Source organism: Tenrec ecaudatus, chromosome 3, assembly GCF_050624435.1.
Source record: "Tenrec ecaudatus isolate mTenEca1 chromosome 3, mTenEca1.hap1, whole genome shotgun sequence".
In the NCBI taxonomy this organism is placed as follows: domain Eukaryota; kingdom Metazoa; phylum Chordata; class Mammalia; order Afrosoricida; family Tenrecidae; genus Tenrec; species Tenrec ecaudatus.
The window spans coordinates 190,924,319-192,067,831 of record NC_134532.1 but is presented as its reverse complement, the minus strand read 5'-3'; the positions used below and the strand labels follow the sequence as shown (position 1 = coordinate 192,067,831).

The following is a 1,143,513-nucleotide window of genomic DNA, read 5'->3' as shown; positions in this document are numbered from 1 at the left end:
GGAGAGAGTGTTTAAGTAGCATTGGGTTGTGATTTCGTTTGTTTTGTTTTCTTCTTTTCATAGAAATAAAACATTTGGCAACGGATATTAGTGATGTTTGCACAATACAGTTGATTCTTCTCACTGAATTATACACATGAAAAAAATGTTGAAATGGAAAATGTTGGGTTTTAATATATATGTATATATATGTATGTATTTAATATATATATTATATATATATATATCTGACCACTCTACATAGGCCCAAAGGTGGTGTCAAAGATGGAGGATTACTTTACACTTCAGATAGCTGCAGCTACCCCTGCCCAAGGTCCATAGTAGATATTTTCTTAGTAAATACATAGTAGTATTTTCTTTTATTCACTCAGAAAATTTATTTGCTGAGCACCAACAACAGACCAGCAATGAGAAAATACAGGGACTCATTCTACCACTTAATTATCTTCCAATGGTAAAATGTTTTATAAATTAAAAACACAATACTAAGTGGTCATCAGTGATATAAAGACAAAAGTACAGTGCAGAGTATGCACAGTGGCTTGGGGCTTTATAAGTCAGATAGGCTGTACAGGGGAAGCTCAGTGCTACTCTAGTAAAAAGTTAATGAAATCATGAAGCAAGTCAGATTAGTAACTCCATAAAGAAGTATATAAAGATCCCCATATTACTCCAAAAATAATGTAGAGGAAAGTGATCTATTTTCAAAGCCTAGCATTTTAGCAGGTCACTAGGGTTTCTACAATGCTGTTACTCAGTTACCTGCGACCATTGAGTTAATTCTGACTCAGAAAAGCCCTGTAAGATGGGATAAAACTGCCCCTTTGATATTCCAACATTGTAATTGTTGTTTTAACAGTTTTATTGGCACATAATTTACATATCATATAATTGAATCCTTTTATCCTATGAAGGGGAATCACCAAAACAACTTCTATCTTAAAGCATTCCCTCCCCCAGTGGTTGAATCACCTTTGGGAGTAGAAAACCTCATGTTTGTTTTTCCCTGTGAAGTGATTGGTGGTTTTGAAATGCTAACCTAGTGGCTAGCAGCCCAATGCAGAACCCACTACCCCACCAAGAGTCCTCCAACATTCTCCGATGGATCTAGAGTAGTGAAAGGCAGAGCACAGTTCCTGGAGTTCCTGGGCTATGGAGCTCTCTGGGCATGGAGGTGCTGGGCTCTCCATAGAGGACTCAGGGTGCAAGAACCTCATCCGGGCACTTGAGGATCTGGAACATGGATAGGCATGGCCTGAAGCTGATCCTCGGGACAAACTTGAGGATCTGGAACATGGATAGGCATGGCCTGAAGCTGATCCTCGGGACAAAGGTAGTTGGTCGAGTTCACAGAAGCATCATTCTCCAATTTATACCCCAGGTCCTGTTTAGGGCATCTCCCTACGACCACAGAGGATGGTGTTGATTGAGCTTCATGAAGGAGATTCCGGTATAAATCCTGCAGACTTTTCATCATGTCTCAGCATAGTTTCCACTGCTTCTCTTTGCCCCTATGCATGAGTTTCTTGAAATTTACTTTTGAAAGCAATTTATTTCTGATCTTCATATCCATGTGTAACTTAAATTCAAGTCCTTCCCATTCCTGTAGGAAATTCTGGAGATCCTGGTCATTCTACAATTCAATTAGTTAGTCTGAGAACTACTCTTGTTCTAAATTTCCTTTACCCCCTTTTCTTCTTGGAGATTTCTAGTAATTTGTATCTGACCTTATCTTTCACATAAATTTGTGATCCGGGTTCATAATTGTCCATATCTACAGGATCAGCATCAGTCGCAGGTTGACCACAGCTGGTGGAGTACAGGGCCTCTGGGAAAAACACAGAACCCAGGACTGGAGAAGGCCATGAAGGGTCAGGATGGAGGGTTCCCATTTGGGGACCAGAAGACCCTCAAATTTACATGCTAGCTGTTCCAGACATCTTCCTGAAGGATCGAGTGGGGTCTGGATTATGTTCTTAGGAGGTGGGAGGTTGCTCGAGCCTGATCGAGGAAGACCTGAGTAGACATTCTTTCTCCAGTTTATGTACTAGGATCTGCATAGGACATCTCTGTAAAGAGACTGCAGAGGATACTAGTTGGCTTCAAGATAATGACTCCATTATTCATCCGGCAGATTTCTCAGTGTATCACAACATCGTTGCGTCTGCATCTTTATGACCCTGAGCCCGCGTTATTGAAAATTCCTTTAGAAAGCACATTATTTCTGCTCTTCATATCCAGGTATACCTCACATTCAAGTTATTTTCATTCTTGTAGGAAATTCCAGATTTCTTGGTCATTCCCAATTTCAGTTACCTGGTTTGAGTGCTCCTCTGGATCTGGGGTTACCACTACCTTTGTTTCTTTCTCGGGGCATTTTAGTAAATTGGCTCTGAGGTGTCACTTTCTCCATATTTATTGAGGTTTCCTATCCCTGATTCCCATCCCTGCAGTCACAGTTGGCAGGGAGCTGGCACTTAGTCTGAGGTGCTGGAGTTAAGCTGTACAGGGAAGGCCCTGTCTACACTTTGTTGGCTATAGTCTCTGATATTCAGAGTAAGCCTGTCTGCTCTTTTCCACTGCCTACATTGCTGGTCTTTAGATCTAGACCAAAAAAATATGCCATTTTAGCAAAAGTCTGAAACTAAGCAGTTATAAAAAATGCCTATCATATGCTCTGTCCTCCAAATATTTAAAATTACAAAGATAACACACCCATCTCAGGCCCTTACATCCTTCAGGTACTTGTTAGAAGCTAATTGAATTCATTTGAAATAAATTAGGGTGGCTGAAAAGTCACTGGTTTGATACAATCAAGAATATGGATTTTATAAGAATTCAAGTGACTTAATACTTATTGGACCTAATTGATTCCATTTATAATGATACTAAATGAAATCTTTCCTTACTGAAGAAGTAATTTTAATTGAATGAGTAATAAAATGATAAATTCATATATTTAAAGATTATTAAACTGCATTTTTCTTTCTAATAAATATATTAATAAAAGAAAAAGTACCTTGGAATTGCTCACATTGAAACATAAATCTGTTATAATTTTAGTGGTTAAAATTTTACTCCTTGTCATCTAACTACCAAGTCTATTAAATTTTGAACAGCCATGATCCATACTCCTCTTGCTATTACATTGAAGTCAGAATGTAGAATTGTTGGTAGCTACATTGGTGGTTATAATGATTCCCATGGTAACATCCACCATGTAATAAACACTCCAAGAGATAAGAGCTTTATAAAGTAGTTGGACTCAAATGTAAAATTCTCTAGTAATTAGAAATATCAATGAATGAAATTGAAGGAAAATGTGAGAAAAGCAAAGTGGTATTTGAAGAAGCAACCCTATCTCATATCCTCTTATTTCATTTCAACTACTTTATTGCAAATAAATCTGTATTAGTGCATGACACTGAAAACCACGGTTTTGAGCTGGTCACTCTGATTCAATGTTGCTGAGAATTTGCATTACTATACCAGATATAAAGAATCAGAATCTACATTTTTTAAAGATCCATAAAACTTGCCTGTGATGATATTTATATGTAGATTCTGATTTAGTACATCAGGGGTGAAAATTCAAATATTCAGTAGGGGGTTGAACTGGAATATACTAGCTCAAAGCCCGGCTACATGCACTAAAATGCGTATCGCCCTATAGTCCGCCCTATAGTCCGTTCAATTCACAAGGACTATCTAAGGGAGAGTAATAGTGCTCCATATGACTGCCAGAATCTATACTTTGTAGAAGCAGACTGCCTCATCTTTCTCCTTCAGAAAGTCTGGAAGATTCAACCTCCTGAACTTTTGATTTTCAGCCTGATATTTAAACTTATTGCATCTCCAGGATTCCTTGCTGAAAAACTTAAAACCAAAAAACCAAGCCCAGTACCAACCAGTTGACTCCAACACATTTCAACTCTGTAGAGTTTCCAGGAAAGTAAATAATTATAACAGTAGAAAGGCTATTTCTCCACAGAACATCTGGTGGGTTTGAACTGTCAACCTCGAGTTAGCAGCCCAACATCTAACCTATCAGAGCTCAATAACGGAATGCTTTGGCAGTATTTCTTAGGACATAGAATCTTGACCTTCACACAAAAGAGGGACTATGTTTTTAAACATTTTATTAGGGGCTCATACAACTCTTATCACAATCCATACATATACATACATCAATTGTATAAAGCACATCCATACATTCTTTGCCCTCATCATTTTCAAATCATTTGCTCTCCACTTAAGCCCTTTGCATCAAGTCTAGACCATAATATTAATGTGATTTGGTTGAAAATAACATTTCTCAGAAGTGAAATGCTTGCCCACATTTGGTAAATTAAAAATTACTCCACTAATTTTTATGAAATCTTCCTCAGTAAAAGAATAGATACATAAATTTTGGTACATAGACAAAATAAAATACTAAGCATCCTTAAAGAACAACAGTGAACCTACAAAATTCTCATGACATGGTTGGATTTGGAAGACCTTACATAGGTCAACTAACTGGAAGAGATCCATATTTGTACCCATTTCAAGGAAAAAATACCGCATACAATATGGAAATTATTTAACAATATCATTAATATCACATGCCAGTGAAAAAACTTAAGACCATTAAACAATTGCAGCAGTGCATTAATTTGGAGCTGCCTGAAACAGAAGAACACTTGGAGTAAGGGCTATCGTTGTTGGCTTCAGTGGCTCAAAGCAGGGAATACCAGAAAAAAATATTTACCTGGATTTTATTGACCATGGAAAGGCATTTGATTGTATGGGTCAGAGTAAAATATGATTAGCATTGAGAAGAGTGCTATTCAAGAACACATACTTATGCTCTTGTGGAACTGGTAAATGGATCAAGAGGCAGCTGTTTGAACAGAAAAAGGAAGTCCTGGGTTGTCAAAAATCAGGGAAGATGTGCTTCAAGGTTACATCCTCACTATCCTTATTTAATCTGCATGCTGAGCGATTCGTCTGAGAAGTTGGACTAAATGAAGAACTCAGAATCAGGATGGAGGAAGCAGGATAGAGATTTAACAATCTCTGGTACACAGATGGCACATCTTGCTTGCTAAAGGTGAAAGGAACTAACAATACATGTTATCAATCACAGCCTTCAAAGTGGATGAAAACCCAATTTAAAGAAAAGCAAAATCCTCACAACCGGACCAATAGTTAACATCATTACAGATGCAGAAAAGATTTAAATTGTCAAGGAGTTCACATAGCTTGGATCCACAACCAATGCGCATCAATCAAGAAATCAAATGATGCATTGCCTTGGGAAAATCTGCTAGCAAGATCTCTTTAAAGTGTTGAAGAACAAGGATATCCTTATGCGGATTAAGGGGAACCTGACTCTCACCATGGTATTTTCAATCTGCATCTATGCCTGTTAAAGTTGAACATTGAATAGGGACGATGGAAGAATTGATGCATTTGAATTATGGTGCTGGTAAAGAATATTGAAAGTACCATATGTGCTAAAATAGCAAACGGACTGGTCTTGTGAGAAGTATAGCCAAACTGTTCCTTAGAAGCTAGGATGATGAGACATAATCTCACATATTTTGGGCATGTTATCAGGATAGACATAGCCCTCATATATCTGCAAAAATGGTCTCAAACATAGCAACTATGTGAAGTTGATGAAAGACTGGCAGGAAAACAACAGGATGGTGGCTGTCACAGTTGATGAGGCCTGGAACTAACAGAATCAAACTAATTCAAGCTTAGCATATCCTGATGGCTTCCAGGGACAACAGGCAAGTGGGCAGGCTATTAGCTCAAGGACAAGAGATGTAACACATGAGAGATCCGAGCCAGAAATAAGAGAGAAGCCTGCCAAAGCATCTGCTGACATACCAGGTAGGCTGGAAACCTTACAGGACAGAGTGGAACTGTTCCATAGGGTTTGCGTTTATCTTTACTAAAACAGACCACCACCTTTTCCTTCTTCAATGCAGCAACAGCAAGTGGGTCCCCACTGTTGGTCTTTCAGTTCACCCTGGAGTGCTCCATCACTGTACTACCAGGAGTTTACCAAATTATTACTTTAGTTTTGCTGAAAATGGTATATAATTTTTAACAGTGTTATTGGCAAGTCATTGACATATTTTAAAGATTTGAAATGATTCCATTTTAACTCAGCTCGTTATGCTTATGCTATGATGACATATAACAAGCACGAGATTCACCTTGACCTCCATGTTGACTTGTCCTTGGTAGCCAAGTTCTGATGTCGAATATACTATTGTAAGTAAAATGATCAGTAGGATGAAATTATCATGTTTTCTCTTTAAAAATGTTATCAAGGAGATTTATTTTTTAATAAGATGGCTTGTAAAGAATGTCAAACTCCTGGGCCCGTGGTACCTGCGAAGAGACGGGTCTTGAGAGAGGTCCCAGACCCAGCACAATGATAGGGCTCAGCACACAGGGGCCGAAGGGACCAGGAAACCCGGGAAAGGCAGGGTGAGGATGGCTTAGGGTCTCAGGCCAGGAGAGGCTGGAAGAACCAGGGAAACCAGTGAGAGTAGGGCCGGAGGATTCAGAGAACCTTCCTAGACCAGGAGGAACTCGAGTACCCTGGAAGGGCTTTTAGAATGAGAAGGTGTAGAAGGGGAGGGAATGGACCTGGGGAGGGACAAGGGTAAAAAAAAATGTCAAACCCACAGAATATATTAGTCTTAACTGTGTAAAGGAAATGTTGTCAGTTGTATACTGGAAAACAAAGGAGATGTAGCAACTCTATGAGGGGGTACCCAAAAAATACGGGAATTTTTTTCTTTTCAAAATTATGTGTTTAATGTTTTGGTTTGTTGTTGCTGTTGTTGTTTTTTACAAAACAACCATATTGCCTTCAAAGTACTCTGCATTACATTTAATACATTTGTCAAATCTGCTATTCCATTCTTTGAAACATTTTCAAACTCATCTGTTTGGATGGCTGACAGCACCTCCTTTGTTTTTTTGTCACCTCGTCTACATTGTCAAATCGCTGTCCTTTCATGCCCTTCAGCAGTTGAGGAAACAAAAGAGAAGGTGCATGGAGAGAGGTCAGTTGAGTAAGGTGTGAGGGGCCAGAGAGGCATGCTGTTTTTTGCCAAAAACTGGCACACTGAAATGGCTGCATGAGCAGGTGCATTGTTGTGGTTGCAAAATCAGTCCCCTTTCTGAAACAAATCAGGCCTTTTATGTTGCGCACGTGGTACACATCTTTTCAGAAGCTCTAAGTAGAAAGCTTGATAAACAGTGTGACCTGGCAGAATGAACTCCAAATGCATGATACCCCTCATATCCAAAACCAAATGAGCTTCGTATTTGGGGGGGTAGCCCCTCATATATTTAAAAATAATACGGTTCCGTTATTGGCCTATCTTTATGCTAGTTCCCCACTATTTTATACCCTTCCTATTAGAACTCTGGCTTAAGAACCCCTGCCTGGGAGTTGCTATAATTTCAGGATCCCAGGCCCCAACCCAAGACCTCGTGCATTTAAAAAATATTTCTGTGTTTAGCAAACTTATCAAAATTAATGTTCTAGCAATTAATTAATTTAACAATTTAAGTTATAGATCTTCTCTGGAGTATTTCTTTGAAAATAAGCAAAGTACAGCCTCTTCCCCCATATAATTTACTTCTGGCCAAATGGATATAATATATATATATATATATATATATATATACTGATACTTCAAAGACAATGAGTTGCCTGGTCACTTACATTTCTGTACACATAGCATTAAATTTGTAAAATAGGCTTCTGAATCTCTGATTCTAATAGCTTTTATTTCAACAAATAGTAGTAAGAAAAATATAGGATTACAAGGGTGTCAAAGCTAGGATTTCTAGAGGAAAAAAAATCAAAATTTGTATATCTTGGTTTTGTTTTTAAGTATGTATTTAAACTATAAAACTTGTGTTTTCATGAAAAGTTGTCATTACTCTTAAAATATATTTTTATGTATTTTAATATATTGAAAATAATTACAAAAGTTAACTGTATCAGACTATTTTCCACTTGATTTTTATGGATTCCTGATAAAGAAAATACTAATACTGTCTGTTTTACATTTATAGGACCTATAACTAAGAACAATTAAGTGGCTTGTCCGAAGTGGCTCTGTCTAGATAAAGAAGGGCAGAGACTCAAACTGGACAGCCTAGCTGCAAAGTCAGCACAACATGAAATAATTCATAAAGCATTTTTTAATCTTACAAAAGTTATGGAACATGAAACACCAATGTTATCTTACGCTGTCATCTAACCTTGTACCAGTTCCTGGTTTTAGCTCAAGAAAGTTCCAATAAAAGAAAAACAAGACGAGTTTCTGGGCGAAAAGCAGGCGAGGAGTTGCCACTAAGACATTTGTAGAGTGATGGGAAAAGCAGAAAACAACAGTAAGTAGAGAAAAGTCAAGTGGGTAGAGCTGAGGTCAAGCAATAGGAGAAAGATAGTCCTGATGGAAAGTGCAGTGGGGTTTCAGAAGTCATGAGGTTCAAGAGCTAAAAGTATAAATGCTTTCAGTCAGTTTTCCTTATGTGGGCCCACAGCTCACTATGGGGAGATGGCGCCAGCAGGAGATTAAATAGGGAAAAGGTTTGGGGGATTTTCTTTGAAGTTAATTAACCAAATAATTTGTGGGGGATAAAAGCCTTTTGGCTTTCAGGTTTGGCCAATTCTAGCTCTGCCTTAAGACTCAAGAATAATTCTTATTTGAAGAACTCCTGTGGAGAGCGACTAGTTGCTACCTTAACAATGCAATTTTACATTTGAAAGCATTGTGCTTCACATCAGTGCTTCTCAGACTTTCTTTTCCATTTCTACCTAGCTTTTAAAAGGGCATTGATAGCCAGCTTCTAGAATTTTGCAGAAAGCTTAATTGTCTTATTAGAAGACATTAGAGATCATGAAGCATATATTTCTAAAAATTCACTATGTGTCATCCATCAGATTTGGACCGATGTGTATCCATCATCAGATCATTATATCTGTTTTGTATATAATGGTATCAAGACTCAACATAATTAATAGTGTCCCCCAATTTCTAAAGGAAGAATTATGAATAAAACTCATGAAAACTCATGAATACTGATTTCAAAGTTGTTTCTTTTCTTTTTTTTTTTCTTTTAACCATACTATGGGAGAAGGGTAAGGCTATACGCTCCTACAAATTTTTGGAATCGACTTGATGAAGGTGTTAAAGTTTGGTATGGTTCTGCTACCCAGCAGCATGCGTGCTTTGTTCGATTATTGGTGTTCAGTGCTCTAGAGTTAGCTCCCATGCATTTGGAGCTTATGCACAATGGAATAAACCATTGTCTAGTCCTATGCCATTCCAATACTTGTTGTTATACGGGTGCCCATTGTTGCAGCCACTGTGTCCATTCATCTTGCCCATGGCTTTCCTCTTTTTCGCAGCCCCTCTGCTTTACCAAACATGATAGCTTTCTCCAGAATCTGACATCTGGGAACACACTCAAAGGATGTCTGACAAAGCCTCGCCATCCTTGCTTCTATGAAGCATGATGGCAATATCTTCCAAGACAGGTTTGTCTGTTCTTTTCACAGTAAATGTTAGTTTGTGTGCTTCAACAGCATTATAATTCAGAAGTATTGATTCCCTTACTGATACCCAACTTTCACATGCATACGAGGCAATAAAAAATACCATGCCTTGGTCAGGCTCACCTTAGTCTGCAAAGTGACATGTTGTCTTTGTGCATTTTAAAGAGCTCTTTTGCAACACATTTACATAATGCAGTGCATTATTTGATCTCTTGACTACTGAGCATTGGTTATGGATCCAAGCAAGACAAAATCCGGGACAACTTCAACTTTTTCTCTATTTACCTTGATGTTACCTTTTGGTTCAGGATTTTTATCTATTTACATTGGGTTACAATCCATATTGGCGGCTTCAACCCTTGATTTTTATCAACAAGTCCTTCAAGACCTACTCATTTTCAGCAAACAAAATTGTGTCATCACTGTATCGAAAGTTGTTAATAAGCCTTCCTTTAATCCCGATGCCACGTTTCCCTTCACATAGTCCAGCTTCTTTGATTATTGGCTCAGCAGATAGACTAAAGGATGATGAAAGCATACGACATGGATGCACACTTTCCTGATTTTAAACTCTCCCACTAGTCACATATTCTGTTTGTACAACTGCTTCTTAACCCATGTATATATTCCAAATGTGCAAAATTAAGTGTTCTGCAATCTCCTTTCCTTAGTTATCCATAGGTTTTTTGATTCACACAGTTGAACTCCTTGACACAATCAATAAAACAAAAGTAAGCATCTTTCAGGTATTCTTCACTTTCAGTCAAAGTTCACCTGACACCAGCAATCATATCGTTGTTTCAAGTGCTCTGCTGATTCCTGCCTGAATTTCTGGCAGATCCCTGTCACTCACTATACTGTGTTGCTATTGTTGGATTATCTTCAGAAACAATTGATATGCATGTACTATCAATGACATATTTCTCTTATTTGAGCATTCTATGGCGCCATCTTTGATGCCACCTTTCTTGGGAAGGAATACAAACATGGATCTCTTATCATTTGGCTTGGTAGCACTCTTGGCATAGAGAAGTGAATGTTTCCAGTACCTCACCAGCTTGCCGAAACATTTCCATTGGTGTTCCATCAATTCCTGTAGCCTTGTTTTTGGCTAATGCCCACAGTTCAGTTTGGACTTCTTCCTTAAGTACCACTGGTTCTTGTTTTTTTATGTTACTTCTTGAAACAGTAAAGTATGCCTAGTTCTTTGTTACAGAAACTCTGACTCTGTGTATTCTTTCCATTTTATTTTATGCTTTCTGCATCATTGATTATTTTCTCTATAGAATCTTTCAATGTTGCATTTTGAGACTTGAATTTTTTCTTTCGCTTTTCAGCATATTTACCCTTTGGGTCTTCTAATTCTAAGACTTTGTACATTTCATTATAATCTTTTATTTTTGAGTTCTTGAGCTTCCCTTTGACATTTTCTGTTCAGTTTTTTTGCCTTCATCTTTTCTTCCATGTGTCTTATCTATTCTATGACCAAGATCAAGTTGCAGCATCTCTTTTGACATCAACTTTGACCTTTTCTTTCTTCCTGTCTTGTTAATGATCTTTGTTTTTTCTGTTTATTATAAAATATCATCTTTCTCCTATTCTTTTTCTTACCATGCAATTCAATTCAGCATTTACCTAAAACCCATGCACTACAGGAGATTAACATTTATTCCAAAAACAAGCAATTCCAGGAATGAGCCTTCAAGGAATTACTCATTTTTATTATTTAAAATTACAAAATTTTAATAAATATTTTATTTTTCACTTGCAGTCCATATTGGTAAAAGGTAATCATACTTTCCCCCAAGTCTAAAACAGCCAAAACAAAATGAACAGAAATTAACTCTCTCTCTCTCTCTCTCTCTCTCTCTCTATATATATATATATATATATATATATATATATAAAATAAATTGAATATAATCTCCATCAACCAACAAAAGGTAAAGATATCTTAACACATTTTTCCCAACGGTTTCATTGGCACGTAATTCACATATGATACAACTGAACAGTTCAAACATTCAATCACATCAAGGGGAGCTGTATAATCACCGCCACATCAATCTTAGAGCCTCTCTCTTCCCCCTAACACCGCATGGTTATATTGTCTCTAAACTGATTTGTGAAATCATAATCAGTTCTAATGCACATTCCCCACTTCATTGTTTACTCCTGAAACCGCCTTTCCCTCTCTATCACCCATTCCGCACCCCTGAACTCCCTATAACACATTGTATCAGTTATTATCATAATACATCCATTCCTCCTGTGCTTCATTCACAGTTGGGAAACCCAACAAAAAAAGAAAAGAAAGACAAATATCACTAAGATGGTAAGGATTAGATCATATTAGTATAAAGGCAAATAGCAAATGATGCCCAAGGGGGAGAAGACCCCCATCAACATTCAAAAAGACAATAAAGTAATATCTGCCATGGGGTGAGTGCTAAGACATACTTGCACCCAGTAAAAATTCATATTGTGTCTATAGGGAGGACAACTGGCCTGGTACCAAGTTTGATTCTGCATAACCAAGATTACAATGGTCTGATCCTGATAGTAAGACTGTTTGGGACTCTTGCCTTTAGCTAGAGAGGATCTCCCACAGGCTCCGTCTGATTAGATACTCTACAGATGGGTTTTGGGCTCCCGCTGTGCTCTATAGCGTTCCCCAAGTTGAGTGCGCATAATTTTAGCTCTGATACTTTTCACCATATTCGTATTTTGTAATTGTCATCTTTCAATCACAGGAGTTGGTATGCTTCTTCTGTGGGGACTTGGTTGGCTCCTCGCTAAGATGGCTGCTTGTCTAAATAAAAGCCTTTAAGACCCCAGACACTATTTTGATTGATAGCCAAGCACCATCAGCTTTCTTTACCACAGTTTCCTGTAGCATCCTTATCTTCAGTTATCATTTAATGAAGTTGATTATAAAGCAGGGCCATGTTGTAAGAACTAAATATTCCTAAATTAGAGCTAGGATTTATTGGCAATCCAAAACTCATTCCTGGATCTATGATGTTTTTTTAATCTGCTGTAAATTGGAAATTTATACATGTGTCATATCATTCCATAGTCTAATAATGTCAAAATAATTGTACAGTTTATTCCATAATCTCTCTTCAGACATACTTTTCCTTCCTAGGCTTCTTAATGGCATTTCCTTATCATCTCTCCCACCCCTTTATAACACCCCAAACCCTTGTTATGTTTTATTTCCTTGTAGGCTCAAAGTTGCTGTGTTTCATTGATGAAAAACAGAGAAACAAGTAACACAGCTTCAAGAGGGTGGCCTCCAAGGGGAATGCACCTCTGAGGTACACACTATTATACACAAGCATAATCAAAATGTTAAAAGAATGGCCACCACAGAATTGCCGGAATAGTTCATATCTTAATACGGCGCACGGGGCATCGATGTTTGCTGCCCAAATAATAGTGCACCACTCTGTATACAGCTCTCTTCTGGTGTCTCAGACACCATGTGTTTTCCAGCTTAACTCATTAGGTTACAAGTGTGTCTGATGTAGAGTCCAGTTCTTCCAGTGGGATTCCCGTATAAGGTCTCACCAATGCTGCTTCTGGATCATGTCATGTGCCCCGATGCTACAGGCTTCAGTGTTTCACTGTTCTATAGCACTCGTGCGGGGTTCCTGTGATATCCCCCAGAGGTCCTAGGTCAATTCTGCTATCCAGCTGCATGCCACTAAAGACTCTCCACATCTAATGGTCCCAAGAGCATCCTCCATCTCTCCTCCCCCAACCTAGAAGTCAGCTCTGCCTGTTCCTCACCCCAACATACATACACCAATGGTAGTCAAAACTGGATCTTTCCCTCTCCCTCTCCTGTGCTGCCCCTCCCATAAGAAAACTTCTGCCAGGGCCACCTCCCTCTCTGGGGGACCTCACCCCAGATACACATGGCTACCACTCAACAAACACCACGAGCCCCTCCCCCAACCATTTGATCCCAGGTGCCATGAGGTGTCCTCTGACCAAGTTTACACACATTTGAAATGTATTCCATTCCAACTACTGTCACAGATTATTGCACATTTAGTGCCTTAAAGCAACGCTAATTAATTGTCTTACAGTTCTGAAGATAGAAGATAGAAAATTCAAAATTAGTTTCACTCATTCTTTCTAGAGTCTCTGAGAAAATAATTCATGCCCTTGGGATTTTTTAGCATCTAAAGCACCCCTGTCTTTATAGGTTTCTGACACTACGTCAATGTTCAATGTGCATCATCTTCTTTCTGAGTCCAGCATTATATCATATGTTAGTGTGAATTTATCTTCTCGAGTGATGAAGAGAAGAAACGTATGATTATTTCAGGCCTGTGCAGACAATCTACAATAATCTCAACTCAAAATTGTATTGTACATCTGACAGTGATTTGATTTTATTGAATTTGCTTTACCATAATAAGTAACATTCACAATTTTGGATATCAGGCCACAATGGGTCATTTAAAGACTAATCTTCAGTCTACCACCAAAAACCAAGTAGGTAATCTCCATAAATGACAAGCACAGTTCTTTAAAATCATTTTCAGACTACGGATAAGAGAAAGGGAACCCACGTGGAAACGTGCTGTCTCCCTAACAAGACAGAACTGAGAGTTCCGGAACACCAATATAAATAGAGTTCACAGGGAAAAGTACCAAAAAGGGTAGAGCACATGTTATGGATGTGCAAGTTCACTGTTTAAGATTTTCACATATATTGAGAAGTGGTATAATGTCACTTGAACATAGGCTATGCAAAGCTCAAGATATCTATTAATAAATCTATGGCACCACATTAACAACAGAGCAGATCTATAATAATATGCTAAAGTAAATGGAAGTGTTAAAAAATTAATCCAAATAGGAGTTTAAAATTCAATTAAAAGCAAATGGAAAAGGAAGTACTATTACTAATAAACAAAACAATATTTCTTATAGTTTAAATCCCTCAATTTAATGCAAATCAACTATATATAATGAACACACTTTCAACATTAAAAACAAAATCATCAGAAGTAAATATACAACATGTGGCCACTATGCAAAGAAAGCCCCGTTGGCATAGTGGGTTATGGCTGAGTTGCTAATTGAAAGATTCAAAGTTTGAAGCCACCTGCTGCTCCACAGGAAAAAAATCAGGATTTCTACAGATTTACTACTTCAGACACCCGAAGAGACAGTTCTACTCGCGTTTGGTTACTGAATCAGAATTGATTTGATGGCAGTAATTTATGACTCCCACCACCAAAAGAGGAAAGCAGACATGGAATACAAATACCATAAAAAAGAAGTTGGCATTCAGTAGATATTCTCTAAATATTCAAATGATAACATTATATCACAAACAACTCTGTGCCAAAAACCATGACAATTAATTGAGCAAATAGTTTGGAGAATATTGACTAGTGAATAAGCATAATAAAAAATAGATCATCTGAATAATTTTATATGTATTAAGGGAAGTAAATTATAATTAATATCTGTGTCTGTTACATAATTTCTTGTCAACTTGCTAAGGGGTGGAGTCTGTCCTGTCAATCGGGTCACAGTTTGATGACCTTATTTAGAGGCACAAAGGAGATAAATAGTTGACTGGAGGCCAGATACACTCTCCCTGGGAGACATTCCTATTGGCAAGTGACATGAGCTACACTGATAGGGATATAGCCTTGGAGCTGGAGAAGCTACATGAAGACCCACACCAGCACTGAGATGCTTCCACCACCACTGGATCCGCAAGAATTTCCACCCACTGACCTGTGGTCTTCCTGCATTCAGTGTCATAGCGTGGCTGAGTGAGAGTAAACAGGAACTTACGGACTAGTATCAACCTATGGCATATATCAGGCTTATGAACTTGATCTGCACTGGACTGGGCTATTTTCTTTATGTAAAATTGCTTTTTGATATAGAGTTCTCTTTTACACACGTATGAGTGTCTCTGGATTTGTTTCTCTAGGTCAACCCAGATTAATACAAAATCCTTCCCACACAGAAAATGTCAGGCAAAATGGCCTGACATTAACTAATTCTGCAAATTGCTACAGTTCAGTAAAACCACATGTGTGGGAACAACTGATTTTTGACAACGCTGAAAAGGCAATTGAGTAGAAAAAGGGTAGTTACCGTTTTATGCAATTGGTGCTGGAAGATTTGGATAAGCATATGCAAAATAAAATAAATTTCATTACTAACTCATAGCACATATAAAATTAATATTGATTCTTTTCCTTTAGCATGCTACCTTGATCCTGGGGTCACCATGGGCTGCCGCCCTGCCCTATGTTACCGGTGTTATAAGAACAAGCCCTACCCAAAGTCACGCTTCTGTCAAGGTGTCCCTGATGAAAAGATTTGCATCCTTGACCCGGGCTAGAAGAAGGCAAAGGTGGATGAACTCCCACTGTGTGGTCACATGGTGTTGGATGACTACAAGCAGCTCTCCTCTGAAGCCCTGGAGGCTGCCCGCATCTGTGCTAAAAAACACAGGGTGAAAAGTTGTGGCAAAGATGGCTTCCACATCCAAGTGTGCCTCCACCCCTTCCACATCATCTGCATCCACAAGATGTTGTCATGCGCTGGGGCTGACAGGCTCCAAACTGGGATGTGAGGTGCTTAGGGGAAACCTCAGGGCACAGTGGCTACAGTCCACATTGGCCAGGTTATCATGTCCATCCTCACCAAGCTTCAAAACAAGGAGCATGTGATTGAGGCCTTACACAGGGCTAAGTTCAAGTTCTGTGGGCGCCAGAAGATCCACATCTCTAAGAAGTGGGGCTTGACCAAGTTTAATGGCGATGAGCTTGAGCTATATGGTGGCTGAGAAGTGCCTCATCCTGATGACTGTGGAGTCAAATACATTCCTAACCATGGCCCCTTGGACAAGTGGTGGGCCCTGCATTCATGAAGGCCTTGGTAGACCTGTGCTGCCTCACTTGTACCCACCAAATAAAATTGAACTTCCTGAAAAAAAATTAATATTGAAATGGTTCAGCATCCTAAATTTAAAACTAACAACTGTAAGAAAACATGAAGAAACAAAGAGAAAAGTTGTTTAGGCAAAATTTCTCAATATTTTTTTGGTATGACACTCATCTGAATTTCTTAATGATGTTACAGCAGAACTATACCAGGAGAGGGTTGTTGTAAGGAACAGAAACATTTTCTCACAGTACAGGAGGCTCAAGCCCAAATTTGATTCACTAGCTCTAAGGAAAGGCTTTCTATCTCCCCATAGGGGAAGATACGGTTTCAGTTTCTGTTAACCCCTGCCTTTTATGGTTCCTTGACATTATCTCATGCCACCTCTTTCATTCATGTGTGCTTGCTAGCTTCTTTCCCTATCTACTCTGCTCTTTTGGTATCTCAAAATCATTAGGTTCTAGATAGACCCTATCACTAATATGGCCTCATTAACATAACAAAAAATTTGGTAGGGGGTAGTGAGGCATATTACATAACATCATTTTTATTTGATTTTAAAGGATGGCTTGGGGAAACATTTCCCATCTTATTTACAATATAGTGAAGGTGAGAGTGAAACTTCAATGTAGACCATCATTTTAATGCAAGTCTTGAATGCATTTTTGTATGCTCCATACAAACAGGTAAAAGTGGCCTGTTAAAGAAAACCCTGCAGTATTATATCATCCAATGTGATTTTAAATCTCTTAATTTAAATTCATATCTCCTATTTGTTTGTTTGACTGAGAGTATAAAAGACATTATATAACATATAGCCCATCTAACTCACTATCACGGAAACTCATGCAGACTCTCTAAAAGACAAAGTGAAGCTGCTCTTTTGAGTTTCCAAGACTGATTGTGAGGATGGTACAGAAGAAAGCAGTGTTTCCTTCTATTGTACACAGGGTCTCTATGAGTCCATGGTACTTAACAACAACAACAACAGATCTTTGCAGGGATCAGTCAGTCTTATCTTTCTCCCAAGGAGTAGCTGTGGTTTTTGAGGCACCAACCTTGCAATGAACAATGCAGCAGCATTTAACCAACATTGACAGCAGGTTTCTATTTAATACATATTGTATTATGCACATAATGCATATAAGTCCCTGATTATGTTGAGGAAGACAAGAATAATAGTAGAAAAATAGAAATTGGTCGAACTCATTAGGAAAATATATTGGGGTTCATGAAGACTAACTCTCAAATAAACCACTGCCAAAGATGGCGTCCAGGTAGAATCACCACCCCAGCACTCCTGCTGTTAGACCAGAATATTAATAGGTAAGGAAGCCAATCCTGGAAGGATGAATCTAAATAATAGATTCAGTGTGCTACGGTCTGAGTTTAGACCTCTCCCTTTGAGTTTCACCCATGAAGCTATTCAAGAACTCATTGAAACGTTCTAACGTCATTGTGTGTCTACAGACACCACTAACTCCTCACCAGGTCCAGCAGGACTGTGTTTTCCACCATTTCCTGCACAGCAAGCAGTAATTTGTAATTTCCCCAGGATCCCGTCTAAAAGAGGTCATAATCCCAGGGTCAAAGAGAGCTTTCAAGAGCTAGCCACAAGAACTCACACCAGAGTTCCCCACACTGGTATCCTCCCTGTGCCTGCAGTCTAAACCTTTTCAGCTCCCCTCCCCAGCCAGGAACAGAGTAACTACACTATAGTGATCCCCTTCCTGCCTCTCCCCAGCTCCATGCCTGCCAGCTCAGGTAATGATAGATAATTAGATAATAATATGCAGCAATTAAAAAGCACTGAGATATTTATCTGTGCAGAATGCAGTTCCCTAGAGTACAACTGGAGAGAGCCGGGAGTGACACAGGAGTGCAGTCTCAGGGTGAATTAAGATCCAGTCAGCCCCAAATCCACTTCACTGAGCTGGTTCCCCTTCCCTTGGGGAGAGCGTGTCACAGCCTCAATACCAGGGTAACCCACAAACCCATTATAAAAGGAAAAATTGTTTCCATGCTGTTGTCCTTTGTGTAACTTTGAATGCAAGCCTGCAGAACCGTGTACATTAGCATTATTTAACATAACAAGGCAGCCAGAATGCTAATCTCCAGCATACAGTTTAAGATTTTAAAATAACAAAACAGAAAAGCCAATAGATGCTAATAGCCTAAACCCAAGCCAAAAACTGTCTCTACCAGTTATGGACTCCACAGAGTATCTTTAAAAGGCTCCAAACTGTATCCTGACAGTCTAGACCAGGTCCATGCCAGCACTTCAGCCCCACCCCAACGGGCCAATGGTATACCTACAGTTGTCTGCCTCAGCCTGACTGATGCCCACAACCACTAGCCATTGAGTTGCCATGATACACTACCTACATATCAATCCAACCCACCATCATAGTTGGCCACAAGTAGTCCTCCCAAACACTCTTTCTAGTCAAATAGATAAATAGCTCGGAGTTGCTTGGTGTCCCAGAAACATGACACCCAGTTCTTCCAAAATGACACACAACATAATTCAACATCCTCAACACTAAACAAGAAAAACAAAATACAAAAGTGAAGGAAGTAGAAAATCTAACAATGCTCATCGAAAAATCAGACATTGATCTGCCACGAATGGAAATTTTCAGAATGCTGCTTGGAATAATACAGGATGTTATGGAAGCAACGCAAAATAAGGATGAAATAGTAGAGGACATGAATGAAGTCCCTGAGAGAAGGGACAAAGTCCATGCACCAAAGGGAAATATAAGAATTAATTGATAAGGTAACAGAAGCAAAACACAAGATCACAGACCTCACTAACAGATGGAAGGGGTGGGGAATTGTACCAGCGATCCCGATGACAATCAAATGACTTCAACAAATGAGAAAGACAGTCAAACAAATATTTAAAGAGGCAGAAGAAAACTTGAAATCAATGACAGATGCTATGAAGAGGTACAATATTTAAATGATTAGTCTATCAGAATAAGACACAATGAAAAAGTCAACAGCTAATATAGTGAGGGAATTTATGGAAGCAAACTTCCCCACACACATACAGGAAGCAGAGATGACACAAATTAGACTAAATCCCAGGAAGAACTCACCAAAGCATATAATAGTTAAATTATCCAACTTTGAGAGATAAAAAAGAGAAAATTTTAAGAGCAATAGAGGGAAAAAAGATGCAGTCATGGTACTTAGGTAATAATATGTTCATACCTATCAGCAGATACCATGAAGAAGAGGCGAGAATGGAATAACATCTTCCAAAATTAGAAAGAAAAAATTGGCATCCTGAGACTCCTCTACCCTGCCAAACTGTCTATTAAGATAGATGGAGAAGTAAGGGTCTTCCAGGACAATGAATCACTCATAGAATAGTCCATAAGACACCCAACCCTGTGGAAAACTTTTGCCAACTCACTATGGTCAGAAGACAAACATCCACCAAGCACAATCAGGAGACCACCGTATAGCCCAACTATCTGGAAACTAATGCACTGAAAACAATTACCAAATTAACAAGGCCTCAGAGGGAATGGAAGGCAGGAATGAAGTCACCCCCCCAAAAAAAACAGCATAGTGATATGAAGGGAAATAAAAGGCACAACACAAAAGGTATGAGATAAGAGTAAAGAATCCACAAAGGATGATAATAATTCTGTAAATCAATGGCCTCAACTTGCACATTAAAAACAAAGGCTAGCAGATTGTCTCAGGAAATATAACCCATCAATCTACTGCCTGCAAGTGAAACATCTTAAACTCACAGACAAAAATAGAATAAGAATAAAAGGCTGTTGGAAATTATACCAGGCAAATGGCAACTTAAATAAAACAGAGGTTGCAAACCTAATCTCTGAAAAATCTGACCTCAAGGTGCAAACCATAACAAAAGACAAGAAGGGGGCACTATACACACCTCAAAGTATCAGTAGATGAGGAACCAGTGAGCATAAGGAATATATAAGTGCCTAATGAGAGACCATCCCCAAATTAATCAAATAAACTATTCAAAAACTTAAAAGGAAATTATGATTCAATAATCATAGTAGATGACTTTAATACACTGCTATCAGAGAAAGATAGATCACATAGGGGAAAAGCTCAGCCAGGAGGCCACAGAGCTAAACACTACAACTAAGCAACTGAACCTGATAAATATGTATAGAGCTATGCAACCAAATGTAAAAAATTCACACTCTGTTCAAGTGCACAAGACTCATTTTCAAAAATTGACCACATGATGGGACACAAGTCAAGCCTGAGTCAATTCAAACACACATAGTACTCAAAATTCCTTCTCAGATCACCATACCATAAAGATGAAGATCAACCAAAGGATGACTAGAAAAACAAGTGCAAATGATTGGAGGTTGAATAACAATCTACTGCAACATGATTGGGTACTGGCCTAAATTAGAGAAGGAATTAGGAAGTTTCTAGAAACTAATGAGAATGAGAATACAGCATACCAACATTTATGGGGTACATAAAAAAGCAGTTATCAGAGGAAGTCTGATAGCAATAAATGCATATAAGAAGAGGAAGAGAGACTTATAACTGGCTATCACAAAACTTCCAATAACTACAACAGAGTCAAAAGAACAACCCCTCCAATAGTAAAAGAAAAATAATAAAGACCAGGCAGAATTAAATGAATGAAAAGACAAGAGAATAATGCTGAAAGTCAATGCAGCAAAAAGATGGTTCTTTGAAAATGTCAACAGAATCAACAGACCACTGGTAAGTCTGAACAATGAAAAGAAAGAAAAAACATCAATAACTAGGATGAAGAATGGGGCAGGGACAATCACAACGGACCCCAACGTAAATAAAAGGATAATCACAAAGCACTATGAAAGTCTGTACTCCATTGAATTCAACAATGTGGAAGACATGGACAAACACTTGGAAAAACAAACCCTCCCTAGATTATCCCAGACAGAGGTCAATAACCTCAACAGACCCATAGCAAAAAGAGAAATAGATACAGTTATCAAGAAACTACCAATGAAAAAAGCTCCTGGACCAGATGGCATTACAGGAGAAATCTACCAAGCATTTAGGGAAGAGCAGACACCTATCCTCCACAAATTATTCCAGAGCATAAAAAAAGACAGATGTCAAAGTCCCAAACTCCTGTATACAAATTCAGTATAACTTTGATACACAAACAAGGCAAGGTTGCTATAGGAATAGAGAAATATGGACTGATATCTCTAATGAACTTAGATGCAAAATTCCTTTACAAAAATATAGGCCATTAGAAAACAACTGCATATAAAATATATCATCCATTATAATAAGGTAGGATTCATTCCAGGCATGCAGGAATGATTTAACATCTGAAAATCCATCACTATTATTCACCACATTGATAAGAAAAAGGATAAGAATCACATGATAACAGCAATAGACATACAAAAAGCATTTGACAACATCCAACACCCATTACTAAATAAAACACTCAAGAAGATAGGAATGGAAGGGAAAATCGTCAAGTTAATGCAAGCTATCCATGAAAACCAACAGATAACATCACTGTCAGAGAGAAAAGATGAAAATACTCCCACTGAAAAAGGAGACCTTTGTCCCCACTTCTATTCGACATCATACTGGAGGGCCTGGCTAACAACATACGGCAGTGGAATGACATTAAAGGCATCCAACTAGGAGAGGAGGAGGTAAAACGGTCACTATTTGCAGATGATATAATTCTATTCATTGAAAATCCCAAAAGATCCACAATAGGACTACTGACAGTGTTAGAGGTATATGTAAAAGTAACAAGATACAAGGTCAATAAGCAAAAGTCTATTGGTTTACTATACACATTGGGAAATACCAGGGAAGAGGAGATCAAGTGGGCAGTACTTCACAGTAGCCAAGAACAAATAGAAATATCTAGGGATATATGTAACCAAGAAAACAAAAGGCTTATACAAGGAAAACTACAGGACCCTATTGCAGAAATCCAAAAGAGACCTCCACAAATGGAAGAATATTCCATGCTTGTTGATCGGAAGACTCAATATAGAAAAAGAAGTCACTCTTACCCAAACACTATATAAGTTTAACATATGGTGATTCAAATACCAACAACCTTCTTCAAAAAACTGGGAAAAAACTGACCACCAATTTCATATGGAGAGCAAAGAAGCCCAAAATCAGCAGAGAACTCCCCAAGAAGGACAAAGCCAGAAAGCTTGCTTTACCTGACTTTAATACCAACTGCACAGCCACAGTGGTGAAAATGGCATGACACTGAAATAATGAAAGGTACTCAGACTAATGGAACAGAACAGAAAACAAAGAAATAAAACCATTAGCATATAAACAACAGATTTTCGACAAGGACCCAAAAAGCCTCAAGTGGGAGGTGGATGCCCTCTTTAACAAGTGGTGTTGGAAACAATGGATATTCACCTGAAGAAAAATGAAACAAGCTGCCTATCACCTCACCCCATGCACAAGAACAAACTCCGGGGAATCACAGACCTAGAAGTAAAACCACAAACTATCAGAACCATCAACAAAGGAATCAGGACAAACCTAAGAACCTTGACTCAGGGAATACGTAGGATAACTGCAATAGGAAAGGTACACACAGTGAACTTGAAATTGACAAGTGGGATATCCTAAGGATAAAACACCTGTGTGCTTTGAAAGACTTCACCAAGAGAGTAACAAGAGAACCCAGAGACTGGAAGAGGATTTTTAGCAATGACACAAAAGACACAGTTGTTTTTTGTTTTTGTTTTTTTTCACTAAAACCTGCAATACCCTCCTAGCCTGCAAAAAGAGGAAAATAGCTAACCCTCCGAGGAAGTGGGCAAAAGATATGAATAGAAGTTTCGTTAGCGAGGAGACCCGGATGGCCAATCATCATATGAGAAAAGGCCCTTGATCATGAGCCATCAGAGAAAAGCAAATTTCCCTGAGATGCCACCTAACACCCTTGAGGATACCCCAAATCAGAAAATCCGAGAGCAACAAATGTTGGAGTGGATGTGGCGAGATAGGAACTCTCCTCCACTGCTGGCGGTTGTGTAGATATGTACAGCCTCTGTGGAAAGCTATCTGGTGATATTTAAAGCATATGGAAATTGAGCTACTGTGTGACCCCACTATCCCTCCACGGAGCATATGCCCAGAAGAGGTGAGAAATGTTTATTGTGGCGCAATTCACAATTGCAAAGAATTAGAAATAACCTAAATTTCCATCAATAGATGAGTGGATTAGAAAACTGGCACATCACTCAAAAGCATTGCTGATTACATGAAGTACATCATCTCCCGGGACTAGTTGGAGGGAACGATGCTAAGCAAAGTTAGCCAATAACAAAAGGCCAAGTACAACATGAGTCCTATGAGGTAAGTATAATCAGCACAGTAGGTATAGATGAAAATCCACTTATCTCACACTATAGAAGCTGAAGTACAGATAGTTGGGGAGGGCACAGACGAAACCCAAGGATGTAAATGTTATTCCAACACAAACCTGGGAAGGTTGAGAGAGTAAAGGGGGAAAAACAAAAGGAGAGACAAGGGCACTGGAGGTGCAGGGTACTAACCCACACAGGGGGAGAGTTCTGGTTATGTCTCCACAGAATTGAAAGTGTGCGTGCAGACCCCACCATGATGCACCAAACCTTGAGGGCAACATAACCATGTGGAGTATGCTATAGGGCCAGCTGCAATCAGAGCCAAAGGGTCCCCCTCCCTAGGAGTATGTGCTACGGAGGACAACACTAAAAGTATAGGATGGGGAGAGGGGCTGGCATGTCTCACCTTCATGGAAGCAAACCAAGAAGAAAAAGAGTGAGGGTCTAGCACACCAAGTCCGGACAATGTTGCTACATAGAGCTGCTAAGGCACAGGGAAGACTGTCTGGCCCACAACAGCTCGAGACATGATGTCCCCTCACTGGAGCACAGCACAATGGAGGACAATACTGGGGACACCCGGCAGGGAGTTATTCTCATCTGAATCAAGAAGAAAACAACCGATTATCAATGGGAGCAAAGCAAATTTAGTTAATAACAAAAGCTACAAAGCCCCTTAGGAGCCCCACAATTAGACTTTAGGTTACGATGGGGCAGTTCCCAGAATTCCCCCAGTCCCAGTGGGAACATAGTCATATATGTCAGCGGACAGACATGGAATTATATTTGCTTTTGTGTTTTGTTTTTACCTAGTTATTTTTTTTCTCTTTTTATTCTATCTTTTGATTTGTCTCCATTGTTGTTTCTTTTACTTACCTATATAAGGTATGCATGGGAAGCAAACTCAAGGAGAAAGCAACTGGACCAGTTCAGAAGGGACTTGGCGGGGAGGAATAGGTGGAGAAGGGAGCAGTGAACAAACAATGTCATTGACAGGGGAACTACTAGGGAACTCAAAGCAACAACAAGGAGAACAACAAGGGAACTACTAGGGAACTCAAAGCAACAACAAGGAGATCCTGGGGGTGTTGGAACAGCAGCAATCTAGCTGACAGGAATTATTAAGAGGCACACGAATTGCGCGTGTGATGGTGGGGCAGTTTAAGATTAATAATTTTGGTTCAGAGAAGAATATAAAGTAGTAGAGATTTGAGGTTGGCATTATTTTCACATTCTAAGAACTGATCTAATGCCAACTTTCCCTTTTTAAATGTAATTTTATGAATGACTTTTGCCATTTTTTCCTGAATTTTGTACAGGGCATTTTTTGCCAAAACTTCCATTTCACATAATGAATTAATAATTTATTCTGTCTTTAATGGATTCTGAATAAAATGTCAAAATACTCAAAGTTACGATGTTTTCTAAATTTGGTAATCTTGAAAACGCAGCCATCCCTTCACCAACAAAAATTGACAGAATATAGTATTAAAAGTTGGTGTAATTTTTGCAAATTCCTATTTAACTGTACATTTAAAAATTATATCTGTAGTAATTAATTTATTATAAGTTGATCTATACATCATTCTTTCTTTTGGATAGAATATCAAGTTTTGGAGGCCCTAGTGACCGATTACAAAATAAGTTGTCTAATCTGAATTTTTATTCACCCCCAGGACAGAAAAACAAAAATCTCCATTGCAAATTTTAAAATGTATATGCATTGAATTGGCAAAGGATTGAGCTAAATTAATGCTTGCATAGCGTGCCTCACGGGGCTGTGAAAACCAAGAGTGAGTAGAAAATAGAAACAAGAGAAATGTAGCACTCCAGCTAATAGGCGGCATAGGAAAATCCAGGAGCAAACTATGGGCTAGACTATAGATCAGCAGGTACCAACCATCAGGAAGGCAGGTTGCAAGCAGAAAAGGACATACAAATCTTGAGAGAGAGATATGCACTAGTTTAGACATTGTTTGCATAAAGATTCAGGAACAGTGAACAAGAGAAAAGCCAAGTTACATAAACAGCAGGACCAAGAAGAGCACTACAATTGCTTGGGGCTGAATCATGAAATCCAAGTTTGGAGTTGGTAAGCATGGCACTTTGTATGGTGGAGGAAAAGTTAAGCCCTCCTACAGATCAAAGTCAAGAGGACTCCACTGTGTGGAAGAGCAAGTGGCTGAGGTTAGGATTCATGGTAGCCTGACAACTGATTGCTTATTTATGAAATCACTTCTGTGCCCATTAGGAAGTATAGGCATATCAAAATAGAGCAGTTTGGCCTTGAGAGATCATAATGTTTTTGTTTACTCTCTTGTTCCCAAGGCTATTTAAAAGCATCTGATGGCATGCTAGGACAGTATATTTCAAACTTTAATGTGCCTATGCATCACCTGACGGTCTTGGTAAAAAGCAGGTGCTGATTCAGTAGGTCTAGGTAGGAACTGACTGTCTGCATTTCTAAGACTCCCCTAAGATGTCCTTTGTACTAATCATTGGCCCACCCCTACAGTAGCAAAATACTAGGAGCTCTTGAGGACATTAAAATAAAATAAAATAAACCAAACACAGTTTTAAAGCCCCCCAAAGTGAAATTTTAAAAGTAGGCAAAAATGCCTCAAATAATTTTTTTTCAAATAATTTTTACTTGAAAAGTTTTCTTCAAGTAATTTTTTAACATTAACTCTTAGGTAAAATAAGTATTTAAGCCAAGACATTTTGCATTTCCTTCTGGTTACCCTCTTGGGGTATCAGGAAGAATGCCATTATTGACTCACGTTCACCTCATGTACAACAGCATGAAACTGTCTGCTTGCTTCTGCACCGTCTTCAAGATCTTTGGTTTGCTCAAGTTGAAAGTTGAGAGAGTGAATAATTGATTTCTAACTGAAGGCATTGGTTAACACTTAAATAGTTATTTGTAAGATTCTTATGGGTGCTTGGCCATGAGCTATCATGGAGTAATCTGAGTATGCACTGTGAGAAACACCTATGGGTTAGACACGCAGTCCAGCATTGAGTGCAAGAACAGCTGGGGCTGCACAGCCCTCTGTTCAGATCTCACTTCCGCTTCTCACCTCAGTGTACATAAGTTTTTCAGTCTCTGACCCTGAAACATAAAGGAAGATCTGTAATTTTAAAAAGTGTGAATTAGCTAAGGTCAAGGACATAAAATGATTGCCACGATAAATGGCAAATCTTCATTGTTGGTGCTTCTTAGTTTGGATGGGGTGTGCATCTGTATGTATATGTTGTAAATTGCTGAACTCATATTTATAAACAGAGAAGGCATGTACTTTCCAGGAAAGCCACATTTAAAAATAAAGGTTTAATTATGTGTGGATATTTTTATCACATCATAGGTTCAAAGAGTTAAAACCATATCATAAACATTGGAGTGACTTTCAAAGCCACACAGAATTTGTGAAATACCAATAGAATCAATAGGTTCTCTTTTGGTTTTAATTAAGGTATATTAATATAGCTTTCCTCGTTGATCAATTAATGCCTAAAGAAGCAAATAAAGTCTATTCTTGGCATCTAATTTATTCTTTACTTCTGGTTAGTTATATTATTAATGACATATGATAATGAAAATATCTATGTATTGCGCATTTGTTGTGTAATTGGTAATATATTCATCACTTCTTTCAAATTAGAAAAATAAATGAACAGCAAATTTACCTAAAGAACATAAGTCACTAAATTTTGGGAAAATGAGCTTTCTTATAGAACATTGTAATAACATCTGTCTATGCAATGAATGGACTAATAGCTTTTAGAAGAAATTGTTTTAAAAATATGCTAAGTAGTATAAATTGTAAAAATATGAATAAATTGTATCAAAGTTAAACCAGGAAAACTTACTTACTGTAATATAAAGCTACCTTAAAATTTTATATTTCATAATTACCATATATACTCTTGTTTAAGCTGTTTTTCAGCACATTTTTATGCAGTTTTTGTGGTAAAATTAGGTGCCTTGGCTGATATTCAGGTCAGTTTATACTTGTGTGTATACAGTTTGTGATAAATAATATTGAAAAAAGAAAACACTGATCCTGATTTTCTATGGCATTCTTATATTCACTTCAGCCCATTAAGGAAAAGATTTGATATTTAATAGTGGGATTGATTAGGTAATAAAGGTGTATAGCAGCTAGTTATCATTCAAAATGATTGTTATTTGAGGAACTGGATTTCAGGTAAGTCTTCAAACTGGTTATTCAAACAGATCTTCTATGCTTTTCACAAGACATCTTTAGCAGCTAGGCTCCAAAATATTCTAATCAATATTTTAAAGCAATTCCCGAAGAGGAAATCAGATTAGATCTGACTTCATGAGGTACCAAGACCAATTATTGCTTTGATAATTCATAATTCTTATAAGGATTGTTTGTATTGAATAGCTTATAAGAGGCAATATCACCAGATAACTGCCATCATACAGGGATTCCTTTTCTGTACGGAAGCATTCATAGTTAAGTATAAATAGTAAGGGGAGTTCTTGGGACAAAGGGAAGAGGTAGCAGGAAATCCAACTCGAAAGGGCTAACCACTAGTCAATACTCTATGTGTTTTATTTTTCACAAGCACTATTACCAACTTCTAGAAAATTCAGAGTTTAGATAGACTAAATGCTTCCCCAAGATCATGGACATAAGTGGGGCAAAAAAGAATTGAAACACAGTCATCCAATAAATATTTCTTGAGCACATACTACATGACCCAAACCATGAAAGAAGTCCATGTTTTCTACAGCTACATTACATGACTTCCTCATGCCAATCTGGAAACAAAACAAGGTGGAGGGATGTGAGTGAGAGTTAGGGTTCACTGTCAGATGGTTGAACAGGATTCGCAGTGGTCTGGCATTTAAGACCTAGCGATTCTCCATCAGGAGATCACCTCCAGTGTCCGTCCTGCTTCTCATACCTGGAGAAGCTGGGGGTTAACATGCTTTCTTTCTTTCTTTCTTTCTTTCTTTCTTTCTTTCTTTCTTTCTTTCTTTCTTTCTTTCTTTCTTGCTGAATCTGACACATAAATACCAAGCTCTTATGATTTCAGATAGCAACCAAACCAATTTTGCGAGTCATAAGTTGTCTTCCAATTTCACTATCTACTTTGGATTCATTCACTTTTTTTTTTTTTGGTGGGGTGTGTGTGCTTTCTTTTTTAAAAATATCATTTTATTGGGTGCTCCTACAACTCTTTTGAGAATCCACACATCCATCAATTGTGTTAAGCACATCTGGACATTCATTGCCCTCATCATTCTCAAAACACTTGCTCTCCACTTAAGCTCTTAAATTGATTCATTCACTTTTGAAACAACGAGTCTGTCAACAATTTCCTAGATTCAGCAGTACCTGCACCTGCAAGAGATGGGAGAGCTCTCCAGGATACCATCTTCTCTGTGGACTTGAAACTTGCTCACTTCCACAGTTGTGTGAACCATTAGCTTTACATAAGTTTATTAAACACACAAGCTTATCTATGTACATATGGCTTTGCTTCTCTAGAGAGTCCAATCTAAGATAGGATAATGAGAAACACTTTCTTTAATATTATTTTTTTTCAATAGTGACGTTACAAAATGACAGAAGCATATTCAAAAGGCTTATATTTCCCCCTAATACATATAAAATATAATTCAATTACCTATTATGGCCCCAGTTTTCATCCCATTTCAAATACATGCAACATGCGCGTGCAGACTAAGAAAGGCTACTGACATTTTTGAGACATTTGTATTTCAACATCCCCAGAGGCTCACGCTATTTCAATAATCTTGAGGAGATTTACGTTAGATAATTTATCTAGAGTTCAATCATTCTAGGTTTGAGTTAGTGAAAACCAGAAATGAATGCAAATCTATCTGATTAATATACTTAATTTGCTGTCAACTGTATAAAACTAATATACAACATTTTGCTCAAAACAATACAAAATATTCAAAGATATTTCAGAAACATCTAGAAAGATGGATAATAGCTTATTTCTTTTATAATTAGTACAGAGACTGCTATGGAAGTCTTTAGTCATTAAATATCTGAAATGTATTTAACATAATTGATATACATGCATATGTAATACTGCAGATTGTAATCGATTCTATAAATAATGCATGCCAGTTATAGCAATATCATTATGATTTGTTTTCATCACTTATTTTAAAATATATATGGTTTCATTTCTGTATCAGATTTCTGAAAGCCAGAAGTTACACATTCACACAATTTGTTTGCTATTTAAACAGTACTTGATTCCTATTTAAATGTCAGTCTTCAATGCACCAAACTTCAGGTATCATTAATCATCAAAAATATGTTAAAAACAAGTTCAGTTTAAGTTAGCTTTAGCATGATTTCATTCTCATGAACCAGATGAATATATTTTACAGAAATCCATGCATTCTTACTGCTGAGTCCATAGGCACATGGAGCTTAGAGTCCCTTTTGGTGTTTTTACTTTAGTTTGGAGTTGCTCTTTGTTTTTCTGTTTTTGGTCATCCAATTTTCTTACCTGTGATTTTAAATCACTCATACGAATATGCTTTTGGCAATGTTTTTAAATGAATTTGAACATCACTCAATAACCAAGTGGCAAAGTAAAACTCTAAGGCCTTTTATAAAGTCAATAACTTTAAAATTATCTGCCCAATTCCCTGTGATCTATTTCTCTTATTTTTCCTCAACTTATTCATGATTCTCATCAAAAGAAAATTGCTCATTAGTAATGGCATATGCTACCCCTTCACTGCCCTCTCCTCTGCTCTGTCGGTATTGTCTTCTGAATCCCGGGGATTCTCTTTTTGAAAATCCAAATAGGATTTCAAAATATTTTTCAAACTTTCTTTAGTCATCATCTCAGCAAATGTGTATTGAATATCTACTATGCACTTTGCTAAATGTGATAAATAGGATGTAATCTCTATTCTCATTAGCATTAAAAGTACTCAAGGGTCCCCAGTGGAGAATGAGTCGTTGCAATACAATCTAGTTAGGGTGTTGATGGATTGAGATACATATTGTAATTATTCCAAAGAAGGAGCCTCCATTCTAGATTGAGGGAATCTTTCCAAAGAGTTAGAGCTAAAATCAGTCCTAAAAAAATGAATAAATCTGAGGTGGCAGAATAAAGACAAAGTGTTTTAAGCAAAAGATAAACCACAAGCAAAGACTCAGAGGTGGAAAACATCACAGTAATTCCAGAAAATACTGTACTGTCAATAGAAATATTGGATTATTGATAGAAATATTGGATTATCAATCGTAGCCTAATGATCATGAATCATTTTGAGGATCTAGGGGTGGCTTGTTACTGTTGTTTTGTGCTGTTGAGCTGACTACAACTCTTAGGGACCCTAGAGGACAGATTAGATCTACTCCCAGAAGATTTCCTATACTGGAATGTGAAAGGGAGCACGTCTCCAGAGTTTTTCTCCCATGGACTGGCCAGTCGGTTCCAACCACTTACTTCTTGGTTAGCAGCCAAGAACTTAACTATTGTGCCACTGAAGTTAGTAAGGGTCAATTTAGGAATTAAAAATGCTAATTGATCATTGACTGGTAAGCAGGAGCAAAGGTATCCCTTATGCAATAAATTAATGTATTTAATGCTAGCGTGATACTTGCTCCAAAGAAAACCATACAATTGCTCAGAGTACTACTGTTCACTAGCATTATTCACAAGGCGTTCTGGCAGCAGAGAGGATCTCAAGTTGGACTCCAAACTGCAAGATCAGCAGGTCCAAAATCACAGCTGCCCCAGGGGGCAAGATGAGGCTGTTTATCCCCGTAGAGAGCCATAGTCTTGAAAGTCCACAAGGGCAGTTCTACCCTGTCCTCTAGGGACGTGATGAGTAGGAATCAACTTCAACAGCAGTGAGCTGGGTGTGGGGGAGTATTGTAACGAGTATTGTATCAAGTAGTATTGTAACGAGGACGATGAGTACGTGTTCTCCCCTTCTCTTGATACGGCTAAGTTCCAAAGACCAGTGCATTATGCAAAACTCAGTGATATACAAAAGTGGTAGATGGCCACATTAGATTGATAAATGGAAGCTGAGTATACCATTATATAATTACTAAGTTACGTCGCGACATATTGGCCAAACTCAGCCAAATTGACAGACAACTTTAACCATCACAAACACTACCCTTGCATGGCATCTCTGTATTCATTGTTGCCAGATAGAGGCCATTCATGTGGAGAATCGCCAAACAGTAGGTTTTCTTTTCCTATAAAATAAATCTGAACTGTCAGATAACAGTACAGGCAGTAAGTGTGTAGTAGACATACTATCACTAAACAATTAAAAAAGACCAACGAGAAGGAAAAAATAACATCAAATGGCAACTCATGCTTGAAAATATGGTAAAATGAAATTATTAAATGATTGGTCAAAATTAATATATGAAAATGAATATAATGATGTAATGCAGTAAGATTAATTAAGAAGAGATGAAATTGTGACCTTTGAAACTTGTGAGTTTGTTCTCACAGTGGGTTTAAAGAAATAGAGAAAAACCTATAGCTACTTCATAAGTGAAATTGAGTTCAACAGGGTGATTTAATTTGATATTGCAACCACCAGGTGTTTAATTCAGTCACACCTCATTATAAAACGTTCCCCCATCCCAGGAATCCAGCTTGACTGCAGGTTCAATCATGTTTCCAGATAGGTCTTTTTGTTCAGGGCCTCTTTCTCATTGCTCTGACATCAGAAGTCAGTAACATGATGGGGCAAAACTCATTTTTGTGTAAATGTTAATATGTTTTGTTTATCTGCTAAGTATCAGTTACGTGACAGATGGGGCTAGTGTCGTATTGTGCACATTTGCACTCTTAGACGCTAGATATTTTTGCCACATTAAAAGTGAGGAATATGTACTTTAAAAAAATGTAAACTTAAAATCTGTCTCAGTTTGATGGGAAAACAACTCAGTAATCGGCTTCTCTAGCAAAAGAAAAAGTCCCTAGACTGACTAAAATAAATTTCAACAGTTCCTGACACCTTTTAGAATATAAGTTTTGTGTTGAAACCAAGCATACTTGTCAATTTCCAGCTAGTAGAAATTATTTCTTGGAGGTAGCTGGGCGCATAAAGCCACCTATGCTGAGGAGGAAATATAAAACTTTTCAGGCATAAAGTAATAAGTGCCAAGCACTCATATTATATTCAGTTTTGTATATCTGTAGTGTTGCTTGATTATATAAACTATCACTTTTTCAATTTTTTATGACAGTGATGCTTAAAACAATTTTCAGAACTACAATCTCCTCAGCAGTTTATACTAGTTCTAATATACAAATGTGCAAAGTAGTACTAGCTGTACCTTGTTAGCATTCTTGTTGTGGAGTTGATTCCAATTCATGGTGCCTTCTATATAACAGAAAGGAATGCGGCCCAGTGCCGTCCCTTCTTCTTGATATTTGGGATGTTTAAACCCATTGTTAAGGCTTTGTGTAAATTCATCTCCTTGTGAGCTTTTCTACTTCCTGAGTCACTACATTGCCAAACATAGTATCTTTTCTAGGCTTGAAAACAGCACAGGAGTCATATCTGACATCTTTGGGAACAGAAGGGAGAAGAATCCAACTTCCTACCAACCCAAGGCCGCCTGCCTTAAGGCAGAGGTCAGTCATTCTTCCACCCCCACGTACCCTACTCTCACATCAGCCATGCTTCTCATGGCACTCTGCTTCTCTGCTGGGGTCAATAATCGATGCATTTGTCCCGCAGAACTCACAGACCATACTCATGATTATGGTGGTTCATTAGGGACATGAACAGATGACTATGCATAATAATAATTTCTTAGAATAATTAATACCAACCTAGTAACAGGAGTGGGCGTTTAATGATGTCCCAAAGGTCCAACTCTTTCCAAATGTTATTCTGCTCCATTGCCCACCCACCTCTACTCCTCCCTTGCGTATAATCCCTCACATCCCTGGATGCTGTGATTTGCTACGAAGTATCACAGAACCTCAAGGGGCTTTAAGAAAATGTCTAATGGTGTTATGGTACCGTTAATTCCACAATCCGAAGGTCAGACACAGGCAAGTCAAATGCAAGGTCCAAAACCAGAAGCCAAAAATGTTCAAATGTTTGGTCTTCTTATTTTGACCAAAGCTTAGTCAGGAAACAAGAAGAATGGCTTTGATGGAGGTGTGTTTTGTTTCATTTCTTTCTTTTGGCAGGCCATACGGAAGGAACCAAATGATGAATCCACTCTAGCAGAGTCTAAAGATGCCCTCAAGGAAACAAAGTGTGTGACTTGGTTCTCACCCTCAACTAAAATCAGGTCTTAATCCAATTCTAATCATGTCTATTAGAATAGTAGAGCATCCCCTCCCAAATGGGACTATAGCAATATGCATAGAGTCCAGAAATAATATATTGCATAAAGAATCTATAAGGCCAGGTCATCTCAAAGAGGGCTTGTGGCGCTGAGACCAAGAGCTCTTAACGCTGTGACCAGAGATGAAGGTTCTCTATGGAATGCCATAGTCCCTCCATAGTGCTATGTTTTCTCCTAAAGAGATACAATATAAAAAATAAAAATAAAAAAAGAATCTATAAGGGTGGCTACAAGGGTCATATTCATTGACTTCAACTAACAACAAACCAGGATCTGAAATCATTAAAGACGTCATTGGTTCATCATGATGCCTCTCTTCAGCCAAGTCCTTTCTCTGGTCCTCGGACTCTCAGCCTGGTAGTCCCATTTACTCTGGCTCCATGGGCCTGGCAGCCTACCTATTGCTCTGCCTTACAGTCTCATAACCTAGTCCATGCGCCTGTGCTCTGTCACATGGTCTCCTTGTCTCAGCCTCTGGTCTTGGGATAGACCGGCCCTGCCACTTCAGGTAGGAGTTTCCAATGTGCGCTCAGGTGGCTCTTTTCAGTTGATGGTCCTGAGAATTCACTCTCTTCCTGCTTCTGAGATGACTCTCTTATAGTCCAGGGAATGGTGAAACTGACCAATCCCTGTGTTGCAGTCTTCTCTACCTTATTTGCTAATTCCCATGTAAGTATTTGGTGAGAGTTATAGAAAAATCTATAGAAGCACCATATTAAGAAATTCCACCCCACCACACTGGTCTTTCTTGATAGTAAGTCCAAAATGTGTCAGTAGAAAGAATGAAAGAATTACTGGCAGCAGAGGTAAAAATTGTTATATACACAATCTTGGGGTAACAGTGATCTATGGTCTATTAAAAAGAATAGGAATCTGAGAACACTTCACTGTACTCATGCGGAACCTGAACATGGAGCAAGAGACAATGGTTGGAACAGAACTAGGCAATCTTCATAATTTAAAATCAGGAAAGGAGTGTGCCAGGGCTGTATCCTGTCACCACACTTACTCAGTGTGTTGCTTAGGAATAATCCAATAAACTGGACTAAATGAAGACTATTGTGGTGTCAGAAATGGAAGAAGGCTTCACAACCTGTGATGTGCAAGTGATACAGCCTTGCTTGCTGAAAGCAAGAAGGACTTGAATCACTTGCTGGTGAAGCTCAACACTACAGTCTCCAGTATCGAATGTGATTCAATGTAAAGAAAACCCAAATCCTCACCACCGAACAAATAGATAGCATCATGGTAAGGGGGCAAAGACTGTAGCTGTTGAGGATATCATCTTTACACACATCCATGCTCATAGAAGCAACAGTCAATGTCCAAGATCTCTTTAAAGTGTTGAAGACCAAGGATGTCACTTTCAGGACTCAGGTACACCTGACCCAAGACAGTATGTTGAATCACCCCATATACATGCAAACATTTAGCATTCTGTAAGAAAGCCAAAGAAGTACATTTGAGACAGGGTGCCAGTGAAGGCTAATACAAGTACCATGGACTGCCAGAACAAAGAAACCAGTGTTGGGAGAAGTTTCCTCAGAATGCTCCTTGGAGGCAATGATCGCAAGACTTCATCTCAAACATATAGGATATATTATCAGAAGAGGTCAGTCCCTTGGGAAAACCAAGCAAAGAAGCAAGCGCATCATGCCCTGTAAAAGTAGAATGGCTGCAAAAAGACCACCAGTGAAATGTATTGGCATCGTGGCAAAAAGATCCTCAATTAAATGCATTGCCACAATCTGCTCAAAGTTAACTATTGTGCGTATGGTAGGCAGTGTTTAATTCAGTTGTGCATAGGGTTGTTATGAGTCAGAGTCAACTCAACAACATCTAACAACAAAAACAACATCATCATGGATTCCTGGTTTAAGCATTGGGCTGCTAAGTGCAAGCTTGCTGGTTCAAACCGACCAGCTACTTCGCAGGAAAAAGATGAGGCTGTCTACTCCTGTAAATATTACAGTCCCGGAAAACCTAGGGAGCAGAACCATAATCCTTTCTGTAGCATCTCTAAGCCTTGAAATCTTCTTGACAGCCATGAGGTTTCTACTTTTGTCTAGAGAGGTTTGCAATACAAAGATGTGGCTGTTTGCTTCTGTAAAGATTTACAGCCTGAAAAACCCTGAGGAAATTGTCTGCCTTTCATATTCAATCAGCAAGTGTGTGAATTGACTAGAGTCAATGAGCCTTTTCTTTTCTTGGCTTAAAAACAGTTCAGGGGTGTCTGAGTGGCACAAGTAGGTAGGCACTCCATTACAATTTGAAAGGTTGGTGGTTCAAAACCGCCTGGAGGAAACTTGAAAGCCAGGGTTCTCAATTTGCATTGCTCACATACGATCTTCATGTTCTTGGTGGTGGTGGTAGGTGCTATTGAGCCAATTCCAACCAATAGCAACCCTATGGATAACAGAATGAAACAACGCCCGGGCCTGAGCCATCATGACAATTGTTCCTGGGCCCAAACCCATGTTGAAGCCACTGTGTCCATCCATCTCCTTAAGGGTCTTTCTCTCTTTCTTCGTGAATGATGGTCTCAGGGTCCTCCACAGCTCATCAGGTCTTGTGTCATTGGTGGTCAGGGCTTCAAATCTGTTCTTGAGATGTTCTCAAAATTCAGGTGGAATAGACTTAAAGTGCTATTTTGGCTCTGGTAGACTGGCTTTCATTTTCTTAAACTTTAACCTTAATTACATTAGCAAGGGTCAGTTCCAGTCAGTCCCTGCCCTGGTACTAGCTGCTGATATGGAGCTTCTCCATCATGTCGTCTCACATAACCCATCAATTTTATTTCTGTCGAGGCCATCCAAAGAAGTTCATGTGCATCTCCACCTTTTTTGTTTGTGAGAAACATATATAATATGAACAATTTATTGCTCTCCAACTTCTTTTCTATCACCAAGATCATATTTACCAACTAGTGTTCCTTCCTCTTGGTTTCCAAATTTTACATTCAATACTCAATAATTATCAATGCTTCTTGATTGCAAGTTTGATCAATTTTCAATTGAAGACATGGATAGACTTCTTCAATTCCCCCATCACTGTTTTCCTGGTTAGAGCACAAATATGCCTAATAGTTGTATTGATTGGATTTCCGTGATGGTGGATAGATATAATCCTGTAACAGAAAGCATTGTAGTTCAGAATAGATCTTGAAATGTACTTTTTTATAATGAATGCAACTCCATTGTTCGTGATTTTGTCATTACTGGCATTATCATATCCTGATTCAAAATGTCCCATACCAGTTCATGTCAGCCCACTGATGCCTAGAATATTGATCTGTATATCTTCCATGTCAGTTTTTATGACTTCAATTCTCCTAGATTCATATTTCACATATTCCAAGTTCTGATTAGTGGTTGATTTTTTCAAATATGTCTTATTACCTTGAATTGTGTCCCATTAACAAATGGAGATCCTGAGGCTTCATGTCCACAGACATTGTTCCATCCGTGTCATAACGGTCTATTCTACTTTGAGAAATCAGCTCATCATCAATCTCATTCCATCATTACATGTGACTTCTGACCCAAGAGCCCCATCCTCTTGCACTGTTGCTAACAATGTCCTGCTTGCATTCATTAGGCCTTCTATATTTGACAATGTTTCCATGCTGTGCATTAGGTTTTTATGGCTACTTCCTGTGAGTGGGCAGACAATTCCTTCTTCATAGTCTATTCTTAATCTGGATGTTATGCTGAACTCTGTTCACATTGGGTGACCCTGTTGGCATGTGAAACATCAGTGGCATGGCTTCCAGCCTCATAGCAACTCAAAGTCACCACAGTAAGACAAAGCTACAGACTAGTGGTGGTACTTCTCCCTAACATAGTATAACAAACAAGTGAATCAGAATCAACTCAATGGTGAGGGGGTTGGTTTCTTCTTTTAAATGTCAGAAATAAGGATAAAAGAATTTCCCAAATAGGATTAGTGTCACAAGCATGGGATCCAGAATTATAATACATAGCATAAGGAGTCACGGCTAGAAGGGCCATAAGGGGGAAGATGCTTCTCTCTCAAATGTCATGAATGCCTGTGGGTGTTGCTGTTATTAGGTGCCATCAGACTCTTTTGAACAATAGCAACTCTATGCACATCAGAATGAAACAGTCCAATCCGGTACCATCCTCACCATTGTTCCTATGTTTGAGGCCATCGTGGTAGCCACTGTGTCAACCCCACAGATTAAGGGGCTTCCCCTTTCCCACAGCCTCTCTATTTTTGCAAGCCTGGTATCCGTCTCCAAGGATTTGTCTCTCCTGACAACATGTCCAAAGCATGTAAGACGTAGCCACATCCTCGCTTCTCAGGAGCACTCTTGCTGTACGTCTTCCAAACAGATCTGTTTATCCTTTCAACCGTCCGTGGTCCTTGCAATATTCTTCACCGTAACCACAATTCAAACACATGGATACTTCTTTAGTCTTCTTTATTCAAAGTCCAACTCTCACAGGAGAACCCAGAATTAGACGTAAAGATTGGTTTGTGTGGGAGAGCCAGGACCTTCATAAGACACAGTTTGCACTTCCTAGGGAATAGCGGATTGTTCTCTACTCTTTCCCTCCACCTTATCCTTTACTGAAAGTTGTACAGTCCCTAACCGTCAACCAGCGTGGCTCCCTTTTAATGAATGGCCTTCTTGTACAAGGAATGTTGTTTTTTTTTTTAATGGTACAAAAGAATATTTAAAAAAGAGGAAGAATAATTCACATCTAAGCATGTTCGGGCATGTTGATTATACCTGGCATGCTAATTATATCTTAATTGGTAATACAGTTATTACTGGCTGCTAACTTCAGAGGAATGATCCCTTTATTGGTGGAGAGTAAGAGTTTGGAAAATGGTAATTTTATTTACAAATTCCTTGGATGTTTCTCTTTAACTCAGCAGAGCAATGCACTCCTAGATTCCTCAATTCCTGTGTGTTGAAAAGGGAATGAAGAGTCTCCCCTTGGGACCACTGAGCTTCTGCAAAAGGTGACCTGTCTTTGGAATCTCTTCTATCAACAGGGGAAAAAAGTGATGGAGAGTTTCATTTCTTTTCTTCTCTCTCTCTCTCTCTTTTTTTTTTTTTGCTGTCTGGTGTCTCTCAGCAAGCCCAGCAGTGAAGTGACATCAACAGCTGGTGGTTTTTCTAAGCCACCTGGTGTGTAGGAAACCAAATAGCTCTTCTCCCCAGATGTGGAACTTAGTCATAAATCCTTGGACTTGGCAATTAACACTGTCCTTTTATAAGAACTTAGTGACAAGCAAAGACAAATGGTTCTCGCATGTTTGCAAGTATTAAAATCACCTGGTGGTGGTTGTAACTATTCTTGACTTAGTCTGCTACCCATGGTGATTCCGTGTAAAAAGCTTTTTTAAACTACAGAGCACAGGGGCAAATGCCCAGATTTGACTCAGTGTATCTGAGGAGAACTTGAATATTTGCTGGAGAAATTCTTAGTTGGTTTGGATGATGTTTCCCCTAAAATCACTCTTTGGAAAACCCCTGGCACATTCCAAACCTAGGCTATAGTGTTTGCTTCTAAAAATTGATGACCTTTCTCTTTCATTTATTAATATCCACAAATATTCATTAGCATTCCCTCAATGAGATTTTTTACTTAATAAAAATAGTTCGTGTGCTTTTTATCTGTTCACCAACCCCCTTACAGAGCGGGTTATTGAAATACAAGTTGATTTGTAAGACATTTATAATCAGAACAGTAACACAGAGTGCTGGTATACATTTTGTGTTTATTTGCTGTTCAGACCATATATCATTTTTAGGACATCACATTTTCCATCTTCAAAAGGAAAATGGACCCATCAAAATGTAAATAAATACATTGATAACACATGCTGAAATGTTCTATGAGAGATCAGTTTTGTTTAATCATCCCTGGACTGACAGCCACTGCATTGCTGTCTAAAAATAATTTGCCAACTAAATGGATCATTAGACTTGTTTATTATTTATAAGATTAAAATGTATTCCAAATAATCTGAAGTTTCTTTCCTTATATCCATTCCCAATTTGCTTTTCATTTCATTTTTAAAATCTTCTGCTTTACTGAATTGATAGTGCTTTTGAAAATAATCATAACCTCATATGTAAAGACTGAACTTACAGGAAAGGCTATCAGAACTCAAGCTCCAGCAGGAGCAGCATCATGGCTCTGTTATCAGTGTGTTAATTATTTATTCACACCTGGTTCACCACTGATTAACAAAACCTATTAAGGCCTTCCCTTGAAGACCTTACTGTTGACATGTATTTGCAGCTGTTGTTGATTTTTTTCCAAATTAGCACATTATGTGTTTGGAAAACAGACAAAAAACAGCTGCAGTGTCTGAATGCATTTATTATGTACTCTTCTCAAATTGCTATTTAGGTTTACTAGTAAGTGATGAAGTCAGAATAAAACGCGCTGCTAACTCTGTGCTGCTAGTACTTCTGGGCCTAGCCACAACCGAATGCTAAGGCAGCCACACTAAAACCTCAGCTTTCGATTTGGAAACAAATCCACACATTTCAGAAATTCTCTGCCCAGATCTATGCATAAAAGCCACTGATGCTCTATTGCAGTTGTTCAGGTCATCAAGGTCAGGAGGAAAGGTGAAAATAATTTAAAATTCAGTTGGCTTCCAATGGATTTAAAAGTTCTCTTAATGCAGCATTCCTTTCATTTTTATGTTCTGCTATGCTGAATGCTTTATTAGTTTTACAGTCCCTCCTAAAGACCTCAAGTGCCAGGTTGCACTAACATAATATTATTTTTAAAGGCTGGATAAATAAAAATGTTTTAATATTTAAAGGACTGCAACAAAGTACCAACTAGCAAAATATCTTCTGAAAATAAAATACCCGACAGGCAGTGGATTAGAAGCCATTCTGACTCCAAAGTTCTCAGGACCCCAAGAGACAGAACAATTTGTAAAGAGTCAAGAAATTCTCCTGCCTCCCATGCATTGTGCAGATTAATGTCCCTCTTGTAAAGAACATGTGAAATGGTGGACGTAGTCTTTTGAGTACTGAATACAACTTCCCATTGATAATGCCTTATGCCATTTATTTCATACCCCAAGATCATGGGAAATGCGCCAGTCTTGCTCATCTTTCCTGCACTGAGAGCTCCATGTTCTGATAGGGAAACCATGGCATGGGGTACCCATGGACAAGGGGGGACCCTGTCAGTAGAACGTTGTTCCAGGCCCAGCTCAATGAATTTGTACAAAGCTATTTTAAATTTTAAGACAGAAAGAAATGCACATTCATCTTTATCACGGACAGGTGTTGTCTAATTAGCATTTTCTGTTTACTTCATGGTTCTTGTCAAAGATATGCTTACTGGATCAGACATTCACATCTGCCCATGTTATTAATTATGCAGAAAAATATGGAGTAGCTTACATCTATCAGGACCCTAATGTGTTGTAGTCTCTGCTTTCACCCAAGATCCATCTGACATAAGCAATGATATCAGATGTCAGCTAGATCTTGCCTGGAAGCAGAGACTACCATAGGATATTTTCAACCGGTTTTATTGACTCTGAAAAGACATTCAGTTTTATGAATCATAGCAAATTTATGTCTAACATTGCAGAGAATGAAACCTTCAGGGAATTTACTTGTGCACCTGCAGAACCTGTACATAGACCAAAAGGCAGTTCTTCAAGTAGAGTAAGATATTATATTGAAGAGTTTAAAATCAGGAAAGATGTGCGTCAGGGCTGTATACTTCCCCATAGACTGTGTGCTGAGCAAATTAGCAGGGAAAGCAAACTGTATAAAAAATAGCAAGGCATCCGGATTGGAAGCACAACCTTCTATACACAGACGGCACGCCTTTGTTCTCTCAAAGTCAAGACAAACTTGCTGGGCAAGGTTAAAACTCAGTGTGAATTGTACCTCAATGTAAAGAAAATGAAATGATCAAACTAGGACTAATTAATAACACCATGAGGAATGAAGAACATATTGCAATGTCAAGCATTTCGTTTTACTTGGCTCCACAATCAAGGCTCTGGGATGTAGCAGTCAAGAAATCAAATGGCATGTTTTGTAACAGTTTCGTTGGCAACTGATTCGCATGTCATACAATGCAATAGTCCAATGACATCGAGAAGCGTTGCATCATCATCACCGCCATCAGCTTTAGAGCCTTTTCTTCATTCTTGTGCTCATCGTGGTTAGTTCCCCATTTCCCTTCAAATGGTTGATTGCACTGGACATATGTTCTCCAAAACACCCTTTCAATGATTGAAAGATATACTTACATGGGGCACAGAAATAAACTGAATCTTCTGTTTCTGGTTTCTGAACATATTCCTTGGAATTCCCCAAGAGTCAAGTTGTCTTTTTGTTTTGTTTTGTGTTGCTTTATAATGGCCAGATGACACCATTTTCACATGCATTGAGAATTCCCAACTCACTACCTGGCAACTAACCTCAGGAAGAAATAGGACTATTATTCTGTCAATCATACATATAATTTGTGTTATGTATATTCATTGAGACCCCAAGGATTAAGGAACCATGGACCTTCCTCTATGAGCTTCCTGGAGTCGGTCAGAAGATCCTTACATGGGGGAACAGTGGAAATCTCCTGTCGGGACCACTCTCAGCTTTGCTCTTTGGTTCTCTTCACCTTATGCTCTCTGGTTAGAGTAATAATAAACTGTGGCATTTGGGGTTACACACGGAACTATTAACCACAAGATCCTTGGATCAAATTCACCATCCTCAGATGAAAGACAAAGCTGTTCTTTGTAAAGTTATATTTGTCCTAAAAACCTGAAAGGGAGTCTGGCAATGTATTTCATTGGCAATGGGTTTGCTTTGGTTTTCAGAAATAGGAGTAATCATCTCTGTGGATTTTGATAGTAGTTAAAAATTTTAATAGCCACAAAGGGGTAGTAAGGTTCTGCTTAAAGCAGGGTAGCTGATTCCACCTGACTATTTCACTAGTCTATTTGTATATGAAACACTTTGCTGGACTGCTAATGAGGATCATGGAGATATGGGAAAGTTAAATCGAGCTCGGAATTGGATTGATGATGATTCTTATCAGCAATAAGTGGTGTTGCCCAACTTTACACTTTGTAGTAGAATTGGCAATGTTGGTGTTGCAGGAGAGATGTGACACAGTGAAGGCTGAGTTCACTTCAGTGTGGGAATTGGATCCCTGGTGATATTCTTCCCACTCATAGAGCAATAAAGGGAGAATTCATTGCCCTTGCTTGGGGGTACCAACCTTCACAATCGAATGTGTCCAAGGGTGGTTGTGTAATTGAGGGGTAAAATTACAGAGACATCAGACAAGATAAAGCATGCAAGTGCTCACCTTCGGAGCCATCATGACTTCAGGGGCCAGATCTGTGCAGAGGGAGAAGGAATATATTTCCAACCAAGGCTTATGTAGACTCTAGGGCAGCGGTTCCCAACCTGGGGGTGGAGACCCCTTTGGGGGTCAAATGACCCTTTCACAGGGATCACCTGATTCACAACAGTAGCACAATGACAGCTATGAAGTAGCAGCAGAAATAATTTTATGGTTGGGGGTCACCACCACATGCGGAACTGTGTTAGAGTTGCGGCACTTGGATGGTTGAGAACCACTGCTCTAGGGGCATGCTGGTCCCCCTAATTACTGGTAACCACTTGTGTAACAGAAAGGGGGTGTATAATAGGCAAATGCGTGACAGGAAGGTATACACATAACAAGATAAGGGGCCTCTAGATTCAAGATGGCATCCTAACCTAGGTCATCCTGAGTTGGCTTGACCTTAGATTCTTAGGAGTCTCCTTCCGGGGAACAAACCATTATTCTTATCAGAAGGGAGTGGCCCTACTTAGGGTGGGACAGACAATAAGACCTGATTGCCTTAGATGGCTGACAACCTGAGGCAGATAACCTTTAAGCAGTTGACCTCCAAGAGAATAGTCAGTGGCCATGTGTTTTCAAACAGCACCCTAGGTTGGGCATTTATTATGGGGGGTTCATCCGGGGGAAGAATTCTCCTGTTTCTCATATTTGCTCCATCTTTAGCATAGTTATAGATGAGTACTGAACATGTTCCGAAGTACAGCTAAACCTCCACTTCCAGATAAAACATCTCATAGTCACTTGGGCTTTATCAATTCTCTTTCCTCTGACATATTCTGGATGCTTTCTAATGTGTATCAATCCAGTTATATATAAAGTAGAGATTTTTTTATGTTGTTGTTAAGTGCCATCAAATTGGTTCTGCCCCATATGAACCTTGCACACCACTGAAGGAAAGACTGCCCAGTCCTGAACCATCCTCACAATGGAGTATCCATTGTTTTCAGCATCTGCAGTGGCCCTGAAGCCAATCTATCACAGTTTCAAAGAGATACCTGTGTAAGGTCTAAAATGTGACAACTTTTACATCAGTGGTTCTCAACCTTCCTAATGCTGTGACCCTTTAATACAGTTCCTCATGTCGTGGTGACCCCCAACCATAAAATTATTTTTTGTTTATACTTCATAATTTTGCTACAGTTATGAATCAGCCGACCCCTGTGAAAGGGTAGTTCAACTCCCAAAGGGGTCATGACCCATAGGCTGAGAACCACTGCTTCACATAGTTGCCTTCACATAGTTCACATATATGCCTATAATCAGCACCACAATCAACATTCCTGAGCATAACAATCACACTCAAAATGTTCCTCATGGCTGTTTATTATCCTATGTATTATGACTTCCTGCCCTCCAATTCCCCACTCTTCATAGGCAACCACTGTCCCTTTCTGTCACTACATATTAGTTTCTATTTTCTAGAGTTTTTGCTAAATGGAATCATACAGTATAGACTCATTTTAATCTTCTTTTACTTAGTTTAATTCATTTGATTATTTATGTATTGCATATTATTAATAGTGCATTGCTTTTTATTTTGTACCCCCCAAAATTAGTCAACATTCAACCGCTTCCAAAGATAGAATGTGACCAAGAAACACTAATACTGAAGGAAGAAGTTTCGACTGCAGAAAAAGGTAGCAGGACTTGACAGAATAAGTACCACTTGAGATGCTTCAGCAATGAATACAATCCTTTAAAGATTGACTGTGAAAGTAGGTTAATGCCACTGCTTCAGCTTCCTTCATCTGGCTAACGTGGTTTCACTTAAAGCCATGTCACCTACTTCCAATTGTGACATTGCATCCAAGTCTTGGAGTACGAGACACGTACGAGATTCTGAATGTGAAGCTGGCTAACCTGGGAGAAGAACCCCACAGGCTCTGGTCTTCTGTATGTGCTCACGCCACCCACCCCCAACAACAAAGAGAGAGAGAGTGAGAGAAAACATAAAAAAGAAGAATTGTCTGGGGTATCTTAAGGCAATGTCAAGGGAACCTTAGAAAGTACATAAACTGGGTCTTGGTATATTTCTAATTCAGGTTTATAAATTTTAAATGCACTGGAATAATGAATTTTGTTTTGTACCAGCATCAAGTTGGATCTCGGATAAACCCAAATAATTGAATCATGTGATTATGATATTCATCAGTGGTAATCATTATTTAGGTAATCATTATTTAGGGAGTCCTCCAGATGGTTTTGATATCCAAATCTTTATCCCCAAATATAACATATTGCTTCTATTTTCTTCACAACTCTATGTCCACATTGCTTCAAAGATTTGAGAGCCTTTGGGCTAATTTCATGAGCGTTTTTGTCCTCGAGTCAGTTTTGGCCACCAGTATGCACACACAACCATGCATAAAGTTACACTCTTATTTTCAATATGAAGGGGGGATTGGCTCAGATAAGGGCCATTTTTATTGTAACCTCCCTTAGGAAATTTAAATGTAATTTAATTTCCAAAACAATTAATCAAATGTATGCCAACATTGGAAACATATACATTGTATACCAAAAGAATGACTGTGCATTGTACCTTCCTTTTAGACCATTAGGGACTGACCCGTCTACAATCTTTGAAAGATTAAAAGGAATTATAATGATTCTGTGTTTTCATTCCAAATTCATTGCCCTACACACCAATGAACGATTTGAACAGTGATGTTTTGCTGTTGCCATTGCTATTGTTAGCTTTGTTTTTCTTCTTTTTTTTTCTTTTGAGAAATGGAAACTGAAGATTCTGCTTTTAGAAAAAGCATACTCCTGTTCTATTTTCAAATAAACAAACATTTCACATAATGTGATCGCATAGTTTGGTATATATATATCTAGTCATTTTGACTTCAAGTTTTCATTTCAAATAACCCTTCTGTGTGGGAAAAAATGGCTCCCAAAATTATAAACCCACCCACAGCAAAACAATAAGAGAAAATGCACTTTGATTTTTTTAAGGTAGAATGTCAACTCTATATATAGGAAAACTTAATTGGTTGCAAATATTGAGTCAGATTCTCCAACCTTCTGCAGTTTCTGATTGCACATAATTTTTGTCTACATTAACTGCTTCATCTGGGACCCCCTTCTTTTATTCTTTGTAAAATAACAAACGTTGCAACTTGATGGTTCAACTTTGGTCAACAAATGAGTCACCACTGCAACATCTGCAGTCATGAAACTGCTTTTTTTTTTTTTAGCTCTTTGGCAATTTTAAAAAATATTTATTTAGATTTGAATCATTTAACTCAGTATTATGAGTGCAATATATATAATAAAACCCCACTGATTAAAATGATGATGATGATGATAATGGTGGGTTTATGAATTTAGTTGCTATCGTGCAGATTTCTTGAGAAATTCTTGGTGTATAATGTGATGTTTTTTCTTTAAATAAGAGACTTTTGGCATTTCTATGATTCACGTAGACTTTGAATCATCTAATTTGTATCTGTGTTCATGAATTACTATTTCTAAATCTATATAGGAGAGCTTTACATCATTATTTCCCTGTTTCTAAACCTTAAAAGATTTCATTGTAAAATGAGCAACATTTGACCAATGTTAGATCCATAAATACATGGGATATTCTAAACAATTTCACAATTTCAAGTTTTATGTGCAATAGCTGTAGTGGCAGTTAATTATCTAATGAGGATCTTCTAGTTAAACACTCTAATTTCCACCAAACAACCTTTCCTTGTGTCGATCAGATAAGAAGGTGGGGAAAGATACTGACAGGACTCACCTGTGAGTAATTGTAGCTAGAACTCGCTGGAAGCCCATACTGCTGTGTATAAAATGAGCCCTCTGGGACGCAGGAGGAGGATTTTGTTACCAGCAAGAGTCAGGAGTAGAAGCGGTCTTCTGGACCTGAGATCCCTGTGCAGTAAAATGGAACCGGAAGACTCATCGGTAACATCGCAGAGGGCAACCCAGAATAAGGACCCAGAGCCTGGAATGGATTGTGGGCTTCTCAGCCCGTGGAACAAGTAAAGCTGAGTGCCTTTGTGCATGAAGCTGGCTTGTGGAGTGGGGTGCTTCTAAGCACTTAATCCAGGGATCAGGGTTTGCTGACCCACAGAACTTGAACTTCTGGACGGGGCTTGCAATGGAGTGGAATGCCCTATTTAACATTTATCAGAACCTAGTGACATGTTCGGATCATGTATCCTGAGGATTTCTTGCTTCGATGACAATGTCGTATCAATTTCCTAAAATAAACCTTTAATCATGAATGTTGCCTGTGAGTTCTGTGTAGCCATTGCAATGGATAGAAACGCCTAGAGAAAGTAGGTGCATTCATGAGGAGTCATGAGACTGGGTGACAGGCATCAGAAGACACATAACAAACAAACAAAATGATATTGTTGAGAGTGAGGGGGGTCGGAGCAGAGATCCAAAGTCCATCTGTAGACAATGGAACAGCCCCATAGAGAGGGGCCACAGGGAAGGGACGAGTCAACCAGGGTGGAGTATAGCACTGATGAAACACACACTAGTCCTCTGGTTCTTTGAGGCTTCCTCACCCCCCACTAGCATGACCTCAGTGCTGTTTCTCAGATCAGACTAGACCAGAGCATGTCCACAGGTAGAGATAAGAGATGGGAGCTCACGACACACAGAATCCAGGAACAGGAGTAGGAATAGCAATACCAGAGGGTAGGGGAAAGGGAGGGAGAGGAGGGGAAAGGGGGGTGAGGACCATTGCAATGATCCACACACCAATACACCCCCCTCTGGGGGAAGAGCAACAGAAAGTATGGGGGAAGGGAGACAGCAGTCGATGTGAGATATGAAAATAATCATTTATAATCTATCAAGGGGTCATGAGGGTGGAAGAGGAGGGAGAGGAAAAAAAAGAAGCTGATACCAAGGGCTCAAGGGAAAGTAAATGCCTAGAAGAGAATGATGACAACATATGTACAAATGTGCCGGGTGCAAGCGATGCCTGGATTGTAATGAGTTGTAAGATCCCCCAATTAAAAAAAACCCACCTTTTTCAATTTCCATTCCCACTCTGCATCAACACCCACTTAATTCTAACAAATTATATTTACTACAAACTTCTGAATAATGTCACTCTACCATTAACATTTATTTACGCTTTTCCTATCGAGTGCATAATTAAAAGCCCTTTAAAATATCTCTGTATCTATGTTTAAAGAAGCAATCATTTGACCCTAACTGCTATCTTCCAGATATCCCACACCCCAGTCACACAGCAATAATGGTTTTGCCTAAATACACTTTAACCCCCCACCCCCTTTTCATATCGCGAGTATTGTCGTGCTCACTAAAAACACTGCCTTCTGTTTATCAGAGGAGCCCTGCAAACGGTTTTCTTTTCTTTTGTTTTTTTTCAGTTACCATGTTTTCATGGTAACTGAAATTGTATACACGCTCTATATTTTCAGCAAAATTCAAATATTAGAACAGAAATTGTTATCTTCTTAAAAATAAAAGAGAAACTTTTCCAAATGCTCCATGAGTAGCCGGGAGACATCGCAAGACCTAGTGAGGTGGACAAAGATGGGAGATGGACATGGAGAAGGGACAGCACCCAGAACATGCAGAAATTTGGGGATACTTGTGTTGGAAATTTGATTTTCCTTTTAATAGGACCAGGAAACCATTATGGAATTTCAGACAGAAGAATACCATAATGTGGCTTAAGATGCCCAGCCTAGATGAGAATAGGGTGCTGTGAGTAAGAAAAAGAGGACCATATTCATATTTGATAAACAGCCATTTCTAGTACCTAGTGGTTGATATTTATAGATACTGGATAAATTCTTAGTAAGGTATCTAGGTGCATCATTTTTCCACGCAAAGATTAGCAAGCTCTCTTTCTGTCTCCCTCTCTCTCATTTACAAAAAAAAGCCTTGCTGAAAATATTCAACGTGGATAAATGTGAAGTACTAGACTATGGCTTCTTATCTCATGACAAATATAGGTTGATGTTCTTTTTCTATAGTTCTATTAACTTCAAATAAGCTTCAAGCGCTATTCACTAACTTCCTGAACCCTCTCAAGTAGGGTTATTTACAACACATTTATGTGTGCTTCGTGCAACTAAATAACAGTTTGTTTATAATGCAAGCTGTATTGGGGAAAGACATGAATATTTTAAAGAATCTGATTCAAAGACTCTTATTTGCTTTCATATGCTTTAAACTAAATATAGAAAAAATGAATTCATTGCAATGAGGAAAAATACCAGCAACAAAATGCACTTGAAAGAGAACTTACTCTTAGCCTCATCTCCCTTGTACATGCAAGTGCTTTATAAATATTGCACGGCCCTGTTGATTGACTCACCTCCATATTGCTCACGGTGATGAAGGAAATTGCAACTGGCCTGAAGGAAGAATCTTTATGAGTCAAGCCACATGTACGTAGACCCAAGCAACCATTTCAGATGACTAGTCATTCAGATTAGCAACACCATCCATGTCTTTTTGTCTCTCATCATTCACATACATAGATTGCAAGTCTATTTTTTGTGACAATTTCTTTCTACCCTTGCTGTAACGATGCTTACACATCTATAAGAACTGCATTGGATATCTCCTCACTGGAAGTCCACTTCACACACAACAGCCATGTTATCAATGTAAAGAAGCGCTCATAAGGACATGAGCAGAAAGAATGAGCATTGGCTGAAGCTACCTTGTTTACTTCCTAACAATGCAGAAGCAATGAATACACTTACAATTTTCCTTTTGTTTGTCCAGTTGTTGATTCAATCTTTGATGTCAGGTGAGATTCTATAGAGAAGCAAAACCAGTGTCACTTGTATTTATTTGGATATGGAATGATTTATATTGAGATATGGCTGACACAGTTGTAGAAGTAGGTCACTTCAGTCCAGGCTTCTCCTCCCTTGTAAAGCTGTGGAAGGTGAGGAACAGAAAACCGGATGATGAAGCAGGGGCAAAGGGCCTGAAGGCTGGTGGATGCAAAGGCAAATGAATCTGAGGTTGGCTGAATGAATCCACTGTTGGTAGTTCACTGATCACTCCTGGGATCAAAAGCAACAGAAGACTAAGGAACCAGGCACAGAATCCAGCTCCAGCAAAAAGTGAATGGCCGAAGATAGCTCAGCTTTGCTGAGAATGTCTGTCATATACAAGACTACACTGACAAGGAAGTGTCATTGGTCTGAAACCTGATTGATATGTTGGGCCCCATCTGCCTTCACTAGGAAGTTTTGAGTTGACATAGTCTCTAGACATCACATCTCTCAAGCTGTATCACTGATGGATTATTGTTTAATTAAAAAATGGGTTCATTACTGGCATTTTCTGCCTTTTTAAAAAAAATGCGTAGCTTTGCTTTCACTGTCCTTCTTAGGTGTTCCCTGGATTTCTCTTGTTTCCATTCTGATTTGACAAAGTGCCTGACAATGCTAGATAGGATATGTTCACATTGGTATCCATAATTTATGCTGGCATCATAACCATTGAAAGTTGCAACATTTAGGGCCATTTTATACCAGTTCTTGTCTTCTCAGGAATGAAGTTTCTTTACTATAGTAGCTTTGTCATGGTGGCAGAGATGCACAGGTAGAAGACATAAAGCTGATATTTTGCATATGTTTCTGTTGATTGCCATAGCTGAGTTACTAAAGAAAATTACTTGCTTTTTAAAGCAATACCTATTTTTAAAAGTCACTTTGGTAAGTGACTGAAGTCTTCAATAAACATTAAGATAAAGATAATGACAATTCTCACAATTGGATCAATAAGTAACATCATGGTAAATGGGGAAAGTATTGAAGTCATCAAGCATTTTATTTGACTTGGATCCACAATCAGTGCCCATGGAAACAGCAGCCAAGAAATCAAGTGACTCAAAATGAATATTTTGAAAAGTCCTTTTTAAAAAAGTGTTAAAACCAAAGACGCCACCCTGAAGACTAACCTTAGCCTTAACCTAGTCAAGCCATGGTATTTTTAGTTGTCTCATATACACAGGAAAGCTGCAGAGTTTATAATACAGAAGATAAAAGATGAATTTTAAAATTTGAATTGTCTTCACAAATAAAGAATCTGCTATGCATTTTCAGAACAAATTAATGTTTGGAAGAGGGAGAGCCAGAGGACTGCTTTAGAAGCAAGGTTAATAAGACTTTTGTCCTGCTTACTTTGGGAAAGAGACTAGTCACTGGAGAAGGACATCATGCTTGGTAGAGAGTCATTGAAAAAGAGGAAGATATTTAACAAGATGTATCAACATAGGAGCTCTAATAATAGGCTTAAACACAGCAATTATACTGAAGATGGCACAGGACTGGATGATGTTTCATCTGTTGTGCATGGGGTGGTGCATAACTTAGAGTTGGGACCAACTTCATGGCAGCGATGAAATGAAAAATGAGGTATTTTTGTACCATAGACAATTATTTATTAAAATTAACATTTATTAATGGGGCACTACATGTCAAACTTTTAACTTATATTGAATTAAGAATAACCCAACCCAAATAACCAATGTATCAGTCCCCTTTTGTATAATAGGTACATTTCAAATTCCAAAATGGTACTGAGGCGTTATGATTGAAAATCTGCTTTCTGAACAATTGATATATGATAGAGACTAGAACTCGGCCATAATCATACATAGAGTTAAAGTCACTGAATAACTTTCAGATCTGAAGAAATATTTGGCAGAGGGTAAATATGCAGCCACCGCAACTAAGATGGAAAAGCAACCACTGCATGACAGAAGTGGAAATAGCCAAGTTCAATTCTTATTCTAGAAAAGCTGAAAAAATCCTATCTCTCCCCCTTGTGAGTTTATTCCAACACTATTGTATTTTATTTTGGTTATTCTTTCATCTTTTTCTTTTCATTTCATAGATAATTATTTTAAAATTAATTTTGTGTGAACTGGAACGTAGACAATAATGTGCTATCCTAGTGACAAGGAACGTTGGAACCAAAACCTCACCTCAAAGGCCTAAGGACTGTCAGAAAATAGACACCCATATTATCTCCTATAAAAAGTAATGCAGGTGGATCAAAGGAGTGCCTAGGACTAAGGAGAAAGAACCAAAATAGGCAGGCCCTTTCATCCAGGTTAAATCTATCAAGAGAAAAAGGCTGTCATTGGGAGATAACTCCCAGTTGTTAGGAGATCTGGTGGGTCAATAAATCATAGGGACTCAGGAAGCCAGTGACTCTGAAAAGGGCATGGTGGTTAGCCATTTGCCGGTGCACTGACTTGTTTTGCACATAGACATGCTGTTGTGAGTTCCAACTCATAGCAACCCCGTGAATGACAGAAGGGATCAGTGCCTCTTTAGACATCCTCCTCCCAGACATTAGGTTTCAGTCGACTGTCACAGCCATTTTATCAGCCCCCCTCTCCTCGGTTTGTCTCTTCTTTGATACCCTTCTGTGCTTGATCACATCATCACAAATAAACAGGACATAATCCATGGAGCCATTGGGGAGAATAATAATTAAAATTTCAGTGTAGAACAATTATTCAATTTTTCCTTAGAAATCAAGAAGAGAGTGTGTGGTCGTTATGCGTTTGTATCAACTTGGCTAGGTCATGATTCCGTTGTTTGTCAGTTCATAATCCCCAGTGATGGGTCCAACACAACATAATCAGGTCCATGATAATATCTGCTATTATGGGTTAATCAATTGTGAGAAAGTTTCCTCATAAGTGTGGAATAGATAAAGAAAGAGGGAGCGTAAAGGCGTGGCTGGTCTCTGCCTCCTGGGAACAGGGAAGGCAGAGAAGATTAGGTATGACTCCCTGGCGTCTGTTTATGCGTCTGGTGTCAGGTATAATATTCTTTGCAATGGCTCCAGAATTGTGAAAATGCAGGAAGGAAGTTGCAACACACACACACACATACATATATGAAGTAAAAATATATGTGAAGTATTACATATATATGAAGTACAAATTTTGATTATTGGATTGCTTGGTTAGTCTAGCCAATAATTAATGAAAAGAATATAAGGGATAGTAAACTACAGGTAAGAGAAGAAAGCACCACTTGTCTGTGAGTTTGTCCTACTAGGTGGCTTGTATGTGACTTTGATGCTGGACACTATGTCCCTGATATTTCAAATGCCAGCAGGGTTCCCTAAAGAGAATAGGTTTGGGCAGAGGTCCCAACCCAGAGCACCTGCAAAGGAGTTGGCTGCCAATTTCCGAGGTGAGACCTTATGCCCAGCATGGAAATATGCATATTCGGCAACATGAAATACCACGGCGTGGGTCAGGTGTGTGTGCTTTCATCCTCAGAAGAACATTCTTATTTCCCAACACTGTAAAGAGACCTTGTGTGGCAAACTGAGCCAGTGCAATGGCCCGTTTGATCCTTTGATGGTTGTTTCCATGAGCGTAGATTGTGGATTCCAGCAAGACAAATACCTTGACAAATACTTACTGAATGTATCATGATGTTGCCTATTGTGAGATCCAGTTGTGAGGATTTTTGTTATCTTTACATTAAAGTTGTAATCCATAAAGAAGTTTGCAATCCTTGATCTCCATCTAAAAGTGCTTCAAGACCTTCTCAGCAAGGTTGTGTCACCTGCATCTCACAGGTTGTTAATAAGCCTTCCTCCAATCCTGATGTTGTATTTTTTTATTGTAATCCAGTTCCTCTCCTGTGCTCAGCATATCGATTGAATAAGTCTACTGGGACGGAGCAATTCGGATGCACGTCTTTTCCTGGTGGTAAACAATAAGGTTCTCTCATGTTCTGTTCCCACAATAGCCTCTTGATCCATGCAATTTCCCAATGAGTAGAATGAAGTGTTCTTGACTTCTCAATTTTCTCAGGGCTAGCCATACTTACTTTATGGCTTTGTAAAATCTACTAATTAACCCTCTTAATGTTAAGTGTTGTCTACGCATTGGGCGTGGTCAGTGTAATGAATTATCAAACCCAGCATGTAAGCACACTGCCCTGTGAGGAACCGTTGGTGTGAGAACAGGTGAAGAAAGGCAGAGAGTAGAGGCATGTGTGACCCCTGCCTTATGGCCACAGGAAAGCCACAGAAAGTCCACCGTGGATCACTCTGGGCTGCGTTATGCAGTCAGCTTCCAGTGTAAGTGCGTATTATGAAACACTGTCTTGTCTTTTGACTGGGTCTGGATCCCGCATCATGGGACCTCTGATTTTTTAGACTTGACCCAGTAGGTGACCCAATTACCTGCCATTTCTAAGAGTCACAGCAGTGTGTCCTTTCATCAGAGAATCTTGGACCATTTGCCTCTGCAGCCAGAAACCTGCTACCTGACCTCCTGGCTTCGAAGTCTGCAGTCTGTTTAGCTGAGGGAAGAGAAGTCTCCAGGCAGGTATCTGACCCACACACTTGGAAATGGACTGCTTTTACAACTGTGGGTCAGTTCTTTTATAGAAATTCTCTCTCTCTCACTCACTCACTCTCTCTTTGTCTCTCTTTTCACCTGCCTCCTTCCCCCCTCTCTCTAACTGGTTTAACTTAACTGGCTTTCCCCTTCTATAGACAAAGACAAAAGACAATTTATATTTGTGTCCATCTGAGTAGGAGCCTGGGGTCAGTTAAAGCTGAAGATACCTGGGAATAATAGAAAGCACCCTAAATTTAAGTCAATATCAATTTTTCCTTTTTAAGAAAATAAATGTCTTCTATGGCTTTTGACATATCTTTCTCTAGAAATTGGTGTTACTAAGGCAGAAAGACTGTCGTCCAGACAGAAAGAAGAACTATTTCTTGGACAAAACTTCCACAACTGACTGGAAATTTGGTGGGGGGTGGGACAACAGATTTTCCCCATGTGATGTCAATCTGGCTAGATGGTGCACTAATTCCATTCAATACTACCATTTTAAAAGTCTACATCAATAGAGAACTGTGCATCCTAAATTAAATTTTTAGTATGTGTGGGGTAAATTTAAATGCTAGGAGATTATATGTCAACAGACATCTTCATAAATCCCTATGCTGAAAACACACTTCTCCTCTGTGTCTCTTCTTGTGGAAGTTTCACACTGGGTTCTCTTAAAATAAGTGTGATTTCATTTCAAAAGAAATGGATATAAGTCAAATGTAACCATGAATGCAGAAAAGAACAATTGTTTTAGTACTACGTTTTAAGATTAATTTGGCCAAGTCAATAATTGAAAATTCTGAACTTTAGATTTAATTAACGCAGTAAAAAATGCTGTTGCCAGAAGACAAATCTTACACTTGTGTTTTTAGACAATGGCTGATTGTAGCACTCTGGTATTTAGTAGAAGTTATTAATGAAAAGATTCCTGTGATATTGCTCCAGGTCCTTATGCTTATGAACTGCTTAATAAATACATTTTGGGTTTTAACACAAACAAGGCACTGTCGAGCTTTGGTGAGAAATTGCTATTTTCCAGGAACTATTCTAAAAGTTGTACTTAAATGAATTCATTTAATCCTCACAACAATGAAATGAAGTAGGTAATTTTACGTATGAAAAATAAAACAAATGAACGAACAAGCAAAAAATACGGCACTGAGAAGCCAAGTTACTTTTCTGAGTTCATATAACTAATAACCCTGGTTACGCCTGGATTCCTACGCATAGCTGGCTATGCGCACATCTTCTGAGCTAGCTATGTGTCCTGGTATAGACCTAACACTTACATGTTCAGGCTTTAGGAGTCAATATGACAAAACTTGGCGAGGTTAAATCTAAACGTAAATTATTTCTTGCCATATGGTTGTTATTAATATTAATGAACATTTGCAAGCCTTTCATATATGTAAAGCTTTATGCCTCAGGGTAATGTTGAAGACTATATCATCAGTACACCTGCTTCAAAGAAATATGCACCAAAAGGTCCCAGAGCCTAATCTGTTTAGCCATTCTTATGGTAGGGCTGAGCTCTTCTAAGTGTTTAAGACTCTTAACACCTCGGGGTCATAAGTTTTAGCCTCACTAGAGGCCTTCTTGACATTTGTAACAGGAGAACTGGTAGTCGATTTGCATGATAAATTAATGGTGAAGATGAGGAAATATTTAGTGAAAATTGAGTAAGGGTGAGAGTTGGAAAGGAGCAAAAATAGATGCAAGTTAAACAATGCCAGCGCTTTTCACATCAGTCTTTATGTCTGTCCAACACACACTAAAACACCCTTCCATTAGTTCAATGAACCTTGGAGATGCAGCGGGTTGACTGCCCGCTTGACTGCCAACCCAAAGTTCAGAAGTTCAGATTTGCCAGGCACTCTCAGAGAGAAGCATGTAGCAATCTACTTTATAAAGATTTACAGTCGCAGACTACTTAGGGGGGCAGTTCTACTCTGTCCTCTAGGGCCACGAAGAGCCGGAATTGAATTAATAGCAATGGATACTTTTGTCAATTACTCCATTATAATTACCCAGTCACTTATCTAAACATATTTTTTAGATTTGTAAAATACAGAGTATATAAAAATCTTGAGGAATGTCTATGATTTCCAAAATTTTACAAATGCCTTGGATCAAGAATATTTCTTGAACCCATCACTAAGGGTGTCAGCAGACTACATTTCTCTTTAGCTATCATCAATTACAGCTGAAATAAATTGCAATGTATTGAAGTCGAGCCATTTTTTGAGAATCCCAGAGTAAAGATTGCCGTAAATGAGACTATGTCATTTCTCAGGGAGCCCCAGAGGTGATTAGGTCCTACTTAGGAATTGTTGGAAATATCTAAAACAATTAATACCGTACAGCAACAGTACTTTTAGAACAAGAATGATATGGCTAAAATGAATACTGATGTATCCCTGCAGAAGCACTGAAGTAACTGAATATTCCGAGCTTCGTGTTAGCATCAGGTGGCGGTGGTGTCTCTGACCCCGAATAAGCTAATAATTCTAAGAACGCCAAAGAACAACTCCAAACCACAATCAGACAAAGAAGCCCTAAGATGAACGGCTCATAGCAGCCACTCGGACTCTGCAATTCTTTAGAAATGTCTTGGGTACGGTTATCAATTGTTTACAGGGTCACAAACAGAAGAAAGGCAACATTTCCTTGTCCCAGGTGTTCAGAGAAACGGATACATAGAAGTAACTTAAAATTGTGATTCGAATTTACTTTGAAGCTTTGGATTATATGGAAGTGAAAGGCTATTTCATCTTACTTCAGGATGGACATACGCTCTCCCCTTTGGTCAGGCGAAACAATGACTTTCTTGAAAACATACTTGGTTGTTTTTCAAATTACTCTACTTTCTTTGTCTTTTTCATATAAAAATCATCTTATTTAATAATAAACTATATGATTTTAATAAAAACATGATGGATGTATATTCAAAACAAGCATCTTCTTACAAACTTACATCCAACATAACATTCCTGATCATCTTTTTCCAGATGCTGCCTAAAGAATTGTCAACCTAAATAATTGTCTGAAGTACCCGAGTATAGAACCACCTGCTGACATGTGTTTTGTACTGCACATTTAATGTTTTGTATCATTTCTCTGAAGAATTATAAAGCAGAAATATTCTCATCTATTTTCTTGAAACATAGAGATTTCAAGTGCAATAAAAACCCATGAAGTGAATTCATATGTAACAGTTGCCCAGCCAAGGTCAGGACTTTTAGTTTATAAAAATAAAAATAAATAAAAAGGCAAATCTATGCCTCAGTCAGTGTAGTGGCCTCCCTTAATGACCAACTCTAATCCCTGCCAAGTTCTGATGGATTGTTCTATTAATATATTCAGTGGAACAATGAAGAATAAATCAGCAATCTATGCCCAACTTAGTCATGCTACAAATATGTGGCCAATAAACCGGAGAAAAAGCTTTGCACAGCCTGACTGCATACTGTTGACTGCCTGCTAAATCAGGGCGGTCTCTGTGAATTATACTGGTCGGTGTGTGAAGGAGTGGGGAAGAAGGGTGAACCGGAAGGTCGGTCAGTCGGTTAATATGTGTCGCTGTGTCTTCACGTCTATTCATTAAGTTCTATGTGAAAGAGCTCTGTGGGCACCGTGGGTTACATGTTGGGCTGCTGGCTTCAAGGCAGGAGCGTTGGCTCCCTCACTGATTCTTGGAGGGAAGGAGCAAACTTTGTGCTTCCATCGAGACTGACTGTCTTGGAAGCCCCTAGGGCAGTTCTACTCTCTCTTATAGGGTCCCATAAGTCAGAGATGCCTCGATGGTTGCAAGTCTAAAGTTTTTAAATATTATGTGACCTTTCTTTTTCGACTGTGAGATAATGTGTCTTTCAAGTTAAGGGGTTATTTCTTCAATAACTTAATTTTAAAATACAAGTACATCACAGGCTCAAGATACATGAATATAAATTTGTCAATGAACACCAAGCTCATAAACTGAAGCGATTTTACAGACACTATTGGTTCTCTTTCTTCTAACAAATCACACTCATATCCTCTGGCTCCTTATCTTTTATTCACTCAGCTTTTTGGAATTTGACCTCTGTCCTAAAAGCTAGCATTGAGGATCAGCACTTACCTCCTAATTGCCAAATAGAAAGAGTACATTTTATTGGTTATCTTTCTAAAAGATTTGTTGATCACTGCATTTTCTCGAAATTGTTTGTTTTTTCCTTAACTTGTCTTTATACTCTTTAGTTGGATGTGACCCGTGCATGCGAGTCGGTTCCTCCTGACAACAACCGTATATGCTGTACAAGGCTGTACGTCTTCATGTGAACAGACTGCCACACCTTTCTCCCGCGAAATGGAAGGAGGATTTGAACAGTTGACCTATTGGTTAGCAACCTCGAGCTTAACCACTATGCCAGAAATATATTGCGCTCAGTAAGAGAGTGGTAGTTGTTCTTACCATTGTTGTTAGGCACCTCCAACTAATTTCCAACACACAGCTATGCTATGTACAACGGAAAGAAGCATCACCAAGCCCTGCACCACACTTACAAGATTTCTTTCAATTTGAGCCCATTGAAACAGACACTGTCGATCCATGTCTTTGGGGGCTTTTTTTCTTTTTCATGACCCTCTACTCTTTACTAATCATGATGTCTTTTTGCCAAGGACTGATCTCTCCTGACAGCATGTCCAAAGCACATGAAACAAAGCCTCTGTTTTCGTATCATCCGTGCCTCTGAGGAGCACTGGGGCTGGGCTTCCAGGACAGACCTGTTCTCCTTTGGGCAGCCCAGGCACTCTCAGGACCATCACCACAGCTGACAATAGCTCAAATGTGCACATTTTTCGCAAGCCTTCCTTACTCGTTGTTTAACTTTCACATGCATCTTAGGAAATTGAAAATATCATGAGTCAGATCAGGCACACCTTAGTCCTCAAGGTAACATCTTCGCTTTTCAATGCGCCAAAGAGTTTTTAAAGGGGCTCAGGGGTACTAACCACAAGTGGGCTGTTAACCGAAAGGTCAGCAATTCGTAAATGCCAGCCAGTCCTTAGGAGAAGTATGGGGCTTTTGACTCCTGTAAAAAGTTACAGTCTTGGAAAGTGAATCCTACCCTTTCTTATAGTGTCTCTCCGAGTCAGCATTGACTCAATGGCAATGCGTCTGGGTTTGGGCAACAAGTTCTTGTGCAACAGATTTACCACATGCAATGTGCCCTTTGATCTCATGACAGCTACGTCCATGCGCATTGATTGTGGACCCAAGCAAGACAAATTCCTTGAAAACTTCAACCTTCTCTTCATTTATCATGATGTTAAGTACGGGTCCACTGGTGAGGTTTTTGGTCTTCTTGGCCTTGAGTAGTAATCTAAACTGAAGGCTACAGTCCTTGATTTCATCAGCAAGTGCTTCAAGCCCTCCCCACTTTCAGCAAGCAAGGTTGTATTGTCTGCATACTGCAGGTTGTTAATAAGCCTTCCTCCAATTCTGATGTCCCATTTTTCTTACTATAATCCAGCTTCTCTGGTGATTTGCTCAGCATAAAAACTGAGTATGTGTGGTTAGAGATTCACAGCTTTCCTAATTTGAATCCGTGTAATATTCCCTTGTTTTGTTCATACAGCTGGTCCTTGATCTATGTATAAAATCAGTAAGCAAAAGGAAGTGTTCTAGAATTCTCATTTTTCTCAGGACTATCCATAGTTTGTTGTGATGGACACAGTCAAATGCCTTTGCAGTCAATAAAAGATCAGTAAGCATCTTTCTGGTATTCACTGCTTTAAGCCAAGTTACATCAGAATTCAAAAATTGTCCCTTGTCTTATGTCCTCTTCTAAATCTAGACTGTACCTCTGACAGCTCTTTGTTAAGTACTGCTGGATGATCTCCAGCAAACTTTTACTTACAAGTAATACGAATGACACTGTTCTATAATCTGTGAACTCAGCTAGGTCACCTTTATTTGGAATGGGCACACTCAGTGTCTTTCGGTCAGTTTTCCATGTGACTGTCTTCCAAATTTCTAGGCATAGGCAAGTAGGTGCTTCATAAGCTTGTTGAAACATTTCTATTAATATTCCATTATTCTGGAGCAGTGTTTTCATACAGCTTGGGTTTCTTTCTTTAGTATCATTGGTTCTTGCTCACATCTTCTTGAAATGGTTAAATGCTAATCGGCTCTTTTGGGTACAAGGACTCTGTGTGTCCTTTCCATCTTCTTTTGATGCCTCCTGCGTAGCTCAATATTTTGAATATTAGTCTTTAGTCCTAGTTTAGTGTTGTACAGAAGGAGGGTGTTCTAACTTTGGGGTTTTCTAACTCTAGGTGTTTGCAATTTCATGATAATATTTGACTTTGTCTTCTAGAGCTGCCCTTTGAAAATTCCTTTTCAGCTCTTTTCCTTAATCATTTTTTCCCATTTCCCTTGGCTACTATATAATTAAGAACAAATTCCAGAGTCTCCTCTTACATCCACTTTGATATTTTCTTTATTTCTTGACTTTTTCACGACATATTGCTTTCTTCATGTGTGATGATCATGATGTCATCTCACACTCAACAGGTCTTCTTTCATTTGTGTTGAATGCACCATATCTATTCTTGAAATGTTCTTGAAATTCAAGCGGGATATACTCAAATCATATCTTAGCTCTCATGGACTTGTTTAAATTTTTTTCAACTTCAACCTGAACTTACATATGAGCAATTGATGGTCTATTTTACAGTGGGCCACTGATCTGCTTGTAGCAGCTAATACTGAGCTGCTCTATCTTCTTTTCTCAGATGTAGTCAATTTGATTTCTGTGGATTCCATCTGGAGAAATCCACCTAAATAGTCAGCTTTTGTTTTGTTAACAAAAAAGTATCTGCTATGAACAAATTATTGTTCTTGCAAAATTAAATCATGCAATTTCCAGCATGGTTTCTGTCACCAAAGCTATATATTCCTACCATTGTTCATTGACCTTTGTTTCTAAATTATGCATTTAATCGCCAGTAATTATCAATGCTTCCTGATTGCATGTTTGATCAATTTTAGACTGAAGACGTTGGTAGAATTCTTCAGTTTCTGCATCACTAGCTTTAATGATTGATGCATAAATTTAAATACTAGTCATATTTACTGGATCTCCTTGAATGTGGATAGAACTTATCCTTTCACAGACATCATTGTACTTCAAGATAGACCTTCAAGTGTTCTTTCTGACAATGAATGCAATGGCGTTTCTCTTGAGTGTGTCAATCCTGACATAGTAACTCATGCTTTTCTGATTCAAGGCAACTAATACAAGTCAATTATAGCTCACCAGGGCCTACAATATTGATTGTTATGGCTTCCATTTCATTTTAAATGACTTGAAATTGTCCTTGATTTGTGTTTTATACGATCAAAGTTCCAATTATTCATTGATTTTTTGCAACTGCTGCCTCTCGTTGTGTGCTTGTCTGGGTGCATTAGAGAAACAGATCCATAGAAACTCATGTATAAAACAGAGTCTTACATGAAGGGCAAGTGCACATCAAGAAAACATCCCAACCCAGTGCTTCCCAAGCCCACAAGTCCAACATTAACCCATGTGTCCAACACCAATTCACAAAGTCCTCCTCCATCTCACAAAACACATACTAAGATGCCAACCGCAGGAGGAAAGCCCAGTCAGTGAATGTGTAAGCATCTCCATGCTGGCAGGGGTCTTCACACAGCTGCGCCAGCACCCAGGGCTTCATCAGGGTAGGTCCATGCGGCTTCTTCTTGGGGATGTCTTGCAGGAAGTGAGCCTTGCCAGCTGAAGCAGGGAATTGCCTAAGGCAATTGCACCCTGGTCCAACCATCAGAAAGCAAGAGACCCAAGAACTAGTTGGTTGAGGCTCCCTGAGCCATTTATCCCCATGCCCTTCAATGAACCCCACATGCGTTTATTGGCCAGGTTGGCACAATAAACTACCTCACATTGTGAGGCCTGCCCATCTCTTGCGTGCTATATATGGACCACTGTACTTTGAGGAGGCAGTTTTACCTACTCATATTTTGGGTGCCTTCTGACCTGAGGCGCTTATCTCTGGGGGCTGCTTCTGACAATATTCAGCTTCTTTTCATTATGTACGCATTGTGTTGTTAGGTACTGTCAATTAAATTCCAATTCCTAGCAACCCTATGGCTAACAGAATGAAACCGCCCAGTCCTGTGCCATTCTCACGATCGCTCTTGTGCCCGAGCCAAATGTTGCAGCCACTGTGTCAATCCATCCTGTCAAGAATCTTACTCGTTTTTTGCTGCCCCATTAACTTTACCCAGCGTGGTATCCTTCTCAAAGAACTGGTTTCCCCTGATAACATGTCCAAATCATGGGAAACAAAACCTTGCCATCCTTGCTTCCAAGGAGCATTCTAGAACTTCTTCCATAACAGATTTTCAAGATTTGCTTGCTCCTTTGACAGTCTGTGATAATTGCAATATTCTTTGCCAGAACCATTGTACAAGCACATTGATTTTTCTTCAGCCTGCCTTATCTGATGCTAAACTTCCACATTCACATTTAACCATTGAAAGTACTATGGCTTGGGACAGGTGTATTTTAATCCTCAAAGTAATATCCTTGCTTTTCAACACTTAAAAGATCCGATATAGCAGTTTTAAACAATTCAATGTATCATTGAATGTCTTGACTGCTGCTTCCATGAGCACTGACTGTGGATGCGAGCAAGATGACACATTTAATACTTTTCTCATTTTATCGTGATGTTACCTATTGATCCAGTTGTGAGGGTTTATGTTTTCTTCATATTGAGTTGTATTCATACTGGAGGATGCAGACCTTGAACTTCATTAGCAAGTACAAAGGTTTTGACCTATGTATCTCAAAGGTTTTTAATAATCTTTCTCCTGATCCTGAAGGTGCTTTGTCTTTATATAGTACAAGTTCTCTGATTATTTGCTCAGCATACAGATTGAGGGTATGTGGTGAGAATATACAACTCTCATGCACACTTTTCGTCATTTTAAACCAAAGTTTAAAGTAATGTTTTTTTTTAAATAATTAAAGTAAAAACCAAAGAAAGTAATGGTTCCTTGTTCTGTAAACAGAATTGTCCCTCGATCCATGTACAGTTTCTGCATGAGCAATCTGAAGTAGTCTGTAATTCTATTCTCCTCAAGGCTATCTATGGCTCTTTGTAACCCACACAATCCAAAGGATTTCCATCGTCAACAGAACTCGAGTAATCAGCTTTCCAGTATTCTCTACTTTCTGCCAAGATCCATCTGACACGTGCAGTGATATTTTGACTCCAAGACATCTTCTGAATCTGACTTGAATTTCTGGAAGCTTCTTTTCAATGCACTGCTGCCACTATTGTTGAATTATTTTCAGCAAAATTTTACTTGCATGTAACAGCACTGATAGTGTTCTATATTGTGTGCAATCTTTTGGATCACTTTTTTGGAATGGGTACAACTATGGAACATTTCAATCATTTGGGAAGGTAACTGTTTTCCATATTTTTGCCACAAATAAGTAAGTAATCCAGTGCTTCATTACCTTGTTTAAACATTTTATTTGCTATTCTATCCATTTCTGAAAATATTTTTTCCATATTATTTTGATACTTTCTTCATCATAGAATTAATGTGATGGCACACTTTATCAGTCTTCTGAAATAACAGGTATAAGATGGATCCTTTAAGAAAATAAGAATAGGAAAGAGACAATACCTCTCATTTTCCTCCAGATTACTTCGAGAGTCTCCTCATCAAAATTTATAAGAGAACTATTTAAAACTACTCTCAGTTTAGGTGTTCTAATAAGTATGTAATTTTCCATTTCACATGTGTTTGTACACATCTCCCATATTATTTACCATCTAATCAACCCCAGATAATGGTTGTTTCATCTCTGAGAGTAAAATTATAATTTATATGGTTTTTAATGGTGATATTTCAGAAGTAAATTTCCTGGTTTTTCTTTCAAGATACCCCTGGTTGTGCTTGAACCTGCAACGTTTTGATTAACAGTCAAACACCTTCACCTTTTGCACCACTCATGGACTCTTGTACACAAGCACAGGCTGCTTTGAAATGTATTTATGATGGGATTCAACCAGTTTGTGGAAAAATAAAAATATATATAGTAGAATATCCCCACAAACTGGTTGAAGCCCTCATAGGTGTATGTAAATACATACATTTATATATTTGCAAATGTTAAATATATATTACAATATTTATTAAGATGTCTTTAGTTGTAACAGTATTTTGAATAAAGGCAAAAGTGTTTATTTAAAACCGTATATAAGTGTGATATGCTGACATTAGTTGAAAAGCATGGTGCAAATTCTGCCAGTAAGTTTTTCATGTAAATTAATAGGTTCTTCAATTTGTTACTGGTCATTATCATTAGTAATGGAAAACAAATAGCCAAGAGCTAGATGTGACTAATTTACAGTATCTCATTAAAAATTCTTTGTCAAAGAAAAATAGTATCTTTCAAATTAAAAGTAATTGCAGCAATAAGTTAGTCTAGGATTTAATTAAAAATTGAAAATTCAGTATAACTGCCACTTAATTTCACCAGCTAGAAAAACAGAGCACAATGAAATTGAGTTGAACTGATTTAATATTTATATTATTAATGAAAAGATACAAAGAATATTGTTCATGATATACATATTTTTAATTAATTACAAATGAGGAAACTAAGGAGTTACATATTTGAACCAAAATGTAAGCAAGCATCATCTATCATTTTATTTTTGTTCACAAAATATGTTCTTGAATGTATGAAAGGAGAAAACTAAAATTACTTTTAAAAAATCAATATAAGGATTAATGGTTTATTCTGCTCTGAAGTAGAATGCAAATAAGTACACATTACAAAAATCAGCATTAAAAATTTGAGCCACATCTAACTCATAACCATTCAAATTTCCCTCCATGATTCCAAATCATGTCGATCATGTGTGCATCAAAGTAGACTGTGCTTCATGGAGTATAGAATGGATGGTGGGCTTTGGGGCTTTTTTTTTGCTTTGATTTTTTTCATTTGTTTTAAAGTAGAATGCTAGTTTCCTTCTGATGAGTTGGCTCTGTGTGGACTCAAAATTCAAACCTTTCATTTAGTAGTGAAGCTCATTAACCTTTTGTACTATCTAGGGGTTCTCTCTAATATATAAGTGGTTCTGTTCAGAAAACTAAAATGCTTCCTAATTTGCTATTTTTATTTCATGCTGGAAAGCAGGGGTATTCATTTTATTTTCCTGTTTTATGCTGGTCTATACACATTTTATGTTGATATCCTTTCAGGTTTTCAAATTTACAATATTCCTACCCTGACAACTTCTCAATTCACAAATTATTTTTATTAATTAAATCTCATGTTAGTAGATTCTGTGTATTTTTTTCCTGAACCAAAGTTTTGTCATATGTGTTAGTCCAGGTAGACTAGAGAAGCAAATCCAGAAACACTCATATGTGTATAAAAGAGACCTTTATATACAAGAGCAATTGAATATTGAGAAAACATCCCAGCCCAGTCCAGACCAAGTCTGTAAGTTCAACATCAGCTCATACGTCCAATACCAATCTATAAATTCCTCTTCAGGCTCAAGAAACACATGCAATGACACTGCATGCAGGAAGGTCACAGGCCAGTGGGTGGAAAATCTTGTGGATCCAGTGGTGGTGGAAGCATCTCAGCATTGGCGTGGGTCTCATAGGCCTCCTCCAGCTCCAGGCCTCTAGCACAGCTCCATGTGTCTTGTCATCAGGAATACCTCGCAGGGAGTAAGTGTATCTGGCCTCCAGTGAGCTATTAATCTCTGTTGTGCCTCCAAATGAGGCCATCAAGCTGCAACCTGATTGACAGGCTTGACTCCACCCATTGAATCATATAGATCTCAGAGTTTAGTAGTTGCTACTAGAGTCAGTATAGAGAAAGGGGGGGGGGGGGTTGGAGGGTAGTGGTGATGGAAAATCTACATGGATTATGAAATGTCACACTTTCCAACGGATTCTTATAATTGCTGTTCACTAAGTCTTACACCTGTAAATAATACCTGAAAAGGCAAAAACTTGCGTAAGAGATATACAAAGTAGGCTTCAAAAAGTTTACGGGAAACGTCCATTATTTTTTAATTTATTTGCACTCATCACTGGGACCTGTTCGAGCTGTCAATTGGTTTGCAGGCCTGTTCTTCCAGCTGCATGGCAAGGTGAGAAGACACCCCACAGGGCTGAGAAGCGCCTGGTAACCTGGGCGCAGGCAGCCTCCGCTTTGCTCACAATGGTTTCCAGGTCCCACTCCGGCTGCCTGGTCATCCCGGAGAATTCAAATCCGGTTGGCCCTTGCCCAGGAGGAAGCCCTAAGGTTTCTTGCATCAGGCGCAGCCGCTCTCTTCGTGTGTTCTTTCTTCACAGTGACAGAAGCAGGACCCAGGGGCTCACCTTTGAGCCGGAGAGGTGCAAGGAGTCCAGGGGAGAAGGCGCTGCTGGGAGAGCCAGCTACAAGATGTTCAGACTGCGGGGGCTGGACTCCCCTCCACGCTTAATGCTCTCAAACTGACACCAGATGATGCAACTGTCACATGCCTTATTATTCCTAGGGACATATTTCAATGACTCCCATTGCCTACCCAAGACATGTCGCTGTTCTTAGTGCGTTATTCATGACTTCATAGCTAAATACTGGTCTGGATTGACCTCGTGGAATCAAATAACAGAAGGAGCCTGCTGCTGTCAGGGGGTACGTGTGGGCTGCAGGCCACCACGTCAGCACTTCAAAATCGCCAGCTGCCCATGGCAGAAAAGGGAGGCTTTCTGCTCGTCTATTTGCAGCCTTAGAAAAACTCTACACAGGTCGCTGCACGTCTGAATCCACTCTGTGGTAGTGAGTTTAATACATAACAGCTATTTACTATAGCATAAATGTACATTTTTCTTTTTTTTAAAATCAAAGTTCTGTTCAAACTGTTCTGGGACCTCTTTCAAAGAATGCTTCAGATAATTTCTAATACCCTCCTCACCAGTTTTCGATATAAATACTACCCATATGTTAAGACCTGCCTTAAATTTTAAACTTATTCATTAACAATTTCCTTGTTTTTCCAGAAATAATAATTTCTCTAACCTCTCAAATTCTAGTATGTTGGTCCATATGAATTATATTTTGTAGACACTTTTATTTTAATAAACTCGACTTGAATCCCAACTGTGGTGAGGGCACTCCTAGACAGTACAGGTAGAGCTGTTCTATTGTCTAGCATATAATAAGATAATGAGGCTATAAGATGATATCCCAGATATGATCCTAAATAGGGTGATGAGAATTTCATAAGAAAAGCACATGCAAAATTTTACAAGGATATTTACAACTTCTACTGAGAAAAGTTTTTATTTATAATAACAACTGAGATTGACTGAAAAAAATTAATTATTTCCTTTTACCTTTCTCCTGCCCCACCATCATGCTTGCTCTTCTTCTGCCCCCTAGTAATTCCTCTCAGCTAGATTGCTATTGCTCCAATACCCCCAGAATCTCTAGGTCCTCCTAATAGTTGATTTTAATTCCCTCATTGTTTCCTTGTCGGTAGTGTTGTTTGCTCACCACTCTGCTCCTCACCCCTCTCCTCCTCCCAAGTCCCTCCAGAACCATTGGTCCTGTGGCTTTCTCTTCCAGCTTGCTTGCCATGCCTATATTATATAGGTAGGTAAAACCAACAATAACAGAAACTAAACAAAAAGAAAACAAATGATTGAATAAAAAGAGGAAAAAAATAATAACTAGGAAAAATAAGGATGCATAAGATCTATGAAGCAAAGTTATGGCTAGAGGTATAAATACAGTTGTGTGCCTATGTCAATACATTCATCAGAATAATAAAGATAGTAGCCTATGCAAATATATTTATATGGCAATACGCTGAGGTAGTGGATGGACTTTGGGCCTCTGCCCAAGCTCTGCCTCAACACAAGACCATGGTTATAACACGGTGATGCTCACCCTCTCAGCACAATCACTAAGGATAAAATGGGTGCCTAAGCAAATGAGGCGAAGAAAGCTTAAAAGATACCGCATCTGGGGTCTTAAAGGCTTGAAGTTAAACAAACCTCCATCCAGCAGAGGAGCAAAAGGCCACATGCAAGAAGCACACCAGTCTGTGCGATCTGGGGGTGTTGGCAGGATCAGATAAGAGGTATCAGAAGACCACAAACAAACAAACAAAAACCATATTGAAAAAGAAGGGGTCAGATCAGAGACCAAAAACCCATATGCGGACAATGGGACATCCCCTCACAGAAGGGTCACAGGAAGGGATGGGTCAACCACGGTGGAGTATAGCATTGATGAAACACACACTATTCCTCTGCTTCCTTGAGGCTTCCTCACCCCCACTGTCACGACCCCAGGCCTGCCTTTCACTTCCTGCTAGACTGGAGCATGTGCTAAGAGATAAGAGGTAAGAGATAAGAGCCCAGGACACAAGGAATCCAGGTTCAGGAATAAGAGTAGTGATACCAGGAGGGTAGTGGGAAGGTGTGGAGAGGAGGGGAGGAAGAGGGGACTTAATGCAATGATCAACACATAACCACATGACACCACACACCCCCAGGGGGACGAACAACAGAAACTGTGGGGCAGGAGAGACAGCAGTTGGTGTAAGATATGAAGATAATAACAATTTATAATTTATCAAGGGGTCAAGAGGGGGAAAGGAGGCGAGGGAGGGGGAAAAAAGGAGCTGATACCAAAGGCTCAAATAGAAAGTAAATGCTTAGAAAATAATGGTGGCAACATATGTGCAAATATGCTTGATACAATTGATGTATGGATTGTTATGAGATCTAGAAGAGCTCCAATAAAATGACTTTTTAATAAAAATATTTTAAAGCAAATAGAAAAAAAATTCATTGTGTTTGTATTCAGTAAAGAGAATATTTCCAGTAACTACCCCAATGTTGTTAAGAACAGTCAAGTTTATTCTGAATAATAATGATAGTGTGTGTCCCAGAAGGAAACACTGCCCAGACTTGCAGCAGCCTCATGGTCACTGTCGTTGGCCCCACTGTGTCAGCCCATCTCGGTGAGGGTCTTCCTCTCTCCCACGAGCCTGTTACTTTGACAAGCAAGATGTCCTTCACCAGGATCTGGTCCCTTCTGATGATAGATGCCCAAAGTAGTTGCTGTATTTTCAAGAGAGATCCGTTTCTTCTTCTGGCAGTCCATAGTGTATTCAATATTCTTTCTCAACCCCACAACTCAAGTGCAACAACTCTTTTTCAGCCTTCCTGTGCATTGTCCAGCTTTAATGTGCTTATAGGGTGATTGAAAACCCTGTAACATAGAATAGGTTAACTTTACTCCCCAAAGTGACATGGTTTCTTTATAATAATTTTAAAAATTGTTTTTCAATGTAATTGCCCAGGGCAATGTCTCATGTGCTTTTATGAATGTTGCTTCCATATATTGATTGTAAATCAAGTAAAATTAAAATATTGACAATATCAATCTTTTCTCTATTTATCCTGGTGTTAATTATTTGTCCAGTTTGGAAGATTTTGTTTTTTCTACATTGAGATGTAATCCACATTGAAGGCTGTAGTCCTTAATCTTCGAGTCCACTATTATCAGCATGTAATTTATTACTGAGTCTTCCTCCAATCCTAAAGCCTTCTTTGGTTTCATTTAGTCCATCTCTACAGATTACTTACACAGAACACATGTTGAATTTATATATATATATATATATATATATATATATAAATGATACATACAGAGCACATATTGAATATACGTATTGTTAAAGGATACATACAGATGCAGATTTCTCCTGCCTTTAAAATAGCCTCTTTTTCTGTTTGAATGAATGACTTCAGCTTTATCCTGAATTTACAGATGAGCAATTAATGGTGTGTTCCAGGGATTTACCTGAAGGTGGATATAATCTGATATTTATCAGATATAATTTGATCACAGACCACACTGGATTCATGATGGATGTTAATCTAGGAATAGTAAACCAGGTTTTTCTGATTCAAAATGGCCAATGCCAGTCCATTTCACTTCACCAAAGCTTAGGTTATCGACCTTTGTGCGTGTTCCATTTAATTTTTGACTACTTCCAATTATCCTAATTTCATACTTCCAACTCCCAAATTCTGATCTGTAGCAGAATTTGCAGCTATCCCTCCTTACCCTGAGGAGTGTCCCGCGACCAGTGAATCTTCTGAAGGCACCACTCCCACACCATCTCCGACAATGCTCCGCTTACATTTTTTAGGCCTTCAGTTTCTGACCATGTTGCAAAGGTATACATACTGTTTACAGCAGTTCCTTCCTTCGAAGTGTGGAGCCTAGCCTTTTCATGGTCTGTTCTTCCTCTGGAAGCTCTGCTGAAACTATTCCTGTGGGGTGACCCTGCTGGCATTTGAGATACCAGTGACGTCACTTCCCACAGCACAGCGATGCAGAAGCCACCACGATACCACAAGCAAGCCGACAAATAGAAAGTCATTGGTAGAATTCTTCAATTTCATCATCAGTGGATTTAGTGGTTGACGTATACATCTGAATAATAGTTATTCAAATAATAGTTATTAACTGGTCTTACTTGTAAGACTATAGATAATACTCTATCATATTTTTACTTGAAATTGAACATGAAGTGTTCTTTTTGGTTATGAATGTGATTCTTCTTCTTGAATGTGTCATTCCTTGTATAATAAATCATAAGACTATCTCATTCTAAATAGCCAATACAAGTCCACTTCAGCTCACAACACCAAGGATATTGACTGTTAGAACTTCTATTTCATTTTCAAATCCAATTTTCCTAGATTCATACTTCATACATTGCGTAGTTTGATTCTTGATGGCTGTTTGGAGCTGGGTTTTTTCTCCCTCAATTGGAGCCTTTCTCCATCAGCAGGTAAAGATCCCAAAGCTTTGCTGCTCCTGCATCACTAAGGTCAAGTCAGCGCTGCCCAGAGGAGGCAGCTCTTCCCTAGTTGTATTTTGAGTAATCCCAACCTGAAGGACTTGTCTTTTCCTTACAGCAGGTTATGTTCAGCTGCTGTTCATCAGGTTGCCAGCAAGACCACTTCTTAGTCTGCCCCTTCTCTGAAGCTTTCTTGAAATTTGTTCACATGAGTGACATTGTTAATATTAGAAATACTGGTGACATAGCTTCCAGTATCATAGCAACATGCAAGCCACTTCAGTACAGAAAACTGGTAGAGGAGTAACAATCACTCTGCATTTCCTCATCTTTATCTGTCTCCTTCACTGGACCAGGAGCAGCCTGACAGCAGGGCTGCATTTTTAAGCTCTCTGCCATCCACATGATTTGGGTTTATTACACTTGTGTGAATGAAAGTTGATTTTCTAGGTGTTAAAATTTATTGTACATTTACAGAAGCGGAAGAATAAATCAAAGTGGCCACAGTGGTTCCAGCCTCATTAACTAGAAGACAGGTAGTGCCAGTAATGGATATTTATACCGCCAGTGGACACATGCTTTTGAGAAAAATATGATTCACATTTGAAATAACATGGATCAGAAGTGCAGGGTTGAAGCATTAACAGAAAACTTGACTCTAAAGATGAGGAACAAGCCTCAGTTGTGCATTGTTCTCTCTTTCCCTTCCTTCCTCTCTTCCTTCTTCCCTTGCTCCCATCATTCTTATTTGCCCCTCCCTTTATTTTTCCTCCTTCTTGACTTTCCTTCTGTAGCATCCATTCAATTAAATTAATTTAATTTTGGATGTGGTGTCAGACACTGGATGTGCAATGAAGAGAAAACAAACAAGGTGACTTTATATAGAGAGTTTGGATTCTGACATGGGGGGAATATTGATTGAGATTATAAATGTAGACCCAGAATTAAAGAAAGGAAGATTCTTCTCTAGTTATAAAACACGCAATATAAACCAGAAAACAACAAACTCACTGCTATGAAGTTAATTATAATTTATGGAAAACCTATAAAGGTTTGCTGAGACTGGTGATCTTCACAGGAGCAGAGCCTCAACTTTCTCCATGGAGTGCCTGATTGATCTGAACCACGGAACTTACATTTAGCAGCTCAAAGCCTAAACCAGTTCTCCTTCAAATATGCACACAAACACCAACACTCAAATAGGAATATTAAATAAGTAAGTACAGTTAAATTTGTGACAGCTTCCTTTCCAGTCCTGTCCACGTGTTTAACTATCAGAACTACCATTAATACTATAATCATCAATATAAGTTATAAACTAGGCCTGGTTTTAAGTACTTTATATGAAATAGCTAAATTTCAAATATTTGTAGATCATTATTGTGCATATGCAATACTGGCTGACTAATCAATATCAGTGGTTGCCCTCCTTATATAGGCTTTTATCTATCAAATAATCTTCCTGGAGTATTTTCCTTGAGAAAAATTAATAGGGAACGCTTTTGTCAAAGAGGTTATGCATTGGGGTGCTCATCACAAGGTCAGCAATATGAAACCACCAGCCACTGTAGGAGAGAAAGATGAGATTTTCTACTTCCATTAAGAGTCAAACAAGCCATATTGTTAAGAACCAGGTAGGTGGAGCAGAGAACTAAAGTCCATCTGTAGACAATTGGACATCTCCTCACAGAGGGGTCACAGGGAAGGGATGTGTCAACCAGGGTGCAGTAAAGCACCAATAAAGCACACAATACACTTTGGATTCCTTGAGGCTTCCTCACCCACCACTATCATGACTCTAGTCATGATATATAACTGTACTTACTTTTTTAGTATTACTATTTAGCACTGTCTTTCACTGCAGGCTAGACCAAAGCATCTGCACAGGTACAGGTAAGACATAAGAGCTCACGACACACAAAATTCAGGAATAGTAATAGGAGTAGAGACACCAGGAAGGCAGAGGGAGTGGGGAGAGAGGGGGAGGAAAGGGGAAACAATCATGATCATTAACACATAACCGCATCAACCCACCCCCACCTCCAGGAGGAGGGACAACAGAAACTGGGTGGAAGATAACAGAACCAGGTGTAAGATATGAAAATAAGAATAATTTATAATTTTTCAAGGGACCACGAGGATGGGGGGGTGAGGGAGGGGGGAAAGAAGAGAAGCTGACATCAAGAGCTCAATAGAAACGTCTAGAAAATAATGATGGCAACATATGTACAAATGTACTTGATACAACTGATGTATGGATTGATATAAGAGCTGTCAATAAAATGATTTTTTTAAAAAGAGTTACAGTCTGGAACCCCACAGTGGCAGTTCTACTCAATTGGAATGGATAACATTCACTGTCAAAAAGGACATTTTAAAACCACTCTGGAAATATGATGCTGCCTGTGATAGGACTATATCCATCAAGCTTCAAGGAAATACAATCAATATAATATTATTCAAATTCATGCATCAACCACAACAGCTAGTGATGAAGAATTAAGTTGCAAATTGATCAAACCTGCAACCAAGATGCATTAATAGTTATTGGAGATTGGAATTAAAAAGTTGAAAACAAAAAGGAACAGTAGTTGGAAAATATGGATTGATGCAGGAAATGAAGCTGGATATGCCATCATAGAATTTTGCAAGACCAAACACTTATTTATAGCAAATACCTCTTTTCAACAACACAAAATGTAAGTATGCACAAGAACTTTTCCAGATGGAATACACAGAAATGAAATAGACTCCATCTATGGGAAGAGACGATGGGGAAGCTCAATATCAGCAGCTAAAACCAGTCCAGGGCTGACTGTGTAGTAAACCTTCAAGGGATGATATGTAAGTTCAGGAGAAAGTTGAAGAAAATTCAAACAATTTCAGGAGAGCCAAGACACGACCTGAGTCTGTCTCACTGGCATTTTGTGGGCATCCCAAGAACAGACTTAACACAGTGGGCCCTAATGACAGAATACATGATTCACTGAGGAATGACATTAAGACCATCATTCAGAAAGAAAAGTTCACTAAAAAGACAAGAAAAAAGAAAAAATAGAAGTGTGTGTCAGGAAAGACTATGAAACCTGCTCTTAATCACAGAGTAGTTAAAGCAAATGGAAGAAAGGAAGACATCAAAGAACTAAATAGAAATTTACAAAGGAGAGCTCAAGATCAAAGTCAAATATTATAATAGCATGTACAAACACCTGGAGTTAGAAAACCAAAAAAAAAAAAGAAGAAGAAGAAGGAAGAACACCCCCAGCATATCTTAAACAAAAAGAACTTAGAAAAAACTCAAGCCTCCTGTTGAAATACTAAAAAACTTTATAGACAAAATATTGAATGACACAGGAACTATATGAAAATATGGAACAAATATGCAGAGCCACTCTACCAGAAAGCAGCAGTAAACGCCCCTCCATTTCCAGAATCAGCATGTGAAAAAGAACCAATAGTGCTGAAGGAAGAAGTTCAAGCTGCCCTGAAAGCATTAGCCAAAAGCAAGGCTCCAAGAACTGATGGAATACCAATGAAATGTTTCAATAAGCTGATGAAGCATGGGAAGCACTTACTCCTCTATGCCAAGAAATTTGGAAGACAGCTACCTGGCCAACTGTCTTTGAGAGATCAATATTTGTGCCCACTCCAAAGAAAGGTGACCCAACAGAATTCTCTAACTATAGAACAACATCACATGCAAGTAATATTTTGCTGAATATCCTCCCACAATAGTTGAAACAATCCATTGACATAATGCTGTCAGAGGTCCAGGCCATATTAGGAAGAAGACATGGAGCAAGGGATAATAACATTGTTCATTTGAGATGGAACTTGACTGAAAGAGAATACAGGTATGGTGTTTACTTGGTTGTTTTGTTTTGTTTTTTACTATCAAGTCATTTTACTCTGCATCACAATCTATGGATAACCCTGATAAGAATGGGAATTCCATGACACTTCATTGTACTCATGCTGAAATAGTAAATGGATCAGAGCAAGAGACAGTTGTATGGACCCAACAAGGGAATCCTGCATGGTTTAATATCAGGAAAGGTGCACATCAGCTTTGTGTCCTCTCATCAGAATTCTTCAATCTTTATGCCACGCAAATACTCAGGAAGCTAGAGTAGATGAAAGAGAATGTGGCCTCAGGATTGGAGGAAGGCTTATTAACAACCTTCAATATGCAGACGACACCATCTTCCTTGATTAGGAAGATCAAGGATCATAGCCTTCAGTGTGGATTACAACTCATTGTAAAGAAGACCCAAACCTCACAATTAGAAAATAGGCAACATCATTATAATGGAGAAAAGGTTGAAGTTGTCAAAGAGTTTGTCTTGCTTTGTATCCACAATCAGTACTCTTAAAGCAGCAGTCAAGAGATCAAAATGCATGTTGCATTCGGTAATTCTGCTGCACAAAGGCTCTTGAGGAACATTGAAAAGCAAGAATAATACCTTGAAGGCTAAGTTGCTCCTGACCCAAGGCATGGTATTTCAATTGCTTTATATGCATGTGAAAGTTGGGGATTGAATACGAGTGAAAAACAATTGATTATTTGAATTGCCGTGCTGGTGAAAATTCAACGGATTTCTAAAAGGGAAAATAAATGTCTTGGAAAAAATACAGCCAAAGTTCTCCTTAGAAGCAAGGATAGGAAGGTTTTGTCTTACATACTTTGGACATTTTATCAGGAGAGCCCCGTCCCTGCAGAAGAACACCATGCTTGGCCAGGTAGAAGCAGTGAAAAAGAGGCAGGTTCTCAAGGAGATGGATGGGCACCATGGCTGCAACAATGGGCTCAAGCATAAGAACAATTGTGAGGATGGGGCACGATGGGCAGTGTTTCGTTCTATTTTGTGTCGGGTTGCTATGGCTTCACACTGACTGGATGGCAAATGCCAACAACATGAAGTTGAAATCTGCATTGTACTTGGAGGAATAGTGTTAACAAGTTCTGATGGGTAGATGACACAACTGGCTTGCTGAAAGTGAGGACTTGAAGCCCTTGCTGATGAAGATCAAGGATTGTAGTGTTGATTATGTGTTTAAGAGGATGCAGGAAGACGGCACTGTGCTAGAATTCCCTGCCTAGAACTCCCCTTGAGCATCCCAGAGATCGACAAGCGAGGAAGCCAATTCTGGGCATTTAGATATGAGACATTGACTCTCTCTGCACTCCAGGTTTCTTTTAGACCTCCCTCTCCAATGTTTGCCCATGGAGAATATAGCAGAGCTCACTACAGTCTTCCCTCTCTGCAACCTTAGCAGGGTCCGTGGGGCAGGAAGTGCCAGCCTCATCTCTACTCCCCTAGTTCTGCGGCATGCAGGCACAGGGCATATCCTAACCCAGACCCTGTCCCCAGTGGGACCCATGGCCCTAAGCCCTCACAGACCACTGGGAGCCCTGGATGCTGGATCTCACCAAGGTCTGCAGAGCAGAGCCTTCCTAGTTGCACCCCCCTACTGGATTCCCTTTTCCTCCCCTTCCTGCAAGGGTGCAACACTAATGGCCACCACATAAAAACTACCAGCCAACTCGAAAGGGATTCAGCACAGGTAAGACAGGAACACTACTTGAACATTCTAGGGACTTCAAGAATATATATTCTTTTTATTTTGAGAAAACAAAGGCCACAAAACTCTTTTTTCCCCACCAGAGGAATCAGAACACACTATTCCTGTGTTTCTCTTAGACTCCCCCTCCCCTGTCGATGTGTCTCATGGTCACTGAAACATACAGCTCTTAGCAGGACTGCCTCTTGACTGGAAGTCCCCCTTCTCCCCGACCTTCGCCCACACTCCAAAAGTCTATTTCCACCCTGGGACCCTACACAAAGAGTGAAAAGGACTTAATTTAGCAGAAACCCACAATAAAAGGGCCTTCTGTTATAAGCACAATAACAGAAGGGCTTCATTCTCTGTATATAATATACAGAGTCAATAAGCGACTCTGGTAGATTTCTTAATATAACCCCAATCTACCCCAGCCACCCTACCCCATTCACTTCCACCACCTCAGTAACACACGCTGTCATATAACTTAACAAGTAATAACATATCTTATAACCCTCTTCCCCAACTCATCAAAAATCACTCTACTAAACAGGAAGTTACTGTGATTAATACCACTACTTAAAACCTACTCTGAGTATCTATGTCCTATTCCCCTTACCCACCAAATATCAATCCCTCCTCCTCTTTGTACAACACCATTTCCAGCTCTTGTTTGATCCCCCTCTAACCTGAAGAGCCACCCTCACCTCCCTGCAACCCAGAACTCTACACGGCATTTAAAGCACTATGTGGAGCAAACAACAGCCGTCAGCAACTACAAGAAGAAGAAGGAGAAGAAGAAGAATCAAGAGAAACAAAAGTCACCAATTGAAGACTAACAAAACCCAACAGAACACCCAGAAGACGCCTTTAAACTACCCGTTAGCGAATACAAGAAAATAATGCTTAGTCCTTACACGGGATGAGGGGCTCAATCCTGAAAACAGATTAAACTACTAGAAACCTCAGACCCAAAGGACATTCAGAAACTAAGGAATAAAATAGCAGAAATTTTTAAAGTACAAGATCTGACTAATAGAATGGAAGAAATGGAAACCCAAATCAGCAAAGACAACCAAGCAGAATTCAGCAAACGAGAGAAACAAATAAAAAAGCAGTAGTTTGAAGAAAGCCTGAGCATGATGATGTATACAATGAAGTGAAATAATATTCAAATTATTGGGGTACCTGAGCAAGAAGAACCACGTCTAGAGTTCAAATAGTAAGGGAACTCTTGGAAGAAAATATCCCCAATATCACAAAGAAACATTCAATAACCATCCTGGAAGCAGAGAACACTGAATATATTAACCACCACCCCCTTTCCCAAAAATGCATCCAGACAGATAGTAGTCAAATTTTCCAGCTTTAAGGAAAAGGAGAGAATCATGAGAGCAGCAAAAGAGGGGGAAAAGTCACATATGAAGGAAAACTAATAAGAATAAGCTCCGACCTCTCCACAGAGACCTTGCACAAAGGAAGAAATTGGAGCCACATATTCCAACAGTTGAAAGACAACTTCTGAAATCCAAGAATCTTTTATCCTTCAGAGTTTCCCATCAAATTTGAAGGAGGAATAAACATTTTCTCAAACAAGGAAACATTTAGAGAATGCGTTCAAACAAAACCAGCATTACAAAAATTACTAGCAAGTTCTTAATGTGCAGAAAACCAACACCATTGCACTCAAACATGCGACCACCACTTGCTGCAACACCCGCCGGAAATCAACCAACACACTGAAAACGGTATCCAAATTATTACATATCTAGTGGAGAGATGAAGATACAAATAAATTTCTCTCTCTCTCTCTCTCTCTCTCTCTCTCTCTCTCTCTCTCTCTCTCTCTCTCTCTCTCTCACACACACACACACACACACACCACCCATAAGAGGGAAAGAAAGGATAATATCAAGTACAACAATATGAGATGACAGCAACTAATCTACCTGTAGATTTAATTGCACTGAATGTCAGTGTACTAATGCACGAATAAAAAGAAAAGAGTAGCAGCCTGGGTTAAACAACAAGATCCATCGCACTGATATGTTAGAGACATTTCTCAAACTACAGCTAACAATAGACTGAGAGTCAAAGGACAGCGGTAAGTTTACCAAATTAATGACATTTTTTTAAAAAAAAGCAGGGGTGGCAATATTCATCTCTGACAAATTATGCTTCAATGTACATGATATAACGAGAGACAAGACTGGGTATTGCATAATGCTTGGTCAATAGACCAAGAACATATAGCCAAAATAAACAAGATGAAAGACCCTTGAATTTTATCAACCAAATTCTCAAACAGATGAAAATGGAAATCATCAGATCAACAATAGTAGGTGATTTCAATACACTACTATCAAAAAAAGAAAGGGCAACAGGTAAGAACCGCAATAAAGAAATGGAAGAGCTGAGCAGCACAGTCAAACAAAATGGCCTCCTAGATATTTACAGAGCTCTCCAACTGATGGCAAAAATCAACATTCTTCTCATAAACATTCTCATTCAAAAATATGAGCTACATCCTGGGCCACAAAGCAAGCCTGAGAAAATTCAAACAAACAGAGATCATTCAACTCATCTCCTCTGACCACAATAGACAGAATAAAAAAACAAACAAAAATAAACACTTGAAGACTCAATGATACCTACTCAAAAAAAACTGGGTAATTGCTTAAATAAGAGAGGAACTTAAGAAGTTCCTAGAAACTAATGAGAATGATAATAACATACCAGTAACTATGGGATGCAGCAAAAGTCATGATCAGAAGTTACTTTATAGCAGTTAATGAACACATGAAGAGTGAGGAGAGAATCATGTTCAGCACCTCAACTCAATCCCTCCAACAATAAGAAGGAGCAACACCTTAAACCTTCCAACAGAAAAAGAAATCATAAAAATTAGAGCAGAAATAAATGAACTGGAAAACAGAAAAACAATGGGAAAAACTAATAAACAAAATGCTGGTTCTTTAAAAGAATCAACAAAATCAATGACACACTAGCAAACTTAACAAAGGAAATGAATGAGCAGACAATATCTAGAATTTGGGATGAAATGGGGGAAGTTACAATAAACCCTAATGAAATAAAAGATGAATTAAGCAGTATTACAAAAGACTATATTACAACAAATTCAATAATCTGGATGACCTGTACAAATACCTAGAAAAATACTCTCTCCCCAAATTACCACCTATGGACATTAAGAATCTGAACTGACCCACAGCAAAAGAAGAAATAGATAAGCTCATCAAGAAACTCCCAACAGAAAAAGACATGGCTTCACAGGAAAATTCTACCAAGTATTCAGTGAAGAACCAACACCAATCCTTATAAATGTTTCCAAAACATAGAAAGGCACAGCATTCTCTGAAGCCAGGATCATGTTGAGATCAAAGGCATGCAAAGACCCACAGAGAGAGAAAACTACAGACCAATATCCCTCATGAACATAGATGCAAAACTTCTCAACAAAATCCTATCCAATAGCATCCAACAACATATCAATAATAATAATAATACATTATGACCAAGTGGTGGGAACACAAATGCATGTCTGCTGGTAGGAAAAGAGGGAGCACTGGCCTTCTGTTGGGGATTGGGGAAATGACTAAAGTCGCTTTGGGGCACCTTAGCGGGGTGGGGAGTGTATACATGGAAAGGGTCACATTGACCTGGGCTTCAGGATGCATCCTGGGAACCCAGAGTGAGTGCCGTGGAATGCTGGGACACTGAATTATGGACCTTCAAGGTGCTCAGCATACTCCAGAGGCTGCATCAGTGAGGTCCGATGCAGAAACTTCGCAGGGTGAACTGGACTCTAGGACGTAAGTTCGGGAATAGATGGTGTCTGAGGACTCAGGAGACTGGTGTACCAAGATTGTTAACAAACATGGCCGTGCTACAGCAATGCCTAGATGCTGTATTAAGTACACATTATTTGTGCAAACTTATGACTAACAATTTCAGTGATTACTATTGTAAACTTCCCTGACAATTAACTCCTATAGTTTGTGTAAATACCTTCCAGCCACAAAAGGAATGCTTTAGTACAAGGGAATAACTCAGGGACTGTGATACGGAGTTAGCCTATATTGGCCCAAGGTCCCTCTCATAACAGGGCTTTGAAAATTATTAGCAGGGGCTAATCAAAGACAATATCAACGGAAGATCATTATGGCCCAGAGGGATGATTAAATAAGACTCTTGACCATAAATTAACAAAGACGTTTGGAAAGGAAGGCAAAGGTGGATAAAAAACTAACAAACAAAAACATAGATCCAGGGATGAATTTTGTGCTTGCACTAGATCCTAGCTCCAACTTAAGAACAAGTTGTTCTCACTTCATGGTCCTGCTTGATACTCACCCTCAGCAAGGGAACACAGAGATATGGGTGTGATAGCAAAATGTAGCAAAGAGATGAGATGGTGCCTGGATATTAAACACAGCAGTGTCTGCGCTCTTAAAGGCTTGTCTACAAACAAGCAGCCATCTAAGTGAGATGTCAGCTAAGTCCATAGGGAAGGAGCACACCATGATCAGTCACCAAAGGACTGTAAATCATATAATCCAAAATCAGAGGAGGGACTAATATCAGAACCTAAACTGTAAGAATTTACTTTGCAGAAGGCTATGGATGGCGGTAGGAGCCCATGATAGATTTGTGGGAATTACATAGTGATCTCCCTCTATCTATAATTGAGGGATGGGGGGAAAGTGGTTACTGAATAGAGTGAATTGGAGGGGTGCATATAGAAGTTCCAAGGAATAAGCCTGACAAAGGAACAGCTAAAACTGTCAGCAAAAACGTCCCCTCTGATGCACACTGGACCTGATGGTTTTCAACATGTTCTGTAGTTTTGTTTTGTTTTTGTTTGTTCATATTAGGTTTTATCCCAGATGTGTTATGTCATTGGGGGTCATCCTTTTGAAGGTGTGTTATATATTTTCTCATTTTCAGTATATGAGGTCCAGGATTGATGAACCTATAGGGATGGCATTAGAGGAGGGGGGCAGGGTATAAAGGGGGGACATTGGCAAGGAGCTCAAGAAGAAAAAAGATGTTTGTATTGTGGTAGCAACTGTACAATACTGCTTGATGGGATTGAACTATGGAATGATATATGAATTAACTTCCAATTAATAAATTTCATAAAGTAATTTCTTAAAGTATTTATTTACAATTCAATATAAAGACATCTGAAAATCCTCACACCTCACCACTAGATAAAATGCTAAACAGAGAAAAGTTTGAAGTTATCAAGGCTTTTATCTTGCTTAGCTCCACAATGTTCATAAAACCAGCAAACAAGAGATCAAAAGACGCATTGCATTGGGTAAATAGACAGCGAAAAAACCTCTTTAAAATGTTGAAGATCAAGGTTATCACTTCATGGACTAAGAAAAACCTGATGTGATCTGGCTTTGGGTTTTGTTTGTTGGTTTGTTTTTAATTGCTTCATATTCATGTGAAAGTTGTCCATTGAATAGAGAAGACAATGAAGAGTAGATTCTTTTGAGTCATGGTGCTGACAAAGACTATTGAAAACACTATGAACTGCCCAAAGAACAAGCCAATCTGTCTTGGAGGAAGCACATGCAGCCAGAACACTCCTTAGAGGTCAGGATGAAAAGAGCTATCTCAGGACTTTGGACGTGTTATAAGGAGAGACAAAACCCTGAAGAAGGACATCATGCTTGGAAAACTACAGGGGCAGGGAGAAAGAGGAAGGCCCTCCACAAGGTGAATCCACACACTGTTCACAACAATGAGCCCTTACAGAAGAGCAATTTTCAGGTGGTACAGGAAGAAGCAGTGTTTCATGATGTATGCATCAGTTCACTAGAAGTGGGAACTGATTTGAAGACACCTAACAATAACAAATTTCTTATCAAATGTACCTGGTTAATCTTTCTAAACTATCTTCGCCCCTCCGCTTCACTTGCTGAATGGTCCTTATCACTGTCAAACTGATAAACATATATTTATTTGGTATTCATTATATCTCCCCACCCCAGTGTGTAAGGTCCCTGAATATCTGTTTGTACATTGTTGTAGCTGTAGTACATAGGATAATCTCTCAAAATTGCCTGATCCATGATACAGATTTGGTTTACATTTGTTAGTGAATTATTGAATCTAAAATCAATTCTGAAAAATAATGGTGATTTTTTTTTCCAAATTTCAATTCTTACATTTAATAAATAAATAAATTCTAAATTATTAATCGTATTATTGAATAGTAGATCTATACAAGGAACTGCCATCAGAATGAACAAGTCTGTTTCCAAAGAAATGCAGTCAAAACATTATGAGGACAATTTCTCTCACGTTCTTTGACTGATCAGGCAGGAGCAGTTCCAGGAAAAGGACATCATACTTGATAAAGGGTGAGAGGAAAAGAGGAAGACTCTCAATTGTACAGATTGACAGTGGCTGTCACAATGGGCTCAAATATATCAAAGATTGGGAGACTGCTGAAGGAAGGAACTATGCTTAGTTCGGCTGTACAAAAGATCCCTGTGAATTCAGACTGAATCAACAGCACCTAATAGCAAGTATCTATTAAAGAAATAAATAACATATACTATTGTTCTTCCTCTGCTATATGAGCTCCAATTTCTCATTACTATATTTTATTTTAGGAGCGCTGGGGGGTGGAGTGGTTGTGTACTGTGCTGCTAATAACCACAAGGTCAGCAGTTCAAAACCACCAGTGGCTCTGTGGGAGAAAGATGAGGCTTTCTAATCCTTTGAAGAGTTACACTCCTGGAAAGCCACAAGGGCAGTTCTAGTTTGTCCTATTGGGTCTCCATTGATCAGAATTAACTTGGTGGCAGTGAGTTCTGCTTGGTTTGGGTATTGTATGTTTATAGGTAACACTTCATTGATATTGGCCTACTGTCACTCTTTTATCATTTCCCCATTTATTTTCTACAACCTGGGAATAATTTATAATTTTCTGGTACCTGTTATAAATCTCTGTTAATATAATTTTAAAAATCATATTCATATCTTTAAATAGCTTTATACTTACTTAAATTTTTTTGTCCATTTACTGATAGCAATCCTGGAAGATCCCAAGCCCTAAGGAAAAGTTTCATAAGCCTTACACTCACAAGAATTGCCCACACTTTCTATTGTAAATATACATGAGACATATAGTGAACAAAAGCACACATAAAAGAATAATTGTCCTCTCTTTATACTTTTTTTAAATATCACTAACCAAAGCATAACATTATCTTTACTTATTAGTAAGAAATTATCTCAGGAAAAATAAGTACTAATAGAAATGAGTAAATATAGTCCTTCCCAATTCCTATTGTCCCTCTTTCCTCCGGTCTCCAGTTCAAACATAACCAATACACTAACACATCCATTCTTTTTACATAGCACTATTGCTTTAAAAACAAGGTGAGTCTTTTACATGAGTAGGACTGGGCTGATTTATGCACGTTAAGGTCATTCAAGTTTTAGTTCAGTGATACATCCAGCCTCTTCAAGGTTTTTGGATTCTTTCATATCTTAAAATTCTAGATGAGAGCATCGCACTTATAAAGAAAGAAAGTAACATGCACCAGTTTGGAAAAGCAGCAGGCATGTGAGGCATGTAAAAATAATGAGGTGAGTATATTTGCTGATCTGAACTTCAATAGCAGACTGTTCTCCTGGGAAGGTGTTTTTACGGACACTTCAATCATTCATGTTAGTAGCTTTTGCTTTATAGTGGGTGTTGAGTTTCTGTGCTGTGTTTTTTTTCCTCCCTAAGTGGGTCAACAGCACATATGTTTCAAACACAGAAAAATATGTTAAAGAACTAAATAATAAGGCCTTGATTTTAAAATTATAACATTCGCGAGGGTTTAGTTTAAGGCTGTAGTTATTCCCAGTGTGACCTCCTGGGCTTGCTGCATTCTCAGCAGAAAACCATCTGCAGCCTCTACAATGTATGCAAATCCTTCCAACTGTTATTGGGGAAACACAACGTGTTAGAAACATGATGGAACAGGTAAGGGAAATAGAAATATATGTTTTTCCTCGTGAAGTTTAGTCTTTGTTTTCCTTCATCCCTTGTTCTCTCTAATATATGAAAGCTGTGGCAGGATGATTAACTCAAGCCCATGGAGTAAGGTTTAATGGCCTCCGGTCCTTAGGCTTCAGTCATTCTCAAGGGCCCTTCATGCTCCAGAATCAAATTCATTATGCTCTTCCTTGTGTATTTTCAAAATATTCTTAAATTACCATGGAGTTTTAGAATAAGCAAGCGGCCACCCAACTCTGAGCTCCCTTGAGTGTATAAGTTTGAAGAACAGGAAGGACTAGTTATTTATCAGAAATGATGGCAAATGGGAAAGAAGAGAAAAAGCAGAGTGATGGAGGCAGGAAATTCAGGTCAGAGATTTATGAACTGGTTATTTCTTCATAGAACCAAGAAAGAAGTGGATTTTCTCCTTAGTCATTTGATATACAAATTATTATCCAGAGATTAGCAAATTGAGGGAGGAAATGCTCGCTGTTTTTGCTATTAAGTGCTATCCAGTCAATTTCGACTCAGCAACCCTGTGAAAACAGAATGGAAGCGTTGTCTGGTCCTGCTCCATCTCAATCACTGTGTGGATCTGTTTTGGCAAGGGACTGCCTTTTTCCCCCCACTGCCCTTCTACTTTACTAAGCATGATGTCTTGCTCCAGGGACTGGTTTCTCATAGCATGTCCAAAGTACATGAGATAGAGTTTCACCATCCTTCCTTCTAAGGAACATTGTAGTTCTTCTTCTTCCAAGGCAGACATGTTTGCTCATTTGGCAGTCCATGGTATTTTCAATATTCTTCAGAAGCACCATAATTAAAACTCATCAATTTTGCTTCCGTCTTCCTTATTTAATGCCCAAGTTTTACATGCGTATGAGAAATTTGAGAATACCATGGCTTGGGTCAGGTACCCATTAGTCCTTAAAGTACAGTTGTATTCTTCAGCAGTTTAAAGTCATCTTGTGTGACAGATTTATTCAATGCAATACAGCCTTTGATCTCTTGATTGCTGCTTCCAGAAACATTGATTGTGGATCCAAGCAAGAGAAAAGTCTCAACAAATTCAGCTCTTGCTCCATTTATTATGATTTGACCAATGTGTTCATCATACATAGTTTGGTTTTCTTTACGCTGAGTTGTATCCATACTAAAATCCTTGATTTTCAGTAGCAAGTGCCTCAATTCCTCATCATTTTTATCAAGCAAGGTTATGACATTTGTATGTTGTAGGTTGTAAATATGCCTTCCTGTGATCCTGATGTCATGTTCTTTTTCATATAGGCTAGATTTTATGATTATTTGGTCAGCCTACAGATTGATTAAGTATGGTTAAAGGACATAACTCTGATTTACTCATGGGTTCTTGATTTTCACCCATGCCAATTCGCCTTCTCTTTGAACTCTGCGTCTTGATCCATATGCAGGTGCCACAAGAGCACAATATAGTATTCTGGAATTTCTATCTTTCTCAATGTTATTCATAGTTGGATATATTCCACACAATGAATAGTTTACCTCATTTATATATTTCAGCAATAAGTTACAAGAAATTCAAACTATATTCAAAAGAAAACATGGCATAATAAGATATATCTTGACTGAAAGCAGAACATACAAGAAAGGTGTTTGCTTGGGTTTTACTGAATACACAAAGGTTTTTTTTATCTATGTGCATTACAGCAACTTATGGATAACATTTAGAAGATTGAGAATTCCATAACATTTCATGATGCTCATGACAAACCTGTACAGAGACAGAGGCAGTCATAGACAAAAAGATAATACTGTATGGTTTAAAATAAAGGTGTGCATCAGGTTAGTACCTCTTGACATACTTATTCAAACTGTGTCTGACCAGATAAGCCAAGAAATTGGACTCTACGAAGAATAAAACTGCAAAAGGTTTAGAAGAAGAATTATTAATAAGCTTCCATATACAGGTGACACAAGCTTGCTTGCTAAATGTCAAAAGAACTCAGAGCATTTGCTGATGAAAGTCGATGCTGGCAGCCTTCAGTGAGGATTGCAACTCAATGTAAAGAAAATTTCAAATCTTCACAACTGGACCAATAGACAAGAATATTATCAACAGAGAATGAATTGAAATTGTCAAGGATTTAATTTTACTTAGGTCCATAATCAGTGTTCCCAAAAGGACCAATCAAGAAACCAAACTACAAATAGCTTTGGGCAAATGTGTTGCACAAGACATCTTTAAAATGATGAAGCCCAAAGATGTAAATTTGAGGACTTAAGACAGCAGTTCTCATCCTGTGGGTTGCAACCCACCGGGGGGGCAGACAACCCTTTCACAGAGGTCACCTGATTCACAACAGTAGCAAAATTACAGTTATGAAATAGCAACAAAAATAATTACATGGTTGGGGTATCACCAAAATATGAGGAATTGTAATAAAGGGTCACAACATTAGGATGGTGGAGAACCACTGATTTAGGACCGCCAAGTCATTGTTTTCAATCACTTAATATGCATATAAATGTTGGACAATGATTGAAGAAGTGCCCAAAAGTTTGATGCATTTCAATTATGGTACATATAAAGAAAATTCAAATTATTGTGAAATTCCAGAAGAAAAAAATAAATCTGTTTTGAGAGAATTATAGCCAGAACACTTATTAAATCAAGTATATTATATCAGGAGAGACCAGTCCCTGGAACAGGATATCATATTTGTGGGTGATCATAGATCTATTCTTCATTTTTTCAATCATTTTACTGGGTGCTCCTACAACTCTTATCACAATCCATACATATATCTATTGTATCAAGCACTTTTGTACGTTTGCTTCCCTCATCATTCTCAAAGCATTTGCTTTCCACATGAGCCCTTGGTATCAGCTCCTCCTTTTTCCCCTCCCTGCCTGCTCTCCCCTCCCCCATGTACCCTTGATAATTTATAAATTATTATTATTTTGCCATATGTTACACCGTCCGATGTAGCCCTTCACCCACTTCTCCACTGTCTGTCCCCCAGAGAGGGCTTTATATGTAGATCCTTGTAATCAGGTCTCCCTTTCTCCCTCACCTTCCCAATATCACCAGTCTCACCACTAGTCCTGAGGAGCTCATGTGTCCTGGGTTCCCTGTGTTTCCAGTTCCTATCTATACCAATGTATATCCTCCAGTAGAGCCAGATTTTTTAAGGTAGAATTGGGATCATGATAGTGGGGGGAGGAAGCATTCAAGAACTAGAGGAAACTTGTATGTTTCATCATTGCTACACTGCACCCTGACTGGTTCATCTCCTCCCCGTGGCCTTTCTGCAACATGGCACAGTTGCTGAAGACAATGGGTGCACAAGCAAATGTGGTGAAGAAAGCTGATGGTGCCTGGCTATCAAAACGTATGTCTCTTCTTAATATGATTGACCATTGAATTGCATGATATGTAAATTATATGACAATAAAGATGTTTAAACAAAAACGAGGAAGGCCCTCAGAAGATGAATTGACACAGAGGCTGGAACAATGAATTCAAACACAATAATGAATGTAGGGGTGGTGCAGAGCTAGGTAGTGTTTGATTCTGTTGACATAGGGTTGCTATGAATCAGAACCAACTCAGCAGAACCTAAAAACAATGGCATTTATTTCAACACTTCTTTAATCCTAGAAAGCTATAATATTCTTTCTCTCACACAGCACCTGTATGTGCTGAAGAAGTAAATGTAAACCTTGGAGTAATCCCCACACATCATTTTGCTTACCTATTTTGTCACTATTATTTTAAAATGTAGATTTTCTTTAAACTAATACCCTTATTGGCACTCAGGCTTGGCGTATGTTGTAAATTTGGAGAATAACAGTTATAAATATATTCTGTGATAATTGTATCTGTTTAGAGAGATCAACAGGCTGTTAAGCCAATAGGAATCCATGCCTTACTATTTTAATTTTTTTAATAAATGTTTAACTTTAAATGCAGTCTGAAGGAATACTAACCAAGACTGTATCATGCAAAAAATATATGCATTTCCTCCCCAGGGGTACTTCACTGAAAAACTGCTCTACAGTAACAACTGTCCTATGTTTTACTACTTAGTGGTGTGGCAATTAAAATTTTAAATGTTGACACCTCCAAATTTGGGTTAGGAAAGAACATAAGTCCTGATCATTGGCACTTGGGACTAGACTCTCACACTTTTCATTTAATAGAAAATTGGATAGCTATACACCAGTAGGAATAGATGGTGCAGACAATTTTAAATTAAATATGAAAGATGCAAATTGTCAGGCATTAGCCTGTGCTATTACCCTTGATTTAATGAAGCCCAATATCTGGAGAAAGGCCTCTAACTTGCCGGTTTGTTCTCGATTAAACGAATATATTTTATATACCCGGTTGCTCTTTGCAAAGATTTATTTTTCATATAGGTCATACTTATCCAATAAAGTTATTGGAACCAAAACTCACAGACTCCTGAAATGCTCAGTAGCTGAGCTTATGAACTGACAACAATAACTTGAAAGGCATATGTAATAAACATTTTGAATTAAATGATGCTTCCAGACATTTAAAGTGCAGTTTTTAATCAAATTTGACTTTTAGAATTATTAAATTCTGCTGTTCTCAATTGGTTCAGAGGCTCATCCATTCATTTACTATTTAATACATAGCCATTGGATGGCTACCATGTATGAGGGTCCCCTTGTATTTTCAAGGTCATTTAGCATTGTGTCATAAAAAGCATCACAAGGGATCATTTCTCTTACAATAATATTTCTAGATAAAATTTTATATGATACATCTCTGAAAGGAAATAAATGCACAAATAATAGTACACGGAGTCAGCCAATATGAATTTAAATGTGAACAGATTTGCTTATAAGTTGCATGAACTAGGTCACTTGAAATCTATTTTTTTTAAATCTGTGCTATAGGAAAGAATGATACCTAACTCACAGGAGAATGTAATTTTATAATCATTGTGTTTATCAACATGAAGATACATTCAAAAACAATAAATATTAGGTAATATTCATGGAAACTTTGACATCAATAGTAAAACTAAAAGTATTTAGGCAAATACATGTAGCTTAATATGTTTGTGGCAGTTACATAATCTGATGTCAATTTGAGGAATAAGGGTGTAGGGGTGGAGTCTAGGCTGTCAATTAGGATATAGTAAATGAGGCTTCTTTGTGGGCATGGCCTTCTCCTGAGGATTCTGGGAACTCCAGTATTACTCCTTGGAGGCTGGAGATTCTCTCTCTCTCTCTCTCTCTCTCTCTCTCTCTCTCTTTCTTTCTCGGCTCACTCCCTATGAGACATCCCTGTGGAGAGGCTGATAAAAGTAGACTTCTTAAACAGGAGAAGCCACATGGAGACCCCTGCCAGCACAGAGATGCTTACAATGTCACTGGATCCACAAACTGGCCTATGGTCTTCCTGCATTTGGCGTCATTGCATGTGTTTCCTGAGTCTGAAGATGACTCTACCCAGACTAACATAACTTATAATATACTTCATATATCATCTATACATAGTCATAAATATATGGATAGATGGATTATATATGAATACTATTGTATTATTATTATACTATTTTGTCAGATTATCACCTCCCCAGTCCTTTTATACTTATAAACAGACACACAATCATAGTTTATATACAAATTTAAAGGTATTTGGACTATTGATAAACACAGTGGATGATTTGAACCTATAAGCAGTTCTTCACAAAAAACAAGAGGTTATCTGCTCCCTTAAAAATCTGTAGCCAAGGAAATCTTGTAAAGTCCAGTAGGAGTTGGAATTAACTCAATAAAACCGGGGTATGTTGTTTTCCTAATTCTCTGTATCACATATGTGTATCTATATGTATATGTACATATATGTGTATATAGACATATAGTTATAAAAAGAACCTATAATGTCTTGCATTATTCTTTAAAAATGACATGCCAATTTCATATTTTACTCATTTTTATAGATGCTGATTAATCTAATTGAAGAACCTCTGAATCACTTCAAGAAAAGCTTGACAAATAGGGCATCCTATACTGCTGAGGTAGCTCTCCAGGTGGAATCAGCAAAAGGATGGCAGCTCCCAGCTGAAGGAGAGTTCTTTCCTCATGGAGTAGTTGGCAGGTGGGAAGCTTTTCCAAAAGACTTTGGATGAAGACTCCCAAACCTGCAAAATATTCAGATTGAAGCCAGGCATGAACTGACCTTCATCTTAGCTGCCATTCAGTCAAGGATCTGGTCACCATGATAAATAACCCTTTTGAAAATGCTATCTCCATTCAAAATTACAAACAATGTTACATCACAACAATACATTTCAAATCCTAAGAGAAAAGAAAACAAATAAAAAAGCTTCACTGCCATTGAGTCACTGCCAACTCATAGAGACCCTATAGGACAGAATAGAACTGTACCTGTGAGTTTCTGACTCTTGAGAGGAAGAGAAATCCTCAGTATAGATAGAATTATTTCCAATAAAGTTCTAGTTATTCATTTAATCTGTCTTGGGAAAAGTATAGGCAGAATGCACCTTAGAAGCAAAGATAATAAGACTTTATCTAACTTAATTCAGGTGTGGTAGCAGACAGGACCAATCCCTGGAGAAAGTCATTATATTTGGTAGAGTAGAGGGTCAGTGAAAAAAAAAACAAAAAACGCTCCTCAATGCGATAGACTAACACAATGGCAACAAGAATGGGGTCGACATAGCAACGGCTGGAAGAATGACAGGGATGGGCAGAGTTTTGTTCGCTTGTACACAGGTTCACTATGAATCAGAATTTATTTGATGGCAAATATCAACATTTATCCACCATAGCAAAAGATCACCATCATCATTATTTGTTGCGACTGTTTTTAGGTGCTGTCCCATTGGTTTTGCATGAGCATAACGAAGTGTTTGGGAATTCTGATACTTCTCAAGTTCATCCATACTTTTTTACAGTCCACACATCCTTATGAAGTGATATTTTAGAGTTTTTCTTGTATTAAACTTTGCCTATGAAATAATGTAGTACTAATATTACATGAGTCCATAGAGAAATGAAAAGACTTATACAACCAATAACAAACTACACTGCAACTCCCAGAATGTTACATATTCAGTGAAGAGGCTTCATTATGGCAAAGATGGTGTGGTTATTTTCTACTTATCAAGTAAAACTATTGCAAAATTAGTTCTTTGTCAATATTTTTATTAAAATTGTTTATTTCAACTCAGCATGTTACAAAAGTCCCTCCTTCAAATTATTAAAATTAAGCCAATAAAAATTTCACATTTATGCAAATGTAATACACTATGTTATGATTTATATAGCACTTTGCAAAAAGGTAAAGTGAAAAACTATACATTTAAAATGTTTACTTCCTTGCTTCCCCCCACACATCTCCAACTCCTACTTTTAGAATACCTGCAACATAGCAGACACTAGTTTAGATGTCAGGGTATGGCACTGACCCTGATGGAAGCTTTGTCCTCCTGCCAAAGCATAGCCCATTTAAGAGCCGTGCAGGAGTCACGGATATCTTTTCATCTTAAAAACAGATAACAATTTGTATCAAAACTGCTTTTACTTATTCAAAGATGTGCATTCTATTTAATTCAATAAATATCTATTATGTTGCTATTATATGCTTAGTATGATAAAAGCTTACTTTTGTGCTTAGTCAAGTACTTTAGGGTTGCCAAGATTAAGTAAAATGGTCCCTGACTTCTTAAAGCTTTCAAGCTACTCAAAATGATGGTGCTGTTGTACAGAATGAACATACAAAAACAACCTAACCACATGAGGAGACTATAGACTGAGGAAAATGTACGATCCAGCTAAAGCAAGAGGATGCACAGGGTTGGGAAAAGATGCCACACTGTATCTGTCGGTAAGAAATCAAAATAATTTCATACAAATGACTACAGATAGAAAGGGAAGAAATTTTAGATAAAGATAAAGCATGTTTATTACACAAGGAAACAATAATTTGGTTTAATCTGAGGAAGGTAAGAGAGGAAAAAATGAAAGAGATTGAAAAGCCTGTTTGATGACAAACAATGTAATGGAATGACATATTATGACTTGAATTTTTTAAATCTTATAACTGACTCTAAAAGATTCTACATAATATCCCCATACTACTTGTCAGCAGTATTTAGTTGTGTATTTATTATGCAATTAATGAAAAATGATATATTTATGCAGAGGCAGTGTTCAAAAGATTATAGAATTTACATTTTCATAATCTTTGTTAACTGGGTTTCTTGTGATTGTCATTGTGCTAGGTATAAAATTAGCCATTTTATCAACAAAAAGAAGGGATTTCATTACCACCAAAAGAGAAAAGCAAACCGTAGAACATTCCCTTTTAACCGCAAGAACATTCCCTTTTAACCGCACTTTGAACCTTCTTGACCAAAGAGAGAGTTGCGACACCATGGGCGTGGCAGAGGAGCTGCAGCAGCAGAATCGGGAGACAGAGCATGAGACGGAGTAGAGAACTTCTCAGCAGGTAAAGCTGAGTGTTTGAGGGCAGCCTGTGACTGACTTGTAGAGTGGGGCTCCTCTGAGCATTTAATTGGGAGAGCTGGGTGTGCTGACCCACAGAGCTGAGTGCTTTCAGGTGGAGGCTTATAGCAGAGGGGCATGTCCTTTGAGCAGTTGCTATCAGCCCTAACAAAAGGTTTGTAACACTGAGCAGGGCAGAGGCAAGGCCAAAAGGATGGGACCAGTGAGAGGTCTGCCTGCGGGCACAGCAGAGAGGAAACCGTCCTGAATGAACAACTGTATCCTGAGTATATCTCACCTGGATTGTAACTTGTTCACTGTCCTAATGAGCCCCCTAATTATGAACATCATCAGTGAGTTCTGTGTGAGTGTTTCAATGAATCAAGGACCCAGATGAATAGTGGAGAGCACTGTAGAAGGGACAGTTCATGTCAGAACAGGGTGGGGGTAGAGAGTGGGAAGGGGAAGCATATCTGACATATGCTTTATGGCAATCAGCCTCGGGAGGCGGAGGAGTTCAAATAAGGTCTCTACAGTTTTTTTCTGAGCATTTGACAAAAAAGAATAGCACTGTGTGACAAATAATAAGGGACCAAATGTATAAGAATCCCTTGCCTGAAGGAGCCCGTAGTTGGAGGAGGCAGACATGTAATATAATCAAAAGAAACAGAGCACAGATGTGGAAGAGGATGATGTTATTTTTGTTCTTGTTAGGTGCGAAAGCATTGATTCCATCTCAGGCACAACAGAAGGAAATGCTGTCCAGTTCCTGTACCATCATCACAATTGTTCCTCTGTCTGAGCCCATTGTCCCAGCCACTGTGTCCGTTCATCCTCTGCAGGGCCTTCTTCTTATCACTGCCCGCCCCCCTCACCCCCCCCCACAGTGTACCAAGTATGATACCCTTCTCCAGACACGGGTGTCTTCTGACAACATGTCCAAAGTAAATGGCTCCCCATCCTTCTACTAAGGTGATTACTTCTACTAAGGAGAATCCTGGCTGTACTTCTTCCAAGACAGATTTGGTTGTTCAATAGTCTTTACCAGCAAAACAAATCAAATGCATTGATAGTCCTCGATCTTCCTTATTAAATTTTCAACTTTCACATGCATACAAGCCAATTGAAAAAAATCATGAGTTTGGTCAGACACACCTGAGTTCTCAAAGGTTGATAGATGGCATGAACAATATAGAAACAAATAAAAAGAGTGGGAAAGAGAGACTCAAAGTGATTGGATAATCTATGACATTTTCATAAATAGAGTGACAGTAGACATCATGGAGAAGGAAGGAATATTATTTGAAGGAATATTACTAGACAAAATATTCGTATACCACCTATCTTTCACTAAGCTAGCAATTCTGAAAGCCCTCAACTACTCAGAATTTAGAAAAAGTAACGTTTATTTTTTGAGCCCCCCCACCCCCCCCACACACACAATGATCTTCATGGATCAGTTGTGGCACTGCTCTGAGTTGCCTTAAATCCAGGACCCACACTGAAAATGCAGACTCTCTTTTGAACACATCATTTCTGTGTCAGGAAGAAAATAAGAAGAAACCCATTGCTGTTGTTGCTAAGTGCCCTCAATTCAGCTCCAACCCATGGCGACCCTCTGCACATAGAACAAAATACTGCATGGTCCTGTGCCATCCTCACATTGTCCTATGACTAAGCCCATTGTGGCAGCCATGGCATCAATCCATCCCCTTGAGGGTCTTCTGCTTTTTCACTGCCCCTCCACTTTACCAAAAATGATGTCTTCTCCAGGTCTCTCCTGACAATACGTCCAACATTGGTAAGATGTCTTGCCATCTTTGACCTCAAGGAGTACTCTGGCCTTATTAAGAAGCCTGTTAGCAGACTTTACATGTAATTCTTCTTATAAGGATATGTCACTGCCATCTTCATTGTATTGCCCAAGCAAGTCTTTTTTTTAATCATTTTATTAGGGGCTCATACAACTCATCATAATCCATACCTACATCAATTGTACAAAGCACATCTGTACATTCATTGCCCTCATCATTCTCCAAACATTTGCTCTCCACTTAAGCCCCTGGCATCAGGTTCTCGTTTTTTCTCCTCCCTCCCTGCTCCCCCCTCCCTCATGAGCCCTTGATAATTTATAAATTATTATTTTGTCATTAAAAATACAACTTTCCTCTGGTTCCTAAATGCATACTTCCCTCCTCCGCCCCCCCACTATCATGATCCGAATTCTACCTTGCAAGTCTGGCTAGACCAGAGGATATATACTGGTACAGATAGGAACTGGAAACACAGGTTCATTCTAGGCTGACCCCCCATCTAGAATTGGCATTTCTACCCCAGATATTCATAATTAGAATCTACATTTTTACAAGATCCCCACATGATCAACCCACCTAAGGAGCTTATTAAAATGTAGACTCTGGGCTTAATTCTCAGCAGAAGGCAGAACTATAACAGCCAATTCCGTCACTGATTCAAGTTCAAGTCATTTATTGCAAAGGTGTTCAACATGCTGCAGTAAGAATGTACCTTTCATATCAAGTGGCAGGGAATGGTTGGAGCATTCTTACCCTTTTTTCCTCCATTTCTCCAAAGTACAATTGCCGTTGGCATACAACCAGAAACAGTTCAATCATGCCATCATGCTCAAGGTCCAGTTACTATCTCAGCATCCAGTTCATATGTAACTTTTCATGATCTAGAGATCGAAGAATTTAAAAGTCAAGTTATCCGCCCTACACATAGCCAACATACAGTAGTAGGATAGGCACAGGATAAGGACAGTCCTTATCCTACAACATACAGTAGTAGGATAAGGACTGGAATAACATTCCCATTGGGAAAAGTCCAGGGATCACAGAAACATCGCTAGGAAGAAATCTCAAGGATCCCTACTTTGGAGGTAGAGAATATTCTTGAATCAGTCCTGGCTTCTGCTCCCTTTAGGTAGCTCCTCAGTCAATTCTGTTTTGGCTTGGGTTCTCCCTTGTGGAAATCGTTCCTTCTCTATACTTCTCTGAATTCACTGCTGAAGACGACATTGGGGAATATCTTCCCTTTGAGAATCCCAGTTATATCAGCGTCCTTTCCGTCTGATGAAAATCACATGACCAAATGTTATTGTGGGTTCCAAAAAAGCATGTTTCTTAAATGCAGACTAATGGCTTCCCTGGCAGAGGAGCGCTTTCAAGAATGTTGTTGGCTGTTTGTTCTATCACCCTGTCCCATATATTAGTAGCCTGTCCATAGACGACTCCCCGCCCAACCCCCACACCCACACCCGCTCAGACTTAAATTGTAGGAAACTTGAATTTAATATGCTTTCTTCACTCTTACATGAAGCCTTTTGCGTGAAAGCTTTTAAATAAGGATATTATAGCCATTTATTGATTTGATTTGTGCACAAGGGGCTAAGTGTTAGTCTGTTTTCAAAGGCTCGGTTTTATTTTTAATCTGTTAGAAAGGAGAAGCAGATCCAGGTCCTGAGTTGTATATATGTCTATTCGTTTTTGCTTGTAAAATAGCCTGTTGTTTTATAATTTCTTCTGTCTATTGTAATACCTGGAAAATGCAGCCAATATTAACACAGGGACTATCAATCTTTTTCTCCCAAATTCCTTTTTCTAAAATCTTCACCAATTCATGCTTCAGGTGGCAGTTCACCCGATTCTTTACCAATGTTTTACATTGATTAGCATGTTGTGAGACTCTAAAATATTTCTTAAATACCCAGTATTAACAAGAAAACTCAGTATTACATATTTAAGATCTTATTTTGTTTGCTCTAGCAGGATCCCACTTCTAAGTACCAATTTATATATTAGTTCCATTTGGTTAGGACACACTAAAAGTCCAGGGCTTTAGGCGCTGCCAACAATAAAGTTTCATGCCATGTTTCAAGTATCTCATAGATCAGCTATATTTCTACTACAAGTTAAGTTCAAAAATATATATAAGCTAAAGGAACATCATTTATCCTGAACTTACTGATCTCATAGCAGGGGGAGAGGAGCGACTATAAACTGCACAATAGCTCTTAACATTTCTGCTTTGGAGAGACAGATATCAATTATGTTCACACTTCATTAGCTAAAGCAAGTCAAAATAAGATCAATGGGGTATGAACATACCATTGTGTGTGTGTGTGTGTGTGTGTGTGTGTGTGTGTGTTTCATCAGATCAGGAAAGGAAATGTTTGGCAACATGCCACAAAGGGGAAGAAATAATGGATTTCTAAATAAGGATTTAAGGCAAAATGATTAGGTATTGCGAAAGCTAGAAATATGCCTAAGGTGCCTAAAGAATTACCAGAATGTCACTGTGAATGCAGAAGGGGCTTCAAGCTGGACAGTAGTGATGGTCAGAAAGAAAAAGGCCACATTTTCTAAGGGCCTGGGGCTATTAGGAGTTGACATTGTGTAAAGAGTTTTGAGGACAGAAATGGTGTTTCTCATTTGAAAAGAATCATTATAACTGGTATGACCAAGGATATTGTTGTTGTTGTTAGGTGCCACTAACCCGGTTCTGGTGATGGAGACTCCATGCACAGCAGAACGATCCCTTGTCTTACACCCATTGTAAGGCTTTCAGTAGCTACTTCTTAAGTGAAAAGCTGACTCTTTCTTCACAGTGTGTTCTGGGTCTGGAAGCTCCTCCGACATTTATTCACTTTAGGTGACCGTACTGGTCACCTATTTGAAATACCAGTGATACAGCTTCCAGCGTCACAGCAGTGCAGAAGCCACCGCCACATGAGAAACTGGTGACATTACAGTTTCTATGAACAAGGCCATTAATAGTGAGACCATTTAGAAAAATAATATTATCCAAATAAAGTGATTCCTTGGACCAGGAATTATAGGGGTATACTAGGAATAATAGTGGTGGAGATGCTGAGAGAAAGTTCATCAGATAAAGTTTACAATAGGATCAGGCCTTCTGGTGGAGTGAAATGTGTGTAGATAGATGAATCATACATGACTTGTATAATTCACATAAACAATGTCCTGCATCCTACTTTGGTGAGTAGTAACTGGAGTTTTTAAAGTTTGTGAGCAGGCAGCTAAGGCGCAAAAATTGATCTCTCTCTTTAGGACAGAAAAAGGAAAATGAAGACATAAAAATTGAAGACACATGGGAGCAATTAGTCCAGCTGACTAATACCCAAACAAAACTTACTGCCATCAAGTCAATTTTGACTCATAGTGGCCCTAAAAGACAGGGTAGAACTGCTTCCTGAGTTTCCAGGATTGTAACTCATTAGAAAGCCTCGTCTTTCTCCCTCAGAACAGCTGGTGATTTTGAGCTGCTCACCTGGCAGTTAGCATCCCAATGCATCACACTATACCACCAGGGTCTCTAATTGACTAATAGCCCGTGTGACTATCCATCACTGACCCGAAGAACAGAAGAGCTGGATAATGCCTTGCTACTACTACCAATTGCTCTGAAAGAGACCACATTAGAAGCTCCTAGATATAGTGAGAGAAAAATGTAGAACTAAAATTAAAATCATCAAATGACCAGATTTACTGGTCTAATGGAGACTGGCAGGACCCCTGGGACTCTAGTGCTTAGTCACATCTAAAAACAAACTCACTTCCATGCTCAATTTCAGCCAAAATCACAGATCAATCTGTAAGAGGCACAATCACACTAATGAGGTACCCATATCTTAGAATTATCGACCATTTGACATAAAGGAGGCAGCGCTGCCCCCAAGAGAATGTTCAGAAGGCTCGGAGAAAAGGAGTGGGGGCAGGACACATAGGGAGGAGGTGGTGTTGTGGGGAGGGGACCGGAATGCTTGAGATGAAGCAAAATCAATGCGACAAGAAAAAAAAACAAACTGAATTGTTGAACGTAAAGCAGATGATATGCTCTGAAGCCTTCACCCAATTCATATTAAATTTCAAAAGTAAATAAAATAATGTGAAGTGGAAAAAGCTTTGACCTAAAACATCTGAGGATGTTTTTATTAGCTGAGACGTTGAAGATTGTGAGGGCAGCGGGTTCAGGGAGAAGATTAAAAGCGTCATTTAACATACAGATTTGAGGTAGCAATAAAATACCTGCGTTTAGATATCTTGAAATGAACTCATTCCCATGCTCAATTTCAGCCCAACAATCGATACGTCTATAAGAGGAACTCGAGTGAGGTACACATAGCACGGCATTATCAACCATTTGACATGAAGGAGACAACGCTTCCCCAAGGACAAAGTTCAGAAGAGAAAGAGTGGGGACAGGAAACATAGGGAGGCGATAGATAGCATTGTGTTGAGGCATGGTAACACTTGAAAAGGTGGAAGGTCTTCAACAAGACAGATTGACGCGGTGACTGTATCAATAAGCTTAAACATAGGCACAATTGTGAGGCTGAAGCTGGATCAGGAAGTGTTTTGTACTGTGTTGGTCCAGGTAGACTAGAGAAACAAATTCATAGACTCTCATATGCGTATAGGAAAGAGTTTTATGTACAAGAGCATTTGAATATTGAGAAAACATCCTAGACCAGTCCAGAAAAGTCCATAAGTCTAATATTAGCCCATATGTCCGATACCAATTGATAAGGTCCTCTTCTGACTCTTCAAACAAAACACATGCAATGATGCTGAATGCAGGAAGATCACAGACTAGTGGGTGGGAAATCTTGTGGATCTTGACTATTCTGACATCAACCATTCCTGTTAGGACACTTTTCTTTCCTGCTGTATGTGATAATTCATTGCAATGGCCACACAGAACTCAGACATACTCACAATTAAGGGGGTTTATTAGAGAAGTTAACACATTACCACAAGTCAGGAGCACTAAACAGTATTGATATGGTCACTGATCCACATCCGTGACTCTCCGCAGCAGGCCAACAAGTCAATCTCTGGTCTTCAACCTCTCAGCAGTGTTTCCTTGGCATCTGCCTCAATGAACCAGGAAGCGCTCCTATCGCTCTGCTCAAAGTTCCAGAGTCTTCGCCCTGTCCTGTTTGGTCTCATGGTTTGCTTGCTTCAACCTCTGCTTTCGGCCAGGCTGATTTTCTCTATCCCTTGGTCTCCAAACTGCAGCCTTTGGTGCCTGGGCTCTTGGCCTCTTCCACTTCACACAGAAATTTCAAAAGGACTCCATTCTCCAGTGGTTCTCGTTTCCATGGTCCTGGGACTTCTCTGTGTTTCCAAGATGCCTCTTACAAAAGAATGGCTTTGAAAATGGTGTGGTTCAGGTTTCAGCTGACCGAACCCTCACGAAAACAAAGGGTGGTGGGTTGGTTCATAGCCTTTACCAAGGAAGAGACTTCCTCCCAGCCTAGTTCGATTATTTGCATAGCAGAAATCCTTCCAAGACAGTATTGTAGTCACGGGCATAGAAGCCAGAATTTATAATACTACTCACCCACTGCCATCAAGTTGATTCCAACACTTGATCCTAACTGAGCCATATTAATTGACTATAGCTCACTACGGTACTTTCAATATTCTCTGCCAATGCCAAAATTAACATGCATAAATTATTTTGCAGTCTTTTCTACCTCAATGTCCAGCTTTTATATCCATATGCATTGGCAATACCATGGCTTGAGTCAGGTGTAACTTAGTCCCTAAAATTATATTTTTTGTTCTTTTACAATTTAAAGATGTTGTGTGCAGCAGATTTGCCCAATGTCATATATAGTTTGGTTTCTTGATTGCTGCTTCAATGAACATTAGTGATGCATCTAAATAAAATGAAATTCTTAACAATTGCATTTTACTCACCTGCTTTTTTTTTTTTAACAATTTATTGGGGCTGATACAATTCTTTTCACAGTTCATACATATACATACATCAATTGTATAAAGCACATCTGTACAGTCTTTGCCCTAATCATTTTTTTCTCTTTTCTTCTTTTACATTTTATTAGGGACTCAAACAACTCTTACCACAATCCATACATATACATACATCAATTGTATAAAGCACATCCATACATTCCCTGCCGCAATCATTCTCAAGGCATTTGCTCTCCACTTAAGCCCCTTGCATCAGGTCCTCTTTTTTTTCCCCCCCTCCCTCCCCATTCCCCCCTCCCTCATATGCCCTTGGTAATTTATACCTCGTTATTTTGTCATATCTTGCCCTATCCGGAGTCTCCCTTCCCCCCTTCTCTACTGTCCCTCTCCCAGGGAAGAGGTCACATGTGGATCCTTGTAATCAGTTCCCCCTTTCCAACCCACTCACCCTCCACTCTCCCAGCATCGTCCCTCACACCCTTGGCCCTGAAGGTATCATCCACCCTGGATTCCCTGTACCTCCAACCCTCATATGTACCAGTGTACAGCCTCTGTCCTATCCAGCCCTGCAAGGTAGAATTCGGATCATGGTAGTTGGGGGGAGGAAGCATCCAGGATCTGGGGGAAAGCTGTGTTCTTCATTGATACTACCTCACACCCTAATTAACCCATCTCCTCTCCTAAACCCCTCTATGAGGGGATCTCCATTGGCCGACACTTGGGCCTTGGGTCTCCACTCTGCACTTCCCCCTTTATTTAATATGATATATATACACATATATACACATACATATATACATATACATATATATACACATACATACACATATATCTTTTTTTTTGCATGCTGCCTTATATCTGGTCCCTTGGGCACCTCGTGATCGCACTGGCCGGACTCACCTGCTTTTAAAAAAAAATCATTTTATTGGGGGCTCATACAGCTCTAATCGCAATATATGCATACATACATTATGTCAGTATTTACATCTCAAAGGAGATTTTACGTGGATAGGGGCTGCAGTCTCTCTTCTCCATTACTAATACCCTCTCTTTTTGTTATTTTTTAATACTTTTATTGGGGGCTCTTACATCTCTTATCATAATCCATATTCCATAATGCACATATTCATCAAGTACTTCAAGCACATTTACACATATGCTGACTTCATCATTTTCAAAGCATTCTATTCCCATTTGAAGCTCTGCTATCAGCTCTCTATTTCTCTCCCCTCCCTCTCCTGCCCACCCACCCTCACAAATCTTTGATAAGTTATAGATTGTTATTTTCATATCTTACATCATCCTCCATTGCCCCTCACCCACTTTTCCATTATTTGTCCCCCTGGAAATGGGGTAGAGGTTGATCCTTGTGATCAATTCCCCCTTTCTTGCCCCACCCTCCCCTAATCCTCCTGGTATCTCTACTCTCATTGTTGGCCCTGAGGGGTTTATCTATCCTGGATTCCCTGTGTTGCAGCCTCTTATCTGTAGCAGTGTGCATATTCTGGACTAATCTGATTCGTAAGGTAGAATTGAGGTCATGATAGTGGTGTGAAGGAAGCACCAAAGAGCTAGAGGAAAGTTGTGTGCTTCATCAGTGCTATACCGTACCCTGACTGACTCATCTCTTCCCTGTGATCCTCTGTAAGGGGATGTTCACTTGTCTACAGATGGGCATTGGGTCTCCATTCCATAAGCTCCCTGAGCCCCCATTCACATTGGGTATGATTTTGTTCTAGGTCTTAGATGCCTAACACCTGATCCCACACCTCATGATCCCATGGGCTGGTGTGCTTCTTCCATGTGGGCTTTGTTGTTTCTGAGCTAGATGGCTGCTTGTTTATCTTCAAGCCTTTAAGACCCCAGACGCTATATCTTTTGACATTCGGGCACCATCAGCTTTCTTCACCACATTTTCTTTCTTTTTTTAAAAATCATTTTATTGGGGCTTGTACAATTCTTATCACAATCCGCACATACATCCATCGTGTCAATGTGGCATCATCATTTTTCAAAGCATTTGCCTTCTACTTGAGCCCTTAATATCTGCTGCTCAATTCCTCCCTCCCTCCCTACTCCCCACTAACTCATGAACCCTTCATCACTCATAAATTATTATTATTTTGTCATATGTTACACTGTGCGATATCTCCCCCTGCTTTCTCTGCTGTCCATCCCCCAGGAAGAAGACTAAACATAGATTCTTATCATCAGTTCTCCCTTTCTAACCCTCATTCTCTCCACCCTCCAGGTATCGCCACTCTCACCACTTGTCCTGAAGGAGTCATCTGTCCTGGATTCCCTGTGTTTACAGTTGCTATCTGTACCTATGTACATCCTCTGGTCTAGCCAGATTTGTAAGGTAGAATTGGGGTAATGAGAGTTGGGGGGAGGAAGCATTTAAGAACTAGAGGAAAGTTATATGTTTCATCGTTGCTACCCTGTACCCTGACTGGCTCAACTCCTCCCCACAGCCCTTCAGTAAAGAGGTGTCCAGTTGCGTACTGATGGGCTCTGCACTCACCCTCATTTACAATGATATGATATTTTGTTCTTTGTTGCCTGATACCGGATCCCTTTGACAGTGCATGGTCACACAGGCTGATGTGTTTCTTCCATGTGGGCTTTGTTGCTTCTGAACTAGATGGCCACTTGTTTATCTTCGAGCTTTTAAGCTCATGCTATATCTTTTGATAACCGGGCACCATCAGCTTTCTTCACCACATTTGCTTATGCACACGTTTGTCTTCAGTGATCGTATAAGGAATGTGGGCACCAACTGATATGATTTTTAGTTCTTTGATGTCTGATAACTGGTCTCTTCTACACCTCGTGGTCAGACAGGCTGGTATGCTTCTTCCATGTGGGCTTTGATGGTTCTCAGCTAGAGGGCTGCTTGTTTATCTTCAAGCTTTTAATACCCCAGACACTATATCTTTTGTTAGCCAGGCATTGTCAGCTTTCTTCACCACACTTGCTTATGCACACATTTTTCTTCATCACTCGTGTCGGGAAGGTGTGCATCATGGAATGCCAATTTAATAGAACAACGTGTTCTTGCACTGAGTAAGTGCTTGGGTGGAGGACAATGTCCAATGTCCATCTGCTGCCTTAATACTACACCTATAAATATATGAACATAAATCTATTTCCCCACACTCTTATATAAATATATTTACATATGTACATTCCAGTCTTTGGACCTCTATAAATACTCTTTGTCACCTAGTTCTTTCCTCTATTTCCTTTTATTTTCCTCTTGTCCAACTATCATGCTCAGCCCTTCATTTGTGTTTCAGTAATTTCTCTCAGTTACCTTGCTGAATTCCTACCAGGCCTCTCACACCCTCCTTGCTACTGATTTTGGATCACTCATTGCTCCCCTGTCTCTGGGTCAGTCAGCATCACTTCCTTCCCCACTCCTTTCCCTCTCCCGTGTCCCCCCAGAACCATTGGTCCCATTGTTTTCTCCTCCAGACTGTTCATCCAGTCTATCTTATCTAGATAGATCTGTAGAGATAACAATATGCACCAAAAATCAAGCCATAGCAAGATAGGGGATGAGTGAGAACACAGCGATGACAACAAAAAAAGGAAACCAATTACCCATAAAGGAATAAATTAACTAGAAGAATTTTTTTTAAAGAAAGAAAATCCTGTAAATAGATCAAGGTCTAATTTTTGATCTCTAGGCGTGTCCTTCAGTCAGGTCGAATGGGGTACCATGCTTTGACCCCAGAGTCTGTCCTTTGTACTCCCTCAGGGGCTCCCTGCTCTGCTCCCACTGTTGCTCTGCTGCACGCTTTTAGTGGTTTGCCTCAGTGTCACAGGGTCAGTCTGAGCCAGTTCCGACCCTGAGTCTCCCGTGTTGTCCCCCTTGGGGCCCTGGGCCATCAAGAGCATCACATTTTCTTATACATCCATTTTGTCTTCAGCAATCGTGTTGGAAAGTGAGCATCACAGAATGCCATATTGTTAGAACAAAGTGGTTTGTGTTGACAGAGCACTGGAGTCAAGGCCTTAGGTCCATCTGCAATCTTAATCCTTTTTGTTTGTTTGTTTTATATATTGTATCTTTGCTTTCATTCTTTTTTTAAAAAAATCATTTTATTAGGAGCTCATACAACTCTTATTACTATCCATACATACATCAATTGTGTAAAGCACATTTGTACATTCATTGCCCTCATCATTTTCAACGCATTTGCTCTCCATTTAAGCCCCTGGCATCGGCTCCTCATTTTTCCCCTCCCTGTTCCCCTCTCTCTCATGAACCCTTGATAATTTATAAATTGTTAGTTTGTCATATCTTCTACTGCTGACGGCTCCCTTCACCCACTTTTCTGTTGACCCTCCTCCAGAGAAGAGGTTATATGTAGATCCTTGTGATCAGTTCCACCTTTCCACCCCACCCTTCTTCCACCCTCCCTGTATTGCCACTCTCACCACTGGTCCTGAAGGGATCATCTGCCCTGGAATTCCAGCTTTCTTATCCACATTGCTTATGCACCCGCTTTGTCTTCAGCGGTTGTGCTGGGAAGGTGAGCATCATAGAATGCCAATTTAATAGAACAAAGTATTCTTGCATTGAGGGAGTATGTGAGTGGAGGCCCAATGTCCATCTGCTACCTTAATACTAAATCTATACATATATGCACATGGATCTATTTCCATATCTTCATATGTAAATATATTTACATATGTACATGCCTTTATTTAGACCTCTGTAAATGCCCTTTACCTCCTAGCTCTTTCTTCTATTTCCTTTTACTTTCCTCTTGTCCCACTATCATGTTCAACCTTCATTTGGGTTTCAGTAATTCCTCTCGGTTACATTACACTTGATCAATTCCTACCAGGCCTCCTACACCCTCCTCACCACCAATTTGGATCACTTGTTCTCTTGTCCTGGGTTGGTTATCCCCACTCCTTCCTTTCTCCCACCTCCCCTTCTCCCCTATACCCCCAAAAAACCATTGGTACGATTCTTTTCACCTCCAAATTATTTATCCTGCCTATCTTATCTAGATAAACTTGCAGATACATTAATAAGCACAAAAACCAGGTAAAGCCAAATAAAACAACAAAGGAAGTCAAGACCAAGACAATTAAAAAAAAGAAAGAAAGCCACTGACAAAAATGGAAAAGCCTATAAATAGTTCAAGGTCTGCTTGTTGGCCTTTATGAGTGTTTTCCAGTTGAGTCTGATGGGGTGACACACTCTGTCTCCAAAGTCTATTTTTGGTATTCCCCAGGGATTTCATCACTTTGCTCCCCTTGTTGTTCTGTTGCATACCCTTACTGTTTTGCCCAGAGTGATGGGGTCAGATTTTGCACAATTCCTGAACTCTGTCTCCAGTGTTGTCCCCCTCAGTGCTATGGTTTAGTGAGGGACATTGTGTCTCCTGGTGAGGCCAGCCCTATGGTCCTCTCTGTGCATTGTCTGCTCTGAGCAGCAATATCCTTCTCGGGACTTGGTGGGCCAGGATGTCCTCCGCTCCTTCTCCATCCCTTTTCTTTTCTCCCATGTGCTTATTCATACCCCTCTCCCCAAGCTGTAGCCCCAGTGCTGTCCTCTGAAGTGCATTCTTCTGAAATAATGGTGGTGGTGTCAACCTAGTTGGGATTGGGGCCGGGCCCGCAGACCTCTCTATTAGTTTTCTGGTACATTCCAGTATGTTGTATTCACGTCTTGGTGTCTGGTTTTTCTCTCCCTCTCCTATGGAGATATAGACGATACCTTCCCCTTGGGTCAGTTAGTACTCACCACTTCTAATGATGTTGTCCAGTTGTGAGGATTCTGGTTTTCTATACATTAAATTGTAATCCATACTGAAGGAAGGCTGTAGTTTTTTGTTTGTTTGTTTGTTTTTCATTAGCAATGCTTCAAATACACCTTACTTTCAGCGATCAAGCTGGTATTATATGCATATCACAGATTATAAAAAAAATCCTTCTTCCAATCGTGTTCTTCTTCATAGAGTTCAGTTTTCTGGTGTATTTGCTCAGAATGCAGAATGAACAAGTGTGGGAAATGAATACAATGCTGATGCACACTTCCCTGGTTTTTAATCATTCAATATTCCTTTGTTTAGTTTCAATGTTTGCCACTGGGTTCACGTACAGTTTCTGTATCATCACAATGAAGTGTTCTGGAATTCCCAATCATCCGAATAGTATCCATAGTTTGTTATGATCCACACATTGGAATGTCTTTATAACCTCAATAATACACAAGTACACATCTTTCTAGTATTCTCTGTTCTTAATCATCTGATGTCAACCATGTTATCCCTTGTTCCATGTCCTCTTCTGAATCAGGCTTAGATTTCTGGCCTGATTACTTCCTATCAATGTAATGCTGCAGGCATTTTTAAACGATTTAAAACAAAATTTTACCTGCTTACAATATGAATGATATCATAATTAATGTGATTATTCGATAATTTCAGCCTTCTGTTGGGTCACCTTTCTTTGGAATGGGTACAAATATGGATCTCTTCCAGTTAGTTGGTCAGGAAACTGCCTTCCAAATTTCTTGGAATAGACTATTGTATGGTGTCCAGTGCTTCAGCCACTTGCTGAAATATTTCAGTGGGTATTCCACCAACTCTTGTAGCCTTGTTAGGGTGCAAGCTTTCAGTGAAACTTCTTCCTATTCTACAGTCCCCTAACTTTTATGCCAATCTGATGCCTGCCTTTTCACATTTTTTTCCACCTTACTCTAAACGTTATTTATTTTGTTGTTGTTGAGAGACATACACTGATTAACACGAAGCACCATCACATTTTTAGAACTGTGTAACCCTTCTGTTCTGAGTTGTTCCTCTAATATTCCTGTCTCGTCTTCCGAGTTGCTCTTGTCCATTTGATCCCGCGTGGACATTTCTTAACAAGCGCTTTCTACAGCCAGCTGCCAGCTGTTGTAGAGAGAGAGCATCCTGCCATCCTGGCCCTCCTTGTGGCTCTGATGTGGATCAGCTTGATCAGGATTCTTTCGTGGGAACTTTAATCTAAATGTTCATTAATGGTAGCCGGACAACGTCCAGTTTCTTGAACCCGTGACAGAGGAGGCAGCGGTTCCTGAGGCACTCAGCCTCCCATTTCACGTCTTCCTCGAGCTCCAGCTCTCCTTCTTCCTCCATCTCTCCTCAGCCCGCTTGGTGGTCCATGTGGGCATATGGGAAGGTGGGAAGGGCAGGAGAGAGAGGGAGAGGGAGTGGGACCAGAGGAGAGGGGACCAGGGGCCCGAGGAGAGCTGCCTTTTCACTTTTAGCAAAATCCTTTGATGCTCAGATGTACTTCATCTTTAAAGGTAATGTTTGTTCATTATTCCCCTTGCTATTAATACTATTGTTATATGTGATAGCCCATCACTAGTTCCTAACACTCATTTCCTTATAAGAATGTCATGGTTTTTGTTTTCACACTTAATTTTTCAGTTAAGTTGGCTCTGTCTATGGTATTAGCTTTTAGTTCTGATACATTCTTTTGTGTGTGGACATCCAATGGTCGCAGCGCCATTAATAAAGTGAAGTCCTACTTCCCCTTTGGATGGATTTAACACTCTTGCCAAAAACCAGTTGACCATACAAGATCTATGGATTTATTTCTAAACTCTCAATTCTATTTCACTGTTCTAAATGTGTCTTATTACACCCGTCCCAGGCTCCTTGTATTGCTGTGACATTACAGTGTGAATTTTCCCCCAGTGCTTATTTATTTTGTTGTTGCTCAGAACACACACAGCAGAACAGACACCAGTGGCTTCTCCGTGTACGATTTAGTGGCATTAACATTCTTTGAGTAGTGCAGCCATCTCACTCCCCTTCCTGCATTGTTTCTCTGTCACTAACACAGACTCAGTGGCCCTTAAGGTTCCTATTAAACTTTAGAGTTTCCATTTTCAATTTGATCCCATAGACAGAGATCTTAACAGAACAAAGAATTTTAAAAATAAGATTTGATCAAAATATATTCTTATGAACATATGAGTGAGTGAATTAATTACAAAAATATGAATGAGTGACTCTAGTCTTAAGAGGTTAGAGAGAGAGGAAGAACCAGGGGGAAAGCTCGGTTGTAGAAGAAAAACTAACGTGTAGTGAGGTGTTTCTAGGAGGCAGGTGTTATCCACTCTATCATACGAGGCTGCTAGATCCTGTAAGAGACTGTGATTTGGCCACGAGTTTTAGCAATTTAGAAGTTACTGTGACCTTGAAAAGAACAGCTGCAGGCAAATGTATGTCAGGCATAATTTTAAGAAAGAATAGTATAAGAATAAAGTTTAGAGAATATTTACAAGATAGAATAGAATCGATCTGGGATGAATTACACACAATTCAATTTTCTACAAGAGGGCTTCAAAAATTTTACAGAAATATGGAATGAAAAAATAATGGAATTTTTCCCATGAACTTTTCAAGCTGTTTTATAAGATAATGTTCACTCTTTTTTTAAATCTAGATCAATAATCTTCCGATAGTTGTTCATTTCGACTGCTCGATTGCAAATGGTACTTTGTTGTTGTTGTTGTTGTTAGATTCCATGGAGTTTTTTCTGACTCTTCACCACTCAAGGACCAAAATGAACTTCCCCCTGGATTTCAATGGCTGCACCCTCCACAGAAGCAGTGAGCAGGGTCTATTTCCTGCAGAGTCTCTGAGTGGATTCCACCGCTGTCTATGTGAACAGCTGAATGCTCATGCGATCCGGGCAACTTCAAGCGTGCATACTAATTTGATGTTTTCTTTCTACACATTATTTTTTCTTTATTTGGGAGGGCAAAGGTGAACAAACAGTAAATCCTATAAAAGTGGCACTTCAGAAAATCAAACTGTGAAAAATTGACCATTGCTTAGAAATTCAAATAGAGAGAATAAAAATATGTCAACAAAGACTCACGTATCATGATCCTCTCTTTCAGTGTCAAAGCTGTCACTCACTGCCAGTGTATCAATTCTCACTCATTCTGACCCTAAATGATATTGTAGAACTGCCCCTGGGGGGGTTCCAAGACTATCATTCTTTACGGGAATAGAAGGCCTTGTCTTTTTTTTTTTCTTAAGAGCATTTTATTGGGAGCTTAACAGCTCTTATACCAATCCATACATCCATTAGAGTAAGCATCTTCGTACATATGTTGCCATCATAATTTTCTAAACATTTAATTTCTATTTGAGTCTTTGGTATCAACTCTTTTTTACCCTCCCTCCCACCTCCCATCCTGTGACCCCTGGATAAATGATAAATTATCATTAATTTCATATCTTCCGCCAATGCTGTCTCCCTTCCCCCATGGTTTATTTTCCCCTCCTCTCCCCATCTCCCCTCTACCATCCTGGTATCACTACTCCCATTTCTGTTCCTGAGGGGTTTATTTGACCTGTATTCCATGTGTCCAGCTCTCTTATCTGTACCTGTATACATGCTCCAACTTAGCCTGCAGTGAAAGGCAGGGTTGTCATGATAGGGGGGGGAGGGTGAGGAAGCCTAAAGGAACCAGAGAAATATTGTTATGTTTCACTGGTGCTATTTTTCACCCTGGTTGATTCATTCCTTTCTTGAAAACTTTCTGTGAGGGGATGTCCCATTGTCTACAGATGGGATTTGGGGCTCTGATGCCCCTTGTTCTCAACAATGCATTTTTGTTTGTTTGTTTGTTTGTTTGTGGTCTTCTGATTCCTGTTATCTGGTTCTGTCAACACCTCATGATCACACAATCTGATGTGCTTATTCCATGTGGGTTTGTTGCTTCTCTGTTAGAATCACACTTGTTTATTTTCAAGATTTCAAGACTCTAGATGCTATATCTTTTGATAGCTGGGCACCATCTGCTTTCTTCACCATATTTGCTTGTACATCCATTTGTCTTCAGTGATTTTGTCTGGAGAGTGAGCATCACAGAATGCCACTTTGTTAGAACAAAATGTTCTTGCATTGAGGGAGGGCTTGAGCAGAGGTCCAAATTCCATCCACTTCCTCAATGTATTGCCATATAAATGTATATACCTAGGCCAATACCTCTATTTTTAATGAATTAATATATTTACATAAGTGCACCCTTATGTTTATACCTCTTTGCATAGTTTTGGAATGCCTTGTCTTTCACTAGGAGGTACTAGTAGTTTCAAATTTTTGATCCTACAGTTAGTAGCTCACTAATCCACCAGGGCTCCTACAGAGAAAGCTATAGAAAGGCTAATTATAGACAGAGAAGCCCAGGTGGCATAATGGGTTCTGAGTTGGACTGCTAACCACCAGTTCAACAGTACGAAACCACCAACAGCTCTGTGGGAGAAAGAGGAGGCTTTCTACTCCTGTCAAGGGGTCTTCAGTACTGGAAACCCACAGGAGCAGCTCTGTGCTGTCCTATTTGGTCGCTATGAGTCATAATTGACTCATAGTAATGTCAATTATGGTTATGGCAGTAATCAAAATCCAAGGGAGGCTGAGGTACAGGTTATGTTTAGTAAAGGCTAGAAAGAGGAAGAAGCCAACTGAGAGAAATTTGCATTTATCTGAGCTTCTTACCACTTCTATGAGGATGTACAGTCTCAGAAAGCCTATAGAGAGAATTACTGAATCTGAATCAGTTCGATGGCAGTGAGCTTGCTTTATACCTGTATCTAAAGCCTTCCTTTCCTTCTTTAAAAATTGGAACTTTCACTGGCATGACTCCCATTGTGTTGCATGACATATTGTTGTGCATATATGCTGTGTAGGTGTGACAGTTAGAGAATTTAAAGAATATGGCTTCTGTGGCACTTACATAATCTGGTGTCAATTTGAGGATTCAGGGAGAAGGAGTAGCATGTAGTCTGTCAATCAATTCATTGCCAATGAGATCTCTGTGTGGGCATAACCTTCTGCTGAGGATTCTGGGAACTCCTGTATTCCTCCTTGGAGGCAGAGGACATACTCTCTCATGGCTCACTCCCTGCAAGACATCCCTGAGGAGAAGCCACATGGACCTACCCTGACGCAACTAGAGCCCTGGGAGCTGGAGAAGCTACATAGAGACCCCTGCCAGTGCTGAGAGGCTTACAACTCCACTGGATCCACAAGAATTCCCACCTACTGGCCTATGATCTTCCTGTGGTCAGCATCATTACATGTACATATTAGTCTGAAGAGAACTTTATAGACTGGTATTGGACATGACAAATATCCGGCTTATGGACTTGATCTGGCCTGGCCTGGTATGTATTCTCAATACTCAATTGCTCTTATACATAAAGCCCTTTATTATACACATATGAGTGTCCATGAATTCCTTTTTTATGTCTATCCAGACTAATACAGCTTCATATTAACACTTGATGCTTCTGGTATTATGAATATCTGAATAAGATCACATGCACAATCAACACCCATGGAAGCAACAGTCATGTAGCTGAGAGGAAGTACAGGTACAGAGAGCCAAATGAGGGTCAAACATGATAGTGGGACAGGAGGGAAGTAAAAGGAAATAGAGGGAAAAACTAGGAGGCAAAAACTATATATACAAGTTTAAATATAAGTATGCATATATGTAAATATATTAATATATGATGATAGGGATATATGTCTATGTACATATATTTATATGTTCGGTATTAAGGTAGCAAATGGGGAGTGGGCCTCTACCCAAGTCCTCCCTCAACACAGGAACACTTTGTTCTAATAACCTGACATTCTGAGATGCTCACCCTACTGACCCCATCACTGAAGACAAAATGATTGTACAAGCAAATATGGTGAAGAATGCTGATGGTACCCATCTATCAAAATATATAGTGTCTGGGGTTTTAAAGACTTGAAGTTAAGCAACCGGCCATCTAGCAGGGAAGCAACAAATCCCACATGGAAGAAGCACACCAGCCTGTGTGATCATGGGCAGTTGATAGGACCAAAAATCAGGCCTCAGAAGACCCCAAACAATCATATCAATGAAAACAAAGGGGATCTGAGTGGAGACCCAACGCCTATCTGTAGACAATTGAACATCCCCTCACAGAAGGTTCAGAGAAGGTTCACAGGAAGGGACGAGTCAGTCAGGGTGCAGCATAGCACCAAAGAAACACACAACATTCTGCTAGTTCTTTGATGCTTCCTCCTCCCCGCTATAATGACCCTAGTTCTACCTTACAAATCCAGCTAGACAAGAGCATGTATTCTGGTGCAGATAAGAGCTCTGAACATACAGAATCCAGGACAGAGAAACCCCTCATGAACAGTAATGGGAGTAGCAATATCATGAGGGTAGGGGCTGGGTGGAGGGCGAGGGGGCGGGCAGAGAATGGGGAGAGAGGAGGAACTGATCACAATGATTGAGATGTATACCCACTGCACAGGGGGACAGACAACAGAAACATGTATGAAGAGGAACAAGGAATGGTATAAGATTTGAAAATAATAATTTATGATTTATCAAGGAGGGTTCATGATGGTGGGAGGGAATGGGGAGGTAGGGAAAAAAAGGAGCTGATACCAAGGGCTTAAGTAGAAAGAAAAATGTTTTGAAAATTATGATGGCAACATATGTATAAATGTGCTTGATACAATTGCTGTAAGGATTCTAAGAGCACCCAATAAAATGATTTATGTTTTTAGAAAAAGATGAACAGCGCATTAAAAAAGAAGAAGAAATGAAATGGCATATTGAATTGGGGAAAATGTTACAAAACACCTCTTCGTAGTCTTAAAACGTGAAGCAGTCATCTTGAATGCTAAAGTGCCTCTGACCAAGCCATGATGCTTCTGTGACCACATTTGCATGTGGAAGATGCACAATGAATAAGGAAGAGCAAAAAAAAATTGATGCAATTGAATTTTAGTATTGGCAAAGAATAGTAGATATGCCATGGACTGCCAAAATAACATGCACATCTGTTTTGGAACGCTATTGCCAAATGTTCTTTAGATGTGGGGATGGCAAAACCTTTTATCACCTAGTTTGTATATATCATTTGATATCCCTGGAGAAGGATATCATGTTTAGTAGAGTTTGAAAAATGAGAAAGGAAAAAGCTCTCAACAAGAGGTTGCCACAGAGGATCCAACATTGCTCAAACATAGATTTTGAGGATGGCACAGGACTGGGTAGCGTTTTGTTCTGTGGCACATAGGGTCACGAGTCAAACTGAATCTATGGCACCTAACAACAACAATATAGGGCTAACTGTTAATTAGGCCAGTTTTAGTGCCTTAACAATTAAGGGTCCTAATGATTATGATGACATTTGAATTGTCATTTGTCATTAATTTGAAATTGTCCAGATTAATATTTTAAGACTTTCACCATTGAGTTTGACTTCATTGTAGACCATCCATAACCAGTTAGATGACAATCCTTTAATCAACAAATCATAAAACTGAGTGTCTGTGAATGAACATCTCAGAATGATAACACCAGCATAACTCAAATATGTCACCCCAGAAAACCAAACTCACTGTCATGGAGTCAATCCCCCTGTGAGTTTCTGAGGCTGCAACTGGTTAAGGAGTAGAAAGCACAGCATTTCTCCTGTGGAGATGCTGATGGCTTTGAACTGCTGACCACGTAGATTGCAGCTGAACACATAACACCACAATGGTTCTTCAAATAGGTCACTAGTTAGGGAGTATTTGTATGTGATTGAGTATAACTGCCCCATAGATATTACCAGATTGTACTATTTATGGGAGCAGATTATCTTTGGGAATAAGTGGTAGATTTAGAACATATACCTTTCATCAAGCAACTAAATGCATAACCCTTAAACTACTGGTGGTTAGAAATTACAGTGTGAACTTTGGGAAATAAAATTCAACCCATAACAGGATGTATGTTGTGGTAGTTACATAGTCTGCTGTCAATTTGAGAGGATTATGAGTGAAGGGGGGGAAGTCTGGCCTGTCAATCAAGATGCAACCAATGAGAGCTCTGTGTGGTCTTGGCCTTCTCCTGAGAAATTTGGAAACTCCTGCATTTCTCCTGGGAGATGGGAGACACTTCTGTCTCTCTTCTCACTTCCTGTGAGACATCCCTGAGGAGAAGCCACATGAACCCACCCTGATGCAGCCAGGGGAACTGGAGGAGCCACATGGAGACCCCTACCAGCACTGAGTTGCTTTTACCACCACTGACTTGGCACCCCCTAGCCTGTGATCCTCCTGCATTCAGCATCACTGCATGTGTTTCATGAGTCTGAAGAGGACTTCATAGACTGGTGTCAGACATATGGACTAATATCTGATTTAAGGACTTGATCTGGACTGGGCTGGGATCTTTTCTCATTATTCAACTGCTCTTGTATGTAACTGCTCTTTCTTATACACATATGTGTGTCATGAATTTGGTTCTCTAGTCTACCCAGACTAATACATATGGTTTTGCTGTTAAGTGCTCCCCAGGTTAACCCAACTCACAGTGACCTTTTGTACATCAGAAGGAAACACTACCCAGTCCTGAGCCACCATCACAACTGTCTCCATGCTGGAGGGCCTTTGTGGTAGTCACTCTATCAGTCCACCTCAGCAAGGGGCTTCCATTTTTTCCCCTGCCTTTCAACTTTATGAAGTATAATGTCCAGTTCCAGGGTTTGGCCTTTCCTGATATTACATCCAAAGTACGTGAGATGAAGTCTTGACAGCCTCACTGCTATGGAACATTTCAGCTATACTTCTTCCAAAATAGACTTTGCTTGTTCTTCTGGCAGTATATCTATATATATTCCTTGGATTGAAAATCTTTAGTTAAATAGGACAAATTATCTGTTAGTTTTAGGGAGAAAAGATGTAATACAGGAAGTCACAGGTTTAAAAAATATCATTCATAAATCAGTCTTTGAATTCAATTTATACCTAAGTCAAAACAGTTAAGTAATTCTTATCTAATTTCAATGCGTTGATGTTGGTCTTAGTATATAGTACATAGAGTACATTTCTTTGCATAAAAATCAATACAGCAACAGTTCCAGATATACTAAATATCTTTATGATGATGACATAGTGACATCAAAACTAACAATATTTTTATGTCCGTGACAAAGTAATTTGTTGTTGTTGTTGTTAGGTGCTGTTGAGTCCGTTCCAACTCCCAGCGACCCGATGTACAACAGAGTGAAGTATAACTTGATATTACTCCATTCTGTTATGTTTGAAACCATTGTTGAAGCCACTGGGTCAATCTATCTCCTTGAGTGTCTTCCCCTTTTTCACTTTCCCTGCCCTTTACCGAGCATGATGCCCTTCTCCAGGGACTGGTCTCTCCTGAGAACATGTCCAAGGCATATGAGATGCAGTCTTCCCATCCTTACCTCCAAGCATCATTCTTGCTGTACTTCTTCCAAGACAGATCTGTTCATTTTTTTGGCAGTTCATGGTACTTTCAGTATTATTCGCCAACACATACTTCAAATACATCAATTTTTCCTAGACGTTCTTTAATCTGTGTCCAATTTACACATGCATATGAGGTGACTGAGAATACTGGGGCTTGCATCAGGCTCACCTTATTCCTCAAAGTAAGGTCCTTGCTTTTCAACACTTAAAATCGTTCTTGTGCAGCAGGTTTGTCCAGTACAATGAGTCGTTTGTTCTTTTGACTGCTGCTTCCATGAACACTGAGTGTGGATCCAAGCAAGATGAAATCCTTGACATCTTCACATTTTTCTCAATTTGTCACAATGTTACCTATTGGTCCAGTTGAGAGGCCTTTTATTTTTTTACATTGAGTTGCAATCCACACTGAAGGCTGCAATTCTTGATCTTCATCAGAAAGTAGTTCAAGTTTGCTAACTTTTAGAAAGCAAGGTTGTGTCATCTGCATACCACAGATGGTTAAAAAGCTGTCCTCCTCCGATCCTGATGCCATACTCTTCTTCATGTAATCCAAGTCCTTTGGTGATTTTCTCAGCGTAAAGATTGAATAAGTATGGTGAGCAGGTACAACCCTGATGCACACCTTTCCTGATTTTAAACCCCACAGTATGCCCTTTGCTCTATTTGCATGACTGCCTCTTGATCCATGGACTAGTTCCCTCCAAATACACTCAAGTGCTCTGTAATTCCCTGTCTTCTCAAGGCTATCCAAAGTTTGTTAGGGTCCTTGGCATAGTTAATAAATACTTTCTGGTATTCTCTGTGTTTACCTACATGTAAACCTCATCTAGGATTCTCTATGTTCAGCCAAGATCCACTTAGCATCAGCAATGATATTGCCTGTTCCAAGAACTTGTCTCATGTCAGCCTGAACCTCAGCAAGTCCCTTGTCTATGTATAGCTGCAGCCTTTGTTGGATGATCTTTAGCAAAATTTTACTTGCAAGTAGTTTCAGTGTCATGATTGTACAATTGAACATTCTGTTGGGTCACTTTTCTTTTTAATTGGGACAAATAAAGATCTCTTCCTCTCAGTCGGCCATGTAGCTATCTTTCAAATTTCCTGGTACAGAGGAGTAAGTGTTTCCAGCACTGCGAGAATTTGTTAATGCATTTCAACTGGTGTTCCATCAATTCTTGGATCATATCTGCTAAAATAAAGACTTTTTTAATGCTACCATAAAACATTGCTTTTGTCAATTGCTTTACGTACAGCATGGACTTTTTCCTCCAGATCCATCGGTTCTTTCTCACAAGCCACCTCCTGAAATGGTGGACTGTCAACTACTTCTTTTGGTACAATTACTCCGTGTACTCTTTCTATCTTCTTGTAATGCTTCCTGCATCATTTGATATTTTGGCCATCGAATCTTTCAGTGTTGTGACTCAAGCCTTGATTTTTCTCTTTAGGTCTTTCTATCTGAGATAGATATGATGTTTTCTTCCCCTTTTTTCCTTCTAAGACTGGGTCTTTGTACATTTTATTATCCTTTTTTTTCTCCTTGAGAAACGCTCATTGAGATTTTCTGTTCAGCTCTTTAACTTCATTATTTCTTCCATTTGTCTTAGCTACTCTATAATCAAGGGAAAGTTTCAGAGTCTCTTCTCACATCCACTTGATTACAAAGCAATGCCCATTTATAATTACAAACCATTGTATATACCATGAACTTCTAATATAATCAACTTTACATAAATTAGACATTTGTAACCTGAGACTATCTGTATTAGAAATTAACCCAAATCAAGGCCAAAATTCTGACTCAAAAAAGACTCAATCTATGTAGAGTTTATAAGGCTATAAATCTTTATGGTAGCAGATAACCTCATCTTTCTCACATGGAGTGGCTCATGTTTAAAAACTGCTGACCTAATACCAAACAGCAAATTAGCGCTCTTTATTAGAAACATACACCTTTCCTCTTGTTCTTTAATGCATCCTCACCCCCACTATCATGATCCTAATTCTACCTTACAAATCTGGCTAGACCAGGGGCATGTACATGGGTTCAGATAAGAGCTGGAAACACAGAGAATACAGGACAGATAAACCCCTTGGACCAATATTGAGAGTAGCCATACCAGAAAGTTAAGGGTAAGGTAGGGCGAGAAAGGGTGAACTGATCACAATGACCTATCTATAACCCCATCCCAGGGAGATGGACAACAGGTAAGGGGTAAATGGAGACATCACACAGTGCAAGACATGGAAAAGTAATAATAATTTATAAATTATCAAGGGTTCACGAGGGAGGGAGGAGGGAAGGAGGAGAAGGGAGGGAGGAAATGAGGAGCTGATACCAAGGGCTCAAGTACTATGAAAATAATGATGGCAGCAAATGTACACATGTGCTTGACACAACAGGTGGGTGGATAGATGGATGGATGGATGGATGGATGGATGGATGGATGGATGGATGGATGATGGATGGATGGATGATGGATGGATGATGGATGGTGATAACAGCTGTACAAATCCCCAATAAAATGATTTTAAAAAGAAAAAGAACAAGCAAAACAAAAACATAATAGAGCAAGCAGTTAAATAGATGCTCTAAATCAAAAGATGAAGGTAATTCCAGACTGAGGGGGAAGAAAAACCGGGACGAGACTGGTAGGAACAATGTTGTTAGGAGCTGCTCACTCAGCTCCCACGCATACCAACCCGGACAGGCTGAAACGCGATCTGGTTCTGTGTAGATGAACTGTTCTGGAAAAACATAACCTCGAGTGAGATAATTCTCTATTCCTACTTCAGAATACTGGATTGCCTCTTGAAAGAGAATGACCCTAAATAGTTCTCAGAATTAATTAACTGCTCTGACTATTTTCAAAAAAATCGTGTTGTTCTGTCAATTAAAAATATGTGCTTTCAATAAGTTCCTACTTGAAAATGACTTTCCTCTTCATTCCTTTATGTTTGCTTTGTGCCCTGGTCCCTGCACCAATGCCTGGCTCATAGAAGGATCTCAGTACGGGCTTAAAGGCTTGTCGCCTAACTAAAAGGTTGGCATTTTTAATCTACCCACCAGTTCTATGGAAAAAAGGCTTGCCAATCTGCTCCTGTGAAAAATGGGATGAGGCCATTCTACCCTGTTGTCTGAAGTCACCTTGAATCAAACTCAACCTTGAGCAGCCGACAACAGCAATGCCCTGATAGTTACTAATTACAAATAAACTAATCCCAGCATGTACGTAACATGCTCATAAATAAAGTCTCTATTCTGATAACACTGATGAACTCCTTCTTATGGATCATATATATGTGTGTGTGTATATATATATATATATATATATAATTGAACTTATATATTATCCAGTTGACTAAATTATATCTAAATGAATATTAATTAATTGAATATGTAACATAAATAAAATTGTGTGTAAAGTATAAAATATTTGCCTAAAAGAAGAAAAGCCTGTTTATTTTTTTAATTCTTCAAAAAGATGAAACCAGTAAGAAATAGAATATGACCTAACAATTATGTTGATAATTATTTTGGTCACATACATAATATACTTTAGTTTTCATTTAAATACTTCTATCTAGAATTGAATTTGCTGTGTTAAATCGAGAGTTAATTAGAAAAGGTTGTTGAAGTAATTATAATAGATTTTCTGAAATTGAACTTAAGCTTTCTTTTAATAAGTCTAAAGGTTACAGTATTTTTGAAGATTTTGTTCCAGACTATTTTGGAGTATTACTATGCAAAGATCAACCTGTCGACAGAATTTTAAACTACCACCAGCTCTGATCTCATTTATATGATATTTCTGAAGAACCCTTAAGCATAAATAAGATGCTCAAACCTTTAATTTGACATTTCTTGAGTTTTAATATTCATGAGGTGATTGATATTTAAACATCATCTACTGAAGAACTCAATTTCATTGAACCAATCAATATATCAAATTCAAATGTATTACCTCATCACATTGATGAGGGTGCAGAACTAGATGAAAAATTGATTGCTGTTTTTTGGGAAACGGTTTTTGAGCGGATATCCATTTTCATTATAAAACAAGATTTTAAAATATAAATAATTTTCAACCAATATGTTATTGTCTTCTGAATTGTATCTTTTTAATATTCCATCCTATGGTGTTTCATGTGGGAGCCCTAGTGGTGTAGTGGTTACTCATTGGACTTCAATGTGCACAATCAGCAGTTTGAAGCCAACAACAGCTCCATAGGAGAAAGCCCGAGCTTTCCAGTCCTGTGAACAGTTACAGTCTCAGAAGCCACAGGGTCACTATAAGTCAGCAGTGGTTCAGCAGCAATTAGTTTGGCTTTTTGGCATGGTGTCTTAATGGAAATATCATTTGCTGTATAAATTATGGAAATATTTGGGCTAATTTACATTATGTATTTGAAGAACAAAATAATTTGAATTATTATAGAAATCAAGAAAAATTACCTGGCATTGCATGTGAACAACTCATGATTGTTATCAATAAAAATACATCTGTAAGCTGAGGTTTATTTATATGTGTTCAAAGACATAAAACTCTTCTAAAGGAAAAGGTTAATATATATATTTTTAACAAAGTGATATTTTTATGGTCAGTTTAATGTTTTATCAGTATTCACAATCTTGATCACCTTTAAAAAATGGCAGAGTAAAGTCAGATATTTCAAATAATATTTTATAAAGATTAAGACTAAGAAAATTTAGTCATTAGTTGACATATATTTGCATCTCATTAGAAAATATATTTCAAGGTTCCATGTAGTATTTAGATCATTATAGATGACCACCATCTCTGTTTCTTTTTCTTTTAAAAACATTTTATTAGGAGCTCATACAACTCTTATCACAATCCATACAAACATCAATTGTGTAAAGCACATCTGTACATTCATGGCCCTCATCATTTTCAAAGCATTTGCTTTCCACTAAAGCTCTTGGCACCAGGTCCTCTTTTTTTCCCTCCCTCCCTGTTCTTCCCTCCCTTGTGAGTCCTTGATAATTTATAAATTATTATTTTGTCATATCTTGCCCTGTCTGATGTCTCCCTTCACCCCAATTCTGTTGTCCATCCCCCAGGGAGGAGGTCACATGTAGATCCTTGTAATCGGTTCCCTCTTTCCAACCCAACCCACTCTCCCTCTACCCTTCCAGTATCACCACTCACACCCCTGGTCCTGAAGGTATCATCTGCCCTGAATGCTCTGTGCCTCCAGCTCCTATCTGCACCAGTGTACATCCTCTGGTCTATCCAGACTTGCAAGGTAGAATTCGGATCATGATAGTGGAGGGGTGGGGGAAGAAGTATTTAGGAAGTAGAGGAAAGCTGTATTCTTCATCGGTGCTACATCACACCCTGACTGATTCATCTCTTCCTCTAGAGGATCTCCAGTGGCTGACAAATGGTCTTTGGGTCTCCACTTTGCACTTCCCCCTTCATTCACTATGGTAAGCACAGGCTAGTGTGCTTCTTCCATGGCTTTGTTGGGCTTCCATGGGCTTTGTTGCTTCTTAGCTAGCTGGACACTTGTTTACCTGTTTCAATTGATCCCATTGCAGTGACTTACATGTTATGATGATGGGACGTATGCTATCTGTATGTTATCTATGATATCTAGGTTTCAGAAAACTCCGTACTATGACAAAGAAGAAAAACCTGGCAACATCTCTTTGAAAATTAGCCAATGAAAAAAATCATATAGATCACAGATGATTATATGATATCGTATTGGAATATAAACCCCTTCACTTGGAAATCGCTAGAAGATGTTGTTGTCAGGTGCCTCCGAGTTGGCTCTAACCCATGGTGACCCTAAACAAAGATCTACTTAGTCCTGCACCGTCCTCACAGTCCTTCCTAAAATTGAGTCCATTCATGCAGCCACAGTGTCAGTCCATTCCTCCAAGGGCCTTCCTCTTCCTTACTGCCCTTGTACTTTACCAACCATGATGCCTTTCTCCAGGAACGGGTCTTTCCTGACAGTATGTCCAAAATATGCAAGACAAAGTCTTGTCATCCATGCCTTTTAGGAGCACTTTGGCCTTACTTCTTCCAATACAGATCAGATTGTCCTTTTCGCAGGCCATGGTACTTTCAATATTCTTCTCCAGCACCAGAATTCTAATGCATTGACTTTTCTATGGTCTTCCTTATTCAATATCCAGTTTTCACATGTGTATGATGCACTGGAGAATACCATGGCTTGAGTCAGGCACGCCTTAGTCCTCAAATAACATCCTTGCTCTTCAATGCTTTATAGAGTCTTGTGAGGTAGATTCGCCTACGGCAATGTGTCTTTTTAACTTTTGACTGCTGTTTCCATGAGCATTGATTGTGGATCCAAGTAAGACAAAATCCTTGACAACTTCAAACTTTTCTCCATTTATCATGTTTTTACCTATTCCAGTTGTAAACTGGAATTTTGGTTCTCCTTATATTGGGCTGTAATCCATTCTAAAGGCTACAATCCTTGATCTTCATCAGCAGGTGCTTCTATTCTCCCTCACTTTCAGCGAGCAAGGTGTGCCATCTGCACACCTCGGGCTGTTCATCTAAATGCCGCACTCTTCTTCATGTAATCCAGCTCCTCTGGTGATCTGGTCAGCATATGGATGGAACAAATTCCGTGAGCGGATACAGCCCTGAGGCACACCTCTCCCGATCTTAAACCATGCAGTATTCCCTTGTTCTTGTCTCACAACTGCCTCTTGATCCAGGTATAAGTTCCTAATGAGAACATTAAGGTGTCCTAGAATTTCCATTCTTCCCAAGATTATCTATAATTTAGTGTGGTCCACACAGTGAATGCTTTTCCATAGTCAATGAAAAACATGTCAACGGTGCTTGACACACTGGATGAATGTATGGATTGTGATAAGAGATGTAAGAGCCCCCAATATAAGTATTTTTAAAATAAATAAAATCATATAGTTTAAAAAAAAGAAAAGAAAAACATATAAACTTCTTTATGGCATTCTCTGCTTTGAACCAAGATCCATCTGACATCAGCAATGATGTCTATCCCTTGTTCTAAGCCACCTTCTCAATCTGGCCTGAACTTCAGGCAGTTCCCTGTCAATATACTACTGCAACCATTGTTGGATGATCTTCAGCATAATTTCACTTACGTGCAATATCAGTGATATGTTTCTATAGTTGAAACATTCAGTTGGGTCACCTTTCTTTGTTTGGGGCACAAGTCAATTGACGGAGTAGCTGTCTTCCAAATACCCACACTAGATGAGTGAGTGCTTCCAGTGTTTCTGCTTTCTGAAACATTTTGGTGGGGATTCCATCGTTTTCTGGATCCTTATTTTTGACGAATGCATTGTTGAGTTTGAACTTCTTCCATCAGCACCGTTGGTGCTTGCTCAGATGTCACTTCCTGAGAGGGTGGACTGCCCACTGGTTCTTTTTGGTTCAGAGGCCGTATTCTCTCCATCTTCTCTTGGTGCTCCCTGCACCAGTCAATAGTTTGCCTCCCGACTCTTTCAAAACTGGAACTCAAGGCTTGAATATTTTTCTTGACTTTTTTCAGTTTCAAACATGCTGAGTACAGGTGCTTTCACATTACATTATGATATTTGGCTTTGTCTTCTCGAACTGCCCTTTGAAAGTTTCTACTCAGCTCCATGACCTCATCCTTCCTTCTATTTGCCTCAGGCAGTCCATGATTAATAACATGTTTTGGAATCTCTTCTGAGGTCCACTTTGATGTTTTCTTTCTTTCCTGTCTTTTTAATGACTTTTCGCTTTCTTCGGGAATGATGGTCCTAATGTCCTCATCAGTATTTCTCTCATTAGTTTTCAATGCATCCATTCCATTCTTGAGATAGTCTCAAAATTCAGACAGGATGGACTTAAAGTTTTATTTTGACCTCAGTGGACTACTTTTCATTTTCTTCAGCTTTATCCTGAACTTACAGCAGAGCAATCGGTGATGTAAATCCCACAGACAGCCCCGGTCCAGATTTAGATGCTGATACTTAGCTTCTCCCACAGAATGTATCTTCCCAAGATGTAGTCAATTTGACTTCTGTGTTTCCCATCTAGGGGAGTCCACGTGTACAGTCCCCATTGTGTTGTTGAACAAAGATATTTTCTATGACAAAGTCATTGGTTTTGCAAAATTCTTTCATGTGACCTCCAGTTTCACTTCTATTACCAAGTCTGTATTTTCCAACTACTGTTCCTTCTTCTCTGTTCCCAACTTCTGCCTTCCGCCGACCAGTAACTATGAATGCATCTTGCATGTTTGATCCACTTCTCACTGAAGTCATGGGGAGATTTCTTTGATTTCCTCATCACTAGATTTTGTGGTTGGTTCATAAAGTTGAATTATTGTTGCATTGATTGAATTTCCTTGAAGGCGGATAGATATAATCTGATTGCAGATAACATTGTACTTCTTGATGGATTTAGCAAGATCCTTTCTTACAATGAATCCACATTATTCCTCTTGATTGTGTTGTTCCCAGAATAGTAAATCATATGAATTTCTGACTCAAAATAACCAATACCAAGTCCATTTCAGCTCATTAATGCCTAGCATATTGATCTTCATGTAGCCCATTTCATTCTGGACCACTTCCAATTTTCCTAAATACTCGTCTACTGCATACATTCCAACTTCTAATCGTTAGAAGATGCTTGCAGCTGCTCCTGTTTACCATGAGTCATGCTCCGTCAGCAAATGAAGATCCCAAAGACTCTTCCCCCACACAATAGCTGTAACAATAGACTCAAGAAGACCCAAGATCATAATACCGTGCAGGGCCAAACAATGTTTCCTTCCCTTTTACATAAGGTATTCATGAGTCAGAGTCTACTTAATTACAATTGACAACATTAGTGAAAGTTTTGCCATCACCAAATAGTTTGTGTAAACATTGTCCAGTAGTCGCTTATGATTTTAACTGGACAAATAAGCAGTTGGTGTATTTCAGTTCATAGCAGGCCTGTACTTGTATAATTTCCTTTTCTCAAATAATGTGATTTAAAGTCTGTATTATTGTCTAAATGAATGACATTATGAATAGAATTACCTTAAGCCTCAGGGTAATAATTGATAATGTTCTCAAACATAGAATGACAACGATGTCTACAAGGCGAATTAGAGGCACAGATGAATTTTGAGCTTACACTTAATTCAAACCCCAATCTGAGAATAATTTGTTCTTATGACATGTTCATAATACTCATCCTCCTGAGGACATATCAGAGAGGATAGCATCTGAAATCTTAAAGGCTTACCTGCAAACAAGCAGCCATTTAAGTGGAAGCAGCACACTGTCCTGTGTCGTTCAAGGATTTTAACTATTATAATCCAAATCCGAAGAAGGGAAAGGTGTAAGAGTTTAAACTGTGAACACGGTTTGCCAGAAGTTTATGCATGGTACTTGTGGTAGTTTACATAATCTGCTGTCAATTTGAAACTTAAGAATGAAGGGGTGGAGGTTAGCCTATCAATCAGGTCACAGCTTGACCTCATTTGGAGATGATCAGGAGATAAATAGCTCATTGGAGTTGTGACACATGCTCACTCCCTGCAAAACATTCCTAATGACTAGCCACATGTAGCTACAGTGATGCAGCCAGAGCCCTGGGAGCTGTTGGAGCCCTGTGGAGACCCCTGGCAGCGCTGAGACGTTTCTACAGCCACTGGAGCCTCAAGACTTTTCACCCACTGGCCTGTGCTCTTTCTTCATCCAGAATTATTGCATGGCTGCATGAGTCTAAAGAGGAATTTATGGCTTAGTGTTGGACATGTCGGCCAATATTGGACGTATGGACTTAGTCTAGACTGTGCTGGGATGTTTTCTTAATGAATAATTACTCTTTATATAAAGCTCCTTCCTATACACATATGCGTGTCTATGAATTTATTCCTTTAATCTACCCAGACTTACACAGTAGTGGAAGCCCAAAATCCATTTGCAGGGTCCACACATAAACTAAACCTCCAGGGGATATTCTGTGACCATAGTTGAGGGATGTGAATAACCTTATAAGACTGAGCACATTATAAAGTCAATTATAGTTTCCATAGTTAGATTAAAACATATTTTACAATTTGATTTCCCTTTTGACCCATTTAAACTTGTTTGGGTTTAAAAATAAGGTGAAGGGGAAATGTCCATGGATTACCTTTCCAGTGAATAGCCTCTGAGCATATATGAGGGACACGAATACCTTTGCTCTCATTCAGCATGCATTGGAAAATGGATTATTGCAGATGTAGTTAGGATAAAATTTGACACATTATTTGATCTCCTTTCGGTTCATTTTAATTTTTTTAGTTTTTAATATTTTCCACTTCCTTTACAACTGAGGTTTTTGTTTTAATTTCTTATTGTTCTCAGTTATTTTTGTTTTGTTTTGCATGCTTTTCTGTATATGAAATCCAGAGTAGGTAAATCTACAGTGCTTACAACTGATTAATGGTTTCTTAGAGTTTGGGCAGGGGAGGTTGGGAAAAATGGGGCAATAGTAAGGATGAGTACAACAATGAAGAAAATGTTCTAAAATTAATTGTGGTAATGATTGTACGCTCTTTTTAATGATTGAATTAAACAATTGTTTGATATGTAGATTATATGCCAATAATATTGTTTAAAAAATATCTCATGGAAGTCTTACATAAACTTTTGCAAAGAAATTTTTAAAAGATGATTGGGGAATTTTTAAAGCACAGATAGGATGTATTTTACATATAAATGGTTCTGATATCTCTGGTAACTAATGAAGGGTACAAGTATCACCCTTGGTATAGTATGAAATGGTAAAAAGTGAAATAATTAAATCACAGAAAGAACAGATTTCACATTTATCTGTTTGAAGGAAAAGGCAAGCATACCTAAACACAGAAGTTAAAAAAGAATGTATCAGGCAAAATACATATGGTGTATTTTTAGTGTGCGGAAATATGGAATAATTTCTAGATTGAGCACTACCAAAAATTTAACCATGAAGAAAATATAACTTTCAGAAGAGAATTACCTTCTTATAACATAAGTGATCAGAAATTTTATAAAGCAAACAACATAAAAGGAACATATTCCAAAACAAAATAGATGAGAAACAAAAAAACTGACTTAATTGTCCATCAATCATTGTGAAAATGTACACTCTTACCAAGAGTAAATGAAGGAAAAGTAAAATCAGAAATGCAATATCATTCTTAGCTAATAATCAATTCAATATTCTTTTAGACAAAATCAATATGTCCAATGTTAATGACAGTAAATTTGAAATACAAGAGACCTTGAGGAAAGAATATTTCTATTTTGATCTACAAATACTATTGCTGGAAACTCAGTCTAAGAAAAAATAGAAACTGCAAAGAGGCCAAGGTAAAAAGAATAGACATAAAAAAATTACAATGGTACACAATTTTATAGTTTACTCAAAATAGAAAAAAATTTAATGTATAAAAAAACTAATTAAATAGATCTCCATGTATCACAAATTAGAAAACCTACAGCATTAGATATAATATTTATAAAGTAGTTAATGATAAGAAAGTGTTACTGATCTAATGAAAAGATTTTTTTAACTAAACTACAGCTTAGGATAATTGTATGATACAAATAATACATAAACATGGAACATGTAAGTAGGTATTGATGTGCACATTTATGTGTGTGTGTGACATTTAGGAAATCAGAACTAACATTATTCCCCTTGTGATTGGTAGACAGTTAGTTGCTTGTTTGGGTTTTTGTTTACTTTCCTTTTGCCTCTATCAGTTGAGAAATGTAAATAAAGCATGACAGCTGATATGGGGGCTCTTGTAAGACATGTGAACATTGCCTATTTCCACATCAATTGGAGCCTTAGTATTAGATCATTTTACTCTTTCTTGCTGAACCTAAAAATCCTTCCCAAACAGCAATCCAAGCATCACAATGTTTGGAGTCACACTAGAACTGATAGCTATTTTCCATCACTATTAATTACCCGAAGCAATCTCTGTTCTTGGATAACAAATTTATTCCAATATCTTAGTGCCTTAAGATAAAAAAATAGGATTGTTTCTAATTCAGGTAAGACATTTTGAAAGCCAGCAGGCTGGCCACGAAGTCGTTCAGGGTCCCCGCCAATGAGGCACTGCTTTTCTTGAGCAGCGTCTGGAACAAATGGCCATCTTGGTCATGGCGCCAGGGGAAGAGGGAGCCACAAGGCAGGGAATCTAGTTTTCCATGCTTCAGCTGAGGTTGGAAAGCCGCTTCTTACAGTCTGTTGGCATGAACTACTCCCAGCCCTGCTTAACAAGAAGCTCAAAAACACAGGAGAGCACATGGTTGTTCCCCGGGAGAGAATGTGCATATTTATCAAGCATTTCAATGCTAATAAAAACCAGTAGATGTTTTTAGCTGCAAATCCCCTAAGAACTTTATAGTTCCCAAGTTGATAGATAATTGTTCTGAGGATCATCTTCTTTAACTCTTGGGATTTTGAGTTCTTAAGAGAGAGAGTTGCTTTTTCCAATACACAGAAAAACTAGATTCGTATATGTTTACAGTAACTGACATGTATATGTTTACAGTAACTGACATGTAGTATAATTGGTACTTCTGCTGCCGTTCTTGTTCAACTCCCATATAAACATGGCATAAATGTTAGTATGCCATTTTGGTAAAGGGTTGAATTAGGTTCAAGGAGTTGAAGTAATTTTTTTACAAAGACATTAATAAATGTCATAAATAAAATTTAAATCTAGAAATGCTTGGTCAGCATACCACGCCATAATGCATCTCTTCACATGAACAGGATAAGGCTTACAGTGTTGAATATTACAATATTCCAAAAATATGCTTTGAATTTAGGCATAATGTTGTTCTCGGTTTTCTTCACATTTGAAACCATTTGTATAACTCTCCTATGAATGCATATATAAAAATAGCAAAAGATACACATTGTTTAAAAGACTATCTTGCAAGTTTTTAACTGGGACTATTTCCAGGTAGTGGTAGCATGTCAGTTTTTATCTTTTGGTTATTGATTTTTAAAATGTTCTCTAATAATTATTATATGACCATGTATTGCTTTTACAATACAATTTATTTCCATTCATTAAAATATAGCCATGGTGCAGTATTTAATAAGTAGGTATTCATTATCTTATGTATCAAACATGAAGTTTTTGTGTCGGTATCTGGACTCCATTCAGATACACAGATGTAACTAAAACCCACTACCAAACCTCTTGTTGGGAGCAGACAGCTTCAAACATTGCTATTTTACTTTATATTGATGTTATATTTAAAATCCTTCCCTATTCATTTTAATGGGGTTACCAATGAACTTTCTTTTATTTATATCATTGCTTCAATTGCTTTCCTTTTTTAAAAATTGGTAATTCTTTTCTGATCCTCTGTTTTCTGCTGCCCATGTCTGTTATAAACAACTCGTTTAACCAGTCTTAAATTCAGTCTCTCAGTAGGTGTTTTCCAAGATCTGCAAACTTTTTTCGTGAAAAACATTCTTTTTTTCCAAAATATTTTAAGTACTTTTTTGGGGGGGCTCTTGCATTTCTTATCATAATCCAAACATAATCCATACATTCCTCCAATGTGTCAAGTACATGTGCACATATGCAGCCATCATCATTTTCAAAGCATTCTCTTCCCATTTGAGCCCCTGATACCCCGATATCAGCTCCCCATTTCTTCCCCCTCCATCCCCTCCATCCATTCTGTGTCTAGTTCAATCATCAAAACCTACAACCTTCATGTTATCAGTTCTTATTAGTGGAAACTATATGTAGAACCATGAAAAATGTTGCCTCGTCTTTGTCACCATCGCGATATTCATTTGTGTGGCATTGTGTTAATTCATCTCATGCACCTTATTTTTTTGTCCCTCTGGTTTACCAAGAATGATGGTTTTTTTTTCTAGCAAGCTTCACACTTTTTTAATTTTCAATCTGGAAATATAAACTTTTAAAATTTTATTCTCATGATAGTATAAATTAATTTTTCTAGAAGGATTACGAAACAAATTCTTTTTAATCTCTGATGGCACTGCTTAAGAAGTCTTTTCCAATTGCATTCTATACTTCTTGTGTTTTTCAACTGCATTCTCTTAACATATTTTCACTCCCCTTTTGTTTTTCAAGATTTGGAAAAATCTTGTTCCTCAGTTTATTTCATTATGCTAGTCAGAACCATTACATGAAATATGTTTTAATTGAACAAATTACATAGTAATATTTAAAATACGCAACAATATTTATCTATTTCTTCACTACTCTCATATGGACTATTTTTACATATAACCTTTGCAGTTCTCCATATGTTTTCATTTTATATAACTGTAACTACCATGTAGATAACACTTTTTCCCAATATGTAAACTATTTTATATTTTACTCCTCTTTTTTAAAACACTCATAGTCTCCTTATTTCATATGGAAAGGCAATATCCAGCCTTCTAAGCATGGGACAAGGAACCCTGATCTATAGTGGTTTGTGTTCCACAGCTAACATAATGGTCAGCAGTTCAAGACCAGCTCTGCAGCTTCCCTAAGGATTACAGCCTTGGAAACTGGATAGAGCAGTTCTACTCTGCCCCATATGCTCTCTGTTTCAATAAACTCAACAGCAGTGGCTATGTTTTTATTTTTGTTTGAAGCACTATATACGACCACGTTGTCATAGTGGTTATTCATGGGACTGCTAACCACAAGGTAATCAGCTCAATACCATAAGCCAGCTCCATGAGAGAAAGACTACTATTTCTTTCTACTCCCAGAAAGAGTTATGGTTTCAGAAACTCACAGGGGCAGTTCTACTGTCATATAGGGCCACTAAAAGGAAACATTTATTTGATGGCAGTGAGTTTGGTTTTTGTGTGGGGACCAGGATAAATTCTAACAACTTGTCCTTCACAAATATCACGTCTAGTTATTTGATAATCATATATTACATTTCAGGTTATTAAAAAGTTTTCACTTTTCACAATTTTTGCATAAGCTATTTCTATGATTATTGATCGTCTTTACCTAACTCCTATTTTAAGGATCCTTGGTGGCACAATTGGTTAGTGGTTGGACTGCTAAACACAAGGTCAGCAGTTCAAAACCAGCAGTTGCTCCATGGGTGACAGATGTGATGTTTCCACTCTCAAAAGAGTTACAGTCTCTGAAGCTCACAGAGGCAGTTCCATCCTGTTCTATAGAGTCACTTTGAGTCAAAGTTGTCTTGATGGCAATTAGTTCAACTTCTATTTGAATTTGGAGACTAAGCCACTGTGTCATTGCAATTCAGGACATATCCTTCGCCTTGGTTATGTAAATAATTTCATAATTAATTATAACCATATGGGTACTTGCAGTGTTTGTATGACCCACTAGTTGTCTTACTGAGTATGGGTTAGGTATTACTGAAATTTATAAAACAACTCACAAGTATCAGAATAAACAACAGAACTTTATTTTGTATTCATACTACTTCCCGGACATAGGCCACATGAACACTGTCTCAATGAGTCAATTCCAACTTGTGTTGGTCCTATAGGACAGAGGAAAACTACCCCTCAGGGTGTCTAACAAGTCAGTGTTTATGGGAGCAGACAGCTTCTTCTTTCTCCCTCGTCTCCTGCTCTGTGGGTGTTGTTGTGTGCCACCAAGTTGGATCTGGCCCATAGTGACCCTATGCATGAAGGAAGGAAACACTGCATGGCACTGTGCCATCCTCATAATTGTTCCTCCGCGTGAGCCCATAGATGCAGCCACTATGTCACTTCAGCTCAATAAATGCCTTTTCTCACCGGCCCTCCACTTCACCAGAGACGACGCCCTGCTCCTGGGACTGCTCCCTCCTGACAATATGTCCAAAATCAATCCGATGAAATCTTGCCACCCTGGCCTTACTTCTTCCCATCGAGATTAGCTTGTTCTCTTAGCAGTCCATGACACCTTCAAATGCTGCTCCAGCACCATAATTCAAATGCATCAATTCTTCTACAATCTTCCTTAGTCAATGTCTGATTTTCACATGCATATGATGCAGTGAAGAATATCGTAGCTTGTGTCAGGTGCAATTTAGTCCTCAGAGTAAACTCCTTGCTCTTCAATACCCTAAAGAGGCCTTGTACAATAGATTCACGCACACAAATACCCCCTTTGGTCTCCTGACTGCTGCTTCCATGAGCATTGATTGTGGATCAAAGTAAGACAAAGCCCTTGACAAGCTCCAGCTTTCTCCATTTATCCTGATGAATCCTATTGGCCCATTTGGGAGGATTTGGTCTTCCTTGCATTGAGTTGTCATCCATACTGAAGGCTACAATCCTTGATCGTCATAAACAAGGGCTTCTTTTCCACCTCACTTTCAGCAAGCAAGGTTGTGTCACCTGCATACCACAGGTTGTTAAAAGCTTTCCTCCAATCCTGATGTCCTGCCCTTTTTCATATCATCCAGCTTCTCAGATGACTTGATAAGCATATAGATGGAACAGATGTGGTGAGAGGATTTAACCCTGACACACACCTTTCCTGACTCAAAACCATGCAGTATTCCCGTGTTTTCGCCACTTCCTTTTTATCTATGTACATATGCGTTCTGAAAAGCCCAATGAAGTGTTCTGTAGTTCCCATTCTTCTCAAGGTTATCCGCAATTTATGGTGGTCTGCACATTCTGTTTTTTTGTTTTGTTTTCCATAATCAATGAAACACAAGTAATCATGTTTCTGGTATTCTCTGCTTTGAGCCAAGATCCACCGAACATCAGCAATGATAGTCCTTGTTCCAAGACGCCTTCTCAATCTGGCCTGGACTGTGGGACATTCATGTCAATGTGCTGTTGCAATCCCAGTTAATGTACTGAAGCAAAATGTTACTTGCATGTGATATCAATGACAGTGTTCTATAGCTTGAGCATTCTATTGGGTCACCTTTCTTTGTTATGGGCACAAATATGGAACTTTTCCAGTCAGTTGACCAGTTCTCTTGGCTACGGTGACTCAGTATTCTTTCCATCTCCTCTTATGTTTCCTGCATTGTTTAATATTTCCCCTATGGAAACTTTCAAAATTTCAACTCGAGGTTTGAAGCTTTTCCTGAGTTCTTTCAGTTTCAGATACGCTGGACATGTTCTTCCCTTTCGGTTTTCTGATTTTCAGTCCTTGAACATTTTGTTACATTATTGGCTTTGTCTTCTTGAGCTGCCTTTTGAAATGTTATCCTGCTATAACCCCTGAAAAAACTGGCATTGGAGTTGATGCTGCCAACTATACGACAGATGGAAAGAGACAGTAAGTTGACGTATGTGACTCATAAAGCTTCTTGGCAGTTACGTCCTGTTCAGTCACTTTCATTACTAAAGGAAGCCCATGTCCACACCTATCATTAAGAGAGAAGGAGAGACGCGCAAGGCTACATGTACAGAGGAAAACATTCTAATTGATGCACAGCACAAAGAAAGCCAATAGTCACAATCAGCTTCCCTAACAGTGGTAGGTAAAGCAGTGCCACTGGTACATAGTAATATCATGAGTGAATTAGTACCTACATGCGACCATACTCTCCATGTCTCTGTAGGGTTATCATCACAATTTTAATGAATTTTCAATTTAATAGTGTCTACTGGGTACTTTCCATTTTAAGTAGTGTCTTTTAAAATTATATATTTATAAAGTGTTTGTAACACTTTCTTGGATTATTTTTAATTAGCATATCTTCAGTTGAGGTACCTACATGAAAATAACTGGATAAATATTAATTTTAAATATTAGTGGGTTGTGATACTCATTGCCAAAATGCTCTCTGATTCTTCACCAGTACCATAATTCAAATAAATAAAATATTGTTCACTCTCCTTTCCGATGACACATTTTCTTATTTAACAGCAAGCATCAGTGGGAAATACTAAAGTTGCATTTTAATTCCTTGGTGGCATAGTGGGCTACATATTGGTCTACAAGCTACAAGGTCAACAGTTCAAACCTACCATCCCTTCCAACAGGAAGGAAGATACTTCTGCTCCCATAAAAATTTACTGCTTCAAAAGGACAAATGCAACATGAGTCTGCTGAGGTAAACTTTTAAAAAAAGAAAACAAAAAACAATGCAAAAGGGCCATAGGGAAAAAAGCTACTGTATGCAGACATTCCTGGGGTGAGGAGGAGGTAGTATGGCAGGGGCCAGACCAAATCCAGGGATACATATGGTAGCCAACTAAAAAGGAGGTGGGGAAAGGAAAAAAAATAATTATAAAAAAGAAATGGGGAGCAGGGGCACAGGGCACTAACCCACCCAAGGGGAGGGTACTGTTTATATCTCCACAGGGAAAGAGGGACCAGATTTCAACCCAGCGCTCCAAGATGTGAATGCAAGATGCCGGCATGAAGTAGGGAAACAGTGGCGAGTTCTGAGGGGCTGGCCCCAATCCCAGCGACAACGTGGACACCTGCCCCTTCCCCCAGAAGAATTTATTTCAAAGGACCATACTGAACATGCACCTCCAGGAGGGGGACAGATCAGATCAGAGCACACGGGAGCAGATGAAGGGGGAGGAGGAGAGAGTGGAGCCCATCCTGGCCCACCCATCCTTGGGGACTATGTTCCCAATTAGAGCAGCCAGTCCACAGAGAGGACCACATGGCCAGCCCCACTATGAGACACGATGACCCGCACTGACCCCCTACAGAGGACAGCACCAGAGACACTGTGTGGGAATTGTGCCTGATCTGATCCCGCCACACTGAGGCAAAACACTAAGAGGGTGCAACAGAACAGAAAGGGAACAGAGTTGTGAGGTCCAGGGAATGCCCAAAGGGAACTTTGGGGCCAGGGTTTGGTGCCCCAACAGACTGGACTGGAAAACACTCCTAAAGGCAAACAGTCATTGAACTAACTACAAGCTTTTCTTTCTTGTGTTTTGATTTGTATTTTGTCATTGGTTTGTTGTTATTGTTTTGTTGTATATGGTTGCTTGGTTTTACTCCAAATGTTTTGAGAATGATGAGGGCAATGAATGTACAAATGTGCTTTACCCAATTGATGTATGTATGGATTGTGATATGAGTTGTATGAGCTCCTAATAAAACTATATAAAACATTTTTTTTAATTTACAACTTATCCTATAGGTTACTGTCATCCAGAATTTACTCAATGGCAGAGAGTTTTGTGGGTTTTTTCCTTTGAATGCGGCTCCTACCATCCTTTCTAGAGCCCTATTCATAAATGTTTGGTCAGCTGAGCTAAAATATTTGCTAAGTTTTTGTTCCAAGGGTAGAGATGACCGGAGTAGAAAACTGACGTAGTGAAGTGCGGAAACACCCTGGTGGTGTGGTGGTTAATATGCTTGTCTCCTAACCTTAGATAGGAGCCCAGGATGGGATGTAGTTTGCTAAAACTAACACTGTAGCAACACCCTCTTTTTGCAGTAAAATTCCTTTAAAACGTAATCAGCAAGTTTAGGCAAACTAAGGTATCTGGGCAAGTAAGGGCGTTTTGCTAAGCATTGTGAGACCTTAGAGATTGGCAGGCCCGTGGATGCCGCCTGTTCCCTGTGAACAATGCTGACCTTGTTCCAGTGCTTGAAGATCTTTAATTGTGACCAACTCTTAACCAGTTCCTCAAGCTGGCCATATAGTTTAGAATATTTAACTTGCTTGATTGTCACTGAATTTTTAATGCTGGTTTGGAGAAGTTAAACCCACCATCTCCTTCTGTCAAGCACTTGCAGAAATAGACTTAGAATTTCTTGAGTCAATCTGGTCTCCACCTGTGACTGAAGAGTGACGGGCAGCTAGTACCTTCTCTGGTGATAGTGGTCTCCTCCGTCTTACAGGATCTGTATGAGTCAGAGTCAACTAGAGGGCAGTGATCTTGGAGCTTGGCCCCCGTAAGAGCCACACACTTAGTGACTGTGCCAGCCTGTGCTCAGGTTGATAATGGATGGATAGATATAGTGAGCTGAATACTTTTTTCTTTTATGAGGAAATGGAATAGGAGAAAATTTCTGAGGTATAATATCATAGACCATATGGACAAGACTCACAAGGGAACTTTAAAGATCTGCGTAGGAAAGAAGGCCCTAGTTTGTTGCCGTTGGAGAGAACTGTAAACAGGTGAACCGTGCCCGGTGATTCTCAAAGTCAAGCAATGACCACTTAAATCAGAGATTTAAAGAGCAGGAGAGGCAGATGTTTCCAGGCAAAATCATTTTTATTTTATAAATATTTTATTGCTTATGACAAGTGGCGATCTTCAAGTTTTTCCTTCCCAATAAGGTCTACAACCCTCCAGATAGGTGAAAGAGAATGCCTTGCATACAAATTTAAAGTATAGAGGGAATCATAATGTCAGTGTGGCTAACAGACCATCATTTCAGAATCAAGGACCCAGGAAAGGCATGTGAAGGTAGAGGAAGCCATCAAATTGGGACGCAAAGACCTCGTAACAAAAACCAAATAAACAGAGATGGCCATGATCCGCATCCCTTCTGCTCTGGGACTCCGCTCCTAACTTCTTCTCTGACGGAAAAGCTCCAGGTTATAATGTATTCCTCTCTCTTCCTCTTTCATATGCTCATAACAGAGGTGTGAATCCAGTTCCAGGAACAGCTGTCGAATTAGGGTGGGCCAAAGTAAGTGTGTAAATGAATGCTTAATAAAACCCGCTACTGAATATCAAAGTAAAATTTGAATACTATTTGAATGACATTCAAAAAATAAGTTGCTCACAAAGAAATACAAAGCAGGTCTTTAAGAATTTTTTCAAAAACTATCAGGCTTCCAATGTCTATTTGAGACACAATAATTTGACAGAATGTCAAAAGGAGTCAAATTATACATAAGCATCCTCTGCCCCTTCACCCGCAGCCCCACAGGTGTCCACTTAGCTGCCTCGGCTTTTCCCTGTGGTATTTTGCCAGAATTTCTGATCCTCGTTTTGTGACACTCAGACGTCTCTAAGTACCTTAAGGACTATCAGATTCCCATAATGAAATTAATTTTAGTTCAGTTTAATTTAAACAGCAAATATATGTCAGGTTGTACTTTTAGGAAGAGAAAAATGACACCATGAATTTAAAGGTCCTCACCCCTTGGCAGGCTGACAGAGCTGACCTTGAGCAGAGGTAGACAAGGTTTTCTCGGCAATGACTTTGCTACCTTGTAGTCAGCATCCACTTTTCAGGAGCTTACGATGCTGCTTTTCTCTTAACTACAAATAGGACAGCAAGCATTTGTCATATATCAACTACATGCTAGACACGGCCTTAGAAACAGCACGCTTTTCAAATCCATAAGCCTGCAACTAGGAAACTGGAGTCCTGTTGTTGTTCTTGTGCCATGTCTTTGAGTCAGCTATGACCTCAGAACCCCAGCGAGCTGGGCACCATCCTCACGGTGGTTGCTATGCTTACACCCACTCTTGCAGCCACTGTGACAGCCTGGCTAGTGGAGGGTCTTCCCTTTTCAAAGTAACCCTCTACTTGATCGAGAATGATGTCCTTCTCCAGAGACTGGTTCCTCTTCATGCCCCAAGTACCTGAGACAAAGTCCCCCCAGCTTCACTTCTAAGGACTAGTCTAGCTAGACTTCAACGTTAGGTTTGCTCCTGCTTTGGCTTTCCCCGGTGTATTCAGTAGTTTTCACCAACACTATAATTCAGTCTTCCTTATTCATTGTCGAGCTTTTGCATGCATGTAAGGAGATTGAAAACACCATGACTTGGGTCAGGCATACCTTAGTCCTCAAAGGTACATCTTTGCTATTTAACACTTTAAAGAGGTATTTGTAATGTACTTGCCAAGAGAAAGACCTGCTCACTGCATAATTCGTTTCTTAATTGCTTCCATGGGTGTTGATTAAGAATCACAATGAAATGAAATCCTTGAAATTTTCAATGTTTTCTCTTTCTGTCATGATATTGCTTATTGGTCCATTGATGAGGGCTTTTTGATTTCTTTATGTTGAGATGTAATCCATATTGAATTTACAGTCTTTGATTTTCATCAATAAAAGCCTCGAGTCCTCTATATTTTCAGCAAATAAGGTTGTATATCGAATAGTCTTAATGAGTCTTTCTACAAACCTGGTGCTGAATCCTTCGTATAGTCCAGGTTTTCAGATGACTAACACAGCACAGAGATTGAATAACGGGGATGAAGTGACCTGACTCTGACACCACCTGTCACAGTATCCCCTTGATCGATTCAATCACGGCCTCTTGATCTATGTTCAGTCCCTAGCTGAACATAACTAAGTGTTTGAGAATCCTCACTCTTGGCAATGTTTTCCATAGTTTGTGATGATCCACACATATAACAATGAAACAGGAAAACATCTCTGGTATTCTTTGATTTAAGCCAAGCTCCATCTGATATCTGCAATGATATTCTTTGTTCCAAGCTGTCTCATGAATCCTACTGCAAGTTTTAACAGTTGCTTGTAGATGTACTACTGAATTTATTTTTTAAATTATTTTCAGCATAACTTTACTTATATGTAATATTAATGCATTCCCATTTACAGCCATGGAATATGTTCCAGAAAAAGTTAACGATATTTTATAAAGAATTTTTGAGTAAAGAATTGACTATGATTCAATTGTTTCTCTGGCTCCAAATCCTTACCTGCTAATAAGAAGAGGGAAATTCTTTTGGCTGCTGTTATTGTTCTTCCCTTCTTCACCTTTACCCAATCAGATGCTTAATTAAGCATTAGACTCGACCTTCATAGCTACGTGAGGCAGGCTAGTGCTCCAGGAAACACTCAGCAGAGTAACAAGAGATTAATTTGTTGAAATCAAGGTGTCAGGAACAATGTATGCTGATGGTGTGCAGCTACAAGGAGAGGAGGCCTTTGTGGCAACAGATGTACTGGACTAATCCTGACTCTATAGCTGTGGAATCAATAAGTTAAGGAACTATTAACCTTATGTTTTCAACAAGGAAAGCTCCTTGAAGAGTCGAAGTAGCAAGGCGGAAGAAGTCTAAGGTACAATGAAGGGCAGGTGTGAGCACAACGTAACATAAAACGGCTTTACAAGGAAATAGGAGAAAGGCGGCAGGCATGGCCATGTCAGCTTTAATTCAGAGGATGCACACAGTACTCTAGGCACCGTATGGCACACTTCCTGGTCACCATTTCATATTGCCAAAATAAAGGTTGCCAAGAGAATCAAGTTTCTTCTGCTTGTATTTGATCCCAGGTCTGCTTTGAATCACTGAGTGAGGGGCGCCAATTGTGAAGTACTCAGCTACACATGAAAAAGTTGGGGTTCAAATCCAGCCAGAAACATCTAGAAAGAAAAACCTTGGATCCAGAAAAAGTAAATCCAAAAAATAGTAACGATTAGGGTTGAACTGGGTCGACTACAACTGGTTGGCTTTTGTGAGGTTATTTGTTGTTGTTTTGGTCTTTGCCTAACCCTAGGATATTATATATTTCATAATAATAAATAACAGTGAGAGACTGTTAAATTAAATCAGTTTTATAAGTCATCAGCTCTGATAACTTCTGGGATGAAATTCAACCCCTCATACTATGAAGCATGTGCTCAAACATAGCAACAATTGTGAGGATGGTGTGGGACAGGGCCCTATTTTATTCTGGTGTACACAGAGTTGCTATGAGTCAGAGCCAACTCCAATAGCATTTCACAAAAACAACATGGAATCATGCTTCCAATATCACTTGTTTATATTATAAAGTTTATGTCACCAAGAGAAGTTCACTCATTATCGATCAATCTTCTCTTTTAAAAGGCAGGGGTTTACATGTTTCTTTTTTTAAATCATTTTAGTAGGGGTTCACACCACTCTTATCACAATCCATACATACATCAATTGTGTAAAGCACATCTGTACATTCATTTCCCTCATCATTCTCAAAACATTTGCTCTCCACTTAAGCCCCTGGCATCAGGTCCTCATTTTCCCCCTTCCTCCCCGCACCCCCTCCCTCATGAGCCCTTGATAATTTATGAATTATTATTTTGCCATATCTTGTCCGGTCCGACGTCTCCCTTCGCCCACTTTTCTGTTGTCCATCCCCCAGGCAGAAGGTCACATGTAGATAGATCCTTGTAATCGGTTTCCCCTTTCCAACTCACCTTCCCTCTACCCTTCCAGTATCGCCACTCACACCACTGGTCCTAAAGGGCTCATCTGGCCTGGATTCCCTGTGTTTCAAGTTCCTATCTGTACCAGTGCACATCCTCTGGTCTAGCCAGATTTGTAAGGTAGAATTTGGATCAAGATAGTGGTGGGGTTGGGGGAAGCATTTAGGAACTAGAGGAAAGTTGTATTTTTCAGGCTTGAAGGTAAACAAGCGGCCATCTAGCTCAGGAGCAACAAAGCCCACGTGGAAGAAGCACACCAGCCTGTGCGATCACGAGGCGTAGAAGGGATCAGGTATAAGGTATCATCAGAACAAAAAAATCTTACCATAGTGAATGAAGGGGGAAGTGCAGCGTGGAGACCCAAAGTCTATTTGTCGGCCACTGCTGATCCCCTCGCAGAGGGGCCCAGGGGAGGAGACGGGGTTTATATGTTTCATCGGTGAAAGTGATTTACTTTGATTATTATTTACTCAACACTGGCACCTCCTCTCCCCTTGTCCTTCTCTTCTTTCTCTTCTCTTCTTCGCTAGACCTCATCGATGTAGAAGAGGTACTGAGGGCTAACGTCTCCTTTGTACCTAGACTAGACAGCCCTTTATTGCGTCTGGCCTACCCTTCCCTCAGTGCAAGGAGCAGTGGCAGCGGAGCTGTTAGGTACTAGGCTGCCGAGGGAAAGTTTCTGTTCAAATCCACCCACTGGCTCTGACGGAGAAAGACGTGATAATCGGCTTTGTATGCCAGGGAGGTTTGGGGCAAAGCGGGGTTTGATAATAATAATGATTGAGAACCACAGCGAAGAAAATGTTCTAAAATCGACTGTGATGAGGATGATAATAATCTTCTTGAAGTGATTGAGCTACTGAATTGTATGATATGCGAATTATATGCCTATATATATATATATACATGTATTTTAGAAAAACAAAACAAAACTACTCTAGCCCACAAAGCCATTAATGGAGCAAGCTGTTCTGCTCTGGATTGTAGGGACACTAAGTGACAGAATCAACTCACTGGTATCAACAACTCATGGTCTGAATCCTGCATATGAGTCCCACCTTCCCAATGTCGAATCAGAAAATCACGTCCGCAGACCACTCTGTGTCTGAGAGCAGAAATATTATCTAAACTGTGTTGCTTAAAAGCACCAATGGAGACATAAATCTGGAACTCAACTGGAGGAAGGCATTAGTTACCTAGATTCCAGCTCCTACAGAAGGCAGCAGCAGAGATGGAGGTGCAAGGCCCAAGGTGACCAAGTTCATGGTCCTAGATGCCAAACAACAAAGGTAGTGTATTTTTTACTTAAAGAAGCTATCCCTTCTCCAGTCTTTCACACCTCCACCAAGCCTCAACTTATGTGGTTGCACATTAATGGAATAACTTCCAAAGTCTGTTTTAATCCTTCAGAGAATTTGAATTTGGTTGACTTGTCTACTTGAACATGATATACTTGATCTTCCCAGCATAGATTCTACTCCACACAACAACAAACCCAGAATGAGACACAAGTTCTTATAAAAGAGGCGCCTGTAGAACTTCTTTTTGAAGTGGTCCTTTGCAGCAGAGTTACTGAATATCTTGACAGCTGCTTCCCTGGTCTTACTGTGGATTCGAGTAAAATGAAATCTTTTATAACTTCAATATTTTCTCCATGTATCACTATGTGGCTTATTAGTCCATTTGTGAGGAAATTTGTTTTATTTATGGTGAGGGGCAATCCATACCGAAGGCTATAATATTTTATCTTCATCATTGTTTCTGTCATTTGTGTATTGCAGATTGTCAACAAATCTTCTTCCAATCTTGATGTGATGCTATTCTCACTTAGTCTATCTTGGATTATTTGATCTACATACAAATTGAATAAGTGTAGTGTTGTAGTTATATTCTCTGGTGTCAGTTTGGGACTTGGGAGGATTAACAGTGAAGGGGTGGAATCTAGTCTGTCAACTGGGTCATAGCCAATGAGGCCTCTGTGTGCGCTGGCCTTCTCCTGAGAATTCTGAGAATTCCTGTATTTTTTTTCCTCCTTGGTGACGGGAGATGTTCTTCTCACTCTGCTCACTCCCTTGGAGACGCTCTAGTGACAAGACAAAAGGCACTGCACTGATAGACCCCCACCCCCTGGAAACTGGAGCAGCCACGTGGAAACCCCTGCCCGCGCTGAGATGCTTACAACGCCACTGGATTCAAGCACTTTCTACCCACTGGCCTGTGGTCGGCCTGCATTTGGCATCATTGCATGTGTTTCGCGAGTCCGAAGAGGACTTTATAGATCATGGTATCTTTATAGATCATGTTATTGAATATATGGGCTATTATCAGACTTATGGGCTTGGACTGGACTGGGTTGGGATGCTTTATTTTTTTCTTTTATTTTTAAATCATTTTATTGGGAGCTCATACAACTCTTATCACAGTCCACTGTGTCAAGCACATTTGTACATTTGTTGCCATCCTCATTCTCAAAACATTTTCTTTCTACTTGGGCCCTTGTTATCAGCTCCTCATTTTTCCTGCTCCCCCCCCCCACTCACCCTCCCTCAAGAACCCTGATTAATTTATAATTTATTATTTTTATTTTGTCATGTCTTATGTACATTTACCCTTCATATAAAGCTCTCTCTTATGTACATATGCATTTCTATGGATTTGTTTCTCTAGTCTCCCCGGACTCACGCATATAGTAAAAGAAGACAGCTCCAACATACACCTTCGCTAATTCTACACCACGCAGTCTATTCTTGTTTTGTTCAAATGATTCCTAGGCTCCCGTGGAGGTGTGGAGTTGGTTTCAACCACTGGTGATCCTCTGTACAACAGAACGAAACCCTGCCAGTGCTCTGCCGCCCTCCTTACTGTTCTGCGTGTTAACACAGCCACTGTGTCAACCGCTCTCACTGAGGTTCCTCCTCTGTTCTCTGACCTTCTACTTTACTAAGCATGATCATCTTATCCAGGAACTGACCCTTTCTAATAACATACTGTGGGAGGAAATGCCAGCTCCACAACTAATCCCGGGTTCAATAGGTGCAATTGTATGGTTAATATATATAAAGATTATAGTAAAGTCCTAGAGAGCAGGAGAAATAGAGGAGAGATTGAAATAACGGAGTCAGACACATTTCATGGTAGCACACTCACCTCAGTCCTGCTTGGGGTCCACCTGGAGAGAGGAGAAGGGGAGGAGGACATGGGGAAAGGGAACAGGGGAGCAAGGACAGGGGAGAGGAGAGGCCAAGAAGGGAGCCCAAGAGAGAGCTCTTTATTGCTAACCCAGGCCTATATACTTGCGGGGGAGGGGCATGCAAGCCTCCTAATTACAGGTAAAGACATGTGTCACAGGAAGGGGTTGAACTATAGGTTATACAGCAATGAGAGGGGGACAATCTAGGGGTATACATGCAATAGGAAGAGGAGGGACTGAGGGTATACAGGTGACAAGAAGGGCGGATTCAGGATAGCAGCCTAACTTTGGATGTCACTGAGCAGGTTTGACCTGTTCTCTGGATCTCCATAGAAACTACCTAAGGGGACCAGGCTAATGGCCACAAGCCTTCAGGGAGAAGTATCCCATTGTTCTTGACAGCAGGGAGTGGGGCCTACCTATGGTGGGCCCAGACAGTACTCTGGCAACTGACTGCTTTCAGGGAGGATGGCTGTAAGCCTCTGACCTCCCACCATATGCTGGCAAATAGCCTCTAATGTTTGACATGTCTTGGGGGGAGACAAAGCTGGACAAAAGTCTCTTTATATTCCCACAACATACTAAAAAGTACATGATAAGAAACCTTGCCCTCGTGGTCTACAGACCATTGTGAATGTGCTTCTTCCAAGGCTCATTGTTAGTTCCTCTGGCAGTCCATAATGTAAGAGACAACGGAAACAATGTGGTTCTGATCAGATGCACCTTAGTCTTCTAACTTGCATAGTTCCTTTTCTATTTAGGGCCTCATAACATTGCAACGTTAGCAGGTTTACGTCAGTTCCGTAGGCTGCCTTTATATTCCTTACAAAAAAGAAGGAGGAGGAGAACACCCAGCTTACGTACCAGCTCGGTATAGAGGTCAATAGCATTTCCATACATTGGCAAGTATGACGACCCCAAGATGCTGGAAAGACCTTTGACCTTGAAGAAGGGGAACTCTGTATCAGAGAGGTCACTGGTGTGATGCTTAACAAAATGGCTTATAACTATCAATAAATGATTCTGTCCCCTTGAGCAAGCTATTTCATTGTCTTTTCCAAATCTTAGTTCCCTTCCTGGTCAGCTGGAGCTAAAATGGCATTATTGAATACAGATCTTTATAAATAACAATTCATATCAAGTTCATAAACATAGTGAGCGTTTCATAAATGCTAGGTATGGTGTTCAAACGTGTATTTATAACACTGTCACTTACATTCATAAGCAGGTACCTCACTGTTTGCAGGGAATTCTCAACTCTAAGATCTCCTGTCATAAGCTCATGGTATACATCGTCCAGGGACTTCATCTTAGAATACCCCTAGAATGTTATACCTTCTCCGCACCTTCCCTATCCCTAGCACAGGCAGCATGGCCAACTCTGTAGATGAAACTGTAGGGTGCCTAAGACAGGTGAAAAGAGCAAAAGCAATTTGAAATAATACTCATTAAGAACAAAGGCAAAGCTTTTAGATACATTATATGGAAGATACCACAGTTAGATATCGATCTGTAATTAATAATAACAAGAATAAACTTCACTGTACACAGCTGTTTAGCTCTACATTCAGTTAGTTCCAGACCAAAATCTTCCACATTTTAATAGCATCTCCCTTCATATCTAACACTGTGCAAATATAACGTTAAGTACTCTAGCATCCCTCCCCACCCCTCCCCACCCCACACCCCTGTCTCTGCCCCAAGTCTTCAGACTCCAGCTTAGATGTCCTGCTGATTTATCATCTCACTCCTTGGGGATATCTTTTTACTTTCCTCTCTACAGTGAACTTTCTTTTTGTTTATGTAAAAAAAAAAAAAAAAAAAAAAAGAGCACTTCAGAAGTTCACCAAATTTACCATGTTCTTTTCCAGGCTGTAAACCTTCCTCTCAAGGGTCTGTTACTTTACATTCCATTGGCTTATTACTAATGCTGTATTATCAAATCAGACTAGAAGTTAGTTTGAATATATATTCTTTCATGGTGACTATGTCCCTTATGACCCTCAGGCCTAATCGGCATCTAAATTATAATTCTGCTACCTGTTTTTCTACTTCTATCCTTGTGGCTGATTCAGTCTGAGGTTTTCCCCGACATCACCACTTATACTAACTAAAAGGTAATTTGACTTCCTAAGGTCCTCCCTGTTGGGTGAACTTGGAATTGAACTACAATCATTGGTTTTGTTGCATGTCCTTTTTCTTTCTTATGCAAAATCTAGGTTTAAACTGCCAGGTGTTATAGCCATTAGTCAAACATAGCTATCTATAACGCAACTTAAATTAATTAATATTCAATAAAAACTTGAGATCTCAATTGTACTATCCACATTCTCACTAGGTAACAGTTATTTGTGGCTAGTAACTATAGAGCTGGACAGGGCAAAGTGGATTCATGTCAATGCTTTAAGTTGTGTGAGACAGCTCTGATCCAAACCGTTTATCAAGAATGGCAAAAGCAAAGTGATAGTTCTAGCATTAATTGAAGGTGTTTATTATTTGAGCATCAGTTAAGTATTTTTCCACAGTAATTTTGTAATTTGGATACTGTTATTATTCTCATCTTAGAATTGAACAAACACAACTGGTGGGATATAATTATAAACCATTTTAACTGTGTCTCCCACTATTATTTAGTACATTCTGTGGATTCCCTTTTACTCTTGCTCCTATATAAAAATTCAGACAGTCCCCTGAGCTTCTGTTTACACCAATAACACAACTCTACAATCGCTTGAAGTCACAAAGGACAATATCAATTCAGTAACTAAAAGTTCTAGTCCCTTGTAATAATCGAAGCGACGAAGTTTATTTAAAGTGAAGACTTCCCCCTCCCACAGTTCATGCTCAGGGCTGACAGAAGGACAGCGTGTCTAGCACTTCTCTGCCTCCTTCATCAGCTTGCTAACCATGGTTGCTGAGTCTGCGGAGGGGGGAGCCAGCAGGGAGAAGAAAGGAGTCACCCAAGGCCCTAGACCGAAACTCATTTTTCTATGACTGTGACAGCTACTTTTAGACTAGCACTCCCACTGACATTTCTATCAATTCCCCAGTCAACCCCCTATTGCTGAAGACACCCTTCTATTTCCTTTGATAAAGTCCGATACATCTTTATTCAATCCTCAGAGTCAGGTAAGGATTTCGTTTTTTGGGCTGTGGTCTGGTTGCTCCCTTAGGTAGAGCATTAGTATAAGGCCAGTGATTGTTCCATATTAGTTTGCACGACATGGTTTTGATGTGGTTAAATCACTCAAGTGCATACAAACTGTATATGTTCATACAAAACTTGAGTGAAATGAGGAAATGTGCACTGTTAATGTGTTAGCATCTGTTACCTAAGTTAGCACAAGAAGGAGAAATTATTTATATTTACTCCTTATTCATTTACAATGTTTGAATTATTGTAAGAATCTGCCACTCCATTATTATATTTTTGATTATTTAAAGAAAGCAGAGTAAGATCAAGGAGAAATTCCAAAGGATAGTGGGGGTTGGGGGAAGTAGGCCAGCAAAGGAAGTTGCTAAGGGAAGGGTCACAAGATGGTCCAAAATAGAACAGAAATAAAGTCACCAAAACCCAGCAGGAGATCATGACTTCTCTTTGGGTCACTTAGGACTGTCAGAAGAGGAGAGAAAAGCATCCATCAATCTCCTTTTCTACTTTAAAAAGATGTGCTTGAACAATTGTGGCTGCCTTATGTATCTAGTACCGTTTACCTCCACGATTCTTACATCGCCAAACAATGCTCTCTTTTTCTACGACATGTATCATTCTGCAGTCGTTCTGTTCTTGAAGGAAAAAGTTTTAGACAAAGAGAGACATCAAATTCTAACCCAGCCGCTTCATGGAAATGAAGCACATGGTCATTTGGTTTTAGAATTGGTCAGGAGGTTTCCTGCACAGTGGACCGTCAGGAAAGTTAATGTAGTAAATGGTAATCAATCGAAATCTCACTGGATATTCATTCACGTATAATATTTCATAATCATAAGAAATCATGTTGTCTTGTATGCAAATTGCCCATAGCTGCAGAGGAAATATATGACAGACAAGTGAGAATGTGTCCTCATTGCTTGTGAAACATTCCTCCATTCCGCATTGGATGACTCTTTATCAAACGAATGACTACATAGCAAAATGCACACACTTAAAGATGTCAAAGGGAAAAATAAAGGACATATAAGGCACAAGATAGAATCTACAAGATTTAGTAAAAAAAAAGTATTGCTATAAAAAATAGAAACCTTTATTTAATGAAGTATCAAAATGTAAAGCAATTGTCTCTTGACAGATCCTTCCTGTCTCTCTAACCCTTACTTGGGGACTAAGGCACTTTTGACCCAAGCCATGGTATTTTCCATCATCTCATGTGCATATGAAATTAGACAAGGAATCAGGAAGACCGGAGATGAATTGATGCCCCCATGTGATGGTAATGAGGAATACTGAAGGTACCATGGACTACCAGAGGAGCAAACACACCTGTACTAGAAGCAGCACAGTCGGGTGCTACTCAGAAGTCAGGGTGATGCGGTTTCTCAATTACTTTGGACATGTTATGAGGAGGATTCAGTGGGAAGTACAACATGCTTGGTAAAGACGAGGGTCAGTGAAAAGGTAGACTCATGTGTTCTCCCGGGTAAACTAGGGAAATACGTTTGTTGATGCTCATGTGTATAGGAAAGAGCTTTATATAACGAGTAATTGTACTTTAAGAAAATATCCCAGCCCAGTCCAGATCAAGTCCATAAGTCCAATGTTAGCCCATATGTCCAGTATCAGTTTGTAGATTCCCCTTCACACCCACGCAACACATGCAATGACGCCCAGTGCAGGAAGATCACAGGCCAATGGGTGGGAAGTCTTGTGGATCTAGTGGAGGTGCTGGCATGGGTCTCCACATGACTCCTCCAACTCCAGGGCTCTGGTTGCCACCAGCATAGCTCCATGTGGCTTATCAACGGGAATGTCTCCCAGGGAGTGAGTGTGTGTCCTGCCTCCAGTGAGCTATTTCTCTCTCAAGTGCCTCCAAATGAAGTCATCAAGTTGTGACCTGATTGACAGGTTGAATTCCATCCCTTCACTCAAGTTGACAACAGATTATGTAACTACCACAACAGACACAATGGCTGAAACAATGGGCAGAAACATGATGATTGTGAGGATGGTGCAGGACTGACTGAGCAGCGTTTCCTTTCGATATTCATAGCATCTCTGTGCATGGGCACCAATTCCACAGCACTTCACAGCAACATCAACCCTTTACAAGCAGCTTTATGCATTCTTTAATATACACATATTAAATGTCCATTTTGGCACCCTCCAGAGACTCAATTAGTGTTCTGTTTAAAACTTCTTTGAGTTTGGGAAACCAAAGGAATTCTGAAGTCACAATATTAGGGATGTAGGGTGAATAGGGTAAGGTTTCCCAAAGAAATTCTCACAGGTCAGCTCTTGTTACCTTTGACGAATCAGCAGGTACATTCTTCTGATGAAAAGAAATTCCTCAGTACAAGTTTCCTCCTAGCCTTCTTCTTCACCAAGGCAGTTTTAAATTTTCTTCTTATTCCTTTTTTTTTTTTTTGGATAGAGGGAAAATTGTTTGTCACTAAAAACCATTTCAATTTAACTTGTCTTCTTTTCTTTTCTTACTTACTTATATTTTTAAAGTTACTCAGATCATTGTTTAAGTTTGAAGGATAAGGAATCTTAGGGGATTTTATTTCATTGTATTTTTGTTTTTGTAAATAAACATATTAAATATTTTACACAGCTCTTCTCAATAAATCAAATCAACAATATCCCATTAGACCCTCTATATATGTGGCTCTTTCTCCCCCCATCCCTCTTCATTTTCAATTTTCCTTTCTCAATTTAGTCCTGTGACAGCCTGTGTCTTTAGAAAAAATATATATCAATATTATTATGCCTTTCAAAGGCCCCAAACGTCAGAGCTACCTTTATACCTTGAACATAACTGGCTGAGAAAATCCTCTGAGAAATCATTCTTAACTGAGCCCCCTTTCTTTCTTTCTTTCTTTCTTTCTTTCTTTCTTTCTTTCTTTCTTTCTTTCTTCTTCAAAAGTACCTTAAGGTGACTAAAACAAGTGTATTACTGAGAAAATTCATCTGCAGCTATCTTCTGAACAAGGCAATGTATTTAAATATATTTTGTTTGGAATAAACAAGTGCATCTATGAACTGGAACCCAAGTCGAAGGAGTTTTTATTTGCCCTGAATACGGCTGTGGATTGGGGTGCTAGTCATTATCTTAATTACCTAAAGACTGCCCCTCACAGCCATCAAGTCTAGTCCGCCTCAGAGCAAACCTGCACAGGATTTCCAAGGTTGCAAATCTTTTCAGGAGCAGGCCGACTTCCTGTGCCAGGGTGGCTGGTGGGTTTGAACTGTGGACTGTGTAGTTAGCCATTCAACACCCAGCAGTACCAACACAGTTCTGCTCAGTTCTGGGACAGAAATACCACAAGTGAACGGCATTCACAGATCAGCATATATGTTCTCACAATTATGCAAAGCAAGTAAATTCTTATTCACAATGTCCCTATAAGATAGGGTAGAATTGGCCCTGTGGACTCTGGAGAATATAAATCCTTACAGAATTTGCAGTGTTTCTCCTTCAGAGTGGCTAGTGCATTTGAACTTCTGGTCTTATGTATACCAGCTCAATGTGTAATCCACTCTGCCACCAGGTCTCCTTTAGGAAAACAGAAATCCATATTCTGCGGGCCATTTGTAGGAAAAAGTTGTGTCTCCCCAAACAACCTGGAGAAGGGTCTTTATCTCTTCTTAGCTCCTGCTCCTGGGCTACCTTTGTAGGTCTCTGTTTTTTTCTTCCCCTTTTTGCCTTCTTGCTTGCTTATTAAATCTATTTTATATCTCAAGAGAGATGATTTTAAACACCCTAATGTTATTTCATTAACTTAACAAAAAAGACTTAGTCCAAAATGAAATTCTGAACATGATATAGGGTTTAGGGTTTGGGGAGGATGTAGTTCAATCCACAGTAAACACGCTGTGTGAATAAACTCTTAAGATTTATAAAGATTTTAGTGTCATCTGTAAAAATAACATTAAGTACAACCTATGGGGGGGATGTGATTTTTTTCTCTTAAAACACAAATAGCACTTTTTACAAATATACCATAAAATGCTATTTAATACATTTCATAAAAGTAGCTTGCATTTTCAGCTCTTCCAAGAAAACTCCCTAGGAGTTTGTCCTTTAATAAAAGAAAACGTGTGTTGCTCTTACCGGCGATCATTTAAATGTATCACAGCGCGATAGAATCCGGAGGGCTGATGCACGCTAGAAAATGCTGAAAAGCAATACTAGCAACCCCTTTGCTATTGTATTATAATTCTTCTTATTTTTACTTATTTTACATAGTTACACAAAAATCTTACATGCATTTTATATAATGCTCTGAAATGAAAATCGAATGGTAATGTTTAGGGTTACACTATTTTTTTTAATGTGACTTAGTTTGTAAACTATTAGCCCTTCTAATGTATTTTAAGTTCTAACTGCTTCTCCATCTTTCACACCCGGCACACCCTCCTAGTCCTCCTGGGCATGTCGCTGTTGTGTGTTACAATTAAGTGCTATTTCTGTCCTTGGTGCTATTTCACACATGATGTTCAAGAGCAACATTGAATGTTTGCCCTCCACTTCTTGTTTAGGGTAGCACAAATCATAGCTACTTTTAGACATAATTTCCTCTATGTAGATGGCATTTAATATTTGACACATTTCCATTTATACTCAAGTATATTCATAAGACTGTTGGTGTAAGTATGTGTATATGTAGAATTTAATAAAATATCATTAAAATATTAACATTTGAATATTCTGATGACAAAAAACTATCTGGGAAAGCTACCCAAAAGAGTGATTTCTAATCTAAAATAGGTGGAAAATATACCATCTCAAAGAGAAATCAATCAAACTGATATGTGGTATAATTAACCAAGTACCCAGACCCAAGAACTGGGTCCTTATTCTTGCCAAATTATGGTATGTATTTGTATTAATATATAGTTAATATTATATAGTCATATTTATAATCACATCCAGTTGAGTTTTTTTGTTGATTTTTAACTTCACTTATTTGAATTAACAGCTATACTTCTTTGTTTAATAAGGAAATGATAGTAATAACATTAATAACATGTATTGAATTTCTACTGTGGACCAGCTCAATTTGAAGCACTTTATATGGACGATAATTTTTCACTCTTCTAAGTTGTTTCTATTTTACTAATAGGAAAATCAAGAGGTTGACTAACTGGCCCAAAGAGACACAATTACAACCTACTGCCTGGGTACCAAGTTGATTCTGATTCATAGTGATCTTAATAAAATAGGTAAAACTGATCCCTATGTTTTCCAAGATTAAAAATCTTTATAGTAGCAGACAACCTCATCTTTCTCTCATGGAGAAACTGGTGAATTTGAACTGCCAAAATTTAAGTTAGCAGCCTAATGCTTAATGCACAAGATTAGTATTAGAAAGATCTTCTAATACTACAAAAAATAATTAATAATTAAGCTCTATGTTCCCCAATAATCTGTCCATTTACCATACTGTGTGCCTTGGTATTGTAATGCTAGATACTATATGACCAGTATTTCAAATACTAGCAGGGTTACCCTTGGTGGACAAGTTTCAGGAGAGCTTCAAAACTAAGAACAGTCTAGGAAAAAGATATAGGTGACTCACTTTGGAAAAAATAGCCACTGACTGTCTTATGAAGAACAGTGGGACATTATCTGACAGAGTGCCAAAAAATGAGACCCTTGGGTTGGAAGGCACTCAAAATACAACTGGGTGGAAACATTGCCTCCTCAATGTAGAGTCAACATCAATTATTTGAATGCAGCAAAACTTTGGAGACCTTAGTTTATTGATGAGATAAAACAGCTGCCAATATCCATTAATAATCAGTACCTGGTATACACAAAGTAGGAATCTAGGAAAATTTGAAGTCATCAAAAATAAAATAAAATGAATAAAGGTCTTTACCCTAGGCATTCGAGAATTAAACTGGAGTGGTATTGTCATTCTGAGTCAGGCATGGTTTACTATGTAAACCATATGTATACCATGTCTACCAGGATGGCTTACTATGCTGGGAATAAGAAAATTAAAATGCAGTGGGTCATATTCATTTTAGAGAGCACCTCAAAAATAGATTTGATGCATTGAACCCTAATTACTAAAGACTAGATGAGTTGTGGGATGGTATCAAGAACAGCATACAGAAAGAAAGAACCAGGCCACTTATAATATGTGAAAGCAAGAAAAAAAAGACCAGAGTAGATGTCAAAAGAAACTCAGAAATATTAAAGGAAAAAACTTGAACAGAAAATTTCAAAAGACAGAGTGAAGTGTGAATTAAAGCATTATAATGAAATATGCAAACATCTGATTAAGAAACCAAAATGAAAGAACACACTCACTGTATGATTAAGTGAAAGAACTGAAATAGAGCCGAGGCCTTATCTTTCAATACTGAAGGATTCTATGGGCAAAACTGTACTTCATGATGGATTTAGCAAGATTCTTCTGGCAATGAAGGTCACATCATTGGCTGTGTTATTCCAAGCATAGTAAATGCTATATGATTTTTTTTGTTTGAAAATGACCAATACTAGTCCATGCAGCTCACTAATGCTTAGGATATTGATTTTCATGCATTATTTTTCATATTTTACCACCTCCAAATATCCAAAATTCATAGTTCACACATTCTGAATTCATCACAAAATACAATGCTGTCTGCCATCGAATTATATCTATCTGCCTTCAAGGATATATGATCAATACAACTCTTATTTAAATTTTACAACAACCACAAGAACTAGTGATGAAGAAATTGAAGAATTCTATTAATGACTTCAGTTGGAATTTGATTAAACATATAATCACGATGCATTGCTGGAGACTCAGTATCGGGACTGGCCCAGACTGACCGAGACAAAACACTAAAGGCATGTGGCAGAGCAATGAGGGAACAGAGCAGGGAGCTCCCGAGGGAAAACAAAGGATAGACTCTGGGGTGAGAGCATGGCACCCCATCGGCCTTGACTGGAAGACACGCCTAGAGTCCAAAAATCAGGCCTTGATCTATTTACAGGTTTTTTTCTTTTTAATTTTTTTCTTTTTCTCTTAATTAATTTATTCTTGTATGGGTCATTGGGATTTGTTGTTGTTGTTGTTGTTGTTGCCATCCCTGTGCTCTCATTCGTTGCCTGTCTGGCTATGCCTTGTTTTTTGGTGTATATGATTATCTCTACAGCTCTATCTAAATTAGGCTGAATGAAGTGTCTGGAGGAGAAAACAATGGGACCAATGGTTGCTGGGGGGCATGGGAGAGGGGGAGGCAGGGGTAAGGAGGTGGTGTTGATCAACCCAGGGAGAGGGGAGCAACACATGGTCCATAATTATTGGGAAGGAGGGTGTGAGAGGTCTGGTAAGGATTCAGCAAGGGCAATGTAACCAAGAGAAATTACTGTAACCCAAAAGAAGGCTGAGCATGATAGTGAAGCAAGAGGAAAGTAAAAGGAAATAGAGGAAAGAACTAGGCGACAAAAGGTATTTATAGAGCTCTAAATACAGAAATGTACATATGTAAATATATTTATATAGGATGGTGGGCAAATAGATCTATGTACATATATTTACAGGTTTAATATTAAGGCAGCAGATGGACATTGCACCTCAACTTAAGTACTTACTCAATGCAAGAACACTTTGTTCTATTAAATTGGCATTCTTTGATGTACACCTTCCCGACGTGATTGCTGAAGACAAATGTGTGCATAAGCAAATGTGGTGAAGAAAGCTGATGGTATCTGGTTACCAAAAGATATAGCATCTGGGGTCTTAAAGGTCTGAAGGTAAGCAAGTGGCTACCTAGCTCAGAAACAACAAAGCCCACATGGAAGAAGCACACCAGCATGTGTGACCATGAGGTGTTGAAGGATCAGGTATCAGGCATCAAAGAACAAAAAATCATATAATTGTAAATGAGGGTGACTGCAGAGTGGAGACTCAAAGCCCATCAGTAGGCAACTGGACACCTCCTTACTGCAGGGGTTGTGGGGAGGAGATGAGCCAGTCAGGGTGCAGGGTAACAATTATGAAACATATAAACTTTCCTCTAGTTCTTAAATGCTTCATTCCCCCACTGTAATGATCCCAATTCTACCTTAGAAATCTGGCTAGACTAGAGGATGTACATCGGTGCAGATAACAACTGGAAACACAGGGAATCCAGGACAGATGACCCCTTCAGGACCAGTGGTGAGAGTGGCATTGCCTGGAGGGTGGAGAGAATGTGGGGGTGGAAAGGGGGAACCGATGACAAGAATCTACGTATAACCTCCTCCCTGGGGAGTGGACAACAGAGAAGGGTGCGAGGGGAGACGTCAAAGTGTAAGATATGGCAAAATAATAATAATTTATGAATTATGAAGTGTTCGTGAGGGGGGAGTGGAGAGGGAGTGGAAAATGAAGAGCTGATATTAAGGACTCAAGTAAAGGCAAATATTTGGGAATGATGATTGCAACAAATGTACAAATATGCTTGACACAATGGATGTATGTATGGATTGTGATAAGGGTTGTGTGAACCCCCAATAAAATGATTTTTTAAAAAAAGAAGAATTCATGGTTTCAAATAAAGAAAGCTATGTATCAGGGTTGTATCCTCTCACCATATTTGTTCAATCTATATGCTTAGCAAATCATCAGAGAAGCTGGACTGTGAAGAAGAGTGTGGCTTCAGGGTTGTAGGAAAGCTGACTAGCAAGCTGTGGTTTGACGAAGACACAATCTTGCCTGCTGAAAGTGAGGAGGAAATGGAGCCGTTGCTGAGGAGGCTCAAAGGTTGTTGCTGTCAGTGTGGATTGCAACTCATTGTAAGGAGCACCAAAATCCTCACCACTGGATCCATAGATTCCATCACGATACACCGGGAAAGGTTGAAGTTGTCAAGGCTCCACAATCAATGCTCATGAAAGCAGCAGCCAAGAGTTTAAAAGACATATTGCAATAAGTCAATCTGCTGGACACAAACTCTAAAGAGTAGGAAGAGCAAAGATGTTATTTTGAGATGTTGTTTTAAGATGTGCCTGATGCAAGCCACAGTATGCTCCATTGCATCATGCGCATATGAGAGTTGAATCATGCGCATATGAGAGGTGAACATTCAATCCGGAAGACTGTAGAAGAATCAACGCATTTGAGCTGTGCTGGTGAAGAATACGATGGACTGCTAAAAGGTCAAACTGAGCTGTATTAGAAGAACTCAGGCTAGAGTTGTCCTTTGAGACAAGGATGGTAAGACTTTGTCTAACATACTTTAGACATATTGTCAATAGAGACCAGTCCCTGAAGAAGGACATCATGTTTGGATATATTGTCAGTAGAGACTAGTCCTTGGAGAAGAACATCATGTTCTGTAAAATAGACAGGTGATACAAAAGAGGAAGGCCCTCAAATAGATGAATTGACCCAGTGGCTGCATCAATGGCCTCAGGCATAGGAACAATTGTGAGTATGGTACAGGACTGTGCAGTGGTATGGTACAGGACTGTGCAGTGTTTTGTTTTGTTGTGTGTAGGGCCACTATGGGTTGAAGCTGACTCAAAGCCACCTAATAACAACAACATGAGAAAATATTGAATGATACAAGAATCATGTGACCTCTTCCCTGGGAGAGGGACAGCAGAGAAGGGGGGAAGGGAGACTCCGGATAGGACAAGATATGACAAAATAATGATGTATAAATTACCAAGGGCACATGAGGGAGGGGGGAAAGGGGAGGGAGGGAAAAAAAAAGAGGACCTGATGCAAGGGGCTTAAGTGGAGAGCAAATGCCTTGAGAATGATTGGGGCAGGGAATGTATGGATGTGCTTTATACAATTGATGTATGTATATGTATGGATTGTGATAAGAGTTGTATGAGTCCCTAATAAAATGTAAAAAAAGAAAAGAGGAGAAAAAAATGATTAGGGCAAAGACTGTACAGATGTGCTTTATACAATTGATGTATGTATATGTATGAACTGTGATAAGAATTGTATTAGCCCCAATAAATTGTTAAAAAAAAAAAAGAAGATGGAAGAAATTCAAAATCACTGTACCGAAAGAATTGGTGGACATGCAACCATTTTGAGGTAACACATAATCAGGAGCCAATGGAAATGAAGGAAGAAACCCAAAATGAGCTGAAGACATTTTTTGAAAAACAAGCCGAACTCTAGTTATTGGTGATAAATAAACTCAAATCTGATACCATCAAGTCAATTCCAACTAATTACATCCCTCTAAGACAGAGTAGAACTGCTCTTTTTAGTGTCTAAGGCTATAAACCTTTAACATAGCAGACAGCCTCATCTTTCTCCCAAGCAGTGAATGATGAAGTAGAACTTGACTTTGTGGTTATCAAGCCAACTTTTAACCCACTATGCCACCAAAGTCCCTCAGTGATAAAAAATAAAAAACTCCTGGAATTGAATAAATGTATTGAAATGTTCCAAAATCAACACAAAACAAAACCAAAAATGTCATGCTGGAAGCACTCACTAGACTATGCCAAGAAATTTGGAAGATATCTACCTGATTCACCTAAAAGTTTTCAACTCAAAAGATCCTTATTTGTGTCCATTCCAATCAAATGACCTAATGGAATGTATATATTATAGAATAGTAAAATGAATATCATGCTTGATAATTAGAAAATTAGAGAAAATGAGGAAAACCCTTATGTTAGACAGGGTTCTCTGAGAAACAAAATCAGGAGCCAGGACACTTATGATTTTATATATATATATAAAATAACTTCTGTGAGATGGGTAATATACAGGCATTCCTTCAACTCACGAGGGCTGCTGAGTGCAAGTCCAGGAAGCAGCCAGCTGAGTCTTCTGTAGAGCAACACAAGTAGTCCAGCCACAGGCAGCAAATGGCAGGATGAGTCACCATCAGCCAGATGACAGGGTCCAACAGACCCCAGCTCTTCTGATGTGTACACCATCAGTGTGGTGAAGCACGTCTCAAAGAAACCTCAATCTATAGCAACATGGACCACAGGTTGGGTGTCCCACAGGTAGTATAGCTCGCAAGTTGAAGCAGAGAACTAACTCAGGCAGCTGCATACTGGTCCCGTCATCAGAGAGCAAGAGACAGACAGGTGAGGCTTGCTGAACCATTATTCCCCTGACCTTCAATTAAACCCACATGTATTTATTGGCCAGGTTGGCACAATAAACCTACCTATCACAATCCATCCCTTGCCAACTTGGCAACTGTACACAATTCTTTAGCCATATATAATTTCCAGACATTAATGAAATCTCACTAATACCTAACATCAAACATCTATCATACATATAAATGAAAACACACCGACTCCACTTGTATCTATTTCACCATATATCTGAACACCATTCAATAAGCACACATAAAGAAAATAAATTGACAATCAGAAACCTTGCTTTTGCAATTGGTCACATAGTCGTAACTGATAGGTATAACTATCTTTTTCTACAACCCATTCTATATTACCTTTGATCTCAGCAAATACCTCAGCTGGCTGTGGAATTTTTGCCTGGTGGGGTGACCCAGGCCTTCATTCCTGAGGGATCTGGGTCATTAAAAGTCCTGTCAGGATTGGGTTGCTGTAACTTACCATTTACTTTACTCACAGGGCATGGTAGCACTAAGAGTTGGCCTATGGGATCTCCTGGATTACAGACATACTTTTCTTTACCTCCATTATGTAGCACTAGTCCAATTTCTCCTTGCTAATCATAATCAATCACACCACTCAGTACAGTGATGCCCTTCCTGATCTGTTGATCCAAAGGTATAAGAAGCCCAAAGTGGCCAGGGGGCATTCTCAGCTGCCAATTCAGTGGAATCTGTGCTGTGTTTCCAGGCAGGAGAGTTCCTTCCTTTAGGGCCAGGACCTCCAGGCCTGAAGCACATAGGATTTCTGGGACAGGAAGCAAAAATGCTGCAAGTGAATCATTAGGAGTAATAGTGATTGGTGCCATTCCAGCTTCCACCCCTTGGTTCCTGGAACCATGAATCCTGGCTATTGGAAACATAGCACCATATATTGGTTGCTAATTTGGAGCATATAGCCTCCTGGAGAACATTGCCCTAGGCCCACAAGTTGTTGCCACCTAGTTGGTACAATAATTGTGTCTTTAGGAGTCCATTCCATAATTCTATCAAGCCAGCTGCTTCAGGATGATGAAAAACATGATATGAACAGTGGATTCCATGAGCATTGGCCCATTCCTGCATGTCATTTGCTGTGAAGTGAGTTCCTTGATCTGAAGCAACGCTATGTGGGATGCCATGCCGGTGGATGAGGCATTCTGTAAGTCCACGAATGGTAGTTTTGGCAGAAGAATCGCATCCAGGGAAGGCAAATCCATATCGAGTAGGTGTCTATTCCAGTAAGAAGAAAATGCTGGCCCCTCCATGACAGAGGTGGTCCAATGTAATCAATTTGCCACCAATTTGCCAGTTGATCTCCCCAAGGAATGGTCCCATATCTTGGACTTCAAGTTGCTTTCTACTGCTGGCAGATGGGGCACTCAGCAGTGGCAGTGGCCAAGTCAGCCTTGGTGAGTGGAAGTCCATGCTGCTGTGTCCATATATAACCTCCATCCCTGCCACCATGTCCACTTTGTTCATGTGCCCATTGGGCGATAACAGGAGTGGCAGAGGAAAGAGGAGGTTTAGACTCCTTAGTGCATCTCATCTTATATACTTGATTGTTGAAAGTCCTCCTCTTGAGAGGTAAGCCTTTGGTGAGCGTTCACATGAGACACAATTATCTTTACTTCTTTAGCCCATTCAGAGAGGAATATCCACATACCACTTCCCCACACTTCCTTTTCACCAATTTCCAATTATGTTCCTTCCAATTCCCTGACCATCCAGCCAAGTCATTAGTCACAGCCCATGAATCAGTATACAATCTCACATCTCGACATTTCTCCTTCCAGGAAAACTGAACGGTCAGGTGCACTGCTCAAAGTTCTGCCGATTGGGAGAATTTTCCTTTACCACTCTCCTTTAGGGTGATCCCAGAAAGGGGCTGTAGTGCTGCTGCTGTCCACTTAGGCGTGGCACCTGTATATCGTGCAGAGTCATCCATAAACCAAGAATTAATTTTCTGTTCTTCAGTTAAATTATCATAAGGAACACCCCAGGAGACACTAGCTGCAAACTGAGAGAAGGAAGGTACTGTGACAGGAGTGGAAACTGTGGGCATTTGGGCCACTTCTTCATGCAGCTGACTTGTCCCTTCAGGTTCTGCTTTGTCCTGATCTTGTATATACCACTTCCATTTAACAATGAAGCGTTGCTGTGCACGTCCAACTTTATGACTCTGTGGGTCAGACAATATCCAGTTCATGATGGGCAGTTCAGGTCTCATGGTGACTTGGTGGCCCATGGTGAGGCATTCAGTTTTTACCAAGCCCCAGTAACAGGCCAACGGCTGTTTTTCAAAGGGGGAGTGGTTGTCTGAAGAGGATGGCAAGATGTTACTCCAAAATCCCAATGGTCTATGCTGTGATTCACTAATAGGGATCTGCCAAAGACTCCACATTGCATCTTTATCGACAACTGACACCTCTAGCACCATTGGGTCAGCTGGATCATATGGTCCCAGTGGCAAAGCAGCTTGCACAGCAGCCTGAACCTGTTGAAAAGCCTTTTATTGTTCTGGGCCCCACTCAAAATTGGAAGCCTTTTGTGTTACTTGATAAATAGGTCAAAGTAGAACACCCAAGTGAGGGATCTGTTGCTTCCAAAATCCGAAGAAGCCCACTAGGAGTTGTGCCTCCTGTTTAGTTGTTGGGAGGGCCAGATGCAATAGCTTATTATTTTTGTTTGTTTGTTTGTTTGTCTTTTGCAATAGCTTATTCTTCACCTTAGTAGGAATGTCTTGACATACCCCACATCACTGGACCCCTGGAAATTTTATTCAGGTGGAGGGTGCCTGAATCATTGTTGGGTTAATTTCCCAACCTCTAGCATGCAGATATTGTACCAATGACTCTAGAGTCTTTGATGCATCCTGCTTAGTGGGTCTAATCAGCACAATGTCATCAATATAATGGACTAATGTGACATATTACAGAAGAGATAGACCATCAAGATCCCTTTCAACTAAATTATGGCACAGGGCAAAGAGTTGATGTACCCCTGGGGGAGAGTTGTGAAAGTATATTGTTGCCCCTGCCAGCTGAAGGCAAATGGCTTCTGGTGGTCCTTCGAGACTGGTATCGAGAAGAAGGCATTAGCCAGATCAATAGCTGCATACCAGATACCAGGAGAAGTATTAATTTGCTCAAGCAAGGAAATTACATCTGGAACGGCAGCTGCAATTAGAGTCACCACTTGTTTAAGTTTATGATAATCCACTGTCATTCTCCAGGATCCATCTGTTTTTTTTTTACAGGCCAAATAGGTGAATTTAATGGGGATGTGGTAGGGATCAGGACCCCTGCATTCTTCAAGTCTTTGATGGTGGCACTGATCTATGAAATCCCTCCAGGAATGTGATATTGCTTTTGATTTACTATTTTTCTAGCCAATGGCAGTTCTAATGGTGTCCACTTGGCCTTTTCTACTATAATAGGCCTTACTCCAATGAACAGTCATTCTTGTGAAAGGCCGTGGGCCCCTTTGGGGAAGACGAGAAGAAAGACTAACAGTATAAACCTTCAGTGATGTAGCGGGGCCTTCTTCAAAGGGATCTGGCCATCCCCTCATTCAAGGGGTTGTGGGTGTGTTAATTGGCTCAGATCTGGGAACTGGATGAGTGATCATGATTCCCTATTCTGCTGTTCACCTCACCTAGCATTCTTCCGCCTGTATAGATCACATAAATATTTAATAAGTTTCCCATGTATTTCACTCCTAGGGATACTGTAGCTAAGTAGCCAATGCCTTAAGTCCACACAGGCAGGTAACTTTGATTACTACAGAAACCTTGCTGTCCATTATGATAACCACAGCCACCCTGTCTCTATTGATAAAGTGCTGGCACCTGCCATCTGCCATCTGCCATCATGGGGCTCACTCCACACCATTGTAGACAAATGTTGGACTTCACTTAGGTCAGTTTCCACTGTTAACCATGGTGCACATGAAATAGAAATCATGGGAGTCTTCAGAGATGCTGGGGGAGGGCTCACTTCACAAACTTGTTCCTTATGGTTGTGGTGAAGGGTATGACCTCAGGACACCCCTTTTTGGGTCTATGGGATCATCCTGATAATCCATTCCAACATACCAATTTCCCTAAGCTTCTGGATGCCTTCTTCTACAGTGTACCTGTTTCGGCCAGGTCCGGACCAGGCTGCCCCCTTCCTCAGCCTCTCAGGAAGATGGATGACCAGCTGGACAATAAGTCCCTGCCCCCAGCATTCCAAGGAGCTTATCTCTCCTGCCAGGCCTGTGCAGCCCCTTCCCCAGGCATTCCAGGAAGGGAGTTGTGTAAAAACAAGGCGATTTCTCACAGACCCTGCAGCTGCAGCTGTAAAAACCTCCCTTTCTCTTATCAGCACATACTTCTTTGACTCTGACCCTATATATGTCTCACCACCTCACTGCCAGATGGGACTTCCCTAACCTAGCTCATTGGGTTGTGGAATCCCTCCAGGAGTTCTTTCCTTAATAAAGCTGTCCTTTGCTTTTTGTTCCTGACTGAGCCCTATCTCCTTTCTGCGCCTCTGTCTCAACTTCTCTGTACTAAGATAGGTCAGGTAGGTAGTTGGTGTAATCTAGGCCATCTGGCAACCCATGCTTCAGTGAACCAACCAAATAAAAGCAATTAGATCCTCTCTTCACCTCTCTTGCTGAGACATTGAAGGAAGAATCTGTTTAAGGACCCCATATCCAGAAACTCAGACTGGTCTAATTTTACATTCCTTGTACCAGTATCCCACACCCTTAGTAACCATTCCTAGGGATATTCCCCAGGCTTCTGCTTGTACGTACTCGAAAACTTGAGCAGATTTTTGTGAGTACAGCGCGCTTCTTCTTGAGCTCACCTGTGGGATCTTTCTGAGCCTTAATTTTAGTTACAGGTCTAGAGGAATAATGGACGGTGAGGGTGTTTCCCTGGTGCTCTCAGCAAGATCTTGTAAGGCATCTCCCTCAGGCAATGCTACAGATGCAGCCCCACCTGCCATTTCAACTTAAACAGTTTGGTTAATCTGCTCAGGTGTGGGCTGTTTTACTTACAGTGGATTAATGCTTTCAGCTGGGAGGGGTGGATCTATTGACGGGGGTGGCTCAATTGTCTCTAGGTTCTCAATATCCTTCTCTGCTGGATCATCAGCCCATATGTTCCCATTTCATGTTTCAAGGTCCCAATTCTTTCCTATTAATGCCCTTACTTTAATATCAGACACTGTTCTAGACCTGCAATTCAGCTACTCATATGATGAGACTCTGGATTTGGTTCTCAGCAATGTCAGCTCTATTACTAGCACAGGTAGAGGCTTTTAGGTCTGTTATTCGGCACTTGAGACATGCTTCTGAGGTTTTGAGACTATCCCTTGCCTTCATCACTTTTTCTATTGTAAGGAGAACCAACCAACCAGCATCTCAATACTTGTCATCCTGACAAAACTGCTCTAAAATATCACAGGATCCCCCAGAGCCTCTCCTTTAACCAGCATTTCATCTATTGGTGGTGATAATGTGGATATTAGCTTTGCTACTTCACGCCATAGATTAGTAAAAGTGGCAGATTTATCCATGTCTTTAGGGGTAGAAATAGTATTATCTGTACTGTTAAGCCTAACCAGACTGGAGAGCCAATTTGAGAAGCCCATATTTATGATCCTGTTTCTCTAGAACCTAATCCTGGTACCAAATATGTTAGACAGGGTTCTCTAGAGAAACAAAACCAGGACAGTTATGATTATTTATATATATATATATGGATTGTTATATATATAATGAATAAATAAATAGCTAATTAGTCCACAGAACAGTACAGAGGGCTCAGTTCAACTCACTTCTGTAAGATGGGCAATATACTGGCAGTCCTTCAACTCATGAGGGATGGCGGGTGCAAGTCCAGGAAGCAGACAGCTGAGTCTTTGTAGAGCAATACAGGCAGTCTGGTTACAGGCAGCAAACAGCAGGACAGCTCAGCAACAGTCAGCCAGATGACAAGGTCTGACAGTCCTTAGCTCTAGTGATGTACCCACCAGCAGTGTGGAGAAACAGGTCTCGAAGGAACCTCAAACTATAGCGACATGGTCCAAGGTTGTGTACCTCGCAAATTAAGACAGAGAGCTAGCTAAGGAAGCTGCCCACTTGTCTGATCATCAGAGAGCAAGAGCCAGACAGGTGAGGTTTGCTGAGCCATTTATCTCTTTGACCTTCAATTAAACTGTGACCTTATTAATCCCATATTGGTTTATTGGCCAGGTTCTCACAAGCCTTAAGAAGGAGAACGTGGTGGCTACAACAGTGAGCTCAAATAGCACAAGGGGGAGAAGGGTGCAGGACCAGGCAGAGTTTTTCTCTGTGGTACAGTGTCACTGTGAGTTTGAGTCTACTGGATGACACCAAAAACAAAAGCCATCTCTACTATACAGACAAGATGTTTGAATGGAGACTTAGAACTCATGGGTATTAGTTATCTATTTCGGCATAATGTCTTCTCCCAAATTTATTGACTTAAAAAGAAATGAGTTATTATATTGATGTTTTTCTGAGTCAGCAAATGTGGGTATGGATTGGCTGAAGCCTCTGATTCACGATCTATCAAAAGGATGCAACCAAGCATTGGCTTGATATTTCGTCCCGGGTGAACATTCCAGAGGTGGGAAAGTTCTCTTTTAACCTGACTTACATAGCTAGTGACAGAATTCAATAAGTCCACTTCCAAGTGTTCTTACATGGATGTTGATGAGACTCAGATCCTTGAGTGATGTTGGCCAGAGACCATAGTCCATTGATAATTGGGTTCTCATATGCACTCACAATATGGCAACTGGTGTCCCTGGTAACAATGAAGGAGAGAGTGAACAGAGAGTCTAAGCTGTAACCCACGGTGTGTGCAACCTACAATTGGAAGTGACACCTTATCACGTTTGTCATAACCTGTTTATTCCAAGTGAGACATTAAATCTAGCCCCTAATGAAATGGAGGAGAGTATGCATGGACATGACCTCCAAGAAGGGAGCATCGTTGGGCAGCTAAGAGGCTGTGTACTGGCTCTCTATTTCAATCCAGGCTCTGGAACAAAAGAATGGCATGACGAGCAAGTCATAGCCTCTCACTGCTTCATTTTCTCATCAAGTACCTGAGGATAAAACTACCTCCTTAAAAAACAAAGACAAAAACTCCTCCCTGACTAATTTCATGGAGCTATTCAAAGCATAAAAGGAAAATCATAGATATGAAAAATTGAGCTTGGTATAAATATGGCTTTGCTATATTAATATTTTCAAAGACACAAGATTATGTCTAAATTATTTTGATCAGATCATATCTCTTCTTTATTTCTTTCCTCATTATATTGAACATCTATGCTAAATTATTCATTTCCATCTTCTATCCATAGACATGCAAATAATCACCCAAAGCATGAAGTGGTCAAAAGAAAGAAAACTAGTGTTTTATGGAGCACAAATCAGATGTTGTTCTTTGTGCTGGACACATAATATACGTGATCTCATTAAAATGTCACAATAGCTCTCTTAGGAGGTAGTGTTTTTATTCCTTCTGCACCGCACTGTCTCTTCAGGAAGGAGTGTAGCGAATGATCAGACACAGTGGGTCAATTTTTCCCTTCACTTGTCCTCCAAGGCATGCTCATAAGAATGCCTTTCATTTTGTCCCATTCAGAGAATCTTAGAGATGTGGAAATGACCTCATATCAATCTTGTCCATTTCTGTACCTCCAGGCAATACTACAGTCAAAGAATCCCATAAATATCCATCTTTCGTTTTCTGTAAAATCTCCAGAGAAAGAAACCTCCTTGTTTAACATGTCACGCCACATTGGTTCAGTGCTTGCAGAGCAGTGTCTCAAGCGTCCTTATATGCTTTTTATGTATTTATATCTGTGCTCCTTGAGTTAGATCAAAGTGTTTCCAAGCTACAGGTAACATCTTTCATAAAATATAGAGCAAGGCAAAGCATTGCCCGCTCGCTCGCTCTTTCTGATATACACACGGCTGTGGAGAGAATTATGCTCCCCTGGAATATCTATTGTAAAATCTAACCTGTATATCTGGGTGATAGCTGGATTTGTAAATGAAATTGTTTTGTTATGTTCAGGAATGGCGTCAGGGTGGATTGTGTTTGAAGTCAGTCATCACTGAGATACAAGAGCAGCTTCAAAGCCAGGGGAGTTAAGGGAAGGGAGTGCCAAAGCCATAGGGGGATTTCTGAGGCAGATATTAAAGAGACTGGGACCATCCTCCAGGGCCAAACACAGAGGGAGACAGACCTTCTTTTCCTAGAGATCATATCCTGGATTCAAACTTCTAACTTGCTGAACTGCAAGAAAACACATTTCTACTTGTTAAAGCCAGCTACTTTTGGTGTTTCAGTGAGAGCAGCACTAGATAACTAAGACACACACACGTGTACACAACCTATATAGAATGAGCACTCATACCTGAAATAAACCATTGGATTATTGGCCTCAAAAGCACCCACCAGTTGGTTTCCTCTCTTATCAACCCTCTGTATGACAGAAGGAAACCCTGCCGGCCATGCACCACCTTCACGTTGCTATGTTTGATTCCATTGTTGCAGCCTCTGTGTCACTTCATCTCATCCGGGGTCTTCAAGTCAGCCCCACTCTCAGCAAGCAAGGTTGTGTCATGTGCACATCACAGGTGGTCATCGTACCTTCCTCCAATCCTGATACCACATTCTTCTTCATATGATCTAGCTTCTCTAAGCATTTGTTTGAACAAGCGTGGTGAGAGGGTACAACCCGGATGCACACCTTTCCTGATTCTAAACGCAATGTTACCTTGTTCTGTTCTCACAGCTGCCTCTTAGTCCATTCCCACGTTCCACGTGGGCACGATGAGCAGTTCTGGATTTCCCATTCTTCTCCAGGCTAGCCAGGGTTTGTTAGATCCACACAGACAAATGGCTTTGCCTAGTCAATGAAACATATGTACACATCTTCCTGGTGTTCTCTGCTCCCAGCCAAGATCCGTTTTAACATTTATTCCTTTCCTCCAGCATATATGTAAACTTTATTTCATTTCAGGCTCTGTGTTGGATTTGGGTATAAAGAATGGAATAAAGCCCAAAACTTGCTTTAATAGAGCTCATCCTTTAAAAGTATCTGTAAAGTGGGAGCCGTGGTCTTGTGGGCGGTGAGGGTGGGTAGTGACATAATTTTATAAGCGCTGCTAACACTGCGCCTTGAACCAATTAATAAAATTCAAGTTAAATCTTCAATCTTACAAAAATAAAAGTTCTGGCCTTGTCCCCTCCTAATGCTCTTCTAACGAGTTTAAATAGGATACCCTAGATTTTTGAGGTTTTCAGTTTTACATTGTATCTATTTTCATAGTTTTGAATTGTACTTGTTCCATAGATCTTCATCTGTTCAGGGCTGGCAAGCTCCAGTTTGTGTACTCCTGTATGCTACCTTTTGTATGGTTACTCATACAAAAAGATGTAATGGATCACCTTTCTTTGGAATGGGAATACATAAAGATCTCTAAGTAGCCGTCTTCTAAATTTCTAGGCATACACAAGTAAGCGTCTCATCAACTTGTTGAAACGCTTCAGGGATTATTCCATCCATTCCTGCATCTTGTCTCTATGTAATATCTTCAGTGCCCCTTGAACATCTGCCTTGAGCAACGTAGGTTCTTGCTCATATGCTACCTCCTTCTTTTTGGTACAGTGACTGTGGATTGTTCCCATCTTCTTTGGTTGCTTCTTGCCTCATTCAATATTTTGCCCATAGAATCTTTCAATAGTTCAGGTCAAGGTTTAGAGGGTTTTAAAATGTTTGTTCGGGTTGTGTGTGTGTTTACATTCTTCCTGTTTAAGATATGCAAGCTATGTTCTTCCTTTTTGGTTTTCTGATTCTAGGTCTTTGCATACTTCATTATAAAATTTCACTTTATCTTTCCAAGCTTCCCTTTGACATTTTCCGTTCAGCTCTTGGAATTCAGCATTTCCTCTAACGTTCCCAGGCAATGCATAAGGTTTTCAGTGGCTACTTCCTCTGAAGTGGGCAGTTGAGTCATTCTTCTTAATCTGTTTTTACTCTGGAAGCTCCATTGAAACCGGGTCACTTTGGGTGGCCATGCTGACATTTGAAATATCTGTGACATAGCTTCCAGCATCGCATCAAAAATCACAGCTGACAGCGACACATGTGACCACAGTATGACAAACTGACAGACAAGTGGTGGAAAGTCATATAGATTATTAAAATGATAGATAAATGCAATATGTCTGTGGATGCATGGATTGTGTAATGCATGGGGATGGCTGTGCTATGTACTGCAGCAGTTTCTTCCTCACGTGAAATTTGAAATAATGAATTTCTTGGTATTTTCACGGTACTCCAAGCAGTTAATATTCTAGAAAGAGAAGAGCAGATTTTTCTGTTAGTGGTCAAATAGTAAATACGTTAGGTTTTGCACACTTCATCCTATCTCTGTCCCATAATCTTGTTTGTTTGAAACAAACACTTTAAATGGTAAAACTATTCTTAACTGGGGCATCCAAAAAGAAGCATAGGAGTGCACTTGGACCATAAACTGGAGTTATTGATGCCTGGGAGGGAAAAGCGTTATGCAAATATGAATGAATGCAATTCAGAACAATGAAAATGGATACAATGTAAAACAAAAAAAACCTGAAAAATCTAGAATATCCTATTTTAAACCTTTACAAGAGCATTAGGAGGACAAAGCAGGGTCCTTTATTTTATTAAGAATTTAATTTGCACAGAGTTAGTAGCTCTTATAAAATTATCTCACTACCCACCCTCAACAACCCAAAAGACTCAATGATTCCCACTTCCCAGATAATTTTAAAACATAAGCTCTAAGAAAACAAGGTTTATTTCATTATTCATACCCCAAATCTAACATGTAGTCTAAAATGTATCAGTGTTTTCCAACAAAGGTTATGGAACCACTTGTATTTTGCCAATTGCCATTTCCAACACAGACATAAACACATACCCTGATAGGCATGCAGTTGTTATTTTTTGTATATGCTGCTTGATTGAGTATATTTCTGACAAGAAGGAATTTCTGTTTAGACTAGCCATCCATGGGAAGTAGATTCTCCACTTGGAATTTTGTAGCTTCTGGCTCCACATTACGATTGCGGGAGACCATACCTAGAACAGAGTGCTCGGTGGTACTTTCCCATCACAGCAGAGCCTCTGGCATAGCACACAAGGGTATGCACCACACTGAGGGAGCCAGGGCAGCCAATGTCGGAAAAGCGCCTGGGAGCCATTCTACATCGGGGTAGCTAACAATTACTTAACTATGTATAAAAGTGATTATGAATTCTGAGAGAGAAAGAGAGAGAGAGAGAACATATTGACAAGCTTAAATTAAAGGTATCCCATCTTAACTTTCCATTACCTCAATTCAAAAACCACCTGAAATTTTTCTAAGATCACTTACATGATCAAAATGGTACACATACCCCTCCAAAAGTGTTTAAAAGTCTTACTTTTGAAAATTTCAAATGCATCTTACCATGTCAATACATAACTGAACGCTCCTTCCAGAGATCTTAAAAGAGGCTGTGTTAGTCTGGGTTGACTAGAAAAGCAAATTCAGAGACACTCATGTGTATAAGAAAGAGCTTTATATCAAAGATTAATTGTGTATTAAGAAAGCATCCCAGCACAGTCCAGTTCAAGTCCATAAATCCAATATTAACCCATATGTCTGATACAGGTCTATAATTTACTCTTCAGACTCATTCAACACATGTAATGACGCTGAATGCAGGAAGATCATAGGCCAGTGGCTGGAAAGTCTTGTGGATCCAGCAACAGTGGAAGCATCTGAACTCTGGCAGGGGTCTCCACGTGGCTCCTCCAGCTCTGGGATTTTAGGGTAGCTCCAAGTATCTTGTCAGCAGGAAGAGGAAGCAGAGAGTCTGTGTGTGTCTGGCCTTCAGTGAGCTATTTATCTCCATGGCGCCTCCAAGTGAGGTTATCAAACTGCAGCCTGATTGGCAGGCTAGACTCCACCTCTTTGAAAGTTGACACCAGATTATGTACCACCGAGGCTAATGGAAATGAAAAGATAACCAAGCTCATTAGCTTCACAGAAAGGAGAACTGCTGTCTAGTATTAAAGACCTTTGGTAAAATGCTGCTTTATTGGAGAACATAAGGCAGAAGCAGAGGCTCCCAAGGAAAATATGAACTGTGCTTTCTATTTGTCAGATGAAAAGAAACCTTTTATTATATGTCACTGAAAATGAAGAAGCTACTACTCCTTGTCCCAAATAGATAGCCAGGATCAAGCCACAACTAAAATGACAAGGAACATTCAGAAACAGAAAGATCTAGAAAATTTCACTGCTGAAGTCAGACATATCATGGTCCCTGCCTTGAGGTTACTAACCCATGAAAACATGTAATAGCTTATATATACGCAAGCCAAACGAACATCTTATATCTGTGCAGTCATTTGATTTCAAGTCATTTATCGGCAATATCATGAATCAGTTTATCAGTCAAAATGGGGCATAAAAAAGAAGAACCATCATATCCTAGAATCACTATCATCTTTCTGTGCCACTGTGAATCAACAATACTTTATCAAAAGTCTTGCTCAAGCTGTTAAATTCTGCACCATATTTTACGGGGGTGGGAGCGGGGGACTAGAAGAAAATATGTTTGCTGAGGTTAAAAATTACCTATTTGGCTTTATGAAGAACTTGCCAGTTGAAGGAATATGTATTGGTGACTGGGTAGTGTACCTGTTAATTTATAGGGATGGATAGCCGACACCTTTATTATCTACGTTGTTAAGCCTTTTCATTCAGATTGCGTAATCCATCAAATAAGTGCTGATCTAGGCATTTTAAAACATACTACCACTTCCAAAATCAATAGCATTTAAAGTTTATGATGGTCTCCAGATATTGGTCCTAAGTCAGCTCAATAACTGGGATGACTGATAGAGAACTGAAAATGGATTTCATTTTAGTGACCTAAGGTACTCACGGAGGTGAAGCTTGTCACTGCCATTCACCATTCACTGGCCAGTTAGTCTATGGTCCCATCCTGCCACAAGGGGGCCAAAAAGTACCATCCTATCCTAGGCCCAGAAGTCACCAGTCCAAAATATTGGAGAATGAGCCCAAGAATTCTCAAAAATCATCAGTTTCTCTCATTGGAAAATCATGGCTGCTAAAAGTAGTCCCTTAGATGTGCTACATTGCCCCCTAAATATTCCCCCTTTTGTATTTTCTGGAAGCTTTTGGTCAAATTTCTTTGGCTAAAGGTCGGTACCACCCTACAATACATAATTAAAATAAGAAAGATTCTACTTAACATAATATGTCATCATAGTAAGGGACTGAAACTTATAAAAATCAATTTGTAATTTTCAAACATATTTAGTACAAAGAAGGTCATTTTTTGCATATGATGTTCATATAAGGCATTATGAGATACCCCAACCTTGCCCCGCCCCAAAATTCTTACTAGATTATCTGGCTTAGAAGTCATTATTTCTAGCATCATTCAACATATCCTGCCACTTTAGTAAAAACAAGAAGTTCTTGTGGTGCTGTCCTGAAGTGTGAGAATGCTAACTGCCAGATCACCAATTCAAACTCCACTGGCTTCTCTGAAGGACAGAGGCGAACTCATCTGCTCCAGGCACGGTTTGTAGACTGGGAGCTTTGCTGTGGGTTAGAGTCACGTGGATGGCAGTGAGTTGGCTTCAGCTTGGTTTCATTTCCCTTTGCTCCGAGGCTGCACTGTCATAAGTTCATGCTACAGAGAGCACTGGCGTATCCAACTGTACCATAGATAGCAAGAGGGGCAACTTGAAATTGTTCTAAATGAGAGGATATACTGCCTTGACTTATCAAGGATGTTTTCCCCCCAAAACAGCTCACTTAACTTTGACAATATACAGTGTTCCCTCCAAGTTTTGATTTTGAAAATTAATATCATCTTAATGCTTAGGCATTAAATTTAAGTTTAAAGTACCTAAGAAATAAAAGACAATATGTTCATCAACTACAGTAGTTGAATCTGTATGCATAAAGCATAAACTGTACATGTGTGCTGTTGCATATATTTTATCATTTAAAATGTTATAAAAGAAAACATCAACTCTGCTAAGCTTAGAGTGAAACCATGTCTATGAAATATTGTGTGAAAACTTTAGACACTCTATTTAAATATGCACATCAAATAGTCTATGAGAACATTGATACTCAGATAAGAAGCTAACATTTATTTTTTTGGACCTTTTTTTCTCTCTATTTAAACACGATTTTTGTACCAGCATTGCGGAAATGTCAATAGGTGGCATGAAACTACTTGGATTCTTCATTTGTGTTTTCTTTTATTGGTGTATTGTAATGTATGGCTTTGCATAACATGATTTCATCATTTAAACAGCACAATTGGTTTTATTCTTGGCTAGAGAGCAATTAAATAATCACTGATGCAAGCAGTTATTACCTTGCTTAAAAGGAAATCTGTGGTTTCCTTATTTAAACTGCTGAGCTTTAATGTCCATCAGAAGGTCTGTTATTGCAATGAATAATTTAGTCAGTTCAGTCTAGTGCACATTATAATACTTCAAGACTTAGGACTGCACAATATCCCAAAAGTTTCTCATGGCTCCGAGCATCAGAATCAGATTTGTTCTGAGGCAATCAGTAGGAACACTTGTTATTCCGTGAAGCAATGTGTTTAGGATACAATCGATGCTAATGATTATTTGAGGGGTGAGGTATCAACTTTACCAGAAGATGTTGGAGAATCTGATCCGCGTAGCGCCAAACACAGGTCTACATGGAAGTAAATGGGAGGAAACCCCCTTTTTAAAAAGACGAAAGGTCAATGGATTTGGAGACGTAAGGGTGTCATTTCCCCTGCTTGTCCCTTGGTGGAGTTCTTGAGTCGTTTTCTTCCTTCAGTCAACCTGCTTTTAGAGTTCTTTCCAGAACTGGCTGTCACGTTGACTGTATTTAACCTTTCTCTTGTATGATTGTGAATACAGTCTTTTATAAGTGAAAGCCCCCCCGCCCCGAGATCATGTCTCCAGCACCTACTTCTTTGGTATTCGTACCTATAAACTTTTGTTGTTGTTGTTACTTCTTGCCGGCCTTTTCTGGGGGCTGAACTACATTATGGAATGTGAATGCTATTTTTCAGTCCAGTCACTGAAAATTCGGAACTGCAAAGCAGCTTGAAAGCAAGCGAGCTCCGTAGGTAAATTTTTACAAAGAAAGAAACCAACAACGGTATTTTTAAGTTTAAGGACGGATATTTGGCACCGAAAGAGGTGTGTTTATATTTCAATTAATTTTCAAAATGACATGTCTTTCATTGCACTTGAAATAATTTTAAAAAGCCAACACACCAAAACACAAAAAACCCCCATCATTCCAGCATCCCTCCAAACATTTTGCTTCCTGCACGCGATGACGTCCTATCTCTCTGATCAATGCAGTCTTTAAGACCCAGATCTCGTTTTCTCGCTTCAATTCGGGCCGCCAAAGCAGCAGCAGCCACAGCCGACTCTTAAATTTATTGCAGCCGGTTACACTTTCGATCCCATTTCCTTCTCAAGCCCTTCCTCTCAGGTTGTGAAGATAAATGCAGCATGGGCTCTGAGAAGCCAGGCGGGGGTGTGGGTGGGAGTGCAACCGGATATCATAGTCCCTCGGTGAGGTCTGGTACCAGGGGGGATTAAGTCCCCCAGTTCCTTTTAATGAAATTGCAGAGCACTTGTGACACCCGCGCTAAGACTGCGGAAATGGGGCGGGGGCAGGACGTCTCGCCTCCATTCATCCTACGCGCGGACCGGAGGCTGGAGCCAGAGCGCCCACCCCAAGCTAGGGGCTGCGGGGGTGGGGAGGTGGGGAGGGACCCTGAGCTCTGGCCGCCACCAGGACGCCCCGGGGCTCCTGTCACCCCGGCCCGCCCATTCCCTTCCAGGTACCGGAGAATCGCGCCGGGGAGCCCAGCCACCGCCTCCCCTTCGCTGTTAGGGCGGAAAGGTCGCAGCCGAGCGCCCGGAGCGGGGGAGGGAAGAGAGGCCGGCGGCTCCGCGGGCCTAGGGGTCTGGCCAGCCTGCGCGCTGCTCTCCATGCCGCACACGTCGGACCCATTTCCCACGCCGCTTTGGCTCCGCGGCAGCTAGGGAAGCGGGTAGGGCGGGCGGGCTGGAGACGACCTCCCGCTCGCCAAGAGAAAGCCACTCCACTGTGAAGGACGCGCCGCGGCCCCCGCTGCGCCGGGAAGAAATTTGGAGCGCGCGCAGGGGCAAGCCGCCCAGTCCTTCCCCCGCCGCCGGCGTGCGCCCCGCGAGCGCGCGCCGGGCAAACGCCTGGAGACGCGGAGGGGCTCTTTAAGTTTACCGTCTGGAGAGAGACAGAGAGAGCAGGGGATGCACTACGTCTCTGACCACGCGACCGCGTGAAGTTTGCAAAATCTAGTGGAGACCGTGAGGGGAGGGGGTGCGCTGCACCATTTTGCCGTGCATCGGAATGCACCCTCACCGGGCCGCCCAGCCTAGACGCCTCTGGCGCCACTTCGGACTGGGGGAGGAAGGGGTAACGGTGGGCGAGCGTCCTTAGAAACCGGAGTCCAAGGCAAATATAAGGGGCATTTGGTGTGACTGCCACTGCCACTTAGCCGGCCGGGAAGGCGCTGCGGCGCTACAACACGCCGCCACCCCCACCCCCGCCCTCCTCCCCCGGCTCGGGACTGCGGCGGTGCGCACTGAGTCTGCGCGCGGAGCTTTTCTCGCTGATGCTGCAGATATAGAGCAAAGGAGCTCCGGTGGCGGGGGAAGGGAAGGGGGAAGGCCGGGTTCCCGGTCCTGGCCCCTGCGGAGCAGCCGCCACCCCCGGAGGCCTGCAGCTCTAGCCGAGTGGAAAATACTCCCCCGGCCCCTGGCATCCACTGCACTTCCATCCCTTTTGCCTCGCCATCCCTCTTGGGGACAGCAAGGAAATCTCTGCTCTCCCCGCCTCCTCCCTTTTCCAACACGCTGCGCCCGCCCAAACAACCGCGCGTTACATCTGCTCCTAGACTTTATTGGTGTTTGTCTTGTTTAAATCATTCTGCCTTCCCACACTGGACTCATCAAGGCAGCGTGCCCACTCTGGGGGGATTGCTTTTTCTTTCTTTCTTTTTTTTTTTTTTTTTTTGCCTATCCTCTCTCAAATGCTCCTTAAATGGAGGCCCTCGGATGCGCAAGGACCGAGCAGAAGAACCAGGGACTACCTACATCCCAGCCGCAGCCCCTTTTCTTCTTTGAGGCTCTAAGATTTTTCCCAGTGGTCGTTATGATCTTTAACCCTCCCGATCCTAGCGGAGTCCCCGATTTTAGCATCCACTTAAGTGATTTCGAAGCAACACCCCCAGCGAGGTCTGCTGAGACAGGCTGCAGTGGGCGTGATTGAGAATCGGGGAAGCCGGGCGTTAGGGAATACCACAGAGGATCAAGTGGCACAAAGTCAAAAGGCGCTGGGGACACTCTGGTACCTAAAGTTGTCATTAAAGTTTATTTCCCTTTTATCCAGATAGGTGACGCTACTCTTTTTCAGTTACGAAAGGCTGCAGATTTCTTCACAGAAAACAAGATCCAGGCTTCCAACATGTGTTTATTCCCTAGGCGCGCGCGCACACCGGTCTACTCTGTAAGCAAGCACAAGAACCGGAATGCCACGCATTCAAACAAAGACTGGCGATACCCCCAGCCCTCTGAAGTTGATGCTCCGAAAAGGGACCCCACCCCCTCCTGCTCTCTCTAGAGTTTTTGTGCACTCTCAGCCACGGCACCCCGCCATCGTTTCTTAGAACACCAGGGTGGTTTTCTGGGCGCTCGCGGGCTCCACAACGCACCCGTAACCGTGCCCTCACCAAGCATGCTCTGCCACGAACCCAGACACTTTTGAGCGTGTGTGGCTGGGGGGCGGGGGGCGGTAGGGGTCCGGGTGGTCTGGGTGGGAAGAGCAGGAAAAAGGTTTTCTGGCACCGGCGCTGGCGCGCGCACACACGCACTTGGCATTAGTCAGAGTCAGGAGGAAATTTCCCAGCCCGAGGGAGGGAAAGCGAGCGCCCGCGAGCTGACGGCGGCTGCACCAGCGAAAGGACGGGAGGCGGGAGCCGGCTTTGGCAGAGGGAAGGCTGGCTGGGGCTGAGCACTCTCGGAGCGGCCCGGAGCGGGAGCCGGGCTTTCCGGAGCGCGGGGCTGCCCGGGGTTCCTCGCGCCCGCCTCCTCCAGACCTCCCTCCCCCCCACCCCCCCTGGCTCTGAGCGTTTGTAGTTTCGGCTGCCGCCACCGCGGCCACGTCAGGGACGAGGGACGAGGCTCGAGCCCGGAGCTAGCGGGCGAGCTCCCAGCAGCAACCGCCACTTTGGGCAAACTTGCCGGTTTCCTGCTCCCAAAGAGCGAACCCTAGCTTCCCAGTTGTTGTTCTGTGTCCCCGAGCCCCAGCAGCCCGGGGAGGGCGGCGGGAGCGCCTACAAAAGACCCCCGAGACTCGAAAAAGGGACCAGACAACTGCGGAATTCACCCGCCACGCAGGGCACTTCCGAGGCAACGATCGACTGGCACTTTCCCCCCCTTTGGCATGCAGGATTTTTTTTGTTGTTTTTTTTTAAAGCTACTTGGCAGCAATCTCTGACTCCACCCCCCCTCCACCCCCACCCCTGAAACGCCTTTTGCTTTTCTTCGGAAATCTGGAAGAATTGAGCATCTTTGTTAATTGCCTTGGTGTGTGTGGGGAGTGGGGGCTAACCTCCCCAGTGCTCAGAGCCTGGTGGGCTCACCTTTGAACTGCGAAGGGATCAAGTTCAGCTCGAGTTCCCTGCTTTGGGACTGGCAGGAAGGAAGAGCGTGAGCAAGCAGGAGACCGAGTGGGAGAAGGGGAAAGGGGAAAGGAGAGGAGGGAGGAGAGAGGGGGAGGGAGGGGAGGGATCGAGGGAGGGAGAGAGAGTGAGCGCGGGGAGAGAGAGGCTGCAATCTCCTCCCTGAATCGCGCACAGCGCTGCAGATCCCACTGCTCCGACATGCGGGCCGCATGCAGGTGAGAAAAGGCACAGACTCTGCGGCTGAGAACCCAAACTTGGGCACCGCGCGGCGCGCACGGCTCAGCCCTCGCCTCCGCGGGGGAACGGCTGCTGCGGTTTCAGGCGGAGGCTTCGTGACTAATGACCTTGCGCAGAGTAGTTAAGAAAAAAAGAGAAACCCGAGCTCCCCGGGTGTGAGCAAGGACTGACTCTCTGGGCGTCTCGGGAGATGGCTCGGACTGCTCTTTGGCGCGCCGGGAGGACCCGGTCGAGAATCGCGCAGTGACGCGCGTGGGCTCCTCGCCACGGCGCCCGAAGCGACCTGCCGGAGGTTTCTGGTCCTCCCTCGCTCGGCCGGCTCCCCCGCTACCTTCGCAGAGTCGGAGTTGAGAGCGGCTTGTTGCTGGCCCCCACGCCTGGGGCCGGAGACGACTCCCGTTTGCCCGGGCAGCCGGAGCCCGAGCGGAGACCGGGCTTGAAGTGAGTGGCTGGAACGTGCGTTGGACTCGACTGGAGTCGCAGCGCAGACGAACGGGGCTGGCTGGCTGGGGAGGCTGCCGCCGAGCTCCGCGCCACCTCCCGACTCCGCCGCCTGCCCGCCTGCCGGAGTGCTCCCAGCCCCTGGCGACCGCGCGACCACCGGCGCCGGGGACCCTCCGCGCGCTGCGGGCATGACTCGTGGGGGGGTCGCCGAGCCCGCGGCGCGCAGTGTCCCGTGAACTGTGAGTAGTGGGACTGAAAGGCGGCCGACGAGCGAGCGATTAGCACCCGTTGCATGAATTATGAAACAATAACTTTCGGAAGAAGCAGGAAGCAAAAAAAGAGCACGACTCGCTCGCGGCTCCCGCGGGCCGACTCGCACGCCGCTCTCGCCCCCTCCCTCCGCTCTCGGAGGAGCGCCGTCCTCGGCCGGGCGCGGGGAGAGGGCTGGGGGAGGGCCGCCCCGGGGGCTGCGGTCAGAAGGAGCAGTAGCAGCAGCAGCAGGAGAAGATGCTGAGGATGCGGACGGCGGGCTGGGCGCGCGGCTGGTGCCTGGGCTGCTGTCTGCTCCTGCCTCTCTCGCTCAGCCTGGGGGCCGCCAAGCAACTCCTCCGGTACCGGCTGGCCGAGGAGGGCCCCGCCGACGTCCGCATAGGCAACGTCGCCTCCGACCTGGGCATCGTGACCGGCTCGGGCGAGGTGACTTTCAGCCTGGAGTCGGGCTCCGAGTACCTGAAGATCGACAACCTCACGGGCGAGCTGAGTACCAGCGAGCGGCGCATCGACCGCGAGAAGCTGCCCCAGTGTCAGATGATCTTCGACGAGAACGAGTGTTTCCTGGACTTCGAGGTGTCCGTCATCGGGCCCTCGCAGAGCTGGGTGGACCTGTTCGAGGGCCGGGTCATCGTGCTGGACATTAACGACAACACGCCCACCTTCCCGTCGCCGGTGCTCACGCTCACCGTGGAGGAGAACCGGCCGGTGGGCACGCTCTACCTGCTGCCCACCGCCACCGACCGGGACTTCGGCCGCAACGGCATCGAGCGCTACGAGCTGCTGCAGGAGCCCGGGGGCGGCGGCGGCGAGGGCCGGCGCGCTGGGCCGGCCGACAGCGCCCCCTACCCCGGGGGCGGCGGGAACGGCGCGGGCGGCGGCGGCGGCCCAGGCAGCGCCAAGCGGCGGCCGGACTCTGCACCCGAGGGCGGCGGCGGCGGCGGGACGGGCCCGGGGGGCCGCAGCAGCGTGTTCGAGCTGCAGGTGGCCGACACCCCGGACGGGGAGAAGCAGCCTCAGCTGATCGTGAAGGGGGCTCTGGACCGAGAGCAGCGCGACTCCTATGAGCTGACCCTGCGGGTGCGCGACGGCGGCGACCCCCCTCGCTCTTCCCAGGCCATCCTGCGGGTGCTCATCACCGACGTGAACGACAACAGCCCCCGCTTCGAGAAAAGCGTGTACGAGGCTGACCTGGCGGAGAACAGCGCCCCGGGCACCCCGATCCTGCAGCTGCGCGCCACCGACCTGGACGTGGGGGTCAACGGGCAGATCGAGTACGTGTTCGGAGCGGCCACAGAGTCGGTGAGGCGGCTGCTACGACTCGATGAGACGTCCGGCTGGCTCAGCGTCCTGCATCGCATCGACCGCGAGGAGGTGAACCAGTTGCGCTTCACCGTCATGGCACGCGACCGCGGACAGCCCCCCAAGACCGACAAGGCCACCGTGGTCCTCAACATCAAGGATGAGAACGACAACGTGCCGTCCATTGAAATTCGCAAGATTGGCCGCATTCCACTGAAGGATGGGGTAGCCAACGTGGCCGAAGATGTCCTGGTTGACACGCCTATCGCCCTGGTGCAAGTGTCCGACAGAGACCAAGGTGAGAACGGGGTGGTCACCTGCACTGTGGTGGGCGATGTGCCCTTCCAGCTCAAGCCGGCCAGCGACACCGAGGGCGACCAGAACAAGAAAAAGTACTTCCTGCACACCTCGGCCCCTCTGGACTTTGAGTCCACCCCAGAGTTCAACGTGGTCATCGTGGCAGTGGACTCTGGCAGCCCCAGCCTCTCCAGCAACAACTCTCTGGTGGTCAAGGTGGGAGACACCAATGACAACCCGCCGGTCTTCGAGCATTCAGTGGTGGAGGTTTACTTCTATGAGAACAATGTCCCAGGCGACCGGGTGGCCACGGTGCAGGCTACTGACGCAGACAGCGGGAAGAACGCAGAGATCACCTACTCCTTGGACTCCTCGGTGATGGGGATCTTTGCCATCGATCCCAATTCCGGAGACATCCTGGTAAATAAGGTCCTGGATCGGGAGCAGACGGACAGGTATGAGTTTAAAGTTAACGCCAAAGACAAAGGCATCCCGGTGCTCCAGGGCAGCACCACAGTGATTGTGCAGGTGGCTGATAAGAATGACAATGACCCCAAGTTTATGCAGGACGTCTTCACCTTCTATGTGAAAGAAAACTTGCAGCCCAACAGCCCCGTGGGGATGGTGACCGTGATGGACGCTGACAAGGGGAAAAACGCGGAGATGAGGCTCTCCATAGAGGAGAGCAGTGACATTTTTTCCATTGAGAATGACACGGGCACCATTTACTCCACCATGTCCTTTGACAGGGAGCACCAGACCACCTACACTTTCCGGGTCAAGGCTGTGGATGGGGGAGACCCTCCCCGCTCCGCCACAGCCACAGTCTCTCTCTTTGTGATGGATGAAAATGACAATGCTCCCACCGTCACACTCCCCAGGAACATTTCCTACACTTTGCTGCCACCTTCAAGTAATGTCAGGACAGTTGTAGCTACAGTGTTGGCAACAGACAGCGATGATGGCATCAATGCTGACCTTCACTACAGCATCGTGGGAGGGAATCCCTTCAAGCTGTTTGAGATTGATTCCACCAGTGGTGTGGTTTCCTTAGTAGGGAAACTCACCCACAAGCATTATGGCTTGCACAGGTTGGTGGTGCAAGTGAATGACAGTGGGCAGCCGTCCCAGTCCACCACCACTCTGGTGCACGTGTTTGTCAATGAGAGTGTTTCTAATGCAACTGTGATTGACTCCCAGATAGTCAGAAGTTTGCACACACCCCTCACCCAGGACATAGCTGGTGACCCGAGCTATGAAATTAGCAAGCAGAGACTCAGTATTGTCATCGGCGTGGTTGCTGGTATTATGACAGTGATTCTGATCATCCTCATTGTAGTGATGGCCCGGTACTGCAGGTCCAAAAACAAAAATGGCTACGAGGCCGGAAAAAAAGACCACGAAGACTTCTTTACACCCCAGCAGCATGACAAGTCCAAAAAGCCGAAAAAGGACAAGAAAAACAAGAAATCCAAGCAGCCCCTCTACAGCAGCATCGTCACTGTAGAAGCTTCGAAACCAAATGGACAGCGGTATGACAGTGTCAATGAGAAGCTGTCAGACAGCCCTAGCGTGGGGCGATACCGCTCTGTTAATGGTGGCCCTGGCAGTCCTGACCTGGCAAGGCATTACAAATCTAGTTCCCCACTGCCTACTGTCCAGCTTCACCCCCAGTCACCAACTGCAGGGAAGAAACATCAGGCCGTACAAGATCTACCACCAGCCAACACATTTGTGGGAGCAGGAGACAACATTTCAATTGGCTCAGATCACTGCTCTGAGTACAGCTGTCAAACCAATAACAAGTACAGCAAACAGGTAAGATGCCTTCCAAATACATTTAAGTACAGTCCCAAAGAGGGCGAATAACTCTGAGACAGCATCTTTCTGTAAAGCTGTGTCTTCGGTTTTCTCAGGCTATTATTTTAATTTTTAATAGCGGGAATTTAATGTTAGGTCATGCAACATGAATTAAGCAGAGGTCATCGGCGGAGGACACAAGAGTGTGTTTTGTAGGTTGGACCCACGGTTCTCTGAGCTCCTACGGGCAATATTCGAAGTAGGCAGTAGTTTGCACTTCGCATTGCACTTGACAGCCCAATTCATCTTAAGTTCTCTGCCTCCAGAGTAAATTTGTGTATAGGTGCTTTTGAATGGTTAGCTTTACCCAGGAATCATTCTCTTTTGTGGCTACTAAGTGGATAATTGGATAAAGAGATTCAATTTCCCAAGTTACTCCTGGTGTCTATGCAAATTGGACACTATCAAAGTTTTAGCTACATTATACATTATGCAGGATTTTACAGAAAAACAGATGCTGATCCATGCTAATGTAGTACCAAGCCTAAAATATTGAAGTACTAACTATTTTGACAGAAATAGAGCTTCAAAAACATGTAATGATATGCAAATGTTGTGCAAAACTACATTTGTAATACATTGATATCTGTAAAAATTAGGCTTTCATGATGGCAGCTATTTGCAAGCATTTGCATTCTTCGTGTGTAGTATTAAAAGTTTAAAGGTAAATTAAATTGCATGAACCCATTCTTGTTTTAGCAAAGTCACAAAAATTCTTGGGATTGATGTGCACCATGTGTGAATATTTTGGTATGTGTTGTGATATATTGATAAGGTGGCAGGTATATGGAATATTCAACATCCTTCTTTCTTTGTGAAATGTGGAGACAGCCTTTAAAATGTGTATATCCCGAAGTGAACTTCAGAAAGGAGAAGATTTACTTTTGCAAGTTTGGCTTCAGTGATACTCAGAAAGCCTACTCTTCATACACCAAAGTTTATTTGATGCAGAGCAAATAAAACTTTTTGGAAACTGCCGTGTCTCATATGTAGCGAACTCTAATAAAAAAGTATCACATGTATCATTACTGCTAGGACTCATTTCGTAAACCATATTGTAACTCTCAACTCATTATCCATCAACAGTCTTCCTGTTACCTACCCTTGGCCTGTTGAATTTGTAATGTGAGAATTATTTAGGCAGAAGAGAAAGTTACTGCCATGGCACTCCGGGAAGGTGTCATCGAAAAGGGATATGAACTCTTTATTTCTTGTAAAATGATTAAAACCAGCTTATTCAGGAAACTTCTTTATGTAGAACATGCTTTCCTGGAGCTGTTAGAGACAGTAGGAATAGACATAATAGGCTTTTATATCCAGTCATCAAAGCAATCTGTGGAGGAGACACACTTTTAAAATACCTCACATTAATGCATTTGAGGGAAGTACATTGTGTTCATAGCTTTTGATCGGTCTTTTGGTGCATGTGAGCTCAAATTATGTATTTACTTTGACTTGAAATGTGACAGTGGTAGTTTGCATCTATTGTGCTGTTGCTTTACCTGGAATCAGAAGCATATTTTTCTTTTGCTTTTGGTGATTTTATCAGTTTTGTGACGGAGACAGAATCCCACTAAAATAATAGTACATTTATCAGCTTACTTGTAAACACTTACAAGTAAATGGAGAATGCAGGTGTGTTTCCTAGAAAATGGTAAAGTGGAAGGTCAACTCTCTTGGAAAGATCAGCTGTCATCTAATGGCTACTTCTCATCCTGGGGCGGAGGGGTATTTGCAACCTAAATTTCCTGATCTTCAACTTTTGAGTGAACACATCAAATAGATATTTCATACAAACACCCCATAGTATCTGTGCTGTCCCTTAAGCTTCGTTTGGCTTATTAGATTGAATCAGCTCTGTATTCTTGAATATTTAAAACAGCCAATATCCAGACTGTTGGCATCCTGTTTAAAAGGCAAAGTGATCCGCTTATAAATAAACTAATGTATAATGCTGTGCTCTTCAGTGAGCAAAGAAATCCACAGACCACAAGCGAAAATGCACAGAGCAATTGGAATGAATCATGCAGTTCGCCAAAAGTGACTTTGGGAAACTAGTGTGCCATTAGGTATTCAAAAGATGTTTCAGGTTTTAGTCGTGAGTAAACAGTTGACCCATAATGAAATAATGGAGATTGAAACCCATTCTCTTTAATGTAATTAGTGATAGTAATTGATACGTTTCATCTCCATATTGCTGTCAAGGGACAGGGATATCCATGGACAAAGTTACATACATTCTGTATAGTCATCTAACATAGGACACTGGATCCTTTTGTTTTGATTTTTGTGTACCCTACGAAGATGGCTTTTTCTTCTCATGTTTAAAAGATGTTGGCTTTAATATATATATATTTAACTTTCAAAATATATTTTCTTTGATGAAGCCTGATATGAAAGGGCAAAATGAAAAGAAGACAAGGTCTTATTATAAGCTCCCCTCTTTTTATGATATTAAATTTGAGGAAAAACACCTGAGGATTGCCTTCTTTGAATTCCTTGCAGGAGCAATTCATTGGACATCTGCGATTTCATCGGATTTAAAGCCTTTGTTTATGTTTACAGCTCCCTGAATTGCATATCAGAGTCCTTCACTGGTGATGGAATCTAAGGTTCTGCTATCTTCATGAGCATTTGAGAAGACCTTGTGAGGCGTCTCTCCTCAGTTGCGTTTATGGCTACATTAGAATAAATTAAATAGCAGTGCAGAAATAAAAGCCTGCACATACCCAGCGCTCCCTGTTTGGGTTTGTTTTTACAGACTCTGGAGACATTCAAATCAAGCTGCCTTAGTTACTTCTTGACAGATTTGAGGAGATGTGTGTTTCAGAGGTTATTTCTGAAATTCACACATTAGAGAAATTGATGATGTAGCCCAGGTTTTCATCGTTTGGGCTTTTTCAAAGGAAACAAAAACTTCTGCTCTCAGAGAACTCAGTGTGCTTAATTGAACACTGTGCAGCTTGACAGAATTATGGAGATGAACCGTCCACCTTGATTTCGTGCCTTTGGTGGGTATACACGGTCATGGTGGCTGCCAGTGTTGTGAGCTGAAAGTCAAAGTGTATTCCCATCCTGCTTGAGTTATAGAACAAATGCAAGGCATTTTGTTGTTGTTTTTCTGCTTATCGGAACCCTATGGTGTTTCACTAAGTGTTAAATGACCATCTTTCAACTTATTTTTAAAAGTAACATAATTCCCTAAGATTAATAGATGATGTAAAAGTATGACTGTATGACTACCACTCTCCAGCCCTTTTTAGTTTATCATCGCTATGCTGTTATTTAGATAATGCACTTGCTAGTAAAATTTTATTGTGTTTAGTAAATGGAAAGTAAGGTACTTTATTTTTTGGCAAGAGTACAAAGCATACAGATTGAATAAACATTAATTTAAAAATCCATTTGTAGCTGATCCTGAGGTACTCAAGGAAAAAAAATTCCAATGGCGGGCTTCTTTGCATAAGGAATTGCTAAATTGAATCTGAATCTGAATAATGCTTTCTTTAATTGATCAGATTCTGTCAATATATTATGTGCTTAATAAAAGTGTGGCGCAACTTCTTTTTTAATTACTTGCATTTTGGAAGTAAGACGAAGACTTAAGACTTAGATGCAATAAGAACTGAGTCCCAATGATATAAATTAAACAGTATCTACAATGATATAAATTAAACAGTGTCTACTGTAGTTGAAATGCAAGTGATGTTAGTGACCACTTCTAGTTTTAATCTTGTCATTTAATTTCTGAAATTCCAGGATATAATTTTCCCATCTGTAATAATCCCATCTGAAACTGTCTAAAGGCACAATTGATCTACAAATGGTGGGAATCCAGTAACACTTGCCCTGAGCTCATCAGCAAAAGACCAGTGACTGATTTAAGTTACATTGTTGTCATTAGTGCCAACAAACGAACTCACTAAGGGAGCATTACCTGGAACACAGGATGCCTGTGAAACAGGGAAACGATCACCCACTGATTTGATATGAAATGAGTACAAAATTTGCGTGTAAATCTCTCAGATTTGAACCTATTCCTAAGAACCTAGTGTTTCGTCCTTACATTGATTCCAACTCGCAGCGATCCTATAGGACAGATCCGAACTGCCCCATAAGATTTCCAACACTGCAAACCTTTAGGGAATCAGACAGAGGAGTCAACCCACCCACTTTCAGCTGGCAGCAGAGTGCTAAAGCACTGTGCCACCCGGGATCCTCCTTATCCCAGATGCACTGTGAATTAAGAAGTGACCTTGATACTAGACCAGTCAACTGAAAGATTTCAAATCAACCACGCACCTGGAAAAACACAGCAAAACTTTCTTTCTTTGTCATCTTTCCATCTTCAATGGTGTGCCTCAGATGTGAGATGGCATTCACATGGTATAGCTCAGCAAATATAGTTCTAAGCCACCCGAAGATGCCACGTACATTCATACACAGGTGTATCAGCAGTGCTGCCATTACACATTTTTTGCCTTGTGATTTGTATATATTGATGTATGCGAAATTTCTGAACGCTAAACACAAACTTGAAATAAAATGGACTGTTATTAAGAGTGTAATTGCCACATTCTGGAATGACAAGTCATCAGTTTAGCCAGTACATCAAATCTCTCCATTATGCAAATATAATTTGATTAAGATAAAATAAATTAGCAGAGATACAATGTGAACTAGAACTCAGAGCCTAGTGTTCTTTTGCAGTTTGTTATTCCATTGTTAGGGAAAATATAGCATGCCGCCAACTTTATACATATACACACACACACACACATATATACATCTTTAGAAATATGTTGAAATTTACTTTTGCATGTCTAATGTCATTTGTTTGTCTATCAAGGTTGATATTTTTACAATAGGATGTGATTCTGCTTTAAGCTGTAAAGCGATCAGAGAGCAATTATAACTCAAATTTTGAAGAATTTTACAAGAATTAATCATTCCTGCCTTTTGAAGGACAGCAATCGATGACAGACATTAAAGTACTTAAGAGGGGTTAGAGCATATATCCAAAAAGTTAATCGACATAATTTTTAACATGTGGATCAGAAAAATAATATATGTAAGTCCCTATTTTACATTAAATATGTCCTCAATAAAATGCATTTCAAATAGAAAACAATTACAGCGAAAACACTGAGAACTTTCTGTGGGTTAGAATCAGGATATTCTTTTACCACTTGCACACTATTGATCATTCCTTTAGAGAGACGTCCTTTCTTCCAGTTTGGCAGGCGCTTTTCCTTTGGTAGCACCTGCACCCCCAAGGGTCAGCCACTTTCCCCTCTGCATTGGTTTCCAAGCACCTTTATCAGGGAAACATAAGGCTGCATTGTTTTCAAAGCAGATATTATTTCCCTTCTAAGGCAACTGACTCATCAGAACACTTCAGATTTGAAAGCAATTTATTGAGAAAATGTAGACTATTTAATTTACCAACTTAAAAAAAAAGAAATCTGAATGATTTTTTAAACTAAATGGATTGTGATTAGGCCATGGCTTCCCCATTAATCGCCAGTGTTGACGGGTATGTTGAATCTTGTATTGTGATGTGGAGGCTTGAAGGTTATGCAGCAAATTGAGTAGAATGATCATTCGGGCCAGGTACGTATATGCTGTATCTAGCCAACTGCTAGACTCGGGCCCAGCTCCGTTTATTTATTTGGTATGACTGTAAAAATAGTAAGATCTGTCTCTGTCTGTTCTGAGTCAGATTCGCTTTGCTCTCAGTTTCCTTTCGCTTCTCTTCGCAAGCCCTTAGAAACTTTTCTTCCGCAAGGTCTTGGTCGTGGTGCATTATACAGTGCTTTATTTAGCATTAGTGTTGTAGGCGAAATCACTTGGAAGAAGAATTGGGCTGAAAACTAATCTTAATTATCACTTCTGGTGAATTAATGTTTCAGAGGAGGAATAAAGGTTTATTTTCAGGAACGTAGTTGTGTTTGTATTGAACTCAAATGCTGTGTACAAACAAAAAAAACTATTAAAGTTTTCGAGTAGGACTCCTGACAAATTAGCTGCTGCTTCTCTTTTTTTTTTTCTTTCTCCCTATGTATTATTTACAACCGCATAATTTGCAAGTGCAAATCTTCTGTTGCAAAACCTTTACCACAGTACTCAGATTGAGCATAAGGCATTGGGGGAGATTTCTTTGTTGACCTTTTTTTTTTTTACCTGCATAAATCTTTATTTTCCTTCTTTCAGATACGTCCACATCCATTCATTACTGTGTTTGGCTGAATTCCACTCTAATATGATGCTCCATTATGCACCATACAGTGATGACCTTGCTACTCCGAAAACCTGCTGGAGCCTGCCCTTGGCCGTGGGGTGTCAGCCAATCACTGCTTGTTCTGCACGTGCATTTTATTTTCAAGTCGCGCCCTGCCCCTCCCTCCTCCACTTCAGGAAAACTAGTTTTGAAATAAATAAACTTATAAAAGAAGCAGTATTAATACCAGAATGTGTCATGAGTGGGTATCTAAATCATCAGCTACTCTGATTTCAAGGAGATGGTTAGCAGAAGTTCATCATGAAGTCGTTTTTAAAAAGATACAAAAGCACATTTCACCAGTAATTTAAAGATGATGGCTTTGTGTGAGCAGCCAGAAATCAAGTCTATCATCCGTGACATTCTGACTTAGAATTAAAACCTAAATTGATCAGTCATTTTTAAGTGTCTTGTAAGTGTTTCCGGGGAACTACATATAGTTCTCTGAGAGTAGTGATAGCCTCTTAATTTTCATGCTGTGTTTGCCTGTCTCAAGGCCTGTTTTCCCTCTCCTGGACCTGCCAGGATTTGGGGGTCTAAAGGAAATCAGAGGGAGTCATTGTATACTCACAGACATTGCAGCTGACTCACTGGCCCTTAATCGAGAAATACTAGCCAAAGCGTCTCTAGAATTTTCATGTTATGTTTCTTGGTTGGGTCAACTTCCTTAAGAAATTTTCGAAATTTTCAGTGAGACTTGCTGAAATTGTAATCATGTTCAGAACGACTATGGATCCGGCTGTGGAGGGGGACTGCCTTCGTAGAAAGTCCATTCAGTTTGATTTAGACAACAGGCGTTTAAGTAATCATTGGTGAGAAACTGACTGCTTTTAACCTTATCAGTGGTGCTGTCCCAGGATCCCCACCACACATTCGTTTAGTGCTCAGCTGTTAACAGAAGTCTGGCAGTTGGAGCGCACCAGAAATTCCATGGAGCAAAAAGGAAGCCGTCTGCTTCCATAAAGATTGTAGCTTTAGAAACTCACGAGGCAGTTGTACGCGGCGCTGTATAGCACGGCTATCTCGTCGGAACTGACTCGATCAAATGGGTTTGTTAAGTTCTATCAGAGAATTCTGTGGAAGGGTCCCTGGTGTATGCGTGTATGCTCCTGTTTGTTGCATGCATGTGTTTGTTTCTGCTCCTAAGCATGAGTGTCCCAAATGGAAAGCTTGATAATGTTATAACAATAATTTGCTGCCCTACTTATTTCATTAAAGTGTTCCCCAAGTATTGAAGTAATGACCGGTCATGTCCAGATTCTTGTGATAGTTTTGTGAACCATCTTCAACCGGGCGAAATTTATAGGAACTACCACGCTGACCCCAAGAAAATCACCTACGTGTGTAGTTTTGAGACTTTCGTTTCTGTTTCGTGCTAGTGTAAATTCTTGCCAAAGGGGGGGAAAATCACAGACATCAGTGAGACCATAATAAAATCCTCAAATAACACCCTAATGGCTCCACTTCTCATTTGGTTTGGGGCACAAGGGTCAGTGTAAGAAGTCGGTGAAATGAACCTCTTCGCATCCTACTTCTTGGAAAGGCGTGTTTCTTCATTTTGAATAGTAAACCTCCTTAGAGCTGCTTAAAATGTGAATCAACTCACAAACAGATCATAAATAAAAAAGAAGGCCAAAATGGTGACTGAATGAACGCCAACGAAGAAATGATTACTTTTATAAAGAAGAACACATGGTCGAAGGAGGCATTTTACAGATTTCAGTTTCAACACAGGATTGAGGCATGAAATTGATTTATGAGTGTGGGGCTCAACCACAGTTAGATACAAAATGAAAGAGACATTCAGGATAGGTCACCTTGTTAGAAGAGTAAACCTTGTTTTGTGCAGTTTTTGTTTCAGTCATGTTTGTGTATACGTGTGTGCCTCAGTTATGTTTGTGTATGCCTGCGTGTTCCTCTTTTAATTGCTATGTATATATATATATATATATATATATATATATATATATATATATATATATATATATATATTCTTATTGAAGCAATCAGAAAGGTTTGAGAACGGCAGCCCTAGACTTTGGGGTGGGGGTGGGAAGGGAAACTCTGGCTATTTAACTATGGTGAGTAGAAAAACATAATAAGTCAAAGCACACTTACAAACAAAAGCACCGAACACCCCAGGGATGTTTTGCGTGTGATTAAGCATCAGAATAATCAACAACATACTCCTACAGCACCACTGAGCAACAGCAGAACCTTTTTGAGAAATCTTAGCCTTCCTCTACTATTCTGGTTAAATTTCTTATTAACCTTCTAACATGTTGCCTTCGTTTACTGTCCAGGCATGCACGTTCTTCCACCCCACACCCAGAGGGGTTACCTGCGTTTCTTTTCCTTTGACCTTTCTCCTTTGGAAGTTATCACTTAGGGCAGTGACAGTCAACATGGTGGAATTAGATACTGAAGGATTTACATTCCTTATGTATTTTAGCCTTTGGGTGGGCGTTGCATTTTAAATCTTAAGGCAATAATTCTCCTTTACAGAACCTTAGGTGGGATCGGTGTGGCTTAAAGTCTGCTCCACTGAGCAGCTCATTCTTCACATAAACATTTTTCTCTTTTGACGGCTTTTAATGTAAGTGGGTATATGAAGAATAATAAGTTCCAGGCTTTGTCCTCGTGGACTTACTTTATAATTAGCGAGAAGGCAGAGCTGTAAATAATAGCTTATATTTGCATCGTGTTTGCTAAGTTTCCAAGCATTTTCATATGTGCTTGTTCATTTCATCGTAAGACCAAAGGAAAGTGTCACTATCATGTCTGATGTGCGGAAACTGAGTCACCAGCTTCTTGATGACTGGTGGAGCAGCTACTTATGAACTTAATGGTCTAGGAAGAACTCTCCCGTCAGGGTTCGCAAGGACTCGCAGCATTCGAGGGCAGTGGGAGCGCGTGTGTTTTGAATGCAATATATTTTCACTTAGCTGGCAACACTCGTAGCCAAAAGAATTGCCAGGACAGCCACTGTCTGTCCCACTTGGTCTCCTCACAGACAGCATTTCATCCAAAATAGCAATAATGGTGATGTTTACAAAGGTACCTTAGGTATAATTTGGATATCTACTTAGCTGAACTTGCAAACATCACGCTGTATGTACCAAGAATAACAACGAAAAGCCCACGAGTTTAGACAAAGCACTTTCACACAAACTTCAGATGATAACAATAGCCTTCAAGATGTGACAAAGCACTTTCACCCCAATGTCATTTTGAAGGTTATTGTGACATCCTGTCACGGTCCTTGGGAACCACTCCAGAGCTTGAAATGCCTCTCAGAATAACTCTACCTGTCACTGTGCAAACTACTTTTCTCCAGCACGTGTGGTGTTTTAAGCCCTTCGTTTTGTAGAGAATTTGATGATTTGCTTTGTCTTTGATAAATGGTGACTTTGTTGGATAAACGTTGATTACTACAAGGTCAGCAGTTCAAACCTTACAACTGCTCCTATGGAGAAAGCTATGGACACCCTATATAGGGTTACTATGTTCTGCATTCCCTCTGGCAGAGGATGTGGGTTTTGGGTTTAGTTTGGTACTGTGTAAAGTTTTGGTGTGAGGATAAGATAAAAATTGGAACAAAGTCTCCATCTTTATCAATACATCTGCAAAAATAGTTTGCCTGAGGCAGGGGACACTTGAAAGTCAGAGCTGATCCCTAATATCTCTTGTTCACCAAGGTATCCAAGGGCCTCGTGTAGTGTTTGGCACGGAGGAGGCACACGTTCATCTTTGTTGGACCAGGGAATAAGGGCCATGAGTTCGGGGGCTCGATAGCCTTTGGATACATCCACATTTGGTTATGGGTGTATGGTGTGACCATAGTGCAAACGAATTGCGTTCCTCTTTCCTGTTGGGGATGGTCACATGAGGGCAGGCTATAATACCGTGGCAACTAGAGTCCTTGTCCTTTTCTTTGGCCTTTCTTTGGCCGATTTTTCCTCCTTCTGACGATCTTGTAATCCTCAAACCCCTAAAAAAATACAAATGAAAGCAAATGTGAATGCAATTGTGGGAGGCAATGGCCACAGGTTTTGAGGCGACGCGAAGAAGGACCACACAAACATGGGTTTCCTGTATTTCACTAAATTCCTTTCTGGAATTTCCATCCAAATTAGATGGACGTAACCTAAAACACAGACAAGGGGCCCTGTATTCATCAACTGATATTTTCCTGAATGTATTATCTTGTCGCTCAGCTAACCCAAATTCACTAATAAAAGGTGGATTTCCTTTCTAACTGAGACCTTGGTGAGACTCCGAAAGGTGAGAGCCTGCAGCTGTCAGTAGAGATAATATTCCTTGGTTTGCTCAGGGAAAGTAGGGAATGTGCCTTGGCTGGAAAACTAAAAAGAGTTAATGGAGCCTGGAGGATGGGAAGGCACAGAGTAGAAACAGAAAGTTGCCTTCTAATTCCAAAGAAGCTCCTTCAGGAGCTCCCAGTCCTCTGACGGATACTTCTTTTAAAATGCAAATCACATCTGAAGTGTTCTCTAGGATCTTTGGCACACCTGGGTGTAAATTACTTTAAGCTGATAACTAGGTCAGCACCTCCAGAAGATCAATAGCCCTTAAGAAATGGGGAGTTTGATGAGGTCAGTGAGGGAGAGTCTCAGTACCTTAGAATATGGAGCACCTGAGCAAGACACTTGTGTCGGAAACTCCAGCTTGGACTGTGAGATGGTATTAGACAAGGATGAGCAAGCTTGAAAAGGGCAAATGTTATGGCCTTGAATTTTGGCCAGAGCCCCCGTATTGGTGGGATACCAGCAGACATCACAGCGTGCTATGATTGCAAGACACTTGCGAAATGTGAACTTCGGCTTCTGCCTATTTAGCCCAGTTTTTTTTTTTTTTAATGTATCTCGATCTCAGATAGTGGACCAACTGCTTGTCACCGGTTCCTTGTTCTGCCCCTGAACTTTACCAAAACCGAGAAGAGTGTGGAAGCAAAAAGAAGGAGAGAAATACAAGTAAAACCCATGCCAGTACACCTGCCCTCTCCCCACCAGTTCTCTAAGACGAAGGAAATAAACACTGCTGTTAGTGCTTCTGAATCCCTTTCTCACTCATGTGCCCCCCAGGTGACAAAGTAGAAATTCCAGAGGGTGTCCTAGGTGCAAACCTTAGCAAGAACAAAGTACCAGATCTTTCTGGTCTGGAGCCCCTGGGTGTGGTCCAGTGGAAGTGATTAATCATCCTGCATCCAGGACTCCTGGTAATAAAAATAGTCGCAATTCATTGACACCTTGTGGCCATGCAGTGGCTGATTTTCTCAATCACTCCAGGAAGCTTGGGCTTTAATGGCCCCATGTCAGACATGAACTCCCTCAAGTTTCTCAGAGAGACTTTTTCGGGAGTAGATAGCCATGCCTTTCTTTTGAGATCATCTTGGGTGCGTGGAGTTGAACCGCCAACATTTTGGTCACCAGCTGAGTATGCTTACTGCCCACTCCAAAAGCCTTTTGGAGTGGAATTCTTGAACAGCCGGTCCACATTGCTGGGACTTTCGTGAGAAACGCAGGAAGCTACCACATGTACATGTGCCTAACATGGGAAGTGCAATTAGCTTATTCCATCTTAACTTTTTGTGCGCATGACTGAATAAGTCCTACAACTCTCCATTTGTATGGAGATCAATTGGGCTTAATAGCATCTTACTTTAATTTCACCATCCCAGAAGTTCAGCTCGACATGTTAATTAATGTAAAGCCAGTATTTACATAAAACTGTCCAAAATTGTTCCCCTGGTGTAACACAGGAGTTTTTCAAATGGCAACATTCCTGAGTAGTCTTAAATTTCTTGGATGTTGTCAGCATTTTATTCCAAATGAAAAGCTGTGGGAGTTAATGCGGAGAGAGAGTCGGTTGAAACAGTAATGTTGGTTTAATAATCTCTCTTTTGTAAGGGCATTTCTCAGTGGATTTTCACACACAGTGGCCTAATTGGTCTGACAGAGATCCGGTGGGTCTGATTTCTCAGGGCACATGGAAACTGCCAAGCACATAGCCGAGGCTGGTACCGTACTCCAAGTGACTGTCATCAACTATTATTGTGCGAGGAAGTAATAAACTTCCCTTCTTGAGACAAATCCATGGACAAATTGAGGATTGCACTTTTTTTTTGCCTTTGTGCATTTTCATTACATAATGAAAATTAAAATTTCTTGTCATGAAATAGACAGCAAATAGACGGTAGCCTGTACACGAGTCGGATGTAATATACAAATCGATGTTTTCATTGGGGTCATCTCAGATAAACTCCTCTGATTCAGGTCAGGAACTCTCTTCTCTTTTATCCTTTGGTCGAACTTTCTAGACAACCAAGTCAGACAGCAATGAAATAAGTCTTTTCCTTTTCTTTTTTTTTTAAGCAAAAGGGAAGAAATTTAGTGGAGCCTATCCGGGAAACCCTAGAGGGGCTCAACATACCCTACTGTGTAGGCATGCCCAGCAAAGGGTCATACCATTCACTGTACTCCCATGTCCCAGAGGGCCTCCCCTTGAGCCGAGCCCTAAAGCCCCAGGGCTTGCTGGGGGTGGGGACAAATAGTCTTTTCTTAAGAAGCGCTTCCTCAAGCTTTGCTCCAAAGCTCATTTTCATATGGTGCTCTACTTTGACAAGTCGGAATGCAGACAGTAAGTTCCCTTACTCAGGCAATCTCGTGTAAACCGGACTTTTCACTGGACGTGGCTGGTGAGTCCAGGCATAGTTGTTGGATACCGAGATGGTATTTCTATACAATGTTAACACAAGAGGGTGAATAACTATTGGTCAGGAACACTAAAGCACGCTTTGTTGAAGCCCACATGCACGAAGCACACCAGCCTGTGAGATCACGAGGTGGCGAAGGACTCAGGTGTCAGGGGCAGTGTGGGGTGGAGACCCAAAACTCATCTGTAGGCAACTGTATATTCCCTTGTGGAAGGGTCACGGGGAGGAGAAGGGCCAGTCAGGGTGCAGTGTAGCAATGATGAAACATACAACTTTCCTCTAGTTCCTAAATGCCGCCCCGCCCCGACTATCCTGATTCCAGTTCTGCCATACAAATCTGGCTAAACAAGAGGATGTACACTGGTACATATAGGAAATGGAAACACGGGGAATCCAGGGCGAATGATCCCTTCAGAACCAGTGGTGAGAGTGGCGATACTGGGATGGTGGAGGGAGGATGGGGTGGAAAGGAGGAACTGATTACAAGGATCTACACATAACCTCCTCCCTGGAGAATGGACCACAGAAAAGTGGGTGAAGGAAAACGTCGGACAGGGCAAGATATGACAAAATAATAATTTATAAATTATCAAGGGTTCATGAGGGAGGGGAGAGTGGGGAGGGAGGGGGAAAATGAGGAGCTGATACCATGGACTTAGGTGGAGAGCAAATGATTTGAGAATGATGAAGGCAATGAATATACAAATGTGCTTTACACAATTGATGTATGTATGGATTGTGATAAGTTCTATGAACCCCTAATTAAATGATTAAAAAAACACAAAAACATGCTTTGTTGATAAAGACTTTTTGACATTTACATTTTTACTTTATAATAAATGAATGTATATATTCTTATCTATAAGAAATTCCACATTTACTACAATCAACATGCCAGAGATCAAATAATTCCTGAGTGACTACTAACCAATGTTCCATTAAGTGTCTCCTATATATCACTTATGTGCAAGTTACAAGAACAGTACAAGGACCTGGAGAAACAACCATAAACAGAAACAGACAAAACCTCCACTTTTGAGGAATTTCGATTTTAGAAATACAATTCATAAATGAAAACAACTAAGCTTACATTGCCCTACTGTATTCTAGGCACAGGCCAGCAAGTTCTGCATATTTTATTTAAGTCATTGAATAGGAATTCTGACTGGGTGAGACTGTTCCTATCATTCACTTGGTAGATGCAAAAACTGATGCCCAGAGCCTCAAAGATAGCATATCACCCAGCTCGGCGGGTGCTGAGCTGAGGATCCATCACAGACCCTCCAGCCTGCTGAGGCCTCGGGGTGCAAATGTCAAGTAGCTGGAGCACATCTATTTTATAGGCAACATGCTTTACGTGAACTGGATTCACTTGCTACAAATTTGAAGGAGTCTTGGTGGCACAGTGTTTAAGCACTCAGATGTGAAAGGAAAGACCTGCAGTCTGAACCCACTGACCAGCCCCTTTATAGTGGGACACGCCTGGCCCCTGCTCCCTTGAAGGTAATATCCTAGGAACCCCTCTGGGGCGCCTTTTTCTCTGTCACCTATGGTCATGATGAGTCTGAACCGACTCGCTCAGCTTGATAGCACAGGATGGCAGCTTCTTTTGAAGGGTTCCATGATGTCTCAGCCTTACTACTTTACTAATTTTATTATGTTCTTGAAATGAGGTCACTCAGCCCTGAGTCATATGATCTTAAACATTAACCAAAATGCATAACCAATATATGAATATAGATATTAAGACCCTTCTATGATTCTTCTTCTCACCAAGTAGCTCATCACCTCTTAAGTGACCCCTTCTCCATTTCAATCATCTTTATTTTACTTGGGTGTGTGTGTGGGTATGTGTTTTATAGTTGGATATGTATGCTACTAATACTTTCAGGGAGAAAAAGATTTTATTTCTAAACTCTCGCTCAATTCGGGACAGGAAATGATGTTATATGGAAAATAAACCCTTAACAAGGTAAGGTGAATGGAGGAAACCTGGCAGTGGAAAGGATGAGTACTCGGCTATGAACCTGAAAGTTACAAGTTCAGACCTACCTGGTGACCCCTGGGAGGAAGAATGGAGATGGGCTTCTGTACAGATTCCATCCGGGCGTGGAGGGAAAGACAGTTTCCCACAAGATACAGAAAAGGGTAACAAGGAAGCGAGAGACAGGCTAAGCCCTTGGGAGCTTTGATCAGTTCTTTACATTGGTGAGTACAAAAATCGTCATCTGAAACATAAACCCCCATCTAATTCACAATTTTTTTAAAAAAAGGTTACAGTCAAGGAAATTCCAAAGAACGGCCTGACACTTGTCACCTGGGGTCACTCTGAGTCAGGATGGCACTTAGCAACAATAGTTTAAAAATATTTATATATATTTATTTACTTTCTATAAACATTTCAAAAAGCATTTTAATGGAGTTTTGTTTTTGCTAAATACTTTAATTTCGGGGTCTTGCAACTCTTATCACAATCTGCACAAACATCCATTGTGTCCATTTGTACATATGCTGCCCTCATCATTTTCAAAGCATTTTCTTTCTACTTGAGCCCTTGGTATCAGCTCCTCATTTTGCCCCCTCCGTCCCCCGCCCTCCCTCCCTCATTAACCCTTGATAAATTATAAATTATTATTTTCATATCCTACATCATCCTCTGTTGCCCTTCACCCACTTTTCTATTGTTTGTCCCCCTGGGAGGGGTTTATATGTTGATCCTTGTGACTGATTCCCCTTTAATGGAGTTTTCTTATTATTCACAAATGCTTGGAAGAAAGCAAAATAAAAGTCAATTTTCCATAAAAGGTTTTTTATAATTTGCATTTCTTTAAATTAGGTTCTCGATAGAATGTTACATTAAAGTAAGAGCTATATTGCAGCGTCTCTTAAAATACATTGCTGCTGACTTTCCTAAACGCTATGTGAGTTTATTTGAGACACAGTGCTAAGTAAGCTGGGAGTCAGTTGAGTAACACTAAAGCCCATCAGAGACTGGTCCTTTCTTTTGGAAATATTGGGATAATCATATTTTGTTTTGATGGTGTTTTCTGAATGTCTAAATGCTTTAATAACCCTTTCATCTTGGGATAGTTTTTCATTTAGGTACATTTCCCCAAATTTGTATCATACAGTTCAATTTTGTTAAATAATGATCTCTGTATACATATTATCTAAATTGATATGTGTTACTGGAATGATTTTTCACCTTTAATTCTCACAACTAGTGGCTCACACTTTTAAGGATATCATTTTCACGATATTTCGTGGAATTTTATAATATTAAAAGTATTGCCCACATTTCATTTCTTTTCTACTGGTGGAAGAAATGTACAGTAAATCATGAAAGAGCAAGAACGTCTCTTCGCAGATCTCATTTAGATTATCACAGAGTTTAGCAAACCGCCTGTTTACCGTTCTTTTAAAAGTTTTGGTCCCACCTGGAAGCAGTACTAACTTAATGCCAGCTTCTGAGTATTATTCTGCGTTTGTCGTTGCTTTACTAACCCTGGGCATCTTTCATCTATTCTAAAATCACTGCTCTGTACAGTGTCAGTAAGGTGGGGCCGGAGCAATTTGGCACTGGTTAAAAAAACATGTTCAAGTCTAGTGCCAGACAGTGGAAACATACTGATGAATTCATAAGCAGCAAGATCCGATCCTGGTGGGATTTCCAGGGAGGAGAGGACAACAAATGCGAACAACAGGAAGGGTTTTGCACAGTCACCTTGTTTGAATGTGGTACAGCTCATGACCTAGTGTGAGCATGTTTCATCAATCTAGGACAAGCATGAACTTCGTGAGATGTCTTGTTGGTTTATTTTTCCAGTCATTCAGACACGTGAGCATGGTTTTCAGTCTCCCGAAAGAAACTGTGTGGATACTTCTTTATCTTACGCAGACACAAGTCGCCAACTTGCATGGGTAGGTGTTCTTAAGAAGTCACGGCGAGTGACTTTGAACTTCGGGTGATTCAAACAGGAGTGTTAAACAAGAACGACTGTTGCTAGAGCACAGAGCAGGGGACGCTGAGCGGCTGCCATCACTAACTGCTCCGGTTAGCCTGAGAAATGGTTTAGTAAAGAGATTTAAAAAAAGAAAGATTCTATTAGTTTTCTTGTATGGTGATGACTTCAAATATTCTCTATAATAATGTTTGTGAATGACGAGATATCAGCACTCCCACAAGCGATTAAAAGTGTCTGCTGTCTTTACTATGTCACATCACGGTAATAGTACATGCAGGCCACCAGCACAGGACGGGAAATGATGTCTTTTTTTAGAGAATCGAAGTTTTTACTTTGGCACATTTTAATATATATAGTTTATTTACCTTTTTCCAAGCAAAAAGAAACCATGTTTTCCTATTGAGTTTCTTTTTTGATAGGAAGAACATATTCAGTGTACAAACACACAATGGTTTCATATTTGTACTTCTATAGTCTTTACAGTTACACATCTATACGGAGCTTGTGGGCAAATGACTTGAAAAAGTTGGTGGAAAAATAGAATTGAAGGAGAATGAAAAGTTTCCACAAATGTTTTGAAGGCCCCTGGCATGTATATTTCTCTCGTTTATGAGACTGGTTTTGTTCTACAGACAATAGCAACTATCATGCCATGAAAATGACAGTGTCTGTCGAGCGGAGAACCAGCAGCATTTCTAGGACTTAGTTTTGGCGTCACACACACACATGCAACTTACCTTGTGCCTACAGCTGGCTTTGTGCCACTGTGACTCCTTAAACAAAAACCTCTCTGGCACTAGCAAGGAGTAAAATAATGCTGCTAGTTGAGTGCCAAATCCTTCTTGTTGGGATCTTCTTTAACATCACAGAGAACACCCATTCACCATACACGACTTCATGTACCCGAACTCCAAATACAGACAGAACATCCCTTCTAACTCTGTGGCCTCCGCAGACTACCTGCTTCCACGTTCATGTGCGTGGCCCTGACTGAAGGGCAGATGCAAACCTGGTTTGGGTCCTGCTGTCTGATGTTGAGCAAACACTCCACTTTTCTCCCTCTCATTTCCCTATTTGTGAATGCCACACCCCATTTTCCTCCCGAGGTGAAAGAAATGGTGGGCGTCCGTCTGCAGCATCAGATACTGAGGAATACCATTTCGACGGCATGTTCTTTTGAACAAACGATTATGGGGAAGACGGAGAGAGCTGAAAAGGAATAAAGCCGTGATTCCCAGAGCTGAAATGAAATCTTTTCCTAGAAGAATTCGTTAGCAAAGAAAAAGAAAAAAGAAAAGCTCGTTACTAAAAATAGCTGAGTGGTGTTGTCACATTTTATTCCTAGCACTCATCTCTGGAGGAGAATGGAAGACATATTATTTTATCACTCTGAGTAAAAGCTAAAACGGCTTATTGAAAAAGGAGAAAACCGCCTTCAGAACTACAGAGGGAAGTCTCACGGCACAAAAACAAAAATAAAGCAGAAAAACTATGAATTTTGCTCCAGGGTCCCAAGACTGTGGCATATTTGTTTTTATGTTACATGTACATGAGATTTTTTTCCTGGGTTGGGCCATTTCATTGAATAATTGGAAAAAATTGAGGGGGAAGGACTTTCATTTTTATTTTATCAAAGGCAGGAAAGAGCTTTAAGTAATGCCACGTAGGGAACATAGATAGGAATTGTTGCTTTCTGTACATTCAGGATGGCTTACATCCCCCTCCTCTAAACGTATAGCTGAAATGCTCTGGGGAAAAAGAAAATCAAGCTCTGAGACAAATACTAAAGAATAAAAAGTAGCAGCCCGCTGCTCTGTCTGCCTACATCCGCCGTACACACACAGAGACACACTTACAGGATACCACTCATACAATGAACTCATAAAAATCTCTATTTATTATTTATTTATTTATTGAATCGGGAGTTATATACTTACTACCTTGGCAACCAGTGACAAATAAATTACTTTAGTGAGCGTTGACATTTCTGGTGCATAATTGGCCTTTTGGAAAGTTATTTTCAGGGGGAGGGGTAGGGGAGTGGGAAGCAGTATTAGCTATCACTAGATTCCAAGTTTGGAGGAAGAGTGCGGGAAGAATGACGAAGGCAGTGTGGAAATTCTGTCCTTGGCCGTCTTCCTGAAAGACCTGGGTTCCAGGCTCTCTGGGTCGTGCTTCATCCCTGCCCAGCAGCTCTCAGCAGCCGTCAGCTGATGACAGCCAGAGGTGTTGCTCTTTTCTTTCCCCAGTGGCATCTTGTAAGCGTTTGCCCTTGCTCTATCTTCATTTTTCCCGCCAAGCAGGCTGCGTTTTCTCACCGTCTCAGAGGGAGTCAGATGTCAGTAAGTACCAAGCAGCCAAGTGATAAGAATATTTTAAACACTGAATGTTTTTTCAGCTTTAGGATCCCAGCTCCATTGAGGAAGGGATGAAGAACTACCAGATTTGAGTTTGTTTGTTTTGTAACCCAGCAAGTTTTCCGTCTTCCTTGATAATTAAAAACTAGAAAAGGGAGGGGCAGAACTCAAAATCTGCCCAAGATGTGTGATTCGAAATAAGGAGGGACCTTAAATATACACTGTACCAGAATTTCCACATCTCAGTGAATGTTGTTCATCCGGTTATTTGAGCCCCTGATTACTGCTGTCCCGATGTACTTGGAAGTCAAAGCAGACCCTCACAGACTTATAAGCAGATCATTAGAATGGACTAAGGTCAGGCTGCCTGGGGTACCCTGGAGAGAGACTTGATCTTAGAAAGGTTAACAGCAGCCTGAAAACAACCCTATTGTGGCTTTGATTTCTCTCATTGGCATCCAATGTGCATCAGCCCAACAACTTTGGCCACAGGATTCAATCCTAGTCAATGGGGTTGTATTTTCCGCTATACTCGACTCCAGCTCCCTCTACATTTCCACAATGTCAGCATTTTCTTTGTCGATCACTAGCTGGTCTATCAATGAACTAATGAGATAGCACCACAGTTTCTTAGTCATCGGATCATTTCCACCAAACCTGAATATTTGGGTGTCTCCTGTAGCTATTCCTGCCAATCTCCTTCACACTGGGCTTTGACTGTCTTTTAGAATTTTCTGGTTGTACAACCACTTTTCAAATTGGGAACTATTAAGATCATTGAGGAGAGAATAAGGAAACCTGCTGTGAGCTATAGAGGTTTTTAATCATGGCAACATTACTGGAATGTTTACACTCTCCCACAGCAACTTCTTTGTTAAGCACAATTCATCTGGGTCAGAAATTATATTCCTAAAATTGTTACATAATATTATAGTTATATCTACTTATTTTGCCCTATGAAGTCTTCTAAGTCTTGGGATGGCTCTAGAAATTTTATAAAGTTTCGTTTTAAAACAATACTTAATTATTTCTGGATGCTTTTCATTTCTTCTAGTGCACTTATTTCCACCTAAAGAGCCATCATGGGTTCTATTAGCACTGGTACATGCTATCAGCCAGCTTTCAGATAATCCTGCTTAAGTGACTGGCTGATGATAGCTCTCAGATATTGCCTCTCCGAGATTTATTTCTATTAATGGAGAATGCTGGAGGAGTGAAACATGCCCACGTGAGACTGTGCAGTGAAGGGACACGAGGCACTATGCAGAATTCCGAGCAAAGCATTTGGATGCAAGCATTCTGAAGGACTGTTCTCTCCCTCCTGGTCTTGTAATCCAGTGTCTTAGAGTTGGGACACATAATAGTCTCCTGGTTTCTAAAGTGACTCTGTTCTTTTTGGAAATACTGATGTGATTTACGATCCCAAGTCTTGCAGTTGAAGGATTTCTAATGCCCCTGAGACAACAGAAACTGCTAACCATAATCTAAATTGGAAAAATAAAGCAAAACCAAAAACCCGGTTGCTGTTGAAGAGATTCCAAGTGTTCAGTGTGTGCACAGAATGGCGTGTGAAGTTTTGTCTTTTTCTCTTTCTTTTATTGTCACCCACACTCAAAGAATTTTCAAAGGCATATATTTCAGATGCAAGTGATCAGGCATTGATTCTAAGGTACCTCTGTGTAGATCCGAACTAGTTTTTTAGTTAGTAGTTGATCATTTAACCATTTATGCAACAGGTATTACTAGTCCAGGTGATAACAAATAAACAATATTTCAGAAGGCTATTTCTGTCATTTATGAAAAGGAAACAGTTTGGAGAAGGGTAATGTAAAAAAGAAGAAGGAGAAGAAGAAGGAGGAGGAGGAGGAGGAGGAGGAAGAGGAGGTATTTGTCTAGCCTGAATGTAACAGACAGTAACAAAGACCCCAAAAGAAGGATACTTTCTGAAGGAACAGATTGCTTTTCTGATAGATGACTTCAGTTGTGGGGCCTGACACTCAGGACTGTCTATCGCACTACAAGTTGCCTTGGTTGGAAACCTTCCCTTTGATACACTTGTCATCTTATTTCCTAGGGTCGTGGGCTGTCAAATTTCCTATTTATTTTTGTTTTACTTTCATGTGTTCGACATGAATGTGTATGTCACTACAGAATCCATCTTCTCTTTACGGCAACTCTTCTTGGTATTTGCGTTCTACCAATATTAAAAGAATGTCTGACTAATGGTCTTCTTTCTGGGCAATGGTTTGAGTGAATGTATTAGCTGGGGATTTTTTTTAGAGTGTCCCTTTACCGGCAAATGTTTCATACATTCAATGAATTGAGAGGAGCCCCAGTGGTGTAGTGGGTTACCCACAAGGACAGCACCGTTTGAAATCATTTGCTGCTTCTCTGGGAAGCACAAAGAGTCAGTTCTCGTCTGACCTGTAGGGTCACTTTGAATTATGATGGTCTAAATGGCACTGAGTGAGAAATTTGCTGGCATTTATTTTGATAGGAATTGGAAAGTTGACTTGGTGCTATATAAGATTCCACAATGGCAAATAAGACTCAAACAATTTTCTTTCTTTCTAAAGACTTTAGTTGCCCCAAAACCTAGTAAACCATAAATTGATATTCATTTCACTGGACTACTTTAAAACCTTGGACATCTTCTCAAGAGAGACCAGTCCCTGGAGAAGGACATGATGTTTAGTAAAGGAGGGGGCAGCAAGAGAGAGGAAGGACCCCAACAAAATGGTTTGGCCCCGTGGCTGCAACCAGAGGGTTAAACAGAGGAACAATCGTGAGGAGGACCCTGGACTGGGCAAAGTTTTCTTCCATTGTGCATAAGGTCTCTATGGGTCAGAACTGACTGGATGACATCTAAGGACAACAACAACAAAAACAACTATAATCATCGGCGTTAATAATCCGGGTCCTTTGTAACGCTGGACCATTTTGACCATTTGCATGCATGATGCCAAATTATTTCGTCACTCAGAAGAAAGCAGTGAAATTAATTACTTGAGCAAGATGAATTATGTACTTTAAAAACTTTAACTATCTTGTTGGGTCTTTGAATTATTCTCCATCATGATAGTTTATGTTAAAGTTTTTAAACATGTTAGCTAAAATAAATACCTTGTGTAATGGTAAAATATTTTAATAGTAAAATATTTTCATATACTTTATATACTTAATATCAAGTTACATCTTGAAAATGTGGGTGTGTAATCCTATACAATCAAAAAAACTGAACCAAATTCACTGCCATCGAGTCACTGCCAACTCATAACAACCCTATAGGACAGCAGCGTGCAGCCTGTGAGTCTCCGGGAGTGGAAATCCCTCTTTCACCCACTCTACAACTAGGATACAGTAATCCAGACCTTTCAGTGTGTCTCCCTGCCCTGATTTCAGGCTTGTATTAGTGTTCCTTTGGCCCTGTGACCAACGATCACAGAGTGGCGTCAAAGAAAACAGCAATCATAATTCCGCTTGCAACTTTGGTGGTCAGGAGTCTGGAAAAAAATCCTACTTGGCTCCAACCCACATGTTGACAAAGTTGGATTCTTTGCTGGGGGATGGAGAGAAGCATCCATTCTCTTTCTTTTATTTTTTTAAAAATCTTTTTATTGAGGCTCATACAACTCTTATCACAATCCATACATACATCAATTGAGCAAAGCACCCTTATACATTCGTTGCACTCGTCACTCTCATAATTCACCTTCCTCTTGGGTTCCTGGAATCAGCTCGGTTTCCCTTTTTTTCCCCCCATCCCCCTACCATTCTCTTTCTTTTTCCAATTTCTAGAGGCTCCTGAGTTCTGGGGTTTCTGGGCCTCTTCCACCTTCAAAACCAGCACTCATTGGGGGAGACTCCATCCCTCACCTCTTTCTTCTGCTTTTCTCATTCACGTTTAGAGATGTGATTGCCTCTGGCTGATTCGGGCTAATCTCTTTCTTTTAAACTCAATTGTTTCGCTGCTTTAAATCCATGAGTCATCTACTTCCTCAGTGTCACGCGTGGTGTTTAATCAGTGCACCTTTTTGCAAGGCTGTGAATCTTTCCTGAAGAAGACTGTCACGTCTTCCTCCTGGGGAACAGCTGTTTGCACCCCGGCTTTTCCTAGGATGAGGGTAGAGGGGAGGCCATGATTTTGCCTCTCTGAGAGATAAACATTGCAGAACTTTGATAATGAATGTTTATGAACTACACAAGTCTTACTTGGGCAGTTTCTAGGCAATTTTTTCTTCTATTTTTTATTATGTCATCACATGGACATGTTACCATTACTGCAAGTATATTTTGTGTTTCACTAAAAATAACTTATTTGAAAAACAAGTAGGAAAAGAGTTGAAGTGTTTAGTTATTTCTTTCCCTGCTGGCCAGGCTTTCCGTTTCTACACCCGTCCGGAAGACCTGGCCGACGGGAACTGTGTTCGGTAGGAAAGTCGCCTATTTAGTGATTCGGCTCTTACTTACGCAGGAGGATAAGGACACTAGACATGTTCACGGAGGATAAGGACACTAGACATGTTCACAAGCTATATTCGATGTATCAAGTGTCAATGGTATGCAAAAGATTTCCTGGGTGGTGGTAATGGTTAAGTTCTGAACTGCTAACCTAAATGTGGATGGTTCAAATCCACCAAGGGTGCTTTTGAAGTCAGGCCTTGAGAACCTAGAGCAGTTCTACTCTGCCCAAATGGGGTTGTCATGTTAACAACGACATACGCATTCTGTGATTAATGTTGAGTCTGATCTACTGGCCTGTCTCTACCAGAGGTAGAGATTAGATGAGACAGGCCTAGGCTAGCCTGGGAGAGGAATAGGCCTGGTTTCTTTTGGCGGGTTTGCTATCTGTCAGTTGTGCATCGCAATACCGGCCCTGAGGGACTGTGGTGAGGGCTAGATGTGTACGTGAAGGCAGAGGCCTGACTCACACGGAGCTCAGCGAAGGAGGGCAACATGACGGACCGGCGGAGCACCCGTCCTTGTTCCTCCCTCTCGGTTTAAGGAGCATGCTGCACCCTTTGGTTTTAATTGGCAGGAGCCGATATTCATCATGATTAGACTCATTGGCTCTCAACTGGAAAACACATTTTGAATGACAAAAACATGGAGAATGTTGCTATGAATCAGAACGAACTCACCACACCTGACAAGAACAACCACAATTCAGCCACGGTTTTCTTAGTTGTGTTCTGCTTAGTTGTGTTCTTTGTGATTTTCTTTGGAGATACAAAACCAGTAGCACATCTATCTCCCAAATCAACCTCCACTCCACCGCCCACACACCCAAAAAAGGAAGCAAGAGATTATATGATTTTATATATATATATATATATTCTAAAGAGAAGTTGTTTCAGGAACACCCAATTTCATCAGTCAATGCTCCTAATCTCTAATGGCAACTTTACCTATTGCTGGTCCTAGTTTGTGCCCTGCGTGTGCTGGCAACACCCAGCTCCTGGACGTCTGATAGCAGTTGTGTGTTTGTGTGTTTCTGGTCTAATGAGCACATTATGAATAGGTCAACGTTTCCTACTTCATCACAGTGGTGGAAAGGAAGTCCTGGAGGAGGAAGAAGGCAGGCAGAAATAGTCTCTAGAGCACCACAGGGCATCAAATCTCCCTTGGTTAACATGAAATGAGCAAATTCATGGGCATGCCTGGAGTGGTTCTACTTTTTCATTGTACGGCTGGTGTGCATTTTTGTAGACTAGTTTCAGAATACATTATCCGGGAGGAGGATTCCAACTGCCAGTACAAGATGCTGGCAACATTATTGTTCTAAGGGGGAAGAAAGGAGATAATACATGTCTGACTGTACTACTCACTAACATTTCATAGGCAACCCAGGAAAGTATGAATTTCTTTTTTTTTTTAATGAAACCCTTTGCCCTGATGTTTGGTCCGATAAACAGTATAAAGAAGTTCAATTCAACCACTATTTACAAAAAAGTATGGTGCAATAGAAGTAAGATTATGATTTAGGCTTTAAAAATTTACATAATTTCAAGATTCTTAGGCACAGAATTATCATTTCACTCACATATATGGTGACCCTAAATCTTTACAGAAGCAGAAAACCTTGTGTTTCACCTGAAAGGGGGCTGGTGGCTTCAAGCTATTGACTTCTCCATGAACAGTTCAACACTTAACCATGACTCCACCAGGGCTCCGTATCTGGCTCACGGTGATATTATATAGGGTTTCCCAGACTATAAATCTTTATGGGAGCAAGCAGCCTCATCTGTCTCCTGAACAGGAGCTGCTTGAGAGTAGAAATCACTCACTTCTAAGGTAGCAGCCCAATGCTAACCTAAGATCCTCACCAGAGCCCCACAGTATCTAGATAAGTGTGTGCATATGTGTATGTGTATATATGTGTGTATGTATACACATGTGAATATAAATTATCTAAAAATAAAGACTATAGTAAAACCTGTGGACAAAATTCTGGAATGCAAATGAGATTAAACTGGAGAAAGAAAATTTTAAATGGTAAATTGCTATACAGATGCTATGTGTGTTTTATGGTTAGCATTTGGAAAGCTCAATGATTTTGAGTTAAAAAAAGAAAATTTGAAGTTAAAAACCCTTGAGTAGATGGAAGGTATGTTTGTGGAGAACAGATAGAAGCTCCCTCATGCCAGCCATGGACTGCTCTCCTAAATTAGCACTCCAGTCAGTTTGTGAGTCTTCGAAGAAATGATGCCCAAAAGATAAGTTCAAAGGGAACAGTTAACTCTGGGGATACATTTGGAAAGAAGGGAAATTTCAGGAATCAATCAATCAATCAATCAATCAAATTCTTGTTCATATTAAAACATACCAATAATCTCATTTTCTACTTATTTCTTTCATTTGCCAATATCCATTTATGTTCATTTATTAATTTATTAATGAAAACCAAGAGTGTGCTACGTGCCAAGTTTTGGTCCAGGCACCAAACCAACTAAAGGTCCATCGCCATCGAGCCAATTCCAACTCACGACAAGGCTGTACATTCTTATGGGAGCAGACATCCTCATCGTTCTCCCCGTAGGGACTTGCAGACTTCAACCACCAACCTTGTGGTTAGAACCCAATGCCTCCCCCACCCCCAAGGGCCCCCATGGTCCCAGGGTTCCTCTTAGTCTGGGTGCAGATACAAAATAATAAATGAAAATTGGTGACTGCCTTTGAAGTGGTTTGGCTGCTGTAGGGGAGACAGCTATCTACACTAACTTCTGCAAGGCTTAAGTACACAGTGCAATGGGAGAGAAGAAATATTAATTTTTTTCCCAAGGATATCGGAAAGCCTAGCAGAATAGTTGATATTGATCCAGTCTTCAAGGGCAAGCAGGCGCTTTCTGGACCAGGAAATGGGAAGTTTGTGATGTTCTGTATGATGGAGGAGGGAACAGTGAACAATGAGGTTATATCAAGTGAGAATTTGATTTCTGAGGCCTTGTGTGCCATGCTAGCATCTTAGGGCAGTAGCTTCAAGGGAGTGGAGAATCACTGGATGGTTAATGTAATGTCTTTGTAATGGATTTAATTAAACACATTTTTAACTTCTATGTGCTTGTGTCTTGTATGAGTTATTCAGAATTTTGCTTTTGAATTAAAATCCTTCAAAATGATGTCTTAAAATCAATATTGTGCAGATTCAATTATTTCTGAGTGAGCGTAATTTTGTGAAGATTTTACCGGGGCATTTTGGTGTGCTATGGCGATAGCACTTCATGCATATACTTAGCTGTTCTTTTTTGATTGGGGTGGTCATGGATCCAAGAACTCAGAAATATTTGTGAATAAGAGACTCTCCTTCCTCTTTCCCAACCATAAGCATTCCTTAAATCCTCACAGACAATGGAAAATACTTCCTACATCATTATAGTGTAGAAAGTTGTAACAGAGTCATTGTTAGGGAATATATTTAAACCAAATTGATGAGATATGCCCCCTGCTCATTTATTATAAAGTTTTGGTTCTAAACCAGGTCATTATGTGAAAATCAGTGTTGTGCATCAATGGAAGGTTTTTTTCCTTCTTGTTTTCAGAATCCCATTTGTCCCATTTTTGTTCATTTAGAAAATAAGGTCTTGGAAATAACAGCTAAGAGTTACTGATGTGTTCCCCACCGGGGAGGGCAGTTGTGAGCTATTACTGCAGAGAAAGCGGCTTGAAGGAGGCCGAGCTGAATACAGTCGGGCTCTGGCAGTGGAGGGACCATGACTTAAGCACTCACGTCGCTCCTATGCTGAGCCCGAACTTTCGTTGAGAAGCCATTTCCAGGGCTCTCCCCCCATCTCTGTAAGTCCTAGGTTCGAATCCCTCAGGTTGGGGACTTGCTGCCAGGTAGCTAGGAGCCTGGCCCACTCTATCAAGGTAGAGGTTCAGGTCCTGGTCGCTCACTCTGGGCCTGTCATCAGGGGCTTCCCCATGGGCCCCACCTCATAATGACCTATTACAACCGAAGGAAACGCTGCCCAGTCCTGGGACATCCTCACAGTTGCTTTTTCTGTTGGAGCCCATTGTTGCAGTCTCTATGTCCGTCCATCTCATCAAGGGCTGCCTCTGCTTTGCTGCCCCTCCACTTAACCAAGCATGATGTCCTTCCCCAGGAACTGGTTTCTCCTGACGACATGTTCAAAGCAAGTGAGGTGAAGTCAGTTGGGCCATTCTTGCCTTGAAGGAGCATTCTCTTCACACTTCACCAACACGATAGTTCAAATGCACCGGTTTGTCTCAGGTCTTCCCTATGCAATGTCCGACTTCCACGTGTTCTCGAGGCAATTGAAAAGACCATGGCATGAGTCACGCGTACCTTAGTCCTCAAAGTAACACGTTTGCTTTGGAATAGTTTCAAGAGTTCTCAGCAGATTTACCTACTACTGTGCATCATTTGATCTTTCGACTGCTGCTTCCATGAGGATCGATTGTGGATCTAAGCAAGAGGAAATCCTTGACAACTTCAGTCTTTTTCCCATTTATCATAGTATTCCCTATTGGTACAGTGGGAGGATTTTCATTTTCTGTGCACTGAGTTGTAAGCCACGCTGAAGGCTGCCATCCTTGATCTTCATCAGCAAATACTTCAAGTCCTCCTCACTTTCAGCAAGCAAGGTTGTGTTATCCATCTACATGTGGCAGGTTGTTAACAACCCTTCCTCCAATCCTGATGCCACATTCTTCTCGATAGAAACCAGCTTCTCTGAGGATTTGCTTGGCATACAGGTTGAATAAGTATCACGGGAGGTTACCCCTGAATCCCCCTTTTCCTGATTTAACCATGCAGCATTCCCGTGCTCAGTCCTCACGGCTCCTTCCTGATTCTTGTACGTTTTGCAGGAGCACAATGAAGTGTTCTGGAATTCCCATTCTGTTTAAAGCTATGTGTAATTCGCTGTGACTCACACACTCAAATGCTTTTGTACGGTCAATGAAACACAAGTATGCGTCTCTCTGATAATCTCTGCTTTCGGCCAAGATCTTTCTGATATCAGCAATGATACCCGTTGTTTCATGTCCTCTTTGGAATTTGGACTGAATGTCTGACCACTCCCTGTCAATTTACTACTGCAATTGTTCTTGTATAATATTCAGCAGAAATTTACTTGCGTATGATATAAGTAATATTGTTCTATAATTTGTGTATTCTGTTGGGTCACCTTTTTTTGGAATAGGCATAAAGATGGGTCTTTTCCAGTCAGGTTGTTTTCCCAATTTCTTGACATAGACAAGTTAATGGTTCCAGTGCTTCATCAGCTTCATCAGCCCAGTTCAATCGGGCGTCCCAGAGTCGTGTTGGTGAACCATTGGTTGAGTGCCCAGTCGTGACTTCTTTGAGAACAGTTGCTGGGTGTACTCTTCTCATCTCTGTTGGCTGTGGCCTATGTCATTCAATGTTGTGCCCAAGGAACCTTTTAACAGAGAAACTTGACGATTGCTCTTTTTTCTTGAGTGTTTTCAGTTGAAGATCTTTGGCTGTCCTCATGAATGACGGTCTCGATGCCGTCGTACACCCCTCCACTCTGTCACTAGTGTTTAGTGCGGCAAATCGCTTCCTGAGATGTTCAGCTCGCCATCACCTAGAATATCCATCTTTATGTGTTCCATTTGCTTTTAACAACTTCCAATTTTCTGAAATTCATGCTTTGCATATTCCAAATTCCAACTATTAACTGATGCTTGTAGCTGTTTCCTTTCCTCTTCAGCCCCATCAGCAGATGAAGGACCCAAGGACATGGTTGCCGCGGGCTTGGCTCAGTTCATGTCCTCAGGGTCAGCTCTGCTTTGAGAAAGCAGCTCTTCCTCAATCCTGCTTTGAGTGCCTTCTCCTTGCTTCTTTTCATGAGGTTTTCCATTTCTGACCATGCTTCCGTGTGATGCATACTTTCTCAGTGGCTAATTCCTCTGAAGTGGACAGCCAACTGTTCCTACTCGTCTAGCCCTAGTCTGGAAGAGCCACTGAGGCCGGATCACTCCGGGTGACTCTGGGTATTTGAAATCCCTGTGCCATCGGTTTCAGCACCACAGCGACACCCAAGCTACCACAGTACGACAGACTGACAGACAAGTGGTGGATATTTTGTCACAAGATATCGATGGATACCTTCTCCATGACAATGAACTTGAAAAATGAACTTCCTGTTTTTGAAATCGTAAGCATGTTACAGTGTTTTCTGAGGCTGGACTGTTATCTGTTCTTTAATTCACAATAAAGATGAAATTAAAATAACACATTGGTCTTTTAGGAAAAGGAAAGTCCCTCTAGGAAGGTTTCATTCTCTGCATCCACAGTTGCCTTTTTAAAACGGTGGTATGCTTTCCTGATTGTCTTCTGTGACACATTCGATATGGGTTGCAACCACCTCTCAGATACCTGCCAATGCAATCCTATTTGAAAAGAGAGTTTTCTTTGTTATGTTAATTCGATTAAGAATTTCATCACCCAGGAGGGTGGGTTGTCAAGCCAATCATTTCCAAGAGTTAAGAAGAGTAAGAGAAAACAAAGGAGGACAATCAAAGAACCACCTCACAGCCAGTCCTAGGGACAGCTGGAAGAAACCCTGACTTGGGTTTTTAGTCTCCAGGACTGTGAGGAGTTCCATTTCTGGTCTTTGAAGCCACCGATCAGTATTTCAGTTACAGTCGAATTAGGAAATGAAGACATCTCCCTCGTTCTAATAGGGCAGCGCCATCATATTTTTGCAACCCAACTCCAAAGCAAGGGGCCAGGCCAGAGAGGGGAGACTGCACCCATTTCGCATGTCTCTTTTCTTTAGTCCTAAAACTGCAGTTAAAAACCAAACCAAAACAAAATAACAGCATAATTAAATAATTAAACTCCATTGTTTCCACCACTAAAATTAATATATGTCCAAAACTACCTTTTGATCTGAACGTGAGGAATAATAAAATTAGACGATGTAGATGCCTCTTTTGCTATTGACGTGCTCTGTGTATCCTACTGAGTTTTGGTCTAACAGGAGGGTCAGTTTCTCAGCAATGAATGGTGGTGGCAGAAACTAATGACAAAAACCTAAACCACTAGCTTCTCGTCTTCTATTTATTTTCACATTTGGGGCGCTGATCTTCATGCTTAGGGATTAAAACTACCTGGAAAGGAGGCAAAGTGTGTGTAGGGAGTGTGGATGACTCCACATAGTAGAGGATCCATGTTAATGGCAATCAATCCTCCAAGGATCAGTGAATGGTGCATTACGTCACCCAATTAGACATATTAGGCATTAAAATAGGAGTATTTGAAAGTAGCGACCCAGATTTTGGGAAGTTCTGAAAGGAATAAGAAGTGTTCAGATTCCAGGAACCTTTGAGTAAAATATATTAATGAAAGCAGAAGACTTCTGAGCTGGCTGATAGGGGAGATAAAATACTATAAATGTCAACACCATGCCTGCATAACTCTGTAATTCACTCTAAACAGTAATGGTCCTTATAAAAGACAAGGTCAAAGAATCTCTCTGAATGCCTCAGTAGAGATTTTTATTTTAAAATTTCTGGTACATATCTCATTTCCCTTCAAGTATATTTAACTGTAAAAGAAGAGATAACCTTTATAACCCTCTTCTATTGATAAGAGTGAAGAATGAGAATTGCTCACTTTATACATGGTTGTTCTGTTCTGGGAACAAAATTATGTCCCCATGGTAAGCAGAGTTAAATGGACAAGAATCAGACAATAATTATATTTTCACGTACACTGTAGTTTGCTAAGATGATGGATGAAAGACTATTGGGAGTAAAATTGAGACTTAGTTTCTCGGGCAGTGATTTGCTATGGGCTGAGACTGGCAGCAGCAGCGTGCCGAGCATGTTGGGTCTCTCTCAAACCATGTACTCTGGATGTAGGCTAAATTTGAGAGATTTGCCCAGAGAAGACTTAAAACATTCTTTGCTTGTTTGCTTCTGCGAGAGGCCAATTCGAATCTTCTATCATGTATCTCTCTGAACCTTGGGTGCTTGTTGGGCCGAGACTGAGAGGTCAACCGTTTGCAACACCAGCAGCTCTGAAAGAGAAAGACAGGACTTTCTACTCCCATAGAGTTAGTTGCGGAAACCCACGGCCAATTTCACGGTCCTACTGGGTCACTATGAGTTGGCATTTACTTTGGTTTTTGATCGATCATTCATCTTGTACATATTTATTAAAGACATTCATCCTGGTGATCTTCCTGTTCTTAGGGGGCTTCTATTTGAATTCCAGAGGAAGAAGTGAAAAATTCTACATGTGCGGAATTCAAAAGAAAAGTTGTGAGGTTTTAAGCTTCCTTCAGCTATTGCTCCCAAAGGAATACTTCTTAGAGGGCATTCAGCATTTTCCTAGGATGTACAAATAAAGGATTATATTGGAAGAGATGGATCACTCTGCGCTAATTTGAAATAAAACCTGAACACCTGAAACTTTGTGCAAATGACACTATTAATGGCAACAGAAATTGCCAAACATGGCAGCACCGTACCTTTCCTGAAATGCATCTTATAGGAGACGTAGATGCTCATGTGTAAAACACAGGCTTGTCAAGTTAGAGCCACTTGGGCCACCAGTTTGTGGCGACTCAAATGAAACTTTCCTCGAATTAGCTAGCCCATTTTCTTCTGCTGGACACCATCAAGATGGGTTGTGAACACTAGGTAATGGATACGCGCAGCCCCTCCACGAGTCAGGAGCCCGTGGTAGAAGGAGTTCCTATTAGCCTTTTCCACGACTCATTAGAACAGGCCCTGGAAATGAGTTTAGCTCCATATCGGGTGAGCTGCCGACATCCCGAGTCATTTGTCAGATGGAAAATAAGTTGTCATATTCACCCAGTGCCCGTGATGCGAACAGAAATGTATCACTTCATTATTTTCCTTTTCTTCTCAGAAAATATGAAATATTGATTTATTTCAGATTGTTTAGGGTCTGAGGTGTTTGATGCTTGCAAAAGTTATGAATTAAAGATTCTAAATCATCAGGTGTTCATGTGAATGAAATTCACATCCAGAGTACGGAATATGAGTGGGAAACAATAAATCTTGTCAGGCTCAAGGTAATTCTATGACTGTAGAAAAAAGGAAGGGCACAAGATAATACTATTCAACGAAGTATGTAAGACATTTAAAGAGATTCATCATTTCCATATGACACACAGATACCCTTTGAAAAGATTGTATAATTTTATCTTCAATTCAATTTGATATTTTAATATTTTAAGTCAACCTTTTAGAATCCTAGAAGAGGTTCTCTTTATTTCGCCTCCCCCCCCCAATGTATAATTAGATGGTTTGAAAAGTAGCTGGATGGTTAAGGGTTCGAATGGTAACATTCATATGGTGACAACAATTTTATTACTAATGTGGCATAAAGAAATCCAAGTGACTGACCATCAGAGTGTCATACGTGTTTAGGCTGATTTATGTCATTTGCTTATGCATATTACTTTTTTTTGCCCCCTTCACCCTACCCTTCCCCATGATGCATATTACTTTTATCCTGGTTTTCTTAGATGACAAAACCGAGGTTTAAGGTTTAATAACTTGCCCACGATAACACAGCAATATGTGAGGGAGTGAGGCTGGAACCCAGAGCTCTGTCCCACCACAGCGTCTTTGCTTCTGTGAAATTACTCAAAGACGTCACTTAACATCCCGGAGCGTTTTACTTGTTCTACAGAAGTAGTTAGAAAGAACACTTGATTGGGCTTGGCATTCGAACTTTAAAACATAACCAACCAAACAAACAAAAATAACCCCACGTATTTAAAGATGCAGGTCAGATTCCTTTCTGTTTATGGATAAAGAAGGCCCTGAAAAGCTATTAAAACACACACATACACACACACACACACACAATTTTTATAAACTTTGAATGAGAAGCTAGAACTATTACTTAGTGGTGGTGGCCAGAGGTCTTGGTATCCTTTCAGCTCTTCCTGAAATACTCCCTATCTGGAGATGTTTACATGGGAAAGCCTGTGATCAGCAGACTTCTTTTGGACACTGAAGCCTGCTAAGTGCTCCTTGCCCCTTCAACGCTGCTCACATCTACCTCCCAAAATAGAGACTTCCAGGCCTGTACTCTGAAAACATTTTTACCTCCTTAAGCTATTTCATCAAGCACCCCACTGATCTCAGACCTTTCAAAGGGGCACTTGACTAATGCAGTCTTCACGCCCCTCTAGGAGTAAGGAATTTTCACAACCTCCTTGTGAAGGAGAGGTAACTGAGCCACATGCAGGTGAAGTAAATTGCCCATTGTCATACACCTAAAACCAAACACACTCACTGCCACCAAGTGAATGATTCTGACCCACAGTGACCCGGTGAATCTCTGAGATTGTAACTCTTTAAGGGGGGGGGTGTCTTGTCTTCTCCCACGGAGCAGCTGGTGGTTTGCACCTGCTGACCTTCCAGTTAGCAGCCCACTCTTCCCCAGTCTGCCACCGGCGCTTCATTGTCAGACAGCTCATAAGTGGTAACAGTGGGATTTGAACCTGTAGTGCCGAATGGAGGAAACTCTTGTTTAAACCATTCTACATAACCATTGTCTGCAGACCGCCCAGGCTGTATTTGAACCTTTTATTTTTATGTTTCTGGGCCATGTTACACATAGTTTTGCCAACACTGATACCTGTTCCTTTCTCTAAAACAGCGGTTCTCAACCTTCCTCATGCCATGTCCCTTTAATACAGTTCCTCAGGTTGTGGTGACTCCCCAAACCATAACATTATTTTCGAGGCTACTTCATAATTGTCATTTTGCTACTGTGATGAATCGGACAACCCTTGTGAAAACGTTGTTCAACCCCCAAAGGGGTCACGACCCACAGGCTGAGAACCGCTGCTCTAAAACAATGCATCATCAATCATGATCTGCCTGCTATTCTTTCTCTCTCTCTTTTCAATTACTTCTTCTTACTCCTACAACATCTCTAATAAAGCTCAGACCTCCAGTGTCTTACAAACGTCACCTTCTCCATAGACTTTCCTGTAGAAAATGGAGCCAGCACCTCACGCTATTCTTTGCTTCCCTTGATGCTCTTCCGCCTCCTACGCTCTGGATTATGTTTCTAATTCCCACCTACAACTGTTTTCCCTGTGGCTCCTCTGAATGAAAGGCTTGGTACTTTCAGCCTTGATGAACCGTGGTCGTTTACGAAACTCTACCCCCAGAACTTCTGGTGACAGCTGCCATTACTCCTGGGTGTAGCACAGTCTCTCTGAACATTTCCCCATCTGTTTGTCTCGCTCTTTACAGTTAGTATATTTAAGGCTTCTGTGGAAAGGTACTTTCCGCCGATTTCAATAATCGCCACCAGTCAGAAGAGCTGCTACTTTCAAATTGTTACCGGTTTTTGTATCTCCATATGTCTCAAGTCTCCATGTAATATGTGCAAAATCGATTCCATTAGCTCATTATCTTTTAATACCTTTCACCTCTTGCTCCTTTTTTGGGACTTCAATCCCCAGACCACCCAGCTTTCATGTTGACGTCTGTGTTCTTAGTCTCACGTAGAGATCATGCCTTTGAGATCATCCAAGTGGCCCCTGTACGTAAAAACCTTAACTAGCTCTCCGTAAATAAAATGAAGACCGATGAGTAGGCCGCTAAAGTCCTTCACAACCGAGTTTCCTATATTTCATGATTGATTTCCCAAGCACTCTCTACTCTAGCTACACTAAATAAAAATTTGGTCTTTGCTCAGCAGGACATTCCCTTTATCAGTCCCACGCCTTCATACATGCTTCTGCCCTCAGTGTGAAATCTCCTCTGATCCTTCTCTACTTCTTAAAAGCACACTCACTTTCTATGACTCAGTCTGAATGTCATTTTCGATGGGATGTGTTCCCTACTGCCTACGCTAAATGAGCTGCGCTCCTTCCTGTAGACCTTATTCAACATCTACTAAGCACTTTCTCGTGCAATTAGGTTCTTTATCTGCTTATTCCTGAAATAGTCTGGCCTTTCCAAAAATAAGTATATGTGGAATTTATTTTTGAACACCTGATTTCCTGCTCGTAGTGGGCACTTAACACAGATTTGTGAATGGGATGAGGGAGCAGATTAATGAATGTAAACAGCAAGCATTCATTTTACAAATACTCCATGTGCTAGGCACTTTACACGGCTGTGGGATAAGACAATGAAGAGAACTGATAAAATGCCTGCTCTCGTGGAATCTGCATTATAGAGAAGGGCACAGATGTTTAAAAATGTAAGGGAGATGTCGGACATTGTTACACATGACAAGATAATAATAATAATTTATAAATTATCAAGGGCTCATGAGGGAGAAGGAGGGGGAGGGAGGAGGAAAATGAGGAGCTGATACTCAGGGCTCAAGTAGAGAGCAAATATTTTGAGACTGATGAGGGCAATGAATGTACAAATGTGCTTGACACAATGGATGGATGGATGTTTGGATGGATTAGAAGAGTTGTATGAGCCCCCAATAAAATGATTAAAAATGTGCAAATGAGCAAAATACATAGTTAAATGGTGACCTTTGTTTTGCAGACACTAATGAGAGAGGAAGGCCCAGGGAGAGTGGAGGCTGGAATTTCAAATAATGTCAAATTACCAAAAGGCAAACTGAACTAACTCCTATCGAGTTGATGCTAACTCACAGTGACCCTGCAGGACAGTGGAGAGTGGCTCTTTTGAGTTTCTGTGCCTTTAACTTTTCATGGGAGAAGAATGCCCAGCCTTTCTCTCAGATTGTCAAGGAGGACCTTAAGAGGATGGCATTTGAGAAACAACGAGAGGAGGAAGGAAACCAGATGACTCTCTAGGATCTCCCCGGGTAGAAGGAGCCACGTGGATAAAGCTCAGAGTTAGAAGATTGCGTGGCATAGTTGAGGTACTTCATCATAAGCCCCCTGAATGGTTCTGTGTCCTTTGAGAAAATCTTTCAGGATTACTCATTTGAAATCCTATAAAAATAACTTACCATAACCTTCTGAGTTAATTTCTCTGCCTTGAGTCCATAGAAGACATTACTTTTATTGGACTTTTTGTATAATTTTTGTTTTTGAAGGTATCCTAAGGAGATTGCTAAGGGAAGATGTCTGCAGGTATTAAATGATCACAAAAATATCATTTGTTTAGCATAAGCCTGTTCATGTATCGACTGGATCTCTAGTAGTCACACCTTTATCGTTGTCTTTATATGTGTATTTATATTTGTGCTGTACCAAGGAAGTAAGCTTTCTTCTTCTTCTTTATGGATCGGTCTGTGTCATTGAAATCATTCTATCTTTATCTTCATTCTTTGTTGCAGTTGCTCATGACTTTGAAGCCACACACGTTTCCGGTCATGCAGAGGGTTTTGGGTTTTCTCTGGTTGGGTGGATCGGCATCTGAGATATTCTGAAAACAAAGGACCGTTGAAATACAAAAGAACCCAAGCCCACCTACCAACCGTATACCAGCCTGCTCTGTAGAGGAGGGTTCCTATTTTCTAGGAGAAACAAATAGATTTAGATGGTGCTTTAGCATTAAGTTATTACATACTGGACATTAAACCCTTGGGTGAGGAGAATTAAAAAAATACTCTAACTCTTTTTCACCTATCTTCCCTATAATTTTATTGTGAAGGAAATATCTAAAATAAAGTATATGGAACACAGAGGGTTTCAAAAGTTTATGGAGCAATGAAATGAGAAGACAATGGAAAAACGTGTGTGCGTGTGTGTGTGTGTCTACACACACACACGCACACATACAGTAAGGTTTTTATTATCGATTTTCTAAGATTCCTTGATTCGTTTGAATCAAGTGTTTTCTGAAGTTCCTTATGCACTGCGCATGTGGTTGCTAGCTACTGTGATCCGATGCATTGTACAGAGAAGTGCTCCACCGGGTTTTGTTGGCTGTAATCTTCAGGAAAGCAGTTCATAAGGCTTCCATTTTTCTCCTTGGCTTGAGTCTCCTTTGATCCTCCCCTCACCTCCAACCATCCCTTTAGCATAATCTTTTATCACTCTGTATTGGCGACAGGTGACCACTGTACCAAAAGACAGGGAGGGGGGTATTGTTTGAACCGAAACAGACTAGAGCTCAAGAAGCATAGCTGAGCTTTAAGTTTCATCACGTCCATTGGTCCTCTGCTGCCTACATCAGCATCCCGAAGTTTCCGCTCATGTGTGGTCAGCGCTTACCAAACTGTCTTCCACAAAAACCATGTCGTAGTGCTTCCGAAAAGGATGGGAAGTTATGGAGCCAAGAGAAGAGGTGAATGGGCGATAGGAGACCACCTTCTGCTCAAAGCACTGATCAAGGTTAGCCTCTCCATTGTCTGAATCCACCTGCCTCTGTTCCTCCCTCTAACGCAGCCTTCTCAAAGTTGTGACCCTCTTTTTGCTTTTAGTCATTGTTTCCTTGTTCCAAGCATCCTCCCGACTGTCTAGGGCTCCACAAATTTCTGAGTTAGCGAGACACTCCGTGGGAGGTGATCTGTTGATTTCTCTCCTTATCACTGATTGGCTGGTGGCCTAGTGGTTCTGAGAGGACATTGGGTTTGGTAAAATCGAGGGTCAGGAAGAGAGATTCTCTATGAGGTGGGTTGCCACAGTGACTACCACAGTGGGTTCAAAACACAGGCATGCTGGTGAGGCTGGTGCTGGTCCAAGAAGTACTGCTTTCAGTTGTACATGACATTGCTACAAACCGGGCTGAACTCCATGACACCTCACACCAATGACAACAGTGTATCTAAATCCTAGTCTCTGTGTGTGTCTGTTCAATTTGCAGGAAAAGTGAATGGCTGTAAATGTTCTTCATCTTAATTTTTTTCCTAAACTCTTTGCTTATTCTTTTATTGCCTATTATCACTTCTTTGCTGGTTCTGGCAGATGACAGAATAAAACACACACATAGAATAAATATTCAGTGAACTTTTATTACAATATCAGCAGTAGTTAACGGCAGCAACAATGTTGAAATTCCATTTCATAGGAGAATAAAGCAAAACACAACACCCTCCAAAACAAACAAATCCAAATAAGCAAACATTGGTTGAAAGGGGTGACTTTTCCAATGTCACAAAGCAAGGGAGACAGGCAGGTTCTTGTGATTGTGGAGTGCACTTGCTAAGTGCATGAGCAGCCTCTCCCTTGCTATCGTTTTCTTTTCTTACCCAATTAAATGAAATGCACAGTGCTCTTGGATGCTTAGAAGTTAGACACACATGGCCAAGGGCTGGATGACATAAACAAATCATAAACTAGAAATCAAAAGTGATTATGTATTTTTATAAATTTTCTATGCTCTATATCCTCTCAGGATTATATAAGCATCCTTGGAATTTGGGAGACATGGACAAGGCAATTGTGTGTTCTGAAAATATTCAAGCTTTACATAAATGCTTTTTTTTTAATCTGCATGTTTTACACTTTTTAAAGTTTGTGCTTTTTCCTCCTGTGACAATGGAAATAAAACCAACCACCAGAGAAGGGCATTTCCCGAATATTTTTCATTATCTTAAATGTATAAGTGAATGAATGAATGAATGAATGAATAAACTGGCTCAAAGTGCGATAAATCTCTAAAAGCTACAGCCTTTCAAGGGCAAGGATCTTATCACACAACTGTGCTTTCCAAGAAGGTTATTTGTCAAAACGTCTTTACTCTTTCCTGGCTTCTTGTACTCACAATAGGAGCATCTTCATTTATTTTACTTCTAACTTGGTTGATTTTAAAAATTGAATCTCTTTGCTTTTAATATGACTGAATATTAGAAAATCAATTACATTAAAACCGTTTACCCCTTGAGGACTTTCGAAGACCAGAAAATATTATTTCAAATGAAGCACATTTGTCTTCTGTTATTACTGTCTTGGACTGATCTACATGTTCTTAGCTACACTGAGCTTAGATGTTCAGATTAAGGCAGCGAGTGCTTTGAAATTTTAAAGCCAGTTGTAACATGTGGAATTAAAACAACTTCAAAATCAAATAAACATATTATTGCTCTTAGGAATTAAAAGCAGAATCTATTTACTGGATTTTTGTTTATCTATCATTAGAATGAATCTACATATAATCAGAATGTTCTAAACTTGATTACTCACTTTAATGAGAAGGGCACAGATAGAATCGAAAACAACAATTTGAATATATTACATTTTCTGGAAATGGGCATGCGGTGTTTTGATATCTTTAATTTCTAATCCTCAGCACACAGTGAATTAGCAGTTGGTTCGGAATTCTTAGAAGCAAACTGGTATATATGAACTTAGGCTAGAGTTAAAATTTTATAGAGATTGTTTCATCAGCTAGATATCTCTTATCTGTAGATAATTCAAGGGGACTTATTTTGAATCTCAGCATGTCTCCTGAATTCGGTTATGCAAGGGGCTTAAGTGGAGAGCAAATGCCTTGAGAATGATTGGGGCAGGGAATGTATGGATGTGCTTTATTCAATTGATGTACGTATATGTATGGATTGTGGTAAGAGTTGTTGGAGTCCCTAATAAAATGTAAAAGAAGAAAAGAGAAAAAAATGATTAGGGCAAAGACTGTACGGATGTGCTTTATACAATTGATGTATGTATATGTATGAACTGTGTAAAGAATTGTATCAGCCCCAATAAATTGTTAAAAAAAATAATAAAAAATAAAAATAAAAATAAAAATAAAAAAGACTCAATGCCCCCCCAAAAAAAAAATAAAATCATCTATCCATGTACAAAATAAACATGGACCCTTGGGAAGGTCTCTTGCAGGTGAGGGTACATTCATTACCAAGTCTGTAAATCCCAGCACAGCTGTTTCCCCCTGAGTACAACTGTCTAGTCAGGAGTAGGAAACGTAATCCCAGGGAGCTCTTTCAGCCTGGGATTTCAGCATCAGTTTTGTTTTTGATCCCTGTATTACTCAAATCCCTTTTCATTAATGATGAAAGAGGGTCTCAATATCCTAAGCTCATGTTTGAGAAGGAAAAGGGAGATTGCGCGGCCAGCATCGTTGTCTTTTGCGATCTTTTCTCCCTTGCTTTCCTATGAATTCTTACACGGAGTTCTACATTTACAGGTGTTAACATTAATTCACTGCCTAACCTTTACTATTTGGAAGGAAAATGAAATTTAGAGAAAAGCAATTAAAAAAAAAGAGCACCGGGAAACTAAAAGAAGTGCTGGGAAATGTATGCATGGAACCTCACATAATTCACTCTTCCCTAATTTCCTTACTCAGAGACAGTTTTCGTTTCCCTTAGTGTGTATTTTTCCCCAGATACATTTTATCGGGAGCTAATACAGACATCATATCATTCCATTGTTCAGTCACATCAAGCAGTAGTGTGCAATTAGTCATTCTCTTCCTTCTTGAACTCCTTGATATTGCTCCCCTTTACCCCCTGCCCCACTGGTCCCTCCAGGGCAGCTTGTTCTACTTATTGTCTTTATAGATTCACCAATCCTGCGTTCCATAGACTGAAAAACCATCAAAGACTCAGCAAAAAATCACAATGTGAATGTAGAGGGGAGTGTGGCGTGAAGACACAAAGCCAATCAGTAAGCTATTGGACACCCCCTTACAGAAGGATTGTTGGGAGAGGATGGGCCAGTCAGGGTGCAGTGTAACACCAATAAAACATACAGCTTTCCTCTGGTTCTTTAATGCTTCTTCCCCCCACTACCATGACCCTAACTAATTCTACCTTACAATTCTGGTTCGACCAGAGCATGTACATGGGTACAGATAAGAGCTGGAAACACAGGGAATACAGGACGGATAAACTCCTTGAGCCCAATATTGAGAGTAGCCATACCAGGAGGGTAAGGGGAAGGTGGGGGGAGAAGGGAGGAACAGATCACAATGACTTAACTATTACCCCTCCCAGGGGGATGGACAACAGTTAAGTGGGTAAAGGGAGATATCGGTCAGTGAAAGACATGAAAAAATAACAACAATTTACAAATTATCAAGGGTTCATGATGGAGGAAGGGAGGGAAGGAGGGAGGGGAGGAGGGAGGGAGGGGGAAAATGTGGAGCTGATAACCAAGGGCTCAAGTGGAAAGAAAATGCTTTGAAAACGATGATGGCAACATATGTACATATGTACTTGAAACAATGGATGCATGTATGGATTGTGATAAGAGCTGTATGGTCCCCTAGTAAAATTATTTAAAACAAAACAAAAAAACGAAAGCATACAATAAAACTTCAAGAGGGCTACCCTCAATGACAAAATACATCAGAGATAACCCCCCAAATGAAAAACAACAACAACAAAACAAAACAAACTCAATGTGTGCTAGAGGGGAGATCCAGTGACAAGGTTTTAACTGTTCAAGTCAGGTTATCATGTTGATCTCCTATAGTCCTCTCTCCAATGGGAACTGGTTTACTCCCACTCCTCCATTATAAGACCAGAGTCTTATTTCCTATGTGGATCTCAAAAATGTATCATGGGCTTCCACTGTCATCCATATCCTTCTGCAAACCAGAATTGCAAAATGTAGGCTCTGATACTATTCCCTTTTTCAGCTTCTGGTTATATGATTTATATAATCCTTGGGTCCTTGGTTGGTGTGCTTCTTCCATGTGAACTTAGTTGACCTCTCACTTAGATGGCTGCTTGGTTGGTAAAAGTCTTTAAGACCCCAGGCACTACTCTATCTGATAGCCGGGCACCATCTAATTTCTTCACCACACTTTTCTATAGTACCCATATCATCCGTGTTTCCTTCTTGAGCAGGGCCATGATATAAAAATTTTAGCCCCAAATACATTCCTGGATCTATGTTGTCCCCCCACCCCTGTCTTTGGCTCCCCCTAGAGACCTCCTTTTAAATTTATGGTAGAGAGTCTTTTTGATCATCTCCCTGGAGCTTAAAGATCTTTCATTAATAATGTCATTGATTAGCTCCTGATACGAATTTTCAAAACACTGTGGAGAGAGGAATATTGGACCTGTGTGGGCTAACTACCTATCTCAATACTTAAATGATTCATTTGCACAGAATAAAGTCCTTTCATGGCTGGATGCTATTTACACAGACAATGGGAGTTGGTTGTCAGAGAAAACTTATAAAAATATTCACTGACAATGTCAATCACAGGTCTGCTGGAATAATACATATCTTAATACAGCAAATAGGGCATTGATGCACTAAGTCAATGTTTGTCCGCCTACTGACAGTTCAATACTCTTGGTATAGCTGTCTTCTGCTTCTTCAAACACCATGAATTTTCAGGTCTGCAGGTCACAGGTGTGTTTGAAGTAGAGTCTGGTTCACGTAGAGGAATTTCCACAGTGGATCCCCCTGGTGAAGCCTTTGGAGCATGTTGTGTGCCTTGGAGAGTCAGGCTCAATGTCCCAGTGTGGCATGGCACTTGCCTGGGTCCCCAGCGTGCGTGCGGGATCTTGGTCTGTGAATTCTTATAGCAGTAGTAAATCCTATCCAGCTAGAATGAAAATCTGCTTCTTATCTATCGGTTTATTGCACTGGGGGTTGTGGGGTGTATCTGTTGCCATGGGAAACTATACCATGGGGGTTTCAGTAACAGCAAGGTCACCCTGGCTGATAGCTTTCAGCAGTGTTCCAGAAAAAGACAGACCGCATAGAAAGAACTTTCCTCTAGTTCTTAAATGCTTCCTCCCCCACTATCATGATCCTGAATTTACCTCCCAAATCTGGCTAGACCAGAGGATGTACACTAGTACAGACAAGAACTGGAAATATAGGGAATCCAGGGCGGATAAACCTTCAGGACCAATAATGAGAGTAGCGATACCGGGAGGGTGGAGGGAATGTGGCGGGGAGAAAGGGGGAACTGATTACAATGATCTATATATAACCCCTCCATGGGGGATGGACAGCAGAAAAGTGGGTGAAGGGAGACATCAGACAGTATAAGACATGAAAAAAATCATACATTATCAAGGGTTCCTGAGTGAGGGAGGGTAGGAGAGGGAGGGGGAGAATGAGGAACTGATACCAAGGGCTCAAGCAGAAAGCAAATGTTTTGAGAATGATGATGGCAGCAAACATACAAATGTGCTTGACACGATGGGTGGATACATGGATTGTGAGAAGAGTTGTACGAGCTCCCAAGAAAACGATTTTTAAAAAGGGAGAAGCCAGATGATGTACATCCACAAATTAGCTAACAAAATTGCAACAGAATTTTGGTGGTCCGGTGGTTACCTTTAGGGCTGCCACCTGCAAGTTTAACTGTTTAAGACCACTAGCCCCTCCTCGGGAGAAGGACGGGGTTTGTATTCCCGTTTACAGTCTCTGAAACTCACAGGCGCAGGTTCTAACCCTGGCCTCTAGGGTCGCTGTGGGTAGGCATCCACTCAAGGGCAGTGAGATTGCTTTAGTGCCTTGCTTTGGATCCATCATCCAAACAAATAAATAACCACATCGCTGTTGAGTTGATCCCAACTCACCGTGACTCTCCTGGACAGAACACAAAGATGCCAGTGGGTTTTTGAACTTGTAGACCTTAGTGGGAGCAGAAAGACTCCTCTTTCTCCACGAGAGAGGCTTGTGGTTTTGAAATGCTGATCTTATAGTTATCAGCCCCAAGTATAATCTATTAAACCACCAGAACTCCCGTGGAAGAGATTGATCTTTTATCTCATCTGTATTCTTGTATATACCATCATCTGCTTAGGGGAATTTTCTTTGTAATTAAGAAGAAGTTACTTAAGGGAAATGAGAGTAGACACTTTGAGTGGATTTGCAGTGCCTGAGTCTAAGTAAGGAGGAGAGTAAGCGATTTTTTTTTTTAAATCAGAGTGCCTCATATCCTGTGCATTTTTCCTGAAAACTATCTAAAATGATCAACTTAAAGTCAAGGAATTGCTAAGTTACTTGAAGGAGCCCTCTGACCCAATTGAGCCTCTTGCTGTTGAGTTGGCTCAGCACATGGCACACCTGTCTGGAGGAGTAAAGTGATGTTGTCTAATGTTTCAATGGCTTCTTCTTCTTTAAGTAGATTTCACAGAAACTCTGGGTGGACAGAAATGCCCAGCCTTTCAGTGATCATCCAAGTCCAAGTCCACCAATGGTTTGCACTAGCCTAGGACGCTTCACCTTAAAACAAATCCTTTTTTTTTTTTGCCACCACAAACCCAAGATGAAGAAGTAGTTCTCATCGATGGCTCCTGGTGGCATTTCTTGTAGGAGTCACAGACATTCTGCCTGGAATAGAGCTCTACATTATCCTCACAAAGGATAGACTGTCTCGGTCATCCCAGAGTCTATTTGCTCTATTGGTTTCACACGTTGAGAGGCTTTTAATTATACTTCGAAAAGACACATTGGTGTGCTTAACCTGAGCACCAAATGCGAAGGGTTTTCTCTCATTTGTCTTCACAACTCTATTTTCTAAAACTGTTCAACTCTTTAGATGTTAGAATCTAACGATAAAGTGGATGATCTCAAGGGGGATGGGGGAAAGCTTAAATATATATGTGCACCCGTGAATTTATTGGAAAATTCTATGTAGCTGTTTAAACCCTTTTTTATGGCCTTAGATGAGATGTGCAGGTAGATCCAGCGTGGGGTGTTTTAAGAGATGAGAGAGATGAAGTAGGTACCAAGGGATTTGAGGCAATAATGGCTTCACATATTCAGGTTGACTAATTAGTACTTCCTGCCTTACCTGTCATTAGTGGTTTAATAGAAGGTAGTCTGGTACGTTTAGGCTGTGCGTCAAAGGGGTGGGCTAGCTATAATTGAGACGGAGTTGAGAGAATCCCTATTCTCTAGAGTCAGGGAAGGGAACCCAGTGACGCCTGTTGTGAGACGCTAGTGGGCTTAGGAGAGATTCAAAGGAAAAGTGGCTGCAGACAGTACCAGGCTTACATGAATGAGAGGAGGGCAGGGGAAAAAAATCAATTTTCAAGAACCTCATTGCCATTATGTAGGTGCCATGAATCGTCACTGTGACGTGAGTGAGATCCCGTAGGATAACAAAGAAACCCGGATTGTGCAAGGGGTAGCTGCTTGGCCCGGAACCTGAATGGCTGATGCTTGCTGTGAACGCAGCAGCTTCTCTGCCAGAGAAAGACCCGCTGACCTGTGCCCCTATGTATGGTCAACGGAAAAGCAGAACAGAACCAAGCAGCAAGTACACGACCATCCAGCCGATTCCACCCAGAAACAGAGTAGAACCAAGCCTTTGGGTTTCCAAGACGGGAGACTGGCAGCCTCCTCATGGCCACTGGTGGTTTCGTCCAACTGACCCCATGGCTAGCTGACCAATACGTAACTTACTACTCCCAGAGCACTCACCCCCCCGCCCCGCCCCCGTCATATGGCTTTGATAGGAGCTTTTTAGGACTAGGAATCCCCTCAAGGGCACACAGCAAAAACCAGTATGATTATGAGAAATTTAAAAGAATTCGGAAGTTTGCAATTAAAATTTGTTTATATTACGATTTTTTTCTTTTGTAAGAATTCACCTAGAATGGCTTTGTGATGTGTCAAATGAGATCAATACAGAATTTGGCATTTTTAATTTTATGAATACTATATTAATTTGTGGTGAGAAAACCAAGTTTTAAATTTCATTCATAGGAGGGACTTAACAATTTTTAGGCATCACTACAATGTGCTATTTGTCAAAATGCTGCATTAGATAAAATTCAAACACATTATATACAAATAAAATGCAAAACAATGAATCATTTACTTAGTAGGAAAAAAATCTATGGGTGTGTGTAATGTTCCTAATAGTATATCAGCAATAAATAAAAACATTAATTAAATTAAATATCACCAAAAATTGATTTTCTAGAATGGTATTTATATCTTTGATTTATTTGTGTTATTGTTATTTCCATTTTCATTACATTCTCTTCAAATTGTATTATTTTAGAATTGAATTTTGTTTCAGTTATAAACAACCATTAAATGCTGTATGTGATAAAAAGATTTTTTTAACATTTTATTAGGGGCTCATACAACTCTTATCACAATCCATACATATACATACATCAATTGTATAAAGCACATCTGTACATTCTTTGCCCTAATCATTTTCAAAGCATTTGCTCCCCACTTAAGCACTTTGCATCAGGTCCACTTTTTTTCCTCTCCCTCCCTGCTCCCCCCTCCCTCATGAACCCTTGATAATTTATAGATTGTTATTTTGTCATATCTTGCCCCATCCGAAGTCTCCCTTCACCCCCTTCTCTGCTGTCCGTCTCCCAGGGAGGAGGTCCCATGTAGATCCTTGTAATCAGATCCCCCTTTCGAACCCACTCACCCTCTACTCTCCCAGTATCGCCCCTCACACCCGTGGTCCTGAAGGTATCGTCCACCCTGGATTCCCTGTGCCTCCAGCTCCTATATGCACCAGGGTACAACCTCTGCTCTATCCAGTCTTGCAAGGTAGAATTCGGATCATGGTAGTTGGGGGGAGGAAGCATCCAGGATCTGGGGGAAAGCTGTATTCTTCATCGGTACTACATAGCACCCTGACTGACCCATCTCCTCCCCTAAACCCGTCTGGGAAGGGATCTCCAGTGGCCGACAAAGGGGCTTTGAGTCTCCACTCTGCACTTCCCCCTTCATTCACTATGGTATATATATATATATATATATATATATATATATATATTTTTTTTTTTTTTTGATGATGCCTTATACCTGGTCCCTTTGGCACCTCATGATCACATAGGCTGGTGTGTTCTTCCATGTGGACTTTGTTGCTTCTGAGCTAGATGGCCGCTTGTTTATCTTCAAGCCTTTAAGACCCCAGACACTATCTCTTTTGATAGCCGGGCACCATCAGCTTTCTTCACCACATTTACTTGTTCACCCACTTTGGCTTCAGCAATTGTGTTGGGAGGGTGAGCATCGTAGAGTGCCAATTTAATAAAAGAAAGTATTCATGCATTGAGAGAGTGCTTGAGTAGAGGCCCAAGGTCCTTCTGCCACCTTAATACTAAACCTATAAATATAGACACATAGATCTATTTCTGCATCCTCATATATATATTTGCATGTACATGTCTTTGTCTAGACCTCTATAAATGCCCTTTGACTCCTAGCTCTTTCCTCCATCTCCCTTGGCTTTCCTCCTGCCCCACTAGCATGCTCCGTCCTCACCTGGGTTACAGCTATACCTCTTCTTTACATAACCTTACCCTTGATCATTCCCCTCCAGGCCTGCCACTCCCGTGATAAGAAGACTTTAAGATATAACTTTACAATTGCAAAATAATTAAGTATAATGTTTTTAGTAACATCACATAGAAAAATTACTCTATAAGTGTTTTTTATGTAAGTTTGGCCTCCAGTACATTGTGACTGGCATTGACTTGTCTCTGATTTTTTAAATACCATGTCAAATTTAAATATTAGTAATAGTCTATAAATAACTTAGCCATTAAGATTCCCCATAGTAATACCATGTGGACACTGAATCCTTATTAGTATCTTATCCTTGAACAGCTCAGCTCAGCGTGGTTTCACATTTAATGATATAATAGCACAGTATAGATTTGTTCAAAGGAAAGATAAAACGTTATTTCCTGAATATGTTGTCTTTGTTCAATATGTTGTCAGGTAAGAATTAGCAGTCTGCAGTCATCCACTTTAAACTATGATCTAATCGGAACTCAAGAGCTAAATAAGAACAGGGGTGATTAGCCCTTAGTTAGTAGGAACCCCTAGGGGAAACCTTCGTGTTAGAGGAAGTGAAACTAATGATTCATCAAGTGGTAAACTTGCCTGGGGCAAGTTTAGAGTACAGTGAAGTGTCTGCTGGATAGTCTAGCCTGTCTCAGACCTTTTGCTAGCACAAGTCCAACACCCATTTTTAAAAGGGAACAGATACTGTAACAAGAATTTGTTGGTTTAAAAAACAAACCCACAAAACCCCACACTCTGATGGAGCTCTACCTTTCATTGGAACGACTAACCTTTCCTAGGGTTGCTGACAGTCCAGAAACCCTTAGTCTCTTGGAGAGTCAGATTGAAACAGCAAAATCAGATCTTGTTAGGCCGTTTGTTGTCTACCTTGTGGTTTAGAACACTGAGTTGAAAACTTACGCGTATTGCTGTTAAAAAAATCTTATTTTAATTACACATCTACTGGGATGCACAGTAGCAGCAGGAAAAGACAGCCCCGGCCTGGTGCAGTAAAACCACTAAAGAAGCTGGCAGAACGCCAATTGGGGGAACTCATTTCTGCTTGGACATTATTATAGTTCCATCAATGGAAAATGAAATCCACTTTTGTTTTATTGGATTAGGCTGGTTAATAGTCTTTAAGTAGCTATTGCAAGTCCACAATGTGATACTAAGGATTAGAAAAAAAGATAGACTAATTAAATTGATTTTATTCTGCATGTGTATAAAATATATTTGATACAGATACATTTGTGGCTGTCATGAAAATCAGTCAATGCCATGCATTAATCAGTTGATGAGCCTTAGGAAATCTTGGGAGTATATCTTTGGTGATCTCTGACTTTATTGTTTAAGTCACTGATTGGTTCTTCATAGACTGTATCCGCTGGGTAAAGTATGCATACCTTTAAAAGACATACCTTTTAAAAATGGATACAATTTTGTCCCTTAAAAAAAAAAAAGGACTGGTCAAATGATTAGCTTCAGCTGTGAACCATTTGGTAGCTTTTCAGCTTCCCCAGGAAGCTACATTTGCAATGAGATATGAACAGGAAGACCTCAGTTGGCCTGAATCTGAGATTAACTCCATACAATTTGGTCATCCTAAACCAGGAAGCTGAGCTCAATAAATATTCCAACAGAGGGAAAGTTTTAGAGCAGGAAGTTTTCAAGTAATTAAAATGCTTTGCCAAGACACTGTTTTGCCAGGGGAGTATTTGTTTAACCAGATGCTGGCAGGTACATAGGCATTTTTCCATCTGATACAGGAATTGATTTTCACTTTCCGTTATTTTGATGCTTCCCATGTGCCTTTAAAATCTACCAGAAACCTCTTTTGAACAACAAAACCGTGGACCAAACAGTGATCCCACTTGATGTGATGGGAATTTGAAAGTAAATTGCTAAATTGCACATGGGGCTCATATCAAGTTCAGGAGGTGATGATAAACTCCAGGTAGAATTGAAAAGGTGGGGGACTATCTACCACCAAATCCATCTAGCATTGATTAGCAACAATTTGGGGGTCTGTGTCCGTAGTTTATTTAAAATAGTTGCATGTAGTTAGTGACATGGATCAGGGTCAAGTAAATGTTTTCATAGTCATCATTGACAGGCTTCCCTTTCTACTAAGTTTCCTCTCAAAACGAGGGTAATTTGCTTGCAAGTAATGACGGGAAAGGGGTGATTTTTTATTTGTATCCATCTTTTGAGGCAGGGCTTGCAGGCTTTCAGGCTTCTGGGCACCAGCTCTTCCTGCACACGGCTTCACCACATCTGTCTTCAGACCCCGCTGACTTGGCTGCCACGCAGCCCCCTTAGGCCCTGCTGCCAGATCAGGTGGGGAGATACTGCAGGGCTGTCACTCCGCATGGTTTCCTGCAAGTCAGCTATCTCCTTCCCATCTGTGTTGCTCTCCCTTTAAGGCTTTCTTCACCGCGCGCCTGGCGTGCATAGCATTCTCTGAGAAGCCTTCATTTGGCTTGAAGACTTCCCTTCCCAGGTCGCGAGTCAAAAATGACATTTCTCCACGTACATACCATCCGTTTAGTTGTGTGTGCTCTGTCGGGCATACTTCCTCTGCTCTCCCTGCGAAGGATTGCCCCGACAGATCCGATGTTGCTGTTTTATTTTTATCAATGAAATGGGGGCTGTGGCCACTCTGCCATCAGCAAGTCTACCAGCATTTTTCCCTCCCCCCCCCACCCCCCCACAATACGTGCTTACTTCTTCGTGCCTCTGCTTCACGTTTGGGTGAAGTCACCCTACCGCAGGCTTTTCCATCATGCTATCGCACCCTGGATACACTATAATGTAATGTAAACGGGATTTTATGTATCCGTGCTTTTATGTACAATTCTTGTGGCCCCGGTGACAGCTCTGCAGCGGTGGAGCTACTGAGTTAGTCTGGAGTCCAGGCTCCGTGGTCTCAGAGGTAGGCCTATAATAGGGAAGACGTATATACTTCTAGGTGTTGGAAATAGACCAATTCAACAATTTCTACATGGATCTAATTCTGTGACATTGATTACATTCTACAATGGCTTGCCACTAGATTTGTGCCTTAATTGTTACATCAGAATCATTGGTGTTTCAAGTGATATTGTTGAATCTATTACGTGATTTCTCCCATGTAATATTAAATCCAACTCACTATGCTCCCGCTGATTCCGATGCATAGGGGCCCAGTAGGACCTAGTAGGCTTGGCTTTCTGAAGGTGTACATCTTTCTGGGAATAGCCGAAAGCCGCCATTTTTTTTCCCTTGGAGTAACTCATGGAGTGGATCTGCTGACTTTACCGTGAATGGCCCAATGCTAAATCCAGCCAGTCCCCGTCCGTGTGTTTTATGAAACCAAAAACCTCCTCTCCATACGTGAAGTCCATGCAGACTCCTGGCAGCCCTGTAGGACAGGGTCGAACTGCCGCTGAGTATTCGAGACTGCAACTCTTTCGCCCCATGCCTATTAAGGTCCGTTTTATGTTTTTACTAAACTCAGTCCATTAAGGTTCTACAAGTCTGTAAGGTTTTATTACACCTGTAAGTGACAATGAGACTGAGTGTATTATAGAACTTTGAGTATATCATAGAATTTCCTTGAGCTAGTCATGGGATTTTCTTTCATACTTCCTGATTGTTATGCATACTTCTCTTAAAGAGGAGGTCAAAGCTCAGCTTTCTTGTTCCAGCAGGACTTTATGTAGATTGGTTTTGATTACTCATATTCTGTAATGTTGGGTGTGCACTACAGTGATATTTTTAGCCCATGGACGGCTTTTCTATAGCCGACGCTTGATTATTGGTGCTTTGTAACCGTAATTGGAGTTTTCAGATATAGTCTTGATTATTCAGCTAATATTTAACCTGATGTGTTCAATCTCAAAGGCTTTGTACTTTCAAAACACCCACTGAATTTATTAAGAGTGGTACAAATGGCCGCTGAAGCAGCCTCGGAGGGTATTTAGAACTGAAACATGAAAGGGTAGATGATTCAAGTACGGCATGTACTGATTAGTTGACCATGAACAGTTTCCTCCACTTGCAGATTAACATCATTTCATGCTTGGGTTTCAAACAAGTAGTGTCTGTTCTAAAAGTAGATCCTGCAGATACTGCTAATGTACCAAGTTCCAGTTGTCCTCGCTTGAAATAGTCCATCAGATTTGCTGTTCATACAGGAAATAAATCATTATTGCTTTCATGTATTTTGGCAGATTCCCCCAGTTATGGGAATGTGGCTTGAAATGGTTTATGATTTCCTGCTTCCTAACAATAAAAAGCAGCATGGGAGTCTTAGCCTATTACCCAATGTGTTTGTTATGGAAACTGTTTGGAGTGAAACAAATGGAAGGAGAAATATGAAACTCAGGTGGGAATAGAGGCACAGTGAGCGCTTACACATTTCTACCTTAGCAGATTCTCTCGCTAGACTGATGCGTACTGCATGGCCGCATTATTGGCCTTACAGTATGCACATCGTACTCAAAGGGGGCTCTGCAGTTCTAAAGATTATAAACTAGTTGGCTTAAAAAATTTCCGTGAAATACACTGGGAAAAAATGTAGTTTCCTCATTTTATTGTTATTATTATTATTAGAAACGTGAAAGAGTCATTAACTAATGCCCATTATTCTTTGCTAGAGTTTCACAATTAACCAAATTTTGAGGTGGGGAAAAACTGTTCATCTTTATTTATTTGAATGATAATCAGTATACAAGTGCGCTTCCAAAAGTTCATGGAAAAAGGGAATTAAGAAATAATATCTTTTTCCCACTACATTCTGAAGTCTTGTAGAATTCTAGATTTATGATTAAAACAGCTCTGCTTACTTTATGTAACTATTTTTCCAATTGCAAAATTCCGGAAGTGAGCAGGTGACCTTACCCCAAAGCTTGAAAATTTGAGGTATAATAACAAACTGAATGTGGATTTTCTCTGGTCTGAGAGAGACTTTCCATAACATTTCCTGCCATTAGACACTAACCTCTGGTTGACAGCGGTACACTGAACAGGGAACACGTGTTTTTGCTCTGTTGCCTCCAGATGGAAATATTCCTCTATATGTCCCTATGTAATCTGTATTTCCTTCTTTTGTCCATAAAACTGACCGTATTTGAAATGTGAACAATGTTCTATCTGAAAAATGGCTTTTGGTAGATCAGGACTTTAGTGAAACCCGAGTTTTTCTTCATTGTTAGCAAAAGAAAACAAGGCCATACACACACATCCTTGCGTTCTGGGATTCTGTCCAAAAGCATTTAGCAATTTGGCTGTACTCACCGTCAGAATACCCATTCTAGGGTCTGGCCATCATGATGCACTCAGAAAATTCTAGCATTCATGAAGCAGCAAAGGAGGCTTTAGAAGTTGATCATTTCTCTTCCCGTGGCACATAAAATCTGGATTTCTTTTATTTTTCTTTCTCTTCAGTCTTTTGCTGTTCCCTAGAGGGGAAAGAAAAGAAAGAAAATTAAATACACAATTGCGCTTTTCAGAGTATTTGCTCTTTGGGTGTTATTTTGTTAGAAGACACTGATTAAAAATTTCAAAGAAAATAACTTGCAACTCCACTCTCTTAGCTAAGCTCATATTTTCCTCACTGTGTGTTGCCTTTGGGGATCATAAATAAATAGGAAGGCCATTTTCTGTTTCAAGTTGCTTATGCCTTTTGTTTCAAAAATTATTTATAATGTTCTATTATAAATTCACAGGTAATATAACATGATAGAAGTAGAAGGAAGTATGCATGACCTTTTCTTATAAAGTTTTCATTGATTCAGATTTTCCATAACCAACTTGGTTCAGTGTTAAATTAAAAATGAATATATTTAGGTAGTATTCTTTGGTTGTAGACTAAATTAATTCAAGTTATCTTATACTAAAAAGGAGCCTGTGGAACCTCTTTTTCAGAAGTGGATTAGAACCTCAATGCCATCAGTTCTCTCTCCTCTCTTTCCCCCACCTCCATTCCCCTTCTCTCTAGAGCTCTCTCAGTTTCTCATCTGTACACATCCCCTCTGCTTCTTATCCTATCGGTGATGTTTTCTATTCTTGGTCGTAAACCATGCCTAGTCATTCCATAGCTCCTGAATTTGCATGTTAGCTGTTCACTCACCTTAAAAAAGTGGATACACAAAAATAAATAGATACATTAAAAGTGGGCACTCTTTCTTGGTACCATTTTCAAATGACAGGGAGATAAACTCTGACTAGCTTCTCTGGATTTAAGAGTCGACTCTCCAATCAGTTAACAATGTCCACGAGGGAGATGTCCCAAGGTGGTAGAATGCCAGATGAAGGTCTATTTTGTGGCAAGACAGCATTGCCCAGAGAAGAGAAAGGCACACTGCATCCTATACTAATGCCAATGATAAATAAAAACAATCACTTGAACTATGGAATGATATGAAATCTGTATTAACTCAAAATTAATAATAAATTTTAAAAAAACAGCCCGTGTTGTCTATCAGAGACTATGTCGTTTTACTTGTATTATATTATTGAAGCACTCCACTTATTTTTGCTCTACATTTACAAAGGGTTTTCCCATACATTTCATTGACCAGCTGGACAACCAACTTAACTCGATCAATGTTATTATTTCCAATAGCTATCGAGCAATCCCGGGCTGAAAGTCAGGTCATCTGTGAGTGGCAACACTAGAATGAAAGCTAATGTCTTCTGAATTAGAGGCCTGATGTTGCTGTACTTAAAAAAGCTGTCAATAGTGTAAGATTACGTAAACTATGATAGTTGATATACCAAAGATACCCAGAATTCTGTACTTCAAGTCCAAGGGTAGTATCAAGGAATCTTCATTAACCTGAGTGGTTTGTGTGTGTGTTTTACTTAGCAAATGTGTCACTGAAGAGTGCACTTAATCGCATGCAGAGTGATGAACTGTGCTTTATTTTCCCCTTAGAATGACTCCAAAGGCCATCGGCCTGCAGTTGGTACAGCAGGTGTCATTGAGGAATCACAGGGTCACTGTCATCTGGCGTCATTTTCCTTAGCAGTCTATTTCCTTTCCAGTATCCTGCTCCATCTGCAGCTCCCGTGTCCCTTTCTTGGGCAGGAAGAAGGGGGGAAGGCCTTTGTCTGAGTATTAACCAGGATTATGTCACGTGGCTTCCCCGTGGGCCACCTAGATGAGAGTCTTAGTGTTTTTGTCATCTGGCTCTGATGTGATGGTAAGAGAAGAGCATGAACAATCTGAAGGCCAAACTCTGCTTTGGCTTCCGCTTGCTGCTAAGTCCTCCCACACTAGTTACCCTTATTTATGCTTTTTAGGGCCTTTCTTTCGTCAATGACTTAATATTATTTTAGTGTTGTCAACTGGGTTTCTTTCCAGTTTTCCTCCAACCTCAAGAGCCCCTTTCACTGATTTCTCTTGGGTCTATGTCTCTACAGATGCTTTAGAAAGCCTGTACTTCCGTGTTTACAAGCGAATGCTTGAGAACTTACTTGCGCTCTCTCTATGGAGGGGGCTTAAAAATAATGAAAAATGAAAGGATTATTAATGAATGCATTGAAAGAGTTTCTTCATCTAGGAGATTCAAATCAGGCATACCCCTATTTTAATTTCTAATACACACCATTTGGTGATGTGTGAAATGTTAGTTGGATTTAGAAATGGATTCAAGTTAGATGTAAATTTATTGAACTGAATTCTAACCACTTTGATGCTTTCTACCCTAACTCCTTTGTATTATTGAATTTAACTTTAAAGAAATCTTTTATTTGTCTAAGTCTATTTCTGTCTAGAAAGGAAGTTGAAATTGATCATGCCTTGACTTTGTGGGCCATCAGAGAACCATGACATTCCAGGGTATTGATTTTATGGTGGTAAAGGTTGACAGATCTAGTGTTAAAGTGCTGGGAGAGAATTGGGTTTCAGATTGTACACCATAAGCAGTCTTGGCTTTTGCTGAGACTTGACTAGTTTTTTAAAACAGTGGAAGGCGTTTTAAGTTTTAGGTAACTTTTACTCTGTGGATTTGAAAAATTAAGCGAGAATCCTGTGATCATGCATGTAGGAAACAAAGGTCTGCGTGTAACAAACAAGTCTGATACAGATATAAACAATATATTCACTATAGCTATACATGATTTTCAGGTAGTTTGTGCTGTACATGTATTAAAATAACAAAATATACTCACTCGACATTGTTAAGGATCGTGTTAAGGATTTTTAGTCATCCGTACATCATTATAATTGAGCCTTTTCCAAGCATGTATCTTTGCACATTTGGAAGTTGCTAAGTGATAACTAAGGTTTTACTTTTTTCACTCACGTCTTATGATTTTGCTGTTTTGTGCTTCCTCTTGTTCAGGTACTATTGGATAAGAGTTATGATATCAGCATTTCAGAAAGATCGCACATGTCCAAGTGTAACACTTGGTGGTTTCCTTGTGCGCCTCTAGGGCCTAGACCGTTGACAAGTTCAGTACAACGGCTGCTGTAGACCTGAGTTGAGCATGGGTAACCATGGCCATCTTTTATTGTCCTGTTTTGCTGTGGATGTGTTCTTTTCCAACTTAATGACCTCTCATGAATGCCTAGAAATAACATTTTGATTATATGATTATTGTGTGGAAAACACTCCTAAGCTAAGTCCAACGGTATCTCTGGAAATTAATCCGAGGTGCACCAGATGCATTGACTTACGCCGATACATCATAGTCATCTTTTAATTTATTTCCACATGTTCTTCCAGGTTCCCATTCGTGAATAAAGACTGACCTGCAAAGAAGAATAGAATGTATTTTATAATGTATGTTTGTTCTGTTTTCTAACAACATAAGTATTTTGCTTAAGCAGATTTGCTAAGAAGTGACAGCTTTGAAAAATTGGACACAAGAACTACTGGAAGCATTTCAGTTCCAGGCAATCTAAATAGTGCAGAAGGAGAAAATGAAATATCACCGTGTTTCAAAGATGACAGTTTTGTCAAAGAATCCCTTTCACTCCTTGGCTTAAAACAAATGGAATAAATCAAGTGTATCTGTTCAAAATGCACATGTGCACTGCCTGAGCGTTCACTCCTTCTCACGCGGGTGCTTCCAGAGCCATCCACTGAGAGAATTACCTGAGCACATACGAGGGGAAGTCAAAACCGACTGCTTCTAGGGCTGCCGTTCATACATGCACGGGTTTATTCCAAAAGAAAACATGTTTAACCAGGTCCCTACAAAGCAGTGAAGAGATCCAAAAAGACATATTGCATTAGGTAAATCTGCTGCAAAGACATCTATAGAGTATTGAAGAGCAAGGATGCTACTTTGAGGACTGAGGAGCGTCTGACCCAAACCACAGTGCTCTCCCTTGCCTCTCATGCATATGAAAGTTGGACATTTAATAGGGAAGACTGTGGAAACACTGGTGCACTCAAATTGTGGTGCTGGAGAAGAATACTGAAAATACAAGGGACTGCTAAAAGGACAGCCAAATCTGTTTCGGAAGAAGTAAGGCCAGTGCGCTCCTTAGTGGCAAGAATGACAAGACTCCGTCTCAACATGCCTAGGACATGTTGTCAGGAAAGACCAGTCTGTGGAGGAAGACATATATTTTGTAAAGTGGAATGGCTTCCCAATAGAGGAAGCCTCCCAACAAGGTGGACGGACACAATGGCTACACCCATGAGCTCTGGCGTGGGAACATGGCGAGGACGGCGCAGTTCGTGCAGTGTTTGGTCCTGTTGAGCAGAGGGTCCCTATGGGGCAGGCTACTTGATGGCCCTTAGCAACGGCAACATCCGTGGATGGAATGCAGACGGGCTTTCTCAGTAATGCACTTCTCTTCGTCTCATTACGGCTTTCTCGAAAATCTCCTATCTTAATCATGACTTCTGAGGGGGATCTGCTGAGCCACTTGAAGCCAAGGCAGAGTCAGCTAGGAAGTTCAAGGCGACTAAACTTTCTGGGACCCCAAAGGGATAATTTTGATAGATTTCCTTAGAGGACACAAGATGATGGTGGGGGCTTATTACGAAGAGTTTTAATGAACGTTGAAATGATCGTGGGAGGGAAAAATGTGAGGAAAGTTGCATCGCAGAAATGATCTTCATCATGACATTGCACGTGCTCTTTCTTTGAAACAGAGAGGCCGATGCTGCGAACGTGTCACTGGGAAACTTTACCAACTTAGAGCACTGATCCTCCAAAACAGTTCCCCCAAAATGAGGGAATATTGAGGGAAAAAAACCACACACCGTGCGTCTCTGAAGGGTTCAGTTGTTTTTAAATGTGGTTTTAATTGAAGCGCTGCTTTCACCAGTACGCCTAGATGGAATAGAAGGAGGATATATCGATAAGCAATCGCTTCCCAATTTGATAGTTTTGTCTAGTAAAAGTTTGCATGATTTTGCTACAATGTTTTTGGACTGACTCTTGCACGTGTTGAATTGGTTATCATTTCCTTGGCTTACGTATCAGTGTGCACATTTTGAACTCCTGACATTTCAGAGCATAGTGGTATGTTTTCCAAGAGAGGTGACCCCACAGGCTTAAGACCTGTGTGTGTATTATGCACACATGTTGATTATTCTTCAGAATCGTATTTTGAGACGTGGGGATCTGTGGGTGCGTTTGCGAGTCATCTGTGAGAGGGACTTTTAAATAAAAATCAAGGGTTCCATTATGAATGTCTTCCTTTATGAATATTTAAAAGTTAAAATAATGTCCCCTCTTAAAAATATTGTTTTATATTTGAAAAGGCATAGCAATTCCGACTAACTCTGCTTCATTAAAAAAATTATTGATAGGAAGAAAGAGGTCACTGAACGGAGTGCACTGGAGCGTTGGATAAAGAAGGTCAGAGGCAGAAGTCTGGCTTGATTCCTCCTACAATGCACGCCAGACTAGATCTGGTTTCCAAATTTTATGTATTCTGGGGTGGTATTGTTTTGGTTGGTATTTGATTGTACATATTAGGGAGTATCTTATAAGTGTTATGTCATTGGGGGTTACCTTCTTGAAGTTCTGGGATATATATATATATATATATATATATATATATATATATACACATTTTTTTTGGTGTATGAAAACCAGGACCAAAGAACATATAGAGTCAGCACAATCTGCACTTAGTAAAAAATTTTATCACTCACTAGACAGGTGGTGGAGTGCTGTCTCCTTAAGAGCACACCGTCAAGTGTTTGTCCTTCCATTTTTGTGCCAATCCTGCCATTTTTTTAGATGGGTGATTTAAGGCCAGTGAAGTTCTTAATTCCTAATTTCCATATGTCCTTAAACAGGGTTAATGATATTACACTTATCTACTTTGCAGGAGGAGCAAGAGACAGCTTGATTTCTGATAAACACTGAATAAAATGTGAGCTGTGATTTGTAAACAAAAACTCAGTGTTATGAAGTAGGAATGAAATTTTAAACAGTAATTTGGTAGATAAATTATAAGCTCAAACTTGTCCAAGAGGTCTCATGTGCAATAAATTATTTCTTTTCTTTCAGGACAGTAGTGTGTGTTTTTGATGTAATTTATTTTTGTAACAAAAGCAGCAGCACGACTGGTTGAGGTGATTTATGTCAGGTCTCTCATATTGGCTCATGGTCCTTAGAACTGGTCCTCTGAAGAAATCATTGGTAATCTCTGTCCCACAGGCTCCTCAAAATAATTAGTTATTTCAGGTTCATGGTGTATTCTTATTTTTGTTGTTGTTGTTGGGCGATGACAATCAATTAGAGACAGTGGTTTCATAGTAATGTTAGTGCATTTCACTTACAATTTTTTTCCAGTTCACCCTTGATAAGAGTGATCATGTCAGTGCTATTACTTTCTGATGCAACTTTCACTTAGTGCATTGCATTTAGTAATTTCATATTCACTTATGTGCTATTAAAGAGCTACCTGGTACCAAGGCAAATAAAACCAAGCTCCTCGCCACGTTATGGACTTCATAGGATGGAGGAGAACTACCCACAGGTTTCCAAGACTGCCAATCTTTAGGAAAGCGGGTTGCCACATTTTGCTCCCACAGAGCAAATGGTGGTTTTGAACCTGACCTTTCAGGTAGCAGCTGAGCACTTTAACCCCTGCACTAGAAGGGCTCCTATGAACCTGATAATGTCTGTCTAATCCAGATTACAATGGAAATCTAAAAGGAGAAATAATTTTACGGGATGATACATTTCATCTTTCTATGTTAGGACCAACCATGTTTTCTATTACTACACTTGCCATTTTGTGTGTCAGGATTCTTGGTATGGTTTGGATCTGAGCCTCAGTAGTAATCCTCTTAGCTCATTGAAAGCATTGATTTATTTCCACTGCATAACCGAAATTGAGAAAAGCAAATAAAAATGCAAACTCACTGCTATTGAGTTGATGCCGACTCATAGTGACTCTATAGGACAGGGTAGAACTGCCTCTGAATTTCAGAGCCCATGACTCATTACAGCATCAGAAAGCCCTGTCTTTCTCTCAGCTGGGGGTTTCAAACTGCTGATCTTGCAGTTAGCAGCCCAATGCAAAACCGCTATGCCATCAGGGTGCTTTTCACTGCATGTCAGGTTTAATTTATTTCATGCCCAAGATGACAAAGGTCACTCCATTAAGCATCTCACATACCTTTCTTTCTAATGGTTTTCTAGTATCTTATACTAAGTATCAGAAAAAAAAAGTTTCCTTTCCATAACGAAAAGTGAGAGGAGAACAAAACCCAATTATTTCAGCACATAAAATCCTTATGATAATTTGGTAGACTTTAATTAAACTAATACATCACATTGAACTTATAAGACAAAAGAGCAAAAGAGAAGCAAATAATCTTTTTTTAGTTGTTGTTAAGAAACCCCATATTGCTTTTTGATTAAGCATCTTATGAGCCTAGTGACCTATTTTAAAGTGTAAGACTTGCAGTATATTTTGTATCATAGGTATATTTTTAAAATGTATATGATAGTGATTGTAGTCACCAAAAATTTAGATTCTGGATCTACATCCAAGTTTGGGTTAAAGAAAGCTTATTAAATTTTTTAGACTTTTAAAAATTCTTTAAAATTCAAAAGAACTTTGCAGATTCAGCTCACTCACGCACAAAAAACATTAAATGGTAAGAATATTGTTTAGTGATGATGCTATTTTTTGTTCATTGCCACTGGTTCATGTTGATGAGCCAACTGGCATTAATAATACAAGTCCTCCATACACTAAAAGGATGGCTGTACCCCAAGTGAGATTTAATGAAATTAGACATGCATGATCTTTATTTAAATAATATTACCTCTAAACCTTCCATTTCTTTGATATTTGATTCTCATGGTTTAAATAAAAAATAAGCAATTCCACCGAGTGCGGGGAGGGGCCGGGGGGTCATTTAGTTTTAATTTTAAGTCTGCAATGTTCAACTGAGCATATGCGCTTACTTCTCTGACGTCAGTGCAGTCTTGTTAGTTGGCTTCCTCCCGGCTCCCAGTGCCCGTCGCCACATTCTACATGAAGTCCATTCTAGAGGGGCGTATTTTCCAGCACTAACCTGGACAGTATTCTACTGTGATGCCTAAGTTTCACAAGTAGATCACCTTTCTTCCGACTCTGTCTTAGTTCAAAAGCTTTGCTGAAAACTGTCTAGCATAGGTAACGGGGCTGGCATTGGAAATACCGGAGCCTAGCTTCCCGCATCTACGCCGAATGCACACCATCACAGTTACCAAGTCGACAGACAGGTGGTGGCCCTAGTGATTTCAACTGTGGTAGTCAAGGAGTCATTGTGATATATTTATCCCTGAAATTGTATTTTCTTTATTAGTTATGTGTGTAATATTTTTCCATATACCAAAAGTCAATATTTAAATATGCTTATCACAGTCCTTTAATCAGTACCTCTCAGTATGTATGAAAAAATATTTCTGATGATAAGAAGACAGATTTTTGAAGCTGGAAAGCCACAGTGGTATTAAAAGAGAATTAAAGGCACTTAGAAATCCATCTATTATCAACCCAAAGAGCCACACAGCCAGTGTCAATTACTAGTTGCTTAACATATCATTCACAGGCAGGACACTATTTAGTTGCATTTGAGCATTTTGTTCTATCTGACATTGACATTTTCAAGTCCCAATTATTTCCTGGGACATTTACTTCATTTACTTGTTTGTGGATCAAACTGAGTGGGTTTATCCATCACCTGGAAACACTTTACTTCTTATTCTCCTCTGTGGGTGTTCAAGACTCCACTGGTAACTCTCAATTTGTCAGACGCAAGACTGCAATTTCAGTGGCACTTAGGCACAGCCATGCTGGCTATTCACACCACCTTCTCAGTACAACGCGGTCTCTGTTCCTGCAGGCTGGCGGTTGCGCTGCCGTAGGAACACTAGCAGGACTCCTTTAGTTCCCCAAGGTGGCTACTACACAGACCTGAGGACGAGGAGGAGGAGGATCATAGTTTAAGTTTGCATCCTTTTAAATTAATTCTTTTTAGGAGCTTTAGGGTTGGAAACACCTGAATCCTCCACTTTGGCAACATGAAATTGGAACTATAAAGTGGATTCTTATTCTAATATTTTTAAATTGAATAGTAGTATAATAAGGGCGTTCAAAAATGTCATAGGGAAAATCCATGATCTTTTCATCTTTTTTTCCCCATAGATTTTTTGAAGCCCCGTCTTTTTGGTTTCTTCTCCCCAATTCCCTGATTAGAAAGGGAGTTTCCTTCAGCATTTATTTAAAATTCATTCGGGAAAAAAATTAAGCTAATGAACTAAGACTAATACATGGCTTAACATTTATGGGTACGCTGATCAAGAGCTGAGACCTTAAATACTTAATGACATGTGTTTTCTCCTAACAAATACTTGATTTAATTGCGTACTCTCTTTTTGTGAGAGTTACTGACTTTGTGTGTGTGTGTGTGTGTGTGTGTGTGTGTGTGTGTGTTTCTAATATTGGACATGCTGGGCATTTTTCTTTTTCTGATTGTACTGATTTCTTTTCTATTTACTAGACGTGATCAGAGTATAGAAATAGACCAAACAATCCTGAAGGAATGGAGTAGATTGAAGGCAATCTCTGGTTGAGGTAAAGGCATCTGCTCATTGCTGTCTGGCCTTACTTAGCATCTTCCCCACACTTTGCTTCTTCTTGAAATGCTTTTGCCCTTTATTCCATCCATTGCAAATGTATCTATCTTCTAAAGTCCAGCTTTCTATTGGGCAATGAGCTTCTTGGTAACATCTTAACACTACAGTCTCTCCTCGTGCGACTCTCCGGGCTTTATCCACTTCAGTCTTAGCTGTAACTCCCCAAGTTTACTCATCTCTTTATGCATGTTTATCGTAGAAAAATGCACGTCTCCTCAGAACCCCATTCCTTTGTTTAACTTGCTCTGCCTGTCTCTCCGTGCCTCCATCCCAGGCCTCTTATATGATTGCACTCAATGACTCTGGCCCGTTTTTAAAACTCTGAAATGCCGTGCTTCTAAAAATCAATCAGGAAATACACATTGATTGCTTGCCAGGCATTCTTTTGGTGATCCCCAAATTCTTCATATTTGGACATCTGGGCAAAGTACTCTTAATGAGCAATTGCTATGATATTATCTATCTTCTTTTCTTAAAGGGCTAGTTCAGTGGTAGGTTCACAAAGCACAAGTCTGCCTTTCTGAAGCGTCCAATCGAACTGTCAAGCTTTACAAATAAGTTATTTTAAAATTTCATCCTCACACCTGTCAATGGATGTACTTCCTTTCTTTGACTCATTAGAATTAGTCTAATTGCTTTCTTCCTTTTTTATTTTTTGGCATTTAAACAACTTTCAGGTCTGTAGAATTTTTTACTCCTTTCAGTAGTCCTCATAATTATGATAACATCCTGAGTATTCTACAAACTGAAATTCTTAAATTGTCTATTGAAAATAGCTGTGAAACTTACATAAGTTTTCTTATTATTAGTCCTTAACATACCATGGAAACATTGGGGCATTTACAACTACACCTTAGCTACTTTTTTTTCCAAAAATAAATTTTAAAAATAATTATAAGAACACATAGTATATCAGAGGAAAGAACATTTGATTAGGAGGCGAAGTCTTAGTTTCCTACCTAGTTCTAACACATTCTTGTATGGCTTCATGTAAGAAGTTTAAACTTTCTGAGATTCAATTTTCTCATTCGAAAAATGGGCAAAATGATTATCCTAACCAGAATTTTGTGAGGTATAATTGAAAGGTAAGTGCAACCTTGCAATCAACATCTGTAGAGACAGTGGAATAATTAATAATAATTATATTATAGTCTGTGACATATGATTTTCATAATTCAAAGACATTAAAAGGCCACAGTACCACCCAGAATTGCCCTTCACATAGCCCTCCATTCTCCACAGTTCCGTTTGACTGATATCTCATTTTCCTTTTCAAATGGCTTTACAGTATTTTAAGAATAATTTAATTCTTAAATGCTGATAGGAAATGCTTACTTGTATCAGTTCTTAGGCTATGCATGTCACATTCCTATTTATAGATTGCAGAAATGTTTACCAATATGCTATGTGTTTTATGATATTCTCTACTTCTTCCTAAATTTGAGCATCAGACAAGGAAAAAATAATGAATATTCATTGAATCCTGTTATATATTGCCAATTATATGCAAACACATTCAACAGATACTTGTACTTAATCTACACCAATTAAATAGGTGCATCATTTAGAACTGATGCATAACTAATTCAAATAAGTAGAAAATAGATGCACCCTATGTATGAATTAATAAGTAGCTATTGATTTGTAGTTTGTTGAAAGTTCTGAGGTGCGTATGTACTGAGTGTGAGTGTTCAGTGTATCCTTGCATCTAGGTCTGCGTCTTGTTTCTGGATCCTCTGATTGACCATCCCTTCCTTCACCCTGGAACCCAGGGAGGGCTGAAAAAGAAGAGTCCGCTCTCCTGAAGTTATGTAACCTTATTGGTAATATTGCCAAATTAAATTCCCACTTTATTTCCATCACTGGGGTATGACATGAAAGCTGGGTGAGATGGCTTGGTAGGAATGACTTGAGCTTATCTCATTCTCTGTGTGTGTGTGAGCACGCGCGTGTGTGGGCACGACTTGTTGCCTGGGTGATGGAGCAAACTGTCCAGGAAGGTTGAGAGGCAAAGACAAAGGCGGTGTCTATGCAGCTTGAACAGAATTGGACCTGACTTGGTGTGATTTACTAGAGCCTATCTCCTTGGTGGCAGACTCGAGTCATCTGAAAATTGCTCCCAGGCTCTTTTAATTAGCTGATTCCAATCAAAACAAACTCCTCCTGGCTACCTCCATTCCACCCTGACCCTTTCCAATGATAGGTTTCAGTAGCGAGCTCTCTATGTGATCTGAAGTGTGCATGTTTGTTTTTAAACATGAATCTTTAATGCTGACTCAGGAATCCATTTTTCTTGGCTTTAGTCAATGTGAGTAAGCAGAGACATTTTCTCAGTGGATCAAAGGTTAAAGTTACAAAAACAAAAACCTCTTATATCGTTAACGTAAGAAATGACAGCAGTGCTACTCAGTAGTGCTTCAGTAAGAGGGCTTCATTCTGCTGCACGGCAGATGGTACGTACAGCGTGTAACTGGACTGTATTTCTAAGTGTGCTGCTAAGTCAAGGCTTGGAAATAAAAAGGAAGCATTTTGAAGCCCAGAGGTTTTTGTTTCTTTATAGAAATCGTTGCTTAGCTTTATTCTTTTATTGAAACACTGCAGAACAGGTTACATAATATCTTTTTTTAATGGGAAGGTGAGAACACCTTTTATGTGGAAGATATTAAGAAGAGAAATTCAATGCATGATAGGTGGGCAACTAAATTTAAGAGAGAAACTAGGGGGGACGTAATGCGCAATTAAAATAAAGAGCATCTGCTGCAGTTCAGAGCTTCGTTCCTAAGCTAAACCACATGACAAATAGAAAATCAAAGGCAGTCACATCATCTGAAAACATGAAAACCATTAGTGTAATACGGTAACAAATGATTTCTTATACCTTTAATTAGTCCTTCCATCTGCATCCATCCATTAGGGCCTTTCCATTGTGTTACCCATGTCTACCCCGAGAAGGAAGGATGGAGGGGATGTTCACTCAAGCACTATTTGTGGAACGCGGCACAGCTTGGTGATGTGAACTACCTGAGGAACTTGGACAGCAGCTGGCTCAGGTTGATGTTAGTTAGTGTATGGGAACATAACAAGGACAGACAGCGGAAGGGAACTGATTGGAATCTTAAACACAAAAGACTGGAGACAAGCCACTCCAGCACAAAGGAAAGTGAAGGGCAGATAGAAAACATTTCCTTATCAATGGAAGAAACCAGATAGAGAGATGGCTGGGGGAAGACAGGATGCTGAAACAACACCCACAGTAAGGGAATAGACCCTAAGTTTGGGGTCTGAGACAATAGCACAGCATGAAGTCTGGCGTCCTGGGTTGATAGAGTGCCTGAACACCTAAACCGAGGAGGGGCTATTAGGGGAACCAGTCAATAGCAAGAACCCAGCTGAAAGCCCACCTTCCATGGGGAGCCCTCCACTAGCCAATATACCGTCTCTATCGAGTATAAGCCGATCCAAATATCAGCCAAGGGACCTAATTTTACCACAGAAACTGTATTAAAGAATGTGCTGAAAAACTCGACTTATACACGAGTAGATACAGTAAGATTTAACATTGTGCTTTCCTGGGCCTTTTGGACTAGCTAAAGACTTTTTGGACTTCTCCCAATTGTTCCCCTTCAATAAACTTACTCTTTCTGTTCAAGCCTTTATCCTGACTCGTCTTGATTTCACCCCTTCAGTGAAATCTTGTTTTATGAGCTAACCGAGAACAGAGGGAAGGAGAGGCTTGGAACACTGAGCCTCTTGGGGGTAACAGTTGATTCACATTATGAATCTATGTATGGAAACCCAGGCGACCTTGTAGATAAACTTTGGCCTGCTAACCACAAGGCCAAAAGTGTGAACCGACCAGCTGCTCTGCCACACAACAATGAGGCTCCCTGCTCCCCTGAAGACTGGCGCAACGTGCACGCTTATCACATACGGCAGGAGTGCATGCAAGATGATCTGATGTGAGCCTAGCATCTAGTACAGAACCATGGTGGTAGTTTATAAACATACATGGGTTGGGTTTTTTTTGGTTAGGGTTGTTCTTCAGTTCAATGCATAGTGGAACTTTTATTTTTCATATGGATTGTGTAAGATAAAACATAGTTCTTCATTTCAAACTTACAGTTAAAATGACTAAGGTTTACTGGTCATAGATGGTCTTGGTAAGTGTATCCTTGATCTGTAGTTGGCCAGAACAACTCAGGTTATTAGTTAAGCAAACCTCCTCCCACGGAGTTGGTTGCTCTGCACGGCAACTCTGTAGGACAGAGCAGAGGGGCTCCGTAGGGTTTCGAGGATTGTAAATCTTTACCAGTACGAATCAGCTTCTCTCTCCCTTGTTGTGGTTGGTGAGTTTGAACAGCCTGGTGCTTCGCCCACAGCATCATCAGAGTGCCTTACCGCTGTTGGAGAAGGGAAAAAAAAAAAATTCTAAAAAGATAAAATCAATTACCCATTCAACATCTTCTGCCCCCGGATATCATGCACTAATTGTAAAAATAGTCACACCTTGCATCTCTCTCTCTCTCTCTGCACACGATTGCTTTAAAAAACAAGATGGAACATTCACTGAAATAAATCATGGGCTTCTTTTCTAACACTGATTCTCATTGTGTGCTGGTGAATTGCTACCTTGGAAATTTGGTGCCTACTCGGAACATTTTTCTTTGCTGATTCTAATTATTAAAGATATGAAATTGGGTGGAATGAATCACGCCAGTTTCCCCCCTTATGGAAATTATGACTATCCTTCTGAGAAGTTTTCAACTCTACTTATTTAAAGATTTCTTTCCTCCACAGCATCAGTTACACCATCATACTGGAAAACGATGCCTGGAGGGTCTTCGGGCAGAGAGAGCAGATATCAGACTCAAGTTTGGAGGACTCATTTAACAGTATTTAAAATCGACATTAGCACCAAAACATTTTGAAAGAGTATTTGCCAGCACTTTCGTTTGTGCAAGCTAGATCTAAAGTTTCCAAACATTGCCCTTTTACAGTTCTGATTTTGAAGGGGGAGTAAGTTATCCTTGACCAGATATCATCAGGCCATTTGTTGATGGCCTGCAAATTGGCCAGTTTTCTGGAGAGTGCACAATCTTAAGATTGTATTTGAAGACAAGGGCTGCTTTGAAGGGTGCGGACATTGCAATCAAACTTACATCCTTGGAATGCATGCGAGGGGTTTGCAAGTTGTAAAAGCAGTGACATCTGAATTACCACTTGGTCCTTTTTGCATGTGTAATGAGCCAAGCCAAAGCCCTCCACCTCCCTGACATCCCATCGCCTTGCAAAGCCTGAAACCTAAAATGCAGTGAACTCAGTGTTTCCAGTGCCAGGCAAACATCTCTTTTCAGAGATAGCCGCCTTGGAAATTAGCAAGTGGCACTCATGTAGATGCCCTGCGCCTATGAATGGCAGGCAGAGGTGTGATGTCAGTGACTCTGCAGAAGGTTAGGGCCAATGCAGGTGTATCTTAAAGAAGGAAAGCATCCGTCACTCGAGAGGTGTGCGCTTCAAGCGGTGAGACTAGGTGAGCAAACCCCTACTCACACCCCTGCAAAGCAGACATATATATGTGTATTTTTTATAGATGGCTACAGTGCAGATCACACCCCCCTCTGGCCACCTTGAGGAATCGTATAAAATGAATGTAGGTGCTCTTCGTAAGTGAAATACACACAGACTCCAACTCCACGGGTTGGATCCTAATAGACCTGGATGTGTCTTGTGTGACAAAGAAATCGATTCCCAAGGGGCAGCATCACTAGCTGATTAAAATGAAGCTCTGATTTTGAAGAAAACAAAAACGGCTTTAAAATAAATCCCTGCAGAAAGAGCCCAAGTCTACTTGCACACAACTGGGGGTGGGGGAAGCAAGCTCTCTGTGTGGAACAAAGGAGGGATGTGAGACAGGTTGTGCCGTCTTATCAATTCCTGTGGAAAAACGGAATCAGATGCCGTCATACTCAGGAGCAGGAACAGAAGAACAGGAAATCCCTTTTCTTCAGTTTGTACTTGAATGGACTCAAGCAAAAAGTAGAAACGTATCTTCTTACTGTTTATGCTTAAAAATGTGGAGATTAGTATAGATGTGATTTCATTTGCCTTGCTTGAGCTAATTGGATGGATGCATTATGTAGAAATCACCTGAGCCTGTGCTAGATCAACAAAGAACATGGAAATGTATACCTCGGGACTGAATTCTGAGTGAAATAGACTGCTCTAGGGCTGCCTAAGAAGGGGCTGCGAAGAAATCCTACTGCCAAGCATGGAAAGTGAGAAACTTTGCATGAGAGGAAGTCAAATTTAGGTAATGATACTGGTTGAAACATAATTTACGACAGTGTGAAAGCCAAGATAAATAGAGCACATAATATCTCACAGACTCGGACATATAACACACTTTGAAATTAAATTTAGGGTCAGCCATGTCAATGTTTGAGGAATGTATGGCCATTATATTAATTGGAAACGGGCCTTTACAAATTGTGGTTTCTATGCATGCATGTCCTAAAGTGTGTGGTCTGATGCGGAGGAGAGCTTTCCCAAATTTTATTAAGAATGAATTGCATGCAGGAAATACCTCTTGGCGTTATAACGACTTGCCCCATTGAAAATACCGTGTCACACAAAGTCTGAGTTTCATATGGTTATGAGTGTAGCATTTGTATCTGTGTGTAAGGGTAACGAGGCAGATTGCACTTTAGTATGCTACTTAGTATGTAAAGAGGAAAACTGTCTTAAGCCATTTCTTCCCAGTTATTAGACATTATCAAAACTTGTTCTTCACAAGGGAAGCATTCCTAAAACAGAAGGACTAGTTTCACCAACTAAATACAAGATTTAATGCGATTGAGCCATTTAAGTTAAGATGATAACACTTTTTGGAAACCACGTGTGTTAATCTAATACGAAGTCAGTCTAAAGGCAGTTTGGAAAGGCGTCTTACACCCCTTCAGGTTACTTAACTCAGTGGAGGATGCTGCCAATACAATGGTGAATGGACAGAAGTGAAACTATTTGTGTTCTGATGCTAATTTTCAATCATACCCATGTGTATGGGCTTGGTTCACTTTTCTTTAAGCATAGTTATATAGCAAACGAGCCTGTGTTAAAGAGATGAGTCGTTGATTATTTTTAAAAGACTGACATCTTCTTTCGTCAACAGGTGCCATGATAATTTGGAAACTATTGCTGATCTGGTATTATTTGTATGTGTCACTCTTCACCTTGCCTTTGAATTTTATAGTTGCTTTTCCCCCCTCTTCTTTCCTTGTGGCAACAAACTCTTGTCAGTATCCTGGTCATACCATTATGGGGATTTTTGTCTTTATTTCAACTGTTATCATAAATTATGTTTACAGATTGTATAGTTGTACTGTATGAATATTTTTTGGTGACCAAAATAAAAAATATATAGCTAGTTTATAAATGCCTGTCTTTCTTGTTTTAACTTCCTTGGAAAGCATCATGGAGCATAACCTTTTAATGGTGCTGGTTTTTAGAATATGCATATTTATACCATTAGAGGAAAAAGCACACAGAGCCTTTTGATAAAGAGAAAAGGGTTGTGAACCTTTCAGAGAAAACATTGGAATTGACTTAAACATCTGATGTCCACCTTTGCCCGGTCACTTGACAGTCAGAACTGGGAGCCATGTTCTCATTCACGTGTGGGCCGCACTGTGGATTGTAACCCAGGGCCGGGCGACTTTAGGCTGCTGTGCCTACGGCTGCCAGGACTGAGAATCCCCTCAACTCAACGAAGATCACCGCCACCAATGTCAAGCTCTTTCTTGGTCTTCGCTTACCTGGTTTTGGGCAAGAGAATATAGAAATATTATAAATGAACAAGTGTATTAATAGATTCACATACTCTTTCCCACTTAAATTGACCCCAAGCCTGACCCGTCTAAAGCAAAGGGAAATAAGAATTGACAGTGGCTGTGGGTCCACCCTTAGATGGCTTTACTCAAGCAGATAGTGTGACATGAAGTAATCATGTCCTGCCATCAAGAGGTCCCCTTCTGTTAATTTAATCAAATACATTCAAGTACAGAATTAGTCAATTTGTAACAGAGGAAGCCTTTTTGTTGGGCATTAAATTGAATGCATTCCCTGGCAGAGTATTAAAGTGCCAGGACCAGTTTTTCTTGCTCTTTGTCCGGAGGGATTGATCAGCAGTGAAGATCTTTAGAACTTCAAAGGCTTTCTGGATTTGGATCAGCCTGGTTGGGTACAGAGGAGAAGCAAACACCAGCCCCTGATGTTTATTGCTGTAGGCTGTTTCATCTGATAGCAAAGCTCTGCTAAGAAGGAGCACCAGGCAGAGAGAGGAGTCTTGCAACCTGTTATAATTTCACGATTACTGTTTAGTAGCAAAGTGCCTGCTTTTCTTTCCTTTTTCTGCTACTACGCCCCAGGAGAGAGGGCAGAGAACAGGAGGATGTAAAAGGAAGGCGTACACCTTCCTACCCACCCCCCCCCCTTTTCTCCCTGTCATCTCTTACGGACTTGCAAAATACTATCACTTTCAAAGTCACTAAGGTTTTTTTTGAGAATGCTTATTTAGACCATTGTTTGAGCTTTCAAAATAGTTTCACCGAGGAGGATCATTTCTGGCCATGTATGAAATGTCTTTTGGCAATGAAAATGAATTTTGTCACACGTATTCTTCATTTTTGTCAGATTAGATATTTAGGGGACTGATTTATAAGATTAGATATTTCGATATTTCCCCTATTCCAAGCCTCTCCCTGATCCCACTACCTAAACCAACCATGTCTGCTTGCTGCTTTCCTCTGTCCCCTTGAGTAACAAGGGACACTAGCCTCGGCTCAAGTTAAATGAACAAAAAGGCAGCGAAGCGATGGATGAGATCATCAATTGATAGACTGTGTTGAGAACCCATCACTAGTTTGCACAAATTTCACACACATAAAAAACCTGAGGAATGAAATATTAGAAGTTTAATATTATTCAGGATTGAAGTATTTACTTTTCATTCAGACTCTTGATTTTCCCCTTCCCTTCTGAGTGGTACGGCACCACGTCTGTGTCCCAGTAAACATAAACTAGCCGAACCTGTTAGAGCGTTTCTTCCATGGCTTCAAATTGTAAGTTTCAGAGCCTCAATTCTGTGCCAGTGACATACTAATTACTTTATTTAATATTCATATTAGCCTCATGAGTTCGGTGCTATTACTTATACGGTGCCCCCCACCCCCATTTTTTTAAGCAGATAAGTGGAAAGGAGGCCACGGTAGTTTCCATTGCTTTGTTAAAGTGCAGAGCTCCTGGAAGGTAGAACTGGACTTTGAGGCTGGCATTCAGGTTTCAGTGGACAACACTCAGTGGACCAGGCGGCCAGGCGACCTTTACAGAGAGTCCTTGGCAAACATTACTGTAAATTAGAGTCCACATCACTCTTTCAGGCTGCAGAATTGGGTTTTGTGATCCTTCAACACATGCATCCAGCAGTTTGAGTGAGTAGAGTTCAGGGTGTGCAACATGGATGTGAGGTATATTCAGAAATTCTAGCACACGGAAGTATTGGATAAAGACCATGCATGCCGCTAGCGAAAACATCCACTACTCTAGAATGCTAAACAGAACTTTGGAGGTCTGAATTCACACCAGGGTGCATCAGAAGAAAGGCCTGGTGACCTTTTGAACAAAAGCCCTTGGAAACCCTGTGGAGCACAATTCCACTCTGACTCACATCAAGCTGCCCTGAGTGGGAATCGACTCAGTGGCAAGCCCTGCACCCACCACACCCCACGCGGCATTGTGATGGAAGGTTTGCTGTAAATGCCACCAGTGGGTCTCAACTTTGCTCACGCTGCGACCCTTTAATACGGTTCCTCATGCTGGGGTGACCCCCTAATCATAAAATTATTTTTGTTGCTACTTTATAACTATAAGTTTGCTGGTTGTGAATCATAATATAAATATCTGATATGCAGGATGTGTTTTCATTGTTACACATTGAACATAATTAGGCATAATTAAAGCACTGTGATTAATCACAAAACAATATGCATATATGTGTTTTCCTATGGTCTTCGGTGACCCAGTGAAAGGATCCTTAGGCCCCTAAAGGGGTCACGGCCCACATGAACTGCTGTGCTACAGAGAAGCAAGAGCGGGCCATCTTTACTAAATGGCTCATTTTGCAGCCTCAAAGGACATTGCAAATATACAGCAAAGAAAGAATTTGAGAATGACAACGTTGCTGCTGGGATCAGGAGAGGCCTGAGGGAAACACCAGCAGCAGTCTGTAAAGAAGGACCGCGCAGGCTCATGGAGACACGGCCATTCGGGCAACTGATTATAGTATGTGTTACGGTTGCTATGCCCCCACCCAACCCAACACTGTCCAGTTCATTCTGACTCATCGGGACCCCGTAAAGCAGAGTCGAATCATCGCTTTACAGCCTTCCTAGGCTTCAGATCTTGAGGGAAACTGACTGCTGGTGGGTTCTCACTCTGAACTTGAGTTAGCAGCCCAACACTGAATCCAGGGCTCCAGCAGGCCTCCTATGTTGTGTGCTAAATGGCAGGATATCAGACTGCTTACCAGTGTAGGGGCTGGAACCGGCTGCCTGGATTTGAAAACTGTTTCCTATACTATCAAGTTGAGGGACTTTAGACAACTTATTTTATCTCACTCATGCATTAGTTGAATACCTACCTCATCAATTAGTTGTGCCCTTTAATTTGGCATAAGCCAGACATTGTAGGCATGTACTGCCTAGAAAGAAGTTAACAAAGGCCGGTGACTATAGATTCTCTTGACTGCTTTATCGTGGACTTTGGAAGAGACTGTGGTGGCTGCTGAGATATTTTTTTGGGAAAAATAATATCACTGCCAAAAATGACATGAAAGGCACCCTACAGAAAAGGTGATGCCAGGCCTTCAATATTCACCATGGTCCACGGCATGAAACTCAGCAAAATTGGGCAGATTCAGTTCCTCCACAGGGAAATTCATCAATTCCTGGTCTGCTATAATTCAAATCGTTGAGCTCTGTGAACTGTAATTTTTCAGGCACAGATAGACAAGTAAAAGGAAACTGTGAGAGCTAAAATGAAACCTTTGTCACAAACCAATGATGAAAGTTTCCAAAATGTCACAGAACTATTTTTGAAGATCCTTTTATCCACAATCACAAGAGAATGCACTTTTCCTCAAGTCTTAGTAGCTTCAAAACAGGACAACCAAAGAATTAGAAAGGACTCGTTAGGTGCGTCTCACTAAAAGTAAGACAAATGCTTATGATGATAATCCGTCCGATAACTAGTTATTATTAATTCATACAAACTCCAAATGTGCCCATTTTGTAAGTGCGATTAGGACTTTCTTTTCAAGCAGGCAATTTGCCATATGGTCTTGGTACAAAATCCGGACGTGTTAAGTGTTGACAAAATTAATACTTGCTGAATCAAATTGGGAAACACTTGATATTTGGAAAGCCTGTGACCCTCATCTTCCACATGTTGCTGATGTTGCTAGGCGCCATCGAATCAGTCCCAAACAATCACGACCCCTATGCACGACAGGCCGACACGTGGCCCGGTGCTGCCCGGTTCCCACAGTGGTTCCTACGCCTACACCAGATGGTAGTTGATCAAGCGAGGGTCCCAAGGAAAGAAAGAACCGCGAAAATGGCCCAGGTCTGCCTGTTTACAGCTCCTTTGGGGACAGAATCGATCGACTGAATAGCTGGGTCTTCTGAAAACATGGGAAAGCTACCTTCCCACTTCATTTCATAAGTTAGCCACTGAGCATGCGAAAAGCAACAAAACCAAGGACAGATTCTTATAAGACCATACATTTCAGAAATTCTTACAATTTTTATGAAAGAGCTGACTACTCTGTTTTTATGAATGTTAAGATCATAGTAATAACCCATTTTAAGCTGCCTTTTTTGGGTGAATTTCTAATGAGGAGTTTAAAATGAATGCGATTAAAAATGAATATCTTCCTAGCCTATATCCTTAGATGTTAGAGGAACAAATTAACATTTCCTATTTTAAGAGCTTGGAGCCCTGAGATCAGCTGCAGCTCACCCGTTTTCTAATTGCTGCTGTCTGATAGTGTCAGTGAACATCCTGTTGTAGCAACTGAGGGGACTCGGGCCTCTAATCTTCCTTCTTCTCCATGTATCTTGCTGTTAGAGGGTTGACCACGGCTTTCTCTCCCCTGCGTGTCAGGCTCATGAAAGGAGCAGACGTTTGGAATGTGCATTCCCACAAGATCAGACACTGACTGCCACCCGATAACACACTTCAAGCGGACACAGTGAATTCTAACTTTCTGCCGATTGATTTCTGCGTAATAGCCTTGCTTGCGTATTCAATAAGTTTAAAACGTGCTCACTTTTTTAAAAGCAATATGGAAATGAGATGTTTGAAGTCATGTAATTGAAAAAAAAAGGATATGTTGAAAAGGACACTGATAATATTAAAGAAACTATTGAATGTATCCCATGAGCCTTTAACAACATCCTTGGATGACTATTTGCTCCAGTATCTTGGCATTTAGATTCAGAAGTTTATAAAAGAAATAGCTTCTAAGTTCAGAGAGCTTGTCTTTAAATGAATACCAAGCAGTCAGCGAACACAGGATCTTTGTATGCTTAAATGAGACTGGTTTGATACTGGGGCAAAAGAAAGTACATGGAGGGCTTGCATAGAGGGTCCACTTCAATCACATACTATTGTTACCTGAGATCAATATTTGAATCAAAGGGTTCATTAATTCATGATAGGATTCTAGATTGGAATTCACAAGATACAGGACACAAAAGTTAAAAACAAATAATATGATAATCTGCTTTGTGCAGTATCCGTTAATTAGTAGTTTAATTTGCACGATGTTTCATATTGTAACCTCCATGAACAATTGTACTCCCAGTGGGTCTGATGAAGTCAATTGGTGGGGAGGGGGTGGGCACAGGAGGGAGAGAGAGAGACTTTAGAACTATCAATGGCTGTGCCCCATATCACCAGCATGCATAGCAATCTTTCATTTCAAAATAAGCAGACACCTGTGTTTGGTGGGGGTGAGGGGTGGGGGTTGGATCGTGAAGAGATTTTTTTTTTATTTGAAAGCATTTCACCGACATTTCTAATTTTGTGAATTAACTGCCTTTCAAATTATGACACACACAATAATGTTAAATGAACTACCTGCCTTTTAAATCCCAACCGACCAGAGATCAATGCTATAAAGATTCTCAGATAAAAAAGAAGCACCTTTCACTATTTTAGGAGCAAACATAAAAGATATGCATTAGCGTCATCAAATTTTTGAATATATTATGTGGTTCATGGGCTCCTACTAAGGGCCATTGAAACCACTTACAAAGGACTGCATTTCTGAGCGTCACAATGGCACTCTGCCTTTGGGCAGGACGGAGGGAAAAATATGCATCTTAGAAATAATTTATCATGCTATGACATAAAAGGGTCGCCCCAGCCTCCTGCCCTCCCGAGAGGACATACTCAGATTGTACGCATTTGTCTCTATTACATGGAATCGAAGTTTCTGTTCAAGCCAAAGACAGTTACCTCTGCCAGAAGTCGGGTGCTGTCTTTTCACAGCAGCCTATAGAACGGCCGAAGTAGTTATGGATATTGGCTATAAAATCCATAAACCCTTCTAGATGTGGTTTTCTCTTCACAATCCAGACACACAAAGAAATAACACCGTTGAAGCATGTGACTAATATTCCTAAATCTGGGCCAGCTTTCTCTCTCAGCCACTGGACGCTGTTGGCTTTCTGCTTTATGGCGGTGTGATCAGGCTATTAGGTTTCCTCTGAGTTTGCATAATACAGGAGGTCCACCAGGGCTCCCCATTTCTCCCCCTTCTGAAAAATTATCTGCAGACTTGTTCAGGGGTTAATGTATGGATGTCATTTAGACTGTAATTTTGGCTATTCTGTAGTTCACAGATGTTTTATTATACACAGAGCCAGGCATTTATGGGAGTCTTAAGTCACCATGATACAAAACCTTATAAGGAGAAAGCTGTTTAAGTCACTTCCCCCACCCCTACCCTTCCTCCACAGCTTTCCTTCTCTTGTCCGTCCTATCAATTCCAAGGGTTGACTTGTAGTTTGCTAGGAATTTGGAAGAGAGTATATAAAATGTATGGATTTTTAAAAAATATCGACAATGTGGAATGTATCCCAAATGAGATCAAGATTTTCTGTTTTTCAAAAAATATGGGTAAAATTGAATTTGTGGCCTGAAAACAATTCCATAAGCATTTGTGCCAGACTGCCAAGATCTGTGGTATCTGTGCCTCCTTCTTTCATTTTGGTCATGTTATCGCTTCCGACCGGTGGAGAGTGTGCTTTGTGTTTGGGCTGGCAGTTGACTAGTAGGTTTCTCTGGGGGGCAGAGTGAAGCGCTTCGTTTACTCATGGGAAGGGGAGCTGTTAGCACTGACCTAGAGGCAGCTGGGAAGACGGGCCTGAGGAATTGCTTCTGTTAGGGTGCCAGCCTTGGAAATTCTGTGGAGTCGAGTTCTGCTCCTCTCTGCGACCCACAAGGTCTCCAAGTGCCTGAGTCCCCTCAAAGGCAGCTGCTTAGTGATGCTGTTTCATTATTTGTCTGTTTAGTGAAAGGTCCTGATCAGATCTGAGAGTGTGGTTTCAATTAAGCGCAGTAACTATTTAAATAACCATGATTTGTCCTCTTGGGTTCCCTTCAAGAAGATGCTATCTAAATACATATCATTCACGAATACATGGGAAAGTGGAGTGTTTCGAACACTGATTCTTTGCGACCTTGGGAAGGTTTCGTACCTACTCATGTCTTTCAAGGAGGAGAAAACACCCCCATGGCCTTGGTAAGAGATGTGGATAAATTAATACATAATGAAAAATAGTTACATCACTGGCTGCCTTACAGCAAGCACCTCTATGTAATAGGTACTATGATTTTTTTTAAGGATAGGAAATTTGACAGGTTATATAGCTACTCACTGACTGAGCTGTGACTCTAGGTTTGCTCTGAATGCGATACAGACCAGGGCTTGGCATACAGTGTCTCTGAGTGGTGTCTGCTATCCAAAATAGGAAGATGCCGTTTTTCAGCAGTCTCATGCTAGTCACGGGTTAGGGTGGGATGTGAACTGCAGCTGTGTCTGACGTTAACTTTGGGTTTTCCTTAAACTTCCTTACTGTAGGAACCTAAGCACGATTTTAGCACTATTTATGAGAATGGAGTTTAAGGTCTTTATGAATGAGCCAGCCTTTCTGCAAAAGCTTTAGGATTGCTTTCAAAGTGCCACAATGACAAACCACAGCTACCTCTCTTCTCTTTGAATGAAAAGGAAATCTAAATAAATAAACCAAAACAATTAAAAAATGAAACTAATCAATTGCCCACACACATGTTGAGGCATTTCTGGAAGTACCTCTCGCCACAGAGAAAGCCGCGAATGAAATGCAAACAAGCACACACAGGAACGGGCGGTCTGCCTGTCCTCTGGCAGCTTGGTCAGTCTTCATGTGAACCTCCATTGCCCTTTTTCTCGGACCCTTTGGACGTGTTTTCTTCAGAGGTGTGGGGCTGCCCCTCCTGGGAGCTCGTGCCACCAGTGGCCTTCCCTGGCCTGCTCCGGTGGCATGCCTTTTGCCTCTGTCCTGTTTGGTAACTGTGAGTTTGGGGACTGCTTTGCTAAAGTTGACGTCACATATGTGCTGTCATGTTCCCAATTAGCTTGCTTTTAAGCGAGCTGTGTTACAATTGGATCTTTAGATGGACCGCCGGCGGTGGTCAGGCCCAGCAGGCACCCTGAGTAGCCACCATTGACTACTCTTGAGTCCGCAGGTGAAGCCAAGAGGTCCTGGCGACTGTTATTAACGGGCCTTCCAGTTACTGTGCCATCTAGCAATATCGGATCAAGACGACAGGTGCTGAAAAAAAATCGAGTGCCTTTTCTCTCCTTGCTGCTTTGGCAATGGATCAAGACTGGCAAATGAAATAGATCAAGAGGTGATATTCAAGTGTGCATGCAAATGATTGATAGCGCTCTCCGATATTCCAAACAAAGCTGAGATATCTTATACATTACTCTCCCCCACATCCCAGGTGGGAAGGACAACCTGCTCCTAGCCAGCCACGCTCAGAAGTCTCTAGTGCTATTTCTAACACATGAACTCAGAGTCTTTAATTTTGAACTGCATTACTCTGGCTTTAATCTTGCCTGCCCATCTTTACTTTCCCGGTTCCCTTTTCATGAATTCTCTGCTAGAGCTAAGCCAGACAACTTCAAGTGCCTTTTCCTTGCTTCAAACCTTCCTGCTCGCTCGTTTTAGCCCATACTTCTATCTCCTCTGGTAAGTCCGTCTTTCCAATTTGACACACCTACATCATACATACCATCTAAATTTCTTCTTCTACAAAACTTGTTTTAATGACTAAGTTGTTGGTTGGGCATTTCATCTCGCTTTATCTGTACTATTTTATGGAACATTGCGTTCCTACCCTTGTGATGGAAATGTGTGTGTATGCTGCTCCGTGTTGTTGAGTCGGCTCTGACTCATAGTCACCCTGTGTACAACAGAAAGAAACATTGATCAGTCCTGCTCCATTCTCACATTTTTTTTAATGTTTGAGCCCATTGTTGAAGCCACTGTGTCAATACCTATGTATAATATGTACTTCATTTGGCTTTCTTCAGCAAGAGGATCGAAATCTGATTCATATTTACCTCTCCCTTGGTTCTTATATGGAATGGTAGTAGGTGTTCACTAAGCCATATAAGTTAGGAAAGTGAATTTTAGGGCATTATTTGAATACAAAATATAATATAAATTTTAAAATAAAATGAAAGTTTAATTGTGAACATTAGCCATCCATCAAATATTTGTGCTCCTTTGACAGGTGCAGCTATTACATGTTTATAAGATATTAGATACTGGTTAACACAGCTCAATAGGCCTCCTAAAGGAGCTCCCATAAGAGAGCGCACGCACAAGCTCAAAACACATGAGCTCTATTAGAACTTGAACTTGGTATAAAAGGCATTGTATTCTATATTAAGGACATTGGGCTAGATAATGGAAAAACTGAGAGCTGGATGGCAGTAGAATGTAAAGTCGGGGGAGTAGAGCTCCTGCTTTCTTAGAGGGATAACTTTTAAGGCAAAGCAACAAATCCCTCTGAGGGGCTGGGACTGCATGCTTGGCAGAGACATATTTCAGCTAGACTGGATTATTCAGGTTGTTCGTGCCACCCTTTCTATACATAATTCAGTATAGTTGTGTAGGTGGCATGGTGGCTAACCTTTTGGGTAGCCAACCTCAAAGTCAGCAGTTTGAATCCATAGCTGCTCTGAGGGAGTAAGATTCGCCTTTCTGCTCTGGGTAAGATTTATAGCCCCAAATAAAAGTCTCTCTTTCTGCCTCAGCTGCCACCAGAGCACCTGTGAGAAAGCCTGTAGTGAAGGGGGACCGAAGAGAAGAAGCAGGTTCTGAAGGTCACCCTTGATTGCACCCACCCTGTAGAAGATGGGTCATGGGTGCTGCCAATTTTGTATTTGAAATATCACACAAAAACATTTGAAGAAATACAATCTATGTGATTGGTTGCATGTGGTCACCAACAGCAAAGGCAGTTATGAAGTAAGCTACTTCCTGATTAACCAGGATGAAGAAGAGGAAGAAGATGAGGATTAAATCATCTCGGGAATACTTTATATGAGTCCTTTAATAAAACTTGGGAACTTAAAAAATAAAAAAGATCTGTAGCCTTTGATTTCCACAGGGGCGTTCTATCCTGTCTTATAGCGAATCACCAATAGTGGCAGTGAGTTTGGTATTTTGAGCTATGTCTGATAAAAATAGTAATGACTGACACATTTGATAGCTTCTAGGCAACACGATGGAATCAGCAATTAGAAACTAATTTCTTTAAAACTCAAACTCATTGCCCTTGAGTAAATTCTGACTCAGGGAGAACCTGTATGTTGTTTGATGTTCAACAGGAGCTAGGCCCGCCCTCTGCCATCCTCACAAGCGTTGCTATGTTTGGGCTTGTTATTACAGCCACTGTGTCAATGGAGCCCATTGAGGGGCTTCTTCTATTTTGTTGACCCCTACCAAGCATGACGCCCCCTTTCAGGGACTAATGCCTCCTGATTCAAAGTACTTGAAATGAAATTTCTCGACTCCTCCTTCCTAGGAGCTTTCTGGCTGATTATCTTTGTGTTTCTGGCAGTCCTTAAATTTCGTCTTCTTTACTAACACCATAATTCAGACATCAATTCTCCCTTGATTTACCCTACTATTGTACAGCTTTCTTATGCAAAAGACGTGTTTGGAAATACCATGACTTGCGTCAGGTGCACCTTAGTCTTCAAAGTGATACCTTTTCCCTATTGTCACTGTTAGTGAGTCCAGTCTGACAGAGTGACCATCTAGGACAAGGTAGAACCTCCCTAATAGTTCCCTGTGACGGGGACTTTTTACAGGAGTGGAGAGCCTTATCTGCTGGTTTCAACCTATTGACCTTGCTGCCCACAGTCCAACACATTTCACCATGCCACCAGTACTCCTGTCAGTTACTGTCCGGAGATGCTTCCGCAATCTTAAGTTTTGATCACGTAGGTTCAGGGGGTTTTCTTGAAGTTAGAGTCCCGGGGTAGAGCAAAAGGTTTCGGGACTCAGCTCTCACCGTGAAAGGTGGGAGAATCAAGCCCATGCAGCGTCGTTTGCAGATAAAGCCCTGATGATTCACATCCCAAACAATGAAATCCAACTTGGGAAACAGCAAGGAGCACAGTTCGACTCTGCCCTCGTTTATCTGAATCGAGTTAAGAACAGCAGCTTTGGTTTGATATTTGGGATGAGAGCTGGAGAATGCTCACCCAGTAAATCATAGTGGCGTAATATTATAGCCTAAGATATAAATTTAGAAAAAGTTTTCTCAGGCTTTATTCAGAATTCTCATTCTTTTAACTTTGCATCACATTTCATGCCACCCAATTTCAGTGTTTTCTGCTTGCTTTCTGTGTTTATGGCTTAAAATATTATGCCAAAAATAGTATAAATATAATTTTCTCAGGCCTGTAATTCACAGGATTCATTGTTTTCTTTAGAACAAAAATTGATTGACTTGCTGTTTTCGGAAGGCAGTACTGTGATGGTGAAATTTTAAAGAATAACAATGTTGGCAGCACAATATTTAAAGTTACTGTCCAGGTTCCTTTTCTTTCTCTCACCTGTAATTCCAATTAAATAATATCCTACCAGTGTCGGTACTTTATTCCTTGATGCTTTCTGTCTGATCTTGGACTTAAAACCAAGGAAAGGTAAGGTCAGTGTGATATTGTTCAAAACATGCTAGGGATCTATCCAATGTTTCAAGAATGCAGAACTTTTTTTCCATTAATGTGTCGTATTTACATTGTTTAACCAAGAGAAATGTCTTATATAGTAATTACGTGTGTCTGAAGCTAGTCTTAAAATTTTATAAATTTAGAGATTCTTATACCATAATGATGTCAAGTATTTAGTTCAAGATTCTGCAGATAAGAACTCAAATTTATAACTGACAATATTTAGAAGATGCATACATTTTATGCAAAATGTTATATGACTCACATTCAATATATGTTGTGTGTATATGTATATATGCAATATAGATATCCAAACCAAATTAACTTCCTTGGAGTCAATGCCAGTGTAAAATGATTGTGTATTTATTTGTATTTCTGATTATTCTTAATACGTTTTAGTAAGAATACCTTTAACATCGCTGATGCCCATGGTTTGATGATTCATATTTTATTATTCTAGCTCAATGGGTTAAATGATTTCTTTATAATGTTCTCTTGTCAATCAAACTTTTTTTTCAATAATTTTATTGGGGGCTTGTACAACTCATCACAATCCATCCCTACATACATTGTGTCAAGCACATTTCTACATTCGTTGCCATCATTGTTATCAAAACATTTGCTTTTTACTTGAGTCCTTGCTATCAGCTCCTCATTTTCCCCCTTGCTCCCCCATGAACCCTTGATAATTTATAAATTATTATTATTTTGTCATGTCTTACACTGTCCAACATCTCACTTCACCCACTTTTCTGTTGTCCATCCCCCAGGGAGGGGGTTATCTGTAGGTCCTTGTAATCTGTTCCCCCTTTCCACCCAACCTTCTCTCCACCCTCCCGCTGTCACCAGTCTCACCACTGGTCCTGAGGGGTTCATCTGTCCTGGATTCCCTGTGTTTCCAGTTCCTACCTGTACCAGTCAGTGTACATCCTCTGGTCTAGCTGGATTTGTAAGGTAGAATTGAGATCATGATAGTGGGGCACAGGGGGAAAGCATTTAACAACCAGAGGAAAGTTATCCATTTCATCATTGTTACACTGCACCCTGACTTACTAATATCATTAAAAGGTCCCAATCGCATATATTTTGCAACCTTTAATTATTGAGTTTAATATTGCATCAATGCTTACTTTACAATTTTGATTGTAAGTCCCTCCATTATATGCACAATGTATCAGAAATGTGGATGTCATAGCTGCCCTGACTAAAGCATTAACCAATGTAATATAAAAGCTATAAATAAATATATATATATACATGAAAGAGAAGGAGGCCCTTGATAAGATTGACACAGTGACTGAAACAATGAGCTCAAACAATTGTGAGGATGGTGCAGGACTGGGCAGGGTTAACTTCTGTAGTTCACAGGGTCACTATGAGTCAGGACCAACTCAACAGCTATGTATAGATAGCTACACACATATGTATGTATATGAATGTATCTGTGTGTGTATGCATCAAATATTAGTAGAGTCATGCAAAAGGACAGATTTCAGTATATCTTCCAAAATAAGACAGAATAAAAAGGATGAAAATCCTTTTGTGAAAATTCTTTTCTAAAGATATTGTCCAGTGAAACCCCTCATGAATAACAAGCAGCAGAACATACAAATACCAGAAGATGAGTCTCCCAGGTCAAGAGGCAGTGAAAATACTAAATAAACTGCTTCTTCAAAGTAGAGTTCTCTTTAGTGATGTGGATGGAATAAAGCTTTGGGGGAAGTCAAACGTATGTCAAGTAACTTGCCCCAATTCAGTTAGTAAGTGACTAAATTTCTGTCAAGAAATTTAAACCCCAGCATTGATATAAAGAAAACTGGAGATGGAGAAAAGATAATTTTATGTAGCATTTCCAAATAGTTTCTTCAGCATGATGGTCAGACAAGAAGTGTGCATTAGGTTTTGTGGAACCTGTTTTCTGTAAGTTAGGTCATTGAGTGAAGAGTACTTTTCTAAGAATGTTTACAGCCAAGAAGGAGGAACAGCAATGTGATGGTGGAAAGGGTGCGAAGCTTTTTTAACAAGACAAGAAAATCCATGTGGGTTTGCAGCTTGAAAGAAAGCCACAGGCTAAGAGAAAAGCGAAAACCTGGTGAAGAAAAGGGTTTTTGGCAGAAGCAGGAAGGAGGGCAATGGAAAACTCAGAATGACAAAAAGATTGAGATGGAAATGAGGTGGTGTGATAAGTGGGGTAGAGATGTATTTGAAGATAGAAAGGAGGAACTCTGAGGGGCTGCTTTCTTGAAAGCTTGTCTTTTCTCCACTGTAGGAGGTGAGATCTTGTGGTGAGTTGGAGGTGAGGGAGGCTGAGCGTGGGGCTCCCAGGAGGGTGTGGGGTTGGGAACAGCTGCCGTGAGGAATGGAAGGCCAGCCAACTGGGAGTGACTAAGAGGACTGCTGAGCAGCTCGGTGGCTTAGCTGACATCAGAAATCATAAATTTGTAGCAGAATCAATCAGCATAGTTATTCAATTTTCTTAGTAACTCTTGGCACCCCATGAGGAGGAGGAGGAGAGCAAGCAGATGGTAGGATTGATTTGGTAATGGGATTGGCAAGGCAGCTGGAAGAGAAGGTCAACGAATGGAAGAAATCGACTGCTCCAGTCAGAGTACATTTGAAAATAGTTACCAGTAAGGTCAAAACTAGGGAGAGAGAGCAGTCACGCCAGAGAAAATTAGTGACTATTAGGAAGTGGAAGGGCGAAGCATTTAAAGGTCACCTGGTGAATCAAAACAAAACAACAAACAACTTGCCATCAAGTCAGTGTGGACTCTGTTATTTTCTGTGGGGTTTCCCCTTGGAGAGGGGTGTAAGGGTATGTGTCGAGCATTGCGATCGGTTCCCCCCTTCTCCCTTCCTCTCCCCTTCTCCCCCCTACCCTTCAGGCAGAACCATTCCCGCTCCTGGATTCTGTGTGTCATGAGCCCCATCCCTGTCTATACCTGTGTGCATGTTCCAGTCTAGTCTGAACTGGGAAGCAGCACTGGGGTCATGGTAGTGGGGGTTGAGGAAGCCTCAAGGAACCAGAGGAATATAGTGTGTTTCATCGAAGCTTTACTGCAGCCTGGTGACCCATCCTCTCCCTGTGGGCCCTCAGTGGGGAGATTGTTCCATCTGGGGAAAGGGAGACAGCGGACCGTGTGAGAGATGAAAATCATAGCAATCTATTGTGGGGTTATGACGGTGGGTGGGAGAGTGGGGAGGGGAAAAAAGGAAAGAGGTGGGACCGAGGGCTCAATAGAAAGTAAATGGCTGGAAGAGAAGGAGGGCAACATATGCAAACATGCCTGACTCAATTGATGTATGGATCATGATAAGAAATGTATGAACCCACAATAAAATGATTTTTAAAAAAAGTCAAGGTCAACTCATAGCAAGCCTATTGAACAGGGTAGAAGTGCCCTTGTGAAAAAAGCCCCATCTTTCTCCAGCAGCACAACTGGTAGTTTCTGACAGCTGACCTTGCCGTTAGCCATCCAACTAGTAAGCACTGCGCCACCAGGGCTCCTAACCGGTGACTAGAGATAATTCCACATGTTGAGACATGACAGGAGTACACTGAATCTAAGGAGAGTGGAACTTCATCTCGGGTACTTTGCAGGGACCCCAACTGACAACCAGAATCATTGTCTTTGAGTCCATTCAGACTCAGGGCCATTTCGGATAAGCTAGAACAGACCCGTGGGTTTCTGAGGCTGTCAATATTTCCAGAACCAGAATGGCTTACTTTCTCCCAGCACCTGCTGGGTTCAGCTGCTGAACTTGTGAACTTGAGGCAAGCAGCCCAAATGCATAACCAAGTATGCCACCAGCGCTACGGCACCAGATCATGGGAAAGGATATCATGCCTCCATGAGTGAAAGCAGGGAAGCTAGTCAATGAGGCAGATTGCCACGCAAGGGGCAATAATGGGCGCAAACATAGCAATGATTGTGAATGTAGCACAGAACTCAGAAGTGCCATTTCTTTCTTTGCACACAGGTCCCCTCTCAGGCAGAATCCACTGAGTGGCACCTGGAAACATCAGACACGGCAGTAGAACGCTTGGTTTAGAAACGTGTTGGATCTCAGGGTGCTGCTTGCCAAAGCTGAGTGGAAGGGATTGTCAGTGAGATAGGGAGTCAAGAGTATTTTCAAGTGAAACATATGAACTTATCCTAATAGTCCTCTAAACAGTGGCACGAGGCAGAAGAAAAATAAAACGAGACAGCTGTCAACTTAGTCAAGCGAATTGATGGAGTAGCTGGCATGATGTTGAAGAGGGCTACAGAGTTTGGGGTTTTTAGCTATAAGATTTATTTAACTTCAGTGGCAGGCCAATGTCTCAGAACTGCTAGTGTAAATCCAAAAGAATAGCCCTCTTCATTGTCTGTTTCCTGTCCTAGGAGATAAGTATCCATTTTAGCAGGATGCTAGCCTGTTATGAAATTAATGTGAATACAACTTAAAACATCACGAGTGATTCCCACACTCGGAACCTGGATCTGCGGTTAGCCTCGGATTGATCTAACACCTCCAGATGAAGTTCGGTTTCTGGTCACCTTCTTCACCAAAACATTAACAAGCCATTGTCCAAGTGGGTGCGCTTGCTAACACACATTCTCCGGCCCTCTTTCATCTATGCCTTTGGGATTTTTGTCCCTCTCATTCTGCCTACATACTTCTTAGCAAGATCACCAGATAATCTTTTTCTGAATTCCGGGGTCAATTTTGATTTACGTTGTGTTGATTTTGGCAGCTTCTTCTTTCTGGAAGGACCCCCAGGATGCCACAGTGAGCTCCCTGAGAACAGATGGTGATAGGGGCATGTTCTTTTCTTAGCTGGTGTGGGAAGGAGCAGAAAAACCTGGCGGCACACCTCTGTGTTTTGTCTGAGAAGGGAACTGAGATCCAAACAGGTGAAAAGATGCCAGCACTGACCAAAGGACCACATATCGATACATGGGCTTAAGCGAAACGACAAAGAATTGATTTCAGGTAGTACAATGGATACATTTCAAAATTCACAGAAAAGTCCCTGTAAATCCCAGTTCCCATCCTAATATACTCAGCAATTTTTCTTATGGATTTGTGAAAAAGATGTGGCTGTAATAATTATTTATACTTTGTTATTGGAAAGTAAAGCCAGAACACTTATTCTGGGCATACTCTCTCTCTCTCTTTTTATTTTTCAATTCCCTTCACAATAACTTAGACACGATTCCTAAAAGAGCACTATTTGGCCAATTTCCCTCTGGCACCCTTCCCCTCTTATTTTCACTGCAAAGTGTGGAGTCTAGTTTTTAATGCTATTTTTGAGTCATTTCAGCTTTCAGTTCAACACCTCACCTCCCCCCTGTTTTTCATATAAGCAGTTACCTCTTTTTGTGAGGGAAAATAAGTGTCGCTTAGTGGACTAACTGGGTGGAAATGGATAAAACGCAAATTGTGGAAACATGGGCTTACTGATGTCTAGTAATCTTTTGTATGCTTTAGAGTACAAATTTGTCATGTGAAAACTTCTGTCTGTGTAGAAGAATTGAGTGTTTTACACACAGATAATTAGAAGATTGTCAAGACATATGTTTGCTTTTACAAACGCTTTGTTTTTATTGTTCTGCAGATGAGACCAAGAATTAGTATGGTACGAAATTACCAAAAAAGCCTCTCTCGTCTTCAAGGTCTTCATCAGTGACTAATTGCTACTATTTGTGACCCACTTTAAAGGCAAATAAAGCACCCATCTGGCAATTCTATTAATGGTTTGTATATTAAAATGGCTACTGTCCCTCAAAAAGAAAATATGCAATTATGAAATATTCATATTCATGCCACTATTGAAAAGCTGCTAAGTGTATTTGGCAAAATAGAGTTTAACAGTCCCTTTTCTCCCTCTCTATTGAGCTTATAGACTTAAAAAGGAACCCAAATTGAATTAATGATGTAGCTACGTCAAGTCAACACGGTTGAAAATGAAGGCAGCCATCCTAGAAATGAAGGCAGAGCAGAAGGGCTCAGGATGAATCACATACAGCAATTCCACAACCCTCTCCCAGGCTTTCTGCCTTGCACAGTTTAGAATTCATAGCCCCCAAGATTCTGCTCTCTCCACTGAGGAAGAGAGAAGAGAAAGTATTATTTGTGATCTTGGTTGTTTGTTTGACATTTGCCCATGACAGATTCTCTGGCCCTCTTGGACACTCAGTTTCTTTGACAGTCCCTCGCCAGACCTTTCTGTTAGTGTTTAATGCTATCACAGAGAGTTAAAGACTGAACAATGGGCAAATGCTTTGTAAGAGTAAGTTCTACGCAGGAGGCAGATGACTAGCCCCTTGGATGCTGCTGGGGTCGGCCATTATTTATGGTCAACCCAAAGACTGAAATATGTCATTTTGGAGGAGAAATAATATGTAGAATTCCTTCACCCTGGTCCCTAGGAGGATTGTGAATATTCCCGGTGGGTGATTTTACTCTTTGGTGGGGCTCTGTGTGGACCATGTGGGAGACATCAATTCCTCTGTTAGCTTCTTGCCTTTGATGCCTCACTGAATCACTTGACAGTGCATCGGTGTCTGTATGCATTATAGAGAACGCACACTGTGCCCCTGGCCCGAGCGCCGCCGCAGCATCTGTTCCGAGCTGCTTGTACTGTGAAGATTTTGTGTTACCATCTTACACCTCTTTGTCTTTGTGCATGACAGGAAATCAAATGTTTCCCTTCCTCCAAGTTTTCCAAGTTCTCCATCCAATGTGTCGCTCAACTCTATGTGGTAGCATTGCAGGGGAGTTTCATAATTTTCATCTTCATACACTACTTTCTCTTCTTCTTTGTAACATTTATAATTAAAAATGCCATTTGAAGATTTTATTAACAAACCACTTCCCTTGCAAGCTCAAAGTTCAGTGCCTGTCCCACGTGTCTCCATAACAAACATGTTCACCTATTTTCATATTTATCTCAGTGTAAGGCACTGAAAAGTGTATTTGCCTATTTCAGTAGACAGAGACCTGCTGTGCATAGGATTCCTTCTGTGTACTGCAATGTCCATAAGAGACGTGTTTTGGCTTCTAGTTAAATGCACACTTTCCTTTGTGCTTGATCGATTAATTAGCTTGGATATGCACACAATGCTGCTTCAGTAAAGAGATAAGATACTGTACTAAATAACCTATGATGAACTAGATCTGCATTTAATATACACTACAACTTAGTTCTTTGTTTACTTTATACTTATTACAAATACGTTGAATTGTTATTGTTTTTGAGACAACTTCTGATTCGCTCATTTCTTCCTCCTGGCTGTGAGAATGAAGTGTTTTCATGGTGAGGTTTAGGGATGCATCCACATACATTGGGAGAGGTTAGATTTGATGTCAACTTGTATAGGGATGAAAGTACGGAGGGGGACTCCGCAGCCCCACGATGCAGACCCTGAAGCCTCTACTTTGATTCTGTGTCTGCTTCTAAGGCTGGCTCCATGTGGGCCACCAATGCTGGGAGCTATTTGTCCTGCTGTCTTTCCACTGCACTCACCAGCCTCCCTGCTTCCCACGCCCCCTTGTTATGTCATCAGCCTCTGGCTAGCATCAGACTCCTGCACTTGAGCTGGGCTGCTTTCTTGATACAAAATCCTTTCTTATATGAGTGTCTCTAGTTGCGTCTCTCTAGACAACTCAGCCCAACAGTTACCTCTAGTTAAAAAAAAAACAAACAAAAAAACCAAGATGAAATGTTCATCAGGAACAGTCAACAAACATTTGCTTAATACTGTTAAAAGCAAACGGTTGAGGAACTAAAACAACTCACTACCATCAAGGCCATTCCCATCCGGGTGCACAGTGCCCCTGGGAGGGGTGAGCTGTTCACTTCAGACCTGGTGGTTGACAGCCCCGTCCTTACCCCATAGTACCCTGGTGGTCAGTGCACAGGAGGTGGGGTCTGCTTCACTCTGACAACGGAAAGAGGAATTGGGGTCAGGACCAGTTCCCTCGGACACAGCAGCACCCTGCTCAGGGCTCATATGCCGGTAGCCCATGCAGGTGCTGTAAGTATCCTTTAAATTTGAAGAAATGAAACTTTTAGGTTAAAGAGTGTTTCGATACGTAAGAGGAATGCACTCATGTCTATACTAATGCAGTAGAAGCATAAAATTTGTATTTTTTTTAACTAGAGAAAGGATCTATGTCCTGTCTCAAACAGTAGTCTCTGCTTTTTCTTCTAGATTCTATAATTCATTGCAGTGGCCACCTAAAATTCACGGATCAAACTCATAATGATGGGGAGCATATTAGAAAAGTCAGTGTGTTGGCACAAGTCGGGTCAGTACACAGTCAGGACACAATCATTTGCCCACAGCAATACCCCTTCTCGACCAGCAGCCGCGTCCCTCTCTAGTCAGCAGCCTCTCAGCCACGTGGCACCCTGGCTTCACTTCCGGGGACCAGCAAGCCTGACTGCCAGGGCCTCCGAACAATATTCGCGGGACACATGAAGAGAGAGTGCCCCAAAGTCTCTGCACTGCATCTGTGTCTTCGTGCTACAGCGCCACAGTGTCTGGTGCCTCTGGACTTGGTCTCTGCCATTTCAGAAAGAGATCGCAAACGTGCCTTCCCTATGGTCCTGAGAATTCTCTCTCTGCCCAGGATGGTTCTCATACACAGAGGAATGACTTTGATGGAGGTGTGGGGATTGTCTTTCAGCTGATTATGCCCTAAAAGAAACCAATGGTGTGGCTTATTTTCACATCCCTTACTGAGATCAGAACTTAATTCCACCCTAATCCTGTGTATTAGTATATTAGAGACCTCCTCCAAAACGAGGTTATAGCCACAGGCGCAGCCTCCAGAAGTGTAATACAACACATCAGGAATGATGGCTAGAAGACCCAGATTAATTGACCACATCTCAAAATTCCATAGCAGGGAAAGGAGGGATGGGAACTCACAGTAGGACCCTGGTCGGAGTGGAGGTGAGAGCCAGAACCAGCTCCTGAGCCAGTCCCAGGCATAAGAATCACATTTCTCAAGGAGACACGCGTGTTAGGAAAGAATTAAGGAGCAAACTTGTAACAGTCTAAATAAAAACAAAATACAAACCCCATTGCCATCGCTAAATTTTCCGTTCCTAGGGACTCTCTAGGACCGCGAGGACCTGCTCCTGGGGGTTCCCCAGGCTGCAACTCTTTCCAGGCGCAGAAAGCCTGGGCCTTCACTGGAGATGCAGCTGGGGAGTTCCGACTCTCAGGCCTGTGGTTGGCAGCCAGCACGGCCTCAAGACACCGCCAGGGCTCTGGTTGGAAAGCGTATGGTGAGATCCCCCAGAGATGTGCAAAATATGGTTCCCAGGTTGAAAGAGTTGGCAATTCCAAGTTTGAGTGTGGTAATAGGAGCCACGTGCCTATTCCAAAATGAGAGAGGGAGGCACGGGCACCTGGCTAAGGATCCTGAGAAGTTATACTTTATAACTAGACTGTCTAAAGAAGCACATTTGTTTAAATATATCTGCCATTGAGACCACTGCGGGTCACAGTTCTGCTCTGATGTGCAAGGAAGGTGTCAAGGGTGGGAACCCAATTGACCGTAACTGGCCGTCCTACTGGAAAATTCTCATATTCCCGGTCGCTATTGGCGAATAAGGAAGGAGGCAATGTTTAAATAACAAAATCTTTGTATACATGTCGTGATTTTGTGACAGTTTGTTTTATTATATATTCTTTCTCCATGCTTTGATATTAGCATTTAACCATATAGCTTTAAAAAATTAAGATAATATAGCCACCTCAGAAATTCACTCGGGGCAAAATATGAATTCTGAAGTAGATGAAAAGTCTTACCAATCAACAAATACATTTGATTTCTTACTAGTATAAATTCAAGACTAAAAGTTAACAAATGTGAATTCATATTGAACCTACCAAACTCTTTAAAACTTTGCAGCGCCCCAAACCCAACATCATTGCATTATGGGGACAAAGCGATCATTCCACTTTAGTTTTAAAGCACGTAACAGAGTATGTACTCTCCACATTTTCTGAACCCTGTTCTCAGTACTATCTAATTTTCTTCCCTCCTCATGTAATGAAGGAAAAATGTTATTCATGTAATTTGTTTTGAGAGAATAACATTAAGGCTACTTAGATTTTTCTTGTTATTATAAAGAGGCTGTAGTGAATAGTAGGTGAGCTGATGAATTTAAATTTTAAACAAAGTAAACATGCATATATTACATTCTCTAAGTGTCATAAATATAATCAGGCCTTTAATTAGAAAATCAAGGAATCATAATCTTAGGCATTATGAAGATTTATTGGACGTCTGGTGGTTAACACAGCTAGGGATATGGAGTGATTCGTTCAGAATGCCGAGGGTGGTAGTTCTAATCCTGAACAAAACCTTTGTGGGTGTGTTTTCCTTGGGTAGGAGAGCTCACCAAGTGATTCCCACGCACGGGGACCCCATCAGCTCAGAGCCTCAGCCAATCTTCTCCCATGCCCACAGTCATGGTTAGAGTTGAGCTGATGGTTGCAGCCACCACACCATCCCATCTCACTGAGAGTCTTCTTCTCTGACTTTCTACCTCACCATGCGTGAGGCCCTTTTCTAAGAGAGCGCTCGGTGTATTGTAAATGCCATCTTTGAAATGAAAGATCCTAGCACCACATAAGTGAAAGGAACAGGTATAGTGAATCTTTTAAAATATAGACTGAAAACCACTAGCGTTTACAACATGTTTTCTTCAATTTGTTTCACATTTATTTGAAACTCTGATATTTTTAAAGGGGAAGCAGATAAAATATAAAAATAAAGTGTTTATCATGGGATATTTTTCACCGAATGAGCTTGCAAGAATTGCTGGATCTCCAAAATCAACGTATTCCATTAGGCAAATGTTGATTTGGCAATATATGATGCTGAAAGCAGAGCGCACAGGGGTATCTAGGCCCCCATCTTTGCCCTCAGGAAGCTAGTACTCTAGTAAGGGAAACAAACCCAGAGGAAACCCTGTAAGATAGAACTGTATGAGATCTTCCTCTGGCCTCTCTAACTAGGGGGAAAGATGCGGCAGTAGGCTTCCATCAAACAAAGCCACTGTCATTAAGTTGACGCTCACTCATAGCCACCCTACATAGGGGCTCTGAGACTGTAAAGCTGTAGGGGAGCTGAGAGCCCCATCGTTTGTGTTTGGTAGGTTTCCACTTCTGATCTTGAGGTTAGTTCGCCGTCCAGTACCAACTCAGCACTCCGGAGGCTCCCCCACAACCATCAACTGCCTCAAAATCAATGAGAGCTCAAACCACTCTAAACAAGTCTGCACACAGTGACCCCATAGGATGGAGCACACTGCCCCTGCGGGTTTCCTCCTGAGGCTACAAATCTTTGTGGAAGCAGCCTGGCTCATCTTTCTGCCATGGAGAGGTGGGTAGGTTCTAGCAGTGTGGTTAGAATCCCAATGGTTAATCCATGATGACACAAGAGTTTCTCGACAATATAAGTTGCTGCTTTGGGGTGTGGTTCTATTCTGTCCCTTCGAGTTGCTCTAGATTGGTTCAGACAGGATGACAGTGGGTTTTATAGTGTCTAGGGAGGGCACCATTTCACACGAGTCAGAAAAGTATACTTCAAGGAGCTAAATCTTAACTTCTTCACAGTTTAGTCATTTTTATTGGTGGTGTTTTGCTTAAGAATTGCATAAATAAGAAAGCAAAAAAACCCTCAAACTCAAATTTGGTTAAGTTATAATCATATCAAATCATGTTGCCAGTTTAATTTGTGTCTGTTGTGGTTGTTAGGTGCCATGGAGCTGGTTGGGCCCCATGAAGACCCCATGCACAACCAAGCGAAACACTGCACCATCCTCACAACTGTTCCTGTGCTTGAGCCCACTGTTCCAGCCGCTGTGTCCATGCGTCTCCTTAAAACATCTCCTCCTTTTTGCTGCCAAGTGTGAAGCCGTTCTTTAGGGACTGGTCTCTCCTGACAGCATGTTTTCCAACTATGTAAAATGAAGTCTCTCCATCCTTGCCCCTGAGGCCTTACTTCTTTCCAGACTGGTGGCTTTGTCCTTTGAACCGCCCATGCTGCTTTCAGTTTTCAACGCCACCACCATCATTCAAAGCACTGAATCTTTTTCGTTCTTCCTTATTCATCGTCCAGCTTTCCCAGGTTTGGGGGATGGGTCAAGCATACCTAAGTAGTCAACCTCACATTTTAGATTTTCAACATTCAAAAGAAATCTTGTGCCACATATTTACCTAATGCAATGTGTCTTGTATTCGTGACTGTTGCTTCCACGAGCATTGATTTTAGAACCAAAACCAAACCAAATTCACTACCATTGAGTAAATGCGGACTCATTGTGACATCTTGTGATTTTCTGACACTATAAATGTTATGGTGGTAGAAAGCTCAATCTTTCCCCCAGGAATCTGGTGGTGGTTTCAAACTGCTTACCTTGCAGATCACAGCCTAACGCATCAGGGAAGACAAAATCCTTGACAATTTCAATTTTTCCCTCCATTTATCATGATGTGACTTATTGCAGCCATTGTGAGGATTTGGGTCTTCTTTACTGATGGCCGCAGGCGACGTGTAAAGCTCTCATTAATTCTTGGCCTTCTCTATATTTGCTTTTCATATTCGACTACCAAGTACACAAATACATTAAACCTCAGCTTTTAAATGCAACACCACCAAAGCAAGCTTACTACCATTTAGTTAACTCTGGCACATAGTGACTTGATGTACGATTTCTGAGACTAAATCTTATTGGGAGCAGGCAGCCTCATCGTTCTCCAATAGAGCAGCAAGTGGGTTTGAACCACCCACTTTATCAATAGCCTATCATATGCTAACTGTTCTCTTTTGAATCATATGCACGTGAACGGTGGACATTGAATAAGGAAGACTGTAGCAGAATTGATGCATTTGAATTGTGGTGCTGGAGAAGACTATTGAAAGTAACATGGCCGGATGAAAGAACAAGCATATCTGTACTGGAAGAAGAAAAGTCAACGTGCTAGATAGAGGCAAGGATGGCAAGACTGCCCTTTGTCTTACATGCTTCGGACAAGTGGAGGCGGGTGAGAAAAGAGGAAGGCCCTCTATGAGGACTGACGCAGTGGCTACAGCAATGCAATGAACTCGGGCAGGAGAATAGTGAGGATGGCGCAGGGCAGTGAAATATTTCCTTCTATTGGGCATAGAGTAGCTTTGACTCAGAGCCAATTTGATGGTGCACGTAACAACAACCATGTGCCTATTCCACAGTGCCATTGTGATACTTGCATACAGCTAATAGATTTGTCAGTACATATTATATTGGTTCGATGCCAATATTCAATGTCCATATGCATATTGTGTGAGCTATAGGTTCCCAGAAGAACAAATACATGTTTTGGGAGAAATATAGCCAGTGGGCACCTTGGGACACATACTCAGGGATGAAGAGTTCCTGGTTCATAACAGAGAGTCAGAGAAAAAGAACAAGACCCTCAATAGTGGCTGTAAAAATGGACTCAGATACTTTAACTCTGAGCATCTGCTTTGCAGAAGGCTGTTGATGAAGGTGAAAGCCGCAACCCCCGTGTGGATTAAGCCTCCTGTGAATTCCTGCTGATTACAGACACGGGAGGGAATGGCTTTGTTATCAGACCCGGTGTATTGTAAGGTTGTGTTACTGCAGTTGTAGTTAGGTTAAAATGTGACACCTTGTCATTTGACCTCCCTTTTTATTCAATGCATTTTTATTCCAGTTTTTAATATTTTCTGCTGATTTTTTATTGAGGTTTTTGTGTGTTTTATTTTGTCATGCTTGTTGAGTTGTTCTTTTGTTTTGCTTTAGTATGTTTTTCTGCATATAAAATCCAGGATAGTAAATCTATAGAGATAGCAACTGGATTAATAGTTTCCTAGAGACATGACAGGGGAGGTTTGCAAGAAGTGCGGAGCTAAAATGGATTGTGATGACAATTACGCAACTCTTTTGAATATGATTAAACTATTTAAATGTATGAGAAATGTATGCTAAAATATGACCCCAAATGTAACAATGATTTTGAAGATAGCATAAGATCAGGCAGTGTTTTGTTTTCCTCTATAAGTTTGCAGCGATGCAGAAGCAACTTGACCACACCTAAAAACACAATGTCAGCATATACATACCTCTATTAAATAGCCTACCACTTGTCTGTGTGTTTCTTATACTGTGGTGGCTTGCGCATCGCTGTGATATTTGAAGCTACATCACTGGGATTTAAAATACCAGACTAAGAACTGTCACAGAAGAAGGGATAGATAGTCAACCTCAAGGGATTAGTCACTGAATACCTTATGAATGGTAGCAGAACAGTATATGACGTAGTGTCTGAAGATGAGCCCCTCTTGTCGGAAGGCACCCTAAATACAGTTGGGGAAGAGCTGCCTCCTCAAACTAAAGGCAACGTGGATGAGGCAATTAGAACAAGGTTTTCAGAACAGTCATTGGCTGATAGAGCAGGACTCAACATGAGACGAAACAGCTGCACATATACATTTATAATTGGACTGTGAAATACAAATCCAGGGAAATTTGAACTTGTCAACAATGAAAGGTAGCACATCAAGATTGATATCCTAGTGTGGTGAAGTGAAATCCCTTGGTTTGACTCTTCTTCCATATACTTTGAAACTCCCAACAAATATCACTGTGGGAACAGGTGAAAAAAGTTGTAAAGGACTCTAACAAGGGAATTAGTCAGTTTTCTCATCCCACTAGGTATAAAATGAAGGCTGGGTAGGAACCCTCATGACCATCAAGAAAGAAGAGGGAGGAGTGAAGTGTGTTCTGAAGAGAAGCTCATCTAGGAACGAAGCAGTAGTGGCGGACAATCAGAGTGTCAGGATTTCCTGCCCGTAAAATGAAGAAAGCTGAGTGAGCGACTTGTGGTAGTCTGGGTAGACTAGAAAAACAGATTCATGGACATGTGTTTAAGAAAGAGCTTTAGATACTAGAGCATTTGGATATTGAGAAACCATCCCAGCCCAGTCTAGATCAAGTCCATAAGCCCGATATTAGTTCATATGTCTGATACCAATCTATAAAGTCCTCTTCAGGCTCACAAACACATTCAAGAACACCAAATGCATCAACATCACAGACCTATGAGTGGGAAGTTTTATGGATCCAATGGCATTGTAAGCATCTCAGCACGGGTAGGGGGTCTCCACATGGTTCTTCCATTTCAGAGCACTAGTATATTTCCATGTGTCTTGTCAGCTACAATGTATCCTAGGGAGTGAGGGAGAGGGAGAGAGAGAGAGAGAGAGTCTCCTGCCTCCAAGTAGGAAAATCGGAGTTCCCAGAATCCTCAGGAGAAGGCCATGCCCACACAGAGGCCTCGTTGACTATCTCCTGATTGATAGGCTAGACTCCACCCTTCACTCATAATCCTTTGAAATTGACAAACAATTATATAACTACCACATGACTGTGAACTTAGATAGCAACAAAGGAGCACTGCAGCACCGCCATGAGCAGGGCAGAGGCAAAGGAACTCCATGGTATGGTAGTCCAAGGACCATAGATTGACCTATCTGTGAGCATGACTGAGTGAAGGCCCCATGGACAAAAGAACTGTGTCCTTCCTATTCTATTTCCGATTGCTTCCCTAATAAACCCTTAGGGTTTCGATGTTATCCAGAAGGTTTTCAGTGGCTAATTTTTCTGAAGTGGACAGCCGATTCCTTCTTCGTTGTCTGTTCTTAGTCTTGAAGTTCTGCTGAAACCTGTTCACGTTGGGCACACCTGGTAGTATCTGAAATACCAGTGACAGCTATAGTACTTAAGGCCACTATGAGTCTGAGCTAACTCCATGACACCTAACAACAAAAGTAAACCTCGCCATTGTGGGGATTGAGTCAGCGTGTGCATGGTCCTTGCAACCTGTTTCCAAACCAAGCCGAGCAGTGGAGTGACATTTGAGAGCTGGGTGGCTTTCAGAAAAGTAAAAGAAGGTTGGAGGAGGGAAGCATGTCTGACCTGTGATCCCTAGGAATCATCCTTGGGGAGATGCAGAGCTTGAGTTCCTTCCTCCGGGAAGGAGATTAGAAACATTGGTGGTTCAAAACCACCATCTTTGCCTCAGGAGATGAGCTTATCTGTGCACTTAACCATTGACGGGTTCAGAGTCCTGTATGGGGTCACCACGAGACAGAATGGACTCAAAGGCAGCGCTTTAGTTGGCATTTCTTTACCATTCATGGCCCAAAACTACACCTCCTCCCTTGCCACCCCTGTGAGCGAGCTGTTGCATAGGTCAAGGCGATTGTGATTGCAGAATTTACAGGCATGTGCATACGAACTGTTGATGCCTTCAGAAATCTTTTCCCTGGTCAAAGAAAGCTAAGGTTGAAAATTCATATTAATTGTCTTAAATTCTTAGTTAAATGCATTCTTCAGGTTTTGGAATAAGTTATTAGTCCTTTATATTTAATTCTAAGGCTTTGCAAGCTTTGAAGGGTGGATGAGAGACTAATTTACTCCAAATTTTATTAAAATAGAGGTGTTAATTAAAACTCAAAGTAAGTATATGTTTTCCTATATTGTTTTAGGTGTGACGAGGATATGAAATAGACAATTTTATCCCTCTTCTTTCAAGAGATTTAAACAGGATCTCTTTTACAAAGATTGACAAGCACCAAGCAAATTTCCGTTAATAAAGTACCCAGCTCATTGTGAGTTATATGATGAAGACTATAATTAAATAAAATCATTTTTATTTGAGAGCATGGATTAGAGATCTGTAGGCCTGTGTATATAAAATATGATGGAAAAATCCAGAAGAAATATATCCAGGATCTCACTGCAGATTGAATTTAAGGAGTAGTTACTTGAATCAGTGCAGGTGGACTCACTCAATACATTCCTGAACAGAACTTTATGTTACTTAGGGACTTTCCTTCATGAGGCTCCGGGGTAACAATTCATTTACAATATTTTCCAGACCCCTGGATTGTTCTATTCATCATCTTAGAACAACAGATTAAAATGATAAACTCAGTAAAAGGTTTCCTACTCAATATGGTCAAATGGATTTTTTTAAAAGCTTTAAAACCTGGTTTTTAAAAATATATATATTTATTTTATTGGGGCTCTTACCATAATCCATACATATATCCATTTTGTCAAACACATCTTTACATATGTTCTCATCATCTTTTTCAAAACATTTTCTTTCTACTTGAGCCCCTGGCATCAGCTCATGTTTCCCCCCTTCCCTCCCTGAACTGCCCTCCCTCTCCCATGCCCCCTTGATAATTTTAAATTATCCTTTCTCTTTTCTTTCATGTTTTACACCAACTTATGTCTCATTTCACCCACTTTCTGCTGTCAGCCCTCCTGGGATGGGGGCCATACATCGATAATTAAGACTGGGTCCCCCTTACCTCCCCTCCCCTTACCTTCCTAGTATCACTGCTCCCCTTATTGGTCCTGAGGGGTATATCTGCTCTGGATTCCTTGTGTTTCCAGCTCTTATCTGTACCAGTATACATGTTCTGGTCTAGTTAGATTGGTAAAAAGAATTGGGGTTACTGTCGTGGGGGTGGGGGAGCATTGAAGATCTGGAGGAAAGTTGTGTGTCAGTGCAAGAACAATTTGTTCTACTAACACAGCACTCTGTGATGTTCACCTTCCCTGACATGATCCCTGAAGACAACATGGGTGCAGAAGCAAATGTGCTGAAGAAAGCTGATGGTGCCCTGCTATCAAAAGATAGTGTCTTGGGTCTTAAAGACTTGAAGATAAACAAGGGGCTATCTATCTGAGAAACAACAAAGCCCACTTGGAGTAAGCACACTAGCCTGTGTGATCATAAAGTATCTAAGGGATCAGGTATCAGGCATCAAAGACCCAAAACAAACAAACAAAAAGCATATCAATGGGAATGAGGGGGAGAGCAGAGTGGAGACCCAAAGTCCATCAGTAGTCAATTGGACACCCCCTGTCAGTAAGGCCACGAGAAAGAGAAGAGCCAGTCAAATGGATTTTAAATGCATTATGCACGTTTAAAGAAACTCAAATCATGTTTTCCTCCTGAGGTTTGTGTGTGTGTGTGTGTGTGTGTGTGTGTGTTTGTGTGTGGTGCAAGGCTGCTAGTGGCATATTTTGCTTTAAAATATATTTTCAGTGCTAAAATCCCCGAAGTACTTCTCTCATGCAGTGATTGAATTTGTAGGGAAACATTTAAAGAGGAATTTAAATTTAAAAGGTACAATTTAAAACACATTTTCTTGTGTCAAGTTTTGACACTGACCTTTTTAAAACATGTAAGAAGGGACTTTCCTCTCTAATTATGTTGCTTCTTTCAAATTAAATCTATATTTCAATGCTTTACAAACTAAGGCAATATTTTGGAATGGGATTTCTTTTATTCTCTTGGATGTGGGGATATTGGAAATGTGCATTTTTACCATGAGGCATCAGAATTGTCTTTGAATCAAGTTTCCCTCTTTTCATTTAGGCAGAGGAATACAGCAGCCTGATTTTCCAAACGATATTTATAAATTATATTTAAAAAGTAAACCATCTTCCCAGATATCTTTCAGTGGTAAATGGAGACAGGCCTTCACAGAAAGAATAATCAAACCCTGAGAGGGAGAGATTGAGAGAAGGAGAGAGAAAGAAGGGGGAGCAGAGGAAGGGAGGAAAGAAGGAATTGAGCTGGATGAGCAAGACAGGATTCAGAACGGACTGGGGAGAGGAAATCATCGCAGTTCCTAAGCAATCTTTTGCTTCTTTTCAAGTATAGAGGAACAGAAGTCTACTGCAACATGAGTTAGCGTCGTGCTGCATTCTTGTATCACTTCGCCAGAAATTCCAAGAGAACACTGATAGACTACACACATTGGTCCTATCGAGGTAAATTATTCCCAATGCGGAGCATTCTTAGGAATTTATTGTATTCAGTTGTGCTTTAATCCTCCATAGTGAGGATTAAAGAGGGAAAAGAAAAAGTTAAGTAAGCCCATGGCAGTTGTGATATAGGATCTGAAATTGGACATCTGGATTGGAAGCCTCGCCTGATAGTTACCGTATATACTCGAGTAGAAGCTGACCAGAATATCAGCCGAGGCACCTAATTTTACCACAAAACGGCATTAAAAGTGCGCCGTCAACCTTGGCTTATCCACGAGCATATACTATATTTGCTGTGTAACCTTGGGCAGGTCAGCAGACTTCACGGGAGCTTTGTCTTCTTCACCTCACAGGTTGAGAGCTCAGTGAGATAACAGTTCTGAGCCTTTAACTCTTAGTGTTCAACTTTAGAAGATTTTTCTTGGTAAATACGCTGACTTTTTATGTTATTTTTATGTTTAATATTTAGTTTTTTAGGCTATGTCTTAATCTCCAGTGGTTCTTAAAAGAGGCTGCATTATGCATTAAATATCGGAGTTTAGCCTTTTCTTTTTGTGTGCATGTATCGTGTTCTATAAATTTTACTAGATAATTAGGAGTGGAGCAAATTTATGTAGGAATCAAGTAGAATATTGGGAGCTTATGTAATTTAATGAAGAATATCGATTTTTCTTTTACATTGGCTTTTTTCTTTCCCAGTATGACTATTCATATTCTGGTGAAATTAACCAGTCATTGACTTGCACATTGTAGTACATTGTGGACTTCAAACACATTTTTTATTAAAAGATCCTTTTATTGCAGGCTCTTCTAGCTCTCATAACAATTCATACATCATTTGTATCAAGCATATTGGTACGCATGTTGCCATCATTATTTTCTAAGCATTTTCTTTAGATTGAGTCCTTGCTATCAGGCCCTCTCCCCAACCCCCCACTCTCCCACCCCGTGACCACCTGATACATTATTATTATTTTTATATTTGCTAGTGGCTCTTACTGTTCTGTTGGTTTGAGATATTGATTCTTGTCTGTTCTCTTTGACTGGCAAAGAATGTCATTTGTTGTTAGGTGCTGTGATGTACTTTTCCACTTGTAGAAACTCCATGCAATCTTATAGCAAATAGAATCATGGCCCTGCGATGTCCCGTCACTGTAGCCATTGCTTTGTTTGAGACTATTCTTGGTACAGCCACTGGATCAGAGCAGCTCGCTGAGAGTCTCTTTCTCCTTCAGGCTGACCTTGCACTTGACCGAAGACAATGTCCTTTTCCAGGGACTGGTCCCTCCTGAGATGAAGAAACTCTTGCCATCCTAGCTTCTAAGAAATATTCCAGCAGTAATTCTTCCATGACAAATATATTCCTTCTTCTGGCGGTCCATAGTATATTCACTATTCTTTGCCAAAACCATAATTCAAAGTCATCAATTCTTTTTTTACTCTTCCGCATTCATTATGCACCATTCGCTGTCACATTCACGTGAAAATGCCTGGCGTGGGTCAGGTGTACCTTAGTCCTCAGAGTGGCATCTTTTTCTGGAAGATTGTCTAAAGCCTTCTAATTCATCTCCTTGCTTCCAACCATGGCCCTTCGCGCAGTCGATTTCAAAACTGTGGTCAGAGAGTATTGAAAGCATCATCCATATTACTCTTTGGCTCCGAGTCATTCAGTAGCTTCCCAACTCATTCCATGTAAAAAGGCTCAAGGCCTGGCAAGAGTTGGTCTTCTGCTTCTTCTTAGTTTGAGTTTTTGTAGTGCTATTTGGCATAAATGAAATGTGTAAATGTTCCCTCTATTTCTTTTCCTTGCAGCCTGGTGTCATTTATTCATTTTTGGAAGTCACTGACATGCGCATCACACTTAAGACAGTGACTCACTGAAAAGGACTGCTCTTTTTGTCAGTAGCCTAGAGTGCCTCAGATGCATGGTGACACCATGCACAATAGAAAGAACATTGCCTGGTCCTGCACCAACCCCGTAATGGCTACGGATTGAGCTATTGTGATCCATAGTGTTTCCAGAGACTGCCTTTCAGAAGTAGACTGTCAGGTCTTTGATCCCGGTCCAGTTTAGCCAGGCCGTTCTACAGAAACCCATTTAGCATCATACCAGCTCACAAGCTTCTACTGATGGTGGTGGGACATGAGGTACATAGGCTCGGAATGGAACCTGGGCCTTCTGCAGGAAAGGCAGGAATATTATCGCTGAACTATCAATTCCCTTCTTGCCAGGTTAACATCTTGCCTCATTAACATCTATGAATTTGAATAAGCTACTGAATTGAACAAGGAAATTAGTTAATGTGGCTGAGCCTTCATTTCCCCAGTGTTCATATCAGTTCAAAGGTTAGCACTAAATTCTGTAAATTGAGCCTACTTTTATTTTCATAAGATACGCCTGATTGTTTTTAACAGTAACAACAGACACCATCTTTCTGAATTGAGAAAGCATCCCTTTCCTTTTAAAGAAAATTGAGCAACTCAATGACCCTGGTCAAGAGAATTCAGGAACTCCATTGACCCTGGTTATAACTACATAATTATACAAACCTTCAGACTTGGCCCATAAAAATGCAAAACAATAACATCTTCTCTTGCTGCCTCTAGTTGACTTAAACTTATAACAACCCTATAGGGCAGGGTAGAACTGCCCCTGTGGATTTTCAAGGCTGTAACTCTTTAAAAGAGTAGAAAGCCTCTCTTTTTTTTGCATGGAGTGGCTGGTGATTTCGAATGGTTGACCTTGAGGTTAGCAGCCTAATAACCCACTGCACTATTAGAGCTCCCATGGACACGAAAAATGAGGTTTTACTGATAGACTTGTCTCAGACATACCCAACTTTTAGAATTTACCCCCTCCAACATACAATTATGCGCTGACCGCTATACCCGTGGAATTAATCTTGCTTGACAAAAGGGTCTTATTAATTAATGTGGCCATGTCAATATCAATAAAGGGCATATTTTAAACCTAATCATTTATATAAAAAGTTAAGTACAGACAAAAGGATGCTCTAATGAGGAGGGAGAGACATTACTCAGGAGCAGCAAGGAACCAAGGACCACATTTGCTAGCAAAGCTGAGAAAAACATTCCCCTTCAGGGAGCCCACAGCAGAGAGAGAGCCTGTGGCCTGAAAGCCGACTGCTCCCCTATTAAGTGTAGAAAAGCAGTGTGACTATTTCAAGCGCCCCATGTGTGGGATTGCGTTACAGCAGCACTTGTCACTCATACTGCCACTGAGTGGAATCCAACTCATAGAGACCCTATAGGACTCCGTAGCAGCAGGTCTCCATTTGTGGGTCGAACCACCCTTTCACAGGCGTCGCCCGATTCATAACAGTAGCAAAATGACGGCGATGAAGTAGCAATGAAAAGAATTTTATGGTTGGGGGTCACCACAACCTGAGGAACTGTATTAAAGGGTCGTGGCATGAGGAAGGTTGAGAACCACTGCGCTATAGCATTTAAATTAGAATTGTCTGTGTAGGTTTCTGTTAACTGCTAACAGGCGTAGAAAACTTCTTTTCTTTTTTTATTTTATTTATTTATTTTAATCATTGAATTGGGGGTTCTTACAGATCTTATAACAATCCATACATCAATTATATCCAGCATATTTGTACATATGTTTCCATCATTATTTCCAAAACATTTTCTACTTGAGCCCATGGTATAAACGCCTCTTTTTCCCCTCCCTCCCCCATCCCCACCCTCCTGTATCCTTGATCAATTATATATTGTTATTGTTATTTCATCTTTTCTTTTCCCCAAAGAGTAGCTGGTGGTTTCAAACTGCCAACTTAGAGGTTAGCAGCCCAATGCTAACCATTAGGCCACCAGGGCTCCTGTCCACTCATCACTTTAAAACCAAAACCAAGCTCACTTCCAATGGTTCAATGCCAACTCATAATGTCCTTACAGGGCAAGGTAGAACAGCCCCTGTGGGTTTCCACGGCTGTAGCTCTTTATGGGAATAGAAAGCCCCGACTTTCTCCGAAAGAGTGGCTGCTGGTTTCAAATTGCTGACCTTGCAATCCCAAGCCTGGTGTGTAACCACGACACCACAAAGACTCCCATGCACCCCTCACCTTGGGGTTTAAATTAGAATCCAGAATCCTGGGCACCCAGGGCAGTGTTGTTTTCAGTTTACGAGGCTTAATGGCTTCAGAATTCAAGTCTGAAGCAGTAAGATGACTAACAAACATGAGAGGACCCGGTGGCCAAAGGATTACTGGCAGCAATGATCGCAAAAGAGATTCCAACAGTGAACCCAGCCCTTCTTCCCCTCCGCCGGCTGCTCTCAAACTCTATCCCACCGACGTCCATGGCACTTAGCCCTCTTCCTAAAACGTAGCCTTTGCATCTCCTGATGGAAGGTAAGCGTCATTGTAGATCGGAGCCCTCCACGCGTCCCCTGACGAGGGAGAGGTGGCCAAGTGAAGGTCCACACAGCAGAGAACATCGAGGGCTGCTGTTTTGTCTTTTATTTTTTAGGTGATAAGTGTTTTGTTCTATGAGGGGACGTGAGCCAAACCTCACCGTGGCTCTTGTAGAAATTCTCCATCGGACCTAGAGCTTCCACGTAAGCGAGCTCTTCTAAGCAGGAAAAGTCATGATCGGAAGCACAAACAATGAAACTACAGAGCCTGCATTTGCCTGTCTGTGCGGCCACCTGAAAGGAGAGCTTTAACTGCTCAGGCAGAGCAGAGCTGCTTTTTCTAGATGCTTCTGATATGGTCTGATTTAAATGCATTACATGAAGATTCTATTTAACTCTATATATACTTTTCCCATTCTCTGGGGATCTGATAATGTTTGGGTGGATTGTGTGATTAATTAAGTGCAGATGGCTTTATGCTTGTACAAGAATTTTACATTGTTAGGGGGAAATTGAATAGATAAAATAAAAATAGACTCTGTTGCCGTTTTGCTAAGGACAAGTTAAATGATTCATCTTCAGATTGTCTATCCTGCCATTAATTTGATGGGGGTGTTTTGTTATGATAGTTCCTTGAATAATTAATTTGGGTTTGCTTTTGAAATCATTTGTTGGTGAATTTTAGTCAGATATTTATTAATAGGTAGAGTTTTTCCCTCTGGCAAGGTATGGTGAGACATTTTTTGACCAAAGAGATCATCTAAATTCTCTAGAATATTATTTTAAAGATGGCGGGAAGGGCAGAAATAGAGGGGGAGTTGGATAATGGGGCCTGCTCTGTCTTGGGAGCAGTCTCAGTGGCCTATAGAATGGTCAAGTTCTGTGCTGCCAAGCAAACGGTTGGTGGCTTGAAGCTACCAGCTCTTCTTTTTGAGAAAGACTCAGTCACCCACTTCCATAAAGAGTTATAATGTTAGCCAGCCTGTGGTGTCATGGTTACGTGTTGGTCTGCTACCTCCAAGGACAGCAGTTAGAAACCATCAGCTGCTCCCAGGAAGGAAGACAAGGCTTTCTACTCCCGTAAAGAGTTACAGTTTAGGAAACCCACAGGGGCAGTTGTTCCCTGTCCTAGAGGGTCATTATGAGTCAGACTTGACTTGATGCCTGTGCGTTTTTCCTGTGGAGACATTCTACCCTGTCAGATAGCATAACTTTGAGTAGGAATTGGTGTCATGTACTTCTTTGCTTTTCTGTCATTAGGAGAACTTTAGAGGTGATATGAACATTCCCTATCTTATAAGGGACCTCTGCAGAGATAACAGGATCTCAAAAATCTCACGAAACCATCGACTAGAACAGTTAAGTCAGCAGGATTTGAAGAGCCCAAGGTATCACATTCAGAAATTAGTCTTGTGTACAGTATAGGAAGGGATGGAGGCTCACGAGAAACAGAATCCAGGAGCAGGAATGGGAATAGTGACACCAGAAGGGTAGGGGGAAGTGGGGGAGAGGAGGGGAGAAAGGGGGAAGCGATCACAGTGATCGACACATAACCATACACCCATCTATGGAGGGAAGAACAACAGAAAACATAGGGGAAGGGAGACAGCAGTCTGTGTGAGAGATGAAAATGATAAGAGTGTACAATATCAGGGGGTTATGAGGGGAGGGGAGGGTGTGTGTGTTGGGGGAAGCTGATAACAAAGGCTCAATAGAAAGCAAATGTCTAGAAAAGAATGAAGGAAACATATGTACAAACATGCTGAATTCAATTGATGTATGCATTGTGATGAGAAATTAGTTGTGATGAGAAATTAGTCTTGGACTTTTTCAATTCCCAAGTTTAGAAAACTTGAAGATAGATCTTCTTGATATTGAAAAAGGTAAAACAGAACAAACTACAGGGGGTGGGGATTATTTATATATATACACACACACACACACATACACACACACTCACACTTTCAAACCAAGTCCAAAATTGCAAAGGCCCATTTAAGAAACAAAAACGAAAACCTCTGTATGTGTCTGTGTGATGGCCTGTGAGAATGTCTCTGTGTTTTAGAAACCCCATTAGTGCAATGTGTCCGCTGTGCCTTTTGGTAATTTAAAAAGAACAGGTTAAGACAGTTTGTTTTTACCACCCCCTCGGAATAGATAGAAATGGTACTGCATTGATTCTATATATGAGTTTTAATTTGAACTTGGAGGGAGAAGAGGGCCTGACGAACAGCCATCTGGGCAGCAACGAATGAAGGATGATAAATCATATTTAAATGAATTTTAAAATAGTCATATATTATTCTGATGAAAAGCTGAGCATGTTATTGTGGCAAAGAGAAAACTTATGTTAAGTAAACAACACTGGCTTAAAAAAAAAGAAAGAACTTTGAGAATATGTAGGTTGCAGCCAACACATCTTAAATAATAAAGTGATTGTCAGAATAGAAAAAAAAAACCAAATCAAACCAAACATAGTTAATCTAGGAGTGAGCAGAAGTGTAGGGAAACATTTTAATATGAATGTGCACATTTTAATGTGCTGAGATGCAATTTTGCAAAAGCTGGTAGACCATTAGAATTTACTGGTGAACCTACCCTATCTTGTAAGGGTACGCATCCTCATGTGTTAACATGAGGAGAATGTCACACTTACCAAAATGAATTACAGTAAAAAAATCGGGGCACCATTATTACATGGTGCAGGTTCTAGAACCACAGGTGCCTACCACCTTCTTCCTGAAAATGCAATGCTGTTCTATGCTCCGTTTAAAAAGAAAAGGAAAAAACAAAGACCAGAATGGCTTAACTTTTCTTAGCGTCGCATCAAACTGCTGAGCTACGACAGCTTCTTGAGTACTTACCATGCATCAAGCAACCAAAGAAAACCAAACGTGCTGCCACCGAGTCAGTGCTGACTCAGAGCTACGCCCCACGGTTTTCGAGAGCTGTGGGGTCTGAATTGCCCCCCATGGGGATCACAGCTCAACTTGTAACCACTAGGCCACTCGGGCTCCTTCCGTCCGCCTTAAGACTTAGGTCATTGTCTCCATGGCTCTGTGAGCTAAGGACTGGCCTCTCACCCATATTGAAGATGACTGAACTGAGGCTTAGGGAAGGCGAATCAATAGTCCCGTGGCCATGCAGCTGGTCAGCTATCACACTGAGTTGCTCCTCAGATCTGTCTCATTTTAAAGACCAAGTCTTCACCACTCTTCTTACGTCCCTTCTGCAGATACACCCAGAGCAACAACAGTGCTGTTCTGCATTGCCAGGCCCGGAGGAGAGTCTCCAATGAGAGTGGCATCAGTTCACTTGTCCTCTTTGAGCTTCCAGGAGACGTGCCGTTAGGTAGAAGAAAGAGGTCCATTCTGGTTTAGATATTCAAGGCACAATTCCACAGCGAGCCCAGGATATTTGGGCAATCTTGAATGTGGCACAAAACACAAGTAAGGCCAAACCGGTGATGAGACGATGCAAGGCATGCGGATTTCGCCAGGCCTAATGCAGATGCCGGGCATTTCCCCAACCATTCAAGAATTCTCACCCCATTCGGCTGCCCCCAAATAGACACAAAGGCGCTTTCCTCTTACTGGAAATGCACTTGTCTTCTTCGGCGTGAGCACAGAGATATTGTTGCTTTCCTGCTCTCCAGTGACAACTGGCCCCTGCTCCGTCCTGGCCGGCATTTCCAGGGCACTGGTGCTGCGCACACGACAGGTGAATTACTGGAAACGTTTTATTCACACCCAAACCCATCCTTCTGCAGACAATTTTATTGTGTCTAGGAATATTCAATTGAAATGGCTTTTGCATACTGATGTAACAAGAATAGAAACAGTGGGAAGGATAAAATGTGTACCCCAGAGGCACTATTCAGAACCTTCCGAGCGATGCTCCTGGATGCTCCGTTTTTATTAACGGTTAAATTAAGAGTTAGATAAATTGAGTTAAGCCCCATCACGCAGCAGCATTTGTAACTGGTGATAGCAAAGGATCAGTATCTCAGAAATAGGGTGATCACATATACAGAGTCAGTTCGTAAAGGGCAGGCCTGTAACCTGAGCGCTTGCTCCCTCTTCCAAGCATGATTAATTCAACTCCTAGGCCGTGAGGCCATGGGAGTGCCTTCCTACGTGCAGCAAGTTCATTATCAAAGAGCACCTGCTTTCAGGTTTATTTGCAGGTGTCTTCTATTATTTAATTTTGTTTTTACTCAAAATAATGAGAAAATTTTAAGCTGTGCCCAATGGAGGCCTGGATGCTATAAATGTTTTACAATGCATGCCAGCAAATGCTAGATTTGGAATGCCATGCACACCATCCAGAAACATTTTCCCATTGTTGGGTTGCATTAACCAGCCACTGCCAGGCCCAGGCTAACAGTGAGCTGGGTAAAAGGTCAGGTGTTGTGTTTTCATCTTTTGTTTGTGTTATTATTTTTCAGGCTGATAAATGGACGTGGGAGCCTTAAATAGCTACTTTGCATTCCTGTGGGGATATTGTGTACGTTTTGATAAATCCATCCTGGTTTACTTATTTTTCTGCTTCCACCTCCTTCTATTAAAAATTCATATTTTTCAGTTAGACATTTCAAGGGTAGGGCTTTTAAGCATCGGTATCTCTTGCAGTCATTGCACAAGACGGACTGCCCACTTACCACAGAGTGCAGCTGGGCAAGTGCTGGCACGCACGGAGGGTGAAAACCTCCATGAGGTTAGGGGGCCCGGGCCTGCTTGCCGGACGGCCTCCCCGCTTGCTCGGGGACCTGATGGCTCCTCAAGCTTTCAGCGGTACAGGAAGTCTTGAGAGAGCGTGTGGAGAATTATTTCTCTCTTAAAAGCAATGGATTCTTTTGCATGCATTCCACCCCTCTTCATTTGCAGTGTGCTTTGGACTTTATAGGCGGACTTTTTAAATAAAGCATTGAAAACGAGAGAACGCATGAGCACCCAGGCACCCTAACGGATGACAGTCCAGGCTCACCAGAAATGACCTTCCAACTAAAATTTATACGGGGAAACAGCAACAACACATGATACTTTAAAATACAGTAATACACTGGAGCTTTTTGTCCCATGCATGCGAGCTTTTTTGGCACTGTTTTTGCATGGGTTTGATAACATGGCAACATGGTGTCTTTCAACTGGTTTAAAATAGGGCGCCGGAGGTTGGGTCTTCTGATTTATCTCTTGTCGCTCTGGTCCCCTTCTCATCCTTTCACTCTCATGCTCCTGCCGTCGGTAGTTTTCATAGCTGGACGCACAGCAGAAGTGGTTCTATTAGTTGCAGCAAATCTGCTGAGCTTGCCCGTGGAGGAGTCATGTCGTCACCGGGTCTTTCCTGCAGTTCCTTATTAGTACGTGCCCTTTACTGACTCTGCAGGAGCCATCGCCGAGAATTAAACATTTTCTGCTAGACCTGTCCTTACTCTGTGCAAAATGATTACAGTCCATTATGCCACCTTCTTGCTGACAGCCAGATACTGCTGAGATTACAATAAAATCCTTGAAAATTTAAATATGAGGCTACCATTTCAAGAAAGGCCTCGCGGAGAGCAGACTGTGATAGAGAACCTTTGAAGTCATCTTGCAGAACCACCGGAGCCTCCCGAGATTGATACCACTGGGAACTCCAAGGTATCGGTGTCTGCATGAGTTGAAAATCTGGTACAACCAAATTTTCCTAGACTAGGAAAGACTGGATCAGAATTGGTATGATTGGTATCCAACCCAAAGTGAGACTAGCCAATTTCTCTGATTTTAGGGCTGTCCTTATCATTTCACACGTTGCCCCCCTTTCTGACTCTCAACAGAAACTGGCTGTTGCCGGTGCTATCCAGTTGGTTCCCACCCCCAGCGCCCCATGCACACCTCTGGGAACCATCACCTGGTCCTGCGCCGACCTCACACAGGCCCTGTGTTTCAGCCCATTTCTGTAGCCACGGTGTCAAGCCATCACAGCATGGGCCCTCCTCTTTTTGTGCCGCTGCCCCTCCACTTGATCAAACTTGGTGTCTTTCTCTAGGGACTGACCTCTCCTGAGATTTTGTCATCAGAAGCAATTTACTTTTTATTCTTTATCAACCTTGAATTAAAGAATCAAAAATTAGGAGAGGCTGACGTTTAACCCCCATCTCTCTTTTGGAAAGAGCTACAGGAATTTAAATGATTTTTCTCTAGGTCATGTCCATCAAGTGCATTTGTTGGCATTCCTGGTCCAGTCCAGTGAGTGGACAACATGGTACTTATATGCTTAGAAAGTGGATTAGGTGTTCTGGGAAACTTCAGTTTTGTGGTTGTGTGTGTGTGTGTGTTTTGCTGCAAGGTAATAAAGGCCATCCAACATTTCCTTCTGAAAAAAATAATGAACGGAAATATTTTACCTACTTTTCTGATTGAATGCTGTAATTGACTTAGCCACTGAAATATGAATGTCCCCAACAAAGCGCCATCAGCTAACAGAGTATAGCAGCATTACAGAAGAACAAAGTACCGTGATAGCGCCTGGCTTTGGGGGAGTGGTTGGACGTGTACTTCAGAGAGGAGCCGGTACGTGGTCATGACCACGAGTGGCGTTTCATCAGGAAGAGAAGGAAGCGATTCCACCAGCCTAGTTCTAGACACGTGACCTGGATTGCAGTCTGAGAGTGTCCTGTTGGGGTTGCAGACAGAAGCAGCAGTGAACGGCGGAATATTGGAGAAACACATTGGTATGAGAGGTAGCTTGGGATCATCTGAAATGCATGAGAAGGTATTTTGATATAATTTTGTAGGACAGAAGGAATCATCAGAGGCCACTTTCTAAGCAGTAGATGTTTGAGATTTGCATTTTGGAAGAGAAGTCTGGTGGCAGCAGGTTTGGAACGACAGACCGTGGTGACAAGGAGACAGCTAAGGTCTTAGGAGACACATGACAAGTTCTTAATGGAGCCGGGAGAGGTAGCTGTGCAACGCAGTCCAACATGGAATTAATAGCCCTTGGTCTATAGATTTGGATGCATTGTGGTCACAAGAGCGAACACAACGATTATTCTGTGGTTCTCATCTTGAACAATAGAGGAAATATTCATGCCAATAACCGAGATGAAGAGAACTGGAATTGGACGCTAGGTAATGTTGCTGTTGTTAGCCGTTGTCTTGGCTCCATCTCACGGTGACCTTCTGAGAGCACCAGGGCATTGCTTCTTCCCTCTCCTACTTCAGCATTGTTTAATCATGTTTGAGCTTATGGACCAGGTATGTTAGTTATTTGATCCCTTTTCAGTGCTGGCTTTGAAAAGCTGTTATACGAACCGAGTGATCAGCAATGATCATCTGGCTTGTCGTCGTGTAGTACCGTTTCTAATTTGCACTTTACAGAATGTTTTTATTGAACCAAATTTGCAGGTTCTTTTCCCCTTTCCGCTGTTATTTCTCCCCTCTTAGTGGATTGCCCACACGGCTTTAGGAATCCTAAGTGAGATCAATGCCACATTAAAATTTAAGGAACTGCTTCATCAAAACCACAAACTTCATTTCCTGGCGATTGTCAGAAAGCCAGGGAAAAGAAAACGTCAAAAATCAGTATTGTTGTTATTGGTGTTACCTGCCGACCTACTGCTTTGGCTTTGCGGTGGTCCCAAGTAACTGTCTCTCAACTGGAATCACACCACGTGCGTGGCCAAGAAAGGAAGGGATCAAGACTTCATGGCAGAGTTTTGAGAGAGGGTCCTGGTGACTTAAGTGCTTACATCCTTGGATCCTTTCTAGCATCTCCAAAGATGTTAACGTGCTTTCGTGTGGCTATTTCCCCCACCACCCTCATATTAGAATTCTAAAGTGGCAGGTCAGACTGGGCCAAACATTCACTGGGTTTTTTAATGAAATTTTAATAACATTGGGGTAGCTGCCAGCACCTTAAAAGAGGAGTGGACGGGAGTTGGATAAATGTAGCCCTTTCTTCCCGTTTGGTTCTGGCTTGTATCTGACGGAGGAAAAGGTGGTCCTTGCTTCCCTCCTGCCCCCTTTCCTTCTTCTTTCACACGCAGCCCCTTTCCCCTTTCAATCAATTGTGCTCCGTCTTCCTCACTGTTCATGCTCCTAAGAAACCTTAGCTTTTATTCGACTACCATTTAAATCCAAATGATAAACATCCATTCAACCCTATTTGGTCATCTCATTAAGGCCACGAGGCTCCATATTGTTGACTTATTTAGAAAACGTACATTAAATTTAGAATGATCAACATTCACTACAGGCTTTTTAAACTCCTTAAGCTCGAACTGAGGGAAAGTTTGCCAGTGCCGTGTGTCATGTTGCAGGCAGGGTTTCCCAGGGCAAGGGTTAGATATATAAATGAAACAAATGCACTGACTCTCAAGACAAACTTGGATCAGTGCCTTATAGAAGTAAACATATGCTTTTAAAAAATGCATTACAGTAATACAGTTTGTCAATAATCCATCCTCAGCCCTCCAGAGCCCCAGCATATCTAGTATATTAAAAGCCATTCCGGAGCTTATTCCGGGCAGGCTCCACTTTCGGCAATATTGAACTGTAGCATCATTCTTAGACATAGGAATCCGGAAGTTTCTTCTCTTGGAGCTATACTCAACAGTAGATAAACCCCATCCAAGAGCATTAAGAGGTTTCCAAACGACCAAACGTGATGGATCATACCATTTAGAAGAGTCGGCCATCTGAGAAACTTTAGATGCACGGCTATCTGGCTATTGATGGCTCTCAGGAAATTTTAATTTTCAACCCGACTTCCCAATAAAAGTCTAGATTTTTCTCTGCTTGGTCCAGCTGTTAATACATCAAGGTATATATTTTACTTCAGCATTAAAAGACTACAAAAAGAAGACACTCACATGTTCAAATCATATAAAGAAATCACTAAGCTTCATTTGTATGTGCACTGGTTTCTCATTTATACTCCCCTGCACAGAGTCGGTGTATATGGTGCTTTCGTTGTGTTACTACTATTTGGTATATGCAATCCTTTCTACAATTCTCTGAAATCGATATTGTAATTCCCCTTGGCAAATGAAGGAAACCGAGGTTCAGAGAGGTTAAGGAACTTGTTCCTAGCGCACAACTTGTAAATGGTAGAACTGGTGAAAAAGCGGCACCCACTCTCTGAGGAATGCAACATGGAATAATCATATTGTAGAAAGTGCAAGCACACACGCACGCTGCCAGGTTAGCGTTAAAGAATCATTTTGAGAAGGGCGGGTGCAGAAATAATGCTTCTTATATAGACACCTGGCCCTCATTGATTCAGAAATGAAAAAGGTACATAGATAAAAGAATGAAACTGTATTCATATGTGTTTGTTTCTTTAAGCATGACACGATCCATGGCTATTGGTTTGATTTTTCAAGTTACAAGGTTATCCTATCTTGTTAGTAGCTTGAATCAGTTTAATCCATGGCGGCATCTGCCCTGCAGAGACCAGTGGGAAGACTGCCTGGCAGGAGGGGCAATGTGTGGTATATGGTGTGTGCTCTCGGGAAGCGTTTTTAGGATTCAGTTATTGAGGGAACAATTCAAAGCCAGCTTGTGAAGTGAAAGAACTTATTGACTACAAATGGTCAAATGTGTATATTTGGGGGTCACTGGTGATGGTTAATGCCCACTTTTGTCATTCCTTAGTCTGGGCTATCTGGGAAGTCACGTCAACTACCTCTGCCATTGTTGCCTCCTCTGTAAAATGAGCATTGTAATACCATGCGATTGTTCGGGCAAACACTGGCTGGGCACTTACTGTGTACCCTGCCGGGTGGGTCATAAGCAACTTCCAAATGATAGGTCATTGCCTCCTCAAAACAACTTGGTAGGCATGGTTAGTGTTAGTATTGTGAGGACTAAAGGAGTTGAGATATATATCATTTAGAATGGCAACGGCCACATTTTAAGAATTCGGTAAATGTTAGTTCAGTAAATATTCTCTTGATCAAAGAAGAAGCAGGCAAAGAACTTGCACACAGAGAAACGTCACATGCATGAGCCACAGAGAAAAGTGTAAGTGCATCAGTGACGTTGGCTGAAGTCACAGGCATGCATTTTCTCTGGTGATCGGTTGAGAAAGTCTCTCATGAGAGGGGTGACTCACTGAGGTCCTCAAATTCTAGTCAAGATAGCAGGTATGCCTAACTACTCACCTGGCGGTGGAAGAAAAGCAGTCTCATTTTTCTCATGAATGGTCCTCTCTTTTGTTGAGTGGATTCTTGAGAATGCATGTTTTCAACATTGTTAGAGATTAAATTGTGTCCCCGCTTGCCCCTCATTCCCCCTACCCCCCAAAAAAGACATGCTGAAATCCTCACCATGCAAATCGGAGTGTGATTCAATTTGGAAAGGAAGCAAAGAGAGAACGGGAGGTGTTAATACGGTTGTATTAGGGTAAGAGACACAGAGAAGGGGGAAAGCCAAAGTAAGGATCCGTCCAGTAGCCAAAGGGTGCCAGAACTCCCAGGGCTGCTCGAAACGGAGCGAGATAAGGATCATCGGGAAGAGAAGCCAGAAAGAGATGGAGATCAGCTAGGCCAGGAGCCTAGATGCAGACATTCGAGTCTCAAAAACAGACAAGAAATTCCTGTGCTTGAAAGCCACTCACCTGTGGTATGTTTGTTATGGAAACACTAAGAAACTCATAAATTCATAGTGCCTTATTTTCGTGATGTGAAAAATGAAATTCACAACATGTGGCTTATTAACATGCATGCTTCCTTGAACTGACTCTGCAGGAAGAGAAAGAGGAAAGAAAGAAGCTAAATTGGGACTATTGTCCCAAGAAAAGGATAAAGGTGTAAATTCTTCTTCCCAGTCTTGCTCCTGTGGAGCTGCTGTTGGTTTCGAACTGCCGAGCATATGAATCACAGCCCAAAGTGTAACCACTACACCATCAATGCGAAGGTATCAACAGTGACATTCAACTAATCTCTTTATTTGCAGTAATAATTTGACTGGATTTTATAAAGCTGCGGTTGGCCTCTAAACCTGGGGAGTTCTCTTTTGCTCTTTCTGCATATTTTCTTAAGAGCAAAGTAATCCGTTTGCAAGTGTTTATGTTTGAGTTTATATCAAAATGCATTCGTATTTTGTTTTGGTGCTGCTTCTTCATGAACTGTAGCAGTCTGTCTTGCTACCATTCTGGCTCAGTGCTGGAGAAAGAGAAGGTCTTGAAGAAAGGACATTGGGGTTTGTCTACACAGAGGACTCTGCCAAGAGACCCCTGTTGTAAGCATACAGAATGAAATTTACTCGGCTATGTAATTCAACACTTCATTCCACAGCATTGTCAAGTCTTGAATGTCAATGAAATACACATATGGATATGGAAATGTGTGCCTTAATTTTCCTTGTTCCCCAACACAGAAGGGTTTGTTGTATGCATAGATTAAGAAATAGCGTATATCAGCAGAAATGTAATGGAAAGGAGGTTTCAGCACTCTCTCAAATTGTAAGACAACCCAGTGGACACAATCTCCACGAATAAATCAGACTTTGGTCTTCCGAAGCAAAGTGGTTGGCAAATAGTGTATCAATACATCAGCATTTAGAAGCAACAGCCTGAGCCCACAGATACCACTCTATTTCATGAAGCAATTGTCAGCAGTAACTAATTGATGTCTCTAAAGGACTTCTACAAATGCCAACTGTTAAAAAATATGCTCAGAATTCTCTTCTTAGCAATATATGGTAATGCCTCTACGACCAGGTGTCTAGACTGAAATCTTACCACATGTCAGTATTTTAAATAGATAAGACTATGACAACACCACCAATTCTAAGTTTCAGTAAACTGGAGACAAAAGTTACAGAGGAACCAGATCATTTACAGGATCCATGGTCTTCAGAAATATGGTTACTAGCCTGGCATGTAGGCTCCTTTATCACATCATTGCACACAGTTTGCCTCAAAGTAGAAGGGGCTAGAAACCTGCTGATAATATATTGGCAAGTGGACCGCTTTATGACCTGTGTGCTTTATGATATGACAGTTTCTCCATTGACACCATGTTATTTATTGAAGAGCAGAGTAAATAGGCTAGTAAATCACACTTACACACCTAGCCAATCAGAATCTGCTCCAGTCTGGTGGTGTGCTGTTTTTTAAAACTTATTTACTCTGCTTCCTTTCATTTTTCTCTTTGTCAGTCTGTATTTTGTTCCACTCTTTTCTTTACTAGGCTCTTACCTGGAGATGTTTTAAAATGCACCGCATGTCAAGTCCAATTCAGGCAAGATACCTACATGCACATTATTTAAATTAAATGTGAATGCTTTGAAAAGGGTATACTTATATCATAATTGCTGAAAACTGCATTTCCACATTATGTATGTTGTAGATTGGAATCTTGTCAATGTATGCAAGAGCCAAAGTTAGTTAAAAAAAAACACCACAAAATAAATTATTCACCTCACATAGTCTATACATCTGATTTTGTAATTAGCAATCAAAAGTACTATATATGGTGATGTAACAGAGGCATTACAATTTATGTATCCTGCTGTTGATGAATTTTGGTACCACATTTGGCACATTTTTAAAATTTCGTTATTTTGGACTGGAAAAGATAAAAATAAAGTAACATGTTTTCTTTATTTTAGTTCCCTTTTATCATCTTTCATGCTTCTTTTGCTTTCCTTCCGTGTCTGGCTTGCGTTTCCTTAGTTTAGTTAAGACTTGTTTTTATTCATTTATCTTACTTTCCTTCCTGCTCTGCAGCGCTAACATTAATGATAATAATAGAAATCGTGGGCCTAGATCTGGGAGACCAAGGAGGTCACTAAGGTTACATTCCAGCTTTTAGTCAGCCTGGTGACCATTCCAGAATAAAGATCAGGTATGCCTTTCCCAGCAGTACCTCAAATGTCTTGCATTTCGCAAATTATGTTTGTTCTCATTATTCTAAAAAGTTGTATGTATTATAATATGAACCACTACAGCAAAAGTACTACTTTGTCAGTTCTTTTTTTGTTCTTCTCTTTTTTGGTTGTGCTGTTTGGCCAATTCTTATTTTCCCATAATGCCTACAACTGTTCACTCCCTGCTTCTACTTACAATCATTTCTCTCTCTTTCCTAAATTGTTAAAACTCTATAAAACATTGTAAAAAATGTAATTATAATGCTGTGATAATATTTATTCAAGGTGGGATAAAGGAAGTGGGGGACCAATCCAGGGACAAGGGAACAACAAGTGAACTAAAGTCAATGGAAAGAAGGTTGTAGTGGGACTCAATCAAGGGCAATGTAGCAGCTAGGAATTAAAAAAACCCGAATGAAGGCCGAACTTGATAGTGGGACAAGAGGGAAGTAAAAAGGAAATAGAAGAAAGAACCAGGCAGCAAAGGACACTTATAGAGGCCTAAGTACAGCAATGTACATATGTAAATATATATATATATATATATATATATATATATATATATAAAGAGAGGAATAGAAAGATGTACTCATATCTATATGTTAAAAATTAAGGTTGCAGATGGACATTGGGCCTCGACTCAAGTACTCCCTTAGCACAAGAACACTTTGTTCTGACGACCCAGTGTTCCGTGCTGCTCACCTTCCTGACATGATTGCTGAAGACAAAATGGGTACACAGGCAAATGTGGTGAAGAAAGCTGATGGTGTCTGGCTATCAAAAGATATAGAGTCTGGGATCTTAAAGGCTTGAAGGTAAACAAGTGGCCATCCAGTTCAGAAGTGACAAAGCCTAAATGGAGGAAGCACACCACCCTGTGTGATCATGGGATGTCGATGGGATCAGGTATCAGGCATCTAAGACCCAGAAGAAAACCGTATCCAACATTAATGGGGGTGGGGATGTGGAGTGGAGTGGAGACCCAGTGTCCATTTGTAGACAATTGGACATTCCCTCACAGAGGGGTCACAGGGTAGAGATGAGCGTCGGGGTGCAGTAAAACACCTATGAGCCACACAACTTTCCTCTAGTTCTCTGGTGCTTCCTTCAGCCCACTCTCATTGTCTCAATTTTGCCTTACAAATCGGATTAGACCAGAGCATGCACACTGCTACAGATAAGAGCCCAGAACACAGGGAATCCAGGATCGATAAGCCCCTCAGGGCCAACAATGAGAAGAGAGACACCAGGAGGATAAGGGGGAAATGGGGGGGAAATAGGGGAATCGATCACAAGGATCAACTAAAACCCCCTCCCAGGGGGAGAAATAACAGAAACGTGGGTGAGGGGTGATGGAGGACGATGAAAGATATGGAAAAAATAATCTATAACTTATCAAGGGTTGATGAGGGAGGGCGGGCAGGGGAGGGAGGGGGAAGAAATAGGGAGCTGATATCAGGGGCTCAAGTGGGAAGAGAATGCTTTGAAAATGATGACGGTGGCATATGTGCAAATGATATGTGCAAATGTGCTTGACACACTGGAGGAGTGTATGGATTATGATAAGAGATGTAAGAGCCCCCAATGAAAGTATTTTAAAAAAATGTTCCAACATTTTATGAGAGTCTGAATACTCAGATGCCCCAGCCTTTATGATTTTTTCCACCAATAGCATATCCTTGTGTTTATGGTTTACTTTATTCTCATGTGCATTGCTAACTCTCCAGTTCTTCGAGTTTGTTATCTGTGGCATGTATATTGCCCATCCAAGTGACTAAGTTTCCCCCAAATAAGTTTCATCCACAGGGAAATTAAGATTGAAAATAGGAGAGGTATAACTGGAATTTATTTATATGCAATATGATTCTGGTCTACGTCACCATTTTAAAACTCTCTTTAGAAAGGGTTTAGGTTGTATGGCTTTAGGTGACATAATTAAGTTCTAAATGTGCTCTTAGCATGTTGGACATGTAAGACAAAAGTGTCACATTGTAAAATAGGTATAAGATCTATTCGTAGAGTAATAAAATGTTTAATCTAAGCTAGATAAAGTGCTAGAGACATTGAAGGCAAAAGTTGCTATCATAAATCTGTGGTCTTGGATATGTGTTTCCTGATATCAAACATATTGTAGTCTATTGTTCAAATATGTGATGGATGATTTTTGTTTACATGACTAAAGAAAACACTAATTGAATAAGTGAAGACAGAAGAACATCCTTTCACTAGGAATATTTTCTTCCATTGTGCCAACCACACACTCTAAACAGATGCAGGAGAATCAGACATGCTTAAATGGTAATGTTAAGAATAGAGTTCGTGGTAGGATGTTTGAAGGTGTATTATCCTTAGACACTCTGAGAACAAAGTCTCATCTGTAAAATGGACATAACATATCTGTAACGTCATTACTGATGACTACATAGCCATGGACTTAATTGCCTTGGTTTTCTTTGTGACACGTGTCTTCTTTTGTCTAGGGAGCTCAGCTGTTGAAGTAAAAATATGAAGGATGCTTCATTATCTTTTAGTTTTCTTAATTTTTCATTTTTAAGGCATGAGTCTCCATTGAAAGAAAGCCACACGTGAATAGGTACTTACTTGATTTCTCATTCCTTAAACCACAATAGTGGCATTTTTTTAAAGCACAATAACTCATGTGTGACTAGGTAGGAATTGTCTGTTTTCTTTGGAAGAGATATCAACTGATTCCTATTTAAAAGTGAGACCAAATTTGTAAGCTTTCCCGTGCTGGGGGTAAAAGAAAATATATGTTGCCTAGTAAGGATACAGCATCCAATGTCGCAACAATAGATTCTATAACTCCATTGTTGAAAAATTGTGTATCACCTATCCATCCACATGCAGCAGGAAGGAGGCTTAATTTTTAGTCACCTAAAAATGTTTTTGAAAAGCTTTTTGTATGCTATTGAATATATTTTGTGTATTCTGAAATTATACATTTTCAACAGATTTTTGGTTTCTGTAATATGAACTGGTAGCAATGGGAACTGTGGCTATTTCACAGATTCATATTCAAACCATAATCAGCAAGTGCTACGTATTTCTGCTATCAAGTCTGAAGTCAGGAACCAGACATGACTAATCTGCCACTACCTTTTGCTTAATTTAGTTTTCTAATATAGTTAGTGAACTCAATGTTGATGTTAGGCATTAATGAAATCATGAAAATATAAATATGTCTTGGTGGGTGTTTGTCTATTCCAGTGTGTATGTGCGTGTGACCCATTCAGATCATAAAGACACAGTAAACTCAGCACGTCGTTCATTGCCGTTACTGGATATGCAGATGTGAATAAAGACAGTTTCTCTCCTCCAGGCATTCATTGTCTAATGAGTAAATTTTATCAGTATCTTAACCATAAACTAACGTGGTCAAGGTGATACTGGTGAAGTAGGACTTGTGTGAGGGTCAAAACTGTGAGTCCAGGGCAAGAAAGACAGACTACTTGCACGTTCTTCAGTAGTGTATCCGTAGTAGAACGTGCCGACATGGTAGTATCTGGGGGGGGGGGAGGGGGAACTCCACTTGCTTCCAACAAGAATTGTCTGCATTTCTGAGGATATTGCTGGATTAGAGTGAAAAAACAATGTGCAGTGCTCAAAAGCATATTCCAAAGGCTTTTTGTTTGTGTGTCAGTGCTTGTTTGTGTTTGCTGGGGGAGTGTAGGCATGTGTGTGTACACACACACACACACACGTCTGTAGATGTTGCATTAGTTTCTTACGGCTGCTGTTACAGATGAGCACAATTTGGGTGGCATAAAATATCATTTTCACATCGTATTAAAAAAGTAAGAATCCTGACAATTGTGAATCTGGTGGCTGAACCTAGCAAAATAAACACATAACTTACTGCCATTGAATCAATGGTGACTCATAGTAAACTTCATAGGGCAGAGTGAAATTGCCCCTGTGGTTTGCTAAGAATATAACCATTAAAAAAAACAAAAATAAACAAGAGAGTATGGAGCCTACTCTTTCTTTCTCAGCTACGGGTTCATTACAACTCATAGCGATCCTGCACAACAGAGTGGAACTGTCCCACAGGGTTTTCTAGATGGTAATAGTTTTAAGAACAGATCCCCAGGCCTTTGCTTTCTCGGAGCTGTTAGTGGATTTGAACTGCCAACCTTTTGGTTAGCAGCAAAGCACTTGATTGTTGAGTCACCTGGGCTCCCATCATTTCACCTTAGTCCCTTCCCCCAATTTTGCGATCAGTTCTGATCATCATAACAAGCCAATGCATTAGAATAAATTTTAATCACATTTTATAGAAGAGGAAATGGAGGCAAAGAAGGGTTAACTTGCCAACCACACTACTAGGGTGCCCCTCAGTAGAAGAGTCCAGATTTGAACTCCAGGAGAGGAAGCACTGAGCCATTCTTGCCTCTTTGAAAGCAGAGTTCCTTAAATATCTCTCCTGAAATGTGTCTGCAACTCAACGGAGAACACACCAGTACAAGGTTAGTTCTTAAAAAGTGCTTGTTGAACTGAATTATTCTCGACGGTCTTTGGTAAAGATATTCATTTCATTTTTCAACAAATGAAGATGAAAGTGTAAAAAAAAAACCACCTGCATCACTTCCAAGACGTTTGTTCAAACATACCCAAGTCAGTTTTTTCTCTTTGCATGCTCATATGTCTAAGGAGATTTGCTTGTTCAGGGCACATTATTTATTATTTATTGGATTTATAGAGCTGCATTTTCTGGAGAGCTCTGAGAAAATGGCACAAAAGCGGCAGTCCACACAGCCTTTTCTCGACTGGCCTAATTTATCTTTAAGAAACTTAAACTTTCTAAAGAGCAGTTTAATTGGAATCCATTAGTTAAATTATTTTTTAAACATGGAATTACTTGTAAATTAAGTAGAATGGAATATAGGAAGGCTATTTATAGAGTAGTTGAGAAATTTTGTCAGTCCCTAAGCTTCTAATTCAGGAGCCTGGGTGGTGTGTTTACCTGCTGGGCAGTTAACTCACCTTGCAGTTGAAATCACCAGCCTCTTCCAGTGAGAAAGACGGGAATTCTGTTCCGATAGAGAGTTTCAGTCTCAGAAACTCCCTGTCCTTACAGGGTTGCTATGAGTCAGCATGGACCGCACGGCAAGAAGAGAGACATTTCAAATGAATTTAATATGTGTTTGCTGGTGCTTACTGTGTGTCACATGCTAAATTACGTGGGATCACATTGCTGTTGCTGAGACAGTTTATGTCATGGCAACCCTGTGTCCACCAAAGGAAACACTGCTCCTTCCTGTGCCATCTCACAGTGATTTATACATGAGCCCATTGTTGCAGCCATTGTGCCAATCCATCTCCTGGCTTCCACTGACTGTCTGCTTTACCAAGCTTGGTGTCCTTTCCCAGGGATGGGACTAGCCTGTTAACATGTCCAAAGTCCCTGAGACAAAATCTGGCCCTCATTACTTGTAAGGAGAATTGGGAGTGTGCTTCTTCCAAGTGACTGGCGTGGAAGTTAGGGAGGGAGTCATTAGATTAGTCTTCCGACACAGAGGACAGCCCATCGCATATGGTGCTCTTTTGGGAGAGGCTCTATGACAAAGACTGGGAGACATGGTAAGAGTTCAGGCCAGGGTTTTAATATTTTAATGTTTATTCTACCAAATGATGACATCAGTAATCTTAGACAAGGGATAACTTGCCTCTGCTTCACCAACCATAAAGCGGGGCTAATCATACCTGTTCTACCTACTTCATAAGGAGATGTAAGTATTAAATGAATCCATGCATATAAATGCATCTTGAAAAAAGTTATAAGGGGGAGGAAGTATTAAATTTAGGGTTTTTTTTCACTAAACATATTTCCATATAAAACATCTGCAAGAAAATAAAATACGAAAAAAGAAACCTTATTTAGCAGTGAGCATAGCTACATTAATTTAATCCCTCGTTGACTACGTCTGTAACCCATATTTAGTTGACTCAGAGTTTTTGAGCGAAAACAGAGAGATTAGAGACGTTAGCAGTGCTAATTTCATTTAAGTCTTAATTTGCTGTGGTAGGTAATCTGTTTTTGTTTGATTCAGGCATCTGTAGAGATGCCAAAGCCTGACATTAGCAGTGAGGACTCACTTGATTTACGATTTCACTTGAGTAAGCATTTATCATTTACAAGGCGTTGCAAGTTAAGCGGAGGCAGAAGAAGAGGTAGTTCCCGCCTTTAGACAGAGCACCGTGTACCAGGGACAGGCTGTGTGTGGCCCAGACTGGGTGTATTCCGGGCTATCAGAGAGGCGCGGTAGCTGCGTAGATTCACAGGAAGAAGCAAGCACAAGAAACAGACAACTCCATAACTCACAGAGCCTCGGTTCCGTTTTTTTAATTTAAAATCAAAATTCAAAATAGAGTGATACGTAGAAAGTGTAGGCCAAAGCAGTGCCATTTTGTGAAAATCCCTATGTTTTTTTACAAAGAGCAAAATATCGCTCTTCAGTTTATTACCTGTGTTGTTGTGGTTTATGGGGGTTTATGAAAACTTAAGTATGTTTCCGGAGAGTTGTATTGTGAAGCATAGTAATTTTTGGAAACATGATCAGTAGATTCTGGAATAAAATATTTTGTTATGATACGAATACCTGTGGCCTGGAGCTACAGTTAATGAACAGGCGGGAAAGCCTGGCTCTCCGCGGTTCTGATTCATTTCAAGATGGCATTACTCTACCTGCACATTTCAGCCACTAGAGATAAAATCCTCTGATGAATGCATCCTTTCGAGATATTATACCTTTGAATACATGTCAAAATTACTCACTGGTTAACTTCAATAGCTGAGCTGAGTGCCTCAGAGCTTATTCTCGTTGACTCACTTTAAGCCACTCTGGCCAGCAGAGTTGGGCATTCTGGGATCCCCTTTGAGGCATGCATACAACAGTGAACAATGAGAAGCTAGCTTGGGATAGCAGGATTTTCAAAGAGAAGGGTCCAAATGACAGGCAAACAGAATCTAGAGAGGTTTGGAATGTAAGAATTACACCCGATTTTCTTAAAGTTGATTCAACCATTGTATAGTAAGATGTAACAGAGGCAAATATGCCCCTAACGAACTTCATTAGACCTGTGCAGAAATGATTAAAATGACTACAGCCCAAAGGCTTTGTTCCCTGCAGGCCACCTGCAGTGTGTGGTAATGCCCTTTCAGCTTTCTATCAGGGGCCCTGCATGGACTGTCTGACTTGACATTGGACACTGCTAGGAGGAGACAAGCATGCAGAGAAAGGCAGAATGATTCATGTAAGCCCCTCTGCAACTAGCCGGCGCTTCAGACATTCTTTTTCTGCAGCTTTCCAGGTATAATTGCCTAGCGTTGTAGCCAGGAGCGTGCGATTTCATTTTTTAAAAGTATGGCGAAGAGTGGCCTATGAGCAGTTGGTCTTACAGAAGGAGAAAAGGCCAGCACAAGGTGGAACACAGAGGGAAAGGGAGAATGTGGGTGAGTCCCGAGAGTCTTTGAGAGCGGGGTTCATTTGACCAGAGTACATCAGTTTTTCTAGATCGATAAAATCAAAAGCTTTATACAACTTCTCCTTTACCTACCACCAAAATTGCACAAATTCTCTGAAAATGGCAGGGCGTTGTTAGGTCAGAAATAATATACTTACCAGCTGAAAACTTTCATTTTCCCCAAATTAATTCACCTTCTATTATTAGAGGGCACTTTAAGAGCAATTGTCATAGAAGTCACTAACCAAAGTGCATATTCTAAAAATAATTGATTAGTGATATGCATAACATCATTTTGCTTGAATCCATTACCGTCTTATATGAGACTAATTCCATTCCAATTTGGCAGCCGCAATCCACAATAGTGTCTTAGGTTCCAAAATATTGTAGCCAAATATCCTCTCCTTCATGCTGGGGCTGGGGGCTAGGAGACAGAGCCGACTTCAGTTGTGTGCAGAATGCCTGGGCGCTCCATATGGTCTGTTTTCCATTGGCAAGTTAGTCCTCAGAATCTTGAGGGATTCTACTACATATGCCTAAGTATTATAAATTAATGTTCTAATGCGGTTTGAGGCCCTTTCTGAATGAAAGGTAGGCAAATGAGAAGAAAAATCATGTAACACACACACACACACACACACACACACACTTTTTATTTTAAAGAAACCAGGCATGTGGTTTCTCCCCAGGCATCGGAATTAAGGAGTTGGAAGGGAATTTTATAAGAATGCAGTGGCTTGATCCTTCCTTGTTGTACTTTTGGGATAAAAAACTGTATTTAGGCATTTACTTGATACTGTAGCATCCAGGTGTGGCTACAGCCGTTCCAATCAAATCCTTTGCTTCTTCCTTAAATTATCTCCGTTTCTCTAACACACGACTAAGGGATTTGCCCTCTTTCTTTCTTGTCTTAAATAAAAGCAGGAAAGGACATTGAGTTCCACAGAAGTGATCTGCCAGAACGTTCACTTAGAAATAAAGGCCTTCATTTATCCAGAGTGTCTCTGCCTTTGATACAACAACCTAGTAATCCTTTTTGTTTTGTTCTTTTCTCCTCATTCAGTGAAAATACAGATTTCTAGTATAGATCAGAGTCACAACACAGGGAATCCAGGACAGATAAACCCCTCAGAACCAATAATGAGAGTAGGGATACCAGGAGGGGAAGGGCAAGGTGGGGAAGAGAGGAGGAACTGATCACAATAACCTACATATAACCCCCTCCCTGGGGAACGGACAAGAGAAAAGTGGGTGAAGGGAGACAGTGGAAAAAAATATCAAGACATGAAAGACATGAAAAAAAATATCAAGAGTTCATGAGGGAGGGTGGAGGAGGAAGGAAATAAGCTGATTCCAAGGGCTCAAGTAGAAATAAAATGTTAAAAAAAGTAATAAAATGTTTTGGAAATGATGATAGCCACATATATACAGATGTGCTTGACACAATGGATGGATGGATGAATTGTGATAAGAGCTATAAGATTCCCCAATAAAATGATTTAAGAAAAAGAAAAGAAAATTCAGATTCCTTCTCTCAATATATTCTTTGGAAATGTAAAACACCATGGCTCATGTTTTTGTTGCGGGCTAGTGACCTGACAGGATGTAAAAAGTGACCAAACCATACCCGTTTGGTTTACAGGGACCCACTAAGACACAACACACATTGCCATTGAATCCTTGGAGGCAGGACGGTGAGTTTCCTTTGGACTTGTTAGGAGAGACCAGTCTCTAGAGAAAGACATCCTGCTTGGTAGACTAGAAGGGCAGAGAAAAAGAGGCAGGCCCTGGACACAGTGGCCGAAACACTGAGCGCACACTTAAGAACCAGTGTGAGGATGGCTCAGGACCAGGCGGTGTTTTGTACGCAGGGTTGGTATGAGCTGGAATGGGCCCAAAGAGAACAACAAGAACACAGAACATGCTTGAACTTCCCCTAGGGTTTCCAAGGCTGTACGTTTGTACGCAAGTGGACGGCCACACCTGTCTTCAGCCTTGTGGTTGATGGAGTTGAACAGATGACTGCTCCGCACTTCACCCTTCTGTGACCCATGGAACACCCGCAGGGTCACCCTGTTAGGGTTCCTGGGCCGCTGCGGTCCCACTTGCAGGATATGCCGTCACCTTCCCGGGACCTGTATAACGCCCGCACTCAGAGCTCCCTTCTGATAGATGTGCCCCCTATAGAGTCAGAATGAACTCACTGCCATCAAGCCGATTCTGACCGAGTTTCCTTTGAGCGCTCCATATGCCAAAATCCACGGCACCACAGTGGTTACTCCACGATTTCAGCATTCCTTTCATCCAGTGCTGAAAACACATGGTGTAAAGAAAAAAATTCAAATCCAATAATGCTTTGATCATAAAACACGTAACCACTGTGCCACCAGGGCGTCTTAAACAAAGTATACCCTCCTCAAACACTTCACCCTCCAACCCGTTAGAATTTGAGTGGTATTTGAAAGATTCCGGGAGCAAAGCATCTTTCTTTGTTTATTTGTTTTCAAGTACCGCCCTTTTGGTCAAAATGAACAAAGCTAAGCCATCGTGGAACTGAAAGGCCACTTTGAAGTTATAATACTGTGTCTGGGTAGTGCCCGTGGATCACATGCTCAACGGTGACCTGAAAGATTGGTGCTTTGAGCTCATTTGGGGTCACTGTGGAAGAATGGGATGGGGACCTCCTTCTGAGAAATCAGTATAGACAATCCTGGGAGTATGGTTGTACTCCCTGCCTCCCCCTCCCCACCAACCCCCACACACACACGGAGGCATTGTGAGCAGGAGCTGGGGAATGGAAACCATTACTGGTTTATCACCAACATATATGTGTGTGTGTGTATGCACATGTACATATATACACAAACACATACATATATTTGTGTGTGAATATAGCTACATAGTACTACATAGACTATATGATTAGGTAATAGTAACAAGTAATAATGCCTAATGATATTTTTTGCAGTTTATTATTGCTTATTAGCAGAGATATCTTAGGTTAAAGGAAAGAAAAGAGGACATATACTCAAACAGAATTTAGTTCAAGTCTCTAAATTTCTTGTGTCTCATTTTCTTATATGTGAACTGGGTCTGATTACTCACAATTTATAAGAATGTTGGGTGTAAGATACAGCAAAAATATAGATATAATATAACAATAAGGGTTCTGGGGGAGTAGGGTGGCGGAAGGAGGGGATAAAGGGGAGCTGATAGCAAGGAGTTCAAAAAGAAAGAACATGTGTTGAAAGTGATGGTGGCAACAATTGCACAATTATGCTGGATCTAATTGAATTATGGATTGCTATAATATCTGTAAGAACTCCCAATTTAAAGAAAAAAGGAATGCTGGGTGAATAAAAGCCACTAAATCTGCTCACAACCTGGGATGATATCTTGTTCATTTAAATCTCAATGAATGACTGCTAATATATCGGTTCAACATTTTGTAAGCTGAGTCATTACTGCTACCAATTGCTACTCGGGGCCCACCTTAAAGGGGTTCTATATAATTTTTATTTTCTGCCCAGGAGCTGCAATGAGGGAAATGAAACACTTTCGCAAGGTCACAAATCAGTCACTCTCTGTCATTAGGACTTAAGGGTTTTTCGGCTTTGCTGTCTGATTTCAGTTCATTAGGCCACAATGTCATCGAAACAAACCAGGAAAGAGCACCATCAAAAGGCACAAGTAATAAAATCAAAGGCTCCTGGAACCGTGTTGCACTGAAAGCCATCTGCTGTCTTAGTCCACATTCCCAACCCTCTTGAAATGCTATTTGTAAAGCTTTAAAAGGATTGACTGGAAAGCTTCGTGTCTTTTAAAAGATACAGTATATCTATTGCTGACTCATGCATGCTGAATTAGAATTGTAATATAGATTTTTGAATATACATCAGAGAAATGCCAATACATTTTACATTGCCAAAGCCCTTAGGCTTTTGCTGTTGAGAAGGAAGCTTTATGATGAGCTAAGCAAACGATTGTTGTTACTGTGGTAATGGGGATGTGTGTGTGTGTGTGTGTGTGTATGTGTGTGTGTGTTTGAGAAAGAATGTAAAGAAAGAAAGAGAGGATGAGTGAATATATTTGGAGGCCACATTAGCTGGCAAAAAGTATTTGCAACACTTAAATCATATTAAATATTGATACGCATGTTATTTCTGTTCTTCTTGTTAATATCCAATGTCCGTGCCAGCATACCACAGGTTCTGTGCCACCATTGGGTGGAAAAGAAAAAGAATGAAAAAGACACAAAACTGCTGTCCTAGTACTTCCACTTGACGTCTGGTGCCTTGTCTCCCTGCCTTGCTTCGCCAAGTGCCCTTGTTACTCCCGCTTCTTTTCTCCTTTGGCCTTGGCAGGCACACTTGAGCTCCGGGCCAGTGTGGTAACCTTGAACTTGCTTATTTAAGTGGCTGTTCTCCTCTCTTCCTTTATGTGGTCTGTGGGATTTTCCCTTCTTTGTCTATTACTTCCCTCCACCACCTTGAATCTCCACCCCTCTCCTCATATTCCCTTAGCGTGTTAGCTTTTGAATTGAAAGCAATCAATATTTCAAACATAACGTAATACCATGCTGGTTGTAGGGGCAGATATTTTTAGGGGAACAGTAATGTGGGGGAATTTTTGTTTCTCTAAGATTTATAAAGCCCTAACCAAGTGGAGTGAAAATTCTCCAGTTACAGGATTCTCTGTCCTATTTCTGAAGAGCAGAGCAGAAAAAAATTTTTTCCAGATATTTTAAGAGATGGCAAAACAGGGAAGCAGCCCAAAGCCATCACAAAAGGCTCCCAGTGCGGACCCAGCCATCTGCATATAGTTCACAGAACTCTTCTGTTTATTTATGCGCCGTGCAATGTGTAAAGCCAACTTCTAGCTGTAAAAGGACATACACTTGCTCTCATATAATTTCCTTGGCTTTTTTTTTTCTTCCAAATCAAGAGGTTGCTTTCTCATACACAGGGAGACACTGTCATGCGAAAGAAACCAGTTTGAGGGCAAACTACAATACTTTACGAAACAATTTCAATGGATGACAACAAAAAAATACTGAAAACCATAGAATCTACAATTTCATGGGTCACTGTCAAGCTGAGTGTCTGGTAGTGATCAGCATACATTGAAGTCCCGTGCCACCCAAAATGTGTCAGAAGAACACTCATGTGCCCCCTCACAGTCGGAAACACAGCAAGCTGGAATCAGAAACAAGTTGAAGGCAGCATTTAAAGTAATGTTTGCCTCTGCTCATGCTAATTTGGATTTTCTGAGAGGCACAGAGGAAGACAATGAAATAAGCCATATACCGTATATACTCAAGTATAAGCCGACCCAAATATCAACCAAGGCTCCTAATTTTACGACAAGAACTGCATGAAAACTGTGCTGAAAAAGTTGGCTCATGCACGAGTATATACGGTAGTTTACCTTCAGATTTCACAGTTTGCTTCCTTCCTTGTATAAGGTTTCCCAAAGATTTTTTTTAGTAAGGAAAATGATGTCTCAAATTCATCTTGATAGGAGTGCAAGGACCTAAATTGTTAATACATTAACAAATTAAATGTGTCTGCTGTCCTGTGCTTTCTCTATCTTCCTAGTTACAGAAGAACATTATGTTTTGCAGGCCAGCAACCTCCTTGATAGGATGTTTGCCTTTAATCTATCCAAAGCATTACCCTCCGGACATCCTAAGAAAGTCGTTTTCTGACATGATGTGATTTTATGTTCCCTCTGCAACATCTTCAGCCTCAAGCATTGCACACAAATAGATGGAAATAGGTAGCAGTCTGAGCATTTGACCTCAAAATATGGGTCTGAGGATACCTTTCTGAGCAGGTAAAGGTGCGGTATATTTTCACATGAATGTATGTATGCTGTACTTTTTTTTTTTGGTGTGCAGGGGCTGATCACAACCCCATCACATATTTCCTATGGATTCTATGTATACGTGTGCATGGCGGGGCGTTCTGTACTCAATTGTGACACTTATCTATTCACTTGTCATACCGTGCTGGCCTACATGAGAGAATTTTGCAAGACCCACAACTTCTTCATGTAAATACATCTGTGCAATAATTTCAGTGTTGACTATGCATGTAGACTTCTTCCGATGGAATACACAGGAGTCAAGTTGACTGCATTAGGGGACAGAGACTATACATATTCTAGGCAGTGGGGAGTTGAAATAGGCTTTTATTAGTCATTTTGAATCAGACAACCACATGGTTTACTATGCTGGTAATGTCAGAGATGAGAGGAATGATATTCCATTGATCATCATCATCATCATCATCACAAAAAATTCAAGATCTGCCTTAAAGTACAATATTGTCTATGAGATGGTACTACCTATATGCTTACAAAGAAGACACCATCCCTTGTCTATCACTTTGTTTAGTGTGGTGGCTTGCCTCTTGCTGTGATCCTGAGAGGTATGTCCTTGGTATGTCAAGTCCCAGTAAGGTCACCCACAATGAACAGATGTCAGCGTCCAGACTAAGAACAGACTACAAAGAAGCCACTGGAAACCCTCTGGGTCGCATCTGAACATTGTCAGAGATAATGCCAGATGGTGAGGCCATCAGGGTGGAAGATACTCAAAATATTACTGAGGAAGAGCTACCTTCTCAAACTACTGTTGACCATAATGATGCAGATCGAGTTAAATTTGGGGGTAAAGCCATTGGCATTCGTTTACCGATGCAGTATGATCCAAATAAGAAGAAGCAGCTGCAAACAGCAGCTAATTATTGGAGCCTGAAATGTAAGACCATAAAAAGATGAACATTCTAGGTGTGAATGAACAGAAATGGGCTGGTATTGGCCATCTTGAACCAGAAAACTGTACAGTTCACCATGCCGGGAATGACACAATCAAGAGAAATGGTGTTGCATTACTCATCAAAATGGATAGTTCCAGACACATCTTGCAGGACAGTGCAGTCAATAATAGGTGAATGTTTATCTGCACACAGGGAATTCAATCAATACCACTATTATTCAAATTTGTGTACTGAGGCCAGGGATACAGAAACAGAAGAATTCCACCAATATCTTCAGTCAGAAATTGATCAAACAGGCAATCAGGGCGCATTGTTAATTACTGGTGATTGGGATGAAAAAGTTGGAAATCCTGGGGAAGGAGCACACTGGTTGGAAATATGGCCTGAATGATGAAAACTAAGCAGAGACCACACGGTAGAATTTTGAAAGAGCTGGAGTTTCTTCATCATAAATGCAATTTTCAACAACAAAAATGGCCACTGTATGTGGAATACCCAGAAATCAAGTTGCCTGCATCTGTGGGAGGAGAGACTGGAGAAGTTCAGAATCAGCACCTAAAACCTGGTCAGGGGCTGACTCTGAAACAGTCTGGCAGTTGCGCTTCGGTAAGTTCAGGTTAAAGTTGAAAAAATGAAAACAAGACTGTGAAAGCTACAATTGGATTTTGAGTATATCCCACCTGAACTTTGAGACCATCTCAAGGAGGAATTTGATACATTAAACATCAGTGGCAGAAGATTTGATGACCCGTGGAAAGACATCACGGACACAATCCTTGAAGACCTCAGAAAGGGAGCAAAGACGTTTTGGGTGCTATAGTAAAGTGTGGTGAAGAAGCTAGATGGTACCTGGCTATCTGGGATCTCACAGGCTTGTTTCTAAACAAGCAGCTATCTCCGTGAGATGTCAACTAAGTCCACATGGAAGAAGTGCACCAGTGACCAGTGACCGAAGGACTGTAAATGATAGACTCTAAGGCTGAAGGAGGGACTGGATCAGAGCCTCGATGGTGAGAATCTGAATGGGAGTGGGAACCCAAGATACATTTATGAGTTCTGCATAGGAAACAAGCCTCCTGGGGTTCCCATCTATCCAAAGTAGAGGGATGAGCTGAAACTGGTTACCAGACAGAGTGCACTGGAGAGATGACTATGGAAAATCAAAACGATAAACCTGACTGGAACAGGTAAAACCTTGTCACTGATGCACGTTAGGCCTGATCTGTTTTCAACATTTTCTGTGTTTTAATTTTTAGTTTGTTCACGTTGGGGTTTAGCTCAGATATATTTCGTCATTGGGGGTGACCTCTTGAGTTTTTGTTATGCGCCTTTCTGGTTTTTTTGATACATGAAACACAGGATTGAAGAAACCATAGGGCTGCAAGTAGCATGAGGGGGTCTGGGGAGTACTGTTGTGGCTGGTGATTTCAAAAGGGAACTGATGTCAGAGAGTGTAACATAGGACAAAATAATAATAGTTTATGAATTATGAAGGGGTCATGAGGTAGGGGAGTGGGGAGGGAGGGGGACAATGAGCAGTTGATATTATGGGCTGAAGTAAAAGGCAAATGTTTTGAGAATGATAATAGCAACAAGGTACATATGCACTTGACACAATGGATGTATGTATGGATAGTGATAAGAATTGTATGAGCCCCCAAAAATGATTTATAAAATGGCGGGGGGGGGGAACGGGACTGATGTCAAGGAATTCAAGAATGGAAACTGATTGCAAAAGCAATTACACAATACTGCTTGATGGGGTTGAATTGTGGAATGATGTGATCTCTGCATTAGCTCCTAATCAAATGTGTTTGTGTGTGTGTGGGGGGAGGGGGAGGAAAAGTCACTAAAGAGACAGACAATAAAGAAAAAATCAGCGTAGATGTAAGAAGAGACTCTGAAACTTGCTGTTAATTGTGGAGTAGCTAAAGCAAGGTGAAGAAATGTTGACGTCAAGAGCTGAACTCAAAATTTCAAAGGGCAGCTTGAGAAGATAAAATATCATAATGAAATGTGTAAAGATCTAGAGTTAAAACACATGCAAGCGAATTTTGTACTATGGAATGATATGATAGCTGTATTAGATCCCGAAAAAATGATTTTGAAAGAAAGAACATTCTCATTATACCTTAAACTGAAAGAACTCAAGAAAAATTGTCTTGCCTTGAGTTGGCTATATTGAAAGATTTATGGGAAAAATATTGAATGATGCAGGATGCATCAAAAGAAGATGGATAAAATACACCGTCACTGTACCAAATACAACTAGTTTACATTCATTCATTTCAAGAGGTAGCATTTGAACATGAACAAACGAGACTGAAGGAATATGCCCAAGCTGCACTGAAAGCATCAATGGAACACAAGGCTCCAGGAATCGATGGGCTACCAATGGAAATGGTTCAACTGGATGGCGAAGCCCTGGAAACACCCACTTGTGCATGCCAAAAAATTTGGAAGATAACAAATTGGCCAACTGACAGGAAGAGATCCATAATTTTACTCATTCCAAAGAAAGGTGACCCAACAGAATGCACAAATTTTAGCACAATATCAATGATATCACATGTAAGTATAGAGAGTAGGGATTTAATTCATGTTGACTGGATAAATAAATGAGAGCTGTTTTTTTTTACCTCTTTAGTTTCGTGGGAAAGCAATCCCTCAGGGTCTGTGGAGCTGCATCTCATATCGTATTTCTATCTTTTCCCTAGACATTCATCACAGCCGGGCACTTTCTATTCGTGGTTTTCGGAGCCTGACATAAAATGCCAAACACCAAGGCAAACCCACTGCCATCAAGTTGATTCTGGTTCTGGCAGAACACCGAGCTGTTGCAGTGGTGATTCTACCACTTGGTGACCCTACTCAGGGTTTTAGAGTTAAATGTGTATGGAAATAGACTGCGGTGTATTTAACTAGGCACACTTTCTAAACACTTGAATAATAACAGCACTATATTCTAAGATAAACACAAGGACATGCAAGGTTTAAAAGAATCATAAAGAGGTCTTAAAGAACTGAGTTATCTCACACTGCTTTCAGCTCCAAGGTCATAAAGAACTGAGTTACTTTGCAATGCTTTTAGCTGCTAGGTAAACAGAGGCACCGGAGACTAATTAGTCACCCATCAATAAACACCTTGACCAGCAGACCTCTTACAATAGACAACCTCCTCTTCCTCCAGAAAAGTGCCTCGTGGATTTGAACTGCTGACCTTGTGGTGAGCAGCCCAATGCTAATCCCACAAACATAAGATTTCTAGTGCAGGACGCAGCAATTATTTCCCAAATGGTCACATTTAGAAAAATTTCTGTCTTCAGTGTTGTCCACCTGTGGTCTATTAGACAGGAAGCAAAACACTGCCTCCTCCAAAACAAAAATAAACCAAAGCATTAAAACAAAACAATCCAAACCACTCTGAGCTAATCTGGAAACAAGTCTGAAGAATAAGCGTGGCAGGTCCTGTGGGTTTGTGTTCTTAGGGATCTGAAATGCGTTCAGGTTAGAATCGTTATTTATCTTTTCATCAAAATCAGGAGTGCCTTACCAATGTAAGGTTTTATGTAAATAAGTTTACACCGGCTGTGCTTTCTCTTAGAAGCAGAAACTATCTCTTGGGTTCCTCAGTCGGCATTTTAATTTTTTTTGAAATCTCAAGAAGAAACCTACAGTGATGATTTTCTTGCAGACCTCTGTGGTTCTCGGAGGTTCTAGTGTCCACGAGCTAGTAAATGATCTTGACAGCCAAATTCTATTTCTTATTAAAAATTACTTGGACTGTAGTTCTTTTGTCTACAATATCTGGATATTTTCTGTGCTGGAAAGTTGGGAGTGCCAGTTTATTGACATATGTGACTCTATTTGTGGTAATTTACTAGCTCGTGGACTGTCCCTGAATGCTAAATTCTTGTGTGTTGCATGTGGATGTGTGATTAGTTTTCCCTGTGTAAATATATGTGAATTAAGCATGAACAATTTGACACAAAATTCTAGAACTTTAAGAAGAGTTTGCCCAAGGAATGGGGGCTTAGTCCTACCAGGGGTGGAGGAAGCTTCTCCTTACAAAATTGCCACTTGAAAATAAATCAGTGTGATCAGAAATCGTAAACATTTCCCCTAAATGTTTAGCAGTTGTTGGGGTAGGTGAGGTCTAGTGGGTTCCACCTCATAGGAATTATATGTACAATAGAAACATATTTACCCTCCAGCATCCTCATGTTCATTGCTGCAGATACTGTATAAATCCATCTCATTGAAAATCTTCCTCTTTGTCCCTCACCTTCTAGTTTGTCAAGCATGATGTATGCCAGGAACAGATTTCTCCTCATAACCTGTCCTACATACATGATATTAAGTCACACCATCCTTGCTCCTAGGGGACATCCTTTCAAACCAGATTTATTTGTTGCTTTGGAAGTTCATCGTATATTTGATATTCTTTACCAGAAGCAGATGTCTGACAAGACTCTGTGTCTAACAAGATGTCCCCAAGACTCACCCCACCCCCATCATCATTCTGGACTTACAACTAGAGTAAACCAGGCAAGCTCACAGTTGTCACGTACAAAGCAGGATCTTACAGGGGATATGCTGTACTCCAGAGAGCTGCTTGATCTTTCTAAGTTACACAAACCCAAACCTGGGGAATATTTGTGGGAATGGCTATAATGGGTGCGAAATAATAGTGCCAGGAATATACAGCTGAATTAGTCTGAGTCTGTGGTTGTAGTCCCACTAGGCAGATTGTTCATTCAGTGTTTCTGTTGGAGAGGCTAGAAAAGAATCTAGTCTTCTATTTAGCTGGTTCACTGAAGCATGGATAGAGCAATGGCCTGCACCAAAATGAAGGTGAAATGCAGATATGCCTTGGTCTATTGACAAAGATGCCCCCAAAGGCTTATAGAAATTGGCATCGTAGAGTGGATGTATCACGTTGGAGCCACCGACAACCCTTGCAGTTTCCAGAGGACACCTATTTTACCACAAAGTTGAATCGGTTGGTGAAGGGAGACCCTGGGGAGACTTTGTGGAGATCATTTGGAATTCCTGTTATTTTCGGTGCTATCTGTACTTTGTTAGGTTCCACACATGTCACTGAAATACAAGTTTGTGGTAAACCCCAGGGACACTCCACGGTGCGTCTGTGGGTCCAACCTGATAAAGCCACTCTGTGATGCGTAGTCAGTGAGACACAGGGAAACAATACCACGGTATTCTCTGTTTTTAAGCAAGGCCGGCTTGACATCAGCACTGATCTCCTTCCTTCCACGGCCTCTTCTGAATCCAGCTCACATTCCCGGCAATTCCTTGTCTGTGAGCGGCTGCCGCACTAGCCTTTGAATTGGCTTCCGGGCAATCTTACTTCTTTGTCATAGTAATTAATGTACTTTGGTCATTTCCACAATTCATTGGATCACCTTTCTTTTGAATGGACCTGAATACAGGTCTCTTCTGAGTCACTTAAGAATTATTTGAAACGCAGGCATTCCGTGTGCAGGCACACACATCTCGAGGTCCTGGATAGGCTGCGTGATGCAGGATGTTCTGCCAGTTGTACCTAGAGGGAGAACAGTAGATGAAAACCTCCTTCCAGTCAGCCTTGATGCGGTGGCTTCAATGGCTGCCCTTGCTGCTGCACGAACAGCTGGTAGTGGTTGGAGAAGAAGCCAGTGAGAAGGCGCTAAGACCAACCGCCTCATCCATCCCATCCATCTCAGTGGCTGGAGCCAGCCTCCCCCCACACTACGGCTGTCTGCCTGCTTGGCAAAGCCCCGGAGCCTCCGCCAGAGCTGGTCCTCTTGCCCTGACGTGTGCCACCTGCGGCCCAGGAATGCCAGATGTGCAGCTGGGGCCTTTACACCATTCGTGGAAACCAATCAAAAGGCGAGTTACTTTTCATGACCCAGAAACCAAACAAAACAACACCCAAGGAAACAGAAACCCAACACAACCAAATACATTTTATGGACCGCCGAGGTGTATGTGGTTTAACATCGCCTGAGCGTGTTTTACACAATCCCGAGTTGGGCTCAACCATACAAACCCGTGGGAGGATGTCTCCGCCCTGGCAGCCTCACCTCTGGATCAGGTCGCTGTCCATCAGAACCTAGCAACAACTACATCCTATGTGTATTTGCTTTTAATTCATAAACTATGGATTCTGTGGATTCCTGGTTATTTACTACCCCCCTGAGATGCCTTGTTTGCCACTAAAGGCTCCAAGTTCATTACAGTTTTATTTTCCTCTATTTTCAGAGCACTCTCTAGGTTTGAAAGGTTTAGGAATAGGAATCTGGAGGGATCCCCCCCCACCCATGAAAAATACTGTATTTATGTACACAACCCATCTCAAGAAATGAAACAAACAACAATATTTGGTTAAGTCCTCCATGTATGTGTTCTCCACACCCCGTCTTCCCACCCCCCCACCCCCCCTGCCTGCCCTCCATATCATTTCCCTCCCCTCTTCCTGTTCCAGCCCTGGCCCTGACCCAATGCCAATTCAGGTCAACCCTATAGGACAGGGTCAAACTGCCCCAGTGAATTTCCAAGACTGTCTTTATGGGGCTAGAAACCCCAGCAGCTGGTGGTTTCGCACAGCTGACCTTGAAGTTAGTGGCCCAATGTGTAACCACTCTGTCACCATTTCCTCCTAGAAATAAAACAATCACACAGACTAAAGTTTACAAAGGTGCATACACTCAGGGGCACAACCCCCTCCCATTTTGTTTCTAACATGAGTTGAGCATGTCATAATTTACATATCAATGCAGCAACCAAGTTTGTTGTGGGAAAACAATGAGGACTATTGAAAGGAGTGCAAATGAATAAAACTGATCATTAAGGTTTAATCATTACAATTACCTATGTGTTAGTCAGCGTCAGGTGAATCTAGCCATGCCCCATTCTATCCTAGCCTTGGAGAGGGATGGAAGTGCTAAATTCAGCAAATGTTCTTGGAATTTTGTGTATTCGTTTGTTCTCTAAAAGTGCATCTTAGAATGTGAAAGGTTGTTGTGGTTGGTTCTCTTTTTCTTTTTTCCAACAGCCACGGGCCCCAGTGCCACCAACCTTCCGGAGAGTTTTGTCCATAGTCATTACTTTATTAGCGAAGTCCTTCGAAAGAGCTTACGTTCTTAGTGATTCCGCTTGGAGCAGTAAAGGTGAATTGTGCGGTGTTCTAATTGTGCTATTCGTTTATCTGAGCTAAAATGCAATATACTTAATTTGAGGGTTTTAGTACACAGTGGTCTCCAAAGGGAAGACACGTTAGAAGCATACTGGCTCTTTGAACAGGGTGAGGCTTTTCACACGCCTTCTTTGCTGCGGACGCTGTCTCTCTCACTCCCTTTGCATGTTAGTGTGAGGGGTTTATTGGATGTGGAAGTGTCACTCAGAAAATATGTCGCACACATGTTTAGTAACTGTCCATTCCTTACGATCTGTGACATACAAGATGCCATTCTCTTCAGCAAATCAGTGCAACCTCGTGGCATATCTGATGAATATGTGGATTTATGGTAACAGCATAGTTATGCTGTGGCATGCTTGGGACGCAAAGAGCGTTTATGTGTAGAAACAACGAATTGGCATTTCACTGGGTGAAAAGAGCTCTCGAAGTGTCTCGGTGCCATCAGGCGCCATTGGACTCACAGTGACCCTGTAGGACAGGGCAGACCTGCCCTGCGGATTTCCCAGCCTCCCCTCCTCTTTCTTCTGCAGAGCACCTGGTGGTTTCAAACTGATGGCTCCTTTAGAAATACAGTATTTCTTACATTTAATTTTCATTCTAAATGGTTTAATCATTTTAATCATCCATCACCCATTAGAGGTATCAATGTATTAAAATGTGAACCAGCTAACCATAGCTGCCTAATCTTAACCTTTTTACTGTGAGGCTTCTGAAACTGCATGACTGTATTGGTGGATGGCTGTTCTATACTTTGGCCTGTCACCTTTGTGGGCTATTAAAATTTATGGTGTCTACTCACTGTATTCTAGTTGCAGCCCAAGTGAGGATATAGAAATATATATCCACACATTCGTGGTGAAGCTTAAAGACCAGAGACTCCTGAATGCAGAGCTGAATGAATCTGAAATCAGCTGAATGGGCTCCGGGTTGGCAGCCCGCTGGTGGCTCCTAGACTTGCCGGGTATACAGAATCTACAACTGGCAGTAGAAGTGCGCTAGGTTTGACGCACAAAGGGTAGGATGCACCCCGAATGAAACCTCCTTCAATTGCATCAGGGTCGTGACCAGATTCAGGACGTCTATTCTCCCCACAACTGCCTGACTGCTTCGTCAAAAATCTCAGCCTGGGGTTGACCAAACTTTGTTCAATCCTATTAATCGAATATCCTGGCCCATCCAAGTGGATAAAAACACTATCACACTGTGATGATTGTGAACAGCTCTATTGTAAACCTATAGATAGTCCAACATCTGGCCTTTAAAATTTTTTCCACATGTAAACATCCAGGGCCACTAATTACATGAGCACAACTCTATTTTCCTCAAATAAATGATGTGTATACTTACGTGTCCATGCTTTACCCTCCAGTACTATTGAAAAGTGAAGCTTTTAAACTATCAATAAAGTTTTGAAAGTAGGTCGTGGTGATGACTGCCCAGCATTGTGGCTCTGAGGAATGTCATTGAAATAAATGCTCAGAATGGTTAAAATGGCATATACATATCCACAAGAATATCCTTTTTTGAACAAAGGTCGTGTACAAAGGGAAAGGAAATGTGTCCATTTTATTTATACGTTACAAGGCTACTCTTCGATGGTGTACCTGGCCTTCTGCTTTCCCAGCAGTTGATTGTTCAAAATCTATCTATAAGGAGAACCCACTGTGAGTAGTTTTAGCTCTCTGCTTGCAAATGTGTTAGTTGTGTGGCAGCCTCCTCTCTGCTTCACACCAGAAGGGTTCAGAACAAACATTTGGCTGAAGCATCTTTGTGGGGCTCATCCAGCTGTCCTGTGCAGGGCCTGTTGCCCACACCCGCATGCATTAATGCCTGACTCGACAAATGTTTGTTTGACTCCACAATGCAAAATAGCCCACTGCTGTGGAAGTTCGTCCGGCTCACGAAACCTCTAACCAGACGTACTGCTAGTGAGCTGATTCGGTGAGGGGAGAACTCCTCACTAGGGTTTCCAAGACTAAAACTTTACGGAAGCAAAGGGCTTCATCTTTCGCCTGCAGAGAGAATGGGGGATTTGAACCTTCAAGCTTATTGGTAGCAACCCAGTGCTCAGCCTCTCGCCCTACTGCACAGAGTCGAACGACGTGTCTGGGTGCTGAGGCTCTCCATCTTTATTGAAGCACATTGCTTCTTTTTTTCCTATGGAACAGCGAGTGGGTTCAAACTGCTAACCCTTCAGCTAGCAATCCACTGATTCAGCCACCGTGTCACTACAGTTCCTTGCAGAAAATAAATTGCTGCTGTTAAAAATGTCATTTTTTTAGTCTACCTCGAGAACTTGGGATTATTCTTGTACATAAGATAGATGGTTTAATGAAAGTTTTTTTTAAAGAGTGGTGGAAGTTATTACGGCATTTGCAGAAAATCATAATTCTAAGTTAATCTTATAGTGGATTTTAATAATGCAAAGGAGTTTTATAAATAAATTACAGTAGGATTCTTATTTCATTGTAGAGAATTGCGCTATATATTTTACATGGAACTTTTCAATTTATCCTATCTCCTTCGTTTCTCCTTCTCTTCCACCCTTCCTTTATTACTTTGTTCATAGTTGTTATTACTACTCCATATCTACACCTAGAATAGAGCAACAAGAACTCGGGATTTAGAGCTAACATCAATAAAGGCAGCGTAGTGCTTTAAATGGTTTTCAAAAGAAAAATGCAGACCCAGATGCATTTTGCTTCTATTAATATATATTTAATGAATCACCTTGACATATGCCTGCTCACACTTTAATGAGCAGTACTATTCTCATTTCTATAAAATATGCATCCAATCAGTTTTATATAAATGGATTATTTACATACACTGCAAACACAAGCTTAGGCAATTGTGCAATATTACCACCTTGGCCACGTCCCCCTGCCAGAGTTAGTGAGCGTAGCACCTAGCACTGTGAAATCTCTTCCAGACCCCAAGCTTGGCCTGTAGCTAACCTTGGACTGGGTACCATCTCAGAACATATAGACATAACTCTACTTCAATCAGAAACCAAAAACAACAGGGGAAAGATATCTTCAGGTGATTCTCTATGTCATTATATTTTTAATGTGGCATATTGCGGTACACGAAATGGTGATTTTGAGCATCTTTAAAGACTTTTTTTTTGTGGCAAAGGGCTTCCTCTCCTTCCTTTTGTTTAGTGTTTTTTTTTTTCCCTCTTTTCAGATGAGGACAGACGCAAAGAGGACTGTGTGCCTCAGTGAATGCTTTCACTCTTGACTAAATGAGTCTGGCACAAACACAGCACTGCCAGCTTTCAGGACAATTAAAAATAAGTACTGTGGTTCAGAGGTCTCCTTTTCATAGTTCAGCTAAATTATGCTTAAAGTTCAGCTTGTATCCCAACAGGAGCATTTGAGGCAGCGTAGTTAAGAATCTCTTAACATTTCCATTTACAACTTCTCTCCCCTTCTAACATTTTCTTTATTGATTTTAGGATGTTTCATGGTTACAGCTTATCAGTGGTTCCAGCCAATGACCTAAATATGCAATTAAAATTGTACTATTCTAGCTAGGTGATAAACTGGATCTCACAATGGGGCTTTGAAAATACTATTTTCTTTCCTTGAGACCTCTTCCTATTACTAATTATAAAAACGAAGAACATCCTACTGAGGTTGAACCCTTTAGAGAAATCAAGCTAGATGCTTTATAGATTTAGAATTGAAGTAGTCGAAGCATGCTTTTACTTTGATAATAACCCTCATTGGCCTTTGACATTTCAGTCCGACTAAAATCATTTACTTATTTATAGTTTGTCAGTAGAGGGAAAAAAAAGCCTGGTGATGTTCATTCTTTTATGATTTGAGTGGACCTATGAAAACCGCCATGAATTCACCGGGGGTTTAATATAATCTTGCCTAACACTGGGAGACAAGGGTTTGAATCCCAGCAAAGGCTCCTCTTGAAGGTCCACGAGCCATTTGTCGGAGGTCGCTTGTGTGCTGCGCTCATGCTGCTGACGTTTCAATAGAACTTCCCAACTAAGATGCAGGAAGTCCTGGTGGCTGACTTCCAAAACCCCCCAGTGAAATAGCTCTGGTGCCCATCAACAGATGAAAAAACAAACAAAATATGGTACGTCAATTCAATCGACTATTGCTCAGCCATTAAGAGAAATACTGCTTCAATCCATGCTGCCATATAGCTGACTCTTGAAAATATGACCTTGAGTGAAATATATCAGGCACAGACAAATATTGCATGATCTCTCTTATGTGAGACACCTAAAAAAAGCAAGTATATAGAGAGAGACAAATTTACTCGTGGTTACCAGGGGCAAGAGAGTGGGAGAGAAAAAGCGACACTGCCTTGGGGCCCTGTCCCTCTGGTAGGGTCCCTGAGACATTTGAGTAGGATCAAGGGGAGTGCTTGAATACCTTTTCCAGAGTCGTGTACTCGAATACGGAATGGGCTGCTTCCCCAATCAGCAAGGATAGCATAATCACACATTTTTAAATCCAACAAATCTATTAGCTCAACTTCATTATTTTAAAGTTGAGGCAAGTTCCTCAAGACCACACGGATAATGGCAACTAGCTAGAAGAACAAAACATGGGGATAGTGAGTCTCAATACAGGTACACTTTCACTCTCCAGGACCTTTCTCCATTTCACCTTACTTTTTGTCTCCTTCGGCCTGCTGTTCACCGGATCATAGGTCAGATCTTCAACAATTTCATGTGTCATGAATAGCAAAGGGGAATTTGAATGTATTCAAGAATGTATGCCTGGATGTGGCCCCATGAGTGCGTCTATATGTTTATGGATTAGGTTAGTAGCAGATGCATACTTTCTGCTTATTCAAAGCCCACCCAGTCTCATAGTTTTGATATATTTATATTTCCCTCAGGGGCCCTCGTGGTGTAGTGGTTACGTGTTGGGCAGAGATCTGCATGGTCAATGGTTCAAAACTCCCAGCAGCTCTGGGGGAGAAAGAGTGGGCTTGTTACTCCCCATCTACAGTTACACTCTCAGAGACACACAGGCAGTCGCCATGAGTCAGCACTGACACAATGGCAGTGTGTTTGGGTTAGTCATATTTTCTTTTATATATTTTCATTTATAAGTTGTAAACTTGCTTAATTGTTTTCCCCTAAAAGATCTAATCCGCCCAATCTCCAGCATTGGTGATTTCCTTCCAGAGATTTTCTTTTAAAAATAACTAGCTCACTTCCATCACCACCAATATCACCTCACCCATCATCGCCATCCACACAGACTGGCTTCCCTTTTCCTCAAGTTTCACCCCCTTTGAAATCTTTGTTCTTTCCTGCTCTTTAATCCTTGATTTCTGGTTGCTGGATCCAGGGCTATGCGTTTCTCCTTTCTTTGATGGCACCAACCTGCTCGGAGACCTACCGAGGTTTATTATATCTAGCTTCAGGTCAAAATTGTTCTCTTGAAAGCCGCAAGTTTATGGAACCCGTAGACTTTGTCCATAATAAATAAATTGCCAACAGCCCAATCTCCTTTATCCTTCAAGCATCCAGTCTGCACTGATTTCTTTAAATCTCTGTTCTTCTTGAAAACCTTTGTCTTGTTCTTGCCTGCATCTTCATCCAACAGTAAACCACCTTCCTCCATAAACACCGGCTAGTATCTCCTCTCATAGCATCCTGGATTAAGGCCAAATTAATTATACTTTGTTGGTAAACACTTTGACTTAGAAGGCATTTTTCATATGTACATTTTACTTGGAATCTGGAGACAAGCTTTGACCAAAACCCACAGTTTGTATTCTCTCTTCAAGGAGTACAGGGGAAGAGACGTTCACGTTGCAACTTGATAGGTAAGCATCGGGTCTGCATTACTATTGATTTTCCCCTCCTCTATGCCTCCAAGTTTAATAACTGTCCATTTCCTCTTTCCTCTGACATGCCTTGGACTATTAATGCTATAAATAGCTTTCTCAAAATCTAAACCAAACTCACTGCCACCTAGTCAATTCTGACTTACCAAGATCCTACCGGTCACACTAGAACTCTGTAGGCTTTGGAAACTGTCAAACTTTATGGGAGTGGAAAGCCACATCTTCCTACTGAGGAGTGGCTGGTGATTTTGAATTGCTGACTGGCCTTGCAGTTCCGCCACCAGGGCTTTAGGAGTGATTGTTCACGTCTGGTGTTAAGAAAATGGAGATCCAGAACCCCTAAGTGCCTTGTTATGAATCGTTTGGAGTTCGTTCTAGTAGCAAGGGTGGGTTCTGTTTACCTCTATCTTCCTTTACCAGAAGTTCTAACTCTGCACCAGTTCACGCTGCCAGCTGTTTCACTCGGCTGCTTTCTTTCCCATCTGTGTTTGAAACATGGCCTTTTTCATTCCAAGCTTTCAAGACACCAGAAGCGTAATTCAGATTCAATCCCTGATTAGACCCTTCCCACCAGACACCAGACTAGCCGCAGGCCTAGAGCCTGCTCACCCAAGTTTCCTGGCTTTGTTCTTGGCAGTTCTGCATGGGTCTCATTGAAACCGTCTTGGATTCCTTCCAGTATAGGCTGCTCTTATTCTTCAGATATCATGCTTTCCCTCCCCCCCCCCTTTTTTTTGTTTGGTCAGCCAAAGCAAGGGGTTCCTTTCAGAAGGATTGAAGAATGAAATAAGCTTTATGCTGAAAGTGATAGACAGAGCACAGCCCCCACTACCATCACAGATGTCTCTGTCTCAATTTCTGGAACCTCCAAGTTACACTGTGGGGGATAAGGGCTGCAGATAGATAGACAGACGTCAGGAGCTCACCAGCTGACATCATGCCAGGAGAATATTCAGCACGATCCTGTTCAGTTAGTGCCAATTTATGCCAACCCCATGCCAAACTGTCCAGTCTGCCCCATCGCCACTACAGGATACACATCAGACCCTTGAGATTCACGAAGTTGTCTTGGGCTAGCTTTCAGAGGAGACAAACAGACTTTTATGCCTAGTCTTGAGGCTCTGCTGACACTTGCTCAGCACCATCGGAACATGCAATCTATCACTAATGAGGGAGGGCTATGCACCAGTGCCTTGGCTGGGAATTCAACTTGGGTTGCTTGTCTGGAAAGTTAGATGCCCAAAACTGCACCACCTATATAAAAGGAGATTCCCCCCCCCCCACCTTTTAGAAATAGCCACTAGTAGAAATATCCTCTTTTCATTCTATGGAATTATGTGAGTTAAGATAACATCATTAGTTTTGATAGTAAATGTTATGGTCCTAGATGCCAAAATATCAGTAGTGGATGCATTTACATGGAATGGTAATTTTCAATGGACCACTGCGGAAAACAGACATGCAGCCACGCAAATCAGCTCAGCTGTCATGGATGTACAGAAATTTAAAAGTTCAGGGATATCTTTCTGAAAGGAGACTTGTGCTATAAACTAGGAAATAAGAGTTATAGGACAACAGTCATTGGAAACATCTGCAGAAACTGCCATTTAATGCTCTGTACTTTTTTGTGTTGTTTACTTCAACAAAACACCTAAAAATAGTGCCTGCCGATCTAAAAAGGATTGTGATGTAAGCATCTCTATTTCTGGCTCGCAAACCAAGTGTCTTTGCATCGTTTTAATGTTTTATTTTTAAGGGTTTATCACAAATGTGAAATATTGTGCTAAGGCCCTGGCGACCAAGCCATAGTTGCACTAATTCGTTACCGCGCCTTAACTCCGTCAGCTTTAACTGGGGCCATTAGTTTTTGTAAATAGATCTAGACCAATGCACGCACCGTGCAATTTAGCAGTGGTGTGCATGCCGGGAAAGTAGAAAAGCAGGGAATTAGAGAGTGGGAAGCAATTATCCCAGCTCCGAGGTTATCTTCCAAACTATTAACCTTTCAGCCATGTCAGAGGACAATGTGTCCTTCAGCAGCCCTCCTTCATCCGAGCAGCCAGAATCCTAACGTTTCTCTTGAGACCACTTGAAGGAGTCTAAATTATTAATGTGTTAACCAAAATGGCCGTAGAGTCGGAGACCTCTTGGTGATCACATCAAAGAGAACTACTTGAAGATCTTTATTGATTCATAATGGTACTTCTGAAAAATCCCTGAAGGAGAAAGGGCATTAATGACTTTCCACATCAAACTGTTCCATAATAATATTGTGCCCTCTGAATTTTGGTAACCTGATAACATTGCGCATTCCAAATTTCTGCACCCTTCTGACAGCCTTGCAGTTGATTTGCTGTAGGATGAGGGGTGAGTGTGGGGGCTCATACTTAGTAATTTTTAGGGCTTCATGTGGAATGGTTAGCATTAAGATTCAAGTCCTTGTGGTGTTGTTGGTTAAGTGTTGGGCTGTGTGTTAATTAGAGAAACAAATCCAGTGCCACTCATACATGTATAAGAAAGAGCTTTATATCAAGAAGTAATTATAGATCCAGCAAGCTTCCTAGCCCAGACCAACTCAAGTCCATAATTCCAATACTAGTCTAGAAGTCCTTCTTCAGATGTACACAGCCACAGGCAAAAATGAAGCATTCAGGGAGATCACAGACTGGCGGATGCAGAGTCAGGTGGATCCAAGGTCGGTGGAAACATGGCAGGTCACCGGCAGCTTTCAGTGACAGTGTCAGAGACTCCCAGCAGACATATAGGCCAGGTGCGAACAGGGATGGGAATTCCTTGGGTCCTCCTTTATGAGAAGGCCACATCCCCAAGGAAACACCATCAGGCTGTGACCTGATTGACAGGCTGTCTTCTACCCCTGCATTTCTGTACCTCTTCAAGTTGACATGAAATTACCTCAGTTCCACAGAATGCTACTGGAGACTGAAGGTGCAAACGCAGCATCTGCTTGGAGGACGAATGATGATACTGCCTAGTCCACTGAACATGGGCAGCCTTAGAAGTCCTGTAGTTGGTTGCTAGGAGTCAAAATTGACTAGATGACAATCGTTAATATTAAAAACAAACAGAACACTGTAACTCTGTTTACAAATGTTGTTCCAGTGTTACTGGCCCACAGAGAGTGTCTTGCTTGCATTCTTAGTGATTATTGAGGATGACCAATCGGCATCATCCTACCTGCTGTTTCATAAGGATTGATTGGTAACGACCTCCTTTTGTGCTCCCCAGAGAAGGACTTTATAGAAGATCCATGATATCGGGGAAATGACATGACTGATTAGAAAGACCTTCCTTGAAAGGAGAGAGTAGGACAGACTTGTCAGTATTTGCCACTTCTGGGTAAGAAAGTGAAAAAGGATTGGGGCGGGGGGGGCGGTGTGGGGATGGATAAATTATGAAAAACCAGGCATTTGTAGTCAGGGAGACATAAATATGAATCCTGGTCCACCCCTCTTAAGTGTATGACCTTGGGGGAAAGTAATTTTAATAACAATTTCTTCTCTGAACCCTGGAAAATGTTACCAATTTTTCAGTCTATTTTTAGGATAAAAGTAATAGAACGTCTATGCTAGTGATTGGTGAGTACTTCGCTGTGTTATTTCTGAGCCATTCATCATTAACCACTTGTAGGTGCAGAGGCAGTAACTTTCTTGCAGCGGGTCTCTGGATGCTTCTTTAGAAATCCCCACTCAGACTCCAGCATTCCCAGGGTATGGACTGGAGGTTGTCCTGAAGCCTAGACATCAACAGTGTTTCCACCTGAACGACCGCGTTTATTCCCAGGAGGATTAGTCACCTCTTCCACATTTACTTATATATTTTTAAAGGAGATATACTAGGGTGCTCTGAAAACGTGGCATATTTTCTAGAATAGGAAGTGTTGCTTAAGCTATAATTTTACTTGGGCTTATTACAGCGGCACAGCATGCCTAAAAAAATTTGGGACGGACAGCCCATTTAAAAGATGTTATATTGTATTCTGCTCTGAGCATTTCCTTTTTGCCTGCTTAAAGTTAAAAGCTACTTTAGATGTCAAAGTGCAACCATCAAATCAGGCCCCCACCCCAATATTTTCTAATTCATTGTGTACTCACAAGGCTGTCTTCCCTGGGAGTATCCGTGCAAGACTAGGCCCCTAAGAGACCAGATTAATCAAATTTAAAAGCAAATGTAAATTCAAATCAACCTTGCAGACCTACTGCACAGCAATTAAGATTTCAAGATAAAAATGTTCTGTGAGGATAATAAATACCAGTCGCATGCAGAATTGGAACCACAATCTGTTTCATGGTATATTTGGGCAGAGAATGGAAATCTGAAAGGGAAAACTCTATGAACACACACGCTTTGACATGTTAAGACATAATCCAAACTTGATTGCAACTGCTGTTCAAAGTATGCAATAATTGTGATTTCCCCAGCTCATCGACTATACACCGGCACTGGTGGCGCTGTAGTTACGTACTCGATGGTTACCAGCTGTCGGTTGTTTGAAGCCATCAGGCAACCCGAATAAAAAAAACCGATCTGACAGTGGCTTCTTTGAAGATTATAGACCTGGGAACCCGATGAGGCAGTTCATCAGGATTGCTATGAATAACAATAGGCTTGAGTGTTCGGTTCATCGGTTACTGCAAGGTTTCTCCACCTGGTCACCACTAACATTGTGGATTCTTAAGGATGTTCGTGTGCATTAGGGGATTTTTAGCAACATCGCTGACCTCTAACCATTAAGTGCCAGTAACAAGGCTCACTACCAGAACCACCCCTTCCCACAATTTTGACAACATGAACAAAAGAGTCTGTCTTCAGTCCCCAAGTCTGATCTGGAGATTATGAAAACGCTTTTGCTTTTCAGCGCTATACTTTTGGGGGCTACTTATCTTCCTGGGACCTGTTTGCTCAAAGTAAACAAGTAAGAAAGCTTCAAAGTCTTAGTCTTAAAATTTCCTGGTTTTATTTTTCCATTACTTTCTTAAAGGGGACAATGTGTTCTGAGACAGAAAGTCCTGGTGGGATGGTCCTTGGTGTTTAAATAGAAAAGACCATGAAGAAATGGGTGAAATCTGTGCCCCCAAGCCCAAAATGACTCGATTCATGCCTATTCTGCATACACTTTGCCCAGGAATCTGAATTTGTACAGTTGGGTTCAGTTACCATGGAAATCTGTCTGAAGGGATTTGGAGAAGGAAGAGAGGGTGAAAATGATAGGGCTGGGTAGGTGGGAATAATATATTTTCCTGGAGTGTATAAGAAGTAAAAACACAATCTTGTAAGAAATGGTCATAATTTTAAAATAACTAGGTGCAGGAAAACAAGTATTATTTTATATCTACCTAACCAGGATATCACCGTTTTGGGCTCAGCATAGTGAATCACCTAAAATCATGATTTAGAATTTTTTTATTGGGGGGGGGGTAAAGTTTCATTGCTTTCCTCCTTGATAAGGGATAGAGGATAAGGATTTGCCTTTGGAAGCCAGGAAGAACATTGCAAATTTTCAACGTCCACACATTTTACAGTGTGCTATTTCTGGGTCAGCTGACAAGGGCAAGAAGCTGTGCGTTGGGGAGGTGCCCACGCAGAGACAGCACTATCGCTGGATAATGGAGGTTCTGAAGTCATCAGTCTGTGTTCAGGCAAGCACAACATAAAGGAAAACTTTAAAAAATATGTGAGTTGTCAGGTTTATAGCAAAACATCTAGATAGACCTGCTTTTCCCTTCAGGTCTGGTTGGTCTTTACTCACTGTGCTTTCAGCAAGGTTTTCCTGCACGCCTGTGCCCCGGCTCGCTTGCCACTGCTGTGAATAACACTTTGTCTGGCCAGTGAACAGTGTGCTCTTGGCGACAACATCATCTTTCCCCTTGATGAGAGATCACTTTTGCTTAAAGTCAGTCATCCTAAATCACCAGGCAAATGAGCCCTTTTGGAATCTGGTTTCCTTGTAACCTGCTGCTGACCACAGAGCTATATTGGCATCAAACAGGGTCATATATCAATGCCAGTTAATCTGTTGAATAGGCTGAACTTTTGCTCAAGAGCATACAGATTATGTTGGTCAACTTTGTTACACATTGGAGTTAGCCCAGGACACTCTACATTCTCTCCTCTTTTAAAAAGCCAGGAGACAGGTAATTTATTATATTCTTATTCACTCTGAGTAGGTCAGATCCATGAAATTTGAGAATCCTTCATTTGAGACTATCAAGTTATTGGAGAGATTAAATCTACATTGTGCTCTAATCTGCCGGACAGCCCATTGCTATCAGTAAAATGTCGCATCTGTCTGCACTGTTAATGTCCAGGGCACCGTCCAGGGAACCAGCTGCTGAACGCAGTGACAAGCGATTTTACTGCAGTCCCGAGTGAGAACTTAACCCTGTTGCTTTCTCTCCTTGAGCACGTTTTCTAACTTTTGATGGACTGAGGACAATTTTAGAAAGCAGTGGGCTTGATGTTGGTTTTAAACAAAAAGCTTCTAACCCTTACACCTAAAGTTAGCTAATGGGGGAGGTTATTCCAAGGATAACGAACAGATTACAAAATAATAATAATTAATGATAATAATTTTTCAAGCTTCATAGTACTGTATTTTTCAATCTTGGGCTAAGGCACTATTTTTACATTAATCCTTCAGAGGGTTTGCGTTTTGTTCTGAACAGAAGTAAATTCTTCCTCCACAGCGTTCTTACAAGAATCCTATTGATCCCTGATATTGGTGGAACCAACCGTTCATAAAAGAATATGTTCTCTCCCACTTTAGGCTGAGAAGTCTGTAGGTGAAAGAAGAAGTACACACACTACACTTTGAGCATTTAAATAATGCAGATGACAAACTTGTACTGAACTTTAAAAGTCAGATATTAAAAACGAAATGTGAACTCGGCAGCTGTCATGGACCAGTGGATGCTTGACCCCAGGGTTTTCTACTTATCATGATCACAATCTTGGCCCCCAGTGTCTCCGTCTATGTACCCAGGAAGGCTTTGAAAAGTTACAGAAAAAAGAGAATTAAACTATAAGAGTGTGTCCATAAATTTTTTGAAGCTCCCTGGCACACACACACACGGATAAATCTAAAGGTATTGCTACAAAATGATAGGTACCTTTAGTAATTAAAAATATCAAATATGCAGTTATTATTTTTGTCATATACTCTGTCCAGCTTTATGCACTTCTGAAGATGGCGACTCCATCCCTCTGACCCTTCTCAGAGTTTTGTGCTGATTTACACCACATCAGAATGTCAGTTTCACCTTCTTTGCAAAACTCAATCACGTTTCTTTTAAATGTCTTCTGAGTGCGGGAAACCAAAATAACAGTCTCATGGGGCAAGATTTGGGCTGTACGTGGGTAGGGCAAGTTTCCCTCATGAAATTGGTAATCGCAAGGGCAGCCTTGTTCCCTTTCAAGAATTAGTAGATGCATTAAAACCAACAAAAAACCTTACTGAAAGATCAATTCTCATTCATGTGACCCTATAGGTCAGGGTAGAATTGTCCCTGTGGGTTTCCAAGACTGTAATTCTTTACTGAAGTAGAACACCTCTTATTTCTCCTATGGGACAGCTGGTGGTTTCAAACTGCTGACCTTGTGGTTAACAAGTTCAGTCCAATTGGTAGCCACCAGAGCTCCGTAGGCGCATCACAGTGATAGAAAAAAAAAATAGATGCAATTTTTCTTGAATAGTTCTCACCAGTGAAGATCTCACTTTTCCAGTCTCATCTTAATACGCCTTCATGTTTGTTCTGTGTCCTTCAAGGAAATTCATTAAGACTGCCCCCTTGGAATATCCAGAAAACAGTGGCCACACCAGCTGAGTTCAGTTATTATTTCTGAATTTTCCTTTGGGAACCACTGATTTGTTTGGAACTTTATTTTTTTAAGACGTCCAAATGTGACTGAAAAGTATATTATGGAGTAAACTTGTCTGTAGTCAGACACCAATCACAGAGACGTCTTGTGTGGAATAAATTTGTGCATGCATGAACAGTAATCCCCTAGGCAAACCTTTCTGCCTTACCTCCTTGTGTATGCTTGTTTGTGCGTGTGTTCAGTTACTGCTTATGGAACTATACTTATGAATGGAGTCCTTCTAAAGTTATATGTTTTCAAAACCAACATAAACTATCAATATAATTTGTTCACATAAAAGATTAAACAAATGTGTACTTGTTACAGGTTGGGCTGCCCTCCTTAAGGTCGGCAGTTCAAAATCACCAGCCACTTCTCAAGAGAACAAAAGGGCTTTCAATTCTCATAAACCCCTAGAGTCTTAGAAACTCACAGGGGCAGTTCTACCCTGTCCTGTAGGGTTACTATGAATCAGCGTTGACATGATGGTGAGTGGGTGATATAAACCATTCTAATTCATTATATATTTTAATTTTCCAACTAAACCCTATAGCATGTAGGCATGAAATTATACATGTAATTTCTCTACTTAAAGTAATTATGAGAGGGTTTTTTTTATATAATCTTCAAGTGACTCCACCTTGTCAGGTATTTCAATGATTAGGGAACAGTAGCGGCGTGGTGAGTCAACGTGGCGTGTGAAATAGAGAGGTAATGGAATCCACTCTGAAATGAGAAAGCAAGGTTAACGGTGATGTTTGAAGGAAACCTTTTCAACCCCCCTGTCAAAACACAACGTCTTTTCCCCTCTTGTTTGAGTCTCATGGCAACCTTGCTACTTGTTACAGTGGCTTCATGTCTGGGGTATGTTTTCTAAATGTCTTTCAGTCAGGAGGCATATTTTAGAAATCTAATTTCGCTGTCTGCTCCAGATCAGTTCTGCGGTGGAAGCCTAGCCACGTCAGACCGTCTGCATGCTGTTTTCATACAGTCATTGGTATGATGATTGAGCGTGACATGGACGGGGAAGTTAGCTCCTCTCACTCGCAGCATCTTATTTGTCAAAGACCACAATCTCTTAACTTCATAAAGGATGTGGTTTCAGCAAGTTAATTTTTTTATGTGGAGCTAACTGTTTTCCATTATCATTTCAATTTGTGTCTGTCTGCAGTGCTTCCTGCCAAGTGTCCAAACTTTTACCTGTAAATCCAGACCGGCTGGGTTACAAGCAGGTATCCCAAGGACCTTTGTCGTTTGCCTGCCTAGACTGCAGTTCCTAGCGCAGATGGCCGCGCCCCCAAAGATCATCCTTCTTTTAGAGAGGGGGAACTGGAACTCAGACTGTGGATCCAGGGAGGTCTGTTGTGACTCTCCTGACACTGTCAGCTCACCCAGTTTGCCTTCTTTCTACTTGGCTTCGTCCTTTTTGCACTAGGTCTGTTTTTGTTAGAACTCTATTTTGGGACTTGAAATGCATTATGTCATTGTTAACAGTTGGGTTGTGTCCCTCCCTTCTGCTTTGTGCCGCAATTCACTTTGACTACCACTTCATAGCCCGTCGGTAGAACTTTGCCATAGACAGTTGAACTAATTGCACGCAGCGTTATTGCTTTTGGGAAAATGTACAAAAAGTGTACACAAATTGAAAATAACACAGATTTGAATAAAGCAAAGAGTAATCGTAATCAGAAATTCTACTGAGCACTCAGCCCTATGATACCATTTTGACAAACATACTTCCAATTATCTCTCCATGCAAAGCTTTATTTTTCATGTAAGTGTGAATTTTTGTCTGCCTGGAATCATGCTGTGATATGGTATGGAATGCCTGAGGTTACGATTTCTTACCTCACAAATACTACTGATGGTTATCAATTTTTTGGTTTATAAAGTTCAGTTTTCTCATTTACATAAAAGTCTCATTCTTCTTTTACCACTAACTCAGCTGACACCCTTAAATCACTGATTACTGTTGCTCTTTGTTCTTGTTCATATTGGCACAAATATGCTTATTTGGTCCTTATTGATTTATAAAATCTCTCTTTTTTAATGTTCCTGGTTTCACTACATCATTCATTTCCCCATTTTAAAAGCAAAACAAAACATTTCAACTCATTATGTCTCTCCCTACCCTCAGTTTATGTTTTGTTTTTAATTAAAGCTAAATTTATTATTCTAAACCATGCTCATAAGGAAGCCAATTTATTACAGCTATTATATTCATAGATAGGCCATAAACTAAGCATGTTAAAAGGAAAGAATGCCACGAATGATTTTTAAAATACCTTTTGCATAAATAAATGATATTAGCAATACTTCTGTAACAAGGAGAGGGTCTCTGATTAATCAGGAGTAGCGAAAGCCCAAGTATGTGTTCGCAGGCTAATTAGCTGTTTACTGATTCCCGACCATTAAGTTGGCATCCCATGAGCATTTCGTTCTTCGTCTGGTTACTGTGCAGAGGCTCACATGATGCTTTTTTTTTTTTTCTAACCTTAAGTTTCTCCTATTTGAAGGTAGTTTCTGAGTTGAATATTTGTCAATCCCATTCAGAATTTTCCAACTTCCACCATGCGATTTTATCACTGTATCATGGTATTAAAGAATAACTACCTGAACGTATTTGGCTCTCTCTGAAAGCAGTGACCACAGATAGGTTTGTCGATACAACAAAGTTAATGTTCTCTCTCTTTTCCTATTGAGCCCTCAAGCTTCGAGCTGGACTGTGTCTCTGCCACCGCCTTCTCTCCTGCTGGTTTGCTTACCTCTTCTCTCTCTCTCTCTCTCTCTCTCTCTCTCTCTCTCTCTCTCTCTCTCTCTCTCTCTCTCTCTCTCCTTTTTACTCATCTTCCTGTAGTGAAGTTGCTTGTTTTGTTTTTAATAGGGCTCATCTTCCTTTAGGACTCTCTATTTCTCTATCCGGTACTCTGGTGTTTTCATTCTGGACTCCTTCAAACATCATTGAAGGAAATTGACTGGTAGGTAACAATGATTTTTTAAAAAGGACCCAGATGCAATAAAAATAATGCGATACTTGAAATACATTTAACTACTTATTAGTTTAATTGCGTTTCAAAGTAGATAATTAATTCACCTTTAAAAAATCATTTTATTGGGGCCCCATACAACTCATCACAATCCACACATACGTCCATTGTGTCAACCACATTTTTACATTTGTTTCCCTCATCATTCTCAAAGCATTTGCTATCTAGAGTCCTTGCCATCAGCTCCTCATTTTGCTCCTCCCTCCCTGTTCCCCACACCCTCACGAACCCTTGATAATTTACAAATCATTACTATTTTTTCATATCTTACACTGTCCGACAACTCCCTTCACCCATTTTTCTGTTGTCTGTCCCCCAGGGACGAAGTAATATGTAGATCTTTGTTATCTGTTCCCCTTTCTGCCCCACCCTCTGGTATTGCCACTCTCACCATTGGTCCTGAAGGAATCATCCATCCTGTATTGCCTCTGTTTCCAGTTCCTATCTGTATCACTGTACATCCTCTGGCCTAGCCGGATTTGTAAGGTAGGATTTGGATCATGATAGTTGGGGGGAGGAAGCATTTAAGAACTAGAGGAAAGTTGTGTGTTTCATCCTTGCTACACTGCATCCTGACTGGCTTGTCTCCTCCCCACGACTCTTCTATAAAGGGATGCCCAGTTGCCTACAAATGGACTTTGGGTCCCTACTCTTCACTCCACCTTATTCATAATGATATGATTTTAATGTTCTTTGATATCTGATTCCTCACCCCTTCGACACCTTGTGTTCACACAGGCTGGTGTGCTTCTTCCATGTGGGAATTGTTGTTTCTCAGCTAGATGGCCGCTTGTTTATCTTCAAGCCTTTAAGACACCAGACTCTATATCTTTTGATAGCCAGGCACCATCAATTTTCTTTACCACATTTGCTTTTGCATCTGTTTTTTCTTCAACAAGAAAAACCCCATGGAAGAAGCACACCATCCTGTACCCACACGATCACTGAAGACAAAGCAGGTGCATAGACTTTAAATATTTTATATCCTTCTGTTTATATTTTGGAGAGTTCACTGACCTCAGATGAAGCCTGTCTCTCCTGGTCTTGTATATTGCTTTCTGAATGTGCAATATTTTTCAAATGAAGCTCCAGGATATTATCACCTTTATGTCCTGGAGAAGAATTTGATTCTGCCATCAAGTCAATACTGACTCATAACAACTCTCTTGGACGGGATAGAACGGTCCTGTGAGTTTCTGAGTTGAACTTTCACAGGAGTAGAAATCCCCATCTTCTCCAAAGGATCTTCTGGTGGTTTTGAACTGCACACCATGCAGATCACAGCCCAGTGTGTAATCACTATGCTACCATAGCTCCTCTCTGATCCTTTAGGGAACAACATTGTACCTAGTTAGAAAAGGGAAGAATTTAGACGATTGAAAGCAAACTGAAGGCCAAAAGGATTTTGCTTGTACTAGGTACCGGAGATTACAAAAACTAACGGAAATCCACTGAACAGTAAGAGGAATATGTATTTTTGTTTCAACGAGTTGTGATTTCAAATATTAGTAAAGAAGGAAAACAAAGGCTTTTGTATTAAGGACGCAGACTTTGGAGGTCACCACGATGGGGAAGGGAAAGGGGGGAAGATGAAGCAATAGGCTTGAGAGTAGAAACGCAAATCAAATGCCCTGTCATGAGTCAATGCCAACAAATAGTGACCCGGTGGGCCAGGATAGTACTGTCCCTGTGTGCTCCCCAGACGTGCTCACGTGCTCTTTACGTGAGCAGCAAGCCCCATCTTTCTACGCAGAGAGGCAGAGAGGGGGGTGGTTTCAAACTGTTAATGTTGTATTTAATAACCCCATTCATAACCACTGGGCCACCAGGGCTCCTTCAGCTAAAGGATAGACCTGTTAATTGGGGTGAAGGGGAAGAGAGTGGTCCACAACAGGTGGGTGAGGATCCAAGGAATAGGGAATGTGATTAGGAGGTTGGTAAGTAGCTTAAATAGTTGGATACAAAATCGATGATCTGAAATGTAAATCCCAGCTTAATTTACAATATAAAAGAACTGTTCATTTAAAAAATTATGAAAGAAATTATGCCCGAGATTGGATTTGATTTTATTGAAGGGAAAATAGTAAAGCTGGAAATCAGGACGAGCATGAATCGAAACACCGTATGTTAGCTAATTTTCAAGCACCGACCTCAGTCACACTGCTGTTAGGTGTCTTCAAGTCGGTCCTGGCGCATAGCAACCCTATTTACAACAAAACAGAATGCCAGCAGGTCTTATGCCACCGTCGTCGGCACACTTGTGTTTGAGCGTATCGTTGCAGCCACGGTGTCAAACCATCTCCTTGAGGTTCTTCTTTTTCACTTTAGGGAGCGTGCTGTTCTTCCCCAGGGACGGCTCGCTCCTGAGAGCATGCCCAAAGGGGGGAGATGAAGTCTCACCACATCACCCTCACTTCTAAGGAACATCCTAGCTGCATCTCTTCCAAGACAGACTTGTTCATTCTTCTGGCAGTTCGGGTTATATTTAGTATTCCGTAACAACATCAAAGTTTCGTAACATGCAGGATCCTCAAATGTCTCTAAGATGTGTCTCCTAATTCCATGTTACAGATGAGGACTCTCGAGTCTTGGAGAGGTCAAATCATTTGCAATAGTAAATGGGGAAGTATCGCACTTGCCTGTCTTCAAAGTCCATGCTCTTGCTGACTCAAGTAAGAGATTCACTCACTGCATGGAGTCAGTGCTGACTCCGAGTGACCCCTGTGGGTTGCTGAGACTGTAGCTGTTTATGGGAGGAGAAAGCCAGTCTCACTTCAGAGGAACGGCTGGTTTTGAACTGCAGACCATAGGCATCGCAGCTCAACCTGTAACCACTGCACCACTAGTAAGGGACTAGAAAGAAGATGATTTCCAGAGGATAAGAGGATTTGACAAACTAGCCCACAGTCTATGCAAATACTGTCGAAGTAAAAGAAAAGGAAAAAAAGAAAATAACTTTTTAGTATTTCTCAGAGGAAGTAGAGCAGAGAGATTTTGGTAGACAACTGAAGACTTCGCTATCACTTTTGGATTTTGTTTGTTTGTTGAGGTCTCATTTTGTTGTTGTTTCTTTGTTTGCTTCCTAGGATCACCTGTACTTTCACATTGGAATGTTTCAGGTGAAATTGCCCACACTTGTTGTGCCTTTCTATTGCATTTTTCAAAGGCCGCATCCTTCATTAACTTGGGGCATCTCAGGAACACAGAAGTACGGCTCCTCTCGGGCTTCTCCGTGCTGCCCGGAATCCTTCCATCTTGCTCAGTTTGCGCTGAGGTCACAACTAGCCCCACCTGCTGTTTTATAGTCTTTAAATTCAGTTTTCAGTATTAAATTCTCTTTAGTGATCAAATCAGCAGGCATCCCCTTTCTATAAAAGTGATGGCATTCTATTCTTATTTTTATTCCAAAATTTCAGATATACCTTTTATCATGGTACAATACGCAAGCTTGTTTCATTTTTGATAATTAGGCCCCAGCATCTTGGAGTAGAGAAAACATTATATATTTGCCATCGGGTCCCCCGCACTGAGTACATTCTCATCCGCGTCATGTGTTGAATAAAGGAAGTTTTAATGTCTCTTAAATGGAACAATTTGCCTATTTATGTATTACCCAAAACCCCAAGTACACACACAAACACACAAATGGCTACTTGATCTTCATATGTGAAGAGTTTTAAATATGGCCTTGTAGTTATGTGCGGTGTTAGCGACAATAGTGTTGGCAGTTGGTACCCGTCCAGGACTCTATAGGAGTAAGACCTGGCACTGTGTTCCCATACAGATTACAGCCTAAGAAATCCAACTGGGCTAGTGGGGAATGAGGCATCTGGTGTCGGGTTTTACTCTTTCCTGCAAGATTTCCATGAGTCTATATCGATTCCACAGCACAGAACCATAACAATCCATATTTAATAGTATATCAAAAGTGTTTGGATAACACTTGGAGTTTATGGAAAGACCATCTCATCTACTTGATAATTAGAAAATATAATTGCACAGAATGGAGAGCTAGCTTCATGGGTTGTCTATTGAATCATTGTATTACATGACAATCTCTCCTTAAACACTTAAAATGAGGCTCTTTGTATGTGAAGCTGAGGCCGGTAATGATTTGGCATCAGCATTACACAAGCTTGCATTGTCTTTCCGGTAGGTAATTGCTTTTCTGCCCTTCACCCCCGCCCCCTCCTCCCCACTCTCTGGGTTCTGATTCCCTAGTGATAGATGCATGCAGGTGTAACGGGTTATAGCGATGTTCTCTAACGTGAATCCGAGCAATTAAAGTTGTTTTCTTTTTCTTTTTGTCTTCCTGCTATGTACGCTGTTTAAGAGAATAGTTGGAAGAGCCAAAACCTAACAACAAACACCTTTTATATTATTCTCTACTTTTGGCTCATAGTCCTTAGGCTTCCACCTGCCAGTTGAGGGAATAAGGACAGGAGGGCACTGATAACGCTTAAACCCTAAAAATTCGTGACTCACAAATACATTGTAGTTATCAGTTTGGTGTTCATTTCTACATCGTAATTAGCTATGTAGTATGAGATTATTTAATACTTTCATAGGAACTTTTCTTTAGCTCTGTTTGATCAGCAAATAAGTCCAATATTGCTATATGCTCAGAGAGGGGTTGGTAAAACCTTGCACAAATGATGAGTAGTTGGTATGTTTTGGAGTCGTGGTGACACAGTGGTGAAGATGCTCAGCTGCTAGCCAAGGTCGGCTTTGCAAACCCACCAGCCGCGTCTCCGGAGAAAGCTATGGCGCACTCATTCCGTACGGTTACAGATGTGGACACAGTTGTACTTTCTCCATATCGGTTACATAGGAGCCGGAGTCTGACTGCTAGCCATATGTTTGGTGAGTTTCAGGTTTAATATATTTTCAATGGTACAAATTCATCTTATTTCTTTGAGACACTGGTTATGCCTACACTGCAGAGGTATAATGTATTTTGTTGGATTTTATCTGACATCTTTTTTTTTTCCAAAGTAAAACTAATTCACTCGTCTGTCTCAGATTATGCTTATGAATTCTAAGCATGGAGAGACCTAATGGCACACTGAGTGCTCGGGTCTATCTATTTATAAAGCTTTAAAGAGTTGGAATTGATATTCTGTAAGCCTTCACTTTATGATTGCAAACATTGAGGTCAAGATCAAGGTGGTCCAGAGAGTTGCCTTCTCAGTTCTTCTGGATCCTGTTCTCTGGCCTTCCTGTGTATCCTGGATGCATTTGTTTACACTGGAAAGTAATTAATAATACAGCACTGATACTGATTAAGGTAGAAATTTCTAGTGGCAATGCAAGCCAAACTTGTTCTGCGCTCTCCAGGAATTTCAGAGAGAGATGCCAATAGTGTGAAATTCTCTGTCGCCTGACACACTTCCTTTATAGGACATGCAGTTGCTAGAATCCTGTTATTCTTCCCACTGAAAGCCCTCTTGCCATCAGTAATGTGTGTGCCTCCATAGACTATGGTGCTGAGGACTTGGGAGCTCCTGCCCATTTGGCAGAGGTTCTTGCATTGTGTTGGTTTACCTGCAGTGCCATATTGGAGCTTGCCTGAGAAATATTTTTTCTCTGAAGTGTATGTGTACATAATGAGACATCACAGAATTATATTTAAGAATTGATCACATACTCTATCCCGTAGTTTGTTTGTTTTTTGCCAAGACCCTATCTTATGCCAATTGCACATTTCTTTTTAGCACTCGCTGCAACTGCACAGTTTTTAGTTCGAGCAGGTTTTAAATAGATACAGTGCGAAAATTCTTGCCTTCTGCGGCTTCTCTCCATGAAACAACAGAAAGGTCATAAGTGAGAGCAGGTGGAGTATCACTTGATTTAGTCTTTTTTATTTGAAATAAAAATATTTGTTCTCCTGGCATTCTGATGTCTGCAGCGCCACATTTCCAAAGGTTTAATGTCGCGCCAGGAGGCAGATTGGGTGCATCTCTGAACCAAATAATTAGGGAGACCGTTCTCACATGTACGACTCAAGGTGGTGAAAGCAATGAACAAGTAAGTGATTTTCAAATCCTCTGGAGGAGACTAAAAATAAAATTATGTCAGGTTTTATTAAAATCAGAGCTTGTTTGTTACTTAACCTGAGCGCTTTACTCTCGTCGCTAAGAGCATCCTATTTGCAATTTCAAAACCATCTGAAAGTTCAGATGCATTCTGAGAGCAGAGCAACCCAGAGGAGATTTGGAGTTTTGCCTGGTGATTATGGAACATGTCCTTGTTCCAACATTTTATGGAATGAGGACCATACTGTATTGGGTTTTTGCCCAGAGAATGTTGCCGCTTTCCTTAATTGTGTAGTTAGTTAGCTGTTCCTTTTTCTGGAATCCCAAACCAGTGCATATCACCCTAATACAGTGCTCTTTAACTCATGGCGAATTCTCCCGTCACACACCCCAACATCTGACGACATTCTTGGTTGCTACTAGAGCAGTGGGGCTACTGGCATCCAGCGGGTGGAGGGCAGGATTGATGTCAAAAAAGAATCCTTTGTATGTGGATGGAACTGCTTCTCACAACTATTTATTTTTAAACAAATAACTCTTTAGCACCAAGTGTCAATGATTCTAAATTTGGGAAACCATGATCTAATATTTGTTATATTGTATTGTAATAATTTGTTTACCTGTGTCTCTCCTCCACGGGCCTTTCCGATTTTTAATTGGCAAAAAATTGATTGGTCTTCTGCTTCATGTAGAATCCTGTGCAAAGCACATTGGTTAGCTGGGATTTTTCCAAATTGTTGAACATTGATTGATTCCAAGATGGAAGTTTGTTTATGATGGTTAAATGTTTCTACAGATTCTCCAAATGCTCACGTTTGGATCAAGTCTGTAATGATTTCTTTTTCACGCTGGTATCAAAACTTGCACACAGACCACTTCACAAACCTTACATGCACACATCAATATAACTACGTTTTCCGACCAAGTAGGATGTGTTTTCAGCTTCCTATAAATACTAGGTCTCCAAAGTGCAACCTCTTTGGCCTTGATTCTAGCAGTTTTCCCATTTGAAATAAAGAAATCTGGTTAAAAATATCTCAACATTTATGAAATTCACCAAGTTGTGTACAGTTGTGAATTGTTTACTTTCCTTGCAGTGTAGCATGCCTTTGGCTTAATAAACCACATGTTTGAGTTCAATATATTGTTAATGGAAATTTCATTTTAGTTTGCTAATACAACTAAGGGTGCTTGACATATTTTGGTGTCTTCTTTTTAGCGATGTATACACGTATTTCTGTTGAATAGATACTGGGTATTTGAACAGTTCACATGTTCAAATTTAAATATTAAAGACACAATTATACTGAAAGATGAACAAAAGCTTTGTTTCACTAATTCTGAACAGGTATATTTTATTTTAAAAAAAAGAAAGAAAGAAAGCATGGTGATGTACTTAATGTCAACCATTAAAACCATGTGGAGCACGGCTGGCCTCTGACACACAGGGCTGCCAGGAGTTGGAATCAACTGGAAGGCAAATCGTCTGGTTGATGGAGAACTTGATGTTACTTGCGACAAAAATAACTTCTAACATTAACAGCTCAGACAGAAACTTAATTGCTTGTGGGCCCTGCACTTTGTTTTATTAGCTTAATAATCTCTAGTTTAATAATCTCCTAGTGTTATAAGTGTATCTAATTCTGGTATGACAACATAGGTTTCTTCAGTAGGTTTGATTTCACAAGCGCTGATATTAGATAAGGAACTTTTATTACACTTGTTACGTCAATCATCACTCCCCATAATACAAATATCTCCACTTGCTCAAATGACTTATTAATCTATTTTGATCCTTTCATCCACGTGTGAGTCTATTATTTATTTTTTATTCATTTGTGCATTTTCTTATTCAGATCTTTATCACATCTCATTGTGATAGTTGTTCTTCCAGCTGATCGCTGTACGTCTTTGGCTGGACAATCAGCATAAATGGAGTAACTGCGCGTGGCAGGGAGGAAGAAGGAATTGAGTGGTATCTTTGACAGGCAATGTGTAATCTCATAGTGATTACAAAGACCATTATAATCTCCCAATACAATAAGATTTTAATTATTTAGTGTTTCATAAAAAATATAGATTCTAATTTTGCTGTTGAAACCCTCCAAAAATACTGAAAACTACTTGTTAAGAGAAAATGGACACTTACTGGACTGGGTCTACAACTTTGGACTTCAAACTCACGGTCATGGGATTCTCCAATGCAGAATTATGTGCTATGCAACAAGAGGTACAAATACCAAATATCGTTTATGCATGCTGTTCTACTGCCCTGCCCACCTTATCCAAATGGAATTCAATTAGTGCTCTCTGATTTTGTGTTTGAATTCGCATCTTATATTTTGTGGGATCCTCTGACATTCCAACTTAGACTAGTTTTCCTTAGTCCCTCCAATAGCATTCTTTTTCAATCTTAGGCCTAACAAGTAATTATAATTGAAGTTCGATTTGGCTGCTTATTAAAGTCTGTATCCATCTCCTATTTCTGCTGTAACAAATTTCTACAGAGTTAGTAGCTTACAAGCAACAAAGCTACCTTTTTATCTATTATGTGTTCGCTTGGTACCTTGGCAGTCCAAAATGGGTGCTTGACAGAGTTACATGCCTTTCTGGAGGCTCTAGGGAAGAACCCATTGTTTTAGATGTTTCAGCTTCTAGAGACGGCCAACACTCCTGGTTCTACGTGGAGCGCCTTCCTTCTTCAAAACCAGCCCAGGCAGAACCGGCATAGACATCAGGATATCTCTCTGACTCTGTTTCTCGGCTGACATCTTACTCACTTAAGGACTCATATTACCTGGGGCCTACCCAACTAATCCAGGATGAAATTCCTCTTTTCAAATCAGATGATTAATAAAAATAATTCCTTCTGCGACCTTAATTACTCCTTGACATGAATATGACCTAATCACAGGTTCTGGGTCTTCCAACATGGGCATTTTTGTGGGGCTATTACTTTTCCTATTATAAGGAAATTCCCGCTGGGGAATTCAATAAGAAAGGAGACCTGGTAGTGGAGTGGACTGTGCAGTGGCCTGCTAACTAACTGATAGTTCAGCACTTCCGTCCCACCAGCTACTTTGTGGGAGAAAGAGATGCTTTCTCCACCTATAAAGATTACTAACTTGCAAAATCTTCAGGGAAGTTCTAAGAGTAAAGTTGCTTCTACAACATTGCGTTTGGTTTTGATTTGTAGGGCGGAAACCCTGTTCTTGATGCCTAGCGATAGATCAACAGGACTTCATGTATTGCCCAGCACAGACTAGCACTTAATACATTTTTGTTTGGCAAAGATCTGAATGTATAAAATAAAAACATTACTAGTTATTTATGATAATAGGCAAACATTTCAAGGTAGAGAATTTGCTACATACTAATATGAAAGTATTATTGAGTTTTACAGGAAAAAAAGCAAGGCCCAGACAATTTCATCTAAGACTCTAAGAGACATGGCTTGCTTTGGGAAATTAAAAGATAAAGCAACAACATTAACAACAAAATCCCTGCGATTTGTTTTGGAATGCTTGTAGGTTTTCTCCGACCTCCAGCCAAATGAACGTCATAATTAAATATCCTGTGCATGGATGTTAATATAGACGTGCTTTCTTGAAGCTTGCCCCGTTTGTCCGTGAGCTTGACTGTGTCTCAGACATATGCTGGGTGGCTATAGATACGTTTGGAATTACGTTCAATAGGTAATACACAAACTATCTGGCTCACATGCCAGCAATCAACAATTCTCTGTAATTACTTTAATCTGTAATCGGCTCCACACAGTGTATCAAAGATTGTCTGATGAATTTTTCAAGCAGAAAGGAAGTTGCTTGATTATTCAAAGACCATCCCTTTGTTCTCTTATTGATTTGCTATTGTATGACCTTTCCTTTCATTCGTTTGTATATTTATTCATCCAGTAGAATGTATTAATTACAGTAGGAGCATATTAATTACACCATGAATTAAAAAAAACCAAAACAATATAAGATGTTCCCTGACCTCTCTGTACGTCCATGCTCCTATTGAGAGACAGGCATGCAAACAAACCCACAAATGCAATTAATATTAGTTCAGTTCCTTCATTTTAAAAAAGAGGAAGTGGTAGACTCAGTTAATAGTTTCTCTGAAAATCCTGTAATTTTCACGTGTGAAAGAGCAACAATATTGAAAAGACACACAGACATTCCCACATCAGTTGCTGCCTGGGGAGCCAGCGTAGTGTACTAGTGGACATCGTGGGGTCTTAATTTATTCTCTTCCAGAAACTGTAGTCTGTAGACTATATACTAAGCTTGAATGGATGACACAACTATTTATTGCAAAATAAAACGAGTCTCTAAAAGTTAGGTACCTTTCTAGTCTCTTAAAACAACAGTTTGCCCATGGAATTGTTGGATTTTCCCCGTTCACCTGAGGAAACCTTTGATGCTGTTCCACATTTCCTGGCTCACTCGACACTGTGCCTTGAAAGTTCAGCATGTAAACATCTCACCATGAACACATGCAAAAGGATCTTGCTTGCCGGATAAGGGGCGGCATGGTATAAGACGGTGTTGAGGATGGGGAGTTGAGGGAGCGGGGAGGGGAGAATGAAATGATGTACAAATACTGACTGAGGGAGACAGATACCAGGGGGAACAGATGAAGTTTAATAAGCAGCAGAGTAGGTGTTTGTGATACATGGGGAGTTTTCATTGGCTAATCTTCAGAAGTAGATTTTTCTTGCTCATATCTCCTAGTGAAGAACTCTGTAGAAAGCTGTTGAACATCATAGAAACACACAATTTTATGTGGGTCCACTGGCCTGCTACTGAATTGAATCTGCAACTCCTGAACGGAAGGGGAGAACTCACTGGATGGTATAATCCATATGCTTGCCTGCTGACCAAAGGTTGATGGTGTGAGCCTGCCAAGAGGTGACTTGGAAGAAAGAGCTCATTATCTCCGTCCACAAAGAATGACCCATGGGAATTCCATACGTGTCTACTCTGACACACATGGGCTCTTCATTATTCAGAAGGAACTCATTTGGGAGCATTTATCCTGTGAGGGAAAACTTGGACAAAATCTTTTACACAATCTAAGCTTTCCTTTGTTTTTGTTTTGCCCAAATCTAAATTGTTGTTTGCCCACTGGTTACAGGAGTATGAAGGAATCATGCAGGTGCAGTAGCCAAGCATTTGGCTGCTAACCAAAAGGGGAGAGGTTAAAATCCTCCCCAGAGACTCTGGGAGAGGAGGATTTGGTAAACTGCTCCTGTGCCGCAGCAGCCTAGAGAACCACATGGAGGCAGTTCTCTTCTGTCACATGGGGTGCGATGAGTCAAGCCACCTCCACAGCACCTGACCCCAATAGCAAGCCAGCATATGACCACACTCTTATCCTTTTAAACCATCTCAGGAGCTCAGGACCTTGAGCTATTTGTGCTCGGTGTCATAGGGCTTGCCCAAGTTCTTTCACTTGTTCCTTTTTTTGAATTGTCAAATGATGCTGACATTTCGGTGCTGCAGTATCATATACAGGAGTTGTTTGGGTAATTTATTCATATGTTGGATATGAGGGTCATTGAGAAGTTTAAATTTACTTATTACCTAACAGACGTGTTTATTGTGTAGGCTATCTGCTGTGGCATTGAACTTAGCGTTTCCAAGATGGTAATTTCTATGGAAACAGACTGCGGCACCTTTCTCCCATGGTGCGTTTGAACCACTGACCTTTTGGTTAGAAGACAAGTGCTTTAGCCAGGGAACTGCTAGGGTTACTTCAATAAAATTCTGAATTTTCCTAAGAAGAAAGTTTGGTTATTCACATCATAAATCTAAGAAAGAGCTGCTTGGGCTGTTAAAGTGTAGCTAAGTTTGGCATCAAGAGCCCTTAAACTTCCAAGCCCACTCTCTGCCTTTGGATACCACTGCTTCCCTTATTTGGCTCAGCTAGGTTTTAATAGTTCCAATTTTAGTCTGACTCCTGTAACGCCGTGGCAAATGGACTCCAGTTTCTCACTTCTCTGGTCCGTTCTTCAGGTTGCATTTCTGTGAGATGAGGTGAAGGGAGATTTTGCTTACACAGCTTTGCTGAGCAATCATTCTCTTTCTGCCCATGGCCATAAAAGGAAAATGCTTTCCACAAATAGCATCTTAGGGGGAAAAAAAATCACTGCTCCTTTTGGCATGTTTTTAGTCCTTTCTCTGAAATCCTTACATGGTCAACTGGAATAAAACAATAGTTTGCAGAGAAATAGAACTTGGAATGGACCGATACAGTTCTCAAAGAGTCGATAAAGAGACTCCTCTGCTTAGGACCCTTCTTTGCACGAACCGAAAATCTGCGTTTTTTGTTTTTTTTTTAAGATAGAGCTAAATAGAAGAGAAACTTTTTTTTTTTAAAAAGGCAGAAGAAAGACAGTACATCTGTACAGAGTTAAACCTATGATTCATGAGGTAGTAATGGTAAATTTCCCTTCAACACTTTCCCTTGCTACTATCTAGATGGAACTGAGAGATTCTGTTTGCTCAGAGGGATGAGATTAAATTGATGGGGCTTTCCAGGCTACCCGTTTCAGGTCCATGGATCAGGGCTTTCTGGGAGTTTCCAGAAGCACAGACCAGAGTTTGACGTTTACTGCTACTTTGAACTTTTAGCTCTGATTTGATTCAATTATCCCACATAGATGCATCCTCTCTGCGCTAAGGTAAAGAGAGGTGAGGCTGGAGGTCAGAGGCCAACTTCATATTTCCCAAAGGCTCTCCACTAGGAAATGAGCTGATCGTTTTCAAGAGTAGGGACTGCAGGCGAGGAGCGGGTGTGTGACTGGGGGATGTGCTCTGTGATTACTTAGTGCATTTGTCATTCTCTCCAGGCATCGAGTACGCTCACTCACGAGGAGCAATGAAGTCGCCTCCTTTGATAGGGTGCCGGCCACGCGCACTAACCTTTGCATTCTTGCTCTTCACACATCTCTCCTGGAGCTCAGCATGGATGCTCTTGGGGCAAAGAAGCGGTGCTGGAATTAGGTTCTGTTTTTCATCAAGAGAAAGAATTGTTCTGATAAGACATAGAGGCAACCTTGGAGAATTTTATTAGGGACTCCTGGAAGAGAGGCCATCATCAGAAGGGGAGGGTAATCAGAAACATGGCAAACCTCTGCACCCACGGGAGGGAAGTTTTTAAGGGTTTCCACAGGTGCGGGGGCGGGGGGCAGGGAGCTCGGGGAATTTCATTCCAACACCCTCTGTTTCCACCAGATGATGCTGGGTGCAATGGATTCTGGGAAATGGAATCTCAAGGACAAGATGTAGCCGATTCTCTATCTCTTAGGCAATATCTGTTTAAAATAGCTTCAAAGTTTCATTTTGAGAGAAAGCTTGACTCTCAGAGCTTCTCTGGGCTCTCAGCCGACTCACGTGTCTCTGATCTCGCCATCTCCATTTTGCTCCTGTGCCGTATCAAAGGAGTCCATATTGGCCTGACTGCCAGCACTGTGCCTATCGCTGTGCGGTAACCCACCGGAGGCTTGGCAATTCCTTGGTATTGCCACTTTCTGGTGAGAAAGGGACCGCTAAGCTGCGCAGGGTGAAGCGGAATCTGTTTATTCTTGTTACCAGTGTGGATCACCTGCGGGAAAACAGCATGCAGCTTTCAGTCTGAAAACTATTCAAAAGAGCTGTGTGAATTTTATCAGAGGTGAACTTCTCATTTTGAGAAACGAACAGAGAGTGCCAGATTAGGAAGGCAGTGTGAAATTTGCATGGTATTTTTAATGTATGTTAAAATTTAGGCCTGCCAATCACGCTGGGTTTCTATAAGAGGATGTCACAAAACCTTTCCCTAACACAGGCTCAAATTTGAAGCCACATTAGCTATTATTACTAGTTATTATCCATCATTACATGTCTTGTAAAATTCATAATTTTCACTACTTTTCAGTAGTACTGTCAGAAATGTATCCTGACAGACATAAAAATTCATGCACTACTAACTGGGACTTCGGTTAATCATACCAACTGCTATGAATATTCCACTTTTCAAAAGCTACCATTTCTGGCCAAATTCCTATACGCCAGGCTTGGTGCTAAGCGCTTTACATACCTCACCTCGTTTCATCCCGATTATAATGCAATTTTAAAGATGAATAAATAGTGATTTAGAAAGCTTCATTTGCATGCTAGCATCATACAAGATGGTAGAGCTGATATGGAAGTAGGATCTTAGGTCACAGACGCCCCCCCCACTTTTAAATGTCAGACTGTTGAGTGAAGTCCCTTGCTTTGTTGTCCTGCTTTTTCCTGCAGAGCAATATATGGTTTACTTTTGTTAATTTGGTGAGGACCCTCCAGTTGCCTACAGTTTCTGATGTGTATTCGGACATTTCTGTTTGTATGATGGCAGTGCCGTCTGCTCGCTATTTCTTTTCTTCTTTCGTGCCCTGTGCGTGTTTGCGTAATGTAACTAACGGACAAATCCTCAGCTATAAAGCAAAATCATCTCTGTTTAGGTAAGTGTGACTGATGAATGGTAGGTTCTGATCTTGAGAATTCTTGAGCCCCGTAACAAGCCTTTTGTTTCCGAATGCAAGAACACAAAAGCAATGTGTTCCTTTACTCAAGAGCACGTGCGATGCAAAGCTGTGAAACCCAAAAGCGTTGCAGTGCTTCTGCATGGCCATATGTTGACAGATGTTTGTCGACTGCAGCTCAAGCTTCGTGATGTATAGTGTGACTTCCACTCAGTGTTTTCTTTACTTTTTGAATTTGATCTGCAAAATGAGTCCACACAAATGAACATGATTTCATGAAATATATAATAGGGTGAATTAAAAATGCAATAAATCAAAGGAAAGCCCAGGATGGTACCAACACTCTCCTCTCCTCCATCCCCACTGCCCCATCCCCATACCTCCTCACTTCCTCTAGTTAGTGATGAAGAACAACAGGATAATCTTGGAGCCTTTCTGTCAGAGGGCACAGAAATGTTCCAAGGTGGACTGCCGGTTCCAGGGTGGCAGTTTACCCACGCCCCCATCACACAGCAGCTTGTGGCTCCAGGAAGCTAAATCAACACTCTTATTACTACTTCCCACCAAAAGTACTTTTCCCAGGCGTGTCTCCAAACCAGCAGCCATCTAAATGAGACATCGACCAAGTTCAGATGGAAGAAGCACACTAATGTCAGTCACCAAAGGATTGTAAATCCGAAATCGAAGGAGGGAATACTGTCAGAGCCTAAATTGTGAGAATCTGGTTCGTAGAAAGCGATGGATAACAGTGGGAGCCCAAGGTATATTTGTGGGAATTTCATGGGAAAGAAGTCTTTGGTGATCTGTCTCTGTCCATGAGAGAGGAGTGGGAGGAAAGTGGTTACAGAGTGCATTGGAGAGATGACTATGGAAGATCACAGGGATAAACCTGACTTGAACTTTAAAAACCTTGTCAGTTGACTCCCTCTCTGAGGTGCATTAGGTCTGATCCAGTTGTCAACATTTGTTTGTTCGTTCATATATCAGATATGTTATGTCATTGGGAGGCACCCTTTTGAATTTGTGTTGATTTTTTTCAATATGTGAAACTCAGGATTGATGAACCTACAAGGAAAGCAGGTAGAATAAGAGTTTCTTGTGGGGTTGGGGGATGTACCGTGTTGGTATCAGGGGAGGGGGTGAGTAAAAGGTAGCTGATGTTCAGGAAGGAAATGAATGTTTGGAAACTGATTGTGTTAGCATATGCACAGTAATGGTAGATGTGATTGAATTATGGAATGATATGATACAGATATTAACTCCCAATAAACGTTTTGTAAATGAAGTTCTCCCTCAAAGTTGAGAGAAACACTAAAAATAGTTGATTCATTGTAGCTTAGTCTCTAAAAATTTAGAAAATTATTACCTGACTTCTTTAAAGAAAAAAAAACAAAAGGAGTTAAGGAAAAATAAGGACATTGTTGCCTTTGAAATCTTACCTCCCTTTACTTGAGGCAAGTGAATCAATGTTCTTCTTAATAGCACTCAACTAGCCTCTCTGGAGCTCCAGCTTACAGACCCACCTTTGACAGGGCCCGCTCTCTAGGCGTGTTATTCTGTCTAGGAAGTGCAAAAACATCACCAGTTTCCCTGATGCACTTACGGAAAATTCACACATTGGCATCACTTGGAAGCTATTGTCTGCAGAAAGGAGAGCTATCTATGACTCATTCATCCTCACCTCTCGTCTCTGGCTTTGCTTCAGCACAAGCTTGGCTGTGAATCGGATGCATCTTGGGGCTGTTTCTATTTTTCCTCTTCCTTATATCCTCAAATAGCTCTTATCACTAGATGCTGTACTCCATTTAAGGGAAGCATGAATAAATAAATAAATAAAGTGAAATAACAGTTACCATAAAGTAAACACTAACTCACAGTGATCCCAAATGAGTGGACAGAGTAGAACTTTCCTTCACAGAGTATTAACCTTTCTGAAGCAGGGATCCAGGCCTTTCTTCTGAGGCACCTCTGGATGGGTTTCACCCAACAATGTTTTTGTCTTTAGTAGTTATGATAGACACGGTTATCTAGAGAAACAAGACCAGGACATGTATGAATGAATATAGATAGATAGATACAGCATGAAGTAATATAACAGCTAATTAGTTCACACAGCAGTACAGAGGGCCCAATTCAACTCACTCTTCCGTGGAACATAAATATACTGGAAGTCCTTAACTCCAGAGGGCTGCTGGGTCCATGATCAAGGAGGCAGACAGCTGAGTCTTCCCTAGCACAATGTAGGTAGTCCATCCATAGGCAGCAAACAGCAGGGTGGTCACCAACAGTCAGCAGTTCAGGAGCTTAGCGAAGCAATCCCAGATGGGACATCAAACTCAAGCAATGCAAGATGACAGAATCCACCAGCCTCAAGTTCAAACAATGAGTATACCTCAAGTTCAAACAATGAGTATGAAGATCAAGGAGTGTAGCCTTCTGTATGGATTATGACTCAATATAAGGAAGACCAAAATCCCTACAACTGTCCGAATAGGTCACATTATGATAAACAGGAAAAAGGTAGAAGTTGTCAAGGATGTTGTTGCTTGGATCCATAATCAATGCTCATAGCAGCAGTCAGGAGGTCGAAGGGTGCGTTGCATTAGGTAAGACCCCTTGAGACTACTGTCAAACAAAGAGGACTAAGGTGACCCTGACCCAAGCCACGGTATTTTCTGTCACCTCATATGCATGTGAAAGTTGGACAGTGACGAAAGCCAGAAACGAATCAATACATTTGCATTGAGGTGCTGCAGAATATTGAGAATACCATGGACTGCTAAAAGGAAAAATACTGTCTTGGGGGAAAAAAGTATGCTGTTTAGAGGCAATGGTGTCACGGCTTCATTTTTCGTATTTTGGACACGTTGTCAGGAGAGACCAGTCCCTGGAGCAGGACAGCACGCTTGGTAAAGCGGAGGGGCAGGGAAAGAGAAGGCGCTCAAGGAGATGGAGTGATGGTGGCTGCAACTGTGGGCTCAGACCATCGAACATTCGTGAGGACGGCACAGGACCAAATAGTAGTCATTCTTTTGTGCACAGCGTTCCTTGGGTAGGAACCCACTCGACGGCATGTAACAAAAGCGTGGCCTGTACCAGACCCAATCTGTGGTAGGAAAACCACTTTCTGCTTACCCTTCCATTAAAGACACATCTTTTAAAACAACTCAGCTAGTAATTTCTGCTACAGAGCTCAAAAAAGGTAGCTTGGTACTCTTTACTTCGTTTAAATGCTGTACATAAGCTGCCTATTTTTTAAAGCCTTTTCTCTGGTAATTACCTTTTAGTAGATTAAACATAAAACATGACATCTATAATCATTCCAGTGTTTTTCATTTGTGCCAACATGTTTGCGAGGAAAACCTGTGACTGAGAATAAGAACATGTTTGTTTTTTTTAAAAAAAGAAAGGATCAACCCTTTCCGCCAAGTAAAACCCACTGCTGTTGGGTCAATTCTCATAGACTTGGTTGCTTATCAAGTCTCTGCTGTGATTGTTCAACTCTATGGCTGAGGCTTGAAAGCAGCCACAGGCAGTAATAAATCCACGGATGGACTGTGTTCCCATAAAATATTATATGCAAAAAAAAGTGCTGGCCAAATTTGGCCTGTGAGCCATCCATTTTGAATGCCGTATACTACACGATTGTCCATAAGAACCTATATATGAACATTGTGAAATAAATTAGTATCCAGTTAGGTATAAATTCATATTCTAGCCAACATGGAGAAGCAATGACCTTGAATGGTGTGACCTTGGAGTCAGTCCTTCCTCATTAAAATGAAGAAGATGCACATGAGTAATTCACACTGCCTAGCTCATGGTAAGCATTCATAAGTTACTCTTTATATGATTCTTCCTCTACAAAAGCAGTGCAATGTAATACATGAGAGTAAAAATGATAAAATCAGACCTCTTCTTTCTGGGGTTTTATCCTTGGCAAGCTCTTTAATATTGCTGTGTCTCATTTCCCTCATCATCAAGATCCAGATAATTATAGAGCCAACCTTTTAGTTTGCGTATGAGGATTCAATGAGTTAATACAGTTGAAGCAATTAGGTCAGAGTCTGACACTTAAAAGGCACTCAGTAAGTTTTACCTACTCCTATCACCCATTATTGTTATAATTGGATTCCATTGTTGTTCAGTAATAGTATGTATGCATTATTTGATTTTATTTTTGCTGTACTTATGTCAAAGAGTGAAGTAAATGAACATGTAATGATTCTTCAGACTTAAATAATTTCTTTTCAACTCATCAGTTAGTTGAGGCTGAAATAATAATTTATCTTTAATTTTCTGTATAATTTCTGCTCAAGAGAAAAATAGAGGCAACAAACTGTTAAGACAACCACTCTGTCTTCCAGTCATACTATGCTTGGAATTGTTCACCCTAATAGCATACTAGGAAATTAAAGGAAAATAGAATAAATTGAGATTTGTTGAAGAACCAATTTTGGTATAGTTACCTATTATACCTGAGGATCTTGATACCATTTAAAAATATTTTCAATAAAAGACATATATAAAGAGTACTATTTTATTAATGCATAATTTAGAAATGTTCATGGATATAAATCAGGAGGAATCCTTTGATGGCTGCATTGTGCTCTGTTGGAAACACATGAATTGGGATGAAGATGTATCAAATGAATTGGAATGTGATTGTAGAAAATTATCCTAGTAATGATCCTTTCTAAACTTCTGAGATTTTCCCCAAACCCACTATCATGCAGTAGGTTGACTCGGTCATCCTTGGTCGGTTTCCGAAGCTGTGAATGTATATGGGTCGTGTCTGGTGGGTGGGAGCGCCGGACCTTTCAGGTAGCAGTCTCATACTGCTCCAACAGTGGCAACAGCGCCCCTAAACCTTTGGTTTTCAAACTTAAAATAATTGATTTCAGTAGGAAATATGTGTTTCTGAATCTTGGGAATATCTTGCTGAGAACAAATTAGAATGACCATCTCACTACTTCTTACTTTCCTTAAGCATAGTTCATATTCGTTTTGCAGTACATTTGTGGGCTGCCGGTGTACATTTGGGTAGGTTTATTTCAAGATATTGAATATCTATGGACTTTGCTCCCTGTTAATAATAGAAAAACCATGGAATATTGATTGGGATAAATTCAAATCCTCCAAATAATTATGTTGTGTTTTTGTTACTTATTAATACTTGGAGCAGCGCTGGTGGCCTCATGGTTACGCTTTAGGCTGCGATCCTCAAGCTTCACAGTTCAAACCTGGGGAGGAAAATGACTTTCTACTCCCTTACAGAGTTACAGTCTCAGAAACTCACAGAGGCTGGTCCACCCAGTCCTGTGGGGTCGCTGGGAGTAGACTTTGACAATGGCAGTGCTTTTGGAATTTATTATATAAGATTTATTTTAAAATTAAAGAATCACCTTAAAAGTACTCACACATTCTTTACAAATTAATGACAGATAATTCCCATTTTAAATAGATTATGGTCATGTAAATCATCAACAAAAGATGCCATTGCCATTTACTTTATTGACACCCTTTTTGTGAACCTTGTACTTTCTTCTTGTATTATTTATCTCGGTGTCTCCCATAGGCCGCATGATGGCTACCTTTCTAGTACCTCCTTAAGGATTAAGTTGCTGAGCATTTGCTCTGGAGATAGAGTTAGAGAAGAGATAGATAAAGTGAAGCACTTTATTGGATATTACTGTGGGCCCTGAAACTATGCAGCTGCTTATGGTAGCTGTGAGACTTGACATGATATCCAAATCATTCTCTTCTTAAGCCCCCACAATCCCAGTCTGAAGCCTATAAAGGAGAGATGACTCTGCCCTGGGTGTTGGATGGCTAACTGAAAAGGGGATGGTTCAGACTCAGTAGCAAGGGTCCTCAAACTTTTTAAACAGGGTCTAGTTGCCTGCCCCTCAGACCCATTAGAGGGGTGGACTATAATTTAAAAATAAACTATGAACAAATTCCCATGCACACTGCACATATATTACTTTGAATTTAAAAAAAACAGGGCAAAAACACCCTGCGGGCAGGTTAAATGTCCTCAGCGGGCCGTATGTGGCCTGCGGGCCATAGTTTGAGGACACCAGCAAGCTGATGTGAGGGAGAAACACAGGCTGTCTACTCCTGTACACATTCAGAGCATCATAAACCTGCATAAGGTTACTATGAATCAGAAACAACTTGGCGCACGTGGTCTGAAGTGCTGAGCATGCGATAGATCGTGTGGAGGATTTGGGGAGCTCTCCCCTCACGCTCCCCATTGTAGTAAGTTAAACGTAAGGAAGAACCTGGAGATGATCTCTTCTTCCCCGCCACGTGCAGCTCTACTCTGGCTCACAGTGACCCGATAGGGCAGAGAAGAACTTCCTGTTCGGGGTCCCCTGGCTTCTCATTTTTATGGGAAGAAGCAGCTTCAACTTTCTCCTGCTGAGCAGTTGGTGAGTTTGAACCACTGACTGTGGCCAGTCCACCACTTACCTACTTTAATATTGGACACAGAGAACATCATCCAGCACAGACTCGGAACAAGAATTCCAGACTATTTTTCCTCTTCCAGAGTCTTCTGTTAAGTATTTTTGCCCCCCTAGGGGGATACATTATTCTCCCCTTCCCAGAAACTCTAAAAGGATCCCAGAACTAAACTCATCCAGGTTATGTTGAACTCCATGCAGTAGTGATTAGGATCAGTAGATTCCACCCTTGCTTCATTGACAGGTTTAAGAGCTGTACATTCTCTGTGTAACTTCTCTGCAATTACCCCTTATCCATTCAGTGAAGATTTATGAAGAAGTTGCTTGGCCTCATGCGGGCTAGGCATTAGGCTGTTAATTTCAGTGAGACCTGTGAACATTTTCTGCTACCATGTGAGGGCGGGTGAAAATTAGTTTCACTGGGTTTAAGGAGTATGCTGTCTAGCAGTCATCTAAGTAGTTTCTGAGTTTCTCTTGGTCTCCAGTGAACATTTTCAAACTCTAACCAGGTATGTCTTCCTAAGTGACTGACAGTGTGTCCCCGATGACTGTGAGGAGGCAGACAGTCGGATGAAATCTAAATCAGCATCTTGCCTCCATAGCACCCCTGGCCATTTTCAAGAGAGTACACATGCCTTCACGTGCAGCCCAGGCAGTGTATGTGGCTTGCAATCAGCTGCTGACCTAAAGGTTGGTTGTTTGAACCCATTCAGCAGCTCCATGGAGATCTGACAAGCTGCCTCTGTAAAAATTACAACCAAGAAAACCCTACGAACAAGTCCCTCTGCCTACCACAAGAGGTTATCCATGATTTGACTTGACCACTATATATATCTTTCAATATTGGTGGTATTCTTATCTTTTGTCATTTAGTGAATAGGAAAACAGATCGAAATGAGATGATTTGAAGTCAACATATGCCAAGTATGTGATATATCGCCAAGTCTATATTTTCCAAATTCTGAAATAAACTGATCTGTCTTGGAAGAAGTAGGGCAAAAATGCTCCTGAGAGGCAAGGATGGAGAGGCCGTGTCTCCCATATTTTGGACTGTTGTCAGGAATGAGCAGTCCCTGAAGAAGGACATCATGTTTGGTAAAGTGGAGGGACAGTGAAAAAGAGGAAGGTCAAGGAGATGGGTTGACACAGCGGCTGCAATAGAAAGCTCAAGTACAGGAACAATTGTAAGGGTGACACGGGGCTGGGCAGTGTTTCAAACTGTTATGCACAGAGTCACTCTGGCTTCGATCTAAGTGGATGGCACCCAACAGCAACATCATGTGATACATTGACTGTATGTTTATTTGGGGCTTAACATCTGCATCCTGGTTATGTGTCAGTCGAGCTTTGATCCTGAAAGTCAGCAGTTTGAAACCACCACCAGCTCCATGGGACACAGATGGGGCCTTTTCCTCCCCCAAAGGTTACAGCCTCAGAAATTCACAAGAGCAGTCCCACTCTGTCATACAGGGTCACTATGAGTCAGTATTGACTAGATAGCAGTGCGTTTTTTTTTTCCTTTCATGTACATTATATTTGAGAAGTTAAAAACAACTGCTACTATTATCATGTTCTTTGAGATCTAAAAGCATTTTTAGGTAAAGGTTGAAGATAGCAATGTGGCTATATCATTTGTTCTTAAAGCTTCCAGAAGGCTACTTTATTGTGATACCATACCATTGTTTTACAGAATTTCACACAAGGTTGGCAGACTCATTTGTTAAGAGCAAACATTCTTCTGAACCCAGAGAGCAATTGTCCACTTGAGGTGCGTAATATGGAGATAGTAGTCACTATCTATGACATATCATCTGTAACATGCTTTGTACCACTTTTAATAGATGTGAAGATTTGTTGTTTTCTGATTTATTTGTGTTTCCCATCCAATCAATATGTTCTTAGTAATTAGTGCGGGACTTTAGGGATATTTTCAAAAATATTTGGGAACAAAAGTAGTAGACTATTAGGTGAGAAACAGCAAAAATGGAACACCACAAAGACCACATTGCATGTAAGGGCACAGAGTAGTTTTCGGAGGGTAACAGGAAGAAGAAAAGGGCCAAACAAAAAATAAAGCTTACTAGGCTGGGACTGAGAAGTTGGACCAATGTGTGGAGGACGAATACTTGTTAACAAGGACTCTGTATCGTGTCCAAAGCAGAAAATAATTAGGGAAGAAATGTGAAAAGAATCAGGAAGCGGTGAGATTCTTATAAAAAGGAAATTACTCTGGCAGCCTCATTTTGTATCGATTAGTGCGACATGGGCGTTTTAGAAGAAGACGTTGTAGCTATCAAAGAAAACCGGACCTAAGGCAATCATGCCTGTGCTTAATAAAAATAAAATAAAATAAGGCCGTACCAGGTGGTGGGTTCATGGTGGGTTTCTTGCTAACTTCAAGGTCAGCTGTTGGGCTCCTCCGTCAATGCCACAAGGGAGCGTGCATGATACAGTGGCGAAAGCACTCAGCGCCGACCAGGAGGTTGGCAATTCAAACCCACTAGCTCTTCAGCAGTTTGATTCTATAATTGTGTACAATCTTGGGACCACCATGGAGTCGTGCTATTCTGTTCTGTATGGTCACTGTGAGTCAAGTTAAACTCACTGGCCGAGGGGTGGCAACCCAGTGATGTCTGCAGATGTACCCCCACTTTGTTTCCTTCGGAGGCTCTTCTCTCCCCACCAGGAGGCCACGCACATAATTTACATCTCTGGCATTAAGGCTTTGAAATATTGCTTTCAACGATGGCCCGTTCTCTTCTTTTCCTAAGGCCTTTCCCTAGAAGTTCTTTTCTCTTATTTTTAGGCCGAGTGCTAGACAGCGTTTGGTAGCAAATTCAGTAGACATAACAGTAGGCAAACGTTTCTGTTCATGCACAGTTTACACTGCACTCAGCAGAGGGGGACAGGGAGATGTCATTGCTAATTCTGGTCTGGGTATGTGGCCAGTTGACTGGTTAGAAAAACAACAGATTTGGGATTATTAGCTTCATATTTCTTGATGGGAGTTTCTAAATTGGTGTGATAGATTAAAACTTTTTACCTTTAGAAAAAATCGTCAGATACAAAAACGGGGCAGGTCTTGCATGCATGCTTATATCACAGGACAGGAGAGGAATAAAGAGCAGCAAATATTATATTGATTAGTTGTGATTTAGTTCTGACTGCTGTGACATCACCTAAAATCACACGGGCTTGATTAGCGAGAGAAAGCTGTGTCTTCCTCACGCACAGAGCCTCCATAGTAGAACCATGAGGTTAGGTCTAGGCTCCTGCTGGTTTCGCACTTCATCATCCTTTGTTGCTCTGGTGTGCACACGTCACCGTATCTGCCTGTCAGCCACAAGGAAGGGAGAAAGAGCAACAGAGTCCACGCTGTGGTCCTTTTGAGTCTACGGCCATAGTCCCTACGATTTTTGTGTGTGTGCACATGCTTGTGAACAAAGACTAGTCCAATAGCGGGGCTGGAAATGTGGTCTCTTTGAGCTTGCATTGGATCCATGTGTTGGCAAAGAGAAGGGGGATATGGCCCTTGCCAGGGTGATGCATTGCCAGGGGTACTGAGGTAGAGCAAGACGAAAGGCCCTAGGAACGAAGGCATTACCTACGCACGACTGCCAGGCCCGCTTGCATCACCTGCCTCTGGACTGTTGTATGAACTACACGCATTTTATTATTTGAAGATTAAATTCCTTAATTGGTTTTGTTTGCTTATTTAATTTCATCTCTCTGTTTTTAACAGCTGAGCTAGGCCCCTAATGAATTCAGCTAGAAGGGGACACGTAAAATGAAAAAAAAATACATAAATAAAAGAAAAACCCAGCAAACAACACTCTTAACACTGTTGACGAATTATATTACCATACATATTCGAGTATAAGCCAACTCCAATATCAGTCGAGGCACCTAATTTTATCACAAAACTGCATAAAAATGTGCTAAAAATTCAGCTTATACACACGTAAGTACGGTAAATATTAGGAAATGGAGCAAAGCTAAAGCAACAAATGTAGAAGAATATGGATGTTTCTGTGGAAATTTTTAGCTACTCTATGAAAAGTTACTTTTTTCTTGCTTCTGTATAGCTCTCCTTTTTCTTCCATCTCATTATTTCATTCCATCCGCCTTTAATAAATGAGTTGCAACAGTGATCTCACAGGGAGGGAGATTATTTTTCCAGATTAACAGTATGCATTGCAAAGGATAATATATATACTTATCTAAGAATATTTTAAAATTTACAACTGTGATCTCACTAGTGTATTTTTGCAATATGCTCTCTACAAAACCTGTAATTTTTTTTTTCATTTTTGTGACTGTCCTTGAAACTTTGTACTTGGTTTTTCTGGTGCAGGTTTATCTGTTCTGAGCCTAATTGTGATATCATGGAGATAAGCTTCTCACATTTAACTCTCATTTAGACTATGCTTGCTGGCAGGGCCCCTGACCACTGAACAATAAAGCAATTATTGCCATTATGATAAGCAATGTTAAGCAGATTATGTCTTGGATAATTTTACATATTTGTTGTCATGACACTCGCAGATGCTGACATAGTACTGATACAAGTTTTCAATAAGACAACGGAAAATGAAAATTCTCTCTAAAGATCAAAATTCCTTCCTCTGTGCCTGTCTAAGGTATTCTTGTGTGATGATTTTTTTTTTTCGTTACAGGCCGCCTCTTTTGAGAATTATTTTGCCCTAGAAAACTCCCTAATTCCGCAAATATTTGTCAGACCATTTCAATGGTGAACTCATTTCCTAAAATGCATTCCTAGCTTCCGTTTCACATGCTAAGGTTTGGAATTCTCATTCTTGATCAATACATTGGATTACACGAGATATTTAATGAAAAGCCCTTTGTGAATTTTTGAGTTTGGGATGAATTATGAGTTCTTGGGACAGCTCTAAGAGGTCAAGAGGCTTAAGTAAGTGCAGTCATATAGTCAGTGAAAGTATGAAATATGTTGTTCCAGGTAGGACACTAATGTGCAGGTGGCCTGCCATGAACAGTACAGGAAATCAAACGTTCACGAGAAAAAGCTCACCCTTAAAGGCCTATGTAGAAAGTTCATCTCGTAAAGGACTTTCTATAAACAACTCAGTCGCAATAACCGAATTTTCACGTGTAGTTTCAAAGCATTATGTAGAAAATGTGGAACTGTTATAGGACACAGGAATTATCTTTGTGATTCAGTGAAATCACGATTAGGGTAGCGTGATGTAAACACTTCCACATTGAACTTCTAACAAAACTCTTTATCCACTGATGCGTCTTCTGGTCTGTGTGCTCTGCCCGCGTCAACGCTTGCTCATAGCGCTCCCCGTGCACTCCTGAGGCTGTGACTACTTACAGAGTAGAAGCCCTGCCTTTCTCCTTCGGAGCTGCTGGTGCTTTCCAACGGTCAACCACGAGGATTTCAGCCAATGCATAAGGACCACACAAGGGCGCCCCGCTTTGTGTTACACAATGTGAATCCAGCAGAGCAATATAAACACAAAGGGAGAATTTTTCTATCTCCTTGGCAGCTGGTTTCCTTCCCTCCTCTTCCTCCGCTGCCCCTTTTTTTCTTCCTTCCTTCGTCAGTTCCACTTATCACTCTCAGTTATGAATAACCTTGAAAGGTAACTTATTCTTTCTTTAGCCATTTGGGTAACAGTGAGAAATAGTGACGAAGATCAGAACAGGAAAAAGCAAATTAGTTTAAAACAAACGTGGGAAGGACACAATGGTCTAGATCGTCATATTTACCTGTAAACTCAGAGTCGTCTAGCAGGTCTGACAGTAGCACAAAAATCAGTCCCTCCATTCTCTATCCTGTGCTCCTTCGTGACGACAGTGGCTATAAACTCAGGGTCATACCTTCTCAACTCCTAGTCCATCGGATTAGCATGGATGGAACCTACTCAAATGCAATCCTTGTCCTGAGCCCATCTTCCGGAGCAGCAGCGTAAATGATGCACCAATTAGACCTTTTCTTGATTGTGGCTGATCACTTTGGCAAAGGAGCCAGGAAACCAGTTTCGCGAGTCCTTGGTTCTCTTCTCAACCCTGAGGTTGCTGATGGAATTGTTATGTTACCACATCAACAAGCGAGACGGGCATGTCACTGAGAAATGATCGGTTCCCTTCTCAGAAGAAGAGAGACGGGTGATGGATATGTCAGAAGAACAACTTGTGAAAACACACTCGCATCTTCATGACCACCATAGAGCCCCGAGGAGTTTGCGTCACTAAAAGGCCATTTTGCTGATTCTCATGACGCTCTACCTCCATTTCTAGCTGGGTGACTACAGTTAAGTCTCTTAACAGCTTTGGAAGGAGATTCTTGCATGCCTAAAGGAGCCCTTTCATTTAAGAAATTACTTTGCCCAGAAAATTGAAAAGTGCTTTCAATAAGTCACACCATCTGCTGCTCTCATATTAACTTAAAACTGGCCAAAATTGAATCTTCATTTATGTGATTTGTAGGTTGTTAACTCCTCGATTTTAGCCGAGTTGCTTCAAACAAACCCTTCTGAAACAGGGTTCAGTTGATGCGATTGTGTTTTCCTGAATTTTTCTAAGTCTGAACGTTTGGGTTTTTTTTAAACTTATAAAACTAAAGCAAAGAAGCTGTGTTATAAAGGTGAGTTATATATAAAGTGGCAGATATAAAACTTACTGTATGTTGAGTAATATAGCAGGCTCAGAAGCCCAGGGGAGGCAAGCCTTAAAGGCCAACAATGGGCACACAAGTCTTACTTCAATGACACAATGTGGGGCTAGTGGTATTGAGAATGGTCCTTTCCTGATGCTTTGGATGATTTTACCTGGAAACCTCTTTTTCTTGTATCGGCTGGTAAAATAAATGAAGGATGCTCTTGGTGTATCTACCCTCTCTGAGCTTTGGTCATGCGGGGAAATAAATTTTTCATTAAGCCTTACTCTCTGAATCGCTGAAAGAAGATGAAAAATAAAGCAAACCTTTTGCTTATGGAAGTCACTGCCTTAGCAATAGCTGCAATTACTGGAGCTTGAACTCATGCCAGAGGCCAGGAGGCAATGCAGCTTAGCTGGCACCCACATAGATTTATACATCTGTGCCTGCTTTACCCAGTGTTTTAGCTCTGTGAACCACCTTTACCCAGTGTTTTAGCTCTGTGAACCACCTTTTTATTCCCTTCTACATTTATTGTACATGGGTTCAGCCAGGTGATAAGGATGTCTGATAGGTGCCCGAGATATAATTTTCTATCAGTGGGACACATGTTTTTCCTGTTGTGTTTCCATTTCTTTCCTCAGTTTATTTTTTTCCTCCCTCTTCTGTTCAACCCACACACCCATCAGCACATACTCACACCTTTCCCTTGACTATTTCTCTAAATCACTGCACCGTCTTCGCTAAATAGCTCAGAGTCCCACAGAGGTAATTAGAGAGAAGGAATTGTTATCTTCCTTTTATTGAGGAAAAACCCAAGGAACACAAAATTTAATTGATGCATCAGCCCACTCAGCTTGTTAGTAATGGTATTACCATCAGGAAGCAGTATTAACCACGCCCGTGTGGCCCAGTGCTTACTGGGAATGTGGGCTAGAGCAGAAGGCTGTGCGTGATTTCTGCACGAGTATTCGTGTGTTTGTGCCCACACTGAAAATCCTTTTCTTTCGTTTTCCTTCAGGCGCTAGGTCATGGCCTCAGTCGTTTGGGACATCAAACAATGTTGGTGTGACCGGGTGTCACAGCAACATGAGGAATGTGGCATGCTGCTGTTTTGGGTCTTTTTTTAGTGTTCCAGACAGTAAGAAATACAATTTCCATAGCAATCCATGTAGACACAGATATTCACATGGACACGTAACTGCAATATTTTCATTAAATAGTGTTTGCTGTCATTAAACAGTGATATATACAAATAGTTTCTTCCCTCTTTTCCTCCCTCCCCACCCTATTTTTCTTGTTTTTCCAACCTCATTGCAACACACTAAACTAATTTCACAACAGTTCTGTAAACTTCCTTGGCAAATCAGTTCCCTTTGGCTTCTTCTCCGCCCTTTAATAGAAGTCACTTTCTAGGGATGTGGGCAGGAGAATAGTTTCCCCTTTAGACCGGATTTTCTGTTTAGCTGTGACGGATCTTTAATAGCAGGACCCGGACCCCCACACTAATCCGTTCTCGAAGGAGCGTCAAGAGGATAGTGCAGTCAAGTTCAGAATCGAGTTTCCCATAAGCAGTAACTGAAAGCGGATGACGCCGTTCTCGACCACCAACTTTTCACCCTAACTTTGCCTTTTTGTACAAAACGTTACACAAAAATTTCAAAATAAATAAGTTCAGAGTTAAATAATATACTTTAAGAAATAAACTTTAAAAAGTTTTAAACAACTGCAGCATGGTCCATACCTTGAGACTGAGAGGATCTGGATCTGTGGACACAGATTTGCAGAGGAGGGATGGAGAGAGTCATTGTTTGGAAGGGGAATCCCTTTCCATCAAATCAACAGGAAGCTGCTTTCCCCGCTCTTTGCCTTTTTTAACTAGGACCTGGCTGGCTACAACCTTCTTCTTAGGACACATGTTTTTAATCTGAAAACAGTACAAAAAGTCACAAAAACTAAGAAAACTCTAGCAAAACGCTTTGAACACAGCTGTTGCCAACGGTTTAAATAATGCGTACTAACGCACGAACTTCTTCTTCTTCTTCTTTTTTTTTTTTTTTTACAAAAATCAAGCGGGATTCAGATGTTTTGTTCGAGTTTCGATGTAAAATTTTCTCAACAGTTTGGCATCGAAATCCGGTTATGTCGAGTACAGATGCGGTCGAGTACCGAAGTTCTACTGTATTTGAAACAATTTCTGCAGAAACTGTGTTTGGAGCAGATAGTGATACAAATAATAATCCTTCCTTCTTAAGTACCATGCTTCATGCTAACCTTTGTACACACAATTTCTGTGACTCTTCTCCATGGGAGGTTTCAATCAGCATTTCCATTTGATTGACAGATGGAGGCATAAAGTACACTGTCCGAAGTCACTGAGGCCGGATCCTAGCGTTGGCCGTGTCTCCGTGGTTTCTCACGAATTGGCGCCTTTTGGTGTAGACGCAGTGTAGTGGAGTCGATGGAACACAGCTCAGGGAACCCCGTGCTTCCGTTTAACTCCTGGCACTTGATGGTGTGCTGCAAACAGGAATTTGGCAAGCCTAGTTTCCTCTTCTGAGGTAATCCAGATTATGACTTGTGCGACATGTGGGGTGAACTAAGTGAATATGTGCAAAATATTAAGATAGCATCAGGCAAAGCATACATAAGGGGTTAAGGCTAATTATGATCACTTCTGTCTCTTTAAGATGGCTTTTATCTCATGTGGGCGTATGTGAGAGTGGGAGATTTATGCGCAATGAACAGGGGCACATTTTTTATCTGGCCGGTAAAGCAGCTCTATGGTCCAGTGGTTGTGACTGGTAGTTAACTTCCAGTTGATTCTGACTGCTCAGAGTAGCCAAGTCTGTCCCACAGTGGGACTGCACCACAGGAATTTCCTGGCTAGCGTTTTAATGGAACGCAGTAGCTCTGGATGGACAAACATAATCCCTGGAACTACATCAGAATCCCTTGTTGATAGTAGGGATGTAGCCTGTTTGCAGTAAGCATTGCTTCTTTCAGCTTGAACTCTAAAGCTTGAGGTGACTATCTGCATGCCCTTATAAATCTGCAAGAAGAAATCATCTGTGTGTCTGTCTTCCTTTTCCTTCTGTAAACTTCTGAATTTCTTCTTTATATCTGGAGAACATATACACTAGAATATAGTAGGTACTCCGGTGATTATTATTCGATCTGCAATGTAATGGATATTATCATTGTCCATGGTGAAATGTGAATTAGAGTATGTCAAAAGGTAGAAGCACCTTTCACTGTCTCTGAAGGGTACAGGCTTGTCTTATTTACTTGAGGCAAAAAGAGAACACATTTCTCCTATTTCCTGGGTGTTTCCTCCTCTGTTAAGCAAGTGTGGTTAGATTTAGCTTGGGGATAATTTCATCAATTCTTTTAGTATATGTGCTGCCACCGCGAGCACTCATTAATTCTTTTAAGCAGTACCTTAGGTATGACAGAGAAAATAAAACACGCAAATTCAATCTCATATACAAAAATTTGAGTGCCAGACTAGAACGTGTAGAGGTATTAATTTAGTTTTAGCAAAATCATTGAACCTGTGGATCATTAGATTTCATTCTGTTTTCATAGTAGAAGGTACTCTTGCAGAGAGGAGTAGTTCATCACCTGTGTAAATTAATTTATATAACGGGCAAATTAGATATTTAAATTTCAAACAAAGCTGTGAAACAGAATTAATTTTTAAAAATCAGGCAAGAATCTGTATGTTCATAAGATGAGAAGTTATGTTGAGCTTGACCTAAGAATATAATCAGCACAATCCAAATTGTGAACTGGAGGAAGGTGGATGAGGGGAGATGCCGTGCAGTGTAAGATAAGATAAAATAATTATTTATACACTGTTAAGGGACCAGGGGGAAGGGGGGAGTGGGGAGGGAGGGGAAGGGGAGGGGGAAATAAGGAAACCGAGCTGATTCCAGGAACCCAAGTGAAAGGTGAATTTTGAGAATGACGAGTGCAAGTAATGTATAAGGGTGCTTTGCTCAACTGATGTATGTATGGATTGTGAAAAGAATTGTATGAGCCCTAATAAAAAGATTTTTTAATTAAAAAAAGAAAAAGGAAAGTTCAAATAAAAAAATTGTGAACTAGGTAGAACACAGACCAACAAAAAATCACTATTTCACCTCAGCCTATAAAATACAGAGGAAAAATAAAGTAAGTAAAGAAAGATGGAGCCTATAGATTGACATTTTTATAGCATAACAAGCAATTACTATGTGTGGACATTATTTAAATCCTATTGTATAAATGTCTAACACATTACTTAATTTATGAAACAATTGGAAATGTGAACATGGACTGAGTATTTAATAGTATTAAGAAAGTATTGTTATTTATTTGTACAAATGAGAATCCTGTTGTGGTTTGGCTACAATAGTCCATATTTTATAGATCTATGCAGCAAAAGGTGGATGGATTGATATAATATCTGGGACTTGTTTTCCAGCAATTCCAAAAGGAGGGAATTGAACAGGAGAGTGCTGATGGAAGACTGTTTCTTGGATTATTATCTGTCATTACTAGATCCTGGGTACACAAGGATAATTATACAACTGTGTCTGAATTTGTATTTGAAATACTCCATAGTAAAATAAATTGTTTAATATTTTAGGATTTATTTAATTATTTCGAATTAAGAGTCTAAAATTAAGGCATTTTAACCAAACATCTATGGCAGAACGGGAAAGTAAATGAGAATATTGGGGATAAAAGTAATATGATTTGAGATACATAAAGGCAAAGCAAGGAGACTCAAAATGTCCATGGAACATTTCCATCATCTTTTGAGTCTACATTTCCACACATTTTTTTCAAGTTCTCTCCTGTATTTTCCTACTGGTTCAGTGATAGAATTTCCCCTGCCTCCTTGCCAAATATCCTGGTTTGATTTTTGATCAAGACATCTCATGCACAGATACCATGTATCTGCCAGTAGAGGCTAATATGTTGCTGTGATGCTGACCAGGTTTCAGCTAAACTTTCAGCCTAAAATGGATTAGGATGCACTACACTGGACGAAAATGGTTTACTGATGTCAAGAAAATCTTCAGCCCCACAATGGTCCTATCTGAAACTGATCATGTGACTGGCACTGCACTGGGAAGCATGTCCTTCCACTGGGCACTTGATCTTACACCATATTAGAAAACTCTGAGATTCAAAAATCCCCAAAGAAGATTGAGAATAATAGCATGATATTTGAAGACAATATTCTAATGAACTCCAGTGTATGGTGAAAAAATTGTGCAAAGTCTGCTCTGTGCATCATGGCGGACACGAGAGGTACAGGAAACAATCCTATCTTTATGGACTACAAAGTCATACTAGGTACATACTGTTTATATACAAATGAGTAATTTGAAGAGCATAGGATAAATGCAATTGTGTGGTTGTATGTTCTGCACATTGAGATCATGATTAATTCAGTCTGTGTGTCTACATAGACATCAAAGGAAAACTGCTATATGATATTGCTGTGTTATATGTGCAGTATTTGCACATTGTAGTTTAAATAATGAACCTTGTGAGTCACATTTTGTAATACAAACTTTGCAATGTGTCTTTGGCCAGTCCTTCTAGGGACATCTTTTAAAACTTCATAAATGAAAGCCACTGTCCAAGAGAGTTATCATTTGTATGCTGAGTACATCTGATTTTCATTTTCTGCAGTTTGTACTCATTTAATTTTAAGTATTCTGAAGCTGTGGTGATAGACAAATATAGCCTACACACTTATACTTTCATTTTAATTGCGTGCTTAACATAAATACTAGTAAATGATTTATAATGTACCTCATTTTACATATGTCTTCTAAAGGAAGAAATTGCATTGGATTTTATCACTTTTCATTTGATCACTATGTGATCAATAGCTACTGGGAAAAAATCAAGTGTTTGAATATTTAAACATAATTCTTTTATCAGCTTCATTCCTGTATAGATTTAGGGAACAAATGTAAAAAAAGTTCTTCTCTTTTAATGTACATTAGTTTAGTTTCACTAGTTAATCTTAATAGCTTTCAAGGTCAGAGTAGAAAAATAATCAATGTTCTGATTACGTGTCTTGGAAAAATCACACAAATCAAGGTATTTATGTAGAGGTATATTGTACCAACATTCTTTTCAAGAGAAATTGCATAATCTCTAAGGATGTGTAGCTGTTAGGTGCCAACAAGTTCGTTTTGAGTCTTGCAGTCTCTGTACCCCAAAGCGAGTAACCCTCTGCGGGCCTGCACCATCCTCATCATGATGATCGTTGGGCCTCTTGTTGCAGCCGCTGTGCCAGTCCATCTTCTTGAGTGTCTGCCTTTTCCCCAGACCATCTACTTTACCAAACATGATGTCCATTCCCAGGGACTGGTCTCTCCTGATGATATGCCCAAAAGACACGAGACTGAGTCATACCATCCTGGGTTCCAGTGGTAGTTTGACTATGCTTCTTCCAAAATAGAATTGCTTGTTTTCCAGCAGTCCACAGTATTTCCAGTATTCTTTGGCAGCACCATGATTCACATACATCAATTCTTCTTCAGACTCTCTTGTTCATACCAATTTTCACATGCTTATGAGATGATTGAACATGTCTTGGCATGGGTCAGCTTCACTTTTGTGTTCAGAGTGAAATCCCTGCTCTTCAAGACTTTAAAGAGGTCTTAGGTTACAGATTTGTCACAAATACAACATGTCATTGGATTCCTGGACCACTGCTACCACAAATGCTGATTGTGGAGCCTACCAAACTAAGATAACTGCATATATGTAATCTTGTGCAATAAATGCTATTAATGTGAATTTTTGCAATATGCTAGTGAAGTAACTCGTATCACTAAAATAGAAAATCTATTCTTAATTACTGCAGGTTAAATAGGGACCCCTTGGAGCTTTGTAAAAATGGAGCTGCGGTGGCGTAGGAGGTCAGTAGTTCAAACCCATCAGAGAAAGAGGGGGCTTGCTGTTGTTTTAGAAAACTTTGGAAACCCACCGGGGCGATTCTACTCTGCCCTAGAGAGTCACTCTGAGTAGTAATAGAGTCGTTGGTAGTGAGTGAGAGTGAGTTGCGCCCTTGTGACGCTGTTTGCAAAGCATTGGACTGCTAACCACAAGGTAGGCAGTTCAAACCCAACAGTTGTTCCAAGAGAAAAAGATGAAGCAGGATTTAAAGCCATAGAAGCTCTCTCTGCCAGGTTGAGATGCGTTGGAAAGAACTGAATCGTTGAGGGTTGTATTTTGTGTTGTTTGTTTGTTATAACTCAGGCTCACTAGATACCTGATGTAAAACCACATTCTTATTGCCCTCATAAGAGATGATGCTTTTGTGTATTTTCTGCCTACATTTTTCATCACCTTCTCCAGCCGTGTTAAAATGAGGGAGAGGCATATAATTATCAAATGCCATTTTGGTTCATTCATTATGTTCTCTCTAGTCATTAAAGTAGTTAATTGGGTTTCTGAGATAGGTTAATCTCATGATAGAGTAAACAAGTACGGTGTGTCTATTTTAACAGGGATGGGAGTATACACTTATCATATTTTGGAAGCTTATTAACTGTTTGTGTCACTCAGGGATTGGGAATAGGTACTTTACTGCATGGACTGAAAATAGTGCTTCACCTACCAGAGCAACTTACTTTTATCTAGAAGGATCTGAATTCTCCTACTGTACTTTCAGTTTTCTTGTTTTCCATTATAAATATTAAGCCTGATTTGCATCAGAACAATATAAATGTTTTAGATATGTTGCTGCTGTTGCTGTTACTGTCTACTCGGTTCTGACTCAAACCGACCCAAAGCGCAACAGAATGGAACGTTGCCTGGCCTTGGGCCATCTTCATAATAGCCTGTATTCCTTATATCAGTATTAGAAATAATTGAAACACACAAGTTAACTGTGGATGAAGTGACTGGTTGGTTAAGTAAACAAAAACCCAATCCACTGCCATTGCGTCAATTCCAACTCCTGGTGACCATCACAGGACAGCACTGTCGCATTAGCATTCCAAGGCGGTGCATCTTTAAGGAGAGGATTGGCATACCTTCCTCCAGGGGAACAGGTGGTGACTTAAAAGGGAAGCTTTTGGGGTGTGTTTTGCAGTTCGCAGCGGAGTGCTTTAACCACCACATCACCAGATCTCTTTAATGGTTTTTAGGACCCTGTTAATCCATAAAGACTCATTGGCCCCTTCTTGCCGAAACGTGAATTTACAGTTGGGTTTGATCCGAAGTCCCCAGTCCCCATTTTTCTTCCTTAACTAAATGAAACCCCAGAAACAAAAACAAACTTCATTAAGGAAAGGAAGAAAGACGACTGAAAGTCACCAGTTGATTAATATCAAGCTCCTAATTAAATTACATGCTGCAACCAACTACTAGGTTGTCTGAAAGATTTTTCCGCAGTTCTCAGTTGAGTAATTTTTTCTATTAAGAGTAAGATTGCATTTTACAAAATAATATAACAACAACAAAAAACACCACTATATAAATTACTCCTGAAAACACCACGGTCATGTTTTCTTCTTCTTTCTTATGATCTGTCAGACGTTCAAGTCTTGTGATACAGTCTCAAGTATTTATAAGACTGAATACATATTTTATGGATTAGGGTTGGGGGGTAATTAAGCTGTTCATGAAAAAGGCATGTTAAATATTTGACTAGATTTTTATATATACTCTGAAGGAACTCTAGTGTCACGGTTTAATCAGCGTTGGATTGCCAACCACAAACTGGTCACAGCTTGAATGTACCAGCCTGTCCATGGGAGAAGGAGGAGGCTCCCTGTCCCTGTCGTGATGCACAACTTGTTGGTGATGGTGCCAGGCGGCCACTTCTGACTCGCATCGACCCTATGAGCAACAGAAGTAAGCACTGCCTGGTCCTGTGCCATCCCCACACGTGTGGTTGAAGCCCTTGCTGTTGCCAGGGTGAATCCATCTTGTTGAGAGCCTCCCTCTGCTCTGCTGCCCCTCCGCTTTCTCCAGCATGATGTCTTCTCAGAAGCTCAGTTAGGATTGCTGTGGATTTGAACTGGTTTGATGGTAGTGGGTTTGGTTGTTGTTGTTGTTGGTTAATTGGGAACATCTTGTTCTATAAGATATGGAAGAACATGAATAGGCATTGTTGACTGCGGACTGGAAACTAAACTATGTGGAACGATGAGCTCTTTAAACATATTGATAATGACATCAGCACATTGATAATGATGGAGCTTATGTGAAAAGAGAAAAGTTTTTCAGGACAATGATCCCCAGACCAATTATTCCCAATTTAATGGAGTAGATATTAAAATGTGTGGAAATACTTTGCAGTGAATTTAAAACTAAAGCAAATAATGATGACAGAGATAAAGTCTTTCTAATCTAGAATGCTCTAAAGGTGAGCATTTTATGGACTAAATTTTACTGTATACATTTATGAAAAAATGATATATCGTAAGTACACTGGGTGTCTTCTTCGATGGGTTTAAGTAGTGAATCATTGGTAAATGAAGAATCTTTTCATTTGAGATGAATAATCACATCCTAATATGTTATTAATTTGAATTTTCTAATCTGTTTTGTATTGCATGTCATGCATGTAGGAAATGAAATAACAAGAAAGGAATATAAGTCATTTTATTCTACTTTCCAAAATTGAAAAGTAAAATCCATCTGCTGAGAGCTTTCATGGATTAGGACACACCATTGTCAAAGAGTGTACACTGACCCTGACCACTAATTTATCACTTCCTGTTTACACCAATCAATTCCTCTTGCCACAATTAAAAACGCCACATTTCTTCCCACAACTAATCGCTCTGAGCCAGACAGCAGCTGGCTCCTCATTGAGTCTAACTATCACATGGAAATATGATTACTGCTGTTCAAAACACTGCAGAGTCATTTTATGAACACATTTTATATATCCCTCATAAGAAATTATGTTCCAATATAACGTCCCAGGTCACCTGCTATACAATCTGCAAACTGGAAATTTCAAAATCAATTCATTAATTTTCCACAACCAAAGCAGACAATATTTTTCTTTCCATTTAAAAATGAGGTACAGTTTTCAGTATTCTCAAAATTTCCTACCTTTTCGTATCATGATTTTTTACGGTCTGGGGAAACCTAACTTAATAAGTAATTGTATTTTTATTTTCAAAATTCAGACCTGATCTTAAATATGGATGAGTTAGCATTTATTTCTATTGATGAGCAAAGTATATAAACAAGAATGTTTTTTAAAAAGCACATTAAATTTGAAATTGACACCCAGTATATTGTCATACTCGTGGTAATATCTATCGTCCTAAGCCTTGGCTGTTTAGCACATTGCTGCGCGTTGCCCTGGTGCTGGAAGTTTTGCCAGTAGCACATCAAATCCTAACAAGGTTATCCAAAGTGAACAGGTTTCAGCTAGATCTTTTGACTACGCAGAAGGAGCCCGCTGTGCACTTTAGAGGAATCAGCCCCTAAAAACATTGTCGGCTACCGAAAAAGCCCAAAGCACAGCAGCAGGGCACTGTCGGAGACAGGGCCAGGAGCCGAGCCCCTCGGGCAGGAGAGCACTCAACTGGGCTCCCATGTCAGACTGACTCAGGACGGTCCGTGTTTGTTTCCGTTGTGCACGGGGCTGCTCTGACTTGGAACTGCCTCGACAGCATCTCCCAGGAACAGCAAGGTTTGTTGTAGGGCAGAACAAATGTGTGACCCATTGTTCCTGCAGAACTCCAACGTGCTACGAGGAGCATTCTCCAGAAAAGAGTCGAAGGAGCAGCTCTAGCGCCTTGGGGACTGCAAGTAAATGATGCTACAAACGGAAACGTTGGCCAATATCCACTATTTAGTGAGAGTGTTGATATTTTTGTGTGACCTCATGACGAATGCTCGATGAAATAACAAATCTAAGAGACAGAGCTTTACATTGCGATTGCCATTGTTTTGGTTTGATTGTTGAAAGTTTATTCCAACTTCTCTGAAATGCAGATTCATTTGCTATAAAATTGGAGTAATAATTCCTGCGCCATATGGTTCATGTGCAAGATAAACGCAGCAACATATGCAAAACCTCTAGCATGGTTCTTAGCAAATTGTTAGGCGCTAACTAAATTAGAGGTATTTTTATTGCATTATTATTCTTAGCATCATTATAGTATTATGTCATGTTATTATATTAATGTTCTTATACCAAAAGTGATCTATATTTTCTCCCTTTACATAGTTTGAAATACTTTTGATTGGCTTTATTTGAACAGCTATATTTTCAATATGGGCATGACAATGCCATCAAAACTAACCGGCACCAATTTTGTGCCCATCACAGAGGTGGTCCAAATTCTGGAGAGTCTGTCAGCCCAGGACACGCTGAACATAATTAATAATTTATTTAAATATATCATCATACTTTCTTTTACTTAGATATACAGACGTCATGACATATGATCTCAATTTATAGCGCAATAGAAATGTCTTAAATAACTTCAGGAAAGAACTTGAAAATGCAAGTGATAAGTAAGAAGCCAGCTTAGCAGCGAGCTTCTCGGCAGGTACAATCACATGGCTCTAATATTGGGCAGAGTACCTCTGGATTTCACACCAATGTCTGTCTCCCTATTCAGCTATAGGTTGTCTCATCATAGATGTGATTTCCGCCTATTTATTTTGCTTGTAAGCAAGATAGAGTGACAACTATATTCTGGTAGAAGTGTGATTAGGCTCTTCTATTTCTGTGCCTTGCTCTCAACTCCAGTCATCCTGTTGTATGACAAGTGACACATATTCACATTTAAAAAGATTCAAGAACGCTGATGACAGTTGCTAGGAAGACTGACTCTGCCCAGGCACAAGCCTGTGGCTCTTCATTAGATAAAGGTTTATTCAGGCTGAGTGTCACTATATGGAAAGTGAGTCTAAAAAGCAGCAAACCCATTGAATGTGAAGCTGAGCACACAGAGGGATGTGGCCAGGGATGATACCTGTCTTATGCTATGCGCATATGAATAATTCAGAACTCTAATGATGCTTTATGTTTTTCCCTCTTCATCTAATGTACCCTTCATAGAACTCTGTGGTTCAGTGTCAAGGGTATGCAAAGGGTTCCATCCAGGTTTATAAAAAAGAATGACTTCATTACATGAGTGATAAAGAGACTCAGGAATCATTCTTTGTTTGTGAACACCATGATATAACTCTTAATATTCCAGCAGTAGTTTTTTAGTTTGGTTTCATTTTTCTTTCACATTAACATAAAAAACTCTGCCTAGGACCAGCTATATTGACATCCAGGGTAGTAAACTTTGTTGTCTATAGAGAACATATCATTTTTATTTTAGCTATATGGGTTTGAACAGATATTAAATTCTTGTGGTGAGAATGGCAACTAAACAAAATATAAAATGTTATTTATTGACATGTTTTATTCATTCCAGTGCAACTTAAACTTTTTATTGATTTGGACAACTGTTCAAATGCCAAAAATAGTTTATTTCTTAAGTTTATTTTGTCTTGGACTCTACCCCACCATGGTGATTGATTAAAAAAAAAGGATAAAAGTCAGTGTTTATAAATGTTTCAAAATACCTTGTAATTTGAATATATAGTATAAGTGTCATACTAGAGAAACAATTATTTTTCTTTGTTAGTCTTACAGATGAGGAGCATTATAAATAATAATTTAAACAGTATGTTAAAAGAAACTGTCCCTAATTTATATCACTTTCATGGAAAATGTTAAAACTACTCATTTAAAATACTTTATTTCTTAACTATATTTATCATAACTTGTTCTAATAACTGCTTATCATTATACTTATGTAAGACATTCTGTTTTAACACAAAAATGTGATTTGCCTGTGCCTGTGCACACACAAGTGGGCATTGGCGTGCTGTTAGCCAAACAATTCCCAATTGTCTTTGGGCCCCTCTGAAATAGACTTGTGTCTCACACCCCTAATTTTCAGAAACGATGTAAAAATATAAAGAGATGAAAGAAAATAGATATTTTAGTCCATAGCTGTGACGTCATGCGTTCAACAGGCCCTGAATAAGTGATGTTAATTGTCTTCAGGTGCTTTCACGTCGGATCAGATTCTTAGTGCTTCCTTGTACAATGAAACGAAAGATTGCCTGGCCCTGCACCGTCCTCAGGATTGTTGTGTTTGAGTCTGTTGTTACAGCTGTGGTGCCAGTGCATCTCCTTGAGACTCGGAAGTCGTTCCTCTTTTGAGGAGATGGTGTCTCTCTACAGGGTCTGGTCTCTCCTGACACGCCTGAATTACGTGACACAGAGTCTCTGCCCCCTCACTTCCAAGGAGCACACTGGCAGTACTTCTTCCAGACAGATAAGTTTGGTCCATGGTACACTGCTAGCACCAGACTTCAGGTGTATCAGTTCTTTTCTGGTCTTTTTCGGGCAACTTTCATATACCTATGGGGCCATGAAAAGTACATTGGCTTAAGTTAGGACACGTTAGTTTTCAAAATGAAACCCTTGTTGTTCCACACCTGCAACAGATCTTGTTCAACGTATTTTCCCCAGAGCAAATCATAATGCATTCTTTGATTTAAAGATTGTTGCTGCCCTGAGCATTGCTTATGAATCCAAGCAAGATGAAATCCTAGACAACTTCAATTTTTTTCTTAATTTATCATGATGTTGTCTATTGGTCCTCCTGTAAAAGAATTCTAATCTTCTTTGCAATGAGTTGCAAGCCACATTGAAGACTGTAGTCTTTGACCTTCAAGAGCAATTGCTTCAAGTTTTCCTTGGCTCCAGAAAGCAAGGCTGTGTCTGTATTTCAAAAGGTCATTGATAAGCTTTCCTCCAATTCTGGTACCAAATTATTCATCATGCAGTCCAGGTTTGTATAATTCTGCCAAGAATAGAGATTGAATTGTGTTTGTGTGTTAGCTGCTACCAAGTGGTGTCCTACTCACAGCGACCCTACGTACAACTGAACAAAACCGCTGGTCCTATGCCATCCTCACAATTGTTCTTATGTTTGAACTCAGGGTTGGAGCTGCTGTATCATTCCCTCTTGGGCAGGGTCTTGCTCCTTTTCACACCCCTTCTCCGTTACCAAGCATGATGTCTTTCTCCAGCGACTGTTCTTTCCTGACAACAAGTTCAAAGTATGTGAGATGAAGTCTCGTCATCTTTGCCTTTAAGGGGCATTCTGGCTGTACTTCTTGTAAAACAGATTTGTTCATTATTTTGCTAGTCCATAGTACTCCCAGTATTCTTGCCCAGCACCATAATTTAACTCTATCCATTCTTCTGTTTCCTTGAGTCAGTGTCCAAATTTTACATTCACATGAGGCAATTAAAAGTACTTTGCCTTGGGTCAACTGCACTTTAATCCTCAACACAATATACTTGCTTTTCAAAGCTTTAAGTAAGTCTTGTGCTGCAGATTTACACAATGTGATGCATCCTTTGGATTCTTGACTGCTTCTTCCATGAGACGTGATGGATCCAAGCTAGGCAACATCCTTGACTATTTCAATTATTTCTCTGTGTATCACGGTGTTACCTCTTGACCCACTCATGAGGATTTTGTTTCTCTTTCCACTGAGTTGTAAATCATACTAAAGGCTGAAATCCTGTATCTTCACCCGCAGGTGCTTCAAGTCCTCCTCACTTTAGCAAGTAAGGCTGTATCGTCTGCATATCACAGGTTGTTAATAAGCCTTCCTCTGATCCTGATGGCGTGTTCTTCTTTATAAAACCCAGCTTTTATTTGATCAGCATGCAGAATGAGTGATTATGTTGAAAGAATACAACTTTGATGAACACCTTACCTGATTTTAAACTATGCAGTGTTTCAGTGTTCTGTTTATACAACTGCCTTTTGATCCATGTATAAATTCCACACGGGCACCTTGAAGTATTCTGGGATTCCCATTCTTTTCATAGCTATCTATAGCTTGTCATGGGACACCCAGTCAAATGGCTTTATGTAGCGAACACAATACAAGGAATCAAATTTGGTGTGCTTTGCTAACAACCGAGATCACTTTGGCATCAGCCAAGCTATCCCTTGTTCCATGACCTTGTCTGAACCTGGTCAGGATTTTGGCACCTCCGTGTCAGTGTACTGTTGCAATCACTGTTGGATGAGCTTCAGCAAAATGTTATTTGCATGTAGTATCAATAATATTGTTCTATAATTTGAGCATTCTGTTAAGTAACCTTGCTTTGCAATGGATATATATATGAATCACTTCTAGGCTTCCAAATTTCTTGGCATAGATGAGTGGGTCCTTCTAGATTTTATCAGCTGAGTGAAACATTTCAATTGGTTTTCCACCAAATAGTTTTTGGCTCATGCTTTCATGCAGCTTGGACTTTATCTTTCAGTACCATTAGTTTTTGTTCATATGCTACCTCCTGAAATGGTTGAAAGTTGAATAGTTCTTTGCAGTATGGTGAATTAGTATAGTTTTCATCTTAGTTTCCCTATTGAATCTTTCAATATTGTAACTCAATGTTTGAATTTTTTCTTTAGTTATTTCAGTTTAAGATGTGTGGAGCGTGTTTTGTCTTTTGAGGATATGCTTGTACATTCTATTATAGTATTTTTATTGTCTTCTTGAGCTGCCCTCTGGAATATTTTGTTCAGCTCTTTTACTTTGACATAGTGAATAAGTATGGTGTAAGTGTAAAACCCTGATGCACACCATGCCTTATTGAAAAACAGGCAATGTCCCTTTATTCTATTAAAATACTGCCTCTTGGTTCATAAATAAATTCCATATGAGCACAATAATGAGTTTTGGAATCCCAATCATTTTTCCCAAGAAACTGTCTTAGGCCAGTCCAGATCAATTCCATAGGTCCAATATTAGCCCATCTGTCCAATTCTAGTCTGTAAATTCTTTTTCTACTCACCCCACATGCAATGGCTCTGAGTGCAGGAAGATCACAGACCAGTGGGTGGAAAGTCTTGTGGATGCAGTGGAGGTGGAAGCACCTCAGTGCTGGCATGGGCCTCCATGCGGCTCCTCCAGCTCCAGGGCTCTGGTTCTATCAAGGGTCCCCATGTGGCTTGTCAACAGGAAGGCAAAGCAGAATTTCTCTCCCACCCTTTCTAATGCAATCCACAGTTTGTTATAAGATCCATAGATCTGAAAAACTTTGGAGAGTCAAAAAAGCATTAGTAAATATATTTTGAGTATTCTTTGCTTTCACTCAAAGTGTGTGTGTGTGTGTGTGTGTGTGTGTGTGTGTGTGTGTGTATCTCCCTGGTTGTCTTGTCAGGAAAGTATTGAACTGCTAACCACAAGGTCTGTGACTCAACTCCACCAGTCACATGAGAAAGTTGAAGCTATCTGCTCTTAAAAGTTGACAGTGTGCGAAACTTGGGGTAATTTGAAAAAAATATGTTTTAAAGCAAAACAAACAAATGATAATAGGCAAATGCTCCTTTGAAGACCAAGGTGGATCTGATCTGAATCTCAGTATTTTCCATTTTCTCCAATGCATGTGAAAGTCTGACAGTGAAGAAGGAATGTGAATTATAGTGTTGTCAAAGCTCATGGACTGGATGGTGGGCTCTAAAAAGGAAAAATCTATCTTAGAAGAAGTGCATCCCGTCATGCTCTCAAGAGGGTCCAGGTCCCAGAGAAAGACCTTTTGTTTGATAAAGCAGAGGGTCCATAAACGTCGGAGGGCAACTTCCTGCAGACGCATGGACACAATGTCGGCAGTAATGGAATCAACCCTAGCAAGGATGGTGAGCTCAGCAGGGCTCCGCAGTATTTTGCTCCATTGCACAGAAGGTCCCTTCTGAGGCGGATAGGATTTGCTGGCCCCTCCCAACAAGAACATATCACAAGCATTACACTAGCCTATGAGGAGAGCCCCTGCATGAGCTTTCCAATGTATTTCTTAGTGTATTCATCTGTTGTTTGCTTTTGTTGTTGATTTAGTTGACTCGAACCCTGATATATGTGTAAAATACAAAGAAAAATTAAAAGCAGTAAAATCTCTAGGGGATTTGGTATCCATGCCTGGCTTTCGATCTTCCATGGTCTCTGTGCATTTGTCAATTGTGTACGGTGCCAGTGTTGGGGTGGAGCTGTGCATGCTGCAGGGCTGGTCCGAGTAGAAGAGGGACACATAGGAATGCGAGAATGAAAGACATCAAAGGAATGTCATTTTAACTCTTTGGATTGCACTCTTTCCAGCTATCAGAATTTCCTGGAACCCTTTCAACATGACCTTCAATAAATCCTATCATGGAACTAGTTAACCTCTATCTTGGAGATTGGAATGGAATTGGAAATTCCATTTGTAATAAATGTCATTTTATTTTTTCCCTCAGATTGTATTCGAGATACATAATGTGTCATGAACTTAATTCTGTTGGTCCTATTCAGCATATTTCTAATTGTTGTTAAAATATAGATACCACAGACTCCATGCCATGGGGTCCATTCTGAGTCGTAGCAGCCATATAGGACAGAACAGACCTACCTCTGTGGGTTCCCAAGGCTCTCCATTTTCAGGGAGGCACAAAGTGTCATCTTTCTCTCATTGAGTGGCTAGTGGGTTTGAACTGCTGACCTGGTGGTGAGGAGCCCAACACATATTCTATTCCACCGCCACTGTGTCCATGGAAACATTCCTGTATATAATTCACTCAGGTCATTGTTTCCTCATTCTTACCATGCAACCACCCTCAATTATCGAATGCCAAATTATTACTGGATATATTTGTGTGTAAGCCGAGTTTTTTCAGCACATTTTTTCATGCAGTCTTTATGGTAAAATTAGGTGCCTCTGCTGATACGCGGGTCAGCATATACTCAAGTATATACGGTAATCACCATAATTGGAACTCAGTGCTTCATAACAGTTGGCATTGTTAAATGAAAGAAAAAAATGGAATGAGATGGAATAAAATAGCACATAATTTTTAAAAATCCAAATTCACTGCATGCAGTGTAGTCAATGATTGATTTATGAAGGTTTTTTATTTGTACTTACATGTATGCATATAGGAATATCTATGTGTGTACAAGTCAGGGTTTTACAATTTTTTCCTTGTTTCAGGTGTGTTTGAAAACAACAACAGCACAACACCAAAACTTTGAAAGCTACGGCCTTATATTTTTGAAAGTGCCCTTTGATAACTGGGCAAATTCTACAATAGCTTTATCTTAGTTTATTTCTGTTAATTTTTTTTTGTATACCTAAATTTACATTACTAATGTGTAATCTTTGGACATTTTTAGTGTTTTAGATTTTAAGGAATATGCTGTGTGCATATTTAAGGATTTTTTTCTCTGTCATAAATTATTCTCCACCTATTCTCCCATGTCGTTATCATTTCCAGTCACTTGCACTTGTAGTGTAAGAAGTAGATTCTTCCTATAAGTCTAATTCCATCTAAATGCACCCTGTCTGAGGTAAGAAACATAGCAACTATTTTATGTTTCACTTACGGCTGCAGCCAATGGGAACGAAGCACGTTTCACAGGGTCTACACCAAGTCATCTGGTAAACTTCACAACATCCTCCTTAGAGCTTCAGTCTGCATTGCTTGAGATCTATCTCTGGAACTTCGGGCAATGTTTTCTTACACTCTAGCCGACTGGACTATGGCACTAATATTCTGCCCACCTTTTGTCAACTTGTAACTTCATAAGTTCGTGCTTGTGTGAGTGAATATTTATATTGTGTGGGGGACAATGGCTGGCTCCCTCTCTTGTTGTTTGAGTCTTTCCATTGCCACGTTTCCTCAGAATGGGTGTTCTGACTCTTGCATTATGGCCTGCAAGAAGGAGCATATTATTGTGGACAGTAGACACGGTGATAATTGTTTTTGTTTGTATTAGCCGCCAAGGTCAGTGGCTACTCATGACAACCGCGTGTACAGCAATATGGAATATTGCCTCTCCTTGCAGCATCCTCACCACTGCCAGCTCATTCAAGTGCATTGCGCCTACTCTACCAGTCCATGTGGCTAAGCTTCTCCTTTGTTCTCTCTGACCTTCTGCTTCACACCCATGATGTCTTTCTCTATGACTGATCCCTTATCACCTGTCCAAAAATAATGAGTTAGAGGTTTGTAATGCGTAAGCTCGCATGTGTAAATGTTTGGAAGTAAATCACAAGACCTTTCTTCCTAGTCTACCTCAGGCTAAACGCTGTTGAGACAGCTGTCTATTAGGTAACCCTGCTGATATTTGCTGTCCGTGGGTGAGCTTTCTGGCATAAATTTCTGCATCAGAGAAACTTGTCACGACAATAACAAATTAGAGTAATCACAGTAATGTTCAATTTTGAACATTATTTATATCAGTGACTCAAAATTTGGTGTGCATCAACATGATTGTGCTCCTTGTTCAGAGTGCAGGTGCACAAGTGACTGTCATGCTCACAGAGATGGATGTTTACCTAAACGCCCAGCTGAAATCCCAAAGCTGTGTGCTGAGGTGGGCATTCCATATTCGTGCTCCTGTTAGGGATTATAGAACTCTTGTTTAGGAAAGTTCAAGTAACTTGCATTTTTTTTAGTGGATCCAAGGGTGGTTTAAACTAGCATTCTAAGTCAGATCATGTGAGAACAGTATGGATTGGAGGAATGCTTTTGAATTGCTTTGGAACCGGAAACTTGGGTATCAACTTTAAGTTAAGATTTTTTTCTTTTGAAGTAAGAAAAGGAGAAAAGCTTGTATTTTAAGAAGTGTAGTTTCCTTCCTACATCACCTTCTGACAACTGTCACATATCCAAGAACGGAAGTTGAGACCACTAATGAACAATTGCCTCGGTGCTAGACATTTTAATTAGGTGAAGCACTGTGCTAGCTGAGAGAAGCAGCACATCCGCTGGAAGACTAATACATGGAAAGTGTGGCTACTCTTACTCTGCTTTTCATCCCTTCTTGAATCAAGCTCAGAGATCATAAAGACAGAGGAAGGATATTTGTTTCCCAAATGGCTTTGATGCAATATGGCTCTTATATAACTTGAGAATGTTATGCCCCAAAACTGGAGAGTGGAAGTGTTAAAAGAGAAGCAAAAGAAAAAGATAAGACAGAGAGTATGTTAAATGAAGTAAGAGGTGCTAAAGCTCTGGATTTAGAAATACTTTCTAACGGTGCTCAGAGAGCCCTTTATAGCTGCACATCTCCTACGTTGAAAGGCAGAGATGGCTGGACACTCCCCACTCCCACTAATGTGACAGCAAGGTGATAGGTAGTATATGTCCCATGATCAATGCTCACCTTATGAAAATGAGCTTCCAAACTACTGTAAGGTCTTTTGATTATCCCTATAGTAAATAATAAACCATACTCGATTAGTCACCCTGCTTTTGGAAATGCGGCTCATATGAAAACTTATTTGGTCTGGAATCTAGTATACAAAACCCAGCCCAGCCCAGCCCAGCCCGCCGCCATCAAGTCGGGTCACCTCCTCTCCTCGCGCTGCCCCAGGGTTCCTCAGGCGCTCTCTCATGGTGGAGCGGACGGACGGCTGCGGAGCGACAGCCCCTTTCTCCGCTGGGCCAGGAGAGTGCCGGGAGAATGTAGTCCGGCTGTGAAAACAACACCTGGCACAGTTTTAAGAGGAAGGAAAAGGAAAACGCATTTGGAGTTTTTCTGCAACCATATTTAGTCTCTTTTTTCTTATTTTTTTTCCATTAAATACTGTCTATCTGGAGATGTTTCACAATAAAACACACTTAGAGTACAGTTTTTAAACTATAAATAGCATTTTATACACCACATGGAGAGAGGAATAATCAAATATGCCCACGGTCAGCCTTCTAAATGCATGGTGATTGAGTGCAGAGCTTCCTGGCAGCCAGAGCAGAATGCTATCAGTGTGCTCCCTCGCTTACTTAGGAAAACAGCGGTGTTTCAACCTTGCTGACACACACACGCTGAGCCTATCCCAAAATAATGTTGGGATATAGGCCCAGCATCAACTTTTCTAAAGGTTTCTTGGTAATCCAAAAGTGCAGCTAGCTGACGTGCATAAAACAAGACAAGAAGCATTCCTGGACTTTCCTCTGCATGACTAAGCCCATGTGACTGAAGGAGAATCTTATAGATCTACTATAATAAATGTATAACAAATCTAGAAAATATTATAGCCATACAAAAATTAAAACCATAACATAAAGTATAATATAAAATATGAATATATATTGTAATTCACTTAAATATAACAAAAACTAAAGATAATATTCCATGGATCCCAAGTCTTCTTGCTTAATTTTTCAGCCTACAGAACTCAACTAGAAGTGGACAAAAGAATTTATTTTTTCTTTTGAAGACTAGCTGACTTGTGTAGGCCAGTGCTGCCATGATTTCTTTTCAATAGGTGGCTTGTGTTAAAAATGTAGTTTAGTTACACGGGTGCCTTGTCAACATACATAGATATCACCATATCCCTTATCAATCATTTATCGTTTTGGTGGAGGATGTGGTATCTCTTTTTTGAGTGTGAATCAATTGTGGGTGACGTAGCAGCTCTGTCACCTTGTACAAGGTAACACCGTGAACTTTGCTTTTCTGTTTGGGAAAGTTTGTAGAAAAGGGAGGAAAGACCCATCATGGAAATTCAATAAAGCTGGAAATGGACACATGTTAATGATTAATGAATGTTAGGAAATATTGCTATGCGTTTTAACGTATAGACACTTTTTAAATGAGATTATTAAAGAAGTTGCCTTCTTTTAATCGGCTTGGGGAAATATCTTTTCTCTCTCTATCGATGAGTAGCTGCAGACTGCATCTCTTGCTCAGTGATCTAGACTGTGTTTTACTTCAGGTCCTCTGACAAGCTGAGTGGTGGTTATAAATGTCATTCTTAGTTATCGCATCGTAAGCCTGCATAAGCAGTTGTCAAAAAATCTGAAGTTAAGCTGAAAAAAATATGCCAAGACTATGTTCAATTCTCTAATCAAGAGGATAACTCACTCACATGGCTAATTATGAATGCTATTTTTAATTCATAGTGCATACTCATGTATAACGAGATTCAAGCGGAGGAAGCACCGCCAGATAGTTTAACATTGAGTTGGAACGGACACGATGGCAGTCAGACGTTCTTGAGTACATTGAGCAAACTATAGGTGTCAGAATATTTTAATGTTAGCACTTTATAAATGAAAGGAGATACCAGGGAGGTAATGTGTAGGCAATGGTAATTATATGAATGTGTGTTGGGGGCGGGGAGGCAGACGGGACAGGTCAATGACAAATTGGAAAAGTCATAGCTAACAAAATAAGGGAATGAAAATACCTTATTTTGTACATGGTTTCACGAGTCTCTTAACAGTGGGAGTGTAAACACACCTAGAAGGTCAAATAATAATAGGAACAAAATAAGATTGTCCTTCTACTGTCTCATAGATTTATTGTTTGGTCCTCATTTAAAAATGTCTATTATAAAAATAAACTTAAAGATATTAATGCTTGTTTCTCACTGAAATGCCGAATGAGCTGAGTGACTCTTGTGCCATTTTATAGAGGACCTGTGTTTCCCAGTGGTTTTTGATGGAGCGCTAGCCTAAGATTTGACTATTAAAACCAGTCAGAGAGGACACAGAACAAAGAATCTGGGCTTCTTAAAAATTAGAGCAATCAAATTCTGTAACACAAGTTGATGTTAGTTAGAAGAGACTCAATGAAGAGAAGTTTGTTTGTTTTTTCTGGGTTTTTTTTTTCTTTTCTGATTTTTCTCTTCAGTGGCATTTAAAGTTGTAAAAATATATGGTGAGTATTAGATAAAAATAGACCCAATATTCTGAAATAATTTACACTAAAGGTCAAATGGCACAACACAGTCCACAGAAAGGATTCTGCATCTTAGTTTGAGGAGTGACAACTGGGGCTCAATAACTTGGAAGTAGAGTCCTCTACAGGTAATTGTTGGCCCCTCCAGGTTCCGAGTACACAAGGGTGAAGAACACAAAAGATTCATGGAAACAATTAGTCCAAATGGATAACATGAACCTCAGATTCCATGACCGTGGCAACAGAAGAGTTAGATGATTCAAGGCGATCGTTACCAGCTGTTCTGAAACGGATCACATTAGAAGCTCTGGATGAATGGGAGAAAAATGTGGAACAAAAATAAAAATTATAAAAAGATTTGGCTGGAAACTTTTGGAGCCTTTGAGACTATGACTCTTAGTCACTTGTTAGTGCAGGAAATGAATTTCCCCAAGTGGCTCAATTTTATCAAAACAAAAGAAAGATCCCTAAGGCAATAAGGAAATGCTTACACCTTAGAATATGCTGTTTACCCAGTAAAATAAGCAGCTTTGTCCAAAGACAACGTTCAGAAGACAGGAAGAATTAGAGAAGATGAAAAATGGAAGTGAAAAATATAGGGAAGGATTAGGAGTGAGATTGTGTTTTGGAGACTCCGATAAAGGACATGCACAAAATATTTCGTCTTCATCAGATTCACAATACAATATTGACGACAATTTAAATGGTATGATTTACAAATATTTCAGGGTACAGGTTTAATCATTTGATAGCTATTTTTGGATTATCATGTTAGCCTCCATTTGTGACTGTCTTGATATTCTAAAAGATTCCCTGAAAGCCTACGGTACTTGTAATGAATTCATATTATAGTATGCCTTGTCCATAAAAAAGCTCAAGTTTTATACAAAGAAATCACCCTTCCCCAAAAATGTCTCCACTGAGAAATAGAAAAGAGAAGAGAAAAAATATATAAATAAGATGCACCCATGATTAATGTTTTTATATGTGGAGTAGATTATTTCTTAAAAATAGATTCATTATTAGTTAAGATGAGAACAAACATTATTTCCCAAAATTCATATTCATGGGATCTGTGTGTGTGTGTGTGTGTGTGTGTGTGTGTGTGTGTGTAGGGGGATGAGGGGGGGACTTGTGTGCATGCTTGTATTACAGTTGTTTAGTGCTGTCCAGTCAGTTCTGAGTCATAGCAATCGTGTGCTCAACAGTAAAATCACAGACAAGTGTTGTTATTCTTGAGTCCATTGTTGAAGCCCCTGTGACCATCCGTTTCTTTGAGGGTCTTGCTCTTTTCCTATTGACCCTCTGTGTTACCAAACTCGATGTCCTTTTCTAAGAACTGGTGTTGCCTAACATGATCAACCTACTTGAGACGAAGTCGTCTTCCCTCTAAGAAGGTTTCTGATGATACTTTCTCCAAGACTGGTTTGTTTGTCTTTCAGGAAGACATGGGACTTTCAATGTTCTTCAGCAACATCGTAATTAATGGGCATCAATTATTTTCAATCTTCTCTATGTACTGCCCAGCTCCACGTGCATATGAAATAATTGAAAAGACGAGGGCTTGGGTCAGGCACACTTTATGCCTCGAAGTGACATCGTTTCCTTGTGGGGTAGTGGGTTACATGGTGGGCTCCCAACAGAGAGGTTAGCAATTCAAAATCACGAGCTGCTCTGCGAGGAGCGCTGTTCATGTAGTGGTTCCATGCTGGGCTGTGATCTGCACGGTTGGAAGTTCATAACCCGCCAGCAACTCCTCAGGAAGGAGAATGGATGTTCTATTCCTGTAAACGGGTACAGTCGTGGAAGCCCACAGGGAGGTCACTTCGAGTCAGCATTGACTCAAGGGCAGTGCGTTTGGTTTTCCTGGAGCAACGCCGCCCTGCTGGTAAAGAGTTAAATCTCAGAAACCCAGAGGGGCAGTTGGACCCTTTTCCATAGAGTTGGCAGTGGATGTGGAGAAAGATGGAGCTGTCAGCTCCTGTAGCGTTTTCCAGTCTCAAAGGGGCAGTTCTAGTTTGTCCCATCTGATTGCCATAAGAATGCTTCCATTAGCTAGCTACAAATATTTAGATTGTGCATTAAGCCTAGAATGAAGAAATGATTATTATTTTTATAAAACACTCGAAAGTATAAAGTCTTTTCCACTTGTAATATCTGTCCTTGAGTCCTCACTTCATTTTGGAAGTCACGTACAGGACGTTAATGCTACAATAGCTGAACGGTGGCTCCGAAAGGCTAACCTGGAATCTTGAGACTTTCAATGTCTGGAAAGGAAATTCTGATTTCCTGTTTAGAAAATCAACGCATTTCTACCAAATCATTATAACTTCTATTAGAGAAAGCTGAGATAGAATTTAAAGTGGTTTGCTTCCCTAAAGATATCTCGGAAACCTAATCTATTTATTCGTTTTTTTCTTTTGTGCTGTTTTGATGATTACTTTCACATTATTCAAATAGTAACAAATGTCAAAATACGGTTATAAAGCTTGCTATAATATTTATATTTATTAGCTAAACGCTTTTAAGAAAATATCTGCAACAGTATATTTGAGTGTTTAGCAGGTACACTTACGGAAATAGCAATTTCCCTAGGTAGGGGTTATCTAGCCATCGAAAGCTAATTCAAAATCGAAGGTGTTGCCAGGGCAGCATTCATTCCAGAGGCTCTAGGGGTGAAGTCATTGCCTTGACTTTAACAATTTCTATTCAACAAAGTGCAGATAGATAAGCTAATACGTGTTAGCGACAGAGATGAGAGGAAATGGGGTTCAACTGTGTAACAGAGATTCTGGCTAAAAGCAAGGATTCACCCCAGTCCACTAATGAAATGCTGAAGCAATACTCCAGCAGCTCACACAGCTGTGTGTCTGGATTCCTGACAGATACTTTTAATCCATCCAGACAAGAGAAAGCTCTTTAAGGACACACATCTTCAGTCCACAAACTAGGAAAAGTCAAGGATTGGAAATGTAGGTTGTTTCCTCAAGAGATTTCACCAGGTGCGGCTTGGATAAGCTGACTAAGATAAAGCAGAAGCGGAGAATAGAGGACACAATGGTCAGGAGCATCTCTCTGAGCGGTTCGTCACATGCTCTCTTGGTTTTCTCTCATTTCAGTGCAGCAGGCTTGATTTGAGTGTTTGTGAAGCCGGGCTCCTTCCGCGCTTCTGTATGTGTTCGTCACTCTCTTGTCAATGTTTCCTTTTCTATCTTTCTTGCCTGTTGCCAATTCTTTACTCGATTTACTTGGATTCATAATCAATGCACATGGAAGAAGCAGTCAGTAAATCAATGGATTGCCTTGGTCAAATCTCCTGCAAAGACCCCACTTGGGGACTATGCTCCTCAATCACCTCATATGCGTAAGAAACCTGGACAATTGAGTCCAGAAGACAACAGTAAAAACAATGCCTTTGAATTCTTGTGTTGACCATACATACTAGGGACTGCCAGAGGAACAAACGCATCTCTCTCAGAAGAAGTTCAGCTAGAATGTTCCTCAGAAGGTTGACTGGTGAGATCTCATTCATGCATTTTGGATGTTTTATCAGGGGGCCATAATCCCTGGAGAAGAACATCATGCTTGATAAAGTAGCGAGTGAGTGAAAAAGAGAAATGCCCTCAGTGTAACTGATTAACACACTAATTGCAACCATTGACTTAAAAATAGCAATGGCGTGAGGATAAGTGCTGAACAGGACAGCATTCCATTCTGTTGAATTTAGGACCACTGCGAAGCAAACCCCTCTGTGACATGTACAAACAACAGCAATGCTTTAGTCGTGGGAAACCTGAGCCGTCCGATTAGAGTTCCACTTGGTTCTCCAGTGTTCCTGCCTTGAACTGCTGCAGACTAACTCCAACTGTGTAATTTATGAAAGAGGTTTATCGACCTCATTCAGCTGTGAGTGGAACTCCATGGGTGTGGGGTGTGTAGGGTAGTCATGCAAAGCAACGAAGCAGTATGTGAACTGAGCTTTTGAGAACTATCACAATGACAGAAGAGTAAAGGAAATAAAGCTTTTCTTATATTCCTGGGAGCAATTTTGTGTGATTAATCCACAGCATGCCCAACGGAGCTCAAAGCCTGACATTGCAGCACGGCGATTTTTCAGCACAGTAGCAGGCACAATGCAAGCGCTTTAGTACATCTTTGTTGGATAACTGTCTCCGTGATGCCAGTCTTTTCTTCTTCCCTTTGCTCCCATGAGTTGCCTGTCAATATTACTTTTCCCATAACTAGCACTCCCTCAATCTTCCTGTCTCACTGTGCAGAAACATATATAAGGTGCATGATTTGGGGGAGGCAAAACCCAATCATAGCTCAGCATCCTTTTATCATTCTGTCTCTTACAAACCTTGTTCTTTGAACCATATTTTTAATCAACGGACCACATCTACCAACATCAAGTATACAGTAGAAAATCCACTTTGGTATGTGGCTGAGTCCAAAGGAAGGGTAAGGTTTACATGAGACTGTTACTTTTTTCTAAAATATTCAGAGTTAAGAAAAGCCTCAAAGAAATTCAGTAATTAAAAGGACTACAAAAGACTAATGAATACTCCTACATGGACCCCCACTACCATGAGACCAGAAGTACCAGACGGTGACAGAGTACCAGCGCCCAGACCCGGTAGAAGGTTCTGGAGAGAAAAGAAGGGGGGGGGATCCAAATAATAATAATAGTAAAAATAATAATAATTTTTAAAAGACCAGACTTACTGGTCTAGTAAGTACTGGGGAAACCGCAAAACAAACCCTTCAAGCATGAACTTCCTCACCTGGGGATCAAATGTCAGCCAAACAGCAAGCAGGAATCAAAAATAAATAATAATACTGGGGAAGAAAGTATTTCTCAGTAAAGTCAACCATAGGACACCTACAGGTAGTGTTTGCCCCAAAACACGGCTGAGGTGGTAGAAGGGGTAGTCAAGAAGGATGCACAGAAATAAATGAATATGGAAAGGTGCTGCTAACTTGAAGGAGCTGAATCTTCGTCAAGGAAAAAAAAGGTGTATACATTGTTGAGTGTAAGATTAAGTACTCTGTAAAATGTTACCCAATTGTAATAAAAAAAATTCGAATTCCTTAAACCTAAGGAAACTATATTATCTTGCTAATTTTTTACTATCAACTAGCATGTTCAATTACCATGCCTATGATGAGTGTAGATAAAAAACTACAGTGGACAAGAAAAGTAGAGCAAACGTGTCTCATACCAGGGTGATCCATATTAATAGACGATATATACATAGAAGGAGAGTAGAAATTAGTCCAAAATTCTTTGGAATGATGCAGGAGGACTGTGGGAATGATCAGTTTATGCTGCTTATCTGGATCCCCTAAAATATCATGCACCAAAGATTAAATTTAGACTTAAGAAAAGGATGAATGCTTGATTTTTAAAATGTTCCTGAAGCACTTGATAGTGGTAGTGTCCAGGATCCAATTTCCTGTCTTGCTCTTATTATATCTCAGGACAAAACAAAACAAAGTTGAACATAGGCATGAGAACTTACTTTTGATTTCTATTTATTTATTCAGCAGCTATTTAGTGACTCTGTATGACCGTAGAGGAAACCTGGTGACATAGTGGCCTATGAGCTGGGCTGCTAATGGCAAGGTAGTTCGAAGCCACCAGTTGCTCCTCTGAAGAAATGTGAGGCTTTCTACTCCCATGAAGAGTCACTACCTCGAATCCCCCAGGGACATTCTCCCCTTCCCTATAGAGGTGTGAGGAGTCGAAGTGACTTGGTGCCAGTGGTTTTGGTTTTGATTGGTGTTATCGATTGGTATTTGGTTTTGATTGGTATTATTGCAACTAGTTTTATATTTATCAAGAGGTGTATATGAATTTTATTTCTAATACTTGTGATTGTTCCCACTGATCAGATTTGCCCCCCCCCCATTTTCCATCAACATTTTAATTTTTTAAAAAGGAAAGAAAAGAAAGAAAGGAAGAAAGAAAGAAAGAAAGAAAGAAAGAAAGAAAGAAAGAAAGAAAGAAAGAAAGAAAGAAAGAAAAAGGTGAAGGGACTTTAAAACCCTGGGGCCTGAGGGCGGGGCCCAAAAGAGCAGCTGGGGGAGGGGAGGAGATTTTTTTTCTCTTAATTTATGGTAAAGGAAACAGAGGTTCCCATATGTAAAGCTATTTCCTGGAAGCTATACAATCAAAAGGTGAGGTATTGTTAAAATGTGATTATAGTGCTTTCTCATTCTAAGCCTTTTTTTACCCACAAGAGCATATTTGAATAATATTTTAGGAGCTATGAAATATGACCTAGAAGTGCTCTTGGAAAACCATGGTCAGGTTTTTCTATCCGCTTCACTAATCTTGAGCTGCTTTGCTAAGTAACCATCTAAGTCCGTGATTTGTGGAAACTCTGAAACCATACTAAAATGTCCAGTACCCAAACCAAACTCACTGCCATCCTGTCTTATAGTGGCCCCATAGGATGGGCTAAAACTGCCCCTGTGCATTTCTGAGACTGTAACTCTTTACTGGAATAGAGAGCCTCATCTTTCTCCCCTAGAGCAGCAGGTGACTTGGAACGGTTACCCTCAAGTTTAGTAGCCCAACACGTAACCCACAATGTCACTGTCCCATATTCATAATAATATTCAGTAAAGGCCAGCCAGAATGACATGGTGATACTAGTAAAACAAATAGTATTTCAATTAAAAATCCAATGAACCTAATGTGCTAGATTTTAATTTATTCTCATTTTACTGATAAAATATCTACAATGAAACCTATACGTTTTGTGTGTAGGTTTCATATATGTGCCCGCGAACTCCACTGGTCATTCTTCATCATCATGTCATGTAATTTCTCTAGATCACATTACCTTTATCTGAAAAATGGGCATGGTAACAATTCCTACCTGTTTAAGATTATTTTAAAAACAACCTGATAATCACATGTAGAGAAACTTTTAATAACATAAAATAATAAGCAAATTTCATTCCCTTCACTATTTATCAGACTGCACAATGCACACTAGACATTCGAAATAAATTCATAGGTAAATATTAACTTTTATTTCATGAGATTTCAGTCATGGGATAGTGGCATGAATATCATAAGGTATCAGTTGCATGCGTTCTTAGTCTCTGATGTGCATACAAAACACGAGCTCACTGTCATCAGTCAATTCTGACTCATAGAGAGGAGCGAGCCTTGGTGGAATGGTGGTTACCCGTTGGGTTACTAACCACAAGGTGAGTAGTTCAAACCACCGGCCTCTCCTCAGGAGAAAAATGGAGCTTTCTACTCCCACAAACAGTGACTGTTTTGGGAACTCGCATGGAGCAGGTCTAGCCTGTCCAATGGGGCCACTGGGATTTTGTGTCCACCCAATGGCAGTGATTGGGGTTTCACTTTGACCTTGTAGGAGAGAATAGAACTAGAACTCTGTCCAGAGTCAACAGCCTCATCTCTCTCCCACAGAGCGCCTGGTGGGTTCCATCTATGACCTTGTGGTTGGCAGCTCAGTGCCTAAGCCGCTCTGCCACTTGGACTACTTCTAAGGTACAGATTGAAGCAGTCATGTTAACCATGTAATTGCCCTCAAGGCCACATACAAGAATACAGTCCTTCCACCTCTTTTTCTCCAAAGGGATTCACGAATCTCAACATGCTCCTTTTTAATGGCCTTTCATCTTCCAATGACTTAAAAGGAAACAAAAAGCCGTTTGAAGTATGGAGAGATCTTGAGATGTTAGCAAAGAAAGCTTCCCCTAAACGGCTTAAAATCCTGATTACAGCTTGTTTGAAGGTTCCGCCAGATACAGCGTAGCTGATGCGCTACGGTATCCCAGCTATGTTTGCTCAACAGCCATGGACGCTGGCGGAGAATGTTTGCAGGTTAATTAAGGGCCTGTTCATTGCCGAGGCAAGACTCTACTGCCTTAGCGAGCTCCTCCTTAAAATGAAATGCACTGCTCCTTAGAATGCCGCAGTGTTCTGCCCCATGACTGTTTCAGGGCTTGATGACTGCCAAAGAGACTCATTAGGAGTCTGTTTGATGGACATAACCAAGTGATTTGAAAAAAATCAAAAAAGACTTTTCAGCCCATTCAGAAATAATTGATGTGACGGAGACAGCTGTATGTGAGTCCCAGATAAGGAGACGATTTATGGAGAAACTAGTGAAGCTAAAAGGGAAGGTGCAGATTTAAAGTTCCCAATAAAGTTGTCTGTAAGACACAGCAGTAGTATTCAATAGGGAAGGAGATTTAACCTGAGGTTATTTCCAATAGCTGCCATGCTTAGGGTCCTATCCTCTTGCCAATAAAATCCCCATAAAGGCCTAGTCTGTAGTTATAGGAGAGGAACTTCAAAGGGGAAGTATCTGCCCTCTTATCTGCTGCTGTATTTTCGCTTTTATTGTTAAGTACTGCATATAACGATATTCCTAAAGTCTAACTACTTTCCCTCTTTTTACAAGTGATCCCTGCTTTATCAAAGAAAGCAACCTATTCATCTTCTGTAGGCAATTTTGCCAGTGTGGGTGGAAATTAAATATTTTTAAATGGGTCGGGTTATAGGACAGAATACACCTGGTCCTCACTGATCAACAATCCTCTTACCTAGGATTCCGTAATACTAGTAAAAGAAAACGCTGTGTGAGCAGTTCATGAATCAGCCCAGATTACACCCTCATTTCCTGTTCTGCCCCTCAGAGCCACCCGGGACTATTGGGCTTGGAGCAGAAGCAGCTGGCTCTCTAGAAGACCCCTTGCTGGTCCATTCCCCTATCCCCCTTCCCCAGCTGTAGTGGCCATTGCAACTCTCAGTGGGAAAGAGGTGACTGTCTGAGAATGGGGCCCCCAGCAGGGACGAGGCGGCCCAGAGGGAGGTTGAGGCAGGAGGATTTTCTGCTGCTGCTTGCTCTCCTCTCTTCAACACCCTTGAGGGACTAAATCTTGCAGCAAGAAGTGACCTTGGGTAATCCTGGCGCTGCAGCCAGCAGCAGAAGGTCTCCTCCTCATCCACGGCGTGGCAGCTGAGTTCCTTTTCTGAGCAGTTGCTAGTCTCCAGGTTTGGGGCCTTAAAATCTGAGTCCTGTAAGACCAGCAGCACATAGCTCCATTCTGTGTGGTCCTCCCTGTCCTGCCTGAGGGCAACAGGTGGCTGGGGCTGCAGAGGGAGTCTGTGGGAATGGGGACATGGAACATGGACACTGCAGCAACTCCCCGTGTCTTATCCTCTGCCTCCAGGCACCAAATGCTGCCTTGCATGCAGCAGCTGGCCCGCAGGCCTGCTGGATCACTTCCTTGGTCTCTGCATAAAGCTGGATTTACATAATAGCTTAGCCTCTGCCACCTAACCATCTTTGTACGTGAGGCGTGGGAGTAATTCTGTGCACATTGCGATGGCTACCTTTTAATTCATCCAACAGGTCTTCGTGCTTTGGACGTGGTATCAGGAGAGACCAGTCCCTGGAAAAGGACATTATGCTTGGTCAAGTAGAAGGGCTACAGAAACGAGGAAGGCCTTCAACAAGATAGACTGCCACCGTAGTCGGAACAGTGGGCTCAGACATGAAAACAAGGGTGTCCATGGGGCAGATCGGGCAGTGTTTCAATTGGCTGTACACAGGGTCCCTATGAGCCGGAAGTGACTTGAAGGCACTCAACAACAATGATTAAGAAGAGTTAAAATTATATTTTATTAATATTTTTAAAATATTCATTTATGTTCTCTTGCTTTCTCACAAAGCATAGATAGATTTGATGACAAACATATTTAAGAGGTCGCACCTGGAAATACTGTTTCTATCTGGGAATGCTTGTATTCTGAAAACAGGAGAGGGTGTTCATGCTCATCTCCAAATTAATTCCCTAATTGTACAGGTTCTAAATGGTACATGCGAATATAACAGTACTTTAAGAAAGAAGAGAGTTTGCTTATGTGGTTCTCTAATATATCATTGACATTTTTAAAATGAATCTCAGAGAGAAAGAAAGGTAAATCAGTTATCATATCTGTACTATAATTTAACTTCAGCTTTCTAGATAATTCAAGGGAAAAAAACTCCTTTTAGAAAATTGCTGCGTTCCCTGGATGAATTAGAACTACACGGAACTAATCACCCTTGACCTTTGTGAGAGCGATCAGGTTAGCCTATGGAGGCCAGTCTGTGTCTGAGTTAACACAGAGCTCTAATGCTGACCCCTGCCTAGATGGAAGGTGATTGATGGGAAATTTATATGATCAGAGAATATATGTCGAATCAAAAATCCACTAAATTCTCCCATTAAGGAAGCCTACCCCTTGTGTCAGAGTCATAGGAAAACAAACCTTCCCTCCGTGGTCCCAGTGCTGTTTGTTATCTTCTCTCCACATGGAGGCCGGTGTTCTCTGACCTGCTCTCTATTCACCAGACTGACAGTGTTAAGGTTTGTTCACATTTTTTTTCAGAGAAATAAAACAAACAGACAAACAAAATCCCCTCTATATTAAGTGTCCTCATGAGAAGTATGAATGAGTCGAGCATTTTCCATTGCACACTGCATAGCAGCCCACCTAAGAACACCTTGTTTGCATGGTTCACCCCTGGAAGTCAGAAGTTAATTATATGTGGAAGTGACACACCAGTCAGACATTCCTCACCTTCAATTCACCCGCATTTCCTAAGAGAAGGGCAAGGACTGTCCCCTGGGCCTTCACAACATGACAACGACATGTTCACACCTGATATGACATGTAGGCTTGCAGCAAACAAGTAATTCAATGAAGGAAGAAAGGCAGAACTATGGATCATGTGTATGGCATTTCTAAACCAGGCTCAATCGAATGTGTTTCCACCAACTGGGTGGCGGAGGAACGAGGAAATGGCGTCGGCGGCCCAGGGACTGCACGGCTGCAGTTTGCCTTTTTGTTTGTAGCGGTCTCTCAAATAGCCCACGCATAGTGGGCTGTCCTCAAGCAAGAGTCTCAGGTGTATCCTCACAGGGACAGAACAATAAAGAACATTTGTAAAAGACTTGATATGCAGATAGATTCATAATTCAAAAATAGCGAGGTTCGAAACAGCTTTTGAAAACTGTGGGTTTTCTCATGTGTGAAAGGCTTCCCGAAGTTCTCCTGGGCGAATGGAATGACAAGATCATGCATTTTTCCAGGCAGCGTTGCGGACCTTTCCCACAGCCCCTTGCAGGACTGCTTTCCAAATAACCTACATCCATCGAATAAAATGAATGCATTAATGATGTAATTAGGTCTGGGATTTCACATGGATTTTTTAAATCCTATTTTGAAATTGGCCAGCTCCATATTTGCTTTAAAAATTATCCTAGAAGACAATGGGAGCTAGCTCTAGTTATACAGCAGTGGCCTAAGGTATAATGCCTTTTATAGTATATGACTTTGAGGGAGCTTAAGGCTCTTTTTTATAAACTAGCTCATTAATTCCCAGAGAATTTAAGTTAGTCAGGGGCAGGTTTTATTATCTCCATTCTACAGACCCTGAGCCTGAGGCACTGGGACCAAAGGTCAGCTAACTTATCTCAGGTCACCCAGAATATATTGGTTGGCTAGAGAGTCATTTCCTCTTTCGATCATTCCTAATATACCTTTTAAAATTTCTTATTAAACACACACACACACACACATGGACGCGAGACTTCTCAGTGTATTTTACTTTTCGCCTTGCCCTCGGATTCTTACTTTGGATTTCATTTGTCAACTTGTTCTAGTAGGTTTGCTTGTTTTTTTGCTGATATCTTCTCATTCTCCTCCCAGATTTTCTCCCTTCCATATTATGCTATGACTTCCTGCTGTCCAGTTATAGCTACTGGATAGGACAAAGTACACTCACCACATAGAGATTCTAAGACAGTCCATCTTTATGAAAGCAGCTTGCTACTTCTTTCTCCTTCAGAGTAACTTGTGGGCTGGAACCGCAGGCTTATTAGTCAACGACTAGTACTTCACCATATGCCATCAGGACCTCTCTTTTGGTTTGTTCTATCTTGGAATAAACCTTCTGCAGTATCTATGAGTGTCCCTAAATCCTGCCTCCTCTTGAAAGCCATACGAAGGAAGAAAGACTAAAATATAAATGAATTAATAAATTCAAACCATTCACAGAAACCTTTCCCTATGTCCTTCCTAGCTGTTAGGTTTCCAGGTTGCTTTACCTTGGTTTTGGCTTCTCAGCGCAGAAAGAAGTCATGAGGCAGGACTTTTATAAATGCAAGGCACTTTTGTGAAGGAAAGGGAGTTTCTCATATGACAGTCTCATAACTTGCACACTCTCCCTGGAAAGTGGGCCAGGCCACATGGCCGGGCCCTGGGGAATTCTGAGACTGCAAAGGGCCGCTTCAGGGGACCATGAAAGAGTTCACAGAGCCAAGAGTGCCTGAACCCACAAAACAAAATACCAGGAGAGTGCAGGCCTCAGACGGCACACAGGCACCTGTGCACGCAAGTGGAAGAAATCTCACTGTGACCTGCAAGAGGACATGGGGAGAAGAGTCTGGTATTTATCCCCTCCTAGCCCTACTGACTAGGGAGGCATGGCTGAGGGCATGGACTGATCTTATTGGCTTGGTTTAAGCACACCTGTGTGATGTCATGGGCCTAGGTTGTGTGGTCAGGTGTTTAGTTTGACCTACACCTAGGTGGCCTTAGTCTGTGCATGCTCTGTCCTGGATTTTCCCATCGGCGTCTAATTAGTGTGCCTGATTTCTTTCCAACACCTTCGGTGTAGAGCGCCGGCTGATTTCCGTGTGGAGCAGGCATCCTGACGGAGACCTGTCATTCCTATGGGATTCGGACTCCCCTCTTCGCCTTAGTCTCCTGCGGAGATTTTAGACCAGATTCACATCTGGGCCTTGCCTGAACTCCGATTAATTTGCTGTCAACTTGTGTCTGACATTCTTTCTCTCTCGTTTACCTACATCCTATGGGAGATTCTCAATTGTATTTAGATTTCAGAATGACCACTTACATGAATCTTCTTTAGTCAGTAAGAGACTACCAGTCAAGTCTGTAATGCTAATCCACTTTCCCTGCTGCATAGTTGAAACACATAGCTTTCCTTGTCTTCTTAGGTTGACCTTTCTGCTCTTTCTAAATACCGTAGTGTGAATTCTCATGAACTGTGAGTCATGACCCAGCTATTAAACAGAACTATCTTTTAGTGGACCCAATCCAAGGAAGTAGGAAAATTAGTAAATATGTTTTGGTTTTTTTTTTCTTTTTCTATCTCTTTCGACATCGGTTTACTTTCAGTTTCATATTGTCATTAAAACATTACTCTTGGACCTCCTGGATATTTCTTCAGAGTTTGGGATTTGGTAGCAATTTAGTTTCTATAGCCAAATTATGTATTTTGCCATGAAAATGGCATTTATTTAAAATGATAAAAAGATTTAAAAGATATATTGCTGCTATTATATGATAGAAAGCTAATGGAATGTTTTTTAATGGTAGATTAAAATGCTAGAGGGAAGTTTTTATAATCCACTCTTTGATTCTCTTTATTTTGGATTTTTATTGAGAATTTTGTCTTAATACAACAGGGTAAATATACATGAATCTAAGTATCGTGGATTGAATGTAACCCACAAAAATTGTGTGACAATATGGCTGGGCGAGGAATCCCTGTAGTTGGGCAGCTCTGTGATGATACAATCATCCTCTATGATGGGAGGCGATCTCATCAGACACTCATTTATCAGATGATTAGAGGGACATGCAAGGCCCTCCATCAGACCACTGTCCTGAACTGATGGAAGAGGAGCTTCCCTGGGTTGGTCTGTTTCACCGTTTAGCTGACACGAGATGAAAGGAGAAAACAGCAAGCAGAGACGAAGGGGCTGATACCCAGCCACAAAGAGCAACGGGAAATGGCATTGATCCTTTGGAACCAGTGTCTCTGCACTGACAACACCCTAGACCAATGGAAGCCTGATCTGCAAGGCATGCTGTGTTCATAGATGTTGAAAGGAGACGAGCCCTTCCATCCAGCGCTGACGCAGAGAAAGCCTTGCACTGTAACTGATGCCCTGGATTTGAAGTTCAAGCATCCCAAATTGTTGCGAGGATAAATTTCTGTTTGTGAAAGCATCCACTTGTGGCATTTCTTTGATGCCAACTCCAGATCCGCGGCACAAGAACGCTTTAGAGTCCTAAGAAGCAAGTGTGTTACGTTGAGGACGAAGGTGCGTTGGACCCAAGCGAGGGTATTTTCATTTGCCTCATGTGCATGGGCAAGTTTGGCCTTGAATGAAGACCTAAGAAAGAAGAATCTATGGATTTGAATGTTGGTTCTGGAAGAATATTGAGAGTGCCATGGATGCTAAAAGACTATACCTGTCTTGGAAGAGGTGGGGCCAGAGTGTTCCTTAGGGGCAGGCATGGTAATACATCACCTTACCCACTTTGAGCATGCTGCCAGGGAAGATCAGTCCTTGGCGAAAGACACCACAGTTGGTGTGGAGGAAGGGCCTCAAGGATATGGACTGACACAGTGACTGCTGGATGAGCTCGAGCGTAGGAACACGTGGGGGATGGCGCAGGCCCTGGCGATGCTTAATTCTGTCGGACTCATGTTGCTATGGGTCTGAACTGACTGGCACCTAGGATCAGCAACCACACTTCCAGAACACCAAAGCTCGAAGTACTTGTAAATACATATTATTTTTCAGTTATAATGTTATTCTTCCACCATTCCATGCCATATGAAGTTCAAATATTCACAGTTAAAATGGAGTAGGAAGTCAAGAAAATAAAATGCATAGTTTCCTGTGGCAGTTATTATATACTGTCTTAGGGAGGAATCATTGATAAAACTTTAAGATTCAAAAAAATAACCATAACCTATTACCTGCCTCCTTGCTTTCCTAACATTGCTTAGTTATGGAACCAGCATTGAAGCTCAGATTCAAGATTACCATCTCCACTTCAATGATGCCCTGCTGTCTACGTTGAACAAAATTGAATGCTACTTTTCCGAACACTAATCTTCTCCTTTGTCTATTTATTAGTATAATTAATGTCTTCATTTTGAACTTATGAAAGCTGATCTGGAAAGACTAGTTTGTCAATAAAACAGAATTAGGAGCAGTCTTTCATCCTCTTTTTTCTCCCTATGATTATTTTAACCTATTGCTGTGCCTTGAGGCAATAAAATGTGTGCAGAACTGTTGGTGTGCCTTCCAAGGTTCAACATTATATTTAGAATTTCATTAATCCTTAGTCTTTTCTTAGTATATCTATGTGCAGAAGAAAATGGGTTTAGGGGACTCTGAATGGGCTCATTTTTAAGGTGAGGCCAAAGATATGAAGCAAATCATAGATAATCTGCTGTCCACTGATAGTGCTACGTGGGTAAGAGTAAAAGGAAAGCATGCGCAAAGAAGGAAAACACGACAGTGAATGCATGATGATTTCTGCATTGATTTCAATATATAGAAAAATATCACAACCATAAGATAGTGCATAAAATTATGGCAATTATCAGTGCAATGAGAATTAATGATTTTAGAGTTTATTTCTCATAACTTGTGATTTGTGTGCTCTTTATACTAGAATTTCTTAATCGCATTTGTATTTCATAGCTCCTATTCAGTGAGACATTGTAGAAAGAAATGTGAGATTAACATATTTGACCTTTACATTTCACTTAGAGGTTCTAAGGGCCTGATTAATAATGAGTTTTTTTAAAAAATAATAATTTTCTAAAGAGTGTGCACTCTGAATAAGTACATGAAGGCTGGGCTGTTGGAGGAGAAGTTCCAGTAATGGGTAATATATCCTGTCTTCCCTTTAAAATAACTTCCTTTAACAACCATGGGAGGATGCGTGGAGACTTGTACATGCCTATAGCAAAGACATTTTATAAATTTGGGCAAATGCCACAACTTTTTTTTAGTTTTCTCTTCAATAACCCTTTGAAAAACTGCTGTTCTCAATTATACTTAGCAATTTGTAGCAGTAGTTTTCAACGTAGAGCATTTCCATAAAGGTCCCTTCACATTCTCACTGCTTTCTGGCAACATTAATTTTGTACATTATTGGAAAAAAGTATGACGTGTAGGTTTAACAGAGTGATCACAAATATTGATGTCAAATTCATATAAGAGCTTATATAATTAGCAACAATTTCCAACAGTGACATTAGATAGACACTTTTAATCTTACAGAACTTTTAAATAATATTTTCCAAGTTTTGATACCATGTTCAATTAACATACTTAAATGTATGTTTGTTCTTTTAATGAGTGTAAATGTTCTAAATTTTGTCTTGAAGCTAAAGTAATCTGCCAATCTTCACTGGGATAGTGATCATCTGTCAATTCCATGTATAGCTAATCAGCAGTAGAATAGTAAATTGTGAGCATAATGGATTACGGGTTATAGTACTTTAAAAATACATATCAGTAGGTATACATGGCTTAAAAATTTTTAACCCCATAAATAATTACAATTCAAAATTTAAATAAATCAATCCACTGCCACTGAAACAAGGCCAATTCATAGCAATCCAGAAGAGTCGAATTGGCTCCCAAGTTTCCCAGAATGTAGAGCTTTACAGAAGTCGAAGGCCACATCTATTTCATGTCTCTGGTCATAATCACAACATTAACCTCTTTATTTTCTACTCTATAAGTAATTGGTCTTTTATGTGTTAGTTCAGTTCTACCCTTACAATTTCAAGGTTTATAGAACTATGTTTTTTAGAATAAAGTAATAAATCCTTCTGAGGTCCTAATAATGAATTAAATTTCCTAGTTACTGCTATTTCATTCATGGCTTCAGTTTCCTGATCAACTAACTCAATTTTGAAATATCATGAAATACACAAGGTGTTTAAAATGCAAGCTCCTTTCAAGGGATTAGCTCCGTAGGCATTGTCTTCCCAAAGCACTGACTCTTCCTTTTTAGCTAGCCTTCTTGTGAAACGTTGATGGTTGAAGGCCACCGAGTAGAAAAACAGTTCGAATATGTGGAACAAATCAGATTTAATATCTGTTTTAGTCGAATTGCTGTTTTCTAATTTCTGTTTCAGAAACAATAATCTTTAATCATCCCATAGTAAACTGTAAGCTCTAAGTATTGCCTCAGAGAATATATATGCGTAGTTAACCAAATAGATGTCATATTTGACCATTATGTGTTGAACGATCTGTCAGTAGACCTTAATGTATGCAATTGATGTCTGTTTGAAAGATAATCTGCAGTCTGATAACGTCGTGACATTCAGAATCTTTTCTCTTACAGCCATTTCGTAGAGTGACGTTTTCTGTTGTGAGTCAGCCTCAGGACCCACATCAGGGGTCTCTGCAGAGTTGCTATGACAGCGGGCTGGAGGAGTCCGAGACACCAAGCAGTAAGAGTTCATCAGGGCCGAGACTGGGTGCCCTTCCACTCCCAGAGGACAACTATGAAAGGACCACGCCGGATGGCAGTGTTGGTGAGGCAGAGCATATGGAAAATGGTAGGGGCAAACACAACACCCACATACATGATCACGCTAGAGAGCCATAGTCAGTAGACTCATGAAGGTCAGTGGAACCCAAAGTGAAATAGCTGACAATGACAGTAAAATGGCTTTATTTTAAATTATACAGGTTTGCTAAAACGCAGGAATGTCAAATAAAGAAACATAAATATAGATATTAACTTGGTCAAACATGCACCATCAATTAAAAGAAAAACAACCCCATAAGGCATAAACTTGCTTACAAATAAAATCATAGTAGTTGTGAAAGAAGCTAAATTCATACACAACTTCCTAAACTATAGCAATTGAGAAGGATCAGATGTTACTCCTTTCCTCTATTTCTTTTGGCCATGCAGCTATTTCTTCAATTGCAATTGTCCAGTGCTACTGAAAGGAAATGGCATTCCACACGTTTTCCAGAAGGCCATTTTTACAAGCATTCTTATTGAGGAAGAAATGAAATGGAGTCTCCATAGTTTACTGTAAATACCGTGAGAACTTCCCTTTCATCCATGTTTATGATTTTTTTTCTCATTTTTGTGTAAGGAAAGACAGCAAATTATATTATTCTGTGTTCTTATTAGGTTGTGAAGTGATTCTCATAATCTCTACAGCCATTCACTTTATATACATTTTCCTTTAAGTTCTAAAATTAAATATCAACTAAATAGCATTTGTAAAACCTTCAGGTTTATTTATTTCCAAAGACAACTAGCTTACTTTTTCAGAGGAACTGTTTAATCTCAAATAACCTAATGATAAAGTTCTGACTAATGTTATTATTATTTAAAATACAATAAGAAGTATAGTTGTTTTTGAGAGGAAGTAGACTCACACACGTTTATTCTTCAGAGCAAACTAGGGATGGATTTGAAATCTCTAAGTATCCCAATATCCAGGCGAGATAAGATAGTCTAAATGTATTTCTTTTACTCATACCAATTTCTGTAGTGAAGATATACAAGTAGAGCTTGCTAAAGCAGGAGAAATTATGCCTGAGATTTTTATTTGAAATTTACCTTTGAATAATTAAGTCTATCATTGGAGCTTAGTATATCATCTATGACCCAAAGTGAAACTATTCCTGAGCTAACGTGTGTTAAATATTCCACATTGTTGGCTAGGTGAGTAGGTATGATCTCAGAGGCTGAGGACTGATCTTCCTCTTGATTAGCTACCCAGAATTTAAATGGCATTTTTCCTGATGGTTTTAAAGGCATGCTTATCTGTGTGTATGGTGCTGGGTGCTTATATGGATGGGAGCTTGTTGCAGATTTGAAGAACTGATTTTCTTTATTTTTTTGATAAGTTTCAAAATGAGTACAAGTATTTTTATATGACTTTCAATGTTGGGGAATATATAATTAAGGCAAGTATGCTTGAAATGATTGGGGCCAAACTATGTAAAATATATTTAAAATTCTGAAATAACAGTCATTCAGGCAGGATCAATTTAGGGGCATTTTTTTAAGTTCTGTGATTATTTTTGAATTATAAATTAGAATTTATTTGTAATTTTAAAATGCTTATTATTACTATAAAATGCATAATTAAGTGTTTATGTTTCAGATGCCAGTTGCATTAATAGAAAAGTCTTGTTACTCTTGGCATTATAGTAATATCTTGTTATTTAAAATAGTATTGTTCCCAGTTGCTGTACAAATTTATTAGATTTCAGTATCTTTAAAATAAGTAAAAAATAATGAGTAATTAGAATGGTTCTATGTCGAAGGCACATATCTGTTACTTTTAAGGAAACATACATATAACATGTAAAATTTTGAGCCAGTGAGCTTGTCCAGAAAATAATAAACTTACTGAGACATATTTCCAAAAGGAGGTGTTCAGTGATTCCTTGTAGCCACGTTTTAATTCCTGTCAATAGCAAGGACTATTATATAGAAACTGGTTTTCCTTGACTTTATGTGTGACTGACACTTTTGAAATCCAGAGTTTATATAACCATTTGTTACCTGCGAACTGTGATTTGTGCTGGTTCTGCACTATAGGCAATGACAGGAGGAGATGTGATGTGCTCTAGGTGATCTAAATGTAGCAGTTGACATTTGAGTAAGAGTTTTATTGGGTCTAAGTTTCAGACTACTCATCTAGCTGTAAAGTGCAATTGTATTGCTTGAATTCTGGTAATTTCTGCTTCAATATTAATGGATCATTCTGACATAAATAGCATTGGAATTGAAACCTGTCAAGTATTCATTTGTCACAATTAATTGGAATCCAGGTAATCTGCAGTGTTTTGCTTGGTTAGGTTTTAATCAGGATTTGTATTGGATTTTCATTTGGATTTTTCTCGAAAATACCATTTTGAATGCTGTCCTAGCTCTTAATTAGTATTACCTCAAATATTTACCTTCATTTTTTACCTATGACAAAGAACACATTCATGGAAACTATTTGGAATTAACTTTCGTTGCAGAAGTTAGCAGCGAGTTTCAGTGCAGGAGCAGACAACATTCCAATGCCATGGTGCAGACCGACTATCAGCTAGAGCATTAGTGACAAAAAGAACTTATTCGAGATATCACCATGGGAAACTGAATCCGAGGAAAATTTAAGTGAATAGTGGAATACAGTTACGTATTACAGAAGTCTTAATGTGCCTTCTGTCGTTTCGCAAAACCAGCAAAAATCCTTAAGAATTTGTCATGAAGTTTCCCATTATCACGAGTTTTGTAGCTCAGTTGACACTGATATCAAATGAAGAATGCCTTTTTGGATTTTTGCGAGGCTAAGAACGAAAAGGGTGCAAGAATAAACATAATTCCTTGTGACCTGCATCCAATAGTCTGCAATAAACACCTGTTTTCATAATTTAAGTTATAGGTTATGCATATCACCATGAGGCTCTGGGAAGTAATAATAATGATTATAACATGTGTTTTGTGTTATTAAAAATACCTTCATGAATTATACTTTTACTCTTGACAAAGGCCCACAAGGGGGATTTTGCTTTATTATCATCATCATAATGGTAATAATCTCAGGCTACTTCTTTGTTTAAGATTGAGAAATTGATCAATTCTTATTTCACCAAAGCAAATTTAATGGAATAAACTCTTTTATCATATGACGTTCATGGTCACAATTTGCATAAGGTTAAATATTTGATCATAAAAGTGGCAAAATAATTCGAGAGCTTAGAGGCTCCCTCTGGCCTCATATTCTCTCGATAAGCACCTGGAGGCTGAGAAGTGAATAGCCAAAGGAGGCCATGAGAACTTCTTGGAACAGCTGGTAGAAAAGGACCCCTTTCAGGAGGACCAGAAACACAGAAGACGGGGACCCCACGGAAAATTTAAGGAAGAACGCATGCAGGTTTGAAAGCAGCAACATCTTGAGGGAAAATATGGACCATGCAAGAGCTTGGCTTTCTCAAAATTATGAAGTAGTTTTTACACCTCTTTGACTATAGCTTATGGTCACTTTGGGTCTCCCTGTCTATATGCTGGCCCTTATCTTCATGCCGTATTTCACTTATTCTTTTCAAAGCCCCACCAGACCCATCTTTTCAAGGTCAGGGCATCCTTGGATATGTATGCTTTGATCACATATGGAAAGTCATAAGCTCAGATGCGAACAGCAATCCCTTTGGCCTCTGATCCCAGCTCAACATTGCCTATGTCAATTATGTCTTCTGAGTCTGCTTCTGCGCAAGATGAATTCACAAAGAGGTCTTGCCCAGATCCATTCATCTGGGATTCTCTGCTTACATCGATCTTTCTTCCATCTTGCTCTCCAAAAGAGATACCTGTGTGTCTGTTAGTAAGATAGTGAATACAATTTGAATATATGTCAATGTAGGCAGGGCAGAAGTTATCTCAACCCATGTAGCGTATGTGCACTCTATTAGTACATGATGCATTTGTTATCTACATCAAAGAGTAGACTGAGTCAAATGGTGGCATTTTGACCATGAGGGGCCATAGGTTGGTTGGCACCACCGCAGGCCAGTGTGGGAGAGAGTTTTTGAGCCTCACTCAGATAGGTTGTGCAGCAAACAACCATCCATAGATTTGAAATGACCCTCAAAGCATGAATTATAGTTAGAGAGCTCGCCATGCAATAAGCACAGTTTCTTTCCTGCTTGACAACGTGGACGTCGGCCAAATTAAGTGAACATAGTTTCCTTTAGGCAATCTTTTATTAATAGGAAAACATAGAAATAGATCAAAATAGGAAATTAAGCAGTGAAGGGGCTCTTAAGCTTGTAATGAAACCAGCGGTTTGGCCACTCCAAATTCCTAATTAACTTTATGCTTTGTCAAAATTTTCACATCTTCACAACATGTTTTATTTTATACATTAAAAAATGCCCCCCACTTTTGGACTTCCTTGCATTGCCGGACATATAAAAGATAGGTTCAATTGTAAGATATGTTGTCCTCATCCAGAATCCTTCATCTTCTCATTTCGCATGTGTCAAACAGGAAAATGGCTTAGAGTTCATTCTCCTTGAGAGTTAAAACCCACAGAGCCATCCAACACGATCTCATTTTGTATCTGCCATGGATTTTTTTACATTGCTTTCAGAAATAAGTTACAGAGAATTTCAGATGTCATTGGGAGTGACTCGCCATTTTATTGTTATTATGGTTGATGTTAATAAAAATGGAGACTAAACTCATATTTTCTGTATAGGGAATAAAAGAATTCCTCTTCAATTTCCTCCCAACTTTTAGCAGGCTCTTGAGCGATTGCTACCATCCAGGTGTCTGGGACTCGTGCTTATTTCTCTTAAGTGGAGTGATGTAGGGAAGTGGTCTTTTTCATCTTTTCAAAGATCCTCGGGCATAATACTTCAAAAACAAATGCATCACATGTCTTATTCCTAGATGACGAGATGAGAATACCTCGCTAAGATTCATCTTAAGACTCCTACATTTCACTGAATTATTCTAGCTGCCAGTGTCTGAGGCCACATCTTCTGCTTTGCAGCCACCTCGAAGTGGCTCTTCGTCCCCAATGTATCATAAGAAGTCCTCGTAGTCCACTTGGGGGATGTTGTGTTCATTCTTAGCTCTCACAGTGATTCCACAGAGCATATGATTACCGAGACAGCGTGGAACTGGGCCTTGGCTCACTGCAGGGTGTACTACACAGCTGTCCACTTGTCAGAGAAGCCCCGCCATCGGGAAGATTTTGAAGGAGACATCGTCCTTGAGCAGACTCTCAAATGTTACAGATGAAGTGTAGTGATGCAAAAAACGAGCTTTGCAATCTAAGGACAGGAGTTTGAAGAGTTTTCCCCCATATCTTTTTGGACCTCTCGTCTCTCCTCTTCAATTAAAAGAGCATAAGATGATGGAAGAAACTAGGTGAGGTTGCACCAGATAATTTATCAGTAAATTATAAAAGCAGAAACAGCTTCATTAGACAAATTGATTAATTATTTGCTACAATTGTTTAAACAGTATTGATGAAACTTATTGTTATTACCCATTTCAGTAGATGTGGCAAAGCACTATGGTCGAGTCACGAGTGTGTCACAAAATGTCAACTCTCGCTTCTGCACTCAGCAGTCAGAACCATGCATGCTCTTTCCAGCCGGTTCCCATTTCTCCTTTTATTAGGAAAACCTAAGGGTGGCACTCAAGGGAAATATTTTCAAACATACTAATGATATACTGTGGGAGGAAGAAGTCTTCTGTCTCCTGGAATCAGATTAGCCAATCTCATGGTGTGTTTTCCATTCACGGTAGAGAGAGATCTTATTGTTTTCCTGCATTCTTTTAAAAAGAAATCTTCTTTTAACTCTTCTGGCATTTTATGTTCAGTGTTGCAGCGACCTTCAGGTCTGTCTTTGCCTTTGAAATCACTCAACTCTTCCTGATGGCAGATAAAAATCAGTGGAAAACGTGTAGAATCATTATGCTTCTTGGCCTCCCACCCACTTGGATTTTTAAGTCTCGATATATGAAGACCAACATTGATAAACCGTGTAGTGGACATGATCATCCTTATCCTTACTTGGTCCTGTACATTTAGATCAATGGGCTGATCTGTGGTGCCTCTATAGGAGGGAATGAGCATCATCAAAGCTCGGTGAGCTGTGGGGTGGGTGTGTGGCCTGCAGACAAGCAGAGCCGTTGATTCTCTAGTTTCAGTATAGTTATTGGATTATGCATGTTGTGTTTTTAAAAAACTTTATTTACAATAGCATACTCATATTCTGGAGTATTTGGAGGGCATGTGAGACTGTTTTAACCTCTGTTTCCTCTTATTTGTGTGTGTTTGTGTGTGTGTGTATATATATATAAGATTTCAGTAACATCATATATATATGTTACTGAAATTTTTGCAATCAACGTTAATCGTCTTCTATGTGATAAATCTCTAAAGTGTAGTTAGGGCTCTTAACTCAGAGGTTGGTCCACTTAGCAAGAAACTGCTTCATTTCAATATTCTCCTTCTAGGTAAAACCCTCTTCTTTGTGGCTTCTTCTGTTGCAGGTGTTTTTGTCGGTGACGCGGTGTCTTGCTAAGAGGAAATGAAAAGAACCAGAAAGAAGCAGAACGCTTCCTTTCATGTCACTTGTTCATGGGGCCATTGTGTTCACAGCGTCAGTGTTGTGCTCATCCACTTTAATTCGACAAATATGCCCTGAAAATAAAATGTGAACAAGGTTCTCTGAGGAATTTAAATAAATAAGAATTCCTGCCTTCAAGGGGAGAATTCTTATACTGTGAAGATACAATGTGATTACAGTAAAGGCATTGTTATAGAAAAAAGAAGAAACTCATTAGAAAATGCAGCCTGCTATGAAGAGGAGAGGGAGGAAAATCATATGGATGAGACTATTATCAATGTGCTTATCAATATTGTACAAGGGAAGGACCTTCTATTTTATTTGCTTAATACCCTCTCTCTTTTCCTACCAATGTTTGAAATTGGTATATATATGAATTGGCATGTGCTTTCTTTGTTTTGCTGTAAATTTTATATTTATGTGTATGTATGTGTGTGTGTGCTGAACAACTTAGTAAAAAATACTCCAGCATTTAAACGAATGAAATGAGCAGATGATGCCGAATCAGGTTTAAAATATGATGGAGGAGTTATATTTTTCTTTTCTCTTGCTGCTTATAAATATGGCTAAGGATATATGTTATTAAAATAAGGCCTTTCAGACTTAGTAATAAGCCTGTAGATAATCATTTTGAATCATTCTTACTACCTTTCAGAAAAGTAGTTCTATTTCTTGAATTAAATAGAGTGTTAGATTAGATCTGATTAGATTAGTTTAGATTCAGTTTATTTTTTGATAAAATAATTGGTTTCTGTAAGGTTGATTGAACAATTTTTATTTTATTTTTTTGCTATTACAAGTTTCAAGCTAGCTCAGAAGAATTTGTCATTTGTCTTTTTTCTTTAAGCTTTATTTATTTTCTATCTGAAATATATAAAGTAGGTTGCTATGTTTTTAATGAGTGTTATCAATTTATGCAAAAGAGTTTTAGCATTTTTCTCATTCTTATTAATATGCCTTCTATAACTGCTCAACAATGAGTTTTATAAGTTTTGTAGAATAACAAAATTCAGAAATGTTCAGATTTAATACTTTCTCAAAAATAGCCTTTGGCTGCTAAAATATAAGCATATATGATTGATTTTGTAAGAGGAAAAGTCAAAATGTCTTGGTTCTAAGGGCCAGTTCAGAGAAATTCAGGTTTTTATTCAAATAATATGTGTTTAAAAAGCCAGTGTGGTCAGCGAATGGCTGCAAACAGTTTCTTGCAGTAAGATACTTGTCTTCGCTTCATCCCTTCAGCACTAAGGTCCATTCAGACAGTGGCTCCCAAAGGAATCTGCAGGGTTACTTACAGTCCAGGCAGTGAGTCCAGGTCAGAGGGAGAGGGTACCTGTGTTTAGGGAGCCTCCAATGGGAGGATTCTCGATAAATTTTTGCTTAGGAAAATAGCTGATCACAGGGACTGTAAAATTTTTAAAATTTCTTTACAAACTGAAAACTGCATTGTAAGAAAAAGTTCAGGAAATATGGATCAAGGACTTAGTTTCTACCATGACAATGTGCTTCCCTTTGAAGGGACTGTGCTCTGGGTATTTCACTGGGAAACCTTACCCAAACCACCCTACTGACCGTGAGTGCTGGCCTCTCCATACTGATTTTTGTTTATGAAGCCCACAACAATAGTTAAAAGGAACAGAATTTAAAAATGTAAACCGGTGAACACAGAATTTCTTCAGGGAAGGATTGGAGAGGTGGCAAACCTCCCACAGAAGTGTATGGACCCAGATGGAGGAGAGGTCAAAATAGAATGGCTTCACATTTTGATATTTTTATTTAGAAAAACATTCTCTGATCTGGTCACCAAGGTTTTAAACTTAATTTTCAATATGTCCATGAAATCTGCAGTACTCATTAGTGATAAAAATTGCACGAGATAAAGAAGAAAAAGAAAGCAGAACTATACCCATCTTTTTAATAACCTTCTACTCATTCATTTCTATTTTAAAATGTGTTGTCTGTGATTTTATTTCTGCCCAGAAATTCTCATTAGCCACATCGACGAGGTAATTAGAGACTCTTCCAGAATCTGACAGAAATGTGCCTCCTGAGGTTCAGTCCTCCGGTGCACAGTGCCCTCGGTTGAATTGTGCACTGTTTCTACTCCGTGCCAGGCTACATTTGACCCACCTGGCACTTGCAGCCAAAGGTCATCGCAGCCATAGCTGGGATGTTATACAATGGACAGGGAATTTAGAGTATTATAGGAATTCATTGGCTTCAGTTCAAAATTGATCGGTTGGATTTTATCCAAAAGTAAATAGAGATACTCAGGCTGGTCGTGCACAATACTCTGCTGTAAGGTCGTCTTGGCAGGGTGCATTAAAGGGACCTCACAACCTTCATTCTGAACCGCAGAATCAAAATTCATCATTACAACGGAAGTATTTGCTCCATGGTTAGAGACCCCATATTCAAAACTTCAGGCATTGACCATTTGTGGAGAGGAAGACTTGACCAAATGGCAAAGTGGCTGGAGGTCGCTCATGGTTAGAATCGGAGACGTGCAGCAGCATCTCAATCCAGAATCTCCTTCTTTGAGGAACGCCTAACTCTAGAGGGCGGCTCCCTCTCTGCATTCTCTCTGTTCCTGACATTCAGGATTTCAATGGGAATTGCTTACCATGGTTTCATTTGCTTTGAGCTTTGGGACCTCAAAGTCTAGGATAGGATGTCTTTTCCCCAAATTTGTGCCTAACTAATAACAGTTGTTGAGCATTTAGATCACAGAGTACCAAACTTATTTTTTCCACATCCCCCCTTTTCAGGAAAAAATAAATTACTCAGCTCCACTCTGGCCATTCAAAGCTTTGTACTGTACCTCGTCATTCAGGATAAAGTGTAGCCATCTGTTTGTTGTAGCCTCTGGATCATTCCAGTGCCCCCTGTGGGATGGTATTGCCCACTTTGGAAAATACTGATTTGGATAATGCAAATTTTTGAAAGATTCACAAGTGTACAGAATCTATTCTCTACCTCCTAGGAGTCTTGATCTTGTTATCTAGAGAAAGTCTTGGGAGAAAGAAGACATTAGGTACAAGTGCAGATGGAAGAAGCACTGTATGAAGACAGTTAGTACTTGGAGAGTCAGAGAAGGATATGAATTGCGGATATCGAAAAACGTTAACCAAGCCTTGAAGGATGTTTGTAAATGCAGACTTGATAATGAGCCATAAGGATTAGATAAAGGTGTAGAAAGAGTGATATTCAGAAAGAGCAACTTTCTAACTACAGTTAGAGAGTTTCCAGGTGAGTTTGCTTAAAATGTACGAGTATTGGAATTAATGTACCTTTGTAAAATACAATTAATATCTACTGGGCTGTGGGAATGTAGCTGTGAAATTTGGGAGTAAAGATACTTAGCAGAAATGTAGCTGCAGGAGTCATTTATAAACTAGTCATGGTAACTCCTTAGGACTAGACCAGAAGACTCCAACCATGCATAGAGAAAGAGAGAAAAGATCAAACCCTAAATCGATTCTTAAGGACTATGGAGATTCAAGGAAATGATGAAAACACTAAGTTCAGAGATGAAGACTGACTGATATTTACAACTAAGCAATGGCAAACGCAACAAGTAGGGAGCCTATGCCTAGGTAAGTGAGAAGTACAAGATGGGAAAGTAGGGTTAGCAAATGTCGGGTGCTGCAGGGATGGAGCTGAAGTAAACAGATCAAGCTGAACTTGACCAATAATAGACCTGAGAGAGCCAGGTGGGCATTAAAAAAATATCTCTCCCCCTCTCTTTACAATATAATCTCCTTGAGGCCAAGATGATCATTTTGTTTACTGATCCGGAAGCATCTGCAATAATCCTTGCACTTATGTGCCCACAGAGAGGGGAGGAAATAAAGAAATTAGTTGCAGGGGCCTTATGTTTCTGATACAAATTCAATAAATGTGAGATAAGTGAGAAAACGGGTGACGAGCAAAGAAATATAATATAATTGATCATTTTTCTTAGGCCACTAAGTCTTACATGGTATCATTATCACAGTTCACATTTTTAATAAATACCTGTTCTGTGACTTGGAAGCGTTTCTAAAGGTAGTACCACGGCACATCTGTGTAAGAGATTTTAGTGAAGATTACCCAGCAGATCTGTTTTCTATTCAACAATTTATAATTTTTCGTGTTAGCTCTTTGATGGCAATCCCTATAATGTAATAACCTTTATGCCTAAATTTCCATTTTCCCTTCTTTCTTTCTTGACCTTTCTAAACTATGTCCTTGTGTAATTGCTGATTATTCTAAAGTGTGTCCCAATTGCCTAGTGTTATTATTCTCCTTAGAGACCTGTGCCATAATGGGTTGCACATTGATCTTCTACCCACAAGATTGGGAGTTCAATCCCACCAGCTGCTCCCAAAGAGAAAGAAGAGGCTTTCTGCTCTTGTAGATTTATAGCCTTAGACACCTCCGTAGGTAGTTCTACTCTGTCCTTTAAGGTCACTCTCAGATGGCAGTGCGTTTGGTTTTTAAGTATAGACTTATCAATTATTTGGCTGGAAATTGAGCTGCAGTATTGAGTTCATTTTCACACTAGCAGCCATGTACACAGCCATCAAGTCAATTCTGACCCCTAGTGTCCCTACCTGGGGTTCTTACCTTCCACAGGGTTTCCAAGACAATGCATCTTTACAAGCGCAGATGGCATCTTTCCCCCTAATGGTTTCTATGCGTCTTACACTTGCTTCATTCTCCTTTCTTCTGGACAGGAAGGCAGATCTGTTTTAGACAGCTCTTTGGGAGATCTTAGTAGCTACTAAAGACAGAGCATTGTCTTGGTTGACTGTATTGTGCCAATTGACCTTGGAATCCACTAAGACTGTGGCTCTGAGCCTCTAGAGCAGTGCTTCTCAACCTGTGGGTCGTGACTTTGGGGGTCGAACGACCCTTTCACAGGGGTCGCCTAAGACTATATTTCCAATAATCTTAGGAACTGAGGCACCGCTCCTCTATCCGTCTTCAGGTGGGCACACCCACATGCGTTACCAAACAATGCTTCTTTTCATGTAAGCTTATTAAAAGAGTGTTCCATAAAATGTTTACTCTTTTTTCTTTCTTTTCTTATTAACAAATTTCACACAGCAAAATATCTTTAAAGTTAAATCATGTTATAACATGTTATATTTTTATGTGTATAGCATTCCATTGTCTGTGTGTGTGTGTGTATATATATATATATATATATATATATATATATATATAGAGAGAGAGAGAGAGAGAGAGAGAGAGAGAGAGAGAGAGAGAGAGAGAGGATTGTTTATCCATTTTTCCATTGTTAGGCATTTGGGTTATTTCCATTACTTGACATAGGTCCTGGAGAAATAAGAGTAATATAGTAAAGTTTGCTCTTTTTCATGAGTGATATAATGATCTTTTTTAAAAATAGGATTTTATTTCTCAGCTAGCTTGTATATTTTATACTAGGTCATCATTGTTCAATCACCCTCATTTTTTCAATTGAAATGTAAAATAGTGCCTAATTGGTGATATCCAATAATTGATAACACTGTTTCTGGTTGTGATAAAAAATGCGTATTGTGCCTGTAGGCTTCCCAATATTATAATGGTGATATCAATTGTTAGTAATGATATGCAAACATATATGCCTCACAACACAAAATAATAAAAATGGAATTTTCATGTCAAATAAATTTAAATTGCATAATACACGAGTTATTCCATTCCAGTCTATTGTTTATGTGCATAGCACCACAGAAACACAATGACAATGAGACAGTTTGCCACAGTTAGCACCCTTTTGAAGGGAAGACATATCTCCAAATGTATTCTGTGCAAAAATTTACTAATAATTATCTGGCAAGAAAACATCTCTTTTGATACTGTTTTCATCTCAGGAACAACAGCCATCGATGTCATATAATTTTATTCTTCTATCTCTATGTTCATTGTTGATTAGTTGGCATTGTGAATAGTGATATATTGATAAAACTTGTTTTCTAGACTAAGATAATCTAACCAATTGCTACATAATATTTCTTAATTAAAAGTTGGAAATGCAGAACAGAATCTCAAATAATCATGGAATACAGATTTTCTGTAGTCACGAAGGCTGGATCAACTCCTGAAACTATTGCCCTTTATACTTAGAACACAAATAAAATCCCCTTCAATCTTCTTAAAACTAAACAAGGAGGGTAAATTTATATATATTTATATAAAATACCTGCTCATAGTGCCTCTGTAGTACATGGTAGAACTACCCCCTGTGAATTTCTGAGACTGTAACTCTTTAAAGAAGTAGAAAACCCTGACTTTTCCCCAAGAAGCCACTGAACTAGCCACCTGACAGTTAAAAGCCCAATATGAAGATGCTAGAGGAACCAGGAAAGCAAGGTGTGTGTTAATGGGGGAGGAACAACTGAGAAGAGTGCATGAAAATGGTTGCACAACTCTAAAAATATAATTTGTGTAGCTAGAAGAACATGATCAATATCACTGAATTGTGCATGTGCAAACAGTTGGGTGGGTTTCTATTTCACTATATATTCTCAGTCATAATTCAATAAAAGAGTAAGTGAGCACACTAGTATGAATTATCTGCCTTGAAAACTATACTTTTTTTGAAGACCTATCTGCACGGGATTGAGGAGACAAAAGCAGCTTCAGAGATTTGGCAGGGACCTCAGACATTGGTGAGCAAATGGGGGCGAGAAGGGTTGTACCACTTTAAGACTGTATTCTTTGGCCCTGAATTGTACATGTAGAAACTGCTGGGTTAGTGCATGTTTTGCTGTGTATACGCTCACATATGTGTATGTGTGTGTGTATATATATATATTTATATATATATATCACCTTTATTTAATCACCCATAAATTTACCAAATATGCCAAAGGTCTCTCGAAATACCCATTTCTTGGCTTCTTGTGTGCTCTTTTAGTTGTTGCTGCACAATTGCATCGTGTCGGCTTGGCTTTGTACTCCCATTAATAATTACAGTCTCAGAAACAAACTCACAGAGTGTCACTATCAGTCAGCATTGACTTGATGGCAATGAGTTGGGTTTTTTTTGTTTTGTTTAGATGGTATTGGAAATTATTTCCCAGATCCAAAGAACACAGCATCATTAGGGCTTCAGAATAGAAAAGAACCAAGAATGAGGACTAAATCGCAACATTATTTTAAGATCCTGATGATAAACTAACTTATCAGGTTATTAAATTTAGAACTAGATCATAGCCCATGTATGAAAATTGAAAGTGCCTCAAAAAAGTCCATGGAGAAGAAAATATTGACTTTTGATTCTGTGTTTCCGTGAATATTTTGAAGCCTTCTCATAGAATCACTCTTGCCTTTACTCTAAGGTGATATCTTTCATTTCAAGGGAAATCATTGTACCTTTCAAAATCAGCATGGAATAAGAAGAGGATCTTCACCAGATTCCAGGAAATCCAGTGAGGCGTGCTGATGCAAACTCATCCCCTATTGAGACCATCTGCTGAAAGCCAAATTGCTTTGGTTCCCAATGATCTAGTGCCTCGTGGTGCTGGCTGTTGATTGTAATCCTCTATAACTTTTGTTTTTGTTTACCCTTCTCTTTCTGGCCATATTTTAAGGAGTGTTCCCTATTCATATATATATATATGAATATATATGTCACTCTCAACATGTAACTTTGAACTTGCTTGTATAGCCAGACTCTGTTGTCGTCCTGGGTCCTGGTCCAGTTTGTAAGTTGTCTTGGCCTTATCTCAGCCTTCATCAGACATTCTTCAGTTTTGCTCTTTACCTGCTATTCCTCTTGTATGCAACGTGTCTAACATTTGAAACTGTACCAATGAGAAGCATTGCCAAACATATATATATATATAGTGTTTAAAATAATTATTTTTATGACCAATATTTTAAGTGTAAATTTTACCAATAATAAACCAGACCAGAAATGTAGACCAATATTTGATGATAAATGCATACCAAAACTGGGCATGGGGGGCCCAATCCTTACTTTACCCTAAATTTTATCAAAGGTAAAGTTAACCATACATCATTTTTTAAAGGTCATTGAAAGCAATGTCGTCACTCAGGACTATGTTTTATAAGCCCATCCCCCACTTCAAATTACTGTCTACTCAATGTGATAAATTGCATTCAGCCTTTAATAGTTCCTTGAGAATTCAATTTTGAGGAGCACCTCGAGTTTCCTGGACAACATTGTTTCATTTCTCTCTTCAAGCATAATGAAGATCTAAAACCTACTTCTTGCTTAGTTCAGCCCTGGACTGATTTATCCTCTTTTGTGAAATCAAGCCCTCATATTTTTCTTTTGTAGCCTGTGTCTGCATTTTCTCCATGTCCCCAGCATCAAGTGGCTATTAAATTGGTTTTATCAATTGTCCACAGGTTGAGAGGTCCCATTTGTATGTTTCTGAAACAACCATATTTTATTTCAAAGTACAAAGTACAGGACATTACACTAGATTGTTGAGCTTCTTGTATTTTTTTAAGTTATTGAAAATATCAAGGGAAAGGCATTATTCTTCTTAATACTGATGAAAAATCCTGAGTCTCTGACAGGCATTTCATTTCTGAGGCAGAAGGAGAGCCCTGCCCACAGATTGCGTCTTCCTTGTTTTACATCATTTATTTATTTCCTTGATTCTAACAACCTCGTTTCTTGGCCTTCTTCAATGCACAGTTTCTTCCTTATATTTATGCATTTGCGGGAATAGATAATAAGTGTTTGTTCTAACAAATAATTACATTTTCAGCCAAAAGCAATTATATTTGAGTCGTTCTTGACTACCAAATTTCTCTATTCTTTTTTAGGATACCTTCTGGAAGAATATATGCTATAATTTTCAATTTAAGAAGACTTCCTTGAAGCAATTTTCGTTCTGTTCTGTGGTACTATGGGATCTGATACGTACATTTGCCAGGATTTGGGATCAGAAACCTTGGACTCTTGTTGAAGAGTCATGTTCTCGCGATGAGAACCTGGGTCAGTGCATGTACAGATGTTCTCTCTCACATGTCGAACAGACAGTGGTGTAGTGGGTTGTTCATTTGGCTGCTAACCACAAGGTCAGCAGTTTAAAATCACCAGCCTGCTCCATCAGAGAAAAAGGATGCTTTACAAGCCCATAAAGAATTATATTCTTAGAAGAGCCATTCTACTCATAGGGAAGCTATGAGTAGGCTTTGACTCAATGGCAGTGAGTTTGACTTGAGTCTTTTTACCTACTAAAGGGGTAAATGGACAATTGTGTTGTTATTGTTAAGTGCCATTGAGTTGGTTCCCACCCATATCTACCTTATGCGCAACAGAAGGAAACGCTGTCAGGTCCTGCCCCATCTTCACACTGCTTCCATCCTTGAGCCCATTGTTGCAGCCACTGTGTGAATACATCTCCTTGATGGTCTTCCTCTTTTTTTTTCCTTCCCCTCCACTTTACGGGCAGGATGTCCCTTTCCAGGGGTTGGTCTCTCCTGATGCCGTGGCCAAAGTGTACAAGATGGAATCTCTCCATCCTTTCCTTTCACAACACTGGGTCTGCTCATCTTTTGGGACACGTGTGTTGATACTTTTGGCAGTTGGTGGTACTTTCAATATTCTTTGCCAGCACAATTCAAACACATCAAGTTTCCTTGGGTCTTCCTCATTCAAAGTCTAACTTTCACGTGCATATTAGGCAATCGAAAAATGCATGATTGGGTAGGCGATCCTTAGTCCTCAAAGTAACACCTCTGCTTTTTAAACCTTACAAGTGGTATTTTGCAGCAGATTTACCTAGGGCAGCCTGTCTTGAAATCTTGACCGCGGCTTTCATGAGAATTGACTGTGGATACAAGCAAGACAAAATCCTTGACAACTTCAATCTTCTCTCTGTTTATTATGATGTTACCTATTGGTCCAATTGTGAGGATCTGGGTCTTCTTTACACTGAGTTGTCATCCACACTGAAGGCTGCAGCTCTTGATCTTCATCAGCTAGTGCCTCACATTCTTCTTACTTTCAGCAACCACGGTTGTGTCAGCTGTATATGACAGCTTGTTCATAACCATCCTCCAATCCCGATGTCACATTCTTCTTCATATTGTCTAGTTTCTCTGATGGTTGGATGAGCATACAGATTGAATAAGTATAGTGAGGGACTAAAGCCCTGACACACAATTTAGATCGTTATTGTGAAGTACCATTGAGTTGGTTCCCACCCATGGCTGCTTTATGTACAACAGAAGGAAACACCATCAGGTCCTGCCCCATCTTCGCAATTGTTCCTGTACCTCTTATTGTAGCCACGAAGTCAGCACATTTCCTTGATGGTCTTTCTCTCTTTTTCTGCCCCTGATTTTAAATCATGTTCTCTTCGCACAACTGTTACTGATCCTTGAACAAGCTGTGCATCAGCACAATGCAGCTGCTCTGGAATTCCCATTCTTCCCAAGGCTGTCCAGTTTGTTGTGATCCACACAGTCGAATGCCTTTTCAGTTATATATGTTTGTATGCTGACAAATATGGATATATGGACAATTTTACATGATTACAGATTTTAAGTCCTTAACTTTTGATATACTTAAATCAAAAGACTATTATTTTGTTCAATTTTATAGATATTTTAAGAAATCATCCTGGCCCTAATATTTGCAATGGTCAGCAAAATCATTAAATGCGTGTCTATTTTCTTACCTGTAAAACTGTTCAATGGCTTCATATTCAGCCATAAAGTTTCTGGTTGGCATCTTTTGAGTTCCCTGTTGGTTTTTATGTCTCTAAGCTAATGACACATACATCATTATACTCTGAGTATGTTCCAACATATATAACAAATAAAATTCTGTGAAAATCACAATGAATATATTAATAATTCCACATTTTGTTGTGTACCAGCTAAATGGCTTTAGACTTTTAATAGCCCTGCGTGTAGTTTTCCTAGATTTATTGTTAAGGGGTACTAGATGATGAAAACCAGTAAGTCACAGAGATACTCATCAAAGTATTATTAAAAATTATTCAGTGCCTAAGAGGCAGAGATTATTCTCAAACATTTGTTGGAAAAATGCAAGCCTTATGAAGATTATTCCGAATCAAAGTATGGATAGAGTCTGCCAATTAGGCATCAATTCACATCAGTTATTCACATGTCCATTTAAGCCATTCATTAAACCAAACACATTTATAAATGCAGAAATTGACTTTTATGGCATATTCGAGATCATTTTCAGAGCACAGGGCAAAACATCCCAATTACAGTACAATTGAAGCATAAATGATTATAAAGGAACCAGGACATTAAGAAGTGTCCTTAAACCAGAGACAGAAGAATTTGTCTTATTTATTTATTCCTCACACTCCACATATATACATTAAAAGAGAGAAACATCCAGAAAGAGAACATATCATGAACTGTGTCATCTAGCTGTGAATAATATATTCTAGTGTGATGAAATAATACCCATTTTACAGTAAGTTTTAAAAATAGTAAGGAATAATTAGAATATTAGCACTTACCTGTGGATTCTACATATCCATTTGCCTTGTCGAATCTCTCTGAAGATAATATGTAACACAATCTACACATTATTATTAAACCCAGAGAAGGTGAATGGTGTTGTAACACCTGATAACACCAAGTACTTAGCGTATGACAACGGTTATTTATTATTCTTACCTTGTAGCTAGCGTGCCCAGGAATTACAGGTACGTTCTCGCATTCAGAGTTTTTGAAAACCAATGGTAAACACGAGCCCAATTGAGTAAAATAAAGCATTTTAAGCAAGAAAGGTGGAATTTTCCTTTGATAATTACCGATAATACCCGGATTATGAACAAGGCTTGTTCTCATGTTTGTCACTAAATTGAGTATGTGCATAAATTGGACAATTGTTATGAAAGTCAGTCAATGTTTACCTGGAAGGTTAAAATTAATGTTGCTTTGAAGGAGCTAGGATTCCCATGGAGGAGCTGTATGGGTTTGTGTCCCCAACACTACAGATTTTAGCCACCCCAGGTCCCCTCAGTGCGCTCTTTTATCAAGGGCACAAAGGGAAGGCCTTTTCATTTATGTGAGTCATACAATATTCTCTTTTGTTCTGTGTAAAGCAATATTTTATTTCATTACCAAGAACTGTCAAAAATGTGGATGACTAGATTCCTAAGTAAACAATCAAGTATACAAAACTCATGAAAAGGCTAATAACCACCCACCACTAACCACCCATCCCCCAGAATAACATTATAATCCAATCAAAATCACGCAGTGCCTAAAGAAATACTGGATCGACAGAGTAGGATAAAAACCAATACGGACGCCTGAATTCACTGTTAAAATTAATGACCGTGTCCTGATGATTGTACTCCATTGTTAATTTTAAATGCATAAACAGATACACAAGCACATTCTCTGCTGCATTCTGCAAAGTAGGAAAGGTGCTTAACTCCATGGGATGGACACGTGAGAGAATCCAGCCTTAGCGTAGCATTCTGGAGTCTGTCCCATGACTCTCAAAGATTGCGGAAACAAAGCAGCGCAGAAACAAACCATTCAGTAAAGCAAGCACCAAAAAGATCTTTAAACAGTGTACTTAAAATTTTAACATTGCTTCAGTAATGAGGTAAATTAAAAAAAATCAAACTAAATATGTAAACTCAGAAATTTTTATTCTACATTTTTATTTCCTGAGAACAGATATAGAAAACTACTTCCATGCTTATGTTGCTATCTTAACTAATTTAAAATATAATTTTATAATGTATGATTAGAGTATAAAATACCTTAGATATTTCAAAACTTTGAAAATATATACATATTTTTTCCACTTCAACATGAGCCCCCTCCTCACCCTTGTCGTTAGGTGCAGCAGAGTCAGTGACCCTACTGACAACTGAAAAAACACTGCCCAGTTCTGCACTACCTAGGACAGCGGTTCTCAACCTGTGAGTCGTGACCCCTTTGCGGGTCCAACAACCCTTTCACAGGGGTCACCCGATTCATAGCAGTAGCAAAATTACAGTGATGAAGGAGCAACAAAAATTACAGTGATGAAGGAGCAACAAAAATCATTTTCTGGTTGGGGGGGAGGGTCACCACAACATGAGAAACTGTATTAAAGGGTTGGCAGATTAAGAAGGTTGAGACCCACTGCTCTAGGGCATATTTTAGTATGCTTACCAGTTGATCTGCGTTATTGAACATGCTTGGACTTGCTTATGAACAGGAGGCTCCCTGAAATAGGTTTGTTGCTGTTGCTAGGTGCCTTGAAGTTTCTTAGGTCTCGTAGCTCCCATGTGTCTAAGACAACAGAACACTTCCTGGTCCTGAATAATCTTCCCGAGCTTCGCCATGTTTCAGCCTGTTGTTGCCACGACTGTGGCAGTCCATCACCTTGAACATGGCCCCCTGTTTTCACCAGCCACGACCAAGCAGGAAGTCCGTCTTCTCGTCCTTCCTGACATGTGGAAAATATGGGAGTGCACATATCACCGTTCTGGGTTCTAAGGAGCATTCATACTGGATTTTCCCAGCCACGAAGTGACTTTTCTTCTGGCTGTCTAGGGCACAATGCATAGTCTCTGCCAACCGTACAACTCAAGCACATCAAGTGTGCTCCAGTCCTCCTTACTCGTTCAGGCTTTTACATACATATGAGGCAATGGAAGAGACTATGGTTTGTATCAGGTTGAATTTAGTCTCCAAGGTGACATCTTTGCTCTTGAATTTCAAGGATTTTTTTTTCAGCAGCAGCAGCAAATTGGCTTAAGGCAATCACATACTTTGATGTCTTAACTGCTGCATCCATGGATATTGATTGTGCATTCAAGTAAAATGAAGTCTTTGTTAACTTCAATATTTCCCAATTACCAAGATACTTCGATGGTGCATATTTTGTTGTTTGCTTTCTGTGGAGGGGTAAGCGCACTGCAGCCTGCAGGCTCTGGTGTGCGACAGGAAAGGCTCAGGTTCTGTTCATTTATGGCAAACAGCTTTCCATCCTCTGTGTGGCTCAAGTTGTCCATCTTCATATAACCCAGTTTCTCAGGTTATTTGCTCGGTGTGCAGATTAAATTGGGATGGTGACAATAAATAGTAGAGGAAAAGATATGATAAGGATTAAACTGAAAATAATTTTGAAATCTCTGACACATAAAAGTTAAAAGGATAGAAATATGACCAGCCAAGAACAATATTCAAATTCTCTTATTCTCACAGTTTATCATTCTTTCAAACTATTTTTAAGTACTTACATTTTTACATATTTTTGGTCGTTGGGAGGAGATATATTTAATACACATGGATTGACAAATCAATTGGATCTAGCATTTAGAATATTTAGAATTTTTTAAAATTCTAAAATAAGGATGTGGCTTTCTTTAGCTGGCATATGGAATTACATCATGTTCTTTGGAACACACATGAAGAAGGGATGATGCGTATTTCATGGTGGGGTTACGTAAAATATTTGTTTCACTAAGTAGCTAGGGTGTTTAGTTTGCTAACAAATGACCTAGTCTTTAAGCAACTAAAGTCTCCACTTGCCCCTACTGTTCATTTGTGATCATGTCATATATGAAGAAAATGGCATGTAGGACACATGTGATTGATCTCAATTGCCTGCATTGGGGAGAAGGAAAATTCATCTGTACACCATCCCAAGGCCACCTGCTACAAGAGAGAGGTCACATATCCCTCCAGTCTCCACAGTTCATTATGCTCTTGTGACACCAGCCCTTGGTCCTGAGTCCAGTAACCCATGCCAGTGGCCACACAGCACTCATAGACAGTGTTCACATTTATGTGATTTGTTAGAGAAGGTGACAGGTTATCACAAGCCAGGAACAGAAAACCTTAAGGAGACAGCCATTGGTCCACAGCAACATCCCTCTTCAACCCAAAGCCAAATATCCCTCTCTCATGACTCCTTAACCTTTCAGCCACATGATCCCTTGACTTCTGCTCTGTATCCAGGCCATGAAGCCCACACACTACTCTGTCCCACAGCCCCACAGTCTCATCTGCTCTGTCTGCTGGTCTCCTTGCCTTGGCTTCTGGTCATGGTGTGGCTCAGCCTCTGGTGTCTTCACCCAATTAGGCAGGGGTTTCAACTCTGTTCCCCTGATGGCCCCTACTTACTTGTGTGGCAAATTCTCTCTTCCTGCGTCTGAGCTGCTTTATTCTCACGACCAAGGGAATGACAAAACTTCCCAATCCTCCAGTTAGAGCTCGGTACACTTTATTTGCATGGCCCCACCCAATCATGTACTGGGAGGTATAGAAAACTGGATAGCAGAATCATATTAAGAAATTTCACTGCACCATATAGATGGATGGATGGATGGATGGATAGGAAGACAGACAGAGAGAGAGAGAGAGAGAGAGAGAGAGAGAGAGAGAGAGAGAGAGAGAGAGAGACCATACACTACTGCTAGGAGAAATAGTAGCCTGCCAAACACATCCAGAGCTACCTGGGAAAGCAGGGCAGAAGATCTACTATATAAAAGTCACAACTTTGAAAACTGCATGGACACATTCTACTCTGCATACAATAGGGACGGCAAATATTATAATTGAATGCATGACAACACACACATACCATAAAGAGATACTATATATATTTATATATATATTCTAGCTAACTAGCATCTTTATATCTAATTTTATACTCCACGGTAGTATCTCTTCTTTCTTTGGCTGGAAGAAGGCAGGGCATTTCTGAAGTTTTCTCGGCAGATAACCAGGCCTCAGTTCATCATCTGCCCTCTTTCTGTGTTAGCTGCTTGAGTACCACTGGAATGTGTCGCTCTTTAGAGACACTTTCATTCTCAAGGAAGGTCCTGCCATCGATCCCAACCTGCTATTAGATCCATTCTAATAATTTGAGTTCTTCTTTTAGCTACTCTCCATATTGATTGGGCTCATGAACCACTCTCTACCTGCTGTGCATTCTGAAACCAGTTCAAACACAAATACTGTATCTTGCAAATCAAATCGTAGATCTTCTGCCCTCCTAACTGCTCTGTTTTATGTTTTTATTCTGAAATTCATGAGGAGACTCTAAATGCGAGTCACTGTGTCACACACACACACACACACACACGCACTCATCACCAACACCATCATCATCATCCTTGTTACTCTAGGAAGCGCAAGTTCGAACACATTTCGGAAATAACTTGAGGAATTGTGCTTGCTGAAAGCTTTTATTGTAGAAATGGTCTATTAAACTAAAGCCAATCATTTCATTCACTACATATCTGATAATGTCCTATTGTATTGAGATTGTATATGGAAATAGCTAGTGCCTGCTTTATTAAAGGTAAACTTTTTGAATTGCAAATATCAAATTGTTTGCACATCTGACTTTAAAATGCAGTTCATTTTCTCTCACTAGCATATGAACCTGGACATTTATATGATAATCCTTTAAGCAAAATACTTACACATGCAAAACTACATGGAAGGTTAACTGAAGGCTAAAGTTTTCTAAAATATCCAGTTTTTTCCTTAAAGAATAAGGTGCATACTTATATTTTTATAACATTGTCTTATAGAATTGTACTGATTAATTTAAAATAAATGAATGCCATCTGTGGGTGTTTTTAAAATGTTGCTTCAAGGTTATTTCGATGGATTGCTCAAATATTTCATCACTTCTAAATATCTTTTATACCTAGAGCTCCGGGTTTCTTATTAAAGGATTAAAAAAATTAATAGAAGCCTAAAATTCCCTGGGAGCACTTTGGCTGGGTGCTGCTAATGCACAACAAGTTTCAACAAGCAACTCTGCGCCCTGACATGGATGCTGCCAGAGTTGGCATTTCAGGTTTCTTTTGGATGCATATGACAATCTAATGTGAATTAGCTATTTATTTATCATAACAATTTCAATACTGTAGTATATTAGGCATTTTCTTTCTCACTGTCCTGGACATCAGCCAATACTCTACCCCCATCTTTTAAAAAAGCATACTATAATAAAGTCCTTCCAATGCTACTCATAATAAACCTTCATGGATACAACTCAAGATAGAGCCCACTAATACCAGAATTCTCTTTAATAGTTAAATCATATTCTTGGGAAATTCCAACACAATTAGTTTCCTTTGGAGTTAAGGGATTTAGGTAGATGTAGTATTTACTTAACTTTTTTGTACCACTGCCGTGACTAAGAAAATTGCTCCATAAAATGCTCGGTCATGTAAATGTGAGAATGGAAGCCATCGAGCTGATGGTCTATTAAATGTATGGCTTGTAGAAACATGACTGTCCCTGTAAAGGACCCTAAGAGGCACATTGGAGAGTATTCCAGGAACGCCTAGTAAAAACGGGAGTCTGCTGTAATTTGAAATTTCAAAAGCATGAGCCACAGTGAAAGCATGCCCTTAGCATTTTCAATCATGCATGGCCTGCCCGGGTTTGCAAATCTATATTTGATGTGGGGAAATTTGGAATAAGCATTTATTTGAGAAATACTTGCTCGTACATAGGAGGTAACAGATTCTATTTGCATACCTGCTTTTGATGTATTTCCTTACCCATTTCTTGTATGAATAAGAAATGGAAGGGTCAGTTACAAATAGAAAGTTTAATTGGATTCATGGCACAGGAAAGATAGATCATATTTGAGCTCATAGATGGCCACGGAAGAGGAGCACGGCATTCAGGACTGTGCTAAGGCGGTCCTGTGAACCAACATGGGTCATGTTGAAATATAATTAAAGTGTTCCTTACCGCCCTCAAATGAATCTTTTTAAAGTTTTAATGCATACTTTCCAGCATGGGTATTCTTAAATTTTGACTTTAGTTTCTTAAGCTTTTATTTATTATCACATTCATAGATTCAATTTTGATGGAACTCTTAGGAGAACCAATGTATTTGGTTTATAATTTAAAGGAATTTAAGTTAATACCACTCATAATAATGCTACTAATTTAAGTATTTATTGTGGGTATAAAAGACCTTCAAAAATTTAGCCAAACAATGCAAGATGTTATGAAAGTACTTTTTTTGTGAACAGAAAAAATATATACTGCAGCAGAACAAACACAAAAGCTTATTTTGGGGGGTTAATGTTTTGTTTCTATGTATGCAACATTTAAAAAATAATCTTAGCTATTATTTTTAGAGTGACATTTTTTTACATCCTTGAAATCCACATAGCATGTGGCTGATTTTCATGTCCTCATTCCCCAAGGAATTGTTTAAGTGGTAGAAAAGAGTGTATATATATATATATATATATATATATATATATATATATATATATATATATATTAATAGGTCCATATGTTGTTTATTAAATTTGGTTATAGATAAGCTGTAAGGAAATCTGAATCAAATAAGGAGAAATCAGCAATTTTTGGAAAGTATGAAAATGTGTATATTCACCACCTGCATGCAGTTTTATCATCTGTCAGGATTTCTCAAGGATATTTTATTTGGTAGGATTGAAATAAAGCATTTTGAATGCATACATACCTAATGAAATAAAGTCTATATATAATATATATAATGCCAGGATTTGGCATCATAGTTCATATAATTTGAATGAGAGTAGTGAAAAAGGTGTACTCATGTATGAATGTAAATCCAAGTTAGAATATTATGTTTCTTGCTTGGGTTGTGCATGATTCTGTTGAGGAGAAAATCAAAGTTTTAATAAGCGTCTACAAGGCTTTATAGAAAAAAAATCCTCATAATTTAACATTAAATTCAAATACATTAACTGAAGCAGTGTGTGAAGGATTTTAAATGAAGGAAAGGGTGAGCAGACTGTTTTACTTTCCTCCCATTTCTCCACATCTATGAATAATCATTCCTTGAGGTTGGAAATTATAAATAACAGGACAGAGTGTAGTTATTTCTAGTTCGCAAAGGAAAGCATCCATTTTGTTTTCATTTTCATGTGGATAAACTCAAAAGGGTTTTGCTCCACTTCTGCTAATCTTATTCAAGACGGAGGCATTTTTGACAAAAGAGTGTTTTCCACTTGGGAGTCAAGTATAGCATGTATGTGGCTACCTTGACTCACAATTGACAACTGTTGATTGACTTGGCAAAGTTGGAATAGCATAGTTGATGCGAAGAGGAAGGAGGTGGCAAGAAAAAACTTGTAAAGATACAAAACATTATCCGAAAACTCTGTAATTCAAGTGTACTATAGGTAAGGGTGGTTAAATAAAATTTTATTTTAGAGTTTAAAATGAAAATACAGTAACAATAGTTACTGCCATTACTTGATCACTCTATTCATCTGCCCTTATACTCATGCACAAATAAGACCAGAGAAATGTCAATACAAGTTATCATCTGCTATGTAATTTTAGCTATGAGAACAGTCCTTTGTAAATACTAAAATAGGAGTGTTAGATGCTGCTGAAATCCTATCTATTGGGATGTAGGCTTACTCTCAGTATTCATCAGTACATAGAACAAAAGACAGTTCAATGAACAGGACAAGGCAATCTTGTGTCATTTAAAATCAGGGATGCTGTGTGACTACCAAGGAGAAATCTGGACCAACAGAGGCAGAGTCATCAGTACCAATGGAGGAAGTCATCAGTTACTTTGAAAATTCATGAGGCTTGAGACCTATTTAGAAAACTCATCCTTATAATTAGGTTTCTCTAGAATCACTCCTGATACCAAATGTTTTAGACTGGGCAGTCGTAGAAGCAAGCAAGTCTGGGCAGGTCCCAACTTCGTGGGACAGATGTGAAGATGGAGGCTTCTCCTGACTCCAGTATCTCCAGGGACTAGCGAGGCAAGAAGGCTACAGACTGATGGCTGCCGAGGTAGACAAATCCAGTGTTAGCAGATCAGGCATTTGACTGGAGGGTCAGATGAATCCAAGGTCTGCAAATCCCTGATGGCTCCCAGGTTGGGCAGGCAATATGTCAGGTTTGGCTAAAGTGCAGAGAACTGCAGATCAATGAGTCAAATGTAGGATCCACAAACCCATGCAAGCTTTTCTATAGCATTCCTATATAGAGGTAGAAGGCCATACCCTTGCAGAAACGTTCTTTCAGTTGCATCAGGCCCTTGAATTGAGTATTTTCACCCTAATCTTCTTGACTGCTTACAGTAGAATCCATTATGGAGTTGATCACATTGTGTTATATCACATCATAGGGGGGAGGGTGATGGTGAGGGTGGTGGTTAATAAACTTTAATTCCCAAACTACTGAGAACTCTAGGCCAGGCTCGTTGGCACAAAACCCTAAGTATCACAATGTTGTGTCATGGTTGTTCCCTTTGATTGTACTTATTCAATCTGTATGCTGAGCAAATCCAAGAAGCTAGCCAATATGAGAAAAGCATAGCTTTAGGATGGGAAAGGGCTTATTAACCCATTTAATATGCAGATAGGAGACCTTGTGGTGTAGTTGTTATGCATGGACTATAGGCCAATGAACAGTTCAACAGGTCAGCATTTCAAACCATCAGCAGCTCCAAAGGAGAAAGACCAGGCTTTCTACTCCTGTAAACAGTCATAGCCTTGGAAATGCACAGGGGGGTCACTATGAGTCAGCATTGACTCGTTGCACTGAGTTGTGTTAGGTTATAAGATGCAGATAACCCAGCCTTGCTATATGAAAGCACATAAGGCTTAAAGCTCTTACTTGTGAAGGTCGAAGACTATAGCCTTCCATATGGGTTACATTTCAACCTCAAGACAATGAACATCCTCAATACTGCACCAATAAAGAACCTCCTAACAAAAGGAGGGAATATGGAAGCTGTCAACGGTTTGATTGTACTTGGATCCATAATGAAGGCCATTGGAAACCACCAACTGACCCTCATCAAGTCAATTCCAACACATAGACCGAGAGTGCCCAGTAGAGCTCCTCCCCAGGGCCTTCCAGGTTGTCAATCTTTACGGGAGCAGAAAGCCCCACCTTTTTCTGTGGGGAGGTGGTACCTTGGAATTGCTGATTGCACAGTTAGCAGCATCCAAAGTAAAACGAACTAAACATCATTGCAAACATTTACACCCTTACAAACAAATGTAAGTCAAACAGTGGATAAGCAAGGCCCAGATCAAAGCATGTGTTTTAATGGAAAATAAATACAGAAAATGAATTATGTCAATTGACTAAAGTAATATATTCATCAAAATTTAAATCGTAAGCAATTCGACGCAGTAATCAGCCACTGGTCAGGTGCGTAGTGTGTTATTAACGTTTACAAAGGACACAGGGTATGTGATTACATCACTAACTTGGGTGACTTCTAGAGATGATTTGTGTAACACTGCAATTTTGAAATTAGTAAAATATTGTAGATTTACTTGGAATTTTATCAAATTTTTCATGAAACTAAATCTTGAAATTTTAATCATTTTTTCATAAATATAACACCAGGACTCCCATTTTGGTGTATTCTATTGCATTTTAATTCTTACTATGAACATTAACTTGTAAAATCTTGTTATAATATTAAACTAAATTAATGAACATATCCAGTTAAACACAAAAAGGGAAATTTCTAAGTTTTATTATGGTTTGAAGACATTTTAAACAATGTATACTAGCTTTAATAAATAACTTTATAGATATATATCAGGGTCATTTCAAGTAGAATTGCTTAGGTGTAGCTAAGGATTACACATTTTCTTAAATGGGTTCTTGTGCTATCTAGTCACTTCCGACTCATACCTACCCTAGATGTCTGACAGATTAGAACTCTTCCAGAGGTTTCTGAGGAGGCAATTTTTATTGGAAAAGATGGTTAGGTCATTTTTCCTCACAAAATCTTGTATATTTGAACCTCCAATATTTCATTTAGCATTCAAGAGCTTAAGCATTGCTCCACCAGGCCTCCGTTAAACATGTTTAGACTATGCATTACTTTCTCAATTGACATTTATTCTAGTTATACTAGTAGTATTAAAGATGTTTCCTTAGCTGAATTTCGCTCTCACCAATTTCATGCAATCTCTGCGTGTCCATCTTGCATAGTGGTTAAGTCCATAAGGGTTGGTCATTGAAATCCACCTGCTCTGGAGGAGAAAAATATGGCTTTCATAAAGATTAACAACAACCAGCTGAGGAGTTGATACCAATTCATGTGACACTGCAGAATAGAGTAGCCCTGCTCAATGGGGTTTCCACGTGGAAGCTGACCAGCCCATCTGCCTCATCTTTCTCCCACGGAGCAGCTGGTGGGTTCTAACTGCCAACCTTTGGGTTAGCTCTCCACAGTCTACACTACTGTGAAAAGAGGGTTTCTTCTTTAAAAACTGCAGTGTTGGGAACCCTATCTATGGGCCAGTTCTACTCGATCATCCCTGTGAGCAGGAATGGATGTCATAGCAGTTGGTTGACTCTCAGTAATCTAGCCTTTTTCAATCTCAAGAAAGCAAAAAGTAAGCGAGGACAATGAAATCACCACTCCCAGTTACTCAGAGAGACCTGAGTGAAGGATAATTGACTACAGATGCTTTCATCGGAAATTAGTTTTAAGCCACCTTCTTAACCATTGTACCATCAGTGCTCCTAATTTTTTAGATTAAAAGGCAATTTTCAGTCGATGTCATCACAATTATTTTCCTATGCACCTTCCTCCTAGTGGTGTCAATAGAGTCTTCATGGAATCGAATCCAGAGCTAATAGGATTATCTATTTTATAATTTGCAAATGTAGTTTATTTCCTGACACAAAGTCAATAGGGCAGCATCATATCTGAGATGAAGCAGGTCCCTCACACTTACAATAACAAATCGCTTCCCTTGATAAGTTTTTCAGGTAGAGTTTTATGGCAACTTTTGTTTCCACTCAAGGTGTATACTAGCTTAATCATGCCAAAGTTAGTGCAAGCAACAAAGTGAGATGAAATAAAGTTGAAATGTTTGCTTGCCTGGTGGAAGGTCCTCTTATGTGGAACATACTGAACATTTCCAGAAATGTCCTGGAAATATACTTTGAAAACTATGATAAAATTATAGGATCAAGCCCAGAGCTCATATTTTGGTAGGGTGCCTCTTTGTATCCTACCCATTTTCTTTTTATGTTTCCTTGATCACTTAATATTTTGTCCACAGTATCTTTCAATATTGCCATTCAAGGCCTGGCACTTTTTCCCACTAGTGACAACCGCCCTGAATGAAGCCTGTGCTAAATATCAAAGGCCAGACATGTCAGCAGCTGCACTCCCTGCAGATGTGGGCAGAAAGTCAGACTGGACTCAGACGAGGACAAGGCAGGAGGGTTTTATCATTGTTGACATCAGATGACCTTGACTGAAAGCAGAGATTATAAGAAATATATATTTATTTGTGTCTTATTGACTATACAAAAATTTTCAAACATGTGCATCATAGCAAACTATATATCATACAGCCAATAATGGGAGTCCCGGAACACTTAATTGTGCTCAGGTAGAACTTTTGCAAGAACCAAGAGAAGTTCTTTAGGACAGAGTAAGAGAGAGCTGAATTCAAAATGAGAGAAAGTGTCCATTAGGTTTAAAATGAGGAAAGGTGTGCATTAGGATTGTATAATTTTATCACATTTGTTTAACCTGTATGCTGAGCAAATAATTGGGGAACCCGTACTATATGAGAAAATATACATCAGACATGCAGAAAGGCTTATGAACAATGTGCAATGCGCCTGCTGTGTTAGGCTGAGTAGACTACAGAAATAAATTCACTGACACTCATTTATGTATAGGAAAGAGCTTTATATCAAAGAACAATTGTATATTGAAAAAACAACCCAGTCCAGATCAAGTCCATAAGTTCTATATTACCCCATATGTCCGATACTGGTCCATATATTCCTCTTTAGACTCACGCAGCACATGTCATGATGCTGAGTGCAGGAAGATCACAGGCCAGTGAGTGGAAATTCTTGTGGATCCAGTGGTGGTGGAAGCATCTCAGTGCTGGCAGTTTCCACATGGCTCCTCCAGCTCTCTGAACGTCTCCTCCACAGGAAGAGGAAACATAAAGGGAATGTGTTTGGCCTCCAGTGAGCTCTGTGTCTCCCACTGTCCCGCAAATGCGATGCTCAAGTGACAAGCTAAACGCCACCCCTTCATTCTGAATATCCTCAAGTGGACAGCAGATTAGGTAGCTACCACACCTGCTTGAAACCAGGAGAACTTGAAACACTTGCTGATGAAGTGCTTCATTCTTTGAAGATAAAAACTAAATGATGCACTTCATGCTTTGTTGGTCTTACATCTTGATATCTGTGTTCTCTTTCCTGCTTCACAACACACACAGCAATTATTATAAATTATTATCAATATCTTAATAATAGTAGAGTGCATAACATCACCAGCCACTCTCACCACAAGATAAATGTAAAAGGTGGTGTTTGCAATGACCTGGCCTGTAGAATTCTCTCCACCATCTGTCTGACAAGGTGCTGTAGTGTGGTCGTTTTTATGTTGTTCTGATGCTGGAAATTGCCACTATTATTTCAGATACCCACAGGGCCACCCCTGATGAACAAGTTTCAGCAGACACTAAGACAGACCAGGAAAAAACGTCAGGTGGTGTACTTTTCAAAAGTAGCCAATAATCCTTGTGGATCATGAAGGAATATTTAATATAGTGCCCTGCATCGGAAGACATCCTACACTAGAAGGCACTACACAACAGCCACAATAATGGATTGCAATATACTAACTATCCTGATAATGGTAAAGGGCTGGACAGTGTTTGCATTCAGTTACAAATAAAGCTATCATGAGTCGGAACCAACTTAAATCACAAAATACAAGCAAACGAGTAGTAGTTTTGCTATTCTTTATTTGTGATCTGATAGGGAATTCCTCTGAATTTGGAGAAACAAAGACTCCGTGTTGACTCTAGTAATAATATCATTCAATAATATTCACAAACTATCTCTCCATCTACCAATTGATGTGTCATCAGGCCCATTTCCCCATTATGGCTGGGCCAAGTAGAAGCCCAGTTTATATCATTGGCCTTAAGGAGATCCTTTTGAACTAGTCAGTTGTCTGTCATCAGGTGTTCTTTCATTATCCTGACCAATATTTTTCCAAATATAAATTATTTTTATTTCTCCTGATCCAAAATACCCGTGCTCTACTCATCAATTCATGTATGACTCTTTAAAATTCCAGTTTAATCCTAACCTCCTCCAGACATCTGTTGTGATTAACATTATCTTTTGAGTTGTCTTCTCTGTCTTTTTAGTCACTAATAATAAACTCAGCTATTTCTATAATTATTCCATATGACTTTTTACTTTATCTTGATAGATCTCGTGAACTGTGTTTCTTTATAGTGGCATGCATACATTAATATATTAGAATTTCTCCTAAATATACTTTGATTTTTTTTCATTTCACATAGTACTAATGTACAATATATGACCTTATTCTTCCTAAATATATTACCCTATCTACCTAAAGCCAAAGGAAACCATAACCAAATACAAGACTGATGGGATACTAGGACCCCAGATGCAAATAGCGATCAATTTCTTGCTGGGTGCAAGTCTCTGGCCACAAATGAACACGTAGATTCATTTGTTGGCTTAAAGCATTCAGTACTTACTTCTTCTGAGGGCTAAGGGCTAACTCAAAATAATCACTCAGAATTATTTAAATGTAGGACAAATTAGGTTTAAGTAGTTTTTTCTTCTTCTTCTTTGATTTACTGAAATGCATAGATTTCCATTTTGGAGGGGGATTCTCTCTCAAAAAGATCATGTGTAATTTCAACTAGTGCTTTATTTTAAAATTAAAGACAAATACATAACTGTTAAGAATCATAACAAGGCTGGAAAAAGAACACGTGAAAGCATATCTGGTAAAGTTCAGTGTTGCTATTTTGAATTTGTTTCTTCTAATTTCACAGGCATAGATACTGCACAAACCCTCAGAATTCTGTATCACTAATCTCTTCTGATAACCAATTACTTTCCAAAAGTCTCAACTCCAGGGCTGAGTAGCACTGTTGCGTCAACACTGGGTGGGTCACGTCTGAAACAGAGATACTGGCTAGCAGGATGCAGTACGTCAAGGACCAGAGGAGTTGAGAAATTGGCAAATTTTGAGACACCCTATCTAAACAGGATTAAGGCAAGACCAGAGGGATTATCATGCTCCAAACCCACAGATCTTTCTGATAGCTGCTTTTTTAAACATCAGGATTAAAAACAAGGACCACATTCAGAAACAAGAATGCAAACATGTATTCACAAAAATCTCTGTCTTCATAGGAAAATTCAACTTTGACCCAGGCCTGTTGTAATTCTCCACTCAGAAACATTTTTGTGTGAGAAGTCATTCTTTTTTCCCCACAAAGTAAACTTATTTCTCTCTTATTTAAAAAATTTAAAACATAATCTCATATCTTCATAAAAATGTATATATTTTAAAAAGTTCATAAGCTCACTTTTCATATACAGTTTATTTTTAACTATAAGCATACAAAGTTAAAATTTTCTTTCAAAATAAACACTAAAGACAAATTCTGTAGCAATGCTGACCTATTAGGTACAGTATAATCTCATATTATAAAATAGCTTTACTTATAATAGAGAGCTAACCATGACCAACTATTTATTGAACATTTGTATTTTGTTTCCACATAATTATATGTATTCATTTTCTAAAACCTTACACACAGATTAAGTTATTATAAGGATATAAGTAGATCATATTAATTTGGTGCAAATTTAATGATTATACCTCCAGCATTAATATGTAGGGAGTCTGAATATTTAATCCTATTTTTTAAGTTAACATTTTCAAACGGTTTTGCTATTGAAGCTGCTTATATTTAGGTGAAAGGAGGAAGACATATATAGTGTGAGCCAGCAAGATCACAACAAAATTGAGAAACAATGAGGAAATCCTTTTGTGTTTTGAGAAGAAAACAAAGATATGTTTGTATTAGATATTTCATATGTTTTTTAAAAATTGTCATTAAAAAGCTATGCACACATGAAAGATGTGCTTTAAGTTAGCCCATCTAGTTAAAAAGTCAGAATGAGAAGGTAAATCTATGCATTGGAGCCCAGTGAAACTTTGATTTGGGGGATTAAATTGTGAGAGGGAGTATTAGCACCTTTAAGACTAGCTATATATATTTTTGAATATATTTCAATTTTCTTTAGATTAAAAAAAAAGTAAACGAGGTTAGGAGTTTTGGAAATTGTTTATTGGCAAGGTCTATGGATGGACACCATGGTAGGGACTGCTGATTTTCCCTTTACGTATTTCCCCGTCTCCCTTCCCCAGGTGTTGCTGCCATTACTACCTTTCCCCTCCTCCCCTTTCCTCACGGCAAGACGCATGGAAGAAGAGTGTTGTTAAGGCCTCTCCATTAAGCAACAGGTATGGTGGGTCCCAGGAAGCAGTGTGGCTGCCCCACTGCTGCATTCTCCAGCAAGATTCTCGCTCCTCCACCATGTCAATGATCATTTATTCACAACGCAGGAGCAACTGCTGTGAAAGGGTTGTTCAGCCTCACTCTCCTAATTCATAGTTCAGCATGTTATATTACAGGGAGTTTAAAAAATATGTAAAGATTGCAGAAGAATTCATGATATGTTTCTCAGCTAAAAGAGCTATGTATATAAGGGAGAATATCAAACGGATAAAAATATGCTACAGTTTATGTTCTGCAAAAACTATACAGTATACTTTGAAATGTTTAAGATAGGTGTAGTTTGTGAATTCTGTGTTAAAATGAATTATTGTTACGTTTGCATTTTGACCTCACTGGATAGAATTACATGTATATTTAAGATAGTATGTGTGCATCTAGTTATGGGAAATCAAGCATAAGACAGTTCAAACTCATCTAAGTATTCTACCAAGATATGTTAGTAGAGCTGTAGATTAAGTGTTTACTTATCATGTTTTACCAAAATTTTGTTTTCCCATCTCAAGTGGTGGCATTTGAGGGAAATGAAGAGGATTGTTCCATTCAGCAATCCCACAAAAACAAAAAAAAAAACGAGCAGTTTGTTATAGTTTGAAAAGAACTGGTCCCTCAGGGCCCCAAACTCTAACAGAGTCATAATTTATAAAACGTGAAAACTCAGTCATCCCGAGGAGACACCCATCTTGCTAATTTCCTTCCCACTGGTGGAGCCGGTTCTGCTGGTGCCTGTATGGGCTTGTTTGAGAAGGCGCCCAGTTCAGCTTACGGCATTTAGGGTCTAGATATGGTTGATTGAGACGTATGACTCAACCACTACCTTTGGGCTAGGAAGATTATTGCCAGGTGTGTTTTAAAATCTTGTGTCTCTAGCATGTGTGTGTGTGTGCGGTATGTGCCATATCACTATCTTTAAAATAGTATATTCAGGTCGCCTATTGTATGTGAACATGTTGAAATATCGAGGGGGACTTGAAAGGCATCAAATGTTTAAGTTGGCCCGACAGTCTCATTTGGAAATGTAGAAGATAAGGCTTCCCATCAGATAAACCATTGGCTCTGCAATCATTGGTGGCCTTAAGGATCCGACTTTTTGTTTGTTGTCCTTATTCCGTGTCCTGGCTGTACCCTGTGCATGAGTTTCCTCATGATCGTTCCAGTCCCCAGGTCTTTGCCCAGCTCTGCCTTCCATCTAGAGAACACTTTTCTCACACCCGTTTACTCAACTCCCAATAAGAACAACAAAATTTACACAAATGATCTTAATTTCCTTCCACAAAGGAGCGTCCTCCTAGAAATGTTTATTCACAAAGGCTAAGTTAGATCCGTGTGCTCAGAAAACTCAGAACTAAGTGTGCTTGGCAGTCTTTGCTTTGGGGGAAGGCGTGGCCCATGTCCGCCTGTTCTTGGGATCTGGGAGCCTTCTTAAACCTCTTCCACCTCAGTCATCCTAAGTGGAAAGAAGACCTGATTATATCTTAGCCTTTTGTACGCGTGCATACACACTGCTGTTTCTTTACAGGGTGTTTAATACATAACGAAAGCTTTTGAAACATCCAGCCTTTTCATCTTAGCATGGGATCTTTCTGTTTTCTCTTTTGACTTTTGTACCCTGACGTTATTCACGCAGTCTTTATTCTCAGCTCTTCACTCCTGAGTTCTTAGGATTAATAACAAGACACATGATTCGGTTTATTTTCTCACTGGAAATGCCCCATTATTTTTCCCTCCTACGTTTAGACCTTTACAGTGAGCAAGCACCAAATGCACATTCAATAATTATAAACACTCACAGAAGAGAGGATGGATGTTTTGAATTTCATAAAATGGATTCAAACTCATGATGAGAAAGGACGCATAAAATACTTATAGCTTGCGTGTAAAGGAGAAACATTACTACAATAGATTAAAGACATAAGAAAAAAGAAATCATCAAGATTCTTTTCACAAATTTTGGAGGATTCAGGAAAAAGAACTGGGTAGGAAAAGAAACAAATGTTCTTTCCAATTTATCATGAAAGATTTTCAAAAAATCTAGTCAAAATAAATATAGCAGTAATATCAGATTTTTAAAATGCCCCAAACCAAGAAGTTGGGGGGAAAGTATTTTGAAGAAAAAAAGTAACAAAAAAGACTTTGGAAAATTGAATAAATTGAAAAGCAATGAAAAATTGAAGGAAACATATCAGTGAAAATCTCAAACACTGCAAGGACTATAAAATATGAAACAAATCTGAGAGGGGAAACATTAATGCAGGTAGGGAAAAATAAAATTATTTATGAGTTGGCTACTCTTTATTCATATAAAAGCTTTTGAGTTTAAATGGAAAGCAGAAAGATATGTTGATTTGTGTATTTTGGATTCTCTAGGACGTGTGTGTGTCTGCAGTACTTTACAGAGCAGGGTCAGATTTTCAGCATTACTCTGGAACTATGTATTTGAAACTAAAAAGCCCGGGCCTAAATAACATGATTGAGGCATAGCTGGTGGAGAAATAAGGATATAAATCAAAAAGTTCTGCTCCCATACCATACCAAGGTAATTATAGAGTTTATTAATATGCTAGCCTGTGAATTTAAGGAGCCGTTTATACGTATTGTCTTTATGTGCAATGCTTGAACCATTGAGTAAATGTTCGCTGAGTTAGTCGTGAAGTCATGAGTTAGTCGTGAAGTCATGAGTTAGTCGTGAAGTCATGAGTTAGTCATGAAGTCATGAGTTAGTCGTGGAGTCTTTAGAGCTGGTGAAGAGACGGGTGGTCAGCAGTCAAATCTTAGATGTGAGCACCCTTAGAGACACCACGTGAATCTGCTTGAATAATTCCCGGGACAGCAAATACAGAGGTAGTTGTCTGTCCTGAGACCACATGAACTTGTCTCGCTCAATCTCTCGTTTTACATATATATTGAGCTAAAATTTGACTTCCTCTAACTTGAATCCATTTATCCTGGACTTCCCCTTTCTGGAAACACAAAAGCAAGTTCTAATTTTTGTCCAGATCGAAGTGTTTCCATGACCCAAATTCACCCATTATGTCATAATAGCTATACTTATTTTTAATATTTGTATGTATGGTTACGTGCTTTACAGCCCCAGTCTCTTTACTTGGTCTGTGCTAGGTGTTTGGAAGCCTGTTGGGATTCTGGTTATTCTGATATAATGTACAATGAGCGAAACTATGATTGAGAATCAGATCCTCCTGCTTAGAGTCTATGATTTGACTAATTTGAAGAATTTAGGAAATCCATTTAAATTACTTCAGGAAAGAAAAAAGGTACATTAGAACTGATTAGCATACTGCATAATATAAATAAAATGAATAGAATTAATAATACCCTTATAAAGATAAAATAATTCACATATTTTACTTTATATTTTAATTGACTATATGTCATATTCTTGTTTGCCTGGGATCTGTCGTGGTTTTTGCCTCAGTAGCACATTCTCTAGTGTAAGTAATTTGGAAAATGGAAAAAGAAAAGGTTTGCTAAGTGGAAATTGTATCAGAAGAAATTCAAGACAAAAAAAAAATTTGCTATTTTCCAAATCAAATTAGACTAATAGTATATGCTCATATAAAGAATGTATTGAGTGAAGATCCAAATAAAGCAACATGTAAATGAAAGACGTGTAAAACCCGAGCTGTCAGACCAGGGTTTTCCCTAATAAAAGTGACTGCAAAATAATTTCACCATTTATGCAAGCGCTTTCTTGTTGCCAACCTGCTGTCACTCTCCCTTGGTGAGTCTTATTTATGAGGACATCATGGGCCTCTCTCAGAGGCCCTGCCTATCTGACTTTCACTGAGCACCTAGACAGAATATATCGCCTCTCATAGACCTGGGAAATTTAATTAATTTGCTGGCAGAGAATTCCTTTTATGCCACATGCATTTTCCTTGACCTACCCACCATTTCCATTTTTAAATGTGCTTCATATATTATGAACCTATATAATCTTAATGAAGGTCTTCCATATGGTAATTATAGTGCTTGGCTTTATATTCTCCAAAGCTCCAACGCCTACATAAATTCTCTCTATATTACACTAAACGTTACTTGAAAGTAAGTTGTGTAATGTCACTTTGCAGGACCTACTTTTTAAGATTCCATTCTTAAAGCAATATCTTTCAGGGATATGATTCTGCCTGGGATTCTGAAGTCAGATCCTTAACAAGACTTGTTTTGTCTGCCTTTGCTGCAGAGAGCAGTCACTATGTACAACATTGTCGAATCTCTCTCACTCTACCTTTTAGTAGTGTAGCAAAAGAAGAGTGGATTAAGAGATATGGATTAATCCCTTAACCTCTAACGCCCTCACTGACTTCATCTAAAATGAGGGATCTAAACTAACTCATCTTTAAGACAACTGCCAACTATCTATAGAATACAGAAGATGAGGAATTTTTAAATTGGGCTTTTGTCCTAGCTTGGACAATAACAAAACTAGATTTAGTCTCCATGGGACATATGGTTTCCTCATCTGCAAAATATGGAGACTAACTTAGATCAGGAATGTAATCTTCAGTGATAACATGTGTTGATTTGGTTTGGTTTCATATCTGGAACTTGCTCCTAAGAAAGATCCTGGGCCTGGGCCTTAGAGGGATGGCGTGCTGTGATCAGTTACTTTTTATGTCACAGGCTTCCTAATAAATTCTAAGAAATTTTCTCATTGAAAAAGTTTGAAGATTATTACAATAATAAACTTCCCTCTCCCCCTCTGGATTGTAAAAGATGTTCTTCTGCTTGAAGTTGGTGAATGAAAAGAATGGTTGGCGTTGGTGAGGAAGCCAGGGAGAGAGGAAGACAGGGAGAGAGGAAGCCAGGGAGAGAGGAAGCCAGGGAGAGAGGAAGCCAGGGAGAGAGGAAGCCAACCCACTGGGATTGACGACCCAGGAATAGAGAAGAGATACCAGGAACTCAGGTGATCTTTGTTATTCCTGAGGGGACAGTTAATTTCAGTAGGATTGCATAGGAGGAAAATATCTTCATAGGTCTTCAAAATGTATTACCTTAAGAACTACAACAGTAATAATCTAGGATCCCAGGAAATCAACAGATATTGTAATGGTGATATTTTCATATTGGAATTAAAAAAAATAAATCCATAGTAGTCAAATATTTCATTGGGATAGGTGATTGAGGATTTTTATCATCAATCATCTAACGTTTAGCTAATACGTCTCACAGTGTTCTCAAAGAGTGCCTTTGTCTTACACAGCTACCCTTTTGAGGAGAACGCCATTAATGCCAACACTGCTTCTTTTATAATGGAGATTCCACTCTCTTGGTCTCATGGAGGAAGCTATTTCTCTATTGTGATATAAGTGATTACCATAAAACTTATGATAAAGATGATCTACAAAATAAATGTAAGGATTGTTTTAATGCATTAAGCATTCAAAAAGAATGTCTCTAAAGACATTGCCTTTTGAAATTCAGTTAAGAAAAGTAACTTTTTCCAGGGACCTTCAGCTAGTGAAATAACTTAAGATCCCAACCCAAAAGTCCTGAGTAGGCGGCTAGGAAATGCATCAGGAGTAAGTGGGGAACCATAATGGCAGCAGTGCTTTGCTTAAAAGTACAGAACTTGCCGAGTGCACACTCGCACATCCTTGCATGTGCCCCTGATCTTGAATCAGCAGGATAAAATAAAAAAAGCAAACAGGTAAACATTAGGTAGTGTACCCTGCTGGGCTCCTTGAGGGATGCGGACTTGGGATCCATTTGCAAAGCTTGGCATTAGAAACATTCTCTGTGATCTACTAGGCTCTTGTGCTAAGAGTGAAACCAGTTAAAAATATATTCAACTTTAAATAAGGAGTTGTAAAATATGATCTTACTGCGAACATTGTGTGGCTGTGGACCAAACAGAATGTGATACGCTTAGATTTTACAGTTGAATAAAATGTAACAAGTTACAAAGATTTCCAATCACAACTGTTAACCAGGCTCAACCATGATTTAAGCTTTCTTGTCCACTCTAATCAGGACAACAGGCCTTGGTTAAGTAGAAAGAACATCTGATTAAAAACAGAATTGTTAGCACAGGCACATTAGCTGATTGTAATGAGATCTTAGTTAATTAACAGGGGGAAATACCCATAGACACCAGTAGAGCCTGTTGCCCAAGATTTTAAAGATTTATGTTCTTCACTGAATATGTTGTTCTTAGTTGCTATGGAGTTAATTCCAACTAATGGCAACCCATGTGTGACAGTGCAAACCTATTCCACCAGGCTTTCATTCAGTTGTCTCTTCAGAGAACAGATCGCCAGGCTTGTCTGCTGAGGGGCCTCTGGGTAGGTCTGAATAGCCAACCTTTCCACTAGTAGTCAAATACTCAGTAATTTGCGGCCCCGGGGGCCATTTATTGAGTGGCATGGCAAGCCAGTAGAGTTAAGAAATGAAGAAAATATTTTATCAACCACAAAGGCAAATAGACCTGATGTTGAAATTGTGAACTTGACGTGCCCAAATCCTAAAGTTTTAACAATGTTTGTACTTACAAGAAGAAAAAAAGGTTAAGTCAGAGGGATGGAGCACCACGTTATCAGTTAATTTTTTCTTTATCTAAATGGAATTTTATATTATAAACCTTTACGTATAAGCATTGGACAGAGTTGTCATAAAAAGTGTCTCTCAGTATATCAATAAGAGATTTTGTTTCAGGGCACTGAAATTCTTACTTTGTCATGGCAATCAATGGAAAAGTAGCTTTTCAGGCAGCACGTCCATTTGCTTGATTGAGAACTGTTGGATTCCATTAGATTAGGTGAGAACATCAAATATTTCCTACGTTTGTATGACAGAGAAAGGAAGCAGAAGTTAAAGCACATGATTACATTCTAATGGCCTTTAGGCTTAAAAAGAAAAATAAAATTAAACAAACAAATAACAACAACAAAAAAACATTGAACTATGATAAGAGGAAGGCATTTTGATGAGGGAGGAGAGAAGATAGACCCAAACCAAACAAATCAAATCAAATGTGTGGTAAGAGGTTGCAGGAGGGTTTGCTGTCGTTTGTGTTGTCTAAAATACTCTTAATTTTGCTGTATGTTTGTTTGTTGCATGACCAAAGAAGCATAAGGAATGGAAACAGAAAACACCAAGGGTTTAATGGAAGTGGAAGGAAATATCAGGCTTGCTTCAGGTTCCATATATGAATACCTGTGCAAACAGACGATTTTTTAGCTTTCTAAAATATATTTCCTAAATATGTGAGTTTGCTGTCAATCTACAATCTTGGAGACCCATAGGCGTACGTAGTTTTTCCTCATTCTAATGGGTTGCTGCTCTGATCAGAATTGACTCGATGGTAGGGAGAGAGACCGTCATATCAACTGATGCACACTACCGTAACTGGGTTAGCAGGATCTTAAAAACCGTGAAAGAAATGCAGGTATCCAACCAAACCAAACTCACTCCCATCAAGTGGATTCGGACCCTTGGTGACCCCACAGGGAAGGGCAGAACTACCGTGTGGGCTTCAAACTCTTTAGGAAAGGAGGAAGCCTTGTCTTTCTCCCACTGAGTGGCCGGTGGTTTAGAATTGTAGACCAACAAATAACCACGATAACCCCAAGGTTCCTTGCAGCCAGATATAGTTAAACACAATTGCTTTTGAAGATTTAAAATATAACTTTGTTGTCATCTCAAAACAGCTCTATGTACAATAGAATGAAACAATGCACCCTCCTCAAAATTATTCCTATCCTGGAGTCAATGGTTGCAGCCACTGTGTCAGTCTCTCTCATTAACTGCCTCGTTATGCTGCCTTCTGCTCTACTAAGCATGAGGTTCTCATTCGGGGGCTGTTTTTCCTGGCATGTCCAATGTATGTGAGATGAGGTCTTGCTATTCACGCTTCTTAAGAGCCTTCTGGCAATATCTCTTCCAAGGCCAACTTGTTTGTTCTTCCCTTTTGTTTGAACTGTTTGCTCTTCAAGACATCCATAATACTTTCAAAATTCTTTGCCACCACCATAGTGTAAATGCATCGGATCTTCTGTGGATGTCCTTATTCAGTGACCAGCTTTCACATGCATAGGGGGTGATTGTAAGTACCGCGGCTACGGTCAGGTTCACCTTGGTTCTCAGTGTCATCCTGGCTCTTTAAAATTTTAAAGAGAACTTGTGCCGCAAATTTGCTGAGTGCAACACATCATTGGGTTCCTTCACTGCTGTTTCCATGAATGCTGATTATAGATCCAAGCAAAGTGAAATCCTTAACAATGTCACTTTTCTCCCAGTTGATCACACTGTTGATTGTTCATCCCATTTGCCAGGACGGTGGTCTTCTTGACATTGAATTATACTCCATACTGAAGGCTGTAGCCTTCCATCTTCATCAGCAACTGGTACAAGCCCTCCTCACTTTGAGCAAGCAAGGTTGTGTGAGCTGCATATCAAATGTCATTCATTAGCCTGTTGTTTATGCAACTCAATCATTCCTAGTAAATGTGTTTTTGGAAAACATAATGTATCATTTAAGGGGGAAAATCATGTACTTTTGGGAAGGCATTTTAGGTTGTATTCATATCAGTCAATAACTTGGTTATATCTGAGTGGTAGAATCATTTGTAACAGAAATAAATAGTTTGCACGTTTATTTCAAGTGTCATTGTACAGTGAAAGGATGCCGCATTTAGTGCAGAATATGGAAAATACTTTTAAAATTATAATGGCATGTCGTTGTATCACATGTATAATATGTAATAATATCATGTCACATTATATTTCAAATGGGTCATGAAAAAAGAGGAAGACCGTAGAGGCACTAGGTCGACACAGTGACCGAATGAGCTCAAGCATAGCACACTCGTGAGGCTGACCCTCCATCAGACAGTGTTTCGGTCTCTTGTACGTGGGATCGCTAAGACACGGGTTGCACCTGGCGGAATCTAACCAGAGAATGTACAGCAATGTTTCCCCACATACCGCCTTGCTGTCATTGAAATGGCCAGGGGCAAAAGACAAACATCAAGCTTTCCCTTTACAATGTTATGATTGTTTTTTTAAAACAAAAATCCTATTATCATGAACCCAAAAAGCATACATTCACACCATTTAGGACATGGTAGTCGATCTTTTGAAATCACGCCTAGTTTTCTTAGACATTTTACTTTACTATAACCAATAAACAAAAGTGAACAGCACTTCAAGGAGATATTGCCTGAGTCCAGTATTATTATTTTTAATAGAGAAAAAGAGCCTGCTTATTATTACAATAGAATGAGGTTCAAAGTACTTGATTAGCAAATTTAAATGGCTTAGAAATTTTAAGAAGGTATTGAATCACTACCAATTTGGTAAAAAAAAAAATCACTAACCTCTTTGAAAACTGACATATCTCAAACATTTCAGTGAATCTTTTGTGTACATGTAGCTTTTACCTGCAATTGTAGCATATTTATGAGATTCATAATGTGAATGACTGAGTTTTAGAATTTTGCTCATAAATTGAGGAGACTCTAAAATTAGCGTTTTAGCAATATGAATTCCTTCTTAAAGCAAAGGATTTATTATAGCTAACGATGAGAATTCAAAGTAGTTTGCTCTAAGGAAATGTATTATATATACAGCACCATTAGTAATTAAAATGATGAACTATTTTCTGGGCTTTTATAAAGTCCAAGTGTCAGAAAGATAAATTGCTTTGTCTTATTGGGTGAGTTATATCTTTTTTAGCCAAAAAAAAAAGTAGAATTAAAAAACATAACTGCTCATTGCTGAGCACTTTGGAGAAAGGAAAAATACAAACTATCATTATTAATTATTATGGGATTTATTTTGGCATGACTATAGCTTATATAAAAACCTGGTTTTCATAGTTGCATGAATGTTATATTTATTATAAGTAATATATATAATTTTCTCTAGAGACCTAGTGACAGTTAATCAATTATTAAGAGTTTGTGGGTTACTTTAGTGCCTTTTATTATAGAACTAAGGATTTAACTTATTGACAGTGAAACTCTTAGAATGTGAGGGAGCCACTTTTTATTTATTTTTAAATAGTTTTCGGTGCTCTAAATGTGTTCCTTTATCCATTGTAGTAAGTGGTGGCTCTTTCATTATCTAGCTCTTCTGCTTTGACTTCATAAGTGCGATCTTGTATTTTCTTCAACACAGCCCTCAATGAAAGGGGACAAAGATTTGATCAATGAGCTGTAGGTCGGGGGGCAAGGGCCATGTTCTATTTTATCACTTGCAAAGCAGTAATATAAGAACATACATTAAGCCAGGGGTCCTCAAACTACGGCCTGCGGGCCACATGCGTACCGCTGAGGACATTTATCCGGCCCACCGGGTGTTTCGGCCAGTTTTGTTTTTTACTTCAAAATAAGATATGTGCAGTGTGCATAAGAATTTTGTTCAGAGCTTTTTAAAACTATAGTCCGTCCCTCCAACGGGTCTGAGGGACAGTAAACTGACCCCCTGTTTACAAAGTTTGAGGACCCCTGCTTAAGTCCACAAGCGTTCATAGAGACAATTTATATGTACTTTGCAAGAGTAAAAAATAAATGGGAAGAGAGAACAACATAGAAGCATATTTAAAATATATATATAGTTAGGTGCTGCCGAGATTGTCCTGACTCATAACAACCCTTTGCATAACAGAACAAAACACCCCCTGGTACCGCGCCAGCCTTCACATTGTTGTTTGGTTTGAGCCCAGTATTTCAGCCCATCTCTTCAAGCGCCTTCCTCCTTTTGGCTGCTTTTCTACTTTCCAAAATATGATGTCTCTTTCCAGGCACTGGTCTCTTCTGAGAACATAACCAAAGCACATGGCAAAGGTTTGCAGTCTTCATTTCTAAGGAGCATACTGGCGGTACTTCCCAGACTGATTTGTTTGTTCCCTTGGCATTCCACGTGGTAGAGAGACAGGGATTTCCATCGCAGTACAGAGTTACAGTTTCCGAAACTCAAAAAGGACCCTGTCCTATAGGTCAGTGCCTACTCAATGGCAGTGGATTTTTTTTTGGGGGGTGGGGGCAGTCGTGGTATTTTCATATCCTTCTCCAGCTCTAGATTGCAAGTGCATGCATTCTTCCCCAGTCTTTAGTCACCGATGCCAGTGGGAGATACTGTAAGGCTGAAAGAGACGGAATCAGGGCCTTCAGAAGTGTAGTGACTGAGATGGAGGTATGTCAAGAAATAATAGCTTCACATTTTCATACATTTTAAAATAAAGTATTCTATGATCCTGCAGCAATACTTTTCCATTTACCCTCATACATACCAGTATGACTGCATTTTAAAAAATCTGAAGAAAATGAATATACTGGTAGAAAATATTGGATGACAAATAATTTGTGAATGCACATAAATAAATGTATATAATAATAAGACTGAATATTAGGTGGTAACTATTGAGAGTGTATCAAAATATCACAATATCAAAATATCCAAGATCCTCAATATTTTGAATGTAAATCAACTTTGACATCTGGAGACCTCTTAATTCCTCATGTCAACTTGGTTACATTCGCAAGATTTTAAGCAACATAAATAAGAGAACTATGATCATAAATAAGATAAAACAGATTTCTGTTGGATGTGGGAAAAGTAAAATCAAATTTTTTTAGGATGTATTTGTTAGGATGTTTTCATCTAAGTAAACACTCTCTTGGAACTCAATTAGAAAAGTTAAGCATGGATTCTATTAAAGCAGTGGTTCTCAACCTGTGGGTCCTGACCCCTTTGGGGGTTGAAGGACCCTTTCACGGGGGTTGCCCGATTCATAACAGTAGCAAAATGATAGTGATGAAGTAGCAACAAAAATAATTTTATGGCTGAGGGGTCACCACAACTCGAGGAACTGTATTAAAGGGACTTGTTATTGGGAAGGTTGAGAATCACTGTATTAAAGATCTTAGTGACTAAATCTAAAATAAAATAACAAGGAATAAGGCATAGTTCCTTGTCATTGAAAAACTTTGTGGTTATTAGAGTCACCTAGGTAGACTGTTTTCTCTTTCAACAAATCATTTCTTGCCCAAACAACTACATCATTTATCATTTATTTTATGGAAATACTTCCAAAGAACTCGTTATATTGGAAGACATACTTGCCATCCGCAGCAGAGGCACGCTTAGCCATGCAGTCTGTTCAGTGCAAACGTGGTCCCCATGTCTTGGAATTGACTTCAAGGTAGTCAACAACATCAACAACAACAGCAAAATACCACACACTTTATATAATGACATAAATATGAATGAATATATTTTATTCCAAAAATAATTTATGGTGATTTAGAGACAAATATTATATAAATTTGACACCTGTCATATTTTATTAATGATGAAAGCATATTTGAATTTACCAGAAACAAAGCCCTGTTTCTCTCTCTCTCTCTCTCTCTCTCTCTCTCTCTCTATATATATATATATATATATATATATATATATATATATTTTCAGTTATGCTGGCTTTCTACATATGCTGGTTACCAGTTGGTACTCAAGACACCTGCATAAAAGAATATATGGTTCTGAGGAACTGGTGCCCTCTAGTTATATTTACTGTCACTATTATTGAATCAAAGAGAGCCACCAATTCTAAGCTATTACTGAAGATGTTGATAAGGTATCTGGTGCTGTTTTGGTCAAAGAGAGCATGAAGTGTCTCGATTGGGTCTCAATGATATTAAAGCATTTCTTATGACTTGACTGTTCTCCCTTCCTCCTCGCTGTTTTCTAGTGCTGAAAATCTACATCTCTCTTTCCTAAAACAGCACATATATTTCTTCTTTGCCTCTCTTCTGAGCTTGATATCAGGTGCCTAAAAATTCCATTGAGTTAGGAACAGGAGTTTAGGAATGACTTGGTGAAAACAAAGGTTTTTTGAGAGTATTCTCTATTAATATGAAAAACAATCAGATTTTCAACAGACTTATCTACAGCTGACAGTATACTTAATAAGTAGATGTGTGTAAATTACTGATCAAAATACAGACCTTTTGACAAAGTGGTGGGGAATCTGCATGATTATAATAAGGGTGTCTTTATAAAATCAAATCTGTTTGGCCAGGTATATCACCTAGTTAGTTGGTTGTTGTATTTTTTGTCAAATGGGGCAACCTTGTCTGTCTTTTTTCAAATAGAAAAATCTTTGGATGATTTGAAATCTAGCATGTGTGAGTGTTTGCATTTGCATACTTGGGTGCGATTCCAGTAAAGCCATAAGACCGAGACCTTGAGTGCAGTCATTAAATTGGAGTGGTGGGTTTAAAATATTGAGATGATAGTAAGAGTCTTGAATTTATGCTAATATTTATTTTTATAGGGTCCCAGCTTTTTCTTTTTTAAAAATTAAAAAAATCATTTAATGGGGGCTCATACAGTTCTTATCACAATCTCTACATACATCCATTGTGTCAAGCACATATGTACATTTGTTGCCATCCTCATTCTGAAAACATTTGCCTTCTACTTGAGCCCTTAATATCGGCTCCTCATTTACCCCCTCTTCCTCCTACCTCATGAACCCTTCACAATTAATAAATTATTATTATTTTGTCATATGTTACACTGTCTGATGTCTCCCCCCACCCTCTTCTCTGCTGTCCATCCCCCAGGGAGTAGGCTATATGCAGATTCTTGTAATCAGTTCCCCCTTTCTACCTCACATTCCCTCCACCCTCCAGGCATCACCACTCTCACCACTGGTCCTGAAGGGGTAATCTGTCCTGGATTTCCTGTTTCCAGTTGCCATCTCTACCAATGTACATCCTCTGGTCTAGCCAGATTTGTAAGGTAGAATTGGGCTAATGATAGTGGAGGGGAGGAAGCATTAAAGAACTAGAGGAAAGATCTATCTGCATATAATTATAGGTTTAGTATTAAGGCAGCAGATGGACATGGGGCCTCCACTCAAGCACTTACTCAATGCAAGAACATGTTATCCTATTAATTTGGCATTCCAGGATGCACACCTTCCCAACACAATTGCTGAAGAAAAATGTGTGCATGGGCAACTGTGGTGAGGAAAGCTAATGGTGCCCAGCTATCAAAAGATATAGCATTTGCAGTCTTAAAGGTTTGAAGATGGACAAGCGGCCATCTAGCTGAGAAATATCAAAGCCCACATGGAAGAATCACACCAGCCTGTGTGCCCATGAGGTGTAGAAGGGACCAGTTATCAGACTTCAAAGAACTAAAAATCATATCCGTGGGTGCCCACCTCCCTGATCTGATCACTGAAGACAAATGTGTGCATAAGTCCAGCTCTTTCATTATGTCTGCTGAGGTGACATCTCAGCTGAAAGTAAGGAAGTGACAGACCACGTTCCATCATTATCAGTGTTGTAACCAGCAGAGGGGCTCTTAATCTTTATATTTCAGGTATTTAGCAACCATGGGAACTGTGAAAAGTAGAGTTCATTACAATTGTCGTCAGGATGAGACCATTCACTGATACTCAAGCCTTTGCTAATGGTAACTATAATCTACAAGACAGAATGAGAGCTATATCAAATTCCTCTGGCTTTGTGCCCAAATCCAGTCAATCAAAAATATAAGCTTGTACATCTAAAATATCTTGCCATATGTTGACTAAGCATATGTTTTGAGTCTTAAAAGTCACTGGAGATTTCATATCCCTTTCTAGCATCACTAAGTTGGTTTTCCTAGATGTGATTTTCTCAATGTTGGTATTTTTTATCATTGTTATTGGAGACAATTAAAGTGTGAAGAAGTTAGGGTAGCTGTTAATGATTATTAAAGCCAAGTCATAAAATGCAACCTTATAAAAACGGTGGTAATTTATGTCATCTAATAAATATCACCTCACAATTGGACCAGTAGACCACATGATGAATGTTGAAAAGATGGAACATGTCAAGGATTTAATTTTATTTTGATTCCCAAGTATGGGGTACCTCCTTTCTTCCTAATTATGACCTAAATTCTAGACTGATTTTATAAAATAGAATCTGTCCGCTAAGCTCACATCGCTCTACTGTCAAGTTTACTGTGACTCAGAGTCAATGCATACCAGGCTTCCAAGGCTGGGATACAAGATGGGCTGCTCATGGCAAGGTCAACAGTTCGAATCCATCAAGCCTCTAGCGGGAGAAAAAGAAGGCTTTCTGCTAATGCAAAGATTTATAGGCTCAAAACCCCACAGGGTGAGCTCTACTCTGTCATGCAGGGTCCTTGTGAGTGGAATTGACCTTGATGGCACTGAGTTTGGGTTTCCAGAGTGAAGGCTGTAAGTCTTTATGGAAGCAGATGGCCTCATTTTCTTCTGTGGAGCTGCTGGTGGGTTTGAACCACTGACCAGCTGGAGGTTCGCTGTCCAAAGCTTACCTGACAGAGCCTCTAGGGCTGCTTTATCTCCCGGTTATATCTATATATAGATATTTTCTCCCATTTTTGCTTTATTTCCATGTACTTCCTGGGTATATTCCTATATTTGTCATAGTTCATAGCAGAGGAAATACTGTCTGCTATGCGTTTTTGAATTTATGGTACCTGCCAAATTTGAATGGAATGACAGAAAGGAGAAAAAGAAGAAACAGCATAACCAAGCACGCTACAGGGTTTTCTCATTTCCAAAATAATGTTTCAGGTCCAGAGAAAACCTGACATGAGTGAAAGCCTTTCTTAACTCTGTAAACCAGACTTAATTCAGAAGAATGCTCCGAGTCTCATGGATCCTGGCAGTATCAGAGGGGCCATAATTTTACATGGCTGAACCATTCCAAGATAATTTCTATAACGTATGAGACACAAACATAAAATCTTTCCATTTCAAGCCTATGTCTTATCTTTTTCCCTGGATTGGTCTGCAATACATATATGTAGTCTGGCTTTTGAAGGAAAAGATTCCATTTCCTATTAACCTTAAATTCTGAACATTATCTCACCCCAATAATGGTGTAGAGCTGAGTCTGCCCTGTGCTTCTGAGTTTATTTTCTTTGGGGAATATTTCACTCTCGGCTTCGGTTTGCCATAGAGGAAATGACAAGTGTGCATTACGCTCCTTCAGCTGCATAGTTATATTTATTTGGGACTTACTGCATTTCATTTTTCATATCTTTGCATATGAGGACCTCAAATGCCCAGCTTCTCTTACCTCCCTGGGGTAGATTGAAAGAGTCATTGAAGATAGTCACTTTCAGGATTTGGACTATAGACTTGCCAGCACCAGGATTATTGGCATAAAATAAGAGTAAACCGGTTTGCATGCATTTCCACTCAGGCGATCCATGAGCAAATGAAAAGTCCGTTCCCTTTCTGCATTGTAAAGATCAGCTCAACATTTTCTTTTAGTTTTAATGCATTTCTCAAAGCAAGGTTTTTGATCCCATTGCCTGAAATTCTCTTTTAAAGAAACTGAATGATAGAGTTATTGAAATAGCTTTTTCTTGAGAACGTATTGTTTTTAAATTCACATTTTCGCCATGCTTTATTTTTTGACACAAGGGACCCGAGATGTTCTTTACCACTGTAAGACATGCAGTGTGTTAATTAGTTTATATACCCAGTTATTTTAAATTCTGTAACATTTAATTTATCTTGGTTTGTATACTAAGTTACAATACTTGTGTGGTGTATTTAATAGGTGGCTTTTACTGCATAGTCCTTTATACTTTAAATACATATGTGTTTCTGTAGAACAATAAAATATAATGTTTTCTGGAATGTAAATTTGTATTTCATTAGCTTGACTCACAAGTGAGTAGAGCTAAAGTGATTTGGATCAGCCAAAGCATGCAGATGTCTGAATAGATTAAATAATGTCTATTTCCATGATTCTAATTTTATAGGATGACATCTTTAATATTAGAGGCTCATTTGTGGGGAGGGAAATTTAAAATTGACTGAGCTTCCAAACATCACAATGAATTGCTATGACTGTTATTGTAGACATATGTAAATAAAACATTGTATTAAATCTTGACATTTTCCTGAAGCTGTTCTTTCTATAAATCATAGGAGAAGATATCAAATCACATCTCTCCAATCATGCAAAGTGAGAGAGATTTTCAACATTTTAAGCATTTATCTCTCATGAGAGTTATTACCTCATGCTGTTGAATCTTCTTATGCAAATGAGGTTCTTTTCTTATTCGACATCAGCATTTAAGGAAAGAAAGCCCCAGCTTGCCAGCTGGAGATGGCCATGTTAAATATTTTTGTCTTTTATGAACTTCCAGCAAAATCAATAGACGCTATTAAACATTTTTTCCAGGGCTGACGTGGGAGTGGTGTTTTGATACATTGAATGGCAGGCACAGTGAGATTATCCAGAGCGCTCTTGAAGCAATATCCAGAGATGGTGGTCATTTTCATCCCGAAGTATTTCTGCCACGTACAAATGCATCTTTCTCTTGGAATTTTTCAGCGATAATTCATTTTCAGTGCACACAAGATGATTTAGGTGGAAAACCGGGCTTGTTAAACACACCACGCTGTTTCTGACCATCAACGTTATAACTCATCAGACTTCCAAAGCAAGAGCTGCTTAAATCGAAGAATGTTCCTTGTGGATCCCTGACGGCTGCTGGCTAGATGTCAGGGCTGGGAAGATGCTCTCCCAGTGATTGTAAAGCACTGTTCTCCAAACAGTACATATGATTGCAAAGCAAGAACTACACTGTCAGAATTTCCATTAGTGTTACCTCAGCCACTTGAACTTTGCATCTCAGCGGAATTAAAACCATGGCGCTTTCTTCCCCTTCCATATTGGCACTGAGGACAAAAATATACTACTTTGATTTCATTAATCGCCCATTCTGGATAGCAACCATTATTTTTGTGGCATGGTCCTTATCCACAAAATACTTAAATACTGTTTTAACATTAGCCTCAAACTGCAGAGTAATAAATCTCAGAGAGCAAGAGGTTTGAGGGCTGTGGGATAGTAGAGAAAAAAGACAGAGGCACCTTTGAGTTTTTAATTTTCAGAGAATGGAGTGTGGATGAGCAGGGTCTTTGATTTCTGATTCAAAGTTACAAGAGAAACCAGTGGAACTTCTAGAATCATCTCCAACTTTAGCCCAAAGCGACAATGGAAAGACAAGGAGGAATTCTCTGTCGAGACTTGGCTGAGTAGCAAATAGAGAGCAAAAGGTGTCAGACCATGCATTAAATTGCTGTTAAAAGGGAAATGAAAAATCATGGTTATTAAAATTTGCATTCGTTGCCCTCATCATTCTCAAAACATTTGCAAGAAAATTACCTTAATAGACAAAAATCCTGTTGTTATTTGTGAGATAATATAATTCAGTAAGGGGAACCATAAAAAGTGGGAAATAAGAAGAGCTAAGGAATTAAAAAATTCAAAAATAGACTCATAAGAAATGAAAAAATGGACTCAAACATAACACCTATAGTGAGAATAGAACAGAACCAAATACTGTTTCATTCTGCTGCCATCTAATAGTAACAAGAATTTAAAGTAGACAATGCCTCAGACTCTCAGTGCCTCAGACTCTCAGCGCCTCAGACTCTCAATGCCTCCGTTTCCTACCTGGTTAAACGGTAAAATTGGTATAGAGATTTAAAAATACAGCATTTTGTATAGTGCTGTATATGTTTGAACCAATGAATATAATAATGTGAAATTAAAATAAAGTGTTTTAACATAAACATTTAAAAATTATTTAAAGAAGTTTTAAATTCTTAAAAAACACATGTAGAAAAAAGGGCATTTTATAGTGCAGGAAAAAAACCATTTGCCTTTGCAGATAGGGAAAAAAAAGTAAATCATAAGCACAATTGATTTTTAGCGTCTTGGCTTTTATGTTTGCTTCAATTGTAATTTTAGACTGCACTTTCAAAACGAATCATGAAAGAGCCTAATAGCTAGCAATAGATATTTTCTAAAATTGAGCTAAATATAATTTTCCACACATTTAGAATCAAGTGATTCTTAAGGTTGATATGATTCTCTTCAATGGACAGTCTGCATATGGTATCTTTATGAGTTTTTCTCTCTCTGTTTAAAATCATAGTTTATGCCATTGCATGGGAACTACACACACTGTACTTGTTGGAAAATATGGACTATTCTAGAAGCTGATGAATCCTTTCTATGCTAATAAACACAGCATACTGTAAATTTAAAAAAAAACACTGAGTCTTATTTTTAAAACTCATTGAATTCCATGTTTTGTTATATCTCTCTCTTCTGACATCTTTATATCCAAAATACCAAATTCATCAGTTTTAACTTGTCACTAAAAGTAAAGAAACTCATTAATGACTAGTCTAAGATACCCAGAGCTACCCTGAGGTATCAGCTCCCATAAAAATTCTTAGCCCAGGAAGTCCTACATATGTGACCAGACGTCCCACTTTTGGCGGGAGCGTCCCAATTTTTAACAATTTTCCTACGTCCCACAGTGTTTTTAAAAAGTCCCGATTTTTGGAAAGAATGCACGACAGGCTAGGTTATACGGTTTTGGCTGCCATGTGGCTACTTCGCCAGGATACGAGTCTTATCAATGGCGTCAGAATCAGCTCAGTGGCAGTGGGTTTGGTTTGGATTTTGATTTCTAGTAGAACATCTATCAGGGTGCACACCACACCTTAGCTTGTGTGTATGATTCTTCCACTAGACAGAGCTCTGGGAGTCCAAGGGCCATGTCTCCTTTACCCACTGCCTAGTGGCTTCTAATTACAAGGCTCTGATATATATTTGAGGACTAGATATAACCCCTTGGTTTTCTTTACAATCTGTCCTCAAAAATCAAATTGACGTGAGACCATGTTTGTCCTTACAGTCCTCATTGCTTATTTTTCACTTTATTTATTTCCAAATATTTTTTTAGTAGACACGGTGTGCCAAGTATTTTTTTTAGCTCGTGGGAAAGAAAAAGAAAATAAATGTATGGAGAGTTTTCCCTGTTCATTTTTCAATGGGAAGGAGAGCATAGACATTTCTCATAGAAATTATCGCTATAAATTATCATTACCACTATATTCTGGTAGATTAGAATAAGGCAGGACAAACTAACCTTGGGGTTAAGATCAGAGACTTCTTGATGTGAAAACACAAGAGCAGGACATTCTTGTTACTCTCCTGTTCTGCCTCTGAAAATAAGCCCTAAATCTCATACTTCCCACCCTTAAACGTCAACCTATAAAACCGTACTTTTCCATAAAGAACATTACATTTTATTTTTGAAATCAGAGCTCTTAAAAGGAGAGTTGAAGGTGATTTGACGATTCTTTGGAATCCAGTCTTAGTGAAGAACGGCCTGGCAAACAACGGGGCCATAGGTTGGGGTGCACTGTTTGAAAGGCACTGCTGGGCTAAAGTTGGTGGTTCAGACGGTGGGTGAGGTGCCTGGTGATCCGCTGTCAGGAAGAGGGCAGGCAACATGCCCTCGGTCACACATGGTCACCGTGAGTCAGAATGGACTCAGCAACAGGCTTCGGTGTTGATGTTGTTTGTTTGTTTGTTTGTTTACAGTAGTGTGCCTGTCTCTTCCTGAGCAAGAATGTCACCTGCATTAAAATAAATGTCACCAAAAGTTTAAAAGCTGAGAATGGCATAACACTCCATAGTACACAGGAGGAGTCTGAAGCTCTTGAATGGGGTGTCAGTCAGTGTATCTCTGTGTTTCCTCTGCTCCACTATGATTTTTCTGCATGATTACTTGAAAAACAACTCTTACGTACCGACAGTGTTTAATTCCATGCATAAGGTAACAACGGTAGAATCTTGGGCAAACTGATAATCTCTCTTTCCTTTCATAACATTTTGTATGACTCTTGTTCAGAGAAGATTTATTAAGAGTGTGATCTCTTAATACACTGTGCATAGGACACCCATCTCATCTCTACAAGCAAGGGGCTGTTTTTAGGCCAAATCACAGAGTAGAGATCTACTGGATTATTCATTTAAGAATAAATAAAGTCACTGTCATCTAATTGATTCCAACCCTTTTTTCCCTTTTTAAGTCATTTTATTGGGGGTCCATACAACTCTGATCACAATCCATACATACATCTATGTGTCAAGCACATTTGTATATTTGTTGCCATCATCATTCTCAAAACATTTGCTTTCTACTTGAGCCCTTGGCATTAGCTCCTCATTTTCCCCCTCCCTCCCTTTCTCCCTCCCCCTCCCTCATGAACCTTTGATAATATATAAATTACTTTTATTTTGTCATATCTTATACTGTCCGACTTCTCTCTTCACCTACTTTTCTGTTGTCTGTCCCCCAGGGAGGAGGTTAAATGTAGATCCTGTAATCCATTCCCCCTTCCTATCCCACCTTCCCTCCACCCTCCCAGTATCGCTGCTCTCACCACTGGTCCTGAAGGGATCATCCGTCCTGTATTCCCTGTGTTTCCAGTTCCTATCTGTATCACTGCACATCCTCTGGTCTAACCAGATTTGTAAGGTAGAATCGGGATCATGATAGTTCAGGGATGAAGCATTTAAGAACTAGAGGAAAGTAGTATGCTCCATCTTTGCTACCCTGTACCCTGAATGGCTCGTCTCCTCCTCGTGACTTCAGTGAGGGGGTGTCCAGTTGCCTACAGATGGACTTTTTATAGGGTTTCCAAGACTGTAAATCTTTGAGCAGGAAACCTCATCTTTATCTCTCAGAGCAACTGGTGGATTGAAATTACTGATCTTGCAGTTAACCCTCGACCGCTTATCTTGCAGTGTCAGGAGGGTTCTTATGGCCGGTATTTATTCTGATTGCTCCCAGCCTGGCTGTCCCAGTAGGTTAAATGTTTTGAATGTCAGTCTTCAACAACAGAGTCCCTGAGGATGTCCAGATGTGTCATTCGTGACTCTTTCCTTGAGTCTGTACTATTACAGCTATGTGGCCAATGTCAAGGTAAGAAAGATCTTTAGCTTGTCTGGATCCTTTCTCGGAAGTCTCCCAGCGCATGTCCATCCCCGTGGTGGGAAGCCTTCGGGAGCTAAGGCACCGTGGGCAGGCTAGTTAGGTGATATGGTGACCAAACCAAGTGAGACGGAGTATTTGGTGCCTATTGAGGGAACATTGGCGATATGAAGCAAAGATTCTTAGAGGAGGTTGGCCAACTTTGTGAACCATTTGTTCTGCTTGTACCTTTATATAGATGACCCTCTCGTATGTGTGCAGCGTTTGAATATCAGGAATCCAAACCTCTTGGGAAGGAAAGAGAGAGGAAAGAGACAGACAGTGAGAGTATCTGTAGCTGAACCCCCATATTTAAATGTATTGCTTGAGGATTGTAAAATGAACAATCAAATCTATATCCTTTGGTCTTAAATGAGGAAAGTGGTTATAGTGCTAGACAATGGGATCAGATCGGTTTGGGTTCAAAGATTATCTTGCTTTATGGAACCACATTTTATTGAATTTTGCAGATGGCGTCTCTTAAAATAAATTAATGTTTTGTGGCAACTCTGCACCAAGGAAGTCCCTCACCATTATTTTCTCAACAGCATGTGATCGCTTCCTACCTCTGTGTCACGCTTTGGTAATTCTCACAATATCTCATAATACTATTGCAGATGTCCTAGTCTACATTACGCGGTAAACATAACTTTGATGTATGCTCTGGGAAACCTCTGAGATGGGCGACTCATTCTATTGTCTTATTCCCTGCATTGGAATATTCTGGAGTCAAACTTATAATATCTCTGAGGTATGCTACTGTTTGCATAGATTAAAGACAGAACAACCATTGTTTAAGAATCCTGCACTGTGTGCCAGGCATTTCTCTCTCCAGTGTGTGTTGGTTCATTCATACCTCACAACAATCCTCATGGCAGGTGTTATCCCCACTTTATACTCGAGGAGACTGAGGCTTTTGGAAGGTTATGCACTTAACTCCAGTTGTCCGGCCAACATTTTCACCTACATGGTCAGATCACTGCGTTCACACTCTTTGCCAAGTGTGTATCTTGGGGCTGTATGCAGATGTCCTGTATCCAGTGCCTGGCACAAAGTAAGTGCTACATAAATGGAGCTTTATTAATAACAATTCTGAAATTGACCTATTATGCTCCAGGCATTTTATTGCAAACTGCCTGGTACAAAAGTGTGATAAAATGGTAGTTTTGCCTTCTTCCTGGCACAAATAGTTCCTCATATGAGTTGAATGATACCTTTTAAATATGAGGCCATTTTTCCCCCTTAATCCTATTGCTCGTTGGAAGACCAACAGCACAACATTGTTTTCTTTAGTGCTTCTAAATATCGCAGGCAATCAATACTGGCTTTACAGAACATACCGCTAACTGTTAACTAGATTTGTCAGGTGGAAGAGGAATTTTGCTTATTTTTTCCTAGTTACGGAGAGCAATGTGCAACAACCGGGCAGTGTAGGGAACGTGCCAGGAGGGCAGGTTTGCAGACGCTGCTCTGCTGCTAACCAGGCTGCTAAAGCGGCTCCATCCGGCTGGCCCTCAGGCTCCTGTGTGGAATGGACAGTGTGAACTCACCCACAAATGCCACTTGCAGAAGGAAAGTCAACAACTCTGCCCATTGGAAGGTGAAGTCATAGGACAGAATGATTACTCCTCAGTCGGGTAATTATCCGGTTATCAGCAGGATCATAATCAATTATCCTAATGTAGAATGAGCTATTTTATAAAAGACTCAGCTCAGAGTCATTGGAAATATTCAAAGGGATCCCCTGCCTAGCTGAGTTAAGATGGTTCAACTGTACTGTGTTGAAAAGTTCAACTCCATTAGGTCTTAAGTTTTTGACTCTACGTTTATCGATTTCCTGGTATGAACTAAATGTAGACATAAAGGACTAATAAGGGTTATATTCAAGTTTGGTGTTTGTTTATCTTGGAGAATAAGTTAAAGAGAGACAGAGAGAGACAGAGACCATGGCTCCAATTACACTGGAAATTCTGGCTGCAAAATACTAGGAAAGCAAACACAAACACCTGCTGTGTGTTTATGTAAATCCAGTTGAGGCAGGATTATTTCTTTAAAATGTCCATCAATTGTGGCATACTGGCTGTGTGTCAGTAACTACTATAAAATTGTTCGGTATTACTCTAAGTGTGTTGCCCAGGGCATCCGCATTAGAATTGCCCTGTGAACACTTCAGACTCCTGAGACCCCAGTTTTTGGAGTCAGGATCCTTTAAAAGGTGCTTTTTGTGAACAAAATGCACTGTAAGAGCTACATGTCTGCAGTAGCCCTTATAGGTCATACATAACCCATAACCCATAGAAAAGCAATCTGTGATTAAAATGATAAACTAGAGAAGTTATCTAAGCAGTAAAATATTGAGAGAGTATTATTTGCAATTTTCGTAACACTTATACAAAATAAAAAATATCCCTGGATCTGTGATGTAGTCCCATTAAAGGAACATTTAAATATATATATGTATACATATGTAAATCTAGTTTTAATTTCCAAAATTCTTACTATGGAAATGGAAAATGTCCCAATTTTTCTTACTTTTTAAACAAATATTTTATTTGTATTTTTTTTCATAGTTTGAAAATGCTAGAAATGGAATACAATATATTTTTGGCAATCATGGCCAGTCACCTGCCTCAGTACATTGATTTTTAAACTCAATTTGCTTGGTTTTTCTTTCTTTATTTTTTAAAAATTTTTTATGGCCAGAGTGAGAGTGGGTGGAGGGTGTGGTTGGGAGGCAGACCTATTTCAGTTCTTAGTGGGCCCTCCAGTTCTGACAGAGATTACAAAGGACCGTGGTCATGGATGGGAAGGTCATGTTCATCTGGAAGACAAAGCACTTACTAGCAGCCATCAAGGTTCCTTCCCACTGTCCAGTTTAGAGGTAGTTTCGGATGGGGATTCTGTAACTAGGTCTTCTAGCGAACACAGGATTCTTTCAAAGAGTGAGGTAATCACAATGACTATACTGAGCAACCTATTTCAGTTTAACTGTCATTTATGCCATCAACAAATTATCTTCAAAATTCAGGTACGCTTCACAGATCTGATCTTGCTTATAAAATTACTGGCCTCACCCACATCGTCCCACACCCCAAGCCTCATACTATGTAACAGACATATAATTATTTAGACAGCACTGAGCTTACTCCATCCCACCTGTGCCCCACCCCACTCCACCACACCGAGATGGACGCACTTCACAATATAAACACACACTTTCTCCACTGAAATAATTCTGAAGCATGTCCTTCCACATCTTTCTTGATTTTTGGTTCTATTCTTTTTAGTATAAACAGTTTCTTTACTTCATAGGTTTCTCAGACATTTCCTCCATGATAAAAACTTGGCATTACTAAGCTTTAAGCAGACATGATCAATGCTCTTACTGATCCCTCGAAGAATGGCCTGACTGAGGACATAGACATATAAAAATAAATCCTCTAAAATGCATGGTAGGGCATGGATGAAACTCATAAAAGATATGTTGTGAAGCAGTGAAATGGTCAAGTGTGTCGTATAGACCAAAATAACGGTCACAGAAGATCCTGATAGTAGAAAGAGAATATGGGCAGTAGATTGTCAGGGGAGAGAGAGAGAGAGAGAGAGAGAGAGAGAGAGAGAGAGAGAGAGAGAGAGAGAGAGAAACCCTCGATGAGCTGGACTGACACAGTGAATGCAGTAACAGGCTCCTGCATCGTCGTGTTTGTGAGGAAGATGCAATACTGGGCCAGGTTGAGCTCTGGGTTGCTATGAGTCTGAACCTACTTGTAGGCAACTAACAGCAATAAGAATAACATGAGAGGTGACATGATTGGCCTATACACAAAGACTGACGTGATTTTAGGTAAATGACAATGAGATGGCAAGTACTCCCAATCGTCAGCAATGGAGAAACACTGTTACCTGCTGGTTAACCGAGGGGAGGTTGATTTGGGGAGGCTAGTGTATTATCCCTTGATCAATAGTCCAAGAGATTTATTTGGAGCCTGCTGTGAGGTAGCTGTAGTTCATGGATAGGAAACTATTGTGATGCTATGCAGATTGTTGGGGAACATTTTTTTTTAATGTAGTCCTTGAGTTTTGGGGACTGGGACAGGGCCAAGTGTTTATGTTGTTAAAAGAATTGGAAACTAGAATTCCTGTCATCATATCAGCAATTCAATGGGTGGAGCAAGGTGAGTGTGGGGTCAACTTTTTCTGGGGAAAGATAGATTTTAAACTGAAGCATATAAATCTAAGCCTCCTGGGACTATAGATGGGTGGGAAAGAGCTGATGGGGGTTGTGCTGGTACCAGTTAAATTCTCCAGGCTCCTGGTTTAGTTCAATGCACATTCCCTTCTACCTCTGTCAGTACTTGATGGGAGAACTTCATAATTGTAATACATTTCACTTTTTCATTGAGAAACTTACCTTAAGAAATGCAATCTGAATTTTTCTGAGAATGTTGCATATTGCATTTATATGTATTTGCTTCTTTATGTTTGGAAGGAAACAAGCAAACACGCAAAACCTTTTGAACGATTAACAAACCAGCGATGGGAAGAGGGAGGTTTTACAGAGGACATTATAGACCAGTGTGAGCTCGCTACTGTCTTACAGGCTGAGTATCTTCCAAAGTTCATGGACGGAAAGATACTCCTGACACTCCCCTATTTCTGATACCACGCCAGAAGTTCAAGTCTCAGTAGAAGACAGTTACTCGTGGCAGTTGTCTCTTCTTTTTCTCCCTGTCCCTTTCATTTTTAAATAGGGGTTTCCTCCTAGATTACTTGATATAATGATTGGCAGACATGGAAAATAAAGCAAAATAGTTCTCCATAAAAACTTCACACTTCCCCACTAAATAGGAACGCCTTGTATACTCAAACACACTTTGTTTCATAACCAAAAGCTAGGCACTTAATGAGCTAAATTGGATAATAGAGACGGCCATGGGCCCATAAGCCTCCCATTTTCCTTGATAACGATAAGAGCTAGTGGAAGGTGTCATGGGACTTGACTAACTAGAAACTACCAGTTGTGTGTTGGCTAAGTAAAGAGATTAATCTTTCCCTCAAGCTAATTTCTGATAATTAACCAAAATATCCAGGAGTGCCAAGGCAAATTAAGCATGGAAATTAGCACTTTATGACCTCCTTTGCAAAGACTCTCCTCCTGGGTCTCCAGAGTTTGGACATATTTAACTTAAATGGGCATTTAAAGATTCTAGAGCATCACTTTTAAAAAAATGTTTTATGGAGATGATTTTGAAAGAGATCGAGGTGGAGAAAAGATGGGGAGCAGCAGGCAGATCAGGAGGAATATAAAGAAACCCCCAAGAAATGGGTCATTTATTCCATTGGCTTAGATTTCTTCATAGACTTTCTGCCCTACACATAGGCATTTTCTACTTGGAAAGCAAACCAGCAGGGCAGAGGGTCGGGTATACTTTCTGGCGTGTCACTATTTGATCCAGGAGTTGTCCCCTCGACTTTCAGTAGAGGGATTTCAGAAAGCAGACCCTCTTTCAAAGCGCGGAATAATAAGATATTATTTTACATATGTCGTTCAACTCTAAACTCACTGCCATCACGTTGATTCTGACTCACAGTGACCCTGTAGGACAAGATGGAACTGCCCAAGGCTTCATCTTTGTACCAGGGAGCACCTGGTGGGTTCAAACTGCTGACCTTGTGACTAGCAGCATAGTGAGCCCAGGACGCCACAAGTTGCCCTTGGATTGATTCGGACCCCTGGTGATGCCTGTGTGCAGGCTAGAACCGCTTCATAGTTTATATGGCCCCTCATTTATTTACGTGACTTTTAAAAATTGTCTTTTTTTATCCCCAGAACCCACTCCATCATACCACCTCTAAACTGATTCACTCCCGATGTTACAAATTGAGTGAAAATATTTTCACTAAAAAAAATATATCACCGATCTCAACTGCCTGTAAAAAGGTTCCTGAGTGGCACAAACGGTTTTTGCTCAACGTACCAGCATAAAGTCGGCAATTTAAACCCATCTCTGGGCTCCGCAGAAGAGAAGCCTGGCTATCTGCTTCCACCAAGATTATAGCCAAGAAACCCCTGTGGCGGCGCTCTCCTGCGACACATGGGAAGTCAGGATTGAGGAGCCACTCAACACTATTAGTGGATTCTGTGTCTCCTTTTGCCTGCGGTGTTTTCTGTGATGGGAATCCCTGGGTAATGAAAAAAGCTAAATGATTGCCGCTCTCAACGGCTCATCCGAAGGCTGGAAATTGAAGTTCTTGGAGAGGAACTTAAGGGCTGGGCTTTCTACCCCTGTCAACAGTTAGAGTCTGGGAAACCCACAGCGGTTGGCCCAGTGGGCACTTACTGGATGGCCATGAGTTTGGATTTTGGTTTGGAGAGGCACTCTGGGAGAAAGGCCAGGTGATCTAACTTGAAAATAATCAGCCAGTGACACCGCATGACCATAGTTCTCAGCAGACACATGAGGGGTCGCCAGGAGGGGGGCTAAACCCTACAACAACTGGGTTTAACAACTATGCATGTTAATCCTGGCCCAGGCTCTGTCCTTGTATTTAGTTTGGAAGGTCAACCATCCCCAGGCAGCCCTTTGATCCCTAGCTCGAGACCCCCTGCAGTGTTTCCACTAAACCCTTCCCTCTCTTTCAGCCCTGGTAAATCCCTACCTCCTCAGGTGAATATTTGTCTTACTTTGGGAGAGACAAACAACAACCCACAACCCTCATAACACCTCTATTCAAACATGAAGATCACATTACAATTAGAGTGAGTTAACTAATGCGAATCACAATAGGAGTGGGCTTTAATATCCAAAGTCACCAATAAAGGAATCTCCAGGAGGCTTGCTCTCTGCCTTCAATGTAAAGAGGCCTTAACTGACTGGAACAGGAAACCGGTTTGATTGCCATTCAAAGAAAATCTGTGGGGCTGTTTTTAATCCCATTCCTGTCAGGATTTAGAACAAAAGTCGCTGTAAAACTAGAGTCAACAATTATGTTACTTGATTCTCAGAGTCAATAAATAAGAACTTTACAAAATTCATTAAAAATTAATGGGTACCTCATCCGCAAACTGGAAATCTTTAAATTAGCATTCACCAAGTGGAGTATTATAAATAATAACAAGTTTTTAAGCCCATGCTGTGTTTATTTGTAAATAGTTGTTTCCATTTTAATGTATGACGGTATTGGTTCCTTGAATAAATTTTAATTTTAAAGACCTTCAGTCTTTAAAGCTACAACATTGATAAATAACCAGGCAATCCTTTAAATACTCTCTGAAACTACAGCTTGCGAAAAAAATAAATAGAAGTGATATTTAGTTCACCACTTGTATTTGCAGAAGCAAGAGCTAGTGTCTAGGAAGGTCTAGTCTTTTCCAGGGTGCCACCTTTGGCTCTGTCCTAACAACCTTTGTCACTGTGGTGAACAGCACACCTCTATGGCCTGTGTCCTATCCAGCCCACTGTTCTCTCGGAATTAGTGTTTTGAAAGCAGGGCACAAGTCTTACAATAAGGAGCAGTTGAAAGACTTGCTCCCAAAGGGAAGCAAGTTAATATGTTTCCTAGTCTTCCCCTCTCCCCCTTTCCCTTCCCGCTTTGCCATCCTGCCCATGTATGCCTGCAAAGGCTGGACTCCGCGGGGATAATAAGACATTTGACAAAGTGCCAATCTTTAAACACACGTTTGTTCCCAGAAACTGTCTGAATTTTACTCCGGGATTCACATTACTCATTCTTGGCTTGGCTGCGGACAGTGAGCGTCACGGATGTACAAGTAGATCATTGTTGGCTCCGTCCCATAGAGACCCTATGCCCGCCCGGTGCTGCCGCATCCTTCCAACTGTTCCTCTACTGGGATCCATCTCCTTGGGGGCTCTCCTTCTTTTCCCTGCCCTTCCACTTTACAAAGCAAAATGTCTTTCTTCGGGGACTGGTCCCTCCTGCTAATATGTCCAAAGTATGTAAGACCAAAGCCTTGCCATCCTTGCATGTAAGGTGCACTCTGAAGCCTTGCCATCCTTGCATGTAAGGTGCACTCTGGCCTTATTTTTTCCAAAACACATCACTGTATCCTTTCAGCCGTCCATGGTACTTTCAGGCTTCTTCTCCCGCTTGGGCATGGGTTCCTCTTCTGTCTTCCTTAGTGATTCAGTGTCCACATCTCACATGTATATGAGGCAATTGAAAATGCCATGGCTTCGATCAGGCTCAGCACCGTTGTCTTCAAACTTACCTACTTTTCAACACTCTCAAGAGAGCCCGTGCAGCAGATTTACCTAGTACACTGTGTCTTTTGATCTCTCCACAGCTGCTTCCATGAGCATTGATTGTGGATCCCGGCAAGGCAAAATGCTTGGCAATTTCTACCTTTTCTCCTTGGATCAAGATGTTGCTTATTGGTCCAGATGTGAAGATTTTGGTCTCTCTTACATTGAATCAAAAATCATGCTGAAGGTTGCAGTAGTCTGGTGGCTATTTATTTGCAGCCAAAATCCACACTTCCCTCCACCCAATCCTTCAATATCACCTGCAGATTTTTCTTGTTTTAAGAACTCTGAATTTTCTTTTCTCCTCTCACAGACACATGGTCACTCTGTTTCCTACTTGAAAGGAAAAATAATTGGTGATTCATTAGCATGGTGGAGAACATCAAATAGAAATTCTTATGCCCTACATTTGTATCAGTTTAAAATGATCTGATTATTTTTTAGCTCATTCAATACCATCACATCAATTTTGATGCATAGTGTCCTATAGGACTGAGAAGACCGACACCCTTTAGTTTCTGAAACCTTAACTCGTTCCTGGAGGAGGCACCCTCACCCTGTGCAGTGGCTGGTAGATTTGAACTGCTTCCCTTATGGGAACCCACTTGGCCACCAAAACTCCTAATACTCTAAATTGTCTATTATGCTTCTTATACATCATTTCAAAGGTTTTTAAAAAGGTTTCAGTGAATTAAATATTATCCATATAGTCAAAGTGATAGTAAAGGTCCTCCACTTCACAATCTTGAATTCATAGGATGCTTAAAAAATCAGACTACTGTAAATGCCAACATGTCATAAACTAAGTCGGGCTGCTTCAGGTGTCCAGGAGATGTGGCTTTCAGTCCTGGCTCTGCTTTCAGAATATTGTTTGACCTTGGGCAACATTTCTCATTCAGAGATTGAGTTTCCTGGTCTTTAAAATAAGCTGATTGAGTCAGTCACTAATTATTTTCTAAATCACTTTTCCACACTGACAACTCTGTGAAGAAATCTTTCAATTCTCCAACAGAGGTATCTCAGAGCTGTGCTTGGTAGACCATGTAGCCCTGATTTTAGAAGAAGATAAACGCGCCTTGTATAGGAGTGTGTGTATAGTGAGACATGCTGTTTAACTGGTAAAGAATATAGATTTGTTACAAATTACCTATGTTCAAATATCTATTCAGCTATGTGATTGAATCAAGTTATTTAAACTTGCTGAGATTTAATCTCATTGTCTTGGAGCAGGGGGCAAGGGATGGAGAAATACTTCCAGAATTATTGTGAGGATCAGAAGCCTCTACCTCCTTATCTAGGAACCCTAATAACGCAGTGGTTCAGCGCTCAGCTTTGAACTAAAAGGTCAATGGTTTGAACCCCTTGGTTTCTCTGTCGGAGAAAGATGTGGCAGTGTACCTCCGTAAAGATTTTCAGTTGTGGGAACCCAAGAGAACAGCTCTACTCTGTCCTACAGGGTTACTAGGAGTTACAAATCACCCAACAGTAGTGTTTGTGTTTGTTTGTTTTGTTTTTAAAACATTGGGACTTAACATGTCTACCTTCTGCTTACCATTCACTTTTTAAAGCCAGTATCTATAAAGAAATATAAAATAACTGATATATGACTGGTGAAAATTAAAAATATCATGTCTTCTAAATAGTTACTGAAGTCTCATTTTCAATAAAACTAAATAAATGAATGGTGGTGGTCAACTTGGAATGGGACAAAATTAATTATTAGTTATGAATAGCTACAAAACTAAGCTCAATATTAATCAAAACCATCATCTACGTTAATGTTTTGGGACATGTGATCTTCAATTTAATTTAAATTTTCATGGATGTGGAAAAACAACTTAATTATTATAAGATAAAATGAATAAATGATCTCTTAAAAATCATTGAAAATTACCTTAAATTGAACTTGAACCAATCAATAAACCTTAGCCCATTAAATAAATATAAAGAGAAAACTGGATACATAGTAATATAAGTATTAATCCTAGTGGACCATCTTAGGCCACACAGTAAAAGTCCCTTGTTATCTAATCAGATAAATATATCTTCGTCAAAGTCACCTTATGGCTCTTATCACTCTCAGGTGTTCATCTATTGGCATATACAATAAGGCAGACAACATTCTATGACCTGTATTCACTTTATTCTCAATGCCTAGTATATTCATTTACTATTTCCTCTATGCATGTTGATTCTGAATTAGTTTAAAAGTCCTGTGAAGCCTGAGATGCTATCATTCCTATTTGGTGCCTGGCCATAAGAATGCATATGAGGATTTAGACTCTGTCATCCTTGTTGGCCAGATCTGCAGGCCTGAGTGGATGCTCCGCACAGACAGGGGCAGCCAGCCCATTCTAGCCAGATTTCACCCACAGCCTGGAACCTAAGGCTGCCTATTTTTCTTTCCTTTGAGCATAGGCCAGTGGGTACCATGGTCCTCACTGAGGGACCACGTGGTATTGTGATAACAGTGGTGTTACAGTCTCAACACCGTGCTTCTAGGTTTTGTTCTTGTTTCTGTATGTTGGGTCATTGGGTCAATGATGTTAAAAGTCTTGGGAAATGAGGTCTTCTAATTTATTTTCTATTGTAGTTACTTTAAAATATAATTAGGGACTAATATTCATTTTACATGAATATTAGACCTGCATAAAATAACATTGGTGCCCAATGCAAAGAAATATTAAATTAGAACTTTGTAGTAACAAAACACACATTTTTCTATGTGTGAGCCAGATAGCCGAAAATCCTAACAATAGACTGTTCGATAGATCATTGTGAACACTATTCATCTAGTAGGGGACAGTGTGGAATTTCCTTCATGTTTAGTAGAATTTAACACAGGCAACATAGATGGATTAAAAAAAAGTCAACCGGATGTGAACATTGAGAAGTGTTCTTAACTGGAGCTTTTACATTGTGTTTCTGTGCATAGGTTCTCCAAAGGGAAGAAAAGACAGGTGTTTTATAGAAAATTAAATGGGATATCCTACTCACCCAGTAACAAATGACCCACAAATGATTGAGTCATGGCAGGGGATTTTAATACCTGTAACTGCAACTGCTCAATTGTACATTCCTAAAAGTTGCTTCAAATTGTGAGCAATTAAAATATTAATGGAATCACTTTTTCTTTTTTTAAATGGATTTAATTTGTTTTGCTTGGAGTGGGCTGAATGCCCTATTTGCATCGGTGCATGTATTTTGCCATGATTCTGTTTTTTGCAAAGAGCTCCCGTCGCTGAGGCAAATTAGCTGTTGTACCTCACATGTCAGTTTCCTCATCAACTACATGATCAATAATTTATTTGTGAAGTATTTTAAAGTCATCAGAGAGTGTTGCTCATTTGAAGGCTTTATTAAGTTTATTGACAGTAGATTATTGTTGGGAAACATATTTCATTTTTGGATGCCTAGATTTATGACAGATTTAGTTACAGGGGAAATGAATTTGATGGATAACACAGGAGACTCTGAGCTGTATGATGAAATTCTTGCAATTTTTCATAATATTACTGTCTCACATTGAACTATCTGCTGCCTTGCTGGCCAAGGTTGAGGCAAATATTTTATTAGAAATCAAATCAATTTTGGACAATAAAAATCTCATATTCCATCACTGAATAAAATAGGAGCTCTTTAAAGAACCCTTTTTAAATTAATAGAGTATCTCCATTTATGTGTTATAATACAGCATCCAAGAATAATAACGGATTCATTTTTTCACCCTTCCTCTTAACCTTGCTCCTTTGGGAAGCCTTCTGATCCCAGTGCCGATCTGATATGCAAGTACTTTGCATCGTATGTCACCGGATTGTTCTACTTGTCTGGTTAGTCTCATTCATTTTTCTGCCCAGTATTGAGGTCGTCTGAATTCATATATTTCACTCCTGAGAATATTCTCGACTTTGAACTCCCAGGCCGTGGTGTAGTTCTGGGGGAACCTGGAGCAGTGATTTGCAGTAATAGTGCAAAGGGGGAGTGTCAAGAGGGAAAAGAGAGAATGACACAGTAGTAATTCTCTATTTTTGCTCTCCCCTCATGCAAATCTCTTCTTTAGGAATTTTCCCATGTGTTTCCCACAAGTGCTCTCATCGCCGTCTCTTCTGTCTTCCATCCATCCTTCTCCCTTCTCCGACTTTATCTGTGCTGTTTTGTTTTTCCTCTCGAGAGCCTGCCTTATTTATCTGTGGTAGAATTGTGGTGCCCCCCAAGCTTGACAAAACAGTTTGTCTTGCTCTCCAGAACAAAACTCTCACCTCTGCTCAAAGTCCTAATTTGGGATTCCCTTCGCAAATCTCACCTTGGACACATTTATTAGCAAAACAACCTACGTCTTCGCTGGATATTTATGATCTATCACATTCGGTGTGGATTGCCAGTGTGAATGACTGGCTTTCTGTTTGTTCAGTGACTTTCCTTGCATCGAATGATAACTTTTACTTCCACTCTTCTATTTGCTTCCTCCCTTCTGTTGGCCTTTACATCTCTAGGGCAGGAGAAAAAAACCAAAACCTGTGGTAGGACCTAGAACATTCTTCCAGAGTTGAGGAAGAACTTTGCAGTTTCTATCTTCTGTATTTTAGAGGAGGCTAAAGATGAGAAGAATTATAGCCAGAGTGTTTCTTAGAGGCAAGGGGGTAAGTCTTCATTTTACCTACTTTGGGCATATTGTCAGGAGAGACCAGTTGCTTGCAAAAGACATTGTGCTTGATGAGGTAGGAGCCAGAGAAAAAGAGGTAGACCTTCAATGACATGGAGTGACAGCATCTGCAACAAGAAGCTCAAGCCCAGGAACCATTGTGGGATGCTGCAGGACCCGGAGGTACTTCATTCTGTTGTGCACAGCGTTGCTGTGTGTCAGGACTGACTCCATAGCACTTCACACAACAACAACAATTGTTAGAAAAGCATGACTACACTGTTTTAAGTATTAGGAATTAACTGTAGTTGGGTACATATCAGATATGTGACCCATTCTTCCCCTACACGTATCTCGTTGCTAGTGAAGCCATTGGCACTCTGTCTTTAGTCTACTGGGCCATCACTTGCATCATGCTAGCATCAGGGTGGTTGCTATGGGGATTCCTTCTGTAGTGCCACTTTGATCTCAGACTGCTTGTCCTCATGACGTCAATGTAGAGCTCCATTGGTCAAATCATTTGCAAAAGGATTGTGCAAGTGAGCATAATTATAAGTATGTATGTGTATATATGTATACACGTATGTATCCAGCTAATTTTCAGGTTAGTCTTTTTATTAGCAAGAGAGATAAAAGGATCAATTTTATTTTGAATAATTATATAAATCAAATGCACAGTGAAAAAATTAATCTCTAAAAATTACAAAAGTAATTTGCTTGAAAACAGTTTTTTAAAGCCACATCCAACTTTCAACTCAGCTATGCTATTGTATTAATAAAAAGGCAAATTTAACTCATAAAATGTCATAATTCATCAAATTTTACTTACTAGTATTAAATTTTTTTTCCATGAGCTTGTATTTTAAAAAGAATGGAAACATACAAGATTTGAACTTTATAATTAAAACAAAAAACCAAACAGAGCTTATATAATAGAAACTATTTTACACTAATAATTCTATGGTAGTGGTGTCTTTGTGTGATCATTGCTAGTTTTTCCTTTTCATTGTATTTTATGATAAGCACTGAATGATTTCTTAACCCCTAAAATTTTACCATATTTTGATTCCTCAATGTATGTGGCCTGTACAAATCAAGTAGCTGTAATCAGTATGCATTTCTTGTAGAATAAAAATGTAAGTGACATTTTGAAATATTTTAATTGCATATTCAGAAGTGCTAGTGGATATGCCAAAGTGAGAATAAGATCCTGAAACTAATTAATGTGGCTTCATTTATCAAGAGCACTAGCACTGTTGTAAATACTAATAATAGCATAGTAACAGTAGATTTCTGTTTGTCTGTTGATGCTCAGTGAATCCATGGTGCCCCACACTACCGAGTAAAAGAAAAGCTTTGTGTAGATTGGACAAAGACCATTCTAAAATGCTCTATGGCTAATTCATGGCATTTATTACACTCAAGCCCTGGTGGAGCAGTCATGAGTCAGTGGGCTGCTAACTGAAAGGCCTATGGTTTAAAGCCACCGTGGAAGGAGCCTTGGTCGTGTAGTGAGCTGCTAGCCCCAAGGGTGGTAGCCTGAAACGGATGTGAGAGAGCAGGATGCGGTTTCTGTTCTTATAAAGATTTACAGTCCCAGAGACCCAAAGCGGAAGTCCTTCTCTGCCCCAGGGGTTGCTATGAGTGAGCTTCACTTTGGGATAACGCCGCGGTAGTGGTTCCATAAAGATCAACACCCATCAAAAGAAGTTCCACACTCTCCTCTAGGATCACATCGACACTGTGGATTGTGTTTCTTTGGTTTTGTTATACTGAATATTCTATTAATATGACACTAGTGCTCATAGTAGTATACTATGAGATGGATTCATTAAGAAAAACCCAGTTGTCTCAATTGCTTATAAAGTTGCCGGATTGGGATAATTAATAAAAGACAACCTGAGTTAAAATGCTTTCTCTTCAACATCTGCCCGTTTGTCCTACTGTGGAAATTTTCATGGTGCTGTGATGCTGGAAGCAGAGCTACAGGTATTTCAGATACCACCTGGATGACCCTGATGATGTGCTTTCAAACAATTGCCTAATGGAGAACTTTTGAACAGCAGCAGAACACTGTCGGATATAATGCTGGCAGGTTGGAAGCCCCTGAACATAAGAGTAGGGAAGTGTTGCCTTCTGGGCAAAGCTCTCCAGGTGTCCATCCTGTAAGGATTTCATGTGGCATGGGGGAAAGTGAAACAACAACGGAAAGCTGCAAATATCCAGTAAAAATTGGAAAGTGAATTGTAAGAAATATGAATGCAGGAATATTAGAAACTATAAAAAATGAAATGGAATGCTTAAAAAGAGATATCGTAGGCATTGATGAGCTGAACATATCTGGACTGGCTATTTAGAATGAGACCACAATGTGGTCTACCATGCCAGAATGGACAGGTTGAAGAGGAAGGGCATCACGTTCATCATGAACAGAGCATTTCTACATCCCCACTGACCTGAAAGTGGTCACTCATAGGATAAGATCCACCCACCTACAAGGACGGAAAAAAACACAAACTCACTTCCATCCATTCAATCCGGACTCATTGAGACCTCACAGGCAGAACGGACCTGCTCCCTGGATTTCTGGAAAGACATCTCTTTGCAGGCATAGAAAGCCCCTTCTTTCTCCCAAACTGCCTGGTGGCTTCAAACTGCTGAACTTTTGGCTAACAGTGCAACACATCACCTGCTATGCCACGTGCCATGCAAACGAATTAAAGATGCTGATTATTCAAGTATGCACACCATCCACTATTGATAAAGGTGAGGAAATTGAAGCTATTTACCTACTTCTGGAGTCTGATATTGTTGACATATTTGACTGAGATACATCAGTAAGGACTGGTGATGCAAAAGTTGGAAACAAGGAAGAATGATAGCTGACAATGTTGTTTCTGATGATGCAATTTACACTAAAAACTGTTTGAATTTTGCAATAAAATTCATTTATTGAAAATATTTTCCCCATGTGGATGTCACTGGATGGAAAATAAAGGAATAAAATTGACTGCATATGTGTAAAGAGATAATGAAGAATCCTCATATCATCAGTCATATCATCAGTCATACCATCAGTCATACCATCAGACAAAACCAGACCAAGAGTTGAGCGAGGAACAATCAATGACTCATATGCAAGTTCAAGTTGAAGCTGAAGATCTTTGAAACAACTCTATGAGAGCCTAACTACAAAATTAAATATATGCCACCTGAATTTTAAGAATGATGTAAGAATAGATTTGACACTAATGACCTACGTTCAGGTGATTGTGGGATGACACAGAAAGAAAGTAAAGTGTCATTACCAAGCAAATGAACAAACAAAAACCGGGAAAAGAATAAAAGATTAAGTCAGAAGAGTCTGTAAACTTTACTTTTGAACACAGAGAAGCTAAATGAAATGGAAGACACGATGGAGTGAAATAACTAAACCGAAGAATGCAGGTGTGGTTTGGGAAGATACAATGACCCATTATAATGAATCATGCAACGACCTGTTGTTTTAAACAAGGGGAAGAGCATATATGACATTTTTCAAGCTGACAGACTGAAGAAGGAAAATATCAACCCTTGAGTAGTGAGTTAGAAGATTTGCTATTTGGGAAAACTAGTAAATAAATCGGAAGCACCAAAAGAAGATGGTCTCTGTAACGAACGAAAGCGGTTGGCAGTCAACCACTTCAGAATTAGCACATGATCAAGAAGCAGTGGTGCTGAAGGAGGAAGTCCAGCCTGCACTGAAGGAACTGGGGAAAAAATAAGGCTCCAGGAATCGACTGAATATCAATTAAAATGCGTGTGTAGCGGGTGGGGGGAATGAGGAGCTGACACTAAGGGCTCAATAGAAAGTAAATGTCTGCAAATGAATGAAGGCAACATGTGTACAAACATGCCGGATGCAATCAATGTATGGACTGTAACAAGAGATGTAAGAGTCCGCAATAAAATAATTGAAAAAACACTAAAAAAGCTAAAACCTTGTATTAAAATACTTTGGAAATTAAAACAAAGAGTCAAGAATCAGATACAAGCCTAAAAGCATTTAGTTGTCTATGCCAAGAAGCTTGGCACACTTTCTGTGATACGTCTATTTTTGTGTCCATTCCTTAGAAAGGTGTCTCAACAGGATGCAGAAATTACTGAACAATACCAACAATATGAGACGCAAGTAAGGTTATGATGAAAATCATTAAAAAATAGTTATAACCCCAACTCACTGCCATCAAGTCGATGTGGACTCACAGTGACCCTTGTAGGACTCGGTAGAACTGCCCCTGTGAGTTTCTGAGACTAAATGTTTACAGAAGTGGAAAGCTCTGTCTTTCCCGCTAAACAGCTGGTGACTTCAAATTGTCCACCTTGCAGTTAGCAGGCCATTGTGTAACCACTATGCCACCGGGCTGTGTGTGTGTCTGTGTGTACACATATATACAAGAGGTTAACCCAGAATATTTCCCCTAAAGCTATGTATTTAAATTTTGTAACAAAACAACCTTATCACCTTAAAAGTTCTCTCCATTACCCTTAGTACATTTGTCTCGTCTACGATTCCATTCTTGGAAACATTTTCCAAACTCAAATGTTTGGATGGCTGACAGCACCTCCCTCATATTTTTTCTTCAACTCTTATCTCTGCCCTTTCTTGTCCTTCTGCATTCATGGAACAAATTCACAAAAAGAAATCACACTGAGCGAGGTCAGGTGTGTGGGGCAAGAGAGGCACGATGTTTTTTTTTTTTGCCAAAAACAGGTGCACTGAGATGGCCGTGTGAGCAGGTGCATTGTCATAGTGGCAAAACCAGTTCCCCATCTGCCACAAATCAGGCCTTTTTTGTTGCATACTGATACATTATCTTTTGAGATCCTCTAAACAGAAACTTGATTAACAGTCTGATCTGGTAGAACAAATTCCAAATGCACCACGAGTTGACATTTTCATCGCTTCTGGAAGTTGATGGACATCCAGAATGGATCTTGTCATCAATCAGCATTTCACCTTTTTTGAAATGGGAAACCACTTTTACACTTGAGTTTTCCCCACAGTGCTGTCCTTCTAAGCTGTGCTCAACATCACAACGGTTTCTGCAGCACTTTTCCCAGCAGGAAACAAAATTTCACAGGTACTAGACGTTCTCTTAAACAGATCATCACAAAAAACAAGGTGCGAGCCAAACTGCTTTTATGAAAGAAGTCACCATGGCCAGAGAGAACTTTTCCAGGTGACACCACTGGGTGCGCTAAGTCAGAGCGAGTTGCTAGTTGCTTGCCTAGTGGGGAAAACGTGTACTATGAGAGCTTTGTTACTCCTAGCACAATTCCGTTTTGTTTTTGTTGTTAGGGGGGGGGGATACCCATCGGTATATACACACACATTTGCATATATAAATATCACTCAATCATCTATCTATCTATATAATTGGACTTGCCAGAAATTTATGATAGATTCGTGATAGAAAATATAATGAAGTATATCATATCAACATTTGTAAGATGAATCCAATCTGAAAGCAAATAATATCAGAAAGCTATTTTCTTCCATTTTGCTGGTTATGCAGACATTTGGCCGTATGGACCATAATATAACATTGACAGGACTGGACTTACAGAAAACGTAATTGTGTTAAATGCAGAGCCTGCATGTTGACAGAAGGACAAGGGGCTGTTGCAGAGTTTAAAATTAAGAAAGATGTGTGTCCGGGTTGTATCCTTTCAATATACTTCTGCAGTCGCAGAGCTGGGAATCTCTCAGTAGCTATCAATAATCGCTAGATGATGCAGCCTGTGTGCTCAAATTGAAGAGCACTGCATTAGATCAGACGGCAGCGTGGATTACATCTCAACACAAGGAAGACAAAAATTCTCCCACCTGCACCCCAAGCCACATTATGATAAAGGAGAAACAACTGAAGTTGACAAAAGATTTCATTTATTTGGCTACACAATTAATGCCTGTTGAAGCTTCAGTGAAGAAATCAAATGGCATTTTTCCACTGGTAAATGCACTTCAGACGAACTGTCTAAGGTGTTAAAAAGCTGTGGCGTCACTTTGAGGTGCTAAGGGTGCCCAACACACGGTATTTTATCTTTCAACTGAAAGCTGGACACAGTGAATAAGGAAAAGCAGATCACTGATGCCTTCGCATTATTTGCAATCAACAGGTAAAGCATACAAGGGATGCCACAGTAAGAAAGAGAACTTTCCTGGAAGAACAGTGGGGATGTTTCTTAGAAGGGAGGATGACAAGAGTTCTTCCCGCACATTCTCTGGTGGAAGCAGTCTCAGGAGAAGGACAAACGCAGACGACAAAAAACAAACTCACTGCCACGGAGCCCATTCTGACTCACAGTGCGTGACCTCATGGGACCGAGTGGAACTGCCTCTGGTTTTTCTGAGACTTTACACCTCTGCAGGAGCAGGCATTGGCTTCCTAGGAGCCACTGGTGGCTTCAAACAGGACACCAGTGGAGCTCCACCACCAGCACTCCCTCTGGAAGGGCATCAAGCTCGCTAGCACAATGCTTCCGTGAGAAAAGAGGAACATCTCCAGTGGCTGAACTAGTAGATTGAAACCTACAGTGTCTTTTAGGTCATGTTTGTTTCCTATGTGTTAGAATTGACTTGATGGAACATGAAAGTAAGTTTAAATGTATCCACTAATAAGAATAAGTAAAAGTACAAATATATATTATATGTGTATACACACATATATGTTATGTATTCTATACATACATATATATATATAATTTTTTCTGGAGGCAAAGTTAAATTGAAGGGTGCGGAGAATGCACAGAAGTTAATTTTACAGTTTTGCTTCTTTCTGGATTTGAGACCACACTGAATCAGAAAATGCTTAGAATGACACTCTTGTATGAATAAGTTCTAGATTTCAATTCTCAGCCTTAAACCTCAGGAGACTTTTGCCAGTGGATTACTTTACCGGTGTTAGTTTTGTTTTGTTGTTGAGAAGATATGGAAGGAATCTTACGTGTGTTCGTTTCTTGTATCACAAATACCATTTTTTGTCATTATTAAAAGTCTCCATTTTATATAGATTCTTAGGTGTAGAGACTCTTGCCCTTAGTTTGCTCCACTTTAGCCCCTTTCTCATGCCCAATAGCGTTTTCCAGAACTGCCATCTTGATTTTTCCCAATTCAAACTTGGATTTTTGCTTTTCTGAGAACACATCATGGAGAGGATAGATTGACTAGAGGATAGATTGCTCTCTGGAGTGAATTAATTGACTTCTTTTTCCAAGTCATTTATCTATATCTCTCAAATCATGATTTCCATCATTTTCTTCAGGATTTGGCAGACCTGTTGGTGCTGAGCTTAAGAGGACTTTCAAATCTGACTCTTGCATTTTTAAGTACGATGGTTAACAGAGAACAAGCAAAGCAGAGAGTTATGGGTAATTTTGATACCAACAGGAGCTGCAGCGATGGTGTCCCATTTTTGGGCCGCTAAGCACATTTGTCATGTACATGATCCATACCATGAAAGTGGGTCAGGCAGTTCTTGTCCTGAATGTCCTCAGTCATTAGCTTGAATTTTCTAAATGTGACTTCATCATTCTGCAGATCAGCAAGGGACCCTTCAAACACTTGACCCTTGAGGCCATCAGGTGCAATTTTGGTTCCTTGAGATTCAGGGTGACTAGTGTTTTTCCAATATTTCTTATATTGAACATCAATGGTGCTTTCACATCATACCAATCTTTCTGAGGAAATGAATTCATCACAATCTCCTTGGCTCCTTTTTGGCACCTTTTTTCAAGTGCCTGCTCTTGCATACTGCCTTGGGCTTGCTCTGTTCAGAGAGCCAAAAGGGCTTAAATATGATCTTCAGTCTTCTGTTCCTAATGAGTATTTATTTCAGCCATGTGTGTGGAGCCCTGGTGGTGTAGTGATTATGTGTTGGGCTGTGACCCATTTGGTCAACTGTTCAAAACCACCAGCAGTTTTGCACGACAAAGACTGGGATTTCTACTCCCACAAATATTGACAGTCTTGGAAACCCACAGGGGTTCACTACGGGTCAGCATTTACTCCAGGGCAGTGAGCATTGTTAAATCTCCTGTCTTCAGCGTCTTCCTACATAAAAATAAAAGGGTTTTATTTGCTACAGTGTAATCCTTTCAACTAACTAAGAAATGTTGTGATTCTCAGATTATAAAAATTGATAGTAAAATAAATAACTAGATAAGGACGTATAATGAGGGCAAACTTTTTAGTTTGAATTGAATCCAGAATATTTTCTGCCACTACTTAACTCAAAAAGTGCGTCTTGAGGTTTACTAATGGTCACTTTCAAAAAGCAGCAAGTTTGCCTCTTTCTATTGCCATGGACTCTCCAAATTTCTCACAATGGAGAACCAACTGTATTGGCAAGAAACTAATCCAAAGTGGAATGTTGCAAAGACGTGTGAACTCCAAGCAAAATTCTAGTCCTAGTAAAGAAAGGCAGCTAAACCTCAATGTAAAATGGTCCAAAGAGAAGCAATCTTCAATTCTTTGAGCGTATTGGGGTAAAAGAGAAGAAAGCTGGGATCCTTGCATTGGTGTCTATGTCTCTTCCTTAGAAGCTTTATTTCTCTTTGTTGAAATACAAAACCACTTAATTATTTATTGGAAAAAATACTTGGATTTCTCCTTTGGGGGCACTCTAAAGCATCACCTTCAAAATTTCAACAAATATTATTCTAAGCAAGTTTGGCAATATGAAAGTCCTTGAATTTCAGATATTTAGATGAATAACGTAGAAAGAATATGGCTTAGAAAGATAAAACCATAGATTATAATGGCTGTTATCCCATTAATCTATAAGCCTATGGCCTTGTAGTTTCATAGATCTTTCTAGAACTCACCATTTCCATATGATATGTCAGGAGAATCTCCAAAATCTTGGGTATAGTTAGAAGGAGATGTCTAAAATGGACAGGCAGCATGCACTAAGTGCCTATCACAGAACCCAAAAGAAAAGAAATGAAAAACTCACTGCCAACTAAGTGCCCCTATAGGACAGGGTAGAATTACCCCTGTGAGTTTCCAAGACTAGTTCTTTATGGGAATAAAAGCCCTGTCTTTCTCCTATGTAGAGGATCATTAATTCTTATTTTTTCTTTAAGGTATATTTGATCTTCACATTGAGATAAGCACAATCCATATCTTGGGATTCTTAAACCAGTGATTTAACTTTGGCTTTCCCATAGGATATGACCTTGAGAATCTGACCAGTGATTTGACCTTGGTTTAGCAATAGGATATAACCTATCTTCTTGTGCCTGGTTGGTAAAAAGAGTTTGAACTTTATTTGCTTATATGTTTTTGATTTAGTTAGCTTTTAAGAAATATCAACAAGAAAAATATACTACAATTACTTAACCCTGTAACGAACCAAAATGGTACTTGTTACAAAATTCTGTGATTCAAGAATATGCCTACTATATCTGCCTTTCTAAATCACTGCTTAGTTTTCTGCATGTTGAAAAGCATTATAATTTTTACCTGAGAAAAATTAATTGGAGATAGGTATTATTAATGAAAAATAATCTACTTATTATGTTTTCTTTTTAAAATTTATGTTTTCTTTCTAGTACCAAAAGTTTATTTTGAGATTTGGACCTCTAAGTTTCAGTTTTTTGGCTCTGCAATTGATTTCCTCTTGCTTCCTAAATGACAACTACTGATTACATTAAGATTTGGATCTCTGCCCTGTCTTCCAAAGAGGCCCATTGTATTCATTAAATTAAAAAAAAATGTTCTCCTAAGAATTCCTCTGAATATGCTTTGTGTTACTCAGGACCTTTCTTAAGAAAATTAAACAAACAGAAGGACTTCCTCCACTGTAGATCATCAAACGATCCATCACTGTTTAGATACTGTAGTAATTCTTCTGAAAAGGAAGGACTATGAGAAATACATAGACAATATATTTTCCACTCCCCATAATTAATGAAAACATGATTGAATAATCAGTAAATATGATCATTGTAAAATTAAATTTCCCTTTTCTGAATTATAAAATTATTCTAGTTAAGTCAAAATGCACTTGAAATCAGCTTTGTTTTGGCTATAACATTCTACAGTGCACTTGTAATATTTCACACCTTCATGACAACGATCATTTTCATAGGGTGTAAATTAAAGTTAGTGACTCTTTCCTCAGTCTACTCTTTCATACAGGAGCAGTATGTTTTTTCCCCAACCATTCCAAAATCTTCCCCTTTTCTCATTCACAAGGAAAAACAGACAGCAACAAAAATAAAACTAATCTAAAAATAAGGATGATTTCCTCAAAAATTCATCATTGGGGTCTACTGTCTATCCCTAAATATGCAATTAACTCACAGACCCACTGAATGAGGAATTTAAAGGAAAGTATTAAACTTTAACCTTTTTTATCTGAAGTTTTTATTTTAATGTATGGATTGTGATAAGAGCTGTATGAGTCCCAATAAAAAGAATTATTAATAAAAAAAAGTAAAAAAAAATTCTTTTTTAAAATCCCTTATTCCTAGGAATCCTGGGGGCCTGGTAATTCAGTACTCATTTGTTAACCAAACAGTCAACATTTGGAACTCAGAAATCGGCCATCCAAGAGAGAAGGATGTTTCTGTAATTATTTATAGACATGAAAACCCTATGGGGCATTTCTACCCTGTCCTAAAGATTACCATGAGTAAATGCAATAGTGCAGTGGGTTTGGGTTTGGCTTGATTTCTCTATTCATGATCTTTTTTGTAAGGGAAGCCTGCCAATATCTAAAATGCTTTCCAGTATAGTTGTCAACTTAACACCATAGGCATCCATTTGATAGCTGTGAAATGTTTTAGATGCTACTGCTAGTATTTCTGAGAAAATTAATGCTGAAATCATGTTTCATAATTTTACATCCTAAGAATGACTCATAAAATAGTTTTTTTCTTTCTTTCCCAGGCATTTGAATAGATTCAAAGATTTGAATAATCTAATTCTTATATATATATATATATTCAGAAATATATCACAGTATTGTAGAACTATAGAAACATATCAGTGTAAATGGTAGGTAGAAAGCAACAAAATTAAAATTATAAGCCATAGTTACACAGAGTGACATATAAAAAGCTTCTTTGGCTTGGGCAATTGAGGGGTGCTTGTCAGAAGCAGAGAAAGTAATTTCCCTTAGCTAAATTAGGGAACGTGTCCTTCTTAGAGGGGATCATCTATTGAAAGTGTAGTCTTTCACTAAGACATTGTTGGGACAGAACCTAAGTTAAGGCAGGAATGTAAATTGTTTCAAAGGCCAGTTTTATAGACAGGAACCCCTGCTAATCTCTCAGAGGTACATAGACAAAAGATACATTAAATGCCATTGATTAAAAATTGTGTACATAAGCTATATTCGTCACCCCAAATGAGAAAGGAGTACCCCATTGGCTACATCCTTTACCTTAATGTGAAAGGAATATTAAAACAGGAACCATTGTGTTGAAAAGGTTTTTGAAAATCACATTACTTTACTAAGTTTTTGCTCACAAGTAGATCAAACCAAATGCACAAATAGACTCTTATTATTTGGATATATAAGGTAGATAGATAGAATTATAATCTACACACTCCTAGCTATAAACAATTTAAACACTATAATCTTGATCAAATTTAAACAAAGCTTTCAGAATATGATAAACCTAACATTTTCCATATGCACTGTCATATTCCATTCTTTTTCTAATACTCATATTTCATTAGCATTTATTAGTACACAGGCCTTGGGATTTTTTGGAAAAAAAGGAAATATAAATATTTTCAATTTCTATAATTGTGAAGTATCTATAAATTAATTTACCCTCAAGGCCTAATTAGTTACGTTTAAGACTCTAAATTAATTTTAACCCCACTTCTTTTACTTTTGATGTACAATTTTTTAAAACTTTGATATTGTGACAATGCAAATTGAAGCTTCCAACATTAACGATTAATACTAATGTGATTATTTTGGCATTAGTGTTGAGTGCTACCAAATAGAGATTGTTTCCAAATGAAACTGGGAATGGAAGGGGGCCTTCTCTGCAGGCCTTTTGCAGTGCTGGTCTTCTTAATGCATGGATATTGATGCTTGATGATTCGCCTAGAAAAATGCCTGTGATTTCTTAGCTAATTAATTTAGGATTTAAAAAAAACCCGACAGCCTGAATTTCTTTTCAGTTTTGATTTCATCTAGAAGTCACTTTGTTTATCTTTTAATAGCGCAAAGAATTCAGATCTATAAATAATGATTTCATTTAAATTATTTATTGCTGGTGATTTAAAATAAAGTTTATTTTCAGTAGTAAGAATTTTTGATATAGTAAAGACAAGCTGCCTGAAATTTTTATTCAAATTTTTGGGGGGCATTAGTGAATCAAGTTTTTTCTTGGAAAAAGAATTACCTTTTGATTCATCTGGTGGATTAAGTTTTATGTCATTTTGACTGCAAATCAAGTTAAAATGGGTACATTAGAAAGCTATGAAACATTACTCATTTTTAATTAATGTTTTAAAATGTATTTTAAGTAGCTATTAAGGGGCTTCAAGTGTTAATGGAAAAAGACTGCTGTATCTTTCAATTCCATGTTGTCCCCATGCATTTAATGTCACCCTCTCTTAGAATAGAACCACAGGGCACTTCAGCGGTGGAGCAAATATCTGACACCTGGAGTGTGCTTGCAGCATGCATGGTGATTGTTGATAGCCGAAATGTCTTTGTCGTGTGTGTCTATAGTTTGCATTAAGCCTGAAAGTCTCTATGCTCATTAACCTTTTACAGGTGCTGTGCCAATCCAAGGACTCCCAGGTACTAAAACAATGGCCAATACTCCCCAAGGCCAGGCACATAATGCTTGTGAATTCTAAACTCCCCTCTCACCGCCCCTTTGGCAGTTCTATGAAGGTTAGATGTGTAGGATGTGTAGGTGCTGTAGAGCCAATTCCAACACAACACACACTGACGGCTTTTATTCTCTCTTTACAATCATTGCTGTATTTGAGTCCACTGTCGCAGCCATTTTGTCACCTCCTCTCATTTTCACTATCTTTTTGTCAGGATTCCTCTGTTTAACCTTCCCTCCACTGTATCAAGCATGGTGTCCTTCTCCAGCGACTGGTTCTTCTGAGAACATATCCAAAGTGCGGAGACTTGCCATCCTTGCTTTTAAGTAGTATTCTACTGTACTTCTAAGAGAGATTTTTTTTTCTGTCTTCTCAATGTCCATTGCATATTCCATATGCCTTGTAACCATAATTTAAGGTAACCGATTTTTTCTGTCTTCTTTATTCCGGAATTCACATGCTTAGGAGTTGGCTGAAGATAAAACACCCTGTGTCAGGCCTGCATTGAGTCTCAAAGTCACATCTTTGCTTTTTGATATTCTAGAGAGGTCTAGTGAAGTGTATTTACCCAGTATAACGTGTCATTTGATTTCCTGATTGCTGCTTCCATGAGCAGCAGTTGATTGTGTATCCAACTAAAATGAAATCATTGACAAAATCAATATTTTTCCACTTATCATGGTGCTGTTTTGGGTCCAATGATAAAGATTTTTGTTTTCTTTATGTTGAATTGTGATCCATAATGAAGGCTGTAGTCTTTGGTTTCCACCAGTGAATGCTTACCTCAACCGTCAGTACCTGGTGCAGGTTGTTCATGAGTCTTCTCTAGTCTTGATGCCTCATTCTTCTTCATATCATCCAGCTTCTGCAGGGAGTTGCTTGGCTATGACTTCGATAAATATGAACAAAGTGTACAACCTAACACACATCTTCTCTGATTTTAAACCAGGATACTCTTGTCTAATGTAAGAATCGAAGTTTCTTCTCATTTCTTCAGTGCCACTGAGTGAACTTGACTCATACAGGCAGCACAGACCAAGCTTCTGTGGGTTAGGTTACTGAAGACTGTGAACTGCTAATCTTATGACAAGCAGTTCAGTGATCCTGCCCAATTTCCACCTTCTGTTGGATCCCCTTCTGTAAGAAGGGGCACCCATATGGATATCCTCCAGTTGATTGGCCAGGTAGAAGTCTTCCAGACCTTTTAGCATAGACAAATGGACTTTTCCAATATTGGATTGATGCTAACTCAATTACCGTTCTGTCAATTCCTGGATCTTTATTTATCTCCAAAGCCTTCGACGCAGCTTGAATTTCTTTCTTCAATACCATCTGTTCTTGATCAAATGTTACCTCTTGGAATGGTTGGAAATTCCCCTAATTCTTTGGGGTATCGAAGTCTGTGTAACATCTCTCATTTTCTTTGGATACTTCCTGAGTAATTCAGTAGTTTGTTCATAGTAATCTTTAGTATTGTAGTCTGAGGCTTGAAGTTTTTCATCTGTTCTTTCAGCTCTAGAAATATCTTCGTTCTCTTACTTGATGTTCTTACTCCAGGTCTTTGCACATTTGATTGTGTTGTCTTCTTCTTCTTCTTTTTAGTTTCTTTGTGAATATTCTTTATTTGGTCAAATGTCCAGGCAGGTACAAGGAAAGGGCAGAATTAGTCTGTAACCGTAGTCACAGAGTGCATGATATTAGGTGATAGATTTCAAAACAATATGCATATAATGAGACCAACCCATGTCCTGTTATCATGATGATGCTTTTGATCCAGTGATGAGGAATATTTTTATGTTGAATGATAATCCATAATGAAAATTGTACTCTATGATTTTCATCAGTAAATTCTTACTTCAACTCTCAGCTCACAGTGCAGATTGTTAATGTCTTCCTCCAATCTTGATGCCACATTCTTCTGCTTTTTCAGAAACTTGGCCTTTCAGAATCCGTGTGCACAGGGCAGACACTGAGAGGACACACCCAGTGACAGTGGGTCCAACCTTTGTCTAGCAGTTTGATTGTAGCATCCAGGAAGGTGTCTGCTTACCACAGATGGGAATGCGAGGAATGGTTATTGAATTGATATGTTATAAATGGGCAGTGACAAAGAGGAAGACCCTTCAGAAGATGGATTCACACAGTGGCTCCAATAACAGGCTCAATCATGGGAACCATTGTGAAGACAGCATGGGATCAGGCAGTGCTTTGTTCTGTTGTATGAAGGATCGCTATGGGTCAGAAGCTACTCAATGGCACCTCACAACAACACTAATCATAAATGCAAGTGTCTGCACAATTCTCAAAGGCCTGAATACTGTCCTTTCAGTCTTTTTTTAAGTCAAAATATAATTAATATATAATAAATGTGTCGAAAGTCTACAACCCGAAAAGCTTTCCCATATATAAGTAACCATGAAACCATCATCCTAATCAAAGTACTGCAACTATCTATCGCCACAAAAGTTTCTTTAATACCCTTTAACAATTCCCTTCTACTCCCTCCTCCCCATCGCATTACTTCATCTGCTGAAGCCACCCCTTGAAGCCACTTCCATCTTTTACTGTAGAGGTCTGTCATTCGATTCGGCTACTCTGTGTTCAAGGGCAAGTTTCATCATCTCTTCTGGCATTAAATGTCGTCTTTTCCATTTTGGTATTTCTATTGATTTTTTGCTTTCTTCATGTATGACATCCTTGATGTGTTTTAACAGCTCATCTTCTTTTGTTCTTATTCAATGCATTAAATTTTCTTGAGATATTTTGCAAATCCAGGTGGGGCATGCTGAAGGTTGTGCTTTGGGTCTTGTGCACTTGTATTAATGGTCTTCAGCTTACAGGAGGACTTGCGATCGTCTGTCCAGCATTCAGTCCTTGTTCTGAATGATGGTTGATGATGAGCTTCTCCACTGCCTCTTTTATCAGAGATAGTCCAATTTATCCTGCAATAGCCCATCTTGTGAGTCCCATGTCGATCATCATTCAAGTGCTTGGAAAGGGGGCATTCGCAATCATTGATTTTGCATAATTCTATAATTAGATCTTTAGAATTCTTCTGATCATAAAAGCCATATATTTTTTTAATGACTGGTTATCTTGACTTCCAATTACCATGAATTATCATCAGTGCATTTTGATTGCATTCTTAATTTCTGACTACAGAAGTTAGTAAAAGTCTTCCATTTCTTCATCTTTGGTGTCCATGACTGGTGGGTGAATTTGAAATAATTGAGCTTCCTTGTAGATTTCCAGGTATTACCTTATCATGACATCATTGTACTTCAGGATAGATCTTTAAATACATCTCTTTAATTTGGCTTTTCTACTGTAATCCACCATATAATTTAATTCACAGTGACTGATACCAGTCAGTTTCATAAATATATAACACCTAATGATTTTACATTGGATTGCTTAGGATGCCGATCTTCATGTGTTCCAATTAATTTTAACAACTTATAATTTTCCTAGATTCATATTTCATACAAAACACAATTTGATTGTTAATGGAGGTGTGCAGCTGTTTCTTCCTTTTTGAGCTGTGCCACGTCATCAAACGAAGGTGCCACATGTTTTGCCCCTCAGGCCCCTGCATCCTCGAGGGAGGGGACTCTCGCCAGCATTTTAAGTACCTTCTAAGTAGAGGGGTTATTTCTGGCGCGATATCAGACAATGCTTTACTGCTATTCAGACACTTTCAAAGGCAGTTGATTTCCCCCTAGTGGACCACCCACCCCTTTTGCTTCCTAGTCTGCAAGCTCTGATATCCATCAAGACTGACTCTGATGGTGCTGAAATCCTGGTGACATAACGTCCAGTATCTCAGCGAGACACAGTTCACCACTCTGACAAATGCAAACATGTTGTAGCTGTTTTCCTCGATGGGAATAAATCATTTTCTATAAACCTTTCCACAAATAAATCAAAAGACTAGAGCTGGAGATTAGTAAGGAATAAGGGTCCACATTTCCCTGACTTTAGAAAGGAAATGCAGGAGATGGAAAGCCGGGACACTTTCTCCTTCTCATCTCATATGGTTCATTTCAATGCAATTGTTCTGCTTTTAACAAAATGTTTTCTAATATAAAACTCCCTGTTCTCATGTGAGCTGAAAGTGCTCAAGTCATCACCGAAGAGTATAGCTTCTAACATTAGGTATTCGGAAACATGACCAGGACTGATTTGACAAGAACATTTGTGAGTCCCCGCTCTCTAAGTCTCCATGTCAGTGCCTACTTAAGCGATATCACTGTAATCTGATCAGTTATGGCTATGGACTGCAGTTTATCTTCTTCCAACGTATTCCTTGAGGAAGGAGGATGGAGGATGGAGGATGGAGGATGGAGGATGGAGACTATATTAGGACAGAAGGGTTAGAATGGAATTTTCTTGAGAATAGCACTACTGGACTCATTCTTAGTTGTCCATATTATTATCCAATGAACACCCTTTGGTGATGCATATGCACGAAGGTCCTTACACACTTGAATGTGGCTAGTCTGATGAGGAGGAGATTTGGAAGATTATTTAATCTTAATGTAAATTCTACTATACATGATCACATATGTCTAGCTGCTATCATGCGAGACAGTACAGATTAAGGTGCTCATATTCACATTTAATTGTCAAAGGGAATGTTTGACTGTTTTCAGTTAAATCTTTGGAATAGAATAATTCTATCATTGTTTTAAATTCCAGTATCCATTTTGCTAATTTTAGGATATCTATTATCGTTTACTGTGATTGTTATCCCCTTTTATCAATGACTATAATTAAAATAACATTTGCTGCATAAGGGACAAAGATCTGTATTCTTAATGTTTCATAGATCTTATGAATACAATATGTCCTCAAAAGGAATCTGTTTTTTGTTAGTTTTTTTTAAACAGCTACCAATGCCTACTTCCCAACAAACAGTGCCAGTAGGAGTTGGAACGACCTCAAAAAGAGCATGATCTGATTTTGTTTGTCCCTCAGTAAAAACACAACAAAATAAAACGATCTTACATGGGTGGAGGGAAATAGTTCCATATTCAAATATTGGAAGAAGTCCATCAGAAAGGAAAAATGTAGAGTAATGATGCCTCTGCAGAGTCTCTGATTCCTATTTCTCCATGATAAAATGGTCCCCCACTGCCTGTTCCCCTTAAAATGAGACATGTTCATTTTTTATTTTATTTTTAAGGTCCCCTTTTTCAGTGTTTGGGATTTTCAAATGTTCATGGCCACTGAGTCAACTCATCGTGATCCTCTAGGACAGGGTCGAGCTGCCCGGGGAGTTTTCAAGACTATAACATATCTGCAGAGGAAAGAGCCCCTGCTTCTCCTGAGTAGCAGCTGATGCTGACCTAGCAGCTAGCAGCCCCACACGCAAGCACGAGCCACCAGGGCTCCTGTGGTGTTTGTACTAGTGCATTCCTTTTACTGTTATTTTATAAATTATAGAACCCATAAAAAGCAAAATTAAAATTGCCATAAGCATTTAATAATGCTATTTACCCGTAGCATAAGCAGCGCACTCATTCCCAGGCACCGATTCCTATCCTTGGTGTCAACCCTTGATCAATGCAGACCTACCACTTTTTCGTGTGTGATAAATAATCTCCAGATACCAGACTGCCACTTCATGCTTTCTCCAATGTCCACTTTGCCTCACTTGGACCGGACACGCATACACTTCGGGGAGCTGAGCTATGTCTCAGTTGGTGCTTCTTCCAAGCCTAGTTTCTGCATTTCTTAAGTGTATCACCTCACACCATTTCATTCAGCAAGTATACAAAATAAGATGTTGAGATAGTATCCCCACGTGGTGATGACGATTTGCTTTTCCAAGAGGAGTCAGCCATGCTTTGCAGGTTACCAGGCCTGTACCAGTGATTGAATTAACTATGGAGAGAAGCAAACATCCCAGGAACAAGGTACTCCGGGGTCTGAAAATGATGACAAATTCTATTTCCATTGTGTGTGACACTGTGCTAAACGTCGTAGGGAAAACCTGTTCCTGTCATAAATCTTAGCCACTATCAAAAGAAATCATTGTCATATCTGGCTATCAGATTCGCTGGCTATCAAGTTTTGCAGGAAGCAGGTTGAAATCAAAGCAAGGGGAACAGAAAGCAAAACAAGGAGTCCTGATTTTCATGCATCTTTTCTTTCTGTCTACAGAGATGAAATGCCTTAGGTGTTTCGAAGAACCTTTTCAGTGTGGCCAAGTAGTTAGGTTTCTGTAAAAGCCCCAGGTTGAAGATTTGGTTGATTGTAAATGAAAGATTGGGATAAAACTTTGAGAACTAACAACCAAACACACAAAGCCAGCCGGAGTGTTCACCAAATGTCTAGAGGAGCATGCTCCTCCTGGGTGGTGTCTTACTCCCAGTTCATAACACTTCCAAAATCTGTAGGCCTGGAAATTTAAATAAGGAACTGAATGCCAAATTAGTAACTTTGTGTAGGTAGTATAAATGGGCAGTGAAAAAGACTGCTGTCTCATTGTTATTTTAATATGCTGGAAGACCAGCTTATTTATAGAAATAAAGGGGGGAATTGTATTACCTACTTAGTTAGGAAGCAAAACCACCAGAGGATTATTGGGCTTTATAATCAGCATGGATTATTATATTTTATAAAATATTTGTATAAGATCTCATGAATAAACTATGCATTTTTGCCTTTATTAAATTATCCCAAATGGACAGAATTGGAAAGATAACAAGTTCAGCTGGGTCTGGGAAGGAACATTCTGCAGTTTATATGCTCTCACCTACAACGCTGGGCAATTTCAGCTTCCCGTCTCTGGAGAGGCACCACTGAGCCATGACAACTGTGTCGGAGCTCGGCTGTGATGTGGAAGCAGCTGTTTGGAGGGAGTGGGAAGCAAATGCATGGTTATTTATCATTTGGGTTTGAACTACTGCACTGAGCTTCCCCATGTCTGGGTGTCAGGAGGCAGGAGGTAAGCAGACATTCCGATGTGGAAAGAGAGATGGTAATTTGCAAATGTGCCAGAAACCCAAAGATCCCTTGGCCAACATGCCCACCTAATGGCAAGGCAAAAGTTAATCATTATTTCTTCCTCCTCCGGCATCTGAACTTAACATACAAATAGCTTTATTTCTGTCTCGAATACTACGCAGTGTCCTGATAAAAGTAAAAGCAGACCGTGCATTAAAATGATCATTTTATTATATATTCAGGACAATAAAAATTGACTTTAAAAAACTGAAACGTCTATAAAATGATTCCCTCCAATAGCACAGCATTTGGCCATCTGTTACAATTGAGCAGCTGAACTGTGGCTGGTTCCAACAGAGCTGTGCTGTATGTTCAATATGCACACTGGATGTCGAAGACTTCGCAAAATAAAAATAATGTAGAACTTACATTCAAACAACTTCACTGCCATTGAGTAAAGTCTGACTCGTAGCAACTGTGAAGGGCAGACTGGACTGGCCTCGGGGGGCTTCTGAGGCTGAGACTCAGGGGAGCAGTGAGCCTCAGCTTTCCCCCTTGGAGCAGCTGGTGGTTTCAAACTGGGGCCTGGTTTGCAGCCCTCGAGTAACCCACGGAGGCGATTTCATGTTGATTATATCTCAAAAGCTCAATATGTTTGATAAGATTCGATCCCATGAGACACATTAGTTTTACCAAAATGTTCACTTTTTTGATATGACAGACGATGTGTCTCAGTTATGCAAACAGCCTTGACGTGTGTCTTTCATTATCCATGTGGAGTGTTCAAAAATGGCCAAATAATGGAATTAGAAGATAATAAACTTCTATGTGCTTTTTGGAGCCTCCTTATGTTTCTATTGATGAGCCATGGTAAAGTTTAAGTGCAAAGGGGAAAAGCGCAATTTAAACAGCTAGGCAGGTGTCCATGTGCTGCATTGGTTTTTATCAGTCCACTGTTGCTATTTGTTTTCTGTTGCTATAACAAATTACTACATGCTAACAGGCTTAAACCTAATTTATTATCATAAAGTTCTGGGAGTCAGAAGAAAAATGGGTCACAGTAGACTGACACCAAGGTGAGAATAGGGCTGCATTTCTTTTCCATTCTGTGGAAGAATCGTTATGTTTCTACAAGATTCCAGAGACCACTCATTCCTTCAATAGCAAATCCAACCCTTCATCCTCCAGGTATGCTGCCATTTTTCTGTAACACTCTCCTCTACCTCCCCATTCCACATTTAGGATTAGGTGGGACCACTTGTCCTTATATCAAGGTCAGGTATCGTGTGACCTTAATTCCATTGTACATAACCTAACTCATGAAGTCCAAATACTAGAACATGAACACCTTATGGGAGCCATTTGTTCGGACTGCCATGATATGCATGCATGTCTGTTTGCATTTTCTGTAAAATGTAAATATTTAAAATTCACACGTTGTTCTATGTGTCTATCTCATTCTACATGCTTATCCATTTTTTTTCCAGCTCACAAAATCATGGTAGCTTTCACCAGAGTTTTCAATTTACTTCTCCATTCATGCTGAATATTCTTGTTTGGCTTTTATACAAAGTCTCCTAAGCACCCAGATAGTTTTTATTTCATTCAAATGATCCTAGCTAAAGGCCAACATATGAGGATATATGAGTCAAAAAATTATGGTTTCTGTTTTAATTTGGATGTTCTTAGGAGAAGAAAGTCCCTCTGAGCTGTATATTTTGCTCTGTCTCATAGATACATGAATACCTGGCCCAACAGCCATATCTGGGAGAATGGAAGAGAAATTCAGTGGGGGCATACATTTTTCCTCCTCAACATGGATAGAAGCAGTAGATCTTTCATGAATCAGAAAAAGATTTAGAAACAAGGACAAATAAAGGAAAGAGGGAAATAACTTTTCTGCCCCTCTATGAGACATTGTTAGCTTGGCACCCTGTTCCAACCTTTGGGATTACCTTGGGACATGGCACTGCAGTTGACAAGTAGATTCCCCAGAAACTACAGAAATGTGGTAGATACAGTAACTATCTCATCACTTTGTCAGATACTGGGAAGAATCAGAATTGTTTAAAACTTCGTCAAGTAGACAAAATGTTCGCAATTGTTGACTGACATAATTAAAATACAAATATTGGTAGTGTCTTTAAGAATCAGATTTGGGCTATAGTATTTTTTGACAAAAAGACTATTTTAATGATAGTAATCTATGCATTTAAATTAAATCTGTCTTCATGGAATCCAGGTACAGGAAACAACCCCCTTCCCCTTCCAGGGAGATGAACAACCGAAACATGAGGAAAGGGAGACAGTGGTCAAGGGGTCACAAGGGTGGTGGTTGTGGGAGGGATATAAGAGGAGCTGATACCAAGGGCTCAATAGAAAGTAATGATGGCAATACATGAACAAATGAGCTACATACAATTGATTTCTGGATTCTTAAAAGAGTCCCCAAGAATATGATCTTGTAATAAAAAGTAAATACTTGCTGAAAATAATTTTAATCCATTTTATAATACATTATAGTCTACATTGCAATAATGCTCAGATTGTTTTCTTCTTTTCAGTAATGAGGAAGATTTAGGCAAACTATGCATTTACCCTAACTACTGAGCAAAGTTAAGTTAGCTACTAATTTTTTCCTGAAGGTGTAGCAACATAATCGGTTAACTCTAAAACTGGGGCTTAAACACTGTGAGGTGTTCTCTCTCTCTCTCTCTCTCTCTCTCTCTCCCTGTGTGTGTGTGTGTGTGTATATCTTTGTCTTTCTCTAGTTTTCTTTTTTGGGTTCATTAATGCAATTAAAAGCAACAGTATTTCTAAAAGCCTTGCATTATTGCTGTGTAGGTAGGTTTTCTGGGAAATTTTACCAGCTAAAAACAAATATAATACAATTAAGTGATTGATGAGGTAATATCTAATCCATTTATAGTTTCATAATGTACCATGTTCAATAGTGTCTTATAAATGGTTAGTTTTAAAGTTGTATAAGGGATATTAGTAATAGACTATTATTTGAAAGTAGAATATCTTTTATATGAAAATTAGCTCATAGTAATTTTGCTCCCAAGTGGATATAATTTTGCTCCCAAGTAGAATGGTGCATTTTTTTTAGAAATTAAGTAAAGGAGATGTGTTTCTGATAGCTTTTTATTTTAGTTATATTTACTGGGTTGAAATTAGGAGCTTAGGGGGTTGAAAATTTCCAGTACCTGTGAGATAGATAAAATTCTTAAATCTGGAAGTTATGTCAGGGAAAATTTGCGTCATTGATTAAGGCAATTTGGGTATGTATTTAAAGACAATGAAATTCACTAAAATAACTGCCTATTGGCTTAGATATTTATATCTCAGAGACACATGCCTACACAAGTTATTTTGCTAAAAACATGCAAAAAAATTTTAACTCATTCCTCAGTACATAGTTAAATTGACATAGTTTGTTGGATGGGGCATATATGTTTTCTGAATGATAGTCTTGTAATTATATAATTTAAAAAGAATAACTGAAATTCATCATCCCAAACAAGGTATTTATTTCTTGAATTTGTTTTTATTGGAATGGGGGGAGTAATATTGATAATGTACATAAAGATATTTACATTTTATCTTTTGTGTATGTGTGGTCCAGGATTATACAAATAGAAATAAAACTCCAAAAGGAAGCAAAAGTGATCATTTAAGAAGTATTTTGAGCAGTTCAGTTGCAGTAGTAAGAAGCATAATAGGGACAAAAATCAGGAATTATGGGCATTTCCAAGGACAGCTCAACATGCTTTGCAAAAATACAACCTAAGAAATAAAGTTTGAAAGTTAAATAAAAGTTGGCAGAATTCAGATTAGGTAGAATATTTTATATCAAGTAAATAGCCTGGGAAATTATAAGACTCGTGCATCTCTGGGCAGTGAGATACCATTGAAGAAGCATAAGAGGTTTCAATATCATAAAAGTTCATAAAGTTTTATAAATTAAAATTGTAGAAGATAGACTGTGATAGGGAGGAATGGTGTTGAATTAAATAACACGTTGGAGGTTGTGGGTGTTTGGCCAAGATACGGTGGAAGACTGCTTGGATCCACAATCAATGAGCTCATGGAATCAGCAGTCACGAGATCAAAAGACATGGTGCATTCAGTAAATCTGCTGCATAAGACTGCTTTGAGTATTAAAAAGCAAGAATGTTACTTTGAGGATTACGGTGCGCCTGACCCTAGCCATAATATTTTCCATTGCTTCGAATGCATGTGAAAGTTAGACATTGGATGAGGAAGCCAAAAGAAGAATGGATGTGTTCAGGTTATGGTGCCGGAGAAGACAATTTAAAACACCATGGACTGATAAAAGGACAAACCAGTCTGTCTTGGAGGAAGCTCAGCCAGAGTCCACCTTGGAGGCAAGGATGCCATGACCTAGTCTTTCATATTTTGGCCATGTTGTCAGGAGAGAGCAGTGCTTAGAGAAGGACATCATGTTTGGTAAAGTGGACAGGCAGAGAATAAAAGGCAGGCCTTCAAGGCAATAGATTGACTCCGTGGCTGCAGCAATGGGCTCAGGCCAAGGAGCAACTGTGAGAATGGGCAGGAGCGTGGAAGGTTTCCTTATGTTGGACATAGGCTTGCTGTGGGTTGGAGCTGACTGGGTGACACTTAGCAACTGCAGTGATGGGAGCTTGATTCTGATCAGCGCTGAAGAATGTGCTAGATCAGAAAGGTGGCCGTTGGCTAAAAGCATCATGTAGCAACTTCTCAAATAGTCAAACGCTCAGGCTCCATCCTAGACCTTTAGATTCTGTGGGGACCAGAACTTCTAGGGGTGTCAGTCATACTGATATTTGAGTACCTTGAGGAATTGCTTGAATTTGGGAATGAGGAAGATGTAAGCATCAGGAACAGCTAACACTTACATTCTAGGCACTAAACGTTGAATTGTTTCCCAAAATAAGATGGCCTGTGTAGCAGAGGAGTTGAGTGAAGCCAATGAAGGCGTCACTTATAACATTAATTGGCAAGAGAGCTGCTGCACAAACACAATGATAATTCTAGGGTCAGATGTATGGACTGGGTCTTAATTAGGCCAATTTGGGGTCTTCACTGGATCAGAAAGCCTGTCCTTAATTAACTTATACATATCATTTTTGCACAAATTGTATTTGTTGATCATATAATGTTTCAGAAAAGCAGACTACCTAGAGATCAGGACACTATTAAAAAAAGAGCCTGAGACTGGTGTCAGAGGTCATTTACTCTGACCATGACCTAGAACACCCATAACACTACTGTAAATGATAACCAGTCATGTTGACTTCGGAAGGGCATATAGCTTCTCCAAACTCTTGGGTTTGTTTTTGTCATAATTGTTGTTTGTTTTTCCCAAGGCTTTGAACCAGTTCTTTCTGTTTCCATCCGGGATCCCAAAATAAAACTGGAATGGGGTCGAAGTTGTAAAATATGGATTTACAAAAAATTATGGGGTGACAGGCGTGACAAACTTTCTCTCTTTCCTAGAAAACAAAGGCAGGGTACATGTGGTCTAGTAATCATAGCTCTTGATCAGTAGAGTTGCAACCAGGAGGCCAGGCTAAAAACAAGGCAGCCAACCATACCATTTTGAATGCTTATCTTGCTCAAAAAAACAAAACGAAAAAAACCCTCTCTAGCATCCAGTTGATGCCGACTCCTAAGTGCCCCGTAAGACAAGGTAGAGATGCCTTGTGAGTGATAGAGACAGTAGCTGTCAACAGAAGTAGAACCCCGTCCTCTGCGGAGGGGCGGGGGGGGGGTGCCGGAATGCTGACCTTTCTCTTCGCAACCCAACTTGTAACCAGTACGTCACCAAGTCTCCTTCCAGGGAACCACCAGTCTCCTTCCTCAGATTCTTGACAGGACTCGGATGCCTCGCTTGAGTCTTGTCTTCTAGGGCATGGCAGCCTGCTGGTCCCCATTCTAGTTATTATTCCAAAATTCTCTTATATATATAAATGGAGGTCTAATCCCATTTTGGTACATCAACCATGACCGACTAAGTTTGAACAGCTGAGCCCTATTTTTCCTTCATTAAGTAAATGGAAATATTGCCAATGATTTATCATGAGAGTGAAAAAAAATAAGTGTGTACTTTCATCCCGCAATCCCTCAGAATAGGAGGACTAGACACATGGTAGAATCTTCCCTTCCTTTCTAAGTTTCTGATGATTACACAGTAATTCCTGTAAGTGACCCCATGGTTTGACCGAAAAGGAAATCGGTGCATTTCAGGGAGAAGAGGGAGAGGAATGCGAAGGAATCCTCAGGGTGGTTTGGAGGCGTGCAGGGGCAGGGAAGGCCAAGAGGTCACAGCAATGGATTTGAGTAACACACCCCAAATATTGCCTCGTAGAGGGAAGACTTCTTAGGAAAACATGCTGAGCAATATATCTGAAAATATTCACTTGGGGATTAGATAAAATGGCTAGAGTTCTTTTGCAAAGACATGGGACCAAAAGATATATTACATTTCAGATATAGAAGAGCAACGCACTGTAATGTTTTGCTATCAGCTACACCAATTAATGCAGATGATGCTAATTAAAAGTAAATTTAGAGAGTGATTAGGTTCTCTCACCATTGTTAGGGAGAATTGATTCTTCTATAGATCTAATATGTTAAAGTAAGAAGTTAATGATATATTGATGTATTTTAAAGCACCTAATTTAGATGATAATTCTGAGGAAAACATTTGTGCTAATACTGAATATTGAATGACAAACGTTTTCTCTTGGAAAACGAATGGCTCCATTTGTGTAACCCTAGAGCAACGCACATGTTGATGTTTCACATAAATTATTGTGGGTGGCTGTATAATCTCAATTTTAGTCTTATAAAACGCATAATACAAGAATTCAATGGCACATGTGCTCATTTGTAAGGCAGTATACAGCTGTGTGTGGCATAATAACTTTATTGAACAAAATCGTGCGCTATAGAACTTGCCGCACGCACTTCATGGTCCCATCTGGACTAGCTTTGCAACCGAGAAAGCTGAAGTGGGCAAAGATTTCAGCAGAATTAGAAAAAAGCAGCAGGAGGCTACTGCTGCTAATTTCAACACTGAGAAAATAAGATCAGTAGGTGTTAATATCCGAAGGGGGGCGTTTCGTCCTTAGTGTGGGTTTTCTACTCGAAACACAGATCTACTTAGAAAATAGACAGGCATCTCTATTTTATATCTGTATGTATTGACTTTTTCTTACAGTGTTCTTAAAACACCCTTGAGTCTCCAACACAAGACACCAGTGGTGTTTTGCAAAGATTCTTATGTGTCGCCAGCCCAGATAGTTAACAGGTCTATACTCCTGAAAATTTGCATACTCAGAACTTTAATTTTGCTTAAATTGTATTATAAAAGAAACTCTCATGCTGTGGATTTGGCGTTGGACTGCAAACCTCAAGGCTAGCTGTTCAAATCCACCAGCCACTCCTAGGAAGGAACACCTGTTTGTCTGGATCATAAAGACTCACAGTCCTGGAAACCCATTGTAGGGTTGCTATTAATTTGCATGAACGCAATGGTGGTGGGTTTCATTTTGGTAGTGTTATATTGGGCTTCGCTGTATTGTTTATTGATAGGGGTCAAAGACTAAAATAAGGGCAAAGCTCAGAACTCGACAAACACACATTTTCATTATTCTAACAGTAGCCTTGTCATTTTCTTTCTCTCTTATTTGTCCATTCTCTACGCTTCCCCCTTCCCCTCCTCTCACATGAAACGAATGTGTGGAATAAAAAGGAAGGAAATAAGCAAAACCTATGAAAAAATAATTAAAATGGAATTTTGGGCAACAAAAAGGCACCAGAGCACCATACATAATTAATAAAATTAAGAAAAAACATATATGCATACACTATCATATGCCATCAAGGTACAATTGTGCTTATACACATGAGGTCCTTACTTGGAATTATGCCTCCAATTTTATTGTATGCATTTATAAATACTTGATATTTTAAATAAACAAATATCTGTCAAAACGGGGCTTCAATATTTTTGTGGAAAAATTTCATTACTCTTTAATTGCATTTTTCTACAAACATTTTGAAGCCTTGCATTATAACTGCCCAGAAGGTCAGCCATTCAAACCCAATAGCCTCTCCTTGGGGGAAGATGAGGTCATTTACTCTCTTAAAGATTTGCAGCCTGAAAACACCTATTTTGGTGACCGTGCCATCAGTAAGTATTGGTTTCATGGCCATCATTTTGTTGCTCTTTATAGAATGTTGCAGATGTCAGTATATACCAACACGTAGATAGGTAGATAGAAGATAGCTAGCTAGCTAGATCAACGTGTCTACATGAAGATAGGTAAATAGAAGATAGAAAGACAGACATGTTTATATTTCTCTCTATATTACTATCTCTATCATCTCTTTATCTAAATCTAAATTGGTATCTGTCTCTCTCTCTCTGCATATATATCTATCTACACACACATAAACACACACACACACATACACACACATAGGAGAATACATTGTACTCACTCAAAGAAAGTCTTTGCATAAGTTTCCCAGCCTGTATTTACATTTTAAAAAGACATTTAAAATCATCTCTACTATGCAGTCTTGAGATAAGAAAAGAGTGAGTCAAAAATTGATTGTAGAAAAGATGTTTGGATTGGTACCTTTTGTTGTTATTCTGTTTTTGTTGACAATAGATATCTAAAAGGCAGGAAAATGCAATAACCAGTTGATATTAGATATAGGAAATGAAAATATTTGCACTTATTTCTATGATCAACAGAGTGACTGTTTTCTTAAGAATTATATTATCTCCAGTCCAATAGCCAGTTGTTTAAACAACAAGCAAGACCAATAGCATTAGTTTGTACTGAAGCATTTAAACTAATTCTAAACTTCTCAAAACAATGAGCAGCATGATCCAAAAGGAAGAAAAGCAATAGAAGCTTATTTATTTTACTGTGTAAAGCAAACTGGCACTATAAATAACCATGGCAAGCAGCGATTTTGTTCTTCCTCAAATAGTCTAGCTACTTGGCTTTTCTTTTTTAATATAATGGAGGAACATCTTCAAACCTATAAATGCATATACTTGAAAAAAAATCTTAACTGACCAAAGAGGGGAGGGGATAGACTTTATTTCACTGATCCAGGGAATGAGAACAGACAAAAATTTTAGTCAAAACTTCATTCTACAGCTATCTTATCCTCTCAAGGGGATAAAGTAATATGAATTCAGACATTATGTGCATTTTACCAGCACTACATGTTCACATCGTTCCAACTCAGACACACTGTTCCTATTTGAAGCCACGTGCACACTTTAATAGCATTTAATAGCCCAGCCGCTCCCTGAGAGTGCTCCAATAGTTCATGTAGATATTTCTTTTAAAGTAAACTGGCATAAATATGGTTGCTAGAGTTATATGTTCTTAAATGGGTCTTGGAGATGGCAAGGTGTCTTTGTTTTGTTTTTTGTCAAGGATATTAACACAATTAGTTTCTGATGCCTGACCTGAGTAGGGATGGAGACGTCCAAACAAACTAAGACGTACCCTCTTTAAAGCCAAATGACAAAATAACACTAAAGCAGAATATTTCTTTAAATAAAAGTAGGCTTTAGTAATGAATGCAAATTTTGCTGTAATTTTGGCATGAAATAATTATTCCTTGAGGTATTCACAGCTCAACTTAATAGAAAAATCAAGGGGGAGAATGATGCTTGTGTCTGTTATATTGATTCTGTCTATAGTTACAGCCCCAAATGTTTTGACACGTGCGTTCCTGTAATATGTGAAGCTCTGCTCCATTTATAATCATAATTCTCCTGCTGAGATCACGGCTTGTTCTGGTGCCAGCCTGTGCCTCTCTCCTTGAGGTCAAAAGAGAAGTAATTTATATAGTTTAATTAGTCTAAATTTTAGCTCTGCTTAGATGATTTTATAGTAAATCACAACACTTCCATAAAGCAAGCTCATCTCTTTAAAAAGTATAAACACATTCTCATTATTCATGCGTATATGACATTTTGAAAAGGCACAGTTGACCTGTGAGAAATCAAATCATCCTGGATTAAAATCTCTTTTCAAACACCGAGCAAGAGGATGTGTGAAGCTTTTTGGTCACTTCCCCCACCTCCTTGGCAGAAGCAGACTTTCACTGAGATGCACTATTTTTGAGAAACTTGCTTTCTTTCTGACCCCTCCACAGAATGACGCAGCTATCAGTGACAATGAGGAAGGCCACGCCTTACTCCCAAAGGGACATTTATAATGGAAATGCCACCTTAACGAAGCTTCAGCACTTAAATATTTCATCCAAATCTTTTGCTTTAGGTATTGTCATGGTCTATTAAACCATTCCTTCATTTTAGTATCACAAGGGAAAATATCCTTTTCCCCTTTGTAAAGATCAGCACTCACATTTGGAGTTCCATGGACAATCTAATGTCTTTCTTTGGAAGCTTAGATGGGAACCAGAATGGTCAATGTCCAAAGTCTACTGAGGTTTTGATGCACGAGATGTTATGGGCCCAAGAAAAATGGACCCATTTGATAATGGCATTGAGAAGAAAAATGAATGTCAAATGGACTGTCAGAAGAAACATAAACCTTCTTGGCAGAAATGTAGCCATCATGTTCTATAGAATCAAGCATGGTGAGACTGCCTGACCTCACGCTTGTCAAAGTCGACGGTCGGTGAAAAGAGGAAGACACTCGCTCTGATAGGTTAACACAGTGACGGCAACATGAATCCAAACATGAGGACTTGTGTGAAGAGGCCATAGGCCTGAGCAACATTTTGTTCTGCGATGTGTAGTGCAATTATTGGTCACGGCCAACTCAATGGCCTATCATGTTTAGTAAAGTAACAGGTCAACAAAACGCGAGATAGACAATAGTTCACAATATTGTGGACACAGTTCTTGTCAACAGTGCCTTAACTGTCAGTGGCTGACCAATTGGTAAATGGTTCCAAATCGATCGTCACTCAGTGGGAGAACGATGTGGTCTTCTGAGTCATCAAAGACGGGGTGGTCTGAGAGATCCACGAGGAACCCATTGAGGCCATTCTATATCAAACAGGTACATGCTGTATCTGAAATGACATGATGGCAGTGGGGTTATTAGGGGGGTAGATTTCCACGTGTTTAAAAAATTTGCACAGAGACGAGCCTTATTTAATTTTATTCCATATATAATTCATGATCGGATTGTAGTAAGTTCTGCAGACAATGAGAAAGAGGAAAATGCGAAAGAGAGAGAATGAGAAATGCTTGCATGGCAGCCCCTTGGACTGAAAAACTGCACAAGAAGAGGCCAAAGCATCCATGCGCTCCCTAATTGACTCTGCAGTGCAGTGCGGACTAGTATATATTTACTACACTGCGTGATACGGACAAACTAAAAGTAGGACCGAGAGCAATTAAAAATGATTATTACATTAACATCAATAATCAAAGTAATAGCCACCATTTTGGAGCCTTTACTGTATGGGTTTGATTTGAAGTTCTGTATATGAACTTTCTTAATGATGTTAATAATCCTATGAAATGGTTATCCTTCTTATTAGATTCCTACTCATAGAGGTCTTATGGGCAATGAAGTAGTGCCTGGTCCTGCACCACCCAAACAATTGTGGCAGTGTGTGAGCTTACTGTCGCAGCCACGGTTGATGCAATGGGTTACCTTCCTGCCCTGTGCCAGCCTCCCAATTGTTCTTATGGCTGAAGCTGCATATGAGATGATTAGAAGTACTTGTGTCAGGTGAATCTTCATCCTTCAAAGGATACTTTTGCTCTCCAACATTTGAAGAGGTCAGTTGTAAAGACCTGGGAAAGTCGAGGGGCAACCAAAAAGATGAAGGCATCCACAGGATGGATGGACACAGCAACTGCCACCGTGGGCTTCCGCATATGAGCAGTTATGATGATGGCCCCGGACCAGCAGTGTTTTGTTCTGTTTATGGGATCACTGTGAAGTTGCAACTTATAGTGGCACCTAACAACCACAACCACAGTTTCAAAGATGATAAAACATAACCCCAGAGTGGTTAACTTGCTGGAGATCACAGAACTGCGTACACAAAAAACAGTGAAAAACAGGTCATCTGATTTAAGGGTCCACTGGAAGATTGAAGGTAGGGAGAGGTCAACATGGAAAATAAAAGCAAAAGAAAAGAAAAATGTCTAAGGCCTGCAGTTCCCGTGTGCTGCCTTTAGAAATGTCTATAAGCACTCCGTCTCCTCCCTGTTTCAGGCTTGCTGTGAGCTGAACTGACGGAGTGGCCAGGGGCTGACTGTGTACATTAGCATGTCTTTGAAAATTGGACACATCACGTTCCTCAGTTTAGCTTCCCTTTTCAAAAAAGTGGGGTTAGTCCTATTTGCTGTATAGCTTTCCAGGGCTTCTTGAATTTCAAATGGGTTGTCTTGTAAAAAATACTTGGTAAAACATAAAAATACTCTGCAGATATTAGTTGTACCTGAGTTGTGGTTTTTAAATCAGGAACTAAGCATTGTTTGAGTTATTTATAATAGGAAGGTTCGGGAAACTCTTCTGCATTTGTTTGCTGCGACCCTCCCCCAGTCATTAGGGTTTAGCAGTGAGAGCAATGTGGAAGGAAGGAAATGGAGGCGCCACGGGCAAAGCCACTTTTTCTTGGGAGTGATAGCTGTCGGCGTGGAAACGCTGCAGCAGCTTCCTCCACTGTGGTATCGCTGCCACTTCGTTCCCGAGGAATCTGCTGAAAAGAGAGAAAGTAGGTTCAAAATGGGTTTCACATGTGGGGCGGGGGCGGTGTGGAGCTAGGAAGATAAAATAGAGGCACGCCAATTTATGAGAACTTCTTCCCTGGCCTTCCAGGAATATTCTATTGAGTAATCAGCATGAGATGATCTCAGAAATATGTACAATTTTACTTGTAAATGTTTATGAATGTCATTAGTGGAAAATAAGCTGAAGGACTTTGACTGACTCACTGTCATTCTGTCAATAAAATGTGTAATGGAAACGGAAATCATTCAGGTATGCTTTTATAAAATGAAATGTAGCAAGCAAGTGCCGGCATAACCATGCCAATAAAATCACGAGCCACGTAAGAATATGAACTTCTAAGGTGATTGATATTCTACAGGTGTTTGTGCGTTTTTAAGCCATAAAGCACATTTGAACGGTCTGGTAGCTATGCCCAAAGGAAGACTAAAACATTGTCCTGGGTGGCGTGTTTTAATTCGGATGTGATCCAAATAGAAAAAAACAAACTCCAGGTTGTATTCCCCTACAATGTAAACCTCATTCACTCTTCATCAGAAATGAAGCCTCATATCCCATGACATCGAACTCTTTTAATAGTCTATTATTGTTTATTGTAGACCATTGAAACACTTAGCCTTTATAGGGTGTAAAATGTGAAACACTTTGACTGCTAACTGAAAGGATATCGGTTGGCCTCCACCCAGAAGTGCCTCAGAAGAAAGTCCTGTCAATCTCTTTCCAAAAGATCACAGCCCGTGAACGACATACAGAGCAGCGTGAGTCAGATGGAGCCTAATGCGCAGTGCTAGCATGCCTTCTTGTTTATTAGACAATAGCAACAACAACAACTGCACAAAGACAATGCCACCAACAGGTCTCACTAACCACGCAAGGGGAACCAACCAAACCCAAACCAACTAGATCCACTACCACTCATACCAAACCGTATGGCGTTTCCGAAGCTCTAGATCTTCACAGGGAGCCCCGGTGGGGTCCGTGGGTCACAGGTTGGGCTGCCAACTGCAAGGTCAGCCACTCGAACCCCCAGGGAGAAAGACGAGGCTTTCAGACCCCCATCTCAGAAGCCCACCGCGGCCGCTCTGGCTCCTCCTAGGCGGTTGCCGTGAGTCAGAATGGAGTCAGTGGCAGCGAATTGTAGAATTAACCCTTTAATGAAGCAGCTACTCTCATTACTCTTCTGCTTAGCAATTAGCTCCTCTGACTTGGCAGTGAGCCGTCGGACACTACCCCCAACATTGACATGTGCTTTCAGAAAATGACGTACAAGTGAAGCAGTGTTAGAAAAATGATTAGGACCAAACCTGTTGGTGTGCAGTGGCTTCCAATTCACAGGGACTCTAGAGGAGGGACCAGGATGTTGCCAGACCTTTTCCAAGGCTGTACATTCTCATGGAAGCCGATGCCACATCCGTCTACCACAGAGCAGCTGGTGGTCTTGGACTATAAAGCGTTAGTTACGCAGCCGAGCACTTGCCTGCTGTGCCACCAGAGCCCAGGAGCAGTGATTTCAAGCCTCAATGGCTGAGATTGGAGCCTGAGTGCTCGGGGAAAAACTCTTTTTCATTACAAGCTGTATGACTTAGAGAACAATTGAACCCACCTGTAAAATGGAAATGTTACCCAACTAGACCTGACTCGGCGAGGTTGAGAAACAAAGTCAGAGACTGCGTAAAACTGGTTGTTCAAGCAAAGAGCAAGCCAAGGCAGGCTTCCAAAGAAAGGGGTTTCACAGGTGTATGCAAGTGCATCAGGAAGGAAATGGAGGGATTATGAATATGTAACAGATTTCACAGGAGTGCCCATGAATATGTATGAACCCCTAGTTATCAAATGTCTCCTAGTTGGTCTGCTGAAGTCTTTCTGATGACTTTTGGTTCATTAATCATAGTAAGTGGTGACTGTCTTCTCTGCACATGTTCAGGGAGCCAAGTCTGGTCATAACCAACCCTGTTTTCTGTTTGGGAGACTTTTCCAAGAGGAAACGGCTCAAAAGAAACAGGCTTTCAGGAGGAAATGACAGTTTGAAGGTGGGCAGTGAGTTTGGGTTTTTAAGTTTATATGACCCACCATCATCTCATATTCTAAGGATAGGTTCCATGGGCGAGCGGGATGGGGCGTGATCCCAGTGTGTACTATTGTAAACATACTCATAAATGTCCTGTGAAGATTGAAGTGGGCGATAGATAAAGTTACTCTGGAAGGGACACGGGTGGCGCTGAGATTAGATTGGGTATTTCAAATACAGAAGCTGTTCCAAGCAAGAAAGCTGAGATTGCATGTGTTCCCTCTACACAGAAACCCTGTTGTGGCAGGTGCCATTGAGTCATTTCCAACTCACAGCGACCCTGTGACTAAAACAAAATACGCCCTGGTCCTGTGCCCTCCTACGCTTGAGCCCATTGCTGCAGCCACTACGTGAATCCATCTTTTGGATTTTCCACTATCCCTCTACTTTCTCAAGCATGATGTCCTTCTCCAGGGATGGGTCTCCTCTGACATGTCCACAGTACATGAGACAAAGTCTCACCATCCTTGTTTCTAAGGAGGATTCTGGCTTTACTTTTTTCCAAGATAGATTTGTTTGATCTTTTAGCAGTCCATGGTACTGTCAATATTCTTCTCCAGCACCACAATTCAAATTCAGTGATTCTTCTTTGACATGACCATGGCATGGGTCAGGCATACCTTAGCCCTCAAGGAAACTCTTTGATTTTCAACTCCTAAAAGTGGTTTGTGGAATAGATTTACCCAATACAGATGGAAATTGTCCATCTAAAGGGGATTTGGGGGATTCAGAAACCTGGTATGAGTTCAAATCACCTCGATGACCGTGTGTATGTTTGGTTGTATTGTATATTATCCTGCTCATGCATAAAAAGAGTAATTGATACTGGAAAAGAGCATTGAAATCAGGAAATGATTCTTTAGAACTCTAATTTTTCTCTTCCTACAGTTTCCTTCCTCACATGGTGTAAATTAAGTTTATCAATTATTTTCATTCCAAGATAAGCACAGTACAAAAGAAAAAAAAACAATCCGTGTAAAGTACAACATAGCAAGTATAATTTTGATTTTCACATCTATTTTTAAAATGTTATACACTATTTCAAGTCAGACTTTGATGTAGTTTTAAGTGAGTTTAGTTTTATGTGTGTATATTTATGGGGGCGGGGCGTGTATTGCTTTCAGTATTCAGGGGACCCTTTAGGGGCAATTGCCTAAAAAGATTTTCAATTTCAGATACACAAAAATATAATATATGCTAATTGAAACTACTTAGAGAAACCTTCGTAAATCTAGTAATTGTATGCCATCCATCTGTAATAAAAATTAAATAGAGCTCTTAGATGCGATTCAATAATTAAACAGGTATTTATTAAATGGTTTGTAATAGCTTTAGTATATGACCCCAGGTTTCAAAGTCAACCACATGGTGATTATCCTTGAAGCATTACTAAAGTGAATTATGGAATCACCTTTTCTTTTCATTTATTGCCAGAGCACATTTTACCCAGAAATGTCACTGTATTCCAGAAGCTGGAATTTGCTGTTATTCCCAGGCATGGCAGGCTACTTAGTCATGGCAGCATGACACTGGACTGGAAGGAGAGATTGGTGGGTATGTCATGAAAGTTGACAAGAAACAGAAAAGTACCTGTGGGCGCTGGCAGATGGTGAGATATTGAGACAGCAGGCCGACCCTGCTCCACAGCTGGGGAGGAGAGAGGGGCATTAGTAGTCAAGTGAATTCGGAAAAACTCAGACACCATTCCAGAGAGGTGCTAGCATGCTCTTCACTGGGGGTATTTTCAGACTTTGAGATACAGTCCTTATCTACCTTAATTTTTTTTGGTGTATTGCTTAGGGAAAAATAGAATTTTATCTTTTTAAGTAGAATTAATACACTTCAAGTCATTGATGTACATGAATACTGCTTTCATACATGAAATGACGACTGATGTTCAATTGATTAACTTGAATGATTTACTTTACTACTCATTTTTTTGCTTCACTTATTTTATTTTTATTATTTTCACAACAATTTTATGGGAAAGTGAATTTTACAAATCATATAATCCAATAGGTCAATCATTCAATAATATCACAGAGAATTGCACAATCAGCCCCACATCAATTTTTGAGCACACCCCACCCGCCGAGTGAAATTGCCTTTAAGATAATTTATTCAGTCACAATCTGTTGTAGTGCTCTATCTCGCCTTCCGTCTTCATGAGTCACTCCTGACATCCCCCTTCCCTCCCTATCTCCCCACAAACCCGCTCTCTGTGTGCCCTATCTCCTCTTGTATCTGTTATCATCAGTACGAATCCCTCCTCCAGACCCAACCGAAAACAATAAGAAACAACATCCTGCAAAAGTGGTAAGGGTACAAACATAATAGTAATCAGGCAAAAAATATTAGTGATCCCTAAAAAGGAAAAGACCACCACCAATAATCAAAAAGTCTGGAAGAAATTCTGATTTTGTTTTAGAAGTCACCGTGCAGTCTAAATGTTTATTTCACAAGTCCGCGTGTTATCCTAGCGATGCATTTTCAGTGTAATTTGGGCTCCCTGAGCAATGTGGTGAAAATCTCAGTTTTAGAAAAGTTGAAACCCGTAACGCTTTCTTTAGCTTCCTAATCCCCATGGTTTTCTTGTAGTGAATAACCTCATTAAACCGGTTGTTAGATTACCTTCAAGCTTCCATTTAACCTCTTATTCCTACTTTCTTAAACCAAATGGGCAGCACTGTGTGATTTTCCTGCCTCCACTCCCAGGTCCCAGGCCATTTCATCTTCCTCCTCTTTATTTGCTACAGTTCAGTAAAGATTGCATTAAAGGAAATCCTTTCAAAAAGTCATGTTAAGGATAACATTCTCCTTAAACTAACAGAGCTCTTATTTGTTCTATTTTCAACCCCAGCTCTTAACATCTCGGAACTCTGTTCTCAGTCTTTCAGAGTTCTGCAGTGTTAGGGAAGTCCACTAGCCATTACCTGCTGTGGTGGCTTTAAACATCCAACCCACCGGTAGACTAAAGGGCTCCCCATCTGTGGGGCACTTAGTCAGGCCACTTTAACCATCACAATAAAAAGAAAAGTTTCAAATGATTGTCACGGAAATCTTTGACATATGGATGAGAAGTTTTGAAAAGGAATCCAATTATCTAAACGTTTGCTTCTGTGTAATTAAAGTATAAAAGAGTACTACTATTATGTAATGTGCATTGTCTAATGTATTCCGAGCCCGCTGTCCCCGAGCAGATTCTGAGTCAGAGCAACTCAATATAGTTTCAGTCTTCATGGGAGCAGGCAACCTCATCTTTCATGCGACACTTCCTCTGTCACTTGGTGGATTTGAACTGCCTTCCTTGCGGTTAGCACTGCAAAGCCTACCAGAAAACCCCAGCGGGGCTCCATGTCTGTTGTACGAGGTATTTAAGTGGCAGATTAGCTTTAGGCAAGTCACAAATGGTCCCATATGTCACTTCAGCAGGACAGCATTGCTGTTCGACTCTTTGTGTCACTGCATCCTCTATTTTGCTGTTGGAAAACTTCATTCAAAGAACCGAAATAGTGAACCAGCTGTTTGGAAAAATAAGAGAGCGAGCTTATTTTTATTCAATGCAAACGGCCGATCCCTATGAAAACTAAAATTCACATGCATGCACACACATAAAAATATTGTTAACATAAAATTAAACACAACATCTGCCATAAGTTGTAGCAGAGAGCACCAGCAGTGTGGGAGCAAGTCCTAATCCATCAAATTATAATCACTGAAGTCGATAACGTCTAAGGCTAAGAGGATTTTCTTTAGTTTTTAGCTAATTACATTGCTATCCTTACTATATTCCTGTATTCACCATACCTATCATTTGCCTATATAGTAGACATTTACTACAATATGTCTAGATATTTTATTTTGGGTTGAATTCCCAAATAAATAATCTATTCTGATTTGTAGTGACCTTATAGGATAAACTAGATGCTATACACAGATTCCAAGACTGATCTTCCCCACTCCCCCCTTGGGCAGCAGGACGCCACATCCTTCTTCAGTGGATCAAGCTGTGAATTGAAGGTGCTGACCTTTTGCTTGCTGAGCACCTAACCCCTATGCCACCACAGCCCCGTGACTTTTCCCATAGCCATTCATAACTATGTTTATTACCGTTAAGTCATAACGATTTGCTAAAAGGGACCCTATCTTTGGCCAGAAGGATTTTGTTTCAGGTAAAAAAGATGGAACCAAATATTTGATATTCCTAGACTGCTGAGTCAAACGCCTCGTCAACCTCCTGAAAGCAGTTCTTTGGTGGTGAAAGGGGCTTTTGTGTTTTGTTTTTAATTGACACAGGGTTGAGGTGAATATTTAGGAGAGCTTCGATAAAACCAGCTTTGCTGCTTTTGAATTCTGTGTGAGAAAGTAGAGGGGAAAATACATGTCCTACAGAATTGCATAACTCCAACACTTTTCATATTCCTGCAAAATTCAAAAATGCCTTGTGCTATAAACCTTGGACTTGGAATATGGTCCTTCGTATTGTGCTGCATTGAGAAAAATGTAAGGAGAGCAAGGCAATTCACATTGATGAAGCTGTGCCGGTTTCGCAATGCACGGCTGGCTGAGCACCATGCAAGCATTTCTATTGGTACCAAATGTAACCTTGTCTAAACCCTTGGACTCAATGAAGGCTTAGCAGCTAAGGAAAATCGAGGGTCTGAGTGTAAAGAAAATGCTGTGCCCCTGGCCTCTTTTGCCTAGACGCAATGACAATACAGTTGCTTGTTTTCTGCTCTCAGCTCTCTTCCCCTTTTCATCTTTACTGTTAGATGTAAAATTGGGATGTGACTGCGATGTTTTATTTGAAGGATTTCAAAGGTCCTAAGTAAATTGGCAAATGGAGGGTGTCTGTGTGGCACATCAGTAAGAATAAGATGTAACCTGACCTGATCAGCTTGAGTGGGTTGACACCATGAGTTAGAAATCAAAATGGCCTTTCTTCAACAGTGCTCTCAGAGGTCCAGAATTTACATGAGAAACATGCCTGTTCTTACAGCATTTTGGAAGAAAATTTGACCCTATAACAACCTGGCCACGTTTCAATCCTTGTGCCATGCTTTCAATAGGAACGATATATTGAAAATACGACAGCAAGGGCCGGTTAACGCTGACCTCCAACTACAGGACAGTGAAGGAACAGTGCAGCCAAAGGGAAATGGACCATCCCAGGGTTTCGTTTTCTCATATATCTTAATGCTCTAAGAAGGATGAAGGTGATTATTCCAACTTTGGAGCAATTTGAAAACAGGTGTTCTATGTATATGACAGATACATACTATTCCTTTTTCCCCCCTTTTTCCTTTCTTCAATTGAAATATGTATTTCCCTCCTCTGTGTACAAAGTGTAGACTGCTTTTCTCCTCTGGGTCTGCACAGAAAATCAATCCTCTTTCTGTGAGTTTGGATCATTTTTATTTTGGCTCTCCATTAACTATTATGGTCAAGTAACTCTGTGTAAAGGGCAGGCCACAAAGTCAAGCTTTTGCAATAGGTATAAAATACAGAGATAGAGTCATCATAAAATAATCAAATAGAAAAGTAGTAAAGGTAGGAACCCATTTGAATGAAGATATTAAATAATTGACTGCTGTATACAAGGAAATTTTTTTTCATTTAAATTATCAATTAAAATAAGGATGCTATTTTAGAATTTGGTTTTCTTGTAAATATTAGCATACAACTTTTATTCCTGATAATTGGTTTCTCTCCAAGCAGGCAAGTGTCTGACGAAGTATCTTGGGTTACAAGCTAATAAGTGAGATGTTTAATATGGTGTTAGGATCTAGGATAGATTCTTTCTCTCTTTTTTCATCCTTCATTCCTTTAAAATAAGACATTTCATTTTCAAATGTTTGTATATACCTTCAATGAAACAATCTAAAACAAGCAGAGATAGGAACTATGGAAGGATAATCACTGAGAAGACTAGGGGGATAAATAGATATTTGGGAAATTTCAAAATAAAAGGAAAATTATGATTTAGTCAACTCATAATTTTATAGTTATTAGTATGAAATCAGTAAACTATATCATATTTGCCCACTAGATTAAATTATTTGATCATCGTTGATACTCTCTTAGCCAAGGACAACAAGGACAATCATCATATAAAATTAGAAATACATCTTCTAAGTTTTCAAAGTAGAATCACTACTCTGTGATGATATCCTTAGATTTACAATGATAGTGGAATGCAATTGAATGAAAACAAATAAATATTTTAATTATACCATTCCCATCTTTTAGTTAAATTCTGTTACTAACTAAAAATAAAAGACTCTGATTTGTTCAAACATCTAGTGAATTAGCGAAATTCCAGTCTGCAAAACTAGCTTCAAGGAAAACTATTTAAAGTGTAAATCTCAAAGTTTACTTTTGGCAATCCTGCTAAAGGTGCATTAAAAGCTAGAGAGAGTCGCTAGTCAGAGTAGAATTGCATCTGTTTCTCTAAGTTGGATTCCTTTTGACCATGCAGAGCAAAAAAAAAAAAAAAGGATAAAATTAGTCAGTGTACAACAACAGGAAAAAAAAAAACCTTCCCTGAAAAAACCTTTCGAGCTTGTAAGTGATATAGTTTAGCTCATAGTCAGAATGGATTTATGTTGGCTACAGTTTAAATTATCTTTTTCCAAGTGAATATAAAATCACCTCAATTATTGGTACAAACTTAATCCTCTTTGCTACTTGTCTTTTAGAAAAACAAGAAATCAACAGTAACAATAAACATGGAATCACATCCCAACATGGAATGGAATTTTTTGGACAGAGTATCCATTCTATAACTATAACATTTTTGAAAATGAGGAATTAAAAAGTATTTCTGATGTGATAAATATGTTCAGTCAATAAGGTCTTATGTAAGAACATATTCAATTATTGGTAGTAAGATTTTCAGGAAAGTTAAAGAATTATTTTAGAATATGAAATTAATAGTAATTGTTATTGGAACAGAGAGACAGTCTTACCCACCCTCCATACTCAATTTAAAACATAAAAAGATTGACATCATTAAAGGGAAAAGAACAGCTGTGGAAGTAGAGAAGTATTTCTGTGTGCTCAATGAAAGTAGTAAGTAATTTTCAATCTACAACTAACCTGAAATTTGACAGTGTGAACTCAGCCAGCACCACCATGCAAGAAAGGCCTGGAGCGTGCTTCTATAAGGGCTACAGTCTAGAACTGTACTCTGTACCTGGACTCAGTAGCTGTACCCTGTAACATAGAATATATAGGGTTACCAAGAGGTGGAATTGACACATGGCATTGAGTTTAACTTCTTTGTTTTAATCCTTGGATGTGTGTGTGTGTGGCATGCAGTGTTCTAGCCTATATATTGAAATGTGTGTGCAATATAGAATGTTATAAACATTTAAAGTCTTCATTAAATTGAGAAACATACATACATACATATATATATATTTGTGGACATATTTCATTAGCTTTTAATTCCATTTTCCATAAACTTTTTGAAGGCCCATGTTTCATATGCACACACACACACACACACACACACGAAATTGTCATCTCATGAGAAAGATCACAATAGAGACAAAGAAGTTTACACGAATCATCACATAAAACCCCTGTGTTTATCATATGTTTTACATCTGTCAAGGAAATAAGGAAATGGAAGGGTCTTCCCCCGAGAAGGGATAAAAAAGAGCGAATGGCATAGTTTTGGCCTTTCAGCATTTACATGTAGAACAAATGAGCTTTTGAATGTTTCAGCCTCATAGACTTTCGCTCTGCACCCAAAGCTTTCGTGTTATTTTTAATCTCCTGTAAATGTTAGCATTTTCTTTCCAGAGGATGTCATGAGTAAGCTACAATTTCCAACTAATTATGTCAAGAATTTAAGCTAATATTTGTAAAGGAACGATATAGCAAATAAAATATTTAGAAGATTTTTCTTATAGATTCTTGTAATTATGACTCGAGTGATTAGCTGAGTGTTTTCAGTGGTAAAGCACATATTGTAGTGTCACCTTATTTAAAATCCCAATTCACACAGAAAGGTACCTTGTTATAGGAAAGAGGAAATGGCCTATTTAAATTTTACAGCAAAACTCTAGCCACAGGGAAGAAAACAGAAGAAAAAGAAATGACTGGGAAAAAAAAAGAACTTGGAATGCTGCTAGTAAAGCGGGAACCACATAGGGAGTACATTTACTTCACAGGTCAGAACGAAATGAGATATGGAATAATAATAGTCTATATTTGACTTTTCCCAAAAATGCTAGAAATTTCTTCTGTAGCTCTCTCCTCAAAAGACAGATGTCAATGTAATTTGAAGTTATTTGTTTCTCGTTACCCAGTTATAAGCAGCTTGGCTTAAACCCAGGGAGATGTTAATAAAGAAAAGGGCAGGGAAGAATAGACAGGAAGACAAGATAAAAGAAACAATAAATAGGAAAGGGAAGGAGGAAACAAACACGCATTACGTGAGGCAGTCAGAGAACCACACATTGTTTTGGCAATTCTATATTGAGTCAGTCTCAGCAAAGAGATTTTATAGTCGAAATGTTAAATGAGAATACTCATTTTCCTGTGACTTCCCAGTGATGGAGAGAAAGCAGTAAAACTTGAAATGTGTAATGGATTCCTTAAAAAGGTAATAATGTACTTTCTTAAATTATATAGTAGGAAAATTATCTGCTAGAATTAGAATATCATTTAGTTTTCTAGTAAGTGTAAGTTTAAAGAGACTTCTCTGGCTACTCATTATTTTCAATCATGGCACCCTCTTTTAATTTTCTGTACAGAATACACATTTATCACCATCTGATAAGTACTTGCTTATTGGGTTCTTATCTGTGTCCTATTAATAGAATATAAACTAAAGAGAAGAGAAATTATCTTACTTGGCACATCCAAAGCACTTTGTTGAATAATTAAAGATGAATATACATCTTAACTTCATTAAGTCCATTTTCAGTGCAAATAGGAGGGTAAGTCAAAATGTATTACTACAAATCCCAGCAATCTTTATTAAACAAAATAACAAAATGTGAAGATATAGTTTCTCAACATATCTTCCTTCAAGATCTGTAAACTTCTGAAGCACTATTTTCATTTCTATAATCCTTCTTCTAAGAACTCTGTGCTCTTTGATTTACCTCTATGTTCCCAAGAGAATATTACCACCCCCTGAAATGATCCAGAGGCAGCTGCGAAAAGAGATACCTATACTTTATCATGCAAAGATCCCCAAATATGTGAACTGTAACCAATAATAGATAACCTTGAGAAGAATGAGATTCAGGAGCACTTCATTGTACTCCTGTACATGAAACAAGAGGCAAGTGTACAAGAAGATCAAGGAGCACTGTGTGACTTCAAATGAGGAAAGGTATTGTGCTACAGATGTATAATCTCATGATAATTATTCAGTCTATATGCAAACAAATAATTAGAGAAGTTCAACTACATGAAGAAGAATGCGATATCAGGATTGGAGGAAGGCTTAATAACAGCCTGTGATGTCCAGATGACACAACAAGCTTCCTTGATGAGAGTGAGGACTTGAAGCACTGACTGATGATGGTCAAGGATTGAAGGCTTCAATATAGATTACAACTCAATGTAATAGATAGCATCATGATAGAGAAAATATTGAAATTGTCAAGACTTTTCTTTAGCTTGCACCCACAATCAGTGCCCAAGGAACAGCTGTCAAGAGATCACAACAAATTGCACTGGCTCAGTCTGCTACACAAAGCCTCTTCAAAGTGTTGAAAAGCAAAGATGTTACTTTGAGACCTAAAATGCACCTGACCCAAGCCATGACATTTTCTTTTGCCGCATATGCAAATGAAAGTTGAATACAGAAGATAAAAAGAATCAATGCAATTAAATTGTAATGCTGGTGAATATGTTTGAAAGTACCTGCTAAAGGACAAGCAAATCTGTCTCAGAAGAAGTACAGCTCCTTAGAGGCAAGGATGGCTAGAATTCCACTTACATACTTTAGACATGTTGTCAGGTGAGAGCAGTCCCTGGAAAAGGACATCCTGCTTGGTGAAGTAGAGGGGCAGCAGAAAGGAACCAACCCTCTATAAGATAGATTGACTCAGTGGCTCCAATGATGGGTTCAAGCACAGCAACAATTGTGAGGAGGTGCAGGAACGGACAGGGTTTGGGCTGTTGGACATGGACTCACGATGCATCCGAAATCACCAGGCAGACAACCACCACCACTCTGCACTGTATCCTGACCTACGGACTATAATACAAACATTTTGAACTGTTTGAGGGCTCTCAATAATTTTTTTCTGAAAGGAGGGCAGTAGACCAAATGAGTTTAGGAATCCATGATTGATACCATATTAATGCAATAGTTTTGATACCCTGGATAGATTCATGTTATGGCCCATTGATAAGTTCTCTGAATCTGGGGGCAAAAATGAAGCCAAAAAAGACAAGATCAGGGCTCTAGGATGGATGGAGTAAGGTTTCACAAATTGTCCACAGTCCACGCATTGCTACCCTGGAAGGGTGAGCAAGTGCATTATTATGCTAGGAAAAAAATTCCCAATGCCGCTTTCCTGCCCTTTTTTCCTCAATGCAGTTTTCCCACCACATGTTGTCAGGAGAGACAAGACCCTGCAGAAGGACAACATGCTCGGGAAAGTAGAGGGGCAGAGAAAAAGACCCTTGATAGAATGACTGACACAGTGGCAGCAACAACAGGGTCAGACATAGAAACAATTGTGAAGATGAGTTAGGACTCAGTGGTGACTCTTAATTGTGCATAGGGTCGCTAGTGGTCAGAACTGATTCCTTGGCATCTAACAACAACAACAACCACAACAATGCAGTATTCAATTGTCTTAAAATGTCTCCGTGATTGTCTTGTGTCCTTTAAGAAAATCTATGCAGGATTTAAGTTTTGAAATCCCACCCCCCCAAAAGTGCCTTAACCTTCTGAGCTGTTGTCCATAAATTTAATTGGTCAAGCATAGACCCTTGGAACTGACAGTTTTGATTGGAGCTCCGACCCCCCTCAAGCCCCTCAAAAGGCTTAGAGAGTCTAAGCCAAGGGTGTTACTGGGAGAACTTGTCTGCAGCCATAGACTGGCCACAGAGACATTTTTAAATACATTTTCTTGGCATAAATCCATGCATGTATGATCTGGAGCTATACCTTGTGACTTCACCTTCCTATGTTTTGTCATATCCTTGATGATGGTACTTGACCGCATATGGGGGATCTGAATATTGATTTATGACAAGCTCTCATCCTGGCAGAGGGAGCGTTCTTTTAGTTTTGTATTGGTGCCTTTTTATAACAGAAACACTTCCTATTTCGTGTCCCTGCCGTTTTCTGTCAGAAAATCAGACTGCATAAACTCAACAAAATGCCAGTTGCTTTATGGTGCAAATAAACACAATCCAGCTATTACGGATTCATGTCTGCACTTCATAATGAAATGCCAAGTCCATGACAGTTGTATAATACAACTTCACAGTGCTGTACTGTGAATGCCCAGGTGATAATTCCCAGTGTGTTTTATAGATTTTATTGACATAAGTAAGATATGTCTGTCAAATGGATATATGGACATACACAACACAAGCCTGTTCACTCCTTTGCTCCCATCCATCAAGAATTCCCATGACAACCGTCATACAATAACATATTGTACAGGTGAGACATGGAAAATCCTTACTCCTCCTTTAAGGCCCAGTGTAAATACCACCTCTTCCATTAATTCTTTTACAATCTCACTGCCCAGAATCTGTCTGACTCTCACCTAAATCATATGTCATCGTCTATGCCTGCCTCATATCACTTCACACATCATTTTCTAGTCAAGGAATAGTACAGGTATATGTGTGGTTTGCAAAATTCACTCCTTGACCCTAGTTTTATCAATTACTTTATGGGAGGGTCAGTATTTCTTCATCGTTGCACTTGCTAACTACCGAACATATTCCCTGATCCCTTGGAGGATCCCGGGAATATTAAATTAAGTGGCAGAATACATGGCAAGAATGTATTTGGTTGATAATAAAGTCAACCTATACATTACATCTATATTAGTACTAAATCCATTCATTAGGTTCATATGTGCAGTGACTAATTTTCAAAGATTAATCTTGTCATGTTGTTATCAAGGTACATAGCTCTGGCAAACTAAAATGTGGGATTTGCTCTTCTGTTATCGATAGTTAGGTTTTCCAAACCAAGACATTATATGAAAATCATCCTTATACTAAAATTGCAGCTGAGCATGATAAGCCACACAATGGAGGCTGACTAAACCATTACTTAGCCGTCCAATTGCATCACTATTTAACTGGCAAACCACTGACAATATGTCCCAGACAAGTTTAGCCATCATCATCACAACCTTGTTACTCTCACCGAGCCTCTTGCTGCTTCTTCCTGCCAGAGGTCTGCTGTCAACATACAACAAAGTTGGAGACTAGATATTCCACTACTCTTATGGACTGTGCTATCTCAGTGAACAAGAAAATCGATGAGGGAGGGGCACATGTAAGTCATTATACATTGTGCAATTAAACTAACAAAGACACAGCATTCCACTGACCAAATTTAAATAATCATTACATAAAACGTAAAGAAGTATTTCTGAATGTCCAAAGATATTAACCCAACATCTTTTAGTATACAGCGTTCAAGGTATTTTTACAGTTGAAGTTGACATGCAAAGCATGTTTAGGTTCCCAAATATACTTGTGTATCTGTAATTGGTAATGCAATATCTGCACATTCAAAAGTATTAGATTACAGGGATGGATCTTTAAAACCACTTTATAGACAGAGCACTTTGAATAGAAAATAGATTTTTAAGCAGTCTTTTGTGTATTTTTGAAAACATTTCCTGAAATTGACTCCTGGTGTTTTTACTAGCATATGCTTTAGTACTGGAGCTAGCAAAAACAAATAACTGACTAAGACATATTATGCTGACAGAAGACCATCTTTTATTTTGAGACACACAGAGGCTGCAGAGCTAATACCTGAGCTTATGGTTCAGAATTAAGTTATGCATTAAACAATTCCGTGGGCACTCTTTATCAAGAGCAAATGATAATAATATCCTTGGATTCATGCAATACACTGGCCATGTAAGAGTTTGGAGTAATCATCAGTGGTCCTATAAGATAGGTAGGATATGTTGAAGCAAAATATTTTGTATTCTATTCATGCAAAATGGAATAAAATAGAACCAATATACAATATCACTTAGATAAAAATAACTCTCATACTGTAAATAGTAGTATGAGTGTGTTCTTTTTGTTTTTAAACACTGAGTTCTTATGAGCTCTACCACCTCACCATCACCGCCACCGCCACCATACGTTGCCTCTGAAAAGTTTCTGGCTCCTAATGTGAGCGGAGTGGAATGGCTCCATGGGCTTCTCGAGACTGTCCCCTTTCCAGAGCTGATATTCCAGCCTTTCTTTCAAGATACTCCTGGAATCAGGGTTTCATGCTGCAACCTTTTAGGTAACAAAGCGTTAACTGTTTCCAAATGCCAGACACTGCCGTACAGCTGTGGCTGTTGGTCGCCATCCAATAAATTCCAATTCATCATGATCCTAGTACAAGGGAATGAACTCCAACTGCGCCCGCGCCCTCCTCACAATTACTCCTAGTATTGAGCCCACTGTGGCACGTACTGTGCCAATCGATTTTGTCAAAGCCCTTCCCCTGCTCGACAACTCCTCTATGTTACCAAGACATAAACTCTGTGACATTCTGCCTGAATAGTGGTTAAGTATAGACATTCTGGGTGAGTAAATCAGGGACAGCTGGTGACCATATTGAAATGCCATCAAAGAAGTAGTTCTTATGTACTTACTCATTTTAGATATATTCTGAACTTGCTGTCAAAATTCTGTGTTTTGATCCAATCTTTTGAATTATATTGATGTGAGAAATGTGTTATCAATTCAAAACTCAATTATGATTCATCTAACTCATTAAAAATTAGATTCATGTATATATAGCTTAACAGGAACCCTGATGACATTTTAATTCTATGTTGGGCTGTTAGTAAAGTCAGCAGTTCAAAACCACCAGCCGGGTTCTCTGAGGGAGAAAGACTGACCCTTCTTCTCCAGGAAATAGCAGTCTCAGAAGCCTCCAGCAGCAGTTCCAACTCTGTCGTGTAGGGTCCCTATGAATTGGCAGGGATGGCATTGGCAATGGGTAATGAAAGGGAGTAGGAAGATTTATGATGGTGGCTAAGTTATAAGCTCAGTGTTAGCAAGGATCTTTTTATTCACGTTCATGCGTATATTCGAGTAGTTCCCAGCACGTAATGTTGTTTTTGTTAGATGCCTTCCAGTGGGTTCTGGCCCAAAGTGACCCTGTGCACAATAGAACGGAACACAACATGATCTTGTGCCATCCCCACAATCGCTCCCATGCCCAAGCCCATTGCTGCCGTTACTGTGTCAATCCATCTCCGTGGGGCCTTCCTCTTTTTGGTTGCCCCTCCACTTTACCAAGCACGGTGTTCTTCACCACGGACTGGTATCTGCTGACAAGATGTCTAAAATAGCTAAGAAGTATCGCCATCCTTGCCTGTAAGGAGCATCTGGCCATACGTCTTCCAAGACAGATTTGTTTGCCCTGTTGGCAGTCTCTGCTACTCAGAGCCCATTATGTGTTGTGTGTTGTGTAACCCTTATGCAGAACCAGAGTAGGTTCTCAGAAATGACTTATTGGTTGAAGATATCCTGAACAGTTTCGACTTTGTGAAACTATGGTATTAATTTATTCAACAATTTAATACCCACATGCACATACCCATATGAGGAGGTTTCAGGAAATTCCTAGGAAAATCCTATTATCTTTCATTCTATTTTTACATGAATTTCAAAGCTTCCCTGGACATGTAGCTAGATTGATAGACCCACAACGATAGTCCCTCATCTTAACTAACACACTGGAGAAAATTCACATACACACAATCAAGCAGCAGCATAGCAAAGAGGCACCACCCAACAATGAAAAGTTGAAAAACAAAAGCAATCATATCACTGGGTATTAAAAGCATAGCAAGATTGAAAGAAGTGAAATAATACTTGAAACTGGGTGGGAACAAATAAGGAGCACTTCTTAGAGGTGAGGATGTTTAGGGATGGTGTAGAAGTTTACACTTTGGCCTGCTAACCACAGAGTCAGCAGCTCAAAATCACCACCTGCTCTGCTGGTGAAACATGAGTCTTTCTACTCACTTAACGACTTACAGCGGAGACTTGGTGGCATAGTGCTTATGAATGGGCTGCAATCCTCAAGGTCAGTAGTTCAATACCACAGTGAAAGGCAGAGTTTTCTACCCACGTAAAGAGCTTACAATCTGGGAAACCCCGAGGGGGAGGTCTGCCCTGTCCTATAGGGTCACTAGTCATCAGGTTCATAAGAAACCCAGGGAATACCCAAGGATGACCAACATCACAAAAAGATTGCAATGATGGTAACAAAGAGTGCCATTTCTAATATAAGCGGTATTTGTAATTTCCCCCCTTCCTTAGGAAGAATAAAACAATTTTGAAAATTCAACTCAACAAGAAAACTTTCCATTTATCTGGGTAACTTAAAGCTTACTTTGGCCATGATTTAATTAGAAATTAAGCAGTTTTCATAATTACCAGATTTATAACATCAAAAAATGAAACTTTACTTTTCAAACCTTTGGCATTTTTCAAACTTATGAATATTTGGAAGCCTTAATTAGCTTGGTGAGATGGCTGGAAAAGAAGATTATCAGAGAGTGGTGATTGACAGGATAATGAAAATCTTCTACTGTGAATATTGATATATTTAGCCTGCATTGGGTTTCCCCCTATATCATCAGTTATCTCAGTTTTATTTTTAGTGCAGCTGAATCAATATAAGAAAATATTCACCAAAGCAATTTGTTATTTTTCAAAAAAAGGTTCTGACTACAAAACAAAGATTCTGATCAGAAAACAAAGTCTTCTGCAACCCAGGCCAAATCCAAGTAAAACCCTTTGTGGAAAAACCTTTGTGGAAAACCCAGGCGGAAGCTGAGGCTGCCTGCACCTGTAAGTGTTACAAATGTCAGGCACCCAAGGAGCAGTTGGACTCTGTCCTAGAAAGTTGTTAGGACTCAGAGGCTACTTGAGGCAGTGCTTTCTTTGTTTCAAGCTCGTCCAAGTCAATCTTGATTTGATTCTATTTTTATCTTTCTTACCCTATTGTATTACAACTTCAAACACATCTACCATATACACCGATCGTTATGTTTCATAAGCCTTGTAGCACCATTTTAATTCAGGGTCCATGATTTCCTTGATTTTGATACTGACATTCCTCCGTTTAAAACCAAAGTCTAACAGTTGCTGTCCTTGCCTTGGGCATTCCCGAGATACTGACCCAGAGGTTTGGTGAGCTGATGTCGATGGCATTAGAAATCTGTACTGAAACTTGCAGCCATCTGTACCCTTTTAATCAGAGCTCAAAAGCCATTGGAACCGAATAATATCTCTGATACAGTACTGACAGGGATGAGCCAACTGTTTGTTTATTCTTCTCAAAAGTTACTTCTTTATGATTTTGAAAGTAAAACTTTTAACGATAGAATTAATAAAGTATACACCCACATAATTTATGTTTTTGAAGATAAAATTCATAAAGCACACACCCACACACATCAGCAAATACTCCAACATGATAGAAAACCAGCTAATTATTTCTAGTGTTCATTCGTTTCCTTCATGCCTAGCCAAGGGGCAAACATATTTATCCAGGATCTGGAACAGAGAAAAGGCAAGAGGTTTAGATACTTTGATTTACATTTGATGACAGTGTATACAGTTGTAAAATCTTTAAATAGAATTCTCTACATCTATGTATCCCCAATAAATGGCTTTGCCTATAATCCCATCACTTCAGGTCAGCCTATTTATCCTAAAGAGGCCATCCGACCAGACCAGCACTTGAAGACATCTAGACACAATGCCCCTACACTATTGGAAATATGCGGAAGACCACACAACATGATAAATGCGTATCTGAGGACATTCTGAAATAAGTTCACGTATCCTCATAGGTGATGCAGTTTTAAAACACTGGGTAGGCTTTAAAAATATTAAAACCATGATGACAATTCATTTTTAGTCTTTAAAATTGTTCATCAAATTTCACTTTGTCAGGGTGGAGGAGATCTGAGGAGACGTTTGCTTGGATATTTTTTAGACACTCTGAATGGAGCGAGATTCCTTGTGATTTTCACTCTGTGTTTGTTTGATTCTTTTGTGCATTTGTTTACAATGAGCACAAATTATATTTGTATCCAACAATTAAACAACAAAAAAACCCTGGGAAGAATAAGAAAACAAAATCGAGTAAACTATTATTCAAACCAGAAATGACTGTCCCTTGAGGTTAATTAAAAGAAAAGAAAAAATAGAAAGAGAAACATAACTTCATAAACTGAAAACTGAACCCATTCCCCCTAGAAAAGTAATCTAATCTACAGATTATTCATAATGTACACTTTCATTTCAAGGTTACAAAAAAAAAATACCCAACTGATTACTGGCGATAAACAATGGTGTTTCTTAGAAGATTGGAACACCGGTGAGAATGAATGGGCCCCCTTATGAAATATTTGCCCTTCTGTTCCTATCAATTCTATATGAATAGAAGCAGCAATTCTTCTGTTGGTTGGTTTTTCTTCAATTTTTAGAAGCCTTATGTACATCTATGTTACTAAGGGTATGATTGTGTGCACAGTGTGTCTGCATGTGTCTATCTTATATGAAGAGTTTGGAGGTCCTGGATATTGCAACAGCTTCCGGGGAATTATAAGCAAATTCAGTTCTATTTCCTAACTTATATTGAGAGATACTGAAGCTTGGAAGTCCTGTTAAGTTCTCTCTAGCACACAGCGTGGTTTTTAAAACAAAGAAAGCTGTCTGTCAAAGGGCAGAGCAGCACTTTGGGATGGCTGTACGCAGGGGAGAGGGGTGGAGGAGACAGAATCCCTGCTATAGGGTGACACCTGCGGCTGTAATGCCCCAGCGGTCTGGATGTAGGAGATTAACAGTAGGGTTCTCTCTGCTTTGATGCAAATGCTACCCAGACCTCATTAGGACTGTTCGCAGCGACACTGGCCATTTAGTTGAGTAATGCAGGGCCATGTCTATCCCCACTGCGATATCCATGTTTGATTAGGATTCACATTGATTTCTACCCGCTGATTATGTACAGAGATGCTCATCCAAATTGATTGTTTTGTTTTGTGTTTTTCTTCCCCTGTTTCTCCCACATCCTTCATTTTGCCTTCAGAATGTTAGCGATCAGAAGACTCTCTTGCTGTACTCTAGAACAGATTATATTCCTAGGCGGTATTGTAGAATGAAAGCAACACATTATGAAAAGAGGATGAGGGATGAGGAAGGCAGCGCTCATTTTATACATTTATATCAGGCAACGTGGTAAACCGTATGTGGGGAAAAAATCTTCATGTAATTTTGCCAATTTGGTTCTGCAAATAATGGGCATGGTAAGGGTCTCCAAAGGCACAGGGCTCAGAGAATTAGATGTCATTACTTCTAATTAGTTAAGACACTTTTAATTGTTTTTCCAAGTGAGCTTACGCAGCCCCTTGGGGAATGTTTTTTATAAGTAACATATCCTGAATCCACTGCTGCTCAAGCAAAATAAATAAATAAATTAAATTCTTCAATTTCCTTGGGCCTCTTTCAGGCATTTCGTTTTCTTAGAATTTATCCTCCACAAAATAGAGAAGGGAAAATGAAAAACCTAATCAAATAAAAGAACTATCTACTTTTGAAAGAGCATGTCTGATGTTTTATTAGTCCACACGTTAATTTCTGTAATGAGCAGCGTCAGGACTTCAGTGATTTAATGAAATGGGCATTGACTTTCTGCTGAGATAATAATTTCTTGTAGGCATTTGATGTGAGACTTTCCAGGTGATTCAACCACTAAGGCTCTAACATGTTGTAAGGAACTTGTAAGGCTCCTTCTCTCTGCCAAAAAAGAAAATACTGCCAATGAGTCCACTTCAATTCATGAGGCCTCTGTGTAGTTTTCGGGGCTGTAGATGTTTTATCAGAGCAGGTTACCTCATCTTCTTCCCACAAAGCAGTGTGCGCTTGAACCCGTGACCTTGTGGGCTAGAAGTCCAAACCTGATCCAACATGTGCCACAAGCGATCCTGTTGTGGTTCTGGATTCTTCCAAGTCTTTGCAGCTCTTTAGATCCCTCCATCAAAGAGAACAGTAGCCACGTCTATCGTCGGCATTTGTTTCACGAGTCAACCCTGGACGTAGGATGCATTTCTGCACACTCCACTGGCTACGCATTTACGTGACTCTGTGGAATTTCAAAGGAGTAATGGAAATATGCTCCAGAAGGAAACCCAGGAGGCGGTGGAAGGAATAAGTTGGATGTGCATCTAGTCACTGAGGAAGTTATTTAGATTTTTTTTTGTTCATTTGTTTGAAGTGAGGAAATAAAAACAAATACGATGGACATCATCTGTATAAAATATCACTAGGAGATTTAATCCTCAGATTAAAAAACATGCTGAATTATTCTGTGGAAAATTATCTTCATATAAAGATATGAGATAAAGTTTTTTTACATAAGGTGTGAGATATAGAACATTTCTTGGGAATCATTAGATTGACTGATAAAGGTATCCTTGGCACGGCAGAGATTTCTTTTTAACTTTGCATGATATTTTATTTTTTTCTAATATTAGAGTACATAATAACTTTAGAAATTAGCTATAAGTCCTAAAATTTCCAGTGTTTAGTTTTATTGTGCATAATTTTGCTTACTGTATAATTAAATCTATTTAGGTAATGAGGCAAAACATTTTCTGAAGCATGGTAGGAAAGTGGAAGAATGCTATCACTATTAATGCAATTCAGAATACATATATTCATATTTCTTACACATTTCCTTAACGTAAACACCCTTGGATAAAGGGAAGAGTGCGTAGATATTTAAAACTTATTTCAGTGCAGGTATTTAAGCCATAACTCAGATTTATCAACTCACGAGAAAAATGAAAATTCAAATCCTCCTGCATTCCAAGGCCCAGTCTCCCTACTGTAATGAAGATATAAATGTATATTGCACCTCTATTTCAGTGTGTTTTGACTGAGACCTGTTATGTGTAGGCCATCATGCCAGGTCTTGTGAGAAATAGCGTGGAATCAAATATGGACCTGGCCTTTCAAAGAATTCACACAAACTAACAGAAATAAGGTATAAGCAACACAATCTGCAGCGTGAAGAAGAAAAGATGAGTGAAATAAGCAAAATGCAGCCACAACAGAACAGAAGAGGGAGGACTAAGAGGGATGCAAAGGAAAACCCGTATAAAAATTTTTTCTAGAGAAGTTTGAGGGGACATGGGAAATAGACAATCCGATAAATGGTGCCAAATGATTTTGCTTAAAATGACATCTTGGTTTAGTGAGTTAAAACACACGAGCTAGAAATTGGCTAATGTTTGCCATGGTCACTGAGACAAGACAAAACAGATAATAGGCTGCAGCCGGTTAGGAGATGCTGGCTGGTGATAAGGGCAAAATGAGACAATAGGGTATGTGGTTGAAAATAGTCGAGTTTTGAACTCTTGTTTTCAGAACGAATTCCTACCAAAGCCCCGATCGCTATTTGTAGGGAAGCTTGCCAAGGTGAGGATTGCTCTGGAAGTTATAGAAACAGACCATGGGATGCAAATGAAGCTGCTGTGTACTTTGTACATTTCATTATAGAATGTAACAATGGGGAATATTTTATCTGGTTGAATTTAGGGTTAGGATGAGGCTGAACAGATTAGATTAGACCTAACAGAAGCCCTGATAGTGTAGTGGTTACACATTGGGCTACTAACCACAAGGTTAGCAGTTTGAAACCAATAGCCCCTTTTCTATCCATGTAAAGAGTTACACAGCCTCTGAAACTCACAGCGACAGCTCTGTCCTCTCTTGTCTGGTCGCAGTGAATCAGCATCTACTCTTTCTTATTGCGTTTGGTTTTTGGTAACAACAGCAACTGCAGCAATCCCCGCCCCCCCCCCCCAAACAGTTTTATTGGTGCTTTATCCACATACCATATCATTAAATAGTTCAATCATATCAAGCAGATTCGTACACTCATACCATGATCAATTTTAGAAACCCAGCACTTTCTAATTAAGACATCTTAATGTTTTTAAAGGGACATTTTAGGAAGAAAGAAGATTCCGCAGTCAGACAGATCTGGATTAAAGTCCAACTCTGGTCACCAATTAATGGTGTCATTGACATTTACTTTTTCCAGACCTCAAATGAAAGTGAAGAGAATTCCAAATTTGCAAGACTTTTGTATAAGTGAAATAATATGTATACCATAGACAGACAGACAGACACACACACACACACACACACACACACACACACACCAGCCAACACGGTTGCTCATTCCCGTGCCCTGGTAGCATGCTGGCTTAGACTTTGGGTTGCAAGTCAAACTCACCATTCTCTAAGTGAGGAAAGGGTGGGACTGGCTGCGCCCATAAAGAGATACAGGCTCAAAACCCACTAGGAATAGTGCGCTACCGTTTGTTGAAACAGAGGCATGCTTTCAATGTATAAGTTTGTGCTCCCTGTTTGGTGTTTTCTGTAGTTTTTTAAGGTTCTATTCTTTTTCTGCCTTTCCCTAAAAAAAGTGAATAATTAAAAGGAACACTATCAGTCTATGCAGAAAACAGACCCCAACGGTGGCTCTGCCTCATGTTACAGTGCAGCAAAGAGACACCATGGGCCCAGGATGTAGAGGAAACCCTCAGAGGCACTAGAGATGGCGAGAATTCTGTACCCAACAGGACAATGGCCTAGAAATCAAGGTCAGGGCATGTAATGAGCTGCAGCTTCGGAGAAGCACAATCAAAGGCTTGGGAGAATGTGATGTCCATTTGGGTGGAAGCATGAACTGATGTTTGTCAGTCCGAAGAGCATTACACCTTTGAAATGTTAATCGCTGTGGGGTGGATGTGTGGTCATTTGATTAAAGAGCATTCTATGTTTGAGGAAAGATACAGTCTAGAGAAGCAGAGTGGTGTGGAGAGCTATGAATAACAATATTTGGAGAGTGTGCACTTTCAAAAAGCACCCTGCTGAGCAATGCATAACACAGCCCCTTTTTCAGTACTTGAAAAATATTTGCATGATAGATATTATTTATGTGTTTGATTTATTTTCTCTATTAGCTGCAGTTTCACACTTTAAAAAACAGGTATAACAATTGTTTAATAAGATTACTGCTTAAATCAGAGTGATTATGCAAAGCAGTTGGTACAGCGCCTGAAATATATTAGGTTTTCACCAATAATGATAGCTCTTTTAATTATTCTTGTTATTGTTATTACAGAAAGGGCCTGAGGCTTGGAAGAATTTTATAATTTAAGATGGTACTGAAAATACATATCAGATTCAGTTCCCGAATAGAAATTTATGTGTATATAATATTTTTATTCTTTTCAGTTTATCACTTTAGTTTTTTTACTACCTAGAATTTCTCAAATCATCTAGTCTTTACAAGTATACACTACAGCAGTATTACATTGCTAAAACAATATCAAATAAATTCCACTAAGTGATTTGGCTCTCTGTGATTCCTGTGAGTTTTAAGCAACATTTAAACATATAAAATAGCCTTACTTAAAAGCAGTTTGTTACTTATGACCATGGGAATATATGACAGCTTTGTGACCAGTGTAGTCAAAGGCCTGGATCCAAGTTGTTTTTCCCTCCAGAGGTATCCAAGAGAAGGGAAAGATTAATGCACTTTCACAGGACTTTTGGAGACATTGCTTCCCATATAGGACACATCGTATTTCACATCTTGCACAGCGTCTGCCCTTAACTCTCAGCTATGAAAAGCTAAATGAAATGCCTATTAGCCCACAGCATTAGGAGAGTGACTTGCTTCTTAATGTTTGCTTGTCATTCAGCTGCAGTGTTTTGATCCCACTTAGCTAGGATTCAGTATTGTATTGTATTGTTTCAAAAAGTTCAAGTACATGTGTCTGTGAGTGTGTTTTGAAGTGGATGATTTATTTTTTATTACCATAATTATTTAAGAGATGAATTAAGAAAGGTTTATATTTACCTAATATTTAACAGAACATTTCTCTATATCACTCTTCTCCCAATATCACATATAGACTAAAATGTGCATTTGAAAATCATTCATTTTCTTTCCAAAATCTATCCAAACCTAATGTTTAAAGGTCAGGTAATTTTAATTAAAGTTTCATTTTGGAATTTTTCTCTTAGTAATTGGCCCAAGTTACAGTACTGATTTCTTTATGACCACTGAAAAGAGGAATGTTTCCACAATTCTAATTCTCCTTGTCTTCATAGAAAACGCTGGAACTTTTGAGAATGATTAACCCCATAGCAGCAATACTTAGCAATAATAAACCAAACCAAACTCACTGCTTTAAAGTCCAGTCTGACTCACGGTGACCCATCAGGGCAGGGTGGAACTGCCCGTGAGTTGATTTTCAAGATCATAGCAACAATGAATAAGATAAGAATATTTTGCACTAACCTTTATGAAGTATAAATATGTCTATAATTTCACCCAATTATACAGTGGTGGACTGCTTACTGGAATGTGAGTAGTTCAAACCCACCTGCTGATCAGCAGAAGGAAGATGAGCTTAGAGAGGGCCAACTTCACGAACCTTGCAAACGGTCACGATGAGTTGGCATCAACTTGAGGACAGTGAGTTTGTGTTTGTTTGCTGGGGCGATGGGGCACGTTTTGAATCGAGTAGTCAAGTTGGCTGTTTGACGGATTGCTAACCACAATGCAAGCAGTTCAAAGCAACCCTCTGCGTATGCAGGGAAACGATGAGATTTTCCGCCACCATAAAGGTAGATCGCTTCAGAAATTCTTGGACAGGTTCGGTTCTGTCCTCCCGGGTTGTTTGCTGCCAGTCAGCTGGACCCAAGAGCAATGGCTCTCTGTTGTAGTTGTGGTTGTAGGGTTTTGTTTTGTTTTATCAACCAATATAACAAGCCTTGCTATAATTCCCATCTGACATTTCTATTCCTGAGAAATTCCAAATGGCCTTGAGGTTTTCCTGACTCTCTTTAACCAAAACATTTGCTAGGATTAGATCTGTAGTAATAGCTCATTTGCCGCATTATTTTTCCTCCCTTGATGCCCAGCACTTCTAAGGTTGTTCCCAACTTCCTTCGAGTGACAGACACTTTGTCTGAATTATCTTTCCAAGTGTAATTGTATTTCCCTCTGTGTGTGTAGTAAAAGCGGTATCTTGGATGTATTTAAATGTAAAGTTCTCAATTTGACTGGAAGTGAAGTAATTCCAATTCCTGAGGCTGAGATCTGAAAGACAACAGCCAGGCTAGCAGCGAGGCGCGTTGAGATAACAGCAGCGGGCATCCCCAAAAGAGCATGCTGTTAAGGCATGTGTCCCTACTTTTATGAACATATTACAAGGCTGGCAGATGCTATGATAAATTTGTATCAAGCTACTTGTCTGCAGCCTAATTTTTATGTATTCTCTGTAAAGCAGCAAGTGTGTGTGTCTGTGAGCAAATATGTATTCGTATACACTGCCTCTCTGCCTGCCTCATTTTCTCTCTTTGGGACAAAACATTCTGCTACCCTGGCAAGCCACGGACTTACAGATAATTCCAACCCATCACTGATACTTGCAATCTGTTTTATGATGGCCATAAATCCACATTCTATGATGTGACCTTTCTTTCAAAAAATAAATGTACATCGTACATGTGTGTCCAGGTGAATTGATACGGAAGCGTACACAATGTACACACACACATATAGGAGTGTCCCTGGGGATGGATGTTTTTGTACAGCAAATCTCCCACAAGATTAAATAAAATTCACTGTGCATTTCTTCAAACACTTGTTCGTTTCAATGGTCCATAGGTACACATATGTTTATGAATACACACATAGTTATACATACATTCATTTGATCGGTGTCATGGAGCTAGTGGAATTAGTTTCATCCGAAATTTGATTACCTGCAAAAAACTTATCTGTTTGTGAGCATTCTTCCTCCAAGGATTCAAAAGACTCCACAAAAGTGAAAATAAGCAGCTAACATCTACATTCAAACTTTAAAAAAAGAACAAAAAGCTAATGTCGTGCAATAGAATTTTCAAATAGAGTTCCACAGGATTGTATGATTTACCATAAGGAAAACCATGCCGTGCTTTGCTGTTAAGATAAATTTATCTTTTAACAGGCCCAACTCTCAGTGCCTCTCTGCTAAGTCTTGATGAAGTAGCTAAATTAATCCCCCAAAGGACTCTTCAAATTGCCAGCTGAGCTTCCCTGGAACCGCATCACAGATAGACATTATGTTCTCATGTGAGGGAAATTTCAATCTGCATTTGCTCCAACACCTTGATTGTTTGAAGCCTTCATATAGGACGCTATGCATGTGTGAATACATCTATGTCTATATATGTATATATGTATGAATAAATATATAAGCACATTTTCAAATGTGCATGATTCTGATTGCAATCCTCATTTGAAATTGCTGTATATAACATTTCCAATGATAGAAAACATTTTTTGTATAAATCCTGCATATTCTTTATTGTTATTTTATCAAACTTATTCAATTTAACTGTAGAAATCCTTCAATTCCCTGTGGAAATAAAAGGAGCCAATTGAAGATTAGGTATAATGACTCATTTCAAATTGAGATGACTTATTATGGGCCAGAGTAAAATTTTGCCCCTTACAACTTTTTTTTAAAATAGAAACTACTTTGCTTTAATAGATAACAGGAAAACACTAGAAACTATTTTTAAAATGAAGCCAATCATTTATTTTCTTTGATACTGACTTTCAACAACTAACCGGTAAAATTTGCCTACTTTGGTGACTTACGTTACATAAATATAGTGGGGTAATATATGGTTTAACTCAATAAACTAAACATAAACAAACCTGCCATCGAGTGGGTTCTGATTCATAAGGACACTCTGTTGGGTTCTCAAGATTGTAAATCTTTGTGAGAGCTGAAAGCCTCCTCTTTTTCCCCTGGAGCCCCTGCTAGGTTTGAATGGCCTGTTTTGGGGTTATCAGCCCACAGCCTACTCCACAGTGCCAGGAGTAATCTCGGAGCAAGAGGACTTAAGTCTAGTATTTAAGAGCCCTCGTAGTGTCTAGTGTCTTTCCTTGCTTCAGTGCTTATGCTGCACACCAGATTCATTTTTGATTGTGGATATGTGAAAAGTCTCCTTTAAAGTCAGAGAAGGAAGAGATTTCTCTATCAAAGCTTAAATGCCGTACAATATTGTTTAATTAGCTTGTTTTTTGTTTTATTTTTTTTCTTTTTGCTTCAAAAGGACCTCTTGTTTGGCAGTGGGCAGGAACAAATGAAAACAAAACAAACCAACACTCTGAGAGGGAATGACAGGCTTGTTGCCATAATAGACGCAAATGCAGCCCCAACGATGAGAATGGTGCAGAACAAAGGCAACTCGAGGGCAGCTAATGAGAGGAGCAGATTTTCTCTTTATCATGACACAAGCTTCACGACAATGGCTCACACAACTTGCGCATTTGCGAAGTGTGCATAAGTCGTATTATCACAACATATTCAAAAACAATCTGAAGATCTTGGAGATATAATGGGTATACAGGATATTGAAAAAAATATTAGTATGACAAAATGATTTCCACAACATTCAAAAGAAAAACTCAAGCCAGCTCTGAAGTGCTGATTACCTTGATGACTGAATATGTCCCAGGTGCAAATGCGTGCTGCACCAGGTTGTAAATTCATACTAGCTCTTGCAGTTGAGCATTCCATTTTGTTTCCTACTGCTGAAACTTCGTAAGAATGATATACATCGATATAAAAATGTATCATGACTGTACATAAATTTGAAAATCTGGTTATTTGATCACTAAAAATTGATGGGTTTCTGTGACCAGGAAATGGCAACCAGGTCATGCGAACGCAGCACCTGCAACTCACTGGAAGTCAACGCTTGTCAGTTGACTTGTTGGGATTATGTGGATTGTTTCAGGAATAACACAATTTGGTAGTCTCTTCCTGAAATTTTGTTTCACCAAGATTGAAACAGGGCCAGAAAGGATCTATATGGATCACATCTCAACATAAATAAAACAAATTCTCATAATTGTAACAATAAGCAACATCAATAAAAACATTGGCCCATATTTCATTTTACTTGGATCCTGAGAAAGTGACGTTGGGTCACACCCACCCTCCTCTGGCAACATAAGGAGAAGGAGAATCCAACTCCGCATGGGCCCAGAATGTCCCTTGGAAGGATCAGGAGACTGTTTCATATACTTTAGACAGGATTTTAGGAAAGATTAGTCCTTATAAAGGCACACCATGCTATGTAAAGTGTGAAAGACCTTTCAAAGAGCGGGATTCACACAAAGCTGTAACAGTGGTCTCAAACACAGCATTTAGGAGGGTGGTGTAGGATCACGCTCCTTTTGCTCTATGGTTGCTATGAGTTACAGCCTACTTGGAGACCATTGACAACAACTGTCAAGGGCTTAAGTTCTTGACCAGTTTCAAGCATAAGAGCATAGTGCCTAGAGTCACATGTCAGTGTGGCAAATAAATCAATATACAAATAAATACATAAATAAGGCTGGAGCCTCCATTACGAATCATGGGTAAATTTGGTTCCCAAGCAATTCAGGCCTCACACAATTCTAGCCTGAGATAAAAAATATATAGCTTGTCAATCATTTCGCCCTCTGACTGTGACAAGAGGTCACGATTCAACTGACACTGCAGTATGTGGGCATGTGGGTGACTATGTGTGTGTTTGTTTGAGCATGTGTATAGGTGGGGACCCAATGACAAGACGATTGATTGCACTTACTTGTCTCAAACGTTCCAGCCTTGCTGCAGCAGACCAGAAGCCCTTCATTGTGTCCTCAATTGACTTTACCTTCTTTAGGCCATCCCTCGGGAGCAAACCGACTCCTAATCACTCATCCTTCACATGTGTCGAATTTAACACAGTAAATAGTAAGATTTCATCAAACACATACAAATGGATCAGGGATTCTCCTCTCAGGGTGCTTTTGACCAGTCCCTTCCCTTTCCAACACAATGTCTGGAGACCTTGAGTGATTTCTGGAGACAAACACAACCGGGGAAATGTGATTCCTGTTTTGTGGCCAGAGTTTGCTGAACCCCTTCAAGGCACAGGACAACGTACCGCAACTAAGAATGAGCGAGTTCACATTGTCAGTGTCCTCAAGGTAGAGGAAACCCTAAATTAAAGGAACACCGCAGATTGAAGGAAGAGTAGGGCCACCAGCAAGGCTTGGGCTCTCTGAGGAAAGCCACTTGGTCTGGCTTACAATTAGTGCAGATTTGAGTAGAAGGATATGCAAGTGCAGCCCAGGCAGATCCATTAATGACAGATTTTGGACATAATTTTTTGCTCAATTAAACAAAAAAGAATCAAGCTCTTGGTTGCTGTCTTCCAAAGTCAACTGATGTTGTCATTCTTAGGCGCTATAAAGTCAATTCAGACTCATAGCTACTTTAGGTACAACAGAAGAAACGCCACCTGGTCATGTGCCGCCCTCACGATTGTTCACAAGAGTTCTTATGGCTGAGTTCATGGTTGCAGCCAAGAGTCATCTTGTCGGAGGTCTTCTTTTCGGTTTCCTCTCTACTTTACCAAGCATGATATCCTTTCTAGAGACTGGTCTCTCCTGACACCATGTCCAAAGTATGTGATATCAAGTCTCACCTCCTTGTCTGTATCAAATGATAATATGCTCCACAATTAAAATCATCTCAACTCAACTCACTCCTGGAGCAGAAAGCTCCGATTTTCTCCCTTGGAGTGACTGGCGGTTTCCATCAGCTGACCTTGAAGAAAGCAGCCCAACTCATAACCACTACCCCACTAGTGCTCACTCTTTAAAAAGAATAGAATAGAAAAGTATATCTTTCATCAACTATTTCTTTCAAATACTTATCCTTTTCAAATATGGTTCTTAATGCAAAGAAGTAAGTAGTGCTTTGGGAAGCATATTCAAATAACTTCTTAAAAGATTATTATCTTGTGGTTTCTTTCAAAATCATTTATATATTTTTTAAAAAGCTGGTTTCCTCAAGATAAGTACCAGTGTTTTAACTTGTGCCTTTCATGATTCTGGCATGACTTCCTTCCAATAATGTTTAATGATTTTATGAAATGTGCATGATTATTTTAATTGCACATGAAAGTGGGTAATATCTACACTGTGCTAACAAGTTTTATTGCTTGACTTGCAAAAGAATCAAGGTAAAATATATAGTTAGGAATATCATGTTCAATTATCTTATAAAAAAGTTTCTCTATATCCACCATAGTAGTACCATTTGTTTATAATTATCTGTATGTGTCATTGTATAGTAAACAATCTCCTAAGATGAGAGAAATGTTTAATCAGATGATACACCCTTCTTAAAAAGGTTTAGTCTCTAATTATACAATTATGTGTGTGTATTTTATAATGTCATATAGTTAGTGAGTTCTCATGCGGTCCATCTTCACTTTCAAACCTGGAAAGGATTCTTCAACATTTTAAAATATGATTGTATTAAAAACTAAAACATGCTCTTTTAAAAATGCTTTATATTAAAACGTAATCTTAATCAAAAATAGATAATCATACAACTAAAATTGGTATTGTGGCCATCCACATTTTTACATGGGATAACAAGAGCAGAATAGTGCAATGAAAATGTTTCATCTTCCAAATTTTTAAAAGGAAGTAACAAATGACAAGTACATTTTGCATGACTTTATCTTATCAAGACTTTGCCTTTTTAAAAATAGTTCCCGTAGGTTAGTTCATCATTGTTTTCAGTAATTCCTCTTTCCTCACCGACGTTGAAGCTTACTTTTGAACAAGAATGGCTAACTCAAGTGCAGCCATTACAAACATATTTGCAAAATGAAAAGTGTTGGAATGTAATATAATTTAAGTTTTAAAGTGTATATATCCCCCAAAGTAAAAAGCATAAGCAGAGAGTGCAAAATAGTAATCGTTGTCATGTTTCATTCATCCTCTCTTTGTTGCTTTCTTTAACTGGATACCCTGTATGGGTAGCAGAAATGTCTCTGTTGTTCAGTTAGTAGGGGACCTCATACAGGATAACATCTACTAGTAACATCGTTTCGACTGTGCAGGATATAATATAACTATAAAATATAATTTGAATTTATAATGTTCATTTTAATCTTTTCTCAGAATAAAACCACGAAAGTAAAAGAGTTTTACTCACATAAAAGTTAGATTTTAATATACTTTACTATTAAAAACACACAGCAAGAAGACGTTCCTTCTCTGCATCAGGAAAACCCATTTATGTTGCAGAATTCACTTCTAGATAGCATTTCCAACTTGATCATGTTGTGTCACCGAAACCAACATCTTCTGATGAACCTAATGCAAGATACTAGTATCAACATTCTGCAATTCTGTCACACCCAGCATGACCCTTCTCTTGCTTTGTCCATTGGATATTTTTAATCCACATGGCAGTTTAATAGGTTTCTGGCCTTTCATACAATTTTCCCACCCCTATTCTGTCCCCTTTCTGTGTTTACTGGAAGTTGTCCTCTCCTTTCATGTCTTTGTCATTTGTTTAGAAACTCAAACAGACTTATCCTGGCCAGTGAGAACCAAAATGAAGTAGCTTGCCCACTGAATTTATCCCACTTCTGATGCTGACATGAAACTCTCTGCTTTACAATTTTGGTTGGGTTTCTAGATCTCCCCTCTGAGAATGTACTTTCTCTTAAAAGCAAACAAACAATAAACCAGCCAATAGTAAGTGACATCTTTACCACTTCAGGACGTGCTCCTTTCTGTTTCGTGAGTTGGCCTCATGTATTATAACGCCCGCCTGTTTCTTTTCTCCTTCTATTTCTTTCCCTACTTCCCAATATCAAATTTGACCGGGACTTCAACGGCACCCATTGAAATGCTTCCCTTCCCAGAACATTGCCTCCTGTCATCCACTACCTCCAGAGCTGAGCAAAACTAATGGATGAAACAGGGAACGTAGTACTCAGGGTGTAAACCGCAATTGTCTGAATGGAAGCATTCGGTATTTGATTTTCTCTTTTCATTATAAATATTAGTAGGGGTGATGATGTCACTTTTAAAGATATAGGTTTGTTGGGTTTTTTTTGGCACAAGAAAAACTGAAGCTTGGCTTCTCCGGTCCTTTTCAGATACTCCGATGAGCGTTTGAGTTTAGACTGTGCTGTTACCTAAGTCTTTTCCAAAATCTTTTTAGGATTGTCAAAATCAGCCCTCCTTTCCCTGCCCATTGCTCCCATCTCAGTCTGCAATCTCACATATGTTCCCCTGACACTCAGGAGGCGGGAGCACGTCTTATCTGTGTAGTACTGCCTGTCAGCATTTAAAAAATAATAGAACTTCAAATAGGGCTGATTTAAGCCTCCCTAGTCAGCAGTTAGTCTGGCTGACATGAATCACGCTTTCAAATGGTAATTTGCACCTGTTACCTTTATCCACAGGTTGGAAAATACGCCTTAATTAATCACACCCTTGTGATGTGGGAGACTGTCTCCTGAACTCAGAGATAGAAAGATTGGGGCTAAGAGGATGGACAGCTTGACTGATATTTCAAAGATGACTTTGGAGAACAAAATTAAAAGTCAGGTCACTTTTCTTCGAATGGTCGACACGGTTCTTCAGGAACAGGTGTCTCGTGTGGCAGAAAACAGGGCGAAGATCTTCCCAGGAAGAGATGTGCTTGTCCTCGGCGTACTCTGTAGCCTCAATTCAAGATGACCTCAGAGAAGATTTTCTTAATAACACTTTCCCTCTCTGTTTCTGCAGTGGCTGATGTCATCCACAGAAACAAAGAGCAGGTGGCATGCAAATTGCTTTCAGGTGAATATGGCATTAGAATATAATTCCCCAAATGGTGTAATTAAGCTACAACTGAGTGACAAGTACCTGACACCAGATAATCATTTAATGGAGGAAAATGGGAGGCAGTTTATTATTTTAAAGTGTGTTTTCCTTAAATTTCCTTGAGAGGTGGAAGAGTTCTCTTGGCAGTCACACAATTTCAAGATGTTGGTATGTAATTATATTTGGCATGCTTAGTAAAATATGCATGATAGCGATCAGTGTTGCCTTCATGAGCATCATCAAACAATTGTAAGCGGACATTGGCCATAGATCTCTCTCTGTCACGGAAGAGGTCACCTGCATTGGTGCTCTTTGTTCCTTGAAGTTGTAATATTACACAGGGCAAAGATACTTCACAAGGTAACAGAAAAGTGTGCTGCATCAATATGCATATTTAGTTTTATTGTCTTAATTAATGTAATGACTTAATCAGGATTTTGTGAAGTATCACCAGTTTTTTTCCCCAGAACACAAGAGCTGAGACTTTATAGTACCTGAGATGTAAGCACAATAGTAGATTCTATCTTCAAAATGCGTTGACACTGGCATGCTAATATACACACACGAGGTGGACGTTATTAAATTGCAAAGAAGAAAATGGTCTGTCACCTCATTTTTAAAATTCTGAATACTCTATTTTGTCCCGGATGATCTACTGGGTTCTAAATTAAGCAAAACTATAAGAATTCCATAGATCATTGCCAACTTTACCTTTCAAAAATAATCTTTTATATTGTGAACAAAATTTATTTAATCTTTCTTCTGCCATTTTCCTCATTTCCCCAAACTTAACTCTGTCCCATTCTAGCCCCTGTGTTCTGTCCTTGAAAAGTCTTACCTAATCTCTCTCAAACCCAATTTCTTCATCTGTACATTGGAAATAACAGGTGCTGTCATCGAACTTATTTGAGAACTGAATGAAATTTATAAATGATTTAATTCAATCATTTTCTACTAATTAAGCAATAGTAATCTATTATCATCATTACAGGTAACCCCCATTTACAATGGAATTTTGTTCTCCAAATGTGGTCATAATTCAGTCATGATGAAAATGAGATGTTCTTTTTTTAATCCTTTCACCATGATGGTCTTTTATTATCAATATATTTATAAATATCTTATTTATTTCCTTAATGTTTAGAAACATTACACATAAACTTGCAGACTCATGTTAATACTTGCATACATGGATTTCACAAATGCACCAACCACACACCTTTCTTCAGACAGTGGAAAGGAGTTGTGGGATGTCACTTTGTCAGTAGGAGGCTCAGAGTCACTGGGATTATCCCTGGGGAAGAAGATGGCATTTCTCATTAGAGATTACTTGTCTACAGTGGCCCTCTTCTATTTTCTTCAAATTATGCCGATGGACTTTAGCAGAGTAATCTGCATTTGGGATCACATTTCCTAGCAATGGAAGATAAAACTCCAGCTAATTCTTTATTTGCAAAATTCTTGAAAAGTTCCCTCCTTCTTCCTCCTTCTTTCTTCTATATCAATTCTTCTATTTTCAAAAAAAACAGTAAATCCTGCTCTTTCAATTCTCTTTCTTCATGATCTTAAACTGGCCCATATTAGAGATATCAAGTTCTAAATTCAAAGCTCTTGCCATTAGGACATTTTTTCCCTATTTTTTCTCCATCATATTATCCCAATCATATATTTGGAACATGTTTACAGAATGCTATAACTCCCCACCCCCTATTTTCTGTGCACATTTTCCTGTATCTTCCTCCCAGGGAAATGCAGTGTTCCATATGCACTGTATGTGTAGTTACATGTGATTCAACAACATGCAAATGCATGATAAGGACTACCTGTTTTGCCACTAGTGGTATTATTCAACATTCAGTTTAGGTCTCATACCAAGTTCTCTCCTGGTCACATTGCATTGTGTTCACACTTGGCAGTTCCAGCCAAAATCCACTCTATGGCTATCATACAGGTATCAGGAATCACCTTGTTAGGATAAACCATGTGCTATTCATCTCTGCATTTTTAACAGTCAAAATTCTGGTGACATTTGTGTAACTTTGTATTAAACTAGAAAAGACATTTTTTAAAGAAGAAAGTATTGCCTCTCTTTTAGAAAAAAATCTAAAGAATGCCCTCTGGAAGAGTATCTAATCAGTTCCTCCTACTCCCAACATTTCCCTCTTAGGAGGCCCTTGTGGGTTCTACTATAACTAGTGAAGTGCTATGGCAGTTGCTGTTTTGTGCCTTATTTTTTAATGAAAAGAGACAGTATTTGGGACACATGTGCAGATAAATTCCCTGCAATTGATAAAGAATACACCAAAAAATATTCAGAATCCAGGTAAGGATGTAGATTCAATGGTGTCTGCAAACAGATGGGTCAACAATGCCAAGAGCAAGCCAGACCAGCGGGTATCACAGTAGAATCAAGACAATGATCTTATTGCAGAAAGTCAGCTACACGGAAGCTTTCTCAAGGCAATATCTAAGCTACTGTAACCTCGGGGAAAGTTCAGAAGATATCATTTGATGTTTGGCATAATTCTGATCCACTTTCTTATATCCCTCACCACATGGAATAACTGTCACTGGAGCCTGCAGAAAGATACCATCAGCTTGTAGATAAGAGGGCAAGATTTCTAGTAAATTACTCTAGATCAATCTTTAACTGACATCAGAATCAAAGGAAATATACATATGCTTTGCATAGCTTAGTTTCTGTTAATTTATATAAAATTGTATAATAATCATGACTTTCATTATCCATGATAGAGCTCAGTTTTCATTAAAATGTACTCTTGGAATCACAGCTAAGTGATGAGAACAATATAATTTTTTCTTCAGTTTTGAAAAATACCATCTCCTGGCTGATGTGATCAGATTTTGCTGCGCCTCTGCTTTACCACGCCCTCATCCTTTTAGTTTCTCCTGACAACCTGTGCAGAGCCCGTGAGACCAAACCTCACCATCCCCGCGTGCAAGGAGCATTCTGGCCGCTCCTCTTCCGACAGATCTGTTTGTTCTCTGGGCAGTCCCTGGTATTTCCAATATTCTGTGCCTGCGCCATAATTCAGATGCACTGATTCTTCTTTCATTTCCCTTAGTCAAGGATAATCTGTGTGGATTTCTGAGCCTACAAATCAGAAGATGCTTGTTTGCTTCCTTGAAGTACCATGATTGGAAACTCCAAAATTTATAGATTCAATTTGACGTTATCTTCCGCATTTTAGAGTTCACGATACATTTGAAAATGTGAGGATGTTTTGGGGTTCATGACCCCTCCTCCCAACATTAGATGTCAGAACTGGAGTTGGAAAATTAAAGGAGCCTCCTTCTCAGGAAGAGCAGACACGTCCTGAGATAGGCTTGTCTATCGTCCTCCATTGATGGTTCTAATTTCTGTTCCCTACAGTGACACCTGTCTCCCAGTTTGCTCAACTCGTTGATCCTTTTCCTTACTTCTCCAGTGACATAAAATTAATATATATTTTGACTTTACACTCTAATTTTGTCCACCACCTCATTTTCTTTTAAGTAGAGTGAGTGAGTTATAAGTGACAATAAGATAATTAAACCCCATAGTAGGATAGGCACACACACACTACCAGAGAGTTTCTTCTGACCCATGGGGATGCCCAAGTGTGCACATCTTGATGGACAGTAGCCAGTCTCATCTTTCTCCCATGTGCCTGATGAGCTGGAGCCATCAGCCTGTGGCTAGCAGTCCAGTGCTTACAGTTCTACCGGGGTCCCTCACAGCAGGCTAGACCAAGATAAAGCCAGGCCAACAAGAGCTGCTAAGGATATAGAAGTAGGTTCTGCTTCCCTATCCTGGTGTCTACATGGAGTTTAGAGACTTAGATATAACTAATGCTTCAGGAAGCACTTGGCAGTATATGGTAGTGGCTTCTTGCTCAAGAGAACAATAGTCAAGCCTGGATTTTTTTTCAGAAAAAATTAGCACTATGGGAATTAATTCGCACACTTTTCATGATGCTGGGGTGTTTGGGATTTTAATGTACACTTAGGTGAGATCTGAGGAGGGTATAGCTTCATGCCCAAGAGCCCTGATGGCAGAGTGGTACTGGCCGGTCGGCAGTTTGAAACCACCAGCCCTTCCTCAGAAGGAAGATGCGATTTCCTACTCCCCTGATGAGTTATCAGTCTCAAACCCACAGAGAGAAGCTCTCCTTGGTATCATAGGTGCTCTGTGGGTTGCAGTGGGCTCCAGGGCAGTGAGGTTTTGGTTTCTACACCCATAAAATCATCACGCTCCTCCAGATGTGGGCTACTTTGTCCCCAAGCATATGCCCTTTTGCATCATTACCTTATCTCTCTGCTCTATCACAGTTCAGATATTTTTTGATCACCAGGTGATAAAAAATACCTACTTGTATTGTCTCTTTTAGAACTTCCCATATGTGGAAGTCGATTCATATACAAGCTTGAATCTGGCTCTCTTCGCTTGACATAATATGTGATGTGAATCAAAGAAAGCAATGCTTTGTAATTGGATTTCCCATAAAACTATATTCACATAAAATTTGTACATGTACAATGGTTTAAATCACTCAACCTCAACATGATAAATTGAATTGGTTTAAATAAGTGATAAATGGTTTTACTTGTAGGCATAGAACATAATCACCATTCATTAGAATTTGAAAACCTTTCTGTTAGGGTGGGCAAACCAAGATGAAAGAAAACTATAGTTATTATTCACTAATTCATTAGGTAGGTCTTCACTCACTGAGTGTTCAACCATCCCCCCAATGTAGTAAAGCGTTAGCAATTTGAATGCATAAAGTTAAAGCTCTGCCATCAAAGACACAAATGACCCAGGTAAATCTGCTTTTGTGTATTCGGTTGGTTTTGAGACTCAAGTCAAATTAAGAAAAAATAAGCGATCTGACAATAGGACAGATTGTCTCCGTTCCCTGTCCCCAACAAATCTCCATCCATGGCCGTCCAGTGACACCTGAACCAGCACCACACACGGGAATCCACAATTAGAGAAAGAAGTTGCAAGCCAAAGTTCCAAGTTTCTGAGAAAGCAAATGTTGAAGCGATTCGTGATTGTACTAAGCTCATCTAGTAACTGGCTTTGCACTTTCCTATTCATCATTAAGCTTCTTAAGTTCTATAATATGAAACAATTTTGAATTTGTTTGATCTTGTTTTTATATTTGATTTCACTAACAACTCTGCAGGGCTTTTGTTTTGCATTTGCATAGTTGTTTATACGTCTCTTAGGATAAAATTCTACCACTAAGCAATGCTGCAAGAGGGTGCAAGATACATTTTCTTCTGAAATTTGATTCTCCAGAAGGGAATTGCAGAGTGTATTATACTATCTACCTATTAGAGCTGTTTGCTCGCCTGTTCTTTGGGGGATGTTAACTGGTAGCAGAGGATTGCATTAAGATGCAGAAGCTGTGGCTTCATTTCTCAAGTAGCTTAGCAAGTTGAAATCCAGTCACTACTAATTATTTTGGCTACAATTTCCATCTTCATAAGTGAAAAATCAAACCACAGCCTCTTCAGTGCCTGGGGCTCCACAATTGTAGCCAGTGTGCATCCACGGCACCAGAGGAGCCCAGTGCAACCTGCGGCTTAGAGTCAATCTCAAACTGCACCGGACAGTCTTCCGAAGAAGGAGCTTGCCTGGCAGAGAGTGTCGTTCAATTGCGGCTGTAGTGCTTGATGCTCTCATCTTCATTAGGACAGGGAGAGTCCTTCTTAAATATGCTGACCAAATTTGTTTGTGGAACTTCAAAGACCGATCGATATGTCTCCCGGTATGGATCAATCTATGCCAATGCCGCTGAGTGATTCTTGGTTGCTTTAAAAAACTACTACTGTTTTGAAAGCACAGGTTTTTATTACTGCTGAGGAGTGAACAAATGCTTATCTAAAGGACAGAAACCAGACTGACAATAAAAACCTCTCAGTTCATGGAACTGAGTATCTGTTCCTTCTAGAGAGCTTTGTGTGCAACAGGGGACAGATGACAGCCAGGGGAATAGGAAAGTTCATCAAAAAGGTAATCGTGTGAATCCAGGCGGCAGCCCCTCTGCAAGGAGAGACTCATGTTTCTGAGCAGCGAGTTAGGGCCAAGGTTCCTTTCGGCTGAATGTTCAGCTTCATTCAGCAAGGCGCAAGACAGAGCGCTCAGCCATGCAGATCATTTGAATATGTGCTGGTATTTCCAGGCCTGATATTTATTTGGACATGTGTTTGTTTAAGCGATTGCTGTTTTTTTTTCCCATTGTTTTCTGGGCGAGACAGGAGTAGAACAGAGCCTCGTAGTCCTTTTTTGGGTAATCTCAAAGCTGTTAGAATTATAGAGTGCTTCAGATGGTCTTGTTACCAAGGTCCGTCTTATTTTTTTCCCTAGATAGAAGTATATAATTTGCTTATTGCCTATTTCATTATTGATTGTTACTTACATGAGGTAGGCCTAGAGTATAGTTGAATTTTGGATAATGTTGCAATAATTAATCAAGGCTAAGAGACCTGGCATAGTTGTTACACATTTCACTGCTAACCACAAGTTCAGCAGTTCAAACCCACCAGCTCTTCCTTGGGATAAAGATGAGGCTTTCGATTCTGGTAAACAGTTACAGTCTTAGAAACCAATAGTAGTTCCACCCTGTCCTATATGGTCACTATGAGTCGTGATCCACGTGATGACAGTGAGTTTGAGTTTGTTTTGTTTTGGTTTATTATGTTTGGGAGCTTCAAAAACATCATGGAAAAACAATACAAAATAAATGAATATTCCCATGAACTTTTTAAAGACCACCCATTACATACTGGCAGGTTGGTTTCCAGAGATGAAAATGCTATGTGAGATCAGAATTATGAGATACTCAGAGGCCATGCCCTGTCTGCAGCTTGGTGCCAATGGCAGTGACTCATCACCTGACTTGAACCTCAGCATGATTTGGACGCAGGTGACATGGTGGTACCCTGTACTCCCCACACATTCACCACACCGGCGAATCTGCAGAGATCGAGGTTGGCGGTCCTTGAGTGTTTCCCTCATCTGCCAATACTCCACGTCAGCCCTAGGGAGGGACCACATTGTTCTTTTTCTGCAGCTGAGTGAGGACCTCTTCATTTTTTCCCCATTCTGTTCCATCCCCTGCTGTCCCCAGACTTTTGGATTCTTGCCTGGATACCTCTGATCTTCCCTCAATGATTCATCATCTCCCCTATCACCCTGCAACCTCCATTGATGGACCAAGAGTTCAAGGGTGAATGGGAAAAGGGATCAATGGCCTGTAAGCCACCATTTCTCTTAAGGCCTGGTCATCACCAGGCTACACATCAAAAGCTAAGTGAGGAGTAGGTATAGATGCATTTATGCTTGTGAATATGTGTGTGTAAACTATTTACAAATATGTTATATCTGAGATATTTCTAAATAATGTGGGCAAATTTCTTCAAGCAAAGAAGGATGCTATATTAGTTTCTGGTTTATTTTCTTTGGAACACTATACCCAACATTAGAGAAGGTTCTTGCATGGATATTGACCTTAAGAAGTTTACTGTTTAGGGAACAAAAATGTCTAAAAATATACTGTATATACTCATGTATAAGCTGAGTTTTCCAGCACATTTTTAATGCAGTTTTTCGGGTAAAATTAGGTGCCTCGGCTGATATTTGGGTCAGCTTATACTCAAATATATACAGTATGTGATATTCAGCAAAGAATAATAAGTACACTAAGAAAAGCATGTATTTGGGCAAAATAATGTGCATAAAAATATAATCTCTGGAAACCTGCCTTTCGTTACTCCTGCTTTTTCCTGTGTGAGGGAATTTGGGCAGGCTTTCACAGAAGAAGTGGAATGCCCTTCTGAAATTCTGAAAGAAAGAGATAGGATTTGATTCCATGGGCAGATAGAAAGGCAATTCCAATAGGAAGTTACTGTTTGGAAAATCACACAGAGATAGACATACCTGAGACTTTTCTATCAGAATTAAAAGCTGAGTGTGCACAGGCAGGCCACATTAAGCACCAGAAAGCTGAAGGGGACCAAGTGGCACAAGACACGTTCAAATGACTGGTAAGTGAGCATACAGTTTTTGTGCTTGATGAAGATGAAAGCACCTAGACACTAGCAGAATAGATTGTACAAGTTAAAGATTCAGTGACCAAAATGAATTGTGGTTCTTTCTTCCTTCTCACTCAAGAAAACATTTAATTATCAGGAGTATAAATACACTAAACAGACTAAGAAGATACAGGTTTTATATTATATTGATTAATCATTTTTCTCCTACTAGACTCTTAAGTTTACGGATTTATCTAGATTAAAAAAATAAATAATTGTTTTGGGGGCTCCTGCAGCTCTTATAACAACCCAAACATCAATTGTATCAAACACATTTGTATATATGTTGCCATCATCATTTAAAAAAATTTTCTTTCTACTTTTATCTGGACTTTCAAGGAAATAATAATTATTTCTGGGATAATAAATAACCACTTACCTCTCAACTACTTAGTTATTTCTAAGGACAAATGGCAAAACAAGAAAACAATCAATTTTTTTTTAGTAGTATAATGTTCAGCCAAACAAATATAGCAAGGATCTCTCAGGTTATGAATTAGCTATTTTTACTAAGCTTGAAGTCATTTCTTAGCAAACTATAATTATGTGGTCTATTATAGCTTTAATTCCTCGTTTCTTCCTTCTTTCTCCCTTTGTCTTCCACCCCACCCTCCCTCCCTCAGTTTCTCCTTTCCTCTCTTTGTTCTAGTTTGTAGTTAAACACATGTCTGCACTGAGCAGGCGACATGCGTTGGCTTTTTGGTTCCCAAGTCCTCTGCTCGGATGTTCTCTTCTGCTACCCAAATGTGCAGTATCTCACTTAAGCATTTATTTTCATGCCAGTTGCCCTCAGTTTCCTATCACTTTAGTAGCCTTTCAGAAAACATGCATGACTAATGGCATTTTTTTCAAATCGTGAACAAGTCTATAACTGAGTGCCTCCTAATTTCAAATACATTTTATGAATTTGTCCTAACAGTGGTAACACTAAGAATTACTGTGACTTTTAGAAAATAAATCCATGTATGATTTAGGGTTTGTTTTCTTGCATTCTTCATCTCCGATACCTTCCGCAACTGGAATCTCTTAATTTCTGTGCTTATGATAATATCTAAATTTGCTTCCTTATGTAGTGTTTTTTCTACACACACACACACACACACACACACACACACATATAAACATTATCACTCCAAATTGTTTTATGCATTTGTATTTTAGCTTCAAACTTTCTGTGAGACCAGTTTTCTGAAAACAATCATGCCATGTTTGTGTGTGTGCATGCACATACTGTGTGCATAGATGTGCACATGCTCCAAAAAGCAATATGTAGGGCCGATGGACGCTCTCCCTTCTGCAGGTAGCTTAGAGATTCTTGACCAAGGAAGTAAACTAAGCCAAGGGCTTCACTAAGCACTCAGGTTCACCATTGTATTTTTTCATAAACAGGGCAGCATTGTTTGAATACCAATAATGTTAACATGTGTACCGTCTTTCTGCCAGCCTAGTACTGAAGTCTCTACATATGCTAATAAACATGTTTGGTTGCCATCCACGGAAGTAAGTCACACTGTTCTCTTTGTGTTCTGTTATTGCGACATGTCTTTCTGGTAGTTATGGAAACCAAAATAACTCGATCTAGATCTTCGCATTAAATTGAATTGTATTACAAAGGCTGACTTTCAAGGGAAAAAATCTAAAGAATAAGTATAAATGATTATTTCCTAATGCTTGTATTTTCCTCAGTGCTGTAAAAAACCGGGGCACTCATTCTCTAGTAAAGAAAGGAGTATCCAGGATACCTGTGGAATAGTTGGGCAGGTAGATGGTATCAAATTTCAATAGCTTCCTCAAGAGGGCACTGTCACCTGCATTAGATAGTTAATATTTTTATCACTTTATTGATAAGACTCCTTGCAATACTTGAAAAATGATTTTAATTGAGTTTAGCTGAAATGCAATCCTTCCTTCTTTCCTTCCTACACAACCTTGCTATGCATGACAACTCCCACCCGTTCAGTGTAACCTACCGAAGGAGGGTGTACATCATTTTTATTAACTTTTGAATTTTATTATCAATAACATGGCTTGTTGGTTGATTTAGCTACCAAGATAGTTAGGAAAGCTAGTCGTCAAGTAATCCAAGGTTGGGTTTTTTTTTTTTAGTATTTACTTCATGTTTGTTATGTGTCCAAACTTACGTGCATAACTAGTAAAATGTTGGCTATGAAATATGGAATTAGCCAGACTGAAGAGCCTAGTGTAGACAAATTTAATAAATCTGTTTGACCGTATCCCAATCTCAGCACTGAATAAATGATCCTTTCTTTCCACAATCTGTGCATACAGCTACACGTGATGCTGGCAGGTTTGGGGTTCCTATTGCAACTCTGTCACATAGAGTATGTGACTATGGGCAGATGGATCTCTTCCTTGAACTCTGAGTAGTATCTGAGTTCTGCTACCATTGTTAGGTGCCATCGATGTGGATCCGTCGCAGGGCAACCTTACGTACAACCGAATGCAATACTGCCGGGTCCTGTGCTGTCTTTAAACGTGTTCCTGTGTCTGAAAAGGAATTATCGATTTACAGCATTAACCAAAGTATCAATACTGTTCTAATTTTTGGACATCCATTTTACTTCCGGTGACTCAAATAATCAAGCTCACAGCTCATTTAGTAAAGTTCATTTTATCTCTGGAGTTTGAAACTGTTAACTTACATTTTTTCTGAGTAAATATTGCTTTGATTTAGGCAATAACTTTTTAATATTCTCAATTTTGAAGATTATTTTAAAAGAGTGCACATAAGCAAACATATGCACACAGTTTATGAACTTAACAATTGACATAATGGGATTAAAGTAATATAAGAACCACAGTTGCTATGATAATTTTATGCACATAATGATACTTATTTATATATTTTTGCCAGTATTTTGGAAGTTATGTTCTAAAGGTTTCCAGAAATGACAATGCTCACACTTTTTAATCGACCTCATTTTCAAATAGTAAAGCTTCCATTTTTCTCTAGTTTTCCAAGTGCTCCATAACAGGCGTTTTCACAAACCAGTGAAGGTGGACCGGAGCTGTTCTGGAGGTCTAAACACATGAATGTCTTCATGTGCACTTCTCCTCAGCCACATTGGAGGGGAAATACTCACAAGTGACGTTCCCCTGCATGTGCACGCCACAACATGTTGGCTCTTTATAAGCTTTAAAGTGTCAAAGAGTGCCCTGGAAATGTGGTCATCACTTTCTATCTGTTATGTATTTATTTAATTCAGGGATTCCAAACAGAGGGTCGTATTCAGCTGCATCCAATGGACAAATGCTCCCTGTAACCGAAGCTACTGTCGCTGCCTTTCCCTGATTACCTCATTACCGTTGCTCCGTCGGAATCAAACAATTGTCATTTCTATCTTCTCAAAATTTGCTTTCCAGAAAGCATTGGTCTGCATTGAAACAGAGATACAGCAGGAGCGCAGAGAGAGAGACCGCTCATTTAATTTGTTGATTGATTGGATGGCTGATTGATTTCAGGACTTTCTTTATAAGTTCATTAGTTCTATATTTTGAAACCAATATTGTTTTGTCAAGTTCTAAGTGATTTTATTTAGTTCGATGCCTCCCAACGTTGCCAAGGTAAATGCGTCCAACGTCTTTACCAACACTGATCCATTTTCAGCACATCTTTCTTTGAGGCCAGTGTTCCTTTCTGCCCCCATCTTGACTGAAGAGGGATTGGAATAGGAAAATGATTCTGTTCACATTAGCTTCTGTGAGCTTTGAGTCCAGGTCAAATCTTCATCAGTTGATTTTTTACATTATCCATATGCACAGGTAATTTTAGTAAAAATAAATATTATAGTACAATTACATAGTAATGATACTCCTAAACTTTAATTGAGCAACTATGTAAGCATGAGTATTCTTTAGAATATGCACTTATCTTTTTTTTAGAAAGAGCCTTATCTTTCTTGCACATAATTGCAATGCTGTGATCCAGTCCAAGTTAATATGGTGACACATAATTGATAGATACTTTTGGACACATGTATCAAATAAAGTTTTGATTCATTACTAAACACTATTGAAAGTCAGGGCTATTTCATTTTTTATTTTACTATTTTTTGCATTTTGGGGGGATTTTTTACAAATACTATAACAATTCTTAGTACAATTAGATCAAGGATGATTGTACAATTGCTGCCACCATCATGTTCAAAACATGTTTTTTTCTTGAACTCACTGATATCAGTTACCCTTTATCCCTGCCCTTGCCCGCTGTATCCCCAAGGTTTCTTCTTATTATATTAAATATTATTATTTTATTCCACACCCCTGTCCCCACACCTTCCGCCATCCAATATATCCATTCGCCTGCCCCCGTTCTGTTATTCGTTCGCCTCGGGTGGGCTAAACAGTCATCACTGCATCAGTTCCCCTCCCTGTCTCTACCTCCCCCTCCCCCCGCACGCCCAGCCTCTCTCTGTGTTCTCAGGGAATAACTACTCCCATTACTATTTCTAAAGGGTTTATCTATCTTGGATTACATTTATTGAATTATTTTAATTATACAAATGAATATATTCAGGTCTACAGGATTAATGTGGTAAAACGAAAACTGTAATAATGGGGGGAGGAAATATTAAAGAACTAGAGGATAGTTATGTGTTTCAACAGTGCTGTCATTGCACCATGGATATATCATCCCTCTCGTGTGGATCCTCTGTGAGGGATTGTCCAATTACCATAGAGGTGGTTTTGGGGGCTCCACTTTGCTTATACTCTTTCATGTCAATGGGTTGCTTGTTTTTGTACTTCTGATACCTATTCCCGCTGACACCTCATGATCACATAGGCTAGTGTTCTTTTTCCATGTGGACTTTGTTGCTTCCCTGATAGATGGCTGCTTGTTTAACTTTAAGGCCCCAGACACTATGTCTTTTAAGAGTTGGGTACCATCAACACTCTTCTCCACATTTGCTTATGCACCAATTTTGTCTTCAGCAATCATGTCAGGAAGGTGAGTATCAAGCATTGCCACATTATTAGAACAAGTCATTCTTGTAAAATTAGAGACCCAAGTCCATCTGCTTCCTTGTTGTACATAGATAGATAAATACACACAAATACACCTATATTTACACATATACACATCCATATGTATATCTATATATAGAGAATTTTAACTCAGTTTTTCTTTATTCTACTTCCTTTTTCTTTCCTAGGGCAGGACTATTTTCATCTGCACACATGAAATCACCCTGAGTCAATACAGACTGGCCCTTTCATAAATCTGAAAATGTTCTTATTCTGCGCTCAGTATGTTTCAGTTTTGTGAGAGTGAGAGGTTACTAGATATTCTTGGGTCTCTTAACTATGACCATAATTAATCTCAAATATATGTGCATATATATATTCTAAAGACATGCTGGCCCTAAAGGTATTACAAAGTTCAATAAAACTCGATCATTCATTGGACCTCTTTTCAAGTACTCCCTAAACACAAGAACACTTTGTTCTATTAACCTGGCATTCCATGACACTCACCTTCCCAACCTGATTGCTGAAGACATGAGCAAAGGTGGTGAAGAAAATTGATGGTCCCTGGCTATCAAAAGATATAGCATCTGGAGTCTTAAAGGTATGAAGATAGACAAGCGGCTATCAAGCTGAGAAGCAACAAAGCCCATATGGAAGAATCACATAGCCTATGTGATTATGAAATGTTGATGTCGATAGAAGGTGTCGATAGAAGATATCAAAGACCCCAAACCAAACCAAAAAAAAAAATCATGTCTATGTGAAGAAGGAGGAGGGCAGTGTAGAGACCCAAAGGCCATCAGCAGTCAATTGGACATCCTCTGTCAGAAGAGCCACAAGAAAGAGGTGAGCCAGTCAAGGTGCAGTATAACACGGATGAAACACACAACTTTCCTCTAGTTCTTCAAGTCTTCCTCCTCCCCACTATCATGACCCCAATTCTACCTTACAAATATGGCTAGAATATAACATGTACACTTGTACACATAAGAGCTCGCAACACAGGGAATCCAGGACAAATAAACCCCTCGGGACCAATAATGGGAGTAGCGATACTAGGAGGGTAAGGGAAAGGGAGTTGGGAAGTAAGGGGGTACCGATCAAAATGATCGACATACAATCCCCTCCCAAGGGGACAGACAATAGAAACGTGGGTGAAGGGAGACAGCAGTTGGTGTAGACATGAAAATAAAAATTATAGATATCAAGAGTTCATGGGGGTGGGAGGAAAAAAACGAGGAGCTGATACCAAGGGGACAGGTAGAAAGAAAATCTTTTGAAAAAGATAATGGCAACATATGTACAGATGTGCTTGACACAATGGATACATGCATGAATTGTGATTAGAGCTGTATGAGCGTCCAATTAAATTTAAAAAACCTTGCTCATTATATTCTTAATGAAGATGACATTTTGCTAAGGAACATAAATATTAACACTTTGGAATTCACGATAACATAATTATTACCAGTCCTCAGGCTTGATGCCAGTTAAAATCTCTCCATGTCATTTGAATCCAAGATTAATTTATCATGACTAGGTGGGTGATTTGAACCCACCAGCTATGCTGCAGGAGAGACATGGCATTCTGCTTCTATAGATATAGTTTTTGAAGTTATATGGGAGCAGTTCAATTTTTTTTCATAGTCCCTAAAAGTTAGACTCAACTTAGTGGTGGTGGCTTTGGTTGGGGTTTTTATGCAAGCAATCAAAGAACCAAACCCACTCACATTAAATCAACTTTGATGCATAGCCAGCCTATATTGGGATTCCAAGTCTGTAACTCTTTATGGGAGGAGAGAGCCTCATCTTTCTCCCTCAGAGTGCAGTCAGTGGGTTTGAACCACTGGCCTTGCAGTTAGCAGTTTGCGGATTGCCAGACCACACCACTCACGCTCCAGTTAAACCTGTTCATCCCCCTGGCTTGATTTGAGATGACCATAAGAATCACCAGAATCCTCAGGCTTTTGCTCCAAATGTTTAGAATTTTGTTTTATTCCAGTTACCCATATTTTCAGGAGAAAATATCCCACTGGTGTTGAAAAGAAAAATGGCAAAGCCTGTAAGTGAAGTTGCTGTAACCACTCAACAAAGAAAATGCACTTCACCCCTGTGCACAGTAAGGCCTTTTGCCAAAAGATGTAGCAAGAATATCATCTCAAAATGTTGTCCCAGCAGAGCTCCACAACGTAAGAAGGGCACAATATCCTTTGAAAATTAAAAAACCAAACAAACACTAGTAAAAAGAAAGAAAGAAAACGACAGCTATGATGGTATGTATGACTCAACTGTGAATTAGAAACAGAAAACAAGCCATGGGTATAACTTGAAAGTTCCTTTTTCTCCTGCCACTTGAAAGTGTCTTCAAAGCAGCTAAACTCAAACGGGAACAGAGCATCCATGAGCACCTTGTCACATGAAAGACCTTTCAGGTAGTGAGCAATGATCCTATTTATTGCAAGGTCACTGAGAATATGTAAGTTAGCATTATGTAGAAAGGAGGCACAGATTTGTCGAGAGGTGGAAACACTGCTGTAGGAAGGTAATCAGAAAATTCAGGGCAGCTTCTCCTATATCCTTTGAAGATGTCGGCAGGACGGACCAGTCCCTGGAGAGGATATCATGTTTCAGAAAGCAGAGGGGCAGCAGAAGAGCGAAGACCCTAGAGACCATGGTACAGCACCATGGCTGCAACAGTGGCCCAAGCTCAGGAACAATTGTGAGGACGATGCAGGACTGGGCATTGATTTGATCTGTTGTGCAGAAGGTCACTATGGGTCAAAACCGACTCAATGGCACCTAACAACAACAGGAAAGCAGCAGTCCACATAGAAATTACAAGATGTTTTGCCTGCTGGTAGCAGGATAGTGCATAAACCATTGGTGTAGAAATGAGACAGAAAACTGCACCCAAATCAGTTTTATGCACAGAGGGGATCATTGCTTTAGGCATCTGAAGTTTGGAGTTTGATCTGGCCGCAGGCCTGGTTGAATCCAAGTCAAATCCAGTTTTGACTCACTCTTACTCTTTGACTCCCTTTCCATAGTGAATCCATCCGGAGGGGGCGGGGCATATATTCCCTTCCGAAGTGCAAATACCACGTCTTTCATGCATCTAGAACAGCCATATATGAATCCATTAGTGTGGTTGGGGCACAGTTAGGTTAGGCCTGAGTCACCGGTCTCGTACGATATGTACCCTGCTAGTTGCCGCTGAGGCAGTTCTGACTCAGAGAGACTTCATGTCTAAAATCGTCTGTACGGTTGTCAACGACTGATTTTTGTGTGTGTGTGTGTGTGTGTGTGTGTGTGTGTGAGTGTGTGTGAAGGAAATGGCCAGGCCTTTTTATTGAGGTGCCTCTGAGTGGACCCCATGAATCGTGAGTACAGTAAGTATTTGCTCAACCCCGCGACTCCATATATACCCATGCTCCACATAAACAGCTGGGGCTAAGAAAAGATACAGGATAGTTTTCCAAAGTGCAACAGTGTGATAGCACTAAGAACAGAGGAAGTGAATGACAGGCAGGAAAAATACAACCATGTCTGCTAAATTAGTCAGTGAATCAGTAGCTAAAGCGCGAGTCCATGGGTAGGGCTGCCGCACTGGGTTCATGACTCACCATTTCCTTTTGAGTCCCTCCGTTCAGTCTGTTCTTTGGTTCAAGAATATGTTGCCAGAAGCCTGTGACGAGGAAAGTGCCCTCAGGCAGCCTCTTGCTACACTCTGGGAGCGTGTCAGATTCACAGTACATAGAAAATGACTTCTAAAATGTTTATTCTTTTGGAATTGGGTGTTGGTTCTACCAGTTAGACTGCAAAATTATTTGTTAAGGAGACTCTTTGTGGGTGTGGACAAGTACAACACATAACAAATAAAAAACAGAACATAATAATCAATGTATGTACTTGGGGAGATGCCGGAGAATGATCTGGCCATGAGCTACTGTGTTGTACATGCTATCTCCTACATATGATCCATGCTTGATCATGGGTGTCCTGGAGCACCAATTTATGAGGGTCATGGCTCTTCATGAAATTAATGTAGGATAAGAAGACCTTACTGCTTACCCCTCATCTTCTTACTGATTTATTTTCCTGAAGAGAAATTGAACTGTGCCTCGCAGCCTTGTTGTTCCTAAGGAACACATCTTTATCGATTCAGTAGCTTGTCTTTACTTCTTCACCCACTAGTTGAAATTTTAAATAATCAAGTCAACAATATATGTGGAGGAGCGTATAACTCACAGAATCTATTCATGTATGTTTCCTCATTTAGACTTCACAACAACCCTGTGCGTATATGTTTCTAGTGTTTACTATAGATATTGAATCTGGGCCCAAGTACATCCTCTGGGCCCTCACTCTCTTGTGGTAATAGTCTGACCCCCAGTTTCACCTCATCTGCCTTCTCCATGACACTGAGAGATGGCCAGCAGGCCACTGTTTGTGAACAACACCCGAATCCCGGTCACTTAAGTCACATAGCTATTTATCATGTTTTCTTCCATTGATTTTTATAGAATGCCCAGGAGGCTCTAGTTCTTTCTTCAAACGATTACTCACATGCCACTCTCTATATAAAGCCTTACTTGAATCCCCAAGCAAATTCGCCATGTCTATCATCACAGCCCCATTGTCGAAGCATCTGTTAGCACATTTCACTCTATTATAATGATTTGTTTACATGGCTGTGTTTCCAAAGGGGCTGTGCATGTTTTTGAAGGCAGAGATTGCGTCTCATGCATCTGCATATCCCTAGATCCTAGTACTCTATAAGTTTGGCACAGGAGAGTTAAACAATAAATGTGTGTTGAATGAATGAATGAACCGTACACATGGAAAACAGAGCAACACAACACTAGGCAGAGTGCTTTGCTGTTGCATCTTGACGTTGGATGTAATCAAGTTGATTTCCATCCTGAGCATAGTGATCCCCGAGTCTCTTTCAACGAGATAGGTCTCTTTTGCTTTCCTATATATGCTGGCATCCTGGAATTGAACTAGAACTTCCTTCTAGTCTTAGAACTAATGCTAAGACTTTGGATAGTGGTCTTTGTCTTACATGTAATTCACAAGTACAAGAAAACAAGGACGAAATCACGTTTTTCATCGGTAGCAGCAGAACCTAAACCTTCACAGAATATAAACAGCAACCTTGAATTTCCAGCTCTTCGCGTATGCAATCTTCTGAAGAAATCATTGCTCCTTGTCTTAAATGGGAGTCTAGGCGCGTATCTCGTCTTAAAGCCAGAACAGCGTGTGAGTTTGTGTGCATATGTGAGTGTGAACTCTTTGGGTGAGTCATCCCTGATAGTTCCTTCAAGTCCTATGTCCTGAGCAGAAAATACGTATGTCCTCCAGATCTGTGGTATGTGTAGCTGAAACACCTTTTTAATGGTTGCATACATAAAAGATGGTCATTCATTTGGCAATACTTACACTACCATGTATGGTAAAATAGATGATCTGTGGGAGAGGACCACTCTCCATGAGGTGGATTGGCTGACATCGTGGTCACAACAATGAGCTGAGACACAATGGAGATGGGACACAGGGCTGAGTCGTGTCCATTTCTGTTGCAGGCTCGCTATGAGTGAGAAGCAACTAGAAGGCACTGAACACCAACAACTAAACTGTAGACCTACACACAGAGAGAAGGCAATAGCACACTAGGCGGAATCATGTTAGGAATGAGGAGTTTTAATGACTGCCAATTAGCCGCGGCATAATCTCTACCCTGTGTGGTCCTGCGGTTTTAAGAGCCTTTGTGGGCATTTTTAACATGCTTAGGTTGTTAATCTGAAGGGGGATTCGAGTCCAACTAGAGGCAACTTGGAATAAAGGTCTGGTGAACTATTTGCAGATGCCCCAGTCACTAGAAGCCCTAGAAGCATTCCACGGGTACTGGTTAAATCCACGCAGGATTCTGGCCACTCTCCGTAGCCCCCATCTTTGAACAGCAGCGCCACGCTCCGCTCAGTTTGGAACGACCAAAGGGACGGATCACCCTGCTATCAAATATCAGGAATTTAGAGATTTTTTTATAGTGTAGCTGGATAAATTTCTGTTCTGTTTCTTTTGCTTTACTGAAGGGTAGTGAGTAAAATAAATGTAACAAATTCAACAAAACAAAGCCTATTTTGTGAATAAAAGATTGAAGAGGTGTCTTTTTTTTCTCTAAGGAGACAAGACTCCCAGTTTTTCTAGTCTTTGACCTGAAACCACTCTCCCAAATAGAACTGGCTCTTTAGGAAATATAAATACTGTAAGTGATGGGGAGTCGCAAGAATCATAAGTATCATAACAAACACGAGTGCTTTTGAATAATCGTCTGCCTTTACAGTTACAGGAGGGCCTTTGTGCCTGGTACACTGCAAACTTTGTTGAAAACAAGGGGCACTGCTGATGTCAGCATCTGACAGTTTGGCTTATCAGCTCATAGGAATCGCTGTTGTAAGATTGAGTTGCAGACGAATCTGAAGGAAAGAGCAAGTAAAAATAATATCATTGAACTTGGTCTTTTCAGAATAAAGACAGATTTTCCTAATACATATTTTTACAAATAATTTTTATCACCTGTTTCTCAACCTCTTCTTTTTTTAATAGTGAGATGTTGTGTGGTGACTGCTATCTAACCTGCAAAAATTGACTTACTTCACACATTTTCAACAGAAGAAGGTTGGTGGCTTTTTGATATATAAGACCCAGATAAGACCCAGAATTCCTTTCTTTGTCCAAGTTCGGATACCTTTTTGTTTTTGTAGGCAATTTATGATGTTCTTTCTGGATATTAAAATGCAGAGAGGGTGTATCAAAGCAAACAGGGTAGCAAAATACTCTTTGTTATCCCCACTCCTAGAAACCCCCTTGTAGCTTAGTGGTGCATTGGGCTGCCAGCTCAAAGGTCAACAGTCAGAGACCAGCAGGTCCTCCACAGGAGAAAGACAGTAACGCTTTCTCCTCCCGTAAAAAGTTACAGAAACCCAAAGGGGCAGTTCTCCTCCGCACTATGATTTGGCAATGACTGGATGGCACTGAGTTTGTTGTTGGTTTGGTTCTGAGCTGCTCTCAGGGGCACCGACTTAAACCATTGGCATATGCCAGCACCCAGATGGATGTCCTGATCTTCAGTGGAAACTGCCCTGTTCTACTTAGGTCGTTGTGCTCTCTGTTTACATTGACTTTAAGATCATACTCCCTACTTATCGCTGACATCCAGTCAATTGCAATGCATGATGACCTTGTAAGACTGCCCCTTAGGGCTTCCAAAACTGAAAATCTTTAAAGGAGAAGACAGAGGTATTGTAGGAGAACAATGAATTTGAAATACTGCCTTTTAATAACACGGTGCTTAACTTACTGTGCCACCAGGCTCCTTGCCAAGTATGCTTGACCTTCATCACTGCCAAGCAATTCTTTCTGATCCATAGCATACCTATAGAACATGCCCTTGTGTTTGTCTGAGGCTGTAACTCTTTACAGAAGTAGAGTGCCTCGCTCATTGTTCTTCTATAGTGTGGTTTGTGAATTTGAACTTCCGACCTGGTGGTGAACAACCTAATGCAAAACTCACTGTCTCTCTTGCCTTATGGATGTCTAGGTCTATTGCTCCTTTATTGTTGTTAGCTGTCAATGAGTTGGTTTTGACCCAAAGCAGCGTTATTGCACATCAGAAGGCAACACTGCCCAGTTCTGTGCCATCCCCACCGTTGGCTCTTACGCTGAAACCGTGGCTGTAGCTGCATCTCTTTCCGGGCCTTCTTCTTTGCGGTTGCCCCTCCACTTTATCAAACACGATGTCCTTCTCCAGGGCCTGGCCTTTACTGACAACATGTCCAAAGTCAGGAAGACAATATCTTGCCATCCTTGCCTCTAGGCACTACCCTGGCCATACTTCTTCCAACACAGATCCGTTTGTCCTGTAAGCAGTCCCTATTACTTTCAATATTAATCTCCAGAACCGCAATTCAAAGGCATTACTTTTTCTTCAGTCTTTCTTATTCCATGTGTATCTTCCACATGCATATGAGGCAATGGGAAATAGCATGGCTTAGGTGAGGCACACCTAAGTTCCCAAGGTAACATTCTTGCTGTTCAATACTGTTAAAAAGTCTTTTGCAGCAGATATGCCTAATGCAGTTCACTTTTGATCTCTTGGCTGCTGCTTCCATGAGCGCTGATTGTGGATCCAAGCAAAGTTGTTATCCATCCCAAAGGCTGCAATCCCTGATCATCAGCAGCAAGTGCTTCAAGTCGTCCTCAGTTTCAGCAAGGAAGGTTGTGCCTACATATCACAGGTTGTTAATAAACCTTCCTCCAAACTTGATGCCATATTCTTCTTCATATAGTCCAGCTTCTTTAATTTTGTCAGCATCCATATTGAATAAGTATGGTGAAAGAATACAGCCCTGACACAGACTTTTCCTGAATTTAAACAAAATTATCTAGTTCTGTTCTCCCAACTGCTCTTGATCCATGCTCAAGTTCAGTGTGAGCACAATGAAGTGTTCTGGAATTCCCAGTCTTCTCAAGGTTGTCCATAGTTTGTTATGATCCACACATTTGAATGCCTTTGCAGAGTCAATAAAAGACAAGTAAACATCTTTCTGGAATTCCATCAATTCCAGGAGCCTTGTTTCCAGCTACTGTTTTCAGTGCAGTTTGAACTTCTTCCTTCAGCACCATCGTTCCTTGTTCATGTGCTACTTTCAACATTGCAGGAGGTAGCACATGACCAAGAGCCAAGTTTCGTAGATTCATGCTTTGCACATTCCCGGTTCTGATGATTAGCAGATATTTGCAGCTGTTTCTCCTTATCTTGGGTGGTGCCCCGTCAGCAAATGAAGATCCCAAAGCCTCCACACCCATAGGCTTTGCCCAACTCACATCACCATGGTCAATTCCACTCTGTGATGCCAGTCCCCGCATGTCTAGTGCCCTCAGACCTCCAACAGCCACGCTCTCCAACAATGTTCTACTCCCATTCATCAGGCCTTCAGTATCTGTCAAAGTTTCAAAGACATGCTTACATTTTTCAGTGGTTCTTTCCTCAGCCATGGGGAGCAAAGCCCTTCTTCGTTGTCTGTTTTTAGTCTGCTTCTTTAAAAAAAGTTAAATCTGTTGCTATCAAGTTCATTCTAACTCATGGTGACTCGTGTGTGCAGAATGGACATTCATAGGTAGAGTCTCACTGAATTTTCCTGGATGTGATCTCTTAGAAGTGAATGACCAGACCTGTCTTCCAAGTTGCCCGTAAGTGGGTTTGAACCACCAACCTTTCTGGTACTTACTTAGCATTTAACCCTCTGGGGTACCCATGGTCAAACAAGGGTTTAATCTTGAGCCCACTGGTTTTAACTTCGTGACTATGTTTGTTTTGTTGCTCCTTAGTCAATAGTTTAATTTTTCTTCATATGATCTATCTGTCAGTGAAAATGGTCTTCCATACATTCCTCCCCAAATAAATATATTTTGGCTTCATAAGGTATATTTTAGTGGAAAAATGAATTTGTGAGGTGTAATATATTTTAATTTCTATAATACATCCAAACATTTAAAATACCAATATTTATAAATCTTTTTTAATGATATATTGTTGAGTCTTTAAGAACTTTGTGGGATAAAAGGGTCTTTAGATATATAGCTAGAGAATTAATTTCAGCAATAGATTTTTTTTAAAGTCCAAGACGACTACTATTTTATTCAAGTTAGTAAACGTCTTGCCACCAACTAAGTTTTAGAGTTAAGACTTAAAACTTCAGTACTAATAACCTTCTTTAGGTATTTCCCCAAGGGATATCTTACCTTTGTCAATTCCACATTATTGGCTTGGCCTAATGATAGTAGTGATCACATCACAGAACCGAGTGGGGAGTGATGTTTTCCCTGTATACCTAAGGCTGCATGTTTGTGGTGTGCTGAAAATAAACATAGTGTCCAAGGATCCATCTAATAATTTAATGAGTCATACATTTTTATTACTTTCTTAAGGGAATATAAACTTGAAGGAAAGGGAACACTCAGGTTTCCATTTTCACTGTGTTTTTAAGGGAGAATTAGATTTTACATAATTGTTAATGTTATGGAGCATTCAAACTCTATTTGGAGAGTTTATACACAGTTGGAACAGAGCAGGGCTTTATTGTGAAGATACGAAATATATCTATTCTTTAATTGGAAAGGTTCCAGCCGTCACTTTCATCTTTGTAAGAATTTGGATTTTTAATGTGTGTTTATCAATGAATATGCTGTTTATTTATTTATTTTTAGATAGTTTCTAATGCTTAGGAAAAAACATAGTGTTAATGCATAAGTTTCATCCCAGGTAAGTTTCCTAAGCACTTTAAGAAGCATAAAAGATGTGACAGACTTTCCAAGAAGAGAGAAGTCTAGTATCTAATCCTCAGAAACTCTTAGGATTTAAGCATCCAATTATTTTGAAATGGCTTTTCACAGAGCACTAAGATGTTGAACAAAAATCTACAAGAATCAAGAATTTGCATCTCTTAGGAGCACTAAGGGAAAATATTTCTTGCCATGACTCAGTCTTAAAAATGAAAACAAACTTCCAACAATTAATCCCAAATCAGACATATTATAAATCTGCGAAAGAATAACATGGCATGCATCTTCATTTAAAGACTTACTCCTATACCTAGTGTTTAATCCATTTTGTTGAACATGACCTTCCTAATGATGGGATTACAGTATTTGAAATCCAACTTAAATACTGATAGTGGTCTTGTGAGTAATTTTAATTTCACTGTTACAGAGTTGCTTAAAAATTCTAGTATTTCAGAGTAAATTTAACCCAAAATATATCAACCTAGCGACCACGTAGGTGGTAACGATGCAATAAAATGGAACAGATTTACCTGAGAATTAAATGTGTAAAGTGATATTTAGTTGCAAGATTATTTTCTAAAGTTTATTTATTTATAGTGAGTTTCTTGGGGACAATGAATATAAATTGGCAAGGGGTTTAATTATATAGGTAAAAGTCTTTCTTACAATCTATGAAATATTTTTGTAAATTGAAAATCAGAATGTTAATTGCCTGGCAGCTTTTAACACTAATTTTGTTGGCAATCTAATAGCCAACCTAATAAATACTCTCTCATGTAGACAAATGTGCTTCAGATAATGATAGAGTCTTTGAGTAGGGAATTGTAGATAGAGTCATTTGAAAGGGGAACAAAAGAATAAGCAGAGCCAAGTAGAAGCATCAACAGAGGCAGTGATGCACAGAATGGTGAGGCTATTTCCAGGCTGACTCTCCCTGCCACATGTAACTGAATGCAGACCTCAAACACATTGTTCTACTTGTATTGGGGAAATAAAAAGGGCCCTAGCCTGCGACTCAGTAGAAAGGCGAAGTCAAACCTTTTCCCTTAGATAGAACTAGCTGGTGATTAGAAACACTTTCAAATTCTCAATTCCAATGTATTTTGAAAACTGTGGCCTATACTTATGTGGTATACCATTGTGTTATTTCAGATTCTGGGTTTCTTGTTTGATACTTCCTCAGTTTGTTTTTGTTTTAGAAGGTGATGGTTCTTTATATTCGAATTACTTGGAAGGACAACAAATAGTGAGAAAAATCTCCATTTTCTCTTGCTGAGAAATGTTTCACAGTATCCTGATAACCCTTAGGATCTATATAATTTTCATTCTGTCATAAACAGCCTATTGTATAAATAATATAAATAAAAATACTTAGAACATTCCATTTTTATCAATATTCTGTCATTTAAAAAATGGAACCAGTTCTTGAGTCCTATTTTGACACTCAAGGGAAACATGACAATCGAACTATGCAAGTTTAGACGTCAGAGCCATATTTATCCATCGTTTCCACTGTAATTTGTTTGAGCATTTTCTTTTAATCATTAACTTCCGTGTTCTCTCAGGGGTGTTGAAATTATATAAGGTCATTATTTGTGAACTTATGGTTAAGTAGTCAGAACTTTAAGTTATGCTACATAGATATACATTTTCATATTAAAAATACCCTGGGATAAACAATTCTTTGTAGAATAGTAGCAATAATAGTTCACTTGATATTGGGTGGATGGCAACCTCCTGCATACCATGAAACACATACTATGTTCCATAGGGTTATCCATGGCTGCTTTTACCCAAGTAGATACATGATCCTTTTAGCAAAGGTGCCACTGGGCCATTTTCATCTGCCAGTATACACCACCCAGGCATCCTCACTAGTTGCTATGAAGTTGATTTTGGCCCATGCTGACTCCATATGTTTCCGTGTGGAATGGTGCTTTCAGGATTTTCAATGGGTGTGCCCTTTCAGAAAAAGACAAGTAGAACATTCTTTCAATGCACTTCTGAGTTGATTTGAACTACCAACCACCTGATTAGTATTCGTGCACAAACCATTTATTCTACCCAAGACTCCTTACTTGTTGGACAGTAAGTTATCTTTCAATGCATTCTGTTTATAGTAATTAAAATGATAATTGATAACTTTTGCTAATATAATTATTTGTGCACTTGAACTTATTTAAGTATAATTTAAAGAATCAGAATACTCTATGAACAATGAGTTTTTTACATGTCTATAGTATTAGATTGAAGTAAGCTTGGAGATTGTCTAAGATTTTTCCAAAATGTGAGTATATTAAGCAACTACAAGCTCAAAGTAACCTATATAATTTCAACAACTATTCAGAAATGGTGGGGGCTGGAGTAAGATTGACGCTTACTTTTCGATGTTAACAATATGTGGGCTTGGTTACATACTGGGTTAGAAAATGGAACAGATTTTGCAAAGTGCCATGAAGTCAGTTCTGACTGTTAAGAATTTTATTTACACGACTCAGCCCTGTACCAGCCTCACAACCTAGCCGTCTGAGCTCATTGTTGCCCATACGGTGTCAGATCATCTCAGGAAGAGACTTCTTCTCTTATGCTGATCATCTGCTTTACAGAGCATGAAGTCCTCTGCCCGGGCCTCATCTCTCCTGATAACTTGTCCAGAGAACTTGAGACAAAGTCTCACCATCCTTGTTTCTAAAAGCCATTTTTTCTGTGCTTCATCCCTGACAGATCTGTTGTTGTTTTTTTTCTGGAACTCCATGGGGTATTAATATTCATTACAAAACTTATAATTCAAAGGCCCATTTTCTACATTCATTTTCCAGATTCATATACATATGAAGCAATTGAAAATGCCATGGCTTGAGAAAAGAGCATTTTGTATTCAAAATGTTTTTGGTTATATTACTATAAAGAGGTCTTTTATATAAAACGTGTCTATGTACTAGTTCATTTCATATCATGATTGCTGTTTCCATGGATGTTTATTGTGGATCCAAGTTTTCTTATTTGTTTATAATTCCATTATTCAAGCTAAAAGCACATTGAAGAAAAAAATTAAAACCTTAAGTTACAAATATGGAAGACTTTTATAGACAAAATATCCAGCAATGGAAGAAGTCTCAAGCAGAGATAGAAACAATAAATATGATCACTGTACCCAAAATAACTGGTGAGCTATGAATCATTTTAGGAAGTCCCATATGATCATGGGCCAGTGCTATTGGCCTTTGACTCTGTGTATCATAATTATGGATAACATTGTGAATAGAAATTCCGCAACAATTATTGAAGAGCTAAAACTTTAATTAGACCAGAGGACAGTCATTTCAGCAGAACAAGCATATATAGTGTGGTTTAAAACTCAAGAAAGATATGTGACAGAAATGTATTCTTTCACCATCATAACACAGTCTGTATGCTGAGCAATTATTCCAAGAAGCTGAAATAGATGAAGGAAAACAGCAGGATTAGAGTCATCATGCAGATGACACGACTTCTTCTTTTTTTTTTTTTTTACTGAAAGGCAGAGATGCTGAGGCATTGCTCAATGAAGATAAAAAAAAAAAGCCTGCAGCCTTCAGTGAGTGAGCCAACATATAAAGCAACAATCCTTGCAACTAGACCCATAAGCAATAGCATGAGAAACAGAGAAAAGACTGGTGCTTTCGATGGTTTCATTCCACTTGAATCCACAGACCATGTTGCCTCCTTTGAAGAGCTGCTTTTATATTTAAGCACAAGTTTGGACAACTCTATGCAAAAGCTATGAGGCAGCTTCATATGATAATAATTTCATGTTATTTTATTCATTTACAGATAAAATGCAGGGTTTTATGTTATAAACCCCAATCTTGGTTATTAGATTAGATATAGCTCAATGATAATAAATGACCACCTTTAATGTTTTAAGAATAGAGAGCCCACCTGCCAAGAGTTAATTTGTTTGTTGAAACTTGATTATACTTTTGCCATTGTTAACTTTCAAAGAAACCTTTATTTCTTGCATCTCCAAAGAGCTCCCATTTCCACATAAGTGCTTTTGTCTTGTGAATTGCCGCATTGTCTCAATGGCCCTTTGTGGCCAAACATTTCATTAAGTTCCCTGGTGGGGACAGTTTTCATGGTTTTCTATTGGACCTCAGCCAAAGCTCTTCTCACCAAGCTCTTTCCCATTTACTTAAACTATTCCTGTGCGTGTTCTTGTACAGTCCATATGGCTTAGGATGAACAAATTCAAGATTTTTGATCAACTTCTACAATCTGAAAATGATAAAACATGCAATCAGGATGCATGAAGAATTACTGCTGATTGGAATGTGAAAGTTGGAAACAAAGAAGATGAATTGGTAATCATAACATATGACCTTGGTGTTAGAAATGACACTGGAGATCACATGATATAATTTTGCAAGACCAACAATTTATTCATTAAAGCTATCTTTTCCAAATGAGATAGCGATGAACCGCATAGGATGGAACCCACAGGAATCAAATTGATTATATCTGTGGAAAGAGATGAAGGAGAATCTCAATATCAACTGTAAAAATGAGGCCAAGCCCTATTTTCAAAAGGGACCAACAATTGCTCAGATCTAAGTTCAAGTGGAAGCTGAAGAAACTTTAAATAAGCCCACAAAGATATCTTGGGGATATCTCACCTGAATTTAGAGAACTTCTCCACAATAGCTTCAACACCTAGAACAACACTGACCCAAGACCAGACAAATCATGGGGTGACATTAAGGACATTATCAATAAAACCGTCAAAATTCTGTTAAAAAGACAGGAAATACAAAAGTTGTCAAGTTGATATTTGGAGAACTTTGCTCTTGACAGAGCAAAGAGTAACAAAAACAAATAAATTTAATGATGAAGTGAAAAAAATATAATGATATTCCTGTTGGAGAAGAATAAGAAATACTGACAAATAACTGGTGCTTTTAAATGATGGTATTTCTGAAGAAGATTAAATATTCGTTAGTGTGTGACAGGAACAAGCAAATCAGTCTTGAAGACGGACAAGCAGAATGCTCCTTAGAAGAGGGGGGCAGCATGCTTGGTAAAGCGGCTGAAAAGTGGACCCTCCACGACATGTATTGACAGAGTGTTTTCAACAATGAGCCGAAACATAGCAACGGTTAGAGGAGAGTGCACAGTCAGGCAGCTCTTTGTTCCGTTGCTCACTGGGTCTCTGTAAGCTGGACTTAGCCCCTAAGAACCACAACAAAGTATGTCTTCTGTTTTAAACACTCCCCTGGAATGATCTTTTCTTACTATCTCCAAACTCTGAACAAAACAAACCAAACAAGCAAAAAGACGAATTCTCAAAATGTGAGGTTTAGTTTGTAATCTCTTTTCATATACTTAGAATTCTTAAAATTAATACATTTTCATTGTGTATTTCATTTTTCATTATTTAAAAAATACTTTTATTGGGGGATTTTATTGGGGATCTTGTATCACAATCCATACGTTCATCCAGTGTGTCAAGCACATTTGCACATATGGTGTCATCATCATTTTCAAAGCATTCTCTTCCCTCTTGAGGCCCTGATACCCTGATATCAGCTCCCGATTTCACCCCCCTTCCCCGCCCCCCACTGTTCACCATGAACACTTGATAAATTATGGATGATTATTTTCATATCTTTCATTGCCCTCTGTCACCCCTCACCCAACTTTCCATTGTTCGTCACCCTGGGAGGGGGTTCTAAGTTGATCCTTATAATGGATTCCCCCTTTTCTCCCCCCACCTTTCCCTAATCCTCCTGGTATCTCCACTCCCCTTGTTGGCCTTGAGGGGTTTATCTATCCTGGGTTCCATGCGTTTCTGGCTGTTGTCTGTAGCAACGTGCATGCTCTGGTGCTCTGGTCTAATCAGATTTGGAAGGTAGACAGTGGAGGGAAGGAAGCACCAGAGAATAAGAGGAAAATTATGTGTTTCATCGGTGCTAGATTGCACCCTGACTGGCTCATATCTTCTCTGTGACCCCTCTGTGAAGGATGTCCAATTGTATATAGATGAACACTAGGTCTCCATGTCATGGGATGTCCAATTGTATAGAGATGGGCATTGGGTCTCCACGCCATGCCCCACCCCCCACCATTCACATTGGGTATGATTTTGTTCTGAGTCTTAGATGCCTGATATCTGATCCTATCAACACCCCATGATCACACAGCCATTATTTTATATTTTAAAGAACAACCACATCCAGCCATTTCGATGAATTGATTGAATTAACTTGGGGAGTGTATCTGTAGTCTTGGTGGCATCATGGTCAAGTGGTCACTGCTGCCCGCTGGCTTCCTGTCCGAATCCACTCATTCTCCCCAGGGCACAGAGAGCTGATGATCTGCTGTCACCGGATTGCAGCTAAGACCACAAGGGGATTCTGTGGGTTGAAGGGAATCTTGATTTCCGCCGAGCGTTGTATGCGCCAAGCTGTAGTCTTTAAACAATACAATTTTTCTTTGAGCTAGGTGACTAATCCTCTTTCAAAGATTCTTTATCATTCTGTCCATTTCAATATAATATAAAATTCCAGAACAAGAAACCTTTAACGTTTCAATGATTTTTTTTCCTAAGTGTGTATTTTGTGTTGTGCATGGTGATTCCTGAAGTGAATATTGGTGATTGTTTTAAAGCTATTTTGGACAAACCAGCTGCTTGTTTGGTGCAAAGAGTTTGAGGTCGACTATGAACCAAAAGCTTGGTCATCTAAACATACCCAAAGAGACTGTAAGAAAAAGACTTGGCTTTCTAAGACAATGCACCCCCCACCCCTCAGCAGCTCTACTGCCTAGCACAGAGGTTCACCACGAGTCTGAATCAGTCCAAAGGCAACTGGATCTTAGCAGAAGGTTCTATTTGTGTTCCTGGGTGCCAGTAACAATCTGGCCCTGACATAGAGTGACCCCAGTGACCCAGGAGACCTTTCCTCCTGGGTTCCCTCTGCTGGGATCTTTGTGGAAGCACACCCCAGACTTGTCCCTCTGTAGAGCAGCGGAGTGGGTTCTCACAACTGGCGATTTGGTTTCTTTCCTGACTGTATGGTCAACAACCACAACCATAGCAACAAAAGACCGTGGGGCCCACGGAGTGTAATGGGTTTTCTCTACATCACATAATGCACGTAGCATCCTGACAGCGATGTGCTGCTGCATAAAGTCTGAATATTATAGATTTAATTTTCTTTGGAGAATTAATGCTTACTTTTTTTTAAAATCATTTTATTGGGGGCTCATACAACTCTTATCACAATCCATCCATCCATCATGTCAAGTGCATTTGTGCATTTGTTACCATCTTCATTCTCAAAACATTTTCTTTCTACTTGAGCTCTTGGTATCAGCTCCTCATTTTTTTCCGGGAATTAATGCTTTCATGGCTCAAACACCTTACTTTGTTTTGCCCCTGAGCTAATTAGAAAATATAAAATCATATTTATTTATTTTAAAATGTACTTGGAATACGTCAGTGAGAAAGAAAATTCTTTGCACATAAGTTAATTCCCTTCTTTTTCTACAAAAATATGTGTATCCAGAGGCCAAAAAAAGTGAAAAAGATAGTTTAAGAAAGTAAACTTGGAACTTGCTACAAAATTGGAGATCTTTTGTGTGTGTTGTGTGTGTGTGTGTGTTTTGGAATTATTGCCTTCTATGGCATATTTGATGCTTGCAGCTTGAAAGTAAAATGTATTACTGATTTTTTTAATTGATTGCTGGTTTGACTAAACTGACCTTTGCTTTAAATCAGAATGGATTGACCAATTGAGTCCAAATGGCTAAATTAGCTGTGCGCATTCAGAGACTTTGTTTATTGAATTTAAGATCTACAGAGGAACATAATTCCCCTGCTTCTTTTCTGCTCCAGGAAACACTTTATGTCTGCATTTAATAGTGTCAGAAAGCAAACTGAAATAGAACCCCCTGCCAGGAAGAGGAGCAGTAGTTGTGGAGTTTCACACCCAAGGAAGCGATCCTCAGCATTGTTTCCGATTCGTATGCAGTTTTGATGTTAGATTTATTTGTTATGTTAAACATGGAACCCAAAATTTGACTTTTGTAAAGTTATCAGCAAGCTAAAAACCATTGACAGCACGAAAACCATCTATGTGAATGGTGTAACCTTGAACTGTATTTTCTTTACTTGGTGAGCATTCTAGAACAATCGGTTACATCTAAATGCCCTAAGGATATTGGCTTCTATCACTTTGTTTCCAAATCAAAATTTTATTGTTGCAACAAGGTGACATAGAGTTGAAAATAAGTCAAATAATACATGGAAGGGTCCACATAGATGCAAAGATCTTAGTGCAGGATATTTCCAAATATAATAGTTTTCTTGTTCATTTAAAATATCCAATTTCCTTTAGTTTACCCTCATTCTTATCATTTGAACATCAGAAACAGGCCTGAGACTCAGAAATTAATAATCAGGAGGATATGAGAGCCAAACCCCCAAGTTTGAAAGGCAGCCTGCCTCTCAGTGCCAAATCTACAACTGATTTCATAAACTTCGTCTTTGTGTTATGAACTGTACTGCCAATGAAAATCAATAAAAACAATTTCCTTGTACATTCATGATCCTCTCCTCATACTCTTTCTTCATATTCTTTTCAGGGTCATCTTGTCAAAATGCCACAGGCTCATACAAAATGTAATTGTGTGTTTCTGTGTGTATGTCCCCTGCAACCTGATTTTTCAAGTGCACTTTTAAAAGGTATGAAGTGTAACTTTGGGGACTGTAACCAAATTAAAAGAAATTCATATTTTGAATATGTTGTAGGAACTCCCAAGTTTTGCTGTTGTCATTGTCTAGTATAAATCCAGAGACTACAATTTTACTTTTGATGTTACTGTTATTATGGTGTATAAAAATTATACATCGTATATTCTTAGAGAGAGTGTATGTATGTCACTATATGTTATAATATATTTGATGAGCTCATTGTCTGTGACTGTCTGAGAAGGTTTTCAGAAAAGGAAAAATTATACCTAGTTCTAAAAAAAAAAAAAGACTTTGCTAACCCAAGAGATATTAAGTATAATGGAAATTTCAGATCCCTGCAAATTGTGTGCTATTGTACATTCATTATTTCATTCACATATTAATTTATTCAAGGTACCTTTCAAAGTTGTGTTCCATGTGGAAATTAATGCATATTCCTCACTTAAATTCCTTTAAATAAAATATATATTTATTTTAATGCTCTAGCTATCATGTATATAACTATCTATAAGTTATAGATTCAATATATTTCAATATATTTGATTTTTCTTTCAAAAGCTCTTTTAAATATTTGAAAAATCAGACAACTTGAATGCCAGCTAGCACACACTATGTCTAGCTCTGTGCTCTTTAAGTACTCCATGATACTTGTATGGTTCTCCTATGTCCAACGCTTGATGATTTCATTCTGAAGATAGTTTGCAACTTTTGGGGAATATATGAATTTGCTACCAGCATGCAATATCTAACCCACGGCCTCCCATCAGGGTTCAATAAATATGAGGAATCTTTTTTCATTCAACATTTTAATGTACTCATGCCTTTCATGTCAGTATGCATCAGGCAAATATAACCATTATCCCTCTCAGAACATCTTTCATATGTTTTATTGCCTACACAAGCATGAAGAGAGCATATGCAAGCTTTAGGTAACTGGGTAATAGATATCTTAAAAGCATAAAAAATTTCCCAAACAAATTTATCTACAAAAATAATATCAAGGTGAATAGCAGATGGATCTGAAATGTGATTAAAACAATATAAATATACTTTGAGATTTTATGTTTAAAATGACATATAATATGGATATAGTATATATATGGAGAGATAGACAGATGATAGATAGATAGATAAATCAATCTAAGAATGTCAGGGTTTATGAGCCAGAGAGGTACAGATATTTGCCTTGACTATAGTAATATGGGTTATTTTATTATCATTTTATTGGGGGCTCATATAATTCTTATCACAATCCATACATACATCCATTGTGTCAAGAACATGTGTGCATTTGTTGCCATCATCATTCTCAAAACATTTGCCTTCTACTTGAGCCCTAAATATCTGCTGCTCATTTTCCCTCTCCCTCCCCACTCCCGCCTACCTCATGAACCCTTCATCATTCATAACTTATTATTATTTTATCATATATTACACTGTCCGATGTCTCCCCCCGCCTTCTTCTCTGCTGTCCCTCCCCCATGGAAGAGGCTATATGTAGATTCTTGTAATCAGTTCCCCTTTTCTACCCCACATTCTCTCCACCCTCCAGGCATCGCCACTCTCACCACTGTCCTGAAGGAGTCATCTGTCCTGGATTCCCTGTGTTTCCAGTTGCTATCTGTGCCTATGTACATCCTCTGGTCTAGCCAGATTTGTAAGGTAGAATTGGGATCATGATAGTGAGGGGGGGAGGAAACATTTAAGAACTAGAGGAAAGTTATATGTTTCATCATTGCTACCCTGCACCCTGAATGGTTGATCTCCTCCCCACAACCCTTCAGTAAGGGGTGTCCGGTTGGCTACCAATGGGCTTTGAGTGTCCACTCTGCACTCACCCACATTTTCAATGATATGATTTTTTGTCCCTTGAAGCTTGATACCTGATCCCTTCGACAGCTTGTGGTCACACAGGCTGGTGTGTTTCTTCCATGTGGGCTTTGTTGCTTCTGAGGTAGATGGCCACTTGTTTATCTGCACCTCATTTGCTTATGCACACGTTTGTCTTCATTGATCATATCAGGGAGGTGGGCAACCATTGATACGATTTTTAGTTCTTTGATATCTGATAACTGGTCCCTTCTACACCTCGTGGTCAGCCAAGCTTTTGTGCTTCTTCCATGTGGACTTTGATGCTTCTCAGCTCGATGGCAATCATGTCAGGAAGTTGTGCATCCTGTAATGCTAATTTACTAGAACGAAGTGTTCTTGCATTGAGTACGTGCTTGGGTGGAGGCCCAATCCATCTGCTACCTTAATACTAAACCTATAAATATATGCACATAGATGTGTTTCCCCACACTCATATAAATATATTTACATATGTACATTCCAGTCTTTGGACCTCTATCTATAAATACCCTTTGTCACCTAGTCCTTTCCTCTATTTCCTTTTACTTTCCTCTTGTCCCACTATCATGCTCAGGCTTCTTTTGGGTTTCAGTAATTTCTCTCGGTTACCTTGCCCTTGCTGAATCCCTACCAGGCCACTCACACGCTGTTTGCTACTGATTTTGGATCACTTATTGCTCCCCCGTCCCTGGGTTGGTCAGTATCACCTCCTTGCCCCCTCCTTCCCCCTGCTCTCCGGTGTCCCCCCGCAACCATCGGTCCCCTTGTTTTCTCCTAGAGACTATTCATCCAGTCTATCTTATCTAGATGGATCTGTAGAGATAATAATATGCACCAAAAATCAAGCCATAGTAAGATAGGCGATGAGTGAGAACACAGCTATGACAACAAAAAAGAAAACCAATTACCCATAGAAAAATAAATTAATTAAAAGAAAAAATTTTAAAATGAAAGAAAACCCTGTAAATAGATCAAGGTCTGAATTTTGATCTCTAGGCTTGTCCTTCAGTCAGGTCCAATGGGGTACCATGCTCTGGCCCCAGAGTCTGTCCTTTGTACTCCCTCGGGAAATATGAGGAATTTTAATCATTACTGTTGTTACAGTCCTAATGATGTATGTATTGTTTCTTTCTATTTAAAAATTAGCAAAATTGATTCTCAAGTTAAACACAAAAGCTCTTTAAAAAAAAGAGTGTTCTCTTAAAGGAACAATGCTGACACCCAGAGCAAATGGAAGGTGCTTTTCCAGAAAAAGCATACGTCCTATACACCAAGAGTATCGGTAGTTGAATAAAAGCATCGGTAATTGTTATTTAAATTATGCTTCTGAGAGGGCAGGAGAAAATGACAGCTAACATATAGATATTCTACAAGATGAAGTCACACAGTGGCTGCGGCAATGGTCTCAAAAACAAGAGCAATGGTGAGAAGAGCGCAGGACCGGGCAGTGTGTCATTGTGGGCGGTGCGCCATTGTGCGGTGCTAGGGCCACTGGCGGTCAGCACGGACTCCAGAGCATTGAGCAATCACAATACACAGGCTAAGGCACCCCACGGGCTCTGCGGGGTGAGCATTGCACTGCTAGCCATTAGGGGAAAGTTCACGCCCACGCTTGCTCCCCGGGATCAAGATTATCTGCTCCTGTTACGATTGATTAAGGTACCTAGGAAGGCTCACTGTGAATCAGAATCAAATCAGTGTTCTTAATTTGGTTTTTAGTTAATAGATGAGCTACTCAGTTTTTGTATGTTACCTCGAGGATAGGTTGTTATAGCTCCAATTTAAAAATGAGGAAGCAGACCAAGTCAAAATATGTTGCTTAAAATAAAATATCTTACAGTGATTGGTCAAGAGCGTTAACTTAAAAGTCTGTCTTCATTGTGAATTCCATACTATAGGGAGACAAAGTAGTATAAAAAATACATGGAAAGGACAAGCATATTATTTTACAGAATGACAATTCTAGTATATCATACATTGGAAAGCAAGTAAATTCATTCAACGTGGGCCATGTGATAAGTCTCAGTATTATTTTCAGAATAAAAATTTGGATGTTAGGTACAGAGAAATGGATTTACTGATAGCAGAAAATAGAATTTTGTGACATATATGTTCACGTAGGCACACGTGCATTCACATATACTTCTCAGAGTCCTCTTTACACACATGCTTATGCCCAAACCCAACCCAGTGCGCTCAAGTTGATTCTGACTCACAGTGACCTTAAAGAACCATAAAGAGCAGAGCAGGGCTGCTTCACAGATGCTTGCTTATCGACATTGATAAAGAAGATCTTGAAAATGAATAGATAGATCAGTTCTTCATATCATTGCTGTTTGACGCAGATTTGTCTTCTGTTAACCCTTATGAAGCCAAATGAAACCTGTTGCCATTTCAATGTAGAGCGATTCTGAAGGACCGAGTGGACGCCCGTAGTGTGCCCAACACTGTGCATCTTTCTAGAAGCAGGCGGCCTCGTCGGCTGGGTTCCAGCGCAACTCTTTGGTCAAACACAACTCACTGTGCCAGCACTGCTTCTCTGTGTGTATACTGCCGAAGGACAAACATGCATGCACCTGGATGCACAGAAACCCATGCCTGGGCAAACAGACACCTCCATACATTGAGGTTTTACCATGCATAACATTTTGTGTATTTTTTCTGTCCACCTAATATACCGAGACCATCTTACATTTTCATTAACTCATGAATTCTAAAATTCAAATACTTTGATTTTGAATGTGGCAGGATATTTTCCATTTGTAATTTTGCTGTGATACACTTTGGGAACATGTTTCGTCCCCTCGTGGTCCTTTCGTGAGGAACTCTCTACTCTGAGCGCTCTCGTGTATAACTGGCTGTTATTTTTCCAGGCAACACAGTAGCCCCAGGAGTTTCACTTCAGTTCATCCTTTCCTATATGTATTGTCAATAAATATTAGATTGATGTGGCAGCTTCAATCTAGTGTACAGTCCCGTGTCACATCCAAGTTATGTTGGGTGAAATAGGACAAAATGTAATTTGAACGTTGTATCAAACATGCCTAAATTACAAGCAATGGTATCCACTGATTTTCCACATTTGTGTTGCTTAATAACCTTTTCTCTTCCAAATGTATAGCTTCTTTCTTGTTTGCTGTTCCTGTTACTAGCAGTGGGGTTTGCTGCACTCGGGAGTCATGAGGCACACTACAGTAGTATTTCCTCTGAAAATTAAAGAGATAATGATACAGTACTCAATAGATGCTTGATACATACGACTGGATCCTGCTTCCTATGTGTCCTAGCGTACACTCTTTATTACCCATTAAGTTATTGATGCATAAGTAAAAGGAGCTCACACTGAAATAACATTAGAAGTTCAGTACATACATAAATCGGTTACATTGGTATTCATTATAACTGTCAGGACATTTATGATCGGCTATATGTGTAGCATTATTCACCTAACAATGTAGTAATCTCTGGATAAGAGGGATGAGAAACACATGTTGCCTTCAGAGTGTTGCAGTCACATCTGCTGCATTCCCTTCCCTACGGGACTGCAGACGCGTATGTGGTTGGCCATGGCCCAGACTGGTAGGACAGGGCACGGGACTGCAGTTAGCTCTGCATCACTGTTACAGCAGAGCGAGGCTGCCGTGCGCTGGGATGAGCGGCACTGTAACAGCAGCGTTTGGTGCTCAGGCTGTCTGAAAGGCAGCAAAGTGATTTTAAATTCAATGGACTTTAGTGAAAATTGTCTTCACTTTGCAGTTTGGCATCTGGGTTGCAATTTTCAACTTTCTTTTCTCTTACTTACCTGTTACTACGAGATCAAATTCAGGGTAAAATTAAGGCTTCTCCCATTACAAAGCATGCAGACAGCAGAGGGAAAAGAACTGTAGCATGCAGTCTCCTAGGGGGAACTTTAGAAAAATATGTGACAGGAGAGACAAAATCAGGCACACAATAGATACTCAACAAATTATTGTTAAATGAGCCAGCATGCACCAAAGACTAAGTTCTTAAAGGTCTGTCACCGTGACTATAAATAATTCGCCCTTTCTTCGATAATGTAGTTTCTTCAGCTTTGTAACCTTTAAGGAATCGCCAAGTGTGGAGTTGATGGGCATTAGTGAAATACGGCATGGACTTCCGGAAGAGCAGACACATTTTTCCGGGAAGAGGAAACTAGAATGCTCCTGAGAAACAAGAAATGGCAAGACTTCTGGCCACATACTTTTAGGCATGTGACCAGGAAAAACAAGGTTCTATCAAGCAACATCATGAGTGCTCAAGTTCAGGATAGCAGAAACGAGGAGGCTCCTCAGTGAGATGGATTGAGGCAATGACTGCCAGCGGGGACTCAGACACAAGCAACATGTGAGAATGGCAGAGAACTAGGCAGTGTTTTATTCTGCTTTACAACGGGTTTCTATGAATTGGTACAAACTTGTTGGCAACTAAAACCAGCATGAGAGTTTTTCATAATATTAGGGGAATTGTTCCATGTTTGCAGAACCCATGTATAACCACAAAATTTTACTTTCAACTTTTGGTGGTGTTACCTGCCGCTGAGTCACTTAGGACTCTTAGCAACAGAACAAAGCTCAAGCCAGTGCCAGTCCATCTTCACAATGGTGCTGAACTGTGCGTCCATTGTTGCAAGCAGGCCGTCAGTCCATCTGGTAGAGAGGCTTCCTCTTTGTTGCTGAGTCTTCTGCTTAACCAAGCAGGATGTCCTTTTTCAGGGACTGGCTTCTCCAAAAAACCTGTCTAAAATATGTGAGGCAAAACCCTGCCATCCTTGCTTCTAAGATGCATTCTGGCTGTACCTCTTCCAAGACAGACTTGTTTTTCTTTGGGTAGTCCACGGCACTTTCAATATTCTTTGCTAACACCGTTATTTAAATGCATCGATTATTCAGTGGTCTTCCTTATTCATTGTCCAAATTTCACATGCATGTGAGACAGTTGACAGTATCACGGCGTGATTCAGGAACTCTTTAGTTCTCAGGGGGACACTTCTGCTCTACAAAACTTTAACGTGATCTTCTGTAGTGGATACAAGCGATGCAATATGTTGTTTGATTTCTTGACGGCTGCTTGCTTGAATATTGATTGTAGGTCCAAGCAAGATGAAATCCTTGACAACATCGATCTTTTGCCAATTTGTCCTGATGCTGTCTACTGGTCCAGTTGTGAGGATTTCATTTTTCTTTACATTGAGTTGAAAATCACAGTGAAGGCTGCAATCTTTAATCTTCATCAGCAAGTGCTTCACAGCCTCCTTGATTTCAGCAGTCAAGGTTGTGCCATCTGCATATCATTGTAAGCCTACCTCCAGTCTTGATACGGCATTATTTTTCATATAACCCAGCTTTTTTGATTACCGTATATACTCGACTATAAGCTGACCCGAATATCAGCCGAGGTAGCTAATTTTACCACAAAAACCGCATAAAATTTTTTCTGAAAAACTCAGCTTCTACTTGAGTATATACGGTATTTGCTCTGCATACAGATTGAACAAGTATGGTGGAAAGACAGAACCCTGTTGCCCATCTTTTCCTGATTTTCAACCAGGCAGGATTTTCTGGATCTATTCATTGAACTGTTTTTGTGGAATTCCCTGTCAAGATTTGAGTTTAAGTATAACGTAAGTGTAACTGGGAGATGTGTCTTTATAAAATGAATGGTGCTGCAAAGAACATAGATATAAAATGTGCCTGTTCAGTTTTTTAAAAATATTTTTATTGTAAATTAGGTGGGGTTTTTTAATTTAGATCATACTATGGGAAGTTTGATTAATACTTTAGACAATAACAATAAAAGTTGTTTTTAAACACACACACACATAAGTTGTCCATAATTATTCAGAAAAATCACTAAGTAAAGACCACTATTCACCTCAGAACCAACCATAGCTCCCACTCAATGAATATTCATTGAGTACCTAGTTCAACTACAGCTCAAGAATCTCTAGCATTAGGAATAAAAATAAGGTTTGAAGTTGAGTTTGGATATCATCTGATGTGTCTTAAAATGCAATATTTCATTTAGTGCATATAGTATTAATTCACTAAAATACTAGTACCTAAAATAACATACAGTCTGCTTTTTCTCCCCGCCCAAACTATGACAATATCCAGAGAAGTTTTAATCTTTTAATCTTATTCTTTATATTAACTACAGAATAACAATAATGAAATGTACAAACAAGAAATAAATTAGTTCAGGTGCAGTTATTAGCCATTTCCCGCACCAAAGCCACGTTCTTAAAAAGTAACAGATTCTCAGACACCTCATTCCTCTATTAGTCTGTTCTCCATCAGAAGTTCACAATGAGTCCACTGTTAAGAGGTCTTTGATGTGAAATTTGATTGAAAACAGGACTTAATACATTCTGGTAAGGCTTGGAGACAATACTAAAATGATCATAAAACAAGTTTGCCTATACAATGGTTCCAAGTGTGATGTTAGTGATTATTTCTTAAGGATTAAATTGCTCCTTCTATTTTCTGGCCCCCGCAAAAAAATTAAATTAGTAGGAAAAGCAGTGTCTCATGAATATTTTTCAGAAAGTCTTTCCCAATAATTCCATATATTTTATTCACAAACTTTAAAAGCAGAATGTCTAAGGACAAAACAAGAGAAATGAAGTCTTACACAGACACCCCCCCAGAAGCAGTAGATGCGCACGTGAAATGGTTGGCCAGCGGGATTGGGGTAGGAAAAAAGGAGGGAAAGCATATCTTGGTTTTACTCCTGTTTCCACCACAAAAATGGGTTCAAGAATCCCAACGGTCTCTTCCGTATAACAAGGAGCTTGGAAAATATTTGTGCTTTCTATGTCTGTTGTGGATCAAGCAGTGAGGACTATTGAAAACACCAATACCCGGAGTCCACGCGGGCCAGCAGGCTTAAACTTTGCTGCTGAGCCCAGAAAGTTGTGTGTGTGTGTTCTAAATAACTCCAACCTTGTGACTTGGTTGGATACCACCATTTGTGAGTTGCTCTGCTCTGCTGTTTATCCAGCAGGTGAGGCCCAAGTCTACCCAAAGACGTGTGGGAAGAAATGCTGAAGATCTGTCTCTGGAAAGGCAGCCGTTGAAAATCCAGCGGGGCCCCTTTCTTTCCATACACACAACAGTCACCTTGAGCTGAGCCACCTCATTGGCCACTTTAGTTGGAACTGGTTCCGGCGACCTCTCCAGCCAATTTAAAACTACCGATTTTCTCATGAAGTTTAAGTCAGGCAATGTGATTATTGATAGGCAATATGTCTAATCAGAACTGAAAGGATGAGTACTTTTTTGTTTGGGCTTTGCCATGTACTGGGCTTTTGAGCCAAAATGTTACAATTCTGAGGCTTGGTTTCTTGCTCTGACAAATGGGCACAGTAGCAGTTTTGCCCCAATGCATTTCTTGTCTTGGATGAAAGTAGTCTGCGTGTTGTTATGAGATGTTGCGGAGGGAGCCCATGTGATCAAGTAGAAGCTTACCATAGGCTTTTCCTGCTTGTAATTGTAACGGAAGTTGATTACCGCATCTTTCTTGCCGGGAGTCAATGGGTTTGGACAACAAATCTTTCAGTTAGCAGCTGACTCCTCCTAGCTGTTTGCTCTTAGCCATGGCTCAGGACACAATACTCGGTAAGCACTCAGTAAGTACTAGTTAGAGGGACTGAGGGAGAGATACATTATGCAGGGACACAAACAGCACAACATATAAATACTTATCTATGAATGGGTGAAGAGTAACATGTGATTGACTGAGCTGTCATATCTCCATCTTAGTTCATTCATGTGCCAGGGAATAATGAAGCCCTAGCAGACAGATGCCCGCCACGTGTGTTCAGTGTGGGGACTCCTCTCCCCTCCGGGCACTTTGGACCGACATCCCTCAAAAAAGAAAAACTAAATGGAAATTCAACAGAACACACAAGTTTCTTCTTTTTTAAGATCTGTGCATTTTCTTGATCAACTGATTCTGAAATAGAATAAAATATTGCCTACACAAAGGCCTTTCTAATTTGCAGTGAATAATGAATGCACACAAAGAAATTCTGAGGACAGCAAAAATACCCCTCTTTTGAAGGCAAGGATATTTTAGGCCTCAGTGTTTCACTCACGTTCAAAGATGTTTTCCAGTACTCGCAGTCTACTCCTTAAGGAACTAATTGTCCCTGTCAGTTGTGATACACACAGTCCTTGCTACCTGCAAGCTTTTGGCTTAAGGCTGGGATGTGCAAATGTATATATATATATATATATACAAAACATCCCAAAGATACTGCTAATTTTGCCTTATAGACAAACAGGGTTTTTTTTTAATTTATACTCTTGAGAACCATAATTCTTATAATTGTGACCTTTTGTTGATTCCATTTGCTTAGGAGGAAATAGAGACAAATGAATCGATGCTCAAGTAACACCTTGTTGCTCAACAAAAACAAAATTCAACAGCAAGCCCTAAACTGGAGATTCATAGGACGCACCCGATCTGTGCCTGGCTTGGAGGCTCTGCTTCTTACAACCTTGGACAAAACAGATTTTAGCACAGAGAATTCAGGAATCTGACAATTCTCCTGTGAACTGTGTTGCTCCACTGTAAATTGGTATGGCTAAATTTTTCAGTAGGATCCAATTCTTTCTAATAGCCTGGCAAGGTCAGACCTCCAACCAAGTGGTCATTTACCTGTAATGTCTCCTCATAACGGTGGACTTGGGCTTACAGGAAGACCCCTTACAGTTTAGTTCAAGTTACAAGAAAGAAGGCTGTGCCCGTTGAACTCCACCCTCCACATTGTTCCTGTCCTTTCCTGAGTTCCTGAAGACTAGCTCCAGGACTGGAGTATAAATAGATGATCAGGGCCTAGAGCAGCCATCGTGACTCACATAAACCCTAATTACACTGGCCACGCGGCTATTTCCAGAACAAACATAAGGCCTATAATTCAGACAAGACCATTTGTTTTAAAATATGGTTCCTAAATACTTCCATGGTTTTGTCCTAGAAATATTGAAGTAACAGAAGAAAAACAACGATCTCTTTGTGGAAGTGCATGCAAATGTTGGGCTTGTGTGCATGCGCGCACGCATGCGTGTGTGTCTGTGTTTATAGATTCCCGTTGAAATGGATTTTATATCTGAGCAAAATACGACAGCATACAGGACAATGTACATGTCTTTTAAAGTATTCTATTGGGTGTCTTCCATGTCTCTATTTTTAGAGATAAATGGGGGGTTCGAGTTCCTTTTTTCAAACCCTTATTTATCCCTAAAAATAAAGACATCGAAGAAACGGCGTGTCCTTTAGCCAAAAAGCCAGCTTGTGCCAATAACTGCGGAAGAGATACCGGCTTTCGAAAGCACTAATCCGCAGGGGAGTTGGCTTTGTTTGGCAAAATCTTTGTAATCTGGGTGCAAAAACCTCAATAAATTCGTTGACTTAACTGAAAGATACAACTCTCCGCATCCTCTGAGGCGTATTCCTTTATGAGAGCCAGTCCTCTCCTCGAAGGTGGGGCATAACCAGCACTGATCTGCGGGACTGTTCACCAACCAACTAGGAAAGCGAGTCCAGAAGGAAGAAGTGGGCACGCTCTTAGAAATGAAGCAGAAATCATGCTACAAATGCACTTTCTTCACCACGCCATTTCAACGACTTTAATTCCTCTAAAATAATTGGCAGGGTTTTCGTAAAAATTGTGGAGCACATAATATACGTTTGATATAATTTTACCAAATTTCCCATAAAAGTTGAAACCCTTCTATTAGGGATATGTGAGGTAATACTTCTCATTAGACCGATGTCTCTCTGGCATAATACACCCCCCAAACCCCAGTCTTTAGTTACTTCTGTGGACTAGTAGTGATGCATCAGGCTGCTATCTGTAGGGTCAGCAGTTCAAAACCACATGACTCTCCATGGGAGAATGATGAGGCTTCTACTCCATTAAGAGTTATAGTCTTGGAGACCCACAGGGGCAGTTCTATTTGGTTGTACAGGGTCACTGTAAGTATGAATCAACTCCATGGCAGTGAGGAGTTGATCCATGTTATTTTTTTTAATGCATTTGCCCATAAGGAAACAATAGTTACTCTTCAATATGGCTTTTTTCTTGGAATTTTTATGACATTTATACTGTGTGTGTATATATACACATGTAAATAAATTCAAACCCGCTGCCATGAATGCCATTCCAACTTAGAGCAAGCCCACAGGATGAAGTAGAACAGTCCTATAGGATTTTCAAGGCTGTCAATCTTTATGGAAGTAGACTGTCACATCATTTCCCCAAAGAGAGGTGAGTGAGGTTGAACTGTGGACCTCTTGATTAACAGCTGAGTGATTAAGCCCTGTGCTACTACCAGGACTCCTTTGAATATGTACAAAAGCCAGACTTAGATTTTAAAAGATAAAGGTAACACCTCCCAAAGTGAATTTGTGTTCCACTATACGTTAGAATCAATATGTGTTTTCTAGGAAGAGTGTGTATATATGTGTGTGTGTGTGTGTGCGCACACATATATGCACGTATGTATATACTCATTTTATATTTTTATTTTTAAATATCAATTTATTGGGGACTCTTATAACAATACATACATCCATTATATCAAGCATATTTGTACATATGTTGCCATCATTAGGAATATTGTTTGTTTCACTGGTGCTATATTTCACCTTGGTTCACTCATCCCTTCCTTGCAACCCTTCTGTGAGGGGATGTCACATTGTCTACAGGTGGGTTTTGGCTTTCTACTCTAACCCTCCTCATTCTCAACCATATCTTTGTTTATTTGTTTTTGGGCCTTCTGATGCCTGTTACCTGCTCCTGTCAACACCTCATGATTGCACAGGCTGATGTGCTTCTTCCGTGTGGGCTTGTTGCTTCTCTGCTAGATGGTCACTTGTTTAACTTCAAGCCTCTAAGACTCCAGAGCTATATATATTGATAGCTGGGCACCATCAGCTTTCTTCACTACATTTCTTTCTGCCCCCATTTTGTCTTCAGCAGTCAGTGGTCGACCGGGAGTGTGAGCATCATAGAATGCCAGGTTTTTAGAACAAAGTGTTCTTTCATTGAGGGAGCGCTTGAGCAGAAGTCCAAAGTCTGTCCACTTCCTCAATGTAAATACACATTTTATAATTAATCTCAATATTGCTATTTTTACTGTTTTCAATATTTCACTGTGTGATTTAGTTATCTCTTTCAAGTTAAATAGCGTTTTTGGTAGTAGGCATACTTGTCGTAGTTCAGACTCAGCTTACGACGTATCAATTTATGTTCATTTTACATTTGGCAGCTACCTGGTGGCCTAAGTGGTTCCATGTTGGGCTGTTAAAATGCAAGATCAAGAGTTCAAGCCCATCTCGGCTTTGAGGGAGAACCATAAAGCTTTCTCCCATAAAGAGTTACAGCCTCCGAACCCACAAGGTCAGCTCTGCTCTGCCTTACAGTGCTCCTGTTCATCAGAATAGACTAGAGGGCACTGAGTGAAGTAACCTAAACAGAGCAGCTTTAATCTCAAATTCTAAGATCGCGCATCCTATTGTCTTGAAACTGAAATACTTGGAAACGATCTTTCACAGCCCCAGCACTTTGTTTTATTGAGAAACGTAGATTAATTTAGAAAACAACTTATTTGATAGACCATTTGAATATTACTGGTTTAGTCCAAACTCTTCCCTACTTTGGGCATATTATCAGAAGGGAATGCTCCTTGGAAAAGATACCATGCTTGGCTAATTTGAGGGTCAGTAGTAAAATTAAAACGGAGACCCCTCAGATGGGGTGACAAAGTGGCTTCAATAATGGGCTGGAGCATCCCAACACTGTAAGGAGGCCACCGGGCTGGCCGCGGACGAGGTTCCCTTCTCTTCTGCACAGGGGCTCTCTGCAGTGGGAGCTGACTTGTGGGTACCTGACAACAGCCAGACGTAGATTTAAAAAGGTAAAGGCAACATCCCAAAGTGAATGTTTATTTTACTACAAGTCAGAATTGATACAACGTGACTTCTAGGACAAGTGTGGAACAGTCATTACTGAAAAGAGGAAAGGAGCATGCATATGCGAAAATGAATCCTCTATATACTCTTCCAACCTCTGTATTCCCTGCATCTGCAGCATCATTTATCAATTACCAAAGCACACACCTGTGTGATTTTCTATTATTTCATTTAAACAAAGTACCATTATTTAAATAGATATCTGACAATGAATAGAATTTATACTGATTGGGTAATGTCTTTTAGCATCATTGATCCAGCAAGATCCAATATGAGGACTGCCTTTTTTTAAATACAATTCTCTCTAGAATGTTCCACTCCATTAGTAAACGGGAGTTGCTCAAGTTATATAGATATGTTCTCAAGGACATTGGTTAATAAAACACAGGCATTTGCATCTAGCTTTTAAATGTTTATATGCAAGTTTTGTTTTTAAAAACTCTGTAGTTATAATAAATTGTATTAACAAAGTGATTACTCTATCTGTATTACACTTAGATCTTTTTAGATTGAGTTGGATTGTTTAAAATCACTGCTCCTTATAGAAAGCATTCCCCAAGCTATATTAAATGGTGTTATGGCTTGAGGTTTCTACGGGAAGTATACGTGAGTGCACACAAAAACAACAGAAGAAAGCACAATCTGAGGAGATAGTGGGATTTAATTCCTTTACCCGCCAGTCCTTTGTATTTTAAAAGCAAGTATGGTCGATCCCTGGAGAAGAAAATTAGTATGTGCATTTGTTAATGTAGTGTGGCAATTATATTAAACCCAATTTATATTAGGCTCTCCAAAAAAAAAAAATGCTTCATGTAGTGCTGAACTGAGCATGTGTAAAATACAACAGCTGTCTCCAGGAGCCTTCCCTGGTGGAAAAGAAGCTTAATTCTGTGGAAGCAAGAGAGCAGGGCCCCTGCTTGCCCTTATTTGCTTTCGGAGACTCACACTGTCAGGTTGATGAATGGGCTTTGACAGAGGCAACGGTAATTCAGAGCTCATTCACAAGTAGAATCATCTTTAATAGATTCTTTTTTTTAAATCCCTCACAGAAAGAGGAAAAAACATGTATGTGAAAAATACATAGCATTAATTTACTGTGAGGCAATTATTCCTTTAATAGCCAAAAAGTGACCTTCTCTCTCAAGGAATGTTTTAAAATCATGTTGTGCTGTCATGATTTTCATGTCTATGTATGTTTGCTTAAGTACAAAATACCTTTATTTGCTTTTTTATATCAAAGAAAATCAATAGGTAGGCTACATTTGTTTTTGTTTTGTCTCTCTCAAATAACTTTTGAAAAGCACAAGGATCAGGACAATATCATAAGAATGCTTCAGAATGCAGGGAAGTGTTTAAGATTTTTAAAATATACATAATTTTTATGCTTTAATATTAGACAAACCAATTCATTAGTGATAAAGGTGTGATTTAAATCAGCAAATGGTCTGAATTGCACTTCTTCCACCCACCAGAGTTCGGCTGCAAAGTAGGATTCTGGTTGTGTGGGGTCAACTTTACATCACTCTTCCTGGCCTCTTAAATTTTACTCAGGCTGATCATGGTAAGTGGGCCCTTCCTTTTCCCCTTGTTATTCTAAGAACACACAGGAATACGGCATTTAGGCCGAGCTTTTTCTGTAGTGGCAAAGAGATTCTGCAGTGAATAGTAGATACCAATAGCAGAATATTTGCATTGCTGCGCAGTCTGAAGAGAGCGAAAACACTTTCTTGCCTTGTTTCTTTTAGATTCGCTCATCTAAATAACTGCTTCTGGAGCTAAACCACTGTCAGAGCGAGGACTCACTTTTACTATCTTTGCTTTTCTAAGTTTGGAAATGTAAAAAGGTTCATTTTTCTTTGGCAGAGGGTATTGGAATAATCTAAATAGTCATATGGGTGCGCATTAATTTACCTGTAAAGGAAATAAAACAAAACTGATATGCAACCCAGTCAAATTTTCTAAGCAACTGAAAATTCCCAACCATGAAAGATTTTACTGAACTTTTTGATTTGAGGACACAGATGATCTCAAAGATTATCTTTAAATCTGGTTGAAAATATACACATAAGAAAAACAATTAAGCTATCTCCATAATTCTATTGAGCTTCCCAGGGGCTCATCCTAAGGCATCCCCTCTATGGCGCTTATGTAAAAACCTCTATCAGAGCAGGGTCCTGCTCTCTTATAAAGACTTCAGACTTGCTGAGAATCAGATTGGGTGTCCACCATTGTAATTTTAATACAAACAAACGCAATACAGAAAGAGGAATGAAAAGAAAGACAATGACAATGTGCAAAGGAACACAGGAGACAAGGACAGTTCTTGGATTAGGAACCAAGAAAGGCTTCATGAAGGGAGTGGTCTTTGGTGGCTTAGTGGAAATGAGTTGAGCTGTAATCTGCAAAGTCAGTCGTTCGAAATCACCAGCCCTTCCAAGAGAGTAAGATGAGTCTTTCTACTCCTATAAACAGCTGCTGTCTCAGAAACCCACACGGACAGATCTACCCTGCCCTCGGGTCACCAGGAGTCAGAAGAAACTCAATTGCAATTAATTTTGGAAGATATGGAAAAATTTACAACTAGAGTTTTGGGGCAAAAGAAAGACAACTATAAATGTAGCAAAGAAGCCATTGAAGAGAGTTCATTTTATCCACGCTTATCCAGCAGATAGCTTGTATTCCAAAGATTAGTCAAAAATAAGATTGCGGTGAGTGCTGATAGTCATTCATTGATTCAGTAAATGTCTATTGAGTTTTCATGGGTCATAACTGGTGTAGCATTAAGGGCGTGTGTGTGTGTGTGTGTGTGTGAAATATGAATTCCTATTCATAAAAGACTCATTCCTTATTCTGGATCATTGAAATATGCAGATCTTTGCAAGACAATGTAATACATTCTTTAGTTGAGATTTACTCAAAATGTTATGAGATTGAAATACCTGTAGCAACTGAATCTGCTTGATAGAATGAGGAAAAACTTAAGAAGCTGCCATTTGCACTACATACTCCAAGATACCCTAAATAGATACCAAGGGTAGAATCTAGGGGGATAAAAATGCAAATCCCGGTTGCCCTCAGAGGTGTTACCTTCCTAGAGTGGATGTGTTTGGTGATTACTCAGGACACTTACTGGAGAGGGCCAGTGTCCAGCGGCTTTTTTAGGGCTCTGTTATGTGGGCAGGAGTGCAGGTGGCATAGCAGCTAAGCATTGGGCTGCTAACCTTAGGTCAGGAGTTTGAAACCACGAGCCTCTTCACAGGAGAAAGATGGAACTTTTTACCCCTGTAAAAAGTTACAGTCACAGAAACTGACAGGGGCAATTCTGATGTGTCTTCTAAGGTCACTATGAGTCCGCATCAACTGCATGCCAGGGAAGATGTGTGCTTTGAGACCATGTTCGCAAAGGAGCCCTTGATGCAATGTTGAATAAGTGTTGGACTAAGAACCAGAAGGCTGGCTGTTCAAACCCACCAGCTGCTTTGCAGGAAAAAGATGAGGCTATCGGTTATCCTGGTCCTGTAAAGATTTGCCCTAGACATGGAATGTGTCCAGTGGTGATGGTTCTTTTGAATTGTGTAGGCCTCAGACACTCTGATGGCGCAGTGGTTAAAGCACAACTGAGCCGCCAGCAGTTTGCATCTCCAGCTGCTCATGGGGGAAAGATGCAAGCACCTCCTTCCGAGAAGATTGCAGCCTTGGAAACAACGTGCAACGGTTATACACACAGAGAGCACCCCCCCCACCCCGGCCACTGTGTATCAGACTCTACTTGATGACGGTGGGGATTTTTCCTCCTGCAGGCATGATGGACTTCTTTATTTTTCATAAATTTTAGTTTTCAACTTCCCACCACCATGCCAGAGCATGCACTGATGATCTGTGCCTCCTGCAGCCCACTCTGAGTCGCCTCCTTAACATAGACTACCAGGTTTGGTCCAATGGACACACACTGAGCCATCTCCTTGGGGTAAACACTCAGATGTGCTTTGTGGGTCTATTGTGACTAACAAACACCTCATCTCCTAGGATTTAGAAGTCACTTCCTGGGCGCGAAGAGCAAAAGTCCAAATTGAAAATATATATATATATATATATATATATATATATATATATATATATATATATATATATATATATATATATATATATATATATACACATATACATACATACCACAGTCGGTGAAGGTGTGTCCATCTCCAACAATGGTATTTCCAAAATGTCATAATGCATGGTGGGCATTGAGAAAAGGGGACCAACGAAAGATTGGTGCATTTGAATGGTGCTGCTGGGGAAGAATATTGAAAGTACCATGGACCACCGACAGGACAAAGCAAACTGGAAAAAGCCAGCGTGCGCCTCAGAGGCAAGGATGGTATGACTTGATCTTCCAGACATTGCATGTATTTCCAGCAGAGAGCACTTCTTGGTCAAGGACATCCAGTTTGGTTAAGCAGAGGGGCAGGGTTGAAGGGCAGCGGAAGAGAGGAAGGGCTTCAGAGGCACAGCGGCTGCGGCAGTGGACTCAGGCAAAGGACAGACAGATTCTAAGAATGGCGCTGGACCGTGTAGTGTTTCCTTCTGTTGTGCCTAGGCACCGACTCGATGGCACCCAACGACAACAAAACACTGGTTTTCATACGTATGAATCCCAGATTTCTTGCCATGCATTATCGTCTGTAGAGTATTGGCACACGACCAATGCTGCACCCCATCTCCTGTCATTCTTTGCTGGGCTCTCAATATTTATTCTTCAAACAGGCCAACTTAGGACCTTTACACTTGATTTTCTTAGTGCTCTCTTCTTCCCCTAGATTTCACAGGGTTGTTTCTGTGTTTTAGATTCTAACCAAAATGCCACAAACCTGACTGGAGTCTAAACGAGCTAGCTGCTTCTCCTTAATCTATGCTTATCTTTGTATATACATATATATTTTATTCTTAGGCTCCCTGAACCTCTCCTCACCACAAATTTGCTATCTTGAAAAATTCAAGAAAATATAACTTGCTCTTTCTGTTCCGACTGCTCTCTTGAGGGTGCAGGGTTGTAGTTTTCCAGTTATATTTTCATATATTTAGAACTCTACTTTCAACGATGGTGTCGATGGCAGGACAAACTGCTCTGGGTGGGGCTGAAAAGGACCAAGAATAGCAGTCCTTTTTACACTGTGCAAAAGATAAGTGTCTTTGTTTGGTTAGATTCAGTTATTTGAAAGTGGCCTAGCTCTGCCGTTTTGCATATGGCATTCATGTTCCTGTTACATTGCTTCTCATTTGTACCAGGAAAATTAATAGGAATTAGGAGGAAACGTTAGTGGCCTTTCTTCTCCTCCTCCTCTTCTAGCATATAATCAGCCACGTCTCCCTCAGCTGCAGAGTACTTATTAAGGCTCTACTGAAAAAGAATTTGTAAGTGAGTCTGCAGGAAAGAAATTACATGACTGTCTGGACCTCACCCTTTTTCACAAACAGAGACAGAGATAAAAGACGAGTATTTTATTTGTTATGTGCACCTCCTCTTAACAGTTTATTATGATCAAGAGTTTGTTGTTGTTCTTGTTGCCTAATTTTGCTTTACTAAACTTGGTTCTGTAATCATGAGTATGACCTTTGCATTCTCCTAAAGTGGTCCTTTTTGCCTGTTTTGATAATAATTATAGTGAGGATACAGCACTGTTTATAGAGTAGCAATATACCATGATAGAAAACAGGAAGAGGTTAGAGTAATTAAAAAGAGAAATGCAACAGATTACAGAGCAGGTTCTGTTGCCTTGACAGCTTAGAGCTTGGCAATATATGTCCCTGCCTCTTCGAACCTGCTTTCACCTTGAGAGTGTCTTCCTGCTTTATCTCACAGCATGGCTGTATGGATTAAATGAAGAATCTCATGAGCCACAATTTGATCAACTTAATTTTCTTTACTTATGTTAAGTGTTTTTTCCTGGCTTCGTAACTGTAATTATTTGGACTAATCATCATAACTCTTTAGTGTTGACTGTCACTATCTAAGAAGAAGAAGAAGAAGACAGAGGAGGAGGAGAAGAAGAAAAAGAAGAAGAAGAAGAAGAAAAAGAAGAAGAAGAAGAAGAAGAAGAAGAAGAAGAAGAAGAAGAAGAAGAAGAAGAAGAAGAAGAAGAAGAAGAAGAAGAAGAAAAAGGGCATTAGATAATCATATTTTGAGAAGAAATCATTTGGGAATAATGAAGCCATCATTGTTATAAATTAGTGTTCTTTTTACCAAAAGGGAGCCTTGGACTGGTCTGCTTCCTCGGGAGCAGGTAAGACCTAACAAATGAGAGTCCCTAGATAATTGGGTCCTGGAGTTCACAAACAGCAATGTTTGGCCTGCCAATGAAAAGATACCTGAGACAATATGCAGCAGTTAGAAGAAAACGCCTGTATGTATGTATGTACTATGTATGTACTATGTACTATGGACACATGCACCCTACTATGGACACATGCACCCTAGACGACTTTTTTTCAGGATCAATAATTTATATTCCCAACTTTGCTATTGCACACTTTTATTTTCCTCTGACTTTTTAGCATGCATTGACCCATACACTTTTTGTCTTTTACGTTTGTTCTGGTCCAGATACTGATCTCCAAACATCTGTCCTATCAAACAATATCGTGTATTTTCAACCAATTATCATTGTGCTATAATAAGATAGGCAAAGGGTTAATGCTTACCTTATTCCTCATAATAAAAGGCCAACTCTATGTTCTAAATATCACTTGCAATTTCTTGCCTGTAAGGTAAAAAAAATTGTTTTAATCATTCTACTGGGGACTCTTACAACTCTTATCACAATCCATACATGCAATCTATTGTGTCAAGCACATCTGTACATCTGTTGCCCTCATCATTCTCAACACATCTGCTTTCCACTTGAGCCCTTGGCATCAGCTCCTCACCTTTTCCCCTCCCTCCCAGGTTCCCCCTCCCTCATGAACCCTTGATAATGTATAGATTATTATTATTTTGTCATATCTTACACTGTCCGATGTCTCCCTTCACCCACTTCTCAGTTGTCCATCCCTCAGGGAGGAGACCATATGCAGATCCTTGTAATGGGTTCCCCCTTTCTATTCCATCCTCCCTCTACCCTCCCATTATCACCACTCCCACCTCTGGTCCTGACATCCAGGACAGATGATCCCTTCAGGACCAGATTGTTTATCCTTCCTATCTTATCTAGATCGACCTTCAGAGATAATAATATGCACATAAAAATAAGACAGCACTAAACAAAGCAACACAGAAAAACAAAACTATGACAGAAACAACAACAAAAACCAATGATAAAAACAAGACAAATAAAAAAAGTCTGTAAATAGTTCAAGGACTGTTTGTTGACCTTTAGTTTTATCCGGTCTGGTCTGATGAACCACACCCTGGCCCCAGAGTCTATTTTTGATACTCCCTCGGGACTTCCTCGCTCTCCTTCCCTTGCTGTTCTTTTACATGCCCTCGTGTTTTGCCTCCATGTGGTAGGGTCAGATCGGGCACAAATGTTGTCCCATGTTGGTCTTTGGGTCAGTGCAGGATGTTGTGTCTCATAGTGTGACTGGCCATATGGTCCTCTCTGTGTATCTGCTGCAGTGAGCAGGCTATTGTCCTCAGGGCTTGGTGGGCCAGTGTGTGCTCCACTCCCTTCCTCCCCCTTCATTTGCTTCAGCTTCTGCTTCTGTCTGGGTATGGTAGGTCAGTCCTTCCCTCACCAGAAGTGTAGTGTCATTCTCTGTGACACACCCTTCCAGGGTGGGAGTCAGGCTGGTTCTGCTCGGGTTGGCCTACAGTCCAGTCTTTTCATGGATTCCTCCATGTGTTATGTTGCCCTCCTGATTTTCCATGTCATGGCAGAGTCTGTATGCACATTCCAACTCTGTGTAGACAAAACAAACAGTAAGGTCAAATTTTGTTAATTCCTTTCTTGTATCAATTCTGTGGCTTTTGCTTCCATTAAAAAAAGTCAGAGAAATATTTATTATAGTTTCTATGGTTTTGGAATTTTTCATTCATCTATGTCATTTAGTTTTATGTCTATTCAATATTATTAAATATAAAAGCTATTTTGGAAATGCAATGTCAAATTTTAAGCAGTGGAGTCAAATTTTAAGATCACATTTTGGGCCTAAGTTTAGAAAGATCTAGGAAACCCTAGATTAAGCCAACATGTTCATTCTTTCCACACACACACACAGGTGTCTATTTTGGAGGAAGGTTTTATTCTTTATATATGAGATCGAAGTATGAGAATTTTGCCGGTAACTGAAATATACACCAGGGTTGAGAGTCAGAGTCTTGAGGCAATGTTAGCCTTATCAGGAGATTTTCACAATAGGAAAGCTAAAATTATTATCTGATATGGTCTTCATGACTTCTAGGGGCTGCCATTCAAAACTACATTCCATTCAATGCATTCAACAGGATATTATCCATCAATAGCTTTCAGATGATCATTTTTAAATTATGTGATTCTTACATGAACATGTCCTTCAACTCCCCCCTCTGCCCCTAGAGGCTAAAGAGCCTGGTTGTGCAATGATGAAGTTTACTGTGTCAGAGCAAATTTGCTGCTTCACATCAATTCTGACTCACAGTGACCCTACAGGACAGAGGAAAACGAGCCCTCTGGGTTTCCAAGAATATGAGAGTAGAACACCTCATCTTCTCCTGCAGAATGGCTGGTGGTTTCGAGCTGCCAACTTTGTGGCTAATACTAGCCTAGCTCCATGGAGTTAGGAGGAATGATATCTCAAATGTCCATGTCTTACAAGATACTACTTTATTGCTGCTGCCTCCCACCCTACACACACACACTCATCTCTTAAGTATATTCTCTCAGTCCCTGGGTTATGTGAGTCCCTGCAAGGCCCCATAGAAACTCAGGAAACACTAAGGAACTGTCTCCGCTACTCAGGTAGTGATGGGTGCTGTACAGTCCCAATTCTGAATGTCAAATGAGGAGAGCCAAATGCAAATTCCTGAGCTGGAAGACAAAATAAGCCAAATGTCACAGCAGGTCTCCTTGCTTCTATCAAATCTCAATCAGAAAACAGAGATATGACTTTCCAGTGATGTGACACATGGTCATACCAGGATAGATATCTCATCCAAGGAAAACAAAGGATGATGCCACTAGGTTCATTCTCTACTGAGGTAGGGTCTTAAAGTTTCCTCCTAGGATACAAAGGGTGTGGGTTGGCTTATGTCTTTTACTGCAGTCAGGTCTTCATCACACACTAATCCTGTCCAGTTGTATAGTAGACAATTACCAACAGCATGGGATTGTAGCCATTTAAAGCTTAGCATTCAGAATTAGACCACATAAGAAATTATGGCTAGAAGGATTATATTAATTGATTGCTACTCAATCGGCTCCATTAAAGTTAGAAACCTACTGCCAACATGTTCATTCTGATCCACAACCACCTTATCCTATTGGAGAGTCCTGTTCTGTCATATGAGTGAGAACTGACTCAGCACACAGTAATAATTACATTCCAAACACAAACAATTACAACAACAAATCTAAACTCATTGCTACTTCATGGATTCTAATTTCTAGGGACTTTATAGCATGAGTAGAACTAACTGTAGGTTTCTGAGACTATCAGTCTTTACAATAGAAATCCTCATCTTTCTCCAGTGGAGTGGCTGCTGGTTTAGAACTGTTGACCTAGTATGTCACCCCCATGCCACAAAACAGAAGGGATGTAAAATATGCCTTTGAAAACTTGTATAGTATGTATATGAACTAGAATAGCCTGTTAAGTGTGTGTTTTGACTTTATAAAACTATCTTTCTCTTTAAGTTTGCATGGCATTTACATATTATTTGGTATGATTTTAATAAAATTTTATTTCTAAAGTTTGAATTAAGCTATTACGGAAAAATATTGACCTACCATAAGAACAAAAAAATCTGCCTTGGAAGAAGTATAACCAGAATGGTCCTTGAAAGCAAAAATTGTGAGATTTTCTCTAAAAAATGTCCTAAAACCAAACCCAGGACCATCCTGTCTATTGCAATGCACAGCGACCATATATAACCACAAAGAACTGCCCTCTGTAAGTTTGATACTTTAATTCTTTAGGGAAGTAGACAACTTCATCTCAGTAGGAGCAGACTGGTGGTTCTGATATGCTGAATGTATCGATAGTGGCCCAATTCATAACACACGATGACACCAAGGTGCCTAGCTCTGGAGAGACCAAAGAACACGCTTGGTAAAGTGGAGGGGCAATGATAAAGAAGACTTTCAACAAGACACCGTATGTCCTCGAGTGTAAGCCGACCCTAATATCAGCCGAGGCATCTAATTTTACCACAAAAACTGTATTAAAATGTGGTGAAAACCCCAGCTTAAGCACGAGTCTATATGGTCTATTGACACGGTGCTGAAAACCTGGAGTCCAGCAGCAGAGCATTTGGAGGCTGGCCCAGTACTGGCAGTGTTTCTTTCTGTTCTGCACAGGTTCTCTAGGTATGGGGATGGACTGCATGGCACCTAACTTTTTTTCTTCCTAGTGTAGCAGACCTTTTCTATCCCTATATAATTGTACGTTTGAAAACCAGCCTCTTTTTAGAGCTCTTAGAATAGATTGGATTGTATTGGCATTGTAGTAACAAATTATGACTTTAGAGAGACCAACTCTGATTATACACTAACTTCCTGACAAGTTGATGTTAACAATTATCATAAAATTTATTGAATTATATCTAATACATTATAGGTCCAATATCCAACAAAAGTCCAGCATTAACCCTATGTGGCAACATTCTTTTTTCCCCATTGAAAGGATATTTTTAATTCATAATGTATTTAATGGGCAGTTTTAAACCATTAGTATAAGTAAGAAACACATTTAAAAAAACCGTTTTTTTATCTCAGACAAAACTATTCTTAAGAGAAACCTCACTGATAGAATCGAAGATTCTTTTTTGTTTTACTATAATTAAATAAAAGATTAGTGCATTCCAATGCTACTCCCCAAAGTATACTTCTGATGTTGATACTTTTTTGGCTAAATCGGAATATTCATCTTTAAACTGACAAATTTCCCATAAAGTTTACTCAAACAAAGTAATTCTGAATAACTATCCATATGCCAAAGACAAAAACCAAAATTGTTCTCTTTATAGCATCTCAATACAGGAAATATCACAATCCTTGCTGTTCGTTGTTGAGACTTTTCCGACTCACAGCGACTCAGCCCTTCCCCACCCTCCCAAGTGTGATGTGGGGGCCATTGTTGAAACCACTGGGAACCCAGCTGAACGAGAATCTTTCGCTTTTTTTCTTGCTGACTCTCTTTTGTTCTAATAGCTAGTATATATATTTTTAACATTTTAGACTTACCGGGAGACCCAGCAGGCTACATTTCTATATAAATCAATGAACCCTATTAAAAGATTAAACAAGGAAAAACATGACGATGAAACAGTTCTGAGTCTTGTTTTTTAAAATACAAAAACTTCATGAATAAAGAATAATAAGGAACTTCCATTATCCTCATGACATCTCATATTTAGTGATGAAACACTGGCATACTTTCTTTAAAACTTGAAACTAAAAATCCATATTTATTATGTCTATTTTGACACATCTTATCAAGGGCCTTTCATGCAAACAGGCCAAAATAAATAAGTAAGGGTAGCTGGACTGATTGGAAATGCTTACATGAGTCTAATGACAATGGCTAGGACTTCTGCTAAGGAAGGTAAAGTTGTAAGTGTGGACTGGACTGTAAAGACAATAGATAACAAATGCAAAAAGGAGACATAGGCAGGTCAATTTCAAATTTCCAAAGGCAACACCCAAAATTATTTTATTCCTTTCTCTTCATATCACAGCCCACTTTGTGTTGAAAGAAAAGATTGAAAGAGAATCCCAGTATTCTTGCTAAGAGTATTTCTGGATGAGACATGTTAAGAACTTGCTTGGATGAGAGTTAATGAAGTGTGCATCTCATCCGCACTCTAAAGTGTAAGTGGTAAGGGAGCTACGGCCTAGATGCCGACAAAGGAGGGTCCCGAGTGGCAACGTGCAGAATGTTGTCATGTGTGATCCTGAAGATTAGAACGCCCACGATTCACTCACTGACCCCTAATCAGACTTCTGGAGAGGAGGTTCTGAAGAACCGCTTTGATGAGAGGGATTAAAATGAGCTGCCTGCTCTAAAATAAGCCCAGAATGCATAATTTGTTGTTGTGTCGAAGGATGTTTAAAGGTTTCTGGAAGACTATATTTGGGCCATACAGAGGAGAGAGTAGCATGCAGTGAGGGGAGAAAGATGAAGTTTTCCCTAAAAATTTACAGTGAACAAATGCATCCAGAATGCTCCTTAGAATCAAGGATGTTGGGATTTCCTCTCATGTACTTTGGACAGGTTATCAGGAGAGACCAGTCCCTGGGAAAGTATTTCATACTTGGTGGAGGGACAACCAAAAAGAGGATTGCCCTCTACAAAATGAATTGACCAGATGGCTGAAACAATGGTTTCCACACCTAGTAGCGATTGTGAGGGTAGAACAGCACCGGGCAGTGTTTGATCCTTTTGCATAGGGTGGCTGCAAGTCAGAGACTAAAGGACAGCACCGGACAACAACAACAACAACAACAAAATCAACAACATCAACAACAAGGTTCCCAGCCTTGGAAAGTCTACATGGAATCACGATGAGTTGGGATTGACTCAAAGGCAGGGAATTTTGGTTTTGGTGACAAGTGTCAAATGATGGATGTGCTAGCAGGGAATTAGATGAAATGTAAAAAGTAAAAAGTTCGGGCAGAGTGTTGATGTTGTTGAGTGTTGTTGAGATGATTGCTGCTCATAGTATCCCCATGTAATAGCGTTTCCCCATAGGGTTCCCTTGGCTGTAAGATGTATGGAAGCTCTTCCCAGAAAGAACAGGGACTGAGCAGGAAACAGAGACTGGAAGGGAATGGTCTGCCATATATCATGTTCGTTACTTTTAATGGGACCAAACAAGAGAATGCCCACAAAACTAATAAATGACCCAATGTTGAAGTAAGCCAGCTTTAAATGTCTGTCCAAACCAAGATGCAGAAAGTCAGCTCCTCTCAACATAGAATGTTTTCCATGTAAGAGCATGGAAACTTTTTAGATATGTTTTCAAAGACAACAAATTGATTCCGATTTGGGGGGAACAGGGTGTGGTGGGGGTGGGGGCGCTGGTGGTAGGGGGATGTAGAATAAAAAGGGACTTAAAGCAGGCAAGATACAATGTAGGAAGAGGAACGTTGATGATGATGGGATTTTTTAACCCTGATATCAAAGCTTATTTAAGTCTGAAGTTTAAAGGTTTAGTATTAGGACCAAAAATAAATACAGAAAGAAGGAAGCCATGGAAACGGGGGGGGGGGACAATATGAGAAACTATAAATTAGGTCCACTTATCTGTGGATGATTAATTTACCAAATATATATTAGAAGCTAATGGGAACCCTGGTCTATTTAATCACTAATTTGTTCAGGGTGGTGAGGAAAATAAAACCCTACCTCACACTACAAACTAAATAAATTCTAGCTAGATGTTGGACTTAACATTTGAAAATAAAAATGTGCAACTTTTAGAGTCTTACATAAGCAATCCATAGTAGAGATTTTTTGAAAAAACAAGACACTGAAGACACAAATTGGAAATAAAGCTTTAATACATCTGACTTTGTTAACATTAGAAACTTCACTGTAACAAAAAGTTCATAAACTAAGTAGAAACAAAAGATATTTATAATACTGAGACATATAAGCCAATTTTTAAAAATAGACACAATGGCAATTGATGTGAGAAGACATCCAAATGGCCAATAAACATATGAAGTTATGTTTGATCTCACTAGTCATCCAGAAAAGGTTGACTGAAGCTACATTTAAATACTGTTTCACAACCATCTGATTTCAAAAAAGGCTAACATCTGGTAAGATGAAGTACATGACAAGGATGGGAAAACTCGGATATCTCATGGACTGTTTGTTAGGAGTAGAAGTTTGTGTAGCCTTATTAGGATGAAATTTCCAAAGAATTAGGAAGTTTCAAGAAACCCATATCCTGACTTAGGTTCTGCCAAGTCAGTTCCAGCTCTTAAAGCCCTGTAAGCTACAGAAGGCTGCCCAGGCCCGCACCACCATCCCTAACACTCCTATGTTTGAGTCCCTTGTCGCAGCCACTGTTCCAATCTATCTTGGTGAGCATCTTCCTAGTTTTCCCACGACTTCTCCACTTTGACAAGCTCTTCTCCAGGGGCTAGCCCTGCTGGTGAGACTTTCCAAATGTGGGACAATGTCTCACCATCTTTAAGCCCAAGGAACGTTCTGGCTGTACTTCTTCCAAGAAAGATTTGTTCGTTTTCTGGAAGTCTATGGTCTATTTCATATATTTGATGTTACTTCCCTGCAACACACTCTTTTCCTATAGAGAGACCTTAGAACACCCCTCCTATCTCAACACATTGATGTATGCAAAGAAAGGCAGCTTGGAAAAGAGTCCAAATATCATTGTCAAAACTCTAGAGCAACACCTTTGGAGAAGTGATCAAGTAGAGCACTCGAAGGCAGTTAAGGAGCACTGGTGACAGAGTGGTTACATGCTGGATTGTTAGCAATCAGGTCTGCAGTTAACAACAGGGAAAGAGGAAGCTCTCTACTCCCTTAGAGAGTTCCAGTCTCAGAAAGTCCACAAGGACAGTTCTACCCTGTCCTATAGGGTCTCTATGAATTGGATTAAATTCTAAGGCAGTAAGTTAAGCTATTGTTATTGTAGTGAATATTGAATAAATTTAGAGGAGCATGCTCCAGAATACAAGACAAAGAAATAATTATAAAAGAAATACAATGGGTCAAAAGACTATAGTCCCAATAGAATATCAATACTTAGAGTAATATGTTCTTTCTTCCACCTTATTAATTAAGTCCTTCACTATAATATATGAGGTACAAAATGCCAACCATTTTTTTTACCCATAAACCTGTAGATAGTCTATAGCTTGATTGGAAAGATGTATTTAACTAGAATATTAGTTTCTTGTCCCAACTTTAATTAGTAAACTTGAATTAAAAAAAATAAGATATACAAGTAAGTATGATAAAATCTCAACTAAATGATATTCTACAGTTTGGCTATTATTTATTTTAAATCTATGTGAAAATCATTAGCAAGTGGACAAGTTAAAATGAAACCTTGTGATATTTAACCATTTTTTTGATTAGACATGACTCGGACTCACGATTAAGTAAACAAGCACATACCTAGCTGCTCTGCAGTCCCGTTGGCGGTTGATGACCTAATGTACAACAGAGTGAAACATTGCCTGGAACTTTGCTACCTACCCTCACAATTCCAGGAAGTGGGTTGGGGTTTGATTTTTCCAGTCCACAGTGTAGCTATTGTGACAACCCAACTCAGCTGTGGTTCCACCGCCTTAGCAGTGGAACCTAGTTGAAATATTATAATATTTGCATAGCATGCGATGTTTTAAAATAAAAAAGAACATTTCCCAAAGAAATGTCTTCTGTTAAATTGTTAACTCATGCTATAGAGCTACAGAGGAAAGAACGTCTTTCAAATTCTGTGTTTGAATTATTAAATAGTCTTTCTAACATGTGTCTGCTGCGGTAGTGTCAATAACGACCCTCTAGGAAAAAAACAATCGTACCCTAAGGATTTTCCTGAGTGTAAATCCTTATGGAAGGCACTACCTTGCCTTTATCCTCCAAACACACTGCTGCGTTAAAACTGCCATCTTTGTCTTACTTAACCTATTGCAATACTGGGTCTTCTTCTCACACGTATGTAAGATGCTATTATACAATTCTACCTTTATATACTAGAGGAAATTTCAAAAGAGCTAGTTTTTAAGTATATATTTATTAGTTTTTCTGCTCACTTAGTTATAATAGCCATATGTATTTAAATCATTTTCCTGTGTCATTTTATAAGTGGAAATGTAATACATTTAGAAACATTACATAACAATATGGAAATGGTGGAATAGTACGTTACTCATTGGTTACTAACTGCAAAGTCAACAGTTCAAATCCAGCAGTCTCTCCACGGGTTCTGTTACTGTAAAGATCTACAGCCTCCGAGGGGTTCGCTAAGGGTTGAAACTGACTCCACGGTGGTGGGTGTGTACATTTTGATCCATTCTACATGTCATCTTCTAGTGGATATGGGATAGATTTAGAAACACCATGTAATGCTCTCTTCATATGAATCTTTTTCTTTATTTTGTTTATAACTTTGCCAAAAGTCTGAATTATACACCTCTACAATGACTCATGTTTCTGTCTCTTCCAATATTTCAGCATTATTATTTTGGGTTCCCTTATATGATTTTTGGCTGAGATAGCTAGAAATCATGTGAGCTTATCTCAAGAATGTTACCAATGTTCATTTTTCCCATCCCCGAGCTTAAAAAAAAAAGAAAGAAAAGAAAAAGAAATGTCAGAACAATCAGATAACATTGTAAGAAATCTCTTACACATAAAGCAAACTTGTTTAAGAAGGACATCTTTTCCTTGTTTCTCATATACACAAATTGTAAGTTTGCATAAAGTTAACGGAATTTGCTTTAAAGTCTCTGCATGTCCTAAATGAAATTCTGCGTTTTACAATAAATTATTCCTTGGCAACAAGTCAACGTTGTACCCATCTGTAAGGCTTAACAATTATGACACTAAAATCAGGAAAGAACTATTCGCTAACTATTCATATGGAAGAAAGAGTTATATCTATTTTTCCTGCAAGTATGAGTCATCATAGTTTGGAGCACTAGTAGCATGTAGCGTAAGCATTAAACTGCTCACCAGAAGGTCTGCAGTTCAAACCCCACAGCCACTCTAAAGGAGAAGGATACGCCTAGCTCCCTTGGAAAGTATAAAACGAAAGTATAAAAACTCTTGAAATTATCCGTGCTTGATTTTAATTTCATTTTCTATAAGGTCTTACAGTAAGAAGTCATTATCAGCATCCGGAAATTATTCTTCATCTTGTGATATGTTTTACATAAGTTAGATATGTGATTGATGGATCGATTATAACCGATTTTAAATGAGGACATTTCTTTAAAATCAAAGTTTGTATTTTATTACACACCACCTGAATTATTTAGTTTTGTAAAATTATCTTTTCCTTGAAATCTTCAAAGATTATGGAACACTTTTTGGTCGGGTTTTTTAAAAAGCGGAAGCACCTAGCTTTTATGTGTGTGAGAGCCAGATTTTAGAGGATTCCGTTCTTAATCTTGACAGTCAAAGGAAACATCCTGCACTGTTGTAACTGTGCCCGCAGGATTAAGAAGGGAAACTGCGAGGCCCGAAAGCACTCCAACCTGCCTTCAATATGCTCACTTCCCAAAGGGGTGGGGGGGGGGGAGACAGACTCCCCAAGCCCTTGACACCCTCAGAGAAGTCAGTGGAGTCAAAGCCTGTCTACCTTTAATTCCTTAAGTGTTACAGAGGGAACCCTTGAATCAAACTTGGCTAGGTACCCTTTCCTCTCCATTGTCATTCAGTGATGCTGACAGAATAAACAGGGAATGCCTAACATTAATATTTTTTTCTTTAAAAAGTAAAAGTACATGTTTAAAAATCCATGATCATTAAATAGTGTGTTTCTTAGAGTCTTGAAGAAACTGAATCAACTCGATGGCATGGGTTTGAGTATATACTTCTGACATTTATTCTTATATTTGATATATTTAACATATGTAAATGATTAATATAATCTAGAATGACATGTAGTGATTTTAGGCGTAGGTTTGATGCCACTTCCAAGAAATACCACTATCTTTTCTAGACATAGCTATTCAGATAATTAATAATTTTCTTTGATGTAATTAACCTCTACCATTATCAGGATCTGGAAACTATGCTTCATCTTGTGAAATGCTTTACATAAGTTAACCTGATTGAAGTTTATCTAGACTGAAGTTGTCCTGAGCAATTATTAAAACAACAATTCTCTGCACTCAAGTAAATGGCAACGCACACTGCCTATGGACAGGGTTTGTGAGGCTGTAAATCTTTACAGGGGCAGGTCTCCTCAGCTTTCTCCTGCTGACGGCCGGTGGGTTTCAACCACTGTTCGAGCTGCTAACAGTCCAAAACTTACCCTACCCTGTCAGCAGCCCCCTCGAGTGTACGAGGATGACATACTGACTTGAAAGAAGAAATTCATTTGATTTCCACTGGCGAATATGTGGACAGAATGTAAGGAGGTCCTTGGAATGTCAGAGGTCAGAAATGTAATTTCCCTGCATTAGTCATTCAAGATGTGAACTTAGAAGTCTTGCTATTGAACTTTGAAATAGACCAAAGGAAGCGTCAAAGCAAAGCACTGCAGAGTGTCATCTAAACCAGTAGATGATGTTTTCATCAAGCCTGCTAATTTAGCATGTGATTGCCACAAATGTTAAAAATTAGCCTTATGACTTGGCAACTATTAAGATCAATCATAAAACCGAAATGCCTGGTGGCACCCTCCATATCACTCTGACTTCTCCATCTTTCCCTATTCACTATGGAATCTCTGGCTTTTATTTACAAATGGCCGTGCCAATCTGTGGGTGGCAGAATTAGTGCCTAACAGGAAGGCACTCTAAAGAGTGCCAGGAAGCGCAGAAGTCAGTAGGAAAAGAAACAGTGTGGATTGTGCCAGCCGGGCCAGCATCAGGAAACGGAAGGCTTTCAGTCAGTTAAGCTGGTTCACTCTTGGTTTTCTTTTGTTTGGAAAATAGAATCTTTTCCTTGTAGCCTTGCTGAGGCTAGTTAGGTAAAGCAGAAACATGAATGAGATTTGAGTTTCTTTTTCATATCCCCCGCTCCATTTGTCTTTCTGATGCTCATTCATGTGTACAAATGAACAGAGTTGTTTTTTATTGATTTTAAGAGAATAATTTAAAGATGCTGAAAAGTATGTAATCCGTGAACTATGGTACTTTAAGAGACTTTGAAGATGCTCTCCCATTGATCTCTTATTACATCTCTGTCTCTCTGTCTCTCTCTGTCTCTCTGTCTCTGTCTCTGTCTCTGTCTCTCTCTCTCTCTCTCTCTCTCTCTCTCTCTCTCTTTTTCTGAATACTGGTACACTTATGCACCAGGACCTCATCTGACTACTGATGAGAAATATTTTATTACCTATACAAATAGAGATGTTTATGATTGAAAAATTAGACTTGATTCGATATGCATTATCATGAGTAGTAAGTGCCTTGTTTGGGTTTACATGATCAAAGACAGATGTATATTTCATGGTATACACACAGAAAAATCTTATCATGAAATTTCCACCTTCTGAAAGAATCTATTTCAATGTAAATATTGGTAGGTAGTTGTTTCTGTCTCTTTAGGAATAGATGTATTATTTTTAGTTATCAGTGCATATAAAATAAAATGCCTGGACGTCTCCCTTTAAGGCAGACTCTACAGCAACACCCAGGCACCGTTATAGGCCATGCTGGATAGAGATCAGAATCCCACAAAGGATCAGGGCTCATACACTAGGAATAATACACAGTTGATCAAAATTCACTTGTAGACTGAAAAATGATTGGCAGAGAAAAAGCAATATTAAGCACTCATTTCTGCTCAGGGAAAGCACAGTGCATGCATAGCCAAGAATACCATCTGTTGAATATGAAATTCTTGGATCAAGACATTATAGATACATTTCTCCAAACAGCAGGGACAGAAGTCTTTCTGGAAACAAAATCACAATAGGGTTGCAAACAAGCCAAGTGAGAGCGAGGCAATTAACTATTCACTGCCTTGTGGGGTGCAAGTTTCCTTACTGCTGGTGCAGAGTGTGATTAATTACATAGTATGGCTCTTTATGTGGTAGTAAATAAACATGTAACAAGCAGTTATCCTGTTCAAATCCATTCCAAAGCAATATGGTGTCTACTAGGCATGTATAGAGGAAAATATTTTTATCTGGAGTTAAGTCCAAACCTTCATTCACTTCCCAATGACATTCCTTATATTTTATGAAGACAGTAGAATTATGACTGTGTGGCATTCTATGGGATATTTAAATAAAATGCTTGGTAAATAATACTTACACCAAAGTAAAAGTCAGACACAATTCTATATGTCTTTACTTAGATATTATATCGTGTGTAGTAGTTCTGCTGCTCAAGACTTCTTCATAGCTATGAAAAACAAGGGCGTCACTTCAGGGCTGAGGTTCGACTGACCCAGGCCCTGGTCTTTTCGGTTGCATCCCATGCATGTGAAAGTCGGACATTCAATAAGGAAGCCCAAAGAATTATGAATGAGGTGCTGAAAAATAATATCGAAAGTGTGAACTGCTAAGAGGACAAGCAAATCTGTCAGGGAAGAAGCATGACCAGCGTGCTCCTTAAAGGCAGGTATGAGACTTCAAGAATTCCTCCTACATACTTTGGACATGTTGTCAGGAGGGACAATCACTGGAGAAAGATACCATGCTTGGTAAAGTAGAGGGCACTGGTAAAGGAGAAGACCGTCAGAGAGATGGATTGACACAGTGGCTGCACCACAGGAGCCAATCATAGGGACAATGATAAGGATGGCACAGGGTCTGGCGGTATTTTGTTCTGTTGTGCACGGGGTCAGTCTGGATCGAAACAATGTCAAGGCACCTAACAACAACAATGCTTAGTAATGAGTCAGTGAGAAAGAGGGAGACCTTCAATGAAATGGATTGACACAGTGACTAAAAGTGTGGGCTCATTCATAGCAACCATCATGAGCCTGTCTCAGGACACTTGCAATTCAGTGTAATGAAAACCAGGGTCTTCGCTGTTGGACTAGTAGCTATCTTCATAATAAATGGAGAAAAGAATGAAATTATCAAGAATTTTATTTCGCTGGCATCCACACTCAACGAACCCGGCAGCAGCAGTCAAGAAGTTGAGTGATACATTGCATTGCATTAGGCAAGTCTGGTGCACAAAGTCTCTTTAGAATATTGAAGAGCCAGGATGTCCATGTCACAATTAAGGTGGGCCTGAACCAAGCCATGGTATGCTCAGTCACCTCATATGCATGTGAAAGTTGGACAACGAGTAAAAAAGACCAGAGGCGAACAGATGCGCTTGAGTCCTGGTGCTGGGGAAGAATATTAACAGTATCATGACTGCAGAGGAACAAACAAATCTGTTTTAGAAGATATCCAGCCAGAAGGCTCCTTAGCAACAAGGATGATAAAGCTGTCTCTAGTACTTTCCACGTGTTCTGAAGAGAGATCAGGTCCTGGAAAAGGACATCATAGTTGGTAAAGTGAAATGTCCGTATAAAATAAAGAAAGATCCTCCAGGAGATGGTTCAATACAGTGCCTGCAACGGGCGCAAACATACCAACTGTGAGGATGAGTCAGGATTGGGCCGCATTTCATTCTGCTGTGCATTGGGTCTTTTGGCAAATCAGGAGCTCTGTGAGTGGAAAGAGACTGCTCCCTCTGAGTTAGACGCTAGACCTAAAAGCAACAATAACAACGTTTTTAATAACTCTGGATAACTTTGGGTAACCCAAAGTCACTCCTGCAGAAATGATAGCAAAAGCTCATTCAAATATTAAATAGAAAAATTGGTACTTTGACCCATATTTCTTCAGCGCCTGCCCTCCTAAACCATCTGGCTACATAGTATATGAAGAGAGTCGTGGTAGCCCTTTGATGTTAATGTTGAATGCCCACAGTGAACCACTGCTCCAGATGCACGAGGAGCCTGTTTGTCTCTCACACTTGCTCAGCGTATCTGTGGCGGACAGAGGACTCTGCTAGAGAAGGCTATTCTCTTCAAGTCCTTTCCAACACAGTGCACATGTCCTTATGGATTCCTGTTAACATCTGGATCAACTGACAATAAGCCAAAGAACAGCAGCATAAGTACTTATTTGGATGAATTCAGATTCATTAAAAAAAAAATAAGGACCCGATGCCAAGGGCTTAAGTGGAGAGTAAATGTTTTGAGAATGATGAGGGCAATGGATGTACAGATGCACTTTACACAATTGATGTATGTACGGATTGTGATAAGAGTTGTATGAGCCCTTAATAAAATGATTAAAATAAAAACCAAAACAAACAAAAAGAACATACTAATGAGAAAATTTAAAGAAATAAAAAACAACAACAAAAGTCATTGAACACCAAATATAGCATTTTGTACTCTTGGTTCCTGGTGTTATAAATATGAGTACTTATGTCCCCCTCTGAGCATTCCGTTTCATCTTATGAGATCTAACATAGCCCCTGTTTGAAGTGCTTCTGAACTTTTGGTTAACTTATTATCTACTTTAAAAAAAACAAAAACAAAACGACCGCATAAAGAAACCAGTCACGTTCCCTCTGGTCAACCTGAGCTGTGCTTTATACGGTTGTGCTGCTTTTGTATATCTTTTCTTTGTATGTTTCTTGAAGGCAAGAGTAATTATTTGTCAATATGACATTCATTCAACATCGCTATAAAAAGTATGAGTCAAAGATATCAGTGATAATCCTTGAAATTAACCATGATTACAACATCTTGCATTGTGATTTGACTCACAACATTATCTTGGAGTCCTTTAAAATACCTTTTTGATAAAGATTTATAGTTAAGGTAAGTGCATCAATCTTCTTACACTTTCTGGGACCATCTCTGCCTTTTATTCAATGTGAATAGCTTATTTTGAGCCAATTTTTAAAAATAAAATCATAATCCCATTTGTATATTATAACAAGAGCCTCATATGCCTCACATGTTCTCCGTGAAAATTATAAAATGTGTTCCTAGGCTCCAACACTTATTTTCAGTATATAATATCAACGCCAAATACCTTACTCTTTACGTAGTACTGCGTCTTTATTTCCTAATATGGTGCGTTTGCACTACTTTCTGCAACTATTTCAGACTTGTTATCTTGTAACTCTGACTCACTCAGAGACTAGCTAAGAATACCACTTGTTTGCTTTAGATAAATCAGTTCCTAGTCTTCTATCACCCCTCACATTGAAAATGGCCAGACCAGAGTGACAATGTGTTGGCAAAATGCATTCACTCCATTAGGTACTATTAGACTTTAATCTTATAACATAATTTCTAACCTATGTAATACTGTTATGGTTTATAAAGATGACACTATAATATATTTTAGGATCAGAAATAAAGAATTTGCAAAAGAAAATATACCATAGAAAGCAGATTTGTGTTTTCAAAGCCACCCTGCTATTTTATACAGTTTAAGAAATTTTGGCTACTTTACCAAATTAAGAAATGCCAAAATCTTGTTTTCTTAGCATTCTTGTGAGTGAAATGATTTATTGAATATGTGTGTAAAATATTTAAAATGGCTTAAAATCATAACTATGTATCTATATTATTCAGGTTCCAGTATAGAAATATTAATGTTAAATTTGGAATAGTGACATATTTAGATTTGTTTTATTTCTTGAGAATTTCTTTAAAGCAATTTATAAAAGTGCCCTATAACAATTTTCATTTTTCACCATAATTCTACATAATGATGCTCTTTGAGTAGTAATTTTAGCTAATGGAGAAGTAACATTATATTCAAAGAACCATCAACTGACTATCAGAGTCTTACAATAAGGAAAGAGCCTAAAACAGCTATGTTAATGAGCTGAGCATTTTAGCTTTCGTACGTTTTCTGTTTGAGTAAAGTGAGCTAATTTTCTTTTGCAGGCCTGCAATAACTTAGTAAGATTTTAGAGCTGCTTGTCAAGGGTAATTTGACCTAATAATTACCCCTAACGATGTGATTAAGAAACACCTGACTCAGATGTCGTGTACACATGCAAGCCACAAGTCATAACCCTTTCCTCTCTTCTGATTCCACTGGCTACATGCCAAGTCAGCAGGCAGCGGGAACAGGCCTTCTGGAGCAACCTGCCAGTTTATAGTTTATTCAGGTCATTACACCTGTGCTAAGTGTGCCTAACAAGAGAGGGATCTTGAGGTGCGCAGCTTTAAATACGTAAGTGCTTCTGGAAGACTTTTTAGGGAAAAACATGTAGTCTCTCCTACAGAAGGCCTAAAATGCCTTTAATGTAAATGTTAAGTACTTAAAAAAGTCGTTCAAACAGCAAAATATGTTCTTCCCAGCGAGTCAAAATCAAAGGTGCCCAAAAGTTGGTGTTTTTTCTTTCTCCGGAACGGAAGTTAATTTTGTAATGCCGAAGAATTTTTTTCAATCTTTGAAGTTTACAAATTGATGAGAAGCATACTCTTGGAATCCCTTGTTTGTGATTCCTCTATTCTACATTATTTGACAATCACTTGGATAAAGTTTAAATTCAGGTTCCCTTACTGGAGTATCTACAAAAGGTGTCATCGAGCTCCCATGATGTATCAAAATGTTTTTGAATAAAAACAGTGCAATTAAAATGATCTTTATGAAATATACTTGACAAAAAGTTACTTGAGATTATATATTAATGTAGTGAATATTTTAAGTGTGATAAAGTTTAGTGATTTTCAGTATTTATGTGGGCATCACTCCATTCCCTAGAGTCCCATTATACAGAAAATAACCCTAGATTTACCCCCATTTTATCATGCCAGTAACGCCTACTCTCCTTTTGGGGTGCAACCTCGGGGAAATAATGAAAAACCCACCCTGAGTGGTAGATGCCTTCAAATATTTAGAAGGTCAATATGGTGTCAACTTAAATTAGATTTACTTTTGCATTTTTAGGATTCATAGGTTTGCATCTCTTCTCTGGCTTAATATATAATTATAGATTTAAATTACTTCATCTTACAGACAAACTGAAAGAAATTATTCTGAAATTTAGAAAGTCAATTGCATTCTCCTTTTAAAAATTAAAGAGATGAAAATAGATAATTGTAGAAAGCTAGGTTTTTAATTTATGTTCTCCTAATTGACATAATTGGTTATGCATCGGACTGCTAACTGCAAGGTCAGCAGTTCCAATTCACAGCTACTCCCCGGGAGAAATATGAGACTGTCTGCTCTTGGAAAGATTTACAATCTCTGAAATCCTATAATGAGTTGCTATGCGTTGGAATTGACTCAGTGTTCATGAGTTTGCTTCTTTAGGCTTATTTGGCTTCTAGATTCATAATGATTTTACAAACTTTGATTTATCAATAATTAATTTCTGATCTATATTATGAATGTACCATAATATCCCTAAAAATGAAAGCTATCAAATCAAAATAAGCTTGATAAAAAGGATAGCTTTATATCCAAGTGTTACTTCCATTTAATTTTCTTAGCTATTGTGAAGATTTACTCAAAAGAAATATGTAATTGAGTGTGCATTTCTGTATAATTTTGGTTCATCCTTTGTAAAATTTTGCAATTACCATTTCCATTTAATTATAAAGAACGTTACAGTTTAGGGAGAAGAGAGAGATTCTGGATGTATACACCGTATATACCCAAGTATAAGCCAACCCGAATATCATGCGCAGCACCTCATTTTACCACAAAAACTGCACTAAAAATGTGCTGGAAAAATTCAGTTTATACTCAAATATATACGGTAATTAAAGAGTGGAGATAAATGCTTGCATGATTAAAGGAAAAGAAAAACTGGAAGTGTTTATAATAGTTGAATTGTGAAAATGTAATCAGGCTCAGTCTGAGTACTCTGACTTCATCCCAGGGGTTGTTTCAGTAATTTGTTGCCTGATGGTGTTACTGCCCTTCCCTCCGCACGAGGTGAAGTTTTCTGCACGCTTTACATTTTGAGATACTGCCTCATCTATGTTAGGAAAAATGTGCCTGGTTTAATACTGACATGCAGCAAGAGTTGCTTATAAATATGAAAAGCACTATACAAATATTTTCTCGACATACTCTGAAATACGTACATACATTTCAAAGAAATTAGATGATCTTATAGAAATAACTATAAAAAAGGTAATTCTGGAAATATGTATCTTTATTGGCTTTAAGAATTACACATGAACGACAATTTAATGTAATCCCAACAGGATGACTATTGCGTAAGCAAACTAGTAGAATTAGAAAATGCTACAAACAGAGGGTGTGTTTTAGTGATAAGACACCTGTTCTCCAGGAAGACTTGGTTACGTTTCTGAAGCTTAAGAGTATAGACCATCACCGTTAAAAGGGACCCTAGAGCCGGGGTCCCGGGTGGATAGTCTGCTAACAGAAAGATGAGTGGCTCCAGACCCCCAGTGGCTCGAAGCCCACAGGGCACTTCTACTCTGTTCTTCAAGGTCAATGCGAAGTGGAGTCGACTCAATGGCAGTGAGTTTTTGGAGAGATCAATGGATCTCAATTGATTTAGAGTTATGAGGTCCATTGTGCATCTCATAAGGGTGAATGACTATCTCCCCATAGAACTGCACTGTATCCTAGAAACACAATTTTGTATGCAATTTAATCACATTGAAATTAACTGGTCTGCCCAGCTGGGGCAGTTCTAATCTGACTAATAAGATCAGTGTGAGTCAGCATCAAGTTGTCCTAAGAGATTTGGTATTTTTATTTCTGTTGTAATTATTCTTTAAGCCTTTTATAATGGGGTAAACTAGACCCACAGAAAAACCCATTGCCATTGACCTTTCTCCTACCTTTCCAAGTCGTCTGGCCTTCAATACTCATCCTGTCCAATCAGGTGCTCACTTGAGTCTTGTTTTTATTTAATTTTATTATTTAATTTTTTCTTTCAAACTATTTTATTAAGACTTTCATCCAACATCATACCATTCCATAGTTCAGTCATATCGAGCAGTGTTGTACAACCACTACCATAATCAGTTTCAATCTTGTTTATATTTCTATGACTAGATCCTGTCCTTGTATCTAATTGTGTGTGGAAAAAACAACAATACAAGAAGACAGTATTCTGTCTTTTTTCTTTTTAGTGAATATATCTGTGTGTAACACCATTTCTAAGCATTACCTGAACCAAGCAGCCCATTTCTCTATTAAATATTTGCTGTCGCATTTATCTGCCAAAGCATAATATGTGGTAGGAAATCTGCTATCCAGGCAAGCACTTAGATATTGTATTCTTATTTCCAACAGCTGTTACCTGAATTTTAAATGGGAAGGATGGTCTTTGTTGTAAACACAGGACTTATTTGGAACTTACCTGAATAAACACTTTTTCATGTCTATTAACCAGAAAGAAACACCCAAACCAAATTCACTGCCATTGAGTAATTTATGACTCACAGTGACCCTCCAAGACAGGCTAGCGCTCACCGAGGGTCGCCCAGAGTGTAACTGTTTACAGGAGTAGAAAGCCTTGTTTCCCCCCCCCCCCCCCCGGGGGAATGGCTGGTGCTTTTGAACTGCCCACCTTGAGGTTAGTAGAGCGGCACATAACCAGTATGCCACCAGAGTTCCTTGAGCCAATCAGAATGTTCAAAGTTTCCAAGAGGGGTGCTTCCCTGTTGTCCTGAGTAGCAGTCAAAGGGCACATCTGTCTCTTGCATCACACTCTCATTTAAAAAGAATGCAACGTGATTTGGGGAATGGCTAGAGCCTCTTTTTTGCCCCTTGAGCACAACAGCGACTAGGAGGATGACTCAGGACAGGGCATTGTTTCATTCGGCTGTACATAAGGTGTCTATGAATCAGGACCAACTCAACTCCAAAAAATAACCTACCCAAACCAAAAATGATCTTTCACTTAAAATCTAATGTGAGTTGAAAATCCATTCACTGCACTTTTAGTCATCTTTGATCTCTCCCAAACCAACCTTCCCTCCAAACCAGCTTCATAATGGTTTCATCTTAAAGACATTACATATCGGAGATTAGGAAACAGAACATTTCTATCTCCCCTGTATAGGGTGGTTGTTTGATTTAATTAAATAATATATAAGGGTAGCTATTGAAATGCAATTAAAATATAACAAGATAATATAGAAGCTGTTTGTAAATCTTTATTATTATGCTTAGAATTTATCTCAACCTATTGACTCAAATTCTAGACAACTTTTTCAACCTCCTTTCCAAAATGGTGGACATGGATTTCGTAGGCGTAAATTCAATTATGGATTTATCACTCTCCTTGGACACCTTTAACATCTACCTGCCCAATTTTCACATTTTCAAAGTAGTTATTATAATTACAATGCTTGCCTCTTTAATGCCCTTATAAGAATTGGGTGGAATAAATTTTATGAAAACCACTTGCACATTTCCATTAGTAAAAAGAGAACGTGGCCAGGGTGTCATCCTCCAAACCCCGCCCCCCCACCACCACCCAATAGAGAATATAAAATCGTTAAAACTTCTTCATTCTTCAGAAGCAGCTATTTGAACCTCGGCAGGAATCTACAACACCTTCTACCACAGAAACACTCTCAGCATCCTGATCAGAAGCAGTACCAATTCATTTAGATTTGAATTCTGCATTTAAAATAGAAAGTGTATCCCTTTCCTCGCTATTACAAAAGTAACCATTCAAACCAGTCAGGGAAAGCCTCTAAAGTGGAGGAAACACGACTTAAAGATGGAAAACCTTCACAAGGAATTGTGATGAGAAGTGTGCATTTTCTTGTGGGAAATATTTTTGTTTGTTCTGCAGAATCCCAGGCAAGTCACACTGAGATAACAGAAAGCATTTCTGATCAACAGAAGCAAGTCAGCAAGGCACAGCCAGCAGTGGGGCTGGGAACAGTTTCACCACATCTGTTAGAGGCAAAATGGGACATTAGCAAAAAGCACGCCCTTCGACCAGATCCTACTGATAAACACACAGAAACAAAACCAAAAAATGTATGGTAAAAATAAAAGCAACTTCTCAGAAACATTGCCTACAGGCAGTTCACATTTTCCTTTAAATCTATAAAAACATTCTAGTTGAGATTTTATGATAAATATTACCAAAATATTATGCCTTCGGGACAAGTTATTCAGTGTTTGGGAATTGGAGTTAAATGAGGATTTGCCATAGAATTATTTTTGTATTTCCAAAGGCAAGATATTTAGGTATAAAGTTTGATAGCCAACAGGTAATCGTTTTAGTAAAGATATAGCTAGCTATATATAATATGAAAAATCAAATTCGATAGTTTGATTTATATTTTCAGGACACATAGACCTTGACCTATGTGAAAGCCAAAGACATAATACAGAGCTAAGTTAGAGATCTAGCCGGCAGGGTATTTTTATGATTGTAACTTTAGCTTTAAAGATCACTGCTACCATTTTCTTTTCTCTCTTTTATGCTACTAATTGTGATTCTAAGGATTGGTCCCACAGTAGACATTGTACTTAGCTTAAATGACATTTCTTTGGTCTAGTGAGTCAATTCCCTGCTACCCTCACCTCTAACCCAGAGCACCAAATCTGAGTATGATTAAGAGTAGTAACCACAGCGAATGGAAAGGGTTCAATGGTGCAATCTACAGGAGTTTCCATTACTTCTCTATTTCTACCGAGAATGTAGTGACCTCAGATCTGTCCTGCACAAGCCCCCTTCAAGGAAACCTAATTCCTTCAGACATCTACACTCTTTCTTTCTCACAAAATACATTCTTTGCTCTTGGCTTCTGTTTTAGCCTTCTAAGAACTCATACCCCTGGCTTGAAATAAGTGACACAATGACATTCTGAGGGGACTTTGTGCTGAGGCTAAGGCCGGCCCAGCAAGTAGGGCAGACACGGATGGGAGCAGGCCAGTGATTCAAGGGATCAACTGAGGTTTGGGAGGAGAAAATGACAGGAGAAACATTTAAGAAGTCCTGCATGTCTTAACCCGTTTTGAGGTGCATTTGAAGAAAGACAGGCAATCTCCTTGGAAAGACTGAAATCCATGGAATGTCATCCTGTGGAGTATTCCTCTACTCTGACCTTCATGGAAATGTCATGTCAATTTAGTTTGATTGGGATGTGGTACCCCATAACAGTCTTTAGACAATTAATGGATATTTTCTGGGGGATAATAATTATAGAATCGTTGCTTCAGACTTATCTATTTCTGATATATCCTAGCTTTGTTAGTACATTTTATTGACCTAGTGAGCTACTCCCTGGGACAAAGCTCGGGCAGGGATTTTAAGTAGGATGCTATACTTTCTTACCCAGATAAGCTTGTCCTAGCGATGGCGACCCAGGATACAGGTCAAACGAATGCACGCAAAGCACATGCTTCCCGTATGAAAGCCCCGGTGAGTGCTGAAATCTTGTGTGACACATTTACACCATTTACACCACAGCACGCAACAGAGGCAGACAACCCTCGAAAGTCACTCTTCCTGCCTCAGTAGGCTTAATTATTAGCATCTAACACAAGGGGCTTCAAAGGTTACTTGCAAAAATCCATTATCTTTTCATTTAATTTTCCACAAACTATTTGAAGGTCCCACGTACAATTGTGTCCCTACCAGGAATAGTTAGTGACAATTGGTTGGGATTAGGTATGTCTTTTCTTTAGAATGCATTTAGCTTACTCAAGAAAATCTATTTTTTCCCTTTCTCCTTTCCAAGTCTTGAGTCACCGTTCCAAAATAGGAAAGGATGTGACCTAGCGCACATGAAAATACTAAGTTGGGGCAGTGCCTCTGGAGGCAACAAGAAGCAGCAGCACTTGAGGGATATAAAAAGGACCCTGAAAGAAACTCCGTTTCACCTTGTCCCAAAGTAGAGGGTAAAAGTAGACATCCTCAATTAAATTAAAGGGTAAAAAATTTAGAACTTTCTTTTTGGTAGCATGTAATCAACCTGTGGGATTGAAAGCCTCAGGAGAGTGAGTTAAATTTATGGTTTGCATTTTAAGAACAAATAGATAAGTTCACGGCTGCAACAGTTGAATGGAAGAATAATCAAATCCCATGTTTTCTGACATGAATTGATACATAGACAAGGAAAACGGTTTGTCAGAGTAAAACATAGCAGGTGACACATTGTTTTAAATCTTAGATATTTGGCAATGTGAAAAACAGAGAAATCCAGGTGGCCAAATCCTATGATGTTTACTTCCTGTTGGATCATACTTAAAAATAATTATTACATATATCATACCCTAAGCAAGATAAGAACATTATTTGTCAGTTTTGGGGTTTTTTTTTGCCCTGGGGTGGCAATGTATCCCTATGACGCTTGATGCTGTGGCACCTTTATTTCAAATACCAACAGGTGGTAAATAGATTCAGATGGCAACGTCACGATAAAGGGAGAAAATATTGAAATTGTCAAGAGCTTCATCTCACGTGGTTGCACAATCCGTGCTCGTGTTCCTATTCCGTGCCCGCCGTTACAGCCATTCCAGCACTCCGTCTTGTTGAAGGTGTTCATCTTTCTAGCTGTCCCGCTCCTTTACCAAGCATGACAACCTTCTCCTGGGACTGCTCTCCCCATCTGTCCAACCGACGTGAGATGAAGTCCTTCCATCACTGCCTCTCAGGAGCTTTCTGTCTGCACCTTTTCCCAAGACAGCTTGTTCTTTTGGCAGTCCATGATACTTCCAACATTTTCTGCCAAAGACCACACTTGATCATAGTGTTAATGAATCCCTTTGAATTTAGAATTGTTTTCTTAGTGGCATTTTTCTACCAATTACATGGGATTTTTATTGGATTTTTCATATCTGTTTGTATGCAGATACACAAGGATGGTTCAAATATTCATTACATTTTAAGTCAATTTTTCATGAACATTTTGAAGGCCTACGTGTGTGTTTGTAAATGTGTAAGTTTGTTTTTTTCGTTAAAGTCAATGCACTTGTGAACAGAGTTTCACTTGTGAACAGAGAAAACACATGCTGCAGTCTCTTCAAAGTTGTTCTTATTCAGGAGCAGATCACTAGCTCGCCCTGGGTTTGAATTGCTAGCTTGTCAAGGAGATGTTAGTACTCTAGTAGTTCAGCTTCTAACAATTTGGGCAGACAAATGCATATGAGTGTGTGTGTGTGTTTCAATTATTAAGCCTCTACTTTACCAAGGGTGATGTCCTTTTCCAGGGATGGGTCTCTCCTAAGTCTTGCCATATCTTCTAAGCAATATTCTGGCTGTTATTTCTTCCAAGACAGATTTGTTTGTTCTTCTGGAAGTTCTTAGGACCTTCCAATGTTCTTTACCAGCACCATGCTGTAAATGCATGATCTTCCTTATTCCATATCTGACTCTCACGTGCATATGAGGTCATTGAAGAACACCATGGCCTGGGTCAGGCACACTTTATTCCTCAGAGTGACATCCTTGCACGTCAATGTTTTAAAGAAGTCTTGTGCAACAGATTTGCCAAAAGCACTAAGAGGGGCTTCATGAGCATTGACTGTAGATCCAAGCAAGTAGAAAACCTTGGTAACTTCAGCCTTTTCTACCTTTGGTCCAATGGTGAGGATTTGGATTTTCTTTACACTGAGTTGCAACCCAGACTCAAATCTTGGATCTTCATTGGCAAGTACTTCAAGGTCTCCTCAGTTTCAGCAGCAAGCTGTACACAGCTGAACTTGCCAAGGTTATTAAGAAGCCTACTGGCACCACTGCTGCCATGTTCTTCATATGTCCATGATCAGATCATTTGCTCGGCATACAGAGCGATTAAATATAGTGAAAGGATACAAACTTGATGAATACCTCTCCTGATCTCAGATCATGTCATATTCCTTTGGTCTGTTGAATACCGTCTTCTTGATCCTGTACAGATTCAGTCTGAGCACATGTTCTGGAAGTTTCATTCTTCACAATTATATCACAGTGTATTATTATCCTCACACCAAATGCTTTTGCATAGTCAATAAACCCAAGTAAACATCATTCTGGCATTCTTGACTTTCTGCTAAGATCTATTTGAGGTCAGTAATACACTCATTCCTCAGCCTCTTCTGAATCCTCTTTTAATTTCTGACAGATCTCTGTCAGTGAACATTTGCAGCTATTTTAAAATGATTGCGACAAAATTTTATTTATGGGAAATGTTTATAATATAGCTCCCTGTGTCACTCCATCTCCGTGCAAGGTTAAAAGCCACTGAAAAATCTATTGAGAGTAGTTCTATGCTGACACAGCGCCACCAGGATTTGGAATCAACCAAATGGCTTTGAGTTCTGGTTTGGTGGTTCATCGTTCGCAGTCTCACCTTCTCTGAAAGGAACACATGCGTCTCAGAGTTGGTCCATGGATTTCTCGCATACCCATGGCACATCTATGCAGAGGCTTCCGTGTGTTGCTTGTGTGATGCTGGGTGTGTTCAGCATCAAGTTGTGGGATGGCGTGTCGAACAGCTGCATCACCACCTTCAAGAAGGCACACGATGGCGCCAAAGTGTGTTCTGCCATTTTCCCCAAGAATTCCAAATACATCCTTTCCAGCAGCAAGGACTCTGGCAAAACTCTGGGAGACACTGAAGGGACGTACGCTGGTGAGAGGGCCAGGTGCCGGTCTGAGCGGGCGGCAGGTGCACAGGACACAGGCCGTCTTCAACCACACCGAGGCTTACGTGCCGCTGCCCGACGAGAGGACCATCCGCCTGTGCTGCTGGGCGCTGGAACCTGCTGGCCCTGGGCCACCACAGCATCGTCCACTCGCCCACCAAGCCCTGCTGCCCCTGAGTCCATGGCCTTCAGGCTGGACAGCACGACCTCTGTTTCCCTTGATGGGAATCATGGCGGCAAGGGCTGGAGATGCAAGTCCCTGCCAGGCCACCTTCAGCACCTCCCCACGTGCTGGGCCTCGGTTTGTAGGGAGGGGACCCGCTGCTGCCCCTGACTCATTGAGCGTTTGAAGGAGGATGGCATCCTTAAGGGCTATGGAGCCCTGAGGGAGGAAGGGAGCCCAGCCCGGCTCTGTGAATCTCGAGCTTTGGGCCACAGTCAACCCATGCCAGAGACAGTCTCGTTTCCACTCCTGTTAATAAAACTCAGACCTGCAACAACCAAGAAAAGTAAGACAGACTAGGAAAAAAGGCCTGGTGATCTACTTCCAAAATCCACCCTCAACAAATAGTCGGGGTCACAGAGTTTTGATTTGCAACAGGTCTTGGGGCTGGTGGGAGAGCAGGCAGCGTTTCATTCCAGTGTGCCCCAGGTCCTCATGATCTGGAAGCATTTGAAAGCCGATGACAACATCCATCCAAGCGGATAGAGCAGGCACACTAACAGATCCCATGTCTTCTGGCTTCTTCTTTATTGCTTTTTTATTTCAGTCCAATATGCAGGACAGGACACAAGTGCACATGGCCAAAAAATATAACTCTAACCTGGTAGAAATGGTTTGTACTTGAAGTTACAGAGAAATGCTTTTTTATCTAGATAGTTCTGCACACGCATTTACTTATATCTTTGGCATGTAGGAAATTGGTTTTATAATCACCAGAGAAAAATTGTTAATTTCTGCCTGGAGCAGTCTCTCTACTGATTCTATCAGAATATTTGCAACTCTAAAATTAATTTTACTCTATTTTCCGTGTTGGTTGTAATGAATCATATTCAAAATCACCAAAAACTTACACAAAAGACTGCAAAGGAGGAAAAACTGCATCTGGTTTTCCCAAGCTGCTTATCTGTTGATTACCAGGTAGCGTTTTTTTTTTTCATATTCTCATTTGAATGAAAATCCATCTAGAAATGAAAGTAATGTATTAGCTGTTTGGTGGGAAAATGTTAAGTCAATTATACTCTTGCAAGATTTATTAGAACTAAAGTGAGTTTAAATTTGAATTGTCAAAGGAAATTTTACATGCGTTATGCACTCAGTAGAATCCATCATATGTATTTAATTATGTACTAAGTTTTGAACCGCTATATTTAAGTGGTATCTTTTTAGGTTTTTTTTTTTTCATTTTTTAAAAACAACTTATTTTAGGTATCACTTTATACTTGTAAGAAGTCATCTAGCCAGATGATTTCAAGGATTCATTATTTGAAATATATAGACATATATATACATATATAGACATATATATGTAGATATATGAACATTGCTAAATGCACTTCTGCTTCTTCTTGCTTATAAGCCTACTTAGGCAGAAAGCAAGTAAGTATTGTCAAATCGCTCTATTTAAGAATAAGTGCCTTATTTTTAGGTGCTGTTGAGTGGATGGCAACTCAGCCTAACCACACGACTCACAGTAGAATTGCCGCATGAGGGTTTAATGGCCAGCGTCGTTGAAAGATTAGGTGGAAAAACCTTTCTCTTTTGGAGTTGCTGGGTAGCTTTGAACTGCCAACCTGCTGATGAGCAGCCAACCATTTGTGACACCAGAGTGCCTAAGTACCGTAAGCCTTATCTTTGAAGGTGTACCAGGAAACCTCACATTCTAGGTTCACAGGCCGATGTCTAACGATATGCGAATCTTGAAGTTCTGCATATTGGAGTGCTTTCTAAGTATAAAAAGTCTTATCTGGCAGGGTGATTGCTGACCTTTATATTTCCCTTTCAGCTGAAATGCTTCAAAACTAAGCATATTACATACATGCATTGAGCACACTTTTTATAAATGCAAGAGGCTCCAAAGGCATATTGAGTGATTCAAAGATAGATGAGATTGTCCCTGTGTGTGCTTGCACATTGCATTTGAACACTCTCGTGGTAAAATATGGATGACCCAACCATAATTCTATATTACAAATGAAAGGACCTGGTAGGAATATTTTGCTTTAACAAATTCATCTCTTTATACACGAAGCACTTCACAGGGCTCTGACCCTAATGACTTGAATATTACCCATGTGGAGCATTTCTCAAGTCCTATTAATATTTTCATATCTGCCTGTAACAGAGAATTAGTTCAAATGGAGCAAGATGCTGAGCGTGTCAGCACTAGGCATCATTCTTAGCACCGTGGCTTTATATGAGAAGTCCGATACCTGCGAGCCTCCAAAGGTCGCTGTTTTAAAATAATTTTCTTGTTTTTTATTTTGCTTTCCTCATCCCCCAGCAACATGCTAAACCCAGTGTAAAAAATATCACCTGGTACTAACCTTCAGCCAAGAGCAGTGCACAGTTGAGAAATAAATGCTGTGTTTTGCTAGCCCCTCCGAGGCATTTGAACTTCACAGGAAGAAACTGCATTCCTGAGAGTCTCCGCGTTTCCAATGTAGATTTGCTACGAAAGTGAAACAGTGGAGAAAGCCATTTGAAACAGGTGGAAAGGACTTCTGACAGAAACATCAGAATTTTAGTGCGGCGTGCATGTAAGAATGTGTCTCTGCGGGTCTAAGCAGGCCCCTGGGGGCGGGGCCCGCTGACCACAAGGTCAGCAGTTTGAAATCACCAGCCACTCCTCAGGAGCAGGATAAGGCTTACCACCTGCCATAAAGATTTCCACTCACGTCTGCTTTGCTTTCCAAGCTCTCCATCGGCAGGGACCCACTCGATGGCAGTGAGTGTGTAGGTGTCAGTGGTTGGTTTGCTGTGTGTGCGAGAGAGTGTGTGGTTTCCATTTTCTGCCGGGTTCTCTTTCCATTTCGTACATTAGCAATCGTAAGACCAATTTTTAGAGCTATAATTAGGTTCACAATGTGCTAAACCTGGGGCTCACTGGGAAAACTCCTGCCTTCGTTGCTAACTTTGAGGCAGTATGAATCTGATTCCAATCTGGAAATTAAGCGTCACCTCCCTGCTTCCTCATCTGCTCCCTGTCTGAACCCCAACCACCCGCAGCTAGATTGGAGCTCACGCGTTAAGAGCACACCGTCCTTCCAGCCGACTGTCTGTGCAGGTCTTTTCTGACTCTAGTCATCCTGTAGAAAGGCAGCTGAAAAGAGGGAGGCCCTCACTGTGGCAGTAATCATGGCCTCCAACCTAAAGATTGTGAGATGGGGCATGTTATGCATAAAGTCAATCTGAGTCAGATTCTGCTTGAAGGTAGCTAAGAACAAGGGACACCTAGGAAAGCTAGTGGTCCAACCTTTGAGTACTAATCTTAAGTGTGATCATTCAGGTAAACTCAGAGACTCTTGGAAGAAAGGCCTGGCTATCATGGAGATGGGGCTGAGAATTGCAGCAACTGGTTTCATTTGTTTGTTTCTGTTGTTTTCCCACAAAGCATTTGGCTAATTGCAAAACCAGTTTTCCTTAGTTTGAGAATTGTATTGCTTGGGGGATATCAAATAATTTTATGCATCTGTTTTCTTAGATTTTCCTGAAATATTTCTATAGATTATAAAGTTTAGATGGTGTTGAACGATATGTTATTTAATCATACTCTAACTCTGAAGCACACCATAGCTTTCTGGAGAGCTTTATATTGCCCTTTAGACTGTATCAAATTAAGTTCTAATAAAATAACTTGTTACTACCACTCTTTCGGTTACATATACACACACACAAAGAAAACAACTATTGGATTAAAGACTTTTTTTCTCCTTACTTTGCTCATTTTTTAAAATTTGACTTTAAAGTGGCTCTCTCTCTGATCTGCCCCTCTCCACCTGCCCTGCCAATACTCCATTACCTGAATTGATGGAGTACCTTTGTGTCTGTCCTGTTGCTTTCTGCTGTATGACAAGAATTTTCCTCCCCAAATAACTCACCAGACCACACAGCTGTTTGGAAACATTAATGATTCACTGTGGCAGTTGAAGCAAGGCATGTACTGACTACACCACGTACAATAAGAGCTTTCCTCGCTAACCACATTCCCCACACGAGCCGGACTCTCCACCCCATACACGCTCCCATTTCATGCCGACATCGGGTCCTGTGTTCTGTGCCCTTCATTGGAAAAGTCCCTCAAAGTCCATTCCCCTTCACAGGGGCGATACTCAATCATTTCACACTTTAGATTAATTGTTAGCTCTTTGAACCCAATTCCTTCCCTGCAACATTGGCTTCCACAGACAAATGCCTTATACACTGCACTGGTAATTTCTTAATAGTCGTGTCCTCTTAGAGACGAGACTGTGAGCTCGTGCAATGTCAGGAGTATGGCCTGCTTATTTTTCTTCCACCATTGCACGTGGGATGGTCACCCTTACACTCAATCTGCTCAAAAAAGCACTCCTTAAAACGATGTGTGTATAGAATAAATGAATAAAATGAATGGTGTGAGGGTTTTAATCCATGCATTCAGGTCTAATTATACTAAAATTCATCTTCTATCAAATATATGTATTCTAGGGAAAAATTTAAAAAGCATGTAGTTATTTCATATGTACCCACCTCCCCTAGACACTTGTGATTTAAACTGGAAAGGAATCAGTCTGTTCACTCCTCTGATAAGGGAATGATCCAGTACTTAATTGAATCATTGCTCAGTGCTTCCGGCCAGAATGTTATCATTTTATAGTAGTGCTCCTGTCCAAGAAAACCTTAGTTTTTTGTGTATAAAAATGTATTACCATGCACTCAGTGTTCCCAAAGTATTTTGAGCAACTACTTACAATGATTTAATCTGCAGGACTGTGTGCCTAATAAGCTTTCTGTTGAACATCCTAGCAGTGAGCTTTCTAAGAGCAACGTGGCCTACATGTAAACACTCTGGAAAGAGCATCTGAGTTTCAGGCAGAGACCCACATTAGGAGCTGCCAGAATTGTGTTTGTTGTGGCTGCCTGGTTAGCTGCTGTTCGAACAGCTGAAGTCTGAGCATATTGATCGACCAGTGTCAGCTCAAACAAGAAGGAAGCTAGCCGAAAGGGGAGGCAGAGTGGTGTGCAAAGCTGGACTGGCAAAATAAGGCTGGAGTAGGTGTGGAAAGGGCAGATAGGCTATTTAATATCAGAGCACCAGAGTACGTTAAGAAACACATCATATCCAGTGTGCCACATGTAATAGGTAGAATTATGTTTGTACCTAATTCAAAGAAAAGGAAGTTCTCAGCTCAGAGGATTGTGACTGCCTTCTAATATTAGGGGGGATGGGAATGAAGTTCTTAGTTGAAAAGTTCCATTCAAAACTTAACTGAGCTGCTCTGCTCATCCGAACTGAACAAATGTAGTAATTTACTCATTCTGTGTATACATAGAGGACTCTTTAACATAATCCTATTAACCCAGCTATTTAAAAATAGCTTTTGGAGTTTTATAACAATAAAGCTGTATTTAAAATCTAGCTCATATGAATGATGATACCAACACTATTATAATTGAGGACCATGGGTGTGGGTAAGGTATCTTCGGGGTCCAAATAATCTATGATAAATATTAGCATTAGATGAGTGAAAGAAACAACAGGAGAACCTTCAGAAATCACAAAAATATGCAGAAGAGGAAGATACTCCCTGACTACAGTTCCCTTATTAGGACTGTATTCTCTCCAGGTATTTTGATCCAGCCTCCACACTCTGGGGACCAGCCATCCGAAGGCAAAGACTTAAGGGCTCATTAGTCTGACGTCTTTTGATAACACTCCCTGTAAAGGCTGTGTGTGTGTGTGTGTGTGTGTGTGTGTGTGTGTGTGTGTGTGTTAGAGACAGAGAACATGAACTCCTGGTTCTCATCCCTGTCAGTCCCTATGGATAGAAGGTGATCATGGTGTGTGTGTGTGTGTGTGTGTGTGTGTTAAACGTGGCTCTGTAATGAACCTTAGAAAGGTAAAGCTCATTCTACAGAGAGAGAACTTTTTATATTTGAACTATTCTGTTAAAGGTAAGCATTGAACATATATTTTTAAACCTTCATTACCAGGTAGAGCAGGGATACAAGGTGAACGTCTGTTCTTCAAGACAGAGGCCAATAAAATCCAAAACTTGTAACCCACATTGTTTAAGAAAATCTTTTGGGGGTCCAGTTTTGATTCCTTTTCTTCTCAATTCTCTGATAGTTTCTTTTCTTGAATTGAGTCCTTCATGTGGTTTGCAGAAAGGTGGAATCTTGATATGAGCAATTGTGCACAAATTCTCTGAAACGATATTGTCCTTTTATGTGCTCCCCTGGAGGACCTGCTGTTCTTTCTTTTGCTCTTGCAAAGTTGGCCCACCAAGGTCATCTTTTCTAGGGAGTACAAGTTCTCTCTCTTGCTATCATTTACATGGCTCTTTCGGAGTTTTGAATAATAAGATTTTGTTGTGTCTTCTGGTGACGAAAAAGAGGTTTTATGAAAATATAAGAGCCACTTCCTGATTGAATTTTGTGCTAAAAGTAGATCTGCCTTTGGGCAGAAATATGAATGTCATGATACGCTCTATGTAATATTATTAGCCACACTTCCTGGGTACTTATGATCAGAGTTTTACTATTTAACTATTCCACATCAATTATTGTGAGATCATTTGCAACAGGAAAAAATATAGTATGTAAGATGATCACACTTATTGTAAAGGAATAAGTTTTGCTTTAAAACTGTGATTCAAAACTATAGTTCATTTAAAGGAGTAGTCATTTCAGAGAGTGACATTAGGTATGATTTATGAAAGAGTATGATTTCATGCTTAATATTAGTTGATCATTTATGATGTTTAATGAAAGATGATCAGGCTGGCCTCTCTTAGTAATCATACTGGTTATATAACCACCACTAACTACTTCAGTTCCTTTTTAATCATTTTATTGGGGGCTCATATAACTCTTATCATAATCCATCCACCCATCCATCCATTGTGTCAAGCACATTTGTGCACTTGTTGCCCTCATCATTCTCAGAACATTTGCTTTCTGCTTGAGCCCCTGATTCTCCTTCAGTGCTTCATTTCATATATACTTGATATTTCTCAGTCTTTGTTGAAGATACTCAAAACACAGAAGTAATTTATAAGCTACATTTCCTTTTCCTAGTTCTCAAGTTTTCTCTATACTATTCCTGCCTCTAGAGGTCAACATATCTGCAATCTTCAAATATACTCAAAGCAATCGATGTGCCGATCAATCGGTGGCTCTCATGTGCGTTGCTGAGCAAATTCTGCCTTGCAGCAGACCTGTGAGTGAGGGGAATTCCTGCACAGGGTTTCCTGTTACGACTCAATAAAATTATCCATGCATTTGTTTTTCATAACTAACTGCTAAAATATACACGTATTTTTATATTTACTTATAGATTTCAGTACTGTAGTAACATGAACACACACAAGTGACAGTGTCCACTGAAGTCTAAATGGCAATAGAGGTACTATCACATTTGCATATTCTTTTCTTTCTTACAATCAAGTGCCGAGGGGGTAATACAAACATATGCGATAGAAGGCCCATTAGCTGGCATCCAGAATCGCTGAAGCAGTGCAGCTCAGCAGAGAGACCAAAGACATGCCACGAGAGGCAGAAAGCAGTTTGATAATTAGAATGAGTCAAAAGCAATCTCCTGCTTGCTTTCGCTTGCACTGATGACAGGGGAAGGGAAATGTTCTCTTCCTCGGAGACAGAAACAGGACATCAGTCAAACTGATAAGCGATGTCAGTATAATGTTCCTCTGAGTCAGGTACCACTGAGCTGGGCATCCGGGATGAGACGTCCTCATCTTCTTTTCTTTGTGTCAGCTTTTCTTTGGGTATTGGGCTAAAAGAGGTCATACCAAGATCTAGCTAAGAAAGTTCACAGTATTTAGTTGGGAGAAATAAAAGTAGTTTATAATGTAGTGAGATTAATATAGTCTTTGAAAACTGTTAGGCTAAAACCCATTTCATTTTCTTCCTTTGTGAATGTGAATAAGGTATTTATGTGTCTTAAAATAAGTATGGATAACCTTTATTCATAGGGATGTGGTGTTTATCCACAGATACACGTTTATAAAATTGCCATGGCTAATATATAATTGGTACTAAAAACTATTATTTTCATCACTTAAAGGATAACCAGAAAAATCAGTTGTTTCATACTAGCAAGAGGAATCAACAATTTTCAAAAGGCCATCACATAAGAAAAATCAGACTACCTCATTTTTTTCTTCTTATATTTCCTAAAAAATCTATGGGAAGAAACCTATGTATTACTGACTCGAGCCAAAGGGAGCATTAGCTTCAATTCGTTTTAAGTTCCAAGGTCATGGACATGTTCATTGTATGAACTCTGCTGCCATCAGGGTGATTCTGACTCATAGCGACCCCATAGGACTGAGTAGAACTCTTTCTAGAACTGCTGGTAGAACTTGCCGTAGGGTTTCTGAGACTGTAAATCTTTAGAGGAGCCAACAGCCTGTTTCTCCAGTGGAGGCGTGCAAGCCGCCAACCTTGGAGTTAGCAGCCCCATGCTTAACCCCCTCGGCTAACAGAAGTCCTTTCATCATATGAAATCAATACACATGAACTCTGTTCACATGGCCTACACTACTGAAAACGAAGGCCTTTCTTTTTAAAAAAGGAATTTCAGGGTAATGGTGACTTCTGAAAAAGTTGCTAATGAGAAAAATTTACATTTCGGCTGCTACACTGACATATTCTAAAATTAGAGCCCAGACTAGAGTGAATTGTAACATAAGGCATAAGCATTCTAATTATAATGGAAAGAGAGAGAAGCGGGGAAGACTACTGATAATTGAATAAACCTCATGTCTAAGTAAACGGCAATTCACTGATTTCATTTTGGGATGCATATTTTTCCTTCATCCTCAGTGAAACTTGTACAGTGATAGATTAACTCTGTCTCAGTTCCATAGGTACCCACCCCACAGCAGGAAAATTAACTAAAGTGACTTGTGTAAGATATTTGAGGCTTTGGGTTTAAAGAAACTGTCAATATATTGTAGCTATTATTTATTAGTATGCATTGATTCACCTTTTTTGCAATTGTATATTGAACTGCAAATGGTTGAGACATTTAACAAGAAGGAATACACTTCACAGAGAAGGATATGTAAAGTTAAGCTACTGCTGTATAACAAACCAGCCACTGACATAGGATGACCTGGTGGTTACACATTAGATTGCTAACTGCAGGGCCAGCAGTTCAAAACTACTAGATGCTTCTCGGGAGAAAGACAGGGCTTTCTACACCCATAGGCATTACAGTCTCAGAAACTCACTGGCCCAGTTGTACTGTTGGGCCACTATGAATTGGCATCGACTCAGTGGCAGTAAGTTTGAGTTTCAACAGCTCAAAGTGGATCAGTGGCTCTTCTGACTTGGATATGATCCCTTGTTCCTGGTAAAAACCAGTCTGCTCTGTGATCTGCTGTAGGTTGTCGCTCACTTTGGCTGGATTCTTTCTTTCTTTCTTTTTTTTTTTTTTTCTGCTACTGGGCAAACAGGCTCTGCCCCCAACAGGCTCTCTCAGGCTTGGCTCTTATGGTGTGGCAGACATGAAAAATCAAGGGCAAAAACACACAGAGGTTGGAAGTGAGGCCACGTTGCTTGTATATTATTCTGTGGGCCAAAGCAAGTCTTAAGACCGGTAGTGACTAAAGAAATGGGAAAAGATTTCATCGTGAGATAGGAGAAACCACAAAGCCACCTTGCAAATAAAGTCTGGATGGAAGAGTGAGTAGAGAATGTTGGCCATTTCAGTCATCTAGCATCAGAATCACACTAAAGTAATGGATATTTCAGCATTTGAAATATCTTTAATCAGTCTTATTAACACAAGGTTGCCGGCCCGAGTCTTTTCCCTTGTAAAATAGAGTACTAAAATAAATAAATAAATAAAAAGAATCCATGAATCAGCTTGATCCTGGATACAGCAGAATAGGGTCAAATTTGTTGATAAAAATCTTACATGATAGAGTTGTATTGATTCAAAAGCAAATGACTGTAATGAATATTAGCTATTGCCCATGTCTAGGTGCAAATATATATTTTTGTTTGTTGTATTTTGATTGGTTATCCTTGTGCCGAGGACAGACCTAATATTGGCTTATCGTTGTATACTTCCCCAAAGCACAGCAGTCTTATCTCCGGCTATTCTTAGGCAAGCAATATTCTCATGTTGAAGCTGAAGAAGGCATGGTTTTCTCTCATCAACAAGCATGCCTCAATACCAAGGATAAGAAGAAGGCTACCATGGTAGACGCACATTGCCCTGGATCCACTCAGTGCTTCACCAGATGTTGGTAATCTAAATAATGGATTCACAAATCCCTTTTCATCTCTCTCTAGATCAGGAAGATCCTGTTACAGTTTTACCTTAATTCTGAAGGGCATCCTAAAATACTTAGCTCCAGGATAAATTGGCTGGTGCCAAAGAACATGTATGTGTTCCAACTGAAGAATCAATGTTTTGAAATAGAAACAGAAATTATAGATAGACCACCAACATAAGAATAACATTTATTGGGTATTTATAGCCTACCATGTCTGGCTCCCTGGGTCTGTTCTAAGATCATTCTATGTATTAAGCATTTCATGAAATACTCACAGCCACTCATATAGTAGGTGTTATTTATAGCTCAGTTTACAGCTGAAGAAACTGCTGAAGAAATATTAAAGTGATCCTAAAATGTTACATTCTATTGGTGGAGCTATCATTCGGGAATGGGCATGCTGATCCAAAGTCTCCCTTAACATCCATGATATTGTACCTCATCGTGCAGGAAATTATGTATGAAACCAATCATTTGCAATTGATTATTTGGCATTTTTCTGTCCAAAGGACAAATTCCAAGTATTTTTTGTACGTGTGACCATAATTAAGTGCAACTCGTGACTCTGTACTGTCACTGAAATTTATCACCCACAGACTATCGAGCAAGGATTGTAAGCGATGTTGTTAACTGCCAGAGTGGGTCCACAGCTCATGATGATCCTGTGCACACCCGAGCCAAAAGCTGAGCAGTACTGCCCCGCCACCATGATGAGTTGTGGATCAGACCATAGTAATCAATAGAACATAGAGTAGACACAGGGCGTGGAGTCGATTCTGATTAAATGCGGTGTTAGAAGGCAAAGTAGAACTGCTCCTTAGGGTTTTGGAGATAGAATCTTTATAAAAGCCGACCGTCTTCTTTCTCCCACAGAGCAGCCTTGAACCCCTGCCATGAACACCCCGTGCCACCAGAGATCCAGATAGAGAGCACAGAGTGGGTTCGTTCAACTAGATTGCTTCGTAGACAGAGAAACAACAACTAATTGGCTTTGTGAAGTTTGGGGTTCTGTTTGTGGCTTGCTGGCAACCGTTATACTTTATTGTCTTTGACTGGAAACGATATGCAAATATTATGGAAAACAAGAGATATAACATTGTATTATATAAAGAAAGAAATCATGCTGATTCAAACGTGACAATTTAAAATTAGTGTGGTGAATAGTATGGAGCATACGTATTATATTTTGACCAAACAATTCATGGCATTGTATATTAAAGAACACATTTAAAATGAAGTACCCTCAAAGCTTATTTATGAGATTTAAAGATGAAATTTATAATACTAAAGGAAATTTTGCTGTACTATGTTAAATGTTCTTATTAAATTTTAGTCCATATTTAAAACTGAAGCCTTATTGACATATCCAACCATGTTGCAGATGTTAGAGAGTCCCAATGGTATCTAAAGTGGCTGTGATTTAGTTCAGTAAATCTGTGATTTCAAAAATTCAGTGCTAAAATATGATTCATATTTATCCCAGAAAATTACTCTATTCTTGCAAGTCATTAACACCTATTCTTAATATATCGTATATATAGCTTACAGTGTTTCTTGTAAAAAAATCTAATTAGAAGTTCAATATTATCAGTAACTTTATATCTTACATAATATTAGTATTTGTTCCAAATTTTCACTTGTGGACGTAGTTTGTATCCTTTGTAAAACAAACAAACAAACAAACAAATAAAAACAACATTCTCAAGAATAAATGCCTGTAGCAGTAGGATGTGTTTTTAAACTATAAGCAATTCTGAGTTGCAGGCAAGTAGTGAGATAAATAAGGCCCTTCCCAACCCAAATCTGCCTTGTCGAATTGATTCAAAATATCGCATGTGTCAAACCATGTCTACAAAGGATTATAGATTTTGTAGGATTTATTCATTCACCTGGGTCCTCAAAATAGTCACATCGAACTCAAATATACCAATAATCAATCACGAAGCTGGCACAAAATCAAAAAATGTTTCAATTTGTTGTACATGTGGCTCCACATTGAGTCAGTAGCAGCTCCTTGGCTATGAAACCGATGACATAATTTTAAAATATACTCATTTATTATTAGGTCAGGGAGCCGTGGTGGTGCAGCGGGTTAAACACTGGGCTGCTAACCAAAATTGGGAAGCTTGAATCCACCAGCTGTTCTGCGGGAGATAAATGAGGAAATTTGCTCCCATAAAAATGTAGCACCTTAGAAAACTTCTGGAGCCATTTAACTTTGTCCCATGTCTCAGTGGGTTGGAATGGATTCATTAACTGTGTGTTTATAGGTTTATTAGTAGGCGATTGACTTTGGACACAATCTATTTGAATTCAAATGTAAACTTGGCCACTTCCTAGCTCAGTGATTCAGGAACTTTATTGAGATCCATCGAAATAACAGAGGATTAAGTGGATTAAAAAATATGCCTTAAAAATGGACTTTAAAAGATTGCATTTTAAACAATTTTAAATACATTCCATAAATTTAGCTGCTGTTTAAATTCTAAAAGTTCAGAAGGGGGCAAATGCTAGTCAACTTTACACACACACACACACACACACACACACACACACACACACACCCTGGTGGCATGATAGTTATACTTTAGGTTGCTATCCAAGGTCAGCAATTGACACCACCAGCCAATCCTCTGAAGAAATAGGAGGTTTTCTTCTCCAGTGAAGAGTTACGGTGTCAGAAACCTACAGGAGCGGTTCTACCCTGTCCTACAGAGTCACTGTGAGTCGGGTCAGATTCAACCCAATTTTATTTATATATATCTCCTGTTACAGATAAAATATGTTATATATAATCTATGATGATATATTTCTGCCAGTGTATATATACATATATTGTATATATCACTATATACACACACATATATATATACATATAAAACATATATTCTTGAATTTTCTTTAAATTCCATCTGGATTCTTGTCATCATAGAACCATTAGAAACCTGCCATCAGTTGACTAAAAAGAATAAATTTGGTTACTTTATGTATCTCTCCTTATGTAGATAAAATTTGAGTTAATATGTAGTGGGAGCATCCTACAGACATTACAGTATTCTAAAAGATGATTGTTCACACTTTCAAAGTTTTGTGTGACAAACTGTTTTATCTAGATGCCTTTCTTGAAACTTCTATTGAGTGGAATTAATGCTGGTATACTTTATTTGTAAAAATGAATGGTACTTTATAGAAGATTGTATTAGGACAGAAAATATAATGTTTCACAATTAATAATAAGAACCTAAGCCATTTAATCTCAACAATGCCTTTCAGGAGGCAAAGCATTTTGAAATGAGGATCTCTCTTTATCAAGACTGCATGTTCAATTGGTGTCGCATGCTGGGCGCTCTCAGGATGAATGGGAATCTCAAATCCATGAAGCAGAGATTCTCTGTTGTTTACAGTATTTAAAATAAATTGTTTCACTACTCTGTGGGATTGTTTCCTGTTGAGAAGAAGCTCATAATTAAAAACTGCAACTGGAATAGAATTATAATGCAGGTATTTTGACAATGTGGGCACCTGCGATATTATCTGGAAATAAGCTGACCTATGGTCATTACCAAGAGCGTTCTTTTTAGGAGGGATTTGCATAACTACAGAGAATTAGTCTTTCTGCCCATCCTTTTGAAAGAGCATAGAGTATTTAGTAGAGAGGAGGTAATTATGCTATTTGGGATAATAGTCAGATTTACTGTCTGGGACTGCTGTTCTGAACACTACATGAATTTCAGTATAATCGCTCAGATCCTGTTTATATGACAGCTGATTTATTTTTTTTCAGGTCCCCTTGATGCACTCTCTTTATTCCTATTGTTATTTTTTTTATGCCAGCAGGTCTAACATTACAAGCAAAAAAACATTTTTAATATTAAAATTGACCCTTATTTGGCCTGCAGTTAGAACATTTTTATTGGAAATTATTTTAGTTACCATCAGTCAAATTTTTTCTCAAATTATGACTTCCTTTTGGGTTAGTATTTTGTTAGCAGATCTGTTGTACATAATATTTATACCATGAATAAACACCGTAAAATCTTTTTTGTGTAGACCCCTTGATAACCAGAAATAGGCCCATAAATTCCTTTCTCAGTGAATCACACCCACATCCACAAAGTCACATGGTAAGTCGAAGCAACTCTCTATTTGAATTTATAATAAAAAGAAAGTATTGATTATTAAAATTTAACTTTAAAACCCTTACCCAATTAAGTGTATTCTATTTGGGCTATTGTGTGCATATTATACATGAGCATATTTCTAGAACTATAATTAATTCCCACCCAGCATGATTTTGGTTTCGTTAGGTGTTCTCCTTTCCCTACATACCATGAGCCGTCCTCACAATTAGTACTAGGTTTGAGTCCATTGGTGCAACCACTGTGTCAATCTGTCTGGCTGAGGGTTGCCCTCTTCCATAAAGCAGTGGTCCTCTGCTTCACCAAACACGATGCCATTTTCCAGGGTCTGATCCCCTGATAACATGCCCAAAGTACATGAGATAAAGTCTTGCCATTCTCCTTCGTTGGGAATATTCTGGCTCTAATTCTTCTGGGCCATATTTGTTCATTCTCTAGGAAGTCCATGGTATGTTCAATATTTTTCACCAATATCATCAACCAGATCCATCCATTCATCTCTAGTCTTCTCTACCCCCTGACCAGCTTTCCTATGCGTGTAAGGCAATGGAAACCATCAGGTCTATAGTCAGTCCCATCTTAGTCCTCAGAGTGACATCTATCTTTGACACTGAACTTACTTCTGTTAAATATTGTTTTCTTGTCTTCTACATAAATACAAGGATATATAGATACATGCAATCACAATAAAAAATCACAATCAAAATTGGAATCACAATCAAAATTGGAAGTTATTGCTTTAGGATATTCTCCATCTAGATCTATACACTTCTGAAGGTGCAATTTACATTTCCTCACTTTTCCCCCAAATTCTGCATTCTGCAATGAACATTGCATGAAAACAGCAATTTAGGCAACTTCAAGGGCCTCAAATAGTGGTCTCTCTCTGTGTTCTTTTAGTTTGGGCAGAAGAACTTTGAAGGTGAAAGATCAGCATGGTGGAGTGGGTGGGGTGGTGCTCATGATGTTCTCCTAGGAAAGCTGTGAAAGAAGGAGCAGGCGCGTTATCATGATGGCTTTTCCAAAAGCTGTCTGCTCCAAATTCCTGGCCTTTCCTCACCGGTGAGGTCTTTGATTTCCTCTAAACTTTTTCAAATAAGACTTCTTTCTTACCCTGAGTCCTTTGAAGAAATCTACCAAGATCACCCCATTTGAAATGCCAAAGAAAGAGCAAGAAAAAAAAAAAAGGAAGAAAGAAAAAAGGAAGAAAGAAAGAAGTCACCATACCCTTTTAGCTGAATATTTTGCCTCAAATTTACCGGTCCAGCACATCCTATCAAAAGTCATTGTTTGATTGGACTTTTCTTTAAAGACAGCTCAATGACAGTAAGACAACTGTGCTACTGAGATAACTTCTCTACAGCCACCCACTGACTACAGAAATATATTTTAATACGTTTTTCCAGAAACCCATGCATATATGACCCATAATCTTAGTAACAATCCCTTCAGCTAATCTTCCTGGAATCATTTATTTTTTACTTTTTTGAAACCATAGGATATAAAATTTAAGCATTTAAGATATATTATCCTTTGAATTATCCAGTTATACACTTAACCAAAGATCCCTGGCAACAGTGAGTTAAGTGATAACCTCCTGGCAACAGTTGGCCATTGGAACCCTGCCATCACTCCAGGGGAGAAAACGCAGGCTGTCTATTCCTGGACAGGTAGACCGTCTTAGAAGATCTAGGGAACACGGCAACTGTGCACCAGTGTTACTGAATTGTCTCTGCTGCAGTGAGCCACACTTCATAAGCAAGCCAGTTCTTCATTTAATCACAGTTAAAAAAACACTTAGAAGTATACCCATAAGAAGTATCATAATAAATTTTTAAAAGTCAGACTCAAATACTCCATTTCACGTGGCTCTGCAATTAATGGCCATGGAATTAAAGCAGCCGTGAGGAAATCAAATGACAGTGCAGTGGGCAAATGTGCTTCAAATGGCCTCTTTATGAATTAGGATAAAATTTGTAAGAGCCCCCAATAAAATGATTTACAGAAAAAAAAATATGTCACTTTGAAGACTAAGGAAAGCCTGACCCACACCATGGTATTTTCAATCACTTCACATATATGTGAAAATTGAACAATGATTAGGGAAGAGTAGAAGAAAAATGACACCTTTACTAAAACATTTTTTAAAGGTAGTGACTGCCAGGAAAACCAATAAATATGTCTTGTACGAAGTCTAGGTAGAATGCTTCTTGGATTCAAGGATGGTGAGATTTGATCTCATGTACTATGAGAATTTTATCAGCAGGCACCAATTCCTGGGGAAAAAAGTCACTCTTGGTCAAGTGGATAGAGTCAAGATGGAAGATCTCAACTCGGTGGATGGCCACAATTGCTGCAACAAGGGGCTCAAATACCCAATGCTGCGGAGGATGTAACAGGACTGGACATGATTTGGTTCTGTTGTACACATAAAAGCCAGAAAACAACCTCATTGCCATCAACTTTTGTTTCTGATTCAGAATGGCCCTGCAGAAAAAAGGACAACTGCCCTTTGGGTTTCTGAGGCTGTGCGTTGTGATGGGAACAGAAAGTCTTCTCTTGCTCCCCGGAGCAGCTGGTGTGTTGGTATTGCTGACTTGGGGTTGACAGCCCAACCTGCAGCCGAAGCACCACTCAAAAACACTCATTGCCTGCAGTCACTGATGATTCCCAGCGACTCTTTGCGGGTTTCTGAGACAGAACAGCCCAGTGTTTCTCACATAGAGCTGCTGGTGGTTTCGAACTGCCTGCCCTGCGATTGTAGCCTAACAAATAACCACTGCTCCATCAGGGCTCTTTTTACACTGTACATAGAGAGCATCATAATAAATCCAGGCCAACTGGACATCATCTCCCAGCAACCAAAACATAAATTTATTTTAATCTGTCAAGTTTCAGGAATTATCATTAATATGGCTTCTGAAATAAACAAGGATTTTATCTATTGAGCTTTTACCAGATGGCTATAAAATATTTTTGAATCACAGAATAGTTCTTAGTACCAATATATCATACTTCTAATCTCTTGCCACCGACTTGATATATCATTTTAGAAATTTGAATGCTAAGCATTATAATAATTCAGCTTATTTTCACTTTATTCTGTCTTTAATTTTTTGCATGAAAAACTATGCTAGTTCAAAGAAATCACATGATATAATCATAGATATACTATACTGACATTTAATTAGTGAGCTATTATTATATATCTAATATCTATGTAATAATTAATATGTTGACAATATTTAAAATAATTCATAGATATATTGACATTATTTTGAATGCCCCAATCCACTGAATTGCTGCTTCCTAAAGAAAGTAATCTAAATCCTTACATGAACCTCTATAGTATCCAAAAGTCTGTATTCAAAAAACTGTTCTACAAGTCTAGCACTGGGTTTTCAAGTCTCCTCTTATACCTTCCATGAAATTACATCATTAATCATAAAGTATAATGGATCTGCTTTCACAGTGTTGATCTCAAAGTCAGTACTTCAAACTCGTTCTGGATACACACACACATACATACACACACACGAATAAGAAAGACTACAGCGTGTAAAACTAATTTGTCAAACAAAATTCCCATTATTAAATCAGATCTCTTAAATGAAAATATGTGAGCGCCGTCTTTCAAAGGCTTTCCTGAAAGCATGGAATTGTGATAGGGCATCCTCCTTTAGCCCGTCCACAAAGCTGTCTGTTAGGGTAGAAAAGGCTTCTTTCTTGAAATGGCTGCTTCATTCTTCCCCCCCCCCCAGTAGCTATTCAACGTGCTTTGTCTATTTATATTCATTATTGCCGCTGTAAGAACAGTGTGGTTTTTCATTACTTCATTGGCATGGGATGCGCTGATTCAGTTTTGCTGTCGGTTCTGACCTCTTTCTTCCCTCCCACCCCCGCACTTGCACTGCCTGAAAAGCTACAAGTTGAAGAAACAGCATACACAGCGTATACAGAAACATTTTTTTGGAAAACTTACACATTAAGATGTCATGTATTGCTGGAATTGGATATAATTCATGGTAGTGAACAGAGAACACATAGATGCTTACAAACAAACAATATATATTTTCTTGATTTTTGTACCTAATGTACTTTAAGTGTGCTGTTATCAGTCTTACAGATTTGTCCTACATTATTATTATGGGTCATTTGTATTCCTTCTAAGATATTCAGTGAGGAGAGAAAAATCACGTTTAAGATGATTGACATGACAACTTCACAGTTCATTATGAAATATGTTAAATGTGTACAGCTGCTTCATAGGAATTCTTTATTTTCAGTTTTCTCCTTAATTTTCTTTATGATTAGCATATCAGATGATGCATTTTAATATTAAAAGTTTTAACACAGAAATATTATTTTAGACATAGCATATATATTTGTATAATACTATTCTTTTAATTCATGGTATAGAATATTAAATGATTTTTGTTTCTCTTAAAATTTATTATAATTAATAATATCAATAGGGTTGAATGCATTCTTTAGTATGGTTCAAGTTATGGCTAGAAAGATAATTCTTGAAGCACACATGTTCTTTGGTCTCTTCCCATGCCTGGAGAAGAACATCATGCTTGGTAAAGTGGAGGGACCATGAACAATGGAAAGACCCTCAAGGAAATGGATTGACACAGTGGCTGCAATAATGGGCTCGAACCCAGCAACAGTCGTGAGAACGGGGCAGTGTTTCATTCTGTTGTTCACAAGGTCTCATATGAGCAGTCAGTGTCGACTCGATGCTACCTGACAGCAATGATAACATTGATTGGCATGATGGAGGATGGCACAGGACCAAGCAACATGTCTCTATTTGTGTATAAGAGGGCTCTAGGCACTGACTCAAGAGCACCCAATGACAACATGGTTTCCTTCCTTCTAATAGTCATGGGTAGGTGGAAATGATATTGAATTTTTAAAGCAGTTTAACAAAAGTAATTGAATCTCACTCAATAGAAAATCAGTTTGAAATATACATTTTGCCAGCTCAGAGAATTCAGTTCCTTATTACTATTGAATTCACATTTATTCTTTCTCTTGCTAAATGGATAAGAGAAACCTCCGTTGTACCCAAATGCCTCAGGTATAGTTTAATATCTTTCTTACTTTCCCCAAAATAATACTATTTACAAAGAATCTAAGAAGTAATGATGTGACAGCTCTTCATTCTCCTCTCCCTGGGAGCTAGACGTATATAGAAATCCATCTCTGTATGCATTTTAAAGAGATTCCTTCAAGCCCACTCTGGTCAGTGGAGGGGAGAGAAAGCATCTGAACAGGTCTAAGTGCTCTAAAATAAGTGCCGATGACAGTGGAAAAGTCTGTCTTACGTTCAGATCATCCCGAAGCCCTCTTCATCTTTAAAGAGACCCTGAAGACATCATTGAATCTGACACCCTTAGATCAGTTATGCTCTAGAAAAAGCCTGAGACAAAACAGAATTTGGCTATAAAAATATCCTTAGGCAGGGTTAAAGCGGTCACCACAATAGTCTTTTTGTGGAATTGTTTTTTTGGACAGAAATGTGTATTATAATATCCTCTTGAACTACGTAACATCATATCAGGATGTTTTAGTCGCGGTAGACTGACTTCACCTTACAGGCTGGACAACTGAGAGAGGGCAAGTTGCATTTCCAGTGTTTCTGGTCCCAGGGCATTGATCAAGCAGCTGGAGGCGAAGAATCCATACAGGATGAGTTTTTCATTAAGAATCTTGTCCCATCATCTTTTATCTCATTACAGTTTCAAATGTGATTAGGTCTGAGAAACCCGGGGAGGATAATAAATAATAAGAATAATGCAGTTAAAAAGTACTCATGGAAACCGAAGCTCATATGAAAAAATTGCCTGTTGCCAGTGAGTCCATTCCAACTCAGAGTGACCCAAGAAGACAGAGTTGAGGTGTGCTTTGGGGTTTTCTGAAATTGTGTATCTTACTGGTACAGACAGCCTCATCTTTCCCCGAGGAGGAGCACCTGGTATTTGAACTGCTGACTTTGTCCTTGGCTGTACAGTGCTACAGTACCCCTACTTCCCACTGGTACCACCAGTCACTATAAACTGTATAGCATTCTTACTGGGAGAAAAACAACAATGAATATTATATTATGTGTGCTGGATTTTGAAATACATTTCAAGAAAATGATAAAAAGTTAAAGGCACTCTGGAATCTACCTTAAGCAAAATGTCAGAAAACCTGCTTCCTAGGGCTAAATAAACTTCATGTATTACTCCTAATTCGCTCATTTTCACCATGGCTGCTCATATTCCCAGTGGACACAGGATTAAAGGTACTAAGCTTATTATTGAGTAACACTTAATAATCCTATATATGTGCAGTATTTGAAAGAACAACAATAAGCATTACAATTTGGCTGTTGTTAGGTGCCCTAACATTGTTGCTAAATTATAGGACCATTGTACAGCAAAACAAACCACTGCCCAGTCTGGTACCATGCTCAAAATTGTTCTATTTGGGCCCAATGTGGAAGCCACTGTGTCAAAAATTCTCCATGAGAGTTTTCCTGTTTTTCTCTGAACTCATACCTTACCAAGTATGATATCCTTCTCCAGGGACTGCTTCCTCCTGATCGATAACATGTCCAAAACTACATGGTGGCTAACCAAAAGGCTGGGTGTTCGAACCCAATAGGAGAAAGCTGAAGCTCTCCTATAAAGCTTTACAACATTGCTTTACAACATTGGAAATGCCCAAGGTCCATTGTACTGCATCCCAAAGCTTCAGCATGAGTCAGAATTAACTCAGTAGCAATGAGACATGGTTACACTGCTGAGACATATATAATATTATAGTATCTACTGATCGATTTATTCCAATAGATATAAATTATATATATATATATAATATGTTTGCAATATGCCAAGTAATTATCTACACATACTGTTTGTCAAGCCAATATAATTTTCTTAGGAGTATATTAGCTTTGCTATAAGATTATATTACTGAAATTGCCCATTTTCCCATTTGAATGAGGTTATGCAATGCGTGTTTGTGTGTGTGTGTGTGCAGAGATAAAGAAAAAGAATAAAATGGTGATTAGCAATAATTGGCTAAAGTATATTAGAAAAAATATTTACACCATATTCAGGGATGAAAAGGTAGTTTCATCTAATCACTTAATCCTGTTTAATGATCAACACATTGTTTACTTTGGAAGGACTGGGAAGAAAAGGTCAGCTTCTAGGGAAACCTATTCAAGAGAGGAACTACTAATGATGCCTGTCGAGAGCATAAGAAGGACTGGAGGTGACGCGGTGAAATGCTCGCTGTGAAAGGCAAAGGCAGGACTTGAACCCGCCAGCCACTCCTTAGGTGGAAGATGGGGCACTCTGTTCTCATCAAGCTTACAGCTTCTGAAACCCTCTCCTCTGTCTGATAAGGTCACTGTGTGATTGACTTAATGACAAGAAGTTTGGGTGTTTTTTTTGTTTTGTTTTTTTGGTTGTTGATTGTTTTAGCTGGGAAAGGGGCAGGGACTGTTGTGGGACAGATTGTCCTTTCTTATGATAATAAGCTGAAGGATAAACGCTACGTTTTATCCTTTTTTTCTTATTCCTGGAATATTCCAACTAAAATTTTATATTATTGCCATGAAAGCCATTGCTTTCTAACCTGAATTAATGCTACTCTTGCTCTTAATTGATTTCCCTTTCCTTGATAGTCTGCTTTTGAAGACCGAGTGCATGCTTCATTATGTTACTCTCACAATCCTTCTTAGGAGGTAGACAGAAACAGTTGTGGCAAAAAAGGAGTAGGTGCAAAATTCTGCATTTAAGTCAGATGATCCCTCAAAGGCTTAGGATAACCATTGTCTTTGAAATTCCCATCTAGCCTTGCAATACAATAACTAAAGTTGCATATGTTATGTATCACTCTAGCACTTGGCTTTACTTTGAAAGGCAATTGAAATCAGCCACTAGGAACTTACTTATTTACTTATTTTCATCCTTTGGAACATTAAACAATCCTAACTAATTCTCAAGAAACATTTCGGGACTATGTTGTTCCCAGACATAGGCCTCGGACTAGCCAAGTACTTTGGAGGGTTTCCTTCATGGGGATTTGCCCCAACATGTTTCCAGATTAAAAAAGGATTTTGGTTGAAAATTTGTTTAGATTTAATTGTGTTAGATGTCAACAAGTCACTTCTGACTCACAGTGACCCTGAGTAGGAGAGAACAGAATGCACCCTGGACTTGATGTTCTCACGATTGTTACGTTTAAGCCTCATTGTTGCAGCAGTCACTGAGGCAATCCATCTGGGGGCTTCCTGTTTTTTCTTGCTGCTCTGTGCTGTTGTTAGGTGCCAGGGCGTCCATTCCAACCCACCCTGGCCCTAGGCACAGCAGAGCAGACTCCTGCCTTGTCTGCTGCCATCCTGGCTACGTCTCCAGTGCCGGAGCCCCTGTAGCCTCTGTATCAAGCCATCTCTTTGAAGACCTTTCTTTTCCCACTGCACCTCCACTTTACCAAGCATGATGTCCTTCTCGAAGGACAATGTGCCCAAAGTTTGTAAGGCAGTCTTGTAATCCTTTCATCTAAGGAGCACTCTGGCCATACTTCTTCCAAGACACATTGGTTTTGCCTTTAGCAGTCCCCAGTACTTTCCGCCCTTCTTGGGCACCACTATTCAAAAGCATCACGTCTTCTTTTGTCTTCCTTATTCAACTTTCACATGCACATGATGAAGTGGACAATACGATGGCTTGGGTGAGGTGCATTTGAGGCCTCAAAGTCATTTCCTTCCTTCTGAACACTCTCAAGAGGTCTTGTGCAGCAGATTTACTTGGGGTAGCACATTGTTTGCATTATCGACTGCTGCTTCCATGAACATTGATTGTGGATCCAAACAGGACAAAACCCTCACCAGTGTCCACCTGTGCTCCATTGATCCTGTGCTCCCTGCTGCTCCAGTTGTTAGGATTTGGCTCTTCCTTGCATTTAACTGGAATCCACACGAAAGGCTGCTATTCTTGATCTTCATCAGCAAGCTCTTCAACTTCTCACTTTCAGCAAGTAAGGTTGTGGCCTCTGCACATGGCAGATTGTTAATAAGTCTCCCTCAAATCCCCATGCCACCTTCTTCTCCATAGAATCCAAAATTAGTAACTTCTAAAAAGAACAAAAACAGAAAAAGTACAGGATGCCCATCTGAAAATTATGTCATTTTAAATCTGGTTTTGGATATTCTGCTTTCAATTAAGGTTATTATTTGGATACTGTTAATGCAGGTGAACAACAGGGCTAAAATAGTAAGATGGGACAAATAAAATCTTATTTAAAAATACTGAAACCTCTAAAGTTAAAAAGAGCTTAAAGTATATGTTCTTTAACACAGCACAAAGACCGCATTAAAAATCAAGAAACTCTCAGGTTGATTTTGTACCCTCTAGGATAAAAATTGAAATAAATAAAGATGAAAAGGAAAAAGAGAGATAAAACTAGAAATCTTTTTATATTTAACAAGTAGCTGTTATTGACTCATGCTTTTTAACCACTAGAGAGCTACTGTAAACTTTCTGAAATTCATGGTAGATCATAGAAGTTGTTCAAATGTTCCATGTCATTGATCTACATTGGTCTCCAAATGCTGTATTATTATTATTATATTATTAATTTTTTGTTTCTTATTGGTCCATAATTTTTATTAGCCTGTCTACTGTTTTACTTTTAGATGCATTTCATAAGCTTTTATATTTTTCTCTTGCTTTATGATAGAAAAGAATTGATTCAGCTCACTCATTCTCTATTATTTTTCACTAATATCCTGTGGAGTAATTTTGTTATGCTTTGGACTTTATGTTCCAGCATGCACATACACGTAAAAAGGAAGAAGAGGATTAGCCCAAACACAGCTTCTCATGAGTCTAACACAGATTCATCTGCCATAGATCTACAACATTTGAGGACCAATGTTTTTTGCAATTAATATACTCATGCTACTGGAAAGCAGATCTAAAAATCTATAAGTTAATGACAAATACAAATTCTTCCGCAGGCTGTATATCAAGTGGAGGCACACAGCATCTTTCTTTCACTGTTATTTTTCCACTTCCTTTCCTGCCTTCTTTAGCAGCCATATCTTCTCCCTGCTTTTGGTTTTACCCTCAATGTCCCTTTCCCCAGCCTTCCTTCCCATTCCATCGTCCTTTGTTCCTTTCCTCCTTTCGTCTTTGATTGACTTTCCTGCTCATTTTCCCATTTTAATTTCTTCAGTCTTTTCTTCTCCAAATTGTCTGCTATTTTCTTTCTCTTTTTCCAATCTATTTTCATTTTTGTCAGGCTATATGATGCATCCTTTGTATGTTCAATGAAAATTATTTATATTGAATGCTAGTAATAAAATGTTAAATATTAGCCACATCCCTTTTTATCTTCCTTGTGTCTGTCCTTTTATCATCACATATTGATACAGAACTTCTTATGTGCACATAGCTAGGTATTTGAGGTACAAAATATCATTATTCCGTCACTACAAGTCAGCAGAGAGGTAACAGTCATGCAAAACTCACAGCATGAATGGCAGGAATTCGAATGCATACACGCCTACTTCTTGGTCTCCAGTTTCACCTAACTCTCTCTTACCTCTGACACTTCCTTAGTTGTTATATTTTTTAGCCTTCTGGGAAATGGACAAAGCAATACTGGTATCAATCCCATAACCATTCAGTAAAAGTGTTGTCTTAAATTGTGCCAGGCACAGAAGAATCACTTTCTCTGATGAAAATGATGATGTTAGCCTACATTTGTGCAAATCCGTTGTGCCCCAAACTATTCTTAGCACATGATGTAGATAAAGACATGTGTTTGTTAGGACTATTTGGCTATTTTTCATAATGATTGTTAGTGCTCCAGGTAGAGTCGGCATATGGTCACTACTCACTTAGTTACATGTCAAGTGTAAGAAAAGAAAATGCTTCTGACCTTTCATGTCCTTTACACTTCATTTTCATTTTCACTTTTAGGGTACACAGAGGAAAACAAAACAAAAACTCACTCAACTAAACTGAATTCTGAAGGGAGGGGGTAGCATATATGAATTATACTCTCTGTATAACAGAAGAACATCAGGCAGGAGGAAAGGCTAGGAGGAAAATATCAATAGTTATGACTTAGTTCTTTAACTATAAATGAACAAGTTAGAAATGCTATCTTCTACAAATTATTGCTTGAAAATACAAGGGAACCATTTCTGAAAAATATAAAGGTTTCAAGTTATGATCCCATGGTGTCACATGCAAAAGCATACTATTCTGGTAAGTGTGGTCATGTGACATATTTCCCCTTTGAGGATGCCCTGGTATCTTCTCAAACGCAATTTAGGAAAGCTGGTTTCTAGTTACGATTTTGCATTGATAGCTTCCTATACGTATATAAGTTTGCACACCCAACTCCAAATAAACCCTCAAAGTTTTATAGCCAGACTCCGAGAGGTCAAGATGGTTTTCTCATAAAAAATATTTATTTTAAATGACTAAATTTTTCTCTTCCTTGGTTTAGTTATTTTATGTTTAATCAAAATTTAGTTTAAACTAATATAATATCGCATGAAAATAGAAACTTGGTGATTCAATCTTAAATCCCTTTGGGGGTGGGGCAGAGTAATACAACATATGCTCATTCTTTCAGTGATCTATATTTAATTATATCTCACCCAGCAGGGAAAACTTCCTGGGGTCTTTCCTTGTTGGCCAGTAGAACTGGGGTTAAATAGTTAGTACGATTGCTATGCATGTGAATCATTTAAAGAAGAAAACCAAACATAGCCTTCAAATGGATTCTGACTCACAGTAACCCTCTACTAGTTAACCCAAAGTTGCTGGTTTTAGTTTTGGTGTGTGTGTGTGTGTGTGTGTGTGTGTGTGTGTGTGTGTGTGTGTGTGTTTCGTTTACTCCAAAAAGCAAAAGCAAGTCTGTGCTAGTGCTGACTCTTCTGGAATGTTGAGCATTAACTATCTGGACACTTCATAAGCAGGGTACTTTATTTTACTCTTTACCAAAATCCATGAATAATGTATAACTAGTTATACTTCTCAGATCATCGTATTCTGAATCCTAAACCCAACTGAATTCTAAATGTGTTTAATCATGCTAAATCCCCGTGCGCTTTTTGGAAGCCATAAAAGTATATTATGGGCAGATAATTAGTCCTCATTTTGACTGGACAACATTTTTAATAGCCAAATGACACTTCTTAATACGGCCTAAAGGATGATTGAATCCCTAAAGTCATTTCTAGCTTTTATTCAGAGAGGCAAGTTCTCCTTGACAGTTAGTTTAAAAGACAAGTTGTCTCAAGACATTTGTTTTCCCTTTCAAATTCTCTTGCTTTTGCTCTTAAGCGCTGCATTATTTCAGCTAGTTAAAATGCAGCGCAGGGAGCCAGTGCTTAACTTTTCCCCTTTCTTGAAGGTAGTTTAATATACGTTAGCAGGGCTTATTTTTTAACCTTTTTTAATATATTCTAATCTATTAAAATATCATTTAGGTTTCATTTTTTTAAATGGTGATAAACGTGAAATCTTCCCAAGTGATGTTAGGAATTATGCTACATTACAAGCACATATTCACTTTAATTGTTTTTTTAAGTTGTATCCTTCTTTGTCTTTATAAGTGAGAAAATAAATTGGAATTTAAGCAGGTTTCTTAAAAGTGATTTTAAAACATACAAAATAATAATTATGCAAAAAAGTGTTTCTTCGGGGGAAATGAGAGATTATACCTAGTTAAGTCGATGACAGAGAACTAATTATTATTTATTGCCTTTATTATTATATACCTGCAAGTCACAATAGATTAAGTTTCAGTTAACTTTGAACAGCTAGTAATTATAGAACGCAATGCTAGCTGTCAAAAAAATCATTAACTTGTGTACACCGAGTCTTTGAAATTAAATTACTTTACCTTACTGCTTCTTAGCTTACTGTGATATCCATTGTAAACATTTATGAGTTTTAAATAAACAATGTAAGAGATGTCCTTTCTAACCTGTTATTCTGGGATGTTGTTTATGTGGTATTCTATAGCACAAAGGCATGAATTTGTAATCTTTCATAGGTTAAAATGGTTTTCCTTTGGTTAATTAGTAAATAAACTAAAAATGTAAGGTTTGGGTCACCTTAATTTTGCCACACTAAAAGGAATCTGAGTACAAATAGTTTCTAACACTTTTAGAATCAATTTTCAATCATTAAATCTATGTAGGTAAAGGATACATACAACAATGGAACAGTGGTAGTGGGATTAGCAGCAAACTATAAAGGTGTCTAGGTGTTAACAACCCCATGAGCCAGATTTAGGATTAAAGCAAGTTATTCAAGAGTAGATAGCTGGCAAGTGGCAGAAGGAAAGGCACCCTGCTGGCCTAGTGGTTAAGCACTGCACCTCTAACACGTTCCAAACCCAAACCAAACCCATGGCCATCGAGTAAATGCTGGCTCATGAGATAGGAAGCTGTCAGAGGTTCATTCCAGATTCAGAAGAGGATGTGGAACAAGGGACATCACTTCTGATGTCAGGTGGAGCTTGGCTCAAAGCAGAGAATACCAGAAAGAGATATACTTGTGTTGCATTGACTATGCAAAGACATTTTGCTATGTGGATCAGAACAAACTATGGATAACAAGATAAGAATGGGAATTCCTGAGGACGTCATTGTGTGCTGCAGCACCATGATGCAGATCAAAATACCTTTGTGGAAAAAAAGAACAAGAGCATATTTCATTGTTTAAAATCAGGAAAGTGTGTCAGGGTTATATCCTCTCAATTTATTTATTGAATATGTTTGCCAAGCAAATAATAAGAGAAGCTGGATCATATGAGATGAGTGTGCCATCAAGATCAGAAGAAGGCTTATTATAACTTATGATATGCAGATGACGCAACCTTTCTTGCTGAAAGTGAGGAAGACTTGAAGTACTTATTGATGAAGATCAAGGATTTCAGTCTTCTGTATGGATTACAACTCAATGTGAAGAAAGCCATCATGATAAAAGGAGAAAAGATTGATGCCAAAGATTTCAACCTTGATTATGCTTACATCCATAATCAATGTTCACAATGCAGTAGTAAAAGAATCAGATAGATTGCATTAGGAAAATCTGTACAAGACCTTTTTCAAGCATTGCAAAACTAGAATGTTACTTTGAGGATTGAGGTGGGCCTGACTCAAGCTTTGGTATTCTCCATTACCTCATATGTCATATGTGAAATTGGGCATTGCATAAGGAAAAGTAAGAAAAATTGATGCATTTGAACATTCCTGCTGGTGAAGAATTGGAAGTCTTGTTGACGGCCAAAGGACTAACAGATCTGTCATGGGCGAAGGAAAGCCAGAATGATCCTTTGAGACAAGAATATTGAGAGTTCATTTAATGTACATCAGACACATTAGGAGAGACCTGGAGAAGGTCAACATCCTTCTTACAGCTGAGGGCATTGAAAACGAGGAAGGTCCTTGATGAAGTGTGTGGACACGGTGGCTGCAACAGTGGGCTCAGACATAACAACGAGACGGGGGGCATTTCCATCTTTTGTACATTGGGTCCCCGGGAGCTGGAATGCACTTGATGGCATCTAACAAGAGCAGCACATTGACTTGGACACAAAAAGACTCATTCCACTCAAAGACTAAGCAACAACTGAGGGACCCCCAAGGTCCCAGGATCCTACACACTTTTCAGCATTTTCTACCTATCCCTGCTAGAAATATCCCCCTTATATCAAATCAAGCCAAGAATTGCAAATTGATATCCTAGTCACTTATTTTATTTTCATTTAATATTTGTCTTTGTATATCTAGGCACATGTTTATCTGCTTGATCAATGTTTAGGCAGATTTCCTTTTAACCATTTTTCATGGATTCACATGACACCGATAGATTCTTGATTGTGAGGATGGGCTTAGTGGTTAAAGAGAGAGCTCTGAAATCAGTGTCTCACTACACTCAACCCCTCAGAAAAGACACTAAAGTTTTGTGTCCCTTAGTTTCCTCATATGGAAATTGAACTTAAGCACTTAAAGTACCCATCTCAGAGTCCTGTTGTTAGATGTGGGTGAGTCAATCTATGGAGAGTTAAAATGATGTCTGACATAAGTATTTAATGACTGAACACATGCATATTTCTTAGTGGGGTATATTCCCTCAATGCCAATTTCTTGCAATGGTCCTTTTTGGACTGTTTTCTCTCCTTATTGGAGTTACCACGTGGTGTCTACATCCATAGCGAGTCCTCCGTTCAACTAGTCCTCAGTTTATTTGCAGAACACAGACAGCTGACCCATTGGCTACCGAGGATTGCCAGCTTTCCCCACCAAGCACATACTCACAGGGAACAATCAAATGGTTAATAGAGTCCCCATTACTTTGAAGTATGCTACTTAAGAGAAAATCCCTGAAGGATATGCTTTAGTGATGCTTTCTTTGGTTACAAGCCTTGTAGCCTATATAATTTAAAGGCTCAAAATATCAGAATTATAGGAGACACCGGTCCTGACAGAAACTCTCACTCACTGCCACTGAATAGATTTGGACTCACAAAATGCGTGGTGAAATGACTTTCAGGTCATCTCTGCCTAAGAGCCGAGGTATAGCCAGTAAAGCGGATTCATCGAATACATGGGAAAATCTGTTTATAAAGGAACCTGTTTTCCTCTAGCTTGCCTATTCTGACATAATCAAAGCTGAAAGCCCTGGCAGAAAGAGACTTACACAAAGAACGTGCAGGGCAGATGGCGGGGCTGAATAGTTGAAAGTCACTGTCTGCTAGTCTCCCTGTACTCCCTGTGAGTTTCTGCAGTGCTGTAATTTTGCCACGATTATCTATGAAATTATGTTGACTGCTAAACTCTGATTCATGCCTTTCTTAAGTCATCTATGGGAGGGATGACATTCTAATTGCACTCTTGAATTTTTTACACCAGGAGTTTGTTAAGTGCAGACACGTTTTACTAAGGAAAAAAACCTAAATGTATGTAATTTGACATTGTGACAGATTAATACTGAAGCATTAGACCAGCAGCACAATTAGACAGCTTAAATGTGTCCTACATCTTAATGTGCATATGACTTGAAGGAGTCACATATTAGGCCCTCCTTTTTATTTTTCTTTTAAAGGGTCTATTGCCATTTTGCTGATTGAAACAAATCAAAGTCTATCAGAGCATTTAAATGGATTATAAGAAGGCTCATCACAATTACACCTAATTCTAGGAAATTGAAATCTAGGGAATTAAGTGTAAATTCAGAATGTCTCCATGCAAGAAACTGTATTTACAGTAGATTTCCTGAAGCAGTTATTGAGAGAGTTACTAACACTTATTCTTGACTTATCTGAATTCCATTTTAATAAGGATAAAACTTTAGTCTCTAAAGTACAACTTGAAATGATGGCTAAACGTACAATTCAAAATATAGATGCTATTGTGGGCCTATTAAAATTATATTAGGGTATATTAAATATCATATAACATATAGTTTACTCAGAAATAGCTAGGAATAGAGTTCTACATGTGATGTGATTTTAATTGTAGAGCAATTTTTTTTTGGTCTTTGCCACAATAACCACTTCATTTTAGGTAGAAAGTACACACACAAATTCACATAGAGAAAAATTAAAACAAAATCCTTACAAAACAATATGGAATTGGGGTAATGATGGTTAAAGCTCATTCAATTCACCCACCAACGAATAGCTCAGATAAGCCAATGTGAAAAGCACAGGTGAGATTGCCTTTGATCCTACCCATTGAAAATGTAGGCTATTGTTTGCCATTGAGCCAATTCCAACTTGTAACCCAATCCCATGTATAATCAAGTAGAATTGCCCTGTGGTTTCCTAGGATGAAACCTTTGCAAGATCAGAGCTCCAGGGCTGTTCTCTTGTGGAGCAGCTGATGCGATCAAACTGCCTCCATTTTGCTTGGCAGCGGAGCACTTCCTGTTCCCAGGGCTCCTGAAGACGTCACTACCGCGAGAAAAGTTTGTCCAACTGAGGTCGGTTGGCACGTTACTTGCAACAGCTCTTATTTAGACGTATCCACAGGGCAAGATCAGGATGAGAATGCTGACTTTTCTTTTTTGCCACACCTCAACAACTCATAGTCATTATCACATAGAATGATTTTAAAAAATCCCTTCATGACTCCATGTTTTGAAAAGTCAGTTTATGGAACAAGCTGTTTCTGAGTCAACTTTTGTTACCCAATTCTTAAATGATATAAATAAGAAAAAAACACACAAAAAAACTACCAACTTGATATCCTGGCTACATTTAATTAACAATAAAATATCTAATATCTTTAAAATTGAAGGAGTTTGACATCTTAGGGGTTTATAAAGGTTGACATCTATAAACTTTATAAAGTTTAGAAAGCCTTGTGACAACCAAATGTGGAGTTCCCCATTGAGTTATTTGGAATACAGAAAGTAGCTCGAGGTACTCCCTATATCTTCCACTGACTCCAGGCTGACTCTGAGGCTTACCTTTGGTGCAGTAACATCTATCAATGGGTTGCATTCCATTACAGACATTATTTTATTCAAAACCATATCCACCTGGAAGACAGATGTAGAAAAGGAAATGAGAAGAGATACATTCAAACTGATACATATTAAGAAATGTTTTTTTTTACACTATTTCAACTTGACCAAAAGTAGTATGCTTTTAATTAACAGATGGGCATACAGGCTCTCTACCTATGATACCTAATCTTCAGAATGATGTGCTACCTGCCTTCTTTTCATGTCATTCACTTATTGAGTATGTGACCAGCATGATGTTAAGATGTAGAATACACAGTTAAATAGTATACATGCTATCCACAAAGAGTTGTTGTTATTGGTAGCTATATTCCGAGGATCAGATTCTTGTGATTCATGTTTACTTTCATTGGCTGGTTCTCAGAAGCATGGAGCTAGTCTTTTGTTTCTAATCTGTCTCACATGGTAAATTCAGCTGAAATTTGTCAGCTTTAAAGCAGCATCCATATCTCTGTGGAAAATGTAGAGGCGCTCATGGGCCATTGGCTGGGAATTAATGGATGGTTTCCTGCATAGAAGGTGAGCGTCTGACCACTGAACTGTCACTGCTCAAGGGAGTCCACCCAAGAGAAAGTCAGACCGTAGACAATGGATTTCAGTGCAGTATACTAAGTGGTGTGACAATTTGATATAAGGTGAAGACTATATTTTATAGCAAATGGGAATCAAAATTAGACAGGATGGCCAGAATAAATTTCATAGGATAAACCCTGAAATTATATAAGAGAGGACTCCTTATGGATAGAAATGAGTCCTAAATGAGAGGAAAAAAACAACAAATAAATGCTTACAAGGCTTGAAATAGTGTAAGACTTTTTAGAAATGAGCTATTTTAATTATGTTGAGGAGGAAAATAGAAACATACTATATGAGCAGAGACATGGATAAGAGATAGACAAGATCTAGATTCTAAAAGCCTTCTGTGCTAAAGTATGGAATTTAGAATGTATTCTGAAATTTACGGAAAACGAGTTTTAAACCAGGGAGAAACTTGTTACTCAACTTATTGCCCTTAAAATAGTCATAAAGGTTTTTTTTTTTTTTGAACTAGAGACACATTCTTGTTAATAAGTAGATGTAAATCAAGTGACAAATAAGAAAGAAACATCAAGGAATTTCAAAAGTGCCATAAATCTTACAAAGAACTCATGAGGGTTGGGCCCCACCGCCTGATTCTTTGTTCTACTGAATTTTTATTTTTTCTTTTCTCTTCTTGGGAATCAGATTGCCCACATTAAGAATGGGTTGAGTCAGCTTTTCGGGTAGCAACCTTAGAAGTAACTAATTCTGAGTGATCCACGAAGGACAGTTCTATAACCCCCAAAAGTGAATTGTGGGTACTTTACCAAACAACAAAATAAAACTGAGCCTTGTTAATTAAGGGATAGGAAACAGTTTGACAGTTAACTTCTAGGGCAAAGTAAATTTTTCCAAAGTACAGAACAAAAATTTTAATAGATACTCCAAAATTAGTGGGTAAATGTGACTCAATGAAAACAGGAAATAGAAGTTTTGGACACCATTCCGATTACTGAATGGAATATGAACAGAACGGATCCATCGCATCAGGTCTGTGCGTCCCTTCTTGTGATGCAAGAAGTTCTTATTGGCACTGAAACAAATTACTGGAAATTTAGTGGCTGACAAACAGACATATCTAGTCTCTTACTGTTTTGTAGGTCAGACATCTAGGTGAGCCACGTTTCTTTCTGTAAATTCGGTGGGAAGAATCTGCTTCTTGGTCTTTTCCACTTAACCAGGTCCGTTCACATTCCTGGGCTCTCTCCACCACCTTTAAAGCTAGCAAAGGTCAACGATCAATTGGGTCTTTCTCATATTGCTTCACCCTAATATTGACTCTTCTGCCTTCTGCTCCCATTTTTTTAGACACTGTGAAATTAGCCTGTTCAGATCATCCCGTCTAATCTTCCTAACTTAAAATCAGTGTTTAAGATTAACTTTTTTAATTCCCTCAAATACCCAATCCCCCTTTTCCGTGTAACCTGATATTGTGATTTCATTCTGGAGATTAGGATGCATCAGTTTCTGGGAGGACAATTTTCTACCAACCACAGACGAGATAGCGGAGAATATACTACAGGGTACCTCTTGCAAGTTGACGTGTAACTATGGAGGTGGTTCTTAGTCAATGCAACATGGGAAGAAATAGGTAACTACGAAGGTGACGCCAGTGCTCATTTCTCTTCCCATCACATGTTCCCAGGGAGGTGCAGCAGTGAGCTTTTGCCACTCTCCATAGAAATAGGAATCAAATAAAGGAGAACATTTCAATGAGCAGCAAAAATCAATGAAGCAACCTGATCCAGTTTTCTCTCATTGATTTCCCTCTCCATTTGGCTGCTCGTTGAGTCCCATTTGCTAGTCTTCAGAGACGATTTCCTGCCTTCCTCCTTTATTTACCTGATTCACAACCGAGTGCTTTGCTACTCTTTTGGTCCTAAACATGATGGGCCAATTTTAGTTTCAACCGATCAACTTATTGACCCAGAGTCAGTAGAGGAGCCAGTATTCCAATTGTTTTAAAACTGTCACCATCAATTGTTACTCGCCTTTTCCCCAAAGCTTTTCTGAAAGCCACATCTCTCAACACCAGTTCAAAATACCCCTCAACACTCCACATTTCCTCGACAGTTTCTTCACTTAAAGAAAACAAAGGGTCAGTTCTGTGTTTAACCCAGATCAGGATAACTAATGGAGTTCTATTACAAAGTCGCAGTGGCTTACAGTTGTCCTGTAGCCAATTTATGCAAATCCCAGTGTGTCAGAGTAGAGCTCTTCTCCATAAGGATTTTAATGACTGATTTTTTTTTCTTTCTTCCAAAGAGTTTATGGGTAATCTCAAACTTCCAACCCTTTTCCCAGCAAAGAATCTTGATATCCTTTTGCAAGAGCCAGGCACTCTATTACAACACAACTTATTATTAAGGAGGTATTTTTCAACCAGGTAAAAAGGAGCCTTCGATGTGACTCATGAAATGTTCCAACAGAGTTCCAAGCAAAGGCTTTGAGAAAGAGTTTTGCAAAATGGCCATATCAATCAGAAGTGTGTCATTGTTTAGGGTACCTACATTGAGGAATCAAACCAATGACAGTTGTTAAATCTGCTACATTAAGGGTTATATGACTTCAGGTAAATCTAACTTGCTATGATTTGCTCCCATGCAAAATGCAATCACATTACTTTATACGTGACGTGACTTGATCTTTAACATGGCTTATTTTAGACTGCCACATAAAATACTGATTAGAAAATAGCTTATATCACATCATGCTTAACTTTTTCCTTAAAAACCACCAAATCAAACCCATTGCCTACCAATAAATTCTAACTTACATTGAACCTCTAGAACAGAGTAGAACTATCTCATAGGCTTTCCAAAGCTAGGGAAAAGCTGATAGGTTCAAACTGCTAACCTTTTGGATGGCAACTGAGCCCTCCACCTCTGCTCCACAGAACTCTCTTCTTCTTTCCTAAGAAACTTTTAATAGTGAAATGATTTGGGTCAATATTTACTGTACTGGCATGACCACCTACTTAGACCATGATTTTTTTTTTAGCTTGTTACTTTTTAAGATAGATGTAATGACATCTTTGGTAGAAAAGAAGTTTTGGAAATAATATCTATTAATGACATTTTTCATCCTTTGCTTCTGCCTCTATTTGTTTAGAAATGTGTGTTTTGGTATATGGGGACGCAAAGACACAATGAGCACTTCTCTTAAGACAACATTTAAAAAAATAATGCCTTCACTCCTAATAGGTCTTTTAGATATAATTTTTAGAGTAAATATCCATTCCTGGAGTATAAATATATGTAAGAAGGCATCAAAAGTTTCATGGAAAATGGAATTAAGAGATAATGGGATTTTTTTCCCCAAAACCTTTTTGAAACCCATTCCTTTTATAGGATAGGCATATTGGTCAATGACAGATATGTGAAGATTCATAGTTCAGCTATAGAGCTAATGTGCAATTGTATTCTCTCACCAAATGGAAACTACCCAGGTACAACAGAAAGCTTTACAAATTTAGACTATTGCTGACAGTGACTACTTGGTTACTTATAGGTTTTCTAGTAATACCAGCAATGTTTCACTTCCCAATCAGACTAACATAAAGTACCTAACATCTCCTTGATTTAAAATTTTAATTTGATTGATATAATTTTTATATAAGCTTCCAGAATTATACGAATTCACTTTCCCTATTATAATAAATGAACTATGACCAATTGCTGCCATTTCAAGACACTGATTTAAAGTAAATGTTAGAAGTAGATTTTTATGAAGTAAAATGAGTTTTCAAATTAGTAATTCATCCATAAGAATTAATTTATATCAAAATGAAGCCCTTTAAATTATCATGTCTTTATATGAAGTTATTTAAATGACTAGTCTAAAATATTATCATCAAACTGAATTATTTTGCTTACTTCTGTATACATTTTCTATCATTTATTTGCCTTTAATTCTTTCCCTGAATGGCAATTCATTTTCCACATGAAATCTCTATTTCTCATCTTTAGACCTTGAATATTAAGTATTTCTAAACCTCTGGTTCTAAATCAAAACAAAGAAAATAATACTGAGTATAAGAAACGTATCCTTTGTTCTCCCATTCACCCGAAGATTGGAAGTGTGTTGGAATTTTAATCTTTGAATCCCACTGAAATTGTATGTAAAATTTGATGGATATGTGTATGTATTTGTGAGGGAAATATAATTCTAGTTCTCATTAGCTTAATTAAGTTATGCCTCCAAATACCAAAAACGCATTTTTAAAATCAACATAGAAGAACTCCAGGGTCTAGAAGATGTATCAGAACAGCTTCCCTTATCACAATAGGAACATAAACAGGGATGGTGAAGACACCCCATCCTGGGGTATGTTACCTTGTGAAATAAATGACCTTAACCTCATTTAGGATTTCATAACTTCTCTTTATCATTACCAGAGTTCTTCTCATTTCTACCGCATTCTTGTTCTTTTCCCACCCTGGTCCATCATGGAATTTAAATAACTCTGTTAAATAAATCTGTTTCATCCTGAGAGGGAAAGGAAAATGAAGTCCGCATCTCTGATGTGTATAAATTGATCACTCCCAAGCAGTCACCATATAGTTTTTTTCTGCTGTAGTGCAGTTTTCACACGCCAACCAGCAGATTCGTGTTTGAGTTGATTCAGCAAGGCATTTTGAGACATGGCATGCACATTCTCCACTATATATGATAATGCCACATTCCAAATGACAGTGGTCTAAGCCTCAGGGCAGAAAATGCTTCTTGAGATACATTCAGCTGCTATTTAGCTGAGTTTAGCCCAAGGTATAGGAAAAGAAGTTGCTGATGCTTTCAAACATGTTTAAGCATTTTAATGTCATCTTGGAATGTCCAACTGAAGTAGAGCACTTCCAGGGATAATATAGTGAAATCTTGTCATTAGAGAACCAGAATCGCTAAAGCCTTGAAATGGTAGCTATCTGCTTGAACTGCTTAATTAATTGTCTTATACCTCTGAAAACATTCTTTTGATAGGGTTTACTTGCCATAATTTTGGCTACCTTTGTTGCCCAAAGATAAAAGGAATAGATTGTTTATAGATGCCAGAACATTCTGCTAAAATCTGTTCATCATGTTAGCAACATCTAAGCCCCTGCAGCAAGTGGTGGATGCTGTGCCTGAAGTACAGTGGCCTGGAATCTAGCTTCTGAAATAAATGTGCACATCTGTTTCTGGATTTCATAACCTCTCTAGATCAATATCAGAGCTCTGAGAAGCTGAGAATGATCAGAGAGACAACTCTGGTGTCTTGCAGGGAAGGTGTAAATTCTACTACTGAACAACCAAATCCTCTGGCCAAATTTACACAGCCACTAAGTGACAAAGTTAGGATTTGAAATCAGTGTGCCTGATTTCAGAGCAAATTTCTTTATGGTTTAATTTATTTCATGATGGAATTCAGGAAGAATGTTATATTGAGAATAAAGGAAGGGAGTATATAAAAAAGAATGTTACATCGTCACATCCTTTAATCTGCACGATCTTAAACTATTGGCTACTATTTGCCGAACTCCCTCTAACAGACACTAAGCTTTGGGATTTTATGTCTTAACTCTTTCATCCCCATAATCAATGGGCTAATATATTGTATATGTTAAAGATGAGAAAATCAAGGTTCAGAAGCCTTGATTTCTGAAGCTTAACAGCTTCAGAAACACATATAGCTATGTTAAACATCTAAATGCACTTTTTATCACAAGTACACTGTCCCTTGAATGACCTCCTCAGGAGTGGTGTAAACAACCAAGCCAGATCATTGCTCTCAAATCTATGCAAACTAATAGCAACCTTATAAGACAGAGAAAACTGCAGGGTTTCCAATGATTAAAATCTTTAAATACACAGATTTCTATCTTTCCCCATTGGAGCTGCTGATGCATAGGAACTGCCAGATTCGGGTTAACCCTGGAAAGCTTAACCACTGACCATAAGAGTTCCTTCCCAGAAATTGTATATGATGTTAAAGGGAGTGAGTAGGACAAAGCTCCAAATTCACTACCATCAAGTCAATTCTGACTCATAGTGAGCGTGTAGCGCCTTATGGGACAAGGTAGACCTACCCATCTTTGTTACCAAAGATGATCATCTTTACAAAACAATCCATATTCAAACTGCAGGCCGTGAGGTTAGGAGCCCAACATGGAATCCATCCATTCTGTTCCTTATAGATAGTTTATGAACAATCTATGATGTGCAGATGACACACCTTGCGTGTTGAAAGTGAGGAGGACTGACACCACTTGCTGAAGATCAAGGATTGCAGCCTCCAGTGTGGATTATGACTCAGTGTGACGAGAACCCAAATCCTCACAATGAGACCAGTGGGTGACATCATGATAAGTGGAGAAAATTTGACCTTGTCAAGCATTTTGTCCTGCTCGGACCCACAATCAATGCTCATGGAAGCAGCAATCAAGAGATCAAAGGGTACATTGTGGTAGGCAAATCTGACCCCTCTAAAGTGTTGAAAAGTAACTATGGTACTTTAAGAACTAAGCGGACCCAGGCTAGAATATTTTTCAACGGCCTCAGATGCTTGTGAAAGTTGGACATTGACTAAGGTAGATCAAAGCATCAATGCATTTGAATCATGGTGCTGAAGATCAATATTGGATGAACAAGAGAACAATCAAATCTGCCTAGGAAGACGTACATCCAGAATGCTCCTTAGAGGCAAGGATGAGATTTCATCGCACGTTTTTTGGACATGTTGTCAGGAGAGACCAGTACCTGGAGAATAACAGCATCTTTGGTAATATAAAGAGGCAGCAAGAAAGAGGAAGGTCCCCAACAGGATGGATTGACAGTGGCTGCAATAATAGGTTTAAACTAAGAGCAATTATGAGGCTGCCACAGGACAGAGCAGTGTTTCTTTACATTGTATTTAGGGTCACCGTGGGTCAAGATGGACTTAATGGCCACCTAACAAAACCAACAACCTATAGATGATCCTTAAATCATCTTTTAATTAGGTTGGGTTCTTTCATTCTATGATAAATTACAATACTCTGGGTGTTTTAAGTCCTTCGCTATGTCTTTCTGCTCACTGCACTAAGTGCTGGATATTTAGTGGATCACAAGTCATTTATCGGAAATAGTAATTTTCAGATAAATCATCCATTACATGTTGCTTTCTTAAAATCAAACAAAAACACTCACTACCACTGAATCAGTTCTGACTCATAGCTATCTTAAAGTCCTCAAAGAGTCAAGTTGAAGGGATCTTCCTGTTATTTATATTAAAAACCCAAACTCCACTCGGTGTTTTCCTCTTGAACTCATACCTTCAACATTGACATTTACTCACTACAGTAATGCATTTCCAAATACATTTTGTTCAACTTCAATTTATTTAATGATTTATTCAGTCATATCCTATCCAGCAAAAACAAATAGTTTTCTACTAACCCAAAAAGCAAAGTCCCCTGTCATAGAGTCAATTTCAACTCATAGCAACCTTATACAGTGTTTTAGAGACTGAATATCTTTGTGGGAACAGACAACTTCATCTTTCTCCCTCCAAACAGCTGGTAGGTTTATAGCTGCTGACCTTAAGGTTAGGAGTAAGATATTTATCCCACACCACCAGGACATCTTAATTTTATGTCAGCTATTTTTTTTAAATAATCATTTTATTGAGGGCTTGTACAACTCTTATCACAATCCATACATCCATCCATTGTCTCAAGCACATTTGTACATATGTTTCCATCATTGTTTTCAAACATTTTCTTTCTACTTGAGCCCTTGGTATCAGCTCCTCATTTTTATCTCTCCCTCCATCCCTCATTAACCCTTGATAACTTATAAATTATTATTTGTTCATGTCTTGCACTGGCCAATGTCTCCCTTTACCCCTTTGTCTGTTGTCCATCCCCCTGGGAGGGGATTCTAGTTAAGTCGTTGTGATCGGTTCCCCCTTTCTCCCCTCACCTTCCCCTCCTGGTATGGCAACTCTCAATATTGGTCCTGAGGAGTTTATGTGTCCGATATTCCCTGTGTTTCCAGCTCTTATCTGTACCCATGTACATGCTCTGGTCTAGCCAGATGTGAAAGGTAGAATTAGGGTCATAATAATGGGGGGTAGGAAGCACTAAAGAACCAGAGGAAAGCTGTATATTTCATCAGTGCTATACTGCTCCTGACTGGCCCGTCTTCTCTCCACAACCCTTCTGTAAGGGGGTGTCTAATTGCTTACAGAATGGCTTTGGGCCTTCAATCTGTACTACCCTGCTCATTCAAATTATGATTTTTTGCTCTGGGTCTTTGGTGCCTGCCTCTTACCGGATCCCTTTGATACCTCATGATCACACAGGCTGGTGTGCTTCTTCTATGATGGCTTTGTTGTTTCTCAGCTAGATGGCAACTTGTTTATCTTCAAGCCTTTAAGACCCCAGATGCTATATCTTTTGATAGCCAGACACCATTATCTTTCTTAGCCACACTTGCATATGCACCCGCTTTGGCTTCAACAAACATGTCGGGAAGGTGAGCAACTTAGAGTGCCGGATTATTAGAACAAAGTGTTCTTGTGTTGAGGGAGTACTTGAATAGAGGCCCAATGTCCATCTGCTTCCTTAATACTAAACCTATAAATATATGTACATAGATCTATTTCCTCATTGTCATATCTAAATATATTTATATATGTACATGCCTGTATTTAGACCTCTATAAATGCCCTTTGCCTCCTAGGTTTTCCCTCTATTGCCTTTATCTTTCCTCTTGTCCCACTATCATGTTCAACCTTCATTTGGATTTCAGTAATTCCTCTTGGTTACGTTGCCTTTAATCAAACCCTACCAGACCTCCTACACCCTCCTCGCCTTCGTTTTCGGTCACTTGTTGTTTTCTTGTCCCTGGGTTTGTTAACACCCACTTCCTTTCCCCCCACTCCCCCCCTCTCATGTCCTCTCCAAACTGTCATCCTGTTGCTCTCTATTAGGGCTTGTTCATCCCACCTATCCCATCCAGATAGACATGCAGCAACAACAATATGCACAAAACTCAAGACCAAACACAAGAAAGAAACAGTAGAAAATAAAACAATCGCTACAACAATAAAAAGGCAACAATAACAAAAAGAAAAGCCTATAAATAGTTCAAGGTCTGTTTGTTATCCTTGATGAGTGTATTCCAGTTGCATCTGATGGGACACCATAACCTGGCCCCACAGTCTATTTTTGGTGTTCCCTGGGCCCTTCCTTGCTCTGCTCCCCTTGTTGCTCTGTTGCACACCCCCAGCAACTCAGCTAGGTGTGGTGGGATTAGGGCGGGCACAATTCCTGCTGTGTGTCTCCTGTGTTGACCCCATGGTACAATGGGTTAGTGAGGAATAGCGTGTCTCATGGAGCCAGCCCTATGGTCTTTTCTGTGCACTGGCTGCTCTGAGCAGAAATGTTGTCCTCAGGGCTTGGTGGGCCAGGATGTGCTTCACTCATTTTTCCTCTACCCTCGTTAACTCTTGTGTGCCCTGATCAGACAGGTCCCTCTCCTTGAGCTGTAGCTTCAGTGCTGTCCTCTGAAGTGAATTCTTCTTGGGGGGAGGGTGGTACTGTCCACTTAGTTGGTAATGGGGCTGGCCCCTCAGGCCTCTCTATTGGTTCCCTGCTTCATGCCAGTGTGTTGGGTTCTTCTCTTGGAGCACTGGGTTGAAGTCTGGTCCCTCTTTCCCTATGGAGATATAAACAACACCCTCCCCCTTTGTGAGTTAGTGCCCTGTTCCCATGACTACCCATGTCTTTCCTCACCCCTTCCTTTTTAGTTGGCTACCATATGTTGCCCTGGGTTTAGTCTGACCCCTGCCATATTACCTAGACCTCACTCCAGGAACGTATGCATGCAGTAGCTTCTTCCCTATGCCCCTTTTGGATTTTTTGAGCTTATATTAGTGGACTCATGTCGTACTTGTCCTTTTGTGCTTGGCTTATTTCGCTTAGCATGTTTACCTTACATTCTTCCCATGTAGTGATGTGCTTCATGCGTTCATCACTGCTTTTTAGGGATGCGTAGTACTCCATTGTATGTATGTACCAGTTTTTTTAATCCATTATTCTGTTGATGGAAATTTGGGTTGTTTCCAACTTCTTGCAATTATGAACTGTGCTGAGATGAACATTGGAGCACAGATGCCTGGCCATGGTTTGTTTCTTGTCTCTTCTGGGTATATGCCCAGTAGGGAGATTACTGGATCGTATGGTAGCTCAATTTTCATCCATTTCAATATCACCAAATTGATTTCCATAGTGACTGTACATAACTACAAGTCCACCAGCAGTAGACGAGAGTTCCTATCTCCCCACAGCCCCTCCGACACTTGTTACTTTCTGATTTTTTGAATTGGGCTACTTTTGAGGGTGTTAGGTGGTATCTCATAGTTTTTTTAATTTGTATTTCTCTTGTGGTTACAGATCTGGAACATTTTCTCATATGTTTATTGACCATTTAGATTTCTGCCCTTGGGAAACTTCTGTTGAGGTCCTTTCCCCACCTCCTCAGTGGCCAATTGGTTTTTTTTTTTATTGTTGTAAGTTAGCAGAGAATTGTGGATTTCAGTAATAAGGCCTTTTAATACTAAATGTCATAGTAAATGGTAAAGTGCATATCTTCTTAGACCTGAGACAAAAGTTTGATGTAAAGTGGGTGGCCAGAAAATGTAGCTTGCAGAAGTACAAGCTTTCCCGGTGGAGCATTCTCTTCAAGAGTCTCAAGGATTTTACTGTGCTGCCGTATAATAACGGTGCCCTAATGGCTTCTGAATTGTGTAGAATCACTTCTGAAACCATTAAATGCTTCACTAAATCTCAGCACTCCTTGTTATTTCTAACGATTCTACTGTATTTCTCTCTGTCACTTTTCGTTGAGGTCATGGAAGCAGCATCTAGCCCTATGTTCTCACCACCCACCCATGGGCTGTGTCTAGGAAGGAGGAATACTCTTTCATTTAGAGAGGCAATGACTTCGTAAGCCAGTATGCCCTCGCTTTCATTAATTTATACTATTGAGGATTTTTTACCACAATTTTCACTAAATATTAAAACTCATGATTATTTTTTGATATCTATTTCTATGCTGCTCAGATTTCTCTCTCTAATCCTCTCTCTCCCTTTCCCTCCCTCCTGTTTCCTTTCATTCACTCGCCTCGCGTTCACTATCTGAGTTATAGTATATCTCATGACTTTAGGTAGCAGCAATTGTGTTCTAAATCACGAGGTTGTTACATCTTAAGAAGAGCAATATGGCATAATGGGATAAACACGGAAGGGAACTCAAACACTTATTCTTTGGCCTCTCATCTCTCATCCCTTTGGAACCTTGGGTGTATCAATCCTGCTTGCTAGTGAGTTTAAGGGACAACGGATGGGTGGTGGGGCGCAGGATAAAGTGTAGGAACGTACTTTATTATATTATGTGTTTTGTGAAATATTTTCTTCTAGGATGATTGTAAACCCATGTACTTCGAGAGGGGAATTAGTATTGTGTCTAAGAGAGAACTTGGGCTCTTCAAAGTGATGCAATGATTCTGGTAAATACATAACTAGTGAAAAATCAAGCTTCGAATGCAACACTAAGGCAAGAATAACAAGATTCTTAATGCCATTTCTGTACCCAATCTTTCAAGGTTCGATATGCATATGATGGAGTACAGAAACAGAAATAAAAGCAAACAGCCTAAATGCTTTTAAGATAAGGGAGTAACGGTGGAAGTTATGACTATAATCCCACAACTCTGGATATTTTTAAAAGTTCATCTTAGAAATGACGATGGTTAGACTCTGCTTCTCTTTACTTGAACATGTTATCCAAACCAATAGCCAGAGAAGAGCCCGGTACTTACTAAAATACAGGCCAGTGGAATTGGGGAAGGCCCTCAGTGAGAAAGAGTGACACCGTGGCTGCAACAAGGACTCAAACATAGATCATTAGGAGGATGGCACAAGACTGGACAATGCTTTATGCCTGCAGTTCTCAACCTGTGGGTCGCGACCCCTTTGCGGGTCAAATGATCCTTTGACAGGGGACGCCCAATTCATAACAGTAGCAAAATGACAATGATGAAGTAGCAACGAAAAAAAATGTATGGTTGGGGATCACCCCAACTTGAGGAACTATATGGAAAGGGTCTCGGCATTAGAGTGGTAGAGAACCACTGTTTTATTCTGTTATTCATAGGTTGCCACAAGTCAAAAGGAACTCCACAGCATCTAACAACAACATTGTTTAAGAAGTCTTAGTCCTGCCAGATGACTTTGTTGAATATTGTGTCTATTTTTTGTGTTCTAGGTATTTTACAATATCTACCTGCATAATTAAGAGACTATATAAACACTGAAAAATACTATTGTACGCATGCCTGCTGTTAATAAATTACACCTTAATATAAATTGCATTTGTTAATCATTGATGTTTCTTTGAGTCATCAAGATTGGAAGTTTTGATTGCTCATGATGAATCTCTTATAGCCTTTCTTGATTATTTTTTAAATTTGATGACAAACACTGCAGCATGTCTCAGCCAATTAAGCTTGTCAACTCCACTGTGGTCCCTAATCAAGTGTTTGACTTTGGAAATGACAGGGAATCCTTATTAAAAGCTGTGCTTCCTGGATAGAGATGTGGCAGCCTTCTTATGAATAATAACAGAGAAGACAAGTCATCTTTTCTTAAGCAATAAATAGAAGTCAGTTTCACCAGGAATGTCCAAACTATAAGATGGAGGAAATGAATGGCAGATTGTATCATTAATGGCATGTTGGAAATTGAGCTCATATGACCGTATCTTGTTTTCAGAATCTACTGGTAGTTCATGGAGTCCTGGTGGTGGAATGATTAAGTGCTAAGCTGCTTACTTAAAGGTCAGCAGTTCAAACCTACAGTCATTTTTGAGATAGAAAGTTGAGACTGTCTACTCCCCTAAAGATGTCCAGCCCTAGAGACCCTATGGAGTTGTTCTACACTGCCCGATAAAGCCACAATGCTTATTAATTGGCTTGAAGACAGGCTGTTTTTAGTTTGTTTGTATTATAGCTAAATTCCTGATTATTGTCAAATTTCTCGAGAGGTATTTTCATACTGAAATATGAGTTTGAACTCATTAAAGGGGTGATGGAAAATACGGTCTTATTTTATAGTTTTTATTTTAAGGAAGCTTTTTCAGATTAGAATTTAGAATGATTTTTAAAAAGAAAGGAAAGGACCAACAATGAGAAATATTTCCAAAGAACTCAATTTCATTTTTAATTGAGAAAAATTTGCATTAATTTGATTACAAAAATCACTGAAACTTTTTGTTATTCTTATTTGTGGTAAGGTGTCATCATTTCAGTGTCAACTCTTCGTGAAACTACATAGCACTAGCACAAAACATCACCTAGTACTGGGCCACCCTCACGATTGTTCGTATGTTTCAATCCACTTTTGTAGTCACTGTCAATCCATTTCATCAAAGGCCTTTCTCCCTTTGCTGAGTCTCCATTCTACTAAGCGTGGTGTCCTTGTGCAGGCAAGGGTCTCCGTGATAACATGTCCAAAGTGTGTGAGACTAAGTCTAACATCCTTGCTCCTAAGGAATACTCTGGCTGTGCTTCTTCCAAGACAGAGCTGTTTGTTCTTATGACAGTCCATGTCACTGCCAATATTCTTCACCAACACCGTAGTTCAAATCCATGGACTTTTCTTTAGTTTTCCTTTATAAATGTCCAACCTTTACGTGCATATGAAGCAATGGGAAATAGCGTAGCATGGGTGAGATGCATATTAGTCCTCGGATATGTTTGCTTTTCAACACTGTAAAGAGGCTTTCTGCAGCAGATTTACCTAATGGAATACATCTTTTCATGTCTATTTCCATAATGATTCACAGCTTTGGAGACTCTTTAGGGCATTGCTATTCCACCCAACAGGGTAGCTAAAAGTCGGATGTACACAATCGCAGTGAGTTAGTATGGACTCACTTAGAATTCAAATAGCAGCATATGCTAAAGAGAAAAATAATTTGACATTTCTTGTAAAGAGCAGTAGCATTACTTTGTTGAACTCTGAGTACATGGTATAAAATTTTCAGGTCACAGTGGTTCAAAGATTGATAGACTGACATATGTCAATATTTCAATTTTCCATCATTGAAGAGAAAGGTAAAGTGAATTTTTGGAGTGCCTTGATTCAGGAGATTATCCAAGAAAAGTTTATAAAGCATTCTATTCAAATGATAGCCAAAGCCGAATAGGGATATAATGTTAAATTGTGTGTGTATGTGTGGGGGTGTAATAAAGCAGAGGGTAAAACAAATGTCTTGCAAATAAAAAATATAATTATTTTTATTTTAAAGAGACTCTAACAAATATTATGTAAATGAAAATCTCACTTATGTCATTTATGGATATATGCAGAGGTCAAAATATGTTGGTCTCTAAATCCAAAATGTTGTTGTAAAATGATATAATACACATATAAATTAGAGCAGAGCCATCTAATTTTTTTTGCTTGGAAATAATATAAGATACTAAATATATTAAATAGTACCTTAGATATTGTTCTCTTGGAAGCTGGTGAGGCAAAACAGGATTTTTTTCTCTCCCAACTATGTCTGAAGAAGAAAATGAAAAGGATTTATTTTTAACACTGAGCAAGGACATAGTCATCCTCTAAAGATATAGACACATAATGATTTTAATTACATATACGCATGATTCTTAAATGCCGTCTTGAATCTTGAACTCTAAAAACTATCTAGAGTTGATTTAGCGCTTTAGGATTAGGAGACATTTCCCATTTCACTGGGCAACACCATTAATTAGGAATATACGTTTTTTTCTTCAAAAGGTTAGGAACTTAACCATATATACACATTACATTTCAAATAAAATTTCTATTCTGCTTAAACATTGACAAATGTAGTGCTCTGCCAAAACTCATAGTGCATGTAAGACCAACTGACATGAGAGAGGGCGGGGAAAATAAACATATTACGACATGTTCATACTCAAACACAATCGTACTTTGTAATTTCACTTCTTACCACATTATTTGCTAAAATGTGGGTTCTACTTTTGAATCACCCTAATGTATTTTAAAAATAAGGTTTTGCAGATGTGCATACCATGAATAATTAATAAGCCAGAGGGACTCAAGCTGGCAAAAGTACGCCATTTCTGAGATAATTTATAAATACGTAAAATTATCTGTTTAGGTTTGGCAATTTTTGTGGATGTATAAAAACATATTTCCACATTAGTAGACTTCCTACTTAAGCGTATCCGCATGCCCCCATCCTGTAACAAATTCATGCACACCTTCCCCTTCTACACAATTATATTAATCATTTTCTCTAATCCGCTCTTTGTATAATATTTGATGTTTTCGCAAAACCTTATTTTTAATGTACATGCAATCAAACGACCAAAAAAAAAAAAAAACTTTCTAAGGGATGATGCGCTGAAGCATCCTGGGAAAAGGGAAATCAGACAGCATGGGAGTTATATGTTGTGTTCTCCAGTTTCCTACAGAATGGGAAAATACTTTTGGAGAATGATCCACTCTCACGGCTTCTTCTCTTCTTGGTTTCAGATTCAAGGCCTCTTCCAGATGTAGCCCTGACCGGCAAGTGCACCCGTGAGTGTGATGAATACGGCCACTCGGACTCCTGCTGGATGCCCGTCCGCACCTCTCCGGAGCGGAAGAAAAGCCAGCCCAAACTCTCCACTTTCATGCCGGTCGATGAACGAGGAAGTCAGGAAAGGCTGGCCAATGGCGAGGCCGCCCTCATGGGGGACCGCAACAGAAACCTCCTCAACAAAAAGCTGACCTCGTCCTATGAGACCTTCAGTGCACCTAGTTTTAGTAAAAGTGAGGAAGCAAATCCAGAGGATATTCCCCTTACCAAAACGGGGGAATACAAGCCATCTCCCGTCAATACACTCACTAGGAGAGAAGTTTACCTGTAGGCCATGCAGGAGCAGCAGCAAAATTCTTTTCCTGTTTGAGAAGGAGAATAAGGAAGGGGGGAACCTTACCAAGCAAACCCGTTTCATCAAAAAGAGGGGGCTACCAAAGAGACAAAGCTTTGCCTGCCACTTCTGCCTCCAGATCAGGCCTTTAGTGATACTGGGGGCCTGGTTACGATGTACCCCGTAGACTCCATCCTTGGGATTGCATGTCTGACCCCCTCGCGGATTCCCAACACTCACCCGTCCTTTGCTCCCTTGCTCCCTTCAAAATTAGGAGGAAAAAAAAAAAAAGATGGTCGCAAGTTTCTTTCACGGTAACCAGCCTGATTAGCAGAACCCCACACACGCTCATGATCTTTAAGCCGAAGCATGGTTTTAGTCACTTTGATTTTGGTCGAGTGTCATCCAGCTGCTCAAAACTAACAGGTCAGGTAAAAGAAATGTCAGACATGCCATCTTCACCTGGCCGCTCTTCTTCCATGGCAAGCCTTTGGCAACGAGAACGTCCCTGTAAAGGGACAGTCCTTAGAAAGGTGGACTCCATTCAGAAGCACTTTGGGATGATCATAGCCTGAAGATTCTCACATAGAGAGCAAAACAATGCGCAGTTGGTCATTGCATTTCCAAATTGGCATGTGTTATTTTTAAGTAAGATAAACAACTTTAATCCCATTCATTCTCTCAGTATTCTCAGTAGGCACACAACCTTCTTTCACCCGAATCAAGTACATCACTGATGAATTATAAAAATGGTTCTCTTTTTATTCCAAAACAGGATCAAGATTATCAACTAACCGGAACAATTGTGTCATTAAAAGGCCAAAGATCATACCATGGATCAGGGAAATCATGCAGTAGATTTGATCTTGATATGGAAATCCATCAAACAATAAAACCGGCTGAACCCATGCACACTCAGAAACACTCAGAAATGTCTTCTTTGACATAGTCTCTGTTCCCTAAAGGACAGATTTCTTTTTAAATCGATTTTATTTGAAATCTTGGAAAATGAAAAACTGAGACATATTTTTTGGTATTATAGTAATAGGCAATTAGAGATTCAAGTTCAGTTTCAGGTACTATTATCAGGGAAGATTCCACTCTTTTGAAATTTTATATGTGGGTAGTGAGTAAAGAAAGATGCATTGGTATAACGACCTTATAAATTGAGTTTGCTATTATGATTTTAGAATCCAAGGTATGTTTGCTGGTCTTAACATCCACATTTCAAATTACAATGACAATTTTACGTGTTCAGTGAACACTTTCATACAACACAAGTGCATTAATCTTTAATCCTGTGCAATATAAAGCTACTTTGAGACACAATATTGAGATGAGGTGACACCATAATTGAATTTGCTACTAATGTGATTTAACTATAATTTAATATCTGACTTAAAGCAAATCTAGACTGAATGTGAGAGAAATGAGTTCTGGGCATTGACATTTCTCAGTCGGCACATCTTAAAGTTTGAAAACCTGCAGCTGTGTCAGGGTAATTAAAAGAAACAGAATATGCAGATGTTGAGCCACTTGCTCTGTGAAGAGGAGTTGGGGCATTTGGAAATTGAATGTGAAGTTCAGATGACTGTGACAATTCATGCACAGAATAAGGAATAATAGCCAAAAAGAGCAAAACTTCCCATCACTCTCTTACGGACTGGTTAAGGTAGAGCATTGATGGCTCTCTAGCATTTAGAAATAATATATCTTTGGAGAGTTTCTTGCTTTGCAGACTTTGGTGGACTATAATGTGAAGCAGCTTGGAATAATAGACTGATAATTCACTGTAGGTCATCAAAATGCATACCTTTAAAAATCACTTCTTTTTAGTGGGACACTTTTTGGGGATAAGTTCCTTCTGCTCTTTCTGACAATGGAATTTTTGCTTTGGTGTTAGTTTATGTATAATAGTTAGGAAGGAGGAAGATAAGTAATTGAAACAAAAACACTGAACTAAAATATTAATAATTGAACATGTTTATGTTTGATTATTATTTACACTATGGAAAGATGAAATTCTAGTACTTTGTTAGGAAACTGCATTGAAGCAGATCTGCCTTGTATAATCTGTACGTACCAATGAAGACAAAATATTTCTAAAGATACTTATGAAATATATACATATTTTTCTTGCACGTTACAAAGGAATCAATTAATGGCATAACACAAATGTTTAAAAAACTTATTTTTAATTCTCTTTTTTTTCATGAGACACTTGAAACCATTGTGTAGCTGAAGTCACTCTACCTTTAAACCTTTATGTTCTCAATAAAGCTAATACAGGTCATAATGGATCTTTGGATCAATTGCATCAACAATCACCCACCACCTTCAAGATAGTCATGCAATTGTCATTTAACTTGTGAGCCTCCCTTTAGAACTAAAATGGGTGTGAAAGAATAAAATTCTGTGTACTGTAAGTATTCTCAGTAATTCTAGTAGAATTAGCTATCATAACATGTAGGATTAGCTACCATAGCATATTCAACAACCTGAAGCACTTACCGATGAAGATCAAAGACTACAGCCTTCATGATGTGGATTACACCTTAACATGAAAGGAAACAAAAATCCTCACTTCTGGACCACCATGCTAAAGAAAGAAAATATTGATATGGTCGAGGATTTAATTTCATTTCACTTGGATCCACAATCAACGCTCATGGAAGCAGCAGTCAAGAAATAAAGTGACACATTACTTTGGGAAATCTACTGCACAAGACCTCTTTCAAGTGTGTAAAAACAAAGATGTCACTTTAGGGATTAAGTTGTGCCTGACCCAAGCCATGGTATTTTAAATCACCTCATACACATGCAGAAGCTGGAAATAAATATGGAAGACTAAAGAATGATTGATGCCTTTGATTAATGGTGTGGCAGAAAAATACTGACTATACCAGGAACTGCCTGAAGAATAAACAAATTGCTTTAGAAGAATTATAGTCAGAAGTGAGGACGGCAAGACTTTATCTCATGTACTTTGGATATGCCATCAGGAGGGACCAGACCCTAGAGGAAGGTATCAGGCTTGATAAGAGGTCAGCAAAAAGAAGATCATCCTCAGTGAGAGGAGAGGACCATGGCTGCAACAATGGGCTCGAACATTGCAGTGATGGGGAGGCTGGCTCAGGGCCAGGCAGTGTTTCGTTCTGTTGTACATAGGGTCGCTATGAGTCAGAACTGACTCAATCGCTCCTAATAGCAACTACAACAACATGTTTATTATATAATGAGCTGGCATGACACAGAAATATATTTTGTGTTTGTATGACTTTTATTTTGAATAGGTTCAATCTGGAGCCACTCCATATGTAGAGTGCTTTTGAAAAAAATTCATAAAAAGAAAAAAAATTAATAAATGAGTGAATGCAAAATAAGCAACTGTGCCTTTTATACCTGTTGTCATGGTAAAAAACGGTTGTTGGGATTGGACAATGAGGGGAAATGGGCTATTCCCAACTTTTTGATCCTGTATATTTATCCATGTTTATTTTCTGAAAATAATAAATAATATATTAAAAATTTGCCTTCTGACAAACTCAGATAATGGACCAGTCTTAAGTATTGTTCATTCATAAAACAAAATTAAGACATTAAAATGGGCTGCTTAAGTCTGACTGGGAGGCTAAACCATTTATTGTAATAGTAACACAGAGAGACACTATCAGGGGGGAAATCAGTCTATTTTGCAAGGTAAAACGTTGATTTCGAATTTTTATTCTTTCTTTTGTTGTTGTTGTTTTTCTTTTAGCTGCTGTTTTGTTTTGGTTGTCAAGTATATAAACCATACTTGTTTTCTGTACACAAGAATCTCAAGTGAACTTTGCATGCATTATACATTAGGACACATTTATAAATTAATGAGTAACTATATAAATTTATGTGTATTAAAAGTGCGTAGCTTCAGTCAAAATCTAACGCTCATACGGAACCTCCAGATGTCATTTCTGTATGGTTTCTGACTGGCCTGCTGCCTGAGTTTCAAAACACAAGAGAGGCATTATTTTTATGGGAGGGAGGAGAAACTAAAATGGTTCTGAGGATGGCTGACTGAAAGACTACTCGAGGAAGTTATGGAAAAAGAAAAGGAAACATATGGAGCAGAAGAAAACTGCCAAGAAGGATACAGTCAGCCTAAAAGAGTCAACAGCAGTCTGAAGAGCTAAGTAAGTAGTTGTAGGTCTCTTTGATCAGTGATAAATATGCAATATGTTCTTAAGCGAGTGAAGAAGATCCTGAATGTAACCACGCATGTGAATTCCGACCAGGGTAGAGGGAGATCGATACCATCTGGAGGAAGGCATCTTTTTTCTGCTCCCTGGGGTTTACTTTCATAGGACGTTTCCTGCATTTTACAGCACTTGCATTCCGTGTGGTACGATCTGTTTGTAATGTTAATCATTGACTATTGTTCTGCTACTTGGATGTTGATAGCAAAGCAGAGAACAATTTATCATCGTTTATTATGAGTCACTATGCACGCAACTATGCTAAACATGGCGAACTGTATTAAACACTCGTCCAACTATTTATGAAGTACTTTACATAATTTAATTTGCTTTTGTACAGTTTTCTGTAAATAAATTGCTTGTCATTTTTGTCTCTGCAAATTAAAATATAACATGGTCAAATGGTTTCACACTTGTAAGTGTACGTCTCTGTTGACAGGTAATTCAGTTTTGATTGGACGAGAAGTGAATGGATGCATGTACCACTTCAATCTAAAATTGGTTGATTTCGGCTAAATTAAAATACGGGAGAGGAGATGATGCCGTAGCAAGTGTGAATTGGATGGGCCACTCTACATAACTGTCACATTACATTGCCTTTTAATGGAATAGGACTTTGGATCTTTTGTTTCTTTAAAATAATTCCAGAGACAGTAACCTAGGTGGGCTTTCATTTTATAAAATCATACAATAGAAAGACTGCTCATCATTAACTCAATCTTTTCAGAGATAGCTAAAAAATTCAAATTGAAGATAAAATTAATTTTAGGCAAACTATCTTTTTGTGCAGGGAAATATCTATTATTATTATTCTAGTGTACAAGTAAATATTAAAAACGGAGGCTTTGAAGTAATAAATGTCATCTGAGGAGTAGAGAAACATCTGAAGGGAAATAATAAAAAGTTGGACTCAAAGTTCTTTTTTCTCTTGTTGAGCTTTCTCATCATTTTACATTTTAATTATTGATTTTCTTTGCTAGTGTCTTGTGATTTATTTTCCTCTTTGCTACGAGATTATGCACATAATTGTAATATCTCTTTTTGATTATATTGGTTTCTATGTAAAGCAATTTCTCTTCTCTAATCTTCAGTTTTGAACTTTTGCCTGTTCAGGGACATAAGGATGTCAAAACGCTCTCTTTATCTCCCGATTGATGGCATAGATTTTTTACATCCCATCTCAAACTGCAATGTTAAAAGTTACCAATGTGGGAAACAGATATTCTGTCACCTTGGATAACAGATATTCTATGCCTTGGAATTTCTCTATCATTTATTTTCTTCCATTGGATGAAAGCTAAAACTATTTTGTAGAGGATGCCATACACTTCCTTAACTCAAAGAGACACGTATTTGTAACTTGATATCAACTAGCAATCTTCTCTAAAGAAGGACCTCTGGTGGCACCGTGGGTTAAGCACCTGGTTGAGCCCACCAGCTGTGCTGTGAGAGATTGACGTAGCTGTCTGTTGCTACAAAGACTTATAGCTTTGTGTACCGGATACAACCTATAGGGTCACTGTAAATCAAATCAACTCAAAGCACTGGGCTTGATTCTGAGTATTGAAAGAGAAGTCTGCTTCGAACTAATGATGCGAAGAAATAGCTTACCCATTCTGGGTATCTGGTTTATTAATGGTGATACCCAGACATCAGGACCGATAGTCGTGGGATAGCCCATACAAAGCCAACCATTACCCATCCCTTGAACTCGCCGTTCTGCGTGATACAGGTTTGCCTTAACATATAGTTCTTTTGACCTGAAGTTTCTTTCTTAGGTGAAATTTTTTTAAAAGAAAGAAAGAAACCTTCGACCATGTACAAATACAATAATAATCAGTGGCGAGGAGACACAGGACAAGGACCAAGACAGGCTGCAGCGCTTCGCTTCCAAAGCTTATGTTGGATTATTCAACGCCATCTGAGGCACTGGGACAGTTCCCTCTAGAAACTTAGAAACTCGACTTAGCATAATAATCTGTTCAAAAAATACCTTACATTTATAGCCCACATTATTGTTTACAAAGTGCTTTTACTAGATTATCTCATAAAAATATCCACCGTATTAGCTATAGAACACGTTGGAGGACATTTGCTTGAAAGTGCATTTTACTTTTATTTACGAATTTTCAAATTAAAGACAAAGTTCAACCAATAGTAACATACCCCACCGCACCCTTATGTAACAATCAAAATAATTTACATGATTTAACAGAATGACACGAAATTTTCATCTTATTGAATAACAGCCATTTAGCAAAGTAGGAATTTCGACTCTATTAACTAGAAGGAGACTTGGTGGTGTAGTGGGTTAAGAGCTGGGAGCAAGGTCAGTAGCTGAAACTCACAAGCCTCTCTGCAGAGAAGAGACTGGAGGTTTGCTGCTCCTTTAAGATGCACAGTCTTGGGAACCCAATGGGACAGTTCAACTCTGTCATATGGGATTACTGTGAATCAGAATCAATGAAATGGCAGTGAATTGGGGCTTTAAGCTCTACAGATTAGCAAGTAATGAGTGTCACTTGACTTTATATTACATATGCTAGCAATTATTTTAACTTTTCTCAAATTTCTGACAGCAAATTGTAAATCTGAAGACAAGCGAACCTCTTTTCTTTCTGCGGAACATCCCTGGCCTCAGCTAGCTCGCAAGGATGTGATTGGTGAATCTTGGCTGCTCTGTGGACGCACTGTGTCAGGTGGCCTGAATTTCTATAGTAAGGACTATTCAAATTCATTAGGCAGTAAGCAATTTCCAAAGTTAAAATTTCCACATTTGACTGGACAGGAAGTGAAGGGTTGCATTGTACCTGATTTCAAAAACAAATCCATTTATTGCAATTTTGCTTTATTCCTTTGAATCTTTTTTCCCTAACCTCTTTGTGTCCCCACCCTTTTTTGCCAAACAATGTTTGAGAACTGATTTACTCTGTTTTTCCTCTCTCAAAAGTGAGCTTCTTCTTCAAGGACAATAGGAGGAAGTTAGACAAAGTCTAACCTTAAGGACAATTGTGAGGATAGTGTAGGCCCAATGGTTTTGTTCTGTTGCACAGCAGGTCTGCGTCCCAGGACCTGCTCAAAGGCACTAAGGGTTACTATCCACAAGAATAACGACCCAGGATTATAGGAGCTACAACCCAACCAGCTTGATTTTAATGACAGTGAACAATATCACTCCTTAAATTCTTAGAAAGCCAAGTGACTAGAGAGTGACCTTGTATTTTATTCTCACTTATCTTTATCCTTATCTAATACTTGCTTATCAAGTGCTTGAAAGAAGGTGATTAACCAAGATAATATTTTTCTAAGTGGCAGGGTGTGAGGAAAGACTGAATCTCAAATGGGGTCAGCTAAACTGTTATGCTTCTCTTTAAGCCTAACTTTAATTTTTTTTGTTCTGTTACCCTTAAGTATACATTTTATCCATTGGCTGAGTTTCATATGCATAAATTATGCAGAAATAATGCAGCATATTTATTGAGCCTCCTATGCAAATATGTAAATAAATGATCCTAATGAGTTTACACCTATAGAAGTTGCCCCAAACACTCAGATGATGCTAAACAAAAATTGTGGCTTACTCAGGATTGTGAGTTTTATTCTTTCCCATGAAAGGTTATTATGATTTAAAAACCTATTACTTTAAAGTTTATCTGAACGATGTCTGGAGCCAACTGAAATAATAAGATTAAGTTGGCTTTGAATAACAGAAATGTTACTGATGTGTTTAATTTTTTTAAATCCACTTGAAAACCTGGAATAAGCAATATTAAAAGAGAAATAAAAATAAGATGTTTTATTTTGACAATGTAACTAACTAAAAGCACGTTACAATTTTCCACACTAGATGATAATAGGAAGTTGATAGGAAAGCGTCAGGGTTTCAGGGGGGTTTCCTTGGTCTAAAAGTGTTGCATACAGCACACCAAATATTTCAACACATTTTTATGGGTCAATATAAAACTGTGACTGAATATTTAAATCATTTTATAGTACATTTACTTGAAGGATTTGAATGTCGTAATTGCAAAAAATAAATAAATAAAACCGAATAGATATTTGTAGCCTTAAACCTGTCTCCAAAAGAAAAAAACAAAGCTATCTGAATGCTCACTTAGCCCTTACAGCTGTAACACATGAGAACAGAACCTCTTAACTGGAGCTTCAGGGCCCACTGAGCAACAGCGGGTTCTCAGAGATCCAAGGACCCCTATAAGAATTTTCAATTGATCAAGCTTTATTAATATGATAATCTAATAATCTGCTAAATGCATTCTCAGTGATAATTCTCAGTTGAAGCTGAATTTAATAGATTAAAATGGCCACTGTATAAATCACTATTTTTTACATCAATGGAGTGAAAAGATGTACTTCTGAAGCCCCGAGGCTTCAGACTTCTGATGTATCCATTGACGTTGAGGCAATTACATTCCTCGTGAGTCTGTGTGTCAGAGCAGAGGGTGCTGCTTGGGGGTTGCGATCACAGATGTTGGGGCCAAGGATGAGCAGACTCCAGGCCAACTTGATCCTCCAACAGTTTAGGAAACAGCTGAGCACCATTTGCCCCACTCGAACTCTCCCTTTTCTTTCTAGTGTGGTTTTTAGAAGCCAGGAAGTTGCTTCTGACTCAGAGTTGAAATGTTCCACAGGGTTTACAAAACTGTGAATGTTTGGAACAACATCTTCAGATTTGTCTTCAAAGGAATGTCTGGCTGAGTTCAAACGGTGAGCATTTTGGTTAGTAATAGAACTCTTAACTCTCCATCATCCCAGGAATTCCCCTTCTTTTTTACTTCTGAGTCAAGTTCACTGCCAGAAAGTCAACTCTAAGTCATAGTAACTCCTTTAAGACAGAGCAGAACTACGCATTTTGCATTCCCAAGGCTGTAAACATTTATGAGAGTAGAAATCCTCATCATCCTCCCACCCTCACGAGTTCCCCCAGAAATAGCTGGGCTGGTGGGTTTGAACAACTAACCTCGGAGTTAGCAGGTCAACATATAACCCGCTCGCCCACCTTGGCCTGTTCAACCACGTAAAAAGAGTTACACAGCTATTAGAAACAGCAAATCAGAGAATTACATAAGAAGCAGAGTATTAAATCAGCGGTTCTCAACCTGTGGGTCACAACTCCTCTGGGGGTTGAGTGACCCTTTTACTGGGGTCGCCTGATTCATAACAGTAGCAAAATTACAGTACAGATAATAAGTTTATGTTTCGGGGTGTTCACAACATGAGGAACTGTATTAAAGGGTCATGGTATTAGGAAGGCTGAGGACTACTGTATTACATGATGTGAATGATTGAACTAAAAGCTATTGACATGTGCAAACAAAGAACAGAAAAGTTAAGTTTTATAGTTGAAGAATCAAAATTAAGGATATCGGGTAGTTACTGAAGAAAAACGTATTTCCAGATTTCCCCCTACTATTCAAGTTTTTGAAAAACAATCTTAGATTACAACAAAAAATAAGGCATGGACTTATTTGGCGTTATAATTTGATACCAATATTCAAACCTGTCTTTAAGAGGACTCTTTTTTTCTTTGTTTACATTTTATTAGGGGCTCATACAACTCTTATCACAATCCACACATATACATACATCAATTGTATAATGCACATCCGTACATTCTTTGCCCTAATCACTCTCAAAGCATTTGCTCTCCACTTAGCCCTCTGCATCAGGTCCTCTTTTTTCCCCCCTCCCTCTCCACTCCCCCCTCCCTCATGAGCCCTTGATAATCCACAGATTGTTATTTTGTCATATCTTGCCCTATCTGGAGTCTCCCTTCCCCCCTTCTCTGCCGTCCATCTCCCAGGGAAGAGGTCACATGTGGATCCTTTTCATCAGTTCCCCTGTTCCAACCCACTCAGCCTCCACTCTCCCAGCCTCGCCCCTCACACCCCTGGTCCTGAAGGTATCGTCCACACTGGATTCCCTGTGCCTCTAGCTCCCATATGCACCAGTGTACAATCTCTGCCCTATCCAGTCCTGCAAGGTAGAATTCTTATTACACCTTTCTTTAATACACCCCTGCCCTGGAGAGTGCTAGTTTATGGCGTGTTCCCTTCTACAAGTTCAATCATATGATGATGTATCAGGGACATTGCGGTCCACTAATCAGCTATGAAAAATTCCATCCATAGATCACGAAAAAATAGACTGTCACAAATACAGGTTGACATTCACAAATTGGTCAGACCACTGGAAATTTGCTCATAATCTTCTTAAAGTAGAACCACTGTCAACCTCTTAAAAATATAATAGTTTTATTGTGAAAATAGTCAACTGGGTCTAAAGGTATGCTATTTTCCTTTGGATGAAAGGTTTTAAACTTTGTCAGGGAGCATGTACTCATACTAAGTTAAAAAATAGTACAATGCTCCATGTTTAGAGCATGATCACTGCAAACATGCATCTGTTTTTGGTAAATACACACACACAAGAAAAAACCCTATCATGAATGTTACTTTGTGTAAACAGCCCTACAGCATGGAGGACAGCAACTAACTTTCTCTGGCTTCCCTCCTGCCAAGAGGCAGGTGTCAGACTTGCTTCCACAGTCCATCCTTCTTTATCTATTCTGAAACGAACTGGTCCCATGACACTCTACTCTTATGTGGAATTCAGTTATTCATCGCAAAGGGTGATGAACTCACAGACAAAATTCACAGTGATGGAGGATTATTTGAGTTTAGCAGCTACGGCCAACATCAGCGCTCGGAGGATTATTTAAGAAGTTATCAGTGTATCAAAAGTTAGGATCAATAAACAGCAAGGATACAATTATTGGTCCACAACACTTCTGCCCGACAGTCAAGTCTCTCTCTGGTTCTCAGCCACATGCTCCCTTGGCCTCTGACTCCACAGACCAGGAAGTCTGCCCGTCACTCTGCCACACAGGTCTACTAACCTGCACTGCCCCTCTGTTCTTCTCATGACTCTCTTGGTTTGGTCTCTGGTCTTGGGCTGGTTCCTTGGCTCTGTGCTATGAACTCTGTGTCAAGGCTTCTGTTGTCTCTGCTCCCTGCCTCGGCCATTTCAGAAATCTGAAACATATGTGTCTTCTGATGACCCTGACATTTCTCTCTCGCCTGAGATGACTCTTAGACTCAGGGGAATGACTCTGATGGAGGTGTGGCTTATGTCTTTCGGCAGACCAAACTCTGAAGGAAATAGAGGGTATCACTTCTAAAGTAGAGCCTTAATCCATGTTATCCTGTCCAGCAGAAGAGCAGAGAACTACCTCCAAAATGGGATTATTTTCACAGGAACAGAGTCTACAATTCTAATATATTCCATAAGGAAATAGGATTAGAAAGACTATATTAACTGACAATATCTCACACTTCATTCTTGAAGCAGAGAGGGATATACATAGATATAATTATTAACATATACAAAATGTAATCATTACCACATATAATAAATAATAATCTTTCTGCTTTCCAAATTATTTACAATGAATCTATTTAATATTAACAATATTAAAAGTAAACATTTTCAAAGTATTATGGAATTAGTGACTGCTGAGTCTATAAACTTAACAATGATTTTGGGGAAATAAATTAATTTTAGTATATTAAAGCATTTACAATATGGTAATTCTCTTAGGAAAATGATATTTTTAAAACTTGAATTTTCACTCTTCAGAGACATTTTATATTCATTCTTTTGTATCCTACATAAGTGAATAGGACATTTCTAAATAATTTTACACATTGATGTCAAACTAGTAACAATGGGAAAAAGCTTCATAAAAACCCAAATGTGAAATGTGAATAAATTAAAGTTTATATTTAAAAAAACACAAATAATGATGCAGAAAAGAATCAAGAACTCGAATGACTATAACATAGAAATTTGTATCAACATTGAAAATATGGGTGTATCTGCGTGCAAATTGATCATTTCAATATAAATACTCCCGTGACTCTGTGAACTACTCTCAATTTCTAGTTTATAGTATCCAGAGCAGGTTGATTTTGTTAAACTTCTAAAAGCGAAGCTATTAAGGAAGCCACTATAAAAAGATATGTCTAGTGCAAAAAGGGAGAAAGACAGGGCTTTCTACACCCAAAAACAGTTGCAGTCTCGGAAACTCAAAGGGAGCAATTCTACCCTACCCTATAATTGCAGAGAGTTGATTTTTGCTTTTTCTTTTTAAGGCCAAAAAAGCAATCGACAGTTTCAATGGCTAAAATAATCTGGGACCACAAAGAAAAGTTTAAAAAAAAAGGTTAGTTGATGCCTTAGGTATTTAGTGGTGCTAAAACAGAAATACAAGTGAATGGTTTTAACAAACAAACGCATTTTTAGTTCCTGCAGCTGGAAGTCTGAATCAGCATAGTAGCTTTAGGACAGGATTTTCCAAAGTGGACAATACCGCCCCCTGCAGGGCACTGAAATGATGGAGGGCTGCAAAAGCAGATACCTACACTTTATCCTAGATTTTGGATCGTAGTACAAACATTTTCTAATTGTCAGTGGGGTGCCGAGTAATTTTTTTCTGTGAAAGTAGCGGTAGGTCAAGTCAATGTAGGTGCCTATGCTCTAGAAGGCTCTCTCTCTGCCAACCCTGGAGGAAGGTCACTGTTTCTTCTGTTTCCTGGTTTCTTAAAGATCTCCACGTGGTTTGGCATTATCCTTGCCCCATCTCTGTATGCCAAAATGATTGTTTAATATCCTTTATATCTAAAAGGAGATTGGCTTAAGTTACACTTTCCACTAATTCCGTGTCATTAACATAGCAAAGACAAATCATTTTCGAAGGAGATAAAAGTCAGAAAAGACGCATATTCAGAGTACATAGACAGTTTAAGAAATATAAAGGATATTTAGAAAGGATCTCATATTGTAAAAGTTGCTTCCATGCTATAGATTGGATTATAATGAAGAGTCAAAAGAATAAGCCATATACTTCTTATTCAAAGTCATTTCTCCTCTAAAGATTCTTTCTAAAAAACAAAAAACTTGATTTATATCAATTGCAGAGACAATATAAAGCAGTTGTGTGGGTGGCATTTGACCTCTGATTTCACAAAAAGGAAGGTAAATCAAACTCAACATCCCCAAGGCTAATGTCTTTGGGACAGAAGCCAAACATACTTCCAACCTGCAATCATCTTTACCAATTCTGCCAACCATTCCTCCCATAGAACACTCTTCTTTGTTGGGATGGGCAATTCCTTCCAATGGCCACACAGAACTCACAGACCATACACATGATTATGGGTTATTAGGGAGATGACACATTACAAATCAGAGTGAGAAATGTTCAGAATACAGTTGTTTTAGCCAGGGTTCTGTAGAGAAACAAAATCAGAATGCTAATAATTTTATATATTTATGCAGATAGATAAATAAATAAGAAGTGAACAGTTAATTGAATTATAAAGTAGTACAAATGGCTCTGTACAACTCACTCCCTTGAGACACTGGCTGTCCTTCAAGTCTTGAGGGCCACTGGGCAGTCCTCTGCAGAGCAATTCAGACTATCCGGGCACAGGCAGCAAACAGCAAGGCAGGTCACCAACAGTCAGCCAGATAACAGGGTCTGACAGTCCCCAGCTCAAGAGATGTAAATTCCAATGGTGTGGTGAAGCAGGTCTTGAAGGAACCTCAAATTACAGCGACACAGTCCACGGGTTAGGTGTCCCACAGGTGGTATAGTTTGCCAATTGAGGCACACAACAAGCAAGGCAGCCACACACTGGTCGAATGATCAAAGAGCAAGAGAGAAGAGAGGCAAGGGTCGTGGAGCCATTTATCTCGCCACCCTTAAATTAATCCCACATGTGTTTATCAGCCATGTTGGCACAATAAACGTTAACTATCTCAACAGTTTTTCTGGTCAGGATCACCTACCTCTTCTCTGCCATGCCCATGGGCACATGTTTTCCTGAACTGTTTGGTTCTTCAGCTGCCTTGTTCCTTGGGATCTGCACTATTAGGACAAGTGATATAAAGCTCCTTCAGTGCTGCTGATAAATGCCAAAAGGGTATGCCACTCCACCATCATTCTTAGCCCTTGGGCACGTGGCTATAGTTTTGTGAATCAGCAAAGCTAGATTTTCTGCAGGCACCGATTCTGCAAATGAACCTCAGGCCTGACAGTTGAGTTTCTCATAGGGAAGGGACGCTCACAAGTCTGCACCTTGTCTTGGGTGCTGTCCCTTTGCTGCCACCACTTCTCCAGTATCACAGCTCTACTTCCACAACTTCCCGGTCTCCTGGATTGTAGATGTTCAAGGAGCGGGAATCTCTGGGTCGAAAGGATTACTCTACATCTGACTCTTTCCGACCCCCTCCACCCCTAATGGTAGTAAGATTCCTTCATTCCTATTGCTGAGATGGCTCACTTAAATCCCAGCAGGATGGCAAACTGGCCAATCCCCTTGTTAGACTACTTATCTTGCTCAATTAACTGGGCCTCTACTTCGAATGGGGTTAGGTACCAATTCCCATCATTAAATTCCTTCCAGCTGGTGCAAATAGAACGTACTAGTGTAGGCTTCCTTCACATCAGGAAACCACCAGAAGTTTCTATTTGTCCACCCAACTTCTGTAGTGCTAAATTAGACACTTTTGTGTCAGCTCTCTCCTTGTTCTTCTATATTCATCCAATTTTTAATAATCATCTAAAATGTTCTGCTGGGGTAATTCCATTCCCTATTTTGCTTTCCCAGTCTCCCCATCAATTAGGTACCCCATGGTTCTGAAATTCATGCAGGCTTCTCTATTGCTTTGTTTTCATCCACCCTATTTGCACAGTGCCACCCAGTTATTTGTTGAATTGTACACAGATTATGAATAAAAGAGCCATATTAAATCACTCACAGCTTCACAGAGGCATAGAGAGAGGTTTAGTAAACTTCCTATTGGCTCCCCCCTCCCCCTCTTAAATTGCCTGAAACACTCAAGAATGATTTTTTAAAAATATTTTCTCCATTTTTCTATTAGATGAAAACAAATAGTGTAACAGGTGATTTGTTTTTCACCTTGCTTAAGACGTGCACGGGCTTCACATGCAGTGTTTTGTTATCTTCAGATTTAAAGGCTCTAAGTCATCAGAGAAACACTCCCTCTTGACTACAAATGTAAGCCAGGTGATTATAATGACAGTGTCACAGGTGGAAAACAATCTTCACCATTGTAATCAGCTCTCACACTGACAAGAAAACATAAAGCGCTTTGGCATTTCAATTGAGGTGAAGCAACAATTCATGCCTTCAACTCTTCAAGAAAGATGGAAGATAAGCACACTGAAACACATATTCACATGCAATTTCAACCTGAGTTACGAATATAAGAGATTGCTTGGGAGAGTCAGCTGTAGCCAAATTATCGAACATTAATTTGGAAATAGCATTTGGGTTACTTGTTTCCGTTGATAATTTTTTCCTCCCAAGGTCATGTTGTCGTTCAGCACTAAGGAAAAGAATTCTTTGCCCAAATAGATTTGAAATAACCAGCTTGGATGCATCCACTGAAACATATTTATTTCATCAACTCTGGTCAGTTGCTCTCTAGGATGTTGACTAAGTACCTGATGCTACCCCACTCGGTAAATGAAACTCCTACCTGTCAGGCACTCAGTTCTCTAAAATCCCCCAAACCTCACTGCCATCACATCAATGCTCGCTCCTTAGTGGCCCTGTAAAAGACAGTGCTTTCTACTCCCATACAGTCAGAAACACTCCAGGGAAGCCCTACCTGTCCTACAGAAAAGACTAGATGTTCTCTTAACTCCAAGTTTACTGTTTAGCCATCATTCGATTCAGTGTTAGCCAATACGTCAGTCTTCTTTTTAAATGTATGAGCCACAGCCTGGTTTCTAGGCTATGATTCAAATCAGCAAGCATATTTCAATAAGCAACATCTTCTCAAAGTTATGATGCCACCACTTTTCAGTCTTTTCCAACTAAGTAGGAAAACGTGTCTGTAGACGTCATCTATTAAAATGGCCATTGCCAGTTTGGCTTTCAAGGTTGACTCTGCTCATTTTCAAACCCACAAAAATACTCTAATTTGGAACAAGATTTCTAAAAATTGCTCACATCTGTACCAAAAAGTTACTCATATGCCTCCCCTCCAAGAACTTCTAAATTTCTTTAGCTATTCCAAATAATGTGGATGTAATTTATTAACTTAACAAAAACATATAAAGCATCTGTATTATATGAAACACAACACTGGATGTTTGCAACACAATGCTGAGCAAGATATACGTGCACCCTTTTATCATAGTTATAAGCTAGGTGGGCGATAACCCCAAACCAAACACTACCATCTATTCTGACTCATAGTGAGGCTAACAGATGGGCTAGACCACTTCGGTGGGTTTCTGAGATGTTACTCCTTATAGGAGTAGACAGGCTCAGCTCTAATAAGAAAGACTCAGCACTTGGTGCTTGGTATGTGGATTGATCATTTTTTAAAAATTATACATTTCTCAAAGAATTGGGGGAGTTTTCATTATTAAATCCACTTTTGACACTTCTATTCATCCTCATGCTATTACAGATTCCTTGATCTCTTATTGCCCACAATTGAATTTATCTGACTTGATCCCAGCCTGCCATTATGACCTGCTCTGACCAATGTGGTAGAAGTTGTGACTGCGCACGCACTACGGAGCAGAGAGGTAGAAACCCATGTCTTCACACTCCTTGCATTCCTTGATGTCTCCTGCCCATGCCCTGCAGAGCTTTCCCGCAGACTCGAGATGGCTGAAACTTTAAGAGAAATCACAAAATTAAAAGGTTACCCTTTTTTTCAGACTGCCAAAGTTTGAGAGACACATGCCAAATCTTGATAATTTCACATGTTTTTTTTTTTATTTCTTCGACAACCCTTTGGCCTCCTGGACACACACTTTTAACACTAGTTTCTCACATTCCCCTACAACAAGGGTTCTCCTTTCACAGGGGTAGCCCTATTCATGACAGTAGCAAAATTACAGTTATGAAGTAGCAACGAAAATAATGTTATGGTTGGGGGGTCACGAACAACATGAGGAACTGTATGAAAGGGTCACGGCAGTAGGAAGGTTGAGAACTGCTGCTGTACAGGATGCCAGTCATCAAGTTGGGAGTCAATATGGCATCTTGACTTTCTGAACTTTTTGCTTAAACCTGCCCTTTTGGTTTGATCACTGGCTAGGACAACTCACATAATTTGTAGAGGATATACCATTTTACCATTTGTATATATACAGGACTATTAGAGTAAAAATGAATACCCCAAAAAAGAAATATATCTTGAGCTATGGGAAGTTCTCAGCACTGGATTTCCATGTCCCAAGGGTCAGGCTACCTTCTGCAGAGCAACTAACCTCAGCGATTGGGAAACTCGCAGGGCCTCCTTGTTCAGGAATTTTTATAAGTAGGTGATACATGACAGGTCAAGCCAGGCCTCTAGAAACAAGTCAACACGGGCCTACCTGGGAAGGTTTCTGGTCTGCCAGCTTCCACCCACTAATACAAATTCTCTGATGCTGCCTGAAGTTGTTTCATTTATCTGTAGTCAATAACAAAGCCACTTGACTAGAGATAGATCTCACCGTGGGATGGAAAGAAAAATATGGTGACCTAACATTAAGTTCACAAACGTAAGATACAAGCAGGTTAGCTAAATCATGGCAAGCCTGGCATGTGCCCTGCCATCATTGAGGCAGGAAGAGGGGCTGCCCATGAACAATTTCTATGAGCCATAGCACTTTTCCTCATCAGTTGGAAGATATAATTCAATACCTTAAAACAAATTGTCCTAGGCTAAGTTTTTCATACATCTGCCTCTGGTTACAGGCACACACAACTCTGAGCAACATTGATCCTACAAAAGGACCAAACAAAATTTGGTGCAACAAAAATTTTAAGTTTGCTTACTGCTGAGGATAAAAGTTGAATAAGTATAACCCACGAATTCAGCAAACATATCAATTGAACACCTGTAGTATGAAAACACCAGTAACATTTGGTCCAAATGTTATGGATCAAAATACATGAATTTGTTTGCTTTCTACATATTTGAGGTCATTGCACAACTCATGTGGACTTCAATCACTAGTGTTCAATTCATCAAACGTATTTGGGGATAGTCTCTAAACTCAGAGAGGGTATACGCAACGGTATCCTTGATGAAGATAGGATATACTTGGTGATCTTGGAATTCCTGGAATTTGCTTTCAAATAACATATGAGAAATCGATAGTCTGTTCAGTATTCAGTCCCTAGCCTTGTTCTGACAGATAATATAACGCAGTTCCACCATCTCTTTCTACCTATGTATTAATTTTATTCTAGTGTAGTCTAACTAGTGACATCGACCTGTTTAATCACCATTTTTAGTTTTCAAATAAGGGGTGCGCAATGAATAAGTCATTGATCATGCAAACTTAGGTACAAAAGACAATAGCAGAAGTCAGAAGAGACTCTGAAATTGATCTTGAATATAGAATAGCTAAGGCAAATTGAAGGAATGATGAAGTAAAAGAGCTGAACAGAAGATTTTAAAGGACAGCTTTATAGTCCAAAGTATTAGAATGAAATATGCAAAGATCTGGAATTACAAGATCAAAAGGGAAGAATATGCATGCCATTTCTCAAGCAAAAAAAAAAAAGGAATTTAAAACTTCATGCATTAAGTTTAAAAAAGGAAAAATTTTATGGGCAAGGTTTTGAACAAGACAGTATCAAGGGAAGACAGAAGGGATCAAAGAAAGCATCTCATGAAGATGGAAGAATACACAGAGTGATGTTATCAAAAATATTTGGTAGATCAAAGATTTTAAAGTAATTTTATCAGGCAACATATAATCAAGTAGTGATGATATTAAAAGTGGAAGTCCAAGTTGCACTGGAGGCATTCATGAAAACCAAGCCTCTAGAAATACCAGCCTCCACAAAATCAAGCCTCTACATAATATAAACTGAGAAGTTTCAACAAATGAGCACAATGTTGCAAGAATGCACGTTAAGATGCCAAGAAATCTGGAAGTCAACTGACTGGAAAGATACATATTTGTGCCAAATATAAAGAAAGGTAACCCGACAGAGTGTAGCAATTATCAAACAATACCATTAATATCATATATAAGTAGAATTTTGCTGAAAATAATTTTATAACAGTTGTAGATTACAATAACCGGTGTGTCAGTCTGGGTTGACTAGAGAAACAAATTCAGAGAAACACACACACACACATATATATAAGCTTTATATCAAAGAGTAATTAAATATTAAGAAAATAACACAACCCAGTCCGGATCAAGTCCAGAAGTCAAATACTAGTCCATATATCCCTCTTCAGACTCATGTAGCACATGCCATGATGCAAATGCAGGAAGATCACAGACCTGTGGGTACAAAGTCTTGTGGATCCAGTGGTGGTAGAAGCATCTTCAAGGCTCTGGCAGATCTCAGTGTGGCTCATCAGCAGGAAGGTGAAACTAGAGAGAGGGGCTTTTATAGGTCTCAGCAAGTCTATGTGTTACTGGTCAACAGGAAAACAAAGGCAGAGAGAGAGAGAGAGAGAGAAAGTTCCCAAAAGCCTCATGAGAAGGCCATGCCCACAAGAATGCATCATCAGGCTGTGACTTAATTGACAGGCTAGACTCTACCACCAACTCCACCAAGTTGACATGAAATTATGTAACTACCACAACAGGGACCTGCCAGAAATTCAACTCATATCAGGAAGAAGATATTAGAATGAAAAATATAATTGCTAAGATTAGATGCATCTTGGCTGAAATCAGAGAATCACAGAAAGATGTCTACCTGTGTTTATTAACTATATAAAGGTATTCATCTATTTGGATCACGACAAATTGTGGATAGCATTGTGAAGAATGAGAATCGTTCAAAAAGAACAAGGGAATCCTGACTGGTTTAAAATCAGGAAAGGCGTATCAGGGTTGCATCCTTTCCCCACACTGACCCAGTCTCTATGCTGAGGAAAGAATCAGAAACCGGACTGTGTGGAGAATGTTGCATCAGGATTGGAGGGAGATTTGTTGATAACCTACAATATAACGAAGGCACAATTGCTTTCAGAGTCTCCAAACACACGTCCTTCCTGGATTTCTTGACATCATCTTATTATTTCTCCCACCCCTTAATTTCACCTCGCCGGTCTCCCCAAACCTTGTGATATTTCTTTTCCTACAGGCTCAAGGCCCTAGGATATCAATTACAAAGAAACTCATATCACAGGTTTCAAATGGGTGACTCCAGTGACTGGGTCCCTCTGAGATACACCCTAATGTAAACATGTATTACTATAATATAGATGCATGGCCATCACAGGATTTCTAGAATAATACATGTGTTAATTGAACATCCAGGGCATTGGGGTAGCCAGACCTTGAGGACTTTGGACCACTGTAGCTAGATAGTGGATTTTGAGGTCAGGCTGAGCAAGACCACTGATTTTGTTCTTTTTAAGGCATTCTTCAGCTGTGCTGGGCTTCTTCCCTTGTCAGGTGAAGTAGGCAATCATTTTCTGCATTTCTTTGAAGAGTGATGCTCAGATTTGGATCAGGAGTGCATTGAGTCTGAATATTGCTTTAGGTAATGTTGACATTTTCACAATATTGAGTCTGCCAATGCACAAACATGGGCTTTATTTTTTCCCATTTGTGTAGCTCCCTTCTGATTTCTTGTAGTAATGGTGTATAGTTTTATTCATATGGATATTTAGGGGTGTTTTTTCTTAAGTTTATTCCTAAGTATTTCAGCTTATACATGGCTATTATGAATGCCATTATTTCCTTGATGTCTTTTTTGCGTTCCTATCTCTGGTATATAAGAAACCAGTTGATTTCTGCTGTTAATCTTGTATCCTGGTACACTACCAAATAAGTCTATTATTTCCAGTAATCCTAGTGTGGACTCCTTGGGATTCTCAATGTATAAAATCATATCATCAGAAAATAGCAACATTTTCACTTCTTTGTACTCCTTTGATTTCTTGCCATTGTCTTATGGTATTGACGAGGATTTCTAGCACAATGTTAAATAAAAGTGGACAAAAGGGGCATGCTTGTCAGGTTCCCTTATTCGGTTGAAATGTTTTCAGCTTTTCTCCATTGAGTGTAATATTGGCTTTTTTGAATTGGCATTTATCTTATTGAGAAATTTCCTTCTCTTTCTATCGTTTTGGTTTTATTTGGAATGGGTGTTGGCTATCATCAAAAGCTTTTTCTGCATCATTTGATATGATCATATAGCTCTTCTCATTTTTCTTGTTAATATGGTGCATCATGTTAATTGTTTTTCAAATGTTGAACCATCTCTGCATCCCTGGTATGAATTCCACTTAGTTCTGATCTATGTTTTTTAACATGTTGTTGGATTCTGTTGGTCAAGTATGGTTGAGAATGTTTACATCTGTATAGATATAGGTCTATGCTCCTCTGTCCTTGTGGGTTCTTTGCCCAGTTTGGGTACCAGGGTTATGCTGGACTTATAAAGTGAGTTTGGGAGTTTTCTGTTCTGGAAGAGTTTGCATAGGATTGGTGTCAGCTCTTCCCTGAATGCTTGGTAGAATTGTCCTGTGAAGCCATCTGAACCAGGCTTATTTTAGTTGGGAGATTATTGATGACCTTCTCTATTTTTCTTTGCTATGGATCTGTTCAAGTTCTTGATGTCCATAGGCATTAATTTAGGGGAGAGTGTTTTTCCTAGGTATTTGTCCATGTCCTCCAAGTTACTGACTTTGCTAGTATATAGTCTTTCATAGTACTATGCTTTTCATCTTTTGATTTGGTTAGGGTCTGTTGTAACTTCATACCTAATTCTTTTTTTTTCTTTTTTATACCTAATTCTTGACATTGATGTCTGTGCCTTCTTTGCCCTTGTTGTGGTTGCTAGCAATTTGTCACATTTTTTTGATCCTTTAAAGAAGCGGCTTCCTGATTTGTTAGTTTTGTCCATTGTCTTCTGTTTTTCTGTTCATTTATTTCTGATTTTATTTTAATGATTTCTTTTCTTTTGCTGTTGCCCTTGTTCTAATTGCCAGAGGTGCTGTGTGGAGGAGCTGACCATGATTCTCTCCTCTTTTATAATGTATGCATTTACTGCAATAAAGTGACCTCTGATAACTGCTTTTGCTATGTCCCATAAATGTTTGATATGTTATGCTATCATTCTCATTAGTTTCTAGGAATTTCCTAATTTCCTCTCTTATTTGGACTAGTATCAATTCCTTTTTGAGAAGGGACTTGCTGAATCTCCAAATTATTGGTATCATTTTTCTATTCTTTCTGTTGTTCAATTCCAGCTTAGTGGTGCAGTGGTCAGGGAAGATGTATTGAAAGATCTCTTTGTGTTTGAATTTTCTCAAGCTTGCTTTATGCCCCAGCGTATGGTATGTTGGAGAACATGAGCCATGTGCATTGGAGAAGAATGTGTATAATTTTGGCGATGGATGGAGAGCTCTACAAATATCTATAAGGTCAAGTTGATCAATTATCTTGCTCAGCTCTTCTGCTCCTTTACTGAGTTTATTACCAGAGGATATTCCTTATTTTGAGAGTGATGTATTAACATCTCCTACTATAATTGTTGATCTAGTGGTTTTTCCTTTCATCTCATCTGAGGATTTGGTTGATAAATTTTGAAGGTCTTTCATGGGGCACATATGAATTTATTCTGGTTATAATTACTTGGTCTATTGATCTCTTGAAAATTAAGTAATGCCCGTTCTTGTCTCTTGCTATCTTGTTTATCTTGAGGTTTGTGATCTCAGAGACTAATATTGCCACTCCTGAATTTTTTTGATTCCCTTAAGCTTCGAGAAATTTTCGCCATCCTTTAACTCTCAGTCTGTTTTTGTCTGTGAGTGTGAGATTTGTCTCTTCAAGGCAGAAAATTGATGGGTCTCACTGTCTAATCCAGTCTGCCACCCCAGATCTTTTTATGGGTGCTTTGAGTTCATTAACATTCAGTATAAATATGTTAAACTGAAGGTTAGTTGCTGTCATCTCTCTCTATTTGTGTTTGATATTTTATTTTCTTCCTCATTTATAGGGTAGCATATATATGCAAAGAATTTATTCGTTTTCATTTTTCAGCTCAATCTGTAATAATTTGAGTGTTGTTTCCCATGTGTTGGTTACACATGGTAGTGTTACACCCTATGGTGGGCTCATGTTCATGTGCTATGGTTGTTGGTTTTCTGCCCATAAAAAAACCAGCTAGCAATTTTTTGTAATGCTAGATTTATTTTTACAAATTCTCTAAATATTTCCTTATTCAGGAAAACTCTATTTCTCCTTCAAATTTTATGGAAAACTTTGCTGCATAAGGACACTTGGGTTGTGGTTGTTGCCTTTGAATTTTCAGAATGTGTTGCTACAATTCCTTCTTTCCTGCATTATTCCTGTGGAGAGGTCTGATCTCATTTTTATCTCTCACCTGTTACCTTTTTATGGGACTTCTTTTTTTCTCTCTGCCTGCTCTCATGATTCTCTCCTTTTCCTTCAAGTTGGATAATTTGACTATTATATGTCTTGATTTTTCTTTCTTGGAGGGAGGAAGAGGGTTTCAATCTAATTGGTGTTCACTCTGCTTCCTTGATGGTTATCATCTCTTCCTTTTTGATATTGGTAACATTTTCTTCCAAAAATTCCCTTTGTATTTTAATTGCAGGCTAATTTTTCTTCCTGCTCAGGTAGTCCAATAATTCAAAAATTTTTTTCCTTTACGTTATCCCACATCATCCTTGGGTTTTCTTCAGATTATTTTCCTTTTTTTTTTCAATTGCTACTCTTGTTTGCTGAATTCTGCTGGGCTATCTTCGAGTTTGCTGATGATTTAATTTTCCATTTCTTCCATTGTATTGTTAAGATCCTTCACTGTGTTCCTTAATTCTGTTACCTTATCCCATAACTCTTGGTGTGAGGAATTTTGTATACTTTTTTCATCTGTTTTCAGGATTGTTCCCTTAATTCCAGGTATGATTGTAAACAACATTCTCTTTAATTCTCTGTCTGACAATTCTGTGTAAACTGTTGGGGCTGGATCATCTTCAGTGATTGACTTTTGTGTTGGCTGTTGTCTGCATCACATCATGGATGGGCTAAGGTGCTGCCTTTGTAAAAGGTGCTGTGATTTGTAAGAAGGAGGGTCTGGCTCTATAGGTTAGGAAAGGATCAACTAGGTGCTGGAAAAGTAATTGGGTGTAGATGATGAGGGAGCGTTAGTTGGATGAGTAGGAGATATAGGTTATAGGTACAAGGAGTAGGTTTTAGTTAGCAGTATTAATCATATGAAACCTTCCTATTATGTGTGTTAGTTTTTTGTTGGGTTGGTGAAGAGGTTTATGGGAGGTATGTTTTTACTTGGTAAGTTACAGGAGAGTGTGTGCTATGGAGGAAGCAGGTTCTAGAGATTTTGATGGCTGGGGTAAGTGAGGGGTATATCTACCAGAGTCTTCATCTACCCTGTAATTCATATAGGGAGAGTGAAGTACTTCACTTGTTGGTGTCTATGACAGATGGCCCCTTTATAGTAGAATGCTGCATGACTCAGGGTTCTCTCCTCATTAAAAATGGTCCGGGGCAGAGAAGCCTATTGCAGTGGGTGCCCTAGGGAGGAGGGGCTTCCTAAACAGGGTCCAGGAAGACTGCTGAGTTACCGTGATGCGCTGAATTCCAGTTCCTCTGGTGGGGAAAGGAGTCCTGTGTTTCCTTTCCAGAAGATAATAGGACTATATCTACTACCTCCCTGGAGCCAGCTACACTACAGGTTCCAGTTGTGACTCTAGCTCTGCCTGTGCCCCTCTCCCTAAATTGTTGGGGTTATCTCTCTGGAGGGCTTGGCTGTGCCCTTGTTATTAGGGTAGAATGGAGGGCCTCATCAAAGGGATTATTCTAATTGCGTTCAGATCTGAGAGACAGCATTCTCCAGTGTCCAGGGCTTCTAGAAGTATAAGCAGATGACCTTGTGGTGCCCTAGAGGGGCAGGCTGTCTGGATCTCTGAACCCCAAGATCCAGTGTGGCACCTGGGTCACTGAGGGGGTTGGGGGTTGGGCAGGGGACAGGTGATCACAGAGTTTAGGTCTCTGGGTCGAGGGCAAAGAGGTAGCACAAGGGACTATGGTGCTCCAGTTGCCTGGGAGGAAATGACAGGGACCATAGCTGGTTTGTTGCAGAGTGGGACTATGCAGAGGACAGGGGAACGCATGTGGCTGGGGATGGGGGAAGGGAATGCAAGGGGGCAAGGAATGCAGGGGTTCTTTGTGGGGAGGGAGAGGTGGTAGTACAAGGGGCCACAGTGTTCATGTTGGAGGTGATTGAATGCAAGGACTGAGGAGCACTTGTCTCCGGTGTGGGAAACGGAGGGAGCATGTGTCATGGCGAGCACCGCTGTGCGGTCTGTGGGAAAACCGACAAAGGAACCAGGGCCCACACCCGAATCCCTCGAACTGGCATCCTCACCATCCTCAACAGGAGATCACACGAAGGAAATTCCTGAAGGGTGGCCCTACCTCCTCCGGGAAGTCTAATAGTTAGTACCTTATTCGTTGTTCATAAAAAGATACTATGATTTAGTGTTGTAAAAAGAGCTAAAAAATAAAACAAATCAAAACAACTTGCCATATGCTCTTCTTTGAGAATATTGTCACTATTTATGCATTCATTTGACATACATTTGAGTATGTGTTTAGAATCTAATTTATGAGAAATAATACCTACTCATTACATTTATTTTGAGACTAATGTAAATTAATATGTAAAAATATGATTTGCCTTAAGTTTTTACACAAAATATTATTGACTACTAAGGCCTGTGCTTTCTATAAACCCTGTGAAAGTTAAAACTTGTGTAAAAGTGTAAACCTTTTAAGGAAGGAAAAGTCAAATATTTTCCATTATTGTATTATTTTTCAAGTGCACAGTCTCCCTGCATGCTATTTTTCTAAATTTTCTGTGACATTTTTTACACATTACTGAATTCAATTACACTAACAGTACATAATTATACAATGAAATAAGTAAACCTAATATAAAGGTTTTACTTCAAATAATTGAATAATATTTTCAAATTCAATAGTGGAGCTAATGGATTTAATTATCAACTTAAATTAATAGAACCAAATGTGGAGTTCAATGAATAATTTTATGATAACTTGGGGACTACCAAACTTTTTGACCATGGCTTTTTATACAATTACAATCAATGATAATACTTTCAGACCCTTTAATATACATAGACATGAGATTAAAGGAAATGATTGGAATGACCTAATGTACTTGTAGCCTAGTAAGATGAATGAATGAAGCCAGTATTCCTTTCTAGAAATATCATGAGACATGTATCACATATGCCAGAATTATTTTACTTAATGTTATCTTGTATGATATGTTTGGACACATTATTTAAATGGTTGTGTCATGTACAAAAAATACTGATAGACAGCAATACAAAAGTGGTTAGACTGCAACTTCCAAAGGTGAGAAAACACTAAAACAAGGCAGTGTCCTAGAGCTCCACCCCTCACTATGTAATAAGGATGTCATACACACTCTACTTTCTGTCTACTGCTACACATCTTGATTTTTATATATACAAAGGTAAGTAAAAAGCTACCTTTATAAAATAATAAAAACCCTTATTAAACAAAATTATTTAAAAAACATGAAGCTGCTATTTCTCCATTTATTCACCATCTAGGCCTATACAACTCTGAAGGCAGTATTTACATCTCTCTAACGCTTCCCCAAATAATTCTGCACACTTCAATTTAGGCCATGGGAAAACGGCAGCTTGGGAATCCTTCACAATCTCAAAAGTCAGAGCCATTTTAGCTGGACGTTTGCTGAGGCCAACTGTTGACTTAATATTGAATCTCAACGTCAGTAGCAATTGCATCAATAGTGGCTCTATGAGCTTCTTTGACCAGTCTCTGAACTTTAGCCACTGCTTTTGCACCCATAGATGTTGACAGTTTTCTCTCGTGACTCATCCCTCAGATCTCCCCCACCTTCCTTACAAAACGTGATCCATCTAAAAATTATTTTCTTTTGGGTAGCATCCCTGCAGACTTGTTGAAAAACATGCAGATTTGTTTGTTCTTTTTTAAGTCCTTGGTACTTGCAATATTCGTCACCAGCCTCACAACTCAAAAGCACCAATTCAACATTTGGCTTTGTAATTAAATGTCTAACTTTCCCATGCATATGAGGCAATTGGAAACACCATGGCTTAGGTCAGGCACACCTTAGTCCGTGTGGTAGTTACATAATCTCATGTCAGCTTGATAAATAGAGTGAAGGGGGAAGTCTAGACTGTCAAACAGGACACAATCTGATACTTACTTGTGGGTTATGGCCTTATGATGAGGATTCTGGGAAATTCCTCCCTTTCTCCTTGGTGATAGGACCAGCATGCTGCTGTTTCAACTATGTGCTTCACCAACCCATGGATCACGTTACTAGAGGTTGGGGTTGCTTCGAGACCTGCTTCACCACACTGCTGATGTATACATCACTTGAGCTTACAGCCAGTACATTGTGTTGCCTTGTTTACATTGCTTGAGCTTGAGATTCCATTGTGGCCTGCTTTGCTAAGTTCCTGGTCCTACTGACTGGTGTTGGCCCACCCTACCTGTCTTGCCTGAGGGCAGACTCCACTTTATGTTTCCTTGCCCTTGGACCAGTCATCCATGAGGGTTGAAGGACCTTCAGGATATCAAGTGTTCCATAAAAGTGAGGTGAACTGAGCCCTCTGTACTGCTGTGTGGACAAATTATCCATTATATTTCTTATCACTGCATAACATATATATAACTAATCATAAACATATATATAATCATAAGTGTCCAGGTCTTTTTTCTCTAGGGAACCATGCCTAACACAGTCCTCAAAGTAATAGTCTTGCTTTTCAACACTTTAAATAGCTCTTGTGCTACAGATCTACAGAAAGCGATGTGTTTGATTTCTTGACTGCTGCTTCCATGAACATTGATTATGGACCCAGCAAGATGAAATCCTTGATAACTTCAGCCATTTTTTCCCATTTACCATGGGATTACCTATTGATCCATTTGTGGAGATTTTTGCTTTGTTTACATTGTGCAAACATATGAAGGCTGCAATTCTTGATCTTCATTAGTTAGTGTTTCCAGTCCTGCTCACTTTCCATAAGCAAGGTTGTCTCATCTGCCTATCGAAGATTGTTAATAAGACTTCCTCTGATTCTGATGCCGTATTCTTCTTCATATGACCCAGTTTCTCTGATTATTTTCTCTGCATACCGATTGAATAGGTATGGTGAGAGGATACTATTTTGACACACACCTTTATTGATTTTAAACCATGCGCTATTCCCTGGTTCTCTTTGTTAACTACCTTGAGATGTGCACAGAGTTTCTGCAGGAGTGCCATGAATTCTTTTGGGATTCCCTTGCTTCTCTAGGCTGTTTACACTCGGATGATCCAAAAAGTCAAACGCCTTTGCAACATTTGGCATATACAATATGTACTTGGTATAGATTTCCCTTGTATGTGGTATATATGTATCTGGTATAGATTTCCCTTGTAAGTGGTATATATGTATTTGTGTGCATTTGAGAGGGCTTCAAAATGTTCATGGAATACATAACTCTTAATTACATTTTTCATGAATCGTTGAAACTCCTTCTATTATACAGCACTATAATGTGCTAGGTATCACACAACAGAGAAGAAAATAATGTGGCTAAGTACTTTACATATTTAAAATTATTTCATAATCAAAAAAATCCTATAAGGAAATGAGCTGTCTTTATCACATATTTCAAGGGAGAGAAGTTAGATACCAAAAACTCAGCAATTGTTTGAGGTCAACAATGAATTTTAAATTTAAACCAATGCCATCAGACCCCAGATTCTGTGCCCTTTACCTCTCTGCTTTGCCACCTCGTTTATCAAAGAAGAAAGACAAACTTATTTCAGTTCTTATACACCAAAAAATGTTGGCTTTATTTGTGTATACTCTTAGAAGCTAAGATAGAATCTTTAAAGGTCTGGATGAACATCTCCTTCAAAAATATTTCCTACAAATCTGATCTATCTCACTACCTTGAATAATCTAGTGTCACTTCAGAGGCCAGGAAGAGCTGACTTCAGAGGTTGTCCCAGGTGAACAGGGTACACAGCAGTGTTGAAATATTTTTGCTAGGAACTCTAAATAATTCTAGGGATTCTATGAGCACAGTTTTCATCATACTTGAGAGTACTGGATATGCGTGAATTTTAAATTCTCTGTCAACTTGTTTATAACTGATATGGCACAGACTTCAAAGCTGAGATTAATAAAAATTCAAAAATAAATATAAATCAATCAATATGAGTACTCAAGTCTTAGAAATATATATCAGATGGTGAATTTTGGAATGATAAGATGTCCTTTCAATATACTAAACTGAAAGCAAACTTACTTCCATCGAGTTGGTTCTGACTCATATTGACCTTATAGGAAAGAGTCAACCAGCCCATTTGGGTTTCTGAGGCTATAAATCTTTATGGGAACAGAAAGTCTCATATTCCATCCACTGAGTGAATAGTCTAGTCACACTGCTGTTCTTGTGGTTGGCGTCCCAATATAGAACCCACTATGCCACCAGGGAGGTTCTGAAATATCCTTTAAACGCCTTTGCAGGTTTTGACTGATAATGAACTGATAGGGCAGAGTAGAGAAGACCAATAGGGTTTTCAAAATATGAATTTTTATGGAATAGACTGCCATATTTTTCTCCCATGGATAAGGTGGTGGGTTAGAACCACTGACCTTTCAGTTGGCAGTCAAATCTTAGAGCACTAACTACCTGGGCTCCTAATTCACAAATAAGGTTAAGCTAATGAAATGTCTCTGATGGTCATTCAGAGATTGTTTTATTTATATATTTTCTGAATATTAAGGAAAACCTGGAATTATGGACTCCAATGATCATGGCAAATGACTAATCCTTGAGGTGAGGTAGAAGTTTTATGATTTATAAGTAGAGATGGAATGAGAGATGTAAGCCTTTCTAGCCTCCACTGTGTTAGTGGACAGGATTAGGGTGGGACTAAGTCTCTACCTTAGTAGAGGATGTGAAAAAAGTCACACCATTTGTTTCTTTGTGGGTATAATCTTCTGAACAACAACAACCCTCAAACAGAGATTCTCTATTCACAAGAGCCACCACAGACAGTGTGAGAAATCCCAGGACTATTGGGAGAGAAGCACATTTGGGATCACTCTCAGAAGATTAAGGCTACTGCACCAAGGACACTGGATAAAGCAAAGGAGTCAATCTGAGACCAGAGGCTGGGGCAAGGGGACAAAGAAATGGAATAAAGGAATAGCACCGAGACAATGGGAAGATGCGTTCGAACAGTATCCTGACACTTGGAGGCAGAGAGAAAGGGACCACATGGCTGAGAGGCTGAGCACCAGAGAGACTTAGCTGCTGGCTAAGAAGGTGACTGTCTCCTTACTGGTTAGTCATCCTGACTTGTGATAGCTTGTGAACTTCCCTAATAAACTCCCGTGGTTGTGAATTTGTCTGTGAGTTCTGTATGGCCATTACACAATGAATTATTAATCCTAACATAGAAATAAAGTGTGGTTAGTGTCTGAAAAAGTTAAAAATTATAGGGAGGGCGGCCATGTCTAACCCCTGCTTTTTAGCAATAGGGAAAAGAAAAGAGGTCAGCTATGGCCTCCTTTGCCATTCTTTGCTGGGTAGTTGTGGATTGTATTAGCTTTTTAAACTAAACTATTCACTATCCAGTAAAGTATTTGTGTGAATATTTTTATACACCACAAGATGGATACAGTTAGTTAGTTATCAGGAGACACTTACTGGACATGTTTCTGAGCTATATTCTAAGATTCATAAGGACAAGAATCACATCCATATTATTACACATTACTTACCCAGCTTGTTATTAAACATTACCCACCCAGCTCTCCCTATTTCATAGTACATGGTTGATGTACAGTGACATGTAAGAAAGAAAGTAGGTGAATGTGGATGAGGACAAGTTCTTTAGCTAACAGAGAGTGTCACTGAAATGTTTTTGACAGTATACGTGCTAATAAAATTTTCTTCCCAAGAGTGTTCTTTGATTGTCAGTGTGATTGGTCTTTGAATGTGTACTTTAGACAGGAAGTATTCATAGACCAATGCATCATTCTACACTCTTACCTCTTCTCATACAGAAAATGTAATATTCTTACAAACATTCATACATTCTCACAAATGTTCATACGTTATGTAATCATTTTCCAGCTGATGGACCACATGGACAATACCACTCATCCGTCACTGGAGGCGTGTACGGGGTTATAACGCTGAATGGACTACAGTAGAGCATTCGGATTGAGGAAGAAATGACAGGTCGAGAACAATCAACCCAAACAAAAATGGCCCTCTACTTCTGACCATCAGGCAAGGAAACCCTGCAATCCCAGTGGTCAGCTACACGAGTGATGCTGAGGATGCCCCACAGCCAGGCTGAGATCCCTTCCGTAGTGAGTGCAAGAGGCTTTCCTGAGTTCGAGGCCAACCTGAGAGCAGCTACTCCAATAGCACATTTCCATATGTGTGTCCATTGCTGCCGAATCCATTGAACTTCAAAGCCACTCACAGTGACAGCATCGAAATCCATAGGACACTGTAAGCTACAACCTTCGTGGAAACAGGACACCAGGCCTTCCATCTGAAAGGCCAGTTGTGGATCCGAACCACAGTTCTTTGAGCTGCAGTCAGGCACAAAGAGCTGTGCTGCTCACGGACTAATAGCTGTCAGAGCAGACAGCAGGGAAGTGAAATGGCGTGGTGTGGCAGAGAAGCAATGCCAGAGGAGGACGTGGCATCAGGGGCACCCAGCAGAGAAGCAGGCTGGCCGGTCCAGGGCGCGCAGCTGGGCAGGAATGCTTGCTGGCTGGAGTTGCTGGTGGCCTGGGAGTACTTAATCTGAGGAGCTGGGTGCGTGGACAAAAGGAACCAGAGCAGGTGCCTTCATGCTGAGGTCTGTGGTTTGATGGTTTAAGATTGGCGTGTCTTTGGGGCAGTTAATGGTGGCAATAAAGGAGATTTGTAATGCTTACCCAAGCAGGGCAGAAAACAAGGAGGAGTAGGTTCAGGGGCCCAAGAACCGTAAAAAAATAACTGTCTGGGGCCACAGTGGAGAAAAGACAGTCCTGGTTAGAAACTTCCATTTCTGACCCTAATCTGTAACAGTTAACTTCCCCTAGTAAGACCCTGAATCATAAGTAATGTCTATGATTTCTCTTTTGCCACTGTAAGGGTTTATTGAACCTATCAGAGAAGTAAAGTGCATCAAAAAGATAGTATCAGAATAGGATAAACATTTTGACTATATATAAAATTGTAGCACTGGAAACACTCGCTTGTCTATACTGAGAAATTTATTAGTTACTTAACCAAATGATTGGAAGAGATCACCATTGTGTCAATTCCAAAGAAAGGTGACCCAAAAGAATGCAACATTACTGAAAATATTATCCATGTCACACACAAGATAATTTTGCTGAAGCTAATTTAATAACAATGGGACCAGTACATAATCAGTGATCTGACATAAACTCAAACCAAATTTAGAAAAGAACATTAGAATAAAATATATCATTGGTGACATAAGATGTATATTGGCTGAAAGTAGAGAATAGCAAAAAGTTGTTTACCTGTGTTTTATTGACTATGAAAATACATCCAGGACCGAGCCTTTTCTGTACGGAGCCGCGGAACTCAAGGACTCCAGAGATTAGTGGGCACTCCGGGCCGCTGTTGTTGCAGGTGGTCAGAGCTCATAATATCGATCGTGGGAAAGGTGATTGGGACGGCAATGCAAAAAACTGCAAAAGTGAGAGTGACCAGGCTGGTTCTGGATCCCTATTTATTATATTACAACAAGCGGAAGACGTACTTTGCCCACGATGCCCTTCAGCAGTGCACAGTCGGGGATGTCGTGCTGCTCAGAGCCTTACCTGTGCCACGCTCGAAGCACGTCAAGCACGAACTTGCGGAGATCGTTTTCAAGGTCAGAAAGGTCATCGATCCCGTGACAGGAAAACCCTGTGCAGGAACCACGTACCTGGAGAGTCCCATCCATTCTGAGGAGCCCCCTCACCTGACGGAGCGGTTAGAAGGACTCAGCGTCTCCTCAGCGCAGTAAAGGCTGCGAGATGCGAAGGCGCAGAGGAGAGGCTGCGACCGCTCACAGTGCCGCCATAGACTGTCTGGCTCCTCTTCCTAGTGTTTGTGAAATAGCTCAAAGCAGCGGAAGGAGATGCTGGTTGTACTTTCTCCTAAAAGTGTATTCTCTTCTCAGGGACCAGACTCTCCTGGTAAAGTACATGTCCCTGGCCTCGTTCTGTAAGCTCCTGGTTTTAAAAGCTCCATCGTTTTTGTTTTGTTTTCATTTTAAGAACCACCTTGGTCTTGCCCAAGAACTTTTCTTTGTAGAGAAGAAAAACTTTTGACATCATGAGGCCACATTAAACACTTATTTTTGCTAATATTAAAAACATTCGCCACCCCGTAATTTCCTCCATGGAAATAAGCCATCATGCTTGTGGTCAGATTGGATCAGCTGAAGCTGATCAGAATTATTAAAATGTCAAATGTGGAAAAAAAAAAAAGAAAATACATCCAACTGTGTGGACCTTAAGAAAGTATGGGCAATATTGTGAAGAGAGAATTCCAGAACACTCCATTATGCTCATGAGAAAACCACCAATTATTAGAACAGAACAAGGAGATGCTAGATGGTTTAAAATCAAGCAAGGTGTGTATCATTGTTGTATCCATTCACTATTTTCATTCAATATGTATGTTAAATAATCTGAAAATCTGTACTACATGAAAAATGCTTAATCATCATTGGTGAAAGATTCATTAACTTGTGGCATGTTGATGCCATGTTGCATACTGAAAGCAAAGAATGCTAGACATACTTATTAATAAATATATTTTAAAAAACAATAACTACAGACTTCAGTACCGACAACACCTCAAGATTAAAAAAAAAGCAAAATCCTCACAACTGTCTCAATTAGCAATAACATGAAAAAGATCTCTGTCAATTCAAAGTTTAATATTACTAGGACCCACATTCTTACTTGCCCGTGGAAGCTGTTGCTGTTAGGTGTCATTGAGTCTGTTCCACTTCACAGCGACCCTCTGTTCAACAGCAGGACCATTGCCTGGTTCTGCACCATCTTCACAACTGTTTTTTTTTACAGCCACTGTGTTAATCCATTTTGCCCAGGATTGGCCTCTGTTTCACTACCTCGCTATCAAACATGATGTTCTTCTCCAAGAACTGGCCTTTCCTAGCAACATGTTCAAAGGATGGTGAGATGAAGGCTCACCTATGAAGCATCCTGGCTGTAAGTCTTCCAGGGAAGATTTGCTTTTACTTTGGGCAGTCCTTTGTATTTTCAATACTGGACTCCAGCACAGTATCAAATGCATCAAATCCACTTTGGTCTTTCTTATTCAATGTCCAACTGTCACATGCATATAAGATGATTGAAATACCATGGCCTGACTCAAGTGCATCTTAGTTCTGCAAGTAACATCCTTGCTTTTAAAACTTTGAAGATGGTTAGTGAAGAGAATTTACCTAATGAGATGGGACCTTTGATATCTAGACTGCTGTTCTATGAAGATGGATTATGGATCCAAGCAAGACAAAATCATTGATCACTTCAATAGTTTCTGTGTTTATCACGATGCTACTTGTTGGTCCAGTTGGGATGATTTTCATTTTCTTTACATTTAATTACAATTCATACAGAAAGCTAAATACTATAATCCATATTGAAGGCTGTACTCCTTGATCCTCACTAACCCATGGAAGTAAGAGTCAAGAAACCAAGCAACTTATTGCATTGGGGAAATCTACTAAAATATTTTTAAAAAATATTAAACAGTAGAGAACAACACTAAACCAACAGATGGGAGAGAGGGGCTGACATACCACACCCACATGGAAGCTAACCAAAAAGGAAAAAGAAAAAGGGGTAGTCTAGACCCCAATATCATCAGATCAAGCCCAGTGGATGACGTCCCTGCATGGAGTTGCAAGGCACAGAGAGGACTATAGAGCAGACAATAGCTCAAGACATCTTGCCCCCTCACTGGAGCATACCAAGACAGAGGACAATACTAGGTACACATGGTAGGGAGTGAGTGCAGTCTGAACATCCCGCAGTGTGGCGAACCAAGCAGGGAATATAACATATCAGTAACTGGGGCAAAGCCAAGCCACAAAGCCCCTGAAGAGTCTCCCAAATAGACTTCAGCTCCCAGAATTCCTCCAGGTCTAGTGGGGAGAGAGTCATAAAGACTCACTCATGAAGACAGACCTGTCAAAAAGAAAGTCAAAGTGGACAGACCTGGAATTATGTATGTTTTTATCTTTCTCGTTTCCTTTTATCAGTCTTTTTTGTTTGGTCAATGTTATTGTTGGTTTGCCTACATGTAAGAAAGGCATGGGAAGCAAGCTTGAGGAGAAAACAATGGGGTCAACTGGTTCCAGAGGAACTCGGGGGTGGAAGGAGGAGGGGGAAGGTAGCAGTGAGCAAGCAATGCCATAGAAAGCGGAACAACTAGGGTATTGAAATCAACAAGGAGGACATAGAGATCCTGGGGATGTGAAGGGTGTGGAGCAATAGCAATCTAGCTGAGAGTAATTACTAAGAGGAAGTAGAGTGAACGTGATGGTGGGGCAGGAGGAAGGTAAAAGGAAACAGAGGAACGATCTAAGAGGCAAAGCTATGGGTAGGGTTATCAGCATAGGTGTGTAGATATATAAATACATTAATTCATAAAAATAGAGGGAGTGACTTCTGTACATAGATTTCTATAGAAATACACTGAGGTAGTGGACAGACTTCAGGCCTCTGCTCATACCCTCCCTCAAGGCAAGAACACGTTGTTCTAACAAACTAGCATTCTGTGATGCTCAACTTCCCAGAATAGCTGCTGAAGACAAAATGGATACAAAGCAAAAGTGGTGAAGAAAGTTTATGGTGGCCAGCTATCAATAGATATAGTGTTTAGGGTCTTAAAGGATTGAAGTTAAGTAAGGAGCCATCTAGCAGAGAAGCAACAAGCCTACATGGAATATGCACACTAGGTGGTGTAATCATGAGGTGCTATCAGAGCAGGGTAACTGGCATCAGAAGACCCATAACAAACAAACAAACCATATTGTTGAGAATGAGGGGGGTCAGAGAATGTAGACAATGGGACATTTCCCCCACAGAGGGCACACAGAGAAGGGATGAGTCAACCAGGGTGCAGTAAAGCACCAATGAAACATACAATATTCCTCTGGTTCCTTGAGGCTTCCTCACCCCCCACTATGATGACCTCAGTGCTGCCTTTCACTGCAGGCATGTATACAGGTACAGGTAAGAGATAAGAGCTCATGACACACAGAATCCAAGAACAGGAATGGGAATAGTAATACAGAAAGATAGGAGGGAAGTGACAAGAGTAGGGGAAGAAGGAGGAACAAATCCATTGATGGACACATAACCACACATGCTCCTCCCCCTCCAGGGGGGTAAACAACAGAAAACATGGGGGAAGCAAGACAGTGGTTGGTGTAACATATTAAAATAGTAATTTATAATTTATCAAGGGGTCATGGGGGGTGGGGAAGAGGAGCTGAAACCAAGGGCTCAATAGAAAGTAAATGTCTAGCAAAGAATGATGGCTCCATATGTACAAATTCATTTGATACAATTGATGGATGGATTGTTATAAGAGTTGTAAGAGTCCCAAGTAAAATGATCCTCCATTTTAAAAAAAGGTATTAAAAAGCACTTATGTTGATTATGATACTAACGAGCACTTGACTAATGTATGGTCAACCACCTTGTATACATGTAAAAGCTAGAAAATGAGTAAGAAAGTCCAAAGAATATTAGTGTTTTGGAATTATAGTGTTGAAAAATAATGTTAAATAAACCATCTCTGGCAACTGCCAGAAGAGCAAATAAATTTTCCTTGGAAGATGAATGGTCAGTAAACTCTTTGGAGAAACACATCATTCTTGGTAAAGCGAGTCAGCAACAATGAGGAAGACTGTATATAACATGGATTGATGTAGTGACTACAACATCGGCTCACACATAGCAATGATTATGAAGATGCTTCAGGACCTGCTAATATTTCCTACAGTGTACATAGAAAAGGCCAAGTCACTTGATGACTGCTAATAACAACAAAAATTGCATTTCCTAGTGTTAAGGAAAACAATAACAAAATACTGAGGGTATAAATATAGGTCATATTTGAGGGTTCATAAAAACAATTGGTATTACAGACTATAGCTTAATGGATTTTGATCTGCAGTCTAGGAAATACTAAGAATCTTAAAGTGAAGCTTTTCAAGTACTCCAATTATGGTCTTTCACCCTGCCGCATCCATTCACTGCATTGGGAAAGCTATGGCATATCCCAGATCTAGACTCAACATTTGGTTAAGAGTTTTACCCCAATACTTTCTGTCTTCTAATAGAGAGGGTCTCTCTATGATAAAAGCCCTTTAAGCAACTGGAGTATGGACAGACTTCTTTGGGTCCGTTTTGTATTCAGGAGTCCATTCAACTTCTTAAAATACAAAAGCAACCATCTTCTGATCCCTCCACGACTAATGCATTCTGGTTTGTGCTCAGACCACTTGAGAGAAAAACCAAGAAAATCATGAATTGCTTAGCTTTAGCTATTTCTATCTTCATGCTATTTCATGATTGAAGATCTTTATAAGCCTGAGAAGAAGGGCTTGTTTTACACAATGTTTTCCTGAGCAAATGCTGTGGGTGCAGAAAGGTGAAGGCTAATGTCTGAACACAGTTCAGTGACACTGCCTTTCCTTGTTTCTGGAATTTTTCCTGAGTTATTTATAAGTAGCTGCATTAAAGGTTTTGTTATTTTGAAAAGATATTAAAAATCCTATTTTTCAAGTTATCTATTTTGTAGATACTCTAAAATACCTAATTTTAATTAGGCCAAGCACTCAAGCATTTTAATTGTTTATCCAAGTATACCACCTTTTCTCAGAAAAAAAATAATTTTATTTTATCCACATTATATACACTCAAAACCCCAAACCCACTGACATCAAGGGGAATTGCAACACAGAGAACTTCTTTAACAAATTAGACAGGCCCTTTGGGGTTTCTGAGGTTGTACATCTCAATGTGTAGAATGTCACTGATGGAGGCCCCGTGTGTTCACACCGCAGTCTGAATCACAATCCACCCCCCACCAGGGCTTCCTCTCATTGTGTAGAGGGCCAGTAAAATCCTATGAATCGAATTGCAGCTCAAGACATTGGGATCTTTTCAAGAACTATATGGACAGATTATTTCCTTCAAAATTTCTCTTAGCTAATGAAGTGTGTGAAAGGAATGAGGTTAAACCACCACTTGTTGAGTGTGAGGCAGCATTCTCATTGGCTCATAACGACAAAGACAAGACTTTTAGGTCAATGCTGGTAGACTATGCCCCCCAGCTGTTTAAACTCAAGACAAGAACTGTGAGCATCAATAAGCGCATGTCTCTAAAGGAGATGGATTGGAAACAGCAGCTCACCTTCTCATTGGACTATATCTGAGCCTTTCTTTGCTGTCATGGGAACATGCTTATCGGCAAAATTTGAAAATGAAGGCAGGAGAAATTAAACTTAACTATTGCTATGTACTGAATTGTGGTCCCCGAAATGTATGTAAAAGTCCTGATCCATGAGTCTGTAGACATAATTCTATTTAAAAATAAAGTTTCCGTCACATGATGAGGCCATGTTAGGAAAGGATATATCTTAAGCTAAAACATGATTTGAGTGAAATAAGGTCAATAAGAGTTAGAAATGCTTAGACAATAGTGGTTTTGGTCTCTATATATACAAAGACCAGTGAGCACAATAGGAGGAAGCTATGTGGCACATGAAGATTCCCAAGGAACTAAGAATTTTTAACTTCCTGAAGCAGATGTGGATAAAGAAAGACCTTTGCCAAGAACCATATTCTGAATTTGAATTCTGGCCTCTAGCTCTGAGAGAAAAAAAAAGAAAGTCTGTCCTTATAACCACCCATTTGTGGTATTTCCATTATAGCTAAGAATGAAAACAATGAACAAAAACAGACTTACGATGATTAAAATGCCATTCTATTGAATGGTAATACAGTTGAATGCAATACTGTTGAATACAATCAACAGATACAATTCAATCTTGATTCATTTTCCATCATCACTTTTTCAACAGTGGTACAAACTAATCATCAATTTGATTTGGAAAGGAAAGTAACCCCAGAGAAGCAAATCCTACTAGAGACAAAGAAGAAAGCAGACGATCCTAACATCCCCCAATATCCAAACCTACCATTATCCAGACCTACCATCCAGCCAAGACCTATCATCCCACCAAGACCTACCAATATCCAGACCTACCATCTAACCAAGACCTACCAATATCCAGACCTACCATCCAACCAGACCTACCATCCAACCAAGACCTACCATCCAACCAAGACCTACCATCCAACCAAGACCTACCATCCAACCAAGGTGGTCAAAACAGCCTGGTATAGGTGCAATGATAGACATATAAATCAATGAAGCCAAACTGAGAACCCAGAAGTAACTCCACACACTGAACGACAGCAGTTCTTTGGCCAAGAGCCCAACTTATTTTATGGACAAATGGTGCTGGCAAAACTGGATAGCAATTAAAAAAAAAGGAAAAATTAGCATCTCTCTCGCCATCTATATATAAAATACAAACACTCAAAATGAACCAAATTTAAAGCTATAAAGATTATTAGGGGAACAACTTGTTGCTGTTAGTTCCCTTGAGTTGACTTCAACATACAGAAACTTGTGCACAACAGAACAAAACACTGCCCAGTCTGGCCTTGCTCTTTTTATGCTTCAGCTCTTTGTGGCAGACACTGTGTCTTCTTCTTTTGAAGACCTCTACTTTACCTCAGATGGCGTCTCTTTGCAGAGATACCATATGCAAAGTGTGTGATCTGAAGTCTGGCCATCCTTGCTTTAGAGACCATTTTGACAGTATTGTTTCCAACTCAAGTTCTTCAGGAAGTCCAAGACATTTTCAATATTTTTTGGCAACACCATCATTTAAATGCATTATTTTTCTATCATCTTATTTATTCATCTTCCAACTTTCCCATGTATATACATGAGGCAGTTGAAAGTACCATGGTTTTGGGTCAAGAAAACCTTAGACTTCAAAGTGACATTATAACTCTTCACCACATTAAAGAGGTTTTGTGCAGATTTACTGAATCTAATACTTGATTACTTGACTGCTGTTTCCATGAGTATTGATTGTGGATCCAAGCAAATTTAAAGCCTTGACAACTTCAGACTATTTTTTTTAATATGCCATTTTAGTTAACTTGTTGCTTGCTGTCAACTAGCCCATATCCCACAAAAGCACTGAAGGCAGTTTCAACTTTACTTATGCCCCTTTCCTAATCACTCAGACCAGAGTTCAGGTCCAATGGGTAAGAAAAGGAAGGGTTTTTTAGTGTCATAGAGAAAGGGCTAACATGCAGCTTATTTACTTATTTGTTAAAATGGGCCAAAAGGGAGAGAAAACAGTAATGTGCTAATTTTTAACCTAACTGCACTGCAGTAATCCACTTTCCAATGCATTCTGCATTCCAGTAAAGGCTGTTCACATTCCTGGTCTGTGGTCCCAGTCGGAATTCACCGGAGGCTTATTTCACATATATTTCCCCGCACTTTTTAGAACTGAAAACACTTTAAAATGGGTGACCACAGAACAAAAGCACACAGAACTTAATTGCTTTGTTTATGTCCTCAGGAAAGTGACAGCATCAGCATAAACTCCCCATGCACGTGGTCATTTCTTTTTCCCTCTCCCTTCTTGCTTTTCCCGTCCCCACAGTCTCCAATCCTCAAGCCTCACCACAGCCCTCAAAGTCTGCTTCCTTTGTTGTGCACACCATTTTCCAAGGTTTTAAACTAACTTTTCTGAGTCTAATGTTATCAACAGTGACCATGTCATGAGGTGTTTGGCAGTTTGATTCTTTTTAGAGCTGCATAATATTCCATTTTGTGTATGCACTAGAGTCGATTCCTCTATAAGGGTTTTTTGGTTATTTCCATCTTTTTGCTATTATAGAAAGCACTGCAACATAAATGGGTGGCATCTCTGTTTGTGTCTTGTTCTTTCGTCCTCTGGGATATATATCAAGTAGAAAGATTGCAGGGTGGTCTGGTGTTTCTGTCAGCATTCGTGTACGGAAGCACCACAGGGGTTTCCACGGTGGTGGCACCAGCCATGTTGTACTGTTCCAATCTCTCCACAGCCTCGTCAGTATTTGTGATTTTCTATTTTACTTGAATTTTGCTCTCAATGTCAATGTGAGGTGATAATTCATTAATGTTTGCTTTGTATTTCCCTTATAGCTAATGATTGAGAGCATTTCTTCACAGTACTGTAGGTTTCCTGAATGTCATCTATAGCAAATTGTCTTAAGCTCATTTTTTGTTACATTATTTGCATTATCCTTGTTAAGGTGTTGCTGTTTTCTACAGGTTTTTTGAGAGATGGCTTTTATTCAATATATCGTTGCCAATTTTTTTTCATAATCTGTGGGTTCTGATTTTACTCTTCTGATGGTCTTTAGGTGGACATAAATGTCATATTTCAGGATGTTCTAGTCATCTATTTTATCCTCAGTGTTGTATATATTTTTTTCATATGTTTGAAAGTATATTCATTTATGCTATGTATTAAAGTCCTCGTTTGTCCCTATTTATTCATTAATGTTGTAGTTCTAGGACTTAGAGTTAGGTTTTTATTCAATTTTGAATTTGTTGTTGTATATGGTGTGAGGTATCAGACCTATTTTATCCTTTCTCAGGCAGAAATTCATTTTTTTCCAGCACTATTTGTTGAAAAGACTAGCTCTTCACCATTTAATGTATTTTACTCTTTAGAAAAAGATCAGGTATCTGTAGGTGTTTTCTGGTTCTCTATTTGGATTCATTGGTCTATATATCTATTCTTGTATCAATGCCAAGCTGTTTTAATTATTGTGGCTGTGCAGTATGATTTGAAATCAGGAAACAAGGTGCCATTTACTTTGTTTTTGAATTTTTAATAGTGCTTTGTGTATCCGGAGTTTCTTCCCTTTCCATATGAAGTTAGTGGATAGTTTAAAGAATTGTGCAGCGATTTGCATTGCAATTGCATTGAATTTATGGAGTGCTTTTAATAACATAGACTTTTTCTACTACTTTTAGTCTTCCTATCCATGAACAGGGGACAGTCTTTCATATATGTAAATTTCCTTCAGTTTTCTTTTAGGAGCCTTTTAGAATTTTCTTTGTATAAGCCTTTTCTTTCTGTATCTAGGTTTATTGCTAGTTATGTAATCTTCTGGGTGGTTATTGTACACAATAACATTCCTTTAATTTCCTTTTTGTAGCTCTCTTCTTTGTTGTTTGTTGTTGCTACGTGTCATCTAGTTGGTTCCGATCCATAGTGACTCTGTGTATAAGCACGGCACGGTCCTGTGCCATCCCCAAAATTGTTCCTCTGCCTGAGTCCATTGTTGTAACCACAGTGTCAATGCATGTCTTTGAGGGTCTTGCTCTTTTTCACTGCCCACAGACTTTAACAAGTAAGATGTCCATCTCCAGGGATTTGTCTGTCCTGACAACATGTCCAAAGTATGTAAGACAAAGGCAAGCCATCCTTGCTTCGAAGTAGTTCTGTGGCTGTACTTCTTCCAAAACAGAATGATTTCCGTTTAGCAGTCCCTGTTACTTTCAATATTCTTCACCAGCAACACAATTCAAATGCATAGATTTCTTCAATGGTCTTTCTTATTCAATGTCCAACTTTGCCATACATAGGAGACCATTGATTAACATGGTTTGGTGCACCTTAGTTCTCAAAGTAGCATACCTGCTTTTCAGCACTCTGAAAAGGTCTTGTACAGCAGATTTACCTAATACAATGAATATTTTGATATCTCAACCACTCCTTCCATGAGCTTTGATGTGGACACAAGCAAACAAAACCGTTGGAGATTCCGACTTTATCTTCATTTATCATGTTGATACCTGTGGCCAGTTGTGAGGATTTTGGCCAATACATTGAGTCTTGTTTCATACTGAACTGAATGATGCAATTCTTGATCTTCATTAGCCAGTGCTTCAAGTCCTCCTTACTTTCAGTGAGCAAAGTTGTGTCATCCGCATATCCCATGTTACAATTAGCCTTTCTCCAATCCTGATGCCACACTGTTCTACATATAATGCATCTTTTCTGATTATTTGTTCAGCATACAGAATGAATAATTATGGTGAGAAGATACCACCTTGACGCACACATTTCCTGATTATAAGCCATGCACTATTCCCTTGTTCTGTTTGCATGTCTGCCTCTTGATCCATGTACAAGTTACACATGAGTACAATTAAGTACTCTGGGATTCCTCTTGTTTAATATCCAATTGTTCAATGGATTTTTATATATTGATCTTATAGCATTCTAAATTGCCAGATTTTTCTATTAGTTCCAGAATTTTTAAAATGAGGTCTTTGAGATTCACTAAATGTCCTGCAGAATTAACTGAATAAACTATCTGGTCCTGTACATTTTGATGTTGGAGGTTTTTAATGACCAGATTTATTTCTTCTTGTGTTACAAATCTGTTCCAGCTTTCTGCATCAATTTGTGCCAAATTTGGTAGTGAAGAGATTTCTAGAAAAAAAGAATTACCTATGGTGAACAGGATTTAGCAAAGCTTCCAAATTAAGAACAGCCTACCTTTGAAAAAATTGGGTGTCCACTTCTGAGGGATTAGTCACAGAAAATCTCTTGAGTAGCAATGGGTCATTGGCAGGTAGGATGCTAGATGAAGAACACTTCAGGTTGTTCAAAGCTGAAAATATGCCTGAGCTAAAGCTGCTTCCTCAAAGCAAGTCCACCTTAATGACAAAGATGAAATAACATTTTTAAGGGCCTTCATATGCTGATGGGGCATAACTCAAGATGAGAAGAAACAGCTGCAAGCAGCCATTATTAATACAAATGTGGAATGCATGAAATATTAGTCTGGCAAAATTGGAAACCCACAAAGATGAAATGCACAAAGATCAATGCCTAGGCATTAGTGAGCAGAAATAGAATGGTACATTTTGAGTTGGACAATATTATACCAGAAATGGCAGATGCAAGAGGAATGGCATCACATGCATCATCAAAAATAACACAATGAGACCTGGCTTTAAGTAAAATGCTGGCCGTGATAAGATAGCAGCTAATATAGACAAGGAAGTCCAATTGATATAACCATTATTCAAATTTTCAAATTAAACACTAAAGCTAGTGATGAAGAAACTTTAAGTGTCTAACAATTTCTTCAGTCTGAAATTGATCATTCAATGAAGGCACATTGATAATTGTTGATGATTACATTTCAAAAGGTGTAAATAGGGGGAATAGTACCTATAAAATATGGTCTTGGTAATTGTGGTAGTCACCTAATCTGTATTGTAAGGGTGGAGTATGAGCTGTCAATCTGGAGATAGCCAATGGTTTTTCTGTGTGGGCATGGCCTTCTGAGATTTCTGGAAAATCTATTACTTCCTTCTTGGAGGTGGAAGACACTTCTCTCTCTCTCTGCAACTCCTTGGGAGACATTGCAGAAGACAAGTCACATGGACGCAACCAGAACTTGGAAACCTGAGAAGCCACAGAGAGACCCCTGCCAGCATGAGATGCATCTACTGTCACTGGACCCAAAGACATTTTACCGACTGGCTTGCGATCATCCTGCATTTGGCTTCATTGCATGTGCTTCGTGAGTCTGAAGAGGACTTTATAGATTGGTATCGGACATATGGGCTAATATGCGACTTATGGCTTTGGAGTGGACTGAATAGGGATGTTTCCTCAATGTTCAGCTCCTCTTGTATAGAAAACTCTTTCCTCCACACATGTGATTTTCTATGGTTTTGTTTCTCTAGCCTACCCGAACTAACTAATCCTGAGAGTGTATGATAGAATTTTGCAAGGCCAATTCTCCATTGCAAACCCCTTTTTTTCAACAACATAATTGGCAACTACTCAAGTCAACCTTACCAGAAGGAATTCACTAGAATCAAATTGACTACAACTGTTGATATGTGAATAGATTCGGGGCATACAGTTAATTCCAGCTCCAATCTAAGAACAATTAATTCTGATGACATGGCCTTGCTTGCTGTAAATCCTCATGAAGTGATCGCTGAAGATGTGGCTGCTATGGCAAAGTGCGAAGAAGAAACAGTGCCAAGCTCTCTGAAAGAGGAGCATCTGGGTCATAAAGTCATCTTAAAATTAGCAGCCATCCAAATGGGGCTGTAATTAAATCCACATGGAAGAGGCACATGCGTGAGTCAAGCCTGTATGATGCAAGCATTACATATCATAAAATCCAAAGCAGGAAGAGGGAATGATATCAGAAGTTAAATTTTGAACACTCAATTTGCAAAGGTAGTGGGTGACAGTGGAAGCCCAAAATCCATTTGCTCAGTCCCGACATGGATTAATTCACTGCAGAATCTCCTCTGACCGTAGCCAAGGACTAGGAATACCTTTGCTATCAAACAGAGCATCATAAGCTTTATTATTGCAGATGTAGTTAGGTTAAATTCTAAAACTTATCATGTGTTCTCCCAATTGACCCATTTTAAATTTGTTCTATAGTTTAATATTTCCTGCTTTCTTTTCGACTGAGATTTTTCTCTGGTTTATTTTGTTATTGCTTTTGTTATTTTTATATCATTTCCTGTATATAAAATCCAGGATAGGTAAATTTATATATAGAGTAACTAGATTAATGGTTTCTTGGTGGTATGGCAGAGGAAGATTAGGGAAAATGGGAAATGAATAATAATTAGTGTAAGAAGGAAAAAATGTTCTAAAGCTGATTGTTGTGATGATTTTACATTTTAATATTATTGAACTATTGGATTTCCATGTGCATTATATGTCAATAAAACATATTTTTTTTAATTTGATGTACAACTTTTCCTCTGACAATTCTCTAAATGCCATTGTGGAAGACTTTGCAATAAGTAATAATTTATCCAGGACTGCATAGATTGGCACGAATTAGAGATTTAAGAATTATTTTACTTGGCTGAAATTGTAAGCTCTTTGAATTTACATATCTTTATGTTCCTTAATCCTTTTTCTCCTGAAATAGTCCAATATATTATGCATGCTAATAGGGGTATTTAGTTCCATTTCCTGAATTAAATTGTGCTGTTTAAATTTCTTTCTTAGTAGCAGAGTGAGTATTTATTGATAATGGAGGGACAAGTTCCCTAATGTTCTCCAGTCACTTTCTTGAGTTAGTTTCCAAAGAAAAAGGCACCAGTTGCCACATTTTTTCTTGCAGCACCTTGAGTTGTAAGGAAGTGAAACATAGCTGATTTGGAGAATTGTGTAAAATTCTATGGGATTATAAACCACTTGTCTCTCAGTTTGTCTTACTATGGTTGCTTCAAATACCAGCATGGTCGCCAAAAATGAACAGATTTTAGTAAAGCTTCCAGTCTGAGAACAGACGACGAAGAAGACAGAGGCTGTCAATTTCAAGGAATTAGCCAATGAAAAATTTTGGATAGTGACAGAACATTGTTAGATACTAAGAATCTCACAAATGGCAACAGGATATTGTCAGAGATATTACCAGAAGATGAGGCCCTCAAGATGCAAGGCACACAAAATATGACTGAGCAAAAGCTGCATCCTAAAATTAGAGTCAATCGTAATGATATGGATGGAGTAAAGGCTTCAGGAGTAAAGCATTCCGAACCTTCATGTGCTGATCGGGCATGACTCAAAATGAGAAGCAACAACTCAAATATCTAATAATAGTTGGAACTTTGGATGTACACAGTATGAATCTAAGAAAATTGGAAGTCATCAAAAAAGAAATATAACAGATAAAGAATGATAACCTAGCAATAAGTGAACTGAAATGGGTAGCAGGGGAACAGGGCACTAATCCACCCACAGGGAGGGTATCGTTTATATCTCCGCAGGGAAAGAGAGAGACCAGACTTCAACCCGGTGCTCCAAGACGTGACTGCAAAATATCTGCATGGAACAGGGAACCAATAAAGAGGTCTGAGGGGCCGGCCCCAATCCCAATAATGTGGACAGTCCCCCAAACCCACTGAAGTATTCACTTCAGAGGGCAGCACTGAAACTACAGCTCAGGGAGAGAGACATGTTTGATCAGAGCACACAGGAGCAAATGAAGAGGGAGGGAGAGAGAGTGGAGCACATCCTGCCCCATCAAGTCCTAAGGAAGATAGTCCTACTCCCTGTAGCCAAAGCACAGAGAGGACCATAGGACCAGCCCCACTATGAGACATGATGTCCCTCACTGACCCACAGCAGTACAGGGGACAACACTGAAGACAGAGTGTGGGAATTGTGCTCAATCTGACCCCATCCTACTGAGGCAAAACACTAAGGGTGTGCAACAGAACAGCCAGGGGGACAGAGCAAGGAAGTAACCAGGGAATACCAAAATTAGATCCCATCATCAGACTGGACCAGAAAACACTCTTAAAGGTCAATAAGCAGACCTTGAACTATTCTCTTTTTATTGTCTTTGGTTGTTGTTGTTGTTATTTTGTTAGCTTTTGTTTTGCTCTGTCTTGTTTTTTTTTGTGTATGTGCATATTATTAGGTCTATCTAGATAGGCGGGATAAACAAGCTGGAGCAGAAAACAATGGAACCAGTGGTTACCGGGGGAAATGGGAGAGGCAGAGGTGGGGTAAGAATGTGGGTGTTAACAAACTCAGGGACAAGGAAACAACAAGTGATCCTACATCAATGGTGAGGAGAGTATAGGAGGCCCAGTTGGGCTTGATCAAGGGTAATGTAACCAAGAGGAATTACTGACATTCAAATGAAGGCTGAACATGATAGTGGGACAAGAGGAAAGTAAAAGGAAATAGAGGAAAGTGCTAGGAGACAAAGCGCATTCATAGAGGTCTAACTACAGGCATGTACATATGTCAATATATTTATATATGACAATGGGGAAATAGATCTATGTGCATATATTTATAAGTTTATTATTAAGGTAGCATATGGACATTGGGCCTCTACTCAAGAACTCTCTCAATGGAAGAACACTTTGTTCTTGTAACCTGGCATTCCATGATGCTCACCTTCCCGATGAGATCCCGGAAGGCAAAGCGGTTGCATAAGCAAATGTGGTGAAAAAAGCTGATGGTGCCCGGCTACCAAAAGATATAGCATCTGGGGTCTTAAGGGCTTGAAGGTAAACAAGTGTCCATCTAGTCGAGAAGCAACTAAGCCTACATGTAAGAAGCATACCAGCATGCGTGATCACCAGGTGAAAAGTCAGGTTGCATTCAGCACTGATGAAACATACAACTTTATTCTAGTTCTTTAATGCTTCCTCCCCCCACCTCCCCACTATCATGATTCCAATTATACCTTACAAATCCAGTAAAGATAAGAGTTGGAAGCATAGGGAATCAAGGACAAATAAACCCTTCAGTGCCAAAAATGAGATTAGAGATACCAAGACTGTAAGAAAAGGTGGGGGAGAAAGGGGAAATCAATCACAATGATCTACATATAAGCCCCTCCCTGCCTGACTGAAAACAGAAACGTGGGTGAAGGGAGACATTGGACAGTGTAAGACATGAAAAAAAAATTATAAATTATCAAGGGTTTATGAGGGAGGGAGGGTGGGCTAGAAAGGGAAAAAAACTGATGAGCTGATATCAAGGGATCAAGCAGAAAGCAAATGTTTTGAGAATGATGATAACAACAAATGTACAAATATGCTTGACACAATGGATATATGTATGGATTGTGATGAGAGTTGTATGAGCCTCCAATACAATGACTTAAAAAAAAGTTCAGTTTTAAGCTGAAGAAAATTAAAACAAGTCCTTTAAAGCCAAAACATAGCTCTGTAGCTATCCCAATTGAATTTTGAGACATCTCATGAAGTGATTTGTTACAGTGAACCCTAATGACCAAATACCTCATTAGCTGTCAGATGACATTTAGAATATCAAAAATGAAAAAGCAAGAGATTGGTAAAAAGAAAGGAAAGATTATAGTGGGTGTCTCTGAAACTTGTCCTTAACTTTAGAGCAGTGGTTCTCAACCTTCCTAATGCTGTGACCCTTTAATACAGTTCCTCATGTTGTGGGGAGCCCCAACCATAACATTATTTTCATTACTACATCATCATTGTCATTTTGCTACTGTTATGAATTGGGCAACCCTTGTGCATGAGTTGTTCAACCCTCAAAGGGGTCACGACCCACAGGTTGAGAATTGCTGTTAGAGTATGTGATAGTTAGGTTATTGCCTGGTCAATAGGAATATGTGGGAATACGTTTGGTTGGAGGGCAAAGAGCTAAGTGGTTCTGCAAGACCCGCCCCCATCTCTCTTGCTCTCTGGTGATTGAACTAGAACGCTGCTGCTTTAGCTAGTTCTCTGTCTCAACCTGTGAGCTACACCACCTGTAGGCCAAGCCCATCCATGGATAGTGGATCGTGTCACTAGAGCCTGAGATTCCTTCGAGAAATTCTTGCCCTCACTGCTGATGTGGTGAATAACATGGCTCGAGCTTGAGGCTGGTGGATCCTGTCACCTTGCATTCCTTGAGTTTGATATCCCATCCAGGCCTGCTTTGCTAAGCTACAGAGTAACTGACTGTTGCTGACCCACCCTGCTGTTTGCTGCTTGTGGGCTGACTTTGCATGCCTTGCCTGAAACTATCCCTATAGATTCATAAGTGTCCTGGTTTTGTTTCTCTGGAGAACCCTGCCTAACACAGAGTAGTTAAGGCAAATGGAAGAAATGATGAAGTCAAAGAACTGAATAGAAAATTTCAAAGGACAACCTGAGAAGACAAAGTATTGTAATGAACTGTGTAAAAACCTAGTGTTAGAAAAGAGAAGAATGCCCTCAGTGTACAGTTAGCTGAAAGAACTCAAGAAAATAATTCAAACTTCCCAGTGCAATTTTGAGATATTCCATAGGTAAAATATTTAATGATGTGGGAAGTATCAAAAGAAGATGGGAAGAATATACGGAGGGACTATGCCAAAGGAAACTAGTTGATAATTCACCATTCCAAGATGTAGCATCTGAGCAAGAACCAATGGTGCCAAAGGAAAAAAGTCCAACTGCATTGAAGGTATTAGCCAAAAACAAGGCTTAAGGCATTGATGGACACCAATTGAAATGTTCCAGCAACCTGATGAAGGACTGGAAGCACACATTCATATATGTCAGAAAATTGGAGGACAACTAACTGGAATAAAGTCATATTTGTACACATTCCAAAGAAAGATGACCCACTCAAATTCTCAAAATACATTACAACACTATTAATATAACAGGCCATTAAAATTTTGTTGATTGTTCATCAAGCAATGGCTTTAGTAGTGCAATAATGGGAATCTGTCAGAGTTTTAGGGAGAATTCAGAAGAGACACGGAACAAGGGATATCATTGTTGACATCAAATGAATCTTGGATGAAAGCAAAGAATAGGAACAATGTGTTTACTTGTTTTTATTGACTCTGCCAACACATTCCACTGAGGTGACTATTCGTTCTGCTAATAAGGAAGCTGTCCATGGATCAAGGGCAGTTGTGCAAACAGAACAGTGGAACATTGCATGGTGTAAAATCAAGGAGGATGTGAAACCATTATCCATGCTCAGAAAATCATCAGAGAAGCTTAATTTTGTGAAGTATGTGGTACCAGGAGGGGGGGGAGGTTTATTAAAAATATGCAACATGCAGATGACACAACCTCCATTGCTGAAAGTGAGGAGGAGGTCTTTAAACCCTTGCTGATCACAATCCCTGAAGATCAGGGATCACAATCTTCAATAGGTATTAAAAGGCAATGAAAACAAAGCAGAAATACTCACAGCTGGACCAGTAGGTACCGTAGTGAGAAAAGGAGACAGGATTGCAGCGGTCAAGGGTGGCCCAGCTTGCGCCCACAATCAATGTTCATGGAAGCAGTAGTCAAGAGATCCAAACATGCATGGCATTTGTCAAACCTGCTGCCCAAGACCTCTTTCAAGCGTTGAAAAGCAAGAATGTTACTTTGAGGCCTAAGGTGTGCCTGACCTGAGCTATGGCATTTTAAATGTCCTACGTGCATATGAGAGCTGGGCATTGAGTAAGGAAAACAGATGAAGAATTGATGCACTTAAATTATGGTACTGGCAAAAAATTTTGAAAGTGCTGTGGAGCGATAAAAGAACCAACAAATCTGCCTTCAAAGAAGTGCAGTCAGAATTTTCCTTAGAAACAATAATGGGGGAATATCAGCCCATGTATTTCGGACATATTATCAGAAGAGACCAGTCCCATCACAGTTGGCCAAGTGAAGGGACAATGAAAAAGAGGAATAAGCTCATCCAGATCACTGCAACAATGGGTTCAAACATAAGAACACTGATTAGGATTGTGCAGACTGGACATTGGTTCATTTTGTTGTACAGAGGTTTGCTATGAGTCAAAACTGGCTCGGTTGCACTCAATAAAAACAGGGATTATTCCAAAGAGTGATTATCACCTTCTTAATTATCGCGATAATGGAATTTAATTGGAGCTATCTCTGACCACATAGAATCTGGGAAGATCAAGTGAGTCTGCTTTCTCTTTTATGTAAAGAGTTCCCTGCATCCTTCTTGATGGATATCAAGATTTAATCTCTCAAATTCTGTTTTTCCATAGAACTGATTACATTCTATTAAATGAAATATGTGGCGTATCATTGGAGGAATAAATGCTAAAATACTTTAATATAATTAGCCTGATTTAGTTATTTGGTGGTGATCAATTTGAGAAAATTCTTCTATGTCATTTGAGCAAGGATGTCATTTTAATTAATACTGGCTGAGTTTCTATAGGCGTTTTCCCCATAGATCTCATTGCTCTGCAGATCCACAATAGGGCATTTATGGTCACAATTGCTGCTTTGTATTCACTCCATGTAAAGAAAGTCTCCATCTGGGACTCTCCTTTTATTCCCCTATGTATATGCACGGCTCATGCAAAACCTGAGAATATCTCCATAGTTAAACTGATTTTGTCAGAGATAGCAGCAGCCATAACATAAGGAAGTATTTTTGGATTTAGACACTGAACCAAGCCAAATATTTCATGTAGTGCAGTATGTCCACATGGAACCGAAAAAACATAATTTTTGCATCTCCCGGAGTCTGTTAAATTGAAGTAAATTTAAAGTAATCTGAAAGTCATAGAAACTATCTCTTTTTATTTCTTTCTGTGCATGAATATCTTGTTCACATAAAGGATTATTCTGTGTACTTTGTAATAGCTTTTCTGTATTAAGCATTTTACAAACTGATAGCCTCTAGCAGAGAAAGTGTCACTATGAGGGGCCCACTGCCAAGTAAACTGAGTGATAGGTTACTAAAGTTGCATTAAGTCACTGGAGGAAGAGGAGAGGAAACAATACCGGTAACGAAAATAAGGTTTATGGAGTTGTAGGGAAGCTCCTTGTCATTTTCATCAATATTTAATAGGAATTTCATTTGACAGTTTATTGTATCATACAGCAATTCGTAAACGATCACATATTGAATCCTACTATGTTTCAGGCATCTTGCTACATCTGGAGAATACAAAACAACAAAACAAATGCAATACCTGTTCTTGCTGAGTGTGCACTTGGTGTGTGTCTTCGTAATGCAGGTAATATGAAATGTAGGGAAGAAAGGTAAACTACAGTTTTCATAAAATCATTTGCCTCAAGGGATGGGGAAGAAAATAGTCTGCAATGGGGGACCAGGGCACTGGTCCATCTAAGTGGAGGGAATTATTATGTCTCCACAGGAAAGAGGCAGACTGAGAGTAGACCTCATTCCAGAGTGCCAGTCATTGAGGTGGGTGCACCTGCATGGAGCAGCTTGTTCAGCTCGAGATGTGATGGCCTGTCCCTAGATGACTCGCAATAGGATGACCTGGAAGAGACAGTTCGGGAAGAGAGGCTGGTCTGATGCGCACATCTAGGGACAAACTAAGAAGAGAGTGCAACAAACCAGCAATAGGAGGGAAGCCTCGGAGTCCGCAAGAATTCCTGATCATAGACTTATGACTCGGCCAGCACTTGGCACCTCACCTGAACTGGTTGGGGGTTACTCACTGGATTGGGCTCACTGAAAGTCTCAAGGTATAAAGGGTGGGGGTGGAGTGGGGATGGGGAATGGTGCTTATGAGACAGAAAGGCTGAGGACTAAACGGGTGTAAGTGCTGTTAGGTAAATTGGGTCCAGGAGATGGAACCCTGAAAGAAGAGGGGATTGGGTTGAGGGATTGTAGTAGGGCCTGCTCACTATTTAGTAGAGAGATATTGATCTCTTCTAGGGAAGACATAAATTAGTTTTAAAACTATATTGTCTCTTGCTCTCCTTTTGTTGTTGTTGTTGTCTGTCTGTGGTAGTTACATAATCTGGTGTCAACTTGAGAGGACTATGAATGAAGGGATGGAGTCTGGCCTGTCAATCAAGATATAACCAATGAGGCGCTGTGTGGGAATGGCCTTCTCTTGAGAGTTCTGAGAATTCCTGTGTTTTTTCCTTGGGGTTGGGAGACACTACTCTTTCCCTGCTCACTCCCTGAGGAGACACCACATGGTAAAAACCTGATGCAGAGAACCCTGGACCTGGAGAAGCCACATGGAGACCCCTTCCAGCACCGAGATGCTTACAATGCCACTGGATCCAAAGACTTTCTACACACTGGTCTGTGATCATCCTCCATTGGATGTCAATTCATGTGTTTCATGAGTCTAAAGACGACTTTGTAGATTGGTATCATACATATGGGCTAATGTCAGACTTATGCGCTTGGACTTGACTGGGTTAAGATGTTTTCTTAATTCAAATTACCCTTAATATAAAACTCTCTCTTATACACATATGAGTGTCTATGGATTTATTTCTCTAGTCTACCCGGACTAACACACTATCTTTTTAAGATAGGCAGGAAAAGCATCCACAAGGAAAGAGGTCTGGGGGTGCCGTGGGGCATGGGTAGGGAGGTGGCAGGGAAGGTAAGTATTGAGACAACAATGACAGGGACAGGAGACCAATAAGGGTTGCAAAATTGACAGGGAGGAGGGTGTAGTGCTCCTGGTCAGATTAGATCAATTGAAAACTCTCTGAGAGGAATTAGTGAGAGGTGAATGATGGGTGAGAATAATAGTGGGGCAGGAGGAAAGAAAGAGAAAAAGAGGAAAGAAGAAGAAAGCAAATATATATATATATATATAATGCAGTTTTGTGGCAAAATTACATGCCTTGGCTGATATTTGGGTGGGCTTATACTGGCATATATACAGTATAAGTTGTCTATACATGTACAAAAATGTAAATTCAATAAGGAAGCAGATGTATGTTGGGCCTACACTAAAATCTCACCTTAGGAAAAGAACTGTTTGCTCTAATAATGTGGCACTGTATGCTACTCACTTTCCTGACACTGCTGAAGACAAAATGAGTGCATAAATAAACGTGGTGAAGAAAGATGATGGTGCCAGGCTATTAAAAAATATAGCATCTGGGGTCTGAAATGCGTGTAGTCAAATAAGTGGCCATTGAGCAGAGAAGCAACAAAGCCCATATAAAAGAAGCACACCAGCCTGTGTGATCATGAGGTGTCAACAGGAATAGGTATCAGAAGTTCAAAAACAAGCAATAAAATAGATGTGAAGAAGCATAGACAAAGTGGAGACCAAAACCCACCTGCAAGACAACTGGATACGCCCTCATAGAGGGACCACGGGTGGTGGTGAGGAAGTCAGGCTGTGGAATAGCACCTGTGAAGCTCATAACTATCCTCTGGTTCTTTAATATTTCTTCCCCTTACTATTAAGGCTTGTGTTTCACCTCATTAATATTGTTATACCTATGTACAGTCAGTCATACAAGTAAGAGCAATTGATGTAGGAATGCCAGGATGGATGACCCTTCAGAAATAGCAACTGGAGTAATAATTCCCTGAAGATACAGGAAGGCTGGGGGGAATGGGGGTAAAGGTGAGAAGAAGGAGCTGATAGTAATAATGACTGTAGAATAACAGAATTTTAGGTGAAAAATAATATATGTACATATAATAATAGAATACTACTAATAATTTATAACAATAGCAACAAGGGTTCCCGGGGGAAAAGTTGGGGAGAGAGGGGATAAAGGGGAGCTGATATCAAACAGTTCAAGAAGAAAGAATATATTTTGACACTGATTGTAGTAGAAATTAAACAATTATGCTTGAACTATTTGAATTATGGAATATTATGACATCTGTAAGAGTTCCCAATAAAATGATGAATTCATTAAAAAATATTTTCCTCATCCAAGCAGCTGGGTGAGGAAATGATATTTCATCTGTGACTACAAGATTAAATGACAATTTATCAGATGAGTGTGAATGGATATGGATAATGGTTTAGATCTCAAAACAAGATACCATGGTCCATGTAAGAAAACCATTGAGAGTTATTATATCTTAATGATAGGAAGAACAGCTGTTGAAGAAGGGAGAGTTAAATATCATATACCACAATACCATCTTAAGTGAAAGAGATATTGTACATTCCTGATTTTGTCATTCTTTGCTCCTTTGGAATACACAGTAACCAGATCACTCTGATTTTCTTTAAAAAAAATCCTGATTGTCCTTGGCAGAATATGCTGCTTCAAATCTAGTGTTAGCTTGATAATTGGTATATATTTTCTTGCATTTATTTTTATTTTAAATAATTTTTTTCAAATAATATCTTCTAGAAAGCATGCTAAATGTCAATACAAGGGGATAAAGGTTACACATTAACTATAGCCTTCCTGTTAAGGAGGTTATACTTTAGAGGGAGAAAATATTGTTAAGATTTTATAGTATTTTAATAAAATTTTATTTTAGAATAATACTAGGCTTCTAGAACAAAATTATGAAGATAACACAGATTTCCAATTTCACTTCGTATTAACAGCATAGGTAAAATCATTACAATCAGTGCACCAGTTTTGATACACTGTTATTAATCAAAAGCAATACTTCATTCAGTTTGCCTTAAATTTTGCCTCATGATTTTAGTGTTATTTTTTTTTCGAGGATACTACTTGTCTAGTATTTTACTTCACATATAGTTCTAGTCTCGATTAAAACTTTATTTGATCTTCTATACCCCCCCCCCCTCTCCAAAGCACTCTGTTTAGTGACCACCTTCCTCCCACCAGTCCATTTCCAAAAGGAAGAGTGCTCTGGAGGCTTATTTGGGAGAGAGGAGGCATAAACCTGACTTTAGAGTCAAAATTTTGTCAGTATATACCCCCTATGATGCAAGCTGGATCTTATCTGGTTTCCAAAGAATTTCTGTACTTTTTATTTGTCTTGTTTTGGTTCTTTTTGCTTGTTCATATTACAGTGTATCTCAGAGGTGTCATGTCATTGGAGGTAACCCTCTTGAAGCTGTATTATATGCTTCCCCATTTTCAGCATATGAGACCCAGGACTGATAAACTTATAGGGACAGCAAGTAGAATAAAGGGGGAGGAGTGGGGAGGCATGCAGTGGTGATGGTGGGATCAAGCTGGTGAGGTAGAGACCATGTAGAAAGTGAATGCTTGGAAGCTGATGGTGTGTGGTAGCAGTTGTACAATTCTACTTGACATGATTGAAACATGGAATGATATGATATATGTATTAAATCCCAACTAAAAATTAAAAAAACAACCTTCCATCAGCTGTGAATTACTAAAATTTCCCATTTGTTGGTTTGCTTTAGTTACCTTGAAGTTTAAAGGGGAGATTTTGGTCAGACATTTCATAGAATGTCCATGGCTACAAAGCCCAGAGTGGTCAAGGGCCATTTTCTTCACATCATAGACATACCATCAACATGATTCTACCATTTAAACATCAATTTGTTGTATTCTGGTGGCTTGTGTACGGCTGGATGCTGGAACATACATTGTTGGTATTTCAAATACCGACAGGTTCACTGAAAGTGGACAAGTTTCAATATAGCAGAGCTTCCCACTAAGAAGAGACGATGAAGAAAGAAGAAGCTGACAATTTCAGAAGAATTAGTCACTGACAACGTTATGAATAGTCATAGAGCATTGTCAGCTACTCATGAATTGCAGCAGATCATGGTCAGAAATAGTGCCAGGACATGCATGAGTCCTGTGTTCAGAAGGCACTCAAAATATGACTCCTCCCCCAACTTTGCATTCCAATTGCCAATAATTATAAATGTATTTTAAGTACATGTTTGATGAATTTCAGACTGAAGAATTTGGTAGTATTCTTCAACTTAATTTTCATCAAATGATGAAGTGAAAAGACTGAATTAAATATTTTAAATACAACCTGAGAAGCCAAAGTAAAACATTAAAATTAAATGTACAAAGACCTAGAATTTTGGAAGAAGACAGTGGGTTAGGCCAGATTGACAAGAGAAACAAATACAATTTTATATATATATATATATATATATATATATATATATATATATATATATATATAAGCTTTGTGTCAGGAGGGATCATTGGTGTTGTACTGGTTATATTTCTCTCTGTCTGATCCACATGGTCTGATGTTTGAAACCACTAGCAGTGCCAAAGAAGAGAGACTGAGCTTTCTACTCCCATAAACATTTTCAGTCTCAGAAACACACAGCATGTCACTATGAGTCAATATTAACTCAATGGAAATGAATTGTTTGTTTTATATCAACAAGTAATTATATATAAAGAAAACATCCAAGCCAATCCAACTCAAGTTCATAGATCCAGTACTAACCCATCAGTCCCTCTGTATACTCATGAAACCAGGCAGATCATAGGTCGGTGGATGCAAAGTAGAGTGTATCCAAGGTCGAAGGGATCGTGGCAGACCTCGGGCAGTTCTCAGGATCAGCAAGCAGGAATGGAAAAGCAGAGAGAGGGGGCGGTTTCCAGGACTCTCCGTATGAGGAGGCCCCAACCACAAAGAGGCACCATCAGATTGTGACCTGGCTGACAGGATGGATACCACCAGTATACTTTCATACATCTTCAGTTTGACATGGAATCATGCAATGACCACACTCAGCATATCTGAAAGAAAAAAAATCAAGAAAAAATGTTATCTCAATTTGAAATATTAAAAAATTCTTTTGGCAAAATATTGAATGATGCAGGAAACATCAAAAGAAGATGGAAATAATACTCACAATCATTGTCTCAGAAAGAGCTAGTTGGCCTTCAACTATTTCAGGAGGTAGTAGATGAATAGAACCAATAGGAGTAAAGGAAGAAATCCTAAGTACTCAGAAGGCGTTCACCAAAAAACAAAATTCGAAGATTTGACAGATTACCAATTGAAATGTTTCAACAAACTGATGAAGCAATGAAGAACTCATTTCTGCCAAATAATTGGAAGACCAGGCCAACTAAGTGGAAGGGATCCATATTTGTACCCATTCCAAAGAAAAGTGACCCAATAGAATGCTCAAATTATACAAGTTTATAACAGTTATATAATGATATCATATGAAAGTAAATTCTACTGGAAATCATCCACAAACAGTTGCAGCAGTAGATTGACAGGGAACTGCCAGGAGTTCAGGTCAGATTCCGAAGAGGACCTGGAACAACAGATATCGTGGCTGATGTCAGCTCGGTCTTGGCTGAAAGCAGAGAACACCAGAAAGACCTCTCCCTGTGTGTCATTGACTCTGCAAAGGCCTTCACTTGTGTGAACCATAACAAACTATGGGTATCGCGAGAAGAATGGGAATTCTAGAACACTTCATTGTGCTCACGCAGTACCTGCACATGGAAGCAGAGGTGGTTGTATACAGGGAGCAAAGGGACGCCACATAGTTTAAAATGAAAAGTGTGGATCAGGGTCATATCCTCACACCTCATTTATTCAGTCCGTATGCCAGGCAAGCAGTCAGAGAATCTAGGCTATCTGAAGACTATATGCTATCAGGATTGTTGGAAATCCATTAAAAACCCGTGATATGTAGAAGACACTACCTTGCTTGCAGAAAGTGAGAATGACTTGAAGCACTTGCTAATAAAGATCAAGGATTTGGGCTTTTCATTATGGATTATAATTTATTGCAAAGAAAACTAGGATCCTCTGGAAAAATAGATTTGATCATATCAGATGGAAAAGAGATTAGTGTTGTCAAGAGTTTTCTCTTGCTTGGATTCGCAATCAGTGCTCATGGAAGCAACAGTCAAGAGATTGAGCAACACATCTTATTGGGTAAACTGCTGCAGAAGACTTCTTCAATGGGTTGAAAAGTAAGGATGCTTCTTGGATGACAAGGTTACACCTGACTCAAGCCAAGGTCTTTTCAATTGCCTCATGTGGTTGGTGGTGGTAGATGCCATAGTGTTGGACCTGTCCCATAGTGATTCTTTGCACAACAGAACAAAACCCTCCATGGTCTTGCCTCATCCTGTGTTCCTATGTTCATCCAATTGATCCTATACCTGGGCCAGTTGTGGCAACCACTGTGTTAATCCATCTCATTGAAAGCCTTCCTCTTTTTTGCCATCCCTCAACTTTATGAAACATGATGTCTCACCAGAAACTGGTCGTTCCTGACAATACATCCAAAGCATGTTAAACAAAGGCTTGCGACTCTTGCCTCTAAGGAGTACTCAGGTCTTATTTCTTCCGAACAGATTGGTTTGTCCTTTTAGCAGTGCATGGTACTTTCTATATCCTTCTTCAGCACCGCAATTCAAATGCATAGAATTTTCTGTGGTCTTCCTTATTCAATGTCCAATTTTCACATGCATATGATGCAATGGAGAATACCATGGCTTGGGTCTGTGCACGTTAGTCCTCAAAGTAACGTCCTCTCTCTTGTGATCTCTGGACTGCTGCTTCCATGAGAATGCCGTGTGGCTGTAAAAAACAACCCCCCTGACAACTGTAATATTTTCTCCATTTATCATGATGTCAACTATTGGTCCAGTTTTGGTATTTAGCCTTCCTTACACTGACTTGTCATCAATACTAAAGGCTACCATCCTTGATCTTCATCAGAAAGTGCTTCAATTCTTCCCTACTTTCAGCAAACAAATTTGTGTCATCTGCCTCAGCAAGGTAAGAAGCCTTCCTCCAATGCTGATTCCACACTCTCTCATATAATTTAGATTTTCAGATGATTTGCTCAGCATAGAGAGTGAACAAATTATGGTGAGAGGATACAAACTTGATGCACACATTTCAAGATTTTAAAACATGCAGTATTCCCTTCTTCTGTTTACATAATAGCTTCTTGATCCATGCCCAAATTCTTCATAGGCACAATGAGGTGTTCTGGAATTCCCAATTTCCTCATGATTATTCACAGTTTATTAATGTCCACACATTCAGATGCCTTTGAGTAGTCATTTAAACAAAAATAAAGATATTTCTGATATCATCTGCCTTGAGCTAAGTTCTAGCTGACATCAGCAGTGATATCTCTTTTTCCACATCCTCCTCTGATGCCTTTCTGAACTTCTGGCATTTCATTTTCAATGTGTTTCTGAAACTGTTGTTGGATAATCTTAAGCAAAATTTTACTTGTGTGGGATATCAATATCATTCTATAGTATGAGCATTCTGCTGGGTCGCCTTTCTTAGGAATGGGCACAACTATGGATCTTTTCCAGTCTCTTGGCCAGGTAGCTATTTTCCCTCATTACCTGACACAGATAAATGCTTCCAGTGCTTCTTCAGCCGGCTGAAACGTTTCAATGGGTAGTCCATCCATTCCTGCAGGCTCGATTTTGGCTAACTCATTCAATGCAATTTGAGCTTCTTCCTTCAGCACGATTGGTTCTTTCTCATATGCTACCCCCTGAAACGTTGCACTGTTGACTAGTTCTTTGTGGTACAATGACAAAGAGTACTCGTTCCATCTAATCTTGATGTGTCCTATGTCCTTCAAAATTTTGCTTCTAGAGTTTTTCAAGCTTGCAGTTAGAGACTTGAAATTTCTCTTGAGTTCTTTCAGTTTCAGATATTCCGTGTGTGTTCTTCCCCTTTGGTTTCCTAACTCTAAAGCCTTGCACATTTTGTTTTAACATTTGGCTTTGTCTTCTGAGCTACCCTTTGAAATTATCTTTTCAGCTCCTTGACTTATGTGTTTTCCAATTGCTTTAGCTCTTTTACAATCAAGAACAAGTTTCAGAGTCTTTTCTTACATCCATTTTGATCAAGCTAACTTTAATCTACAGACAATGGGGATTCCATGGAAGGTTTTTTTTAAATCATTTTGTTGGGGACTCATATAACTCTTATCACAATCCATACATACATCCATTATCTCAAGCACATTTGTGCATATGTTGCCATCATCATTTTCAAAGCGTTTTCTCTCTACTCGAGCCCTTGGTATAAGCTCATCATTTCTCCCCTTCTTCCCCCACCCTCCCTCCCTCCGTAATTAACTCTTGATAATTTTTAAATTATTATTATTTGTTCATGTCTGGTACTGTCTGATGTCTCCCTTTATCTCCTTGTCTCTTGTCCATACCTCAGGAAGGGGGTTATAGGTTGTTCATTGTTATCAGTTTCCCCTTTCTCCCCTTACTTTCACCTTCCCCTCCTGGTATGACTACTCTCAATATTGGTACCGAGGAGTTTATCTGTCCTGTATTCCTGTGTTTCCAGCTCTTATCTATACCCATGTACATACTCTGGTCTAGGCAGATTTCTAAGGTAGCATTAGGGTCATGATAGTGGCGGAGGTGGTGGGGGAAGAAGCATTAAAGAATCAGGGGAAAGCTGTATGTTTCATTGGTGCTACACTGTGCCCTGACTGGCCTGTCTTTTCCCCAGGACCCTCTGTAAGGGATGTCCAATAACTTCCAGGTTGGATTTGGGCCTCCACTACACGTTCCCCTCCTCATTCTCATTATGATTTTTCACTTCGGTCCATGGAAGTTTTAAGTCAGTTTTTGTTCCCCCTTCAAGCTTTTCTTGTGCATTCTAGAAAACTAAAAACAAAGAGCAAAAAGCAAAGAACAATAAAGGCATCTAGAATCATTTTGATGATTTTATAGTTACAGTTTGACATGTCTTTCTGCAGCCTATGTATGTATATAAATGACTGAGCATATAATTTTAGATGGTTGAGGTCACACAATATATATTGAGGTTTTCTCTCATATATCATGAATATTTACCAATTCAAAGTCTCAAAACCATTGAGTATTTTGAAAAAGAAGAATAATATGCTGACTCAATCAGAAAAAGAAACAACAAAACAAAAAAATTCCTAGAGAGGAGAAAAATTCATAAAAGACAAAAATTGTTAACAGCCCTCTAGGTAAGGGTATTGGCAGAGTTGCAATTAGAAACTACATTCCCATAATGCTCAACTCAAAATGAAATACAATGCAAGGGGACACTAGTACAATGCTTCTAAGAGAATTATCATATTTTAAACTCTTTCAATATTATCAAGGTGTTTCTACTGAATTTAATGTATTTCTATAGAACAGCCAAGAGATGAACATATGCATCAACGCTTATCATTAAAATGCAAACGCAGACATACACTTGCATACCCTTCTCCCCTTGTATGTCTGGTAGCCCTTCTGCTACAAACCTAACCAGCTGATGTGTACTGCTCAAAAGTGGATTAATGATTCCCTATCCAAGATTAATTTCATATTATCACAAATATATATATATTTACAGATTATTTAACTCACTAGTACTCCTTTTTATCATACACTGTCACTTTAAGTCATCTAAAAATCTTAGATACTGTAAAAATAATAAACATTGTTCAGAATGAACACATGTATTTCATAAAAAATACATATAGAGAGAGTTATGGTTATAATCTAACATGGTTTCCTAGATACGGAGATACCAGCCAACAGCCTTTCCCTCCTCTCCTTCCAGCACCTTCAATGATTAAGTACAGAGTGACCAGCTCTGAGAGGTGGACTAGCAAAGGGCACCCCACTGAAGACAGTCCTTCTAAGAGATTGTTTCACTACCTCTACTTTTAACATTCTTAGGGCATTAGAATTTCTTTGTCCTTTAACCAATAGCAACATTAGCTAAAATGCACATATAGAACCAGAAATAGATAATCAGCACTTGCCTAACTCTGGTCATAGAGCCTGTCTTTTTAATTAACTTTTGCTTTCTTCAAGAATGATGGTCTTGATGTCCTCCCATACCTTCTGTTACTGGTGTTCAATGCTTCAAATTATTTCTTGAGATGTCTTTGAAATTCAGGTGGGACAGACTCAAGGTTGTATTTTAGCTCCTGTGGACTTGTTTTAATGTTCTTCAGCTATATCCTCAACTTACATATGAGCAATTTATGGTCTGCTCCACGGTCGGTCCCTGGTCTGGTTTTAGCTGCTGCTATTGAAGCTCTATCATGTCTTCCCAGTGATGCAGTCAATATGATTTCATGTCTGTGCTTTCCATCTAGGGGAGTCCATGTGTATAGTTGCCTTTTGTGTTGCCAAAAAAGGTTTTAACTGCGTACACGTCATTGGTTTTTCAAAATTCTATCATGAGCTCTATCATCAATTCTATATTTTTCAACTATTGGCCCTTCCTCTTTGTTTTCAACTTTTGCATTCCAGTAACCAATGCATCTTGATTCCATGTTTGATCAATTCCTGACTGAAATCCTTGGTAGAATTCTGCAATTTCTTCATCACTGTTTTTTTTTTGGTTGGTGCACCAATTTAAATAATAGCTGTATTGATTGAATTTTCTTGAAGGCATTTAGAGAGATGTAAGCATATCACTAACAGCACTGTATTTCATGATGGATTTAGCAAGATCTCCTTTGACAACGAATGCCATACCATTCCTCTGGATTGTGTTATTCCTGGAATAGTAAATCATATAATTTTCTCATTCAAAATGGCCAATTACCAGTTCACTGTAGCTCACTAATGTCTAGGATATTGATCTTCATTAGTTCCATTTCATTTTGAACATTTCTAATTGTCTTAAATTCATACCGTGTATATTTCAAGTTCCCATCACTGGAAGATTTTGCCACTATTTTCTGTCTTTGATTCATGCATATTCAGCAAATGAAGATCCTGCCGTCTTCACTCCCACTGGATTTGCCTGACTCACGTAACCCTGGTCAACTCCCTTCCAAGAAATCAGCTCCTTTGCAGTCACATTTCAAGTGACCCTTTACTTGTGAGGCCCATCTGAGACAAGTATTTCCAACAATGTTCTGCTTCTCTGTTTAGGCTTTTAGTATTTTAAAATGTTTCAAAGCTATGCCTAAGGTTTCTAGGGGCTTCTTCCACCTAGTTGGGAACTTATTCTGCTTTCCTTTTCTGTTCTTATTCTGGAAGCTCCACGGAATGCGTTCACTTTGGATGACCCTGCTGGCATTTGAAATACCATTGACATAGCTTCCAGCATTACCAAAATACACAAGCCACCACAGTATAACAAAATTACAGACAAGTGGCGGAATGGCCTCAATTGCATGAGAAAACTAGACACTAAATATGGAAGATTGAGGAAGAATGGATGCAGTTCAATTATGGTTCTGGATAAGTTATTGAATGTTCCATGACTATCAAACAACAAACTAACCTGTCTTGAAAGGAATACAGTCAGAATGCTCCTTAGAAACAAGGATGGCACGTCCCTCCCTCACAAACTCTTGATAATTTATAAATTATTATTTTTGTTCATGTCATACACAATCCAATGTCCCTTCACACACTTTTTTGTTGTCTATCCCCCAGGAAGGGGGTTATATGTAATTATAATATAAAAGCTTGTGATCGGTTTCTCCTTTCTCTCCCACCTTCCCCTTCCACTCCTGGTATCACTAATCTTATAATTGGTCCTGAGGGGCTTATCTGTCCTGGATTCCCTGTATTTCCAGCTTTTCACTGTACCAGTGTACATCTTCTGGTCTAGCCACATTTGTAAGGTAGAATTGGGATCACAGAAAAGAAAAAAAGCTTTGAGAATGATGATGGCAACAAATGTACAAATGTGTTTGACACCATGCATGTATGGATGGATTGTGATAAGAGTTGTACAAGCCCCAATAAAATGATTTAAAAAAAAAAGAAGAAACAAGGTTGGCAAGACTTTGTCTCATGTGCTTTGGCTATGGAATCGGATGCATTTCCTGGAAAAGGACATCATGTTTGCTAAAGTAGAGGGTAAGGAAAAGAGAGGAAGACCGTCAATGAGATGACTTGACAAGCGGCTGCAACAATTGTTAGGCTGGTGCAAGCTTGGGCGGTGCTTCCTTCTGCCGTACATACAGGGTCACTGTAAACCAGAGCCGGCCCTGGGGCACTAACACAACCATAGCAACATGATGACGTGGCAGGTGTCTCTACTCCTCTCCAGGACTCTAGCCAACTTTTGATATGATACCTTTAGGCAGTTATCAGTTTGTGCTGCCCATATTTAAGAAGCAGGGAGTGTGTCCCACCACATGTAAGAATAGTAACTGCATAACTTACTTGAACTTCTGCCCAGGAGATTTTTCTTTACTTCCGTATTTATTTATAGCAATATGAATTCATGTAGCTATATGCCATACTTTGTTTTAAACCAATATTGTTTAAAATATTTTCTTGCTGAAATTGTTACAATTATGACTTTAGGCAGTTCTTTTATTGGGCTCTTCTTTTCTTTTGGTTTATCCAACATTGCTTTTCTTTTCCCCATCTCCCCACCCACAGTCTTCAATTTCTAACATTGTAAGCTGCTCAAGGTTTATCTTGTGAATTTTCTGCCACTGTGTGGTAGTCAGTAATTTCTCTATGATTTTTTTTTACAAATTGACATTTATCTTCTTACATGCTTTGAACTACTTTAACTGAGGTCTCATTTTGCTTGTCTTAATATTTGTATACTTTTACCTGATTATGTATAGTCTTCTATTGCAATTGAGTAGATACTTAAGAAATAAATTCCGTACACTTCCTGGTGCAGAAGTAACTGCATATTTATGGGATTGATCACAATTGATATTATCCTACTATTGATTTCTATTATACATTCTGGACAGACTCTCTGTGGTGTACATAGGTAGGTGATTATCTACCAACAGTTGGCAGCTTGAACCTACCCAGAGATGTGCCCAAAGGCAGGCTGGTGATCTGCTCTAGAAAGGTCTCTGTCTTGAAATCCTATGGCCAATTCTATTAATTAGGTCTCCAAGTGTCAGAATTGATTCAATGGGAACTAAAAACAACAATAAACTGAAAGGTTATCTAAAATTATATCACTGAATTGTCTCAACTAATATTAATTTAGTTTTCTTTTTATTAATATTTTGTAGTTATAAAATTGAGAAACAAAATATTTTCATAAATTTGTCCAAAGTCATACAACTACAGAGTGGCCAGCAGGAGGTAGGAGTAACTGACCTATTCTAAAGTCTAAAACCAGACTTAGTCTTAACTAACTAGTCTTGTCTCTTTAAGCTAACTACATGCTTTCTTCCAAATGTTGGGTCTTTCTGGTAGTTATAGTTAGTTCTTGATTTTAATAAGCTCCAAACTCTTTAAACTGTAGGCAATTTCTCTCTACATTTATACCTACCCGATAAAATTTTGATACCTCTTTCAAGCAATGAAAGCCCTTGGCTTTTAATTGACTTCCCTCCACCTGGAATACAAATACATTAGCTCTTCTCTACCTTATTCATACATAACTTCCATATCGCAACACAACCACATAGTCCTTTTCCCTTTAAAGGGTTTCCTGGGTTCACCCCTGAGACAAATATAGGTAATAAAAAAAGTAATAGGGTTTATTGTGGCTGTTAGTAAATTGAATTGATTAAACTGATTCCAGCTAATGGTCAACTTATAGAGACAGAGTTGAATTGGTCCAAAGGGATCAAAATTTTGTCACTTTTTATAAACAGATAGAAGATGTACTCTCTGAAGTCCTTTGACGGGTTCAGACTGCCAACTTTTGGACAAGCGATCTAGCACTTATGTGTCCTGCCCAGGGACAGAAAATACAAAAAGTTTATGTAATACTGAGTATTTGCCTAATGTTTTTACATCCTTCATCGAGTATAATTCAAAACCCATATTAGGACTTTGAAATTCAGTGTCCCTTATCGACCATCACATTGGCAAAATCACAGCATGTTTTCTTTCTTTGATTAGGCCATTTCTAAGTTAAAGTCCACGTGTGGAGCAAAAGGTTATACTTAGTTACGAACCTTAAGACTAGTTACAGGTCTACTCGACAACATACATGGTTGTCATGAGTCAGAACCTGGTTAATGGCAACGTCTGGGGCTTTTTTGTTTCTGTGTTGTCCGTACCGGACGATGAGGTCACCAGAGAAGTGAGAACAGCATTTCCCTGTTTCAAACCAAAGACTGGAATCTCTGAGGGCTTCAAGTGAGCCCTCACCAGGTCTCTGCCACGATTAATAATACGGTTCTTATAAGTTTCCTGATGCTTTAGCCCTATGAGGGTCCTCTATGAGCTCTTGCATTTGTGATCAACTCAAAACAAAACAAAACAAAAACCCTCTTCTCCTTCTGCACGTTTGAAGTGTTCTGTGTCAGATGCTGGCACTTCCTAGAGGGAATTGATTTTCGCCCTTCAGATTTAGCTACTTAGACTAAATAACAAGACGTCATTTTACCTCTGCCTCTTATCAGGCAGTCTTCAAAATATGTTAACACCATTGCCCATCTCTCTGAATATTTGAGTCCAGGTGTGTATGGGGCATGTCAAGAATGTAACATTTCTGAGCTTCCCAGTTGATAAAAATTGCTAATGATGAAGCCTTTTATTGTTTATATGTTGCTTTATGAAACCTATTCCACTTTTCATTTTGATTGAATTTTTTTCTTAACTCACATAGGATTGGAATTTAATAGAAGACATTCTTTTGACCCTGTTTATGGGGGAATGAGTTATTTTGATTTATATATTAGACATACCCCCAAAAGGCCCCAAAATTCTGAGAGTGCATATAAACAAACCAAATAATCTTGAGTATTAAAAAAATAATTTGGCCTATCTACTACCCCAGCTTATGTCATCCCTTGTAAAGCAGAAGAACTGAGTCGCCTAAAGTGGGAACCCCTGTCCTGCTTCTCAGAGACCCTAATAGTCATGCTTCACATAGACTGCAGTGATAAAACACGAGAGGGTGAAAGGGGTATCCTTTCCTAATACACAGTAAAATATATGACTTTCCTCATAACTCCTTAAGCAACTGCCTTAGAATAGTACATATGGGATACTCAAGCCATTTTTTATACAAAATAAATATTTATACCTTTAGATCCTATTAAACATCTACCTTTCTGATTAAATATTCCCCCCATTCATCTGACTTCTATATTGGACTGTTTGGTGAAGTAAAATTACTTAAAAATGCCTCTTTTGTTCATGACCTTTTAACTTTTACCCAATGACTGGAGGGGACCATGCAAAGAGGTGTATGAAATGCCAATAGAAAAATATGATTAGCTTTGCCATTCCACTCAGTGTAAGAGAGCCTTGATCTTCAAGAGAGAAGAGCCACCATCTAAAATCCAGCAGTGGTGCACAAGCAAGATCCCTGCCTGAAATGCTGGAGTCAGCAGAGAGACCAAAGATCACCCTACTGAGATTGAGACTGAAGAGAGGAGACCAAGAGGTAGAGCAGAGGGGCAGCACCTGAGTCAGTGAAGCACAGCAACTGGTTTTCTGGCTCACAGAACAAGGCAGAGGTCCAGGGACCATGTGACTGTGCAGCCCAGGATCAATGTGAAATACACCTGCTGAGAGGAGGCATTGCGAACAAAAGAACTGCATTCTTAACATTTTGAGACCTGTTGGCTTCCCTAATAAATCCCACAATACTAATTACTGTTTGTGATATTTGTGCACACATTGCAGTTCATTAGTGATGCTAGTGCAAAAGCAGAGTGCCCTGGGAGAAAGAGTGTCAGAATAAGATAACGATGGATGGAGTGTAGAAGCATGTCTGACCTCTGCCTTGTGACAATTGGCTTTGGGCTACTGTGGAGTTACATTATTTTTCTCCCTTTGGCAAGCCAGTAAAAATCAGCTGTGGCCTTCCCTGCCATTTCTAACATTGCCAATGTTTTCTCAGCATGTGCTTACAGTTTTGTTGAAGTCTACTACAAATGCAGCACCTGGGTCTATGTACTGCTTCCCTTCTCAAGCACTGAAGGCTTGCTTTGGATCACACAACCTCTGGCTGGAAGTCACTGAATAGCCATAAGAGACTTATGGAGGCATATTCATGCATCTCTGACTCTGGGATAAACAGGAGAAGCCAGACACAGCATCAACTTACCCTGGATTCCGCCTGTCGTGCATCTTGTTAAGAGACTGCTAGTTCTGTTTATGAGGTATTTACCACCACTAAGATGAGTAAGGTTGATTGGTGTGACAAATTGGTTTTTGCTGTCTTGGTCTTTTCTTGGGTCTAGGGTTGTTCTACTGTGTTGCTTTATATTGTTTCTGTGGTTGAGGCCTCCAACTCTAATACTATCTGTAATTACCTCCGTAAAACCTCCCCTGGGCTCTCAGGACCCTTGCAGAAGAGTGAGGGAGGATGAGATGTGGAAGAGTACCAACATGTAATAGCTAGCCTCTGTGGGAAGGCTGAAGGGGAACCAATTGGAGGCCAAGAGAGGTCATCTTTTCCTATATCGTAGATAACTCACTTTTACTTGTTCAGTCATTCATATGTAACATCTAAAGGATGACCTTGGAAATCCAACGTCCTGGCATTATAAACTTTTGTTCATCAAAATTATAATAGCCCTGCTCCCCACCGGGGACACATGGAATCAAAATGATTCTATTGTCTCATCTGACCTGCCTTATGTGTGAGTACCTGTAGTAAACAACACTCCCATACTGTGGAGCTGCTGGCTTCTTACGTTGGTTTCACAGTGCCCTCCGTATTTGGAGGTAAATTTCAAGTTGTTAGTCCATGGCCTGACAGTGACCTTCGGAAACTTTCAGAAAAAAAATCACAGCCAGCAATTATGTGAACTGAGGCTGTTCTTAGGAAATGGAATAGGACAAAGAGGGGAAAGGTAATTGCTCTATCTATTTTCAATGACTTAAAAACAGCAATGCGGTGAAAAAAATAAAGTCACATTTTACCTTCTGTAAGAAACTAGCATTAACTAAAAGTAATGGGGTTGTGGCACAATAAAAGTTTAATGATTGTATTAAGATGATCACATCCAAATATATGAGTGTTGTCCTCTTCAAAGCCGTCATTGTATTTATTCATTTATAAATGGGGAAGTTCTCATTATGATTTTGGAAATAATTCCTGAGACTTGATCTCAGAGTAATATTATAAACTACAGGACTGGAGCTATCATTTAAATTATTTCTGGATATACAGCTACTTCTTGATATAAAGCTCCCTCTTGTACATCTATGAGTGTCACTGATTATGTTTCTCTAGTCAACCTGGCCTAACATGTTCCCAAGAATATTATCTCAGTAGTTCAAACCAGCCAGGAGGTACATTTACATTTTACATACTTGGAATATATTTTGATTTTTTTTATCAAATACTAAATAAAGTAGTGCACTATATTCAGAGACCACAATGTCAAAAATTCATATTACTCTAATTCAATATGTGGAAACTGAGGGTTCAAGTATGAGAAAAATAAATTCATATTATAATTTCATACCCATTCCGAGACATTTGTTTATTGAGTTGAATATTACATAAAATTGTCTACACTACTTAAAATGATATTTCTCTATTTTCAGGGGGTTAATGTTTAACAACATTTTTATAAGCAAAATGAAATGATGGCACAACTTTGCTATATTTAATTAAAGCAATAATTAAATTTCTTAAGTGTGTCTTCTGTGGAGACACATAATTATACTAGAAGTTTTGGGGGTGTGGTCCAAAAGGAAAATGCTTATTTCCTCTGTGAGCTACATTTTGCTGCTGCAAACACTTCCAAAAAGGAGCCCCGGTGATGTCATGGGCTGCTCTATGGACTGTTACCGACAAGGACAGCAGGGGGACTCCGCCGCTACTGATTCCTCTGGGGACAAAATGAGGCCTGCTGCTCCCATAAAGATTTACTGTCTAAGAAGCCCAAAATAGTTCTCTTTCATCTCATAACTTTGCTATGAGTAGGTCTGACTCAAGGGCAGTAGGTGGTATGTGGAGCTGTTCCTGAGGGGATATAAATAGGCTGAACTAGAAAGCACCCATCAAACCTTGTGTCACCACTTATTACTTGCTGTGGTGTTGAGGTGCCACTGAGCTAATTCTGAGCCATAGTGACCTTATGAACAACATAAGGAAACATTGTCTGGTCCTCTTCCATCCTATTAATTATTCCTATGTTTGTGAAGTAGTTTATTTTGCCAACTCGACCGATTGAAGGGTGGAGGGATAAATGGCTCAGTGAGCCCACCTTTATATTTATGAGTCTCTTGCTTTGTGATGGTCGGACCAGGGTGCAGCTTCCTTAGCCAGTTCCCTGCTTCAGCTGGCAAGGCTCACTTCCTGCAAGACATCCCCAAGAAGAAGCCACATGGACCTACCCAGATGCAGCCCTGGATGCTGAAGCATCAGTGTGGAGACCCTTGCCAGTACTGAGATGCTTACACATTCACTTATTCAGCTTTCCTCCTGCAGTCGGCATCATTGCATGTGTTTTGTGAGATGGAGGAGGACTTTGTGGATTGGTGTTGGACGTGTGGGTTAATGTTAGACGTGTCGGCTTGGGCAGCACTGGGTTGGGATGTTTTCTTGATGCACACTTAACCTTTATATAAAACTCTCTCTTACACATGAGTTTCTGTGGATTTGTATCTCTAAAGTACCTAGACTGACACAGCTTGAGTTCATTGTTACAGCCAGATGTCAATCATCTGGCCTTCTCCCCCTTCCTTGCCCCTCTACTTTTCCATTCAGGCTGTCCTTCCCCAGAGACTGGTCTTTCCTGACAACGTATCCAAAATATGTAAGTCAGAGTCTTGCCATCTTGCCTCTAAGGTGCACTCTGGCCTTTCTTCTTCCAGGACAGGAAATCTTTGTAGCAGTCCATGGTAATTTCAATATTTTTCTCTAGCACTGCGATTCCAACAGATCAGTATTTGGTCTTCTTTATTCAATGTCCATCTTTAACATGCATATTCGGCAATGACAAATACCATTGATGGGGTCAGAGGCATTTTAGTCCTCAGTGTAACAGCCTTGCTTTCCAACACTTTAAAGAGGTCTTGTGAATCAGATTCACCCAATGCAATGCATCCTCTGATCTCTTGACTGCTGCTTGATGAGCATTGATTATGGATCCAAGTAGGACAAAATTCTTGACAATTTCAATCTTTTCTCCATTTATCATTATGTTAGCTGTTGGTTCAGTTGGGAGTATTTGAGTCTTCCTTACATTGAATTGTCATCCATACTGAAGGCTGCAATCTTTGATCATCAGCAAGTGCTTCAAGTCCTCCTCATTTTCTGCAAGCAAGGCTGTGTCATCTGCATATCACAGTTTGTTAATAAAACGTCCTTCCAATCTTGATGGCACATTTTTCTTTATATAATCTAGCTTCTCTGAGTATTTGATCCACATACAGATTTAATTAGCATGGAGAGATAATACAATCTTGGTGTTCATCTTTCCTGATTTTATAATATGCAGTAGTTCTTTGTTCTGTTTGCACAACTTCCTCTTTTATATTTTTAATAAGACATTTTATTGGGGGCTCTAACATATATTATAATACTCCATAAATCAGTTGCATCAAACATATTTGTACATATGTTGCCATCATCATTTTCAAAGCATTTTCTTTCTGCTTGAGCCCTTTGTATCATCTCCTCGTTTTTCCCCTCCCTCCTCACGCTCCCATCCTGATGAACCCTGACAAATTATACCACATTATATTTTTGTATTTTAGATGGTTCGCTGCCTCCCTTCATGAATATTTCTGTTGTTTATCCCCCTTGGTGTTTGGGGGGGAACTGTATGTCAATCATTGCAGTCGCTTCCCCATATCTACCCTTCTCCCCTACCCTCCTGGTATTGCTACTATCATTACTGTTCCAGAGGGGTTTATCCATGCTGAATTCTGTGTGTCAAGAGATCTTATCTGTACCAGTATACATGCTCTGGTCTAGCCGGATTTGTAAGGTAGAACTGGGGTTATGATAGTGGAGGCAGGGGGGCATTAAATAAGTAGAGAAATGTTCTGTATTTTGTGGGTGCCATGCTGCACCCTCTCTGACTCATTCCTTCCTGTGTCTCTTCTTTGAGGGAATGTCCAATTTTCTACAGATGGGCTTTGGGTCTCCACTCTAACCCCCATCGTTTACATGGATATATATTTTTTTTGTTTTCCATCTTCTAATGCCTGATACCTGATCCTGTCCACACCTCGTGATCACACAGGGTGGTGTGCTTCTTCCATGTGGGCTTTGTTGCTTCCCTGATAGATGACCACTTGTTTAACATCAAGCCTTTAACACCCCAGATGCTATATCTTTTAATAGTTGGACACTATCACCTTTCGTCACTACAATTTCTTAAGCACACATTTTGCTTTCAGTAATCATGTCAGGAATGTGAGCATCACAGAATGCCAGGTAATTAGAACAACGCATTCTTGTGTGGAGAGCAATGCCCATTTGCTACCTTATTAGTTAACATTTAAATATATTATATGGATCTATATCCCTATCATTATATATTAGTATGTTTACATATACAATGCCTGTATTTATACCTCTGTACATGTCTTTCATCTTTTAATTATGTCTTCTATTTCTCTTTATTTTCCTCCTGTCCCACTATTATGTTCAACTTTCATTCAGCTCTCAGTACATTCTCTTGGTTACATTACACTTGATCAAACCCCACCAGGCATTCTATGCCATTCTCACCATAGATTTTAGATCTTTTATGGTCTCCTTGTCCCTTAATTTTTCACAACTGCCTCTTTAAAAAAAAACAAAACATCTTATTGGGGCTCATACAACTCTTATCACAATCCATACATACATCAATTGAGTAAAGCATCCTTATGCATTCGTTGCCCTCATCATTCTCAAAATTCACCTTCCACTTGGGTTCCTGGAATCAGCTCATTTTCCTTTTTTCCCTCTCCCTCCCTCCTTGTTCCCCCCTCCTTCATGAACCCTTAATAATTTATAAATTATTATTTTATCTTATCTTACACTGCCAGGTGTCTCCCTTCATCCACTTTCCTGTTGCCTATCCCCCAGAGAAGAGGTTATGTGTAGATCCCCGAGATCGGTTCCCCCTTTCTACCCGGCCCCACTTCCCTCCTGGTATCGCCACTTTCACCGTTGGTCCTGTGGGGTTCATCTGTCATAGATTCTGTGTGTTTCCAGATCCCAACTGCACCGCTGTGCATCCTCTGGTCTAACAAGGTTTGCAAGGTAGAATTGGGATTATGGTAGGGGGGGTTGCGGGGGGAGGAAGCATTTAAGAACTAGAGGAAGGTTGTGAGTTTCATTATTGCTACACTGAACCCTGAGTGGCTCATCTCCTCCCCACTACCCCTCTGCAAGGGATGTCCAGTTGTCTACAGATGGGCATGCACTCCTCTCATTCGTGATGATATAATCCACCCCCCACCTTTGTTGCTTGAAACCTGGTCCTCTCGGCTCTTCATGTTCACACATGTTGGTGTGCTGCTTCCATGTGGGTTTGTTGCTTCTGGGATAGATGACCACTTGCTTACTTTCAAGCCTTTAAGTCCCCAGATGCTATATCTCTCAATAGCCAGCCACCATCAGCCTTCTTCACCACACTTACTTATGCACACATTCATCTTCAGCGTTTATGTGGGGATGGTGATCACACAATGATGGTTTTTATTCTTTGGTGTCTACTACCTGATCCCTTCAACACCTCGTGTTCACTTAGGCTTGTGTACTTCTTCTCTGTGGGGTTTGTTGCCTCTTGAGCCATGTAAAATGCCTCAAAAGCACATGGGAGCAAAATAAGAGGAAAAGAGAGAAACTGGACTTCATTTTGGCCCACCAAGTCTCAAGGCCGACATCCTTGCATGGAGCAGCCAAAGCACAGAGAGGACCACAGGGAAGGCCCCACCACAACTGTACTGCTGTGCACAATGCCTTCTCAATGACTCATTGTGTGCGATGGGGGACCGCACTGGAAATACAGTGTGGGAATTATGCTTGGTCTGACCCGCCCATACATGAAGTGAATGCAACAGAGCAGCAGAAGAACAAAACAATGAAGTCCCCCAGAAATCCCCAAAATAGACTTCGGGAATCTGTGGGCTGGGATTGGCACCTCACCAGACCTGATTGACAAACATTCATAAGGGTAAGCTTGCAGACCTGGAACTATTTATCGTTTTGTTCATTTGCTTGTTTGTTTTTTCTCATGTCTATCTATATCAGATAGGAAGGGGAAACAATCCTGAGGAGAAAACAATGTGCTGAGGGCTCTAGGGGGACATGGAAGAGGAGGAGGTGGAGAAATAGGTGGGAGCCAACAAATGGAGGGACCAGAGAACAGAAATAAATCTAAAAGCAATGGCAAGGAGGGTGTGGAATGCCTGGTAGAGTTTGATCAAGTGCAATGTAGTTGGGAGGAATTACTGAGAGCCAAACGAAGGTCAAACATGAGAGGGGACAGGAGAGAAGCAAAAGGAAACAGAGGAAAGAGCTAGGAGGCAAAGACATTTAGAGAATTAGAGATACAGTCGTGTTGTATTAGTGCAGAGTGACTAGAGAAACAAGTCCATAGACATCCATAGGTGTATAAGAAAGGGCTTTATATAAAAGAGAACTGTATATTGAGAAAACATCACAGCCCAGTGCAGATCAAGTCCATAAGTTTGATATTAGCCCATATGTCCAATACTTGTCCATAAATTTTTCTTTAAACTCACACAGTACATGCAATAATGCTCAATACAGGAAGATCACGGGCCAGTGGCTAGAAAGTCTTGTGGATACAGTGGCAATGGAAGCATCTCAACTCTGGTGTGGGTCGCCACCTGTTTCCTCCAGCTCTCTGAGTGTCTCAACAGCAGGAAAGGGAAAGTAGAGATAATGGGTCTGCCATTTATCTCTGTCACACCTCCAAATGAGGCTGCCACCTAATTGACAGGCTAGAATCCATCCCTTTACGCAAGTTGACAGGAGTTTATGTAACTGCCACATATGTAAATATATTAACATATAACTATAGGGATATAGGTCTATGCACATATATTTAAATGTTAAGTAATAAAGTAGCAAAGGAGCATCGGGTCTCTATTCAAGTACTCCCTCAATACAAGAACACTTTGTTTTAATAACCTGACACTCTGTGATGGTCACGTTCCCAGCTTGATCACTGAAGACAAAATGGGCGCATAAGTAAATGTGGTGAAAAAGGTGGTGGTGTGCAGCTATTAAAAGATATAGCGTCTGGGGTCTTAAAGACTTGAAGTGAAGCAAGTGGCGTCTAGCAGGGAAGCAGCAAAGCCCACACAGAAGAAGCACACCAGCTTGTGTGATCATGATTTGTCAGTGGGATCAGGCATCAGCAGACCTAATCATATTGATGTAACATTGGGGCTTGGAGTGGAAACCAAAGCCCGTCTGTAGACAATTAGACATTCCCCTCATAGAAGGGTTACAATGAAGGAATGAGCTAACCAGGATAGCAGTATAGCACTGACAAAACACACAACATTCCTCTAGTTTTTGAATGCTTCAGCCCCCCACTATCATGACTCCAGTTCTACCTTACAAAGCCAGCTAGACCAGAGGATGTACACTGGTACTTATAAGATCTCTGGACATACAGAATCCAGGACAGATAAATCTTTCAGGAACAGTAACGGGAGTAATAACACCTGGAGGGTAGGGGGAAGGAGAGGGTAGAAGGGGAAGAAAGGGAGAACCGATTGGAAGGATTGATGTACAACCCTTCTCCTTCCCAGGGAGATGAGCAACAGAAACATGGATTAGGGGAGACAGCAGATAGTGTAAGATATGAAAATAATAATAATTTATAATTTGACACGTGTTCATGAGGGTGGGAAGGTGGGGGAAGGAGGGAAAAAGAGGAACTGATTGATACCTACGGCTCAAGTAGAAAGAAAATGCTTTGAAAATGATGACAACATATACACAAATGTGACTGATGCAATTGATGTATGGATTGTTATAAGAGCTGTAAGAACCATAGTAAAATTATTGAGAGATCTGTTGTTCTATCTATCTATCTATCTATCTATCACAATGGAGTGTTCTGGAATTCCTCTTCTTCTCAAAGCTATCAATAAATTGGTATGATCCACCCAGTCAAGTGCCTTGGCATGATCAATAAAGCACAAGTAAACACCCTTGTGATGCCAGTCATGGTGCCCACAGTGGTTGAGAAACAGTCAGAGTCAGGTAGTAGGATGAAGTTTCATTTTTAGTGACTGCTGTACTAAACTGCCCTGTGTGTTCATGCTAATCCCTAAATATTCAAAAGAAGTAATTCTTCCATTGCTGGTGAGAGGGAAAGCGTGGCTGGAAGACAAATTGCTGCCTGAAGCTTTAAAGGGGAGAAGCTGGGTTTTTATTGTAGTTTCTGCTGCAGACGCCACACCAGGAGCTCTGGTTACTTGTCCAGTAATGATTCAAGTGATGTGACAGGCTCTGAAAGAATATGCCCCCAAATTAATGCCCAAACCAAGAAGCTTGGTCTTTTGAACATGTCGGGGGCGGCACCAGGAAGTGCAATAGTCCATTGTCCTGGGTTTCCCCACAATCATGGGAATAGCAAATCTGTTGGAAGAGTTTCCTTTTTTCTCCCTTCTGGATTTTTCCACACAACTCTCTTTAATTGGTGAGTTGTAACGCACATTGACTTGAAACGAACAGCTTCTTCTTCGACTTGTGGGTATCTTTCACTTTATGGGTGACCGCACTAGTAAATCTGCTTTGCTGGAGGTAGAAGATTGGGGGGGGGGGGAGGGAGAATACAAAAGGCAAAGGAACGGGCAGGCAACTTGCCTTCACAGCACACGTGTGGCCATTCCCTCATGCTGTCAGTTTTTGTCAGCTAATCATTCGGTCTGACTCTTGCTTGCTTTCTCTGCCCTCGCAGCCTGAGGATGAGGGAGAGGCTGGAGCAATGCACCTGGCCTTGGCCAGGGCTCCTATGTATGTAGGGAAACTGGTGGCTGCAGCAGCAGCTGGCAGCAAGCAACTGGGCTCCCTCCCTCATTCTCTGAGGTCTAGGCCACTGCCTACCTTATCTGAGCTCTCTCCATCTCCTCACTCCATGTTCTAAGCCTGCAGGAAAGCTCCTCCAGCTGCTGACTCTGCTTAGACAGAGGTGTGTTAAAAACATCAGCGGTGGCCACACATGCAGATCATCCATCCCTCCCTTTCCAACTGTAGTTCTTCCTATCCTGCCACTGTGCACACTTTCGCCACTAACCATGTCAATAGCGGGTAGAACTGTGGCCACTTCATGGTCACCATGGCTTTCCTAGTCTCCTTTCCACACTTACAAAGAAATGTATCTCCTAACCACTGCTGGCATTTTCGAACATTCCAGTACTCACGTGGCAGTCACACACACTAGGCATATGGGCAAAACTTTCCCATGTGGAAGTTGATAGCTCTTTTAGGATTTCCCCTGGCAGAGACCGCACTACCACTCCCCATTTCCTCATGCTCCTGGCTGGTTTCCCACTTGTCAGGACATGGAAGGGTAAATAGAAATTGACTTGCAACTATGAAGGATATGGTAAGATTCAAGAAGGAGCGGGCAGCTCCAGGGTGGAGACAGAGAGCTTTATCAGAGTGACTCATCTATGCAGTAGGTTCCATGGGGAGGCAGGACAGGTTTATGCTTCTGTATGGTGGATTTTGTAGCTGTGATGAACAATGGTGGGTGGCTACATGCCAGGACTTTGGACTTCAAGTCACCCATCAGAAGTTGCATAACATGGTTCAGCAAGTAGCAACGAGCTCTTGGAAAGCAAAGGAGGACAATATTCAGCTTTGCTGGATTTTTCAAAATTTGCAGAAGTTCTGCGGAAAACGACTTGCTAAATCTGTTCCTATAAAGATCAAAACAATAGGCTGTGGCTCTACCATGACACCTGGAGTATCTACAGGCCCCAAATGAACTCAACAATACACCGCAATAATAAAACATTAAGTAAAGGAGATAATATTTTAAAGCAATACTTAAGCAAGTCATAATTTTTCCATGTTGCAAAAAGGTGAACATTTTAAATAAAGATAGGCTATTGCTTGTTCGTTGTACCCGGCACTATTACACAAAGGCCAGGCTTTCCAAGTAGACTGAGTTTCCTGCGACAGCCTTAGCTCGTGTTTCCCCTCCGTGTGGATTATGAAAGCTAATGACTATATGGGAACAGTGAACCATGTCTGGTATTACATATCGTTGTATATTTTGATTGTGATACTTGAGTTAATTTTTGCCATTGTTGTGATACGTGACAGAATATTTTTAAAAGTATATGAAGGGAATATTTTTGCCCTCAGGCACTCCTTTTTTTTTTTTAAGCTGCCTCTTACCTTTTAAGGAGCTCTGGTGGCAAAGAGTTTCCGGCAGCTGACTCGTTACCACAAGGTCATGTGGAAGGTTGGACTCCAGTAGCTCCTTCCGGGGAAAATGTGTGGCAGTCTGCTTCTGTAACGATTTGCAGCCTTGAAGTCCCTATGGAGTTCTACCCTGTCCAATAGACTCCCTGAAAGTAGGTCTGGGTTTTGCCTTTTGCTACCAGACCCTGCTATATTGTCATCTTGTTAGTCTTTTGTCCCTCAAAGGTTACATATGCAATTTTTAGTCACCTGCATTTTGTTACAGAATGGCGAATCAGATGGCATTGTTGATAAAAATCACCTTGAATGTCTATTTAGAGAAATTTTTTATCTTTTTTACATAAGTACATTCTTTCAAAACAATGTGAAGGTATGTGCAAGGGTAGAAATAATGTGAAAACATAAATATCAAGGCATAAACACTACAGCATACCATTCAAATAGCAAATTGTGCCTCTTCTTGAATATTTAAATGAGTTTCCTGTTTATTCAGCGTATGACCTGATTCAAATCATTTACAATTCAAGTATTTGTGTCTACTGTGGATCTTGTTTTGGCTGTTTAGTCTAAAATGGTTCTCCTTGTTATTTCTTGTATACTGTATACAACCTAGATTAGCATAATCACTGTGATTAACATTAATTGAGTAGTAGAATTGAAAGTAGCTGCAAAAATAGTTTGGCTAATATGTACACTGCTGAAATTTTATATTACATGAATACTCAAATTATAACTTTTGACTTTTTCTCTAAAAATCGCTAAACATTAGTGTGGAAAAGAATTTTGGAATATATATGTTATCTATATAGGAATTTACACTGCTGGACTAATGTATTTACTGAAAGAAACAAGAATATGGTTGCTAGAAATACAGGCTTTATATTTATTCTGAGAACCTGCATTAATCCTGCTCCAATTATTGTTAACTGTGTAAGTGTGGGCAAGTTACTAGAGCCTTTCAGAGCTCAGTTTTCTAATTTGTAAAATGGAGATAATAATATAAATAGTTTGCGGGGTGGTTGGAAGCCTTAAATGAAATCCTACATGTAAAATTTTTAATATAATGTTAAACAAATGACAGTTATTCAATTGCCTATGATTTATTGGTTCTCTAACTTTTTACTCTGATTGTCACATTATTTTTCACAGTTCCATATTTGTAATAAAAATTCCACTAATACCTATCATTGTTTATTATGTTACTGCCACTCATGAATTTGCTTCTATTTTTGTTTCTTTATAGGAGATTAAAAGTTTTCTATAGTTTTCCTCTTTCTGTTCTTGTATATATAGTACCATTTCTAAGGCAAAATGGTTGCAATAAATGCCAAGTTTTCCACTTAATGCATTAAATTAATTCACTGCTATCAAGTGAATTCTGACTAATAGTGACCCTGTAAGGAGTGGGGAGAACTGCCTCTGTGGGTTTCTGAGAACTGTAAGTGATTACAGGAGGGCAACGCCTCACCTTTCTCCTGTGACTTCAAACTGCTGGCCTTTTGGTTAGCAGTCCTGTGTGTTACCCCTGGGCCACAGGGTTGTGTTGAAAGAGAAAGGCCTGCATTTTATATTTCAAACAAATTCAGATTGGATAAGTCTACCACAACAGTACAATGAATATCTTTACTCAAAACATCAATGTTGTGTGCTTACCTGGCAGGGGAGAGACCATGATCACGAAGGTGGTTTTCCCAGGGCAAGGCTCATCCACTGCGTTCCCCATGTGCTGACCCCTGCGATTTCCCCAAATGTGGGAAACTCGACTGCATGGTTTGTGGTAGTGGGGGACTGCGTTCGCGCTCTCCCCTGAAAAAAACAACAACACGTCAATGTTGGATGGATAGATAGCATCGTATCTTGCTAATGACTGAAAATAAAACTTCAGGTCATTATGAGAAGCTTAAAAATAAAAATAGTCATACTTTTGGTGAGATTTGGCCACATTTTTCTGAAAAAAATTTTCTATTTCTATGAACTAAGGTTACAATAGTTTTCTCTTAATACAGATTCTTTAAATGCTAAATTGTATCACACAATTGATACATAAAGTTTGTAGACTAATAAAAGTGCTAAGTATATGTCCTTAGTCACATGAGTAACCTGCTCGAACAAGCGGAAATGTTCAACTGAGCTAGTCATATTTTCTCAAAGAGATTGAGTAGGACAGGAAGAAAACAGACTGTGATAGTGGTATGGAAACAGTTTATTCTGCAAGATGAATTCCGAATCTATGCATATTTCAAGGAGGTTGGTATGACATGATGGTTAAATCCACAATCTTTAGAAACAGAGAGAGTGTAAATCCTGGTTCTGTTACTTAGCACCTCTACGTTCATGGAGAAGTTTGTCTAAACTCTCTTGTATTTCCTTAAAATTTATTGTAAATGAATTTAAATAAAATAATGCTTGTGAAGGTCCTTTCCCCATGCCAGGTATATAGTAAATCCTAACTCTTATTATCAACTGGTTTATATTCTTATGGAAGGTCTCACTGAAGTTTATTTCACTGTATTGGAAGGAACAAGGACAAACGTGGATGGCCATCACAGTTGGATGTTGAGTCATGTTCTCAGAGGAGAGTTTCTCCATTTCCTCACTCAGGTCTACAGTCCTGTTATGACTTGGGCCTTCCTTCTAGTCAGTGCCTGCTCAACTGTACTGTGAACTTCACCCTACCAATGATCGAAGACATGGTTTAGAATGATTTCTGAATCCTCAAGATTCTACAATTTGTGGAAATGAGGACACGAAAACAACAAAGAAATTAATAGATGGATAAATGGACAAACAAACAAACAAATGAAACTGGAACTAGGGAAGTAAAAAATAACTAATGGAATGCTTTTCATGGCAAGGCCTTGATAACAGATCTCTATACAGACAGCAAAGGAAAGTTGTCATGCTACTTTTGGTAAAATAAATAAGTAACCAGTATTAGATCTATGAACACACTAATCCTCGTTGTATAACTGAATGCTCAGGAAAAAAATGGTTAGGCTAGCAAACATGTCCTAACTTTTGGTGCCACGACTACTACATCACCAGAAATATATTAATTTTAAAATGTCATGTTCAAATCTTCAGAAACATTTGGCCTTTTCTTGGTCCACATAACAAACAGTTTGGAGGTGACCCACACTAGTTTACTAGTCGTGGTTCAGCTGCTCAGTAGTATCAAAAGGAACCCAGAATTTTTTTTAACTTTCTAATGCATTTGCACTTGAATCCTAATTTAAACCTACCCTAAAATAGACTGCACACTTCTGAAGGATTAGACACTATGGTAAAGTTAAATTTCTTAAAATGGCTCTTTGATCCATGCCTCTGTAACACCCACCAAATGACTGGGTATGATGATGTATACAGGGTGTGTGATACACTTAATAGAGAAGAGTGGTCAGTTGGTGTTTAATAGTATAATATGATATATCACATAATATAATTATTAATGGTTCATAAAATAACATATTTCCCTGTATATTAGAAAGCCACCTCAGAAGTCAGATAAGAATATTCCTGGGACCATCAAAGTAGAGAAGTCCCAGTGGAGGGAGGGGATGGGAGGACTGGTATGGAGTGACTAAGGGCAATGTAACTGAGAGGAATTACTGAAACCAGAATGAAGGCTGAACATGGTAGTGGGACAGGAGGAAAGTAAGGAAATAGAGGAAAGGGGTAGGAGGCAAAGGGCATACACAGAAGTCCAAATACAGACACATGTACATATGTAAATATTTTCATGATGATGGGAGAAATAGACCTATGTGCATATCTTTATAGGTTTAGTAATAGGGTAGCAGGTGGACATTGGGCTTCCTCGCACACACTCCCTCAATACAATAGCACCTTGCTCAGCTAAATGGTCATTCCATGACACCCACGTTCCCGACATGATCGCCTAAGACAGACGTGTACATAAGCAAACATGGTGAAGAAAGCTGATTGTGCCCGGCTATCAAAAAATATAGCGTCTGGGGTCTTAAAGGGTTCTCCAAGTTGCCATCTAGCTCAGAGGCAACAAAGCCCACAGAGAAGAAGCACACAAGCCTATGTGAACATGAAGTGTTGAAGGGATCAGGTAGCAGACACCAAAGAACAAAAACCATCATTGTGTGATCACCTTCCCCACATAAACGCTGAAGATGAATGTATGCATAAGTAAGTGTGGTGAAGAAGGCGGATGGTGCCCAGCTATCGAGAGATATAGCATCTGGGGACTTAAAGGCTTGAAAGTAAACAAGTGGCCATCTAGCCCAGAAGCAACAAACCCACATGGAAGCAGCACACCAACATGTGCGATCATGAAGGGCTGAGGGAAGCAAGTTTCAAGCACTAAAGACAGGGGTTGGAGAGGGGGAATCATATCATCGTGAATGAGGGGAGTGCATGATGGGGACCCAATGCCAATGACCATTTGTAGACAACTGGAAATCCCTTGCAGAGGGGTAGTGGGGAGGAGATGAGTTACTCGGGATTCAGTGTAGCAACAATGAAACTCACAACCTTCCTCTAGTTCTTAAACGCTTCCTTCCCCCAACTATCATGATCCCAATTCTACCCTGCAAACTTGGTTAGACCAGAGAATGCACAGCGGTACAGTTGGGATCTGGAAACACAGGGAATCTAGGACGGGTGACCCCCTCAGGACCAATGGTGAGAGTGGAGATACTGCGAGAGAAGGAGGGTTAGAAAGGGGGAACTGATCTCGGGGATGTATATATAACCTCCTCTCTGGGAAATGGACAACAGAAAAGTGGGTGAAGGGAGACGCTGGGCAGTGTAAGATAAGATAAAATAATAATTTATAAATTACTAAGGGTTCATGACCAAGAGGGTGGGACAGGGAGGGGAGGGAGGGAAAAAAGGAAGATGACGAGCTGATTCCAGGAACCCAATTAGAAGGTGAATTTTGAGAATGATGAGGGCAATGGATGCATAAGGGTGCTTTACTCAATTGATGTGATAAGAGTTGTATGTGCTCCAATAAAATTATTTTTTAAAAATAGTAGAGAAGTCAACTGTGGAGCACATTTGAAATCCTGCTTGAAGTGGCAGACATGGCAGTAGCCAGGCCATGTAACTACCAGAGGCCAAAGCCAGTAGACCCTGAGAGCGAGGCCACAGGCACCGTGCTGTGACTGTGAGACAGAACAGCATGTGGACTTCTTGGCTCAAAGAGCAGAATGGTTGAGGAACGAGAGAGAGATAGAGAGAGACAGAGAGAGAGAGAGAGAGAGAGAGAGAGAGAGAGAGAGAGAGAGAGAGAGAGAGAGAGAGAGAACAGTGGGGATGAGGGAGAAAGAGAGACGGCTTCTGCTAAAGAAAGGTATTTCTGGGGTCAAAGGTTATATCCTTAATGTTTTATGATCCTGACTCATGGCACCAGTTATCTTCTTTAGTATCAGGTGTTTCCTGTGAGTTCTGTGAAGCTACTGGGACAGATAATCATTTACAGTGAAAAGTAGAGTGTTGTAGGAAGGGTTATTGGTATCAGGAAGCAGCAATGAACAAGGAAAGCTAGAGGTATGTGTGGTTTCTGCCTTGTGGTAAGGAGCTTTGGGTAGGCATAGGAGTGGCTTATCCTTTTGCTTTGTGTAGCCTATGGAAATCAGAAATAGCCTCCACACTATTTTTTCAGAAACCCTATATTATTAGCAGCAGAACATTGTCAAATAGTGCCAGAAGATGAGCCCCTCAGGTTGGCAGGGACTCAAAATAAACTGATGAAGAGCTGCATCTTCAAAGTCAAGTTGACCTTCATGACTTGGATAGAGCAAAGGTTTCAATTTTTCATTGGGGCACAACTAAAATTAACAAAGTGAAAAAAAGCCCCCGGCAAACATATAATAGCAATGTCAATGGGGGATTTAAGAAGTATGAACTTAGGAAACTTGGAAGTCAATGGAAAGTATGAAGATGATTATCTTAGGAGCTGCTGGTCTAAAAAGACAGGCTTGAGTCATTTTGAATTGGACAATCATATGGTATTTTTATTACTGCTTGTCTGTCAATAGTATTTCAAATAGTGCTAGTGTAACCCAAGGTGGCAGTCTATGAAGAAGAAATAACTGTCCCCATCTGAGGTATTAGTCACTGAACAATGTGTGGATAGCAGCAAAATATAATCAGATAGACAAAAATCTCATGAACAGAAAGTGAACATTGTCAGATATGGTGCTAGAAGGTGAGAACTTCAAGTTGAAAGACACTAAAATATGTCAGAAAAAGAGCAGTCTTCTCAAGGTAGAGTTCACTGCTATGATGTGGATGGTATTCAACTTTCAGAACTTTCACTTACTCCTGGGGCATGGCTCAAAATGAGAAGAGACAGCTGAAAATATCTATTGAATAATATCTTTGTAATGTAGTAAATATAAATCTAGGAAAGTTAGAAGTCATTAAAAGTGAAGTGGAACACATAATGATCAATAACCTAGTCCTTAATGAGCTGAAACTCACTGCTCCTGGCCATTCTGAATCAGACAATTATCTGGTGGTAGAAATGCACCTGGAGACTATCTTGAGAGGTTTTGCAAGACTAACGACATCATTGGGCCTTTTTTACAACATGAATGTTGAAAATAGACACAGACTGAAGCATATGTGGTACGCAGGCATCAAGTAGACTACCTCTGTTGGAAAAGAGGATGGAGAAGATCAATATCAGTATCCCAAAGGAGAGCTGTGGCCAACTGTGGAACAGACCATCAATTGCTCATATGTAAGTGCAAGTTGCTACTGAGTCTGCCTGTTTGTTGGGCTTGATGGAATATCAATTGATGGAATACCAATGTTCCACAAGCTGATGAAGCACTGGCAGCACTAACTCTTTTGTGCCAGAAATTTGGCCACTTGATTGGAAGAGATCCATATTTGAACACATTCCAAAGAAAGGTGACCTAACCAGAATGCTCAAATTATAGAAGATCATTAATATCATATGTAATTAAAATTTTGTTGAAGAACATCCAATAACAGTTACAGCAGTACCATTACAGGGAGCTGCCAGAAGTTCAGGCAGACTTCTGAAGAGGATGTGAAACAAGGGGTATCATTGCTGATGTCAGATGGATCTTGGCTCAAAGCAAAGAATACTAGAAAGATGGTTACTTGTGTTTTTTTTTTAATTATGCAATAGCATTTGACTGTGTGGATGAGAACCAAGTATGGGTAACATTGAAAAGAATGATGATTCTATAACATTTGTTCTTATTGGAACTAAAGTGTGATATCTAGGTTTATTGTACCAACCTGGCAAATAAGAACATGCGGGATTAATAAGACTGCAGTTTGATTGGAGGGCAAGCCCTGCCTATCTCTCCCTTGCTCTCTGGTGATTAAATCAGTGTGAGGCTGCCTTAGCTTGTTCTCTGCCTCAATTTGCAAGCTACACTACCTGTGGGACACCCATCCTGTGGATCGTGTCACTAGAGCTTGAGGTTCCTTTGAGACCTGCTTTGCCATTGCTGCTGGTATATACATCACTTGAGTTTGGGACTGTTGGATCCTGTCGTTGCGCTGACTGTTGGTAACCCACCCTGTTGCTTGCTGCCTGGTGCCAGACTGCCTGCATTGCTTTACAGAAGACTCAGCTGTCTGCTTCCTTGACCTTGGACCAGTATCCCTCGTGGGTTGAAGGACTTCCAGTAAAGTTACTGTTCCACATAAGTGAGTTCCACCGAGCCCTCTGTTCTGCTGTGTGGACAAATTAGCTGTTATATTCCTTCATGTTGTATATATCTATCCATACATATAATGATATCCAAATATATATAATCATAATGTGTTTTTTTTATATTCCCTAGTGCTTGGTCTCATAATAACATGCCCAAAGTACATGTGATGACCACACCATCCTTGCCTCTAAGGAATATTCTGGCAGTGCTTTTTCCAAGGCAGATTTGTTTTTCCCTTTTGGTAGATTATGTATTTTCAATATTCCTTGCCAATACTATAGTTCAAATGCAATGGCTTTCTCTGTTCTTTATCTTATTCAATATCCAACTTTCACACACAGAGTTAATTGAAAATAGCATGATTTGGGTCAGATACATGTCCTCGAAGTAAACTCTTTGCTTTTAAATATTCTAAAGAGGTTTTGCTCAGAAAATTTACTTAATGCAGTACATCTTATGACCTCTTTTGACTTCTGCTCCCATGAACATTGATTGTGGATCCAAGGAAAGTGAAATCCTTGACAATTTCAATCTTCTCTATAATTATCATGACATTACTGAATCTTGTCAAGTTGTGAGGATTGTTGTTTTCTTTAGATTGAATTGTGATCCATGCTGAAGGCTAAAATCCTTGGTCTTCATCAGCTTTAAGTCCTTATTTTCAGCAAGCAAGTTTGTGTCATCTGCATATCACAGATGTTAATAAGCCTTCCTCCAATCCTGATACCAAATTCTTCTTCACATAATGCATCTTCTCTAATTATTTGCTCAGCATTCAGATTGTTAAAGTATGTTACATTGTGATCAATGGAGAAAAAATTGATGTCTTTCTTCTTCATATCCTTAAAAACAATACGTGACATCTGTCAAATTCTGAAATAAAAACTGCTAACCAAGGACCCTGTGTCCAACAAAAGTATCTCTCATATACAAGGGCAAAATAAAGGCATTTACACACAAAAAGACACTAAAAGAATTAATAAAAACAAGATTTTAATTAAAAAATCATGTAGAGGATTTTATTTTGCTGGGATCTGAAATCAATTATTCACAGAAGTAGGGAAATAGATCTATGTGTCTATATTTATAGGTCAAGTATTAAGGTGGCGGAAGGACCTTGGGCCTCTACTCAAACACTCCCTCAATGCATGAATACCTTCTTTTATTAAATTGGAACTCTATGATGCTCATTCTCCCGACACAACGGCTGGAGCCAAAGTGTGTGAACAAGTAAATGTGGTGAAGAAAGCTGATGGTGCCCGGCTATCAAAAGAGATAGTGACTGGGGTCTTAAAGGCTTGAAGATAAACAAGCGGCCATCTAGCTCAGAAGCAACAAAGTCCACATGGAAGAACACACCAGCCTGAGTGAGCGAGTGGTCCCAAAGGGATCAGTTACCAGGCATCAAAGAACAAAAAATCATATCATTGACTGCACACCTCCATGATAGGATCGCTGAAGACAAATGGGTGCATAAGCAAATGTGGTGAAGAAAGCTGATGGTGCCCGGCTATCAAAAGAGATAGTGTCTGGGGTCTTAAAGGCTTGAAGGTGAACAAGCGGCCATCTAGCTCAGAAGCAAATAAGCCCACATGGAAGAAGCACACCGGCCAGTGCGATCACAAGGTGCCCAAGGGACCAGGTATAAGGCATCATGCAAAAAAAAAAAAGATATAAGTGTGTGTATGTATGTGTATATATGTGTATATGTATATATGTATGTATATATATGTATATATATATATCATATTAAATGAAGGGGGAAGTGCAGAGTGGAGACCCAAGGCCCAAGTGTCGACCAATGGAGATCCCCTCATAGAGGGGTTTAGGAGAGGAGATGGGTTAATTAGGGTGTGAGGTAGTATCGATGAAGAACACAGCTTTCCCCCGGATCCTGGATGCTTCCTCCCCCCAACTACCATGATCCGAATTCTACCTTGCAGGGCTGGATAGGACAGAGGCTGTACACTGGTGCATATGAGGGTTGGAGGTACAGGGAATCCAGGGTGGATGATACCTTCAGGACCAAGGGTGTGACGGACGATGCTAGGAGAGTGGAGGGTGAGTGGGTTGGAAAGGGGGAACTGATTACAAGGATCCACATGTGACCTCTTCCCTGGGAGAGGGACAGCAGAGAAGGGGGGAAGGGAGACTCCGGATAGGGCAAGATATGACAAAACAACGATGTATAAATTACCAAGGGCATATGAGGGAGGGGGGAAGGAGGAGGGAGGAGGGGAAAAAAAAGAGGACCTGATGCAAGGGGCTTAAGTGGAGAGCAAATGCCTTGAGAATGATTGGGGCAGGGAATGTATGGATGTGCTTTATACAATTGATGTATGTTTATGTATGGATTGTGGTAAGAGTTGTATGAGTCCCTAATAAAATGTAAAAGAAGAAAAGAGAAAAAAATGATTAGGGCAAAGACTGTACAGATGTGCTTTATACAATTGATGTATGTATATATATGAACTGTGAAAAGAATTGTATGAGCCCCAATAAATTGTTAAAATTAAAAAAAAAGTAGCAATCAAGATTCATGGACACATTGCATTTGGTAATTCTGCTTCACAAGATCTTTAAAGTGTTGAGAAGCAAGGATATTACTTGAGGACTAAGCTACACCTAACTTAAGCCATTGTATCTTCAATGAACTCATATGTATGTGAAAGTTGGACATGGAATAAGAAGACCAAAGAAGAGCTATGCCTTTGGATTATGGTGCTGTCTATAAATAGTGGAATACACAGACTTCCAAAAGGGAAAACAGGTACCACATATATACTCGAGTAGAAGCCAACCCGAATATCAGTCAAGGCACTAAATTTTACCACAAAAACTACATTAAAATGTGCTGAAAAGCACGGCTTATAAATGAGTTTATACAGTATGTCTTGAGAGAAATACAGTCAGAATGTCGACTAGAAGCAAGATGGTGAAACTTTGTGTTAAGTACTTTTGACATGATATAAGAGAGACCTGTCTCTGGAAAAGGAGATCATGATTGGGAAAACAGAGAAGCACCCTTGAGAAGATGTATTGGCACAGTGGCAGCCACCATGGGCTCAAATATGAAAAAAACTTGTGAGGATGATATCAGATTGGGTAGTTTTTGTTGGACAAAGGGGCGCTGTCAGAACCAATGTAGAAACCACTCACAATGTACTATTTTCAGAAGTTTGCCTTTTTCTTCCTTGGCCTGTCCTCTCAACATTACCTAAAAGCTACTGCAACTCTAGTTATGGAGTCGCTACCCTAAGGCAGAAATGAAATTCTTTCTATAGTGAGCCTCCCCAAGATTTTTTTGTTATTGTTTGATGAAAAGGGGTTACTGGGTCATGGCCCCTCCATGAACCAGGACTTTACGTCTACCTTATTTTTGATCAAGGCATCTCTAGCTGAACCCTAAAAAATAGTAGTCTTCTATTAACAGGAGGTGCTGCTTAAAATCGTTTTTAACTGTTACAAAGACCTAGATACGACATCCACAAAAACATTTTGCTTTATTGAAGGAAGCCTGAAGTCAACTTTAAAAAAGGCATTGCTTTTCATTCTAGCATTCCATTTTATTATTTGTCTCAAGTACATTAAAATGTTTTTTAAAGCAAGAAGTATACTATCTTTTAATAAAGGCTCTTCTGAAATTAATGTATCATTGAAAGAAAAAAAAGAGCTTAGGTATTTTCACTACACATGCCAGTCTTTAAAGAAGTTGTCAGATTTCTCAACATTCAATAAATAAATTCACTAATAGAAAGATAAATATATGCAGGATAAGGGCACGGAGAATAATGCAGGTCTAACCTGCTATTCTAATTGCAAAGGTTGGTAACAATAGAGGATTTAAGCTTCTTGGCAATTTACAACAGGGGAAAATAGATCAAGTCAAGGGTTTCTATTATCCAGAGGACACAAGAAAACTACAACCTCAGGGGAAAAATAACTGTTACTGAAAGATGTCCAGAGGCATTTGCCTGCGGTATCTGATAAAAAGGACAAGCATAAGTCAATGAACATCTTTATGAAAAACACATTGCTGAGATTTTTCAGGGACCAATTTTTAGGAGTGCCATGATTTGAACACTGGTGTGCCACCAAAGTATAATTCAATAAATACAGGTTTTGGTTAAACTCTAGTGACTTGGCAAATCCAACAGAGAAATGGGAAAGATAGAAATAATACATACAACAAATCTCCTTTCCTTTGTCTCCATTGAAAATTAATTTCCATATAATGGTAGTAACATAGAATATGTTCAAAGAAACTAATCTAGCCTTTCTTCTGAGAGTACATCTTGTTAGTCTTCCTTGATCCATTAATTCTGAATGGCTGAAGATACCTACAAGCTAATATTTTTCTTAGTTTTGTGCTCAGGTAATTCTAACACCTACTATAAAATGTCTTTTATGAGAATTGAGATAGAAATTTTATAATGAAACTCAGTTATTTACAGAAAGAAGAAAATTAGGCTCATCATTGTGCTTATTATCACTATTTTACCTTCTTAAAATATTTCCTAGGAAACAAAAGAATTTATTCAGGAAAGATCCTGCTGACTAATAGTCTATTAAGATATTACCTTTGATCTTGACCACATTTTTTTCTAATCGTAAATTAATAAATATTTAGGAAGTTAATCCATTCCCAACCATTAATGTGTATTTCAGGTTATTTTGTTTGTATGTTTGAATAAATTTTCAATTACTAGGACTTTAATTTAGATATAACTTGGCAAAAAAACAAACAAAAACACAAACCCTCAACTGTGTAGGAGCCCTAATTATTCATCTCTGCTACACAGGTGACCATTCGGGTTATAAGAATATCTTTTCCTCTACAATAATTGCAACTACCATAAGATATGTGAAGATACAAATATATACAATTCATAAGATCCAAAAATGCTGGTGTTTTATGAAATGACCAAGTGTATTTCAGAACACGCTGTCTAAAATAACATAATGTGTTTTTAAAGTAAATCAAATCTACCTAATTTGAAACTTATGCCTAAGTTATTTGTGGTTGTTGTTCATTTCAAATGTCTGCTCTTCAGAAAGATATCATTTGTTCACTTTGTAATAAAGCATATTAAACTCCTTAAAATTAAATAAATTTAGATGCAAATAACAGATGAGTTGACCATTATTTAATTTTGAGCAAACAGTAAAAAACAATTACAAAGCTGCTCTATTAAGCTCCTGTTACTTGGTGAGCTTGCAAAATTGCAAAGGTGAATGAAGTATGCCTATTAATATTTGAAGGTCACCAAAATCCAGGTGCAAAAACCCAGGTGCAATAAATTAACTTCTTGAGAAAAGCAAGTGGTTGATTGCAGGTGCAATTAGTAAAACACAGAAAAAGAAGGGATGGAAGAGTGTTGTTGAAGATTTAATCTCAAATTGTATGAGTTTTCAAATCACATTGCAATCAAGTTAAGCGGGTCAACAATTAAACTTGCTAAAATTTGACTTACTTATCTGTAGTCAATTTTCTTGTGGTAAAAAAAATATATTGTTTGTGAAAACTACAGGATTATCATTCACTGTTTTTCTTTCTAATAAGCTTTTATTCTTCAAGAGAAATTTGTTTTGTTTTGATTAATATCTACCTGGTCATAAAAAATCAGATACAAGAAAATGTGATCTGGATCAGTGACAATTACCATTTTAAGAAATTCAAGTACAATAGAGAATATTAATTTATTCCCTAATGTTCCACTGACAAGTACTTTTTTGAAAATTAAAATGACAATACAAGGACTTCCAGAATTCATCATTCTGTTTGGTTTTATTTTAAAAATTAAAAAAACAACAAACCATCAATTTAAACAAAGCAAGAAGAAAAATGTAATGTAAGTCACATATTCCAAAACAAAAACAATGACTGCTAAAAGCAGTTGAAATAGGGCAAAAACGGAACAGGAAGAAGGAAAGAGAGAGAAAAAAAAAAAAACAGAGTTAGAGCCAAGTGGAGACAGATCTGAGAAAAGACCGGCAAAACACACTTCCTGAAGGTGATGGCATGATCATGTATTGAAAATGCTGAACACCTTGAGGTTAAGAATCATGTGGAAATTGGGGTGAACAGGTCCAGGTGGGTAAGACCTCTCGGCACAAGGCAAGAGGGAGAGTGGAGGCAAAGCTAGACAAAGGAGAACAAAGTTGTACTTGCAAAATGTTTCCCTCACAAACCAAAGGAAATGGTATTTTGTCTAGGAGGCCTGGAAGATGCCCTGGGAGTCCACACACTTCAGTGGATACATCTAAAAAGTGCCAATCAAGGACAAACAATTCATTCACTGAAGAACATTACATATATACATATATCACAGCAACGACACAAAGATACAATTGGAACATAGAAAAAAGAAAGGTAATGATAAATAGTTCATATGTAATTTTATTGGTAACAGAAGAAAGCTGTTGTCAAATGCTGGTGAGATAGATGCTGATCACAGTCAGTCACCCCTCGGTACAACAGAAGGAGACGCCGTTCTGTCTTGCACAATTATTATGTTTGAATTCATGATTGCAGCCACTGTGTCAGTCCATCTCATTGCGACCTTCCTCCTTTTCCCTGGTCCTCTACATTACCAATTATGATATCCTGATCCCATTGGTCCTGCTTGATAGCATGCCCAAAGTAAATGAAAGTCTTACCCTCCAGGTGCTAAGGAGAATATTGGCTACACTGCTTCCAAGAAAGACTGTTTTGTTCTTCTAGTGATTATGAATTAACATTTCATCGTGGTTCAAAGGGGAAAGTAAGGAAGAAAGAAAAAAAGAAGGAGCAAAGAAAGACAAAATGAAACAATGTCCTCATTGAAAGAAGGTCATAGAGTGCTTCCCAGAGTAGTCTCTAACACCACCTCAAAGGGCACAGGAACGATCCAGGGGAGTGTCCAAGCAGATACCTACACTTTGTTCTGGATTATGGGTATATTAATCTGGGTACTTTAGAGAAACAAATACACAGAAACTCATGTATAAGGCAGTTTTATATGAAGGTTAAGTGCGCATCAAGAAAACACCCCAACCCAGTGCTGCCCAAGCCCACGAGGCCAACATTAACCCATATGTCCAACACCAATCCACAAAGTCCTCAACCATCTCACAAAAAAGAGGTAATGATGCTGAACTGCAGGACGAAAGCAGAGTCAGTTAATGTGTAAGCATCTCTGTGCTGGCAGGGGTCTCCACATGGCTGCTCCAGCACCCAGGGCTGCATTGGGGTAGGTCCATGTGGTTTCTCCTCAGGGGCGTCTTGTAGGAAGTGATCCTTGCCAGCTAAAGCAAGGAACTGGCTAAGGCAGCTGCACACTGGTCCGACCATCAGAAAGCAAGAGACCTGAGAACTAGAAAGGCCAGGCTCACTGAGCCATTTATCCCTCCGCCCTTCAGTTAACAAACGTGTTTATCGGCCAGGTTGGCACGATAAACTAATTACCTCAATGGGCTATATGAGTTTTTAGTTGCCAGGCACGTGTTGATTAATTTTGTTTTTTTAAAGAGGGGTGATTTGGAAACCTACATAATAGAGATATAAAACTTCAGAAATGATAACAGGATAAAATGATTTACAAAAAAATTTGTGTAAGAGAATAAATATAAAAAAAATCTAAAATAAATTACTAAAACAATTAGTAGCATAAATGAATGTATTGAGAAAAATTAGTTAAGGAGAGGAAAAAAGAAGAAAAAAAAGCAGACAAAAGGAAATTAAAAAGTGAAAAAAATAATTATAAAAGAGACAAGAAGATACATTATAAAAATATGTACAGCAACTCTCAGGAGGAAACAAGACTGATTAAAATGGAAGACACATCGAAATAAATTAGTCTAATAGATGAATGGATTACTAGACTACATGGTGGCCAGTAGTACTGATTAGTCTAAAAGGGGTCACATTAGATAATCCTGGATAGAGGAGCAAAAACTGTAGAACAAAAGTAAGAATTGTAGAAGCGATGAGGATTACTGCTCAGATACCAACTCTTTATAGTCCTTAGTCCCTCCTCAGGTGTGGGACAGCCCTCATGCCCAGGGCTGAATGTGCAGCCAAGCAAGCAATTGGTCTAACTAGGGAGCGATAGCAGTCGTGAGGCATGCACACCTGAAAACATCAACTATTTCCGATGAAAAGGGCAACACTTACCCAATGACAAAGTTCAAAGGGTTTCTGGCAAAAGGATGGGTGGAAACAGGAGACACAGAGAGGAAGTAAGATACGTGGCATTTAGAAAGGGTCGCAGTGGAGGAAATCAACCAAATTTGTATCTGTAAACCTTTGTCCAATTCAATATAAAAGTTAAAAAAATAATGCCCATCGGGGGAGGGGAGGGTAATAAAAAGGCTATCAAGTTGGCATTTTGTTACCCCAGATGAGGCAACTAAAACTTGACGGATGAAACCATATAAATGACACATTCCCTGTCATGTGAATCAATTCATCACCCTTTGTTTCCTTGAGAGTATGGTCTACTGAAAGACAAAAACCATGCCACTTATGACCAAGTTATCTCAGAAGCAGATGAGCTGGAATTCCCAGGACCAGGAAGGAAGAAAAGGTACTAGTGAGATGTGTTTGAGATCCCTCTCTGCTTGAAGTGAAGGAGGCAGTAGAGGCCATACTACACTGAGACCAGGGGCTGAGACAAAGAGACCATGCCACAGAACAGGGAAGCAGCACCAAGACCATGTATGACTGAGCGACAGAACAAGGAACAAGATTCCTGGCCCAAAGCAGACCAGAAGCCAAGGGGGCAGGAGGATGAGACGTTGAGACCTAGAAAGAAAGAGATATGGCTGTTAGTTGAAGAGAGAGACACTGCTTTGACCCAATCCATGGAACAGTAGCTTTCCTGTTTATTGATCCTGACTTTTGATATTTCGTTATCTTTCTTAATGCCACCTAATTCACTGCCATTGAGTCATTTCTGACGGATAGAAAACCCACAGGACAGAGTAGAACTGCCTCTGTAACTTTCTAAGACTATAACTCTTTATAGTAATAGGAAGTCTCATCCTTGTCTCACAGAGTGACTGGTGCTTTTGAACCGTTGACCTTGCAGTTAGCAGTCCAACTTGTAACCACTACATGACCTCTTTCTTTCCTAATAAACCCTTGTAATTGTGAGTTTTGCCTGTGAGTTCTGTATGGTCATTGCAAAACTTGATCAAACTCAGCAGGAAATTAGAGTGCCATGGTAGAAACAGTAAGTGTCTGAACATGGTGACAGAAGGATGGAGGGCAGAGGCATGTCTTACTTTTGCCTCCTGGCCTTGTGCTGGTGAGAAGCTGTATTCTCCTGCCTTGTGTAGCCAGAGGAGGTCAGAGGTGACTTGCCTGCCATTTTCAAAGATATATAACCAAAGAGATTTGAAAATATTATCAAAATTGTTTATATCTCCACAGGAGAGAGAGAGAGAGCAAGAGTAGAACTCATTCCAGTGTGCCAGACCTTGAGGGCGATGGTTTTGCTTGGAGCAGCTCGCTCCCAGAGAAGACTGCAGTGCTGGCCTCAGCTCGAGATGTGATATTCTCACCCTAAATGACAGCGCTGCAGAGGACAGGCCTGAAGATACTCTCGGGGAGAGTGGTCACTCTGGCCTGCACATATGGGGGCAAATCAAGAGGGAAGCTCACCAGACCATGACGGGAACAAAGCCATGAAGTCCCTGAAGATTGCCGATCACAGACTTCTGACGTGGGGATAGCACTTGGCACCCCTTCTGACCACTGCAAGTCCAAAAGCATAACTGGGGTGGTATGGGGGGCGGGGGACCTAGACTGCGCCATCCCTGCTTGCAGGAATAGCAATGGGACTTTTAGGATTCTCACTCGCCTTTCATACACAAATGCTGAATATTACAAGGGTGTATGTGTTTCGTTAGGTAAGCAGGACCTGGGATATGTAACCCTGAATGAAATGGGACTAGACTGATGGTTTATAACATGCCCTCTTTCTTTATAAAAGAGAGATGTCCATCTGCTTTCTGTCAGGATCCCGGTTAGACTTGTGACTATCTGTGGCTTTGTTGTTGTTGTTGTTTATCTACAGGAAAGGCAATCTTACAGAGACATCAACTAGACTGACGGTTCCTGCAGGGTATGGGAGGGGAGATAGGCGGAGTGGCAAGTGGGGAGCCAACAATGATAGGTACAGGGGAAGAGTCAGAGTTCTAAAATTGATGATGAGGAGGGCATAGCTTTTCTGCTCTGTTTGATCAATAAGTGTATCTGAGAGGAATTACTGAGAGATGAAGGATGGATAAATATAACAGTGGGGTAGTAGGGAGAAACGAGAGGAAATATCTTTTGTAAAGATGAGTGCAGATGAACTATCTGGAGGAAAAACAACGGGACCGACAGTTCCGGAGGGACTTGGGGTGGGGGGGCTGGGAGGGCGTAAGGAAGTGGTGTTAACAAACACAGGGACAAGGGAACAACATGGGACCCAAAATGGTAGAGAGGGGGCAGTGGCAGGCCTGGTGGGGAATGATCAAGGGTAAGGTTGCGTAGAGAAGAGGTATACTCTAGCCCAGGTGGCGAGGAAGCATGGTAGCAGAGCAGGAGGAAAGTCAAGGGAGATGGAGGAAAGAGCTAGGAGTCAAGGGGCATTTATGGAAGTCTAGACAAAGACATGTACATGTAAATATATATAGGAGGATGGGGAAATAGATCTATGTGTCTATATTTATAGGTTAAGTATTAAGGTGGCGGAAGGACCTTGGGCCTCTACTCAAACACTCCCTCAATGCATGAATACTTTCTTTTATTAAATTGGCACTCTACGATGCTCACTCTCCCGACACAATGGCTGAAGCCAAAGTGGGTGAACAAGTAAATGTGGTGAAGAAAGCTGATGGTGCCCGGCTATCAAAAGAGATAGTGACTGGGGTCTTAAAGGCTTGAAGATAAACAAGCGGCCATCTAGCTCAGAAGCAACAAAGTCCACATGGAAGAACACACCAGCCTGTGTGATCGAGTGGTCCCGAAGGGATCAGTTATCAGGCACCAAAGAACAAAAAATCATATCATTGACTGCACACGTCCATGATAGGATCGCTGAAGACAAATGGGTGCATAAGCAAATGTGGTGAAGAAAGCTGATGGTGCCCGGCTATCAAAAGAGATAGTGTCTGGGGTCTTAAAGGCTTGAAGGTAAACAAGCGGCCATCTAGCTCAGAAGCAAAAAAGCCCACATGGAAGAAGCACACCGGCCACTGCGATCACGAGGTGCCAAAGGGACCAAGTATAAGGCATCATGCAAACAAAAAGATATATGTGTGTATATGTATATATATGTATGTGTGTGTGTATATATATATATATATATATATATATATATATATATATCATATTGAATGAAGGGGGAAGTGCAGAGTGGAGACCCAAGGCCCAAGTGTCGGCCAATGGAGATCCCCTCATAGAGGGGTTTAGGAGAGGAGATGGGTCAATTAGGGTGCGAGGTAGTACCGATGAAGAACACAGCTTTCCCCCAGATCCTGGATGCTTCCTCCCCCCAACTATCATCATCCAAATTCTACCTTGCAGTGCTGGATAGGTCAGAGGCTGTACACTGGTACATATGGGAGCTGGAGGCACAGGGAATCCAGGGTGGATGATACCTTCAGGACCAAGGGTGTGAGGGGCGATGCTAGGAGAGTGGAGGGTGAGTGGGTTGGAAAGGGGGAACTGATTACAAGGATCCACATGTGGCCTCCTCCCTGGGAGAGGGACGGCAGAGAAGCGGAGGGAAGGGCGACTCCGGATAGGGCAAGGTATGACAAAATAACGATGTATCAATTACCAAGGGCACATGAGGGAGGGGGGAGCGGGGAGGGAGGGGAAAAAAAGAGGACCTGATGCAAAGGGCTTAAGTGGAGAGCAAATGCTTTGAGCATGATTGGGGCGGGGAATGTATGGATGTGCTTTATACAATTGATATATGTATATGTATGGATTGTGATAAGAGTTGTATGAGTCCCTAATAAAATGTAAAGAAAGAAAAGAGGAGAAAAAAAAGAGAAAATGATTAGGGCAAAGAATGTACAGATGTGCTTTATACAATTGATGTATGTATATGTATGGACTGTGATAAGAGTTGTATGAGCCCCTAATTAATTGTTTTTTAAAAAAGATGAGTGCAAAGCCATTCCTCTTGATCGTGTCATTACCATCACAGCGAACCCTATGATTTCTGACTCAAAATTCCATTCCGTTTTCGATCACTAAGACCTAGAACAGTGGTTCTCAACCTTCCTAATGCCACGATCCTTTAATACAGTTCCTCATGTTGTGGTGACTCCCAACCATAAAATTATTTTCATTACTTCATCACTGTAATTTGGGTACTGTTATGAATTAGGCGACCCCTGTGAAAGAGTCATTCAACCCCCAAAAGGGGTCGTGACCCACAGATTGAGAACCACTGGCCTAGCATATTAATGTTTATGTATTTACCTTCATTTCTGACCACTTGTAGTTTTTCTAGAATAACAAGTCTACAAGTTCTCCTAACTAATTGACGTTTGCAGCTAATTCTCCTCATTTTGACGTATGCCCCATCAGGAATGCTTTATTCCTAATGGTTCTCTCCATTCAGGACACCATGGTTGACTTGGCTTTGAGAAGGCAGCTCTTCCTCAGTCATATTTTGAAGGCCTTCTGACCATAAGGGCTCATCTTCCAGCACTGTCTCTGACAATATTCTGTTTCTTTTTATGAGGTTTTCAGTATCCGACAATCTTTCAATTCTGTCCATAAAGTTTTTGGTGTCTAATTCCATCAAACCTAACAGGCTGTTCCTTTGTGATGTGTCCTTAGTCTAGAAACTCTGCTGAGATTGATTCACTTGAGTGACCATGTTGGCATTCGAAACACAGGTCCTGTAGCTTCCAGCATCACAGTAGTATACAAGATACTACAGTACGACAAAATGACAGAATAGCTTTCACAAACTTACAAGACACTTTATGATCTAATCAATGACTCCGTATAAAAAGCCTTCATAATGAAATGGAATAAGTTTTCCTGAGACTTTTACCTACTTTTCCTATGTTTATTCTTCAGCCCTTCACACAAAAAAGTTTTTTCCATAAAGCAACTCTGCAGATATTTTTAAGGAATTTATATCTTCTTCTAATGTATACTTTTCCTCCCATTTGATATTCGGTGACATTTCATTACTTTCCTTAGTTCTGAAAAATCAGTCCACTAATTTTGTAAATTTTCAAACTTAGATTTTGATTTGCACGTGTTTCTAATTAAGCCAATTTCACCTGAAATATGTGTCAATGACCAAACAAACATAAGTACTATCATTCGATAGTTAGTCTTCACGTAGATGTTGGCATTTTTCAGGTTTTCAATTAACAGGAAAAAAACCCTGTAGTTCTGAATTTGCTTTAAAATATTAACTCAAGAGTCAGAGAAGTACTTATGCCAGCAGTCCAGAATCCATTAGAAATAAGTATTAATGACGTGGTTCTTTATTATAACCAGACATTGGAATTGCTCTTAAAATCAAATTTGTAAAAGACAGGAAGAATTTTATTAAATTAAATTATTTTTTACAATGAAATCATCTGGTACTTATTTTAATGTACTCTTAGTACTCCCACTAGATTACATGGAATGTGTTTTCAAATATCATTTCTGTGTTTTGAAATTTTCATGTACAACAAGGCTGTCAACAGTTTTAAAACAATAGATACAGTTCTACAAACAGATTAATTTATGAGAAGCAAGAAAAGCTATCATGCTGTTTGAAATGCCTGGGAAATTACAAAGAATCCCTGCAAAGGGAAGTATTCTAGTTCCTAAGGGTGTGGTGCCACCAAGTCAGCTGGTCTGTCGCCCTGCTGGAGGCAGAAAGCTAAAGGATAGGTTCTGGCTGTAGGCCACAACATTCCAAAGAGAAAAGGAAAGAGACAGAGAGAGGACCAGGTTTAATAATCAGGTTAATAAATACAGTAAGTCCCACTGTCCTTCAGCATTCTCTGGGTTTTAGCTTCAACCTGAAATACCAGGCAACCCTGAACAACTCCCTCCCCATAACCCAGGAAGATAGACTCTCCTAAAAAGACTCACAGTACCTCACTGGATAATCTTTGAGACATGGTTTGATCAACTAGAAGAATGTGGATAAGAAACTAAAGGATACGTAAGGAACTAGAAGGAAATTACGCTGGGAGACTCACTGGTGGAAAAGGGGTGATGTGCTACCCCATTTCATGAGTGCTATGAACTGAGGGGGAAAATTATCAAAGTTTGCAAATACTAGTCAGTGAAAAGATAGGTAATGCCCCGGATTATTTTGTTGATATAAGCTACAAGTATATTATTGTACCTTATTTAAATATCTTTTGGAAAATTGGTTGAATTTATATATCCTTGAAGGTATTAAAATCTATAGATGACCTTCTGAAGACTAAAGTGTGCTTAACTTAAGGCAAGGTATTTTCTTTCTTTAAAATATCTTTTTATCGGGGGCTCCTACAACTCTTATCACAATCCATACATACATCCAGTGTGTCAACCACATTTGTACATTTGTTGCAATCCTCATTCTCAAAACATTTTCTTTCTACTTGAGCCCTTGGTATCAGCTCCTTGATTATTTTTCTTCTGCCTCCCCCAACCTCCCTTCCTCAGGAACCCTTGATAATTTATAAATTATTATTTTTTTTCATGTCTTATACTGATCGATGTCACCCTTTACCCACTTTTCTGTTATCCATCCCCCGGGGAAAAGGTTATATGTAGATCATTGTGATTGGTTACCCCTTTCTCCCCCACTTTTCCCTTACCCTCCTGGAATACTCTACTCTCATTATTGGTCCTGAGGGTTTACTGTCCTGGATTCCCTGTGTTTCCAGCTCTTACCTGTACTGGTGTACATCCTCTGGCCTAGCTAGATTTGTAAGGTAGAATTGGGATCACAATAGTGGGGTGGAGGAAGTTATATGTTTCATTGGTGCTACACTGCACCCTGACTATCTCCTCCCTGTGATCCTTCTGTAAGAGTATGTCCAGTTGCCTACAGATGGGCCACTCTGCATTCACAATGATATAATTTTTTGTTCTTTAATGCCTGATACCTGATCCTATTAACACCCCGTGATCACACAGGCTGGTGTGCTTCTTCCATGTGGGCTTCGTTGCTTCTCACATTTGTCTTCAGCAATCGTGCCAGGAAGGTGAACATCATGGAATGGCAGGTTAATAGAACAAAGTGTTCTTGCATTGAGGAAGTACTTGAGTTGAGGCCAAATGGCCATCTGCTACCTTAATACTAAATCTGTAAGTAGTCGTACATAGATCTATTTCCCCACTGTCACATATATATATATTTTCATATGTACACACATGCATTTAGACCTCTATAAATAAGACAAGGTATTTCAATAGTCTCATATGCAGAAGAAAGCTAGGCAATGATGAAGGAGACCCAGTGACATTGTCTGGGAAGGTTCTCTCTGGTGCCATTGAATTTTTTTCAGTAAAGCAATTTCACAGGAGCTTCATATTTTTGTGATGGCTGATTTATGAAAACAGGGGTTGACTGTGAAATTTTATTTCTTGTTCTGAAAAAATTCAGCAGAAACTATTGTGGTTTTGAACACAGCTTACAATGACAGCATGATAGGAAAAACTCAAGTGAACCAGCATTTTTCTTATTTCAAAAGTGGTGAAATGCTGATTGATGACAAATTTCATTCTGGATGCCCATCAACTTCAGATGAAAATGTTGACTCGTATGGAGCTGGTTCTACCAGGTCAGACTGTTAATCAAGCTTTCTATTTAGATGTTCTGAAAAGATTGTGTACTGGTGTGCGACCAAAAAAGCCTGATTTATGGCAGACGGGGGTGTGGTTTTGCCACCACAACAAAGCACCTGCCTAGGCAGTCTTAGTGCACCAGTTTTTGGCAAAAAAAAGGAAGCCTCTTTTGCTCACCTGATCTTGCCCCATGCAACTTCTTTTTGTTTCCGTGAATACAGAGGGACATGGAAAGAGAGTGATTTGACTACTTCAAAGAGGTGAAGAAAAAAACGAGGGCAGTGCTGTCAGCCGTCCAAACAGATGAACTTGCAAGCTCTTCCCAAGAAAGAAATCACAGATTTGACAAATGTATAGTGTAATGAAGGGTGCTTTGAAAGTAATAAGGATATTTTGTAAAATAAATAAATAAATAGATAAATATATAAATAAATACATAGCTTTGAAAAAAAAATCAGCTTTCTTGGGGGTTACTCCTTCATAGAGATCTAATTACTAGTCAATGCATTTTAATTTCATGTTTGATCAATTTGGGAAAGAAGTTGATTGAATTCTTCAATTTCTTTACCACTGGCTTTAGTGATTATTGCATACATTTCAATAATAGTGGTATTAGCTGGTCTTCTTGCAGGTGTATGTTTATTATTTTATCAGAGACATGGAAGGAAGATGAGACTTTCTGCTACCATAAAGGGTTATGGCCTTGAAAATCCACCGGGGCACTTCTACCATGTCCTACTGGGTTGCGATGAGTCAGTATTGACTCAATGGCAGTGAGAGTTAGAGTTATCAGAGACAGCATTGTATTTCATAATAAATCTTGAAAAAGGCTTTTTGATGAAGAATGCGATATCATTCTCCATAAATTTGTGATTTAAAGATTATCCTGGTGGTTGTTAAGTGCCTTTGTGTTGGTACCCACTCATGACGAGCCCACAGACAAAGTGGCAAAACCCTGCCCATCCAGCTCTATCCTCACAAGTGTTCCTAGGCTGGAAGGCACTGCTGCAGCCACTTCCTCAGTTCATCTAGCTGAGGGGCTTCCTCTTGAGCGCCGACCCTCTAGTTTACCATGTGTGAGGTAGTTCTCCAGGGACTGGTATTTCCTAACAACATGCCCAAATTGTGTGAGACAAAAGTTTATCGCCCTTATCTTTTGGGAACCTTCCGGCAGTATTTCATCTAAGCCATCTCTGTCAGAATACTGCTGCAACTGCTGTTGAATGATCTTCAGAACAATTTTACTTGCATGTGGTGTTAATGATACTGTTCTTTAATTTGAGTCTTCTCAAATTAAATTGAGCATTAACTCAAATTTAGTTAGGGCATCTTTCTTTGGAAGGGGGACACATATGGGTCCCTTGTAGTCAGTTGACTAAGTAACTTTCTCCTAAATTTCCTTGCAGACTATTGGGCGCTTGTAGCGCTTCATCAGCTTGTTGGAACACTTCAATCGGCGGCCCATCGATTCCTGGAGCTTCACTTTTGACTAATGCATTTAGTGGAGCTTGCGCTTCCTCCTTCGGGACTTTTGGTTCTTGATCATATACTCCGTCTTGAAATTAATGGAATTCAACTAGCTCTTTTTGTTACAGACTCTCTGTATTCTTCTCCCTTTCTTTTCATGTTTCCTTTATCATTCAATACTTTCCCCGTAGAATCTTTCCATATTTCAACCCGAGGCTTCCATTTTTTTTTTCTAGAATTCTTTTAGTTTAAGAAATGCTAAGCATGTTCTTTCTTTTTGGTTTTCTGAATCTAGGTCTTTGCACATTTCATTTTAATAGTTCACTTTGTCTTCTCCAGCTGTTCTTTGAAATCTTCTGTTCAGCATTATTGATTTTATCATTTATTTGATAAAATAAATTTGATTTATTTGATTAGCTACTCTGTGATTAAGAGCAAGTTTCAGAGTCTCCTCTGACATCCACTTTGGTCTTTTCTTTCTTTCCTGTCTTCAATGACCTTTTGCTTTCTTTATGAATGATGGTCTTGATGTCCTCCCACAGCTCATCAGGTCTTCTGTCATTAGTGTTCAAGGCATCAAATCTGTTCTTCAGATGTTCTCAAAGTACAGGTAGGATAGACTCAAAGAGGTTTTTCTCCCAAACCACTTTATTTGGATGTGATCCAGACATTATACCGTTCAATAGTTCAGTGATATTAAGCAGTGTTGTACCATAGCTACCACAATCACTTCCCAAACATTCTCTTCTCTCTTGTACTCCATGGCATCAGATCCTCATTAATTTCCTTCCCCTGCCATACGTACCCCTACTTATACTCTCTTTAGATACACCCAACCTGCATTTCAGATACTGAAAGACCTAGAAAGAAAGGTAACAGGGTAAAGAACACTACTAACAATAACAAAATACAACATAGCTAAGTTCAACTTGGAAAATAAAAAGGCAGAAAATAGTAAGAACCAGATCAAACTCAAAGTGTGCCAAAACAAAGATTAAATGAGGTTTTAACCATTCAAATCAGATTTATAATTTTAATCTATTATAATCATTTCTCCAATACCCTCTGCCCAATAATCAGGTTATTCCCATCCCTCAATTATGGTCATATGTGAATCACCTGAGACTTATTCCATGTGCAGATCCCGTGGATGTGTTTTGGGCTTCTACTGTCATTCATAGCCTTCTGCAAACCAGATTTTCACAATTTAAGCAATAATACCATTCCCTCCTTTAGATTTGGATTTTACAATTTACAATCCTTGGATCATCAATGTTGGTTTGCTTCTTCCATGTGAGCTTTGTTGATTTCTCATTTAGTTTTCTGCTTGTTTGAAAACAAGCCTTTCAGATCCCAGACACTATTCTTTTTGACAGCTGAGTGCTATTTAATTTCTTCACCACACTTTGCTGTGGCACACATATCTTCCAGGTTTCTTTCTTAAGTGTGCATATTGAGCAAGATCAAGAACATATTTTGACTCTCTTGGACTTGTTTTAATTTTCTTCAGCTTTAACCTAAAATAACATATGAACAATTGATGATCTTTCCATACCCTGCCCCTGACCAAGTTTTAACTGTTGATATTGAGCTTCTTCACTGTCTCTTCCCATAGATATAATCAATTTCATTTCTGTGTTTTCTGTTTGGAGAAGTCCAGGTGTGTAGTCACCTTTTGTGTAGTTGAAAAGTGGTATTTGGTATGAGCAAGTCATTGGTTGCAAAATTCTATCATGCCATCCCCAGCTTCATTTCTGCAACCAAGGCCACATTTTCCAACTACTGTTCATTGCTCGTTGTTTCCAACTTTTGTATTCCAGCCATTCATATTTATCAATGCATCTTGATCAATCAGTTTCAGATGAAAGAATTTGGCAGGATTCTTCAACGTTTTTCATCACTAGCTTTGGAGCTTGGTGCATAGACTTGAATAACTCTAATATCGGCTTGATTTCCTTGAAAGTGGATATACATGATACTATTATAGACAATATTGTACTTCAAGAAGAGGAACATAAACCCATTTCTCTTGACTGTGTCAGCCACAGCATAGAAAATCGTATGATTTTCTGATTCAAAATGGTTCATTTAAGCTCACCAATGCCTAGAATGTGAATTTTTATGCATTCCATTTCAATTGATCATTTCTACTTTTCCTAGGTTCCTATTTTGTACATTCCAAGTTTTGACTATTAGTTTATCTTTACAGCTGGTTTGGTTTCATGCTGATTGTTTCTCATCCCTGAATGAGACTCCTGCGAGCTTTACTGCCACAGACTTCACCGAGTCCATGTCATTACGGGTGCACTATATGCCGCGAGGAGGCAGTTTCTTCTTTGGTCGTGTCTGGAGTGCATCTTGAGCGGAATGGCTCATCTTCTGGCATTATCTCTCACAATATTCTGCTTATTTTCATCAGGTTTTTAGTATCTGGCAATGCTTCACTTCTGTTCATTGGGTTTTGAGTGACTAATTCCTTCAAGTGGACAGGCTTTTCATTTTTTTTGTAGTATATGCTTGGTCTGGAAACTCTGCCGAAACGTGTTTACTTTGGATGACCCTACCTACCTGGTCATCCAAATACCAGTGACATAGCTTTCCGCATCACAGCAACACACACGTCAACACAGTATAGTAGATTGATAGACAAGGGGTGGTAGTAAAGTGATGAGGAAGCAGAAAGGGGAGCACATTGGAGAAGATGGATTGATACAGTGGCTACAACAATGGACTGAAAGATAAGAACAATCGTGAAGATGGCCCAGGAGTGGGCTTTGGTTTGTTGTATGTAGGGTTGTTATGCGTGGAAACCAACTTAAAGGAACCTAATTGAATTAAAGTCACCTAACAACAACAACACAAATATCACAAGTAGATGGTTTAACATAGAAAAACTTATTTTTCCACAGTTGAGACAGCTAGGTGGCTAACCTCAGGGAAATGAATTGATGCCAAGGTTGGCTCTCTGTGGTTCTGTGGGAAGATCATTATCTCTTTCTCAACCAAAGATCCGGTATTTCTCTGCTACTCAGAAATCCTCACGTGGCATTTATCTTCTCCCACTTGTGAAGGTTTCTGTGTGTATTCTACTGTTTATTAGCTCAGAGGTGATTAGTCTCAGCATATAGGACATAGGTTAGGACACGTCCTCCCAAATATAATAACTCTTATTTGCAGAAGAGGTTATATTAGGGTTGAGGTTCCAAAAATTTGGGGTGGGAAAGAGGTACATGATTCATCCCATAATAGCAATTTAGGATGTCAGTGGAATATATATCCAGATCTAAATGTCTGTAAGCCTAACGCTGACAAAGTATTATGATGTCATAGGTAAATATTGATATTCTTACCCCAACTTTCTCCCCTTCACTGACTTAGGGAATCACATGAATAAAGTAGCACAGTTGTCATGATAATCCTTGATTAGTGAATGTTCTTCTTCAAAATTACCTTTTCTGTGCATTCACGCATGCACTGCCACCAGGATACAGGGAACTTATTGGACAGAAAAGATCCCCCAGGATTTTTAGAGATTGTAAATCATTATGGGAATATCAGCATGATCTTTCCTGAGTATTTGGCAGCTTCAACCCGATGAACTTTAAACTTGCAGACCAGTGTGTAATCTTCTACCCCACTGGTGTGTACATATGTAAACCTATTTATATATGAGGATGGCAAAATGGACCTATGTACACATTTTTATGTCTTAAGTATTAAGGTAGCAGATGGACATTGGCCCTCGACTCAAGGACTCCCTCAATGCAAGAACACTTTGTTCTAATAACCTGGAATTCCATGATGTTCACCTTCCTGACATGATCACTGAAGACAAAATGATGCATAAGCAAATGTGGTGAAGAACGCTAATGGTGCCTGGCTATCAAAAGATATAGTATCTGGGGTCTTAAAGGCTTGAAGATAAACAAACAGCTATCTAGCTGAGAAGCAATGAAGTCCACATGGAAGAAGCACACAGCCGGTGTGATCATGAGGTGTCAATGGGATCAGGTATCAGGTATCAAAGACTTAGAACAAAAAAATCATATCAATGTGAATGAGGGGGATTGTGGAGTGGATACCCAAAGCTCATCTGTAGACTCTTGGACATTCCCTTACAGAAGGGTCACAGTGAAGAGATGAGCCAGTCTTTGTGTAGTATAGCACTGATGAAATGAACAACTTCTTTCTAGTTCTTTAATGCTTCCTCCCCCACTAATATCATGACCCCAGATCTACCTTACAAATCCAGCTACACCAGCGCACGTACACTAGTACAAATAAGAGCTGGAAACACAGGGAATCCAGGACAGAGAGACCCCTCAGGACCAATAATGAGAGTAGCAATACCAGGAGGGGAAGGGGAAGGTGGGGGACAAAGGGGGACCCAATCACAATGATCTACATATAACCCCCTCCCTGAGGTATGCACAACAGAAAAGTGGGTCAAGGGAGACATTGGACAGTTTAAGAAATGAAAACATAGTTATTTATAAATTATCCAGGGTTCATGAGGGAGGGAGGGTGGGGAGGTATTAGGGGGAAATGAGGAGCTGATACCAAAGGCTCAAGTAGAAAGAAAATGTTTTGATAACGATGATGGCAATGAATGTACAAATGTGCTTGACGCAATGGATATATGAATGAATTGTGATAAGAGTTGTATGAGCTCCCAATAAAATGATTTTATAAAAAAGAAGAAGAAAATGATGACGGCAACATATGTACAAATGTGACTATGATAATGGACATATGAGCCCCCAATAAAATAATAATTTTTAAAAATCTTCCCTCGCCTGAAATGTAAGAAAATAAGTTTCTACTTAAAATTTTTCATAGAGAATCTTTGGCTATCACACTTAAGAACCAGCATATTCATGGAGATTGTATGCCTATTGCTGGCTTTCAGTAGAGCTGTCAGTCTGTTAAGTTCAATTGATTTTAGTTTAGCAATAATGAGGCCAAATTCAGTACCCATGTGGGCTAGTCAACTGTGCCCTGGTTCACAGCCACTCAGCATGAGCCCACCTTTGGCTAGCTGTCTCTAAGAATTTATATCTTGGTCAAAAGTGAGAACAGGTGTACATGGGTCAGAAACATCTATTTCCACTACACGCAAAAAATTCTCAAGCCAGATGGTAGATCAGTAAAGTCACTTAAGCAAATAAAGGATGGCATATATACCAATATTGAAAAATAAAATGGAGATTTGTCAAAATATCCGATTTGGACTAGAAATACAATCAAGTTTACCCTGGTCAGTTGACAGAGGAGTTTATTTGATTCACAAGAAGCACTGCCACTACAGGGTTCTCACACTTAAAGGACATGAATGACCAAATGGACATTGAGGTCTGATGAAGGACATGAGAGATAGGTTGAAATGATTGTGTCTTATCCAGTTCATGTTCCCCCTAATGTTACAAAAGAAGAACCAAAACTCAATTAACAGACTCTTAAACTATGTGGACCCAATGAATAAGAAGCCCAAACCAAAATCAACCATACACATACATACACACAAAACACACACACACACACACACAGTGGATGAGTTTTAAAAGAATGATGAAAGATCAAAGAACACTGGTTGTGAGAAGACATTGTGTGCCACAGAATGTATAAATCAGAGTAGAAATGTCCAGTAAGCTTTGGTAGGCAGGATTCTTCATGGAAGCAGATGTTGATGACTCAACTTATAGTTTAACCCAGCGTTGAGTTTAGTAGCACCTAATGCTAGTTAGCAGCATCCAGTCCAGTTTGTCAAATTAAGTTTGCTGTTGATAGAGCAGAGCAATAATAACACTGGTCTTGGTTTTATGAAAATAAATAATAACAGTAATTTTTGTAATTGTTCAGATATCAGTAGTCTCTGAATTGCGCATATAATATCTGTCTTGTGCTTTTCACCAACAGAGTGTAAAACAGGGCTTGGTACACAATATATAAACAGCAAGTTTTTTAATGTGTGGCTATATATTTGAAATGCGCAATTGTAAAGCATTCTAAATGATCTGTAGTATTAATTTCACTTTCATAAGCATATTCAAATTCTGGTGTGTTAGTTAGATGTATATTAGCATAAAAGATATAATTAGATATGCAAAAGAATATTCCCAGTACTGGAGAACACAAAATTAAAAGTTCAGTTAATTTATATGAACTATAATAGTGTGTGTGGTGGGGGGGTGGGGGGACGGATCCTTAAGTCTTTCTTTAACTAGACTTCCTCATAGAAATGAAGGGGCTTTACTCCGGGGTTCATCTCAAAAGAATCATTAAGAAAAGAATTTGCTTAGTTGCTGGATTTTATGTAAACGAAAGCAGATGAGGATAAAATAGAAATAAACAGTAATTAAATTACACAAATTTCTGGATGAAATAAAACAATTCTTTACAGTTTCTAGGTAATGGCAAAAGTGTTTCTGGCAAGAAACGCATAATTAACAGCAGTGTTAAAGCTTTGCTTTACATTCTTTTGGCAATTGAGTCTACTAAGTTGAAAGCTGTTAAATAGTGTATTTGAGTTTCATATTAATTTGCATTTCACTTGACTGCTTTTTACTGCTTTGTAATCATGAAACAGAAAGGTCTGGGTTCAACACAACAAATTACTGAACAAACTGCTGAAGAAACTGCTACCCCAGCAGCTTTGCATTTTCATTAAGCTTGTCGTGCTGTGAGTTAAAGAGAGAGAGAAAGAAAAGAAGACAGAAAGAAAGAAAAGAAAGAGAAGTGTTGATTTTTTAAAAGGCATTTTAGCACCAGATCTGCACTATCAGAAATAGACCTCAAATATAGTTGGTTATCTAGAAATTCAGCAGTTTGCAAACAAGTGCACTAGGGAGTACTTTTTTCACACAAAGATATTTTTGCTACACATCAGCAAGTCCTTGAGGATAGCCTGCTGGCTCTACAGGCCTGCGGTTTGCTGTTGACTGAGCAGAGCGATATTTAGCCGGTGTTAACGGGGAAGCAGTGGGGCAACTATTCTATACAGTGACTCCTACAATTGACACAAAATAGTGTAACCATTGGGACTGAAAAGAAAACTTCATTTTAATACTTGCTGCTTCAACTTTGATGTCTTATTATTATTATCTTTAGGACTTGCTAAATAAACATGCCCTCTACTCTTTCAGCGGGAATGATTATTTCATACAGAATGAAAAACATATTGTTGTTAATGAGTGCTATTGAGTTAGCTCTAGTAATGGTCCTAGGTTCAACAGGAAGGAAGGCTGCCTAGTCAGGGACCAGCATCATAATCCTTGGTACTTTTGAGGCCCTTGTCACTGTTGTTTTGATGTCCCTTTATGTTACCAACTGTGATGTCCTTTTTTAGTGACTGGTCTTTTCTGATCATGTGTCCAAAGTAAGGGAAGCAAAGCAATGCCACTGTGATGAGTCTAAAGTTAATGTTGCTTTTCTTGCTCAGAGAAAGCTATGGATCTGTAGGATTATAGTAGTGAGCTTCTCCTGAGTGTTTTGACACCACAAAAGAGGGAGCTGCACACGAAAACTGCAAGATAAGACAGTATGAAAAGACTAAGTGAATGCAAGATTTAATAAGCAAAGCATGCTTTAATTATGAAGTAGTTAACCTCATGATTTGAGGAAGCTGGCAACATCTAGGGATAAGACCGTGGATTTTATAGGGGTCAGGCAGCAGTACTCCATGGGCTCGCTTGTCGCCTATACTATTTTCCCGTTAGCCATTATAATTGCCTCCTGATTGGTCCTTCTTTGAGCACCTCATTATCATGTGGGGCTGTGTTAGTGATTAGGTAATTTGAACATGATCTCTGTATTGGATAATGTGAGGGACTTTGGGATGGGTCCCTTAGACCTCTAGCTGTCCTGGATATGACTAGTGAAGTGAATTGTCTGAGGCCATCCAGGATAGGTCATTCAGATGCCATGGGTCATTCGGGACGCTTGCCTGCTCTAGCAGCCATCCTCACATCTATGGAACCTTTTTCTGATGTTAGCAAAGCATCATAGCTGCCAGTGGTGCTGTGGGTTAGGTATTGGGGTGCTATCTGCAAATCCACTAATTGAAACCCATCATTTACTCTGTGAGAAAAAGATGAGGTTGTCTGCTCCCATAAAAATGAATAATCGTGAAAATCCTACATAGGTTGCTATAATATGATCAACTTGATGGTAGTTGGTTTGGTTGTTGTTTTTGATTCTCATCTTAGTGTATATGGCTATATGTTCATCATCTGTTTTGTTTTGTTATCCTCACAACTGAAACAGTAAGTCACATCACGATCAATGGAGAAACGATTAAAACTGTCAAGTGTAGTACGTACAAAACTCACTGCCATTGACTCAATACTAACCCATAGAGGCTCCCTAGGGGTTTCCAAGATTGTACCTGTTTACCAGAGTAAAAAGCCCAGTCTTTCTTCCAAGGAGCTGCTGGCGGTTATGAACTGCCATGCAGATCGCTACCCACCAAGTAACTACTATCCTGCTAGGACTCCTTAGGTACTTAAGGAGACCCCATATCTCCAATGTAATTTGAGAATCTGTATTAAATTTTAAACAGGAAGACAAGACAAAGACATCATCCAGATGCGGCAGACCATTAGCAGGACGTCATAATGTTGTCCAAGAGTTTGCAGAGATTGGGAGATTTAAAATGGCATGAGAGGACAAAAGAAACTGTCGCAGCAGTATGAGTGGCAGCAGATCAATACATCACAGTGACAGGGGAGAACCACAGAAGTGAAAAATAGAACTATGATTGGGACACATACATTATCATAGACAGTAGAGCTTTTAAAATCAGTTAACCTTATCAGTGTATTAGAGCTTAGAGTCTAAGCTTCCCAGTTTGCAAAGGGCTGTGGATGGCAGTGACAACTTGAAATCCATTTGTAGAGTCCCCACATAAACTGGGCCTTCATAGAATTATTTCTGATCCTTAACAAAAGATGCAGATAATTATGTTCTCAGGCAGAAGAATACCTTGGAAAGTGGGTTATTTCCACTCCTCCCTGGCCAGCCCAAGTAGGGGCAGTCTCTCTTGGAGGCGTGCCTACGTGTGTCCCAGATAGAGATTACTGTACTGGGGACAGTACAGAGGGTCACACAGTTATGAGTCATGCCCTATCAGTCTCTCCCCGCCTGCCTTGGCCAGAGGCCCTGAGCCAATCCTGTTGTCAGATGCCATCAAGTCATTTTTGACCCACAGTGACACTGTGCACAATAGCACAAAACACTGCACATTCCTGCTCTATCCTCTCAATTGTTGCTATGTCTAAACCCATTGTTGTAGCCACTCAGAATGTAAGCTCTAAAACACGGGGATGACACTTTTTTGGATCTGTAATCAGTGCTTATAGAAGTAACAGTCAAGAAACCAAATAACTTATTGCTTTGGGAGAATCTTCTTCAAAAGACCTCTTGAAAGTGTTAGCAAGTAAAGACGTCACTTTGAGGATTACGGTGTGCCTGATCCAAACCTTGGTTTTGTTACCATAATTAGGTTCTTGTTTTACCAAAAGGAAGATTTACTTAGGGGAGACTCAAGATAATTTTATTAGAAACTCCTTTGATTAAGAAAACTGGAGGCAGTTTTCTTGTCTTCAGCAAGGGATCAACATTTTAAAGGCTCCCCCACGACCAGATTCTAGGAAACTTCAAACTGAACTTCCATCAGGGTAGAGAGGTATTCTGGGAAATGTAGTCCCTAGTGCAAGATGTTGTCATGGTATCCTGAGAATGCTCTGTTTAGGTTTCCTCATTTGCTCCCTTGCTCTATCACATTACTTCCCTGAAAGATTAATCCTTTCTTGGATCATAAAGGGGTGGAGATCTCTCCTTCTGTAATTATTCCTTGCTTGTAGACAATCATTTTGCTTATATGTGAAGAAGTTTCTCCTATTATACTCTACATTAAAGGAGAAAGTGCTTTCAAGTGAAGAGATGCTTGACCTGGCTGTGAGTCATTCACAGGCATTGACTTGCTCGTGATCTGTAGTCTAGCTTGTTTCAGGATTGACTGGTTGTTGTGTTTCTGAAAAGCCCACAACAGTCGGACCAAAGGTTGTCTTAAAGGAAATTCTCACCTTCAAATACAATGAGACAAAAGCATAGGGGGATGGGGAATGGATTGTCAACCATCAATGTTGTGTCTGCCCTCAGACAATACTAGACTAACAACACACACCACTGGATGTTCTACCTCCCCACTTAACTCTCAAAGATTCTTATAAGTTTTTTTGGAATTACAATTTTGAAGGGTGGATTGATCAAACAGACTGAAATAAAAGGACAAAGAAAAATGACCCCTTTTATGACATAAAAGGGGTTCTGAGGGCACTTTTAGGTCAAGCTTTCTAATTCTAATTCGTGTGTGTGTGAATGCATATGTGAGTGCCCTCTTACATCTGCATCTACTGTATATACTTGAATATAAACTGACTCAAATATCCACCGAGGCACCTAATTGTACCACAAAAACTGCATTAAAAATGTGTTGAAAAAAATGGCTTATTCTCGAGTATATAGGTATGTCTTTCTATAAGAATATTATTTCTTGCTGCTTTTCTCAGATTTGTCCTAGTCCCTCTGGTATTTTCGGTTTTTCTAACTGCCATCAAGGTGATTCTGACTCACAGTGACCCTGCTTACAGGGGAGAATTGCCCCTGGGGTTTCCTGAAACTGTTAGTGTTTAATTGTGGTGCTGGAGAAGAATACTGAAGGGACATTGCTACAAAGGCAAACAGATCTGTTTGGGAAGAAGTAGGACCAGAGTACTCCTTAAAGGCACAGATAGGCTAATATCATCCTTAGGATCTTTACCTTACATATTTTGAACATTTTGTCCCAAGAGATCAGTTTTTAGAGAGGGCCATCATACTTAGTAAAATATAGGGACATGGGACAAAGAGGAGGGCCCTCCGTGAGATGGAGGGACACAGTGGCTGCAACAATGGGCTCAGGCACAGGAACAACCGTGAGGACAGTGAAGGTCTGTGTGGTGTTTTGATCTGTTGTGCATGAGGTCACTATGGGTCAGAACCGACTTGGTGGCACCTAACAAAAGCAACAAAATTTTATGGGAGCCATATTTCTCCCTGGAATTGCTGGTGGTTTCAAATGGCTGGCCTTGCAGGTAGTAACTCAATACTTTGCCCACAAGGCTGCTGAAGTCACTGCTATCAAGTAGATTCTGACTCACCTTGACCCTACAGGACAAGGTAAACTTCCCTGTGAGTTTCTGAGGGACTGTCAATCTTCATGGAAGTAGATAGTTTCATCCTTCTTCCATGGACCAACTGGTTTTGAACTGTTGACATTAAGATTTAGCAGGCTGTGCTGATCTGGGTTGACTAGAGAAACAAACCCAGAGACACTCATATATGTGTAAGAGAGAACTTTATATCAAGAAGTAATTATTCATCAATAAAACATTACATCCCAAACCAGAACAAGTCCATAAGATTGCTATAGCTCATAAGTCCAATATTAGTCCATGGATTCCTCTTAGACTCACACAGCACATGCAATGATGCTGAATGCAGGAAGATCACAGGCTGATGATGGGAAGTACTGTGGGTCCAATGGCAGTGGATGCATCTGCAGGGCTCTGCCTGCCATCAGCATGGCTCCATGTGGCTTGTCAATAGGAATGTGAACCAGAGGGAGAGAGAAAGTGGCCTGCCCCTTCTGATGGCAGAATCAAGAGAGATCAAGTTTCCAGAATCCTCCTGAGAAGGCCACACCCACAAAGAGGGATCATAAGGCTGTGATCTGATCGACAGTCTAGACTCCACCCCTTTAATCTTTTATGAAGTTGACATGAAATTTAGTAACTACCACACAGCCCAACACTTAATTACAATGCCAAGATAATTATGTTGTAGTTTACTGGTTAGAAATGTATGTATAAAGTACTGACGGACTTTTGACTGATTCAAGGCAATCTTCCTGATTGCTTCAAATTCATGTGAAAGCTGGATACGAAATAGGGAAGACAGAAGAGGAATTTTGAATTACAATGTTGGCAAAGAATATTGGACCACAACCAGCTAGAAGGATGAAGGAATCTTTCTTAAGCAAGTACAGCCAGAATGCTCATTAGAAGGGAGGATGTCGAGGCTTTGCTTTATGTTTCGGGGAAATGTTATCAGAAGGTATTGAGGTATTGCAGATTACTTAATGTGGCTCTTCAAGGTATGCTCCCATTTGCCATAATTCATTCTGTGATGCACTGTAGATTCTAGCATCTGTGCTTGAGGTTATGATATTTGAGAAAGAGTTTTTGATTACAGGAGTAGAGTCGGTACATCGTAGACCCTACATTACTGGAGGTTGTAACTTAAGTCCCTAACTTCTGTTTCCCTGGGGTTATGGCTGGCTGAAATATTCCCTTGTTCTCTTCTCTAAGTATTTGCTCAGTATACAGATTGAGTAAGTATGCTGAGATGTTACAACCCAGATATACACTTTCCCCGGTTTTAAAACATGCAATATACCAGTGTTCTGTTCCCACGACTGCTTATTGATCCATGACCAAGTTCCTTATGAGCACAGTTAAGTATTCAGTAATTTATATTCTTCTCATGGCTATTCATAGATTGTTAAGGGCTACACAACACATGCCTTTGCATATTTAATAAAATACAAATAAACATATTTCTGGTATTCTGGCTTAAAATCAACTAGGGTGTGTGTCATATTGTATCCTGTCAATCTGCTATCCTGTCACTATGATTAATCTGTATGCTGAGCTAATAATCAGGGAAGTTGGATTCTGTGAAGAAAAATGTGGCACCGGGATTGGAGAAAGGTTTAAGAACAACCTGTGAAATGAAGATAATAGAAGCTTACTTTCTGAATGTGAGGAGGATTTGAAGTACATGCTGCTGAAGGACAAGGACAAGGATGCTGTATGGATTACAAGCCAATGTCAGGCGAACCCAAATCCTCACAGCCAAACCCACCATGAGGATCAAGGGAGATAAGACTGAAGTTGTCAACAACTGTGTGTTACTTGGATTCACAATCAATACTCATGGAAGCAGCAGTCAAGAGATCAAAGGATGCATTGCATGAGATTAATCTGCTATACTAGATCTCTTTGAAGCATTGAAAGAGATAGGTTACATTGATGATGACTATGTGCCTGACATAACTGGTATTTGTAATTGCCTCATATGCATGTGAAAACCGAACACCGAATAAGGAAGACAGAGGAAAAATAGAAGCATTTGAATTTTGGGGCTGGCAAAGGATATTGAAATTACCTTGGACTGCCAAATGACCAAACGGATCTGTCTTGAAAAAAGCACAGCTAGAATACTTCCTCGAAGAAAAGAGGGTGCTTTGACATGTTCTCAGGAAAGGCAGTCCCTGGCGAAGCACATCATGCTTGCTAAAGTAAAGGGGCGGTGAAAAGGAGGAATGCCCTCAGCGAGATGGCTTGACGCACTGGCTATAGCAATTGGTTCCCACCTAGGAACCATTGTGAGGATGGTGCAGGACCAGGAGGCGCTTGTTCTGCTGCACTCCGGCTCTCTGTGGGTCAGAACCGGCTGGGCAGAGCTAACAACAGTAACGTGGTTAGCTGCAAGACTAGAAATGCATCTCATCAAGGCACACCCTTTTGTGACTTCTTTATTCTGACTGAACTTTGTTAGAAGCAAAGAGATTTCCTTTGACTTTTGGACAGTTTGGGCTTCCGGTTCGGGGCCATGCCAATGGCTGGTCTGTGCTCGATGCTTGAATTTTCAGTTTGACAGCACCCACAGCCATGTGAGTTTCCTGTATGTTTTGTGACTTTCTATGAGATGCTTCAGTGAATGGCACAACCCAGCGATGTGAAGGAATCTGATCAAGGAAGGCGTGGAGGGAAAATGGAGTGGAGCAACATCTTGGAAGAGTTGGTCACATGAGGTATTTTTAATCTCCAACTTCTTGGGATGACGTGTTAGGCACTGGTGAGTCAGTTCTGACTCGTAGGACCCTCTGTGCCAGAGAAAGAAACACTCTCCAATCCTGTGCCATCTTCCCAGTTGTTCTACGTTTGAGCCCATTGTTACAGCCAGTGCCTCAATCCATTTTATCAAGGGCCTTCCTTTCGTTGTTGCCCTCTACTCTACCAAGGATGGTGGCCTTTTCCAAAGCTCTGTGTAACATGTTCAAGGACATGAGAAGGAGTGTTCAATTCTGCTTCCTAAGGAGGATTCTGGCTGTGCTTCTTCCAAGACAGACTTCTTACTTCTTTTGGAATTCATGTTACTCTCAGTGTTCTTTGCCAGCATCACAAGTCAAATGCATATATGTTTCGTTTATTCTCCTTGTTCAATGTCCAACAGCCTTTAAGCCTTTAGGGGAAGCCATCATGATTGGAAAATCAGAGGATCAATGAAAAAGAAGACCTTAATGAGGTGCATCGACACAGTGTGGGGTCAACTCTAGCAACACAGGGATGACACTTTTTTGTGAGAATGGGACATAACTAGGCAATGTTTCCTTCTGTTGTACGTATGGTTGTTTTGAGTCTAATTTGATTCAAAACCATCTCACATCAGCTGCTATGAGAGAAATTAAAAGGAAAGAGATTTTTGCTATAAGCAAAAGCATTCTTTCCTGAATCTATTAGTGTTTTATGCCATGAGAAAAGAAATTACTTAGAAATAACGTTTTTACATTTATTTAGGTATTTCAATTTCCTTTTTCCTGTGCCAGCTCCCTCCTACACATATGCATAAATTTTCATGATTATATGTTAATAAAATTAATTAGTATTCCATGGTTTCCTAATTAATGTATACCTCCAATTTTAAGGTTGTTTGATATCTGTCCATCCTATTATAGTGTACTCATATTTTACAAGAAAGATTTGAAAGGGAGATACTTATAAACAAACAAAAACCCACCACTACCACCATCGCCAAAAAATAGGTGGAGCGAGAGATGCTTTTAGTAAAGCAGCTTTGCTAAAACAAGTTTTTTATAAACACTCTAAAGGTTTACGGATGTTCCATATATATATATATATATATATATGTATGTATTTCAATATAAGCTAATGAAACCATACTGAACTGAGATCCTCCGAAAATCTCACAGTTATTTGAGATTTTTATACTGTAAATTTTCACACAGTGTGCACCATTAACAGGACTCCGGGACTGAGATATGTAAATGAAAGATGCTGTAGGTGTCAGATAGCTGATGTATTCCAAGGCTATTTAAAGCAAATAAGAGCCTGTCACAGTAGGGAAAGCTGCTGTGTAACACTAGGTTTATCTTGAGGCATTCAGACAGGAAGATAAAATGCATATTAATCCCTAAGGATAAACAGTCTTTGCTGTTGGGTTGAAATAAGCATCTTTTATGTCAGCTCTAGCCCAAACATGGGCAAATGGAGAGAAATCAATGGTGGGTTACTGTATATGCACGGGGAGAGTGGGTAGGCTAAAATAATATTGGTGGGATCCACTCCATTTAACTATAGATAATCACTTCTCTTCTCTGGCTCACTTTTAATAAACCACTTACATTGTGGTTGATAGTTAGTAATGTTGATATTTTCATCCTCTTCTGACTCTGTCATGGGAACCTAAACACACGAGGGGTAATTGATTGACTCTTCCAAACTCTGTTGCACTAAGTTCCTTAGGTGGAGGACCTTGTATTGTTTTCTACATGTTGCTAGATGCTGTGGAACCACTTCCATCCATGGCCCTATGTACAATAGAAGGAAAATCTGTCTAGTCCTGTGCCATCCTCACAATTGTAATGCTTGATCCCATTGTTGCAGCCACTGTCTCAATCCATCTTGCTGAGGGACCGCCTCTTTTTCATAGATCCTCTACTTTACTCAGCATGACGTCCTCCTCTAAGAACAAGCCCATCTTAATGTCATGTCCTAAGTAATTGAGATGAAGTTCCATCATCTTCGATTTCTGCTGATACTTCTTTCAAGACAGCCTAGATTTTTCTTCTGGCTAAACGAAAACTCACTGCCTTCTGAGTTGACACCAACTTATAAAGACACTATCCTGTTGTTGCTGCCGTTGTTCTTGCTGTGTGTCATCCAGTCTGTTCTGACGCAAAGCAACCTTATGCACAGCAGAATAAAACACTGCTCAGTTGACCATCCATCCTCACAATCGTTTCTGTGCTTGAGCCTGTGGTTGCAGCCCCTGTATCAATTCTTCTTCTAGAGGCTCTTCCTTTTTTTGTGACTGCTCTATTTTATGAAATATGATGTCTTTCTCTAGGGACTAGTCTCTCCTGAAAAGCCAAAAGTGCACTAAGAAACATCTGGTCGTACTTGTCCCAAGGCAGCTCATTTAGTACTTTGAGCAGTCCACGGCACTTTCAGTATTCTTCTCCAGCTCCACAATTCAAATGCATCAATCCTTCTTCTGTTTATTCAATGCCAAACTGTCACATGCATAAGAGATGACCGAAAATACCATCGCTTGGGGCAGGTACACCTTTAGCCCTCAGAGTAACATCCCTGCTCTTTACTACTCTGAAGAGATGTTTTGCCTCAGATTTAGCCAATGCAGTGTGTCTTTTGATCTCTTTTGACTGCCGTTTCCATGAGCATTGGTTATGGATTCATGAGCCACACAAAATCCTTCACAATGTCATCAATGGCAACCTTTTCTTTATTTACCATGATGTGATCTATTGGTTCAATTTGGAGATTTTTTTTAACATGGAGTTCAACTGAAGCCTGCAATCCTTGATCTTCCTTAACAAATGCTTGAAGTCCTCCTCATTTTCAGCAAGCAAGTTTGAGTGATACTAGAGGACAGTGTAAAAGTTCCCCGTGGGGTTCTTTGACTGGAATGTAACTTTAAGAGTGTACACAGCCTCATCTCTGCTGTGGTGGTTTCCAACTAGCAGACGCGTGGCCATCAGCCCAATGCACAGCCACCACACTACCGGGCCTCCTGCTCTTTGGGCAACCCATTGTGTATTCACTTTTGTTCACCAACACCATAATTCAAATAGTCGATACTTCTCCAGTCTTTTCTAGATTGTTTAAGATTGATAATACTATGGCTTGCGTCAGGCATACCTTCCTCCTCAGTGTGATATCTTTGATTTTTTTACACCTTAAAGAAGTTTATTTATTTAATTGCAGCAGAATTTCCCAATGCAATACATTGTTTGATTTCTTGACTGCTGCTTCAATGGGCACTAATTGTGGATCTAATTAAGTCCTTGACAGCTATAATCTTTTCTCCATTCATATTGATATTGCTTATTGGCCCCGTTGTGGAGCTTTCTGTTTTATGTTGCAGAATGATCCATACTGAATGCTGTAGACTTTTATATTCATCAGTAAATACATTTTAATCTTTCATTTTCTTCTTCCGTAGCATAGTATGAACTACATTAAGCACTACATGCATATTTGTTATTTGTTAAATAAATTCCTGGGATTGTGAAACTTGTGCTTTCAGATTATTGCCAACAATGGTCCTTTTTAGGTTTTATTTTTCTTAAAAGATATTGGTAAATTCAAGTGATAAATTTTAAATAGTGATAAACCTTAAAAAAAGCAAAATAGTTTATTTTATTATCCATATCTGGGCCCAAATCCCACGCATAGTCAGCTTTTATTAAATGTTTCCAAAAAAGCTAAATAAATATATTTGTTACAATACTGGAACAACATTCGCCTGTGGGTATCATCATAGGTCATTATGACTTCAGCCAAAGGCAAAATTTGAAACAGAAATTCCAAGAATTACTCATTCATTTTTCATGCTACCCTACCACTTCTATTTAAATAAAAGGTTAGAAGACCTTTTACTTCTCCTTTCTGTTGTGACTGCACAGTGATAAATTTAGAGCCAAGGGATTTTAAAAATACTGGCTAAATTTACATGTAAATAATACATTTTTCTTTTTAAAATATATTGAAGTACCTATTTAGAATATATGCTCACTTTTGCAAAATTAAATCTGTAAGTACCAATTAACAAATGCTATATCAAAGTCTCGGGTACTAGATGTAGAACATATGTTTTTAGTGGGTTAGGTCTATTTGTAAAAAATGTTTTACAACCAACAATATCTGATACTTCACAAAGCCTTCTGCATACTACTGTATATACTCAAGTATAAGCCAAGTTTTTCAGTACATTTTTTGTGCCATTTTTGTGGTAAAATTAGGTGCCTCAACTGAAATTTGAGTTAGCTTGTTCTCGAGTATATATGGTAATTTTGTTTTCTTCAAATGTGAAGAGATCTAAAATATTTTTAAACACACAGATTCACATATTTTATTGTTCAACTAAATTTTTTCTTTACTACCTGACAGACCTTAGCTTACCTCTAAGACCCAAACCAAGCAACGAACAGAAAACAACAACAAAACTAAACACTGCCACAGAGTCGCTCTCCTAGCCACTCTATATAGGGTATCTGAGGCTTTAGCAAGCTCAGGATTCATAGGAGAAGGAGAAGTGCAGGAGAACTCTGCCTCATCGTCCTTGGTTGGAGAGACCAGTAAGTTTGAACTGCCTACTCAAGGTTAACAGTTCAAGTTGACCCCGAGCATTTTCCATTGCTCACTGTGGCGGTCAGCGCTCGTGTATCCCGGAGGTTTTAAGTAAAGAAGAGCTGGTGGAGAGTGAGAGAAATTTGAAGACACTGTGCAATTGATCTTTAAAATGGAGAATGGGCCATGAGCCTCGCAAAGGCAAGGCAATACGTCCTCTCTGACAACGGCTGGAAGAAATATACTCCCCCTGACATGGTGATTTTAACCCAGGAGACCCAAATGGCACTTTTAACCTTCAGAATTGTAAGATAATAAACTCGTGTTTGGGTTTTTCTTTTACTAAATACTTTTATTGGGGGCTCTTACATCTCTTACCACAATGACATTTATTGCAATTTGCTACACCGTATAGGAAATGGGAAAATAATTTATCTCTGTTTTTGTAAGTACTATTTTTAAGAGACCATGGCATTAACTATATCATCTTCATCTTATTTTTTCTACCTTAAATAACTCTTACCTACGTTGGATAGTTCCAGTTCAAATATCCCTTACGAAAGCCATTTTTTGTATTCATTCTGTTTCTAAGATAAAGGGAATGCTTTGAATCAAAATTATTCATAGAACGAATTGCTATTGCTTATGTTTTTGTTTGAAATTAGTGTTTGACTTATAACATGGATGCTCTCTTTCACTGCAGGTCAATTATTAGTTGCTTGAAAAAGACAAGGGATCTTGTGTTGCTACCATTGACCGCATCCCTAGTATTACTGCCTCCACTTGTGTTCTGTTAATTATCACTTGATAATTGAGTTAGTTCTAACTGTATTTATTATTTGTCATGTTTTCCTTTGAGGTACAATTTTCACAGAACACATAGAAGTGTTCATTGTAAATTGGTTTGTTAAACTTACACACTAATGTAGCCTTGATACCAAACAAGACAACCACCATGTAAAACAGTGCTGCTGGAAGGAACTCCCTGCTTTGATGTGTCACAATAAGCAAACACTAGTCTCACAAAGCTATTCTTGTTAAGGTAAGATTATTTAATTCCAATTTTTATATAAAACTTTAAGGCAAGAAGATTATTTACTGGTGTTACTTTTGTTTTAAGTACAAAAGATGGCAATTATCATTAAATTATAGACATGCGGTCCAAGGGAAACCTGTTTGAAGGTGCCATAGAGTTGGCACACACTAATAACTATTAGCTACCACTCTTCCTGGGAGTCAACATTATAGTATCAAGAAGCAAAACCAAACAGAGAGACTAAAACTAGATTACAGACGAGGTCTATATGAAACTTTTTTTTTTAGGTTCCATAAAGTTGGCTTCTTATACCAGGAAGCCACAGGAACCCTGGTGGTGCACTGAGTTACACGCAGGACTGTTAACTAAAGTGTCAGCAGTTCAAACCCATCAGCCTCTACACATGGAAGAAGAGGAGGCTTTCTACTCCCATAATGAGTTGAAGCTCAAAACTCACAGTGACAGTTCTACCTTGTCCTATAGCAGCAGTTCTCAACCTGTGGGTCACGCCCCCCTTAAGGGTCAAATGACCCTTTCACAGGGGTCACCCAATTCATAGCGGTAGCAAAATTACAGTTATGAAGTAGCAACAAAAATAATTTTATGGTTGGGGGGGTCATCACAACATGAAGAACTCTATTAAAAGGTCGCGGCATTAGAAGGTTGAGAACCACTGTCCTATCGGTCCCTGTGGTAGTTCCATCAATGTTACACTCCTAGCTAGGGTTGGAGTCACACCTATCAATCAAGGCCTTCTGTGCCCTCCAGGGTATGGCTTTATTAAAAGCAGGAAAGCTGTAGCCACTCTCTGTTTCTCTCCCCCCTCGCCTTTCTGCTTGCTGACAACCTTGAGAACTACTGGAGCCTTGCTATGCTTCCACTGACTTGGATACACATGGTCCTGCAGCCACCAGCCTGTGATCTTCCTGTATTCTACACCATTGCACAGGGCTGCATGTACCTGAGCCCCTTTGGTTGGAAGGGACTAAAAGATGGCTCACAACAAGCCGCGTTTCAAAGTACAATTGACTGAGTGTGTCTAGCGTAGAGCTTTCAGGACCTTTGTTGGTAGAAAGGTCATGACACAAAATAAGGAGGAACAGCTCCAAGCGTCTACTAACAATCACAACTTGGAATGGATGAAGTGCAAATCTAAGAAAATAAGAAGTCAAAAATGAATTGGAGAACATACACTGGTAAAGATAAGGGCTCTTGACACATGGAATTCAGGACAGATACACCCTCCATGATCAGTAGTGGGAGTAGTGATGTCATGAGGATAGGGGGATGTTCAGAGAGGGGGAAGGGGGAAAAAAAGGGGAGCCCATCACAAGGTTGGATATATAGTCCCCCCAAGGGGATGAATAACAGAAATGTGGGTGAAGGGACACAATGAACAGTGTAAGATATGAAATAATAATTACAATATATAATTGCTCAAGGATTCACGAAAATGGGTGGGTGGGGGAGGTAGGGGAAAAAAGAGGCGCTTATACCATGGGCTCAAGTAGAAAATGTTTTGAAAATCATGATGGCAACATATGTACAAATATGCTTATACAATTGATGTATGGGACGTTATAAGAGCTCTAAGAGCCCCCAATAAAACCAGTTAAATTTATATATAATTAAAATGTTTCTGAAGAAATGTAAAAAAAAAGGGAAAAGGAAAATCATAAAGGCTAAATGCACTCAGCATATCTAAAGTTGAAAACCTGAAGAACTAATTCAATCCTTCAGTTGCAACACTGAAAGATTCTGTGGGGAAAATATTGCATGATACTGGAAATATCAAAAGAAAATAGAAGAAATACACAGAATCACTGTGCCAAAAGAACTAGTCGCCATTCAATCACTTGAAGATGTAGGTCAAGATGTAGTGTATGATCAAGAGTCAATGGTCCTGTAAGAAAAAGTCCAAGATGTACTGAAAGCATTAGCCCAAACCAAGATTGATCAGTTATTGACAGAATGCTAATTGAAATGTTTCAACAAGTTGATGAAGGACTAGAACAAATTGAACATAATTCAACATAATTAAAGCATAGTGATTAATCACAAAACAATATGTAATTATATGTTGTGAAATATTTGGGTTTGTTTCTGATTCTTATGCGACCCCTGTGAAAAGGTCGTTTGGCCCCCAAAGGGGTCGCCAAGCACAGGCTGAGAATCACTACCCTACAGGGTTTTAAAAGAGGTACCTCTTTAGAGGGACAGTGAACCCCATCTTTCTCCCAGAACTGGCTGATGGGTTTGACAACTGAGATCAAGCCCAACTATCGGCATTGAATCTCTTTCCCATTTTAAGTCCCTAAAGGACAAAGTTGACTTGCCCCGTAAGATTTTCAAGGAGCCCTGGTAGCATAGTGCATTCGATGTCTGGCTGTTAATTGAAAACTCAGATGTTTGAACCCATTGGCCTCCATGAGGCTGTATGCTCCTGCGTGGTTTTAAGTATTCTGAAATGCTCGGTTGCTATGAATCAGAAGAGACTCCAGAACAGTTGTTATTGTTGCTAAGGCTTGATGGTAGCTGTCTGTCACATCTTTCCCCAAGAAATGACTAATGGCCTCAAACAGCCAAGTACATGGTTATGAGCTAAAGATTTTGTTTGATGTGCCACCAGCGCTTATTTTGTCACAGGCATAGAATTTAGGAATTACAACACAGATTTTTAGGGGACATAATTAAATCCATAATAATATTTTCTAACTGTCCACATTTTAATAGCATATATTTTATTCTTGTACCCTATAAAACCACAATTTAAAGTTGTATTTTTTATTTGATCTTAAATAGTGATTAGTCATTTAAGGAAATTCCACATGTGTGTATGTTTATACACAAACACATGGACACACCGAGAGTTATGATAATTAAGGTTTTGTGTTAACATGGCTGGCCCAAGAGTCTCAGTGGTTTGGCAATTAATCCCCCACATCCTGACTAAACACGGTGTAATCACAGTCAATCAATCTCCAGCATCCATCCATATCGGGATATGTTTAGGGTGGAATGCAACACCGTTACTCAGGTCACAGCCTTGAGGAAATTGTCTCACGAACATGGCCTGCTTCCAGTAGAGTTGGACACGACGAGGAGGCCACTTGTTTTCTCTTGGGTCTGAATCCTGCATCTTCCCGCACCTTCTTTGATCTTGATCCAATAAGCTGCATATTGTCTGCCTTTCCAGAGACTTGCCATCTGCTTAGTTGATCTTGGATTCATTTGCCTCTGCAGCCACACACCTGACCTAAAAATATTGGATTCATTTTCCTCTGCAGTTACCACCCTGTAGCTCCTACTGATCTTGGTTCATCTGTCCCTGCAGCTATCAACACCAGGCAGGTAAACATCAGCTCCATGGACTTTGAACCTGCCCTGAACTTAGACTTTCTTGCTTCTACAACTGTGTGAGCCGTGCTTTTTGTAGGTATACATATAAAATTATCATTTGTTTGCTTCTCTGGAGAACCAAGCCTAACACACACACTACTTACGCAGACACATGAATGTTATATATGCAAACAATCATGCACAGTGAATTGCATGTATGCACACATATATATTATAAAATAAATATTAAGAAAGAGATTCCGCTCCCTCTCCTTAAAAAAATTTTTTTTTACTTAAATACCCATGCTAGAACTGTTCTTAATTCCTTCTGAACCCTCAGGATTCCATTTTGTGTCCTTTACCTTGAGCAAGAGAAATTAATTTTAGCATTTCTTTCAGTAAAAGTCTTCTTGAAGTATATTATCTTAGCTTTTGTCTGTCTGCAAATCTCTTTATTTCATTTTCGTTTTTGAAGGATATTTTCACTGGATATAGCATTCTTGCCTGACAGTCTTTTTTCTCTTTAAGCACTTTAAATATGCACTATTGTTATCTTCTTGAATTAATTCTCATGAGAAGTCAGCCTTGATTCTTCCCTTAAATATTAGATGTCTTTCTGTCTTTACCTTCTCATGACATTGTATATTTGTCTTAGCTCTTTTTGAACGGTTTATCACTGTGTGTCAACATGGAATTTTTTATATGTACCCCACGTAGGTTTTACTGACCATAATGACTACATCATGCATGGATTAATTTATTTTAAAAAAAGACTTGTTTACTTTCTCTTTAAAATTTTCTGTTTATTCTATAGCACTCTGAAACTATATGATCCACAGATTATAGTCCCTCCTGTTGTAACTACTTTCCTCAGTAACCTCAGTTTTCAATTGGTGCAACTGCCATAAAGAGGAGTGGAGATGGGATGAAGGCTCGTTAACCTACGGTGTGCAGGTGACAGAGGCTTACTTGCTGAAAGTGCAAAGGACTTGAACAAATTACTGATTTAGATCGAAGAGTACAGTCTTCTGTATGGACTCCAAGTCAATGTAAAGCAAATAAAACACCTCAATTGGATCAATAAATTCATCATGATAATTGAAGAAAAAAATCGAGATTGTGAAGAATTTCATTTTAATTTTATCTACAACCAATGTTCATGGGAGCAGCAGCAGAGAAATCAAACAGCATATTGCCGTGGTCGGATCTGCTGCAAAAGATCTCTTTAAAATGTTAAAAAAGCAAAGATGTCAGACTAGACGTGCCTGATGCATTATTTAATGCCTCATACATGTGTAAAAGATAGACAATGAAAAAGGAAGACCTTTGAAGAATCAATGCCTTTGCCTTATGGTTTTGGCCAAAATACACAGAATCCAACCCGCATGAATTACCAGAAGGACAATTCTGTCTTGGAAAAGTACAGCCACAAAACTATACCATGTACTTTGGGTACGTTATAAGGAGGGCTCCTCCTCTGGAGCAGGACATCATGCTTGGTGAAGGGAGAGACCTTAAGAACTGTATTGGGATAGTGGTGCAACCACTGGGCAGATGGAGTTTCATTGTGTGATGCATCGAGTGGCAAAGAGTTGGAACTAACGCAACAGTTCCTAACAATGGCCGCCACTAGCGCTGCAGCCACCACTGTCATTCTCTCGGATTCCCTATCCAAAATATTATGCTCTTTACACATCAGCTACCTTGCTGTCATGTTTTCATTGTTTGCATATATTTTAAATTACAGAAAAACACCAAAGAATAATGGAGCATTGACATTTGTATCTTCTTTAAAATAATATCTGCACACATTCCAGAGACAAACACTATCATGAAGTCAATGAAAATACCTGAAGTCTGCTTTTATTCTCTTGCACGTGTATATGTTTATATATAACAAATTTACTGTGGTAGAGTGAATTTAAATAATACGAATTATAATGAAGCTTCCTTCACCTCTCCAAACTTTTAAATATGTCTTTGAAATATCTATCTATCCACCAACCTACCTATAAGTAGTATTTTGGTAATTGTTCAAATAACATTTCATATTCTATTTCTCTAATGATGGGCATTTATTTGTTTCCAACTCTTAGTTATTACAAACAATGCTGTGATTGATCACCCTTCCAGAGTTTAACCATCTGCTGTGATTTCTACCATCAGATGATGGTCATCACGATCCCAGATGCTGCTTTTTAACTGCATGTCTGTCCCTTCTCCCATTCGCTCTTATTTGGACCTCTGGTCAAGGGTCCTTCCTGCCATGGTAGATGCTCTCAGCTCCCAGTCCCTGAAAGAATAAGCTTTGAGAGAGATCATTTGGTTAAGTTTCTTAAAGATCATGAATTAAATAAAGATAATGAATTAGATAAATAAAGATTGTGAATTAAATAAAAATTCTATCACTGAGTATAATTTCTTTTTTATGCTCAATTACTGGTTATCAAATAAAATTTTATATCAATTTGCCTCATTTTGGATTTTATTGCTGCTTGTTTTCAAATCTTTCACAAGTCCAATTTTGAAACAAAAGATACACTTGCCAGCCTCCCAAACACTTGTCGTAGATATTACAGATAAACCCAATTCAAAGGGAAATTTGCAAATAGGCATTGTTTGAACAGCAAAAGCTCTTCTGGTTCCATAATAAAATATCATGCGCATTTCTTAATGATTATCTGTGGGCAGCCACTTATGACAAAAATCAATATGGATCGGAATCAGGATCTTAACTTATGTTTGTATTTGCATTATTCCAGTCGAGAAACATGTCACCATTGAGATTCTGCCTGGGGTTGGCTATCACCCCAAGGTGGTTTAAGATTGCATATCTAAAAACACATACCCAGGCCCCGAAACATTTAAATGTGATAAAATCAATTCTACCTATGTGACTCCCAGCTGACTGCCACTTCTGATGTACATCAGCCTCAAAAGAAATTAAAAGATAAGTAACATGATTATAATCCGATTAGTGTGTCTAGGCAGACAAATGAGATTGCAGAGTTGTCTGAGGGAAGGTACTTACTTCCTAGTGAGGCCAGTTTATATCACATTAAACAAAAATGAATTTCCAATATGTGCACTATATAACAAAGTGGCTAAGTAGAAAACTCCACCCCTGTGACTGAGTATGAGTCAGAGAAATGCTGCTATTTGGTGACTGTTTCAGAATTACGGCCTGTCAGAGCACTTCATGTGGAATCTTAGGGGAAAAAAATCCTTCAAAGGGATTGATTTGTTGCTCTTAACAAAAGAAGGATTTCTTTGATTGATAGACCTCATGAAATGAAGGAAGGGATGTAGAGGGGTGAAATTCTTGGCTTCCGATTTACTATACATTGGAGAATATGTTGACGAAAAATATTTAGAGGACAATTCACTATAAGAGGCACATTCTATTCAGAAAAGAGGGACCCACGGGGTGGGGTAGGGAGGGGGGCAACAAAAGGCAAAATACAAGAAACGTTTCAATTAACTTGTCAACAAAGTGAGGAAAAAGACTCCAGTCCCTGTTGCAATCCTTTTAGAATTTATTGGGGTGTTGTGTTAGTCTGGGGAGACTAGAGAAACAAAGTCCTAGACACTCATGAGGAGAAGAGAGAGGTTTATATACCAGAGCAGTTAAATATTGAGAAAACATCCCAGCCCAGTCCAGATCAAGTCCATGGATCTGATAGCAGCACATATGTCCGATACCAATCTATAAAGTCCTCTTCAGACTCATGATAGGCAGGCAATGACACCAAATGCAGGACAATCACATGCCAGTGGGTGCAAAGTCTTGCAGATTCAGTGGCGGTAAAAGCATCTCAGCACTGGCAGGGGTCCCCACGTGACTGCTCCCCAGTGACCAGACGTCCCGCTTTTGGTGGGACAGTTCTGATTGTTAACAATTTTTCCCACGTCTGCGGCGTTTTAAAAAAGTCTTGATTTTTGGAAAGAATGCACGACAAGCTAGGGTATACGGTTTTCCGCTGCCACGTGGCTATTTCACCAGGATATGAGTTTTATCAATGGTATCCTGCTGGTGTCCCGCTTTACAAAGGTTAAAATCTGGTCGCCTTGTTATTGTATTCTGCCTCCAGGGTGGAAATGCAGAAGTTCCCAGCATTCTTAGAGAAGGCCATGCCCACACGGAGGTGTCATTTGCCGACTGGACCTGATTGACAGACTAGGCTCCAGCCCTGTGCTCATAATCCTCTCAAATCCCAAACTGACACCAGTTTATGTAACCACCACATGTGGGGTACGGGTTGTGAGCAGATAGGAATTCATGGGATGGATATAGGGGATGGGAAGAATAAAAAAATCAAGTTATATAGGTAAAGTAGAAAATAATTGGGCAATGTGTTTTTCAAACAAGTGCCATCCTAAGCACTTTTTCTTTATGTGATTATTTTGCTGTTAAAAATGACAAATAATCCTTAATGTCACATGATTATTTGTTTGATTGTTAACCAAAAGGTGTGGGGCTTAAATCCCTGAAGCATTTGTGCGGGAGAACACCGGGCAGCCTATTTCCCTAAGGACTGCGGCGTTGGGAGCCCTCTGGGCAGGTCGATTCTGCGCTAGAGGATCTCTGAGCCCAAAGCAATGCAGGAGAACACTGCATGAACGACAGAGAAAACTGATTTAGGCGCCCTCGTGATTGGACAATATTCTAGGTGCCTTGATTATCGGACAATTCCGAATGTCACAAAAGCAGCGCTCAGAAATATGGAATGAGGACATGACAGGGCTTTTAGCTCTAGAATAAGGGAGAGATCCACCTGGAGAAAGAGCGAAAACGTGACTGTGAATCTTAAACAGGAAGGCTGCTCTGATATTGCACGGGGATAGCCACTTCCGAATCTAATGCCCACCCTAAGTACCCAATTTCCCAAGCCCAGCTGTAAAATGCATGCTGCCCGCGAAGGCCTGGTGACGCTGGAAGTTACACATTGGACCACTAACTCGAAGGTCCGTATTTTAAACCCAAGCCCCATATCTTCTGGAGAAAGATGAGCCTAATGCTCCCATAAAGATTAATAACATCATAAATTCTATATAGGGTCGCTGTGAGTCAGAACGGATTCATAACACTGGCTTCTCTCTCTCTCTCTCTCTCTCTCTCTCTCTCTCTCTCTCTCTCTCTCTCTCTCTCTCTCTCTCTCTCTCTTTCTCTCTCTGGTGCTGTCAGACAAATGTGGGCTACTAACCACAAGGTCCTTGGTTCAAACACAAACGCAATCACCAACCTGATCTGGAGAAAGATGAGGAGAACTGCTATCCTAGAAGTCATAACCTCAGAAACCGTATACACAGGCTTGCTATGAGTTGGAATTAACTCATGATGGTGCGTTTGCTTTAAAAATAAATATTTCTTTACGGTGATTGCCTTTCTATAGCTGAAGACTTTCTCGAGTTGCACCGAGATGGGAAGAGAAATACCTCTGAATTCGCCTCACCCCTGCCTGACCTTGGATCTTGGACTGAACAGCAGCCTCCATGCATGAGGTATTTTCTCAAAGCAATGATTGACCAACCTCAGGGGCTGAGAGCATATAATCAGGGAAGGAGTGAGGGATAAGTGGAGCTGAATTGCATCTTGGAAGAACTGGACATTTGGGATATCATTGATCTCCAGTTCATTGGCATTAGTCTAGTATTAATTCTTCTAAAAGAAATTATTTTTACAATCAGCAGCACGGAAAGTTGTGTGTAAGTGTAAACAGATCATTTGTCAGTTGATTGGCAAAAAATGGCATGGCATTTTGACATAGCAAAAGAATCTTCATGAATACATTTGACAAATATTGATATCAAATGTTAGTCTCTACTTTTGTGATTTGGATATCTAATTTTAGATAGTTTTCCCCCAGAGATTAATAATTGACTCACTTTTCAATAAGTGCTTTCAAATGGAACTCTTCCTAGAGCTAAATTAATTCCATTTCTACAAAGATATGTATTTTCTGAGTCATTTGGAAGTGGGACAATCATTTTTGAATACATTAGACTTAAAAGAAGGTGGGGGGAACTTCAACAGATCTTTAAATATAGTCAACATTTTCTCTTACTTTCCAGTCTTTTCTCTCTGCTGCCTTCTGTAGTTGAGTGAAATTTCTTAATTGGGCTCTTCTTTCCATGTCTCTGTAATTAATACTACCGGGTTGGGTCGAACTATGAAAATAGGGCATGTGCTACCCAGAGGCGATGAGTCAGTTTTAGTTGGCATTCCCCTGGCTATAAGGATGCACCATCGCTGTAGGAAGAGAGAAAAATCCTAGATCCATTGGAAGAAGGGCCACTAGTGAAGCACATTTAAGGTTTCTGAATGTCTGAATGTCTGAAGTGGTGGAGGCTGAGACTAGAGAAAACAGACTAAAACAAGAAGACAAAGAGACAGAATAGAGGAGTCATGTGGACAATGTGCGACTACGAGGGAGAGCAGTAAAGGGCTGACTTCTTGCCCCAAGGAGACAAAGGCAAAGGGAGAAAGTGGCTGAGGGCCAGGGTAGTACAGAGACTGGACTACTGGCTGAGAGAAGGCGTTGCTGTGGATCAACGAGTGTACCGTTAATGTTTTCTGGTATTGGGTTTTGGTGAGCTATTGACTTCGCTAATGTTCTTTTCTCTCCTTTAATGGTGGATACTGGTTGTGATTTCAGTGTGGCCATTGCAGTGAGTTCCTGAGCCCCGGGGAGAAGTATAGCACCGTGGGAGGAACAGTTGCTGTTAGAATAGGTAAAGAAAGATGGAGACATGTCTGATCTCTGCCACATGGAGCTAGGAAACCTTTTTCACATTTCCTGCTATTTCTACCTTTCTGCTTTAAGAATCTCATCTGAAAAACATGGTAAATAAAACCTACTGATAAGGTCTGATGATTCATTGATTAAAATTCTTCATAATGAAGAGGTTTCCTAGCTCATATTAATACCTAAACAATGACCATTGGGATTATTATTCTTATTTAGTACAACCAATTTCTGCTATACATTGTTGTTAGATGCCTTTGAGTTGGTTCTGACTCTTTTTCATTGTCTCTCTACTTAACCCAGCATGATGTCCTTTTCCAGGGACAGCATTTAATATGGTGAAAACACTGGAGATGGAGTCTCCCCTTCCTCGTTTCTAAGGAGCTTTCTGGCTTTCTTTCTTCCAAGAATATTTGTTCTTTTGACATTCCAAGATACTTTCACTGTTCTTTTCACCAGTACAATAATGTAAATATATCACGTCTTCCTTAGTCAATGTCCAACTTCCGGGTCCATCTGAGGTGATTGAAAATACTGTGGCTTGGCTCAGGCACACTTCAGTCCTTAAAGTGACAGTCTTGATTTCAACAATTTAAACAACCTGGTGCAAAAAAAATTGCTAAATGCAATAAAACATTTAGCTATATTATAATCATAGATCCCTGGTGGCATAGTTGTGAGAAAGATGGGTTTTTCTTTCCCCATAAAGAGTGACAATCTTGGAAACTCAGAAATTCTAACCTGTCCCCTAGCGTTGTTATGACTCTTATAAAGCAGTGCAGTCTTGAAAACACACAGGGTCTCTATGTGTCAGCATCAGTTCAATGGCTGTGGTTTTGGTTTGTTTTTGTTGTTGTTTTTTGCACCATAGTGGACTAAACATTGGGCTGTTAATCACAAGATAAGCAGTTGAATACCACCTCCTGCTCTGTGGAAGAAAGATAAGGCTGTTTGGTCTTGTAAAGATTTATAGCCTGACAAGCAATAGGGATCCTTTCTACACTGACCTATGTGGACACTATGAATCAGAAAGGACAAGATAGCCATGAGTATAATTTTTTGTTTTTATATTGTAATATGCTAGACAGGTTCGCGGTGGGATAGTCACGGGATTGATGAAGAAAGCTATTTTTCCCTAATTGTTTCTGTTACACATCAAACACTTCTTGCTTATTGAGCATAGCATGTGGGTATATACAGCTAGATGTACACATTTAAGAGAGTATTTCATTGTGATTTCAAATTCTTTCAAATTTTAGGTTGCCAGTCATATTTTGAAAGCAAAAGTAAAACTGTGCGCCATCTCTCTAGTCCCCTATTTATTTATTTCTTGCTAAAAGGGTCTTTTATTTTTGACCCTGATTTAAAATGTCATTCATTTTTTATAAATCTCTTGTTATTATTAATAAAAAGATTGTATATCCTTGAACAGCTATCTTAATTCATAAAGTTAGGTAGAACTTAGAGATTTCAACAGCATTTACTTTGCTTCAGTTTGACCAACCCAATCCCATCATTTTAGGCTTCATCATAATTTTCTCATGATGGAATGTTTTCATTTTAGTGTCAGCTATCTTCAAAAATACCAAGTTTGTAGACTTCTGTAGTAGAGTTTCAATTCTGAGCATAGGTTTTCAGAACGCTATGGCTTGGAGTACTGGTTCATGGCAACCTTACATAGGGGTTCCCAGACTCTAAATCTTTACGGGAGCAAGCCGTCTAGTCATTCTCCTATGGAGAACTGGTGGGATCAAACTCCTGACTTTGCGGTTACCAGTCCAAAGCTTACCTGGAGGAGCTTCCAGGGTTACAGTGGGAGTCCTGATTGCATTTTTGGCTCTCCACAGAGATTCATGCTCCACTGTGTTCTTGCTGATCAACAGTGAGCTATACGAAAGGCTTTGCCCTCAGGCAGACTATGTTTGAAAGTGGATTAATCTCACACCAGCCCAAGGAAAAGCAGCCTTGCCCATGGTGAGTTGTCTAGGTGTGTGCTTGATGGACATTGGGGTACTACTACAGCCTAACAGTTATAAGATATATGAATGCCTGAATGCTTTGGTCAAATGGTCTGAACCAACCTTGCAATTTTAAAACTCTGTAATAGTGCAGTATCCCAATCATTGTCACTTCCCACCTGCAACAGCAATGAACTAATCTGCCACCAATCAGGCTTTTGTGACAGTTTCCCTTGTTCACCATGCCCTATGTAAGTGGCTGCATGACTAAGAATCCTGATGTCCTTTGTGGCCTCTTGCTGGTGGTCTTTGTCTTGTCTTCCTTCTGTGTAAGCGTTAATAATGATGTCTTTATAAATTATATTTGAATTTAGGATCTCTATTCCTATAGAAGGAGCACTGTTGGTGTCATGGGTTATGCACTTAGCTGCTAAAAGCCAGGTCAGCAGATTGAAACCAACAGCCTGCTTCTCCAGAGAAAGATGAGGTTTTGCAGTCCTAGAAATGTATAGTCTCAGAAACCCACAAAGGCAGTTTAACTCTGTCCTAAAGGGTTGTGTGGCAGTTACATAATCTGGTGTCAATTTGAGGATTAAGAGTAGGGGTGGAGCCTACCCCGTCAATCAGGATACAGCCAATGAGGCCTCTGTGTGGGCATGGCCTTCTCCTGAGGATTCTGGGAACTCCTGTATTTCCTCTTTGGAGGCAGGAGACACACATTCACTCCCTTGGGGCCTCTCCTCTGACACAACTCAAGACTCAATCCCAGAGAGACGCTCTATTCCCAAGACATGGTGCTACCTTGATAGACCCTGTGCCCTGGGAACTGGAGGAACCATATGGAGACCCCTGCCAGCACTGAGATGCATCTACTGCCACTGAGTCCACAAGACTTTGCACCCACTGGCTTGTGATCTTCCTGCATTTGGCATCATTGCATGTGCTTAGTGTGTTTGAAGAAGACTTTATAGATTGGTATTGGACATATGGGCTAATATCAGATTTATGGACTGGGCTGGGATGTTTTCTCAATATTCAACTACTTTTGTATATAAAGTTCTTTACTATGCATATAAGAGTGCCCATGAATTTGTTTCTCTAGTCTACCTGGACTAACACACTATTGCTATTGTTAGAGTTGACTTGATGACAGTGAGCATGTTTTTCCATTAGTTTTCTTCCACAGGACAAATATTTATGGTATCTCTTGGTTTTATTGTCCCAGGACAGCTATTGGAGATAATCATGGTGCTATATTCTGTTTCTACCTACATTCTGGGTTGTAAAAAAGTATCTCCCAAGCATATTTTGATACTTTTATTGTAAAATACTCTGGAATATTAAGATTATTATTCTCTTTGGTTTCATGCTCTCAGCATCTACATTTAAAACCAAAACACTTAAATATTTTTAAACTTTCCTTAGTCTGAATACCTCAGTGTGTAGTCAATTCCAATTTACTTAAAAACTTGGGTCAAACCCCAAACTATTAGGGATATCAATGAGGGAATTGGGACCAACTTGAGAACTTTGGCACAGGGAATACAAAAGCTATCATAAATAGGGAAGGACACAAGCACAAAGGAGGCACAGACTGACAAATGGGATATACTGGAGATAAAACACCTGTTTACATCGAAATAATTCACCAAGAGAGTAATAAGAGAGTCCACCGACTGGGAAAACATCATTATCAATGACAAATCAGACAATGGCCTTATTACTAAAATCTACAATACTTTGCTAGCTTCCAAAAAGAAAAAAACTAATTGCCCACTTGATAGGTGGGCAAAGGACTTGAACAGAAATTCCGCATGAGCAGAAATCTGATGGCCAACAAACATATGAGAAAATTTTCCTGAAATTTAGCCATAAATAAATGCAAATTACACAATTTTGAGGTACCACCTAACACCCTCAAAAGTAGCCCAATTCAAAAAACCAGAAAGCAACAAGTGTTGAAGGCTGTGGGAGACAGGAACTCTGATCCATTGCTGGTGGACTTGTAAGTATGTATGACCATTACAGAAATCAATCTGGTGATACCTAAAACAGATGGAAATCGAGTTACCATAAGACCCAGCAATCCCCCTACTGGGCATATACCCAGAAGAGGCAAGAAATAAACCAAGGCCAGACATCTGTGTTCCAATGTTCATAGCGGCACAGTTCACAATTGCAAGGAGTTGGAAGCAACCCAAATTTTCATCAACTGACGATTGGATTAAAAAACTGAAATATACATACAATGGAGTAATACACATCACTAAAAAGCAGTGATGAACTTATGAAGCACATAGCGGCATGGGAAGAACTGGAGGAAATAATGTTACATGAAGTAAGTCAGGCACAAAAGGACAAGTACAACATGAGCCTGCTGAGGTAAGTATTAAAAAAAATTCAAAAGGGGCATAGGGAAAAAGCTACTGTATACAAACATTCTTGGGGTGAGGACCGTGTACTATGGCAGAGACCAGATCAAATCCAGGGATGCACATGGTAGGCAACTGGGGAGGGGATGGGGAAAGGAAAAAAGAGAAAAGGATGAATATATGGAAGAAAAGGGGAGTGGGGACATGGGGCACTAACCCACCCAAGGGGAGGGTATTGTTTATATCAACACAGGAAAGAGGGACCAGACTTCAACCCAGTGCCTCAAGATGTGAATGCAACATTCAGGTGTGGAGTAGGGAATCAGTGGAGAGATCTGGGAGGCTGGCCCCAGTACCAACTATTAAGGGGATGCCTGCTCCTCCCCCAAGAAGAATTTGTTTCAAAGGACAGCATTGAATCTGCAGCTCCGGGAGATGGACATATCTGAGCACACGGGAGCAGATGAAGGGGGAGAAGGAGAGTGGAGCACATCTTGGCCCACCAGGCCTCGAGGACGATGACCCCAATTAGAGCAGCCAGTCCACAGAGAGGACCACATGGTCAGCCCCACTATGAGACATGACGTCCCTCACTGACCTATGGCCCTGCGGGGGACAGAACCGAAGACACAGTGTAGGAATTGTGCCTGACCTGATCCCACCACACCGAGGCAAAGCACTGGGGGACTTCAGCGGAATAGCAAGGCAATGGAGCGGCAAGGTCCCCAGGGAATGCTGAAAGTGGACTTTGGGGCCAGAGTGGACTAGAAAAACTCCTAAAAGCCAACAAATGATCCTTGAACTAATTACAAGCTTTTCTTTCGTGTTGTATTTTGTTTTGTTCTTTGACAGTGGTTTGTTGTTGCTGTTTTGTTGTATATTTCTGCTTGATTTTTCTCTGTCTTGTTTTTGTGCATGTTATTATCTCCACAGGTCTGTCTAAATAAGATAGGCCAGATAAACAATCTGGAGGAAAAACAATGGGACTGACAGTTCCGGGGGGGAAATTCGATAGAGGGAGTTGGGGGGTAAGGAAGTGGTGTTAACAATCCCAGGGACGAGAGAACAACAAGTGATCCAAATTGGTGGTGAGGTGGGTATGGGAGGCCTGGTAGGGCCTTATCAAGGGTAATGTAATGAAGAGTTATTGCTGAAACCCAGGTGGGGGTAGAGCATGATAGTGGGACAGGAGGAAGGTCAAGGGAAATAGAGGAAAGAGCTAGGAGGCAAAGGGCATTTATAGAGGTCTAGATAAAGACATGTACATATGCAAATAAAAATATGAGGATGGGGAAATAGATCTATGTTAAGGTGGCGGAAGGACATTGGTCCTCCACTCAAGTACTCCCTCAATGCAAGAATACTTTCTTCTATTAAATTGGCATTCTATGATGCTCACCCTCCTGACACAACCGCTAGAGACAAAGTGAGTGAATAAACACATGTAGTGAAGAAAGCTGATGGTGTCCGGCTCTGAAAAGATATAGCATCTGGGGTCTTAAAGGCTTGAAGATAAACAAGCAGCTATCTAGCTCAGAAGGAACAAAGCCCACATGGAAGAACACACTAGCCTGTGTGATCATGGAGTTTTGAAGAGATCAGTTATCAGGCATCAAAGAACAAAAAATCATATCATTGGGTGCACACCTCCATGATACGATCGCTGAGGACAAAGGGGTGCATAAGCAAATGTGGCAAATGATGTCGCCCACTGTCAAAAGAGATAGTGTCTGGAGTCTTAAGGGTTTGAAGGTAAATAAGCAGCCATCTAGCTTAGAAGCAACAACGCCCACATGGAAAAAGTACACCAGCCTGTGTGATTACAAGGTGTGGAAGGGATCAGGTATAAGATATCATCAGAAAAAAAACAATCTTACCATAATAAATGAAGGGGGAAATGCAGAGTGGAGACCCAAAGCCCATTTGTCAGCCACATGAGATCCCCTTGCAGAGGTGTTTGGGGGAGGAGATGGGTCAGTCAGGGTGCAATGTAGCACCCATGAAGAACACAGCTTTCCTCTAGTTCCTAAATGCTTCCTCCCCTCCCCCAACCCTCACTATCATGTTCCGAATTCTACCTTGCAAGGCTGGCTAGACCAGAGGATGTACACTGGTGCAGATAGGAGCTGTAGGCACAGGGGATTCAGGGCAGATGATACCTTCAGGACCAGGGGTGTGAGTGGCGATACTGGGAAGTAGAAAGAGAGTGGGTTGGAAAGAAGGAACCGATTACAAAGATCTACATGTGACCTCCTCTCTAAGCGATGGACAACAGAAAAGGGGATGAAGAGAGACATCAGACAGGGCAAGATATGACAAAATAATAATTTATAAATTATCCAGGGCTCATAAGGGAGGGGGAAGCGGGGAGGGAGGGTAAAAAAAGAGGACCTGATGCCATGGGCTTAAGTGAAGAGCAAATGCTTTGGAAATGATGAGGGCAAATAATGAACAGATGTGCTTTACACAATTGATGTATGGATGGATTGTGATAAGAATTGTATGAGCCTCTAATAAAATGTTTTAAAAAAAAACTTGCGTCAAGAGATTTGTCACCAAAAAGCAAAATATTTTCTTCTTCTGATTCACTGTCAGAAAGCCTGATTACATGATCACTCATTTTCCCTTTGATTTTATATATTTTGAATGATCACCTTAACCCTTACATGTTCATTTATGTTTTCTTATTTGATTTTTAACGTTTCAATTATATCACTGAATTCTAATTTCTGTAAAACTTGATTTTGCGGTTGATTTTCTGAGCATAGAAGAATATAAAGTTCCTATCCCTCAAATACTATTTGGAAGAAGCATGAAGCTAGTTTCCTTCAGTCTGTCAGATTAGTATACCCTTGAGACATCATTAGGAAGACTGAGAGTTCAGCTGGTAAAGGAACAGTTAATATTTAGCTCATTAATAAGGGACCTTTCAGGTGAGCATTCTCTGATCCTTCCTATAAAGAAAGTACTTGAAACACCCTAAATGTCCTCCTCTTCTTTTTAAACTTATGAATTGGGTGAAATTTTACAGAGCCATTAATTTTCTATTCAACAATTAAGGCATTTTTTCCTACCATGGATAGCAATATCTACAAACCCCTCTTCCAGGTTTTTCCAGCACTAATCTTTTCCATTGGTCCTTCCCTCCTGTTCCTGCCAGCCTGCTGAGCTTTATCTGAGGGAAATGCTGTCCTTTTGATCTCAGAGGGTAGATGGTTCTAAGGGGTGAGTTCCTGCCTGGGTTATTTCTCACCTTGGAGGCCTGCCTATTGTTTGACTGAACATGAGCCTTGGGGTGAGTTCAGTTAAATTTCTTCTTTAAGAGAATAACTAAATATACTCACTTTCATAATACCTACTGTGGAAGATTGTGCAGAATTGAGACAGAATAACACAGGCAAGCATGTCCTCGCGTATTTTCAAGAAATTTTATTGAAAAAGAAGAATTGCAAAAATATACATAGCATGCGATATGTCTTATAGTATATATAAAACAATAGAAAAAGTAGAAAAAATCTGTGGATTTTCATTTGCATGTGCATACTCTCAAGAATAGAATACTTGAAGAATATTAAGCAAATTCCCACTTTGGGCTGAGATCCTAATCATCAAAAGTTGAAGCCACCAGCAGCTCAGCCTCCTCAGGACAAAGAGGAAGATTTCCACTTCCGTAAACAGTTACAGACTCAGAAACTCACAGTGTGTCACTGACTTGATGGTAATGAGTTTGGTTCGGTTTTAATGGTGGAGGTAGAGGAATGAGAAAAGAGGTAGGACTGCAAATAAGAAATATCCTATTTTTTCCATGTAATATTTTCATTGTAAATGAATGGTGCATCTATGCATTACTTGTTAAACAATTAATTCAGAAATAAAAGCATCTCTGTAAAAATTGCTCTGTTTTCATTTTTTCTTTTCTATATTTTTCCAAAGGAGAGACTAAAGCAAAATAATAATATTTTAAAAGAGGAGTATCAATTAATCATGCAATCAATAATTCTTATTTAAATTATTCTTTTTTATAATTAACATCATCTAATTTGGCTGTGGTTATCAAATAACTTATTGTACATTCATATTCATAGAGCATGATGGCAAGGCTTTGGCTCATGTACTTTGGACATGTGTCAGGAGACACCAGTCCCTGGAAAAGGAGATCAAGCTTGGTAGAGGGGCATCCAAGAAGAGGAAGGTCCTCAACAAGCTAGATTGACACAGTACATGCAACAGTGAGCTCAAAACTATGGACAGTTGTGAGGGTGGGCCATGACAGGGCAGTGTTTCTTTGTGTTGTGCATAACTGGGTTGTTATGACAGCACCTATCAACAACAATGCTCATCTGTGTCTCTGTATAAACGAAGGAGTCCTGGTGGCATAGTGGTTATGTGTTGGACTGCTATCTACAAGGTCAGAAGTTTGAAACCACTAGCAGTTCCAACAGAAAAGATGAGGCTTTGTACTCCTGGGAATAGTTACAGTGTGAGAACTCTATGGAGCTAGCTCTAACTTGTCTGGTAGGGTCACTGAGTCAGAATGACTTCTTGGCAGTGAGTCTGGTTTGTATGAGTTTCTGTATAAACTAAAGAAGCAAATACGATAGTTAATTAAACATATTTATTTGTGTGGTTTGGGGAGATTAAGACAAATAAATTTAAACATTGTTGGTAATAGAAAAGAATACATTGTAGCTTGACACTGAATAGTAAACACACACATTAACAACATTCCAAATAATGGAAGACTCGCACTCCTTGTTCTGAAGGACCCAGACTCTGATAGACTGAGTAGCGTCCTGAGTCCTCTGTGAAATGACAGAAAAGCTTCCATAGCTGAAGAAATCAGAAATTTCCTCTAGCTAAAGGCTATTAAATGAAAACATAATTCTGGGTAAGGTAGCATATTGTATATTTAAAGAAAATACCATGTTGGTTCCATGGAGGTGATTCTGACTCATGATGATCTAGATTTTTCGGAGGAGACATGCACTGCAGAGCTTTTTTCAAGATTGTGATCTTAAGGAAGTAGACCATCAGACCTTTCTTTGAAAACATCCTTGGGGAGATTCAAAACCACCTACCTTTGGTAAGTAGCCTAGCACTTAACCATGTGTACCACTCAGGGACCTCCCTGTTCAGAGGATTAAAAAAATGACATTCTGAGATGTCCTGGGTACTTGGGTTTAAAAAGTTTTAAAGTTTCATATTAATTACTAAATGACAATTGATAATATTTCACCTAATGTTATTGAATATGCTACCTCTTAAAAGAAATAACATTTTTAAATTCAGGTGCATAAAAAGCTTCAGTATATATGAACCCCTTGGATTTGGTTATCCATCTCTAGAATGTGACTCATCAAATGGTCACGTTTGTTGCTTCTGAGGATGCGTTTTTAAATAGAAGCTCTCTTTCAGCTTTTTCTCCTGGATTCTCAAACTTGTACTGAGTTTTTACATGGAAAAGATATATATTTCAGAGAATAATCAAGACCTACTATTGTGTAACTGTAATAGATACTATGAAGTACTGAGAAGGAAAATGCATCATTAATCAGTATTTCTGCATCTTGGTCCAAGTCTTGGACTTTAAGTTCTTCATTTAAAATACTGGCATAGTAATTCCCTTGTTGGTGCCAGAATTGTAGTCAGAATCAACAACATAATATATGTAAGTCCTTGGACTATCACTAGTCTGTTCCTTTGTCCTACTGTGGAGGCTTACACGCTGCCGTGATGCTGAAAACCATGCACCAGCATTTTAAATGCCAATAGCACCACCAATGATATATCGGTTGTAGAGTAGCTTCCAAACAAAGACAAAGAATCAGGAATAGGTAATACAGTTCTTAAGGATAAGCTACCAAAATTTTTGGGGGGTGGGGGGGGAAGCAGAAGAGCATTCTTGTCAGATTTAGCGCATGATGACGAGTCCTTTGGGTTGAAAGGCATTTAAAGGATGGCTGTACAAGAGTTTCTTCCCCGCGTCAACTACAGTGATGTGATTGGAGCAAACATCTATGACTAACTGGAACATGAAATGTGGGAAGTATGAATCTCAGAAAATTAGAAGTCATGAAAAATGAATCAGAATGCCAAAGGATTGATATCCTAGGTGTGAGTGAACAGGAATGAAATGGTATTGGCTAATTTCAATCAGACTATCATATGATTTACTATGTGGGAATAACAGACCCAAGATTAATGGCATCTTATTTATTGTCAAGAACATTTCAAGATCAACTTTGCAGTACCTATGATAGGATAATATGTATACATCTAAAATAAGTGCAGTAAATATAACTGCCACTTAAATTTACCAGTAAACCATTAAAACTAAGAATAAAGACGTTGAAGTGCTTAACAAGTTATTGTCTTAACTTGATCAAACAGCCAATCAAGGTGGACTGATCATTATTGGTGACTGGATCTCAACATTAAACAGGGCAAGTAGCTGGAAAATATGGTCTTGGTGAGAGAAATTAAGCTGCCGATTGCACGGTAGAATTTTACAATACTAAAGAATTCCTCATTGATGAGATTTTTTTCGTACAACATAAATGGTGGCTGTACATATGGACTTTTCCATATGGAAAACCAAAGAATGCAATTAAGTACATTTATGGGAAGAGATTTGAAAGAACTCAGTATTAATAATGAAACAGACCAGTAGCTGACTGAAATTGGCCGTCAGTAGCTCATATGTAAATTTAGGATGAAATGTAGGAAAATAGAAACAAGTTCACACATTTAAAATATGAACGTGACTATTTGTCACCTGAATTTCCAGAACATCTAAAGATTACATTTAACTCATGGAACACTAGAGACAGACTTATCCAGCTGTGTGACCACAAGAGCATCGGACGCAAAGAGAGTAAGAGTCATTCGACAGAAAGAAAACAGAACGACGTCAGGGGGAAAAAATACAAAATTTTCTCTTAATCTCTTTTTAGGTGCCATCAATTTGGTTCCGACCCACAGCAAACCTATGCATGACAGAACAAACATGACCAGGTCCTGTGCCGTCACAATTGTTCTTATTCTTGAGCCCATTTTTGCAGCCACTATTTCAATCCATCTGGTATGTATGTAAACATGATAATACAGTCTTTTTTCATACATGAATATAAATAAAATAGTATATTTTAAAGTGTAGTTTGAGCACTAAAAAAAAAAGAAAATGATTAGGGCAAAGAATGCACAGATGTGCTTTATACAATTGATGTATGTATATATATGGATTGTGATAAGAGTTGTAGGACTCCATAATAAAGTGTTAAAAAAAATTGGCCTTCTATGATGCTCACCCTCCTGACACAACCGCTAAAGACAAAGCGGGTGGATAAACAAATGTGGTGAAGAACCTGATGGTGAATTGCACCTGACCTGATCCCACCACACCGAGGCAAAGCACTGGGGGAGTGCAGCAGAACAGCAAGGGAAAGGAGTGGCAAGGTCCCCAGGGAATGCTGAAAGTGGACTTTGGGGCCAGGGTGTGGTCCTCCAACAGACTGGACTGGAAAACATTCCTAAGGGCCAACAAATGATCCTTGAACTAACTACAAGCTTTTCTTTCTTGATGTGTTTTGTTTTGTTCTTTGTCATTGGTTTGTTGTTGTTTTGTTGTCTGGTTGTATACTGTTGCTTTGTTTTCCTCTGTCTTGTTTTTGTGCATGTTATTGTCTCCACAGGTCTGTCTAAATAAGACAGGCTGGATGAACTATCTGGAGGAACAACAATGGGACCGGCAGTTCCTGGAGGACTTGGGATAGGGGGAGGTGGGGGGGGGTGTTTGGAAGTGGTGTTAACAAACACAAGGACAAGGGAACAACAAGGAACCCAAAATGGTAGTGAGGGGGGAGTGGCAGGCCTGGTAGGGAATGATCAAGGGTAAGGTTACATAAAGAAGAGGTATAGCTATAACCCAGGTGGGGATGGAGCATGGTAGTGTGGCAGGAGAAAAGTCAAGGGAGATGGAGGAAAGAGCTAGGAGTCAAAGGGCAATTATAGAGGTCTAGACAAAGACATGTACATGCAAATATATGTATGAGGATGGGAAAATAGATCTATGTGTCTATATTTATAGGTTTAATATTAAGGTGGCAGAAGGACCTTGGGCCTTTACTCAAGCACTCCCTCAATGCATGAATACTTTCTTTTATTAAATTGGCACTCTACGATGCTCACTTTCCCGACACAACTGCTGAAGCCAAAGCGGGTGAACAAGTAAATGTGGTGAAGAAAGCTGATGGTGCCCGGCTATCAAAAGAGATAGTGTCTGGGGTCTTAAAGGCTTGAAGATAAACAAGCGGCCATCTAGTTCAGAAGCAACAAAGGCCACATGGAAGAAGCACACCAGCCAGTGCGATCACAAGGTGCCAAAGGGACCAGGTATAAGGCATCATGAAAATATATATATACCATAGTGAATGAAGGGGGAAGTGTGGAGTGGAGACCCAAAGCCCATTTGTCGTCCACTGGAGATCCCTTCACCGAGGGGTTTAAGAGAGGAGATGGGTCAGTCAGGGTGTGATGTAGTACCGATGAAGAACACAGCTTTCCCCCAGATCCTGGATGCTTCTTCCCCCAACTAACACGATCCGAATTCTACCTTGCAAGACTGGATAGGGCAGAAGTTGTACACTGGTGCATATGGGAGCTGGAGGCACAGGGAATCCAGGGTGGATGATACCTTCAGGTCCAGGAGTGTGAGGGACAATAGTGCAAGAGTAGAGGGTGAGTGGGTTGGAAAGGGGGAACCGATTACAAGGATCCACATGTGACCTCCTCCCTGGGAGATGGACGGCAGAGAAGGTTGAGGGGGAGGGAGACTATGGATAGGGCAAGATATGACAAGATAACAATCTATAGATTATCAAGGGCTCATGAGAGACAGGGGAGCGGGGAGGGAGGGGAAAAAAAGAGGACCTCATGCAAAGGGCTTAAGTGGAGAGCAAATGCATTGAAAGTGATTAGGGCAAAGAATGTACGGATGTGCTTTATACAATTGATGTATGTATATGTATGGATTGTGATAAGAGTTGTATGAGCCCCTAACAAAGTGTTAAAAAAAAAAAAGAAAGAAACTGATGGTGCCCAGCTATCAAAAGATACAGCATCTGGGGTCTTAAATGGTTGAAGATAAACAAGCAGCCATCTAGCTCAGAAGCAACAAAGCCCACATGGAAGAACAACCTGCCTGTGTGATCACGAGGTTCTGAAGGGATCAGTTATCTGGCATCAAAGAACAAAAAATATCATATAATTGTGTGCACACTTCCATGATACTATCACTGAGGACAAACAGGTGCATAATGTGGCAAAGAAAGCTGATGGTACCCGTCTATCAAAAGAGATAGTGTCTGGGGTCTTAAAGGCTGGAAGGTAAACAAGCGGGTATCACGTTCAGAAGCAACAAAGTCCACATGGAAGAGGCACACCGACCTGTGTGATCACAAGGTGTCGAAGGGATCATGTGTAAGGCATCATCAGAACAAAAAAATATTACCATAGTGAATGAAGGGGGAAGTGCAGAATGGAAACCCAAAGCCCATTTGTTGGCCACTGGAGATCCCCTTGCAGTGGGGTCCGGGGGGGGGGGGGGAGATGAGTCAGTCAGGGTTTGATGTAGCACTGATGAAGAATACAGCTTTCCTCTAGTACTTAAATGATCCTCCACCTCCCCACTATCATGATCCGAATTCTACCTTGCAAGTCTGGCTAGTCCAGAGGATGTACACTGGTGCAGATAGGAGCTAGAGGCACAGAGAATCCAGGGCAGATTATACCTTCAGGACCAGGGGTGTGAGTTGTGATACTGGGAGGGTAGAGGGAGAGTGGGTTGGAAAGAGGGAACCGATTACAAGGATCTACATGTGACCTCCACCCTAAGGGACGGACAACACTAAGGGGGTGAAGGGAGATGTCGGACAGGGCAAGATATGACAAAATAATAATTTATAAATTATGAAGACCTCATAAGGGATTGGGGAGCAGGAAAGGAGGGGGTAAAAGAGGACCTGATGCCAAAGGCTTAAGTGGAGAGCAATTGCTTTGAAAATGGTGAAGGCAATGAATGTACAGATGTGCTTTACACAATTGATGTATGTATGGATTGTTATAAGCGTTGTACGAGCCCCTAATAAAACGTTTTTTTAAAAAAGAACCTGCTCATCATATATCAAAATGAAAAGACTGAAAAAATAAAGCCTATAGTTGCCATATCAAAGGATACTATGGGCAAAATATTGATGATTTTAGAAAGCAGGAAAAGAAGATGGAAGGAATAAACAGAGTCATTGTCACAAAAGAACTGATCTTAATATTCGGTCATTAAAGAGGTGATATATCTTCAAAAATCAGTAGTACTGTAGGAACAAGTCCAAGATGCACTGAAGGCATTAGCAAAAATTCAAATAAATAAGGCTCCAGAAATTGACAGAACATCAATGAAAATATTTCAAAACACTGGTGAAAAACTAGAAGCCCATAATCATCTATGCTAAGAAATTTGGAGGATTGATTGGTCAACAGACTTGAAGAGACTCAGTCCAAAGAAATGTGACCCAGCAGAATGTGAAAACTATAGAACAGTATCACTGATATTACATGCAAGCAAAATTATGCTAAAAATCATCCAACATTGACTGCATCAGTTTATCTACAGGGAGCTACCAGAATGTAAGACAGATTCAAAAATGGATGTGGAATGAGGGATAGCATCACTGATGCCTGATGTATCTTTGCTAAAAGCAGAGGGTATCAAGAAGACATTTACTTGTGTTTTATTGGCTATAAAAAGGCATTTGAGGAAAAAATAAAGCAAACGAAAACTATGAGCAGCATTGAGAAGAATGGGAATTCTAAAATATTTCATTTTGTGAATGTGAAACATGTGCATGTATGATCAATAAGAAGGCTTTGAATAGAAGATGGAGCTATATGTATGCATTAGTCACTTTGTTGGGGGCTCATACAGCTCTTATTACAATCCACACATACATCCATTGTGTCAAGTACATGTGTATATTTGTTGCCATCATCATTTTCAAAATATTTTCTTTCAACTTGAGTCCTTGGTATAAGCTCCTCATTTTCCTTCCCTCCAACACCCTCCCTCCCTCCCTCATGAACCCTAGATAATTTATAAATTGTTATTATTATTTCCTATCTTACACTGACTGCTGTTTCCCTTCATGCACTTTTCTATTGTCCACGCCCCACCCCCCGCCCCCGGGACAGGTTAGATGTAGATCACTGTGATTAGTTCCCCCTTTCTCTTTCCCCTCCTGGTATCGCTACTCTTATTATTGGTGCTGAGGGGGTTATCTGTCCTGGATTTCCAGCTCTTATCTGTATCCATGTACATGTTCTGGTCTAGCCAGATTTATAATGTAGAATTGGGGTCATTATAGTCAGGAGAAGAAAGCATTAATGAACTAGAGGAAAGTTGTATGTTTCATCGGCACTATACTGCACACTGACTGGCTTGTCTCTTCCTTGTGACTCTTCTGTAAGGGGATGTCCAATTGTCTACAGATGGGTTTTGGTCTTCACTCTGTACTCCCCCTCATTCACACTGATATGATTTTATGTTCTATGTCTTTGATACCTGATACCTGATCCCATTGACACCTCATGATCACACAGGATACTGTGCTTCTTACATGTGGACTCTGCTACTTCTCAGCTAGATGGCCACTTCTTTTATCCTCAAGCCATTAAGACCCCAGATGGTATATCTTTTGATAGCTGAGCGCCATCGACTTTCTTCACATTCACTTGTGCACCCATTTGGTCTTCAGTGATCATGTCGGAAAGTTTAGCATCATGGAATGCCACATTCTTAGAACAAAGTGTTCTTGCATTGAGGGAGTACCTGAGTAGAGGTCCAATGTCCATTTGCTACCTTAATACTTAACATAAATATATGTACATAGATAAATTTCCCTTTTATTATATATAAATATATTTATGTATGTACATGCCTGTATTTAGACCTCTATAAATAGATGCCCTTTGTCTCCTAGTTCTTTCCTCTAGTTAAGAAGGAGATATTGAATGGTTTAAAATCAGTAATCGTGTGTGCCAGGATTTTATCATTTCATTATACTTACTTATTCTGTATACTGAGTAAGTCATCTGGGAAGCTAGACTCTATGAAGTAGGACACAGCATCAGGTTTGGAGTAAGGCTCATTAACAACTTTCTATGTGTAGATGATACTTGCTGAAAATGGTAATGTGAAATGTTTGCCGATGAAACTAAAGGATTTTAATCTTCAGTATGGATTGCAACTCATTATAAAGAAAATAAAAGTCCTCACAGCTGGAACAATAGGTAACATGATAAAAGGAGGGAAGATCAAAGTTGTGAAGGATTTCATTATGCTTGGTTCCACAATTAGTATTCATGGAAGCAGCAACCAAGAGATCAAATGATACATTGCATTGGGTAAATCTACTGCACAAGACCTTTTTAAAATGTTGGAATGAGGATGTTACTTTGAGGAGTAGGGTACAACTGACCTAGACAATGATATCTTTTCAATTGCCTCTTATGTATGTGAAAGTTTGACATTGAATAAAGAAGCCTGAAGAACAATTGGGAGGATGGCATAGAACTTGGCAGTGTTGTTATGAGTAGGATCCAACGTTATGTAACCTAATAACAACAGATGCTCAATGAGCATGCTGTTCTCCCACAAGTCTGAAGCCACTCAGCTTCAGCTCTGTAGGTTAAGCATTCTTGGATCTCTACATGAAGTCCACTCTATGGGTTTCTGGCTCTTGATTCTGCCCAATTCTGCTGCTGCTGTCCATCCAGTGTCAACGCGTCTCTTGGATCAAGGAGGTTTAATGAGCCAGGGTCTCAGGGTCCCAGTGATGTGCTCACCCAGGCTGGTGATAAAATCACCTCTCTTGCTTCTACAATGGTTCCTTTTATGAAATGGTTCATTTTATAATGATAATCACAGTGAATCCTGTTATCAACCACTCAAAACTGAATAAAGCAATCCAATCAATATCGTCCCCCATTTTTTACTCAAATCATCAGGCAGGCTAAAGTCTCTTGATGTGAGCTTTTAAAAAAAAAAGTAATAAACAAAAATTTCTAGCTAGAAAGTGACATTAAGTAATTCAACCCATTGTTGTAGTACCTAACACCAACAAGTGCTTGGAAAGTGAGAAAATGCTCTTATATCTAACATACCTTTATGAAATTTGGACATAATCCATTGCTTTCAATGAATTCTGACTTGAAATAATTCTATGGGATAGAATAGAAGTGCCCCATATGGTTTTTAAGGCTTTAAATCTTTAAGGCAGCAAACTGCCACAATTTTATCTCACAGAGATTTAGGTATATCTGAGCTGCAGAAATTTCAGTTAGCAGCATGTGGTCAATAAGCATTTGTTGAATCCATAAAGAAATATTAAGAGTATTTGAGAGATATTTTCATTAAAATATAATTAAAATTAAAATGACATATTATTTTCTCCTTCAGTAGTTCACTTTCTAAGCCTTTGCATTTATTGAGGAAATACTACAAACTCACATCATACCAAACTCATGCAGTAGGGACCAAAGTTTCTTTGAATTGTACTCATGTGATTTATTTTTGGAAAATTACCTCAAACTTTTTTCTTTAATGTGCTAATTAAAAAAAAATTATCTGCTCACCTTGAGTTCAAATAACTTAATGGAACAGGAGTTTGATTATTAAAAAATGAATATAACAATTCTGCCATACCAATATATAAATACATGGTGCACTTTTGTTATTTGTAATAATAGATACCTTATTTTTTTAATTAATTAACCAAATATGTTGGTTTTGTTAGGTCCCATCAAGTTGGTTCAACGTCAAAGTGACCTTATTTACAAAATAAGAAAACACTTAGCTTTGCGCAGTGGCAATATTATGGCCAATAAAGTTTACTGGAGGCACGATTATTGCTAATTGAAAACATTTCCCAATACCCTGCCATGATGACTTGAAATATAGTCAGCATTGACAATGTTTGATGGCTCCATGGAGAAAAAAAATAAGAAAACACTCTCTGATCTTGTGTCATCCTCATAATTCTTGCTTTGGTTGAGCATTTAATTTAATAAGTTCCTCCTGTTTTTCACTGACTCTCTACCAAGCATGATGGCCTTTTACAATACCTGGGTCCTCCTCATAATTGGTCCAAAATATGTAAAACCACGTGCTCCCCATCTTGTTTCCACGTCCATATTTCCCAGAAAATGTTCTCATGTTTCTGGCAGCTCACTGTACATTCCCCAACCCTATGCTTCAAAGGCATCAATTCTTCTTTGGTCTTCTTTGTTCCTTGTGCAGCTTTCACCTGCTTCTGAGGTGATGGAAACTACCAGACATAACTTAGTTCTCAAAGTGATAACTTTGCTTTTGAACGTTTAAAAAGGGGGATCTTACTTTGCATTTTATTTGCTTGACTGGTGCTTCAGTGAGCATTGATTGTGGATCCATAAAATGAAAGCCTGATCAACTTCAACACGTCCGTCATGATGTGTATGGCGACATGTGTAACAACTTCTGTTTTCTGTAATTTGAAATAAAATCCACACTGAATCAATAAGTGCTTAAAGTCCTCCTGACTTAAAACGAGCAAGGCTGTGTCCTTTTCGTACTGTAAGGTTGTTAATGCGCATTTCTCTATTCCCGATGCTTCTGATTCTTCATGTCATTCAGCTTTTGGGATTTTTGTTTAGCACATAGACTGAACTGGTATGGTGAAAGGGAACAACTTTGACACACATATTCCTTGGTTTTTAATATTACACATCACCTTGATCTGTTTGAAAGATTGCTTCTTGACCGAAGTTCAGGTTCGACTTCAAGAGTATATGTTGCTATTATTGTTGTTAGGCTCCATCCAGTTGGTTATGACTCACAGCTACGCTATCCGCAACAGAAAGAACCACCACCTGATCCTGCACCAGACTTGGAATTGTTCATATGTTGGAGCCCATTACTGTAGCCACTGTGTCAATCGATCTCCTTAGGGCCTTCCTCTTTTTGTTGTCCCTCTACTTTCCCACACTGGATGTTCTTCTCTGGACATACAGCGTTTGTCCCTGTGGGCTTAGTTTCTCCATGAGGCCTCCTTGTTTGAACACAATACTTTAAGACACAGACACTATTCATTCAATTAGCTGGGCACCATCTGATTTCATCACCATTTTTTGATATAGCACCCATATCCTTAGTGATCTCTTCAGGAGAGTGAGCATGGAGCAGGGCCATGTCATAAGAACTCTTGCTCTTAGATTTGGACTAGAATTTATTGCAGGCCCCAAATCCATTCATATATCAACAGTTTATATATCTCTTTGGTTAACTTTAAAGGTTTCAATATTATCATATGATTAGAGATTCTTATCCACCATTCCCCTGGGGCAAAAAGTAATTCTATTGATAGTTTCATTAATTTAACCAACGGAATAGAATTTTAAACAGTGGTGAGAAAATGAAATTATACAAGCATAAGCTGGCTTCAGACTGTAACATATGAATTGTTGACTTATAAAGATTAAATTCTTAAGTGGCTAGACACTATTTACACAAACAACGGGTGTTGGTGATAAGTGAAAATAGGAAACACTCATTCAGAAAGGCAGCACCATACCTACCACTCTAATAATACAAATCATAAAAAAGAGAGAATGGAATTAAAAAAGTATTCCTGGGCCACTGTTCATTGGGAACACTCAAAGCAAGAGATTAGAATAAAAGGCAAATAATTGCCAATTACATAACCTTGGGATAACAGTCATCTGCTTCTCACACTAGGGCATTTTAACCTTAAGTTCAAAGAAGTCTGCTCCAGTTTCAGCTACCAGTGAGCTATGGGTGATGTCCTGGTGCCCTCCCACTGTTCATCAAGACTACTGCATTAGTGTAATGCCACTAACTCTCTTCTCGGATATTCTTGAAATCCAGGTGGGATAGACGCAAAGTTGCCTTTTGTTCTCATGGATTTGTTTTAATTTTCCTTAGCTTCAACCTGAAGTTACATATGAGCAATTGTCGTCTGTTCCACAGTCAGCCTCTGGCCTGATTTTAGCTCCTATGTTGAGCTCTCCCTACAGAGGTAGGCAATTCGATGTGCATGTGTTTTCCATGTGCATGCTGCTGTTTCTATTGTTTAAAAGGTATTTGCATGAACAATTATTTGTTTGGAAAATAATTATCCATGCATCTTGATTGCCACTTTGATCAATTTCAGACTGTATACTCAGGTAGAGTTCTTCAATCTCTTTAACCACCAGCTTTAGTGGTCATGGCATGAATTTGAATAACAGTAGTATTGGTTGAATTTTCTTGAAGGCATATAGACATAATATGATCATAGACAGCATATTTAAGATAGATCTTGAAATTTCCTTGTTTGACAATAAATGCAATGCCATCCTCTCTGATTGTGTCATTTTAAAAATATGAAAACAATGGCATTTGTCTGATTCCAAATTATCTAATTCTACATGATTGTCAGATCCAAAACGGCAAATCTCAGTCCATTTCATCTCAGTAACACCTAGAATATTGATCTTTATGTTTTACATTTAATTTTCGAAGATTTCCAATTTTCCTTTATTCCATATACATTCAAAGTTTCTATTAATAAAGGGTGCTCACACCCTTTCTTTTACCTTTCATATTTGGAGTTGTTATACAACCACAAATTCAAGTCTCCCACTCACATCAGCATGCATTGCTCTAATTTGAAGAGGCAGCCCTTGCCCATTTATATTTTGAGCATCTTCTGATTTAACGGGATAATCTTGTGGCCTATATCAAACAATAAGCCACTGTTAGTCTTTAGGCTTTCATTGACCTTTTTTAATTAATTTTTTTTAATAGGAGCCACTTGCTACATCCTTTTCCTGGTCTTTCTTCGTCTGAAATATTTACTGAAACCTGTACACCATAGATGAAATCTTCCTACTGTTATTTTATGTACTGCTGGTATAGCTTCCACCATCCCAGCAACAGAAAGACAATCACTGTGTATTAAACTGACAGATGAATGGTTCTACCCAAATAGTTGAGATTCGCTATACTTTCCAAGTTATTTATACAGTTAAGAATAACACAAAACTACAAGATACATTGTTATTTAAACCATATGCACCATAAGTGTACATATAGGAAGTGGCATTATAAAGTGTATGAAAAAATGTTATTTTTCCACAGACGTTTTGGAGCTACTTCTGTATGTGCATAGTGTAAGTGCCATGCATACTACATGTGCATGGACGCATATGTCAAAACTGTCTTAATCTTAAATTCACTACTATTGAGTCAGTTCTGATGCATTGTGATCCTATATTTCTATATTAGATGATTGGATAAAAACCAGATTTGGTCATTTGAACTTGATATCCTTTACCTGCATGGTGTTGAAAGAGTGAAGAAATATATGAGATTGGGGAGAATTTACATAGAAAAAAGGGAAGTTAGCCACAGAGGTACTATGTAGATAAGATAACAGCTCTAATAAACAGTTATTTTTGTATGCTTTTGGAAAGAATCTGGGATTTATGCTTATGTAATTAAGTAGCATTCATAGAATAAGCTATCATTTGGAAAGTCATATCATATTCAGGCTGTTATCTGTTGAATTAAATCAAAAACATTTTGTCAATTTCTAGCAACACCTAAAGAAACTGGTCATCTCCTCTTAATAAAAATACGTTTGACATTTCCAACTAACTCCTGACTTTTCATATTAATAAAATTCCAAATTTTTTGGAAATATTAGATGCAGGAAGCAAAAGAGCAAACTGGTAAGCAGCCTTTAACTTATTCAAATGTAGCAAATAAAATCCTTCCAATCTACACGAGACTTCATAGCAAATGAAAATAGTTACCTGTAGTTGCTGTCGATTCCAACTCAAGTTGCCCCATGTGTTAGAGTACTCTGAATTCTAAAACGAGTCTTTTAAAAATATCAAGACAACAATACCACAATCTAGGTAAAGTCATGCACTGCTAAGAATATGTTAGTACTCTGCTGGGGGTTAATGAAAGTTTTGAAAGAGGCCATTAAGCAACCTGATAAAAGTGAATCCTCAATTCCAAGAAGTTTTTAAGGAAGTGGAAACACCAGATAGTCATGCTGATGTTGTTGCTAGCTGCTGCAGACAGAGTCTTCTCTTCTCTGGACCATGATGACATCATCGATGCTCAACCAACTTCAACACTCCGTCAACCAACTTCATCATTAGACCTAATAGCCTGCTGTTTCCTGGACTTTATTAGTTATAAAGCAAACAAACAAAGCAGTAACTTAAAAAATTTGAACTTTATTTCTTTAATATCACTGGAGAAAATTTGGGATTCCTGGTCTGATCTGTGACTTCTCATAACACTAGCCTTAATTGTGAATTTTAATATCCAAATATTATCCACAATGTGCGTGCGTGTATTTATGTGTGCATGCATGTATGTGCATGCGTTAGGGAGATGAAATTGATAAGATAGTCCTCATTGCCGAAGGGGAAATTTCAGCTCTGGTTTTGAAATACAGTAGCTTCTCTGACTGAGAAGACATTTGCATGGCATAACAAACTTTTAAAATGAGAGCAGCCAGAGCAATGGAGCTATTTTCAGAAATGCCAAACTTTTTCCTGGTACCATGTCCAGTACTTACTCTCCCTCTTAAGCTTCCAGGATTAATTTAAAGAATGCTAATAATTATCAAAATAGAATGTTGGTGGGCCATAGATTAGATGAAGTCATAAATGCATCCCCAAAGCAGTCTTTGAAAAAAAATTACTTAATCATCAGCACAGATTGGGACAGTATGTCTCAAATTCCTCAGTCCTCACCAGTGGAGGAGTGGTTGAAATCAAGCACAGAAAGCCTGGTGATATAGCACATATTCATATCAAAAGCTGGGAAGTGCAATTTGAAAGCTCTCATGCCAAATATATCATAAATACTTTCACACACAATGTTTCAGACTATCATAAAACGGGAGAATATTGTTTTATCTGTCATGATAGCAAATGAGGGCTGCTGTTTCCTTGACTTAATTAGTTTAAAAAGCAGAAAAACAAAATTAGGGTAGTATTGGATGACATATATATTAAACATATCATTCCAGCAAGCTCTTTTCGCTGACATATTTTATAACAATTTATAGTCTTGGAAAACAGCCTTTTGTTAATTTATAATTATATATAGGTAGCAGTGCATTTTTCTCCATTCTATAGGACCAGGTAATGACTAAGTTTTGTTGCCTAAAAGCTATACAAGTAACGAAGCATTAAAAGACGGATATAAGTGAAAGTGCTTTTAGCAGGTGTGTGTATGTGTACAGGAGCAGGGGAGGAGGGGGGAGAGGTGGAGAGATGAGGCAAATGGCATCCAATTTGTGGACTGAGACGATCTTTGATCTACTGAGTAGTCTTTTTTGAGTGCTTCAAGGTGACACTAACAAACATTGTTTTTAATGAAGAAAAATAATTGCTGATGTTGTTCATTACGTTCCCACTGGAACCGTTAATTTAAACAAGGTAATGAATTAAGAATGACAAACAGATCACAGTCTCCACACTCTCCTGTGCAGTTGTCACAGAGAACATTTTGTAGTCTTGTTGTCAAATATTATCAAATTGCAGTTTTACTTTACAATTAATTTCGAGGAGGATTAAACCTTGAAAACATACTAGCAATGTGACCCACTTATTGAGGCAAGGATTTAATTCATTCAATTAATAAATCTTTAAACTACTTTGCAGTCTGTCTTTTTTCCTTCCATGAAGAAAAAGCAAATGAAAAAATACAAATTCAACAATTCAAAAACTGCTCAGTACTTCAGGTGTGGCAACGGCCCTTTGCAGATCTCATTTCTACTTTGTCATAAATTTGTTTCAAGTGTGAGTCTTAAAACTATTGTATTTTCTTTGTATAAAAGGCCCAGTTAACTATCATGGATCATATAAGAAATAACCTGTTTGAGATATCATGGTTGATTAATCATCTGGATGTATAATAGATTTGTTTAGGGATACCATTCACATCTCTTGCTCTTCAAAATTCACTTGAATTGGGCAACATTCATGTATTTGTTTCCTATAATGGCCAAAATTTGCATTAACTAACACATTCACAGACCTTGTTAAAATATTTTAAACATCATACTTACCTGGCAGGAGAGATACCATGATCACGAAGGTGGTTTTCCCAGGGTGAGGCTTATCCATTGCACTCTGGACGTGCTGACCCCTGCGATTTCCCCAAATGTGGGAAACTTGACTGCATAATTTGTGGTAGTGGGGGACTGCGTTCGCGCTCTCCCCTGTAAAAAAATTTTTTTAAACATCTACTTTTCTATCAAGTAATATTACAAGTTAACTGTATATTTACCATGAGTTAAAGAGTGTTCTAATCAATAGTTCATGCACAATCTTTGTGGTCATTCAATTCATTATTATTCAATCATGTCATTGCAGAATAATGCTAGAATCATTTCCTTGTCTACGACAAGATATTTGAAAGACAATCACTTGGTCAACCATTCGGTTGCTGTGTTAGACCAGGTTGACTGGAGAAACAAACTCAGGGACACTCACATATGCATAATAAAGAGCTTTATATAAAAGAGTAATTATAGATTAAGAAAACATCCTGCCCAGTTCAGATCAAGTCCATAAGTCTGATATTAGCCCATAATTATGATACCAGTCCATAAATTTCTCTTCAGACTTGCACAATCACATTCAATGGTGCAGAATGCAGAAAGATCACGGACTGGTGGGTGAAAAATCTTGTGGATTTAATGGTGGTGGAGCCTTCACAGGGCTTTTGAAAGTCTCTGGAAAGTCTCCAGCATATATCCGAAGGGCACAATGCAGGAAGGTGAAGCAGAGAGAGAGAATTCTTGCAGGTCTCAGTAAGTCTCCCTGTGGCTTGTCCACAGGAAGACAAAGGCAGAGTGAAGAAGGAAATTCCCAGAGTCCTCAGAAGACCATGACCATATGGAGGCATCATCAGACTGTCACCTGATTAAAAGGTTAGACTCCACCCCTACACCCTTGATAACTCTCAAGTTGACACAATATTTTGTAAGTACCACAGATACTTACTGCTGAACAGAAGTAATAAATTTGTGCTGCAATGCATTGGTAAGGAATTGGAAGAAATTTAAGCTGGATTCAGAGGACATAGAATGAGGATAGCATCATTGAAGTCACATGGACTTTGTCTGAAAGCAGAGAACACCAGAAAGATGTTTGCCTGCAGTCTTTTGACAATGTAAAGGAATGCAAGTGTGTGTATCATAACTATGGTGACACTTGGAAGATTGAGAAGTCCAGAACACTTGACTGTACTCATCCAGAACCTGTACAAAGACCGAGAAGGAGTCATTCAAAGAGAGCAAGGGGATTTTCAGTGTCTTAAGATCAAGAGAGGTGTTTGTTGGGTTTGCATTTTTTCACCAAGCTTGATAAATTTATATGCTGGACAAATAATTTGAAAATCTGAGCTGTATCAGGAGCACTTGGCATCAGGATTGGAGGAAGACTCCTTAACCATCTGCAGATGACACGGCTGTTTCCTAAAGCAAAAGGACTAGACGCACTTATAGATTAAGATAGATGGCTAAGGCCATTGGTATGGATTACACCGTAATGTAAAAAAACAAATATTCTCAAAACTTGAAAAAAGCGACGTCATAATAAATGGATAAAATAATGACCTTGTCAAGGAATTTTTTGAAAACTTGGGTCCAGAATCGATGTCCAAGGAAGCAGTTGTCAATCAGTTGTATCAGACAAATGTTCAGCAAGACAAGTCTTTGGAATGCTAAAATAGCAATGTTGTCATTTTGAAGAATATGAGGTACTAGAACGGTACCCATGCCACAGTCCATGATCTTTACTATCCATTCATACACATACTAAAATTGGAAAGCTAATACGGTAGACTGAAGAAGCGATGGCTTCGAATGATGTATTAGCAAAGACTATCAAATATGAACTATACCAGGCTGTCTTGGAAAAAGTAGAGCCAGGATGTTCCTTAGAAGAGAGGATGGAGTGACTTTATCTCATGCACTTTAGGCATGTTATCAGGAGGGACTAGTCCATGGAGGACATCATGCTTGTGAAAGCATTGCTACACCTAAAAAGAGGAAGACCTTCAATGAAATGGACAGACACACGTCTGTGGCAATGAGCTTAAACATGACAACTACTGGTAGGATGGCATAGAACAAGGCAATGCGTTGTTCTGATCTACATAAGGTCACGCTGAGTTGGAACCTATTTGTTTCCATGTAACACCAATTATTATTTATCTATGCATTTTGTTTTAGGTATCTTGGAAAGGCGTCCTGACAGTGTAGTGTTTACATGTTGATTACAAGTTAGTTGAACTGTAATCCTCAAGGTCTGCAGTTTCAACCCCACCCTCTCCCCCCAGCTGCTCCTCGGGAGAAAGACAAAGCATTCTACTCTTGTAAACAGTTACAGTTTGGGACCCTGTCCTATAAGGTCTTTTTGAGTCAATATTGACTGGATGGTCATTAAATTCACTTATGGTGTTTCGGAATGCATTCATGACTCTTAATTAAAAACAAAACACTCAAGGTGTTTTGGTTTCTCTTGTTAGGTGCTGCCATGAACAAATAATTGATGACATTGATGATGATGATGTAAGCAGCTAAACCAAATTATTAAACACGCTTGCAAAGATAGTTTTAGACAACATAGTAATTTTAGACTTTCTTTTTAAATCATTTTATTGCAGGCTCATACAACACTTATCACTTTCCATCCATCCATTGTGTCAAGCACATTTGTACATTTGTTGCCATCCTCTACACTTTCTTTTAGTCTAATGAGTAGGTGTTTGTGCTATAGCAAACACATCTAATTATACCTGGAATAACAATACCCACGTGGTTGAGGTTGAACAAGAGACTCAGAAAACTCATCAAAATATTATCTTGACTTGCCCTCAAGGAGATAACACAGAAGATATGGGTGTTATAACAAAGTTTGGTGAAGAAATTAGATGAGGTCCACCTATCAGGGCACTTAAGGTTTGCTTCCAAACAAGCAGCCGTCTAAGTGAGATATCAAATAAGTTCACACGGAAGAAGCACACCAACACCACTGACCACAAGACTGTAAATCATATCATCCGAAGAAGGAGGGACTATTATCAGAGCCAAAATTGTGAGAATCTGCTTTGCAGAAGTCTCAAGAAGACCATGGGAAACCAAGATACATTTGTGGGAACGACATAGGAAAAAAAGCCCTTGGTGATGTCCCTCTCTCCATAGGAGAGTCATGGAAGAACCTGGTTACCAAGCAGAGTGCATTGGAGAGATGACTATGGAATATGAAAATGATAAATTTGACTTGAATGATTAAAACCTTGTCAGTTGGTACCCCTTCTGATGCATGTTAGGCCTGATCTAGTCTTTAATATTTTCTGTATTATTTGTTTTCCATTTGTTCATAATAGGGTTAATCTCAGATGGGTATTGTCCTTGAGGGTGACTCTCTTAAATTTTTTTGTTTTTCAGTATATGAAAACCAGGATTGATGGACTTATAGGTACAGCAAGTAGAATAAGGGTTTCCATGGGTACACTGGGAGGGGGATGTCAAGGGAGCTAATGTCAAGGAGTTCAGGAAGGAAAAGAATGTTTTGAAATTCATTGTGGTAGAAGTTGTGCAGTACTGCTTGATGTGATTGAATTATAGAATGATATGATACCTGTATTAACTCCCTAAAAATGTTTTTTAAACGATCTTGTTACATGGAAGAACCAGATTCTGAATCATAATTTTTTTGATATTTTTGACTGGTTGCTTAAAGATATTAGATTTTGGATTAGTTCTGTATAAGTAACTGACTTAATGATATTAGTTGTTCTGATTAGATAACAAGTAAACATAATTATTATATAATTAGATACTTATTAATCTATTAGATATATAATTATTAGAATAAATAAGTATTACTTTAAATAGATATCCAACATTTTGATAGAAAAGATCAATTTAGTGTCTGTGAAGATAATTATGTATATAAATAGACCCATTTCCAAACTGGACTCCGACTCACATCTTAAACCCATATTTTGAATAATTAAGCTGTTCCTCTAGTAACGTCTTACTCCACACAGACCTTTATCTCTCTAAGGTGACAGAAGTAAAATACTCAGCCATATGAGGGCAAATGGGTCAGATTGGACCCAAACATAAAACAGTATTGTTTGGGTTCTTAAAAGCTTATCTGTGTAAGCAGGCATTTAAGTGACTAAAAAATGTTTAGGAAGCTTTTATCATAAGAAGAGACTGTATGAGAGTTTCCAAAATCGAGGTGCTTGGCTCATGTTAGAACGATGGGTGTAGGTAGGAGTACATACTCTGGCTTAGGGTTTGCTTATTTCCCTAGCAACTGTCAAGCCCTTACACAAACTTAGGTACAAAACTAAGGAAACATTTTTCTCTGTGATTAAACTAAAGATATAGAAATAATGCTTCTGAAGAAGGGTATTCTTATCAGAAATGCACAGAGCAGAAACCCAAAATGTCTAAGGTAATGATTTTATGAAAACATGTCAAATTACCTTTAGTCGTGTTTTTAAACTAACCAATCCAAATAGTCCAAATGTGTGTTTCCAATCAATCACCGGACTAATAGGTAACATTATGGAGAAAATGTAACGCAAATGGAGAAAATATTGAAGTTGACAAGGATTTTTTTCTTATTTGGATCCACAATCAATGCTCATAGAAGCGCCTGCCAAGAGATCAAAAGATGTCTTGCATCAGATAAATTTGCAGCCCAAGACTTCTTTATAATATTGCAGAATAAGGACGTTACATTGATGACTCATGAGTGCCAGTCCCAAGCCATGATGTTCTCCATTAGATCACATGCATGTGAAAGTTGGACATTGAATGAGGAAGACAGTAGGAGAATCAGTGCATTCTTAGACAGTAGAAGAATGCAGTGCTGGAGAAGAATACGAAAAAACCATAGACTCCGAAAAGAACAAACATAACTGTATTGGGAAAAGTCAGGCTAGAGTGCTCCTTAGAGGCAAGGATGGAAAGACTGTCTTACATACTTTGGATGTATTGCCAGGAGAGACCAGTCCCTGCAGAAGGACATAAGGTTTGGTAAAGGGGAGGAGCAGCTAAAGAGGGAAAGCCCTCAACAAGATGGTTTGCCACAGTGGCTGAATCCATGGGTCTAGGCATAGGGACAATTGTGAGGACCGTGCAGGGCGTTGCAGTGCTGTGCGTGGGGTCACTGTGGGTTGGAGCACATTCATGTCACCGAACAGCAACAGACAATCACTGTAAAGTTCCTCTATGTTGGTCAGGTCAACCTCCCTGCCTTCCTTGACCTTGCAGTTTTCATTCAGAATGTTCTACCTTAAATTTCTGATTTTTCCTCATAAATATAAATTTGTTAATTACACTATTTTGAAGTTTCACTTTGTAAGATTCAATGTGTCCTTGTTTTGAACTATTTTGAATCTTCACTAAATCTGATTGCTTTCTCTTTAACTGAGGACACATTATTTCTAACTTACGATATAAAAGGATCCGTTCAATATGGGAACTAACTTTTCAAGCCCTTATCTTATGGTAATTGGTATAATAACAAATTCCAGTTGCTATGGTAAAATACTTAAAATAATTTCTTTCCCCTTTCAAGTAGGCTAGGTCATTGTGTGGTATTATGGAATTGATTATGTCCCTCTAAAATAAATGTTGGAATGTTACATCTTATACCTGTGGATATAATCCAATATGGAAATGGGGTTTTATTTTTATGTTAATTAGGGGATAACAGTGTTGGGTGGGTCTTAAACCTAATCACTTTTAAGACATATCAAAAAAGCAGATTAGCACAGAGAAGCAAGAACAGAGAGAAGTAGACAGAACTTGACCATTACAAAGCAACTGAGGCATTGGTAGTAATAGACACAAAAATTCTTCCCCTAGAACCAACCAAAAGCCTTTCCCTAGAATTAGTGTCATGGATTCTGACTAGCAAGCTGTGAGAAAAGAAATTTCAAAGCCATGTATTTATGTTATTCTAGCAAACCAAGATGGGACCAGAGACTTTATATCTACGTGTCGGGTATTTTCTTCCAAATTCTGTCATTTGTATTTCTGCTAAAGCAGTATTTTTTTCTTAACTTTTTCCAGAAAGCTGACAGCTAACTTTAAAATTTTTTTAATATATTATACTTTCATTTAATCTCTTATCTCCAGCTTCAAAAACTGCATATTTTCTTTTACTTCATAGATTTCTTCCAAGGAGATACTATAGGGAATTACTGTCTCTCAATTCCTATCTTCTTTCTCTTTTGTTTGTGTCACATCATCTTTACTATATCGATTTCCCCACCCCCCCTCTGATAAGCCACTTTTGCATATTAAGAAGTGTGCCCATCAAGGTATTAGCTAGTAAATACTATAAGTGAATGTGCCTTTATTTCTTTAAATATTTACTTGGACAGCATTATAGCCTTCATCTCAGATTAGAAACTGGAAAGCTAATGGATGTAGGTCAGTGTGAGCACTTCACAGACCCAGCAGCCCCTAGAGAGTAGGAATACATTGTAAAAAGGCTCTATCTCAGGAGAGTAAAGTGTACGTTGATGCGATAGTACTTTGGGGAATTTTCTCTCCACCTATGCTTCATTAAGCAGAAATTTACAAGAGTTTTGGAAAGTGGGTGTCACACTCCTCATTACAATTGTAATATCAGTTTTAATTATTTCTGAAAGTGGAAAATTGGATAGTGCAGAGACTACAAAGGAGAGTATACAGATTTTTTGCATAGAATACTACATAGCATGTAACATTTACTATTTTTATGGAAATATTTATCACCTTGTCTTCACATCTGTAGAAGACCATCAATGATAGGGCTTAACACAATGGCTGCAACAATGATTCAAACATAACAATTGTGTAATAGTGCTGGAGCACGCAACATGTCAGCACCGAACAACAACAGCGACATGCTCAAATATCCTCTTCAAGAAATGTGTCTATAGTTTATTATATATATATGTACATATAAACATATATGTATATACACATATAAAAGTATATAGATATATATATCATTTTACCTTCTCAGAATTTTAAACCATTGCAGCTTCAAAGGGAACAAGAGAAGCAGGCATGCTAAACACAATTTGTGTGGGACACTCTGTTGAGTATTTTAAGTACAATTCATAAATCAATTTTTCATTTAATAAAATTACCAGTTAACCACTAAGATCCTTCCATTCTGTGGACACAGTGATAGTGATAGTAGCTCCCAGAATCTTCTTTTTTTTTTCCTTTGGCATCTGGGGATTGTCATATACCTAAGAGTTCTTTAGAGGGATGTAAGTAAGAGCAGGTCAGATTTGTAAAGGGTCACAAGGATGGTGAAAGGCTGGGGATGTTGCTTCTACTGCGCATGGAGGCAGCATGAATGGAGACCAACTGAACAGCACTGGCGACAATCGCAAGGAACTACAAGTAACTCGTCCTGTACGTTTTATATTCATCCCAGAGCTGCAGCGTCAATTCCAGCTCCTAGCGAAGCTCCATTGGATTTTGGAGTTTGAAATATTCATGACAACAGATAGCCTCTTCCTTTCCTGAAGGGATGGCTGGTTGTTTTGAACGGCTGACTTTGCAGTTAATAGTTCAATTCTTACCCTATAGCATCAACAAAGCTCCTTTTTGTGTACATAAACCTTCTATATAAATGTCTCCCTAATATTTTTCTTTGTTTTAATTAACTCATCTATGATCAGCCTAGCTCTCTAGTGATTACATGATGGAAAGTCACTTGCCTGACATGAGCACTCACTCAAAAATTTTACATGAATATGAAATAACAATTTACGCTAGTGTTTCCCAGCATAGGAAATACCTCTCCCAGGCGGGTAGAGATGGAGTGAAAGGTGAGGGTAACATTGGAACAATCCAAGAAACTGCAAAATAACACAGGGTCTATAGTGGAGAAGTTTTTAATTGCCAGGAGCACTTAATAAATTGTTGGGTTTTTTTCTGAGAAGAGAGATGTAGGCCAAATAACTTTGGAATCCTATGATTTGCATTGTTAGACCAGTGAAATATGGAACTTCCTATTTAAGCAACATACTACAACATAATTAATATACATAAACAAACAAACAAGCCGAAGGAACCCAAACCCATTGCTATTGTGTCCATTCTAATTCATAGTAGCCTCAGGTATTTAAGAGCTATGTGTCATAGCATTTTCAAGACAGGGAGCTTCCAAAAGCAGATCTTCAGACATTTCTTCTGTGGTATCTGTGTCTGAGTCGGAACCTCCAACATCTGGGTTAGTGCTCAAATGCTCACTAACTGTATATTGCATCTCATTGAAATCTTATGACAATATTGAAAAAGAAGTTTAATTCTCAATTTACCAATGAGAAATTGGAATTACTAAGCAAAGTACAAGAAAGTAGAAATATATCAGATTTCAAACCCATTTCCTGACTGAACTTCTACATGCTTTCATTTTATAAAGGAGATAGCAGTATATGACCAGTTTATGACCAGCAGTATATGACCAGCAGAGAAATGCCCATTTAAGAAAGCATAAACACAGGCTGGTATGCTTCTTCCATGTGGGCTTTGTTGCTTCTGAGCTATATGGCCGCTTGTTTACCTTCAAGTCTTTAAGACACCAGACACTATATCTTTTGATAGCCAGGCATCATCAGCTTTCTTCACCACATTTGCTTATGCACCTGCTTTGTCTTCAGCAATCCTGTCAGGAAGGTGAGCATCATGGAATGCCAGTTTAATAGAATAAAGTATTCTTCCATTGAGGGAGTTTTTGAGTGGAGGCCCAGTGTCCATCTCTTGCCTTAATACTAAACCTATAAATATAAGCACATAAATGTATTTCCCCATCCTCATATATAATATATATTTACATGTGTACATGCCTTTATTTAGACCTCTATAAATGCCCGTTGCCTCCCAGCTCTTTCCTCTATTTCCTCTGACTTTCCTCTTGTCCCACTATCATGTTCAGTCTTCATTTGAGTTTCAGTAATTCCTCTCGGTTACATTATCCTTGATCATGCCCTATCAGGCCTCCCACACCCACCTCACCACCAATTTGGATCATTTGTTGTTCCCTTGTCCCTGAGTTTGTTAACAACACTTTCTTTCTCCTCACCTCCCCCTCTCCTATGTCCCCAGGAACTGTCAGTACCATTGTTTTTTCCTCCAGATTGTTCATCCAACCTATCTTATTTAGACAAACCTGTGGAGAAGTGGGTGAAGTTAGACCTCAGATAGTGTGAGATATGACAAAATAATAATTTATAAATTATCAAGAGTTCGTGAGGGAGGGGCAGCAGAGACGGAGTGGGAAAAATCAGGAGCTGATGCGAGGGGCTTAAGTGGAGAGCAAATGGTTTGAGAATAATGAGGGTAATGAATATACAAATGTGCTTTTTACAGTGGATGGATGGATGGATTGTGATAAGAGTTGGATGAGACCCCAATAAAATTATTTTTAAAAAAGAAAGTATAAACATGTAATAGTTTCCTTATCCTGTAAACACGGCTGCTACCTTTGCTTAGTTGAATTTGAAGTGTTCTATGAGAGAGAAAAAAATGCAGAGCTATCTCATCTGATTCCATATCTTTTCAAGAACTTCTATTAAAATAGAAAAAGTTCATTTGCAAACACATATTTTGTTCATTACAAGCTCCAGTGTCAGATTAACTCAAATTGTTCCTTCTAAATGCCTAAGGAAGGGGGCTGGTTTTAAGTGAACACAGACATTATCTTTCCTTTGAAAAGTTTGATTGTTTCTCAGAAAAGAGAATGCCTGGAATAGACACCACCTCTGCCTTTACCTAACGACAAGTGTGGCTGAGGGCAAGTTATATCATTTCTATGCTTTCTTCCCCTATAAAATATATGTATTTACATGTGTCTTTTTAGTATCTCTTGTGGGTGTGTTTGCCTAATAAACATTAAAAGAATTAACTGAGATCCAAGTCTGGCTTACAATAAAACTTAATATTATGGTTTAAAATTGTTAATTTGTGTCCTGCTACTCCCCTTAATTGGTGGCATAAAAGTCACACTCCTCTTTTTCAGCATCTTAGTGTGCTCATCTTAGACAAGACTTTTCTCCCGATTCTAGTATGCTGCAGTGTCACACACACTGCCTATGGCCTTAGATCATCTTCTCCATCACGTTGGGGCTGACCATTTGTGGTGGAGCATCATAATCCAACCTGTCCACCAAATGGTTGTTCATATGAAAACATAGAGGTGGAATCCAACCTATCAATAAGGTCGCAGCCTGATGTGCCTTTTTGGGAGTGTGACCTCCTCCCTGGGAGACACACAACAGAAAAGTGGGTGAAGGGAGACGTTGGACAGGGCATGATATGACAAAATAATAATTTATAAATTATCAAGGGCCCATGAGGGAGGGGGAAGTTGGGAGGGTAGGGGGAAAATGTGGACCTGATGCTGGGGACTTAAGTGGAGAGTAAATATTTTGATAATGATGAGGGCAGTGAATGCACAGGTGTGCTTTACACAATTGATATATGTATGGATTTTGATAAGAGTTGTATGAGCCCCTAATAAAGTGATTTAATAAAAAGGACACAAAAAACTCCCCTCTTCTCTGGCCCTTCATTTCATCCTTCTTGGGATTCTGTCTGCCTCCAGGGATGACCCCATGTGGACCACTGACCTTGGGGATCCACCTGCAAGCTATTCACACCCTTGGACCCATGGACCCTGAACCCACTGGTCTGTGATGTTCTTACATCCTGCTTTACATTTCTGCATCATTAGCTTTTGGCTTTGTGAGTCCAGCTACTGTTGAACCCATGGACTTGGCTTGGGCTGGGGTGAGGTGCTTTCTTCATATACAATTACTTCTTTTTTTTTTTCAGCCTCAACAGCTTCTCCTAGGTCAGAGAGATTTTAATACATTTTCTATACAATTACTTCTTGATGTAAAATTCTTTCTTATACATCTCGGTGTGCTTTAGCCCATTGTAACCAATGTGCATTCACCTTGCTGAAGCATTCTTCCTCTTCTTCATGGACCCTCTCCTTTACCATACATGATGTCTCCTTACCCCTACTGGTCTCTCCTGAAAGCATGCCCAAGTACACGCGACAAAGGAGTTTAAAAAAACCAATCAGAAAAAAAAACAAACAATCAGTGGGTCCCCAGTATAATATTCTTTCTAGAACTTTATGAAAGCTGTTCTATGTCTGGATAAAATCACATACAAATATACTATGTATCCATATCAATAAAATATCACTTTTTTCTTTGAAGAAACAAACAAAATCTTCCTCCTTAGTCCACTTTGTGTGAGATTAAAACAATAATGGCTGTGGAGAAACTGAGTGGGTCAAACACAAAAGAGGGACAGCAAGAGAAAACAAGTGAAGCTGGGGCGTTGGCACTTTTCCTTGGCTAAGGACCACAACTGTAATCAGGGGAAATTTACCATCCAGTCATCTTTCTGTACTCAGGCTCAATATGGATCTCGGCTTCACAATATTCAGGTACTCAACCTGTATTTATGAGGACGGTTCCAAAATAGAGTCTTCTCTAGCCTCTCAAGTATCTCTGTTAAATGTCTGTTTGGGTTGAAAGCTGCCAGCGTAGAGGAATCCTAGAGGAGCCCTCATCGTTGGCCCTAGACATTGTAATCCTGTCGTTTATGTTGCTGCTCCAATACACAGCGCCCAGGAAGCCTCAATGCAGATGCACACTGCGCCACTTCAACTCTTACTCCTTTAAAACATAGCTATAAATTTCACAAAGAGCTGCAAGTTGGGTGGAAATATTTCAATTTATTCCTCTCATATTGGATAACTTGAAGTCAAGTGTATTATATTGACTTGTATAAATGTATCCAAATAAAAATGAAACAATAACTTATTAGTATCCCTAGGCAGTCTCATTAGTTTATTAATATTACCTGTGATAACAAGTGGGTTGAAAACTTATTTTGTGGAGCATTTTAGGGAAATCGCTTTTAAAACAATCAGGAAAAAGAAAGATACATTGGATAGTTGGCCAGAAAAGGAAGTTGCTTTCTTTCCGTTTGCACTTCTGTATTAGAAATCACCTCGGAAAGGGAAACAACGGGAGAAGAAAAGGAAGTCACCTTCACTCTGTCGTGCAGCGACACGAATCACAGAGCCCATGCGTACAAAGAAACCAAACAAATACAGTCTTCTCAACCGAACATCATTCACTTTATTGCAACTGTTACTACTCTTTATGAAAGATGTAACATATTCTCTTTAGAGGATATCTTCCTAAATTATATATGCATCCATTGCATGCATTTTAACCAAAATGACCCATAAATACACGGCCAAGCCTAGTTCTGAATTCACACTATTAAAATACTAGCCAAACTATTTCTGTGCAATGAGTTACTGTAATGAAAATATCCTAGATACATTGTTGTTGTTGTAATTGTTTACCAATCTGTGCCTCAAGCCAGTCGATGACTTCTTATTAGATTTAAAATAAAAATTCTGTATCTTGAATGTATATAAAAAGTTCTATATATTCTGTCCCCTGTCATTCTATAGGATCCCTGGTGGTGTAGCAGTTAAGCCCGCAGCTATTAACAAAAAAGAAAGCCACTCTCCAAGAGAAATATGTGGCAGTATGTGCCTGTAAAAATCGATAGCCCGATAACCCTGGGGGTCAATTTTACTCTGCTTTACAGGATTTCTATGAGGCTGAATTCCACATGCATCTTTAATATGTTGATACTTTCGTATCCTCAGTCATATCTAGTTTTATAATTCTCCATAATCCTTCCTTTGCTCCCCCAACATCAGTTTCTCAGGTCCTCTAATATAGAGTTTTCCACCCCAGGGCCTAGACATATTTATTAAGTAGCCTTCACTCCACAAGTGTTCACTTCCTCCTCATCATTCTTCTGGTCTCCCTGCATCTTTAATTTTAGGTTAAGTTCATGGCTTCATCGACCTCTATAAATTTGACTCCCAATTTAAATATTGATATTTGGATATTTCATTGGAAATAGTTTTCTGAGCAATTTGAATTTTCATTATATAGCACATAAACTCCAACCAAGCTCACTGCCATCGAGTCAATGCTGATTCACAGCGACACTATGACAGGTAGAACTGCCTCTGTAAGTTTCAGAGACTGCAACCCCTTATGGGGAGTAGAAAGCCCCATCTTTCTCCAGTGGAGTAGCTGGTGGTTGAAAACTGCTGGCCTTGGGTCAAAAACCCAGTGTGTAACCATTTCACCACCAGGACTCCTTTGTAGCACCCAGTGATACACCTAAATTTGATGTAGGCTTTCAGTGCCTCCAAAAGGCCACTAGGTAGTTAACGTCAGTTTTTCCTCATCTGTGTTCATTTGATGGCTAAGTTAGTGCCTACTATGTAAAAAGAAATTTATGCTCAAATTAACTAAAAATAATAGAACCATTAATTAAAAATATAAGTGAAAATTTATAAACAACTTCCAACGATTCCACTGGAGAATGATGGTGCTTCTGCTCCTGTAGAGCTATAGTCTTGGAAACTCAGGGTCACTATGAGTCAGTATGACTTGCTGACAGTGAGTATTTTTGTTCAAGTAAAAATAGGAAAGTGGAGTCATTAGAAATGGTAGCATTAAAGTCACAAACAAATATTTGCTTGGAGGAGGAAGGCGCTTCAAGTATATACATGAGACCTAACTACCTTTGGGAAATTCATCTGTTGGGTCACATTGGTGATCAGGATCAATGTATACAACTGTTGCTCTTTATGGAATCCATGCTGAAATATGCAAAGTATAGATATTTTTTCCAAAATTCAGGACATGATAGACCTCCATAATCAGAAGATTAAGTGTCTTGTTAAAAAATCCCAGGGATATGTTTAATGGCAAGTTTCTTTCAATATTAGTAAAATAAAACAAAACAAACAACAAAATAGCCAGGACCAAATCTACTTCTGTCACAGAGTTTGAACCATTCTAATTTGTCTCCTCTACTCTTTGTAGAGAGGCTCCCAGGTAGTGTAATGGGTTAATTGGTAGGCTGCTAACTGCAAGTTCAGCAGTTCAAAGCCACCAGCTGCCCTTCAGGAGAAAGAGCAATCTATCTACTCTCCTAAAGCGTTACAGTCTTAGACACTCACAGAGGCAAGTCTACCCTGTCTTGTGGGGTTGCTACACCTGGGAGTTGACTCTATGGGGGTGAGTTTGAGACTGTATAAGGTTCCATTAGTTCATTTGTCACTGAACATTCTACTTTATCTATTCATACATATTTGTCCCTACTAAGTTTTGTGCTCTTCTTTTTTAAAAATCATTTTATTAGGGGCTCATACAACTCTTATCACAATCCGTAAATACAACCATTGTGTAAAACACATTTGTCCATTTGTTGCCCTCATTATTCTCAAAACGTTTGCTCTCCACCCAAGCCCCTGGCATCAGGTCCTCATTTTTCCCCCTTCCTCCCCAATCCCCCCTCCTTCATGAACCCTTGATAATTTATAAATTATTGTTTTGTCATATCTTGCTCTGTCCCCCATCTCCCTTCACCCACTTTTCTGTTGTCTGTCTCCCAGGGAGGAGGTCACATGTAGGATCCTTGAAATCTGTTACAGACGTACTGCTTTTGGCAGGACAGTCTGATTTTTAACAATTTTTCCTGCATCCCACGGCGTTTTTTAAAAGTCCTGATTTTTTGAAAGAATGCATGACAAGCTAGGGTATACGGTTTTTGGCTGTCATGTGGCTATTTCGCCAGGATATGAGTTTTATCAATGGTGTCCCACTGGTGTCTCACTTTAGCGATGTTAAAATCTGGTCACCATCCGCCCTGGATTCCCTGTGCTTCCAGTTCCCATCTGTACCATTGTACATCTTCTGGTCTAGCCAGACTAGCAAGGTAGGATTCGGATCATGACAGTTGGGGGTGGGAGGCGGGGGTGCAGGAAGCATTTAGGAACTAGAGGAAAGTTGTATTTTTCATCATTGCTACATCGCACCCTGACTGGCTGGTCTCCTCCCGAAGACCCTTTGTGTAAGGGGATGTCCAGTGGCCTGCAAATGGGCTTTGGGTCTCATCTGGGTTTTTAAAAAATAAATGTATATATTAATCTATAGAAATTATTTGAAAACCTTTAAAGCTCACGATATTCAGGAGACGATCTACAAAGGTAAGAGAGTAAGTACTGCAGAAAGTTCCAGTTCATACATGCATGGGTGGAAACATGTCTTGTGGTCAGAGGGTGGCTGCCAATGAGTTCTCTCATTGGCAGCGTAATGGTCTTATTGGCCTTGGTTGCTGTTAGTTGCCCTCAAGGCGTCAAGTCAGTCCTGATCATAGTGAGCAGGTGTACACCAGAGGGAAAAACGGCCCGGATCTGTGCTGTCTTCTGTTTGAGCCCCAGGAAGCAGCCCGTGTGTCACTCTCTTGACGGTCTTCCTCTTTGTAGCTGCTCTTTACCAATCATGATTTGTCTCGCTGGACAATATGTCTGAAGTCCTTGAGATGAAGTCTCACGCTCCTCTCTTCTAAAGAGCACTCTAGCTGTACTTCCTCCAAGAAAGATTTGTTCTTTGCGCAGGCGTGGTGCTTTCCATGTTCATTGCCCGCTTCACAATTCCAATGTACTGATTCATCATCAGTCTTCTGTATTCAATGTCCAGCTTTCACATGCAAATGAGATGACTGAAAATACATGAGGCAATGGGCTCTTATAAGCTCAGTCCCCAAAGCAGTCTGCTTGCTCTTCAATGCTCGTTTAAAGAGGTCTTGTGCGGATGATGCATCCGATGCGATGTATTGTTTTATTTGACTGCTGCTTCCATGAGCATTGAGTATTGATGGCGGGCCCATGTTTCATGGGGGTGCTTCCATAGAATAAAGGTCCATTCCATTCAAAGCAGTGGCTTCAGAAGCAAATCTGCAAGGCCAGTGAAATTCAACAGAAAATTCAGCTGAGAGGGTTATGACAATTACTTTTTCAGGGGGTGAGAAGACTCCAAAGAGGCAATCTTAATAGGTTTTAGCAAAGGACTAGGAGCTAACATGGACTTTATTATGAAGAAAATTTAAGAAATTCAAAACTGCACAGGTAAGAAGAAAGACAGGGAAGCTGGACTGAGGAAGTTAAAATAATCATAACAATGCGTCTATTCATTCTGCACGACAATAGGGGCTGCTTACAAGGAGTCCATGAGGAACCTTTCCTCAGTCACCATATTGCCCTGATCATTGCCATGCAGAATTATTTCTGTTCCCCAGACACAAACAACATTTATGCCATTTTAGCATGGTATTACTTGAAGGGCATGGAATTCTTCAGGAAAGAGAGATGGAAGTCCCGTCAAGAGACGTGTATAGACCTTAGATGAAGGGTCTGGTGGGAAAAAGTTGCTTCACATTCTGATATAATTGTTTAATAAAAATGAAAGTGCCCGTGATTTTAGAGTGATATTTTTTGTTATATTTGCATTTTATTGCATTTATAAGTGAGTGATTTAAATCAGTCAAGTGCATTTACAAGTGAATTATTTAAAACAACTTAATAAAAAATATGATCCTTATTTTGTATGAGGCATTTAAGTATGTTTAAGACCACTATACTCTATTTCAGTTTTCTAAAATAAACTGATTTTGATCAATCCAATTAATACTATGACCCAGCATTTAAACACGCTTCACAATTTGAAACACGCTTCGTTAGTCTGGTTTAACTAGAGCAACAAATCTAGTGACACACAGATACATATAGGAAAGAGCTTTATATCAAGAAGTAATTAAATATCAAGAAAACACCCCAGCCCAGTGCAACTCCAGTCCATAAGTTGGGTACTAGTCACTACATCCCTCTTCAGGCCCAAGCACTCACAGGCAATGATGAAGAATGCAGGAAGATCACCGATTGGTGGGGGCAGAGTCATGTGGATCCAATGGTGATGGAGCATCACGAAGCTCTGGCGGCATTCCAGGTCCACCAGCAGGAAGCTGAAGGCAGAGAAAGAAGGGGAGGTTGTCAGGGCCCTGCTTATGAGAAAGTCACACCCACAAGGAGGCATCATCAGGTATGACCTAATTAACAATTTGAATACCACCTCTACACTTTTATATATTTTCAAGTGGACAAGAATTTACTTAGCTGTCACCAGACTACAAACTACATGAAGGCAGGTGTCAAGCCTACCTATTTTCCTTTACTAAATATTGACAGGCACACAGTAAATTTGATGAACTAATGAATGACTGAATTCCTATCACTTTACACATGCCTGGCATTTAATGTCTAGGCAAGGTCCCATCCAAGTTGTGAAAGAGACTTGGAATGCTTCTTTATTATGAATGTCCAGAATAAATGTAATCACATAAAATGCAAAAAGAAGCATAAATAATAAATCAATCAAATCCATAAAACCTTAGTCTAATTAAATGTCAGTTGATTAAAAGTGAATAAAAATTATGTAACTGACAAATATAGGTAATATGATTTGGCTTTGAGACACCATGTAAGTTTCAATTTATAGCATGAACATCTCTATAACGATTTTTGACAATGATGCCTACTTTGAAATGTGAGAGTCATATATTTCTCTCTGGCATAAATTAATACTTTTAATTTCTAATTTAAGAATAAACCTTTTGAACTGAAAAAAATCATTGTTATTTTCATTATCTGCCTTTTCAAATGGGAGGAGATATTCAGCTTCAGAAATTATGTTCCTTTGAAGGAGTCATCTGTTACCTTCTGCATTTCGGTCCTGTGTATGTCTCCACTAAGATGGTATGATCATTCTTATGTAAACTTGACTTGTCTGAGGTTCCCCTGTGATATGATTTCACACAGTGTGGTCTACTCCCTGATAGAAGCCCCTGTGAGGCAGCCAAGCAGTTGTGAGAAGAATAAGGCAGGGTACCAACTCCTTAATCTGGTGACAGCCTTGATACAATTGAGGGAAATTTTAATTAAGATATGGCCTACTCTTACTATCAATCTACCCTATGCACAAGCTAGTTCACTTCTGTTGCTGAATCTGGACCTGGCATCTGCCTTTTGACCTCCTGATACGTTGCTTGCTGATCTCAGGGGACATCAATAGACTGTCAACTTTGGGCTCATTTGGCCCACCTCAGATTCCTTTAACTCTATAGCCACCAACTTGTGGTTTTCCTGCTTCATTTTCCTGCTTTCTACTTATGAGCCTCTGCAGCTACCTGAGTCTGGAGAAACCTCCAGCTTACATCAGACCCACAGACTTAAATTAGACTGGATTTACCCACTTCTACAACTGTGAGACCCCATCTCTTTTTATAAATCCCTTTTTGTACACACACACATACAAGTATCACTGGTTTTGCTTCTCTAGAGGCCCCTGCCCAATACAGAAGGTAAGGATTCAGTAGAGGAAGAAATACTTAGATTGCACTCACTAAGTGGGAGTATTCAAAACATTATTCTAAGTGTTTTGAACAAATTGCCTCATAAGAATCCTATTAAATGACATACATTACCTTTTCTCTTTACAAAGGAGGAAAGCAATTCACAGAGGGGTAAAATACTTACCCAAATGTCACAAAGCATTTATATATGGGTGCTAGGTTTGGGCCAAAAAAATCCTGACACCAGATGAGGCGACATAACTTGGCATGGCTCGTTTACTCATAGTCTTTGTATCTCCCACCAAATGATTGGGAGGGGCCATGCAAATAGGGTTTGTGAAACCCTGAATCAGAGATTGCTCAGGTTTACCATTCACCTGGGTATGAAAGTGAATCATTGAAGAAGCAGGAAGAGAGGAATTCCACCAGTGGTGTAGTCTGTGAGAGGCCCCTGCTTGAAGTGGTAGAGACAACAGAGACACTCAAGTCACACCAAGAGTCTGACAAAGTGCAGGGTAGCTGCATTGGGACTATGAAAAAGAGAGGTGTGCTTCCCAGTCCAGAAGAGAGGAGCTAAATGCCTTTGTGAAGAAGGCTGGCTTACAAAGTAGGCCCCTTTGGACGTTTAACAGAACTAAGCTTTGTAACACTTGCAAGAGCAGGCAAGGGCCAAGAGTCCACATGGTTGAGAGGCCAAAGACCAGAAAGGGACCAGCTTGTCAGTATGGCTGAAATGAGCACTGTGCACAAAAGAACTTTATCCTTAATGTTTCATAGCCTCCCTAATAAACCCCCTGAATCCTGGGCGTTGTCTCAGTTCTGTGTGGTCTTTGCAATGAATGATAGACGCCAGTAGAGAAGAGTGTCCTGAGAAGGATAAGTGGAGTCACAGTAGGGTAAAGGAAATAGAGAGAAGTATGTTTGACCTCTGTCTCATAGAAATTATCTTTGACTAGATGTATGTGGTAGTTACATAATTTGACATCAACTTTGGTAAATAGGTTTATCAGTGTGGAGTTTAGCCTGTCAATCAGATCACAGCTTGATTGATGCTTCTTTGTGGGCATGGCCTTCTCCTGAGGATTCTAAGAACTGCTGTCTTCCTCCATGGAGGCAGGACACACACACTCTCTCTGCTTCATATTCCTATTGATAAGCCACATGGAGCCTCACAGAATGGCAGCTAGAGCCCTGGAGCCACATAGAGACCCATACCAGGGCTGAGATGCTTCCACTGCCACTGGACCCACAGGATTATAATATTCCTGTGTTTAACATAATTGCATGTGGTGCCTTTTCAAAGAGGAATTTATGGACTACTATCAAACATGTGGGCTAATATCGGACTTATTGTTTTGATCTGGACTTGCCTGGGATGTTTTCTCAATATTCAAATGGTCTTTGACAAAAAACTCTCTTACATACATATGAATGATACAGGATTTGTTTCTCTCGTCAACCTGGACTAACACAATGTACAGCTGAGTTATCCTTCTTTGTGTAGTTAAAAGAGTTCAGAAGTGGCATCCACACATTTCCTCAGTGTTTCTAACTGCTAATATATCCTGCCTTTGCTCTCGATCTAGCACTGAACTCTGCAATTCTTATATTATAATTGAAGTTCTCTAAAACAAAATTTCTTCATCTGTGAAAAGTAGGGCACATATTTTTTTCCTTTGGATGAGTAAAGCAAGCAATAACTTATGAGCACATTACTACTTAAAATACGGTAGGAAATAGGCTCTGACTTTATGTTGATTTCTTAATATTTATATGTCTCTGAGCAGCTATGAGTAATGTGTGGTTGTGTGTAGGATGTTTCAACTAACTTGATATATCTAAGTTAAATTTCTCCATAAAAATGCTAATAGCAAGGGAATTTTCACACATCCATATTATTTTTGAATATCATGCCCTGTGCACCCTTCAATAGACTGTAAGCACTACTTACAATGAATGCTTTTTCTGTGCCTGCACTCTACATGTTATCTCTGTTTTGACTTTCTCCCACTCTCTTTAATGACTGTTATTGATTAAATTAGGCCCTCTCAATATATCTCCTGCAAATCCTAACCTCTCTGCCTGTGGTTATATTCCCATTTGGGACTGGGTTGTTTCTGCTATGTTAATGAGGCAGAAATTAGTGTCGGGTACATCTTGAGCAATCTCTTTTGAAATAGAAGGAGATTAACAAACAAGCAGCGAGAGAAGGGAGAAGATAAATGCCAAGGTACAAGATATCTCCAAGGAACCACGAATCAGAAGCTGGAGAGAGAAGGGATGGAATAAAATATTTCCTTCAAGCCCGTCCTGCAAAGTGGGACTTGTAGCCTTCCACGCTGTGAGAAAATAAGTTTCTTTTTATGAAAACAACCTTTGTGCGGTATTCCTGGTATAACAGCACTAGATCACTAAGTCAATGGCTTACCAATTACTCCCTCTCTGAGACCTAAAGCCCCTTGACCTTTCTGAGTAAAATGTATTGTTTCATCTTATGTAAAAAGTATCTTGTATCACCCTTTCAGAGCACACATTGCATTTTAATAGGATTCATTGTTTACATGTCTCTTTGTCCTACTTAAAATATTTCCTTTCATGAGTGTCTATACTTTATCCATCTGTGTATACCACCTAATAGTGTCTAACATGTGACAACTATTTGTTATTGATGAGTCTATTCCAATTCCCCGTGACACTATGTGCGACAGATCAAAACGCTGCCCACCATCTTCTCATTGTTCCTGTGTGGGAGCCCATTGCTGAAGTCACCTTGTCAATCCGTCTCATTGAGGAGCTTCCTGTAGGCAATGACCCTCCGCTTTACTAGCCATGAAGCCCCTCTATAGGACTGCGTCCTCCTGATGACATGTCCAAATTACTAGAGAAAAAAAATCTCTTTATCCTCATTTCTAAGGAGATAGCCCAGTTATACTTCTCCTAAAACAGATTTGTTGTTCTCCTGACAATCCGTATTCTTCACCAACACCACAAATAAAATGCATCATTTTATTCATTTTGAACATGCCTTTGAAAGTAGGTTTCCTTGAGTCAGGCATGTCTTAGCTCTCAAAGTGACTTCTTGGGGGAGGTGGGGGTAAGGAAGATAGAAGCCACCAATCCCAGGGACAAGGGAAGAAAAAGTGATCCAAGATCGATGGTGAGGAGGGTATAGAATATCTGGTGGGTTTTGATTAAGTGCAATGTAGCCAAGAGGAATTACTGAAAGCTGAATGAAGGATGAGCATGATAGTGGGACAAGAGGAAAGTAGAAGTAAATATGGGAAAGAACTAGGAGGCAAAGGGCATTTATAGAGATATAAATACAGGCAAGAGCATATGTAAATGTATTTATATATAACAATAGGGACATAGATCTATGTACATATATTTATATGATAAGTATTAAGATAGCAGATGGACATTGGGCCTCGACTCAAGGGCTCCCTCAATGCAAGAATAGTTTGTTCTAATGACCTGGTGTTCTGTGATGCTCACCTTTCTGACACAATCACTGAAGACAAACTGAATGCATAAGCAAATGTGGTGAAGAAAGCTGATGGTGCCCAGCTATCAAAATATATAGCATCTGGAGTTATAAAGGCTTGAAGATAAACAAGCGGCCATGTAGCTGGAAAGCAACAAAGCCCAGACGGAAGAAGTACACCATCCTATGTGATCATGAAGTGTCGATGGGATCAGGTATCTGGGATCAGAAGACCAAAACCGAACAATCATATCAAAGTGAATGAGGGAGGTCAGAGTGAAGATGTAAAGCCCATCTGTAGGTAATTAGACATCTCCTCACAGAAGGGTCCCAAGGAAGCAATATTCCAGCCAGGGCAGTACAGCACCAACAACATTCTTTTAATTCTTTAATGCTTCCTTTGCCCCACTATCAAGACCTCAGTTCTACCTTACAAATCGGGCTAGACTGGAAGATGTACACTGGAGCAGATAAGAGAGCTCTCAACATGAGGAATCCAGGACAGAGAATAGTGATACCATGAGGGTAGGGGACAGGTGGGGGAGGGGGGAATGAGGACCAACTGCAAAAAGTATAGTCCACCCATCCAGTGTAACTAACAACAGAAACATGGATGAAGGACAACAGAGGATGTTGTAAGATATGAAAATAATAATAATTTATCATTTATAATTATATAATCGATAATTTATTAAGGGGTTTTGAGGTTGGGATGATGGGAGAAGAAGGGGAGAATGAGCTGATACCACAAGTTCAAGTAGAAAAAAATGTTTTGAAAAATATGATGGCAACAAATATACACATTTGCTTGACACATTGGATATATGAATTGTTATTAGAGCTGTCAGAGCCCCCAGTAAAATGATTGACAAAACAAAAAAATAAAATAAGTTTACAAGAAAAACAATTGAAAGCATTTTTATTTCCTTTTTCTTTAGCAACAATAGCAAAATTGACAATTGTAAAATATTATTTCATTTCTTGACTACTGCTATCATGGGTACAGATTTAGAATCCAAGTAAAATGGAATAATCTTTGAAACATTGAAAACTTCAATATTGTCTCATGGTGCTCTTCATTGATTACTTATGCAAAATTTTAAACGTTATTTTACATCGAGGCATTCTCTACACTGAAGGCTTGTAGTCTTTGACATCTTTCAGTAAGTTCTTCAGATTTTCTTCATTTTCTGCAAGCAAGGATTTGTCCTCTGCATCCCACAGATTGAGAATGGACCTTCTACTAGTTCTGATGCTGAGTTTTCCTGCATATAGTCCAGTTTCTATGATTATTTGGTCAAATTATTTGTTGAATAAATATGGTAAAATGATCCAACCCTGACACACAACTTTACTGATTTTAAGCATGTAATATCCCTTAGTTCTGTTTGAAAGACTGGCTTTTGTTATATATTCCAATTTGCATGAGCATAATTACATGTCCTGGGATTCCTATTATTTGAAGTGTTACCCATAGTTTTATATCATTCACTAAATAGAATAACAATGCATAACCAATGAAGCATGTGTAAATATAATTCTGGCATTTTCTGCTTTCTGTCAAGATTGATTTGATATTATCAGTCACAGCAAGCTTTCTTCTGAATCTGATTTCAATTTCTGTTCCCTGTTGATGTATAGCTGCAATTGTATTTCAATGAACTTTAGCAAAATTTTACTTGCTATAAAATTTCATATTAATGATATTGTTCAATAATTTCCACACTCCTTTGGGTCATCTTTCCTTAGTATGAGGATATATATGGATCTCTTCCAATTGGTTGGCCAGGTAGCTCTCTTCCAAATTTCCTGGCAGAGACAAGTAGGCACCTCAAGTTCTGCCTCCATCTGTTGAAACATTTCAATTTGTATTAACTCAAATTCAGGGGGCTTGGTTTTGCCAATGCCTTTTGTGCACCTTGGATTTCTTTATTCAAACTGTTGGTTCCTGATCATGGTTCCTGGAATAGTTGAACATGGGCAATTATTTTTGGTATAATTATTCTGCATAGTCCTTCTAGCTGCTTTTGATGCATCCTGCTTTGTTCAATAATTTTCCCCATGGGAATTTTTGATACTGCAATCTAAGTGTTGGATTAGAGTACCCTTTATAAATTTACATAGCATTACTATTTATAACAGAGTGAAATACTACCCAGGTCCTGCACCACTGGATTGTTACTATTTTGAACCCATTGTAGCCACTGTCATCTTAGCTCATTCAAGATCTTGGTTTTTGCTGACCTTCCATTTTACCAAACATGATGTCCTTTCCCAGGGACTAGTATTTCCTGATAATGGGCCCAAAGTGCACACAATGTATTTCAGGTCATGTTTAATCCTAGTGGATAATTAATGTAGCAAGATTGGAAAATGTTGCTCAGGAAATTTTGAATCCTTGAATTATCGCTCAGGTTGAAACCTGTACTGTATTTAGCATCTTATAATTTTTCTGAGTGTACAGTTTTCGTGAAATCATCAGACCTTACATTAAATTCAACCTTAAATTTTAAAGATATTTCACTTCAATCAGCAATTAGGAACCTCATATATAATATTTATTTCTCAAGATTGGGGATCCCCAAATTTACAGTTTATTGCATAACTATAAACAATTTAGAAAAAAATTAAAATTTCTTGAGAGAAGAGACATTATCTGATTTGGTTTTGTGAAATGATAAAAGGGAATTCACATTAAAAATGACATTTAAAAGTCATCTCTAAAAGATTTTTTAGCAATTTTATTTGAGAATGAGGAAACCTGACATTTAGAGAATGTATTAAAGTATTGTTTACCATGGAGCAGTAATCCTGCATCCTTCTTAAAGCTAGGCCTCAGATTTTTTGAAATGAGGTCCAGTCACTGCACTGTCATAATGGTTTGTCTTTATTTATGTACTTCTCATTGTCTTTGAAGTCAGGTAATAGCTGCAAATCAAATAGAATCTTCTTATTCCCTGTCACATAGCCTGCTACTTAAGAATTAGTATAAACAGATGTGGCTTCACCAAAACTATTGTCAGTAATACACTACTTTCAGTGACAATAAATCTTTCCATTAATGCTCTTAGGTAATAGAATTGGTCTTTTGCACTTTCTTTTCACACTGCACCATCTTAAGGCAATGCCTTTGTAAACAAACACTTTTGTAGCACAGATATCACATGATATAAAATAAGCTCAATCCATTAGGAATATAACCCTAGTGAGGCTTAGAAAATAAACAACAGTAATACAATCAGAAAAGGAAGAGACTAGCATGCTTTGCACAACATGGGCAAACTGACAACAGGCAGGATGGCTTAGATTTATTTATAAAAACCTTTATATGTTCCAAAATTTATTAAAACATGACCCTCTTGAACTCAGTCTGAATAGCATTAAAATGCTGAATGAAAGACAAGCAGGAGGTGTCTGCCGACACATTCTTTAATCAGCGGTGTTGTTTTCCATTTATTTTATCCTAGATTAAAAGGATAAGGGAATTAGAAAACCTGCGGCTTGTCATTTCAATAGCAAATGAATACCTGCCTAATAATTCCTCCGAAGAATCATTGTGAAGGCTGTTGGCAAATTTACTTTCTAATACATTTCTATAGCAGGAGAAGGAAAAAGTTGGATTAAGTTTATTACAATTGGTTCTATGTGAAAAAACAAAGATTAGAAGGTAGTTTATCTAAACACCCTCTGAGAACTTGACAACATATTCTTGTAAATATGCATAGTACTCTAAACTAATTTAGATAATATCACTTAACAAATAGAGTTTCCTTCCTGTTTTCCTAATAGTTTCCTAATAGCAATGGACTTGTCATGCTTTTCCGGGGATGTACTACCAGGTCTGGGATGGAGTAAACACTTACATAATACTGAATTGAATTATCTCATTGACAATAACGTCCATGACCAATTTATCTTCAACAAGGTTGCAAATACCATCATTTAAGAAAAGTTCTCTTTAATAGACAGTAATGAAACAACTGGTTATCTATTGCAAAAGCATAAATTTGGACACAGACTTCCATACCACATGCAAAAATTAATTCAAAATGACTGAAAGACTAAATGTAACAAGCAAAATTATCAAACTTTTAAAGGAAACATACCTTTAATGTTCTAAGATCTAGTTTTTGACAATGGATTTAATAAGACTTCCTCAAATCATGATACCACATTGTTCTTCATATAATCCAGTGTCTCTGATGGTGTTACTCAGTTTACAGATTGAACAAGTACGCTGAAGGGATAGACCCATGATGCACACCTTTCTTGATTTTAAACCATAGAGTAATACTTTGTTTTGTTCACACAACTGCCTCTTGATCTGTGTACAAGTTGTGAATGAGCACAATGAGGTGTTCTTAACTTTTGTGGGATAAGAAGGATTTCTCCCAAGTTTTCTCCTCCCTCAGATATATGCCAAACTTAGCTGCTTGCGAATGACTATAAACTTGGAGGTCATCAGAAGTTGGTCAGGGTTATTCTCCCTAAGGGTTATCAGTCATCTAGGCCAAGAAGACACCACTGCTTATCCCACAACAAACAGGTCCCACTCCCTTCTGATAAGGATAGTAGTTGTCTGTTTCCTTGTAGGAGACCCCAGAGAGGTCAAATCCATCCTAGGGTGACCAAGGTTAGGCTGCCATCATGAATCTAGGGTCACCCATCTTGTCACATGTGTACCCCTAGAACTTCCCATTCCTATGGGCTCACCCCTAGTTCATCCCCTTCCTGTCATGCTTGTGCCTGTCGTACATCCCCTTCCTATGATGTGAATGCCTGTTGTACTGCCCCTTCCTTTGACGTGTGATTACCTGTAATCATAACCCCCTAAGGAGATATAACCCTTGGTTAGCAATAAAGTTGGGGCTCTCTCCTGCTCTCGTGACCGGGCACCCCGACGAGGACCACCAAACGGGGCTGAGGTGAGCATGCTACTATGAATTGTATCTGACTCCATTATTCCAATCTCTCCTCTACCTCTCATGCTCTCTATGACTTTACTATAATCTTTACTCATTATTGCTATACAATTGCACCTACTGGATGTGTGATGATTTGCTGGGGACTCTCCTCTCCCCACAAATGATGCCCAATGTGGGGTCTTCTAGAAAAACACCTCTTTTGAGTTATATCCCATGTAACAGAGAGGGTGAATTGGGAAAACTTTTTTTGAGTTTATTTTTTTGAGTGTGTTTTTAGTCTTCATGAGATATGGGTCAGGCAAAGAGCAAGAATACAGAGTATGTTATCACACTTTGCCACCTCTTGAAGAAACAAATGCAGTGGTAGCAAATAAGAGAATGGACCAGTTTCTTCAATTGGTAAAGAAATTTGATCTTTCTTTTCTAGAGGCAGGAACCTTTAAGATAGAGATCTGTCATAAGATAGTCAATACCTTAAGAAAAGCTCACAGGGAAGGACAGAGCATACCCATGGAGACCTGGGTTCTATGGGTGCAGATTAAAGCAGTGTTGGAGCCACTGCAGGATGAGAGAGTAAAGGAACAAGTCCAGCAGAACAGTGAGAAGCCTATCAGATACATAGACTTAAATCAGGTGAGAAGCAGGCAGAATGAGTATCAGGCAGATGAGACCAAGTCTGAATCAGAAGGCCATATCAGACTAGAAGCGTCTGCGCCACCACCAGAGTATAGCGTAGGGAATCACAATACTATCAAGCAAGTCAGTGCTGGAGGGAGAGATGAGATTAGATCCAAATAAAAGCAAGTGTAGAAGGTGAGGTTCGGGAAGCGAAAAGCAAAGAGGCAGGGTGTAGGAAGGCACCTTTGCTTACACAGGTAGAGAAGAGCATAGCTCAGGAAGCAGATTCAGAATTTCGAGTGGCTTATCCCATGAGAGTTAAAGACAGGGAGCCTGGGACTCACAGTGTTCCCTAAAGGGAACATGGCATGCTGTTAGATTTATTTTAGAATATACAGGAATGGAGAGACAGATAAGTACAAGGCCAACCTCATGGCAGCTGCCCTAGCACATTACACCAGGCCTAACAGAAAACGATTTAGCCTTAGGAAGATAGGTCATCTTCAAAGAGAGTGCAGACAGCACAGGCAGATCAGCCTGGCCGTGAAAAGCAAACTGCGGCCTGTGCCAGAGCATGGGCCAGGGCCACCAAATTCAGGTTTAAATGACCCTGAACTTTGCCCATGTGGCAGGAAGGGAACTCATTGGGTGAGTCAATGTCGCTCAAAATTCAACAGTAAAGGACTGCCTTTAGCAAAGGCTTCCTGGTGAGAGAGTGGAGGATGGAGCTTGATCCAAGTCCCGACCAACAGAGCTCAGAAGGCAAAGCAGCTGCCTAACCCAGCAAGAGAATCTTTGAATGGAGACAATCACAGGTTTGTCCCTATCTCACAGCAGGAGCCTCCTATTGAAAGAGTAAAACAGTTTCTATCAGGAAGATTTCACCTAAGTGCTCAAGCAATTCAAACCCATGCTGGAGTTGATCAGAGTTGTGAGGAAAAGGCAAAAGTTGTGATTAAATCAGCAATTATTAAGAGTGGTAATTGGGATCTGCTACCTAAAAGAATTATGGGATGTTTATTAGGAAAGCTCAACCTAAATTCTCAAGGTGTTCAGATTGTTGCTGGAATTATTGAGCTCCTGTTCTTCAATATGAAGGAATTAAGGCAGTGGTAAAATACAATATACCATGGTTTATAAAGGAAGAAGATTGCTTAAGCCAATTGTTCCTTCCTTGCATTCCTAGAGTAAAAATGTATGCCTCTCAGGAAAGAGTACTTGAGAAGTCTGACCACCCTTTAAATCAAGGGGTCTTCTGGAATGCTGTTGTGGGGAAACAACAGCGCCCCCACATAGAATTAGAAATTGAAGCGAAAGGTTTTTAAACTTTGGCTGTGGGGTCATTTCTTTAGGGCAATCTATCAGGAGGGCCTAAGACCCTCCCATTAACTTCCTGTAAATCCAGCATGGAAGGAATGAGTGAAGTTAACCAAGAGAGACAACGGCAAGATTGTAGAATCATACAGTGCAAGAAGCATGAAGGGCAAAGCGACTTAACTGCGCCTGTAACCTTATTGGTTAACTTGGAGGAAAAATATCTTGGTAAGTAACTTCAAGAACAGCTGAACAAATGTATTAAGAATTTTTTCAGTCTTTCAAAGTATGGTGAGAAGTTGTCCCAATTAGTCAGCTCTCTTAATTTTCTGAGCCCTGGGAGTCAAAATTGACATGTCAGCTCTCTGGATTCTCTGAAAGCTGGGAGCCAATGTTTACATAACAATGAAGGCTATCTAGTCCTTATACTGGGTCAAAATTTAGCAAGTTAACTGAGATTGTTAGCAGTGCTTTGAAATCTGAATTGTTGAAAAAAAGGGGGAGAAGAGGAATCTTATGTATGATGGATTTCATTTGGTCAATTTAACCAAAACATTTTTCTCCTTACTAAAAGCTTGTAACAAAATTAGGGCAGATAAACACATTTTCACTTCTACAGAGAAAGATGATTCTAAGAAGTCCCAAGATGATGGGAATTGAGTTTGGGATCCAGGTCCATTTGTCACCTGGAGAAAGGGCTATGCATTTATGTTTTCGCAGAATAAAGCTGACAGACTCCCCTTAAATGGCCACAACCACGTTCAAAGAAAGACGTGAAGAACCTGAAGGAACAACAAAAGCTTAATCATAATTATTTTTCCAGGTCAATGACACCCCAAGAGAGGGGCTATTTGTTTATATTTTCACAGGCAAAGGAGATAGGTGGATTTCTCTTCAGCCAGCAAGGCCCAGAGAAAGGAGGCCTTTCTGACCCTGTCCTATTACTGAAGCTATTCAAAACGTTGAGAAGACCTGGCAGATTCCTGAGAATGGCAATTGCCAACAGCTGGGCTATATCGTCCATTGCTGACACTGTCTAAGGGACACTCAGGGACTCTCTCAAAACAATAGTGACTGGGCTATTATTAGACTGTTTTGCTGAAAGATCAAGAATTTGGATTTCTTGATCAATGCTATAATGTAACTGAATTTTGTATAACTCCTTACCCATCTAATAAGACATTGCATGATTGGGATGTGACAGAAAAGCATTTGCAAGGGTTTAAGGGAAGCATTTCATTAGATGTGATTTAGCTAAAAGAATATTTTCTATACATTTAAGGGTTGATTTAAGGCATTCCACTAGCTGATGTATTTAAACAAATGGTGGTTGACATAGGAGTTCCCAGAATCCTCCGGAGAAGGCCATGCCCACATTGGCTATGGCCCAATTGGCAGAATCGACAGTCCCAAATTGACACCAGATTATGTAACTACCACAGGAGCGTATTGACAAAAAAGGGCCATCACATTTCAAGTTCTATGTGACCAAATGAGTAAGATTTTTAAAGAGAGGGACTGCAGATACATCAAATACTACAAAGAATTTGAAGAATAGAAAGTATGATTCTTTTCCTTTAAAAAACTAATCATTGTATTTGGGGCTCATACAGCTCTTATCACAATCCATATATACATCCACTGTGTCAAGTACATTTTTACATTTGTTGCCATCATCATTTTCAAAATATTTTCTTTTTATTTGAGCCCTTGATATCAGCTCCTCATTTTTCCCCTCCTGCTCCCATCCTCTTTCCCTCATGAACTTTTGATAATTTATAAAAAATTTTTCATTTCTTACACTGACTGATTTCTCCCTTCACACTCTTTTCTGTTGACCATCCCACTGGGTGAGGGTTATATGTAGATCATTGTGATCGATTCCCCCTTTTTCCCCCTAACTTGCCCTTACCCTCCTCATATAGCTAAGCTCATTTTTTGGTCCTCAGGTGTTTATCTATCCTGGATTCCCTTTGTTTCCAGGTCTTATCTGTATACATGTACATGCTCTCATCTAGCTGGATTTGTAACGTAAAATTGGGGTCATGATAGTCGGGGGTGGAGGGGAGAGGAAACATGAAAGAACTAGAGGAATGTTGGGTGTTTCCTCAGTTCTATTCTACACCCTGACTGGCTCATCTCTTCCTTGTGACCCTTCTATAAGGGGATGTCTTCAGTGGACATGTTGGGAAGCTGAGCATCATGGAATTCCAGGTTTTTAGAACAAAGTGTTCTTGTGTTGAGGGAGTACTTGAGTAGAGATCCAATATCTGTCTAATACTTTAATACTTAACATATTAATATATGTACATAGATTTATTTACCTATCATTATTTATAAATATATTTGTGTATGTACATGCCTATGTTTAGATCTCTATAAATGCCCATTTGTCTCCTATTTCTTTCCTTTCCTAAAAGGACTATTTCATTTCACAATCAAAAGATCATGATCTCCCTTAGAGAGTAATTTCTCCATGATAATGTATGGAGAAAATACTGCAAAAATCTAAAAGTGTGAAAAAAATAAAGAACCTTATTGGTTAGTAAACTCAGACACTGAAACTCACTCTACAAAGCCAGTGCTGACTCAGAGTGACACTATAGGACAGGGAACCAACTGTATGGATTTCCAAGACTGTCACTCTATTTGAGTAGGAAGCCTTGTCATTCACTACTGCAGGAGCTGGCGGTTTTGACCTTGCTGTTAGCAGCCCAAGGTGCAACCAAAATGCTCCCAGGGCTCCTCCAAAAGGTTATAGAAAGCATAATGTTCTATTATAACACTTGGTGGTAAAAAGAAAATAGTACAGTAAATTGAAAGTGGCATATTAGTGAGGATTGACCAAAATTTATTTTATTTTATTTAAGTCATGAAGACTTATCGTGGCCCAGAATATGTGGAAGAGGCCAACAGAAAGGAACTAACTCTTCCATCAAAAAGCAAGGAAAATGTCCATCTTATTTTAATTCCATTTTTCACAAATGTTGTAGTTACATATTTTGGTGTCAATTTGGGACTTGAGAGGATTTAAAGTAAAGGAGTGGACTCTAGTCTGTCAATCAGGTCCTAGTCAATGAGGTCTCTGTGTGGGCAAGGCCTTCTGAGAATTCTGGGAATTCCTGATTTTCCTCCTTGGAGGCGGGAGACACCTCACTCACTCTCTGCTGTGTCTCTGTGAGACATCCTAGCTTTTAAGAAACTCTCCCTCCGCTCACTCTCTTGGAGATGTTCTGCTGACAAGACACAGGATGCTACGCCCTCAGACCTGGAGAAGCCACATGGACCTATTCTGATGCAACCAGACCTCTGGAGCCAGAGAGGCCATGTGGAGCCCCCTTGCAAGCACTGAGAGGCTTACAACGCCACTGGATCCACAAGACTTCCAACCCACTGGCTTGTGATCTTCCTGCATTTGGCATCATTGCATGTGTTTCGTGAGTAAGAAGAGACCTTATCAATTGGTATCAGACATATGGGCTAATATAGGACTTATGAACTTGATCTAGACTGAGCTGGGATGTTTACCTCAATATTCAATTGCTATTGTATATAAACCTCTTTCTTGTACACATATGAGTGTCTATGAATGTATTTTTCTAGTCTCCCCAGACTATAAAACAAACTTTTAAAATCATATCATGTATAATATAATGATATAATCAATCATAAGAAGATTAAGTATGAACACAAAGACTTGAGATGAGGCTGGAAAAAGTTTGGGAACACCGTTTTGGGTGGTTTATAAAAGACTCTGCCTTTGAGTAAATTCCCATTTTGACAATCCCATATGCTTACAGTAGTAGAAATGACTCTGGCACATACACAGCAGACCAACAAAACCAAAACAACACCTCTTGCTGCCCAGTGTATTCAGACTTGTAGCGAACCTGTAGCAAAATACTTACCTGCCCCATAGAGTTTCCAGGTAGGCCAGCAACTCACTCTCAGCTCATGCGTTTGAACTGTTGATGTTTCAGTTAGCTGCCAAACACTTACCCACTGTGCTCCTGGTGGGGGCTCCTGGTAATCAATTAGTTAGCCATAGTTCTAGCTGAAAATAAGGCAGCCCAGGAAGGAGTAATGGAAACAGGAACTGTAGATTTTCTCAGGCTATCAATTAGCAAGTATTTCAGTAATTGGGGTGTATAGAATTTTTTTAAAGACTGTCCATGGTCACGAAATAGAGACAGAGTGAAGCATAAAGCAGATATTGGATAGATATGAACTAAGGTCTTAATCCTCACTTTCCATGTACTCTTACCGCTGGTATTTAATAAGATTTCCCTGGCCCCACACAATATTGACTAATTCAGTTGAAATTAGATGCTGCCAGCTTTCTTCATTGTAATGTGCATCCCTCAGGCAATCTTGACACAGGTGCTCTGAATCACATATTGAGAAATATCACTCTGATCACCTGTTGAGAAATATTAGCCTAGGAAAACAGGGAGGAGGTTAAGGTACTACAGGTCACACTGATAATGAATAGTGTGTTTGGGATTATAATGCAGCCAAGGGAAATGAAAGGACTTGTAAGAGAGAAGTTAATTTCAAAGAGGACACACTGGAAATGGACTTGTTTTGTGTAGTTTCTTAGAGTTCAGAGGAAAGGAAATGCTTTTGGCTTTTTGTCTTCCCCTCTGTCCTGTCTGGGTATGTAAGAGGAATAGTATTTTTCAGGATTAGAGGACAATAAGTTAGTGATGTTTAGTTATTGGAGCTCTATTGAATTGATATTGCATTAAATATTTAAACACATGCACAAAACATTATTAGTCTGCTTTCTCCTACCACAATTTTTTTTTTTAGGTATGTTAAATGTGTTAGTCTGGGTAGACTACAGAAACAAATTCAGAGGCACACATATGCCTATAAGAAAGACCTTTAATACAACAACAATTGAATATTGAGAAAACATCCCAGCTCAGTCCAGATCAAGTCCATAAGTCTGATATTAACCCATATGTCTGATACCAATCTATAAATTCCTCTTCAGACTCACAGAACACATGTAATGACGCCAAATGCAGGGAGATCACAGGCCAGTGGATGGAAAGTCTTGTGGATCCAGTGCAGTTGTAAGGATCTCAGCTCTGGCTGGGGTCTCCCTGTGACTCTGCCAGCTCAGGGCACTAACCTCACTCCATGTGTCTTATCAGCTACAATGTCTCCCAGGGAGTGAGCTTGTGTCCCACCTCCAATGAGCTATTTATCTGCTTAGTGTCTACAAGAGGTCATCAAGTTGTCACCCTTTACTCAAAAGTCTCAAATTAACAACAGATTATGTAACTACACAGTAAACTTCGCCAAAAGTTTTCCAAAGAATCCTCTATGTGGAAATGTGAAATGACTATTTTAAATTTCTCAGTCCTCTCTTCCCTGTGTAGTAAATGCCAGGAGATCCCAGTTAAAAAAGGAAAAGCAAGGGTCTGTGCACTCTTGGTTATTGTAAGAAAATGTCATTTTTAATATCCCAAACAATGTCAGATACAACTATGACAAGCCATAGACGTACACTGTAAGTGGTTTAAGTTATCTAGTGTTGTTATAGCAGAATTAACCAGAAGTGGTCTACTTTAAAGAACATTTTTTTCTAGAAATCAGAATCTGGGATGCTGGATCTAGGAAAAGACTCCCTTTCTGCATTTGGGAAGAAAAATCCTTCTCTTTTAGTTTCTATTCTTAGATTTCTTGGCAATTTTGTTCTTCTCATGATCATTTTTCTACTTTTAATGAAATGGTACATGACAAGCTTTTAAATCAGGGAATATATTTAAAACATTAAACACAGTGCCTGGTACCTAGTTGTGGTTCAGCACCACTGAGTTGATTCAGACTTACTAAAATCATTTCTGTCCAGACGCACATTCCATTAGGTAGAACACTTAACATATTTTGCCACAGTAATTACTTCAGGGGCAGCATTTCAAATACTCCCAACTTGGCCTTTGAATTTCTCAGAGTCAGCATCAGTTAGGAACCACAGCTGTGAGGAAGTCAAGGGGTCAGTACAAATGTGCAGAGCATCCAATGTGCTCATCTCTTTGCTGGACCCAAGCAGATGCTTCCTGTGCCAACATTTTGGTGCGTCTTTACTCTCTTAATTTCTTTCAGAGCATGATGTCTGGGAGGTCAGCCTTCCTGTTGTTTCCTGTACTTTCTGTAATTTTCCTGTGAACTCACTTCTAACAAATTTCTTTCCTGCTTCAGCTACGCAGACATTTTATTGACACTGTCTACACCCTCTTTGAAAATGTTCCGCTTCTTTCAGCTGTAACCGGAACAAGAAAATGCTCTGAGGGCATGGTGGCCTGGCTTAGGGTTCGGTTTTCTCAAGTAATGGTTTTTAGGTTTTTTGTTGGTTTTTTTTTTGCCGCCCACTTGCTGTTTACACCCTGTATTCATCATTTCTCAATCAAACTTCTAATAAAAGCTCAGACTTCTCAAAGCTCACTGTTCTCAATTGATCTTCCTTATACCATATATTTTATCTCTCGATTCACTTTTCATTTCCTTGATAATGTTACTCTTTCCGGGTTTCCATAATATTAACATAGACAGTACATACAGCACTGTACCCTCTGAGTTCGTTAAGCCCCAATCTTCCCATTCCTGTTCAGCTATCTTCTCACGTGTTTATTCTGCTGATGTTGACGTTATCGGTAACCACTATTTCAATGAATCTATTTTCTAACCATCACATTTTATTTCTTCAAATACTTTTGCTAATATTTCAGATTGAAGTGTTCTTCAAACCCATTGGAAATTTCAATTAATTGGCCTTACTATTTTTTCGCTGCCCTTTATTATCCTTCTTTTCAAATGCTACTAACTTAGATACATGGCCTGTGTCTCTAATCACTGTTTTCCATGTATTTTAAATCTTTTCGTTTACTCTCTAGTATAAGGTCACTCTGAGTCAGGCTTTTGGAGACACCGCACCATATTGGCCACTGGTTTAGAGCATATACAACATCCTATAGAACATTGAAAAAAGAGTCTGTGCTTAGGGGTCCCATATCCAGAAACTCAGACTGGTCTAATGTTACATTTCATGCACCAGTATCCCACTCCCAGGGATATTCCCCAGGCTTCTGCTTGTACGTATTAGAAAACCTGAGCAGATATTTATGAATATAGCATGCTTCTTCTTGGATACTCACAAGCCAACCTCACCTTCAGGAGCTTTCTGAGTCTTAATTTCAGTTACAGGTCTAGAGGATACGATGGGTGGTGAGAGTGTTTCCTGGGTGCTCTCCACAACATCCTCTAAGGCATCTCCCTCAGGCAATGCTACAGATGCAGCCCCACCTGGCATTTCAGCTAGAACAGTTTGGTTAATTTGCTCAGATGTGGATTGTTTTATTGGCAGTAGATTAATACCTTCAGCTGGGATGGGCGGATCTATTGACTGGGGTGATTCAATCATTTCTAGGGGCTCAAAATCCTCTTTTTCTGGATCATCAGCCCATATGTTCCCATCCCATGTTTCAGGGTCCCAACTTTTTCCTATCAATGCCTTCCCTTTAGTATCAGACACTGCTCTAGATCTGCAATTCAGCTGTCTTTGTAATTCAGCCATTTGCATGATCAGACTCTGGACCTGGTTCTCAACAATGTCAGTTCTATTACTAGAGGAGAGAAGGCTCTCCTTTGTAGCACAGGCAGAAGCTTTTAAGTCCATTATTTTTCACTTGGGGCATGCTTCTGAGGTTCTAAGACCATCCCTTTCCTTAATCACAGTTTCCATTGTAAGGAGGACCAGGCAACCAGCCTCACTATACTTATCCTGACAAAACTGCTGGAAAATAGCAAACATAAGATCACCCACCCAGAGCCTCTCCTTTAACCAGCACGTCATCTATTTGTGGGGATACTGTAGCTATTAGCTTTGCTACTTCACACCACTGATTAGTAAGAGTAGCAGACTTATCCATGATTTTAAGTGTAGAAATAGCATTGTCAGTGTTGTTAAGCCTAATCAAGCTGGAGAGCCAATTTAAGAAGTCCATAGTTATGATTTTATTTCTCTACCCAACTCTTGGTACCAACCATGTTAGACAGGGTTCTCTAGAGAAACAAAATCTGGACATTAATGATTACATATATATTTATATAGATAGATAACACAAAATAAACAATTAATCTATAAAGCAATATAAATAGCTCAATACCACTCACTTCCCTGTATTTTCTAGCCATCATGTATTATTTATTCAAATACTTTCTCTAATATTTCATATTGAAGTGTTCTTCGAGTCCTTTGGAAATTTCAATTAATTGGCCATACTATTTTTTCTCTGCCCTTTATTATCCTTTTCTAATGTTACTTAGATCCATGTCCTGTCTCTATAATCACTCTTTCCCATGTAACCTAAGTGTTTTGGTTTACTCTCTAGTATAATGTCACTATGATTCAGATTCACCTTGGCATCAAGAGCACCCTGTGTGTGTTAGCACTGAGTGTTTATACAAAATATTGGGAGTGTTAGAAACTCAGAGGTTCTCATGCTTCCTAGCCAACAGAACTGATGTTCTGGGTATGCAGTAGCTTTTTCTAATATTTGGAATCTGAGAGTTTGGATCTTCATCTCTCAAATGGTGGCTCGAGAAAACATGGAATGTTCTGTTAATCATATCAACAATTAGAATGTCACATGCTTTGCCTGTAAATAACCCATGAAGGACCCAATTAGTGAGGAAAAGCTGCCTTTTCCAAGTAGAGGCAATCATAATAACATGGAGAGAGTAAAGCTTGGGATATTCATTTGCTGATGGGGCATGACTCAAAATGAGATGAAACAGCTGCAAATATTTACTAATAATTGGAACCTGGAATATACAAAGTATGAATCTAGAGCAATTGGAGGTCATCACAAATGAAGTGGAATGCGTAAAGATAAATATCCAAAGCATCAGTGAGCTGAAATGGACCAGTACTGACCATTTTCAATCAGACAGTGATATTTTTTTACTAAGCCAGGAGTAACAGATTTAAGAACAGCATCACATTCCCCATTGAAAAGGCCATTTCAAGTAGTACATCTTGAAGTACAATGCTGTCCGTGAGAGGTTAATACTTAAACACATACAAGGAGATTCAAATTTGTACATCAACTACTAAAGCTACTAATGATTAAATTGAAGACTTTTACCAACATCTTTAGTCTGAAATTGATCAAACTTGCAAGCAAGATGCTTTAATAAATATTGGCAATTGGCTTGCAAAAGTTGGAAACCAAGAGGAAGGAATAGTAGCAGGAAAATATGGCCTTAATTATCGAAACTAAGTTAAAGATCACAGGCTAGATATTTGCAGGACCAAGGACTTCATTACAATTATTTTTCATTTTTAACATCACAAATGGTAAATTACACACGGCGTTCTCCAGATGGAACACTCAGGTATGAAATTGACAGCATCTGCGGAAAGAAAACTTGGAAAATCTCGGCACCAGCAGCTAAAATGAAGTAAGGGATTTACTGTGGAGCAGAACACCCAATGTCCTTACATAAGTCAGGTTCAAGTGGAAGAAAAGTGAAACACATCCACAGAGCCAAAAGACAACCTTGAGTCGATCCAACCTGAATGTTGAGGCTATCTCAAGAATAGATTTGATGCATTGAACGCAAATGACAGAAGAGCTAATGAACCATAGGATGACCTATGACCTTAAAAGCAAAACAAAAAAATTATGCATGCCAAAAGTAAAAGGTCACTAAATGGACAGGAAAGAATGAACAGGTCAAAGTGTATGTCAGAGGTGATCTGCAACTTCTCTGAATCTATGCTGTTAGTTATTCTGTCAAATTGACTCTAGCTCATAGTGACCTCAAGGCTAGAATCCTTGATCTTTATTAGTCAGCACTTCAAAACCTCCGCACTTTCAGCGAGCAAGAGTGTGTCATCTATAAACCGAAGGTTGGTAAACCTTCCCCCATTCTGGATACCGCATTCATTTCGCATTCAAACCGAGACACACTTTCTGTATGACAAACCTTAAAACCAAGTGAATGCTAATCATCTTGCTGGTTACAGTTAGAATTATGGAGCTATTTCACTCAAATTTCTTAGTCATACTCTGAAGCCACTTGGTCATAGTTACAAAAATGCTCTATTATGCCAAAACTGGTCATCAATTTCTTTTTTTTTCCTTCCAGTTCATATACTTGTTTGTTTTTTCCTTTATAAAATCATTTTGTTGGGGGCTCATACAACTCTTATCACAACCCATACATACATCCATTGTGTCGAGCACATTTGTACATTTGTTGTCCTCGTCATTCTCAGAACATTTTTTTCTACTTGAGCCCTTAGTATCAGCTCCTCATTTTTCCCTCCCTCCCTGCCCCCACCAGTTTCTTATCCATTTCTTTATTCCTGAAATCATTTCTTCACTTTATTTATATGAAAACTATTAATCCTTTTTAAAAAATACTCCCTTTCCAGCACTTTTCTATTACCTTTATTATTTCAAAATTCTCCCCAGTCTAAACACCCAGTGCTTGGTGAACCATCGTCAATTAATATGGCCCTTCTAGCCATAATTCGTCTTGTGATATATTATTATATTACATTATAATCCTAGCCTCCGTACACCTGTGGTTATAGTCCTGTCTTGGAGTACATGCTCTACTATATGAATGGATAAAATTAGTGTGGTTTAAGATCTGGCCTTTGAAGAGGGTGTGGTGAAGTAAGCCACACCCTTTTGCTCCTTGGAGTTGTTTGTGAGACAAGAGTATAAACTTAGCAACAATCTTTGTTTCCCTGGTTTGATTTTAGACACCATGCTTCATTTTCCTTGGGGTATAATTGACTAAAAGACAAACCACACCTCCATTGAAGCCATTGCTCTGTACATGAGCAACATAGGACACGGAAAAAAACACCCAGGACTTTTCTAAAATCAAGTTCAAGATCTCTATCAGAAGCTGTGGAGTCCAACAAGACCAGGTGTGCCACAAAGGCTCAGAGAAGAGGCATCAAGACTGTTGTTGCTATTAGGTGCCGTTACGTCAGTTCTGACCCATGGTGACCCTATGCACCCAGGCAGAAACACTATTTGGCCCTGCGCCATCCTCACAATTGTTCCTAGGTATGAGCCCATTGTTGCAGCCACTGTGTCCATGCATATCATTAAGGCCCTCTACTTTACCAAGCGTGATGGCCTCCTCCAGGAACGGCTCTATCCTGACAGCATGTGCAAAGTACACGAGACAGAATCTCACCATCCTTACCTCTAAGGACCTCTTAGACTAGTTGGTAATTCCAATATTCATCACCAGCACACCACAATTCAAGCCCAAGATTCTTCTTCAGTGATCTTGGAGTCCACCTTTCATATGTATAGACTGTTAGGTGCTGAGTCAGTTCCCACCCATTAGCAACCCTATGCATAACAGAGCGAATCAATGTGCGGTCCTGTGCCATCCTCACTATTGCTCCTATGCCTGAGCCCATTGATACACCCATGCTGTTAATACATCTCATTGATAGTCTTTTTATTTTTGCTGCCTTTCCACTTTACCAAACATACTGTTCTCCAGGGACTTGTTCCTCCTGACAATAAGTCTGACATATGTAGGACAGAATCTAGCCATCCTTGCCTTGAAGAAGGAACACTTTGACCTTACTTCTTCTAATACAGATCCATTTATCCTTTCAGAAGTCCACGGCACTTTCAATAGTCTCCTGCAGCACCACAATGTAAATGCATGCATTCTTCTACTGTCTTATTCAATGTCCAATTTTCATATGCATATGAGGCAATGGAGGATATCATGGCTTGGGTAAGGTATACCTTAGTCCTGAAAGTAATATCCTTGTAATTCAATACTCTAAAGAGGTCCTGTGCTTCAGGTTTACCTATGCAGTATGTCTTTTGATCCCTTGACTGCTGTTCTCATGAGCATTGATTATGGATCCAAACATGATAAAGTCTCTGACACCTTCAATCTTTCTCCATTGTTCATGACATTGCCTATTGGCACAGTTGGGCCTTCTTTACATTGAGTTGTAATCCATACTGAAGGCTACAATCCTTGGTCTTTATCAGCAAGTGCTTCAAGACCTCCTTACGCTTATCCAAAAATCCAAACACTGTACAAATCGTTTTTTATTTTTAGTTACCTCTTCATCAAATTCTTCTGGAAGTTTTTTTTTTTCTTTTCATGCCTTCAAAACGGATGCATTTACTTCTACAATCTATTGTAATCACCACCATCTTTTATCAGACAACTTGAAATACTCACCTAACTGGCTCTAATCCATTATGAACATCATCACCCTCTCTTATATCCCTCAGGTCTATTTTCCACAGAGAAGTGGAGGTCATGTTTTAAAATCGTATTGTTTTATTCCCCTTCTTAAAAATCTTTCAAGGTGTGGCAGTCACATAATCTGTCAACTTGAGGAAGGGGTGGAGTCTGGCCTGTTAATCAGGTCACAGCTGGATGACCTCATTAGGAGGCACGACAGAGATGAATAGCTTGCTGCAGGTGTGATACACTTACTCCCTGAGAGACATTCCTGTTTACAAGACACATGGAGTTACTCTATAGCACTGGAGAGGGAGAAGCCATGTGGAGACCCCAGCCAGTGCTGAGATGCTTCCACTGCCACTGGATCCACAAGACATTCCACCCACTGGCCTGTGATCTTCCTGTATTTGGCGTCATTACATGTGTTGTGTGAGTCTGAAGAGGAACTTATAGATTGGTATCAGACCAATGGGTTTATATCAGACTTAAGGACTTAGTTTGGACTGGGCTGGGATGTTTTCTCAATATATAAATACTTTTTATATAAAGTTCTTTCTTATACACATATGAATGTCTATGGATTTTGTGATAGTGCAGTAGCCAAATTCGTGCTTTGTATGTGGAAAATCTGTTTGAGTTCTGGCCAATGTACCTTATGGGTAATCACCACACATCACTCAGTGGAAGCTTGCATACTGGCATGATGCTGAACAGTCTTTAGACTAAGATTAGGAAGGGACACAATGTACTCTACTTCCAAAAGTAAGACAATGCAAACCTTTAGGATCATAAGGAGATGGCACTGTCCCCACAGTGTTTTATTCTGTTGTGTTCAGGGTTTCCATGAGTCAGAGGCCTCTTCAACAGCATAACTAGCTGCAGCAAAAGCATTCAAAGGATGTGCAGTTCATTTGAAACAGAGTAAATTATCCATATATGATTTCCAAGCTCCACAGAATCTAACCTCTGACTACCTCTCTATCATCATTTTCCTGTACTGTTTCTCACCTTGATTATGATCTGGAAACACTGACCTTCTGACTTTCCTAACAAGTACAAATAAGTTTGTCCAGTGGGAAGGACACCATCAGGTGAACTCAGTCACTCTAAGGAGGCAGCAATCACTTAGGAGAAAAGCCAGGCATTCTTTACGTTGTCCTTGTGTATGTCCCACTAAAACATCCTTTATGTATTTTGACTCTATCTGTATTTATTGGAAATGTTGTTTATGCTCTCTTAGGAACATTGTTACTAGTTAAACAGTATGGCATTCCTAATGACTCACTTTTTTAGAAAGAACTCCTTAAACATGAAAATCCTTCCCACCTTCATTAACATTGAATTCTCTACCCCATTTATCTTCTTCCAGCGACTCAGGGAAGTAGGATTATTTATTCTTTTAATTATTTGTTTCTGTCTCTCCATCTACTATAAGTCCCATAATAACCAAAGCCTAGCTCATTTCCATTCTCGCTCATACCATTCTATGGCAGAGTAGATGTGTCCCATGTGGGTGTCTGACTCTACGCATCCTTCCAGGAGCAGAAAGGCTTGTCTTTCTCCCACAGGGTGGCTGGTGAGTTCAAACTGCTGACCTTGTAGCTAGCAGGCCAATGGGTAGCATCTCACCCCATCATATGCTAGTTGTCCATGTTCTTTTGCCATCACGAATAGTGCTCGACAGCCACACAGCACTTACTAAACATTTAGTGGAGGAATGAGTATCATGAATGTTTGTGTGTGTCTCTAACCAGTGCTGGTATTAAATCACAGAGTTCCTGTTATTTAAAATGTACTGCCATTTAAAGTTTATTTTCTCTCTCTCTAATTTGAACTTCATTGACCTGGATATCCAAAAATTCGTAAGTAGGGTAGGCATGTCCTCGCTCACTACCAACTAGTCAATTCTGTTTCATAGAAAGCCTATAGGACAGCGCAGAACAGCCCTGTGAGTTTCCGAACTGTAAACCCATACAGGAGTAGAAAGCCTCGCCTTTTTCCAAGAATGCATTATTTCTCATTTTCTGCCCCGATGAATGTAATGTTTTTTTCCCCACTTATTTGGGCTTTTTTAGGTTCTTTCCGGGTCAGAAAGCTGGAAAAAGTAACGGATCTTAATGTGATCTTTTATTATTATGTGTTAGTAACTTCTGGCTAAAAATTTCTAAGGCTGATTCATTCTCTTTGGGAGTTATTTTCTGGGCTTTTGGGAAACTGTCTATGGAACTCTGAAGAGGCTCACTGATGTAGCATATTCTGCTGCCCCTACAGGCACCCCTTTAGTCCTGTGGCTTTAGTAGTGTACTTCTTGGCTGAGGTCATTTCACGCCTCTGGGTGGTTATTTTGTCCTTGTAGACAGGAACACCCACAAGCCCATTCCATCTGCCTTCCTTTCCAATGATCCTCTGGGTTGTAGGAGAAATTTACTGTGCCGTTGGCCTGCCCCAAACTGGAAGCAGAAGTCACACCCAATGTCTCTCCTTTACTCCTTCAGCCAGCAGCAAGACACTTTCCAATCAATAAAGTTAGACTTAAAATCAGGTGAAAATCATAAACCCAGCTCTATGTTCCTCTAAAGCCATAGAGACTATCAAAGTCATTCCAGTTCCCCCTCCCCTCTTTGCCTGACTTTCCAAGCTCAAGCACTGAAATGAAAAGTAGGCATCTGCTCCCCTTCCAAGTATATAAAAAGGTTGTTGTTATCATTAGGTGGCATCACGTTCCTTTGACTCATCGTGACTTTCTCTTCCATAGGACAAAACCCTGGCCTGGCCTGTGACAGTCTCATTACTGTCCCTGTATTGAGCTCATTGCTGCAGCCACTGTGACGATTCACCTTGTCAGGGCTTTCTTGTCAGTGAGGTGAGTAGAAAGGATTAGGACACTAAAAGTAGAAACTTTCTAAAGAAATGCTCATCTCTTGTCCCTTCCGTGTTTTTTATCTCAGATATCACGGGCTTGGGAAAGTCTAGAACCCCCGTTCAGACTGTAGGATTTCCAGCATATCCTTTACCTTGCTCCCTTCCACAAAAGTCTGAAAGAGCAGGAGACATTTACTTGGAATTTTCTGATTAAGTAAATATTTGATGGTATTATTGTTTTAAAATGGAGCTTATTGATTTCTATAATTTGGAATTACATGCATCGTTCTGGCTTTGATTACACATGGATTTGTGAGCTGAGCTGTTGCCAGAGAGTACTTTCTCTTTCTTTCCTTGACTCTCATTTCCACCATCCCTTCCCTCACCTGTTAGCCCCCCACCTACCCTTCTCGTCATCAACAGACATCCATTTTGCTCCATCTTCATAATCACTGCAATTCTTGGCCAAAGCACAAATATACAAGCATATGTTCATGCTAAAAATTTACCCCTGACATCCTATATTAACTTTATAAAAGATTCTGTTTGATCCCATCTGTTTCACCTACCCTCGTCAACATTCTGAGAATACTGTGATTCATCTTGACTCTGAAATTTACCAAGTCTCCATAAGGGGGATTGAGCACCATGACTGACCAATGCATGGAGATATAGATGGGCAGAAGATATAGATCTTAGTGAAGAAGGCAATTGAAAATGATTCCTGGTAATGGAATTATAGAGCTACCATATATATATATATATATAACTTATATATATATAACTTATTTTCATAATAGACTTGGCTTATAATTTTCTAATTATTTAGTTTTTTAGCCAAATGAATGATTGAGTGAATGAATTACCTGCATAATCACGATTTATTTTTTCCATAAGAAGGTGAAAAGGACCAGCGATAGCCGATCATGACCTCCATTTGTTCTTTAAGAGATGGAGCTCTAACTGCAAGATCAACAGTTTGAAACCACCAGTCACTCAGAGAGAAGCCAGAGACAAAAGAGGCTGTCTACTCCTGTGAAGAGTCAGTTTTGGAAACTCAGAGAGTCCAGCTGTTCTATGTGAGTCTGCATCTAGCTGATGACAGTGCGTTCTGTTTTTTTTTTTTGTTTGTTTGTTTAATCAATGTCAAGAAGCACTGATGGAACAGGGTATTAACCACTGGAGTGCTGACTGAAAACCCGGCAGTTCGGACTCACCAGCCACTCCGTGCTTCTTGGGAACCTTATCTACACGGTCACAATAAACCAAAACTGACTAACAGCAGTGTGTTTGCTGGTTTTTTGTTTTTAAATAAGCATTAAATACTTTTAGGAAGACTGTAGTATTCTTATGGAGCTCTGGTGGTACAGTAGTTAACTCTGAGTTACTATCTGCATGGTCAGCAGTTCAAAACCATCAACAGCTCTGCCAGGAGAAAGACTGGGCTTTCCACTCCCTTAGATAGTTACAGTCTCAAAACCCCACAGGGGGTCACTGTGAGTTAGCATTGATTTGTTGGTAGTGAGTGAGAACATTTGTACTTAATCTTAACATAATAGAGACTGAAATATAAGTTCTCTGATACATCCAAAGAGGAAGAAGAGAAACAAGCAACATTACTAATGTAGATATTATTTGAACAGATAGCATTGAAAAATTATGGATTTTTTCCTTACTAAGTCTTGAAAGATCATTTAAAAACCACAGGTTGTCATGACTTTTAATTGCCACAAAATGCCTAAAAATTATAAGAAATTTATGTCATAAAAATGATTTCTTTCCTTTTTATGGTCAGCGTATTATGCATCTCCTCACATCAAAAATAAATATCATAGGGATATTTATAGTTTAAAGTACATCTGTACACATATCTCTGTATCTCATTATTGACACAATGCAACAAAACAAAGCAAAAGACAAACAAAAAATCCAAAATCCAAACTAATAATTTTGCTCTGCTACTTTTTATAGTATCATTTCTATGGGAACTTTCATGTTGAACATTTATATTTGCTAATCCTTTTTCGAAAGAAATATGTTTTCTGGTTGTTAGGGGCCATCAAGTCTGTTCCAACACAGAGGGCTTCTAGGTACAGCATTCTATGACATCCTAAGTATATTATAATCCAGAAACCTCACGGAAGGTTCATTTAAATAATCTCCTTGTCATGATGGGGTTTTGCTTGATATACCCTGTGAAATGAACGCATTGATGGCCAAACTCCCTAAAGAGAGATAAAACGTGTTACACAAGAAATGAACACCTGCTGAAGTTATTTTTGTTGTGACTAAAGAAGCACTTTGATATTCAGTTAGCGGCAGGAATATGCAAGTGAAATGATGTAGACACTGATTAAAACCATGTTTCCTTGCCAGTGGGGCTTCTGTGCAAGTTTCCCCCCGTTACTGGAGGTCAAAGAAGGGGTGTGCAACGTCTATATCCCACTGCACTGCGCTCCCCTCACCTAGAGAAAGACAGACGGCCCCAGTGGGTGGTGTCCATGGAACAGACATATTTTAATAGACTAAGACTAGATGTTATCACAAACACTGGCATTTGCCAAGTGTAGCTAGAAATAAAATCAAATCTTGAAAATAACTGAAATAGAACAAAATGCATAAAACATCTGTTTTCCGATTATTTTAATGTTTATAAATTGAATGAGCCACTTCCTAACTCAATCAACTTGTCCTTGTGAGTTAATGGTCTGTGATGCCTTGTTTTTTGTCTTTTTAACACTCTATTTCATTCTAAGGTGGTTCTCATAGCCTTTAGCTAACTGGTACTTCTCAAGAAAAATGAGCATATTTATGATAGCCCATAAATTTCAATGGCACCTGCTCGTCCAGAATACTGCATCTTGTTAGGCAAGTGTATAAACATGTACTTAAGTATGTTTAATAAATTATTTTCAACATGTATTGATCACCTATCTTATAGTACATAGATAACAATGAGAAATTAATTGTAGAGATCAGGGTTTTGTTTTTTTTTCAAATTACTTCTGAGTATTTTCAGTGTGTAGAGTTACTTTTTCTAGATATAAAGTGAGCATCGTTAGTCTGTTAATTTTCACAAAGTGGGAAATACAATCATAGAGTGCTTTAAGTAATTGAAAATCCCTTATTTAAAATTAGAGAGTTAGATTGTGAAAGACAGTGATATAATCTACCCCCCACCCCAAATTATCATGAGATTGAAATCCATCAGATAAAAAAATATTGATTAAACACTTGACTTTTTTGACTGCTGCTTGTATAGGCAAAGATTATGGATCCAAACAAAATGAAACCCTTGCTCCATGAAACTCAAAGCCTTGACTCTATTCTGGCTCAGCTATAAAAGAGCCTCCCCTGTTGGTAGAAATCGTAGAGCAGTGTAGAACTGTTCCTGTTGATAGAATTTACAGAGCAGGTTAGTACTGCCCACGTAACTCTTGACGAGAGTAGAAGACCTTGTCATTCTCCTAAGGAGCCGCTGGTGGTTTTGAACTACTGACTTTGCGGTGAACAGCCGACCATAGCTACTACACCAGAGGACTGGTGTTGCTACACAGACCTCTTTAAAGCATGGAAGAGTAAGGAAGTGACTTTGGCCTCACAGCATGCATGACCCTAACCATGATATTTTCTATCACTTCATACACATTTTGAAGTTAGACAATCTACCATATATACGCGTGTATAAACCAAGTTTTTCAGCACAAAAAATATGCTGAAAAACTGGGATTCAACTTATACACGGGTCAGTGATACCCTAACGAGGACAGTGTCTATGATGACCTCACACCAGCTGAAGCTCTGCACTGGGATACGGATGATGATGAGTTTTGAAGGATTTTAGCTCTTTACATTTTAGCTTGGTTGCTGATTGAGCTCAGGGAATAACACTCTTAAGGTATCATTGTTGATACCTTATTGTTTTTGTCGAACCTATTTTCCACTTATTGTGCTGGTTTACTAATGTTCAATGACTTGTTGTCCTTTTATTTATGTTTTTATTTGAAATAAATATTTAAATACATTACCCCACTGATGTCTCAATTTTTAGTAATTTTATTTTCATTTGTTTTGATTACTGATATTCACCAATAGCTTCTGCACTTTCCATCCTAGACTTATACTCAAGTTTTTCTGGGTTCCCAGGTAATAATTAGGTACCTCGTCTTATACTCGGGTCAGCTTATATTCGAGTATATATGGTATATGGAAGACCACAGAAGAACTGATGCATCTGAATTATGGCATTCATGAAGAATGTCGAAAGTACCACAGACTGCCAGAAGAGCAAGCCAGCCTGTGATTGAAGAAGTATACCCCAAATATTCCTTAGAAATGAGATGGTGAAACTTTGCACTCATCATTAGGAGAGACCAGTCCTTGGAAAAGATATCATACGTGTCAAACTTGGTGAGACAGAAGATCATCAAAAACAGAGGAATTCCCTCTAGGAAATGGATGAACACACTCAAATAGAACAATATTTATGAGGATGATACAGGAATAAGGAATGTGTCCTTTTCTTGAACTATGAGGCAGATCCAACTTAAGGACAGTACCATTGACAGCATCAAGGAGCAGAATATCAAAAAACCAACAAGGTGAGTTCTTTCCCCAACTTCGTGCTTCCTTCCCAAGGAAAGGCCACATTTAACCACCACCCCCGGACGCCGCTCCCCAGCTACACAAGGGCAAAAGAGAATCCACATCAACCCAAGGACAATTTCTAGAAGGCAGAGATCAGATATGCTTCCAAACTCCAAATTCTTTATATATATTTTTCCACACCAGTCATCCTTCCCATGATACTGTTTTGCCGGGTTTGATAATCGGTTGCAATATCCATATCGAACCCACAGGACAATGCTGTTGATTACGAAGGTTGACTAGAGAAGTTAACAGATTACAATTCAGGATTAGAAATACTAAGGATACAGTTATTGTATTTGCAGCACCTCCTCTCAGCTGTTCCGGTAATTAGGTCTCTCTGTGATCCTCAGCTATACAGCCCTTTGGTCTTTGCCCTGGCCAGGTAAGTCTTACAAGCTTTCTCAGTGTTGAGAAATGCCCAACGATTATCTCATTCTGTACGCCAGACTCCTGCTCGAAGGCACCGCCAGAGAGTCTGTAATTTTGTTTACACTGCTGTTCCTGGGTACTACTTCTGCCTCTCCACATTGTGATCTTGAGATCTAAAACACATTCTTCACTCACACTCACATTACCTGATGGTCTTGGGACTCTCTGTTCCTGCTGTTGAGATGGTTCACCTTATACCCAGAGGAATGGCAAAACCGATCAGTCCTTTCCTTAGAGTCCTCTGTACCTGTTGGGGGCTGGAGCCTTGGTGGTGCTGTGGGTTAGGCATTTCGCTGATAACTGCAAGCCTAATGGTTTAAACCTACCAGCTACTCCTTAGGAGAAAGAGGAAGCTGTTTGCTCCCGTAATCTAAAAACCCAAAGGAGCAGTTGTGCTCTGTCGCACAAGCTAGCTTCAGTTTAGGATGGACTCAATGGCATTGGGTCAGCTATTTTATTTCATGATCCCACCCAGCCATTTGGGGGGAGTTATATGCACTAATGACAAGAGTCATGCAAAGTGATTTCACTATTGCTTTATCTGTTGCTACACTCTGTACCATTTTGGTGTTTGATACTATTCTTTGTGTTACCTTCCTTAAGGGTTGTTTTGGCAGTAATAGGTTCAGCCTGAAATTTCTTTTTAAAAAGCATTAAAGGTAATTATTGTTATTTCTAGTTATCATGGAAGGTATCTAGTTATCTGTATGAAGTTGGATTTTCTAAAGAAGCAAATTCTATGACACTGTTAAGTGTTATATACAGAAAGAAATTTGTGTGAAGAAATTTCTTACAAAACACAAATCAACTCAAGGCAGATTTCTCATAAACTGAGGAAGCTGATGTACAGGAGCAGGATGATGAAGCAGAGACAGCAGGGCACATAAGCTGGTGGACAGAGTTCCAAAGCTGGAAAAATGAATCCACCAACGGAAGTCCCCTGATGGCTCCTGAGATTTACAGATGACACAATAGGAGATGGAGGAACCAGATGCAAGATTCAGCAGAAGGCAAAGTACCAATGACAATTTGACTCTGCTCGGTCTCTCTTGGACAAAAAAGGCTATGACACCAAGGAGGTGCCATCAGGCTGCGATGCAATTGATAGATTTATCTCCACTCCTACCCTTACCCAGGACTGTCTTGTTGACATACTTCCTACACACCACAGTGTCCCAACAATCACAGTTGTTCTGGTCAGGATATATTGGGGTTCTGCTGAAGTTGCATGTGGGCCAATACTCATCTGGAGAGTCAACTATTCAGACTATTACTGTCTTGTGTTTTGTCAAATCCATGACAAAACTTTCATAATAACTCTGGCAGAGAAAGAAGTAACAGGAGCATAGCTTCTATCGTCAGTTCTTTGTCCCAAAGTACTGCATGGTCAGAAGCTAAGTTTAGTCAAATTTGGAAATGTAGGGAAGCGTGTTCTATGGAGGCAGACACAGTGCAAGGAAACTTATAAGAGAAATAGTGCAGCTCGTGGTCCAGGGCAGTAAGTAAACGAACCAAGAGAGTTGGCTACAAGATGAGGACAATATTTCTTAGGACATGGTGCCATATATTATAATCCCCAGTGTTCTCAAAATCCCTTTTATAATGCAGGCGGCATATGCAACGATTCCGGGTGGGCACATGCAGGACACGGTCATTCTTCCTCTGTATCATAGTGTTTGAATCACGTATTCTGACATTCTGCTACTTTGGGAAGCACTTAAACCTTTTAAGCCCTGAAAATTCCACAAACCTCTGCTGAATCAGATAATCTACTAAAATACCTAGAATTTAGGGATTATTTCCATTTTTGAGATTTCATAGATAAAAATAGTGGTAACTATGCATTGTACATTATTTGAGGTGAATGTTGGTTTATTCATTATATTTAACGAGAAACCTGTGTTTAAAACACGCTCTTTTATAAGTTAAACTGAGTAGTCCATAACTGTACTGGATAATTGATAGGCACAGCAATCTATTCATATTTTTTTAAGCATGAAGATGCAGTTCTCACTCCATCCAGAAATTCTTTATTTTTTAGATTCTGTACCTCTGCCAGTAATAATTTAACAGGTAGAGAGTTGAATCCATCTGTTTATATAAATACTTTTAATAATTGGATACAATATTAATACTAAATGAATGTCAGTAAACATCATACACATAATTGGGAAATCTATACATATCACACAATTTATTTTTTAGGATAATAAAAAAAGAAAATATTATTATTTCTCCCATAAAAGTAAGACAGAGAGCTTTAAGAAAATTGTGTTAGTTGGCAAAACAAAATCAATTATTAAAAGTTTGAAGGAGTCATGATTAAAGCAGGTTCATCTGATGATAATGTTTCTGAGACTTTTCCCCTTCCACTCTGCCATGTTGTTCTGTGCTGACCTTCATTATTTTATGGTTTTTGTTTGTGCTCTTTCACTTACAGAAGCTAGCTCTTGCTATTATTTTTATTGTTCATAATAGTATCTAATATATTTTCTCTTATTCTTATTAAAGAAACAAAGAGGAAAAGTGCCTTGAGAACCAAATACTGACCTTGTAGAAAATAAACATCAGTATTATACTTGTATTTGTCTTCAAATTCTTCTTGATATATTTTCCACAAATCACTTACATTAATTGGTTTCCCATTAGTCAAACAATGCCATGCTAATGATACATTTGTCTTTAATGACGGTTGAACAAATATGTTGAAACAAGTGAATGCTGAGATGTGTTTGAATACAGTTTTCTCTCCAGATATCTATCTCACAGGTTCTGAGGGATTTTTCCCTTGAATGTTCCCATTGAGGGAGCCAGGTTATTGACTTGCCACACAAAGTCAGCAATGAACTGTATCCTGTTGTGCATGGAGTCACCACGAGCCAAAATCAACTGGAAAGCAGCTAACAATATTTCTGCCTTTAGGAAGTCCTGCTGGCAGAGTGGTGGATGTTCTAGATGCTATCCATACGGTGACTGCTTTGAACCCACTAGCTGCTCCACATAAAAAGATGGGGCAATCTGTATGTCCGAACAGACCAGTTGGTCTCCGCTTCATAGGGTTGCTATGATTTGCATGGATTCAATAGCAATGGGTGTGATATGTCTTCCTTCAGTTGTTGTCAGTGAGAACTGGTACCACCAAGTACCAGAGTGTGTAGAGGACACTCGCTAATAGAGATCCAGGAAGAGTAAACCTCATCCTACAGTGATAGTCATTTGGTTTCAGGAAAGACAGATGAGATGTGAATTTGGAAGAGTTCTGAAACAGTCCAGTCAGTATCTAAAAAACCAAAAAAACAATTGGTCATGAGTGGCTGAAGCACACTCAACTATAAGACCAAGAGACTTGGGTAGACAGCAGAATGATAGTGTGTCAGTTTATAGAAAGGAAAATAAGCATTACATGGATCATAACATTCTTACTCACATTTCAAGAGGGAAAATAATCAGTAGGGATAATTTTTTATGTGTGTGTAACACAGAGAAAGATAATGTATAAGGCTATTTTCCTTTTCTTTCCTCAAAATTCTGGAGACCAAAAGTCCATATCAGATTCTCAACTCTGTCTTTCTGGCTGTGAATCCCTCTCCTGCTGTCTGGTTTCTATTGGTGGTTCTTTCATTCCTTTGCATACGTCTTTCCACTCTGCCTGCATTCATTCTGCTTTCTACAAACATTTTTTAAACTTGTGATTTGAGTGTAAGTTAGAATAAATTGGTTTTCCATTTAGAAATTCATATTCATGGTTTTGTAACTTTGAGTGTCGTGCCTACAACGCAACATCACTTTTCTCACTTATTCCCTACATTTAAGTTCCTTTTTAAAATACGTTTTTGTGGGGGCACATGCTTCACATATAATACAATTTAATTATTCAATTATGTTAAGAAGACCTGTCCATTCATCATTACCATCAATTTCAGAACATTTTCTTCTCGTATTCATTGTTATTCCTCATTTCCCCCATTCTCCCCTGCCATGACTCTAGACAATTTTCAGTCCAGTTACCATCTCTGTAGAGCTCCCTGTCCTGGATTTCATAAGGAGCGACCCATATGTCCACTGTGTTAGTCTAGGTTTCCTAGCGACACAAATGCGGAGACACTCATATGTGCATAACAAAGAGATTTCTGTCAGTGAGTAATTGGATATTAAGAAAATATCCCAGCCCAGTCCAGTTCAAGACCATAAGTCTGATATTAGCCCAGTCTATACATTCTTCTTCAGACTCACACAACACATGCAATGACACTGAATGTAGGAGGATCACAGTCCAGTGGGTAGAAAGTCTTGTAGATCCAGTGGCCATGGGAGCATCTCAGCACTGGCATGGGTCTCCATTTGGCTCCTCCAGCTCCAGGGCTCTGGCTCTATCAGCATAGCTCCATGTGTCTTGTCAGTAGGAAGACGAAGGAGAAAGAGTGTGTCCTGCCTCCAGGGAGGAAGACAGGAGTTCCCAGAATCCTCAGAGAAGGGCCATGCCCACACAGAGGCTTCATTGACTATGGCCTGATTGACAGGCTAGACTCTACCCTTTCCTCAAGTTGACAGTAGATTATGTAATTACCATAATCACTTATAGTGACCCTGGACAACCGGAAAAACACCACTCAGTATTGTGCTGTTGTCATCATTATTGCTATGTTTGGGTCTTTCCAGTCAGAATAAAATGAAACTAGATAAATTATTGCCAATTAATGGCAAATAATATTTATTGCTTCCTACCCTTCGCCCCCCCCCCCAAAAAAAATCAGCTCTATCCTCGTGATAACCTGCACATCAGGATGAGAAATATTCAAGTTCCTATGGGTAAATGCAACCACTATCTTAGGCAAAGGCTAACTTCAGTACTGAAGGCATGGGTGTGTGTCTCTCTCTTTCTGTGATTTTTTTTTTAATAAAACATAACCTTTAGTTATATAGTAGATTTTCCATAGGGTTCTGTTGGGCAAGGAACCCATCCTCCATTTGGTTTGAAACTAATATTTATTTTTCAAAGATAACTCTTCCTAACTTTTAAGATTTAGGGGCCACTTACTGGACATCCTCTCTCATACTAAGAAAATTAATGCTTTGTCTATTAAATTGTAATAAATGCTTTATGTAATTTTTTCTTCTAGTGAGTAGAGATAGTGATCTTTAGACTATAAGATGATGTATGTCTCTTATTAAATCCTGTCTAGTAGAGTTAAATAAATTATATATGTGCCCCCTCACCCATCCCCCACCTTTAAATCTCCCTTCCTGGGTCACTAATTCCATTGCATAAAATTCTATTCAGTATTTCCCAGAGTACCTTGCTCTGTGTATACATTCACTATGGTTTCAGCAGTAAGCTGAAAACCAATGAACACATTGCCAAGAATAGAAATGGAGGGGAAAGCATTTTATTTTAATATTTTTATATTTAATAAAAATTGAAATTCTCTTCAGAGTTCAGTGTGAATACATTGAAGCAAATTCAGACAATATATGTAAAGTGTGCCTTTAATATTTAATCTTGATATGGAGGATGAGGTGTATTTACTATGTGGCATTTTAAGGTATGTTTAGCTTTTGTAATATAATCTAAAGGATGACTTGCAGATATATGCAATGTTTTCGGCAATATCCGCTTCAATAGAGTCTTGTTTCAGGTGCTCCATGTTTGTGTGAGATTGGTTTACAAAGTACATGAAACTGACACACCAAAGATGGCAATCAATATACTCTCTTCCATGGAGATTTATCATTGTGATTATTGAGGGTGGCTTAGCATTGAAACAGAAAAGAAAGGAGAAGACAATGATTTAGGGTGAGAACCTTTTGATTATGTTAACCATTAGCAGTTTTCAGAGCGAGAAGTATGATAAATGACTGCTCTCCCATTTCATCCAGAGCTGACCTTTTTTATGTGCAGCATGAAAATGTGGAAGAAGCCATCTCCAAAAAGTACAGCTCTCTGCCAAAAAATTTGAATTTCATTTCCTGAAATGTCATTGGGATAAGGCATATCTTCATTTTTAAGGGATTTCTCATTGTTTCTGGCCGCATGTGCTAGGAGTATCTGACATTCAGCAAAAATAACCTCTGATGTTCTGATCAAATTGCAGAAACCACTACATCCTGTAGTTTGGGAAAAGGGACATTGTATCACTTCACCTGCTGTGAGTTCTCACCCTGGGAATCTTGTTCCACGGGGGAATCATGACACTGGAGCCAACTATTATGGGCACCGAGAATTTAATAAAAGACTCAGCGACAGCAAGAGGTTCTCAAGGTGAGGTGGTGCTATGGGTTTATTACTTTAACTCTACCTGCATAATAAAACCATTACAGAGTCACAGCAAATATAGTAAATCATGCATTCTCACCTACGAAAGTTCATAATGAACTGAGCATAAACATCGGTAAAATATACAATAACAAAACTGCTCAAATACGTACTGAATATAAATGAAATAGGAAGACGCTTTTGGACTTCTCCAGGGTGCAGCTTATATAATGCCACTGCCAGCAGGAGCAACACAGTGATTAAAAGTAGCCAATTGAAAACCAAAGGCTGAAAAGCAGCAGAATCCCATTTCAGTAACCTTGCTATAAAATTCATGCAAATTCATGGATTCGTTTTCTCAAAACTATAATATGTGTTCACATAGAAGTCACGGTAGCAGCTGTAGTTTGCTGCCTGTCCTATAGACATGTTTCCTATTGTATTTTGTGAATAATACCCTAAAACGTTTCAACCTTCTATCTCCCTGGGTAGCTGCCCTGCCTTCCTTTCAGGAGTGAATCTCAATCAATATAATCTTGTGATAGTATTCGCAGTGAGGGTGACTGGCATAGGATAAATGTGGTACCACCTTTAGATAGCAAAATGTGGGTATAGAGATTATTGAAAACCCGATTCTTTTGTGGACCATTTGAAGAGATATGACAGTGTTAATCAAACAAACTCAAACTCTAAGGTTAAGTAACGCTTTGGATACCATGATTGGACATACATCTGGAGGAAACAGCAGAAACAAAACAAAACAAATTCAGAGTAAAGTGAAATGAATAGAATATGTGTGCTTGTTTATCTGATTTAACTATGGAATGAACTCACTTTGGAAAAGGAAACCTCTTAATATCTTTTAATATGAAATAAATTATTGTCACAATGATTAAGTTCATGAGAGGATTTTCGATTACTTACATTTTAAATTACCCAGACACATATAACAAGGTTTGTTTTTGGGGGGGAGAAGGGTTAGCAGGGTAATTTTGTATGCCCTAGGAAATGCTAATTTCAGCGAAGTTTGCTTTAAAATATGTTCATGGTAATCTCTTAATTTTATTACCCAAATAGCAGACACATAATGAACAACCAGACCTCTTTAGATTATATAAACAAGGATTTATGTTACCTAGACCACACATTCATAAACATTTCTTTCAGGTTTGAATTTTCTGCCATGCTAATGTGATCTTGTTCTATCAGGTTCATTTTCTGTTCAGAGGGATCCAAGTGACACAGCAGAATTCCCTCCAAAGGTTTCCTATGCTGTAATTTTTATTACGGATGCCAATGGCTCAGTTGGCTTAGCAAATAAAAGATAATCATTTGGAACCCATCCGTCTCTACACAGGAACAAAATGAGGCTGTTTCTGGAAAGACTGACACCCTCCCAAACTCTAGGGAAGCGTTCTATTGTTCTGTTGTGAGGTGCCCTGGCATGGGCTCCAACCCAGGCACAACAGAACAAAACACTGCATGGCCTGGCACCGGCCTCACGATTGTTCCTGCACCTGAGCCCATTGTTGCAGCCACTGTGTCAATCTATCTTAAGGGGATTCCTCTTTTTCATCACCCCTTTACCAAACATGATGCCTGTGCCCATTGATTGGTCTCTCCTGACACGTCCAAAGTATGTGAGACAAAGTTTTGGCATCCTTGCCTCTTTAGAGCACTCTGCCCTTTCTTCTTCTAATAGAGATCAGTGTTTTAACGTTTAGCCATCCAGTCCAGGGTACTTTCAGTAGTACTCGCCAGCAGCACAATTCAAATGCATCATTTCTTCTGTGGTCTTTCTTACTCGATGTCCAACTTTCACAAGCATGTGATGGATTCAAGAATACCGTGGCTTGTGACAGGCACACCTTAACTCTTACAGCAAGATCCTTGTTCTTCAATACCCTAAAGAGGTCTTGTGCAGCAGATTTGCTGACTGCAGTATGTCTCTTGATGCTGACTGCTGCTCTCCTGAGCATTGATTGTGGATCCAAGTAACACAAAAATCTTTGACAACTTCAATCTTTTCTACATTAATTGTGGTATTATCTATGTGTCCAGTTGTGAACTGGTCTTCTTTACACTAAGCTGTAATCCACACTGAAGGCTACATTCCTTGATCGTCAACAGCAATGCTTCAAGTCCTCCTCACTTTCAGCAAACAAGGTTGTACCATCTGCATACAGACAGTTGTTAATGAGCCTTTCTCCAATCCTGATGCTTCAATCTCTTCTAATACAGCTTCTGTGATGATTTGCTCAGCATATAGATTGAACAAGTATGAACAGAAGATACAACCCTGACACATATTTTATCTGATTTTAAACCATGCAGTATTTCCTTGTTCTGTTCTCACCACTGCCTCTTGATCCACATACAAGTCCTTAAGAACACAATGCAGTGTTCTGGAATTGCCATTCTTCTCAGGGTTAACCACAGTTTATTATGGTCTACACAGTCAAATTACTTTACATCGTCACTGAAACACACGTCACCACCTTTCTCGTGTTCTCTACTTTGGGCCAAGTAGAGAACATGTGACATCATCAATTATATACCATGATATACTGTGTCCTCTTTTGAATCCAGTCTGGACTTCTGGCGGTTCCCTATCATTGTGTTGCTGCAACCATTTTGGATAATCTTAAACTGAATTTTACTTCTGCGGGATATCAATGCTATTTTTCTATAGTTGAGCATTCTGTTGGGCCACCTTTCTTTGGAATGGGCACAAATACGGACCGATTCCAGGCAGCTGTCCAAGTGGCTGTCTTCCGTATTTCCTGCCATAAATTAATGAGTGCTTCCAGTGTTTCTTCAACTTTCTAAAACACTTCAATGGGTATTCCAACAATTCCTGGAGCCTTGTTTTTGGCTAATGCATTCAGTGTAGTTGTAACTTCTTCCATCAGTAACATTGGTTCTTTTTTATATCCTATCTCCTGAAATAGTGGAATGTTAACTAGTTTTGTTTTTTTTTTTTGGTGCAGTAGCTTTGTGCATTCTTTCCATCTTCTCTTGATGCTTCCTGAATCCTTCAATACTTTGTCTATAGAATCTTTCAAATTTTCAATTTGAAGTTTGTATTCTTTTCTTGAGTTATTTCAGTTTCAGATATTCCAAGTGTATTTTTTCCTTTTGGTTTCCTAATTCTAGGTCCTTGCACATTTTATTATAATATCTGGCTTTGTCTTCTCAAGATGTCCATTGCTGTCTGTTCACTCTTTGACTTCATCTTTTCTTTTATTTGCTTTGGCTGCTCTATAATTCACAGCACATTTTCAGAGTATCTTCTGACAGTATGCACTTTGATCTTTTCTTTCTTTCCTGTCTCCTTAATGGTCTTTGCTTTCTTCATGAATGATGTTCTTGCTGTCCTCCCACCGCTCATCATATGTTCAATATGTTAAATCTGTTCTTGAGTAGTGGGATACACTTAGGGTGGTATTTTTGACTCCTCTGAATTTGTTTTAATTTTCTTCAGTTAGTTCCTGAATTTACACTTGAGCAAGTGTAAGTTGATGGCCTGCTCCCATTGTTCCCTAATCTAGTTTTAACTGCTGATAATGCATTTCTCCATTGTGTCTTCCAGTTATAGTCTATTTGATTTTTGTGTATTCCATCTGACAATGTCCATGAGTAGAGTCATCTTTTGTGTTGTTGAAAAAGTTATTTGCTATGAGCAGGCCATTGGTTTTGAAAAACCACTCCCACTCACATGCTTGACCCCACTCACATGCTTGACCCCACTCACATCATCTTGGGCTACTCCCCACCAAGAAGTCAGCTCTTCTGTCACATTTTGAGTGCCCTTGGACTTGAGGGGCCCATCTTCTGGCAGTATTTCTGACAATCTTCTGCTTCCTTTGATTAGGCGCTCAGTATGTGAAAATGCTTTGAAGCGATGCATCAGGTTTGTAGAGGCTTCTTCCTCTGAAGTGGGGATCCCTCTTCTTTGTATCCTGTCCTTATTCTTGGGGAGCAATTCTACTCTGTCCTATGTGGTAGCTGTGAGTCAGAACGGGCAAAAGCACTGTTTGACTTGACTAAACTCTTTGTGAAGTAGGCCTCCAGGATTGATTCTTGAAGACTGCTCATGTGTTTGAACAGACAAATTTTCAGTTTAACTTATGAACACTTAGCCATTGTAAGCAACTAGCAGCATTTTAACTTTTAGAAAATCTTCAGATAAATAAGTACTAGCACATTTCAAATACAAGTTGAGAAAACACAATTTCCCCTTCTCTGACACAGTGTTGTTTATATTACTCTCTAAATTTAAAAATGTAAAGGTGTAAATAAAAGAATTATCTCAAGATTTAAAGGTTTCTCCCCAAAATTATCATATATCATGTTTTAAGAAGCTCTGGTGACAGAGTGATTAAGTACTTGACTGCTTACTGAAAGGTCAGAGGTCGGAACTCACCAGCCAACCTGAGACAGAAGTTGCAGACTGCTTCCGTAAAGCCTTCAGCCTTGGAAACTATGGGGGAAGCTCTACTCTGTTCTGTGGCATCACCAAGTGCCAGTTCATTCAGTGGCAATATGCTTTCAAGTTGTTTATATGGCAATTCATTTTATATTCATGGCTAGGGTTCTTGATGGCAATAACCCCAAAGGGCAAACCTTGGCTTGTTATTTAAAATTCTCAGAAAAAGAACATGAAGATGTCAGATGAAGGCACAATCTTGGTTTCCAGAATATTAAAAAGGGCATAACTGAACTGGACATATATATTTTTTCTAGCCTGTGATTTTCTTATATAATTTCTGTTAAAGTATAAAAATGGAAATTAAATGGAATGAAAAACAAATAAACATACTAATTAAAAACTTGTAACATTAATTTAGCAGTTATTTATAATTGTTTGAATATTTGTTGTAGAGGTAATTAAACAAAAGGTAAAGCCTGGTACATAGCACTATAACATAGATTGTATATTATAATATAAGCACAAAGCCCACATGGAAGAAGCACACCGGTCTGTGTGACCATGAGGTGTCGAAGGGATCAAGTATTAGGCATCAAAGAACAAAAAATCCTATCATTGTAAATGAGAGTAAGTGCAGAGTGGAGACTCAAAGTCCATCGGTAGGCAACTGAACATCCCCTTTCTGAAGGGTTGTAGGGAGGAGATGAGCCAGTGAGGGTGCAGGGTAGCAACGATGAAACATGTAACTTTCCTCTAGTTCTTAAATGCTTCCTCCCCCACCCCCACTATGATGATCCAAATTCTACCTTATAAATCTGGCTAGACCAGAGGATGTGCATTGGACAGATAGCAACTGGAAACACAGGGAATCCAGGACAGATGACCCCTTCACGACCAGTGGTGACAGGGCAATTCCTGGAGGGTGGAGGGAATGTGCAGTGGAAAGGGGGAACCAATTATAAGAATCTACATATAATCTCCTCCCTGGGAGATGGACATCAGAAAAGGTGGCAAGGGCAGACATCAGACAGTGTAAGACATGATAAACCAATAATAATTTATGAATTATGAAGGGCTCATTAATGAGGTGGAGGAGGGAGGGGGAAAAAAGGAGCTGATAATAAGGGCTCAAGTAGAAAGCAAATGTTTTAAGACTGATGATGGCAACAAATGTACAAATGTGCTTGACACAATGGATGGATGGATGGATGGATTGTGATAAGAGTTGTATAATCCCCCCAAAAAATGATTAAAAATATATAAGAAATTTCAATATAATTTCTGATTTAATATTTCAATATTTTGGAACTTTCCTTGAATAAAGAATTGATTGACATTTATTCCTTAAATAATTTAATTTTATATCAAATAAACACATATATCTAAGCATTAAATATTATTTTATATTTATGAGGGGACATCAAAAGTTCATAAAAATGAAATTTATAGGTAAATTTTATGCCAATAAAAATGTTTAAGAAAAGAAGCTTTGGTAGTAAATAAAACTGTTTCTTATAGCTGTTTGATAAATTAGGCTTTCAATAGCTACTTCTGAGGAATTTTAACACAAATTAGTTCATTTGAAAAGTTCATTGGGAAAATTAGTTGGATTGGTGTACTCACTGCCCTTGATTCAATTCTGATTCAGAGTGACTCTAGGTTATATGTTGATTATTATAACAAGGCCATCAAGAGGAAGATTACTTTAAATTGCCTACTAAAAATATTTTATGAAGCATGTAAAAGACAGCATTATGAAAAAATAACAATCCTGAAATTGATATCTTTCCAAGTAACCTAAGTTAGAAATTGTTGAATATATTTCATTTACAGAATAGGGGTAATTTTGTCTTAAAGTGAAACAAGCATAGGACTAGGCATAGGACAAGCCTAGAAGGAGAATAATATATATATATATATACACACACACCAGCGTTTGGGTTGCTATTTTTTTCTTAATCATGATAAATAATAAAAAGAGAAAAATTGCTTATTTTTTTCTTTATTATCTGTGTTTCATTTAAAGTACTAGAATGGAGGAAGAAAATCTCTGAAAATAGAGGGTTCCACCCTTGAAGAATGTAATCAATGCACTTAATTATATATGAAGAAACTTGAATTCATGTATACTTTTTCTGAGTATATGCACAATAAGAAGAGAAAAAAATAAAAATTTTAAAGATTAACAAATAAAAATTGAAGGCTAATGGAATTTTCCGACAAGATTTTGAATGAAGCACTTTTTACTTATCATTCTAGAGAACAGATCATGATGCAAAATAGGTATTATGGAAAAATGGAGGATGATCGCATCATATCATAAGATGGAGGATGACTAGATCATTATAGACACACAATATCAAATTTAAGCATTCTATAACTCTCAAGTCACTTGGAATCATGGTCCAGATTATCCAGCCAAGTTGACACCCAACCTTCACTATCATACCCAATATCTCTTACTTCAGTGTGCGTTACTGCCAGATATATGTTGTTTATAATGTTGTTTACATTCAAGTTGGGTGGATAGTAGATTTTTAAACTGCTATCATAAATTTAAAGTGTTAAATAATGAGATAATTGAGAAGTAAAGAATAGGCATGTGTGCATATATGTATATTCTGTTAGCTTTTAATTTCATTTTTCCATAAAAAATTCACTGCCATCAAGTTGATTTTAACTCATAGCATCTCTGTATAGGATTGCTGAGCTGTAGATCTCTGTAGGAGTAGACAGCCTCTTCTTTCTTCTGTAGAACACCTGTTGGTGTTGTTATTAGGTGCCATCACTTCTGACCGAATTGACTTTATACACAAGAGAACCAAACACCACCAGGTTCTTCACCATCGTCACAACGGTCCCTGTGCTTGAGCCCATGTGGCAGCCATGGTGTGAACCCTTCTCTTTGAACACCTCTCTCTTTTTCACAATAAGTACTGCATAGTCGTGCTGTTAAGGGCTTTCAAGTCAGCTCAGACTCAGGGTTACCAAATGCACAACAGAACAAGGCATTTCCTAGTCTTGCACCATCCTCCCACTTGATATGATATTAGACTCTATGTTTGCAGCCACTGGGCCAATCCATCTTCCTAGCTGTCTTCCACATTTATACAGACACTCTACTCTACCAAGGATGATCTTATTGTCCAGGGACTGGTCTCTCCGGAAAACATAATAGCAACTGGTGAACCGACAATAAGGCAAGCATTTTAATGCTTACCTGACAGTACCACCAAGATTCAGGATTAATATAATTTTATTAAATTCTATCTCTCTCTCTTTCTGATCTTACTTTTTAACTCTTGATTTTTCTTTTATTATATAGTAAATTGTACAGAAACAAACAAATGAATTTCCATCTATTTTGGTTTTAAGAAGATTTGTATTACAGGGAAACTCAGTTTAAGTTATGGGTGGTACGTATTAGGCAAGTTGAATTTAGCTACCTGTACTTTGATTACGTTTTGAATGTATGGCCCCTTTAGAATCCGGTTTTCTTTTATATGTGGGCTAGTATGCAATTCTAGATTTATTTTTACTTTAACAATTTACTAGGTTTACATGCATTTTTTAAATACCAAAGAAAGGACAGATATTTTATATAGGATAAGATTTTGACCTAAAAGAAGACATGAGCAAGATTTTACTTGTCACAAATGACAAATAGTTTTTCAAAAAGTATCTTAAGATAGTGAATTTTTAATTAGACATACCTGTATTTGAATTCTGCTTCAGCCTTTGAGTAGCTGTATGGTTCTGTATAGGTTCTTGGATCTTTATCTGTATTTTTCATTTTTAAATAATAATAATAATAATACAAATTGTAAATGAGTACGAACCCCAGTGCTGGAGTGGCTACATTTTGGGCTGTCGTCACATGATCAACAGTTCAAAAGCACAGCAGCTCTGCAGGAGAGAGACTGGGCTTTCAGTTCCCATGAGCAGTTACAATCCCGGGGTCACTACACACAGTGGGGTCTCTATGAGGCAGCATTTCCTCGATGGCAGTGAGTGAGTGAGTAAGTGGTTGTATACGAGATGTAGAAGTGAAATACTCAATTTAGTGCTTAATACAGAGTCAACACTCAATATATGGTAGCAATTACTTACCTTTTCTTATCAAATATCTATCTACTCTTTTCTGTACAAACCTGTAAAATCCATCTAGCTATTTGTGTTTGTTTTAATTTTTGGAACCACTCCATTTCATAATATGCATTACATATTCTAAAATCATACATTTGTTAGAAATAACATGGATATTAAAGAATCTGCTGAAGGCTTATTGCTATTGTTGGTGTCCTCCAGCTGGTACTGTCTCATAACGACCTAAGTCATTATGAGAATTGAACATTGTCCCTGTGTCCCTAGGTCTCTATGTCATTATGAGAATGGAACAAAGCCCAGTCCTGTGCCATCTTCACAACTGGACCATTGGTGTAGCCACTGTTTCAGTCCATCTGATCAACATTGTTCCTCCTTTTCTACCAAGCATGATGTCCTTTTCCAGGAACTACTCCTCACGAAGGACATAGTTTGGATAAAGCCTACTTTAATCCTCAAAATAGCATGCTTGCTCCTCAAATTGCTAAAGTGGTCTTGTGAGGAAGATTTGCCTAGTGCAATATGTCATTTGACTTCTTGACTGCTGATTCCATGAACTTGGATACAAGAAAAAAAATGACAATTTCACTTGTCTTAATTTATTGTGATGTGACTGGTTTCATCAGTTGTGAGGATTTTGGTTTTCTATGAGTTACAATTTATAATGGAAAATGTAGTTTTTAATTTTCATCTGCAAGTGGTATCAGCAAACAAGGGTGTGCCATCTTCATATCATACGTTGTTGAAAAGTCTCCTCCAGGCATTATGGAGCTCTGGGGGTGTCATGGTTATGACTTGGGATGGTACCTGAAATGCCAGCAGTTTGAAACAACCAGCTGCTCCCCAGGAGAAAGTTGGGGCTTCCTACTCTTCTGAAGAGTTACAGTCTCAGACACCACAAGGTCAGTTCTACCCTGTCTGATAGGGTCATTATGATTCAGGATCCTGAAGCTACATTTTTCTTCAATTAGTGCAGGCTCTTGGATTATTTAAATCAGGCAGTATTCCCTTATTCTGTTAAAAGGACTTGTCCCTTTGTTCTGTTCAAATGACAGCCTCTTGGTTCGTGTACAGATTCTGCGTGAGCACATGAAGTGTCCTGGAATTCCCATGTTTCTAATGCTATCCATAGTTTGTTGTAATCCACATTCATTTTTTCACATGGTCAATAAAACGCAAATAAATATCTTTATGTTATTTTGGGCTTTTAGGCAAGATTCAGCTAACGTCAGCAATGATATCCCTCTGACCACATCTCCGTCTGAATCTGTCTGGAATTTCTGGCAGTTCTTGCAGTGCACTGCTGCAACACTTGTTGAATGATCTTCAGGAAAACGTTATTGGATGAACCCAGGGACAAGGTAACAACAAGTGATCCAAAATCAGTGGCAAGAAGGGTGTAGAGGCCAGGCAGGGCTTGATCGAGGGCAATGTAACCGAGAGGAATTACTGAAACCCAAATGAAGGCTGAACATGATAGTGGGACAAGAGGAATGTAAAAGGAAACAGAGGAAAGAACTAGAAGGCAAAGGACATTTGTAGAGGCTTAAATACACGCATGTACATACGTAAATCTATTTATTTATGATAATGGGAAAATAGATCTATGTGCATATATTTATAGGTTTAGTACTAAGGTAGCAGATGGGCATTGGGCCTCCACTCAAGTATTCCCTCAATACAAGAACACTTTGTTCTATTAACCTGGCATTCCATGATGCTCACCTTCCTAAAATGATGGCTGAAGATAAAGTGGGTGCATAAGAAAATGTGGTGAAGAAAGGTGATGGTACCTGGCTTTCAAAAGATATAGCATCTGTGGTCTTAAAGGCTTGAAGATAAACAAGCAGCCATCCAGCTCAAAAGCAACAAAGCCCATATGGATGAAGGACACCAGCCTGTGTGATCACAAGGTGTTGAAGGTATCAGGTATCAGGCATAAAAGAACAAAAAAATCATATTTTGAATGAGGGGAAGTGCAGATTGGGGACCCAAAGCCAATCTGTAGGCAAATGAACATCCCCTTACATGGCAAGGAGATGAGCCAGCCAGTGTGCAATGTAGCAATGATGAAACATACAACTTTCCTCTGGTTCTTTATTGGTTCCTACCCCCCACTATCATGATACCAATTCTACCTTACAAATTTGGCTAGACTTGAAGATGTACACTGGTACAGATAGGAACTGGAAACATAGGGAATCCAGGACAGATGAACCCTTCAGGACCAGTGGTTAGAGTGATGATACAGGGAGGGTGAAGGGAAGATGGAGTAGAAAGGGGAAACAGATTACAAGGATCTGCATATAACCCCTTCCTGGGGGACAGACAATAGTAAAGTGAGTGAAGGGAGACATTGTATAGTGTCTGATATTGCAAAATAATAATAATTTATAAATCATCAAGGATTCATGAGGGAGAGGAAATCAGGGAGGGAGGGGGGAAATGAGGAGCTGACACTAAGGGCTCAAATAGAAAATATTTTGAAAATGATCAAAGCAACAAATGTACAAATGCACTTAACACAATGGATGCATGTATGGATTGTGATAAGAGTTGTACAAGCCCCTAATAAAATGATTTAAAAAAAATTTTTGGATGTGATGTTAAATATAGTGTTATATGATTCATGCATTATATCATGCCATCTTTCTTGGGAAGAAAACCAAATATGTCTTTCTTCCAGATACATGGCCATGTAGCTGTATTACGAATTTCTTATCATACTGTTGTCATTTCATCATTAGCATGTTAAAATATTATGACCGGCATTCCATCTATTCCTGGGGCTCTGCTCTGTTTTGCTGACTTCAGTGGGACAACCTGCTCTGGATCATTCACACCTTCTCAAAATACTTGAACTTCAACTGATTATTTTTAGTACAGGTACTCTATTTCATTCATCTTCTTTTGAAGCTTTTACATTATTATTTTGCCCATGGAATCCTCCAATATTTCAATGCCAGGTCTGAGTATTTTATTTAGTTTTTCCAGCAGAGACTGCTTTTGTTTTTGGTATTCTAAAACCATTTCTTTGAGAATTTCATTCTATTGATTTACTTTGTCTTCTAGAGCTGCTTTTTGAAATATTCTGTTGCAGTCTTTTACTTAATCATTTCTTCTTTTTAATTTAAGTTCTGTACATTCAAGAGCAAATTTCAGACTCTCTTCAACATCCATTTTGGTCTTTTCTCTTTTCTTGTTTTTTTAATTACTGCCCTCCCTGCCCCCCACAATGTTCTGTATGAAATCTTCCAACTTATGATATTTTTAAGCTTTAGTATTCAATAAGTCTCTATTAATTAGTGTTCAATGTATGAAATCTGTTGAGATATTCTTTAAGTTTAGGTGTGGTATATGGGAAGCTGTATTTTGGCCCTCTTGAACTTGTTTTAATTGTCTTATTTAATTTTCTTCAACCTGAATTTTCTTGTATGCAATTGATGGCTGTTCCATAGTCATTCCCTGGTTTTGTTTTGACTGATGATATCAAGTTTCTCCATACTCTCTTCCCATGGATATAGTCAATTTTATTCCAGTGTATTCCAGCTGGCAAAATTCATATATCTACCCCCCCAAAGTGGAATTATTTTTCAAAGTTATGAACTGTATTTACTCTTGTATAAGCCAAGTTTGTCAGCACAATTTGTATGCAGTTTTTGAGGCAAAATTGGGTGCTTTGGCTGATATTCAGGTCAGCTTATATTCAAGTATATACATTTATTTTATTTATTTATTTACAAAGCAACCTTATCACTTTAAAATTTTTCTCCATTACACTTAATACATTTATCAAATCTGTGGTTGCATTCTTGGAAACATTGTTCAAACCCTCCTGTTTGGAAGGCTGACAGCATCTCCCTCCCTCATTCTTTTCTTTACCTCTTCTATGACATCAAATCTTTGTCCTTTCATGTCCCTCTTCATTCACAGAAACAAAAAGAAGTCACACAGAGGAAGGCCAGGTGAGTAAGGAGCACGGGGCAAGCGAGGCATGATGTTTTTGCCAAGTGCTTGCATACTGAGATAGTTTTGTGATCAGGTGTGTTGTTGTGGTAAAACCAGTCCCCCATCTGCCAAAAAACAGAACTTGTTTTGGTTGCACACTGTTATGCAATCTTCTTAGAACTCATAAACAGAAAGCTTGATTAACAGGCTGAACTGTGGCATGAACTCCAAATGCACTACACGTCGATGTGTTTGACAGTTAAGGGCGTTATGGATACCCAGCACGAGGTTTGTCATCAATATTTCACCTTTTTTGAAATAAGAAAACCACTTGTACACTTGAGATTTTCCCATAGTGCTGTCCTTGTAAGCTGTGTTTAACATCACAACTGTTTATGTGGCTCTTTACTGTTGCAGAAGTAAAATTTCACAGCCGTACACTGACTGTTCTCTTAAATCAGCCATCCCCCCAAAATGAGATTCAAGCAAAACTCCTCTTAAGAAAACATTCATTGTAACTAGAGAGAAGCTTCCCAGGCAACATCACTGGGTGCATTAACGCACCATGAATTGCTTGATGCGAGGGTAAGGGATTGGCGGGGATGTGTACTACAAAAACCAGCACAATTTCAGGTTTTTTAGGGCTTTTTGGGCACCCCTTTGTATGAGTTGTTTATGCTACTGAAAAAAGTTATTTGCAATGAAGAAGTCATTCTTGAAAAGTGCTATCATAAGAACTCTAGCTACACTTGGATCAACAAGAACATATTTTTGACTTGTGTTTCTTCTTTCCTTTTATTTATGAATAAATATTTTTGCATTTCAAGCACCAATAATTATCAATGCATCTTGATTATATGTTTGATCAGTTTCAGTCTGAAGAAGTTTATAAAATTCTTTAATTTCTTTATCACTAGCCTTAGCGGTTGTGTAAATATGAGTAATAGTTAAAATAGCTGGGCTTCTTTATAGGCTTATAGGGAGTATCCTATCACAAACATTGTATTCATGATAGATGTTAACATATTTTCAATGCCATTTCTATTGTATTTGTCATAATTGGTGTCATAAATCATGACTGTCCAATTCAAAATGGTCAATACCAAATCCATTTCAACACATCAATGCTTAGGATATTTATATTAATATGTTCTATCTTACTTTTGACAACTTCTAATTTTCCTGGATTTATACTTCATGCTCTCCACATCCTTAGTAATGAAAGATGTTAACAATGGTTTCTTTTCATTTTGAGTCTCAACTTTAAGGATGGCTTTCAGTAATACAAGTTTCAAAATAAATTTAATTATGAATACAAAAATAACATTGGTTATATTAACCACTTACCATATATTTATTAAATGCCTATTCTACTAGAAAAGTTTTTATTGTTTGGAATTATTGTAAAAATATAGTTACTTCCAATAGTATTATACCTTTACCATGTAGTGTTTTATATATGGACCTTTCCACATTTATTATATTCAAAGGATTTTTCTCATGTATGAATATTATGATGTTTTATTAGGTATTACATCTATCTGAATATGTTTTCACATTTATTACATTGATAAGGTTTCTCTTTAACGTGAATTTTCACATAATCAGTGAGATTTGAATTGATACTGATGGTTCTCCCACATTCCTCATCTGTGTGGGGGTTTCTAGGAGTCAGAGTCTTAGTGCCCAGACTTTGTTTTCTAAATACTGGTGGCATCATATTCATTATTCATTGAGCTGTTAATTGCAAGGTAAGAAGTCTAAACCACCAGCTGCTCTGTGGGAGAGAGACAAGGCATTTTACTCCTGTAAAGAGTTACAGTTTTAAAACCTACACGACACAGTTCTATTCTCTTCTTCAGGATTATTATGAGTAAAACTTGACCCGATGGCACTGAGAAGTATGAACAAAGTTTTATTATACACAGAGAAGAAAACAACAGCGCATTAGTAATATTTCCATGGCAGGGGGTGGGGTGGGGACACGACTTGAACCTAATTGTGAAGAAAATTACATCAACCAAAAATGAGGAACAAAGAAGTCTGCAGTCTGACTTTGCTCAGTGCTCTGTAGTTATGCTGTCATTCTTCATGGTAAACTATGTATTGATGCCCTTATGGAAATTTGGAACTTCATAGCATCAAATGACTCCCCAATGTTTTAAGAAACTATAATACATACACATATATATATACACATACATAGAGTGATAAGGTAAATCTGATCAACGGTCAATGATTGAGGAATTCAGTAATCTCACATACAGAAATTATTTGTACTATTCAATTTTTTAAACAATTGATTCTATGTCAAAATAAAAGGTTATAAAATAAATACAAGAGGAGGGAAGTGGTAAAACCATGTCATGAGATATATGTGAGGTCATATGAACAGTACGTTTTAACTGCAAAAAGACATTCAAGAGAGAAAAATAACATTGATGCTGAGTTTTGAAAGATGAAGATTAGCAATGGGGGCAAAAGGTATCCATATAGAACACAGCATATGCAAAGGGCCATGCACAGGTAGGAGATTGGCAAAACAACAACAACAAAAAAACCAAACCAACTTGTAGCCATGAAGTATATTCGGCCAGAGTAGAACTGACTCAGAATTTTCAAGATGGCACATTCTTATGGAAACAGCTTCATTTTTCTCCAAGGATGTGGCTTATGGGCTTCATTTATTGACCTTGCTCTAAGCAGTCCAATACTTAACACACAGAGCCAGGTTTCCCATGGCACATGTGGTGAGGAGCTTGGCAGGTTTGAGTAAATGAATGAAGATTTAGTATAGCTAGAGCTGGGGCAAAACTGAAATCGCAGTGAAAGGAAAATCAATACAGAGAGTAATTCCTAAGAAAACTCTAGCAGCAGTGCAATGAATAACTTGATCTGGTTCTTCTAGTCATGGATGTTATAATTTGCATGAAATGACTTTTTCCTGGTAGGACTGAGAGAAGTTGATGGAAAATTATATGACTCGATTGTGAGTGATGCTTAGCAGGGTTAATAGTGAATGTAAAAATTTTAACTCTAAATTGCTGATTGATCACTTTTGCCATTAGGCTGAATATAAAATTAATCTCAGTAACAGGAAAGGAGAATTGCATTACTATCTAGAAAGAGGAGCCAAGAGTGGACAATGCCTAATGACCCTGAGATCCTAGTGCATTGAACCTTGTTGATACCCAGAGAAAAAAAAGGGTGACATTAAAGAAGTGGCAAAGCAGTAGTGGACCAAGAAGCACAGCATGACGTGGAGCAGTGGACTTCCCAGCCCATGGAGAAAGTGAAGCTGAGAGACTCTGGGCATGTGGTTTGCATGTTGGATAGGGTACCTCTAGGCATGGGATCGCTCTGGATGGACCGTGTGGATCAAAGCGAACTATGGATAGCATCCTTGAGAAGATGGTAGTTCCAGACCACTGAATTGTGCTCTGCAGGAATCATACCTGGATCAAGAGGCAGCAGTTCTGAGAAGAGAAAAATGGGATAATGCCTTGTTTAAAATCAGGAAAAGTGTGTGTCTGGGTTGCATCCTTTCACCATGCTTAGGAAATCATCAGAGAAGCTGGATTATATGAAGAAAAATGTGGTCTCAGAAAACCTTATTAACAAGCTCTCATATGCAAGTGAGGAGGTCTTGAATCAGTAATGAACATGAAGGACTGCAGCCAGTATGAATTACAATTCAATGTAAAGAGGACCAAAATCATCACAACTGGACCAATCGCTAACACCGTGATGGATGTTGGATTCACAATCATCCTCCTGGAAGCAGCAGTCAAGAAATCAATCATGAGTTGCACTGGGTAAGTCTGCTGCACAAGAGCAGGTTAGAGTATAGAAAGGAAAGGATGTTCCATTGAGGACTAGGATGTGCCTGACCCAGGCCATAGCATTTTCCATGGCCTCATATGCATGCACGTGTTGAACATTGAATAAGGAAGAACAAAGGAAAGTTGGTGCATTTGAAATGCGGTGCTGGTGAACAATATTAAAGTATCACGCACTGCTGAAATGACAAACAAATCTGCCTTCCTCAGAGGCAAGAATGGTGAGATTTCATCTTACATAGGTTGGACACATTGTCAGAAGAGATCAGTCTCTTGAGTAGGCTTTCATGCTGGGTAAAGTGGATGGGCAGCAAACAAGAGGTAGGCTGTCTGTCTGTAAGATGGGTTGAAGCAGTGGCTGCAACAATGGGGTCAGGCATAGGAACCGTTCTGGGAGATGGCAAAGGCCTGGGAAGTGTTTTGTTCTGTTGTGCATAGGGTTTCTATGGGTCAGAACTGACTCCATGGCACTTAACAACAACAACATCATCAACAACAGGTACTTGTGTGGGGAAGTTAGGTTTGCTGAGCCATGGATTGAAAGTTGAGCACAAACGGGCTGAATCTCCTGGCGTGGTTGGTGTGCCCTTTGAGCAATCGCTAGCTGCCCTGAAAGAGCTGTGTGATGCAGCCCGAGCAGGGCAGAAGCAGGGCCCTCTTGGCTGAGAGACCGATGACCACAAAGGGTCCTTCTTGGCATAACTATAGGCATCACTTGCAGGCATAGTAGTTTTGCTTGGAAGAAGTGTCCTGACTGAATCACTGTCTTGAGCATTTCTGATCATGCATTGTAACCATTTAACTGTCCTAATAAACTCTATTAGTGGGTTCTGGGTTGCCTTTACAATGTGCATGGAAACACAACTGAGAACAGGAGTAGAGAGTGCTCTGGGAGGGATGTTTGGTCTGAGAATTGGTTTTTAAAATGGAGGGAGAGGAGGCATGTCTGACCTCTGCTCATTGCAGGCAACCTTGGATTGATGATGATGGTAAATATTTCTGCTATGAGAGTATGTTAGGCTATACCTCCAGCCATTCGTGCTCATACATGTGCTTTTTAAAACTTTGTTCTTGAATTCTGAGGATCTCAGATTTTTGGACAATGAGTCCATAAATAGTCTGTGTACTATTATGTATTTACCTTTAACACCTTTGTTTTTTAATTGGGTCTCCCAGCTGTGAAACACAGGCATGGATATATAAAGATAATAATAGATGCAAGGGGGTTTAGAGGACATGGGGGTGGAGGGGACATAGGGAGGAAAAGAGGATTTCAGGATTAAGTGATGAAGACAGGAGGCAGGAGGGAGCACTAGAATGGACTGTGATTGCATAAATCATCTTAAAGGCAATTTAACTATGGACAGGGGGTGTGGAAGGCTCTAAAATTGACGTGGGGATAATTGTACAATTCTTCATCACATGATTGAACGATGGAGCTATTGAATTTTATGATATGTAAATTATTTATAACTGAAACTGCTGGAAGGAAAAAGAAAGAAATATCTAGGAAGGGAGGCAGGCAAAGGAAGTGGCCTAAAAATGACAACTGATTTTGGAAAATCAAAAACTAAGGAACTAAAAAGTCAGATATTTTGCACTGAAGCTTGATAAAGTATGAGATATAATATCTGCTCCAGAACCTCCCTTGTGGTTAAGCTGTCTGACACTCGTCTGCAATGCCAGTCTTGCTTGACTACTTTTTGTCCATATTCTGCTTCTCCCATATCCTCCAATTACTTCTGGAATAATTTCTTTACTAAACCATTTATGCCTGAATCTTTTTCTCAACATTGGCTTTTGGGAGAATAACTTAAGTCAAATTCTAAGTCCACTCTGCAGAAATGCAGAGATCAACAGTAATGCAATATTATTTGAGGATATTATTATTAAGTGTCATACAACATTACGTGTTTAATAAATCATAGGCTTCTCAAAATGAAGTCTATAGTGAGCTGGCTAAAAGTCATAGAGCCATATAATTTTACAGCTTGGAGAAGCACCTATAAAATCATCTAATGCAAGCTTCTCATTTTACCAATGAACTGAGGCTTAAGCAATTTGGGAATTCACATCAAGGGCCTGTCAGAAAGGTCACACTGTGTTCCCCTTTCGAAGGAGTCTGGCCTACGTAGCCATAAAATCTAAATTTAAACATAAAATATTCCTCTATAATATATAATAGTAAAAATTTTGGAAGACATATAAATGTCTAAAATATGAGAAAGAATAAATAGATTAAATAATACCACTGGCATATTTATATGTATGTAATAAAATGGTACTTATGAATAATAGTTAGATGTGAAGAGTATCCTAAGGAGATTTGGAAAAAAAGCACGTAAACTACCTCATTCTTGAAAATAGAAGAATGAAAGCACCATGGGGGGTTAAACATCTGTGGGAATGCTGTTGCCTTTTAACTCCAGTTTTCCATAAACCTTTTGAAGCTCTCATGTATATAAAAGATTAGCTGTCATTATCTCTTGGTAGGTGATTTTATTTTCTTTTAATACTACTATTTCTTTTCAAACTCCACAGAGGAAGCATACATTTCTTTTATTTATAGAGAACGAACAAATTGAGTATTGCAAAATTAAAATGTCATAATCCAAGGTCAAATAGATAGGTCACCGTAGGACCGGAACAGTTGTTGCTGCTGTTAGATGCCATTAAGTCAGTTCCAGCCCATAGCAATCACGGTTGGGTCATCTGCAAGGTGCAGGCTATTAATAAGCTTTCCTCCATTCCTGATGCCACATTCATCATATAATCCAGCTTCTCTGATGATTTGCTCAGCATACAGATTGAACACCTTTCCTCATTTTAAACCATGCAGTAGTCCAAGGTCAAAGATAGATCACTCTAGGAAATAACATTCTTAAATACTTACTCCTAATCTTGGTCTCTGTCCCCTCCGCCAACTTCCCTAGAGCCAATTCTGATACAGTGCCTCAATGGGACCGAGTGAAACTGGTCCTTAGTACTTCTAGCCTGTCCACCTTTACAGGAGCAGAAATATGCATCTTTATCCCTCAGAGCAGATGGACTTCTGAACCACTGGTGCTGTGACCAGCATCTCAATGCTTATCCAGCAGCACCTTTTATTTCTACTCTAGCATCCTTCCAGACCACTGTTGTCTGGTTGATTTGGGCTGAAAATGATTTCTGAGGCTGTGAATTCTTAAGGGAATAGGTAATTAAATTTTCCCCCACTGGGAAGCCAGTACATTTAATGCTTACTTGGAAATGCAGAAGGATTATTTCTACTTTGTTACAGAAGATTTTAAAAACTTATGGAAAAGAGAATTGAAGTTTTCCTGTCAACTCTCTGAAGTGTCATCTACCTCCATATTAACATAATAGTTTAGTATACAAAAGAAGTTCAGAATTGAACTTGTGGGCTCAACATTATCCAACAACTTCATGGCATAGATGGAGACAGTGGTATGTTATTTTGAGTCCTCCCTTATTGCTTTCTTCTCTCCCTTTCACTTTTGCATCTTCTCTGATTCCGTGCCTTTGTGCTTTCAAGACAAGGTAATGACTATGTTTCACATTATCAAGCCAATCAGTAAAGCCAATGATGAAGAAGTCCACCTACTTCTTCAATCAGAAATTCTGAAAGATACAATCAAGATACGTTGATAATTATTGGGCTTGGCATGCTAAAATTAGAAGCAAAGCACAAGTCACAGTAATTGGAAACTGTGGCTATGTTTAGATTGAGCTTGGATGACAGAATGTTACAAGATCCATGAGAGTTCCATGTCAAATATGCTTTTTCAATGATATAAATGACAACTATCAATATATACTTAGCCAGATGGAATACACTAAAATAAAAATAAACAAATCTGTTGAAAAATATGATGGAGATGCCCAATATCACCAACTTAAACAATCTCAATGGCCAAGTGTAAACTCAATTACTGATATGTAGTTTCAGGTTGGATAAATTTGCTGCACAAGACTACTTTAGAGAGTTGTAGAGCATGGAAATTCTTGAAGGACTAAGAGCATCCTCCATGCCATGCTTTTTTCAATTGCCTTATATGCATGTAAAAGTTGAATAATGAATAAAGAAGATCGAAGAAGAATTCATGTATTTGAATTGCAGTGCATGTGAAGAATTTTGAAAATAATATGGACAGTCATAAGTACCAAAAAAATCTATCTTGGAGAAATTGTGGCCAGAATACTTCTTAGAGACAAGGATGGCTAGACTTCATCTTACATACTTTGGACTTGTCAGGAGAAACCAGTGCTTGGAGAAGGGCAACATGTTTGGTAAAACAGAGGGACAGCTAAAGAGAGGAAGGACTTCAATGAAATGAGATAGGTGGACACAATGGCCACAACAATAGTGTCAAAATCAATTTCAGTTTGAGCTGAAGAAAATTAGAACCAGTCCATAAGAGCCAATATGTGGTTCTGAGTCCATTCAACATGAATCTGAACACTGAACACGGAGAGCAATGAGCGCTAACCATCTTCAACCAGATGAGCTGTGGGATGACATCAAGAAAGTAAAAAGTCATTACAGGGACAAAAAGGTAAACAAACAAACAAAAACCCAAAGTGAATGACAGAAGAAACTTTGGAACTTGTTCTTGAACATAGAGTAGCCAAAGCAAATGGAACAGATGATGAAGCAAAAGAGTTTAACAGAAAATTCTTGGAGAAAGTTTAAGAAAACAGCAAAGAATTATAATGAAATGTGCAGGCTTTAGAAAATCGAAAGTCCTGACTTTAGGAAATTAAAAAGAATGAAGTCCCCCCACATACCTCAAGCTGAAATATCTGAATATAAAATTCAATCATTCAATGATTATATGGGGAAAAGGTTGAAATACATGTTATTAGGTACCTTCTGCTGTGTTCTGAATCACAGGGATCCTATATACAACAAAACAATACACTGCCTGGTCTTGCCCAATTCTCACAAGTGTTCTTATACTTAAGCTAATTGCTGAAACCACTGCATTGATCCATCTCTTTGAGGGCATTCCTCTATTTCGGAGCCCCTCTACCAAGCATGATGTCCTCCAGGGCTTGATTTCTCTCCTAATATCATGTACAAGGTATTTGTGACAAAGTCACAGCCATCTTGCCTCTAAGGAGCATTTTGACTGTACTTCTTCCAAGACATATTTGCTTGTTCTTTTGAAAGTCCATTGAACTTTCTATATTCTTCAACAGCATGACAATGCAAATCACTTACGGTGCTTATTTCTTCCTGATTCAATGTCCAACTTGAGTCAGGTCCACCTGAGTCGTTGGTCTTTACAGTCACATCCTTGCTTTTCAGCACTCTAAAAAGGACTTCTGTAGTACATCTGTCTAATGCAATGTTTAGCTGCATCTCTTGACCACTGCTTCCACGAGCATTGATCGTGGACAAGGTGAAATCCTTGAGCAACTTAATCTTTTTGACCCTTATCACATGACTAACTGTTGGTGTAGTTTTGAGGATTTGGGTTTTATTTGCAATGCATTGCAATCGGCACTGAAGGGATGAAGGGGATCCTTGACATTCATCAGACAGTGCTTCACGTCCTCCTCATTTTCAGCAAGTAAGGTTATGTCATCTGTATATCAGAAGTTGTTAATAAGCCTTCTTCTGATTCGGATGCTACATTCTTCTTCATATCATCCAGCTGCTCAGATTCATGTACAAGTTTCAAAGGAGTACGATGATGTTTTCTGGATTTCCCGTTCTTCTAAGGCTAGATAGTTTGTTATAATCAATAAAGTCCAATGCCTTTGTGTAGTCAATGAAGCAAACACAAATATCTTTCTGGTATTCTCTGCTTTCAGCAAGTTCCATCTGACATCAGCAATGATATCTCTTGTTCCACATCCTCTTTTGAATCCAGTCTGAATCTCTGGCAGTTCCTTGTCAATGTATTACTTCATTTTTGGGATATCTTAAAGCAAAATTTTACTTGCATTCAAAATCAATGGTTTCTTTCTATAGTTTGAGCATTCTGTTAGGCCACCGTTTTTTGGAATGGGTATAAACAAGGATCTCTTCCAGTCACTTGCCCAAATAGCTGTCTTCCGAATTTCCTGGTATAAAACAGTAAGTGCGTCCAGTACTTTTTCTTTGGATACACCTACATAATTCAGTATTTTGCTCATGGAATCTTTCCAGACTGCAATTTGACACATGCATTTTTTTCTTGAGTTCTTCATCTTAAAGTGTACTGAGAGTGTTCTTTTTTGGTTTTCTAACTCTAGAGTTTTGCACATTTCTTTACAATATTTGACCTTATCTTCTTGAGCTGCCCCTTGAAATTAAAACTCATCAGGTGGACAGAACAAAACCTCGCCTGATATTGAACCATATTCAGAATGGCTGCTGTGTTTGAACTCCTTTTTGAGGCCACTGTGTCAATCTGTCATCTAGATTTTCCTCTTGCTGTACACCAACCACTTTACCAGCTAAAACATCCTAAAGTAAATGACATAAATGCAAAGTTACCAAAATACTAACTGTAGCCTCATGGTGGAATTCTGACCTAAGGTAGCAAATTGGTATTGTTTTAAGCCTCTACATTATTAGAAGTTTGTTTCAAATATGATTAAAAAGTAATATAGTTGCTTTATGGGTTTGATTGAACATTAATGTAAATATGTGTAAATATGTTATGGAGTAAAATTTTCTTATTTTCCAGAAGCTAGAAGGAAAGTATCTTATAAGAAATATTTTTTCTTGGACAAATCTTTCATTACTCTTTACTGTATAGTTTCTTCAAAATGTATATAACCTCCTTATTAAGTGTTATTGTATTTGGGTTTTTTTTCACTAAACAAAATTAATATCAATCAAAAGTACTGAGAAATAATACAATGCCATTAGCAATACAGCAATTACATGATATAAACAACTTAACTTTTTAGTCTCTGAGATAAAGCAAGTTCTTTATTACCAAGTATGAAATGCTTGCGGGTTTTTAAGATACTTTCTCTCCATGGTGAATCTTTTGCTTTTAAAATATATTTCTAAAACAAATCTGATAAAACAGAAGCAGTTCGGACTACACAAACTAGAATGCTGTTAACACTTAAAAAGACTTAGTTGTCCAACATATTTTAATTTCAGAATTTCTGCTGTTTATATTTCCCCTAAAATTGCCATTATACAAAGATCTCAATATAAAGCTAACCTGTAAAGAGAACAAATAATTTAATTAGTGTTGTAACTTCTATTTTTTATTATGCAATGCTCTGTAACAAATAAAGATCCTCAGTTGTCCAGTAGATAAATGTCAGACTGCTAGCTGAGCAGTCAGCAGTTATCACTGTGATTACTTAATCTGCATAAGAAAGATGTCACGGTGGGCTTCCATGAAGACTATTGTGAGATTCCCATACATAGTCCCAGTGTAACACAGAAGGAAACACTGCCCGCTGTCCGGTTAGTTCTGTACCATGCTCATCACCATTCCTGTGCTCAAGCTCATTATTGAAGCCATTATGTCAATGCATCTCACAGAGTAATTCTTGCTTTTTCCCTGACGCTATATTTCACCCAGCATGCATCATGTCCTTCTCCAGGGACTGATTCCTCTTGATTATATATTCAGAGTACTTGAGACAAAATCTCATCTTTACTGATAAGGAATATTCTATCTGTAGTTATTACAAGATAGTCAGAATTTGGTCTGTACAAAAAGACAGGGCATTGGAAATCCTCCTGGGCATTTCTAGGGCCGAGTTAGGACTTGTTCTGCTTTATAACTCATTTGTGACCAGCAGGATTGGCTTTTATTGGTTTCATTATTTTGGGTGTGGGTTTGTGTGCAATAGATACCCCCAAATGGTTGAAGATGACAACCATTTATTATCTCATATACTTATGGGTCAATTTACGAGTACTCCTTAGCTGGGTCCTTCTTGCTTAAGTTCTCTCATGAGATTGTTGGCAGGCCAGATGTGTGGTCTCATTTTTTACTCTGATTTGCCTGAAATATCTGCTTTCCTGCAGGTTTTGGCATGTTTCAATTTCTCATGGGCTCTTGGCTTGAGACCTGAATTTGTTACCAGTATTTATAAGCCTTCTCACAAGGTTGTTCACAACATGGCAACTTGGTTCCTGCTGTGTGAGCAATCTTAGAGCAAGAGAACAATTGTGTCCAAATAGAAGTCAAATCTTGTGATCTAATATTAGAAGGAATGCCCCATCATACCTTCCATATTCAGCTCTTTAGAAACAAATCACCAAGCCCATTCTACACTGAAAATGAGGAATTTACCCGAAAGTATGAGCACTTGGAGGTAGAAATCATTGTGAGCTCACCTAGAGGCTCTTCTGAGTTTATTGTTCTTAATTATTATTCAATCAAATCAGGCATTCCTTTAAGAATATAATAATATATATAAGAATAGAAATGTATAATATATATTTATATATTAATAACACATATACTTTATATATAATATATAATAATAGAAATGTAACAGATATAATTTTGAGGACATGTGGTTTATTTTATCATAATCAGTAGAAGCAGAAAGGCACTTGGCTGCTATCCACAGATTAGAGGTTTGGATCCATTCAGAAGTACCCCAGAAACAAGTCCTGGTGTTAGTCAGACTCCTGAAAAACTCACAGATCATAATTCTGCTCTACCACAGAACACATCACTATGAGCCAGAGTCAATTTGACAGCAATTGGTTATTCAAATAGTATAGATCATCATTCTATAAGGACTGGGAAAATTTTCGTGGTATATGGAAAAAGTTAATGTTCATAATAAATGCAGAAATGCTGGATTATTCAAAACCCTAGATACTGAAGAGAAATATAGTAAAATACCTCTAAATATGAAGTGTTCCTGAAATGAAGTCTATGTGCCTTTCAGTGAATTAAACATAGCCCTTGTTACTTATTTTTATGACTCGCATTCTTCAGCTGGGGAATAAATCTGTTTTCAGCAGGCAAGTCATGCCTCGCACTGCTCTACGTGGACCCCAGATGGTCAAAATCTGTATTCTGTGAATGCTTGAGAGGGGCAAAAGCTGAAAAAGTAGCAAAGGATGTAAATCTGTTCCAGAAATGCCAGAACACCACTCATTGCTGAGGAATTGGCATGCAAACCTGCTTATTACCTCTGATTCAAGAAAGCGATTGTGGTCTCAACAGCTTTGCCATAGTCCAGAACACTATGCTACCAATGTGGTAAAGGGTGAGGATGGTTGACTTTAATAATAATAAAGTATATATATTTTCCTAAGCAATAGCATATGTTGTTACATGTTTTTGTTACTTTAATGGAACTTTCACTTTGTATCTTTACCAAGGAAATAACCATTTGTTTATATTTTCCTTGTGAAATTTCAGTCTGAATACACCAGAGCCTGATTTTGTAGAGGTCTTACTCCTTATTTATTTAGAGGTCCAAGTAAAGTCTGGATTTTTCTTTTAGAAATATGCTTTACTTACTTCAGTGAGTTTCTTTTGTTGTCTTAAATTAAATATACCTTTGTACTTTATTTCTAAATAATACAGAAATATTGAACATTTGGCTATGTCCTCTTTAAATGTGATCAAATTCCAGAATCCTTAGAATCCCCAGTGGAATGACAATAATGATATCATTGAGAGTGGAGAGGTCTCAGGCTATGACTTACGTAGATATTTGAGTGTATTTTATTAAATCAGTGTTATTCTAACATATTTGAATTTAATGCTTCCATTATCTTAAATTCAATATTCTTCCACTGATTTTTTGAAGCTGCCACTTATTCTTATTTATGAATGAAATTTTATCTAAAATTTAGGTTTACTTTAAAAATGTGTCAGATAACTGGAAACGAATGTGATAAATTTGCATGGTATGTCAGACTTTTACGTATAGAATGCGATGAGACAGGTATGTAAACAGCAGATTAATGATGCCACTTGTGGAAGACAAAAGGGAAGCAGAATTAGGCATTTTAATTGGGATTTAACACAACAGTAACAATTGTAAGAGAAAATGAAGGAGCAGGGATTGATTTAGCAGGGATAAATTAGGCCATTATATAGAATACCAAAAGGCTTGGTTAACTCAAAGAGATCTCCAAAGCAAAAATTGTCCATTACAGCAAATCCATGTAGAGCAGTAATAGACATATTAGTAATCAATTATTAGCTTGCCCAAAGTTAAGTTGATCATCCTGAAAATTCTTCAGGCAGAATCTGTTAGCTAATAGTATTCATTGTAGATGAATGGTTAAGTCCATTCTTGAAAGGAGACTGAATTGGTGTACCTCATTGGTTACCACAGTCCATATCTTATGCCACACAGATTCAATTCTATATGCATGTTTAGATTATTACAACTTCTACATGGTTAAGAGAGCTTGCAAGTCAATAAACTTCCCCTTATTCAAACCCATACTGCAACCTCTTTTATTGAGCATTTTCAAAATCCATTTCCACACGTATAATTAATTGACTGTGCAATTAATTCCAGTTGCTAAGGAGGTGATCCCAACCAAGGGCAACCCCATGTGCATTGAAGGGGAACTGCATTGCACAGGATTTTCAATTGCTAATTTAAAACGATCAGTAGCCAGGCCTTTCTTCCAAGTAGCTTCTGGTGGTCCCAACCTCCAAACATTCCATTAGCAGTCAAGCACATTAACTCTTTGTGTCACTCTGGGACCGATTGTGCCAATACATACTGGCTAATTTATCTTGTTTTGTAATTTTAATGAGATCTATTACACAGATAATACAATTCACTCATTTAGAGTATATAGGCATATGGTCTCTAGTACACCACAGGTTTTTTGGAATCATCACCAAAATCTATTTTTAGAATGATTTTGAAATCTCCCAAAAGCAATCCATGCCTATTAGCAGTCATTACGTTGATTCACAATCCCAAGTGGTAACTAATTTTTGCTCTGTGGTCTTGCGTATTCAACATACTACCCAAGAAAAAGCTTTCCAGGGCTGTGAATCTTCATAGAAGCAGACTGACTCATCTTTCTGTCACACAATGATGGGAGGGTTCAACACTTAAATGATGCTATATTAAGTATCATAGTATTATGTTGAAAAAATTAAGCTATATAAGATAAATGAGGAGGTACCCTCCAAAAAACCCGATGCTCTTTTTTTTTTTAATGTGAGAGGGATTGTGCATTTGGAGTTCATTCCACCAGTCCAGATTATTAACCCAGCTTTCTTTCTAGAGCTGCTGAAGAGATTGGGTAATAGTTTGAGACAAAAAAAAAAAAAAAAAAGCCTGATTTGTGGCAGGCAGACTGGGGACTGGTTTTGCCACCACGACAATGCACTGGCCCATGCAGACATTTCAGTGTGACCATTTTTGACCAAGAAAATGCATGCAACTTCTGCCCCATGCACCTAACTCACCTGACCTTGCTCCTTGAGGCTTCTTTTGGTTTCCGTGAATGAAGAGGGATTTGAAGAAATAAAAGAGGTGAAGAAAAAAATGAGGGAGATGCTGTCAGCCATCCAAACAGATGAGTTTGAAAAATGTCTCCAAGAATGGAATCACAGATTTGACAAAGGTATTAAGTGTAGTGGGAGAATACTTTGTAGGTGATACGTTTGTTTTATAAAAATTTAATTATATAGCTTTGAAGAAAATCTGTTTTGGGGGGATACCCCTCCTATTGTTCTATAGTTTATAATTTCCAATTTGCTCCTTTTACTTTTTTTGGAATCAAAGCAGTGCTGCTTTCATATAATGCATTGGGAGGTGTTTCTTCTTAAGAAATTTATAAAATGTTTTGAAGGATGGACATTAATGTTTTTTTAGTATTTGGTTGAATTTATCAATAAAGCTGTTGAGTCGAGATCTTTCTTTGGTGAAAGCTTTTAAATGACTAATTCTAACTATACATTTCTCATAGAATTTTCAAATGATGGAAAAGTTACAACTACATTACCTAATTACAGTTTAGTGTTTGTCTTACATAAACAAGAACATTCTCATATATACCTATACCGCAACCATTATTTTAAAAAAGTGTGTGGCATATTTCAACCAGAATATTCTCAAACCTAATTCAATTTCCCCAACTGTCCAAATGATATCTCTAATAACAAAATTTCCATTTCAGAACCATGTGTTGAATTTTTCATATCCTCTTTAGTGCTTTTTAATTTAGAAAATTAATATTCTTTCTTGACTTCATAATACTGAAACTTTAAAGGATTATAGTCAAGTTACTTTATAAAATATTTTCACATTTTGTTTCAACCGTTTGCTCAGTATTGGAATCAGAATTCATACCTTTGGAAAAATTATCATCAGAGCGACACTATTCTCTTATCAGCATATTTTATTGGATGGCACATGATTTCTATTCGAGCTATCACTAATGACATTTACTGCGGTTACGTAGCAAAGGTAGTGACTACCAGACTTATCAAATGTATAGTTGTGCGTTTTTACTTTGAGCTAATAAATATTTTAAGTGGAAGTATTTTCTGCTATTGAATTCTAGTTTTTAATGAAATAGTCTATTCATTTTTATTTGCATTTATTTATTTATGGCATTCACTTTAATTCACTTGATTATAATCCCTTAATATCATCATGCTGTTAATGCTCAAATTGCTCCTGATTTTGCTCCAGCTCTGAGCAGGGCCTTGCCCTCTTTGGATGGAATATCATCATTTTTGAAGTCCTGTTTTCAGTTAGGGACCTTTGCCATCACTTTGAGAGGATTGAAGTGACCCCTACTTGTACCACATTCTTCACCACAAGCCCTTTTCTTTGCTGCAAGTGTTGCTTTGAAATCATTGAGAAGCCTTAAGGATTTTCATCTTTTTTACCGTTAAACTGAAGTAAGGATAAATAAGAACCATCTGTGCCTGCTCCAGCTAACCTATAAAATTTTAAAGACGTAAGTAGAACAGATCTTAGTTACCCAAGGACTTCCTGTGTGGGTACACATTTAGTCTGTCTTCTGTATGTAATTCATTGTCCCTTACCAGAGCCATCTCATCTGTTGATAAAGAGCTGTTTATGTCAGTGCTTTGCCTCACCCTCCAGGACCCCATTTTGGCAACCTCCTAATTCGGTGTCAAGCAATCTCCATCAGACCACCTACTATTAAAGGATGTCCTCACCATTCTCTGCGCTCCAGCATCTGTGCTGAACTTCTTTCCCACATGCCTATCTCATCCAACTCCAGCTCCAGCCCTCAGACCCGGGTGCCTGCATTGTGTAAGTTCTGCTCATTGACCTTTGACATCTTGCATCACTATCCCTCTGTTGACATATGACACTGGAATGTCTTACTAATTTTTTTAAAAAATATATTGATATGGGGTGCTTACCTTGCATTATTTGACTTAGTCATAACTACAATTTCAAATTAAAGAGCAAAGCAGAAGTGGTTTGATGCAGTGATAAAGGAGACATTCAGAGAAGATGGGACACAGAGAGATTTGTAGACGCTGGCCTGCAAGCTGATTACAAGCCAAGGGGTGCCGATGGTAATCAGAAATAAGAAGTGGCAAAGAAAATATTCCTTTCCAGAGACTACAGGGGCAGCATACCTTACTGATACTTTAATTTAGTGCCAAAAACAAAACGAAACATTGATTTTGGAATTATGGCTCCAGTAATTGTAAAAGAATATATTTATTTTCTTGTAAGCCATCTAGTTTGTTGTAATTTGTTACAGATACCACAAGAATCTAATATCAATGTTATATGGATAATATGTCTCTGAGAGGGTGGTATCTATGCAAAGATCTGAGGGTGCAAAGGGGCTAGAGGGAGAGAGGTCAGAATTTGGAATTTGGTATGAGAGCATACATCCCTTAGTAAATTATTTTCAATTTTTACCTGTAAGTTGGACTCAGGTTCACAGGGGAAGTGACATTTGAATATAACAGTGAAGAAAAGAGTTAAAATATTACAGGTAAAGGGAATAATATGTATAAAAGCTTGAAATCATAAAAAGTTAAGAATACTCTAGGATATTAAAATATTTAATACTTTTCTGCATGCACCTATCAATTAGAAAGAGTTAAGAGCAAAATATGTCCTTTGGTGTATGATAATGTTAAGCCATAAAACTTGAATACAGCAGTTCTTTTTCAACTTGGAAGTCAACCCCTTGCATAGAAGAAAAGTGAGCTATATCCATTACCAGGTGATTAAGTGATGTTCTTATAAGGGCATATTTTGTCGGAAAACTAGGAGCTAGTTCATCTGATTAGGAATCATTCTGAGGCTGACACCTCACCACTTGTTACAAGTGCATTATAATACATTTACATGCAGCCCTAGAAAAAAGGTAGCTGTGGCTAAGAAGTTCTAACATTCAAGTGCATACTCATTTCTGCAGATAAAGTGTAGTTGAAGTTGATGATTAGTTCACTTTCACTGGTATACATGCCACTGTCCATTTTTGAATTACATATGAATACTATCCATTTTAATAATAATGAAACCATTTACCAAGGACTTACTCTATTCCCAACACTTATAAATTTATATTTATTAGCTCATTTAATACCTATGACAACAAATTAAGTGCTCTCATAGTCTACACTACATAGATGAAGGAACTGACTAAATTTTATTTTTAAAATAGAAGCAGATTCATTGAAATATTAATGAAATTATATGCAATATCTTATTTATTAACTAAGTTGGAGGTATAAGTGCATACAGAAGTTTCTTAAAATTGCCTGGTGATCAACTTTTGAAAACACAATTGAGTACAGTTCTACGTGGACATACATGAAGTCACAATGAAATCAATATGAGGCTAAATGGCAATGGTACTGGTAATACGCTAAGTAAAACCAGGGGTCAGTACGGATGAAATAACAATAGAACACCAAACATGTTAATATCCACAATTATCAATTCAAGAAGATGGAATCATGTGGGATATTAGCACCGTGTATACCAAGGGCTAACTGAAAAGATTGTTTAATTCAGAGCTATGATTTCAAGTAATAACAGGTATTGGCAAGTACAAATGAACTACCAAGACATTAAGATTCAGTGATTATATGAGTACAGGTGATACAAGGACATTAAATTAGACTACAACTCACTGGTGCAAGGTGTCCTTTAAAATGGCTTCAAGAACATCTGAGCCCCTTGTTTTGGTTTCAATATGTAACAATTGTGTCTCCCAAATATATGTGGAATCTTAATTCCTGTACATGTAAATTTCTATAACTCCCGGAGATTTGTTTTTGTTAGTGCATTCAGGGCCTCTGGAACATCTTCCTTCAGTTCCATTGGCTCTTGCTCATATGATGCTTCCTGGAATGTGTAAAGTCGAGTGCCAATGGATATGTTTCAATAAGCTGATAAAGCACTGGAAGCACTCACTCATTTATGCCAAGAAATTTGAAATACAGCTACTTGGCCAACTGACTGGAAGAAGATTTATATTTGTGCCAATTCCGAAGAAAATTGACCCAACAAAATGCTCAAACTACATAACAATATCATAGATAACACATGCAAGCAATTTTTTTCTGAAGAGCATTCAACAATGATTGCAGCAATACATTGATGGGGAACTTCCGGAAGTTTAGGCTGAATTCACAGGAAGATTTGGAATAAGATATATAATTGTTGATGTCCAGTGGATATTGGTTAACAGCAAAGAATACCAGAAAGATGTTTATTCGTGTTTCATTGGATATGCAAAGACATTTGACTGTGTGGACCCTAATAAACTCTGGACAACCTTGAGAAGAATGGGAATTCAACAATACTCCATTGTGCTCATTCATAATTTGTATCAAGTTCAGGGATCAAGAAACAATTGTATGCACAGAGCAAGTACACACTGCATGGTTTAACATCAGGAAAGGTGTGTGTAAAGGCATCTCTCAGCATATTTGTTCAATCTATGTGCTCACCAAAGGCAGAGAAGCTGACTTAATTGAAGAAGAATATTGCATCAGGATTGGAGAAGGATTTATTAATAATCGGTGGCATTCAGATGACAGACATTAGCTTGCTGAAAATGAAGTACTTGCTGATGAAGCTGACAAAATGCAAGCTTTGGTATGGATTCCAACTCATGGAAAGATCCACAATCGAGGCTTATGGAAGCAGGAGTCAAGAGATCAACCCACATATTGTGTTGGGTAGATTAGCTTCACAAGAAAGAACTCTTTATAGTACTGAATAGCAAGAATGCTGTTTTGAGAATTAATGTGCTCCTGACCCAAGCCATGGTATTTTCCATAGCCTCATATGCATGAGAAAGATGCACATTGAATTAAGAAGATCAAAGAAGAATCCATGTATTTGATTTTGGTACTGAAGAAGAATATTGAAAATATCACGGACCGTTAAAAGAACAAACTAATGTGTCTTGGTGGAAGTATGGACAGAGTACAACTGAGAGACAAAGATGGCAAAGAATTTGTCTTACATAATTTTGGCATCCTGTCAGGAGAGACTAATCCCTGAAGAAGGCCATAATGCTTGATAAAGTGGAGGGGGAAAAAATAAGGGTAAAACCCTCACTGAGATGGATTGAGATAGTGACTGCAACAATGGGTTCAGGCATAGGAACAAATGAAAGATGGGGAAAGATAATGCAGTGGTCAGTTCTATTGTTGTGGGGTTGCTATGGGTAGGAACTGATTAGATAACACCTAATTATATATATATAATCCTGTTTGAAAATAAGATTTTCTTTTTTTACACCTACTCCTAATTCTATTGACTATCTCATTGCTCTAAATTTTGCATTTAGAACAATAGTCAAAATAAAAAATCCTACTGTTGAACTATTTGCACATTAATGACATACAATGGGCAATAACGAATGCCAACATGCAAGGTGATAGTTACATGTCAAATGTAGGAGCCATGATTCTCAGTGGTATGCTATTCATATGATGATGCAATTCATTAGGACAGTCATGTAGTGATGTAATGGCAGTTAATTACTGAAGTTGAAAACTTCTTACCCAATTGTGAATACTGTCATTTTTTGAAGTGAAACCTGACCTTTGAGAAATAGCCAGGTGGTAAGTGAGGAGTGCAATTGCTCAGTGTCAGCGAGCTGGTTCCTGACCACGGTGGTCTTTTGCACAGTATAAGGAACCACTGCCACTTCCTGCCCCATCCTCACAATTTTCAGCATAGCTCAGCCCCTTGTGGCAGCCACTGCGGAAATCCATTTTGTTGGGAGCCTTCTTTTTTTGCTGCCCCTCTACTTTACTAAGCACGATGTCCTTTCCCAGGGACTAAAGCAAGGATTAGATGTATGTGAAAAAAGAAACAATTTGGGGCCACATCTGACCTGTTCTGCCTTCGGTAGAAAGACGGGAAATCCAGCTCCAGAATAACCAAAGGCCAATTGCCACAAAGTAGAGGTAAGACGTGCCTATCCCCTCTCTCTATGCTCTTTCCACTGTTCTGGTACCAACAATTTCTCCCATGGCAATTTACTTCTCTGTGGGTCCAATAACACAGTGCAGTGGCCAAACTAATATAATAGACAAAGCTCAGCATTGTCTGACTTTTTAGGGGAATTAATTGGGTACTAAAATCCAGCATCAGAATATGTTAAGGATATAATCTTTGGTTCACAGCAACACCTGCTCTCAGAGGAACCTCGCTAATACCAGGTCACTGGGTCTCTGCCACTATAGCCAGGAAGACCACCTGCTGCTGTGACTAATTCTTATGGTACCTGATGGCAGCACTGTAATGTCTTCTGTTTTGCCATCAGACAGGAACCTCATACAACTGGGGCACTCAAGAAAATCAGAATTGAAGGGAAATTCCTCAATATGACACAAGCTACATATGAAAAGCCAAAAGCCAATGTGGTAGTCAATGAAGAAAAGATGAAAACAATCCCACTGAAAAAGGGGACCAGACAAGGATGCCCCTTGTGCCTAATCTTATTAAACATCATACTTGAGGTCTTAGTTAACAGCAAAGAAAAGACATCAAAAGTAAGAGGTGAAACTATCCATTTCGCAGATGATATGATTTTATATATGGGAAATCCCAAAAGTTCCACAAGGGGAGTACTGGAAGCAATAGGGGAAACTGCAGAGTGGCAGGATACAAGATCAACAAGCAGAAGTCTACCAGACTGTTATACACATCGGACAAGACCATGGAAGAAGGAATCATAGACGAAAGAAAAGAACAAATTGAAATACTTAGGGATATGCCTGACTGAACAATGATAAAACAAAAGATTTGTACGAGGAAAATTGAGAACACTACTACAAGAAATCAAGAGTGGCCTCCACAAATGGAAGAATATCCCATGCTCATGGACTGGAAGACTCAATATAGTAACGATGTCAGTTATGCCCAAGGCATGATATGATTTTAATGCTATCCTGATACAAATACCACCATCCTTCTTCCAAGAATTGGAAAAACTGATTACCAAGTTCATATGGAGAGGAAGCATCCCAGGATTAACAGAGAACTCCTCAAGAAGGACACAGTGGGATGGCTTGCTGTACCTGACTTTAGCATGTATTATACAGTCAGAGTGGTCAAAACAGCATGGTACTGGTATAATGACAGATAGTCTGACCAATGGAAAAGAGCTGAAAACCCAGACATAAAAACATCAACAAACAGCCAACTGATCTTTGATAAGGGCCCAAAAAATATCAAATGGGAAGCAGACGCCCTCTTCAATAGTTGTGCTGGAAAAAAATGGGTATCTACCTGCAGAAAAATGAAGCAGGACATTTATCTCACTCCATGCACAAGAATAAACTCAAGGTGGATCACGGACGTTGAGTGAGGTAAAACCCAAAACTATTAGGTACATTGGGACAAACCTGAGAACCTTAGCACAGGGAATACATAGGCTATCAGAAATAGGGAAGGATACAAATACAGAGGATTTACAAATTGACAAGTGGGATATACTGAAGATAAATAACCTGTGCACATCAAAAGAACTCACCAACAGAGTAATAAGAGAGCCCCTATGGAGATCTAGGTAATAGGTCAAAGTTAAGCCGCCATCCTAAACCTAGGATCTGCCCATCTTATCACATGTATAACCCCAATCCCTCCCCTTCCTATTGCGTGTCTATCCCTAGACCACCCCCCTCTCATTTATTGTATTACCCATAGGACAGCCCCTTCCAGTGACGTATGTGCTCACCTGTAATTAGGGGGCTTGCATGTCCCCAGAGAATATAAAAAGCCTGGGCTAGCATTAAACTCTCTCTCCCTCCACGTGGACTACCAAGCAGGGCTGAGGTGAGCATGCTACTGTGAATTGTGTCTGATTCCATTTATTTCAATACTTCTCTTCTATCTCTCATGCTCTCTGTAAGTTCACTATGATATTTACTTATTATCGCTGTACAATTGTGCCTACAGGACCCGTAATGATGTGTTAGGGGCTGGTTTCCCCTGATGTGTACAAATAACAATCTCTTCCCATCAATTATCCAAGTCACCATTTTCCAAATTTCTTGTGATAGAGGTTGAATGTTTCTAGAGTTTCATCAGCGTGTTAAAGCATTTCAATTGGCATTCCATCAATTCCCGGAGCCTTGTTTTGGCTAATATTTTCCATGCAGCCTGGACTTCTTCATTTTATACCGTTGGCTCTTACTTATATAGTACTTCTTGAAATTTACCCAAATTCTTTTCATTATAGTGATTCTGTGGATTCTTAGTTTGCTTTTGATACTTCCTGCATGATTTAATGTTTTGCCAATAGACTGTTTCAATATTTCAACTCCACACTTGAGTTTGTTTGTTTTTTCTGTTTATTCACTTCTTTCAGCTTAATTTATTCTGAGTAGGCTTTTCCATTTTGTTTTTGTTTTTTAACTCTAGGTCCTTACATATTTAATTATAAAATTTTACATTGTCTTCTCACATTGACCTAAACATTTTTCTGTTCGTTGAATCCATCATTTCTTCCATCTGCCTTAGCTACTCTACAATTTAAAGTGAGCTTCAGAGTCTCTTCTGACATTCATTTTTATCTTCTTTTTTCTTTTCCCTTCTTTTTATTGACCTTCTGCCTTTTCAGATATAATGTTCTTGATATATGAAAATATATCAAGCAATCATACAGCTCATCGGTTTTCCTGTTATTAGTGTTCAATGAAGCAAATCTGTTCCTGAGATGTTTTTAAAATTCAAGTGAGCTATATTCAAGGTCATGTTTTGGTTCTCCTGAACTTGTTTGTATTTTCTACAGCTTCAACCTGAATTTCCATATGAGCAATTTGTTGTCTGTATCACAGTTGGTCCTGGCATGGTATTAGCTACTAAAATTGATTTAGCTTCTTCATTGTCTCTTCCTACAGATGAAGTCAATTTGATTTCTGTGTATTCCAACTGGAGTTCATATATATTGGGTTGTTGGAAAAAAGATTTGTTATGAACGAATTGCCAATTTTGTAAAATCCTAAATTCTGTCATGAATTCTTTTCTATCCCAAGACCAAATCTTCAAGTACTATATTTTTATCTTTGTTTCCAACTTTTGCATTCCAAATGCCAATAATTATCATTGTATCTTCATTGCCTGTTTGATCGATTTCAGACTGAAGGTATTTGTAGAATTCTTCCATTTCTGTATTGCTAGCTTTTGAACAATGGTTCTCAACCTCCCTAATGCCATGACCCTTTAATACAGTTCCTCACGTTGTGGTGAGCCCCCAACCATAAAATTAATTTTATTGCTACTTCATAACTGTAATTTTGCTACTATTATGAATCAGGCAACCCCTGTGAAAGGGTCATTCGACCCCCAAAGGGGTCATAACCCACAGGTTGAGAACCTCTGCTTTAGAGGTTGATGTATAAATTTAGATAGTGGTTGAGTTGTTTGGATTTACGTAAATGAGGATAGATATAATTTTAACATAGATAGTAGTGTACTTGGCATATATGTCTTGGAATGTTATTTTCATGATGAATGCAACACCATTTCTCTTGATTTTATCATTGCCAGCATACGAACACATATGGTTTTCTGATTCAAAATGACCAATACTAGTCATTTCAGCTTACGAATGCCTATGATGTCAATCTTTATGCACTGGATTGCATTGCATTTTGACAAGTTCTAGTTTTTCAGATTCATACTCCCTACATTTCAGGTTCTGATTATTAAGAGATTTTTGTAGCTAAGTTTTTTTTTTTTAGATTGAGTTATGCCATATCAGTGAATGACGGTCTGAAACGTTTCACTCCCACTGGCTTTACTCCATTCACATCATTATGGTGAACTCTACTTTGAGAAGGCAGCTCTTCCTCACTTCTATTTTGAGTACCCTCTGACCTGTGGAGTGCATCTTGGGCACTTTCTCTGACAATATTTTGCTTCTACTTATTACATCTTCAGTATCTGACTTTGAAAAATATTTTATCCATACAGTTTTCCATATCTAACTCCTTGGAAGTGGACTGTCCATTCCTTCTTTACTGTCCCGTCTGAATCTAGAAGTCTGATGAAACGTGTTCGTCTTGGGTGATCCTGCTCCTCTTTAAAATACCAGTGGCCTTGCTTCTAGTATCGCTGCATTACACAAGGCATGACAGTACAACACAGTGGAAGAAAAGTGGCAGACTTGGTAAGAATTTGAATATTATTTGTATTAGCCAGACTTCTTTGTATCGGTATAGATATTATCTTATCACAACCAGCAAAGTACTTCAAGTCTTGAAATGTGCTTTACATTCTTCTTGGCTTTGTCCTTCCTGGCATAGTAAACCACAGGATTATTCAAGTCAAGATGGCCAATGCCAGTTCACTTCAGCTAAGTAATGCCAGGGCTATCAATTTATATGTGTTCCACTGCATTTTTGTTGCATTCCAGTTTTCCTAAATATGTACTTTGTGCATTCTACTCTCTGATTACTAATGGATGTTTGCAGCTGTTTTTTGTTTTGTTTTGTTTTTGAGCCATGTACCAATAGCCAGTGAACCTTTTCAAAGCATGTAGTCTATCCTGCTCCTCATAGTCAACTCTCCCTTGAGGAGGCAGCTCGTCACCAGCTGCATCTTGAGTGTCTTTCAAACTGATGGATTAATTTCCTGGCAATAAACCTGCCACTCTTCTGCTCCTGTTCATAAGATTTTCAGTGGCAGCTATAAAAGATAAAATGTGGTCTTATTCAAAGTCTATTCCTAAGCTAGAATCTCACACAAAACCTCTTCACCATGGGTGATTCTGCTGCTATTTGAGTTCAGGGTCACAGCAGTAACACAACACGCAAACCACCACAGTCAAACAAATTGAAAGAAGTTACTATTATCACTTTCAGTAGTGTTTTCTTTCTCTATCCATTTTCCTTGGTACCATTCTGAATTTAACAGTCTTTATTTAAAGTTTCATATGCCAATTTCTAGAAGAGTCTTCAAAGGATAACATGGTCTTAATTCAATGTTATATTTTCACCTTATTAATTTTGCCGAGACCTTATCGTGTAGTAGGTTATGTCTTGGCCTGCTAACAGCAAGGTCGGAATTTTGAACTTGTCAGATGCTCCAGAGAGAAATATGAGGCTGTCTATTCCCATAAAGATTTTCAGAATCCCACAGGAGTAGTTCTACTTTGTCCTATGTCAGTGGTTCTCAACCTTCCTAATGACACAACCCATTAATATAGTTCCTTATGTTGTGGTTGCTACTTCATCACTGTAATTTTGCAATTGTGATGAATCACAAGAAATGCTGTTTTATGTGACCCCCTAGGAAAATGATTGAAAGGATCACTTCCATTACATCGATTTTGACTCATAATGACGCCTAAACGGTCGCAACCCACAGGTTGAAACCTGCTGTCCTTTAGGGTCATTATGAGTCACAAAAAGAGAAATATAATCCATATTCTTTCCTTGTTCTTTTCTTTTTAAAAATATCATTTTATTAGGGCTTCACACAACTCTTATTGCAATCCAAAAATACATCAATTGTGTAAAGCACATTTGTACATTCATTGCCTTCATCATTCTCAAAACCTTTGCTCTCCACTTAAGCCTTAGCATCAGCTCTTCATTTTTCCCTTCCCTCCCTACTCCCCTTTTCCTCATGAACCCTTGATAATTTATAAATCATTATTTTGTCATGTCTTACACTGTCTGACATCTCCCTTCACCCACTCCATTGTTCTTTTTGAAGCATTTCACAATAATTTATCCTATGCCTTCTCCTCTGGAGTCAACTGCAAACCCTTATTCTGTGTATATCTCAAACACCAGCAATATTTGTTGAATGTTTTGAATGAATTAATACAAGGTTTCAAAAGGAATGGTATCACACAGCAGAGTTGAGTAGCGTGTGTGTGAAGAAACCCAGTGAGGAGGACACAGGAGAGTAAAGACAGATGCAGCCACAAGAAGAGTTGTTCTTACACCAGAGATGTCATGCCGCTATTGAGCCCAAATCAAAACCAAAGCCAATGCCACCCTTGAGTCCGTTCTGACCATGAAATGTTCACTAGGATTTCTGAGTTTGTCGGTCTTTCGGGGAGCAGATGGGTTCATATTTCACTACAAAGAGACAGGCGGGTCACTGGTGACATTGTGATCAGTAGCACTCAATTTGGTCCTGAAAAAACTCCCAACTCAACTCACTGCCATCGTATCAATTCTCACCCTTAGCCCTCCAAACTCACTGCCCTCAAGGGAAATCCAAGCCACAGGGACCCTGGAGGACAGTGAGGAGCTGACCCAGTGGATTTGGGGACCCATTAGTTTTCATCAGACTAGAAAGCTGTATCTTTCTCCCCAGAGTGGCTGGTGGTTTTGATTTTCTAAACTTTCAGTTAGTCACCAACTACAAAGGATACAAGTCTAAAGGATGCGCATTTTATTTAGTCTCATCTGTCTACCAAACTAGGACTGGTTTCTGTAAGCAGAAACTGAATGCGTCTATTTTCCTAGAGAAAGATAAAAAAGCAAGAGGAAGAGCTTATAAATTTCTCTGGGAAGATGAGCTCCTGGAGCTGCTGGAGGCTTTTGTTCCTAATAATTGTGCCAGTGAACGTTTTTGAGCACTGTGTGTTGTCCTGCTGAGAACCAAACCTCTCCTTTTAACTTGACTTGCCGGGAAGTGAATGCTGTTTACGGTAGGTTCATCGGAGAAACAAACCCTTTTAGACTCTTTTCAATGTTTACATAGTTAAAAACGCTTATCACCAGCCTCTCTGAAAAAAAGAAAATCACAAGACAACAGAGTCTTCCCTGTGTACTGGCTAGTGCTTTGCATTGGATAATGCTACTTAAGTAAGGACTTTAACTTAAATTTCATTTTCAAATGTGACCTTTCTTTGAAGGCTTAAGGCAACACACAGGTAATACAAAAAAAATCTTTTTTATAATGGAAACAACAAAAAGAAAATTATACAAATTCAGTGTCATCAAGTTGATTCTGACACATAGCAAACCTATGCAGGACTTCCAATGTCGTAAGAATTAACAGGAGTAGATAGCTACATCTTTTTGTCCATATAAAAGCTGATAAATTTGAACCAGAAACTGTGCAGTCTTTATCGGGTAAAGTTGTAAGCTTTATCTGATAGGTACCATAGGGATCTTTTCACAATGATGCAGGATTTATGAAATATAAGTTTATCAGTAATCACAAAAGAGACATGATCCTTAAAATTATAAATGAAAAAAATATACAAAAATCATTACTGCGTCCGCCCTCCCCACTCCAAAAGTTTATATCAAGGTGACCAGACTTGGAAGACTGTCAAGCAACTTGGTGATAAAGGGAGGGAGGATAAAACACCTGGCTAGACTGCTGACATTGCTAGAGGTTTAGGCCAGATTCAGAAAAGGATTTGGAACAAGGAATATCATTGCTGATGTTAGATGGATCTTGGCTCTAAGCAGAGAACACCATCATTATGTTTATTTTGGTTTTGTTGACTATGGCAAGACATTCAAATGTGCGCATCACAAGAAACTATCGATAACCTTGAGAAGAATGGGAATTCTAGAACACTTCACCGTGTCCATGAGGAACTTGGACATGAATAAAGAAGCAGATCATGAACAGAGTTTTTCACCTCCATGTTCATTGGGAACAGTCTAAATTCCCATCAACAGAAGAGTGGATTAAAAAACTCTGGTACAAGTACACAATGGAGTACTATGCATCTTGGAAAAAGATAAACAAATCCAGGAAACACTTCAAGAGTGGAGGGAGCTGGAAGATTTTATGATGAGTGAAATTAGTCAAGCTCACAAGTATACATTCTATATGAGTTCACTGCTGTAGAAGCAAGAGGCAGAATCAGCTCAGGCTGATACGTTACCCTGGCTATTGACTAGGGGACCAGGCACTGTGGCAGTGAGTCTGATTCATACCAAGAAACGAAACAACATCTGCTCCTAGTAAGTATATTGAGTAGGTAAGTATTAGAAGCATACCAGGTTGGAGAGTCCCTCATATCAGCTGGGATCAAGTGGTGGTAGGAGGTGAAAGGGGCATGTGTGACAGGAGAATGACATGTATATCTTTGATGAAGTCTCACTAGATGGGTAGACAGACCACTCAGAGGGAGGAAGGATACAGATGGGAAGAACAATGTAGGAGAGGGTAAACAGAACAAACACATCTGGGGGAACCCAATGGCATATCTCTTGGTGGGAAAAGAGAGGTTGTTGAACTCTAGGTCTGGGGAAGTATGACTGAAAATGTTTGGGGGGGGGGACACTAGAAGGGAGGGTCTTTAGGTCATACACCGATGGACCACATGGACCCAGACATTTGAATGCATCTTGGAGACTCAGCCAGGTTTCATAGTTGGGACACAGCATACTCCAGATATTGCACCATGAGATCCCCTACGGGAATTCCCCTGGGTGATGGTACTGTACCTCACCTAGGACTTGAGGGCTTAAGGCAGAAAATACAAGGTGTCGGAGAAAGCAGAAGAGAGCTGTACCAATTTTGGAGAACTGTTGGTAGGAAGACATATAAGGTCTTTAATATCAATGCCCTATATGCTGTATTAAGATATTAATATTAATTGATATTTAACAATAATATTAATGTATCCAATTTTTATTAATATATCAATCTGGGAAAACTGGGACTGTCGATCTAAGTTATAGTGGTTTTGTTTGTTCATATCATGGTATATCTCAGAGGTGCTATGGAGGAGGGGGAATAACTTCTTGAAGTTGTGAACTGTCTTTCTCTTTTTCGGTAAATGAAACCGACAGTTGATGAACCTATAGGGATAACAAGTAGAACAAGGAGTACCAGGGAGGGAGAGCAATAAAAGGGTGATGACGTCAAGATATCCAGGAAGAAATAGGATGTATTGGAACTAATTATGGAAACAATGGTATAACTCTGCTTGACGAGAATGAATGAGGCAATAGCATATGGCATGGCATTTGGGTTCATTCCCAAGAAAGAATAAACTGAAAAACCAAATGAGCATGGATGTAGGAATGGTTTGGGGGCTCTCACTAAATCCCACCTCCAACTTAAGAACAATTAGATCTTACATCATGACCTTGCTCAATATTCGCCTCCAGGAAGGGAACACAAAATGCAGTTTAAGAAATTAAATGATGCCCAGCTCTCAGAGAATATAGCATCTGGGGTCTTAAAGGCTTGTCTCCAAACAAGCAGCCATTTAAGTGAGGTGTCAACTGAGTCCACCGGGAAGAAGCACACCATCATCAGTCACCGAAGGAAGAATTGTGAAGCATATCCTTAGTCGAAGTATTTCCATAGTTGAAGGAGGGATTAGTATCAGAGCCCAAAGTCTAAGAATCTGGTTTGCAGAAGGCTATAGATGACACTGGGAAGCCAAGGTTCATTGGTGGACCTATACAGGAAATAAGCCTCCAAGGAACTCCTCCCTATTCACAGTTGGGGGACAGAAGGAAAGGGGTCACTAAATGGAGTGCATTGGTGGGTTCAATATAAAAGGTCAAAGGCAGAAACTTGACTTGAACAATTAGAACTTGTCAGCAGATTCCCCCTGTGATACATGCTGGACCTGAGCTGCTTTCCAAAATCTTATCTATTTTGGGGATTGTATTGTTCTGATTGGTTTTTGATTGTACATATTATGGAGTATCTCAGGAGTGTTATGTTATTGGGGATCACCCTCTTGAAATTGTGGTAATTTTTTTCTGTTTTTGGGCATATGAAAACCAGGACTGATAAATCTATAGAGTCAGAAAATGGTATAAGAGTTTTGGGGGTGGGGGCACAGAGGTGGTGGTTGGGTAAAGGGGTGATAATGTCAAGGAGTCAATATAGAAAAAGAATGTCTGGACAATGATTTTGGTAGCAAATGTACAATTCCACTGGATATGATTGAACCATGAAATGATTTGATATATGTATTAATCCCAATTAATAATAAAAAGAATATAATGATCCAAGAAAGTAAATAAAAAGAAAAGAGCTATTATGAGAAGAGAGGAAGGGAATACTGCATGGTTTAAATTCAAGAAAGTTGTGCATCCGGGTTGTATCCTCTCACCATGCTTATTCCATCTATATGTTGAGCAAATCATCAGAGAAGTTGGATTCTATGAAGAAGAATGTGGCATCAAGATTGGAGGAAGGCTTGTTAACAACCTCTGATATGCAGAGGACACAACGAAGGTTTGAAGCACTTACTGATGAAGATTGCTGATAGCAGCCTTCAGTATGGATGACAACTCAACATAAAGAAGATCCAAATCCGAAGAATTTGGCCAACAGTGAACAACATGTAAAACAAAGAAAAGGTTCACATTATCAAGGATTTTGCCTTGCTTGGGTCAATGCTCATGGAAGCAGCAGTCAATACATCTAAAAGAATGTTGCTGTCCCTACCCCCAGCCAGTCCTGGGGCTTTGATGCCTGGCTCAAGTGGAGTCCCTCTGGGACATGGGGGTACAGTGAATGGTATGACTCTTTGCTGGGCATGCCTACACAGTAGGGTATGCTGGGCCCCCCTAGGGTTTCCCGTATGGGCTCCAATAAATTTCTTCCCTTTTGCTTAAAAAAAAAAAGAATGTTGCATTAAGTAAATCTGCTGCACAAGACCTCTTTAGAATATTTCAGAGCAGGGGTGTTACTTGGAGGACTAATGTGTACCTCACCCACTGAATTTTCCATTGCCTCATATGCATGTGAAAGTTGGACATTGAATGAGAAAGACCAAAGAAAAATTAATGCATTTGAATTGTGGTGCTGGAGAAGAATATTCAAAGTACAATGGACTGCTAAAAGGATAGACCAGCCTATTTGGAAGAAGGATGACCACTCCTTAGAGGCAAGGATGGTTGGAATTCATGCTACATATTTTGGACATGTTGTCAGAAGAGACTAGATCATGGAGAGGGATATCAATCTCTGTAAAGTAGAAGGGCAAGGAAAACGGGGAAGGCTCTCCAGGACAGATTAACACAGGGGCTGCAACAATAGGCTTAAGCATGGGGAAATGGTTAGGATGGCAAATGAATAGGCAATATATAGTTCTGTTGTGCTCAAGATTATTGGGAACAATACAACCAACTTGATGGCACCGAATGGGAACGAGAGATTGTTAGTGACTGTTCACGGGGCTGCAATGGAAGATTACATAATGGAAGTCCACAGGGGGAGAAGGGAAGACATGGAGCAGGTGTTGGGTAAGTGGCTTGGGGGTTGATTCATGTTCTGAACTATGGAACACAAGATAAATCATTCAAAATGTCAACCCACCTAATCCAGTGGTGCTCAACGACTGATCCTTGAAGGGTATTGTGTGAAATGGATCACATTTTTGGTTTGATATAAATCGACTGCGTCAGACAAGCTATTTAACTGAAATGTCTCCTTAAAGTAGAGTTCTTTGACTCAACCCTTCACGCTTCCATCCTAATCCCTTCCTAAGGTTCCTATATTCGATGTTTCACTCTCATATGTTAGCCTTCCCCTCTATTTTAGGCCTGATATTAGATCATACTCTCCATTGCATCTTTCCCTGTACTTAATAGGTGGTCAGAACATATTTATTCATTAAATAAACAAACAACCAAATAAATAAATAAGCCTCATCTGCCTAGGACCCTGATTACTTTCCCGTGTATTTAATACTAAATATGCAATGCTGTTTGTCCTGCAGCCTGAGGAAGAAGTTGTTTTCTGCAGGTACCCTTCTAGCACCTCCTCACAGCTTACCTGAGATCAAACTTTATTCCTTTGGCTCATGCCTTTGATCCGTGGGATCTTTATTCAAATGTATATTTCATTACAAGAGAGCATACTTTAAGCTTCTGCATTAACTATTTTGATCAGTCGAACTCTTTCACTAGTCTGGCTGAAGTGAAGCGCTGCACACCTGAAGTGCTACTTTCTCAAACAATTTAAAAATAATTTTTCACCACCTGATATTCTAGAGACAAAAGGCTTTTATTGAGACCAGTAATTCAACCTACTTTGTAGGTGTTTATGACTTGTGTGTATATGTAATTTAGATATTTTCTCTAAGCCAAGTTTTGCTGAAAAATAAGAAGCCAGATCAAGGCAGAATAGTTAAGAAGGCAGATTACTCCAAAGATGGATGGATGCATTCCATGTGGAAAAAAAGGCTAAATAGAAGCAAATTTTTAAACCAGAGTTAATATTTCTCTTTATTCTCTCTTTAGGATTCTCCATGTCCAATCAAAGCTTTCCTAAAGATGGCCAATATTATCAGAGGCATGTATATCATTTGTCACTGGATTTCTTTGAAAGTATCAAAACAAGAAACTCATTTATAACTATGAAGTGTTCCAAAATACTCTCACTTTCTTGTCATTGCTGGGGCTCTCAGCTTGGCTCTGACTCATAGTAATCCTTTAGTTCAACAAAACGACATGCTGACCCATCCTGGACCATCCTCCCAATAGTTTCTTTGTTGGAGTTCATGTTGCAAACACTGTGTCATTCCGTTTCTTTGAAGATCTTCCTTTTTTCACACAGACACTCTTCCAAGCATGAGACCTTTTTCAGGATTGATGTGGGAGTTCCATAATCTCATGTCAACTGGATTAAAAAATGATGGGGTGGAATCTAGCATGCCAATCAGTCACTGCCTGATGATCCGTCCTTGTGAGCGTCGCCTTTTCACGAGCATTCTGGGACTGCCCCTTTCTCCATTCTGCCATCAGAAGAGCCGGGCCGCACTCTCTCTCTGCTTCACTTTCCTGTTGACAAGCCACACGGAGCCACGCTGATGGTACCCAGAGCCCTGGAGATGTGTCCACTGCCCACTGGGGCCACCCGCATGTGATACTCCTGCATTAGGCATCATTGCCAGTGGCAACGTGAGTCTGAAGAAGAATTTATAGGCTTGTATCAGACTTATGGACTTGATCTGGGATGGGCTGGGATGTTTTCTCAGTATGTAATTGCTCTTTGATATAAAGCTCTCCCTTACAAATATATGAGTGTCTCTGGATTTCCCTAGTCAACCCAAATTAACACACTGATCCCTCCTGAATATGCCCAGTGTAGATGAGATATAATTTTGCCATCTTTGCTTCTAAGGAGCATTCTGGCTGGACTTCTTCCAATACATATTTATTACTTCTTCTGGTAGCCCATGGATATTACATTTTTAATATTCATACATATGTCTAATACATATACTATTCATATATGTAATATTCCTGAACAACACCATAATACAAATGTATCCGTTCATCAGTCTTTATTCATTGTCCAGCTTTCATGTTCATATGAGGTGCTTGAGATACCATGGCTTGAGCAGGCACACCTGAGTCCTCAAAGTGATAGCTTCACTCTTTAATGTGGTCTTGTGCAGCAGATTTGCCCAGTGATATATGCTGCTTGATTTCTTGACTGCTGCTTCCATGGATGTTGATTGTGGAAGCAAACATAATGAAATCCTGATGACGTCAGTCCTTTCTCCATTTATCATGATTTTTTTGTTGGTCCAGTTGTGCGGATAGGAAAATTTTTGGAATTCAGAATATAGTTTGTCTGAATCACTAGTTTATCTTTCTGGCTATTATCCTTCTATGGACTCCCTGAGACCTCTGGATTTTCTTAAATGAACCAACGGCAGCAATTCTTGTTACCAATGATCAGAGGTAATGGCAGGGGATAGAGGGAGCCATTTATTGGACAGTGAAAGACTGTATGGAAATATCATAATACAAACACAGACACCAGGACGATCGGAAGTTTTGAAATGCTAGTGAAGGAACCGTGGGGCACATTATCTCTTTCCCGGAATCTTTTTTACTCTGCTGTTTAGATGAGAATTATCATTATTTTTTCCCTATGGAAGGTCTTAAGGAATGACTAAGTTCACTTTCCTGTCACTTTTTGAAAGGCTTCTTAATTACAGGTGGCATTGTCTAGTGTAGAGACGGATGGGCGCTGTGGCATTTGCTCTCTTTATCTTATTCTGTATGAACTGCTTGCATGCAAAACTTAAATACACTTTATTTACACCTTAGATTATTCAAAATATTCTTACAACATAGATTAGGTAAGAGTTCTATATATTTTAATGAATGGGTGGACTGGATAAAGCCTTTTTGAGCAGCTATGAGTGTAAATATTCAATATTTAATTGCATGTGCAGATGAATTCAAATGTGTTATTGAGAGGTGTGAGTTCTCAGATGGGCCTGAATGCCCAAAGTGGGAAATTAGTTTAAACACAGCTTATCTCCTTCTTTACTTTCTCTTGCCTCCACTAGCCAGGCCAGGTGAGTCTGAAGTGCCAGGAGCGACTACGCTGGAGGAGGGGAGGCAAATCACCCTAGGCACTGTCCTGCAGAAACAGGAAGGAGACATAATGCAAGGAAAGCAGCTGAGGAGAAAAGGTGATTTTCCCGAAGTGACTGGTCATTCTTGATTGATTATTTGTGTGTAATGGGCAGTTAAACCACCTAAGTCAAGGACTGCCTGAGTCCATCCTAAAGGCAGCCATGGCCTACTTCATTAAATGCAGTGCCATGTTCTTGGGCTACTGTGTCAAAATAGAAAAGTAATTGCTAGTCTTATTAATTTAAGCAGCATATGACATGACCTGAAAGTCAGTATGTAACACAAAATGTTTCCTTTAAGCTATGAGCATAATGTCCTGGAACATTGACACAGGTAAATGAAATAATTAGCAGCCAGAATATCAACAGGAATTTTTTATTACTTAAGAGTAATACCTTTACAGAAAAAGACAAAAAGATTAAATTTATTTCCAAAAACTATAGTCTAGATAAATTTTTATTCGGATTAAGATACACTTCCTATTTCACTTTGAACCTTTCCGCTAAGTATAAACTGTACGGGAATAATGAAAATATAAAAGCTTTGAGAGGTCAGCCTGCATAAAAGTAATTCAGAATCACCTATAATTTTCTTAGGTAAAAGGGCACTCATTATATAAGAAATACAGTCCTTATAATCAGATCATGTTGAGAACGATGTGCCATACATGTCCAATCTGTTTAAACAGGTTAAACAATCTCATTAGACTTTTACCATTCCAGTAGAGCAAAATGGGTGCATAAGCAAATGTGTTGAAGAAAGCTGATGGTGGCTGGCTATCAAAAGATATAGCATCTAGGGTCTAAAAGGCTTGAAGATAAACATGCAGCCATCTAGCTGAGAAGAAACAATGTCCACATAGAAGAAACAGTAGCCTGTGTGATCATGAGGTGTTAATGGGATCAGGTATCAGGCATCAAAGACCCAGAAAGAATACCTATATAAGTATGAAGGGGTGGGGACATAGAGTGGCTACCCAAAGCCCATCTGTAAACAATTGGAAATTCCTTTACAGAAATGTCACAGGGAGAGAAAAGCACGTCAGGTTGTAATATAGCACTGATGAAACATCCAACTTTCCTCTTGGTCTTTAACGTTTCCTCCACGCCACTATCATGACCCCAATTCTACCTTACAAGGGCTCAAATAGAAAGAAAATATTGATGGAAACATATGTATAAATGTGCTTGACACAATGAATGGGTGTAAGGATTGTGATAAGAGTTGTACAAACCCCCAATAAAATGATTTTAAAAATTCAGGATTGCTTACATTCAGAGTCATTTAAATGATAGGTACTCCCATATGCTTGATGTTCACTGTAAAAATGACTCCAATTCATTTAATAATCAATTATTTGGCACCATGAGAAAAGACTTCTCTTCCCTAACGTATCATATGGACATGAACATGCGTAGAAAAAGCTCCTTCCACAAATATTTAGTTCTGATTCCCATGACTGTTATGCATTGAGATCTTAAAGCATTTTTATGTCTTTTTATGTTTAAACAGGTTAAACAATCTCAATAGACTTTTACCATTCCAGTAGAGCAAAAGAACAGACATATGACATAGTTTACTGTTAGAGACTTTAAATGTCTTGACAATAACTCTAATTAAAGTTGCCACTACTTTGACCTAATTAAACAGAGGGCAATAGTACTGCTATTCTTTGTCTACCTTAGGATGGTAAGCAGCAAATGATATATAATATCTTTTGACAGCCACAGTAATTATAACCCAACTGAAAGTATTTCTTTAGAATAAAAAAATTAAATAAAAGAAAAGAAAATTGAAATGAAAACTGTCAGAATATTTCTAAAAATTTCTAATGACCATGTCTAATAGTTTTAAAAAGTTAACTATCTTCAGATTTCCTCTCCTCCCCCTTCTTTTACAATATATACAACTTGTTTTCCACAGTTTTACAGGAACATTTGCATGACCAACATCTGAATTACCAAAGTCAGTCAAAGTTATGGTGAGTCTTTACAAAATAATCCTTTTAATTTATTTGCCTTTTTTGATTCTGCAAAGTGAAAACTAATGCCATCATTTTATAAATTAATGCATTTACAATTCTTCCATTCTGGCTGTGTCTTGATAAAGCTGCATTGGATTTATCATAAATGTTTTGTACCTTCAACACATTGTGATTTGCATTATAATGCCACACTGTTTTATGACTTTGTAGTATCTTTTGATGAAACAACATTGACAATTCCATTAGGAAGGTAGTGACTGAGTCAATTTTTAAAAATATGACATATATAGTCACATATATATCCATCTATGTTTCATATATAAAAATTAGTGGATAGAATAGTATCACCATTTCAAGGAATCAGAAGCATGATGGGGAATTTGAGCAATAGAAAATGAATGTTAGGTTATATCAGAAAGCATGATGAAAAAAATTCTGGTTAAATTTCACCAAACATGTTATATGATTGCTCATTTAAAAATGGAATTTGAGAGGAAGAAGACTCAAGGAATTGGGAAGAGAAGGAACTATTGTAGCAATAAGGCCAGCATCTAATAGAACATTACATCAGGCAGCTGCGAAGGAAGGACTGGCTCCGAATGCTTTATGGGCATTCCCGTACTCTCTGTTCCTGTGTACCTGGGATCCTAAGATAGCCAGGACAGAAATGAGAGTGCCGGGTGGAATAAAATATATCTAATCAGCTCTATATAGAGCTATAAAAGCAATAGAAAAATATCAATAGTTAAAAGAAAATTCGTTCAAGTTTACAGAAAAAAAATCTGGGTTTTGTTTTCGCAGTTGACCTCTGTGTTGTACTTCAAAGGTTCACATTCCTTTCAGTTATTTCATACCTAGAGATTTCAAGTCATTTGCTAGATTCTCTACACTCAACTTACAGTGTGAGACAGAAAGGGGGCTGTTTTTGTTTTGTTTTGTACCGAGCCTGGAAGTGGTACCTATTCCTTTCAAAGCTATCCCACAGGGGCAGACACATACAGCAAAGTCTGCTCTATGGCTACTGCTAAGTGCAAAGGCGGCAATCCTATTGTTTGTCTGGAAAATAAGAAAACGCATTTCACAAAGCTCATAACTTATTCTATAAGAAGTATTTAGTAGAAATTTAATGAATACCATTTCCAGCATTTTGAGAATGTGGCTTGTTTTATTATAATTAGTGGAATCAGGGAGTTAGAAGTGCAGTCGTGAAAACAAGGGAAGCGGCATCACAAAATGAGCAGAATGGTAGGACCTCTTTGTCATTGCTAACGTTTAAAATTATAATGAATTCTTGGAATTTCATTGGATTTTTAAATAGTACAAAGAAATTGAAATAATTGGAAGAAAATTTAATAATTTTTATTAAGGGCAAAATTCCATTTTTCCCTTTCAGATTCTCTTTAATAAAGTCCTAGTTTCAATCACTATTAACTTTTAAAATATAGAGAATAAAACCAACCTTTCACTCAATTGTCACATGATGTATACCAAGGAAACCAATAATATATCTTGTTTGGTCCTGGCATTCCAGGATGCACAACTTCCCGACACAATTGCTGAAGACAAACGTGTGCATAAGCAAATGTGGTGAAGAAAGCTGATGGTGCCCGGCTATCAAAAGATATTAGGTCTGGGGTCTTAAAGGCTTGAAGATAAGAGGCCATCTAGCTGAGAAGCAGAAAAGCCTACATGGAAGAAGCACACCAGCTTGGCTGACCAAGAGGTGTAGAAGGGACCAGTTATCAGACATCAAAGAACTAAAAATCATATCAATGGATGCCCACCACCATGATATGATCAATGAAGACAAACGTGTGCATAAGCAAATGTGGTAAAGAAAGCTGATCGTGCCCAGCTATCAAAAGATATAGCATCTGGGGTCTTAAAGGCTCAAAGATAAACCAGCGGCCATCTAGCTCAGAAGCAACAAAGCCCACATGGAAGAAACACACAAGGCTGTGTGATCATGAGCTGTCAAACGGATCAGGTATCAAGCATCAAGGAACAAAAATCATATAATTGAAAATGTGGGTGAATGCAGAGTGGAGACTCAAAGCCCAATGGTAGCCAACTGGACACCCCTTACTGAAGGGCTGTGGGGAGGAGATGAACCAGGCAGGGTGCAGGGAAGCAACGATGAAACATATAACTTTCCTCCATTTGTTAAATACTGCCTCCCCCCACTATCATGATGCCAATTCTACCTTACAAATCTGGCTAAACCACAGGATGTACATAGGCACAGATAGCAACTGGAAACACAGGAAATCCAGAACAGATGATTCCTTCAGGACCAGTGATGAGAGTGGCAATGTCTGGACGGTGGAGAGAATGTGGGGTAAAAAGGGGGAACTGATTACCAGAATCTACGTATAGCTTCCTCCCTGGGGAAGGGACAGCAGAGAAGAAGGTAGGGGGAGACGTTGGACAGTGTAATACGTGACAAAATAATAATAATTTATGAATGATGAAGGGTTCCTGAGGTAGGGAGTGTGGGGATAGAGGGGGAAATGGGCAGCAGGTATTAAGGGCTCAAGTAGAAGGCAAATGTTTTGAGAATGATGATGGCAACAAATGTACATATGTTCTTGACACAATGGATGTATGTATTGATTGTGATAAGAATTGTATGAGCCCCCAATAAAATGATTAAATAAATAAATAGATAGATAGATAAAAGCAACAACTATGACACACATACACAAAAGTGCTACAATTCCATTTGTAGGGGCTTTTCCTTATATTCTGATTATAATTAAAATATATCCAGATATCTGCCCTGGTAGGATAGTGGTGATGTGTGGGTCTGCTAACACAAAGTCAGTGGTTTGAAACCAGCAGCCACTCTACAGGAGAAAAAGGTGGTTTCTGCTTCCTTAAAAACTTAGATCCTTTGAAACCTGCGGGGACAGTTCTACCCAGTTGCACAGCGTTAGCATGAGTTGGTGTTTACTCGGTGACAGTGAGGCTTGTTAATTGACTGTGAAGATTTCGAGGATACGTCCGAAGGCATTGCTAGAAATCATTATTAAATAAAAATGAAATGTGAAGCTATTTTTTTATATCCTCCATCTAGGTCTATAAGTTTCTGGAGGCAGTATTACGCGTCTCTAATCTGTCTCTGAAGATGTGTCACTCTTTGATTGACACCATGGGAATGGCAGTTTTCACATCATCAAGAGGTTCTGTTTTCCAGTACATGAAACCTAGCACTGATGCAGCTATAGAGACAGCAAGTAGAATAAGGGTTCAGAGCAGGGGAAGCAGTTAAAAGTGGGGGGTAGGGGGGGCGGGAAGGGCAGCTGATGTCAAGGTGTGCAAGATGGAAGAGAATGTTTTCAAATGGATACTGATTGTGGCAGTAATTACATAATGCTGCTTGATGTGATTGCACGATGAAAATATCGGTATTATTTCCCAATAAAATGGTTTGGAAGGAAAAAGAGAGTGATTCAAGCCGTCCTTTAAGGGACAAGTTTCGTGTAAGGTGGAGGAGCATGCGTTTCCAAAGTTCTTTTGTTGTTGTTGTTTGGGGAAAGGGGTTCTTATACACAGTTTTGCTGGACGTTGTTTCACGTATTCAGTTTTCTAAGAACTTCTTTATAACAAACCCTTGTGATCATTCATTGTTTCTGAGGAAATTTATCAATATATCACTTTGGAATCTCAAAAAACAGTGGCCATTTTCTCAGGTGGATTCTCTGCCTTGAATTTAACTGGCTCAATAGGTCCTCTGGTAAGCCACTGTTTATCTATCTATCTATCTATCTATCTATCTATCTATCATCTATCTAGCTATCTATCATCTATTTTTTTATCTCTTTCTGTAAAGGCACCCTAAGATAGATCATGTCTGAAGCCATTCACAGAGTGCAGAAACATATTTAAGTATGTTTATTCTTTGGAATCAACCTGTGTGTATATGAGCTGGAACCTAGTAACAAAAATTTTTGACTTATCATAATGTAGTTAGTTATCCCTTACTTAAGCTGTTCCTGTCAGTTCATTCAGACAGACAAACAAACAAATAAAACTAAATGCGTGCACAATATAAAAGTCTTAATTTCACCTGGAGTAGTTGGGAAATGGCCTCAGATCTGTGTTCATGGACCTACAGAAGATATGGGTAAGACTGTAGCCTTGACACAAAATCCCATAGATCCTGCATCTCCATACAGAATGTGCCAGTGTTTCTTACACCTGAAGATGAGATCTCCACAAGGGTGTCCTCAAGTGACAACAGGTTACTCTCCTGTCCCTTGCATAGCCACTTCCATCTCTTTCTACTCATCCTGTCTGGCTGCGTAATGGTTGTTCTCATTAGGACCCATCTTGGTGGTTTCCACTCACAGCTGCCCTGTGCATGACAGAACCAAACCCGGCCCAGTCCTGCTCCATTGTCACAATGATGCTGTGCCTGAGGCCACTGTGGCAGCCACTGTGCCAATCCTTCTCCTGGGACCATTCTCCTTTTGGCTGTCTCTCCACTTTAGCAAGCAAACAGGATGTCTTCCTATGGGGTCTAGTCTCTTCTGACATGTTGAAAATTTGTAAGTCTGAGTCTTGCCATCCTTGCTTCTAAGGAGGACTCCAGCCACACTTCTTCCAGATGGATTTGTCCTGTTAGCAGTCTGTGGTCCTTCAAGATTCTTTGCTGACACCACAATTCAAATGCATCAGTACTTCTTCAGTTTTCCTTATTCAATTCTGAGCTTTCACACGCACACGAGGCAATGGAAAATGCCCTAATTTGGGTGAGGCACACCTTCATCCTCAAAGTCACACTTTAAAGATGTCTTATGCAGCAGATGTACACACTGCAATGCATCCTTTGATACCTTGACTGCTGCTTTCCAGAGCTTTGATTACGGATCCAAGTAAGACAAACATCTTCAACAACTTCAGCCTTTCCTCCATTTACCACGATATTACTTACTGATCCAAATATGAGGTTTGTTGTGTTTGATAAATCGAGTTGCATCCACACTGAAGGCTACTGTCCTTTATCTTCATCACCAACTGTGTCAGGTCCCTGCTTTTGGCCAGCAAGGGTGTGTTATCTCCATATCTCAGGTTTAATAAGATTGTATGGATTGTGATAAGAGTTGTATGAGTCCCTAATAAAATGTTAAAAAGAAAAACAATTTAAAAAAAGATTTACTCCAATCCTGACACCACATTTTTGTCCTATATAAGCCGGCTTCTCTGATATATTTGCTCAGCATACAGATTGAATAAGTATGGTGAGAGGATACAATGCTGTGTCATACCTTTGCTGACATTAAGTCATGCCATATTCCTTTATTCTGTTCACGCAGCAGCCCCTTCATCCATATGTAAGTTCTGCCAGAAAAGTATTACTGAATTTCCATTCTTCTCCAGGCTATCCATAGTTTGTTATAATCCACACAGTTGAATGTATAAAAAGCACTATCTTTCTGGTTTTCTTTTCTTTCAGCCAAGATCCAGCTGACATCAGCAATGGCATCCTTTGTTCCATTTAATCCAGCCTCTTCTGAATCCAACCTTTACCTCTCGAGCTCCCCTCTCAATGTGCTGCTACAACTGTTGTCGAATGATCTTCGGCAAAATTTTACTTGCATGTGATACCAATGATATTGCTGTATAGTTTGAGTGTTCTCTTGGGACACCTCTCTTTGAAATGGGTACACTTATGAATCTCTCTCTGTCAATTAGCCAAGTAACTGTCTTCTTCTTCTTCTTCTTCTTCTTCTTCTTCTTCTTCTTCTTCTTCTTCTTCTTCTTCTTCTTCTTCTTCTTCTTCTTCTTCGTCTTCTTCTTCTTCGTTGCTGTTCTTTTAATCTTCTGGGGAAGTTGGAGAATCTTTGACAGAAAAAAAATCAATATTTGAATCTGTTTATATCATTATATTTAAATGACTGCTACCTGCAAATGTACAGAACAATAAGGTTGCCATATATAATCATGAAAAGAAAAGAGATATTTACTAGCATTAGTCCATGATAGAATTAGGTAGCATGACAGACAGTGGATAGAATCAGTGCTCTGTCAAGTCTGAACACTTCCCAATTAATGCACATCCATATTGGTCCTAATTGAAGCTATAGATATTTCTAATAGGTGCTTGCCTTGTTTTCTAGATTGTCTATCAATCAGTAATGGTAGGCATTAGGATTTTGTGCCTTTACATTTTTCACTCTTGACAAAATGAAAGGATTAATTTGTGAATGTTTATTTCCCATCTGTCAAATCAGTGTGGTGTTGAACAAACCAGAGTGAACACTGGCATGGAGAGTGGTAACTCTTCGGAAAGTGCCCAACGTTCTAGCCTTTAACAAGAAAGTAAACTACGAAGATAAAAGGAGAGAGCTAAAAATTACATGGGGTGACAATAGTTTTTCATTGTTTAGTAGTCTGGTATTAAAGAATGTCTTTTTTCACAAAGGAATCAGAGTGGGGTGTGAGATGGAAGAGAGCGATACACCATAATAGAACTCTCCACCTTTTGAACTGAAGCACTGGATGACCAATCTGGCAATGAATTTCAAGATGTGATACCAGAGTGAGAACATTGATAGTATTGGTCATATGCTTCTCTTTACTTATTCCCTTTCTTCTGTTTTGGAAGCTGGTAAATGAATTTCAATGATTTTTCCCCCAAATGATCACATATCCAACATAGGATCTTCTTTCATTCACACAACCATTCATTCACAAAAAAACATTGAACAAAAGATTAGTCTGTATCAGGTTTTAGGTGGGAACTATACCTTCAAAGGTACATTAAGTATGGTTCCTGCAATGGACATCCCTCTCAGCATATACGGGAGACTGATCTTTAAAGAAGACATTACATCAAAGCCTAGAGGAAAAACTGAATAGTTACTACATGCTGTCTATTGATGGGACCCTGGAGAGCCCAGGTGGCCTAGTGGTTATGCTTTAGCCTGTGAGCCATGTGGATGCAGTTCAAAAATACAGCAGCTTTCTGGGAGAAAGACTGGGATTTCTACTCCTGTAAGCAGTTACCATTTCAGAAGCTTGCAGTGGGTGGCTGTGAGTCAGCATTGATTCGATGGCAGTGAGTTTAGAGTTTGGGTGAGCTAGTGAGCTATGCACTGAGCTATGAACCATATGGCTGGGAGTTTGAGCTCACCCCCAGCTCCACAGGAGAACTATGAGACTATTTACACCTGTAAAGATTTAAAGTCTCAAAAGCCCAAAGAGGCAATTCTACACTGTCCTATAGAGTTTCTCTGAGTTGCAGTGGACACAGTGACAGTGAGTGATATAGTTATGTAATAAATATTTATTGCATTTATTGTTGTGAGGTGCCATTGAGGCAGCTCTGTCTCATAGCAACCTTATGTTGCTATGCAACAGGAGAAAACAATGTTCAGTCCTGCACCCTCCTCAAAATGGTTTTCCTGGAGTGCATTGTTGCAGCCGCTGTGTCAATCCATCTTCTATTTTACCAGCAATGGATGCCGGTGTTGTATTAATTAATCTCTATTTTCTTCGCTCTGGGTTCTAATATCCATTGGAATTGCTACACAGAACTCACAGACACAATTCATGATAAAAGAGCTTCTTAACAAGCTGTAATGCCAGTGAGCAATGCTCAGAAGTATTGTATCAGGGTATATTATGAAGTTCTTTCAGGTAGGTCCGTGAATAAATACCCTAAGGGACACACCTCTGTGCTGGAAGCCTCCTCCTCAGTCATTCAGGCCCATTTTTGTGAGTCAGCAAACTGATCTTCCCCAACTGAGAGCCCAAAGACACGCCCTTCGGTAAGCCAGTCTCCTGCACAAAAGCACTCCTCTTACTTGGACTTTGTGTTGGGTGATGCACCACCCGGTTCCATGCTCGGCCTCCTGGTTCCACTGCTGCTCCTCTGGTAATTTGCCTGTCTTTTGGATCCAAAAATTTCACTACTCAGGACATGCTACTGCACACTCGTGCTGATGACAGGATGCTTCCTCCTTTTTCCCAGAAGGCTCATTTTATGCACAGTATTATGGAATTCAGCGAATCCTATCCTCGATTATTCACAGGGTATTCCTATCAGTATCACCCTCAACCTCCTTACCAGAACCATGCAGGAAAAGGGTGTTTGTTGGGAGTTAGAGACATTTGGTAGAAGATGGACATGAACTCATTCACGGCTCCTGCAACATCCTTTCTCAGGACGAGTCACTCCTGATACGTGTCCGTAGTACATGAGATGAAGGGTCTCCATCCTGGCTTCTCAAGAGCACTCTGGCTGTTCTTCTTCCTAGACAGATTTGTTTGTTCTTCTGTCAGTCCATGGTTCCGCCTCACATCAAAATGCAAATGCATCAATTCTCCTGCTGTCTTCCTTATTCATTGACTAACATTTTCATGCATATGGGGGAAGTGAAAATGTCATGACTTGGGTCAGGTGTAACTGTCTTCAAACAAAAATAATTGAATGTACAATATCTCATGTATAACACCACTAACAAGACATAGGGGGTATCTAACTGAAATATGTATTAAAATAATGCATTATCCTTATGAATCTTAAAGTGAGAAATCCATAAATCATGAAATATTATTCTGGGTCATTCTATATTATTGGAACACTTGTTTAAGCAATATGTTTCTAGAGGAATTACCAAAAACTCTTCATTGTCATTAACATGGAACAGCAGCAGTGCTATATGTAGCAGAAACTGTTTCCCTTGGCGTAATTTGATACAAATATAAGGTAGAAAACTATTTGGTGATATAACGAGTTGTTCTATGAGTGATTACTTATTATATACAGCAACACGTTGAATTGAATAAAAGAGTGTGGTTTTTAGCTTTGTAATTTTACTAGCCATCAGCTGTCAATTTGTTATGCTGTTGTGGCGGGCATATTTATTTGATGCTAGAATTTATGCCACTGGTATTTAAAATTCCATCAGGGTCACCCTCGGTGGAGAGATTTCAGCAAAGCTCCCAGAAAAAGACACACTAGGACAGAGACCCGCTGATCCACCTCCTGAGATTAGCCAATGAAAAATATAGGGATAACAGTAAAGCACACTCGAAGCAGATAATGTTGTGCCAGGAAACGATTCGTCACGTTTGATACAGACACACCAATTGCCAGAGCTGATTGGACGACCAGTAATATCAAAGTCCTTCTAAATATACTTATTGGAAGGTTTTGGTTAAATTACTTGTACTTATACTTTTGGTTTGAAAACTGAGCTAGCACAACCTCATGGTTTTCTAAATTTGTTGAGTGAGGTAATGCATTTGGAACTTTTTAAAAACTAAGGAAAATTAAAAAGCAGCGCCTGATTTTATGAGCACTTTTTTTGTATCACACATGGCTCATTTTGAGTACTAACCTTTAGGGCATTATACAATGAAAAAGTTGGTCTTTGTCCAGTAAGGTCAGATTTCAAGCTTTCCAATCGATATATCAATGTAAAAATTACCACAAACATGTTATTATGATCACATTGAAAACTGTTTTGCAAAAATTGCTTTATATTAGGATTAAGTATTTTATAATGTGGCATTCTGTTGTAAAACATAATGCGTTTATCTATAATGTATAATGTATAAAATGTTGTCATTTTTTCTCATTTAAAAAAAAGTATATGATTCCTGTCTTAGTTCCAAAGTGTGGCCCTAACAGCGTAGTAGAGATTGGTGCCTTTAAGAAGAGAATTTTTTTCTCACAGTTTTGGGAGTTGAAGGTCTAATTCTGGATCTCAGCTATATTGAATATTTTCCTTAGGTAACCCCTGATTTTCCTTGGCTCCTTTGCTTATAACCTGTCCTCTTATGGTGTCTGTTTCCCATGTTTGGGTATTTCTACATCTAGTTTTCTCTTTTAATAACGCAGAAGTGTTTATGTTTAGAACTCATTGGTCTGATGGAATTAGCATAACAGAAATAGATTTCCAAACAGAATTGCATTTACAGAGGTTATGATTTCAATAATACTTTTGTGGGGGTTACAATTTAATCCACAGCAATACATCAGAAACATTATTCTTAGATAACTGAAACTCTTACACCTCCAGTTTCACTAACTTTGTTATTAATTCTCCAAGTTATCATCACTTTTCCCCTCCTACATAATATTAATCAAAGTTTTAAAAATACATACGATATTATAAAGAACAGAGCAGAATTAAGCGTGGCGTTCTTTCTTGAAAGTCTAGGCTCCAGAAGGCAGTGCTTCCAGGAATAGTTGCACATTGTCAGCTCATTTGTGTTGCCAATGCCACCACCTCATTCCCAGAAGAGCATCTGTGGATTTTTGGAGAGAATGCTGTACTTCTGGGAATGGTGCCCAGAACATGCAAACTTCCGTGTCATTTTGAAAGTCAGAGAGGGGACAATAAATCTTTATTTGTTGCACTCCTTTCTGAATGGCGATCAGTCTTGAGATGAAGGGCTGCAAAATCCATGTATTCTTATTGTAGACTCAGGAAGTTTTTGGAGGTAAGACTGCAAATATGAGTATGTCCTCTATTTTACTTTATCTTCTCTAGGCCCCCATCCTGACCTCTTTGGACCCTCTGAAGGTTTAATATGAGCATTAACACAATCAAAATAAAAACATTTTTGTTGTTGTTGTTGTTCATCAAAGCCATTGTTCATTAATGCATATGAATGAAACATAGAAATCAATAAAACTGGTATATACCCTCATCATAAGAGCATTTGAACTTATTAGAAAGATTTGACAAATAATGTGTACATTTTAAATGTGTAAATCTCATATACATGAAATAAATCTTCTAATATTTGTATATTTATTCCAAAAGATATTATAAGGATATAACCAATTCACCTAGCTTTTATTTCATGGATTTTCCCTTTTAGATAGTGTAAAATAAGATATGACATAGTAATATGCCTTATGATGGCTAGGTGAATTATTAATATGGTGCTCTGAAAACCCATGAATGTGTTAAATCTTCACAAATGAACATTTTATCACAACGGTTTGTAAAATTGGAAAGTAGATTTGGAGACAAGAATGTTGATATACTGAACTGATGGACATGTGAACTCGTTCTTTTCATTAGGGTAATGGAATTTCATTTCATGAAGTTTATATTAAGCCAGATAAATACATTTAAATAAACTATATATGATTTGGGATTGGTTCTATGCTCCAATATTTTATTCATGTTTTGTGATATATGCTGGCTTATTTTCTTTTGAGATTATTTTGGATCAGTAGTTCTAAGGAGAAAGTTAATGGGTAAAAACAGAAGAGTATTGAAATATTAGATGATTATTCTAAAAGTTAATTAAAATAGTCAAAAGCATTCTAAGCACATAGTTTCTACTACTTCTGCTGCTGCTACTTCTGCAATAGCCACTACTGTGCTGTGAGTTTTATGTGCCCACTTAGCTAAACTATGGTGGTCCGTTACTTGTTGAAACATGATAAAAACTGATTGCATGTGATTAAATCAATTGGTGATCCGTTAAAACTGACTACCACTCATAATATGGGTGAGACTCAATCCATCAGCCAAGGGCACTAGTAATATAAAAGGAGTGCCTATGAGTTTGCCTCTATAAATAAATATTTCCAGAATACTTTTATTCCTGAGAACAAGAATGAAATAACACTCTTCTATCCTTTCAGGAAACATCATAAGAAGAAGGGAAGTATAGATGGAGTTATTGTACCGGAAAGAACTGGTTGACATGGAATCATTTCAGGAGGCGGCATATGATCAAAAACCAGTGATCCTGCAGGAGGAAGTTCAAGCTATACTGAAGGTGTCAGCCAAAAACAAGCCTCTGAGAACTGATGGACTATTAATGGAAATGTTTCAATAAGCTGATGAAACACTAGAAGCACACATTGGTCTAGGTCAAGAAATTTGCAAGATCCCCAGCTGGCCAACCCAGTGGAAGACACCCATATTTGTGCATTGGCCATGCTGTCAGGAGAGACCCGTCTCTGGAAAAGGACCTCATCCTTAGTAAAGTAGAAGAGGAGTATAACCCAGTTGTAATTGTTGCTACGTTGTGAATTGGTTGTGAATCAGTGTGACCTGACTATAGAATAAAACATTGCCCGCCACTGCACCGTCCTCACCATTTTAATTATGTTTGAGTCTACTGTGCAGTCACCATTTCAACCCATCTAGTCCAGGGTCTCCCTTTTGGCTGCCCCTCTGTGGGAGAAAGATGAGGCTTCCTACACCCGAAGAAAATGACAGTCTTGGAAAGCCATAGGTGCAGTCCTATCTTTTCGCTATGCATCAGAATCGACTCATAGAGTTTGAGTTTTCTCATTAGCCAGCTCCCTGAGGGTCATCTTTTTCAAAAAGAGGGAGGATCTCAATAAGGTGCATCGACAGTGTTTGAAAGCCTGTGATCAAAGCAGACTAGCAATCGTGAAGACGGTGCAGTGGCAGAAAGTGTTGTGTTCTGTGCACACCAGGTCTCTTAGAGCTGGACCTGACTTGATAACACGTACCCCAGACAACAAAATCTTATGAGGTAGTCTTGGATGACACAGGGCAATCATGCGGTTTCTGAAGCACAGTTAAGAAAATCAAAACCACATTGACAATAAAATGTCTATGAAAATAACACTGAGGGTTTGGTTTGTTCTATTGGCTTTTCCTATTACCATGATGTGCATTTTAAGAGAGTAGTAAGGTCTGTCCTAAGAGGATCCGATCCACTCACAGGCCTGAGTTTATCTCTTCAAACTTCCTTTTGGTCCCCAAACTCAAAGAACTGGGAAAAGGACCGGGATTTGAATCTTCCCTTGAGGATGTCCAAAATGTTAATACAGCATAAATCTAGGAAAGATGAATCATTCAAAGAAGGGTTAGAGATATTGAAACATACCTTTAAAAATGTATCAAACAAGAAAAGGATATGTTGAAAAACAACAGCTTCATATTTTCATAGGTAACTTTAATAAAAGTTTGAGTTTTTAGCAACAAGTTTTGACTTACCCACTCTGTGTGCATGTGTCATCACCATAATCACCGGTTGTTGTGTCTGATAGGCCCTTGATAACTAAGAGAACCATTACTACTAGTATTATTACCATGGTGAATACTACTTCCACCATTAACATCACTCTTTGATTGAAATGAAATATATATGTTTTCAGAGGAAAACATTAATAACCTTCTATTTTTGTTACGATAACCCTGCAAATCAGGTTAAAATACAGATATTACTATAACATATTTTAAATTAAATTGTTATGAAATTATCTAAAATACATAGGTTTGAATACATTCCAAATTCGGGTATAATATTATCTGAACATAAGCATCATTATGAAATTTTCTAAAACAAAAATAAAGTGAGTGAAAACATGATCAAGAAGTTTAGAAACCTCCTAACATTACACATGGATAAAAATGTTAAAATTTTAAATTACTGTATATACTCTACTATAAGCCGACTGGAATATCTGTTGAGGCACCGAATTTTACCACAAAAGGTCCATTAAAAATGTGTTGAAAAAGTTGGATTATGCTCAAGTATATACAGTACTCATTTACAAATATACATGTATTTCATGGCAAAGCTGATTGTTGCTGAAATGATCTAAGAATACATTTATCAAATATATTACCAGAGAAAAAATTAAGTAACAATCAGGGCGATACAAACAAGAAAGTAGTAAGATTTTCTTGTATTAAATATAGTTGTTATTTTTGTAATTTGTTATTTTTTTTAAGTGCTTTCAAGTCCGTTCCAACTCATTGGCACTCGATGAACCACAGAGCAAGCCCTCCCTGGCCCTTCTCCATCGTCACAATTGTAATGTTTTAATTACCATGTTTTAATTACTATGTCAATCCACCGTGTCCAGGGCCTCCTCCTTTGTTGCCCCTCTACCAGCATGATGTCCTTTCCCAGGGACTGATCTCTCCTGATAAACGTGGTCATTCTTTACATTAAGTACAAGGGGTACGCTCCAAAAAACGATGCTCATTTGTTTTTGTTTTTTTATGTGAAGGGGATAGAGCATTTGGAGCCTGTTCCACCAGGTCAGACTGTTAATCAAGCTTTCTTTTTTTAAATCATTTTATTGGGGACTCGTACAACTCTTACCACAATCCATCCATCCATCCATTGTGTCAAGCACATTTGTTTCCCTCATCATTCTCAAAGCATTTGCTTTCTACTTGAGACCTTGGTATTAACTCAATTTTTCCTCTCCCTGTCCCCATGAACCCTTGATAATTGATAAATTATTATCATTTTGTCATATCTTACACTGTCCAACATCTCCCTTCACCCATTTTTCTATTATCCGTCACCCAGGGAGGAGGTTATATGTAGATCCTTATAATTAGTTCTCCATTTCTACCCCACCTTCCTCCACCCTCCTGGTATTAGAACTCTCACCACTGGTCCTGAAGGGATCATCCACCCTGGATTCCCTGTGTTTTCAGTTCCCACCTGTACCTGTATACATCCTCTGGTCCAGCCAGATTTGTAAGGTAGAATTGGGATCATGATAGGGAGGGGGGGGGGTGGAGCATTAAAGGACTGGAGTAAAGTTGTGTGTTTCAGCATTGCTGCCTTGCACCCTGACTGGCTCTTCTCCTCCCCGCGGTCCTTCTGCAATGGGATGTCCAATTTCCCACAGATGGGCACAGGGTCCCCACTCTGCACTCCCCCTCATGCACTATGCTAGGATTTTTTTCTATTTGGAGGTTGAAAGGGTTGCATAATGGTATGCGAAAATAAAGGCCTAATTGCCATCACTACAATGCACCTGGCTCCCACAGCCAGTTTTGGGCAAACCCAGTGTGCCTCTCTGGCCCTGTGCATCTGATTCACCTGACCCTGCTCCGTTGTGATTTCTTTTGGTTTCCATGAATGAAGAGGGACATAAAAAGACAGCAATTTGATAACTTATAAGAGATGAAGAAACAAACATGAGGAGGTGCTGCCGGATGAGTTTGAAAAATGGTTCCAATAATGGAATCACAGATTTGACAACTGTGTTAAGTGTAATTTAGAGCACTTTGAAGATACTAAGGTAGTTCTGTAAAACAAATTTAAATACACAGCTTTGAAGAAAAATCTGTAGTTTTTTATCCCCTCGTATAGCAGTTCATTGCAACATTAGAGATATAGCTAAAAACTTAAGGCAACAAATATTATTGCCCTTAATAAACTCTCTCCAGTATGAGTTGATTAATTCTCTTTTCTTGTGATCTCGGCTGTAATTGTTTTTATTATATATGAGATAAATACCGAGAGCATGGAGACCTTTGTTCTCCTTCCTATGCCAAATAGCAGAAATGAAGTAGCGATTTGAAGCTTACTATTAGGTTTATGTCGTAGTCTGGAGGTGATTTATTGAGATAAGCAAAAAAGCCACTAAAGTCACAGTTGTAGAAAACAAGGACTTATTCCACAGAGTCAAACCACATCACAGGATTAATGTCCCATGCCCTACACTCACTACCCCCCACCCAGATATGCAGGAGGATTTAAATGGCAAAAATACCTTAATCATAATAGAAAGAGGCCACTCAAATCTTCAAATGTTTTATAATATTTGTCTGAAATTGAGAAATCACAACAAATAGATTGTCTCACACTCAAATCAGTTTGCTTTTATATTAATAAGGACTTCATTATCTATTTGAGATAACATAACTTTAGTGGGTTTTTTTGCGTGTGTACGCGTGTGCGCATGTGTGTTCAGTCTAGTTTGTATCTGTATGTGTATCTGTGTGTTTACCTGGTCACCAATATGTTCAAGTTCATCATTAAAAGTTATCTTACCAATCCATTCCATTGAGTGTCAGTCACAATATGTTGTCCTGCTATTTAACCAAGCATGATATCCTCTACTACCGATTGATCTTTCTTGTTTATGTGTCCAAAGAAAGCAAGTCAGTCAAGGTTCTGCTAGGATCCTAGTGTTTTTATTGGGCTCTTTAAAGAAGCTAATTTCCTGGGCCTTCTTTCTTGGGCAACTTTAATTTATCGTTACAAGATCCACTTACATCAACTTTCGATGAGCAAGGAAGAATGATACAGTGGTTTCACAATTGAAACATCATCGATTAAGTCTTTTTCATGTTGGATTAAGAGACTGTATCAGAATGGCTTAGCTGAGTAATTACTGAAGAATATTTTAAACAGTATAAAAGCATTGTTAAGGTTTAATAAAAGTAAAGCATCTGTATTATAAAATGTTAAACTGTAGATCACTGTGCTTGTTAAAGCACACTTCTGTCATTACAAATCATATCAGATTACTTTAGATATTTAGAAGAACAGATTGGAAGAATGCATCAAATGGCCTCTTAGAGAAAAAGAGTTTTTTTATTACTAATCCAATAAGTAGCTCTGAATCAAATTTTTAAACAACCTTGATGAGTGTGATCACATTGGAAAACAGGAATTTGCTGTTGTTATATTAATGAGGTGACACTAAGTAAAAGATGGTCTAAACGGAATCATTTTTGAGCAATAAAGAGAGAGGAGACACGGGGATGGGGGGGGGGAGATACCAAGGCACATTGAAAACCACAGAAGGTGCTGCGATTCCTGGGAGACAACATAAATGAGGAGAAAGCCCTATGGAAAGAGGTGAGTGATACGGCTAGCCCCTCATTTGCTCCATTAGCCACAAAATCTATGAGAAAATAAATACCTCTTCCTTGTGTGCCCACTTGTGCGATTTCTATTACAGCAAGACAAAACAAAACTCACTGCCGTCAAGTCTTCACTGACTTATAGTGACCCTGTAGAACAGTGTGGAATCGCACCTGCAAGTTTCTGATACTATAACTCTTCATCAGAGTAGAAAAGTCCATCTTTCTCCTGATAACCAGGAGCAGTTTTGAAATAGGATTGCACAAGTAGACAATAATAGCATAAAATGTTACTGGACAAAAATATTTGTAGACATGATCAGTTTGGAGATAAAGATTATGAATCTCACAAATATCGATGGATATTTTACCCACCCATCCTTGCCATCAGGCCAATTCGGATTCCACAATCAAATAGAGTGGTGTCAAACTGTGGTATTCTAATGGGAAATTTTTATGGAAGTCAATTGCCACATATGTTTCCCATCAAACAGCTAGTGGGTTGAATCGTCCAATTGTTGGTTTGTGGCTAACCACTTAACCACCGTGTCACGAGGGCTCTTGATTAGATCCTTTACTATAATAAAAAAAAAATCTGTGATGGTCTAAAATAGTTCAACTATGACTATAAATCCCTTAATGCTGATGTTAAAAACATGTATGATACTTTGTTTCCAAACAAATTTCACTTATTATCCTCATGTCCTTTGGGATGATGTTGTTGTCTATTCCCGGGAAAGAAATATTGATTTAAAACCTTGAGAAGATTTGTTAAAACAGTAAAATTGTTTCCAGATCTGGACAATAAGTGTAGAAGAGATTTGAAATTAAGACAAGAAACGGTTGTCACATTTGGTTACTGGATAGTTTTCCTTAGTCAGCCTGCACACTCAGCCACACATCAGCTTGCATCAGATGTTAGAACAGGCTGAGGCAATAAAAGTGACACTGTTGACTAAAGCTGTTTTTGGGTGCTAAAGGCCATGATTTTGGTGCTTCAGTAAAAAAGCACCGGAATAAATTAACCATTTCCTTTGGGAAGAGAGATGTGCCCCCCAGGGAAGCATGTAAAAAATGTCCTAAAACTAAAAAAGGGATTGTCCCGAAAACAGAAGAAATTCGTGAAAGAGGTGATGCATTTATAGAGCCTGATGTTCAATGTCTATCTGTGAAAGTTTTCAATATTATCTTTTAATCGATTACATGAAGCTAGGTGTCCCAGTCATTCAGGATTATTTCACCTTCTTTCCCCTAAATAAACTCTCAGAAAATATCTGAAGCATTGTCCTGCAGGAAGGTCAGTGGCTCTTTACTGAATATTCTAGCTCGTAAGGTCCTCCTTTTTACAACTGAAAAAATAAAACAACAACAAAACAGATTTGAGTCGAAGTTTCTAGGTTCAGGAAATTAATAGAGAAAGCACCTCTACCTCTCCAAGTGTGAAGTCAAGTTTGTTCCTTTTTATTGATGCAAATGTCATTAAGTCCCACACAGCAATGTTCAACCATTCTGTCAGTTATTCAATTTCTATGGCTTTTAGGGAGCAAATGTTTGTAACCTTGAGCTTTCAAAGCCAAAGATCTCGGATATTGTTTAATTCAATTGTGTCCTTTTGTTGTTGTCGTCAAGTTAATCCCAATCCCTACCATTCTCTTGTACAACAGAACAAAACACTGCCCGGTCCTGGGCCACACTCACAATAATTGTTGTGCTTGATCCTGTGGTTGGAGCCACTGCGCCAATTCATCTCACCGAGGGCCTTCCTCTGTTTCACTGTCTTCCTAGTGTACCAAGTATGATGCGCCTTTTTTCCAAGGACTGATCTCTCATTATTACATGTTCAAAGTATACTCTGTAAAGTCTCACCTGCCTCACTTCTAATGGATTTTCTAACTGCACTTCTTCCAAGACAGACTGCTTTTCCTTTTAGAAGCCCACGGTACTTTCAGTATTCTTTGCCATCACAATAATTCATATGTATCAGCCTCTCTTTCTTTCTTCCTTGTTTAATGTCCAATTTTGGCACATATGTGAGGTGCTTAAAAATATCATGACATGTGTGAGACACACTTTAGTCTTCAAAGGGAAATTCTTGCTTTCTAACACAAGAGGTCTTGCGCAGCACTTTTCCGCAATGCAATTTGTAGCTTGATCTCTTGCCGGCTACTCCCATGAGCACTGATTGTGCACCAGGGAAGAGGAAGCTGAGGGTGGCTATACTATTTTCATCTGGGTGTTGTGAGGTGCCATCAAGTTGGGTCCACCTCAGTGTGACCCTATGTCCCCGAGAAGGAAACCGTCTCCGGCCCAGTGCCCTGCTCACAATTGCTCTTCTGTTTAAACCCATGTCCTGGAGGGTCTCCCTCTCTTTCACCGCCCCTCTGCTCATTATGTCCTTTTCCAAGGACTGCTCTCTCCGAAAACATGTTCAAAATATGTAAGACAAAGTCTCAGCATCCTTTCCTCTAAGGAAAACTCTGGCTGTACTTTTTCCAAGAAAGATTGGTTTGTCCTTCTTATTGAATGTCCGCTTTCACATGCTTGTGAGACAACCAAAAACACCGTGGCTTGGGTGAGGCACACCTTAGTCCTTAAAAGTAGCACCCTTGCTTTTCAGCACTGTAAGGAGATCCCCTGGAGCAGATTTACCCAGAACAATGCATCACTTGATCCTTTGATTGCTACTTCCATGAGCATCGATTGCGGATAAAAAAATACATAACATTTGACAACTTCAGTCTTTTCTCCATTTAGCATGAGGTTAACTATTGATCAAGTTGGGAGAAATGTGGTCTTTTTTACATTGGGTTGTAATCCATACTGAAGGCTGCAATTCTTATATCTATATATAATAGTTTTATTGACATATCTTACACAATCCAATATATCCATTCACATAAAATTGTGTTGTTCAATCCCACTGAGTGGTGTTAAAAAATTGTCAATAATATCAATGATTTTCCTCCCTTTACCACCCCTCTCTTCTCATACCATCAGGAGACCATTACTCCTGTAATATTTCTGCAGGATCATAGATCTTGACTTTCATGTACGGAGCAATCTTAAATACACAAATGAACATACACAAATACAACATGATTAATGAGGTAATACAAGTAACAAAGGTGGCAATTCTTGGTCTTCTTCCCCAAGTGCTTCAAGTGGTCCTCTCTTTCAGCAAGCAAAGTGGTGTCATCAGCATATCTTAGGTGGTTAACAAGCTTTTCTCTAACATTGATACCACCTTCTTGTTCATATAATCCAGTTTTTCCTATTAGTAGCTCAGAATACAGATTAAATTAGCATGGTGAGAAGATGCAACCCCAAGACACATCTTTCCCAATGCTAAACTCTGTAATATGCCCTTGTTCTGTTTGTACAACTGCCTCATGATCCGTGAACAGTTTCCACCTGGGTACAATGAACTGTTCTACCAGTCCCATTCTTCTCAAGGGTATCAATAGTTTGTTATGGTCCACATGGTCAAATGTCTTAGCATAGGTGGTAAAAAACATGCAAATGTCTTTTCATTTTAACACAATGAAAATTTTAAGTTTTCATTCAAATTTGGTAATAATTATTACTATTGAGGATTAAGGTGTGCCTGACCCGAGCCATGCTATTTCCAATCACTTCATGTGCATGTGAAAGTTGAATACTGAATAGGGTAGATTAAAGAACAATTGATGCATTTGAACTGTATTACTGGAGAATAACATTGGAAATGCCATGAACTGCTAAAAGGATAAACTAATCTGGCATAGAAGAAGTATAGCCAGAGTGTTCCTTAGAGGCAAGAATGGCAAGACTTTGTCTTGCATACTTGTCTCTGAAGAAGGACCTTCTCGGCTGTACACTGGTGCAGATAAGAGCTGGAGGCACAGGGATTCCAGGGTGGATGATAACTTCAGGACCAGGGGTGTGAGGGGCGATGCTGGGAGAGTGGAGGGTGAGTGGATTGGAAATGGGGAACCGATTACAGGGATCTGCATATGACCTCCTCCCTGGGGGATGGAAAACAGAAAAGGAGGTGAAGGGAGATGCCAGATAGGGCAAGATATGACAAAATAATAATCTATAAATTATCACGGGCTCATGAGGGAGGGGGGAGCGGGGAGAGAGGGGGAAAAAGAGAACCTGCTACAAAGGGCTTAAGTGGGGAGCAAATGCTTTGAAAATGATGAGGGCAAAGAATGTACAGATGTGCTTTATATAATTGATGTATGTATATGCATGGATTGTGATAAGAGTTGTATGAGCCTCTAATAAAATGTTTTTTAAAAAGAAGGACGTCCTCAAGCTTAGTAAAATGGAGTGGCAATGATAAAAAGGAAGGCCTAGATGAGACGAATTGACACAGTGGCTATAATGATGAGCTCAAGCATGGGCACCATTGAGAAGGGGCCCAAGGACTGGGGATTGCTTCCTTTTGTTGTGCACAGGCTTGTTATGTATTGGAACCACCTTGATGGCATCTAACAACTATTGTTGCCAGTAGTTGCTCTCAAATGGACTCTGATGGTAACCCTTTGCCAAACAGAACCTGATCAGATTCTAAGCCAGCATTGCAATGGTTATTGTTCCATCTGTTCTGCAATCACTGTGTATTTAGACTACCTTATAATCTAGGGCTCATATTCCAGCCCTAGATTGGGGAGTGCTTTTTTGTAATCAGGATTTTTAGTGCCCATATTTTGGAAGTAGATCATGAGCCATTTTTTCCTAGTCTGCCCTTGTCTACAAGCACCTCTGAAACTTCATCACCATAGATGTGAAAGATTGGTAGCATAGCTTCCAGTAACAAGAAACACGCAAGCTGCCATGACTGCACAGGAATTGGCACTAAAATATCAGACTTTCGGTTCCCAAACTCGTGTTGATTCATGCTCAAAAGTATTTATAGTTGTATATTTAATTTGCATTTTTATCATAGAGTTGGTCACATTTTTGTCATGTAACTGGTTAGGATAATAGCATTATGTTTTTGCCACTCCATCAATGACTCGAAAGATGAGCATGTCAATGTCTCTGGTTCATTAAAAAGATGCGGCATTTGCTGTTTCAAATTTGACTGTAAGTCTTGAGGATTTTACTATGCATTAGATATGCTGACAAATGCTTTAAATATAATAGTGCAAATAGTAGTTGATGGAAGTGAGACTAAAGTTGAGAGGAAGGACCATGTAGTTAAGTGTCTCATATCATATACTTGCTAGGACATATTTTATTAGGTCAATGCAGATGGTAAAAGCTACATAAATTTTGGAATGAATGTTGCCGTTGCTTGGTGTCCTCACGTAGAAGAGAGGGACACTGCTTGGTCCAGCGTCCTGATCACAAGTGTTATGTTTGAACCCCTTGTTGTAGCTGCTGTGTCAATTCACATCCTGAAAGGGCTTCCTCATTTTTGCTGATCGCCCAGTTTACCAAGTCCAGTGTCCAAGATTGGTCTCTTCTGATGACGATATCCAATGGACATGAGGCAAAAGAGCATTCTGATTATAATTCAGCCAAAACAGAGTGGATTGAATAGCATTATTAGGCTGGCTTGTTTAGAGGGGAAAAAAGCAGTGACACTCATATATGTATAAGAAAGAACTTTATTTCAAGAAATAATTTTATATTAAGAAGGAATCCCATCCCTGTCCAACGTAAGCCCATGAACTGAGTGCTTGCCAGAGCCCTCTTTAGACTCAAGCAAATGACACAGAAAGATGAAGTGGGAAGCAGAGAGATCACAATTTGGTAGGTGCAGAATTTTGTGGTCCAAGGTCAGTGGGCATATAGCAAGGTGTTAACACTCTCTGGGTCTGCAACCCACTTCTGGTTCTGGAGGCAGACAGAGAGTGCCAGCCAATGATATGCCAAATCAAGAGAGAGTTTTCTCACTGTATCTCTTATGAGTTTGAACTTTCTAAAAAGAACACACACTCCTAAGAGGCAAGACTGGGCTACTACCTGATTGACAAGATGGACTCCAAATAGGTTCAAGGAGTCATAAGATGTAATCCCCACAAATATGTCTCAATCACAGTACAAAAAATCATAGTAATAATATCTTCCAGCCAAAAATATGCATCTGAGGGAAATACGAATCAAGAAATTAAGCATGGATTGCTGTCTAGCTTCAGTCCATCAGCATTCTCTTCCACATGTACTTTATATCCATATATGTACATATATGTACTTCCTAGACTATCAAGTTCACTACCTCATTCTTTCAAGTGTCTTTACCACATAGTGTTTCATCTTCCTGGAACATTATTCCCAAGCTTTTCTTCATTTTATCTACCATTTTTCCCCTCCTAGTAGAATAAGAACTAAGCACATTATAACCCTGAGATAATTTTTACAGCAATATCCTCAGGGTTTAACATCATATTAAGCATAAGTGCAGTATTCAGCTTTTTAAACACAAATTATCTGCATTAATTTAATTTGGAAACTGATGAATATTGCAGTGAGAAGTTAATAATGCTTATTAGGATCTATTAGGATAGTTCCTATATGATTCAGCAATGTCCCATTATTGAGGAAGAATTCTTCTATAGGAGATTAATCTGAGCCTCATCACAGGACCTCACTGTACCCCGAATCTTGGATGTCAGCAGCTGCCTCTGACCTCAAAGAGAGACGTATAGTTTTACCTTGGAGCAATTCCAGAAACTTTAGCACAATCTCCCTTGTTTACTTTCGCACACTCTCACTGTTCTAGGTCATGCTTAAAAGTCAACGTCATCTTCAGTTCAATACCTGAACATGTGCTTATGGGTAATTAGGTGTAATATTGAGATTCTAGATATTTTTTCTTTTAGAGAATGAATTTTCATAAATATGGTACTCAGAAACCAATCTATCAAAAATAACTAACAATTATACATAAGTGCTTAATTTTGTTTTAAATGAGAAAGTAGGGAATTTTCTGAGATATCTAATACTATTCAGGAAACTATTTCTTGGAATTACCCAGTGATATTACTATTGCTTTCAAAGTAGTCTTGATTTTGGGGAAAATAAAAACTATTGTTGAGTTATATACAAGAGCCAAAACCTAGTATATTTATTATTCTATTTTAATCTTTGAATACAATTCTTAAGACATGAAGAATAACACATTAACAGTGATTTCATGTGAACAAATTGTGGATATGTTACATAGAAGACATCATGGTGATAAGTCTCTTTATAAGAATTACAGTACTCTTTTCCATAAAATTATTCATAATAGGCAGAAAATATAAGTGATTTGCACTCTATGACTGATAGCTCTCTACATATCTACTTAAAACAAAACAAGAAAAATATGACAAAGCACTTTGCTAATTAATCACTTAAATTAATAAACAGTATTTCTTAGGGCTACTGTAACAAAGTCCACAAACTTAACAGGATAGAAATTTATTCTTTCACATTTCTGGAGTCTGGAAGTCTGAATTCAGGATATTTTGACATGCTTGTTCCTTCTGGAAGCTCTATGGAGATTTCTTCTTTTCTTTTCCAACGTCTTGCATTCCCAGATATAACTTGGTTTTTGGTAGCATAACTCCAATCTCTGTCTCTGACTTCAGATAGCCCGCTTTTCTCTGTATCAATCTATCTCTTTGTGTCTTCTTTACTTTTGATAAAGGCAAAAATCATAATTGATTAGGTTATCCCCTATAACAAATCTCATCTTACATCTGCCACTATTTTATTTCTGAATAACCCAGGGAAAAGGGAACAACAAGTGAACTAAAATCAATGGAGGGAAGAGTGTAGGATGTTTAATGGGGCTTAACCAAGGGCAATATAGCACGGAAGAATTACTAAACCTGAATGAAGACTGCACATGTTAGTGTGACAGAGGAAAGTAAAAGGTAATAGAGGAAAGAACCAAGAGGCAAAAGGCATTTATAAAGGTCTAAATACAGGTGTGTGTGTATATATATATATATAATTAAGGCTGCAGATGGATATTGAGCCTCGACTCAAGTACTCCCTCAACGCAAGAACACTTTGTTCTAACACTCCGGCATTCTGTGATGCTCACCTACCTAACAAGATTGCTGAAGACAAAATGGGTGCATAAGCAAATGTGCTGAAGAAAACTGATAGTGTCAGGCTATCAAAAGATAATAGTGTCTGGGGCCTTAAAGGCTTGAAGATAAACAAGCATCCATCTAGCTCAGAAGCAACAATGCCCACATGGAAGAAGTACACCATCCTGTGTGATCATGGGGTGTTCATAGGATCAGGTATCAGGCATCTAATACCAAGAGCAAAATCATACCAAGGTGAATGGGGGCGGGCATGAAGTGGAGACCCAATGCCCATCTGTAGACAATTGGACATCCCCTTACAGAAGGGTCACAGGGAATAAATGAGTCAGTCAGGGTGCAGTATAGCACTGATAAAAAACACAACTTTCCTGTAGTTCTTTGGTACTTCCTGCCTCCCACTATCATGACCTCAATTCTACCTTACAAATCGGTTTAGACCAGAACATGCACACTGCTACCGATAAGAGCTGCAACACAGGGAATCCAGGATAGATAAAACCCTCAGGACCAACAATGAGAGTAGAGATACCAGGAGAATTAGGGAAGGGTTGGAGGAGAAAGGGGGAATTGATCACAATGATCAACCTCTCAGAGAGATGAACAATGGAAAAGTGGGTGAGGGGCAACAGAGCATGATGTAAGATATGAAAATAATAATCTAACTTATCGAGTGTTCATGAGGGAAGGAGTGTAGGGAATGAGGAGGAAGAAATGTGGAGCTGATATCAGAAGCTCAAGTGGGAAGAGAATGCTTTAAAAATGATGATGGCAGCATGTATGCAAATGTGCTTGACACACTGGATGAATGTATAGATTTGGAAGAGAGATGTAAGAGCCCCCAATAAAAGTATTAAAATAATAATTTTTTTCGTGGAGTCTTTATTTTTTTTAATTTTATTTTTTTAACAATTTATTAGGGGCTCACAACTCTTATCACAGTTCATACATATACATACATCAATTGTATAAAGCACATCTGTACATTCTTTGCCCTAATCATTTTTTTCTCCTCTTTTCTTTTTTTACATTTTATTAGGGACTCATACAACTCTTATCACAATCCATACATATACATACATCAATTGTAAAAAGCACATCCATACATTCCCTGCCCCAATCATTCTCAAAGCATTTGCTCTCCACTTAAGCCCTTTGCATCAGGTCCTCTTTTTTTTTTCCCCTCCCTCCCCTCTCCCCCCTCCCTCATGTGCCCTTGGTAATTTATACATCGTTATTTTGTCATATCTTGCCCTATCCGGAGTCTCCCTTCCCCCCCTTCTCTGCTGTCCCTCTCCCAGGGAAGAATAATAATAATTTAAAATGATCATATTCATAGTAACTAAGGTTGTGATTTGAACATATCTTTTTGGAGAACACATATCAACACATAATAGCCCTATTCACATAATTTTTACCATGAAATTTTAAAACACATGTAGCAACTGAAATATATACCATCATAAACTAAACTTTATGATAGTATTTCTAAAACAAAATATTCAGCAAACTCCTGTGTGTGTGTATTGGCATATTTTGCTACAGAAAGGAACACAGCATTAACAGGTTTACAAAAGAAGTTTATGAAGTCTTTGAACAAGGAGAAAAATTATGACTAACGTTAATTGCTGTTATGTTTTAAGTGATTTCCAGATGCTTCCATCTCATAGTAACATTATATATACAATAGAAAGAAACATTGCCAGGTTCGACAGCATCCTCACAATTGTTGGTTCCCTGTGACACTCCGTCTCATTGAGGCCCTCCTCTTTTTCACTGCACTTCTATTTCAACAAGTGTTTTCAGCAAATCCCATAAAACTTACAGAGACATTGAATTCTCTTTACAATTCTTAGGTTTATTCAATGCAATCAATAGTCATATGTGCATATAGTGATGAACATTAAAACATAAACATTTCATTCCCTCTTTGCACAGGTAATTAGGATAGATACCTCACAATAGAGGCGGATTCACTATGAAAATGTCACTCCTACTCTCATGATCAAATAAGCAAGCATTCAGCAAAAGTGTCTATGTTACCAGACCAGGGTAGAGATTCTGTGTCAGTGTCTTGCAAGGAAGAACAGCATCTTGCAAAGAAGACCGCTGGTTCTGGTAACTCTAGTTAATGGCACTTCCTTCAGCAAGGGAGCTCTGCTAGTATGCTTCTTGGTTTTGGAAATTCAATGACCACTCTGTGCAGAGAGAAGCCAGTGTGACCACCTCAAGCCGAGAGTGATGTCCTGTCATCTAATGTTGCTACTTAAAAGCTTGTTTTATCATTGACTTAGGCCAGGTTGGTTAGATAAAATAATCCAGAGATGTTCCTATATGTATGAGAGAGTCCCAGATATCAAGAAGTAATTATATCAAGAAAACATCCCAACCTAACCCAAGTCCATTAGTCTGATAGTTTTCCATAAAACCCTCTTCAGACTCACTCAGTCACATGCAATGATATAAATGCAGGAAGATCACGGGCTGGTGTGCTCAAAGCTGTGTGGATCCGAGGCCAGTAGAAAATATTGCAGGATTCAGCAGCTCTTCAGGTGGAGTCAAGCACATCTTGGTTCTCAAATTGACATCCTTGTGCTTCAACATTTAAAGAGATCTTGTGCAGCAGATTTGCCTAATATTTTATTTGAGTTCTTGACTATTGGTACCATGATCATTAATTATGGATCCAAACTAGATGAAATCCTTGACAATTCCAATCTTATCTGTTTATTTATCACGATGTTATTAGTCCAGTTATAAGGATCTTTTGTTTTCTTTCTTTTTAAAATAATTTTATTAGGGGGCTTTTGTTTACTTTATAAGGATCTTCTGGTCCTTATTGGTCCAGTTATTAGGATCTTTTAAAAATAATTTTATTAGGGGACTTCTGTTTACTTTATAACTCATTGTTTAAGAAAATGTTATAGAATTTCTTATTTTCTTTAACTGAGGTTTTCTGTCCAAAATATTTTAAATGGAAAATAAGTTGAATCTTAACCCTAACCAGCATATGGTCACTACAATAATGTATGTTTTAAGCAAATAGTCTAGAAGTATTCAACAGCAACTTCTGTACACTTGCTGCTCCACATTCTCAGTAGAGTATTCATGCTAGTAGACTTGAACTTAGAGAATAGCTCTTTTAGTAAAAATGCAGAAGAAAATCTCATTTTTATTTAATAATTTTATTGGGGGCTCACACAACACCTGTCACAATCCATCCATCCATCCATGTGTCAAGCACATCTGTACATCTGTTGCAAAACTCTTTTTTACAGAGTACTCTTGTTTATTTTTAAAATGGAATGAAAACATTACATATATATCCTTGTAATACAGTTGATGTGCATTCCCCCCTCCCTTCTTGAAATGCCTAAAATGATTTTTTTAGCATAAAGGTCAAATTAAATGCATATTCAGATTTTAGGCAGATTTATAAGTTTGAGTCTTGATTATATAATTTCTGTCCATATTATGATTCTTCAGGAGGTGGGAAGGGAAGTGAAGATCATTTCATTCGAAGATATAACTTGTAGAATTCTCTACTTAAGCTATGCTGCATTGCTTTGAATAGGAAGTTTCACCAAAATCTTTCAGAAGAACACCAAAATCTTCTTGCCAGGGCTGCAAGAAGGTTGGGTTTTCATTTCACTAATGCCAGAGAAAGCTGCTTGTGCCTCAGATACTCAGATTTTTAAAAATATATCTTATTATTTTTTAAATGCTTCAACTTAACCATATGTGTAGCCTCCTTATTTTGGTTTAAAATTTATTCTCTTTCTTCCCTTTTCTTGGTAGTTAGAATAAAAGACACTTGGTGTGAACATGCATGTTCCCTTTGAATTTCTTTTAGGTACATTTATAACCTTTCAGGGAAAATGAGACATATACACAACACCAAACCTGTCTTTTTTTGCAATTTCAAATCATCCATTTGGATTACACATGTTTAGCTTACTAGCATTGGCCGCTGGCCTCAGGGAATTGGTGTTGAAAGATAATTTGAAACGTTGCCTCTGAAGAGTCAATCTCTTAGGATCGTCAACGCTTTATACATACAAGTCTTATCTTTCAGGACTGTGGAGTAATATAACCGCAATTCTAAAATCAAGCTTTCAAAAACCGTGCTGATGTTTGAGTCATGAAATGTTATTTGCTGTGTATGATATATGTGGAAGAAACAGGCTGTTTCTTTTTCCCGTTTTATTGTGTGCTTGTTCATCTATTTCTAAAGGTATTATGCTAATTATAACACTGCTCTTCTCATTCAGAATCCGAATTGCTCATTTTCAAGTTTTTCTTTTTTTTTCAAATTGTAATCTGTTAATTACTTGTTTAATGGGGTGTGTAATTACCTACTTTAAGTTAGGAAACTGTTTCCATTTCAAAGAGAGAACCTATTTTAGAAATGAAAGTGCATAAATGCAATCCTTTATGATACAGAATATAACTCTTTACTACCCTTAATGGTCCTAAGTGGGAAAATGAGATTAAAAAACAACTCATTGTGTTTTCTCTTTATGTCTCTGTATATTACATCAAACACAGGTGAAATTTATGACAAAGGTAACCAGCTGCCATTCAGCTCCACTTTACAGAGTCACTTTATTGTCCATTAAAGAGAGGATTCTCCGGAGTAGAACGTAAAATCCCACTATTAATGAATTTATGTTTTTCAAAGTGTTTTCTTTTTCAAATACTTGGCAAGAGGAAAAAAACAAGTATAAAAGAGGTAAAGTGAAGGAACAAACTATAGAAATAAAACAATTCAGAAAATCTAACAATAATTAATGATGCTAATGGAATCCTGGATTTGTACATGTTTTATAGGAAGAATGATTTAATCTAATTTAATTAGCTAGAATTCCTTTGTTTCATTTATGGAGAAACTGAGTCTTACAGATATTAAGGGAAAATGGGTATAGTCACTGAGCAAACCATCCTAATTCTTAAAAGTATTTTCTCCAAATTAATTGCTGGATATTAAACTGAATATAATTGGATTTATATAATCTTAGGCAATGAAAGAGATTAAATTAAATTATTTTATTTTTATGATTACTTTTTATTTCTAGATTATGTATAATTTTGTCAGTAAAATGTGATTAAAAGCACTGGATTACAAAACCTACTTATTGCTTAAATCTGGGATACTGTGATGCAAATACAGCATGCCAGCATGGAGAGGGGTGTCAGTGGAGGGGTTTGAGGGCCCAGCCCCAATTATAGCTACTAGGATAACCACCCCTCCCCCCAGAAGAATTTACTTTAGAGGAAGGGACTGAAGCTGTGCCTCAGGGAGAGGGACATATCTGATCAGAGCACACAGGAGCAAATGAATGGGGAGGAAGAGAGATTGGAGTACATACAACTTTCCTTTAGTTCTTTTTTAAAAAATCGTTTTATTGGGGCTCACACAACTCTCATCACAATTCACACATACATCAACAATGCAAAGCACACTTACTTGCACACTCACTGCTCCCATCACCCCCAAAACATCCCCTCTCCACCAAAGCCCCCAGCATCAGCTCCCCACCCTTTCCCCATCCTCCCAATCCTCCTCCCTTCTGAACCCTCCATAATCTACAAACCATTATTTTATCATATCCCGCACTGTCCGACGCCCCCGCCTCTCTGTTGTCCATCCCCTAGGGAGGAGGTCACATGCAGATCCTTGTAATCTGTTCCCCCCTTCCAACCCACCCTCCTTTTACCATTCCAGTATCGCCACTCACACCACTGGTCCCAAAGGGATCATCCACCACAGATCCCCTGGGCCTCCAGCTCCTATCTGCACCAGTGCACATCCTCCGGTCCAGCCAGTCCTCCAAGGTAGAACTGGGATCATGATAGTGGGGGAGGAGGAAGTATCCAGGAACCAGAGGAAAGTTGCGCCCCATCATTGCTACACTGCATCCCGACTGACCCGTCTCCTCCCCAAGACCTCTCTGTAAGGGGATGTCCAGCTGTCCACTAACAGGCCCTGGGTCTCCACTCTGCACCCCCAGTCCCCAACTCACTATGACAAGACTCCTGATACCTGATCCCCCAATACCCCGCGATCTCACAGGCCAGTGTGCTGCCTCGATGCGGACCCACTGCCTCTAAGCCTGCCCACCCCCAAACCTTTAATACCCAGATGCTATATCTTTTGACATCTGGGCACCATCAGCGTTCTTCACCACATTTGCTTATGCATCCATTTGTCTTCAGCGATTGTATCATGGAGGTGGGCACACTATGATATGATTTTTTATTCTTTGATGCCTGATAACTGATCCCCTCGGCACCTTCTAATCACAGAGGCTGGTGTGCCCCCTCCACGTGGGCTTTGTTGCTTCTGAGCTAGATGGCCGCCAGTCTATCTTCAAGCTTTTAAGACCCCAGATGCTTTATCTTTTGATAGCTGGGCACCATCAGCTGTCTTAACCAAATTTGCTTATTCACCCATTTTGTTTTCATCAGTTGTGTCAGGAATGTGAGCATCATAGTATGCATATTTAATAGAAGAAAGTATTCTTGCATTGAGGGAGTACTTGGGTGGAGGCTTAATGTCCTTCTGCTACCTTAATACTAAACCTATAAATATATGCACAAAAATCTACTTTCCCATCCTCATATATAAATATATTTTCATATGTACATGCCTTTATTTAGACCTCTATACATGCCCTTTGCCTCTTAGCTATTTCCTCTATTTCTTTTGATTTTCCTCTTGTCCCACTCTCATACTCAGTCTTCATTAGAGTTTCAGTCATTCCTCTTCATTACATTTCCCTTGATCACACCCTACCAGGCCTCCTACACCCTCCTCACCACCAATTTGGATCACTTGTTGCTCCCTTGTCCATCAATTTGTTAACACCACTACCTTTCCCTCCACCTCCTCCTCTTCCATGGCCCCCTGGAACTGTCAGTCCCACTGTTTTAATGCTTCCTCCCCACCACTATCATGATCCCAATTCTACCTTACAAATCTGGCTAGCCCAGAGGATGTACATTGGTACAGATGGGAATCGGAAACACGGGGAATCAATGACAGATGATCCCTTCTGGACCAGTGGTGAAAGTGGTGATACTTGAGGGTGGAGGGAAGGTGCCTTAGAAAGGGGAAACCAATGATAAGGATCTACATATAACCTCCTCCCTGGCAGATGGAAAACAGAATAGTGGGTGAAGGGAGACGTCGGACAGTGTAAGACATGAGAAAATAATCATAACTTATAAATTATCAAGGATACATGAGGAAGTGGGGAGCAGGCAGGGAGGGGGGGAAATGAGAAGCTGATATCCAGGTCTTAAGTGGAGAGCAAATATTTTGAGAATGATGAGGGCAACGAATGTACAAATATGCTTGATACAATTGAGGTATGTATGGATTGTGATAAAGTTGTATGAGCCCCTAATAAAATGATTTAAAGCAAACCAAAAAAACTCTGCTTATTGGATATAACAAGGAAAAAATACATATATCAGGTTTTTTTGTTGCTGGAATTTTTATGTAATATTGCAACAGCTCCCTGGGAATTGGAGCAAAATTTTGAAAAAGTAATGTCTAACCGGAGTGATATCACTATTTATGATTGGATTTTAAAAAGCCAAAATTCTGATCTACAAAAACAGTGTGGTGTCCATATTTGACCTCCTCTGGGAATACCGGGAAGGAAAATCCAACTCCACAGGCAAAGAGGCGAGACATGCCTCCACCTTTTATCTTTCTATCCCCTGTTCTGACACCAACTGTTACTTTACTGCTGGTTACCATAATACAATGCAATAGCCACACAGAATTCACAGGCAATGCTCACCATCAAGAAGGCTTATTCATGAAGTTAGCAGTTACTACAAGCCCAAATCAGAAAACAATAAAGATACCATCATTGGCCCACAATAACACCACTCTTCAGCCAGCTGCCAAGTCTCTCTTTGGTTCTGAGCCAAGTGATCCATTGACCCATGGCCAACCATTACTCTGCCCCATAGTCTCACAATCTTATGGTCTCGGCTGTAATCCATTGCTCTGTCTCTTCTCATGGTTTCCTTGCCTTGGCCTCTGCTATCAACTGGCAATGGCCTCTGCTGCCTGCTTTTCTACTTCTTGCCGGGATTTTGAACATGCTACACTGGTGGCTCTTCTTCGCTGATGGTCCTGGAAATCTCTCCCTGCTTCTAACTTGGCTATCTTACACACAGAAAAATGGAAATAAAATAAACCAGTCTCCACCATTTGTGTACCACGCTCCCTATTTTCATGATCCCATCCAGTCATTTGGTAGATGTTATAGAGAAATAGATAGAAGAGCCACATTGAAAAATTCAACTTCACCAGAGCCCTCATGATAACACGGGAAAGCATGGTTAAATATTGGTCGAATTGCCTTTTGAGGTACCTGAAAATCAATCAACGGCCTTAAGAGAACTAAAGGGATATTTAGGAAACAAAAAAAAAAATGGATGAATCTCTGTAATAATTGTATGGTTTGGGATGTCTCAACTCGTTTTATACCTATTCTCTGCAGCTTTACAAGTAACCTTGTTTGTGTACCAACAAACAACCATCATGGTGAAAATTAGCATCCTGGAAACCACTAGCATGTGGGTGCAGGGAAGCAGAATAGGGCTGGGGTTTCTTCAGTGTACCATCCATAGAATATTTTACTATTGGTTCTCTGGGAGGCTTCATTTAGGCACTATCTTTCTTTGACTTGACTTAGTGCTCATCCAGTGAGAAATCTCTTCCCCAAAGTTTATTTGTTTAAAATATTTAGAGACATGTGTTGAACTTTGAGACTATCTGATGTTGAAAGACAGCCATTGTGGCAAAAAATAAGATACATTCAGGCATATGAACACCTAGCTTCAGTGAAGTATTATTTTCAATGGTAAAAAGATTTAAACAATTTAAAGGCACATCAATAGAAGACTCGATAAAGAAACTGTAGTACATACACACAATGGAATATGACTCCAAGCTAAGACAAGAAAGATGAGTCATGAAGCACCTTATGCCATGGATGGACCTGAAGAACATCATGCTTAGAGGAAATAGTCAATCACAAATGGATGACTATCATATTAGACCACTGTCATAAGTGGAAGTATATCTAAAAGCTAAGATAACGACTTTCATACCAAGAGGAACAGATTTGCAGATTGTCAGGGGGATGGGAGGTAGAGGCAAGAAAGGATGAGAAAGCAAGAGTTGGATTGTTGATGGGTGTTAACTTCAATATAACAGAAGTTGGTAGTTCCATAATCTGGTGTCAACTTGAGAAGAGGTGGAGTCTACCCTGTCAATCAGGTCATGGCTTGATGACCTCATTTGGAGGCACCATGGAGATAAATAGCTGACTGGAGGTCAGATACATACAGACTCTGTTTTGTCTTCCTGCTGACACGACACATGGAGTAACGCTAGAGTCCTGTAGTTGGAGGAACCACATGGAGACCCCTGCCAGCATTGAGATGCATATGCTGCCACTGGATCCACAAGACTTTCCACCCACTGCCCTGTAATCTTCCTGCATTCAGAGTCATTGCATGTGTTGTGTGAGTCTGAAGATGGATTTACAGATTGCTATCAGATATGGGTAATATCAGACTGATGAATTTGATCTCGACTGGGCTGAGATGTTTTCTCAATATACAAATGCTCTTTTATATAAAGTTCTTCCTTATACACACATGAGTCTATGAATTTGTTTCTCTAGTCAACGCTGACTAACACAGTAGTTCATAGGAGGGAGAAGTAAAATTAGGAAGCACGCTAAGGAAGCACATGCAAAGAAAACTATTAGGGAGTTGATTAGTACTTTACACAACTGAATACAAAGCCGATGATCTGAAATGTAAATGTCCATCTAATATTCCTGGGGATTAAGAAGGTCATGCACATGGAGCGGTAGGGAAAGCAGAACAAGGAGGTCCTGAGGGAGTATAAAGGATGAACTTTAGGGCCAGGAAGTGCTACCCCATCAGACTCGTCCGATAAACACTCCTAAAGATCAACAAACAAATCCTGAACTACTAACAGACTTTTTTTTTTGCTGTCATTTTGTTTTGTTTTTCTTTTCTCTTCTTTTAAATTTTGTATGTCAGTGACTTTTCTGTTTGTCAGCTTGTCGGTGTTGCTGCCATCGATGCCATGTTCTTATGTGCCACTTTGGTGCTGTCAAAGTCATCTGCATTTGTATGCACATATTACTATATATACAGGTCAACCAAGATAAAAAGATAAGCTGGACAAACAATGTGAGAAGAAAATAATGGGACCAATGGTCCCAGGGGGACACAAGAGTATGAGAGGTAGGGGAATCAAGGAGGTGTTGGCCAACCCAGGGACAAGGGAAAAACAAGTGGTTTAAAACCAGTGGAGAGAGGGGATGGGAGGACTGGTAGGGGGTGAGCAAGGCAAGGTAACTGAGAGGAGTTACTGAAACCAGAATGAAGGTTGAACATGGTAGTGGGACAGGAGGAAAAAGTAAGGAAATAGAGGAAAGGAGTAGAAGGCAAAGGGCATGCAGAGAAGCCTAAATACAGACATGTTTATGGGGAAATAGACCTATGAGCATATATTTATAGGTTTAGTAGTAGGGTAGCAGGTGGACATTGGGCCTCCTCGAGTGCATTCCCTCAAAACAAGTGCACTTTGCTCAGCTAAATGGTCATTTCATGATACCCCCTTCCCGACAGACGTGTGCATAAGCAAACGTGGTGAAGAAAGCTGATGGTACCGGCTATCAAAAGATATAGCGTCTGAGGTCTTAAATACTTTAAGGCAAACAAGTGGCCATCTAGCTCAGAAGCAACAAAGCCCACAGAAAAGAAGCACACAAGCCTATGTGAACATGAAATGTTGAAGGGTTCATGTAGCAGACACCAAACAACAAAAACCATCATTGTGTGATCACCTTCCCCACATAACTGCTGAAGAAGAATGTATGCATAAGTGTGGCGAAGAAGGCTGATGGTGCCTTGCGATCGAAAGATATAGTGTCTGGGGTCTTAAAGGCTTGAAAGTAAACAAGCTGCTATCTAGCCCAGAATCAACAAAACCCACATGGAAGAAGCACATCAACATGTGTGATCATGAAGGTATGAGGGGACCAGGTTTCAAGCAACAAAGGTGGGGAAAAACAAATCATATCATCGTGAATGAGAGGAGTACATGATGGGGACCCAATTCCCATCTGTAGACAGCTGGACATCCCTTTCAGAGGGGTAGTGGGGAGGAGATGAGTCACTCAGGGTTCAGTGTAGCAATAATAAAACTCACAACCTTCCTCTAGTTCTCAAACACTTCCTCCCCACCCCTGCCCCCAACTATCATGATCCCAATTCTACCTTGCAAACCTGGTTAGACCAGAAGATTCATAGCAGTACAGATGGGATCTGGAAACACAAGGAATCTAGGACAGGTGAACCCCTCAGGACCAAGGGTGAGAGTCATGATACAGGCAGGGAAGTGGGGGTAGAAACAGGGAACCAATCTCGGGGATCTACATATAACCTCCTCTCTGGGGGATAGGAAACAGGAAAGTGGGTGAAGGGAGACACTGGACAGTGTAAGATAAGATAAAATAATAATTTTAAATTATTGAGGGTTCATGAAGGAGGGGAGTGGGGAGGGAGGGGGAGGGAAAAAAGGAAAATGAGCTGATTCCAGGAACCCAAGCATAAGACGAATTTTGAGAATGATGAGGGCAATGAATATATAAGTGTGCTTTACACAATTGATGTATGAGTGGATTGTTATAAGAACTGAACGAGCCCCGATAAAGTGATTTAAAACAGAACGTCATGCACACTTCTTTTATCTAAGGATTAATCTATAGCTATGTCAATGATGACACTGTTGGGTAAGCATCGAAGTACTCAACATAGGCAAATCAAACCTATGATTTTCTGGAGATATATAATACTATTTGTTTCCATGAAAATTTACAGTCTTAGAACCTTGCAAAGGGTCATTATGAGGTATTTTAAACTTGATAGGATCTTATGGTTACCCATTTGTTTATTACTAACTAAAAATAGTCTTCAGTGGCCACATAGGAATGTAGAATTTATGTAATTAATTCAGAAAAAATACACAGCAATATTGACAACAACCATAAATGAGAACACCAACAAAGCCTGAGGAGGACAGAGAAATGGAATCCTCGAGCTGTCATATTATATTTTAGAAGTTCAGTGCTCAACTAAATAAGACATACAAAGCAATAAGGAGTTATAGGTCATACACAAGGGGAAAAGCCTACAAAAATTGTCTTGGAGGAAGCAGAGATCTTGACCTTACTAGACAAAGACTTTCAATCAGCACGTGACAAATACACTCAATGAACTAAAGGAAATTGTACCTAAAGAACTGAGGAGCTTTCCAAAACTGCCGCTTACATTCTAAATGCCGCCTCAAACGCGGAAGCTCTCATGTACCCGTGTCTCGCCATTAGATTCTAAATGCCGCCTCAAACGCGGAAGCTCTCATGTACCCTTGTCTCGCCATTACAGATCAATAAAAGCTTCGAGGCAAAAAAAAGAACTGAGGAAATTGTAAGAGCAATAGCCAAATACCAATAAAAAGAGATGGATTATTAAAAGGGGACAAATAGAATTGATGAGTTGACAATTATACTAACACACATTTTTAAAAAAATCACTGCATATGACCAACAATAGATTTGAGCATGTTAAAGAAAATCAACAAACTTGAGTGTAGATCAACTGAAATTATACTGTCTGAAAATACTGAAATAAGAATGAACAACAACAAAAAATGAAAAGATTCATAGAGAACTGTAAGACCAAGAGGCAAAATGTAAGTACAGAAGGTGAGATGACAGTAAAGGGGGCAGAGAGAATATTAGGGGGGGGGAATAGTGACTTGACACATCATAAAGTTGATGAAAAATGTTAACACTTTGAAGTAGCTCAATAAGTTTTAAATAGGTAAACTAACACGTTGTTAGACATACCTAGATATGTCATCATCAAACCGTTAAAAGTCCCAAAAGAGAGAAAATCTTAAAAGTAGCAAAGTGAAATGAATGATTACATAATAAGGTTTTCAGTAAGATTAACAACAAATATCTAATCAAAAATACCTTAACATCCTGGAGGCAGTAGGGAGTCATTTAGAGTACTAAAAGAAAAACAGAGTCAACTAAAAATTCCACATTCAGGAAACCAGACCTTGTAAAATGAAGGTGGAACGAAGATAGTCCCAGATTGTGAAATAATAACAACAAAAGAACGAGAAAATGCCAAGAAAAAGAAATGCTAACATGTAGCTCTTTTCTAGTTGCTGCAGCACAGGAGTCATGAGTGGCAGAATTTCACATTGCAACCCCTACAGAAAGCGCAGGAAGTCTTTCCTGAAAAGCAGTGCAAGCCCAGGAAATTTTTGGAGAGAGTGGAGCCATAGTTCAGCTTGAAGAACTATGATCCTCAGAAGAAGAAATGCCTCTCTGGTGTGCCCATGGGGACCAGCAGTTCTGTGATGAAACCACGACTGTGGGTATACCTCACATGGACATTTATATGCTGTAGACACTGTATACGAATAAGAAGCCAATCAAAAAGCTGCTCAAGAAGTGATGCGTTTTTGACCTCTGAGTCTCTCATCAAACGAATCCTCCTGAATCATGGAGCTAGACCTGAACAAGGCTGACAAATCCCTAGCTGCTTACCCACAATGAGAACATAATGGCCAAAGATCATGAAGTCCTCCATGAGATTCCAGATGATGACATGTCTGATGTGGCTGTTGATCATATGAAGATGACCAACAGCACAGTTGGCTTTCAGTATTTTTTTTAATTTCAGTGCTAAAGAAAAATTGCCAGAACATCTGCGCTTGTAAATCATGAACACCTTGGACAGACTCCAGTGCCTGTATGAAAGCATGGCTCAATAAGCCTTATGAACAAACAAAACTATGATACAAAAAATGCTTCCAAGAGAAAATTATGAAAGCTAAAATTAAAAACATCCAATTTGTAGAAGGCTATGGAGGACAGTGGGAGCCCGAATCCATCAACAGAGTATCTGGTCAGACTGAGACACTGACAGATCCTCTATAGGCAAAGACAAGAATCCTGAGCACACTACTAGCAGACAGGCAGTTGCAATCTTTTTTTTTTTTTTTTTAGCAATCTTGATTATACTAGACTGAACTCAGTACTTGGCCAGTTGATCTCCTTATAGACACGACCTCAATTTGTAGTGGGTACAAACATCTCTTAGTGGTTCCATGACAGAAATTTCTTCCCAGGCTTTTTGAATGTCGATGGGATCTTCTTCCATTGACACATTATTTGTACTTTTTCCTTTATGCGAATATAGGATCTTATCCTTACCAACTAAGTGCTGTTTACTTTTCATTGTTTTGGTGGTGTTTCTCAACTGTGAAGCACAGGAGTGGATGGTTAATGATAATAACTGATATAAAATGTTATAGGGGTGGGGGTGGGAGAGAGGAAGAGAAGGGATTGCGGAAGTAAATCATGGAGGGAGCACTAGAACTGATTGTGATTGTACAATTCTTTTTAAAAGCTATTCAACCATGGGGGGAGGGAATGCTTTACAATAGTTATGGTGATGATTGAAAATTCTTGATATGATTGAATGATTGAACTATCAATTATATTATATGTAAATTATGTGCCAATAAAACTGTTGGGGGAAAAAAAGAAATACTTCTGAGCTCTAAAGAATATATTTAAAGAAAAAATAGTACCAGCAGAAATGTGGGTAAATTTGAAATGTAACATAAATGCATTTCATTTGTAACACTAATAAATCTGATTGGAAATAAAATGATATGATTCAATAGTTATAGATGTTCTGAAAGATGCAGGACAGTGGATTATTTAATGTGACTCCTCCAGCCAAAGTCCTCTCATTGCCGTGAGTGGATGATGCCGTGAGTGGATAGCAACCCTGTAGAACAGGCTAGAACTGCCCCTGTGGGTTGTCTACACTGTAACCCTTTCTGAGAGCAAAAAACCTGATCTTCTTAACTCCCGCCAATGACATTAGTACTGATAAGTGTGCTACAGTTACTAAAGAACTCACTGTTAGCTGGTGAGTTCCAATGCATAGCAACCATATGGCCTGAATAGAATTGCCCCAGTGGGTTTCTGAGACAATTCTTTACAGGAGTGGAAAACCTCATTGTTCTCCTGCTGAGCTTCTGTTGATTTGGATGGCTAATCTTGCAGTTAATAGTCCAATATAACACCATGAAGTGGCAATGTTATTATTTAAAATATAACCACTAACATATGAAGTGTGGGTGAGAAGTGAAGCTCTGGGTGATAGTGCCTTTGTTATTTTTTAGGAATGTTGTCAGGATGAGAAGGATAGGGAAGTTGGTGTCTTGGTACAACAGACATTAAGAAGCCTGGTGGAGTAGTGGTTACAAGTTGGACTGCAATCTGCATGGTAGGCAGTTTGAAACCCATCTATGAGAGAAAGTTTGGTTTTCTAGTTTCACAAATAGGTACTGTCTTAGAAAACCATGGGGGTCACTATAAGTCAGCATTGACTCCATGGAAGTGAGTCTAATTTTTCATTTACAACGGATAAAGTGGCATATAGGGGATCATGTACAAGCAGAACCTAAAGTAAGCTGCTTGAGGATGCTGCCCAACCTGCATAAAGATGTCCAAATGCCTGGTCTTCTCACATGTCCCATGGTCTTCCTTCTCCCTGTCTGTACCCAGGGCCTCATGGAGAGCTCCTTATATTCAGTCATCTAGGGAAGAGAACATTTGTCTATGGTCATGGTAGTCCAGAATTTAATTTTGTTTGTAGCAACAGCCAAGACTTCAAACAAGGCTTCGTACTGGTTAGCTCTGCCAGAGAAAAGCGTAAGTTGTCTGTAGAAAAGAAGAGCGTTGCTTTGCAGACTGTCATATTCTTTTCTTCTGCTTACAGGATGCTTACAGCTTAAATTGACTCAACAATAATCCATAATGTATAAGAAACACACATTAACCTAAAAGACTACTATTCTTGTGAAAAAGAAGAAAATTATTTGAATCAATGCATTTCAAAAGGATATATAAAAATATCCAATAAACTCATGAAACTACCTTAAACAGACAATAATGAGATACCCCTTCACACCTTCCCAAGCCTGTTGCCACCCCCCACCCCCACTACCACCACCACCCCCCACCCCAATGAGATAAAGCAAACAGCTGCATTCCACAGAGCTTTCTAGGTGGTACTTTTGGAAAGACTACTCGCTGATAGTGAGCACTTCATCAGGACACTTCTGATGGAGACCAAGTATTGCAGTCTTCGGTATGGATTATGACTCAATGTAAGGAAGACAAAACTCCTCACAACTGGACCAATAGTCACATCAGGATCAACGGAGAAAGGGTTGAAGCTGTCAAGGATTTGTCTTATTTGCATCCACAATCAATGCTCATGGAAGCAGCAGTCAAAAGATCAAGAGACGAGTTGATTTGGGTAAACAGGCTTCACAAGACTTCTTTAGAGAATTGAAAGGCAAGGACATTACTTTGAAGACCCGATGCACCTGGTCTAAGGCATGGTACTCCCCACTGCATCATATGCATGTGAAAGTTGGACATTGAATGAAGACCCAAGACTTGATGCATTTGATTTGTGGTGCTGAAGAAGAATATTGAAATTATCATGCACCCCTACCCCCTGAGGGGGACAAACAACAGAAACGTGGGTTGTTTGGAAGGAAGGAAGACAGTGGGCAGTATAAGACATGAAAATAATAATAATCTATAATTTATCAAGGGGTCATGAGGGTGGGAGAGTGGGGGAGGGAGCAGAAAAAGAGGAGCTGATACCAAAGACTCAAGTACAAAGAAAATGTTTTGAAAATGATGATGTCAACATGTGTACAAAATGTGCTTGATACAATTGATGTATGCATTGTTATAAGAGCTATATTGGCCTCCAATAAAATGATTGATAAAAGAAAAAGGAAATAGCATCGACTCTGAAAAGGACAAAATTATTTCTCATAGAAGTACGGCCAAAGTGCTCCTTAAAGGCACAGATGGCAAGACTTTGTTTTACATATGCTGAAGATATTGTCGAGAGATCAGTTCCTGGAGAGGGACATTGTCCGGGGAAAGCGAAGGGGCAGTGACACAGAAGAAGTCCAGAAGGATATGGACAGGCACTACATCTGCACCTGGGGCTCAGCCATAAGAACAGGTGTGAGGAGGGCACAGGCCGTGCAGTGTTTCCTGCGATTTGGCATGGGACCGCTGTGGGTCTGAAACAGCTGGATGTTACCTCACCACAACACTTTCAGAAACAACTTCTCAGGAATACAGCCAGAGGCACCCTTCAGTGGGTAGAAACCTCTAGTTTTAAGTAAATAGTCACGTACTTAACTATTTGTTTCATCAAGGACTCTTTCATAAGTAGGAAGATTGGAATTCTTGGATACTTTCAGGTGCAACTTTGAAAAATGTTTTGGCAGCTACTCAAAATGTTAAACATAAACATTACTATGGTTTTGTAGAGGTTTTGCCTTGTGCTGACTCATGGCAAGTCCTTGAAAAACAATGTTGTGTTGCAGGCTATCCTTTGGTTCATATTTTGGAAATAGTTATCCATTCCTTTCTCCCTAGAGTAGCAGTTCTCAACCTGTGGGTCATCCCATTCATAACAGTAGCAGGATTACAGTAATGAGTAGCAACGAAATAATTTTATGGTTGCGGTCATCACAACATGAGGAACTGTATTAAAGGGTCACGGCCTGAGGAAGGTTGAGAACCACTATCCTACAGTGTGTTGGTCTAAAAGCTTCACTGAAATGTAAGACGATGTATATGCCTCCTCTGGACACTGAGCTGTGGCTGTTCTTGAGGTGCATTGGCCAGACATTAAGTGAGATTCTATCAGTGGAGTGCTTCTAGGCACAAAGTTACATTTGACCCAACAATTCTATTTCTAGCCATAACGCAAGGTAATTTAAAGTGTAAAATCTTACAGCTGCATTATTCTTGACAAAGTGAACAGAAGTTAATGTCAATCAATGGATGAACTACTAATCTAATGTATTGTAGTAGCCCCTACATTTTGGAATGTAACGTACCTATCCCAAATGTGCTATATTGTTATATCACAGGTGATGCTTAAAAAACATACTATTTGAAAAAAAGTGAGAAACAAAAGGCATATACCATGTGATTTCATTTATTTGAAGTGACTAGAATCATAAATTTTATATAATTATACCTATTTGAATGAATTGCCAGGAAGTGGGAAAAGTGGTGTCCACAGATTACTTTATGGAATGACAAAAATTGATATGGAATTAGATAGTGGCTAGGATTGTACAACTTGAGAATAGCTAAAGAAACATTGAGTTGTACTTTTCTATATAAGGAATTTTATGGTATATTTATTAGAAGAACATTAAAACAAACTAAAAATGTTATTTGAATATTGGGGGAGGGTTATCTTATTTTCAGCATATAGATAGCATATAGATAGCATATAGATAGCAGAAAAAAAAAATACATGTGTCCCTGGTTGTCAAGTCAATTCTAATTCAATGGTCCTGTGGGGAGGAATAGAATTGCTCCTAAAGGTTCTTTAGACAGCAATTCTTTAGAGTAGCAGAAAGCCTCACCTTTCTATTTGATGTAACTGGTGAGCTTTGAACCTCTGACCCGTGGTTAGCAGCCCAATGCATATCCCCAGCACCACCAAGGCTAAAGCTCCAATTCAACAGTTAATATAAGTTTAGGCTGTTTAGCACTTAGCTTCATGAGATAATTTTCCTTTTTTTAATGCAGAAAGAAATAAATTACTTAGATTTCTCATAGTGGGGTATAGATCTTTACTATCATGTTATATATCTGCATTAGTAATTTGTTAGATTAGAATTTATTATTAGAGTAACTTATCATTTGTGCAGCTATAAACCTCATTTTTAAAAAGAAGAACATGAAGATGTCCACAGAAAATGTCTCTGTAGTGAGTCTGGCAATTTTATTCTGATTTTAGTATACCGAACTAAAATATATAAAAATCAGAAGAAAAATTTTAAATAATAATTAGTAATCATAGAGTCTTTTGTAGGGAAACAGATATTTTTGTTTTGTTTTAATACATTTCTTTTGTGGTAGCTGATTTTATCTCCTGTTTTACATGTTCAGTTTGAGTTGAACATTCATAATGAATGTTGCTTTCCTTGAGAATCTCAATAACTCTCTGAACTGTGGTTGGACTTATATCAAATTATGAGGCACAAACACATGTTCTATTAAATAAATTGTTTTACTTCGGTAATTTGTTTTGATAAGATTCTGTTATCCATTCAATTTATATATTCATTTGTTATGCACTTTATAATTTGATTTCATCATTCCAATTTCCTTTCCCTTTTCAGCTATTGCTTTTCATGGTTTTTGCTCTCAATGGTGTATTTTAAATAGAAAACTCTGGTATTCTATGAAAGCTCATGAATATGAGCTTTTTAAAAATAATGTTATTTTCTTTTCTAATCAAGAAAATGATAATTATATCCTTCTTGGGAGTTTAGGATTCTGTTATGGATAGAAAATTAAATCTCTAATTATACAAATTGATTCTGGGCAAATGTCAACATCACAATATGGTTTTATGAAGCTGCTATGACATGCTTATGATAAACAGGATTACTGTCGCACATAAGTTGACATTTATAAGTGGGCAGCAAATCCAACTGAAGAAGCAAATAGTAAGTGTGGTGTCACCTAACAGTGGGTAAGCTTAACTAGCTGTGTAGATTTTTACCAAAGACAAAATAAGTCTTACTTAAAATACTTACTGTTCTAATATTCTATTTGGTGTGGAGAAAAGTTCTTGAATGCGTTGAATGCACATAAGTACTTAAAAACATGTTTAATTCTTGAAGTCAATTTATTATAGTAGCAGACATTTCTAAACCTCTACAAAATGTATTTTAACTTTATTAAGATATGCCTTTATCAGTTACTTTATCATTTAAATATTGACAGGCAGCTATATATAAAGAAATATGTACATGTATACATATCTGTAGGCAAACATTGAAGCCACAACCGCAGATATTCCTCAGATAATTCCAAACACTTCTGCGACAGTCTGTGTGTTTGAAGGCTTAGAAGCAGTCTCAGGAGTCAACTCAGATAACAGGCACCACATAGCCCACAAAGTTCTTTATTGTGCTTCCCACTGAAGTGAATAGCATGTGGGGCCTTACAGCTTACAAACAGTGATCTAAGCTACAACCACTGGCGTCTACTCATCAGAAGCAAAAGAATAACCAAACTCACAAAGAAGAAACAAGTGTACAAAGCAGGCAGCCTACACAAGACTTCATCTCAAATTTCTTAAAACCAGAACTCAATAGTGCCTGACTACCATCACAAACTCATCTGATCTGGAGCACAACAGATGATCCAGACTAGAACAAAGGAAAAAGAAAATGAGATTCTGAAAAAGGTCAGACTGACAGGGCCACCGGAGACCAGAGGATTCCCTGAAACTATAGCCCTGAAATACACTTTAAACTTGGAACCCAAAGCTCACGCTCCGGAGAAAAGCAGAGTGGCACACAAAGCTATTTGCCATTATGTTGGTGCTCTACTAAACAACAACAGAAAGCACCTATGCAAATTGAAAAGGTGAATATCTAATCCAAAGCAAAGAGGAGACTATGAAGGGAATGGGAAGGTAGTGTTTGCAAATGAAGAACAAAAGCACAGTGCGAGTGCTGACACGGTGTGCAAACACTAACTCCTGTGGACGGTCGTCTGTGTGAAAATTGTCATAGAGGGACCTTAACTTGCTGTGTGGACTTTTACCAAAGCCAGAGCAGCATTACATAAAACATTTCCTATTTTAATATACTATTTCTTTAATATGACATGTATACATAAATGTTTTTAATCTTTAGTAAGCTACTTTTGTTTGTTTTTATCATTTGAACATTCGTGGGAAACTGGAAGAACTATGAAATGGTCATACCAGTGTATTGTAACAATGAGTGGATATGAATAAGTGACCAATTATGAATTATTTTTCATTGTCTCATAAATGAAAATACAGCTAACAATGGGTTTTCATAATTCAGTCACTTTGCTGGAAATACCCAATCATTTGTATGGAAATAATTTTCCAATCTTATATTGACTTAAATAGGAATTTAAATAATTAAGAAAACAGATGATTTAATATTCAAAGTTATGAATTGGGCTTGAAGCAGAGGAAAATTATCAGATGGTTCCCTTAATTCCTTCCTACTCAATCCTTGAAATCATTCTGAAAAGATGTTCAAATTAATTTTCCTTAACTACAAGGTTTGGAAATAGGACTAGATGCAATTTCTAAGATGTCTCTCTAATTTTCATCATAAAAATATTTTAGTGGCAACTATGGAAATGCTGTGGGACCAAGTGTGACCTCAACGGGCTGCACGATGGGTGAATCTCACTCCATATCTGCTCAAGATGATTCCTGTGAGATACAGATCAGATATGCTCCAGCCTCAATTCTTTGTTATTTCATTCTAACACTATCATTTCCATGACACTCTGTGTCTTTTGGATTTGATAATTCATTGCAGTGGCCACACAGAGATCACAAACAATATTCACAATGATGGGGTTTTTTAGCAAAGATAAAAAATTGTGAAGATAAAATTCTTTCACACACAGTGCCTATTCTCAGCGATACTGACAGGAATGTGTCTCTGGGCCTCTGCCTCTCACCTTATGTGGTCCTTCAGCCTCTACCTTATGCCATGAGTCAGGAAGCCCATGTGCTTTATGGTGTGGATGTTTCCCCTCTCCTTTGTTTCATGGATTGATGCTGAAAACTCGGTACCTCAGCTGTCACCACGGTTTAGCAAAGGGATATCACATATGCTCAACTGGTGGCTTTCTGGTTTTGATTCTTAACTTGTTCACTTTTATACACAGTGGAATGGTAAGAATGATGATTTACCATGACTAGAGTTTCCCACACCCTGTTTGGGTTGCCCTATCCAGTCATTCCGCAAGGATTCTTTCAGTTTGTTGTTGTACTGTGGTCGTTTGTGGGTTGGTGTGGTGCTAGACTCTATATCGTGGTATTTCAAATCTGAGAGGGTCTTGAAGGGGAGCAGATTTCATCGCAGCCTACAGAATATGAACAGACTCTGGAACAGATATAGTTTGCAGAGAAGAGTTAGCCATCAAAAACCTTAGGAAGAGGCAGCAGGACATTGTCAGATAGAGTGCTGGGAGATGAGCCCCTCAGGTTGGAAATCACTCAAAACATGGTTGAGGAAGAGCTTCCCTTTCAAAATAGAGTTGACCGTGAGGAATTGAATGGAATAAAGCTTCTGGAACATTTATTTGTTGATGGGGTAGGACCCAAAGTAAGAACAGCTGAAAATATCTCTGACTAATCAAAGCTCAAATATGAAATAGAACATAAAAAGATCAATTTCCTATGTGTTAAAGACCTGAAATGAACTGATACTGACCATTTTGCAATAGACAATCATATGGCTTACCATAGCAAGAATAACAGGTTCAAGTGGAATCAAGATATTTTAATATCAATTTTGAAGTGCAATGCTGCCCGTGAAAAGATAATATCTATACACCAATAAGGAATTTCAGTTCATACAACTGTTATTAAATTTTTGCACCAATCACTCAAATTACTGATAAATAAATCTATCAACATCTTCAGCCTGAAACTATTCTGAGATTGATTGTGGAGATGATTGTATGGCTCTTATGAATATGATTGAACTATTGAAATGTATGATATGTAAAATTTATACCAATGAAACTTTTTTAAAAAGAAAAAAATTAAGATTTAAATAAATGAGGAATTATACTATGAAAAATATTATGAAGATGCAGTGATAATTACTGGGTATTGGAATGTGAAAGTTAGCAAAAATAAGGAAGGAACGACGACTTCATAATTGCCACATTGCAACTGCACAAGAAAACTGTTTCAGAGAGAGGGGGAAGATGGCCGACAGGGACACCCGCATACTCTGAGAGCTCCTCCAAACAAAGCGGGATGGCGACCAGGTAGCTGAATAGTAAGAGTCTGGTGAGTGAAATATCCCCCTGGGACAGCATCCCAGTCCTACCCCACGTATTTGTCCGGAGCAGGGGTCTAGGTGAAAGAGGACCGGACTAGTGGGACATCTCTGGCCACTAAGCTCCCGTGAGCTCACTGGCGACCGGCTTAGGCTCCATCCCCAAACCGGACGCCAGCCCAGAGCCGCTTGCCTGCCCTGCCTACTCCAGCGGCCCACTCCCCACACTCCACTCACGGATCTCCACTGGGAGAGAAGCTTTCCTCTCCCGCAGTTCCCCTCTCCCCGCAGGGCAGCGATCTGCCCTCGGGCCCACGTCCCTCCCTCCATTCATCCAAGCTCAGGGGAGCGGACCCGCGTATTGTCTGGCGACCCCCACGGGGGACCATCCACCCGCACCGCTGCCGCGGACCTCTCCACCTGCCCTCCGTGCGCTGGCCTCCCACCCCCGCCCGCCCCCGCCAGCCCCTGGCAGCCTAGCGCCAGCTCCACTCCTGGCGGGGACCCTGCGCTGAGCACTTCCCGCCAACAGGAGCCATAGCCCAACCCGCGCCTGTCCCGGACCCTGATCTTCCGCGGAGCGCCGCGCCCCGCGCTGCTGAGTCTGCCCACCAAGGGCCCCCCCCTGCGCAAGGCACAAGAGTAGGTGCCCTCCCCAGGGTGCTGCGGGGACCCCGGCGGCCGCGACTCTAAGCCTGAGCAGAGGAAGGGCGCCATTGCCCCCTGCGGTTTCGCGCCAAGCCTCCTTTGCCGGCGCCATTACCCCCTGCGGTTTTGCGCCAAAAGGGCGGAGAGCGAACACCATTGTTCCCTGCAGTGTCCCGAAGCTGCCTGCGCAGCTATCCAAGGGGCCTCCCCGCGCCCGCTCACAGCCCGGGCAGATCAAACACTCCACCTGCAGTGGAGCCTGGGTCTCGGCTTTGCAGTCCCTGAGGAGCCGTCAGTGAGCTCCAGCCAGCTCTCACCACCTGGGGCCCTGTTGGGTCCCCAGTGCCAGCCCTAAGCCTGCCGCAGCCCGCCCCAGCCACCCCAGGAGACGGCACAGTGGCCTGAGCCTCCACACAATAAGGTTACTCCTGTCTCCCAGAAGCATGGGGCCTATTAAAGGATCAAGGAAAAATCAGCAGACCACATCACTCCCAACAAAAAAATCAGAAAAACGAGGCACTCTAACAGACCTAACGTCACTCATAGAAGAAACAGATATAGATCAGCCACAAAAGGAAATCTTCAGAACTCTGCTTGCAGTAATACAGGAGCTAAGAGAAGCAAACCAAAATAAGGATGCAACGATAGAAGGGATGAAATGCACAATAGAGGGGATGAAGTCCACAATAGAGGGGATGAATACTATCCACCAAAAGGAACTGCAGAAACTAACAGAGGAGGTAGCAGAGGCCACACAAAAGGTCACAGAAGCTATATCTAGGCTTGAGGAGGCTGAGAACCGTATCAGTGAACTCGAGGACGCTCAAACCAAACGAAGCAAGCGAGAAAAACAATCAGATAGGAAAATTAAAGAAACAGAAGACAGCCTGAGATCAATGACAGATGCTATGAAGAGGAATAATATTCGAATAATCGGTCTACCGGAACACAACATAACACACAAATCAACCGCCAAGATAGCAAAGGAATTCCTGGAAGAAAATTTCCCCAACCTAACAAAGGAGAATCCGACTCTCATACAGGAAGCAGAGAGGACGCCGGCTAAGTTAAACACCAAGAAGAACACGCCAAGGCATATAATTGTAAAATTATCCAACTTAGAGGAAAAAGAGAAAATTCTACGAGCATCAAGAGAAAGGAAGACAGTCACATACAAAGGAGCGCAGGTAAGGTTATGCTCAGACTTATCAGTTGAAACCATGAAGAGGAGGAGAGAATGGAGCAATATCTTCCAAAAACTGAAAGATAAAAATGCCTCACCCAGAATCCTATACCCTGCCAAGTTATCCATTAAGATAGAGGGTAAGATAAGGGTCTTCCAGGACAAGGAAGAACTCAAAAAATATACTGCAAGTCACCCGACCCTGCAGAACATACTGGCTGACTCACTATGGCCAGAAGATCAAGCTCCAACTAGAACCTCCAGGAGACCACCATATAGCCCATCTCCATCTAGAAGCCAACATGCCAGCAACACGTACCAGGACAACACGGTCTCAGATGGAAAAGAGGACAGGATAGAAACCCTCCACTCAAACGCAGTACACTGATATGAAGGAAGATAGGCAAAGACCCAAAACACAAAACAGAATATGGCAACCATGAAGCCAGAGATTGTAATAATCACTTTGAATACAAATGGGCTCAATTCATATGTTAAAAGAAAGAGGCTGGAGGATTGGATTAGAAAACATAACCCATCAATCTGCTGCCTGCAAGAGACACACCTTAAGCAAGCTGACAAGCATATGCTGAGAATAAAGGGCTGGCAGAAAGTTTACCAAGCAAATGGTAACTCCAGGAAGGCAGGAGTGGCCATCTTAATCTCCGACAAAATGGATCTCAAGATCCAAAACATAAAAAGAGACAAAGAGGGACATTACATAATGCTCAAAGGCTCAGTAAACCAGGAAGCAATAAGCATACTGAATATTTACGCACCTAATAATGGTGCGGCAAATTTCGTCAAACAACTATTAAAAAAATGACAGAAGAAATCACGGAAACAACAATAATAGTGGGGGACTTCAACACTCCACTATCAGAGAAAGACAGGTCACAGGGAAAGAAGCTCAGCAAAGAGGCCAGAGAGCTAAACAATGTAATTAGGCAACAGGGCCTGATAGACATCTATAGAGCCTTTCATCCAAAAGCAAAAGGTTTCACATTCTTCTCCAATCCACACGGATCTTTCTCAAGAATAGATCACATGCTGGGGCACAAGGCCAGCCTGAGTAAATTCAAACACATAGATATTATCCAGACGTCTTTCTCAGACCACCATGCCATAAAGCTGGAGATTAATAGGAGGGCACCCAGAAAAGCAAGGGTCACCAATTGGAGAATAAACAACGATCTCCTGCGACATGAATGGGTTAAGGTCCAGATCAGAGAGGATATCAGGAAATTTCTAGAAACTAATGAGAACGAGCATACAACATATCAAAACTTATGGGACACTGCAAAGGCAGTTATCAGAGGTAGCTTGATATCACTGAATGCATACATGAAAAAAGAAGAAAGGCATATGACAGATATGTTAACACAAAACCTCCAACAACTAGAACAGAGTCAACAGAACTACCCCTCCAATAGCAAGAGAAAAGAAATAATAAAAATCAGGGCGGAGTTAAACCAGTGGGAAGACAAAAGAACAATGCAAAGGAATAACGCAACTAGAAGCTGGTTTTATGAACGAATTAATAAAATTGACACTCCCTTGGCAAAGCTTACCAAAGATAGAAAGGAACAATCATCAATAGCCAGGATAAGGGATGAATCGGGGGCAATAACAACAGACCCCAATGAGATAAAAAGGATAATCACAAAGTACTATGAAGGTTTGTATTCTAATGAATTCAGAAACCTGGAAGACATGGATAAATATTTAGAAAAACAATCTATCCCTAGATTATCTGACACAGAGATCAAGAACCTCAACAAACCCATAGCGAAGGAAGAAATAGAGAGTGTCATCAAAAACCTACCAAGGAAAAAGGCCCCAGGGCCAGATGGCTACACAGCAGAATTTTACCAAACATTCAGGGAAGAGCTGACACCGATCCTCCACAAAGTATTCCAGAACATAGAAAAGAACGGCAAGCTCCCAAACTCATTTTACGAAGCCAGCATTACTTTGATACCCAAACAGGGAAAAGACCCCACAAGTGTAGAGAATTATAGACCAATATCTCTAATGAACATAGATGCAAAAATCCTTAACAAAATATTGGCCAATAGAATACAAAGGAACATCAAACATATCATTCACCACGACCAAGTAGGATTCATCCCTGCGATGCAGGGATGGTTTAACATCTGAAAATCCATCAATATCATACACCACATCGAGAAGAAAAAGGATAAAAATCATATGATAATATCCATAGATGCAGAAAAAGCATTTGACAACATCCAGCATCCATTCCTAATCAAAACACTCATGAAGATAGGATTGGAAGGTAAGTTCCTCAAGCTCATACAAGCTATCTATGAAAGACCAACAGCCAACATCATAATCAATGGAGAAAAGACAAGAACAATACCACTGAAAAAGGGCACAAGACAAGGATGCCCCCTGTCCCCTCTTCTATTCAATATCGTTTTGGAGGTTCTGGCTAACAACATAAGACAGCGGAAGGACATCAAAGGGATCCAGTTGGGAGAGGAGGAGGTGAAACTATCGTTATTTGCAGATGACATGATCCTATACATTGAAGACCCCCAAAACTCCACAGTTGGAATACTTACAGCAATAGAGGAATACGGAAGGGTAGCAGGATACAAGATCAATAAACAGAAGTCGGTAGGGTTTCTATACACATCGGACAGAGCCATGGAAGAGGCGATTAAGAGGGAAGTACCCTTCACAGTAGCCAAGAACAAACTGAAATACCTAGGAATATACTTAACAAAAAATACTAAAGACCTTTATAAGCATAATTATAAAACCCTATTACAGGAAACCAAAAGTGACCTTCACAAATGGATGAAGCTCCCCTGCTCATGGTTAGGTAGGCTGAACATAGTAAAGATGACAGTTCTTCCTAAAGCACTCTACAAGTTCAATGCTATACCAATCCAATTACCATCAACCTTCTTCAAAGAACTGGAAAAACTGACCACCAACTTCATATGGAGAGGGAAGAAACCCAGAATTAGCAGAGAACTCCTCAAGAAGAAGGACACAATTGGAGGACTCGCCCTACCTGATTTTAATGCCTACTACACAGCTACAGTGGTCAAAACAGCATGGTACTGGCACAATGATAGACACTCAGACCAGTGGAAAAGAATAGAAAGCCCAGGAGTAAAATCATCAGCATATAGACAACTGATCTTCGACAAGGGTCCCAAAAACGTCAAGTGGGAAGCAGATGCCCTCTTTAATAAGTGGTGCTGGAAACAATGGATATCCACATGTAGAAAGTTGAAAGAAGACGTCTACCTCACCCCATGCACAAGAATACACTCAAGGTGGATCACAGATCTAGAAGTCAAACCCCAAACCATCAGGACCATTAAGGAGGGAATCGGGACTAATCTCAGAGCACTGGCCCAGGGAGCACATAGGCTCACTGCAACAGGGAAGGGGACACACACAGGTGATCTGGAAATCGACAAATGGGATCTAATAAGAATAAAACACCTGTGCACCTCGAAAGACTTTGCCAAGAGGGTGACAAGGCAACCCACAGACTGGGAGAAGATTTTTAGTAATGACACGTCAGACAAAGGGCTCATTACTAAAATCTACAACACCATCATGACCTGCAAAAAGAGGAAAACAGTTAACCCCCTAAGGAAGTGGGCAAAAGAAATGAGAAGAACTTTCACTAGAGAGGAGATCAATATGGCCAATAAATATATGAGAAAGTGCTCGAAGTCCCTTGCCATAAGAGAAATGCAAATCAAAACAACCATGAGATACCACCTAACACCCCTGAGGCTAGCCCAGATCAGTAAATCAGAGAGCAACAAGTGTTGGAGGGGCTGTGGTGAAATAGGAACCCTCCTCCACTGCTGGTGGTCGTGCAGATTTGTACAGACACTGTGGAAAGCAATCTGGCGATACCTAAAGAAAATGGAAATTGATCTACCTTACGACCCAGCCATCCCTCTACTGGGCATATACCCGGTTGAAGCAGCAAATAAAACACGACCAGTCATATGCGCTCCAATGTTTATTGCGGCACAATTCACAATAGCAAAGACTTGGAAACAGCCTAAGTTTCCATCGATAGACGGGTGGATTAGCAAACTTTGGCACATACACACAATGGAGTATTATGCAGCACTAAAAAGCACCGATGAGCACATGAAACACGTTATTTCATGGGAAGAGCTGGAAGGAATTATGTTAAGCGAGGTAAGCCAGACCCAAAGGGACAGGTACAACATGAGTCCCCTGAGGTAAGTACAATCAGCATGACAGAAATGGGGCATTAATCCACCCAAGGGGAGGGTATGGTTTATATCTCCACAGGGAAAGTGGGACCAGACTTCAACCCAGTGTCGCAAGGTGTGAATGCAATATCCCGGCGTGGAGGACGGAACCGGTGGGAGGTCTGGGAGGCTGGCCCCAGCACCATAAATTAAGTGGATTCCTGCCCCTCCCCCGAAAAGAACTTGTTCCAAAGGACGACATTGACCCTGCAGCTATGGGAGATGGACATATTTGACCAGAGCACACGGGAGCAGATGAAGGGGCAGGAGGAGAGAGTGGAGCACAGCCTGGCCCACCAGGCCGTGATGATGATGTTCCTGAGCAGAGCAGCCAGTCCACAGAGAGAACAACATGGCTGGCCCTACTATGAGACATGATGCCCCTCAGTGACTAAGGGCGATACAGGGGACAGCACCGGAGACACAGTGGGGGAATTGCACCTGACCTGATCCCACCACACCGAGGCAAAGCACTGGGGGAGTGCAGCGGAACAGCAAGGGAATGGAGTGGCAAGGTCCCCAGGGAATGCTGAAAGTGGACTTTGGGGCCAGGGCATGGTGCCCCAACAGACTGGACTGGAAAACGCTCCTAAGGGCCAGCAAAGATCCCTGAACTAACTACAAGCTTTTCTCTTGTGAACTGTTTTGTTCTGTTCTTTTTCAGTGGTTTGTTTTGGTTGTTTTGTTGTCTGGTTGTATACTGTTGCTTTGTGTTCCTCTGTCTAGTTTTCGTGCATGTTAGTGACTCCACAGGTCTGTCTGAATAGGACAGGCTGGATGAACTATCTGGATGAAAAACAACGGGACCGACAGTTCCGGGGGGACTTGGGGTGGGGGGTAGGGGGGGGTAAGGAAGTGGTGTTAACAAACCCAGGGACAAGGGAAAAACATGGGACCCCAAAGGGTAGAGAAGGGGGAGTGGCAGGCCTGGTGGGAAAAGATCAAGGGTAAGGTTGCTTAGAGAAGAGGTATACTCTAGCCCAGGTGGCAATGAAGCATGGTAGTAGGGCAGGAGGAAGGTCAAGGGAGATGGAGGAAAGAGCTAGGAGTCAAAGGGCATTCATGGAGGTCTAGACAAAGACATGTACATGAAAATATATATAGGAGGTTGGGGAAATAGATCTTTGTGTCGATATTTATAGGTCAATATTAAGGTGGCGGACGGACCTTGGGCCTCTACTCAAACACTCCCTCTATGCATGAATACCTTCTTTTATTAAATTGGAACTCTATGATGCTCACTCTCCCGACACAACGGCTGGAGCCAAAGTGGGTGAACAAGTAAATGTGGTGAAGAAAGCTGATGGTGCCCGGCTATCAAAAGAGATAGTGACTGGGGTCTTAAAGGCTTGAAGATAAACAAGCGGCCATCTAGCTCAGAAGCAACAAAGTCCACATGGAAGAACACACCAGCCTGTGTGATCGAGTGGTCCCAAAGGAATCAGTTACCAGGCATCAAAGAACAAAAAATCATATCATTGACTGCACACCTCCATGATAGGATCGCTGAAGACAAATGGGTGCATAAGCAAATGTGGTGAAGAAAGCTGATGGTGCCCGGCTATCAAAAGAGATAGTGTCTGGGGTCTTAACGGCTTGAAGGTGAACAAGCGGCCATCTCGCTCAGAAACAAATAAGCCCACATGGAAGAAGCACACCGACCAGTGCGATCACGAGGTGCCCAAGGGACCAGATATAAGGCATCATGCAAAAAAAAAAAAGATATAAGTGTGTGTATGTATGTGTATATGTATATATGTATGTGTATATATATATTATATTAAATGAAGGGGGAAGTGCAGAGTGGAGACCCAAGGCCCAAGTGTCAGCCAATGGAGATCCCCTCATAGAGGGGCTTAGGAGAGGAGATGGGTTAATTAGGGTGTGAGGTAGTATCGATGAAGAACACAGCTTTCCCCCGGATCCTGGATGCTTCCTCCCCCCAACTACCATGATCCGAATTCTACCTTGCAGGGCTGGATAGGACAGAGGCTGTACACTGGTACATATGAGGGTTAGAGATACAGGGAATCCAGGGTGGATGATACCTTCAGGACCAAGGGCGTGAGGGACGATGCTGGGAGAGTGGAGGGTGAGTGGGTTGGAAAGGGGGAACTGATTACAAGGATCCACATGTGACCTCTTCCCTGGGAGAGGGACAGCAGAGAAGGGGGGAAGGGAGACCCCGAATAGGGCAAGATATGATCAAATAACGAGGTATAAATTACCAAGGGCATATGAGGGAGGGGGGAAAAGGGAGGGAGGGGGGGAAAAAAAAGAGGACCTGATGCAAGGGGCTTAAGTGGAGAGCAAATGCCTTGAGAATGATTGGGGCAGGGAATGTATGGATGTGCTTTATACAATTGATGTATGTATATGTATGGATTGTGGTAAGAGTTGTTGGAGTCCCTAATAAAATGTAAAAGAAGAAAAGAGAAAAAAATGACTAGGGCAAAGACTGTACAGTTGTGCTTTATACAATTGATATATGTATATGTATGAACTGTGAAAAGAATTGTATCAGCCCCAATAAATTGTTAAAAAAAAAAAAGAAATATGAAACATTAGGCAGCCTGCATAGAACATGTTTTTGAGGATGATGTGCAGTATGAAGAATGTGACACCAGAATTAAATTCAGAATTCCATAAAAAAAAAAAAAAGAAAACTGTTTCAGATTAAATATAAAGAAATCAAATTGAGTACATCTGTGGGAAGAGATCATGGAGAAGCTCAATATCAACAGCTAAACCCAAGGGGCCTACTGTAGAACAGACCATCAATTCCTCATATGTAAGTACAGGGTCAAGCTAAAGAACTGTTATCAAAATACAACTATGAGTATATCTCAACAGAATCTCAAGAATATCTCAAAATAGATTTGATTTATGGAACACTAGTGACAGAAGACCTGATGAGCTGTGAAATGACATCAAGAACATCTCAATTAAAGCAAGTGAAATGCCCTTTAAAAGATAGGAAAGAAAGAAAAATATGAAGTAGATATCAGAAGAGTCTCTGAAACTCACTCTCAAGCATAAAGTAGCTCAAGCAAATGGAAAAATATGAAACAAAATAGCTGAACAGAAATTTCAAAGGTCAGCCCAAGAAGAAAAATTAAAGTATTATAATGAAAAGTGCAAAGAACTAGAGTTAGAAAATCAAAAGAAATGCAATCAGCATATTTTAAACGGAAAAAAACTCAAAAAAAATTTCAATCCTCAAGTTGCCATATACTGAATTATTGAGGAAACATCAAAAGAAGATGGAAAGAATACACAAAGTTGCTGTACCACAAAGAACTAGTGAGCATCTGTCCATTTTAAGAAGATGGCACATGATCAGGAAATGTTTTCTGTTGAACATAAGGCCATTCTGAGTCAGAATCGAATTCCTGGTACCTAACACCAACAACCACCCAATCATTTGGTGGGAGTTATAAAGATTTTGGATAGAAGAGCCATGCCACTGTAGCAACTTAACAATAAAAAGTCAAATTATCCAATTAAAAGGTAGTTAAAAGACATAATACACAATAACCAGAGAAGATATACAAATGACCTGTAAGTATATGAAAAAATGTTCATTTTGATAAATAAGCAGGGGAATACAAAACCACAAGATTATTCATCATATAATATTACAGCTAATATCAGGGGAAAAAAGGAAAATAGTAAAAGCTGACAAGGATGTGGAACAGTCAGAGCCCTCCTGCACTGCTAGTTAGAAAAATGACTGGTGCAACTGCTGAGACGAGTTTGACAGTTCCTCAAAGACTTAGCATGGAAGTCAGGTAGAACCCACCAATTCCACATGTGAGTATATGTTGAAGAACCATTGAAGCAGTGGATCAAACAGCTATATTACACTAATGTTCATGGCAGGTTTTTATAATAACCCAAATGTAGAAACCATCCTAATATCAATCTTCAGAAGAAGGGATGAACAAAATGTGATATATGTTTACAAAGAAAACTTGAAAACATACTGAGTGAAAAGATCAGACAAAAGGGGCAAATATTCTATCATTTATAAAATAATCATAATGGGAAATGTATCGAGACAAACATATATTAGTAATTATCTAGGGCTAAAAGGAGAAATAATGAAATCATAAAATATAAACATCGTACTAGATTGAAAACAAAATTAAGTCTATTTTTATTTATATAAAAATTATTCATACTTTTATTTATTTTTCAACTCTCCTACTGTAGAAAAGCCAAAGTATATTGTTACCTCACTGGATTTTCTAGGTTGTAGTCTTTGCTGGCACTGATTGCCAGGGCTTTAGATGGATTCACACAATCAACTTTTGGGTTAGCACTTTTTGCTTCCAGGGACGTTACCTTTCTTGCTTGCTTGGCAGGTACATTTTCATTGGAAATTAATGAATTTATATTAAACTGTTGAAAAACACTCTAAGAAATTTGATTAACATGAGTCTATTCTTCAGGGGCTGCACTGTCTACAAAAACTTAGATAAATAAACGTGAAAGACTGAGCAGCAGGACTTCTGTTAAACTCACCAAGTAGTAAAAATTCTCAGGAGTAAGCATATTAGGCTTATTTTCATAGATACTCCTTTTCATCGCCTTTGCTGAATTCAAGCATTCCTTGCTTATATTAGCTTTATGTAACCTAAACTATTAAAAGCAAAATGAGAAACCCAGATTAAAATTTGGCGATTTTTGCAATTAAGAAGAAAAGTTGAGTGGAAAAGCTGTAATTGCATATCATAGATATAACATAGATCATAAGTGATCAATTGCCAAATTATCAAACTATTAATTCCTTATGAAATTAACTGATTAGAAGAGGCCACATATCACATGGATCATTAGTACAATATTTCCAAAGGTTTTATTATGTGAAACATTGATACAATCTTTTAAAGTAAATATTGTTGGCCTAAGGTAATTTATAGTGATAAAAATCTCCTTACAAATTGACATATTTGTACCTAAGCCATCCCCATTTTACATCTGGAGAGAAATCAAGAGTCTATTCTGGGCTTGAAGAAAGGATTTTGTGTCGTGTGGAAATTAAGACTACCTATTACGGTCAGAAAACTGCTGTTTAGAAGTATTTTCTATTTAATGCGTGTGGATAACTACCTTGCTGAGGCACTATGGTTTTAGTTTGGAAAGCAAAGGGGCAGATCAGATCACATTCCTTCATACCACTACATGTATTTTCAGCTTTTTGCTTTTGTTAGGTGCAGTTGCGTCAGTTAGTCATGTAGTGACCCCTATGTAAGAAAAACAAAACACGGCAAAACCATTGTCCGGTCTTGTGGCATCCCCACGAGTCACGAGCATGTCATGTCTGAGCCCATTGCTGTGTCAAGCACTCCCCTTGAGGGTCTTCCTATCTTCCCCGATCTTCTACTTTACCAAGCATACCACCCATTTCCAGTATGCCTGGCTTATGCAGATAACATGTCCAAAGTTTGTAAGGCCAAGCTTCACAATCCTTGATTCTAGAGTCTTCTGGCTGTACGTCTTCCAAGATGAATTGGTTTGTTCTGGTGGCAATTCATGATGCCTTAATATTCTTCCCCAATACCAGAATCTAATGCAGAAATCCTACTGAGGCCTTCTTATATGATGCTCAATTTTCACCTGCAGATCAGGTGATTGAAGATGGGTGCTATTTATAAATGAAATAATAATGAAATAACTCAACATGTGCAAAATATATAAGCTGGAAATGGATCTTGACTGAAAGCAGAGGTACTAGAAAGATATTTGTGTTTTGTTGATCACACAAAAGCAATCAGATGTATACATAGTTAAAAACATGGATAACATTGTGAAATATAGGAATTTCAGCTCACTTAATTGTGTTCATGGGAAAATTGTGCATAGACCAAGAGCTAGTGATTCGAAGCATACACGTCATACTGGAAGGTTTAAATTCAATAGTTGTGGATCAGGGCTGTATCCGGACATCCTACTTTTTAAAATCTGTATACTAAGAAAATAATCTAAGAAACTAGATCATATAAAGAAAAACTACCTAACTTTAAAGAGCAAAATCAACAAAATATAAAGAATATTCTTTAGATCAATAAATAAGGATATTTTTTGTAGAGGAAAACACTATGAATCACAACAAAGTGTGGTCTAACATAATGCCATCCGATGAGCCCCTTGAGTTAGAAAGTCCACAAAACACACCTGGGCAGCAGCAACAAACTCAAAATAGTCATTGATCTCGGTGGCTGTGAGTATGTCTGGATAAAGAAATGAAATGATCCATGACCTATTCTATAAAGGAACTTGGCAGTTCAGTGCATAACCACTCAGGGTTTGAGGGATAAAAATGAGTACTGCGGGGGATTAGACCAGCTATCCCGCATCAAGCTGTGTTCGAACTGAGGCGTGCAGATGAAAGGAAAAGAAAGAGCTATGTACAAAGCATGGGATCGGGAGGACTCCAATCTCATGGACTGAAGTCTTGAGTATATTTGAAGCTTGGTATATATACTCTTCTTACACAAAGGAATTGGTTACAAAACAAACATCAAAGAACTTAAACATTCCTAAACTCTTATCTATGCAAATGTTACTTAACTAGTCACAGTTTCTTAACTTTAGAATAATAAAAGTACTAGGTTCAAGGACTAGCACATGGATATGCAAGATTCAAGAGAGCCTCAAAGTGATCTTAAACAAGCAAAGTCACAAACAACAGTCATTTTGCAATGCTTGTCTGCAGAGACACAGAGGCCCAGGGGACTAAATAGTCACTCATTAGTAAACACCTTGATCAGCTGGATGCTTCCTACAGAGTACTTCCTGTTGTTGTTTGTGTTATCAAGTATTTTCTGACCCATAGCAACCCTACGGACAACTGAGCAAAACACTGCCCTTTCCTGTGCCACTCCACAACGTCCCTATGCGTGCGCCCATTGTTGTAGCCACTGTGTCAGCTGAACTCAGTGAGCACCTTCCTCCTTTGCCTTGTCCCTGTGTTACACCAGACTGACGTCTTTCTCCATGGACTAGTCTCTCCTACAAACGAGTTCGAAGTATGTGAGACTAATTCTCACCAACCAGACCTACAAAGAACCCTGTGGCCAAACTTCTTATAAGAGCGATAAGTTGGCCCGATTGGCAATCAGGTTGTTTTCAGTATTTTTTGCCTGAACCACAAGTCAAAAGAATCAATTCTTCCATCTACCTTACTCGTCCAATTTTCACATGCATGTGACACAATTGAAAATGCAATGACTTGAGTCAGGTGTACCTCAACTGTCGACATAATATTCTTGCTTTTCAATACTCTACGGAGTTCTTGTACAGCAGATTTACCAGTTCTACAAATTTTTTCATCTCTTGTGTGCTACTTCCATGAGCATTGAGTGTAAATCTAAACAAGAAAAAATCCCAGACAGCCCCAAGCTTTCCACCATTTATCATGATCTATAGTCGTGAGGGATTTGGTTTTCTTTACATTGAACTGTCATCCATGTTAAGGCTTAATAGAATGAAATAATTTGTCTTAAGTTACTCCATTTTGAAAAGCTTAAGTGCCATCCCCCATTCTAAGAGAGGTATGTTATTTTAGAAAAGCAAGTCACTGTGACCTTGTTTATATTAGCTTGTAAATGTGAGCAAGAAGTTTTTCAAGATCATCTGGTCCAAGATAAGCTGAGCAGGACGTGCCGAACTACCCACATCCCTGTTATCTTGTGTAAACACCCTTTCCCATTCCTTGCTCTACCCCCTCGCCTTGCTGGTTTTAAGTGTATAAAAGGGAAAGAAAAATTTGGCCGGGGGCTGCAGTGTTGGACCCTGCGTGGCCATGCTGTAGTCCAAACCCGGGTTTGCTTTTTGTCTTTTTGTCTTTCTGTAATAAAGTTTTGCTTTGTTACTTTACAACTGCTTGTGGGTCAGTGGTCTATGTTGGGCGCAACTCCGTAACAATCCATACTGATGATTAAAATTTTAATCTTCATCAGACAGTGCTTCAAGCCCTCCTCACTCTCAGCAAACACGTTGTGTCATCTGCATATCACAAGTTGTTAATAAGCTTTTCTCTGATACAGATGCCACACTCTTCTTTACATATAATCCAGGTTCTCTGCTTATTTGCTCAGCATACAGACTAAGTATGTTGAGAGGATACAACTCTTTTTCATACCTTTCCTAATTTTAAACCATACAATATTCCCTGATTCTGTTTCCACAATTGCCTCTTGATCCATTTACATGATCTGAATAAACACAATGAAGTATTCTGGAATCCTGTTCTTCTCAAGCCTACCCAGAGTTTCTCATGACCCACATAGTCAAGTGCCTCGACCTAGTCAATAAAACACAAGTAAACACCTGTCTGGTCATCTATGCTTTGAGGCAAGGTCCGTCTGATATCAGCTATGTTCATTTCAGAATCCAGAATGAACCTTTGGCAGCTCCCTGTCCATGTATTGCAACCATTGTTGGATAATCTTTAGCAAAATTTTACTTGCATGTAATATCAATTTTATTTTTCTATAATTTAAGCATTCTGTTGGATCACCCTTCTTTGGAATGAGCACAAATATGGAGCTCTTCCAGTAGATTGGCCAGGTAATTGTCTTCCAAATTTCCTGGCATAGATAAGTGAGTACTCCCAGCACCTCAGCAGCTGGTTGAAGCATTTCAACTGTTATTCCATCAATTCCTGGAGCCTTGCTTTTGGCTAATGCGTTCAGTGCAGCTTGAGCCTCTTTTAGTACTATTGACTCTTGCTCATCTGCTGCCTCCTGAAATGGTTGAATGTGGACCATTTTTGGACCATGTGAACGTTTTGGTACATTGCCTTTGTCTATTCTATCCATTTTCTTTTGATATCTCCTGAACCAGTCAATATTTGCCCATAAAATCTTTGCAATTTGAGTTTGGAAAATTTTCTTGAGTTCTTTAAGTTTAAGCATGTCCTTCTCTTTTGATTTCTCTGGGTCTTTTCACATATCATTATATTGTCCTTTCTCTTTTCAAGTTTCCCTTAAAATTTTCTATTGAGCTCTTGGATTAAATCATTTCTTCAAGTCGCCTTAGCTACTTTATGATGAACAGAACATTTCAGTCTCTTTTTGACATCCATATTGATCTTTCTTTCTTGTATTTTTAGTGTTTTGCTTTCTTCGTGAATGATGTTCTCGATATCTTCTTACAGTAGTCAGGTCTCCAGTCATTAGTGTCCAAGGTGTCAAATCTGTTCCTGAGACGTTCTAAAAATCTAGGTGGGATAGACTCAATATCATATCTTTGCTGTAATGGATGTATTTAAATTATCTTTTATTTCTACTATGAACAACTGATAGTATGTACTATAGGCAACCCCTGGCCTGGATTTAGCTCCTGATAATGTCTCTTCCCAAATGTAGTCAATTTGATTTTTATGTATTCCATCTGGAGAAGTCCATGTATAGTGTTACTGTTTGTGTTGTTGAAAAAGGTAGTGGCTATAAACAAGTCATTTGTCTTTAAAAATTCTATCATGTAATCTACAGCCTGGTTTCTATCAAGACTTGATTTTCCAACTACTGTTCCTCTTTCTTTCCAACTTTTGCATTTCAACTGCCAATATTGGTTTATGCATCTTGATTTCATGTTTGATCAATGTCAGACTTAAAATGTTGGTAGAGTTCTTACATTTCTACATCACTAACTCTAGTGGTTAGAGTCTACAATTTTTGAATAATAGTTGTATTGACTTGATTTTCAGGTAAGTAGATTTTTTTTTCATATTATTGACAGCATTGAACTTCAAGGTAGATCTGGAAATGTCCTTTTGTAAAGATTAATGCAAACCATTTTTCTTGAATCTGTTAATCCTGGCAGAGTAAACCATATGATTTTCTTATTCAGAACGGTCAATACTGGTTCAGTTAACTAGTACCTCAAACATTGATATTTATGCATACCTTTTTAAAATGTATTGATTTTCTAGATTCATACTTTTTACATTACAATTTCTGATTAATAATAAAATTCCATGTAGGCATATGAATATTATCCTATCATAGATAAAATTGTACTTCAATATAGATCCTGAAATATACCCTTTTTTAACTATAAATGGAACACTCCCTAGAGGATGTTATATCATTCTCTGCATAGTAAGCAATATAATCATCTGATCCAAAATGACTGTTATTAGGCCACTTCAGGTCACTAATATCTAGTATAGTAATCTTTATCCATTGCATCTCATATATTATGCCTCCCAATTTTTCTAGATTCAAACATTATTTATTCCATATTCCAATAACTTAGATATTTGTATTTATTTCTTCTCATTTTGAATAGTCCCCCATTAACCAATGAAATTCCTGCTACTTTTCCTATATTTAAGTCATGAAAGTTGACTTTTAAGGAGACAGCTCTTGCTTTGAATTTTTTTGGATAATATATAATGAAAGTTTTGCAAAATTGGCATGGGAGGCTAAATCTGACTGCCACTGGCTTTTTGTTGCCACGAGGCAGGGGTCAGACAAGACTCATCACTCTAACAATCTTGGCACTCTCTGTCTATATTTGTGCTTCTACTTCGAATCTTCATTGCAATGGCCACACAAAACTCAAAGACAATTCTCAGAGTTTATTAGGGAAATGAATAGTGTACCACAAATCAGGATCAATAAACAATAAGGAAAAAGTCATTAGTCATCAGCAACTCTTCTCCTCAGTCACAGCCAAGCCTCCCTCCAGTCCTTAGGCTGACCCCTTGGCGTCAGCTTCTGCAGGCCAGGAAGCCAGCCTGCTGATGGCTTTGCCTCACAGTCTCCAACCCACAGGCTAAACGAGGAGAAGGCACCCATACACTCAGTGTGCTCCACTGAGTCTCAGTGCAACTGACTTTGGTGCCTCTGGTCTCAGGATTCATCACTTCGGACAGAGACCTGGAATGTGCTCTGCTGATAGTCCAGGGATTACTCGGCATGGGTGGTGGCTCTCAGACAATGAGGAATGGCTTTGAAGGAAACATTGGTTTTGTCTTTTAGCTGATCATATCCCCAAGGAAAATAAGTGATGTTGTCTTATGTCACACCCTCTTGTAAAGTAGTCATAAAGATACATCCCACTTTAATCCTGGAACAGAAAACTTTCACAAAAGTTCCAACATGAGATTAGCCACAGGCAGAGACAAGAGTTGCGGTACATGAAGTATAGGATTATAGCTGATAAGGTCATTTTAATGTACTTCATCTCAGATATCGACATATACACACACACAATACACATATGTGTGTATATATATACATGAGGTTATATGTTTATACAATCATTCTTTCATTTTTCATATAAGTACATATACTACCTATTTATGTTTACCTGTATTGGGTTTTTTAAAATTAGCAGCAATTGAGCCATTTATTAACCCAAGGAAACCACATATACAGCACAATTAAATGCTACCCATGCTGTTAGCAAAATAGACAAATGTATTATATTTGGAAAATAGATCCTCAAATCTTTCTTTTTCATTTAAAAAAACATTTTATTAGGGGCTCGTACAGCTCTTATCACAATCCATACGTATACATACATCAATTTTATAAAGCACATCTGTACATTCTTTGCCCTAGTCATTTTCTTTTTTTTTAACATTTTATTAGGGGCTCGCTAAAATCTGTTCGGCAGGATAACAACACACGTCCACATGAAGGTGCAGTGGTGGGCAAGAAGTGAAACCTGCGTCACCCCCCTGAAAAGTAAGAGTTATCACGGGAAATTAACAGTTTAAAAAATTGTAATAAGTTGATTGTTATTACATACAAAGTAATTTGTAAACATTTTAATAATTCATCGTTGATGATTTCTAATACAACAAATCTTAATGATTATTATTGTTGTTGTTAGGTGCCATTGAATCAGTTTGGACCCATCGTGACCCTATGCCCAACAGAGGGAAACACTGCACAGACCTGCACATTTCTCATTATTGTTCCCCTGTCTGAGCTCCTGTTGCAGTCCCATGGTCAATCCACCTCTTCCTTGGCTGCCCCTCCGTTTACGGCATGATGTGTCCTCCTCCAGCGACTGGTCTCTTTGACGATGGCGAGCACCCTAACTAAAGCTGCTTACATTCTTCAGTCATTTTCTGCAATGCAACTGGGACTTGAGACCAAAATGTTTGAACTAGTTGAGGTAATATTACAATGGGAAGTCACTTGAAAGAAGCCCTGATAATATTTCATAAATTCATCTTCTGGTCTGTTTCTCCATATAAAATTCTTCATACCATCTCTCTCTCTCTCTCTCTCTCTCTCTCTCTCTCTCTCTCTCTCTCTCTCTCTCTCTCTCTCTTTCTCTTTCTCTCTTTTTACATCAGCCCCCCAAAAAAATACTGACACAATTTTAAGTGATGGGGATAAACAGAAGGAAGGAAAAATAATAACTATGAATATCTTGTTTTCGTTGATATTATATATCAATAGGATAAATATAAGTACCTTATATAAATGAACAAATGTATTAAAATATGATACACTTCACAGAGGTTGTACACAGGTGCATATGGGGGTTGGAGGTACAGGGAATCCAGGGTGGATGATACCTTCAGGACCAGGGGTGTGAGGGGCGAGGCTGGGAGAGTGCAGGGTGAGTGGGTTGGAAAGGGGGAACTGATTACAAGGATCCACATGTGACCTCCTCCCTGGGAGATGGACGGCAGAGAAGGGGGGGAAGGGAGACTCCGGATAGGGCAAGATATGACAAAATAACAATGTATAAATTACCAAGGGCACATGGGGGAGTGGGGAGCGGGGAGGGAGGGGAAAAAAAAGAGGACCTGATGCAAAGGGCTTAAGTGGAGAGCAGGTGCTTTGGGAATGATTGGGGCAGGGAATGTGCGGATGTGCTTTATACAATTGATGTATGTATATGTGTGGATTGTGATAAGAGTTGTATGAGCCCCTAATAAAATGTAAAAAAAGAAAAGAAAAAAAAAGAAAATGATTAAGGCAAAGAATGTACAGATATGCTTTATACAATTGATGTATATATGTATGGATTGTGATAAGATTTGTATGAGCCCCTAATAAATTGTTTAAAAAATATATGATACACTTCTATATGAGAGATATGTACCCAAGTAATCAAAAAGTGTTTGAATTTAAAGGTAGTTATGTTACACTGCACTGCACATTGAGTTTTAAGCCATGAACTATGAGAATAAATTTCATCAGCTCTGTGCTGGCTTCTATATTGAATCAGTCATCTTGGTCTATCCTTATGTGATTATGTGGATACAAATTAGAACTTACATTGGCTAAGAATATGGCAAAAGATAGTGGTTTAAACTATGTGAAATCTGTCCCATATGGCCCAGTAGGCTATTAAGCCAGCTGATTTTATTTCATATGCTTCAGGGACTTGGCCATGGTGTCTTCTATCTGGCATATTACAGGCTCTGAAATTGCACAGTGTGGAGAATTTCAAAGGAGTCTATTTGGACCATGACCAGGTTGTGATATCTTTAAGGCTAAACACATGAAATGAACTTTCCTTAAAGTTATGGCCTATGTAGAGTATGCTTTCTTTCATCTTATCATCCCCCTTATGCTTTTCCCACTAATCTTCTGATCTGTGATAATATTTTTGGATTTGGCAGTACTACAGTACCTCTAATTTGCATACTTAAGATTCATATATTAGATATTACCATTCTTGTGAAATTAAAAATATTTTTATATTCTCTGAATATAATTTTCACATGTCAGTATTTTGTGAACTCTGATTATGGGGATTAGTTTTTACAAATTACTAAATTTGATTAGGTCAGAAAAATACCATTGGTACTTGTGGCAGTTATATATTCTCCAGTCAACTTGAGAAAAGGGATGGAGCTTAGCTTGTCAATCAGGTCATGGCCAATGAGGCCTCTGTGTGGGCATGGCCTTCTCCTAAGGATTCTGGGAACTCCTGTCCTCCTCCCTGGAGGCAGGACACACACTCTCTCTGCTGCACATTCCTGTGGACAAGTCACATGGAAACACACTGATGAAGCCAGAGTCCTGGAGCTGGAGGAGCCACTTGGAGACCCATGCCAATGCTGAGATACTTCTACCGCCACTAGATCTATAAGACTTTCCACCCACTGGCCTATAATCTTCCTGCATTCAGCATCATTGCATGACTGCGGGAGTGTAAAGAGGAATTTATGGAGCAGTATCAGATATGCGGGCTAATATCAGACTTATGGACTTGATCTGCACTAGGCTGGGATGTTTTATTAATATACAATTGCTGTTTGATATAAAATTCTCACACACACGTGCAAATCTCCCTGAATTTGTTTCTCTGGTCTACCCAGGCTAACAAAGTATTTTAAAGAGACTGGGTACACCAAAATAATGAGAAGCATGAAAGCATTCATACATGAGAGAGAGACAGATAGACAGATAGAGAAATTTTGGAGCACAAAGTGCAGGACTGTTGTACTTAAAGTCGGTGGAAGCAAGTGCAAGGATGATCAGAATTCACTGTGGACAACCTTGGGTGCATGACGATTTTATAAAATGGGTCTTTAAAGAAGGGTCACTCAGAAATTGCAGAAGAAATCATGCCTGTTATTTGCTAAAGATCATGAAGCATTCTTTGCTGCTTTAGAGAAAATATTAGCTTATGATACTCATCTGCCTTACAAGTCCAATGTAAGTTCCTATTAGTGGATTTAAAACATAACAGCATACAAGAGATTCTGGGAAACAACATTTTAGTGCTTCTGTCCACTAAACAGGAGAGCACAGGAGAGCTTGGGAATGAGTTGAATAGAAAAGAAACTAATTTCCAGACATCTCGTACACATGTCAAGATAAATGCATCGTAGTTAGTTGCTTCATTAGAAAAAATAATAAATATGAGCCTTCTGTTAATCAACATAACTAGACACATGAAAATCATTGTGCAGTGATTTTCTACATCAAATGTAGATAGAATATAAAATGTTATTATGAAAATAAGTGTTGTCATCAAAAGAGTGTATAAAACATGTTACTAAAATAATATCAGAAGATTAACAATTCTTACAAGAAGTAGTTATTGAGCTGTTGTGTATTTCCAGCGTTTCTCTAGGTTCTGAAGGTTTACCAACTATCACTGCAATTTTCTTGTTAAACTTAGATTGTCTTCAAAGGACATAGACAACAATCCTTTGTAGGAGAAGAAAAAGGGAACAATGTTTTCTATCAGAGGAAATGAGCTGAAGGCCTTGAAGGGTGAGACATTCTTTTCACAACATGAAAAAGAAAATCACTGTTGCTAGAAAATGTTAAGTGAGGTCAAGAGCAGTCTGGGCTAATGTTTGCCATATATGCATGGGTCAGATTGCATTTTGGTGGGGCAGAAGGCAGATTATTGTGGTCAGTGAAACTGGTAAATTACATAAAGGGTGGTTGATGAGGAGGAGGGCTAACAGGAGCAGGCAAGCTCACTTATAGGCCTTATTAGAGATTAGCTACTTTCCTAAGAAATATGGCAGCTCACTAAAGATAATGTTACTCAAAGTTTTTATTGCATAATGGAAAACCATTTAAGAGTTATAAATGGACAATTTATGAAAAAGAATATTTAATGGACAAAAAATTTGAAAAAATGATATGGTTATTACAGCAAGATACTATCAAATAAATATTTCAACATTTAAAAAATAATAAACTTTCAATAAATGGGAGAAGATGAAGCTTAACTATATTTTCACTTGCCCCTCACTTAAAGTGTCACTTTTGATAAATTAGGAGCCCTAATAGCACAGCGGTCACACACTTGGCTGTGAGCTGTAAGCTCAGTGGTTCAAAACCATCTGCCTCTGTAATGGAGAAAGAGGGGTCTTCTTACTCCTATGAAGTGTGGTAGTTGATTACACCAGAACATGCACACTGCTACAGACAAGAGGCCGCAATATGGGGAGTCTGGGATAGATAAACTCCTCTAAGCCAACAAGGAGAGTAGAGATGCCATGAGGATTAGGGGAAGGTGAGGGGAGAAAGGGGGAATCGATCACAAAGATCAATCTAGAACCCCCTCCCAGGAGGACGAATAAGAGAAAAGTAGGTGAGGGGTGAGGAGGACGATGTAAGATATGGAAAAAATAATGTATAACTTATCAATGGTTTGTGAGGGAGGGTGGGCAGGGGAGGGAGGAGTAAGAAATGGGGAGCTGATATCAGGGGCTCAAGTGGGAAGAGAATGAAAATTATGATGGCGGCATATATGCAAATGTACTTGAAACATTGGAGGAATGTATGGATAAAAGATGTAAGGAATGTTGTGATAAAAGATGTAAGAGCCTCCAATAAAAGTATTTTGGGGGAAAATAGTTATAGTCTTGGAAACTCCCAGGAGCATTTCTAATCTGTCCTAGATGGTTGCTATGAGATAACATCAATGTAATGACAGTGATCTGACTTTATTTTTATTTTTATATCACTTACTATTTTTATTTAATTCCTTTTGTCTGGTTTTGAACATTTCATTATGTGTGTATATTAATATAGCTAACTATTTTCCTTTATGTAGTGGCATTTTAATTCAATTATACCTTTGTCACATAATTTTATTGTTCCTTTTTTAAATGAATTTTATATAACGGTTAATTCATTTATTACTTAGACAAATGTTTTCCCAGGTATCAAAGTGTTAGAAATAAAAACTAAAAAGTCATCTACAAAAATTTTTTGAGAAAGAAACAAAATGATACAATTATATGTATGTTAAAGAAGAATTCAAGTCAAAGTTTTAAAGAGGAAAGTACTAGTGAATACTTACGAAGCATATTATGTGACAGAACTATGAATTAATTATTTTATATGACTTTGTATCTCATTTTGTAAATTTGCTCTATTATTTATTCTTGCAAATTTTTTAATTGTCATCCTTTTAAATAGTCACACCTTTCAGTATTTTATAACTTAGTTTGTGACCTATAGTGTGACAGGTGCAAGAGCAAAAAGAGTGATAGTTCCTCGAAGATTCTGCTTTGAAGAAAACTCAGCTCTCTTGGGGTAAAATACATTTTACATTTATTGTGCAAAATTTTACCATCAAAGTTTGAATGCAACATATGAAAGGACCAATCTAAATTAAATCTGGATTGGGAACACATATAAACAGATGTTAGAGGAAGCTCAGAGTAGAGATAAATTTTGAAAATATATTAAAAACTTAAAATCTGTATTTGTTTATCCCATCCCATAGTGGGGGAGATTGGGAAATTCCATTTTTATAAAACCACCCTTATGCTTGTATTACATTTTGTAATTTCAAAGCCAATATGCTTACAGTGTTTCATATGAATCCTAGAATAATCCTTCCAGATAAACAATGCAGTCTCTGTTTCCAGTTTCAAGAATGAAGTAGAATAATCAAGTAGGTAAGGAATTTGCATGAGTCTTGTTCATAGTGGGTATGAGGTCAGACCTTAGCCTTTCCCTCTATTATCCACTCAGAAACTTCCTACTGTACCACTGAGCCCTGCTACTATGTGCAACCTAGAAGAATAAGGGGAAAGTACAGTGAGTTGAGTATTTGGGGATATCAAAATATATTCAGTTTGAGGCTTACATTTCTAAAAAAGATCAAGCTCACCAGTATTATTTGATGTTATGCTAGTTTTTGAGAAAATGTCCAGAAGTTTATTTCAAGGAGATGCTTAGAAAGTATCTAGGAGACTGTGCAATATACACAGAAATAGGAGAAAGCATTGTTTAGTACATGCCCATTATGCACTAGATTCTTTCTCTATAGATATTATTTCCATTTTAAATATGCAAAAACAAACTCACCATCCCTACTCTATGAGTCAGGGCCCTTTATGATCCAACAAAGTCATTAATTGAAGGATAACACAGCTCAACAGCAATTTTTTTTGTGGTGTCTTAGTTTTTATGTCTGTTTTGGGTTACTTGGGGTACTGATATAGAAAATTGCACCAGATAGACTGCTTTAATTAGGTCTAATTTCTTAAATCTGGTGCTCGACTATATTTTCAGCTATTGAGTTATATTACATTATTAATATATCATCCTAGTTATAAGTTTGAGAAGAACTCAGACCATACATTTCAGGATAAGACAGATAATGTAAGAAATATCTGGGGGGAAAAGTGAGGTATTAAGGCCCTTCTGAGGGAGGCTGTCCATGGACCCATGATGGCTAACTGGTTACACATTGCGCTATCAGTCATAAGGTCAGTGGTTCAAACCCATCAGTCAATCTGCAGTCTAAAACACTTAAAAGTCTGGAAACCCAAAGGGGTAGTTCTTCTCTATCTTACTGGGTCAGTGTGAGTCAGAATCAATTAGATGGCAGCGTTTCTTTCTTCTTGTTATAGGAGACAAAGACTTCAAGTTGAACACTGCCAAGCCAGATCACAGCTTGGAAAGAATGGAAAACAAAAAACAAAATAGAAAAGGCACATATGTGAAATGTAAGGGTACATTAGAGTATAAAATTGTATGGCTTCAAAGCAATTTTCACAAATATTTTGAAAATCTAATGTTTTCTTCAAATTATGCAATAAACATTTGATAGATGGAACACAATTTGATATATGGAATCAATGAATAACTCATGTTAAATGTTTCAGAGGTGAGGTTGACTCCAAGCATTGTATAAGAAAAAGCCGAACTTTTTACAAAGATTTTCTGTGCACAGGTAGGGAGAGTTGTGCTCTCATAACCAAACCACAAGGAGCAGACCGGAGTTTTCCAGAGTCTGAAGGACAAGGGGGTTCAGCGTGAAAGAGGCTAGACTGTTGATGAGTGCTAACTTGGATGAAATGTAAGAGAGTAGTCCACAAGAGAGAGAGGACAGATTCAGGAGTAAGTAAAGTATTGGGGGATTGTTGACTAGTTTAAAATGTTGAATATCAAGTTGATGATCTGGAAGGTAAACCCCTACCTAATTTGCAATATTTCTTAAAAAGGAAAGATATGTTCTGGGGGATAAAAGAGAAATCAAATTTAAATATACTTCATAGAGAAACATATTTTAAGTCTTAAACAGGACAAAGACAAATCAGCTGAATGAGGCAGACCATCAGCATGAGTCCATAATGATGCCCAAAGATTCACAGAAACGCAGGCACTTCATCATCACAAAATCATGATTAGCAGCAGATCAATTCATCATAGTTGCCTGTGAGGCTACAGAAACAGGAAAGAGACCATGATATTACAGAGAGAAAAATGTAACAGATTATTGCAGGGCCCACCTCCAAGCAGTCAGTGTATGACTCAGGATTATCCTTATTCTAGTAGCCCCAATTCCATCAAGGCATGCCCAGGCTAGTCCTAAAAAATTAGCCTGCCAATCCCTGGGCTAGCCAGGGGAGAGGTGGAATCCGCTTTCGGACATGTTCTGGCTGAGGGCAAAGCTATGCACATTGATGGCCAGTGGTCAGAAAGAAACCACTGGAGGCTGAATCTCTGTGCATGCTTTAGATTTCGCACTGTTAACTGTAGCAATCCACATACCTAGTGCTCAGAATTTAAACTCTAATACAGGTAGAATAGTGTATTCATTTGCTACTGGGAGCTGGCCCATGATTTTAAGCTTCTTCTCCTTTGGTTTATTCCACTCCCAAGAAAGAATTCAGATGAGGGTCAGCATTCAGACCAGAGGCAGGGGAAAGTTTGAAAGGAATGAGCGGGTTTATTGAGAAAGCACTTTGGTGTGAAACACCAAAAGTCCCCTAGCTAATTCCAGGACCCTAAAGAGTGAAGAGCTAGGTTTTTATTAAAATTGTCAACCTTCTGCCATTGTAGAAGGTCTTTGACAGGCTTGCCAGCAGTTCTTTTGCTATCTGCTGTTGTCTGTAGCATACCTCCTCTCTCCAGGTATGCGCACCCCTGTACTTCAGAGTTCATGCTGGGCCTTTGTGGCCTGACCCTGCTGCTCCCAATACCCAGGGTCAACTCAGCCATTCTGGGAGTCCTGTGAACATCCTGTCTTTCCCTACTCACACCCTGTCACTCTATCTGCCTTTTCCACTGCTAAGGATATGTGTCTGATCGTCCTTCCCCTTCCTTTGCACTGGGGAGGCTGGGAGAAGCGTGCATCCCCTCCATTCGATGTTAGGGTTCCTTCCATTGTCTTCCCTTTTATCCTTTTGCCCAGTTCTGTCTGGCTCACACTCTGACTTATTCCATTTAACTGCATGATACAGACACGTAATGAATTCGCATGCCTGATATTGAAAGGAAACTGGGGGAATAAATTCTGGTGGTTTTTATCCCCCTCCTATTTTTATTATTGAACTGGGGAAGCAAGGTTAAAAAGATTCATAAGATGGTAAATTCCCCAAGCATACCAGTTTTGATTAAAAGAGCTTGAGTAGAAACATGCACGATGCATGCTCACCAGACCACTGTGGTACATTTCAAACATGGACAAAAGTTCTTTCTTTACATAGAATCCTTTGTGATTTGAGTGTTGTAGCCCTTCCTGTCATAGAGGCACATGATTTTCCCCACAACCTTGAATCTGGGCCGGCCTTATGGACTGCTGGAACAATGAACTCATACAGACATATCTCTCTCCATTCTAAGCAGGAAGCTCAAAAGAATTCTTATACTTTTTTTTTCGGTCCCTAAAGGAACTCTGTTTGCACAACAGGGACAAGTCCACGATAGCCTATTGGATGGTGAACACTGCACGAAGGAGGCAGTACAGTCATAGCCAACACCTGGACATCTGAGGACATCAGGCAACAGGCTTCAGTGAACTTATGTTTGCACACAGAGAAACAGGCAGCTAGAGCATAGCGACCTGACTGGGCCACACCAGAAGTGCCAGCCTGCGGTCCTGAGTGAGCATATGCATGCTCCTGTAAACGATCCAAATGGATCATTTGGATAGAAAACGCATGTGATAACTCACCAACCAATCATTTGCATAGGACATTCTTATAAGTAATGATCTTTGCATACTTGAAATTTTGTGAGAAGACATGTGAGGGTAAGGTCAACTTTTGAGATCATATGGTCAATAATGTGAAAAATAGACCTAAAATCTCCCTTGAAAAGGATATGGCTTTGCAAACCCTCTGCAGCAGTTTTCCACTGGGCACCTGGGGTAACCATGGATTGAACTGAATGAACGTAACCACCAGCAACATCACAGCTGAAAAGAGAGTTGATCGGAGCGCCTGCCACATTCCACAGGTAAGGATTTGTGGTCCTTTCTGTATGTCCTTGTCCGAAAGGGGATTTGTTTCTCCCCAAAGACTTTAATTGACTCTAATGCTAATAAATAGCTTTTATCAAAGCCTGTAAGATATGTTGATATATGAATTTCCTCATTCTCCTTTGACTACACACACTGGGTATTGAAGTATAATTTTGACTATCCAAAAAGCCCCTCAATAGCTGTTTATTATAATATTTATCACATAGTCACCCCTTTTTGATGGCAGAGTAGAAAAAGCTCAATGCAAAATTTGTAAAGCCCAATGAACTACACAGAAAAAAAAGTGCTTTTCGATTCTAAAGTATGTTTCTTACAAACACCATTAATTAGATACATTTCTCCCCCTAACATCACTGAGTAAAGAAAATGTCTTCCCGCAATCCACCAAATCCCTTGAGCACACACCCAATGGAATGGCAGGTCTGGGAACGATTGTCAGTGAGACAAATTGCAAATGTGTGACACATTTTAAGCTTTCCTAAACCATTTTGTAAATGAAAAAAATAATGCAAATTACTAAAAATGTTTTGGCATACTTGGTTAAGCATTGTGTTGCAAACCACAAGGTTGGCTGTTCAAACCTACCAGCTACTCAATGTGAGTAAAAAGGAGGCTTTCTGCTCCCATAAAGATTTACAAATTTTGAAATTCTATCCTATAGGATCACTATGTATTAGAATCGACTGAATGACAGTTGCTGAGAATAACTCACTTGGCCTTGTGATGATAGTGGGGTTATTTAGATATTTTTTTAATTCAATCCAAACGGCATTCAATTATTTGGAAAAAAAAACACAAAACAATGTCCTAAGAATTGACAGGATACCAACTGAGATATTTTAATGAAGAAATTCAATGTTGCCATCACTCAAAACTTCAGCTTAAGGAATTTTGAAGAAAAGTATCTTGCCTACTAACTCAAAAAGTTCTATATACATACCCACTGAAAAAGATAGATGATCTAGCACAGTGGTTCTCAACCTGTGGCTCACGACCCCTTTGGGAGTCAAACGACCCTTTCACATGGGTCACCCGATTCATCACAGTAGCAAATTACAATTATGACATAGCACCAAAAATAATTTTAGGGTTGGGGGTTACCACAATATGAGAAATCGTATTTAAAGGTTGCGGCATTGGGAACATTGAGAACTACTGATCTGGCGGAATAAGTAGATCATTGGACATAGCATTATCACAAGAAAGACTGCCTCGAGTGTGGTCTGATCTTGTGGGAAAGCTTGTCACTTCTACTGGGTCTTGACATGAGGACAAGGCCTGTTATTGTTTGACCTCATCATTTATTCCAAGCATTTAATATGGTATATAAAGTGTAGCAGATGCTAAGTGCCTTAGTGAACATCAAAGAATTGATGCGTTTGGATTCTGGTTTTAGCAAAGAATATCGAAAGTACCATGGATTGCCAAAATGACAAACCAATCTGTCTTGGATGAAGGAAGGCCAGATTGCTCCTTAGAGTTGAGGATGGCAGACTTGCAGACTTTGCACCTGTTGTCAGGACAGACCAGTCCCTGGAGAAGGACGTCAAGCTTGGTAAAGTGGAAGGGCATCAAAAAGTAGAAGGCCCTCCTAAGATGGATAGACAGAGAGGCTGCAACAACGGGCTCCGGCAAGGCACCATGGTGAGGAGGGTGCAGGACCGGCAGGGTTTCGTCCTGTGGTGCAGAGGGTTGCCATGGATCCAAATCAACTTGATGGCACCCAACAGCAACGGTTTAGTAACCAACCTTGAGATGCTGGGACACAAATGCCACCGCGAATGGCTTTAAGTAACAGAAATTTAATTTCCTAGTTTTGAAAGCAGAAAAAACCTCAGTCACATCTTGACTGGATTAGTTCCTTCTTTGCTTTAACCCTGAATGTCCCTTGATTCTTTGACAGAAATGTGATTCTCGATTGCTGCCTGTCTCCCCCGTCATACCCAGGGCTGTGATTAATATGTACTTTTTTTGTAATTAAGAAGTAATTAAGTTTAGGACATACTCTGCATTTGGATCAGTTATTAACAGAGGGTGTCAAAATGGATTATATTCCCAGGAATAACATGCAACCCATTTTGTGGAGAGGTACAATTCAATTGGGGACAGGCATTTAATATGTAACTGAATCAATACACTGCTTACTATCCTTGAGCAAATGAATAATCGCCTGAGACACTCCAAAGAGCTCTGAAACTCCCTCTCAGAAGGGAAGGGGGTATACAAGCATATAGAACAGACAAAGGAATAGGACAGCAGGGGAATAACTGACGTTTAGTTGATCTACAAAGAGACTATACTAACATATGGTAAGGGCCCGATGGAGTGCAACCAGACTACAGATGGGTAATTCTGTTCTACTCGCGAGTACAGCAGAGGCTCACATGCTTGATATGTGTAGTAAGCATTGGCTTCCACTCCCTCATTTGTTTTTTCATTTGAGTCGTGAGAGGGCTGGGCTAAACTATTTCTTAAATGCCTTCCATTTTAAGCTTTGGTGTTTTGTGTTCATTTTATGAACTCATTCGCAATAATGCGGACTTTTAAATCAGGTGCTTATTCATTAATATCTCATGGGCAGCATATTTCCAGCAACGAACTTGTGCTTGGTGATCCTGGGCATAAGAACCTTCCGTATCTCAGGTCCTGACTGCTGTTTGTTTCCGAAAGAGAAGCCTCGCTGAAAGCAGCATTATCTCTGTAGGGCTTGCTCGGCACTTCCTCATCACAGCATGTTTCAGAAGCGCATTAAAGTCGTTGTCTGTCCCAAGAAACTAACTGCTCAATCCCTCTCTGAAGACTTTAGAGCTGGTTTTCCTGAGGACGCAATTGGTTAAGGGCTCAACGGCTAGCGGAAAGCCTGGGAATTTAAACCACCTGAGGTATGTCATAAGAAAGGTGTAAGCATGTGTTCAAACTGCCACAGCCTTGGCAACGCGATGGAGCACAGCTCTATGCCACACACCCTGGATCCCCATTAGAAAGAATGGCCTCGGTGGTAAACGTTGTGGGTTTAGAGTCTTATAATTGATGAAACACCTCATGACATTCTACTTGATTTTAGGAGCCAACGCTTTTGCTTGAAGCACCAGTACCATGTTTCTGTGAGTCACAACTTTTGTTTGAACGATTTTGCAAACCAGTTCTAAATTCTAGCTGTGTGTCTGAATCCTTCCGCTTATTTTGCACCTATGTGCGGGCCCCTCATGATACAGACAGATTGAGTGGGACTACTGCCTTCAGCTATCTCATTCAGGAGAGGAAGAAACGTGTGAGTAAAAGCAAGCACACGGCAATTTTTAAGATAATTCTTATTTCTGAAGGTGATTGACGATATAGATAACCAGCATTCAAAATATATGCTACTAAAATCTCTATTGATGCCTATCCTCTCCTTTCACAAGGTACTCTGTCTGTGAACACTGTTCCTTTTTTCTTTTTAATCATTTTATTGGAGGCTCCCACAACTCTTATCACAATCCATATATATATATATATATCTATTGGGTCAAGCACATTTGTACATTTGTTGCCATCATCATTCTCAAAACATTTGCTTTGTACTTGAGCCCTTGATATCAGCTCATTTCCCCCTTCCCTCCCGCTCCCCCTCCCTCATGAACGCTTGATAATTTATAAATTATGATTTTTGTCATATCTTACACTGTCTTACATCTCCCTTCACTCACTTTTCTGTTGTCCATCCCCTAGGGAGCAGGTTATATGTAGATCCTTGTGTTCTTAAGCATATTTTCATAAAGTGAATGTGGTATGTGTCCCACCACTTAGTCTTCAGTGTGTTCCCTTGCAGCCACCTATTCTTACCACTAGATGGTAGTAAAACTAACAAGGCAGTTACTAGGGGAAGTCAGAAACTATTGCTACAAATTCAAAGAAAAATATAAATTGTACTAGGGGAATTCAGAAACCATTGCTACAAATTCAAAGAATAATCTATTCACAAGATGTGAAGCTATTGTTTATTAACACATCCACGACTTAGATCTTTACACTCCTGAAGGCTCCTCACTCTTCTCAGAAGGATTCTGAACTCTGACTCATGCCATAGCACCGGGTCCAAAAGTATCCTTGACGGACTCTGTCTAATAGTATTCCTTTCCAGTGCGCTTGAGTCTGAGGAGTAAAAAGACTTGTGAATGTGCCAGATAAGGCTGCAGAGTGGGATGGGGTAAAGTTTCTAAATGGAATTCTTATATTGCCGCCTGTGCTACTTACGTGATGGAGAAAAACAGAATCCTTGGTACAAAATTCTTAATCCTTTTTCACCAGTGCCATTTCAATTTCCTTTACATTTTTCATCATCATAATAACCTATCATCATATATTGTTCTTTGAGAAAATCTATTAAGATTACCTTTTGGCATTCCTAAAAAACACTTGGCATCACCTTCTTAGCTGACCTCTGCCCTTGAATTTAACGGACCCAGCAGATGCGTTGGAAGCCAGGTGTTTGATTGAACCTTTTTTTGTTTTTTAATCTTAAAGTGACATAATGAAACTAAGATACGTGTATTGCTCAGAGAACATGTCTGCAACTACCCACTGATCTCAGATACATGTTTGAACACATTTTGCTTAAAATAACCACACAGACATAAAGTGGACCCAAAGTCGGCAATACTTTTTGACTTAACCTCACACATCAAGGTTGGCAACCACAAAATGAAGGCAAAGAAGATCAGCGTAGAGCCTGCTGAAACAGTGTGGAGGCCATGTCTGATGCCTCTGGCCACACCAGGGAGAAGCGATCTCTTCAATAGCCCAAGGAAGAGATCAAACAGATCTGCACCACCCCTCATCCCTCTTTTACCATCTTCTGACACCATGCATTCCTCTTAGGACACTCGACCTCTCTGCTGGGGTCAGTAATCCGTTGCAATGGCCAAACATAGATCTAGCCATGCTTATGGGGATCTACTAGGGATGTTAACAAGTCAGGATTAACCACGAAAAGGAAACAGTAGTTGATCCACAGCGACACCTCTCCTCAGCCAGCAGCCAAGTCCTCCTCTATTCCTCAGTGGGTCATCCACGTGGCTACGTGGCCTCTGTCCCTGTGTGTGAGGAAGCCAGCCAACTGTACTGTCTCATTGCTACAGTTCCACTGTCCTCTCATGGTTTCCTTGCCTCAGTTTCTGCTCTCTGTGCGGCCTTGTCTCTGCTGCCTCCGCCACTCACGGCAGCGATGGAGTTCTCATGTGCTCCACTGATGGGTCTTTTTCCTTGATGGTCCATATTCCTGTTTCAGAGCTAACGCTCTTACAGCCAGGGGATTGATAACTAAAACAGACCAATCCCCTCTAATAGTGCTTCCCATTGGTGGGCATTGCTGAGATATGGATGCAAGAGCCATATGAAGAGATTTCACTCCACCACAGGGGTTTACTGGATATAAACTAGTGAATACATTAGTATATGCAAGAAAGGAGAAAAACAGAGACTGCTAGAACTCAAAGTCATGGATTGTCAACGGAATTATTGTGCCAAATTATTGATTCACTTTAAAAATAAATATTCAAATTTTGATGACTTAATAAATATTTGGCCTCCTTCAAATATATTAGAAACTTTTTACATTTTTTTTCATTTGTAAATTATATCATTATATTTGAACATGTTTCAGAAGTGGGGCTTTGTGAGTTATGTTATTTAGTTGCTTGATATATACCGATGTCTTGTAACCTCAATAAATAGCAAATGCTATATAAAAGCTTGCTGAAAGACATAATCATGCCTTCTTGTTTACAGACTCCGCCTAATTTGTAATCTGCCTTCAACAGGCCTTCCAAACTAGGGTTTGGGGGCTCTCGTGCCAAGGAAACCTAAGGCAAATGCCTCCCAGAAAATTAACAAGGCCAAAGCTAATTTATCCCTCCCACTTAGCCTCTGGAAGCAAAACATAAAATCTGTTGAGTTCTCCTCCTGAGAAATAAGTACACATATGTGCTAGTCCTCGTTTTTCTTTTTCAAACTTTTGCCCTCACAGTCAGATTTTGCAAATTTGTCATTTTCAGTGGTATTTTCTCTTAGTGAGTTTTACCCTTCTTCTGTGGCAGAAGATAATAATTACTAAGTCTCCCACGCATTCCTTCATTATGTCTTGTGATATATCTCTACCATAAGTTGCTAAAGAAAGTAGGAGGTGAGTGGGTGAGTTCTTAATGAATATCATCTGTAGACTCATAACTTTAGACCAATATGAAAAAAAGGACAACTTTTCCATTGAGCACCCAATGTTTAACAAAATTGAAACTTATTTTGTTAAGAAGCCACTCTTAATACAGGATGCATGAGAAAAATGCCTCTCTTGTGCATTTTCCTTTTATAGTCATTCTCTTTTCTGCTAACATTCCATGAAGCAGTGTCTAAAAATTGAAATATAAATTTATGTGTCCTTCACTGGGCTGTGAAATTCTCAAAGCAAACATGTTAAAATTTTCATCCCCAACATATAAACAAAGCATCAGCAAACTAAAGCTCAGGACTAAATACGATTTGCTGCCTGTTTGTAAATAAAGTTTTATTGAAATCTAGCCATACCCATTTACAATACACATTGCTGTTTTATGCTACAACAGCATAAAAATAGGTGTGACAGAGACTGTACAGTCTACACAACTAAAAACCTGAAAATACATGTTCTTCGGCCTTTTGCAGAAAAAATGCCAACAGAGAATGTTCCTTAAAAAACCTTGTGAAATGAGTGAATTGGAACCTGTTACTTATGTTATTGAATATTACCCTATTCTACCTATATCAACTTTATATAAAATGCTGTCAGTTAAAATTGCATTTTTGCATAAGATCAGTCAAATGGTAATTATTTGTCTACTGAGAATACCAAGTGAAATACTTTATGTGATTTAGTGAGCTTGCTAAAGTAGTTGATGAAATCATATAAAATAGCATAGAAAGATATATTCAATGGAATATTTCAGTGTTAGAGTAGCTTTGTGTTTATTTTTGTTCAGTTAGCTGTTCTAAAAACTTTTGTTTCTCAGAATTTGAAATACTCTAGCGAATTGATTATCCATTTTTGTATCATATGGGCTGTGTGGTCCTAAAATATGTTTCTTAGGTAACAACTCAGTCATAATTTATTGGTCTAAAAGTCTCATAATCAAGAGAGATAAACAGAGTTTTCTTTTTAACTATAAATATTGTAGTGCTGTTTCATTTTTAAAAATGCTCTGAATATTTTAGAATGCAATAAGATATATATTTCACAAAATGAATGGATCCTTGAAATGTTTTACTATGAGATCACTTATGAAATGTATGTTCCTGTCGAAATGCTGATAGTATTATTGTATCTCTGGTGCCTAACGTAATGCCTTACACATAGTGATTGTCAATGAATATTTGCTGAATAAATTAATTCTTGAGTTGGGAGCACATAGAGAGAGGTGGGTTGGCTGAAGCCTGAATAAATTTAGATATAATGGGCCAACTTACTGAAAAGGAAGCCAACACTCATAGGAAGAAAGCCCCAACGCTTCAACTGAAGCTAAATAGAAAAGGTTAATTAAATGGTTAATTCTAACATTAAAATAAAAATAGTCATATGAGACCAATTAATTGTTTTTTGGTGAGCCTATATATCTGGCCTCTACTTCACAATAACTCAGTACTCTTTGGCAGCCACTAGTAGCTGGTGGCAGTTTTCTTTGTCAGAACTGTTATCAAACTGTGCTATTAAAAGAGATTTATTTGGTGAGTCTGGGTATATCTATAACAAATAAGCAGGCAGTCTAAGCCATTGTCTAGCATACAGGAATTTGGAGAGATTTTCATTATCCTCTTGGCTTAAGGCATGTGTTATCATATTTTGAATATTGTCTTGACTGAAGAAGCCTTCCCAAATGTTCTCATATCTTTAAGTCAACATTTGATTTTAAAAAGAATATATATATATCATAGTGCATGTGGCTTCCTAAATTCATTTAATAGATTTTGTTGGCTTAAACATTTTTTCCTGTTCTCATTCTAGATACCAAATTTGTGTTATCTCATTTTAAAATGAGGAAGATAGGGTCGATGGGACATTTTAGTGTCCTTTTGTCACTAACAGTGTAAAGTACAGTGCTATTTAAAAAGTTAAATATTGACCGGTTTCTAAATCCACGTTTGTTTTGAGGATTCAATGTTATGATTTTATTTGTATATGCTATTTTTATCCTTATAATCAACCCAGATTATGATCATGTCCCGGTGCTCCAACAATGCTCAACAATCCTGAACCTATTGAGCCTTTTATTTCTGGTTTGAGTAATTTAAATACATGAAAATTCTTAATCTCACTTTGGAACATGTTAAAAATGCAATATGTTTGTAAAAGAGTAATAACAGTTTTGAAATTTTGTATTTGCTTATATAACATTCGATCAGGTAATTTTTACAATACAGAGAGTATGAGAACAGCATATTAAGATACAAAAATATGTACAATAATTCTGATTATGTATGAGGAGAAAAAATTATTGCCATTCTACACAGTATATGCAGTATGTAGAGGAGAGAAAAAATCCTGTAAAACTTTAAAAACGATTAGGCACAAACATTAAAATTGGCTTATAGATCACTTTTTTCAAAATATTTGACCTATTTTCTCAAGGGGAAAGTGTTATGAGTTATTATTTTGGATTGAATCTATCCCACAAGACCCATATAATTTATAACTACCCAGCACCACACAAAACCTAGCCAAGCATAATGCCAAAGAAGTAGAGAGATAAGGCCATTAATGGAGGGATTTGTGTGCTATTATAAAACTGAGTAATATGGAGAACTGGACTAGACTTGGGTTTTAAAAATATCTGTATTTAGACCATCTTGAGGAGTTATAACGAAGGTTGGAAGACGGAAATTAGGAATCTATTTCAAAGTTCTAGAAATTTCACGAGTCTCTTAATTAGGGCTATGGTAGTGTAGATAGTAGGAAAGTTTAAGATCACTGGCATTGAAGACAGAGACAATGGTGGGAATGTGCAAATGACTAAAAACAAAGTGATGCAGGAGGACCAATAACATCAAACCATGAAAGCAAGGGGAGCACTAAAATAGTGAATACATACTAGTCCAAGACCACCATTCATCAGGCACCTTCAAAGCAAGAGATCTGACCCAAAATGACCAACCACCAATTCCATAACCCTGGGATAACAGCCATCTGCTTCAGCCTTAAGTTCAAAGGAGTATATCAGTTCCTTAAATACTGTATATACTCGAGTATAAGCCGACCCGAGTATAAGTCAAAGCACCTAATTATTACCTGGGAAACCAGGAAAAGTGATTGATTCATGTGTAAGCCTAGGGTGGGAAATGCAGGATGTGAATTAACACAGAGACCAGAGGGGAGAGATAGAACGCAGCCAAGGACACATCCTTACCAGTTCAGCTTCGGGCATAAGTGAATCACTACGAGTGCTTCTGCAAATTGGGGAAATCCACGTCATAGGAAGGCTCTGATTGATTAGATGTGAGTAAACAAACATTCAAAGCCCTGCAGTGTCAGCATGGTTTTGAATGAACAGCGGAGGAATGGTAATCACCCATGAGATGTTACATCTCGCTGGGGTACCACTGACCTGTGTATAAGCCGAACCCCAGTTTTTCAGCACATTTTTTGTGCTGAAAAATGGCTTACACATGAGTATATACTGTAGGCTACAAGTGTGCTTCAGATAAAGCCCTGTTCCTTTAGTGAGGTTTCCATGTCAAATCCTTCTGGTGTGATCTATGAAGGATTTTGTGCACCTTGAAAATAGAATCTAAAATCCCAGTAAGCTATAGCATGTGGCTCGAATCCCCAGGGCTGGATAGAGAAACTAGGTCAAAAGGGTCCAGAAACATAGTACCAGGTGTATTCTCCCTTTTAGTTTTACATAAGTATTTTAAGGTGTTGTTTTTTTTTTCCAGTAGGAGTTTGCTCTACTCAGTTTATCAACCAAGAGAAATGTAGTCACCTTCTCTAAGATATATATGCCTTCCCTCTACCACCCACCTCCCCAAGCCCATCTTGACTTGAATTTCCAGTACAATTGGCTTATGACAGATATAGTTATGTTAAAATTAAGACACTCTTATGATTTGATTTCCCTTTGGGTTCATTTTAAATTTGTTTCAGTTTTTAATATTTCCTGCTCTTTTTTCTACTAAGGTTTTTCTGTTTTGTCCTTGTTGTTTTTCCTTCTTCTTTCTGTTTGTGCTTTGTATAATTTTATATATATGAAATTCAGGATAAGCAAGTTTATAGAACAGTACCTGGATTAATGATTACAAAGGAGCCTGGCAGTGAGGTTGGGGGAAACTGGCAGTAGCAACAAGTACAAAAAACAAGAAAGTTCTGAAGCTAGTTGTGGGGATGATTGCACATCTGTTCTTAAAATGATTGTACTACGTTGTATGATAAGTAAATCATATGCCAGTAAAACAATTAAAAATATAAGTAGAAAAGTGGGCATGAGGAATGAATAAACTATATAAACTGTACTCTATGCAAACAAGACCAGAGGAAAAACTGAAGCAACATGTTCATGATGTTGTTGTTAAGAGTATCAAGTCACTAACAAACTGCAGGGAATCTGTGTAGAGTGGAATAAAATGCTGCCCAAAAGACCTTTGAAAAGTGTTAAGAGCAAAGATGTTGCTTTGAGAACAATGGTGCACCTGAACCAAGCAATGATATTTCCAATCGCTTCATATGCATTCTAAAGCTGGGTAGTAAATAAGGAAGACACAATAAACCACGTGAAAGGCCATTTCTGATCTCCTAAGACTTCCCTGTTGCCAAGGGGCAGGGATCAGACATGCCTCCAATGTTCCATCCTTCTTTACCTAATCTGATAGGCGGGTTGACAACTCATTGCAATAACCACACAGAACTGACAGATAATATGCACAATTATAGGTTTATAAATCAGGATATAAAAACAATAAGGCAGTGATAAAAACAGTAAGGCCCATGGCAACACCTCTTCTCAGCCAGCAACCAAATCTCTCTCTCTGGTCTGCAGCCTCTCTCTCTGCCATGGGATGCTTTGGCCTCTGCCTCTTTGGACCAGGAAGCTTGCCTGTTGCTCCATCTCAGTCACACATCCTCAGCATTTCTCTTGCTCTGTCCCATAGTTCCCATCACATAGCCTTGGGTGACCTAGTCATGGGACTTCAGACAGAGGTCTGGAACATGCTCCTCCAATGGTCCTTGCCTTTTTGTGCTCCTGCTTCAAAGATGGCTCATCATATAGCAAGGGATGGTAATGACAACTGACCATCCCCCTGTATTAGTGTTACACATGCCTATTCGCAAAGTCACACCCACTCATACAGTAGGAGTTCAGAGACAAGGCAGCAATATGAAGACATTTCACTCCACCACAGAAAACCACAGAAATAATGTCTTTGATTAATCATGTCAAATACTGCACCTGTCACAGATTTTCAGAAGAGCAACTATATCTAACTTGAAAGACATACAGTCAGAAAGTTCTTTGGAAGTAAGGGTGCCAAGACTTCACCTCATGCACTTTAGGCAGATTATCAGAAGGATCCTGTTCTCGAACAAGGATATCATTTTTGGTAAAATAGATGATTGGCAAAAACGGAAGCCCTCAATGGGATGGATTGACACAGTGGTGCCAACAATGGGCTCACACAATAATTGTGAGGATGAGAATATCCAGGCAGTGTTTCTTTCTGTGGAACAGTTGACTTAAATCCACCCAACAGCAACAGTGCAATGTCACTAGCACCTAAAAATGCAAGGGACCCAGATAATTCTTCATGATTCAGATTTTAGATCCTTAGCCTCAATATCTTTCCTAGTCTTATGACCAAAATCATCAAAAAGTTGATTTACAAACTTTCCATGTATCTTTCAGTTCTCATAATGTGTCCTCTGAAAAATCCTCTGTAGCTGAGAACACTTGGTCTAAATGATGATTTTATTGTTTGCTCTGCTTCTAGCTGAGTTCTCTTTTGATGAGACAATGATTTCTATGCACCCTTTCAGGTACCGCGTTCACATTCTAGCATTTACCAATCTCTTGGGTGGGAAGGTTGTTTTCTCACTCACCTCCCTTGTGCTGCTGATCCTAGACTATTTATTATCTGACTTACTGGCCTAAGATTCTTCAGTCTTGATTCTTATGACCCATTCCTATTACAGCTAGAATTCCGCTTGTTATACTTATCTATGGGTTTCAAGGGCATTTTACCTTAACTTTTGGTCCAATAATATACTTCACACCATTGCTTTTTTAAAAATCTTTTTATTGGGGCTCATAAGGCTCTTATCACAATCTGTACATACATCAATTGAGCAAAGCACCCTTATACATTCGTTGCACTCATCACTCTCATAATTCACCTTCCACTTGGGTTCCTGGAATCAGCTCGGTTTCCCTTTTTTCCCCCATCCCCCTCCCTCCCCGATCCCACCCCTGGTCCCTTGATAGTTTATAAATAATTATTATACCTTATCTTACACTCCCAGGTGTCTCCTCTCACCCGCCTCCCCATTGCCCATCTCCCAGAGAGGAGGTTACACATAGATCTCCGAGATCAGTTCTCCCTTTCTACACGCCCTTCCCTCCTGGTGTCGCCACTCCCACCGCTGGTGTTGAGGGATTCGTCTGTCCTAGATTCCCTGTGCCTCCAGATCCCCACTGCACCGCTGTGCATCCTCTGGTATAACCAGGTCCGCAAGGCAAGGTAGAATTGGGGTCATGATGATTGGGAGGGGAGGAAGCGTTCAGGAACTAGAGGAAGGTTTTGAGTTTCATTGTTGCTACACTGAACCCTGAGTGGCCCATCTCCTCCTCACTACCCCTCTGGAAGGGGTGTTCAGCTCTCTACAGTTGGGCATTGGGTCCCCATCATGCACTCCCCCTCTTTCATGGTGATGTGAGTCTCACCACCACCCCACCTTTGTTGTTGGAGACCTGGTCTCCTCTGTCCTTCATGGTCACCTATGTTGGTGTGCTGCTTCCGTGTGGGCTCAGTTGCTTCTGGGCTAGATGGCCGCTTGTTTGCTTTCAAGCCTTTAAGTCCCCAGACGCTATATCTCTCAGTAGCCGGGCACCATCAGCCTTCTTCACCACACTTGCTTATGCACACTTTCGTCTTCAGCAATTATGTGAGGAAGGTGATCACACAATGATTGTTTTTGTTCCTTTGTATCTGCTACATGGTCCATTCAACACCTTGTATTCGCTTAGGCCGTGTGTTTCTTCTCTGTGGGCTTTGTTGCTTCTGAGCTAGATGGCCGCTTATTTGCCTTCAAGCCTTTAAGACCCTAGATGCTATATCTTTTTGAACCTATAAATATATGCATATAAATCTATTGCCCCATAATCATAAATATATTTACATATGTACATGTCTGTATTTAGGCTTCTCTGTATGCACTTTGCCTCCTACTCCTTTCCTCTATTTCCTATCGCTTCCCTCCCGACCCATTACCATGTTTAGCCTTCATTCTGGATTCAGTAATTCCTCTCAGTTACCTTGCTCTTGGTCACTCCCTTCCAGTCCTCCCCTCCCCTCCCTCCTCTGGTTTTGAACCCCTCGCTGTTCCCTTGACCCTGAAACACACCATTGCTTTTATCACAAGTGTAAAGGATTAAATATCCAGAGCCTCATGACAAACCTTGGATTTCTTAGATGTCTGATTTCCTCTTCAATAAAGACCTTCCTTTAGAGTTTATGAAAGTGCTGTGTTATATGTTAACACTGTTACTTGGAATGATTTCAAGCCTCTTATAAATTCATTAATTTAAAATCTAAAATTATCACACTCATATTGGTTTCAAATTCTAACAATTCATTGAACTAAAAAGCACATGCAGTTTACAGAATCTTATTTAAACTGCCCTCATCAACTTTAGCTTAGATCTTGTTCATATAATTTCATTTTGAATGTTTTCCCAGTGACTTCCATGTTGCTCATCAAATAGTTAACTCAGTGTTCATAGTACTTGACTGGGAAATGAATTTACTACTTCTTAATGCCTAATATTCATTATTTATTGGACTCATAGAATGCCACCTTTTCTTGGATTTCCTTTTATTTGTTCTTACTGTACCTTTTCACCTTTTTTATGAGCATCTCCTCATTTCCTTCGTGTATACGCTTTGAAGTAAAACACAGTCCAATCATGTCTCTTATGTATGTATCTCTATGTATATGCATTCACATACACTTCATAGTAACCTTGTGTTCTCTCATGGCTTTAACAAGTATGTCTATTGTAGTCACTTATCCTTATCTGAGCCCTACCCTAAGGTATTGAAAAATCTCACAAATGAGTAAAATTCTCATGGACATATTCAATACATATTTTAATCTTTCAATACTCAAGGTGTAATATCTAACATATTTTCTCACCACAGATATTTTTTGTTTTGCAATTCACAGATAAAAGAAAAGAGAAAAGACATTGATATCTGGGTTTTCTGGGCATGTCTGAAGAAGATGAGAAGGAGGTTCTATGTCTACAATAAACTATCAAATTAGAAGACAATAGATGATGAAATCAGAGTGGTAATGGAAATGGATTGATATGGTCTAGTTTTCATTGCAAAGATGTTGCCTTTTCATATGAGTGATTTTGTAAATCATTGGGGACAGTAAACTGAATAGAAACAAGACTAACTTTATATTTTGGAGGAATCACTGGCATTTCATTAAGTAAAGACTGTATGGGTCAAATATAGACACAAGTAATGAATTAATTCATTTTTATTCAGATGGAAGGCAATGGTATGTGCACAAGGTGTTATGATGGATACACCTATGATACCTGGTTCATATTCACGTCAAATTACCATTGTTCTCTATGTTATCTGCACTTTGCTATGACTGATGGAGTCGAATGGCTCTGCATAGTAAATGGACATTTTCCTGGTTTCCGCTTTCAGTCAAGCTCCATCTGTAGTCCGCAGTACTATCTCTTCCACCCTGTCCTCTTCTAAATTCAGCTTGGATTTCTGGAAACTCCTTGCTGAGTTATTGCTAACATCGTAGCTGACTTGTCTTCAGCAACATTTTATTTGCATAGCATATTAATGATACTTTCCACATTTTGTTGGTTTACCATTCTTTCTTTGGTAAGAAAATAAATGTAGATAATAAATAACTAAGAAAAATGCAGGGGATGAATAAATAAGAGATTACAGTAATGAGTGTATATATAGATGAAACAATGACTAAGAACTATGAGATGTCAAAGTCTTTTCTTAGCAAAATTTCATCTGTTTCTTTTTCCCCATTTTAGGTTTTTTATTAAAGAAAACTTATTGTGTAGTCATATGTTCAAACACCTACTTTCTATTACATAAATATTGTAGTTCTGACAATATTCAAAGTATTGATTGCGGTGTTTCATAGAATCTTCTTTAAACACTGTAGCTATATTGACTGTATTTTGGAAACTTATAATTTAAGAAAAATTGGCTTATTAAAAATGATAAAGTCTATTCTATTAATGTGAATATTTAGTAACCATATTCAATTCTGAAACCGTATTTTGAGATTGCTAAATTATATTTTATGACTTGCATCATAGAGATAACAAGGGGGATAACATGTGAATCAAAGCATAATGGTAGGTAGTGATCAACAACAGCCAAGTCCACCTTCATTGTGCTTCATGTGCAGCCAGTGAACAGAGAATTGCAAATATACTCCCATTCTCTACAACACCCAGGAGACAGGCAATGGTGTTTCATACATACCAGCAAGTAATCACCAATTAAATACAAATATACCACCATCATATATGTATCGGGGATAACAGATATTTTAGTTCACATATAAAAAACAAGACAGAGTGGCTCAAATATGTGACTATAGTACAGAACCAGTAAACCTTTTGAGTAAGAAATAGCATTGAAACTGTATGATAAAGAATTATTAAACATACACTCACACCCACACACACAAAACCCTTATATTTAGGTGCTTTCAAGGACTTGAGAAAAAAGATTGATAAAGTCACAGAGAAAATCAAGGACCACAGACAAAATTTCATAAATATTTAATAAAGCACTACAAAACTAAACTGACTTAATAAATGGAATTCAAAATCATACAAAGACAAGAAATAGAAATTCATGGGTTAATAAGATTTCAGAAACTGATAATCTGTTAAGTAGGCAAAGATCAGATTAGTAAAACTGAAGACAAATCCCTTAATATTAACTAGTTATAAGACCAATCAGAGTAAAGAATAAAGAAAGACAATAAAATTCAAAGAAAAATTTTGGAATACTCTCAAGAGAAATAACTAGCAGTGAACAGAATTTCAGAGCCTGAAAGGAAATAAAAAAAGGTTCACAGAGATGATTGTTAAAGTGTTAGAAGAAAACTTCTATAATATCATGAAATATGAAAGTAAATGTTTTCCAGAAGGTGAACAAGACCCAAACATGATAGATACCATAAGACAATCATGGAGACATATTACAATCAAACTTTCCATAACAAGAGGCAGGGAAAGAATTCTGAAATTAGCTTATGAAAACAAAATGCTGCCTCCAAAGGAGAAGCATGCTGACTACACTCTGGGCTTTTGTTTTTTCTTTTTGCGGAAACCATGAAGGGAGAAGACCAACAAAATACATATATACAACTCTGAACAACAACAACAAAATGCAAACAAGAATGATATACTCAGCAGAATTGTCCTTCGAATTTGATGGTGGTATTGGGATATTTAAAGATAAACAGAATGGAAAGGAATTGAAGTTCTTTGGACAGAGAACAACAGTGACAATGACTTGAAAGTAGCATCCATGGAAACACCATCCAGAAATCCTCTCAGATACAGAACTCTCTGAAGTAAAGCACAGCTACAAAAATGAAACTAAACAACCTCGTTTTGCAAATGCAGGTCATTGGAAGTAAACAGAGGCAATAGACCGTACCATTACAGGACTTTCAAATGGACAGGAAGTCAAGTCAATTTCTGCATAAAACATACCTTTTAAAATTTGTGAAGAAATTAATATATCACAGGGTATCCTTAAAGAAAACTAATAAACTTCTCATTAAGCCTCTTGGCAAATCAAGTTACACATTGGGCTGCTAACTGAAAAGTCAGCAGTTCAAACCCATCGATCACTCCTTAGTAGAGAGATCAGACTTTCTGACCTCATGGACTGTCGTAGAGAAGAGATATACTTTTCCTATAGGTTTTCTAGGAGTTGGAATTCACTAGTGGCAATGGGTTTGTTGTGTTTTGTTGTATTGCACATCATAAATCAAGACACACACACACACGCAAGAAAACTAATTGAATTAAACAGAAAATATGTTAAACAAAGAAACCTGTAGTGATACACACACACAACAAAGGAAATGAAAACACATGACAAAATGATAGCAATGAATTAACATCAAATGATAATTGCTTTGAACATAAATGGAGATAAGTAGAATGAATAAGTAAACAAGAACTGTTGTGTTGTCTACTAAAGACACATTTAGTAATCAGAGAAAACATACTTTAAGAAATTAAAAGTGGAAAATATATCCAGCTAATGGCAGTCGAATAAAGAGAGGTTGGTAATATTAATTACTGGAAAAAATAGATATTAAGCACAATCCACCATAAGAGAAAAGGAAGGGCACTGTGACTAAAGAGTCAATCAAATAAAAGGATATGATGATGATAAGTATTTATTCACCCAATGGAATAGCCTCAAAATACATAAACCAAATTCTAACAAATTTGCAGAGAGAAACAAACAATTCTGTGATAATAGCCAGAAATGAAGGCCACTTTCAATGAAGAACAGAAAAACTGGAAAGGAACTGAACAAAAACACAGAAACATTAAATAACAACCAAATTATCCCAATAGACATGTACAGAACACTCCTCCTAACAGTATATGTGTGTGTATGGCATATCAATATATATATATATAAAATGATTGAAGTTCATTAGGATTTGCATATATATATACATAGATATTGCATATATATGTCAGTGAATTCTCCTTGGTATGTATGTATATATATATATCAAACTCACTGTCTTCAGTATATATATTGACAAGCTCTATGTATTTATATATGTGTACAGATGTAAAATATATTAATAACCATATTATGTTGTTAAGTGCCACCTAGTGGACTCTGACCCATAGTGACAGTATGCACCACAGCAGGAAACACTGCCTGGTCCTGAGCCATCTTCACAATTGTCCCTTTATCTGAGCCCATTGTTCCACCCACTGGGACAGTCCATGTACTGGAAGGATTACTTTCTCTTTTCACTGTCCTGTCACTTTACGAAACATGATGTCCTGCCCCAGGGACTGGTCTCTCCTAAAATCATGTTCAAAGTATGTAAGATGAAGTTTTGCCATCCTTGCCTTTAAACAGCACTTTAGCCCTACTTATTGTGAGACAGATCGGTTTGTCCTTCTAGCAGTCCATGGTACTTTCAATATTCTTCTCCAGCACCACAATTCGTATGCATCAATTCTTCTATGGTCTTCCTTATTCAATGTCTAACTTTCACATGCATGTGACGCACGGGAGAACACCATGGCTTGAGTCAGGCACACCTTCGTCATCAGAGTAAAAATCTTGCTCATCACTACTCTCAAGAGGTTTTCTGCAGCAGATTTACCTAATGCAATATGTCCTTTGAGTTCTTGGCTGCTGTTTCCATGAACTTTGGTTGTGGATCCAAGCAAGACAAAATCCTTGACAAATTCAACCTTTTTTCCGTTTTTCATGATCGGTCCAGTGGTGAGAATTTTGTTCTTCCTTACACTGAGGGCTTCAATGTGTAATCTTAATTGGCAAGTGCTTTGAGTCCTCCACACTTCTAATTAATAAGACTGTGTCATTTGCATGCCACAGGTTGTTAATAACCCTTTCTCCAATCCTGATGCCACACTTTTCTCCATATAATCCAGCTTCTCTGGTGATTTGCTCAGCGTACAGACTGAACAAATATGGTGAGAGGATACAACCTTGACACATCTTACCTGATTGTGAACCATGCAGTGTCCCCTTGTTCTTTCTGCACAAGAGAATGATAGCAATTAATTCACACCTAATGATAATTACATTGAATATAATTGTTGATACTCTGTATCAATGCAGAAGTGCCACAGGAGAACCATGAAGTGTTCTAGAATTCCCATTCTCTTCAAGGTTATCCAGAGTTTATTATGGTCCATACAGTTGAATGTCTTTGCATAGTCAAAAAAACACACATAAACTACTTTCTAGTGCTCTCAGTTGTGAGCCAAGATCCATCTGTCATCAGCCGTAGTATCCTTTGATCCATGGTCTCTTCTAAAGCCACCTGAACTTCTGGCATTTCCCTGTCAATGCCAAACTGCAGCTATTGTTGCGTGATCTTAAGCAAAATTTTAATTGTGCATTTTTGATGATATCCTGCTATAATTTGAGCATTCTGTTGGGCAATCTTTCTTTGGCATGGGCATAAATATGGATCTGTTCCAGGCAGTTGGTCAGGTAACTGCCTTCTAAACTTTTTGGCATAGATGAGTGAGTGTTTTCCGTGCTTCTCTGGCTCTCGGAAACATCTCAATAGGTAATCCATCAATCCTCAGAGCCTTGTTTCCGGCTAATACAACCAGTGCTGCTTGGACTTCCTTCAGCACCATTGGTTCTTTTTCATATGCGACCACCTGAAATGGTACAGTGATCATTTTAGTACCGTGATTCTGTTTATTCTTTCTATCTTCCCTTGATGCTTCCTGAATCCATCACTATTTTGCCTATAGAGTCTCAAAATTGCAACTTGAGGCTTAAATTTTTTCTTAAGTTCTTTTGGTTCCAGATATGCTGAGTGTATATTCTTCCCTTTTGGTTTTCTTATTCTAAGTCCGTACACATTTCATAATGATGTGTGGCTTTGACAAAGCCATATGTTATAGTGTAAATATATAGTTATACATATCCAAACCATACTCACTGCCAGATACATAGAGCTATATATATGTCCCACATCCATATCATTGCCATCGAGTTATATCAAGCCAATGGGATAGGTTCTAACTGCCCATGTGCTTTTCTGAGATTAACTCTTTACACAGAAGAATTGGTTATTTCATACTGTTGTCCTTGCTGATTCCAGCCCCAATGTGTAACCTGTTTACCATATGGGATTATATACATATGCATATAGTCTTGTCATAGAACACACACATACACGCACACAGAGTTTTCCAGAATATTTTGAATAATAGACCATATTGTCGATCTCAAAGAAAGCATCAATAAATGTGAAAGACATTTTCTCAAGTCACAATGTTACAAATTTAGAAATTAATAATAAGACAACCAAGGGGGAGGATCAAATATATGGAAATTGAATAACACTCCAAATAAAAACTGAGTCATTGAAAAATTAAAATAAAAGACTCCATCAAATGAGAAAGAAAACACAACCTACTAGTGTTTGTAGAGAAATTTATAAAAACAAATACATCAAAAAGGAGAAAAAAAACAAAATTTGCATGTTAGCTAAACATTCCCACCAATTAGTAAAAGAGTAGCAGAAATTAATGTTGCAGAAATAGAAATAGACATAGAAATAATAAGATTGATTATTTGAAATAAAAAATTCGGTTCTTTGACAAGATTAATGAAATAGACATACCCCTGGAAAGTTTAACAAAGGAAAATAAGAAGATTAAAAAAAACAATTAAGAAATTAGATAGAGGGCATCACAATAGAGCCAGCTGAAACAAAAAGGACTAAAAACAGTATAAATATCTGTATTCCAATAAATTTTGAAACCTAGGAGAAATGGAAAAATTTCTAGAAACACCTAACCACCTACCTAAACCAACACAAATCGAAATGAAAAATGTGAATAGACCCATAATAACAAGAACAATGAAGAATATTATTAAAAAACCTTCAACAACATATACCCAAGCCCAGAGTGTTTCACTGGCAAGTTGTACCCAACAGTCACAGGAGAGATGACACTAAATTTTTGCTCACTCTTCCAGAGCACAGTAGAAAGTAGAGTATTTTCTAATTCATTTTACAGAAAGAGCATAACTCTGATACAAAAACCAGATTAAGATACAATTGAAGAAAAAAATATGAACCAGTATCCCTTATGAACAAACATACAAAGATTTGAAACAATATCCTGGTGAATATAATTCAATAATATATCAAAGAAAAATAATACATCATGGCCAAATGGGATTTATTCCAGGTATGCAGGAAGGTTCAACATTTAGGAAAACAATGAGTACAATTCACCACATAAATAAAACAAAGGAAAAGAACCATATGATCATATGGATCTTTACAGAAGAGACCTTTGGACAAATGCAACATTCGTCTCTGACAAAAACACTCAACAAACTAGAAATAGATAAAAGTTTTCATGGCATAATTAAGAGCACTAATAGAAAACCCATGGCCCACATTAGTCTCAATGGAGAAGAACTGAAAGTATTCCCAGTGCAAACAAGAATCAGCCAAGAATGTCCTTTATTGTGGGAAACAGAACTAGGAAGAGAGTGTATGCCAACAAGCTCTCAACATTCAATTGTTAAGGAGGCTACTACTATATACACTTAAAAGGGAACTGCTTGAAGGCTATCTGTCTGGAAGTTTTCTGCCATCAAAAGCAATCAGATCCTGTTGTCTGCCCCACCCTCCGCAGGCCAATCCCCTTCTCATAAAGATCATAGATTGCTCCCTGGAGAAAATCTCAGATACCCAAGGTCAAGCCAGCTCAGATATAATCAAGGTTAGGTTGCCATCTTGATTCTAAATCCAACCCATCTTGGTACCTATGTGCCTTCCTGTCATGTGTGCCTATAGTACCTCCCCTTCCTATTGCATGCACACCCCTAGCTCGTCCCCCTCTTTTAATGCTTATACCTCTTTCCAACTCTTTCCTGTTGTATATGTGCTTACCTTGGCCTGCATGCCTGAGATGATGTAAACTCGTGAGATTACATTATGCTCTCTCTCTCTCTACTCAGACTTGGTTCCTAACAATCACGGAGGTGAGCCCTTGCATGCTTTATCTTGTCTGATGTCTCTTTAATATACCCCACAATTACACAACCACCCCTTCGACCCATTCGGTTGTGGGGAGGCTGGTCCTCCACACTTTATCATCACTCCTATTCAATGCCATGCTAAAAGTCTTAACATAGTTATGAGACAAGAAAGGGAAATAAAGGAATGCAAATTATCAAAAAATAAGTAAAAATCTATTTGCATTGAAAAGATCCTACAGATAGAAATTCCATAGATGCGGAAAATGTGTGTAGATAGATAGAGATAGAGATTATTGGAAGAAATAGAGTCAGCAAACTGAAAGGTACAAGACCAACATACAAAAATTATTTCGACTCCTTTATAGTAAAAAAAAAATTCCAAGAAGGAAATTGAAAAAACATCACCCTTTACAAATAGTCACTCAGATGATGAAACGGTTAGGAATAAATCTAACCAGGGGGAAAATACAAACCCAAACAAAAAAATAAATACAAACAAACAGCTAAAGCAATCTCCAAGTAAGCAATGGTTTAAAATTCCAAAGTAATATGTACCCAAGAGCAAAAAGCTAAGGCATATAATTGGGCCACGCGATGGCATCAAGAGAATTGTTAGCAAAGCATTTCTTGAAGCCACACGGATTGCACAGTTCACAGTATGATGGATTGAACACAGCAAGAGTCCATTTTTGTTCTGCAAAACAGGCCACTGAGGTGCTCCACACAAGCCAGAGAGCTATTTTATCAGTGACATTATCTTACAGAAATCATCAGAGTGCTCTAACATGAGCTGAAAGCCCATGTAAGCCTTCCTGGGGAATGCAAACTTTAGCCAATTGACAGTTTAACATTCCATCCAGCAGCATAAAATAGTTACAGAATAGATGAGGCAGACCATTGCCTTGGGCATATTCTAGCTATGTATTCAGTTATAATTAGTATATTTGAAACTGTCTTCCATACTGGTATGTGACAGGGAGTGGCTTCCAAATCTTCATTAAAAAAAAAGAGAGGCTTCTGTGTCATAATGGTAAAATGTGTGTGTGCACAAGTCCTGTCACAAAATTGGAATCTGACTGTCAGAGGAGCTTCAGGCATTTCCAGCATGTTAATGAATAGGAACCCATACCTAGCACCTGAAATCAGATGTTATGATTAATGTGCACCGAGTCTCATGGTTGCTTCCTTAGCGCATACAAGACACTCCAAGAGCAGTACTCCTGGTCTCGTCAGAACCAATGAGGATCGAAACCAGAGGCAGTTTCCTCTTCAATTCCAATTCAGCTGAGTCAAAACTGAATAATTCAGTTAGCCCAAGTTTACAGGGCGGCTCTTTCCGTGTTATATATGTTTGGTGTTGTGGCTGGGTGTCATTAAGTTGACTATAACTCATAGTGATCCTATGTATGACAGAATGCAACACTGCCCGGCCTGGGTCCATTGTAGCAGCCATGTTGTCAATGCATCTTGTTGAGAGTCTTCCTCATTTTTTCTAAACATATTGTCTTTTTCTACATATCGGTCCCTTCTAAGAACTTTTCTAAAGTGCCCTAGGGAATGTCTCACTATCATTGCTTCCAAGGAGCATTCGGGCTGGACTTCTTCCTTCCAGACAAATTTGCTTGCTTTTCTGACACAGTCCATGGAGGTTTCAATGATCTTTGTCAAACCATAATCAAATGAATCAAGTTTTCAGTTTTCTTTATTCACTATTCAGCTATTACCCAATTATGAGAAAATAGAAAATACAATGGCTTTGGTCAAGTATATGTTAGTCCTCAAATGTGATATCTTTGCTCTTTAACACTTTAAAGATGTCCTTTCATCTGGTTTGAGTTGATTGAGTGCAATGTAGCTGCGAGGAATTACTGAGAACAGAATGAAAGTCAAGCATGATAGTGGGACAGGAGGAAAGTACAAAGAAATACAAGAAAGAACTAGGAGGCAAAAGACATTTATAGAGGTAGAAATATAGGCATGTATATATGTAAATATATTAATATATAGATAGGGATATAGGTCTATGTATATATATATTTATATGTTAAGTATCAAGGTAGCAGATGAACATTGGGTCTCTACTCAAGTCCTCCCTCAATGCAAGAATTTTTTATTCTAATAAATTGGCACTCTGTGATGCTCATCTTCCCAACATGATTACTGAAGTCAAAATGGGCACATAATCAAATGTGGTGAAGAAAGTTGATGGTGCTGGGCTACTAGAAAGTATAGTATCTGGGATCTTATAGACTTGAAGTCAAACAAGTGGCCATCTAGCATGGAAGCAACAAAACCCACATGGATGAAGCACACCAGCCTGTGTGATCACAGGGTATCAACAGTACCAGGTATCAGGCATCAGAAGACCCAAAACAAATAATCATATAGATGTAAACAAGGGGGTTTGGAATGGAAACCCAAAGCCCATCTGTAGATAATTGGACATCCCCTCACAGAAAGGTCACAAGGAAGAGAAGAGCCACCCAGGGTACTGTATAGCACTGACATACAACATTCCTCTAGTTCTTTAATGATTCCTCCCCCCAGACTATCATGACCCCAGTTCTATCTTACAAATACAAGACCAGAGAATGTACACTGATACAGATAAGAGCTCTCGACTAGGACAGATAAACTCCTTAGGAATAATGAGAGGAGTAGCGATACCATGAGAGTAGGGGGAAGGTGGGGAAGAAGGGGGAGAAAAGGGAAACAAATTACAATGATCAACATATAACCACCAACACCTCCTTGAGGGGCACGAACAATAAAAACATGGGTGAAGGAAGAGAGCAGATGGTGTAAGAGATGAAAATAATAATTTGTCATTTTTCAAGAGTTAATGAGCTTGGGGGGGAGGGAAAGAGGAGCTGATACCAAGGGCTCAAATAGGAGGAAAATGTTTAGAAAATGATGATGGCAACATATGTACAAATGTGTTTGATACGATAGATGTATGGATGACTTTAATATCTTCAAGAGTCCTCAATAAAATGATTAATAATCAAAAAGAATTGCCTGATGAAAAACATAATTTAATTTATTGAATGCTGCTATTACAGTTGTTATTTGTGGATCCGGATTGTTTGCGCATTATGTTAAAATAAAAGTTGGATGTATTGTTGAGCAATACCACGTAGTTATTTTAATAACCATGGTTCTGTAATTTATGTCTCAGTTATATATGCATGAGTATTTGGGTATGTATACAACGATTAGTACCTCTTGTCATTGAGTTGATTTTACCTCATGGCAACCTCTTGAGCGTTATAGTTGAAAAATTAAAGAAATATTTCAATAATTTTGTATCAGACTTTTTTACTTGCATACACATACAGACACAAAGAGGCTTCAAAAAGTTTGTGGAAAAATAGAGTTAGAAAGATAATAAATTTTACAGGAAAATTTTAAAGCCTTTGTGTGTGACTGTGTGTGTGTGTGTGTGTGTGTGTGTGTGTGTGTGTGTGTAGAGTGAGAGAGAAGACCTTAACCTGATGGAGCAATGATTAAGCACTTGATTTGCTAACTGTAAATGCCACAGGTCTAATTTTCCTATAACTCTGTCTAGAAAACTTTTGGAGATACACTCTCAAAAACCTTCTCAGCCTAGGGAACCCTAGTTGGGAGGGCACTTCTACTCCGCCATGTAGGATCCCTGTAAGGGAGAATCTACTCCAGAGATCACAATAAAAACAACAGATGTATACAAGAGGGCGTTGAAAGCATTGTGGAAAATGCATTATCTTTCAGTTCCATTTTTCTATGATCTTCATAAAGCTCTCCTTATTCATAATATATGGAAAGGGAAAGAGAATATGTGTCACCTGGTGGCGCATAGAGTTAAAACAATTGCCTGATACTCTGAATGTTGAAGTTCAAATGTTCTCACACACCTTGGGAGAAATCCTTGCGACATACTTCCACAAAAGATCAGCTAGTAAAGAACATTTAAATAAAAATATCAAAATGTGGATATATCCTTTTGATATATGCTGCATCTAAGTTAATACACTGCTGAAGATAATGTTTCCATCTCTGTAACCCTTCTCCCAAGAACAGTGAGCGCTATGATTGAATCTACATCAAAACTGTATGTTTTACCATCTTCAAGGGACTCAAACTGAGTTCTTTTAAAATGTACTGGTGTTTGGGGAATAAAAAGAAGTCTGAAGGAGATCAGGGCTGTAGGCTGATTGAGAAAGCATTTCCAATGAACTATCATAGGCCACCCCTTTCCACACTTGAAGAATCAGCAGGTTCTTATGCAACTGTCCCGGCTTTTTTCTTAACATGGAAGTTTTCAACATTTTTAAAAAGTCTTTCACAATAAGGTTCCACTGTAGATTAAAAAAAAAACTATCAAAATTACCACTTTGGAATCGCAGTAAAATAGTCACCATAACGCTTTGATTTGATTTTTCTGCCTTAAAGTTAGCTGGCCTAACAAATTACCACAGAAGCCATTCCCTTGATTAGATATTTCTATTGCAGTCACCCGAGTCAGTGTGAGACAAATGTATAACCAAGAGACTGTGTGTGCAGTGACCACTGTCTGCAGACTTGTTTAAACACATTGTTTGAAAAAAATACATGCATGTATCGACTGGAATCTAGGTAGCAATACATTTTACTTTACCACATATACGAAGAGTGGATGTGTGATGGTTAAGGTTATATGTAAATTCAGCCAGGCGCTAATTCTTAGCGGTTTGGTAGATACTACAGAATTATCTTCCATTTATGATCTGAAGTGGGCACCCAATCACGTTTCCTTGGGGATATGGCCTTCATACAAGATATGTGAATTTCAGAAATGTTCTCTCTCTCTCTCTCAATATTGTATCTCTTTTTTGTCACCCTCTAACCTGTTCTTGTAGGGTTTGAGTCACCTGATCATCACCAACCTTCACACCTGAGTGGGTCACAAGAACTCTGCACACAGTTGTCACCCTCATGGGTTTGGGACCTGACAGCCTCCACAACTGTGTGACTCATTTCCTTAAACTAAATCTCCATGTAAATGAATCCTTATCGATATTGGTTTTGCTTCTCTAGAGAAGCCAGCTTAAGATAGTATATCTCTTACAAGATGTATTTACGTATGTAATTGTACATTAATATACAATTTAGAGGATTCAAGTAACTTGCTAGAAGCTATAGCATGTTATTTTAAATATCATCAGAAACCTCAAAATTTACTGCCATCAACGTGCTCCTGTGGGTTTCTAAGATTGGAAAATTTTACAGGAGTAGAAAGCCACATCTTTCTTCCATGGAGAGGCTGGTGGTTTTGAACAGCTAAGCTTGTAGTTAACAGCCCAACGCAAAACTCACTCTGCCAGAAATATTACTCTAAATGCCAACAGGGTAACACAAGATAGGCAAGCTTCAGTGGAGCTTCCAGACTTAACCTATGAATTACAAAAGAAACATATTCAATGTTCTTGCATTGAACTTTCCATTGTTCTTTGGCGGAGGATAATATAAGCAGTGATGTAAAGAGAGGGTCAATGCGTATACAGGAGAACCTCAGTGAGGCAATTTCCCCAATACCTACAACAATCCATCAATCAGTCAACTGGGAAGCAACGAAATCTTTCCACACGTCAACCCCAACTCATAGATATATAAATAGTTGTCTCAGGCTGAAATCATTATGCTAATGTGAGAGTCCAAGCTAAGTGAAGTTTACTTTTAATCTGCAATGAGAAAGTGGGAAGATTGCAGCTACATTGAGGAAATTGCACTTAATGTCACAAGACTAAATGTGTAAAAGTTGTTGAAATGAGAGTTGGTCAGATCTATACACCTTCACCTGAATCACAATAAAGTTTTGCATAAAGAAACCTGTTTCGTACAACATTAATTTGGCAAGTTTATCTCTATCATTAGTAACAAATTAAAGGAAAGGAAAAACACCTCTTATCTAGTCAATTATTTTGCTTATACTTGATATGTTCCTGGGCATTTTATGTGTGGCTGTGTGGAATTTATATACTATACAATTAATAGCCAGAACACAACAGAACCCAATAGAGAAAATTTTCATTTATTTATGTTGAGGTTTTTATTTTGGATTGAATGAGTGAATGAGAAACAGGAAAATAATTGTAAGATAGAAGATTATATAAGTTTGCAGATAAATAATAAGTGACTTAAATGTTTCCTGGAGAGGGGAAGAGGAATGGGAAATAAAATGATTATTTTTATATTTCCTAGGCAATGTGGTGTAGTTTAGCGTCATGTCTCAAAGCGTAGGGGAAGTTCCCAAGACTGCAATCCCATTTCAATCATAGTTCTGTTCTTGGGCTCAATAAAGGGGTTTCTGTTTCCTGTACTTTGATTTAGAGTTAGAAACAACTTGAAATAAGCAATTTCATAAATCTTGAAAGAGAAAACAAGGAATTCCAAAAATTACAGTTAATCTTTGAAATATGTGAACTTTAAATTTTCTGTATTGATAAATTACTACTCGTACAAGTAAGCTATTGTTTACTAAGAAGTGCCCTTCCTAAATCTTGCAGAATTTTTATTTCTGTATACATAACTCAGAACACATAGGTAGAGTTTAGATAGAATGTCAATTAGTCACATGTTTGTCTTATGACTGTTAAGTGCTGTCACAGCGGTTCCAATTCATAGCAATCCTACATAGAACAGAACAGAGCACTTCCTGCCCTGCACATCCTTAGGATGAGGGTTATGTGAGAGTCCACTGGTGCAGCCAAGGTGGTAATCTATCTTCTTGAGCATCTTCCTCTTTTCTGTTGCCCCTTGATTTTATCAAGCATGACGTCCATTTCCATAGACTGTTCTCTCCTTAGAATACATCCAAAGAACATAAGTCAATGTCTCACCACCCTTGTACTAAAGAGCATTTTGACTGAGCTTCTTCCCAAATTTGTTTGTTTTCTGGTAGTCCTTACTATGTAATATATACTTTTCTATACATAAAAATATTAAAGAAACACTTCCAAAAATATGAAAAATATTTATTTATTTAAAACATTTTATTAGGGGCTCATACAACTCTCATCACAATCCATACATACATCAATTCTGTAAAGCACATCTATACATTCATTGCCCTCATCATTTTCAAAGCATTTGCTCTCCACTTAAGCCCTTGGCATCAGGTCCTCTTTTATTCCCCTCCCTCTCCGCTGGCCCCTCCCTCATGAGCCCTTCATAATTTATAAATTATTATTTTGTCATATCTTACCCTGTCCAACATCTCCCTTCACCCGCTTTTCTGTTGTCCATCCCCCAGGGAGGAGGTCACATGTGGATCCTTATAATTAGTTCCCTCTTTCCAACCCACTCACCCTCTACCCTCCCAGTATCACCCCTCACACCCCTGGTCCTGAAGGGATCATCCGTCCTGGATTCCCTGTGCCTCCAGCTCCTATCTGTACCAGTGTACATCCTCTGGTCTAGCCAGACTTGCAAGGTAGAATTCGGATCATGATAATGGGGTGGGGAGAAGAAGCATCTCCTCTCCTAGACCCCTCTGCAAGGGAATCTCCAGTGGCCAACAAATGGGCTTTGGGGCTCCACTCTGCACTTCCCCTTTCATTCACTGTGGTAAGATTTTTTGGTCTGATGATGCCTTATAACTGATCCTTTTGACACCTCGTGTTCACACAGACTGCTGTGCTTCTTCCATGTGGACTTTGTTGCTTCTGAGCTAGATGGCCTTTTTTTTGCCTTCAAGCCTTTAAGACCCTAGACTCTGCACCTTTTGATAGCCGGGCAGCATCAGCTTCCTTCGCCACATTTGCTTATGCACCCATTTGTCCTCAGCGATCCTATCATGGAGGTGTGCACCCAATGATATGATTGTTTGTTCTTTGATGCCTGATAACTGATCCCTTCAGAACCTCGTGATCACACAGGCTGGTATGTTCTTCCATGTGGGCTTTGTTGCTTCTGAGCTAGATGGCTGCTTGTTTACTTTCAAGCCTTTAAGACCCCAGATGCTATATCTTTTGATAGCCGGGCAACATCAGCTTTCTTCACCACATTTGCTTGTTCACTTGCTTTGTCTTCAGCGGTTTTGTTGGGAGGGTGAACATCATAGAATGACAATTTAATAGAAGAAAGTATTCTTGCATTGAGAGAGTACTTGAGTGGAGGCCCAATGTACTTCTGCCACCTTAATACTAAACCTATAAATATAGGCACATAGATATATATCCCCATCCTCACATATATATTTGCATATGTTCATGTCTTTGTACAGGCCTCTATAAATGTCCTTTGCCTCCCAGCTCTTTGCTCTATTTCCTTTGACTTTCCTCCTGTTCCACTAACATGCTCCATCCCCACCTCGATTTCAGCAATACCTCTCTGTTACATTACCCTTGATTATGCCCTACCAGTCCTGCCACACCCACTTCACCACCAATTTGCATCACTTGTTGTTCCCTTGTCCCTGGGTTTGTTAACACCACTTCCTTATCCCCCCACCTTCCCCTATCCCATTTCCCCCCAGAACTGTCAGTCCTATTGTTTTTCCTCCAGATTGTTTATCCAGCCTATCTTATTTAGACAGACCTGCGGAGATAATAACATGCACAAAAACAAGACAGAGCAAGCAACAATATACAACAAAACAACAACAACAAACCACCAACAAAGAACAAAACAAAGCACAACAAGAAAGAAAAGCTTGTAGTTAGTTCAAAATTGTTTGTTGGCCTATAAGGATATTTTCCAGTCTAGTCTGTTGGGGCACCATGCCCTGGCCCCAAAGTCCATCTTCAATATTCGGTGGGGACCTTGTCGCTGCATTCCCTTGCTGTTCTGCTGCACTCCCCCAGTGCTTTGCCTCGGTGTAGTGGGATCAGTTCAGAGCAATTCCCTCACTATGGCTCCAGTGTTGTCCCCCACAGGGCTATGGGTCAGTGAGGAGCGTCATGTCCCACAGTAGGGCTGGCCATGTGCTCCTCTCTGTGGACTGATTGCTCTAATTGGGGTCATCATCCTCAAGGGCTGGTGGGCAAGGATGTGCTCCACTCTCTCCTACTCCTGTTTCATCTGCTCCCGTGTGCTCAGATCAGATATGCCCCTCTCTCTGAGCTGCTGATTCAATGCAATCCTTTGAAATATATTCTTCCACTTAGTATTTGGTACTGGGGCCAGCCCCCCAGATGGCTCCACTGGTTCCCTACTCCATGCCAGTATGCTGCATTCACTCCTTGGGGCACTGGGTTGAAATCTCGTCCCTCTTTCCCTGTGGAGGTATAAACAATACACTCCTCTTGGGTGGGTTAGAGCCCCATTCCCTCACTACCCATTTCTTCCTTATTTTCATACTTTTATTTTTCCTTTCCCCGCCCCCTCCCCACTTGTCTACCATGTGCATCCCTGCATTTCTTCTGGTCCCTGACACACTGTACGGTCCTCACCCCAAGAATGTTTGTATACAGTAGCTTTTCCCCTATGCCCCTTTTGCATTATTTTTTTGTTAATGCTTACCTCAGCGGGCTCATGTTGTACTTTTCCTTTTGTGCCTGACTTACTTCGCTTAGCATGATTTCCTCCAGTTCTTCCCATGCCGCTATGTGCTTCATACATTCATCACTGCTTTTTTAGTGATGCATAGTACTCCATTGTGTGTATAAAATACAGTTTTTTAATCCAATCATCAGTTGGTGGAAATTTCCTTGGAATTGTGAACTGTGCCGCAATGAACATTGGAGCACAGATGTCTGGCCTTGGTTTGTTTCTTGCCTCTTCTGGGGACAAACTGTGGCTGTGTTGAGACCAAGCCCCCCTACAGGCTCCAAATAGTCCTGTCTCCGGGGGGATACAGTGGCACGGCCAAGGTCAAGCCCCAGCAGTCTTCCACTGAGGTAAGCCAAAAGCCTCTAGCCCCTCAAAACCACGTGGGTCTGTGCCTACTTATCTTTATGATGCTCCCCCTGTGTTCCAGCAGTGTTGAATCTCCCTCTAAGCAACTCTGGATTTTGAAGAGTCCCTCTTGTATGTGTCACTTCATCAACATCTTCCCGGAAGTCCTGAAAAATATTTAACAATAATTCAGTAACAAATATTTTTACAATGTTCAGTATATTTTTTGTGTGTTGACAATTAATGCCTGATCATTATTATGAACTATTGAATTCTTAACATAAAAGCCTTTACATGGGTTGTGTGGTATCTAAGTGTTACAGCTAATATCTCAGATGTTTTAACTGAGGGATAGCCTCTATACAGTAGAGTTTTTAGTAAGTAACTACATTATATAAATGACTTTCTTTTCTATTAATAAGGACAGTTGTAGCACATCAGAGATTAGCATATATTTTCAAAAGTATATTTTACAAAAAGTGGAGGGAGAGAAAGGGCTTGTGCAATGCACAAGCTGCATCAGAGACCACACAGGCTTCCAGAGAACAGGTTCTGCTCCTATAGCATTTAAGGAGCTTACCCGGCCAAAAGGCCCGTGTTTTATTCCCCAGGAAGGTGACACTCCAGCCTCAAATGGCCAGAGCCACTTTGTAGGCAATTTACCTGGCATCAGGCCCTTCTGCCTTCCTGCTTTTCTCCACAGGGTGCACGCATCTTTTCTGCAGGGAGCTGGTCAATTGCCCAACTTGTTCTCTCAATAATAACTACAAAAAAGAAAACATTCCAATCCTGCTGCTGACCTAGGATACTCCCATTCACTTCCAGCTTCATTAAGATGGACGGGCCTACAGCACTCATAAAGCAGACACACATCTTTAGTAATAAGCAATTAGGCTCACACTGCTTTTACAACTGGAGAGTGGGAGGGATTACAGCAAAGCAGCTGACTTTGACATTCTAGCTCAACGTCTCAGCTACTGGAGTGCCAAATTTGCCAATTCATCTGGGAATAACTATATACTGGGAAATCGATATAACTGAATTTAGTTCATGAGAGATTAATGTATAAGCTTTCATGGAAATAGTATCAATTTAGGTGCATAAAATAGCAGCTGTGTGGTTAAATTAACCATGCTGCCCTACTAGCTTCACCAGAAAAAATACAAAAATCTTCATGAGAAATGCCACTTTTTACCCCATTCTCACATTTTTCTGGATGAACAGTTCCAACACAGTCCTCCACCGTCTTACTCTGATAAAATCATTTTTCTCACAATAGTGTCAGTAGTCCATTATGCATAACTAATTGTAATCATACCAGATCTATATTATAATCTAAGCACATTGCTGTTCAGTGCCCTTGAATCAATTAGGACACACAGCGACCTAGATACAATGGAACAGAACGCTGGCAGGTCCTGGGCCACCCCCTCCATAGTGGTGATGTTTGGACCATTGTTGCAGCCTTGGCAGTGCAACTCATCAAAATCCATCCATCCATCCACTGTGTCAAGCACATTGTACGTTTGCTGCTGTGTCAGTCAGCTTGTGGAGGATCTTCCTCATGTTGCTGTCGTTCTACTCGACCTTCCCTAGGGACTGGTCTATCTGGACACCATGTCCAAAATACATGAGAGGAAGGTTTGCTTTCCATGTTTCTAGAAGCATTCTGGCTGCATTTCTTTCAAGACAGATTTGTCTGTCCTTGTGGCAGCCCATGTCACATTCAATCTTCTTCATTACCACTAGAATTCAAATGAATGGATTCGATTTCAGTCTTTCTTAGTTCATATCCCATTTTCACATGCATATGAAGCTATTGAAAATACCAAGGCTTGAGTCAGGACCACCTCAGTTCAAAGTAACAACTTTGCTTTGCAATACTTTAAGGAGGTCATGTGCAGATGTACCTAATGTAATGTGTCTTTTGCTCTCTTGACTGTGGCTTTCATGAGCATTGATAGTGGATGCAAGCAAGATGAACCTCTTGACAATTTCAACTTCTCCATCTATCATGAAGTTATTGGTCTAGTTGTGAAGATTTTATTTTCACCTTATGTCATAGTCCATACAGAAGGCTGAAATTCTTAATCTTCATCAGCAAGTACTTTAGGCCATTTTTACTTTAAGCAAGCAAGGGTGTGCTCTTTGTACATTACAAGTTGCTAAAAAGCCTTCCTTCATTCCTGACATCAAATTCTTCTTTACATAATCCTGCTTCCATGATGATTTGTTCAGCACACAGATTGAAAAAGTGTGTGAAAGAATAAAACTCTTGTATGTAACTTGCTTGATTTAAAAAAAAATTAATCATATTATTGGAGGGCTCTTACAAATCTTATAACAATCCATCATTTAAATAGTATTAAGCACACTTGTACACATTACCATCAACATTTACAAAACAATTTCTAGTTGAGTCCTTGGTATCAGCTTCTCTATTTTCCCCCTTCTTTCCCATGCATCCCACCCTGGTGAATCCTGAATCAATTATATATTATTATTGTTATTTCATTGTTGTCTTCCTTCACCTACCTTTCTGCTATTCGTCCCCCTCTATATCCAACCTTGTGATGAATTCCCCATTTTCCCTCTCCCCACCCTCTCCCCCACCATTCCCCTAGCCACATGACACAGCTAATAGCATTTCTGTTCCTGTCGGTTTTATCTGTCCTGAATTCTATATGCCGAGATCTTATCTCTGTACCAATGTGTGTACTCCGGTCTAGCCAGAGTTTTAAGGTAGAATGGGGTCATGGTAGTGGGGAGGATAAAGCATCCAGGAATCAGAGGAATGATGTGTGTTTAGTCAGTGCTCTGCTGCACCTAATTCGATCATCCCTTCCTTGTAACCCTTCTGTGGGCAGATGTCCAATCATCTATAGATGGGATTTTTACTCCAACGCTCCTCTTTCACATCAATACAATTGTCTGTTTGGGATCTTTTGATACCTGTTACCCATCAAAATCTCATTATCACACAGGCTGGCGTGCTTATTCCATGACCATTACTTGCTTGATTTTTAACCATGCAGTATTCCCTTGTTGTGTTCACACAACTGCCTCTAAACCAGGCACAGCTTCTGTGTAAACACAATTATGTGTTCTGGAAACTCCATATTTCTCTAGACTATACATAATTGTTATTTTTTAACAATTTAAGTATAGATCAAATTAATAATAAACCTTATGAGTAGTTTAGTTTGTAGAGTTACACTTGTCTGAAATTTGTCATATTATGGTGGTATGGGTTGCTATAATTCTTGTCTTAGTTTGGGTTGAATAGAGAAGCAAATCTAGAAGACTTATAGGTCTTTAAGAAAGAGCTTTATATCCAAGAGCAGTTGAATATTGAGAAAACATCCCAGCCAAGTCCAGAAAAAGTCCATAAGTCTGATATTAGTCCATATGTCTTATACCAATCTATGAAGTCCTCTTCAGTTTCACAAAACACACACAATGACCTTGAATGCAGGAAGATCACAGACCAGTGAGTGAGAAGTCTTGTGGAACAGGTGGCATTGTAAACGTCTCAGTGCTGGCAGTGGTATCTACGTAGTTTCTGCAGCTCCAGAGGTCTGGCTCCATCAGCCTCTCTCCATGTGTCTCCTCAACAGGGATGTTTCACAGGGAGTGAACATGTGTCCCACCTCCAGTGAGCTATATATCTCCTTAGCACCTCCCAAATGATGTAATCAAGTTACTTCCTGATTGACAGGTTAGACTCCTCCCCTTCACTCTGAGTCCTCATATTGACATCAGATTATGTAATGACCAAAATGCTGAAGGTTATGTCACTGGCAGCTCAAATACCAGCAAAGTCATCCACAGGGTTAAGCAGAGCTTCCAAACTAAGAGCAATCCATGAAGCAAAAACAGATTTTCCACTTCAGAGGAATTAACAAAAGCAATTCAAGTTCATGGCCATCTAGCCAATGCTGACTCCTGGTAACCTCTTAGGACAGGATAGAACCACCATTGTGAGTTTTGGAGACTGTAACTCTTTACAGGAGTACAAAGCCTGTCTTTCTCCTGTTAAGTGGCTGGTAGTTTTAGTCTGTTGACTTTGCATTTAGCAACCTGATGCATAACCACTATGCCATGAGGGTTCCTATTCAAAGGAATTAGCCACAGAAAAATATCTACTGAGAGTATCAAAACATTCTCAATTACTGAAAACCTAGTGAACACAAACAGAACATTGTCAGAAATAGTGCCAGAAGAGGAGCCCCTCCTGTCTGAAGGTACCAAATGATGAGTGAGGAAGAGTGGCCTTCTCAAAGCAGAGTTGACCATAATAACATGATGGAATAAAACCTGGGGGTAAGCCTTCAGGGTCTCCATTTGATGATATGGCATGGTTTAAAAGGAGAAGAAATAACTTCAAACATCAATTAACAATTTACATTTTTAATTTATGAAATATGAATCTAGGAAAATTGGAAGTCATTAAAAATGAAATGGAACACATAAAGATCAATATTCTAGGCATTAATGAACTAAGATAGAGCTAAGATATTTTGAATCAGAAAACAGATACTACACTATACTGTGAATGACCCAGACAAGAGGATTGACATATTCTTCCTCAAATTAGAGCATTCATTTTTTTAGAGCATTCATTTTAAGACCTATCCTAAAGTACAATATTGTCTGTGACAGGATAACATCTATTCACATAAAAGGAAATACATTCAATAGAAATATTATTCAAATTTATTTATTTTTCATGGCAAGTCTGTTTTTGCTTTATTTTTAATTGTTTTATTAGGGGCTCATATAACTCTTATCACCATCTATGCATACATCAATTGTGTAAAGCAGATTTGCACATTCATTGCCCTCATCATTCTCAAAACATTTGCTTTCCACTTAAGCCCCTGGCATCAGCTCCTCATTTCGCCCAACCCTCCCCGCTCCTGCCTCCCTCATGAACCCTTAATAACTTAAAAATTATTTTCTTATATCTTGCCCTGTTCAACGTCTCCCTTCACCCACTTTTCTGTTGTCCATTCCCCAGGGAGGAGGTCACATGTAGATCTTTGTAAATGTCCCTCCATCCTCCAAGTATTGCCATTCACACCACTAGTACTGAAGGGATCATCCACCCTGGATTCCCTGTGTTTCCAGTTCCTATCTGTACCAGTGTACATCCTCTGGGCTAGCCAGACTTGCAAGGTAGAATTGGGATCATGATAGTGGGGGGAGGAAGCATTTAGGAACTAGAGGAAAGTTGTATTTTTCATCGTTGCTACATTGCACCCTTACTGGCTGGTCTCCTCCCCAAGACCCTTCTGTAAGGGGATGTCAAGTGGCCTACAAATGGGCTTTGGGTCTCCACTCTGCACTCCCCTCATTCACTATGGTAAGATATTTTGTTCTGATGATGCCTGATACCTGATCCCTTCAACACCTCATGATCGCACAGGCTGGCGTGCTTCTTCCATGTGGGCTTTATTGCTTCTGAGCTAGATGGCTGCTTTTTTACCTTCAAGCCTTTATGACCCCAGATGCTATATCTTTTGATAGCCAGGCACCATCAGCTTTCTTCACTACATTTGCTTATTTACCCACTTTGTCTTCAGCCGTTGTATGGGGAAGGTGAGCATCATAGAATGACAATTTAATAGAAGAAAGTATTCTTACATTGAGAGAGTACTTGAGTGGAGGCCCAATATCCTTCTGTTACTTTATTACTAAACCTATAAATATATGCACATACATATATTTCCCCATCCTCATATCTAAATATATTTGCATATGTACATGTCTTTATCTAGACCTCTATAAATGCCCTTTGCCCCCCAGCTATTTCCTCTATTTTCTTTGATTTTCTTCCTGTACCACTATCATGCTCAGTCCTCACCAGGGTTTGAGCAATTCCTCTTGGTTACATTACCATTGATCATGCTGTACCAGGCCTCCCACATCCTCCTCACCACCGATTTGGATCACTTGTTGTTCCCTTGTACCTGGGTTTGTTAACACCACTATCTTTCCCCACCACCTCCCCCTCTCCCATGTCCCCTGGAAATGTCAGTCCCCTTGTTTTCTCCTCCAGATTGTTCATCCAGCCTATCTTATTTAGACAGACCTGCGAAGATAATAGCATGCGCAAAAACCAGGCAGAGCAAAACCAAGCAACAATAATCAACAAAACCACAACAATAAAAAAACCCAGACCAATGACAAAAAATCAGAACAAAACACAAGAAAGAAAAGCTTGTAGTTAGTTCATGGATTGTCTGTTGAGGTTTTGGAATGTTTTCCAGTCCAGTCCATTGGGGCACCACAGCCTGGCCCAATGTCCACCTTCAGCATTCCCTTGAGACCTCGCTGCTCCGTTCCCTTGCTGTTCTGTTGCATCCACTTAGTGTTTTGCCTCAGTGTGACAGGATCAGATCGGGTGCAATTCCTACACTTTTTCTCTGGTGTTGTCCCCTATAGGGCTGTCAGTCAGTGAAGGACATCATGTCTCATAGTGGGGCCAGCCATCTGGTCCTCTTTGTGGACTGGCTGCTCTAATTGGGAACATCGTCCTCACGGCCTGGTGGGCCAAGATGTGCTCCACTCTCTCCTCCTCCCCCTTCATCTTCTCCCGTGTTCTCAGATCAGATATGTCCCTCTCCTGGAGCTCAGATTCAATGCTATTCTTTGAAATAAATTCTTCTGGAGGAGGGGCAGGTGTACACTTAGTATTTGGACTAGCCCCCCAGACCTCTTCACTGTTCATTATTCAAATTTACACAGCAACTTTTAAAGTTAGTGATGCAAAAATTGAAGACTTCTATCCACCAACAAAGATGTGCATCAAAGTAGTATCTTCTCACCATACTTATTCAATCTGCATGCTGAGAAAGTCATCAGAGAAGCTGGATTGTGCATCATTGTGATTAGGGGGAAGATTATTAAGAACCTGAGATATGTAGATGACACACCCTTGCTTGTTGAATTTGAGAAAGGAATTGTAGAACTTTTTGATGAAGATCAAGGATTGCAGTCTTCAGTATGGATTGTGACACAATATAAAGAAAACCCAACTATTCACAATTGGACCAGAAGATAACAACATGGTAGAAAGAGAAAAAGTTGAAGTTGCCATGGATTTTACCTTGCTTGGATACACAGTGAATGCCCATGCAATCATCAATCAGGTGATCAAAAGACACATAACATTAGGTAAATCTGCTGCACAAGACCAGTATAGAATATTGAAAAGAAATGATGCTATATGAAGGATGTGTTTGTCCAGGTAGACTGGAGAAACAAATTCATAGACATTCATATGTATATAAGAAAAAGGTTCACATACAAGAGCAATTGAATATTGAGATAACATCCCAACCAGGGCCAGGTCAAGTCCAAAAGTCCAATATTAACCCATATGTCTGATACCAACCTATAAAGTCCTCTTCAGACTCGCACAACAAATGCAATAATGCTAAATGCAGGAAGATTACAGGCCAGTAGGTGAAATGTCTGTGGGTCCAGTGGCAGTGGAAGCATCTCAGTGCTATCATGATCTCCAGGTGGCTCCTCCAGCTCAGGACACTAGCGTACCTCCATGTGTCTTGTCAGCTGCACTCTCCCAGGGAGTGAACCTGTGTCATGTTTCCAGCAAGCTATTTATCTCCTTAGCATCTCTTAATGAGATCATCAAGGTGAGACCTCATTGACAGGCTACACTCCACCCCTTCACTCTTAGTCCTCTCAAATTGACAACAGATTATATAACTACTCATGAGGACTAAGGTGAACCTGAACCAAGTCATGGCATTTTCCATTGCTTCATGTGCATGTGAAAGTTGGACATTTAATAAGGAAGATTGAAGAAGAGTTGATCCATTTTAATTGGGTTGTTGGAGAAGAATATTGAAAGTCTCGTGGACTGTCAAAAGGAAAAAAAATCTGCTTTGGAAGAAGAAAGACCAGAATGTTCCTTGGAGGCAAGAATGGCAGGACTGGACAGTGTTTCATTATATTGTGCACAGGATTGCTATGGGTTGGAACAAACTCAATGATACCTAACAACTTACTCAATCTGAAATTGATCAAATATTCAATTAAGACACTGTTAGCGTGAATGAGTCTGTCACTATTAGTAAACAGGGAACTGTTAATCCATGGCATTAATTGGCAACGTTCATATTAAAAAAAAAACCCATCCATAGATGAAGTGGTGGTGAGAAGTGAGGCTCTGGGTGATCATATGTTTGATATCTTTCTTCAATTATGTCAGGATAAGAAAAAGAGTAGCTGTCTGGTTTGGTACTACTACCTTATATACTCATGTATAAGCCCAGTGTTTCTGCACATTTTTTATGCAGTTTTTGTGATAAAAATAGGTGTCTCGGCTGATATTCAGGTCAGCTTATACTCCAGTATATAGGTACTTCAAATTGATAAACCAGGAGAAAGAGATGAGTTTAAAGCCTCAGAATTCTGGCTAAAATATAACATAAAAACCTCAAAGTGCAAGATATGACAAAATAATAATAATTTATAAATTATCAAGGGTTCATGAAGGAGAGAGGTGTGGGGATGGAGGGGGGGCGGAAACGAGGAGCTGATATTAAAGGCTCATGTAGAAAGCAAATGTTTTGAGAATGATTATGGCAAAAATTTACAAATGTGCTTGACACAATGTATGTATGTATGTATGCATTGTGATAAGAATTATATGAGTCCCCAATAAAATGATCTAAAAAAAAACCAAACAAACAAAAAACCCTCAAACTGGTTACTTGAGCCATGAGAGAAAACTTTTTACCTTCTTGTATCAGAAGTGATATAGCAGAAAACCAAACCCAATATCTTATCTTAGAAGCTGAATTACAATACCAGTTTAATTATCCTTGTAGAAAGCTGTCTGATATTAAAGCGAGGGCATTGATTGAAAAGAAAATTTAACCCTGAACTTGAAACTTGGGATGGAGATATGTTATTGTTGTTGTTCGGTGCTATCCAATTGGTTCTGACCCATAATGACCTAAGGACAACAGAACAGAACACTGCCCGGTCCTGCAGCGTCCTCATACTTGTTCCTAATGCGTGAGCTCAATGTTGCAGCCACATTGTCAATCCAGCTCCTTGAGGGCTTTCCTCTTTTTCGCTGTCTCTCTATCAAACAAGATTTCCTTCTCCAGGGACTGGTCTCTCCTATCCATGCCTCTAAGGAGCAGTCTGGCTGTACTTCCAAGATTGATCGGTTTGTCCTTTGAGCAGTCCGTGGTGCTTTCAATATTCTTCTCCAGCTCCATAGTTCAAATGCATGGATTCTTCTTCGGTCTTCCTTATCCAGTGTCCAACTTTCACATGCATAGGAGGCAATTGAAAGTACCATGGCTTGGGTCAGGCCCACCTAGACTGGTAATTCAGAAAATGAGGACGCTGATCCCTTAGATTCCCTTAAGCCCCTGCAACCACCAGCACCAAGTCTCTCATCTGAAGAAATTCATTAATTCTCAGTGAACATCATCTCCATCCTCCCCTTCCACACCCACCCCACCCTTACTCACTTGAAGTGCTTATCGCAACTGTGCATGTGGCCTTACAAGATATTTTTGCAAGTTCTCAAGAAATACCCCTCCAACCCATTATTGATTCTAGACCTGTAAGTCACAGCAAGTCCCCAAAAATGAAGTCTAGATGGTGACCCAGGAAGAGGTGCACTGTTCTCCTAAAGAACTATTAATTTTCTAATACATAGACAGAATTCTAGAGAATATGTTTGGGAATTTTATTAAGGGTGTGGGGTAGTGATGCAAGGGACATAAAGCTGGATCAGTTTGAGTTTATTGATATGAGCTCATTAAGCACAGATTCCTCATTCAGTGTCTCAGCTCAAGAGATTAAGAGAGGGTCTAGTAGTTTTTCAGTTGGTTCACTGAAGCATGGATTGCAAGATGGCCTATACTAAATCAAGTTTAAGTACCAGACCTACTTTTGTATATTATAGAAGAAGATATTCAAAGGCTTAGGGAAATTGGTGTTGTAGAGTAGATTTATCACTATAACCTCTTGACTTATAAATAGAGGGCCATGAGAACACAGCTTTTACCAGTCAGAAACAAGTTTTCATAGGGAACCCCCGCATCCTGCAAGACTCTCGTGATTGCTATTATGTCAGTCAGGCTTAACAGTGGGAACTGCTGCAATTGAATTAAGCTACTTGCCTGAAATAAGCAAATGGGTTTGATTCTTTTATCCCCCTCAATTAGCATCGTAGAAAAGAAATGTATTGGCTATACTGCAGGCAATAGACTATTTATGAATATGGACTTATACAATATATATTTAATCAACTGATCCCCATATGTCTTTCATTGAGTACATATTGAAACCCAGAGACCACTAAAGGAGAGGGGTTGAATAGCATCCTGCCTCTCTTGCCTCTCCCCAGACTTATTACCAGGCTTCCAGAGATGCCCGGAGAGGGCTGAGGTGCCACTTGCCACTAGCCAGAGAGCTTTAGGCCAGGTATGGGCCCTCTCTTGGCCCCTTGCGGCCTAGGAGTCCTCATCACCTACAATGATAGCAACACACAATGGTTTCTTATTAATAAACAGTCACTACATTGGGTCATGAATCAAAACTTTTTCATTATTATTATACTATAATTATTTGTAGATATTTCAGTGCATCTGGAAGTGTTTCTTTAATATTGTCCTGAAATTATATAGAATGATGCTGACTAACAAACAATTTTTTTTTAAATATAGACCTAGGAATGGTACTTGTTCTTTGTTCAGGGACAACATATATTACAAAATTTATCCCAGGCTGCTGGTTGGCATGAAGGAGTAGGAAAATTTGTCAATTATCCTGCTAATTATCTCAGTGTATGACAGCCAAAACATATAATCCCAGTCTCCAGTGAGTGTTCCAAACTGAATGGTGTACATAACACATGCAGGTTCAAAAAAGAGAGGATATAAAACATTCTGTATTTATTTAATTAATTTGTTAATACATATACTTTCAAATGTTATATCCTGGGTTTCTAGAACTATAATCACAATAAAAAGCATCATATGTATTAATTGACAGCTAACTGTGAGCCAGGTAGAGTGCTAAGTACTTTCTATGGATTCTCATTTCACTTTCCAACAAGCCTAACATATCTGGCACAAAATAGAGCTTGTAGATCCCAAATATCTCTTTACCCTTATCTGTGTAAACAGCTTAGCACATACATTACTCACATAAAATTTCCTATGTCTAATATGTGGGTTCTTTTTGACTCCTAGTGTTTTTCGCTTCTTTCATAAGCAAATGAATTTCCTTTTAGCCATCTTTTCGCCATTTCTCTGATTCTCATATCCTCTCCTTTATGAGGATTGCTATCTGGAGTACAATGCCTGTCCCTGATGTTGACTGATGTCGACAGTTTATGAATTGATATGTGATATTCAGAATGTTACATAAAAGTTTATTCCTTTATATTTCATGGAAAGTGTTATTTCTGTTAACATTTCAGACTTGAAACAAAGTACTTGTACTAATGGTTGCTGTGATAGAGTCTACACACTTGAGTAGATAAAGGCATCAAGAACATAAGGGCTTGGCATGCAAAGGGTTACTTGAAAGTGTTATCAAGTGTAAGCTAAAAATGATTCACTGAGGGAAACAGTGCTCCTCCAAATTGAAAGACAGCTAGGCACCGAGAAATCCAAGTTATTAAAGTTAATGAACAGCAGATGGCTCTTAAATGACGAAACAAGGTGTTAATAGGACACTTTTAAAAATGAGCCGCAGAAAGTTGCATGCCTACTTAAGCCTATTGGAAAGTGGCTTTTCTGTGCTTTATAGAGAATTATGAAATTCCTGAAAATACGTAGAATTTTACATGAGACAGCCCTGGATTCATATTTTGACATTTGTGAGAACTGGCTTTTTGACTTTGGTCAAAATTTCAATGACTCTAATTATAAAATCAAGAGAAGGTTGCCTCTACTCTCTGTGGAATGTCCCCAATTTGTTCCAGAAAGACAGTTTGCTACGAACGTCTTCATATAAGACACACTTTCTGCATCTTTCCCCTTGTTTTGTCTCCTGGACAGTCCCTGCTAAGTGTGATTGTCTTTAAGTACGGGGAAGAAGCAGGGCGTGCCAGACTCAGTTTTCTTTCTCGGTCATCCTCTCTCACTTTTCACCTTGCTCGTGATGGCGAAGGGGAGTTTGGGGTTGACAGCAGTCTGATAGTAGGGCTGTTCATCAGGACCTCAAACTTTACTGATTCTTGACATTTACTTCTGTTTAGTGTCATCATTGTCCAGGTGAACAGATAGAAACCTTGGTACAAATACTGATCTTAATTGAAATCTGTGAACTCTTAGTGTTAGCTAAGTCTGTAGATAAGAGAATATATAGCAAAGGATGGAAGACCTCAACAGTGGTACACTTCCAGTTGTCTAAGCTCTTAAAATCCGTATAGGGAGAGTAACTGATAGAATTTGAAATCAAACGAGTAAAATACCTATTGGGGGAATGAGTTAGAACATCTTCAGAAGATGTGTAAAGGCCAATCATTCGCCCATGGCTGACTTGTCATTTTGCGGACACATCTTCCAGCTCTTGTGGCTGTGTTCGTCCCGTTTAATGTACCCACTGGAGCATACTCTCCCTTCATTGGTATTCTGTGTGCATAACCCAATACATTTTTAATGTGTTTGTATAACCTAGACCTTGATTACATGCTCAAGTGTACAAATTTAAGTTCCTTTAAGTGAAAGTTCAATCAATGTATGCTCAATTATATATTAACTAGACCATATTTATATCCTCAACATTCACCTGAGTACAAGGGCCTATTGATAGCCCAATATTGAACGAATGGCCTCAAGCTAAACCCTGACTGACAGAATCTTTTGTGCTGTGGGTCTGAACGGAGATACAGGAGAGAGAGATATGATTTTTTTTTTTCATTCTAAGCAGAGTGTCCAAGGAGCACTGTTGTCAAGAATCCGTTGTAAGATGTAAGAGGGGAAGCTTTTATAATAGAAAAATTTAGGAAGAATTAGTTTCAAGCAGGAGAGGTGTTTAATGCAATGTAGAATGGCACATTTCTACCACTTAAAAGCAGGGTGGCTCATAGACCAATAAGTAGAAGAAAATATTGTTTTTCTCATTAATGATTTTTAATGTATCAATTTAAAACTACAATAGCAATTGCTATAAAATCTATTTTCATCAATGGTGAAAGGAACTGTGGTGGTCGTGAAGTTCCTTAAAGCTCGTTTGCTAGCCTGCTACCTCTCTCTCTTCCGTATGTTTTCCATTGCTTAAGTTTGCTACTTCGGCATTCGTTTTCCTGTCCATAGTCACTGGATTCAAAATGTTGGCTGGCCGCTGCCCACACCCATAACCAATACCAGTGGGTAGTTAATCCCCCGAGTCAGTGTGGGCAGTTGTGATTGAACATGAGAAGTCCCCCGACCCACTCGTGGTTTGTTGCTTTATAAACCGGAGTAAGAGTAATGCTCTGCCCCGAGGTATTGAGCACCAGCTAATTCTCAGCAGCTTTCTCCAGTACAGCGTTTCATTTACTGCTTTTCGGGGGGGCCTTGATTATTCCGGACACCCGGATATGACAGTCCATGCACTCTAGCCCTTTGGCCCCAAAGTCTGTGGTTTAAATCCACCAGTCAGTCAATGGGAGAAAGATAAGACAATCTGCCTCCATAAAGATTTACAGCATCAGAAACCTTATGGAGTAGTTCTACTCTATCTATATTTATAGGGTGCTGTAAGTTCAAATGGAATCAAAGGTAATGGAAATTTTTTATTTGTTTATTTTGTGGTGTTTTAAACAAATTTACCTCACATCCAAAACATTCTCTAGGGTAAATCATTTCACTGTCTTGGGAATATTATAGCCTTGCTAATAATGCTATGGAAAACAAAACTTGTTAATTGACAATGAAATCCAAGAATTTTAGTAATTCAAGGAAATAAAAGAAACAACCAAAATTCTTGAATAAATGAAATCACCTATCTTTTAGGGGTTTTTTTTGTTGTTGTTTACTTCTCAACCAAAATATATTTCGGATTAAAACACTAATTTAATTAAAACCATTAATTCCATGGATTTGTACAATAAATCAGTTTGAAAATAATAGAAAGAAGAAGTAATTACTGATTTTAGCCTTTATCTGATTTTTAAAAATCAGAGAAAGGAATAAAGTGAGTTTGCTTGTTGTGGTTTTTATTTTTTTTAATATGATTCCCATGATTATGGGAATGAGTAAACCCAAAATCTATGTCAGGAACAATCTTGAGACTCCTGTAGTCTTTGTCCTAAAATCTGTACGTCCACTGAGGAGAAACACTGCTGACATTTTATGAAGGGAAGGAAAGAATGGAGGGGTTTTTATGCTAAAGCCAGTTTCCCTCTAAGGCCTTTAATTGATGAAGGTGGTGAAGCCACATCATTTGGTGATCTGCTTTACAAAAGGCCAAATAACTGAATCTTTTAGTTAAGCAACTAGGGACCAAACTCAAAAAGCGATATGCAAAAGAATGGACAATTAGAACCTTCTTTTAGAACATACTCAATTGATACCTAAATGGATTCCTGGGGAACAAACTCTATCAGCATCCGGGTGGTGAATTGGGCTTCTAACAGCAAGGTCCAAAGCTTGAGGTCACTAGAAGGTTCAGGGGAGAACGCCTGAACTTTCTTTTTGCAAAGGATTCTGGTCTTGGAAACTCAGAGGCAATTCTGCCCTGTCCTTACAGAACCATTACGAATCACCATCCATTTGATGGTAGTGAGTTGAGACCACTGCACCCCCTATCTTCAGGAATGGAAAGAAAATTGTCAACGTTTGTGCTAGTAACAGAATCCTTTAACCACTGCGCCAACGGGGCTCTATTGTAGAACAGTGCTAAGGACGATGTGAGGAGCCACAGAGTCCCTGGGCCTGGCGTTGTGCAATTTTAGTGCATGGAAGAGTATTTACTGGGCAGTGACTACAGAAGTTAAAGTTGATGACTAGGGTAAGAGAAAAAGCACTTAGTTCTTGATTGCATAAAGAGGCCTCAAAACATATGGAAAAATTAAAGGATAACGAAATGTCTCATACACTTTTAAAAGAAAAAATACTTATTTTTAACAGTTTCATTGGCCTATAATTCACATGTCATGCAATGAAACAGTTCAATAATATTTAAGATGGTTGTACAATCATCACTACAGTCTGTTTTACAACATTGTGTTCTTTCTTATCCTCATTATGTCTCCACCCACCCCCCAAGCTCCCCTGCCACACCCACCAGTCAACTCTAAATGCAGTTGCTTTCTCTAGAGCTTTACCTATCCTGGATTTTATATATAGGAAAACGCCCCCACAGAGCAAGCGAAAAACACCAGCAACAATACCGAAGTAGAACAGAAAACCTCAATCAAAAAGAAAGCGGAAGGTAGTAAAACCTAGAGGAAATTGAAAGAGGGTCAGAAGGGGAGATTGTATGGTAAAGTGTTCATTTTTAACCCAATTTCATCTGCAATAATCTGCTTTCCATCACAATGTGCTTGATAGCGAGGCTATTAACATCCCTGGTCTATAGTCCGAGGGGATTCACAAGGCCACATCCACGTGTGGACCTGCAAACAGATCCCGAGCTTGCACTGTCATTGACCGCCCTCTGCAAACCAGGCGCTGGCTGTTTAGCTTCTGCTACCCTTCTCTCCTTCACATTTGAGTTTCAGTATTTACAATCCTTGGATCACACCGGCTGGTCTGTTTCTTTTTGTGGACTTCGTTGACACCTCACATAGATGGCAGCTTGTTTAAAGACAAGCCTTTAGGGCCCCAGATGGCTGTTCTTTCTGATAGCCAATTATCATTTTGTTTTTACACCACACTCTGCTATAGCACCATATCTTCAATGATCTCTTCATGAGGGTGAACGTCAAGCGGGGTCATGTCCTAAGAACCAACTGGTTTTAGATAGGGGCTAGAATTAAATATGAGCCCAGCATTCATTCATATATCTGTATGTGTTTCTAGTTCACTTTAGAGATCCACACATTTTTGAAAGCCCCTTGTAATTACCATTATTCAGTAAGTACAATTATTTTTACTTTTAGACAAATATGTAAATAACTATCCTCCTATATACATTTTATTTAAATATAGATTATGAAAGCTCTATTCTAATAAAATCATATCCCTGAGAAGTTCTATATCTGAGCTGTCGTACACAGGGGGACTTAAAGCTCCAAATCCCTGTGGTTTGTTCAGGCCCAGCGGTAAGCCAAGCTCACACACACAGACACACAGAAAGGAAACAGTTAAGCCACAGTTTTATTAAAGCATAACATCACTTCAAAGTAAATGAAGTGGGTCCCTCTCTTGATTTCAGAAGGACACCTCAAGCATATGGTACAATTCCTCCTTGAATAAAGAGGGTCCCCCTCGCGATTTGGAAAGGGAGGTCTTCTAGGGGGAAACTTCTCGTTTTCCAATGGCACATTCAAAGGGGTGCGGTTTGCCAGCTTGCAGGTGATCAAGCAACGTTTTAATCAGTTGTATGTGTGCCCTTGGGTATCTCGCCTACCGCAGTTTCTTTCAAATTTATCTGGCTGCTGCTCTGGGCCAGCCTGTCTCAGAATTATCTTTGAGTACAGTCTGTGTCGGGATTTCACTAGTGCCTGGTTTCAAGGTTAAGGTATGTACCAAGCCAGGTCTCGCACGTTTCTGTACATTACTTTTTCACAGGGTACTTTGTTCATTTCCATAGCAGGCAGGGCAGAAGGCCCCATTCTGTCCCTGTCACTCCCAAACAAAGGAGAGAAAGTCATGGGACCCAGAAATGTGCAAGACCAGACACTCTCAGGTGCTAAATATGCCAGGCAATAAACATGCCATACACTTCAGAAACGTTAGGCTAAATTAAAAGAGTGTGCCAGCAAATTATAGGTACTATGTAATAAAAAAATAAAATCTACTAGAAAGTTATCATGAAAACAAATCATTAAATTAAAATTTATCCCATTTGTGTAATTAAAAAAGCTAACCAAAAATTCCAAGTAAACAGCACAATAAAAAAATACACAAGAACTCATGACGCGTGAATGACGATTTCAAAAGCTGGAGTAAATTGAAATAATATTTGCCACATAGCATGCATTCAATAACTAATTGATGAAATAAATAATAAATAAAATAGCACATAATCTAAACTTAGGCTCATTCTCTTTAAGTAGCACAGGAATTGTAAAATTAGAACCATAGAAAACAATATATATTCAACACAAAATTGTTTTTCAACAACAATGCTCATATTTAACTGGATAAAATAATACTGAAGAAAAGGCAAATCTTAAAAATCTCTGTTGAAAATATACTATTCAGGCTAATAAATAATTTTCATCTCAACTGAATAAATATATGCACATCTTAGTGCCTTTATATGTAAATCTTAAAGATAGGCAGAATAAGGACAAAGATGGGGCTTGTCTCCCCAAATGCCTGCTGACGACCACAATAAAAGAGCTGCAAGGTAATCAGGCATCCATCAACTACCTATTAAATATCCCTTTGAGGGGGTCAAATGAACATTTCACAGGCGTTGCCCAATTCATGACAGTAGCAAAATTACAGTTATGAAGCAGCAATGAAAATAACTTTATGGCTGGGGTCACCACAGCATGAGGAACTGTCTTAAAAGGTCGCAGCAGTAGGAAGCTTGAGAACCACTGCGCTAGGCCCAGGTGAAACCAGCCTGGGCACACTCACCTTAGGTACCAGTAAATAATACCACACAGGTGAGCCTGGACATAGCCAATGAGATCAGCAATGCCTTCAACTCTGCCCCTCCAGTAATGCAGGAGGAGGATAGAAGCAGGACCTGGGAGAGGGCCGCTCTCCTGGCTTTCTTGGGCTTTCCTGCTCTGTGTTCCTGTCTCTGATTCCTCGCTCCTGTTCTGGCATTAGTTCCATGTGTTTTTCCATGCTCCCCTGAAATAGTCATCTTCAGTCCTGAGCTCCTGCGGGGTCCCCAAGCGACCTTGTACACATTCCAGAAATAGCGTGTACTTTTTGGAGACGTTAACACCTGAAAGTTTCCTTTCCATCATAAAAGTCGCTTGGATTCCAAAAGTGCTTCTGCCATGTGAATTCTTCCAGGGTTGGGAAGCAAGAACAGAGGTACCAAAATCGGGGAACCTAACATAGTCCTGGACAAAATTAGAATGATGTAAAATTCATCATAAGATGCAAGGAATACACACAATCATTTAACAAAAAGAACTAGTCAACCATCAACCATTTCTAGTGGTAGCAAATGATCAAGAAACAACAGTATTATAAGAAGACATCCAAGCTGTTTTGAAGGCATAAGAGAAGAAGGAGGCTCCAGGAAGTAACTGGAAACTCATTGAAATGTTTCCACAAGCTGATGAAGCACTGGAAGCATTCACTCTTCTGTGCAAGGAGCTTTGGCAGACAACTACCGTACATGGCCAACTAACTGGATGGGATCCATCTTTGTGACCATTCTAAGCAAAGGTGACCCAAAGGAATGTAGAAATAAAGAACAACATTATTAATATCGCATGCAAGTTTTTAATATCACATGCAAGTAAAGTTCTGCTGAGAAGATTTCGAAGCTGATTCTATGAGTGTACTGAGAAGGCACTGCCAGAGAGTCAAGCTGGCACAGAAGGAGACCCTGGAACCAGGGGTGGCACTGCTGTCATCACGGGGACCTGGGTGGAAAACTTGGAATACCAGAGTGATGCTTACTTGTGTTTTATGTACTATGCAAATAAATTTGACGGTGTAGATCATAATAAGTTAGGGAAAACCCTGCGGAGAATGGAACTCTAGAACGTTTCCTTGTACTCGTCTAGAACTGGTACCTAGACTAAGAGGCAGTTCTATGAACAAGAGACTATTGCATGATTTAAAATCAGGAAAGTTGTGCTTCAGAGTTGTGTTCTTTCAGTGTACTTTTTAATCTGGATTCTGAGCAAGTAATCTGAGAAGCTAGACAATAGGGAGAAGAATGGGGCACCAAGTGTGGAGGGAAACTTATGATCAACCTGTCATATGCAGATTACAATTGGCTTGCTGAAACCCAGGAGGATCTGAAGCTGGGGAAGGTAAAGGAGACTGTAACCTTCTGTGTGGATTGCAATTCAATGTAAAGAAAACCCAAATCCTAACAATTGGACCAATCAAAATTAAGGGTGAAAAAATTAAAGTTATCAAGAATTTCATTTCTCTTGGATCCACAATCAATGGTCATGAAAGCAGCAGTCAGGAAATCAATCGACATATTTCACTGAGAGAATATACTGCAAAGATTTACTAATGATCCTCTGTTCACACTGGTTAGCATTCTTCTTCTAGGTAGACTTAGCTGACACTTCACTTAGATGGCTGCTTGTTTTAAGATTAGCCTTTAAGATTCCAAATGCTATCCTTTTGATAGGTAGGTACCATCTGATTTCTTCACCACACTTTGCCACAAGACCCATAGCTTCAGTGATGACTTCATGAAGGAAACTATCAAGCAAGCCACATCATAAGAACTAATTGTTCTTAGATTTGAGTTTCAAATTAAGTTCAAGCTTAAAGTCCATTTGTGCAGTTACAGCTTATTAATGTTGCTGGTCCACTTTAGAGACAGCGTTATCAGTATCTTGAAAAATAATAGAAATAATTTCTATGGGACATTTGATAATTCTAACATCATTAGCTTAGTCAATGGCATAGAATTTAAAATACTATTGAGAGGAATTGTATAGTTCAATAGAAATTTTCAAAGGGCAGTTCAAGAAGACAAAGCCAAATGTTATAATGAAATGTGCAAAGACTGAGAATTAGAAAACCAAAAGGGAGAACTGGAGCTGCGTATCTGAAACTGAAAAAAAAATACAAGAAATATTTAAGCTTGACGCTGCAATCTTGAAAGACTCTCTGGGCAAAATACTGCAAGATGCTAGAAGCATCAAGAGAAGATGGAAAGGACAGAGTCACTGAACCCCAAAGCACTAGTCCACCTCCACCACTTCAGAAGGCAGCATGTGAACAAAACCAATATTGCTAAAAGAAGATGTTCAATCTGCATGGAATGCATTCGCCAAAACAAGATTCTAGGAATTGAAGGAATACCCGATGAAATGTTTCAGCACGCTGAAGAAGCACTGGAAGCACTCACCTGTTTCTGCCAGGAACCTTGGAAGACAGCTACTTTGCCAACTGACTGGAAGAGATCCGTATTTGTTGGAAGAGATCCATATTTGTGTCCACTCCAAAAATTGTGTCTCAACACAAATGCTCAAATTTTAGAAAGAAATCATTGATATCTCATGATCAGTAAAATTTTGCTGAAGATGATCCTACTGTGGTTGAAACAGCTTCTCGGACAGGCAGCTGGAAGAGGTTCAGGCGTGAATAGTACTGTATATCATTGCTGATGTCAAATGGATCCTGGCTGAAATCATAAAATACTGGAATGATGCTTACTTGTGTTTTATTGACTATTCAAAAGTATTGGACTGTGTGGATCATAACAAACTATGGATAGCATTGAAAACAATGGGAATTCTAGAACACTTCATTGTGTATGGATTAGCAGTCAGTTGTGTAAGCAGAACAAGGGCTACTGCAGGTTTAAAATCAGCAAAGGTGTGCATCAGGGCTGTTTCCTGTGACAATTCTGGTTCAGTCTGTATGCTGAGCAAATCATCCGTGTAGCTGGATTATATAGAGAACGTGAATGTGGTATGCAGATGACACAACCTTGTTTGCTGAAAGTGAGGAATACTTGAAGTAATTGTCGATGAAGATCAAGGATCTTTAGTGTGGATTATGGCTCAATGTAAAAAAGACCAAAATCCTCAAAATTAGACCAATTGGTAACATCACTATAAATGGAGAAAGTGCTGAATTTCTTAATGATTTTGACGGGGCCGGGTCCACAATCAATACTCTGGAAGCAGCACACAAGATCTGTTTAGGATATTGAAAGGCAAGGAGTTTACTTGCTTTATACCTACCCAGAGCCATGGTATTTTCCATCGCCTCATATGGATGTAAAAGTTGGGCATTGGAAAAGGAAGAATACTCCATGCATTTGAATTGTGTTGGAGAAAAATATTGAAAGTATCATGGACTGCTAAAAAGGATAGACAAATATTGCTCAAAAGAACTACGGCCAGAGTAGAGTCATCCTTAAGGACCAGATAGAATGACTGTATTACATATTTTGGACATGTCATCGGGAGAGACCAGTTCCTGGAGAATGACATCACAGTTGTTTAAGTGGAGCGGCATCAAAAAAGAGGAAGGCCCTAAATGAGATGGGTTTACACTGTGGCTGCAGCAATGGGCCCAGGCATAAGAACAACTGTAAGGACGGAGCAGGAACCTGCATTGGTTCATTGTGTGCAAAGGGTAGCTATGGGTCAGAACTCCCTCAATGGCAGCTAACACCAACACCAAGAAAATCAAAGTATGCGTATATAGAAAGCTATTGGAACTAGAATACATGGACTGTTGACTTACACAGATTAAGAAGTGGACCGACGACACTTCCAACAAAGCTCACTCGCTAAGGCAAAAATCTGTCCGCTGAACAAAGACATGTCATAAAAAGTAAAGAGAACGTCAAGTTAGTCAATACATGGTAGCCTTAAATTGCCAATTTGGGGGCACCCTCAAAAGAGATTTGCACTGAGAAACACTGACATAGTACCCTGAGAGAGCAGTCATCTGCTTCTTCTCAACCTATAGCAGCGATTCTCAACCTTCCTAATGCCCGACCCTTTAATACAGTTTCTCATGTCATGGTGACCTCCCAACCATAAAATTATTTTCATTGCTACTTCATAACTGTAATTTTGCTACTGTCATGAATCCTAATGTACATATCTGATATGCACGATGTATTTTCGTTGTTATAAATTGAAAATAATTAAACATAAACAGTTATTAATCACAAAACTGTGTCATTACATATTGGGAAATATTTATGTGTTTTCCCCTGGTCTTAGGTCGCGACCCACAGTTTGAGAACCGCTGCACTAGAAGGTTTTTTTTTAATTTCTTTATTCAGCTACAGGTGTGTTTAAGGTAAAGTCTTGTTCACTTAGTGGGATTTACAAAACAGATGCTTCTGTTGTGGCATGTGAAGGAATTCTGTAAATATCACAAGGATAAAATCTAAAATCCAGATTTCCTATGGCACATGACCTAGGTCACAAAGGGCTGAATAGAAACTAGGTTTAAATAATGTAGGATTAGAAACCTAATAGAGGGTGGATTCTCCTCAAGAGGACCTACCTAGGTAATAGTAAGCACTTTCTCCTTGTTTACTCACCAACAGATGAAAAATCACCATCTTTTATGGCCCCACCTCCTCTGGTCTTAAATTTTCATGGAAATTCACTGAACACTAGTAACCTCTCCTGGGAATTTGGCACCTACAACAGCTGAAACACATGACAGCAGGGTCCCCTCCGGTTGCTTGGCACTTTTTATATTATATGCCTGTTTACTGAAGTTGCAAACACAAAGAAATAAAAATTCAGTATTTCATCAAAAGTATAAAAATGAGGAAATGAATAAATAGATTACAAACATTGTTGCATCTTATCTTTTTTACCTATGGACACAATGACCATTATTACAGGTGCTTAGGTGTTGTGTAGATACACTTTCAATAGAATTGGGAATGTACACTTCAGATTCCTTGGGCCGTGGCCCAGCTGCTTTCCAGAGAAAAGTGCTATTTTCATAACCAGTTCACCAAACTCAACAACAAATTGGTTATCAGTTCTGTCAAAGCAGTGAAAACTGGCTGAATTACAGCGCTGGTTCTGTCCTTTCTCCTCTTAAAGGAGACTGGCCCCCGCTCAGGTTAGGGTTCCTCTGAGGTAGTGGTCTTTAAAATGTATCAGTAAAGGAGTGAGAGATGGATCATAAGCTTTAGACAGATTCAGCTGGGAGATGTGATGTACACATGACATGACCTGAGAACAGATGTCTGTCTTTGTCTTTCTGCATAGCCTCGCGATAGTGGGCCACACAACATTTGGCCTTTTGTGATTGACTAACTCCCCGAGCATGTTTTCCCAGTCTGTTCCTGTTAAGAGGCGCTCTTTGTGTCACTGATTTTTAAAAAAAATAATTTTAACAATTTATTAGGGGCTCATACAATTCTTATCACAGTTCATACATATACATACATCAATTGTATAAAGCACATCTGTACAGTCTTTGCCCTAATCATTTTTTCTCCTCTTTTATTTTTTTACATTTTATTAGGGACTCATACAACTCTTATCACCATCCATACATATACATACATCGATTGTATAAAGCACATCCATACATTCCCTGCCCCAATCATTCTCAAGGCATTTTCTCTCCGCTTAAGCCCCTTGCATCAGGTCCTCTTTTTTTTTTTCCCCTCCCTCCTCTTTCCCCCCTCCCTCATGTGCCCTTGGTAATTTATACCTCGTTATTTTGTCATATATTGCCCTATCCGGAGTCTCCCTTCCCCCCTTCTCTGCCCTTTCCCCCCTCCCTCATGTGCCCTTGGTAATTTATACCTCGTTATTTTGTCATATATTGCCCTATCCGGAGTCTCCCTTCCCCCCTTCTCTGCTGTCCCTCTCCCAGGGAAGAGGTCACATGTGGATCCTTGTAATCAGTTCCCCCTTTCCAACCCACTCACCCTCCACTCTCCCAGCATCGTCCCTCACACCCTTGGTCCTGAAGGTATCATCCACCCTGGATTCCCTGTACCTCCAGCCCTCATATGTACCAGTGTACAGCCTCTGTCCTATCCAGGCCTGCAAGGTAGAATTCGGATCATGGTAGTTGGGGGGAGGAAGCATCCAGGATCTGGGGGAAAGCTGTGTTCTTCATAGGCACTACCTCGCACCCTAATTAACCCATCTCCTCTCCTAAACGCCTCTATGAGGGGATCTCCATTGGCCGACACTTGGGCCTTGGGTCTCCACTCTGCACTTCCCCATTCATTTAATATGGTATATATATACATATACATATACACATATATACACATACATACACACACTTATATCGTTGTTTTTTTTTTTTTTTTTTGCATGATGCCTTATACCTGGTCCCTTGGCACCTCGTGATCGCACTGGCCAGTGTGCTTCTTCCATGTGGGCTTTTTTGCTTCTGAGCTTGATGGCCACTTGTTCACCTTCAAGCCTTTAAGACCCCAGACACTATCTCTTTTGATAGCCGGGCACCATCAGCTTTCTTCACCACATTTGCTTATGCACCCATTTGTCTTCAGCGATCCTATCATGGAGGTGTGCAGTCAATGATATGATTTTTTGTTCTTTGATGCCTGGTAACTGATCCCTTTGGGACCACTCGATCACACAGGCTGGTATGTTCTTCCATGTGGACTTTGTTGCTTCTGAGCTAGATGGCCGCTTGTTTATCTTCAAGCCTTTAAGACCCCAGTCACTATCTCTTTTGATAGCCGGGCACCATCAGCTTTCTTCACCACATTTACTTGTTCACCCACTTTGGCTCCAGCCGTTGTGTCGGGAGAGTGAGCATCATAGAGTTCCAATTTAATAAAAGATCCCACCACACCGAGGCAAATCACTGGGGGAGTGCAGTGGAACAGCAAGGGAATGGAGTGGCAAGGTCCCCAGGGAATGCTGAAAATGGACTTTGGGGCCAGGGCATTGTGCCCCAACAGACTGGACTGGAAAACGCTCCTAAGGGCCAGCAAACGATCCCTGAACTAACTACAAGCTTTTCTCTTGTGAACTGTTTTGTTCTGTTCTTTGTCAGTGGTTTGTTTTTGTTGTTTTGTTGTCTGGTTGTATACTGTTGCTTTGTTTTCCTCTGTCTAGTTTTCGTGCATGTTAGTGACTCCACAGGTCTGTCTGAATAGGACAGGCTGGATGAACTATCTGGATGAAAAACAACGGGACCGACAGTTCCGGGGGGACTTGGGGTGGGGGGGTAGGGGGGGTAAGGAAGTGGTGTTAACAAACCCAGGGACAAGGGAAAAACATGGGACCCCAAATGGTAGAGAAGGGGGAGTGGCAGGCCTGGTGGGAAATGATCAAGGGTAAGGTTGCTTAGAGAAGAGGTATACTCTAGCCCAGGTGGCGATGAAGCATGGTAGTAGGGCAGGAGGAAGGTCAAGGGAGATGGAGGAAAGAGCTAGGAGTCAAAGGGCATTCATGGAGGTCTAGACAAAGACATGTACATGCAAATATATATAGGAGGATGGGGAAATAGATCTATGTGTCTATATTTATAGGTCAAGTATTAAGGTGGCGGAAGGACATTGGGCCTCTACTCAAATACTCCCTCAATGCGTGTCACTGATTTTTTAATGAATGCACAGTGTCTCATTGTGTATATGTAACAATGTTTCTTTGTCCATTCTTCTCCCATGGGCTTTTGGACTATTTGACACTTCCTGCTATTTTGCGCAGTGCTGAGACGAACAGAGGAGATCCTTGTGTCTCTTGCTGCTTTAAAGCATATCCCATAATTTATTCAGCTCCAATTAATTTATTTGGTCATTGAATAGCTGTGTATTCTTTCAATACACTAGATGGGCTATGTGTCTAAAAGTTATGCAGTGTGCAGCACAGGGATGTTAAGCGTTATATAGCAGGCAACACAATTCCAGCACACGAGGAATATAGGTTTTCGCCAAACACTCTTTTGCACACTGCCGCAGGTATACATTTCATTCGAGTACCAGTACACTGTGGTTGTCACCTAATCTAGTGTCAATTTGAGGATTAAGAGTGTAGGAGTAGAGACGAGCCCGTCAAACTGGAGATAGCCAATGAGACTTCTGTGTGGGCCTGGTCTACCCCTGAGAATTCTGGGAAATCCAATATTCCTTCTCGGAGGCAAGAGACACTGTCTTGCTCTGCTGACTCGCTGGGAGACATTGCAGCTGACAAGACACATAGAACTACCCTAGTGCCCTGAGCTGGACAAGCCACATGGATGTAACCAGACCTCTGAAGTTGGAGAAGGCACAGAGAGACCCCTGCCAGCACTGAGATGCTTACAATGTCATTTCAAAGTAAATGAAGCGGTTTCCTACCTTGATTTCAGAAGGACACCTCAAGCATATGATACAATTCCTCCTTGAATAAAGCGGGTCCCCCTTGGGATTTGGAAAGTGAGGTCCCATAGACATTCTACCCACTGGCTTGTGATCGTCCTGCATTTGGCTTAATTGCAGGTGTTTCGTGAGTCTGAAGAGGACTTCATAGATTGTTATCAGACATATGGGCTAATATCAGACTTATGGCCTTGGACTGGATAGGTTTGGGATACTTTCTTAATGTACAATTGCTCTTGTATATAAACCTCTTCATTATACACATATGTGTGTCCATGGATTTGTTTCTCTAGTCTACGCAGACTAACACACACACCTTTACTACTTGTCCAATGTTATTTCTTCTGCTTCTAATATATTGGTCACAGTCCTCATAAACAAAATGTCACTTAATTTACATTTTTTTGGTGTATTTCCTTATCTCAGTTTGGGTCACATACTCAAAATTCACTCAGATAGAATTGCTTCCAAATCTAGCTGTTTTTAGGTGCCTTAGAATTGGTTCCTTCTCACAGTGACCGTATTTACAGCAGAACAAAACATCGCCCAGTCCTGCTCAGCCCGCCCAGTCCTGCACAGCCCGCCCCCTCACAATTGTTCATATGTTTGGGCTCATGGTTGCAGCACCTGTGCCAATCCCTCTCCATGAAGGCCTTCCTCCTTTACAGTGCTCCCCACTTTACCAAGCCCGAGGTCCTCCCCTAGGGCTAGTCTCTCCTAATGACATGTCCAAAGTCTGTGAGACTCAGTCTTGCCATCCTTGCCTCTAAGGAGCATTCTGGCTGTACTTCCTCCAAGACAAATTATTCTCTTGGCCGTCCACGGTATTATCGATATTCTATTTTTTAAATTTAAATTTTATTTTATATGGGACTCCTACAACTCTTAAACTCTTACCATGATCTACACATATATCCCTTTTTGTCAAACACATCTTTACATATGTTGTCATCATGTTTTTCAAAGCATTTTCTTTCTACTTGAGCCCCTGGCATTAGCTCCTCCTTTTCGCCCTCCCTCCCTCACCCTCCCTCTCTCCCTCATGGTGACTTGATAATTAATAAATTCTTCCCCCCGCATCTTTTACACCGACTGCTGTCCCATTTCACCCACTTTTCTGCTGTCCATCCCCATGGGATTAGGGCCATAGGTCTATCATGGTGATTGGTTCCTTCTTACTCCCCACCCCCACCCCTTACTCTTACCATTTTAGTATCGATGCTCCCTCCCCTTATTGTTCCTGAGGGGTTTATCTGTTCCAGAATCCCTGTGTTTCGAGCTCTTCTCTGTCCCACTATACATGGTCTGGTCTAGTCAGATTGGTAAAACAGAATTGGGGTCATGGTAGCGGTGGGGGTGGGGGAAGCATAAAAGAACTATTGGAAGGTTGTGTGTTTCATCTGTGCTACACTGAACCCTGACTGGCTCTTCTCCTCCTTTTGGCCTTTCTGACAGGGAGCCTCCATTTGACAACTAATGGACTTTGAGTCTCCACTCTGCTCTCCCCCTCACTCCCATTGATATGCTTTTTGTTTGTTTGTTTTGCGTGTTTGATGTCTGATACCTGATCCTATTGATACCTCATGATCACACAGGCTGGTGTGCTTCTTCCATGTGGACTTGGTTGTGACTCAGCTAGATGGCCGCTTGTTTATCTTCAAGCCTGTAAGACCAAAGACTCTATATCTTTTCTTAGTTGGGTATCATCAGCTTTCTTCGCCAATTTGCTTATGCACCCATTTCGTCTTCAGTGATCACGTCAGGGAAGATGAACATTACAGAGCGCCGTGTTACTATTACAAATTATTCTTGTGTTAAGGGAGTACTTTCCATCTGCTGCCATAATATTGTATAAATAAATACATGTTCATAGCTCTATTCCCCTGTAATTGTATATAATATAAATATATTTACATATATACATATACATGCCTGTATTTAGACCTCTATAACTGTCCTATGCTCGTCAATCCTTTCGACTATGTCCTTTTACTTTCTTCCCATCCCACTATCAGGTTTGGCTTTCATTCAGGTTTTGGTAAACCCTCTTGGCTATATTGCCCTTGTTTGAGGGCCCCTAAGCATCCTATCAATATTCTTAATGATCATAAAGAACAGCAGAGATCTGTGGTGGGTTTCCAAGACTGTGAATCTTTCTAGGTGTAAAAAGTAGTTATCTTCTCACTGGGGATTGGCTGCTGGTTTTGAACAGCTGAACTTATTGTTAGCAGCCCCAAACTGCTAGATGGACCACCAGGCCTTATTCAGGTAGCAAAAGAAGTGATTCAGAAAATGCTGGGTACTCCCAACATAAAGAATTTTTTAATAAACACTAAGGAACAATTTCACTGTTGAGCTGACAAATGCCTAAGACATTTACCCTATCAATTATTTTCTAAAGTATTTAAGTGTTTTGAGTGTTGACTTAAAACATTGTAAAAACAGAGTAAAACTCAGTGGATATTAGAAAAGTTCTGTTTTACAGTCAATCAAAAGGTCGGGAGGCCTTTTGTAATGAACAATTCTCATCAGGGTAGTTCATTAGCACAATTAGCTGAGCTGTATCTTCCGGTTTCACTTATCTATTCATTTTAAGGCACTTTCAGCCTTGCTTAATCAAAATTAACATGGGAGACTTTTTCGGGCTACATAATCAACATGTAAATTAAAATGCAAAAGAAACTCAAAGGAAAAAAAAGAAGGTAATTATTTAATCGTTTTATTCCCACTCTATGTATTAGGTTGTGGATGTTTAATTAAGAAGAGACAAAAGAAAGAAAAGTAAATATATCTTCAACATATGTTTCCACCACTTGTATGAAACGTTACTATAATTAATACTAAAGCAATAAGATGGAATATTGAATTTATTGTCCAGTTTCAACAATGAGGATTTACAATAATTAAAGGTAGTCATTGAACTGGATATTTTAATTGGTGATGATGATAAATAGAATTTGTAATACTTTTCACATTTTTTATAATAAATGTTTTATCTATTTACTTTTAAGAACCTAGAATGGTATAATATTTTTTCAAAGAACTTTCATGGAAGTATAATTCTAAGTGATATTTTATTTTAATTTAAAATTAACCATGCATCTATCAAGTGATTTACCTTTGTGATAGCTGAAAAATAAATTGCAGAGGAACCAAAAGACAAATCGAGAGTTCATTTGACATTTTATTAAGAAGGTTCAAGAACTGTGCATTTAAAGTTTACTGTGCAGTGTGTTCAAATTTATAATACAGTGAGCATAAGGTGCAACTCCTCAGTCTATCTACAAAATCTCTATGGAATATAATTATGAAAATTAATTTTCCACTATTGAGAGAACCTGATATTTTCTGACTTCTATCTTTTATATATTCTCAAAATATTAGAAGTGGTGAGTTCAGACACATGCTGATCTCTGGATTGCTTTTCTAGTATGCATAGTCCTGCATAGTAAACTAAGTCTATAGAAGAAGGTTTCAAAAATGAATGGAAAAAATTAAGAGATAATTACTTTTCTCAAGAACTTTTGAAGGCATATATATTTGCGGGCTTCTAACCACAAGGTCATTGGTTCAAACCCACCGGCTGCTCGGCTGGAAGATGAGGCCATCAAGGTTTGTAAAGACTTAACACTCTAAAACTCTTAGGAGCCATTTTATTCTGTCCCATGAGGTCTTTTTAATTTGCAATCAACTCCATGGCACTTCCTCTCTCACTGCCATCTAGTGGAGGCTGACTCATAGTGACCCTCCTGGTGGGTTTCAGAGAGTTTATATATGTATAGGGGTTGAAAGTTCAGTCTTTCTTCTGTAGAGTGGTATGGTGGTTTTGAACTGCTGACCATGCAGATCGAAGCCCGACACATAACCACTACACCGCCATTCACTACAATACATTCACTACAATACATTCACTATGTATTGTATCTAGTGATTCACTTAGTGGTCCCTTTATTTCCCCAAACCCTTAGAGAGAGGAGTGTTAACTTCAGAGATGTTACTGGATGTTCTTTTTTTGATTTTTTTAATAACCATAGAGAATAGCATGTCTGCTCCCGCAGCCTTTCCTATCATACTAGTCCCCTCACATACTACTTCCCACAAACATAACGCACATACGAAGTTCCCCTACGGCGCCTACCCCCACCGGGGGAAGTCCGGTCTTCTACAGGTTTTGGAAACCACAGGTGCAGATCTATCCTGTCCTCCAGGTTGTTAGGAGTCAAAATTGAGTCAGTGGCCATGAGTATGGTTTGGTTTGGTTTGAATGAAAGGAAATGTCTTCTAGCATGGTGGGAACTGTAAAAGCTAGACCTTTTTGAAATTCACTAACCTTGGTCACTTGAGGAAAATATCAACATTATGTTGGGCAAGTTTTAGACTATATAGAGAGGTCATAGTTCTAAAAAGAATTTTGTTTATGCTTGTTTTCATTTAATTCATATGCAGAGAGCATAGCCCTTGGCTATAATGTTTTTTTAAGTGATATAGTAAAGCTAGAGTTAAATTACAAATACCATGTGTGTACTTCATGATAGTTATGTCAAGCCTACCGTTGCTGCTGAGCCCACTTCTCACTTAGATGACTCTCGGTGACAAAGTAGACTGCTCCATAAAATTTCCAAAGCTATAAGCTTTTGTGGAAATGGACAGTTATATTTTTCTCCCTAAACGGGTTCCTGAGTTTGCATGTCAGTTAAACTACTGTACAACATCTCCACTCCATCGGGTGTACTGCTGCTCTGTGACATATCTACTTATTACCCCATTGTAGTCTAAAAATCTAGGTATAATTTTCAAGTCCATTTTATAGATACAAAGCATTTAAGTAATCTGACCAAGTCACACCATTTAAAAGTTGGAGAGTCAGGATTTGAATTCACCTGTCTGGCTCCAGAGTTTGTGTCTTAAGCTATCCTATCTCATCACTGATTATGTGGTTTTTTAATGTCTTTATATCACTAAGACGTGGTTCTTGTATTTTCACGCAAATACCTTGTGCTTGCTATGTGACCCATAAACGAGAGCAAAAATGTGGGTTGCTTTAGGGCACGCCCTACATGTTACATATATGATCAGATTAAAACAAAGAAGCCTTATATCTAAAGATGATGAACACCCAAAGCTATAGAGGTCAGGACTTAATTACAAGTTTTGGGGAGATACAACACAATCCACAATAGTAGCATTTAGCTGAGTACAAAAAAAGGAGTGATAAGTATCAATGGGTATTCTACAACATAAGGGGTGTCCGATATGAAAAGATGGTTTTCTTCATTCTTTCAAATATATGTATAAATTAACATAAATTAACACGCATCTGCTTATATTAATATAAATGAACATATATTTGTTTTATATATATGTTATTGTTTGTTGCCTTTGAGTTCGTTCCAACTCGTAGGTAAACAGAACAAAACAGCACCTATTCCTTCACCGACCTCAATTGTTAGGTAGATCCCACAGTTACAGCCCCGTTGTCAATCAATCTTGATGAAAGTCTTCCTCTTTTACACTGCCTCTCTACCAAGTATGACATTCGTTTCAAACATATAACTATGTTTATTTAGCGTACAGTCCTTGGGTAGAAAATAAATTTTATGACTTTATTTATATTTGTTTTAAAATATTAAAAATATAATGCCAAAAGGGTGCACAACCTCAGAATGACATTCAGTTTTGGCAGGCTAAGGACAGACATTTGTGAATGTTATTGATGGAAAGAATGTAAGCAGACAAGCAAATGTCTGAGAAGATATTATGAATTTCACATTAATGATGAAGTACTCTGGCTTTATTTGTTGTTCATCATTTGTACTTATAAATATTCATAAGTTCCACCAATGACACAGAGCTAGCAGGCACCATGAGAAAGGACTTTGTTTGTACTTGTTGGTAATTGACCAAATTGAAAAGTGCGCGAGTAGAAACAGCTGGCTTTTCACAAGAGGCTATTTGTCCACTGTAAAAATATACATTTCCTGGTAAGATGTATATCTTCTTTTTTCTTTTAATTTGAAAAAGATTAAAGGGAAAGGCTACTGTTGGGATGTAATCTGAATCTATTAATTTCCAGATCCACTGGCTATGGAGTTAATTACTGAAACTTTCAATTGTACAGGAATCAAATCAAAGCCAAGGCTTTGTATTATTTGCACAAATAAACAAGATTCTTTAGAAGAAACACACAGTTTTACTAATGAAAAATGTAAATTTCAGCTTCATGTATTATTCATGAATACTCTGATGGCACAATTATTACTTTCAAGTGTCTAGCTACTCTGGAAACATCTTCAGCCATGAAGTTGGATTTTGACTGCTGAATGTCAGAAATAATGATCTAGCTGCATTATAAACTTTGTTGAAGAGGTCTATTATATATCATATATAGAAGTTTGTCTTGTTGAAATACTTACAACTAATTATCTAGTATTGCTTGTTTTTCATAAAGCAATAAGAATAATGCAATAAAATTTACTATTGATAATGCTTAGTCCAACGGTGTGTAGTTTATTTGAAAGAAAATCATCGCTTCTCGGCCTTTTGCCTAAGATCAAGTGTAGAAAGTAAATTAAAATCGACATATTTATCCAGATCCATATTGTGTTAGTCTGGGTAACTAGAGAAACAAATTCATAGACACTCATATATGTATAAGAAAGAGCTTTATATACAAGAATAATTGAATATTGAGAAAACATCTGAGCCCAGTCCAGATCAATTCCAAAAGTCCGGTATTAACCCATACGCTGACACAAATCCATAAATTCCTCTTCAGACTCACAAAACACGTGTGATGATGCTGAATGCAGGACGATCACAGGCCAGTGGGTGGAAAGTCTTGTGGATCCAGTGGCGGCGGTAGAGGGATCTCAGCACTGAAAAGTGTCTCCACATGGCTCTTTCAGCTCCAGGGCTCTAGCATAGCTCCAGGTATCTGTCAGCTGCAATGTTTCCCCGGGAGTCAGTCTGTGTCCTGCCTCCAGCGAGCTATTTATCACCTTAGCGCCTCCAAATGAGATCATCAAGCTGCGACCTGCTTGACAAGCTAAACTCCATCCCTTCACTCTTAATCCTCTCAAACTGACAATAGATTATGTAACTACCACACATATATTGTTATTGGTGTATAGTTATAACATATGAAAGTTTTTCATGTTTTTAGAGGAGCTCCATTCAGATTTACTAGTAACTAGCATTTCATTTTTTACGGTTACAATGATTATGTCATTTTTGTATGACAAATATGTGTAAGTTGTATAAAAAACATGGATTTTAAGAAAAATGTGGCTACAGCATTGTTTCCCTCCTCTAAGCAGGCTGACTGTGAATGGTCTGCAGTTTGGTCACAGACATATATTAATAAACTTGTCAGCTTAATATAAGCCATTATAAAAACTTCACATCACATTTCCTTGAAACTATTTAACATGGGATGAACCTATGTATTCACAAAAATATATATTTTTATCATTACAAATAAATGAAAAAACTATAGTGTCAGAATATCTTTTTGAGATATCATAATGTAATGAATATTTGCACTTTTCTCAGTTATTTGGCTTCTTCAAATAGCAAAATAATCAAGAACGGAAATTAGACACAGGGCACGATTATTTTGAAAAATCTATCTCTGGGGGGGAAAAGTCTTTTTTGTTCCTTGCAAGCCAGTAATAATACTATTTGAGACAACGTTCTGGTATATAATAAGAAAAATACACGATGTTAGCTTCAACCATGAAAATGTTTGAAAAATGTGACAAAGGTTCTTCCTCATCATTGACTCTATTCTACATACGTCCACCGACCTTCACCAGCCAGGAAGTGGTGCTACAGTGAATGATCCTCCCAGCGACATGCCTCCGACACGCCGGGTAGACAGTGTACTGCCCTCATCAACAAGGCTGAAATTGGATAACTTTTAAAGTGAATTTCCAGACAATTCTTTGTCTTTCTTAGTTTCAGACATATGTAGATATTAAAAAGACTCGAGTTGGGTTTATCTTGCATGAATTTGTGAACTGATGTTAGTAAAAGTGAAACATATGTATACATATATATACATACATTCACACACACACACACACACATATAGCAGTGAGGATGATTTCCATAAATTGTAGGAACTATTCCTTGATGCAATGGAAGTCAATCCAAAATCTTCTGTTAGAACGTTTGCTGCTTCTTTTCCAAATAACTTATTTTATTCCTGAGATTATGAAAGAGTGTGCTGTTGTTATTTGTTATCAAGACTGATGAAGAGTTACACTGATAGAGAGGAAGTGTGAAAGAAAAAAACAAAAGTAAGAGACAGGGAGAAGAGGAAGCAACAGAGAGAATTATTAAGAGAATTCTATGTATACGAGAGTGGTGGGAGGAGGGGAGGTAGAAGTCAAAGGATGGAAGAAGTGGCATTGTTTACTTCAGTAATAGATTAAGACAATTATTGAATTAGCTAAAATTCTAATTATCCAGCAGATCACTTTGATAATCATGGAGAGAGTAGGAAGACAAATATTCTAGTAAGAGGAAAAAGTAGAGACAAAAGATGTTTCTTTTCTGTCTTAAATTTAACTTTTATAACCCATTACCTATGTACAGAAATTGTGGGAAAATATTGCAGTCTGGTGTCGCTGCATTAATCTGTAGGTTATGCTTGCATACACCATATTTTTAGAACTTTAAGAAGTACTAGTATGATCACTCAGTAAGTCTCACATCTCCCACCTTGAGTTTTCTTATTTACCTTCCATGTTAAATCCTGTATAATAACTTCATTCATGTTTCTTTGATGACAACTTGATTTTACAATCTGCGTTTCATGTAAAAGAGTGGTCAATTCTGACCAATTTGAAAAAAAAAAAGAGACCATTTTGATGACCAAAAAAAATGTAGTCAATTTGAATTACAGTATCTGTAACTATATATCTTGTAAAAACAATACACATAGTTAAGTAAGAAGAAACTGCAAAAACAAGTGTGATAAATAAATAAAATCTAGCTATTCAGAGTTAGTGACCGCTTTCACTCAATACTGTAAGTTGTTACGTGCCACCGAGTGAGTGTTCACCCACAGCGACCCTGTGCACAACAGCAAATGTTGCCAGGTTCTGTGCCTGGCACACACTTGCTCCTGTGCCTGAGCCCGTTGTTGCAGCCAGTGTGGCAATCATAGAATAAATATTTTAAAAACTCACTGCCATCAAGTCGATTCCGATTCATAGTGTCCCTATAGGTCAAGGTAGAACTGCCCCTTCGAGTTTCTGAGACTGTATCACTTTAAGAGAATAGGGAACCATCCTACTCCCAGGAGCAGCAGATGATACAAACTTCGGACACTGTGGGTAGGAGCCCAGTGCTTAACCACTCTAGCACTGGGGCTCCCTAATCAAATGTGACACTCCCAAAGTCACAATTATAGGGATCTCAATTTAGCCTGGAGTTATGTAAATATATGTATATCCTCAAAGATGTCATTTCAAAACAAATGCCTGTAAAGTTGAAGAGGTGGTAAAAAGAGGACGACCCTTAAGATGGAATAAAACCTTGGCTGGAATCATGAGTGGAAGCATAGCAACCATGGTAAGGATGGTGCAGAACGCGGAAACCTTTCACTTGGTTGTGCATTGTGCATAGGGTCACTATGGGTTGGAGCCAACTGTAGGGCACCTGCCAACAACAGTATAAAATAATCAACATTTAATCCATAATCAACTTTCTAGTACTAGCAAACTCATTGCCCAAAGCAATGAAATAAATCATAGAGCTCATTAATAAGTCCTGGCAAGAGCAAGCAATTTCTTAATTGAATTTTTCACTTTGAGCTAGATGTCTGATGCAAGGAAAATGTGATTTTAGTGGTCAATTTAGACAACCATGCACACACAGAGGGTATCTAGATAATTTTTATTAATTGTATGATAATTTTATTAATTATATGAAAGCAAATATAACTTTGAAGATAATCATACAACTATTTCCCATTAAGTTTTTGTGCTTAAATAAATATAATTTACAATAAAACAGTAAAATATAGAAATAATTTCCATATTTGTATACTTTGGATATACTAGAACTTGCCTGATAAAGAAAGAAACATGTAGAATTTGAATTTTACCTTATTTTGTCTGATTTCACTGCTTTAGAATATTTCCACAAAGTGTAATAGACTTTATTTTATGTATTTGAAAAAAAAATTTGCCACATTCACAATGGCATTTGTGGTGACCAGCTTACAATACAGAATGAGATTATTGTGGGAATATTTCCAGGGGACTTTTGAAAATGAAATATGTTAAAATCAATCAACAATGCATACTTTTGTCTCAATAAATATATGGAAGGTTAGAAGAATGGGGCTATTCCCACCCCCCCCCCACCTCAATGGAAAAGCTCTAGAACTTCAAAATGAAAAAAATTACACTTAGGAAAAAATTGCTCAACTAAAAAATGCAAGTAAATATTAAAAGAAGGAAAGCTTTAGACAATGATTAGTCAAGTTTATGTAGAGAAGGATATAAATTTCAATGGTTTAAAGTACTTTTATTTCATATGTTTTTATCTTCAAGGAAACACACAATGGCTAAAACAAAGAGTAATTCCACTGATACATATTATTATAGAAAATAAATTCAATAGAGCACATAATTAAAATATTTACACACAAATACTCAAGCATTAAAATGAAGAATTAGTAGTTCATTAATTCAACAAGCATATGTGGGGCATCTTTTCCATACCAGAAATTCTTCTAGATCTCAGAATTAGAAATAGGATTTATTCTCCCCATTCTGAAGCAGCCCCTAATGCGATCAGAAAGGCCCCTGAACAATGCAGCAAGTGCCATAGAAGAATTAAGGAGAAGCCATTAGGAACATGAACAATTAATTCTGCTTTGTCCATATTATCACTTTGACATTGATAATCTGTATGCATTGCACATCATCAACTAAAGGCAAAACCTCACAAGTGCACCAATAAGCAACTCTATGATTCTGGCAGTTACACATCTCCTGGTGACTTGCAAAGGGGTGGAATCTAACCTGTCAGTCAGGCCAGAAGCAATGAGGCCTCCATGTGGGCATGGCCTTCCCCTGAGCTCTTGAGGGATCTGGGAACTCCTGTATATAAGTGGAGGCCAGAGACACTCTGCATTGTCTTCCTGCTGACAAGACACATGGAGCTTTGCTGATTGCAGCCAGAGCCCTGGAGCTGGAGCAGCCACATGGAGACCCATGCCAGCAATGAGATGCTTCCACCACCACTGGATTCACAAGACTTTCCACCCACTGGCATGTGATCATCCGGTATTTGACATTATTGTAGGCACTTTGTGAGACTATAGAAGAATTTATGGACTAGTATCTGACATATGGGCTAATATTGAACTTATGGAACTGATTTGGACTGGGATGTTTTCTTAATATACAATTACTCTTTGATATGAAATTTTCTATTATACAATATGAATGTCTACAAATTTGTTTCCCTAGTCAATCCAGACTGACACACGACAAAAGGAGAAAATATTAAAATTGGTAAAGATTTCATGTATATCCAGAGTCAAAGACCCTGGAAGCAGCTGTTAAGAAATCACATGATATTTTGCTTTGGGCAAATGTGATGCAAACGTTCTTTTGAATGTGTTGAAACAAAAATGATTCATGTTGAACACTAAGGTGTGCTTGACCCACCTTATGGTATTTTCAATTGTCTCAAATGCATGCGAAAGCTGAACAATGAATAAGTACGGGACACTGAATAAATTATGTGTTTGATAAGTAATGTTGAATATACCATTGATCACAAACAGAACAACAACAAAATAGCTGTCTTGGAATAAAGAGAGTCACAGTGCTCCTGAGATGCAAGAATGGTAAAGCTTGTTTGCATGAACTTTCAACATGTTATCAAGAGGGCCAAGTATTTTGAGAAGGACATTGTATTTGGTTAAATGGAGATTTGGTCTTTTTTTGACCCTCGATTGACACAGTAGCTACAACATTATATGAGGATATACCCCCCAAAAGCTATGAATTATGTATATATATAAATGAATAAATAAATATATTTCTTTTTACAAATCTACCTATCAACCTTCAAAATACTCTCCATTACTCTTAATACATTTGTCAAATCTGCCATTCCATTTTTGAAAACATTTTCAAACTCATCTGTTTGGATGGTTGACAGCACCTCTCGCATTTTATTTCACCTCTTCTAGGTTCTCAAATGACTGTTCTTTTATGCATTCACAGAATGCATAACATTTTCTGCATTTTCAGAAAATGCATAATTTTCTGAATTCACAGAAACGGAATTGGTTGCACAGAGTGAGGAGAGGTGAGTAAAATGCATGGGGCAAGAGAGGCATGCTGGTTTTTGCCCCAAACTGAAGCACTGAGATGGCTGCATGAGCAGGTGCCTTGCATGGTGGCAAAGCCAGTCCTCCATCTGCCACAAATCAGTTGTTTTTTTGAGTCACACACTGTTACACAATCTTTTCAGACCATCCAACAAGAAAACTTGATTAACTTTCTGACCAGGTGGAATGAATTCGTCCCTTAGGGAAGTTGATGGACGTCCAGAATGAGGTTTGTCATTAATCCACATTTCCTTATTAGAAATGAGAAAACCACTCATACACTTGAGCTTTCCCCATAGTGCTGTCCTTGTAAGCTGTGTTCACCATCATACCAGTTTCTGCGGCGTTTCTCCCTGAGAAGAAAACAAAATTTCACAGCTGCATGGTGTTCTCATAAAAAAAAAAAAAAAAAAAAAAAAACGAGGTTCGAGTGAAACTGCTTTTATGAAAAAATTCACAGTGAATTTTATGAAGAAATTTTACAAAAAGAAAAAATTCACTGTTCCCTGAGAGAACCTTCCCAGGTGTGCCACTCAATACTCCTCTAGTGGGAAATTGCATACTGTGCCAAGCGGAGCCTTTTTCCAGTTGTTTGGGGGTGGGTGCCTCCCCATATTGAAATATGTCAACAATTGTGAGGGTAGCAACGAACAAGGCATTTGTTTGGCTGTACACAGGGACACTTTGAATCAGAACTAACTCAAAGGAACCCAGCATGTTTCTCCACTCTTGCTTTTACACGTTTAGCAGACTACAATATGAATATCACTTGAAATAATTGTTCTTGGTTTACTCAATTACTCTCAATATATTTGGTCCATGAAATTACTGAGAGCTTCAAAACTTTTATCTTCACACTGCTTTCTAAATAGTTCATTGCTTTAAATTAGTTCTGTGGTTATGGATTCTTTGCATTATTTCATGGAATTCACTTGAGAAAAATAGAATTCTGATTATCCCAATTCTTTCCTATATCAGCTGTGTACTCCTGATTATTGCCACAGAAACTTACTGGAGCAGCAATAACCCATGGTCCGTAAATATAATTCAGTCCTTTTCTTCTATACACCTCTTGGAATTCTATGATCCCCAGTGACCTCAATTGTCACATACATTTATTATTTGCAAGACTGTATTTCAAAGACAGATCTCCTTCATTTACTCCAAAGGCGGAGTAGAGCCAATGACAGTGAGTTCAAGGATACTAACCCAGATGTTTTACTGCAGTGTGCCATTCACGGATAGCAGAGACATATACACACACTGTAGTTAATCTGTGATTATACAAACTGGAAATGCTTTTTGACTTACCTTAGTGTATGTGTGTGCAATTCATATTACTGTGATAAAAGGAATTAATTATATAGGCTTTCAAAATCAATATTGCTACCTTATTGCATACCCTACATGATTTAATAATAATATGTGAAAATAAAAGGGGAGGCATCTTCCTAACCTCACTTCTGGAGGAGGTAATATTTTCTGTTGTTTTTAATGGAGAGACCCTATTATTAGCATTGAAGCTATAATGCAATCTTTGTTTTAGCCTCAACCAAATTAAGCAACAGATTTTGCTACTGGTACTAGACTTTATGCTTAGTTTATTATGTGTATTGCCACTTGAGGAAAGAAGATGTGCTTTAGAAAATCTAATTACTTGTGTTTTTGGTCAAGAGCACTTTAAGGCAAAGCAGAGTGCTTCAGCATTGAATCTGTGGCCAGGACGCATGCAGTGTGACTGCAGCCGGAGCAGCAGTGAATGTGCACACATTAGAGTGACCGGTCGTTGCGAGCACATCAGGCATTGTCCATAAGCACTGGGAAAACCATATAATTCCACCAATACCAAGGCCTCAAGTGAATTATAAAGCTCTTTGCTTTAGAGAAAAATCAATTACAGCCTAACTGCACGTGCTTACTCCATTTATGGTCTATTCCAAGAGAGAAGACAAAAAAAAGAGAGTTTTCGTTCCTTTTGAAATGGCTAGTGCTGAATACTTTTTGTCCTGGTTTCATTGTCTATCAGTTATAGTATAGTTCATCATGTAATCTGGAAAGAGCTCTAAAATATGTCCTCCTTCCTATCTCTCTCTGTCATTTGAGCAAATATTAAATTTGATAACAGCATAGAATTCTACACACTGATATTTTGTCCAACCTTGGTTTGTTCACAGGATTAAAGGGCATAAGGTTCACTGGTTTTCATGAAGTAGTTGAAGAATTACATTCTTCTTTGTAGCAAACAATCTATATAACTTCCAATGTACATGGCTCAAAATGAGGGAGCGCATACATATATTAACAAGCTCCTGAAAAGTAATGGTTCAAAGTGAAATATTTACTTACCTTGGAAACTTTAGAATGTCATAAAGGTGACATAAGACATATGCTCCTTAAGACAGGGATTGCTGTAAGTTGTGTTCACTACTGAATCTTGAGTAAGTAGCAAAGTGCCTAGACTGTCTGGTGGATAAAACAAAAAGAAAGCAAAAATGTGAGTAAATGACCAACCTCTGTAAATAAAGTAGTTTGAAACTGAACAGAACTATGACCTATTTTATTTCCTGTAAAACAAATTTGCTATTAACAGATTACAATCTGATGACACTCTTCCAAAGAACAAAGATTGGCTTGAAAAGCAAAAACCCCAGTGTGTTGCCCCTCCACCCCAGGGGCTTCTTAAAGTCTATCAAATAAATAGCTCATTCAGGAATAATTATTTCTTTCTTTTTAATACATTTTATCTGTTCCATTATATATATTAATGCATTTAAAGCACATAAAATATTCTCTGTTGCAAATAGGGTTATGATGAGTTGGAACTGACTCTATGGTAACTCAAAACACACACACACGCATATATATATCATATATGCGCGAGTGTAAGCTGACTCAAATATCAGCCAAGGCACCAAATTTTATCACAAAAACCTGCATAAAATATGGGCTGAAAAACTTGGCTTGTATAACAATATATATAGTATATAACATACATATATACACATACATACATATTATACGTGTGTGTATATGAAGCGAAACCATTTTTCGAGAGGTCATTACTAAAAAAGGTTTCTCAGTCTGTGGGTTCTCTAGGTAATGCTTTGGAAAAGTTTTGCTCCACATACGTATTTCGGTTTTAGATTTGATTTATCTTCTGGTCTTTCTGGTTATGTTTAATATTCACTTAGTGCCATAAATTAAAACCACAAGTGTGTCTCTACACTTTCATTGACTGTCTTTGTAGTTTAAGGTTTTATATTTCAGTCTTGAATCCATCTTGAATTCATTTCTGTATATGGTGTGAGGTATGGCCCTTGTTTCATGGATATCCAGTTTTTTCAGCACCATTTGTAGTAAATACTCCTCCCTTCCCCACTATTTAAGGGATTTGGGTGCATTGGTGAAGCTCAGCTGTTCATAGGTGAATGGATTTTCTCCTGAAGTCTCCATTGTGTTTCACTGGTGTGTGTAGCTGTGCCGTAGTACTAGGCCATTTTGATTAGAGGACAAAATCTTTATTTTACTAAATCCTTTTATTGGGGTTCATACACCTCTTATCACAATACATATATACACACATTGTGTCAAACACATTTGTATGTTTATTGCGATCATCATTTTCAAAACATTTTCTTTCTACTTGAGCCCTTGGTATCAGGTCCTCATTTTACCCCTCCCTCCCTCTCCCACCCTCCATCCCTCATGAAACTTGATAATTTATAGATTTTTTTTCATGTCTTACACTGACTGATATCTCCCTTCACCCACTTACTGTAGTCCATTCCACTGGGAGGGAGTTATAGATAAATCATTGTGATCGGTTCCCCTTATCTCCCTCCACCTTCCTCTTCCCCTCCTGGTATGGTTACTCTTGATATTGGTCCTGAGGGGTTATCTGTTTCAGATTCCCTGTGTTTCCAGCTCTTGTCTGTACCCATGTACATTCTCTGGTTTAGCCAGATTTGTAAGGTAGAATTGGGGTCTTGATAGTGAGGTTGGGAGGAAGCATCAAAGTACTAAAGGAAAATTGTATGTGTCATTGGTGCTATACTACACCCTGACTGGATCATCTCCTCCCTGCCTCCCTTCTGTAAGGGGATGTCCAATTATCGACAGATGAGCTTTGGGTCTCCACTCCGCACCCCCCCTTCATTCACAATGATATGATTTTTTGTTCTGGGTCTCTGATGCCTGATACCTGATGCTATCGACAGCTTGTGATCATACAGGGTGTTGTGCTTCTTCCGTGTGGGCTTGTTTGCTTCTCAGCTAGATGGACGCTTGGGACAAGAGATCAGTAAATGATCTAAAATGTACTGGATCTGGTAGGGCCTAATCAAATGAAGGCTGAACATAATAGTGGGACTAGAAGAAAGTAAAAGGAAATAGAGGAAAAACTAGTAGGCAAAAGGCATTTATAGAGGTCTAAATACAAGCATGTACATATGTAAATATATTTATATATTATGAGTGGGAACTAGACTTACGTACATATATTCATAGGGTTAGAATTAAGGTACCAGTTGTACATTGGGCCTCTACTCAAATACTCCCTCAATACAAGATCACTTTGTTCTATTAACCTGGAATTCTATGAGGCTCACCTTCCAGACACGATTGCTGAAGACAAATGGGTGGATAAGCAAATGTGGTGAAGAAAGCTGATGGTGCCCGACTATCAAAAGATATAGCATGTGGGGTCATAAATGCTTGAGGAGAAAGAAATCTTATAGGACATCTCGTGGCCTATTATAACAACATAACAAGTGAAATTTCACTTTCTACTTTCATTGTTTGTAGTGAAAGGAGTGGCTCCATAAACAAAAAAGAATGTTTTTTAATTGTGTACTTCAACACAGTGCAGCAATATACAATAGATTGGGAGTGAAAAGAGAAAAATTCCCTTGGAAATCATATTTAGGAAAAGAGTTTAATATCCAGAATATATTAACAATTATGAATTGACTCACTGGAGGTGAGTATGAGTTAACAATGCAACACAATTTTTTAAAATGAGCAAATATTTCAATAGGAATTACATAAAGGTGATATGCAAATGCCTAAAAAAGCACAACCACCAAAGCTCAACCTCATTAGCCATTAGGGAATTTTGTGTATCAATTCCAAAATGATTGTGGGTAATGCTCTTGTTTGCTTAAGTAATGTTTAACGATTTGAACTTGCCATTTGTTGCATGAGCAACTGCTTCCATAATTTAGTCTGTGTTTATTAAGGTTTAGAACTAGGAAGTTCTATAGGGTGGTTCTAGTAGGTCCTATAGGGTTGCTATGCACCAGAATTGACATGACAGTGGGCAGTGGGTTAAAGTGGATAAATTCAAATGCTGAAACAAAGCAAAACAAAACACAGGAAGTACAATGTGGGAGGGGTTATGAGGAAATCAGAGCACTGATCCGTTCTAGGAGCCCTGGGGGCGCAATGGCTAAGTGTTCAACTACTAGTCAAAAGGTTGACGACTTGAACCCACAAATTACCCCGTGGGAGGAAGATGTAGCCATCAGCTCCTGTAAATATTATAACCTTGGAAACTCTGAGAGGTGATTCTACTCCTTCCTGTCAAATTCACAGGTCCACTCTCAATGGGAATCAACTGGACCGAAGTGGATGTTGTTTAGTCTCTTGGTATTGGGAATGTGAAATATCACAGTCACTGTTGGGTTATTAATTTCTCAAAAATTAAATTAAAACTACCATATGGCCCAACGACTGGACATCAATATTCGTTTCTGGACTCTTCACAATAGCAAAGGATAGAAACAATGTAAATACCTATCATTGGATGAATGGATAAACAATTATGTTACATACATCTCATGACATATTACTCAGCAATACAAATAATTGAGGTGGTGATACATGCTTCAAAATGGATATAGTTTGAAAACTGCTGCATGAAGTATGTCAATTAAAAGGAAACAAATATTGTATGACACCAGTTGCTTGGGACACTTAGAATAGGCAAATATACAGAGACCAAAGTTTATCAGGGGTTATAAGAAAAAGAAAAGTTAAAGCATAGTTTAAGAAACACTGAACTTCTGTTTATGGTGATAGAAAATATGGCAATGAGTATTGAAGGTAGTTGTACAAGGCATTTGGTATAACTGGTGGCAATAAATTGCACATGTGAACATTTTTGAATTGGAAAATATATATGTATGTATGTTTTTCAACACTAGCAAATGTAATCTTTAAAAAGTTGTCTCAGTAATTATTTCCCTTTAAATATTAAGATTGATAGAACCTTGCTTTCTCTTTCCAATCCTTCCCATTTAATTTTATCTGCCCATGCTTTGGTCTCCCCCTTCCTGTCTTGTCCTATTGTTTTCCTGTACATTTATTTTTTCCCCTATCACTTTTCACTTTAACTCCCTCTACCCTGCTTCTCCCTCAGTTTGTAACTAATATAAATACAGTGCTGAAGTCTAAAGCAGAATAAACGGTTCCACGTGCTAAATGTCAGTTGCAGAGGCTCCCTGTGTACCACAATAATTATTCAGACCTGTAGTCAATGCACACTTACATAGTAATCATTACTGCTTGCTAAGAACAGGCAAAGCTATTAAGAGGGTCTCAAATCCGAATAACCTTTAACACATCTGAGCAATAAGAGTTTGTTAGTAGAATTTACGAGGTTACAAATCCCAAACTCTCATTCTGAGAAAAGAGCCATTCGAGGGTTATTTTCTTTCCTCAAAGGGCTAACTATTGCTACTTCTATATTTCACTATTACTTAAATCATTGCTATGAAATGGTTATTTCAGAGAAATCAGAGTAGCCTGGATACTATTTTCTATGCTTAAATCATAAGCCATTGCAATTTTCCATGAGTCATTTCTAACGTGGAAAACCTGTACAGGCACCATTGCAACCCCGACTCTCGTTTCACACCCAGTGCAGTCACTTTATATTGTGTGATGTTGGCTTCATGTTTTCCTCTCCCATAATATGAGGACAGTACAACACACGTAGATCAATCATAAAAACTCGACAAACTAAAACCAAAACTCAACCAACTAACCACTGTGATTCATGGTGACCCTGGAAGACAGAGAGCATCTGCCCAGAGGGTCTCCAAAACTGTAAATCTTTGTAGGAGTATACAACCTCATATTTCCTTTGCTCAGCTCTTGGTGGGGTTAAATGATCCATTTCTTGGTTAGCATTCTGACACTTACCTGACAGAGTCATAAAAAGTTTTAAATTAAATATTTCCATAATTACTCTCAAGTAATTCAACAAATTACTATAGTAGTTACTAATTCACTAATTAATAAAATGAAAAGAGTCTCAGGTGTTTCTATTAATCCATTATGCTTTCCCCATTTTTCTGATTGTCTGAAACATTGTTGCTGTTGCTAAGCGCTACCGAGTCAATTCTGACCCATAGCGACCTTATGCCGAACAGAATGAGAAGCTTCCCAAGCCTGCGCCATCTTCACAACCGTCCTGTGTTGAGGCCATTGTTGCAGCAACGGAGTCATTCCATTTTATTCAAGGCCTTCCTTTTCTTCACTGCCCGTCCACTCTAACAAGCACCATGTCCCTTTCCAGGGAATGGTCTCTACTGACAACATGCCCAAAGGACCGTGTACAAAGCCTTGCCATCCTGAACTCTGAGGAGACTCGGACCCTACTGATTTCAAGACGTGTTTGGTTGTCCTTTGACAGTCAACATTCTTCTCCAGATGAACAATTTAAGTCCATCAATTATTATCATTATTTTTTAGTTCAAGGATCATTTGTTGGCCTTTAGGAGTGTTTTCCTGTCCAGGCTGTTGGGGCACCACACCCTGGCCCCAAAGTCCACCTTCAGCATTCCCCGGGGACCTTGCCGCTCCATTCCCTTGCTGTTCCGCTGCACTCCCCCAGTGCTTTGCCTCGGTGCGGTGGGGTCAAGTCCGGTGCAAATTCCCACACGGTGTCTCTGGTGCTGTTCCCTGCAGGGCCATGGGTCAGTGAGGGATGTCATGTCTCAAAGTGGGGCTGACCCCAATTAGAGCAGCCAGTCCATCAATTGTTCTTTGGGCTTCTTTATTCAATATTCAACTTTCTTATGCATATGAGGCACTGAAAAATACCATGGCTTGGATCAAGTGTATCTTAGCCCTCAAAGTAACCTTCTTGCTTTACAAGACATTAAAGTCTTGTGCACCATATTTACCCAATGAGACATGGTATTTTTATCTCTTGAGTGCTGCTTCCAAGGGCATTGATTACAGATCCAAGTAAGATAAAATCCGTGACAACACCTCAGTTTATCATGATGGTAGGTGTTAATTAGGTTGTCAGGATTTTAATCTTCTTGCATTGAGTTTCAATTCATGCTGAAGGCTCCAATCCTTGTTTTTCATTAACAAGTGCATGAATTCCTCCTCACATTTAGCTGGCAAGACTGTGTCAAGTTGCATGTCTCAGGTTATTAGTAAATCTTTTTGTTTGTTTTGTTTGTTTTTTTAAATCATTTTATTAGGGGCTCATATAACTCTTATCACAATCCATACATACATCAATTGTGTAAAGCACATTTGTGCGCTCATTGCCCTCATCATTCTCAAAACATTTGCTCTCCACCCAAGCCCCTGGCATCAGGTCCTCATTTTTTCCTTTTCCTCCCTGCTCCCCCATCCCTCATGAACCCTTGGTAATTTATAAATTATTATTTTGTCATATCTTGCCCTGTTGGACGTCTCCCTTCACCCACTTTTCTGTTGTCCCTCCCCCAGGGAGGAGGTCATATGTAGATCCTTGTAATTGGTTCCCCCTTTCCAACCCACTCTCCCTCTACCCTCTCAGTATCTCCATTCACACCACTGATCCTAAAGGGATCATCTGCCTGGATTCTCTGTGTTTCCAGTTCCTAACTGTACCAGTGTATATCTTCTGGTCTAGCCAGACTTGCAAAGTAGAATTGGGATCATTATAGTGGGGATGGAGGGAGGGGAGGAAGCATTAAGGAACTAGAGAAAAGTTGTATTTTTCATTGTTGCTACATTGCACCCTGACTGGCTTGTCTCCTTCCTGAGACTCTTCTGTAAGGGGATGTCCAGTGACCCACAAATGGGCTTTTGGTCTCCACTCCACACCCTCCTTCACTCTGCATTCTCCCGCTCATTCACTATGGTAAGATTTTTTGTTCTGATGATGCCTTATACCTGATCCCTGCTGCACTTTGTGATTACACAGGCTGGTGTGCATCTTCCATGTGGGCTTTGTTGCTTATGAGCTAAGTGACCATTTGTTTACCTTCAAGCCTTTAAGACTCCAGATGCTATATCTTTTGATAGCCAGGCACCATCAGCTTTCTTCCCCATATTTGCTTACTCACCCGCTTTGTCTTGAGCGGTTGTGTGGGGAAGGTAAGCACCATAGAATGCCAATTTAATAGAAGAAAATATTCTTGTATTGAGGGAGTACTTGAATGGAGGCCCAATATCCTTCTGTACCTTAATACTAAACCTATAAATATATGCACATAGATCTATTTCCCCATCCTCATTTGTAAATATATTTGCATATGTACATGTCTTTATCTAGACCTCTATAAATTCCCTTTGCCTCGCAGCTCTTTCCTCTATTTCCCTTGACTTTCCTCCTGTCCCACTATCATGCTCAGTACCCACCAGGGTTTCAGCAATTCCTCTTAGTTACATTACCCTTGATCATGCCCTACCAAGCCTCCCACATCCTCCTCACGACCAATTTGGGTCACTTGTTCCCTTGTGATTGTTAGTAAATCTTGATCCAATATAGATGCCATCTTCTTCTTCATATAATCCAGTTTCTCTGATGATTTGCTCAGCATACAGATTGCATGAGTGCAGTGAGAGGATACCATTCTCAGCGACATCTTTCCTGATTTTTAGTGAAAATAGTTTATTTTATATTTTCCAATTAATTCTTAAAATCTGCAACTTGAACATATTTAAGGACCCAAAGAAAAACTGAAACTACATTTCAAAAATAATGTAATGCTAAATTTATATTAATATATGACATTCCCAGAATGTACCTCTCTCTGTATGTTCATTTTCAGAACCAATCAATTTATTTAGCCATTATGTAGATTTTTTAATACATCCTCTTTTTGTTTCTGTATGCATTACCAACCTGACATCTAACTCCATTATACTTGTATTTTGTGTTATATTGTTTTAAGACAAGTGTGCTAGGGTCAGGTATGGATGTAAAAGGAAACAGAAGATTTTTCCATTCATTGAATTTCAGTCGTTCCTTCAAATATAATGTCTTGATCATTTGAGAATCAATATTGTCACAAAAGAATAGATAATCTCTATTAGCAAGGGTTGCACAATTAAGCTATGTAAGTTGTAATTGATTTGATGGCGGTGTGAAACATTTTCTATAGTGAAGGCAACAAATGTTTGTTGAAGTGTATAAAATTGCTCTGTGTTTGTGCAAGATGAACTGATTAAGATAATAAAGCTTGTGTTTTAGGTCCTTTCATGATGGTCAAGTACATAACACATAAGCAGTTTGTCCATCCAAAAGTTTAAGCTCTAATAGCAATAATAAAAGAGTTTTTAATATTGCATGTGCCAGACCAGATTCTAGGAGGCTACTCATATTACCTCAGTCTGGGCCTCTTAAGACCTTCTAGGCTAGATACTCTCATAGTTTCAATTTTACAGATGAGAAACATGCACTGCCAGATAAGAAGATTTGTTCAAGATAATTCAGGTTCTGTGTTTGCATCTCAATGCATACATGTTGGCTATGTACCACAATTTAACCACTGTGATATATGGTATATTTAAGCAGATAGGTAGATAGAAAGATAGATGATAGATGATAGATAGATAGATAGATAGATAGATAGATAGATAGATAGATGACAGATCGATGAAAAGAGGAAGGTCAAACTGCACTTGAATCATTGGTAAAAAACAAGGCTCTTGAAATTAAAAGAATGCCGATTGAAATAGCTAAATAAGCACATGCACTTCTAGAAGCACCACCTAGTCTATGCCAAAAAACTTGGAACACAACTATCTTTGTAAACCACTAGAATCTATTCATATTTGTACCCATCCCAAAGGAAGGGGAACCAAGTGAATACAGAATGTATCCAACATTAATATGACCTGCAAGTAATGTTGCTGAAGAAGTTTAAGTTTGATTCAGAAAAGCACATAGAACAAAGGACAGCATTGCTGACCTCAAATGGATCTTGACTGAAAACAAAGAATATCCAAAAAGTATTTACTATTTGTTTGTTTGTTTTGATTATTCAAAATCCTTTGATTGTGTGAATCATAACAAATAATGGATAACATTTCTGAGAATGGGAATTCCATTACCTTTCCTTGCTCTCAGGGAGAATCTGTACATAGACCAAAAGGGGGATCGAAAGAAGAACAAGGAAATATTGTATGGCTTAAATTAGAAAATGTGAGTGCTAGGATTGTATCTTTTCTTCGTACTTCTATTTGCATACTGAGTAAATAATAAAAGAAGCGGGATTATATGAAGAAGAATAAAGCATCAGGATTGGATAAATGCTCACCAAGAAACTAGGATATTTAGATACAACAAACTTTCTCCATGAAAATCAGGTGGACTTGAAGCTCTTACTAAGAAAAATCAAAGACTATAGTTTTTAATACAGAATACAGCTCAATTTTAAAAAAAGACAAAAATCCTCTCCCTGAAACAATAAACAATTTCACAAGGAACAGAGAAAAGGCTGAAGCTTACAGAGATTTCATTTTGCTTGGATACACAATCAATGCTTGGGCAAGCATCAGTCAAGAAATCCATGTATTGCACTGAATTAAATATGCTGCACAAGACATCTTTGGAGTATTCAGGAGCAAAGATGTCATTTTGAGGACTAAGGTGTACCTGACTAATACCACAGTGCTGTTTACTGCTGCATATGCATGAGCAAGCTGGACAATGAACAAGGAAGAACGGAGTCCGGGTTGACTTCATTGCAGAGGTCGGTTAAGAGTTGATGCACCGGATCCTGGTGTTTGCAAGGAATGTTGACGGTTCCTTGAACTGCCTAAAGAGCAAACACATTTGTCACGGAAGTAAAATCAGATTGTGCCTTAAAAGAAATGTTCACCAGATTCCATCTAAAGCATCGGACCTTTATCAGGAGAAGCCAGTATGTGGGTGGGTGGGGAAATCATGTAGACAGCAAATCGGATAAGGTTCTCAAGAAGATGAAGTGACACCATGGCTATATAAATGGGCTCGATTTCATCAACTGTGAGAATGGTTCAGAAGAGGAGTGTTTGGGTTTGTTGGATAAAGGGTCATTGTGAAGTATAGTCCACTTTTAGGTCCTAACATCTTATATATTTCAAAAACCTCATGGGAAAATTCCATCTTTAAAAATTTTTCTATAAATGTCTTGAAGCTCCTGTACATGTGTGTTGTACATATCTTTGACACCCCACTGGAGCATATCTACTTTGCATTCTTGACATTACCACTTGTCAGAATGCATGCCTTTGTTTTGTGGTGGTTGGTAGGTATCTTCTGGACAGTTTTGACTCATAGAGACCCTGTATACAATGGAAGAAAATACTACCGAGTTCTATATTATCCTCATGATTGTTTTTGTGAGGCCCATTATTGCAACCGTGATATCAGTTCATTTCATTAGTTACATTCCTCTTTTTCAGTGGACCTCCATTTCATGAAGGATGATACTCTTTTCCAGGGACTGGTTCCTCTTAAATGTATGCCCAAAGTACACGAGACAGCATCTCACCCCCCTTGCTTCTAACGAGCATTCGGGTCCCACTTTTTCCGAGGTAGACTTAATTTTTTCCCCCCTGGAAGTTAACAGTATTTTCAATATTCTTTAAAAAATTCGGTAATCCCTATGCAGTGAATCTTTTTAAATAAACAAATTCACTCTCATGGAGTCAATTGTTGTTCACAGGTGCCAGCAAGTCATTTCAGACTCATTGCAATCTTCTCTTCAACAGAACAAAGCAATGTCTGGTCCTGCACCTTCCTCATGATTGCTCCTATGCTGGGGCTCATGGTTGTCACCACTGCGTAAATCTATTGTGTGCAGGGACTTCCTCTGTACTTTACAAGCTCCATGTACATCTCCAGGGACCACTCTCTCCTGATAAGTCCAACGAACAGGAGAGGCAATCTCATGATGCTTGACTCTAAGGAGCATTCTGGCTATACTTTTGCCAAAACAGATTCATTTGTGTTTTGGAAGTCCATGGTACTTTCAATGTTCTTTGTCAGCACCATAGCTTACATGCATCAATTCTTCTTCAATCTTCCTTATTCAATGTCCAATTTTCACATGCATAAGAAGTGATTGAAAATAGCATGTCTTGTGTCAGTCACACCTCGTCCTCAAAGCAATCTCCTGGCTTTTTGACACTCTCAGGTGGTCTTTTTCAGCAGATTTGCCCTCTGCAATGTGTCCCTCCTGCTGATTCCATGAGCACTGATTATGGATCCAAGCAAGATGAAATCCTTGACAACTTCAATGACGATGTTTTCTCCTTCCATCATTATTGGGCCAGTTACCTATTGGGCCAATTGTGAGGATCAGAGTTTCCTTGCACTGAGTTGTAACCCATACTGAAGACTGCAATCCTGGATCTTCAACACCAAGTGCTTCTGGGTCTCCTCACTTTCAGCAAGCAAGATTTAGTCATCTGCACATCTCAGGTTGTTTGTAAGTCTTTGTCCAAACCTGAAACCCATTCTTCTTCCTATAATCCAGCCTCTCTGATGATTTGTTCGGCATACATATTGAACGAGTATGGTGAGAGTTTGTAATTCTGAGGTACACTTCCCCCAATTGTGAAGCGTGCATATTCCCTTATTCTGTTCCTATACCTACACCTTGCTCCATGTACAGGTCTGCTTGAGCACAATGAAGTGTTTTGGAGTTCTCATTCTTCTCAGGGCTGCCCACAATTGTTTATGGGCCACAAAATATAAGATCTTTGCCAAATCAATGAAATGTAAGTAAACTTTGGGCATTCTCTGTTTTGAGCCTAGATCAATCGGACATCAGCAGTACTAGCCCTTATTCCTATCCCTTCCCGAGTCGGACTCACACCTCTTGAAGCTCCCTCTCAATGCATTGCTGCAACAGTTAGTGAATGATCTTGAGAAAAAAATTTTTCTTGCATGTGCTGTTAATGATATTGGTCTATAATTTGAGCATTCTGCTGGGTCACCTTGCCTTGGAGTGTGTACAAATATGGATCGCTTCCTGTTATTTGGCCAAGTAGCTGTCTTCCAAATTTCCTGGCATAGGCAAAAAAATGCTTTCAGTGCTTCATGAGCCTGCTGAAGCATTGTAATCGATATTCCATCAATTCCTGAAGACTTCTATTTATCCAACACTTTCAGTCTACCTCTTGTTTGTCAGTTTGTCTTATTGTGGTGTCTTGTGTATTGCTGTGATACTGAAAGCGAGATCACTGGCATTGAAGATGCCAGCCGGGGTGATGCAAGGGAACATGTTGCAGTGGAGATTCCAGATTGATAACAACATAGAAGGAATTCACTGCCCACTTTAGAGGAAGTAACCACGGAACACTTTATGCATATTTTGAAACATTTTCACCTACTGAAGGCCTGATGATTGGAGGAAACTTGTCTGAGATAATGGCCTGAGGATGGGCCCCTTGGGGCAGAAGACACTGAAAACGTGACCGAGAGCTGCTTTCTCTTCTCCGAATGGCGTCAGCCACTGTGATATGAATGGAGGAAAGCCTGGGCGATTGGAGATTCAGAATCTTCATTTGCTAATGGGGCATGACTCAAGGTACAGAAAAACAGCTGCAAAAGTATGCTAATGATTAGAACTTGGAATGTGTGAAGACCAAATCTAGGAAAATTTGAAATGATCAAAATGAAATGGAATGCATAGAGATTCTGAGGATGGTGCAGGACCCGGCTGTGTTTCAGTCTGTTGTATAACATCGCTGAGGGTTGGAACCTTCTTGACAGCACCTAACAACAATGTCCGTCTGTGCTGAGTGCCTAGCCTTGAATTTCATCGGGTCTCTACAGTCTACTATTTTCACTAGATCTCCTTGATCAAGGCTTGAAGATAAACAAGCGGCCATCTAGCTCAGAAGCAAAAAAGCCCACATGGAAGAAGCACACCAGCCAGTGCGATCACGAGGTGTCAAAGGGACCAGGTATAAGGCATCATGCAAAAAAAAAAAAGAATGTGTGTGTGTATGTGTATATATATATATGTATGTATATATTTATATATATACCACATTGAATGAAGGGGGAAGTGCAGAGTGGAGACCCAAGGCCCAAGAGTCGGCCACTGGAGATCCCCTCATAGAGGGGCTTAGGAGAGGCGATGGGTCAGTCAGGGTGCAAGGTAGTACCGACAAAGAGCACAGCTTTCCCCCAGATCCTGGATGCTTCCTCCCCCCAACTACCTTGATCCGAATTCTACCTTGCAGGCCTGGATAGGACAGAGGCTGTACACTGGTACATATGAGGGCTGGAGGCACAGGGAATCCACGGTGGCTGATACCTTCAGGACCAAGGGTGTGAGGGGCGATGCTGGGAGAGCGTAGGGTGAGTGGGTTGGAAAGGGGGAACTGATTACAGGGATCCACTTGTGATCTCCTCCCTGGGAGAGGGACGACAGAGAAGGGGGGTGGGGGAGGGAGACTCCGGATAGAGCAAGATATGACAAAATAATGGTGTATAAATTACAAAGGGCACATGAGGGAGGGGGAAGCGGGGAGGGAGGGGGGAAAAATAAGAGGACCTGATGCAAAGGGCTTAAGAGGAGAGCAAATGCTTTGAGAATGATTGTGGCGGGGAATGTATGGATGTGCTTTATACAATTGATGTATGTATATGTATGGATTGTGATAAGAGTTGTATGAATCCCTAAAATGTAAAAAAAGAAAAGGGAAAAGAAAGAAAGAAAAGAAAATGATTAGGGCAAAGAATGTACAGATGTGCTTTATACAATTGATGTATGTATATGTATGGACTGTGATAAGAGTTGTATTAGCCCCTAATAAAATGTTTAAAAAAAAAAAGAAAAGACATAAACACTAATGCAAATGAGACAAGTCTACGCTTAGGAGAACTTGTCTCCAGGCATCTACTGATAGCAAACACAGGTCCAAATAGGTGTTCTTTGCACTACATTAATGCACGTATCAATTGGATTGCCAATAGCAATACTTTTTGTCTTCCCTTTGAGGATGCCTCTGGGCATGTCAACGGAAAGAAGTTGTTATCTACCACTGAGTTGATGCTGATTCCTGGCCAACCTCTCTGCACAGAGTAAGTCTGCCCCATAGAGTTTTCTTTGCTGTCATCTTATCAAAATACATTTAAAGGTATTTTCCATGATGCTACTAGATTGATTTATATTTCCAACTCTCAGATTAGTGAAGTACCAACTATCTACATCATTTAAGATTCTATATGAGATCTAATGTATATATGTTACATATCTAATATAATTAGTACTCATTAGAGGGGCTTCCTATTCCTGTAAAGAGTCACAGTATCAGAAAGTTACCAGGACAATTCTACCCTATTCTATAGGGCCACCAGGAGTCAGAATCAACTCAGTGGCAGTGCTTTTGGTTTTTCATATAGGCATTTAATGCACACACCTATATATACATAAGCATATGCTTTTAACTGTGTATGGGGAATCAGGTGAAGGTTTATTCAAACCTTTTTATTCAAATATTTTTGTTTGCATTTAGTTTTGTTATCATATGAGTTGAGCTTTTCATAATGAGCAAAGTTTTGATGGGATGGGAAAGTTCAAGACAAGTGACACATTTATAAGGATGGGAAAGTTCATGACCAAGTGACACATTTGGTCTTTATGGGGAAAAAAGTGTATATTGGAAGGAGGGAAAATTAAAGTTAAAATTAAAGTTTGAAGATGTGAGTGAAAACATGCTACACAACGAGAACATTCTAAATCTTTAAAAGGATAAAACTTTGAGAATGATTGGGGCAGGGAATGTGCGGATGTGCTTTATACAATTGATGTATGTATATGTATGGATAGTGATAAGAGTTGTATGAGCCCCTAATAATATGAGTCCCTAAAAAAAAAGGATAAAACTCTGAAAGCATCGAGTGCCTGACAATGGGTGACAGCCTAATCTTTGTGAGGCATTTGGAGGGGTCACTATAGCTGTCTGAGCCCAAACACCTGTGACTCTTCAGCACCTGAAATGCTCCCTGCGGGGTTTCAGGCAGCCAAGAGGGTTCTGCTTACATGACTGCATAAAATCACTCTTAACATACGGGGCTAGGAAGTAATGCTGTGTGTTGTCAGATACACCTGTGATCACCATCTCCAAGAGCAAAGGTAAGAGCATTAACTAGGTCACGTATCATGGCTTCTTTCCAGTCCTGTCACAGTCAAGATCTATCCAAAAGCTGCTCAGCAGAACGGGTGACTGGAGTACCTTCATCCTTGAGCAGGTGAAGCAGAAGATGAGAAGCGTTTCTTAATGCCTGGCAAAGAAAGTGAGAGGCGATTCCTGAGTTTCTGTTTAAATGAGACACTCGCGCCCTTCTGAGACAGAAGCAGTCAAATGGCTGTATTAACATTGACACAAATGTCGTAGACAAAAAGGTAAGCAAAGCTTTCTCCCAAGAAAAATGGTATGAAATGCTAGGCAGCATTACGTTCGGGCCTTCAGACAAACACAGAGGCCCAAACAGAAACCTCTGTTCCTCTGGTCTTTTTTCGCCGTGTTCTGCTTTATTACTTGCTAAATCAATCGCAGCTGCTTACCTTGGTCCATTGCATTTAAGTCCTTTCATGGGGCCTCTGTAAAACCCTTTGAGAATTTCACCCATAACTCTTACCAATTCCCTAGACTGTCTTGACTTCTCTACCATAAAATTGTTATTATATTTTTTAAAAACATTCTGAGAATATTTCACCAAGTTGCGAATGAAATCCAGTTTTACACAACCAGTGAATTATGCCTTCAGTGTCTTTTTCTCTCTGCAGGATGTCCTAGAGTGACGCACTACGGACTGTCTGTGAGAACGACTATGCTTTTGCCTTAAGAGTCATTAAGAGAGTTTAATAAACATTGAAATGATCAATGTGTTAATTGGTTCCAGATAATGTTTATCAAATATTTAGGAAGAGAAAATAAAGTACTGTATAGCAAAGAATCCAATTCTCGAAGGTAATTTTATTGGAAGGTATTTGCTTAATAGGGATAGAATTTCAACACTAAGAGCTTTTTAAAAAAATACAAATTAGAAAAAGAAGTAAGAATTACCTTAAGTAAAAGTTAATGCAACATTAGGTTGGTAAATCTAATTGAACCACGTTAGGAGACCTGGAGTTTATGTTTCAAGGAAAATCCCAAATTATGCTCTTTGATTATGTGTGCTTGACTACAAGGACTTAACATCTATTGTTATTATTATTATTATAATACTAAAATTATTAATTAGTATTGAAAAACTGTGGACTTCCAAAAGATTACTTTCAATTTTTTTGCATGTCTGAGGAAAGATTTGGGCAACACAAATATAATTCTGTGTGATTAACCTGATTTAATCCTGCATTTATTTCTTTAGCACCCTAGTACCATAGTGGATTATGCAGTGGGCTTCCAACAGCACAGTCTTCAGTTTGAATCCACCGTGGGAGAACAATGGGGCTTTCTACTCCTGTGAAGAGTCGCAGTCTCAGAAACCTACCTGGCCCCACAGAGTTGTTACGAGTCTACTGCAGTGAGCTTAGTTTGGGGTTTTTCCTCTCTTTTAATAAAGGAAACACACATGTGTATATCTATGTCTATGTGCCTGTATTTGTATGTGTACACATACATACATACATAAATACATGTACACACATATACGTGGGAATGCAAGTCAAAAATTACCCTGCTGGCATCTCAGTTTGAGGATGCACAAGTTCATTCCAAATAAAATCAACTTAAGCATGTTTCTTTGATCGGTGCCTGGTGTTTATTCTCTCAGTAAGACAGTATGCTGTGCAGTAGATTACTTGGCTCTTCTTGTCATGGTCTTAGTAACGCCGGTCAAATGACTCGGAAGAGAAAGGCAAATAAGGGCTCGGTTTGTTGATTGCTCAGTTTCCCCTTTCTATTGAACATAAATGGGCAAGGGGTTGAGGGAAGATTCTTACTGTCACCAACAAATGAAAACCGAAGGGGAATGTCTCCTCAGGACCCCAAGATTGTTATGTGCCGAACCTACTGGGACCTGGAAGCAGAGGGCTGGGAGCCAAATGTGTGGCCTAGAAGTGGGGTCCACCGAGGCAGCAGCTCTAGAGCACGGGGCAAAGCCGCAAGCGGTTGACCAACTGAACAAGAAAGCTGAGTCCCTTCAGGAGGGAGACTTCTTGCAAAATGGGTTGTTGCCAGATATTTAGTTGGGGCATGGTGGTGGGAGGGGTGGATGGGGTGATAGCCCCACAGAGCTAAAGCCAGGCACTGATGGTAGATGTCCTGTCTTTGGACATTTACCAGCATTGCTAAAGGGGTTTGAAGCACTTCTTGAGCAGTGCAGAGAACAAGGGAGAGTGTGATTAAAGGGCCAAGCGTCATAGAAAGATGCGCATAAGGGCTCTTTTGAGAAGAGGTGTTTCTTCCTGTGGAACTGTTGTATTATGAGTAATTCTGTTCCTAATCTGTAACTTGTTTACTTCCCTAATAAATTCAATAATTGTGAAGATTGTCTGTGAGTTCTGGGTGGCTATCGCAATGGATTATTGACCCCAGTAGAGAAGTAGAATACGGTGGAAGGATGAAGAGTGTTAGAACAATATAAAAAATATGTTGCTGGGGGAAGACCTGTTTAATCTCAATCGCATAGATATTGATTTTTGGCTCAAGAGTTTGATATTCCTTCCCCCTTATATAGTGAGTGGAGGTTAGATGTTCCCTCCATGATATTTTTATAACGTGTCTTCCTCTTGCTACGACGCCTTGAAAAACTAAGCCAATCAAAGCCATGGCTACCAGTGAGACCTGCTGACTCAGTTATATACAAGGCAGACATTAAGCCCAGAAGGTTCTCAAACAGTGGGGGGTGGATTCCAACCTGGCAATCTTAGTGGATTTTCTCAAAGGACACAAAGCAATCACAGGGGATTATTAACAAGAAGTATCTTTTTTTTAATTTATGAAGACTGCATTGATGAGAAAAAGCTTAAAATTTTTAAACAAAATACAGCCCCCCTTCACAAAAATGCACCTACGTTTTCTTCAAAGGTAGCTAATGCGGGGGATTAGACCAGCTATCCCACATCAAGCTGGGTTCGAACTGAGGCGTGCGAATGATAGGAAAAGAAAGAGCTATGTACAAAGCATGGGATCGGGAGGACTCCAATCTCATGGACTGAAGTTTGAAGCTTGGTATATATACTCTTCTTACACAAGGGAATTGGTTACAAAACAAACATCAAATAACTTAAACATTCCTAAACTCTTATCTATGCAAATGTTACTTAACTAGTCACAGTTTCTTAACTTTAGAATAACAAAAGCGCTAGGTTCAAGGACAATCACATGGATATACAAGATTCAAGAGAGCCTCAAAGAGATTGTAAATAATTGAGTTATCCCTCAATGCTTTTTAGCAGCAAAGTCACAAATAACAGTCATTTTGCAGTGCTTTTGTCTGCAGAGAAGCAGAGACGCAGGGGACTAAATATTCACCCATTAGTAAACTCCTTGATCAGCTGGATGCTTCCTACAGGTAGCAAGGAATGTCCTACCAGAATCTGTTGGGAAATCATTACCTGTCCAGCCTACAACCCACCTACTGTCCCTTTAGACTTCTTTTTGTTCAAAGAACATTTAAAAGGAATATAAGTTGAATCCCTCAAGGCTGTCTAAACTTCCATTTTAACATGATGTAAATCAAAGTGTGTAGAATTACTAGGGGAATGGTTATAGAGATGGAAACACCATCTTCAAAAGTATATAGACATTGATAGACTATATCAATGACACTATAAACAGGACCTTATTATGCTCCAGGGAGATGATGCATACGATTCTCTATCTTAAAATAGCAAGATGTCTCTAATTGGAACTAGAGACAGATAGAAAACATAGATTTAGGAATGGATTTGGGGCTCAAACTTAATCCTAGCTCCAATCCAAGAACAATTAATTCTAATGACATAACCCTGCTCAATACTTACCTTCATGGAGGAAACAGAAGATATGGGTACTACAGCAAGGTGTATTAAGGACATGAGATGGTGCTCAGCTATCAGAAAGAATAACATCAAGGGTCTTAAAGGCTTGTTTTCAAATGATCAGCGATCTAAGTGAGATGCCAACCAAGCCCACATGGAAAAAACACATGTACATCTGTCATCCAAAGACTATAAATGAAATAATCCAAACTTGAAGAAGGGGATGATATCAGAGCTTAAATTCTGAATTTCTGGTTTTCAGAAGCCTATTCATGACAGTGATAGCCCAAAAGACATTAACAGGAGCAATACATGGCACGAGCCGCCATGAATCCCCTATGGCTACAATTGAGGGCTGAGAATGGCCCGGTATCATACAGAGAGTATTGGAGAGGTGTTTATAGTTAATTAAAATGATAAATTTGACTTGAATGTTTACAACCTTGTCAATCGATCTTCCTTTTGAGATTGTTCTAGTATTAATATTTTCTGTTTCTATCTGGTTTTCTTTCAATTAGGTGCTTATCTCTGTTGTATTTTGCTATTGTTGGTAGTGCCTTGACTCTCTGCTATGAATCTTTCAATGTTTTTTGGTATACAAAACCCACGTTAGGTGAATCTATAGAGACAATAAATATAATTGGGTTCCTGGGGAGGGAGGTAATTGGGAGCTGATGTCAAGGAGTGCAGAAAGGAAGAAAATGCTTTGAAAATTATTGTGGTGGCAATTGTAAAATACTGCTTTATATAACTGAACTACTGAATGGTATGATGTTTGGAGTATATGCTAATAAAATGGTTTGAACAAAAGTATTAGACAAAAACAAGGATAACGCATGCACACACATACACACACAGATGAGGCATATACCCAGAAACCATAGCTTAAGGTTTTGATATCTTTGTTTAATAAATGTTTTAACAATAGTCTTTGACTCGTACAAAGTCTGTGTACATATGAGGCAATCCTCCTCTGCGGTGATGAGCTGCCGTTGTTTCAATAACGGTGGGTTTGTTTGGTGTAATGATTAAATGCTCGTCTGCCAGCTGAAATGTTTGCAGTTGAAACCTACCACTGAGGCAAAAAGGCCTGGAGACCTGTTTCAGTCGAGATGACATGTGTGTATGTGTATATAAGACATATGTGAATTATCTAGCAAAGTACAGGTAATTCAAGCTGTTATAAAACTTAAATTTTAAGGAAAAATTAATTAAAATGAATAAGTAAGATAAAGGCATATTTCCCCTCCCACACTAAAATAATGTTTGACAAGGATGTTCTTGTCTGGACTAAAAAATATATAGGCAGAAGAAAGTAAAGGTTTAAGGCCTAGGGAATGGAAGAAATAAACGCAGGACCATTTTGTGCCTATCTGAAAGCCGTAGACAGCATTTCTGGTGTGAAGAAGAAAGTTTGTGCTATTTTAAGCGAGCAGCAAATTCTCTGAATCTCTACTATTAAGTGACAAGATTCATGACAGGTATTTCAGTTTATTAGGAAAATTGCCTTCATCTCTATTGTACTTTCATAATCAATTTTATTTCATCATCCCTCTCCCCTTTATTTTTTGATTGAGCTTTAACTAAAATATCATACAATTCTATGGTTAATAAGAAGGGCCATGTAATTATCATCACAATCAACTTTGGAGCTTTCCTCCCTCCTGCTTGTACACATTGGTGTTGATTCCCCATTCCCTCCTCCTTCCCCTCCATTTCTGTAATGGTAAAGATGAGCGATGAGTTCTGTGAATCTCCAATACAAAAAACACAGCTTTGGAAAGAGGATTTTAGCAACTGCATTCATGCCGAAATGTAACATCTTGTAGTAAAATTTCCGTATGAACCCAATGTGAATGTATTCTAAAAGTGTACTAGTCTCTGCGTTCCATTAGCTGAGGTCTCCTTTGGTCTCATGGGCCATTGGTGATGGGTCCTTGCTTAACTTCCCCCCTCTTCTGTCATGGGGAAAAGAATGCTAGAGTGTTTGACTTAAGCTTTGAAGTGTCTGTTGTTCTAAAATTTATTTTAACAAGACAATTAAATTAATATCCCAATATTCATATCACACACTTTAGAGTGGTATATTTTGGGTAAATGTGTTAAAGAATGCATTGTTACCCAAAGGGTTTTAGAGACTGTGACCTCGTTGAAGCACATCTCCAGCCTCGTCTTCTGAGAAAACCATTCTTACTGATTCATATTAAGAAACGTTTAGATTCATAGCTTGGTCGCAATAAAACAAAACAAAACAAAAACATACTTGTTTTTCTTGTTGTTTCAAATTTAATTTACTTCATGATTACATGATATTGGTGAGAAAGTGCAAATCATGCCAACTTTTATTGTCTCATTGAATGTTTAGTGTTACCCTTTTTTCCAAAAAGAAGTCTTAAATCAAAGGTAAGAATTTGGTGTAAAATTCTTCCACCCTTCAAACAACTGGTGATGAAGTGGTTACTTTTGAGGCTGCCATCCGCATGGTCAGCAGTTCAGAACCATCAGCAGCTCCATGGGAAAAAGACTGGATTTTCTACTCCTGTAAACAATTATACTCTCAGAAACCCACAAAGGGTTGATCTGAGTCAACAATAATTGATGGTCTTGAGTTTGGTTTTGGTTTATTTAAACAGGACTTGCCAAAGGGAGAAAAATCACTGATTTAATTATACTGTGTTTCTTTAATCAGGCCCATTCAGTGGCATGGATTCTACACACACACACACAGACACACACACACACACACACACTCACACATATTCCCTAAAACTGTAATTGCCTGAGAAGGTTCTCTCTGGTCACAGTGAATTTTTGTCTAAATGCAGCTTTGCTTAAATATATATATTTTTTTGTGATGACTGATTTAAGAGAACTGTGTGAGGTTGTAAAATTTTCTTTTCTGCTTGGGAGAAATGCTGCAGAAACTGTTGTGATGTTGAACACAGCTTACAAGGACAGGGCTACGGGAAAAACTCAAGTGAAGTGTATGAGTGGTATTCTTGTTTCATAAAAGGTGAAATGTCAATTGATGACAAACCTCATTCTGGATGTTTGTCAACTTCCTGAATGGACAAACTGTTGACTTGTACTGCATTTGGGGTTTGTTCCACCAGGTCAGACTGTTAATCAAATTTGATATTTAGAGGTTCTGAAAAGATTGCATATCAGCATGCAACAAAAAAAGGCCTGATTTGTGGCAGATGGTCAACTCGTTTTGCCATCATGACAGTCTACCTGCTCACACAGCAATCTCAGTGCACCAGTTTTTCACAAAAAACATCATGTCTCTCTTACTCGATATGCTGACTCACTTGACCTCATGTCATGTGCCTTCTTTCTGTTTCTGTGAATGAATAGCAACATGAAAGGACAGCGATTTTATGCCATATAAAAGGTGAAGGAGAAAACAAGGGAGATGCTCTCAGCCATCTTTAAAACAGATATAAACAGATAAGTTTGAAAAACGTTTCAAAGAATAGAATCGCAGATTTGACAAATATATTAAGTGTAATGGAGAGAACTTTGAAGGTGATAAGGTTTTGTAAAAAATATTGAATGCTTACCTTTGAAAAAACAATTACATTTTGTGTGTGTGTTTGTGTAAAATCACTGTGTTGTAATTTTTCAGAACTTGCTTATGTCCATAGAGCACAACAATGTCCATATATTTCCAGGAATGAAATATATGTCTCTTTTAAATATTTTCAATCAATCTTGACATTTTAATTGTGTCCGAAATGAAAGGGAATTTCCATAAAATAAAAGATTTATTTATATTCAAATATTGCAAATCAGGAAACAGCCAAATCATAGTTCAAATTCGCTTTATGAAGAGGCAACACAAGGAAGTGTCCTTTATATTCAATTATAAAGAACCCGAAAAAAGTTGGGTAGGAATACTAGATTGCATTTGATTGGTTTGTTGACAACATGTCCTCTAAGAGTTATTTACCCTAAATTTCTGTTGACCCTATGGCATAGCTGGTTCCATCTTGGACTGGCACTGGAGCTATAACTGGATCAAAGCCCACACCTACTCCATTGGAGAAGGATGCAGTAACTGTCTCCATGAAGATGTACAGCATTGGAAACCCACCAGAGCAGTTTATTCTACTATGTAAGGTTACTATGGGTCAGAATTGACTCTACAGCTGTGAGATGCAGTTTGGGAGTGCATGCAACTTCATCTTCAGTTCCCCACATTCTAGAACTGGTTCCTGTAACACGCAGAAAGTTGCAAAGCACATTATCTTGATCATGAGTTACTATAAAGAGCTGAAGCAGAGAACTAGACACAATGTGGTGTGAATCACACCAGTGTCAGCCATCTTTGTTATACCAATTATGTCAAGTGCTGTTTCACAGTTAACATATCAGAATAGAAGTTCCATCTGTTATGGTAGAATCAATTACACTTGTTTATAAATATATTGCCATCATATTCACTTTTAAGGAACATTCTGTTTATAGGACTTCTGAGACAGATTTTGTTTGTTCTTCTGGCAGTCCATGGTACTTTCAATATTCATTGCCAATACCATAATTCAAGCACAACAATTCTTCCCCAGTCTCCCATAATTCATTGTCCAACTTTCAAAGTATATAAGAGGCCATTGAAAATACTTTAGTTGGGTCTGGCTCGCGTTACTCTTCCAAGCGCTCTTCACCACTTTAAAATGGTTATTTTAATTATTTAATCTGCGCCCTTCAGCACTTTAAAATGGTCATTTGCAGCAGATTTGCCCAATGTCATCTGTTGTTTGCTTTCTTGATTGCTGCTCCTATGAGCACGGATTGTGGACCAAAGCAAAATGGAATTTAGGAAGCATTTTGTTTTCTTTACATTGAAGTTTAATCCATACCTAAGGCCATCGTCTTTGATTGCTATGAGCAAGTGCTTCAACTTCTTGCTTTCAACAGGAAGGTCCTGTCTTCTGCCACTGCAGGTTGACCCACCCTTCAACCCTCATGTTGCCTTCTTCAAACAAACCACCAAGTTTGGGGGATGCTTTGTTCAGCATAAAAAGTGAACAAGTATGGTGAAAGAATGCCACCCTTATATATACATGTCTTGATTTTTACCTATGTAGCATCTCCTTGTTCTAATAACTACCCCTTGATCTACGTACAGATACGGCAAAAATATAATGAAATGTTCTGGAATTTCCATTTTTTCAAGGTGATACATCATTATTATTCACACAGATTTCTTTGTGTAATCAATAAAACATTTCTGATAAACACCTTTCTGGTATTCTCTACTTTCAGGTAAGATCCATGTGAAAAAGTAAGTAAGCAATAATTTTCCTCATTCCAAGTCCTAGTCTCAACCCAACTTGAATTTATTGCGGTTCCCTTTGCAGCTTGGACTTCCTTTTTCAATATGATTGGTTCTTTCTTTATTCTTCTTCATTAATGTGAATTAGGTGGGGATTTTATTTACTCAGTTTTGCATTCAGCAAATTTGAAAAATTCAACACCTTCATGGCTTACCCTGATCAACCTCCTTTGATTTCCTTTCTCTTTCTTGTGCATTGTTATCTTCCCCTTCACCCAAGTTAATACCTGTTAATACCAAGTTAATGCTCTAGTCTATAACATCATTGACCCTCCTTGCCCCCCTCCCTCACCCACTGATTCTTTTCTTTTGAAATTCTTTATCTTGGTCCACCCGAAACCTTTTAACAATGGTTTCATACAATATTTATCCATTTGTAATTGACCGATTTCATTTAACATAATATTTTCCAAATCTATCTCTGCCAATCAGGTGTTTCATGGTTTCGCCATTGTTTATTTAGCAATACATAGTATCTTATTGTGTGTGTGTAACCAATCTTTTTTATCCATTTCTACTGCGAGGTGTTTAAGCTATTTCCATAATCTTGCTATTGTGAACAGAGTGGCAATAAACATGAGTGTGCATATGTCTGTTTGTGCTAAGACTCTTATTTTCTCAGGGTGTATGTCTAGAAAGGGTATTGCTGAGTGTATGGAGTTTTTATTCCCAGTTGTTTGGGGGGCATATCACTTTACTCGATCATTGTTCATATTCGCAATCTCACCAGCTGTGCATGAGGCTTCCAATTGCTCAAGGCTCTCCAGCATTTGTTGCTTTCTCTCTTTGTAAAATTTGATTCTTGTCAGTGTGTAGTGGTATCTCATTGATGCTTTGACTTGCATATCCCAATTAGGGAATGGTCATGAGATTTAAATCATAATCTTTTCTTTGTAAGCCATTTAGATGTCACCTTTAGTGAGTTCATGACATATGCTAATTTTTAATTGGGTTATCAGCCCTTTTCTAATTGAGGTATAGACATTTTCTATAGTCTTTATATATCAATCCCTTGTCTTTTATGTTGTTGTCATATACAACGAAGGAAGCCCACACAATAGAAAACAACATTGACAAGGAGGACCTCTAAAAACAAGACAATTATGTGCATCCAAAGACTGCATAAAAAATGTAGAAATGCCATTTGTTCTCAATCATGGAACGACTAGATAGCAACTAATGTTCATTGCTACAGTGACTCTGTGTGTTCCCTCCACCTTCGATGGGTGACCTTGCTCTTATATGAGACACTGCAGCTTCCAGCCTCACAGCAACATACAACATCCACCAGAGTGCAACCAACTGATCGATGGGAGTAGGACTAAGTTATAGCTGGCTCAAATATAAGGTAAGATTCTTGACAGTTATTAAATGTAATTTTATTGTAAAATTAATTTTGAATTCAGGCTACCGATTTTACTGATTTTATTACTTTCTAAATAAGATTCTTGAAAATTTTCTTAAAAATTATTTTACATAGCAGAGCTCTTTTCTTTATCCTGCTCTGTGTTAGCGGCTAACTTTCAAGTTTGTAACGTAATTGTTTTATTACCTTTATTGTATGGTAGTTGTAGTACAATCATGGTTCTAGCCTGTATAAAAATTAAACTTCTGAAATTAAACATTTTACTTTAATTATGGGTTCAATGTTTCACTGTAATTCATGCTTTCTCCATCAAATATTGTTAAAACACTTTTTAATGTTACATCTGGGCATCAAAAATTATTTGAACTGAATTAATTTGTTGACAACTACCAGATTGCTTATGTTTAGTGTGTAATACAAGAAACAACACATTTTTCCCAACATAGGCGCCAACTTACAGTACTTTATTATAAATGACTTGGAGGTGGATATATCTGATCTCTTTTGGCTTCTCTATTGCTATGAGACAAGAGTGAGACTTGCCTCCACATTCCATCCTTCATTACCTATCCTACCAAGCCATTCTATGTCAATGGTAGGTTCAATAATTTTGTTGCAGTGGCCATAACTCATGGACAGTACTCACAGGTAAGGGAGTTTATTAGGGAAGTTGCGAGGTTACCACAAATCAGGATTAGTAAACAATAAGGATACAGTCATGGTCTCCTCAAGCCACCACTAAGTCTTTCTCTGGTTCTCAGCCTCACCATGGTCACTTGGGCTTTGCCTTCATGGACCAGGAAACCAGCCTGCCTGTGGTTCTGTCCCCAGTTTCATAGTCTGGGCTAGATCAGGACAAGGTACTTCATAGTCTCAGTGTTGCTCTTCTGTGTCTGGGCCACAGTCTCTGATGCACCTGGTCTCAGGAGTCTCTGCCACTTCAAACAAAAGAGCTTAAATGTTTTCTTCCAAAGTTCTCTGGGTTTCTCTCTTCCACTTCAAAGATGACTCATCCTAATAGCCTGCACATTGGTAACCTGAATCGACCAATCTCCTCTACTCTTGACACACACACCCTGATTGTATAGTCACACTAAATCATTTGATGGGATTTATAGGTAATTGGGTAGAAGACCCATATTAGGTAATATTTCCCAAACACAACTGTCTTAAATGATGTGTTGGCTACAGTGAAATTTGTTCCTTCCAAAGCAACCGAGTTGTATTTTACTGAAGTTACACACTACACCATTTAAAATGATGAAATTTAAAATATAATTCCCTCAGTTGCATTTGCCACACATCAAATGCTTGTAGCTATTATATTGATTAGGCGAGTCCTAGAACACACTATTTTACATTCTTTCAAGCTGGTTCTTTCAGTGCATAGCAAAAGTAGTGAAAATATCAAAAGTTCCCACATATCTTGCCTTCCCATATTTGTTGAATTCAATTGTTTTTATGCAAAAAGTCAGAGAATCCATAACATGGTTTGCTCAAAATTTTAATTTTTTGTTTGTTTGTTTGTTTGCATTCCGTATTTGTTGTTTCTTTGCTTGCCACTTTTATTACTTTTAAATTAATTGGTTAATGTTTATTTTCTGCAGGCTGAAATTCATTTCACCCTTCACTTCTTTTTGCTTCTTGTCTTCTTCAGTAAGTTTTAATTTAATTTCATTTTTTCATTTCTCATGTCATTTCCCTCCTCTGTTTTTTCCCTTTCTTAGTTAATTTAAAAACTGGAAATATTCGAAAACAAAATTCATATCGACTTAAATGGAGTATCTTACATAATATGTCTCACCCCGAGAGAGCAAACATATTAACATCCATTAAGAGGCTTCTCTTCTGAATGCCTTTGTCATTGAAAAGTGCCTTCTACAGAAGGTTATTGAGGTCAAAATTGAAAAATATTATCCACCACCTGAAACGTTGCAAAATGTGTATTGTTTTTAATTAGTATTCCAAGTAAGGACATCTAAGAGTGCCACAAAAACATGATCTTTCAAAATATTTCATCTGATTTATAGTGGAAATGCTAAGCACAATTAAGGTCTTTGCCTTGTTTTCTACAGCTGTAATGTGGATGTCAAAGTAACATAGTGCTTTCATTGCAAGTCAGTGGAGACATTTCTGCTACATTCAATTTATTTGGAGAGTCTAATAATTCTACATGGAAAACAACAAATGAAAATCACATTATAAATACCAATTCTCTTTAATGCTTTATTTCTTCTTAATCTGTTATGTTAAATAGAGTATAAAAAAGATAATGAGAAATCTATGTTAAATATCTAAGTCCTTTTTATCAGTGAAAAAGAAATGGGTCAGAATGGGGAAGAAAAGAACAAAAACCTAAAATCAAATGTACCAGTTAGAATGTGAAAATGAACTCACTCACAGTATTGATTACATTTCCATATGATAGTCCAATCAGGTAAGCTTCTCATTTACAGGTATTTCATTTCTCTTTAAGAGATTTATGACATCTTAGAATCTAGTGATTGGGTTTTCAGTTCTTTGGACTCATTATCTTTTCAGGAGAGTTCCTTCATCCTGTCTCATCTCTTGCACCGTTCTGTGTGTTGGATGTAGAAAACTTTATTTCAAGAATACTAATCAGAAACAGTCAAAACATCAGCCTTTTGACCCAAACTGATCTGCAATCTGTTTTAAACAACAACAACAACAACAACAACAAAAAAGAATATGGGTCAACGAACTGCAGGCGACCTCAAGCCTAAACCTACCTGGCTTTTTGTCAGATAATATTTACCAATCCCTTGTTGAGATGGTCAAGGTAATGAGGCAATTTTGCTGGGCCATAATTCTCAATGGTTGTCCTCCATGAGGTTGTCATCACTCATGATGAGATGTGCTATAATATAATCACTTCCGTGAGGAGATTCATTATGAGTCCCTAAACAAATGCAAGTACATTTTGAACTTTTGCTGAGCATGCATCCTGCTTGTCATCAATCAACCTCCTGTATTTTGTTTTTAACTTTTTTTGCTTTATTGTTGACTGATCCTAAGAGTTGCTAGCCATTGTAGTCTGTAAGTAAGCAATTCCCTATCTTACTTGCCAAGCTTGAATTGATTCAGCTATTCGGCCAACAGTCTGCCTTCTGGTGTCTGCCTTCAGTCTTGGGATTGCCAACCCTTACAGCCACTTGAGTCATTGGATGATTCCACACTACCAGTTGGCTCACAGACTTGAAAATCTCTTGTCAGTGTACGAGTTTGGGACAAAAAGAAACATGTCTCTTTTGCCCCATGCACTCAACTTACCTGACCTCACTCTGTGTGACTTCTTTTTGTTTCTGTGAATAAAGAGGGCATGAAATGACAGCAATTTAATGATGCAGAAGAGGTGAAAAAAAATGAGGGAGATGCTGTCAGTCATCAAAATAGATGAATTTAAAAAATGTTTCCAATAATGAAATCACAGATTTGACAAATTTATCAAGTGTAATGGAGAGCACTTTGAAGGTGTTAAGGTTGGTTTATAAAAATTTTTTTAAATACATAGCTTTGAAAAAATTCATTTTGGGGATTACTTTATAAAAATCATGATTTTAAGTAGACAATAATATTGTGTACTGTCCCATGATATTTTTAGCAAATGCATTATTTGATCAAGACTTTAAAAATTTTTATTAAAAGTGTACCTTATATTTTCTTTACTCTTATTTTTTTCCTTTTCCCTTTTCCACTTATCAATATCTTGGGTATACACATGTAGCTCAGTCATGGTATATGTCAATTTTTCAGAAAACCCAATCTTTAATTTAAATGTAACTCATTTCTGCCCTTGTTCCAGGAATTCTTTTCTTATAGCTTCTAGTAAAAAAAAACACAGAATGACTTTACAGTATCATTGCTTATAATTTATCAAATACAGTTGAAGATACATTTACTAAACCATCTATTTCTGTCATTTTCCATGTATACTTAAGGTGTTTCTACAATTTATAAACTATCTTCTTTGATAAACCTCAAAATAAAAAATTCAAGTGCATTGCCATGCAAGTCAAAGTTGCCTTTTAGAAAGGCAACTTTGGATGGGGAAGAACTTTCCCCTAGGATTAGGATTTTCCCAAGCGGCAATTTCTGTGAAAACTGACTGCTACATCCTTCTCCTTCCGGAAGCCTCCTGGTCTTGAACTGCGGTCTTTACAGATCGGAGTCAAGTGTTCAATCACTATGCTGTAGGGGTCCTCATCACCTTGATTGTTGTTATTAGGGGTCATTAATTTACTCTCACTCATGGCACCCATAGGTAACACAGCATGACTACTCTTTGGTCTGGTGCTGGTCTCAGAAGTACTGTAACCTTTGAACACCATTGTGGCAAGCACTGTGTCAGATCACCTCTTTGAGTGTCTTCTTCCTTTTCTACTTTCCCACTCATTAAGGCCTTTCTCTAGTCTTTCTTGATACAATATCCAAAGCCTGTGGAAGGATGACTTTTAAGGAGCAGTATGACTGTACTTCCCACACAGCAAATGTGCTTGTTCTCTGGCAGTCCACAATGCCATCAATATTCATAGACAGCGCCATAACTAAAGTGAACCGGGAAGAAACATGATTGATCACAAGGTGCCCACTGGATCATGGACCAGGCACCAGAAAACCCAAAGCAAACAATCATATCAATGCAAACAAGGAGTGGCGACCCAAAGCCTATCCGTAGACATTGACCATCCCTTCACAGAAGGGTCATAAGGAAAGGATGAGCCAGCCAGGCTACATTATAGCACCAACGAAACACACAACATTTCTCTAGTTCTTTAATGACCTCCATTCCCCTCACACCCACCCCACCATTATCATGACCTCAGTTCTACGTTCTACTTTACATATCTGGCTATACAGGAGCATGTACACTGGTACAGACAAGAGCCCTCAACACACAGAATCCAGGACACATAAACTTCTCAAGAGCAATAATGGTAGTAGTGATACCATGAGGGTAGAGGAGGAGGGGGAGAAGGGGAAAACCATCACAATGACCAGCGTATAACCCCCACCCCCACCCAAGGGGAAAGCAACAAAAACATGAATGAAGGGAGACAGTGGACAGTCTAAGATAACATAACAATAATTTATAATTTATCAAGGGTTCATAAGTGTGGGACGGTGGAGGAGGGAGGGACAAAAAGGGAGCTGATATCAAGGACTCAAATAGAATGAAAATATTTTCAAAATGATGATAGCCACATAAGTACAAATATGCTTGATATGATTGATGTATGAATTGTTATGAGTTGTACAAGCCCCTAATAAAATGATTTATAAAAAAACTGAAAAGAAAATGCATCAATTCCTCTCTGTTCTTCCTTATATATTGTCCAACTTTCACATGCATGCATATGAGGTTATTGAAAGATAGTGTGACTTGGTTCAGGTGCACTTTAATCCATGAAAGGACATGCTTACTTATGGTACTAACAAATTATCTGGGGACACCTTGCTCTTAAGCTCTAATCAAAATGAGGATAACTTTGATACTTTTAAAAGATGACAGGTTGTTCTTGAAACATTCACTATTTGTCTGAACATGCGTGGTTTAACATTTCCTGATTAATTAACACCATTACTATCTGATATTAAAAAGTGGCATATTATATGACTGTGTCAGTCTGGGTAGACTAGAGAAACAATTTATGAACACTCATATGTGTATAGGGATTAGCTTTATATACAACAGCATGTGAATATTGAGAAAACATCCCAGGTCAGTACAGATCAAGCCCATAAGTCCAATATTAGCCCATAGATCCGATATCCATCTGCAAATTCCTCTTCAAACTCGCATAACACATGCAATGATGCTGGATGCCAGAAAATCACAGTCTAGTGGGTAGAAAATTTTGTGGATTTAATGGCAATGGAAGCATCTCAGCACTGGCATGGGTCTCCATGTGGCTTCTTCAGATCGGGGGCTCTGGGGTAGCTCCATTTGTCTCCCCACAGGAATGTCTCCCAGAGAGTGTGCAATTGTCCAGCCTCCAGAGAGCTATTTATTTCTGTAGCATCCCCAAATAAGGTCATCAAGCTGTAACCTGATTGACAGGTTAAACACCATCCCTTCACTCATATGTCTCAAATTGACATGTTATGTAATTACCACAATGACGACTTGACCTCAAAACCTCTCATTTGTTGTGAATGCTAATATATGTAAGAATTTTCATTAATAAAATTTTCATTTGAATTAAATATTATAGCTCTGTAAATACTCGTTTCATTTTCATAATAAAATAAAATTCAACTCTGTCATTTATTTTGCATTGCAGGATAGTTTTGCAATCAGTATTGTCTCAAAAGCTTTCAATCTTTTTCAATACTGTTACTTTCAAAATGCAGCCTTATAGCATTGTAAAAGATTGCATATTTGTTTATTTTTTATTTTAGTCAGTTTGAGTAGATAAAACCTGAAGTACTGATTATCTCAAAAGATCATGTGCAGGTGGCAGGGGCTATGTATAAATAAGGTCATATGTAAAATCCTCCTGGTGAAAGCAAAAAATACTGCAAGTTTAATTTTCAAATGATCAGAATCCTAAAACTACAGAAATCTGAAAGCTATTTTTTCATGCTATTAGGACTCTATCAAAGTGATACCTGTTAGAATTCCTGAAAGCATGTCAGGACTTCAGCCAGTCAAAACTTTATGGAAAATTTTATTTCTGCACAGGTAATTCCAGGGGGTCTTTGAAATTATGTCAATCTTTCTCGCTCACTCATCAAATTGACATTTCACTACTTCCAGAGAGAAATTATGAAAAAAATTCATTTTAAAGTTCATTCCTTCAAGTGTTAAAAATAGATTTTCTGGAGGCTGCTGGGGCACCTGCTGCTGTCACCTCCCGTGGTACTCCGCCCAGTGTCTCCCCAGCTTGGTGATCTCCACCTGGCGCTCTGTGGCAAGCAGTGTCAATTTTCTATTAAAATATGAAATTTTGGAGGCGAGATTCAGTGCGCTTGTGCTGACAGATGCAAGAGGGAGGACAGTGCTGAAATAAAGACCAGAAAATCAAGAGAATGTGGCTGTAAGTTGGAGATCCAGAACAGGCCAAGGATCGGGAGCAGGCCAGAGATCCCAAGCAAGCTGGAGATCGGGGCGCAGCTCATGTCTTCTCTTGGCTGTGGCTACTGTGCTAAGTCAGTGTCTGAGGGCATCCTCAGCCGATGGCAGCAAGGTGGTCAAACTGCCTGTCCTCACATCCCCTTCTAACCCCATGCATCAGAATTACAACACGGGGTATATTGGAAGAGAGAGGGATATAAGGGGGTTAAGGGGGGGATCTGATAGGCATTTATGACTATATAATCCTACTCGAGGGGAGTGAGCAACAGAAATGTAGTGGAAGGATATAGTGGAAAGTGTAAATATGACATAAATAAATAAATGTATAGATAACGGTTTCTGGGGGGTAGGGTCGGGGAAGGAGGGGATAAAGGAGAGCTGATATTAAGGTGTGCAAGAAGAAAGAAAATGATTTGAAACTGTGGTAGGAATTGTACAATACTGCCTGATGTGATTAAACTATGGACTCTTATATCTATAAGAACTCCCAATAAAATGATTACTAATAAATAAATTTTCTTAAATCCTTTGATTCTTCATTAACGATTTAAAAAGTGACTACTTATAGCTCAGATTCTTTCTTCATAAAACAACTATCTGGATGATGATTCTTATTATTTTAGAAAGGAGACAACTCAAGCTTTTGAAAACTTCACCAAACCACACAGAGAGTACCCTGTAGAATTTAGTATTTATTCTAATTTCTTCGGATCATAGTATACATGTAATTGTTTACTAGTGTTTATGATAATCAGTTACTAGCATGATACTACATGATACTAGCATGATACTTACACCATAGGGTAAATATTCAGTGTCACCTGGGGTCTTTCAAGAAGCAGACAGCAAGAGAGTATTAGCTATGAGTGAAAAGGCAGTTGACCAGGTGAAATACCTGTGAAGGATGAAGAAGAAGATGAGTGAGTATCAGGGTCTGACAAGACTAAGTGTAAGACCTCTCTAAGAAATGGAGAAAGAAGAATTGGGAATTAAGAATCTCAAACTACCGTATAGTTATCAGAAAGGTTATGTAGGCCGATGAATGCATATTGAGGTAAAAATTAATTCATCTGGCAAGATTTGGCCTGAATTAGTGCCTTTGATTGTCTGAGATCAGCTACAGGAAGTCGAGTCTCCACTCAAATTGGGTGGAAGATCCAGAAGAGAGGTAACTGAGACCGTCCATTTTGCTGTAAATAACCGGAGATCTTTTTAAAGTCCATCACATTCTTACAATAATGAGAAACTATTGTTTTGCATATCAAAGTGAAGATGATATCGTAGGACCCTAAGGATGGTGTTCAAGAGAAAAATGATATTAGGAGACTGAACACAGGGCAGGAAAGCAAATGGTTTATAATTTCTAAATGCTTACTGTAGTAAATAGAGTGAGAATACAAATAAAATTGAAATTCAAAGAGGAAGGAGACATGGAAAGGGAAGAGAAGGTTAGGAAATTAGAATATAATAAATATTCTATTACAATAGAAAAATGATCTACAGAGATATGTAGCAAGATGTAGGGATTGATAAAGGATTATTTTAAAACTCCAGATAACAAGAAGGTTAATGCTAAGGAGGTTGGTTACAGATAGTATTAGACCTCAAAGACCAACTGTATATAAATTAACCAGGATATTATATAAGGAGAAATTTGAAGTGATTAGTCAAATTTAGATTTGGTCTGGAAGAATCTAGAATAAATTTGTATACAGCATCTTCAATGATTGTGAGGTGAACTATTGATTTATAATGTTGACACTGTTAGTTGCTCTCTATTGATATTGTTGTGGAGCTGTCTTTGTTAGATGCCATTTGTTCCAATTCATGATACATTTTTCAACAGTAGGAAAATGTGTCAGATACATGCAGAAACAATTACATTGTCCTATCTAACACCAATCTCACAATCATTGCTGTATTTGAGCCCATTGTTGTTGCCACTGTATCAACCCAACACCATGACAGTTTTCCTTTTTTTCACCAACCCTCTACTTTCCTGAACATCACTGGTCTCTTCTGATGACATGTACAATGTGAGGTGATATCTTGCCATCCTGGCTTACAATGAGTATTCTGTCAGCACTTCTTCCAAGAGAGATTGTTCTCCTACCATTCATAGTATTTCAATAGTCTTAGTGAACACCATAATTCAATTGCATCAGCTCTTCTAGAGTATTCTTTATTAATTGTCCATATTCATTTTCATATGCAAATGAATGATTGTAAATACCATAGCCTCAGGCAGGTTCACATTTATCTTCAAAGTCACATTCCTGCCCTTCAAAACTTTAAAGAGGTCTTGTGCAGCAGATTTGCCCAATGAAATATGCCTTTTGATTTCTAGACTACTATTTCTATGAGCTTTGATTGTAGATTAATAGAAAATGAAATCCTTGACAACTCTCATAATTTCTATTTGTCCTGTTTTGAGGATTTTGATTTTCTTCACAATTGTGATATAATCCATACTAAAGGTTGTAGTCCTTGATCTTCATCAGTAAGTGCTTTGAGTCATCTTTTCCTTTCAGCAAGCAATGCTGCATCATCTGCATATGGATGGTTTTAATAAGCCTTCTTCCAATTATAATACTCTGTTCTTCATATATTCATATATTCTTCATATAATTAATAACTTCTTGAATTAGTTGTTCAGCATTCAGATTGAAAAAATATCGTGAAATGATGTATGCCTTGATGAAACCTTTATGCTTTTAAAACATGAGGTAGTGTTAGAATGGGGTCTCTAGAGAAGCAAAAACCAGGATGATTAAGCATATATGTATAAGGAGAAATTTATATTAAAAAATGGGTCACACATTTGTAGGAGTTATTAGGTGCAGTCTGTTTCCAGAACATGTGTCAGATGTGAAGGTGGATGCTTCTTCTGGGTTATAAAGCTGCAGGAGCTCATGGAGAAAAAAACCAGGAAAGCCCTGGGTCGCCGGATGCAGAAGTGGATGAATCCAAAGCCAGTAGGTCAGGCTTTGACTGCAGACTCATGAATGTCAGACGGCAAGGCACAGATGACTCAAAGGATCAACAAGCAATATTGTGGGACACAATCTCAAGTCTAAATAACTACAGTTTGATCAGCCAATTTGGAATCCAGATCCAGCAAGAAGAAAGCAAGTTTCTCCACAACATCCACTTATATGGGAATTAGGCCATGTGTTAGTCCGGATTGACTAGAGAAACAAATCCAGAGACACTCATATATATGTAAGAGAGAACTTTATATCAAGAAGTAATTATGCAGCAACAAAACACACCAGTGCAGTCCTGATCAAGTCCAAAAGTTTGATTTTAGCCCATATGTCCAATATTAACTCGTAAATTTTCCTCTTCAAACTCATGCAGCACTTACAATGATGCCGAATATAGGAAGATCACTAGCCAGTGGGTGGAAAGTCCTGTAGATCCAATGGCCATGGATGCATCTCCAAGACTCTGGCTGCCGTCATCATGGCTCCATGTGGTTTGTCAACAGGAAGGTGAAATGGAAAGAGTGTAGTGTGTCCTGCCTCCAGTGATGAAAAGAGGAAACTCCCAGAATTCCCATAAGAAGGCCACACTCACAAGGAGGCATCAATCAGGCTGTGACCTGATTGACAGGCTAGATTTCAGCCCTATAACCTATTCATCAAGTTGCCATGAATTTATGTAACTACCACAAGCCACATCTCTTAGGTAACTTTGTTCCAATTGTTTCATGGTTGTGACCTGAGTAAGGGGGTTAAACTTTGTGTGTTAGTCCGGTAGACTAGAGAAATAAATTCATAGACATTCATACGTGTGTAAGAAAAAGCTTTATATAAAGAGTAATTATACATTAAGCAAACATCCCAGCACAGTCCGGATCAAGTCCATAAGTCCGAAATTAGCCCATATGTCTGTTACCAATCTATAAAATCCTCTCCAGATTCACAAAATACATAGAATGATGCCAGATGCAGGAAGATCACAGGCCAGTGGTGGGAATTCTTGTAGATCTAGTAGCATTGTAAGCTTCTTAGCGCTGCACGGGTCTCCATGTGTTTTCTCCAGTTCCCAAGGCATAGGGTTTATCAGCATAGAGTCATGTAACTTGTCAGTAGAGCATCTCCCAGAGAGTGAGCATAGAGTGTCTCCCGCCTCCAAGAAGGAAATACAGGAGTTACCAGAATCCTCTGGAGAAGACGATGCCCACACAGAGGCCTCATTGGCTATGACCTAATTGACAGAGTAGACTCCACCCTTTCACTCTTAATCCTCTCAAGTCCCAAATTGACAGGAGATTATGTAACTACCACAATCACCTACTTTGTTCTTCTTTTTGAGGATTTCTTTGCCTTTCTTGTCTTCCTCCCTCTTCTTATGAAGTTGATAATCCCTTTTTCAATTTCTTTGAAGAATGATGCTGGGATTTGGATCAGTATTGTATTGAATGTGTATAGTGCTTTAGGTAATATTGACATTCACAATATTGAATCTTCCAATCCAGGAACATGGGATGCTCCTTCACTTGTGTAGATCCCATTGGGTTTCTTGTAGTTATGTTCGGTAGTTTTCTTCATATAGGTCTTTAGGTTTTTGGGTTAGGTTTATTCCTAAGCATTTCAGTTTATTAGTGGCTATTGTGAATGATATAGTTTCCATGAGACATCTTTTGGATTTCCCATCACTAGTATATAGGAACCAAATTGCTTTTGGCTTGTTAATCTTTTATACTGCTACACTACAAAGCTCCTCTATTATTTATAATAATTCTGTAGTTAACACCTTGGGATGCTGAATCTTTAAAATCATATAATCTGCGCATAGTGACAGTTTCACTTCTTCTTTTACCAATTATACTCCCTTGATCTCTTGTTCTCTTATGGTACTGGTTAGAACTTTATGGCACAATGTTGAATAAAAGTGGGGATAGGGACACCTTTGTTGGGTTCTGTTATTCAGTGGAAAGGATTTTAGGACATCCTTGGGATACCCAAAAGAAGCAATCCATCTGGGGCCTCTTCCCAGTATGGGGACAAGTGCACAGGAGGATTACCTGTGGTCCGGGAAGAGCAGATGGGTAGTGCATAGGCTTCGGAAAGTCACTGGGAGAAGGCGAAAGGGGAGGGATGTGCACAGGTGGCAGGCAGTGGGGAATAGCCTGCAACCGGCTCCACTGGCTGTGTGGGTGGCTAAAAGCTCAGGAAGAGCTAGCAGGCAGCATGTGGGTTTTGGCAAGTCAAAAGGGGCGGGGCAAGGAGCAGCCCAGGGGATTGGGGTATGGTCATATATGAGGTAGAGAATACAGGGGACCACAGCATGTGCACGCTTCAGGCCAGGGGATGTCACAGGGAAACGCGGTATGCAGGGGTCTTTGGGCCTCGGTAAATCTAGGGAGGCCTGGCTGTGTATCACTGGCACTGAGAAGCAATAGGGACTGTGTTGCTCAGGTCTCAGGCTTGGGAAACCCAGGGTGATATATGTCGTGGCGAGTACAGCTGAACTGTCTATGAGGAAACCGCCAAAAGTTTCCCGGGGCACCCCGAGCCAGGGTTAATTCCAAATCCCCCCACCTGACCTCACCCCCCACAAATCTGGCAGCTAGTCACTGGGAATGTCAGATGGGCGTCCCTACATCAGCGCCATCTTCTTAGAAGCCTCCTATTTGTTTTAGTGTTTCTGATATGAATGGTATTTTAAAAAGAACGAAAAAGCTAGCCAATGAACTACGCAGGTATTGAAATAAATTTCAATATTACTTTCCCTCTTTTGGTAACCAGTCAGATCCATATTAGATGTGATAAAAAAGGAAATTAGAAGGTTTTCAATGCTGTGGTGTGTCTCTCATTTATGGAATCTAGCACACATGGAAAAACATACAAAGCACACCTGCATGACCTTCTCCTCAGCACTGGCCCTGGATCCCAGGTAAGGCCCCACACAGGCGATGCTTTCATCTCCTCCAGACTGCCTTCTTCGTATCCCTCACTGCATACCCACTCCACAGCTCACCGTAGTCAGCAAAGCCTACTGCTTGTGATGTAAAAACATTTTTCATAGTTTCTCCCTTCAACACAATAGTGTAATGAAGTATTTATCTTTTTTTGAGATTGATTAAGTTGTCTGAGAACACTGTCTTTCAAATTTGTCCATGTCGTGCATTTTTAGAGATGCATAACACTCCATTATGTGTGTGCACCAGGGCTCATTTGTCCATTTCTCTATAGATGTGCTTTTTGGTTGTTTCCATCTTTTTGCTATTATATAAAGTATTTCAATAAACTGGAATATGCGTACATCTGTCCATATTTTGTTCTTTATTTCTTCGGTGTATATACGGTGAAAAGCTATAGCAGGGATATATGACATTTCTATTTGCATTCATTTAAGGAAGAATCATACTCTTCTCTGTGGTGGATATATAATTCTGCAATCCCGCTAGCAGGGTATATGTATTCCAATCTGTGCACATTCTTTCCAGAATTTGTTATTTTCTGTTCTTATTGACTTTTGCTATCGGTCTCAGTGTGAGGTGATATCTCACCACAGTTTGGGTTTGTATTATAATAATGGCTGTGAGAACTTCTTTACATGATTGCTGGTCATCTGAATATCATCTTAAGTGAATTGGCTAGTCATATGTTTTGTCCATTTCTTTCTTATAAAGGTGCTCATGTCTTCTATAGATTTTTGAGATCAGCACTCTATCTAATACATAATGACCAAAATTGTTTTCTGAATCCACAGCTTCCATTCACTCCTTTGATGAAGTCTTTTGGCGCACATAATGCCACAGGTTTAGGAAGTCCCAGCCCTCTCTTTTGTCTTCTGCAGAGTGGATGATTTTTATTATGTTTGCTACTGTGTTCATGTCTTGTATTACGGTTTTTAGGGTTGTCCCGATTTTTTCATCGATAGTTATTGTAGTCCTAGGGTTTATAGTTAGGTTGTTCTTTAACCATTTTGAGTTCACATTTGTATATGCTATAAGATATGGGTCCTGCTTGATACTTTTTTGGGTAGAGAACCAGTTTTTCCAGCACCATTTGTTGAGAAGACAATTTCTTCACCTATTTAATATGTTTTCACTCTTTATCAATACAGAAAATGACATGGGACTTATTTGACTTAGTTTGGCTTCTCTATTGCTATGAATCTGAGATCAGAAATGTATTCTTGCTCCATACTTCCTCCCATGCCAATTTACATCTACAGTTGGTTGGATAATTCACTACAATAGCCATACAGAACTCACAGATAATACTTAAGGTTAAAAGCTATATTAAGGGTATTAACAGGTTGCCAAAACTCAGGATCAGTAAACAGCAAGGATACAGTCACTGGTTCAAAGTAAATCCTCTCCTCAACCATCAATCAAATCTCTCTAGAGTTCTCAGCCTCTTAGCTCCTCCGCTGCTTTCCTGGACCCGGACGTTTACCTATGTTGCTCTGTTTCATAGTTTCCATGCTGATCCTCTTGTTGTTTCATCATCTCAATGCCATAGTTGCTGAGGCTTCTGGTCCTGAACCCTACTACTTCAGACAAAGGTATGGAATGTGCTCCTCTAATAGTTCTGTGCTTTTTCTCCCTAATCCTGTTTCAACGAAGGCTCATCTTTATAGCTAGAGGGTTGTTAAATACAACTGACCAAACCCCTCTATTAGTGTTACACACAACAGACTTGCATGTTATTATGAGCTATCAAGTAGGCTCCAGCCCTATGCACAACAGCATGGTCATGCACCATCCTCAACATTGTTCCTATGTCTGAGCCCATGGACACCACCACTGTGTCCATCCATGTCATCAAGGGCCTTCCTCTTTTTCACCACCCTTTCACTTTACCAGACATGCTGTACTTCTCCAGGGACTGGTCTCTTCTGACAATATTTCCAAAGTATGGGAGACAAAATTTTGCCATCTTTGCCTCTAGGAGTGACTCTGGCCTTACTTCTTCTGTTGCAGATTGGGTTGTCCTTTCAGCAGTCCTAGCACTGCCCATGTTCTTCTCCAGCTCCACAATTCAGACGCGCCCATTCTTCCAACAGTCTTCCTCATCAATGTCCAGCTTTCATAAGCACATGATGCTATGGAGCGTACTGTGGCTTGTGTCAGGGGCACAGTAGTCCTCAAAGTAACATCCTTTCTCTTCGATACTCTAAACATGTCATGTGCAGCAGATTTACCTAATGGAATACATCTTTCATCCCTTGACCGCTGCTTTCACGAGCACTGATTATGAATCCAAAGACTAAATCCTTGATAAATTCAATCTTTTCTCCATTTATCATAATTTACCTATTGGTCCAGTTGTGAGGATTTTTTTGTCTTCCTTATATTGACTTATCATTTATACTGAATGCCACAATCGTTCATATTCATTGGCAAGCACTTTGAGTTATCATCACTATCAGAAAGCACGGTTGCGTCTCTGAAGACCTCAGGCTGTTAAGGAGCCTTCCTCCAATCCTGATGCCATGCTCTTCTTTATGTAATTCAGCTAATTTAATGACTTATTCAACAGATAGCTTGAACAAGTATGATGAAAGGATACAACCCTGACACACACCTTTCCTGATTTTAAAACATGTACTTTTTCCTTGCTATGTTCATTCAACTGGTTCTTGATCCATGTACAAGTCACGAATGAGCACAATGAAGTGTTCTGGAATTCCCATTTTGCTCAGTTTTATCCACAGTTTATTATGGTTCAAACAGTTAAATACCTTTGCATAGTTAATGAAACACAAGTAAACATCTTTCTGGTGTTCTCTGATTTCAGCCAAGACTCAGCAATGATATTCCTTGTTCCATGTCCTCTTCTGAATCTGGCCTGAACCTCTGGTAGTTCCCTGTCAACGCACTGCTGCACTTGTTGGATGATCTTCAGCAAACTTTTAACTCTGTAAGATATCAAAGATATTATTTTATAGTTTCAGTACTCGGTTGGATCACCTTCCCTTGGAATGGGCACAGATATGAATCACTTCCAGTCAGTTGTTGAAGGATCTGTCTTCCATATTACCTGGAACAGATGAATGAGTGCGTGCAGTGCTGCTTCAGCTTGCTCAAACTTTCGTATGGGTATTCCATCAGTTTATTGTTTGGTATTAATGCGTTCAGTGCAGTTTGAACTTCTTCCCTCAGCATCACTTGTTCGTGCTCATATCTACCTCCTGAAATAGTGGACTGTCGTGTATTTCTTTTTGGCAGAGTGACTGTGTATTCTGTCCATCTTCCCTTAATGCTTCCTGCATCATTCAATATTTTCCCTGTAGAATCTTTCAAAAGATTTCCATAGTCCTTCTCGTATAGTCCTGCAGTAAACACCATTGGGTAAGGGAACCTGGCTATATCTGATGTCCTTTGACTTCTTTATTGCCACAAGACAGCGTTTACTTGTGTTTTCACCCCCTCATGCTCCTTTACCCTATTCTGACATCAACCATCCCTCCTCCAGAACTCTGCTGGGTTTGATAATGTGTTGCAATTGCCACACAGAACCGAGAGATAATACTTACAATTAAGGTGGCCTATTAAGGAATTTAAGGTTATCACAAGCCAGAATAAGCAAACAGTACAGATGCATATATTGGTTCACAGCAGAACCTCTTCTGAGCCAGGAGCCAAATTTTCCTCATATCCCCAGTCTGTTAGCCGCGTGGTCTCTTGACCTTTGCTTCTATGGACCAGGAAGCAGTTTGTTTCTCTACCTCACGGTTCCATGGTCTTGGAGCTGGTCTCCGTGCTCTCCCAGTCTCCATGCCACACTCTCTGGGCTATTCGTTGGTTTCCTACTCCACTTCAGACAGAAATGTTGGATGTACACTTCCAATGGCTTTGCGCTTTCTCTCTTTGGAGGGATGTTTTTTTTTTTTAATCTTTTAGTCAGTCATAGTCCCAAGGAACATGAAGGATGGTGTGTTAAGTAACACCCAATACTAGTCTTAAAGTTGCTGCCAAGGAAGCAAAAGATGTGATTTGGTCCATAGTATCTATGATCCAGACATTGTTGTTCTTAGTCAGCGGTTCTCAACCTGTGGATCGCAACCCCTTTGGGAGTCGAACAACCCTGTCACAGGGGTCGCCCAATTCATCACAGTAGCAAAATTGCAGTTATGAAGTAGCAACGTAAATGATTTTATGGTTGGATGGGGGTCACCACAACTTGAGGAACTGTATGAAAGGGTCGCAGCATTAGGAAGATTGAGAACCACTGTTCTTAGGTGTCATCAAGTCACTTCTGACCTATAGCAACCCCAAGCACAACAGAACAAAACATTGCCTGATCCTGCATCATTCTCACAATTTCTATGCTTCAGCCCAATGTTGCAGACAAGGTGTCAATCCATCTCCTTGAGGACCTTCCTCTCCTTTGTTGTCCCTTTTACTTTAACAAATATCATGTCCTTCTCCAGGGACTGGTTTCTTCTCACACACTGTCCAAATTATGTAAGTCTCACTATATCATCCTTGCTTCCAAGGAGCACTCTGGCCCTACTTCTTCCAATACCGATCTATCAAGATTCAACCCCAACTAATCCTGTAGCAGAGAGCTCCCTCCAAAATGGGACCATGGCCACAGACATAGAGCCTTGAATTATATCACACTAGGAAGTATGGCTGGAAGGATCATAATAATTTGCTGCATTTCATTCACTTAATAATTTGGTGGGAGCTAAGAGACTTGGATAGAAAGCCATGGTAAAACATTTTACTACATTACAATAAAGAATTAGATATCTGTAGATGGTTGTATTTCTGGGTTCAGTGTTATGATCCACTGGTTATACCAATACTAAGCTGTTTTAATTACCAAGGCTTTGAAATTAGTGAATGAGAGACCTATTTTGATTTTGCCTTTCAGGAGAGTTTAGTTCATTCTAGGTTTATTTCCTCTATTTATTAACCTGGTGATTTGTTTTTGTTTTTTTTCATTTGATTGAAGAATTGTACTGGAATTTGAATCCGAATTGCATTTAATTTATTTAATGCTGACATTTTACTATATTATCTTCCTATCCATGCACATGGGCCATCCTTCTGTTTATATGTCTCTTGGATTCTTACAGAAGCATTTTATAGTTTTCTTTGAATGTCCATTTCTTCCTCTAGTTATATTTATTCCCAAGTATTTAATCTTTTGGATGGTTGCTATAAAGGTATTTTAATATTTTTATTTTCAGAGGCTTCTTTGTTAATATACAAGAATCCAATTAATTTTTGCATGTGCATCTTAACACAGTTACACTGTTAATTTTTGAGTTAGTTCCAGCAATTAAAAAAATAAGTTTTTATACATAAGAGCATGCCATATCAAAATATATAGAAATTTTGCTTCTTCTTTGCTGATTTGGGTACTTTTGATATTGTTCTGGTGGCGAATGTCTCTGACCATGACATCCAAGAGCTTATTAAATCAGAGTGGAGGTAGCGGACAATACAGTCCAGGGTTCATTAGAAGACAGAATGCTTTCAGTTTAGATATTTTAGAATAAAATGGTGGCCATTAGTTTTACATATATGTCCTTTATTCTATTAAGGAATTCCCCATCTATTAATATTTGATCGTGTGTATTTATCAAGAATCAATGTTGAATTTTGTGGAATGCATTTTCTACACCAATAAATAAATGATTTTGTCTAGTATTAATTATAGCATTTATTATTTTCTACATTCATTGGTTAATCTTTCTTTGGAATGGGAACAAATATGGATTTATTCCATGTGATTGGGCAAGTAGCTCCCCTCCAATGTTTCTGCCACAGGCAATTGAGCACCTCCAGCATTTCATTCGTTTGTTGCAACTTTTCGAGTGGTGTTCCATCAATTCTTGGAGCCTTCTTTGTTTTTTTTCCTAATGCTTTCAATGCACTATAACTTTTTCCTTGTATACTATTGATTCATACTACCTCTTGAAAAGCCCAAACACCAACCAATTATTTTTGCTACAGTGACTCTGTGTGATCGTTTCGTCTTCTTTTGATGCTTCATTCATCCTTGCAGAGTCTGCCTAAATCATTCTTAAACTTTTCAATTCAAGGTTTGATTTCTTTTTCTCTTCAATTCTGTCAGAAATACTGAGCATGTTCCTCTGGTTTCTATTTTTAGGCTTTTGCACATTTCATTACAATACTGTCTGTTTGAGCTGCCCATTGACATTTTCTATTCAGCCTTTTACTTATCACTTCTAGTTGATTTAGCTTTTTCTATTGTAAGTGCAAATTTCAGAATCTCTTCTGCCTTCCATTTTATTTTTCTTTCTGTCCTGTCTTTTTATTAACTTTTATTTTCTTCATATATGATATCAATTTACATAAAGCAATTCTTAGTTTTCCATTAGTGAATTCTGTTTTGAGATGGTCTCTAAATTTTGGTGGGATGTAGTCAATATTTTAGCTATTGAAGAATCATTCTAATAGTCTTCACTTTCAACTGAAGCTTTCACATGAGCAATTGATGGTCTCTTCCATTTTGGCCTCTGGCCTTGTTTTGGCCACTGTTACTGAGCTTTTCTGTCATCCCTAGCCACAGGTGTGGCATGTTGATTCCTGTGCATTTCTTTCAAAGAGGTTCACTTGTATAATTGCATTTTATATGGTTGAAAATATGTGCAATAAATTCATCCTTGATCTTGCAACATTCTATTATGCCATCTTCAATATCATTTTCATCTCCATTGGCATGTTTACCCACTACTGATCGCTTCTCTTTGTTTTTGTCACATTCAAATCACAAGTAATTGTCAATACATCTTTGTTGTTTTTTATTTAGTTATTTTTAGCTTGTATGTATTGGTAAAATTCTTCAATTGATTTATTTGGTAGAATTCTTCAATTGATTTATTTATCATTCTATTGTCTCACCTGTAGAATTGTGAATAGCATCCTAGCCCAGACAACCTTGTGTTTCAAGATAGATCTTGAAATGTCCTCTTTGACGATATGTGGTACTCTACTCCTCTTGAATTTTTCATTCCTGGTGTAGTAAACTATATTTCATCTAATTTTAAATGGCCATTGCTACTCCATTCTTGTTTACTAATGCCTTGAATATTGATGTTCATGCATTCCAATTTATTTCTAATGACTTCCAATTTTCTTAGATTCATCCTTCCTACATTCCATGTTATGATTATTAATGAAGGTTTGGACTAGTCTCTTCTGATTTTCAGTTTTACCAAATTTCCAAATCAAGGTTCTGAAAGCTTGATCCCACCATCTCATTGTAGTTAATTCTACTTCCAGTAGTCAGCTATGCTCCAGATGTGTTTTCATTGTCTTCCAACCTTAGGGGCTCATCTTCTGATACTATTCCAGATTATGTTCCAAAGTAATACATAAAGGCTAATTTTCAGTGGCTAATTTTCAGAAGCAATCTGTTTCTGCTTTCTTTCTAATCTATTTTAGCTAGGAATATCTGATGAAACCTGCTCACAATGACTGACCCTACTGGTATTTGAAATCCTAATAGCATGACTTCCAGCACCATAGCATAAGGCAGCAAGCACAGAACAACAAACTGACCCTTATATTTAGGGAGTAACACCTGTCACATATTTCCCCCTCCTCTTAGCCCACTTTTGTGTGTCCTGTGCTTTACACAACTGTTGTAGGTATGAATTGTGATAAAAGCTTTAAGGGCCCCCAATAAAATGATTAACATAAAAGACATTAAACTTTGCAAAACCCTTTATAAATTGTTCTTTTGGAAGGATTCACTACTAAGGAAGGCTGTGAAGATGGGGAGTGGGTTATACCATCATTTCTCCCAGGATACTTCATTATGTTAGTATTTTTGTTTTACGTCTGAAAAAAATATTTTTAGATTTCAATGAAGGATTTACAAATGAACAAATAAGCTGTGATCATTAGCGACCCCTGTGAATAATCTCAAGTTAAGTGGTGATTCTAGAAACTGCTATTTGCTTGTCCTGTTATCTAAACAATATTTTGTAAATCTTTTAGAAAAAATGGTAAATAAGAAATGATATTTTTCAATGAATATAGTTAAATAAAACTAAAGAAACTAAAAGTTAATACTAACACTTGACTAATTCAGATATAGAAATGTTCACATTATAAAAAAGGTACTTTGATTATTTAACCTGATTTACCAGTTTGACAGTCACTTCGTCTGATTATTTGTTTCCATCTTGTTATTGATGTATACTGTTTTACAATTGAATCCCCCAAGATTTCTGCTCCCATAAACATTTATAGATTTGGAGAACTACAAAAGCAGCATTACCTTGTTCTATAGTCAAAATGGAACTGAGGTTTTTTTTAGTTTGAAAAAATATTCAGGATACAATTCAGCTAATGTTCTACTCCCCTTGATATTTTCCTCTCTTAAACAATTGTCTGTCAAGTTTCAGATAAATGTTTTCCAAAGAAAATGAAAATTTAAAATAATGAAATAAACAAAGACAAGATGGAACAAGATAGATGCCAAGAGATTTGCAGTATCCAACAATGAAGCCGAGGCTGGAGACAAAGACTTTCTTCCAGAATGTTCTGAGAGAGAACACTTTCCCTTGAAGCTATTGCTCAGAATTTGTACTTCTAGTCTCTGAAATAGTGGTTGTGGATCCAAGCAAGGTGACATCCTTGAAAATTTCAATCTTTTATTACATCTTGATTAGCCTTAGACTTGCATTTTTGCAAGTGGTTCGGCTATCATACTCATGTTCCACATTCTAACTATATCCTCTTTCCCCACTTAGTTACTCAGTTTTAAAAAGCTCACAAGTAAACTTACTGCTATCAAATCATTTCTAACTCAAAGTGACCCTATAGGACAGAACTACCCTTGTGGATTTTTCAAAGATTTTAATCTTTACTGAGTAGAAAGCCTGGACACTCTCTCTCGTGGAGTGGCTGTTGGTTTCAAACTGCTGACCTGGTGGTTAGCAGCCTGAAGCATAACCCAGAATGCTCCCTTTTACCAGTTACAAATATTAAAAATGCCCATTTTCAGTAATCAAGTTAGCCTATACTGCATTCTATCTTTATTTTTCTTCTGGGAACTAATAGCTAATATAAAATTTTAATTTTATTATTTTAAAAGATGTATCTATCCCCCATATTGTTGTAAAAGGATTCCCCATTCCCATTTTAAATATAAACCTATATAGGAGAGAGAGTGCACAGCTACATCAACCAGTCAGTCGAGAATCATTTTGTCTGCCTATATTCCTCCTAGTGTGCATTTCTCAGTCACACACTCCCCTGTCAACATGCATGACTCTGAGTTATGTGAACAATTTTGGTCTAGGTCAGTGCACACCATTCAAACACCTACACAAGAGCCTGCATTTCCATCCCTCTATTAAAAGTATCTATTCTGCAGGCTAGATTTATTTAGGAAGGCCAATAACAGAAATAAGCCAGTGGGAAGTCTTCCTTAGTTATTTCCATTTCAGTTGAAATAGTATATGACCTATTTTACAGGTCTTGCAGAATTATTTTGAGAAATCCTTGTAAAATAGTTGCAAAATATATGGTACTTACAGACATACATATGCATACATCCATAAAATGGATGAATGACTGGAGCACAAAGTATCACAGACTTATTTGATTTTATTGTTCAAGTAATTTCTGAAACAGAGGCGCCCATACTTACAAACTATTAGCAAAAATATCCTGAGTTTTATACTCGTATGGTGTACGATGTGTACGGAATCAATTCATTGACATTCAGGAGAACATTTCCAATTCGACCCTTCAATAAATCTGCTAATATCCCAAAAAGTTAAAATCAAATTGTCCTTTTCTTAGATTAAGTGCAAATGTGATTACTGTAGGCATTATCAGGCTGAATGATCCCTGGGGGATTCTAGGCCATGTGAATAAATGCACTGTTGAAGTAGAGAGGTCAATCATTAAAAACTCACTCCTCTTTTATTAAGCACCTATTAAAATGCTTCCATCTTGCAAGAGATAGCTTTAGCACACTTTCTAGTATCCATAGAAGGTAATTTAACTAAATGTCTAGCCTACATGAGTGCCACCCATGGTTAAGATCTTGGATACTAACTTGAAAGCTGGTTACTTCAAATCTGTCCAGAAGTCTCAGAAGAAAAATCTGATGATATACCATTGAAAGGTTGTCACTAAAAATCCTTTGGTTCCACAACTCTGCTGTGTAACAGGGGCATTGTCAGTCAAAATGAACATGATTAGTTTGGTATGTACAATATTTGCACTAAATGAGGAAATCGCCTATTGATTTTCACATTCACAATGAAATAGTAATTGAATGATATACAGTAAATTTAGTAAGATATTACATTAAAATTAATTTCACATTTTTCCTGAGCTTCATTTCAGCTAAGGAAAGAAATCCCCCCAATTCACTATTTCAGCCTTCTTTGGTCATCTCAGAAGAAAAATTAAAGCTAGTCAGCAGAGGTCAGAGTTTCAAGCAAATAGATCGGAAGATTACATCCATACAAGTAAGTGAAGAATGGGTGGGCAGGTAACTACAGCACAGAAAACTATTGTGGAGGTCTTGTCTATTCCAAAACTAAAGTTTAATCAGAAACATATAGATTAAATACACCTTACTCCTACAATGTATCAGCATACCGACATGGATTTATTATGCTAACAATGAGTCAGATTAATATAATATCTCACACTAAGAGATTATGTGTGAACTACAAAGTTGGTAGTTCTAAACTACCAGCCACTCCAATGACAAAATATGGGGCTGTTTGCCCTCATAAAATTTTATATTCTTATAAAACTTATATAGAGTTGGTAAGAATCAGCATTGACTCAATGAAGTATGTCCTTCATTTACATGTATGTGTGTGTATTTTTAGATTGTATACCTTTGTTCTTATTACCTGATATATGTCTAGGATTCTACAAGAATTAAAAGGTATATCTAATGATATGAAAAAACAGTCTGGGGGAAAAAAAAGCTATCATCAGAATCAAACCCAGACCTAACACAAATGCCAGAATTACCTAATAAGAAATTGAAAGTATCTATGATTAATATGGAGGTATCTCTGTTAGTACAGTAGTTTAGCACTCAACTGCCAAGACAAAGATTGGTCATTCAAACTTACCAGTCACTCTGCCTGAGAATGATGTGGCTGTCATCTTTCATAAATATTTAAAATGTTGGAAACTCTATAGGACATTTCTACCCTGTCTTGTAGGGTAGATGTTAGTCACAATCGACTCAATGGTAATGGGTTTGGTTTTATAATAATTATGTTAAGTTATAAAAACAAAATATGGAAGAAAATTAATTTAAGCAGCGCAATGGAAATTTTACCTAAAAAGATTTTTTAAATATTAAAATTGGTAAAATAAAAAGCACTATAACTGAATCATGTAATTACTTTGAGAAGCTCATTAATATACACAGCTGAGAAAAGAATCAGTAAGCTTATAGATAGGTCAATTGAAATGACAAGGGAAAAAATATCTGAGAGAACTATGGTACAATTTCGGAAGGCATAAAGTATACATATTTGAATACCAGAAAAGAAGGAAGAGAAAACAGAGCTGAGTAAATACTGGATGTAATAATGACAGAGAAATTCTCAATTTCAGTGACAGACACCAAACTGTAGATTTAGAAACCCGAAAAGACAACAAATATGGTGAATACCAAAAACAATTGGAAAGGTTACATAGCATATGGTTTTAATTATATGACATAATGAGTAAACAAAGCTACAATTATGATAAAATTTTGTAGTTTCCATGAGCTTGGAGGGATAAGGAAGATTAAAAAGGTGATTAACAAGAGATTTTTTTTAGAAGATCATGTTGGAGACTGTAGGGACTGCTATTTGATGAATATTTGTTTCTGAATATCCATATAACTTTATAGCAAAAGAGTGAACTTGATTTTATGCAAGTTAAACAAACAAGCATACAAAATTTCCTTTTTGATTTCAGGGGATTCTAGGCCATGTTGTGAAATATAACAAATAAATGTTTCACGAGGTATAGAACAACATTATTGAAAGGGTGGTGGGGGTAGGGCTCTGACCTAAATAACTTTGGAAATGTTAATGCAAAATATGTAAGAAAAAAGCAAAATATATTGCCTATAGTTTTACACTGTAGGTCATAAGGTTGATAAGGTTAATATGAAGGTAAGCGTGATCCAAAATATTTATTGATATATATTGAATACAACAATCAAATAAATGATTGTAGATAATGGATTCCAGTTTTGGGATGGGAGGGAATAGGTTAAGTAAAGGAGAAAATATTTTCATCCATGTGGGAATGGGTTAGAGTTGGATGCATCAGTATAAACTCTTATGCAGCCTAATATAAAGATTCTGATTCATAGTGACTCTAGAGGCGAGAGTGGGTTTTGGGGACAGTGGGTTTTGGGGACAGTGTGTCTTTACAGGAGCAAGAATCCTCGTCTCTTTCATGCAAAGCAGATGGTGGATTTGAACAGTTGACCTTGTGGGTAGCAGTCCAACTAATAACCCACGACATCCCCAGGGTCTATGATAATATTTTCCCCTTCTTTAGTTGAAAGGCCCTGGAATCTACAAAATTCCTGTGTTGCTGTTATTGTTTGTTGTTAGGTGGCATGGAGTCAGTACTGGACCCAATAGAACAAAATGCTGCATGGTTTTGAGTCATCCTAAAAATTGTTCTTATGCTGGAGCACATTGTTGCAGCCACTGTGTCAGGCCATCTCATAGAGGGTCTTCCTCTGTATTGCTGCCCCTTTACTTTACCAAGCACGCTGTCCTTCTCAACGCCCTATTCTCTACTGACAACATGTCCCAAATATGTAAGAGGAAGTCATGCCTTTCTGGCCTCTATGTAGCACTCTGGCTCTACTTCTTCCCAGACAGATTTGCTTGAACTTTTTGCAGTCCGTGGGACTTTCAATACTCTTCACCAGCATTGAGTAAATCTAGTATTGAATAAAGCGAGTGCTTGGTTTCTAATAGCATTCTCCACTGAAAGGAAGAAAGGCCCCTTGACTGACTAGGGCTGAGGCAGGATATGTACAAGATGCTATCGGAACATCCTATAGTGTTTCTACTAAGAAAATGCCCAAACCAAACAAGCAGAATCCACAATTACAGGTGTCAATGTGTTACAAGAGAGAATTGAAAGAGCTACCAAAGATCAAAGCTAGAATAATTTGAGCAAAAGAGTAAATTCATATTGCATATCATATTAACAAGCATCCACTAAGTTAGATTAATATACATAAATCATTAATAATAAGAAAAATGTGAATGAAGAGATGAATCTCCTTTTCATCAAAAATTCCAAATACTGTTGGCAGTCAGTCCAGCATAAAGGAAGTCATCAATAAATCTGTTATTAGTGACTTTCTTCCACAAACTATAATGCAGAATTGGGAAAAAAACAAACAAACAACTTTCCAGTGGATAAACCTGAGAGACATTAGCACAAGGAGGTGGGAAGATCCATCTCAAATGTGAGAAGGAATGACGGCAGCATGCAGACTTAACTCTACTTCCATTCTCTTTCTTCCTCAACCGATGGCTTTAGTATCACCAGGATAACAAAATAAAACAAAGCACGAGTTAAGTCACAAGTGAAAGACAGTCTAAAAATTACCTGACCGATAATCTTCAAAACTAAAGTCTTCATGACAACAAAGTAAGAGGACTTACCCAGAGCACCTCCAAGGTTCCTTGAAAAATGCTCACAACTAAGAGGACCTTAGAGAAACATGATGGCTAAATGTATTGTTGTATCCTGCGGGGGATCCTGAAATTGAAAAAGAGGAAGCTAGGTAAAAATTAAGGAAAGCAAAAGAAATATAATTATTGGTAATGCATAGTAAAGCATTTCTTGTGTAAAAATATATACACACGTACACATATGAGTATATACATACATGCATATACATATATATGTGCAACTCAAGTCCATAAGTCTGATACTAGTCCAAAGGCTTCAGACTCATGAACTCACATGCACTGATGCAGAATGCAGAAATATCACAGGCCAGTGCTTACAAAGTTCTGTGGATCCAATGCCAGTAGATGTATCTCCAGGGCTCTGGCAGCAACTGGAGTGAACCAGCAGGAAGGTGAAGGTAGAGTGAGTGGGAAGGTCCAAGAGCCCTCTCTGAGAAAACCACATCCCATAAGGAGTCACTATCAGGCTGTATCCTGATTGACAGGCTAAACTTCACCCCTACACTTTTATATATCTTCAAATTGACATGAAATTATGCAACTACACTATATATGTATATATGTGTTTGTATATATATATATACACACATACCCTCAAATATATGTGTATACATATAACTACTATATATATACACACAGACATATATATACTCAAAACATATAAACATACATAAAAACTCAACTCACTGCCCTCTCATTCAGAGTGATGCTATAGAGCACAGTATGACTGCTCCTGTGAGCTTCAGAGGCTTTAAATCTTGATGGAAGTAGAAAGCCTAGCCTTTCTCTGTTTGAATCACTGCTGGTTTCCAACAGCTAACCTTGTATTTAGAAGCCCAGGACATGATCACTATACCACCAGGGATACTTGAAAATCTTAAATATTGAAAACATGTATATATATATTATATCTATCTATCATCTATTTACCTACCTACATTTGTAGGGATATACCAGAACATGATAATGTTTCCTTTTGTTGTATATAGAGTCACCATGAGTTGGAACTAATTTGACAGCTTCTAACAACAAAAAACCCAAAACCAAACTCACCTTCATCCAGTAAATACTGACTCATAGTGATTGTGATAGGTAGATTTGTTGTGCCAACCTGGCCAATAGGAACATGTGGGATTAATAAGGTCACAGTTTGATTGGAGTGCAAAAAGATAAATGGCTCAGCAAGGTCCGCCCCTCTCTCTTTGGCTCTCTGGTAGTCAGACCAGTGTGTGTCTGCTTTAGCTAGTTATCTGCCTCAATTTAAGAATTACACTATCTGTGGGACAGCCAACCCATGGATCATGTCGCTAGAGTTTGAGGTTCCTTGGAGACTAGCTTCGCCACACTACTGGTGTATACACTGCTTGAGTTTGAGGCTTTTGGATCCTGTCTTTTTCCACTATTTGAGTTTGATATCCCATCTGGGACTGCTTTGCTAAGTTCCTGAGCTGTTGACTGTTGATGACATTCCCTGCTGTTTGCTGCCTGTGGCTGGGCTGTCTGAATTGTCCTAGGGAAGACTCAGCTGTCTGTTTCCTTGACCTTGGGCCCAGCAGCCCTCATGAGTTGAAGGATTTCCAGTATATTAACTTTCACGGAAGTGAGTTGAACTGAGCCCTCAGTACTGCTGTGTGGACTAATTGGCTATATATATATATATATATATATATATATATAGTCTGAGTATTTAGGATAAACAAATCCACAGAAACTCATGTATAAGAGAGAGTTTTATACAAAGGTTAAATACACATCAAGAAAACATCCCAATCCAGTGCTTCCCAAGCTCACAAGTCCAACATTAAACCATTAACTCATAGGTCCAAAACCAATCATCAAAGTCCTCCTCTATCTCACAAAACAGATGCAATGACACTGACTACAGGAGGAAAGCCCAGTCAGTGAGTGTGTAAACATTTCAGCACTGGCAGAGATCTCCATACATACATCAATTGTGTAAAGCACGTCTGTACAATCATTGCCCTCATCATTCTCAAACCATTTGCTCTCCACTTAAGTCCTTGGCATCATGTCCTCCTTTTTTCCTCTCCCTTGCCACTCCCTCTCCCTCATGAGCCCTCGATACTTTATAAATTATTATTTTGTCATATCTTGCCCTGACCGACGTCTTCCTTCACCCACTTTTCTGTTGTCCGTCCCCCAGGGAGGAGGTCACATGTAGATCCATGTGATCAGTTCTCTCTTTCCAATCTACTCTCCCTCTACCCTCCCAGTATCACCACTCACACCCCTGGTCCTGAAGGTATCATCCACCCTGGATTCCCTGTGTTTCCAGTTCCTATCTGTACCAGTGTATATCCTTTGGTCTAACCAGATTTGCAAGGTAGAATTTGGATTATGATAGCGGGGGTGGGGTGGGGGAATGGGGGTGTGGAAACCTTTAAGAACTAGAGAAAAGTTGTATTTTTCATCAGTGCTACATTGCACCTTGACTGGTTCGTCTCCTCCCCTAGACCCCTCTGGGCATATACCCAGATGATGCAAGAAACAAAGGCCAGACATCTGTGGCACAGTTTACAATTCATTGTGGCACAGTTCACAATTGCAAGGAGTTGGAAGCAACCCAAATTTCTATCAACTGATGATTGGATTAAAAGGCTGTGGTATATACATACAATGGAGTACTACGCATCACTAAAAAGCAGTGATGAACGTATGAAGCACATTGCTGCCTGGGAAGAACTGGAGGAAATCATGCTAAGCGAGGTAAGTCAGGCAGAAAAGGGCAAGTACAACATGAGCCCGCTGAGGTAAGCGTTTAAAAAAATGCAAAAGGGGCATAGGGAAAAAGCTACTGCATACAAACATTCTTGGGGTGAGGACCGTGTCCTATGGCAGGGACCAGATCAAATGCAGGGATGCACATGGTAGACAACTGGGGAGGAAGTGGGGAAATGAAAAAAAGAAAAGGATGAATATAAGGAAGAAAAGGGGAGCGGGAGGATGGGGAGCTAACCCAACCAAGGGGGAGGGTATAGTTTAAATCTCTATAGGGAAAGAGGGACCAGACTTCAACCCAGTGCCCCGAGGTGTGAATGTAACATTCCGGTGTGTAGTAGGGAACCAGTGAAGAGGTCTGGGAGGTTGGCCCCAGTAGCAACTGGGGAATTTATTTCAAAGTATGGCATTGAATCTTCAGATCTGGGAGAGGGGCATATCTGATCAGAGCACACGGGAGCAGATGCAAGAGGAGGAAAGAGTGGAGCACATCCTGGCCCACTAGGCCTTGTGGACTATGACCCCAATTAGAGCAGCCGGTCCACAGAGAGGACCACATGGCCAGCACCACTATGAGACTGACCCAAGACCCTGTGGGGACAGCACCAGAGACACAGTGTGGGAATTGCCCCTGACCTGATCCCACCACACCAAGGCAAGGTACTGGGGGAGTGCAGCAGAACAGCAAAGGAATGGCGTGACAAGGTCCCCAGGGAATGCTGAAGGGGACTTTGGGGCCAGGGTGTGGTGCTCCAACAGATTGGACTGGAAAACATTGCTAAAGGCCAACAAATGATCCTTGAACTAAGTAAAAGCTTTTATTTCCTGTTGTGTTTTGTTTTGTTCTTTGTCAGTGGTTTGTTGTTGTTGTTTTGTTGTATATTGTTGCTTGGTTGTGCTCTGTCTTATTTTTGTGCATGTTACTATCTCCGCAGGTCTGTCTAAACAAGATAGGCTGCATGAACAATCGGGAGGAGAAAACAGCTGGATCGACAGTTCGGGGGGACATGGGATGAGGGGGAGGTTGTGGGAAGGAAGTGGTGTTAACAAATGAGTAAAGCACCCTTATACATTAGTTGCCCTCATCATTCTCAAAATTCACCTCCACTTGGGTTCCTGGAATCAGCTCATTTTCCTTTTTCCCTCCCCCTCCCTCACCACTCCACCCTCCCTCATGAACCCTTAATAACTTATAAATTGTTACTCTATCTTATCTTCCACTCCCCTCACCCACTTTCCTGTTGCCCATCCCCCAGAGAGGAGGTTACATGTAGATCCCCAAGATCGGTTCCCCCTTTCCACACTCCCTTCCTTCCCAGTGTCGCCACTCTCCCAGCTGGTCCTGAGGGTTTCATCTGTCCTAGATTCCCTGTGTTTCCAGATCCCTACTGCACTGCTGTACATCCTCTGGTATAACCAGGTCCGCAAGGTAGAATTGGGGTCATGATAACTGTGGGGGGAGGAAGCGTTCAAGAACTAGAAGGTTTTGAGTTTCATTGTTGCTACACTGAACCCTGAGTGACTCATCTCCTTCCCACTACCTCTCTGCAAGGGATGTCCAGCTGTCTACAGATGGGCATTGGGTCCCCATCACGCACTCCCCTCATTCACGATGATGTGATTTTTTCCCTCGCCTTTGTTGCTTGAAACCTTAGAAGCAACAAAGCCCACATGGAAGAACACAGTAGCTTGTGTGATCACGGGGTGCCGAAGGGATCAGTTATCAGGCATCAAAGAACAAAAAATCATATCATTAGGTGCACACCTCCATGATACGATCACTGAGGATAAATGGGTGCACAAGCAAATGTGGCAAAGAAAGCAGATGGTGCCGGCTATCAAAAGATATAGCGTCTGGAGTCTTAAAGACTTGAAGGTAAACAAGCAGCCATCTAGCTCAGAAGCAACAAAGCCTACATGGAAGAAGCACACCAGCCTGTGTGACCAAAAGATGTTGAAGGGATCGGGTGTAAGGCATCATCAGAACAAAAAAACTGTACCATAGTGAATGAAGGGGTGAGTGCAGAGTGGAGACCCAAAGCCCATTTGTCGGCCAAAGCTCTTTCTTATACACATATGAGTGACTTTGAATTTGTTTCTCTAGTCCACTCAGGCTAACATAGTAACCCTGTAGGACAGGGTAGAATTGCTTATGAATTTCTGAGACTGTAACTGTTTACAGGAGTAGAAAGCCCGGCTTTCTCCCAATGATCTTCTAGGAGTTTTGGACTATTGATCTTGTTTATCACAGCCCAACATGTACCACTATTCCATCAGGGTTCCTTTTAACAACGAAAGCAGAAATAACTTCGATACTCTGAAATAAAGTTTTTAAAAAGTGCATTAAATAACATAAACCACTATTCCATTACATTTTTGGGGCTTCCCCAGAGGTACTGGGGGATATAAGATAGTTAATTTTGCATATTACTTTACATATTCAAAATTCTTTGAAATATATATTATTGCTTTATTTTTATTTAGCCAAATTCAAATTAAGCCTATTCAAAAGTTTTCTTATTTGATCTGATTTAAAAGTAAATTTAAATGGGATATTTTGTTACCTTTCAGTTTAATTTTCAATTCTTTTTGTATTGCTATTAGGTTTAAAATTTGGCAGCTAGATATAGTTGATTTTTAATGGGAAAGAAAAAGTTATATATTCTTTAAATTAATGCCATTTCATTGCTGGTTTTGAAAACACCAAAATCTCTGGTCACTTCACATGCCTCTAGAGAAGGACAAACAATCATAAATAGGGAATTCTGTTTATTTTTTGTACTACTCTCACCTGAATGGCATTTGACATGACAATAGGATTACTCTCGACAGGTGCCTTGGTGGGACTACATTGCATGACCATCTCAGTGGGGTGACATAAAAACAACTACTATAACATTTTTATCCAGGGTTACTGTGATTATCGGTGTGCTAGACCCTGGTGGTTCCCGGACAACATTGGCCAAGTGCAGGTATGGAAGGAGGCCTCCGGCAAATTCCAGGTCAGAGCATCCTGTGAGCTCCACCTGCAGAACTCCTAGCGTTACCTTCACCAGGGCCTCCAGGGCCTTCTCTGATCAGGGAGGAACCCCATAAGGATGGTCAGAGTGACACTAATTCTAGAGACTCCATTATGACAGAGGAATAGGGAGTGGAGTTTAACACATGATCAGATATTTAAACTTTCTCTTCCTTTATTGTATATTTGCTTTTTTTACCCTAACTTTTGCTTATGTGATAGACCAGGACACAGGTTAAAGCTCAGAATTTAAGGTTAAATGAACTAGGGATACGTGGAGTTGGATATTATTTTGCCCCCAAAGCAATAAACTCCTGTAACACGTAGAGACTCTTTGTGAACTAAGTAAGTTATTTGGGCTCTTAAAATGGTCATTTTACACATGCATATCTAAAAATATTTCTGCAGTGTTTTATCAAAAGTACTTTAGAGAACATCAAACACTTGTGGTCTCATATTATACAAAGTTTATAGACATGCATTTTAACTCACACATATTTTTAATTTGTTTGCATATAGTTTTTAAAATTTAGTTTCTTTGTTTTATCTTGTTCCTTTAGGTTTCTTCCATTTAAAATAAAAACATTTCACATGAAAATGTGGATTTCCAACTGCTTTGGAAGCTAGGGCACTAGTTAATGGTACCCATTCTCTGAAACAAAGTTGGAGATTTCAGGTTATAATCCTCTTTTGCAGGGTTATTGAGGGTTTTTAGGAAACAACTTCAAGAGAAGGATCTATGAGGTGTATAAATAATATAGATTTTCTAGGGGAAATGTTTCCTGAGATTTGAATTATGGATCCTGTTTCTGAGACAAATAGTGGCATTCCCAATTTATTGTTCACCCTAAAACTCACATATATTTATATAGACACATCATTTTATTTTAAATTCTCTTTCGTTCAAATAGCTCTTAATTTCAAAATCCAAAAATGCTATTGCAGCAAATCGATAGGCTTGTATAATGGTCTAGTCACAGAACTGTTAATTTGGACTTGATTTTATTTCTGTCACAGAAAAATTAATTCTACCCAGTGTTTAATGAGTTTTCTTATATCGACTTCATTTCTGTTTTGTTTGATCGATAGATAAGTTATTGCTTTGGTACATATCAATAAGATCACTTGTCATTACAAATCTATTGTAAAATCACAGGTTTTCTGTTCTTTGTCACATGTGATAGTTTAAAAACTACTAACAGGAATTAGTAAACCTTCAAAACGGACCCACGTAAAATTGATTCTTCGCTCATAAAGTTTAAATTATTTACTATTTTAAAATGCTTAAACAAAAACAAATTTTCAGAGGATATCATAAAATTCAGTTGATATTGAATTCTTTAAAAATATTAATTGGGAGTTAATGCATAGACCACATAGTCCATATTTCATTCCCATCAAGCGGGATTGTACAACTGTGGCCGCTATCTGTTTCCCAACATTCTTTTCCTTCCTGGACTCCTTGACCTCGCCTCCCTTGTACCCCCGCACCCCTGTCACCCCCACAAAAAAACCGTATTCTGCTTGCTGTCCCTATAGGTTCATCAATCCTGGGTACTGTGTACTAAAACACAGAGAAACTTATAACACAGCTTCAATGACATAACATCTGAAATAAACCCTATTATGAACAATCTAAAAACAAAACAAAACTACAGAGAATGTTGAAAACCAGATCAGGTCCCGCATGCATCAGAGGGGGGGATAAATTGAAAAATTTTAACTGTTCAAGTCCGGTTTATCCCTTTTCTCTTCTATAGTCATCGCTCCAATGCACTCTGCTTAGTCACCACTTTGCTCCCATCCCTCAATTATAGATGTGGGCGGCGGGGGGGGGGCAATCACTGGAGGCTTATTTCTTACATAGTTACCACTATCATCCATGGCCTTCCACAAACCAGATTCTCACAAATTAGGCTCTGATCCTAATCCCTCCTGCCACCTCAGTGCATGTGATTTACAATCCTTTGATGACTGATAATGGTGCGCTTCTTCCATGTGGACTTAGTTGACATCTCCTTCAGATGGCTGTTTGTTTGGAGACAAGCCTTTAATTCTTGAACCTTCTCATCATTGTCTGACTTTTCTTTGCAAATTCTTTATGCAAATCTGTATTTGGAGTAGCAGTAAAATTGGCACAACATAAACAGGAAGAGCACCTCAAGCATGCTAAAAACTTTGGGAGGATTGAAAGTTAATATAGTGTTTATTACTGTCAATTTTGACGAAGACCCTAAAAAGACACTATCACTCTGATTAGATTTTGAGGCCGTGTTGCTCTGTTCTGCGCGTCTCATATTGTACAAGGAAAGCATAACTTACCTTTCTGAAGTGACAGGTAGGTTGGTGTTACTCTGATAAACTCTATACTTTCAAACTTGATTGTTTTAGGATTTAAAAGTATCCTAGAAATAAATAGGAGAAAGACAAATCATATAGATATATAAGTAAGTTTGTGACTGATAATATTTTTGTTTCGTTAATTTTTAGCAACCACATTGAATACCAGGAAAATCAATATTTGCTAAAATTGTGAGCAATTGTAACTTGAGTCCACACTGTGATTTATATATTGGGTTTAAGTTTTTTATTATAACAACAAAATATATTGTTCAAATTAATTTTAGATGAAATCAGATGCAAGCCTATTGTATTGTTTGTAGATCTGGACACCATTTCCTTGAGTTCATGAGGAAATTTTATGATTCTCTTTTGAATTTTGTTCAGGATAATTTGGATGCAAATAGCCTAAAGCCATCTCAACCCCCCCCCCCCAAATATAAAAAGCTAATGCTGTTTGTTGTGACTTGGACCTCAGTATTCTCTATGAAGGAGCTAAAACTGCAACTTAACCCTTCTTTACTGACTAGTTGAACTTGTGCTATTATTTGAGAGATAAATAAGCAGATAGATTTAGGTAATCTTTAGTTTTGAATTTCTATTTCAGAAGCTATTTTTAAAAATTTCTTGTAGACATTTGAAACAATTCCATTAAATTCCCATATGAAACTACACAGATGTACTTTAATATAATCCAGACATATTTCTTCACTAGCACCTGTGTAGGAAAAGTGTTCATCACAAGAGGAGGCTTGGCGCTGTTGTTGGGTAAGTATTAGACTGACAATTGCAAGACGAGGCTATGTGCTCCTGCAAAGACTGACAAGGTCAGAAAACTTGTACAGGGTGACTTGTATCGTTTGGAAGGTACCATCCAGTCAGTTCCAACCCATAGCCACTCTATACATTATAGAATGAAACATTGCCTAGTCCCATGCCAGCTTCACAATTGTTCCTATACTTGAGACTATTGTTAGAGCCTCAATAAGATCCCCCTCTATGAAAGCCTTCCTCTCTTTCACTGATCCTTTACTTTACCAAGCAGGATGACTTCCTCCAGGATGGGACTCTCCTGAAGCCTTAACATCTTTGCTTCTAAAGAGCACACTGGCCTTATTTCTTCCAAGATGGATCTGTTCGTCTTTTTAGCAGCCCACGATCCTTTACTGAAAGGATCTACAGCACCACAATCCATCAGTCTTCTTTATGTAATGTTCAATTTCACACACACAAGAGGCCATTGGAAATATCATGCTTCAGCCAGACACACCTCAATCCTCAAAGTGACATCTTTACTTTCCAACCCTCTAAAGAGGTCCTGT

The 1,143,513-nt window shown here is 39.4% G+C and overlaps 1 protein-coding gene, 4 non-coding genes and 2 pseudogenes across 8 annotated transcripts; all 7 read left to right on the top strand.

Moving 5' to 3' along the window:
• Positions 1-15,860: 15,860 nt before the first annotated feature.
• LOC142443717 (large ribosomal subunit protein uL16-like) lies at positions 15,861-16,309 on the top strand (annotated as a pseudogene).
• Positions 16,310-34,341: 18,032 nt separating this feature from the next.
• LOC142444127 (small nucleolar RNA SNORA25) lies at positions 34,342-34,470 on the top strand. The gene has a single exon (XR_012783790.1). It is a non-coding gene; the product is annotated as a small nucleolar RNA SNORA25 (small nucleolar RNA).
• A 143,139-nt stretch (positions 34,471-177,609) lies between these two features.
• Positions 177,610-674,493, top strand: PCDH7 (protocadherin 7). 4 transcript variants are annotated; one of them, XM_075544455.1, is made up of 4 exons: positions 177,611-181,864; positions 406,263-406,479; positions 440,229-440,324; positions 669,533-669,667. In XM_075544455.1, exons 1-3 carry the CDS (start codon positions 178,685-178,687, stop codon positions 440,315-440,317), a joined length of 3,486 nt encoding a protein of 1,161 aa, XP_075400570.1. In that variant the 5' UTR covers positions 177,611-178,684; the 3' UTR covers positions 440,318-440,324; positions 669,533-669,667. The 4 variants fall into 4 exon arrangements, with proteins under 4 accessions (XP_075400569.1, XP_075400568.1, XP_075400570.1 ...); XM_075544454.1 differs by lacking the exon at positions 440,229-440,324 and having other exon boundaries at positions 177,610-181,864; positions 406,263-406,455; positions 669,533-674,493; XM_075544453.1 differs by lacking the exon at positions 440,229-440,324 and having other exon boundaries at positions 177,610-181,864; positions 669,533-674,493.
• Positions 674,494-702,997: 28,504 nt separating this feature from the next.
• On the top strand, positions 702,998-703,327 carry LOC142442488 (small ribosomal subunit protein uS17m pseudogene; annotated as a pseudogene).
• A 48,193-nt stretch (positions 703,328-751,520) lies between these two features.
• Positions 751,521-751,684, top strand: LOC142443808 (U1 spliceosomal RNA). Its single transcript, XR_012783555.1, has one exon. It is a non-coding gene; the product is annotated as a U1 spliceosomal RNA (small nuclear RNA).
• A 70,968-nt stretch (positions 751,685-822,652) lies between these two features.
• Positions 822,653-822,791, top strand: LOC142443946 (U4 spliceosomal RNA). The gene has a single exon (XR_012783649.1). It is a non-coding gene; the product is annotated as a U4 spliceosomal RNA (small nuclear RNA).
• A 6,134-nt stretch (positions 822,792-828,925) lies between these two features.
• LOC142444050 (U1 spliceosomal RNA) lies at positions 828,926-829,089 on the top strand. The gene has a single exon (XR_012783731.1). It is a non-coding gene; the product is annotated as a U1 spliceosomal RNA (small nuclear RNA).
• The last annotated feature ends 314,424 nt before the right edge of the window (positions 829,090-1,143,513 follow it).

Excerpts from the sequence above, each read along its gene's own strand:
- PCDH7 (XM_075544453.1), top strand. The coding sequence starts at position 178,685 with ATGCTGAGGATGCGGACGGCGGGCTGGGCGCGCGGCTGGTGCCTGGGC. Across the intron at positions 181,865-406,262 it reads ATAACAAGTACAGCAAACAG|CCATTTCGTAGAGTGACGTT; the intron begins GTAAGATGCCTT and ends TTTCTCTTACAG. Across the intron at positions 406,480-669,532 it reads GGCAGAGCATATGGAAAATG|ATTCAAGGCCTCTTCCAGAT; the intron begins GTAGGGGCAAAC and ends TCTTGGTTTCAG.